The sequence below is a fragment of the Miniopterus natalensis genome, chromosome X (genome assembly GCF_054644295.1).
Source record: "Miniopterus natalensis isolate mMinNat1 chromosome X, mMinNat1.hap1, whole genome shotgun sequence".
Taxonomy (NCBI): Eukaryota; Metazoa; Chordata; class Mammalia; order Chiroptera; family Miniopteridae; genus Miniopterus; species Miniopterus natalensis.
The window spans coordinates 35,080,572-36,167,547 of NC_142103.1; the positions used below are offsets into that span (position 1 = coordinate 35,080,572).

Consider the following 1,086,976-nt stretch of genomic DNA (forward strand, 5'->3'; position numbering starts at 1 on the left):
ACATTTATAATCACATTGTCAGTTTCCATAAACAATTGGCTGTGATTATGATTAGGACTGCTTTGAATCTATACATTGTTTTGGGAAGAGAAAACATTGAACTAAAACTAGACAGGCTGTATAACGTCAGTATTTGCACCCATAGTACTCAGGTTGAATTGTTGGCTCATCAACATTTTGTTACATTGCCAGGTCTCACATGTGGGTAGGATTAATTTATTAGTGGGAAAGCCAAACAATGTGAAGTTGAAATTACCAGTTAAAATTGAAGATGATGATTTTAAATCAGAAATGATGTTCACTATAGAAAACCTACAATAGGACAATAATGCAAAATACTTAGGATGAGCATGAAAATAGAGGATACCAGCAGGAAAATAAACAAAGCAGGGCACTTAACTCTGGAAAAGGTGGATATCTACTGTCTAGGCAAACTAAGCATTTACAGATCATTTTGAATATCGGTGAATCAGAAGAATTGATACCAAGAGTTCAGCTGAACCAACTGGTATGTTTGTGTTAGAATTTTATCTGGTATTTGGTACAATGAGATGATTTTTCTTTTCAGTTCTCTTCTGATTATCTGAGAAACATCTCCTACCATTTTCCTCTAAATTAATTCTTTATTTAACTTTATCCTTCTACACATCCTTACATATTACCATATCTTTTCATCCCTGTTCTACTAGGAATCCTGAGTCATTGAGATATTTCTCACTAGGACATGTATAATAAACAGCATTCAGGGCTCTGTAATGACTCAAAGCATGTGCTTTATGCAAACACTGAAATTGCTTTAGGTCTTGAGATCAGTTAATGGTAAATACTTGTCTTATTTATCTGCCTTCCTTATCACTAAAGAATTTTCATATCAGTAAAGTAATTGCAGTTCACTGTGATATGAGTTATAACAAGCCACAAAAATTAAGATCACTCAAGCCCCTTTACTTTTCTTTCAATTATATGAAACTGTTTGATTTGGCACCATTCATATCTGCCCATCTTTTCACATAGTAATATTTCCCAGTATCCTCTTATAATGAATTTTATTTTAGAAATGTTAAAATAATTAAATTTATCCCACCACCATTTCCTTAACTACTATCAATTTGCAGTTTTCCATCTCAAAGTCTTCCAGAAAGGAAATTTTCTTGAACATAATCAATTTCTTTGATCAACCATGATAGTTAAGGTTGATGTTTTTAAATTACTTAGCAAGAAAAGAGTTGTTAAAGATCAGAAAAGAGAAAATGGTTGTTTAAATAACTTTAGTTCCTATTTAAGAAATTAAGAGACATACAGCTCAATATTCCCAAAATGGAGGAAACTAGGAAAACCAGGCCATTCTGGTCCCAGTAAATTCTGGGGAGGAAAGTTAATACAGAAGGTGAATTAAGAGATCAGATACTAGGACTTTTACTACCATTATTAGAACAAACAGATATGGGTGGAAAAGTCAGATGGATGAAAGGATTAGAACTATTGGAACACTAGGCAGAAGCTTCAAACCTCTAGAAGAATCCTCATATACCTTTAGTTTCAACACAAATTTTTAGCTATGATGCTGAAGTGTATTAGGCAAGTAGTTTGATAAACCTGAGGCAAAGTCCTCAACTCCCTTTGTGATTTGAATAATAGGGGCCCAGTTATTCTAGTGTGTGTCATTGAGGGTGCTATTTAAGGTTAATAGAACATTTTTCAGCATCACAGAAACCTGAAATTACAATTAAAAGAGGCCATCATAGCTTGGAACTTCAAGATCTGGGGTCAATGTCCAAGAATATGAGCTCCACAAATAGGTGCAGCCCATAATCCCTGGGAAGACAAATGAGACCAGTTTTACCTCAGCACTCACAATTCTTGGAAGCAGAATAAACCATCAAGGATCCAGAGAGACCAATGGGAATCCAAAGAGCACTTTAAGGCTGCAAGAAATCCCATAACCACATTAGTACCATGAGAGTCACAAAAATATCTACCTTCCTTCCAAACATACCCACAAGCCATCTGACAAATATCAAGGGGAGGAAGGGAGAAGACAAAATTTAAAATGGTATTTGAGTCTTTCAAGCAGAGACTGATCGAATTACCTGAATAGACAGTTTAAATTATTGCTGTGGAATGAGATTACAAGATTGACCTCAATCTAGGAATGGGGTTAATTTGTTTGTTTGTTTGTTTATATTCATTGCTACCCAATAAAACTATGGACAAGCCCTGGCAGAAAAATCAAGTCAGTTATATAAAATTAAAAAATAACATTGGATTTTTATATCTGAGGGCACTTTTTGAACAGTTACCCTTGCAAAATTTAAATACATTGACTAGTTGAGCTAGTATTCTATTACTAGTCACTTATGCTTTTCCATTGTTATGTACTGCATTGACTTCCAACTTCTCCCAGCTCGCATGTAGGAAACCCATATTCAGAAGACAATGAGGACAACACACAACTCACAAAGTGAAGCAGAGTTAAAGGAATGAGGGAGAGCAAAAGAGAGAATACCATCATTTGAAAACCTTAATATAGTCATACCCCAAAATAAATCTACTCAGAGTCTTCTTAACCTATTACACATGTTGATAACTTTTCTGTTTTACATAAGCTATATATTGTTAGGTTGTTATCACGTACATTTAAAATAATCTTGAATAAATAAGATTTTTTTTTTTTTTTATAAAAAGACACAATGAAGTAGAAAGATATTCAATGTCCTTGGAATGAAAGAATCAACATAGTTAAAATGTCCATATTACCCAAAGCAATATAGAGATTTAATGCAATCCTTGTCAAAATATCAATTATATTTTTTAAAGAAATAGAAAAAATTATCAGATTTGTATAGAACCACATAAAACTCTTTATAGCCAAAGCAATCCTGAGAAAAAAGAACAAAGCCAGAGGTATCACACTCCCAAACTTCAAATTATACTACAAAGCGTCAATAATCAAAGCAGCATGGTATTGGCAGAAAAACAGACACAGACCAATGGAACAGAATTGAGAGCCCAGAAATAAACCCATATGTATATGGGCAAATGATTTTCATCAAAGGATCAAAAATCAGTGGAGGGGGAAAAAAGCCTCTTCAATAAATGCTGCTGGGAAAATTGGAAAGCCAAATGCAAAAGAAGAAAACTAGACTACTGTTTGCCTCCATATTCAAAAATTAACTCAAAATGGATCAAAGATCTAAATATAAGACATGAAACAATAAATTACATAGAAGAAAACATAGGTACTAAACTTATGAACTTTGGTCATAGAGAGGATTTTATGAATTTGACCTCAAAGGCAAGGGAAGAAAGGCAAAAATAAATGAATTGAACTATATCAAACTAGAAAGCTTCTGCACAGCAAAAGAGACCACCAACAAAACAAAAAGGCAACCAACCAAATAAGTGAAAATATTTGCAAATATCAACTCTGACAAGGGATTAATATCCAAAATATATAAAGAGCTCATACCAAACAAACAAACAAACTAAAAAATTGGCAGAGGACTCATTTTTCAGAAAATAGACACTTGTCTCAAGAATACATAAAAATGGCGAACAGATATGTGAAAAGATGCTCTACTCCACTTGCTAGTAAGAGAATGCAAATATGAACTACAATGAAATACCAATTCACACCTGGTAGAATGGCTATCATCAACAAGAAAAGTAATAACAAATGTTGGAGAGGTTGGAGAGAAAAAGGACCTCTCATTCACTGTTGCTGTGAATGTAAACTGGTACAGTTACTATGGAAACAGTATGGAAGTTCCTCAAAAAATTAAGAATAGAGTTACCATATAACCCAGCAAATGCTCCTCTGGGTATCTACCTAAAAAATTTGAAAATATGTATTCAAAAAATATGTGCACTTTTATGTTTATTGTAGCATTATTCACACTTGCCAACACATGGAAACAACCAAAGTGTCCTTTGATAGATGATTGGATAAAGAAGAAGTGGTGCATATATACAATGGAATACTACTCCTCCATAAGAAAAGACAAAATACTGCCATTTGCAAAAACATGGATGGATCTTGAGAATATCATGCTAAGCAAACTAAGTCAGACAGAAAAAGTTAAGAACCATATGATTTCACTCATATGTGGGTTATAAAGCTGAAAGCAACAAATGAACAAACAAGAAAAACAATCAATCAAAAACTCATAGAAACAGACAATAGTATGGTGGTTGCCAGAGAAAAGGGGTGTGGTGAGTAGTAAAGGTTAAATAAGGTCAATTATATGGGGATGGAAGATGATTTGACTTTGGGCAGTGGGCACACCATGCAATATACAGATGATGTATCATAGAAATGTACACTTGAAACCTGTATAATATTATTAACCAATATCACACCAATATATTTAATCTATAAATGAAAATAGATTAAAAACTAAAGAAATAAAAATAAGATGGTTTCTTTTAAATGTATATGATCTCTTAATGATAAGAAATATAATCTCTTAATGATAATATACAATATCTCATAACATAGTAAGTATGCATGCCAAAGTTCCTAACTCTTGGCTTTTATATTTATTGTAAAGATTGGCACCAAGTTCAGTGTTATTTATATGTATGGGTAATTTGAAACCATATATCTGTCATATAATAATCTTCTCTTCTATGATATCGTCTGTTTGGAAAGTCAGTAATGCTTTCCTCAACAGATATCAAATATGTATTCAACTACAGTTGTCCCATTTATTTTATTATTTTGTTATTAGTATAATGAAATATTTAATTATTTGTTACAAAAATACCCTCTACTCTTTTATTTTATTTTTCACTTATTTGTTAGGTTATTTGACCTACAGTTTTATTACAGGTTCATTGTTTTCTTATTTATTTTTTTATGCAGATGATCTTGCCATTGCTGAAAATGGGTTATTGAAGTTTTACATGGCTGGTTAAGCTGGGCTTTTTTTTTTTTTTTTTTAAATCTTTATTGATTTCAGAGAGAGGAAAGGAGAGGGAGAGAGAGAGATATAGAAACATCAATGATGAGAGAGTCATTGATCGAGCCCACAACCCGGGCATGTGCCCTGACCAGGAATCGAACCCTGATCGCCTGGATCCCAGGTCGACGCTCAACAGCTGAGCCACGCCCGGCCGGGCAAGCTGGGCATTTATTCACACATTCTTATTCTCCCCAGTGGGAGAAATGACAGACAGAAAAGATCTCTTTTGGCACTAAGATGTGCCAACTTAGGTGTGACTTGGGTAAAGTGAAACTTATTCTTACCCTCTTCAGTGTATCCAATCTCAGAATTATTTTGCTTCAACAATGTGCTGGAAATTCCTTGGTGAACTCCCAGAATTTCACAAAGGTACTCTCATATGTGGATGATTGTTAAAATTGTTTTCCTTTGGTGGGGGAGGAGTTGTTAAAAACTATTCTGCCATTGTGCTGATGCCAATCCTTGTAATATATTTTCAAATCAGTATGCTTGATGTCTCTAGTTTTGTTCTTTCTCAAGATTGCTATGGGCATTTGGAGCCTTTTTATGGTTATATATGGATTTTAAGATTGTTTTTGTGTATTTCTGTACAAAAAAATGCTATTGGTATTTTGATGGAGATAGCATTGATTATATATATCACATTGAGGAGTAGAACATTTTAACAATACTACATCTTCCAGTACATGATCATGGGAGATCCTCCCATTTATTTGTGTCTTCTTTAATTTCTTTCAAAAATGTTAAGTAGTTTCAGTGTACAAGTTTTCACCTCCTTAATTAAGTTTATTCTTAAATTTTTTGTTGTTATTGCTAATGCTCACCTGAGGATATTTCTGCCATTGATTTTTTAGAGAGAGTGGAAGGGAGTGGGAGAAACACAGAAAGGTAACATTGATGTGAGACACATAGATTGGTTGCCTCCTGCAAGACACAGACCAAGGCCAGGGATAGAGCCTTCAACCAAGGTATATGTCCTTGACCAGAATCGAACCCACACCCTTAAGTCCACAGGCTGACATGCTGACCACTGAGCAAACTGGCTAGGACATTCTTAAATATTTTTATTTTATTATACATAAGATAGCTTTCTTAATGTCCTTTTTGGATAGTTCATTATTGGTATATAGAAATGCAACTGATTTTTTACATTGATTTTTTTTTATCCTGTAACTTTACAAAATGTTTTAATTCATTCTAATAGGGTTTTTGTGGAATCTTTATAGCTTTCTACATATAAGATCATGCCATCTGCAAACAGATAATTTTACTTCTTTCTTGGCAATTTAGATGTCCTTTTTTTTTTTTTTATTTCTTGACTAAATACTCTATTACTTCCAGTACTACATTCAATAAAGGTGGTGAGAGTGAGAATTCTTGTCTTATTCCTGATTTTAGAGTAAAAGCTTCAATTTTTCACCCTTTAATATAATGTTAACTGTGAGCTTGTTATATATGTCCTTTATTTAGTTGAGATACAGTCTTTTTATATCTATTTTGCTGAAAGTTTTTATCATGTAACTGTGTTGAATTTTATCAAATAATATTTTCTGTACCTATTGAGATAATCTGTAATTTTTATCCTTTGTTCTGTTAATGTAGTGTATCAAATTAAGAGATTTGTATATATTGAACCACTTTTCCATTATAGAGATAAATCTACTTGTTCATGTTATATGATCTTTCTAATGTGCTGTTGAAATTGGTTTGCTTGCATTTTGTTAAGAAGTTTTGCATATACAGGGTGTACCAAAAACATGTATACATACTTTAACAGCTGATAGCTCAATTGGTGTTTCTTTTCAGCCAAACTAAGCTTTGAACAAAGAAAATTTATCTACTAGACTTTTTTATGGGGATACATAAAAGATAAAATTTACAGTACAAAACCAGCAACAGTTGATGCATTGAAGGCTCACAAATACCACACAAAATGATTCTTTTTAAATTAAATTTATTGGGGTGACATTGCTTAATATGATCATATAGGTTTCAGGTGTGGGTTCCTATGTTACAAGATCTGTATATTGCACTGTGTGCCCACCACCCAAAGTCAAATGTTGATGTTTGGGATTCCATTGCTTCATGTTATCAACAGTGTCTGGATCAGAACTGTCAGCTTGAAAACAGACATTGACAAAAAAATTCATTCATTTCTGTAGATTCTTCTAAAATTTTAAAATGAACTTTATGTTAATAAATTCTGACTTTATAATCATTCAAAGTGTGTATGCATTTTTGGGGGCTATCCTATATGTTCATCAGAGTTATTGGTCTGTCATTTTATTTTCTTGCAGTGTTTTTATCTGGCATTGATATCAGGGTAATGTTAGCCTCATAAAATATGTTCCTTGTTCTTTGTGCTTGTTTTTGTGTGTGTTTTTTTTTTAACAGTTTGAAAAAGATTGTTGCTAATTCTTCTTTAAATGTTTTGTATATTCATCAGTGAAGCTATCTGGTCTTGGGTTTTTCTTTGTTGGGAGATTTTTGATTACTGATTCAATATCTTTGCTTATTGGTCTGTTCAGATTTTCTATTTCTTCATTATTCAATCTTGTTAGATAGTATGATTCTAGGAATTTATCCATTTCTTCTAGGTTACCTAATTTGTTGCCTTATAATTATTCACAATGGTCTCATAATCCTTAATATTTCTTTGGTATCCACTGTAATGTCTCTTCTTCCACTTCTGATTTTATTTATTTGAGTCACTTTTTCCTTCTCAGTTATTCTAGTTAAAGATTTGTTAATATTGCTTCTCCTCTCAAAAGTTAACTCTTGGTGTCATTGAATTTTGTCAATTGCTTTTCTGTTTTCTATTTCATTTATTTCTTCTTTAATCATTATTTCTTTTTTCTCTGGTCTTAAATTGTCTTTTTATTTTTGCTGCTTGAGGAATAAAGTTTGGTTGTTGTTTTCAGCTCTTCCTTTTTAAATGTAGGCATTTATAACTATAGATTTTTCTTAGCACTGCTTTTGTTGCATCCCATACATTTTGCAACATTTGTCTTTATTTTTCTTTGACACATAATATTTTCTGATGTCTCTTTGATTTCTTCTTTGACGCCTAAGTTGTTCAGGACTATGTTGCTTAATTTACTCATAAGTTTTAATTTTCCCATTTTCCTCATGTTCTTCATTTCTAGTTCCATTCTGGTTTGGTAAGAAAAGGTATCTGGTGTTCTTTTATTTTTAATATGTTTGTATTACAAATAGTTTCCCTTTCTTTCCTCTTCTCATCCCTTATTATGTAACTTGATATGACACTGGTTTTGCATCATGAAATTTAAGTATTTTTAACTTTACCTTATGCCATTTTTGTTACAGGATGTCAAAGAGACTAAACATCATTCAAAAATCTGTACCTCAAATTCTGGGGAAAGGTTTTGCTCATTTCTCGTTGTATGCAGGATAGTTGTATCGTGTTAGGTGAAATTATGATCCTGCTACTGTGTTTATTTGAAAATCAAATATGGTTTAAGGAGATGCATATGTGTGCCAAGTTGACAAAGGGTGCACTTGTGATAGTTAATTTGATCTGTTAAATTAACTGGGCCAAATTGTGCCCAGATTAAACATTATTTCTGGGTGTTTCTGTGAGGGTATTTGGACATGAGTTGAGCATTTGAATTGATGGACTGAGACAAGTAGAATGCCCTCCATAATGCGGGTGGTATCATTAAATCCACTGAGGCAATAAATAGAACAAAAATGTAGAGGTAGGAGGAATTCTTCCCTGTGCTTCCGGCCTACCTGCATGAGCTAAGATATGGGAGTTCCTCTGCCCTGGAATTGGGATTTATACCATAAGCCCCTCTGGATCACAGGCCTTCAGATTCAGATGGGAATTACACCACTAGCTTTCCTTGATCTTCATATTTCAGACACCATATTGTGGGACCTTGTCAACCTGTATAATACTTCTATATTCTTTTGAGCTAAATTCCTCATAATAAATATCTCTCTATATCTATTTATATTTCTATATAATCAAATTACACATTTAATTTGCCTTCCGAATCTTATTTGAATGCAATAGCAGGCACATTAAAAAATTTTTTTGTCCTGGCTGGCATGGCTCAGCAGTTGAGCATCAACCTAGGATCCAGGAGACCAAGGTTTGATTCCCAGTCAGGGCACATGCCCGGGTTTTGGGCTCCATCCCCAGCAGGGGGCATGCAGGAGGCAGCTGATCAATGACTCTCTCATCATTGATGTTTCTCTCTCCCTCTCCCCTCCTCTCTCTGAAATCAATAAAGACATATTTTTAAAAAAATTTTTTTCTGCTTTTTGTCTCTAACTGGAGAAATTTTTCTTGTTTTTTAAAAAAACTTATTTGATTGGATCAGGTCTATCAGATAATATCTATATATCAGTTCATGTTAATGTCAACTGACTTTTATTACATTTGTAATATCACTTCAGAGCCATACTTAGATTAATATTTAATTGAATAACCGAGGCATGGGAATTATGGGGCCAGAGAGGTGTTAGAATTCTACCACAACTTTCATAACTCCAGTTGCAAGAGAATTCTTGATGCTTATTTTTCAATTTTCCATTTACTATAGTACTAAAAGTCACAGTACAAGGAACTTAAAATCATGTCATTTAAACATATTCAGTTCAGGATGTTGGGAATAAATAGGAAATATTTTTTAAAGTAGCATATTTAGGAAACTGCAAGAAATTTGGTAAAGCATAGGGCAGATATACAATGAGGAAAAAGGCAAGTAATGAGCCTCTCAATGTGGGTTAGAGAAAATTATGAAGAATTATGTATGAATATATAAGAATTTTGAACTTCTTTCTGAAGGCAATGAAAAGTTGTATAAGATAGTTTAAAATAATGATACTGAAATAATATTGAGGTCAGAAAATATTGGTTCATATTCTGATTTTAAAGCTTACTAACTTTATTTCTTTGTGCAAATTACTTGACTTTTCTGAGCGTCATTATCTTTATATGTAGATTGGATAACAATAATAATCTACTATTTGAAAATAATGAAAAAGATTACACAAACAAATAGGCTATAGACAGCACTTTAAAATGCTAGTTTTTATTGTCTTTAAATGTATTGTATGGAGAGTTATGTGATTTAATATGTGTCTTAGAAAGAATTACTAAATCATTGTGGAAGATAGTTTAGAATAGAGAAGAGACCAGAGTCAGTGCAACAAATTAGCAAAGGACCAGATAAGAGATGATAAGAATATATAAACTAAGATACTGTTAATCTGAAAGAAGAGGAAAAGACACAACAGAGAATGCTTTCAGAAACAGATTTGGTTTATCTGTGTTAATTTATCCAATCCACAGATGTACTCAATTGATCAATAATAGTACCTGCTAGGTCAAAGCCATTTCCCTGATAATGGAAATGACCTCTGGTTGTTTCTTGATTATGTTCTGCTCACATGGCATCCTACTGCATACTTCTACACAACCAAAACTGAGCTATGGTGGATTAGATTACAATTGGCCACTTGACCATGAAAAGCCATTCCCTAAACACATCAGAAGCCTATGAGATGACAAAACATGAACAATTCTGGTAAATAAGGGTGAATTGGGCCAATCATATTATCTTTTTAAGAACTATATACTGGGAGTCCCAAGAAAAGTGCATGGTTAATAAAGGTAACTGAGGCTGAAAACATGTACAAAAGGATAAAAATGCAAGAAGGACCATGGGGGAAAAAATGATTAAACTGAAGTTCATGGGCTGGTCAAAATTATAAGCAAGCAGAACATTTGACTAAATTGGAGATTGTTTTATAGAATGTCAGTGTAGCACACAAATAAAAGAAACTTACTATGTAACATATTTAAGGGTATTGGAATATGGTGAATTATGCATAGTAAATATGGTTAATATCAGGGAGAGAGAAAATATCCTGAATAGAGGGTAAAATAGTCAATGCACAGAAGGAGAAGTGAATAGGCACAAAGAAAACAACAAACACTGAAAGAATGTCTGTGGCACATTAATGCTGGAACACTAATGTGAAAATCCATGAGCAACTGCCACAGAGGTTCTTGGAACAGTCTTGATAGTCTGTAACATTGTCTCAGAACTGTGTTATAGTTCCTGTCTCTGTGAACTCATGCTACTATATGGCTCATCTTTTGGCAGTTCCATGAAAGCCCTGTCACAAGTTTTCCCATATTTTTCCTTATATTAATGCCAATAATGTGAACTCTTTAGAGAGAGGCCCTGTTTCATGCAACTAGAAAAGACAGAAATTAAATAAGGAATTTCTTATCTGTCCTTTCTATGATCCATTTATTAGTTTCTCTATTGCTTGGATTTTTAATATCTCCTACTGTTGGGTTTTCCTCCTGTATCTATAAGCATGGCTCAGCTCTCCCTAAACTAAAATTTTATTTATTTCTGTCACCTCTTCAATGTACTATCTCATTTATTCTTCTTCCATATTTCCTTCATAGAAGATTTTATAATTGTCTTAACTTCCTCACCACTTATTCACAATTTTAGTTCTTAAAATCAATCTCTTAACACTGTCATTCTACTGAAACTAATTTACTAAATAGTTCAAATAAACTTCTGGTTTCTAAATTTAATCACCCATGTCAATATTCATTTTTCTTGATATTTCTGCAGTATTTGAAGTTGTTGACTTCATACTTCTTCAAATTCCTTCTCTTGGCTTCTGTAAAACTATACACTCCTCATTGCTACCTGACTAATTCTTCTGTATCCTTTGTCATCTCTCATTCTTCTAGTCTGCTAAGTATATATAACCCAAAATTTACTACCTTTTTATCCCACTTGCTGACAGATTTTACTCCAGTCCCTTTAAAATGGCTATCCTTATCATTTCTCACCTTGGAGGAATACACTTAGTATTATACTCTCAATGTATCTTCTATTGTGCTATTAGGAGTTACAGTCACTCCTGCCCTTCAGCTAGGTACCATAGTACTCTAATTTTAATGGCTGCTGATCTGCCTAGTGTGGCAGGCATTACTCTGATATAGGAGGTCAGGCTGCTTCCACTGATTTGTCCCTGCTTTTCATGATACAGTATTCCTTCTCCTTGATCTACTTGGTACACAATTATCTCTTCCTGTTGCCAAAGCTGAAAAGGTTTGTGTCACAGTGTGATGGAGAGTAACTCCCTTTCTGGTATTTTACAAATTTTAAATGAATCCCAAAGAAGTGTTCTTAACCCAACAGGAGCTGAGCCAGTGGACTAAACATAATAAATAATAGTAAGTCTCAAAAACTGTTCTATATATTTACTGTATTTTAACTTCTTTAATGACTACAACAATGTTATGGGCTAATATTATTTTCCAAATTATGCTTTTGAAGATACTGAGGTACTGACAGTTTAAGATACTTGCATTAAACCACACAACTAGTGAGTGGCAGGGCAAGGACTCAAACCCACATACTCTGCTTCTAGAAGACTCTATTTTTAAAAACTTTTTTTTATGCTTCACTTTTTATTTAGAACTTTTAAAATTTATCTCAGAAAAATTTTGGAGTTTTCAATGTACATACCATCACATATTTTGTTAAATTTATCCCTAAATATTTATACTTTGTGATGCTATTGTAAAGATATATTTAAAATTTTTCGATCTCCAGTTGTTAGTTGCTAGCATATAGAAATAATTCCTTTCGTATGTTGACCTTGTATCCTGTGACCTTATTAAATTTACTTTTTTTTAATTTTTATTTTTGTTTAAAATATTACAGATGTCCCTTTTTCTCCCCAATGAACCATTCCACCCCATCCCATCCCCATCCCCAGTCCCTCTCCCCACCATTGTCCATGTCCTTGGGTTGTGCATATATGCATATAAATTCTTTGGTTACTCTCTCCCCCTCCACCCACCTGTCCCTTCCATCCCTCTGACATTCCTCAGTCTGATCTATGCTTCCATGTCATTGAATCCATTCTGTTAATCAGTTTATTAAGTTCTTTAGGTTCCATGTATTGGTGTGAAATTGGTTAATAAGATTATAGGTTTCAAGTGTACATTTCTACTATACATGAACTATATGTTGCATTATGTGCCCACAGCCCAAAGCCAAATCATCTAACCTCTACCATCTTTCAAAGTCCATGCTGTGGACAAAGTGTTTTTCCTAGATTATCCTTTCCTAAATTAGCCAAGGTTTGGTACCAAGTCAAGCACAGCATTTTTAAACCTTCTTGCCAGAAGATTTATGTTAAAAGAGCCCACCAGTTTTCTAGACATGTCTAGTTATATATGAATGATTTCCCCAAATTCTTCTCATACAGTTTACTTTGTGGGTCCATCCCATGTATTACATAGCATTTATAGTTCCTCCTAATCACTTCTACCTTTAAACTGGATCCAGTTACTTTTGTATATTCCTTAAGATTCTGTTCACGACCTTCTGGTAATTTTTTCTTTAAAATCTATTCCTCAGTAAATTCATCTACATCCATAGATTCAGCTATCACTTCTATGTAAATGACCATTAAATCCATATCTTCAGTCCTAATATCTCTTTAGAACAGGAGACCTGCAAACCTAACTGCTTCACTGATATTTCCATCTCACTGACACTACAAATTTAACGTTTTTAGAATTGAACTCCTCATTTTCTTGCTCAAGACAATTTATTTTCCTGACATTTAATTTATTCCAACCGTCTTATTCAGGCTTGAAATCTCTATATCATTTTTGATTCCTCCCTCTCTCCTCTTTCCTATGACCAACCAGTTGCTGAATTGTATTAATTTTAGTTCCCATGGGATACCTTTTATCCATTTTTTTTTCTGTTTCCTCTGCCACTGCTTAAGTTCAGGCTTGATTAATTCAATCTTGTGCTTTTATAAGGCCTACTTATCTCCTTTTCATCTCTTCAGCCTTTTCATGCCCAAATTACCCTGCTGTTCTATCAGAAATTCATTCTTTCAGTAAAGCTTTATATATTTTATTTTCCTACTTAAAAATTATCTATTGCTCCTCCACAGCTAACTATCATATTAACTCTGCATCAAAAACTCTCATCATTTTGTTTCAAATTACCCTTTGTAGGCTTATTTTTCTAATCTGCTAGACCATCTACAAATTATCACTCCACGGACATTCTGAGATACTTACTCACTAATGCTTTTGATTTATCCATAATTATTTTACTCCATCTTTCTGGAATGCCTTCTATATCCACCCTGAATTCTACATTTTAAAATTCTACAATTTTATCTCGCCTCTTCTTTAATGAAACCTCTTCTGATCTCTCTAATTAGATGTGATTTTTTATTCATTTGTTCCTACACCATTTTGTACCTATTTTAATGCAATTGTCACATCCTGATTTTTATTTTAGATATTTTTCGCTTATCTCCCTTCCATCCCCACCTTACAGCTCCACTCCCAACTTTATCCCAACTAATGTGTAAGCAATTTAAGAGCATAGATGATCTTTCTTGTATTTGTATTCCCTGTGGTGATTAACAAATTGCCTACACATAAAAAGTACTCAGTAGAACCATTTAGTTGAATTAAAATTTTAAGTAAGTGAGAATTTCTAATGTATGTTGTAGAGGTATAAAACATCTGTTAGTGCACATGGAGGGAGAAAACATCTACTAGATTCTTTAGTAGGGCAAGTGTGACAATAAATTCTGCCCCCTAATACATTTTGGAGAACACAAAAAATGCATCACAGACCATCATTGCACATATGTGACTGGCTGTGAAATAATAAACAATCAAGCATCTAGAACAGACTGTGAAACCTCCAAGGGCAGCAAATGTCTATTATTTCCTTCACCATTGCATCCTCTAAGACTGGAGGACTAGTCAATGCATACTATGCCTCAAATATTTATGGAATGAATAAATAAAGAAAATAATAAAAATTGAATGAAGAAAGTGAGAGAATACCATGAGGGAAGTGGCTTCCTTTGTCATACTATTTAGAACGTTTTTCATAGCTTAGTGGGAGATTAGACTGGTTTAGGGATCTCTGAGTAGAGTGAGGGTAAGGAAAGAAGCCATAAGGATACTTTAAACATAGTAATTATTAAAACTTTAAAATTCACTGATATAGTTAGTAATCTTTTTTCAAATAAACTCTATGCCTAAATATAAAATTGTATTACAACTTATGATTGCATAAAATGTGCATACAATTTTTTATTCTACCAAATGTAATAAAATGGAAAGAGAATGGAACTGGTGGCATAAGGAGCTTAGAAATCACCACTTTGTACTAATAAAAACAAAAAAGAGAACAAACTGAAAAATTAACAACTCTTGGATTCAGAAGAGAAATGAGGTCACAAGGCAAACCACTGTCTCCAAAATTGAACAGAAACAAAGGTGAGTACTAAGAATTATAACTTACCAGAGGAGAAACACATGAACAGAAACTCTTTGGAAAACTATGCTGGGTTAGGAAAGCCTGCATTTAATGAATTGCTGGAAGCTCAGCTTTAACAAATCTGAGAGTTACTATCTCCAAGGGAACCCAGAAATAAGGAGGTATCTCCAATTTTGTGATGCTTACCAATAATAATTTGAACAGGTCCTTACAATGAATATTTGAGAAGAAACTCCTCCTTCTGTCAGAATGAAGGAAAAGGTAACCATTTTGAAATGCACTAGAACAATGTGTTCCCCTTAACAAGTCCTGCATTCAGAAAAATACCATTTAACAAGGGCCAGACTTACTGGGGTTTTATCAAAGTCTAATTAACCTGAGTGTAGAAAAATACTCAACACCAACCTCCTCTAGCCTTCCATATGGGTGAAGGAATTTATCCAATTTCAGCCCACACTACATGCTAGCTATCCTGTCCCAGCTAAGGGATGAGCTACTGAGATGTACTTGGGAAGTTTGTAGTCCAGAGGCAGAGGCTTTCTAAAATACTGAGACCTAATCATAGGACTGTATCCTCTTTTCACACAACTTACCACTACATTATTAAATACCTATTTACAACAGTTTCTTTTACCCAGTACACCATGTCTGGCTATCAACAGACAATTACAAGGCATACTGAAAGGCAAAAAATAATTTTTAAAAAGATAGAGCATGCTTCAGAAACAGACTCATAAGAGGGATGTTGGAATTATCAGACTATCAATTTAAAAAATAAACTATGATGAATATGCTAAAGGTTTTAATGGTTAAAGTACACAGTGTTCATTTGAGAACATTCAAACCTATAGAGAATTTTTATAACAGTTTATTTGAGCCAAACAAAGGATATGCCTGGAAGCAAGATCTCAACAAACTGAGAAAGACAGTTTGCAGTTTATGCTTTTGAAATTAAGGGTGCAATGTAAGAAAATTACATAAATGTGGGAGAAGGCAAAGCAGGAATTAGATTACAGAATAGTTGAAAAGATTATGTATTTTCTTGAGGGTGGTTACTGTTTCTAAAAGGTCTGAAAAATAGACATTTCAAAGGTGTCATAACCTAGATGCACAGAAACAGTGGACAAGGCTTGCTTAAGGAAGAGATAAACTTTTACTAGGAAAGCTGTAGGCCTGAGGTGTGACTACTCACTATGAATAGTTATAAATTTATGATCATATCACCCTGTGAGGTTACTTTTGGTTAGATTTATTACAACACTCCTTTTTCATCCATAAGTGTATACAAGAACTGATGAGCAATATAAGCCAGGACATAGAAATTCCAAGAAAAAAATACTAAAGTTAAAAACACTATAGCAGAAATTAAAATGCCTCTGATTGGCTTTTAGTAGATTAGACAAAGCTGAGGAAAGTGTCTCAGCTTGAATATATCTCAATAGAAATTTCTAAAACTGAAAAAACAAAAGAAGACTGAAATAAAAAATTGAAAAAAGAATAGGATATCCACGCACTGTGGAACAACTACAAAAGATTTTAAAAACACATTATGAGAACATTGAGAGGAAGAAAGAGAGAGAGGAACAGAAAAAAAATATTTGAAAAGATAATGACTGAGGTAATATGCTCATTTTAACTATGTTGATTCTTCCAATGAACAAATATGGAATATCTTTCTGTTTCATTGTGTCTTTTTCAATCTTTTTAAATAATGCTTTGTAGTTTTTAGTATATAGGTCCTTAATATCTTTTAAATTTATTCCTAGGTATTTTATTATTTTTGTCACATTTACAAAAGGAATGTTTTTTTTTCTCTTTTTCCCCCCTGAGGTTTCATTGTTAGTATATAGGAAAACAGTGAATTTTTGTAGATTGATTTTTTTATCATGCAACTTTGCTGTATTTGTTTACTGTTTCCAATAGTTTTTCGTGGAGTTTTTAGGTTTTTCTATATACAGAATCATGTCATATGCATTTTACTTATTCATTCCCAATTTAGATGCCTTTCATTTTTTTCTCTTGCCTGATTACTGTGGCTAGAACTTCCAGAACTATGGTGAATAAAAGTGGTGATAGTTGGCATCCTTGTCTTCTTCCTGATTTTAGAGAAAAAGCTTTCAGTTTTTCACCATTATGATATTGGCTGAGGATTTCTCATATATGGCCTTTATTATTTTGAAGTACTTTCCTTCTGTACTCGTTTTTTCAAGTGTTTTAATCATAAATGGATGTTGTAACTTTATCGAATGCTTTTTCTGCACCTATTGATAAGATCGTATGTTTTTTATCCCTTGTTTTGTTAATGTGGTGCATTACATCAATTGATTTACATAAGTTGAACCATCCTTGTATCCCTGGAATGAACCCGAAATGATCTTGATGTATTTTTCTTTAGATGTACTGCTGTATTCAATTTCTAGTATTTTGTTTAGGATTTTTGCATCTGTATTCATCAGAGATATTGGTCGGTAGGGTTTTTTGTGTGTTATCCTTGCCAGGTTTTGGTACCAGTGTTATATTGGCTTCATAAAATATGTTAGGATGTAGTGCCTCTCCTTCAATTTTTTCGAAAGAGTTTTAGAGGATGGTATCAAATTGTCTTTGAGTGTTTGGTGGAATACACTAGTGAAGCCATCTGGTCCTGGACACATATTTTGAGAGGTTTTTGGTGGTCGTTGGAATTCCCTCATTGTTGATCGGTCTATTTAGATTTTCCAATTCTTCATAATTAAGTATAGGAAAGTTATATATTTCTAAGAACTTATTCATTCCTTCTAAGTTATTGAATTTGATGGCATATTGTTTTTCATAGTATTCTAGTATGAGCCTTTGTATATATGTGATGTCTGTGACGACTACTTCATTTTTACTTCTGATTTTGTTTATATGAGTCTTCTCTCTTTTTTCCTTAGTGACTTTAGACAGGAGTTTGACAATTTTATTAATCTTTTCAAAGAACCATCTCTTTTTGTATTAATTTTTTGCATAACTTTTTGTTCTCTATTTCATTCAATTTTGCTGTAATTTTGTTATTTCTTTTCTTCTGCTACCTTTGGGTTGCATTTGTTTTTCTTTTTCAAGTTCTTTAAGATGTGATGTAAGGTTGCTTACTTGGGATTTCCTATTTCTTTTTTTTTAGATAGGCCTGCAATAATATAAACTTCCCTCTTATTACTGCTTTTGCTGCATCCCAGAAGTTTTGATACATCATATTGTCATTCTTATTTGTCTCTATATATCTTTGGATCTCACCTTTTATTTCTTCTTGACCCAGTAATTTTTTTTTTAGTGGTATGTTGTTTAATCTCCACATACTTGTGGGTTTCTTTACTCCTTTTGTGCAATTTATTTCTAATTTCAGAGCACTGTGGTCAGAGAATATGCTTAGTATGATTTCAGTCTTCTTCAATTTGTTGAGTCTAGTTTTGTGACCCAACATATGGTCCGTCCTTGAGAATTTTCCATGTGCACTGGAGAAGAATGTATAATCTGATGTTCTGGGATGAAAGGTTCTATAAATGTGAATTATGTCTATTTGGTCTAATGTATTATTTAAAGCCAATATTTCTTTATTGATTTTCTGTTTGGATGATCTATATAGAGCTGCCAATGGAGTATTAAGTTCCCCAAATATAATTGTGTTCTTGTCTGTTTCTACTTTTAGTTCTGTGAGTAGTTACTTTATATATTTTGGTGCTTCCTGATTGGGGGCATATATATTAAGAAGTGTTATATCTTCTTGATATAGTGTCCCCTTTATCATCATAAAATGTCAATCTTTGTCTCTTATTACATTTGTTATCTTGAAATCTATTTTGCCAGATATAATATGGCCACACCTGCTTTTCAGTGGATGTTATTTGCTTGGAGAAACATTTTGTACCTTTTCACTTTCAGTCTAACTTTGTCTTTGCAGCTTAGATGTGTCTCCTTAAGGCAGCATATGGTTGGGTTGGGGTTTTTTAATCCACTCTGCTACTCAGTGCCTCCTTATTGGTGAATTCAGTCCATTGACATTTAGGGTAATTATTGATTTATGAGGATTTTCTATGACCTTTTTATCTTTTGTTTTCTGGTAGCTCTGTGCTTCCATTGTGGTTTTTTTCCCTTTGTGTTTCTGTCTGTTGCTTTGTTTGGAGGTATTCCATACTTTTTCCCTCTGTTTCCTCTTTTTTAAAGCTACATGTCTCAGTTTGGGGTTTTTGTATGTGGTTACCATTACGTGTATAAAAAAAAAAGTTGTATATAGTCAGTACTCTTTCTTTTTTCTTTAGAATGCACTTGATCTACATCCTTCTTTGCAAACTCAGACCCTTCACCACCTTCCCTTTTATGTTTTTGTTGTTACAAATTATCCCTGTTTATGCTGTAAGTTTGTTGGTGATCTTGCTCATACTTTTGTGATCTTTTATTCTTTGTTTCTAGTAGAATAATCCCCTTGAGTATTTCCTGCACTGGAGGTCTTCTGGTGATAAATTTCCTCAGCTTCTGTATGTCTGGAAAAGGATTTATTTCTCCTTCGTATTTAAAGAGTAACTTGATGGATATATTAATCTTGACTGGTAATTTCTTTCAATAGTTTGAATATTTGTTTCCATTCTCATGTAACTTATAGAGCTTCTGCTGAGAAGTCTGATGGTAACTCGGGCTCTCTTTTATAGGTTACTTTCTTTTTTCCCCTGGCTGCCTTGAGAATTCTTTCTTTGTTTTTAATTTTTGACAGTTTTCATACAATGTGCTTTGGAGAAAGCCTTTTTAGATTGAGGTAATTAGGTGTTTTGTTTGTTTCTTGGGTTGGAGGATCTAGCTCTTTCCATAGGTTTGGGACATTTTCATCAACTATTTGTTCCCTTCTCCCTCTTTTTTCTTTCTGGTATGCCTATTGTTCTTATATTGCTCTTTCTGATGGAGCCAGATAGTTCTTATAGAGGTTTTTTTGGTGGGTTTTTTCTTTTTTTATGCTCAAATCTCTCACTTCTTCCTTCGGCATTATTTCTAGATTTCTATCTTTGGTATCTCAAACTATTTCCTTCATCTGCTCTGCTTTATTTCTAATGCTCTCTAATTTTTTCTTCATCTCTTTCATTGAGTTGTTTATCTCCAGAAGTTCTTCTTGCTTCTTTGTTAAAGTTTCAATTTTTGTGGTAAAGTACTGGTTTTGTTTGTTGGTTTGTTTTCTGATCTCATTAAATTGCCTATCTATATTTTCTTGCATCTCACTGAGTTTTTTTCAGAACTGCAATCTTGAATTCTCTGTCATTTATAACACATATTTCCATGTCCTTACATTTGTTTTCTAAAGATGTTTCATTTTCTTTCTGAGCTGCCTCACTATCTTTGTTATTCATGGTATTTGAGGGATTTCTTCTCTGTGTGGGCATCTATGCATGAGTGGGATTTCTCTAGTAGATAAATACAAAGTGATGTTTCTACTATTTCCAGTAGGAGGCGCTGAATCACAAGTTTTTTAGCTCTCTTGCATTTCTCTGGCTTTTCAGATTTCTGTGGGTTGGTGTTCCCTAGGTAGGTGGTTTCCTCTCCTATGCTCTGGTCACTCTGTTCCCAGGGGACAAACCTCACAGGGTAATGCCTTGGGCAATTAGGCTTCAAATTCTAGAAATCCCTCCTCTGTAGCCAGATACTGTCATTGGTGTAGCAATGATGTCTGGGGGCGGAGTGGGCTGGGAGAACCTGGCCAGCTTCTTTGTTATTTTGCTCTCTCAGTAATTGCAACCTTGGATCTTTGCAGGGTCCCCCTGCACCCTGACTCCAGGACCAGTCAAATAGTGCACCCATTGCTCAGAAAGAAAAAACAAAAGTGATTCTGTAGTAGAAGTTCTCAGATTTGCACATAATGTGCTCCACAACCTGACACCAAGGGCAAAGGGAGGCAGGCTCTAGGAAGTTAGGATGTGGTCATGCTTGGTGGCTTTATTTCTCTGTCTGGAACATAGACCATCTGACAACTGTGGTTGTAAGGTGCTGTGTCCTTGCCCAGGTTTCTGGGCTCAACTGAAGCTTGTAATTCTCATTCTTACAGGAATCCTCACCAATTTCTTTGCTCCTCCCAGCTGAAGAGAATGTGAGCCACAGCCAGCTTCTTCCCCTTTCTGGGCTGACTGTGCCTTGAGCTTCCAGCTGGCTGCAGGGCTGCATCCCTGGCTTGCCTCCACTTTTCTTTCTTCCTGCCTTCCAAGTTCACTTCTACTTTCCCAACTTTAAATGTTTCAGTGCACGGATGTCTCAGGTGTGTCTGTGTGTTAAGCAGGGAATCTTGTTGAATTTTAGCTATTCAAATTGTGGAAACTTCAAGAAGAGAGGTAAAGGTGATCTCTAACACCACCATTCCTATGACACTACTTCTATTGATGACATTTTAGATGCAACATCAAAAACACTATTTGTGAAAGAAAGCAATGATAAGCTAAACTTTATTAAAAATAAAAGTTTCTTTTTGCAAACAACTTTCAAGAGAATGAAAATACAATCCACATAAAGGGGGAAAATATTTGCTAAAGATATGTCAAATAAAATATTGTTATCCAAACTATTAAAATAACACTTAAAACTTAATAAGGACTTACCCTTATTAAGTGTTAACAACTTCATTATGAAATAAAGTCCTTATTGGGCACCTCACCAAAGAAGATATGTAGCTTCCAAGTAAGCATATGAAAAGGTATTCCATATGATATGTCATCAGGGAAATAAAAAACAAAAACAATAATAAGATACTACTACACACCTATTAATAAAAACAGAGTCTGGAACACTGACAAATCCAAATGCTGTAGAAGATGAGGAGTAACAAGTAGTCTCATTCATTACTGTTGGGAAGGCAAAATGATACAGCCCCTTTGAAAAACAGTTTGGCTGTTTCTTAAACAAAACTAAACATACTCTTGCCATATGATCCAGCAATCATGCTCTTTGATATTTAACCAAACGATTATTTCTACAAAAAAATCTGCACACAGATGTTTATAGCAGCTGTATTCATGATTGCCAAAACTCGAAAGCAACCAAGATGTCCTTCAGTAGGTGAATAAAGTTTGTTTATAAATATCTAGACAATGAAATATTATTCAGCTTAAAAAGAAATGAGCTATCAGCTTAAAAAGCCATGGAGGTAACTTAAATGAGTACTTTGAAGTGAAAGAAGTCATTCTTCAAAAGCTACATATTGCATGATTCCAAATATATGACATTCTAGAAAAACTATGGAGATAATAAAAAGATCAGTAATTGATAGGAGTTAAGAAGAAAGGAAAGATGAAGTGGTAGAGCACGGAGGATTTTTAGAGCAATAAAGCTATTCTGTATGATTCTGTAATGGTGGGCACGTCATTATACATTCATCCAAACATGTAGAATATACACCAAGTGTGAACCCTAATGTAAACCATGGACCTTGTTTGATAATAATGTGTTCGTGTAGGTTTATCAATTGTAACAAAGGTACCACTTTGAAGGGGGACATTGATAGTGGGGGGGGGTAGACTTGTGTGGGTGAAGGGGGTATAATAGGAATTTCAGTACCTTCCTCTCAATTTTGTTGTAAAGCTAAAACTTATATAAAAATGTCTATTTTTTAAAGTAGAAGAATACAGTCTGCCAAACATATCACTGAGCAAATAATTAGAATTTGCTAAACTATAGATAAGACAGGAATTCTGCCTTAGATCATTTATAGATTTCAGTGTTTTTTAAACCTTAGCCCTTCTAACTTCATTGAGTAATGCTGTACTTTTAATATATTTGACACCTCTAAACTTTTCTTTTCAAATATTGCAGAGGAAAGATATAAACAAATCAAATGTTTTTTTTTCTACAGAGACACAAAAACTCTGTACCTAAGTTTAAACATGGCAAAACCAGGAAAGTTTACTTTTTTTTATCAACGATGTTTTTATTTAAGCAGACTTTTCTTTCAGGGAAAAAATTGGTAAGAAAATGTATTTAATACTTTTCATTCTGGGTTGCAAATTATAATTTTGATCTATGTTGAATTACTCAAGAGGCAATTTGTATGCAAAGTAAAAATGATGAATCAGAAGATTTTCTTCCAGGGACTTTCTGTGATTTATCAAATATTGTATCTCAGTGTTCTTCAGATAAATGAAAGAAATATAAAGCAGCAGATTTTAAAAACTTATTTAAAAAAAAAATATTGTATTAGTGTAAGGCAGTGGAGAACTGAGAGCAAGGTATATATAATTGACTATTTTTGTTTATTTTCCTTTGTAATTGATTGTTTTTATGTTATTATATAAATACCAATCAAAACTATAAATTAATCATCCTGGCCAGTGTTTCTCAGTGGTTAGAGTGTCTACCCACACACCGAAGTGTTCTAGGTTCAATTCCCAGTCAAGGGCAGGTACCTGTATTGAAGGTTGTTAGATCCCTGGTCCTGGTTGAGACTCATGAAAGAGGCAACCAATAGATGTGTCTCTCTCAAAGATGTTTCTCTCTCTCTTCCCCCTCCCTCTCTAAAAGGCAATGGAAAAAATATCCTTGGGTGAAGATTAAAAAATCAAAACTATAAATTAATCTTCTTTTTATGTAGACATACACTAGTCACAGCCTTTGTCTTAGCAAAGAGTAAAAAAGCAATTAAAGGCAGCTTTTTGTGGTTTACCACAGGCCAGGAGAGTATCCAAATTAAAAATGTGCATATCTCAAGGACATTTTTTTCTGTAAGATATCCCTATGCAACGATGAAATTGCCAAGGTTATCTTTGCCATTATAAATTAAAGTAAACATCTATGAATACATATACCTAATGAGATTTTGACCAAAAGAAATAAGATGAAATTGGCTCTGCTACAGATATACATTACAACTGAGATGAAGAAAACACATGAATGAAAATTACATTTACATTGTTTTCAGCACAACTGAATTTCTTTAACAGTTTGTTATAATAAAATTCTGATATACTTTCAAAACATACCTTAGCTTTTTCCTTTTTTATTCCAGGATTTTTGTTAATACATGATTTTAAATGGTGAAATGTTTTTGGTTTGGTTTTGCTGTTTGAGAAGGTTATTAAGTCAGAGTGAACTATGTTTAAATCCCTGCTTTACCACTTTCTAAATCTCAGACTTTGGGAATGTTACTTATTCTGTTCAATCTGCAGTACTCTCATTGTGAATAATAAAATATACTTTGTAGAGTTGTTGTGAGAATAAAATAAGTTAAATAAATTGTATTTACACATGTATATGTTACACAGTCATAAAGATGTACCATTGACTGTCTTAAATTCCTTGTGGCTGAAACTCATATAAAAGTTATTGAAGGGAATGCTTTCATTTAGAGGTTTTTCCTCAAGGAAGTCAACATTTCCTAGATAGTTAAAATATTTAATCCTTTCTCAACAATTTTTTTTACAGAATGTAAAACTTTTGACAGAAAATTAGTTTAAATCCTTATGATCTCCAGCACACATAGCAACCAATATTTTCCACATTTACCTTCATGAAATATGTTGCTTCAGAAAACTTTCCTTTGGAGCCTAGAAAAATAGGTGTATCCCTCCCAGTAATGCCAAATTTGGGCCATTGTCTCAGCAGATTTCAATTATTTCTCAAACGGTATACAGTTCATAATGTTAAAAAGCATAGTAAAAAAGAGAAAACAAGTACTCCGTTCTCCAGCAACATAAGATAATAAACAAGAAAATGAAAGATAGCACAAATATAAAAATGACAGCCAGAATATTCACTTCCTGTATCAAAAGAAGATTAGAATATGCCCAGCCAGTGTGGCTCAGTGGTTGAGCATCGATCTATGATCCAGGAGATCGCAGTTCGATTCCTGGTCAGGGCACATGCCCAGGTTTGGTACTCAGTCCCCAACAGAAGGCGTGCAGGAGGCAGCCGATCAATGACTCTCTCATCATTGATGTCTCTATCTCTCTCTGAAATCAATAAACATATATTTTTTAAAAAAGATTGGAATAAAACACAGAATCTATTAATATGTTGGCACCTGTAAGAGAGAGTTTTAGAAAAAAAGTTAAGAAGACAGAATAAAAGATGGGTTTTTGATATACTTCTAAAAAGCAAGAAAAACAAATAGAAATTATGATGTCTGGAAAATGATTTAAATAAAGAAACTCTAAACATGGTTACTGACTTAGTGACACAAAGATAAAAGCCAGAGTAAATGATTTTTTTTTAATTTGTGTATATATTTCTGAAAGAAATCATCAACAAAACATATACAAGAAAAATTGATAAAAATGCATGGAGAAAACAATGGAAGCATAATTTCAGCGAGATATATGTATATCCCATTAATGAGCTAAAGGATATAATTAAGATAAAGAAGACAATTAATAAATAGATAACAGATTTATGGTGTGTACTAAGTAGAAAAACTATATTTACTGCAAAATATTCCGGTATATTTAATTAAAATGATAAAATAGGCTGTCATTAGAGGCTGTCATAAGATTTTTTTAAATAAGAAGTTTACACATAATATCTTCAGATTGCAACCAATAAACAAGATATAGTCAAAATATTTAAATATGTGGGCTTTTTAACATACCCTCTTAATAATAACAGCATCAGGAATGAAGTCATAATACATCATCAAAACACATATGTAAATAAGGAAATTAAAAGCATGTGTTGATTGGTTAATCCAATGTACAGTCATTCAACAACCTTTGATATACTGTCAATGCTTATTTGGTTGTTATAACTTGCAATATGGAGCAGTAATTGGGGTCTCTCTCACATCACATTTGCTGTCTAAATACTTTCTATAATGCAACTTCTACAATTTCTTTTTGCTTTTTTTTTTTTTTTTTAACTGGAGCAATAATTTCTATATCCTTGTGAATCAAGCTGAATGTGCAAACTATTTAGATTGTTATAATTTGTTACCCTGTCTTTTAAGGTTGTCTTAACTGCACTTAAAATTTGATAGCAGTTATCTTTAGCATCTGTTTGATATTGTCTTTCCAAAGCATTCGACTTAGATTCTATAGAAACACTTCATTTTTTAACTCGTATTTCCTGAACATGCACGATATTATTTTTGTATATAATTTTAATTACAAATATAAGTAGTATAAATAAGCTTGGCAATAAACTCAACTCACATTATATAAACACATGATTTAACTGCAAATCTGTTTTCAGCTACATCTATAGCACTTTTAGAGGAATCCAGAAAATATTAGTTGCTTATGCTGTATTACAAGGGTGTTCGGAATTCTGTTAGATTGCCATTGACTCCATCCACTTAGCCTCCCTCCTCACTCATGTCAGTAAAATACCTGTACCAGTAATAGTGTGGAGAAGGTCTGGGTGGAGGGAGTGAATGTGGGAAGGAAAGGAAAAGTGAGGGAAAATTGGGACATCTGTAACACTTTCTGCAATAAAGATAAATTTAAAAAATATTTCATTAGGCTATAAGCAACAGACAGTTGCACTAATTGTGGCCTAAGCAAAAAAATGTTTTCATTTTAATTTATCTTAATTGTTGAAAGTATTACAAATATCCCCCCATTTTTACCCATTGATCCCCTCCACCCCACATCCACCCCCACACCTTTACCATTACTATTGTATGTGTCCATGGGTTATGAATATATTCATGTAAGTTCTTTGATTAATCTCTCCCCAAGCATTCCCCCACCCCCATCTTCCCACAGAGATTCATCAGTCTGTTTCATGCTTCTATGTCTCCAGATCTATTTTGTTCCTGAGGCTATTTTGTTTATTAGATTCCATATATGAGTGAGATCATGTAAAACTGAATCAGGAAGAATCAGAAAACCTGAATAGGCTAATAACAACTGATGAAATTGAAGCAGTAATAAAAAAAATCTCCCAGCAAACAAAAGCCTTGGTCCAGAGGGCTTCACAGGGAAGCTTTCTAAATCTTTAAGTTGTAGAGTTAGATAGTTTTCTAAAAATGTTTCTTGCTTTTTGAAGTAGGCCTGCAGTGCTATGAACTTCCCTCTTAGGACTGCTATCTCTCTGTCTCATAGATTTTGGGTTGTTGTGTGTTCATTTTCATTTGTTTCCAGGAAGTTTTTAATTTCTTTCTCGATCTTATTGGCAACCCATTCATTGTTTAATAACATGTTATTGAACCTCCATGTGTTTGAATGTCTTTAAGTGTTTTTACTGTAGTTGATTTATAATTTCATGACCTTGTGATCTGAAATACTTGATATAATTTCAATCTTCTTGAACTTGTAGACACTGGTTTTGTGTCCTAACGTGTGGTCTATCCTTGAGAATGACCCATGCGCACTTGAGAGGAATGTATATTTTACAGCTTTGCGGTGAAATGTTCTGTAAATATCAATTAAATCCATCTGATCTAGTGTGCCATTTAGAGTCACTGTTTCTGTGTTGACTTTTTGTCTGGAAGATCTATCCAGTAAAGTCAGTGGGGTGTCAAAGTCCAAGACTATGATGACTGTATTGCTGTTGATCTCTCCCTTAAAGTCCTTAAGGTTATTATCAATAGGTCCTTATTTATTGCCATTTGAATTCTTTATGCCTATGTTTCTCTCTCTATTTCTTCTTATTATTACAACAGTCTCTTTTAACATTTCCTGCAATGCTGGTTTGGTGATGATAAACTCCTTTAGCCTTTTTTTGGTCTGGGAACCTCTTTATTTCACTGTGTATTTTGAATGATAGCCTTGCTGAATAGGGTATTCTTGGTTTCAGATCCTAGTTTTGCATTACCTTGAATACTTCTTGACATTCCCTTCTGGCTTGTAGAGTTTCTGATGAGAAGTCAGATGACAGCCTTATGGGAGCTCATTGTAGGTAACAGATGGCTTTTCTCTTGCTGCCTTTAAGATTCTCTCTTTTTCTTGAATTCCTGGCATTTTAATTATGAAGTGTCTCAGTCTGGGCCCCTTTGGATTCTTCTTGCATGGGACTCTCTGTGCATCCTGAACTTCTGTGACTTTTTCCTGAGAAGTTTTCTTCCATTATTTCATCAAAGAGATTCTCTAACCCATGCTTACTTTCGACCTCTTCTGGCACTCTTATGATGCAAATATTGTTATGTTTCATGTTGTCCCACAGCTTCCTTAGATTGTCCGCCTATTTTTTAATTGATTTTTCTTTTTGGATATCTGATTGAGTGATTTTTTTCTACCCTGTCTTCTAATTCACTGATCCGATCCTCAACTTTCTCTAATCTGCTGTTTATTCCTTCCAATGTATTCTTTATTTCTGCTATGCCATTCTTAATTTCCTTCATAGTTTCCATAACTTTTTTTCATGCTGGTGAGCATCCTTACAATCAGTATTCTGAACTCTATATCTGATAGATTGCTTATCTCCATTTAACTAGCTCTTTTTTTGGAGACTTCTCTTGTTCTGTCATTTGGGGCTTGTTTTTTGGTCTTCCCATTTTGGCTGCCTATTTGGGTTTGTTTCTACCTATTAAGTAGCCCTGCTAGGACTCTCAGTCTTTTGAAAGGTCTCTGACGCTGTCAGATGCTGTTTGTGACTAGTCTTCAGTACCCTGTTTTCAGCTATCAACAACCCACGGCTTGAGATCCTCTCTTTTGTGCTGGGTGTGTTTGGACAGGACCAAGATGCACACCAAAGTCTGCTTTTCCAAGGCCCAGGTCCAGAAGCAGACCAAGCAAAGACCCAAAGCACTCTGAAGTCTGCCTCTGCAGTATGGGAGAATGACTTGGCACAGGAATCCAGAGATGTGCCCTTTGAGTTCTATCTCCAGAGTCCACAAACCTAGATTCTCCTCACACAGCTCCAGTTCACTCTGCTCTCCCTCTGCTGGAACCCAAGGTAAGTGGCTACACAGGAAACTTTGTGCATTGATTCTTTAAGAGCATGCCTGCATTTCCAGCCATCTCTCCCTGGCAGAATGAAACCCAGCTGTTTTTCACAGACAGATGTTATGTAGACACCTTTCTCAGTTCTGGTGCTCTTGGCTTGGAAGCCCAGCCTGGGGTTTAGGCCCCAGAGTCCTCAGTGGGAACCCCCCTACAGCTCATATACCCCTTGGGGCCTTCAGCTGCTGTCTGTGGGAGCCCAGCCAGCCTTCTTGCCCCTCCGCAGTTCCTACCAGTCTCTGTGTGGTCACCAGTTTTCCTCCTTGGTTATGAGGTTGCTCTCCAGCTTGTATGCAGTTGCAGTTGATTATTCAGGATGTTTTTTCTTTATTTTATATGTAATTCCACTTTGGTCTTCCCAGGAGAGTGTCAGTGTAGCCTCCACTCAGTCTGCCACCATCTTTAATCTCTTAAGAAAGTGTTTTCGGATATACCAAGAAGTCTGTTAATTATATAGCCCAGGACCTGTGAAGTTCAAAAAGAATGTCATCAATGGCCCAGTCTCTCTACTTCCTGTTATGGCATCGTCAATATGTTTTTTTGTCTCATGTTTTCAATATACCTCTATAAAGGAAAACAGTGAAGGTCTGAGGGTATAATATGCATGAAATAGCTGAGCGATTGACTGAATATACAAGTAGAGAATGTTTACCTTATCCTTAGTAATATCCTTTGTTATGTAGACTACTCTGTTTTCTTGGATTAGAGTTTTACATATTAGTTCTGCTTCATTGTTGTTGTTTTCTTTTCCAGGCAATCCAAGTAAATGTATTCCTTACCTTTTGCTTGATTTCCATTTCTACCACTTTGTCTTTTATTCTTTTTTATTTCTTTACTTTATTCTCTTATTTGTGTTTTTTAAACCTTTCTTTAGAGCTCATTATTAAATACTTTATTTATTTTATTCTTTTTTTGAAACCTTCAATTTTATTTTTAAATCTGATATAATTTTGTCTATTTTTCTATTTTTTCTAAAATCCCTCAACCCTCTTTATTTCCTCCCATTTTTTGTCCATTTTCTTTTTAGTTTTAGAAATTTGAATTCAATCTGTTTTTCTATATTCCCTCATTTTGTTTCTTTTCTTTTTTTTTTTTTTTTAAGTTTTCTTTGGTTTTATTTTTTTGGGGGAAAATAATTTTGTTATCTGAGGATTTATATTCTAGTTTGTGTATAAACAATATGTATCATGTACATTTCTTTAGTTTTCTTCTGTTTTATTTCACAAATTTGAATAATTTAAAAATAATCTTATATTTTTTTGGATTGCTTTTCTTTCACTTTAGCAAATCCAGTTCCTAGAATTTATGAGGTTTCTAAAATTGTTGATGGGGGAAAAGTTTGTGTGTCTTCCAATTTTTTAATTATATTTTGCCTACTGGACACTGTCCCATTTTGGTTCTTTTCCCCTTGACTACAAAGTACTAAGGAATTATTCTCTGTTACTTTTTGGCTTTTTTTCTCTTGCAGAAACTAGTACTTCTCAAGACTGAAACTTTGAATTACAAGTACATCAAAGCCCTTCACTTAGAATCACTGATCAGACTTATCAGGACACTTTTTATATATTTTTACAATTACTATGGATTTTTTTTTTTTCTGTCAGTGGTATTAGAGCCATTTATGCCTGATGCTAAGTTCCTTCTCTCCCTCAATTTTTCTTCAACTCCTTTTATTTGGAAAAAGAAAGCTTTCAAAAGAAGAATGAGAGCTCTCTCAATGTTATTTTTTTTGTTTATTAATTAAAAGCTATTTTTAACTTTTTAAAATTCTTGGTGTTCTAGATATCCTGACATTATAGTTTTTGTATAGTTCTTTTTATCCTTTTACTTTCATATTGTTTCTGGAAGATCTATGTAGAAATGCAGATGTAGGTAGCCACAATAGTTTTCAGCTACCCAGATATCTATTGCTCACTGATTTTGCATGTTAATTTTTTTCTCTTCCTGGATCATTTAACTTCTTTATTTGTTTGGGTACTTATTTTATTTTAAAGATTTTTAAATTGATTTTTTATAAAAAGAGTAAGGCAGAAGGAGAGAAAGAAACATCAATATGAGAGTGATTCATGAGTCGGCTGCCTCCTGCACACCCCCTACCAGGGATTGAGCCCACAACGGGGCACGTTCCCTGACCGGGAATCGAAAAGGCAAATTTTCGGTGTATGGGACAATGCCCGACCAACTGAGCCATACCGGTCCAGGTTTAGGGTACTTATTTTTAACATCGATTACCTTGTGTTTTTTAAATAAAATATTCAATCAATATATAGAGAGATAGTTTAAGTTATTTCATTTTAATTCTTAAATTTCTAGTTATTTCCCTCTGTCTAATTTAATTGCCTAATACCATAATTACAGTGACAAGTAGTAATAAAAATAATGGGCTTTTTAAACTTTGTTTCTATCGAAGAGTAGAAATGACTCTAGTGCTTTCCATTAATTAAGACACTTGTCTGAGATAAATGTATAGCTTACCGTGTTAAAGAAGAATACATTGATTCTTGTTTTATTAAAGGTTTTTATTAGTAATCAATGTTAGAATTTAAGAGTTCTAGTTCCAGTAACAATTGATAAAAAAGGAATTTACTCTTCCAGTTTATGCTATTAAAACATAGTAAATAAATTTTAAAATGCTATCCATGAATACGGTATATGCTTTCACTTATTTTTATGTTCTTCAATTTCTTTCTTCAGTGTCTTAAAGTTTTATGAGCACAGGTCTTTTACATTCTTGGTTAAACAGATATTAGGCAATAAGCAATGCAGGACAGTGATCATTTGGACAAGAGGAACAAAGGAGATGAGCCATGTCATTGACCCAATTACTGTATATAGATAGTTTCCAGGCTGAAGCATATTGAGAGCAGTTCCAGAAACATCACACAGGGCTGTCTAAGTTGAAGAAAAATAGTTGAGAAATCAAGAAGAGAAAACAAGGCGGAAATGACAAGGGAGACAAACAGAAAGGAGGGAGTTGCACAGAGAAGGAGCTCTGGAGAATTGCAGAGCACTCCCTTGGGTGTGCAGTTTATCATTCATTAGTGCAAACAGTTTTGTAAATTAGAGGAAGAGAGAGTACAACCAAAAAGTAGCTGGGAGAACAACTCCTGAAGCTCACACAGAACTGGAATAGTTCATACTCCCAAAAGGAAAGTGAAACCTCATCCCGCACACAATATGTAGAGTTATCTGAAGGATATTGCCTTAGTAATGATGCCAAACTAACCCTAGACTAAAGACTGTTCATGCCTCACATAACAAAGTTTACAAGGAAGCCTCATAAGGATTAAATGTTTACAAGTAACTTAACTTCATTTCAGAACAAAGCTCAAAGTTATTTAAATGAATTTAAAAATAAAACTTAAGCACTCAACAATGTAAAATTCACAGTGCCTGGCACCCAATTAAAAAAAAATTACTTGACATGTGAAGAAGCAGGAAAAAATTACTGATAATTTTGAGAAAAGAAAATCACCATAAATGGAGATGAAAATATACTGGTTGAGATGAAAGGTAAATTAGACAATGCAAAAGAAGAGATTAATGAAGTTGAAGGCATATCAATTTTTACAAAACTATTCAAAATAAACACACAGAGAAAAAAATTGTGTAACTGGTGTTTTAGGAAGAAAGAAAAAAAAAATTGAAGAAATAGTGATAAAAATCTTTCCAAATTTGATGAAAATTTTGAACAACAGTTTTTTCACAGAAGTACTATGAAAGGATTTGCAAGATAATTCTTTGTTGTGGGAGACTATCCTTTGCATTTTAGCACATTTAACAATATCCCACTAGGTATCAGTAGAGCCTCCACCTATGTAGTAACCAAAAATGTCTGTAGACATTGCCAAATGACTCTTATAGGGTAAAGTCATTCTTGGCTCATATATCCAGAAGATGTAAAGAACTCCTTCAACTAAAAATTTAAAAAATGGAATCATTGCATATTGCAGAACAATAAAATTCACCCAATCTACATAACAGATGGAAAAATAAATTTTAAATTTTAACACATCCTCAGGACCAATGGAAAAAAACAAAAGATAAAAATTCTGATCATAGTCCTAGAAAAAGGGGAGAAACAACATGGGATTGTATAAGTATTTAAAGAAATAATGGCTGAAAACTTCTAAAATTTGGCAAAAGACACAAATCTACTACTGCAAGGTGCTAGCTGAACCCCAAACAGGGTAACCCAAAGAAATCCATATCTGTACACCTGAACTTTTGAAAACTGAATACAAAGTACAAACCTCAAAAGTAGCCAGAGAGTAATAATGTCACCTATGGGTGAAAACAAATCAAATAAAAACGTATTATTCATCTCAAACAATGGAGGACAAAAGAAAGTGACACAATATTTTTCAAATGTCAAAAGGAAGGAACTGTCATCCATAAATTCTATAGCTGGTGGAACTTTCGGTCAGGAAAGGAGGAGGAATTAAAACATTTTCAAATAAAAGAAAAGTAAAATAATTTGTCATTAATAGAACTACCAGAATCCATTAAAAAAGAGTAAAATAAATTAAAGCAAAAGGAATGCACAAAATTCTATCCATAATCTGTATAATAAGATAGTGCATAAAATAAATATAAGAGCAATTGTCAATAAAATTGACAATAAAAAGTCAAATTATAAATAAATTAAATTTTTATCCATTGAAAAGATCAATAAATTTAATAGATCTCTCTAGTGAGGCTAACAAAGAAAAAAGTGAGAAAAGATAAAAAATATTAATATCACTATTGAATAAAAAATATCACTACATACTGCATGAATCTAAAGAATAAAAAAGGAATAGTATAAAGACTCTATGTACAAAAACTTAACAACTTCAATAAAATGAACCAATTCCTCCAAAAGCATAAACTACTACTACTCATCCAATATAAAATAATCTTATAACTATTAAAGCATTTTAATTCATAATTAAATAGTACCCAAAAAAGGACTCTGCAAGCCCAGTGGCTTTTCTGATAAATTTAACCAAACTTTTAATGAAGAATTAATATCAACTTAACAGAGTATCTTTCACACAGACCAATATCTCTCATGACTATAAAAGCAAAAGTCATTGGTAAAATAATAACAAATTGAATTCAAAATATATAAAAAGACTTATAGGATATAAACAAGTAGGGTTTATTCCAAGGATAAAGGCTGGTTCAATATTTGAAAATCAATCAATGCTATCCACCATGTTCATAGGTTAGGGGAAAAGTATATAATCTTATCAATTGATGCAGAAAAAAATGAACAAAAATTTAAAACCCATTCACAATTTTAAAAAAGTCTCAGGAACTTGTTATAGAGGGGAAAACACCTCTACATGATAAAGAGCATCTACAATAGTCCTACAACTAACATCATTAAAATAATTACTTGACAAAATTCAGCACCTGTTCATGATAAGAGCTTTCAGAAAAATAGTAATATAGGGGTCTTTCACAACTTCATAAAGAGTGTCTAAAAGGAACCTACAACTAACATATTTAATGGTTAAGTAAATCTCTTTCTGTTAAGATCAGGAACAAGTAAAAGATGTCTTTTATCACCACTCTTATCTAACAAAGTATTGACTGTTTCAGTCCATGCAATAGGCAAGAAAATTAATAAAATACCATAGAATTTGGAAGGAAAAAATAAAATTTGATGATGACATGATAGTATACGTAGAAAATCACAAGTAATCTACAAAAATCTGCTAAAACTTACGAGTGAGATCAGCAAGGTTGCAAGGTACAGGATCGAAAATTAAAATCAATTGCATTTCTCTATACTAACAATGGACATTTGAAAACTAATATTAAAATCAAAATCTCACTTACAATCACTCCAAAGAATATTCAGTACTTACGTGTTTACTTCAAAAAATATACACAGGTTCTGGAAAAAAACACTGATGAAAGAAATCAAAGAAGAATTAAATAAATGGAAAGACATACCATACCCACAGATAGGAAGAGTCAACATAGTCATTATGCCAGTTCTCCCCAAATGGATCTATAAGTTTAGTGCAATTTAATCAAAATCAGAGCAAAGATTTTTCAAGACTTAAGCTCATTCTAAAATATACAGGGGTGGGTAAATGTAGGCTTACAGTTGTTCATATGGAAATACACTAATTAATAAATAAATAATAATACAAGAATAATCTGTTTTGTATTCACAACTGTAAACTTACTTTTGCCCACCCCTGTGTTTACAAAGGCACAGGACTTAGAAAAACTAAAATAATCTTGAAAAGAGAAGTATGGGAAGTATCTGTCCACTCTATATTAAGCCCTACTAGACAGTGACAGTGATCAAGACAGTGGAAAATTGGTATGGAGGGATAGACACAAAATTAGTGGAATGGAATAGATAACTCAGAAATAGATCCACACAAATATGCCCAAATGATTTCTGACAAAATTGAAAAAGCAATTCAATAGAGGAAAATTAACCTTTCCTACAAATAGTCATGGAGCAATTAGACATCCATAGATAATTTTTAAAAATTATTTCAAAAAGGATTGCAGACATAAATGTAAAACTATAAAATTTTAGAAAAATCATAGGTGAAAATCTTTCTGATTTAGAGCTAGGCAAAACGTTTTTAGACATGCCACCAAAAGCATGATTCATAAAGAAGATAAGTTGATTAATTGAACCTGATCAAACTAAAAACAAACATATTTTCCTTTTTGAAAACCCATGTGAATATGATGAAAAGACGTCATAGATTTGGGGAAAACATTTGCAATTCACATATCCTGCAAAGGACTAGTATGCACAAAGAATTCTTGAAACTAAACATTTATTTTAAAATGTATTAAAAATAAGCAAAAGACTTAAACAAACATTTCACTGAAAAGGATATGTAAGTGGAAAATAAGTACATTAAAATATGATCCACAACATTAGCCATCAGGGAAATGCAAGTCAAAAACTACAATAAGATATCACCACACACCAATTAGAATCACTAAAATTAAAAATAGTGACACACCAGATTCTGTCGCACATACAGAAAATCTGGATAGCTTATACATTGCAAATGTGAAATGATATACCCAATCTAGGAAAACTGGGAAGCTTTCCTGAATAAAAATGACCACACAATTACCATACAACCCAGAAATTCCACTCAAGCATTTATCCAGAGACATGAAAACTCTTCACAGAAAAGCCTGTACATGAATGTTCATAGCAAATTTATTTGCAAAAGCCAAAAATGTTGGTCAATCCAGATGTCCTTCAAGTAGTGAATGGTTAAGAAATGATGTACCTGGCCGGGCGTGGCTCAGCGGTTGAGCATTGACCTGGGATCCAGGTGATGGGGGTTCGATTCCCGGTCAGGGAACATACCCAGGTTGCAGGCTCGATCAATGACTCTTTCATCATTGATGCTTCTATCTCTCTCTCTCCCTCTCCTTTCCTTTCTCTGAAATCAATAAAGATATATTTTAAAAAAAAAAATGATGTGCATGCATATTATGGAATACTACATCTACATTAAAACAAACTACTGATACATACAAATACTACTCAGCAATCTAAACAAATCATATTGATTCAACTTAATTGAATCTCCTTGGAGTTATGTAAAGTGAAAAAATCAATCCCTAAAGGTTACATCCCATTTGATTCCCTTTATATGCAGTTTTCAAATGAAAAATTTTAGAAATGGGAGAGAAATGGAAGTTTCTGGGAGTTAGGGACTGGAAACAGGGTAAAGTAAAGGAAGTGGGTGCTTTTAGAGAAAAGCAATGTCAGGGACACTATCAGGGATTCTTTTGTTGGTTGAAATGTTGAGTATTTTGACTATGGTGTTGAATTCACAAACTTCCAGTTGTGATAAAATGACAGAACTAAATACAAACATAAACACACAAACACACTCACACTCACAAGTGAATACAAGTAAACCCAGCGATATCTGAATAAGGTCAGTGGCTTTTATTGTCAATATTCTCACTCTAATACTTTATTGTATACTTTGCATATGTTACAAATGTGGAAACCAGGTAAAAGATACATAGTATTGCTGTATTGTTTCTCATAACTGCATGTGGATTTGTAATTACCTCAATAAAATTATCTTTCTTTGAGGAAAATAAATTTTAATTTCTAGTTTTAGTGTTAACAGTTGAAGATAAAAATAATATGCAGAAGGAAAACAAACCACCTAGGGAAATATTGAAAAACTCATTCTGCTGTATGCATATAAAGCATTAGCATTGTGTCCTCTTGCAATAGGGCAAGTGCTTAATAAATGCTACTAATATACTCAATGACCCTACCTCAGTGAGAGAGCAATTACTCCTGGTAGTCTAATTTGGAACACTGAACATGTTTTTCCATAGAAACCTTGTTAAATATAATATAATGCTTTGTGCTACAATATGTTTAGAATAATACCTAAGGGACCTTAGAAGTTAAATAAGATGTTACTGGAGTGCCATAGATATCATTTACCATACTAAATAGTCCTGTGGGGGGAAAATAATTACTTTCCCAAGAACTCACATACAAATGAACTTTACAACTTCTCATACATTTTAAACTGTTAAAATTAGATTTTTAAAAATATTTTATTATAATGCACATAAATTTTTCACATCCAAATATATGTGTAAACTTTACTTCAAGAATCATCAGTACCACATTTATTATTTACATTGCCAAGAAAAATTTGCTCTATCTTTAAAACCAATTATTTTATATTGCACCAATTATTTTTATACATATATTGTAATTTTAAACTGATTTTATTTCCATATATCTCTATTCTACATTTGTCCTCATTAAGTGTGCTCCTTCTCTTTTTCCTACTTCTTCAAGTCAAGTCTTGAATGTTTATAATCATAGACATTTTAAAGTACCTAGATCTGAAGAGAGAAAGTGTCTAGATCTGAAGAGAGAAAATGTTTCATAAAAAAGCTATTGAATCTTAGGAAAATCTGAAAAATGTAAGAGGTGAAAGTTCAGACACTTAAATGATGAGAATTTTTGTAATGAAAATCCAAATTATAGTTAAAATAAGGACTATCTTAAAATTAAGTTGTGGTTAAAGCGTTGAATCTGTAAGAGTTGGGCACCTGCTTCTAAATAGGGTAATTTAAATAACCCATTGGAAACATGGCCCTTCATTCTGATGTAAAAACTTTGAGGGCTATGGATCAAGGAGAAGCCCAAATTCTAGTAAAAGGAATAGAACCTATATAATCTTATTCAACAATGTCATCCAATAAGTTTAATAATAAATATAAAATAATATAAAATATAAAATTGGTAATCCCAAGTAAATTACCTTATTTTTTTATTCTAGACTTCATTCTGTTTGTTTATATCACAAGTGCCTGCAGAAATACTTTATTAATGTGAAATTGATATTAAAAGGATTCTTGGTGCTCTTGTAATGGTATTCTAAAGAATAATTAAATATCTGTTTCTTTACCGTTGCTTCTTGTATAAAATAAAATAAAATAATAAAATAAAAATTTCCAGTTTAAATAAAAAGGAAGAGAGAAGGTAGGTACTCTAAAAACACTGACAATTTTAAGGCTCATATCTTGCTAGTTTGTATGATACACTGAGACCTAATTGAAAGTCTTAGCTTTTCCATTTTGTATGAAGAACTTAAGACGTGGAACCACTGCAGCAAAGATGTATCCCGAGATGATTTAATACAGTCGCAATAGCAGCTAGACACATCTATCCAACAGAAGAATGCATTGCATAGATGTAAACCTAGAATCCTTTCTAAGTTCAAAAGTAGGAGTATAAGGAGCAGATGATTTGGGCAGAATGTTATCCTTCTTTGCCTAAATTACTTAGATTATTTGTTAAGAGTCTGGTATTGCATGCTAGTTTTGAAGGTACAAGTTAAATGACAGGAATTAACTGTTTACTTCTTCCTTTAGTACTTCCAAATAACTGTAGAGTTAACTAGAATGGTTAATAATCGACATTACATGTAACCTCTCTTATGTCAGGAATGATTTACAGGCACTGCCTATTTTGATTAATTGAATTATGTTTGAATAAATGTGACAAGTTTAGTATGTCTACTAACATAAACATGACATCAATTAACGTAATAATTCTCATTCCATGGAAAAGGAAACACAAGTACAGTTAGATTAAAGAATTCAAGAGGAAGTTGAAATTCAGTTTTCCTGAATTTATGCCGTTAACATATATTAGGTAGAATGGTTTTTAACAAATCAACTGATTTAAACTTTGACATTATCAAAAGCCACTTGTTTAATCTCTTAAACTATGTTGATTCTTTATATATTCTCCTGCTTTCCCCTCAAGGTAGAGTTTGTTTTCGTGTGACAGTTAAATAACCATTAATTCATTTATAAATGATCCCTTCTCCTCTCCCATATCCGCACCAAGCCTATCCTTCCCCCAGAAAAAGTATGTGTTTGCCCGTACTGCTAAGTTTTGGGACATTTTGTGCAAATATCACAAAGGGTGAAGAAAACATTTGAATGAAGTCCAGAAATACTATAATGGCCTATAAAATAATATATAGCTCTCTAACTGGATGGGAAAAAATAGATTGGAATTCAAAAATCTACAGTAATGCTTAGGAAAGTTGGAGTGGCGGTGAGTGTAGAGGACTTTGGGAAAAGTATTGTGAAGAGTATGACTGGAGATAAGTAATTTTAGCACATTTAGATATGTGTCATGCACATACATTACTCTGAAATCAATCAATAATTATTTAAATTGCTTATTGCGTTTTTGTCTAATGTCACATCATGACAAGGCTGACCACAGTGATTCAGACAGATTTAGATTTTGCATATTTTAATTTATGTTGTAAATTTAAATTTTTTTGTAAGTATAGAAGTCATACCTGCTTGTTCTACTAAATTAAAATAATATAGAAATGTAGAAAGTCAAAGTTGAAGGAAATATGTGTTCTCATACATTCTGGTAAGGGTATAAAATGTTAAAACTACATTAGAAAGCCTCTTAATATGATGAAAATGTTTACTTAAATTTTACTATACAATACTTAAAATGATTAAATGGTGTATTGACATAGATAAATCTATAAAACATGATAACCAAAAAGCGTTATCTGTACAAAGCTATGCCCGTACAAAGATATGCCCTGTATGATAATTGTGATGGTAGGCAGCCAGAGATTACTTCTAATGATTCCCACTTCCTAGTATTTATGTCCTTGTGTAATCTTACCCCCTTGAGTGTGGGCTGAACATGGTAACTTGCTTCTAATAAATAGAATATGACAAAATAAAAATAAAAAGGTAAAAGGATTAAGAAGTACAAACTGGTAGTTACAGAATAGTCACAATAGATGTAAAGTACAGCATAAGGAATATAGCTAATAATATTGTAATAATTATTTATGGTGTCAAATAGGTACTGGATTTATCTGGGATAATCATTTAGTTATATAATGTCCAATCACTGGGTTATACACCTGAAACTAATATAATATTGCATGTGAATTGTAATTATAAATTAAAATTTATTTTTAAAAAAGAACATAAAATTAATGTGATGTTATTTTCTAGGATACATTACAAAAACAAATCTGGCTTTGGTTTTAGTTGCCCTCTCATGCTAGCTCTGATGTCAGCTGCCATGTTGTAAGCTGCCCTATGGAGAGGTCCATGTGGCAAGAACTTTAAGGAGATGCGATGCTTAATTTTATGTGGCAACTTGAGTAGTCTAAGGGATGCCCAGATAACTGATAAAATATTTATTTCTGAGTGTGTCTATGATGGTGTTTCCAGAAGAGATTAACATTTGATTTGGTAGACTGAGTAAAGAAGATTGCACTCACCACTGTGTGCAGGCATCTTCCAATCCCTTGAAGGCCTGAATGAAACAAAAAAGTGGTGGAATGGCCAATTTGCTTCCTTTGCTTGAGGTAGGACATTCATCTTATTACCTCAGAAATCTGCACTCCTGGTTCTTGGGCCTTTGGATTGAACTGAATTACACCACCGGTCTTCCTGGTTCTCCAGCTTGCAGACAGCAGATTGTAGAACTTCTTGGTGAAAATTGTGTGAGCTAGCTCCTATAATGATTATCCTCATATACTTATCTCTGTCTCTATAACACACACACACATCTTATTGGTTCTGTTTCTGTGGAGAGCCCAACTATTACAGGAGGCTTCTAGTCAACAACCAGTAAGGAACTGAGACCCTCAGTTCAACAGCTCACAAAGAGCAGGATCTTGCTAACAAACATGTGACGAGCTTGGGAGGAGATTTTCTCTCTGATGAGCTTGCAGGTGAGACTGCAGCTGTGGTGACCAATATCTTGATTGCAGCCTTATGAGAGACTTGAGATTGAGACACCCAGTCAAACCACACCCAGATTCCTGACCCACAGAAAGGATGAGATAAGTAGTGTTTGTTCTTTTAAATAAGTTTTGGTGAAACCTGATATACAGCAATAAATAACTAATATAATATCATTTATGTAAAATTTAAAAACACAAAAAATTACATTTTTATGAATGCAGACATATGTACGATATAAAAACATGAATAGGAACAATAACAGCAAATTTTGGATAATGCTTACTTTTAGGAAGAGAGGAAGGGAAAAGTAATTTGGGCAGGGGAATGCAATGGCAAGACATAAGTTATTTTCAGTTGTACCTCTAACACTTGCTTTCTTAAAAAGTATTTCAGCCCTGGCCAGTGTGGCTCAGTTGTTTGGAGCATCATCCTGTACACCAAAAGAGTGTTGGTTCAATTCCTGTCAGGGTACATACCCGAGCTGAGGGTTTGATCCCAGGTCGGGCTGCATGCAAAAGGCAACCAATCAATTCCCGCCCCCCCGTCTCCCATCCCCTCTTTAAAAATCAATTTAAAAAATTATTTCAGAATCAAATATATTAAATCTAGCTGGTATATAACTAAGGTGTTATCTCTGTTTTCTCTATATTTTGTAAATATATCATAAGTTAAAATGACAGTAATAATAACGTAAAAATTCTAAATATTTTATGCTTATGAAAACTTATGCTTATCTATATTTTCTGCAACTTGATTTTGTACTTATGAATACATACAGGATATCTTTTATAATATCTGTCTTATAGTTGCAGAGTGGTCCATTATGTGGAGGTACCATAAATTAGACATCAAAATTGATAAGCATTTTATTTACTTCCAATAGTTCATTAAGCCATTATCTCTAAATATTTTTCACATTTGTGCAAATGCTTGTTAAGATAAATTCGGAGAAATGGATTTTATAATTTATAGTTTTGTGCAATTTACATTTTAATTAATATTTCCATTGGTCCTCTGAATATTCTCCACAAATGTACCCTTGTAGCAACATTATATGAATCTGTTCTCGCTATTAATATAAATGTTTTATACTTTAAATCATTGAAAATGTGATGAGAAGAACATTTTAATTTGCATCTCTGATTAGCAAATTTGAAGTCCCCCCCCCATTTTATGAACAATTTGCAATTCTTTTGTTAATTCTTCTTGTGTTCATTTATTTTTTATGAAGTTTTCACTTTTATTGCTTTATAGATTTTCATATATTATAGATACCACTCTTTTGTCAGCCACATGTATTTGTATATGTATTTCCCAGTTTGTTACTTGTTTTCTAAATTTGTTTACAGTGTTCTGTGTCGCATAGATTTTTTTAAAAAGTATTTACACCTGCCTAAATTTCTTTAAATTTTTAATCTTTGAATCACATTTATGTACAAATTCTCTTATATTTTCCTTTAATACTTAAAAATTATCATTCTTTTTGTTTACATTTAAATCTTTCCACCATCTGGAATCTATTTCTGAAATGGTTATGTGAGCTAAATATGCAGCTATATTCTTTTTCTAAATGGCTAATTAATCAGTTTATTGAATAATTCATCCTTTCTTTACAATTACTTGAAACACTTCCTTTTCTATACAAATTCTTATGTATATATTTTATTCCATTTCTGGACTCTGTTCCATTGATCAATTGTTCTACCTTAGCTCAACTTTCTTGAGTTTTACAGATTTAAAGTAGGTTTTGATATAGTTTATGAAAGTCTTAAAAAATTTCTTCCAAATTCCTTATCTATTCTCACACAACTCAATAAATATTTGACTTTCTAATATTTATCAGACACTGCATTAATTATTGGACATATAGTAGTGGATAAGCTACATGTGGACATTTCTAAATAGTTTTCTGATTAATATTACATTATTGATGTTTTTTATTATTTTTTGGTATTTGGAACAGAGCCGAGCACTTCATAGTCAAATTATATCAAATAAAGAAAGAACTTCAATTCATAAATGATATAAAGCTATTGCTAACCTTTTTTTCTAAAATTATGTTTTATTATCAGTGTTACTCTAGATTGATAAATGAATTCAGGTAGTTTCTTTCTCTACGCTATAAGTGATTTAAGAAACATATGAATTATTTATTACTTGAAAGTTAACTGAACTCATATTAAATGTAATCTTTTCCCAGAATTTTGGTTTTGGGGGTAGATCTTTGACAATCTTTCAAATTTTGGGAGGCTTGGATAGGGTTCAAAACTAGCTCCACTCTTTAACTCTGTGTCTTGGACAAGTATTTTTTCAGCCTTATCTCTAAAATGCAGAGAATAATAGTAGCAAACTTACAGGGTTCTTTTGAAAATGAAATAAGATACTGTGTGAAAACCACTTAGCAAGTGTTTGGAAAACAGCAATTTTCTTTGTGACTTAAATAGATGATTGCTATTTCAAGTGTGCTATAAATACTTTAAGGCAACGAACATTTTCTATTTAAGAAATATTAGATAAAGAGATTCCGAGATGGCTGCAGAGTAGCTAGAATCTCCATCCACTTGCTCCCAGCCCCAGACCAGACTTACAGATAAATTCCAAAGCAATCAACTTGAAAAACCAGTTGAAGTGTAGCTGATCTGAAATATTATAACAAAGGAGCATGACAAGAGGAGACTGCTATGAGGCAGTTAAGACTTGAAGAGGGTGAGCCCTCTCTGCAGGTGCAGAGGCTGAGAAGCCAGAGAGATATCCAGCTGCAGAACTTCCTCTCCTTGGGAGTATGGGGTCTCAGCCTCATGCAGGGATTCCCAGCCCAGGGCAGTGGAGATGGGAAGGGGAGCTTACATAGCATTGGGCAGTGGGAACTGGTGGAATTCTGTCTGGCTGGGAGACTTAGACTGCACCATTCCAGGGAAGGAGTACTCCTATCATTACAACATCAGCCTGGGGAATTCCCTCAGGTCAGTGACTTCATGAGAGGCCATGTAGCCATGCTGGGGTCTGATAGAAGAGGTCTGCTGGGTACACCCAGTAGTGCCTTTCAAGGGCGCTCTATTCTCTGAGGGAACTTTGAACAGAGAGCCAGTCAGTGACTGGACTGTACGGCTTGAGAAAGAGTATCCATCTCGCCCACCTCAAGTTCATGGATGATGCCCCTACCCCCATCTGTTAAACTGCTTGCTCTGTCTTGTTCTCCTGTGTTCCAAGGCACAGGGGAGCGGAGCAGTACTGGGAATTTCAACCCAACCTACTGGGTTGGATGGTACAAGTGAGCCAGACTTTTTGCCTGATTGGGGTTTGGGAGGAGCTGGGAGTTTCAGCCCCACCCTGCTGTGGCCAGCCATACTGAGACAGGAGTGGCAAGCAAGGCTGATTATTGACTCTTGCTTGGTTTGGTGGCACAGAGTTGCTAGGGATCCATGCAGAGCTGGGATTTGGGGACTGTGTCTTGCGGGTGGCAGGGGCGGCTTCTGTCCCTGAGTCAGGTGGGCGAGTGCTCAGTTCTGCAGCTGCATTACAGGGAAGCAGATCAGAGCACCCTTGCAACTTCAGCCCCAGCGTTCCCAGGAAGGAAAGGAAGTGCCCGCCCCCACTCCTGCAGGTTGCAAACATCACCCTCAACAGGATACTGTTCAAATCACCCTGTCAAACTCTGGATACTCACACTGAGCACAGTTCCATTGGGTAGGAGAGAGCAGTTCATAACCGAGAAATTCAAAATGCTAGGCAGTGGCAGACCCAACCTCTGGACTCCAGAGGCCCCACCTACCAGACTATTAGGACTCTGCCCTACCAAGCCTTGGACAGGTGTCAGAGGGCCAGGCAGAGGTGAAGTCTGACATTGGCTTGCACCAGAGAATTTCCTGGGAGGCCCAGAACTAGCACACCAAGTGGCCAGCTTCAGAAAACAATGGAGCAAGATCCAATAAGCTTCACAAGCAGCAAATACACAGGATGACCACAGCAGGCATTAAACTCTCCTGAGGCAAAATCCACTTTTTTGTTTTTTTATTATTTTCTTTATTCCTTCTTTTCTCTTTTTTCTTTTATATTTTTATTTCTATATTTCCTTTTCTTATCCTGATTTTCTTCTCTTCTTATTCTTTTTTTCCCACTTTTCTTTTTCTATTTTTTTTATTATCCTTTCCTGCTATATTCTTTTTTCTTTTCTTTTTTTCTTCTCCTATTCTTTTTGCCTTTTGTCCTTCATTATTATTATTTCTCTTTTTTCTTTACTTATTCTTTCTTTTTTGTTGTTTTTAATGTTTTAGTGATTGGTGGTTTTTTGTTTTTGTTTTCATTTTGTTTTGTCTTATTTTGTTGTGTTCTGTTAGCACTTGTATAACAGTTTGCATGTCAGGGCTGAGCCTTACAGTAAGCCAGACTGAGTGTCGACTCCACTCATGAACAGACAGTAGCAATCAAGACCAAGTTAGAACAGGAGGGCCATATTACCCACACAAGGTGCATTCCTAGAACACCCAGGTAAGAGAACAAGGAGACTGCGCCATTTGGTCCCACAGGACACTTACTGAAGAAGACCATGCCACAGAGACTGGGAGTCATCGCAGTCCTATCTAATACACAGAAACAAACACAAAGAGACAGCCAAAATGGAGAGATAAAAAAGAAAGAGGCCCCAGATAATTATTTTAAAAATTAGGAGGAATCTCCAGAGAAATAACTAAATAAAATGGGGGAAGCAATTTATCAGAAATACAGTTCAAAGTAATGGTTATAAGGATGCACACAGCATGAAATAGGACATAGAAACAATGAAAAATAACAAGTCCAAAAATGAAGAATAACATATTTGAAATAAAGAATACACTGGACCGAGGAGGAAACAAGCTGGCAGCATAGGTAACAGCTGTACCCGCCTCCCACAACCACATCAAAGTTACCACTAAAATACAGAACCACCATTGCTCAGAGCCTCCTGTGATCTGGCTGAACAGAAGTCTTACAGCCAGGAAACTGAAGGAGCATCGAGACTGGTAGGAGGGGCGGAGACGCGGGTGGATCGGGGATGGATCAGGGAGACGCGGCCGCGGGCCCGCAGCCAATGATATGGGTTAAACCTGGGAGGGAATCTCGGCAGTGGGGGTCTCCCGGAAGGAAGAGGGGCCCAGCCCCACATCAGGTCCCAAGCCAAGGCTCCAGGGCAGGGAAGAGAAATTCCCACAACCTCCGTCTGTGAAAACCAGCAAGGACTGCCGCTGACGGTCCCAGAGGCTGTGGGAGTCCCAGGCTTTCCTCAAAGGGCCTGCGCACGGACTCACTCAGACACGCTCCCACTGAGCCCCAGCGCCAAGCAGCAGCTTGAAAGCAACATTTGGGTACAAACTAACCTGCCTGAAATTTGGGCAAGAGGTGGAGGGCAGCTTTCTCCCAGGCAGAAGAGCTGGCAGAGGCCATTGCTCCTTTGGTGAGCCCTCCCCCCACAGAACTGGTAGGCAGGTACCATATTTGAATCTGTAGCACCCAATTCACACGTTTGGCCCCACCTCATGATTCCCGGAGGCCCTGCCCCTCCCTACTTGCAGGTTCATCCAGGCCATTTCTAGTGGCTTTTCTGTGCTTAGGCTTTCCTAAAATCTCTCAAACAAGCAACAGCATGCCCCATATGGCTTGATAAGTGGCCCAAGGCCTGGCACTAGTGGCAGCCTGCATTGGCTCATAGCTTAGCCTCTCCTGGACACCTCCAAGCCCAGCACAAGTAGCAGCCAACTATGGTTTGCTGTGTAGACCATGCTGGATGGCCCTGGGCAAGGCACTGGCAGAGGCTGACTTTGCATCTCCAGGGAGGCACCAGAGACAGTGCACCTGGTGGTCAGACTCAACCACGCTGGATTACAACCATACCACATCCACAAGGGACACATTCAAGGGGCGCACGTGGTGAACACAAAAGCTCCACTGAAGTAAATCCTGCTCCATAGGGGTGTCTCCAGCATAGCAGCTCTTTGGCTGTTGTTGCTACTGTTCCTCACAGCTGATTGGGGTTAATTCACAGTCTGGCGGTCAATTTCTCCCAGTGAGGCCAACAGCAACCAAGGCTCAACTACAACAGGACAGTCCACATAGCCCACACAGGGGAGCACCTAGAAGGCTTAGCTCAGGTGACTGGGGAGGCTGATCCACTGGACCCTACAGGACACCTACTACAAAAAGCCACTCTATAAATTCCAGGATACATAGCAGCTCTACCTAATACATAGAAACAAACACCTGGAAGCAGCCAAAATGCAGAGGCAAAGAAACATGTCACAAAGGAAAAAAACAGACAAAATCTCTAGAAAAGGAACTAAATGAAATAGAACCAAGCAAACTAAGAGATGCAGAGTTCAGAATTTTGTTTATAAGGATACTCAACCCTATTAGTAAGAGTTTTACAAAAATAACTGAGAAAATTGATGACATAATAAAGTACCAATTTGAAATGAAGGCTACATGAACTGAAATGAAGAATAACTTACAGGAAATGAACAGTAGAGTAGAGGACACTGAGAATCAAATCAACAACTTGGAACATGAGGAAACAAGAAACACCCAACCAGAAGAGCAAAAAGAAAAAAGAATCCAGAAATATGAAGATAGTATAAGGAGCCTCTGGGACAACTTCAAGAGGCCCAACATTTGTATTATTGGGGTGCCAGAAGGAGAAGAAAGACAGAAAGAAATTGAAAACTTATTTGAAAAAATAATTACAGAAAACTTCTCCTACCTGGTAAAAGAAATAGACTTACAAGTCCAGGAAGCACAGAGGGTCCTAGACAAGGGGAACCCAAAGAGGCCCACAGCAAGACACATCATAATTAAAATGCCAAAGGTTAAAGACAAAGAGAGAACCTTAAAAGCAGCAAGAGAAAAGCAATTAGTTACCTGCAAGGAAGCACCCATACGACTGTCAGCTGATTTTTCAACAAAAACTTTGCAGGCCAGAAGAGATTGGCAAGAAATATTCAAAGTGATGAAAAACATGGAATTACAACCAAGATTGCTCTACCCAGCAAAGCTGTATTTAGAATTGAAGGTCAGATAAAGAGCTTCTCAGACAAGGAAAAGCTAAAGGAGTTCATCACCACCAGACCAGCACTACAGGAAATGTTGAAGGGTCTTCTTTAAGAAGAAGCTAATGAACAGAATAATCTGATGAACTAAATAGATCCAGAGACATTGACACATGCAATAGATGATTATATTTCAGAGGAAAGAGGGAAGGAGGGTAGAGGGTGGGAAGAGATTAACCAAAGAAGTTATATGCATATAAGCATAACCCATGGATACAGTCAATAACCCATGGATACAGTCAATAACGGGGTGAAGGCCTGGGGTGGGAGTGAGGGTGAGGTGGAGGGGGTCAATTGGGGGGAAAAATGGGACACCTGTAATACTTTCAATAGTAAAGATAAATTAAAAAAAAAAAAGTACACTGGAGGGAATAAACAGTAGGTTGAATAAAACAGAGGATCAAATATGTGATTTAGAAGAAAAGGTAGAAAAAACACACAAATTCAGAGCAGCAAAAAGAAAGAAGAATTAAACAAAACAAAGATTGTTTAAGGGAAATGTGAGACATTATGAAACGTAACAACATCTGCAAAATAGGGATGCAGAAGGAGATGAAAGTGAGCAAGGGATAGAAAACCTGTGTCAATAAATAATAATAAAAAACTTCCCTAACCTGGTGAAGAAAAAAAGCAACCTAAGTTCAGGAAGCACAGAAAATTTCCATCACAATGAACCCAAAGAGACCTACATCATAATTCAAATGGCAAAAGTTAAAGACAAAAAGAGAATAGTAAATGCAGCAAGAGTAAGATATTTGGTTACCTACAAGAGAGCTCTCATAAGGCTGGCAGCTGATTTCTAAGCAGAAACACTACAGGTCAGAAGGGATTGACATGAAGTATTCAAAGTAATGAAAAGCAACAACCTGCATCCAAGACTACTCTATCCAGCAAGGCTATCATTTAAAAATTGAAGGCAAAATAAAGAGCTGCCCAGACAAATAAATAAATAAATAAATAAATAAATAAATAATAAATAAAAGCTAAAGGAGTTCATTACCAGTACTGTAAGAAATGTTAAAGGAAGCATTTTAAGAAGAAGAAATTGAGAGAGAGGGGGGAACATAGGTGTGAAGAAAAAAATGGCAACAAGTAAGTACCTGTCAACAACAACCTTAAATATAAATTGACTAAATGCTCCAATCAAAAGACATAATGTAGCTGAATGCATTAAGAAAAGATGACCCATATATAAGCTGTCCACAAAAGACCCACCTCAGACCATAATAGTCACACTGGCTGAAAGTAAAGGGATGAAAAAAATATTCCATGCAAATGGAAACAAAAACAAAGCTGGAGTAGCAATATTTATACCTAACAAAATAGACTTCTAAGTCCAAAAGGCCAAAACAAGAGACAAAGAAAGCCACTGTGTAATACTAAAGGGATCAATCCAATAAGAGGATGTAACCATGGTAAACATATATGCACCCAATATAGAAGCACCCAAATATAGATATATATATACACACAACAACAAACCATGGTGGGCTTGGAGGGAGAGATAGGCAGCTATACAGTCAGAGTAGAATACTTTAACACCCTACTGGCATCACTTGATAAATCTTCCAGACAAAAAACCAACAAGAAAACAGTGACCCTAAATGATACACTAGATCAGATGGATTTAATTGACATTTACAGAACCTTTCATCCCAGAGCAGCAGAATATACATACTTCTCAAGAGCACATGGAACATTCTCGAAGATAGACCACATGTTAGGACACAAAATAAGTATTAACAAATTCAAGAAAACTGAATTCCTATCAAACATCTTCTCAGATCACAATGACATGAAACTAGAAATCAACTACAATAAAAATGACTCAAAAGCATTCAAACACATGGAAGCTAAGTAGCATGTTATTAAACAATGAACGGATTACTAAGTCAATCAAGGAAGAAATCAGAAATTACCTGGAAACAAATGAAAATGAACACACAACAACCCAAAATCTAAGGGACATAATGAAAGATGTCCTGAGAGGGAATTTCATAGCACTACAGGCTTACATCAAAAGAACAAGAACAATCTCAAATAAAAAATCTACCCCTACACCTAAAAAAACTAGACAAGAACAACAAGAAAAGCCCACAGTAAATAGAAGGAAGAAAATAATAATAAAGATCAGAGCAGAAATACATGACTTAGAAACTAAAAAATAAATACAAAAGATCAACAAAACCAAGAGCTGGTTCTATGAAAAAATAAACAAAATTGATGAACCTTTAAGCTAGATTCAAGAAACAAAGAGAGAGGAACCAAAAAAATAAACTCAGAAATATCAGAGAAGTAACAACAGACCCCACAGATAAACAAAGGATTGTAGAAAAATACTATGAACAACTATACACCAACAAACTGGACAACCTGGATGAAATGGACAAATTCCTAGAAATATACCATCTTTCAAAACTTAACCAAGATTCAGGAAACCTGAATAGACAAAGAACCACTAATGAAATTGAAGCAGTAATCTATAAACTCCCAGCAAACAAAAGCCCTGTTCAGGATGGCTTCACAAGGGGGTTTTACCAAACATTCAAAGTACTAAAACCTCTCCTCAAACTATTCCAAAAAATGCAAGAGAAAGGAACACTTCTAAGCTCTTTTTACAAGGACAGCATTATCCTAATTCCAAAACCAGACAAAGACAGTACAAATAAAGAAAATTATAGGCCAATATCCCTGATAAACATGTATGATAAAATCCTTAACAAAATATTAGAAATCATATCCAAGAAAACATTAAAAAGTCAGACACTATGACCAAGTGAGATTTATGTTGGGGATGCAAGGTTGGTACAAATTCAAAAATCAATGAATGTGATACATCACAGAAAAAAATTGAAAGATAAAAATCACATGATATCAGACATTTCATGTAGCAATTATTTTTGCCGACATATCTCCCAGAGGCAGGGAAACAAAGGAAAAAATAAACAAATGAGTCTATGTCAAACTAAACAGCTTCTTCACAGATAAAGAAACCATCAACAAAATAAAAAGGGAATTCATTGTATGGGAGAACATATGGGCCAATGAGACATGATAAGGAGTTAACCTCTAAAATATATAAAGAACTTATGTAACTCAACACTAGGAAGACAATCCAAATAAGAAATGAGAAAAGAGAGATCCAGGTTGGCAGTGGACAGAGTGGAAGCAACACTGACACTCTCCTGGGACCAATCTGGATTTACAACTAAAACATAGAAAAACCATCCTGAAAACCAACTGAAGACTAGCTGGAGAGCACCCTCATAACAAAGGAAGAAAAGTAAAGACCTCATAGAAACTGGTAGGAAGTGCAGACATGAGAGGGATGATTGGGCTCCCACAGGCAGCAGTTGAAGGTCTGGAGGTATATCTCAACTGTGGGGGGCTCCCACTGATGACTGCAGGGTCTAAATGCCATGCTGGGCTTCCCAGCCAAGAGCACCAGAACTGAGAAAGGTTCCCACATAATACCTGGCTGTGAAAAGCAGCAGGGTGTCTGCCTGCCAGGGAGAGGCAGCTAGAACTGCAGGGCCCTCTTAAAGAGCTAATGCAAAGTTTCGTGTGCAGCCACTCAACGTGGGCTCCAGTGGAGGGCCAACAGAGTGGACAGGAGCTTTGTGGGGAGAGTCTGGGGTTGTGGACTCTGGAGAGTGAGATCAGCAGATGCCCATTTGGATTCCTGTGCTGAGTCATTCTCCTAGACTGTGGGGGACATTCTTCTTGGGCAGAAAATTTTAGGCTTTTGACTGAGGGGGGAAGCAATTGCCCCACCCTGCTAGAAAGCCTCTTGCCCTGTCCAGAGGAGTTTCTGCAGCCTGAGGCTTGTTAAGAGACCGAAAACAACCAGCTGCCCCAACCTGTGGAGCTTCTACAGCACGAGGCTCATTAAGATAATCGATTAATCAGCCTGCAGGCAGAGGCAGACCTCAGAGTATTTGAGTCTTTTCCTGAGCTTCTTCAGGACCCAGGCCTTGGAAAAGCAGATTTTACCATGCATCTTGATTCTGTCCAAACACACCCAGCCCCAGCAGAAGAGACCTCAAGCCTAGGGTTGTTGATAGCTCCAAACAGAGTACTCAGAGCCAGTCACAAATTGCATCTGACATTAGTCTGTACCAGAGACCCTCCAAAAAGACTGAGAGTCCTAGCAGATCTACCTAATAATTAGAAACAAACCCAAAAGGTAGCCAAAATTGGGAGACCAAAAAACATTCCTCAAATGGAAGAACAAGAGAAGTCTCCAGAAAAAGAGCTAAATGAAATGGAGATAAGCAATCTCTCATATATAGAGTTTAGAATACTGATTGTAAGGATACTCAACAGCATGAAGAAAGATATGGAAACTATGAAGGAAATTAAGAATTACATAGCATAAATAAAGAACACATTGGAAGGAATAAACAACAGATTAGAGGAAGCTGAGGATAGGTTCAGTGAATTAGAGGACAGGGTAGAAAAAAATCACTCAATCAGAGATGCAAAAACAAACAAAAAACTATTAAAAAACAGGAGGACAGTCTGAGGGAGCTGTGGGACAACATGAAATGTAAAAATATTTGCATCATAGGAGTGCCAGAGGAGGTCGAAAGTAAGCAAGGGTTAGAGAATCTCTTTGATGAAATAATGGCAGAAAACTTCCCTAACCTGATCAAGGAGAAAGTCACACAAATTCAGAAGGCACAGAGAGTCCCATGCAAGAATCCGAAGAGGCTCACACTGAGACACATCATAATTAAAATGCCAAGAATTCAAGAAAAAGAGAGAATCTTAAAGGCAGCAAGAGAAAAGCAATCTGTTACCTACAAAGGAGCTCCCATATGGCTGTTATCTGACTTCTCATCAGAAACTCTAAAGGCCATAAGGGAATGGCATGAAGTATTCAAGGTAATGCAAAATAAGAATCTGAAACCAAAACAACTCCATCCAGCAAGATTATCATTCAAGATAGATGGTGAAATAAAGAGCTTCCCAGGCGAAAAAAGGCTAAAGGAGTTTATCACTACAAAACAAGCATTACAGGAAATGTTAAAAGGACTTCTATAATTAGAAGTAGAAATAGAGAGAATGAGAAACACAGGCATAAAAATATAAAATAGCAGTAGAGAAATATCTTTAAATAATACCCTTAAATGTAAATGGATTGAATGCCCCAATAAAAAGATATAGGGTGGCTAAATGGATAAGAAAATATGACCCAAATATATGCTGTCACACAAGAGACACACTTCAAAACAAAAGACTCACACAGGATGAGAGTGAAGGGGTGGAAAAAATTTTTCATGCAAATGGAAATGAAAATATAGCTTTAGTAGCAATACTCATATCAGACAAAATAAGCTTCAAATTGAAAACCATAACGAGAGACAAGAAAGGTCATTATGTAATACTAAAGAAATCAATCCAACAAGAGGATATAACCCTGATAAACATATGCACCCAATATAGGAGCACCTAAATTCACAAAAAAACTTCTAGAGGACTTTAAGGGATAGATCGACAGAAACACAGTCATACTAGGGGATTTAACACCCCACTGGCATCACTGGATAGGTCTTCCAGACAAAAAATCAACAAAGATACAGTGACCCTAAATGACACACTAGATCAGATGGATTTAATTGACATTTACAGAACATTCTATCCCAAAGCTGCAGAATATACATTCTTCTCAAGTGCACATGGGACATTCTCAAAGATAGGCTACACGTTAGGACACAAACAAGTCTCTACAAGTTCAAGAAGATTGAAATAATATCAAGCATCTTCTCAGGCCATAATGGCATGAAAATAGAAATCAACCACAATAAAAACACTAAAAAACATTCAAATACATGGAAGCTAAAAAGCATGTTTTTAAACAATGAATGGGATACCAAAGAGATCAAGAAAGAAATAAAAAATTCCTGGAAACAAATAAAAATGAACAAAAAACAACTCCAAATCTATGGGATACAATGAAAGCAGTCCTGAGAGGGAAGCTCATAGCACTACAAGCCTACCTCAAAAAACAAGAAAAATTTCTAATATACTCTCTAACACTACAACTTAAAAACTTAGAAAGAGAACAGCAAGAAAAGCCCAGGGTAAGTAGAAGGAAAGGAATAATAAAGATCAGAGCAGAAATAAATGACATAGAGACTAAAAATATATATATACAAAATATCAATGAAACCAAGAGCTCGTTCTTTGAAAAGATAAACAGGAGTGATGAACCTTTAGCCAGGCTCATCAAGAAACAAAGAGAGAGAACCCAAATAACCAAAATCAGAAATGAAAGAGGTAAAATAAAAACTGAACGCACAGGAATATAAAGTATTCTAAGAAAATACTATGAACAACTATATTCCACCAACCTGGACAACCTGGATGAAATGGATAAATTTATAGAAAAATATAACCTTCCAAAACTCAATCAGGAAGCGTCAGAAAACCTAAATAGGCCCTGCCAGGTGTGGCTCAATGGTTGAGCGTCAACCTAGGATCCAGGAGACTGGGGTTTGATTCCCAGTCAGGGCACATGCCCGGGTTGCGGGCTCGATCCCCAGTTGGGGGCGTGGGCCAGGAGAGATTAATCAAAGAACTTATATGTTTATAAGCATAACCCATGTACACAGACACTGGTCTGGGGAAGGCCTGGGGGTGGGGTGGATGTGGAGTGGAGGGGATCAATGGGGGTAAAAAGAGGACATCTATAATATTTTCAACAATATTATAAAAAAATGAGAAAAGGACCTGAATAGATACTTCTTCAAAGAGGACATATGGATGGCCAATAAATATATGAAAAAAAAACTCAATGTCACTAGTCATCAGAGAAATGCAAATTAAAACTCTAATAATGTATCACCTGCCACTTGCCAGAATGACTATCCTCAAGAAATCACCAAACAACAAGTGCTAGTGAGTAAGTGGAGGAGGGGGAACCCTGGTGCACTGTTGGTAAGAATGCAGACTGGTGCAGCCACTATAGAAAACAGTATGAAGTTTCCTCAAAAAATTAAAAATGGAGCTGCATTTTGACACAGAGATCCCAATTCTGGGAATATAACCTAAGAACCCCAAAACACCAATTAGAATGTATATAAGCACCCCTATGTTCACAGCAGCATTATTTACAATAGCTAAGATCTGGAAACAGCCCAAGTGCCCATCTGTAGTTAAGTGGGTAAAAATCTGTGGTACGTTTACACCTTGGAGTACTACATGGAGCTTCTGTAAAGAAGAAGGCTCGCTTACCCTTTGCACCAGCATGGAAGGACCTAAGGATTATTATGCTAAGTGAAATAAGCCAGTCAGCGAAACACAAATACCATATGATCTCATGGAATCTAATGAACAAAATAAACTGTTGAACAGAATAGAAGCAGATACATGGATACAGAGAAGTGATTTACAGATCTTAGAGGGGAGGGTGGTTGGGGGTACTGGATAATAGAAAGTAAAGAGATTAGCCAAAGAACAGATATGCACAGGTCACAGACAACTGTGTGGTAAAGGTCAGGTTGAAGGCTGGGTGGAGGTGGGCAGAGTAGGAGAAAATGGAAGACATCTGTATTAATGCCAACATTAAAAAAATACTAGATAGATGATAGATAGATCGATACATGATAATTGATAGATAGATGATAGATATATAGATGATGATAGATGATAGATAGATGATAGAGATAGATGATAGAGATGATAGATAGATGATAGATGATAGATAGATAGATGATAGATAGAGATAGGTAGATAGATATAGATTAGATAAATAGATGATAGATAGATAGATGATAGATAGATGATAGATAGATATAGATAGATAGATAGATAGATAGATAGATAGATAGATAGATAGATAGATAGATAGATGATAGATAGATAGATAGATATAGATAGATAGATAGATAGATGATAGATAGATAGATAGATAGATAGATAGATAGATAGATAGATAGATAGATAGATAGATAGATGATAGATATAGATAGATGATGATAGATGACAGATAGATGATGACAGATAGATAGATATAGATAAATAGATAGATAGATAGATAGATATAGATAAATAGATAGATAGATAGATAGATAGATGATAGATAGATAGATGATAGATGATAGATAGATGATAGATAGATAGATGATAGATGATAGATGATAGATAGATGATAGATTAGATAGATGATAGATATAGATAGATGATAGATGATAGATAGATAGATAGATAGATAGATAGATAGATAGATAGATAGATAGATGATAGATAGATAGATAGATGATAGATAGATAGAGATAGATAGATAGATAGATAGATAGATAGATATAGATAGATAGATAGATAGATAGATGATAGATATAGATAGAGATGATAGATATAAATAGATTAGATTAGATAGATAGATGATAGATAGATGATAGATAGATGATAGATAGATGATGATAGATAGATGATGATAGATGATGATGATAGATGATAGATAGATAGATAGATAGATAGATAGATAGATAGATAGATAGATATAGATAGATAGGTGATAGATGATGATGATAGATAGATAGATAGATGATAGATAGATGATAGATGATAGATAGATAGATGATAGATAGATGATAGATAGATAGATAGATGATAGATAGATGATAGATGATAGATAGATGATAGATAGATAGATAGATAGATAGATAGATAGATAGATGATAGATAGATAGATAGATATAGATAGATAGATGATAGATAGATAGATGATAGATGATAGATAGATAGATAGATAGATAGATGATAGATAGATAGATAGATAGATAGATAGATAGATAGATAGATAGATAGATAGATAGATAGATGATAGATGATGATGATAGATAGATAGATAGATAGATAGATAGATAGATAGATAGATATAGATAGATAGATAGATGATAGATAGATAGATGATAGATAGATAGATATAGATAGATATAGATAGATAGATAGATGATAGGTAGGTAGAGATAGATAGATGATAGATAGATAGATGATAGATATAGATGATAGATAGATGATAGATAAATATAGATAGATATAGATAGATATAGATAGATATAGATAGATAGAGATATAACTAGATATGCTTTTGCCAGTGCCTATTCTGCAACCAAATGCATCTCTTTACATAAATGTTGGCAATTAAAAAAATTCCAGAACACTGAGAAATAATTTATTTTACATGGAAATCTGCACTTAATTTTGGACTGTATTTCTAAATATATGGCCTAGAATTATTTTAAAGCTTTCTTCTGTTTTCTCTATGAAACTTCTTGTTAAGTTAGTCCATTTGACCTGAATTGCAAATTTGAATACTTTCTTTTGAACTACTTATATACTGACATATCCAGTGATTTTAATTTTGTGTTCTATTCCAGGTCAATAAAGCCACAAACTGGGGACTATAGTTTAGACAATAGATTTCCTTTCTAGTTCACCACAGTCCCCATAATCTCTTAATGTTTTCACCCAAAGGGCTTCACATACTTAACACTTCCTGCTTCTTGTCTGATGATTTTGCTACTCCTGGTCTAAATGAATCAGCATTATTAGTGAGTACGAGTTCCTTTCATATATAAATGAATTTATTTTTCTCATTCTGCCCTGAGATGGATAATCACCTGACAAGAGCAGGTAGAGGCTAGTGATGGGACTGCATATTATTTCTTGGATGCCTGGAGGCTTTTGCAGAAATGGAGATAAATGGCTGTAGATGGCTAACTAAGCAAGGTAAATGGGCAAGATGTGTCATTTTCTAACAGTGTATGTATGTGCTTTGGGTCAGACTCTTGTATATCCAGAAGGAGTAAGGGTTAGGAGAGGATAGGTAGCCTCTTGCTATAATAGCTTGGAAGAAAGTTCCCAAAATGAGAGCCTTTCGAGAAACCTCATTATGCAACTACTTTTTCTTATTTAGAAGGCCTGCTAATAGAAGCCTGAGAGATGGGACACCTTCGAAATCTCTAATTTATTTCTTCATATAATTAATTTTATCTATTCCCAAGATAGCTAAACAAAAATGTACAAAAATATTTCCTCATTCCTTGTTCTTGGCTGCAGGGGTAGAACTCTTTACAGCTACTGTTCACAGTGCAGCATAGACTCCGAAGCCTGCAAATAAGAAAATAAGTGTATTAGGACCATCTCCAAAGCAAAAGATCTGTCTATTCAGCTATTAACAACCTTAAACTATACAAAGAATTGCAGCAGATTTGAGATTACAGTTATTTTCTACATACCCAGTTCAAATTCTTAGATGTGATTTCCTTCTCATAGCAAATAATTTTGCTTTGCTTTTCCTGTTTAGAGAATGCTTCAGGTATGGTGGATATTTTTTTGCCAATTTTACACATAAATAAAGACTTAGATGTAGATATACAGATAAACACACACAGTTATCTCTGTAAGCTTCTGTTACCTAAAAAATCAAAACTAGATTAGAATGGTTCAAAAGATTTGTTTGCTTAGCATTTTTTATTGTCTAGTTAACGGCCTTGAAAATGATGGGAGCAATAGGTGGCGGATACTTTCTTGTCCCTTAAACCATAGTGAATAAAATGCAAAATAAACAATCAAAAATCTGTAAACTTAGCTCCAGGGTCCTCCACCCTGTTAGCTCCTGATTCCCTGTCCTTCCTCTATGCTTTGGGACAAATTATGCTGCTGAGAAAAGACATTGTAACCGCTTGAGATGATTTTAAAGCAATAGCATGTACACTATTTCTAACCTGTTTTATTATGAGACTACTGCCCAGTTCCCCAAGAAGTGATCAAGCAGGAAAGAAGGGAATATCCACTTTCAATGTTTGATTGTAAAAAATGTTTACCTCCAAATGAAAAATAATCACTAGATCGTTTTAGGCTTACCAAAAGCAAATGTGCAGGAGCTACAGGAGTTGTTGTATAATGGGTATAAAGTTTCACTTATGCAAGATGATTAAGTCTTAGAGATCTGCTCTACAACATAGTGACTAGTTAGGAATATTGTATTGTATACCTAAAAATTTGTTAAGAGGTTAAATTTCATATTATGTGTCTTTACCATACAACAAAAAATAAAAATAAATCTACATAATTGTAAATTCTACAAAAATTCATAAGTTCTTTCCTAGATGTATGGTAAATATATAGCAATGCAAAAATTAATTCTAAAACACAAGGATATGATAAATGCAATTGTCTGTTTTCATTTATAGTATTTGTGCTTCTTCAAATAAATTATCATTTGTTTTGTATAATAGTTTGTATTTTTTCAGTGAAAAGTATTAAATATGTTTGCCTTAACTAATTTTGTTTTTCATATCTCTGTAAATAATGCCAATAAGGCAACTTTTCTAGCATCTAAAATAAATAAGTGAAAGACAAGACATCTAGGGTATGAAATCCAAATAAGGCAATATCTAACAAAATGTGTAGAAGTACTTAAGAAACAATTTTGCTTGGAACAAAATTCATCTTTGTCAACAGTTTTTTTTTTTCTATATAAATAAAAAATTGGTTTCACTTTTCCTTTTCAATTTCAGTTCTACAAACTGGGAAGCAGAATATAGAAGGAATAGCCCACTTATGATACATTCATTTGTTACTACCAATGAATCAATGCACTAATAAAGCAAATAAAATAATTACTTGATTAAAGTAAAGCTTTTTACGTAATTGGTTTGAAGATGCATTCTTTCAACTATCTATTGCTACATAACAAATTCCCCCAGGCTAATGATACCAAAAATAATGTATCATTATCATCATCACGCACGGTTCAGAGAGTTGATTTAGATCAGATAGACAATTCTTTTTTACAGTCTCCCAGGTTACCTTCAGTTTGCGACTGCGGTTTGAGTCATTTGGAAGACTCCCTCACTCACATGTATGGCAGTTGTTGCTGGCTTTTGCCTGGGACCTCAGTTATAACTGTCATTTGAAGAATATAGCCATGGCTTCTTCAGATGGCCTGAGCTTCCTCACAGCTTGGCAGGTGCTTTCCAGGAGCTACTGTCCCTAGAAGGAGACAGGTAGAAACTCTATTATGTAGTCAAATATATGAAATTTTATCAAGTATATGACCCATCCTTGAACCTCATGTAACATCACTATATGTAACTATGTTTCCCTTGAGGCCAGTAACATCAATTCCATCAGTACAGAATCAAAGGCCCAGCCAATTCAAGAAGAGGGTTCATAGGCTCTGCCTCCTGATATGATAGTTGTGAGAATATGGAAGAGCATGTGGGAATGTAAATATCATTGCAGTTATTGTTGGAAAATATAATCTGCTATAAGCATCTAAATAAATTAATATAAGAGAGTAGTTAAGTACAGTCCAGTCTCTGACGATTACTACAAGTATGAGCTTAAGTAGATAAATTGTTCTACTTTTCTAAGTCATGGTTTCCTTATCTGGGAATATAAATCCTAATTAATAGAGCTAATATGAGGATTAAATAGAATAATGCATTAAAAGTGTTTAGTGCCCAGCTTGTGTGGCTCAGTTGGTTGAGCACTGGCCTACACACCAAGAGGTTGCCGGTTTGATTCCAGTCAGGGCACATGCTCTAGTTCTGAGCCTAATCCCCAGTAGGGTGTGTGCAGGAGGCATTGGAATGATGTTTCTATCTCTCTCTCCCTCTCCCATCCTCTGTCGCTAAAAGAGAATCAACAAAAACACACACACACACACACATACATACATATATATATATATATATATATATATATATATAGTTAATCCTCCCCAAGGATATTTTTCCATTGATTTTTAGAGAAAGTGGAAGGAAGAGAGGGAGAGAAAGAAAGAGGAAGAGAGAGAAACATTGATATGAGAGAGACACATCAATTGTTTGCCTCCTGCACACATCCCAATCTCGGCCAAGGAGTAACCTGCAACCCAATATGTGCCCTTTACCAGGAATCAAACCTGCGATCCTTCGGTGTGAGGGCTGACACTCTACCACAGACCATATCTGCCAGGGCAATAAAAACATATTTTAAAAATAAACTAAAATAAATAGAAGTGCTCAGCATGCTGTAAATATTTAGTAAATATTAGCTACTACTATTATTAGTCATTGTTATTGTTATTATATAATATAAAGTCATCTATCCAATAGCATTTTCTTCATTGATGGAAATATTTTATATTTTCACTCTCCAATATGGTAGTAGCCACATACGACTATTGCATTTTTGAAAGGTGACTAGTGCACCTTATAAAATGAATATTTAAAGTATTAAAATAGTCACTTGGGAGAATGTTCTCATGGACTTTTTTAGTTTCTACATCTCTTACGAGTGAGGCACTTGCTATCTCTTGTCTTGAACTAACTTTTCAAGGATATTTGTATAGAGAACAGCCTTGGACAACAAAGGTAGTGTCTCCCTCTAGAGAAAAGAGCAGGAACAATTAGAGTTTATTGTAATAGATTTGACTTCCTTAAACTCAAACTTTGTCTTCGGAAATGCATCCCATTTTGAGTGCAGGTTTCAGCTAGCTTTCTTTGTATTACCCTGTGGGAATTGGGGCTCAGGAAACCAGTGCAAAAGGTTATATTCTGGTTGCTGGTATTGCTGTGAGTAATCAGCTATCCTTTCTCTTTGATCAATGAATTTCAGGAGGCTGAATGATATTCTATTCTATGTATTTACATTTTCTTTATCCATTCATCCATTTACAGACATTTAAATTATTTCCTTGTCTTGGCTATTGTGAATAATGCTGCAATAAACATGGGACTGGAGATATCTCTTCAAGATCCCGATTTCAATTATTTAGGATATATACCGAGAAATAGAACTATATAGGAGTTCACTAATTCTTTTTTCTGCCTGATGAAGTCTGTTATTGAAATCCTCTGGTGAAGTATTCAGTTCAATTATTATGTTTTTCAGCTCTAGAATTTCTATTTGGTTGTTTTTAATAGTTTCTCTTTGTTGATATTCTCAATTTATGTGTGTATTGCTTTCCTGATTTTGTTTAGTTATTTATCTGTGTGTTTTTTATAACTCACTGAGCTTTTTAAAGATGATTATTTTGAATTATTTGTCAGGCAATTCATAGATCTGCATTTCTTTGGGTTTAATTACTAGAGATTTATATTGTTGTTCCTTTGATTGTGTCATGTTCCCTTGATTCTTTGTGTCCCTTGAAGCTTTTCTTTGATGCCTGCACATTTGATGAAACAGCTACCTCTTCAAGCCTTTACAGACTGGTGTTGACACGGAAAAACCTTTAACAATAAACCTGGGTAGAGATTCTGGGAGCCTCTCAAACATTTCTATGGATGTATGGTCTCTGTTCCTTTGGATGTAGATTGTGAATTAAAGTGATTTAATGGTTTCCTCTTGTGTTTGTTTGTGTGTGTTTTTTTCAAGAGCCTGTGATATCTTACTCCTTCTGGTGTCTAACTACTATATGGTGGGTTCCAGTCTTTTCTCTCATTTCCTGTGGAGAAGGCTTGAAATCTGCCCCTCCTCTCAATTTTGCAGAACAGTGCCAGTCACAGCAAGACACTCTCCACTTTAACTTTATTTTAGTTGCCTTCACAAAACTAAGTTGGTTCCATCAGGGCTCTAGGTGAGGAGAAACAGAAACCAGTTCCCCAGGCAGCATAGTGAAAGCATGATGTTGGAGGCATTCTCCATTCCTCTCCCTTTCTCCAAGGGAGAAGTTTCAGATTCTACACCTTCTTGCAGTTTCACAGAGCTGTGCCAGCCACAGCAGACTGCCTGCCCCTTTTCCTTTATTTTTAACTGTCCTTTGGCATCAGAACTATGCTAGTTTTACCAGCACTCCAAGTGAGGCAAGACAGAAACCAACTTCTCAGACAATGCACATAAAGGCCAAGATGTTTGAGGCATGTTCCATTTTCTTTTCTCCCCAGTGGAGAAGTTGCAGGCCAAGGTGATCTCTCCATGCCTAGTTGTGCTGTCTTGGGGAGGGGCTGGCTCAAGTAAAAAGAAATTGCTCTCCTTTCTCATTTCAATGTGGCTACTCCCCTGGTTGTTCTCATCTTTAGTATTGCAACCTGCTAACTGTATTCTAGACCTCTCATAAAGGTAAATTGTTTTATATATTATTGTTAAATTTGTGTTTCTGTGGGGAAACAAGGGCCCAGACTTCCTATTTCTCCATCTTACAGACATTACTCCTTTGCTGTTTAATTGATGATTTATATTTCAGTTTTTTTAAAAAAATCAAATTGATATCCAAAGTTAAGAAAGAGGAACTAAAAACTATGTAGAAGCTTTGTTTACTGGTGAGGTTAATGAGAGCTTTGATGATTGAATTCAGATTTGCCCATTATGTTGGTGGATTCCCAAATGTTAGAACTCAGAAAATTTCATTATTTCATTCTGTGATAGTTCAGTTTCTTTTGATTATCAAATTTTTTTGTAACTGGAAAATAGATTTTGGAAGGTAGCACTTCTTTTTAAGAGAAAGAGAGAAAATAGGGTGTTTACTCATCAGTAGTCATTCAATCAATTTCTTATTTTCAGCCCAATGTTTCTTTCTAAAAATCTCTTATCTAGTGCAAAAAAGTAAAAATAAGCACTGCAGAATTCCAAAGGAGCTCGTCACTTAGAAAGAGCACACATGATAGAGTGGAAACTTGTCAACTTGACAGATAAATGGCAGGTTCTGTCTACAGGTACATCAATAACTTCTTCAAGTATAAAAGTAAACATGGGAATTCCAAAATATTTTCTATTTTGAATAGCATTTTAATTTTTTTGTTAGTTTACAGGATTGGTTATGAAAGGAAGGGTTGTTTACCAATTTGGAAGAAAGAATAAAAAGAGAGACAGAGAATTCTCACAGAAATAAAATTCCTGTCATGGAAGGAACGGTATAAACATGTCCTGTAAGGCACAGATAGTGGACCTTTTAAAGGCTGGCAGAACTGTTTTGTGTAAATGTAGATGAGTGAATTATAATTATAATAACACTAGCTGCCATTATTGATTTTCAAGCACTATGATTTGCATACTACAAATAATTTAATCTCCACAGTAACCCTCTATTTTACTCTAATTCAAAAAGCTTTTAATCCCAATGACATGTTTGTCTTCAGTATACTGAGATTCAACTAATTTTGCAACTAAAAAAGATTATGCAATTAACTAATAACAACATCAACTCCATTAAGTTACATTAGCATATTCATTCCATAAACTGAAGAGCTGGGACAAAGTAAAAACTAGGCATTATAAAAATAAGTTACCTCTAACCCTAGATTCCTGTAGACAGGAAGCTATCTTCCCGTTTTTCTAATGTAGTTATAATAGAAGCCTAGTACTTAATCATAAGTGTAACACTAAATCAAGTCATTTTTGTTTAATGTATAGCATTTTCAGAAGGCTACACATCATTCCTTTGTTTAATAGTCACTTAAAATCACCAAGAATTAATAAGCATTACTTAATATAGAAAACTATCACATTATCATGCATCCTTGATTGAAGTTTGGCTTAAAGTATGGAATGAGATGCTTTGGAATCTGACCCCTTGAAGTTCATTTTAGCACAATAACCTTTAAATGTCAAAATAACTGACTTTCTAGTCTGCATTTGATGCAAATTTTCCAATTTACAAGGCATTCTTTTCATTTTAATTCATAAAGAATGCACTGGTAAGTGTTTCATTTAAGAACCTGACTGGTACCTTTTAAAGTATAAGTTAATGTGAAGAGTGATATCTTTTGTTACATTTTAAATAGAATATTCAAAATATTCAATTTGGGTACAATTTGTATAATTTTAGGTTCTTTGAATAATTCAGATGCATTCATTTGTTCTTGATTAGTGAATCAAGACCTGAAAAAGACTATATTTTATTTTATGACATGTGGCATTAATAATTTATTACTTCACTCACAAATCTTTCTTTCAGAAAAGTAATAAGAAACATTCAGGGAAAGTAATTCTCAAAATCATAGACATACTGCCCAGCTGGGCGTGGCTCAGCGGTTGAGCATCGACCTAGGATCCAGGCGATCGGGGTTCGATTTCCCGTCAGGGCACAGGCCCAGGTTGCAGGCTGCAGCCGATCAATGACTCTCTCATCATTGATGTTTCTGTCTCTCTCTCTCTCCTCCTCCTTTCCTCTCTCTGAAATCAATAAAGATATATTTTTTAAAAAAGTCATAGACATACTAATACCAGGTAGCCACAGCATGTCATGAAGAACAATCTTGATGGAATTTATAAGAGAAATTTGTATTCTGACAAGTACAGCCATATAAAAATAACCTTGGGTGGGGGAGGATTAACCAAAGAGTTTATATGCATATGTGCATAACCCATGGACATAGACAATAGTGTGGTGAAGGTCTGGGGCAGGGGGTGCTGTGGGGTAGAAGGGATCAAAGGGGGAAAAAGGGGACATCCATAATTCTTTCAACAATAAAGATAAATTAAAATAAATAAATAAATAAAAATAACCTTTTCTATGAATTTAGAATAATTTTTCCCCTGGAATTATCAAGGAAATACTATCTATGTAAAATGTCTTCTAGATTATGGTTTGTTTTCATACTACTCTCAGATACAACTTAATGTTTGCTATGCCTTCCTAATATTTTTAACATAGTTGTGCTTCTATGACTGACCAAGCACATTAAATTAAAAAACAACCAATTTGTTGCTCTTAGACACCTTAGTAAACAACCAAAGGGCATCTACAATGAATAAATTATGTTAAGTTCCATCACTAAGTCACAGATTCTCAACTAGTTTTGTGTGCCATAAACCTTTCCTAATGTGTTGCCAGATATTTGTCAGAGTATAAGTTTTATTTTTGTTATAACTAAGCATGTATACTTTACAGCAAAATCTGTCAAAAGAAACATGAAACTGAGCAGTTGCGAGATGCATTATAAGGAGGAAGAGGTATAGCAAAACATCAAGCTGTTGTCAAATAAAAATATTTTCTTCAGTAAAATTTGCCTCATAAGTATGTAAGAGGGTAAGGTCAGGTGAGTAAAATACTCCTGTGATATAACTAAAGCAAGCAGAGAAGTGACTAGAGCGATAAATGCTGATATGTAGATGCCCTGAGATAATGTTACCCTGTAGTAATTACTTTAACTACTACAGACTTGTTTAGTGGTGGTTTTGATACATCTGATTTCTACAAGCCTGTCACTCAAAATTCTAGCCTTATAAAGGCATTTTGTGAAGCTTCCTGATTGAAACTGAACGCATATGTTTGTCCTCTTGCTCTCTGGAGCTAATACTGCTGTGGGATCCATGAGTCTCTGAAGAGATTCTACATATTCTTCAGGGAAGATATTGGAAACCCCAGCTTTCTGTAGTTGGAGAGGGCCCTGGGTGCCAAAGGAGCCGAATATTTCAAAACACGAGGACTTCCCTTAAAAATGTGGGAATCCTGCCCAATCTGTAACAAACATTTCCTTCAAAAGGTAGTAGTACATGGTGACAGATGAACCAATTGATTTTACACTTATATATACTTTTTATAATGAGAAGCTTCAAACCTGTAAGTAAAGAGAATTTTATAATAAAGCCACATGGTTTCATTACCAAATCTAAAAACTATTCAATATCTGCCTACCTTGTTTAATCTGTACATTGACACAGCCCTTTGCCCCTACCATACCTGGTATTATTTTGAAGAAAATTTACAGAATTATATTATTAAATATTTAACTATATACCTCTGCAAGTTAAGGGATTTTAAAAAATAAAACCACTATGCAATCATTACCCTTAAAATTAACAATAATTCGTTGATATAATGAAATAGTCACCAAACATTATCTACTAACTTTCCCTCATCATCTTATAAAGAAACATATTTAAAGGCTCTTTTTAATCCAAAGGTTAGAACTCTCTTGAGTTTACTTAAGGTTTTTTTTAGTACAAAAAAATTACAACTTTTTTTTTCTTTTGTTCTTACTATTTTTCTTGTGCACAGATTATTTAAATGACCTATATGAAATATGTGGCGCAGTGAGGGAAAAAATAATTGAGCAAAAACATTTATTTGACAATCTGCTTAACAAAGAGATAATTGAGAGAGAAAAAGAAAAAAACCGAAGTGCTCTCTCTATAGTCATTCTTTTTGTTTGTTTTATAATAAAGGCTCGACAATATTGCAACCCAAATCAAGAGCCATTTGAGTAACTCTTGCTGAAGAAAGTCAATTTCTATTTGTTTTTTTAATTTACTAACATTATCCTCTACCCATTTCACACATATATCAGAATATGAATCCTAGGCTTCCTGTGACAGTAGTCTGAAATAAAAAAGCAAGTATTATTGGGGTGAAACTAACAACCAAGTTGTTTTGAATGAACTCTTCCCCATCCAGGCTAGTTTTGATCAACTTTTACTTATATTCAATAATTTTGCCTTCCCCCCCCCCCCACCAAAGTGGAGAGCTGAGATTGCTGACTTTTAGTAGAATTCATTTTAAGCAAATCTTTCTATAATTGGGAAATTAAAATAATGTCAGACTTTTAAAATTATGCACATTATAACATTAGTTTCTGAAAAGCCTGGTGTGCTTTCAAATATCTTCACATGAAGTACTTTTGCCATCACTATTACACCCCACACCCCACACAATGACCTCATATGTTTAACGAATCTTTAGTTATTACTCCATTTCAAAGATACTGATGTTTCTTTGTAAAAATAATTCTTTTTAAAAGAGTAAGGATAAATTTATTTTTTATTTCTTTACATAATTTTCAAAAATGTATTTTTTAATCTTTTATTTGACATACTTATAACCTTACATAGTTTTCCTTCTCTGCATCTATTAACATGACATTAACACAAAAATTCATTTCATATTCAGTTATTTTTAATAGTATTTACCATCCCATACAAATATGTAAGTGACTTAGAAATCAACAGAACATTACCTGTATTTTATTTATTTATCCAATGATAGGCATTTAAAGAAATAAAAAATCTTAAAATGTTTCAAAGAAATTTCAGTTTGTTCTACATGCTTTCAGTTCCTAAGGTTCTTTTTTGACCAAATCCATCTCCATTCATGCTCTACCCACTTTTCAGATAAGAGAAAGAAACTGACACTTTTTTTTGGCTTCTATTTGGAGGTGCTTCACTTCATATTATGTCTGTATAGGTGCTTCACTCACAGTATCATCTCTTTCATATATGAGGAAAATAAGGGCCAGAGCAAATGTCTGTAGCAGAAACAGGAAATAAACCTAACATTGATCCTAAAGTTTGTGTTCTTTATTAATTATATCCTTTTTTATTAATTATATATCCTGATATCTTACTCCTAAGAGAGAAAGTGAAATTAATTTTGTTTGGAAATTACAGAATCTGAAAGTATTACCATGGTCAGAAAGGGTGCCTTATAATGCAAAACTTTCCAGTCCAAGTTTTTCTTCTGCAATATATATATTTTTTTCCCTGATCCTCTCATTGTCTACACTAAAAAGAGAAAAAGAGAAAACAAAAAATGTATTGGGGAAATTTAAAAATATTTCACATTGCTACTTTTAATTGTGATAAAATACACACAGTATAAAAGTTATCATCTTAACCATTTTTAGTAAAATTATTGGGATGACATAAAATCATATAGGGGTTAATAAGATCATATAGGTTTCAAGTGAACATTTCTCTGATACATGATCTGCATATTGCATTGAGTGCTTACCATCCAAAGTCAAATCATTAACAATTTTAAATGTACATTTTAGTGGAATTATTCACATTCACATTTTTGTGAAACTATCACCACCATTCGTCCCAAGAATTTTTTTTTTGCATGGAAAACTGAGACTTTTACCCATTAAATTTTCAATTCCCATCTCCTCAGTCCATGGCAACAATCCTTCTACTTTCAATCTCTATGAATTTGACTACTTCTAGATACATCATATAAGTGGAATCATACAATATTTGTCTTTTTGTGACTGACTTTTATCATTTAGCATAATATCCTGAGGGTTCATCCATGCTGTAACATGTGTCAGAATTTCTTCCATTTTTAAGAATGAATAATATTCTCTTGCATAAATATACCACATGTTGTTTATCTATTCATCTGTTGATGGTCACTTTATTATGAATTTATTGGGGTGACATTGATTAATAAAATAACACAGGTTTCAGGTACACAATTCTACAATACATCACCTGTGCACTGTATTGTATGTTTACCACCCCAAGTAAAGTTAATGGACATTTTGAGTTGCTTTCTCTTTTTGGCTATTGTAAATAATTCTGCTATGAACAGGAGTCTACACACAGCTCTTCCAAACCTGGCTTTCAATTATTTTAAGCATATTACCCAGAAGAGGAATTACTCGATCAGATGGTAACTCTTTGTTTAATTTTTTGAGGAGCAGCCATACTCTTTTCCACAATGGCTGCACTATTTTACATTCCCACCAAAGTACACAATGGTTCCAATTTCTCCAAATTTTCATCCACACTTATTATATTGTTTTTGCTATAGTAGCCATCCTAATGGGTGTGAGGTGGTATCTCACTGTGGTTTTGATTTGCATTCCCTTAATGATTAATAATGTTGAGCATTTTTTCATGTGCTTATTGGTCATTTGGTCTGGGAAGCTCTTTATTTCACCATCTATTTTGAATTATAGCCTTGCTGGATAGAGTAGACTTGGTTTCAGATCCTTGCTTTTCATTTCCTTGAATATGGACCTCTTTGGGCTCTTCTTTTTTGGGACTCTCTATGCCTCCTGAACTTGTGTGACATTTTCCTTCACCAGGTTAAGGAAGTTTTCTGCCATTATTTCTTCAAACAGGTTCTCTATCCCTTGTTCACTTTCTTCACCATCTGTTACTCCAATAATGTGAATATTGTTACATTTCATGTTGTCCCACAGTTCCCTTAAACTGCCCTCCTGTTTTTTAGTTGTTTTTTTCTTTTTGGTTCTCTGATAGTGTTTTTCTACCCTGTCTTCTAATTCATTAACCCAATCCTTGGCTTCTTCTAATCTGCTTTTTATTCAATACAATGTGTTATTTATTACAGCTATGTCATTCTTAAGTTCCTTCATAGTTTCCATATCTTTTTTCATGCTGTTGAGCATCCTTACAATCATTATTCTGAACTCCATATCTGATAGATTGCTTATCTCCATTTTGTTTAGCTCTTATTCTGGGTAATTCTCTTGTTCTTTCATTAGAGTCTTGTTTTTTTGTCTCCCCACTTTGGCTGCCTATTTGGGTTTGTTTCTATATATTAGGTAGATCTGTTAGGACTCCCAATCATTTCGGATGGTCTCTGGTGCAGGTCAATGTCAGACACTGTGACTGACCTTGATTGCCTTGTTTAGAGTTCTCAGTTATCCACAGCTTGTGGCTCCCTCTGCTGGGGAGTGGTGTGTTTGGAAAGGACAAAGATATGCACCAAGGTCTGCTTTTCCTAGCCCCAGGTCCAGAAGCATATCATGCAAAGACTCAAAGCATCTAGAGATCCACCTTTGCCTGCAGGCTGCCTGTTATTCTCAGTCTTTTAATGCACCTCTGGCTGTAGATCACAGCAAGATGTAAACTCCAGAGTGTGGAGTGAGAGGTTTTCCAGCAGGTTAGGGAAATTGCTTCCCCTCTCCAGGCAAAAATTGTCTGGATGATAAACATCTGCCTGAGAAATATGTCCTCTGCCATATTGGGGAACAACTCAGCACAGAAATCCAAGCTTCATTCCTAGAGCCCTCAACCCTGGATTTTTCACACACAGCACTAGTCCACTCTGCCCTCCCTCTGCCAGAGCCCATGTTGAGTGGCTGTACAAAAAACTTTGTGCATTGGCCCTTTTAAGAGTGTGCCTGCATTTCCAGCTGTCTCTCCCTGGCAGACAGATAATCTGCTGCTTTTCACAGCCAGATGTGTTGTGGGCATGTTTCTCAGTTCTAGTTCTCTGGGCTGGGAAGCACAGCTTGGGGTTTAGACCCCAGAGTTCTCAGTGGAAACTTCCCCTATAGCTAGGATATCCCTCCAAAACTTTATTTGCTGTCTCCACACTTCCTACCAGTCTCTATGCAGTCTCCACTTTTAGTCCTTGGTTGTAAGGGTTCTCTCCAGCTAGTCTTCAGTTGATTATTCAGGAAGGTGTGTTTTTTTATATTTTAGTTGTAATTCCAATTTCAACCTGGGAGAATGTCAGTGTAGCTTCCACTTAATCTAGTACCATCTTGGAATCTCCCAAAGTATTTTTCAAATAGTCTCTCAATACCTTGCTCTTTCTCTTCTCCTGGTAACCCTATGATGCAGATGTTTTATGGCTCATGGAGTCCCAAATATCCCTTTAATTATCTAATTTTTTCTCATTTTTTTTCTTTTTTCTACTCTGATTGGGTGTTTTTTGCTACCTAGTCTTTCAATTTGCTGATTTGATCCTCTGCTTCACCCAATCTACTGTTTATTCCTTCTAGTGTATTTTTCATTTCAGTTATTGTATTCTTTATTTCTGACTTGTTCTTTTTTGTGGTTTGTATGTCCTTTTTCATTTTGTTGAAGTTCTTATTAAGTTTTTTGGAGTTCTCACTAAGTTACTTGAACATCCTTATAGCCAATTTTTTGAACTCTATATCAGGTAAATGGTTTGCCTTCATTTTATTTAGTTCATCTGGAGATTTATACTGTTCTTTCATTTGAAGCTTCTTTGTCTCCCAATTTTTACCTGCTCTTTGTGTTTGTTTCTGTGTATTACATAGATCTGCTATTACTGTCAGCTGATTTCTCAACAGAAACTTTGCAGGCCAGAAGAGATTGCCATGAAATATTCAAGCAAGGGCCTACAAGCAAGATTACTCTACTTAGCAAGGCTATCATTTAGAATTTAAGAACAGATAAAAGAGTTTCCCAGACAAGAAGAAAGTAGAGTTCATCACCTCCAAACCAGTATTACAAGAAATGTTAAAAGGACTTTTAAAAGAAGAACAAGAAGGGGGAAAAAAGATTAAAAATGTAAGTAAAAAAAGGCAAAAACTACATATATATCAACAATTACTTTAAATGTAAACAATGAAATGCTCCAAACAAAATACATAAGGTGGCTGAATGGATAAAAGAACAAAACCCTCTGCATGTGCTGTCTACAAAAAACTCACTTAAGATAGAAAGACACACAGATTGAAAGTTAAGGAATGAAAAAAAGATATTTTCTGAAGAAGAGCTGGAGTAGCAGTACTTATATCAGACAAAATAGACTTTAAATACCTATAACAAGAGACAAAAAAGGACCCAGTAATTTCACTTCTGGGCATTTATCTGAAGAAATTGAAAATAATAATTGAAAAACACATATGCATCTATATGTTCATTGCAGCATTATTTATAATAGCCAAGATATGGAAGCAGCCTAAGTGTCAATTAATAGATAACTGAATAAATAAGTGGTGCATTTAAACAATAAAATATAACTCAGGCATAAAAAAAATGAAATCTTGCCATCTTCAACAACATGAATGGACCTAGAAGGTATTTTGCTAATTAAAATGGGTCATACAGAGAAAGACAAATGCCATGTGATTTCACTTATATGTGGAATCTAATAATCAAAAAAACCCAAACAAAACAAAAACAAACTCATAGATATAGAGAATATTTTGCTGATTGCCAGCTGGAAGGGGTGTTGAGGGGATGGGTGAAAAAGGGGAAAAAGTTTAAAAGGTTCAATTTTTATGTTATAAAAAAAGTCACAGGGATTTAAAATACAGAATGGGGGATAGAGTCAGTAATTTTTAAAAGCCATAAAAATATTCCTGACAATGGCCTGTGAAAAATGATACCTTTATTGATTGTCAGTAGATTTGTGAATTGTTTAAATCTGTAGAAAGGTAGTCTTAGAGCAACTATAAAAAGTAAGTGAAAATATACCATTGACTCTGTTGCTTTTATGTATATGATTTGCTTTCCTCCTCTTTCTCTTTCTCTTTCTCCCTCTCCTCTCCCTTTCCCACCCCTTCCCTCCTCTCTGATACTCTCCTTTCCTTGCCTTCTACATACCTTCTTCCTTCATTTTATTTTCTTTTCTCTCCATTTTTGGTCTTTCTTCATCTCCTTATTTTCAATTGTCCTACATAAGGGAATATATCCAATGGAAATTTATTTACGTAAAAAAACTTGCAGAGAGATTCCAAAATGGTGGCAGATTGAGTGGAAGCTACACTGACACTCTCTCAGGACCAAAATGGAACTACAAATAAAACACAGTGGTACCTCGGTTTTCTAATGTAATCCATTTCGGAAGACCATTTGAGGTCTGAAATGTTCAAAAACCGAGGGATCGATAGCCAACATCTAGGCCTCAGGATCTTGCACTCAGTAGAAGCCGTGTGGCATGTTCGACTTCTGAGGCGTGTTCAAAAACTGAAGCATTTACTTCCAGGTTTACGGTGTTCATAAACCGAAATGTTCGTCAATGGAGACGTTCGAAAACTGAGGTACCATTGTATAGAATTACCATCCTGAATAATCAATTGCAAGTGAAGACTAGCTGGAGAGCACCCTCATAACCAAGGGTGTAAAGTGAAGACCGCATAGAGACTGGTAGGTAGTGTGGAGGGGTGAGGGGACAGGCCAGGCTCCCATAGGCAACAGCTAAAGGTCTAGAGGGATATCTCAACTGTGGGGAATTCCCAGTGAGAACTCTGGGGTCTAAACACGAAGCTGTGCTCCCCAGCCTAAAGCACCAGAACTGAGAAAGGTATCCACATAACATCTGGTTGTGAAAAGCAACAAGGTTTCTGTCTGCAAGGGAGAGACAGCTGAAAATGCAGGCAACATCTAAAAGGGTGAATGTACAAAGTTTGATGTGCAGCCACTCACCTAGGTCCCTGGCAGAGGAAAGGCAGGGTGGATTGGAGCTGTGTAAGGAGAATCCAGGGATACAGCCTCTGGAGATAAGGCTCAGAGGGCACCCCTCTGGATTCCTGTGCTGAGTCATTTCCCCATACTGCAGAGGACATCTTTCTCAGGCAAACATTTACCTTCCAAGCAGCTTTTGCTTTGGGGGAAAGCAACTGCCCCACACTGCTAGAAAACCTCTCACTCCAACCTGTGGAGTTTCTAAAGCCTGAAGCTCATTAAGAGACTGGATAATAATTTGAGTCTTTGCCTGATTTGCTTCTGGACCCAGGGCTTAGGAAAGCAGACCTTGGTGCACATCGTGGTTCTGTCCAAACACACCTAGCCCCAGCAGAAAGAACCACAAGCTGTAGGGTTCACAAAACTTCAAATAAGGTCCTTAAGGCCAGTCACAAATAGTGTCTGACATCAGCCTGTACCAGAGACTGTCCAAAAGCCTGGAAGTCCTAGCAGATCTACCTAATACATAGAAACAAATCCAAACAGACAGCCAAAATGAGGAGAGAGAAAAAAAAAAAAAAAGGCCCAAATGAAAGAACAAAAGAATTCTCTAGAAGAAGAGCTAAATTAAATGGCGATAAGCAATATATCAGATATAGAGTTCAGAATACTGATTATAAGGATGTTCAATAGCATGAGAAAAAAAATGAAAACTATGAAGGAAATTAAGAATGACATGGTGGAAATATATATTAAAAAAAAAACACACAAAACATTGGGAGGAATAAACAGTAGGTTAGTGGAAGCTGAGGATCGGATCAGTGAAAAAAAAGACAAGGTAGAAAAAAATCACTCAGAGAACCAAAAAAAAAAAAAAAAGAATTAAAAAACAGGAGGACAATTTAAGGGAGCTGTGGAATAATATGAAATGTAACAATATTCTCGTCATAGAAGTGCCAAAAGATCTAGAAAGTAAGGTTTAGAGAACCTGTTTGAAGAAATAATGGCAGAAAACGTTCTTAAGCTGGTCAAGGAAAAAGTCACACAAGTTCAGGAGGCACAGAGAGTCCCAAGCAAGAAGAACCCAAAGAGGCACACTCCCAGACACATCATAATTAAAATGCCAAAAATTCAAGAAAAAGATAGAATCTTAAAGACAGCAAGAGAAAAACAATCCCTTATCTACAGAGGAGCTCCCACAAGGCTGCCCAGAAACTCTACAGGCCAGAAGGGAATGGCATGAAGTATTCAAGGTAATGCAAAACAAGGATCTGAAACAAATACTCTATCCAGCAAGGCTATCATTCAAAATAGATGGTGAAATAAAGAGCTTTCCAGACAAAAATGTCTAATGGAGTTTATCACCACCAAAGAAGCATTGCAAGAAGTGTTAAAGGGATTATTCTAATAAGAATTTGAAATAAAATAGAAACGTAGGCATAAAAAAATAAAATGGCAATAGATAAGTACCTATCAATAATAACTTTAAATGTAAATGGATTAAATACTCCAATTAAAGGACATAAGGTAGATGAATGCATAAGAAAACAAGACCCAAATATATGCTACCTACAATAGATCCACCTCAGAACAAAAAACTCACACAGGCTGACAAAACAAAAACTTCTGGAGGGCTTTAAAGGAGAGATCAACAACAATACAACCACAGTAACTTTACTGGATAGATCTTCCAGGCAAAAAATCAACAAGGAAACAGTGATTCTAAATGATACACTAGACCAGATGGATTTAATTGATATTTACAGAACATTTCAATCCAAAGCTGCACAACATGCATTCTCCTCAAGTGCACATGGTACATTCTCAATGATAGACCACATGTTAGAACAGAAAATTAATCTCTGCAAATTCAAGTAGATTGAAATCATATCAAGTATTTTCTCAGACATTTACTGCATGGAATACTATGCAGCTGTAAAAATGAAGGATCCATTACCCTTTGAGACAACATGATTGGAACTGGAGAGTATTATGCTAAGCAAAATAAGCCAGTCAGAGAAAGACAAACATCACATGATCTTTCTCATATGTGGAATCTAATAAACAAAATAAACTGATGAACAAAATAGGTCCAGAGACATAGAAGCATGGATCAGACTGATGAATTTCAGAGGAAAGGTGGGGAAGGGTGCGTGAGTGTGTGGGGAGATATTAACTTAAGAACTTAAATGCATATATGTATAGTCCATGGACACAGACAATAGTGTGTTGAAGGCCTGGTGCAGGGTGCAGTGGATCAGTGGGGAGAAAAGAGGGACATCTATAATACTTTAAACAATAAAGATAAATTTTGAAAAATTGTAACACTCTGTCATAACATGAAAATCTGTGAATACTTATCAGAGAATGAAATATGATGCAACCATTTTCAAAATTAATTGGAGCTATATCAGCTAATTTTGCATAATGTCCACAACATTTTTGACTGGGCAAACAAATATTCAAAGAAATAAAATTACTACAATTAATACTATTCCATTATGACAAATGTGAATATGGGGAAAGGTATGGAAAGATCCAAGTCAGATTGTGATGACAGGTATACAGAGTGTGGCTGAGGTAGATGCATGGAATTAAAGAAATGGGTCATATGGATTATGGGGTGGATGAGAAGAAAAATCAACAGGAAAGAAGAAAAATAAATTATTAAATCTTTGACACCCTAAGTTGAGTAAGTACTTAATTGAGGAAAACAAAAATTCATTCATAAAGATCATGATGCAGGAAGACATTGTACTACACACTGGTAGTAAAAAAACTAGTATTTGACAAAAGATAAGGATCTACAACTCTACCAAATCCTAGCCTTAGCTCCATTGGTTAAGGGATATTAAGTCTCATTACGTGGATTTTTTTTTTTTTTAATATATCTTTATTGATTTCAGAATGAGGAAGGGAGAAGGAGAGAGTTGAAACATCAATGATGAGAAAGTCATTGATCGAGCCCACAACCCAGGCATGTGCCCTGACTGGGAATCAAACCAAGACCTCCTGGATCCTAGGTCGATGCTCAACTGCTGAGCCAAGCCCTACTGGGCTAGGTGGATCTTTAAGGATGTGAATTGGAGATTGATAGAAGAAAACACTTTGTATCTTCTATATTTTATTTTATGTGTATAAAATTGCAAATATTATAATTTTTAAGCAAGCAGAATCAGTGGTGGTTGAGGTTGGAATGAACAGGAGATAAGAATGAAAGTTATCATAAGGTCTTGACACAATTTCTAAAATTTATTTATTTAAATAGATAATTATCAGTTATATACAGAGGACACAAATGACGGTTGATTAGGTGGAAGGTACACTCACATCCTCCCAGGGCCAAACTAGAATTACAACTAAAATATAGAACAATCAACCTTTATAACTAACTAAAGACTAGCTGAGGAGAAGTCTCATAACCAAGGATATATAGAGGAAGCCACATCAAGGCTGGTAGGACAGGAAGAGACATGAAAAGGGCTGGCCCAGCTCCCATAGTCTGCAACTAAGATTCTGGAGAGATATTTTAGCTGCAAAAATTCTCCCTGAGGAGCATGGTACCTCAACCCCATGTCAGGGTCCCCAGGCCAGAGCACCAGAGCCAGGAAGAGATGCCCACATAATATCTGGCTGTGGAAATCAGCAGGGATTCTGCCTACCAGGGAGAGATGAAATTCAGCTAAAGCAAAAGGCACCATCTTAAAGGGTCAATGCACACAATCTCCTTGGTAGCCATTCCCCCTATGTTGTGGAAGAGGGAGGCCAAAGCAGACAAGAGTAGTGTGATGAGAAACTGGGGTTTGTGGCTCTGGGGAGAGAGCTAAAGGGACAGATACCAGGATTCCTGTACTGAGTTTCTCCCACACTGTAGACTCCATCTTTCTTGAGTGGATCACTCTCCTCCTTAATTCATGAGCCCCACTCTCTGGACTCCCTGTCTCTCCACCTTGCAGAGCTCACACCCTGCTAAGTAGGTGTAGAGGTCTGGACAGGCTCAGGCTGTGTCAGCGACTGAGTTGTGTGGCTTTGGGGCAGGGGCCACTACACCCAATTTCCTGTGGACTTGACTGGTGCCTACACTTCCCGGGAGATCCGCTAGCCCCACCTTCAGGGTGCCCAGCAGCCCCAACCCTCCCCGACTCTTGGTGGCCCCACTCTGCAGCATATGGACTCTGGACAGAATCTGGGACAGACTTAGTTGTGTGGCTCTAAAATTAGGGTCATTTTTAATTTGCACAGCCTACCAGTGCAGAGACTTTCCTTCACATGTACAAATCTTTGGGGCATAATAAATTCTGCTGGCCTTACCCTGAGACCCCACTCCACCACAAAGATCTGGGGGCACCCGGTGGTAGATAGTTAGACTTGGTAAACCCTGGGACTTGCTGAGTGGCCTCAGACCCAGAACTGGCACAGAATTTGAACTTTTATCAATCTAGTGAACACCACTTTCCCCTACATGGTGACTCACTGAGAACTACCTCATGCAATTTGAGTACTGCCAGATGCTCTTTCAGTGATTGAGCCTTACAGGCAGCTGGCAGGCAGAGGCAAGCAGAGGCAGACCTTGGGATGCCTTGAGCCAATTGTTGACCTGCCCCAGGCTCAGTGCTGGTGGAAACCAACTTTGGTGTGCAGCTTGGTACTTCCTATGCACATCCAGAACCAGAAGAGGCAGCCACACACTGTGGATTGCTCTGTAGCTCCAAACAGGTTGGCCAAGGTAAGACACAGGCAGCCTCTGACACTGGCCTGCTGACCAGAGTCCCTCCCAAGAGGCCCTAGAGCAGACACACCCAGTAACCAGCTTCAGTTAACATAAAAGCAGGATCCAGTGGCATATCCAGTGACAGGTTTACAAGTGGCATATCCAAAGGGAGAACTCGGCAGGCACCAGACCCTGCTGAGGTGAATTCCAATTTGTGTGGTCAGCACCTGCACAGCAGCTCATACATGGGGCAGATCCTCACAGTCAGCCAGCCTGGGGGCCAACCCCATGCATGAATAAGCCAATAGCAATCAAGACTCAATTATAACAGAAGTGCTCACATATCCCACACAAGGAACATTCCTGGAGCACCTAGTTCAGGTGATAAAAGAGACTGTGCCACTGGGTCCCAAATGACACCTGCTACATAAGGACATTCTACAAAGATTGTGAGACATTTCTTATTGGTTCTTTATTATATTTATTATCTCCATTTTTATGTTTCCCTTCTCTTTTTTAATGTTTTCTTTAAGTTCATCTACTCTTCTCCTAAGTTCATTGAGCATCCTTATAACCAGTGTTTTGAACTCTACTGGTAGATTGCTTGTCTCCATTTTGTCTAATTCTTTTTCTGGAGTTTTGTTCTATTCTTTCATCTGAGACATATTATTTTGTCTCCTTATATTTTCTGCCTTCTTGTGTTTGTTTCTATGTATTAGGTAGCAATGCTACATCTCCTGATCTTGGTAGAGTCGCCTTATGTACTAGGTACCCTGTGGGGCCCAGTGCTGCAGTCTCCATGGTCACCTGAGCCAAGTGCTCTGTGTCCTTTGTGTGGCTCGTGTATGCCCACATGCCTTAACTGAGTCTTGATTGCTGTTGGCACATCAATGGACAAGATTTACTCTCAGACTGATTGGCTGTGAGAACTGGCTGTGACTTTAGTGGAGGAGCTGTTGCTCATGGGCTGACCCCATGGAGCAAGATTTGCTTTAGCAGGGCTCTGATGCCTGCTGAGTCTGCTCTATCAGTGTGCTTTTTGTGGAGGTGGTATCTTATATGGTCCCAGGCTGGCCACTGGGTGTGTTGGTTCTGCGGCTTCTGATAAGGGCTCTGGTGCAGGCCAGGATCAACTACTGCCTGTGCCTGCCTCTGGACCACCTGGTATGAGCTACAAAGTGATCTGCCTATGCCTGCCACTTGTACTGGGCTTATTGATTCCTAGTAGAGGCTAAATTATAATCCGAGGCTGGCTACTACTTGTGTCAGGCTTGGGGCCACTTAGTAAGAGATATGGGGCCTGCCGAGACCAGACATTGCTTGTTTAAGGTTAGTGAACCTTTAATACATTATTTAAAATCTGAAGCATGAGCCAAAACACACCATTTGTGAGGAAAATCCTTTAGAAGCACTTTGGGCCCACAAGTTGGATAGGTGGAGTCCCAGGGAATCGCCAGGTGGAGGCAAATGGTGTCAGCCAGGTTGATAGAGGCTCAGATTTGGCACCCACCAGTCCCTACAGGTTGAGCGTGGGGAGGGCTCAACAAAGGAACAACTACTTCTGCCAGGACTTCTGTCTAGGAAAAAGCGCCCTCTCCAACTCTGGTTCTGATGCCAGACAATTCAGTTCTTCCCCACATGATCCTGGCACTTTCTGAGCTGCTGCCCCAGCTCTGGTGCTCAAAACGAGCAGGCCGTCAGCAAGTAAGTTTATGTGCAGGCTCTTTCAGAGGAATGTCTGAGAATCCAGAAGCCCTCCATCTCATTCAGCCACAATCCCTCAGCCACAATCCTCACTAGTTTTCACAACCAGAAGTTATGGGGACTTCTCTTCCCAGCACTAGAACCCTGAGCTGGGGAGCTTGATAGGGGGCTGGGATCCCTCACTCCTCTGGGAGGACCTCTGTAGTTGAGGTATCCCTTCTTATTTTTAACTGTCACACATGGGTACAGGACTAGCCCATTCTATGTCTCTGCCCCTCCTCTAAATCTATAATTTTTAAAAATTTTATTGCTTAAGATTTTATATTTACATATTTAATCTATCTGGAATTTATTTCTGAATATGATATTTTCTAGAAGACCAACTTTGTTTCTCTCCCAAAAGGAAATGAGTTGTGACCATTATATTTATTGAATAAAATACTTTTTACCATTTGAATAGAATACAGTCTCTTTAAATATATTTTGATACATACTGAGATCTATGTCTGGGCTTTCTTTCTGTTTCATTCATCTGTTTATTCATACTTTTGCCAGTACCATAGTGTTTTGGTATGCTGGAAAAGCTAAGTTCCTCCTCTGTTTTTCTAAGTTTCTATATTTCTATGTTTTTGGCTTCTCTAAGCTATATGATTTTCAATTGAACTTTAAAATTATTTTCCCAATTTTTGTCTTAAACTTTTGTGCCAGAGTGTAATTTCAAAAGCTGGCTGATCTCACAGTGCTTCTTATAATTTTCTTACAATATGTCTTTGATTATCCTTTTGACTATGTTAGATGTGACAATATGTGACTTCCAAAGCTATGCCACAAAATGTAATAACATTCCTGTTTGCTTTGCTTGAGTTTCTTGTTCTTAGAATCTAGTCAACATGACTAGATTCTAGAAAGTCCAAGCAGCGATGTGGGGGGACCCACTTGGGGAGGAATCGAAGGACCAAGTCCCTGACCCACAGCCCCAGATGAGCTCAGGGCCAACAGTCAGTACCAACTTACCAACAATTTGAGCAACTTTAAATTGGATCCTCCAAGAAATTCTAATTAATATCCAACTTTTGATAGGTCAGAAATTGGATAAAATGACCTTAAATTTCTTATGGAAAATAAATATCTGGAGATAATCAGTAACTAATTTTTAAGTAAAACAATGTATATTCACACAAATGAAAGATACATATAGATTCTGAGTTTTAAAAAAACCTAAAACTTACTTTTTATAATTAAGTGATGAACTTTTTGTACAACATTAGTTAGTAACTATGATACATATTACTCCTATTTATCAATACCTGTTTCTCTCTGTCCTGACACACTGGAGTATTGCATCACCCCATTCAGCTGAAGTTAGACATGGTCAGGTAAAACATTTTTGGCCAATGATGTTTGAGCTTTTATTTTTCAGCAAAATATTTAATTGCCTCTACTGAACCCTCTAGCTTGTTCTTCCATTACCATGATGTTTACATAATACTTATATAATTGGAAGAGTAAGAAAATCTGGAATGGTAAAGCAACCCATAGCAGAATGCTATCCTGGAGTCATTTGGATCCTCAAAAGACTTGGTGTGTTTTAAACTGCTTAGATTTTGCCCAGCTGGGCGTGGCTCAGCGGTTGAGTGTCGACCTAGGATCCAGGTGATTGGGGTTCGATTCCCAGTCAGGGCACATGCCCGGGTTGCGGGCTTGATCAATGACTCTCTCATCATTGATGTTTCTCTCTCTCTCCTTCTCCTTTCCTCTCTCTGAAATCAATAAAGATATATTTAAAATAAAATAAAATAAAATAAAATAAAATAAACTGCTTAGATTTTAAGATTGGTTCACTCAGCATAATTTAGCCTTGTGTGAATATTCTAATAAAGTTACATCTTAGAAATAAAGTTACTATATCTGGTATAATTTATTTTCTCTTTCACAGTTTTGAGCAAATAACACTGAAAAATACTTGCATAATAAAACAAAGACTAAAATAACCTGTCTATAAGAAGTATAAATATACTTACATTTCAGACACTTTAAGCAGCCAAATCACCTTAAAACTGATTCCAATTATTCAATAGCATAACCTGAAAAATATCAATGCTTCAGACAGAAGTGTGGAAAATAAGTGTTAAAAAGAAAAGATGTAAAAGGTATTATGAAAAGTGATAAATTCAACCAAGCAAAAAAAACCTATCAAAATATATTTTCATTTAACATTTGATTACCATATGAATTCCATATTGTTATTTTGTACAAAAGTAATTCTTGGAACTTGGTTTTATTTGGAATTTCAGGTACTTTTTTCAGTTTCTAAAATATACATTTTTTTATAGAAATGATTATATATTTTAAATTTGGTAGGTTTTCAATAAAAGAAAATTAAGTTAAAAACTATACTTGACAGGCCAGATGCCCAAATCTTAATTGCCAGAACTGTTAAACTGTCAAAAATAACACGTGAACAAAGTGAAATAAATTTAACATCAAGTTTTACTTAAAAAATTATAGAGCTCCGTATAAAATTCAACATCTGTGGCCTTTACCAAAGACAACTGAAAAGTCTTGATATGAATTATGGGTTTATAAATCATATGGGCAGCAATAAGATACTTTAAAATTTGTCTCAAATTATTCAAAAGCTAACCCTCATCCCTATTTGCAAAATGTATAATTATCCCTATTCCCATACTCAAGGCTGTAGATCACAAAGTTCTAGATTAGCAAGAAAAAAAGTACTTCTCAGCTGGATTTCACAGGGATTATCCTTCGAATGCACTCCTTTTTCTGCACCAAAATAGTCAGTGCATTCACTTTTTTTTTTTCTTTTCAACTCTAGTTGACACGTTAGCAGCTACACATATCCTGGCACAATTGAAGAAGATAATTCCTTTTTTCTTAAAGAAAAAGCCTTAACTATGTTTTCAATACAGTATTTATATCCGAAAGAATCAATAATCTCCCTGTCCAGATAAGCATTACTGACATAAAACTTAAAACTATATTACATCAATGCTGAGACAACCATTTTACTTTTAAAAACTAACATATTTGAAAATAAGGTGAAATTTGTAACTGATTGTGGCTTACAATTGCCTTTGTCCAGGAAGCAATCACGGTATAGTTGTCATTGCCTGTGCATGTTCAAATGCAGTAAAAAACCTGTTCATATTGTCATCACTCAAACTGTATTATAGACATTGAATTACAGACACATAGAATTAAAATATTTTAAAACGTTTTTTAAAAGATCACATTGTGAGTTAGCATTAAAATAAAATAAAAATTACTGTGTATGCAGGAAAGCATAGCAACAGAACAGGGGTCACAATATAATAGCAAGTAAATAATCTCATTAGTGGCATGAACTCTGCAAATTTAGTTACCTAATGAGCAGGCTGTGATATGGATGACAGTGTGCAAGACATTTATTAGAGAGTGTTCTTGGGATCAACACCTGTTGAAAGAACACAAAGCAGAATTGGACAGAAGGAGAAGTTGGGACAAGATTTGCCTCAGCTGTACCCAAAGGGCTGGTCCTACAGAATCATCCAGATAGAGTTGGAATAAAGAGAATGGGCCTTTAGGCATTTAATACAACTTGCCTCAGAAATGGAGTGTGCCCTTAGGTGTGGCAACTTACTTTAGCCAGACAATTCTGAAGAAAGCTGACAGCCAAGGGCTGTCTAGTGGCCCTTAGTAGTTGGGAGACTATATATTTCCTGAAAGAGAATCAGAAGTAGCAATATAGTGTCCACCACAGAGTTCAATTTCATTTTTTCTTCCAAAGCAATAACAAGATACTTTAAAAGACCACAGAAAGAACAATCTAAGTAAATGAAGCTCTGTTAAGTTTTATTACTGTGATATAGGCAAGGAGTTTACCAATCACATGACAAGCAATGGAATTGAAGGCAAGAAAATTACTATGTTCCTGGGAATAGATGAAAGAAGATTAAGTATAATGAGAGACTGATATAACCCATTAATATGTAGTGCAGGGATATTATTAAAGCATTGTGTTATCCACAATCATCATTATATTCTTGGTTCATAGCCTAATTGGCAGAATATTTTCCCTTAAAAGAATATAAAATAATATTGCATCTAAGAATCAATGGCATCATATATTTGATGAAGTAAGGGATATATATATATATGTGTGTGTGATTTTAAAAATCTAAACACTATAAATAAGCTATGAAATGAAAAAAAAATACCACCTTTTCTCTCCTTTCCCTATTCATAAATCCCTCTCTTTTTTCAGATTTAGACAAATTATTTTTAATTTTTAATTCTTTGCACATGGTATGTTCTTTTTCTGGTGGCCTCTTAAGGAAGAAAGAAGATACTAAGGCTTGTTAAAGTTTATATATATATATATATATTTTTACTATGGTGTTTGAAAGATTAGTCTCCCTCTAGTTCCTGAAGTCTAATTTCCTACATTCTATTCAGAAAACTTAAAACAGCATAAAATAGTCCAATCCATGAATCTTCAGCAGTGTTCAAATTTTTATGAAAGATGAGAAGATTATGAAACTAAATAACAAAATTATTCTAAACAGAGCCTATCCTGATTTCTTGTCTCCACAACTGTATCACACTTTTTTGGTGAGTAGCCTTCTCCTTTCCTTCAGAGCAATTGTTAAATGGTTAATAGAAGCCCCAACAAAATAGCAAATCAACAATTTCTACCTCTTATTTTAACCCCTCTCTGGATTTCAGTCACCCAAATGGAAATCGAAATGACCTTCGAATGGTTAGGTGTGCTCAGTTCCCATGGCTAAAATGGTGGTCTGTGGGTGGGGCTGAGTATACAGGTTTTAGAGTTACCAAACTTGCCGGCTCACCCTGGACAACTTCTCTTCATTTAAAGCTGCCTTAAATCCACTGTAATACGATTAACAACGTGATGTCCATCTTCTCTCTTCTGGCAAGACTGTAATTTGAATACTGAGTTCAGGCTGAGTATTTACAGTTATATTATAATTGTCACTGAGATGAATGCTATGAAAAAGAGTTTGTGGTTTTAGGAGAGTATAAAATATGGCCGTTAGGCCTAGTATGGGAGGTCAAGAGAGACTATCAATCTTTTTCATCTCCTGTCTTCCTTGGGTTCCATTCACTCCGCTTCATCTGCTCTCCCTCTTCATGTGGATGCTGTTCGCATTCTCCTTTCTGGACAGTGACTCTCACACCATCTACCTTACAGACCTTGTTCCTTCTCCCAGCTCAAACTCCCATTTACCACAGGAAGGAAGCTCCAGTTCCTGCTTCTCTGGGAAGGAGAAACTGGACTCCCCCCACCTGCACAGTACTCCTTACCACACTATAGGGCAGAGTTCCTAACCATAGGAGTTCTATTAATAGTCTTTTTGTTTTCATATATTGCATTAGCCATAGAAACACCTTCACATGCCTGAGGCCTTGTCTACAGGGAGATTTGGGTTAATTCAGTGCAAAAACTAGCTAGACCTATTCATTTGGCATTGATTCAGTAGGACATGTTCTTTAATGGGCCAAAGCAGCAGGTTTGTGTGAGTACACAGATCAGAACACAGCAGGTAATATTTAGAAATGAAGCTGAGTGCATTTTTTCTTTTTCTTTCCTATTGTGATAAAAACAGATGACATACAATTTACCAATGTAACCATGCTTAAGTGTGCACTTCAGTAGTGTTTAATATATTCACATTATTGTGAAAAAGATCTTCAGAACTACTTAATCTTATAAAACTAAAACTCTATACCCATTAAACAACTCTCCCTCTCTCCAGTCCCTCACAACCACCGTACTGCTTTTTGTTTTTATGAGTTTGACTACTTTAGATATCTCATAAGTGGAATCATACACTTTTTTGTGTGACTGGTTTCTTTCACTTAGCATCATGTTATAAATCCCTCTCTTCAGAGAAACAAGCATTACAGGCATACCTACTGTTTTGTTGCACTTCACTTTATTGCACTTCACAGATGTATTTTTTTACAAATTGAAGGCACGACCCTTCACCAGCAAAAAGACTATGACTCACTTTTATGATGATACTCGCTTTATCGCAGTGATCTGAAACCAAAGCCACAATACTTCCTAGATATGCCTGTGATAGCTTTTAAGAGGCTATTTTTTCTCCAGAATTGCTTAAATTTGAAATTTTTCAATCCTCCAGAAAATGTATAATATAATGAACACACCTTCTATCAATCAATCATCAATCAATCAATCGCTTCTCTCTCTCTCCACCCACACACACACAAGCATATTTGAAAGGGCAGATAAATTATTCGAAACTATGTTTCAGACATCTTGAAACTTTACCAGTATATACTTAAACATGTATCTCCTAAAACAAAGGCATACATAATACCATATATTATACCCCAAATATTTAGAACCGAAACAATAATCACATCTAAAATACAATCTATATTGAAATATCTTCAAAAGTCAAAAATATCCTATTAAGCTGTCTCATCTGTTAAAAAGAAATGAAATTACATTAGACAGAAATGGCAAGACAGATTTTATTGCAGTTACTGCAGTAGCAGGAGAGATGCAGACACAGAACTGAGCTCAACTTCAAATATAACAAGGGCAAAGGTGGATTTATTGCCAATGGGCAAGGTGAGGGACTCATTGAATAAACAATCACAAAGAAAAAATTAATTGGATATTAAGGGTAGGGGTATTCTCCCTAAACTGTCTTACCAGGAGTCTTCATAAAACTGGGATTAACTGAATTCTATGACAAAATAGGGCTTAGCTGGCCAAGGAAAAATGTCTTAGTTGAGAAGAAGGCTTACAGGAGCCTGACTAAAATTTGATCAACCCTCATATCCAAACCAGAATCTAATCAAGAAACACACATTGCACTTGGTTTTCATTAAGTTCCCTTTATCAGGTATAGTTCATCCTCATTTACCTGTTTTTTATTATACTGACATTTGGAAGAGTCCAGGCAAGTTTTATTTTACAAATCCCTCTAATTTAGATGTAACTGCTTGTTTTTCATGATTAAATTTAGATTAAATGTTTCAATAAAACTATTACAGAGGTCATGCTTTCCAGATACTTAGAAGGAACAGCTGAGTGGATAAAAAAGCTGTGGGACATTTATACCATGGAATACTATGCAGCTATAAAGAGGAAGGATCTCGTGCCCTTTGGGACAGTATGGAGGGGCCTGGAGAGTATTATGCTAAGTGAAATAAGCCAGACAGAGAAAGACAAATTATCACATGATCTCACTTACATGTAGAATCTAAAGAACATAATAAACTGATGATCAAAATAGTTTCAGTGACATAGAAGCATGGAACAGACTGAGAGATCTCAGAGGGAAGGTGGGGGTGGGTGGGTGGGGAGAGATTAACCAAAGAATTTATAAGCATGTGTACATAACCCATGGACACAGGCAATAGTGTGGCGAGGTACTGGGGAAGGGGGTGGGTGGAGGGTGGAAGGGGTTAAAGGGGAAAAAGGAGACATCTGTAATATTTTCAATAATGATAAATTTTTAAAAAATAAACAACAGTTCTCTTTAAACAATATAATGTAGGAAGTGAGAGAGAAGTTGTTATTCATTGGGAAAATGCTGATTTCCTCCTAAAATAGGCATGGCAATTCTGAGAAATTAATGTATATTTTGGGGCTTGTATTCCAAATAAAACAAAATTTGGGAAAGTGTCCTATCTCTCTTGTTATATACTAAATGCAACAACTCTGTCACCTTCTGAGATATAGTGGCTGACTGGTCAATATTTCACAGAAATATCCTTCAGTGGAGACATGATGTCAACTGAGGTGACTTAGCGATATTCAGCTAATAGCTGGCCCTGTTTGGAGGGAACTTTTGCTTATCACCTCTACATCAGAGTAGTAGCATTTCTAATATAATTAATTCAGGGATCAAGAGCAAGTGTTGTGCCATGCAGGATGTGGAAGCTGCCAGTCCTTAAAGACTTGATCTAGAACCTGACATAGCATTGCTTCTGCTGTATTCTAATGATTCAAGCAGTCAGGGAGTCCACCCAAATTCCTGGTCAGTGTCACAAACCCACCTCTCAATGGAAGTAGTATCAAATTTGTGTGGGCATATTTAGTCTGACACATTCAACTGTATAGATTACAATATTTTTTAATTTTTTTTAATGAAAATGAGATGACAATTTTTGAAAGCAGGAAATAGATATTGGCCAACTAGTTTTATCACCTTTATAGTTCCTTTGAAATGAACAACATAAGGTTTTGATCTCTCTCTAAATCTAAGAAATACTGGATGGTTTGCTGTGTCTGGTCTTCAATGCTTACTTATTATTGAAGTAGATGACAGCACTCATAATTCATCCAGGAATCTATACTCTGCAAGAAATTTATAGAGTATGGTCTTAGTGAATGAAAGGACTATTCTGACTCTTTAATATATCATCTTTCTTTTTTTAGAATATTTTTATTGATTTCAGAGAGAAAGGAAGGGAGAAGGAGAGAGAGATAGAAACATCAATGATGAGAGAGTTATTGATCAGCTGCCTCTTGCACGCCCCCTGCTGGGAATAGAGCCCGAAACCCTGGCATGTGCCCTGACTGGGAATCGAACTGCCATCTCCTGTATCATAGGTCGATGCTCAACCGCTGAGCCATGCCAGCCTAGCTACATCATCTTTCTTAATTGAGTTGTCTTTTAATACCCTTTTGTTCATATTTTAACAGGGTTATATGTTTTTTCTCTTCAATTTATAGGCTCTCCTTACTAATTAGGAGAATTAATTATAAATTAGTATATTATTATTATTTCTTGCTCTGTTGGACATGTTGCAAATGTTTATGCTCAGTCTATTGTTTATATTTTGACCTTGTTTATGGTGTTTTTTCCAAATTACCTTTTTTAGGCAATCAAAATATCTATATTTTGCTTTATGAGTTATGTATTCATTTCCTAGCTTAATAAATTTTTCTTCATCTTTAGTATATACAAAATATTTTACTAATTTCCCCCTAATATTAATATTATTATATTTTATAGTTTTTTTAAGATACCATTAATTTTATGATGTCATTCTTTTAAGCACACAAAGAAGGAAGTAGTATTGCCAATTCAAATGACACAATGCTTTCTTATCATTTATAACTTTTATTTTATTATGCTATATCACTTTTGCAGATTTATAAAAAGGAAATATATGTGAAATAAATTGATTAAAATATTTCTCATATTTCTTTACCCTGAAGGTACAACTATTTCCAATTGATTTTCAAATTGAAATTATAGATTTATATATATATATATATATTTTTATATAACTTTGAGCTATGTCATCAAGAGTATTCCACTATTGTCTTCTGGATTTTCCTAGTAACCTCAGGCTCCCAATGTATAAGTTTTAATGAGTTTTTTTCATAACTTTATCACTTGTCAGTAGACTCATATTGTTCATTAAATGATTTGATCTAGTTTATTGAATCAATATTGAAGGAATGGAGCTATACAGTCATATAACCAGAAATGATAACCAAACTCATACATGTGCAGGCAATGGCAACTATGCCATGACTGTCATTTGTCTACAAGCAATTGCAAGAAACCTTTAATTGTAAGATATATCTTATTTCACATAAGTTAGAATGTGAAAAAGAAATATTCACCTTAAAATAGATGGACTACTGTATTTTTATTACTAGGCATTTAACACATTTGGCATGGCTTCTATATGTGATAAGACTTGGAGATCTTGCTACATTTTTGTCCTGATGAACACCATTGAATTTTAAAAGGTCATTACATAAAACATATTTCTTCCTCTCTGAAGGTAGGAAGCAACTGAGAGATAGATGCAAGATATAGACACCTAGTGATCAAAATGTCAGCTTTATTACAGATGATAAAAGAGAAAAAAAATCTATAGTTCTTTGCTCAAAAAACCTTCCTAATATTCTCTGCCTCACATCCTTCATCCCTGCTGTGTATAGACCAGCACTATCCAATAGAACATTCTGTAATGATAAAAATATCCTCTATTTGCACTCTCCAATCAGGTAGCCACTGGCACATGTGGCTATTAAGCACTTGAAATATGGTTAGTGTGAATAAAGAATTGAATTGTTAATTTTACCTAATTTAAAAGTACATTGCCACATGTTTTAATGATTATTATATTGGACAGCTAAGATCTAGATTATGCCATTAGCTTCACTCAGTTAATAATCATGGAAAAATAGACGCCATCCACCAACATGTAATTTCTTTCTCTTAGGAGAAGAATGAATTGAGACTAAAATTGTTTCTCTATCTGCATATCTTCTACATCAAATCTTTACATGGAAACCTGAATTCATAGAGAAATAAGGATTCCCTTCTACAAATAGCCAGGGGTTTTGTCAAAATGTATTAAATAAACCAGTGGGTCTCAAATACCAGCAGCATCAACATAACCATGTGTAGTAATTATCAATTGCTACCTACCACTATTATCACACACTTAGTGAATTTATTCTTTTCCATATACCAAGTATGCTATATTTATTTTGTATTAAATTTATTGGGGTGACATCAGTTAATAAAATTATATAGGTTGCAAGTGTACAATTCTATGATATATCATTTGTATATTGCATTGTGTATTTACTACCCAAAGTCAAATCTCCTTCCATCACCCCTTTTATCCTTAAATGGCCCCCCACCGCCCTTTCCCTCTGGTAACCACTATACTGTTGCCTATGAGTTTTTGTTTGTTTGTCTTGTTTGTTCATTTGTTCCTTTAAGTTTTATATCCCGCATATGAGTAAAATCATATGGTTCTTAGCTTTTTCTGATTGGTGTATTTCACTTAGCATAATGTTCTCAAGGTCCATCCACGTGGTCGCAAATCGCAGTATTTAATATTTTCTTATGGCTGAGTAGTATTCCATTTTATATATGTACCACAACTTCTTTATCTAATCATCTACTGAAGGAAACTTTGGTTGTTTCCATGTCTTGGCCACTGGGAATAATGCTGCAGTCAACTTTGGGGTACATATATCTTCTCAAATATTTTTTTCAAATCTTAGGGTAGATACCCAGAAGAGGGGTTGCTGGGTCATATGGAAACTATTCTTAATTTTTCAAGGAAGCTTCATACTGTTTCCATAGTAGCTATACCAGTTTACATTCTGACTTAAAACACACACACACACACTTATTATTTCTCGGTTTCTCTGAGTGAAAGTTCTGGTTGTCGCTTAACTGAGTACTCTGCAAGAGCTCAGTCAAGGTATTGGCTAAAACTGAGTACTCAAAACAAAGTTTAATTGGGGAAGGATGTGGTCCCAAGATAACATGGTTGCTGACAGCATTCATTTACTTGAAGGTTATTAGACTAAGAGCCCCAATTTTTTTCCTAGCTATCAACAAGGGTATGCCTGCAGTTTCTTCTTATGTGGTCCTCTCCATGAGGCAACTCATGGCATGGCAGCTTGCTTCTTTAAAGCCAAGGAGAGACAAATTCTCTTAGCAAGACAGAAGTTATAATCTTATGTAACATCAACACTTAGGAATAATTACAGCCTGGCGGGGCGTAGCTCAGCGGTTGAGCATCGACTTAGGATCCAGGAGATCGGGGTTCGATTCCCGGTCAGGGCACATGCCCGGGTTGCGGGCTAGGCAGCCAATCAATGACTCTCTCATCATTGATGTTTCTCTCTCTCTCCTCCTCCTTTCCTCTCTCTGAAATCAATAAAGATATGTTAAAAAAAAAAGGAATAATTACATATATACCATCTCTTTTGCCATATTCTATTGTTTAGAATTAAGTCAAAGGCCTTTTCAGCAATCAATAAGAGGGAATTTCAAGAAAGAGTGAACGATAGGTGGTGGTGATCATGGGATCCACCTTAAATTCCACTAGGGAATTTGTTGGGAATGTAAATTTGGGGGTTTTATTTTATTTTACTTTTAAATTGCAGTTTACATTCAATATTATTATGTATTAATTTCAGGTATACAGTACAGTGGTCAGACAATCATATACTTTACGAAGTGGTCCCCCAATATTTCCAGTACCCACCTGGCACCATACATAGTTATTACAATATTATTGACTATGTTCCCTAGTCTGTAATTTATATCCCCTTGACTATTCCATAAGTACCAATCTGTACTTCTTAATCTCTTCACCAGTTTCACCCAGTCACCCAACCCCCCACCCTTACTGCCTATGTTTTCCTCTAGGAGTTTTATGGTTTCAGGTCTTACATTTAAGTTTTTAATCCATTTTGAGTTTATTCTTATATAGGTGTAAGAAGGTAACCTAGTTTTATTTTATTTTTTTTGCATGTATCTGTCCAATTTTCCCAACACCATTTATGGAATAGACTGTCTTTACCCCATTGTATGTACTTCCCTCCTTTGTCATATATTAATTGACCATATAGGAGTGGATTTATTTCTTGGCTCTCTGTTCTGTTCCATTGATCTATTTGTCCTTTTTCATGACAGTATCATGCTATTTTCATTACTATCTCCTTGTGATATAGTTTGATAGCAAAGAGTGTGATACCTCCCACTTTGATCTTCTTTTTCAAGATTGATGTCACTATTTGAGGTCTTTTGGATTTTGAAACAAATTTGGGGATTGTTCTAGTACTATGAAAAAATTTCCATTGGTATTTTTATACGAATTGTTTTGAATCTATAGATTGCTCTGGGTGTTGCAGACATTTTAATGTCGTTAATTCTTATCCATGAACAAGATATAGGCTTCTATTTATTAGTTTCTTCTTTGACTTCTTTCTAGAGTGTTTTCTAATTTTCTGAGTACAAGTCTTTTACCTCCTTGGTTAAATTTATTCCTAGATATTTTTTAAATGTCATTGTAAATGTGATTGTTTTCTTAGTTTAACTTTCTGATATAATATTATTGGTATATAGAAGTGCAACAGATTTCTAAATAATTATTTTGTATTATGCTACTTTATTGAATTTATTTATCATTTCTAGTAGCTTTTTTTTCCTAGTAGTTTTTTGATGGAATCTTTAGAGTTCTCTATATACACTATTATGTCATCTGCAAATAATGACAGTTTTACTTCTTCTCTTCCAATTTGGATACCTTTTATTTCTTCTTTTTTATCTGATTGCTCTGGCTAGGACTTCCAGTACTATGTTGAATAAAAGTGGTGAGAGTGAGCATCCCTGTCTTGTTCTAGATCTTAAGGAAAACACTTAGTTTTTCCCCGTTGAGTATAATGTTGGTTGTTGGTTTGTCATATATGACTTTTATTATTTTGAGATATGCTCTATTTCCACTTTCTTGAGAGTTTTTTATCATAAATGGGCCCTAGATTTTGTCACATGATTTTCCTGCATCTATTGATATAATAATATGATTTTTATCCTGCATTTTGTTTATGATTTTTATCACATTAATTGATTTGTGGATATTGAAATATATCTTTGCATACCAGGCAAAATCCCACTTGATCATGGTGTATGATCTTTTTAATGTATTGCTGAATTTGATTTGCCATTATTTTGTTGAGGATTTTAGCATCTATGTTCATCAGGGATATAGGCCTATAATTTTCTTTAGTTGCACCTTTATTTGGTTTTGAAATTAGGATAATGCTAGCCTTGTAAAAGGAACTTGGTAGCATTTCCTTCTCTTGTGTATTTTAGAATAGTCTGAGGATAGGTGCTATTTTCTTTGAATGTTTGGTAAAATTCATCTGTATATCCACCCAGTCCAGAGCTTTTGTTTGTGGGGATTTCTTGATTGCTGCTTTGATATATTTGGATTTAATGGGTCTGTTTAGATTCCTGATTCCTCTTGATTCAGACTTGGGAGCTTGTCTGTTTCTAGAAATTTATTAATTTCTTTCTGATATTCAGTTTGTTGGCATATAATTGTTCATAGCATTTTCTTATAGTACTTTCTATTTCTTTGGTGTCAGTTTTTACTTCTTTTTTATTTCTAATTTTATTTATTCGGGTCTTTTCTCTTTTTCTTGATGAGCCTGGATAAAAGTTTATCAATTGCTTTTATCTTTTCAAATAACCAGTTCTTGGTTTCATTGAATTTTAATTGTTTTTTTTTAGACTCTATTTTATTTATTTCCACTTTGATCTTTAGTATTTTCTTCCTTCTATTCACTTTGGGACTTTTTTCTCTTCCTCTGGTGAAAGGTTAGATTGTTAATTTGAAGGTTTTCTTGTTTCTTGATGTAGGACTGTTTTGCTATGAATACCCATCTTGGAATTGGTTTTGCTGTGTCTCTTAGATTTTGGGTTATCATTTTGTCATCTTCATTTGTCTCAAGGTATCTTTTGATTTATTCCTTGATCTCAATTTTAATCGATTTATTTTTAAATAACATGTTATTTAGCCTCCAAGTGTTTGTGTGTTTTTTTAGGTGTTTTTTTTTGTTTGTTTGTTTTTTTGTAATTAATTTTTAGCTTCATGGCATTGTATTCCAAAAAGATGCTTGAAATTATTTCAATTTTCTTAAATATTTGAGGCTTGTTTTGAGACATGTTGTCTATCCTGGAAAATGTTTTATGTGCAATTGAAAACATATATATCTGCAATTTTAGGGTGTAATACGCTGAAAATATCAATTAAATCCATTTGGTCTAGTGTGTCACTAAATAAAGGCGTCCCTTCCCTTGTTAATTTTTGTCTGGAAAATATCTCCATTGATGTCAGTGTGGTATTAAATTCCCCTACTATGATTGTATTGCTGTTATTCTCTCCCTTTATGTGCTTCAATATTTGCTTTATATATTTTGGTGTTCCTATGTTGTTGCATTAATGTTGCATAAATTACAAGGATAATTTCCTCTGGTTGGGTTGATCCTTTTATAACTATGTAATGACCTTCTTTGTTTCTTGTTATATTTGTTTTAAAGTCTATTTTGTTTAATATACATATTGCTACTTGGGGCCTTATTTTAGACTTTCTAAATCAGAAACTAAAGGTAAGCCTCCAAAACCTGTGCTTTAACAAGACCTTTAGATGATGCCGTTACACGCTCAAATTTCAGAATCACTGAAATAACCCACTTTTGCCCCACTGAACTGAAATGCTAACTTTGTCATATATGTATTAGCGATTGTTAGTTGTCTACCAATATCTGTTTTTCCTTTCATCTGAAGTTGTATACTCTTCACTTTTCAGCTGAACACATGGCTACCTAATAAATATTTCATCTTTTGGCTTCTTTTGTACTAGGTGTGGCCAGGTGACTAAATTCTGGGTTAGTGGAAGTGGTATGTGTGACTTGTCAGAAAGTGATCTTAAAAGAAGGAAGTTGTGCTTTCTTTTTTTCTTTTCTCTTTCTTGCTGACTGTGATCCAGGTGGGATTACTGGAACAGAAGCAGTTATATTGATAACACATGACCTTAAAAATGGAGACCACACAATATGAAATAGCAAGACAGAAGAAGTCAGTACCACTAATACTATATAATTGCATATCAGCACTAAATTATTTCCTCCAGAATAATGAGAGAAATAAAATAGTCTCTTTTTAAAACACTGGTGTTTTGGGTGTCTTGCAGTTAAACTTAAATCTAACATTATGCATGCATTTGGATTTATTTCTGAACCCCCTAATCTTTCCCTTTAAAAGATATATTTTTCTATTTCTGTCTTGAAGTCACTGCATATGGAGTAAATAGTAAGTTTTAACATCTGGCAAGGCAAGTCTCCCTCTTGATACTCTTCTTTTTCAAAAGTAGTTACTTGAACTTCAAAGTAATTAAATGCAGATTCCCAAAAATATAACTCCATTAAGAGTATTACTTGATGCACTAAAGAAATGCATTAACTTGTGAGGTAATTATATTTTGATATTATGCCTACCCATCTGAGAACATGGCTTGGGTATCTACAGATTGATTTTACGGTCTTCTATGAAATTTTATCATCTTCATATAGACACTACTTTGTTCCTATTAAATTTATTCCAAAGTATTGTATGGTGATAACATGAGGGTGAATGAGATATTTTTTCTCTTCTATTGTTAATTAAATAGTCTATATAGAAAATCTATTGACTTTTTCTTTTTAAATATATCATTATTGATTTCAGAGAGAGGAAAGGAGAGGGAGAGAGAGACAGAAACATCAATGATGAGAGGGTCATTGATTGGCTGCATCCTGCACGCCCCCGACTGGGGATCGACTGGGCCATGTGTCCTGACCAGGAATTGAACCCCGACCGCCTGGATCCTAGGTCGACGCTCAACTGCTGAGCCACCCCCCGCTGGGCCTATTGACTTTTTAATTTGATTCCATACATGCCTTCAAATTGTCTTACTATTTTTACCTGTTTGTAGAAGAGTCTGTGGAATTCCTAGAATATTTTTGACAAAACTTTGTTTTCAATATTTATTTAAATAAATTTTCTTTACTTTTACAATATTTATAATGAAAGTTTTATTTTATTATCTCATTTTACTATATAAAATCTCCCAAAACAATGTTTACTAATACTGACACCTGTCTTTTTCTGACAATAAAAAAAAATCACTATTTCATTATTGCTTATGTTTGCTGTTAGATGTATTGCAAAATGTAATTATCATATTTCATAGTGTTTTTTTTTAAATTTCTGTATACCTACATTTTATTTTAATTAGATGTTTAATTTCAGCATCTATTGCTACAATCATATATTTTCCCTTTAATGTATTGGTAAATTCAGTTGATATATTTCCTTAAGAAAAAAAGAATGTTGCATTTATGATGTCAAATATACTCATTCATCATTACACATTGTCTTCTTAATTTATACCTTAATTTGACCGACTATTTTAAAAACTGGTTTTATATGTGTTTATAATTTAATTTTGCTTAATATTTTCTTCTTTTGTGCTACTTTCTAGGTTTGCCATTGAAGTAGTAAGGTGTTCTTTGTTTTATAATGTGAATTATATAGATTTTCATTTTTTTCTACTGATGAATGAATTTGAAAACTATAGGAGTTTTATGTCTTAAAAGTTATATAAAACTGAATTGGTAAGCATTTAAGCCTGGTCTCTTTTTAAGTAAGTTTGTCTTTTGTGGCCTTTTCTCTGTTTTCTATTATTGCTTTTATGTTTAGTTATTTTACCATTTGGGGGTCAATTTGGTAATTTTTCTTAGCAATAAAATAATTTATTTCCTTCAGATTTCAAAATTATTTGAGTAGTGTCCCACATTAAATTTTTAAATAATATCCACATCTGTGATTATACCTTCTTTCTTATTTCTTGTATGACATATTTTTACTTTCTTTTTTAAATATCCTGCTTCAATTTACACAGAAGTTTACCTATTTAATTTGTATTTTTTAAAAATTGATGTTTAGTTTCATTTGTTATTTCTTTAGTTTTTAAGATTAAATGTTAGAAAAGCTGATTCCATGATGGCAGTGTGAAGACCTTGCTCTAATAAAAACAACCATAACTGGTAAAAGTTATTAATAAAGCAAACGACCATTTTAAGTCTCTGTAAATTTTTCTAAAGGCATACAATGAAACTTTTTTTCACCAAGAGAATCTACTAAATCTTGGTTAAAAAAAAAAAACCCAAAACAAACAAAACTGTGTATATAACATTTGAGGTACAACCCATTTCCTCTCCCCAAACCCAGCTCAGCAAAATGAGAGGACCACTTATGATAGGATAAGCCAAGAACATAGGTTTTCTTCTTCCTCCACCTTCCAATCTAATGTTAGCGTCTTCTAGGGATGTGAGAGCTATCAGTATTTCTATTCCTCCAAGTTTTGTGTGTGTTTTTTAAGATTTTTTAAATGGAATTTTAGAGAGAGAGGAAGGGAGAGGGAGAAATAGAGAGAAACATCGATGTGAGAGAAAGCATAGATCAGCTGCCTCCTGCACACCCCTACTGGGAATCAAGTCCACAACACGGGCATGTACCCTGAACAGGAATTGGACCAGCAACCTTTCAGTGGTTGGAAAGATGCCCAAGCAACTACCTACACCTGCGAGGGCTCCTCCAAGTTTTGTGTTGTAGAATCTTTATTCCAGGCAAGTGTCTGAAAGCTCTGGGAGTCTCCTCCTCCACCCATCTTTCACTCATGGGGTGAGTACAAGCCCTTCTCAAGGGATGGTAGTCTGAGGAGACCTGGGTATGTTTGTCTTCATATCAGATTACTCATAATATGGAAGGTCCATACCAAGGGAGGCAAACTGAGAAAACGTGAAGTTACCATCAAGCAATCTCAGGCATAAAACAGGAATGTCAGAGAATAGTGAGCCACTGTCCTTGTTGCAAGTTTTAGAGTGAAGGAGAGCAGAATTTGCTCCCCCTCAAAATATGCCTCTTTGTGACAGTTATTTTCAGTTGGTTATTTTTAAGAAACAAAAGGCCCAGAATCTTTGGCTTTATTCTTAATTTCCTAGAAAAATTTAGAGGACCAGCTCCAAGAAGGTAGCTATCATCATTGATAACTATAATTTGAAATGAACTAGGTGTGATAGGGAAGACGACCCAGCAAACATTTGTTTACCAGGCATTTGCTTTTCTATCTCCATATGAATTGCTTTCCTCTCTTTTGAAGTCCCAAACCACAACCTTTCTTTCTCCTTAGCTCAAAATGGCATAAAAGCTTTAACTGACTAATTTTTCCTTGGGCCCCATATTCTTATGGAATCCTGTATGTGCATTCATAATTAAATTTGGTTATTTCCCGTGTTAATCTGTTTTATATCATTTAAATTATTTACCCAGCTAGAAGAGCTAAGAAGGGAAAGGGTAAATTTCCCCTCCCCCACAGGAGCAATGGTAGACAGATTTTGCAAAGCAATAGAGGCAAGTTACAAGAACAGAAAACTCTGAAGCACTGCCAAGATATCAGGCTACAGTTAGAACAGACTGGGAATATTGAAGCCTAAACAATTTTAAATTAATGCAAATTTTGGTGGTATGCAGTTTGAGAACACTATTGCCTCTATGAGAACAAGTCAAACCATACACCAGCTAGAACTTTACCACAGACAATCAAGAAAAGAGACATTTAAGAAGACACTTCCTGAGGTTATAACAGGAGAGGAGGAAGACTATTGGTCATTGATACAGGTAGTTGGAAATAAGAATTGGTAGTAGGAGCTTACGGAAATTCTGTTTGAGTTTCTGTAGTTTTCTCATTAAAATAAGAATCAATATTGTCAGCTAAGGATGAGTGAACTGATCATCTAGAAAAGTAAGAGTGTGAGGACCCACCAAGAGAGAGGCAGGCCCCTAGGCCCCGAGGCAGGACAAAAGGTATACATGAGTGACTCAGTAAACTGCAGAGGGTGGAGGCAGTTCCAGGAATTAACTTAAATCGGTGGGTTTGACGAATACCAGGTGCACTCCAGCTTCAGGCACCTGTGATTGAGAAACATCCTGAGCCCACCCTTCCTAAAGAATTTATAACCCATGTAACTTTGTAACTGACAACGATTGCTTGTTCACTGTAGCCCTATATAACCTTGTGGGAAATTTAGATCGGGGTTCGAGTCAGAATTCCACTGCGTTGGATACGACCAAACCCCAGCTAGCTGAAATAAAAGTCCCTTTTGCTGTTACATTATCAGCTCTGGAGTGATTGTCTTTCCGCCGCATAGGGGATCTGATTCTCGGACATAACAAGAGAAAAAAACTAATATGGCATTGTTGTTGGGCAGCATTAATATATACTTGAAATGAAATTTCTAACATTTAGCAGACTCAAACATTCACATTTTGTTGATATTTTTTTCTCCTTTGACTGCCACAAGATTACTCTTGTTTCTTCCATCTCTATTATCTCTACCTCCCCAATTGATCATAGTGTTGCTTCTTTACCATTCATATTTCATCTCATCTCAAATGTCTTCTCACAGAAACCTTATAAGGTTATTGAGAGTTTAGCTAAGCTACTCCATAATATTTCTGTCTCAGCATCCATTTTGTGTGATTAAGGCCTCCAGGAACCTTGAACTGACACCAACCTCACATACAAGTGCATGTCCTAGATAAAGCAATGTCTCTGCCTCTCAACTCCTTCCCCTTGTATGCCACTTAATCTAAGACACCTTCCCCCAAAAAGCTTGCCAAAACCTTGCTCTTTTTGGGTTGAATTGACCAATCTAGCCTTAGCCTAGAAACCCCCAAATCACTCTATCTGTGGGCCTTAATAAAAGCATCTTCCTAGGTCCTGCTGCTGGCTCTCTTCCTACACCTTGCCTTGACCTTCCCATGTGGCCCTTTAAAACATGCTGTGTATTTCCAAAACCTGTGATTTATAACCTTCTCTATTTCATTGTTCCTTATGGTATTCATGGGACTGGTGGATCACCATCTGACACCCCAGCACCCTGGGGCTCTATTTAACAAATATTAATTTAACAGAAATCACAACATACATGGTTATGGTACTTGACTAAATCAAATCTATTTCATCTAGTTCAATTATTTATGGCAATTCTATTCATTTTAACAGTGATTTTTTTAGGAGAATGTGATCTAATTTTGGCCAATAAAATAGTGAACTGGATGGTTTCTGAGAAAGATTTTTTTCATTCTTAAATGATATCATCTCATCTTCTTTTTCTGGGTGTTGCTGTGTCTAGATGTGAAAACAAAATTGCAGCAGTCTTCTTACTTCCAGCCTGAGGATGAAGCCAACAAACAATGGTAGGTAAGACCAAGGGAATTACAGGGAAGAAAAGTTAGAGTCTGGGTGTAACCCATCAGAAACGTCCTTGTGTTAGTGATACTGTTGGGGGCAGAAATATTAACTATTCTCCTTTAACTATGATTTTAGCTATAGTTATAAGAAATTTTAATCATGTTCTGTTAACTATGATTGTTCTATTCTAATTAGAAAAAGCACTTTCTAACCTGGCTGGGAGTTATACACCCAAGATCGCTGGGGGAATGGACTGGACAATAGATGCATGCCCAGTAAAGTGTGGGTGATCTGTGAAGGTATTTATCTGTCAGTCACACCCAGGAATGAGTCTGTGGCCAGAATTGGTGTAGCCACTAAAAGAGCTGGAAATCTGATACTTAACTCCTGAACAAAGGAACCCCTCTCTCTCTTGCCTCTCCTGCTTGCCTGGGATCCTGTGACTCCTATTGCAGTGGGTGTGCTCCCCTGCATTCACCCATGTAACTCATGGCCATGTGGACTCCACACAATGGACTATAATTAGCCTAATGCTGTACTGGACCCAATTCCACCATGGAACAGGAACTCTACACTGGCCTTACTTTTGGCTCCACTGGAGCTCCAGCTGCACCTTTGGTTTAAAGACAATGGGCCTTTGAAACCCAAGAAATGTAATTCCACACCAATAAAAATCATTCACTCTCCTGTGTGAGTCTTAGAAAATTCATATTCTCAAGACCACAAGAGCTGAGCCATTCCCACTAATGTTGGGGAAATTGGACCCATTGATCTCCCTGGCAATATTAAGATATTGTGTTAAGTCAAATAGTGAAATTTCTTATTTAAAAGTTATTTGAGTCAGGTTTTCCTGTTATATGGAACTAACAGCATTTTAATCGATACACATCCTAGATAAAATAGCCTCTGTCATATTATTTTAATTTTTTGAAGTATCGCTATCAGATATTTTCTGATACATGCACATGTTCCAATTTATTGCTTGTCTCCTGCATATTATTAAGTCATAAGCTGCATAAGAGCAGAAAACATTTTTCTTCTCATCATTGTATCTTCAGTGCGTAGAACAGTGCTTGCCACATCATAGGCACTCATTAAATACCCATGGAATGCATGAGTTCTCTCTCTCTATCAGTCCAATTTTTGTTATTTTCTTTCTTGCCTCACTAGCTCACTCTCTAAATATTTGTTTAAGTTCTTTTCTTTGCTGTTTTTTTCCTGACTAATATGATCACAGGAATAAAACTTTAGTCATAATATGATGAGCATGGTCAGGTTAAGTATTTGAAAATGCCTTATAAGGATTGCCTCCAGGGTCAAGGAATGAGAAGTTCCTTTGCTCTTTAGGTGAACAACAATCTCAGTTCATCAGGTTGTTATGATAGGGGCACTTATAAAGTCCAAAGATTGAGCCCCTGAATTAATCTGAAATATAATCATATTTCTTATAAATTATAGAACACATATACTTATGTGAACAGAGGTTTAAGTGTCTTTTTCCTTAGGTTTCTTTTTCCTAGGCCTTTACTCCTGCACACTCCCCTTGATTCCAGGCAAAGCAATTATGGACAATTATGCAGCCTTGGACAATATGGCCAAGAGACATGGTCAGGCACCCCCAACCAGGAGTCAAGATATCATCTTATTGAGACACTGTCAGATGACCAAGAACAATAGCTGACACCTGTGGACCTCCGAGGCTGCACAATAGCTGCATTCCATTCCCAGCCTCAGTTTGCCCCATATAACTGGATCCCTTAGGCCACTCCTTAAGATAGATTTTGGAACTCATATACTCCCTGTCTTCTTGGTTGGCAGCCTTCTCAATAAAGCCTTATATGATTCAACCCTGCTTCTGTTGAACTGGACACAGTGACAGGCAGCCCAAACCCCATCACGGTTTCCCAGTAACAGATTTTAAGGGTCTCAGAGTTGAAACACCTCTCCAAGGACAGAGTAAGATTGACTAGATCATTCTATATTTCCCTTCTCCATAAAATGGTAAAAGGTAATAGCTTAAAGAGGCAATATATATATATATATATATATATATATATATATATATATATATATATATAGGTGTCACTCCAAAGGAAAACTTTTCTCACTTTCTTCTTCATCACATAGTTCCTCCTTTCCTCAACTATAATACTTAAGTCACATATTGCCATTATTCTTCACAATATACCTAATATTAACCCTATTTTATGAACTAGAAAAAGGAAGGTTAAAAATTGCCCAGCAGTAATCTAGTTTTCAAGTGGAAGAACTAGGATTTGAGCCTAGATCTCTACGACTTTAGAGTCTAAGGATTTATCACTAGCAATACCAGGAACAGACAAAATTCTAGCTAAATTCACTTATACATCGAAAGAACATCCTTCTCTCAGAACATGTATATTGAATGGAGCAGCAGTTCATTAGGTCTGATGTCATATGACAGATGATCTTGGTTAAGACTTTTTTTGTAAATTAAAATCTGTATTAAGGTTCTCAAAAAATACAGTACCAATAAGATATATATATAATATTATGTGTCAACAAAAAAAAAAATGAAATCTTTATGAAAACTGAGATGGACCTAGAGGGTATTATGCTAAGTGAAATAAGCCAGAAAGAGAAAGACAAATACTGTATGGTCTTGCTTATATATGGAATCTAAAAAACAACACAAAACAAAACAGACTTATAGAAACAGAGATCAAATGGGTAGTTGCCAGAGGAAAGGGAAGTGGGGGAATGGGTGAAAAGAGTGAAGGAGAATCTAGTCAATAATAATTGTGATAAATCTGCATGGTGGCAGATGATTATTAGAATTAGGGTGGTGAACAGATTGTAAAGTTAAATCACTATACACCTATTATACGCCTGAAGCTAATATAATATTGTATGCCAACTATATTTAAATGAAAGAAAACCTCTTAAAATAATCACATGTAGAAAATATCTTGATAACAACATCCGGACCAACGCTTGACCGAATATCTGGTGCTGTAACCCACCAAAGTTGACATATAAAATTAACAAACACAGATTCTCATTACTCTTACTTGACTATCTGCCAACTCTAATAACTTGAGTTGACTTTATCATGAAATCTAGTGTAATAGTTTTTCACTTAAGATAGAGATAGTAAGATATTCTAAATAAATAATCCAATTCACTTCTTGATTTTTTCTATTGCTCAGTAGCACATGAAGATTAGCATATCAGGATGATGGGATGCTTCCTCCAATTGTGTGGCTGGCAAGGGAAATACTTTATATTTTTACTCTTTATGTTTAAAGTTCAACTTCTTTCAATGTCATTACTGGGTAAGAAACACATTAGTGTGTAATAAAAAATTTTCTTGACACCCTAATGGATATAACTAGGTAAACTAAAACTACTTAGGGAGATGATGGCTGATCCATTAAATGAATGCCCCCTTCTAGGCATGTAACTGAATCATAATATGTAGGATAATTATTTTCATTGCTGAGAAACGGGCAGTGTATGATTTGGGCTCTTAGTTTCATTCAGTTTGACCACATGAATGCTTTTAGAGACAAATATACAGTGACATGCATTATCATCTTTGCACCTAAAAGGCACTCACATGTGTCATCCAATAATTGATTTTTTTCAATTCCTATGAATAAGGAATGCAGTGGAAAAATTTACCTTGGGCTATTGCAGTGTAATTTGCTCTATAAATTTAAACTGTTCTTATAGAAGCATTCTAAATTGAAAGCCACAACTTTTATTTCTTTAGTTTATGAAAAATCACTTCCCTCTATGTATTGTTTGGTAATAAATTTTGTAACTGGTGTCAAAAAGCCAATTGGTTTGATGTAAAATTAAAAAAGAGTTAAAGAAAAGGCCAACACTTTTCTCTTATTAGATAAATCTTCAATAGCATTCTCCCTTGACAATATCTAATGAATATCTCCTAATAGATAAACTTGCACTTCAAAACATCGATCTATTGGCCTGGCTAGGTAACTCAGTTGGTTAGTGCATTGTCCCAATATACCAAAGTTGCAGGTTTGATCTCCAGTGTGGGCATATACAAGAATCAACCAATACATGCATAAATAAGTGGAACAACAAATGCATCTCTCTCTCTCTTTCTCTCTCAAATTAATAAATAAATTTTAAAAAGCAGGGATCTATCAAATAATAATGAATTTATCTACATTTCTCCACAACTCCAAAACAAGTTAAGCTAGAATCCAACAGTTTTTGTCCTCAAACCTAGAAATAAGGAATATGCACCTATTACATATATTTGTCCTCTGTCCTCAAGATGCTTAAGATCTCCCTTTACTTGCCATTATAAAGGGAAAAACCTATATGTTCATATTAACCATTGTCACCCCAATTAATTTAATAATAAAAAAGAGGAAAAACCTCAGTTCACCTCCTTCTGTGTTTCTCTTTCCTGTGTGTCTCCTTTGCTACTCACACAGAGCAACTCATTTCTGACACATCTGGTCACCAAATGTGTGGATGATTCTCCCCACACCAACCAGTTTTTTGTGACCCCAGTTGGGTGTCTGACAATTCATCTCTATTTTGATGCTCTGTACCCAGAGATAGCAATAGATTTCACAGGTTAAAGTTTCAATCCTACAAGACTACTTCCCTCAGGTTCATCACTTAGGCATGATGGATTATTAGCTTCATTTTTGGTCCTTCTATTTCCTCAAGAGATTGGGGTCTCAGAGCTGAAAAGTCCAATCTACTAACCGTGCCTTGGTTTACCTGGTGACTAGCCCTCATCCCAGAGCTATCCAGGATCCAACCCAGAGTGACCTGTATAGAACAAAAAACACTGTATAAACCAGGGAATTGCAAGGGTTTCAGGAGCCTTGTGTTAGGAACTAGGTCGAAGACCAAATATTAGAGAGAAAAAAATGTCCTTACTGTTCTTTATCAGTTAAAATTTTACAGGGATTTTAGGAAATCTGTCATAAACTAGGATCAGAGACATATATATGCACATATTTACTTCTTATTTTCTAATAATTCTGTAGTCAAAATTACCCTATTAGAAGCTGACAAATTAAAATAAAATGTGAGGCCAATAATCTTTGTGATAAGTTGGAATTTGGGAACAGGCATATCTTGAATTGTCGCAGGGACTTCAAACTCAGAAGAGGCACACTGTGGGGATGTCCTGAACCGGAATACACCAAACCCTTGACAAATTATGAGTATATGATTCAATGGTGAAAAGTGAAACCCAAACATAATGTGAGATGATGCCAAATACTAACTTATAAAATATGATGAAACAGGCACTTCTGTGGTCTTCCACCCCCAAACCTGTAACAGGTGTCTAATCAAGATGAAACAAAATGGTGGCATAGGTAACAACTGCACCCGCTGCCTGCCACAACCACAACAAAATTATAACTAAAATACAGAACCACCATCATTCAGAGCCTCCTGAATCCAGCTGAACAGAAGCCCCACAACCAGGGAGCTGAAGGAGAATCAAGAGTGCAAGGAAGGGCGGGGACACGGGCAGATTGGGGCTGAATCCTGGAGACATGGCCATGGCTGCTGGCCCACACCCGGTGCCACAGTTGAAACTCAGGAGGGAATCTCGGTGTGGGGGTTTCCCAGAGGAGTGAGGGGTTCCAGCCCCACAGCAGGCCCCCAGCCCAGGACTCCAGGGCCGGAAAGAGACGTCCCCACAACTCTGGGCTGTGAAACCAGCGGGGACTGTCCCTGAGGGTCACGGAGGCTGCGGGAGCCCCAGCAGCTCCTCTTAAAGGGCCTGCGCATGGACTCACTCAGATGTGCTCCCTCTGAGCCCCAGCGCTGGGAAGCAGCTTGAAAGGACCTGGGACACTTGGGGAGGAACTAACCTGCCTAGAATCAGGGTAAGAGCTGGAGAGGCGGCTTCCTCCCAGGCAGAAGGGCTGGCAGACGCCATGGCTCCTGTGGCGAGGCCTCCCCGCACAGCCGGCAGGCAGGGGCCATATTTGAATCGCCAGCACCTGACTCACTCCCTTGGCCCCGCCCTGTGATTCCCGGAGGCCCCGCCCCTCCCCACCTGCAGCTCATCCAGGCCATTTCCAGGGGCTTTTCTGTGCAAGTGGCCTCTCCAACCTCATGTTTAGGACTTTCCTAAAATCTCTCAAACAAGCAGCAGCTGCCCCATACAGCTTGATAAGTGGCCCCAGGCCTGGCACTAGCGGCAGCCTGCATTGGCTCACAGCTTGGCCTCTCCTGAACACCTCCAAGCCCAGCACAAGTAGCAGCCAACTACGGTTTGCTGTATAGCTCATGCTGGGTGGCCCTGGGCAAGGCACTGGCACAGGGTGACTTTGCACCTCTTGGGAGGCCCCAGAGACACTGCACCTGGTGGTCAGACTCAACCACGTGGGATTACAACCCTACCACATCCACAAGGGACACACTCAAGGGGCACACTCGGTGAACACGAAAGCGCCACTGAAGTAAATCCTGCTCTATAGGGGTGTCTCCAGCACAGCAGCTCTCTGGCCATAGCTGCAGCTGGTCCTCATAGCTGATTGGTCTGGGGGTCAATTCCTCTCAGTGACACCAACATCAACCAAGGCTCAACTACAACAGGACAGTGCACACAGCCCACACAGGGGAGCACCTAGAAGTCCCAGCTCAGGTGGCTGGGGAGGCTGAGCCACTGGACCCTACAGGACACCTACTACACAAAGCCACTCTACAAATTTCAGGAGACATAGCAGCTCTACCTAATACATAGAAACAAACACCTGGAAGCAGCCAAAATGCTGAGGCAAAGAAACATGTCACAAAGAAAAGAAGAGAAGAAATCTCTAGAAAAGGAACTAAATGAAATAGATCCAAGAAGCTAACAGATACAGAGTTCAGAATAATGGTTATAAGGACGTTCAAGGATATTAGTAAGAGTATGACAAAAATAATTGAGAAAATTAATGACATAATAAAGTACCAATTTGAAATGAAGGCTACAGGAACTGAAATGAAGAATAACTTACAGGGAATCAACAGTAGAGTAGAGGATGCTGAGAATCAAATCAGCAATTTGGAATATGAAGAAACAAAAAACACCCAACCAGAAGAGCAAAAAGAAAAAAGAATCCAGAAATATGAAGATAGCATAAGGAGTCTCTGGGACAACTTCAAGAGGCCTAACATTTGCATTATTGGGGTACCAGGAGGAGAGAAAGGAGAGCAAGAAATTGAAACCTATTTGAAAAAATAATTACAGAAAACTTCCCCTACCTGGGGGAAGAAATAGACTTACAAGTCCAGGAAGCACAGAGGGTCCCAAACAAGAGGAACCCAAAGAGGTCTATAGCAAGACACATCATAATTAAAATGCCAAAGGTTAAAGACAAAGAGAGAACCTAAAAAGCAGCAAGAGAAAAGCAGTTAATTATATACAAGGGAGCACCCATACGATTGTCAGCTGATTTCTTAACAGAAACTTTGCAGACCACAAGGGAGTGGCAAGAAATATTCAAAGTGGTGAAAAACATGGAACTACAACCAAGATTACTCTAGGCAGCAAAGCTATATTTAGAATTGAAGGTCAGATAAAGAGCTTCTCAGACAAGGAAAAGCTAAAGGAGTTCATCACCACCAGACCAGCACTACAGGAAATGTTGAAGGGTCTTCTTTAAGAAGAAGCTAATGAACAAAATAATCTGATGAACTAAATAGATCCAGAGACATTGACACATGTAACAGATGATCATATTTCAGAGAGAAGAGGAAAGAAGGGTGGAGGGTGGGAAGAGATTAACCAAAGAAGTTATATGCATATATGCATAACCCATGGACACAGACAATGATGGGGTGAAGGCCTAGGGAGAGAGTGGGAGCGAGGCAGAGGGAGTCAATTGGTAGGAAAAATGGGACACCTGTAATACTTTCAACAATAAAGGTAAATTTAAAAAAAAAAGAAAATAGGATCATTTGCAGATGTAGTTAGTTAAGATAAGGTCACACTGGAGTAGGGTGGGCCCTTAATCTAATATGACTGGTGTCCCACTAAGAGTAGAAGACAGAAACATATGTAGGGAACATGGCCATGTGAAGATAGAGGTGGAAACTGGAGTGATACTGCCACAAGCCCAGGCACACCTGGGATTTCCAGAAGCTGGAAGAGGCAAGGAAGAGCCCAGAGGCTTTGGAGGGAACATGGTTCTGTCGACACCTTCCTTTTTTCTATATCTAGACTCCGAAAGGGTGAAAGAATAAATTTCTATTGTTTTAAACCAAAAAAAAAAAAAAAAAAAAGAGTGCAAAATCACCAGAATGTCCAGTTGAGGGACATTCTGCAAAATATGTCACCAATATTCCTCAAAACTGTCAAGGTCATCATTAAGAGAGTCTGACGAGTGGATAAAAAGTGGTGGTGCACATATACAATGGAATATTACTTGGCCATAATAATGAAATCTTATCATTTGCAACAGCATGGATGGACCTAGAGAGTATTACGCTAAATGAAGTAAGTCAGAGAAAGACAAATACCATATGATTTCACTTATACATGGAGTCTAAAGAACAAAATAAACCAAAATAGAAACAGACTTACAGATGCAGAGAACAGACTGATGGTTGCCAGAAGGAAGAGGGGCTGGAGAATTGTGTGAAAAAGGTGAAGGGATTGAGAAGTACATTTTGGCAGTTACAGAATAGTCTCAGGGATGCCAAGTACAGCATAGGGAATATAGTCAATACCATTGTAATAACTATGTATAGTCCCAGGTGGTACTGGAAATATCAGGGGGACCACTTTGTAAAGTATGTGATTGTCTAACCACTATGCTGTACACCTGAAACCAATGCAAAATAATGTTGGATGTAAAGTGTATTTAAAAAATGAAATTTAACTTAAAAAATGAAGAAAGTCTTAGAAAGTGTTGCAGTCTGGAGGAGCTTATAGAGACATGACTAAATGTGATATAGAATCCTGAATGGGATCCTGGAACAGACAAAGGACATTAAGAAAAAAATCTAAGGCTATTTGAATAACCTATAGACTTTAATTTATAATAATGTATCAATATTGGTTTATTAATTATAACAAATATGCCATGTTAATAATAGAGGAAACTGGGAGTGGGGTATTTGGGAACTGTGTTATCTTTGCAATTTTTTTGTAAATTTAAAACTATTCAAAAAATGTTTATGAAGAAAACGTAGTGTGAGTACATCCTTGAGTTACTTAAGTCACTGACAGGATTATGGTGTTTTTGGTGGTTTTGTGCGTGTGTGTGTGTGTATGTGTGTGTGTCTTTTTTTTTTTTTCTATTTCCCAATTAACTTTAGCATGCTTTGATAGCCATGATAGGAGTTAAGCCTGTGCATGGGTTAAACTTCAGTTGTTTTTATGCAGCTATATATCCTCAGCTACTTGAAAAGACAATGGAGTTTGTAACCCAAAATACAGAAGTTAAATTCTGAATCTACTTGCCTGCTTCATGGGTATTTTGTATTTTGTTTTGTTTGAAGCTATTTTTATTACACCATTAGCAACTTATTTTATAAAGTAGTGTGACTATGTCAGTAAGATCAGCAAGTTCAATTAGGTTTTTTATCAAACTACATATTAGCTCACTAATTTTTCTGCTCATTGAAATATTAGAGATTTTCACCGTTCTTCTCCAGCATGGCACTTTTCCCCTATTCACAAAGTATGTATTCATCATATTCCCTCTCGCAGGTCTTTAGTGTTCCTGCCCAGGCTATTATGATAATGTCTGTATGTAATCTGATTATTTCTAATCTACACATTATTCACTGCAGTCAACTTTTTTTTCACACATGGCTGGACTCAGGATGAGAAATAACACAAATTAACTTACACTTATATTTCTAAAAGTCCGATCTCTTTTTGCCAAAGCTTAATTTTTTGCTTGATTTAAAATTTTGATTTTTTTCCTTCCTTCATCAGCTAACTCAAAGTGATAATGAGTAAATCAATATCACAATAATAGAAAGATGGACAAGAAAAGAAAGAAGACAAAAAGCACCAGATTATGTGCTCTATAAATCTTACTCAAACTTCAGGACTAGTAAAAATGCCAAGTGCAGTTGAATATTAACTAATCCTGTGCAGCTTGAGAGGTTTCAGTGTACTGGGATTTTCTCCTTTTAGCCAGACTAAAAGGGAAACCAGCAGTGAAGTTATTTTGTTCTACTAATATTATCAACATTCTCCATAAAATTATTTCATTTGGATCCTAAAAGGTTGTATAGAGAAATCTTTAGGTGGCTTTTACATTGAATGGGGAAATAGGCTTATTCTTTTATTTTTGTTTTGTTTTGCTTACATTGTTGAGAGTATTACAGATGTCCCCCAGTTCTCCCCCTTACCTCCCTCCACTCATCTCCCACCCCACCCCAGGCCCCCATCTGTCTATTGTCTGTGTCCATGGGTTGTTCATATATGCTTATAAGGTCTTTGGTTAATCCCTTCCCACCTTCCTTCCTGCCTTCCCTTTAAGATCTATAGATCTGTTCCTTGCTTCCATGTCTCTGGATCTATTTTGCTCATCAGTTTATTTTGTTCATTATATTCCACATATAAGATCATGTGATATTTGTCTTTCTCTGCCTGGCTTATTTCACTTAGCATAATACTCTCCAGGTCCCTCCATACTGTCCCAAAGGGTAGGAGATCCTTCTTCTTTACAGCTGCCTGTTATTCCATGGTGTAAATGTCCCACAGCTTTTTTATCCACTCATCTACTGATGAGAACTTGGGCTTTTTCCAGATCATGGCTATTGTAAACTGTGCTGCTATGAACATAGGGGTGCATAGATTCTTTCTGATTAGTGTTTCAGGATTCTTAGAATATATATATTCTTAGAAATGCGATCACTGGGTAAAAGTAAATACATGATGGGTCAAAAGTAAATTTACAGTTGTGATTACATGAAACACAGAGTTTATTCTTGTATTATTATTTATTGTACCATTTTCCATACAAACAACTGTAAACCTACTTTTGCCCCACCCTGTAAATATCTCTTAATTTAGTCTTGAAAGATATAAATGTTCTAAAACACCACAGTATTTTTCACCAACTTTGAAAAGTGAGAGAAATGATGTTCATTCAAAGAATTATATTGAATAGCCCACCAGAGTAAATAAAAATGGATGCTAACTCATAGAAGTGTACCACCACCAAGGTATATTTTACTCTATATGAATTTAAAAACCAAATTAAAATGAAATAAAACCTTTGACTTTTAAATTAGCAAACACACACACAAAAACACACTTTTATTTTTATAACTTTATTAATACCTATATTAATGAATATAAGAAAACATGCAATACAGAACCTGAAATAGAACAATTAATACACATTTGCCACTGGACTACATACTGCCATCCTGGGCCATACAATATCCAACCTTCTCACTTCCAAAGCGTGGCTAGAGCTGCTTTGGGATACTGTTCACTTTCCGATGCTGTATGATGTCACAGAGGAGGAATCTTTTCCAAATACAAACATAAATCTATATTTCATAAAATTCCAAGTATTTTAAGCAGAGATAGCATAAATTGCACACATTTTATTTCTACAAAGATCACATACAATCACTAAACAATTGCCTTCATTTTTTTTCATTTGTGCACACACATTTTCTGAGTAGCTTTTTCATTACTACTTCTGCTGTTGTCAATTTGCACTGCTTTTGAAAATCACATTTACTGAAAGCACATGGATTGTTAATGTACAAAATTTACTATGAATGAATATTTTAAGGCCTCTGCATAAAATTGCTCTGGTGTGGTAATTGGCACGTAACGTAAAAGGTTTTGTCCAAATATAGTTCAGCTTCTTTTGCTCCCATGTTTTCTAGAGCACTTGTGCCAACTGGCAACATCCAAAATATTGTCTAATGATTGTGATAAAAAATTAATCTAAACATAACTATAAATTTGGTTTGAAACAAATATGAAAGAAGAAAAACAAGAAATGATAACCATACTGGAAAATATGAATCAGAAGTGTGTAAAAAACACGTAAACAGCTAGATGTTTATAAGTGTACATTAGGAGATATATGCACATTCAATTTTAATGTAAACAACAAAAAACGAATGTTGAAATATACATGTGGGTCAAATTTACTAATTTTCCCATGACTGGAAAGGGTGTGTGTGTGTGTGTGTGTGTGTGTGTGTGACAAGATTACATTGTAAGGACTGTACAATTTGTGATTATTTTAGTCTGCTTTTTTTCCATTTTAACGAAAGTGTGTGACAAATATTAGCTTGGGAAGGCAGAGGCTCTTCATAACTGTCACCAATACACAATAGCACTAATCTTTTAACAACCATTTTTGCTAACCAAATTTACATTACCAGAAATAAATTGTTAAATAACTAAATGAGACTACACAAAATGTACTCTCTAAATTTATTACATTGTTTGTATCATATGTAAGTTTGTTTTTAATACACCCACACAGTATTAGCTAAAACTTGAAGATAAAGTTCAAGGAAAAAATGTGTATGCACTTAGCATATAAGATACACAGCGTTCGAATACATACTTATAAGTGTGATATATTAACGCTATAGCTACTAAATTATTTATCACACGTAACTGAACACCGCCACAGAAATTGAATAACGAGTCTCACTGAACATATTATCATACTTGTCATTCAATTTGAAGTTCTAATTACAAAGTAAATCAAATTTTTCTTTTTTTTCAAGGGAATTATTTTCGATCGATGGTAAAACAGGACTTTTTCTGGTTCTGTGACTATATAATTTTGCACACCAGAAGCGCCACCTGTGGGCTTTGTCAACCTACAGCTCTGTCCATCCATTCAGAGAAAGAATTTGCACTGCGATGAGAAAGACCTCATCAGATCTGAAGCCTCGGGCCTTACAGGTCGCCAAGGCCAGACCCGCGGAAGCTTCGGGAGAGAATGCAAAGGGGAGAGTAACTGGGCTCACTCCCCTCGCCTCCTTGGCTTCTCGCCTGCTTCCGTTGAAAGCCTCTCTGGCACAAACGCAGAAGAGGGCGCCCAGTCTTTTAATATTGTGAACACAGTCTAAGTCTGACTATATAATCAGAGTTAGAAAGGGCAATAAAAGCATATTTGTTCATTCCTATAGCTCTAGGAAAGGTAACAAAACTTTGCCAATTTTTAGATACGAGGATTTAAGAGCCACACTTAAGACTTAATAAATCACACTATCAGAAAAAAATTCCCCAATATCTAATTTTGGTTCCTATTCTTATTTTTATTTACATAGCAATCAATCATATCCCTAATGTATCCCTTAATGATTTTTTTCAGTTTTTCCTTTTTATCTCTTTTTTATTTATTTAATTTTGTGTGTGTAGATCTTAACTAAAATATGGAGAGAAAAAAATGTGAAAATAACTAAAATACAAGAACAAATACTCACACATTATTTTTGCAAGTTTTCGGAGAGAAAACCGCCTAAACTCTACTGGAAGCTCTGATTTTGTTATTCTGGGTTTCTTTATCTTCCCCAGGTTTAAATTTTAATTGTCAACAATATCAACAATAATATCAACACCTATACACAGTCATATTTCAATAAATTTACAAACATCATCGGTCCTTCAGGGTTCACATGCACCTGGACTACCAGTATGCTGCAAATCCCTTTGAATATTATTAACAAACACAATGGAGAAAAAAAATTAATAATACAAATTAATTTAAAATTTCACTAATTAAACTCTTGTAGCTAAAAGTTAAGAATTTATTCTACACACCAAATCAAATATGATTTAAAGAGTTTCACAATGGGAACAATATATTCTCAAAACGCTACGTAATCTGCTGGGCACAAAAAGAGAAGCTTTCTCAACATTCAGTGGAAGCCTTCACTAATGAAATTATACATTTACCACACTTTATATTACAACATTTACACACAGTTTAATCATAAATTACATATCTTCAAGTTACACATTACAAAGTCTACATCTAATTTAATTAACAAGAAATATTCACTTCCCCCACCCCCAGTTAATACATTAATTGTCTCTTGATTTAGTATAATACTGAAACAAGACATTTTCTTGGTTTTGCTATGGAGGAAAATTAAGTTGGTGCTGTTCCTGTATATTGGTGAAATGTGCACATAGAAGATCATGGCCAGTTAGAAGGACAAAAAAGAAAATAAAGAACAGACAACAGAAGGAAATTAATGTTCCCTAGGAATACTACTGTATTCTTTGCTTAGAACACATTTTGTTTTCATATACGAGATTTTGTTGGGTCTTTTTTGAGTGTGTTATTAGGGTATTTCTTATCTACCCCAAGAAGCAGTCATGAACCTCATTTCTCCGTCTGCACATCTCCTTAAAATTCTATACTGTAACACTTTTGATGGAGATTTATAAGTACATCTCTTGAAAAGTTCCTTCCTGACTCTCATCTTGTTATCAGTGGTTGTCTTCAGCAAGTTGAGCTAGAATGATAAAAATCCCTTAGTCATATAGGTTTATTATGTGGTTTTATATACAGTTATATTAATTTGTTTACTTTTATTACTGAACATCTTTTGGTATCAGCCTATTCAGTTGTCATATCAACACTTAACTCTTCCTGACAGTCTTTAGAAAATAGCAGTTTCCAGTCATAGTTGTAAATGAATCATGCATCGAATGCATCCATTTTCCTTGTGATTTGCTAGGCTTTTATATACAAATTTCAGAAGATAAAAACCCAATTAATAATGGAACATAGGCTTAAAATGGCAGATACAATATGATTTATGATGCACTTTACACTAAATTACAAAGACAAATTTTTATAGAAAGAGGCCCTTTTAGCAAATATTTGCCTAATTTGGGCACAGATATTGCACTTCAGTGTCTCGAACTCTACTAAAGAGTAGAGAATAGGTTATAGACAGAAATCTGTACAGTTTACATATATATATTCTTTACAGAAAATGTATATACAAATTATATCAACAATATATTCTTCAAATAAAGGTAGAAAACATTAAAAAGACAGAGACAAAAATATAAGAGATATTTACACTCTCTATTGTGCAGTTTTGTACAAACACTAACAACAAAAAACTGGAGACTAACAACATATATCAAACAAGAAGACAAACAAAAATGTGACCCTACTTATACCTTCAAATGTTATCTGAACAAAAGTTGAGATAAACTAAAGGCACGCTTGGAAAATCAGACATTTGCCAGTTTTCCATTTGCTACCTACTAGGTCCACAAAAATCAGAAGGGGAAAAAATCAGTAATATTGCACATTTTGGTAAAAATAAATGAAAAATTACAGTGCATCAGAAATTCTATACATTACATATTAATATCTGTCATGATAAGCCTTTCTGTACAAAGGATGTGAGATTTTAAATTTCTTTTCTTTTTTAATACACATTCTAAATGAAAGAAATTGTACATTTTATTTTTATCTTTTGACTAAGGGTCTAGCTCTAGAGTTTATTCTGGTATCTGTTTCTATTTACATAGCTATTTACAAACCTAACGATTTGGAATATTCATTGAAATTGGATCTTAAATTTTGATTATATACATTCTGTTGAAAAATGTGAATTAGCCATTGTAGCTTTATAAAGGATGTTCTTCCATAATGGGAGAATCATCCCTAGAGGGTCTAGCCTGTTTTCCTGGAGTGAAGGTTTTCAAAGGAATGACTTTAACTGAATCATCACTAGGATGAAATCTTTCAGACATAGTATAAAACTGAGATCCTGTACTACCTTGCACTCCCTGATCAAGAGACAGTAGTCCTTCAGGCCCAGCCCCTTGCCCCCAACCTTGCTGCAAACCCACTGGTGGCTGTGAAGGGCTGCGATGGCGGGCAGCAGCCTGTGGCAGAGGAGGGCTGCGGTGGACTGCAGCAGCCTGTGCTGGTGGGGGACTGTGGCGAAGAGCAGCAGCCTGCGCTAGTGGCGGACTGTGGTGGAGAGCAGAGACCTGTGTTGCTGGAGGGCTATGGCACAGTGCAATAACCTGGGTCACCGGAGGGCTATGGCAGAGAGCAATTGTCTGTGTCACTGCAGGGATGCGGCGGCGGAGAGCAGAGGCCGATGGCAGGGGAGGACTGTGGCACACAGCAGAGGCCTGTGCGTGTGAAGGGCTGGAGTGGGTCAGAGCAGCTGGCATCCAGCAGGCATCAGAATGACCCAAGATGAGACATTCTTGAGTGCAGTTGTCAGAGGCCTCTTCCACAGTTGGTTGAACAGTTATTTCTGCAGCTGTTAGGGTGAGAAACAAATGATAAAATTTATATTAAAAAAGGCATATTTTATTAGCTACTTAAAATAAATATTGTTACATGAAAAAATATATATATATAAATATGTTAGAGACTTCCAATATTTTAACAATTGATTCTTGATTTGTGAAGAAATTATTCTTAGAGAATCAGAAATAACCAGGAGTGGATGAGTGGGGTCTTATTTTCATAATTAGGTTACTTTGGCCTAGTCTCTTGAATGTAGATATTTTTAATTATGTTTGTGACTATAAATGAAAACTATGATTATTGATCTATATATAAAAGACAGTTGATATATGGCTCCTAACTAACACAAAGTAAGTATATAAGTAAAATGAATGGGAAAACCAGTCATAGAAACATATAATGAACTAACCAATTATACCTAACCATTTGGTTAAGAATCTAATTAATTAATTTGAAAATAAATCAAACAATAAATTAGATTAATTTGAAAACATAGTTTATTGAACTCTAAAATGCCTTTTTGTTCAAGAATGAAATATAGCTACAATTATCTCAAAGATAATTGATTTCTGTATTTCTCATTTTAAGAAATCATGACAAATCACTTTATCAACATAATAAGCTACGAATATAAAGTACTTAGTGTTAAACTATAATACTTTTTAAAACTCCTTTATAAGATTTTTATAAAGTATTCAAATGCAAATAGGTATGAAATATCAATAAGCACACCATACAAAGGCTAGTGAAATAAAAACAGAGTAGCTATATCAACACGAAAAATAACTTTAGGCCTTGGCCGGGCCTGGCTCAGTGGTTAAGCATCGACCTAGGATCCAGGCGATCAGGCTCCGATTCCCGGTCAGGGCACATGCCCGGGTTGCGGGCTGCAGCCGATTAATGACTCTCTCATCATTGATGTTTCCAGCTTTCTCTCTCCCTCTCTTTTCCTCTCTTTGAAATCAATAGAGATATATTAAAAAAATAATAATAACTTTAGAACAAAGAATGTTATTAACTATAATGAAGGATATTGCATCATGATAAAAAGGTTCAATTCTTTAAGAAAATATAATACAAAAATTAAAAATATAAATTCCTGATCCTATAAATCTTGAAAACAATATAGAGTCCAAGCATTGTCATTATGCTGTCACACTTACAACTAAAGTATACGGTGTATAAGAACTGACTTGTAATAAATATCATGTTAACAAAACAAAGTAAAGCTTGTAAGTAAAAAAAACAGAACTGACTTTCATTAAGACTAAATATCTCCATTAGATAACCATTTACATTTCTTCATGTATTGTTGCATTTCTTCATTTAAAAGATGTCCTTATGAGATTAGAATTTAAAATATCTTATATTTTTACAGTCATATTTGAGAAAGTTTGGGAAGGTAGAGTTTTATGTATTTTGGGTGATATTAAATTATAAAATATGCACGGAAATATATGAATGCACATATAGCTATACTTTAAAGCAAAATTTAATTTCCTTGTCATTTATAAAAGCAATTGATCTGGCAGCTTTAAATTTTACAACAAAATAATACATTACAGTTTTAACACTGAGTCATTTGCCTATTTATGCTAAGGAAATTGATACAAAGTCATTTTCACTGAAAGAAGATATGATTTATAGACATTCTTTTTAACAGCTTTATTGAGATATAATTCACCTACTTAAAGTGAACAATTTAACAGTTTTTATTATATTCACAAAGTTGTACAACTATCTTCAAAATCAATTTCAGGATATTCTTATCACCATAAAAAAAAAAAAAAAAAGAAAGAAACAAAGCAAAACAAACCTGTATACATTAGCAGTCTCAGCTCATTTCCCCCCAAACTCCACAGCCCCAAGCAACCATTATTCTACATTTTTCTTTTATTGATTGGCCAGTTCTAAACATATAAATGGAACCCTTCAACAGGAGTCTTTTGTGACTGGCCTGTCCCATTTAGCCTAATGTTTTTAAGGTTCACTCATGTTGTAGTATATGTTAGTATTTCAAATTCATTTTTTATCGCCCAAGATTGTACTTTCTATGGACACTTATTAATCCACTGATTAGTTGATGGATATTATTGGTTTTAAAGAAGCTGAAAAAAAATGGGGAAACAATTACCTAATTATAAATCTTGTTTTCTCAGCCTTCTTATTTACTATTTCTGGTCATTTTCATTTGTTTTTTATGAATTTTGAGTTACTATCTGGTGTTGTTTTGCTACTCCAATTCAGTTTTGTTCCTACCTACCTCTTTTATGAATAATAGTGTTGCTGTGAATGTGGATGTAAAACTATTTATTTGAGTCTCAATTTTCACTTGTTTTGGGTATCTACCCAGAGATGAAATTGTCTGTGCTTTTGGTGCCATAACTAAGAAACCTTGCCAAATCCAAAGTCATGAAGTTTTTCCTATATACTTTTTTTTTTTTTAATACATCTTTATTGATTTCAGAGAAAGGAAAAGAGAGAGAGAGAGAAACATCAATGGTGAGAGTCATGGATCGGTTGCCTCCCACACGCCCCCTGCTGGGAATCGAGCCGGCAACCCGGGCCTGTGCCCTGACCGGGAATTGAACTGCGATTGCCTGGATCCTAGGTGGATGCTCAACCACTGAGCCCGGCCGGGCTGGCAACCTATATACTTTCTTCTATGCGCTGACATTTAAATGTTTGATCCATTTTGCATGAATTTTTGTATATGGTATATGGTAATGGTGTAACATCATTCTTTCACATGTGGGTATGTGGTGTTCCCAGCACTGTGTGTTGTCCTCCAATTTCCTAATGGAAGTTACTCATATTGCCCTCTGTTCAGAAGATCTACGTGTTTCAATAAGCACCTGCCAAGTTTTAGAGCCTACTGTGTTACGAACCATCCACCTTCTCAATTCCCTTGCTATCACTGTGTCTCTAGTTACGCATTCTCATTAACAAGTGATGTCAGTAATTTCCTACTAGATAACCTTCCTCTTTACAGAATAAAACAAAGCAGGCAAAGAACTGAATTCAAGTGATAATATTTTGGCTAACAATATTAGAGAGTTCATGAGAATTTGAGAGACAAAGTAACACATACAGAACTAAAAAATAAAAAATAAATAGTTGAGTGAGGTTTGTTTTTTTTTAATTTCATTACACATATAAAATTGTAGAGTTTTTCATAATTTGGCATATTTGGGAATTAAACTGAAAAATAGTTGACACAATCTTTTAAAAGGGCAGATTAATGTCCTGCTGGGCGTCGCTCAGCGGTTGAGTGTCGACCTAGGATCCAGGCGATCACGGTTCGAATCCCGGTCAGGGCACATGCCCTTGTTGTGGGCTGCAGCCAATCAATGACTCTCATCATTGATGTTTCCATCTCTCCCTCTCCATCTTCTTTCCTCTCTCCGAAATCAATAAAGATATATTTAAAAAATAAATAAATAAAAGGGCAGATTAAGTTTCACATAAAGTGTTTTCCAAAAGTGTGGTGGAGAAGTACAACATTATTGTTCAAATAATATTTTTTTATAAAATATAATTCACAACATCTCTAGAGCTTCTCTCAAAAATTCATCTTGACAGTAACCCAAAATATCTTTTGTATTTCCTCACTTAATTGTAATTGATTCACAATGACTAAAAGAGCACATAAATACAAATTGAAAAGAGCCTTTATCAATTTGATAGCAAAGTTTTGACAATAATCCAAAACTTATTGACATTATTTGTCCTAAAAAAAACCTTTTGTTCTCTTTAACTCATGGGTATTGCTATAGTTAGTAATATTTATGATAAAAAACACACAACTGTTCATGAGCTCCAGCAAGATGAAATCATATATCCAGAGCTACCAAATGTAATTCTTATACAGTTTTGTATACAGACTATTGTCCACAATATGTGTGTATGTGCACAATTTTAAAAAACTAAAGCTTGTAATCTCAGTAATTCAGGATACCTTGGATGAAAATCCTAGTTTAAATTTTTTTTTTAATATATCTTTATTGATTTCAGAGAGAGGAAGGGAGAGGGAGAGAAAGAGATAGAAACATCAATGATGAGAGAGCCATTGATTGGCTGCAGCCCACAACCCGGTCATGTGCCCTGACCAGGCATCGAACCCAGATCGCCTGGATCCTAGGTCAATGCTCAACTGCTGAGCCACGCCCGGCTGGGCCCTAGTTTAAATTTTTTAAAGTTTTATAATAAACTTCACTGTTGCATAACTAAGTACATAGTCACCAACTACTAGTGAATCAACATTAAATAAATGCACAAAAACAGAAGGGTGATTAATATGCTAAGAATTTCTATTTAAATGAGTGATGCTAAAATATTCTTTTAAGAATATTTTTGTTAGTGGGCTGTACAGTCTCCCTTAATATTATTGACATTATTTAATTAGCTTAACAAAACTATGTCCCAAAGAGATAGTACAGATTAACTCAGCACAAGTTCAAAGTAACATGCATTGTGAATCAGTGGACTTAAAATTAATTACACTTAAAACAACATTCTCTGAGGGCTTCTGTAACTCATTAATAACATATAACTTTGAAGAAATGAATATTTTTTCTAGGGAAATATATTATCCTCACATAGCACCAAAATACCCTGTGGATATCACAGTAGTCTTTAATAGGAAAAATGTGACATAGTCATATAGTTGATCATTTTATCATGTTGAAAAGGAAACCTGAACTAAAGTTATGATTTTAATGCATATCAATCAAGTATACTGGGAAAGTGAAACTTGTGCATAATAATAAAAATATCTATTCACAAAGACTATATTGCAAAGAAGAATGCCCAGATATCTCTCTTTGGATATCACTTACAAAAGCACTGTTACCATCTGCAATTGTTGAGAAGGAGTGAGAAAAAATGGCAGTATTTTGAACTATATTTTTAGCATAACAAAATGAAGATTCATGTTAGAGTATGATTCATATGCTTTGTCTCAGAGAGAAAAAATGTGCTCTTATGAGGTTAAACAAATTCATTTGTACAATATTTTCCTTCATTCTAAATGCTTACTCTTACTTGACCTTTAAATTGCTTTTGAGAACCATTCATTAACTCATATTTATTTAATTGGCTGATATATAACACATATTTCAAGAAATAGAGGTGCAAATCTCAGTCTTTCTATATTCAGATATCAAGTTCATATCTGCGATTAAATGTGCTCTGGTGATGCTATCATTCTCTAACCTTTATCATTTGAGGACAAATGCATATTTTATAGACATTTTCCTTAGTGCTACTCCAAAGCTGAATTGAGTGTTCATTATACAGAAATTTCCAATCAAGTTGTTCCATTTAATGTATCTGTTAATCTCTGAGAGCAAATTTCACATGATAGAGGTCTTACACAGGTCATTTGATTAGTGATCAAAGCTGAACTCTCATGAAAAAGAATGAGATTGTTGTAAATTTGCTTTGATATCTCTCTTGCTCTTTCACTAGCTTCCCAATCATACCCCTGAAGATTTTCAATGTTGTGTTTTAGGGGAACATCAGGTTGTCCCAACTGAGCCACCCAGCTGGGGCTGAATTTTAATATTTTATTTGAGAGTTTTGTGTGACTTAAAGTCCTAATATTATTGAAGATACTCTGTTATAAACTGAGAGCTTCAATCTTTTCATGTAAGTAAACTAGTCATAGCAGCAAAAGGACACATTAGAAACAAATACCGTATTTTAGTGTTTCTATTTTCACCTGACATCTCTTCAGTATCCACTGGGATTTGGGGGAACAAATTGAGTGAAATCATCATCACCAAGATAATAATTTGGAACCTACAGGCATAGGCAAACATCTGAAAATTGATAAGGTTGAAAAGCTTACAATGATAATATCATTAGAGTTGGCTACCTTATAGTTACAGACATAGATACACTGTATGCTAATAAATTATGTTTATTTCACACCAGACCTTTAATCAATCCATGGCTCCATAATCGTATTTTAGTTTCAATTATTAGACTCCCCAGGATTTTATTACTATATATCTTAAAGTCCAAAATAAAAAATTTACCTTGCTTAATGAAGAACAGGATTTAAATTGAGTAAATTCTTAATATAAGGATTGCATTTAGAATAAAATAATAAAATAAGCAAAATTCTCACACAACTAAACAAACTGCCCATAATTAACCAGATACTTTCCATATTTCAAAACACTGCACATACATCAACACATAGCTTGTGATATAAAGCACCATCAAACAAAGAGAAGTGTCTTTCATTTGTTATAGCATGTCTGATTAATCAACAAGTGTAGGGAACTCTATATTACCAGGTTATTGGGGCCTCAGCAAGACGATAGTGACAACAACCTTACACTGGTTCAGTTAACAGTGTCCTCTAAGTCATTCTTTACCATTTAAAAGTAGTATTTGATGAAAATAGCAATTCAGGCCTGACGTTTCATAAAAGCCTCTGAATTACCTTACCAACCAAAATTAATCCAATGGATAGCATATTGGGGAATAAATTTTGTTTCATGTCTATCTGAAATACTTTGAAAGAATTAAAACTAATGTGTTAATATGAATTGATAGACTTTAATAAAATGAGTCATGATATCTTTTATTCCAAAATTCTCTGGCATGTAATTGTACATCGTGACTGTAAAATATATATATATTTTAAACATATCTTTATTGATTTCAGAGAGAAGAAAGGAGGGGGAGAGAGAGAGATAGAAACATCAATGATGAGAGTCATTGATCAGCTGTCTAGCCTGCAGCCCAGGCATGTGCCCTGACCGGGAATCAAACTCCAATCTCCTGGATCTTAGGCCAATGCTTAGCCATTGAACCACGCCCGGCTGGGCTGTAAAATATTTTTAAACACTCAAATCTTTCCAAAGCTAAAACAGAATGCACATAAATGCCAAACTTTTCATTACTTAACCCTTTTTTATTTTATCATATTGTTAAAATAATGCACACATCCTTGATGAAGAGACAGTGACAATTTGATGCAAAACATTATCATGCTAAGAGTGTAGTCATACAAAGTATATTCTAAAAAAACATTATTTGTATTTGGCTTTTGAAATGGGGAAGAAAATATTTTTTTTCAGGGGATAGAGAGGCATTTGTTTATTTATTTTTCTTTGGAAGTTTGGTCTATACCCTGAAAGTAGCATTCACTGAAGTCCAAAGCAGAATGAGCCCATTGCCTTCAGTATGATTTTTAACATTGTTAGTTTAATAGAGAATTTATCAGACATAGATTCTCCTTTTGGGAGATGCAGAAAATCCCTTTTGGTCTACTGCCACAGACACTATGAAAAACATAACAGAATTATTAATGACCAGTAAATGTATTCAATGCCATTTACCCAATAGTCTTGGCCTATTTGTGCTAACGAAGTGGGTTTGGTAACAACTATTGCTAGTCCATAAAGCAGGATACCTGTGTTTATTTATATTGGGAAAACCGGGACACAGCTGCTTTATGCAAGAGCTCATTTGGCAAAATATACACAGTTCATTTTTAATCTGTTCTGCTCTTTCGAATAAATCTTACAAGAAACAGAAGTTGTTTTTTCCATTTTAAAATTAATAATGCTACCATTATAAACTTCTAATTTTATAAATTCTGGGAGTTGATTGTAAGAGTGTTAGGCCCTTCAAATAAAGAGTTGTTTTAGAAACCTGGGTCATTAATAACAAATGCTATACAAGTTATTTATTACCAAAGACTGTTCCAGTTACATGTTAATACATATGACTTCGGAAACTCATAGGTGACTATGAACATAAAGTCACTCATAAAATTATAGTGATTCTTCTGGGAAAATATTTGTTTATAAATTTACTATCAGTTGCTTATTTAAGAACTGTATTTGGCAAAAGCAAAGTTGTGTGTATATATGCCATTTAAATATGCCTTTCAATATAATATACAGTATCTGAATCATTGACTTTGACATAAAGAATAACAAGTATGAGAAAAATATGTATTCAAAGATCCTGAAAAAGCTCCATTCCCTGCTCATTAAAAAAACAAACTTAAATACTATGTAATACTATGTAATACTATGAAACACTGACAAAAGATGTAGATGGAAAAATCAGTTATCTAAATTACTTTGGATATTTAAATAATTTCATTTATATAAATTCAATTTGTATACTGAAAATATAGAAAATATGTACAATGGAGAGTGTGTGAGCTAGCACTCTCACACATAAATAATTGGCAATGATTTATGACCTGTAAGGCACTAATGAGAGTAAGGGTGAACAGCAGGGGCACTACAGATTTCCACTGCTGAGATCACCTCTAGGTTTTTTGGGCTAGTATTTTTTTTAAATTTATCTTTATTGTTGAGAGTATTACAGATGTCCCCTTTTTCCCCATTGATCCCCTTCACCCCGCACTCCCCACAGGCCTTCACCTCACTATTGTCTGTGTCCTTGGATTATGCATATATGTATATAAATTATTTGGTTAATCTCTCCCCAGCCACCCACCCACCCTCCACCTTCCCTCTGAGATCCCTCAGTCTGTTCCATGCTTCTATGTCTCTGGATTTGTTTTATTCATCAGTTTATTTTGTTCATTACATTCCACATATAAGTGAGATCATTTGATACTTATCTTTCTCTGACTGGCTACTTTTGCTTAGCACAATACTCTCAATAATAATCATGATATTAAATCCTGCAGGCACATTACTAAAAAAATGTTATAGTGGTTTTTAGTTAATATAAATATAAGAGTTAACAGAGAACATTCCAAGACCATGTTCTTATATTCAACCCAAGGGATTTTAAAGATGCTTTTTAACTAAGGTTGTCAGATTTGACATTTAAAATATGAGATGTCCATTTAATTTAGAATTTCATATAAACTACAATTAATTTTTGGTGTAAATATGCCTCATTCAATATTTGGACTAATTATACTAAAACTTTGTTGTTGATCTGAAATCCAAATTTATCTGGACATCCTATATATCTGGCAGCCTTATTCTTGTTATGATGCTCCAATATATCCATGAGTTTTCTGTAAGTTCAAAATAACTGCAAATAACATCAATGATAATTAACTTTCAAGCATATGCTAAAATAAGAACTTTAATCCCTGTATATGCATGGTAGGTAAATATTTTAATGAATAAAATTATAATATATTTCTTATACACACCTTAAAATTATAACCATGTACTTGGGGGGAAGGAGGAGAATTTTAATTTAAATTCCCAGTTGTTGTCACTTTTTATTAACTTATTAAATGGATCCTTCTCTATTCTCATAAAAATATTTTTGCATTTCCCAGGGAATATGTTACAGAATTTTAGACAAGACATATTGAATAATTAATATTTATTAGGTTTGAATATTTCTGATATTTATGGGAGCTAGACCATGTAGATATAGTTTGCTAAATCTTTTGTGTTTCATTTTGTGAAGCAATCTATTTCAGCTCATGCCTAAAAACCAGTGCTTAAGGAAGTACATTCACTGATTCTGGTCATCTTAATATTAACTAAAGCATTATTATTCACTTATGAATATTTCTGTGCTAATTCAAAGTTAGTAAGGGCAAGCATTTGTGGTCTTTTTGAGGGCAGTCATGAGTTTATACTGTTATATTCACACTTTCTTGCTGGGCCCTGCCTGTGACCAACAATTCACATTTGCAAATAAGACAAACTTATATTTGGCTTTTTATCACATGAAGTACAGGTAGAGTTTTGAGTTATTGTACAATAAAAGTGTGTTTGTACAGAAGTGATTGTATGTACCTATATTATTTATTTTTACCAAAGCTATTAAAAGTAAATTTGCATCTAAAATGTCAATAAATATGAAGTATGTCTATATATTTTTTTTTATTTATCCCTGAAGTGTTTCAATTTCAAACAAAAACACATTTTTCTCAAGGTTTGGTTTATCTTTCAATTTCACAGAGCAATCATTATATAGTTGAAGCATGCAGATTTTTTGAATTAGACATTTCATGATATTACGTGGTTTCATAAGTTGTAAAATGAACTTATTATTAAAACTATTTTAAATTTTTATCAAGTCAATTTAAGACAGTCAATATACTATTATTGCATTCTTTTTGAAAATACACTTTATACCTTAATGATTATCCATTTAAAAGTTTATTATAGCTCTGTAGTGATGCATGGTATTTACTTAGGAAAAAATATATATATTTTCAAAATCTAAATTGCTCTGATAATATTACACCTCTAGGAACAATACAATGCAGGCAGTTTTCAATATTCAACTACTATGTTTATTCCCAGCTAGCCTTGCCAATTATTTCCAGTATTGTAGAGTTAGTAAAATATAATTGGATTCTATTTCATGTCCCTTAACTGAGTACATTTTGTGTATCTTATAATTTAGAAATTTTATTAGATTCCATTAGTCATTTTCCAAAGAATAAAAGCACAAGTAATATGAAACATGTATATTAAGATCTATAACACCAGTGCCTCACACACCATTCCAAATAGTGATGGAAAAGATATCATGCATATACGTTTAAATACATGGAAAAGTGTGTACACAGTTGATTTTTATTTTGTAGTTAATATCTGATTGCCATGGGCTTTTAAATTTTATTTTATATATTATCAAATATAATAATTACTTCCTGTCATCTAAAAACAAATAGTTTATTTTTCACAGAAAATTTAAATCATTCTCATCTAAATTAATTATAGGTATAGGTAGATTTGAATGTTTTAAAATGTATAGTAATGCCTTATACAATAAAAAAGGTTAAAAGCAATGATACATTTTTACTATTAGGTGGTTGCACCAGAAAGTATAAACATAAAATGAAACATTCTTAGAAGCAATAATTTAGTATTTAAAATGAATGGGAAATGTCTAGTCAAATTGAGAAACGGAATAATATGAGCTCTACAATTTTCACATCAATCTCAGGTAAAACTGTTTTGAATTATAGTCATTTTAATCCTATTTGATAAAGAAAATTATTTCAAACGTAAAATAATTTAAAATAGTATGATCCAGATTTCACTGTGCCTCTGCCGAATCTAACAGTCTAAAAGTGTGTTTCTGAGTAATGTATATCATCAAGCATTTCTACATACAGTTTCGATGTTTCTTATTAGAAGCATGGGTTGGGATGTATTGGTGGTTGGCTGTTGACTTGCATGCCTGTGATCAGGCTTTGAAGAGTAAAAATAACTTTTTACAAGATAGTCACCACTTAGCACTTCCAACATAGTTTTCAGGGTATAAGGGGTAAATACTTTTGTCCAATGTATATAAAATACTGCATGCATTAATTATCAATAATACACATTATAATAGGACAAAATAAATAGCAATAACACATAGATCAGATTAAGATATTGCTGGCATTCTGAAATGTATGACTAGAGATTCACTTAAATATGTAATGGCAGAGGTGGGCCAAGAGTTACTTTATTGGCTCCCCAGACAATCTACAAAATTCTCTTCCGAGGAGATTAACTAGTTTATGTCAGTGCGCTATACTTGGGAGTCCCAGGGGCCCGATATATTCAAATGATGAGTCAAGATTAAGAGCTGCACATCAGGTGGCACCAAAAGGACTGATATAATTTACCTTTGGGAGCTATTTGCTTCTTTATCATACAGATGCTAGCTAATCACACAGAAAAGTTTCATTTCTTTATTGTGTTCTGAAAATGTTTGTAGGAATTTGCGTGGGGGGATTGAGTTATTAAGTGAATATAGTAACAGTTTAAATTGTATTAGGTTAGAGGTGCAACATCATCTTTGATTTCAGTCAGAATTCTACACAGGCGTAATAGTAGACATCAGTTTTCTTTAGTAAAGAATCTATGATAGTATATATTCTACAAAGTAGAAATGTAAGTCATTTTACATTTGCCTAAGGAAAGAAAGAAAATGAACACTGCAAGCAATGTTAAATATTGCACGTCACATTATTTTTAATAAATTATAAAATTTCTTTCATCTTATAAAATAGAAATTAAAAGCAAACGCTGAAAAATGTTAAAAAGTTGTGGAGGCGAAGGCACCAATATGGATTTTTAACAGATAGCAAGAGAAATAAAACATAGCTTGTGGTACTAGTTAGTTTGGCATAGATAAGATAGTTTAAGTAAATTACCTGTGAAATCTTTAAATTATGCTTGCATTCATTTATTTGTATACATATCATAACATGTTTATAAAATGTTTTCATACACATGCAAATTTAAGCAACTTGAATATATACATATAAATATATATAAATTCTTGCTTATTTGTAAACAAAACAATGTAGCAAGCTAAATAATATGATGAACTGATAAAAAAAACAAAAACAAAACACCTGTATCTCTACCTTGCTTATATTTTAAGCATTCTGGATTACTTAAATTATCTAAAATACCAAAAATATGTACTTTTGCAATCCTATTTAAGATATTACCGTGCGCTTGAAGACGTTTCCCGATGTTTTACCACTTTTGAAATAGCACTCTTTTAGCTAGCTCATCCAAACTTCCAAGGGTTAAGAGAAATAACTACTAAACGAAATACTACAAATGTTTATGATAATATTCAAATACAAAAACCCTGCTTATCAGGGCATCTAATATAGACAACGACCTCTAAAATGTATAAACCTTTCAAAGTGATCCCCCTGATATTTCAAGTAACCACTATGCTGTACGCCTGAAACTAGTACAAAATAATACTGAATGTAAATTCCAATTGAAAAATAAAATTTTTAAAAAATATAAATTTTTGTAAATTTATGAGCAGTCACTGAAATAGTATAAACAACTATTTAGCTTAGTTATGAGTGAATCTAATCACTTCATGTCTATGCACTTGATATGGAGGAAGAACAAATATACCAATTAGTTTCATCAGAAGATATTAAATGATTTGAAGCACTTTTTAATAATTGAAATTAACTAAAGGGCTTATTATCTTAGTTTAAGAAAATAAATTAATGATCTTCTGACTTCTTTATATCATATTCATGAGTTGAGTAGAATATAAGAGGACCTTAAAAACAAAGTTTGAATTTTGGCAATGGATTTTCATATCCCCCACTATTTGAACCCCTATATATCTACATTAATTACCTCTGAAGGTGGGTATTATCAGGATGAGTTAATTCATCATGATGAAGGCATTTCACATTTATTGGTCTTTATAAATTGAATATCAATCATCATAGTGTAAAGCTACTATCTTATGTAAAGAAAATGTAACTATTTCTTTTCAAAATAACTTGGAGGCAAATTAAACAGATCACCACTCACTAATTTTACTTAAACTTTTAGTACTGAATTTAACAAAAAGCAGCCTTTCCATTTTGAATGTAGCAGTTAATAGCATTGAAAATTTACTTCCCAAGGCATGGTGACAAAAGTGCTTTTAGCATTTAAAAGTGAACCTCTTTACAAAAGTCAAGTCTATTTATCTTAATTCTCCATATTATGATTAAAATAATTTAGAAGTTATTCCTGTCTTACAAAGTTGATATGAAATGCACTGTATTTGCAGTATGGGAAAAAATTTATGCATTCTAAATATTATAATTATATTAATGTTATAATTATATATATATTTATATATATAGTGGTTTCTAGGTAATTAAATTTATTTAAAGAATTTTACAAACACGAATATAAACTTCAGTTCCTTTTCAGTTGGAATGTGGTATAAATTTGTATCGCCATCATATCCTAAATGCTTCATGTGTTTCATTATATGTTGAATGAATGTTCTTCCAGAGTTCAAAGATAAGCTTGTCAATTTTTAGTAAACCTTATAGAGGGAGTGAGATTGAATAATAACACTTTTTCTGTATTGTTTTATTTATTATGAATTGCTCACTAAGTCCCAAGTCAATTCTTCCACTCCAACCTCAGCTCCCTTAAATAGAATTTTTTTTTCTTTTTTGTAAAGAACTGCACTAGAGATCATGTGCTCAGATTGCAGAATAAAAAAACAATGCAAAATAATGTTAAGTAATTGTCCAAATCCACAGAGCTAGTCAACCATAGAGACAGAGCTAGAATATTATTGTCCTTACACCCAATTCATTGTTTTCCTAATTACCTTTTGCTCCTGTGGGGTAATGAGTACAACATATAATGTGCTCTATTTTCCATTCAAAAACATTTGATTCATATTTTAAAAGATGGAGTGATTTTTAGGATTGACATTAGAATACAAAATTCCAAAAGTGCCTCACGGGTTATGTTCTGATTCTTTCTGGAAAATAATGTAAACTCATTCTTTTAATTCCTGAACTTCTTTTATAAAAAACTGCATTCTACTTTTAATTTGCTTTTCATTCTTTTCTAAGAGATTGCATAATTTAGAGCAATAATATTTAAGTTCCTGGGGAAAAAGGACTCCTATGTGTTAGGCGTAAATTCGTAAAATTCAACCAGTCTTTGTGGTTGGTGTTCTGCATTCAGACAGTCAAGCACTTTCTCACTTCTCTTTCCTTTCTTTAAAATATAAGCCACAATCACCGATTATCAGTTGTACTTGACAGTTCTCTGCTGCTCATGTCCATTATATAAGTGAGTTGAAGTTATACGAAATCTATTTGCCAAACCTCAAATGGTCCATTAGGACATTTAAAATGTCCAAGACAGTGCAGACAGTCTTCTCTGACTTATACTTTAAATAGGTGGGACAAGTGAGGTAGGCACTTTTCACATCCTTATTAATATTTCTCTACCAATATTGATTCATAAATGCTATCATTTTGTCAAGGGACCAATGGGAAGGCTGGTTAGAAAGCTGAGGGTGCCTGAAGTGCTTAAATTTGCGAAAAACTCTTTTCCAATGTCTTGGCTCTTTACAGTGATCATTCCCTTTTAGTTAAAAGAATTGGGACTCTAAAGAACAAAATAAACTGATGAACAAAATAGGTCCAGAGACCTAGAAGCATGGAACAGACTGACAAATCTCAGAAGGAAGGCTAGGGTGGGTAGATAGGTGGGGAGAGATTAACCAAAGAATTTATATGCATAGATGCATAACCGATGGACACAGACAATACTGAGGTGGAGGCCTGGGGCAGGGGCAGGGTAAAAGGGGTAGAAGGGGAAAACAAGGGGACATCTGTAATACTTTCAACAATAAAGATAAATTAAAAAAAAAAAAAGAATCAGGGTGGAATGGGAAAGCATGTTCACTTTAGATTTGGTTAATTTGACAAATAAGCTGGCTAGCACCTTAGCCATTCAGAAGTAAGATCACTAAGATTTTTAATTTCAGCCCTAGCAAATGAAGGCCCCTATACAAAACCAAAAGTCTTCTAGCTTCTGCAATCACTGATCCTCTCATGGATATACACATATTTTAGTCATGATTCTTACCTTTTCTCACTGGACTAATGCTTCCCATTTTAGACAAGCCACTGCCTCTTCGTTGGCTAAAGTCCTGTTAGAAAAGATTATTCCTACCTGGGAAATTGCTCTCCAACTTCATAGTGATCAAGGAACCCATTTTACTTGCCAGCTGCTTCAACAAGTCTATGCTGTTTGGTCATTCTTACAACGTTTTCACCATACCTACTACCTTCAATCCTCAGGTTTAGTAGAATGTATTAACCTACATTATTAGGATTCATTTGCCAAAATTTGTAGAGACGCTCCAAATACTTAGGTCAAAAGCACTGCCTTTGGTTCTTTTAAATCTTGGGTCTATTCCCTTTATAGCTCATTAATTCTCACCTTTTGAGATAATTATGGGGTGCCCCATGCATTTGGTTCCTTCCTCTTTTAACCCACAGTTAATAAAGGGAGATATATCTCAATATTGTAAAGGCCTAATTACTTCTACTGAAAATAATGAACAAAATAAACTGATGAACAAAATAGACGCAGAGACATAGAAGCATGGAATAGATTGAAGAATCTCAGAGGGTGGGGGTGGGGGAGAGATTAACCAAAGAATTTATATGCATATATGCATAACCCATGGACACAGACAATAGTGTGGAGAAAGCCTGGGGTGGTGGTGGATGCAGAGTGAAGGGGATCAATGGGGGTAAAAAAGGGGGACATCTGTAATACTTTCAACAATAAAGATACATTTTAAAAAATAATTAATTAAAAATAAAGAAAATAACTGCTTTGGTACAGCAATCTTTTCACAGTGTGCTCCAAGGTGATGGAAACCCCAAACACCACACTCTACAACATGGAGCATTTGTTTACTGGGAAAACCACTTCCAAAACATTCCTTCCAGCCTCACTAGAAAGGCCCCTAACAGGTGTTGTTGACTAACCCATGGGCTGCTAAACTCCAGGGAGTAGACTGTTGGACTCACGTGTTGAACCTGAAGAAGGCACTAAACCCTGACTGGGAATGGCACACAGTTTGTTGACCTGAGTTTAAAGCTGTCAAAAAACTGAATCAGTTCATTAGTTTATTATGTCCTTAGATTCCACATATATGTGTGATCATGTGATATTTGTCTTTCTCTGCCAGGTTTATTTTGCTTAGCATAATACTCTCCAGACCCTTCCATACTATCCCAAAGGGTACGAGATCCTTCTTCTTTACAGCTGCATAAGGCCTGGGACAGGGGATGGGTCTGGGATATAAGGGGTCAGTGGGGAAAAAAGGGGACATCTGTAATACTTTCAAAAATAATGATAAATTTTAAAAAACAAAAATAAATAAAAATAAATGATGACTTACTAACAAAAACAAAAAACAATACAAAACAAAAAAAACTGCCCGGCCAGGCATGGCTCATTGGTTGAGCATCGACCTGGGATCCAGGAGATCGAGGTTCGATTCCCGGTCAGGGCACATTCTCGGGTTGCAGGCTCGACCCCAAGTCGGGGGTGTGCAGGAGGCAGCCGATCAATGACTCTCTCATCATTGATGTTTCTATCTCTCTCTCCCTCTCCCTTCCTCTCTCTGAGATCAGAAAGATATATTAAAAAACAAAACAAAAAAATGAATCAGGCAGCATCAGAAGGAGACAGTTTTTCCAACAGAACTGGACCAGATCCGTACAACATTTCTTCCTGTTGTTTCTTACTTTATTTTCCTTTCTCTTTCTTGGAAGGAATTGCCTTTGTCCACATATGCCAATTTATTGTGAATGGGGAAAACCTCTCCAGTTGCTATATCTGTCAAGAGTTTCAATTTGTCCAATAAAATAATGACTCATTATTTCCCTACCTTCAAGTTTGAACTCCTGGTTCAGAATCATCATATAGACTAAGTTGTTAGGTTGTTTTAAATTTTATTCTATATTCTTCTTATTATTAAGCTCTGCACTTGTTGCTTGTCAAAACTGGACCCAAGTGGTTCTGGCCCATATACTTTCCCTCCAACATGGAACCTGACGCCCAGAGAAGTCCTTCTGTGCATGGAGCGATAAAGGTATGCTGAAATCTGAAGACCCGACTATTGATCAATGATGCTGTCAGAGAAAGATTTCAATCAAAATTTATGGCAGAGACCTTAACCAAGACAGAAATTGGGAGAGCCTGTGGCAGGTGCTCCTACACCTTATGTTGGCTGCAAAAGTCCTACAGGAAGAACTCTATGGTTATAACAGAACTCTATGAACGTCCTTCCACTTGCTCTCTGGGATTTGCATGTGGCTCACCATGGCTGCACTTAACAGATTGATATATTTTTTTTCTTCATGAACAAATTCTTTTTGCTAACAGAAAACCTGGTCAACTTCCTGTTTATGGTTGACAGGTATAAAGATTATTTTGAGCTGAAGACAGTCAAGGCCCTATGGGCTCAAGAGAAACTTTTCTCTCTCCTGTAAGGATTTTAAATTAGGGGCCGTGACCATAATAAGTGTAATTACTGGGAATAAGTTTTTATGACCTATCTGTATGACAGGGAAAAACACCTAAATCCTGAATATCTACTCTTATGATCCTGTGTATTACCGTCCTCCCCTCTGAAGTCCAGGCCCCGATCCCATTCTTTGGCTAAAGATGGAATATATAACTCATTTTACCTTTCTGTTTTTGAACCTCTCATGTATGTGGGTTTTCTGTATGTACAGAATTAAATTTGGTTTTCTCCTACTAGTCTGTTTCATGTCAATTTGATTATTAGATCACCCGAGAGAAACTTTGTAGGGTAGAGGAAAATTCTTCCTCCCCAACACCATTTCTTCTTCCTTTCTGCAGATCTCAGTGACAAAGAACTTGAAACAGTGTAGGTAGCGGTGGTGGTGAATAAGAGTTTAATCTTGCAATGAATACAGATAATTTCTCTGTAGAAATTCCTATTAAAACTCAGCTTAAATCAAATGAAATGACCAGATTATATACAGAGTATCGTTTTTTCTTCTAGAATAGCCATTGTTGTAACCCATCATAGCAATTCTTACATCTGGGGCCTTTGGTAAGTCAACAATATTTATAATGCCGAATAGTTAATTAAAAACACAAATTTCTTTTCTTTAAATTTTTATAAAAGTTTGAGTTACAGCCCAAGAGACTCTAAGCAATTTTACAGCATATTATTATAATACCAAATATTAACTCCATGCTTTTCCATCAAATAATTTCCCTTAATTCCAACTCAATATTTAATTACTGATTACAATTTTATTTTCATTTATTTTTAATTTACTAAACTATTAACTTAATAGTAATTAAATAATTAATGGACAATAATAACTAAGCTTGTGTAGTCTGGCCATAAAACTAAACAGACCAATGACACATTCCTCCTCGTAATATGTAAATAGAAGTTGAAAGCATCTAATCAAACTCTTCCCAGAAAGACCAACCATGGGAACAAATGGGTGCTAATGTATCATACTTATTCTGCACTTCACTCACAATATGTGGCTGGGATTTAAAGTAAAGATAATTTCTGGTTTTATAAAACCTTTAAATTAACTCTGCTATTAATTTGAAAACTGTGAGGTAATTTATGTAAATTCTGAAAATTTGCCAAAGATATTCTTTATTATCTTTATCTCTCAATTAATCCATGTAAATTAAAACAAAATAGTCTTGTAAGGAGTGTTAAGTATCTCTTTGTTTATTATTTGTTCTCTGATTTTACTTATTTACTAATCTGCCTTCCCAAGAAAATACCATTTATAGTCTATAGTTAATTCATTATAGCTCACTGCTTTTTTGAAGCTCATGTTAGCACAATACATTCATCAAAAATAATCAGACTTGAAATGTTAGATATAAATTCTGACAGTGAATAATTTATCATGGATAAGAACAATCTACTCACCAACTAGGCTGTATGTGTTTTGGAAAATGAAAATGTAATGTTGGAGTACCCACTGGCAGTGGCAATTAGGGAAAAATGAAGTTAAAATATGCATATTTCATAATATTGAATTTGATTACATTTTTAAAATTCTCCCAATTCCTGCTACCATGAGGCTATAATGATCAGTAAGTTCACTGAATTACTTTTGCATACAGTGAAGACTTGTAGTTTTGTAACTTGACTGACAGTGAATCATTTAGCTTTTCAGAAATGCCATTGATTCACCGGGAAATACAAGATGTTAATCAATAGACTAACACAGTCAAGTGATTCTCATTAGACAATGCATTTTTCTCTCTTAATATACTATCTATAATAGTATTTCATAAATATGAATTAATACAGTTCCAAGGTATGGCAATAATAGCTATTAACTAAATTTTTCTAGTAAGGTATACACATAAGAATGTGCATGTACATTTTAAAAGAGAAAACATTTTTATTGCATATGCTAAATTTTAAACTGCACCATTTAAAAACAACAAGTATATGAATGTAAGTTCCCTGATATAATATAGTTCCTGCAAACCATCAATGATTACTACTAGAGTTAAACTGATGTTGAACATGTGAAAATAGCATAATATATTGCAATATATTTTAATGAATATATAATATCAAATGTTAATTTACTCAAAAGGAATTGAATACAACAGAGGACATATAATAGAATAAATTCACTAAAAATAAAACTTCAAAGAATAGTTAATGACATTGAAAGAGCTAATGGTATAACGTTAATTTTAAAAAAATGAAGACATCAAATAGTTGATGTTCCCAGTGTTCTAAAATCAAAGCAAAAAAAAAAAAAAAAAAAAAAAGCATATATTCTGAAATGTAAAAATTGATTGGAATAAATCAGTATCACATCAATATTTTAACAGTAGCTATGTTTTAGTGATTTATACCTTTATGTTTTAATGTTTTCTACATATTTTTTTACAAATATCTGAGCATGTATCAATGCATGAATAAAATGTTTTAATTCTGTGTGTGTTGCTGTGTGGCACATTATTCAACATATAGTTTGACTCACAATTAAAGATTAATAGCATTTATTAAGAACCAACTCATGCCAGATACAGTCTCTGCAATATTTCATGTGATATTTTATTTAATTGTTACAGCAACTTTGTAAAGTAGGAAATTGCTTTTCTTAAAGTAATGGATGAGGAAACTGAAAGTCAAGAGGTTAAATAAATTTTTAAGTTCACACAACTAATTAAGTGACTGAAACAGATTTAAAACACATTGCCTATTGCTTAAGATCTTGTATTCTTTCCAGTTTAGCACACTGCCTCCCCAGTGATCACTGAGTGAATTGTATTAGAACTGTGTAACATTTCATCACTTCTTTCCTTCAAAACTAAGAATCGATGAACCTGAGAGCAAGATTTTAATTAGTGAAGATCCCCTGAGCAAAGTTGAGGGGAGGGTTAAATACTTGCTTTTCATTATTTTCTAACATGAAAGTGTGAACAACTAATTGAAAATTGAATGCAATTCTAAAATTTTTTCAATAATTTTATTACACAGTCATTTAAAATGACAAATGCTTTTTTAAATTTTACTTTACTTCAGATTGGGAATTTATAAATTGGTAGTTATTTATTTTTTACCCTTTTTCACTTTTATTGTAAAATATTTTTTGGAACACACATCAAGTTTTATTGGGGAGAATATTTACAAGGGCAGATAGAAGAGGGGGGAGTCATGGCGTGGGGGATATTGGGAGGCTCTAAAACTATTATAAAATATTTTGTACAATTATAATGCTTTCAGTTGTATGCTCTTCCCAGAACTCAAAATAAAATGATGCTGGTAATGATGGAAAATTATTTAAAGATTCTGAAAGTTTAAATATATTTAAAGATTAATATATCACTAAGAAAGTAACAGTTTTTATTCTTGAAACTTACCTATGGTTTATTCTATTATCCCTCTTGAATATTTCTTAGCCTTGGTGAAAGTCAATTTCTAAGGCTGGCTTCAAGATATCTTAGAGTAACCCCAGTAATTATTTTTTTAATTCTATTTTTCAATTACAGTTGATATTTATTATTATTTTATATTAATTTCCAGTTTACAGTATAGTGGCCAGGCAATTATATAATTTACAAAGCAGTCCCCCTGATTATTCAAGTACCCACCCGGCACCATACTTAGTTATTACAATATTATTGACTATATTCCTTATGCTGTACTTTACATCCTCTTGACAATTTTATAACTACCAATTTGTACTTCTCAATCTCTTCACCTTTTTGTCATAGCTCCCAAACCCCTCCCTCCATTCTGGCAGCAATTAGCTTGTTCTTTGTATCTATGGTAACTCCAATAACTTTTAAAACATCGATATCTACAAAATACACATCATTTGGAGAAACACCAAAAAATCCAATATCAGTGGGGTACAGAAACTAATGAAAAAGTTGAAATTGTTTTAAAAATTTGAATGCTTAAGGTTAAATGGAAACCAAGTGCTCAGTTACCTTAAAATATTTACTTTTAAAATATGCAACAATAAAGTGAAAATTGTTGTTTTAAATTATTTTACAGTTGAAATGCAGGTATCTTTGGGAGTGAGTAAATAAAGTATCATCAAGCATTAGTTTTACCACATTCTTCTGGGTCACATTGTATATTTTAAAGTGTAAAAGAAAATTCATTCAAGTTATTCTTTAGAGCCTGTATTTCTAAATTTAGATTTAATTAATCTAAATGTTTAAATAGGTGTTTATGCATATGTTTGCTTAAATAACTCAACATTTATTTGTAATTATATTTTCTATTTCTCTCTCCATTAATTAAAATTCAAAACAAGTTCAAGTTAACTCACTTTTTCAATGAAATATTAATAGAACCAATTCATTTGTCATGTTTTTATATTAATATTTGGTCTTTGCATATTCTCAAATATATTTCACTTCAACATCTAATGATTAAGTGATATAAAATATAGTAACTAACTTTGTATTTTACTTTCTGATATTTCCAGAGTTTCAATAAAATTATTTCATTAATAAGAATTGATGGATTATTTTGGATTTTATATAGCTGATTACATGGTAATATTCAAACTAAAACAACAGCAAAAAAATATACTTTTTTTGATTGAACATTTCCTGTTGATGTCAATTGGATATAGATGTGTACAAAATCATATGCAGCAGAATGACTTTTCCAAAGGTCTCTAGTATATCCAAAATGTAGATCCGCCCTTGGTTAATATGAACTAAGCATATTATTTATATTTTTTAAATGACATATTTAACAAACAGCTATATTGATTAGTCATAAAATTTAGGAACAGAGATTTATTATGTACTATTTCAATTTTTTAAGCCTGCAAATAATTCTTTTCTCATAGATTTTCCAAAGCACTCATCACAATAAATAGGAGAATAATTTTCAGACATTCATTGACATCTCCTTTTCCACGCAGCTTCTGATTTATGTCCAAAATATCGAAATGTTTTCATACACATCTCTATGTACCTGCTTACTACTTTGAATAAATAACAAGTAAAATAAACTGCATGCCAAATGGAAAATTTGACAAAGATTATCCAATTTGAATTTTAGTTTGTACTTTAAAAATTAAATTACAACACGTTCACATAGCATCTAATGAACAAAATAAACTGATGAACCAAATAGAAACAAAAGCATGGATACATGGAGCAGACTGACAGCTGTCAAAGGAGAGGGGGGTTGGGTACGACTGAATGAAAGAAGGTGAAGAGATTAGCCAAAGAACATATATGCATAACCCTTAGACAAAGACAACAGTGTGGTGATGTCAAGAGGGAGGGGAGGGGTGGGTTGAAGTGGGTAAAGTGGGGGAGTGAAGACATCTGTAATAGTGTCAACAATAAATGAAAAAAATAGTCAAACTAAAAAAAAATAGCCTATATCTAAAAAAAATTAATTCCATTGATGCTGTTGTAATAACCTGGTTATTATTTAACATGGGAGGAGGAAAGGGAAGACCAAATAGTAAAGGCATGCCATTTATTAAGCTTTGCCAAAAAGCTGTGTTTAACATTCTCCAAGTCTGCTCCCTGCTAATCAATGGGGAATGGGCTGGACAAAGGCAGTTTAGATTTTGCCCAGCAAAGGTCTGAGAAATATGGGAAGGTGCTTGCCCGTCAATCACACCTGAAAACAGGTAATTGGCCAGGGTGGGCAAGGCCACTGCAAGCTCACAAAACCTAAATATTTAAAACTTCTTAACAAAGAAATTTCTCTCTCTTTTCTCTCTCTCACATGCGCTGGGCCCTCTTGGGAATTCTGTGGCAGGGAGATGCACTCCCCTGCATCCACATGGTGCTGGGCCATCTTGGGCTCCACACATAGACTAATGGACTTTAATTAGCTTGATGTTGAACCACCCCCGGCTGCAGCATGGAACAGAAGCCCTGGACACTGGCCTTGTTTCTGGCTCTGCTGGAACTCCAGCTGCCCCTTTTCCAGGACTGGCTTAAGGGGGGCACGGGACTTTGGAATACGAAAGATGTAACTTCATGCAAATAAAGCTTTCTTACACCCCATCTTCCCGTGGGGACTTCTGAAAATACTTCTTTCAGTGGAGCCCCAAGAACCTCCACCTCTCTCCCACGAGCAACAGGGGAGTTTAATTCTCTGGTAAAAATATGATTCATAATTTCTCAAAAATTTAATGTTTGAAATACACTTAAAAACCTAGCAAGAATAATTATATTTGACTGTTATTTGACACAGCAATTAACTAAAAAGTGTATGGGACCAACTAATCAAGAACAATTAATCAAGTCGAGATACCACCAACTTCTTCTGAAGCTATCCATAGTTCTTTAAAGACTAAAACAAGTATAAATAAAACATATCTATAGGATGGCAAATGTATTTTGATGGTAAGTTAATCATTTCAAATTGATTTTCTGCATATATTTTAAAACAGAATTTTTCTCATGAGTGTCAGTATGGTTTCTGATCCTTTAAACATGGTTTATTTTATATCAGTTCAGTAAAACATGCCATGTCACATCACTTATAAGTTGAGTGCAATGGTGGAAGGCCTTAATTTGTGGTTGGTTTGTTTTTTTCATAAGGTACTTCAAGTACCTAAGCCTTAAATTAATTTACCCTTAACTAGCCCCTTCCTTATGAACTCTGTATTTATACATACTTTGAAGAATATTTGATATATTATTTTACATTATGTTATTAGTAATTTATCAACTCTCTTAAGAACATGTACATCTATAAAAGATGATTCATTCATCTCTTTATTCATCACATTGACTTATTTTCTATAAAATGTCTGAGGAAAAGAACATAGAGCTAATGGGAAAATGGGTGGGAAAGAAAAGATATGAGTGTTATGACAGAAATGTGTACAAAGAAAGGGCAATGTCAAGATTAAAGTGTGATGTTTTGAATGGTGTATATCAAATATTCAGTCATCTGGGAAATATATATGTTTCTAGGCAAAGGGGCATTCAAGGAGCCTCTAACATAATAGCTTATGAACTAAAGCTTTTTATCAATCAATATTTTAACTATGACAAGGACAGAACCTTGCTAAAATGCATTAAAAGCTATGTAATGCAAATATTATGCAAATATTGAGCAGCTTTTTTTGTAAGGGAAATTATGGTTATGGAAATACAGTAGTGCTACTTATCCTAAATATTAAGTGCTGTAGTTTAAGACAAACTTCTCCAAACCTCAAGCACTGCTCCAAGTGAATTTTTGAACAGTTTATTGTATTCTCTAATCAATATCATTCACATTTCCTTTGGCTATATCAAAATCATAGTACTATCATATGCAAGAATACATTAGACATTTTTTTACTACACTGTAAAGTCAATTAGGAAATAGGCAAAGTTAAAAAATAATTTTCTGTCCATCATAAACCTAATGTTTTTATCAGAATGCTTAGAAACCATCATGATAGATTCTACATAAGTATCTAAAACAGATACTAAAGTTCAAATAGTTCTTCCATCTACGTTTTAGACTTTATACTTAAAGAATCTCTTTCGCTCAGCCTGTGCAGCTCAGTGGTTGAGCTTGGACCCAGGAACCAAATGGTGGCCAGTTCAATTCCCGGTCAGGGCACAGGCCTGGGTTTCGGGCTCAGTCTCCAGTAGGGGGCGTGCAGGAGGAAGCCGATCCATGACTCTCTCATCATTGATGTTTCTATCTCTCTATCCCTCTCCCTTCCTCTCTCTGAAATCAATAAAGATATATTAAAAATAAATAAATATAAAAAAATAAAAAAATAAAAATGTAGATGTAGAACTAGATAATCTCTATGTTTCTTTTTAATACTAATACTTAAGCATGATGAGGATCCTACCTTGTCTCAGATGTTGTGTTAAGCACTGAAGAAACAAAAATAAATGTCACAGGAACCCTGCAATTAAGGCTCATGTTCTAATAAAGAACACATGCATGTAACAAATAATTACATTAGAAGGTTCTAATACAAGATTTTGGGTTTTTTTGACTGCTCAGGGAACAAAGAAAGGTCTAATACAGTATGAAAGTTTTTGTGAAAAATGGGATATTGACAATGGGAAGGGCTAGCCTATAGAAAGGCACATAGGCAAGAAAGTAGGGCTGTGTTCTTTATAGAACCTATTTTAGAGGAGAATATAGTCATAGCTTCCCCAACGGTGACTTAGCACCTAGGAAAAGAGCTAACATCTTCAAATAATACACTCCTTTAAGGCATTTTGCTATCTTACTCAACCAGTTTATGGGGAAATGTGAAACATATAGAATCATGCCCACAAGGGAAATTCAATAATGAAATTGTACCTGCTTGAATCTCAGGGTTTCATTCCAATTATTTATGGAGGCCATAGTGAGGAAGGTGTTGAACAACTATCCTGTGTTGACCCCCTAAAACCTACCCATTTTATCCAAAAGGGAAATAAAATTGTCAGAATTCTGTTCCTTTTTAAATTTCATTTTTACCTTCCCTTCCTTCCTCCCTCCCTCCCTCCCTCCCTCCCTCCTTTTCTCCCTTTCTCCCTTCCTCCCTTCCTTCCTTCCTTCCTTCCTTCCTTCCTTCCTTCCTTCCTTCCTTCCTTCCTTCCTTCCTTCCTTCCTTCCTTCCTTCCTTCCTTCCTTCCTCCCTCCCTCTCTCCTTTTCTCCCTTCCTTCCTTCCTTCCTTCTTTCCTTCCTTCCTTCCTTCCTTCCTCCCTCCCTCCCTCCCTCCCTCCCTCCCTCCCTCCCTCTCTCCTTTTCTCCCTTCCTTCCTTCCTTCCTTCCTTCCTTCCTTCCTTCCTTCCTTCCTTCCTTCCTTCCTTCCTTCCTCCCTCCCTCCCTCCCTCCTTCCCTCTCTCCTTTTCTCCCTTCCTTCCTTCCTTCCTTCCTTCCTTCCTTCCTTCCTTCCTTCCTTCCTTCCTTCCTTCCTTCCTCCCTCCCTCCCTCCCTCCCTCCCTCTCTCCTTTTCTCCCTTCCTTCCTTCCTTCCTTCCTTCCTTCCTTCCTTCCTTCCTTCCTTCCTTCCTTCCTTCCTTCCTTCCTTCCTTCCTTCCTTCCTTCCCCCCTTTATTGTCTGTTATCTACGCTATTAACAACGTTTTTCTTTAAACTTAGCATCTCTATATTTTCTTTTATCTTTCACATATTTCGAAAATGAGATTGGCTTTCGATGACTTCCTTTTGAATTGAGTATAACATATCCTCTTTTCTCCTAGATTATGTGTTATGATAAAACTTCTTTTTCCAAATAATGACACTGATGCTGATCTCATGAATTCATGACAGCTTCTGGCCTATTTAATAAGGATTTTTAAATTGAGTTAGATAGAGATTTCATTCTACTTTGTGATTAGTAGGGATTATTGGGGAGGTAACAATTGAAAACTAAGTTTATTACCATGTATCTTCTTAACATTTATTTTCAAACTAGGTGGCCCAAAAATGTTGATTTTAATAACAACTTAGTGCTGTGTTGATAATTGTAGATCACATTAATAGTATGAAAGTCAATTTATGTAATCTCCTTTAAGGAAGATTTAGAGAATGTACATGTATCTATAGGAAATCATGGCAATCTTTAAAAATAAAGATTCAAAGTTATTAAGGGCCAACTTTTCAAAGGCTGCATAGTTACTATTGTATAATCAAGGATTGCAGGGTCCTGATATTCATGAGACTTTAAATTGAGTAGTGATTTTAGAATTTCTTAAAAAAGAAACATAACCCTTTTAAATATTTGTAGAAATCTGATCATCTCACTAATTCCTCATATTCTAAATGAAAAAGAAAATGGAAATGAGTGGTTATATCATCTAGATTTAAAGAACACTCTTTTTGAAAGACAAATTATGTGCTGAGGAATTTTGATCTCTTATGATGAATAATTGTGTTCAGCATCATTAATAATAAAATTGGTTGAAATACTTCATTTTTCTTCTGTACATAGAAGTACCTCGAAAGATGGCTCTCTAGAGAGAACAATATTTTATTTATTGCATTTTTAAAGAAAATCATGTATTCTTTTTATTAGAACTGCATTGAACTTTGTAGATTTCTGCCAGTTGAGAGGCTTTAGGTTTTTCATAGCGTATACTAGTCACTGGAAAATAAATGACAAACTTTTCTTAATGATAAAAATATTCTATTTGTTGATGTTATATTGTCTACCTTCATAGAAAATAATGTTTTATTTTTCATTTATAAGAAGAATGTTATGTATCTCATGTATATGTTGGCTTCAAATAATTTCTTTTATAGATTATTTTACAAAAATATGTTGAGCCAAAGAACTTTGTCATGAGTTTTTAAGAAAAAAATTATGAAAATGCTTTTCTTGTATTTTAATTATAATTCATGGACATATTGAAAGGTGCTAATAGTACTGTTAGTCAAACAATGAAATATAGAGTACGATAATATAGAAAAAAACACTTTTAAAATCAAAATAAAAGTTTGGAAATTATCTGAATTAAAATTTGTATTTGTAGGAAAATCACAAGCAACTCACAAAGTTTATTCATCTCTTCATTAGGATTTCCTAATATTGATATGAAAATAATATTTAATGAGTTCTTTTCAAGAGAAAATTATTTCTATACAATTAAAAGAATGACAATTCAATCAAAGGGGCACTGAAACCCAATGAATTTAATTCAATTATTTTTAGCTGAATGTATTCATATTTATTTAAATTATTTAATCATAATCAGGTAATGTGGAGATACACTACATAAGAATTATATAAAAATAAAATTTAAATAAATGTAAATTGACATCTCCGTAATGGAGAAGTAAAATGAATCCTTGTTGAAACTAGAAAATGTACCTGTATTGTAATAATTTTAAGTATAGTATTAAATAGCCTTCTAATAGTGACAAGTAGTAGTTTTTTTTAATTAGTACTATTTTAAAAGAAAATAAAATCTGAGAAATCATAGAAAACTGAAAACTTCATACTGTGAAAATGGCTTTGCCTTTGAGTAATAAGCACCATCATAAGAATGACAGGAAGCCCTACACATGTAACATACATCAAGCCACATATTTGCTTATTACAAGATTTTCAGTGAAAGTCTGATTATGTTAAAATAAAATTGCAATAGTAATAAAAATTGTACCACAAAATGTTGTTCAGTATTATTGATGTATAGTTTCCAAAGAATTATTTATTTTCAATAGAATTATTGGGTCCATAAAATAATTTAGATGTAAAAATATAAAAATCTACATTAGATTAGATCATATATTCAAATATTAGTCAATAAAAATTGAAGCAAATATAGAAATATTATCCTGTGGTATAACATATTACTAGTAAGGATACATATTTGAGAACACTAATTATATAGAATGATCTTAAGTTAACAAAAATATCTTCTCAACTCTTTCCTACATAAGAACTGCTTTGTACAGACTGACAAAAGTTTTTACCTTCTCAAAGGTATTTTTCTTGTTGATTGAATAAGTCTCAGAGGTTCATTCTTTCAACTTATTATTAAGTCACTATAAAGTATTTTTTAAAATATATTTTTATTGATTGTAGAGAGAGAGGAAGGGCAATGGAAAGAGAAAAACATTGTGTCCCCCACCGGGGATAAACCCCAGGGAATCCACTGGCAATGCCCAACCAACAGAGCCACACAGGCCAGGGCTAAATAATTTTGTTTTAAAAGGTTTGGTATACTGTATCCCTAGTGAGTTTATGTTCTCCATAATCTTTTTATGTTAACATATCAATCTCCCCCCAAAAGCTTTATCTTTATGGATCTTGCTAGTAATGATGTTAAGGTAGTTGTCTCATATTTTTTGAAATGTAGAACAATAGAATATGGTGGCTTAGTACTTTCAACAAATGGTTTAAATAGCCTCACCTACTTCACTCCAATAAGAATAGTTAAGATTTTCCCCCTCAAATTATCTGAACAAAAAATATTCACACATCACTCTTTAATGAAGAGCCTCAATATGATTTGCTGTTAATATTAACAAATCACACTCCTCCCACAGTTTATCTCCTATACATGTGGAAACCATGGCAACTATTATAATATAAATTTTTATCTTCACAAAATAGCAACGAGTCATATTAGGATTATTCATTAAAAATTTCAATATTTGTAATCATTTTTGTATGTCAATAATTTACCTTAATGGGAGTTTGCTTTTGTTATACTGCTTAGTAAGGAAAAGATTAGTAGTTTTATCTGTTTTGTGGTCTTTTCACTAAAGATACAGAGTAGGAATTAATAAGTTCCTCATGCAGAAATACCAAGTTGTATTAGTTAAAATTTTACTTTTGAAACATACGGTCTTACAAAATAGCAGAGCTTCTAAGAAGTTTGTACAATCTTTATCATTACATTCTGGAGACTATTATATGTCTTATGGAGCTTCTAAGAAGTTCAGGACAACTTGAGAATATCATATTAATATCTTCGTTTGAAAACTGGTTATAAAAGTTCTAGAGCCAGAGGCTAATAATTTATTATAATTTCAAAAATTTTATTAGAGACTTCTAAGTATAATTTCTCCTTCTGCTTACTGTAGATTATAAAAAGTATTCATGCTAAATAATAAGCTTCAGGTTACATAAAGAAATTTTAAACTCGTGTAATGTAGTTAGTAAATATGGCCACTTGCTTCGGGTCTTGCAAAACCATCACCTTTTCAAGCTACTTCCTTAGATAGGCCTATTTAAAATTGCAGTCTGACCTGCCTCTAAAAATCAACTTGCAAACTCCCTACCTCTGTACTATGTTTTTCCATAGCAGTGTCATCTTCAAAAAATATTACAAAATTTACTTAAGTCGATCTTTTATTGTCTCTTGTTCACCTCTAAAATATAAATTCATAGAGGACAGGGCCTTTTTTTCTTTTTTGTATTCTGATAGAATGCACCTACCAAAAACAGGGCCTGGTATAGAGTATTCCATAAATATTTATTAAAGAAATTTTATTATACATATAAAATTATTTGATAAAATGACAAGTATTATGGCTATATTTTACTATTATTTATCTTTTTAACTTTTCCCTCTCAAAGACATTGTATTGGTATTGTATCTTTACTATGATAACCTTCTTAAGGATTCCAAACACCCTAGTCTTTTTTTCCTAACCAGTCCTTAATGTTTAAATTTTTTTAAATGAAGAAAGCAAACGTTTTCTTTGCTAAATACATTACTCCACAATTTATTCTGAGTCCCTTTTAATATATTCATAAACCTTATTGCATCCAAAAGTGAACATCATCTCACTTTATACATTGAATTTTACTTGAAACTAATATGTATCTTTTCCCCTTTTGTATTATGTCCTGATTTATCCTTCTCAATTTAACTAAAGACATCTTCTCTCTACTGTCTACTCTCATATATGCTTCAGTACAGTATAGATTTAGTGGATTATAATAACACTATGGTGTTTGTTAGTATATTGTGTTTAGTAAAGAACTTTTTCTTTAAAAAAATGAAGGAAATTTAGAGTTACTCCTTGTATTTGAATAATAAAGATATCATTAAGTATAATTTCTTAAGGAAAATGTGAATTTAATTGAAATTTAGGTTAATTTAATCATCTCAATTTGAAAAGATTTTCCTATTAAATGTCCTCGCTCCCCTTTAATTGATCTGGGAGAATGAACACTATATTTATCAACAGCCAATCTTTATGGACATCAGCTAAGTAATGGAAACTTGAATTATAAAAAAACAGGCCAGTTACCCTAAAGGTACTGTAGGTTCTACTACAATTAAAATATATTGCTACTGGTATATCTTTCTTTTATAAATTCCATGCATTATACCTTATTTTCCCCAGTGCCTACTTTGTCCTTGTACAATGTAGACTGATTATTGAGGTGCCTCTGTGGTATCATTATTGATACATTACTGCAGTGTGACAAAAAATCTCATTTATTCTTAGAATATCAATGAAAAATAGGTATTATATTATCCACATTAGTGAAATTAATGAACTCAAAGATCTTTTCATTTCCAGTCCCTCAGGCACACTGTTAGGCCATGATCTTTCATGATTTTCTCTCTGAAAAGATAATTGACTTTATTTTTTTGACAATGCAAGGCTCTCACTAAACTCAGAAAAGCTCACAGCTAAGAATGATTGCATAAATGGGTCAGTCATTTAATATTAATATTTTCTAAGTCAAGTTTTCAGGTATATCAAATATTGTCAAAATTAAATTTTTCAGTCATAGTATAAATATTTGCCTGCTTATTGAATACATTCATAAAAACTTTCCTATGTCAAATTTTCATAAAATGGGATTGAGCAAATTTTCAGAGTATGATATATAATATGCTAATAGCAAATAAGGTGGTTTAAGCAAATAATATGTAGGAACATATTTATGAATCAAACAAATTCACTCAGGGTATACACAAAGAGTTCAGATCTTCAGAAAAGAGAACATTTCTGTCAAAGACTTATATGACAGGACATTACATTCACTTATGGGGGTAATAACTTTGACATCTAAAGTAAAAAGAATTGGAACACTGACATTCTGCTAAAAGAGGTAGTTTTGGCATTTTTTATAGGACCTACAGATGTCTTACTTGCTGTTCTTGGGACACAGGAGATAGAGTTTTATTTACAGAGTTGGTTTTAACTTAAGATATTACATTTAGGCCTAGATCCTTAAAAGACACTTCAGGTGAGCTGAATTAAGTAAGACTCTCTGTGTATGTGCACACACACTTTTAAATTAGAGCTTTACTCCTACTAAATTAATATATATATATTCTTGGCTCAAGGAAACGTTCCCATTCCTAGTGTTTTTCTCACATGTGGGAGTGCCACAGACGTGTTTCTCCTAACATAAGAGAAATCATTTCAGAAATAATGTACTAACTTGAGAATTTTTTTAAAAGTGCATTCTACATCTATGCTTGCTACCAATATACCTTAAGACCAATTGAAATTGGCACCATCTATACTAGTTTCCATCCATGAAAGGATAATTAAAATGCTTGACTTGAAAAACTGTGACCAACCTGATGACTATGTCAGATGACTTCATGACTAATACAATTGTTTCTATGGTAATCGGTTTCAAGAGAGATTAAAAAAATAACTTGAGCTAAAAACAGTTAATTCAGATACTCATCCCCCTAAGTGATATCATATTCTATCTTTGGGACATTTCTGGTTAAGGCATTTCTTGTATGCTTTTTTAAAGTTCTGCAATCTTTTTTTTCTTTTTTTTTAATACATCTTTATTGATTTCAGAGAGAGGAAGGGAGAGAGAGAGAGAGATAGAAACATCAATGATGAGAGAGTCATTGATCGGCTGCCTCCTGCACACTCCCACCAGGGATCGAGCCTACAACCCGGGCATGTGCCCTGGCCAGGAATCAAACCCCAATCTCCTGAATAATAGGTCGATGCTCAATAGCTGAGCCACGCTGGCCGGGCTGCAATCTTGTTTTTTAAGCACAAATCATTTTGAAGGACTACTGTAATTTATGTACTAAGAAACCACAGGATTTTTAAAATGGGCATGCATGACAAAGTATTAGGAAAGTGCTAAACATGTTGGTAACATTGCTTGCACCCATCTTTTGGATTTCTACTACCTAATAGCTATAGATGGTATCTATTATTGGGGAAAGGGTTAATATATTTTATAGTTGGTACAACAACAATGTGGGGCCTATTTTGGTAGAGATGGATGCTCTCCCCAACCTTGCCCAAGAAGTTTTGCATTAGTATACATTACAGGTAAAAGGGGGGGTCAAGCTAAGTTTGAAAAGTAGTCAATAGTCAAAAGATTTTAAGTCCTGTTAGAACAATTTCTACTTCCCCCATAGATAAAGGTTAGTTAGGTCATCTACTATGTACCTTGAATTTGGGGTTCAAAGAATAATAATAAAAAATACTACTCTTTAAAAATATCATTGTTTTCTTTTTCTCTTTGAGAACCAGCTGAATTGAAAGCTAATTTTCAGTTTCAAAGGTTTTTTTTCATTCCTTTATTTTTTTAAGAAAAACATGATGTCACAATATTTCAAAACTTTTTTCAATATTTTTAAGTCTATGAGATATATTTTATTTATTAAACTCTGTTTCACACACAAAAAAGCCACTGTTCTGTAAGGAATGATATCTTATAAAGAAGTCCTTTGGCTGTATATTCTCCAGTAAATCTTTATATAAGGTAATTTGCAATTATTATTTCTACCAAATCTAGAAAAGAACTACCATCAATTACAGACCCCATTATTGGCTGAAGTTATATGTACTTCCAGTTTCCCTTTTTTATTCACAAACATAATCGACCACAGGACATGTATTTATTTACTTTTACTTTTGGAAAAAAATCTCTTTATTAGCATTTCATAGAACATAAAATCACTGCTCTCCACTTATATACCTTTGAGTCAGCTAACTCTATTTTCTTTTCTTCAACCAACGAAACTCAGACAATGGATGTGTGATTTGTTTTCAGCTACATATAATTAATTATTCATGATTTTAAATTAACTAATCCTGCGCACATTTACTCCCATCTTAAGGCTACTCTGGGCAAGAGTCTAGATTGATTATTGCTCCAGTACTTTCTCTTGCTTATTACAGTGTAAGGACTGTAATGAATTACTAAGATCCATGAACACAAATAACAGAGAAATAAAAACATGGAAAGTTCTAGGTGTGGCAATGACAGTAAATAATTAATTTAGAATCAGTCAAATATGATTAGCATTCCCCTAAAAGGTATCACAACCATGGCTGCTGTTAGAACAACATTTGCAACCATGGAATAATCTAAATTAATGCTAGAAACCCTGACTAATGCATCCAGTTTGAATAACCCACTCAGAAGCAAGCAATGGTATTTTGCTCGTTGTATCAACACAGATTGCACACCAATCACTCCCTATTCTGTAAACATCAATTCAACTGTGTTCTTCTGATTTCCTTCAAAAACAAAAACCCAACAAAAAACACTCATTCTATAAACACAAAAGAAGGGCAGCCCCCCAGTGTGAAGTATAATGCTTCAGGAAAAAGTAGTATGTTAAGAAGTTCTACTTTTTAATCCAGCCAGAAATCTAAGTCTAACATAAAGTTGTGTTTTTTAAGGTATGTGGTTCTGATTATCTTATCATTCAGTGATTCCCTCTATAATCTTTATCAACCTTGTATTGATCTTTCACTCATAATGTAACAAATGCTAGGACTTAAAATAGCATAATTTTCTAAGTCTCAATGCTGATACCCCTATTTTATCACTGGAGTTCCATATAACTTTGTAGGTAGTGGGTTTAAAGATAAAGACCACTAAATGTTCTTCCTTTGACCTTCAAAATTTTGTACAAACATCACCACTTCTTTTCTCAGAGATTTTTACATAATAATTCAAATCCTTAATAAAACAAAGAGACATACAGTCTCTTCAGGGTTACATGGAAATAACTTGAACGAGAATTTCACTAAAGATTCTTGTCACAACCTAGAACTCATTAACTACATGTGCATTGTACATGTATGAGTATGTGTGTAATTGAATTGTCTTAAAAGAAAACTTTTAATTTTTAGAGGCATTATGATTTCTTGTTCTTAGAAAAATGACAATTTTTAACCGAACAGAGACCTTACTTTACCACTAGTCCCACAGTTACCGCTCTCATTCTTCTTTTGTTAGTATCTAGGGATAAAAAATCATTTATAGATAGTTCTTACTGTCACCCATCACTTCCATCTAATCATCTGGAATGGAGAATGTCTTTCACACTAAAAGAACTTTCTATCAACCTGTCAGATCACGGTCCATTTCATTTAATCATGCATTCTTACATTTATTCATAATAAATCAATAACTGGTTTTTAAATACAGTCATGCACTACTCAACAACTGGGATAAATTCTGAGAAATGCATTACTAGCTGATTTTGTCCTTGTGCAAAAACCAAAAGGTGCACCTACACAAACCTAGATGGTATAGGCTACTACACACCTATGCTATATGGTATAATGTATTGTTCTTAGGCTATAAGCCTGTACAATATGTTATTGCTCAAACACAACATGGAATTAAATCAAGCACAAGAAGAAAAAAGATGCAATCAAGGGATGTGATAAACATGAGACATATGAGGCTGCTGCAGAAATAACGGCATACTTCTTTATAGCAAACTTATTTTTTAATAAGTAGAAAGAGTACACTCTAAAATAACAATAAAAAGTATACTATAGTGAATACATAAACCAGTAACATAGTCTATTATCATGATCAAGTCTTTTGGACTGTATATCATAGTAAGTGCTTTTATTCAGGCAGTACAGTAGGTTTATCTACATTAGCATCATCAGAAACACATGTGTAATGTGTTGCACTATGGCTTTATGATGGCTACGATGTCATTAGGTGATAGGAATTTTCAGCTCCATTATAATGTATGGTACCACCATCATATATGCAGTTCATCATTAATCAAACATGATTATGTGGCACATGACTGTATAATTGCCATTGCTGACTAAAAGGAAGGAATCTAGTTTATATGTGAAGTACAATTCAGATATTTGGGTTAAGAAATTTACTTGGGTTGTGAAGGAATGAATGAGTGTCCTTCCAAAGAAATAGTCAATTACATTAGATAACTTATCCTGGGCAGGATTCTTGAATAAATTTTTATGTATTTATCTTTTTTAAAGTGTTTTTAACTTTAGGGTGATAAATTTCTTAAAGTAAATTAATATTATGGCTAATTTCCCAGCCTGTATTAGATAACACAAGCCAGTTTGTCAAAATGCCCAGCATTTTAAAACAGGTTATAGATATAGGAATAATGCCATGTTTAATTAAAAAAATAAATAAATGTGTCCAGTGATTTCAAATATCCTTCATGGGAAATTGTACTCTTGTAACACTTTTTAAAAAAAATGTTTTTCTTGATTTCAGAGAGAGGAAGGGAGAGAAAGAGAGAAGCATCAATGATGAAAGAGAATCATCAATCAGCTGACTCCTGCACGCCCCCTAGTGGGGTTCCGCCAACAACTGGGACATGTGCCCTAACCAGGAATCAAACTGTGACCTCCAGGTTCATGGGTCAATGCTCAACCACTGAGCCATGCTGGCTGGGCCTCTTATAATACTTTTAAATAGAGACATTGATTTCATTTTTATATATTACATCAATTTTTATAATATCTTCATTTATGCATGTGTTCTGTCATAAGCATTTCTAAGGTTTATGAAAATAATAATTCTATTTTGTATTCTGCCTGATCAGGCACTATATAAAATTCCTTTCCAAGCTTTGCACTCATCAAAGACATTATATCAGATATTATGGTGATTGTTTAGTTCAATATATGAAGATTTCAATAATAATGTAAATATTTGGAAATTATGCATGTCAAATTAGCCACAACTGAAAACCAAAGTGTTCAATTTTTACTAGTAGAATAAAACACATTTGGTTTTACTCTGAATCTAAGTATGCATGTGTATTTGGTCTCACTTTGATAAAAATTGACTCAACTTATATTTTACCAGATGACTTCAGGATTTTTCAGTAAAAATGTCTCTCTCTATCCAATTCCACAGCATAAAAACTCTAATTTTCAGAAAATTCAGGGTTTTGTTTTAAAGTGTGATGTTATATTTTCATGAAATAAAACAAAGTAGATCAAAGTATGGCTCCCCCATGTAAACATGAGCTATTAAGTAGAGCAGAGCTCATAAAAAAAGAACAATTCATATAAAGTCCCAACTTCATGAAAGAAAGACAGAGTACTTATTTTTTTTCACTTGGCTTCCACTATCTACAGTACTCCAAAAGCTGCTAATGACCATAGAAGTGAGAGCATATATCAAATATTGCAGGTGGTAAAAGAAGAAAAGAAGGCAATGGGTAAGGTCAGTCTATAAGGATATAAACCTCCTGTGATGAATAAAGAATGACTTTTATTTCAAGGACAGGTACACTCTTCAAAGTTCAGATGCTGACCTATTGTATTCTGACACCTGAGAAATATTTGGCTATAGGGAACAGCTGGGAATCTGCTGCCTAAGTACTGAGTTCTATTTCTTCATCTTGGATCCTGATTAATTCTTAGGTCACTTCATAGCACTGTGTGCTTTATCTTCTCATCTTAAAAATTACAACAAGGAATTAGGAAATGACTTAATGAATGAATTCTATGCTCTAAGCTAAAATTGCATTACCATTGTAATACTTTTAAATGGTTATCAATTAAAACTTAACAGACTGACTTCAAGAAAGGTTAAGGTTAGGATATTTTTAAGACAAGATTGATAGATAACGTGTTAACTTTTTAATAAGCAGTTGTGTATCTGACTGACCAAAACCTAATAATAAAGGCATCATGTTAAAAAAATCTTATTTTTGGTAATTTTATGCAGTACCACTTTTGTGAATAACTTGAATTATTTTTATCTTCCTTTTGACATCAGGCCTGTGTCTATAAAAGAAAAAAACAGTCAGCTTCTTGTCAAGTTGAAAAGAAGACATAATTTAGGAAGAAAAAGTTAGCAGTTACGAAAATGGATGAAAATTCAAAATTCAAAATGAATAAAAAAGATATGATAATATTAATCATAACACCACATAAAATTAAGCTTAAGTTCATTTCTGTGGGTTAAAGACATGTAATATTTTTTGAATGTTCTACACAGTTTCCATTTAAGGACTCTTTTCTGGCACTGTTTTGCATTAACTAAGAAAAAGCTTTATAAGGTCCTTTCTCATTGTCAAATTTACTTTTTTTGTGCAAGTTGTGGATCAATTATCAAGAATCATGAAGTTCCTCATAGCAGGAAAAGAGAGTCCTGGTCACAGACATGAGCACAAGCCCTGTGCTGGACTTTAATCATTACCAATACACACTTCTAATAGGGCACACTAATCTTAACTCTCTAACTTGCTGTTAAGTTAACTTTGGTCAGTTATTAGACCTCAAAGGAATGGCAAAGCACAAAGTGCCATTACATTGGAACAAGTGTCTATTACATGGACAGAGCATGAATGTCAGAAGTTAAATTTAATCTATGTTTAGTTCTAGAAAAGACAGGGTCATATTGACCCTGAAAACTGCTGCTCCAATGAAAACTAAACAAAAATCTTTTGCAGGGAGTAGGAAAATAGGGATAAGATAACTGATAGGTGGGACAATATACCCATATTGAAAGAAAACATGTCAGAAATTAGAGAATAAGCCAGATAAATATTATTGCCTTAGTTTTACCATTGTATGTATTTACACTAGCTCTTTCAGGAAAATGAATAGGCACAGAGTTCAGATTTTAGATAAGAGATACAGAGCAAAAGTTGGACGTCAGTTGGGTTTACATAGACTAGGCATGTAATCAGTGTCCCTCTATTAACTCAAACTGATTCATGGCCTGATGTGTTTGCTTCATATTATAAACACTGATTCACATCTCCAAAGCAACTTAAAGAGAGAATAAGGAAAAGAGCTCTTTCCAGAGGATAAATTGCTTAAGGTCAGTAGAGATAATGGTAGAAATTGGATACTGAGGTGCCATGATATTTAAAATTTAACTCTATATAATATGTAATAAATGTAAACAGAATTGTGGCTCAATGTATGCTTGCACTTAAATTCATCTCCAGAAATTCTAAAATACCAAGCCATTGTTGTCTGTTTGATAACTGTTTACTCACATGTCTTCTATCTTGCCATTTATTTATTTATTTATTTATTTATTTATTTATTTTATTTATTTATTTAAATCTCCACCCAAAGATATGTTTTATTGATTTTAGACAAAGAGGAAGGGAGAGAGAGCATGAGAGAGAAATATTGATGTGAGAGAGAAACACTGAGTAGCACCCAACCTAGGATTGAACTCTCAGTCTGGATATATGCCCTGAGTGGGAATTGAACCTGCAACTCTTCAGTGCACGAGTCAATGCTCCAACCAACAGAGCCACACTGGCCAGGACTATCTTCCCCTTTAAAGCATACTAAAATATATATATGGTTTGGTGTATGATGGTAGCTCACCATAATTAGAAAATAGAGTCATAGAAAAAGGATAAAAAAACAGGGGCTGATTCATTTGAAAAAAAAAAATTCAAAATAAACTTTAAAAACAAATACATGATGAATTGTGAAATCAAGGACATTTTTGAAAATAAAAACAAAAGAGTGCAAATTTTAGATTCAGGATGTAGGAAAAGTGACTGTGAGTGACTAAAAGAAAGAACTTCATGATGATGTGAGCTATTAAGTACTAAAAAGGCTGTTTCAATGCTGCAGAATCTCTTTCACTGGAAGTCTTTAAAAGAGAAAGTAAGGTGCGGCCGGGCATGGCTCGGTGGTTGAGCATCGACCTAGGATCCAGGAGATCTCGGTTCAACCGATTCCCGGTCAGGGCACATGCCTGGGTTGTGGGCTTAAACCCCAGCAGGGGGCATGCAGGAGGCAGCCAATCAATGACTCTCTCATCATTGATGTTTCTCTCTCTCTCCCTCCCTTTTCCTCTTTCCGAAATCAATAAAGATATATTTTTAAAAAGGAGAAAATGTGCATTAGAGTGCATGTCCCTTCCTTTAGGGAGGCCATGTGAACTTTAAGGGCAGGGTGACCAAAGTACAGATAAAGGAAGTTGGAGAAGATCCTCGCCACCGAGTCCCAGAGTGCACTTTGGTGCTCACATAGTTAAGAATTCAATAGCACTAGTTAGTGTCAAATTTCAATCTTTATTCAGTATGTCTTTTTTCTGAGATGTGAGAAAAGTCCAACATTAGTCTTACTATTTATAGCAAGAAAATGTAGCTCACAGCTATCTAGCACATTATGAGGGAAAAATAATGAGTAGATGAGTGGATAAAACATTTGTGGACCAATTTAATAGTATGAAATTTTAGAGATAGACCAACTATAATTCTGTGTGTATCTAGAAAGTAATTCAAAAGAGCCTGTGGGCAGAGCAGTAAGCAAAAGAGGTGACTCATCCAAACTAATAAATATCATCATTTTGGTTGAAAAGCAGTGCATCATTGTGAAAAGTTGATATGATATTGGACAGCAATGACAAAATGGATTGCTTGTTGCTATGATGTTACTCTGGGGGTAAAAACTTTAAATGAGACACCTTTTAAGAGATATGCATATTTATACAATGTCTACATGAGCTGAACAATATTCCAGACTAAATCATCTCCAGCCAAATTTTATAGTTTTCTAAAACAGTCTGGTAAGTTTTATTTTGCTACCTTCAGCAGTTTTGCCCCCAAACACGACATTTAATTGAGAGATCATTAAAATAGTTCAGGAGGCTCAGCCCATCAGATACTTTCCTATGTTGTATCTCACTCTCTGACTGGCTTATCTATGGCAGATTTGTCAGAGAGCCTTAATTTCTGAATGGTCAAAATCTTAACTGCTTAGAACAACTCTCAGATACATTTCATCCCAATGGTGTGAAGTTGTGGGTAAAGCATATGCATTAGGATCAGAAAGGTCTGGGCTTGAATCTCAATTTTGGCATTTTGTAATTTTTGATACTGAGAAAGCTAATTAGCTCTCTCAGAACCCCATGCACGCCCCCCTTTCTTCAGCTCCAGAGTGATTTTGTAATTCCTATCCCTGAGAAGTACTGTTTATAAATTAGACATAATGTATGTAAATCCCTTAACACGGGACTGGGTAAATACATTAAAATAGCATTTATTATAAATAAAATAACTTTTATTTTGATTCCTTTCTATTTCTTGCTGTACCCCCAAGATATTTGTATTTGTCAGCAATTTCTCTGTACATTTAATCATTTTTACAAATGATGTCCAATTATTCCATTTCTTCTCTCATTCATATAATTAAAAGCCAATCAACTGTTCCTTCCACTCTATCCCATAGTGCAAAGAAATCAATATTTGTCAGTATAATTCTTCAACTATTATAGCAAAAATTCATATCTACAGATATAACTATTGATAATATTGTTTTCTCTAGCCATAAATCCTCAAAAGTCCCCAAATCCTATAAAGAAACAATCATTTCTTATTAATATGTACTTAAGAGGGCATATCAAAGTGAAAGAGAAGGTGAGAGGCATAAAGAGAAAATATATTACTGCAGTAATAATATGCTGAAAAACTGAAATATACTATTTGAATATACTGTGACTGGTAAAAATTAACTAATGATAAAGATATAATTTTGTAAGTCAGTCAGAGAAAGACAAATACCATATGATTTTACTTATATGTGGAATCTAAAAGACAAAATAAATAAACAAAAAAATTTGAAACACTCATACATGCAGAGAGAACTGGTGATTGCCATAGGGGAGGACAGCTGGAGACTAGGCAAAAGAGGTGAAGGGACTAAGAAGCACAAATTGGTAGTTACAGAACAGTCATGGGAGTGTAAAGTACAGCATAGGGAATGTAGTCAATAATATTGCCATATCTATGTATGGTGCCAGGTGGGTACAGGAAATATTGAGGGGAACACTATATAATGTATATTATTTTCTAACCACTAAGCTGTACACCCAAAAACAATATATAATAAAGAATAAATAAATCAATAAAAATAAAACAGATAATTGTAAAAAAGATATAATTTTGATGTATTTTCCTGTCATAAGTCATAAACACAAGGAACATGATGTCATTATGGCATTTCTGCTTTGTGATGCCAACAATAAATTGAACCAATTACAACTGATAGGTTAATATGCCTTTTAATATATGAGTCTGTAGTCATTAATGATATTTTTATTTCTGGCAAAGAAATAGTAATAATTAATTAAGTTAAGCAGATTGCAAGACAGAAAGTGGTACTAGTTTAATCATAAGGTAAAATAAAGACAAAGCACATATTGCCTGTTTTTAGTGAGAAGGAGGAGGTCAAGCTTTAATCATGTTTTTATAAAGATGGTAAATCTATTTGCTACTATGGTATTAGGATAAATACAAGCTTGGATTCAGTTATGAATGAGTTAACTCCCAGTCCCACTATTCCCTAGCCACATGAGTTTGAGAGTTATCCAGCTTCTCCACACCTATTTTGTCTGTCAATGCACTTGTGCATTGTTTTATGTATTCTCCCACAAAATGTAGTTAACGTTATCAGCCTCATTTCACAGATGAGGAAATGGGGTTCAGAGTGTTTTAAAACATGCCCAAGGTCACACAGAAAGCAGTAGCATACTGAATGCTCCTTACAAGATTTGTTTTGTACCTAGCAAAGTCCTCTTTTGCTAATATGCTCATAGAAGGTCTTCAACAGACCATGTTAGGATATAATGCTGAAGGGTCTGATCATTCCAGCTTTTGTGAAATTGAGGAAGTAAGTCTTAAATGAGCAATTCAAAGAAGTGCTTGGACCAAGTAGAGAACGCAAAAAGTCAGCTCCTTTTTATAGTAATGAAGGGTATATTGAGATTTTCCTCCAAGAGGATAATTTGCTCAGTTGAATTGTTCCAGATCATGTTCTCTAGAAATCACTGGACTGAGTCTACAGAGTGTGTACATAAACCATTTAAAGTGAGGTAGGGAGGCCAGAATGGGGAGCTCTCACACCCCATGCTAATGGCAAAACACAATAGGGGAAACTGTTCCTAATAGTCCTTCCCAGCTTCCTTTTCCTCTCTATAAATAATGTCCTCTCCTTCCTTTTAGCGGACTTACGTGCGGGTTGCCAGGGTTGCATATATCAGATTGCAATTCCTTGTTGTTCCTGAATAAACCCATTTTGAAGGAGAACTATCTGTCTGGCTTTTTATTTACTGTCAGCATATTTGGTAGCCCTTATGGGCATCCAGAAAAGAGCCCTGATAGCTCTCAGCCTGACGAAGAAACAGGTGCAGCATCTGCAGAGCCCACTGAGCTTGCTGTTTACTCACTGACCCTGGAGTTTAAGGGTCACTTTTCTCCTGGATCAGAGCTTCTGCTCTCTTGACATTTGAAGCTCTCCAGGTTTTATTCAGGATCTGTTCAGAGGCTTTGTGCTTTTCTTGTAAAGGCCCTATTTATCTGTAATCATTTTGGCACTCAAGCCCAACTCCTTCAGGATCAGGCTATTTCTTGAGACATTGCTAGCCTTCCACCAGATTCCCTTTGGAACCAAACTGCTTCTATTGAAACTGGCTGAACTACTGCTTGACTGGATTGTCTCATTGAAACTCTGCTATAGCCTTCAACCTAACATCTTGGGAGCAGGACGTTCTACTAGAGCTGTACTGTTTGGTTTCAACATGACTCTTCAGGACTGGGCCATTTCTCCAAAATTGACTGCTTCAGCCTTTGGCCTGACTCTTTCACTATCAGACTGTTTCTCTGCAATGTGCTGCTGCAGCTGTCAGTCCCGCTCCTTTCAAATCAGACTGTATTTAGTGGGACTAGATGGTATATGACCTATAGGCTGTTTGGGCCTTTTGCTGCAGAAAAAAGTCTTTGAAAAAATGGGATTCCAGTTATCTAAATACTTTTAGGACATTCCCCCACCCTCACCTCCCAGTGATATGGACCAATTAATTTAATGTTTAAAAACCACAGTCTTTCCTCATGCTCATTTCTAACTAAATGGACTGATTTGACCAAAATTAATTTAGAATACCAATGGCCATTATGGGGAACTTTTGAATTTCCCAAACATATTTAATTTTTTTTTTCAACTACAGTTTACATTATTATTTTGTTTTAGTTTCAGGTATACAGATAGAGGTTAGACAATCACATACTTCACAAAGTGTACCCCCTGATATTTCCACTACCCACCTGTTGCCATGTATAGTTATTACAATATAAGTGACTATATTCCCTGTGCTGTACTTTACATCCCTGTGACTATTCTGTAACTACCAATTTGTACTTCTTAATCCCTTTACCTGTATCACCCATTTCCCCAACCCCCCTCCTTTCTGGCAGCTACCAGTCTGTTCTCTGTATATATGAGTCTGTTTCTGCCAAACTTACTTTTTTTTTAAAAGAATTGAACAACCATAACTCTGAAATTGGCATGCCTGAATGGAATGCGTATTTCGATTGGTATTTTGAGGCTTCCAAATGTTACTAGGAATCCAAAACTGCCTCCTTGCAAAAAATAAAGTTTTAAGATTAACTGAGGCAAACAAGCACTTACAGAAATAAAAATAGTGTCCAAAGCTTCGTGCTCTTCTGTCCTGGCTTCTTTGTCTCAGGCTCCATCCCAGAGGCATCATGCTCCTTCCCCCCGAGTTCTCTGTCTCTGGCTCTGCCTCTAGTGCCATATTGTCCCTCTTCTGAACCTTTCCTCCCTCCTCCTCTGAACCATCAGTACCTGTCCCTTTAAAGATACGTCTTTTGAGGATTCTAAAAAACACTGTTTCTTATTTTCCCTGAACTAAAACTGGCTTGTGAGTCAGAGTTAAAGAGTTTTCTAAAATAACTGAGGAGCCTCACTATATGATAAGAAACTTAATATAGTTATCCAAACTTGTCATCCTGGTTCCTCTGACTTATATCAGCTAGTTCATATGCTTATCGGTGAAGGCCAGGCTCAGCATTAAATGAAACTTTGCCCAATGGGAACATTCTGAGAGGAATTTAGAAAAACAAACCCCTAACTTTTGGGAAATGCTAGAGCGTTCACTGGAGACCTCCACTGAGCAATTGCAGTAGCCTTTCCCAAGCCTGTTGAGTGGAACTAAATTCAGGCTTGTTCACAAAAGCCTGATAAAACTGTTCATGATTATTATAATTAATTTCAGATTGTTTTCAAAGAAACTTCTGGTCTTCCTTTAGATGCTGATTCCACTCAGGTAGACTAATTCTATGTATATTAACTGGCTGAACTGAGATCTTTCTCATTTAGTTAAAAGAACCAGGATGGCAAGGAAGACCATGTTCACTCTAGGTTTAGTATTTTGGCAAATCAGTTTATTTGCATCCTAGATGAGTCAACTAGAAGTAAGACTGCTAGTATTTTTAATTTTCAACTCTGGTAAATGAAGGCCTTAATGCAAAACCAAAAATCTCCTAACTTCTGCCATTATTGCAAAGAACCAAGACATTGGAAAAGAGATTGTTACAAATTAAGCACTTCTGGAGCCTTTGACCTTCCAATGTCCTCCAAATACCCAATGACAAAGCTCAAATAAACTACAGGGACTTTTCTCAAATCCTCCCTCTTGATCAACTCAGAGAAACTTTTCTTCAAATTGAGAATGAATCTCTCTCCATCCTTATTTATATGGGAGCCATACTCTTGGCGCTCAACTCTATAAATTAGCTCCTGCCTTAGAGAACTAAAACAGTTCAGTGGGGATGGCTAATAAACCTCAACAATCCCTGTCTCTGAGCCTATGCCTTTTTTGTTTTTTTGAGCCTTTTGATAAATACCCTTTCTCCTTAGTTCTTTCACCCTTATTTATTTATTAGGACAAGACTTCTTAGAAAATTATGCCAGAATTTTTTCTCCCAAAAGGGGGAAATAATTTTATAATTTGACAGTAGCCATGAGAATAGCTAAACAGGTGAACTGAATGACTCTCAACATCTTTTATTTGGTTAATTTCTGATGGCATTGTAGCTGAATCTGGCATTGACATATGTTCCTATTGGACCAGCTGCCATCCTTGTCATGTGCAAAATCTTCAACTGATATTGGTAGAACACACAGCGTACCTCCTATCACAATTCAAATAGATACCTCAAAACCCCTTCCCGGAATCAACCAATACCCCATAAATAAAGAAGCCTTCAAAGTATAAAGCTCATATGATTACAAAACCCAAGGTCCCATTATCCCTTGCATTAGTCCCTGTAATGTTCCTAATTTATCTGTTAAAAAACATTAACCCTGTTGCTCTGCTCCCTTCCATTTCCAGTGAAGCCCCTCACAATTGCTTACAATTGATAGAACACTTCTTATCCCCTTGTGATGATCTGCAGGAAACTCCTATGAGTAAGACAGATTTTTCATGATTTACTGATGATTCATATTTTAAAGAGTGAAAATGGTAAGTACTGTGCTAGGTACAGTGTTGTAACTCCTTTTAAAGTTGTCAAGAAAGCACCTTTACCTTTAACTACTTCAGCCCAACAGTCTGAATTATATGCTTATACTTGGGCTTGTACTTTAGCCAAGAGCAAAACTGCCCAACGATATACTGATAGTAGATATCCTTTCCCAGTGCTCATGATTTTGGTGTGTAAGGAAAACAATGTAGCTTCCTTACTTTCAGAGTAAATAAAATTGAAAATAGGCCATAAATTCAGGAACTATTGGGTGCTATACATTTACCTGCTGTTAGCTAACTTTAAGACCTCCAGGTATTCTAAAATTGACTCTAGAAGCTAGGGGAAATGACCTTGTTGACAGTTCCTCAAAGAGTGCTGCCCTTAAAGAAACTAACAGCAGTCAAACTGTTGTCATGGTACAAAGGGATATTTCCTCAGCTGATAACTTAGACATTTTAAATTGCCTAATGGACCATTCAAGGTCTAGCAAATGCATTTCATACAGCCTCCCCCATCTTATAGAGATAAATGTGTTTCAGTCATGGTCTGTATGCTTTTTCACCGAAATGAAGCTTTTCCTAGTAGACATGCTACTATATCTTCTGTAGCTAAAATCCTTTGAGAAAAGATTATTTCTACCTGGGGACCTCCGCTCAAACTCCATAGTGATTGGGAAATCAATTTTACCTGTCAGGTGCTTCAACAAGTCTGTGTCATTTGGCCAGTTTTACAATATACACTTTCACTGTGCTTACGACTCAATCCTCAGGTTCAGTCAAATGCAATAAGGACATTACTAAGAATCAATTGGCAAAATTTGTAGAGACTTTCCAAATACCCTAACCAAAAAAACTGCCATTAGTCCTTTGAAATCTCAGATCCACCTCCTTTTGGAGCTCATTAAATCCTACCCTTTGCGATAGTTACAGGACATCCCATTCACTTGGCTCCTGCATCTTTCCATCCACAGTTGATAAAAAGAAACATATTTCAACATTGTAAAGACCTAATTGCTTTTATTAAAAATAACTATGTTTTGGTAGGACAATCTTTTCACAATGCACTTTTGGGAGCTGAAGACCTTAGGCACCACATTTTGCAACCTAGAGATTTTGTCTATTAGAAAAGATACCCCAACAATTGCTAAGATCTGGAAATAGTAAAAATGCCCATCAGTAGATAAGTGGATAAAAAATCTGTGGTACATTTACACAATGGAATACTATGCAGTTGTGAGAAAGAAGGATCTCTTACCCTTTGGGACAGCGTGGACAGACCTGGAGAGTATTATGCTAAGCAAAATTTATCCCATGATCTCAATTATATGTTCAATCTAATGAATAAAATAAACTGATGAACAAAACAGATCCAGAGACATTGAAACATGCAACAGACTGATGTATCACAGAGGGAAGGGGCGGAAGAGCAGGAAGAGATTAATCCAAGAGATTATATACATATAGGCATAACCCATAGACAAAATAGTGTTGGGAAGGCCTGGGGTGTGGGTGAGAGAGGGTGGGGGGGGGACGATGGGGGGGAGGGAAATCTGTAATACTTTCAACAATAAAGATTAAACCTATTAATATATATACATATATATACATACTATTAAATTATAAGGTATGTTATAGGAATCTGTACTCTAATTCCAATAAATACAATATTTAAAACAGTAAAAATACTATGCAGATATAAAGAAGAAGGATCTCATACTCTTTGGGACAGTCTGGATGGACCTGGAGAATATTATGCTTATGCTAAGTGAAATAAGCCAGGGAAAGAAAGTCAAACATCACATGATCTCACTTATATGTGGAATCTAAAGAACTTATTAAATTGATGAACCGAATAGATTCAATGGCATGGAAGCATAGATCAGACTGACAAATCTCAGAGGGATGGAGGAGGGTAGGTGGAGGGGGAGAGATTAACCAAAGAACTTATATGCATATATGCACAGCCCAAGGACAGGGACAATGGTGTGGAGATGGACTGGGGAGGGGGGTAGGATGGGAGGATTGTTGGGGAGAAAAAGGGACATCTGTAATATTTTGAACAACAACAACAAAAAGAGTAAAAATAAAAAGACGCCTCCAGTAAGACTCTCTTCAACTTTGCTGGAAAGACCCTTATTAGGTGCTGGTGACAAATCCTTGTGCCACCAAATTTCAGGAAACAGACTCCTAGATTCATGAGACACATCTAAAGAAAGCACAAAACCTTTACTGGACCTGCATACCATCTGGTAACCTGATAATTGAAGCGGTTGACATCTAGCAAGAGAGATTTACCAAGATGTCTGGACAAAGCCTGTATACCTTTTCTCACTGTGATTCTTTCCTCTCTTTTGCGGACAGACTATGTCTTTGTCTACATATCTCAAAATTTTATGAAAAAGGAAAATCTTTTCCTTTGATTATGACCTTTCAGAAACAGTCTTATCATAATCTTGTGACAAATTAATCTTTTCACCTGCCTTTATAAGGAGTTAAAAGTCATAAAATTCATAAGTTTTTCTTTAATCTAGACTATTAACTGACTCTAGATCCTTACCTAAAATTCAGTCTCTGAATTTTCAATATACAGGTTACATTATTGACAAGACATTCTTCAAGCAGTTTTTTTGAGATAACCATGTTATTTTATTACTTCATGTTTTACTGCTGCATTGTCTTTCCAAAGTTTTTAAAATTCTTTCTATTCTGAGTGTGCCTTAGCCATATACACTATTCTAAGATACAAACTTTAAATGAGAAACTCCTGAGAGATCTTCCTCCTACTCCTGTTTGTTACTCAAATGTGATCACAGTAGATTTCTAACCTGTGCATTTTCCCTCTGACATGGGACATAACACCCTGAGTAGGTTCTTCCTGACACTGAAGAGCAAAAGGCCACTGAAACCAAGAAACCCTTGACTCTTGACCAGCAATGCTTTCAGAGAAAGATCTTGATAAAAAGTGAGAAATGTAAAAAAATAATAAACAAAATCATTTAAAGAGAAGTAGAGAAGCCAGAAGGAAAAGCTCTCACATCTTACATTTATTAAGAAGCATAAGAGGAGCAACCCTTTTTTGTAATAACCCTTCCCATCTTCCTTTTCCCCTCTATAAAAGAATGTCTTCTCTGACAGGTGTGAGGTGATACCTCATTGTGGATTTAATTTGTATCTCTCTGACAATCAGTGACATTTGAGCATCTTTTTATATGTCTCTTGGCCATCTGTATGTCCTCTTTGGAGAAGAGTCTATTCGGGTCCTTTGCCCATTTTTCAATTGGATTATTTTTTTGTTTTGTTTTGGTGTTGAGTAGTATGAGTTACATTTATAAATTTTGGATACTAACCCCTTATCTGATGTATCATTGGCAAATATGTTCTCTCATTTAGTAGGTTATCTTTTCTTTTTGTTGATGGTTTCCTTTGCTGGCAAAACTTTTTGTTTGGTGAGTCCCATTTGTTTATTTTTCTTTTGTTTCCCTTGCCTGAGGAGGTATATCAGAAAAAATATATATTGCTAAAAGAAATGTCTGAGATTTTACTGCCTATGTTTTCTTCTAGTTTTGAGTCTTACATTTAAGTCTTCAATTCATTTTGAATTTATTCTTTTATATGGTGTAAGAATGGCTATCATCAATAAATCCACAATTGACAAGTGTGGTGAGGATGTGGAGAAAAGGGAACTGTTGTGCACTGTTGGTGCGAGTGCAGATTGGTGCAACCACTATGGAAAACAGTATGGAGGTTTCCAAAAAACATTCAAAAGAGAACTGCTTTATGACCTAGTGATTCTACTTCTGGGTATTTATCTAAAGAGACCCAAGACACTAATTCAAAAGAATGTATTCACCCCTGTGTACACTGCAGTGTTATTTACAGTAGCCAAGATATGCAAGCAACCCAACTGTCCATCAATAAATGAGTGGATAAAAAATCAGTGGTACATATATACAATGGAATAGTACTTGGCAATAAAAAAGAATGAAATTTTACCATTTGCAATGGCATGGATGGAGCCAGAGGGCATTACGCTCACTTATATGTGAAATCTAAAGAACAAAATAAATGAACAAACAAAATTGAAACAGACTCCTGGACACAAAGAGTGGACTGGTGGTTGCCACAGGGGAGAGAGCATTGGGGTACTGTGTGAAAGAGGTGAAGAGATTAAGAAGTACAAATTTGTAGGTACAAAATAGCCATGGGAATGTAGACTGCAGCATAGGGAACATAGCCAATAGTATTGTAATAACTATGAATGGTGCCAGGTGGGTACTAGATATATCAGGGGGAACACTTTGTGAAGTATATGATTATCTCACCACTATTCTGTACACCTGAAACTAACCCAAAATAATATTGAAAGTAATCTGTAATTGAAAAGTAAATGAGTAAATGTCCTCTCCTTTGTTTTAGAGAAATTGCATGTGGCTCACTGTGGTGGCATATACCAGATTTCAAGTCCTTTTTGTTCCCAAATAAATTTTTCTGAAGAAATATGTGGCTGACTTTTGTTTATGGCCCTACATATTACTTACGCATAGATTTGTGACTCTGTTTTACAGAAATATTGTGTAATATCAGTCTTTATAAGTGTATGTGATGATTTGGTTGCTGCTAAGGAAACTAGTAATAATATCTACATGGTAGGTAAAGAGAAAGTAAACAATGGGAAGACATTTCAAAAAGAAATGTCACAGCATACACATGTCTACTCACATACTCAATCAAACTCCGTCTCTCTCTCATATATATATATATATATATATATATATATATATATATATATAGGCACAATTGAAATAAAAACAAAGAGGAGAAAAGTTATGAGATAGACAGTGTAAGAATAAGAAGGGTTTGGATCATTCAGATTACTCTATCAGTTCTCCAATTTACCTTCAACAGGAACCATAGTTAGTGGAAAAATGGATACTCTGAGACATTAGTTCATACACAACTTGGATAGAACCTCACATAACTCAATCCAGGCTTAGGTTCTCACAATCTTCCACAAAAGATCATTGTCTTTTTCAGCAACAGTCATTTTCAGAAGATAAGCAGTCATGCCCAACCTAGGATCTCTTTATCTTGCACTTACATTGCAGGATCAGCCCCCTTTATCTGTCCTGAGAATGGGAGAAGGCAAATGTTAGAAAGATATTTTTTGAAATGAACCTTCATATCTAGATGTTTGTGTTTGTGGTCGAGAGTGTTGTTGATTTTTGTTTGTTAGTTTGTTGATATGGTTGTGTATTTTGTTTTTTATTACAGGAAAGACTTTAGAAAAGAATTAGGAAATCTTAATGTTTGTAGGACAGAGACTGGTTATCCCGTTAAAGTAAGAGTTCCTTAGAGGAAGGAAAATTTTGACAGAGTGGAGAGGGCAATCCTTCCATGCATAGATGAGAAAAGACAATTGAGAAGTTCTGACTGGCCAGAAACTGCTATAATAATATTTTCATGATGAAAAAAAAAAGAATAAAATTGGACAAAGACTGGAGGAAAATTCTCAGAACAATTTATTTAAGGGCCAATCAATCAAATCTTCGTACATGCAGAAAAAAACAAAAACAGAAAAAAAAACTGTGAGTTTTAATGAGAAAGGTAGAAGAATGTATCATTTTCCATGTGCTTTTTTCCTTTTTGTTATATCTGTAATAAGAATTTGTTTTACTTAATTATATATGCATAATAAAAGTTTTTACTCAATAAACATCAGTAAATAAGTTTTTAAAAATACAATGTAAATACATTGGACAGGGAAACACAGATAAAACTTTAAATTCTAAATTATTTGTAATAAACTATTATAAACCATAGTTGAGTTATGTTTCACTAATGGTTTTCTTCCCTCAGGATTTTTTTAATCAACCTCAGCATTGGGTACTACAAAATAAATTGTTAAACTACATGAACTGGGAAGAATTTTTCAAAATACTTTTCTCCCTTGGAAGGTAAATCTCTTTCTCCTCCTCTTCCACTTCTTTTCACAACAACAACAAAAAGCTCATAAGTCAAACTCTAATCAAGCTGAAAAATCCCAGTTTTCTTTCTTCATCTCCCCAGGGGGTTACCAGGACATTTCATGGAATCTTTTCTTTTCAACCTTTTGATATCAAGACTTTTGTTTAGTCCTGTTCTTTTTTCATTTAGAACTATCATCTTGTCTTTTTCTTTTTAAAAATCCACATGCTTTTTCAGCCTCCTGTGACTAGAAATATTTTGAGCTCAGCAATCAAGTTGGCACAACATGATTGTGAGAGATTAACTACCCCTCCATTCAATAAGCAGAATTATGTTCACACAGCCAAAAATATATTAATCTGTCATTTCTTTCATTTTGCTCCAAGGCTGGGGAAATTCTCAAGACTTTACTTGGCATAAGAGAAATTTATAGGGAGATACAGGTCTATGAGTCTTTCCTCTTTACTTAAACAAGATATGAGCTATACACATTTACTGAATGATGAGCGGTATAACACTGCAAGCAAGAAAACAATTTCTTCTGCATTTGCTCAGTTGCTTACCTAGATATATTTTCAAATGAATGGGAATTTTCAATAGAAAATATTGGACATATGTATCCAAGCTCTTGGTAATAGTACTAAATTTGTAATATTTACTTTGATCAATGAAGTATTATTGTTGTACAGAAAAAAATTGTTACGCCTTACATTATGGTGCATAACTTCTGGTAAGGAAATTTCCATTAGACTAATTTTTCTTTAAATTCAGATTAGGACATTGAATGGTCAACTTATTAACTTAGGGTATTTGCTAAGATCTTTTTTATGAAATAGTAAGAAATAAGGACTAAACTAGTAAATAAAAGATATGTTCATCACGTATTTTCCTGAAACACTTGCCATAAAGTCTACATTTTTCATCAATTGATATTATTTGGATATTTACTTTTTCATATGAGATAAAACTATGCCTGTGGCAAGAGTTAAAATCAATTTTGGAGGACAAGGGTGATTTATAGGTATTAATTTTATCACTTCAAACTGTTGAACTAGATGTTCTTACATAATTATAACTAAAACTGATATGACCGTACCAAACCTTTTCTGATCTTATCCTGCCTCTTTAGCTGCAAAATACTGATGGGAGTGTAAAAGGGTGCAGCTGCTTTAGAAAAGAGTTTGGGAAACTGAAGTAACTAAGGGGTTATCATATGCTTCAGCAATTCCACACTTAGACATACACTCTGGGGAAATGAAAGCATATATCCACATAGAAACTTGTACATGAATGTTTAGAGCAGCATTACCCATAATGGCCAAAAAGTGGAACCTAATCAAATGTCCATTGACTGGACAATGACTAAACAAAAGGTGGCATGTTCATAAAATTAAATATTATTTATCCACAAAAAAGAGTAGAGTACTAATACAGGCTACAACATAGATGAACCTTAGAAACTTTATGCCAAGTGAAACAAGTTAAACTGTCATTATATATTCCATTTATACTAAAGCCATTTATACTAAAAATAAGACAATAGAGACAGAAAGTAGGTTAGTGGTCTCCTGAAGTTAGGGATGAGCACCAGAGAATCTTTTTAGAGATAATGAAAATGTTCTAAAATTGGATTGTGGCAATAAAGTTTTCACAACTTTAAATTTGCTGAAAATCATTGAATTATTCACTTAATGGGTGAATCTTATGTTATGTACATTATACTTTGGTGAATCTGTAAAAATAAAGATTAATCACTTAAAAAATCAATGTGAAGGACCTTATGAAACTAAGAATATAAAAGATAAAAAGTACTTTTCAAATTAAAAAGTTCAAATGAAGGGAATAAAAATGTCTAAATAAGTGAGTCTTCAGAAGTGTTAATTAACCCTTATTTCAGGTCTGAATGTTTAAGGTCTTCAATAATTGATAGAAAATCATATATTAGAATTTTATGGTAAAAAACACCTTATTAAATGTCACATTATATTATGGTCAGATGTCAAATATTCTTGTTCTTATGTAGTACAAAATATTAAGGATTTCCCCGCTATGCCTTATTTTTTTATCAATTTCATAATCTTCAATTCTTTTTTTATTTTCAAAATTTTATTATTTTTGATAGTAACATTTTTAGCACCCTCACAATATAAAGGCTGCTACTTTCTTAGTAGGAAATACTTCTTTCCACCCTCAGTTAAAACAGCGTTTTGCTCTTTTTTTTTTTTTTTTTTAGGAATAAGGGGAAGAACTTCAAGTTCATCAAGTTGCAATGGGTATGATAAAAAAATGGATTCACTATTGAGTCTCCACTTTTATTTGTATTTTAACAATAACAATCAAGGGCATATATTATGTGTATACTTTATAACTATGAAAAAACTAATCTGTACAGAATAAGCACCATGCTAAGTGCTGTAACTCATTCTATTTCAATTAATTCTCATAGTTGACATGTAGTGTGGAATTTAAATATACCAGGCACTTTTCTAAACATGTTATATACATAATCTCGCATTTAATCCTCAAAGAGTTCTCATGAGGTAAATACTAATATTATCTCTATTTCACAGAGGAGAAAACTGAGGCACAATTAAGTAGCTTGCCCAAGACTACACAGCTAGTGATTGTAGAGCTGAGAGTAAAAATTCAGTAGTCTTGACCACTGCTTAATGTTCCCTCCTGCTTTGTATTAAATATTCAATATTCAAGCTCACATTTCAAAATAATTGAAAATGTTTTGATTTAATAAATATACTAAAAATCACTCTTCCTGTTGTGTTTTAACACTCAGTACACCCACTGTGAAATGATGGTTCACTTTTATGGCCTGTAGTTACAAGACTAACTATGGCTTTAATTAAACATTTTTCTTTCTTTTGCGTATCATCCTTTAAATGTTCCTCTAGTAATTTCATCCTAGTTAAATAATTAAATTCTCAGGAGAAACTCATCTCAATTCCATATTTCACAAATGCAGTCTCCTCAAGACATTTTAGTTGGTTCTCTAAAAATGTTTTAACATACGGAGAGCATTCTGATGAATTCAATGTAATTATATTTAATTCCTCAATAGGTCCCAGTATTTATATGCTACTACCATCTCTTAGAAATGTTGTAGTCATCAAAGGCTGTTGTACTTGCCAGTGCTATGTCTGTCTTTCCTTCATATGAAGAAGCACAGATTCTATTCAATGAACCATGTAGATAATATTATTTTGCTTTTCAAAGCACAGGTAAATGAACAGATGTCTGCATGAATGTGTTGATGCCTTAGAGAAATAGACTATTATGTTAGTATGTTCTTCATCTAGCAGATGATATGTGAAACCAATGTCATGGATGATGATGTAATCCATTTCTTTAACAACCACTAAATACAATATTCAGGGAAGAGGTTCCCCACAGCATCATTTTATAATGATCTGTATTTCAAGGAATACTTTTAAAGAGAAGCACAGACAAGCAATAGACATTGCTATGTGATGCAAAGGATAAAGGCATTATTGAATTTTTTCTAAGTTTGTCATGAAGAAGCTAGAGCTGTCACACTCTTACACACCCCCTCATCTTCCAAGAGTGTGGAGGTTCTTTGAGAACTTTTGATTACACTATGCATACCATCAAGAAGCAAAGAACACATTGTGGAGTTTCAGGGGTTTTGTCTGCTGCCTTAAGTTATTTCTTGGAAAATACAGGGAAATCTTATCACAAACAAGGTTATGCCTTTGTTTTCTATCACTATGATGCTTTGAGGTAAAAATGCACTGAATTAAGACCAGGTTTCAGACACATCTAGCTTAGTTAGCTTCTCTGTGCCTCTTTTTGTCTATTCATGGACTAATAATGCCAACAGCAACAATAGCAACAACTATAATAGCTACAGTAAATTTGGAAAACACCCTGTTACAGGCACTGTGTTTAGTGTTTCAACACATGTTATTTCATTAAGCTTGATATAATTACATCCACTTTAGAGCTGAAACATATTAGGTTAATAACAAATGAGTACAATATTCAAACCCAGACTCACTCTTCAAAAGTTGCACTCTCCACTTTAACATGGCCTATTTGCCCCCTGACTACAAAGAATGGAATTTTGAATTTTAAGAGTCTCTGTTGTCCCTTTTGATCTAAGTAACTCCTAGCACCATGTTCTAACAACACACTACAACTGTTTCTTCCTGGGGTCACTATAGTTACTCAGAATCTTAAAATGACAGAGCTACCATAGAAATGCCTCTAAGAACCTGGATCATAGACAGTAGCAAATTTCAAGCATTTTTTTTTCTCCAAAAGAGATAATAGAGGAATGTATATTGGCCATATGTGAAGACATAGCATCCAGTGAGAAACCAGAATCACTACAGACCATCCTTTACTACCCCTAAATTGCATCTGGGGAAACTGGCCTATAGCACCACCCAGCAGTCAGTGCTGCTGTGTGCAGCCTGAATGTTCAGCAAGCTTGACAGGTATTGCTAAATGTGCACTTGTTAGAGATAAACACTTCAGATAATTGAAAGCCTGAGAATGGATCTCCATCATTTAAGAATACCTTTCACGCACAGTAATTGAAAAGCAGAGTGAATCTGGTGTGCTTGGGGAAGCTGTACTTAAAAATCAAGAGATGAGTTAGGACAATATGAGCTGAACTTCTTAACAATCTTCTAAAATGCACAAACAGGGAATATCCGTGAAGAGAACTAGAATTTTCCAGAACTACCCAAAATACAGTTTGTTGATCAGGGAGGCATTGCTAAGAATAATTGGATTCCCTAATTCCTGAATCACTCTCAGATAATAAGTTAGGTTGCTCTGCCAGCATAGTTACTTTTAAGGCCTCCTCAGGACAACTTAGTGCCTTGAAAATTGGCAGTAATGCATTAAATGCCCTCAGGTTGCATCTTCATGGTTAAGCAAAGTAGAGCTTATTACATCAGGACAATTCAGAGGAAAACCCTTTCCCCAAATTCATACTGAGAGCTAATTTTGAGGAATAAGAGACAGACATTTGTAAGATTGTTGCCCTTTTATTTGATTCTTTTAACCTTGTCGACCCAGCTCAAGTGTTTATCTTATCGCCAAGTTATCGTTCAGCATTAGGGGAAAACAGAATTCATTGGCTATTACTAAAGGAATGAAATAAAGTAATTAACTGAGAATAACTCTGTAGAAAGATGGGGTAGCCTGCCGATGGTCCCTATTAATGAGATACTTCGATGATATCCTCAATAAGTTATAAATTCCAGTTATATCAAGATTTAGGTTTGTCTGGAATCAGGGGATTATTTCATTTCACTCACCCTCAAGCTCTATACTGCATGTTTATTTTCACACAAGCATGACAATTAAAACATCACAACTTCACATATCTGAAAAAGAGGAACATTATTAAATTATTAAATATCCTATAATTTTTGAAGTCAGGTTCTGACTATATCTCTGTTTATTTTGAATTGTGCCGTATTTCAAAATAAGTCTCAAAAAAGAATAGAGAAAGATATTAAGGTTTCAATGAGAACATGACTTAATAAGAAAACTGACAGGTTATCTCAAAGATTAATAATTATTATTTTTTCCTACTGCTGTTTCCTTACGTTGCACAACAGAGCTTTGATCTTTGTCTAGCCAAACAATTCTTTACCCAGGGGTGAGGAGGGAAACTAACAGCTATTATGCATCTCCTATATACCAGGATCTAGACTAGAAACCGACTCACCTCACTTCCAGCCCCATATTTAACCCCAAATGCCATTGTTGCTTTTCTTGAAAAGCAGAATCAAACAAGAAAAATATTACTGAGGCAAGACTAGCTCTTATAACTAATAACTAGGAAGCCGTCATCAGTAAGTAGGTAGACTTCTCTCAAATTACATTTATCAAAAAGAAGAGGAGAATCTTAAGTGGAAAACATTTTGCAGAATTACAAGAATGTCTCAAAATAGGAAAAGTATAGTGGTGCCTCGGTTTTGGAATGTCTCTGTGTCGGGTTACAAACACCGTAAACCTGGAGGAAACGCTTTGGTTTTGAACCTGAGTCGGAAGTGGAACGTGCCCCGCGACTCCCGCTCAGGGCAAGATCCTGAGGCCCAGCTGTCGGCTGTGGATCCCTCCGTTTCCCAACATTTCAGAGCCCAAACGGACTCCCGGAGCAGATCCCATTCGAAAACCGAGGTACTACTGTAAATATTTCTTGTCACTATTAATGACATTTTATTTTTATCTGACCTTTTTGTCCTTAAAGAATTCATTTGAAGAAACTATATGTCAAGTGCCAGACTGTCCATCACTTTAGGACTTACACAGGGACAGATCTGATACACTCATTCTCCCCCACCCCCTTTCGACCCTCATACACACAGCACCATTTCCATCCCATCTTTTCAGTGAAGAAGTAAACCTGACAATTTATTACAGCCCTCCTGCACCAGATAATGGTCCAATTGATGGTATGTGACAGAGCAGCTTAACTTCAAGAGTTACTGCCGCTTTCTATAACTGCTGTCACTGTGGCTTTCCTAGGCTTCACCTTAGCAAATGATTTCCTTGCTGCTGTTTTAATTTTGATATGTCCTGTTTCCCTGGGAAATTGCTACGAAAGTGACTAAAAATAGGTGGCTCTGATGTATTTTCCCAATATGTACATCAATTCTTGTCTCACATAATCATACTAGCAGAGCAGTGGCTCACATCAGACATGCATTTTTTCTTGACAATATGAATAAATAGGCACTCTTAAATGGGGGCAAAACTCTTTACTTCTCAGGTATTGAGGCAGAAGAAAAAGTTTTAAAAATTTAGGGTTTTGATCTTAATATGAAATAAGAAAATTAGATATTCTTCAGGCCATTTAAAAGTATGTTCTGTTTCAACTTATTTATATATACAAAGTTATTTTCAGGTACATGTTGAAATGAAAGATGAATTTCTGTCCCAAATGCTATTTTTAATTTTACTATCATTATAGTTATTTTATTATTATATTAAATTACTGTAATGGGATTTATGTCAGACTTTGCTTTATATCATTTGTAAAATAGCAATAAAATGTTCTACATTCTGAGAGGGTTGATATGTGCTGAAAGTCCTGTGGTTCAATGTCAATTTTCTTGTTTCTTCTGGAGCATCTCTTCCCCTTTAGATCTTTTTTAATCCACGTGCTTTTGGAATCATGACAGCTCAGAGCAGCACCCCCTCTAGGAAGGGCTGTTGGTGCAGTCCTGCCGCTTCACCGCTACTCCAACACTGGTTAAAAATCAACTAAAACATTCGAGTTTTCCTTTAGGTGCAAATCAAATATTTAATATCATATATAAACCACGATGATTAAGCAGAAGTTTGTGCCAGACATTTTGATTTTAAGCAAATAAAATGTCTGTTTCTCAAGCTGGTGGTGTAAGTAACCGCAGTCCCAACCACCTCCCACAACCACATCAAAATCACAACTAAAATACAGAACCACCATCACTCAGAGCCTCCTGAGATCTGGCTGCACAGAAGGCCCACAACCAGGGAACTGAAGATGCACCGAGACTGGTAGGAGGGGCGGGGACACGGGCAGATCCCGGCTGAATCCCCGAGATGCTGCCGCGGACCCTCACCCAGTGATGCAGGGTAAACCCGGGAAGGAATCTCAGTGGTAGGGGTTTCCCAGAGGAGTGAGGGGTTCCAGCCCCACAGCAGGCCCCCATCCCAGGACTCCAGGGCCGGGAAGAGATGTCCCCACAGCTTTGGGCTGTGAAACCAGTAGGGACTGTCGCTGAGAATCACGGAGGGTGCAGGAGCCCCAGCAGCTCCTCTTAAAGGGCCCACTCAGGGACTCAGAAGCGCTCCCTCTGGGCCCAAGCACCAGGCAGCAGCTTGAAAGGACCGGGGACACTGGGGGAGGAACTAACCTGCCTGGAACTGGGGTGAGAGCTGGAGGGGTGGCTTCCTCCCAGGCAGAAGGGCTGGCAGAAGCCATGGCTCCTGTGGCGAGTTCTCCCTGCACACAGCCGGCAGGCAGGGGCCATATTTGAATTGCCAGCACCTGACTCACAGCTTCATTCCTGCCCCAGTGATTCCCGGGGGCCCTGGCCCTCCCCACCTGCAGGCTCATCCAGGCCATTTCCAGTGGCTTTTCTGTGCAAGTGGCCTCCTGAGCCTCATGCTTAGGACTTCCCTAAAATCTCTCAAACAAGCAGCAGCGGGCCCCATATAGCTTGATAAGTGGCACCAGACCTGGCACTAGAGGCAGCCTGCATTGGCTCATAGCTTGGCCTCTTCTGGACAATGCCAAGCCCAGCACAAGTATCAGCCAACTACGGTTTGCTGTGTAGCTCATGACGGGTGGTCCTGGGCAAGGCACTGGCACAGGCTGACTGTTCATCTCCCTGGAGGCCCCAGAGACAGTGCACCCAGTGGTCAGACTCGACCACACTGGATTACAACCCTACCACATCCACGAGTAACACACTCAATGGGCACACTTGGTGAACACCAAAGCTCCACTGAAGTAAACCCTGCTCCATAAGGGTGTCTCCAGCACAGCAGCTGTAATTGCAGCTGGTTCTCACAGCCGATTGGCCTGGGGGTCAATTCCTCCCAGGGACGCCAACAGCAACCAAGGCTCAACTACAACAAAACAGTGCACACAGCCCACACAGGGGAGCACCTAGAAGGCCTAGCTCAGGTGACTGGGGAGGCTGGGCCACTGGACCCTACAGGACACCTACTACACAAAGCCACTCTACAAATTCCAAGAGACATAGCAGCTCTACCTAATACATAGAAACGAACACCTGGAAGCAGCCAAAATGCAGAGGCAAAGAAACATGTCACAAAGGAAAGAACAGAAGTAATCTCTAGGAAAGGAACTAAATGAAATAGATCCAAGAAGCTAACAGATACAGAGTTTAGAATAATGGTTATAAGGACATTCAAGGATATTAGTAAGAGTATGACAAAAATAATTGAGAAAATTAATGACATAGTAAAGTACCAATTTGAAATGAAGGCTACATGAACTGAAATGAAGAATAATTTATAGGGAATCAACAGTAGAGTAGAGGACGCTGAGAATCAAATCAGCAATTTGGAACATGAGGAAACAAAAAACACCCGACCAGAAGAGCCAAAAGAAAAAAGAATCCAGAAATATAAAAATAGCATAAGGAGTCTCTGGGACAACTTCAAGAGGCCCAACATTTGTATTATTGGGGTACCAGAAGGAGAGGAAAGACAGCAAGAAATTGAAAACTTATTTGAAAAAATAATTACAGAAAATTTCCCCTACCTGGGGAAAGAAATAGACTTACAAGTCCAGGAAGCACAGAGGGTCCCAAACAAGAGGAACCCAAAGAGGCCCACAGCAAGACACATCATCATTAAAATGCTAAAGGTTAAAGACGAAGAGAAAATCTTAAAAGCAGCAAGAGAAAAGCAGTTAGTTACCTACAAGGAAGCACCCATACGACTGTCAGCTGATTTCTCAACAGAAACTTTGCAGGCCAGAAGGTAGTGGCAAGAAATATTTAAAGTGATGAAAAGCAAGAACCTACAACCAAGACTGCTCTACCCAACAAAGCTATCATTCAGAACTGAAGGTCAGATAAAGAGCTTCTCAGACAAGGAATAGCTAAAGGAGTTCATCACCACCAGACCAGCACTACAGGAAATGTTGAAGGGTCTTCTTTAAGAAGAAGCTAATGAACAAAAAAATCTGATGAACTACAAAGATCCAGAGATATTGACGCATGTAACAGATGATCATATTTCAGAGGAAAGAGGGAAAGGGGGTGGAGGATGGGAAGAGATTAACCAAAGAAGTTATATGCATATATGCGTAACCCATGGACACAGTCAATAATGGCGTGAAGGCCTGGGGAGGGTGTGGGAGTGAGGTGAAGGGGGTCAGTTGTGGGGGGGAATGGGACACCTGTAATACTTTTAACAATAAAGATAAATTTAAAAAAAAAGTCTCTCTCTAAAGAAATTTGTCTCACTTAAAAATGCATATTTCTCACTGTAAAAAATTGAACTAGAGTCAGCTCTCATCAATCTGGTCCTAAAATGGATGGTAATAAGGATAATCAACAGGCATTTATATTTGGTTTTGCAATGCATTTTTGTCAAAGTATTTTTGCACTTGGGTGTTTTCTGCCTTGAACCCCTTGATTCAGACAAAGCGATTCAAAGACATTGTGCAGGTCCAATTCTGAAAATGCTGAAAAGCTGCTCTGATCTGGGCCTCCAGAACTATCCCTCATCCCATATCACACTCATAGCCTCCTTTTTCTGCCTAAATGCTCTCAACATCTCTCAGTCCTCTATGTTTTTCACAAGTTTCTCTCATTGCATCTTCCAGTTGTAGGCATTCTCTTTAGCTCATCTCTGATAGGAAACATTTTTGCCGCTTTTCCTCAAGGAAAAACAACTAGAAATATATTCACATCCTCCATATGTTTTCTGCCTTTGCGGATGGAGATAGGAATTGATGGTGCAGAAAGGGAAAAGGTGGGAGAAATCTCTTGTTTTTTATACATTCAGGTCCAGAAAATTAAAAATTAAACACCATTAATTATGGAGATCTACAAAAAGATCTTGATTCTTGGAATTTAAATCATTTGAAAGATGAATTGTTTGAATAAGCATATAAAAAAGTGGATTGCAACCACTTTAAAACATTTTACAACTTGATTACTTTTTAAGTCTAATTTTCATTCTTTGTCTCAAAGAATATTTTAGCTGAGTATCAATTATAAGAAGAGTTTTTAAGCCCCAGAAATTTTCATAAATCAGTAACCCCTATAGAGATACAATAGGTGCATTAGAAACATGTTACAAAGCAAATAGAGTGAGGAGCTGGATTCACAGTTGAAGAAAATTATACACATTACAGTGACTGCCAGCACTAGCATTTTAAAGGCCAGAGGAAGATTGGAATTACTTGTACCTCTCCTTCAGTAGTATTTCTAAAGTGATTGGGTGATGGTGAAGGCAATAAGTATCCACTGGCTTTATGAAACTCCAAAGCAAGAGAGGCACTTTTCTTTTTTCTTCTCTTTTCTTCTCTTTTCTTTTCTTTTCTTTTCTTTTCTTTTCTTTTCTTTTCTTTTCTTTTCTTTTCTTTTCTTTTCTTTTCTTTTCTTTTCTTCTTTTTTCTTTTTTTTCTTTTCTTTTCTTTTCTTTTCTCTTTTCTTTTCTTTTCGTTCTTTTTCTTCTTTCTTTCTTTCTTTCTTTCTTTCTTTCTTTCTTCTTTCTTTCTTTCTTCTTTCTTTCTTTCTTTTTTTCTTTCTCTCCTCTCCTTCCTTCCTTCCTTCCTTCCTTCCTTCCTTCCTTCCTTCCTTCCTTCCTTCCTTCCTTCCTTCCTTCCTTCCTTCCTTCCTTCCTCTCTCTCTCTCTCTCTCTCTCTGTCTCTCCTTCTTTGTTTCTTTCTTTTTCTTTCTTCAATTCAGAGCTTCTATTTAGGCAAAATCAGTACAAAAATTGTATGAATAGAGAATTAGGTATTTGTCTTATATTTATTTGTGTCAATTCAAGAAAAATAAATCTAAGTTGGTTTAGTATCATATTGATAATGAGTAAATTTTTCATCTAAGTAAATAGCCATTGATATTGAGAAAATCTCACAAAATTTCTATATTCTGATTTTAACTTTGTTTCTTAGTGTAGTAAAATGATTTAGATTTAATAAAAAGACATAAGGTATAAAACTAAGTAGAATGAAACTTATTAAGAGATATTTAGTAGGTTTAGGAAAATTTTTTCAGGGCAGTAAAATGATGTCAGAAGTGTTTGTGGACTTCTTTTCAGGCAGGTTATAAAGGATTACCAAAAAAGGCTAGTTTCAGCTCCCCAACTGATCTCTAGAATATATTCAAGATATTTTTAATTTTGGTAAAACATCTAATACATTGCTGATGTATAATAAATATTAAATAACTATGCAGGATGCTATTCAACAAGTTAAGAAATTTATCTTCCACTGAGAATTTTACAATCACTGCTTCATGTTTATATTTTTCATTCCATATCTTAAAGTTTCATTTTATGTATTTGAGTGAGATCTTTATTTTTAAACATTTTATAATTAAAGTGAAATACTATATTATATTAGTATACAATTAGTATACAATACTCAGGTTTACAACAGTTTTATAATCACTATGTTGCTTGACTGACTTAATAGTATATTATAAGGCTAACTATATAGCTAATGTAATAAATAGGCTTGAAGTTTCACTTTTATGTTATGGTATTTATTTTTAATAAACTGGGCAGCAGAATGTTTGAGGGAAAAACTCTACTGTAATAATGTAACAGATTTGTTTTAATCTATCAAAAGACTATATATTTAGTGATAATTCACTACATTCTGTTAGTGAACCACAGGTGTCTCTAAAGAGTGGGTAATTGGGCATACCATATGTGATGCCATGCTGTCCCAATAGGATAACATCTTTGCTATAGACACTTTGCAATTTAGCATTATGCTTTTGTCACTTTTGTAGGTGGGCTAATTTTACTCAATTTAAGACAAACTAAACTATCTCTTTTAAAGAGCATACATACATGAAATCACTTCAAAAGAGAGAAATGAAAAATTCTCAGGGTATGTTTAAATTGTGGGCATCTGAGTTAAGGGTCCAATTTGGAAGTTTCATTATACCCTATTCAAATGTTTGTTACATTTTGCAGTTTCAACAAAAAATGTATCTTTACACATTTACAAAACAATGAATTAAAAAATAAAATAAATCTAACCTACTTGATGCTTGAGTTTTCCTCACAAAACAATCAGACTTTTCACTGTGTGGGTATTATTTTTAAGTTACCAGTACCTGCATGGACCATCTAAGAGCCCGGCAATCTTTACAAGATCATACCAGATAAAATTTTGATAACTTGGAATACTGATATATTTGGCAAATAATTTGAGACATTTATCTAGTCCTTTCTTAGCCTTGTTTCTAATATAAACAAGATCATTCTCTATTACAGTAATTAATGATTTGAAACAAAGCAATACCAAATGTTTTAATGATAGATTAAATAGTCAATTACAATAAATAGTTCTCATTTTTATAATTACTAATTATATATAAACATTTCAATCAAAACTTTCTAATGTAAAGTATTTAGCACTTAATCATAGAATCCCAAGGTCTAAATTCTAATGAATGTCTGAAACTAATGCTATATTGTATTAAATTGTGGTTTACATTTATCTTATGTTCTGTACTTTAAAAGTTAATTTCAATTCAGTAAACATTTATTGATTGCTTATTATGTGCCAGGCATTGTGCTATTTGTGGGAAATATAACATTAAAGGAAAAATGATCTCTACATTCTTAAAGCTTTCAGTCTAGTAGGGGATATACAATAACTGTTTAAAAAGGTATTTCATTTCAGTGTGATAAAAGTTGTTACAGTAACAATGACTGTCCTTGACCAAACTTTGGTCGGGCTCCCATAAGCCCTTTGGTCAACCTGGACTGATACTTAGGCTTTGTCCTCAGGCTGGCATAGCTAAGTTTTAGCAAGAATTCTTGAACCTCTACTCTGTTCAACCAGGCATTTCTTCAGCAAGGACTTTGTTAGGTCTGTTTAGCAAGAATTTTCTTACACTTGATGCCTCCTCTTAGTAATTTTCCATCCACTGACCTCCTCTTCGGCCCACTTTGGCCATCTTGTCCCTACTATGGGGAGTGGGGAAGCTGAGAAGCTTTTGTAAAATTCACAATCCAGAGGCAGAAAGTCACTAAATGACAGACCTAATCGTAAGACTACAGAACACTTCTCCTCCCCCCACAGCTCACCACTACTTTAGTAACAGCCTTTTTATAGCAGTTCTTTTTACCCAGTACATTATGTCTTGGTATCAAGAAAAAAACTACAGCCAAAAACCCCCACAAACTCATATACATAAAGAACAGTATGCTGATTACCAGAGGGAAATGGGGTGGGGGTGTCGAGGAGGGTGTAAGGGGTATAAATGGTGATGGAAGGAGACTTAGTTTGTGTGGTGAACACACAATACAACATATAAATGATGTATTATAGAACTGTACACCTGAAACCTATGTAATTTTTAAACACAATTGGTTTTTATCTTATTTATTTTTTACTTTATTTTTATTGTTTACACTATTACAGATGTCCCCATTTTCCTTCCCCTTGCCCACCCCCTTCCCTCTGGTAATCACCAAATTGTTGTCTGTATCTATGGGTTACGCATATATGTTCTTTGGCTAATTTTATTAAACAACATCACCGCAATAAATTCAATAAAAAAGAAAAGATTACAAGGCATACTAAAATGCAAAATAACACAGTTTGAAGCAGCAGAGCAAGCATCAGAAGCAGACACAGTTTTGACAAGAATGTTGAAATTATCAGACTAGTAATTTAAAACAACTATGAGTAATATGCTAAGAACTCTAATGAATAAAGCAGACAGCATGCAAAAACAGATGGGCAATGTAAGCAAAGAGATGGAGAGAAGCAAAAAGAAGTGCTAGAGATAAAGAACACTGAAAGAGAAATGGTTTTGTGCTTTGGTTTTTGAATGGTTTTGACGGGCTTAATAGGAGACTGGACACAGCTGAAGAAAAGCTCTCTGAGCTTATTTTAGCTGCTGTGACAGGGTATTGTGAGGTCACAGAGGAGAAAGTGCACAGTTCTATCTGAGCTCTTGAACTCTGGGTTGAAAGGTGTTTTAAAGTAAACATTACAGAGTAATGTATAAGAAAACACATGAAGCTGAGTGAATCATTAAGTGAACTTACTTGGAATGTTTAAAGCACTGGAATTGAGTAGCAAGCAAAGAAATGAGCATGGGATGGGATGCAGATCACCGAAGATTTGTTAGGCTAAGCAATTCTCATTAGTCGATAAAACGAGAATGGCAACCAAAAAAAAGGAGAGTGCATCAATATATAAATATTTTATACAAATATTAGAGGAACCTCACTGTTAAAATGCAGTGTGATGTAATGAGAAAGAGACTTGGATAGAGTATGACAAATCAGAGTTTAAATATCAAGTGTTCTGTTTAATAATTCGATGACCACAAGCAAGTTACTTAACATCTTTGAACCGCAGTTTATGTGTTAACAAGTTAAATTACTTAGACATCGTGGCTGCAACACCAAATGTAATGGTACTTTTGTATCTGGCAGATTCATCAACTGTGGAATGGCACCCTGTAGTCTATATATACAACCATAAAATGAGATCTCAGAAAGGCAAATGATTATGTTCATATTTACTGACAACACAGGTGAACCATTCCCAAGTCTGATGCATTTACTGATAACTCAAGTTAGAGAAAAAAGTTTCTACAGCTGTTCATCCCCTCAGCTTTATTCCAGAAAGAGGACATAGCTGTAGATCAATGCTTTTACTTGAGTGCATTATGTAAATTCAGTATTGTCAGCCAGAAAGGATGGATTACAGTGGTGCTGGCCTATAATATTCACTGGAGGAACAAGGCTGAATTTTAAAAAAATCAAATGTCAGCCTCTCTCTAAACAAAGTGAAAGGTAAACTTTATACATATGGCATGACAGCCCCACGAACATATACTTCATTTTTCATAGGATAAACTGACAGTGACATTTAATACTCCTAACAGGGGATAGATGTTCTGATCTGTGGAACTGCTTGACAGTTCATGCAGAGAAGACAAAAGTGCACTGATATTCTATTGAAAGGCCAGGGAAAAATACATCGCTTGAATCACAAATGACATGAATAGGATTTAGAACAACTACATTTGCATGATCTTCAGGTTATTTTATAATAACAGGTCCTGAACAATTTATACTTCTTTACTGTTTCAGGTAGAATACTTTGACTCTGATTTTCTTTAAGGGAATGTTAAATCATGTATGAGGTCAGGGTGTGGCTTTCTCAACTCGCTTTGGAATAGTAGTGGATAAAATAGCAAGATGAATTTTTGGGTAAGGGTATTTGGCCTTTTAACATATGCCTCTCTCTCTCTCTCTCTCTGTATTACAATACTTAGCCTTGTGAAAGGAAAGAAAACCTTTTCTCCAAATGTTATCATAATAAGGAAATAAGTCAAAGGGGCAAATATTATGTAGTTTTTACTGCTTTAGTTCACTAGGTGCAGTGTTGTGCAGAATCTAAGTATTGAATAAAAGTTTCCCATCTCTTTTGGTTGTAAAGATGGATTTTGTAATGGCAATGAACACACTAATGCCTTATTGGTTTCTAGTGAGACTGAACCAGACAGAAGTGTGAACTGCCCTATTTATTATAGTGTAATGCCAATGTTATTATTTATTTATGACCGTTTTGATTTACTTACTGAAATAAACTTTAGAAGTTGATTTTTTAAAAAGTACCTTTCCAATCAAAACTAATCAAAAACTAACAGACTACATTCTCACACGAGATCTGCATTTATGGCTTTTTAACATGTGTAATATACATCCATGTATCCATATCACATGTGTAGTTCATATACACTTCAGAAATGTATGTTTGTAGCCTGATTTTGAATAAAGAAAACATTATAATTCAACTATTAGCTTACATTTAGAGAAATCACAACCTATACAATAGCAAATATTGGGCTCTCAAGTGTGGTTATAAAGATGTTTGCAAATTCCAGAGCTTTTTCTCAGCTCTAAACTAACACTTGGTAATGTGGTAGGTGAATTAAAGAAATGTACTAGTAGACATTTTGGGAAATGAAAGAAGAGATTATCATAAGAAAGAGAAAGATTAGAAGAAGATTTTGTTCTGATGCTCTGTGAAAATCAGTCCCCAAATACTTGTTTCAAAAGTTCTATTTATCACCCAGAACCTGCACTTTCAGATTTGCACATATATTGTTTGACAAATGACATACACATTTATAAATACATCTTCTGTGACTCATATATCCATCCACATCTTTGCACAGTAATACGATGTATAAATGTTATTATCAGGTGTCTTATGATGTATAAAATGATGTATAAAATGTTATTGTTAGGTGCCTTAACTAATAACATTCCGTAGGCTCATTTTCCAGATGAATCTCAATGAGGTTAAGGACTTCACAGAAGGGCACACAGGCAAGCTCTGGTGCCTGGGATTTAAATATTTAAATGTTCCTGGAATACTATTAATGCTTGTAAAGGGCCTCAAGGTGGAGGCATGCAGATGATTTTCACAGGGCATAGCTGTATTCTAAGCAAGGTAAAGCATAGTGGTCTCTATTTTAATACTAATGAACAAGTTCCACCACTCCTACGGTATGCCAATGTGTAAAAATGAACTCAGAATCCCCAAACCTGAAGAGTAGAAACAGCCTCACTAACTTCACAGGTGAGTCACTGAGAAGTACATCTATACCTAGTATGTTCTTTGTGTTTTCAACTTTCTTCTACCTCCCATCTGAGTCTCACAAGCCAGGTAGTGAGGCAGGGTGTGGTTGGTCTTCCCCATCTGACACAGAAGCAGTTGAGCCATACACAATCTGTAGAATTTTTCTCAAAGTAAATGACAGGAAAAAAGCTAGGACTATAATACAAATCTCTAGGTCCCTGGACTCAGGCACATTGAAGTTCTTAAAGAGCTGATGTAGGGGCCCTGACATGCTGTTATTAGGGCTAACAGAGGAAATCAGCTTAAAATATATAGCATGTTTTCAATAATCGAAATACACCTTTATATTTTCACCCAGACCCCAGAAGGAATGTTAAGCAAGCACAAAGCTTATGGTTAAATCGAAACACTGATCGATTGTCGTGGTGAAATCTATTACTTTTTCTGTGGGAAGGCTGTAAAAAAAGGTGTAATATCTCCATAAAAGTGTTAGCTTGTATCGAGGCAGACCTCAGAGATATTGCAGGTTCAGTTCCAGATCACCGCAATAAAGCGAATATCAAAATAAAGTGAGCTGTAATTTTTTTACTGGTGGAGGGTCTTGCTTTCAATTTGTAAAAAAATGCAACATCTGTGAAGCACAGTATAGCAAAGCACAATAAAACGAGTTATGCCTATACTTAGCACTCATGATCTAAACAAAGTACTTTCCTTTCCCTTTTTATGGGCACAATTAGATCTGAAACACGCTTTCCCCCCAATTGTGCACCCATTTGGAGACAATTTCACTACCTGAATTTCTAATCAATGACACAATAATAGTTTGGATAGAGCTCAACTATGTACAGAAAAAAAGCAGCTTTCTCCAAAGCAAATATATTTTGCTCTGAAAATTGCAAGAGAGCGAAATAAAATGATTATCTGAAGTGAAGAAATATGCATAGCAAGTTATGTGAGTATTTGGTACCTAGCTGTTCTGTAGTGAAGATAATATCTCAGTAAAGGTTGCTATGCTTGCAAAAGTGAATTCAAATTATTTGAAATAGAACAACTTATCTGTATAGACTTCCATAGTGAAAATACCATTTTCTAATATGATGTAGATTCCTTTAGTTTAAGTGGCTTATTATTTTATTGTAGAAATAGAAGTAGCTTCTAACCCTTCAAGTTGTTCCCAGAGGCTCAGAACCAATTAACAAAAAGTTAATAAATACATACAATTTTTTAAAAATTTAAAAGCTAATTAACACAGTTCACTTTAATTTTCAGAAACAGCTAAAATAGAGTAAGTTTGAGGATGAAACCCAAACTAAAAAAGCACAAAACTTGTCACCACTAAAGACTGCAAGTTTTCCAATTAGTGTATATTTTGCTCTACTAAATTCAAAACTGATGAGTTTCTTGACATTTGAGTACAGATATTGCCAATACAAGTCACATGAATCATGCAGTTAATAATTATAGACTTAATATAAGACATTGGTATACACCAAGTCTCTTAACTATATAACACAGTCCTGGAAATGCAACACATAGAGAAATGCACATTATTTTCTCCATTTCATTTGTTGTTTATAATGTACTGGAAGAATTGTGGAATTTTTGAAGTGCATTGTGGAATTTATTATGCAACATACATTTTTTTTCCCTCTTTCCCCTCCTGTTTCCCTTTTTAAACTGTTTTAATAAAATTTGAATTAGGATTCTGGCAATAAACTATGTGCTATTTTTAAAGAAATTCAAATAAAAACGACACTTACTCATACTATACTCAACTCTCTTCCTTTGGAAGACCTGCTCAACTTCACAGTAAAATAGATCACAAAACAGATCACAAGAGAAGTTTCACAGGGTCCTTCTGAGGACTGTGCCTTGTTTTTCAATTGATATTTTGTAGTTAATTACAGTCATTCAACTGTCAAAATTCCCAGCTTAGAATTCCCTAAGACTATGCATCAAAAATCATCATCATTAATTTCTCTCCTAGTTGTCATTTCAGTAAATGTGCCAAAGAGTGAAAGGCTCAATGAAGACTGAATTTCTGTCTCTCTCCTGGAATAAGGCCTCCAGGGCAAGCGTGTTGGTGAGATAGGGCACATAAGTTCAGTTCCATTGGACATGCCATTTCGGTTCTGTGCACTTAATAGAGAATCATGGTCTTTGGGGGCCCCTCTTTGTGAAATGTAGCTTAATTTATATTGGTGACAGATTTATTATAAATACATAGACATATCTTTCATGATCATTGAAATGGAATGTAACATTTTACTTCCTAGAAGTGTATAATTTCAGTCTGCATACATCTTCACACTGTAGATTTTGTTAATTGTAAATGCCTACTTCCAACATAAACCTGACCACTTCATCAAGATAAATGCAAAGAGAAAAAATATCCCAGAGTATATGAGATAAAGATATTTGGAGGAAAATAGATCTACAAAAGTTTAGGTAATGCAAATTATATTTGACTTTTTTTTTTTTTTTTTTGCTATAAAGCACATGATTAAATTACTACTTTAAAGGTAATCCATGTCCTTTCTTCTCTAACAATTTGTTTCTGATACTTTTGTTACGTTTTGAGGACAAGGAGCTCTCCAATCTCTTTTGTACAAGTTCTTAGCATCAGAAGCACCGAGAATGTACTGATTATCATTTCATTTACTAGTATCAGTTCTAAAGAATGTTATGTTTATGTATCAGCAAAACCTTTTTCTACTTTTGTGCAGTCCAAGAATTGGCATTGCTTTACCATTCTCACAAAGTTGTTACTATATCTGTCTACCTTGAAGATCAATTTCATTTGCAAAAGCTATTATGTTATTATGTTAACTGGTATTATAACAGTATTTTAATTATTATTACAGAATTATAGATGTTAAAAATAACATGCTGTAATTAATGCATATTGACTTCAAATAAGATCACCTTGTTTAGTATGGCAGCTTGTATGAGAATATTAGTGATTTTAAGAATGGAAATTTTATATATATGTGTGTGTGTATATACATATATAGATAAATATAGATATAGATAGATAGATATAGATATAGATATGTAGATATAGATATAATTCTGTGGCATAATTCCTGTTATTTCAATAAATGAAATGGGCCAGAGTTAGAGATTAAGTGGATGGAGATATACATTGTTGAAAATATTTTTAATAGCAAGAACATAAGGAAGTCAGACAGAGGTATATTATTCCATCCTCAGTTTAGCTCTATGAGTATCTGAAGGGGGTAAAAAGGGGAGGAGTGGAGCTACCTATAGAAATTGCCTAAGTAAACTAACAAAATTTGATTCTGACCAAGAAGAAAATAAACCTTGTGAGAGAAGGGATAAGGGACAAATGTATTCTGTAGTAAATGAACATGCAATTGTGAATGTGTCTGGATTTCAGGGTGGAGGACCCTAAGAAGCCATTGTCTTTCCCAAGCCTTACTTGGGCATTACCTGTGCTGGCCATTGTATCACCATACCTTTATTTCTTCAGACATAGGAGTAATACAGTAAAGCCCAAAAGTGAGTGAAACTCCTCATTTACATTTATATTTATAGTGGTATAACACCACCATAACTATACTAATAATAAATGATAATGTATTGTAATGCTAAAATTTAAATTAATCCATTGCTGATGTTTATAGGTTAGAAGTCCTAATCAAAGTTAAATAATCAGTTTGGATATAAAACTATGCTATTGGACAGCACATAATTCATAATGCTCGTTGGAGGTGGCCGTGTGTCCACATTCCAGATCTGGGTTCATCTAGACTTTTGGAACAGATACAAATTAGCTTGTGTATAAAATCATCGCCGCAGCCCAGCCAGCATGGCTCAGTGGTTGAGCATCGACCTATCATCCAGAAGATTGTGGTTCGATCTCCAGTAGGGGGGCATGCAGGAGGCAGCCCATCAATGACTCTCATCATTGATATCTCTATCTCTCTCTCTCCCTCTCCCTCCCCTCCCTCTCTCTGAAGTCAATAAAGATATTTAAAAAAATTATCGCCACAGAGCTGCAGGTGTCCCTTTCCGGAAAGTTGAGCTAGAATTAATTATTCCAAATCACCATCTTAAACATTGGTCATACCACCCATGCTTATTCTTTCTTCCCTTCCTGTCCACATGAAGAGAGAATTTAGGGGAATCCATATATCATGGCATGTGAACCTGCAGATCAGAATTTGTACAGAATTTGTACAAATTTTTACAGAATTTTTAAGATTCTGATATATCTAGATTTAGACTGATTTGGGTTTTTTGCACCCCACATTGAAGCTATTCTGAACATAAATTTTGAACTACAAACAATAGCTTCTTCAAGCCTGCCTGAGGCTAGCAATTAAGATTTCTGGTAGTTAAGTAGCGAAATAAGAGGAACTCAACCTTGTTTATAATGAGTGGGTCTTGCGTATGTCTGTAGGACACCTAGAATAATTGCACTCTACTGAAGGAATAGACAAATGATTGCTCCACCTGAGCGAAAACCCACTGGACAAGTACTTATTGAAAAGCTTCTATTGTTACAGGCATTCGGGAAAAATCAGTGAGCAATGCAGACAAAACCTCTGATGTCACCGACCTTACATCCTAATGAACTTACATTCAAGTGATTTTAGAAAGAAATTCCTCTGCTATTATTCAAGACACTAAAGAGAGCTTTCCCAAGAATAGACTCCTCCTGCCATTTCTTACAATCTGCAGAGGCTCTCACACCTTAAAAAGAAGCTGCTATTCTTTTCATCTGTTTATTAAGTTCTTTAGATTCCACATATAAGTGAGACCATGTGATGTTTTTCTTTCTCTGCCTGGCTTATTTCACTTAGCATAATTTTCTCCAGGTCCATCCATACTGTCCCAAAGGGTATGAGATTCTTCTTCTTTACAGCTGCGTAGTATCCCATGGTGTAAATGAACAGACTGATGAATGTCAGAGGGATGGAAGAGGGTGGGTGGGTGGAGGGGGAGAGAGTAATCAAATAATTTATATGCGTATATGCACAACCCAAGGACATGAACAATGGTGGGGAGAGGGACTGGGGAGGGGGATGGGATGGGGTGGAATGGGTCATTGGGGAGAAAAAGGGACACCTGTAATATTTTAAAAAAACAAACAAAAAAAGAAGCTGCTGATGCTAAGGGCTTAACCAAGAAGATGGTTATGTGATATGGTTCTAACAATACGTTAACCAAGTCTGCCCCTTACTGCTATTCAGGATTTGAGATTAATTGGAAGGTAATGCAATCACATTATTACAGGGTGTTCACTGAAGGATGAAGTATCCCTGCAGTGGTGCATACACATCATTAGTTTGCCAATATTAAAGGTCCTGAGAGAAACGTGTAAATTCATAGGAGTCAAAAAGAATCTTATTTCTAGGTGATGGAAAACAGTTTCCATAACTATATCTTCACTTAACATATTATATTGAAATAATCTATTTTGTATCTAAATCTCTCCTAGAATCATTTATTGCAATATACTAATTTCTGAACCTGAGGTCCTACCATGATGCCTGACAATGTCAGAGTGCTAATGGGACTATCGCTGAACTGAAAAGCATACTCTTTTTTTATAATAAATACCATTTATAAACATCAAACACTAAAAAATCTTACCTTTCTTTGCTATTTTTTTTCTGTGTACAGAATAACATGGCATAATTAAATACTAAAATACTTTATATTTTATAACTAATTATTAGAAAACTGTTATTCTCTTGTATTAGCTCAAATACAAGATGAGAAAGGTATTTGATCAATGATCTCAGCAGTGAGATGTGGTACTGTCTAGATACACTCTTGGTTGTCACAACTCAGGGTGAGTGTGGGTTTGCTATTGGCATCACTTGATAAATAGAGGCCTGGGATGCTGCTTAACATGCTACAATATACAGGACAGCCACCGACAACAAAGAATTATCCAGCCCAAAATGCTAATTGTGCCAAGAGTTAGAAACCCCGCGTTAGATAAATGCACACTAAAAGATTATAGAAAATGAAATTCTTACATAACTTGTAAAAATCTAGGTCATAATGGTAACTAAACATCCCAGTGACTATCATTAGTGAAAATCTGGTAAGATATGCTGGGGGGTGGGGAATGAAAAGTAGAAGGAAGGGGGGAAAAATACCCATAGTCCCACCACCCAGAGACAATTACTGTCAACTTTTTATTTCAATTTAAAATCAAATTTCAGTTCTACTTTTCAGTAGAATCAAATATTAATTGCATCTGTTACATTTGAAGGTTCATTCTTTGATTATGTACATATTTACATTGCTAAATGTGAGTGGTGGTGGGAAACAAGAGAAGAAATCAAAGTGAGTTCCTAAGAAAAAGATGAGGACCAGAAAAAATTATTGGGGCCAAGTTGCTTCTTTTGAAATAGTTTTCAGAGGTACAGTTATTAATACTTTCAGATCATCTGAATATGGCTGCCACTGAGGAGAAATTTCATAAAGACAGTATCTGGAAATCTATGAAGGTCTCTTCTCTGAGCAGCTGCTTCCTGAATTTCACATACAAGGAACAAGCAGGGGGCCACAAGAAGGCACCCTCAAGCATGCCAACTTTTTTTTTCAGGCACTGAAGAAGACTTGGAAAATAATATCCTAGAAAAACTGTCAAGCTGGTTGTAGAGTACAGTAGTATAAATAATGTCTAACTCAACCTACCCTCATCACAGACCTGCAACCTCCTTTACTGTAAAATATCCTGGACCAATGTGACATTAAAAATATCTTCAAGTCAAGAGAGATGTCAAAAAACACATCTCATGTCAAGTCTACAGAGAAAACTAAATGTATTGCCACTGCAGCAAGGAAATATATTTTAAAAGATAAATGCATACGGTATTGAGCATAAGGTTCAAGAGTGGGAAAGGCATGCAACTCTGCTACTCATGTTTCTGAGTCTACATTTACAGATGCAGCACAAGCAGCATCTATCAAGTGGAGTTTTAAGTTCAGAAATATCTGTAAAAGATGCTTCCTCTATTGTATTTTTTAAAAATAAATTATTATATAAAAGAAAGATCAATAAGCGCCCTTTTCCTCTAAATACAGCTCTAACTGTGAGACCTCAGGGAGATCACATAGTTTCTGGGACTCAGTTTTTGTAGTGTCACCTGCTTCTAATCAGTAAGTCCTCAGTAACATACTCCTTTCCTCTACAACAGCATTGTAAACAAATCTATGAGAGACACAGATAAAAGCCATGTATTTAATTTAGAATTGCCTTGTAGCCCCATTAAAAAAGTAAAAAGAAACGGGTGAAATTAATTTTAATATACTTTCTTTAACATGATATATCTAAAATATCATTTCAACATGTAATCAACATAAAATTATTAATAAGGTATTTTACAATTTTAGCACTATGTCTTTAAAATCTCATATATATTTTACACTTAGAGAACATATCAATGTGGGCTAGCCACACTGCAAGGATTCAGTAGCCACATGTTGCTAGTGGTTACCATAGTAGGCAATACAGGCCTAGATATTAACTCTTAAATTTGCCCATAGGAGCTTGAAGAGAGAGAAAGAAAAAATCAAAAATCATGATGGTCTTATCACTATTAACAAGTTTTAGTAATTCTCCCTTATCCCTTTTCTGTGACTTGTGAAAAGGGCTATACCTAGAAATGTAGGTTTTTTTCTTTTCATTTTGGGTCATTATTAGGTAAATAAGTGTAACATTATAAAACAGTCTGGAATTGTTTTAGAATCTGTAGAAAGTTAGGATGGGCACTATCTGTCTTTAAAGATATTCTCTGGTAATGGTAGCCAGAGATATTCACTAAATAAACAGGATCTGAGTCATAGATCTGTAAGGGCAGAAAAGTTAACAACATTAAGCAGTATCTCTGCAATCTTTTCTTTCTTATATCCTTTCCAAAATGTTTACTACACTAACCAAATTAGGAAGTTGCATTTTTTAAAAGTTCAAGTTAAACAAAAAAGTAGAAAACATATTTCTTGGAAGTGAAAAAACTATGTATTCATCATGTCACTAAAGCTTTGCGAAGGAAAAGCACTCTATCCACAATCATACAAAGTTCTAAGGCTTCACAATGTAATACTTCAATTTAATACTTAACACCAGATTATACGACAGTTGGAAAACTGCAGTACAGTATCTCTAAGAGGATATATTAAAATCCTTTTCGATATGATGATGATCTTACTATCACTTAAAGACACACGCTAAAAAGGTTATTTTCAATTTGTGCACTTAATTGTATGAAAAATAATAAGAAATAAGAAATATTTGGTATATTTCTTTGCTCATATTAATATATTTGCACAAGCAAAATAGTTCCCCAAGAAAAAAGTGGAATGAGTAGGGCAAAAATAATAAATGAACTATGAGTATGATGTAATTGGGTTTGGAACACACTGGCTAAAATTAGTATATATGCATATATGCATAACCCATGGACACAGACAATAGCGCGGTGAAGGCCTGGGGTGGAGCAGGAGCGGGCGGGGGGGGGGTCAATGGGGGAAAAGGGGGACACCTGTAATACTTTCAACAATAAAGATACATTTAAAAACTTTAATATAGGAGTATACAGATACTTGAATTAACTTGGAATAAGAGTCACTTTACATTTTAGCTTTGCATAATATGCCCATAATCTTTAGCTTTTACAATTCTGTCTTCATATATTGCAAGGATTACTTAATATATAGTGAGTGTTTATGATATGACATTTGTTTTGAAAACACTAGTTTTATCATAGTACTCTCCCACATTTCCTGAGGAATAAAAGCTATTAGTTTTGAACTATGAGGATTAATAGGAGATAAATAGGTCATAAGTGTCATTATTTAATGCATTTATACAGAATTATTTTTATGAAAGACTTTACTAAGTGGAGAGACTTATAAATAACATTTCTATAAACTTACAATATTTGCCATGTTAAATATAATGTCTTTTGTGCCATTCAATGACACAAAATTAGTATATATGAATATATGGACAAGTGTATCTTCTCCATCTCCACATCTAATCAACAGTTAAAGTATGTAATTTAAATTTTCTTATCCGTTGCATATTGGGGAAATCAATGTCACTTTACTTAATAATAATAACAATTCAAAGACTTAATTTTCTTTGTTTTTAAACCGGTGAAAATGCATCGAGACAGTTAACACTTGATCTCTAAACTATGTTCTGCATTCCGACAGTATTTTTCAGTTCGGTAATCTAGAACAAGGAAAAAGCAATCTCAAAAGACAAGCTTTTACTTTGTGTTTTATTACATAAAGAATTAGCATGCAGACTCTCCATCCAACCCAATTTTAATAAAGTTACCCAAATCCTCTTGTCTGACTCTTTGACAGGGTGGTATCAAAGTACTCAATTTGTACTTGCTAATTCAAAAGGCAGACTGAAAAGTCTTTCAGCTCTACATTTAACGGAATAATAAGGCTTTTTACATATTTTCCATCTTTGTACTGTTGACAGAAAAAAATGGGTTTCAAGAACTACAAGACTTTCTTCTCTCATAATAAACGTTTCTTCTAAGTTTAACATTACTGATCATTTCATCAATCTTTCTATTGCTAGGCAAGTTTATATCTTAGGGAAATATAATATTACCTATTATGGCAAGTTGTTAAAATTTTATTGATTATTAAAAATAATGAATTGACCCATGTTCTTCAGGCCTTAAAAATAGTTTCAGCCCTGGCCAGGTGGCTCAGTTGGTTAGAGCATTGTCTTGTACATCAAAAGGTCAAGGGTTCAATTTCTGTTCAGGGCACATACCCTGGTTGCAGGCAACTGATTGATGTTTTTCTCCAACCCCCCTCCATTCCTCTTTAAGAGTAAAAAAAGTCAATAAGAACATAACCTCGGGTGAGGATTAAAAAAATAGTTTAATATTTTATTGCATTTATAAAGAAAATTTATATTTGTTTCATCTTGTTATAATATTAACACTTTTTATTATTAGAGATAAAATCTTCATTGTAAATGTGCTTCTTATGATAAGTAAAAAAAATGAGCATTTTCAACATAATAGGTAATGACTTCCTGAACTTTTCCTAGGTCACTATCATTAATCATTAATGTTGGGGGATAAATGCACTGCTATATGTTTATGTCAGTTATCTTTTTTATATAGTCTTAATAATTTTAGGCATATGACCAATAAAAACACTCCAAATATGACTGCCTACAATATTTATAATTTTTACTATTATAATAATTAGAAAATAACTCCAAAAACTTATTTCATTTGAAAAATCTCAGTGCTAATTTTACAAATAAATATGTATTAACCATTTTTAAGTTGAAAATTTATATTGGCCTTTGATGAAAATTGAGCAGTTTTAATATGATCCAAGTGTACTCATCTAAAATAAATCTTAAATTATATACATGTTGGTGTTTTATATAATGTCCCTTCTTCATTTTATATAGTGATATATTTTAAAGTACTAACTTATGAAAACTTATGGAATTTCTCTCATGTATATTATCTTTATGTGTATCAATACAACATATTCCAAGTTTTGAACTTTATTAATCTTAGAAGTTTGATAGTCCAAAGTTGAACTTTATTAGTCAATGAGAAAAGGAAGTGTACAAAAACTGTAAAATAGTATTGTAGTTACATCACTCTGACTTTGTGAAAGCTAAGACAAGAGAAAAGCCAACTAAAGTTGAGATCCATCACCTTAACTCCAGTTATTGAAAGTCTGAAATACTAATTTGATACCACATAGATAAAGCCTACATATGAATGAAAATAAAGTTCCTCAACATAGGTTATCATCCAAGACACAGTAATGTAATTCTCATCTTAAGGAAAACTGATAATCACCATTCAGGGCATGGAAAAGAAACAAAACAGATATTAATATGAAGATCCCTTTTGGTACCTGGGCACAGTGGAATCTTGTTTAGCAAATGATTAATATTTTTATATCCATTATTTCTAATTCCTTATGTTTTAACGGTGCTTTGTGGCTTATACATTACTTTTTACAAGTAAAAAACAGGCTCATCATTCAGCACTTGAATGCTAATCACTGGACATGGCTGTGACCTCTGAAGTCTACTTTATTGTTCTTTCCATTGAACCATATGCATTCTTGAAGCAGCAATGCTCAGAGGGATACAGTTACATATTACACTGCCACGCCGCTGCACCCTCAGCAGTTCACATTCTCTAGCAGAAATAATACAAAATCAGAAATAACTGCACACTGAAATAGACCCTTTGATTTGTAAGCAACATGTCAAATGCAAAATATTGCTTGAATGTTTAAACCAACTCTCTGTTATGAAGAAGTCATTTTCTTATGAAGTAGATTATGAATGAATAAAATAAAGATAAGCTCTGTTTTCTGAGGAGAGGGATTTAAATTTAACTGATGCTTATTATGCACAGGGATGAGGCTATAGCTACAAGGAGTTTGACTTTCTAATTAATTGTATGTTTCCTAGAGTTTATCATATCTATTGGCTTTTTACAAGGATAACGAGTTAGACAAAGTAATGCAGACCGATTTCATGAAAATTTCTAAATGTCAATTTCCCTGATAGATCTGATATATAAATGAAATTATTTTTAAGTGGATCATGACTTATATGGTGCTGTAACTGAAAAAAGACATTATTTAGGGCTGATCATCAATAAACTCTTAACAAGAGATATTTTCCCAAAAAGCCAAGGGAAGCTATCACTTGTTATGCACATTCGGGCACTCTGTGACATTCAGCTACTCCATACCACTCTGAAAAAAATCAAATAAATAACAATAAAGGGATGAAGAAAACCACCCTCTTCTAAACACTAAATAAAATTAATATCATATGAATTTACCATCTCTTAAAAGTTAAAAGCTCTATTTTTCTATCTAAGTCAAATTTCAAAATTTAAAAAAAATAAAAATTTTAGGGGTAGTCAAAGTTCATGTTACTGAGGAAAACAAAATGAATAAAAATATGTACATAAATGCTTACTCAATCATATTCTGGTAAAATAGAATTAGAGTACCTAAATATTTAGTTATACATTCTTGTGAAAAATATGCTGTTATAAAATGTGAATAGCATTTAATTTATAAAGTATTCAGAAGTGTAGTCTAAATGATCTATAGATGGGGCTCTCTTGCAATCTCGAGCAGATTCATTTCTAAAACCATTAACTGCACATTTTGATGATAGGGATAACTTCTGATAACAAAAAGAACTACTTCTAACTGTATCTCGGTTTTCCAGTGATGTGTCTTCACACCTCCCTTTCCCTCGACCCACCCACAGATTTTAATTATAGTTCCTGCGAGATACTTGTTGCCCATGCTCTCATTATATGTCCAAAGAACTGTGGTGCTACTTTCAGCTCAGAACATTTCCAAATTGACACCCACTTGTGATATGGCTTCGTGTAATGTAGTCATCTAACCCACCCTTCTAACTCTGACTCAGAATATCCATAGATACTTGGCATATGAGTTTAGAGGGAACCACAAAATAGAAACAGTAAAAATAACCCAGTCTGTTGTTTCTCAAGCTATAGACAATAATAAAATGTCAGTATCAAATGTATTTATAACCTTGCATATGTGTACTTATATTTATTCAAACACAGTTCTCATTCTGTATGATATGACATAGAATCTAGAATTTCTTAATTAAAAATAATATGAAATAATTTTTAAAGTGTGCACACATTTTTTAGAAAATGCATTGAAAATTATTACATTATTTATATTCTATCATTTATTGTATCTTTGAGAGCATATAATAGAATGGGAAAGGGGTTTATAATAAGGTTGGCTGGGTTTAAGCTGTCAGATTGCTACTTAAAGCCTGGAGGCACAAAGAAATTAAGTGACTTGTTCCAGAGGCAAATAGCAAGTGGCATTATCTAGCAAATATCAAATTACCTCCATAAATCAGAGTTGTAATTTTACTACTAATATAGGGTTGATACAGTGAAAATTAATAGATAATATTATATAGTTTTGTTAAATGCTCTATATCTACTACCTTATACTTTAAGAAAATGTAGTATTCATATATTCAGAACATGGGATTATGTAAATCATATAGCAATGTTCCTGACAGATAGGAGGTGTTACAAAATCTTAGGTATTCTAACACTGTATAGAAAGCTGGAATGTGTTAGTGATCTAGTCAGGAAAAAGAAGAACAGAGCAAAAGGAAACAAATACAATTCCTGATTTTGAGGTTGGTTGGGTCACGCAGTACATTCAGTTTCTCTTAATGTCACTACAGGTTGCCAGTTGAATATCTTACCGAAAATCACTGAGTCCCTTCCTGCAAAACCCCCCCATAGTATCAAGTGGGATAATTGTTCAGTACTAATTGTTTTTAGAGCAATGTGACCCTCTTATTTGTGTACACATTTTCATGTCCCTGTCCAACTCATTTGCCTTTCAAGTCCAATATTCTAAGCCTCAAAATGGTACAACTGACCAATAAAAAGTTTTGATAGAATTCAGTAGATTTTAAGGAATTTAACCTATTAATATATTGTAAAGTATGTTATGCCAATACAATTCAATGATGGGAGTGGGATAGTCTTTTCAACAAATTCTGCTAGATATCCACATACAAAATTATGAAAATGGACCGCTAACTCACATCATATGCAAAATTAACTCAAAGTATATTATAGAATTAAACTTAAGACCTAAACCTATATCCTATATATCTCTTAGAATAAAATGTTGGAGCAAATTGTGACTTGAATTTGGCAATGATTTCTTAGATGTGTCACCAAAAGTACAAACAACAAGAAAAATTGGACTCTATCAAATTTAAAAACTTTGTTTTAAGAAAAGCCCTATGGGCCAGCTGGTGTGGCTCAGCGGTTGAGCATCGACCTAGAATCCAGGAGATTGCGGTTCAATTCCCGGTCAGGGCACATGCCCGGGTTGCGGGCTCGATCCCCAGCAGGGGGCGTGCAGGAGGCAGCCAATCAATGACTCTCTCATTATTGATGTTTCTTTCTCTCTCTCCCTCTCCTTTCCTCTCTCTGAAATCAATAACAAACTTTAAAAAAAAGCAAAAAAAAGCCCTATTAAAAGGATTAAAAATCTTATTAAAAAGATGGAAACAATAAGCTATATACTGGTACAAAGTATTTGCAATTCAAATATCTGATAAGGGAATGTATGCAGAATATACAGAAAATTCTTACCACTCAAAAATTAACAGGCAGACAGCCCAATTAAAAATGGGCAAAGGATTTGACAAGACATTTATACAGATAAAATATATGAATGGCCAAAAAGCACATAAAAAGATGCTCAACATTATTAGTGATTAGGAAAATTCAAATCAAAATCATGAGATATTGCTTCATACCCACTATGGTGGTCATTATAAAAAAGACAATGTATATAACAAAGAATTGAAAACATATGTCCACACAAAAATAATGATAGCAGCATTATTCATAATAGCCAAAAAGTGGGAAAAACAAATGTCCATCAAATGTGAACGGCTAAACAATATGTGGCATATTGATACAATAAGATATTATTCATCAATAAAACTCTACTGAACTGTATACTTAGAATGGTTAAGATGATATATTTTATGTCATGTGTTTTTTGCCACAATTGAAACATAACACAGGAATTAAAATAGTGATATATATGCTATAATGGGGATGAAACTTGAATATATTATGCGAATTAAAGGAAGACAGTAACTGAAGATTCCAAATAAATCATTTCATTTTGTTAAATGTCCAGAATAGGCAAATCAATAGAGACAGAAGTAGATTAATTGTTGTCTATAGCAAGGGGAGGTGGAATGGAGTAACTAGGGATGAATGCTAATAGGTATAGGGTTTCTTTCTGGTGTGAGGAAAATGTTCTAAAGTTAGACTGTGGTGATGATTGCATAACTATGAATATACTAAAAGCCATGCATTGAATATTTGAAATGAGTAAATTTCATAGTATGTAAATTATATCCCTGTGAAGCCGCTAAAATTTATGTCTCTATCATCTATCATCTATCTATATCTATCTATCATCTATCTACCTATCATCTATCTATCATCATCTATAATCTATCTATCATCTATTTATCATCTATCATCATCTATCTATCTATATCTATATCTATATCTATATCTATATCTATATCTATATCTATATCTATATCTATATCTATATCTATATCTATATCTATCTATATCTATATCTATCTATCATCTATCATGTATTTATATATCATCTATCTATCATTTATCTATCATCTATCATCTATCTATCATCATCTATCATCTATCATCTATCTATCTATCTATCTATATCTATCTATCTATCTATCATCTATCTATCTATCATCTATCTATCTATCATCTATCTATCTATATCTATCTATCATCTATCTATCTATATCTATCATCTATCTATCTATATCTATCATCTATCTATCTATCTATCTATCATCTATCTATCTATCTATATCTATCTATCTATCTATCTATCTATCTATCTATCTATCTATCTATCACCTATCATCTATCTATCATCTATCATCTATCTATCATCTATCTATCATCTATCTATCATCTATCTATCTATCTATCTATCTATCTATCTATCTATCTATCTATCTATCTATCATCTATCTATCTATCTATCATCTATCTATCTATCATCTATCTATCTAATCTATCTATCATCTATCAATCTATCTATCTATCTATCTATCATCTATCTATCTATCTATCTATCAATCTATCATCATCTATCATCTATCTATCTATATCTATTTATCTATCATCTATCTATATCTATCATCTATCTATCTATATCTATCTATCTATATCTATCTATCTATATCTATCTATATCTATCTATCTATATCTATCTATCTATCATCTATCTATCTATCTATCATCTATCTATCATCTATCTATCTATCTATCTATCTATCTATCTATCTATCTATCATCTATCTATCATCTATCTATCATCTATCTATCATCTATCTATCTATCATCTATCTATCTATCTATCATCTATCTATCTATCTATCTATCTATCTATCATCTATCTATCATCTATCTATCATCTATCTATCATCTATCTATCTATCATCTATCTATCTATCATCTATCTATCTATCTATCTATCTATCTATCTATCTATCTATCATCTATCATCTATCATCTATCTATCTATCATCTATCTATCATCTATCTATCTCTCTATCTCTCTATCTCTCTATCTATCTATCTATCTATCTATCTATCATCTATCTATCTATCTATCTATCATCTATCTATTATCTATCTATCTATCTATCTATCTATCTATCTATCTATCTATCTATCTATCTATCTATCTATCTATCATCTATCTATCATCATCTCTATCTATCATCTATCTATCTATCATCTACCTATCTGTCTGTCTTATAGACTCACTTCTGAAGAATTCAATATGAAAAGGGAAAAAGTGCAACTTTGCAAACTTGGCAGAAACCACCTTAAGCAAGAGTTCAAAGGTAGTAACAACAGTGATGTCATATGGATATCATGTACTCCCTGATATAATGTGACAAAAACAGGCATTTCAGCAGTGTTATTCTTCCCTAGAACCCATAACCACAACCTAATCATAAGACAGATATCAGAAAAACACAAATGGATGGACAGTCTAGAAAAACCAGACCAGTACACCTCGAAATTGTTAAGTTCACAAGAGATTGTCGCAGATTGGAAAAGACAAAAGGAAACATGATAACTAAATGCAATGTGCTATCCTTGATTATATCCTGGATAAAAGAGCATTATTGGGAAAACTGGTTTAATTTGAATAGTGTCTATAGTTTAGTTGCTTTTTAGCAGTGTTGATTTCTTAGTTTTAATAAATGTATGTTAATTATGTCAGATGTTAACATCAGGGTAGCCTGGGTGACAGCCACATGGGCACACTGTGGCTGATAATAATCATTATCTTTACAGATTTTCTTTGAGTAAAAATTATTCCAAAATAATAAACAAGTTTCACAATAATAACTAGTAGAAATATAATACATGTGACTATTACATTTCCAATTTACAAATCATTGAATTAAACAAATACAAAATTATTATATCAGTGGTAAAATTATAAATAGTAAAATGTGGCTTTTGATATGAAAATATAATATATACATGATAAAAATGTTTTCATCTCATGTTCTCCCCCTTCCATGATGAAGCATATTCCTGTTAAATGTGTAGCACCATCAAAGTACAGAATCTAAGAGGCAATATCATTGTGTTAGAATCTGGAGTGATAAATTTTAGGAATATATTGGATATGATTTTATAAATAAAATAAATTGTATAATATACAACACAAAAATATATCAGTTATGTGAATTAAATTGAAACTTTATATAACTGCAAGAATATAGAGCTTATTTGCAGTGCATGATGGGCTCCTCAGCGTTCTGAGCCCTCATGAACTATAGGTCGGGATATTAGGGTCTGGAAGAGCTATTTTTCTGTTGATATATTCACATCCTGCCTTCAATGCAAAGTTGTTCATAGGCATTGTGATCGTTAAAAAGTAATACCTGCAGTGCATGTGAAAGGCTGAGACAAATTTTTCTGATGCCAAGGTGCAATCTGTTGGTCAAGTGGCGACAGCCGCATTCTCCACTTCAGGAACTTTGTCTTTGCTGAACCATTCAAACTCCAAAGCATTGAGAAAAATGCCATTTTCCCAGTAATCCTTCACTCCCTCTGACTATAGTCTGTGTAAAAAGTAATGAATCGTTTAGCTGCAAAGAATGTCAAACAAGGCACGTGCCATCATAGTAACGATTCTCTTTGTCTTTTTGAAATTATGGTAATCCATGTGTCAGTGTTAATTTATAAATTCATCTTGTCATTTTTCTATAGAACAGATTTTGGATTATCATAATGTCATACATAAAGCCTACAAGAGCCAGATAATTTAGTTTGAGTTTAGCTGTGTGTCATATGACTTCAGGGAATTTAATAAATACCCTAATTAGCATTGAAGGGTAAAAAAAGACAATTAATTTACATTTTCCACATTTTTCCTTGACGCACCTCATACACTAAAAAATATCAAAGGATGAGATAAGAAAGGAAGTGCTATGTTTAATGTTTAGTGTCAAGTTCTTAATTTAGACACAATATAGCATTCCCATGGATGTTAAAATGCAAATGTTGCTGCCTGTTTCTTAAAATGATACTCTTCTGTATAACTAACAATCAAGTTGAGACTATTTATAAGGAGTCTATACACATAAAAGCTTGGAGACTATAAAAAACAATAAAAGAAGAAAGTCCCTATAATTTTGATAAAACATACATGGGTACGAGAGATAGTATAACCATAGATTTACATGCATATATGTAATAATTTCCATTAAGACATCACTTAGATTTTAAAATATGCAAATCTATGCAATTTAAACCCTGCTACCTGACTTATCATCTTTAGAGTTAGACACAAATTGAGTTAAAAGGGAAGTTAGCTTGGTTAAAGTTAAAAGCCAAATTGTTTACAGTTAGGGAGACTAGAGGGTTCAAAACTTATTGAACAGTTATAAGTTTATTTGATAAAATCATTAATAATTATCTCTTCTGATTTTTAACTTAAGGTATATATGTCTAAAAATACTGACAATGGTTAAAAAACAGAATTACACATCCAGCTTTATTTTTTAAATTCATAGAAAAATATTTCATGGATTAATGAAACACAAGGCACCTTTTTATTTATATTTGGGGGAAAATACAATAAAATGAATTTTGCCTAATGGTTAAGCAGGCATCCCATAAAACTTGCATGTAGAAAAGTAATAGTAGGAGGAAAATAATAATTTTATGTTTATATTAGCACAATATTGAACACCTATAGTGTTCAAAGGATGTTGCTAAGTTCTTTGATGCATTAATTCATTATATCCTCACCACACTGTATGAGGTATTTGCTACTGGTATTTATATTTCACAAATGAGAAAACAGATTTTAAGAGGCTAAATGAGTCTTTGCTAAGGAGAAAGATGAATGTTTATCTGTAATTTGAATTGCAAAAGCAAGGACATAATTTACAGCAAGTCATTTAAAATTGATCAGGATTTAATATCCTAAAAACCTGAATGAACCTGGAATGTCAGAAATCACCCCAATTTACAAGATAATTTTTGGCTTTTTTAGATATATCTCAAAGGTCAAAGTTATTAAAATTCTTTTATTAAAAATTTGTTTGGACAACTTTAAAGCATGGTTATCTCACTAAAAGTTGGTTTTCAAAGAGTAAAGGGTAGCATGGTAGGTAGAATAATGTTCCCTACCTCCAAGGCATTTAAATTCTAATCCTTGGGATCTATATATGTTATGCTACATGACAAGAGGGAAGTAAAATTGTGGGTGGAACTAATATTGCTGAACAAATTATCTTAAAATAAGGAAACTGTCCTGGGTTATCCCAGGGGACCCAATGTAGTTACAAAGGTCCTTACATGCAGAAGAGGGAGGGAAAAGTCAAAGCCAGAAAGATGACATCATGAGAAAAATTCAACCAACCTCTGTTGGCTTTGAAAATAGAAAAGGGTCATGAGCCAAGAATTCTGGCAATCTCTAAAAACTGGGCAAAGGCAAGAAAATGGATTCTCCTTTAGAGCTTCCAGAATGCAACACAGTCTAACGGATGCCTTGATTTTATATGAGTGGAATGTATTTTGGACTTCTGCCCTCAAGAACTGTAAAATAATAAATTTATGCTGTTTAAAGATAATAAGATGGTGATCATTTGGTACAGCATTAATAAGTAATTAATACAAGTGAAAAGTAGCTCTAATCTGCTTGATTGTTGTACTAAAAATTTAAATGCTATTTAAATTTGTTTTATTGATTTCAGAGAGAGGGAGAGAGAGAGAGAGAGAAACATCAATGCTGAGAGAGTCATTGATCGGCTCCCTCCTGCATGCCCCCTGCTGGGGATCAAGCCTGCAACCCAGGCATGTGCCCTGACCGGGAATCGAACCTCGAACTCCTGGATCAGGGGTTGATGCTCAACCGCTGAGCCACAGTCGCCGGGCTAAATGCTATTTAAAATGTTGATCACAAATATTCATTGGAAGCCCGTTAATAAATTGACTTTAAAACAGGGTATGCAACTCTTGAAAAGATTGATAAAATTTGTATCCATTTATCTGTATCTATATCATCTATATCTATATAGCCAAGAATATATCCAAATCTAATAGCCAAATAAATATTCAAGAGTTAGTTAGCAGCTACTGAGACATAATTCCAAAAGCATTTCTCCCAGTTTTCTACCTGCCTGCTTATTTAAAACAAACACAAATAAGTCTGACATGGTCTTTTCTTCAGAACCATTGAAGGGAAAATGGTATTTGGTTTGATTTACCTGGGTTATTCATGAGACTCTTAAGTTTTATTTTTAAATCTTAATGATTAAACTAAATCTTAAAGAAAATGTAGCTTAATTTTTTGTTATTACCTGATTGGTTAGCATTCTTGGAGACTATTCCTATCAAATTCATTTATGAACCACTTAGATGACTAAATTTTTAATAGCTGATCCCATTTAATTAATTTAAAAACACTTAAAATATACCTTTCCTAACTGTACTCCAAGATTTTTATTTTTCTAAAATTTAAGTTTAGTTATAGTGATAGTAATAAATTCTTTCCTGTGAAAAATCTCTAAAAGTAGCTCAAACCATATTAAAGCCACATCATGTCTATAACCCTGAAAGGCTGTTTGATTATCAATAGAAGACTGATATCATAGAAAATTTATATTTATAAACAAAAGTAGCCTTATAAAATTTCCTGTGAGACATGAGCCTTTTTTTTTACATGAAACTTTTTTATGCAATTAATATAGCAGAGATAAAGAATGTGATTAATTATACACGTAAAACCAAACTACCCTACACAAATTGGGTATTTTATGTGTCTATGATATGCAAATAAAAATTTTATAAGGAAAATTAGAAATTTCCTTCAAGATACTAAAGTGTTACTTGAAGTAGAAATTAATAATAAAACACACTTCTAGTAATATAAATTTAATATAAGGTTTATTTTGTAGTTATATTGATTTGGTTTTCCACTTAAATTTCAGGTACTACATTATGGCTTTAGAGGCTTGAAAAATATATGTGATTATAAAAGTAGTTTTGTTTAGAAAGTTTTAAATAAAATCCCAATGACATCATTTTTTTTTCATGATAGAGCTACTTATATAACATTTTGGCTTTTAAGCTGAAATGGAGTCTTATAGCAGGCATGCAAGGGTATATTTCAAAGAGATCCACTTAGGTGGACTCTGGCTTATACCATCTGCCTCTGCCCTCTGAATATTTTGAGAAAATGTTGAAAATTATGATATAGTTGTGTGTGTGTTTTCTGGAAATCCCATTCAAGATTTATTTCTATGCTATCCTGAAGCAAAGTCATAATATGTCAAATTTTCCTACATACAATATCACTGAATATTAATATAAAAAATCTTATTTTCACCTATTTGTGAATAAGTAGTAACTCTATTTCTACTTCTATCTTACTTCTACTTTCTACTTTTCCCCTGTCATCCCTTGTCTATTACAGAGAGTAGCAGATGAAAGAAGGGAACTTAGTATAGTGCCTGGTATCTGCCAAGATTATTGAATAAAAGGAGAGGACGGTAAGAGGGAGGTCTGGGAGGAAAACACAGGACCGTGCAACACTTAGGAAACACACACTCAAACTATTTTAGCATTAAAGATACAATAGGACTACACCTACAAATACAGAGACAATTGGATCAAGTATTGTTAGAAGTAATCATGCAACTACCTATTAAAAAATAACCCAAGTAATTTCATCTCTTGCTGCTTTGCAATGCAAACAATAGGTAATGTTTTACACCTGCTCATTAAAAGTTGATGATGATTATTATCATTATCATCAAAATCAATATTTAAAATAGAGTAAATTATTACTTAATGTTACACATCCTGCCTTCTATGATTACCTTTTCTTTCAAGGGCTATGTCTAAATTAATGACAAGAGAACTACTCTAGAATTGAAACTCTTTGTGAAACTAACTGGGAGTAACAGTAATTTTTATAGTGCACATTAATAACATTAATTTCAGTAATTGGTGCAACTAAATATTTCTATTAGAACTGTTCGGGACTAGTTTTTCCACTAATTATACAGATATTCAAAAGTAAAAATTAAAATGAGGCATATGTCTTTGATTGGTTATATTGTCTTCTAAATTGTATGTTCTCAGGTTTATAGTCATATCTTTGATCTGCTATAAATTTATTATATATACATCTTGGACTGATACTATTTTCCCAAACACTTTGCCAACTTTCTCAGCACCGTTTGTTTAGTAATTCTAGCATCATCTCTCATTTTGATTATTTGTAAATCATATATTAACTTTAGATATGCATTGTGGTCAGCTTCAGTACTATTTTATTTTACCACATTGATCTACCAATTTCTGCATAGCTACTGTCTTGTTTTTATTGTTAAAGCTTTATATATTCTGACATTTGCTGACAAGAATTGTTCCCCTTTTCGTTAATTTTCAAAATATTCTTATTTTTTAGATTTTAAATAAATTAGAAAAAGTTTAAGAAGGCCTGAGTAATGTATTTGAAATATGTTTAATGTGGTTTCTCTAAAGTTTCCTATTTCTTCCCTCTAATCCTGTAGGGTATTATTACATTTGGAGAGCAGCAGCAACTGCTTACAGAAAAGAAAATACAATGTTGTTAATCTAGTGTAAATTCAAACTGTGTAAAGCATCAACAGCTGCTTTCTCCAAGGTGCAAACTGTGAAAATATATTTTCTAAATATCACTTGGATTCTGAATAATAGCTAAATACTGTATTTCACATCTTTACAAACAAGCCATGGTATAATTAAATTTGAGTGTAGTTAAAATATAAAGCATTTATCAATTTATTTGAATGTTGTTCTATTAAATAAGCATTAAATTTTATCACCTAGTAAAGTGTTTTCTGTTTTTAGTTTGGTGATATTTTGAATCACTAATAAGTGAGTATCAAGTAAATAAAGCAATGTTTTAAATTTTCTGACACTCAACACCATTTGGAATCGTTGTTATAGCTGGTAAGTCTTGGAAATACATCCTGTGAGCATTAGCACCATGAATACCACATGTAGATGTCTATTATATAAATATTTTATATTTGTTTAAGATGTAACAGGCTCTTATTTAATATTCTTAGAAATTCAGATTCTTACATTCACATTAACACAATAAATTATATCACTATTGTTTTAAAATTGAAGTACCACATTTTATATGCACTGGGAGATAGAAACTTTGTAGCTTTTTGGCTCCATTTCCAGTAGTAATACATACTAACTATCATAAAACACTATATAATACACTTTCAAAAATCACCCATGCCTCTGTAGCCTACAGATGTTAATAGCACCAATCAGTATTCTATATAAGGGCTCCTCTTGAAAACTCCTTAAGAGTTTCAAGGAGCAAACTGCAAGAAATTGTGGTTTTAAGAGCCTCAAACATATTCCACAAAGTCTGCAATTAAAAGTGTTGACTTTGATCTATACAATTCTTTGCTGCTTCACATCCCACATTTTTTTTCATAGCTCATGGCAGTAAAAATCAAGTAGAGTATTTTTCCCAAATGTTTTTCTCTTTTCTTTGAACTTTGACCAGCCAGGGGGAAAATATTCTCAGATGAGCAAGCATAAATTCCAGGGCTTCAAGGACTTTTGTTTGTTTGTTTATCTTCAAGGTATAATATCAAACAGATACATACCAAGGCCCTTTCACTCTCTGCAGACCAAATCTGGCAATTAATTCTTGGTTTTTGAGAAGGATCTAAAGCTATGCTGATATAGTAGCCACTACACACATGAAGCTATTGAGCATTTAACATGAGGCTGGTTGAACTTGAGATGTGCTGTATGTGTAAAGTGCATACCAGATTGCAAGACTAGCTAGAAAAATAAATTTAAAATACCTCATTAGTTATTTTTATATTGATTATATGAAAGAATGATGATATTTTGGATATATTGGGTTAAGTAAAATATATTACTAAAAATAATTTTACCTGCTTGTTTTTGCTTTTTTAAATGTGTACTCACTAGACAATTTAAAATTACAAATATGTCTTTCATTATATTTTCATTTGACAGTGCAGATCAAAATCAATGATAATAAAACACTTGAAATTCAAGACTCCTAGGTTATATTCTTAGATTGACATTTTACCAAACAAGAAAGTGGCCTTTTCAACAATCAATTTTTATGTGTATCATGGGGGGAAAAAGCCCATTTCAGCCAAAAATTTCCACCTCATATTAGACCCAACTTTTGATATGGCATCTACAAATGTAAGTAAAGAAATGTAATATTTTATCTTTTGCCATGTTAGTCAATTAGAGACAATTTAAAAACAATTCAGAGAAAAGTGGTGCATATTAAAATTACGCTTTATGAGATGAATATTACTATTCTAATTAGCTGTAGCAGAAATAAGTATTTAGAACCTTTACAACATTTATACTTCAAGTTTGAGGCGTGTTTTGCCAACAAGCAGCTGACTAATATGTCACTTAGCAAAGTCAAAACCTACATGGGTTTTGAAAAGACAAACAGTATAAACCCAGGACATACAGTTTAAAGAATGCATTTTCTATTTGCAGATTATATACTGTTTCCAAGCTCTGAGAAGATTTTTTATCAGAATGACTACACTGCCAGTACCACACCCATTTTCTAACTTGAACAATACTGCATAGCCTCAAAAATATACTAATTTTGCCCTTAGTCTACTTCTTTGTGATATCAGAATTTGTTTCTTTTTTCGTCATTATGTAAACAACATTAAAAAGCAATACAATTTTATCATAAAGCACATTTTTTCTCTAGCTCCATGTGTCAATGTATAATATATAATGAATATGGAAGAGTACATTTATTTTATATCATCTAAAGAAGGCAATTTTAGATGTTAAAATATCCACATGCTTCATAAAACTTAATTCCTTTCACAAATATTGTTCTATGACATTTTTAGAGTCTGCTATTAATAGTCTAAAACAAAACTGCATGTTGATTCAGTTTTGTGGTCAGAGAATTTAGGAAAATATTTATTTTAATATATTTTTATTGATTTCAGAGAGAGGAGAGGAAAGGAAAGGGAGAGAGAGTGAGAAACATCAATGATGAGAGAGTCAATGATCAGCTGCCTCCTGCACGCCCCCTGCTGGGGATTGAGCCCGCAACCCGGGACTGTGCCCTGACCGGGAATCAAATCAGGATCTCCTGGATCCTAGGTCAATGCTCAATGGCTGAGCCATGCCAGCCAGGCTAGGGAAATATTAAATTAGCACGAAGGGATTAATATTATGGCCTGTGCTATGAATTTGTCATTTGGAAACTTACCCATTCATTTTCATTAACTCCTGGCCATGGGGAAAAAAATACTTTGTGAAAAAGCATTAACTTTCTTATTAATTGACATATGAAAAACTTCATATATATCATGCATAAGGGTGAATTATGTTTTATGTTCAAAAACTCTTATTAAATAAGTAGTCATATGATGACAGGTAAAGAGACTCATTTGGCTGAGAGATCATTCATTTTGCCAGTCTCTCTCCTAAAACCTTCGAACTCAACCCTCTTTCCCTCCACACTCTCATCCCTACTAATTTCTCCTGACTCAAAATTCAAGAATTCAAGTCCAAAGTAATGAGCTTCTAAATTACAGCTGACCTTTGAGTACAAACAATAAATACTGAAACCTAGTTGAAGAACAGATCTTTGAGAGTTATCTGAGGGCCAGAAGGGTAAGGGTTGTCTAATAAAACACTGTAAGGATGTGCCAAAAATCAGGAGCATTACTATGGACAACAGACAAGTACTGCTGATAGACAAACCAGTTAACATTCTACTGCTTAAACCTTAGACTTCAATGAAAACAGAAAATGCAATAGCTGAAAATCTCACTCGTATGTTAAAATATGTACAAAAAAAAAAGTACACTTGCAAACAAATTCACTGAAGTTATTAATTTATAAATGTTTGTTAATGTATATTTTCCTTAGGAGGAGGTACAAAAGAATTTGCTCTGAATGAATTGATAAGTATATACAGGGTGGGGCAAAAGTAGGTTTACAGTTGTGAGTATGTGAAACACAGAATTTATTTTTGTATCATTATTTATTAATTATTGTATTATTTTCCATAGGAACAACTCTAAACCTACTTTTGTCCCACCCTCTGTTTGCAATTTCTTCCCTGGGAAAAAGTAAAGCATCCCCAGAAGTAGAGGCTATTCTCTTACTACTAAGAACTTGTAGGTACATATCTAATTTATTATGAAAGAAAGAGTCTACCTTCTTATACTTAAGAAAATAATGTCATTCCTGGTAATCAGTCAACCTTCAATAGAAAAGTTGAATGAATAAATAATCTTCATCTCATAAATTTATATTTAGGGTCACAGAGGGCTTTTTTCTCTTATATACTAACATTTAATAATCTGAAATATGCCTAAGAAATTGTATTATGTGAGATAAATAATAGCAAGTCTACTCAAATCAGCTGATAATGAAAAGTGGTTATACAAAACATGGTATGAAACTTATAAAATATAAGCACAAAAGATACTATAATGTTTCAGTGCAGCTTCAAGTCAAAGCCTAACTACATTATGACTATACTAAGTAAATTAAAGTAAAATTTAAAATATGATTTTAGTGGTAATGATTATTACACATTGGTGTACTGAAGAAGCTTTAAAAATCTGTTATATTAATGTCTTACACAGGTATAGTGCTTTGGAAATGGTGAAATGAATTGCTATACTATTTAACCTTTCTTTGCTTCAGTTTCCACCTCTGCAAAAATGGGAAAAATAATAAAACTTACAAATGAAAGTCTTGTAAGTATTAAAATAAAAACATTTGTAGATTGTTACGGACAGTGTTTAGAACATAGTACACACTCAAATAACAACTTGTTGGGGTTTTTTGTTATTATTATATTTTCAAGTTTCAGCAGCGTGACTTCTCTGTGAGACTTAAATGTAAATATGATTACTACAATTGTTTAAATGAGAGAGGAAATGGAGACTCGAAGTTAAATGACTTGGCCAAGTGTACACATCTAGTCAGGTGCAGAACTATCATTAGAACTCACGATGTCCTAACACAAATTCAAATGTTCCTTCCACTATACCCCTGAATAGTTACAATCAAAACACCTTGACTTTGTATCACAGCTGCAAGCACATCCCCTTGCCTGTGACACAGCTGTAGCTCCTGAGCAGTACACATCAATTTTAGGGGCACCTAAAAACTACAGAGAAGGAGGGAGAAAAAATAAAAAGCACATGCAGTGCATTCACTTTCACCTGAGTTACCCAAATAAACATTGAATACTCAAGACTTTCAAGGAAAATAAGATATTTAGCTTGAAATTCCACTAGTTAGGTGATAGTCAAACATTTACAATGAGCATCAGAACTAATTAGATAAGATCTCAAAAGAGTTACTCCCACACAATATAAAAGAGACCAAAGCAACATTTTACAAACATTTAAAATACCAAAAAATAATAAAGCATGCTGTTAGTATTGATGATAGGTCAAAATAAAGATTAAGACTGAGGTTCTTTACATAATAATTGATATTTTTATGACTAATCTGAGGAAGATTTATTCTTTGAGTACTACTTCTACTAGTTCAAAATATTAATGGACTATAAACTACTATTCAAAATATGTGTATGAAGCAAAATAAATTTCTTTTTAAAAATAGCAATGGAACAATATGACAGATCCATCCCCAAATATGAAGTAGATGTTAAAGAAATGGGTTCATATTTACAGTGAGTGCAAATATACAAAATATCCTGCAGCATTTTTTAAACTTTATCAGCAAAATACAATTATATGCATTCTAATTGATTGCTTAAACTTCATATTTAAAGAAATTTATTTTCTATCAATCTTAACTTAGTATATATTTATAGGTAATCTATACATTATGATTTGGCAAAGAAAATGCATATTATTTACAAATTCACAAAAAATGTAAACGTAGATTATTTTGTTAGGTACACAACATGTATAATTTACAGATCAAGTTTAAGTAAAAATATAGAAAAGTAGAATTATATCCTTAATGCCTCCTCAGACAAAATGCTGAATATGTTTACTGCATCAGAAGAAAACAAATGTAATTAAATCCATAGATAGTTTGAAAGTAACCACTGTAAATTAGAAAATAACTGATTATAGGGTTATGGTAATTTTACTTCTAAAGATTAATTACACATAACTTGGAAAAAGCATTCAGTTATACAAGATATCCAACCAACTAAATATCTTTCCTAGATATCAGTTCATTTTAAACATACTAAAAAACGTGTTTGAAGCAAACAGTTGAAATTGCAATGTTTTGTGAGAAGTGAAAAGGCCAAAAGTTCTTAAAACAAACACAAATTAACAATATATTTTAAAATGAAACATGCACCATGGTTATGATTTGTGGTGATTTCTACTATACCTTTCTTTAGTCCAGGAATGAAAGCTAAAAAGAGAGTTTAATAAAGTTAAACACATTATATTAATTTAAGTAAACAAATGTAAATTATAATATATTGCAATATATTTTCAACTTCATTTTACATATAATGTAATGACTGAGATAGATAGGGTAGAAGACTGATAGCCTATGAAATCTTCCTCCTGTAGTATGTTTTTCTAAAATCAAAACAAGCCTATGCTATATGCTGGCCTCATGGGAATTAATGACTGGTCCTTAACCTAAAGGCGCTGTATTGTTGAATGCAACATTTTACAAGAACTCTGTAGATTTTCTAGCTTCATTTCCTATGATAGCAAAGTATAATCCTATGTTGAAATTTCAGTTTTTGTCATGGAACCCCCTACAGGAAATGTAGTAAGAGGGGAAAAAATGTTTTTGGCTTAACAGGTTGCTCTGCCTACAAATCTGTTGTGGAAAAAGTAATGGAAAAAAGACAGTAATTGATAGATACTAACATGAGGATGGACAAATAGAAGTACTCTTATCTTGGTTAAGACACTTTTTCTATAATACAACTATTTGCATAACTAAAATTTCATTTATATTTCACAATTAGAATATGGGAGACTGGAGAGCATTACTATTATTTTCCACATAAATAAACTTGGCATTGCATTAAGTGACTTCCTTTAAAATACCATGAGATTATTCTTGACCTAGGATCAGTAACAAAGTCTATTTTTAAACAAAACACTTATATGTTCATAAAAACAATTATATGTGTTGATCTGGCCAAACAATTCTCAGATTTATTCTTTTTAAAATTTAAGACCAGCAATAAAAATGATTTTCTGATATATTTAGGAATATACATATAAGTATAAAAACTTTAAAGATAAACATTTTGAAACTGTTTAAAAATTTTTCAAATAAAATTAAAATACTAAGAAACTAAAGACATATTAAATGCTTAGAGAGAGGAATCAGTCCGAGATAGAAAAATGAAGGTGAAAGTAAAGTTTCTGTGCAATGATGAGGATTAATGAGAGAACATTGCAAAGTATTTTAAGTGTCATTGACACAGACCATACATTTATGTTTCATCGTAAAGTGTTTTATCTATAAGCAATGTAATTTAATCGTAATGCAAGTATAAGTATAAAAATAGTGCTTTCACAAGAAACTTTAGGTAGAATTGATCATCAAAATAACATTAATTTCACAACCCCCACCCCTCAAATAATGATTCTACTTCAATAAATACTGTGAGCCCATGTGTAGACACACACAAAATATTAGAATTTATTATTCAAATAAATAACCAACTCTTCTAATATTTAAATATACATTTTTCAAATATACTGGAGTGAAAAAGAAAAGCTGCTTTAGGAAGAGAAGTAACAAAGTGCTTACTTTCATTTTTAAGTCTGCAATTTCAGTGTAGTCTAGACCTTAGTTATCAAATCCTTTCTAATTTGGTAATTGAAAAGGTCCAAAAAAAATGTGATGGGTTTAGACTTATTTCTAAGGGTAAAGAAGTACAAATTTAAAAAGTAAAACAACTGACAGGACAACAGTAAAAATGAAAAGAAACACATTTTATTTTTTCATTTTTTAAAATATATCTTTATTGATTTCAGAGAGAGGAAAGGAGAGGGAGAGAGAGAGATGGAAACATCAGTGAGGAGAGAGTCATTGATTGGCTGCCTCCTGCACACCCCCGACTGGGGATCGAGCCCGCAACCCGGGCATGTGCCCTGACCAGGAATCGAACCCTGGTCTCCTGGATCCTAGGTCGATGCTCAACCATTGAGCCATGCCCAGCCAGGCAAAAAGAAACACATTTTAAAAACGTATCCCAAGGAACATTGAGGTCCCAAGCTGAAAAATGAAAATTGGTTTGTAATTCACTAAAGTCAAATATTGATAAATTTTTCCTTAAAACTCAGGATAGTAAACAGATTCTACATAAAATTGTCAAGACTGACTCTGAGAGACACTTAAATTCATTATATGAAATGTGAAAAAGGGGAACCTTTTCTGTCCTCTAAAGTAATAGTATATGCTAACACAGAAATTAATAAATACATTCATTATAGTTATAATTTTTTTAATGTTTCTTTATCATCATAGTTATAACTTTTTTTCATAAAATAAAGGCCATCTCCAAATGTATTCTTAAATTTCAAGTTGCTTCTTAAAGTTTAAAGTTTTATTATTTGATATTTTTGAAGCATCTACACTGCTCAGGACTTCTGTGAGATAAAGATAAGCACAGGTCCTTTGAAATACTATGGTTGCTGTGAATCACTATTACAGAAATAAAATGTATTAATAGAGCTGGCCGATGTGGCTCAGTTGGTTGCAAATTATCCCATGCACCAAAAGGTTGCTGGTTTCATTCCCAGTAAAGGCATATACCCAGATTGCTCGAATTGATCCCAAGTAGGTGGTGTGCAGGAGGCAGCTGATAGATATTTTTCTCTCATCAGTGTTTCTCTCTCTCTCCCTCACTCTTATTCTCTCTGAAAAAAATCAATAAAATTTAAAAAACTCTTTATGAAAAATTACAATGAAGTGTTATGTTATGAATGATGATGTATGTCATCTAGGTATAATATCAAATGTTACTTTACAAATACACAAAATGAATATCTAAAAAGTTAAATATGGAGGAGATTAAAGATGGCGGCAGACTGAGTGGAGGCTACACTGACACTCTCCTGGGATCAAACTGGAATTACAACTAAAATATAGAAAAACCATCCTGAATAATCAGCTGCAACTGCAGACGAGCTGGAGAGCACCCTCATAACCAAGGAGGAAAAGTAGAGACCACACAGAGACTGGCAACAAGTGCGGACGCTAGAGGGCTGGCTGGGCTCCCACAGGCAGCAGCCGAAGGTCCCCAAGGGACTCTCAGCTTAGGTTCCCACTGAGGAATCTGGGGCCTAAACCATAGGCTGGGCTTCCCAGCCAAGAGCACCAGAACCGAGAATGGTGCCCACATAATGTCTGCTTGTGAAAAGCAGCCAGATTTCTGTCTACCAGGGAGAGGCAGCTGGAACTGCAGGCACCCTCTTAAAGAGCCAAAGCACAAAGTTTCCTGTGCAGCCACTCACCTTGGGCTCCAGCAGAGGGAAGGCAGAGTCAACTGGAGCTGTGTGAGGAGAACCTAGGATTGTGGGCTCTGGAGATAGAGCTCAGAAGTCACCCCTCTGGATTCCTGTGCCAAGTCATTCCCCCATACTGCACAGGACATCCTTCTCAGGCAGACATTTTGCTGTTTTAGCCTGGGGGGAGGAAACAATTGCCTCACCCTGCTGGAAAACCTCTCACCTTACCAAGAAGAATTTCTACCCCCCAGGCTCATTAAGAGACTGAGAACAATCAGCTGTCCAACCCTATGGAATTTCTACAGCCTGAGACTCATTAAGATAATCACATTAATTAGCCTGCAGGCAGAGGCAGACCTTAGAGTGCTTTGAGACTTTGCTTGATTGCATCTGGACCCAGGCCTTAGAAAAGCAGACGTTGGTGTCCATTTTGGTCCTGTCCAACCACACCCAGCCCCAGCAGAGGGGACCTCAAGCCAAGGGTTGTTAATAGGGCCAAACAGGGTACTCAGGGCCAGTCACAAATTGCGTCTGACATTGGCCTGCACCAGAGACCCTCCAAGAAGACTGAGAGTCCTAACAGGCCTACCTAATACATAGAAACAAATCCAAATGGACAGCCAAACTGGGGAGACAAAAATCAAGCCCCAAGTGAAAGAACAAGAGAAGTCTCCAGAAAAAGAGCTAAATGAAAAGGAGATAAGCAATCTATCAGATATAGCCTTCAGAATTCTGATTGTAAGAATGCTCAACAGCATGAAAAAATATATGGAAACTATGAAGAAAATGAAGAATGATATAGCAGAAATAAAGAATACACTGGAAGGAATAAACTGCATATTAGAGGAAGATGATGATCAGATCAGTGAATTAAAAGACAGGGCAGGCCCAGCCAGGTGTGGCTCAGCAGTTGAGCATGGACCTAGGATCCAGGTGATCAGGGTTCAATTCCAGGTCACGGCACATGCCCGGGTTGTGAGCTCGATCCGCAGCAGGGGGTGTGCAGGAGGCACCCAATCAATGACTCTCTCATCATTGATATTTCTATCTCTCTCTCTCCCTCTCCTTTCCTCTCTCTGAAATCAATAAAAATATATTTAAAAAAATTAAAAAATAAAAGACAGGGCAGAAAAATTCACTCAATCAGAGATTTAAAAAGAAAAAAACAATTATAAAACAGGAGGACAGTCTAAGAGAGTTGTGGGACAACATGAAATGTAACAATATTTGCATCATAGGAGTGACATAGGAGGTCAAAAGTAAACAAGGGTTAGAGAAACTGTTTGAAGAAATAATGGCAGACAACTTCCCTAAGCTGATGAAGGAAAAAGTCACACAAGCTCAGGAGGCACAGAGAGTCCCATGCAAGAAAAATCCAAAGAAGCCCATGCCCAGACACATCATAATTAAAATGCCAATTCAACAGAGACTATTAAAGGCAGCAGAGGAAAGCAATCTCTTACCTACAAAGAAGCTCCCATAAGGCTGTCATCTGACTTCTCATCAGAAACTCTACAGGCCAGAAGGGAATGGCATGAAGTATTCAATGTAATGCAAAGCAAGGATCCGAAACCAAGACCACTCTATCCAGCAAGGCTATCATTCAAAATAGATGGTGAAATGAAGAGCTTCCCAGACAAAAAAAAAAAAAGGCTAAAGAAGTTTATCACCACCAAACCAGCATTGCAGAGAATGTTAAAGGGACTGCTATAATAATAATAAATAGAGAAAGCAACATAGGCATAAAGAATTCAAATGTCAATAAATAAGGACCAATCAATGATAACCTTAAGGACTTTAAGGGAGAGATCAACAGCAATACAGTCATAGACATGAACTTTAACACCCCACTGACTTCACTGGATAGATCTTCCAGACAAAAAATCAACACAAAACAGTGACTAAATGGCCCACTAGATCAGATGGATTTAATTGATATTTACAGAATATTTCACCCCAAAGCTGCAGAATATTCATTGTGCTCATGTGCCTATGGGTCATGCTCAAAGATAGACCACATATTAGGACACAAAACAGGTCTCTACAAGTTCCAGATGATTGAACTCATATCAAGTATCTCAGATCACAAGGGCATAAAATTAGAAATCAACTACAGTAAAAACACTCAAAAACATTCAAACACATGGTGGCTAAATAACATGTTATTAAACAATGAATGGGTTATCAAAGAGATCAAAAGGAAATAAAAACTTCCCAGAAACAAATGAAAATGAACACACAACCCCAAATCTATGGGGCACAGCAAAAGCAATCCTAAGAGGGAAGTTCATAGCACTACAGGCCTACCTCAAAAAGCAAGAAAAATTTTTAGTAACCTCAAAAAGCAAGAAAATTTTTTCGTAAACTATCTAACCCTACAACTTAAAGAATGAGGAAGCTCCGCTGTGAAGCTGTTTGAACCAGGCTTTTGTTTGCTGGGAATTTTTTTATTGCTGCTTCTATTTCATCAGTTGTTATTGGCCTATTCAGGTTTTCTGATTCTATTTGATTCAGTTTTACATGATCTCACTCATATGTGGAATCTAATAAACAAAATAGACTGAGGAAAAAAATAGATCCAGAGACACAGAAGCAGAAGCATGGAACAGACTGATGAATCTCAGTGGGGAGGGGGAGGTGGGGGAGTGGGTGGGGAGAGATTAACCAAAGAACTTATATGCATATATGCATAAACCATGTACACAAACAATAGTATGGTGAAGGCCTGAGGTGGGGGCCGGATGCTGGGTATAGAGGAGATCAATGGGGGAAAAAATGGGGGGATATCTGTAATACTTTCAACAATAAAGATATAATAAAGATAATTTTGAAAAATTTAAAAATAAAAAAATTAAATAGAAAAAATTAAAAATAAAAAGTTAAATATGTTTTCACTAAGAAAATTATTTTCAGGTTATTAAGTGTTCTGAAATTGAATTTATTAATTAATAAATTAAAATACAATTAATAGTTCAGATATTAATTTTACTTTCACAAATGAAATAATATTAAATTTTAAGTTTGTATAAATGCTTACTTTGAAATATAATTGATTTTTTGTTATTTTCTGAATTTACAGCCCAAAGGAATATCTTAATTAGTAAATTAAAACAACAGGAAATATGGGGATCTTGTATTACAAAGTTTAAATTAAGGAAACAAATTTTGTAATAAAAATGGAGCTCCTATTTAAGTCACATAAGATTGCTAAAATTTATCATGACAATACCAATGTCATTACTATGTCATTCTATACCAACATATTTTAATATTTTCTCTATAATCCTAACACAAATATTTAAGTACCCAATGCACATTAGAGACATCTGCCTAAATGTGAAAGGAAGAATTACTAATAAATACATGATGCTTGAATAGCTTAAAGGTCAACAGAGCTCACCACAGAATTGATAGTGTTAGTATAATGTTTGTTGATAAGATATCATGCATCAATCTATAATAGTCATTTACTTCAGTAGAGTAGTAACAGTAGCAGTTATTTTATCATGTATAATTTTAGAGTCACATAATAAAACTATTTTGATGAAATTTTAAAAGGTCATAATTTTGGAAAGGAAATAAAATTTAAAATCATTTTTAAGGACATTCATTGGGAAATCCTCAGGCATCTTTGGCACTAGAATCAATTGAAGGATAATGTTTTATTTAAACATTAAATAAATATTTAAATATTTATTCAATACATCATCTATGTCTCCTTAACTAAATGCATTGCAATATTTATTATGCTTCCTGATACAGAGAAAAACCTGATAAAGCAAGTTTCAAGTCACCTAAAACCTAATACACGTTTAAGTTATTATAGGCTAACTTTTGAGAACAAGTTCCTCAATTATTTTCTTATGCCAGCCCCATAAGAGTTTGTACTGTAAGTCACAGAATAGTCCAAAATCAGTATGAAAAAACACAAAACAATGTACTTGAAGATTGTAATGCCAAATTAATAGGCCAATACCAAGTTTTCTTTGAATAATGCTAATTTTAAAGCAGTCTACAAGATGTGCCAAGAGATTCAAATCTTTTTGATGTACAATTCAAATCACCTCAGTGCATCTCCTGTTGATTGCGGAACTAATAAGCTGTGGCACTATTGTACTTATGTAGATTGCATGGGGTCTGAACCACAAAAATAGTGAAGCTCAAACCAAATTTTCTGTTCAAATTGTGTGAAAGAATAAGGCTTCAAATACAAAGGCTGGACAGTGATTAATGTAATTAGCATCTTATTTACATTGAAAGCAATGTTGCAAACATAAAATAAATTTCTCAACTCTGTATATTACAATTTACATCCATATCTCTCTGGGCTCTGATTTTCTATAAAAGTTCATTGATATTACAGCAAAGAAATATTCATTTCAAAATTGACAACAACTAAAGTCACACTGTTGGCTCTATTATGCAGGCAACTAAAACCTTAGAAATTAGAATGAAATATTTAAATTAAAAATGTAATTACCATTTTCTACATCAATAGAATACTGGCTGACCAAATTATGCTGCCCCATAACAAATGGCTCCTTTTCCTTTACAGCCGAGAGTTGTTATGTACTTTTAAATTTCTGAAAAATTTCATTTTTCCTCTTCATCACAAAATTGTTCTACTCCATAAGCACTGGCCACATTTTCTATGCTTTTATATAGGGGGTATCTTTGGGACCACTATAATATATAGTACTTTCAAACATCTTTTTTTCCCCCAAATCAGCTGTGTTCTAGCACTTTAAAGAGCAAAAGGTTACAAGTTCACAGGCCAAGGACCATAATCCTTAGAAAGTCATCTTCTTAAATATTAATGAAGAAAAGGAAACAAAGGGGAGTTCAGGCACTGGGCCTATTTGTTTCACTAGGAAGCTACAGTTTCACCACTCAGGGAATGTCAGCATTCTTCCTCCATGAGGATTAGCATCCCTCTCTTACTCCCTCCAGTTCAGATTGTGTGTGTGTGTGTGTGTGTGTGTGTGTGTGTGAGGGGGAGCAGGGGAACATAAGGACATGCACAATAAGTCAAAATGGTGCACAGGCAGCATTCATTCTAATCTGGGGAAAAAATCATTGGCTAAGGGGTGGACCCTAAATGCAATGAGAAGAAAACTCTCTCCCTCCCTCTCTCTCTCTCTTTCTCTCAGACCTGCACTCATCCCATATGTTCTCTTGCATCCAGGAACACATGCTCATGCTGGTCTAGAGGCCACCTGGAGCCCGCAGACTATGCAGGCTACCAAGGGCTATGAAGCAGAAACTCTGGATACTGGTGTTTATTTTGGCCAGGCTGAAGACATGGTTGGACTTTTTCCATGGTAGATGGAGGGAGATGGGACATTGGAAGCCCAGGGGCATGGGAAGACATCACCAGAAAAACACCTTGCCACATGACAATCTCCCCATAGGTGGGTCTTTGGAATTTTTTCCTCACAATCCTGTGGAAGACCCTCATTTCCACCGGCAGCAATCTGATTAAATCATATATATGGAAATGAGATCAAGAGAAAGGAAATGACTTAAAGGGTAGACACTTGAAAATAGAAGATGAGTAAGTCCTGAAGATCTAAAGCACAGCATGGTGATTATATTGTATTGCAGTATATACTTCAAAATTGCTAAGAGACTAGATTGTAAATGTTCTCTCCTGAAAAACTAAATGACAATTATGTGACCTAGTAGATGTGGTAGTTAAAGCTACAGTGGCACTCATATAGCTATATATAAATGTATTAAATGTACACATTATAAGCCTTAAACTTGCACAGTGTTATATGTCAATTATATTGCAATAAAAATAAATTTAGATAGTACAAGAAAATGAAATTAGTTGTCTAAGTAATTTCACACAACAACTTAGAAGAAGTAGAATTAGAATTCATATTTTTCCTACCACAGAGCTCAGATCCTATCAAATACCACTATTAATTGGGAATTTCAAGAGATGGAAACAATATGTATATCCAAACATATTTGCCCAAGGCAGAAATTTATTGCAGGGAGTTACCAAAAGATCAGTGCTTTTAGAACATATTTTTGGGAAATTCCAACTTAGATGAATATTAAATGTAATTTACTTCCTCATGTACATACCAATTGACAAAGGAAGAACAAGACAAGATGATACTTTAAGGATTAAAATATTGATGTGACAAATCAAAAAAATGATAATGTCAATGAACAGTAGTAATTTGTCATTTATCTTGGTACTAAAGAGAAATGGAATGTAATTCCTGCTTTTCCCTAAAGATTTAAGGCAAAATGTTGCATCACAAAATTTGACCTTAATGTTTTAAATGGTTCAAAACCATATAGAGTGAATCTGCTCAGTCAATGTAATTCCTTTTCACAGTTATAATTAACAGAAGAGAGTTCTGAGATACACAGGACTGGATACCTTAAAAAAAACAACAAAAACCAAAACAACAACAAAAACAACTCATATGGACATATTATTTTGTCATCTTTCTCCAAATAATTTGGCTTCATTAATCACATTGTAAAACTGTTCTAAGCAGCACAAAATGTTAATTTCAAAACCTCAGGTTTAGTATAGTTATTTAAGGGAGAAGACTCTTAAGGATTACACAAACTCCTGAAAAGGAACTCAAGAAAAGTGGAACATGAAGGCTGAAGTTTTCATGAAAGCAAATGGTGGAATTGGTTTTCCAGTCCACTGAAAGTTCCTGCCAAGGCCCTGGTTACACAACTTTAAGAAGTGTATGAAGCAGTTCTGATAATATACAAATTTAAATGATATTGAGAAATTCCAAAAGCAAAAGCTTGAGGGCTGGATCCATATTTTTCTTTTTTAGTTTGGCAAAGAAAATACTAAGAATTCAATATTTCTGAAATCTGTCTCTCTGCTATCCAAAATGTTTGAAACAATTGCAGCTCTCAAACATTTCACACCTTTTAATAGTCAATCTGTTCTTGAACAGATTAAGATAATTTTAAAATAAGACTGGGTGGGGTCTCTGGTCTTTGGGTCCATAAAGAAATTGATTTTTAAAATATGTTTTCTTACCTAGTTTAATGCAGGCAAAATACATGCCTCCAAGGCATATAGTGTACAATCTGTACACTACTAAAGGATTTAAATTTGTTAATTTCTTCCTTATGAAATTTAATATGACTTTCTTTTAATAAGTTTATCCAATATTAGAAACTTTGGCTGACTTGTCAACAAACCTATATGAATTATGTATTTAGGAAAATAATAGAGATGAACTTCAATTATACAGAGAGACATGTACTATAATAAATTAAAACTTTCTTTTAATAAGAAGTTAATTTTTATAGTAAAAAATGTTTGAAACCTTTCCCACACATTTTCACCAACTTGTTTGCTCTATAACAAAATAATTTTAAAATCTGCTTTAGTATAAATAAAACAGTAAGTAATTAAACTCTCTGTATAGCCTAAGTAGACATGATATCAGAAAATGGCTTTTACTAAAATACTTGAAGCTATTATTTCATTAGTAGAAATCCATTTTGTGAATTCTACAGAGTATTTAGTCCTTGTGCAGGAATATATGGCTTTTCAAAAACTATTAAGCTCTGCAGACTGCTAAAGGTATAGTTTGGAGAAAACAAGATTTCATGGGGAAAGGATTTTATTTATATTATGTGCACATCTATATTTATACTGCAAACATATATTATAAAATATTATGTATTTTTCTATTACATATAGTATATGTAATAGAAAACTGGAAAGAAAATAGATTATATGACTACCATTTGAAAAATATCTGCTTAAATTCTATTTGGGGCAGAGGTTGATATATATAGGGTGTCCCAAAAAAATGTATACAGACAATGACTGTAGATTCTATTACATTTTGAAAATGAAATGCATTTTAATAAACACTGCCTTTATAATTATTCAGATGTGTGTACACATTTTTGGAACACCCTGTATTTTTACATTAAAGCATGATTTTTTTAAATCCATAGTAAGTATGAACTAATCTCAAAATTCTTTCACTGCCATAAACATTGTATAGTTCTCCAAAGCAATGTCCTATTAATTTTACTTTAAAAATTGCTACAAAATGAGAAAGTGGATATTTATTAATAGTGCTTTTTCTCCTAATGCATCAATTTAGAGATGTATCTGGATGGACTACTTAAAAAATTCTAAATAAATTATTTTATGATGCATATCTTATTATTTGCATATGAAATATTTAAACAGGCAAGAAAATATAAATCTTTCATATAGTATAAATTTGATTGTATATTGTCTTGAATTCCTAAGTATTAATCTCTTCCTTACTTAGCTAAATTTCTTCAAACATAAAATTATACTGGTTCTGCTAGTCAGGATGGGGAATTGACACACCATTTAGGTAAAATATTCAGATTAGTATTGCTAAGAATGATGGAAATTCAGCCTAAGAGAATTTAAACCATGACTAACCAAGGCATTTTTTTAAAAAAGCATAGATGAGACTGACGAATGTCAGAGGGATGGAGGAGGGCGGGTGGGTGGAGGGGGAGACAGTAACCAAAGAATTTATATGCAAATGTGTACAACCCAAGGATACGGACAATGGTGGGGAGGGGGGCTGGGAGGGGGGTGGGACGGGGTGGAATGGGTCATTGGGGAGAAAAAGGGCCATCTGTAATATTTTAAACAAAAATAAAATAAAAATAACAACAACAACAACAACAACAAAGACCATCTGTGGGAATAAGGGAAGAAAACAGTAGGCCTTTATACATTTATTTTTTCATTTAAAATATTCTACCTTTGTATTTGTTTTATAATACTCATGACATATTAGCACTGCAAGTTATATAAGTCATATAAGTTACAAACAAATAAACATTCATGGTTGAGCTTGCAAAAAAAAAAAAAAAGCTATGCTAGCCCAATCTAGTCCTCTAATACTCATTGTGCTCAGATGAAACTACAACACAAAGATATTCAAGAAAGGACAGTTTCAACATTCTAGGCAGGTCCCTTGAACCCCTGGTCCCTAAACAACAATACTTTCTTCTTCTGTTCACTCATTTTACATAGTCACAACTCACTGAAAAAATTCCAAAAGTGATTCTACTTTAATCTTCTTTGTTACATAGAATATATTCCAACTTCTATATGTACTTTCATTTGTAAAAATTAAAGGGAAAAAAATTTTATAACTAAGTTAAATATCCGAACCACAAGATATTTTTCCAAAAATACAGCAATCACTTATTTTTATATGTTCCTTATCTTTGGAAATATTATTCTGGGATTTCAGGTGTCAAAAGAGAGAAACTTACTCATTTTTTTATATTTTTTAAATTTTTAAAAAAATTTTATTATTGTTTAAAATATTACAGCTGTCCCTTTTTCTCCCCAATGACCCATTCCACCCCGTTCCTTCCCCCTCCCCAGTCCCTCTCCCCACCATTGTCTGTGTCCTTGGGTTGTGCATATATGCACATAAATTCTTTGGTTACTCTCTCCCCCTCCACCCACCCGCCCTCCCCCATCCCTCTGAGATTCATCAGTCTCATCTATGCTTCCATGTCATTGAATCTATTCTGTTCATCAGTTTATTAAGTTCTTTAGATTCCATACTCATATTTTAATAAATACAATGTGATTTAAATAAACTCTAAAAATTATGTTTTGTTTTCTACTAGAATATAGATTATCCCCATAGGTCGATTAAGTTAAAATAATTTAATATGTAGTTTTGAACTAAATATGCATGAATTTATAATTATTTTCTTTTCTTTAATTTTTTGTTATTTCCTATGTATAGTTAATTGAATAACATCAAAAAGAGCCAAAGATAGTACATCATTACATTTTTTCAACATAAAACCATATTATGCAAATATCAATAAACTCTGAGGCTCTATCGAAAAACACTTTCATTTTGAAAAATGGGCACTTTAGGGAATGGATTCATGTTCCTAGTCATCACTTTGTATTTAATTCAAATGATTTAAATGAGATACATTAGAAAGGAGATATAATTCACAATTAATTATATAATCTAAGTCAAGGATTTAGGAGTCATAAGAGAATGTAGCAGTTACACTAATAAATAAGCATGGTGCCACTAAACCTAAAACATTAAAAAGTATGTGTAACTTCTTGATAAAAAAAAAAAAAAAAGTCTGTAGCCCGACCGGGCATGGCTCAGCGGTTGAGCATCGACCTAGAGTCCAGGCGATCGGGGTTCGATTCCCGGTCAGGGCACAGGCCCGGGTTGCGGGCTCTATCAATGACTCTCTCATCATTGATGTTTCTCTTTCTCTCTCCCTCTCCCTTCCTCTCTCTGAAATCAATAAAAAAAAAAAAAAAAAGTCTGTAAAAACAAATCCTCTACATAGGTGAAAGTATTCTCAGACCAATTATAATCAAACCCAAATGTATTCTGGGGAGGAAAAGATACAGTATATGCAGGAGTATATAATCATTTATTAATAAATTCTGTCACAATACTTCGATAAAGATTTTTGTTTGTTTGTTTAAAGCTAATGTAGTCTGTTATGTTTTAGGAACAAAGTTACAAAAAGAGTAAGCCAGAACCAATCACTTCATAAATGTTTGTTGAATGAATGAAAACACAGTGAATATTTGAGTGTCAATATGCTAGAATTACCCTGTTACACTCATTCCAGCTCAGTGAAAAAGAATAAAGTCAAACCTATGGATGAAAGCAAACCGTCCTTAGTGCATGTTCATATCTAACCCATTTCTCACCCTTTTTAGGCAAATTTTCTAAATGCCCTTTTTGTCAGCCTTTTGTACAACCCGTTTGTTATAATGAACATTCTTCTGCATCACTTGGTTTCCCAAATCATGTGTTCTCCACCAATAAGAGCTCTGAACCCCTACATCCTTCATGGTTTTTAATCTTAAAAGAAGAAAGGATACTTTATGCCAACTTTACTTTTTCAGACAGAATTCCCAAATCTGAAATACCAAATAAAGAATATCTGACATCCATTAAACCAAAAAAGTATTTATCATTTATTAGGTTTCTTGCCTTGCTATGTATTGAGAATTCTTTGGTGAAAAAATATCATGGTCTCAGACTACTTGACACTTACATTAAAAAAAAAAATTCTATCCAGTGGAAGACATGGTAATGTACAGACCTCCATTTAGCATTTTTGAGCAGTTTTGTCATTGTTATTGGTATGCTGTCTAAATGGTTTAACTTCAGTGAATCACTTATTTTCTTTTATTTTCAACCACAGTTTACATGCAATACCATTGCCTGCTAGTTTCAGATGTACAGCAAAGTGGAACGAGTCATATTAAAATGGGAATTTTTAATGTGAGGTGACATTTTCCTACAGGTTATTGATTCAAATTACTTCTATGTAAGTGCAGATACAGATCATAGAACAACAGCTCATTGAAACTATTTTTAGTATTCTAAATTTTAGAATAGAATCAAACAGCTAGTATCTCTTTCCCTCTCCCTCTCCATATATATTGCTAGTAGGAAAGGTTGTCATTGAAAATTTTGTTAATATTACATGCAAATTTCAGCTGATCTGCAGGCACCTGCAATCACTTTATAATCATTATCTTTAAGAATGTAAATATTTTAAACATGATTTTAAATGGAACAAATGCCTTCTTTAGTTTTCATATTACATCTAAGTCACAGATTGTCTCAGTAGAAATAATTATTCAAAAATTTATTAAGCCCTAGTCTGTTTGGCTCAGGGGCTAGAGCCTCAGCGTGTGGATGGAAGGGTCCTGGGTTTGATTCTGGCCAAGGGTATGTACCTTGGTTGCAGGCTTGATGCCCAGCCCTGGTTGGGGTGCATGCGGGAAGCAACCAATCAATGTGTCTCTTTCACATCAGTGTTTCTCTCTCTCTCTCTCTCTCTCTCTCTCTCTCTCTCTCTCTCTCTCTCTCTCTCTCTTTCACTTTCACTCTCTCTGAAAAGCAATGGAAAAAATATCCTCAGGTGAGGATTAAAAAATAATAATAATAATAATAATTTGTTAGACAATAAAAAGTCTAAAATATGCATATGTAGTATATAGAATAGAAAAAAGTTAATTCTGTTGACTAAATAGTTGTGGTGTGTTTTTATGGCTTTTGAATTTGAAAACATATTTAAAGTGTTTAAATTTGACTACCGAGTAGAAAGATAACTGACTGTTTTCAAATATTCACCATTACATCGCTTACTTGGTATGTAACTTCTATTGACTTAATGTACTTTGCAAAGTCAATACATAATTATACTGCAAATAATTTAGATAAAAATTCACCTTCTTATATTGTCATACAGTAGTGTTGATTATGATGAAATTTAGAATTATTACTCATGACTATAATATTTGCTATTGCTTCTCTACTCTGCAGTAATGTAGGATGTGGAAATACAAATGAAATGTTTATTACATAGCAAGAAAACTAAGACATTTTACTAGTTCCATTGACTTAGCAATGAAGGAAGTCACTTGGCCTATAGCATTAATGCATAATCCCCAATTAATATTTAATACTGCATAAGATGTATCATTACCGGTCACATTCAGAGGATGGATTTAGGAGAGGAACTTGTGTGCCTCAGGTACTATTATAAATATTGGCATAGCCATAAATGTGAAACATAATTATAATTCTGTATACATCATTCTGTAAGTATGTAAGGAAACTTGTAAAAGAAGGAAAGAAGGGCAATAGAGAATAACAAAAATAAGAATATAGAAGTAAAAGAAGGAAAGTATATAAATAGCTTAAATATTGTAGTGTCATAATCTGTTAAATATTACAAAACAATGTATTTGTATATAACTTTGTTTCACTTTTAGATTATATGTTTTGACTATAGTACTAAAATACTATTTCCATACTCACTCTACCGGGATGGGTTCATCTATGATCTTGCAGGAAGTTGTTTTGTAGATGTAAGAGAACTCAGAAAATGCATTGTTAAACTTGCCTAAGCTACCAAAGCTATTAATATTTGGACTCAGATCATCTGGTTCTGATGCTTATATTCTTTCTTATGACAAGTGTTTTGTTTTAATAAATGAGTCTTTATGTGAATCACCATGCTCAGAAAACATTTATCCTGGAAGTAATATATTTATATTTATCTATCATTCTATCTAATCTAGCTGTCTATACATAGCTACACACAGATAATATTAATAGATAATAGAATTCACACATTCACATGAACTAAAATATCACTTCTAACATTTCCTCAGTTTCCATCAGTTCTATGAATACTCTTGGATAAAAAAATATTGTGATATAATTAGCAGATAAAAACCTTAATACTCATTTGAATAATTACTGATCTCCTTCCTGTTTCTATTATTTTAACAATTTAAAAATCATTGAATTTAGTCTAAGAAGAATTTGACATGATTAAAAGGAAATCTTTACTTTCCATCTGTTTAGTATTTTGTGATCTTCAAACAAATATTGTTAAATATAGTCAAACATAAACAAATGAGAATACCAGGAATTTGTGGCTCCTCACTAAATTAATTGCTGTTAATCAGATTTCTTTGCTTTTCTTACCCTAAAGACTTTTCTATGATACATTCAGCCCTAAGAAAGTTTCGAGAATGTGCCTGCTGAGTAAACACATTTTCTTCTCTCTGACAAAAAGAATTGATGAAAGCAAAGATAAAACTTTACTTTCATTCTCACCAGACCTCAAGTGGTTAATGGCTGAAAGATAGTTTAAGTTTTTCCACTTAAACTAGTGGTTCTCTAATTTGCATACACATATAATCAACTGGGTAACTTTACAAAAATACCATTTCAGGCTCTATTCCCAGAGTAAATGATAGTATTGGCCTGGAGTGGAGCATAGCATCAATATATTTTTTGCCTTTTTATTGTGGTAAATATATATATACACAATAAAAATTTACTGAAAAAGACTGTCCACTAATAAGATCCCACAGGTAATGCATCTGGATATGGAAATTTGAGATGCACTAATTTTAACTATGCTAAAAATCATTTCTATGTTCTTTCTTTATTCAGAAACTTGTATCTGTGATTAAAGGTTTGTGCTGCTGTCATGTAGCAGCCAAGTGACTGTGAAGGATACATGCAGAATGCAAAATAACTTCTTGAGATATTAGAATGATGTAATGTATTGTCATATCTTTTCATCAAAGTTTCAGTTTTGATTTGTAAATATATAGTGCTCCGTAATAGTGGAATCTACCATAATTGGATGTCCTGTGTTGATCTAGCAAATATATTCATATTAATAAATTAAAAACAGACTTCTACTCAGCCAATTCATTGGTCAAAGTTTATTATGTTCCCCATGAATAAAAATGATTGACTTGTTGAACTAAATAAGCTGTATATTCCCAATTAGGATGCTGCCTTACTATATGTCCATTCACTTTTGCTGCCAAAATTAGTTTTATGCTTAGAAAAAGTTTGATATTTATTCATAGATATGTTTATATCAGCTGCTTTTGCTATTAAAATTAGTTTGTTTGATTAAATTAGTTTGTTAACTAATGAAAGATGAATGCAAAAATAATTGTTTCAAAGATTAAACTTTTCAGAAGGCTTTGTTAAAAGCAAATTGCAAAAAAAATGATCATAGAATTATGTCTGAACAAGATAACTGCAGAAGATTCAGGGAATGTATCATAGAACTTTAGAAGCGTTTCATACTCAGAAAGCATCTCAAAAATGTTTAAATATACACTATAATTGATGAGGACCAACACCTGAAATCACAAATAATGTATTAAGGGTGTGATCTGTATAATAAAGATGATGTATGGCTATAAACAGTGAACATATACCCAAAGAAAACACAAAGGCCTTATAAATGTACACATATTCGTTTCAATTCTTTGTGTATCCCATACATTTAAGGCACATATGCATCTTTAAACAATTTACTTTTTCACCTGATTTCTTAAATAAACCATCCTACTACTGGTTCCTATTGAATCTGTTAAAAGTTTTCCTATTAGAGTTGAATGTGATTATATTATTGTAAATAAAACCTTTCTAACCAAAGGTTTGTTAAACTTCTGAATAAAATTTAGCTCTAATTTCTGATCTTTGTGGTTTAATTTTTGGTGTGTGCTCATGTGAAAAAATTTTTCCCAATAGACTCGAATAAATATAATTTAACAGATTATATCTTTACCATTACATGAGCATTATGATAAATGTTATTATTTATTCAATGTGATAGGAAATAGTCATTTTTTAAAATTGCACAAGTATACATTACCAAATAAAAAACGCTACAATACACTTATGTTTCTTACACATACTATGTACAAAGAACTTTCTTTTTGCATGCATCTTATCCTTTCCACAACTATCTGTGGTAAATACTATTCTATTCCTATTTAATAGATGATGAAACTGAGTTTCAGCTAAGAAGGTAAGGGGCAGAGCTGAGATTCAAACAAATAAGTTTCTGACTCTTCAGCCCTTAGTGGGTTGAATCATTGCATGACAATGTGCCTCCAGAATGTTCCCTGGCAGAAAAGGCAGAGAACAAGGCTCAGCTCTCCTGTATGATTCAAATATAATTTTGAGACTCTGGGGTTTAACCCATATGCTATCATTACGTTTTTGCATAACTTTGTGCAAGTAATCTATTCTTCAACCTCAAATTACATATCTGTATAATGGAATGTATATTATCTTAAGTATTCACTTTAGATTTAAAAGATTTTTATACTCTCATATGAAGGGTGAATTTTTTTAAATTGATAGAAAGAGAGAGAGACAGAGAGAGAGAGAGACAGAGACAGAGAGAGGGGGGGAGGGAGGGAAACATCAATGTGAGAGAAACATTGATCGGTTGCCTCCCACACATGCCCAACAGGAGATCGACTCTGCCACCTAAGTATGTGCCCTGACCAGGAATAGAACCCACAACTTTTTGGTGTATGGGATGATGCTCCAACCAACAAAGCCACATTGGCCAGAGCAGGACAAATTTTTGAATCAGCTGGTTGCCCAGATACCCAGTTTCTTCTTCTCTTGCTTGATATTTCTTTTTGGCCTCCTAGTGCTCATGAGTATAGCTCCCTGAGAATGGTATGGAGTCAAACAAAAGAATTCAGTTGAATAGTTTATTAAAATTTGTGGAAGAGAAAATTGAAGCTATTATATTAGAAGTTAACTAGAAAGTGTTTGTATTTTTCAAATATCTGTTTTGTTCTGATTCTGTTTACTTGACTATAATTTCCTGTTCATACTGTGTACATATGAAATGTCTAAATACAATATCTATGCTATTTACTAATATTTTTCTGTAAAACTAAAATTTTACACCGTAATGGTTGGTTAATTATTGTAGTCCATTGTGAATTAGCAAAAAAATTCAGTGTATGCCTATGTTGATCTTTCTGTTCTCAACCAATTCAGTTAGTAGATGAATGTAAAACATTTATTTGTTAAGCTTGGCAAATTGAAGTAACGACTTATGTTTCATTTGAAAAGAAGTTTAGAAAACCCTATATGTTACATCAAAGCCATCTGCAAATGAGGATTTTATGTGAGTCATTCTTAAAGAATATGGAAATCAGTTGCTATATTTTTAAATGTGATGCTTTTGCCACATAATGAACAATAAAATTCAAGCTATAAGAAATTACTGAAAATGAATTACCTAAGCCAACACTTACATATACTCTGCATAAAATTTCATTTTTCAAAATTCTCAAATTGAAAATGGTTAATTAAATCTTGCTTCCTCCCCTCTCCCGGCAATATTTTTGGCCTATAGGTTCATTCCCTTTAGTTCTCATGTAAAAATATAGGAGCAATTACATATGATAAATTCAAGACAATTTTATATAATATTCTAGTTTATATGAGCTCACTCCTGGGTCTATTTAATCTGGGAAAAAAGCACGTCATTTGCACACTATGTAGGAAAGAGGAGAGGCTGAAAATGATCTAAAGTCAAATACCGTGCGATATTTAGGAAATAAAAAGTATTCTTCCTTGTTCTTTCTTTTGTTAATTGTTCTTCAGGAGCCCTTGAAGATGACTTTCTAAGATTAAAATCTAGGTGTTATTAAGTAATTATATAACATTTTAATTCTAACCTGGCTTTGGTGAAATGTTGAGCCATGACAATAAAATAATACAAGGTTAAATTAAGAACTTCAATGAAGTTGAAAGCATTTGATAACATTTTTTTTTCTTTCAGGATTATCATGGAATCAAAAATAATAGTTCTCCTAATCCAGTGTTCTACCTTATTGCAAGACCGAATTTTAGCTATTTGTGACAGTACTTCAAGTCTTACTTGTAATTGTATTCAAGAGAGATGATTCCATAATTTCCCAAAGACACTTTATCTAATGGTCTACCTTACTCTAAAGAAACTGTTCTTTAGAGCTAGCATTATCTCTAATTATATCTTAATTCAATGTCCTTCTCTGTCTTAGTGAAAATAAAGAGCACTTGATCTTCAAATACTCTATTTTCTCTAAAGAATTACATACTTGAAAATAGTTTGAAAGTCACTTTTCAGCCTGTCTTTCTCCCAATTTCTTTAAGCTTTTCTCATGGGTTATGTTTTCTCACCCTGATTGTTTTCTTCCTCTAGTATGAATAAAGTTTGTTGTTTTAAACAACCCTCATAATTCATAGTACCCAAAACCCTAGGGGTCTCCCAGTGATAAATGGATGATATCAAAGCTTTTCTGTTTCATGGAGCCTGTTAATTATAAGGCATAACTTTCTAACTTGATGCAAAGTTTATGGTCTCACTGTGTTGCAAATTTAAGTTTGGGCACTTTTCAAGCTGTGCTGTAATTTGGTGATATTTAAATCATTTTACCTAAAAATTGTTAATTTTATCACATAATGAAATAAGAATAGGTTTATTACAGATGACTGGTGAATCAGAAAATGACATTTGTCTCTGTTCCTTATGTTGCACTAAAAAAAAAAAAAAAAAAAAAAAAACACAGATAAGTAAAAATTCCCCCTAATTATATCATATCTAATGCCAACCTTTTCTTCATTTATCTAAGTTTTTCTTGGATAGCCTATACACTTAGGTCACCCTTGATGATAAGCACTTTGAGTAACTGTATTTAAGATCTGAATATTACACATGTTAGCTAATTAATTCACCAATAAAAATGTGATTCCTTTAGGATGCATGCTATCTAATTTTATGAAGTGGCTTCCAAACAATTCTTTCATTGATGCATCTTGAAATCAAATCTAAAAATTATACCTGGTGTGAACTATTGAAACTCATGTTGGCATTAATTTCTTTTTCATATCATTTTTCAAGCAATTTGTGGTATTTAAATATAGGAAATCTCAAAACTGTTAAAAGGTCATTAGAAGAATAGTTTATAATAGTAGTTAACATTTAGCATTCTTTAATGTTAAAATCAAGACTTGTACATGGAAACTTCAAAGGGAAAAGCATGTCAACATTCCATAATAAAAGAAAATGAGACTGAATAAAAACTAGCAGCCCAAGTGCCCATCAGTAGATGAGTGGATAAAAAGCTGTGGGACATTTACACCATGGAATACTATGCAGCTATAAAGAAGAAGGATCTCATACCCTTTGGGACAGCATGGAGGGACCTGGAGAATATTATGCTAAGTGAAATAAGCCAGGCAGAGAAAGACAAACATCACATGATCTCGTTTATAGGTGGAATCTAAAGAACATAATAGATTGATGAACAAAATAGATTCAGTGACAGGAGCATCAAAAAGACTGACGAATCTCAGAGGGAAGGTGGGGGTAGGTGGGTGGGTGGGGAGAGATTAACCAAAGAATTTATATGTTTATATACATAACCCATGAACACATACAATGGTGTGGTAAAGGCCTGGGGTGGGGAGTGGGTGGGGGGTGGAAAGTGTTAATGGGGTAAGAAGGGGGCATCTGTAATATTTTCAACAATAAAGATAAATTTTTTAAAAACTAGCTTGGTTAAAGCTAATACTTTAAGCACTGGTTAAAGATAATACCTTAACTCCATGCTTATATATTCTATTCTATAATTTACAATGCTTTTTGTCTTATTTTCTTTTAATCCTCACCTGAGAATATTTTTTCCATTGTATTTTTCAGAAAGAGTAGGAGGGAGAAAGAGACAAAAAAACATCGTTGTGAGAAGGACACGTCAATTTATTGCCTCCCGCACACACCCGGACCAGGGCTGGGGATGGAGCAATGAAACCAAGGTACGTGCCCTTGGCAGGAATGGAAGCCAGGACCCTTCACTCTGCAGGCCGACACTCTAATCACTGAGAAAACCGGCTAGGGCTGGCTTATTATTTTTTTTAAAGTCTACTATTCCAAAGTTTTTGAGTATAGTGTTCTAGTCTGAATAATTCTGCCTAAAATGTGTTTAATGCATAAGTAGATGCAAAGAAAAGAGGGAGGGGGAAGAAAGGAGACAGGAAGGAGGGAGAGAAGGAAGGGGAAAGTGAAAGAGAGAGAGCTGAGATTTCAAGATTGACATCTTTTTATGCAAAACTGAACTCTCAAGAAGTTCACAAAATGACTTTAAAATGCTTCACCGCGTGACTTTTTAAATACCATGTGTCTTTAAATGTATATAAGAACAATCTTTTTCGTTTCTAAACTATAATGGTTTTAGTACTAGGTGCAAGCTGATTTGATCAATAACCATTCAGAAAAGCTGCATTATTAATTTCCTTTTTTGGGGATCATCATCTGGAGAAGGGCCTTGTGGCTCTGACTCAGTATGTATTCTGTCCATACTCTTCCTCATTTAGGTAACGTTTTGTGCCTTTTTAAGCTCTGGTATTTTATTTCAATACAATAAATATGGTCACAATCAAAGGTGATCACTAGGACAATAAATGAGCTAAATTATTTTTATTATTGTAGTCCACTGGGTATTATTACCTTTAGAAGTGTGATCCTAAGGACACTCCTCTTTCCTCCCTGATTTTTATGATAGTTCATAACCTCAGTTTAATTATGTAAATGCCATTATTCCATGATAAGACCTAAATCCCAAATGAAGTCTGGATTATATATTCATGCAAATTCCAGATTTTTTGGTGCATTTTCTTATAAAAATTTTAAAAAGTGCTAAAATGCTTCAAGGAATGAGTAAGTAGCATGTGTCTTATAACTGCATATTTCTTCTTCATTTTTTTGTGGTTTTTTTGTTTTGTTAATCCTCACCAGAGGATATTTTTCCATTGATTTTAGATAGAGTGGAAGAGAGGGAGGGAGAGAAAGAGAGAAAGAGAGAGAAAGAGAGAGAGAGAGAGAAACATGGATGTGAGAGAGACACATTGATCGGTTGCCTCCTGCATACAAACTGACTGGGGTGAGTATCGAACCTGCAACCCAGGTACGTGCCCTTGACTGGAAATCATACCCAAGACCCTTTGGTGTGTAGGCCCACACTCTAACCACTGAGAAATACCAGTCAGTGCAACCATGTATTTCCTTTTTTAGTGTCCTGATATATGCTCAGGTGCATCAGGTTTACCTCAATGAATGTTTGATGCATAATTCACTTTTTTTAAATTAAATGCAACAAAATTATCCATTTTCTTAAGTGATAACTGTATTGGGTAAAAGCAACAGCAGTCAGCTAGCTTCATCATTACAATGTGTGTCATGTTTTATAATATATGGGCTCATACAATTTTTAAGACAATGAAAAGATTTGACTAGTTTCGTCATTATAGTAGGATAATCAAAAGGGAGATATGTAGATTACGTTGCTTGACTGAGTATGAAGATGGACTATCTGACCTCTAAATTTCCTTACAAGACTAAATTTTTAAAGACTCTAAAATATTGCTTATTGCTTATGTATGTCTACTACCTATCAGATTAAGTTCAAACCACATAGTATGTCATTTAGGTGTCACCCATTTTCTATTCAATCTTATCTTCTATTACTTAACATTAGTCCCCTTATTGTTTCCCATACACCTAAATCACATTTCCATCCAACCTGTTCTCTGCACCTGTAATGTTATTACCATTGTCATCGTTCTTTCTGCAAGCTATACTTTAATCAGTGCTTACAGCAGGGTCCTTTTTCACCTTCCAGTTCTTTCAAACTAATCCTGTTACAATTTCTCTCTTATAGGCATATTTCATGTACACAACAATCATGTATATTAACCATCACCTAAGAAAAAGCTTGCACCTGTTGCAGGACTTCCATTTCCATTTAAAACTGTGGACCATTCCATGTGAAAAATCTCTTTTGCCTCTTTAAGAGCCTTAAAGGCAATAATGGCACATTGACAGAGCACATGATACAATTAACAAAGCCAGTGAAATTAATTAATGAGTAGATGCTAACTTTAAAGAGAGAAGGAAGGGCACACATGGACAACTAACAAATTAATCACAGTCATATTTACAACTTTATTATTAAGTTCAATATGTATTTAAGTGAGGTAATTTATCTTTTATTATCAGTATTTGACTTTCCAAACTTAATTTTGTCTCAAATATGTGGATTTTCTTACTGATCTACCCAAGATTAGACTGTAAAACAGTACTGACATTTGTAGAAAAGGTATGGAAGTTTACTGAAATAATTTTGTGATTATCTTTAACTAGAATTTTAAACAGAATCTTTACTCAGTATTTTGCTTACCATCTATGTTGATCTTGAGCCATAATATAAAGCATACATAAACCACTACATTTGTCTCTTTATTTTTAAAAATGTGATGTGTGTGTTTTAGGTTACTTAGTGATTCATTAATGACAACACTGTGTTTCAAAACCCATCTTTAAAATTCTCATCTAGAACTCCCATATTTTCAGCCCATATTGTTTCAGTCATTTTGTTACCCATGTTTATTGGTAACAAGTTCAAATGTTTACTTTTACTTACCACTTAATTTGGAAGTTAGGGCTGGCTTTGTGCCCAGGCTAAATGGCGATATGTTAGTAAGCTGAAGAAAACCCTTTCTACGACACACTCTCAAATTTGGTAATTGCCCTCGCCTTGATGAGAAAATGTCAGGTAACAAGCTCAGACACAACTTAATTTAGGATTAAAAAGAAAAGATATTTTAAAAAAGAAGATATAAATTCTCAAGTCTCAGAAATTTTAACTAGATTAAACTACTTTTAATATTTATTTTTATAAGTGGAAAATTAAGTCTTATATCAAATAAGAGGTTCCCAGTGTTTGAATTTTCTTTATTAAAAACACCTATACACAGCTAGTTTATACTCACAGACAGGCAACAATAAGTGTGTCAAAATGCAATTATGAAAAAAAAAAATCACTGTGTATAGGTATGCCCATGCTATGTCTTTCTGGAGTTGTCCTGTGATAAGAAATAGCTATTAAGCACTACCATGGACAAACACACTATCACTGTTGGCTTCTAAGTTTGTCAACAGTGATACATTGTTAATCATTTTGTAACTATAGAAAACAATGAAATATCAGACTTAGTGCTCACTTTAATTCCCTGAATGGTATATCCACAAGTTTATGGATGCAAAGTGATTGGTAGTAAGATAAGACCATGTAGGAATACTGGATATTTAATCAGGAGAATTCAGGATCCTAAGCATATTTCTAGTTTCTGGAATTATTGATATTTTTTTTGTCTAATTCTTTCTTTCTTCCTTCCTTTTTCTTCCTTCCTTCCTCCCTTCCTCCCTTCCTCCCTTCCTCCCTTCCTCCCTTCCTCCCTTCCTTCTTTCCTTCCTTCCTTCCTTCCTTCCTTCCTTCCTTCCTTCCTTCCTTCCTTCCTCCCTCCCTCCCTCCCTCCCTCCCTCCCTCCCTTCCTCCCTTCCTTCCTCCCTTCCTCCCTTCCTCCCTTCCTCCCTTCCTCCCTTCCTCCCTTCCTCCCTTCCTTCCTTCCTTCCTTCCTTCCTTCCTTCCTTCCTTCCTTCCTTCCTTCCTTCCTTCCTTCCTTCCTTCCTTCCTTCCTCCCTTCCTCTTCTTTCTTCCTTCCTCCCTTCCTCTTCTTTCTTTCTTTCTTTCTTTTCTTTCTTTCTTTCTTTCTTTCTTTCTTTCTTCTTTCTTTCTTTCTTTCTTTCTTTCTTTCTTTCTTTCTTTCTTTCTTTCTTTCTTTCTTTCTCTTTCTTTCTTCCTTCCTTCCTTCCTTCCTTCCTTCCTTCCTTCCTTCCTTCCTTTCCTTCCTTCTTCTTTCTTTCTTTCTTTCTTTCTTTCTTTCTTTCTTTCTTTCTTTCTTTCTTTCTTTCTTTCTTTCTTTCTTTCTTCTTTCTCTTTCTTTCTTTCTTTCTTTCTTTCTTTCTTTCTTTCTTTCTTTCTTTCTTTCTTTCTTTCTTTCTTTCTCTTTCTTTTTTCTTCTTTCTTCATTTTTAAAATTAAATTTACTGGGGGTAACATTGTTAAATAAGATCACATAGGTTTCAAGTGTACAATTCTATAATATACTATCTGCATATTGCATTGTGTGCCCAGCAACTAAAATCAAATCTCCTTCTATCACCATATATTTTACTCCTTTTATTCTTTACTACCCCTACCCCTCTTCTCTCTGGTAACCACTATGCTATTGTCTGTGTTTCTGAGTTTTAGTTTGTTTGTCTGTCTTATTTGTTCATTTGTTGCTTTCAGTTTTATATCCCACATATGAGTGAAATCATCTTAAATTTTTCTGGCTGACTTATTTCACTTAGCATGATATTCTCAAGATCCATTCACGTTATCACAAATGGAAGTATTTCACCTATTCTTATGGATGAGTAGTATCCCATGACATATATGTTGCACATCTTTATCCAATCATCTTTGGAAGGACACTTTGGTTGTTTCCATGTATTGGATGTGCAAAACTTAATCTGTGAAATCTTTTGAACCAATCAAAATGGTATTTCTACTGAAACTTACTGACATAAATATACATCTGGTTATAGGAAAAGTTGGTCATAAAAACTTCAAAAGAATGATGCCACATTATTTGTAATCAATTTTATTAATCAATCAAAAATTGAAAATAAAATTGTAATGTCCCTGAAATGAATGTTAAGAAAGATGAAAAAAATGGAAACAACAACAAGAATTCTGATATCAATATTAAATGGGATCATTAACTGTAATAAAATGGTCAATTCATCATTATTATTTGAAAGATGCTTTTATTCATATTTGTTGGGTTGTGCATTTTTGAGCCAATAAGATGTTTAAAAATGCATTTTTAAACCATTTTATAATTTATATTGAAATTCTAATTAATTTCTAGTTTAATGCAAATTTTAATTGAAGAGTTAGAAGTAGTATTTCCTATATAGTGTTTCTTTAAAGAAAGTTTTAAAAAATTTAGGATTCTAATCTAATTTTCAGAGGAGTGAAAAACAGATGGACTCAGACATAAGCTAATTAATTTCTGTATGGGAGATACACAGTGACATAATTCAGTTCTTAAGCTATATACAGCTCCCCATATGATTAGCTTGACTCTACACTGTAAGTTGGAGATTTTAGGCAGAAAAGGATATGGGCAGACTGGGAGTTTATTCTCACACCATTTGATGATAATGTGATTAAGATGGCTGAGTGTTGAATTAATAGGCATATCAGATGTGATAGGTAATAATAGCTTGATGATAATGCCCCTGACCTATCCCTCACCCACCAAAATATAAATCTTTAGGTTTTGTGTGTTTATAAATGTTTTGATGACTTGTAACTACATTTTCCCCTTGCCTCCTTATAGATGTCAGTAAACGAGTCAAAAATGGGGATTGAGTTCTCTTGTAAGTCTTGAACTTGAATAAAATTCTGTTAAATCCTAAATGTTTCCTCTATATCATAGCACTAATCCAATGACAATATCATCGCCTAGAAAAAAACTATCCCCTTTTAACAAGTATGGTTATCTACAAGTTAGAAATTTTTAATGGAAAGTGTCTGTCTACAACTTTTATAAATGCTTTGTTTCTACCACACAAAACATTTTCTTCACAAGAATGAAGACTTTGAGCTATAGGTGTTAAAATAGGAGGAAAATTCACTGTTTTCAGTTCCATTCTGAGGGGCAATGTTGAGAGTTCTATACTTTTAATTTAATTTCCAGAAGATCATACTATTATATAATATAAGGCAAATGTAGCTTTTTGCACATTTTCATCTTAAAAATAAAAGAATGTTTCCAGTAAATTTGTATTTTTAAAACTCTGTAGATTAGAAGCTTAAGTACAATGGAATTCACTTTAGCTTTTAATTCTCAAGCATTATTTCTTATCAGCAAAGAAATTTCAAGTCAAGGGTTTGAGAATAAAAATATATATTTTCTTAATCATCAGCACTATTAAACATAAGTTTTCATGCATTGCAGATGGATACAAACAGTTGTAGACCTGATGTATTTTGTTTTCTGCACAATTTATAATGCTGCCTCTGACTAATGGCAATGAACCACATATGACAAATTACAATTACAATACGTTGTATTTTCAGAATATTTCTAACAAATATTTTAAACCAGTCTTCCAAAACAGAAATAATGCAACCTTTTCTTCCTCTGTGACATTTACATATTTTTTCTAAGATATTGTAAATGATGTAGATTTAAGATTGATCCTGGTGAGAGCTTCAAATTTTTTCAGAGAAGAAATGTTGAAAGTTCAACTACATAGCCAAGACATTAACAGCCACTGAGAAGACAAAACTACTTAGCAATTAAACTGATCTATCAGCAAGTTATCTCTTGCTCAGACATAATTAGTGCAAAGCATTAAAATTATTATCACAAAAAAATGAACATTCTAAAGTAAAGTGAAAAAGCTGCTCAGTTGGCACAGAAAATGAAATTCCAGTCAAACAACTGCACCAAACTACTGCATAAATATGCGATCAATTGCCATGGGAAATTATGTAGTATTAATTCTTAACTGTTATTTCTTACATTTAATATTTTTCTTCTGAATGTTAGTCTTATCTTCATCCTCAGATAAAAATTGAGCACAACAATTCAAAAATGGAATCAGAACAGAAATACTATGCATTTTAAGATGAACTGTCACAAAATTCCACAAGAAGGACTAAAATCTGGCAGAATGCCATTTAGAAGATATTTTCACAATGGGCAAAATCCTGAGGATGCTCACAGTACAATAAGCTCAAGTCTATTAATTATAACCCTGGAAATAAGTCATTGATAACTGTTCTCCTAAGACATTAAAGCAGATGGTAAGTCTCATATTCTCACACGAAACATACTTTATCTTTTTATACTGACAGAAGCTGCTAAAATTGAAAGAGCTTTTCTCTTGTTTAATAATACACTGGAAGTTTTGAAACTTATCGTGGGGGAAGAAAAGTTATCAATTACTTCTCAGCTTTGCTTCCACGTTAACAAACATGAGTGTGGTATTATCTGTCAGCGAAGCTCACCAGGTAGTGATTCTCACAGGGTTATGCACCATCAGAGGGGTCAGAGATTCTGGGTAGTGAGGGGGTGTAATTTGAAAGAGCTCAACAGTTATGATCTGAGTCCCCGACGGGTGCATTACCACCTACTCATCCTCCTTAAAACTCATCCTCCTTAAAAATCACTGATTTCTCTTCCCCTATAAGGCATAAAATACTAGAAACAGGAGCTTGTGTATAAAAGCTTCTAATACTTGATTCATTCTACCCTTTCATTAGCCTCGCATGGATTATTCTGTTAAAATTTCACTAAGCCCCTGACGTTGGCTTTCCATGGCCTATTCAATTCCTAAAGGATGTGTATGGCAGAAACTATCAACAGAAAACAAAGTTATCTCTGGCATTAGTCATCAGGCTGCTAGCTGCCACATATATGCTACCTCAGCAGGATGACCCTGTAGGAGGGTCTCCCCGCCACCTTAGGAGTTCCAGACTTCTCAAGAAGCTTCTTTGTTATACACCAATTGTCCCTTGTGGATCTTCTTTTGCTCCCTATCCCTCCAGGAGTTTCTTTTCAGATACTGTTGCATTTCTCATGACTCAAGGTGAGCTTTGTCATATAGGTGAAAGGGGAATGTCACTTAGCCTTCTGAGTTATGGTCTCCTGAACAAATGCAAAACGTTATTGATACTAGTTCAAGTTACTGACCACTGACAAGAAAATTATTTAATTTCCTTATAAGCTTACTTTTTATTTTTATTAAAAATGCAGGGCTAGAAAATCCAGTACTCAGGCACCTGGTATGCATCTGGTTGGACATGACTACTGTCTGGTGCAGGAAACATTCAGTTCGGTACCCTCGACAGAGCTGCGTCTGGGCTCTGCCCAGTGCTTCCCCTGCTGCTTTATCGGCAGCCAGAGCGGGTGAGTTTATTTGCCCCACATCCACCCTTCCACATGTGATGCGGCGCCTCTCCAGCCTCAGAAGATAGGGCGCAACTATCAACACCCAGGTGCTTCGACAGCCGGGCACAAGCTGGATTCATTTAGCTCATGTTAATTATACCATCAAAGAGGCTAAATTTTCAGATGTCACAAGAGTACCAGCATGACCACTGACACAAAAATAAATAAGTCAGCATATGAGAGTTGGCAATACGAAAAAAGGCATTTTTATAAAGATGAATAAAGGCCATGGTGTGCTACACGTTCAACCACCTGTCCTGTCTGGGGGGGAGGGGCCAAATCATGATGTGTTCTAAAAGAGTTTTGTCTAGAATGTCAAAGACACAGAAGGAAATAAAAAGGGACACCAGGGAAAGGGAGAATGTGACAACTGGTACACTAGCACGCACATGCTCCTGCCTTCCTGCATTATCTCTAGACAGTAAAGTCAGGAAGGAAAAACTTCCCTCTGACCTGGGCGGGCTGGATGAGAGAATAACACGCAGTGGGGCAGACAAAAGGGGAAAGTGCGGGCACATGTACAAAGCAATCCACTGCCTCTGCACTCAGCTAGTTGCTGGCATGCATGCGCAACGCAATTCATGCTAATAAGGCCTATCAGCTCCCGGAGAAAGTTCACTGTCATTTCCTTCATGAGGCACACACATGTTTTACAAGAGTTTTATTATCCCTCTGAAGGTAGCACCTGAAAGAGATGTATGCTTATCTGTATACAATAAGAAATGACAATGGCATCAGCGCATGCTCACTTGAGGTTCATAAATAAAATTCTCCAGAGCACTTTTAATCTCAAACCCATTTCAACAGTACAGTTAAACACTCTAATAGGAAGTTCAATTTGATTACAATTATAAAAAGAATTGGATTTCATAGGGTGGAATATGGACACATGTCAAAAGTCTTTAAACAAAGATAATGTTGAGCTAGATTATGTATCTTTTTATGTCTCCATTTATTTATAATGTCATTAACTAAATTTTAAGTAGACAAGTTTCATATAGTTCACCGGTCCTACTTATGGCTATTGTTTGAATCATTGACTGGTAACATGTTCATCAGTTTTCAGACAGGTATTTCCCATTTGAAGAGTGTTGTTAATGATAGCATCGATAATAATAATAAAATAATTAACACTTATAAGTATTTACACTGTACCAGGTACACAGTTTAAAGCCAGAGACAGCTTTACAAGGTAGGCATTATTATCATACTGAGGATCTCAGGTGTTAAATCAGTTGCAAATTTTGAAAGATTGATAGCTATGAAAAGTGGACTTCACAACCATGGCTGTCTGCACTCTACAACCAATAACTTTTAGTTATAATGGTCAATAGTCCAGAGAAAAGAGAAACCTCAGAACATGACTGATTTGAAGTTCATGAAATAAATCTGTAGAGTTACTGTTATTTCTTTCTGTCCCAGGATATATGGGCTATTTTGTTCTCCAAAATAGTAGAGGTTATGTTTTTCAAAATACAAAGAACTGAGAACTTTAGAGCTCTTTACATTGTCTTTCAAATGGCTATAGAGGTGTGTGTGTTTGTGTGTGTGGTGGTTAAAAATAAGAAAAGTACTGGAATCAATCTCCTCTTTAAACTTTTTTCCACTTCATTAACACTTAAAACTTCTTTCCTTAAAGGAGTGGAATAAGAAAAAGGGTAAAGAGAGTAGGGAGAAAGAATGGAGAGAAGAAAAGGAGGCAGGCCGGTAATGAAAATGAAGGGGAGGAGATAAGAAAGACATTTTGCTAATATGTTTAATTATTTTCCCTAATGTGATTCTGAATAGTAAAGTGGCAAGAGTACTGAAAAACATGCAATATCAAACTTTGTCAAAATTAGCTGTGTTACCTTGGGCGAGTCATCATATACACTGCATTTCAATTTTTACATTTATAAATACAGAAAACTAAACTAGATCATGTCCAGGGTCCCTTCCAAATAAAATTATTATTTTCTCTAATAATTTCCCCTTAGGTTATGATAAAGTACTATTTTAAAAGAGCATATTAAAGATAAGCAATATTCTGTTTTGACAATTTTAACATATATTCAACTTCATGAATATAAAAATATGTATATTTAATAATTTTATAAAATTTTATTATTTTATGTATTGGTATGTAAGCATTGATATTAAGTATGACATTGTTGAAACTAAGTCTTGATATTGGTCTTTGTACTTGTTTTTAGCGTCTCCATGAAAGTATAGTTTGATACAAATTTTTCCTTGTTTTGAAATATATATATATACACAAATATATATATCCTTAATATGTTATTAAAAAATTCATGAAATTGATCAAAATACATTTCTTAGTCATTTCAGGTTGCTCTCTTTCTCAGGAAAATAGTGTTTCATAGTGCTCACAGCAATGCCTAAAGTGTAGAGCTATTGAAATGTCCTTCTAGTTCTATAAATATTATGTATGCTCTATTTATTAGGAGTAAAGCATTTTGGTCAATTCCATTATACTTTGAGGTTAATAGGTATCTATTGATTCTTCAATAGCTTAATCATAAAAATAGAAAAATAAATGCAATAGCTCAAAGAAGCAACATGTTGAAAAAAATTATAACCTTTTACCAAACTACAAACATGCTAGATTTCTGTTTTTTGAAAAATCACCTGCTGAACTCACACAATTTATCTGCTTCAAAATAATTGTCTACACAAGATGTGTCCAATTGCTCTTGTCTCATTCTGTCTCAAAACCACTTGATCCGGACTTTCATTTTCAATTCTCTTCTGAAAATTCTCCTATCGAGGTACAATAACTTCCATGGTGCTAAAAAAATAGTTAATTCTCAGCTCTCATTTTCTTGATGTTATATTTGATATTGTGTATCATGTTCCCCTTGAAACATTTCTTCCAGTGGTTTCCAGTCTCTCACTCATTCCTAGTTTTTCTCTTACATCATATTGCTCTTTCTCAGTCTACTTTGTAATTGTGTCTCTTCTTCATTCTTAAAGGTTGGAATGTCCTAGGAAGAAGACTTTAGACCTTTTCACTTCTCCATCTATATTCATTCCCTCTTGTGACTGCAACCATTTTCACGGCTTTAAATCCTGTTGATATACTCTTAACTTTAAGCCCAGACAATTTGCCTGAAATCCAGCCTTGTATATTTAGGTACCTACTTAACATCTTTGCATGTGGAAGAGGCATCACAGAGCAAATGTGATCCCCAAAACTTCTTTTATCCCAAGCTTGCTTCTCCACATTATAATTTCAATTTTAAAACGACTAACTTCTATTTCCTTAGTACATAATATTGAAGTCACCCTTGAATCCTTTATTATTCTTAAATTGCATAGCCGATATGTTTAAAAATTCTGTTGCCTTTATCTTCAAAATATACCTGCAATGTGACAGCTATCCTCCACATGTACTGCTAGTATCCTGTCATAAGCTATAATAATTCACCTGAATTATTGCAATACTTTCTAACTGGTCTCCTCGTTTTTGCTCTAGTCTCATTCTGTCTGTTCTCCAAAGAGCAAAAATAGTGATCATCTTAAAACAAACATTCAATCATTTCTCCTCAAAACACTCCTTTGGGATTATTCCCGGACCTATTTTTTCATACTGATAATAGTTCCTCCCAGGAGCCACTGCTGAAAACAGCCTGCAGCATTTTTAACATTTGAAGAACCAATTGGATCATATAAGCCTCCTCAGAGATACAAGTACCAGTAGGCCAGCATCCTATTTCAAAGGTCTGAGCCTTATGCTTATAGAACCCTTCCCTGTGCTCATCAGACATGAGCACCAACTGAGATGCACCTCCTCCTCAGAGGGTTTTAGTTGTGTCCAAAATGTAGTAAGCCTGCTATAGCCTATGTTTATCATTAATTATAACTAAAGTCTCCAGAAAATATTTAAGAAACAACTATCAGAGAAATCTGAAATATAAACAAAAGCAAGGCACATTGTGGTGAGGAGTAAAAACATACAGAAACAACCCATTCAAGGATGAGATTCCGCACACATTTTTTTTTCCATTTTGTCTCACAAATTTGCCCATAGAGCCCCCATTGCAAAGATGGGCAAAAGTATGGAGACAGCAGCTAAATCTCCAATACAAACTGTGTTCTTCTTGCTAGAAGAACCATAAAAAAGTCAGAGAATGTGAGAGAAGTCCTAGAAACAGAAATGTTAAAAATAAAGAGACTCTAGGGGATTCCAAGATGGCTGCAGAGTAAGTGGAAAGGGCACCCACAGGCTCCCAGCCCCAAACTGGATTACAGCTAAATTACCGAACAATCAACTAAAGGTTAGCTGAACTAAAATATTATAACCAAAGATTTCAGAAGAAGCCACATAGAGACTGGTAAGAAGGGTGGAGAAGCAGAAAGGGATGACCCCCCCCCCACACACACACACACACGCAGGTGTGGTGGCAGCTGAGAAGCTGGAGGGATATCACCACTGCAAAATCCTCTCCCCCTAGGAGCCTGGGGTCTCAATTCCACCCAGGGGATCCCCAACCCAGAGCAATAGAGACAGGAAGTGGAGCTGATATAGCATCTGGTGGTGAAAATCAGTGGGGATTCAGTCCATCTGGGAGACTCAGACTGAAACCTCCCAGAGAAGAGCACTACTATTGTTACAGCACCAGAGTAGGAAGTTCATGGTCCAGATTCCAAGTGCTGGTGAGGCGATTTTGCTGTACTCAGGTCCTGCAGAGGCCTCTGCCAGCTATGCCCAGAAGTGACTTTTTAAGGGGCCCTCTACTTTCTGGGGTGGCTTTTGGCGGAGGCCCGGACAGTGGCTAAACTGTGTGGCTTTGGAAATAAAACTGGTATCCCCCATCTCTAGTGCACAGCTGGCTCCCCTCCCCCAACCTGTTGAGCCACTTGGCCTGCCTGGTCCTGCTGAGTTTGGCAGTGCAGGGCTAGGACTTTTGACTTTGTCCTGTTGGGTTTGGTGGCACAGGGGAGCTGCACCAAGCTGGGACTTTCAGCCCTGCCCTGTTGAGACAAGCTGTCCAGAGAGATCAGAATGCTGCACAAGGCTGGGACCTTCAGCCCCATCCAGTTTGGTTCAGCAATGCAGGAAGACTGGGAAGCCCCACAGAGCTTGGATTTTTGCACTGTCTCCTGGGGAGGCTTCTGTCCAAAAGCCAAATGAGCAAGTGCTAGGCTGTGTGGCTACACTGCAGGGAGACAAATCCGATATCCCCTGCGAGTTCAGCCTGTGCTACCTGGGGAATTGGAAGAAGTGTGTGTGTGTGTGGGGTGTGTGTGTGTGTGTGTGTGTGGGGGGGTGTTGGTAGAGGTGGTCAATGGGGGGGGGAAATGGGGACATCTGTAATAGTGTCAACAATAAAAATAAAGTGATATAAACAAATAAATAGATAAATAAATAAAAATAAATAAATAATAACAGTAGATTGGTCTAGGAAGAAAGAGACTTTCTAATTCTGCAGTGTACAAATTCACACAAGTCCCAGGCTCACCCGTGCTGCACAAACTAGGGACAGACTCAAAGCTCAATAGCAAGGGGCTTTCAGAAATAACCTGTAATGTAAACATAAGCCTCAGACTGACTCTTGAGGCATTCATGTACAGGATTTACTCAAATTTTATCGCAGTCTTGAGAATTTTGAAGAAATTGAGATTAAAACAACTGTTTGCTAAAGAAACAAACAAACAAATAAAAAATGAACGTTTGGAGAATCCAAATAGAATCTAGGATCTATACTACATAACATTTGACATAAAAAGACTAAGGAAAATATGACCAATTTTAAAGACATGGAAAGAAAATGAACAGATGCCAATACTGAGATTAAGCAGGTATTGAAATTATCAGACAAAGACTTAAAAGCAGGTATTACAAGTATAATGGAAAGATAGAATTTCTATTTATTTCATAGAAGTTAAAAGTATTTTAAAAATATGTATTCAGCCCAGCCAGGTGTGGCTCAGCGGTTGAACATTGACCTAGGATGCAGGAGATCAAGGTTTGATTCCTGGTCATGACACATGCCTGGGTTGTGGGCTCGATCCATGGTCAGGGGAGTGCAGGAAGCAGCGGATCAATGATGACTCTCCCATCATTGATGTTTCTGTCTCTCTCTCTCTCCCTCTCCCTTCCTCCCTCTGAAATCAATAAAGATATATTTTAAAAACATATATGTATCCAAATGAAAATTATAGAACAGAAAATGCAATATATAAAATAAATAATTAATGTGATCAATAACAGAATGGAGATGGCAGAAGAGTGCATTGAAAAAAAGAAAAGAGTGTTTCAGGGAACAATGGGACAATCTCAAAAGTTTTAAAATATATGTCATTAAAGTGGCAAAGAAGAGAAAGAGATCATAAGAAATAAGGGCCCCAATCTTTCACATTTGATGAAAGACATAAAATTCTAGATTAAGGTCAGCAAACCCCAACCATGATAAATGCAAAGAAAGCAATGCTTAAACACAGCATAATCAAACTACTCAAAACAATAGACTACTCAAACTTTGAAAACATCTTGAAATAAACAACACATTCATTGCAATTAAGGGAACAATGATTTGAATAACTCCTGATTTTTCATTATAAACTATAAAGGCCAGAAGAGAGTGGAACAGCATCTTAAAATGATGAAAGAAAATAACCATGACTCCAAAATTTTATGTCCACTGAAAATATCTTTCAGGATTAAGAACAAACAAACACATTAACAAATGAAAGTAAACTCAGAGAAATAATTGCTGGTAGACCTGCTCTAAAAACATTCTAAAAGAAGTTTTCCAGCTAAAAGGAAATAATACAAACTTAAATTTATTTAATCTCATTCTCAAAAAATAAATTTTTAAATATTATATTTCATTTTGTAAGTAATCAGAGATTCATCTGAAGGCAAGTAGTGAGTATTTTCAGGAATTAAGGAAAAGCAAAAAAAAAATTGTGAATATGGGGTTAAATATATAACTTTTTTATTTTAAATTTCTTTAAAAAAATGTATGTTCATCTAAATCAATGTATATAGTTTAACCTATATGACAACTATAAAAAAGGTTGATTAGGATGAGTAAAAGGAATATAAGGCTGTAAACCTACTACATTTTTTACTGAAGTGGTAAAATATACCACCAATTAGAGCATGAAAGGTCAGGTATTTATATTATGAAACCTAGAGCAAGTATTCAGAAATAATACAGGCAATATAGCCAACAGTCAATAGTTAAATTTAACTGGAATATGAAAAACATATTCAAAGAATCCAAAAAATCCAAGAAAAGGAGAGAGGAACGCAGAAGGGGCAAACAGAACACAAATGATAAAATGATATAATTAAATACAGTTATATCAATAAATAAAATAAATAGTTGTAACACATGTATTAAGAGATTGTCAGTTTGTATTTAAAAAAACAAGGTTTGGCTATATTCTGTCAACAGGAAACCTACTTTAACTTAAAGGTATAGATAAGTTAAAACATGAAGGCTGAAAAACGATATGCCATACAACAATAATCAAAAAGAAGTTCAAATGACTATACTAATATCAGAACAAGTAGATTTTGTAACAAGAAATATAACCAGGGATAAAGAGGAAAATGTATAATGATAAAAGGATCAATTCACCAGGAAGACTTAACAACACTACATATATATGTTCCATACAACGAAACATTTAAATACAGGAAGCAAAAACTAATAGAATTGATAAGACAAAATAAACATTTTTAAATAATGCATGAGCCAAAATGGAAGTTGCAAGAGAAATTAGAAATATTTTTATTTGAATGAAAATAAAATCACAACATACCACCATTTTTAATGTGTAGCTGAAGCAATGGTTAGAGGGAAGATTACATTAAATACTACAAATAGGAAGAGAGTTCTCAATTTCTCGTTCCAAATTTCTACCTTAGGAAATTATAAAGAAAAGCAAATTACATTGAAAGCAAACAAAAAGAAAGAAATAGCAAAGAAAAGAACATGAATCAATAAAATTGAAAACATAAATTGTAGGAAACACAATGAAACCAGAAGCTGGTTATTTGAAAAGTCTAAGGTGGGACAAAATAAAAAAGAAACAACACACAGGATTTAGTAAATATTACATTTCTTGTAATGATACTTTCACATGGACAATTTGATTTTAGTTTATCCTATTTCTGTAGAATTGATGAAAATCACTGTAATTATATAAAGCAAGTGATAAATGAGGTATGATTATGGACACTGTCTTTATCAGTTTATCAAAACTGGATGATCTAGTACTGTGTAGCAGGTAATTAGAAACAAAATTTGTTCCCCAGTGTTTTTCAAACATCTCAAAGCACACTTGGTAGGAAAATAAGTATTAATGGTGCATTCCCAATATGGAGCTGGAGTTTTCAGAATACCAATTTGAGCACCTTGAAAAATTTAGATTGTACTGAGCATAAATTTATACGATCTAGAAATCTACATATATTTCAAAAAGATGTCATTTTTGCTCTTAATTTTTTCAAAGAATAAGATATTCTGAACATAATAATCACAAATGAATAATAGATACAAAACTTTTGGAAATACCTTGAAAGCTATTGTAAATAAATCCGATTTGAGATTTAATAAAGAGATGATAGCTGTTAAAGACTTGATCACACATGCTTTGGTGACATGAATGTGATTGAATTACATCTCTGTAAACATAATGGAGTCATTTCAAAAAAAGTTTCAAAATTTAATGAGAGAAAGAATAATGCCATATATATTTCATCAGAAAAAAAAAATTAAATTTATCTTTATCGTTGAAAGTATTACAGATGTCCCCTTTTTTCTTCCCATTAATCCCCTTCACCCCGAATCCACTCCACTCCCAGGCCTTCCCCATAACAACATCTGTGTCCATGGCTTATGCTTATAGACATATAAGTTCTTTGATTAATCTCTCCCCACCCACTCCCCCAACCCCACCTTCCCTCTGAGATCCCTCAGTCTGTTCCATGCTTCTATGTCTCTGGATCTATTTTGTTCCTCAGTTTATTTTGTTCTTTAGGTTCCACATATGAGTGAAATCATGTGGTACTTGTCTTTCTCTGCCTGGCTTATTTTGCTAAGCATAATACTCTCCAGTTTCCTCCATGCTGTCCCAAAGGATAAGTGATCCTTCTCTTTTACAGCTGCATAGTATTCCATGGTATATATGTACCACAGCCTTTTTAAAAAATTTATCTTTATTGTTGAAAGTATTACAGATGTCCCCTTTTTTCTCCCCATTAATCCCCTTCACCCCGAATCCATTCCACTCCCAGGCATTCCCCATACCAATGTGTGTGTCCATGGGTCATGTTTATAAACATATAAGTTCTTTGATTAATCTCTCCACACCCACTCCCCCCTCCCCGCCTTCCCTCTGAGATCCCTCAGTCTGTTCCATGCTTCTATGTCTCTGGATCCACTTTGTTCATCAGTTTATTTTGTTTATTATATTCCACATTTAAATGAGATCATGCAGTACTTGCCTTTCTCTGACTGGCTTATTTCACTTAGCATAATACTTTCTAGTTCCCTCCATGCTGCGCCAAAAGATAAAAGATTCGTTTTTTTGTTTTTGTTTTTTTACAGCTGTATAGTGTTCCATGGTGTAAATGTGCCACAGCTTTTTTATCCACTTATCTACTGATGTACACTTGAGAAGATTGTATATTCTACAGCTTTGGAGTGGAATGTTCTGTAAATGTCAATTAAATCCATCTTATCTAGTGTGTCATTTTTGGTTACTGTTTCCTTGTTGACTTTTTGTCTGGGAGACCTATCCAATGAAACAGTGGAGTGTTAAAGTCCCCTAGTATGACTGTATCACTGTCAATCTCTCCGTTAAAGTCCTCTAGAAGTTTTTAAAATAAATTTAGGTGCTCCTATATTGGGTGCATATGTTTATCAGGGTTATATACTCTTTTTGGATCAATCCCTTTGGTATTACGTAATGACCTTTCCTGTCTCTCGTTATGGTCTTCATTTTGAAGTTTATTTTGTTCAATATGAATATTGCTACCCCAGCTTATTTTTCATTTCCATTTGCATGGAAAATTTTTTCCCATACCTTCGCTCGCATCCTGTCTGAGTCTTTTGTTTTGTCTTGTAGACAGCATATAGTTAGGTCATGTTTTCTCATCCATTCAGCCACCCTATATCTTCTTATGGGGCATTTAATCCATTTACATTTAAGGTTATTATTGATAGATACTTATCTATTGCCATTTTAATTCTTTATGCCTATGTTTCTCTTTCCCTTTATTTCTACTTCTAATTACAACAGTCCCTTTAACATTTCCTGCAATGCTGGTTTGGTGATGATAAACTCCTTTAGCCTTTTTGTGTTTGGGAAACTCTTTGTTCACCATCTATCTTGAATGATAGTCTTGCTGGATAGAGTAATCTTGGTTTCAGATCCTTGTTTTCCATTACCTTGAATACTTCATGCCATTCCCTTCTGGCATGTAGAGCTTCTGATGAGAAGTCAGCTGACAGCCTTATGGGAGCTCCTTTGTAGGTAACAGATTGCTTTTCTCTAGCTTCCATTTAGACTCTCTCTTTGTCTTCAATTCTTGGCATTTTAATTATGATGTGACTGGGCGTGGGCCTCTTTGGGTTCTTCTTGCTTGAGACTCTCTGTGCCTCCTGAACTTGTGTGACTTTTTTCTTGGCCAGGTTAGGGGTGTTTTCTGCCATTATTTTATCAAACAGGTTCTCTAACTCTTGCTTACTTTCAACCTCTTTTGCCACTTCTATAATGTGAATATTGTTACATTTCATGTTGTCCCACAGTTCCCTTAAACTGTCCTTTTGTTTTTTAATTGTTTTTTTTTCTTTTTGGATCTCTGTTTGAGTGAATTTTTTCTACCCTGTCTTCTAATTCACTGATCTGATCCTCAGTTTCCTCTAATCTGCTGTTTTTTCCTTCCAATGTATTCCTTATATTCTCCTATGTTGTTCTTCATTTCCTTCATAGTTTCCATATCTTTTTTTCATGCTGTTGAGCATCCTTACAATCAGTGTTCTGAACTCTATGTCTGATAGATTGCTTATCTCCATTTCATTTAGCTCTTTTTATGGAGACTTCTCTTGTTCTTTCATTTAGGGCTTGTTTATTTGTCTCCCCACTTTGGTTGCCTATTTGTGTTTGTTTCTATGTATTATGTAGGCCTGCTAGGATTCTCAGTCTTTTTGGAAGGTCTTTGCTGTGGATCAATGTCGGATGCTGTTTCTTACTTGCCTTGAGCACCCTGTTTAGAGCTATCAACAACCCATGGCTTGAGGTCTCCTCTGCTGGGGCTGGATGTGGTTGGAGAGGACCAAGATGTACACCAAAGTCTGCTTTTCTAGGACCTGGGTCCAGATGCAGATCAAGCAAAGACTCAAAGCACTCTAAGGTCTGCCTCTGCCTGTAAATTGATTGATCTGATTATCTCAATGAGCCTCAAGGTGTAGAAATTCCACAGGGTGGGGTGGCTGGTTGTTTTCTGTCTCTTAACAAGCTTCAGGCTATAGAAACTCCTCTGAGCAGGGTGAGAGGTTTTCCAGTAGGGTGGGACAATTGCTTCTCCCCCCAAGGCAAATGCTGCAAATTGTCTGCCTGAGAAAGATGTCCTCTACAGTATGGGGGAATGAATCCTCAGCACAGGAATCCAGATGGGTGCCCTCTGAGCTCTATCTCCAGAGCCCAAAACTCTATATTCTCCTCACAAAGCTCCAGTCCAGTCTGCCCTCCCTCTGCTGGAATCCAAGGTGAGTGGTTGTACATAAAACTTTGTGCGTTGACTTTTTAAGAGGGTGCATTTCCAGCCATCTCTCCCTGGCAGACGGAAACCTGGCTGCTTTTCACAGACAGATGTTATGGGGGTACCTTTCTCAGTTCTGGTGCTCTTGGCTGAGAAGCCCAGCCTGGGGCTTAGGCTCCAGAGTCCTCAGTGGGAACTCTCCACAGCTGAGATCTCCTTCTGGTCCTTCAGCTGCTGCCTGTGGGAGCCCAGCCAGCCCTCTAGTTCCTCCACACTTCCTACTAGTCTCTATGCAGTCTCCACTTTTCCTCCTTGGTTATGAGGGTGCTCTCCAGCTCATGTTCAGTTGCAGCTGATTATTCTGGATGGCTTTTCTATATTTTAGTTGTAATTCCAGTTTGGTCCTGAGAGAGAGTCAGTGTAGCTTCCACACAGTCTGCCACCACCTTTAATCTCCCATCAGAAAAATGTTTAAAATAAAATTATAAATATATTTATTATTCTTCATTTATTTTGGTTGGAATTTTGTTTCCCTCACCATTGGATGTCTTTTCTATATAAGCTTCCCTCTAAAACTGGAATTCCTCTAGATATGTCCAGTAATACTCACATTGCAATAGCAAAGCCCATAGTCCTTATTAAATTTATCAGGTTTTGTAGAAAGTTGGACGTTTATACTTATTAGACTCTTGTTTGTTGCCCTAGGTCTATGAAATGGCATTTGTCTGTCAATTTTCTCCTTAGTAAACAAATTATTAAATGAATTATGACAGTAAGCAAAAATAGGGGAAAGAGTGAGAAAATGGAAAGCTATGAACCCCCGGCTAAATAGATCATAAAATTTTGTCCTCTGGTGCCATTTTCTCACTATTCTACATATGTCACATTGCACTAAGAAAAAAAATTTGCATAGCTATCGTTTCTGTTGAAGTCCCTTATGCAGACAGCACAAGGTAATTTGATGCCATTCTAGGAGGGTGATATGAATAATTTATGAAAAATCCTGTGGGGCCTAATCTTGTGTTTTTCAAGGTTATGGATCCCTCTCTCCCTTCCTTCAATTTTATTGACCTGATTATGTAAAGAACCCTTTGATCTTAGTGAGTATTAAAAAATAGAAATATCTGCCCAGCCGGTGTGGCTCAGTGATTGAGAGTTCACCCATGAACCAAGAGGTCACTAGTTTGATTCCCAGCAGGGGTGCATGCAGGAAGCAGCTGATCCACGTTGATGTTTTCTTTCATTGATGTTTCTCTCTCTCCTTCTCCCTTCCTCTCTCTCAAATCAATAAAAACATATATATATATATATTTTAAAAAGCAGTATCTATCATTATTTAACAAATTGTTATTAAAAATCAATAAAAGTCAGATTTTGTAAACATTCTGTCACTTGAATGCAAGTTGTACGCCGGAAAAAGTATTTCCTTTTCCCAATAACACACTGATTTCTATAGGTTCTGAAAGGGCAAGCAGGAGGGTAAGAACAAATGATTTTATAGTGCCCTAAATATGCACAAAGCACTTGGCAAAATTTTAAAAGTTGCTTTACTTCACTAATACTTTTCTTCTAAATGAATAATTTATGATTTTCAAAGGATAGAAGACACCTAAAGTTTGACATTTTTGTCTCAGTAGGCATCAAAACTTAATAGTAACTGTTTCACACAAACTAGTCAAAACTACTAGTAATATCAAGGGTGTTAAAACAGAAAAAGAAATATATATAAACTAGTAGTCAGGGAAGAGCCCTGGCTATGGGCAATAGAAGCATGTTGGAAGTGGAGGTGATAAGTAGTTCAGGTATATGCAAGTATATCTCAGTGGATGGTTAGTTGAATTTTATTCAGCATCATGTAGAAAACATGAAAATCTTTATCTAACTGGGTCAAAGGCTTATTATATTAAAAATGAGCAAACTGAACATATGTGGTAAACCAATCGGTCAGAAATGGGTTATTCAAGGCTTACCTTTCTAGAATCTAAAATTAGAACAGGTTTTTGCATAAGAAAGACACAGGTAAAAAAGAACAGAAGAGAAAAAGAAAGCAAAAGTGTGTGACCATGGATATAAGCCAAAGTGATTTGGCAGTTGTTCAATACTAATTAAACACATTATGCAACCAGCTAAACCTCTGCAATATTCATAGCCTATAACAGTTTCATAGTCTCCTTAACCTGTCATTATTGACTTTCAATTTAAAGTGAGCAAGGAGTAGAGCCTAAATTTAACAATTATATGTATAGATTAGAATTCCCTAAGCATTGAAATATATTTTTCAAATCCATACTGAGTATTCCTTAAATGTCTTTCTTGAAAGAAAATTAGAATAACATTCTATTTTAATGTTGTAAGTAAGTAAAGGATTTGTTCAAAGGCTTGTAAAGGATCTGTAATTCAAATACTGACACATTTAGGAGTAATGCCAACTGTGACCAATGCAGAGCACATATCATTTGTTCTAATACTGACCAAATTTGTAAAAACCTAAAGAATAATACCAACTTGGCAGCTAAGTGCCTGGTAAGACATTAGCACTGTATTAGATTAAAAAAAAAAAAAAAAAAAGAAAACAAATTAATACTTTGGAAATACCAATTCACATAAATGCAACAACTAACATATTTTTGCTTTTTAATGTTCAACTAACCCTATTTGTTAAATTCTACTAGAATTTTTATTTACTGCTACCTTTATTTTAACAAATCATTAATGGTTAAAGATGGCCTTTGTTCCATGAATAACACACACTATACCAGCATTCAGAAAAGGACTATAATAGCTAAAAAAATACCTTTATCAGCCACTCAACTCCATCATTGCTAAATCAATGAGATGCATTTATATGAAAAAGAGTAATTGTCCGGTATGCATCTATAATTATGAGATCATGTTCAACAAACAAAATGACACTGATGTGGCTTGGATTCTGAAAACAATAAATTATGTATAACATTTATGCATTTTTAACAAATATTCAGCAACTAAAATATATAGAAGCACCAAGTTTTAATGTTTTCAAAAAGAAATATGCACAACCCCCCCACCAAAGGAATCAACTTTGTATATCCATTATAAATTAAGCCCAGATTTCCATTTAAACATGTTGCCTTCCTTTTCCACTCTTTTTAATTGAATGTACAGGAGCATTGTACACTAAACATTCATAAGTTGACTTAAGAAAACATACACACAACAACATACCTGTGGCTTTTAATTGGTTAGAGAACATTAAAAATATTTTGAACTCAAATCACTTGGGAAGCTTCATTCGGTACAGACATTCGGTACAGCACAGTGAAAAATAAAAACAAATTCAGTGCTTACTTTCCTATAAACACATATTAAAGCATTATTCCAATAATATAAAGTGAAAAATAACTCTATATTTAGTCTTCCCTAATAATGTAAAGCTTAAAAAATAAAATATTATTTTGTATTAAGTTAGTTATAGAACGTGAATATTTTAATTGTGAATGTTTGCAATTTGCTGCGTTTCACCTATTAGTGAAAATGCACATTCTGCACAAATTGTGTCTTGGAATTAACTTTTGCACGATTGCTATTCAGTGAAGTATCTCAATAGGGCAAGCATACCTCTCACTGTAGTAAGAAACATAAATTATTTTTGTTTTCTTAAAATTCCATATGATTCACCTTTAAAGTCACTGAAATGATTTCTACTGGAAATAGTTTCAAGTGCCTCCACTGTATGTTCTTGATTATTTTAGTGCAAGTCAATGTGGGCATGTATTTTAGAACATTTCAAACAGTTTCTTCTCATAGTCATGAAGCCATTTCTATTCTATTATTGTTTAGAAAATATATTTAGCATCCAGAGAAGACAATTGACACGTTCATTTTCATTAGGAGACTAGTAGTCTAATTCATATTAAGAAGTAGAAATTAAGTTTTCTTAGTGACATAATGGTACATTAATATTATAAAATCCAGGTCATGATCTCTAAAAATTATTAAAAAAGAATCTTAGGCCCACATATGTTCACCCATATGCATTAAATCATCCCTTCTAAGAAGTTTGTAACTAGAGTAGAGTTCTCTCCTCTGAAAAAGGTGCCTGTTACTCTCATCTTAATGAACTATGAATAGGTAATCATTAGTAAGTTATAGAATCTTTCACTCAATACTGTGTGCTTCAAAGAAAACACAAAAGCTAAGATAGAGTAGCAAAGTTTTGAAAAGTATTTATTACATTTCATTCCAAAGCCCCATACTTATGAAGAAAACCTTCTTTCCTCTACAATCTAGCATTATTGATCAGAACTAAGAGTTGATACAAAAATAAATGGCAACAAATTATACACTGTACCCAATGATAAATGTTGAGATTATAAAGTAATTGCCTTCTGGAAATTACTTTTTCAATTTGGAGGCCACTGGATTTGGCTGTGGATAAAAATTCCACTGTGATTTTTTTATGTAAGTTTTTGGGTAAGAATTTTATTCTAGGACTCAAGACTTGAGGTGATACTGGTGTAGCCATGTGACTCTTGTTGATTAAGAGTGGTTGATTGTCTTGGAAAGCTGTAACCTTTTAGAATAAAAAAAATGATTCTCTGGAACAGTGTGTGATGTCCTAACTCTATTTCTTCTTGTTCAACTCATAATCAATGTGTATATACAGATGTAGTAAATATGTAAAGCAACACATTTGTGTCAGGTTTACCTGTTAACAACAAAAGATATTGGAACCAAAAGTACTACTAATTCCATCATGTTCTAATGGTGTAACTTGGGCAACTTGTTTAACTTCTGTAAGCCTCAGTTTAATAACCTTTAAATCTGAGATATTATATTTTATCCTACATGTTTGTATTTGAGAATAAAATGCTAGTGCCTTGAACACAATAAGCATCTGACAAAATATACTGATATCATTATTCATTAGTAGTAGTAGCAGTATTTAAACATTTCGTTTGCCATAGTTTTTAAATTTCCCACAATGATTACTGGCTGATTCTATCATGGTGCATTAACAGAATATGAGTTGAGCTGTCATTAGCAACTAAGCTCACCAAACTTAGTTTGTAGTAAGACCATTCTTAGGTAAATATGTGCATCAAATAATAGTGTTTGATTTATCTCAAAGAGAGGTAGCAATAGAACTTTTTGAGTTCATGAGAAAATAATAAATATATATAGAGCCAAGGTTGCCAAGTTCTTCTTAATCAATTCTTGATTGTTTATGCTGTAGAAAATAATAAACGACTATTTATTATAACCTTGGCAAATTTCTTTGTGAAACAGTAATAAATTAACATGAAGTCATGAGGACTCAATCAGGAAAAATAAAACTTCATTTCAACAACAAAGAAAACGTGAAAAGAATTATCAAACTGTATATATGATTATCCATATTTGACAATTTATATTAAACACATCTTCATTTGGACATCTATATATAAAAAAGAACTAATAAAAATAATGTTGGCTGGTTAAACTATTTGTAGACTCAGACTGATTTTTAAAACTTTGGAAGTTAGATAGAGTTTTCTGATCAATATTTCTAAATCTATTTTAAGGTTTGTCATACCACGTTTGCTTCAACCAAAAAAACAATGATACATTAACTACAAAAAGCAACTATATTCAATAGATATTGGTTTAAATATTGATTTAAAAATTCACTTTTGGAATTTTTATGGAAGAAATAATATTGTTCTAATTTTTTTCTTTTCATTGTTATTGTGTAAAGTTGCTTCAAGTATTACACTATTTTTAGGAATGCAAAAAAATTACCCAAGAAGAAGATGGAAATAAGTAGGACAGTGAAAAGTGATATCAAATTGTGATTGAATGCAAACTTTGATAAAAATGCATTTTCAATGAACTAATATGAAGTTATGAGACAGCCTTCAGTTTCCACTTTGATTTGTAAAGGGCTGGAAAGTCATCACTTGCAAACTTACAATAAGAAAAATCTGAACAAGCTGAAAGACAATTACTTTTCTTGAACTATCAGAAAACTGAAGTTGAAGGGCAAACTGCCAGCCTCAAATCTGGAAAACTAGGCAAAAACAATGGTGACATACCTGGCATACCTGGGGAGGAAGCCACTAGAGTTATAAACCGGTAAAAACACTGAAATGGTAACGTTGGTGAATTGCTGGAGGCTAAGTGCGGACTATCCTGAGAGTGAAAAACTCCTGAGGAACTGCATTTCTGGGGAGGATCCCACAAGTTCATAGACTTTACCTCTACAAAGTACATCTGCTTCTCATGGTGAAGAGCCCTTCATGACTCTGGCAGGAGAGGGGAAGAGATATCTTTTTGACATACACTGTGATTCTTCTCTATAATGAAAGCCAGGGGCGGAGGGAACTTGACCATCTTTTCTCTGGTGGAGGAAAAACATTTCTTCTATTCCAGGCCCCTGTAGCCTTCCTGCCCCACCTAAGTGGTTAGCAGAGGGAGATACACCACTTGAGAAACACTTGTGAAGGTCACAGCCCTGAGATGTAGATCCTCTAAAAGACTAACATGTACACCTAAGATTATAGAATGCTCTACTCCCCCGTACCTTAACAGCACAACCAACAGTATTGGAAATTCTCTGACAAAATAGTATTGGATTACAGCTGAAAGAGTTGCAAGACAGACTCTTGAATAGGAGTACTTAGGTCAAGGTCAAGATGGGGGACAAAACAAGGACTTTACACTGCCCACATTCTTTTCTACTGCTATCCTCTCTTGATTAACCACCTAGACTAATACAGGACATCAGAGATGTATTCTCTGTATTCTTTAGTAATATATGCCTTTTCTTAAATAAGGCTCTGGGGAATTAGAGCTGATTTTAAATGGCAGGACTTGACTTGCTTTTCTTGCTATATTAGGAAAAACCCCTAAAATCCAGTTTATTATCAACAAAGTAATTATTCTTAGTGCATGGCCAGATAAGCCACAGTGTGAACAATACCCTTGCCCCATGACATCTGAAATTACTATAACTATGGCATGTATATATTATTACTATTTAAAGACTCAGTTATTAAAATATGAACAACTTAATGCTTAAAGGACTGAAAGACCCACATTTTCCAGGTGTCAACCTTATCAGACACCTCATATTGATTTGTATGTTTTTCACCTGACAACGGCCAAAATTCTTCTCCCCACCATTAACCAAAACCAAATAGATGAGAAAGAAACCCAATATACATCAAAATGAAATAAATTAAAAGGAAGGAAGGAAAAATAAAGGTGCATTTAAATTAATCTAGGAGTGATAGCAAAGTAACAATTAAATGCTATCTCCTTTCTTTATGTGGGCCACAATTTGGGCTCTAAGCTTTACAGAAAAAAAAATCAAAGAAGCCCTGGACAGTGTAGCTCAGTTGGTTGAGCATCGTCCCATGAACCAAAGGGTCACCAGTTTGATTACAGGTCAGAGCACATGCCCAGATTAGGGGGCTCAATCCCCAGTAAGGAGCATTCAGGAGTTGGCCAATCAATGTTTCTCTTTCCCATCCATGTTCCTCTCTCTCCCTCTCCCTTCTTCTGTCTCTAAAAAATAAATTAAAAAATATTAAAAAAGAAACAAAAAAGAAACATAAGTAGCATCTTTTGCTTACCCTCAGTTAATCTAATTTTCCTCTCTGGAAAAGCATGTTTAATCTGAATTTCCTGCTAACTCTTAACTGCCCTGAAAAAATGTGTAACCACATAATTTTGTCAATTTATTCAACATGAAGAGAAATACATGTCTACTGTGTTTTCAAAGCACTGACTTACTCAAACTTTCCCTGACAATAATTTCTTGCGATACTGTATATTTGAATTTTTAAATCATTCTGCTCATTATTAGTTTTAAAAATTAGAGATATGAAGCAACCAGGAATAAAGAAAACACTGAGGTTATTTAAACCATAACCTGTAATTTTATCTGCCTCCACAGCTAATAACAGAATCTAAATGGCCTTTCTTGAATTAAGTATTTTTCTTCCTGACTCATACCACCTATATCTATATTGCTTTTTAGAGAGTATTCAGATACTCTAGATGTTTTGTATCCCCAAGGCACAGACTTTTTTCCTTAAAAAGATCAGTATTCTTTGATGTCTTCAAACACCAGCTGACCTTCTGAGATCCCTCAAGGAGGCAGTCCGGAATATTTATGCAGGTTCTTGTATTTTCCCATTGTCCCTTATAAATTTTTGGCATTGTTGATTCAACATGTGACTTCTAAAATCCTAATATTTTCTACTATATTTTATAATAATGAATATTATGCTTGAGTTTCTAGATATACAAGCTATGAAGCCCTTTAAGCCAATTTGGCAAAAGATAACAAAAATCACAAATTATATTTTTCTTTATATTTTGAAGAAATCTATCTCCTTTCAAAACTATCTTCTCTTCACCCTCATTTTTAGTCTCCCTTCCATGCAGGTGTAACATTAAAATCCTCTTTCTTGGTATTGCAGGGGCAATTCTGTGTGAAGGGTACTACTCAAGTACCAATTTCACCTTGAAAATGTCATAAAATATATATTTTGTTTCTATGCAATTAATTCTTAACATTGACAGTATGCCATCAGGAAAGTCACTCTCCACATGTACTAAGAAAGTGACTCACTTTATCTCTAGCTAAACACCTGGAGGGATGCCTACCAGCTAGCCATGAAAAGAGAAGAAATAATCACGTTTGGTAATTCCTAAGTGCGATTTTCCTCCCTTAATTATGTTTCTTCTTACCAATTTTTCTAATAACAATAATGGGGAGGGGGAAGAGAATCTGAAATGCATAAAGGATGGTTTCTTTAAAAATAAATTATGTGATGCTATTGGAGGGAAGGAAACCTTTATTCCCACATAGATACAACCTCTAAATTCCTTACAAAATAATTTAAGCTATTACTGTAGTCACATTCCTATTTTAAATTCTGCTATCACCAGTCCTATGTATAAATATATGTTTATTTTTAAATGTTAAAACTGCTGGGGAAAGATAAATATTTCACACTTCAAAGCATAGGTTTTAAATCAGCAATTTCCTGGCATTGATGTTCAGTAAATACAAATGTTAAAAGTCCACTAATTGAAATAGAATGAGCACAGCAAAATGAGGTAGGGTAAAGCAATTACCTAAGAGTAACGTGAATCAAATAAACTGAGGGACCAAACCTACACTTGAGTTTAGCCATTGTTACTTTTTAAACTAATTATTCAAAAAGCATGATTCCAATGGAATATATCTCTTGCAATTTTATAGAACACAGAGTCTGACATTTTTTTGTTGTCCAGAGCCATAGAGAAAAATACTGCATAGCTCTATCATTTCAACCAAATAACATTCTCCTCATTACCATCTACTGGCCACATCTACGCTATATCTGCATTAATATGCATAATTTGGACAACTTATTCACCAACACGGAATTTATTCAGAGAATAAAATGGTTATGATGACAAGAAAAACAATGCTTTATCTTCCATCTCTTGAACTTAAAGAAATTAAGAGTAGAGGAAATTTACCATTTGACACGGTCTTTAAACAGAATGTTGAACCAAGTTCTAGTTTAAATATGGTGATGTATGCTTATGTCTATAAGAGATAATGCTATTTAAGATTGTCCTCTGCTGAACTATGACAACATCAGGCATATTATTGGATGACAGATCATTTATGTTAATTCTAAAAACCCATTTAGTATTGTAAATAGCATCTCCTAAATTGGTCCTACATGATTAAAGTAAGTATAGCCACAATCAGAAGAAGTAATGCTAGAAAAATAAATTCTACCAAACTACTTTAAAACTTATTTCACATTAGCAAATGATATCTTTTCCCCCTAGTCCTCAGGAAGTATATAATATACCATATAGTAATGTAGTGTAGACATTTCCCAGCTTAAACTGTATTACTCTAACCATAATTAGCCAAGTATCTTTTAAAAATGTTAGTGCTATATATGCTTTTATATAGATAAAATCTATATAGATTTATATAAAAATATAATCCCATAAAGACATTTCTCATAAATACATGCATTCTAGTAAATTATGAGAAACACTAACATTTTGGCTGTTTCTTCAGCCTTCTGTATGAACTTAATGCAAATGCCTGTCTATGCATCCAGCTGTATGCAATTAAGAATTTTGAGAATTTTCTTAAAAAAAAAACTGCAGTAATTGGTAAAAGTCCAACATGTTGCAGCATTAAAATATGTGTTCAAGAATATTACAATATATGTTCAAGGATATTTATTGCAGCATTGTCTATTTTAGCAAAAATTGAATACTTCCTAAATGCCTATCAACAGGTAAAATCAATTATGGTCCATTAATTCATTAAAATACTTTGCAGCCATTAAAATAAATAAGATAGGTAAGTTATTTTTAATGAAGAATATTCTGCAAGACATATTTAAAATGAAACAAGGCACATACACTACACTAGTGGATAGCAGTTCTCATCTGTGTAGTATGTAAAAATCATTTATACACATATGCATAAATGCTGGTACATGAATTGGTGGGGGGTGGGAGTGCAGAGAGCTACTAACAGCAGTTCTCTGTAGTAAGAGATCGTTGTGACCAGTGAAGAGAGTCCGTGAAGAAGACACTGACTTTCCATTTCATGCTTTGCTGGTGGTGTTTAGATGTTCACATATATCTTTTACTTTTAATATAGCTGGTATTATATTTGGTACTGACATTATGGGTCATTTTATTATCTTCATTGTTCTAAACCCCAAAATAATGTTCTTTGTCATAGAAAGTAGGGCCATTAAAAAGGGAAGGGAGTGAGTGGAGATGGGACAGGGTATGGGGGGCTAAAAGGTGATGGGGAAAAAATAAAGTAAAAAGAAAAAGAAATACAACCAAAGCCTTGTAAGAAAATTTTTTAAAAATTAGTTAACTCATTCACTTAATTCAACAATAATTATTTTCTAAACATGAACTGTAGAGACCACTTATTTACTAGTGTGGACTGGTCTGAGAATGCAGATGGTCAACGAAGCTTCCTCTAACTGAGTAGAGTAAATGTATGGCCTTTTTTGTTCTGATCAAAGAAAAATGAATCTCAAAAGGGTTCACAAATTGTGATTTCTCAAAAGGGTATCACATGCCATACATTGCGTGTATGTGCATCGTTCTGAGGAAGGGGTTTATAGCTTCAATCTGATTAGAAAAGTATCCATTATTAATATTAACACTTACTGAATTTTTTAAGATGTGTGAGATATCGTAGTAAGTGTTTGGAACAGCTTATACCATTTGATCCTCAAAACAATCCAATAAAATAGGTTTTATCATTATATACCTTTATATGAAGGAAGAAGTTTGATGGACCATTAGTATGTAACTCCCTCTAAGTCACAAACAAACACCATCCTATAATGCACATCTTTATATTTCATAGGAAGTATTGGGGAAATAACAGTATATTATTTACATGTGTTGAAAATTACTCTGTCACAACAAATCATTTATGTTCCTAAAATTCTTCAGTTTTGTTTTTGCTTAGACAAAATGACAGAGGCCAGAGCTGGCTGTACTTGGTGTAGCTAAGTCGATTCTCCAGTACCTGCCTATCTCACCCATCCACCAGATGCAGTAGTAGAATTTAGCGATTAGTTTTAGAAATCAACCTATTTGCCTTTCTCTGTCTGACTTATTTCATTTAGCATAATACCATCTAGGTCTATCCATGTTGTCACAAAAGGTTAGATTTCTTTCTTTTTTTTGAGGGCAAAGTTTTATTTTATTGTTAGGAAATTGTTAAATTCATTCCTCTGTAAAATACAGTAATCTGACCTTTTATGTGAAGAGAGACAAATATCTAATTCAATAATACTGCTTGACATCAAATAATTGAATTGATCAAATATTTCAGCGAAGACAGTTTTATGCTTGGTGTTGGTTTTGGATGGTGTCTGCACTTGAAAATCTTTTTCATGTTAATTCAGTATGTCATTGATGCCTCTTTTGGGGGTTTTATTTTATTGAATTAATTGAGGTGACATTTTTTAACAAAATTATATAGGTTTCAGGTATACAATTCTATAATACATCATCTGTATATTGTATTGTGTGTTCACCGCCCAAGTCAAGACTCCTGCTATCACCATTTATTTCCCTATCCCCCCTTTACCCTTTCCTACCTCCCCTTACCCCCGTTTCCCTCTGGTAATCACCATGCTGTTGTCCCTCTAAGAGGGATTTTGTTTTTGTTTTTGTTTTTCTTAATCCCCTCAATTTTTTCAGCCAGGCCCCCAAACTCCTTCCCTCTGACAGCTGTCAGTCTCTTCTCTGTATCTATAACTCTGTTTTTATTTTCTTTGCTTATTTTGCTTTAGATTTCACATAAGTGAAATCATGTGGTATTTGTCTTTCTCTGACTGGTTTATTTCATTTAGCATAGTACTCTCCAGGTTCATTCATGCTGTCCCAAAGGGTAAGAAATCTTTCTTCTTTACAGCCATGTGTAAGTGTACCACAGCTTCTTTTTTATCCACTCATTTATGGGCTGTTTCCAGATCTTAGCTATTGTAAATTGTGCTGCAATGAAGATAGGGATGCATATATTCTTTTGAATGTCCATATGATTAAATTTATATATGGAATCTAATGAACAAAATAAGTAAACAAAATAGAAATAGACTAATAGGTACAGAGAATAGACTGATAGCTGTCAGAGGAGAGAGGGATTTGTGGGCTGTGTGAAAAGGTCAAGGGATTAAGAAATACAAATTGGTAGTTACAGAATAGCTATAGCAATGTAGATTACAGCATAGAGAATATAGTCAACAATATAGAGAGAAATATGTGTGGTGCCAGGTGGGTACATGAAGCAATGGGAGAGGGGGAACCACTCTATAAAGTATATGATTTTCTAACTGCTTTTTTGTACATCTGAAACTAATACAGAATAATACTGAATGTAATTGAAAAAAAATTTTTAATTAATTTAAAAAATCAAGCAATTTGCCTACTCACACAAAGTTCTAGTTAAACTCTGCTAGGAGAACAAGTTCCAGAGGTTTGAAAGCAGGAAGGCTACAGTAAGTTGTCATCTAGTTGCAGCTCCTCTATTTGTTTTTTCCCTTTAAAATAAAAACATTCTCTTTAAAAAAGAATAAGGTTCCTATCCCTATACATACAACTTTAAGATAAATAACAAGTGATAGTATATTTTCACTATAGGTTGAAGCTTGAAGGTACAGTAAGGCTAATTAATGAAGAGAGTAAATGTAATAGAAAATTTCATTCTACATTCCTATGTAATCCAGCTAAATACAACTTCTCTATATAAGTAATTTTAACATAAATGAGGGTAGACTGAAAATCCATTCACTTATTTTAGAAGACAGTGTGATATGTATTTTTAAATCTGTTTTTATCTTTTTTTACAACTTTTGATACCTGAGAAGGTAGAAACATTATTTCTTTAGATTTTTTAAATGCATTAGTGAAAGTAGGTTAGATCAATTAGAAAATGTACAAATATCACCTGGCATTTGTAAATTTCATTTTACCAAAAGGAATTATGCATTTAATATTAAACAGTGAAACTTCAGTGAAGTCCTTTTAGTTAAATTCTGCCAGTATCTACATTGTGCAGAATTAATTTCCATCATCACCTTAAAGATAAGCTAGTGACTCAAATCAAATGAATCACTCAGTCTTATTTACCATTTTTGAAAATTATTGCTCAAACTAGGAAAATTAAATCCTATAAAAGAAAGGTGATAATGTGAGTCACTTTGATTTTTTTTCTTTTTTTTTTTTTTTTGGTTAGATTTTATCTAGGAGACAAAGCTTTGCTTATCAGCCAGTCTTCTATTTTCCTGATTGCAATCTCATTTCACTTGCCCTTGATAAGACCTGTTTGCAGTGACCTCCAGCTTGTTAAATATTCAGCAGAAAGTTTATGGACTTTCCCATAACCTTGATTAAAAGCCTTTTGGGAAACTAAATGCTGAAACAAGAAGTTTATTTGAAAAGCAACTTGAGTACTCCATGCTGATTTCTGTTTCACTAATAGTGCTTATAATCTGCAGTCACTGGCATAAAAGGAGGCCAGAGGTAAAATATGGAAAAGTAACCTTTCTCTTCTTATGAGTTACTGTAGTAGCAGACTAAATGAGGTATTTACAACTTGATTTAACAACCAGAAATGATTTATTTTTACACTCAAAGGAGGAGTGCATGAAATGACTTACAAATTTGCATTCTACAAAATAAATAGCAAGTATATATCTCACACATACTCTGTATACACATATAAACAGATACTCAGGTAGTCAAATACATACAACTCATGATGTTTTAAACCAAAATAAACAAGGTATTTATAAAATTTAAAGTTGAATACCTTGTAGAAATTAATAATTCACACCCATTTGAGTTAATATAAAACCTAGGAAAATTTCTAAGTTATAAGGAAGCTCCATTGTCTCAGGATAAATGGTAATCCTCTGCTAAAATGTCTGAGTAAGTCATCTTTATCTTAAATTGGACAAAAATGGACTTGTTCTTTATTAGTGACTTTATGGTTTGTCATTTCTTCATTGTATAATTTTGTTCTGGCAGCTCTCCATTATTAGTAACTCTAGAGGCATTGTTGTAAAATTTCCTGGATTTAAATACACTTTTCACCTTTAATTAGAATCTATGAAAATCTAGTACATTTAGTTTTCAATCTGCTCTCCTTTGAGTCTGTTTTGTTTTGTTTTATGTATAAAATAAGTTACTAAAATTATTCAACATAATCAGATCAATTGTGGCCTTCAATGCTTAGATTGCAAAAGGTAATCTAGGAGCACAAATAAATTTAATTCTTATATAACATTTAAAAAATAGAAGTTAATATCATAGTTTGATCTTCTTAATGTATATTTTAACTATAATTTTTATTTCCATTATTTCTCCTTTTAAAAATAAGCTTCCTATCCAATGGATTTATTTCTTACATTATTTATAAATAATCTTTGCCAGGTCAAGTTTTTAATGTAAAACCTGTCATTCATTTTTGATTGAGCCATAAAATAAGCAGAAGAGAATATTTGCAGATGATGGGATTTAAGGAATTATTTGTATTTTTAAAAGTCCTATAAAATATTCACTTTGGGAAGATTGCATAGTTTTAGGAATTTATCCATTGCTTCTAGATTGTCCAATTTTTTGGCATGTAGTTGTTTGTAATATTTTCTTATAATCTTTTGTATTACTGTGGTGTCTGCAGAATCAAGAAGAATCAGAAAATCTGAAAACACAGGTTATAACTACTGAAATCAAAACAGTAATAAAAAAACTTCCAGCAAACAAAAGTCTTGGACCAGATGTCTTCACAGGTGAATTTTACCAAACATTCAAAGAACTGAAACCTATCCTTCTCAAACTATTCCAAACATTTCAAGAAAAGAGAAGACTCCCAAAGCTCATTTTATGAGACCAACATTATCTTAATTCCAAAACCAGATAAAGACATTATAAAGAAATAAATCATAGGCCAATGTCCCTGATTAAAATAGGTACAAAAGTCCTTAACAAAAGCTTTAGCAAACCTCATTCAACAATACATTTAAAAGATCATATACCAAGATCAAGTGGGATTTATTCCCAAGGATTCAAAGTTGGTGCAGTATCAAGAAATCAATTAATGTGATACATCACATAGATAAAATGAAAGTTAAAAAACTGCATGATCATATCAATAGATGCAGAAAAGGCATTTGATAAAATCCAGCACCCATTTATGAGAAAAACTCTCAGTAAAGCGGGAATAGAGGGAATATACTTCAACATAATAAAGGCCATATGCGACAAGCCCACACCCAACATCATACAGGGAAGAACTAAAAGCATTTCTCTTAAGATCAAGAACAAGACAGAGGTATCCATTTTCACCACTCTTATTCAACATAGTACTGGAAGTCTTAGCTACAGCCATCAGACAAGAAGAAGAAATAAAAGGCACCCTAATAGTAAAGGAAGAAGTAAACCTGTCAAATTATTGGCAGATGACATAATACTGTATACAGAGAACCCAAAGACTCCACCAAAAACTACTAGACCTGATAAATGAATTCAGGAAAGTAACAGGATTCAAAAATTGGTTGCATTTTTATGCAGCAATAATGAACCGTTAGAAAGGAAACTAAGAAAATAATCCCATTTACAACTGAATCAAAAATAAAATACCTAGGAATAAATTTAATCAAGGAAGTAAAAGACTTGTACTCAGGAAATTATAAGATCTTAAAGAAAGAAATCAAAGAAGATACAAATAAATGGAAGCATATACCATGTTGATGGACAGGAATAATTAATATCATTAAAATGTCCATACTACCCAAAGCAATCTACAGATTCAAGGTAATTTTATCAAAATACCAATGGCATATTTCACAGAACTAGAACAAATAATCAAAAAAATTATATGGAACCACACACAAAAAAAAGTCTTACAGAATATCACTCAGTGGTCATTCTTATAAGTAATGTTGACATCAGAAGTATGCCATAATCTCAGAGAAAAAGTGACTTTATTGTTTAATATTGAGCTATTAGGAAATAATGACAGTCTAGCTAAAATTCTATAGTGCAAATTAAAAGTAAAAGATTATATCAAGCTAATTTTTCTTCACAATTAAAAAAAATTACTATCATTATGAAGATCACCATCATTTTCATAGAAAATTTCAAATTGTCTTGGGCTTTCAACATGATAACTACCCTAACTTAGATGAAAGTTCCAAAACCTTTAAGTTCATAAATTATAAATAATCCATTAAACCAAAGTGATGACAATGAGAGTGCCCTCTGTATTCTCTATTAAGTTTTTGTATGGTAAGCATTAAGGGTATCAAAAATTGTTTTTGAAACTCTTTCAAGACTGCAACAGATAATCATCATATTAATGATCTTAGAACAAAATATGAGTTCTTGTAGTATACTGTATATATTTCTTAGAAACTATATTTTAATGGGTTTAAGATATATTAAGGTGATTTGATTTCAGGGATCTCAGATATGTAATATAAGTATTTAACATAGCATTTCCATAGGATCTTAAGAACTTTATGGATCATTCCAGAAATAACATAAAATACACATTATTGGAAAAATATATATGTGTGTGTATTTTCATTGTATAAATAGATTGCCTAATTGCTCCCAAAGAGAGACTATGTTTACATAAGGGTACTCATTACCTTCTCTTACCTGTACTATATCCTCTAACAAAAATACAATCATTAAATATTATCACTAAGCCTGTGCTGAGGGAAGCAAGTCTTTTCATACTACTGTATATTAAAAAAAGAAAGATGCAATTAACTTGGTCTTTATCTACATACACCCTCACTTCCCACTGCTAATGAAATCTAATGAAATAATCATCTCTTTTCACCAACTCACAGGTGGGAGGTAAGGCTCATCATTAACCCATAAAAAGCATAAGCCCTCAGAGCATTCACAGGGAGAAAAATGCTTCATCCTAACATTTGGCAAGATGATATTTTCTTTAACTAATTAAAAAAAACTCTGAATGGATATATATATATATATATATATATATATATATATATATATATATGTACTTTTGGCCAATGATGAAATTGTAAACATATATAAAAGAAGAAATGCAATAGAATCAGTTGAAAATGTATTGTTGATTGTTTTATCTCATATTTCTCTAAAAAGCAATTGTGAGTTTCAGTGTTATTGAGGAAAAATGTAAAAATATCCACAGAAAAAGCCATAAAAAGCTTTAGGCATTTCTGATAAGATAGTGGACAGTGGTGGAATGGCCTTTTTCATGAGCCAGTTCTATATGGCAGATTACACTTCACCAACAACTCCTCCCTCCATTCTTTTTTTTTTTTTTTTTTTTTTTAGTGTCTTTTTGATCATTTTCTTAAAGCTGCACCAGAATGTCAGCTATATTTGTTAATGGATTACATAGTACATAAAAAATAATAGTTACTTTTTGGATCATTTAAGTTACCCTTTAAAATGCTCAAATTTAAAAAGTAAACTTTTCTTAAGTTATAATGATTTTTCTTAGGTAATGTTTACTTCAAGCCCCCTGTTTTATCAAAATTCTCTAGGAAATTTTCTACTGTCTCTCCAAACATATATGTGATTCATTTAGTACTTACGAATCACTGACACTGAATTAACATGTATAGTAGAATACTTTCATGCTCTTTTTTAAAAATGTGTTTTACTGCCCAGCCAGCGTGGCTAGGCAGTCGATCATCAACCTGGGATCCAGGATATCCGGGTTCGATTCCCGGTCAGGGCACAGGCCCGGGTTTCGGGCTCGATCCCCAGCAGGGGGTGTGCAGGAGGCAGCCGATCAATGACTCTCTCTCATCATTGATGTTCTTATTTCTCTCTCCCTCTCCCTTCCTCTCTCTGAAATCAATAAAAAAGATATTAAAAAATGTGTTTTACTGCTGCTTGTGATCATTTAAAATATTTTCTTTATTTTCTCTAATACTTCTTAAAGCTATGTCATAGCTATTTGTCGAAGAGAATTTCCTTTGAGGCTTAAACTGAGTAAGATATTCTTGTAGGTATTGAGCTGGTGAGTTTTTAAGTATTCTAAGGTTTTCACCTTCATTTTGAAGTGATTATATTTTTAACACTGCCCATCATTTTGTTAGCTCAAAGAGAAAATTCAGATTCAATCCTTTGGGATGAATAAGAGGTACTAGTAAGAGCTATTATTCAACAGTAACAAATTAAGGTAATATAACGGAAACACAAAGAATTTTTAAATTGCCATTTAGGTGGCATAAATGTTACACATGGGAAAACTGAACCACAAGCCTATCATTTTACAAACATGTGACATAGGCCTAAAAAGAATAACTGACTTCTTCAAGGTGAAAAATATTTATTTACAGAATCTAGACTACATCTCAGTTCTCCTTATCCTGAGCAATGTTCTTTCCACTGAATATGCCATACCAAGTAGATATGTATCTTTTACTTTGATAAAAAAAAATATTCTTTTCTTTAAAAACAGGAAGAATTAATTTAAAGAGGACACTAAGGATTAATTCATGCATCTAAGGGCCATTTACTTTTCCATACAAATGAGTATTTCTTTTAAAAGCCATTTATATATTTGCTTAAAGATGTAGATTCAAGAAAGAGGAGAAAGAATACAAATGAGGCATTATCATTTGATCTACAATAATCTGTCAAGCTGCAAATCATTGCTTCAAGAACTCTCAGGCATGTCTAACACTATCTTCATTAGATAATTGCTTGTTGTTAGCACAGGCTGAAGTCTAATAGGGCATTCAACATTCCAGATGTATAGCAGTTTCTTTACTAACCACAATATAAAATACTTTAAAATAAATTTCATTGATTAAAAACATTTTTGCACTCACCTATAATTTTTTTTAGTAAAAAATGGCATCTTTTCATGGAGTTCCTTGCAATAAATCACGTTAAAATATTCCAATAAATGCTTAGTGTCATATAACACAGCCATTGTGCAGAGCATTAAAGACTATACTTATATTTTACAATGAATGCTCTTGTGTTGGAGTAAAAAAATGGGGCTGCCATGTCTATAAAATAAAAACATAATACTAAAGATGGTTTATGTCTCTGAAAATTGTGGGAAGTTATAAAAACGGCAAGTATTCTTTTTATTACTTCTTGTTGAGAGTACATTAGTTTGGTTTACCTTCAGTATGTTCAATCTTTACCTAGGGAAGGGATATTTATTTGCATTATGCCTACGGAGTGTGAGGGTAAGCTTGATTTACAAATTAGCAATAACATATTCTCAATCTACCCCTTCTAACAAATCAGTCCATCCACTTACAAAGAAAAGTATCTCATCTGAAAATTTAAACACGAACATTTTACTTTTGACTATATGATTATTGCTGCTGCTGCTACTGTTGTTAATATCCTAAATTATTCATGTCTGGAAAAAGTTCTGATGGTTAATTTGAGAATTCAAAAATTAAAAAGTAATTAATATATTTTAAACTGTGTGAAGTTTTAATTCGAATAAGCCACAATGTTGACCAGAACTTGGCTACTTTTAATTTTTACTACAGAATAGAAAAAGCCATAAACTATGAGAGATGAAAAAACATCTGCCTACAATTTCCCTAAGCATCTATATTCAGAAAGCATCATGCATACTAAAAACACAAACCTCCTTTCATTTTATGTCCATTAGACTCGAGGCATAGAGCCTCTTAAAACATACTGGGAGGGGGAGATTAAAGAGGAAGATTGCAAAAAAAATGAATGATGATAATAAAGCAAGATGCAAGAACAAATAATCAGTCGATAATTCTTCACTCTTTCAAACTAAACTAGGATATATTAGTAAGCAATGAGATAAAGAAAGAAATAAAACTCACACATAATCAGCAGTTATCCAATTAAAGTTCCTATCATAGAACACATCTACACTGAATTGCTAAGCAAATATGCTTTCTCAAAACTATTAGGACTTTAACAACAGGACATTTCTTTTTATGGCTCTATAGGCACACACAAAAAACAGATCCTTCTGGATACATGCAAAAGTAGTCAAATAAAACAATCCAGCACCCCACATTCAACAGGAAACATCTCTCTCTTTGCATTTACTTTCGGTGACTTCCTCGGCTTCCCTTATTCACCTTTCTTTATCCCCCATTTTGATAACAGTTCACAGAAATCAAAACATCAACACTAGCAGTGCTCCGGAAGGATTCCTAATCAGCCTGTGTGTAATGGGAAGCATAATGGCTTCATGTGCATCTAAGCTGTTTGCTGACTCAATTACTTGAATCCGCAGCTAGTACTCCACTTTGCTAATGCCCTATCTGTCCTGTTCTCCTGATTCATTTCCTAGAAACGAAGAGCTTGTATATGGCTGCACGCCTAGAATAAAGACAGCACTTATTCTCACCTACGTGACATGGTGACATATAAATGGAATGCATTGCTTTTCTAAATAATCATCATCAAAAATAATATGTTGTGTGAACTTGTATGCGCATGTACACATGTGCGTGTATCAAGAGACAGCATGAAAAAATCCTTTTGTTGAAGAATTAAATGAGTACACATGAACCCTTCAGATCTATCTGGAATGCATTTCTATACTTTAGTACAAGATCTGTCCTAAAGTGTTTATCATATATACTCTAGTACAGTAAATTTTGATATATCTTAAAATATAATACAGTGTTCTTTGAGGTTTTATCACAGATCATCATGAGTTATTTTAGTGCCTTAATTCATCATGGCCAATCATTACACTGCTCTCCCTCATCTCTATTTCGGTCAGCCACTCAATGCTTTTGTCCGGATTTTGCTATGCACAGTGTGGTTTCCAGACTAGCAGCGTTGACATCACCTGAACACTTGTTAGAAACGCAGAATCTCAGGTGCCCACACTAGACTACTGAGTTCCCATTTTTTAAAACAAGATTTCCAGGTGGTGTGTGTGTCCGTGAAACTTTGAAAAGTATTGAGTGAGAATATGCAGTATCTCAAGGAAAAATAGCATAAAATGCTGTAAGTATATGTATATACTCAGATATGTGTGCACACACTCCTTTAATACAACAGTGCTATGAGGCAGCTATTACCATTGCTCTTTTTAAGGGTAGGGAAACTGAGGCACAGGGAACTTAAATATCTTGCCAAATGTCCTATCACTAGTAAGTGGTAGAACTGAGAGTCTAACAAGGCAGTCGGCCCCATCCCATTAGAGTCTTCTCTTCATAGCTAATCATTTAACCATGTATATTGCAACAGCAACCAGGCTTACTTTTGTCGATGTGAGACCAAGAAATGAAAGAAGACTAAACATATCTGTACTTCCTGCATCTTAATGAAGCTTTTGTAATCTTATGAGAGTTAAAATTCTTCAATTTCAGAGAAAAGTCTATCGGGGAGTTAGGAAAGCAAAGAAAATCAATGTGTTTTAAAATCAAGGACTCTTAAGCTTTTAGCTTGAATTTGCTACAATGTGTGTTTTTGTGTGTGTGTGTGTGTTTTCATTTTGCAAAACTGGTATTGCTGAAACAGCTCTGAAAACTCAGTTTAAAATATGTGATTAATTTCACCTATCCAGTGGTTTTCACTTTCAGCCCTGAAAGCAGTCTGCTTTTATGCCATATTGAGTGATAATGTATAGACAGATTCACTTCAGACTATTGGACATTATGGAATCTTTCTAGTTGAAAGGGTTTTTTTTACTTAGCCACAGTTCATATCCTTTGAAACCCTGAGGGGATGTTTCAGAGAGTTACGTGGATATTGAATTGGGTTCAGTCTGTTTAAAATGTTTCCCCATGATATTTGGATTTCGGATATTTTAGAAGCTAAGCTGCTCTGCAAAAAGGTAATGGCTAGTTCTTTCAGAATGGAAGACTTAATAGTTCAACACGAAGGCACTTTTAATTGGAATTTCAATATCTGGACTTCATTCTGGTTGAATCCTGAAACTCCAATTTTCTACTTGAATAAAAACAGATATTTGTGTGATGTTTTTCAATATATCCTGTTCTCCTGTCCAATTCAATTCAGAATCAACCCTGGGAGATGGGACTAAACATTAAAAGCCATTAGTATTGCAATGTTTGCAGTAGCTCTAAATTAGTAAAGCTAGCTTTTATAAAAAATTATCTCTGGAAAAGAACAAACAGATGAATATAATACATGACAATCCAACAACTGCCAAGGTCTTTGGTGCATTCATATTTCAAAAATATCTCTGATGAGTAAGTACCGCATCCTTGTAACTAGAGTCTGAATTAAGCAAAGCGTCCCTGAATTCCTTGTTAATTTTTAATTTAGTTTTAAAAAGTGAGATTAATTTGCTACATTCTTTAAAACGACTTAACATGTATGGGCCTCTGTAAAATTGATTCCTCCTTCAAATCAAAGCCAAGAAGTATTTCTACATTATGAGGACACAGTTTTCAAAGAGATAGGCAGTGTACAGTTAAACAGATCTCTCAATTAGGAAAGAATTGAGCATTTCTGTTTTGGATTAATTCACATAGATAGATATAAAGAAAACACAGTCTCACCCCAACTCTGGAAAACTATGCCAAGTGAAAGAATTAAGCAAAAACAAACAAATAAACAAACAAACAAAAAACTCATAGACAGAGACAACAGTATCGTGATTACCAGAGGGAAAAGGGGGTGGGGAGGTCGAAAAAGGTATAAGGGGGATAAATGATGATGGAAGGAAACCTGAGTTGGGGTGGTGAACACACAGTACAATATGCAGATGATGTGTTACAGAATTGTGCACCTGAAACTTATATAATTTTATTAAGCAATGTCACACCAATAAATTAAAAAAAACCATAGTAAGCCCTGCAACATACCCCAGATGAGCTGAGGAATAAGAGTAGAATCCCTTAAAAGTTGATTTAGTATCATACGTGCTCAGATAATTTTGTGCTGTACAAATAATGCTACTTCTGAGATGAGAAATTATTTTTCTCAAAATATATATATATATATATATATATATATATATATATATATAATTTCTGCATGACTTTCTCAATCCAGAGAATTAGCTTCCATGTTATTAATTTAGGAAAAATGGAAGCTGTCTTCCCCTGAAAGTCTGAACAGAATGCAGCTCCTTGTTAGCTCCTGAACTTACCCTCCTTTCACCTCCAGTTCTAATCATCTTCTATAAAAGACTATTATAATGTTTTACTCCAATCATTTATACTATCGACACAATATTAACTCAGTAGACTTGAGTCTATCAAAAATGCTTCCCTGTTAGTTGTAACTTTATCATTCTGCTAGAAAATTGAAGCAGGGTAGAATGACAGTAATTTAAGAATGGAGAGTCTAGTTTTCAGCAGATTAGATGAGGGATATACAGCGGCGCCTCAGTTCTCAAACGTCTCCGTGGAGGAGCATTTTGAGTTACAAACGCTGTAAACTGGGAGAAAACGCTTTAGTTTTCAAACCCACCTTGGAAGTAGAACGTGCCCAGCGGCTCCCGCTCAGGGCAAGATCCTGAGGCCCAACTGTCCGCTGTGGATCCCTCGGTTTCCCAACGTTTCAGAGCTCCAATGGGCTCCCGGAGCAGATCCCATTAGAAAACCGAGGCACTACTGTATTTGCATATGCATTCTTTGTTTCTCCTCCTTGATATCCTTTTTACATTCTTTTCAAAATATTCAGAGGAAATTTACCATCTATAATTTATTTTAATTCTAACTGCTTTGTAAGTAGTACAATTAAATAAATAAATAAATAAATAATAAATAAATAAGTAAATAAATAATAATAAATAACATTATTTATGTTAGATAACAATAGTAAAAACTAGCTAGCTTTCCTGATATAATGATCATTAACATTCAGCATGATTGTCATTATCCCTATAAAACTTTCACTGGTTAAGGCTCATAGTAATTTTAGAAAGCAGCATTCTGTGTTGCTCACATTGCCTTTACAACTGTAGAATATTCTAAAGAAAAACGTTTTTTTACTTTTAATATAGGACCTCATCCCATTTTGCCAATATGGATATAATAAAACAACCTTCCCCATTTGTTCTCTGTATCTATGAGTTTGTTCCTAGTTTGTTTGTTCATATATTTTGCTTTTTAGATTCCATATATAAATGAAATAAAATGGTGGGTGATCAATTCTAAAGTATGTAAATGTCTAATCACTAAATTGTTTTCCTGAAACTAATACAATATGTATGTCAATTCTAATTGAAAACTAAATTCTAAAAAAAGACTATAAAAAATCCCCCCAAATCAACATTCCCCTTGAGGGAAGGTATATATTTAAATTTTATACTTGTCTATTCTTAACAAATTGATTTATCGATTGCAAAAGGTAGCTGCTTATCAACATTAATGACTGATTTAGCTTAGAATATGATAAACATCAAATCTTGATTTAAGACATTAAGTTATTTCTTAAAAGGGCTAAATCTCAGTTCTCTTATTTGCATAATGAAGGATTTTGACTAGATGGCGTCAAGGTCCCTTAGAGCTTTAAAATTAAAGACTGTATAAAAGGCGACACCTTAACAAGTTACAAAATTATGCCCGGCCGGGGTGGCTCAGCGGTTGAGCGTCCACCTGGGATCCAGGCGATCTCTGTTCGATTCCCGGTCAGGGCACAGGCCCGGGTTGCGGGCTCGATCAATGACTCTATCATCATTGATGTTTCTCTCTCTCTCTCCCTCTCCTTTCCTCTCTCTGAAATCAATAAAGATATATTAAAAAAAAAAAAAAGAAAAAGAAAGAAAAAAAAAAAAAAAACCCACAAAAAAACAAGTTACAAAATTAGAACCCTAGAAGGGGCATTACAGATCAGTATAAATCCCTCATTTTATAGCTAAGGAAAAGAAGACACAACGAACTTAAAAGGCCCTTGCAAGGCCACACAGCCAGTTAATTGCAGTGCCTGGATTAGAGCCCTGTCATAGGCAAAATGATGGCCTAAAAAAGATGATCTGCTATTGTCTGTGGTAAGGATATTTTATGAATAGATTACAAATTGATGTGTTACAACAAAATTATTAGTTAGCATACACATTTTTAAAAGTATGATTTAAACAGATACTCAAAATTAATATTTGTAATCACCTTTTTTCTTGAGAGCTATACCAATTACAGGAGAAAAAATTTCTGAACAAAAAACCCCCACAACTTTTAAAGGGTAATCTCATGTACACTATTTAGAAGACCTTTTTATATAACCTACAAATTTTTCTGCTATAATTTTGATAAAAAATGAAGTGCCAGACAAAGATTGTGTACTTTATTTTCATTTCAATGAAACTTAAACAATTACTAAGATTACTGATTAAAATGAGGGAAATTGGATTCAGCAAACACTGTCATTTCTATTCTCTACTGGGTATCTTCAACATTCAAAAAGATATGTATTAACAAAATGCAGAAATCCTGGTAAGACTGTCTATAGTTATTCATTATTTAATGAATTCTTTGATACTCACTAGTTGTTGAGTGTTCTGCGATGAAAGAAATTATGAAAGTTGCAAGTTACTGTACAATCTAACGGTGTAATTGAAAGAAAATATATTACTATATTGTTCTTCATTCATTAAAATATGTAAATTATTTTAAAACAAGGAATTGGAATGCAACTAATGTTACTAAATATTCCAAGTTACCCAAAAGTGCATCTTTCATGACTGATTACATTATTTTTCAAAGAACTACAAAAAGGAGCAAATGGCACAGTTTTATTGTATGGGTGAAGAAAAGTGAGGAGTGAGAGTTAGATAAAAGAAGCAGACGAAAGACAGAAGAAGGTCAAAAAGAAAACTGCCTCGGGGCTCATAAATAATAGAAATATAAATGTCAAATGAACTTTATTATATGGTGTAGGTAGCCTAATAAAAATTTGGAAGTAAAGAAAGGGTTATTGTGAAGAGAAGGCCACCTATTTTGTCACTGAAGGCGGTTATTCAAGTTTACTGACATTCCAGACCTTATGGCATTGGCTTTCAACTGCCAGCTTGTGCCAAGTTCCTAGTGCTTGTCATTTTCAAACAGAAAGGACAACATAAGAGATTGCTTTGCTTAGAGTGCCCTGCTTTTGACTGATAAACCTCTATCTAATCCATATTAGATTTAAGATACTAAAGATAGTCATCTTAGAGGCTGTCACCCAAATGGAATCCTGTAAATGTCGTCAAGTTTCCAACTTTAGATATACTTCTCATTTTGATCCATGACTTTGTGAGTTTTTCTTTAGATTATCTCTAGTATAAATCCTTCATTGCCTTCACAAAGCCTAGATACTGCAAATTAGAAGTCATTTTTCAATTGGTCTGTGCTGTGATTGCATTTCCTGTATAGGAAAGTTGGATATGATAGGATGGGATTGTAAGATTTGTTTCACCCATTTTCTTATTATGATATATTTTTCTAAACTTTCATAAGCTTGAATAGAGTAAAACCGCCTTTGCAAAAGCATGTCAGTTTAAGTGATAAAATTAATATATATTACAGAGCATCTGCCACTAGATCACTGTTTATATCTGCCTAAGCTCGTTTAGTACACAAACTACTATCAAGTGTGCCTTATTCTTTCCCAAGCAATGGCAGACAGCTGAACTCTTGGGTAAAACCATTCTTTGTAATCTATTTATATACACTTTTATTTATATAACACATCAAGGACTAAAATAAACTGGTAGTCACAGACACTATTCATGACTGCAATGATTTTCCTTTGAGAATGAAAAAAGATGATTTTGATATTATTGTTAGTTTAAGAAATATTACTCTAAGTGAAGAAGGTTTTTTTATTTCAATAAAAGGATAAAGCTATATGTCATTGTCCCTCTGCAAGGCAATGAAAATTGACAGGCATTTGTCTTATTCCTCCAAAATCCAGGACCACTGAGTCCAGTCCCTTTCACCAAGTGGGACATAGTAGAGTTGATAATAGGTGATATTTCCCCTGAGAAGTACTGATTAATTTTTCTTTCAATACGTGACTTCAGTTTTGCTGAGCTGATTCAAATTATTTACTTAATTATTTCACTCCCACCACCTGCATGGACTGACACTACATTACAGGCTAAGAATGAATATAGTTTTAGGAAGCTATCTTTCAAATACATAGCCAGCAGAGACAGAAAAGACCTGGGTGGATAATTAATTATTAAAAAGCATAATTTCTCTTCCTTAGGTTAAATGCTTTTCCCATTTATTTCACATAACAATGTTAACAAAGTGATGGCCTTCACTTTTCTTTTTGTTGTAATGTAGGAATTGATGTGTGGGCTCCCATAAAAAATACATTTTAAAGAAATATAGAGGGCTTATGAAGTCAAGTATCCTGGGTATTTGGCAACAAAAATACCTAATTAACAGTTATATAGGCAAAACTTGTTAAACTGCGGATTTAGATAATTTTCTGTGGCATCTGCAAGAGTAAGCACAACCATCTCCATAAAACATATAAACCATTATTAATTTTTAACAAGCTGAATGGTATTTTCTTGTTGAATTTTTCAGATGAATAATTGACAATGTACATGTATATCAAAATTTGCCTGGAAAAATATTTGGACAGTTTTATTTTGCCTTCAGATATCTGACCCTAATGTTCCTAATTATGAAAGGTGCAATTTTAATGATCCATTATTAGGCAATTCTTTTAAAGTTTCATAGTTTTATTTTTTTATTATTATTATGTTTAATATATCTTTATTGATTTCTGAGAGAGTAAGGGAGAGGGAGAGAGAGAGATAGAAACATCAATGATGAATCATTGATCGGCTGCCTCCTGCATGCCCCCTGCTGGGGATCAAGCCCGTAACCCGGGCCTGTGTCCTGACCAGGAATTGAACCGCAATCTCCTGGATTCTAGGTTGATGCTCAACCACTGAGCCACACAGGCCAGGCTCATCGTTTTCCTTTTAATTTTACCAATTGTCTACATTCAGAATTAGATATTTAACTAATCAAACGTTTAACTAATAATTACTCTAATATTATTCATGCCAACAGTCTCAGCAGACCAAGACAAAATTTGGCATTTCTCTGAGTAGTATCCTAGTCAATCAAACTGGTCTTCCACTTTTTATAACATGTAATTAGATTACTGGTAAGGATCAATCAAAGTGTGTAGCCAGGGAAAGATTAATTACTTCCTTTTTGTGAATTAATTAGTACCATATTAGAGCGCTAAGCAAACCTGATCTAGCGAAAGAAAAATGAATGTCAAAGACATGTTAACTTGAGATATAGTTTAGCAGAGAGATTTGTCATTTTTACATTAATGAAAAAATATATTCCTCCTTATTTTAAATGTTGAACTTCCTTAGTCCTAAATACTCTTGGATAACTTTTTTTTTTTTTTCTCTTTTGTATCATAGAAACTTGTAATGTGAAAAAAGGCATTAACATTTTTTAAAAGGTGATGAAATTTTACACATAAGTATTGTTACTTTAAGCTCAAATTTTAGATATTAGATCAGCTGTAACATTTTCAGATAGAGTGACTTCATGTGTGAAATGACCATATCCAGGGAAAGGTTTTAAAAAATGCAGATGCCATAACTTTGGCAGTCAAAGAAAATTAAAACACTGATTAAACTAGGACCTTTTCCCCCTTCACTTAAGAGAATTCTCTCTGAAAATGAACTGACTTACTGCTGGTAAACTGAAGACTGACTTGAATCTCATAAAAGACGTTCTATTTTACCATTTTTCTTCCAAAGAAACATGAATGTTATCTATGATCATTCAAATTATAATATGCCAGTAGATTTTTAGAAATTTAGAAGGTACCTTTTTCTCTCTAACTCACCCATAGTGAGTGAGTAGCAATGCATTTTCTATTTAAGAGAAAACACACACACATATCTGAATTCATATATATGAACTAGTCAAAAATCTCTGAAGTTTAGCATGTAGACCTTAGCTAATATTTGCATGTGTGTCAGAACTTATCCTGAATTATAATATCAGAGCAATGTTTTTAAAAAGAAAGTTGGAAAGCATTAACTCTTCTCTTCATAAATTATATTTTATCTAATGCTACTTATAAACAAGTAGATATGAATATTGAGCCATATGTAGTTTAGTGTGTTTAGAGTATTCCCAAGAGGATCACACTGACCTAAAATCTCTCAATGAATAGTACATCTTGATATATAAAATTCCTAGCAGTACACAGTCACACCCTGTTCTCTACTAGGGCCACACCTTTGTGTGTCTCCACAAAAGCCTTTGAAAATGCAAGACAGTAACCCAGAATCCACAGTAACCCAGAATCGACCAATAATGCTATTTATGAATTGGACTTCTGTTTGTTTGTTTCTACCAAAATAACTAGCTTCGAAGAACAAGGTCCCTTGGAAATGGTACACATTATTTGATGGAGTGACAGTGGGAGGGAAACTCTGGAACAGAGGCTGTTAGCCAAGAAAGACAAAATTTCAGAATGGCATTAAGTGACTCATGCAAAGGCTAAAGTCAGAAGATTGCAATTGTGAAATTTAAAAATTCAAAACGCTTTCAAATGAAATTAAACAAAATGTTTTATTAAACTTTTCTCCTAAAAGAGAAATAATTGGATTGCATTTGCTTGTTTCTTTATCTTAAAAAGGAAAGTTAAGATTCTTGGCAAAAGACTTGCAAGAATGGATAGCATAATTTATTCATCTAATCAGCACATATTTATCAACCTGGGAACTATAGATTAAAGTATTAATAAATCCCTTTAGCGCATTTTGGGGAAAATCTTATTCATAAAAGTTGTATTTCAGTTTTTGTGAAGTTACAAGGAATTTTCACAAATATTTTGGGTAATTCATTAGCAGAAAAGAAAGTAGATTGAGGATATAATGCATTTCAAAATATGAAATGGGATCTGCATAAATTAATTCCATTGCTTAAGGACAGCATTTATTTCCTCCAGCAGTTTACATTCCTATTTGTGGTGCTATTGACTAACACTGCACAGTTTATTGGCAGCTGCTCCATATCACAAAACCCATTATTATGTACTATTTCAGAGCTATAGAGTTTCTTTTTTGAAGGATCAATGTACCTTATCATCTGTATTAGCCTAAAGAGATTATTTTGCTATGGCAAATTTTGCATCACCTATTTTTTTCTTTTTAATCAAAACAAAACGCACACATGTACTTTGTTAAAAATCTCACTAGTATGCCATTTTAAGATAATACAACTTCTGTAAAGTGAAATATTGTGTTTCTTGCACTTGTAATAATAAGTTCTTTTATTGTCCAAAATGGAACACTTAATCAATAAATTCTTTTGGAACATGGTTTAGAGGGAAGTTCCAGGTCTAATGAGAGAGTAAGTAGTTAATATTACAGTAAAAATAAACTTTTATCATTGACCCATTAATATTGTTAGACATATACAGAAATGGACATTAATTTTTAATTATCTCTACCCCTTGCATAAGCTTATTAAATTAGCAAAAATATATTATTTGTATTACTATTATTATTGCCTCCAGCCATCCCAATTTTAAAATAAAGTCTAATTAATAAAGAACTTTGTTAACTTACATTTTGTCATTGCCTCATTTTTTAATTATGAACAAAATATTTAACGATCAAAATCATATTGTTAATCTGATCAGAGGAAAGAAATGTTTAGTCCCTAGTAGAAACAAAGTAAAAATGCAGTTCTTAAGTATGTTAGCTCATACATTGTTGCTAACACTTGCATTCTTAACTATAAATAAAATCCGGTCCTGTAAATAACTCTTTGAGTATTTTGAAAACAGCCACTTATTATTATATATAATTTATTATATGTAATTAGGATCAATAAACTTGTATTGAATTTTTTACAAAATATCTTTATTGTTGAAAGTATTACAGGCCTCCCTTTTTCCCCCATTGACCCCTTCCTCTCCACTCCAGTTTCCTAAATATGTACTGAATTTTAAAGATTTCATAATTTCTAACACATACCAATTCTGCACCTGTTACTATCAATAATATCCCACCTTAGTCTCATTCAGTTGGAAAGTTTATTTTAGGGTGAGATCCACACTGTGGATGCTTACTCTGTTTACTCTTTCATTGTTGCTATGCAATTCTATGCAATTGCATTGTTGCTATGCAGTTCCTTTGCCTATGGCATAGGCAAAAGAATCAACTGTCTAGTTTATAGAAATGATGCTCATTTCAACTCTATATTCTTATCTATTAAGTGGGAACTGATATGCTTACAATTAAAATAATAATTTATGGAGTAAAAAAGAGCAAGGACACCTTCTTTAATGTATATTTGTTACTTATGACCGTATTGTTATTAGAGATTGACTCAGATTATTTTAGCAGCAGATACAGTCACAACTTTGTATTTTTACAAGAAATCATTATGTCCTCTTGGACATAGTAAATGAAAGGCAGAAGAGTGTTGCATGTTATAGAATTTGTCATCCTCAGAGCAAAGAGTCATAAATTATTCTAAGTATAAAATTGAATACAGGCATCACAAATGTTTAGGATTTTCTGAATTTGGTGACTAAAGTCTCTAAAGTGTTTATATTGAAACACCTTTAATATCCAATGTCTACTCTTGTAGAGAGAAAAAGGTTGATGTTATGCTGTCATTGGTTCTGTATGTTTAGTATTAGATTACATTGTAATGTTCAACCAATTGATTTCCTTTATTTTTGGTGTTTCAAAAATAAAGGATTAAGACACAATGATGGGGAAGCCATTTTTTTTTTTATCTCACTCATATGTGGAATCTAATGAACAAAATAAACTGGGGAAGCCATTTTGTTCTCAGATCTAGATGCTTTGTTTAAAGTATGCACTATACAAACCTTAATGCTCAAAATAGCTTTTAAAAATTTCTATTTTATATTAATTTATTTTATATGTTTATGCTCAGTACTTGGTCTCTTTTTTCCATATTGGTTTACACCTATGTCTCTTCTCTAGCACATATATGGTATGCTCTTTTGTATCCATACACTTCATGTATAAAAACATATCTAGAGCAAATTATAATATTTAGAACTCAATCTTTTGAGATATGTATAACCTTACCAAATTTTGTATTTCCTAAAATTATCAGGAAGCTGGATGTTTAATACATGTTAAAGGTAATAAATTTAATGAAGTTCTGTATTTAGTATCAGCTTCATGATCCTTTTTAAGAATTCAACATCTTTGGATTCTGTAAAATATAGCCTTTTATGCCTTCAGTCTGAAGAAAATACTGAATTTCTGTAAAATATAGCCTTTTACGCCTTTAGTCTGGAGAAAAAATCTGAATATCTTTCTAAACACTAACATGGCATAAGACTTGTGGTTTCAGCACATTATTGGAAACCTCAAATCAACTCCTCTGCATTGGAGTCAGGATCTCTTATATCCTTAAAAAAAATAATTTTCTATGGTTCTTGTTTATGAGAAAAAAAATCTAAAAATAGTTTTCATGAATTATAAAAATAATTTATATGTATACAAATAAATTAAATGAATAAAATAAAATGTCTGGTTATGTACATATAAATACATGTATATGCAGATATAAATAGAAAACCCTAGCTATGCCTAAACAAAATAACTATATTATATTTCATAATAAATTTTATTCAAAGTAGATATCACACATTTCAAATGGATACATATTGGCCTTCAAGCTAATTTTGTATTTTTCCCTTTTAAAAATTTGTAACTCATATTAACATAATTAAATGGCCAGTGTTATATGGCTACAGTTGTTTGACTTGCAAACAATAAGCCCACTTATACTGCAGGACAAGAGAGGTACAACTTACTGGATTCAGGATCAGAGTTGCCATCTCCTTCAGTGCGGTTGTTGGGTGCAGCATGATCGAAGTACTCCTCCTGAGGATAGCCAAGGGGCAGAGCATGGGATGTGCTGGGAAGGCTGCCTGCATCATGGTCTCCCAGTCCACCATCACTGCTGCTTTCCTGAGAGCCTTCTGGTAGGTGAAATGTGACACGCCGCTGGGACTGAAAGGAAAAAAGAAAATTACAGGGTTTCAGCTATGATCTGAATAATTACTTAATGCATCCAATTTAGAAAATACATTATTTCATCTATCTAGTGAGGTCACATTAACATTATGTTGATTTGGGAACAATTTCAGGCTTCTGTGAACCTGCTTCACCTGGCAGCAGAGTTGCTTTCATTATATTTTGAAACAAGGCACAACCAGATGCAGAATAAAGTCACTTGTTCTAAAGCAAAAGGCTTTCAGCCTTTATAGACATTCAAGCACATTGGAAATTCTGATCATCATTTCAACATGATTTATTGAGCGACTATTTGACAAGAATTCATTTTCTGAATAATAAGCATGAATAAATATAACAAAATTATATTGCTATATCTGTAATATTCTGGTAAATAACAGCAAATTTATTCAATCTTGTAGGCTTAGAAAATTTAAAGTGCAAATCATCTTTTCAAAGAATCTTAGGGGCAATATTTTGAATTGGAATTCATTTAAATTGATTCTACACTCTAAAAAATAAAAATGGTTGCATGGTATGTATAGCAATTTATGGTAATTATAATAGCAAAGATAGGTATCATCTTAAATGGTAATTATAGCAGGATATTTTATATATATGTCAAATATAAAGATGAAATATTTGGTTTCCAAAAACAAAAGGCTCAAGACATCCAGAAAGGGTGATAACTCTACCAGAAATAGCAGTACTTTGTTTGCATCATTGCTATATGTAGTAGACAGTCTACAAAGATATCCCCTGCAATGGAGTCACCTCTTTGTATTCACACCCTTATGTATTCCTCTACCACACTAAATAAGGTAGGCCCTCTGCAACCAAACCTTGCAGCTTCTGTCTTGCTCCCTTGCAACACTCACTCTGGGGAAAACCTGCTTCATTGAAACAAGTCTGACTACAAGGAGACTGCCATACTATGAGGAAGCTCAAGATAGCCATGTGGAAAGATTGCATAGAAAGAAAGTACAATACCCAGAGAGGACCAGCTTTTCCAGTCTCTCTAGTTTAGGTGCTAGATATGTATATGAAGAACACATTCTGTTCATTCCAGTTTTAGGCCTCATTTGAATCACCCCAGCCATCTCCAGTCATTGTGTAGCAAAGATCGTTATCTCTGCTGGGCACTATCCTGACCTAAAAAAAATGTAATGTACAATTGGTTCTTGTTTTATGCTTCAAAGATTAGGGGTGGTTTGCTATGTAACAATAGATCAACCAAAACATTTCAACATTTCACTACTAGCAGTATGCAATATACAATTAGGAGAATTATTTAAGAAATTTAAACAAAGCTAAGTGAAATAAGCAGTTAGAGAAAGACAAAAACACCGTATGATTTCACATATATGTGGAATCTAACGAACAAAATAGAAACAGACTCATAGATACAAAGAACAGACAGATAGCTGTCAGAGGGGAGGGATTTGGGGGCTGGGTAAAAAAAAGTGAAGGGATTAAACAAAACAAAAAAAAAGAAAAAACGTCATGGACATAGACAACAGTATAGTGATTACCAGGGGGAAGGGGGTGGGGGAGGTAGAAAAGCATAAAGGGTGATGGAAGGAGATTTGACTTGGGGTGGTGAACACACAATACAGCATACAGATGGTATATTATATAATTGTATACTTGATACCGACATAATTTTATTAACCAATGTCATCTCAATAAATTCAATAAAAAAAGATGTAGGGAATAAAAATAATTTTTTTCCATGACAGAATGAAGATACTTTTGCAAATTCAGGTTTGACAGTCAGCAATCTCTTCACATGAAGATGTTATAGACTGAAAGTCTGCTGCCCTTCAAAATTCATATGTAGAAACCTGATACCCAACATTATGGTATTTAAACATGAGACTTCTGGGAGATGATTGGTTATGAGGGTGGAGCCTTCATACATGGGAATAGTGTCCTTATAAAAACAGTCCCAGAAAGCTCACTCTCCCCTTCTGCCACATGAGGAAACAGTAAGCTAATTTTGTCAGCCCAGCAAAGCTGCATTTTATTTGACTGTTCTCTAAGAAGTCATATGCTCATTTTTTATAGGTTAAACTTCATTTAATTCCAAAATTTATTTTTAGTTTTTAAAATATTTTCACCCTCTTTAAGAAAAATATAAACATTCTTTACTCACAAACTTTTTCAAAATGCAAGACCTAGAAAAATGGCATTTTAAAATGCCTAAAACATTATATTGTAGACATTTATCTACAATTAACTATTGTATATATCTTAAAGGTTTTACTTAACACAGATTAAAAAATCATTGTATGTAAAATAATCCAGTTTATCATGATACTAATCTATAATTGCTTGCACCAAAATGCATGACTGTTAAGAAATATTTTTATTTTCTATAAGACACAAGTAACATTTCAAGTACATATATATGTATATATATATGTGTGTGTATATATATATATATATATATATATATATATATATATAAACATACATATGGTACATGATTTGTATAATGTGTCTAGTGTGTGTGCATGTGAATATATTTTTACCAAATACATTTTTAAAATATTGGGCTTAGATAAACGAGTCTATGAATAAGAAAACAATTCTTGCTGACAAAATAAATTAATCTAGAATTTAAAATATGCTGGTTAAGCATGGAGTCATAGAAACTAACATAATATAAATTGCCAGTGAAGAGAAGGCAAAGTTGTGTTGAATGGTAGGAGTAGGGGCTACTGTTACTTTCTGATGTAAGGGGAATGGAGTTTTGTGTTCACTTATTTATCTATACACAAAAAACAAGGCAATTTAGTTTTTAAAAAATGTTTATCCCATCCTATGACACCTATACTAGTAGCTTAACTAAAAGCCCTTGCAAAAAATGCCCTAGAATTTATCTGTAATTGGCCTGATCATGTACTCATGCTCAATTTTCTTGACCCTCACAAATTGAATCCTGTTAAGTGTAAATAACAGAGAATGAAAGGGTTTGTAAGACTCCTTTTGGTGAACAAAGCTGCTTTTTGTCCCTTCTTAATTGTGCATAAAAATACTACCAGCACTAGTCCCATGTTCCTGAAATGCAGTTCTTATATTTGATAGTATCACATATACACCTTTGAGATTTCAAAAGCAAAACAGTCATATTAATAAACACTCTTGTTTACATTAGCTTTAACAAATATCAGAAGGTCTCAAGTGAAGACCAGGGTTTGTTGTCTGGTCATTAATGGCTCTATATCATTTTTAAGTCTTATAAAGTTCAACAAAATCAAGGATTTGCTTTCTTTCTCATTCACGGTTTCAAAGTTTGCAGTCTAAAACACTCTTACCTATTTCTATAATCCATGAAAGGCATTCAAATATCATTATTTCAGTCTAGGTATTTTATTTCTATATTCAGTGAATTCGCAAGAGGCTCTATATTTGCACATCTGTGAATAAGTAGGGTGTCCATCATTTTATAAATCTCCATGAAACAGTTCCTTAAGTTAAATTATTAGAATTTAATTTTTAAGGAATTGTTTTAAAAGGCTTCTGAAAAATTAAGATTTAATAAGAAAAGAACAGTTAACTATTTTTCCTATGGTTACTCCAATAATTCTTACTTAAGCTTGCTTTTTGCAATTTGTGACACTTCCAGATAAAACTGAACATAAAATAATTATATGAACTTAACAATTTATGAATCCTTTGTAGTAAATTGTAGAAACTTGCTTAACTCATTTGCCCTTTGCATGTGAATGGATAAATCCTTTCTCTCTGATGTTACCTTTCTGCTCAGATTCATCATATGAAGACATTCAACTTAAGGAAGCATTTTTCTTACCCAATATATTTAGAAATATTAACCATTTCACGAAAATCATTCCTAAGTCTCTCAAAGAGAAAGATAAATAATTTCATTTTTTTTCAAGTGTTGAAGATTATTACTGTGCAGTATAAAAGAGTTATTACGCTAATGAACATGTCATAATTTGTCTGTCTGCAGCCCTTCAAGGAAGCTGTGACATACAAATTAAACAATTTATGACTGTAGTGATGACTTTATGGGACAGAATAAATCCTGGATCATTCATGAATAAATGTCTTACTGAATGGCGAGTTATTTTTTCTGCCAGTAGGAGAAAACTTCACAGGGTGTCTCTCTTTAATCTACATGCTACATGCCTTGTTTTTAGCTCAAATCAATCAAAATTTCAGAAAATATGAATGCGTAGAAATAATACTGCTGTCACCCAGATGAGTCATTACAAGCGAACTATCAAATTTGCAACATTCTTGTGTCCATTATAATACCTCCAGGAGGCATAATTCCATGCGAAACATCAAATGAATATCTCTACATTTCCATAACATGATGTAAATGGCACCTTAGAAAGGTTAAGCTGGCAGCAGAGAGGTTGCATGCAGACAGGCCAGCCTGTGAATCTCATAATGGAATGCATGAGTATCATGTTCCAGAGGGCTCATTAGAATTACCTGTCAAAGTGTTCAAACTAATCATACAACCTTGCACTCCCCCTGACTCCAATTCTAATACACCCTGACCTAGTTTACCTTTGATTCTCTGCCACTGTCAGTAACTCTGATTAGAAACAGTAATCATAGGTGGGGTTACTACTTTTTGAGGATTACCATGTATGTGCATTCTTGATATCAAACTAGTAAGCATATTTTAAGTTTCTGAGTTGCCATATATTATAATAACCAACAACTTCTTTCTGGATGTCAGAGGTTGTCTGCATTTTCTCATCAGTACTGTCTCTTATCAGAATAACTTATAATATTCAATATATCATAAATTAAAATGTGAAAAAATCTTAGAAACTCAGCATGGGATTTTTATGTGCATTATATGAGCAGCACATAAATCTCACTTGAAGCTCATAATTTCCAGTGTAAAATCTCCCAGATGACATATTATATATTAGGTCTTTACTATTTGACCCCATGTTTTGTTAAACTTCTGACTTTTTCAATTCAAGTCATCTTGCAAGAGAGATCAATTCACCTAATTGTTTTATCACTTTTTCATTTCATAAAATTTGAATGGTCTGTCTCATTTCTTTTTTAAGAATTTTATCTTTATTGTTGAAAGTATTACAGATGCCCCCTTTTTTCCCCATTGACCTCCTCCACCCGACACCCACTCTCCACCACACTATTGTCTGGGTCCATGGGTTATGCATATATGCATATTTTCATTTTCAAATGCTATTCCTGAAGTTTTTACACTTTAAGGCTTTATTAAAATACCATCACATATTACTAACATGTTCAGAAAGCTCTTCATGATGCTCAGTTATCTCAGAATCAGATCTTCTCTTAGCTCTGTTTCACTATTAAATATTTCATAGCACTTGGTAATTTTTTAAATTTATTTTATTTTATTGATTTTTGGCAAATGAGTCAAGTATTTTTGTTTTTGAGAGAGAGAAAGGAAGAGAGGGAAAGAGAAAAAGATAGAGAAACATCGATGTGAGAGAGAAACATCGACTGGTTGCTTCCCGCACACAGCCCAACTGGGGATTGATGGGGGATCAAACCCACAATCTGAGTGTGTGTCCTGACTGGGAACTCAACCGCCACCTTTTGGTGTACAGGACGATGCTCATACCAACTGAGTGAGCCACACTAACCAGGACCAGGCATATTTTTTTGATGATAGAAGACTACATGGCATTACATGTGGACATCTTTCCTTGAATCATGGTTCATTTCAGATCAACCAAAATGAAAGTAATCTATTTGTAGATAGGTAAGATAAAGCTTCTTCTTTCTAGAATGTTGTTGGTTGTAAATTGTGAAATTGGCAATTGCCAGATTTTTGTGAACGTTTAAATGAAATAGCATTATTATAAATGTTCGAGAAAGTACACTTGCATAACTAACAATTAGAATAGGACAAAACTGAAACTGGCATGTGTCCAAAAATGGCATTAATATTAAAACCAGACATTAAACTAAAAGCAGACCATTGTAATGGTCTCAAAGATAAAACCCAAGCAAACAAAAGTCTGGGACCAGATGGATTTACAGGCGAGTTTTACTAAACATTCAAAGAAGAATTAATACCTATTCCATTCATACTATTCCATAAAATTCAAGAGGAGGGAAAACTCCCAAACTCTTTTTATGAGGCTAGCATCATCCTAATCCCAAAACCAGATAAAGACACTACAAAGAAAGAAAATTACAGGCCAATATCCCCGATGAACGTAGATGCTTAAATCTTCAACAAAATACTAGCAAACTGGATCCAGCAATACATTAAAAAAATCATACATCATGACCAGGTGGGATTTATTCCGGTGATGCAAGGCTGGTACAACATCAGCAAATCAATAAATTGGATATATTACATAAACAAAATGAAGGACAAAAATCATATGATCATATCAATTGATGCAGAAAAAGCATTCAACAAAATCCTGCACCCATTTCTGACAAAAACTCTCAGCAAAGTGGGGATAGAGGGATCATACCTCAACATAATAAAGGCCATATATGACAGACCTACAGCCAACATCATACTCAATGGGCAAAAACTAAAACCACTTCCCTTAAAAACAGGAACAAGACAGGAGTGTCCACTTTCACCACTCCTATTCAACATAACACTGGAAGTCCTCCCCATAGCCATCAGACAGGAAGAAAACATAAAAGGCATCCAAATTGGGAAGGAGGAAGTAAACTGTCATTATTTGCAGATGACATGATATTGTACATAGAAAATCCTAAAGACTCTACCCAAAACTACTAGATTTAATAAATGAATTTAGCAAAGTATCAGGATAAAAAATTAACACCAAGAAATCAATGGCATTTTTATACACCAATAATGAACTCTCAGAAAGAGACACTCAAAACAAACAATCCCATTTACCATTGTGAGGAAGAAGGATCTCATACCCTTTGGGACAGTCTAGATGGACCTGGAGAATATTATGCTAAGTGAAATAAGCCAGGCAGAGAAAGACAAACATCACAGATCTCACTTGTATGTGGACTCTAAAGAACTTAATAAACTGATGAACAGAATAGATTCAATGACATGAAAGCATGGATCAGACTGACGAATGTCAGAGGGAAGGAGGGGGGTGGGTGGGTGGAGGAGAAGAGAGTAACCAAAGAATTTATATGCATATATGCACAACCCAAGGACATGAACAATGGTGGGGAGAGGGACTGGGGAGGGAGGTGGGGCAGGGTGGAATGAGTCATTGGGGGGGAAAAAGGGACATCTGTAATATTTTAAACAAAAATTAAAATTAAAAAAAAACAAGATACAGTCAAGATGGTTTGGCAGGTAAACTCTATCAGACTTTCGAGGAACAATTAATTATCCTCTGCTAGTCATCCCAGAATGTCGAAAGAGTAAAAAGCTTGTTTTATGAGTTAATGTTTTCTAGATTCCCAAGCCACTTAAAGACAATATCAGAAAAAATAGTATGTCCATTTTTCTATGAATAAAAAATAAAAATTATATATAAGAAAAGATAATACCCAGGTATCGATTTTGAAAAAGAAAAAGAAGAAAGATCTACATTATTTTTGGTGTTAACCATATCTAGGTTTAGGGACTTATATTAAAATTTATGAGTTACCATAGGACCTTCATTATCCATAACCAGTACTTTGACATCCTCAAACTATACAAAAAAGTCATTCCAGGAAGTAAGGGAGAAGTAAAAGATATGCAAACTGCTAAAATATTTATCACTAAGTTCATGCTCAAAATTATATCTACCTTACTGTGCTTTAACAACTTTGGTTATCTATTTCTTCAACTCAAAGTGTGTTAGGAGGGTTGGTAGCTGCTAGAAATGAAAACATTGACAGAAAGAGAAATTTCCACCAACTATCCTTAGATCTGCCTTCTGTAGCTATGCACTACATGACAAGCCTTTCAGTGTCTAAAGTTAATGAAGCCTCAAGTACTAATATTCCAATTCCATGTTAAAATCCCCATCCTAATTTGGCATAGTTTTCAGATCTTTTACCATCTTACTAACCCTTTTCTTTTTTGCCCATGTAATTTATTTACATAATTAACAAAGTCTGATCTTAAGTATTTAATTCTTTATTACTGTTGATATATGAGCTTGAGAGATGATGGATTTCTAGATAACATATGATATAATCATTTTTAAAATAATATTAGTCAATATTATCATTTTCTAGTTGTTAATTTATTTGAAAATTTGTTACCATGAGGGAAGCCACAAGTTTTGTTTTGAAAAGTGCTTTGTCTCAGATGTCACTTCTTTATATTTGCAAACTATTTTTTCATTGCCATAGTTACAAAATGTCTGTTTAATTGATGCATTTTAAGCAAACCAAATGTCATTCAAGCTACAGATGGTTTCTGACTTGAATTATATAGGTTGGAATCATTATGCAGTGTACAGTGAAAGATAAAAACTTGGCATTGTCATTAACTGCATAAACACTTGGAACAAAATATTCTGTTGTTTAATGTTAACAGAAATCACAACAAAATATGTGATGGCAAACAACAGTACGGTGGTTACAAGAGGGAAGAGAGGGATAGGGGAAAGATGGAGAGGGTACAGGAAGTCAAATATGTGGTAACAGAATGAGGCTAGACTTTGGGTGGCATTGATGTGTTACAGAATTGTACACCTGAAACCTATATAATTTTATTAACCAGTGTTACCTCCCATGAATTCAATTTAAAAAAAAATAAAAAATAAATAAAGCAATAGAATGGAGAAAAAAAAGTACAGGATAGTGATCAAATACCAGTTTAAAAATAATAGTGACTAGACATTTTTTTAATAAAATTGAGGAATGTGAACATCAGCTAGCATGCTAATAATTTCTTCAATGTGTTATACCAAACATTGGTAACCTTTTTGCTTTAGACCCTTTATAGTGTACATATACCATGTTCAACTTCATCTTCTTTACCTGATGCTCATCAGTGCATCAAAAATACTGCTGCTCATGTAAAATGTGTCCCTTCCTGGAAATTAATCTAAGATTAAAAGACCAATGTTTCCTTTGAACTCTTCTTATTTTTTTTAAGATTTGAAGTTCTATAATTCCCATTAGTCATCAAAGAGAAAATTTAGGTAGCTCTATCTTTCAGCAACAATTGCCAGTGATGAAAGGTAGCAGCAAGCAATGTAGGGGGTGAATATAGTTGAAAGTAGAAGGGAAACAAATTGCAAACAATTAGTATCTGTAGCACTGCTGGACACTTTTATTATGGAGCTCCCCATACAGATGTATTTTTTTAAAAGCAGTCCTCCCTTTTTTATCTTACATACAAAGAATAATGCCCCTACATTCCACTCACCACATCCACTCATCCTACACACACATACACACACAAATGGTATTAAATAATCTCACAGTAATCTACAAGTTAAAAAACGAAATATAATTATACTATAATCACAGGAGGAAATTCACATGACACTATCCTTTTCATTGTTTTTAAAAGTTATAGACATGTATTTCTTAAATATATCTAAACTGGGAATGAAATGCAAAAACTGGTAGAAAGATTTAGTCTCCTAACTTAAAACCCTCAAATCAATCTTATATATTTACCTTAAATATATTATCTGGACTTAATGTAATATTAATTTTGTTACCTTTCATTACATTTGTAAATTACAGATAAAAAGGAATGTGATGTTGATGAAATTGATTAGCTAATGTAATCCACTATCCAGTGTTTTTGAAAACACTATATACATACAAATAACTGAGTTAATATGTTAATAATGTAGATTCCTGTGTTCCAACCCTCAAATATTCTTATTGAGTAGGTCTAAGGTATGCCTCAGATGTTGACGTATATGATCCTTGACCAAAATTTCAGGGGGAAAAAGGGGAAAACAGAAGCACTGATTAAATTTTCTGAATATATTTCAAATAAGCAATTTATCTGACAGTTTAAAGTAACCTCGCCTTATTAGGAAAATGGAATTCTAATGCCAGATTCTAATTTAAAAATTTTACAAAAGTATTATTTTATAATTTTTATACAATAGACATTTTCTTTTTGCAACAATGTTCTATTTAATCCCATCTGCTTTCCTGACATTCATGGAGGAACAAATAAGTAAAGACAACTCATAATGAATCTACTGAAGGGAAATTAAATAAATCACCTGTATAAAATTAATAAACAAAAACCTCACTTGAAGTGAAATAGAGAGGCCAGAAGGGGGAGCTCTCAAGCACTATAATCAACTGCAAAGTGCAAAAGGGAAAACTCTCTGTAGTAGCCCTTCCCAACTTCCTTTTCTCCTCTAAAAAAGTTTCCTTTTATTTGTTTTAGAGGACTTGCTCTTGTCTCATCATGGCTGCATGCAGCAGACTGCATTCTTTGCTCTTCTCAAATTATCCCATTTGGTAGATTGAGAATGTCTGGCTGACATTTTGTTTACCTGCAAAATATTTGGCGACCGTAGGAGGATCCGGAGAAGACCCTTGACTTCTCTGAGGCTGGCGAGCAAACCAGGGAGGCCTTCACAGAGCCCGCTGAGCTTGTTGTTTACTGGTCATCCCAGGAGTTTGAATGTAGGTGTCCTCCTGGAGCCCAGCTTCCATTCACTTTGCATCTTTAAACTCTCTGGGCTCTATTCAGGATGTATTCAGAGCTTTCTTACTTTTCTGTTAAAGGCTCTATTTGTCTGCAATAATTGTTTTGGCTCTTCAGCCTCACTCCCTCGGGATCAGGCTGTTTCTTAAGACTGTCTTAATCTTTGGCCCAATTCCCTTTGGAAACAGACCGTTTCTACTGAAACTGGCTGGACTTCAATCTGGTTCTGAACTAGATTCTCTTATTGAAACTCCCATTAGTTCTTATTTCTGAAGTTCGTTCTACACTTTAGATTAAAGGATACAAATGGGAAAGGTTAGATCCTACAAAGTTCAGTTGGTTACATTTTACAGTTTTAAATGAGCAGTGTTATCTCTAGAGCTCTGGTGTAGTGATTTCCACTTATACCTTGACAATTCTTCAGTAAGTGAACATTGCATAGAATAATTGTAATTGCACCTAGAATTTATATAAAATATTTTCTTGAATGTCTGAAAATGATTTTAGTATTATTGATTTTCATCATTACTGTGCAAAGATCTGTTTAGAAAAGAATGATTTTGAACATTTTCCCCCCACATTTTTAAGGAAAATATAAGTAACTAATAAGTAAATGACATAACAGTCATATCATGTGTAAGAACTGGTGAAACTTTAAGAAATGCCACTGAGTAATGTTTAAAATTAGATATAATGTTAAACTTAAAGATGTTGAAACATTAAGTTATTGCTATAAATAACTTAATAGAATTTTTCCCCAAAAAATTAATACCGAAGAGTTAGGAGCAACCAACTGCTATTTCTTTTACTGCCAAAAGAAGAATGTAGTGGACTCTTAATATTTGCTTTCATTTTGACATCAGCCTCTGGAAAATATTTTGCTAATCAAGACCACTTTCACTAAGCAACTGTGGGCAGCCAAGCAACTTAAAATATTTCACAGCTTCCTAATATAAACATAGCATAAAAGAATTAATTTATCTCTATTGTTGAAAGATAAGTTTGCTGTATATTGGTGCTGCTGAATATTTAGTTCAATAGCATCATGGAACTGCAAATCTTAGGATAACTTAGTTTTCATGTTCCTTTAAAATAGTTTACCCATAAACCCATTCAAATTTTGTTGTGGTAATAAAGCAAAATTAACACACCACTTGAGAAAATAAGTAACCTCATGGTAAAATGGTTAACTTTAAGGTTAGAAGTTGGTCATAAGAAGTGGGATAGATTCAAATTAAAGACAATTGTTCATTTCACAATTTATTTTTTTAAAACAAGTTTGATATGTTTATTTGTAGTTAATTTCATAGAAGAGAGTTTACTGTGGTCTAAATGATAACAAAAATAAATTGTTATGTTTAAACTTAAAAATATGACAGACCAGATGGGCAAGGGGTGGGGAAAACAGAGACCATCTTGAAGTTACAAAGGAGATATGCAAACTCACACACACACATACACACACAAAGTAGACCTACTTTTGCCCTCCCCTGTATATACAAATACCAAATTAAAGTGTTGTACACCTGAAACTAATATAATGTTAGAAAAATATATTTAGGTACATTTATAAGCATCAATAATCAAATAATTATTTGATTATTGATCAGCTGTTAGAAAAATTCAAATTGTTAATGTTGAAGGGGAGTAGAATTTGTTATTCAAAATGTACCACTTTGGCATGTGGATTATTTTGAGCTGAAGGCAATCAAGACCCAGCAGACTCAAGAAAATCTTTTACCTCTCCCTTCACTACCTAAAAATATTTAGTTACCGTGGCCTAGAAAGAGAGCTATTATCAGTGATAATGATACCTTTGTAATGAACCCAGTTATTAATACCTGGGAAGGAGCAAGGAGAAGGCCAAATATTGCAGGCATGCCATTTGTGCAGCTTTGCCAGGAAACTGCAATTTAGACACATGCCCAGTAAAGTCTGGGTGACATAGAGAAGATATTTGACTGTGAAAGGTCATTGGCCAGAGTAGGGGTGGCCACTGGAAGCCTGGGAAGATTTGAGATACTTAATCTCCTGAACAAAGGAGTTCTCTCTCTCGCTCTCAGTTCTTGTGGGACTCTTGGGACTCCTGTTGCAGGGGGTGAACTCTCCTGGCTCCCTTGCATTCTCCCACATGGCTCACAGCCATTTGGACCCCACACACAATAGACTAATGAGATGCAACTAGCCGGATGCTACACTGCACCCAGCTCCACCATGGAACAGAAACTTTGGACACTGGCTTTGCTTCTAGTTCTGCTGAATCTCCAGCCGCACATTTTCCAAGACTGGATTAAGGGAAATTGGACTTCAGAAACCCAAGGATGTAATTCTATGCAAATAAGGATCACTCATCCTCCAGTGCAAGTCTCAGAAAACTATTTTTCTCAAGATATTGTAAGAACCCCACTCCCACTTGCAATGGAGAAAGACCATCCATGCATTTCTCTGATAACAATCACTTTATTTGAATGTTCTATCTATATGGTAAGGCAAACATCTAATTACCAAATATCTACTCTTCTTATCACCTTGTGCATTACCCTCTCCCCTTGGATGCTTCAGGCTTTATCCTATTCTTTAGCTCAAGATGGCATATAAGCTGCAATTGCCTGGCTGCCTTTGGAGCTCATATTTTTATGGGGCTCTCATATGTACAAAGTTAAATTTGTTTTTCCCCTGTTAATCTGTCTTATGCCAATTTAATTACTAGACCAACCAAAGAACTTAGAAGGATAGAAGGGAAAATTTTTTCTTCTCTTTCACTGCCTGTTGGCCTCATTCAAAAATGGCTACTTCATAATTTCTGTCAGAGATTTTACGTTTCAAAAGCATCTATTTAAGAGTAATATTTTGATCTTTCCTTACTTTGAAATCTAATGCAGTCTCCAAAAATATTTATCTCCCATTATCAACGTGTAGGTACACAATTATAAAAAATCTGAACTCCAACTGAGGGATTTTTACTAATTTAAATGAGATTATAGGAGAAAATGTGGTTGAATTTGGAGGTGGTGTGGACGAAAAGGGGGCCTCATACTAAACCTGACCAGTGCAGGGGAGGCCTGCATGGTGGGAGTTATAAATTCAAAGACCTAAAGTAACCACATAAGCTGGTCTGAAATGAAAACTTTCTAACTAAAAGTGAGTCACAGTGAATAGTCACGTCCTAGGTGGACACTTTTTCTGACAAAAGGTCAATCTTTACCTTAAGTGAGCCTTCTATTGTACTTTTGCAGGTAACATAACATATCTTTGGTATGTCAGGGTAATCCCTTCTCAACGCCCCTCCCTGCACCAGAGCAAAAAACACAAAACCTCTCATTGTTACTGTTATGTCTATTGTTAACTGCTAACTATCCTATACACACAAAGGTAAAAATGTATGTGTCTATTCGTTTTACTCTTTATCCAGTCCCAGAGATGTATAAAATAAGGTGCAAAACTGCCATTCTCTGGACCACTTTCTCAATCCGTTGAGATTTTGCTTCCTGGCAATTGTCATCAGTCTGGCTCAAATAAACTCATAAAAATTCTCTGCGGATTTAAATGTTTCCTATGTTGACAGTGGTAAATTAAAATAGCAAATACTTCAACTAGCAGCCAGAATCTGCATTATGCAAAGGAAAGCAGAATTTGCCACCCCAAATTATGTCTCTTTGGCATAAGGATTATTTTAGGCTGATTATATTTATGAAACTGTAGACTTAGGAAAAGCTCTGAAAACTAAGTAGAAGTTACCCTTTGTAAGAGACATTTGCAATTATAAGGGAAAACTATTTGTAAGGGCGTGGACCTCTCTGTACCAAGAAGATGACTAAATCTCCAAAAGTCTTATCAATGGAGAAAAGCAAGAGAACTAAATCTGCATAACAACCTTACCATTGTTAAGTGTACTTTCCCTGAAATCCTGGCACTCACTCACCCATAATTTTTTTGTGTTTAGTTATAGATGGTATTGAAGGGTACAATTTTTGAGATTTACTGTTTTCTTGGATATCTCCCATGCATACAGAAGGGACACATGTTATTAAACCTCTGTTTGTTTGTTTTTCCTGTTAATCTGTTTTTTATTATGAAGGGAGGTGTTTGACAAGAACCAAGAAGGATAAAAGGGAAATTATTTTTCCTCCCCCACACTAGCATGAAGATTGCATAATTTAAACTAGTATTTCCCAGTACTTGGTCTAGAGATAATAATGGCAGTGGTGGTGGTGGTGACAAGGTTGAATTAAATATTCAAATCACTAGATCAGATTGATACTATTTTAATTTAACTCAGTTATAAATTAACAGGAAAGAAGCAAAGAGAAGGCCAAATATTATAGTCATTTGTGCAGCTTTTCCAGGAAGCTGCAGTTTAACATTCCCCAGGAAGCCACTGGTCACACCTGGGAACAGGTCATTGGCCAGAGTAGGCATGGCCACAGCAAGAGCTGAAAGATTTGAAATATTTAATCTCTTAAACAAAGGAGTTTGCTCTCTTTTGCTGCTTTTGTGCTTTCAGGATTCCCAGGACTCTTGTTGCAGGGAGTGAGCTCTCCTGGCTCCCCTGCATTTATCAACACGGCTCATGACCATGTGGACCCCACACAATGGACTGATGGACAGTAACTAGCCTGATGCTAAACCAGACCCATCTCCACCATAGAACGGAAACTTTGGACACTGGCTCTGCTTCTATCTCTACTTAACCCCCCAGCAGCCCATCTTTCAGGACTGGATTAAGGGAAATGGGACTTTGAAAATCCAAGGATGTAATTTCCCCAAAATAAAACTTTCTACCACATCTCATCCTCCTGTGAGGACCTCTAGAAATGATTATTCCAGTGGTACCCCAAGAACACCACTCCCACTAGCAACAGAGAAAGGCCATCCTTGCATTTAGCAGCTAACACCATCACAGAACTACTAAATAAGAATCTAAGGTGTTATAGCTAGAAAGCAGCATTTTCACCTGCACCATGCATAATTCTTATGCTCAGTAAATTTTGAGTGCCACTAATATTTAGCAATTACTATTGATGAATCATTAAAAACTTATTAATTGAATATTTATATTTAGGTAATTGAAGAAAAATAAGAGTGAAAATGCCTCACACTTTGATGGGATTATCAAATTTAAAAAAAATTGTACCATAACTGAATATTCATTAACTAGATAGATGAAAATAATTATTGAATACTTAGAAGTCATTTCTAACCCATTAAAAATGCATAATATAAATCAGGAGACCCAATACGGTCAAAACAAGTTAGTAGAATCAGATGTGCATATAGCTGTATCTATTTCCCTCAGATAATCTACTCTCTTGATATTGATTTAAATCTGCCATAATGTATCTCATTTCTAAATTAGCTATGTTCACTTAAAGCTGTGGTTTCATGAAGTGAAGACAAGATGTACAATAAAGGAACTGAAAACTACATATATACCCATTGTGTTTTTGTTATATTAACAAGAAATTGAAAACATTATACAAGTCATGATCGATGTCATTTTTTGTTTGTTTGTTTGTTTTTAAATTTAGTTCAAAATATTACAGATGTCTCTTTTAATGATATTAATTCTTCCAATCCATGAGCATGGTATATTCTTCCACTTGTTTATATCTTCCTCTATTTCTTTTTTAAGTGTCCTGTAGTTTTCTGAGTACAGGTCTTTTACATCTTTGGTTAAGTTTATTCCTAGGCATTTTAATCTTTTAGTTGCAATGGTAAGTGGTATTGTTTTTTTAGTTTCTCTTTCTGAGAGTTTATTGTTGATGTATAAGAATGCCATTGATTTCCGGATGTTAATTTTGTATCCAGCTACCTTGCCGAATTCATTTATCAAATCTAGGGGTACATTGATGGAGTCTTTAGGGTTTTCTATGTATAATATCATGTCATCTGCAAATAATGACAGTCTTACTTCCCTCTTTCCAATTTGGATGCCTTTTATGTTTTCTTCCTGTCTGATGGCTGTGGGAAGGACTTCCAGTGCTATGTTGAATAAGAGTGGTGAAAGTGGACATCCCTGTCTTGTTCCTGTTTTTAAGGGAAATTATTTTAGTTTTTGCCCATTGAGGATGATGTTGGCTGTAGGTTTGTCATATATGGCCTTTATTACATTGAGGTATTATCGCTCTTTTCCCACTTTGCTGAGAGTTTTTATCAGAAATGGGTGCAGGATTTTGTTGAATGCTTTTTCTGCATCTATTGATATGATCATATGATTTTTGTCCTGTATTTTGTTTTTGTGATGTATCACATTTACTGATTTGCTGATGTTATACCAGCCTTGCATCCCTGGAATAAATCCCACTTGGTTGTAGTGCATGATTTTTTTAATGTATCGCTGGATCCAGTTTGCTAGTATTTTGTTGAGGATTTTAGCATCTATGTTCATCAGGGATATTGGCCTGTAATTTTCTTTCTTTGTAGTGTCTTTATCTGGTTTTGGGATGTTCTATGTCATTTTAAAAGTAGTTTCTTATATAGTTTAATACAGGTAATAACATGCTAAATTTATTTCTTATAAATAAATGCAAGTGGCAACTGCTTCCACAAAAGGGAAAAACAATTTCAACACACACACACACACACACACACACACACACACACACACACACACACACATTTTATGATTTAAAATCTAAAAAAAAGAAATCAAAAGAATCAAAACACATTAATAATCTTTTAAAAATGAAATAACAGTAGGTAAGTTAAAGTTACATTAGCAATACAGAAGAGCTAAATATTTATCTCTGAAATTATTTACTCAAGTAATATGCATGGAGATGTGTAGTATTTATTTTAAATTAATGGTAAATTCACTTTTATGTACTCATACAGTCATATGTACTAACAAAGAAAGTACCCATATATAAATTAATGCAAATGCTCTAAACAGATTATATGTCTTAAATAGATTTTCTAGGCTGTCTTGCAGCATAATTCAAAGTAGTGAACAAACATTATCTAAAAATTCTTTGATCAGTTCAATGGAAATATGCTTTCCTTAAAAAGATTGTCATATTTTGAATTAAAATTGCCTTAAATTCTCATAACATTCCTAGGGTTTCAGAACCCCAGAATCAAGAAATATTTTAGGTCCATATATTTTTTTAAGATTATCAGTTATCTATGGCTTCTATTAAGTAATGATTTTATTTTATCTAAAATGTATACATGCTTTTAAAAATTCCTACAAATACGATGATATAATAAATTATGAAATGGTCATATAATCAACCTAATTCTCATTTTTTCTTTAACCTCAATATATAAGCTTAAGATAATCTCATATGATAGTTTTAATAATACCATCTGGTTCGAAGTTACCACTGCTCTCCCTGGATGGCTGGCTCAGTTGGTTGGACCATTGTCTTATACACCAGAAAGGATGCTAGTTTGACTCTCAGTCAGGGTACCTACTTAGGTTGAAGGTTCAATCCCCAGTCTGAGCATATATGGGAGGCAACTGATCAAAGTTTCTCTCTCTCAATAGCATATGATATTGACTAAATATGAAAAATCAACCTGATTTTAGAGAATTTTTAAAATTTGTGATGTCTAGAGAGAGGGAATTAGGACAATAATGAATTATGTACATAAAGAAGTATGAAAGAGTTGAATGTGAAAATATACAGACTTTTTAAAATATAAATTGAAGTTATTTCTCAACTCTAACATAAATGGAATATAGTCTCACTGCATTTACAAGCCATTTCCAGTGATAACAGTGCCATAAGAAATACTAGGCTCTGTTCTCGGATTTATACATAATAAAGATCAGGATCTTCCTGACTTCTTTTGTCATTCTCAATCTCCACATAAATTATATGGTATGTACTCCACTATCAAAGTTAAGTTTTGTTTTTAGTTAATTCCAATATACTACCAACGAATGCATATATATGGCATTATAAAAACTAGAGTTGCAATAATTACAATAAACAGTGAATTGGAAACAGACTAGGAATTAAGTCTAAATGCAAAACAATGTATTAGGAAATATTTATATGAGTTATGGTACCTATACTATAAAATTGAAACAATACCCATATTTAATATTTAAAACAAATATTTTATCATCACAACTGTAATACTTGATTACATATTTATTTATATATTTCCCTTCTCCAACTAAATTGTAAACTTCTGGATGACAAGAACAGCTCATAATGTATGAATCTCAGCACATGTTGTCCTGCACACAGTCACAGGTTAGTGAGAGTTTTAGAAATAAATGAATGCCACTGCCTTCACAGTGGAAATGAAAACACTACATTTTTGTTGCATCCTTTTTGTGACCACCAATTAAACAATTCCTTCCCTGTATTTAATTCTAATACTGATTTTTCCGGTGATATTCTATCATCCCAGGAGAATATGTTTGTACCCTGATGGTATTCTTAATTTCTGTGATGGATGTGTGCATTATCACCAGGTATTGAATTTCACCAATTTAACAGTCCCACACTGGGCCTCTTTATTTATCCCCTGAATCTGTCGACTAGTGGCAGTTTAATATCATATAATTTCATTTTAAAGAAAGATATTGCAAAATAAATGATAGCTTAAGCTGAATAATAGTTTTCACAGAGCTTAATGGTAACTAGAATTAATGGTAAGGTACCCAGAGTGAAAGACATTGGGCTCAAAGTGTACTAGCTAATGGAGACACTGAGGTATCTATGGAGGCTTCTGTGTAACTCTTACAACTCATTTCAAAAGTAAACACTTTCAAGAATAGACATATAAGTTAGACTTGTTCCCCAAGTGTTTTAACTTATTTGAATTCCACCAGAAGCGGTGTCTCTTAATCTAGTAAATGATAATTGGTATGGATAAAGGTTAACATCTTAGTTACTTGGTAAAGTGTTTTAAAGGGAAGTGTATTTTTCTCTTTTATCAAACAACTGAGAGAGAACCCACTAAGAGAGTTGGAGCAATTCATGAGAAGAAACTGCACAAGAAAAAAGATCCAAATAAACTTAATGGTAACAACCAAAGGAAGTCATTTATGATCTGAGTTTTAAAAAATTACAGTAAATTTGAGTTATTTTGTTTCTGCTACAATAAGAATTAAAGCTAATTTCTTTTTCTCACATCTTTAATACATTAGTAATAGCTACTAAACCAAGCAATATTTAATGTAGAAGGGGAGAGCCTATTGGTGAATTAGCTTTTTAGTTCAGTTCATTATAAAACATATTCTTCAAAACAGTTTAAAATTGAGGGTTGGATTATTGTCCACTATCGAAGGAAAGAAACAAGAATTGCTTATTACAAAAAAATGGGACAGTACCTCTTCCAAAAACCTTTTATTTTTTTCACAGTGTCTCTCAGCTTATATGCCCTTTCTCAGCCTTCTGAAAGGAGATTGTGATATTGATAGTCATTAATTCCTCACTGTCCTACATGAGTTCTGGCTTTAATTTCTTTATTCGTTAGCATTCATTGCATATGAACTTAAGAGAGTGAATGTTACTGAGATACTTCTCCTTTTCTAAGAGTCATCTTGAATCAATGTTATTTGTAAATGAAACAGATGCATAATATCATTTTTTGCATCATAAAAATAATTCCAGTCTCATCAGGGTCCCAAAATATAATTATGATTACCTCATACATAGGGTCTTTTATTTGCACTATAACCCAAATCCAGCTGATTGTCTTCTTGCATATCCAAAAGTATCTAAACCTTTATGCTCAGGAGCCAGAATGAGAAGGAAAAAATTTCCCAACATGCTTGCAAGGCTTGCAAGTTAAAAAAAAAAAAGATTTTTGTAAAAAATTGGTAAGGAATTTTTCAGTTATTGATTTACAATATAACATATTAGTAACATGACAAATATATTTACTTTTCATATAAACATTTATATGCTATAAAAAAGGAAATTCTGTTTGTTGTTACTGATTAAATATACTGAGAAACACTCTTAAAAAACACCTATTTATTATAACATTATATATAGTAATAATTAGCAGCTTAAATTATACATTTATGGAGATCTAATATACTTACATATTTTATAACATATTATCATATTTTAATGTGACAATTACTTTGTTATGTAAAGAAGCCATTAATTATTATTGGATATACATAGAGAGAACCTGAACACTTTCTTTGCCTCCACTGTTAGCACAATGGTCCATGCCACCAACATCTCTTGCCAAAAATAGTGGATTAGCTTTCTAGTTGGTCTTGTTAGCTCAGTCTTTCTTCAGTCACAGTTCCTTAGAGTAACTTTCTAATCTGTACATGATCTAGCCCTTTCTTATCTCTCTGAACGATCATACTAGAATTATCCCCTTCTTCAAATTGCTTAACTACCATGGGCCTCATACTGATTATCATACACACAAGGCATGTTCCCGCCTCAGACTTTACACAGCCTGTCCCCTATTACTGGAAATGCTCTTCTCGTAGGCACCTGAAAGTCTCTTCTTCTTCAAGTCTTTACCCAAATATCACCTTATAAATGAGGCCTATCTTGCCATGTTATTTAAAATGTGACTTACCCACTTTCAAGTGGCACTATTATTACCATGTATGCTTCAGTTTTTCCACAACACATAAGTACATTCCTAACATACTATATATTTTTTAGTATCTTTATTGTGTATTTCCATGGGAGCAGAGGCTGCTGTCTGTCTTATTCTCTGTAATATGCTCAGTGCTAAGAACTTAACAGGTAGAAGTCAATAAATATATACGTTGAACTAAAAATAAATTAATGAATATTTGTAAAAGTGTGTATCATAATACTTGAGTTAAGTGACATGTCTGAGGAATGTCATTTTTTTGAATCCTCACCTGAGGATATGTTTTAGAGGGAGGAAGGGAGAAAGAGAGAGAGGGGGGAGAGAAACATCAGTGTGAGAGAGAAACATCAATCAGTTGTCTTCCCTATGTGCCCCAACCAGGGATCAAACCCCCAGCCTAAGTATGTGCACTGACCAGAAATCGAACCCGCAACCTTTTGGTGAAAGGGGCGACACTCCAACCAACTGAGCCACCTGACCAGGGTGAAGAATGTAATGTTTTCATTAACTTAACCTTCCAGTTTGTATCTTAAATAATGAAAACAAATTTCAAATATAGCATCCTCTTTTCCTACTTAAGTCAGTTCAGTAATAAACATACATGTACAGATGCCAAACAGGCAACTGGTAAGTTCTGTATCTCAGATAAAAAATCACCTGCAATCTAAGGGGTCATTTCCAACTCACAGAGTATATGTGGGAGGAAGATTACTTTTAAAAATATTTATTGAGTACTAAATTACAGGGAGTATTTTTTTTTTTTTTTAAGGAGCAGCTTTGAAAATAGGATAGAAGAGTAGGAAGGGGATCAAAAATAGAAGAACTAGTCAGAGAAGTAAAAAAAATAAAAGAAACTTAACAATGGAGTCTACAGGATGGTGATTTCAGATGTCAGTAAAGATGATGGACTAAGATCTTCCAGGTTCTCACTTGCTTCAATGAAATACCAAGTAAACAGCAACACACTGACCAAAGGAGCTTTGTAGGTACTCTAGAAAATAGTTAAGAATAGTCCCTTACCAAGTTAATGCTGACCACCAAAAACAAACCACACTCAGAACACGACAACACCTCATGACATTTTCCTTTGCCATTGCCCCATCCCCTCCCCAGCAGAGCACAGTAGGGACAAGAACAAGAAAAAATGGTGAAAGGAAAGATTTCATAATATTCCAAAGTGCATTGGAGTGAAGGTAAAAAAGCACAAGTTAAATAATCTTATTCTCCTTTAAAAAACAGTAGTTGAGATAATATCTGGAGTTTCAAGTGGCATAAGGTGGGACTAGGAATTTGAAGAGACTGAAAAGTTGTGAGTCAGCTTCTGAGGATAATGTGATAAATAATAAGAGGATAATAAAAAATACTGCCCAAAGGCACCAAGAGCTCTGATAATTAGAAAGCATAATTTGGTAGTAGCCCAAGTCAGGCCATATTTAAATATATATTTTCCAGCATTTTTTGGACATCTGGGAACAGAAAAGCCAAACACTCATTTTCACAAGATGCAGCTCATTAGTTTTAATGTGAATGACACTTTAGTGACCTAATGAAGACCTACAGTGCCCAGAATGGTGCCTGGAGCATACAGACACTAAACAGATATTGTTGATTGATTAATGATGTGACTTCTTTTAAAATATGTATCCTGTAGTAGAAGACAATTCTTAAAAAGCTAGACAAAAGCAGTTTTGCTGATATTAAAAAACAGAAAACTTACAAGATAAAAGGGAGAAATGTGTGCTTTACTTTAAACCACAAATACTAAAGGAACATTTTGAGTTGAATGATGTCCAACTTTTTGTCAGCTATATTTTTAAATAATCTTCTCCATTTGAGAATTGCTTACCTGATTGATGGGCATCAATTTAGATACGCTCAATTCCTATTTTTTTTTAAAAAACTATTCTATTCATTCATTTCTTGTGCAATATAGCCCACAAATTCAAAATATTCTGAATATTAATCTAGTTTTTCACATGTTGTAGAAATAGAAATACTATTGCCTAAAATAAGTTTTCAGTGTAAGGGAAAAGTAACATTAAAAAAAAACAACAAGAGATAAAAAAGTTTAAAAGCAAGAGATAAAGCTATATTTCACTTTCACAAAATGATAAAAATATTGTACAATGTTGAATAAAGCTGGAGGAAGCAGACACTTTGGTCTTGCTCCTGTTCTTAGGGGAAATGGTTTTAGTTTTTGCCCACTGAGTATGCTGTTGGCTGTAGGTTTGTCATATATGGCCTTTATTATGTTGCGGTATGATCCCTCTACTCCCACTTCACTAAGTTTTTATCAAAAATGGATGTTGGGCTTTGTCAAATGCTTTTTCTGCATCTATTGATATGATTATGTGATTTTTGTCTTTCAATTTGTTTATGTGATGTGTCACATTTATTGATTTGCGAATATTGTACCAGCCTTACATCCCTGGAGTAAATCCTACTTGGTCATGGTGTATGATCTTTGAAAATTTTGCTGGATCTGATTTGCTAGTATTTTGTTGAGAATTTTAACATCTATGTTCATCAGGGATATTGGCCTATAAATTTCTTTCTTTGTAGTGTCTTTTTCTGGTTTTGGAATTAGGTTAATGCTGGCCTCTTAAAGAGTTTGGAAGTGTTCCTTCCTCTTGGATTTTTGGAATAGTTTAAAGAAGATAGGTGTTCTATGAATATTTGGTAAAACTCCCCTGTGAAGCCATCTGGACCAGAGCTTTTGTGTGCTGGGAGTTTTTTGATTACTGCTTCAATTTCATCAGTTGTTATAGGCCTATTGAGGTTTTCTGATTCTTCCTAGTTCAGGTTTGGAAGGTTGTATTTTTCTAAGAATTTGTCCATTTCACCCAGGTTGTCCAGCTTGGTGGCATATAGTTGTTCATAGTATTTTCTTACAATCCTTTGTATTTTTGTTGGGTCAGCTGTTACTTCACCTCTTTCATTTCTTATTTTGTTTATTTGGGTCCTCTCTCTTTGTTTCTTAGTGAGTCTGGCTAAAGGTTCATCAATCTTGTTTATCTTTTCAAAGAACCAGTTCTTGGTTTCATTGATCTTTTATATTTTTTTTCAGTCTCTATGTCATTTATTTCTGCTCTGATCTTTACTATTTCCTTCCTTTTACTTACTCTGTGTTTTTCTTGTTCTCTTTTGAAGTCTTTAAAGTTGTAGGGTTAGAGAGTTCATTAGAAATTTTTCTTGTTTCTTGAGGTAGACTTGTAGTGCTATGAACTTCCCTCTCAGGACTGCTTTTGCTGTGTCCCATAGATTTGGGTTTGTTGTCTGTTCATGTTTATTTGTTTTCAGGAAGCTTTTTTGAGGAAAAGGGGTTACCTGTAATACTTTCAACAATAAAGATAAACTTTAAAAAAATGAGAGTAACTGGCCCAAAATGTCAACTTTTGCTCCTGGATATATGTCCAGGACTCAAGTACAAAAATGACATTGCATCCAGCCCATTGTGGTTCAGTTGGTTGGGGGGCAGTCCATTGCACCGAAGCGTTGTGGGTTTAATCCCCAATCAGTATATCTCTCTCATATAGGTGTTTCTCTCTTGTTCTCTCCCTTCCTCTCTCTCTAAAATTAATTTTTAAAATGATGTTGCCATAATTATTCACTGCAGGTTTTATTCAATGCTATATATGTGATAGGGATGGGGGCTATTCATATTCTTTGTAGCAAAAAAAAGTGGGGAGGAAAGCAGGAGCCAACCAAAATGTCTATTGATCAAATATGTGGTGATGGAAGGAAACTTGACTTAGGATGGTGAACGCACAATGCAATATACAGATGATATGTTATAGAATCATATACTTGAAACTTATATAATCTTATTAACCAATGTCATTGCAGTGAATTAATAACATTAAAAAATTGAAGGCAATAGAAAAAAAATGTCTATTGACAGGAGAATAGATCAATAAATTGTAGTACATTCATACAGAGAAATGTGATGTAGCAGATGAAAGAATAAGTTATGTTTGGTACCAGTTGGGCACTAGACTTATGGGGTGGGGGTGATCACATTGTAAGGTATATAATTGTTGAATCTCTATGTTTTAACACCTGAAACTGATATAGCATTGTATGTCAACTGTCATTAGAAAGTAAATTTTAAGAAAGAAAGATTAGCCCTGGCCTGGTTGTTCAGTTGGTTAGCGCGTTTTCCTGATAAGCCAAGGTTGCGGGTTTGATCACCGGTCAGGGCATATACAGGAATCAAATGAGTGCACACATAAGTGGACCAACAACAAAAACCCAAACAAACAAAAAATATGTTGTACAAGTACTTCAGAAAAAGGAAACAATTAATCAATATAGTTATAAAACAAAGTATAATTTTAAGCTTTATAAAACTTATGCTTTAGATCTTTCAAATTCAAATTTGTAAGAAACATTACCTAAGGAGAAAATAGGATGTTGGCAGTAAAACTTGATTGAGGGATTTTTTTTTTAATGCTTAAACATGAAGGCTTGTTTGTTCTTACAGACAACTCATTTAAAAAGAAGTATTAAGTATGTGCTGGGTGCCAGGAACTGAGGAAGACCAGAATGACATTTTTAATGGAGCAATACTGCATTTTAAGAAAATATTATAAAATTAACAGGAGCTTTAAATGATTCTCTGAGAGAATATCTTATCTATAGTATTTTATCCATGATAGAATAATTATGTGTATGTGATAGTATTAGGTAACACGTTTGTTTTCTTGTTCCATTAGGCTCTAGTTACCACACACATAGCCCAAAATGCAATGATGGAAAGAGAGTTTTCTTACACGTGCAGCCACCAATGTATACATATTTTAGTTCATTTGCTGGCTCTATATATCTTAAATATATGGAGCCAATCAAATCCATTGTGTTATAAATCAGATATTGTCAGCTAGAAACACTGGTTTTTTATCTACTGAATTGATCATAGAGACATGAATTTTGCTTTAAACTAGTTTAACTTCTATTATTTTGCCTTTATTTTACTGTGTAAGAAATTGAATACAACAATCCAAGCTGTTTGCTATGTATAAGTACCAAGGGATACATTTATCCTTAATTATTGTGGGAAATCTATTTAGATGTTTTAAGCTAATGTAGTACCCTATAGACTTTTAATTACAATTCGTTCTCTCAGTGCTTTTTCTTTCCTAGTGATCAATAAGTTTAAATGATGAGATACGAATTTGACTTTACTAGTGGTGATTGGAAATAACCGACTTCTTATGAACAACCCAAAAGGTGGAGATAATTCACAAATACAAAATGTATGCTCATCTTCTTTGTTCCCAGACTAATCAAGTGAATATACATTTTGTTCTAACAAAAGGCAGTTAGTATCAAAGAACACAACTCAGATAAGATGAAAAATACCCATTCCTGCCCCAGGCATGAGGCACCACCAGTGAACAATGTGTGGCAATCAATTTCCCAGTAAAATGTACACTTTAGCTACTGCCTTCGAATGACAGCTTTAAACAAGAATCAGGTTATAAGGCTGAAGGACTGCAGGTTAGTGAGAATTGATGAAACCATAAATGTTCTTTCTTTATTAGTACTCTGCAGACTGAAGTATAAACTTCCTATATGACTAATAGCAGGTCCTTTATGAGCAGAATTTATAAATGAACGTAAGAATATATAGATCTCAGTTTCTAAATGCTAAAAGAAAATAAGAGGAACTACTGAAGGTGGGAAAAATGTTATTGTTTTCCCAAGATCACACTTCATCTCTATTTGTGAGCATAATAGATAGAAGATTTTCTCATGTCTGTGGGTCCTTAGACTGTGTTTTTGGTAACTTTAGAGCTAAGAGGAATACTGAGTTTCTTTAAGTCCCAATAAACCATGGGTAGTTATGGAGAGAGAAAGAAAAATCTAAATAATCAAATTTCTGTGTTAGAACAAAGTTCAGTGAAGCAAACAAGTTGAAGTATGTAACAGAAATATATATGTTACTTATCAGAAGTATAACAATTATTGCTGTTTTTCTTTTTTTTTCAGAAAAACATGAAAAATGTAAATCTAGGACCTAAAAGGATCTGGCAATGGACAAAAATACAGATTCTACTTTAAATGAATACGCACTTTCAATATCTTTGTGTTTTCAATATGAATGTTGTTTTCTTCTCACCATTTTGTGTGTGGCAGTCAAAATTATTTGTTGGATACATGAATAAATATGTATATTAAGAAGATCTAGAATCTTTACTCCACAACTTTAATTATCACTGCTAACCAATGATATCCAAATACTCTATTTTCCTTCAGCCTAGTCAGATGTGTCTTCTGAGATTTAGACCTATGTTTTGTTTTTTCAGCTATGTACCGAAAATATCCCATTGACTGCTCATAGACATTTCAAAATCAACATAAACAAAAATAGAATCCATATTGCCCTTGCCCCAGACTTCTTCTCGTACTTTCTATTTTACATCCCTTGTGGTCCCTTGGCTTTGGCCCCATATACAAGACATTACCATTTTTTGTCCATTCTAAACTCTCTATCTGCCCCAAATGACTCCCTCCCTCTCCCTCTAGACCTCTGGCTTTATTCTTACAGCCACTGCCTATGATCAAAACCATCTGCAGGTTAAAAAATTAAAAATTAATTACATCACAGAATTATCTTTCAACATTTTTAATTCTCATAAGTATTAAAAATAGACAGAAAGCTGAAAATCTACAAAACAAAATACACCCATACATCTAGTTAATGAGATTAATACAGGTAATATAAGGTAACAAAAATACTAGGTTGTTGTTTTTTTTCCAAATAGGGTAACTGAGTTAAAGAATTACATCTAAATTGTAAGAGTTAATGGCAAAGACAATATTAGGACATCAATATGTGTGTGTTTTGTTTGTTTGTTTGCTTTTTAGATTCTTCCTGATCTTCAGTTTTGGCAATCACATTCAACTGCATTTTTAGAATGAAGCAAAGGAAACACCAGGAATTCTCATTAAAGGCCTACATTTTCTGTTTTTAGAGAAATCTGACAAATGATACTTTTGGTAATGTATTCAGCAAAAAGCTAGCTATTCTCCAGTGAGAATCAAAATGAGTTTTTGAAACTTTGTTCCATTCTAAGTCACCAAATTTGGCACTAGGTACTTCATGCACTTTCAGTGTTCCACGGGAGCCACATTCCCCATAAAGGCAAGCATTGGCAATCTCTCTTATGATCCCTGAATCATCCAGAGGGGGCAGTTGCTATATAAATGACATTCACTTTAAGTAGATAACTGGGGGGGGGGGGTGACATGACCCATAACCCTACTCCAAAGATCACAGAAATTCCCTACTAAGATACCCTGTGCCACGTTCCTAATAGTTTGGGCTACGTGTACTCTGCCGGGGTTGAAACACACGTAGTTCAAGCTATTTCATTTCCTTACTCAGTGATTATGGAAACAGTACCAAAATGGTAATACAATCATCAAATGTCATTACCTCGTTTATGAAAGGCACCCCTTCAAGTCAAACTTGTTTCCTACTTTCACTTACGCTGTTATATTCTTGCTTCATTTATCTGCTTATTGTATTGGATGCAAGTATATGGATTTTTAATTTTATTATTATAAGGTGATTCTATTTTAAATTATGTTGTAACCATAGGGGAAATATTTTGAAGAGTGAATCACTTAATAATTGTAAGCTTAGGCTAAATAGTTAACTCAATGGAATTTATATGGCATATAGCCAGGTATATTAGAGCCAAATTTGGTATTTTTTTTCTTCTTTAAATAATTCAGTATTAGGTAATTACATGTCACATTTTAGAGACATGAAACTTCTTAATGTTGTTAATGGATCCTTTTTATAAAGCAATATAAATTGTACTTTCTTTGCTGGCAAAGAAAGGCCAGTCTATGAATAAAGTAAATTAATTCTTAGTGCATCAAAGAAACAGAGAAAAGTGTTACAACTTCTGATTTGCTCTCCAGATTATCTCCAAGGGCTCCCTCTAAGGAATAGAAATTGAAGCATTTACCAGGAAGAAATCCTGGTGGTCTAATCAAAAGAGACAACAGGAACTATTCTTTCCTTCTCTATATGAATTGCTTGGCCAATTGAAATATGGAGCTATAGAAATAGCAACACTTGGGTGAATTTAAAACAACATTTAAAGTGCTTTTCTGAATTTACAATAATAATATGGAGATTTGCGAAACTGTATATTTGCACAGTCTCAAGACCGGGTAGCACATTTCTCTGATGGCAGTGATCAGTGGCAAATGTTCAAAAAACATTGCAATAAGAATCTATATCTTCTTCCTGTATCCTAAGTGGATGCATAGGCTGCTAATACTTAGTTATGACCAAACTAGAGCCAGATGTAGAACGTGGAATATCTATATTAGATCATATGACATTTGCGAAAAAGGCAAGGATTCTCAGAAATTTACAATGATAATTTAAATTACAGTTAATAAATGAGGAAACCATTCACAATGTCATGTTTTAATAAAGTATCACGGTAATAAAACTTGACAGTGTATCTTTTTTTTGTAGCCTTCAGATATAGTAAAGAGGATTTTGTTTGTTTTGTTTTTGCATTATTTTTAATAGAAGAGATTCTCCATCAACAACCTTTTTCTTCTGAAAAGTAATCAGCCTAGATTTTATTGGATGTGAAAGGAGATAAAGATTACAAGAATAACAGTTCCTTTGAAAAAGTGAAATCGACAAAAATTATTAATTAATTAGAACTCAAATTACAGACTAACATAAATGAGGACTATTTATTTCAATGTCACTGCTCTTGTTCACAACATCATGCTGTTTGTCTTTCAGATTGAACTTCAGTGCTCGCCTATAAGCCACATAAGATGACCATTGTCATTATTTTGCTGACTGGCCTCATCTTTATCAAGGCTTTCAAAACTACCAAGCTGAAATCCTTTTTTCCCCCACTGAGTACCTTATTAATGTTTAATGATTTTCTGGTGTTTTTATCATAAATTCAGCTAATTTCATACATTTTATTTTCTTTGACTTTATATGTCAACAACACCTATCTTAGTGATGAAAAAATCCTACACTGAATCATTACTTCTATTAAAATTTTCAAGACATAGTTCATAATAAAGGGAGTTTAAGCCCAGCCGGGCGTGGCTCAGCGGTTGAGCACCGACCTAGGATCCAGGTGATTGGGGTTTGATTCCTGGTCAGGGCACGTGCCCTGGGTGCGGACTCAATCCCCAGCAGGGGGTGTGCAGGAGGCAGCTGATCAATGGCTCTCTCATCATTGATGTTTCTCTCTCTCTCCCTTTCCCTTCCTCTCTCTGAAATCAATAAAGATATATTAAAAAAAAAAAAAAAAAAGGAGTTTAATGAAGCAGAAAGTGCCCTGGATTGTGACTTGAGAGACCCACATTCCAGTTTCAGTTATAGTTCATGTAAATTGGGATAATCAAAACTCACTTGGCATCAGTTTTCTCATCTGTCAAATGAAAGGGTTGGGTCACTGTATAATTACTTTCTAGTGTCCGTTTCCTCTCTAAAATTCCATGGCATTTATAGGGATAGGTTGACTCTAAGCACAAGCCCCAACTAATTTAAGGCATAAGGTCAGTAGATAGAGCATGAAAATAACATACTGTACCTTCAAAATTAGTATATTTTATTGTATAAAGAAGAAAATCTTGACGATAATAAAATTACCCCATCCACTGTAGAGCAAATGGAAATGACTTCCCATTGGAGGTGAGGTCATGCGTTTGAAGCGAGTTACTCCCCCCAGTTTTCCCACTGTCTGAAAATAACTGAAGTTTCCATATACACAATCCACAGCTCTTCTTCATAATCTACGTTATGCTTTCTGGCAACATCTAGATGATCTCAAGGAACGATATCATCCTTTCAGTAAGTCAATAGTTGATGTATCAGTAAATCAGGGTGACGGAATCTCTCCTGTACCCAACACCAGGGAAGCTGCACTGCAGTCAGATTTGCCCAGGTGAAGGGGCAGTCACAGTGCAGAACTATGATCATGGTTGAAGAAGCATGCACTTCGCCACATGTAACTGTGACTCATGATACCTGAAGCAAATGAGTGTGCTGTGCTTGATTGCTGTGTTACAAAATCTGGCCCAAGCTCAGTTTATGCTATTCAATGTAAAAGTTACATAATTAACACTACACTACAAATAACATTGATAGCGTTTAAGATGAAATTGTGCAGAGCATAGTTATAAATCTTAGAAAATTACCCAATTTGAATTATAAAGATAGGTAAAGAAATGAAGGAAAACTTACTATTAAGTGCAGTTCATAGATTTAGGTGAAATAAAATCGTTTTTATTAAAATTGAGTATCATTCGTTTACATGAAGTTGAATTAGGTCATCTTTTATTTGAACCTAGTCTGAGTTGTTCTTTGGCAATTTATTCTGAAGGCAATGAAATCTGAAATCATTTGTTTGTGAACCAACACAAAAGAGCTTTGCAGAGGTTGAATTCAGTTGAAAGGATGGTTCAAAGGAAATGAGTCTTGTAAAATAGAGGTAATTTTAGTTCTTGAAACAGATGTACCTGATTAGGGATTATTGTCTCTTAGGACTGAAGAACAATGGCCCTGTGATCACAGTAAGTAAACATCTCTGTGAACAGAGGTTACTCAGAAGTTTGAAATCAACACACAAGTTCTTTCTTACCTTTTGAATTACAAAGTAGTCTATATAAGTTCAAAAGCTGCCAGCAGTGAAATGGAAAACCTACAGAAACATGCCAATTGTCGTTGTCTATCAGTGCACAAATATTTCATGACAGAAGAGAATAATGGATGCTACGAGTGGAATAGATATGTTTTGACATACAATAGCACAAAAATAAATGTAACAACAGAATAAATGGTCATGGGTCTACAATTTTTACACACATACTGATAAGCTGTTCTGCTTCATTTATATTCATGTTTGAAATGTAAATGCACAGGAATTTATATGCAGTACAGTTTTTTTCTGAAATAAGAAAAGAGCAAGTTTTCATAGATGTTAACAAAATCATTATATAAGCACATAAATTATATATGTCAGGCAGGATAAGGCATGGTTTCAATTATTATACAATTTATTTTTGAGTCAATTATTAAATTTCCTTATATAGCTAATTTAATCATTAACTAAGATCCATAAAAAATCCATTCATATTTAGTCACCAAATGTTTATTTAACATTTACTGTGTGTTATAAACTGTTTTATGCAGTGAGGATACATCAGTTAAGAACAGAACAAAATAAAACAAAAATTTTTGGTTTGATAAAATGAATAGTCTAGCGGAGGTAGACAAAAGTAAATAAGGAAACATGTTTATATCTACGTTTGTATCAATACATATAAAGATATACAATAGTAAGTGCAAATGTTACGGAAAAAATAAAGCGGAGAATCATGTAAAGAACATTAGTCAATAAAAATTTAAAATAGGATCTACAGGACAGCTTTTACTGAATATGTGACATTTTTGAGTAAAGACATGAAAGAGCTGAGGGTAGTGTATTAGTTTCCATGGCTGCTGTTAAAAATGACCACAGACATGGTGGCTTAAAACAACATCCATTTATTACACTACAGTTGTATAGGTCATAACTCTGATACGGGTTTCACTGGACTAAAATCACGGTACCAGAAGAGCTGTGTTATCCTTTCTGAACGCTCACAAAAGAATCACCTCCTGACTGCAGCCAGTAAAGATTCTCTGCTTTTAAGGAATCTGGATTTACCCAGCTAATCCACCATAATCTCCCCATCTGAAGGCCCATTGCCTTAATCACATCTGCAAAGTCCATTTTGCCATGTAAAATAACTTATTTACTGGTTCCGGAGACTGGGACTCTGGCATTTTTGGAGATTCATTATTCTACCGTAGGTATATCGATGCATTGACCTGGGAGCAAAGTAGTGAATACAGTTACCAAAGGCCCTGAAACTGTAGTGTGCATGTTCAAAAAATAGCAAAGGTAGCTGGACCTGAGTAAGATCAGGAGAGAGTACTAAGACAGAAGGTCAGCGAAGGAAAGGAAAGAAGAGGAGGCAAATTGTAGGGGGTTTGCAGGTCCTCAGGAAGTGTTTCAAATTTCTTTGAGATGAATGGGAAGCAACTGGTGGTTTGTGAGAAGGGTAATGGTATGTGATTGTGTTTTTTAAAGGATGGCTTTAGTAGCTTTACTGAGAAATGAGTAAATAGGCAAGGCTGAGATTACCATCACTCTTATGTAAATATATGGTCAAAATATATTTACTTTTAGGTAAATAGGTAGATTAACTTCAAGCAGTACAGTATATTTTATTTTGACCATTTGGAAATTTTTTAAAAAATTTGCCGTAGATTACCCATCACTTTACAAAAAGTTAAGCATGAATTGTTAGAAATATTTAAAAGAAAGAATTCATTCTTTTTTCATAGTTTTTAAAATTTAAATTTAAAAACAAGAAACTCATTATTAAGGCTATATATTTCATCTAAGGATTAGTATATAAGTACACAGTGGTTATAATCATCTAAGTATATACATTAATGTTCATTTCACAAATGTCTAGGCAAAAAGTTACCATGTTGAGATCCTATGAGCTCTACCAGCTATAGCCACATTCACTGAGTTGCAATTATGCACTAACCACATCCCCATATATGTCAGATGCTTAAAGATCTTTTTTAGAGTAAATGCTTCATTTTTAGGGGAACAAATCTGCAGAAAATGTTGACTGTCAAAAAGCCAATGGTACTGACTGTGTTCAGTGCCCTATACTTTATTTGTCATTATCCTTTGGTGATTTTTATTTCCCTGAGTTAAAACATTTCATAGATGAGTGGTGGAGTCAAATAGATCAGAATTAGAATCCTACTTCTGCAATTTACTAGCTTTGCAGAGCCACTGGCTTAAAATGTTTAATATTTAATTTTGTATTTTGTTTTAGTTTCTTTTTGATTTTGTGAACAAGCCAGGGGCAGAGTCACTGGTTTCTGGTATCCCACTGCTTCACCATCAGAGTTTGTCAGAAGTGAGGTGACAAGGCTGCTTCAATTACTTAAGCAACCTCTTTGCTTGAGCTTGAGCAATCCAGGTGAGAGTGGTGTACAAATAAACAGGTGAATTTCAGAGTTTGGTGGGGTAGAGTGGAAACTGTAAATTACCCTAACAAGAAAGCCCATGGCTCTGAGGGGAAAATGAGGCTCTGACTGACATCAGCCATTGTTTTCTTTTACAATCTCTCTCTGGCTCAGGTGTATAATCTCTTCCTGTTTCATGTAGTCCTCATGGCCATAACCTAATATAATGTTTGTCTTCAAGGATGGCATTGAGCACCAAAATTATGCCACTTGAAAGAAATAAGAAAAATTAAATAATCTTTGATTTATAAATCAATTATAAATTCAAATATATCTGTGGAATCTACTTTTATACTACAGTATAGATAATGAACATAAACTGTAAAGTTTTCTTATATGAGAATATACAAAGGCAGACTATAAAAGAAAAGAAAGATCTGTGAAGTCATAAAAGGGGATATATATTTGATCTCATGGAAATCTAGGCATCTAGGACTTTCAGGTGCAAACAATGGAAAATACATTGTGACACAAATCTGATGTCATAAACCTGAGTACAAAACTTGGGTATAAATGGCTTAGAGTGTTCTTGAGGGTCAGCTGTTTTCCTAAATACACAGCTATACTTAGAGAATCCATTGCTACTCAGAAGCCTCTCATATTTTAGACTATGATTTCAAGTGCCCCTTTAACTTTTCCAGACTATTTTATTCTTTACTTCTGAGTGTCATAATTTTGTTACATTAGAACACTGTAAAAGCATTCTGAACGGGAAAAATCATCTTTATTAACTAATAATGTCAGGTTTAACATCAAACATTTCATTAAGTCCAACTATGTGAGTGTAGAGTGACATATAATTCTTTATGTTTTCTTAAATTATTTAATCGATTACTTGTATATGAATAAGTTGTTTACATGATCATTGATTAATTTGACATATATCACTAGCAGTAACATGGTTTATGACTGAGCTTGGACACACACACACACACACACACACACACAAATATGGCCACATCTGCAAATGCTTAAAATATCTGTTATAAAACAAGGTAATTCAATATATAATTAAGAATGTAGAAGACAATTTTAGCATATCTAAAGATAAAAAGATGATTTTAGCACAAAACACATGTATATAAGTTGATAATTCAAGTGAATTAAGTTGAAAGAGATTTCATAAAACCTAGGCCTTCTTACTCCTAATTAACATAAAATTAGAACAAAGCTGATTGGAAAAATATAATATCTTAATGGATGCTACACAAAACATTTGTTTCAGAAAAATATAGTCTTCTTCTTTAAGGTTTGAATACCTGTGGAAAGATGCATGTTCAAACCTGTGGCATAGCAATGAATTAAAGCACTATCTATTCATATAATAATTAAATATCTATGGCTACCACCATAAGGGTGGACTAAGATAGGCTTTTTGACTAGAATGAATTATTAAACATCAAGTAAACAGACAATAGAATTTTTTGAATATATAATTGCTTTGTACGAAGTGAAGATATGCAAGCATTTATTGTTAAATGTTGACTGTAGTCTACTATATATGCCTATGTTTTCACTTAAATATATAACTTTATATGTCATTGGTAAAATTTTTAATACAAAGCCTTACTTTCTCAGAAGACAGTTAGACAAGGCTTTTGGTTCTTGAATCTGTGCAGATTGATTGATATTTATTGGAGGAAGAGGCTTGGAAAGTAGAAATAACTTATCTTGCACAGAGGATCCATCTAATAAGTGACTGAGTATTCTATAATTGCAAAGTTTAAAGGAATATAAGCCTCGATGTGTAAAATGAGGTAAAGATGCTTTGCCCCAACAAATAATCCATGAGTCCCCATCTGAGTTGTTCACTGACATTAAACAGACATTTCTATTTTACAGGACAATATGACTGACTGATAAAAATTCTATGACCTTTCCTTTTCCTCTTTCTTTCTCCCACAACAAAAATGGTCTACTTTGAAATGTCATGGAAGGTATAAGAACTTAATCTTGAATCCATCATATGAGTTGATAGATTCATTGCTAACATAGCACTGGTAGTTTTTACTACATGCAAGAATCCCATTAATATCTGCTGCTTCAATTAAGTAAAGAAAAAAGGCCCAAAACTTTTAATTAGAAATTCAAAACAACATTTTATTTTAAAGATGAAGTTCTATGTATTTTCTCCTGAAATTTCATATTTTAGATTTCTTTTGAAATATTAATTACTCATGCATTAAAAGTTATTCATTTTATCAGAAAAGATAAAAATACAGATACTAACATTTTGACACTATTTTGATATATGCTCAGGAGTGACTAATTAACTACCAATACCATATCAAGTGTGTTCATTTATTCTGGGAAACAATGAATGAGTTTATTTTGTTGAGTTGCAGAGTAACTCCAAAGGACAGCTTCAGATGACAAAAATAACATGTTGAATTTCTATAATGTGAGAAAGAAGATAAGTAACTATTAAGACCATAAGCTTCTTTTATAAAGCAATTCTATTTTGTTTGAGATTTCTTCGGAGATTACTACAGTTCTTGAAACTAATATAAATTAAAAATCATAAATTAACTGCATTCTGGATTTAATAAAATATCTTTAAACATTCATTAAAACATTTATTTAAAAAGTTTTAAGGCATCTTCTAATATTCTAATAGTGTATGTTGAGAATATTTGTATGGCATAGTTGGGGGCAGTGGGAGAAAGGGAAGAAAGGTTCATACCCTCAGTGAGTTTTCCTGTGGTTTTCTCATTGTGATCCATCCAAACTTACTACAAGTCAGTACAAATTTCCATGTGAAATGACTGAGCAATCAGTTTCACTGGATTCAAGCCAAAGTGACTTTTGATATGTTTCTGTGTTTTGTATGTGATAGTAGCCATAGTTAAATTCAGTGAGGTTACTAAAAAGCAAATAGTTACATACAACAGGGAAATTGTGCAGCAACTGAATAGATCTTTGTTTATTTGTATCTGTTTTAGCTTTGCTCCCAATAAAGCTGTATTATTGTATTTTCATATTTTCTATTGTTTGCTTAATAAGATTTATAAACACTGTGTCTTTTAAAGAGATCAAAAAACTAAACCAAGTGGAGCAGAACTACTAAAAATTCAGAGACGTATGGAGGAATTAAAGGAAGGAAAGTGGCAAAATAACAACAAATAGAAATGATGAAGAACAAGCATTCCCACCTCTTTATCATATAAACTGGGACCAACATGCGGGAATAATTTGTCTTTTTTCTGCTTCCTGAAGAGATAGTAGACAGAACTCTGTTAAGTTCCTGTATTCTCTTCCAAGATTTGCACCCATTATCTTAGTTTTTCTTCCAATCAACATTATTAATTTTAATATCCTTTGCTGTTATTACTTCTGCCATTGACCCTCTTCTTTATTTCTTATTTAAAATTGAGTTTATTATATAAACTTCCAATGTTGAGAAAGAATACAGGAATAGTTAGCTTATAATCAAAATGTTCTTGACAAATCCATTTTATTTCCTTATCAAATGTCATTAGCTTTCTTTGCCTTGGTGATGTATTTATATAATCTATGGAAGCTATTGTGATTAATAGCATTTCTATAATACAATTATATAGTACAATTGTGGAAAATGTAAAGAATAAGATTTTGTTTTTACAAGTGTTTAGCACTCCATATAAAGTTTTGGACATATTCATCATCTCTCCTTATAAAGGGAAAGAAGACAGCAGCTTATTACAAGAAAGAACTGAGAATGAGAAAGAAGATACAGACAATGTTTTTTCTATCCACCTTGACTGGCTATATCTCCATAATGAATAATAGCAATATTGTTCCTTGGTTTACAAAATAGAATTAACAGTACTTCTAGCTTCTTGCTCCCTCATCACTAATGAAATAATACCTTTAATTTGCTTCTAAAGGCATGAAGAAAGGGCCAAATGGACATAATTGCCATTCCTTATCATTCATTAGACTCATATTTTGTTAAGTTGAAATTATTTATTAGTATTATGTAGTATGTGCAGAATATCATGCTAAAACCTGAGGAGCTAGAGAACTTGTTGGTCAAAGGCAAAAAAAGTCATAACAAGCGGCGTTCAAGGAATTTATGATTTGATGTAGAGCTAGAATACACAAAGTAAAGGTTTGTCATGTAGCTAAGTTCTTACGTCCTCAATTGTACAGTATTTACACCGTTCAGACTCAACATAAGATCCAATTTAGTTTATATATAATGTATAATTAAATGTCTAAAAATAATATTGAATGCTATTGCTAGGTATAAAATTTGGTAGCATTATTTTCCCAGTTTTCTTCATTAAAAACCTTTTTTTTTTTTTAAATAAAGTGATTGCTAAAGGCACAAATTGTGAATTTTTGAACTACCGACTAACAAGAGCTATCATATAATTCAAAACTATTTTGATAGCATTAAAATATTATTTAATGTGAATCTTTTTTTCTCTAAAGACAAAAAGTCTTTTTATATGAAAAATTATACCTACAGATATAGCCTTAGATAAAACATTTCATATATGTTCCCTTATTTTTATATTCTGTGTGAGTGATTGTGAAATAAAATTTAGTTTTAGCACAGGCTTAAGAATTATCATTCCCTTTCCCCAACCTTGACTATAACCTCACCGGTTGTACTAAAGAGTGAGGTGAAAATCTACTCTGCAAGTAAGTCTGAACTTCCAAGTGCTTTTGTTTGGTTTCTAAAGTGGTAGAACCATATGGGTTCATATCATTAGTGTTTAACTGATTTGTGCTAAAATCTATCCTACCTAACACTCAAGGCAGATAAATTTCCAAAATAAATCCAATCTTAAACTTTACTTTTCCAAACAGCTTTGATGCCAAACCATCTTGAAAATGGACTTTGCCTGAACTCTTTGTTATACATTTACAATGAGTCAGCTACTTGAGTTTCAGATAAAGATGTTTAGTCCCAAGCTAAATTTAGTCACTTGAGTCTTCATCCTGATTCTGGTTCAAGAAAACATTCACTCTGGTTAGAAATATTCTTACATTTAGCAAGTTGTCTTTTTTTTTTTTTTTTTTTTAATATATCTTTATTGATTTCAGAGAGAGGAAGGGAGAGGGAGAGAGAGAGAAACATCAATGATGAGAGACTCATTGATCATCTGCCTCCTGCACACCCCCTGCTGGGGATCCAGCCCACAACCGGGGCATGTGCCCTGACGAGGAATCAAACTACCATCTCCTGGATCCTAGGTCGATGCTCAACTGCTGAGTCACACCCAGCAGGGCAAGTTGTTTGAGAAATGTTTCAGATTAGTTACTAAGGAACATGCAATAGAAAGAATCCAATAATCTTTCTTCAAATAATTGTATTGAGTTTATTTTAAAAATTTTAACAAGGTAAATAAATTCAAACTCGCAGCCTTGATCGGCCCACTAGTGGCTGTGAATACAGAGAAAGCAAACTGAACGCTTCAAAATCAGTGCTAATGCCTGAGCTTCAGGACATCAAACAACATAGCCAAGCCACTGTACTGCAGCTAAATTGGTAGTGATAAAAACAAGTTAAGCTAATTAATTTCAGGTTATTTATTATAAGCATTTAACATCCTTCTTTGTTTCTATATTTCTAAGGCATTTGAAAACCAATATCCTGGGGTTTAAATCCAATGATTATCCAAGGCAAGAGAATAGTACTCTGTGTTGGAGTACTATTTCAATATTCATAAAGGCCTAACTATTTTTGTGCAATCTCAAGAATTTGATTATGGGAGAGAAAATTAACTACAGGTACTCTCCTTAGAAGTGCTTGTAGTTGTTTTTGTATACATTTCTTTCTATCTCCATATTCAAATTATTCAATTTTTTAAAAAAAGAATACTGTAAAAAAAAAGGAATATTGTGACAGCCTTCCACAGCAGTGAATTCTTCACTTTGCTCTCAACATGGATTAGCTAATTGATACAGAGTGTAGTCTAAATTCTTGAAAATAGTAGAAAATAATCTATTAACTTTACCTAAGAAGTGAGAAATCCATATAAGAGCTTAATTATGGGAACTATTTGAATACAAAACTTCCATGTGAAAAGGCTGTCAACTTGCAGTATTATTTTATTTGAAAAAGTGATGTGAATTTGAATAGGGGTTTGAGAAAATGAATTATGCCCTCTTTGAGTAAATATACATTTTTCATTTAAAAACATTTTTAAAAAATATGTCTTTATTGATTTCAGAGAGAGGAAAGGAGAGGGAGAGAGAGATAGATACATCAATGATGAGAAAGAATCATCAATAATGAGAATCACTGATCATTGCCTCCTGCACGCCCCCTACTGGAGATCGGGCCTGCAACCCTGGCATGTGTCCTGACTGGGCATCTTTAAGCTTATTTTCCTAATTTCTTAGGACATATATATTTATATATTCATATTCTGAGGGGATTTTTCATTTGTATGTTTTTAATTATAACTACATTCCTTAGTACGGTTCTTACAACATACTAAAGATTATAAATGGTGGACATACATACAGAGATTTATTTTTCCCCATAGTAATCATCACCTTTTATATATTTACACATATTTAACAACCTTAAGAAACCCTTAAGAAGATCTTTCTGGAATCAAGACTGGTTATATCATTAATCTTTAAGAATCTACTCTAATTACTCAGATAGATTTTACTTGCTTCCTCTGCTAACCGGTAGGCTCTCATATCAATGCATATCTCTATTATACAATTTATTCACATTGTATTACATCTTTACATTTTCATGTCTTTCTCTCTTAAATAATTATAAACTTCAGTCCAGCTGGAAGCTTGCTTTATTCAGCTCTGTATCTCCATGGTTGAGAAGGACTGCATTGATGACTTTCAATAAAATTTTGTTGAAGAATAAATAACCTATGGATGTCAGCAGTTTTTTGCAGTAATGTTAATGAGAACAATGAAATACTATCTTTGAAAAACTAATGACTGAAAACATAAGAAGTCTGTTAACTTTCTAAAGGGAATGAGAACTTACATCTCCTTATTATCCACCATGAGCAAGGCACAGGGCTAACCAGGTTCTTCACAGAGAACTTGAGCAATTCATCAATATGCCAGAAGAAGCTCAAGGCCTTGGAAACTTGGAGAGCTTCCCAATTCACAAATGCAAATTTCCTACCTTAAAAAACATATAGAAATTGCATCACCCTGCACACAGATGCAGCTTCAGTGTTCTAACCATTTCTGCTCATTTTTCAGCCATATCAAAGAATTATAGATAGTTTTACTATACACTTCCAAATATGTCTAGTTTAAATAAGAGCAAAGTCATTTGTGCACAGTTGAAGAATACCTTCATATCTCCATTTATTTTTGGAAAAACTCACTGTCACTTCAGATGAGATATCATATATTTTGAGTCCATCAACACCTCCTTATGTATATTTACAGCTAAGCAATGGCATTGTAAGGAACTGAATCCAAAAGTGTGTTGTATGAATTGTTTGGTAGGGTTGAGTTAATTATCTCAGACTGTTTATTTTCTTAAAACAATTCATGTTGAAAACTTTGCCATGATCCTTACTAGAAGAGACTCAGATGAAAGAGATAATAAGTACACTGATGAAGTTGTCCATGTATTGTGTATCTCATAAATGTGATAAATGTTTGTAAAATTTGAAAAGTTGGAGTGAATTTGATGTAGAACAATTATGCAGCCTACAGTTTCACTACAGCACACATGGTGAAAATCAATAAGTTCACAGTTTAACAAAAAAAAAATGCCTTAACAAAAAACATATTGGAAATATATTATTGAAATAACTCCTGCCAGTCAAGATGATGGAGTAGGTAAACCCTGTACTTGCCTTCTCCCATGACCACTTCAAAATTACAACAAAACTAGAGCAACCAACATTGAGAACTGTCTGAAATCTAGCTGAACAGAAGTTCTGTAATAAAGATATACAGGAGAAGCCACATCAAGATTAGTAGGAGAGGCAGAAGTATGGAACTGGCAAATAGTCACAAACAAGATGAACCCAAAGAAGCCCACACCAACACACACCACAATTAAAATGCAAATATAAATGGCAAAGAGAGAATCTTAAAAGCAGCAAGAGAAAAGATTAAAAATATGAGTAATAAAATGTTAATAACTACATATCTAGCAAGTTACTTTAAATGTAAATGAATTAAATTCTCCAATCAAAAGACATAGGGTAGCTGAATGGATAGGCAAATAAGACCCTTACATACGTTGTCTACAAGAGATTCACTTCAAGTTGAAAGACACACAGAGACTGAAGATAAGGTGATAGAAAAAGATATTTCATGAAAATAAAAACCAAAAGCAAAAAGCTAGTGTAGCAATACTTATACCAGACAAAAGAGACTTTAAAACAAAGGCTATAACAAGAGATGAAGAAACCAGTAATTCCACTTCTGGGTATTTATTAAAATAAACCCAAAATACTAATTAGAAAAGACATATGCATTCATATGTTCATTTCAGCTTTATTTACAATAGTCAAGGTATGGATGCAACTTAAGTGTCCATTAATTGATGAATAATTGATGAATAGGTAAAAAATAAGTGGTGCACATATAAAATGGGATATGGCTCAGCCATAATAAAGAATGAACCCTGCCATCTGAAACAACGTGGAAGGACCTAGAGGGTATTGTGCTGAGTGAAATAAGTCAGACAGAGAAAGACAAATGCAGTATGATTTCAATTATATGTGGAATCTAAAAAGCAAAATAAACAAACAAACTCATAGATACAAAGAACATTTTGATAGTTGCCAGATGGGAGGGGGGTTGGGGGTTGGTGAAAAAGGGAAAGGGATTAAGAAGTACAAATTGGTAGTTGCAAAATAGTCATGGGGATGTAAATTATAGAACATATAGCCAATAATATTGTAATAACTATATTATGGTGTCAAGTGAGCACTAGGTTTATCGGGGGGATCACTTAGTAAGTCATATAAATGTCTAATCACTACATTGTACACCTGAAACAAATCTAATATTGTATGTCAACTGTAATTGAAAATTTAAAAATTATTTACAAAAGAAATTGTTGAGTTCAAATGGAAAAGTTTTCATATGTTGTCAGAAATTAGATTTTGATATTTACAAGTTCAAAATAACATGAACAATACAAAATTAATTAATTAAAGGTTTTGGAAATATTTTTCTTGCATATAAAATAAACTATTTTAATATTTATTTTCTGAATATGGAGTACTTATAATTTCCTTTAATATATGTTAACTAGTACAGCACTGCAACTAAATCTTGCAACTATCTAAAGATTCAATCTGAGGGCACCTTTGTTTCCAAATAATTCTATGTGTGCATGTTCTTGGCAAATTTAATTGAAAAATGAACCTTTCCTGCATGTGAGAAATAATATAAGAATAAATTAGCTCTGGCCGGTTTGGCTCAGTGGATAGAGCATTGGCCCAAGGACTGAAGGGTCCCAGGTTCGATTCCGGCCAAGGGCACATACCTCAGTTGCAGACTTGATCCCTGGCCCTGGTCAGGGCACATGCTGGAGGCAACCAATTGGTGTTTCTCTCTCACATTGATGTTTCTCTCTCTCCTCCGCCCTCTCTGAAAAGCAATGGGAAAAATATCCTCAGATAAGAATTTAAAAAAAAAGAATAAATTAAATTATTTTTCATATAATTATATAATTGTGACATATTTAGATGACAGTTTTCTTATAACTGTAATATGACCACAAACAAAATCACTAAGATAATCTCTGTAGTCATTCTAAGATTATATAGATATTAGCTGTTATGAATGTTTTATAAACAAACCCTTACACTCAGTGTCTTTCTATCTATATACACACATATATAAACCTTTATAAAATACTGGCTAGAAATAAATTATCTCATTTGACTAATGTTTCAGGCCAAGTAGCAAAGTACATTTAAAGAAATTTTCTGCACAGTGTTCCTAGCAGATGCTTTCTGTTACTCATTTTATTTTAATTTTTATTTTTTGTACATTTTCACAGTTTGAAAAACTCAAGAGTTTTGCCCTTCTCCATTAACAGATGGAGTGTTATTGATCCAATACTTGCAGATTAGAGAGGAGCTCATTTTCACTCTTAAGGTTTGTTATCATTTCGTTGCTTCTAGTCAAACAATGTTTGGAAATTATGCCTATGCATGCAAAGCCATTTGAGATGAATACATTTCAATTACCTACAAATGCCTTGATTTCTGCTTATTTTCACACAACTTCAGGAATCAAAGCCTGGAGTACATTACTTTTAGATTCCTGATTATAGATGTAAGTATGATTTACACATAAGGTGCTGCTTACAAGTGAACCAAATAGAAAAGCAATCTCTTATGTTGGATCAAGACTCACTAGAGGTCTAAAATTATGAACTTTGTGCTCATCTGGAATTGAAAGTAGTTATTTTTATGCCTTGGGCTTGGAAAAAAAATGATTTTACATAGAATAAAGGTGGTTACATGCATCCAATGTTGAGAAAATAATTTATTGTCTTTAAAATGAAAAAAGGAAGAGGTTATAACATGTCAAAAACAGACAGTGAATTTTTTTTTCCTTAACTGAAACTGATTGCCCTAAGCCACTAACTCTGAGAAACAGAACAAAATAATCTGAAAGCAAATGGTATTTGCAGACCCTGAAATGCAAATGCAAGCTTTCTAATGCAGTTGAAACTCAAAAGCACAAAGTTAAAACAGATTCCAAGTCCACTTTCCAACATTGATGATAATTTTCAGCTTGTTTATGAAGGCAAAAGACTGTAGGTTTTTCTGTCTCTAAAGATACTAATAAATATACCTTGCTTAATTGATCTTTCTAAAAATATCAAATATAATTTATAAATGTTAAATTAATATCAAAAGACTGAATGAAACAGAAAGTATTTAAACCATATTGAAAAAAAAATTGTCAAGTAAAATCCAACAAGTGATCTATGCTGGGTGGCTATCACCTCTATTCAGAACATGAAACCTGCTTCTTTGCCCACCTTCCTTCAGGAAGGTCTCACTCAAAGTGAGAGAGTCTTTTCAATATCTTTACTCATGTAGCTGAATATGGCCTTATAGAGGAAAATTCACTTCAAGTGAATTTATGAATAGTGAAAAATTATTTCCAAAGCAATCTTTGGAAATTTAATGCTTGATAAAGCAATTAGTTCTTCAATGCAAAATGCTTTCTCAAACAGGTAGGAATGATTTAATCACTCCATAACTCATATAGATACATCGATTGTCAGCTGTATAACATAAGACACCAAAAAAAAAAAAAAAGAGGCAAAAACAAAAAGTCTTTTCATGCAAAATCTTAGAATTGAAATCTCTTGCAATGCAAATCCCATTTAGTCCTCACAAAATCAGGTACTAGAATCATCATCCTCACTTTGCATATATGAAATCCAATCACAGAACTTTTAAATAACTTCCTTAAGATTTTATGACAAAGTCTTGGTGAAGCTGGGTATTAAATTTTAACAGTTTCAGACAAGAGCAAGGGCACAGAACTAATACTCTATGTTGCCTCCCATGTACATGTTGCATAGATCTACCTTCAATATGTTTTCTTTATCCTGGGATTTAACATCACAACATTTCTCATTGACTAAGCCTCTCAATGCCTAGACATGAACTCAAGTTGTTAAGTTTCACTTGGATTAACTCAGTAGTTCTCAATCTTAACATGCATTAGAATAACCCGGAGGCTTATTAAAACATCCATAACTGAAGCCCACTCCTGAAGTTTTTGATTCAGTTGGTCTAAGGTGGAGCCCGAGAATGTGCATTTAGAGCCAGTTCTCAGTGCTACCGTTGCTGCTGCTGTTGCTCTAGGAGCTATAGTTTGAGAGCCATTGGTCCAGTAACTCAATCCACTGCCATTAATAGACACAATACCTTGTGAAAGCATATGATAAAGGTATATTACAACTTTTAGCTGCAGAACTTCTCAGGACATAATTTGTAAATCAAAGCCAATGCTTTCTCTTACTGATTTATTTTTATTCACTGACAGACAACGTGTATCAGGAGTGAGTGGTGATAGGGGTACTTCAAGAAACACATAGGACCAAATTAAAATACCAGGGATTTCACATCTTATTCTCTTCTTATGACATTTGTAACCTTTACATTCAAGAGGTGTATGTATGTGAGCGCATGAGCACTTGCACACACACACCAGGTTTAGGAAAATAAGACAAAACTACAACTTGGATTTTCTTGTTAAAAGGGAAACTGCCCTGTGATTCCAATAAATAAATTCTTTAGTCAAAAGTAATGAAATACAGTCCTGGCTTGGCCCCTCAGTTGGTTGGAGCTTCATCCCGTACACCAAAAAGGCTGCAAATTCCATCTGGTCAGGGCATGTGCCTGGGTTTTGGATTCAATCACTGGTTGCACTGCAGGAGGCAACCAATTGATATATATCTCTCTCAGTCTCTTTCTGCCTCAAAAAAGTAATGAAATACTTGTTTAAAAAAGTATTTACTTGATTTCTTAATTTCTCTTGTTTATGTCTCATTACACTGAATAGTAATGACATTTTTTTCAAGAAATTTAGCTAACCCTAACTATTAAATGTTTAACATACAATTAGCATGTGTTAGTGATTTCAATGTAACAATATTAACTGGGCATTTTTTAAAGACAGTCTATAATTGTAAACTTCAAATTGTATATTGTAAAACCCTAGTTATGGCAGGTATTATAATTAAAGTGTGCCAGATAATACTAGTTATCTGAATGCCTATTCATGAAACACTGAATTAAGCAAGGAGACACGCAAAAGAAATGAAAAATAATGTCTATATTCAAAATTGATTTAAATTATAAATGTAATGTTGTAATGAAACAGATTAATTTAGAAAAGCTGAAGTAAACACGTTTGAAAGGTGTTGTATCAAAGCTTAGAGGTGACAGGAAATTAATTAGAGGAGGCTTTATAGAGGAGATAGTTTTAAAACCAGGTTTGTAAGAAGTGCACAGATTAGTTAAGAAGGAAGAGAACCATTTGAGTAATATATCACAGCTAACACAAGCATGTAGGCAGCTAGCACAAGATTGAGCATATTCTAGGAAATTTTAAAAGAGGAGAAAGGAAAGAACAGGCCATGAATGACATCAACACTAAACAGGCATCTGATGATTATTCTTTTTGCCAGGTATTTAGGCCTTCCTAAGGTACCCAATTGTCATGTTGATGGTAGTATCATTTAAAATGCAGCATACCAGAATTATCTTTAAAAACCATTACTAAACTACTTAATTGAGGTATAATTGACATACAATAAACCGCACATATTTAAAGTTCATAATATAAGTTGTGACATATGTGTATACTTAGGAAATCATCACTACAATCAAGATGGTAAACATATCAATGCCTATGTTTCTATTTTGTTAATCAGTTTATTTTGTTCAATAGATTCCACATATGGGTGAGATCATGTGATACTTGTCTTTCTCTGGCTGGCTTATTTAGCTTAGCGTAATAGTCTCCAGGTCCTTCCATGCTGTCTCAAAGAATAAGAGATCCTTATTTTTTATGGCCTCATAGTATTCCAGTGTGCAAATGTATCACAGCTTTTTTATCTACTTATCTACTGATGGGAAGGGATTAGCTAAAGAACATATATGCATAATCCATAGACACAGACTACAGTATGGTAATGGCCAGAAAGAAGGGGGGTGGCTGGTTGGAGTTGAGCAAAGGGGGGAGATGGGAACATCTGTAAAAGTGTCAACAATAAGAATAAAGTTAAAAAAAGATAGTGAACATATACTCACACTTTTAAAAATTTCCATTTGCCTCCTCACTCACCTCCCTCAGGAAAGTACTAATTGGCTTTCTGTCAAAATAGGTTAGTTTTCATTCTCAAGAGTTTTACATAAATCTTATATGCACACTTTTGCCTGTCTAATTTCACCCAGGATAATTATTTTGCAATTCCTGAATGTTGTTGCATGTATCAATGGTGGGTTACTTTTTATTGAGGAATAGAAGTCTATTGTATTGATTTGCCACAATTTGTTTACCCATTTCCCCATTGATGGGCATTGAGATGCTTATAAACTTTGGCTATAATAAATAAAGCTTCTATGAACATGTCCACAAAAGTCTTTTTATGGATCTGTAGTTAGTTTCATTTCTTTTGAGCAAATGACTAAGAGTAGAATGTCTGGGTCATATAATAGGAGTGTGTTTACCTCTTTAAAAAACTGACAAATTATTTCTCAACATGTTTCGTCAATTTTGCATTCCCACCAGCAATATATGAAATTTACAGTTGCTTCACATTCTCACTAATGCTTCGTATGGAGAGTTTTTAATTTTAAGTATTCTAAATGTGTTTTTTTAATTATATTTTGCTTTTCCCTAGTGACTAGGGGTGTGCATATTTTGATGTGCTTGTTTGCCGCTCATATATCTTCTTTTTCAAAATGTCTGTTCAAATTGTTTTGACCATGTTAAATTAAGTTGCCTTTTATTACTGAGTTTTGAGACTTTTTTACATATTGTATATACAAGGCCTTTACCGCATGATATTTGCAAAAAAAATATCTTTCTGTGGCTTGTCCTCTCATTCTCTTAAGACTTTTTTCAAAGCTGAAATCCTTCATTTTGATGAAGTACTACCTCTTTTTGTGTGTTGCATATAAGAAATTATTGTATAATCCATGGTCAGAAAGATCTTCTCACATGTTTTCTTCTGGAAGGTATATAGTTTAAGGCTTTATATTTAGGTTAATGATCCATTTTGAGTTAATTTTTATATATTGATATATTGTGGGAGATATAAATTTGAAGTTTATTCTTACATATGTGGATATCCAAATATTTTAGTGCCATGTATTAGGAAGACAATACTTTCTCCACTGAATTGTTTCTGTAGCTTTGGTAAAAATCAGTTGTTTATATATGTGTGAATCTATTGCTGGACTCTCTATTCTGTTCCATGGATCTATTTGTCTGTTTTTTCCTCGAATCACACTGTATTGATTACTGCAGCATTATTAAATCTTGAAGCCAGGTGTTGTAACTTTCTAACACTGTTCTTTTTCAAAATTCTGTATGCTGTTGTAGTTTCTTAGCATTCCAATACGAATTTTAGAATCAGCTTGTGTATTTCTCCAAAAATAAAGCCTACAGAATTTTGATTGGGATATGAGAGAAACTATAGATCATTCCGGGAAGACTGACATCTTAACAATATTGAGAATTTCAATCCATGAACAGCATTTTGGTTACTCTTTGCTAGTATATAGAAATGCGATTGGCATTTGAATACTGATCTTGTATCCTACAGCCTTGAGAAAGTCATGTGCTAGTTCTAGCAGCATTGTTTGTTTGTTTGTTTTCGGTAGGACTTTTCTACATAAACAATCATGTGATCTGTGAAAAGAGAGTTTTACTTCACTCCGTTATTTCTTTTTCTTACTTTAAGCATTGGCTAATACCTTCAGTGGATGTTGAACAGAAGCGTGAGAAGTGGTGAGAATTTCTGCCTTGTTCCTAATCCTATGGAGAAATCATCCAGTCTTTCATCATTTTATATGATGTTAACCAGAGGTTTTCATAGACCTCCTTTATCAGGTTGCAAAACTTCTAGTCCTAGTCTATTGATAATTTTTATAACAAATAAATCCTAGGCTTTGTCATATTCTTTTTCTGTATCAGTTGAGATGCTCACATGATTTTCCTTTTTTTAATCTATTAATATTGTGAATTATGTTGATTGATTTTGAATGTTTAAACCAATCTTGAATTCCAGGGATAAGCCCCACTTGTTTATGAGATATTATATACTTTTACTATATTGTTGGGTTTCATAGACTAAATTTTTGTTAAGAATTTTTGTATCTATGTACATGAAGGATATTTGTGTACACATTTTTTTGTTGTATAATATCTGTTTCTAGTGTTGATATCTTTGAGAATTCCAGTCTCAAAGAATGAGTTAGGGTATATTTTCTGCTCTTCATTTTTCTCAGCATTTGTATAGAATTGGTCTTGTTCAGTTTTTAAACATTGGGTAGAATTCCCTAGTGAAGTCATTTGCACTTGGAGTAATCTTTTTCAAGATATTTTTTTAAACCATAAATTCAATTTCTTTCATTGATATAGAGGTATTCAGGTTTCTGTTTCTTCCTGAGTGGGTTTTGGTATTATTTTCTTTTCTAAGCAATTTATAGATCTCATCAAAGTTGTCAAATGTATAGGTATAAATATTAATACTCCCATTTTATATTTTAATATCTATAGAATTTGTAATGATGTTATTTCTCTCAATCTTAATATTTGGAAGTTTTTTCTTCTCTTTACTCTGATCAGTTGGGCTAGAGTTTTGTCACTTTTATTAATCTTCTCAAAGAACCATTGATTTTCTCCATTGTTTTCTGTTTTTCATTTCACTGATTTAGTCTCAAATTTTTACCATCTCTTTCCTTCTGCTTACTTTGTTGTTTTTGTCTTTGTTTTTCTCTCTCCTCGTACTAATTTCTTAGTGTGGAAGCTTAATCAAAAACCTTTTTTCCTAAGAATTTTATACTACCGATTTCCCTTGAACACTGCTCTGGGACTCTAATCACCTTGGCCTCGCTGGACTCACAATTGTAGAAGAGTCAACTTAAGAGTCCATCATGCTCTGCCCTGGCTCCCTCTCCCTGTGCTACAACCTAGAAGTGTCATACAGGCAGCTAAAACAATAATAGGGATCACATTGTTTGCTGTCCATCTCTTAGTATCATTATCCTTGTAACTTTATGCATAATATTTTGAAAACTATTGTTTCACACATTTTTATTTAGTTTCTTTGTTGTTTCAGGTGAAGGATAAACCCTTTCCTTGTTACTTAATTGTGCACAGAGGCAAAAGTCTCAAGTGATTTTTTTGTTTTTATCTAAATATAACTATTACTTTAAGTATCTGGGTTTCCGAAAAACTTTAAAACAGAGCATTCTTTTTTTTCTTTTTTTTTTAATCTTTATTGCTGAAAGTATCACAGATGTCCCCCTTTTTTCCCCATTGATCCCCTCCACCCTGCATCCACCCCACCCCCTAGCCTTCCCCATACCAGTGTCTTTGTCCATAGGTTATGCTTATAAACATATAAGTTGTTTGATTAATCTCTCCTGGCCCACTAACCCATCCCCACCTTCCCTCTGAGATCCCTCAGTCTGTTCCATGCAGTTATGTCTCTGGATCTATTTTGTTCATCAGTATATTTTTTTTATTCCATTCCACATATAAGTGAGATCATGTGGTACTTGTCTTTCTTTGACCGGCTTTTTTCATTTAGCTTAATACTGTCCAGTTCCCTCCATGCTGTCACAAAGGGTAAGAGATCCTTCTTAGTATTCTTAGTAACAGAGCATTCTTAGTAACACATTCCTTGACTCAGAATCATCTAAGTTATGTCTTGGGGGTTTTATATTTCTAAGAAAGAAATGTTTACAGGTCTGATCTTATTTACATGTTAATTACCAAAATCTTAGTTACTCAAAAAAAACCCCAAAAACTCTATTGAAGAAATTCCCTGCAATGAGGATTAAAATATACTTTGAATAGAACTCTCACCATGTGTAATAATGCCAGGTGTATACTGTATGAGGAGTTTGAGATGTTTTCAATAATTAAGTTCTTAAAAAGCCACAATCAGAAGCTGCCAAAACCCAAAGTAAAATAATGAAATCAATTACTTCTTTTCAGAATAAAAATTATTAATTCTCACACAATAAATGTTTTTTGTGCGAGTAGCAAAGAACACAAGGTAGCCTTGCATATAATCTAAAGTAAGCCTTTTATGAGTTCTTTCTAATAAACCTACTTAAAGCTTCAGAATATAGCTCAATATGTAGTCACTTAGGCTGCTCAAATGCAGGTGACAAATGAGAAATTTTGAGGACAATTGAGCAATGCAAAACTGCAAAATGGAGCAACAGGAGGTTATTTATTACAGTTGCTTCTGAAAAAATATAATTCAGACACTCAAAATGTTCAAGGGCTTCCAAGTTCATTGCTTAACCCTCTAATGCTAATATCTCTATTTCTACACTATAATAATAATTTCCTGCAGATCTGGTCTTTGAATGAATGTAATTATGGGTTGAAAATATATGGAATATACATGCTCTAGTTTTTCTGACCATTTAAAACTGATGAGAAACTTCATACAGAAATGTTTATAATTTTTCACTGCATTATGTTTGCAAATCATGAGATAAAAACTTGGTATTTCTAATAATTTCCACAAATTTTCCTTATATTCTTCAAGGAGATTCCAACTTTTAATACATTGATATAAGTAATAATATTTTCATTAAACATGGAAAATGTAAATAAGAATTTATGTGTTTTGGGTTGGGTGCCCTTCCTGGGTGAAAAATGGAAAGAAAAAATTTTTTTTAAGTGGCAATCAGTCAATGCTCCTATCATTTTATTTTCCATTATATAATGATAAACATTTATCAAAAACAATTGAATATAACAGGTTATATAGTAAATATAATGAAGGCCACAAAATACCCATATTTCTCATTTTGGTAGATTTTCATTTTCCAATGTTGGTGATAAAAACATCTGCTATATCTTAAATGTTTCTCTAGAACCTTGCCTCTCCACTATCAAACGATGGACTCTGTGTTTCCTCTTCTTGAATCTGGGTGGGTCCCTGTGACCCTCCACTCACAGAGTGAAGCAGAAATGATGCTATATAAATTTCAGTGTTAAATCATCAAAATACTGTGCACTTTCACAGGTTTCACTCTTGGATCCTTTAGCCTCCCTGTAAGCAATCTGTTTTCCCCGGGGCTGCCACACTGCAAGGAGAACCAAATTACTCTACCTGGAGAAGCCCAGAATCTGTATCTAGAAAGAGCTACCTTGCCAGGCTGTAGGCTTTTTATCATCTGCTTTTGCGAGACTAGCCAACTTCTGATTGCAACCACATGAGCATCCCTGGACCAGAACTGCCCACTCCAGCCATGTCTGAATTCCTGACCCATAGATACTGTGAGATTTATAAGAAAAATAATTGATGTTCTTTAAAGCCACTGAGTTTTGAAATGATTTGTTACATGGATAAACAGAATACTTATTCCTTTGATTTACTTTAAAACATTCATATCAAAAAGGGTATTGATTTCTCTGAGGAGCAGCTGACTATAGAGGAGAGTAATGGGGGCAGGTTAGCTTTGATAGGAAAGCGGAGCTCAGAAAAATTCTGGAGCAATGAATGAAAGTAATATAAGATGGGCAACCAGGGTGCAACATAGGACAGAAGCTAGATTAATGGATGTATTGGAGGCAGCGATAAGCTTTGTCTGCTGAATCAAGTTGTTATTAAAGTGTAAGTCAGAGTTGTGCTGATTCTGCACAGTTATGATCTGCACCCTCTATAGCACAGGGAAGAAATTGGAACAATATAAGTGGGGGTTTTCTTTCATTTAACTGAAAGCAACATTTAAAATCAATTTTGCTACTTAAATTGGAAAGATGAATTTCTTAAAATTTATTTGTTAAAGTATTGTTTGCCTTGATGTTAGAATTGTTTCATATGAGACTATCTTAATACAATTTTGACTGCCTTCGTGGTTACTGTTTTTGAAATTTGACATTTATATAAATTTTGTGAGAAAAGTGAGAGTTTTGGGGCATTATCATTTTTCTGTTTTTACTCATTTGATTTAAGGTCAGAGAATGTGTGTTGTGAAGAGTGAGAATCACTACTTTTCAAATTCTTAGTCATACAAAGTTGTTAGGAGTGTACACCATCCCTAAAAATTGGTTGCTCAGTTTCTATCCTTACCAAATGAGTATCCTTTTGTTTTAAAGATTTGCAGTATATTAATAATGACACTTAAGGTAATGGTGATAAATAATATTAGTATGTACTACATCATTACTTTTTCTTCATTAGGAACTTAATTCAGCAATAAATTGCATATAAACATTACTCAGGATAATCTATCTTCCTGTTACCTGAAGATATTGAAAGAAAAATAAAATAATGTCAATAAGTTATTTCAGTAACTTTACAGAGTGCTCTAAAGTTCTAAAGCTACAAATGAAGGTAAATTTATCTGACCTATGAAGTTAGATTGCTCACTCTATTGACACTGCAGAAAAAGGTTGCCAAGTTGATTTCTAAGTACTGTGGACACACCAAATTAATTTACTGCCTTCCAGCAACAGGTTGCCAGGTTTACACAGGAGACCATGTCCACTGGAATGGCCTCATGTGTGACCTGAGTGCTCAACCTGACAGGACAGAGCAGGCATCAATGACATTTGCAAGCTTGTCAGAACCCTTAACTGTACTAGAAATGTCACATTCCTACTCATCAAAAAAAAAAAAAAAAAAAGTACGTGAGGATTTTTATGCCTTTACATTTATAAACCAGGATATTTCCTCCCTATGCTAGCCTGACCCTAAACCACCAGCCTAGAGGGAAAAGCACACTTATCATTGTTCTCAAGATAATTTTAATAAAGAAATACAGAATCCATGGTCATGATTTAAAACACCTCTCTGGAACGTTGACTGAATTTTATTTTTAACATAATTCATCTTGGATAGGCCCTAAGTATGTTATTAGAGCCTGGAAAAATTGAAAAATGCATAAAATGATCTTATTTCATTTCTGTTAATGAAATGAAGAGAAATCCGTACATTTATGAGAAATAAATTTGACACTTTTAGAAGCAGGGTGAATCTGATGAGGGGTCTTGACGTGTGATAAGGAACCTCCCTTTCACAGAGGCACACACTTGTGTTGCTAGTAAAATATCACTGTCTCAATGTTGAGGAGAATGGGCTAGACTCCAAGATCAGCACAGAACGTTCTCCTAGAGGCTCACCAGACCACCAGTGAAGAGTAATGTATGAAAGCCAGGGTTTCAGGAATGGATTTGTGGACTCATTACTTCCTTATTCATTTTGCGGTGTGAGGTCATTAACAAATCCTACAGTTACTCTTCTTTCTGGCCCTGCAGCAGTTTGACTACCAGGCTATTTAAATAGTGTAACAACAAGGGGAAAAAAATCATAGCCTGGTAGCTTTTCTGATTAGTTTTTATAGTGTATCATACTTTTAATTGAATCTACATAAGAAAGTCTTATTTCTCCTTTAAGACAAAAGCTTTACTATTTTCTGTTCACATAGCATAGTGATAGCATTAAATAGAAAGAAATAGGCTTTTGCCCCCTATGAAACCTTTATGAAGTATTTGTTTATTACAATGCATTTGCTTGCTAATTGGTTAGTTTCTTGCTTAAGCAAGCAAATAACCTAGAAAGGATAGTGTCATTACTCAGCAACTAAATGAAGTAGCTGTAAACGTATCATCAATTTCACGTTAACAGTCTTTCCCAGTGGTTCCAATGAGAGGACAATATAAAGCTGAGAGAGGAACCGCAAGCTATCTGACAGATTTAAAGGACATAGCACCATTAAAAGAGAACTGAAGCTTCTGTCAAAATAAAATTGTATTAATAAGCATGCTCTTTATCATTTCAGTTTTACTATGGCTCTTTGATTGCAAGCTATTTTTTATAGCTCTGTCACTCTTTTGTCCTTAAAATGACAATATTCCCTTGCAATAGATTTTATTAGTGTTGTTAATAGTATTGTTATTAATAGCATTGTGGTAGCAACTGAATTAGTATTGTTACCTTGGAAACAACTCTTGTAACTAATTTTCTTTGTCAAGAATTAATTCTAGAGTTACTTGTTTACCTAATGTACCATATATGTTTGTACTAGGATGAGTAGAAACTTGATTAAAGTAAATAAGATAAAAACTTTATAAAACCCTGAAACTATACTTATGGCTCCATGATTAACCCACTTTTTTGTACATTCTTTGCATTGTACTTTACCCCTCTCAGCCTCAGTTCTGCCATCTGTAAAATATTGTTAAAAATAACTGTCTTCTCCAGTTATTTTGAAGTATATGAAATAATAAATGGAAAGTACATTGTAAATACCGAGTAAATGTTTTTGTTTCTCTTGTTACTATTGTTAGTGTTTTTCCTCATACATATTTGATTCATCCACCTGTCCAATGGAGAATATTGCATATAATTCTGGAAAATGTTGGTAGTAATTACCTACGGTCAAATTAATTATATTTAAGGTGATATTGAATATTTAGTACTCTTGATTTATAGTAAACACATATATATTTTTTAATTCATTTTTTAATATATCTTTATTGATTTCAGAGAGAATGGAGAGAGAGAGGGAAAGAGAGAGAGATAGAAACATCAATGATGAGAGAGTCATTGATCAGCTTCCTCCTGCACACCTCCAACCGGGGATCAAGCCCACAACCCAGGCATGTGCCCCAGCCAAGAATTGAACCGTGATCTCCTGGATCCTAGGTCGACGCTCAACCACTGAGCTACGTCCAGCTGGGCATAAACTCATATATTAAGCAGATATGGTTAGTATGTAAGATCATATTACTATAGTATATAATTGACTAAATTAGCCTTTAGGGAATATCAGTAGAAAGTTATACAGAAATTAATTATAATTTAAAGTGCTACATATCAATAAAGTATATATGTTTCTGCTACAAAAGCTTAAAAAATAGAAAATATATTGTATGCTATGTGTGCAAATATGTAAAAGCTATATGTGAATATAGTAAATAACTGGAACATTACAAGACATGAGGTCTGAGTAATGGGTATAACAAGATTGCAAGTAAATTATCTATTTCAGCCTGATATCTTCATATATTGTTATAATTAACTATGGACAATGAATCATAATGAGTCAAAAAACTTGTAATATCACTTATTTGATAATGATATAAGCAAGTCTAATGAGTTATGGATCGTCTACTCTCCATATGTTTGATTTGGTTGAAAAAAAAAGTGTGTGTGTGTGTGTGTGTGTGTGTGTTCTAAGAGAGAGGGAGATTGAAGGAAAATAATTATTCTTTTAACAAACAGAAATGTCCATATTTATATAGCTTAGAGTTTGGAGCTCTTTAAAGAAATTAGTAAAATGCTGAGGAAATCTGAGGTAGAAATGTAGAAATATTCACTATAGATTAAAAGAATATGTATAAGGAACCTCTGAAAACATATCACACAAATTTGATCTCTCAGTATGTCTTCAAACAAATTTTACTCCTGTTGGGGGGAGAACAATTTCAAAACAATTGATAACAACATATTATCTTCAATTTACATTTCTTTATTCTTAGCCCTATCATATTTCCACTCTCTAACTCCAACCTTTAAAACTTAACAGTTTTACAGATGACTTTTTCCTTTCCCGTCCTTGACTGTAATTGTTTTTGACAGTATGTGTTTGGCTATACTTGAGACATACACATTTTAATTCCATTTTCGGCACTGAAGACCTAAATTGGGCTTTTTAATGTAGAAAGGCACAGTGAGTAAATGCCAATCAAAAACTGGTTCTTTAGTGGCTATAGGGATTAAAAATTCAAAGAAATTCCTTGGTTTAGCAGAACCTGGAAGAGAAGAGTTTCCAAAATATACCAATTCCAAATCCCTTATAACTTGAAATAGAAAGTAACTTCATTTTTTCTCAAATTCCTTTCTCATATGGGTCTCAGAGTAATTTTGACCCTAGTAATTTATTTGTAAAGAGTTCCAAATTAAAGAAACTAAAAATATTAGGTCAATAACAACAATATCAAAACTCGCAATATCACTCATTTCATAATTTTATAATTGTGTCTTTCACAATAAAACTAAAAATCCCTAATAACATCTAATTAAACTTATAAATTGAATAAATTATTGGGTACAAAACACAGATAATGTCTTTTTATGAAAAGAAGTTTCACGTTATTTTAAATTGCCTTGAATATCAAGCAGAAGCTCATTGGGAACTCCTTTTGAAAAATAAATTTTGTCTAAATGACTAATCAAATCAGTGTTTACTATTCTATTTAGAGGGATTTCTCTTCATCTTAAGCAATTTTCTGATGGAATTATAAAAACTAGTTTCATTCAATGTGTCAGTGGAGATAAAGCATGATATAGTAAATATACCATTTCTTTGCTTTTTATGATGATGTTCCATTAAAATGAAATCAGAGGACACTGCTGGAAATAAGTGTCTTTAAAGATATGACCTAGGTGCACAATGTTCAAATTACAGTTCTTTAAAGATGTCTTAGAAGTAGTGGGATTATTCAAGAGTAATTCAGAAAATCATTTTTAACTAAGAGTATTTATAGGCCTGAGAAACCACTTCCCCAACCCCAAGCAATCTGTATGTGCGTGCGTGTGTGGATAGAGAGAGACAGACAGACAGATAGAACAGAAGTAGAGAGATTTTCTACTTCCATCAACTCTCTCTACTGTCTACTTATATATCCACCAAGTGAGGAAGTCAAGCCAAATACTTTATTTAATGATTATTTGGCAAATACAAAGCATTTAACATTCTTGAAGAACCTTTAACACAACTATCCATAATTCCCAACCTCCCAATGACTTGAAACCTAAATTAAAGGTCATTATTTATTAATATCCTTATTTTTTCTCTATCTATTCAAATATTTCTACTTTTACCTACCCTGGTTTTATCCCAGTGATGCCACAAAGAAATATTACTGTATTCATGACTCCTTCATATGTTCCCATGTGGATTGGTATATGACTTCAACTGATGCCAAAACAAAATTCTTGTCAATAGCAGAGTAAGCTTGCACTGTAACACCTCTGCTATGACTTTTGCATATAATGTCCTTCCCATGATTCTCTTCCTTAAAATGCTTAATCATTCTTCAAAATCAACTCACATATATATATGTTTCCATGATTTTCTCAGCCATTCTCATGGTATTATTTGCCTGGCATTTGGTGAATTTTAGATAAAACATTCCATATATTGTTTTATAATATATAGTTTCTTTGTCTTCTTCCCTACTACTATGAGTTTGTCCAAAGCATGCAGGATGACAGGCTTGTTCATCATCTTCAGCATCTAGCAGAGTTCCAGGCACAAAGGTGCTCAGAAAAAAGTGATTAAATCATAAGGGGTTCAATACCTCCCTTGACATTAGTTTGGAACTAATAAATTGTTCTATTAATGAAGCAACATTTATGTCGATTGAGTTTATTTGCCAAGTCCATCTGGGTAAAAAAAAAGAAAAAAAAAAAAGAAAAGGACAGAAAATTCAGTCTTGTTTCAGTTGTTACACTTTTATTAATTGCCTAAGTTGTTTTCTCAACTCTCTATTTGGCTTAAGTTAAAAAGGTATAGCAAGAGTAAGTGAAAAACAATATCCCCAAAGGAAAAGATTCTGTTATTTCCAATGTGGATGTTATGGCTCAAGGTCACCTCTCTGAGGACAGTTCTGTAGAAGTGAAATTATTCAGATGACTTCAGTCAATAATTAAGCAAGCAATCTAGCTAGCATACAAAACAAACCCCAAAAATAGCTGTTAAAAAGAGAGATTGAAATAGCTAAACTGGCTCTCAGTTGATTAAAATGTCTCAGGCAGATGCCAATCTTGCCCTGCACTTCATTCTGGATAGGTCTGGCGTGAGTAAATGGTACATTACAGAATATTTGAGTACAGCATTGAGTGTATAACTAATATCACTGTGCATCCATGTGCATCTATAAAAGTTCAAAGATTTAAAAGGTGTGTAGTAATTCAACTTGCTGAGGGCTCTCTGGGAAGCATACATATTGATTGCACTCTTCCTGGGGCATGCACTTCACAGGGGAATGGACAGAGATTCACAAAATTCATGCTGGTACTTGAAAGGAAAATCAATTAAATGGAAACTCAAATCATGGCATATTATAAGGCATTCAGATTTAAACATATTGAAATATGAACCTGTAGAGGCTTTCATAAAAATATGAATTTATCCTGGTCTCCAGTCATTGTACTTTTCATTTTTCAGAGACTGATAAACAGACTTATGCCTGATTTATATAATTAATACATTGAATATCTCAATGTTTTAGGTTTTGTAAAAAAAACCAAAACAACCATCTAGCATTCTTTGTTAATGTATTTAATAAGATTGTGCAAAAAACAGTATTGGGCATTTGTGAATTGGTATCATTGAAATGGAAATTATACAATTATAATTTGCTCAAAAAATTACTTAACAAATATTCAATTGTAAAAACCATAAAAAATTAGTCATATTATTTTCCTTTAGATGTGAAGACAGTATGTAATATTGGAAGGAGCATAGCTTTTGCCCATATAGATACAAGTTTGTCTTCTCCATCAGTCACTGACGAACCTTGTGACCTTGGCTGAGTTACTCAACCTTTGTAAGGCTCTGTTTCTTCATTTGCAAAGAAAGCTAAATGTATCTACCTTTAGGTGAAGTATTTTGTAACGTCCCTGTCACATAGTAGGTACTCAATAAATGTTAGTCACTAAGCTTCTTACAAACTAAAACAAAAACAAAGGCCTACATTCTATAGAATTACAGAGCACAGAGGGTAGTCTTGGGCTCTCCTTTGCCACTGCCTCAAAACTTACCTGTGCACCTAAATAAGGACTAATGAACATCTCCTGTCTCTTAAAAAACATGGGCAATGGTCAGTACACAACAACCCAGATATTTATGAAGAAACCATCATGCAGGGAATAGTAGAAAGAGGGAAATCAAACAATCATCACTGACAGCTTTAGAGATATTTGGCTGAATAACTCCAGGCCACCAAAAGACACTGGGGAAGCCTGCATTCCTGAACAAGAGTTAGGCATTTCAGGCATTATATGTATTCTGGTTAATTTCTCTTATTCAAGGTTATATATTATTTTTTTAAAATGTAATAGTAGAAAAATTATCTAAAATAAAAGAGTTAATTCAAACAGTAGTAAATATTTTTTTTCAAAGAGAGAAAAATTCAATGTAAATTTAAAACTGTTAAGATTATTTGTGGCTGGTGAAAAATCCATTCAAATTTCTAACTTGTGATGAGAGATAAGTCCTATGAGCTACTATGAAATCATTTAATTTCATGGCTTTTCGAGAGAATTTACTTTTAATTGGCAAATGCGGTGGCTCCTAATTTTAAATGAACAATGTCAATATTCAAGAATTAGAGCTTTGGTTTATTTTTTCCTCGTCTATTTTAAGAACTACATATTTAAACTCTGCTGATGTTAAATCAAGTAACATTACAAAATAATCAGAAAAAAAAAGACAAGTAGTAATAAATGCAAACATTAGCCACTACTTATAAAACTAACAATTAGCTGATGTAGAATACCACTATATTTGGAAGGTTAACTCTACCTTGAAGTGGATTCAAGGTGAAAAATAAAACTAACTGGAAAGTAAGGAAGAGCCTACTATATTTAAATATCTACTATGTATCCTTTAGCTTTATGCATTATTTTACTTCTTATTTTAGAAAAAAAATATTGTAAAATTGGTACCATTTTACCAAGCCCCATTTTACATTTCTATTTTTTCTTAAATGTTTCACATATCAAATTTTATCCACCTTCTACATTTTACCTAATAGAAGTTAGGTGAACTGGGCGTTTGGCTGAGATTAAAGTCACTATAGATAAATATAATTGGGCTATTCAGAATACTCATAGCTTGAGAAATTTATTACTTGGCCAATTTCCATTGATTTTATGTTCTTTTTACACATCAAACTGCTCAGATTATTTTACTTGGAGTTTCAGATGATCTAAGACTTACAACTACTCACAAAGCTATATGCAGCCCGATGTTCATTGCATCATTTTTCACGGTGGCCAAGACATGGAAACAACCAAAGTGTCCTGCGATAGAGGACTGGATAAAGAAGATGTGGGACATGTACACAGTGGATACTACTCAGCCATAAGAAATGATGAAATCCTGCCATTTGCAACAACATGGATGGACCTTGAGAATATTAAGCTAAGTGAAATAAGTCAGACAGAAAAAGCTAAGAACCATAATATTTCACTCATATGTGGGATATAAAACTGGAACTCATTGATACAAACAGCAGTGTGGTGGTTGCCAGAGGGAAGGGGGTGGGGGGCGAAGGGGGTCCTAATATATCGTGACTGGAGAAGATATAAATTTGGGTGGTGGACACACAGAGCAATATACAGATCCTGTAACATAAAAACCCACACCTGAAACCTATATGATCATATTAACTAATGCTACCCCAATAAATTTAATTTAAAAAAACTTACAACTAAAATATATAATATGTCAGATTTTACAAAAACAAACAACTACATGCTAATCATTTCTCAAATGTCCATAAACATTGTTCATCACAAGGGAATTCATATATTATTGAAATTAAAATTCTCCTCAGTGTTTTTGTTTTTTACCCATACCAGACAGACAATGCATGGTATAAATGAAAAAGAATTACAATTCAGGAAAAAAAGTGCATCCAACACAAAGAAAACCAAGTAGTAGGGATATATGTTTCAGAAGGAAAAAGATTTTAGAATGTGATGTTTACAAAATTGAAAAGTTTCTATTTCCAATCTTAATTACATATAACTTTCTCAGTTCAACTTTTTCATTTCAATCTGAACAGAAGAGCAAAACATGAGTGATTGAAAATGATGAAGAAAGGTATGCAGAGTCAGATCATAAAAGGAAGTTAAACAGACTAGTTTACAAGAAACATCGGGCACACAGCATCATAGTGAACTGGATGGAGAGAAACAGTGTGGGGAATTCATGTTCGAGAATAGGAATGATGGCTTCACTGAGGGGTAGAACCTGGAGTATCTGGAGATTGAACCAGACTTTTCTATTCCTTAACATTTTTTTTTTTTTAATAATGCAATTTAAAAATATATATTAACCTGCACAATAGAGTAACAACATGAAAGTAATATAGGTCAGTATTAAATATAAAAATTGCTGCTGGACAGGTAGCTGCATTTTGTCCCAACTGTCAGTAGCTTGGGGAAATTTCCCCGGCAGTGAGAAGTGCTCTGTTAGCAATTGTTTTCCTTATTTTCTTAGTGGAAAGCCCCATTTTATTTAAAACATGGTAGGAGTTGCAGGTTTGCATTTTTTTTTTTATTTGCTTTGAATTTATTTTACTGTGGTAAAATATACAAAACAGAAAATTCGCCATTTTAACCATTGTTAAGTGTACAATTCCATGGCATTATGTATATTTACACTGTTGTACAACCACCGCCACCAGCCATATCTGTAACATTTTTATCTTCCCAAACAAAACCTCAGACCAATTAAACCATAACTTTTCAGTCTTCTTTCTCCCCAGCTCCTGGAAACCACCATTCCACTTTCTATCTCTATGAATCTGACTATTCTAGGTACCTTATATAAGTGGAATCATACGATATTTGTCTTTTTGTGTCTGGCTTATTTCACTTAGCATAATGTCTTTAAGGTTCATCCATGTTGTAGGATGTAACCAGTACTTCCCCAGGCCTGTAATTCCTTTTGCCTACTTCCCCATGTAATCTTTGTCCTTCTACCCAATATAAGCAGCTGGCTTATGGGGGGAGGTAGAACAGATTTTTGTGGATGACCTGCTGTTCTCCTATACTGCTATCAACACTGGAAAACAAAAATGCTCATATACCATTCAAACTTGTTTCCACTTGATTGGCTCAGGTAGTGACAGGCAGGCTGGACCCATTTGTTGTCCGGTTCCATTTTCTGGTGATTCAGATGGGACACATTTGGATTGTATATTCTCTTTCCCTCTCTCTCTTAAAAAAAGTTTCTTTCCAAACAGCCATAAAGCTTTGCTTCTGAATCACTGAAACAGCTCAATGCCAACTTCCTTAGGAAGTGGAATGCAAACATTCTGAATAATTAATGTGCTTATTGCTTCACATTTAAATAAAATTGGCCTGCAAAGACAACATTTTACTGAGGGTTTTGTTATAAGGGTGTAAAATTCATGTCTCTACTTACCTTAGAAAACCTTTCATTCTACTGTGTTCCAAATGATCACTACATACAAAGCTTGTGAAATATTGACAATAAGACAAAATTCCTTTTATAGCATTCTTACAAATTATTGAAAAACAAATTTCTACCATTGTCACTGATTTTATTTTAGTTTAAATTTTTTCAGAATTTTTTTACTGCTTTATGTTGGTTAAATATTGTTCCAAATAAGTGTGCCCAAAAAGCAACAAATATAAGTGTGGTGACCAGTTTGAATGTACAGTGTCACTCAATCACATGTCACTGTATTTGTAACATTAAAGAATGTGCCATCTTTCTCTAGGTAGATTGTATTTTAAAGGTTTATAAATAGCAAAGGTATGATGATAAAGTAATAGCAAATTGCTATGTTTAAAAGGTGTTATAGACTGGGTTGTATCTCCTCAAAGTTCATATGTTGAAAATGTAATCCCAAATTATGACTGTATTTGGAGATAGTGCCTTTAGGGAGATAATTAAGTTTAAATAAGGTCATAATAGCAGGGTGTTAATTCAATAGGACTTGTGTCCTTATAGGAACAGAAAGAGACACCAGAGATCTGTCTCTTTCTCTCCATGTGTGCACAGAAAAGAGATCATTTATGGACACAGAAAGAAAGCTGTTTTCTATAAACCAGGAAGAGTTCTCTCCAAAAACCAACTGTGACACTACCTTGATCTTGTACTCCTATCCTCCAGAATTTTGAGAAAATAAATTTCTATTGTCTAAGCCCCCTAGTCCATCGTATTTTGTTATAGCAACCCTACCAGAAAGCTTTCAGATATGTCTAAGTGTGGCACCACTATCAAGAGATTGGAATTTATTGAAGATTTTTTATGAAGTATCTGACAAAATCTGCTGCTAAGTGCAGCCTTATTAAAATACATTAGATTGCCTGGCCGGGGGTGGCTCAGTGGTTAAGCATCGACCTAGGATCCAGGCGATCAGGGTTCGATTCCCAGTCAGGGCACATGCCCGGGTTGCGGGCTGCAGCCGATCAATGACTCTCTCATCATTGATGTTTCTATCTCTCTCTCCCTCTCCTTTCCTCTCTCTGAAATCAATAAAGATATGTTTTAAAAAAAATACATTAGATCAACAATAAAAAAATTGATTTAATTGACTGAAGGTAGGGAGATGTGAGTACAACAGATTGTTTGCAAATATCCCCATTTTCTGTTTCATATGTTGGGACACACACAAAAAATTGCTGCACTATTATACTCATTGCAATCATGACTGATTGAAGAGGGTTAAGAAACTCACTTTTCTAAATTTAATCTCAGTTCAACATCACCTTATTTTCATCTCAAATGCACCAAAAAAATTGATCAGTATAGCAATTTTATTTTATTGCTCTTTGATCAAAGATTATTATGATTTCAACATAAGGGTTAGTCTAGTAAAGTAGAAGATAGAGTAGAGAGAAGTCACCACGTAAGGATGGCAGTCCTATTCCTGACAGTATGATATTTTGTGAATCAGGGGATATCACTTGAATCTCATTTTCATCATCTGATAAATGGGGGGAGGTGGGTAAGCTTGATAATTTCTAAGGATTTTCCCCAGCTCTGAAAATATATTGTCCTGCTTAATGTTATTCTTACATAATACGTTCTCTTTATTTTGCTTGAATTGAATTACACCAGTCATAAATGAACACATTTAACATAGATATGGACATCACAAGTAACATATTTCTACCATTAAATGGTTCTTTTCCAATGTCTTAAATACATATCAATTAAAAATAAAACTAATATTGCCTGGCCAGCTTGGCTCAGCAGTTGAGCATTGACCTATAATCCAGGAGCTCAGAGTTCGATTCTCGGTCAGGGCACATGCCCGGGTTGTGGGCTCGATCCCTAGTAGGGGGCATGCAGGAGGCAGCCGATCAATGACTCTCTCATCACTGATATTTCTATTTCTCTCTCCCTTTCCCTTCCTCTCTCTGAAATCAATACAGACATATTTTTTAAAAATAAAAATAAATAAAACATATATATTCAGCATTTTGTCAACTTAATAAATTCTAGTGAATTTGAATCAGTTTTGTTTCTGCTTAATATTGTAGACTTAAAGACATTCAGTGATAGCAAGATCACCATTATTATATATCATGTTAAAGGTATATATCTGTATTCTCTAAATGAATACAGTAAAAAAGCTTCAGTAAAAACAAGTTTTACTCAATTATTTTAGTCAACATTAAGTCTAAACCTAAACTGGAAAACATAAAGGAAGAATTTTGCAGGTATCTGAATAATATTATCAATTTAACTAATCAACCAGGATGATCTTGGGTAGATACAACCTAATCATGACACAGGAATAAAACAGTCTTTCTTTGTGATTTAACTTTAAATATTCTTCCTCTTTGTTTTCTCTAAACATTGTTGCTGACAGAATTTTTCATTCCACTGGGAATTAAGAGTTCTCATGTTCCTAACATAAAATATCTCCTTGTAAAACATGACTCTAAAACACCAACATCAATAGCATTACAAGGGACTGCCTTGGATCATAATGGCAAACATTAGTGTTAGTGATATTCATGACAGGAATAAAAAGCTTCTCGGCACGAAAATTGCTATGTAAAAATTACCTTTAAAAACGAAAATGGAATTTTACTCTCTTAAAGATTTGACAGATATCACTTCTTAACATCTGGGAGCCTGAGAAATATTTAAACATATATTTACAGGTGTCAAACAAATGCAAATATATTCATAGTTTAAAACACAAAATGGGACTTGTACAGAAGACGTAGAGTCACTAACCACAGCATGTACCAGGCAGTGTTTCTTTAAATGAAATAGACATATATACTATCAAAATTCTTCTTTTTGTTAGATTTCTATCACTTGGGTGTCTTAGATAACACTATATAAATGATAATCTTAGAGGAAGAAATATAAAAATCCAGTGAAGTTTAGAATTGTACACTTGAAACCTATATAATTTTAGTAACCAATGTCACCCAAATAAATTTAATTTAAAAACAAACAAACAAAAAGGAAATCTATATAGCAATGCTGATCACACCTCCCTTCTTGAAACCATTTGCTTTGCAACACTGTTATCACCTTCTGTTCTATCTTGTTATCTTCCTCCCTAAGAGCAGAACTTTTTGGCTCCTCTTCTGCCAATCATTTCATTGAAAGTATGTCGTGCTACAGTTTGACCTTCATAACTGTTATTTCCTTCTACGTGTCCTTGGATAATGTCATCTGTTCTGATGACTTTAAATATTATATATCCTGTTATGACTCCCACATCTGTATCTCCAAGTTCAAATCATTTCAGAACTCAAGACCTATATTTCTAGATGCCTCCTGAACATCTTCATCATGATGTCCCACAGTTATATCAAAGCAATGTCTCCAATTCCATTACCTTCCACCTCGTTTGCTGCTACTCCTACTCATGTTGAAAGCAGAACTTATCTAGAAACTGTTTTTTCATTATCAAATTTTTACTTGTCCCTTATTAATCTCTGTATTCAATCAATAACTTCTCAACTTTCTATCTCTTATATTTCTCTTGAATCTATTATTTGTTTTCACTCTTAGAGTCATGGTTTAAGCCCTTAAGAAATTTAATGTGTACATCTGTGCTTAGCTTGCTCCAATACTCATTCCATACAGCTGTTAGAATTATTTTTAAACCCAAATCTGGTCATATTACTCAGGATCTTAGAGAGTAGGTGCTACATTGCCTAAAGGAGAATTTTCCATTTTCTTAGTATGATACACAAGGCCCTTTGTAATCTATGATAGCTTCATGCCTTAAGCTCTAGCTTACTTAAAAGCAAAACAAAAAAACAAACAAATCCTGTTCTATTTAATAAACTGATTTTGTATTCCTTTACCTTAAAATCATAGGGTAAAAAGTGACTTTTAGCATGACACCTGAGGAGCTTCACAGACTCACTCCCAAGCAAAACTGGTGAAATTATAAAAGAATGGCATTTAAAGTTCCTGGAAATGGTCCTAGGGCATCCAACAGATGAAGAAATATGTATTTAAAACAATCTACTAAAGTTTGGTAAAAACAGCAAGAGTCTTTAGTTTTTGAATGAAGACACATGTTTTCCCCTCCAAAGTCAGAAAGACTAAAACTTCATTGCATACTAGAGCAGCCAAGATCACAGGGGTAGCTATTTCCTGGCTACTAATTGTATTATTTTTTCTGGAAGAGTCAAAAGATGAGCATTCCTCATATGGCTGACACGTAGCTGCTTATTGCTGAGCTAAGCTCCAGGTGAATGTAGTTGAGAGATACAGGCTTCCTTCTCCCATCCAGACCTCACTCATGACATGGAGGGACTACCACAGACTAGACACCTCTGAGAATATTAGGACCCCAGTATGCCCTGCCATGGCTTATAAAAGAGCTGTTTCATGCACAGAAAGGAAGGCTAAGATTTGAAGCTACTTCCACTGCCCACCCTCTCCACTAAGCTTGCAGCTTCTAAAGCAAGAGTATCACTTGGAGAGAACTGCACCAATCCACAACCAGACAGCTTCACTGTTGAATTGTACCAAACATTTAAAGGAGAATTAACACCAATTCTTCAGAAACACTTTCAAAAAATAGAAATGCCAAGGAGCACTTCCTGACTTGTATGAGGAATGATACCAAAATGAGACAAGAATGTTACAAGAAATATTACAAGAAAACTACAGAACAATATCTCTTATGATTATGGACACAAAAATTCTGAAAAAATACTATCAAACCAATGCATACACACATAAAAAGAATTATACACCATGACCAAGCAAGAGTAATCCCAGAAATGCAAGAGTGGTTCAACATACAAAAATCAATGGTGCAATGGATCAATAAAACAAATATCCACATTATCCTTAATAGATACAGAAAATTTTTTGACAAAATCCAACACTTTTTCAAGGCAAAAGTAGTCAACAAGCTAGGAATAGAGGGAAACTTCCTTAACCTAACAACGGGCATTTATCATAATCCCATAGCTAACATTGTAGGTGATGGTGAAAGAATGGGTGCATTCTCACTAGGACCAGGAACACAACAGTGGTGTTCACTCTTGCCATTTCTATTCAACATTGTACTCGAGATTCTTGCTAAGGTAATTATGCAAATAAATAAATAAATAAATAAATAAATAAATAAATAAATAAATAAAATACATCCAGATTGGAAAGGAAGAAGGAAAACTCTCTATTTGCAGATGTCATGATCTTGTATATAGAAAATCCTAAGTAATCCACTAAACAATAGTTAGAACTAATAAAAAAGTTCATTAAGGTTGCAGGATACAAGCTCAATATATAAAAATCAGTGATATTCATCAATATATTAATTTCTGTTTGCTTTTAGATATGAAAAATATAAACAGCATCATGTATTTAACTTTTATACTATCATTTTATATGCTCTGAGTTCTATGATTATTTGCAATTCAGTGTGTATTTTACCATTTTATTCATGAATCATATATTTTGCCATTTATCTTTTGCAAAATTTAAGTTACTATTCATGTTTATTTTCTTCATATTCTTGGTTTCAGTAAAAGCTTTCTTATTCACTCATGAAACTATACTCATCTATTTATTCCAATTAATTAACAAACACAATAGTTGACTTCCTTTTAGGCAGTTACCATTTTGCCTTCCAGAGAATAGTTGAACATAGCTAAAGGAGAAATAGAAACTTCAGGATTTCTGTGGCTCCCTTAGCTTTTACAATGTGAGATGTTTCATTGTACAAAACTCAAGCTAAAAATAGCATCATGCTCTTGGAAGATGGAAGGCATCTGTTTCCCTAGGGCCTGGAATCTAATAATTTCAATCTATTTTTATTTATCTCCAAACAGTAGTTCTCTGAGAGGATGCCCTTACTTTACAAGAGAAAACAGTAAGGTATTCTTGATTAGAATTAGCATATAGTATTTGAAGAACAATAATTTGTGAAAATTCCTCCTTGTAGTCCCTGTGGATCCACTTGCTTTTCCTCAAGATCACAGCTCCAAAAATGTACAAATGAATTTGGAATATTCATTACTGTGGATGTTGGAATGTTTGCAGTAATCATGTCCTTAAATAATGGGCATATTCCCTAAAAATGTTGGGGATTATTTAAGAAGGTTGGAGTGAAAACCATTCATAGTGCTAAAATAAATATTATGGCAAATCTCTCTAGTATTTTAAATAAACTTTTATTTTAGAATATTTTTAGATTTCCAGAGAGATTGTGAAGCTATTACAGATGGGTCCTCTATATTCCATGCACATTTTGCCTCTCACGTGAGTATGATACATTTTGCTACAACTAATCAGTCAATATACTATACACTATTATAAACCAATTTATTGGAATTTCCTAATGCCTTTTTCTATCCCAGGCTTTCACCAAGGATTCCACATTACAATTGCTCATTGTATATCCTTTAGGTTGCTCTTGGCTGTGACAGTCTGTCAGACTTTCCTTGTTTTTCATGATCTTGATATTTTTGAAGATTACTGTTCAGGTATTTTGTGGAATGGCCTTCAATTTAGGGACAGCCCAATGCTTTTTCACTCAGATTTCACAGCAGAAGACACAAAGATGTATTTCTATGTACCAACATAGCCTTTGAGGATATGTTTATAGCTTTAGTTCTAAGTTCAAAGAAACCAAATCAAATGACATAAATCTTCAACTTTCAATTATAGGCCTTGCATGTCAACATGAATTGATTAGACACTTCCATTTCTAAAGCAAATGGAAATGTACTTTTATGTTTTAATTGTGTGCGATTTTTAGTAGACTACCATACCAAGTGTCTTGTCATTTGAAGCAGTATTTATTTCCTGTTCCTCTGTTTTTCATTTGTTCTTTTATTCTTTTTACCACATAACTGGAAAGATTACTTGTGCATAAAGATATCTTACAGCTAGAAATATAATTAGAACTATGTACAGGAGTGTAATATGTTGACCAAAATTCTTAACTATTCAGAATTTGTTTTTATACCTTTGACATTTTAAGAGAAATACATAAATCACAATGAAAATAAACTTAAATGAGGAATTTATTTCCCAAATAACTTCAAGTTATCTTCTTAATCATAGAAGATTCCTCTCATTATCCTGTGCTTTGTACACCTAATTTACCATGGTGTCCCTTGATTGGTTTAGCCATATTAAATCTAAGTGCTATAGTTTTTAAATACACTTACTGTTAAAATAATATTTTTTAATGTGTAAATGACTACCCTAATGTATCAACAAACATAGTACATGGTTTATTTATATGTGTTTTATGCAAACATTTTCATCACTAAATTTAATGTTTTCAGAGTTACTGATTTAGGGTTATTCTCTATAAAGAGGTAGCAATGGCATGGGTGTGAAAAAACATTAAAGGTTCAAAGGTACCTGCCTGACTTTCTTTCACTCAATAATTGATTTACAAGATACATCTTTTACAGCAAGTGTTACTAAGTAATTTATCAACTAATTGATGAGATGGGATTCTAAAGATTGAGGAAAATGACTTAACCATTGTATCTTGAGTTCCCATTTCCAAAATAAGCATTGCATCTTCCCTTGTACATCTAGTGAGGGGAGAAAGAACAAGTCAATTAAAGGGCTTGGAATTCCTTTGAACAAAATACATACATACAGGAAATAAAACAAAATATTTATTTTTACTATCACTAGAATATAAATGGAATAAAATTTAGAAAGGTGAATGTATCCATTCTAATTCCAAAATGACTCATTACATTTTATTCAATGCTGCATTATATTTTACTTTTAGTCACATTGGAATATTTTACTTAAATGAAAAACTGTGTTGTATGCCAATTACCACACACAATTTTTTTAAACTTGGCATACAAAATGACATTTTGGTGTCACTAAGAGCTGTATGTATTTTATTTTTCTCCTTTATTTTCCACAGAAGAATCTTTCATGCAATGAAATCTTAGTTGGTGCAAGCTCATGGTCAATTACAGCTTTGATCAATGCTAACCCACTTAAGAACATTGAGAAATCCTATAGTAGATGCTTCCAGAAATTCCTGGAATGTAACATATAATATATATTTAAATGTTTTTCTGTCATCACTTTTTTGTTCCTTTATATTGAATTTATTGGGGTGGTTAACAAAATTATACGGGTTTCAGGTGCACAATTCCACAACACATCATCTGTACTGAGCAAATAGACATATAGTGCTGTTCTTTCTTGAGAATTTTTAGCCATGAGATATGATAACCATGATAAAAGCCATACAGTTCACAAATCCTTAAAGGAACAGAACATTTTAATTCTATTAGCTCTCTAAAATTGTTTGGTAATGACTATTGCAGACACAGCACAGGAATGCACCAGCTGTAATTTAGTATTGGACAGTGTAACAAGTAACAAATTATATTCCTCAACATTTACCAAGCATTTTCTGTTTCCTTTCTTTCAAGGGACAAATTTAAAAATCTCTGCACAGATGCACACACGTACAGCATGACAACTGCCTTGGCAAGAGGCTCTTTGTTTTCCTGAATGGTTCCATTATGAACTCCAGTCACTGGCTGTTATTGATCCCTGAAACAAATATGATTCTTTCTTGGTTTTATTAGGCAGGCTCTCTCTTGTTAATTACTCTTAGTTCAAATCACTTTGTATTTCATTAAGGTGAACAAATTGAAGGAATTAAATAAATAATTCATGCTGTACTCTCACTGCAGTTACCTTCCCCCCCACTTTTCAGTTATTTCAATGCTAATAAAAATAAAGTGGTTTTCTTCTTTGCCTATTTTTCTCAATAATGACTTTGTGTGCTTGTGTGTGTGTGTGTGTGTGTGTGTGCGTGCATGCACACGTGTGTGTTAAGGGGGTTGGTTCAGTGGCGCAGTGCACCAATAGTAAAGATTTTATAGCAAGAGGTAGGAAGACACTATCTTCCTTGAACATATTTTTGACTTATCTTGTTTTCCTTTTCAGAAAGTTGTTGCTCCTGTAGGTGACATTTCCATTTTATTATCTAGAGATGTATTTCTTTATTTTTATCATCCTCTATGTGCCGAACTCTAAGTAGTCTCCTGAATATTTTCAACTAAAATAGAAGTAAGGTGACCTAGCAGGTAGTACATAGAAATGACTTCCATCAAAAGATTGCACAAGTAGAAATAAAATGAGAGTGAAAACATTTGAAGGACAGTGTGCAGGTAACATGCTCCAGCAACATGCAAATCCATTAAGGATATTTCTATTTTATAAATTCTCCATTATTTTCAGTAGAAAAGTTACCTGTGGACTGTTTTGGTACTTACTATAATGTTTTTAAAGTGAAAAAGTACTTTTTTTTTCCTGCTGCAGAATCTAAGTCTTCATTCATTGATCAATGAAGATCAGCCATTTTATTAGTTTTAAAATGTAAATGACTCTGTGCATCTATAATCCACAGAGAAAACATTAAACTATATGCTTTATACATCTTATATAACTATTATATGTAAAACAATATTATATATAATGGTCCATCTTTTCTTGGAACACATGTGGCCAGCCATCTACTAATACTTAACCAAAGAGATATAATTGACTCTACATTTTTTCTATTCAAAGCTGATTTTCCAAATAGTTTAGGGTAGATAGCTTAAAAAATATTCTTGCTTTTACTGGCATTATGCTTTCTAGAATAATGAGAAATACAAAGAATGCATCATTTTTGTTTGTCAAAAGAAAAGCAATGCCTTCCTTCCCTCAGAAGTACTTTCTTTTGAACTTGCAAATAAAAAAACAAAACAACAACAAAAACTTGATTACATGAATACTTAGTTAAAATAAACTTGATTGGTAGTCCTAAAACAAATTAACCTTAATATCCTTGATATAATGAACAATACACTGTAACACTTTCTTTTATGAATCTAAATCAGTAACTGCATTTTCAAATGAACAAACTCTCAAGGATGAGTATTTTACAAAAAATTGAAAAACAGATTTAAGTGAAGATTTTAAAATCTATCTTATAGTAGATACAACACTATATTATCTACTCATACCCAATTTAAATACATATCTGACATTCAGAAATATTCAAGAAGAAAAATAAGAGAACCTTCTATTTCTTAAAGAATGAAACAATGTATTCCTAAACATTTATATCACATTTTCACCTGAAAAACTCTAAATAAGCAGTTTTACTTTATTGGACTTTTTTTCTTCTTCTCTAGAATAACATCACCTTTACATTTCTGAACACTTAGTCAACTAAATACCAGTAACATTTACCACATCCTGTAACCACAGGTAAATTGGAGGAGGGGGAATAATGCTTTCAGACATTCATTTGTGGCCTAGCTCTGCTGTTAGTAAATCAGACAAGACATATTTTCTGTCTAGTTCCAATCACTAATGGACATGTCAAAAGGATATCCTTCTCTTTACTTTTCTGGTTTCCTCCTTCTATTCAAATTTTTTCATAACCCTTCAGTGATTTCCCTTCAAAAAATCAGCTTAACAATTCAACGTTAAGATACAAGATACTCTGTTACTTTATGCTTGCTACCAGACAGTCTTAGTAACTTCTTTGAGCATAATGAAAATAAAAATTCTCATCAAAATTGCAAATAACAACCTCCTGCACTCAACACTCAGGAATAGTTTTACATACAGAAGGCTGTGAATATATAAATGATACATTGGAGGAATGCAGACGGAAAACCAACTTGTTAAATAACTACCTCTACATTTTCATATCCACAGTGCCCCATGATGACTAACTACAGTTATGAGAGACTCATTCTTTTGCTAAAGCCAATGTATTTAGAGAGATCCTTAAATAAAATGTAATTTCACCTTGGGGGGTGGGTGTGGGTGGGAGATCAAGCCAAAATATGAGACATGGGATTATAATGAAGAAAACTAAACAAACAGAATCTCAGGAGAGGCAAAGCATATGAGTGAGATAAAGACCATTATAAAGAGAGAACTAAGGACAAACCTGGTCTGTTACAAACTTATTATCATCTTCCTGAGAGGAATGTCATTGAGCTGCCAGTCAATGGATTTTGGTTCCAGTCTTGCCTCTGATATGAACTAATTGTTACCTCCCCTTCCTAGGCCTTAGGTTCCTCATCAGTAAAATGGTGTAGATGAAACAGATGATCTCTCAATGATCCACTAGCTTTAAGGCTTCAGAAGAGACACCTCAAGAAAACCTCTTTATTTACACAATTGCACTAAATATGCTTCACAGGAGATGACACTCCTTAAAGTGAATAGGCTTTATCAGTTTCTAATCTGCTTTTGTAACTACAGCTCTGCATCTGCTGATGTTCAGCACAGCAGGGAGATGTATCACAGCTGATGTGCAATAGCCTACAATGACACATTATCCTTTCTATAATAAGTGCTTCATAAAATACTCAAACAAAAGTTATTTTTCCTTTCCTTTGTGAAGAAGGAAGAATTTAAAACAATTCTTAATATCTCATTCTGATATTGCTTAGACTTTTTCCCATTGAGCTTTCAAATTTAATTATGCTGGTAAAAATGGTAAAGGGATGTAGAACAAAAGTGTTGACTTTGACTTTGAAAAAAAGAGCTAAGTTTGTGAATATGTAATAAGTCCTGCAGTTGAGGTCCAGAAGGTTACATCTTTTCATGTTAAAACTAATAAATTTAGTATTAAGTAGCCCTTTTAAATTTGTTTAAAACCTTTTAGTTTCTACTTAGGGAAAAGTAAATAATGTCATTTAAAACACTTGGGAATTCTCTTTTCCATTTTTCTTAATAAAAAATACACATAGGGAGTCAATCAGAAAATAATCCATTTTCAAAATATTTATCACAAGGCTAGAAAATTTATTGAAAGGTAAACTGACCACCTCCAGCTTTGACTGCAACCATCAAGTGGCTCTTGATTATTTCTGAATGTACCACGGAGCCAATTAGAATTAGAGCAATCACTTTTTCATGTCTAACTTATTGAAAATTGTTCCAGAAACAATCAGGGAAATGTACTGCATGTCTATCAACATTTAATCAAAAATTCCGTTTAGAACTAAGGGTGCCATGAAGATAAAAATGGAATCAAATTCAATTTGTAGAGAGGATGGTATATCAAACTATTGTCAAATCGGGAAAATACCAATTAGTGGTAATGTATGTAGCAAAGACACACATTTTCTGAGATTTTGAGGAACTTTTATCTATTTGCAAGAAAACAATTTCTTGTAGCAGCATCATTTTATTTAAAGATATTCACACAGTAAATAGAGTGGTATTATGAAACTTCTCTATGCTAGACTCTCATCTCTCTTACTTCGCTATAATTTCCAAAGTATCAGTCACATATTGAACATGGTCATATCTAAACAGAATCCTAAAGATTGCCAACACGAAAATATCTTACCACTAAAAACTAAGGTAAGAATTCATTTTTCTTATCATTTTATTAGTTATCAGTTTTTCTGCATAGAGGGCACAAAACAGACAAGACAATGCAGATAAGAAGTTGAGGGCAGCACGCACAGCCATGACATGGACTCATCATGCCCTGGGTAAGAATGAGTTCACTCTACATTGTCTGGGCACCCAGAGCAGTTGGCTGAAAGCAATAGGCAGATTGAAGGGAGGATTCACTTGAGGCAAAAAGCCTACTTTGTCAATTTTTCCCCAGGTTGGACCATCACCCTACTGAAGGTAACAAAATTGTTATTATAAGTTTATTTTATACACATTTTCAATTTTTTATTGTATACAGTATGATGACTTATAGTATATAAGGCAGCATGTGCGATATTTCAGATAGACCTCTGTCAATTCATTCTAAAATTTTTAACTTGTTCTAAACTTTTACTGTACTTGTAAAGTTACTGGTTTTTGATAAAAAATGGTTTCATAATTTTTCTCGTTAAAATAAGCTTTCTTCTCAGTTCCTTTTCTTGTTCTTTTGTGTCTTCCTCCCTATAAAGAATCATTACTCTTTTTCATAATGAATACAGTATCTAGAAGTGAAAATTAGAAAATAATTTAGTTATGTGAATATTTATTTCATCTTCTTGAGAAAAAAAAAGGAGAGGGGAGAAGTGAAGGGGAAACTAAAGAACAATATTGACACTTTTGAAGGGGAGCCAGAAAGAGAAGGGAAGGAAAGGCCAACCAGGGGAAGAAGAGAATGCAGGAAGAAGGGGTCTCAAATTTTTAGTATTGTTATAAGTCCATTCCCACCCTCGCCACTTATCCCACAACAAAAAAACAAAAACACCCTCAAGTTCATTGTGGCCAATCAGTTCACTACCTTTTATCCCATCTACAATCCAAATCCAAAAATCATAGTAACTCTACCAAAGAAATTGTTGTTAATAGACTTGCAGTAGATGGAATTGTAAGCAAGTAGCATTTACTCTAAATCTCATTCAGAAATGTTGGCAAATGTCTCTTCCTTAGTTCCATTTTTCAGTTCTGAAGGAAGAGCAGGCAGTAAAACTTAATCATGAAAAATGATCATGGTAACTTGTGTCATATAAAGGCCACAGGTAAAAACTATTATTCTTTTCTTACAATTCCAACCTGATATCCAAGGAAGGAATTGCTTTCTACATAATGGAAAAAGTCATTTCTTCAAAAAAAGAAAATCTTTTATTAAACCTACTGTTTTCATCTATCTATTCAACAACCCTGTTCCTGCCACCCCCTGTTCCTAATCCCTTGCCTGGATTTCAGGTTGAGAATATGAGTGGGTAAAAGTTACTTTCCCCCTTCAGCCTCTGTATGACTCTTAAATACCATGAGTTTTACCAACACTTCTGGATGAAATTCATAGTAAACACTGCTTGCCTATAATTCTGTCTCTTACAAATCTCTATCAACCACAATTTAGCCATTTTGCCAGTAGAGGAATGATTGGTATTCACAATTCCCCTCAATCACGGAATCTCAAATGGACCTCTGAATTATTAAGAAAAGGGTAAAATGATATTTGCCATGGTTTTAGTGCCAACTACTGTATGTTGTACTCCAATACCTTAAAAATGGTCAACAAGTCATGAAATATATAACTATTAAATTTAACCAACCTTTCTCCCTCATTCTGATGAAAAACAGAAATTTTACTGTACAAAATCCTCACTGCTGATGGAAAGAGTCAGTGTAAAACAGCAGGGTCAAAATGAGGACAACCACAGCTGTATCATTCGGTAGCCAGGGGCTAGTTCTGTTGAATGTGTCACTGCAGATCTTCCTATTTTTCAAATTCTGTCCCATTCACAGAAATAAACTGTGCAGTGTAACTGTACTTTCAAAGGGTTGAATGTGAACTCAAGAAAGGAGGCTGAATTCACCCACACTGTTTTTGACTTAGAAATTTATATTTTGCTATCCCAAAAAAGTGTTCTTAATATTCTGTAAAGTCTCATATACATTATTTTCAGCAATTTACATTTTCATAATGCCACACAGGAGACTAAGTCATGATTTAAAAATATTTGCAAAAGTCCTAAATCGTGGCTCTGATGCTTTTGTCCAAGACAGGATTTTCTACCTCTGTGTGGTCAGGCACATAAACACTGGATTCATTTCTGAATATTAAAAATAAAAGTGAAGCATATAATTTTAGTAATAGCTCATGGAATGTATTCAAAAGGAACACACACACAACAGAACTAAAAGCTAATTGTCCTTAATATATTTTAAGCAACACAGACTAGATAGCTCATTTTGCTAGCTTAAGATTACCATAACCTTTTTTATCCTATATTGGCTGCATGTATAGGCTTTAAAAGGTTGGAATTAGGTTAGAGCAGATGTGTATTATATTTTATTGAGCCTTAAAAGTTACAAATGTGCTGTACCCATCTGTGAGTTCTCTCTATATGGTAGGAGGGCAAATCTGTGATTTCAACAAAAAGAAGCATTCCATTTTTTCTGAAACTGCTGTTCATTATTTAAAGCTACCAAACATGCATATAAGCCACAGGATATATTTCTCTCCACCGTAAACACACACAGAGGTGTATTTATCATTCCATAAGCAAAAATATTAGGAAAGATAATGCTATACTAGTGTCTTTAACAAATGAATTTTTTTCCTTAGTTCATCTCTCATCCACTAATTACATTCTCTATGTAAATTACTTTGAGACTCTAAAAGTATAAATCATATAATTAATAAATATTATGGTGTATACATTTTTCTTATTAATACACAAATGTAACCGCTATATGAAAATTTTTCCTACTGAAGTTATGTGACTGATAAAATGGGTTCAATAAATTCAATCAGATTTATTTATTTTGAAAATATTTGCACACTTAGTTACGCCACTGCTTAGAATTGCAAAATATTAAACTTTTTTCCAAACAAACATGATAACATAGGGGAACAATTTCCTCAAACACTTGATTTTCTGCTTTTACAAATAACAAACTCAGTTTCTCCACAAGTCGACACACTGATATGCTTTCTATAAAATCACTAGAAGTATCTTTATTATGACTTCCTTTGATGGTTCCAAAATAACAGAATGTTTTATTCAGAAAGTGAAATCTGACTTAAGGTTATAACATGTGCTTGTGGAGCCAGAAGTTAGAAATCCATTATTGTTTTCTGGTTATTTCATTAAATAGCCTTGACAATGCATTTTAATCACTGAGCGAATCTATGGAAGTACGATACTAATTCTAACCTCTCTCCAATCATAATGGAAGAAATAACTGCGGGTATGTCATAGGCTGTAAAATTAGCATATTTTGTGTCTGATAATATCCTATATATGTATGTGTAAATAGAAGGTAAATAATAAATGAAGGAATAATTAATTCTTACTGGTTTGATTCATTAATAATTTTATCAGATATGAAACAAATGAGAACAGTTTCATTGATCATAATCAAATTATAACAAAAATAATTTTAAAAACTACAGCTATATTTAATGACAATTTTAAATGTCACCTTTGTCATTACAACTACTACTCATATAAAAGAAGTGTTTTAGACTAATGTGCTTCAGATTCCTCAGTCAATTCTTTTAAAAACATGTTAAAACAAAATATGATTGAAGAAAACTTAAATAAATGATAAATTTCCCTAGGAATTCTTTATTAGGTGAGCTAATACATAGTTCTATGAAACTGTTCATATAAAGAATCATGATGCTATTAATTAGTTAGAAGAAAAATTTAAAAAAAAATGACTTCTGTATATTAAATTATGCTCTTTTTCTAGATTGTCCCTCCAATTACCAAGTCTACACAGTATTAAACATAGTTGTATTTTTTTAGTGGAATCTAAGTGTCTGACCTAGTCATGACAATTATTGCTATTTATTTATATGTGGCTATCCTCACAGTTATTTTTCCTTTTATTCTAACTCAATAGTACTCAGTGCTTAATTCACTAAAATTTATTAAAATAACCTTTACCTTTTCTATTTTAAGTACATTTGTTCAGATTCACCAGTACATATTTATTTATAATAATTGAAAGCTGAAATAAGTTGGGTCGTAATTTAAATCATGAAAATATTGTTATTTGACTTCATAATGCTTCAGAAGCTATGCTGTAGGCCTGGCTATATCAAGTTAGAAAAAAGGAGTCCCATTTCCAACAGAAAAAAAACTTTAAACTTTACTAAACATTTAATGTTGGTGCCGCACATTGCATTCATTGAGAAGATAGCAGATATAAAATTCCATATGTGACTTTAAGGGTATAGCCTTAACTTCAGATGAAAACTTCATTGCAATCATTAATAATATAGATATGATAGTAATAATTTACATTTAATATAAATTTTAATTATATAAATAAAATACCATTAATACACATTGAAGGAATTTCAGTATATAGAACTTAGTTATGCAGTGGATAAAGAGCAGCTATAAAAATTGAACCAGGGGTCAGACTTACAGTCAACATGGTGGAGTAGATAAACATCATGCTCACCTCCTTCCTTCTGCAGCCAACTCAAAATTACAACTAAATTATAGAACAACTATCATTAAGAATCACCTGAAGACTAGCTGAATGGAAGTCCTATAATTAAGGACATAAAGGAGAAGCCACTTTGAGACTGGTAGGAGAGGTGGAGGCAAAGACTGGTTAGGTCCCACACACACAGTGTGGTAATTAAGAACCCAGAGGGATATCTAGGCTCTGGAGATCACCCCTGAGGAACAAGGGGTCCCAAACCCACACCGAGCTCCCCAGCATGAGGCATCAGTGACAGGAAGAGGAATCTCCATAACATCTTGCTGTGGAAACCAGCAGGGATTACATTCCAGTGAGACGTTGGGCTGCTGGAGTCCCAGATGTTCCTCTTTAAGGGCTTTAAGTTTCCCAGTGACTTAAGAAGATCCTTTGATAATTGAATGAAACCTTCCTTCCTTTAGGTAGTATAAGAGCCCAATGGCTACTGAAAGGACAATCCCAGACCTCTGGCTACAGGCCTAAAATTTCCATAAGTAGCCATTAACTTTTTTAAATTATTATTTTTTATTGTTCAAAATATTACAGATGTTCCCTTTTTGTCCCATTGACCCTTTCCACCCTGCACCCACTCCCCTCCCCAGGCCTTCACCACACTATTGTCTGTGTCCTTGGGTTATGCATATATGCATATAGATTCCTTGGTTAATCTCCCCCCACCCACCCCCACCTTCCCTCTGAGATTCGTCAATCTGATCCATGCTTCCATGTCACTGAATCTATTTTGTTCATCAGTTTATTATGGTCTTTAGGTTCCACATATAAGTGAGATCATGTGATGTTTGTCTTTCTCTGCCTGGTTTATTTTGCTTAGCATAATGTTCTCCAGGTCCATCCATACTGTCCCAAAGGGCAGAAGAGCCTTCTTCTTTACAGCTGCATAGTATCCCATGGTGTAAATGTCCCACAGCTTTTTTATCCACTCATCTACTGATGGGCATTGTGGAGAAAGGGGAACCCTAGTACACTGCTGGTGGGAATGCAGACTGGTGCAGCCACTAGGGAAAACAGTATGGATGTTCCTCAAAAATTTCAAAATAGAACTGCTTTTTGACCCAGTGATCCCACTTCTAGGAGCATATCCTAAGAATCTTGAAACACTAATCAGAAAGAATATATGTAGCCCTATGTTCATAGCAGCACAACTTACAATAGCTAAGATCTGGAAACAGCCATTAATTTTTGACTTTGTAATCTCTTTATCAAAAAGGAAAGTGCATTTCTGAGAGTAGTAATACATTAAATTCAATTCACGGAAATATTTTGTAGAATTAGCTAGCTATCAGTTTGTTAGGTAGAGAACAAAATGTGAAAAAATAAGAGATTGGACAAGGACATGTTGATGCAGGAAAATTTAAAGGAAGAGACAGGAGAAAACAATTCTAGATTCCAGGATATTGCCCAAATAGTGTTGGATCATTTGGAACTTACAACCCAAGTATCCATGCTGCTGGTTGATTGAGTGAGGACATTAAGTGCTGGAGTGGAGAGACAGACATTACAGACAGTGGACACTGAAATGGAGATGTGTTGGGATACATAGAACAGAAGCACTATTTTCATATTTTGTTTTTTTACTGACAGTAAATTCCAACAACAAGCTACTAGTGTGGTATCCTTGTTTTAAGGTCGTGTAAATACACTATATTGAGTCTTACTATCACTACCACTAATAATAATAATGGGCAAACGTGCATAGCACTTCTATATACCAAGTACTGTTACAATTAATTTTAGATACATAAATTTATTTAATATATACTTATTTAATCCTTACAGCAACTCAATGAAGTATGATTATAATCATTTTGCTACCTTGAAAAAAAACTTAATTACTTAAAATACTTTCATGTTTGTAGATGTGAGATCTGAGATTGTTTTAAGGAAACTAATATCTGTGAATTATAATCCTTTCTTGCTATATTTTAGATTTTTAGTCACCACTACTTTGTTATTTACAAAATAAAAAAAATAGAAACAGACTCATAGTTACATAAAACAGACTTACAGTTGTCAGAGGGGAGGGTGGTTGGGGGAACTGGGTGAATAGGTGAAGGGATTAAGAAGTACAAATGGGTAGTTACAAAACAGTGATGGGGGTGTGAAGTACAGCATAGGGAATATAGTCAATAATATTGTGATAACTATGTATTGTGCCAGGTGGAATCTTGAAGCATCAGGGGGGCCGTTCTGTAAAGTGCATGATTGTCTAACTACTTTGCTGTATATCTGAAACTAATTTAGAATAATCTTTTAATGGTACTAAAATGTAAACTAAGTTCTCTAACAGAGAATCTCCAGAATGGGAAACTAGTGAAATCACTTAGAAGAGCATACCTTTGTCTAAGCATCAGTTTGAAGATACAGAAGCCCATTTACTTTAGAGTGAGATAAATGTCCTCTTTTAAGGAGTCTGTCTGCACTATATCCATTTGTTTTTCCCTTTATTTACTTTATTTATTTATTTTCACTTTTTGAATAGGATTTAAAGCACTAAAGAACACTGCCTAACACCCTACTCTATTTTTCAAAATGTCAAGTTGACTTTCGGCTAACCATCAATATGCCTCAATTAAGGGCAATTCTGAATCTTCTATGAGTGCTGGCACATTTTTGTGCACGAACAGTGCAGAGTATTTCTGGCTCATTAATGAGAGTAAAATAAAACAAAACCAAAAAACACCTACCTGTGATAAAGCAGTGTGAAAACATTTTATTCTAGTGAATATTCTGTATATATGAATGAAAAAGAGATAATTTATGTCAATATATTTCGTTGTTTTCAATTTTAGTTCTCTGACAAAACTCTAACTTAAAGCATAAAGATACAATATTACATACATAAATTGATGTACTACTCTTCTTAAAATATGCTGCAGTCTGTCAGAAAATTCACACTCAGTTATAATGTGGGACCAGTACCATGGATTTTGCAAACACATCTGCATTACATTGCATACTGATAAAATAATAATAATAAACTGGGTACTGAATGAATGTTATCTTTCATCACAATATAATACATCTGTTCTTGTGTCTTCATTACAATATCAGTATAGATTTGCATGTATACAATCTGCAATTGTGTGGAGTGGAAAAACAGAGGGGGGGAAAAAGCAAAGAAAAGTGCTTTCAATGTCTATGGGCCTCCAGATACCACAGTTCAGTAGCTACCCAAATTGTTTTCAGGCAGTTTGGCATATCTTATCAAGTTCTTCAGATTAAATTTGAAATGCATTCCCAGATGTGAAAAGATAGTAATTCATGCACTGGACCCCAGAGTTACAGCTCATTTTTACACAAATTTCTGATGCCAGATTATCCCCTAAATAAAATCTATATATTGCATTGGAAAATATCTTGTACAAACATAAAAAATAAACTATATTTTCAGACAGTTGAAATATTATTGAACATAATTTCAGCTTCCTTAAAAGCTTCTGAAAAAAGTGGCCCTGCCTCTCAACAAAAATTGTTCTGTTCTCATCCTATGTTTGCTGGCAGTCAAAAAGGGTAGCTATGTAGAAGAGACTCAGTAATATAAATATTTTCCAATCCTCAGAATTATCCTAAATTATGGACACTCATGGTGGATTACAATATTGTCTGATGTATTTTATTCTTGGGGAGTATAACAATAAATGTTACAGCAGGTATCAGCATAGATTTTTTTGGGGGGGGTTATTAAATAATTGTTTCAAAAGCATATGGTAATTTAAAATGTCTAATGGCTTCCTCCAGTTTTGCACACATTCTATTCCATACATGCAGCTTTCAATTTTTTTTTTTTCTTTCTAAATGCAATTTATAAGCACAACTTTAGAGCCAGCAGAAATAAGTAAGAGCCATTTTCCAGAGTATAGTAAAAGATAAGAATATTTTATATTGGTCATATAAATTACATAAATATGTTCATGTTAACAGTATTTGGCTAAGTTGACAATAAATATTACTCTAAATAGAACTCATTTATAGTTTGAATTTTATTAGGAAAAAGTTTAGAACAATCAATTTAATATGGCCAGTGCAGTCAGTTTATGATTGCACAGAGAGTCTGAAAATTTGAACCCAGTAAAATAAATGTAGGCAGTTTAATCAACTAATAAGAAAGGTAACTTGACTAAAATAAGTTTTAAATCAGTTGAGGTACACTGCATAATACTCGTCAAAAAGAAATGATCTGATACTTGTCCTTCTCTGACTTATGTCACTTAATATAATACACTCTAGGAAAAGACACTAAAATTTAAGGAAGGTATCTTTCCTTATTCCATACTCAACTTCATGTAAAAAGAAACATTTAATCTAAAGAGTCCAAGAATATACCTAAAAAAAAGTTATATGAAGCTTTATGGCTAGTAAAAAGTGAGTGAATGGAATAAACATGCTTAGAAACACTAAGTGTATTATATTACATGATGATAGAGCATTTTATATTAGCCATATGTGCAAAATTGTTCATAATATCATGAAAAATCCTAATGTCTTTGTATTAGAAAATAATGTGATTTGTGTAACTTGACATGAAATTATGTAGGAGAAAAATAAGGTATTAGAAATCAAAACAAAGTTGTAAGAGGCAAAAATAAAATGAAATGAGATCACACTAAATCACTGAACTTATCAATGTTGACCATGATATAAAAATTAAATTAAAAGAAAAATTGAATCCTTTTTTTCACATTTTTATAACTTTTTAAAAAATTTTTTATTGTTCAGCCTGGCTGGGCATGGCTCAGCAGTTGAGCATCGACCTAGGATCCAGGCGATCGGGGTTCGATTCCCGGTCAGGGCACATGCCCGGGTTGTGGGCTCGATCCCCAGTCGGGGGTGTGCAGGATGCAGCCAATCAATGACTCTCTCATCATTGATGTTTCTATCTCTCTCTCTCCCACTCATTTCCTCTCTCTGAAATTAATAAAGATATATTTAAAAAAAAAATTTATTGTTCAAAATATTACAGATGTTCCCTTTTCTCCCCATTGACCCCTTCCACCCTGCCCACAGTCCCTTACCACACCAGTCTGTGGCTGTGGGTTGTGCATATAAATTCTTTGGATAATCTCTCCCTCCCCCCCACTGCCCCTCATTCCCTCTGAGATTCCTCAGTCTGATCCATGCTTCCATGTCACTGAATTTATTTTGTTCATCAGTTTATTAAGTTCTTTAGATTCCACATATAAGTGAGATCATGTGATGTTTGTCTTTCTCTGGCTGGCTTATTTCACTAAGCATAATATTCTCCAGGTCCATCCATACTGTCCCAAAGGATAAGACACCTTTCTTCTTTACAGCTGCATAGTATTCCATAGTGTAAATGTCCCACAGCTTTTTTATCCACTCATCTACTGATGGGCACTTGGGTTGTTTCCAGGTCTTAGCTATTGTAAATTGCACTGCTATGAACATAGGGGTGCACATATTCTTTCTGATTAGTGTTTCAGGACTCTTAGGATATATTTCTAGAAGTGGGATCACTAGGTCAAAAGGCAGCTCCATTTTTAGTTTTTTGAGAAACCTCCATATTGTTTTCCATAGTGGCTGCACCAGTCTGAATTCCCACCAATAGTGTACTAGGGTTCCCCTTTCTCCACATCCTTGCCAGCACATGTCATTTGTTTTGTTGATGGTAGCCACTCTGACAGGTGTCAAGTGGTATATCATTGTGGTTTTAATTTGCATCTCTCTGATGATTAAAGATGTTGAGCATTTTCTCATATGTCTCTTGGCCATCTGTATGTCCTCTTTGGAGAAGTGTTTATTCAGGTCCTTTGCCAATTTTTTAATTGGATTGTTTGTCTTCCTCTTGTTAAGCTGTATGAGTTCTTTGTATACTTTGGAAATTAGCCCCTTATCAGATACATCCATGGCAAATATGTTTTCCCATGCCATGGGGTTCCTTTGTATTTTGAGGTTGGTTTCTTCTGCTGTGCAGAATTTTTTTAGTTTGATGTAGTCCCATATGTTTATTTTTTCTTTTGTTTCCCTTGCCTAGGAGATGTATCAGTAAACATTCCACTACGTGGGATGTCTCTGACTTTACTGCCTATGTTTTCTTCCAGGATTTTTATGGTTTCATGACTTACATTTAAGTCTTTAATCCATTTTGAAATTATTCTTGTGTATGGAGTAAGTTGGTGATCTAGTTTCATTTTTTTGCATGTATCTGTCCAATTTTCCCAGCACCATTTATTGAAGAAACTGTCTTTACTCCATTGGATGCTCTTTCCCCCTTTGTCAAATATTAACTGACCATAATGGCTTGGGTCTATTTCTGGGGTCTCTGTTCTGTTCCATTGATCTATATGTCTGTTGTTATATCAATACCAAGCTGTTTTGATTACACTGGCTGTGTAGTACAGTTTGATATTCGGTAAAGTGATCCCTCCCACTCTCTTCTTTTCAAGATGGCAGCGGCTATTCGGGGTCTTTTTTTGTTCCATATAAATTATTGGAATATTTGTTCTAGTTCTGTGAAATATGCTGCTGGTATTTTAATAAGAATTGCATTGAATCTATAAATTGCTTTGGGTAGTATGGACATTTTAATGATATTCATTCTTCCAATCCATGAGCATGGTATATTCTTCCACTTGTTTATATCTTCCTCTATTTCTTTTTTCAGTGTCCCGTAGTTTTCTGAGTAAAGGTATTTTACATCCTTGGTTAAGTTTATTCCTAGGTATCTTATTGTTTTAGTTGCAATGGTAAATGGTAATTTTTTTTTTTAGTTTCTTTTTCTGAGAGTTCATTGTTGCTATATAAAAATGTGGTCGATTTCTAGGTGCCAATTTTGTATCCAGCTACCTTGCCAAATTCTTTTATCAAATCTAGTAGTACTTTGGTGGAGTCTTTAGAGTTTTCTATATACAACATCATGCCTTCCTTTTTATTAAGTTTTTCAATTACAGTTGACATTAAGTATTATTTTCTATTAGTTTCTCAGATAGATAAATACAAATAGTTATGATTTCACTTATATGTGGAATCTAAAGAACAAAATAAACAAACAAAATAGAAATCGATTCATAGACTATAGTAAGAGACAAAGAAGGACACTAAATAAAGATAAAAAGAGCAATTCAACAAGAAGGTATAATGTGAGTAAACATTTGTACACCTAACATAGAATCACCTAAGTATGTAAAGCAAATATTGATAGGTATAAAGTAAGATATTGTCAGTAATACAGTCATAGTTGGGGATTTTAATACCCCACTGGCATCAATGGATAGATCTTCACACAATAAATACATGCAAAAACATACAAATTAAAGTTGGATAAATCAAAATACAGATGTGACTACATATCCAAATGCTTTACCTTATAAAAATAACACTTGGTTCAGAAATGGTAAGGAGGTTAAGTTGCTGTGTAGATAAGCAACAGCCTAACCATAGAAATATCCTGTAAGACATTGAGTAACATGGTTTCTTGGCATATCATCTTTTAGTCAATTTAGTCCAATGGGTTGAGTGCACAAATGGCCCTCATTCATTGTCACCATCCAACTGTCATCACCAACACTGATACATAAAATTCAATTAAATAAGAAAACAGATGCTCATGCTTACAATACTAAAGGAAACTCATACTGAACTGTACACTATATTTTTTTCAGTTTCTTGGTTAATTTGCTGAAAATGACTTTTATTCTTTTTATTTCATGTATTTATTTTTGGCAGTAATTTTAGGCTAGATTTAAAGTTTTTCCTCATTCTTAATATTACACCTATAAATAAAGAGCTACTTCTGACTATAATATTTTTTAAATTATTTGATAGACTTTTTAGGTAGAAAACTGCACTTGAATTAATAAAGGTGAAGCATGACTTAAGACATTTGGTATTGTTTATAATTCCTTAGCAGGGAATTAATAATAATTCCCAGTGGGTTAATAATTCCCAACTGATAAACTATTCTATCACACATGAATTTCCTTCCTCTTGACTTGAGGAAATATGGGTTAATTTATGGCCAAAAAGGTGTTCAGTGAACTTAGCTCAGACTGTTTTTCAATGGCCAATGTCTGCATTATGTTTTTGACATGAGAAAAGTTTAGAAGTCTATTCTTGGGCACTTTCTCAGCATAGTTATGACCTCCAGTTGAAAAGTTGTACATAGGAAATATAAGAAGATGGCAATGTCTGCTTTCTCTTGGTAGTGCTAATGAGAATGACTTGTACTAAATATTAACTTAATTATGGATAGTAGTTGGTATAGTGTCCCAATGAGGTTGGATTTCTGGCGTTTGTATTAAAATATCACTAGGGATCCTGAAACAGCAGTAATAGTCTCTGCTGGAAAAAAGTATTACTACTGGAGCATTGTAACCACTCAATGCACAGTGAATACATCTCTTAAAAATATTCTTATGTGTCATGTAAAGAGGTTTTTATATTAAATAGTTATGTGCTAGGCAGATAATGACACTTATTTTAAAAAGTTTATATCTAAGAAATTTCTCTAATCTATTGCATTGCATCAAGGATTGGTGGGGTGCTGTTCATATTTAAATAGATTACTTGATAACAACCACTTGAATAATGAATTCAGAGTACAAGATCAAAGATTCAAAATTGACATTCTTTAGGGACGAGCAATATAATTTTGGCTTTTTGCACATTTTGTTAATGGGTCAAAAAGTACTCACATATAGCATCAGTCCACCAAGCTTTATATCTCATATGCCCAGTATTACATTGCCACCTAGTTTCTATATAATTCTCTTGTTACCATTACCTTTCATTCACCCCATCATCCATTTGAGCTCCAGTTTTAGCTGGCTACCTCCTACTCTGATAATTTTCTTGAAAACTTTTTGGTCTGGCAAAATTTTTATTTATCTAGCAGTACTACAGTATAGGCACTGGAAGAATGGAAATGTTATTTAGGTATTATGCATTTATAGATTTCAAAAGAGTATATTTAACCCATTATTAACTTAAATAGGAAGAGTGTCATGAAGGAATATGATCTGAATGTGTCATTCAATACCAATAAAATATGAAAAATTATACATTGCAAAGTTATTTTGATCAACATAAGTGGACACATTACTATCCTTACTCAATACCTAGATTTGAAATCTAGTCTGCTAAAACCATCATAGAATCTTTTAAATACTTCTAGAATGTAAGGTTTGAAAAACTATCTAACAGGCTTATTAACCAGGGATTGAATAAACATATTGAAGACATGTGCTGCCTTTTTGAAAGGTTTTATATCATTCACAGTCACGTGTGCATATTTTCAATAATGTTGATTAACCTCATTGGCAAATACATTACTGGTCATTGCTGGACTTCTCTGTGGCTTCCGGTCCTATGTTGGCATGCGAACTATATTTTACATCACAATAAAATTATGTCAATATTTTACTAAAATTCATAGAGATTAACCAATACAGTTTTTTTCTCAATGATACTTTGGATTTAATATAGAGGATTTTCCACAAAAACTAATAAAATTTACCATATCTAAATTAAAAACAGTAAGAACTGAATAAAGTAGTTCCCAAGTTTGGCTATGTATTTGAAATATGTAGGAAGCTTTAAAAATTACCAATGCCAGGGTCCTGCCCTAGAGATTCTGATGTAATTGGTCTGGGATGCAAACTGGGTATTGCAAGTTTTCAAAGGCCCCTTGGTGATTTGAACAAGCAGCCACACTTGAGAAGCATTACAAAAACTCTCTCCCCATTTGCGAATCACTGTGTAGTGAACCACATTAATTGATGAGAATTAAGACACGGGAGAAGCTGCTGGGCTAATGAGCATTTGTTATCTACTTGTTTCACAAAGCCCAACAAAGCCAAAAATCTTGCCCGCTAAGAACTTCTCTTTACTAAGTTTAGCCTCAGTGGTTTCTACCATGAATTGTGATTTTTTTTCCTCCTGCAGGTAGTTTCTTTGCTCAGTCTTTTAATGGGATTTCCTCTTTTGCAATAGCCACTGCAATTTTTATGACTAATCCAAAGCATAATGTTTTAAATCAATTTAACACCCAAACAACTTTACACAGGCATTACAGAGATGGTATCTTATCATCAATAAAAATGATACACAACCTGTTCCGGAGTTACACAACAAATGATTCCCAGCAATCACCTTTATTACAGAATATGAAACAGATCTCAGAGACAGCTTCTTTAATGTTAGAGATTTACAGCATTGCATTTACAACTGCTTACTATGGAAAAGACTGAAGGTCAGTATTTAAGATTTGCTCCACTACACATCTTGTTTTTACAAAAATAAGGAAGGTAATCTGTCATGTTAGTAAGGAGATGCACTGTTGGAAGCATTATGCACTTCAAGGAGAAAACCCAACTCCTAAATCAATGTTTAAAGTATATTTGGATAACAATAGCTCTCTTTCATAAATAATAAAACAAGCTGTTAAAGGGTATCTGATAAATACTTCAGGCCAAGAAGAGTCAAATATAATGGGAAAAGGGATGCCATTTGAACAAAATAAAAATGCAATGGCTTATATGACTGACAGGATAAAAAGAGACCAAAATGTAGGTAGGGTCTAAAACATGAAGAGAAGATAAAGAAGAAGCCATTATATTTTATAAGAAAGATTAGTGAATTTATGGAAGCCCTTACTTCTAAATGAGCATGTCTGATAGAGATTCTAAGTACATGTAAGTGGAATTGAGATTTATGCAAGAAGAATATTATATAATAGGTTAGTATAGTAAACTAAGCTAGTTATATAAGATTTAATTTTTTGGTTGCATATCTGTTTCCCTTATTATCCAGTCAGGTCTTTAAGTTCCAATAGCCTGTCTCATTCCTTTAGATCTTTTCATCACCAATCCCATACTTTGATACATTGAAACCATTCCACATATGTTTGTTAAATAAATGACAACAAATTTTCATTAAATATTTACTAGGTTCCAAGTAGCGTGTTAAGCATAAGCTAAAGGAACTTATAAGACACCTTTTGTTTTGTTTTGTTTGTTTTGTTTTTTAAATTTATCTTTATTGTTGAAAGTATTACAGATGTCCCCTTTTTTCCCCATTGACCCCTTCCACCCCACACCTATTCCCCACTCCAGGCCTTCACCACCCTATTGTCTATGTCCATGGGCTATGCACATATGCATATAAATTCTTTGGGTAATCTCTCCCCACCTACCCACCCTCCCCCACCTTCCCTCTGAGATTCATCAGTCTGTTCTATGCTTCTATGTTAATGAATCTATTTTGTTCATCTATTTATTATGTTCTTTAGATTCCAAATTATTAATTCTCTATATCTCAACATTAAACTGTAAGATTTATTATTTTAATATCTCTAATTTAAAGCATTAAAGTTAAACTTAGCAACTTCTTTTAAACAATAAAGAAATAATTCAAGGAAATGAGGAAGACTAGTTTGGTAGTGATTCTCAAGAAATAGGCTAGAAAATTTACTAGTAAATTTGTAATCTTTTGGTAAAATAACACTTGACAATACATTTTCAGTGGCTTCTTTGTGAGTTTTCTGTGAATTAAGTAAGATATTTGCCCATCTTAAAAATAAAATGCATGAAGGGGGTGGGAGTAGGGAAGAAGGAGTCAATGAGGGAGGGGGAGAGGAAATCTGTATCACTTTCAACAATAAAGATAAATTTTAAAAAATGAAATGCATGATGAGAGGCAATATATGAGAAGTAAATGAATACAAGGAAGTATGCCAGGCAGAATGTATCTAACTTAATGGCCACAAGATATGAGACTCTAAAATCTCAATTCTTATTTATAAATGTCTCAATATGTAACTCAGTAATCCTCACTAACTCTATTGAAGAAATACGTGTTCAGAAAAACACTTATTTAACCTTCTAATATAAATATGGTTTGATAGAATCTTTTCAAAGATTCTGCTTATATTGCACTCACACATCCAGATATTGGTTATAGAAATAGACAAAATATTTGAATTGGTTCTGTCTTGCATTGTTAAACATCATCCACCTCCATGGGTTCAATCGATATATATTATTCCTCTATGCATTAATTAAATGCTCGCTCTTGTCCTCAAACCATAAGGTTTAAAGAACATAACATGTATAATAGTCTTTAAAGTAATTAAAGAGTTTTTGATGTTTGAAATACTCAATGAAAATCCTATGTATGTAATTGCTATAAAGCTTTAAAAATTATGAAAAACCAGAATCATTGTAAAAACACATGGTATAATAACACATGTGAATACGACTTGTACATTCAGTAGATAGTGAAAAACACTCTGCCCCCTACTGGTAGCAAGAGAACAATCGATCAAGGAGTAACTAAACCTTAGCTCAACCAAGAAGAAAAACATGATTTGATGGAACAAACATCTTTTGTTAACCTAGTAGTTCAAAAGAGAGAGGTCAGCAGATATCACTGTATCAATAATATTGGCAAACTTTATTATAAAACATTATCCAATAAATTCCCTAAGAAAGTTTCCCCTGCTAGTTATTTTCAGAAATAAAAAGATGGGAATTAAGAAGGTGAAAGAAAAATGATTTCCACTACAATAAGGGATTTTCTATTTCAAAGGTGCAATTAATTTAGCAGTGAGGACATCTATGTACATGGAAATCTAAGTTTAGAATAGAAGTGCAATCGTTTCAGTTGTTTGGTTGAGATAAGAGAATAAATTCTAGTGAAAGCTCTGTAGATTTAGGGTGTGAATTTCAGTGTATCAGCCATAGACAGTACCAAAATAGACTTCTAAATTGTGTACTTTTTAAAATATTTTAAAAAAATTTATCTTTATTGTTGAAAGTATTATATATATCCCCCTTCCTTCCCCATCAATCCCTTCCACCACCACCCCTTCACCACACTACTGTCTGTGTCCATGGGTTATGCATATATGCATAGAAGTTCTTTGATTAATCTCTTCCTACCCACTCCCCCACCCCTGCCTTCCCTCTGAGATTCATCAGTCTGCTCCATGCTTCTATGTCTCTGAATCTATTTTGTTCCTCAGTCTATTTTGTTTATTAGATTCCACATATGAGTGAGATCATGTAAAACTAAATCAGGAAGAATCGGATAAACTGAATAGGCTAATAATAACTGATGAAATTGAAGCAGTTTTTGATTTCTTTCTTGATGTCTTTGGTAACCCATTCATTGTTTAATAACATGTTATTTAGTCTCCACGTGCTTGAATGTTTTTGAGTGTTTTTATTGTAGTTTAAATTGTGTACTGACTTAGATGGCATCGAATGAAGAGAAACAATGACTTTCAATTGTTGCTAGAAAAAAGAATGGAAAACCACCCTATCTGTGAAAGAGTACATATGCAAAAGGCTGAATTTGTAACTACACCTACAATTATTATAAAGCTAAAGGCCTGCGAATAGTATATTTAATACACATAAGACTGCTCTTCAAATAAACCTTTAAAATGCTTTCTTCTTTTCTACTGCTTTGAATAAAATGTATTTCAAAACCTTTTAAAACTTTGACTTATTTTACATAAGATGTCACTATTCTTTCCCATACATTCAGAATAGGGCATAGGGTGAAAATGAATATATATACTTTTATTTCAGAATATACTCAATACTATGCCACACACAGAGTGAAAACATCTGTTTCTCAGAGATAGAATGCGTGAATTTTCATGCTGCAGGGTGAGATAATGGTAGGTATGATGGCTTAAAACACTTTCATGGGAGGTTTAGAGTTTTTAGTGTGGGATAAGCAAAGGGATGCAGTGTGGTCATGTTTTGCATAAGAGTAAAGAAAATAACATTTTAAAAGAAGAGTCCAAATTGGAAAGTTCAGCCAATTAGGACCTTACAGAAAAATACTTGAAAAGTATTCAGAGCATCAGAATTTTAAAAAGAAAATACCTCTCAACATTGATATTCCCATAATACTCCATACACCAAAAACAGTATTACAACTGCCTGAGTTAAGTCTAAGGAACAGTTTACCATTCATGAAACATATTTCTTTCTGTTTTACATGAAGTCAGAGGACACTGAAAAGAAGATTTTTAAATCCCTGCATGTCCTATTACATTATTAGAATACTCTACATTTTATTCTGGAAAATTAGAAATAAGTTTTCTTTGGACAAAGTAAAATCTCTTAAACTCTTTTCAAAATTTGGAAATGAAAAGAAGACTAATATACTAAGTGTTTATAACAAGTGAAATATGATATTGTGCTAGGAATTGAAGAGATACAGAAGATACATGTACTCAATGAACAAGAACTCACAATCCAGGTATGAACATTATCACTTATTTGTAAAAATGGTTGAGCAGATCAGAGAAAGGTTTATAGAAGAAAGGTTCCCAGAAAGACTAAGAGACAAACAGTGGTTAAAATGTCAAATGTAAAAGAAATTTCTGGATGTACTAAGAACAAAGTCTAGAGCAAATGATAAAAGGGTTCTATTATAGTTGGCAGGTAAAGATAATAGGTTATAGAAGGGAATGCATAATGAGAAAATGCAGTTAATAAAGGGAGATGACTTTTTCAATTTAATACTGAATTATAGCAATATCTAAAGAAAATAGCCTGCTTAAGGGGGGTGTCTTTTTATTTTGCATTTCCCTTGACAAATGACATTTATATTTCTTTAAATAAAAAGGTAAATGGTATGCATAAAGATATTAAAGAGCTAGATATTTCAATAATTGAAAGGGAATAAGTGAGGGCCTAGAAGAAACTCAAATATATTGTGCTTACAAAGATAGTTTCTACCTTAGGATGATAGGATTAAAGTAATCTATTGATAATTCAGTGTTGAAGATTGTGAAAAGAATTTGAAGACTGTTGGAAGAGTTTGGGACACCATTCTTAAGGCCTGGGATAGAAAGTTAATAGGAGGAGAATAAAAAGACTTCTGAGCAATACCTATAGCTTAATACCATGAATGTGTAGGAAGCTAAATCTTAAGTACAATTTTGAGCTTTTTGCCCACCCAAACAGTGTTCAGTGGTCTGTGGAGAATACAGTCTGTGAGGGAACTACAGTTGGCAACTGGCACTGTAAACAGAATAAGAAGCCAAGGATGGCAATGAGGAGATGGGGAGATAAATGCAAGTAGGAAGCAATATCATAAAGTGGGTGAGATGGAGAAGGCCTGAGCAGCTGGAGGGCCTAATGAAGGGAAACCTCAGCTTAACCAGATAGGATAATACAAAGCAGATAATAAAGTTATAATCATAAAAAGGTAGGGCGATGTTTAAAACCATAAAATCCTTGTAATCACATGAAGGTAAGATCCAGGGAACGCACATATGTGTATATATAAGGGTCACAGAATCAACAAAAACAGCAACAAAAATCAACAGAAACAACAACAGAGCAATCCAAACAAACATGCAAGACAAAATAGACATTTATCTGTGGTGCCAGCTACATTAACAGTAGTGACACTGAATGCCAGGTGCAGGCGGAGGTCTTGAATAAGCATTAAAAGAGAATCAAAAGAGATAAAAGCAGAAGTGTCCTTTAAATTATTTGCCACTTTCTGCCACTGACCAAATTTTCAGCCATTACCCATGGAGTTAAAAAGAGAATCTATTCCAAAGCAAACTAAAAAATCTAAGACACTACAAAAGGCTTCGCAATGTACCTGCAGTACAATGTCCCTGGAAGAGCCTATCTATGGAACATATGTAGAAAGAAGGTAAATGGGTTTCCTAGCAGGTGGTAATGCTAGATTAGAGCTCTTAGTGTGATTTAATGTACTCATAGCATTATTAACACAAAATTAAATATTTGATAAGAAAATTGATTAGAATAGAAGAAATGGCATTCATAATCGCTGTAGATTTAGCCTGATGCGTTTGCTCCAAAAGGTAATGTATGAAAATAATCCTTCACTTTATAAAACCAAGGCAAGTGGAAACATTACTTCAGAAACGTACCTTTAGAATTGGTTTCTACTGGATATAATCCTTTAAAATATTTCAGTGTGCCATTCCATATTCCGACTCCCAAATTACACATTTAGAAGAATTTCTGAAGAAAGGACTTCCAAACATTTCTGGATTGTCGAATAGGATAAGGAATGGAGAAATCCCTTGCAGACACCAGTAAAGTGGGTACTTTAATATACAGTCGCCCAAACATTCTCATTCCCTCCCTCGCCTTCATGTGTAGCCTTGGAGCAATGATTACTGCACACAAACGACAGGAGTCTGGGAGAAGATAGGGCAAAGGCAGAAAATGGCTTTTGCTTACTTTGCTACGATAGCTACTCTTCCCACTAGCCTAGTCTGAAAGAAGTCACTTTGTAAATTCACCTCAGGCAAACATAAAGAAATAAGAAACATACTCCTCTGAGAATCTGTCAGTTCTGTTTCTGCCATCTTCAGTTTAGCACTTTGGTGAAAATACTCTTTAACAAAATTGGCCATTTGTGCAAGCCCTGAGGGCAATTTCATCTGGGACTTAGGCAAAAGGGGTAGGGATCTTGGGAAAAAAATGCCCACAAAGTTATTTCCAATTTAGTATTAACTAGGGGAACCAGTTTGTGTTTAAACAAGAAATGATTTTTTAAAAATATCAACCAGGTTCAAAAATTTGTACTTCTCCCCTTTGGTTGAAAATAAACATTGCTTATAGTAATTTGTTTGATCACAGTTGGCTATGTATTGAATTGTGCCCCCCCCCCCCAATTATCTGGTTAAAGAATGAGTGAATTATAGAGTGTATCATTTGCTTTTATTCTGCGCCTTGAATGCCACTAGTTTCTCTGTGAAATATAAAAGATCTTACAGGAAGAAAGCAGAAAAAGGTGTCTATCTCTGTGATTTGAACTTCTGATGTGAAATATGAAAATAGATCTTGTTGGTTGAGGCCTCTGAAGTCATTTAAATTTAAATAAATGGGGAAATCATTGTGAAATCTTAGGTCCTTTAATGTTTTAGGATCTAAAAGACAATAAAGCATTCATTTAGATACTTTATTTTTAGCTAAGATGATGTGCTGTTTCCCCCTCCCTCCCCTTTTTTTACAAATGTAAGATCTTTTTATTTTTCACTTACTCTGAATTAAACTGAACATAAAAGCTGTATTTTATCATTTATATTGACAAAACCTAAATAGGTGAAGTTCAGGAGTTCAAGAGATTAATTCAACTTTTTATGGAAACATTTGCAATAAATCCAAAGTTAATGAACAGTCTGACACAATATATTTAAAGTTTATAGCTTCTTGAATTTAATATCCAAAATACCCTTCAAACATGTACATAAATGCAGTGAACCAAAAATAAAGGACATCAGAGGACAGACCCAATCTCCTTGGTATATGTTAACTGTATTATATCTGGTTAGGTATAGAATGTGTACAGACCAGTGAACACTGTTTTATAGTGTGCTTGTAGCATCATCATAGTTGACAGAAATAAGAATTTATTCTTCCATAAATATAGCATTAAATGTATTCATTATAAGTACTAAACTGCAAAAAGCAATTATTTTGAGATAGAATTATTTGTTTTATGATTTCAAGTTTTTCTCTTTTCTTTTTTAAAAGATATATTCTACACAGATTGCTTGGGTTCAAACCATGGCTCTTCTACTTGTGAGCTAAGGTTTTAGGCAAGTCACTGTGTTTCATGGTTTCCTCAATTGTAAAAGAATTTCTAGAGTTACTGTTACAACTAAATATGTGTATATATGTACACACATATAGACATATGTACATGTACACACACACACATATATACACATAGTGCTTGGAACAGAGTAAGCACAACAGTAGTAATTTTTATTATTCTTACTTTGGTACAGGAAGGTAGTAGAGAAAACAAACAAGTGTTCACAATTCTACATTTATTACCCTCTGTTTTACTTTCACCAAACTTAAATCAGGTATCTTTCCTTCTTACAGGCAGCTGAGCTTTGCTTGCCCCCAAGCAATGAGCCATCACTAAAAAAGTGGAACATGTCCCCTGTATCAGGGTCTCCTGGGAATTGCTGACCACTGGGAGACACTTTTCCTGGTGGATCCCATTGATTATTTATCCTGCTTGTCCAGTTTCTTATTAAAAGATTTTGCCTATTTCTGTCTGTCCATCCTTACCCTGAAAAAGAAACCACTTTTTCTGTTAGGTTTTAAGACCCTTGCAGATTTCAGAGATGAGAGCCCTGTTCCGAACAATGTCTCAACCTAAGTTCAGGTTTGCTTTTATTTGGAATATGTACATATATATACCCTTCACTAAGAACAGCATTTTCCATTGCTCCTTATATTGTATTACTGTTTTAATTTCTACTTTTGACATGTTTTATGTTAAAATTTCATGACTCTGGCCCAGCCAGAATGGCTCAGTGGTTGAGCATTGACCTATGATCCCAGAGATCACGGTCAGGGCACATGCCCGGGTTTCGGGCTCGATCCCCAGCAGGGGGCAGGCAGAAGGCAGCCAATCAGTGACTCTCTCACCATTGATGTTTTTCTCTCTCTCTCTCCCTCTGTTTTCCTCTCTTCTGAAATCAATAAAAATGTATTTTAAAAAATAATAATAAAAATTTCATGACCCAGGTATTTTTGAACAGGAAAATGAGTTCACCCCATCGTTCTACATACACAGCCATTATTTTTGAAACAAAGACATTTTCCTATTGGAAAAATAACAATATTAGATAAAGTTGCCAATGTTTCTGTTCTTCAAAATTCCAACTTTTAAATAACTAAGCAATGGATCTATTTCTAAATTTACCAGAGTGGTTGAGAATGTCATAACATCTAAAATCTGGAGAGCTTTTCTCTCTCTCTCTTTCACTTTATACAGTTACTGACATTTTACTACCCTTGCTTCCTTCCTTTTAATTGAAGAACTCTTCTATAATCTTTTGTTTTCTGGGAGGAGCTGATTCTCAAAAACTCATCACTTCAAGGTCACAGTGATAAGATAGTTCAGACAGACATTTGAAAACTCTCAGAAAGGTATACTGATTGAAAACAATATATGCCGTTATTTTAGTTTATCTTTCAAATATTAATGAAAATTCATTTTGACATTCTAGTCATGCCCCATTTTCAGGTATTTCTCACACTTCATAAAGACATGCAGGACTAAAAGGTTGCTTCTGTCACAGTGTAGAACACCCTTTGACAAGTTCTTTTTCAAACAAAATTTGAACCCTCAAACTATAATAGGATAATCCGTCTTAAATATTATACTCACATTTAACCAGGAATAGTTACAATAACACTTTGTTTTCTAATATAGACAGCATTTAAGACTAAATGAGTTTAATTTGCAAAATATCTTACATAAGAATCTTAAAGGAAACTCATTTCTTTCAACCCCAAAACATGTTGAGGAAACTAAGGCATCAATTCTATTAAAAAAATGTCAATGAACAGCTGAAAAACTATTTATTTTAGTGGTGGTGCAATTTAACTAATGAAGAAACTAAAATTTAACAATGTGTGTAAGATAGTATAGTTTTGATAGTAGAAAACCAAAGTTTTCTAAAAAGCCAGACTATTCATGTATATGTAAGCAGAACTTAAAAATTGTCACATGAAAGATGATATTTGAAAGTTCAGTTTCTCAAAGAGCATCAATTTGCTGATTAACTATGTTCAGTTACAGTATTTTCCCTGTGACCCTATCAGACAACATCATGCTACATATTCACTAACTTTTGCTGTCACTGCTAAATTGTGAATTCATACCAAAATAGTTTCTTTTATTGCTAAAATTTATCATAAAATAACTGTGTTACCAGAACATTCACAAAGTGATGCTGTCAGCAGTATGATATTTTGGCACCATGGGAAAAGAAAGTGTTGGTGAAAAATAAAATAAAATAAGACTTGAAAATTGCTTCCAGGACTGTGTAAGTGGTACAAAATGTGGAGACAGCTCAGCTTGAAGCTCTTTTTAAGGGAGAAGCACAACATATGTCATCTTAAATACTAAGTTTTAACTCCACGTAGTAACTACTGTAGCTTCAGAAAATTAAGAAAAAATAGCACAACATATTTTGAAATCAATTTTCTTTGAAATGTCCAATCTTACCTTTCCTGCCTTTTTCCCCTCAGGTTTCCGCTGCTTTAGGATAAAATGGAGGCAAAGGAAACAAAGGAAAGAAAAACAAAAACCAAAAATCAGTTCCAATTTGTTACTGCAAGTATATCTTTTAAAAATACAAGGCATGTCACTATTCCCAGTGCAATAGTACACAGTTTTGTTCTTCCATTAAAACTGTTTTAACTTGCTCCATTCTTCAGTGGTTTCAGGGAAGGGATATAACATTGTAAATCTCATGCAACAATATGAAGAGCCATATAAAATCCTTGATCACCGTCAAAAAATTAACTTATATGTTTAGTCCACATAGGCATTGGCCAATAAAAGGCATCTTTCCAATTAGATATTTTCTTATTATACCATGTATTTTCCATCCATTTCTAAATGAACGGGCCTTTATCTCAAGCATGAACACATTTCTTAATAAAAACTAGGCTGGTTGGAAATTCATGAATTAGGAATAAACAAAAAACATTGACACCGCATTGGATATTATCTCAGGATGTTAGTTTCCATGGTTCCTAGGAGCACCTTAATTCAATTCTGTTAAACTAAATCCTTTATGAAGTCATCCTGGTAAAGCCATTTTGTTAATTTTTATTTATAAACTTCTTATTTCACCCCATCCAAACCCAGGAGACAGGTTAAATTAATTTTCAAGACTCCAGAATATTTAGGCCATTTATCTTTGGATTCATTCTCCTTTGTAGAGGGCAAATACACCATATGATGAAAGGATCAAATGTCTACTTTTCTAGCTAATGAAGCTCCCAAGCCCTTTCTCCCCCAATTTTTTAAAATGTGTTTTTATTGATTTCAGAGAGAGGGAGGGAGAGGGAGAGAGAGAGAAACATCAATGATGAGAGAGTCATTGATCAGCTGCCTCCTGCACGCCCCCTGCTGGGGATCGAGCCCACAACCTGGGCATGTGCCCTGACAGGGAATTGAACCACAATCTCCTGGATCCTAGGTCAGTGCTCAACCGCTGAGCCACCCTGGCCACACCTTTCTCCTCAAATTTTATCTCAGTTCCCTGTCATCTCTAGGGTTATGCAGTTTCTTTGAGAACTTTTGTGGATACAAAGAGTCCCAGAAAACTAGGGTGGAGGTAAGGTTGATTTTGAAATAGGGTAACTACAAAGAGAGATACAATTCATATAGTAAGAGGATGGATGCTCTCTTTTTTCTAGCCTATGGCATTTTCTCAAACCAAGAGGATATTTTTTTTTTCCTGTTATTTTAATATAACTTGGGTTTTCAAAATTGACATTGAAGCAAGTACACAGACAAGGGCAAAATTCTGTTATCCAAGAAAATCAAACTGTGCATTTTTTTCCTTCCGTATTGGGTACTTATTTTTAGCTTATGATATTCACATTGTCCTTATGTGATCAAATTCAGCCATCAATGGCTCAGTGTTAAAATTCTATTTGTCTGTGAAGGTATAGCCTGAGGGTAATGCCTTGAGTAATCTCTTTCAAGAAAGTGTCCTTGTATTTTAATCTATTTAAACAGTTGAGATTTATCTCTCTCTTTATTATGAATGATAATTCTTAAATAACAAGTTTAAAATGTCAAGTTTCCAAAAAAAAATCTCATTGACAAATGAAACCCACAAAACTTTTTCCTTATCTAAGAATATAGCATTTAAATAACACCATTCTTTACTTTGCAGAACTACAATGGGTCTTTGTATGTTTGCACCTTGAGCGGGTCCTATTGAATGATAACTAGGTGAGCATTAGAATAAAAAGAAAGTGCTGGAATATACTGCGGCAAGCATGTGAATAGGTTGGTAAATTGATACCAGATTTGATGGTAGGAACATTTTTTTTTAAAATCAATACTAGAAGGGAAGAAAATAGAAAACATGATGAAAGGGAGCTTCTTTTTTCATAAAGACATGGGTTTTTATTCTTTATTTAAAAACTGGCCCCAAAATGACCAACATTAAATCAACAAAATCACTGTCCAAGATAAATTATATATAGTAAAGGATGGAGAAAAGTTAACCCATCTAACTGTTATGGGCTCAGAATTTTCCATAATATACATTTGTCAGAGCTTCACGTGTTCTTATTAATCTTCCGGTGTGAATATGCACATTTTTACTCTTCTGCCAGTGAATGAACATTTCTCCTATTATAACTAATTTTATAGACTGATAAAGCTGGTTGAATATAATTGATGAAAAAGAGGAGCAAGACATGGTGTACATGAGAAGTAATAAGACTTGTTAATGGCAAAAGTATGATCCAACTAGGGGAACATCCTAGATTTTTAGTCAGTTTTCTTCTACATCAAACAATACTAGTCAGCACAGTAGAAAATGATAGCAGATAAGTCACCACGGTGAAGGGTTATTCATGTATGCATTGAGGCTGTAGCTGTATTGGTACAGTTGAAAGGAACAAGGTCCAATGATTTTGGTATTTCTCAATATCTGTGTGCTCAGTGTCTCTTAGCGATGGCAACCAGATGTGTTTGCTTCGTAAGCTTTGGTCCTGTGCATTCAGACAGAACACGCCAGGTACATAGAGTGAGGTCACTGCAAGAAGGTTTCTATAACCCAAAAGAGTACTGCTTACCTGCAGTCTCTCTGGGGATTCCTAACTCCTTTTTTATTCCCCCATCTCCAGGCTTAACACTTCTGTTTTCCTTTTCTCACCTGTGTAAAGTATAGCTGTTATCTTTATAACGGCTTAGTGTAGTATATTCCTGTGAATTGCTGCTTCCTACAGAGTAGTTGTCCTCATGCACACAACTGTTAGGAAATTCTGATCACTAGATTAATAATAGAGAAAAGGGAGCAAAACTAGGGTCAGAAGCCAAGTAGACCATGTCAGAACTTATAGGTAAGAAAGAGGAGGAAACTCACTAGAAGGCAAAATATTGGAGCTCCACCCTGACTGGCATGGTCAAAATAATAATATTTACCACTGTGAACACATAGTAGATCCTGAATAAATATTTGTCTAATAGATGGATAAAACTAGTGGGGGGGAAAAGTTTTTTATCCTTGTGTGTCTGTGAGCCTATGTGTGCATGTGTGTTTATAACATAAAGTAGAAGCCTGTGAAGTCAAGTTTCTAATACTATTCCAACGAAGCATACCTCCCTGCCCTAAGTCTGCACTTCAAATATATCAAAACTTTAAGTGTAATTCATTTTTACTTGGCTTAAATCTCCATATAACTACCATGGCCTGGTTTATTTTTTAGTATACTGGAAAAAATGAAGAGGCTTCTACCAAGAATGAAATGTGGAGGGGTCTGTAAGGGGAGCTCTCATGCTTACCTCCATTGAGAAACCCTGTGGGAAGAACTCTTTCTTTATAACAGCCTTCCTAACTTCCTCTTCCCTTCTATAAAAGAATTTCCTCTTATTTGTTCTAGCAAACTTACACTTGACCTACCATGGCTGCATCTTCCTGATTACAATTTTCTCATTTTCCCAAATAAACCTTTTTTTTTTTTGGAGGAATACCAGCTGACTTTTTATTTAAGGTGAGCAACTGACATATGTGACATTATATTTCAGAACTTTATTCAGTTATCAACTTAGAGTGTTGTTGGCTTTAAAGGAAAGACATTGTTGAATCTAATAATAATAGTAAGCCTAAATGTCCTTCTCAAAATGTACTCTCCATTTTCTCTCTAAAATGTGACTCACTATTTCAAAATAATACATTTATGAGTATGTATCTAAGTGTTGTTATTGTTTATTGTGTTTTTTTCTAAATTTAAAACTGGTATAAAAAGTATTTAGTGTTGATATACAGCAGTAAAGAGAACATGAAATTTGAAATCAGAAGATATAGGTTTCAGTCTTGGGTCCATAAGCAGCTGTATCATCTCATTCAAGCAAATTTTAGAAAGCTCTGTCTCCATTCTACACTAACTTCAGGTTATTAGCTACATTTAATGATGATAATAAGGGTGATACTGATTGTGACAATGACAGAAACACTATATTGGAAGTATCACTGCTACCGTCAACTTTCATTTAGTCAGTATGAAGCATTTTCACACGTTTTACAAGTATCATCTCATTTAATTCTTATAGTGACACTTTGATGCTGAAAAGTTATCATTCTCATTTTACAAAAAGGAAAATGTGTATTCAAGAGGTGAAAAAACTTAGTCACCATATTTGTAAGGTCTAGAGCTGAGGTTTAAATCCAACTTTTCTGGATTCTAAAGCTGATGTTCTAGACTATAAGCTCACGATAGCAGGCATTCTGTCATTTTGGATTTGGGAATACTGCTACATCCTCAATGCTCAAAAAAGTGCCTGGTACAAAGTAGATCTGCAATAAATATTTATAGGCTGAATCAAATAACAAGATATTCCTCTATTCTTTAATTATGTGATTATAGATAATTAGATCCAGAGTATAATAATTAACTATGATTTGTCAAAAGCACAAATTCTGGAGCTATATTGCCTGGATTCAACTGTTGTCTCTAACATTTATCACGTATGTGACACCAGGCATGTTTCCTCTTGTCGTTTTGTCTTGTTTCATCATCTGTAGAATAGAGAAATAACAGTTCCTACTTCGAAGTATTTAAAACAAAGTTTAAATGAGTAAATTAAGTGCTTCAAATAGTAGCTGCCATTTTAATGGTAATTTATTTTAACACCTTTATTGATATATAATTATTATACCACACAACTTATTCATTTAAAGTGTAAATTCAAGGTTTCTTAGTGTATCACAGATATCTGTAAACCATCATCATAGTCATTTTTATTTCCTCAAAAAGAAGAAACCTCACACATTTTAGCTATCACCTTCCTATCTTCCCATTTCACGCAAGCTTTAAACAACCACTAATCTATTTTCTGTCCCTTCAAATTTCTCTGTTCTGGACATATGAATGAAATCATAATATATGTTCTTTTGTGGCTGGACTCTTTCACTTATCATAATGATTTTCAATTTAATTCATGTTGCATAATGTTTCAGTAAGCCATTCTTTTTTATGGCCCAATAATTTTCCATTTTATGAATATACCACTTTTGTTTACATTCATCATTTGGACATTTGGGTTGTTTATACATTTGGCTATTATAAATAATGCTACTGTAAACATTTGTATACAAGGTTTTGCATGGGCATCTTTTCATTTATCTTGGGTATATACCTAGGAGTGAAATTGCTGGGTAGTACAGTAGTTCTGTGTCTTATCATTTGAGGAACTGCCAGACTGTTTTCCAAAGCAGCTGTACCATTTTATATTTCCACCAGCAGTGTATGAATGAGGCTTCCAACTTCTTCAAATCCTTGCTAACAAGGTGATTTATTTTTAACTCTTTAACTTTAGAAGTAAAGACTAACTATTCTAGTCTAAACGTGTTTTTAATAACTATCTACTGGTGCCCCAAATTAACTTAAGAAGATTAGTACATTTAGTAGCATAAACTACTCTATTATATGAACTTAATGCACTATTGCATGATACTAAAATTCCAGTGAGCAAATTGCCAAACTCAACCTTTCAGAGGATTGAAAAATTACCTATTTCTTGATATGAATTTATCCATAACTTGAAATATATATTTTTAATAAATTCACTCTATTAAAGAGAATGAAACTTTTAAAAATGTCAAATTATTATTTATTGAAATACAAATGATCTTATATCACTATTAAAGTCTGAAAGAAAGAGTAGTTGGAATAAGACATAGAGTATCATGGGACAATGGTATTACACTTGCTGTACAAGGTGTAAAGGTATTGGAACTACTGGATTAAATACAGTTGAAATAGTTTTTCATGAATTCTGAATTTTAAAAATTAGAGCATGTAGAAATTAGATAAAGTATCAGACTAAGAGTCAAATAATTGGGGGGAAAGCAATGCTTTATTCAAGATTCATTCTAGAATGGATCTAACAAAGCTAAACAAGAATCAAATGGTCTTAAAATGACCTAGAAGCTGGATAATATGAATGATACCAAATCCCCAGGTTCTTACCAGAAGCCAGGGTCTAATTAGAATACAATTGCATTTGTTCTCACATAATCTTTGTGGCTTATTCAAAACCCTAAGCTTGCCCTGAAATATTCTTATACTATGGCAGTAACAAAAGCAATATGACAGATGACAGACCTTGACCCATGACTCATCTAAGACCACAGACTTTTTACTTAACCCGCAGTAAATTTCCACCACTCACTCCACCCCACTCTAAGTCTATTCTAGATATGATCACATCCTGCTGGAGGAAAAGAACATGTTGTACATCTGGACCCCTGCTGATGCCAGCTGTGCCCCAGAGTCATCACTTTACCGTTATACAGCCCTGAAAAACCTCAGTCCCTCAAGGAGATAAGGCCGGTATCTCTCTATAGCTCTGGACCCCTTTCCTCCCTTGAAAAGTGAATAAACCCTTTTCTGCTCAGTCACTTTCTCTATGAAATCTTTCACAACTTGAGGCTTACACTGAGACAGTCATCAGAGTCCACCTAACAGCAGATACATCTGTTTTCTGAAAATATTGCACATCAGTCAAAATAATGTCTCATTTTTAAGTGTTTGAATTTTGCATAAAGATACCTTTGTTTGCTGCTAAAGATGTATGCAACTGTCTGCAATATCACTTTAAATTACAGATCATCTTAACGTGTCGTTCTTGTGAAATGTGCAAATCTGACTGAGAATGTTGCATTGTGTCTATTAAAGCTTGTAGATGTTTGCAAAATGAACATCAACATAATAAAGTGATTATGATAATAAACATCAGAATACAAATGATCTTCCTTATTTAGTAGAAGAAAAACACTTTTTAAAATATGCAATAGCTGCCAGAGTGCTTAATTCTGTGAATACATGGTTTTTATATTAAATGAAAGCATCACAAACTAGACGTATGATAAAAAATAAAAGTTAAAAAATCACCTATGTGCTTGCCTTTATATTAAACTAAGGGATAGACAAAAGAGTATTTTAAAATAGTATTTACTGGCTCCTAAGCATGGATCTCAAAGGAAAGTCAAATGTTATATAGTCTTCGTGCATTTATACAATTAAGTATATAACTTTCTGCCCTAGCCAGTTTGGCTCAGTAGTTAGAGCATCAGCCCATGAACCTAAGGGCCCTGGTTCTATTCCAGCTAAGGGCACATACCTCAGTTGCAGGCTCAGCCCTCGTCAGGGCACCAGAAGGAGGTGACCACTCAATGATGTGTTTCTCTCTCTCCCTTTCCCTTCCACTTTCTCTGGAAAAGCAATGGAAAAAATATATCCTCAGGTGAGGATTTTTTAAAAAAAGTATATAGCCCGGCCTGGCATGGCTCAGCGGTTGAGCGTCGACCTGGGATCCAGGTGATCAGGGTTCGATTCCCAGTCAGGGCACATGCCCGGGTTGTGGGCTCGATCAATGCCTCTCTCATCATTGATGTTTCTATCTCTCTCTCTCCCTCTCCTTTCCTCTCTCTGAAATTAATATAGATATATTTAAAAAAAAAAAAGTATATAACTTTCTAATAGTGACTTGAACCTAGGATATAGTTGTATTTCTTTTAATTTATCCCTAAGCTTTAGATGTAATATAATAATATCTAGTTTGTAACAGATTAAGTTATTTTAATTATTGATAACCATTGTCATCTCTTACTTATTTCCTAGGTAGGAAAACTATTGTCCTCTGGGATTATATAGTTTTCCGCAGTTCTTAGTTGATTACTGATATATCTCCTCAATTTCAAACTCCTCTAGCAATTTAATGCTGAAATTCTTCTTTCAGTGCATTTTCTGTGGAATTCTCAACTTTACTGCACATCATTTAAGAAACCTGAAACCTTCCTTGCCACAGCCATCAGACAGAAAGTTAACATAAAAGGTATCCAAATTGGAAAGAAGGAAGTAAACCTGTCAGTATTTGCAGATGACATGATATTGTACATAGAAAACCCTAAAGACTCCACCAAAGCACTACTACATTTGATAAATGAACTTAGGAAGGTAGCTGGATACAAAATTAGCATCTGGAAATTGATGGCATTTTTATACACTAACAATAAACTCTCAGAAAGAGAAACTAAAAAACAATACCAATTACCATTGTAACTAAAAACATAAGATACCTAGGAATAAACTTAACCAAGGATGTAAAAGACGTGTACTAAAAAACTATAGAACACTGAAAAAAGAAATAGAGGAAGATATAAACAAGTGGAAGAATATACCATGTTCATGGATTGGAAGAATTAATATCATTAAAATGTCCATACTCCCCAAAGCAATTTATAGATTCCATGCAATTCTTATTAAAATACTAAGAGCATATTTCACAGAGCTACAACAAATGTTCCAAAACTTTATATGGAACCAAAAAAGACCCCAAACAGTCACTGACATCTTGAGAAAGAAGAAGAGAGTGGGGGGGATCACTTTACCAAATATCAAACTGTACTACAAAGCCATTAAAATCAAAATAGCCTGGTATTGGTACAACAACAGACATATTGATCAATGGAACAGAACAGAGACCCCAGAAATAGACCCACTCCATTATGGTCAGTTAATATTTGACAAAGGAGGCAAGAGCATACAATGGAGTAAAGACAGTCTCTTCAATAAATGGTGCTGGGAAAATGGGACAGCTACATGCAAAAAAAAAAAGAAAGAAACTAGATCACCAACTTACTCCATGCACAAGAATAAATTCAAAATGGATAAAAGACAAATGTAAGTCATGAAACCATAAAAATCCTGGAAGAAAACATAGGCAGCAAAATCACAGACATCTCACGTAGTGGAATTTTCACTGATACACCTCCTAGGACAAGAGAAAAAAAGAAAAAAATTAACAAATGAGACTAAATCAAATTAAAAAGTTCCTGCACAGCAAAAAAAAAAAAAAAAAAAAAAAAAATCAGCCTCAAAATACAGAGGAACCCCATGGTCTGGGAGAACATATTTGCCAAAGATGTATCTGATAAGGGGCTAATTTCCAAAGAACTAATACAACTCAACAAGAGGAAGACAAACTATCCAATTAAAACATGGGCAAAGGACCTGAATAGATAATTCTCCAAAGAGGACATACAGATGGCCAAGAGACATATGAAAAAATGCTCAACCTCACTAATCATCAGAGAGATGCAGATTAAAACCACAATGAGGTATCACCTCACACCTGTCAGAAAGGCTACCATCAACAAATCAACAAATGACATATGCTGGTGAGGATGTGGAGAAAGGGGAACCCTAGTACACTGCTGGTGGGAATTCAGACGGGTGCAGCCACTATGGAAAACAGTATGGAGGTTCTTCAAAAAATTAAAAATGGAACTGCCTTTTGACCCAGTGATCCCACTTCTAGACATATATCCTAAGAATCCTGAAACACTAATCAGAGAGAATATGTGCACCCCTATGTTCATAGCAGTGCAATTTATAATAGCTAAGATCTGGAAACAGCCCAAGTGTCCATCAGTAGATGAGTGGATAAAAAAGCTGTGGGACATTTACACTATGGAATACTATGCAGTTGTAAATGAAGAAGGATCCTGTACCCTTTGGGACAGTATGGATGGACCTGGAGAATATTATGCTAAACAAAATAAGCCAGGGAGAGAAAGACAAACATCACATGACCTCACTTATATGTGGAATCTAAAGAACTTAATAAATTGATGAACAAAATAGATTCATTGACACTGAAGCATGGATCACACTGACAAATCTCAGAGGGAAGATGGGGGGGGTGGGGAGAGATTATCGAAAGAATCTATATGCATATATATTCATAACCTAAGGACACAGACAATAATGTGGTGAGGGACTGGGGAGGGGGGTGAAGTGGGGTAGAAGGGGTCAATGAGGAGAAAAACAAACATCTGTAATATTATGAACATTAAAATAAATAAATAAATAAATAAATCAAAATTAAAAATTAAAAACAAAAAACTATACAGAAAAAAAGAAACGAAAACTGAAACTTCAAGCCCTTAATTTTCCCCCCAGTTTAATTCATTCTTTTTAAGCTTCTGAGGTTTCATTCAACCTGTCTTGACATTATCAACTCAAATGAAGTGTTATATCTATAGTGGGCCATATAATATCTGCCCAAAATTTATGTCCACTCAAAACACAACACTTGATCTTATTTGGAAATAGGGTTTTAAATATATAATTAATGAAGGATCTTGAGATTAAGTCATCCTTGATTTAGGTGTGCCCTAAATCCAATGACTGGTGTCCTTATAAGAAGACACGCACACAGAAAAAAGGCCATGTGATGATGGGGACAGACTGGAACTGACAAAGCTATACCCAAAGAATGACAAACATTGCCTGGTGCCACCAGAAGCTGGAAGAGCAAGGATTATTCCCTAGAGTCTTCAGAAGGAACATGGCACTGAGAATACCTAGTTAAAAGTAATATACTTCTATTTTAGAGGAAGAATATGCTAGGATATAAAACTGGTTGATTACAAGTATGCATGGTACAATGGAAAGAGTATACAGTTTTGAATAACAAGACATAGGTTCTAGTTCTAGAGCACTCATTTATTTGTAGGAATCTGTAATTACAATATAACATTTTAATTATTATATGGGCATATAAATAAAATGTTATCATCACAAGGAGGCAGAGTTGTATGACAATGAGCAAGTCCCTTGACCTCTCTGAATCTTAGTTTATTAATCTGTAAAATGGAGAGAACAATAACAGTTCATATTCCTTCTATCTTTAGAAGTTATTTTGAAGGTCAAATAAAATTCTTTCTCCCCATCACTCCCTTCTTCTTTCTCCTCCTCTCTTACTTTTGACATCTACTATTTTAAGAGTCCTATGAATTAAACACTCTCTTATCTAATATACATTATGTGAATTAATCATTAAAATAGTTCATCATGGTAAATACAATTATCCTAATTTTATTTGTGTGGAAATCGAAGTACAGATATTTATACTATGTGCCAAAATTGTGTAGACTATAAATCAGGAAGTAAATACTCTTTTCACTAGGGCCTGTTGTATATCATAGATATAAATGCATCAAAAATAAATATTATAATGCTAGTAGTTAATGTCTTATGTGCCCCAATATCTGGCAATAAATAAATTAGGCAATGAATAATGTTTCAAATGTGCATGAATAATTCTGAGTAGATAAATATTATATATCCCCTATACTACTTAATTTCTTAATTAATTAAACAATCTGTTCTAGAGTCAGAACATTCAGATTTTTAAAAAAATAATGTAGCCATTTGCATTGATTTTAATATTAGGCAATATTCAGTGTTTTTATAAACATAAGTAGCATGGCCAGCTCCAAAATCTGGAGCCTTTTCTATTATGTAGGCAAACTAGTAAATTGAAATAACGATTAGTTTTTAAATTCAGACATTTTAGTTATTTGCCCAATTTTGATCTGGTTAATTCAAATGCATCATATGTAAAGAGCACATCTTATGTATGGGGAAAAGATCAAGGATTTGCAATTAGCTTCCCTTCAGGGCAAGAAATACTGCCCAGTGTGACAACACTAAGGAAATACAGCCTAGAATGAATTTTGTTTCCTACACCATTTCTAACTTCATTCATTCATTCATTCATCCATTCATTCATTCATTCACCAGGCTACTTACTAAAGATACAGTGATTGCCAAGATAGAAAAAGTCATCTTTGCCCGTAGATCATAGTCTTTATAAGGGAATAGAGACAAGGACATAAGATAACTATAGTACTTTGGTATTGAAATAGTTTGGCAGCTTTTTCTTCATTAATACAGATTTCCTTATATAATTTCATCTCCCAGATAATAATTTCTAATCATTTAGTTAAAGCGTTAGCAGAGATATGAAGTGAGCATTAGTTAAAGGCACAACTTAATATTTACCACAGCTCAACTCTAAAATCTATGATGCTGCCAGATTTCTATAATACGGAAATAAAAGCTCTCCTCCTGAGTGATCCATGAAGTCCTGAATTATCAAAGACTCACATTAAAACTGCATAAGATAGGGTCTGCGCTTTATTTAAAAAGGTACTTCATTCCCCTAGAGGTTCATCCGCCTCAGGCATCTTCCCAGTATTTAGATCTTAAAGTATCTACAATATTTTAGGCTTGTACAATTTTTACTGCTTTGTGAATCTATCATGTAGATTTTTTTTTTTTTCAATTTACCACATTGACATTGTTATTTTCAGCTTCCGATTCAACATAAAATAGCAAATAGTTCCATTTATCTCTCTCTGGCTGAGTTTATTCACAGCAGAGCTCTGTATTCAGGACACTTTTATTTTTATTATTGGTTATTTATCGTTAGTATTTTTAGGAGAATGAAAGAGTTGTAATTCTTCGAAGCTTTAACTATGAAATTTTATCAGTCAAGAAATATTCATTGAGCATCTACTATACGACAGGTGTAGTACTTAAGATTAAGGGCTCTGGAAGTAGACTGCCTGACTCAAAATTCAGCTCCACCGCTTATTAACCGTGTGACCTTGGCATGTTGCTTAACTACTCTACTTGGTGCTTGAGTCTATATATCTGTAAAACACCGACGTTAAAAATAGCAGCTATATTATAGAATGTCTGTGAGGGTTAATTGAGTTAATACAGTAAATCACTTAACATAGTTATATACGTAGCAAGCTCTCAACAAATACTGTCTATCATTATTATTTTAAGCATGTGTGAAACCTTCAGAACACTATGATAAACAAGGAAGAATTTTATAATCTAACCGAGTCAGCTACTAAAAAATACTTAGAGATGATCAATTAATTAACTGCTGGTAGACTGAGAGAAAACTTTTGCTTTGGAGTCCCAAGTGAATCACTACCTCCTGAAAATGAATTATAGAAAACTGTATAATACTGATCTAGTTTGCCTGAAGCATATAAAAGAAAGTCCCAGTTAAAAAAAATCAAACATTTTATTCAGCAAGTGACTATGGTCCAAAAGTAAAAAGCTAAGTTTATTAAGGGCTTTAAACATTTATAAATCTCCAGAGCCACATGACTTAATGCATGGCCCTTAATGTTAAATCAGTAGTGAAACAAAGGTTTCTATCTTGGGCTCATGGGATCAGAATCTTGGCCCAGATGATGAGCTCTTTATCATATTCATTCTAATTGTGGCTTATCTTGAAATGATTAGATATTGTTAGAAAGAGACCTTGTCAGCACTAAGGATGCAGTGATTAATAGAAAATTTGCTATAATTCTTTTAGATATATATCTGAAGTCTCAATTGAGCCATGGACCCACATTATTAAGTGATTAAAGAAAGTGTAAATTCCACCCTTTATTCACATTTATCATCTAGCTAGAATTATGCATTGTATGCAAAGAACAGCACAATGTAACATCTTTTATAACTAGTACTATACAGATAGATGGCAAAACTTAAAAATGGGCTATAGGAACAATGTCTGATAAAATACCCAAGATGAAAAGTAAATCATTAGAAATGCTCTAACAAAATTTGGCTTAATTTCAGATGAAGGTCAAATATACCCTTTTTTTTCTTCCACTGTCATGGATAACTTAGCTATTTCCTTTTACTCCAAGAAAGGGCAAAAATTGCATTTCTGTAAGTCCTGCCTAATAATCTTCAAAAGTTTTATCTTAATAGCATGCTATTCCTAGGTCAGTTACCACACTGATTTTTTGTTCACCTGAAAGACATGTTTCCAAGTTGTAGTATAGCAACATTAAAAGATCAGGATTGTCCCACTGTTTCTATAAATAAGGCTATGGTCAAAATAAGCAGAATTTAATGTAGGTACACTTCATTGGGAGGAGGGAATGTATCTAAACAAGAGTCAACTCAAGGGGGAAAACTCTGCTGGTTGAAAATCATAGTGGTATGATTAGAGGGCTAGGGAATCCTGTCAAACATTTAAAGAAAAATTGATTCCAATTATATTCCAAGAAAAAGCAGAGGAGGAATGCTTTCCAATTCATTTATAAGGCTGGTATTACCCTGATGCCAATACTAGACAGACAGTATAAAAAAACTACTGTCAAATAATATCTCTCCTGACTGTAGAAGAAAAAATTCTAAACAAAACATTAGTAAATCATATTCAAGAATGTATAAACATAATAATAACCTATGATTAAGAGCATTTCAGGTATGCAAGACTTGTTCAACATTGGACAAAAATGTAATTCACCATATAAGCTAAGGAGGAAAATCATATGCTTCTATCTCAATTAATACAGAAAAAGCATTTGGAAAAAAATCAATACCCACTCATGATAAAAAAAAACAACACACAAAAACAGTTGATTAAGAATAAAAGGGTACTATTTCCTCAAGATAAAAAGCACATATGAAAAAAATCAGTACCTAATATCATATTTAATTGGAAAATACTGAGTGTTATTCCGTTAAACTAGGAACAAGGCAAAGATGCCCACTCTCAGCATTCTTACTCAATAGTACTGCAAGTTCTAGCCCTGCAATAAAGCAAGAAAATGAAGTAAGAGCATAAAGATCAGAAATGAAGAAATAAAACAACTTTTATTTGTAGATCACATGATTGTCTACCTAGAAAATCCCAAGGAATATAAAAAACAAAACCCTCAGAACTAGGTGAGTTTAGTAATATCACCAAATGTAAAATGAACACACAAAAAATCAATCACTTTTCTATATACCAAAATTGAAGTCTCATGTATAAACCAAAATTAAAAATAAATATCCAGTATCATTTCTTTAAAGATAATGAAATAATTAGGTATAGACCTGCCAAAACACATGCAAAATTTGTATGCTTAAAAATACAAGCTGCCAATGAAATAAATCAGAGAACTAAATAGAGAAGCATACTGTGTTCATGGATTAGAAGAGTAAACCTAGTAAATTGGTCAATTCTCCCCCAACTGATCTAAAGGTTTAATGCACCCCCTACCAAATTCCCAAAAAGGCTTTGGAGACATAGTTAAAGTGGAATAAAATGGGAAGAATAATCCTATCTGATATTAATCCTTACCATATAGCAGCTGTAATCAAGACAATGACATAATGACAAAGGAATAGAAAGAGAGATCATTGAAATAGATTAGACAGCCCAGAAATAGACTCAAATAAGGTACAAAAGTAACTCAATGATGATAGGGTAGCCTTTTTGATAAATGTTCCTGAAGCAATTGAACATCTGTAGGCAAAATAATGAATATTGACCTAAACTTCATACTTATACAAAAATTAATTCAAAACAGATCATGTAAGACATAAAATGAGAAAACTTACAGAAAAAAATATAAAAGAAAGTTTTCAGGATTCAAGGCTAGGCAAGGTGTATTTATAGTCATAACCAAAAGCACAATCCCTAAAAGATAAAATTGATTAGATTTCATCAAAATAAAAAATGTTTGCTTTGCACCCTGGCTGGTTTGACTCAGTGGATAGAGCGTCTGCCCTCAGACTGAAGGGTCCTGGGTTCGATCTCCTGATCCAGTCAGAGCTCTTGCAGGAGACAACCAATCCATGTGTCTCTCTCACATTGATTACTCTCTCTCTCTCTCTCTCTCTCTCTCTCTCTCTCTCTCTCTCTCTCTCTCCTGCCTTCCTCCCCAACCTTCCACTCTCTAAAAATCAATAGAAAAATATCCTCAGGTGAGGATTAAAACAAAACAAAACACTTTCCTTTAAATGATTCTGTAAATAGGATGAAAATAAACACAAGCTACCATCTGGGAAAAAATATTTTTAATTCATATGTCGGACAAAAAGATAGTATCTACAATATATAAAGAACTCTCAAAATGCAACAGTAAAAATACCACAAATAATCCTTTCAGAACATAATCAAAAGATATGGACAGTCATTTCACTGAAGAGGATATATAGATTGCAGATGAAAAGATGTTCAGCATCATTAGTGTCTTAGTCTGTTTGGGCTGCTATAAATTAATATTATAAAATAAATAAATACTATAAACTGGGTGGCTTATACGCAACAAATATTTTACTTCTCACAGTTCTGGAGGCTGGGAAGTCTAAGATCAAAGCCCTGGCTGACTCAGTGTCTGGTGAGGGGTTACTTCCTGGTCCATAAAAACTACCTTCTTGGTGTATCCTCACATGGTGAAAGGGACAAGGTACTTTTCTCAGGACTCTTTTCTAAGGACAATAATTCCATTCATGGAGGTTCTGACCTCAAGACCTAACCAACTCCCATACGCCTCACTTAAATACCATCACTTAAAAGGTTAAGACTTTAGCATATTGGGGACACAAACATTGAGACTATAGCAATTAGCCATCAGGGAAATATAAATTTAAACCACAATGAGGTATCACTTACATATCTATCAGAATGGCTAATTTTTTTTCATAGTAACAAAACCAAATGCTAGAGAAATTGCCAAGAAAATAAATCATTCATTGTCAATGGAAATAAAAAATGGTATAGATGCTTTGGAAAACAGTTTGGCAGTTTCTTATAAAACTAAATGTATGACCAAGCAATTGCACTTTTGCACATTTATCTTGGAGAAATTAAAACTTACATCCACACCAAACTTGAACATTAATGTTCATAACAGCTTTGTTAATAAAATCCAAAAATTGGAAACAGCTCAGATGCCCTTCAACAGGTGAATGGTTAGACAAACTGGTACATCCATACCACAGAATACTACTCAGCAATTAAAAGGAATGAATGATTGATGCACCAACAACTCGTGTAAACCTCAAGGGAATTACGCCGAGTGAAAAAATCCAATCCTAAAAGGTTATAAACTGTCTGACTTCCTTTATACACATTCTTAAAATGACAAAATTATAATAATTGAGAATGGATTAGTGGTTGCCACAGATTAAGCATGGGAAGGAGAGATATATATGTACCACATCTTCTTTATCCAATCCTCTAGCAAAGGGCACTTTGTTGGTTTCCATGTCTTGGAAACCATAAATAATGCTGCACTAAACATAAGGGTGCATATATATTTTCAAAAACATGTAGTGTTAGATACACGAACTTGCACATGTGATAAAGTTGTACAGAACTAAATACACACATACATACACACACAAATGAGTGAATGTAAATCTAGTAAAATGTAAATGAAGTTGGTAGATTATATCTATATCAATATCCTGGTTTTGATATTATTATAGTGTTGCAAGATATTACTATTGGGAGAAAACAGGCACAGAATACAGGGGATACATCTGTATTATTCCTTACAACTTCATGTAAATCTTGAATTATCACAATAAAAATTTCAATTTGAAAACAAAGCCTTCTTGAGTTCAAAAGAAACTAACCAAGGAAAAGCATAATTTTTAGGCACCATACGTTGCCATGTCTGACACAAAATATATTGCCTATAAACATTTCTCTGGTGAAACAGACTTCCACTGACAGTTATGTCCACTTTTTATCATTATAAAAAAACTTCAGTTCTTTGTAAGTGGATTTGTAAAATATGTTTTTATGATTTTAGAGAGAGAGGAAGGGAGAGGTATAGAGATATAGAAAGATCGATGAGAGCGAGACATCAATCGGCTGCCTCCTGCACGCCCCCCACAGGGGATTGAGCCCACAACCCGGGCATGTGCCAGTAAGCTGGAATGAAACCGGTGACCAGGTTCATGGGTCTATGCTAAACCACTGAGCCATACCAGTCAGACAGTAAGTGGATTTTTAATGCTCAGTTCTTTTAAAGAAATGACAAAGGAAAATAAAAAGTGGAAAAGGAAATAAGATCTAACCAGAAAACGGGAAGGATCTCATCATCATGGAAAAGATTGGATTTGGATACCATTGTAGCACATCTTTCATGTGTGCTATAAGTGACAAGATTAGATATATTGAGAAAAATATATTGTTTTTCATAAGTCACTGCACACCATTTCTTTGTTGATGCATTCATTCTATTATTTCTAATTTTATTTATCAGTTTTAGAAAAAATAATATGGTATGTATCTACAGGTTTTTTTAAAGTATTCTCATTCATATTGGTCCTCAATAAACATCAGAGCCAACCAGTCTTCTTTATTACATTTTGCAAGGTCACCCTAATTTATAATAACTGTGGTCGAAGTATGATGGAATTTATTTGGACCACTCTTCTCATTTATATTTAAATGTATACCATTAAAATCAGCTCCACTTTATCATTACTATTTCAATATCAGCTCTTGTGTATCATCACATGAATATATACTGAGCAACATTTTCTTAGGCAGAATAACGTGCATTAAAAATGTATATACATCCTTTGCAAAGTCGACATTTGTGTTGAGTTCAAGATTTTCATGGAATAAAGATCACACAGTACTTGAGGCCAAAAAAAAGTATAGACAAATTGTCTTATTCATAATTTCAAGATTTTTGCTGAGATTAAGAAAAAATAAAACACCTTAGGCCAGCATTAAACTGTAGACATTTTTAGCCTGGTTCTAGTCAAATGATAAACTTTAAGTGATTGAGATGTTAACTGTTGAAAAAAATAGTAATTTTGCAGCAACTTCAGAAAACAAACTTGTGTAATTATACACTAGCAGAGTCACATATTTGACCATTATGCCAATATTATGATTGGAAAAATTAACCGAATGATTATTTTTTTAAAGAACAGTTTTGTTTTGTTTTGTTGTTTTAATTTTAGAGGGAGAGAGGAAGAGAAAGGGAGAGAGAGAGAAACATCAATGTGAGAGTGTAACATCCATAGGCTGCATCCTGCATGCCCCCTACCAGGAACTGAGTCCACAACCTGGGCATGTGCCCTGACCAGGAATCGAACAGGCAACCTTTTGGTGCAGGGGATGATGCCCAACCGATTAAACCACACTGGCCACAACGACCAAATGATTATTTAAAAGGTAAAACATTAATTTAGAATGCAAACTTTAAAATTTAAGAGGTAATGGGTGAATTTCATTGTATGCTAATTATACTTCACTGAATTTGTAACAGTGTTAATGACAGAATATAGGTGGTGGGTTGTGGTAAGCTGGTAAGCAGAAATCAAAGCAGACTTCCAATGATCCCCACCCTTGTATAAACCCCTTGTACTTTGAATGTGGGTAGAACCAATGAATATGATGCGATATCACATTCATGATTATGTTACATTATATGACAAAAAGGTAGATTATTCTGGTTGGGTCTCCTAATCAGTTTAGCCACTCAAAAGCACAGTTTTTCTCAAGCTGGTCAAAGAAAAGAGTATCAGGGAAATGCAGAGCAGGTATTCTAAATGAGATCAAGCATTCAGGCTGTGGACTGCCTATGTTGAAGCCCACCTCAAGTATCAAGAAATCACAGATGGATTCTAGTGTTGTACCAAGCCAACAGCTAGCAGGCAAATGGGAACAGGGGCCTCAGTCCTACAACTGCAAGCAAATTAATTTTGAAAACAACCAGTGGACTTGGAGCCCCAGATGAGAATTGCAGCCCAGTGAGATCCTGAGCAGAGAGCGCAGACATACTGTGCCTGGATTTTCCACCTATAGAAACTGTCAGATAATAAATGCGTGTGTGTGTTTAAGCCACTGAGTAATGTGTTAGCTAGCAACAGAAAACTAAAAAAGAGTTACATAAGTATTCACTGTAATATTATTTCAACTTTGTTGTATATTTGAATATTATTTTATTTAAATGTTGAGATAAGAAAAAAATCTAAAAGGGTGAATGATATTGGATAAGTGCCTTGTAAATCTTCACAACCATAAGCTTTGGTCTCAGTGGAAAAATAAAGGATGCTACTAACTAATCTTAGGCATAATTCATCTGAGCATGTGCCAGAAGGTGCAGAAATGGATAATGGAGGATAATAAATAACTATAGTGTATGGTGTATGATGGAGTAGAAATAAAGTGCTCTGAGTTACATTACAATGTTCAATCATACAGTTGGGTCAGTCAATGCATGAGCTACAGGCTGGTTGTGCAGAAGGAGATTAATGTGTATAGTCAGTAATACCAAGCTGCATGATTCAGTGAAGATCTTTAAAAAAATCTCATATACGAATGTACACACACACACACACACACACACACATATTGCAGTTTCTCTATATTGGTTTAAGTTAATTTTCATGATTAGGTATATTAAAATTGAAAGTAAAATTTCCATGGATATTGCAAAGCATATGTGATTCCCATTTGAAACCAGTTTATTTCTCTACAGAATGGGTTATAAATTTTGTATCTGCATAACACTAACCACACTAACCATGTATATTACTGTTAAATCTATGCCTTGTAGACTACAAAACCACATTCTATATGTGAGTTAACTAAATAAGAAAAATAAATGGCCAAATGCCATGGATGCACAGAATCCTTTTTGGGTAACAGATTGCATATTAAACCTAAAATGCAGACTTCATCATCTTACTTCTTGAATCAGTATATAAGGAGTGATCCACTCATTTCATAAACTTTTATTCCAAAATCCAACATATGAGATATGTGGAAAATAAATGAATGAGGAATAAATGATGCATGGAAATAAAGGCAGATGATATCTAGTGAGATGAAATGACTACAAGTAAGACAGATAAAGCATGAGTCAAAGACATACAGAAAGGTAGCAGATATATATGTGTATATATATGTGTGTGTGTGTGTATAATTTTTCTCTAGAATAATGACTGGTATGCTTTGTTGTGAGTACATGTGAGTCACCAACCACAGGTTAGACATGTGAGACTCTCCACCAATAGTTGCTGAAGACTGTATGTGTGTAAGGAATGTGCAGTATTCATCATTTTTGAAATACAGGTTATTGGGCACTTGTTATTTATTAAGCACTATACTTTATATGTATTTAATATTATTCGCATAGTGGTAAGAGTTAAGTGTAACTGTTTTCCTGGTTTAGAGAGTTGTGAACTACTTAATTATATGGATGTACAACAGCAACAACAATTAAAAACAACAGGAAGAGCTAGAATTTATGAAGTCTTATTTGTGAGATCTTACCAAGAGTCAGACATTATTACAAATCCTTGCATTATATAATCTCATTTAATTTTTGCAATCACTCAGTGATATTTTTTAACGTCCACTATATAAAGTATAGCTCACTGATGTTATGTAACTCACTCCAAATGAGTCCCCTTGTAAATGGCAGAAATAGAACTTTGATGTATATATCTGTCTGAATTCTATTTATCATAATGCATAATGCCAGCCTTCCTATTGAATATGATGCTGTCTACAAGTAACAATATTATACAATATGGTCATAGGGAACTAGATTATGTAAAATATTTGCAGTATACATATACATATGGAAATTATTTGCCTTTCCTTTAATTTTATAATCCCACAAAAAGATAAAACCTCAAAGCTATCAAGATAACAAGGTATCTTTTTACAAATTTTTTAGTTTTCACAAATCTCTGAAAATTGTTACAATATCCCACAACACTCAGAAACAAAAAAATTTTGGCTGAGCTTTGTTTTCTTCAAAAGATGTAGGAGTTTATTTGTAGAAAAGGCATTTGTTAAAGCTTATGAGCTTTACATGAATAAAATACTGGAATAAACTTGCTTCCTTCATGACAGACAGGAACATGAAAACATGCAGGCAAAGTATTGTACCACAGATTAATGTCATTGATAGGTAATCTCATTACTGCTCTGAAGTGGCAGTTAGCCATTGTTTTATTCTGCAGTGACAAGTTGTTGACTTTTTAAAAAAATGGTCTTCCATGAACTAGAATACTAGATAATTAATTAATTAATTAATTAAATATTATTTTTAGTATGTTTTTTATTTATTTTCGAGAGAGAGGAAGGGAGAGGGGGAGAGAGAGAGAAACATCAATGATGAGAGAGAAACATCAGTCAGCTGCCTCCTGCACGCTCCCTACTGGGGATCAAGACAACAGCCTGGGCATGTGCCCTGACCAGGAATCAAACCGGGGACTTCTTGGTTCAACGATTGATGCTCAACTGCTGAGCCACACCCGCTGGGTGTTGTTGACTTGTTTTAACCATGCTTTGGCATAAATTATTTTATAGGTGATAGACTTCTTTTATTATTTGTAATTAAATATGGGCCCAGAAACCAAAAGAAACAACAACAAATATGGAACTGAAGATTGAAGAGTCACTACCTTGGAACTTTTAGAGAATAAGACAAGATTAAGGAGGTAGTTGCTATAGGTACTTACTGAGCATTGATAATCTACTAAATGGAGTTTATAACCTCTCTTGAATTTTTGTCCTTGTACTAGCAATTGGATTACAATAATAATAACCAAAAAATTCATTATGAATAATAATATCTATCTTTTATTCATTTTATATTGTGCCAAACATTATTCTAAAGTTGTACATGCATTTCTTATTCAATTATGCCAATTCACCTCCGTATTGAGAACTGTCACTATCCCATTTTACAGACCAATTTTATGGTTTTTATTTTTAAATTTTAAACATTTTTTAAATTTAATCCTCATCCGAGGATATATTTATTGATTTTAGGTGAGAGAGAGAGAGAGAGATGTGAGAAAGAAACATCCACTTATGTGCCCCAACCAAGAATGAAACCCACAACCCAGGTATGTGTCCTGACTGGGAATTGAACCTGCCACACAGGAGGACGTTCCAACAAACTGAGCCACTCCAGCCAGGGCTACAGACCAACCTCAAATGATCAAATAGAGTAAAGAGGACAAGCAACTTGCTCATGTTGAGCAGGGATAGGATTCCAACCTGAACCCATCTGATTCCAAAGCCTGCTATACTGACAATGATAAAGTAATTGATAAAAGTTACTGTCTCCTTTTGGATTTAATTTTCCTTCATCTAAATCTAACTACAAATTGCAGGTAAATTGTAAAGCATATTTCACTATGTTAATCAATTTTTTTAAATACAGCTTTTAAAAGCCAAGTATCTCCACCTGTAAAAGACCATGTTTACCTCTGTATTAGACAATGAAAGGAGTTCCACTTTTGAAATTAGTATAAAATGTGGGAAAAATCAAGAAAAACAAAATATGGGAGAAAATACTAAATAACATGTATTTATTCAATCTGGAAAAGAGAAAAAAACAGGGAATGAACTATTACAGATTTTTAAAACCATTAAATCCTTTCTGAATATGCCATTATTGCATAGTGAGTGATTTAAACATAAATAATGCTATCATTTAAGTCACAATTCCATAAAAAACTAGTATAATGTATGACTGCTTGTAAAAGAACTCGAACTTCTAGATTCACAACAATCATCTTGAGTGGATTTTTTCCTATTAAAATAAAACAACACACTCCTCCTGAAAGCTACCCATGCATGACTGATAGAAGTGAAAAGGAACAGTTAAATACTAGCTAATCTCCGCAAATAAAATTAAGATTTTTAGAATCAATTTTAAAAGTTTTTTTCAACAACTTTTTGGGAATTGAAACCCACAGTTTCTAAGTTGGGTTTAAAATTACATTTATTTGGGAAATATTTTACCATTTGGAATCTCCAAATAAGACATACAAATGGCCAACAGATATATAAAAAGATGCTCAACTTCACTAGCTATTAAGGAAATGCAAATCCAAACTACAATGAGATACCACCTCACACCTGTTAAAGTGGCTATGATCAACAAGACAAGCAATAACAAGTGTTGGAGAGGTTGTGGAGAAAAGGGAACCCTTATTTACTGCTGATGGGAATGTAGACTGGTACAGCCACCATGGGCAACAGTCTAGCAGTTTCCAAAAAATTAAGTCTCGAGTTACCATATGAGCCATCAACCCCTCTTCTGAGTATCTACCTGAAAAACCGGAAAACATTTACTCACAAAGATATATGTTCATTGCAGCATTATTCACGGTTTCCAAGACATTGAAACCATCCAAGTGTATTTCACTAGATAATTGGATAAAGAAAATGTAGTACATGTATATTATGGAATACTACTCAGCCATAAGAAAAGGTGAAATACTGCCATTTGTGACAGCATGGATGGATCTTGAGAAAATTATGCTGAGTGAAATAAATCAATCAGAAAAAGCTAAGAACCATAGTATTTCACTCATATGTAGGTTATAAAACTGAAACTCATATGCCCAGCCGGCGTGGCTCATGTACTGGGGGGTTGCTTGTTTGATTCCCTGTCAGGGGGCACATGCCCGGGTTTTGGGCTCGATCCCCAGTAGGGGTCATGCAGGGGGCAGCTGACTGATGTTTCTCTCTCATTGACATTTCTATCTCTCTCTCCCTCTCCCTTCCTCTCTCTAAAATCAATAAAAATATTTAAAAAACAAAACAAAACAAAAAAACCCTGAAACTCATAGATACAGAAATTATGGTGTTTACCAGAGGAAGGGTGGTGGGAAGTAGTAAAGGGGGCCAAATATCCCTGGCTGGTGTGGCTCAGTGGGTCTCAGTGGGTCTTGGGATCGATTCCAGTTAAGAGCATGTACCTTGATGTCAGGCTTGATCCCCAGCCCTGGTCAGGGTGCGTGGGAGAGGCAACCAATCAATGAGTCTCTCGTACATTGATGTTTCTCTTTCTCTCTCCCCCCCCTTCCATTCTCTAAAAAAATCAATGGAAAAAATATCCTCTGTTGAGGATTAACAAAAACAAACAAAAGTACACAAAATAATTAATATTTAGTTTTGTTTCATCTATTTTTTCTCTCAGAATGCAAATAAATACATATCTTTTCCAAAATTATTTTTTATAGGAAAAAAACCCATACTTCCTCATGTGGAAGTTTCAGATCTCATTCATTAATACTAGTTACTCAAGACTTCAGGTAAGGGGTCTGGAATTGTTTCTCATATCTCAGTGAACCGTGGTTTAACTTGATTAATCACTATGGTATAGGAATTCTTTGATATTCAGATGATCAGAATAGTTACAGTACTAAAACAACTTAATATGTACTTGGCAGAGCAAAAGTCTCAGATTTCTTGGTTAAAAATGTGAAAAATACACTGTCTTTAATACAGATTGTTAGCATATTTGTATCTGAAAATAGAGAAATTTTTATTACAATTACCTTAGCATATGGATATATATCAGCATAAGGTAATCTGTGGAAGTTGGTTAGGTCATCTAAGGCAATATTATCTGTATTTCTTAAGAAAACATCAATACAATCATGAATTGAGAAGTTTTTTAGATGAAGAAATCCAAAATCCTTCACACAGCTGTACATGAGAGCTGACAGCCAATTCTGAGGCACATTGCAAGCTTTTGTTTGTCCACAATCATTTGATTTGAGATGCAGTTCAAGCAAGTGCAAAGCTGTATTCTTCTGAACATGACCCCACCACATAGGTTTCCAAACTGATTCTTTAAATAAATTGACCCCTTACTCTTTCTTCTCCCTCTTATGGAAGAAAAAATAGAAAAACAGCTTTGAACGATGAAGAGTTGCACTGCTGCCTTGATCAAAGTTCTAGAGTTGCAAACCAATGTTGCCATTTTCTACAGTAGTGATATTAAATAACCAAGTCCATCTGCAGAAAACTTTGAAAGGCCACACCAGCTACCAAAGCAAAATTAGAATTCCTATATTACAATGGATAAAATACTTTCTATTTTATTTTATTTTTATTTTATTTTATTTATAGTGTTTCATATTACCATTTACACTATACCATTTAATCAAAAAAGATCTGTACTAAGATTAAGAAGCCTTATTTGTCAAAACTCTTACATAATTGGTCAAGAATTAACATTGTCACTAAAATTATGACCAGGTCCAGACCGCTAGAATTCAACGCAACTGAGCCATGCAAAGTCTCAGGGAGTCTCAGGATTACCTTTGAAAATCCAAGAATACAAACAAGAATAATTTATATAAGTAAACTACTGGATTCATGGACTGTAATATAGCTATATAAAAAGAAAGAAAAATATTTTAGGCTTCCATTTTCTTTTATTTCTTATTGTATCTATGTGGAGTTTCAATTTTTAAAAATATCATGCTTCTGAAGATTCTTCCTTAATGTATTAAAATACATTTTGTAGATATATAATTTATAAAGAATTTTTCTCCTTTACAATTAAAACAACACATGGGAGAAGGAATACTTCCATTATCTTTTAATGTAACAATTCTTAATAAAGATATGGTTTAACTGATGATAATTCTTCCTTCTGAGAATTTGAGCAAAACTCACTGGCTCCTCCATGGCCCACTTAAAAAAGTAACAGTTTTATCCAAATGTAAATGTTCATATTGGGGCAAAAAAGGAAAAGAAAAGTGCTTTGGAGCTAGAATATGAGTATGATAATCTTTTACAGTCTCATTCTTTCATTTAGAACAAACAATGTGATATTCTAGGAGCTTTGTCATTAAGTGTATATATAATATGTGTATACACACACACACACACACACACACACACACACACACACACACACACAAAATCCCTTGAAAAAAGAGAGCTTAAAAGTTAAAAACCACTATGAGTTTATTGAATGCCAATGTCAAGATGCATGGTAAAACCACCTTATATGTTAGATTTGATATTACCTGGTTTTAAGAGCTATACTAAATACATGCAGTCATGCCTTAAAAAGGCATAACTCTGCATAGGGATATTGTCCCCTCCATCTCCTCTGGTATGGGTGGGAGAGCCCCTTCATTTCCCACCCTGGCAGGTATTGCCACCAAGTTCCTTATCAAAGCTATCTCTTTAGTTATCACTTTATCTGCATGATCTGACTAACCAATTTTCTCCTTGTAGTAACTTTTAGTTCAACATAACTATTGATATGTCGTTGACAGGCAAAAATAAAGAAGGTGCTATTCAATGCTGTAGACTTTATGGTAATGAAAAACAAAAGACATATTTAAGAAGAAGATCTGATTCTCTGGAAAAAGAGCAAGTGCTTCTCCCATTTTAGACACTAATTTTAAAAATATTAGTGAATTATCTAGACAGTCTTGGCTCCTTGATGATATCAAATATTAAGCCTAGAGATATTGTATTATTCTATGAAATTCAAGCTGTTAAAAACCATGTCAGTGTTGCAACAGAAAATTGAAACCACTAAGCCTTCATATTGGCATAAACTTGGAATTCCTTTTCATTTGGGAGAACTGCTGTTTTAAAAATCAGTTAATACTACAAAAAGTGAATTATGTTGTAAACATATGTATTAAATGTATAATTGAAACACCATTACTGTTGCATCAAAGACCCACAGTGGCCTTTATTCATTAAGATTCAAACACACTTGAAAGTCTTGTGAACAGTGTAACTATTCTGTGGACTTAAAAATATTCGTAGCTTTAATGTTTCTTCTTCATTATATTGGTTTCAAATAAATAAATAATGAAAAATGTTTTCTCTTAACTAAAACCCACACACATGTAATATATATTGATTAGTTCCAACAATGATTTGCATTAGCCTTACACAATGAAACACAGAATAAAACAGGGTAAAATTAAATGAAAACAAAAAAATAAAAATATCAGAAGCTGAGAAATATATACATACATACTACTATAATTCACAGGTGTTTTAATTTTATAGTTAAACAATGAATTTTGTTCTGACCTTGCATGACAAGTAAAGCACAAGGAAAAGTCTAAGTTACTGCCAAAGCCTATGACATTGTTCCAGCAATTTATGAGGCATTGCATATTAAATTAATATTGTGTAGTGTTTCACAGTAGTTGTTATATTATTAAACAAATGAGAAAAGACTATGTGTAACTAGGTATTAAGTATGACAATGAGAGAGAGAAATGAAAATAATCAATGATGTCATAGTTTATTGCCATAGTATAATATTACTAAATATAAGGAAGAAATCCACAATATGAGTTATTACCTAAGAGAGTACAACTGAGTGAAGCTCTAGGAGGTATTTGGTGAGGTTTAGGGTACAGGGAACAAAAAGAAACAATGGGTAAGAATAGGTTGCTTTGGAGTCAAATTTTATTACTGAACTATATTTAGGGCACGCCTTAATATCAGAATGAGCAACTTTTCTCCTTGCTGTGAGTCTCTGAATTACACTGTCAACCTTGGACTCAGTGTGCATATCTATATGGCCTGGGGGGGGGGAGGGAGTGAGTGCTTGTATGAACCTGCATATGGACAAGTGTAATTCCCCCAGAGGCAACAAAATCATATAAGTTGGCAAGTAGAGTTGTGTGCAATAACCTTTAGAGAGCTGCCAGTAAAACATATATTGTATATTTCTAGCAATTGCAGAAGGAACATTTAAATATTTTATATACACAGGGTTTTTGGGGTAGCTTTTAAAATTTGGGAGAACATGCAATCAACAAAACTGCAGAGTGCACCATCTAGTGGTTCAGTGTGGTATATGACAATATATGCTCTAGTGGAGTGCTATGACTGCAGTGTTCTTGTTTTGCAATTTTGCTTCACAGTTGTGCTATCCTTCTTTTTGTCTCTGTTGCCACTGACCATTCTATTCGATTCTTTTTAAGAGACATGAACACAATTAGCACAGCTTTTATAATATCAACTGTCATCAATCTGCTCTATGTCATTGTTCATCTTAAACTACAGAAACTTTGCATTAATGCCACCTGATTCATGAAACAATAATGGCTATGATACAGATCATGGTCGAAGAACGGGTGAATTTCAAATGTACTCATTTATGTTTCCTTATAAACCTGGTCTTGTATTTGAAGATCTAACTGGACTTTTTCCTTCCTCATAATTCCCTAAATCTCCAAGTGTGGCTTACATTGTAAGTTGCTGAACTATATTTAGGGCATGCCTTAATATCAGAATGAGCAACTTTTCTCCTTGCTGTGAGTCTCTGAATTACACTGTCAACCTTGGACTCAGTGTTGGAATAAAATGAGTCTTTTTTGTTCTTTTCTGCCCAAAAATGTATTCAAGATATTGTCCATGATACCCCCATGACCTTTTGCACAATAATACAGCATTATGGATTGGAACCTCCCATGGTCAAGTGGCATCCTTGGAGAGAAGTGTGCTTTATTAGCTTATGTCCGTAAGAGCTTAAAATTGACATATACCTACTTATCTCTTATCTGACATACATAGTCATACATTAGATGATCCTTTTTGCTACTGTGAGAATCTGATTCAACTATTTGCTAATGACTGAAGAACAGGTGCCACATATTTAACTGTACTGATATATATATATATATTATTATATCTGTACAAAGCTGCAAAGGGCAAATACAAACATACTAAAGGCTCTATATGCCGCATACAAATGATCTCCTTAGCATTTTGTTGCCCTGTAATAGAATGGAATTTCCCCAGTTTGCCCATTCAGCCTTCTACTGGCATTTTTATTGCTGTTACTAAGATTGCTTGAAATTATGAGAAAAAAAAGGTACAGAAATTTTCAGGATGCCCTTTCTTCCAGATAATCTGGCACTTTTTTCCCCCCTGAGATCTTCAGCTATAAAATAGCAAATAGTACACACAAGAATTACAATTAAAAAAATTTTTTATATATCTTTATTGATTTCAGAGAGGGAAGGAGAGGGAGAGAGATAGAAACATCAATGATGAGAGAGTAATCATTGATTGGCTACCTCCTGCACACCCCCAAACTGGGGATGGAGTCCGCAAGCCCAGGCATGTGCCCTGACCGGGAGTCGAACTGCGATCTCCTGGATCCTAGGTCGATACTCAACCACTGAGCCACGAATTACAATTTTTTAATGACTAAAGTTTTCCCCCACCTGGATCACTTTTTCAGATAGTAAACAATGAAACAGATCTTATTTCTAATTCTCTTCTAGTACATTGAAATGGGAACATTTTGGAAAATTACTGAAAAAAATAAAATGTTCTCTACTAAGACAGACTTCATAAAGAGAATTAGAGTCCTCTTTCTATTTCTACCCTGGACAAGTTTATCTATGATACACAGACAAATTCTTTACAACAAGTGAAATATTTATTGACAACTGCCTAGAGCTGCTATCTTTGTTCTCCATACTCACAGATGTTAGTGAAGAACTGCAGTGATTTTACTGACTTTTCTCTATTGCAACCTCCTGTACTTCCAGAGTATACACTAATCATTGTGGCAGATTGATCATAAGTCCCTGAAACAGTGACTGATGTACTTCATGGCCTTTCTGCACAACCATGTTCTCCTGTGGGAAGACTAGCAACAAAGAATCAAATTGGGATGTCTCTGCACTGTGTGGCCTCCCTGGTATATTTGCTGACAGTGACAGAACATCGGTCAATGGATCTGGCAAGTTGTACAGTAACGTTTTCATGTTGTCTCTTTGTCACCAAAAAGTCAAGGAACAAAATAAGTTCCCTGGCTACCAACTCAATTGTTGACTCCAGCAACATCCTTAATCACCCAACCAAGAGGACTTCTGGGGGGAGAAATGTACTTGCAGTCCAACATGAGAGACATATATGTTCATATACATAAATAGAAACTCTTTAGGACGAAATTGAGAGATGCACAACAAAAATAAGTAGATGAGAGAACAACAGGAGTTCCATGGGACACTGCAAGTATACATCTACAAGCCGTCTCAAGGATATGTTTTCACTTTATCTGGTGTACAAATTACAAGAAAAAAAGAGCTCATATTTTCTGCTCGTGGATATGATTCTTCTAAAACAATTTTCCTTATACTTAAAAATGGTTTTCAAATAATTTTAGCACAAATATATTTCAGAATATGACCCAGATTTTTGCCACACAAAAACAGGATATTATTTTACTTTAAGATTATCCAAATTTCACCCTGCCTGGCATGGTTCAGTTGGTTGTGCATCGTCCTGTGCAGTGAAACTTTGCCCTCTGCCGTTTGATTCCTGCTCAGGGCACATGCCCAGATTACAGGCTCCATCTCTGGTGGGAGACTTGCAGGAGGCAGCCGATCAATGTTTTGCTTTCATATCAGTGTTTTCCTCTCTCCCTCTCCCTTCCTTTCTTTCTGAAAACCAATTAAAAAATCTTTCAAATTTCTAGTGATTGCCCTCCACTAACTGATTACCCAGTGAAATCCATAATGAATTAGTTCAAAGCAATAAAGTAGTTAACATTTCTGAGTTTTTAAACTTGAAGATTGGTTTAATGCATTTTTATAAAGTATTGTAAACTGTACTTAACTAAGCATTTGATTTTTGAGGAGTCATTTCTAAGAGTGGCCAGAAAATTATTTTTCAATAAAGTGAGATTATAAACCAAAATCACATAATTTTACTCACTGACTATATCAGGGCCTCAACTGCCTAGTAACGGAGGCCATGCTTTAAGAAATAAATAAGCTTACTTACAATGTTCTTTCTTTCTTCTTTCCATTTCAATTTATCCAGAATAAATACTAAAATCTTATTTTAGACTTGTCAATCGCCTGAACTGGCTAATGACTTAATACAAAATAGGAAAAGTTATGATATAATTATAGCCAGAAAAAACTCATGTCAACTCTGCCACTCCTCTGATATTAGCTAACAATTTATTTCAGGTGCTGTCATGAAAGTTTCAAGTCTAGAGTTTTTCTCCTCTCTAGGCTGTTAATGCATTCTGACATTATTAATGGCTCCCTTATGGAATCACACAGTAAGCTGAAAGTGCAACTCTCTAGGCGTTATCATTTATATTTCAGAATCACTTAGCAGGGAGGAAAACAAATTTAAAGTCTTCTGTGCCAAGCAGTCCTACCACTCAGTCATCTTTGGGAATTGTTTGAGAAGAAAAATGAGACCTTGGCAAAACGATGGGGGACTGATGGCTGCTGCAAGTTGTCCTTATAATCTGATTGCTCTTCCCATCCCCACAAATGCCATTTTGTTTCCCACTTTACAGCCCAATAGAATATTCTTCCTATTTTTTTTTCTTCTATCCAAATTATAATAATCTCTGAAGGCCCAGCTTGAATCTCTTTTCTAACAAGACTTTACTGGGTACTACAGTGCACATCAGTCCTGCCAGTTTTGAACTTCTATAGTACCTAAAGCCTGCAATGCACAATTAAACCTCAATTAAGGCAAATTTGAGAACTTTTAAATGTGACTCTTCTTCCCATCCAAGGTAGATTTTTTTGAAAAAAGAAGTGCTCTTAAATATCTGTGTGCATCCCTTAGCCTATACAATGGACATCTGAAATTTTGACTACTGGCTTTGGGTGAGATAAGATCTCAGAGTGAAAAAAATCACCATTTTTCAGTGGGGAAAAAAGGCTATTGTAAGTATAATCAACCCCTTCTTAGATGTCAAAAAAAAAAAGAAAAAAAAGATTCAAGGAATAATAACAGCTGCTGTTTAGAGGTTTGACTCTGTCCTAGCACTGGCTCAATTGTTTTGCATCCATTCTTGAATTTAACCTTTCCAACAGCCGTATGCAGCAGGTACAGTATTATCATCTGTTTCATTGATGAGAAAACTGAGACTTCAAGAAATTGACTATTTTTTCCATTGTTGTTGTGGGCAAGCAGAATTTTTGCTATCCCAAAGTATACTCTTTGGAATATTGATTATTTTAAGCTGTTTATTTTTAAGAAACAAGACTCAGAAAAAAAACCTTTGAACTTCCCTTTGTACCTGCCAGAAGGAATTCAGGTAGAAAAACTTGCTTAAAGAAAGCTGTCACCGTAGCATCGTAATAGGAACTTAAGTGTGGCAGACAAGTGTGGAAGAAAAAAAGGGTTTCTATGGAAAGTAAACTCACAGGCTGATCTGATTATAAATTCCTAACTTTGCAAGTTATGATGGGTAGTCACACCCCAGGCACATAACATTTTTAGTGAAAATTTTTAAACAAGCCCTGTGCATCTAGGTTAACACACCTTTGAAATACCAGAAGTAATGTCTTTGGAAAAGAGTATTAACCCTCCAGAGAGCACACAATTGTGTTAACTATCCTGGAGTCCAATCCTCACTTTCCTTTCTCCAATCTTTCTTAACTTCAAATGCACAAAAGAAGCTGCAATACTGTTATTCTCTGGAGCATTTGAGATCCTGCTCCCCACTGTAAGTTTGGCTCAAAAAAACTAAAATTTCTCTACACAAGGAAGAATCTAGCAAGTTATGTTTGTTAGACTCCCATCTGTGTCTCTTTGTTTCCATGCCTGGCAAGAATTTGTTGACCAATGGCTTGCTCTTTCTCTCTACCTTCTACCTGGGACTTGCCTACTTTCCCTCTGAAGTCCTGTCCCCTGCCTCCCTCTCCTCAGTCCAGAATGGCATATAAGCTTCAACTGCTGATTCGTTCAGGGCTCCCATATTCTTATGGAACCCCTGTATGTACTGAAGGGGGGCACAGTTTGCCACCCCAAAATACACCTCTTTGAGACACAGATCATTGTAGGCTGATTAATTTTAAAAAACAACAGAACTGGGAGAAGCTCTGAAAACCTAGTACAGTAGAAGTTGCCCATTGTCAAAAACATTTACATTTGTAAAGGGAATCTCCTTTTGGTCAGGGTGTTCCCCTTATTCTCTGAGGCCTGCCTTCACTATCAATAGAGAAGGCTTGGAATTAAATCTGCATAACAACCTTACTCTTTGCTGTACCTTTCCTGGTAACTTCCCATACTGGCCCCCACTCCAACATCTTATTTTGTCTTTAGCTAAAGGTGGTATTTAAGATGATGGCTTCCACTACTTTGGCCACTCATTGTTCCTGGTTCTCTACCATGTATACAGAAGGTATACATGTTATTAAACTTTAATTTGTTTTTCTCTATTAATTTGTCTCATGTAAACTTGATTATTAGTCCACTCAGAAGACCCTTGAAGGGTAAAGGATAATTTTTTTCCTCCCTGATAGTTTATACATAATAAATTTGGTGATTTTTCTTGTTAATCTGTCTCATGTTAATTTGATTATTAGACCTGCAAGAAATGAGAAGTGTAGACATAAAATTATTTTTTCTCTCCCACATTGTATAATCAGTAAGAACTGAACTAAGATTCAAATGTGGGTGTTGCCTGTTTGCAGAGTTTATCTACTTTAAGCACTATGTTTTACTACGCGTCCCCACAGTGAAAACAGATTTATTGGAGAGGGAGCAAATGCAGAATTACTGCTTTCAAATTTGAATTTAGGGATACCCTGTGGTCTCCCTGCCTCAGTCTCTTTTCCTTTTGGCATTTCCAAAGCAGGCTCTCAGTTTCCCATTTGAGTATGACTTAACCATTAGCTTCACATTTTGAAATATTTAAAAAGGAAGGAAGAAAAATAGGGAAGTCCTCTCTGCTAAATGCTTGTCTCATAATTAAAATAACCTTTAACATTACTTAATCTGACAGTTAGTATGCATAAGTTTAGCTGACTGTACAAAGGTTGCCTAACCCCCAAAGAAAAATGGTTCTCAAACGTCTTAGGCATTGTTTTAAGATGTGAAATGACTGAATAGTAGTGTCAATTATAGGTGTTTCCCAGCATGACCTAAATATAAAAGGTTTTAATTCATGTTAGAATTCTTTCATTCTGTGTCTGTTTGTTATTTTATATTGTCTCAAAGCTCTGTGCCTCCAGCAGTGTAGAACAAGTTTATTCTTTTTATTTGTTAAATAGCTTGATCTCAATAAAAGTAAAGGTATAAGAGATCCACAAAGAAAAAAGTCTATTTTTAGTCCTTCTTATTGGGACAACATAAATTCCTCTTTCAGCTACTGTTGTCTTGTGAATCTATCACTGTGCCCTGCTAGAAATTATCCTGTGGGCTGTCCTACTAAAAACAGTTCAACCTCACAATTTTTAGATTAAGTGCAGACTATTTAAATTCTCTTTGCACAAATCAAATTGTAGTACATTTACAGAAAATTTCCTTAAATCTTAAAATATTTGCTTAACAAGTTTCCTTTATCCCTTTTATGGCTTGATTCTATAGTAAGTTAGCAATATATAAAAGATGATAATGTTAATGGTGAACCTCCACCAGATGTTAGACCCTGGTCCTTGAGTTCTGGCTAAGAAAAAATTCAGAGCCCAGACTCAAATACAAGCCAAAGTTTATTTAGAAAAATCACAGAGGTAGAAAAAGTGAGCCATGGAAGAAGTGAGCCAGCTGGGTTGTTTGGACTTAGGAAATGAGTTATAAAGGCCTTTGGAGCTTAGGAGAAAGAAAGTCAAAGAAAACATGCCTGGGGGAAGGAGAGGGGAGAAAAGCACAGTCTTGCTCCAGAGAGAGATAGAGAGAGACAGAGAGAGATAGAGACAGAGAGAACTTGCACACAGCATGAGCTCATGCCTATGCTGGGGAAAGAAGGGGGTGGGGAAAGGTGCAGGTGTGCTCAAGAGAGAGCTGGAAGCTGGGGTCTCTGTCCTAAGGGCAGATCTTAGGGGAGGTCCCAGTGTAGGATCTCAATAGAATATTCACCAGCTTTGAGGTGTGCCTTTTCCGGGTCATGGTCTATACTGCTTGGTTGGGGCCAGGGCAGGGGGTCATTAGTCATCAGAGCTGATCCTGTGATGATGTCAGCCATGGTGTCACCCTGCCCAGCCTTGCAGCTTTTCTGGGCCTGGGGCTGAAACACAAGGGAGGCATAGATGTTATCTCTAGGGCTTAATTCTTAAAAGAGTGGTCTTGTAAGGGCTTGTATGGGAGTCCTATTAGACTATTCTCCAGCCCCTTTGTTCCTCCTCTAAGGGTGTCTATTATATGACTAGCAACATGCCAGGGGAGGAATAGTCAGGGGAGGGTCGGAACCTCATGACCAGAGATACAAAAATCAGGGGGTTTAAACCTCATGACCAGTGATATGCTGGCGGAAGGAAGGTCACCCTGGCGGTGAGGTCCTGCCTTATAATTGTCTATTGCTAAGAACCCTGGGCTTTCCACCCTGGTGACCTTCCATACCTGGCTTATCATTCTTATTCTGCTCATATCTAACTGCCCACTATATCAATAAAATCTGTTTGCTGCCTATAATTTGCACATACAGTATATTATTAAAGGACTAGCACCACTACATAATAACAGTGCATCAGATAACTAGTGAGTATTTAATGAGTCTTAATCCTCAAAATATAAGCATCCATATTCTCTTGCTTTCTAGGTTTTAGTTTTCCCCAAGTAAATGTTAGAGAACTTGGGAAGCATCATTAACTTCTTTGAGGTCACTAGATCGTTCAAATTATCAATACATATTTATTGCTTGAGTATTACAAGATATTACAAGGTAACAGGAAATAATATGTTAGATTTTTAATCACAAGTTTCAATGTCCAGCTAACTAGCAGACACTAGAAAATAAAAACTTAAATCACTATGTTTTGGCTGTAGGTTGATAAGACTACATTCTCTTAAACACCGAGAACACCAAAAAAGGAATGAAAATAAATTGATAATCTTTCAGTAGAAGGTGTAGCATAGTTTTCAAGTCTCTTTTCAGTCAATTTCTATTTCATTTAACTCTGGTGTGATTCTCACTGTTTTGCTATAACTTTTAAATTACTTGTTTCACTTTCAAGAATATAGTCTTTTTGATAAAGTATACACATCTAATCACATCTATTTTTCACTTTTTGATAGAGCAATGTTCTTCATGTTCACTGTTAAACTATATGCTTGTTTATTTTCTAAATTATAATGATTAGCAGAATTTTTTTCTGCAGTCATACTTCTTTATCTTAATAGTGTTTACACTATAGCATCTAAGAAAGTATAAAAACGAATGTGAAGCTCTCATAGTCTGAATCATTAAAATACCCACATACTTACACATTACTTTCTCTCCCCAATGAATACATAAATTTAGAAATGCAACAATTTGAATTATAGATTAAATTGTTTAAAGCATCACAATAATATTATTTAAATTTACGTGGTATTTCTTCCTAAAAATATGATGCATGACCTTTAAATTATGTTCAGGAGGAAATAAAACAGTCTAAACAATCACCAGAGGATTTTATTTCAATGAACAATAGACATAGGATTGTTTGTTTAAAATTAAAAAAAAATAACATATGCCAGGAAAGTCAATAGTGGTAGGATTATTACCTATAACCAAGAGCATTGTCACATTATCTTAGAGAATATATTTCTGAAGAGAAAATAAAATTCAGTAAAATAAAATTACTGTAATTTATTGCAATTTGCATCAAACTTATAAATCTTGAAATACTAAGTGATGCCAAGAAAAAAAATCCAGAAAGAGGAGTTAAATCTAGCATATTTTAAAGGATCAATGCAAGGATCAGGTGTTACATTTGGCAATGAAATAAAAGAAGCAGAGGAAAGCTGGGGAAAAGCCAAGGAGTAGAATTCAAATGTAGAATTCTAAGTGCACTCCATGAAGGGAGTTGATATTATATGTAGGTCACTGTTTATGACAGAGAAAACAATAATATATACAAACACTTGCAAACTTGCTGATGCTCAGAATATATACTTTATCTATTAATTATTAAAATTAAATGTGCTCCTAAATTATATTCACAATGTAGATTAACTGGGGGCATTTATTTGCCTGATTCAAAAATTTTTTCTAACGATTAAATTAAAAACAAAACAAAAGAGTCCACTGGCAAGCTTACCTGTTTTGGCCTCTTTATCTTTAAAACTTTGTTAATGACACATGATGTGCCTGTGTGTGTGCATGTGTGTGTCTGTGTTTAATATTCCCTAAAGGTTACTCTGATTTTTTCCCCTGAATTTCAGGTTCAAGCAACCATTTAATACCTGATAATCAAGAATGGTTTTTGAAAAGAATGAAATCTTACCATTTGCAAGAGCATGGATAGACTTAGAAGGTATTATGCTAAGTGAAATGTCAGTCAGAGAAACACAAGTACCAAAAGATTTCACTATATTTGGAATCTAAAGAACGATATAAATAAACAAATAAAACAGAAACAAATTCATAGATATAGAGAACAGACTGATGGTTGCCACAGAGGAGGGGTGTTAGGGGGCTGCATGAAAAAGGTGAAGAGATTGAGAAGTACAGATTGGTAGTTACAAAATAGTCACGGGGATGTAAAGTACAGCAAGGCAATATTGTATATAATATTATAATAACTATGCATGGTGCCAGGTGGGTACTGGAAATGTTAGCATGAGCACTTTGTAAAGCATACGGTTGTTTGACCACTGAGCTGCATACTTGAAACTAATAAAAAATAATATTGAATGTAAATTGTAATTGAAAAAATAATAACTTTTTGAAAAAATAAAAAAAAAAAGAATGTTTTTTGATCTTTAACCTGTTTCTCTCATGTACTTGTTCCCCAAAATGGAAATTCTCAAGGTAATCCAGTTCATTATAAAATTGATTCAGTTTAATTTAAATTCTTTTCTGCTGATATTGAGAGAGCTCATTTAATCAGAGCATACTAGGTTTAGGGAGAAAAATATATAGAAAGGCACTATTATGTAAAACAGGGGATCTGGTTTCCAATTCTGCCACTTACTACCATTAAGAACAGAATGAGATTGTCCCCCTGGCACTAGCAGAGCCAAACACTAAAGAAAGAGAATTGCAGTAGAGGAAGGTTGGCTGTTTTATTATAAATGGTATCACCCAGAAGAACAGAAAGCTAATGCTGGAAATCCTGAACTCCCTGGGCTGGGGGCTGGTTTTTAAGGGGTAAAGGGGAACAGGTATGCAGAAGTGTTGGCGGGTCAAGTTTTAATTGGAAGACCTCAGAGGTTGTCCATTTATGGTAAGGGGCACCAATAAGAGTTCTTCCTGGACAATGGACCCTTCACTTCAGAAAGTGTTCCAGTGTTCAAGTTCTTCTGGTTATGTCCTGGTTCTTTGGGATTTTGGTTCTGGGAGCAGCCAAAGGTCCAAGTTCTTCATCTGCACACACTTTGGCAATATAACTTGCTGTTTTGGTCTTGTTTTCTCCAAAAGCAACTAGCCAATCAGTATCTTGTTTAATAGAATAGGAACATTTTGAGTTGGCTCGATGTTTACACTACCTGTGTGAGTATGGGTAATAATAACTATTACTGCTCACTGAGGGTCTGCTGAATACAAAGCTCTTTTTTTGTTTGTTTTTTGTGGTGTTTTTTTTTTTTTAACTTTAACAAATGTGTCATTGATCCTAACCATTCTCATCTTTGAATTTCAGCTTCAATGCCACTATGAACCAGAAATCTTTCCTGATTTCCACTCCCAGTAAAATGTAATCACTTCTTTTGCATAATCATAACATTTTACTTATTCAAACATGTAGCACCTATTTATTTCTATTTTATTTTATATTTGGTGGTTAGCACTTTTTTTCATACTAGACTGTGAGCTCACAAAAACAGTAAGTAGCAGAATTAGAAACCAGGGTTTGCTCTTTTTTTTCTTCTTATTTTCTTTTTCATGGTTATATTTGCAGTATTTGCCTCAGGACTTAGCACAAACTAAACACTCAATAAATGGTTGGATTTTTTTTTTTTTGAATTATTGTTTTAAGTGACAATAAAGCAAGAAAAAAATAGTACAAACAGCTTTCTATGGAAAATATTAGAGCAAGCGGAAAGGATAGGACATATGGCACAAATAATTTATTTACCTTCATTTAGAGCAAAGTGCATTTTGTACAGGTATAAATTATATCACCTCAGAAGAGCTAACTCTCAAAGACACTTTTATTAGAATATTAAAAGAAAAAATTTGCATTTAACGTGTTGTAAAACTCCCTTTCAAACTAACAACGGAGCTTTTAAAAGTTGTTGTAATAGAAAAATATGAAAAGGAGCTCAATATGTTTCTATTCTACATATTAACAACAATGCCAAACACTCAGAGGTGATGCAAAGGAGAAGAACAATTGTGTTGGAGGAGGACACCCACAGAATTCTCAAAGCTATAATTAGCTAGTTTTTAATAATAAGAAAGGGGCAAATGGGGAGGCCAGACATTGTAGTCATATCATTTGGGCAGCTTCACCAGGGAGCTGCAATTTCACACTCCCCAGGGAACCACCGGCCCATTCCCTGAAGATTGCTCGGGGAAGGGACTGGACAAAGGGGGAGATGAACACATGTGCAGTGAAATTGTAGTAACTAGGGAAGTTGACTATCAGTCAAACTTGGGAACAGAGACAAATGGCCAGAATGGGTGGAGCCAATGCAAATCCACATTGATTACATACTTCTTCAGGAAGCCCATGATCTATGGGGAAGAAGGTTCAGGGTGGAAAGAAGAAGTGCTGCAGTTCATATTTATTGCATCAGAACACTTGAGACACTCTTTTACAGTTACCTATTTTTTCTGAACACAAAGAACACCTTAAACTTATACAATGCTATATATCAATAATAGCTCAATAATGCTGAGGGCCAAAGAGGCCCTCACAGTTATCTCTCAAGATACATATAACATATGCATTAAAGAGTCAAGGGAGATCACTAAATCTCCTTCTGTATACCTTTAGTACTTATGCATGGCAAGCAAATTTTCATTTTTTAGTAAATACACAAAGCATAAAAAGTAGCTCATTAACAGATACTTTAGAAATAACCCAGCTCCAAAATTCTCTTATAGAATATTTTAAGATATCACTTGCTAGTCTTAAGAAATTAGTTATAGCTGATTTTTTAAACTGTAGCTTTAATTAGGATGTCAATTACTGAAGCCTCCAAGCAGCAAAGTTCATTTGATCATGTTTCAGATTTGGTCTCATGTACCAAGAACACTGATGGAATTCTGAAGAGCAGCAATGATAATAGACAAAAAGTAAAACAGTCAGCTTTACTTCATGGGTATCTTGTTCTATTAAGTCCTACCATTTGACCCTTGCCAAAAAAGGGCAGAGTTTAATGAATTAGTTATTTTAGAGGCTGAATAATCTTCTTCTTTTGAGACTTTGAAATAAAAATAGAAACCACTATGAGATGACATAGGTTTAAAGACAGGGCAGCATGGACTTTTTTGAGAATGAATAAAGAAAGGGATAAAAGTGCATTAAATTATAAAACACTTATTTGTGGACTGCAGCTCAGTAGGTGAAACAGAATATAAATAAAATTAAATTTACATGAATATATAATGTAATTAGCATTTATTAAATATTTACTGTGTATCAGACATTGTACTAAGAACTTTATATAGGTTATGTATATCATCTACATCAATTCTTGATGAAAGAGGTATATTTTTTTTGTCATGACAAATGATGAAAATAAAAGTTAAGAGCTATTAAATAGTTTAGTGAAGATTATGTAGCTAGTTAGTGGAAGTGCTGGATTTTAAACCCAGAATTATCTGACTCTAAAATGCAAGCGCTTGCTCTGGCTGATGTGGGTCTGTTGGTTGAGCATTGTCCCATGCACTGAAAGGTCACTGGTTCAATTCCCAATAAGGGCACTTGCCCAGGTTTCAGGTTCAATCCCTGGTTAGGGTGCATATGGGAGGCAACCTACTGGTATTTCTCTCTCACACTGATGTTTCTCTCTCTCCCTCTCTCTTCTTCTCTCTCTAAAAATATCAATAAAAACAGGTTTAAAAATTAATAAAATAAAATGCAAGCTCTTATCCAGCATGATGGATTGCCCCTTCAATAAAACTAAAGGAGAATCCAGTGTTTAGGTGGAAGAAAAATATCGTGCCTGGGACTGAAGAACATATAGTGAATGCAAGATAATATACTAAGTGTGGAATCATAGTAAAAAACCATCCATTTTCTCAAAGAACAAATATTGTAGTGGAATAATATGATATGGGCACAAATATTTGAAACGTAAGCCTGTGTGTGATAAAACCTTGAAAGGTACAGACAGTGTTATGGGAGCTCAGAGAATAGAGAGATAATAGGCAGTTGGGTGCATTAAAAAAATTTTAACATGCTACTTTACAAAATCAGTACTATGCCAACAGTTAAGCACAGGTAGAAATAAAAGAGAAACATTGCTTGGAAAAGGAGAAATATACATATAAACAAATAGTTATAAAAGAGTAAGGACAATGAAGGAAAAACAAGGAGTCTAGTTTGATTGGAACATAGGTATTCATTAATCAGCCAGAAAGCAAAGTATAGGAAGATCAAAAAGAAAGTATGGGCCAAAACATTGTGAAGTATGAATAACTTCTTTCAATAAGTAATGAGAGATAGCTGAAGATTTTTAATGGTAGTACACCATCCATAATCAGTATTGGAATTTAAAAATGAGAAATATGCCATGAGAATGGGCTAATAGAAGAAATCTTTTCTCAGGGGAGAAGATATGAAGATTTATAGCAGTTGTCCAGGTAATGTGTTTTTGCAGCCTTACTGTAAAGAATACGCAGATGAAATACAGTAGAAAACTCACTCTTGTGACTTCTTTCTAAGATAACTCAAACCTGACCAAAGATGTTTGTGGAAACCTGGTGGGAGTTTCAATATGAATAGTGAGGTGGACAGAGTTTTGCCATCCCCAAATATGCCTTTTGGGGATGTTGATTAGTTTAAGCTGATTATTTTTAGGAAAATAAAAGACTCAAGAAGACCTTTTACCTCCCCCTTACCTACCTAAAGGAATTCAGATAGAAAAACTTGTTCCAAGAAGGGAGCTATCACCTTAGTATAATATGAACTAAGTGGAGCAGACCTGAAGGAACCTAGCAAGGTCTGTTTGTTTGTTAAACTCCCCTTTGCATCCCATTGTTTCTGGGTGGCTGGGCAAGAATTTGTTTACAAAATGTTTGCTTTTTCTCATCTACTTCTGAATTGCCTGCCTGCCTTTTGAAGTCCAAACTACTACCCTTCTTTCTCCTTAGCTCAAGATGGTATATGTCTCAACCGGCCATGTTGTCCTGGAGTCCCATATTCCTATAGTATCCTTGTATGTACATACATGATAAATTTGGTTATTTTCTTCTGTTACTCTACCTCATATCAATTTAATTATTAGACAAACCAAAAGAGCTTAGAAGGGTAGAATAAAAATTACTTTTCCTCCCCTAAAACAGAAATTATTCAGTAACCCTACCCATTTTTCATTAACTTTAACTAACCAAAAAAAAAAAAAAAAGAGTTCTATATCATATAAGAGGGCTGAAAACTACAGGGGATCAGGATGCTCTACAATGTATGCTAATAAGAATTATCAAGAGGAAATAGCAGCAGGGGAGAATGACTATCTACTATACAGTAAAAGAAAGCAGAAAAGAAAACAACAAAAAAGGAAATCTTTAAATTCTCAGAGGCATGCAACCTGTTAAATTGTCCTAGCATTGCTTCTCTGACATTTGGGCACTGACCTTTGGTGCTATTTGACATTGTCACATGTGAGACAGAATGTGTTCTAAATAAACAAGCCCTGGAAGGGCAGATTCACTATTCACATTGTTATCTGCCAAAATTATAAGGCAAAATACTTCCACATCATACTAAGAGGCTCCCTGTCACTATATATTCCTTAAATATATTTATATTTAAAAACAGCTGATTGTGAAAGCCAACTCTGCCTTGGGCCGGAACTAATCTGCACCATATGTGGGAGTTCTTTAAGGTGGCCAGTCATCACAACACCTAAGCACATAATTTAATGTGCTGGAATGGGACATACACACATGAATGTCCATGCTTGCTAATACCAGTTTCATTTGCTTGGCTCATATGCCTAGAATTTTTCCTTGCTTCTTTTTTAACTTCCAGTTTTTAGATGAGATTGGAGAAAGAAAAAGGGAATTGGATATCTGCTTATTGAACACATACTTGCTAGCCTTAGAATCTATTGTATAAGCTTTCATAGCAATTTTATGAGGATTATATAGATATCTCCATGTTGTGGATATAGAAACAAATTCAAATGTTTTATCACTGGCCCCAGGCTTCACATATAGTTAATGGGAGAGCCATTGGCTGGAGTCTTAGTATGAAGAGAACTCAATAATATGGTTGCCTGACCATGAATAGCAGCATGGCTTAAATATCTTTTCCACATAATTCCTCACACCAGTTCTGGATCTTTGACTTCTAGAAGTTAATCCAAGTTTATTGATTCCTCCCTGGGCACTCTAACTTGCTCTGCTGAGAACACTCCATTGAGGATCATGCCTCCACCCCAAATGGTATCCTCAGCTATAGCCCTACCTATTGCTGATGTATATTCCTCTCTCATGTGACTTACATTTCATTCCCAACCTGATTTGCTTGTGAGTCCACATGATAAACCAACTTATGAGCTTTTAGCACTTTGATTTTGGTGTCATCAAAAATATTTCATCTGTGATTACAAACCAAATTTGTTTTAGCTTGGGTGCTAGGCATTGCTAGAGGACTCATGCAGGCGGATAAATCATAACTCAAACTCTATGTAAATAAATGATTAATATGATAAAAGTATTTTCAGCCCTGATGTCTTCCTTATGTTTATAAAACCAAGAATCTATATTTTATTCACTTGAATTACTGTTGTTCCAAATGCTGATTAAAGTATATATTTATTTTCTACTTAAAAGCCTGTAATAGATAGGATTAAAGATGGGACAGACTGAGTGGAAGCTACACTGACACGTTCCTGGGACCAAACTGGAATTACAACTGAAATATAGAAAAACCTTCCTGAATAATCAGCTGCAATTGAACACGAGTTGGAGGGCACCCTCATAACCAAGGAAGAAAAATGGAGGCCGCATAGAGACTGATGAGAAGTGCAGAGGCACAAGAGCCTGGGACAAGAGGACTGGCTGAGATCCCACAGGCAGCAGCTGAAAGTCCAGAGGGATATCTCAGCTCTGTGGGTTCCCACTGAGGACTCTGGGGCCTAAACCCCAGGCTGGGCTTCCCAGCCAAGAGCACCAGAAGTGGGAAAGATGCCCACATAACATCTGGCTGTGAAAAGAAGCTGGGTTTCTGTCTGCCAGGGAGAGATGGCTGGAAATGCAGGTACCCTCTTAAAGAGCCAACACACAATGTTTCACATGCAGACACTCACCTTGGTCTCCAGCAGAGGGAAGGCAGAGTAGACTGGAGCTGTGTGTGGAGAGTCTGGGTTTGTGGGCTCTGGTGATAGAGCTCAGAGGGCACCTTTCTGGATTCCTGTGCCAAGTCATTCCCCCATACTGCAGAGGCAGACATTTACCTTCCAAGCAGTTTTTGCCTGAGGGGGAAGCAGTTGCCCCACTCTGATGGAAAACCTCTCACCCTACCCCCTGGACTTTCTACAGCCTGAGGCTCCTTAAGACACTGATAACAATCAGCCACCCCATCCTGTGGAGTTTCTATAGTGTGAGGCTCCTTAAAAGAATCATATTAATCATCCTGCAGGCAGAGGCAGAATTCAGAGTACTTTGAGTCTTTCCATGATTTGCTTCTGGACCCAGGCCTTGGAAAGCAGACTTTGGTGTGCATCTTGGTCCTGTCCAAGTGTGCCCAGCCCCAACAGAGCGGACCTCAAGCCATGGGTTGTTGATAGCTCTCAGAGTACTCAAGGCCAGTCACAAACAGCATCTGACATTGGCCTGCACCAGAGACAATCCAAAAAGGCTGAGAGTCTTATCAGGCCTACCTAATAAACAGAAATAAACCCAAACAGGCAGTCAAAATGGGAAGACCAAAAAACAAGCCCCAAATGAAAGAACAAGAGAAGTCTTCAAAAAAAAAGAGCTAAGTGAAATGGAAATAAGCAATTTATCAGATATAGAGTTCAGAACACTGATTGTAAGGATGCTCAAGAGCATGAGAAAAGATATGGAGACTATGAAGGAAATGAAGAATGACATAGCAGAAATAAAGAATACACTGGAAGGAATAAACAGCATATTAGTGGAAGTTGAGGATTAGATCAGTGAATTAGAAGACAGGGTAGAAAAAAATCACTTGATCAGAGATCCAAAAAGAAAAAGCAATTAAAAAACAGAAGGACAGTCTAGCAGAGCTGTGGGACAACATGAAATGTAACAATATTTGCATCATAGGAATGCCAGAGGGCATAGAAAGTAAGCTAGGGTTAGAGAACCTGTTTGAAGAAATAATGGCATAAAATTTCCCTAACCTGGTCAAGGAAAAAGTGACAAAAGTTTGGGATGCACAGAGTCCCAAGCAAGAAGAATTCAAAGAAGCCCATGCCCAGATACATCATAATTAAAATGTCAAAAATTCAAGACAAAGAGAGAATCTTAAAGGCAGCAAGAGAAAAGCAATTTGTTACCTACAAATGAGCTCCCAAAAGGCTGTCAGGTGACTTCTCATCAGAAACTCTACAGGCCAGAAGGGAATGGCATGAAGTATTCAAGGTAATGCAAAACAAGGATCTGAAACCAAGACTACTCTATCCAGCAAGGCTATCATTCAAAATCAATGGTGAAATGAAGAGCTTGCCTGAAAAAAAAAAAGGCTAAAGGAGTTTATCACCACCAAATGTGCATTGCAGGAAATGTTAAACGGACTGCTCTAATTTGAAGCAGAAATAGAAGCATTGCAAGAAATGTTAAAGGAACTGCTGTAATAATAAGAAGAAATAGAGAGACAAACATAGGCATAAAGAATTAAAATGGCAATAAATAAAGACCTATCAATAATAACCTTAAAGACTTTGAGGGAGAGATCAACAGCAATACAGTCATAGTTGTGGACTTTAACCCTCCACTGACTTCACTGGATAGATCTTCTAGACAAAAAGTCAACACAGAAACAGTGACTCTAAATGGCACATGAGGTCAGATGGATTTAATTGATATTTACTGAACATTTCACCCCAAAGCTGCAGAATATACATTCCTCTCACATGCACATGGGTCAGTCTCAAAAATAGACCACATGTTAGGGTACAAAACCAGTGCCTTCAAGTTTAAGAAGATTGAAATCGTATCAAGCATCTCAGATCACAAGGGCATGAAATTGGAAATCAACAACAATAAAAATAATACTCAAAAACATTCAAACACATGGAGGGTAAATAGCATGTTATTAAACAATGAATGGGTTACCAATAAGATCAAGAAAGAAATAAAAAAATTCTCGGAAACAAATGAAAATGAACACACAACAACCCCAAATCTATGGGACACAGCTAAAGCAGTTATAAGAGGGAAGTTCATAGTAATGCAGGCCTACTTCAAAAGGCAAGAAACATTTTTAGTAAACTATCTAACCCTACAACCTAAAGAATTAGAAAACTCCCCTGTGAAGCCATTGGGACCAGGGCTTTTGTTTGCTGGGAGTTTTATTATTGCTGCTTCGATTTCACTCGTTGTTATTGGCCTATTCAGGTTTTCTGATTCTTCCTGTTTCAGTTTTACATGATCTCACTCATATGTGGAGTCTAATAAACAAAATAGATTGAGGAACAAAATAGATCCAGAGACACAGAAGCATGGAACAGACTGATGAATCTCAGTGGGAAGGTGAGGTGAGAGAGTGGTTGGGGAGAGATTAATCAAAGAATTTATACGCATATATTCGTAACCTCTGGACACAGACTACAGTGTGGTGAAAGCCTGGGGCAGAGGGCTGGTGGGGATGCAGAGTGGAGGAGATCAATGGGGGAAAAAATGGAGGGTATCTGTGATACTTTCAACAATAAGGTATATGTTTATAAATAAAGTAAAATAAAGCTTGTAATAAATAACCAGTAGATATTAACATTATCGAGATACTTTTCAAAATTTGTTGTTAATATTTTATTATCCAAGACCTCCAGAAGGATGGTCATCATCTGTGGTGGGTGCTCACAGGCCTTTTATCTGTAGACATGGCACAAATCTACTGTGCTGCCCGAGATTCACTAACATGCCACAGGAATCAGTCGGATGCTAGCTCACTGAAGAGACATTCTTTCTTGTGAAGGCTAAAAAAATAATTTTCCTCTCACTTTCCAAATTCTTTTAGCTAGGCTAATAATCAAATTAACAGAGACAGATTAACAGGACAAAATATATAGTTTATTAAGGAAATAGGCAATTTACAGGTAGCTGAGAGGAACACATGTGGCAGGCAAATTGCAAATTGCTGCTAGGCATCCCAGAAACAATGGAACATAGTGGGGATCTAGTTAACAGGACCCTGCTTGAAGTCTTTCTATCTACCATACTATGATGAGAATGTTAAGATTCCTTTCCTGAAGCAGGCCTTTCCATCTGAATCTCTTAGACTGGAAAGGGGGAGTGTCAAAGGTTCTTTCTGAGTCTTTTGTTTCTTAATAATCAGCTTAAAAATCAACATCCTAAAAGGCACAGTTTCGTCATGACAAAACTTTGGTCTCCTTCATTATAAATAATTGTAAGATTAGGAAGCAATGTATTATTGAGGGAAGTTGATGGATTTTAGAATCAGAACATTCACCTTTGAACCTCATATCAAACATTTGCAAGCTGTGCAACCTTTGGCACATTATTTAACCTCTCTGAGCCTCAATTTTCTCAACTTTAAAGAGGGGATATTAATAGCTATCCATCAGCAAAACTACTATAAAGAATGAAGAAAAGGAAATACTTAATGTAGAGAACCTAGCATGATGCCTTTAGTAGTCACTTAAGTATAAAATTTATTAATGACTACAAGAAAAATACACACACCACTAAAGGTCAAGGACAATGGCTAAAGCTTAGGACTCTGGTCTGAAAGCAATGTTGAGTATTTTTCATATGTCCAAAAATAGAACCTTATTGTTATATATAATGTCACATCAGGGCATGTTGATTTTTTTCTTTAAATTAGACTTCTTATTGTGTAAAGAGTTATAGCTAAACTTGGCTTGACATTTTAAGACCCTCCACAACATAACACTTGAAAATGAAAATAACTCTCAAATGTTCCCAGATTAAGGTTTGGAAAAAATTGGGTCTCAGATCCTTCCATAATAATAGTTAGCTTACATTCTTATAGAACATAGATAGAGAAATCATATGTTTCCGGAGGACTGGGTGGGTGGAATTCTTCCATTGCTAGTAGGAGTGGGATTCTTGCAATATCTTCACAAAAGGAATTTTCTAAGACTCGCACAGGAAAAAGAATGGTTTTAGTTTTTTACAGTTATACCCCTGGGTTTGCAAAGTCCCATATCCCTTAAACCAGTCCTGAAAAAGGTGTGGTTGGGGGTTGAACAGAGCTAAAAGCAGGGCCAGTGTCCAGAGTTTCTGTTCCATGTTGGAGCTGGGTCTGATGTAGCATTAGGTGAATCATCATCCATTAGTCCATAGCATGGGTCCCACATGGTTTACAACCATAAGTGCCACTCTAAGCCATGTGGGCACAGGGGAGCTCTCCCCCTACAACAGGAGTCCAAAGAGAGCAAGAAGGTAAGAGCACAAGAGCCAAGAGAAGGAGCTTTGTTGGAGCTAAGGAGTTAAATATCTCAGGTTTCACACCCTTGCAGCGCCCATGCCTATTCTGGCCACTGACTCACTCCCAAGTGTGACTGACAGGGAAGCATCTTCTTACATCAACCAGACCTTACTGGGCATGCATCTATTCTACAGTCCCTTCCTGGCAAAGCTGTGTAAATGTCATGCCTATATTATTTAGTCTCCCCTTTGCTCCTTTCCTGTTAAATAATAACCAGGTTATTATAATGGTATCAATAACAATAACACTTCTTGAGTTTCCAATTATTCACCTGTGTATTACTTCAAAGATTGAAACATACTCCAAAGAGCTATAACACATGGCTTAGGCTATGAAATAACCTAAAATCAATACATTTGTACATGCTACTTGCAAAGTCTGTTGAGAAAAGTCTAGTTTTAGTGTTTGAATGAGTTTTGCATTGTTTAAACCTCTAGCAAAGTGTATGTAAAAGATGAGTGCTTTGGGCTTTCATGAAAACATGAATTAAAAAATCTTTAATAAGTGTATATCTTAAAAACATTGTCAAAGTAGCATCTGATGTGAAACTGATGCTGGAAACTAAAGGAAGTTAATGTACCTTGCAAACTGTTGCATGGTTTCAGAACCCTAATGATTTTTTTTAAGACACTTTTGGTGCTAAAGAAGAAACACAGCAAGTAGACCACCAAGTAGACATATATTGAAATCATTACAAAATGTTGCCTAAGTGTAGTCTAACATTCAATGATTCTATTATGCATAATCTAAGAAGGTGGTTTTCTTGAATTAATTTTTTTCTTTTCCTGACAACAGAAGCAAAGACACTGGTATTGACACTCACTCAAGCATCTAAACCTTCTTTGTAGTTGTTTTATTGAAAAACAACTCAAAACAAAAAATTCAAACATGTGTGACTTACTCTGTCAGGATTGTAGGTCATTTAGATTATGAAAGAATTATAAGACCTAATTTTACTTTATGAAAACTGATTAGCTAAACCCCTGTGGATTTCTTAACTGTGCTGTGGTAAAATATAAGATTAGTATAGCAATTCCTCATCAAATGAATTTACTGTTAACATATTGAATTGGTGAACCTGTTAGCCATTGTTTCAAGATTACAAGATAATTCTTTAAAACTATGGGAATTCTATCACTGTTAATTAGCCCTTCTCATCCAGCAGAAATGTTTTCATTAAAGATTATCGTAGTAGATTTAATACTTCTAAAAACTGCATTTTCCTGCTTGTTTCAATACCTCATATTTTTTATGGTCCTCATGTCTTATTGTTCTTTCATTTTCAAGCCAACATCACAAAGGGGTAATCTTAATTTATCATATGCAAATATATTCTATTGTTCTAGCTGAATAGAAAATTATGTTAGTTTAACACCAGAGACTCCTTTTAAAATATTTCTTGTCCCAGGGACCACCTTCCTTTTTTGTGGTTCACTCTTGGTGAGAAATTATCATACAGTTGTTAAGAAAAGGAGCTTTGAAACCAGATCCAAGGAGTTTGCATCCTGGCTTGGTACTTGTTAGCATCTCTCTGTGTCCCAACTTCCTCATCTCTAAATCAGGGTTAATAATATATATAATAATAGTTACAGGTTTGTAATGAGAATTAAATGAGTTAATATTTTAATTGTTTAGGCATCTACCTGGTACATAGTAAGTTTACATAAGTTTTGGCAAATAAAATAGATTCTGAGGCAGGATATTAAGAAGCTAGGAAAATTAGAATGGGGAGACTGAGAGAGATAGCTGAACAAACTGGCCTGAGCAATTTACAGCCAAATTCAGAAGGTCACCTCCCTAGAGACAAGATCTAGGCCTCAGATGTGTTTCAGCTCCAGGTCTCAGAAAAGCAGCAAAACCATGTGGGTAACACCTTTCCTCAAATCCCCATCCTTAAAAGCCCATAGGACAAGGACCCAGGGCACTGTTCCTCTTTCAAGCAGGCCTGTGTCTTTGCCCTTTCCCCTTTCCCTTCCCCTTCTCTTCCTGCCCTCAGGCACATTACCTTCTGAGCCCATTTCTTCTACAGCTCACTTCTTCTACCTCCATGATTTTATAAATAAATGTTCTCTCATAGTTTGAGTCTTGACTCTGAATTCTTTCTTAGCCAGAACTCAAGTACCCAGGTTGCTGAACCAAGGTCTAGTCTGATCCCACAGGTCTAACACCTGGTGCTGTTCTCACTACTGCCAACAATTCTATTGCCACATATAACTTTCATCATCGTTTCAAAGTAAATATTTATTCTTTCCTTATTTCTCTTGTGTCACTTCATGATGTTTTCACTATCTTATTTTCTTTCTGTGTCAGAGGTCAGTTATGTTCTTTCTGGGAGACATATGATTCACTAGCTATGGGTGTTAAGATTTGGGGAATTAATGTTAAGCAATAGTTCTGTCCCCCCCTTCACATTCTACAGCAGGTTCCTAATGCTATTGCACTGAGCTACTTATTTCTCAGTGAATATAAGTCATGATTACAATATATCTGTACCTAATAAAGTACAGTGGTAGTCAAATCAAGGGCTATATTCATAATCAGAATGTTATCTTAATAGAAGAATATTTTTCACAAGCAAAGAAGTTGCTATTGTACATCATAGAAAACCATGAAAAGACCTCATATAATACACTAGTTTTATTTTGTTCCAATTTTTGGCAGAATATTATTCAGTTTTAGACTTGCAATCTCACTGAACATTGTAATTACTAAGAATGGAAGCAGGGAAAGTGTGTGTGGGGGGGGGGAGAATTTACTATGCAAGAGGAAAAGACTGAGTCATTATAAATTGGTGCATTACAACAAAATAAGAATTCTGTGCCAACTGGCCAAAATGCTGTATACATGTGCAGAGATTGTTGAGTGGGAGCACATTTTGCCACCCCACAACATGCCTTTTTGGGGATATTTATTATGTTGAGCTAGTAATTTTTAAGAAACAATGGACTCAGGAAGGGCTTTCACCATCCCTGACCTACCTAAAAGAATTCAAATAGAAAAACATGCTCCAGGAAGGGAGTTATCACCTTAGTATAATATGGACTAAGTGTGGAAGACCTGAACGAACCTAGCAAGATCTGTTTGTTAGACTCCCCTCGGTGTCCCAGTGTTTCTGGGTGACCCGGCAAGAATTTGTTTACCAAATGTTTGCTCTTTCTCATTTAACTCTGAATTGCCTGCCTTCCTTTTGAAGACCAAACTACTACGTCATCCTCCTCAGTACAGAATGGCATATAAGCCTCAACTGCAGGACTTGTCCTCCAGTCCCATAGTCTTATGTGATGCCTGAATATACACACACAGTTAAGTATGGTTTTTCCTGTTGATCTGTTTTGTATCAATTTTGATTATTAGACAAGTCAGACAAACTAAATTAGAAAAGAGGAGAAATTTTCCCCTCCCTCACATGGTCAACCACCATTTTTAAGTAGCTCTCTGTTTCTTCTAAGTACTACACAGATATTAGGGAAAGTGAGTGTTTATGACCCCAATGGCCCTTGAACATTGAAATGGTGCTCTGGGTAATTTGATTTTTTTTCAGTGTTATTTAAAAATGATGTTAATTTTTGAAAATCTAACTTGGAACTTTAAGATATGTACCCTAGTTATGTACATAAATATTTTCTAAAGAGTCTAACAAAAAATGCTAAAGAAAATGGACTTATAAGGATATTTCTGATAAGGAAATGGACAATACCATTTTTATTTTCTTTACTCAAAGAATAAGTAGACCTATGATTTTATGGTTCAGAAGTTACTTTAATTTGTTGAATAGTTGGCTTTTACAACTAAGAACAATTCTGCTTAATGGGAACCTATTGTTATTTTTGCCCATTTAAAAAAAAAAAAAAGCCCTCAAAGTCACTATCTGCATAATGAATTTTAATTAGTTGGTATCTGAATGGTTGAGGGAGACACTATCAAAGACTTTTATGATTTTAATAGAACAGAAATAATTTCATTTTCAGTTTGCACTGTAGTTTCAGTAGTTTCTACGCTTCTATTTTCAGATTCTTTTTAAATCTTGTAAATGAGTATTGAATGTCTTGCTAAATATGAGATATTTCATAAGAAACTGTAAAAAAAATTTTATAAAACAAATATTTCCTTTAAAACTTTTAGAGGCAAGTACAATGTTTATCAAAAACAAGGTTGGAAAGTCCCTATCTGTATCATGTGCAAACTCAGCCAGTAAGAACAATCAAGACTGCCAAATACTTAAAAAGACTTACCTAATAAAAGAAACCCAAGCAAAAAGCACTAACTATGGAAGAAACTATTGTATCCCTAACAAGATTATAAGTTCATAAACCAATCAATGAATCAGTAATTGGCAAGAAGTTAGTAGAGTTAATTATACTGTACTCCACTGAGTAGCATACACTCAGAAGTAACTGGCTAGATGAAAAATATTGACAGATCATCTTATTCACAGAAGAAATGGTGTTACATAAAAATGTCTAATTCAATATGACTTTTAACTATTCCAGTCATACCTCCTCTCACACTGGTAGTTCAAATTTTTGGACTTTAAAGTACATATTTTAAAATTGTGTGCTTTTCTTCAAAACTACATCCTGAAGATTGCAATCGCTCCTCAATCAAGGATATAGATGTCGATTGTATCACTTAGTAGGCCACATCCTCTCCACTTTTCTTGAGACTGAATCAGAGGTGTAAGACTTGAAAGTCAGTTTGAAATTTAGCCAAACTATACTAAATCAGGCTTGACGAATTTAAAACTTGTAAAAATTTGGATAATTCCTGGGTTGCAATATACCTTTGTAAAATTAATCATTTCTTCCCACTGTGCATATATTAATTTTGTAACTCTTCCCCAAAAGCATAAATTAATGCTATAAAATATTGAACAATGTTATCATTATTGAACACATGACTTTCATGAATTTCATAAGCACACTTGAAATGATAAATAATAAACAGATATGATTTTTTTTTTCATTCCATTTGGGTTTTCTAATACTGTAGATATGTATTTATCTATCTAGAATTTCTAAAATTATACCCCTTTGGACAAATAAGAGGCACTTGAAAATAATAAGGTAGAATACAATTTATGGATCTTAATTTGATACCCAAGGAGTCAGATTTAGGACCTTTAGTTTATTAACAACATTAACTTAATCAGTCAGGGAATAACAAATAGCATATGAATGTTTGGACATTGATCTCCTCATTCTGTTTTTTAAGTCTGCTTGAGGTTTTTACTAAGAAAACAAACTTGATTGTATTTGTTAGTCACATTTTGAGCTGTCTTGACTGAAACAAGTAAAAGTGGATTCTTCAAAATAACTTACTTTAATTTCAAACTGGTTTCCCCCAGAATTAATTTTGTTTTAATGAGACTTTACTAAAAGTCACTTAATTAGCATAAAACAAATTGCTTCAAATGATGCTGTTAAAAAACAAAAATCAATGGACTAAATTTTAAGATCTAATTGGTTTTATTAAGAAATTCATGAACAGGGCAGCATCCCATGTCGCAAGTAGAAGGTGAAACTGAGGGTCTTGATTTAATGCACAATTTTGATTCACTATGTAGCGCCAGCAATCTATTCAGTTTCTTTACAGCACGTCCCATGAGATTTGACCCTTTCCCTTACTAGTCATTAACCCGAGGCAGCCAGAAACAACAGCCATGCCTTGACTAAGGGTCACAAGCTATGGGTTTGTATTAAGCTAAAGATAACATCATAGCTTAAGTTGTGATTCAGCTCCTGAGCCCTAAAGGAGAACACCCCTGGCGACATTCCAAGGAAACTAGGCTGAGGGATGCTAAGTTGAACTGAAGATCTGAAATAATGATTTACGGCCTACCTCACTCTTAACCAATCAGCAAGGCCCTCAACTCTAAACTCCTTACTCATAATGACTCATGATTTTGCTCTATAAAACCCCTTGTCTGAAAACCACCCTGGTGTTTGGGCTTTTGAACATTAGCTTCCCGTTCTCCTGGGAGGTTCCATTCATAAAACAGCAAATCTTCCTCCACAGCAATTCTCAGTGTTTAGTATTTGGCTCTGCTAGTGCCAGGTGGATGATCTTTTTCTATTCAGTAACAAAGGGGTTTTATAAAATGGAAGATTTTTATGGGAAGCAGGGTGAATCAAAGGCATTATTAACAGAAGAAGCAAAATAATTATTTTTGGTCTGGAACATATTTTCTTTGGGGGAAGGGAAAAGGAAGGGTTTTTATCATGCAGATTGCCTTTTCTTTCTATGGGGAATGGAGAGGGCAAATCATGACTGGTGCTTGACCAAAAAATTCCAGACTGGTTGATTAAGACTGTTTCTGGGAGTGGTTGAAACTATAATTAGATCAGGTGTTAAATCTAGGTTTAGTATCATGTGCTTTTAGTATGAGTGACACCAGTCTTGTTATTGTTGTAATTAGCCACTTTATTAATATTAATAATAGGAAGAGCAAAGGGGAGGCCAGACATTGTAAGCATGGTCACCTGGGAAGCATCACCAGGAAGCTACAGCTTCACACAGCATTGTTCCTTAAAGGGGATTAACACCCCTCCCCTCCCCCATCTGATACTGGATTGTTTTGAGGAGAAGGGGGAGATAAGCAAATGTGAAGTCAAGTCAAGGTGACACAAGGAAGGTGCCTGCCTGTCAGCTTAGCCTGGGGAACAGTAGATTGGTTGGCTATAGGGTATACCCCATCAGAAACATCTGAAATCTTGGAAAGTTAAAATCCCCTAACAGCCTGGCCGGGCATGGCTCAGCGGTTAAGCATCGACCTAGGATCCAGGCGATCAGGCTTCGATTCCCTGTCAGGGCACATGCCCGGGTTGCGGGCTGCAGCAGATCAATGACTCTCATCATTGATGTTTCTAGCTCTCTCTCTCCCTCTCCTTTCCTCTCTCTGAAATCAATAAAGATACATTTAAAAAAAAAAAATCCCCTAACAAAGAGTTCCCTCTCTCTTGTTTTGCACTTGCGCTCTCTTGCTCCCTGCATGGTCCAGGGCCATGCAAACCCCCACACAATGGACTGCAGTTGTGAACACAAGCTAAGCCAGCCAGATGCTAGATTGGACTATAATATGGAACAGAAATTCTGGGCAGTGGCCTTAATTCTGGCCCTGCTGAAGACAAGATTGGACTTCTTCCATGGCGAGATGGAGAGAGATGGGAAGTTGACGGAGAACCTCCTTAATTTTACATCATCAATAAAGCTTTCCATCAAACTGCATTTTCCTGTGGGAGCCTCAGAAAATTATTTTCCTCATGGCATCCCAAGAACTCCACTTCCACTGATAATATTTGGGCCTGTGTTTTTTTCTTTAACAAGGCTAAACCTTAAATTTAAGTAATATTATAAAACAGGAATCCTCAACTTTTTTCAATACACGATCTCATAAGTAAACTTAAACATTTAAAGGAATAGACAATCATTTAGAATATATTTTTTGAGGAATGCTTATACCTGATTGAACAAATAAATGAACTCCATTATTATCATCAAACCATACTAGGGAGAAATATGTATTTACTGTCATATTATCACATTAGAGTCTAGCACAAAACCACCTAATAAAACTTCATAGAAAATACATTGAGAAACACAAGATAAAAATATTTCTTATACATTCAGGAGCCTGGCTGGGTAGCTCAGTTGGTTGGACCATCATCCTGATATGCCAAGGTTGAGGATTCATTCCCTGGTCAGGGTACATACAAGATTCAACCAATGAATTCATAAATAAGTGGAACAACAAATCTCTCTCTCTTTCTCTCTCTCTCAAAGAAACAATAAAAAACTATAAAATAAATAAATATTTTAAAAGCATATTTCATATACATTTATAAAAATCATTTAAAGGGAATAAAGAGGAACTATTAAGTCTTTAATTTCATACCTGTGGTTGGGGATGTATCCAGATCTCCACAGTTGTCTCTTTCATGGGGGTGCGAGATCTCACAACCTCCTTCGTTGTCTTTAAAAGGAATAAAAATAGAAGTGTTTTTAAGTGGTTTGTTAAAAGAGAAAAACATAGTGCATTGCACACATGCATCAAATATAGGTAAATAGTGCCTGGGTAAATAGCTTTTTCTTAAATTACTTATTTAGAATTCACAATGTGATAGACACAGCTCTAGGTATCAGGAATAAAAAAGAAAAAAGAAATCCCTTTTCTCATTGAGTTTACATTCTACTATTACATTTTAGAGTTCCATTAGACATATGAATGGGATTGTAAAGGACAACTTAAAATATTTAAATGGTTGAAATGTAAGCTGGAAGGGCTTTCAACCCAATGCTTTTACAATTCAATTGCTTTAATAGCTTGTATTTGGAAAGTCACCATTGTCTGAAATTTAAATCTGTGTGTGCCAACACATCGTAAATTTGCTATAATGCAAAGGCATTTAATAAATGTTATAAATGCCAATAAATTTATGAACTGATACACAGATCCAAACTTACCAACTCAGAATAATTATCAAGGTCTTGAAAAGATGTCTTTATCCATGTAATTTTCCTCAAGACATAGAATATATTCTCTTCATTTAAAATATTGAATGTATACTATAACATGTTCTACATGTGTGATTTTCACATATGTGAAAAACATTTGATAAATAGTATCATTTGATCTATGAAAGGAAGATATTTTTCAAGAAAGCTAAGAAAACCCAACTCAGTGACTGTTGGAAGCTTTCTCGCTATAATAAGCATGGTTGAGCAGTAGTGGCAGATATCTTATGTCTCTCAAAACATCACACTGTTGTTTGCCATACTACAATTTACAGTTACATAAGGTTTTGAAAAGGACAAGAATTTACTACTGCAAAAATTATCTCTGGTAAGAGGATTATTTGAAGCTGATTATTTTAAAGAAACAGTAAACATAGAAAAAGCTCTGAAGCCAAGCAGACCTTACCCTTTTGTAAAGCACATTTACATTTTAAAAGGAAGATTCTCTTCTGTAAGGGAGTCTCCCTCTCTGTACCTGGAGGAGAAGGATGGTTAAATCTCCAGAAAGTCTTATCAATGGAGAAAGCTGCAGACCCAAATCTGCATAACAAATGTACCCCTATTTAATGTGCTTTTCTGTATAGTCTCCCATAACTGGATCCCCCACCTCCAAAATCTGCTTTTGTCTTTAGCTAGTGATGATATTTAAGATGATGTCTTGGCCCATTCAGAGAGCTACCCAGTTTTTCTGGGTTTTCCCATAAATACAAGAAATATACTTCTTATTCAACTTTTGTTTTTCTCCTCTTAATTGGTCCTTTATTATAGGGTCTCAGCCAAGAGACTTAGAAGAGTAGAGGGAAAATTATTTTCTTCCCTTAAACTATCAAGTGACCCACATATATAGCCTAGCCACCACAGTTTTTTTATTTTATTTTTTATTTTATATTTTATTTTATTACTAGTGCATGCCCATTATCTCAAATCAAGAAAATAGATGATCAAATTTGGGACATTACACTTTTAAGTCCCAGTTGGGCAAAATTTTTTTGTTATCAAATTAAATGATAGTTGTGTTTACTATGCAATGACACTATATGTGTGACAAAAAGAATACAATACACATTGATATGAACAGACCAAGCACTCATTACAATATTCCAACTCACAAGTAATCAACAGTCAGAAAAACTAGAAAATCAAAATGGACCATCTCGTCACAGCAGAATTTCTTCACAAAAATAAGAAAATAAAAGAAGGCTGTGACCAAAGTAAGTCTGAAAGGCCTATTGGTTAGCCATTCAGAGAAAACCACTTATTAATGATGACTTAATTAAATTTTGTTTACAACAGTCAAAGAAAATGTGCCAAGAGAAAAGAAATTGAAGACTACCAGCCTTTCAGCAAGTACAGTTACTCAAAAAGTATAGGACATTGACAGCTACATCAATAGTGAATTAAAAACAAAACAAAGACAAATGATTCTGAGCGGTTTTCCTTGTCTTCATGAGTTAACAGATGTTACAACAATGCTTAATTGTTGTTATTTACTTGAGGAAGCAATGCCAGATTTTAAATGACTGAAGAATTAGCCTCTATGAATAGAATAGAAGAGAATTACATAGAACAGGATTGGAAAAGAAGGATAGGATAGGATAGGATAGGATAGGATAGGATAGGATAGGATAGGATAGGATAGGATAGGATAGGATAGGATAGGATAGGATAGGATAGGATAGTCTGCATGGAACAGAAAAGGAAAGAATAATTTCAAAAATTTAAGAAAACAGTAATTCAGTAAAATCTGAAATGGGGTCTGCTAAGAAGTGTTACATCTAATGGTGGGTGAAGCATATGTGGCACAGAAAAAAAGCTCAGGTGGGCAAATTTATGAGGCTTGGGAAATGTAAGGTGTTCAAAACCTCTGGTTACTTATTGCATTATTCATCAGCCAGTACTTGGTGGAAAATACTTGAGCTTGTCCTGTGTCATTGAATTTCATTTACTATTGGCAATAGAACCATTGTCATTCTGTAAACTTTTTTCAAAAACACAGCTAAATATCCAGACATGCTCTAACACATAAGCAGTTGGATGGCTTAGTTGTGACAAAGTTTTATTGAGATTTTTCTCACTAAGAGACAAGATTGAAATTTTGCTGAATGAGGAGCATTCTTGAACCCTCTTATGAAACACTGAATCATTTTTCAAATTAATTTTTGCTGCAGACTTGACAATGTCTCTTAATAAATCAACCTAATATTATAAGGTAAAAACAATGCTTACATGCAAAACTTATGATGCAGTAAAGTAATTCTGCTGACTAAAACTGTTTGCATCAAAGTAATGTCAAGTTACTTTATAGGCTCCAGCACTATAGAAGTTAAAACAAGAAGCAAAATCTCCATCCCCACATGAATTTTCAATGGGTTGCAACAAATATGCAAAAATGCAACAAATTGAGGACCTTTTGCCAAAAGTTCAATTAGAAATTATTAATCTTCAATGTAATGGCATGCTTAATACAAATATAAAGAAAATAATTTAATAGAATTATTTACATGCCTTCCAAGATATAGATATGTTGAGCTAAAACTATGTGCTTGTAGATTTATATCAGTATTTAGCAGTACCTATCTGTGTGAAAAGGCATTTTCAGAAATCAGATACAAAAATCCTTTTATCTCATTAGCGGGTCTGTGTTACGTAAAAAATGTGCATATTATTACTATAATTGATGATTTGAATATCATCAATTGAGATTTTGTTTGAAGTTTATTTTCCCTTGTGTTGTATAAATAAATATCTATTCTGGCCCTTTACAGAGAAAGTTTGCTGACCCTTAACTTAGGGAAAAGGGAAAGACAGACTATTAACTGTGATTAATATACAAGTCTATAAAATATGTAAAACCTGGTAGAACTTAGATGCAGAGGGTGGCGGGGAGTTTTTGTTTGTTTGTTTTTCCAAAGCAGGGAAACAAACCCAGGATGTGGTCAGTATAACAGTAGTGCCATGAAGATGTAGCTTAATGGTGGGACAAATACATGAGGAAATGAATTAAGGACATACTCTTGGTGGACTTGCAAAGTTAGCTGGTGATTTTATAGTTCTACAGTAAGCAAAGTAGAAACACTCAAATGTATGTGAGCAAAGTGTCCTGTGTTATCAGAGTTTCTAAGCAGATTTGTGCTCAGGTCTCAGATTTAACATTATTTCTAAACCGAGTTTATTAGAGTTGCATTTCCATGCACATACTAAGCATCTGATGTAAATATTTTTTGTCAACTGTGAGCAGTGTCATGTTTGTCTTGGTTGCCTTCTGTCAAATGTATAATGCCACATTCAAATGTCCACTAAGTGGCATGACATTTTAATGGTTAAATGTTTAATGCTATGTGGATCTATCTTGTCCATTTAAATATGTCAGTTAAATAGCTTTATTGTATAATATGCTTCAATATTATAGGGGTTCAGAATGAGTCACCCCAATATGTTTCTCTTTGGTATGCAGATGGTTTTGATTTAAGGGCAACTAATACCCTGAAGATTCAAGAGAAACTTCTGCTCCCACTTAACTTCCTAAAAAACTTAAAAAGAGTCTTGTCCACAATAAAAGATTATTAGAGATAACCTTTTTGTCCAATCTTTATGACAGGACAAACTACTAATTACTAATCTTCTTCCTATGGTGTGGCAATGACTCTCTGAAGGCAAAAAATGCCATACCTCATCCTTAGCTCTGAGCCTCTCATGTTTGTGGTGTTTAATTACATACATAAGTATGTAATTAAATTTGGTTATTTTCTCTTGTTAATCTGTTCCATGTAGATTTAATTATTATTCAAGCAAAAAGAACCTAGAAGGATAAAGAAAAGTTTCTTCTTCCTGTGCAATACTCAAATATTAGAAATTTGTTGAATTTTGTTTTATACAAAAATAACAACTTAAAGGTAAAATAACACTCCCCTCCCTGACAATGTTCTTTCCATTGCCCCCTCCTCCTTTCACCAAACACTACAGTTATAAAATCAATAGCTGAGAAATTGTCTAATAAAATAGCTCTAATATACAGAACTGCTGAGAATTCATTATCATGCAAGTGAGAGAAATGACAATTCTAGGAAATATTAGTGCTCAAAAACTTTTATTAACTATTTTAAGAAAATGAAATATGGTTCATCAGTGACACGTGAGAAATAAAATGCAGATTTGCATTTCTGTTTCCTTACATGCACCATGTACTGAATCAAACTGTATCTTTCCTTTTAAGGAATCAGATGTCAAGCTGTCAAGGAAAAAGTAAGGTTCTTTATAATAATCACAGGCTTTACAGATTTAAGCCTCATTTTAATCCAGTTAAACAGTGCTCAAAACTGAAAAGTGAGAAGTATGTCTTACCATTGATTTATTTTTTGTTTGTATTGATTTCAGAGAGAAGAAGGGAGAGGGAGAGAGAGATAGAAACATCAATGATGAGAGAGTCATTGATCGGCTGCCTCTTGCACACCCTCCTTGCTGGTGATCGAGCCTGCAACCTTGGCCTGTGCCCTGACGGGGAACTTAACCAGGATCCTCTGGATCATAGGCCAATGCTCAACCACTGAGCCATACCAGCCAGCCTGTCTTACCATCGATCTTAAAGTGTTCTGAGGAGTACCACTGGCATTACTGCTAAAAATAATAATAATACCTCCAAGAGAAAAATAGATATTGAATCTTCTTATTTTTCCTGATTCAGATATTATTATTTCATAGTTTAGACACTGAAAGAGAATTCAACTGTTTAAAAATCTAGAGAGAAGCAAGATGGTGGCGCAGGTAACCTTGGTCCCTGCCGCCTCCAGCAACCATATAAAAATTACAACTAAAATACAGAACCACCGTCACTCAGAGCCTCCTGAGATCCGGCTGCACAGAAGCTCTACAACCAGGGAACTGAAGCAGCACCAAGACCTGGAGGAGGGGCGGGGACTCGGGCGGATAGGGGATGGATCCTGGAGATGCGGCCACGGGCCCACACCTGGTTCTGTGGGTTAAACCTGGGAGGGAATCTTGGTGGCGGGGGTATCCAGGAGGAGGGAGAGGTCCCAGCCCCACAGCAGGCCCCCAGCCTAGGGCTCCAGGGCCTGAAAGAGAAGCCCCCACAGCTTCGGGCTGTGAAAACCAGCGGGGACTGTCTCTGAGGGTCGCAGAGGCTGTGGGAGCCGTAGGCTTTCCTCTTAAAGGGCCTGCACGCGGACTCACTCAGACGTGCTCCCTTTGAGCCCAGCGCCGGGCAGCAGCCTGAAAGGACCTGGGACACTTGGGGAGGAACTAACCTGCCTGAAATTGGGGCGAGAGCTGGAGGGTCAGCTTCCTCCCAGGCAGAAGAGCTGGCAGAGGCCATTGCTTCTGTGGCAAGTCCTCCCCTCACACAGCCGGCAGGCAGGTGCCATATTTGAATTGCCAGCACCTGACTCACATCTTTGTTCCCGCCCCGTGATTCCTGGAGGCCCCGCCCCTCCCCACCTGCAGCTCATCCAGGCCATTTCCAGTGGCTTTTCTGTGCAAGTGGCCTCTCAAGCCTCATGCTTAGGACTTCCCTAAAATCTCTCAAACAAGCAGCAGTGTGCCCTATACAGCTTGATAAGTAGCCCCAGGCCTGGCACTAGCAGCAGCCTGCATTGGCTCATAGCTCGGCCTCTCCTGGACACCTCCAAGCCCAGCACAAGTAGCAGCCAACTACAGTTTGCTGTGTAGCTCATGCTGGGTGGCCCTGGGCAAAGCACTGGCACAGGCTGACTCTGCATCTCCCAGGAGGCCCCAGAGACAGTGCACCTGGTGGTCAGACTCAACCATGCTGGATTACAACCCTACCACATCCACGAGTGACACACTCAAGGGGTGCACTTGGTGAACACCAAAGCTCCACTGAAGTAAATCCTGCTCCATAAGGGTGTCTCCAGCACAGCAGCTCTCTGGCCGTAGCTGCAGCTGGTCCTCACAGGTGATTGTCCTATGGGTCAATTCCTCCCAGTGAAGCCAACAGCAACCAAGGCTCAACTACAACAGGACAGTGCACATAGCCCACACAGGGGGGCACCTAGAAGGCCTAGATTAGGTGAGTGGAGAGGTTGAACCACTGGACACTACAGGACACCTACTACACAAAGCCACTCAACAAATTCCTGGAGACATAGCAGGTCTACCTAATACATAGAAAAAAACACCTGGGGCAGCCAAAATGTGGAAGCAAAGAAAGATGTCACAAAGGAAAGATCAGAAGAAATCTCCAGAAAAGGAACTAAATGAAATAGAACCAAGCAAGCTAACAGGCACAGAGTTCAGAATTTTGGTTATAAGGATTCTCAAGGACATTAGTAAGACTATTATGAAAACAAATGAGACCATCGATGACCTAATAAAATACCTATCAGAAAGGAAGGCTACATGAACTTCAGTGAAGAATAATTTATAGGGAATCAACAGTAGAGTAGAGGACACTGAGAATCAAATCAGCAATTTGGAACATGAGGAAACAAAAAACACCCAACCAGAAGAGCAAAAACAAAAAAGAGTCCAGAAATTTGAAGAGTTATAAGGAGTCTCTGGGACAACTTCAAGAGGCCCAACATTCGTATTACTGGGGTGCCAGAAGGAGAAGAAAGACAGAAAGAAATTGAAAACTTATTTCAAAAAATAATTACAGAAAATTTCCCTTACCTGGGGGAAAAAATAGACTTACAAGTCCAGGAAGCACAGAGGGTGCCAAACAAGAGGAACCCAAAGAGGCTCACAACAAGACACATCATAATTAAAATGCCAAGGGTTAAAGACAAAGAGAGAATCTTAAAAGCAGCAAGAGAAAAGCAGTTAGTTACCTACAAGGGGGCACCCATACGACTGTTAGCTGATTTCTCAACAGAAACTTTGCAGGCCAGAAGGGAGTGGCAAGAAACATTCAAAGTGATGAAAAGCAAGAACCTACAACCAAGATTACTTTACCCAGCAAGGCTATCATTTAGAACTGAAGGTCAGATAAAGAGCTTCATAGATAATAAAAAGCTAAAGGAGTTCATCACCACCAGACCAGCACTACAGGAAATGTTGAAGGGTCTTCTTTAAGAAGAAGCTAATGAACAAAAGAATCTGACGAACTAAATAGATCCAGAGACATTGATGCATGCAACAAACGATCATATTTCAGAGTGAAAAGGAAAGGGTGTGAAGGGTGGGAAGAGATTAACCAAAGAAGTTATATGCATATATGCATAACCCATGGACATAGTCAATAATGGGGTGAAGGCCTGGGGAGGGGGTGGGGGTGAGGTGGAGGGAGTCAATGGGGGGGGAAATGAGATACCTGTAATACTTTCAACAATAAAGATTAATTTAAAAAATCTATTAAATCCTTTAAGCACTAGTACATTATTTTATTAGTGATGCCGTGTTGGCCTAATTAAGCAGACATATGTGGAAGAAAAGGTGTTCATTTATATAATTTTACATTTCAGTATGCAGAAATTTCATGCCTTAATAAAATTGCTTATAGTCTGCTTGAATGATTTTGTTTATTGGTATAGGAAGAGGCTGGCTCTTAAGAGCATCAATTCAGAGTAAATGCCCAAACATTTATTAAATCTCCCTTATTTTTTTTCTCTGAAGCAAGAAGTAAGGAAATTATCAACTAAATTTACAAGCACAGAAATGTGAATTATAGCTCAAAATAAATACAGTGATGCAGCTTTTGTGACAAATGGGAAAATATTTTCAACTTCCAAAAGATTTAGTCTTTCAGGAAAATAATAAGACACTGTTACAGGTGACCAAAAAGAGTAAAATTCACTTCCCAAAATATAACTTTCTTGCAAGAAAAGGCTTATGGAGCAATTTAATTTGACTGAACCTACTAAATCTGGTAGGACCTTCTAAATGTCCTCCACTGTTTCCCTGAGTGTAGCATAGAATCTGAGCTTTAGCTACCTGACATATTAACTGCATTCTTTAATCTGACTAATTCCAAAACTACTATGTGAGGTAAACCCAGACTGAGTCTGTGATAATTTTAAAAGAGAAATGTGAAATGCATCCTTTATTCTCCCACTTGGAAATTTAATTGTCACTCAAACCTAATGGTAATAAAATCACGGTTAGAATAAGATCATGATATTTCTAACTATAGTCTCAACATTAAATTACTGTTTCAAAATGTAGCAAAATGAGAATCCAGAGGAATTTCCATGTGTTCAGCTATTACATTTCTTTCTCAAAAGTAGCAGATTTTCCACTAGAAATGGAAGCATGCTTCTATGTTCTTGGTAATTATACACACCAGGAATTTTGGGTTTTGCAGAAATGTGACATTGTAAATTGTCACAGCCATCACTTTATTTCAGCTTCTCAAAGACTACAAGTGAGTTTAAGTGATAGATCATGGATATTTTATTGCCATATGGTTGACATATTGATAGGAAGGGGGAAAAATCTTCTCAAACTAGCATATAAGATATTTTTTGGAGTCCTATGTAATATCTACCATAATGACATATACCTAAAGACATATCAGTATGTGAATAATGTTTCTAGTGGTTACATTTATAAAATCTTTCCCTCATTGTCATTTATTTCCTTATAAACACCAAGATCCTTAATTTAGAAATAATATCCACCAAAAATATGAGACAGTTTATAAAATATGAAGTATATTCTGGAACTTACTTTTGCTCACAATATATTTAGTTGAACGATTTCATGTTAAAAACCTTGGCAAAATACCAATTTTTAATATTTATAATAAATTACAGGGCACAATTTTCAATGGCAGTGAATATACTGTAGAGACTTTCTGAAATCGGAAAAGCCCTTAGTTAATCCATACCCTAACATTTCTCAAGATCCTGTTGCCATAGGTTTCTGTCTTTCAATTAGCAGAGGTGTCAGTCAATATCTAAGGAGGAAAAGATAGGTGTTTAAAAGACTAAAATCTACTCAAGCAGCAGTGAAAGTCAGGGCCTGTAAATCTGCATCTGGCTTTATATCTTATTAGTTTTATGAACACTGTCAAGTTAAAGATGACTTTTAGTTTCATCATCTGTGAAATGAGTATAATAATATGAGCCTCTTAGAATCATTGTATTCTACTGAGTTACTATAGTAAAGTGTCTGGCACTTTATAATTATCCTCTTCACTTGAACAAATATAGATATATCTTCCCTATTAACATGAAGTGGAAGCTATCTAGAGCCATCCACCACATGGTTCCTTCTCTAACTCTCTCCTTTCACCTCAAAAATTTGAAACTAGAAATTCTAATTACTTACAAAAGGCTTTTGTAGCTCTCAAAAAATAAAAAATAAAATTACCAGCTGCTACAACAAATAACACAGTAATGTGAGGGTGGAGGGAACAGAGAAGTCAGACATTAATTATTCTTTACTTTTTCTAATTATTACATACCCTCTAACTGGAGAAATCTCTTTTGATCGTAGATAAATTCATTCATAAAGATAAATAATAAACTTTCAGTCTAATTGACTATTGAAAGATTTAAAATAAATTGACTAATTAAAATGTTAAAGGATACATTTAAATTTGCCTAAAATTAATGAAAACATTTTTGGATGTAGGCAAGAAGAATAGGGGTTGGATTGAGTAAATTTAAACATGCAGTTTGAGATTCGATATTCATTTAAACTTGTCAAGTATCCTTAAGATGTTCTGTTTCCTGAAAGTACTCTATAGATTACATGCTTGGAGAAATATGACAAATTTAAGCTTTCCTAATAAGTTATATAAAGTAAAGTATTCTTGTATAAACTCACAAGCTGAATTTATACCATGCTTTTTGGAGAGGAAGCCAAGCCAGAAAATACAGTTTACTAATGTTTCTTGTCCACAGGGTAATTATGAGACATTTGCCAGAATTAAAGAGACATGCAAACCTATGCTTATCAGCATTCTGACCCAGACAGAGTATTGTGAATCTGGGACACCTGTGTCTTACAATTAATCTTCCTTTATTGTTTGCATGGTTTTGTGTGTGTGTGTGCGTGTGTGTTTTGGTGGGTTTTTTTTTTTTGCTTTATTTATTTTGTTTTGTCAAATTGGTCTCAAGAGAAATGGATTTCTAAAAGCAAACCACAAATTGATAGTAGTGGATGGAATGGTGTAGAAACAATTTAACACCAGTTTAATAAAACTAAAACTTATTTAAAGAGTAAGTACTCTTTCTAGGATAACTGCCATCATCAAAGCTAAAGTGATGAGATATTCAGGAAAACAATGTTGGGTTATTTCATAGACTTGTCCAATACTTTCCAGACTTGTCTGAGTCCCTTTGAAGTGGTTTGATATCACACCTATATACTGATCTTCCTTTTGGATGAAATTAGACCTAAGGGAAATGTGGTAAAAGGAGGAGAGCAATTTGGGAGGAATATATTCATGTATCCATAGGATTCTGAGGGTTCTGTCAAAAGCAAACAGCTATTTTGAAATTGTCTTCAAGGCTAGCACATCACCAGGTGGAAAAATCAACAAGCTTGGAGCATTTAATTAGATCTTTTATCTCAATCATCAACAAGTCAAGTGTATGCATGTGTGTTTAAGGAAGGAGGAATGTTACAGAAGGGGGATGAATGATCACTTAGAAAGCTCAGAGGTTTAACAAAACCTGACATGAGATTTGCCAGATGGTTTGGTACTGGATTGTAAAACTTGAAACTAATCTTCATGTAAGAGTTTTAATGGTTGTCTCTTTCTTAGAAAGCCTCTCGCTTTTCTGCTGGGGTGATTCTGCAAAATTATAGATCAGGCTTTTAAAGAACAGCTTTTATGAACAGCCTCCTTAAATCTCAGCTAAACTGAGCAAGAAGATTACATGTTATTATGATGTAGCACAGCAGGATTTTCCCCCGGCAAACATAATGATGGGAAAAAGGATGAAGCTATAGCTCTGTGCAAAGAGGTCATCCGCGAAGAACAATGCCTTTCACGCAGATCAGGCGTCCAGGCTGAAATGTTCATATTACGAAAGCTTTTGCTTAATGTTTCCATGAAGAGCTCTGACCCTGACAAGCATCCAGATGCAACCAGCAAGACCTAGCGACCACACATCTCTACGAAGTGCCCGTCCCAGAGAACTCGGAAAAGGTTGTATCTGTTACAGAAATTACTGGACAAAATAAAGTCTTATGTAATTTATATTTATCCCTAGCTTATCAGATGTCATCGAAGAAGACGTTTTCTCATTTTTACATAATTTGAATTTACTAAACTTAAGAAGTAGATATTTTTAATAACACATGAAAGACCAAAAAAGCAACTACACAACACTATAATTTTGTACGTATTTTTATATTTCAATATTCCTACTGAAAGCCAGTTAAGGTATTGCCATAATACTGAGCCTGAAATATTCAGTAGAAGAGCTATGCAGTCATCAAGTTATTTCACAACGGATCATTTGAACTTTTATGTTGTAAATATCAAGTGTTATCAGAAAATATCACTAATTATGTTTAACAACTTAAAAGAATAATTTATGTTTGCTTATTTATTAGATTATTTCTGAGAGTGACTGAAAATTACTCCTCAGAGTAGACACAAATATTTCAAACAAATGGCTTACAAATAATTTTTCAAGAATTAGGCCCAAATAAAGACACATATAGGCATGTGCATACTATATTATATACTACTATAAACTTTATTTGGTTCTCATTTTCAAAGTAGTTATTGTAATTGCTGTTACCATGAATTATTAAGAGTACACTATGTAAGTAGCATGTGGCCTAAGCTATTAAATGGTTTCTGATTCTTTAAAGGTGGCTATAAAAGGATTAAAATGATTCTAAACATAATTCAAAAAAACATTCATACATTTTTAAAGATTTTATAAATTGTCAGAAGGGAGAGGTTTAGGCAGATGGTTGGAAAAGGTTAACGGATTAAGCCAATAAAACTGATAAAAATTATAATGTTCCTATTATCAATAGACATAAATACAGTACAGCTGAAGATAAATTAAAAACTTAACTGCTCCCTGCAATGAAAAATATGACACAATGAGGACAGTTTAGGTTATTGGTATAATTCTGGTCTCTACTAAAAAATTATTATACAGGTTCTACTGTATATAAATGAGATGCCATCATGAAGAGAGATCTGCTGTATATCAATAGTACTAATATCACCCACTCACAACCACAATTTATGGTGAAGATGAATTAATCTTTCTCCAGAACACACATACAAAATAATGTTTTTATCCCTACCATTAGTCTGCAATTTTGCTTGCAGAAAGTCTTTCTAGTCTTTCTAATGACATGTCAAATGAAAAATCTCTTTCAGTTACATATTAAAATCTGAATTGGTAATTCCTAAATATTAAATAGGTCTACCCTTAACTATAATTAATTATAATTGTATCATGTGTGTCTATTCTAGCTTGCTATCATTCAGACATCAAAATGATGACACCAATTATATAAATATAGAATGGACTTATGAATTTATAGTTTTATCTTTTATAGTTCACTTTCCAAACTAAACACAAAGCCAAAAGCTTTGACAAGGAGCTGGTAGCCACAAAAATTTTGAATTAGATTTCTTTTTTAAAAAGAAATTACAAGTCATGAATTAAAGAATTATATGCCTATCGTCTCTTAATATCATGACATTAGGTTCAAGTGTGGACAGGGAGAGGGAAAAATCCTATTTTATTATTTAAATTATGAACTCAAGATTCATATCATAAGGCACAAGAAGAAATTTCCTCCCAACTTGAGTATTTGGTGAAGAAATGTTAAAAATTTAGAAAATTGATGTTTTCATCTCCAATCAAAATTCACATCCTAGGTAGAAACAAAGTCTTAATAGATTTTATATTAAAAAGAAAACTGTTCTGTAAGAAAGTCCTCTGAGTTTTTCAAAGTTGCGACTTATATTGAATTATTGGTAACATAAACATGCCCAAATAGGGGCCTCATTGTTACTATGAGAAGTTGGTTTGTAAGTGTAAATTCAATATAAAAGAGATAAAAAACAACCATGAAGGTACACTGTTTAAGTTATTAATTAAAATTGGTTTTCAGCACAAAAAACTTACTAATTATCCATTTTAAAAACATTCATTAATGTTGCTTGCAGAACATACACATCTGCATTTCCTAAGTTGATATCAATACACCAGTAATGAACTGACTTAAGATTATTTTTATAGTCTAAAAAATGTGTTGAACTAAGGTACTGATAAACCTAATTTCTTTTTTTGTAAGAAGCCACAGAATATGCATTATGATTATAATAAAGCCCTTTATATAATAATGACATATATAATTCTTCAATAGATTTTTCTAGGAATCTCCAATGACATGCTAAGAAAATATTTTGACCTGATTAGTCTATAATCTACATCACTCAGCTAAGAACCTGAAACAAAGAGTAAATGGAGGAATAGAGAGTAATCTAAATAAGTAAGAATGGAAAAATAATAAATAGAATCAGTAAGAAAAGAAAGACGTTAGCTGTCTGAAATACGACTGGGAAAAAATGTAGGCAAAACAAGAGGTGTGACCTATATTACTGCACTCCTATCCTGACCAATTCCAATGATCAGCTTAGAGCAAATTTACCTTGACCAAAGCAAAAGGAATAACAAGCAGATATAAAAATGCAATTTTAAAATTGGAGTTAATTTACAAAGGGTAGAAAAATTAGCACTGGTTATTTTTGCATTAGTGCATTGGGAAAGAGCTGCATATTATGACATTATAATAAAAAATAACAAAAGCCTCAACACAACACCAACATCACAACTATGTCTCTATTAGATTTTCTAAACATCAGAAGCTAGATTAAAATCTCTTCAGTTTATTTCATAACAGACTTTATAGTAAGTGGTCTTTAAGGACTAGTTAAAGTGAGAGAAAAAAGTAAAGATGAATTATCTATATTTTTGAGAAAACATTTCATAAATTTAAAAAAATATTTTCACATATTACTTTCTGATAAAATGTATTGAGGAAATCAAATAATTTATTTATTGTACTCATGGAGTTTTATTTGAAAAGAAATGCACATTTATCTCAGGCCAGTATGGCTCAGTTGGTTGGAGCTTTGTCCTGTGTACTGAAAGGTAGCCAGTTCGATTCCTGGTCAGGGCACATACACAGGTTTTGGGTTCTATTCCTGATTGGGGGGCATACTTGGGGCAACCTATCAGTGTCTCTCTCTCTCTGTCTCCCTCTCTCTCTGTCTCTCAAGTCAATAAAATAATATTAAAATTTTAAAATCAAAGAAATGCACATTCATTATATACGTACATAGAAACAATATTGAGACTGATGAGATAGGAATGTTGAAATCCTTTTGAATGTCAGGGGAGAACGCAATTCCTTGCAGTGTTGACTGGATACGGTGATTGAAGAAATGAACTTAATAGCAAAGGTTTTTCAGCTGTTATTTCTTAAACTGCATGTTTTACCTTGAGCCTAATGTAATTAAATAATATGTCAAATAGGGGTTTACAAGGGACATAAGAAGATAAAAGGTTCTAGTTGAAACCCTTCAGATTGTTTTCTAAGTTTTAAATACCTAATCAATTTGGTTTTTACTTTGTAAATTACATATATATTTTGGGTAGATAGGTAAAAATAACACAGAATTTACAAACATAAGCTTTAGTTTCACACAGACCTGAATTCAAATGCCATTTGTGCAAGCTAACTTGTTCTAAAACCTTGTACAAGTTAGTTACCTTACTTGAATCTTAGATTCCTCATCCTTAAAAAGAGAATGAAAACACCTCTTTTATGGGGTTGTTTTAAGGATTAAACAGTCTTTGTGCACAGCAATTAGAATAGTACACTATCATTAGTGTTCTATAAATTCTAGCATCTATTTCTTGTTAGTCCATAGTAAATATGATTACCCTGACTGACAATCAACATTTAGGCATAAGAGGGTTTGCTTTAACTTTTTATAAATTCCATGAAGAAATAAAATCATAGTTCAATACAGCAACTAAATTATAATATTACTTCACTGTGCATTACCTTCTAACAAGTCACATCTCATTGTATATAACCGCACCTATAAGACACCCTTATGAAGCAGCCTCAGGCTAGCTACTGATCTTGTTTTCTTCTGTCTGCTCTTACTCGTACTGGCCCACCCACACTATTCTTGCTGCTCCTTGAATTCATAGTCATGTTCTGGCCCCTTGCTCTTTGCATTTGAAAATATCTTCCAGATATTTGCATGGCTTGGTTCCTTACCTCTTCTAGATTTTGACCAAATGTCACATATCCCCACATTTAAATTTGCAATTATTTACCATACCCTCACAATCTCTAACTTCCATTTCTATTTTTTTTTATTCAATAGTGTTTCTCAGCATCTCAATTAGGCAAGTTTTCTAAGGCTTCTCTACAAATTACCATACTATCAGTTGTTGAAACAACAAAAAATTGTACTTTCATAGTTCTGGAAGCCATATCTTCAAAATCAAAGTGTTGGCTGAATCAGTCCCCTCTGGAGGCTCTGAAGGAGAATCTGTTCCATGCCTCCTCTCTCTCACCTTCATGTGTTACCCAAAACTTTTGGCATTCCTTGGCTTGGGGTTTCATAACTCCAATTTCAGCCTCCTTCACATGGCCTTCTTTCTGTGTCTCTGTGCCTTCCTCTTTTTTTATAAAGACACCTGTCATTGGATTTAGACATTGTCCCTGCCCAACCCAAGATGATCCCAACTTAAGATAGTTAACCTAATTATATCTGCAGATGGTTTTACCAATATTTATACATACAGGGGATTAAGACTTTAATATATCTTTTGGGGTGACATACACATATCAACCCAACAGATTAACTTAGTATAAATATTTATTTATTTGCTAATTTTCAGTCTCCCTCTATTTGAACATCAAATCCATGACAACAAAGATTACATATGTTTTGTTTATATTTGTGCCTTGACCAATTTCTTGTATACAATGGGAGCTTAATAGATATGTGTTGAATAAATAAAAGAAGAAAATGGTGAGGCATAGGGGTTATCAATATAATTGGAGCTGAAAGTTAAAAAAAAAAAAAAAGGAGCATTTGAAAAAAGGGTCTGACTTGTGTGAAAAAATACAAAAAAAATTGATGCCTCTGAAATCAAAAGCATTTTTGTAAAAAATAAAAGAGAATAGAGGGAGAGAAGGAAAAAGAGAAGCATAGTCATTCCATTCCTTGGAGTACTGACTGATATTACTCATTTATTTGTTAAAAATAAGTAGCTGATGTTAAGGTTACTGGAGTAAGAAGAAATAAGACCTTTTCCTTTAATTACCCAATGAACATTAACTGTGAACCTATTATGTGCCAGATGGAGTTGTAAGATGTAGGGTAAAAGAAAAGAGCTCTCTGAGACTAAGTCATTTCTATTAAGTGATGTTCCTATTTAATGTCATTGTCTCAAAGCTCTAGAGACATTTGAAAAACAGACTAATATATCCTTCCATTTTCATTAAGATCTTTAGTGTTTTTATAAACACAGCCAAACCACTGAGTGTCAAGAATAAGAGAGCAAAATAAGTGTGTAAGTACTAAAAACATGACAGTTATAAAAGTATCACATAAAATTTTAAATGAAATTTATCAAGTGATATACTAAAAAACCAAAAATGATATGTTCAGCAATATATACTTTAAAAATATGTTTGACATAATAATAAAGTGGTATATGTTAATTAAGACATATTTTATCAACCAAGAAATTCATCAACAGAAGGATTTGCTACAGCATCAATATACAGAATTTTAAAGATAATTTCTATAACATGGATGTACATAATATGATAGGCTGACAAAAACCATTGACATAACCATTGTTATGTCAGTATCTGTATAATATTTACAGAAATTAAAAATGCAATTCTACTGTTGTATTTAAATTATCCCATGTGATGTCATAGAATCAATGTCTTCAGAATCATCTTTGAGATCTCTTCTGTGTATGAATTTAATAAACATGGATGTCGTAGTAAGTTGTCTGAAACAGTAGAGACTTGCAAAGATGTTTCATTTAACTTACTTTCTTAAGACCTTTAAGATTCTCCTGAATACCTTTCAGTCTCATCTCATCCATCCTCTTTCATGGCCAAATATGCTAATTCCACACAGGCTGTATATAGGCTGACTTATGGAAACCTAATGTATTAATCCAATGGAAAAATTGTAATAATGAGAAATGCAAAGGCTAGGAAAGACCAATGAGGGAAGAACCTAGAAAGAAGAAATAGGTAGGTGGGAGAAACTGGAAAAATAACCCCTCATAGTCCTGTCTCATCATTTTCCCAGTCACTGCATTCATAGTATCTAGTAGCAGCTTTCTTGAATTTCTACTCATTCCAGTGGGTAAATGGGAGTATAAAACTCACCCTTGGAAGGAGGTAAGAATTGTCTCAGTTAGATGTTTGGCCTCTTGGAAAGCCCAAGAGGCCAATGTAATCAATTCTCACTTAAGTTTCACTCTCCCTAGGCAATTCATCCAAGTCCTCACCTTCAGCTTTTTATTTTTACTGACTATAAAAGTAAATACAGAGGATTTTCATGTCTATAATAACACAGGGAAGAACAAATACCCTTACGTTTATATTCAGGATTAGCCAAGGTTTAGAGCAAATAAAATTCCCTTGAACTTTCATCCCAGACAAGTAACAAACCAGTATGCTATTTAATAAAGACCTGGTAATGTTTTAAATCAAGTTTTCATAAGTATCTGCATTTCCTTCTTTGCTAAGATGAAAACCTGAACTTGTGGACTAGTTTTTGAGAATATTCTTTTAACGGTACTGGCAGAATTATAAACAACATGAAAAATTTTTACTTTTATACCTAAAGACCTCATATTAAGATCCATATATTTTACCTTGGGAATGATTTCATTATTTGCTTAAATTTTGACGTGTTTGCTATCATCACTTTAAATTTATTCCATTAAAAATTCAACCCTAAGTAGGATAATGACCCTTCAAAAGTGCCTACATCTTAAACACTGAACTTGTGAATATGCTAACTGGCAGATGTGGTTAAATTAAGAATTTTGAAATCATGAGATTATCCTGAATCTTCCAGATGTGTGCAATGTAATCCAAGGGTCTTTATGAGGGATAAAGAGAGGAAGGAGAGTCAGAAAGAGATCTGAAGAAGAAAGCAGATGTTGAATTGATGTGGGAATGAACCAATGAATGTGGGCAGCCACTTAGAAGCTGGAAAAGACAAGATAACAGATTCCTCTCAAGAGCCTTCCAGGAGGAATGCATCCCTGACAACACCTTGGTTTTACCCTCAAAAGAACCACTTTGGACTTTTGACTTCCAGAACCATAAACTAATAAATTTTCATTTTTTTAAGCAAATAGTTTTCTGGTATATGTTACAGCAGCAATAAGAAACAAATACACCTACTAAACCTTTAGTTAAATTAAAACCACAGATATTTTAAATATGTAAATAAATAAGTTAAACACAAAACATTTTAAATGACAACAGAACCTTGAAAATACTGGCTAGTGCTGACATATCAGGACTTAAGAAAACTCAGTGGCTTTTGCATTATCTGCATCTCCACCAAAACACAAAGTATATCAAATCTTATGACAATAGATCACCAATGAGCTGTGCAGGGCACAAAAAACTGTACAGGATATAGCTATGAAATAAAACCATAAAAATCTTTGCCCTCATGGAGATTACATTCTATAAGAAGTGTGAAAGATAATAAACAAAATAAAGAAATACATAGTCTATTATATAGTTATCAATGCTATGGGGCAAAATTTAATACAAACCAAAGGGATAGAAATTTCTGGAGATTGTGGTCGCTATTTTACATAGAGTCATCAAGGAAGGTCTAGTTGAGGAGCTGACTTTGAACAGTGATCTAAAAAAGTTAAAAAAGCAAGCCATATGAATATCTGGGACAGAGAATCCCAGGCAAATAAAACAGCAAGAACAAAATTCCTGACACATAAATGAGTTTGGTGTGCTTGATGTATAATAAATGGCAAGGAAGCCAGTGTGCCAAGAGTACAATAAGCAAGGGTGATAAAAGCATATGCAATTAGAGAAGAGGCACAAACTTATCAGATCATATCGTGTCTCTAAAACCATTACAAGTACATTGACATTCATTCTAAGTGAGACAATAGAAAAATAAAAATTTTTAACAGAAGAGTCACATGATCTGACTTGAGTTTTTAAAGGATTTTTTTTAAAAATATATCTTTATTGATTTCAGAGAGAGGAAAGGAGAGGGAGAGAGAGACAGACAGAAACATCAATGATGAGAGAGTCACTGATCGAGCCCGCGACCGAGGCATGTCCCCTGACCGGCAATCGAACCCTGATAGCCTGGATCCTAGGTCGACGCTCAACCGCTGAGCCATGCCCGGCCGGGCAAGTTTTTAAAGGATTTCTCTAGAGGTCATGTAAATGGACTGGAGGAAAATGGGAAATGTAGGGACACCTACTGTGAAACCATTTTAATAATCTGGGTAAAAGATGATGGTGGCATGGACAAGAATGGTAGCAGTGACATAATCAAAACCGGTTGAATTGTATATATTTTAAAGGAAAAGCCCACAGCAATTGTTTAAGGAATGGCTATGTGGTGTGGCAGAAACAGAGGAGTTGACAGTAATACAAAGTTTGTGCAAGAGCAACTGAGATTGCCAACCCTCAGGTAGAGCAGATTTGGAGGAAGGGAATCAGAAGTTGAGTCTTGGGCATATGAAGTTAGAAATACCTATTAGTCATCTAGGTGTAGACTGGCTTAGAGAGAAGTATGAGCTGTAGATGTAAATTTGGAAGTCATCAGTATGTAGATGTTATTTAAGCCATGAGACAGTATGAGCTCACCAAGAGAGTGAGACTAGATAGAAAAGAGAAGTGGTTTGAAGGCCTAGCCTTGGCACTGAACTGTTTAGAGGCTGGGAAGATGAGGATTCAACAAAGGACACTAAGAATGAATGGCTTTGGGGTTTGAGTACCAAGAGAGAGAGAGGTCCAGGAAGCCAAATGAAGAAAGTAATTCAAGTAGGAGTGAGTCATCAGCTGATTCAAATGCTGCAGGTAGGTCAAGTAAGATAAAAATTTTTAAATGCTTATTAAATATAGCAACATAGAGGTAAGTATTGACCTTGTTATAGCTGCTTCAGTAGAGTGATAGAAACTCCTGATTGGAGGGGGCATAAGATGTTTGTTAGGCTCTCCAAATACTTTTCTTATTTCTACAATTATATTATCTCTAGTTGTTTTCTGAATAAGCTCAAAAAGATTCCATGAGACAAGCATGGAACTAATTTTGAATACTGCATATATCATTAAGTAAACTATAAACTACTCACAAAGTAATAAGTACTTTCCTGATGAGAATCTGTGACTTTTTTTTATTATACCAAAGCTTTTTCAATGAAACTGAATATTTTTTTAATCCTTACCTGAGGATATGATTTTTATTGATTTTAGAGAGAGAAGAAGTGGGGGGAGAGGGAGAGAGAAATATCATCGGCTGCTTTCAGTACATGTCCCAACTGGGGATTGAAAACATAGCCTAGGTATGTGCCCTGGCTGGGAATCAAACCCACAACCCTTTGGTGTACCAGAAGATGCTCCAACCAACTGAGCAACCTGGCCAGAACAAAACTGAACATTTTTATTTCATTTTCTTTCTCTATGTCATTCCAATATATGGCTGAGCAGTTTAAACATGTGTCTTCTTTCTGAATTTATTAGGGTAACATTGGTTAATAAGACCATACCGGTTTCAAGGGTACAACTAAACAAAACATCATCTGTACACTGCATTGTGAGTTTACTACCCAAAGTCAAGTCCTTTTCTTTCCCCACTTATACCCCCTTTGCCTACTTCCACCTCCTCCAACCTCCTTTTCCCTCTAGCTATCACAATACTGTTGTCTGTGTCTATGTGACATATAAATATTTTTTGCTTAATTTCTTTACCATCTCTCACCCAACTCTCCAACCTCCCTCTCTTCTGAAAGCTGTCAGTATTCTCTGTGTATCTATGCTTCTGTTTCTATTTTGTTTGATAAATTATTTTGTTGATTAGATTCCACATATAAGTGAGATCATATGGTACTTGTCTTTCTTTGACTGGCTTATTTCACTTAGCATAATACTTTCCAGTTCATCCATGTTGTGGCAAAATATAAGCTTTTCTTCTTTTTTATGGCCAAGTACATTTCAATTGTGTAAATGTACCACTGCCTTTTTATCCACGCATCTTCCAGTGGGCAATTGGACTATTTCCAGATCTTGTGTTTCTTATATACATGTCCTTACAGTCAGTGGTAATATGTTTGTTATATATTTTTTTGAAATTCAGGTGGGTTAAAAATTCTAAATGTTTGTGTTATTATTAAAGATGGATATATATATATGTATAACAAAATGACCAGAAAGAAAAACTGATTATGAAAAGAGGGTTACTTGAAGTATTCTACCTTTGGGGAAATTAAACCTTATGCCTTTATGACTATATCTTTCATAAATATGTGTATAGTGATTTTAATATTCTCTTGCTTTAAATGGTCCTTTTTGTCTTCTTTTCATGAACAAAGTGAAATAAAAAATTAAAGTAATAATTTAAATACTTCATGATTAAAATATCCATATTTTACTTATTAGTTATACATTTCAGAAAATGTCGTTTTTTGCCTTGGGTTAGTTAAATTGTTTTACTCTTCTACCTTCTTTATACATGTGGTATAACATGAGGGTTATTCTTGATTAATAATCTAAAAAAGGTAACTACACAAACCAATGGATTAGCATACATGCAGGAAAAAGTTGATGAATACAATTAGTTATTATTTGAAAACATTTCATCTGAATCTATGTGCCCAGGTAGCATTAGTGCCAGTGAAAATGTCCTTGCAGACTTTTCATAAAATGCTTCATTTAATCCTCAAACAGTCTTTAACTTAGATTTGAAACAAAAAATCCTCTTCTTTATAACTTCTTCTTAATGATAGTGAATTTTGTGTGATATGTAGTAAGTGGTTACCTTTATTATTTAAATTATTAGAAGAAAACTTTTCAAACTTGGAAATATCTGTCAATACAAAGGAATATTCTCCCTCATCCTTGGAAAATCAAAATAAAGTTTAATGAATTATTAATGAATTATTAATAAGCCTTAGAACATAGAAGCTATGGAATAGAGGACATGGGAAATGAAAGCCTGCACAAATATTTGATAAATTTTAAGCAAGGTAAACTCAAATTAAAGATCATGTATTTTTAAACATACATTTTCCAAATTGCATGAATTCCCCATAATATTTTGTCACTTTCAAACATTTTAAAATATGGAGACATGCTACTAGGTCCCTGCTTTAAGTAATACAGAATAATATCACAAAAATATGAATGCCAAATAAATTTATTGTTTAATTCTTGTGATATGTCTGCAGTTAAAGGCAATTCTATGGTTATAGGATATCTGAAGCAGAAAAAGACAAATGCTAAAAACCAACATAAATTGAACATCTGCAGCCATCCTTTTTAACTGAACAATATTCACTGTTCTGTGTTTTCAATAGCTTCAAAATCCAGACTTTTCCCTTCAGTTTTCATTACTTTGACAGTCACTGGGGGCTTCAGATTTTAGTGAGAATTTAAGTGCTTTCATTCTACCTGGATTCCTACTGGTCACGGAATAGTTTTCAAATTGTTTCTGTAAAAATGTCTTTGTTTGTGTACTTGTGAATTTTTATCTTTAAAATCATGGGAAAATAAATCAAGCTGAATTTCTCTCACAACTCATTTATCCATGTCTTATAGTTTGTCCCTGAAACAAATGAAGACTCCATGGAAAGACATTCATGAGTAAAAAGTGAATAGTGATTGTGGCTGGATAGAGATATTATAAGAAACCAAAATAAACCAAATATGCATTGCTACCAAATACAGAACATTTTGCAAGTTATGTGTGTAGGTTGTTAAGTATAATTAAAAATTCTTCAAGTGACTGTGATAAGATCCAGTCTTCACACTCCATCAAAAACATGTATAAAAAGTTGTTTCTACTAAGACATTCTAGGTTTTGTTTGAATGTTACAGTGAAATTCAGAAATTTAACTCACAAAAGCCTATTATGTTTATGCATCTTCCAGTATGTTAAACACATCTAAATATGTTCCCATAATTTGTGTGGACAAGCCCTGAAAATATTTTTTTTTCTTGAATAATGACAAACTTAAAATGTCCACATAATTCAATTGACTTGTAAGTTTTACTTACCTATTAGAAAAGAGGCTGCCTCAAGGGTGAGGGAGTTATAGATCATCTCAATTCTGGATACTAGCCTCAGAGAAACTTTTGTAATAAAGTCAGAATAGGCTACTCTCAATTTGCTGAGTTTTTAACCTCTGCTGTCTAATATCTAGGCTTATGGCTTGTATAAGAACTTCCTCAAAGAAATGTAAGCACAAGGCACCATACCCCAAACTAAATTTGGAATAAGAATCATTGACTTGTGGTTTACAGCTTAAAACAACCACAGTGAGGTATATGCCTCCACACTCTCCCCAGGGTGAGCAGGGGAAAAGCATGGAGTCCTATTCTAAGGATCTGTGATGTATGCCCTAGAGAACAGTAAAGAACACTGCCAAAGCCATTAACCCAGGTAGGGATATTGTAATATCTCCCTGTGTATAATTTTTCTCTTCTTCCACTCCCATGGAAAAGTAGAAGGCCTGAATTACAGAACTGCATATGGTTTTATGAACGAGGATATAAAGGTTAACTTTCAAAACTGACAAATGTTCTGCATGTTGAATCTGGGTCTCGTTCTTGAAACAATATCCCCTACTGTATTGCACGCTGAATGAATGTATGCATTGGCAGGTGTAGGAATTGAAGAAAGTTAAACTTAGAAGATTAAGGAAGCTTTACTTTTTAAACAACTCAGCACACTGCCTGAAAATATCTACAAGCCTATGATTTTAGTAATTCATTAAATTCCTGTGGCATTTTCAGTGAGGAATTTAAGGCTGGAGTGAAATCCACTATGACAAATAATAATAATCAAGTCAAAAGTATCCCCAAATTTACTCATTTTTGTCCGGACACAATCTGAGAAGTGAGTTCTTAGGTACATCCTAAATTTTTGAAAACCAAGGTGACAGTCCAACAGTGAAGCAGATGTCAGCTGCCCTGGTTCACTTTGCTTCGTTCCAGGAAGCTTGTAATGTAGCTGTGTGTTATAGTGGAAAAGAGTACATGAAAAGTCAGGCGTTTGGGTTCTGGGTTTATTTTTGCCACTAACTTCCGTGTTTTTAAGTTACTTTGAAGGTTAGACGGAAAAATTGCAATATTTTACTAAAAGAGAAAAACAATCTGAATAATTTGCTTCCATGGAATTATAGATTGGAAAGTTCTTATTTTGAGGATTTTAGGTTATCACAGAGGTGTGTGGACACCTAGGGTATACAGGTATATCTTTATGTATATGTGTGTCCCTTTCAGGGGAGAAAATCTTCTTCAGTAAGTAGTAATTTGATGCATCATTCAAACTGGTTTCAAAAAGTTTGAAATTTTTAACTAAAGTTGCTAACATTTGAATCTTATATACCCAACAGGGCCATGGAATTAATCATCCAAAATTATGGCTCATACTTGATGCTTTCTTGCAAAATCAGACTTCCCTCTCCCATAAATTGAACTTTATGTTAGGCTGTGGTAGTTTTGCAGGGAAGCTGCAGATGTACAATATCTACTTTTCTTTGCCCTGAATGATTAAATGACATTTTAAAAGTTTTGTATATTTTAGATGCTTTTATGCTGGAACTAAGTTTCATAGGATTGTTCTGTTGTGGTTAACCACATTTAATAGCTGCTGGGAAACTATCGTTTTTTATTACTGAAGTACAAGAAGCTATGAAGTTATGGTATTGCATACTTTATAGAACAAAAATGGTAAAGACTCTAGATGTTACCAAGTAATATTTATTTTGGTTAGTGTAAGGACTTAACTAATTGTATCCAAGAGGCCTCAGAAATATATGAAAGATGAATGGTATTCAGACTTATACATTTTATGATGTATTTGAGGGATGTGCTCAAAACTGTCATTCTTAGACAACTAGATCTTTTTTCTTTTAAAACCAAACACATTTTTGGTTTCAGCATGCAATTGTCTCAAATCTACTGTGACTTAGCTCTTTATCCAGCATTTGATTCTCTCCATTTTCTGATTCTCTCATGCATGTGTCATTGAAGCTTGCAACCTAACAAAAATTGAACTCACCATGGTCTATCAATACTCAGTCATTCCCTGTTTTTCCAAAACTGTCATGTTTTGTATCATTATCAAGCAGTGCAAATGTCACTTTAATAGTCTCCATTCCAAAGTGTGAACACAAATTCAAGATAAACTTTAGCAAATTCATCAGATTCTCCTTCAAGCCAACTAACTACATTTTCACCTTTTGCTCTTTTATCCCTCTTTGCCTAATTAAAACTGGGTTTTATGAGCTTTATTATCTCCTTCATTATTCTTTTTAATCATTATTGTCTGCAACCTCTTTTTCAGATCACCTTTGAAACTAAAAATAAAAGTAGTTTCTCCTTTGTCCTGATTTCTTTCCAAGATTCTATGGATTATTGTATTTGTCCCACTCCTTAATAAGTTTGCTCTAATCTTCATTCTCATTTTACAAAAACCTCTTGTTTAGGTGAGCAATTGGTTTCCTGTTTTCTGTTTCCCATTACATTTTCAAAGATAGGACTACAAATGTATTTGGAAGTCACAGGCTTTTAAATCAGACTTCAGGAAACATAATTTATGCCAATTAAGTAGTAAAGTAGGGTCTCTATATATGCTTTTTTCTATGTGTCTATTTCCCTGGTGTATATTGAAGTCATCAATAACGTGTCACTTGATCAATACTGGCTACATATTTTCAAGGAGAAGCTAAATGGTACTATTTGCCTTGTCAGCTTATGACATTATCTGCTTCTACCAAATTCATAACTTATAAGACAAAACTTAAATCAAGGATTACCACAAACAAACAAAATGAATGACTCTTTTAATCTACTTATTTTAAGAAATAATATAGTAGGGGTTATTTCATGATTGAACAGACTTTAGCATTAAGTCAGAACAGACCTACCTGCAAGAAGTCTCAGGATATGTCATCTAAAAGCAAGCTGATCTCAAAGTCAATAACCTGCATTGCTTAATGTTTTAGGGTCCCCGTGAAGAAAGGTTAACAATGCCTTTCCCGGCACTATCTCAGTGAAGCAGTTCTTCAGTTGCAGCCTAAATGCAGGAAACGTGATTTGAGATATTCTGTCGGGTCATGGAAGATTAAGACAATGGCACCATTTCTTGTACAGAAAATTTAAGAAAAAGTATGAAAATTTTAAATCTTAATTAACTGAGGCAATTTTCTGTATATTTCAAAAATAACTGTGAATCATTTGGATATTTTCAGGAAAGCAATCTTAGAAAGGAAGTTGATGACCATAATTATATGGACAGCTGCCTTAAATGCTTTCGGAATAAGCATACAATGTCCAGTGAAAGAATTACTTCCAAACCTGTAAATATAAGACTCATTCCGTTTAAACATAGAAATAAATCTATATTCCTTTAAGAACAATCCCAGACTGTTTCTAAGCAACTAATTTTCTTTGAATACCATTCACTGCCCAGATCAGTGTTCTACATGTAACTGGTAGTAACTATGTGCTGGGATGTGCATGGATTAAATATTTTGCTCACAAGTTTTTTTGTTTTGTTTTGTTTTGCTTCTCTTTTAGTGAATTTTGAGCAATGGGGCATATAGGTTCACTAGTAATTAAAAGTCAATTAATTTTTTTTAACTAAAACTGCAGTGACACCAACACACCTTGGTGATAAAGACTATAAAAAAGAACTATAAGGGAACTTTCTCAATCCGATAAAGGGCAACTATTAAATAACCATAGATAGCATCATACTTAATGGTGAAAGACTAAGTGCTCTCTTGCTGAGATCAAATATCTCTGTTCTCACACTTTAATTCAACACTGCACCAGAGATTCTAGCTAGAAGATGCGTGCAAGAGAAATAAACAAAAAACATCTATGTTGGAAAGGAAGAAGTATGACTACCTCTATCTGAAGATGACTACCTTTACTTTTCTTGTATATAGAAAAGCTTATCTGAATTTCTATACAGTAACAATGACAATTCAAAAACATAATTAACAAAATAATTCAACTTACAATAGCAGCTAAAGAATAAAATATATAGGAATAAATTTAAGAAGTGCAAAACTTGTGTAGTAGAAAATAAAAATGTTATTAAAATAAATTGAAGAAGTCTGAAATAAATGTAAAGATACACACGTTTATGGATCACAACATTTAATATTGTTAAGATGGCAAAACTATTCAAATTGATCTACAAATTCAACCTAATTCTTATCAAAACTCCAACTTCATTCTTTTAAAATAACTTGACAAGCTGATTCTAAAATTCACATGGAAATACATAGAATCCAGAATACCTAAAATAATCAAAAAAAAGAACAACAGTGGAGGACTCACATTTCTTAATTTTAAAACTTACTACAAATCAAGAATATTAAGACTGTGGTACTCAAAGTAAGATATAAGCATACAGATCAATGGACCATAATTAGCAGCCCATAATAAGCCATCACATTTACAATTGATTTTGGACAAGGGTACCAAGACAACTCAATGGAGGAAAACTATCTTCTCAGCAAATTTTGCTAGAAAAACTAGATTTCCATATACTTAACAAAATGACATTGGATTCCTTTCTCACACTATGTAGAAAAATTAACACAAAATAAATCACAGACCCACGTTTAAGAGCTGAAACTATAAATTATTATAAGAAAATATAGAAAGAAATTTTCATGATCTTGGGTTGAACAAAGCCTTTTCAGATATAACACTAATAGTACAAGTATCAAAAAATATGTAAGTAAATTTGAATTTATTAAAATTAAAAACTTTTTTGCTTCAAATTATTCCAGCAATAGAGTGAAAAAATAACCCACAGAATAAAGAAAAATCTGCAAATCATGTATCTGATGATGGGCTAGGGTCCAGAATATATTAAAAACTCTTATAATTTAGTAAAAAAAATAAGAACATTAATTTTTCCAAAGATAATATACAAAGGAACAAAAAGTGCATGAAAACATGATGAATGTCTCTAGACATCAGGCAAATGCAAATTAAAACTACTAGATAACACTTCACATCTATTTGGATGGCTATAATTAAAAAGACACATAATAACATGTGTTTTTCAATATGTGGAGGAATTGAAACCCTCAAACATTGCTGGTGAGAATGTAAAGTGGTGCAGCTGCTTTGGAAAATAGTTTTGTTCAAAAGGTTAAACATTGAGTAGCCATGTGACTCATCAGTGCCACTTCTGGAGAATTGAAAACTTATGTCCAAACAAAAATTCGTACACAAAATTCACAGAGTATTATTTATAATAATTATAAAGTAGAAATAATCAAAAATGTCCATCACTGATGAATGGATAAAAATGTGGTATATCCATACAATGAGAAATAATGAAGTATCGAATATATGCTAAAATTTGGATGAACCTTGAAAACATTATTCAAAGTGAAAGAAGTCAGAAACAAAAGACCACTTATTATTTGGTTTCATCTATATAGAATTTCTAGAATAAGCACATCTATAGAGACAGAAAGTAGATTAATGGTTGCAGGCATGTAAGGGTTTGGGGAAAAACATGATTGATTGCTAATTGTTAGTGGGTTTCATTTTGGGGAGATAAAAATGTTCTAAAATTAATTGTAATCATAGTTGGAATATATTAAAAGCATTGAATTGTTAACTTTATATTAGTGAATATTGCAATATGAGATTTGTATCTCAATAAAACTATTATAAAGGAACACAATTAAAAAAATTATTTATCATTCATTCAATGACCTTTTTTTTTTTTTAACTCAACCTTGAGTGAGCATTAGAATTACAATGAGTTCAATTAAAAATCCCCAAACCCAGTCTCCCAGACTAAGTCTATCAAAATCTCTGGGTGTAATAGGACCAAGATAGCAGTGTTTTTAAAGCTTTTGGGCAAATATCACATACTGGAAACACACTGTACTCTTCCAGGCAGTGAACTAATAAGTGACTCTAAATCTTAACACAATAATATTTTTACTTAGCATTAGAAATTAGTACTTGTATGGGAAGGGGATTTTTGACCATAAAAATTAACCTCCAAAAAACAAAGGTTGTTTGGTTTGCTTTTTGTTTTTGTTTTTATTAATATATCTTTATTGATTTCAGAGAGAGGAAAGGAGAGGAAGAGAGAGAGAGATAGAAACATCAATGATGATAGTCGTCGTTGATGGGCTGCCTCCTGCAAGCCCCCGATTGGGGATTGAGCCCTCAACCCCGGCATGTGCCCTGACCGGGAATCAAACCATGATCTCCTGGACCTTAGGTCGATGTTCAACTGCTGAGCCACTCCTGGCCAGGACAAAACAACAAGTTTTAAAGTGAAATGACAGTAGTATAGTCTAGTTGTGGGTACACTTATGTCTACTGTTATATTCTTAAATTCACTGTTAAATTCTTTCTTATATGTTTAAATGTTTTCATTTCCCCACCCTTGAAATGAAGTATGAGAACTGATTCTATTACAGGAACAACTATGATTTTTTTACATGTTTCCACTTTGATTTGAACTGTCCTGTAGTAATCCTAGACTATTCATTAACAACAGAACTAAACTTCTCTAGCTGTATAATTCACAAACATGTATTTTAAGTGTATAATGTTGTTTGGCTAGAAAAACATAGATAAGTCATTAAATATTCATAAAATTAACATTTTTCCTTAAGTTTATCTTTAGTATTAGTTAGGAGAAGAGAGTGTAATAGTTTATGCATGTTAGCCCTTATTTTCAGACAATTATAAGTACAACTTCAGTTAGAAATTGAAGGGAATATGAAATATATAGAGAAGTATTTTATTTCAATGTCCATATTTTCAAACAAAATATATCTTATCCTAAGTATTGTGATGTTAACCATAGAATGATTAGTCTGGAAAGTACTTTGTATGAATTTATCCAGCATAAGTCAATTGCTACTATCTCTGGGTCTATACTGTCTTTTGTTTGTAACCTATGCTATGAAAAGTGGCCATTACAATTAATATTTTTATATATAAGTGTGTCTGTCTCCCCCACTAGACTGGGAGGTTCTAGAAAGCAGAAACTGTCTTGTAGTCATTGTATTACCAGTTCATAAACTTTCTGAGTATTTATTTTCCACCAGATACCGTGCTAAGTAGTAGGATTTTAATGAACTTGATGTTTAGCACAATTCATAGCTTATAGTGAGCACTGAAAAACGTACATGGAATTTCAAGAAGTAATAAATGTGATATATTCCAGTACATGAATATCACAAAATGAGGGAAAGAGGTTATACTAAGAAACCATCTAGTCATTTATTCAAGGAGTCCCTGAGGCTGAGTATAAGGAATGGATGAAGCAGTCTCTTTCTAAAGTCATTGGTCCAGAAATTTATGAGGAGTGAAATTCGTATAAAAATAGTTACCATTTGCCACTTGAATTAAAACCTAAATCCAAGAAGATCATTAGCTCTTTTCCTGTGAAGTGGAAGCTCTGTGTTTCAATCTCCATATGTTGTGAGAAGGAGTGTGGATGAAAACACTCAGAAAAGAAAGGATGCTTCTGAAATTTATTCTTAGCCCTACTCTTAATTCATTGTATTATTATACAATTGAAAAATAAAGAAATATCTATAACCATTTTCTATGTTTTGGCTTTTGTTTTCACCCTAAGGCAACATAGGAAATTAACAGTTATAGAAACAAGCAAAATGAATAAGAGGCAGAATCTGGAATGTGAAATTTTATTTTGACTCTTTCAAGAACCACACAGTTCTCTGAAATTAAATCATTAGATATTTGCCTATGAAATGGACACATACATAAAAACTTTACTAAAATAACTTATAATTATCTATTTTCAATCAAAACACAAATAAGCATTTCCTTTAATGATTAGATGGTTTGATAGTCTTTAGGTTGCTTATTTTCTGGTCTATGCTGTTTAGCTGAAGTGTTATTTGAGGTTGATTTGTAAAGTCCTTCAGATAAGATTCTTATCAGCAATATAACTTCCAATTTTATAGTTTTTAGATAATCTTTTTAATACATATTTTAAGGATTAACATGGCTCTTTATATTGAGTGAGGAAAAGGAAACAAGAATTAGCTGATAAAACTACAGTGTACAATTGAGGTTAGGATGTTTCAGCTAAGAGAAATGTAGGTGTAGATTCAAGTGACAGGAAAGTAATCATTTTAATGTTCATAATAAAGAGAATTACCAGCATGATAATGAATAGAATTATCAATTTACAACCATTGGTGATATTCCTGTTGTCATTCACCAAACTAATTATCTTTTTTGTCAGATTAATTTCTTATAACAGAAATGTTGCAGGAAATTCTATTTGGGCAAAAAAGTTTTGATATTTAAAAAATGTCTGCTTAGGCAATTTATTTTGATGTATGGATAGTGTAGAGATGATGAAGGTAGGAATTAGTAGCAAGAGACTCTATCTGAAATATTGTACATTATATAGGATTGTGAAGTCTCTGGAAAAGCCACATTCAAAAAAGGTTTATAATATTAGAAACTATTTTCTGATACTCAAAAGCATAGTCCTAACTGAATATATTAAATATTACATATCAAAAATAACATGAAACTATAAATAGAAAGCCATTTTATAAAAATAAGATTGATAGAAGAATTACAGTAATGTAACAAAAGGAAAGTGTGTGTACTTTGTGAACACAGTTGCATAAGTACTAATATATACCATTGATAACTTTTTTCTTTTAAAGTATTGAAAATACAATTTATTGTAGTATGACAAAGTAAATCAATATAGCAGTTAGCTTCAAAACTTTAATAAGAGAAATAGATGTTGTAAAAAGAAGTAATTGGGAGCTATATTAAAATATTAATATTATTGTACACTGTATTTAGCTATATGTTATGTAGAAAAGATTTTCTTTAGTTTTTTAATCCTTACCTGAGGAAATGTTTTTATTGATTTTTAGAGGGAGAGGAAGGGAGAGAGAAACATTAATGTGAGAGAAAAATATGGATTGGTTGCCTCTCATAAGCACCCCAATAGGAAATAAAACCTGCAGTCTTTTTGGTATACTGGATGATGCTCCAACCATCTGAGCCATCCAGCCAGGACAGAAAAGATTTTCATAGAATTAGACAAGGGAAGTAATGTCATTCACAAATTCTGTCAATACTCCAACTAAAAGAATAAGATAAATTCCCTTCTGCCAGTGTTTAGCATTCAAGTTTCTTTGTAATGCAAATTATGTACCTTTACTAATTTCACTTTTTTGGCCAAATTTCCCTTGCAAATCTTGTGTATCTAGTAATTGTCATGTAATTCATTTAGGAATTTCATGAAAATTATTTTCTGCTATGGCAGGTGCATTTATAACAGGAAGCGGTAGAAATGCAAAAGTGCAAACAATTGTTTTTCATTAGCTGGAAAGCCATCCTTAAGTATTTAAATATAACACAGACACATTACCAAAGCAATTACAGTGCACATAGCTATTCAAATCTGAACATAGACCAGTTCTAAATTGCTTTAAAATCAATAACATATATCACTGGTCATAATTACAGAACATCAGAAGCAATGTGGGGTTGTATATAATTATGGTACATCCATAGCACGTTACAACAAAGCCAATAGCCTCTTGAACTGAATCTCTTTCACTTCTGCTGCCTAATTCTGTTTAAGTGGAGCATTACATATGTAATAGAACAAGAAAGAAAATAGATTTATAATGATAAATGCCCTGTACAGAGATCAAATTCCGATAGCAAGATTACTTGAAAATACATTAAGGCATTACAAAGGCTGCTTTATATGAGGGGACTCATGTTCATTATCAACAGTATGAACCAAATTAAAAAACAGATTGTGATCTCAACTTATTTTCATTTTTCAAATTATACATAGAGATTGCTGTGTATCAGAACATCTTTAAAATACATAGATTTTGAATTGAGTCTGCAATAAGACTATCTTTCTGTTCATATATATGAGGAATTCTTCATTATATTTATTTATGATATTGTAAATGATTATTTCATCAAGGCAATGGCTCAATCTTAACATACCATCATGAGGATAATTTAGCATAAATCACCTATGAATGGAGTTCTTCCATCCAAGGTAGATAGAAAGCCAACTTTTTATTTAACTGAAGAATTCTTTGTGGTGAAATGTATTAGTATTTCATTTTAAGCAAATGTCTATGTTTTAAATCTTATTCAAATTTCCATTGCTTTTTTATATATGTTCACACTTCCCTCCAAAGCTTGCATTCAAGAATACTCATAAATGTGTCATTTGATCCTGGCATAGCCCAGACCATTTTTCATGAAAAAATAAACAGCAAAAGATAATTACTCATACTAGGGATGGAAGGTGGGTACAATATTCCCAAATCAATAAACGTGATACATCACATAAACAAATTGAAAGATAAAAATCACATGATCTTATCAATAGATGCAGAAAAAGCATTCAATAAAATCCAACACCATTTATGATAAAAACTCTCAGCAAAGTGGGAATAGAGGGATCATACCTCAACATAATGAAGGCCATATATGACAAACTTACAGCCAGCATCATCCTCAATGGGCAACAACTAAAACCATTTCCCCTTAGAACAGGAACAAGATAGTGGTGTCCACTTTCACCACTCTTACTCAACATAGTATTGGAAGTCTTAGACACAGCAATTAGACAAGAAGAAAACATAAAAGGCATCCAAATTAGAAAGGAGGAAACAAAACTGTCATTATTTGCAGATGACATGATATTGTACTTAGAGAATCCTAAAGACTCCACCAGAAAACTGCTAGATTTAATAAATGAATTAAGCAAGGTAGCAGGATGTAAAATAAACACCCAGAAATTGATGGCATTTTTATACACCAATAATGAACTCTCAGAAACAGAAACTAAAAAAACAATCCCATTTACCATTGAAACTAAAAAAATAAGATACCTAGGAATAAACTTAACCAAAGATGTAAAAGATCTTTACTCAGGAAAATATAGGACACTGAAAAAAGAAATAGAGGAAGATATAAACAAATGGAAAAATATACCATGTTCATGGATTGGAAGAATTAACATCATTAAAATGTCTGTATTACCCAAAGCAATCTATAAATTCAATGCAATCCCTATTAAAATACCAATAGCATATTTCATATATCTAGAAAAAACACTTCAAAAACTTATCTGGAACCAAAAAACACCCCAAATAGCCATGGCAATCTTGAGAAAGAACAAAGTTGGAGGGATCACCATACCAGATATCAAGTTATACTACAAAGACAATGTAATCAAAACAGCTTGGTACTGGCACAAGAATAGACATTGATCAGTGGAACAGAACAGAGAACCCAGAAATTGACCAATGCCATTATGGTCAATTAATATTTGACAAAGGAGGCAACAACATACAATGGAGTAAAGACAGTCTTTTCAATAAATGGTGTTGGAAAAATTGGACAGATACATGCAAAAAAATGAAACTAGGTCACCAACTTACACCATACACAAAAGTAAATTCAAAACAGATAAAAAACTTAAATATAAGGCATGAAACCATAAAAATCCTAGAGGAAAACATAGGCAGTAAAATCTCAGAAATCTCTCATAACAATATATCTGCTGATACATATCCTAGGGGAAGAGAAACTAAGGAGAAAATAAACAAATGGGACTGCATCAAAATAAAAAGCTTCTGCACAGCAAAGGAAACCATCAACAAAACAAAAAGGGAGCCCACTTTATGGGAAAACATATTTGTCAATGACACATTGGATAAAGGGTTAATATCCAAAATATATATGGAACTTATACAACTTAATAAAAGGAAGACAGATAATCCAATTAAAAATGGGCAATGGACCTAAATAGACACTTCTCCAAAAAGGGCATACAAATGGCTAAGAGACATATGAAAAAATGTTCATCGTTGTTAATCATCAGAGAGATGCAAATTAAAACCACAATGAGGTATCACTTCACACCTGTCAGAATGGCTACCATCAGCAAGTCAATGAACTACAAGTGCTGGCAAGGGTGTGGAGAAAAGGGCACCCTAGTATACTGCTGGTGAGAATGCAGCCTGGTACAACCACTGTGGAAAGCAATATGGAGTTTCCTCAAAAGATTAAAAGTTGACTTGCCATTTGACCCAGTGATCCCACTTCTACGAACATATCCTAAGGAACCCCAAACACCAGTCGCAAAGAACATATGTACCCCTATGTTCATAACAGCCCAATTCACTATAGCTAAGATTTGGAAACAGCCCAAGCGCCCATCAGTAGATGAGTGGATAAAAAAGCTGTGGCACATTTATACCATGGAGTACTATGTGGCTGTGAAGAGGAAGGACCTTTTGCCCTTTGGCACAGCATGGAAGGAACTAGAAAGTATTATGCTAAGTGAAATGAGCCAGTCAGAGAAGTACAAGTACCAAATGATCTTACTTATATGTGGACTATAATAAACAAAATACCGATGAACAAAGTGGATCCAGTAACATAGAAGCTTGGAACAAACTGAGGGATCTCAGAGGGAAAGCGGGGAGGGGGGTATGGGTGGGGAAATATTAATCAGGGAGCTTGTATGTTTATGGGCATGGCCCATGGACGTGGACATTGGTGTGGGGAGGGCCTGTGGGTGGGATGGATGTGGTGTGGAGGGTATAAGTAGGGTTAAAAGGGGGACATCTGTAATGATCTCAACAATAAAGATAAAGAAACATTTAAAAAATAATTACTCATATTAATAAGACAAATGAAGGAAAAATAGTTATCTTAGAGTTAAATAACATCAAGTTTTTAGATGGTGGTGTATTCTTCCCTAATCAGTTTTCCACTTTGCCCTCTTTATATGTGCTAAACTGTATTTTTCTAATATTCTAATTCAATAATAAAGTCCTTCTGTTTAGTAAACCAAATCAAACCAAAACTAAACAAAAACAATAAAAAAAACAAACAGCAATCAGATTATTTATTAGTATATCTCAGTAACCAGAAGGTACTGCCATAGATGATATTTCTAGCTTTCTGCATGATGGAGATATCATTACAGGGTACTTGAAAACTGCATAATTTTCTGCATAAAAAGTATTTTCCCAAGGACTGGGAAGATGGTGGCACTGTGACAGGAAACAGAGTGCCCTTGCTCCCAGCCGTGGAATCAATTTACTACTAAAATTCTGAGTAACCAGCTAAAAAAATGAAAGAAATATACCTGAGTGGGCATATTTTGAGTAGGGAGCACCAAAGAAACATCATAGAATCTGGGAAAAGAAGGGGTATGTAGAAAAAGGGAGACCCCCTGAAGCCTGTGTTATGCTCCGAGGCCCTAGGGTTAGAGACTACAAAGCTCCCTCCCCTTAGGAGTGTGGACTGGCATCCAAAAGCTGGGGTCTCAAACATGGAATGAAGGAGAAAGGAAGAAGGGCCCATGTGCAGAGGGCAGAGGGACCCAGGGGAACAGTGTGCTTGTGAGAAGGGGCCCAAGTCTTCCCAGTGAAACAAAGCTTCTAATGGCAGCAAGGAAAAATGTCTTTCCTACCAGGTGCTGACCATAGGAAACACTGTCCCACAGTGTGTGGCTCTCGAAAGCATTTGATTTGTGTGGCTCAGGGAAGGAGAAGAGAGCCCTCCTGCTACCAGAGAGGGTCTGGAGCTGCCAGCAGGGCAGACTGGGACTCCAGCCACCAGAGGTGCTGGTGCAGTGAATTGGGGATTTTTGATCTACTCTGAGGGGAGTCGGGATAGTGTGCAAAGAGCTGCCACAACTTTACTGAGATCATCTCTGCAAGGGAGCTGTGTGGGGCTGACTTTGTGAACCTCCCTGCTTGTTACCAAGGAGCAGGGAGGGTTCTCTGCCTGTGCATTGCTTTGTGTGTTTTTGAGTTTTTAATTGATGAATAGGCATCCACCTTCCTGGCTTGCATTGGGCAGACAGACCAGCAAAAGCTGGGATTTGTGTCTGCATAGTGGAGAGTTTGAAATATGACCCTCATGCAATCAGCCAACCAGATTTGAGAAAAGGGCAGAGCATGTTTAGCTTTCCTGCAGGCTAGGAGCACCACACCCAACAGGAAAGGGGCTGGTTCAGCTCACTGAAGCCCCAGATATTCCCTACAGGGCACAATACTGAAGGGGAAAGGAGATCAACTCACAGGAATAATGCAAGAATAAGACTCTCAGGGTCTATTGTTTGGGAACTGGAAGAAAAGCTTAAAACACTTTCTGGGAGCTAGGCAGACAAAGTGCTCAGGAGAATTTTGTTTTTGAATTGAACCCACTGAGCCCAGGCTGCTGAAACTGCCCATAGAGAAAAGGCAACAGATTGAATTCAATCTGAAACTGCTGGAGGCCATTGTATGGGGAACTAGAATTGGAGGATAGAGTAGAGACTGAGTATTTGGCCTTGAAGCAGAGACTAACTTCTCCAGAGTGAGTGCCTGACAACGAAACCTCTAAGTAAGAGGAACAATATCCCAAGCTACACTACCCAGCCTGAACCCAAAAGACTCTTCAGAAGACTCGAGTAAGACCAGGCAACCACAAGGGGTATTCAAAATAGCTAACGAGTGGAAGTGGTTGACAGAACACCTCAGATCAGTCAACTACCTAAGAACACCAGAGCCAAAACTAGACAGCTCCTGACATTAGCTGATACACCAGTAGCTCCCAGGAGAACCAAAATCAGCATACAAAACAGTGAGAGTTAGAAGACATAAGCTGCCCAGGCAAAACTTAACTTACTGAATTATTATTTTTTTTAACAAAAAAGAGAGAGGAAAAAATTTCTTTTTAATTTTTTTAAAATTTTTAAATATTTTAAATTAATTTCTTAAAAATACATTTTTTTTTCTTTGTTTTGTTTTTTGTTGTATTATCAAGATTTTCTTCCTATTCTCCCCTTAATTGCTGGGATATTATCATTAAAACCAATAAGTTTACTGCTTCTCTTTGTGGTTTCCCCCATATCTCTTATTGGACTTCCTCCCTACCCTTGGTTTATTTTTCTCTCTCTTCTTGTTCCATTGGCATAACCTTTTTTTTTTTTTTTTTTTTTTGCTTTAGCATTTGTCTTCTCATTTCCCTCTCCCAATTCTACTTTCACTTGGGATGTTTTCATTGTGATTATCAAGATATTTTGTAAGATACTGCTTGTTTCTTGGAAGTTTGTTTGTATATTGTTTTGCCTCTCTAGCAGCCATACAACAGCTCACGGGACATAGTTAGGGCTGAGCCACACAATTAGCCAACCTCAGAGGAACAACCTCCTAAGAACAGTCAACAACAATCTAGACCCAATCACAAGAGGAGAGCCCAAATAAACAACAATAGGGTCACCCACAAAAGGAGCATGCCTAGAGCAAATACCTCTAAAGTACAAGGAAAACAAACCTCTGGGTTCCACTGGACATACACTACAAAATATCACCCCACAAGACCGGGACACAGCAAATATATCTGATATACAGGTACAAACACTAAGAACCACCAAAATCGGGAGACAAAGAAACAACCCCCAAACTAAAGAAAAATAAAAATCACCAGATAAAGACCTTGACAAAATGGAGTTAAGCAAGTCATCAGAAATAGAGTTAAGAGTAATGGCTATAAAGATGCTCAAGGAAATTAATGAGAACAACAAGACACTTAATGGAAAGGTCAAGAAACGTAGTGAAAACATAAAAAGGAGCTAAATAGCATAAATAAGAATCAGGTAGAAATGAAAAATGCTATATCTGATATTAAGAAAATGCTGGGAGGTATTAAAAGCAGGCTCAATAAAAAAGAGAATAGAATAAGTAACTTAGAAGATAAGGTAGAAAAAAACACTCAATCAGAGCAGCAAAAAGAAAAAACACTTAAAAAGCATGAGGACAGTCTAAGGAAGCTTTGGGGCAACATGAAGAGAAAAAACATTTGCATCATAGGAGTGCCAGAAGGGGAAGAGAGAGAGCAAGGGATAGAGAACTTGGTGGAGGAAATAATGACAAAAACCTCCCCTATGCTGGCAAAAGAGAAAGCCACACAAGTTCAGGAAGCACAAAGGGTTCCAAACAAGAGAGACCCAAAGAGACCCATTCCAAGACACTTCATAATTAAAATGACAAATGTTAAGGACAAAGAGAGAATATTGAGGGCTACAAGAAAGAGACAAGCAGTGACCTACAAGGGATCCCTCATAAGGCTGACAGCAGATTTTTCAACAGAAACACTTCAGGCCAGAAGGGAGTGGCATGAAGTTCTCAAAGTAATGAAAAGCAAGAACCTGCAACCAAGACTGCTTTATCCAGCAAAGCTCTCATTTGAAATTGAAGGTAAAATAAAGAGCTTCCCAGACAAAAGAAAGCTAAAGGAGTTCAGTACCACCAAACCAGCGCTACAAGAATTGCTAAAAGGACTGCTGTAAGAAGAAGAAATATTGGGAGAAAGATACATCAGCATAAATGGGAATATGGCATTAAATAAGTATATATCAATAGTAACCTTAAATATAAATGGAATAAATGCTCCAATCAAAAAACATAGGGTAGATAAATGGATAAGAAAACAGGACCCAAACATATGCTGTCTACAGGAGACCTGCCTGAGAACAAAAGATTCACACAGGCAAAAAGTGAAAGGATGAAAAAACTATCCCATGCAAATGGAAATGAAAATAAAGTTGGAGTAGCAATACTTATTTCTGACAAAATAGACTCCAAAATAAAGACCATAACAAGAGACAAAGACAGTCATTACATACTACTAATCAATCCAACAGGAGGAAATAATCCTTATAAATATATATGCAACCCAATATAAGAGCACCTAAATATATACAAAAAAAAAAATTGGTGGATTTTAAAGGGGACATGGACAGCAGCACAATCATAGTGGGGGATTTTAACACCCCATTGTCATCATTGGAGAGATCATCAAGACATGAAATCAACAGGGAAACACAGACCTTAACTCACACACTAGATCTAATGGATTTAATTGACATTTACAAAATATTTCATCCCAAAGCAGCACAATACACGTTCTTCTCAAGTGCACACGGATCATTCTCAAAAACACACCACATGTTAGGGCATAAGGCAAGTCTCCTCAAATTCAAGAAGATTGAAATCATATTAAACATCTCCTAGGATCACAATGCCATGAAACTAGAAATCAACCACTATAAAAAACTCAAAAATATTCAAACACAATATTTAATAACATTCTAAATGCCATGTTATTAAACAATGAATGGGTTACCAATGAGATCAAGGGAGAAATCCAACACTTCCTGCAAAAAAATGAAAATGAGCAGACAACTACCCAAACAAAATCTGTGGGACACAGCAAAAGCAGTCCTGAGAGGAAAGTTCATAGCAGTACAGGCATAATTCAAGAAACAAGGAAAAGCTCTAATAAACCATCTCACACAACAACTAAAAGAACTAGGATGAGAGCAGCAAGAAAGCCCTGAGAAAGTAGAAGGAAGGAAATAATAAAGATCAGAGCAGAAATTAATGATGTAGAGCCTAAAAAAAAAACAACAACAAAAAATCAATGAAACTCAGAGTAGGTTCTTTGAAAAGATAAATAAGATTGATGGACCTTTAGCCAGACTCACCAAGAAACAGAGAGGACCAAAATAAATAAAATCAGAAATGAAAGAAGCAATATAACAGCAGACCCAACAGTAATACAAAAGGGTAGTAAGAAAGTACTATGAGCAACAATAAGCCAAGAAACTGTACAGCATGGGTAAAATGCACAAATTCCTAGAAGCATAAAACCTTCCAAAGTTAAATCAGGAAAAATCAGAAAACCTGAATAGGCCAATATCAATTAATGAAATTGAAGCAATAATCCAAAAAGAATTAACACCTATTTTATACAAGACTGGTATAAAACCATACATCAAAAAATGTGATACGTCACATAAACAAAATGAAAGACAAAAAAACATATGATCATATCAATAGATGCAGAAAAAGGATTTGACAAAATCCAGCACCATATTTGATAAAAACTATCAGCAAAATGGGAATAGAGAGATCATACCTCAACATAATAAAGGCCATATATGACAGACCTAGAGACAACATCATACTCAATGGGGGAAAAACTAAAACAATTTCCATTAAAAACAGGAACAAGGCAGGGATGTATGCTCTCATCACTCTTATTCAACATAGTATTGAAAGTCCTTGCCACAGCTATCAGGCAGGAAGAAAACATAAAGGCATCCAAATTGGAAATGAGGAAGTAAAACTGTCATTATTTGCAGATGACAAGATATTGTACATAGAAAACCCTAAGAACTCAACCAAAGTACTACTAGATTTGATAAATGAATTTGGCAAGGTAGCTGGATACAAAATTAACATCCTGAAATCAATGGCATTTTTATACATCAACAATGAACTTTCAGAAAGAGAAACTGAAAAAACAATCCCATTTACCATTGCAACTGAAAAAATAAGATACCTAAGAATAAACTTAACCAAAGATGTAAAAGGCCTGTATTCAGAAAACTACAGGACACTGGAAAAAAAAATAGGGGAAGATATAAACAAGTGGAAGAATATACCATGCTCATGGATTGAAACAATTAATATCATTAAAATGTATATACCACCCAAAGCAATCTATAGATTCAATTTAATTTTTATTAAAACACTAACAGCATATTTCACAGAACTAGAATAAATATTCCAAAATTTTATATGGATCTAAAAAAGACCCCAAATACCAGCAGCCATCTTGAGAAAGAAGAACAGAGTGAGAATAACTTTACTGGATATCAAACTATACAACAAAGCCATTGTAATCAAAACAGCCTGGTATTGGTAGAGCAACAGGCATACAGATGAATGGAACAGAACAGAGACCCCAGAAATAGACCCAAGCCATTATGGTCAGATAATATTTGACAAAGGGAGAAAGAACATACAATGGAGTAAAGAGAGTCTCTTCAATGAATGGTGCTGGGAAAATTGGACAGGTACATGCAAAAAAATAAAACTAGATCACCAATTTACTCCATACACAAGAATAAATTCAAAATGGACAACGGGCTTAAATGTAACTCATGTGACCATAAAAATCCTATAAGAAAACATAGGCAGTAAAGTCATAGACATCTCACGTAGTGGAATTTTCACTGATACATCTCCTAGGGCAATAGAAGCAAAAGAATAAATTAACAAATGGGACTACATTAAATTAAAAAGTTTCTGCACAGCAAAAGAAATCAGCCTCAAAATACAAATGAACCCAAAGGCACAGGAGAACACATTGCCAAGGATGTATCCGATAAGAGGTTAATCTCTAAAGTGTACAAAGAACTCATACACCTCAACACGAGGAAGACAAATAATCCAATTAAAAAATCGGTGAAGGACTTCAATAAACACTTCTTCAAAGAAGACATACAGATGGCCAAGAGACATGAAAAAATGCTGAATCTCGGCAATCATCAGAGAGATGCAAATTAAAACCACAATGAGGTATCACTTCACACCTGTCAGAATGGCTGCCATCAACAATCAACAAACGACATGTGCTGATGAGGATGTGAAGAAAGAGGAACCCTAGTACACTGCTGGTGGGAATGCAGACTGGTGCAGCCACTATGGAAAACAGTATGGAGGTTCCTCAAAAAATTAAAAATGAAACTGCTTTTTGACCCAGTGGTCCCACTTCTAATCATATATCCTAAGAATCCTGAAACACTATTCAGAAAGAATATATGCACCCCTATGTTCATAGCACCGCAGCTTACAATAGCTAAGATCTGGAAACAGCCCAAGTGTCTATCTGTAGATGAGTGGATAAAAAAGCTGTGGGGCATTCACACTATGGAATACTACCCAGCTATAAGAAGAAGGATCTTGTACCGTTTGGGACAGTATGGATGAACCTGGAGAATATTATGCTAAGTAAAATAAGCCAGGCAGAGAAAGACAAACATCACATGATCTCACTTATATGTGGAACCTAAAGAACTTGATAAACTGATGAAGAAAGTAGATTCAGTGACATGGAAGCATGGATCAGACTGTCTAATCTCAGAGGGAGGGTGGGGAGAGATTAAGCAAAGAATTTATATGCATATATGCATAGCCCAAGGACACAGGCAATAATGTGGTGAGGGACTGGGGAGGGGTGTGGGTGCAGGGTGGACGGGGTCAATGGGAAGAAAAAGAGACATCTGTAATATTTTTAAGAATTAAAAAAAAGTATTTTCCCCATAAAATTGTCAAGTTAATTTTGGAAAAAACTATTATTGTGTTAAGTTTCAAAGCCTTGTAAGGATGGCAATATAATTCAGTGATTAATGTTTTTTCTTTGGGTAAAGATGACTCATTTATATTTAGAAAGTATATCCTGTGTAGTTCATTTTATATATATATTTTTAATATATCTTTATTGATTTCAGAGAGAGGAAAGGAAAGGGAGAGAGAGAGATAGAAACATCAATGATGAGAGAGTCATTGATCGAGCACGCAACCCGAACATGGGCTCTGACTGTAAGTCAGACCCCAATCGCCTGGGTCCTAGGTCAATGCTCAACCAGAGCCATGCCCGGATGGGGAATTTAATATTTTAAAACTGCAAACAACTAAAGCTTTGGGTTATTTTGACATATAATATTAGAGCCAATCCCCCAAATGACCATCATTTTGCTCCCGAGATTGTTTTTCACCAAACCCCATTGTATTTGCTCTAAATAATTCCCTTTATTTTGTAGAACATGCAGACACTTTGTTTTTTATTCCTCATGAACAACAAAACTTTCTAAGTAGTTTTATAACCCTAAAATATACAGAATGTTACCCAATAAACTATGAAACTTTAAAAAATGATAATGTTATGAGTTCACTCTGCAAACGACAAATTCATACATGTGATTCTTTCTCACAGTGAAGGGTGTTTTCCTCCATTAAACACTGGTTGAATCTTTTGCAGTGGCTTCCACAAGAAAGAACCCAACATGCTCACCCTCTTAACATTCACCAGTGAAAATACAGCAGACTCAGAGGCTCTATCTATGTATTGATCCTATAAGTAGGGTTTCCAAACTTCATCCACTCACTATTACATCATATATTACTGTATATTACTTAACCTATCCACTTCCAAAATTTCGGTACTTTTAAATATTTAGATTATTTTTATTAGAAGAGCAAAATTTGGTTATTAATATGTTAGTTTGATAAACACTACAAACTCCCTGAGATATTAAGTTCTTATAATGTGTTCTAGCTTTTATCCTCAAAATCTCACAGGCATTCAGTGCAGAACAATAAAGGCAAATAAAGCAAATGTAGCTTACTAACTATAAAAAGTATGTATTCTAGAGAAGTGACTAAAATGCATTAATAGTTGGGTAGTCATAAAATCCAAGTTATGACCAGATATCTAAGAAATATTTTTTCTATGAAGTACAATGTTAGGATTTTAAAATTACAAACTATTAAAAGATTTCTTGATATTCTTTAAACTTGAACTGAAAGCCATTGATGAACTGGCTTTCAACATATAAATCTGTCTTTACCATGTTAAAAAGAACAATTAATATTATTCAAAAAGGAATTGATATTATTCAAATATTTATTTATATTATAAAAATGAACTTAAGAAAAATCTGAAACAAAGCTGGCATCATAAAAATACAAACCTAGTAAGAATAAAATATGTATAATTTCATTTAGCTTCTGAATAGATACTGATTATAAGACCCATAACAGCCCGGCTGGGCTTGGCTCAGTGGTTGAGCGATGACCTAGGATTCAGGAGATTTCAGTTTGATTCCAGGTTGGGGCATATGCCTGGGTTGTGGGCTTGATCCCCAGCAGGGGGTGTGCAGGAGGCAGCCAATCAATGACTCTCAACGTCACTGGTGTTTCTCTCTCTCTCTCTCTCTCTCTCCCTCTTCCTTCCTCTCTCTAAACTCAATAAAGATATATATATTTTTAAAAAGACCCATAACAAAAAAAAGTGAATATTTGAGTCTATCAACAATTATTTATTCTTTTTTAATGTAAATAACATTTTTTTATCAGAAATAAGTATATAGCCACAAACTACTTCATTTAAAATAGTACCCTGATGACCTTTAAAATAGTTTTATTACAGCAATTGACCATGTATTGGAACAACTTTTTTTTATACCCTGTCATTTTATTTGGTTAATAGACCAATGTTTCTAGCTTTTGCCATTAAATGATTCTAAATCTTCCAATTTTTCTCTTGCCTAGTAATTAATGGCAAATGATATTAATCCTTAACAGGAAAAAATATAGACTATTTGTAAGTTGTAGATTGTGCAATTAAACCAGTATCTGCCATGGTCAGCAGAGAACAGAAGACAAACCATTTGATAAGTTTAAGGAGAAGGCCTTTATCTGAGTAATAGAAAACTGTTTTAATACAGACAAATAAAAGAAAACATATTCTGTGCTCATGAATTAAGATAATTTATATTATTAAGATCACAATACCACCCAAAGCTATCTACAGATTCATTGCAATCCCTATCAGAATTTTAATGGCATATTTCTTAGAACTAAAGCAAATAAATCTAAAGTTTTTATGAAACCACAAAAAAATCCTGAACAGCCAAAGCAATCATGAGAAAGAAGCTGGAGCCAGGACAGTGTGACTCAGTGGTTGAGTGCCCACCTGTGAACCAAGAGGCCAAGGCACATGCCAGGGTTGTGGGCTCAAATCCCAGTAGAGGGTGTGCAAGAGGCAGCCAATCCATGATGTTTCTCTCTCATCGATGTTTCTATCCCTCTATCCCTTTCCTTTCCTATCTCTGTAAAAATCAGTAAAGCCCAGCTGGACATGACTTGGTGGTTGAGCGTCAGCCTGGCATCCAGGAGATTGTGGTTTGATTCCTGGTCAGGGCACATGCCCGGGTTGTGGACTCAATCTCCAACTGGGGATGTGCAGGAGGCAGCCGATCAATGAGGACTCTTTCATCATTGATGTTTCTATCTCTCTCTCCCCCTCTCCCTTCCTCTTTCTGAAATCAATAAAGATATATTTTTTAAAAATCAGTAAAAATATATTTTTAAAAAAGGAACAATGCTGAAGACATCAAAATCCATTATTTTAAATTATGCTACATAGATGTAGTAATCAAACAGTATGCTACTGGCATAAAAACACACACATAGACCAATGGAACAGAATTCAGAGCCCAGAAGTAAACCCATATATATATATGAAAATAATTTACAGCAAAGGAACCAAGAACAAAAAATGAAGAAAGAGCAGTCTTTTCAATAAATATGGCTGGGAAAACTGGACAGCCAGGTATAAAAGAATGAGTCTAAACCATTACCTTACACCATGCACAAAAATTAACTCTAAATGTATTAAAAACTTGAATGTAAGGCCTGAAAGTATAAAATTTCTAAAAGAAAACATTGGCGGTAAGCTCTCTGACATCAGTATTAGTGATGTTTTTGTGAATCTGAATCCAAATGCAAGAGAAATAACAGCAAAAAAAAAAAAAAAAAAAAGTGGGGGGAGGGAGACTATATCAAACTAAAAAGCTTCCATCAACAGAACAAAAATTAACCTACTGAATGGAAGATAATATTTTCAAATCATACACCTGATAAAAGCTTAATATTCAATATATATAAATAACACATGCAACTAAAAAATATTAAAAATAGGCAGAGGATTTGAAGAGATATTTGTCCAAAAAATACATACAGAGAGCCAACAGAAATATGAAAAGATATTTAACATTATTATTAATAAGGTAAATGCAAATCAAAACCACAATGAGATATCACCTTACTCCTGTTTGAATGGCTATTAACAAAAATAAAAGACTAACAAATGTTGTCAGGGATGTGAAGAACAGAGAACTCTTGTGCAATGTTGGTGGAATTGTGAATTGCTGCCAGTATGGAAAACAGTATGGAAAATCCTCAAAAAATTAAAAATAGAACTGTATGATCCACCTATTTAACTTCTGGGTATCTAACTGAAGGGTACAAAGACACTAATTTCAAAAGATATGTGCATCCCTCTGTTCATTTCAGCATTATTTACAATAGCCAATATGTGGAAACATCCTAATTGTCCATCAATGGATGAATGAAGAGAAAAAAAAAAAATATATATATATATACATATATATATATATATATAATGGAATACTACTTAGCTATAAAAAAGAATAAAATCTTGCTATTGGTGACAACATGAATGGACATTGAGTGTATAATGAATGCTAAGTGAAATAAGTCAGAAAGAGCAAGACAAATAACATATAATTTAACTCTTATGTGGAATCCAAAACAAAAACCAAACAAATTAAACAAAAGCAAAGGCATAGATTCAGAGATCAGATCAGTGGGTACCAAAGGGGAATGGAGTTGTGGGTTGGGCTAAAGGTTGAGAAAGAGGTTAATTGTATGATGATGGATAATCACTAGACTTTTTTTGGGGGGGTGATCACTTTATAGTGTATGCAGATGTAGAATTATAATATTGTACACCTGAAATTTGTATAATAATAAAAGAGACAATGTCAAGTGAAAAAGGCATGATTCTAATGATGATAAAATTTTAAGAAAAAAGGAAATGTACATAAAACTGAAGTATATTTATTAGATTATCTGGTTCATATAAAAAATAAGCTACAAGTAGCTGATATCTTAAGTTTCTGGCATAATATGATTTTGTGTTCTGACTTCAGTACTGAATATAACTATTCAAATATAAAAATGTGTAGATTGATGTTTGGAAAGGCATTTCCATATTACAGTGTAGTCCTCTTAATCACCTGCACAAACTCTTTAGTGCTTTAAATACATTCTGCTTCATTGGCAGCTCTACACAATCAACACATCTGTTAGAATGGCATGATGCTCACCCAAAAGTATGTTGCCAGAGTTAAAAGCTACAGGTGCCAAACAAAATAGGTGAGGTTTTAGAGCATATCTACATATATAAATTCTATTTTCATCACATATGTTTTTCTTACTTGCTCTTGTAATGCCATTGTAGTATCTTTATTATTATGATATTTGCCCCCTGAAATAGTAGATCTTACAATGTTAAAAGTAAGATGTCATCTGTAAATTGTCTCATTTTGAAATAGTTCTATAGAAATTTAATGGATTAGTAAAATACATATTAATACATAAATGAGCTCTAAGATTTGCATTTAAATGCAAAAAACCTTTTTTCTGTAGTCATGCCTACAATGTGTGATGAAATAAAATAAACATAACAATAATAAATAATAACCCCTAATAAATAGTAAAGTGTCTTTGTTCACTTGTCTTCAAACAGAAAACACTGGAATTAATATATATTACAGATTACACCATATTAACAAAATAAAGGTAAAATCATTTCAGTAAATGCAGAAAAGTCATTTAACAAATTTCAACATCCATTCATATTAAAAAGGAAACTGTAACCCGGCAGGCCGTGGCTCAGCAGTTGGGCATCGACCCAGGATCCAGGAGATCAAGGTTCGATTCTTGGTCAGGGCACATGCCCGGGGTTGTGGGCTCTATCTCCAGCAGGGAGCATGCAGGAGGCAGCCGATCAATGACTCTCTCATCATTGATGTTTCTATCTCTCTCTCCCTCTCCCTTCCTCTCTCTGAAGTCAGTAAAGATTTATAAAAAAGAAACTCTAAAAAAACTAAAAGTGGTAGGTACCTTTCTTAACTGAAAATGGGCATCAAGAAAATATTTACAGCTAAGGTCATACTTAAAGTTGGAAGATTGAAGGCTTTCCCTCTGAGATTGGGAGCAAGGCAAGGATGCCTGCTATTGTCACTTATTTGACATGTTCTGGAAGTTATACCAATTAGAAGAAAGCCAAAAATCAAAACCAAAAAAAGCAAAAAAAGAAAACCCTGCCTGACCGGGCATGGCTCAGCGGTTGAGTGTTGACCTAGGATCCAGGAGATCTGGGTTTGATTCCTGGTCAGGGCACATGCTCTGGTTGTGGGCTCAATCCCCAGTCGGGGACATGCAGGAGGCAGTTGATCAATGATGACTCTCTCATCACTGATGTTTCTATCTCTCTCTCGTCCTCTCCCTTCCTCTCTCTGAATTCAATGAAGATATAATAAGCAACAACAAAAACCCCAAAGAAACAAAATAGTACAATAAAGATCAGAGAGAAAGAGAAGTAAAACTGTCCCTATTTGCAAATGATTTGATCACTTATATAAAATATCTCAGGGAATTGACAAAGCAACTATGAGAATTAATAAATCAATGAGGTTCCAAGTTACAAGATTAATATACATAAATCAATTATATTCTTATGTATTAACAGAAAATAATTGAAACATGAAATTAACAAAATAACATTTATGGTATTGCCAAACAACCTAAAATAATTTAGGAAAAAATCTAACATATTTGCCTAAGATTTCTGCATTAAAAAATTTTAAAATATTGTCAAAAGAAATTAAATAAAATTTAAATAAATAAAATACACATTTTGTTCATGGATATATCTAGACAAAAAGTAGAAATAACAAAAATGTTTATCAACTGATGAATGGATATATAAAATGTGGTTTACCCATAGCATGGAATATTATTAAGCAATGAAAAGCCATGAAGTAAATGCTCAAGATGGATAAACATTGAAAATATAGTAACTGAAAGAAGGTGTACATAAAAATATATTTGTAAGATTCTGTTCATATAAACTTCTCAAAAATGCTCACTAAAATATAATGACAGAAAGCAGATCAGTGGTTGCTCAAGTCAAGGCAGAGGCAAGAAAGAGGTTATTACAAGGTGGTATGTGGGAATATTTTGGTATGATGAATATGTTGATTTTCTTGACTGTGGCAGTGTTTCACATATGTCAAAACTGGTAAAGTTATATATTTAAAATTTGAAATATTTACAGTTCATTCTTCTTCAATTATATCTTAATAAACACATTTTGTAAAAAATGTCTAGAATTTTGATTGTGATTATGCTTTTAAGAAATCTGCATGTTCTCTTATTACAACTTATATCCTTGACACAAAATGGCTTGATTATCCAAGCTTTATGAAAAATATAGAAATGGTTCTTATTGTGCTAATCTTTCTCTGATATGAGCATGTTAAATGAAACCAATTTTGTGCATTTATGTACATAAATTAATACATAAATGTACATAGATGTGTATATTTTGTATCTATCCATATCTTAATAGAAAATAAACATCAATTAGCACTGCAGAGCTCTTTTAGTTGTTATGTCATGTCCAACCTTCGTTAGTGTAATAGACCATTGCAGAGATATTAATCTCATTTACCCTTAGCTATAATTAAAAATGGCAGGTACCCATTGGCATTGCCAAGAAACTTTCAGATCCATAGTTTGGGAGGTTATGGTTTAAAATATAGATTCACTCTTGTTTCTGGAATATGAGGGTGGCAAAGTTGAAGTAATTTTGTTAATTGAAATGTCATCACCAATCAAAATGTAAACAACATTAAAAACTTTAAGTCACGTGATAATGATGAGAGGAAAACAGGGCCATATCTGTAATGCATCTCTGACATCCAGGTCAATCTATTGCACTTGCGAAGCATTCCTCAAACTCTTGAGAGTAAATTGTCTCAACAAAGAGAGTACACAATATACACAAAGCCAGATGTAACCGTAGTTTTCCAGGTTATAGATTTTTTACTCCAAAAAAACCAATTATATATAAATAATTATAATTTATCTACATATATATTAGAATTATTAGAAATAATCTATATGTACATGTCAATTTATCCAAAGCAATTCCCTGAAATTATGCTTGCAGTTTATCTTATAAAGAAAAAAAGTATTCAAGTGGATGAAGAACATTTATTTGAAAGAAAATAATAATTATTTAATGTATACATTGTGTAAATCTTGATGTGCCTATACTACATGTGCTAAGTAGGTGGTTTTAATGTATTCTATCAGACTTTATTCCTGTAAATTAAAAAAACAACTAGTAAATGAGGAGTGTAACTACACAGTAGGAAAGAAACAGAAAATCTTGAGAGAGTTTATGCTAGGAGAACATATACCATATTTAAAGCAAATTATTAGAACTTGTCTAAATACTTTTAACACAAACAATGACATTCTATGGTCTCTTCTATGCTAGTGGAAAACTATTTGGCTTATTTTCAAGAGAATTAAATAAGTTCCTAAGCAAGTTGCTCCATTCTTAAGTTAAAGAGAAAATAGGAAGATAAAACCTTGCTTATTTAATATAAAATAGTCTAAACATAGGGAAAAGGTACACTTCAAAAGGTCAAATTCAAATTTTAATATTGTAAAATTTTATCATAATTGGGCACATAAGTGGCCTTGTTTTAGTAGCTGTTTAGATTCAAGATTCAGTAATCTTAAGATGAATTCAGTTTCTTAGATTAATGTATCTAAAAGTTTCTTACCTAAGAAACCTTTTTGGGATAGATGTTTGGTTCTGTCAATAATGATTGCCACAATCTCCCAAGCTGTCAGCTGATACCTGCCTTCATTTTGCTTGCTCATTTTTGTTATTTCTTCATATCTCCTTGGGCCTTGCCTATGTCCATTATATCTATAATTTATAAGGTACAAAACAAAATTCCAAATATCTAAAATTGTCGTATGACTCCTCTTCATTACAAGTTTTATAACCTTAGAAAAGTCAGTTTGTTCCCACTTTTAGACCAGGACTGTCCAGTAGAAATAAAATGTGAACCTCAAATACAGGCCACATATGTAAGTTAAAATTTTCTGGTAACCACATTATAAAAGGAAAAACAAAAACAGTTAAAATTAAGTTTAATAATATATTTTTACCCAATATTTACAAAATATTTTTTCAACATATAATCAATAGGAAAATTATTGAGATATTTTATATTTTTTATGTTAAATCTTTAATATCTTGCATGTATTTTGCACACATAGGACATTTCAATTCAGCCCATTGTAATTTCAAATGCTCAATAGCCACATGTGTCTAGTGGCTTCAGTCCTGCCCAGATTTCAAAGGTTTTAAGGATTATTCCTGTCCTAAAGACCCTGAAATATAATAGAGCACTTATTATGTACAAGTCATAATGTTAGGTGCTACAAGAAGAACAGACATAGAGCCTAGAACTTATTGTAAAGGACTTCACAAGTATACTGTTTTACCATTAACTAATGAAACTTGTATTTGTTTGTCTTTATTTAAAATCTATGATTCTTTGAGTACTACAAAAATTACAACTTTCATTTATTTTGTCTCAAAATAAGAGTAGAAAATGAGAGTCATTTCCTTTTTTTTCCTTTTTTACCTATTAAATGTAGTTTTACTTAACAGTCATAAATACAAAGATGCCACATTTTGAAAAGGGAATATTTTACATTTGTAATTCTCTTCAGTTATTTCAGTTCAAAAACCACAATGATGCCTATATGTGTGTATAAAAAAAGCCCCCAACCATATTTTTCTTTCTCCTCATCTAGTTTGATATTTTAGAGGTTACCCGAGATAACAGTTAGATGTGTATTCCTCAAAACATTTTTCTGAGAGTCATTTTCTTTCATCACAGGTTTGACACTTCTCCAGTGTTCTGCTCCAAAGATGCCAACATGCCTTTGGCAATCTTGATAATTTCCCTCTTTAATACATAGGTGTTTAGCAAATTAATCACTGATCTATGGGTGGAAGAAGTTAAACTGCAATCAAGTTCTCTGCTGGATATTAGAAATACTTGAGACTGTCTTGCCAATTCATTAAACAATAGTAAGATTTCAAAGAAGTCCCTCCTTTTTCTTTTCCCCACCCCTCCCATTATAAGTCATCATGCTGTCAAGCTTTCCTGGCCCAAAGCCAAATCAAGGAAAGAAAAAGTCTTCCTTTCAAACATACATTAGAGTAGAATCTGAAAAGAAGGCCCCTGGGAATGAAATTTGAAAAGTTTCCAAAAAAATCTGAAGACATAATAAAAAGTCAATCAGAAAATGTTGCAACTAGAGATTGCAAGCAAATAAAAGCATTAAATTTGTAATGTTATATTTCCATTTAAAAACATAATTACTTTAGACCTAAAGTAGTTCAATAACCCCATTCTCAATTTTGTTTCTGCTGATGATTTAAAAAATTTATCATTCCAAATTCCACTTTGCTTCTTCTTAAAATAAAATATTATTAATAATAAAGCCTCTAATGATAGCTATATATTTCCCACTTAAGAGAATTCAGAATGTACCTCCATATCCTATAGTTACATCTATTAGCAACATTCTCTGAGTATATATTACTATAGTTATATTTTTACCTCCAAATTATCCACACCTCAAATTCTATGTGGCAATTATAGGTACAAAGTGCACTTAGGCATTGAACTATTACCAGGGGATTTCTGCAATGTAGAAGTGTTCATGGATACCCCAAATATTGACCCCAAAATGCTTAATTTTGGTTTGCAGAACAAACAAACATGCATTTGGAGAAAATAAAGACCTCAATTAGTCGGAAAAAAAACATTATTCTGTCTTGTTCTTTTTTATGAGACATTTTGCTTTTTAGCTCTAGCACAAGCTCCACACACACACATAAGGGCTGTCCACTGTCCCTCTCATCCACAAACAGCAAGCAGTTGTACACAGCAGCAGAGTTTTCCAATTTAATAGACTCCCAGGGTGAAAGGAAAGATTGTTGTACCTGACTGGAATGTCTTCAGGGATTCTCAGCTGTCAAAATTAAATTTCAAAATAACAGTTCGGTTTTTATTGGCCTATTCTTCGTCAGAGGCAGGAAGAAAAGAGGGGTATACTAAAACACCGTGTAAATGTGATGTTTATGAAAAATATTACTCATGGCAGTTCTATAGAATGTTTCCTAGGTCCTATGATCTTGATGATTAAAAAATATTCAGAGATTGTCTGTTATGTGAAAAAAGCATTTTGCAAGGCACTAGACCAGAGGCAATGCTACAGTGTAGTGTTTCTGCATTTTCCAAATGGATATATTATACATTTATAAAAAACAGAAAACTTTGAAACAGCTTAACATTTTTATTTGAAAAATAGTTTCTAAGCATCTGGAATTGAAATATCTTTCAAAAGATTGTAAAACTTGTGAAAAAAACATTACTAAGCCATCAAGAACTGTACTTAAAAGTCCACTGGGGTGGGGGAATTCTGAAGCTACACAAATTTAAATCTGACTTTCAAGTGTATATTTGTGAAGGAAATGAATGAACTTTTGTAATAATAGTTTCTGTGAATAACCCCAGTTCACTCAACTATTTATTTACATATTATGAGTCCCTGCCTCTGTCACTGATAGACACAGAAGGTTTTGGTACTGCTAAAACTGACAATATTGAAAAGAAGTTTCAGGATGCCACCTCTCATGAAAGCACATATTTTTAAAAATCTAGCCACAATATTTTTAAAAAATAAAATAATTTTGGGGGGAGGGAGATGGCAGCATTGTGACAAGAAATACATGCCCTTGCTCTCAACCATGGACTCGATTTACCACTAAAATACTGTGTAGCTAGCTTGGAAAAAACAGACAAATATACCTGAGTGGACATATTTTGAGTAGGGAGCACTGAAGAAACATCTTAGAGTCTGTTAACAGAGATGGGGAGAAGAAAGGGGGAGATCTCCCTGAAGCATGTGTTGGGCTCTGAAGCCCTATGGCTAGAGGCTGCAAAGCTCCCTCTCCTTGGGAGTGTGGATTGGAAACAAAAAGCTGGGATCTCAAACCCCAAGTGGAAGAGAAAGGAAGGAGAGCTCTGAGAAGAAGGCAGAGGGACCCAGGGGAACAGTGTGCCTGCAAGGAAGGGATGGCATCTTCCTAGTCAAACAAAGCTTCTAATGGTGGCCTTGACAGCCTTCTTTCACACCGGGTGCTGACCATAGGAAAGGCAGTCCCACAGTGTGTGGCTCTGGACTAGAAAGGGGCCAGAGGGCTGCACTGAACAGCCACACAGAGGGACCCTCTGCCTTCCTGTAGGCACTGTGAAGAATCCCAGAAAGCATTTGATCTGTCTGGCATTGGGAAGGGGAAGAGAGCCCTTTGCCACCAGAGAGGGACTGGAGCTGCTTGTGGGGTGGATCAGTTCTCTAGTCACCTGAGCTCCTGGAGGGGTGAATCTAGGATTTTTGACCCACCCTAAGGGGTGCTGGGATAGGGTGCAAGGAGCTTCCCGAGCTTTACTGAGATCAGATGTGCAAGGGAGCTCTGTGGGGCTGACTGTGACTTTGGTGCCAAGCTGCGGTGATGGCGGGACCTTGCTTGTGTGTTGTTTGTGTGTTCTTGAGTTTTTGGTCACTAAACAAGGTGTCCACCTTCCTGGCTTGCACTGGACAGACAGACCAGCAAAAACAGATTTATTTCAGCATTGTAGAGAGTTTGAAATTAGTTCCCCTTGTGATTAGCCAACCAGATCTAGGAAAGGAGGAGTAGAGTATTCCTACCTCACTTTCAATCTAGGAGCAGCACCCCAAACAGGAAAGGGGCTGGTCCAGCTCACTGAAGCCCCAGATATCCCCCCTGGGCACAGACCTGAGGGAGAAGGGAGAGCAGTTCACAAAATGACAATACAAGAATAAGACACTCAGGGACTATTGTTTGGTAACTGGAGGAAAACCTTAAAGCCCCTGATGGGAGTTGAGCAGGCAAAGTGCTCACAGGAATCTTTTTTAATCAAATCCACTGAACACAGGCTGCTAAAACTGCCCATACAGAAAAGGCAACAGACTAAAATCCACCTAAAGCTGCAGAAGGCCAGTGCCTGGGAAACTATAATCAGAGAACAGGGTAGGGACAGAGGAGCTGGCTGTGGAGCAGAGACTAACTTCCCCATAGTGAGTGCTTGACAGTGAAACCTCTAAGTAAGGGGAACAGTATCTGGAGCCACACTAGCCATCCTGCACCCTAAAGACTCTACAGAAGACTCTGGAGAAAGAATAGGCAACTACAAGGTTGCAAAACAGCTGACAAGTGGAGGTGATCCGCAGAGAGCCTCACATCAGCCAACTACCTAAGGACACCAGAGCCAAACCTAGACAGCTCCTCACATCGGCTGATCCACAAGTACCACCTAGGAGAACTAAAATCAGCATACAAAACAGTGAATCTCAGAAAACATAAGCTGCCCAGATGGAATTCACCTGATTGACTTTTTTTCCCCCTTAGGAAAAAGAGAGAAAAGAAACAAATTTCTTTTTAAAATTTTTTAATTTTTAAAAAATTTTTAAATTAATTTTTTTTTAGAAAATTTGTTTTGCTTCATTTTTGTTTTGTTTTGTTCTTTTTGTTTGTTTGTTTTGCATTGTTTTGTCTTTTGTTCTATTATCAAGATTTTCTTGATATTCTCTGCTTAATTGCAGGAAAATTGTCATTATAACCAATAAATTTACTGCATTTTTCTATCATTTCCCCCATATCTCTTAGTGGACTCCCTCCCTGCCCTTGCTTTATTTGTCTCTGCTTTCCATTCCAGTGGCATAACTTATTTTTGTTGTTCTTTCTTTTCTTTTTCTCCCTTCTGTCTTCCTGTCTTTTTGTTTGTTTCTGTATGTCTCTTACTGTATTTTAATTTTTTTCACTTTTAACTTTTTTCCAATTACTGTGCTCTTCCCTTAATTTTTTGCTCGCCCTTCTTTAAGATTCTTTACTCTGCACCTTTTATCTCCCAGTAGTTTCTCTATTCTTTACTTTTTATTTTAGTTATTATTATTTTTTATTTTTCACTACTATTAGGAATAATATTCTATTTTCTTTACCTTTATTTTTTCTCTCTCTTTTTTTTTGCTTTAGTATTTGTGTTGTCACTTCACTCTCCCAATTCTACTTTCACTTGGGATATCTTCACTGTGATTCTCAGGATATTTTGTAAGATACTGCTTATTTCCAGGCAGTTTGGTTGTGTATTGCTTTGCCCTGCCAGCATCCATACAACAGGTCACATGACTTGGATGGGGCAGGGCCACAAAGTTAGCCAACCTAAGAGGAGAGTCTTCCTAAGTACAGGTAAAAAATAATCTAGACCAAAACACAGCAGGAGAGCCCAAAGAACTCACTATGGGGACACCCACAGAAGAGACACTCTTACTGCAAATAGCTTAGAAGTATAAGGAAAACAAACCTCTGCGCTCCACTGGACATACACTACAAAATATCACCCCACAAGACCGGGACACAGCAAATATATCTGATATACAGGTACAAACACTAAGAACCACCAAAATCGGGAGACAAAGAAACAACCCCCAAACTAAAGAAAAATAAAAATCACCAGATAAAGACCTTGACAAAATGGAGTTAAGCAAGTCATCAGAAATAGAGTTAAGAGTAATGGCTATAAAGATGCTCAAGGAAATTAATGAGAACAACAAGACACTTAATGGAAAGGTCAAGAAACGTAGTGAAAACATAAAAAGGAGCTAAATAGCATAAATAAGAATCAGGTAGAAATGAAAAATGCTATATCTGATATTAAGAAAATGCTGGGAGGTATTAAAAGCAGGCTCAATAAAAAAGAGAATAGAATAAGTAACTTAGAAGATAAGGTAGAAAAAAACACTCAATCAGAGCAGCAAAAAGAAAAAACACTTAAAAAGCATGAGGACAGTCTAAGGAAGTTTTGGGGCAACATGAAGAGAAAAAACATTTGCATCATAGGAGTGCCAGAAGGGGAAGAGAGAGAGCAAGGGATAGAGAACTTGGTGGAGGAAATAATGACAAAAACCTCCCCTATGCTGGCAAAAGAGAAAGCCACACAAGTTCAGGAAGCACAAAGGGTTCCAAACAAGAGAGACCCAAAGAGACCCATTCCAAGACACTTCATAATTAAAATGACAAATGTTAAGGACAAAGAGAGAATATTGAGGGCTACAAGAAAGAGACAAGCAGTGACCTACAAGGGATCCCTCATAAGGCTGACAGCAGATTTTTCAACAGAAACACTTCAGGCCAGAAGGGAGTGGCATGAAGTTCTCAAAGTAATGAAAAGCAAGAACCTGCAACCAAGACTGCTTTATCCAGCAAAGCTCTCATTTGAAATTGAAGGTAAAATAAAGAGCTTCCCAGACAAAAGAAAGCTAAAGGAGTTCAGTACCACCAAACCAGCGCTACAAGAATTGCTAAAAAGACTGCTGTAAGAAGAAGAAATATTGGGAGAAAGATACATCAGCATAAATGGGAATATGGCATTAAATAAGTATATATCAATAGTAACCTTAAATATAAATGGAATAAATGCTCCAATCAAAAAACATAGGGTAGATAAATGGGTAAGAAAACAGGACCCAAATATATGCTGTCTACAAGAGATATGTCTGACAGCAATACATTCACACAGGCTGAAAGTGAAGGGGTAGAAAAAACTATCCCATGCAAATGGATGAAAATAAAGCTGGAGTAGCAATACTTATTTCTGACAAAATAGACTTGAAAATAAAGACCATAAGAAGAGACAAAGATAGTCACTACATAATACTAAAGGGATCAATCCAACAGAAGGAAATAATCCTTATAAATACATATGCACCCAATGTAGGAGCACTTAAATATATAAAAAACTTCTTGGTGAACTTTAAGGGGAAGATCAACAGCAACACAGTAATAGTGGAGGACTTTAACACCCCACTTTCATCATTGCAAAGATCATGAAGACAAAAAATCATCAGGGAAACAGAGACCTTAAATGACAAACTAGATCTAATGGATTGAAATTGACATTTACAGAACATTTCATCCCAAAGTAGCACAATATACATTCTTCTCAAGTGCACATGGATCATTCTCAAAAACAGATCACATGTTAGGGCACAAGGCCAGTCTCTACAAATTCAGGAAGACTGAAATCATGTCAAGCACCTTCTTGGACCACAATACCATGAAACTAGAAATCAACCATTATAAAAACTCAAAATATTCAAACACATGGAGGCTCAATAGCATGTCATTAAACAATGAATGGGTTAGCAATGAGAACAAGAAAGAAATCCAACACTTCTTGGAAAAAAATGGAAATGAGAAGACAACAACCTAATATCTGTGGGACACAGCTAAAACAGCCCTGAGAGGAAAGATCATAGGAGTACAGGCATACTTCAAGAAACAAGGAAAGGCTCTACTACACCATCTAACACAAGAACTCGGATGAGAACAGCAAGAAAAGCCCCAAGGGAGTAGAAGGAAGGAAATAATAAATATCAGAGCAGAAATTAATGATTTAGAGACCCCCCCCCAAAAAATACAAATAATCAATGAAACCAAGAGCTGATTCTTTGAAAAGATAAATAAGATTGATGCACCTTTAGCCAGGCTCACCAAAAAACAAAGTGAAAGGACCCAAACAAATAAAATCAGAAATGAAAGCAGCTATATAACAACCGACCCAACAGAAATACAGAGGATTGTAAAAAAATATTATGAACAACAATATGCCAAAAACTGGACAAGACAGGTGAAATGAACAAATTTCTAGAAGCATATAATCTTCCAAAACTGAATCAGGAAGAGGCATAAAACCTGAATAGGCTAATAACAACTAATGAAATTGAAGCAGTAACCAAAAAAATTCCCAGCAAAAAAGTGCCAGGTCCAGATCAATTTACAGGCAAATTTTACCAAACATTCAAAAAATAAACACCAATTGTCCTCAAACTATTCCAGAAAATTAAAGAGAGAAAACTCCCAAACTCTTGTTATGAGGCCAACATCATCCTAATCCTGAACCGATAAAGACACTACAAAGAAAGAAAATTACAGGCCAATATCCCTGATGAACATATATGTTAAAATCCTTTAAAAACTACTAGTAAACTAGATCCAGCAACACATTAAAAGTTCATACACCATGACAAGTGGGATTCATTCCGGGGAAGCAAGGCTGGTACAACATCCACAAATCAATAAATGTGATGCATCACATAAACAAAATGAAGGGCAAAAATTATATGATCATATCAATAGATGTAGAAAAAGCATTCAACAAAATCCAGCACCCATTTCTGATAAAAACTCTCAGTAAAGTGGGAGTAGAAGGATCATACCTCAACATAATAAAGGCTATATATGACAGACCTACAGTCAACATCATCCTCAATGGGCAAAAACTAAAACCATTTCCCTTAAAAACAGAAACAAGTCAGAGATGTCCGCTTTCACCACTCGTATTCAACATAGTGCTGGAAGTCCTTGCCACAGCCATCAGGCAGGAAGAAAACATAAAAGGTATCCAAATTGGAAAGGAGGAATTAAACCTGTCATTATTTGCAGATGACATGATATTGTACATAGAAAACCCTAAAGACCTCACCAAAGTACTACTAGATTTGATAAACAAATTTGGCAAGGTAGCTGGATACAAAATTAACATCCTGAAATCAATGGCATTTTTATGCATCAACAATGAACTTTCAGAAAGAGAAACTAAAAAAAAAACACAACACCATTTACCATTGCAACTAAAAAAATAAGATACCTAGGAATAAACTTAACCAATGATGTAAAAGACCTGTACTCACAAAACTACAGGACACTGAAAAAAGAATTAGAGGAAGAATATTCCATGTTTATAGGTTGGAAGAATTAACGTCATTTAAACGTCCATATTCCCGAAGCAATTTATAAATTCAATACAATTCCTATTTAAATACCAATAGCATATTTCACAGAGCTAGGACAAATATTCCAAAAATTTATATGGAATCAAAAATGACCCTGAATAGCTGCTGTCATCTTGAGAAAGAAAGACAGAGTGGGAGTGATTACTTCACTGGATATCAAACTGTGCTACAAAGTCATTGTAATTAAAAGAGCCTTGTATTGGTACAACAGGCATGTAGATCAATGGATTAGAACAGAGACCCCAGAAATAGACCAACACAATTATAGTCAGTTAATATTTGACAAAGGAGGGAAGAACATACAATAAAGACAATCTCCTCAATAAATGGTGCTGGAAAAATTGGAAAGCTGTATGCAAAAAAATGAAACTAGGCCACCAAATTACACCATACACAAAAATAAACTCAAAATGGATAAAAGACCTAAGTGTAAGTCATGAAACCATAAAAATCCTGGAAGAACACATAGGCAGTAGAGTCACAGACATCTCACATTGTGCAATTTTCACTGATACATCTCCTAGAGCAAGAGAAACAAAAGAAAAAATAAAGAAATGGGACTACATGAAACTAAAAGGCTTCTGCACAGGAAAAGAAATCAGCCTCAAAATATAAAGGAACCCCACGGTCTGGGGAAACATTTTTGCCAAGGATGTATTTGATAAGGGGCTAATTTCCAAAGTGTACAAAGAACTCATAGAACTCAACAAGAGGAAGACAAACAATCCAATTAAAAAATGGGCAAAGGACCTAAATAGACAATTCTCTAAAGAGTACATACAAATGGCCAAGAGACATATGAAAAAAATGCTCAATGCCACTGATCATCAGAGAGATGCAAATTAAAACAATGAGGTATCACTTTACACCTGTCAGAATGGCTGCCATCAACAAATCAATGAATGGCATGTGCTGGCGATGATGTGGAGAAGGGGTAACTCCAATACCCTGCTGGTCGGAATGCAGACTGGTGTAGCCACTATGGAAAGCAGTATGGAGGTTCTTCAAAAAATTTAAAATGGAGCTGTCTTTTAATCCAGTGATCCCACTTCTAGGAATATATCCTAAGAATCATGAAACACTAATCAGAAAGAATATATGCGCCCCTATGTTCATAGCAGTGCAATTTACAATAGCTAAGATTTGGAAACAGCCCAAGTGCCAATCAGTAGGTGAGTGGATAAAAAAGTTGTAGACCTTTATCCCATGGGATACTACTCAGCTGTAAAGAAGAAAGATCTCATATCCTTTGGGACAGTGTGGATGGACCTGGAGAATATTATGCTAAGCAAAATAAGCCAGGGAGAGAAAGGCAAACATCACATTATGTCACTTATATGTGGGATCTATAGAACTTAATAAACTGATGAACAGAATAGATTCAGTGACGTGGAGGCATGGATAAGACTGATGAATCTCAGAGGGAAGGAGGGGAGACATTAAGCATAGACTATATATGCACAGATTCATAACCCAAGGACACCGACAATGGTGTGTTGAGGGACTCAGGAGAGGGGGTGAGGCAGGTCAGAAGAGGTCAATGGGGAGAAAATAAATATCTGTAATATTTTGAACAATAAAAAAATAAAATAATTTAGCTCTTTCCTATACACACATTTTATAAATAGGAGATATCTTATTTGATACAAGAAAGTTTGCTAATACTTTTTTAAGTCTTTATAAAGTGTTACTTTTATTTATCCTGTCATGTTGAGGCAGGCCAGCAAGCCAGGTCAAGTGGAATAGAAAAACAGACAGATAGCTGAACAAACTGGCAGAGCAATTTACAGCAGATACAGAAGGTCACCTCTCTAGAGATTACATCTAGGCCTCAATTGTATTTCAGCTCCAGGCCCAGAAAAGCAGCAAAACCAGATGGGCTACACCTAGACCAACTACACTGACTAAAGACCCCGCGCCCTGGCAATGTCCAATCAGTGAAGACCTCCATCCTGAAAGAGTACACCTGGAAAACTGATTAATATTCTGCTGAAACCCTCCTCTGAGACCTCCCTTAAGATTTCCCCCTGTAAGAGAGGGATAAAGCCTCAATATAAAGGACCCAGGGTGACCTTTCCATGTGGGGAGAAACCTGAACCTTTCCCTTCCCCCTTCTTCCCCCACAGGCATGCATCTCCTAAACTCTAAGGTACCCCATGAGGACTGCAACCAGTGGAGCAGAGGCCATCAGCAACTCACCCTGAGCACACCCCCTGAACCTCTCCCCAAGACCCCCTTTTCTTGGACTTCTTAGTGGGCAGCCCAGCCTAAGCTCATTTCCTTAGCCCTTCCTTGTTTCTCTGTTCCCAGCTTTAATAAACATCCTCTAAAATTCACCTAGACTCCTATTGTGAAGTTTTTTCCTGCATGAAGTAAAAAATCCACACACTACTGGCTAGCCCTAGGCAGACAAACCAAGGGCCAGGCCCTTTTTCTGGTAACAAGATGATATCCATGAAGTGTTAAGTTCTGTTCTATAGTTTGCTGCTCACCATAAAAAACAAACTAAATAATAATAAAGAAAACAACAGCTGTAGATATTTGGTTTGATAAATATTCATCAAGTGACTACAGCAACACTTCTCCAAAAGTTCCAATTTCTTTAAATGTGTTCGAGGGCTGCCCTCATGTTTTTTGGATTCCCTTTGTTTATATTTAATGAATATAAAACTGGAAACATTGTGTGTTTATTTGAGTTAAATACAAGAGCTATTTACTTTGGATAATCATCTCACCGTTTACAGGTTATGTTCTTTTGAAAACCAACCCCAAACTGACACTATGGTGATTATGCAATGGTTTTAATAGATAAAGCAATCAAAATAGATGGGTCAATAGTGCTTAGCAGAATAAATGTTGGCTAGAATGGTAGCACAGTTTGGAAGTTCCCAAAAGATGTTTATATATAAACACTGTCATTTAGATTTTTTATATGCAACAAGCAATTTTGTATATGGAGTTCAAAGGTTAGAAACTGAAATCAATCAGCCAAAATCTAAATGGATGATGTATTATAGAATTGTACACTTGGATCTTATATAATGTTATTAACCAATGTCATCCTAATAAATTTATTTTAAAAAATCTGCCAAAATCATACATAAAAAAATTATCAATGCCTACAATTCAAGCACATATGAATGTAATTCCTTCCATCTCTCTCCACTGATTTCATGAAGACTAAAGGAAAATTCAGAGGTAAAGAATGTAATCCTGTGAAAGCTTAGTAGTAATGACATTAGGATGACTGCCTATACAGGATTGTAGAATAGGAGGAGAGCATATCTGAAGTGTTTGAAGATACTGTCTAAAAATGTCAAAGTGCCAAACTTCCAAATAAGCAAAAGATCATGGCAGTCAAGGATAACTGAATGTTTAATGGTATTTTAAAACATCACATTTTAATTCATGTTCAGAACTAATAAAGCAGCAGTGATTTTTCAAAAAATATATCTTTATTGATTTCAGAGACAGGAAGGGAGAGGGAGGGAGAGAGTTGAAACATCAATGATGAGAGTCATTGATCAGCTGCCTCCTGCACGCCCCCTGTGGAGGATGGAGCCTGAAACCCGGGCATGTGCCCTGACCAGGAATTGAACCCCGATCTCCTGGATCCTAGGTTGATGCTCAACCACTGAGCCACGCCCGGCAGGCGCACTATTGATTCTTGAAATGAGTTTTGTAAACTGCCTATTTTATCTTTTTTTCCCCCTTTTCTTTCCTTCCCTTTTATTAGTTGTATTTACTTGAGCATTTTGACATACTCTATGTTACTCTATCCATGACTGGCTGAAGTAGCCACAACTTTTGTGGATTTCAGGGTCCTGGATTGTAAAAAGCAGAACACTAAAATATGACTTCTGTGTTATCACATCAAAATGATGCTCAGAATTATGTTCTGAACCAAAAATGTTTCTGAAGCAGATTGAAACTCTATTGGCTTCTGGGAGAGAATAAAAGTTCTAGGAAATTGCTTTTCTTTTCCTACTATAGAAAAGAAAAACTTTTGGCAATTGAAATTGCCTCTCTGGAGTTTGCTCTGTGAATCCATTGTCTCACTGTTAAAACACTGGAGCCAGTGTTACAAAATTAATAGCAATGTTTGTGGCACTAATTGTCTTTGTCTATGTAATTGGCATTTTGAGATCAGTGTGACCTCATGCAGCAATACAATTTCTTTTTTAAAAATATTTCTGTATTGATCTCAAAGAGTGGAAGGGAGAGGGAGAAAGAGAGACAGAAACATCAATGATGACAGTCATTGATCAGCTCCCTCCTGCACGCCCCTTGCAGGGGATCAAGCCCTCAACCCAGGCATGTGTCCTGACTGGGAATCAAACCTTGATTTCCTGGTTCCTAGGTCGATGCTCAACTGCTGAGCCATGCAGGCTGGGATACCATTTTTTGATTTAAAATTTTCCACAATGACAATAACTAAATTTTCTTCTATGATCATAATATTTTTTAAAAGCTTAAGAAAGGCATTATATTGGTGAGTGTTTTAAAATTTTATAAATGATTGTTTATGTGTAAAAAGCAGAGGCAAACATATCCATATAATCTTTATATATTGTACAAAAAATAATTTTATTAAACTAAACTATAAAATTAATATGTAATGCATTACAATGAAATCATCCATAACATTACTATGTCATATTTTATCAAACTTTTGGACATGGGTGAGAGGAAGAAAGAAAAACAAAAAAAAATGAAGAAAAGTATGGTGGACAAAATAAGTTGCATAGAAATTTAAATGCATATATATATGTGTGTGTATATATAGATATATAAACTTAGAATAAACTTCTTTTTAAAATATTTTTATGCCTCACCTGAAGATATTTTTAATTAATTTTAGAGATAGAGTGGAAGGGAGAGAGAGGAGAGAGAGAGAGAGGAGAGAGAGAGAGAGAAAGAGAGGGAGAAACATCATTTGGTTGCTTTCTGTATGTGTCCCAACCGGGGATCAAACCTGAAACCTAGGCATGTGCCCTGACTAGGAATCGAACCTGTGACCTTTTGGTGTACAGGACAATGCTCCAGGCAACTGAGTCACCTGGCCAGGGCTTAAATAAACTTTTGAAATAAAGATTGAAACCGTCCTGTATAAGGTTGTGATAATTAAAAAATCAAAGGACAGTAAATAGGGATGGCAGCTAATCCAGTAATTCACTATAAAAAATACAAAAGTTATCTTTATTTGTAAAATAAACTAAGTATTTTGAAGGTGTATTGTGCATGCATGCACCTGTGAGTGTGTGTGTGTGTGTGTGTGCAGGTGTGTAAATCCTAAATAGCTATGCCCAAGTGCTTTAGTTAAGTGCTGAAACTATGAAATACTTAGATTGCCAAATTGGGCTTTGGTTGTTTCAGTCATTAAACTAGACTCATTCAGTTGCAGTCTCTGCATTTGACCTTCAAAGAACTCAGTCACTTGATTATTGAAAGCACCTTGTTCACGGCCATAGTAGGACAGGAGTGTTTGATAATTATCAGGTGAATTTGAGGCAATCTCTAAAATTTATTCAGCTAAACTTATACAGCTTGTATTTAATGTAAAATTTTATAAATTATACACATTCACCTCATCTGTGAAGACTTACCAAAACAAAGCCATGTACAGAACAATATTTAACAATGATGCAGAACTTTATGGAGTGAATAGTTGCATCTTGAAACATACATACAGTTTTAGGACAGATAGGTGAAATATGCAAATTATAATGAAATAGAAACATATTTTCAATTATAGAGCTATTATTCAAAATTAACTCTGTTGGGTTCCCTTCTAATACTTATGTCTGCTATAACTGGGCATCCTACACTATTATATGCATAATAAATGTACTGTAGAAATATAGCAATCAAAATTATTAAAAATAAAATTGCTAATTTGTTTAACTAAAGCTCAAGGATTTATTATAAATATAAAAACTGTAATGCAATTTGGCAACAAAAATTGTATTTGAATACCAACACTGTATTAAATGGTCTTTTTGTCGCATCGAGCATTTTACAAATATTATGTAATTGAAAATGGAAAAGGAAAAGCGTCATCTTTAATGTAGCTTGTAGCTTCACGTTTTAACATTGAAGCACTTGTCTTTGACCAGTTTAAATTAAGATGTGAGAATCTCTTAACAGAATTACTTTGTTTAGCTTTTATGCTTTTTTTGGTAAACTAAGTAATTCATCATGTTCCACTTTACACTTGCTGATCTAGCAATCAGTCAAGCTGTGGTCCCATTCTAATATGGCATGCTAATTTGCAATGTTAACATTTTGGAAAATGGCATGAACAATAAAAAATAGGATATAGAGCTTTAAAAATGTATGTAACATTCAATGTTACTGATTACCAATAAAATCCTGCATGCCATTCATGTCAAATTTCTATTTAATTCACTTGTGTGAGAAGACTGTTAAGAAAAACGGACTTAGCCCTGCTGAGTGTGGCTCAGCGGTTGAGCATCGACCTAGGATCCAGGCCATCGGGGTTTGATTTCTGGTGAGGGCACATGCCCGGGTTGCGGGCTAGGCAGCCGATCAGTGACTCTCTCATCATTGATGTTTCTCTCTCTCCCTCTCCTTTCCTCTCTCTGAAATCAATAAAGATATATTAAAATATATATATTAAAAAAAAAAAGAAAGAAAAACAGACTCAGTTAAATCAAGGCAGTGTAGTTTTCTACTCTTCACCTGTTTCTCTTTCTTTGAATAATAACTATAAGAATTACATAGAGAGTGGCATTGTATACAGATACAAATGAAATAAAATGATGTCCAAATTTCCAGGTAAAATTAATGATAGATTAATAATGAATAAAGATTTATATTAACTATGTGGTCAATCTCTATAGCTTTATTTATGTACTCAACCTTTTCTCTATAACTGTAAATGCAAAATACATATTTATTGGCTTATCTTTATTTATGTAAATCTTCTCAGGAACCTCTTAGACTGAAACCTAAGAGAGGAGATGAGTCGTAAGACACACATATCCTAGCACAAAATAAATTATTTTTTTTGGACAACCACACTTTACAGCACAGAACTGATTGCTTTTATAAACCTTGTTCATAGGGGGATTTAGGGGAGTATGAATTCACAGGAAAAATAATTTGGAAAACTACACTTAAGTTTTTTCTTATTTTTCAAGATGTTTTATTTTCAGGAGTAGATGTTTTTTAAAAAAGAAACATGGCCCTGCCAGGTGTGGCTCAGCAGTTGAGCACTGACCTAGGATCCAGGAGATCAAAGTTCGATTCCCAGCAGGGGGCGTGCAGGAGGCAGCCTATCAATGACTCTCTCATCACTGGTGTTTCTCTCTCTCCCTCTCCCTCTCCCTTCCTCTCTGAAATCAATAAAGATATTTTTTTAAAAAAAGAAAAAGAAATATGTATAAAAATGTATAAAAGGACCTTTATTTAAAGATTAAGAAAAAGTTATGTAAACCAAATCATAATTTTTACTTTTACATTTTGTTTTATTTCATTTACTGTTTTTGGGTAAATTACACACAGAGTTTCAAAAGTATATCACTTTTAGTATCTCCCTCTTAATAAATCCTGCAGCTACTAAAGTCTCTTATAGATAACTTCACTTAAAGGTAACCATATAATAAGCATAGTTAAAAATGTAAAAAGAAAACATTTAAATGTGTTTGAACAGAGATTGAATTAAAAATCTGCTTAGATATTGAAACAAAAATTCATACTGACAAAACATCTTTTGCAAAAATTATTGGACTGATGTCTGCTCCTGTTTATTATATATGTATGTATGATAAATATATAAATGCATATATATACACACTCACACACATGTCCATGCATATATATGCATATAGATTTTTCATATACAAATACATACTGTGCATTTCAAAATTTTATTTTTGGAGATATATTTAGACATGTTGAAAATAATGTTTTTATATCTGTATTTTAAAATTATCTTTTTAATATGTATTAATCATCATTAATTCCTATCACATTTTATCTCTGAGATCAAAGAAAATATGAATAAAGTAGAAGGGCGTGGATAATAGGTAATTTTAACCTTTGCTTTAAAGTGATTCTATAAATGCAGTAGGTTAAAACAAATATAAATAACTTGGAATCATATAAGTATGTTGTTCCTTCTTTATTAATAGATAATGGACACTCTAAGAACATTTTAATAATGAAGTTATATAAGCACATTCCCTGCTGAATTATGTCACATATACAATAGATTTTACATGGGTATAATTATTAAGTATGAGCAAATTATCAATAAGTTTTTGAAATGGCTCTCACAGCCACAATGCATAGATTAACTATGTTTTGATAAAGATTTATTATTCTTTTATGAATAAATAGTTCATAGAGAACAACTATAAGTTTTATTTTAGTAATGTACATGTGCACACAGCTACTGTTATTCTGAATAAAACTTTTAAAAGTAAAATTGGCTTACTTTTCAAAAAATACCAAATATTATCTGTAGATAATCTAGTGTCACATATTTGCAAAAGGAAAAATAAAACAGCTGAATTTTCATCAAAAATCATCAGGTTGATTTGCTATTTCTACATTACCAATCAAAGAGGAGAGGCGAGAATAATCTATGTCAATTCATTTTCTTTTCTTTTTTCAGTTTTCATAGGCTTTATTTTTTAAATTTATCTTTATTGTTGAAAGTATTACAGATATCCCCCCTTTTATTACCCATTGATCCCCTCCACCTCAAATACTCCACCACAAGCTTTCACCACTCCGTTGTCTGTGTCCATGGGTTATGCATATATGTATATAAGTTCTTTGACTAATCTCTTCCCACCCACACACTCACTCACCCCCACCTTCCCTCTGAGATTCATTAATCTGTTCCATGCTTCTATGTCTCTGGATCTATTTTGTTCCTTAGTCTATTTTGTTTATTAGATTCCACATATGAGTGAGATCATGTAAAACTGAATCAGGAACAATCACAAAACCTGAATAGGCTAATAACAACTGGTGAAACTGAAGCAGCAATAAAAAAATTCCCAGCAAACAAAAGCCCTGATCTGGATGGCTTCACAGGGGACCTTTCTAATTCTTTAAGTTGTAGGGTTAGACAGTTCACTAAAAAATGTTTCTTGCTTTTTGAGGTAGTCCTGCAGTGCTATGAACTTCCCTCTTAAGACTGCTTTCACTGTGTCTCATACATTTGGAGTTGTGAGTTCATTTTCATTTGTTTCCAGGAAGTTTTTGATTTACTTCTTGATCTTATTGGTAATCCATCCATTGCTTAATAACATGCTATTTAGCCTCCTTGTGTTTGAATGTTATTGAGTATTTTTTTCTGTAGTTGATTTCTCATTTCATGCCACTGTGATCTGAGATGCTTGATATGATTTCAATCTTCCTTAACCTGTAGAGACTTGTTTTGTGTCTTAACATGTGGTCTATCATTGAGAATGTCCCATGTGCACTTGAGAAAAATGTATACTCTGCAGCTTTGGGATGAAATGTTCTGTAAATATAAATTAAATCCATCTGATCTAGTGTGCCATTTAGAGTCACTGTTTTCTTGTTGATTTTTTGTCTGGACCATCCATCCAGTGAAGTCAGTGGGCTGTAAAATTACATGCATATGACTGCATTGAAGTTGATCTCTCACTTAAAGTCCTTAAGGTTATTATTGATAGGTCCTTATTTATTGCCATTTTGATTCTTTATACCTATGTTTCTCTCTCTATTTCTTCTTATTACAGCAGTCCCTTTAACATTTCTTGCAAGGCTGGTTTGGTGGTAATAAACTCTTTTAGACTTCATTTGTGACGTTCTTTATTTCACCATCTACTTTGAAGCTTAGCCTTGCTGAATAAAGTAATCTTGGTTTGAGATCCTTGTTTGCATTACCTTGAATACTTTATGCCATTCCCTTCTGCCTTGTAGAGTTTCTGATGAGAAGTCAGCTGACAACCTTATGGGAGCTCGTTTCTAGGTAACAGATTGCTTTTCTCTTGCTGCCTTTAAGATTCTCTGTCTTGAATTTTTGGCATTTTAATTGTGATGTGTCTTGGTGTGGGCCTCTTTGGATTCTTCTTGCTTGGGACTCTCTTTGTCTCCTGAACTTGTGGGACTTTTTCTTCACAGGATTAGAAAAGTTTTATGCCATTATTTCTTCAAACAGTTTCTCTAACCCTTGCTTACTTTTGACCTCCTCTGGCACTCCTATGATGAGAATATTGTTATGTTTCATGTTATCCCACAACTCCCTTAAACTGCCCTCTTGGTTTTTATTGTTTTTTCTTTTTCAGTCTCTGATTCAGTGATTTTTTTTTACCCTGCCTTCTGATTTGCTGATCCAATTCTCAGCTTCCTCTAATCTGCTGTTTATTCCTTCCAATGTATTCTTTATTTCTGCTACATCATCCTTCATTTCCTTCATAGTTTCCATATCTTTTTTCATGCTGTTGAGCATTCTTACAATAAGTATTCTGAACTCCCTAACTCTCCATTTCATTTAGTTCTTTTTCTGGAGACTTCTCTTGTTCTTTTATTTGGGGTTTGATTTTTTTGTCTCCCCATTTTGGCTTCTTATTTGGGTTTGTTTCTATGTATTAGGTAAATATTCTAGGACTCTCAGACTTTTTAGAGGGTCTCTGGTGCAGGCCAATGTCAGACACATTTTGTGACTGGCTCTGAGCACCCTGTTTGGAGCTATCAACAATCCTCTGCTTGAGGTTGCCTCAGTTGGGACTGGGTGCGGTTGGAGAGGACCAAGATGTGTACCAAAGTCTGCTTTTCCAAGGCCTGGGTCCAGAAGCAGATCAGGTAAGGACTCAAAGCACTCTGAGGTCTTCCTCTACATGTAGGCTGATTAATCTGATTCTCTTAATGAGCCTCAGGCTGTAGAAACTCCTCTGGGTAGAGTGACCATATTTCCAGCAGGGTGGGGCAATTGCTTCCCCTGCCAGGAAAAAGCAGCAAATTGTCTGCCTGAGAAAAATGTCCTCTGCAGTATGAGGGAATGACTGGGTACAGGAATCCAGATGGGTGCCTTCTGAACTCAATCTCCAGATCCCACAACCCCAGACTCTCCGCATACAGCTCCAGTCCACTCAGCCCTCCCTCTGCCGGAGCCCAAGGTGAGTGGCTGCACATAAAACTTTTTGTGTTGGCCCTTTAAGAGGGTGCCTGCAGTTCCAGCAGCCTCTCCTTGGCAGACAGAAACCCCGCTGCTTTTCATAGCCAGATGTTATGTGGGCATCTTTCTCAGTCTGGTACTCTTAGCTGGGAATCCCAGCCTGGGGTTTAGGTCCCAAATTACTCAGTGGGAACACCCCAGAGCTGAAATATCCCTCTGGACCTTCAGCTGCTGCCTGTGGGAGCCCAGCCAGGCTCTTGTGCCTTTGCACTTCTCATCAGTCTCTATGTGGTCTCCATTTTTCTTCCTTGGTTATGAGGGTGCTCTCCAACTCGTGTTCAGTTGCAGTTGATTATTCAGCATGTTTTTTGGATATTTTAGTTGTAATTCCAGTTTGGTCCCGGGAGAGTGTCAGTGTAGCTTCCACTCAGTCCACTGCCATCTTTAATCAGATTTTTTATGTCAATTCATTTTCAAGAATATACACCTTGCTACTGCCATTAGCAAGTAGCCAAAACATCTGCATCCAGACTGAACTTCATTTTCCTCTGCCCAGTAAAACTCAAATGTGTTGTGCATGTGTACGAAGGCTAGGAAATTTATTGGTGAAGATAAAATATTGATGATAAACCTCACCCTAGGATTTCATTTTGCACACTGTCCTAAATATGTTAGAAAATTCAAATCTCAGCATAATTATTTTTGTATATAAATGCTGTACAATACATTATGCATATGATCATAGAAACTACTTAGATAAATTGATATTTAGCTAAATATTTGGATCTGAGTGCTCTTTTAATTTCAGGGTTGTGATACATTGTACAGTTCTTTAAGCCAAGACTCAGATAACAACTAACAGTTACAATGTGCTTTGACACCCTAGGCTATTTCAATATGCACAGAGTATATTATAAACCACATTTGATACTATATTTCTAATGCACATATTAAAAGATATTTCTTCCCAAGTGTCTATGCTGCAACAATTTATGGAAATGAAAATAGATTCTGATGTTAGAGTAATACTGAGGGCATGCCAGTGTTCATAGCTTGACATGCCACTAAAAAAAATCACAAAACATTATGCTAAGTAAAAGAAGCCAGTATCATGACCACATATTGTATGATTTCGTTTATGTTTAGAATAGGTTAATCTATAAAGATAGAATATAGATTAGTGGTGACTTGCAGCTGGGTGGGGGATTTGTGGGGTGACTGCTAATGGACATTGTGTTTGTTTTGGGAGTAAAGAGCACGTTACAAAATTAATTGTGATGAATGTTACACAACTCTGAATATAATATAAACGGTTGAATTTTACATTGTATACTAAATGGGTAAATTGTACAGTATGTAACTTATATCTCAAAAAATCTGTTACCAAATAACTACTTCATATACTAAAACATATATGGAAACATGAGATGCCTGTATGCTTCACTGCCCAATGAAACTAGGGACAATATAATTTCCAACCATTAAAGTCACTTGAAGTTTATCATTGTGACTTCAGACATTCTTCAAAGTGAATTGCAAGGTGACTTTTTTTAAAGACAAAAAAAGAATGTTTCCTTCATTCTACAGTTTAACAAAAATCAGCTTAGCCCTAGCTGGTATCACTCAGTGGTTGGAGTATAGTCCCGTTCACTAAATGGGTCATGGGACACGTGTGTGAGGCAACTGATCGATGTTTCTCTCTCACGTAGATTTTTCTCTCTCTTCCTTCCTCTCTGAAATTAATGAAAAGCTTATCCTCAGGTGAGGATTTTTAAAAAATCAACTTATTTTGTAATTATATTTCATATACCCACACATATATTTGCTTATGATATAAAAACATTGACCAGTAGAGATAAAAAGGAAGACCTATTAGAATATTTGTTTTTTTTTTGTTGTGAAGATAAACATCTTTAGGAAAAATGAAAACAGAAAGCCACTCCCAACCCCACCCCAAGTTATTAACAGAGCAGGCACCAGACAAAATGATCCTGTTTTTTAAAAATTCATCTTTATTGTTGAAAGTACTACAGATGTCCCCCTTTTTCTCATTGACTTCTGCTGTCTCTCTTCCCTTATCTCCTACTGCTCTTCTTGCTAGGTTGGCTCTAGAGAGGCTGATCTTGCTGTCTACATGAGGCATATATCTGGCACCTTTGCAGTTTTGTTCCTTCTGCATGGAATCAACTTTCTCCAGATCATATGGTTTATGGCCTCATCTCTTTCAAATCTTTGCTCAGATGTCACCTATTACATCCACAACAAGATATTTGACCTCTGTTTGTTTGCTTTGATAATGAAAGTGCTTAAGGGCTAATGTGGGATTAATTAGCATTCTAGTTAATTCAAAGATATAAGAAGACATTTGCCATGTGCTTGTAATTTGTAAATGAAAACCAATTATTGACCAAATAATTAAAAGTGAACAACCTATCACCCACTCTCAAATATTTTTGTTTAGAGCTAATGATATTTTTTTTGCATGTCATCTTCAAATTACAGTATGTGTTCTCAGCTCCATTATTTCTTTCTCACTACCAAAGATAGACAGCCCAGGTTTTCTTCACCCAGATTATAATTTTAATTAGAATTAAAAGGCTGATTTTCAAATTGACTTAATGTATTCCATAACACACAGACACACACTACACTTCATAATCACAAACATAATGTCTAAGCTTTGGGGTAAGTACAATTTGTTTTTTTAAGTACACTATTGTCTCCAAGAAACACGATAATTTCTTTGAGCAGTGTTCAAAATAATATTCATATTGAAACATAAACCTTACTCTTACAACCACTTGAGGGACATATTTTACCACTATTATTGAAAACACAAAACAGAATATTAATGAAATGTAGTGCTTTCTTTGAAAAAAAAAAAAAAAAAAAAGCCTTTCACACAGGACTTCTTACGGGACAAAATCACCATGCCCCAAATAATAAAGAGTGCTGTTATTATACTTGAAGAAATCATTCATTCTTAGATAAGATATTCATTTAATGGAAATAATGTACTTAATTAAGTTATCATTGTAACAAATTGGATTTGATTTTTTTAAAAATGATGCTAAACTCCCTTTTAATTAAGCTATGCTGAAGATAGAGATTCAAGATAATACGCTTTAGACTCAGAGAAGCAAATAACAAAATTGCATTATAAAACACTTTAAATATGCTGTTTTTTAAGTTCACAGTAAAATGCAGAACCAAAATCCATGCAAGCTACCATCTTTTAATTCAGTGTAAACACTCTTAGGGATCTTTTCTCTTCAAATATTTATTACTTTGTAATATCTAGAAATGTTTCTTTCTCAGAGAAAATGATAGGGGAAGGGCACATAATAGAAATAGAATTACAGTTGTTTAATAGCTATCACTAAAAAGAAGAGATTTTCTTACATACCATGGGAAACTGAAGGACATGTTACAAGAAGGAGAACAGGCCCTGGAGATAAGGCAGCTTGGAGCTCAGATCAGGGACAGAACATATCTGAAGGAAGACAGTGTTCCCGGCTAATCTTTACAGCATTCTGGGTCCAGTTTTACAAAGACAATGATGGAAGGTAGACCTTGGGAACTCATTAACTTTAGATTTTTTTCCCACCCACTAACCCCATATAAGAGCTTGTTTGAAATGAAATTCAGAGTGGTCTTTTCAGGGTGTCACACCAGCTGCTCTCTCAGATTATAGGCCCTCTGATTAATAAAACGCACCATAAAGATTCAGCCTTGTCTCTACTTATTTGACTCTGGTAGCGGCGGGTAGTCCAGTCCCTTTTGTATCTGATATCAAGAACATTTTGTTTCCTTTTTTGAGGGGGGGGCTTATTTTCTGAAACATATTGTCATGACAATCAGTGCTATTATGAAGAAAACATGATCCATTTTCAAAATGTTTATTCTGTTCCCCTTTGAAACAGTCTCTCCATCTATATGCACAAACCACTTGCATTGTCCTTGCATCCTAGGATGTGTGGTTTCTAATAAATAATACTGGATATCTGTGAAAAGCTTCAAAAGATGTTTTTTAAAGTACTTGAATTTTATAGATTAATAATTTTTGGACTTGATCTTAGCAAAATATAAATAATCATTCACAATTTGTAGAGAACATTAGAACTATTCAGTAATATGGTATCAGCCAACTTTGCTAGCTAATTACCATGACTTTTAAAGTGAAAAATCTAGCTGAGTGAAAAAGGTGAAGGGATTAAGCAAAAATTATAAATAAATAAATTTAAAAAAAAATAAAAGTCTTTACTTGGTAGCTATATTGGTTAGATCGTCATCCTAATATGCCAAGGTTGCAGGTTCTATCCCAGATCCAGGCACATACAAGAATCAACCAATAAATGCATAAATAAGTGGAACAACAATAGTCAATATTTCCCTCTCTCTCTCTCTCTCTCTCTTTCATCTGTCAATAATTTAAAAACAAAAACAAAAGCAAAAACACCTCAGACACAGATAATAGCATGATGAATACCAGAGGAAAAAAGAGGTAGGGGTGGGGGAGGTAGAAGAGGATATAGGGGGATAAATGGTGATAGGAGACTTGACTTGGGGTGATGAACACAGAATACAACATACAGGTGATGTGTTGTAGAATTGCACACCCGAAACCTCCATAATTTTATTGACAAATGTCACCCCAGTAAATTCAATAAAAAGTAATAATAAAGTGAAAAATATACTTGATGTGATTATATTCTCTTTATATATAAATCAATGTATAATGTTATTAATGGAAGAATTATTTTACATTAAATTAAAATGAGGCAAAAAACTTTTCCTTTCAAAAACACTCAGAAGACCAAAGTCATGATCATTGAATTCCTGCTGTTTTGCTTTTAAACATGCACTTACTTAATGACATTTTAAATGTAAAGAAATGGCAGAGTTTTAAATTATTAATTTAAAAAGATATAAATATTCCTGCCCGGCTGGGTGTGGCACAGCAGTTGAGCATAGATCAGGTGATGGGGGTTGGATTCCCAGTCAGGGCACATGCCCGGGTTGCGGGCTCAATCAATGAGTCTCTCGTCATTGATATTTCTATCTATCTCTCTCCCTCTCCTTTCCTCTCTCTGAAATCAATAAAGATATATTTTAAAAAAATAAAAGATATAAATATTCCTAATCCAAAACAAGTTTATTTTCCTATTAATTCTTTAGATTACAGCAAATTTTAAATGAGGTTAGAAGTTAAAGAAATAAAAGTTATTCCCTGTCACAGTAGGTTATTTTTGCACCAGACTGAAGAGGAAGTTTATAACTCTTGCTGTGTCTCACATTAGTAAGTCCTCTTTAACCTTTATTTATTTTTCCAGTCTCTTTATTTAACATTTGAATCCATAAAAAATTTAGCCTGACCTTAGAACTTTGAAAGTTAAAATGAACACTGTACATATTTTTAAACTCAATAAATATTAATCAGAACTTAACAAATATAAAACCATTTTTTAAATGGTGTGATATAAGACATTAGAAAATCATCTTGTTTAGAGAATGGTTCAGTAATATTAATTCAAATGCATATTGTGATTTAAGTGTGCATTGTTTTCAATATCTTAAAGGCATTATGCTAAATGGTAATATATTTTGCACTTATAACTAAAATATTTCCAGGGAGTTCATAACAGCATAAAAAATCTTCCAACTTGATACTTGAACACTATATTATAATTGCTTTAGCTCTAAAAATCTGAAAATGACCTTAATTTCTCAAGCTTAACAACTACTCCCAGGTTGATATATGCAACACATGACACATTTGAAACTGCAACTTTCCCCCAAATCTCCATGGAAACTATATAATAATTCACTTGTTTAATAAATCTTCAGAAATACTTGTCATGAACCAGATATTCTGCTTATTCCTAGAGATTTAGGGGTAAACTAAGTATGTCATCCACACACTCATTTTCCTGATTACTGTGTAAGTGTGAAACTTGAAAAGGGAAGAAAGTTGATAGGAGAAAAAAAAATGATTCATTTGAAATATGGTGTTAGAGAAGAGTTCTATAGATAACCCTAGACCTCAAGAAAGATGAACTAGAGCAAATTAAGCCTGAATCATTGCTGGAGGCAAAATGACAAAAATGAAGCTGCTCTACTTTAAGCCCAACATGAGAAAGCAGGGTTCTTTGGAAAAGACAATAATGCTGGGGGAAAAAGAAAGCAGCAAGAAAAGAAGAAGACCAAATATAAGATGGATTGACTCCATAAAGAAGCCATAAGCATGAGCCTACAGGAGCTGAGCAAGGAGGGCTATTGAGGACAGGACATTGTGGACATCATTCATTCGTGGGTAGCTAGAAGTTGGAGCCAACACAATGACACATAGTAATACACAAAGACAGATAATGTTCTTGTCTTAATGAACTATATATGTATGCATTTCTTTTTGGTAAAACAAGGATGTCTACTTAAGTTAGGGTAGGAGAATGCACTCCTACACATAGTCCAATAAGCAGATGGATGTGTTTCTTCTATACATTTCCAGAACAATTATACTCTGCAAGTAGTAGCAAGGCATCTGTGTACTAAAGGAGTTAGAATTATTTATCTACGCATTGTAGCTCTGCACCACAAAAAAGAAACTGGCTATATTGAACAGTAATAATGTAATATAGCTTTCATCATCAAAAAAATACATATCCTGATCACAAAGTGCTGGATATGCTAATCATAATTAATGTAATATAGGTATAAAAGAACACTATACCAAGGAAAATTTAAATGCCTAATTTTTTCTTTAATAATTAAAAATTGATTTAATAATAAAAAATTTTAAAAGATGTACATTGATAGCAATTTATCTACTGGTCTAGTAAGAAAATACAGGCATACCTCATTTTATATTATTGCACTTTGCAGACATTGTGCTTTTTACAAACTGAAGATTTGTGGCAACCCTTTGGTGGGCAAGTCTATTGGCACCATTAAATTTTTTTTTTTTTTACCAGCATTTGCTCAATTAATGTCTCTGTGACATTTTGGTAATTCTTGCAATATTTCAAACATTTTAATTACTAATATATTTGTTATATTGATCCATGATCAGTGATCTTTAATTTTACTATTTTAGTTATTTTGGAGCACCAAAAACTGTGCCCATATAAGACCATGAACTTGATTAATAAATGTTTGTGTTCTGACTCCTCCACCAACTTGCCATTCCCCCATCTCTCTCCCTCTCCTCAGGCCTTCCTATTCCCTGAAACACAACAATATTGAAATAAAGCCAATTAATAACCTTACAGTGGCCTCTAAGTGGCCAATTTAAAGGAAGGGTTGCATGTCTCCCACTTTAAAATAAAAGCTGCATATGGCTAAGCTTAGTGAGGAAAGCATGTCGAAAGCCCAGATAGGACAAAATCTGGGTCTCTTGTGCAAGACAGTTAGCCAAGTTGTTAGTGCAAAGGAAAAGTCCTTGTAGGAAATTAAGTATTATTCCAGTGAACACACGAATAATAAGTAAGCAAAACAGCATTATTGCTGAAACAAAGAAAATTTTACTGGTCTGGATAGAAGATCTAGCCAGCCACAACATTTCCTTAAGCCAAAACCTAACCCAGAGCAAGGCCCTAACTCTCTTTAACTGTGTGAAGGTTGAGAGAGGTGAAGGAGCTGCAGAAGGAAAGTTGGAGGCTAGCAGAAGTTGGTTCATGAAATTTAAAGAAAAAAGCCATCTCTATAACATAAAGTGTAACATGAAGCAAGTGCTGATGTAGAATCTGCAGCAAGCTATCCAGAAGATCTAAGATAATTAATGAAGGTGGCTACATTGAACAATTTATTTTGAATGTAGAAAAAATTCTTCTGTTGGAAGAAGATGATATCTATGAGTTTCATTGCTAGAGAGGAGAAATCAATCCCTCGCTTCAAAGTTTCAAATGGCAGACTAACTCTCCTGTAAAGGACTAATGCAGCTGGTGACTAAGTTCAAGCGAATATTCACTTATTATTCCAAAAACCTTTGGGCCTTTAAGAATTATGCTTAATTTACACTGCTTTGCTCTATAAATAGAGCAACAAATCCTAGATGATTTCACATCTGTTTACAACATGGTTTACTGACTAATTTAAGTCCAGAGTTGAGACCAACTGCTCAGAAAAAAGATTCCTTTCAAAAGATTACTGCTTGTTGGCAATCCACTTGGTCACCTAAGAGCTCTGATGGAAATGTAAAACAATATTAAAGTTGTTTTCATGTCTCTTAACACTACACCCATCCTGCAGCTTGTGGATCAAGGAGTAATTTTGACTTTCAAGACTTATTATTTAAGAAATGCATTTTGTAAAGTTACAGATGGATCTGAGCAAAGTAAACTGAAAACCCTATGGCAAGGATTCATCATTCTAGATGCCATTAAGAACATTTGTGATTAATGGGAAAAGGTCAAAATATCAACATCAATAGGATTTTGGAAGAAGTTGATTCCAACCTTCATGCATGACTTTGAGGGGTGAAGACTTCAGTGGAGGAAGTAACTGCAGATGTGGTGGAAATAGCAAGAGAACTAGAAGTAGAAGAGGGGACTGAAGATGTGACTGAGTTGATGCACCCTCATGATGAAACTGTAATGGATGAGGAGTTGCTTCCTATGGATGTGCAAAGAAAGTGGTTTCATGAGATGGAATCTACTCTTGGTAAAAACGCTATGAAGATTGTTGAAACAACAACAAAGGGTTTATAATGTTACATAAACTTATTTGATAGAGCAGTGGCAAGGTTTGAGAGGATTGACTCCAATTTTGAATGAAGTTCTACTGTTCATAAAATGCTATCAAACTACATCACAGTTAGATGATGGTTAGCAATTCTTAGGAATAAAGCATTTTTTTATTAAAGTATGTACATTGCTTTTTGAGATATAATGCTATTACACTCTTAACAGATTACAGTATAAACATAACTTTTATATACACTGGAAAACCATAAAACTCATTTTATTGTGATAGTCACTTTATTGAAGTGGTCCACAACCAAACCTGCACTACCTCTGAGGTATGCTCATAGATGTTTATTTAAGGGTTCTTTTATTTTATTTTATTTTACTTATTTATTTATTTATTTATTTATTTATTTATTTAAAATATATCTTTATTGATTTCAGAGAGAAGAAAGGAGAGGGAGAGAGAGAGAGAGAAACATCAATGATGAGAGAGTCATTGATCGAGCCTGCAACCCGGGCATATGTCCTGACCTGGAATCAAACCCTGATCGCCTGGATACCAGGTCAAAGCTCAACCACTGAGCCATGCCTGGCCAGGCAAGGGTTCTTTTAGAAATAGAAACACAGGAGTAAATATGTGCAATGATTTGCAATAATACTCTGAAAAAGGAATCTTGTCAAAATGTGCAACATTTTTATTTACTGAGTAGGTTAGCAATCTTCAAATTTTTGTTCTTATTTTGCTAGTATTATATACATGTGTATATTACATATATTACATATATTCTTATAGAAGTGTGTATAATATTTAGAAAACCAGATCTCAAATTTGAAAACTGTATGGAGATATATATGAGCTACATTACTTACAAAATGGTTGTACCTTAACAGCACAAAATTGTCTTAAAGAATGTTAAGGAATTAACTAAAATTATTTTCTTTTATGGTATTCATTTCTTTATAAGAACTGGATAAAAATAAGAATTCATTATTTTTATTAATTTACTTATTTTATGGATATGTACAGCAACATCAATTCCAACAATGATAACTATAACAGTTAAAAAGTACTGTTTGCACTCTTTGGAACATTATGCTCTTCTAATACTGATTATATCACCTACAAAATATGTTCTATTAATATTAGATCATTGTACATGAAAATGTGAAATGAATTTTGATAGATAATCTGCCTTCTGTCCAATTATTTACTTAACAGGTAAATAAATATTTTTTAAGGAACCAGGAATCATGTTTTAAAAACTAATACTGATAGAGTTCTAATTATTTGTGTTTTCCTTCCCTGTCCAAGGCATGCACAATTCCTAGAACATTATTTCTTGATCAAGTATTTTTTTTTTGACTGACTGAGACCCCAGGAGAGTAAATTCAGAGATGTCAGATCAATTATTTCTTTTCTCTTTCTTTAAATACTACTTAGCTCATACTCCCATTAGATTAATATTTTACATTTGTATAGCATTTAATAGTTTCTCAAATTGCTTTCACATACATTATAATTAATTGTAGCACCTTACTGGGTAGATCCATTGGTGTAGGAGTTCTAAGACTAGAGATTTTTAAAAGCTACTTACAAATAGCCACATACCAAATAGAGAATGAGCCTGATTCTAATCAATATATCCTCTACTAAAACCAAATTATTCTTTTGGATATTTACTCTTTGTAACCAGAAAGTAGCAATGATTTGAAACAACTTCTGATGAAAAGTGAAAGAAGAAAGTGCCAAAGCAGGACTGCCTTTGAACAAGAAGAAAACAATAATCATGACTTAGAAAGAAATATACAACTTTAATATTGACAAGGAAGACATCAAAACTGTTGAAGATTTTGCTTACCTTGGTTGAGTCATCAATTCAAATGGAGGCTGCAACCAAGAAATTAAGAGAAAGCTTAGACTGAGAAGGGTAGCGATGGAAGAATTAGGAAAAATCACTAAGAGCAAAGATGTGTCTTTAGAGACCAAGGATAAGATCACCCACACCCTTGTATTCCCAGTCCCTATATACAGATGAGAAAGTTGGACAGAGAAAGAGGCTGATAGGAAAAAGAAAAAAACAATTTATTTGAAATATGACGTTGGAGGAGAGCTCTAGGATATCCTGGTCTGCCAGAAAGATGAACAAGTGGCTCCTAGAGCAAATTAAGCCTGAAACATCACTGGAGGCAAAAATGATGAAACAGAAGCTGTTCTACTTTTGGCACATCATGAGAAGGCAGGGTTCTTTGAAAAAGATAACAATGCTGGGGAAAACAGAAAGCAACAGAAAAAATTAAGAAGACCAAATATGAGATGGATTGACTCCATAAAAGAAGCCATTGTTAAAAGTCTAAAGGAGCTGAGCACAGAGGGCTGTTAAGGACAGGACATTGTGGACATCATTTATTCGTAGGCTGGCCAGAAGTTGGAGCCTACTCAATGGCACTTAACACACAATAACTAAATCCCTCCTTCTATCTGAGTCTAATCTGATTCAACAATTACAATAACAAAAACAAAACTAATAGCTCTACATTGACAGTATTTTACATTGGGATTGAGGTATGCAACTAAAAGTGAAAAAGAAAGAGGGAAGGGTGACTATGTGGCTGATCCTGATGTAACATTTAAATTACTTTTTTAAACCCATCCTTATTTCACAAAGGATGTAAGGATAGTGTTTCAATTCTCAAAATATATTTACAACATAAGTATGACCAAATATAAAGATAATGTAAAGATAATCATTCTAACTCAAAAGTGGACGGCCTAAAACAAATTAATGCAGAAATAAGGAGATTCAAAACTCCTGCAATTTAGGTAAGTCACTCAACATCAACTTCTATATTAATAGACTGAGAACACTAAAAAATTACATGCAATATTTGAGGTATTTATTAATATAACATTATTTACTAAGTATACATTTTAATAATAAACATGCATAGAAGCTTGGCAATAAATACATTGGATACAACATATGTTTCCTAGAAGTAGTAATTAATTTGGCCCATATATTACATTTTATCACACCATCTTGTAAAAGTTTTCATTCATTACATGGAATTAATTTACAAACAATTATGAACATTTCTGTATCATATATGCCCACCAAGAATGGTTAAAAAAAAAAAAAAAAAAAAAGACTAATCGTAGATTAGAACTGAATCAAATAATGTATTTAATAAAAATCTTTCAACTCAGCACTAAAATTCAGCTTTCCTTGCTTGAATTAACTAACAGCATTAGCAGTGCAAATTAAAAAAAAAATTCCAAACAAAAGCAAAAAACAGCATATTCCTCCTAAAGTATCAATTTAAAAAAAAAAAAAAGAAAAAAGAGTGATCATGGAAGAAAAATAGATGGTAGTCTACCACTGAGATCTGAGGAACTACATTTACAGGTTGAGTAGATGCTGTGACAATAATACACTGTCTGGTTCCTGCTCATGAAGTGCTTACAATCCAATTTCATATGTATCACTGGATTATGATAAACTGAGTAACAACAGCAACATGTTGTGTTAGAGTATAGAAGATAAGGGCTTGGCTGGGTGTGGCTCAGCAGCTGAGCATAGACCTCGGATCCAGGAGATTTCCCATCAGGGCACATGCCCGGGTTGTGGGCTCAATCCCCATTTGGAGACTTGCAGGAGGGAGCCGGTAAATGACTCATCATTGATGTTTCTCTCTCTCTCCCCCTCTTGTTCCTCTCTCAGAATCAATAAAGATATATTTTTTAAAAAAGAGAGAGAAGATAAGAAATATTCATCTAAGTGGGGAAATTAAAATGAGAATACTTAACAAAGACAGTTGATTTGACATTAAATAAAAAATTACACAGGTCAACATGCAAAGGTGAGGATTGAGGAGAAAGGGAAAGCATTTCAGATGAGCATAAACTTTCCCCAAGGATGCAGGACAAAGTTGTTCACATCATAAGAACAATAGGTTGACCAACTGGTTGAAGCATAAGGTGAATGAAGGGCGATACTTTGAGATTTTAATTTTCTTAAATATGAACATTAAGTACTCAAGAGTATCACTTGGTCTTCATTCTCACTATACCACCATTTTATGTGACATTCGTTGACTCTTTTTATTTTATTTTCTTTATAGAGGAATGTCTAGCCAGGTTCAGAAATACAACAGTCATTTTAAGTACAAAATAAACAAAGATGATTATGAAATAGAGACATCTTATGAAACCATTTTATGGATTTTTTTTAAATTTTATTTTTCAATTACAGTTTGTATTCAACTTTATTTTGTATTAGTTTCAGGTGTACAGCATAGTGGTTAGATAATCAGATACTTTGAAACTAGTTACAAGCAGAGCGAGGATACACTAACCAGTTTACTGTTCAATAATTAAAAAAAAAAAAGTTTCAGAAATGTCCCTATTATGTTTATTTCAGGCATTGGAATAATATGGTTAAAATTCTAATTGGATTTGGTTTTTCAAGAGGTGACTGCTTCTTTTATCAATTTGGCATTGTTACTTTAAATTTTTTTAAAATTATTTTCTTGTAGGTGGGAGAGGTGTTTGCTTATAAAGGAACATGCTACTGCATTTTGCCCTTTGTCATTTAAGATGGTAAGTATTTGGGTACAAAGTAAATTGAGAAAAAACCTATTATTTCCTCCTAATCATACATTCCCCCCCTTCAAAAAATAATGTTTCGTTTTCTTTAATTTCTAAACATTTAAAGATAAATTAGTAAAAATTTAAAGTCACTTAAGAATGGAAAGGTCCGGCCAGGTGTGGCTCAGTGGTTGAGCATCGACCGAGGATCCAGGAGATCACGGTTCGATTCCGGGTCAGGGACATGCCCGGGTTGCGGGCTAGATCCCCAGTGGGGGACGTGCAGGAGGCAGCGGATCAATGACTCTCTCATCATTGATGTTTCTATCTCTCTCTCTCCCTCTCCCTTCCTCTCTCTGAAATCAATAAAGATATATTAAAAAAAAAAAAAAAAAAAAAGAATGGAAAGAACTTTGATGTTATTCTTGAACATTTAAATGGATTAGATTTTGGCCCCTCTGTTCGATTATTCCTAAAGAGCTCTAAGAGATCAAAGAAGCCTTGTGTAACAGATTACACACCGATTAGGGAAAATAAGCATTGATAGCACAGGCACCCTAGTGATTTGACATAATCTGACCTAAGCTAATTAATGGAGTGTCAGGGTTAATTTTAAAAGTTAAAAAACATGTCTGAAAATAAATGTCATAACACTAAACGTATAAGAATGCATAACTCATAAAAACCAATTAGCATAAAAAATAATAAATATATTTTATTATTGCCCAATGCTACCTGCTCATCCTATCAAGACAATGAAGTATGGTGAGAAAATTTAATAATTGACTAGAACAAAAAAATACACAATTGTGTACTAGACCTACAAATACTTTTTACAATATCAATACTGCATGATTAAAGAAGTCATAATTAAATGTGCACACACCCCAGATAACCACAGTTATTCATTTTGTTCAGCTAAAACATTTATGCCAGAGGAGACAAAATAATGTTTGAATAAATTTTATTTTCACTTATCATAGTCATGTCACTTGTTGAAAGATAAGTCCTTTTCTGCAACAAGACATTAGTTTCCAACTACATATGGCTTCCTGCACTTATCAGTCTTAAAGGTATCACTATTTCACTATAATGTCACCGTAAGAATATAAGGCTTAAGATCAAAATATGTAAAATATGAATTTGGCAATTAGAATCTAAAATTATTTAATACAAAATAAAATTATTCATATTCTTAATCTCCATTTTAACTACAAGTTTTTTCTTTTACTCAAACATCTTAAGAAAAATTACGTTGCCATTCTCTAAGTCATTATCTTTACTACATAGTATATATGTGTATGGTAGAGCCATAACTTTGTATTTTTTTTAAAACCATCGTAGTATACTCTTCTCCTCCTTTCTCAACATACAGTGTATTTTGAAACAGTTACAATATGTCATGTTAATGGACCTGACAATCTACAACAAAATGCTATTCCTTCTCTCAAAAAGTACAAGGCAGAGCTTCAAGATGGCTGCAGAGTAGCTGGAGGCTGTGTGCACTTGTTCCCAACCACAGACCAAATTTATAGCTAAACTACAGAGCAATCAACTTGAAAAACCAATTGAAATGTAGCTGATCTGAAATATATCTAAGGAGAACTGAAAAAGCAATGTAGGGACTGGCAAGAGGAAGGGAGTCATGGAAGAAGACTAAAAATACTATTGTGTCAAGTTTCTACTTAGATTTTGCAAAGAAAATTAAAAATGTGTTTTACTTCACAGATAAACAAAGAAATGTAAAAATATAAACAGAAAATACATAAGTACATCTTAGGTATTAGACATGCATTTAAGAGCATGCACAATTTCCTAAGCAATATGATAGCTGTTCAACCTGGCTTAAATACATATATTCTGTAAAGAAGTTTATTTGGAAATAACAGAAATAATGGAACTAATAACAGAAAACAATGAACTCTGCCTAATGAGTTAACTTTGTTTAATGAAGTTATTGAATTGCTTTGGGCTTTCCACAATTCCATCTCCATTTTTCTAATTCTCAATTTGTTCTAATAAAGTGATTTTGGTTAATGTGGAATATCTACACCCAATATTATACTCCAAAAAGTTATGATGTATAGATAATTTTCTACTGATAAGGTCTGGTTCCACCATATCACTTTGATTTTTAAAATAATTTATCAGATTTTCTTAGTATTGCACTACAACCAAACCAAAAATATGCAAGCTTAGTTTGCATACAAAAATGCAATAAATTTTGAAATGTGATAGCTTTGAAATTAAATATTATGGAACTACTAAATTTTAAAGATATATATTTAGTTCATAATCAAACACATGTGGAGCAGGGCTCTGAGGGTGAGTTGCTCAGGCAAGACTTTTTAGAAATGGAGAAGATACTAGCTAAGTTGTTGATATTAGTTGTTTTCTGATTTTAAAATATTTAAAAATGCTTAGAAATGAATGAATAAATGCATATATCCCACTCTCTTCCCTTCTTGTTGGGGCTTGGAGTTTTTATATTGAAGAGATCTCATGCTGCTAGTAAAGTAAAAACCATTATTTTAACTCCATCACTTAGAGTCTTATTTAGTTACAAGTTAGTTGCATTTTTTTACCTGACATTTTGGTTTACCCCTTTAAATGAAAGATTTTTATGAAACATTAGGATAATGTACATTATTATGGCAAGAAAACAAAAATTGCATTGTTTCTGAAGGGCATATGACTTCATAAAACTGTTGGTGGTAGATCTGTGTTGTAGGTTGGAAATCTATAGCAAAAGTAATCCATGGCTCAAGAAATAAGGTTAGTAGGTGCCAAGTACCTGAATATAAATAGGGCATTTGTGGTTGTTAAGAGACTACTGTTTTAAAACAGCAGTATGCATGACAATAAATCCATTTGACATTTATATAGCCCAGCTCTAATCTCAATGTTCCCTGCATGTGGAACAGCAAGAGCCATAAATGTTATTACACATTTCTCATTAATATGCAAAGGTGAACCTGTATACTTGGTGCATATTGCCTCAGCTTGTTAATGAGCATTTCATGGACTGGGTAACTGCTGAACTACATTTTGATAGAAACATTGAATTGTTTCTTCAGGCCTTATGTTTCAGCATGCTTGTTCTCACTTTGATGTATAAATTAGAACACTACATTGAAGGGACCCAAGGTTTACTAGAGATGTTGAATCTTTCCTGTGAAATTGAATATAGCTCCCTTAAAGTACACTTTTGAGGCATTTTTTTCTTCCTCTGTTCAATGCATGGAAGAATTTCTACTGCCACAGAAATCAACTTCTGGACATAAAATTACTTTTTTTTTTTTTTTTTTATTTAACAAAAAAGTTAATCAGTGAACTTTCCCATGCATTACATGGAGTAAATATTGAATTTTGAAGAATGACCTTTAGGAGTATATACAGGTCCTTTTGTATTTTTTTCTTCTGAAGAGTATTTGTGTAAATATGATATTACGTTTTGAGGATTTTTCCTACATTGTGTAAGTCTAAAGATATAAAGGCTCGAACTAGAGGAAACACCTTAGATATCTACAAGTTCCAAACCATCATTCTACAGAGGTGACAATTTCAGGTGCATATAGGGGAAGAGACTTTCTTAAAGACACACAGTTAATTCCTACTCAGAATTCCTAACAGTATTCAGGACAGTACTATATGTATTATACAATACTCCACCCCTAAAATTGATATTTTAATTATAAAATATTTTTGCTGAAAGAAGAAAACAGGTAGAATAATTTTCTAAGAATTTATTTTTCCTGTAGATTTCTACATCTGTCTACAACTGCATCAATGCTAATGTATTAATATTGGTTTTGGCCACCAATGTCATTAAAGTTGAAATAGGTTAATCAGATTGTCCAAAAAAGAGTCTAGGAAAAGATATTTCTTGATTCCCTCTTCAGTTCAATAATTTAATCTAAATGTCATCATGTGTCAATTTTAAAATTAGAAACTATTTTTATTTATTTTTATTTATTTATTTATTTTTTAAATTATATTTTTAAATATATCTTTATTGATTTCAGAGAGAGGAAGGGCGAGGGAAAGAGAGAGATAGAAACACCAATGATGAGAGAATCATTGATCAGCTGCAGCCCACAACCTGGGCATGTGCCCTGACCGGGAATGGAACCCTGATCGCCTGGGTCCTAGGTCCACGCTCAACCGCTGAGCCATGCCCGGCCGGGCAGAAACTATTTTTAAATTAAATAATATGTTAGAAGCTATAAGAAATACATACACCTTCAAAATGATATGTGAATACAAGACATGTGTTAATGGATTAATTCCAGGTTTAGGAAAATTCTCAAGAAAAATAAAAAATATATTTCAGGTATACAGTTCTAATTATTAGGAAGTAAAGTTTTGAAGGACTAATTAAATCATACACCAACAATTCATACAAAATGTACAGTAATGAACTTTTAATTTTAAATTATAGGCAACTATCACTCAGAGAAACTCTGAATCTGAGACTACAGGATTGTTAAAGACTCCTAGAATTATAACATTGCACAATAGCTATTTAGATAAACACATATATTTTTATTTTTTTGTGTCTTTGAAACTTGAAGAACAATAAAACTTTATTACTTTTGCAAAACCTGTAATCCAGGAATAATTCACTTATTTTTCTTCATTCAACACATATTCAGTGAAAAGTAAGGAAATTTTAATATATTCAATATAGATAACAGTAATATAAAGTAGCGATAAGAATGAGTGATAAATGGTACTGTTGTGCAATGAATATAGAGGTAGCTTCCTGCTATTATGATTTAAAAGACATCATGGGAGAAGTTTAACTTAAATCAAACGTTGAAAGGGCAGATGACATTTTGATAGGAGTGCAGGGGATGGAGAGAAGTAAATGACAGCTTCCAAGATGGAGCTTACAAGTCTACACAAAGGCAGAGAGAGCAAGAAAACCAAAAGGTAAGTTTAGATAATGTCTAGGAAATAAGCTTGGATGACACAAAATGCTTAGAGGAAAAAGAAGCAGAAAATAAAAGGAGGATGTGGAGAACTTTGAATAACTTTGGTATTTGTCCTTTCTGCAAGTGATTTTCAAAAATTTGAAATAAACTTTGTAAAATATCTCCCCACCTTTTAATGGAAACTTAACAGAATCAAAGCCACAGTAGAGAAAATAGATAAAAGTGCAGCTATTGTGGTTGACATAGGAGTAGTACTTCCCTGTACCTAACCCACATGCACTCACTGACCTTCCTAAAACATGTAGGATGTGCAAATAGTTTTAAAATGTCTATTTAAGCTGAGTGCCATTAAAGGATCTTTTAAAAAATGTAATAGATATTTTTTAGAGCAGTTTTAGATTCACAGATAAATTAGTATTTCTGTGTTGTTTCTCTAGTTTTGTTTCTTTAAACATACAGTGCAGAAAAATTAAACAATAAATGTCTCAGATAAAAAATTATCCCTGATGTTAATTGCTTGCATAAAAAACACAAAACAGAAATAATTGTCTTCTTTAAAGTTAAGTAATTTACACTGAAACAACTTAAGTAATTCTTCTGGTAATCTCCAAATGATCGACTTAAACAATTATCATTAGAACTCAGATGTTCTGATTTTTTTTTAAAAAGGGAGAAACATTGCTAAACAGATTAATAGCAAAAATTTTCTTAACTCATTATTAGAAGCTTGATAATGAATGAAGCATTGTGGTGGAATGAATGAGAGGTGAATTAAAAAAAAACACAATATAACCAAGAAACATGATGATATAAAAATGGCATATGAAAACATTATAATAAATCTCTTTAGCTAAAAAATGAACATGGTTAATCCGATTAGCCATACAAATTATAGTAATTAGCAATTACATGATCAAAATAATCAATATTTTAATTAAGTTTCATTTTGCATTGGGAGAAAAACAAAGTACCAAAAACTTCTTAAACTTTTTGGGAAATAATTAATTTAAAAATTTTAAAACAGTATGACACTATAATAAATATAATATTTCTTATCACAGTCTCACCCTACCCTCAGATACTATCCATTTACCAAACCTCTCTTAATCCTACAAGCGCACCAGGATATTTGTCTGTATTTCTTCTGGACAAATAGTACACCTCTTACCTGTCATGATCATGTGCAGTTTTCATTTTGAATGTCTCCGCTGCTAAATTACAAGCTCCATGAGGGCAAGACTTATAGTTTGTATCTTTGTTTTGCATTCCCCACAATGGTAGGTTGAATGATAATCAGTGAAGTTTAGTGAAATTAACATTTAGAGGGGGGCTGTAAGAAAGAGGTTAACCCAGTTCTGTCATTAAGTATATGATTTGGAAAAATTATTTTATCTTTCAGGATTTCAATTTCTCCTCTTGTAAAATGGTGGCATTGGACTGCATATGCTAGGGCTCTTTCAACTTAGTGATTCTATGATTAACAGAAACATTAAACATCTGATGGGTTTTTAATTTTCTTTCTTTTGCATTTTCTTCCAAACATGCTCCCTTAAATTGAAATATATATATATATATAATATTGATTATAACTTGAGGAAATTTACTTTCACCAAGTAGCATTACATTTTTGTTTGAGACTAATAGATAGAGCCCATTTGCGCAGTTTCTAATAGATGGACAACTACCCTTTCAGGAAAAAAATCTTTTCTTATCAATACACACATTAAGGTAAGATATGAAATTTCTAAGTTGATGTATTTTTTATTATTGTCACTCTAAATATGAACATATTCCTCACAATCTTGGGAAGATATATGCTAACTTTGAAGCGGGGATATATATATACATATACATACATATACACATGTATGTATATACATTGTGTGTGTGCGTGTATGTAAATTTCATCTTAAATGACTGAAATCCAGTTCATAAAATTTAAGGAAAATATAGAGCTTACTTTCATAGCCTCCTAATTTGAAGAGAGAATGTTAGTAACAAAATATCACTGATGCAGATTAAATTAAATAAGACTCATGATAATCTTTTTTTTTTTTTTTGCAAAGAATACTAAGGATTTAGGCACTTTCTCCAGGTGAAAATATTTGCTGTTTGTGCAGCTACCAAAGTCCCAGAATGCCTTCGATGCTGACTAGATTTATAGATTAACCTATGTTTAAAAAGGTCATCTGTATACCCTGGTTCCACCAGAAAGCAGAGCAGAGCCTGATGGGGATACGATGTCATCTGAAACTCAACATTTTCTCTTTCATTTTTTAGATATTTAGTGTATACTGATATTCTCACTGTGAATTCTTTATCTGAAATTTTATTTTTCTCTTCCTTTAAAATATCCTAAGATTTTTAAAATTTTAACTGAATTACCTAAGCTAAACAAAAAAATCTCTTCATTTTCAGTAATCTGAAACTTCTAATTTGTTTTATCCACAAGCTTTCAAGTGTAAGTTTAAAACTAAAACCCTTTTAAACATATGATTGATTTATATTTAAGGACTAATTAATCTATTAAAAACAGGTATTTCATTTATGAAGTAACTTTTCAAAAAGATGAACTGATGAAAAGAATTTCAGCTCCTCTGATAAATTGCTGAATTATAATGTTTTCTTCAATAAATGGACCTTCGCAGAATAATTTTATAACATTATAATGCTCTTAACAATAATAATACAATATTTTATATACCATTATCCAATGTTTAGAAATGTACATTTTAGATTAATCTAAGGTAATTCTGACCATAACTACCTTTGTATTTTAATTCTATATCCCTACTTACAACTTATTCAAAAAACAAAGGAAAAACATTTTATAGTAAGGTTAACACTCAGTAGTTCAAAGGATAAAGGTCATGTTTACAAATGCATTATTGGAATTCTATTTAAATAGAATTTCCTCTCACAAACTGCTATAAAAAAGCAATTTTTGTGGTAAAAGTCACAGTGGGAAACAGAATACTCTGCATTATATTCATACCATAATGGTGAAACATTAACCTATATTGATAGACTGAGGGAAAGTTTTTATCATATTGAAGTATGGAAGGTAAAACTCAATGAAGAAAACTAACCTCAAGATGATAGTGTTTTGAATTTTTCTAAGCTTCTGTTAAATATTTGCTTCAGCTATTTCTTTAATATTCAAAATTGATTCATGCTAATTTAAAAATTAAATTTATTGGGATGATTTTGGATAATAAGATTATGTAGGTTTCAAGTGTACATTTCTATGGTATATGATCTGTATACTGCATTGTGTGTCCACCAGGTAAAATCAAATATTCTTCCATCACCATATGACCCCCTTTACCCTTTACTACTCCCCCATCCACTTCCCTCTGCTAACCACCTTACTGTTGTCTGTGCCTATGAATTTCCGGTTGTTTTTCTTATTTGTTCATTTGGTGCTTTCAGTTTTATATCCCACATATGAGTGAAATTATATGGTTCTTAACTTTTTCTGTCAGACTTACTTCACTTAGCATGATATTCTCATGGTCCTTCCATGTCGTCAAAAATGGCAGTATCTCATCTGTTCTTATGGAAGAGTAGTATTCCATTGTATGTTGAAAAAAGAAAGCCACATGCAAAAGAATGAAGCTAGACTACTGTTTATCCTCATATACAAAAATTAACTCAAAAGGGAACAAAACCCTAAATTAAGATATTAAACAGTAAATAACATAGAAGAAAACAGGTACTAAACTTGTGGACTTTGGAATTAACTGAATATTTTATTAATTTGACCTCAAAAACAAAGGAAGTAAAAGCAACAAATAAATGAAGGGGACTAGGTCAAAGTTAAAAGTTTCTGCACAGCAAAAGAAACCACCAACAAAACAAAAAGGCAACCAACTGAATGGAAATATGTATTTGCATACATCAACTCCAACAGTAAAAGGATGGGGAAAAGTAAGTTTACAGTTGTTTGTATGGAAAAAGACATGCAAATTATGAATATTACAATAACTTTATTAAGTCTGTTTTGCGTACTCACAAATGTAAACCTATTCAAATGTAAACCTACTCTTGCCCACTTCTGTGTACAAAGGACTCATACAACTCAACACCAAACAACCCAATTAAAAAATGGGCAGAGGATCCGAACAGACATCTCTCCCAAGAAGACATACAAATGGCCAACAGATATATAAAAAGATGCTCAACTTTACTAGCTATTAAGGGAATGCAAATCAAATTTATAGTAAGATACCACCTCACATTTGTTAGAATGGCTGTTATCAACAAGAGAGTTAATAACGAGTGCTGGAGAGGTTGTGTAGAAAAGGGAACCCTCATTCACTGCTGATGGGGATGTAGACTGGTTCAACCACTATGGAAAACACTATGGTGGATCCCCGCAAAATTAAGAATAGAGTTACCATATGACGCAGCAACTCCTTTTCTGAAAAATTTAAAAACATTCATTCAGAAAATAAATATGCACCTTTATGTTCACTGAAACACTATCCATGTTGGCCAACAGATGGAAATAACTGAAGGGTCCTTTGATAGATGATTGGATAAAGGAGATGTGGTATAGATATACAAATGAAACAGTACTAAATTCTTTTTATTTACTTTCTTATCACAATGTTGAATTCTCCTGAGGGAATCACAAGTCCAAGGTGGCTGAGTACACTTGCCTGTCTATTGCTATTGCAGCATATTAATAAAAAAACGAAGAATAAACTAGTGAACTTAATTATTCCATATATTTCCTTTGACACTGATGTAAACACTGTGAGAAAAATCTATTTTTGAGGCTGGTGTATTTTCAGAAACAGATCTTAGATTGCATGAGGCTTACAAAGTAAATGACATCCAGGACACCTTCAATATTAAGTGCTTTTCACTCACTGGCTTGTCAAGGAACTCTGCATTCTAATATCAGAATTAAATTTTTTTCTTTATCAGTTTATATTGCTTACACACAAAGACATTTTGCAAACTATCAAATAGTGCTTATAAATTAATTTGACTAGGATATTTCTATGCATGGTTACTAGCTCAAGGAAGTTATACTTTTAAAATATGATAATATGAAATTCTATCTATCTAAATATTATGCTTAATTATTTTGCGCTTTAATTGAGTTTTGCATTTACATCACTTAGTATGGCTACTGTCCTCTCACTTCTTCTAAAAATGCTATATTATTAAGATTAGTTTTCCTTCCAATTTTTTTTGTGTGTGGAAAAATGTTTGTTATGAACAAATTAAATAAGGTAAAAATTGCTGATTATAATAGGAAATGCCATTCTCTTTTAAATGCTGTTTGAAGTTTGTGGTATCCACCCAAGTAACTGGAGAGGCTTGAGTTATCCTACAGCAAGAGCTGGGAAAGACATAAAAGAAAGTGATAAGTTGAGCAGAGCAGATGCAAAGCTAACCAAGCTAGCTCATGGACTAGGTACCTGAGAGCAAGCGATGCTACACGCTGTGAGGTTCTTTCACTAATTTTCTGAATCAGGATTTTACTTCTCAATTTGTCTATGCCTACATCCAATAGCAGTTCAGTCAAATAGCCACCTTTTCTTGGAGTATTGTGATTTGCTTGGCCTCAGTATGTTACTACCCATCTGATCAAGTGAAGGTAAAATTATTTACTTCCCTTATAAAGATGTTAGAGTTCATGAGTTAACAATGCTTTAAAGGTGAAAGGTGTTTACCTTAATTATTAATGTTTATATATATATATATATATATATATATATATATATGAAATGAATTAAAAAATCCATAAAAGATACAACAGTTGTGACATTACTGCCTCACAGTCATGTTAAAGTTCCAAGCTACTTACTGAGATTTGAGCAATGAATCCCATTAACATCAAAGGGTGTCACACAGCTAAATCTCAGTGAACAGATTAAAAAATATAAATGATATCTTGTTAACTATATAGTTAATTTAGGATTTGAGTTTTTTTAAAGAGATAAATCACTAAAAGATAAAAAGATTCTTTTTATTTTTTCCAATATGAAAAATTTTGAGATAATATATTAATCTGCAGATATTTGAGAATTGCCCAGTCCTGTACTGTACTATGGTATCATAAACTTAGTAAGAGAAAGAACTGGTCATTAAATATTAATAAAGATGAACTATTTGGATCAGCATATATTTTATAAAAATAAGTTGTGTGCTAATTCTAATTTTGCTCAATATCATCATATTTCTTACATTTGCAGAAATCACTTTGCTAAGACTGCAAGGAGACTTACAATAGTGACTATAAAAAGATAAAATACCTAGGAATAAACTTAACTGGAATTATGCAATGACAATAAGAAAAATGCTTCAGGACATGAACATAAACTGGAAGAAAGGAAAAGACATGCCGTAACCTTGGATAGGAAGGCTCAACATCATAAAGCCGATGTTTCTCCCTAAGTTAATATTAAACTTGGTGCTATCCCAAAAGCAATAATAGTTCTCCAGAACTAGATAAATTGGTTCTAAAGTACATCTGACCCAACAATCACACTTCTAGGAATATATGAATGATATTTGTGCAGTGATATTCATTATGACACTACCATTTTAAAATTGTAAGTAAATCCCAGTATCCATCTATAAAAGACTATTTATAACAGCTAGGGTACATCCTAGGGATATTTGTTTATATCTACTTTTTTTAAAAAAAATACATCTTTATTGATTTCAGAGAGAGGAAAGGAGAGGGAGAGAGAGACAAACATCAATGATGAGAGAGTCATTGATCGAGCCCGCACCCTGACCTGGAATCAAACCCCAATTGCCTGGATCCTAGGTCGACGTTCAACCACTGAGCCACGCCTGGCCAGGCTGTTTATATCTACTTAAAGAAGCTCTGGAAGCATGTGTAAGAAACTAGTGAAAGTGATTACCTATAGATGCGAGGACCAGTGGGGTAGACGCAGTGGTATGAAAGTCAGGCTTCTAAATGTGTACCTTGTCACATGGTTTTCATTTTTTAACCATTCCAATACGTTGCCTATTCAAACCCACCAAAATGAAATTTAAAAAATTAAACACCTGAGAAAAAGGAAAAGTATACAGAATACATACACCCTACTAAATGTTGTAAGTGGCAGACCTGTCAATATAGTGGAAATACTTTAAAAATGCATTTGCTTTGCTCAGAATTTGAATTAATCTACTGAGTTCAGCCATCATTTATCCTTGGCTACTTACAACTTGGAGTTGATTTTGTGAGAAATTACAGAGAAGATTCATTCTTTTCCCCTAAACGTCATAAGCATCACACACTGCAATTGGTTTTGAGGACTATCAAAAGTAGTACAAATTTCTGGATAGTTTTTATCATGTAAGTATAAACAGATTTTCACTGAGTGACAGCAGGATACATGAAGATAGACTAAATGCTTGAGTTTTTTATAAAAGTGTGGCTCTGGCCCTCACTCTCAAGGACCTAACAGTATAAATTTACTTAAAACACTTATTGCCTGTCTCCAATGGGCCCAAACTGTGCCTTTTTCTTTCCCTGTAGTTATTCCAGGCAGAATATGTGAAAATTCAGGAGTGGGAGAATAAAGAATCTCTTAGCAACCACAGTTTCACTGAGGATAAGGTTACTCAATTTGGGCGAATTTTATTCCAAAGATTAAAATGATTAATGTAGCTCAGCATATGACCTGCAATTGAAGACACCTGGCTCACAGCTTGCTATAAGTTTGATACATGAGGTTCTTCGGCATTTACTGCCATGAAGTTTGAAAGGAGCATACCGAAAAGAAGACACAACAATAAACTTTTGGCAATAATTTCTCTCTCACAGTTCCTGCCAAGCTGGAAAGAAATGTCATTTATATTTCTTAATTGGATTCATTTCCAAACAAACACAGACTTTCAGTAAAAGTTTCTAAACAGCTGTACACATGGAATTAATAACATAAAGCGCTTATTGAGCCAAGTTGTAAATGAACAATTCTGACAACAAAGGAAGCCAAGAACAAAAAAAAAAAAATGATGAAGGTACAAGAGCAGTTTCTAGAAATGTTTCTGTAAAATAGATATGAATTACAAGGTAGTAATTTGCTTGATGTGGCCAATATGGCATGGCATTAGGCTTTTAGGAACACACAGATCCATATGTATTTGCAATTATTAAATAAAAGTGGGCATTTGGAGCGTCACTAGACAAGTACAGCCAGCTCAGTTGATTGCTGGCAATCCTAAGAACACTTCCAGAATTGTGTCTGTGCTTTAACCACAAATGAGATTTTAGCTAGTGGCCCAAGGGAAGAAAAATGAGATGAGCCAATTCAAACATGATGTTTCAGTTTAGCCTTTTAGTGTTTTGTTGTTGTTTTTTTCAATAAATACATTTTTATTGATTTCAGAGAGAGAAAGGGAGAGGGAGAGAGAAACATCAATGATGAGAGAGTCGTCATTGATGGGCTGCCTCCTGCACGACCCTTGCTGGGGATCGAGCCCGCCACCCGGGCATTTGCCCTGACCCGGAATCAAACCTCTATCTCCTGGATCCTAGGTCGATGCTCAACAGCTGAGCAACGTCTGGCCAGGCTAGCCTTTTAGTTTAATGTCAGGTATATGTTTAATTAAATAAAAGTTTATATTACTTAATGAAAACAAAATAGAAATGAAGATGTATGCTATCTCAATCATTTATCTTATTAGTTCTGTGTCCTACCTTAGAAATACATTTAAAGAATACTTACTTATCATTGGCATTGAATCCAACTCCACCTAAACTTGTTTCTCTACTCAAGCTCTGATCACATAACCTCACAGCATAAAACGTAGTTTTACACTACTTTGATTATGTGGTGTAAGAGGAAAAAAAGTAAATCCTTAGAATCAATGAGACATATCTGCTACATTATTATTTTTTTCTTAAACATCTGTGCTTTAGGGTTGATTTAATTGAATATATATTACAGATATTATATGTTTATATATAAGTATATGGAATTATATATGAATAAATATATAAACATATTATATATGGATAACTATCTATTCATAGATATAATAGTGAGAGCACATAATAAATAAAACAAAGATTCATGTCTTGAAATTCTGTGTAGTTCTGATTAATGTATTTTTGCTATCTAATCATAATCTATAGTTTCATATATTAACTGAGCTCAATACTAAATAATGAATTTTTGGCATGAATATACACCATAATTAGAATCATTAAAACTTAGAGGGAAAGTAAAAAGAAAAAAGGAAAAGGTGCTGGGGAAATGGTGCAGTGAAATGTATTTCCATACTTCTTCCTTGAGGACTTCTAAAATTTTGTTTTCTAATCTTAGAGGGGAAGATAAAATTATAGAAACATGGGAGCAACATTAGCAAAATTTTACACCTCGTTATGAATTAAAATATTATCACAAGATGGACATTTCTGTGTAATAGTGATTGACTTGTATTTGGCAGATCTATTCAGTTCAGCTCCCATGTTAATTCCAACTTCTCCCAGGTAATCATCCAAACAACACATGCTCTGGTCCTTCTAAACTATGTGTAAACGTAGCTGCTCATTCAGCCCTCTCACAGAATCTCTGTGAGTACAAATGGATGCAGTGTCCCATGTGTTCAAAGCTCATAATGGTGAAAGGAGCCTTTATATATATCATTCAGAACGAACCTCCACTTCTTTAGTCCATGAATGAGGCGATTCTCCCTTCATTATTTTAAATTCGAATGAAGACTGATCTTCTAGCAAGTGACTTTTGTGATAGAATATATTAAACAATATTTCAATTCTACCTTGTTGTTACTTTAAAATGTATGTAAGGGAAATACTTTGTCTTTGATCCCCTCTGTGATTATGTATGTTGGTAACTAATTTTATTATTTGCAATTTTATTATCTTTATTTTGTTGAAACATAGCTTTCAAGAATTTGCTAAAAATGTGGAACTCCTTAATTTTTTCTGAAAAACATATTCATAATGGTCAGCCTAAAAGCACTCAATGATCCTCTTTGTCCAGGAAATTGAAGAGCAAAAAGTAATTCTGAGTCAATTCTATGGCCATTTGAAGAGCATTTCAAACTTTTCCAGGAAAAGGGATTTCCCAACGTAAAGATTTCTGACTTGTCATATCCACAAGTAATTTCAAAATATGCACAAATTTAATTATTCAAAAGTACAAAGTCACTACCATTGTGTAGAGCACAACATTTAAATGGAAAAACTTTTCATATTATGGATCATTTAAATTTCAAAATTAGATATGACAAATTGCCAAGTAGTCACTCAATTAGGATTTCTCATTATTTAAAACTTTGAATTAGAACTAGTTTAGAACTATAGCGATCACTACATAAAAAAGAGGTTACCTCTGCATGAGAAACCCCACAAAAATCACAGTGTGAAAATGAAATGCAAATTTCATTGCTTGGGATGTGCCACCCTAGTGCCAGAATAAACTATTTTTATTTATTAAAAGGCATAACTTATTTAGAGTCATATATCTCTAAAAAACTTACAATATTCTGAAATAAATTATTGTTGGAAAATTAAAAATTTGTATATTGTATAAAGAATAGAATTTTGAAGACACATAGTACAACCATTCATAAAAGTAACTTTAGGGAAAAAGTCAGGCAAACAGACAAAAAGAAGATATGAAATGCAGAAAAAGCCTGAAAGTTAGTGAGCAATGGGGGAACAAATTCATTAGCTTTTATCAAAACACTACCAATAACATAGGTATTCTGTGGTGAAAATGCAGTGTCGGGGTGGGAGGGGTGCGGGACACCAACAGAGGAACATGTAAGTACAGATTTAGGATTTGACCTTGCATTTTCATTAGAGTGAAATCCCCATAGAATTCAGTTGTTACTCTATGCTCATTAGTGATACTAAAATGTCACATGTGTACTGCAATGAAAAAGCTTCACTCCTGTATATTGCATTTTTAATGTACTCAAAAATAATGTGTATTTGTGTGTGTGTGTGTGGCACTGTAAAACAATCAAATCAAAGAAGCATTTTAATACTTTTAATCTTTAGATTTTAGAAAATACTATGTTACTTATTTCAAAACACTAATCATATTTTAAAAAACATTCTAACTTTTTCTTTCTATATCCAGGAAGTATTCATGATGGCACAGCATATTGTCCTGGTGAATCCTCTTGGCAAAATCATACTGTTCTAAATTCTGAATTACTAAGGGCTAGGAGAATTGGAAAGTATGATCATCCAATTGGCAGACAGCCTAGTAATGGAGATGATAGAACAGTTGGAAGCTAGTACAGGAGTTTCAAATTGTCCTCGGGTATAAAATAGGGGAGAAAAAAGACATTTCCATACCCTTGTCTTTTGTATATTCCTTTAAGAAGAAATAAAAAAGTGGGCTATTACTCAAAAGGAACTAGATATATTCAAAGTTAGACATAAGCAATTAAATCTGAATAACATATGCATCATAGGGCATCAAAGGATTTTTCAGCAAGAGATGATGGTTCAAAATTAAATTTTTATTTCAAATATCTATTAGAAATAAATTCTATAATGATGATTAAACTTATCTTTATTCATTTTCTGTGTACATATATCAAATATTTTTCAAAGGAAAGGTCTGATAAAATATTATTTTGTATTTTTTCAGTTTTTTGAGCCAGTGTGTATAGAACATTAACCAAATATGATGGGTATTTTTGTAGAGCAAAATGTAAATAAGTGGAAAGGAATAAAGCTTTGTGAATAAAAAAAACTCATATATAATTTACAGTTAATCAAAACACATAGATTTAGGACAAAAATGAAGTCACGAGCTTTAGCAAATGTGTAGTAAATTATTTATACCAAGTAATAACCTAACTAAATGAAGAATGTGGACATTTTAATATACTAGACCAAAATAACTTTTTTAAAAATGTTGAGGGTTAATGTCTTGCATATCACTATATATTTGTCCTACAAATGCTGATACGCTGGGAAATTGAGTCACTTTCTGACTCCCTTTCTCTTCACCAGACACTTACCATTCTTACAGGCAATCTGCAACTGATTTTCCAAGGCTACTGCTTACACACAAATACAGTGTTGAAGAATTTACCATAGTAAGGTCAAGTACACGCGCATGGATGAGTCTCTAGAAAGAACAGCAATTCGGTGTGAAATCATGTGAGGACACCTGTGCCTACTCGGTTCTCACTAGGGGAGCTCTGTCCCAAGAATAAGGTTAGTTTCACTGGGCTGATTCTTACCAACAACACAGAATCCCTTTGGCCATATATTAAATAATCTATTCAAACATGGCCCAGCTAGCATTGAAATAGTAATGATTTTTTTTTCTATAATTCAAACTGTACATAACATTATATCATAATTAATAATGATTTCTTCTTGCTCAAATAATTACCTGGTTTAAAATGTGCAAATTATGTTGAGAGAAGAAAGCAGTAGAATTACACTTATTCGTCACAGCACATTCTCAAATGGATTCTTTTTCTCATTCTTCGACATGTGAAGATGAAAACCTCTCCCTTTGCCACAAAACAGTCACATTTCCCTCCATCAATGGAGATCACTGCTACCTCCATTTGTACTCCTTAGAGAACTGGTGTCTTCAGTGCATTACCTTGTCAGGCCCTAGAGGATCTAAATTATATTCCCTTGTCTGATGACATAGTGGGCAATTATAACCCCATCAGCCTATCTAAATTTGAGAATCCTTTTGTATGGAGTTGAAAAATACAAAGATAGACACATCTGACAACAAAGAAGACAAGAAGTCTGAGAACAAATCTATACTGGCAGCCTAATCTGGGAGTTTAAATGGAAATGCAAACAGTTGTAAAGATGCACTTCACAGCTTTCTGCTATCATTGTAGTTGGATTCATAACTCTGCAGCCTTCTAAATTGACTTCCTGTTTTAAGAATTAGAAATGCCTGAACCACTCGATAGACTGTAGAAAAGAAAGAAAAAGCAAAACTTCACTAAAGCATCATTACTCCTTATGTTAATATGATAGCAACTCAATTTATTCAAGTGCTGATCAATGCTAACAATCAGAGAGGTTCATGAATTATGTATTTCAAAAGAATCTGGTGCTTTTTAGTGGAATGTCACAAGGTTAACCAACTAGTAGACATGGGATCCCTTGGGCACAATTTCAGCTGCAGTGCTTACTACTCCAGTCGATGGAAGAACAATAGCAAAATAGTGCTTTGTTTGAAATACATAATGAACTGCTCTCATAAACCTCAACCTTCAAAAATCATTATACATGAGAGTTTGATACTGCAGACAATTACCGGACCTCCATTTGTCTGGTAATATCAGCTCTTGTTGTTTTGTCTTCCTTAACCATGTCTCAGTAATTATTGATAGCACAATTGCCATAGATTGCCCTGTTAATACAAATGCATTAGCAATTAAAACAACTTGTTATGTATTTCCTATTTCAGGGTTCTCTAGTCTGTCTCAAGGCTGTCTCCTTTTCTCTGTAATGTTCATTTTTGAAAATCGCGAAGGCCTAGTTTCCATTTTCCTACGTCTGTCTCATTTATGCAACTATTCCCACGATTTTCATTCTTATTAATATTCATGTCAGTATCCCTTTACCCTACCATTTTAAAATCTAGGACAATTCCCTTTGAAGCTAAATTTGGAATATTGATATCAAAACTGGCATTTTTCTAGATGTTTGTAAAAGCTGTCTATACTGATGATGAGGTTACAAACCTAATGCGTTAACTTTTTGGAACCCATTTTTGCAAGGAGTTTTTTCATGCAGCCCTTGTTATTAAAAATATTGCCATTATTCAGAATTCTTTGAAAAAATGCATTATAATTGTCTTATCTTGCTCTCAATAAAAAGTGGTGATTTATTTAAACCATATCTGAAAATATTCAGTTCTCTGTATAGCTCTTTATACATGCAATAGTGAATGTTGACATTTCTACCATCTGTGACTCATAGCAATGCCATACAATCATAACTCCTTATGAGCAAAGTCCACTCTTAAAATGTGGTTCAAATTATGGACTGTAAAAAATAAATGAAGTATCTATGTGACTTCACCAACATTAGAATGGAGATGCTGATCTTGAAGAAAAATGGGAGCAAATTGCAAAAGACTTATTATTGCAATAACAGTACAGTGCTGAATCAGACTCTGAACAGTCTGTCAGCTCATTTAACCAAACTTCAAATTACCTGCTGTCACATGTTCATGCTACCTCCCTTTTAAATAAGGTTTCTAAATAAGCAAGAAAAGGTTTTAATAAAACTTACTTAAGGTAAGTATGGCCTCATTGCCCCAAAGGAATGTAGAATATAGGCTTTCATTTTATTTTTGATAAAGCTAAATTAAAGAGACTATAAAACAAAAAAATGTAACAACGCTGATACCATATAATAATATATGACCATAAAATGCCAAAATGATTTAACATCTACTGAGATTATGCTGTTCAGAAATCAAATCAATAATATTTAAATTGTTAATTATTTAGGTAGATTACATGCTTTCCAGTTTAATGAATGTATACCATAATTCTCTCTGTATTAAAACATGATAGTTCTATATTATGTATATAGTTATATCATTGATTGTAATTTCCTTACAAATGTTTTATATTCAAGGTATAAAATTAGAAGACCAATGTGTTTATGTTTCTTATGAACATTACTTATGATTTATCTGTAAATACATGAAAAAATTTGTTGCTCACTGCCTAGTAACAAGAAATTGTCTTCAAATGTTCAGATGAGACACTTCCTCATCCCAAGGGTTATTTTAGTCTACATACTTTTTCCCTGGAGTAAAACAACCTGTGTTAGGTTTTGTTTAGGTAATTTCTTTCCTTTGGTATCTGAGCATAACAATAAGAAAATATTATTAGAAGACTTATACATGAATGGGTAAGCTTTAAGATGGTAGTATTTTGTGGTACACTACAAGGATCTCCAACTTTGATGGATATGCTAAAAAATAAATAGTCTTAAAGAGGTAGAGGGGAAAAAATTCCAATTCTGATAGAATTGTGGAACTGAAACAGTGTAAAAAGTTATTGGAAGGTTTTTCCATTCAATTCAAAGAAAGAAACACACTTTGCACTAGGGAAATCTAGTCAGTTAGTATCTCCTACTTTGACATTCTGATTTGAATCTATATGATATTTCCCAGATGTCTGTTGGTTCCTCCAATCACATACTAGCTAATAAATCGAAAGTGTCTTTGAGCTTTAGAGCATAATTTTGGGGAACTGTAATAAGCAAAAGTAATTTCTCTTCTTATAGCACATTTCTTACTTATCTAAAATGAGAATTGTCAGAAAATTCAGGACTAACTAAATGAGCAGACGTGCATACAAGTTCTTAGTGATTTCCCAGGACACAGGATCAAAGTATTGAGAAAGAAAAAAAAAAGAATTCCTTAAAGGAGGACTGTCTAATACTTCATCTTAAACAATGATATAATTGTTACTATTGCTTTTTAAATTCATTAACCAAAAAGAGAATAAGCTGCTATAGCTATTATGATCATTGAAAACAATATTCAAAAGAAAAAAAATGTGTTCCTCAGAATAATATAGCCTAATGATTCTAGAATCATTGAAATTTATTAAATCCATTTAGCCTGTTATTTTAAATGTAGCTTTTATAGTCATATATATTTTCTTATTTAATTCTGCTGATTATAGCTGGGATAACATCAAATTTCAAAGAAATGAGGTCAAACTGGAAACTTTGTACTCAAATTTATTGGAGCTTTAAAAGAACCCAAGCAATCAACACCTTATTTATGTAGTTAGATGACTTATTAAGCCAGTAAGAAATATTTAAACTAATTAAAATCTGCATTCTTTAACTCTCATTAATCATTCAGCATAATTATTTGCCATTGCACGTGCATACTTGCCAGGCAAAACAACAGTAGCCATGCTATACAGTGCATACCTGTTTTATCTGGCATGGTCACCATTCCAACTTTAAATAACAAAGGAGACTTTCAGCAAACATTTGAAAATAATTATTATTATTTGATTAGATATGAATTGTGCAAATTTGTCTGTTGAGAATATATTTAATGTATGAAAATAAAGAAATGTGTGTGGTTGTTTTTCTCATAATTCAGAAAACCTTGAAATGTTTGTATTTTTGAGTGCAGCAAAATATGAAACACAATGAGGTAGACTGACTCTGTCCTCTATTGCAAAAAAAACCCCGTATTCTTTAGGAAACATATATCTACTCTCCATTTAACATTTCTTATTTATATAACCTATGTTGTGCAAGTTATTTATTATTTTGATGTTTAGATAGCTCATTATCATCAAAAGAAAAACTTCTTATAAAGTGTTTTTAATTAGGCAGTTATCAGTATTTCTGTGGCCTAAAGAATAGCCCCCTTTCAAAGATATTGTGAAGAGAAGTCTAGTCCCTAATTACCTTTTAAGTTTCTGGATTCTGAAAAGCATACTTAATATCACTATACATGTGATCAACTATAGTAATTTTATATTAATATTTAATATTGAAATCCATAAATAGTGCATGCCTTTGTTATTATATTTTTAATCAGCTATAACATAAGAAACAAGAAAGTTGAATGTGTTAGTATCAAGCAACCTTCAGACAAAATTTTCCTTACTACTTGGTGTACAGAAGAGAGCTCTTCAGAAAAAAAGTGAGGCAAGCTACATATGTAATTTCTAGTAGCCACAGTAAAGAAAGTAATAAGAAACAAATGATTAATTTAATATACTTAACCCAATGTATCTAAAATGTTCTCATTTCAATATGCAACCTATACAAAAATTATCAATAACATTTTACATTCATTTATCCATACTAAGTGATCAAAACCTGGTATATATTTTAATTACAGCACATTGCAATTCAGACTAGCTGTATTTCAAGTGCTCAATAGCCACTCATGGCTACTAGCTACTGTACTGGCTATCTTCTGCAATGAATGGCATTTTACATTTCATAGATTTAAGTGAATTAAGCCTGTGAAGTCTCAGCTCTGTGGTATTTTAGTTTTTCTTTTTTTGTTGTATAGGTGCTATTTGGGAAGAAAAAAAAAAAATTCTGACCATAACTTAACATTCCTTCTTTAGATTTCAAAATCTCAGTATGGCAGATGGTTGAATTTCTTTGGGCTATTTTTTTTCTTTGATTCTACAACATGAGGGTGGGGGTTGTAAAAGATTTAACATAGCTGCACACATACTGTTTAGGAATGGCAGAATTCCAGGGTAAAAAAAACATGGTATGTGGGTGTGTTTTTTTTGTATGTGTGTTTTTGTTTTTTGTTTTTTGCAACCACCTTAAAAAAAGACTTTTAAAGAATGAGTTTCTAGCACAGGAGGATTTGGGGAAGAGGGAGAGTTTTAAATTGAGTCTTCAGGACCCAATGAAAAGTTCGTTTTAACTCCAAACAATTAGAGTTACAAGCAATAATATTTATAGTACATCAATAAAGAAACCTATAGCCAAATGAATAATGGGCTCAGATGGTGCTAAAGAAAGTAGGCTAAACTCATTTATAATCAAACTGGGACTTCAAATAATTATATTACTATGTCGACTGCTGTGTCATTGTGTAATAACCACTCTTTAAAAACACCTTCTTCAGTCATAAGGTAGTCCAACTCTGGTAGTCTAACCAAGTACCTGTGATCCTCTAGAGGTGCAATTACTGCATGCTAGCTACAACCCCTCTAGAGTTTTCTTGTTACTGTAATCAAATTTCTTTTAATTTTATATGTAAATGAATTATTTAAGTAAAAATCTTTGATCTTTTGTTAATATTAGACTATTTCAATGAAGTGAGATATTCAGAAGTTAATTCAATCACTATTAACTGAACCCTTCTAAGCTCTTCCCCCAAAAACCTAGACTATTTTAATTAAAAAATGGTAACAACAAAAATTTTCTAGTAAACTATATAAATAAAGCAAACTATTCAAATGCTAGCTTTTTACTAGCTGCTCCTTTCCTTTGCAAAGTGCCTTTTGTAATGTAGTGGTTATTACATTTCCAGGTTTTGGAATTATTCAAGTAAAACAAAATTTAATTTGGGATTGAAGGAAGCCTTATGAGTTTAAAACAAATATACTGTTTAACACAACCCAAAATAATGGCAAGGCAACAATTTAGAGGGTTTTTTGTTTTGTTTTGTTTTTTAATCTGTCTTTATTGATTTCAGGAAGAGGAAGGGAGAGGGAGAGAGAGAGAGAAAAAAAAACGTCAATGATGAGAGTCATTGATCGGCTGCCTCTTGCACGCCCCCTGCTGGGGATCGAGCCTGCGGCCCAGGCATGTGCCCTGACCAGGAATTGAACCTCAGTCTTCTGGATCCTAGGTCGATGCTCAACTTCTGAGCCACACTGGCCAGGCTAGAGGTTTTTTTTACCTTTGTTAATGCAGATATGGGAAACAGTGCTGTGTAAGGGAATTGTATACTTAAAATTTGTACATTTCCTAGTTTGTAGTTCACATGATTATGTGTTCAAAAATTCTTCTCATATTTAAAATAGAGAAAGTGTTACGCATTTTTTTCTGAAGTCCAAAACAACATGCAGAAAGTGTAAGACTCATTTTCAGAGCCAAAGATTCCTTGAAGTTGCAATTTCCTAAGTTTGCTTAAATTTATCTCTCAAGTTTATTTTGTACAGTGCTTAAATGGGTACACAGTTGTGAAGGTTGTAATACATTTCTCTTAACCAATAGGGTACCATTACAGTAAGCTTTTCATGAGACATGGTGCCAGCACTTAGTAAAATTGAAAAGTAAATAATATATAGTAGTTTTATGCTTTACATAAATTTCTGGTAGTTCCTGCCAGTTCTGACACAGTTCCATTCAACCATATATTTCCTAGATAAAATGTATTATCTCTGACAAGATATCATCTTTTAATATTACAGTATCACAGCGTTGACTGTGATCATTCACAATGTAAATACCATCTAGGCCTGCAACCATAACGAAGGACTTGTCATCTGAGCACTGCTGTGGTGCTGACACATTTTACATCTGTATCCTTATAAAATTACTTAGTAATCAAAGTGTTAGCATATAACTTAGCATTTCAAGACAATATTTTGAATAACTAATGATGTCTGTTATTTTCCTTCACTTCTTGCAAGTATTAGTTCATAATTTCTATTAACATTTAAGATCTGAGAAAAGTATGATCTTTTACTAACACAGCCAATTGCATTTAATCATTTTCTTGAGAATGTGTAATACTTTGGTATTAGCCAATGTCAAATCAAAGGACCTTAAAATTTTAGAGCAAAAAATACACTGGATAAAAGTCTAATCAATCACCTAACTATAAAGATGAAAAAATGAGGTTAGGAGAAGTCCATTTTTCAAGGTCACACTAGTTAAAAATTGTGGCTGTACTAGGCAACCAGTGTTCCAATACTAAAATTAAGACATGACACTGGTTGTTTATTCTGAAATTAGCAAATCTTGATGATTCATATTAATTATGTTACTTAAATGTAGTACTTGTATTTGTTTAATTTGAGTAGTAAATATATTGACTTAACTATCAGGACTTTTTTCCCGAAGCATTTCCTATTGCATGGAAATACATACAGAAAATTGACAGCAATTTTCTTTTTCTCATTTACATATAACACTAGTGTTCCCAAAGATTTATGAAAACTCTAATATTTAATATACTTCATTCCTTTAGTTTTTTAACAAGCTGTAATTCATCATATATCTAACTTTATGTATTCAGTTATACATTTCAAATCCCACTGCCTCTTCTTTAAATCCTGCAATAATTGTGTTATTAAAATTTGCATATTTGTGAAGTTAACACTTGTTTGTTTAACTGAGTGAAGCAAAAGTTGGAAAGCCAAGGAAAGCTGCTGGTTGTCACAAGATACTTTTCTTCCAGTTATTTTCAACCTGAGGTTAATAGTATGTGCCATCATCTGTTAATGCCTCTGCAATTATTGAGAAACTTAATGAAATCTTGTACACTGTTCTAAGACACTTCACATTTAATTTTAAATAATAATTCAAATTTTTATAGGTTCTAAGTCATGCACTAGCTTTCACATGCAGTGAAATTACTCCACTTCAAGTTATCTGCTCACTTCATTTAACTATCACCAATTGACATTTCTTTACTTCTTAAAAAAGCAATGCCCCTAAGCACACTCGTCATCTTTTCAGTATTACTTATAAAGTATTTAATATAACATAACTATCCTATCATATCACATATTTTGAAGTACTCCATATTATTCTTGTGATAACAAGAACACAGTCTATCACACCATTAACTTCATTTCCATGAGAGTCAGACAAATTGTTTCAGATGTTAACGTGTACTGCTGGAATTTACATAGTTATGTCAAAGAAATATAGAAGCCTCCTGGAGATTGCTGGTTTAGTCTGTTGAAGAAATAATTTCTCAAATGCTAGGTATGTATATGTGCAAAGATATGCCTCATATGGAAGTACTATTACCTATTAGCTGAATGAAGTCTACCTTAAGTATTTGAAATCTACCTAATTTTATTTTCTCTTTAGAGTCCACCTCCTCAAAAATGTGAGAGGAACATGGTATCAGACAGGCCTGGGTTTCAGTCTTGGCTTTGTCACATAATAGATCTGTGACCCAGGGAAAATTCTTAAGCCATTTTAAGTTTCTCCATCAATGAAACAAGGATAATAAGTGCCTACCCCAGAGGATCGTTGCAAACATAAAATAAAATACACGATGTAAGACACTCAGCCTGCCAGATATTTTTATTTTCTCCAATCAAGCCATGCCTTATAGTATTCATAAGACAACTTATTTTACATTTATTGTGCCATTATTTGAGCCACTGCTGCAGATTAAGAGCACATCATATAATAGTTATCTAAGACCAATTTCAGACTTTAGCTCTTCTATGAAGCTAATATCCCATTCTGTGTGTGTGTGTGTGTGTGTGTGTGTGTGTATCTTACTGGTTCAGCTAAAGCTGTAGCTTATGTTATTCTCTAATTTCCAGTGCCTTATATATTAACAATTATGTATTACATCATACTAATGATGATGTGTCTGTTTTATCTTCCCAATTACACTGTAAGTTGTTAGTGAAATTATAATGAGTCATAGATGTCTCTTGTAACCCACAATGATTAGCCATGTAGTAAGTGCTTAATTGATCAACACTAAATGAATTATGTATTCAGTACCAGTTCCTTACTTTTATCATGCTATTCAGATGGCATTGTCACATGCATGCCTCACAATCAAAAATGTATTTTGAAAGGAAAACATGCATAGGTATACATGAAACACAGGTGTTCCATTTTGCTGACTTTTTTTTTTTTTATCAGAGTCGATCTCCCTCTAAATATCCTGCTAATACATTTCAAGGATAGGCACATATAGGTTTTCTGAACCCTGAAAATTATGTAACATGAGAGGCACTTTCTGGTATCTTAGTATTATTATTTTTTAAATATTATTTTTACAATTTTACAAAGATATATATTCTATGTGATACATTGATAAGGGTCCCACCCCTCTGGGACTTGAAATGAGTGGTGTGGGTTTTATTGGTATCAAGGTAAATCATCTATGTATCCAATAGTTGCTCCTGGTAAAGGTACTAACTTGTGCTTTCATTTCTAGCCTTTTCTACCCCATGATGACAAATGCTATTGAAAGGGAATTTTTTCAGCTTAAAGATTGTTCTTATTTGACTCTTTTTTAGTACCAGGTCAATTTTATTATTTTAACAAAAACATCAACAGTAACATAAAGTATCAACATAATTTGAAGACATCTGTATTTGTTTTCTATCTCTACTGTAAAAATTACTAGAGACTTGATGGCTGTAAACAACATAAATTTATTATCTTACAGTTCTAAAGGTCATAATTCAGAAATGGATCTCACAGGTGTAAAATCAAGGTGTCAGCAAGGCTGCATTCCTCTCTGGAAATTCAAAGGGAGTGTGTTTCCTTGTTTTTCCCAGCTTCCAAGGGCCACCTATATTCTTTGAATGATGATCTCCTAGCAATTTCATAGTCACTAATGTTGGGTCGTCTTTGTCACACTGCCATGGTTCTGGTTCTCCTTCTGCCTCCCTCTTCTATGTAAGGGCCTTTGTGATTCCATTGGGTGCCACATGATAATTCACAATAATCTCTTTATTTTAAGGTCAGCTGAAGAACTAGTTTAATTACATTTCCAGCCATAATCCGCCTTTGCCACGTGACCTAACATATTCACAGGTTCCAGGGATTAGAATGTGGACATCCTTGGGGCACCATTATTCTGCCTACCACAACATTCTTTGGGAAATTATTAAGCAATAATTAAAATCCATTCATGTAAAATGGTCACAAAATAATATCAGTTACAATTTTTGGGTGAGTGATTCATTCTTTTATTTAACAAAAACAGTCAATTGTCATTATTTGCAGAGTTCTATTCTATAAAGTTGCTGTGAACACTGAACTAGCCAATAATGAATCATTTCTAGGGAGATATCTGTTAATATATAAATCTTAAAGCCTCAAAAACAATTCTTCTTGGTATATTTGATTTATTTTACAGAAGAGAAAATGACATTGATAGGTGCAAAATGACTTGCCTGAGGCCACCCCCTTAACAGGTACCACAGTTAAGATTTAAACCCCATTCAACTGAAGCCAGAGTCAGATCTTCTTACACTACATGGCACTGTCCCTTACTATCCCCATCTTCTGATCATTTCTGCCTTAGAGCTGAAACAAAGCGGAACAGCACCAGTTGGATCTCAGCTGGGAATGTGCACAAGAGACAACTCAAAATTTTCACTGTTCTCCATATGTCCACAAATGACTGTAAAAATGTTACAAGTATTGATTTAGGAGTTAACATGTAAATTCTCATCAGTAAGCACATTCACAAATACAGAATCTACACACAATGAAGATCAACCAAGCATTGCTCTAGGTTCTGGAAAGAGAGACAGTTTCTCCTTGGTCTTTTAACACAGGGGTAAGTCAGACAATTAAAAAGTATTTAGATATCTATAGGTTAGATAGATGATAGATATAGATAGATGATAGATGATAGATAGATGGATAGATAGATAGATGATAGATAGATAGATGATAGATATAGACATAGATAGATAGGTGATAGATAAGTATTCATAATATTTCTATATAGAAATGGATGTGTGTAGTGCGTGCATGTTTTTGTGTGTGTACAAGATCATGAAAGAGCTACAGTCAGACCCAGATCTCCAGAAATATAAACATGCAAGAATACATTGAGTGACAATGCCAATGAAACAGCCGTGTAATCTCATTTTCCCTGACCTTGAAAATTTTCATTTTCTCTTGCTATTCCTGGCAAGTAGGCTTAGGGGGAAAAATGAGTAAGGCTTAACATAACTTTGAAGAATTAGCATAGTCAGCTGCTCAGCTGAGCAAAAGTTTTAATGTAGAGTATTGTTAATCGGGAGAGCAGTACAACGCTCTAAAGACAGTGTTGCTGTTCCTTTTTATAACTGTCCTCATTCTGCCAAAAGTCTTAAGAATCACTCATTAGCATCCTTAAAACAACCTAAAACTGGTACCCCCTGTAAATATTACAAACAGGTTTCAAGAAAACTTATCTAAATCAAAACATTTGTAAACACATACCTAATGCTGAATTTCAAAAAGTAGAGCAAATGGTGCCTAAAACGAGTATATTATCTGTACAAGTAAACATGAAGAGAAGAAATGAAGGATTTAAGCTTTCTGTACTATTGAGATTTAGTTACATTAGATAAAACATTTTATAAATATTTTGCAATGTGAGCACATCTTTTCAATTCTTAAACTGGAATATTGTAAGGATTCCAAATCTTCCAGCGTCTTCATTTTAAAAGAAAAAAAAAATTGAAGTTCAGCTTTCAGTAAATAAGGAGGCAAATTTATTCATAACTGAACTAAAATTATCGCAAAAATTAAAATAAAGGTGAAAGCTTAGCAGAATATATATTTCTGCTCAAGTGTCCAATGAGAGTATTAATTTTACTAAGTGTGCAGAAAAGACCCAAAATAGTTTTAATAATCTATTGAGTCCACAGGGAAAAACTAGTCTACTTTGTTTCCAGGAAAAAGTGTATTGCTAAAGCGAACAGTAATATTTATAAGGCACTTATTTTTCCTACTGAGGCACTCAAGGTATGACAGGCTAAATGTGACCATAAATAAAAATTTAAACATTTTCATTGTTACAATAAAAATTTTTGAAAATGTTTTATTACATTTTTAGAGGTAAAAAGTCCTACCAGAAATAAAGCTATTACTGATTTTTTTTCCTTTTTATTAAATTTTTTGTGTGGCACTGGTTAACAAAATTATACAAGTTTTAGGTACACAATGGTAAACACACCATCTGTACACTGTATTGTGTGTTCAACACCCCATGTCAAGGCTCCCTCCATCACCATTTATCCCTCTTATACCTTCCTCTACTTCACCCCAACTCCCTTCCCTCAGCAGTCACCACACTGTTGCCTGTGCCCATGAGTTTTTTCTTTTTTCTCTCTTTTGCTCAATCCCTCCACTCACCCCTGTTAGCCTCCAAATCCCCCCACCTGACAGCTGTTTGCCTGCTCTCTATCTATGAGTTTGTCTGTATTTTGCTTGTTAGTTCATTTTGTTCATTAGATTCCACATCAGTGAAATCACATGGTACTTGTCTTTCTCTGACTGGCTTATTTCACTTAACATAATGTTCTCCAGCTCCTTCCATGCTGCTGCAAAGGGTAAGATTTCCTTCTTTTTCACAGCATTCCATTGTGTAAATGTACCATGGTCTTTTTTTTTTTTTTTTTTTTTTTGCCAAACTGGAATCACTTAGCTATAAGCTTTTGGTTAAATTCCCTCACTAAACTAGCACAAAAATACCCCTATATGTTTCTTACTTTTTAGGAGTTAATATGCTATATACTAAGGTGGGATTTATGCGATCAGTTTGTTTTTAGTTGACACCTTTTTTTCTTCCCTTCCTCCCTCTTTTTGCCCTCTCTCCCTCCCTCCCTCCCTCCCTCCCTCCCTCCCTCCCTCCCTCCCTCCCTCCCTCCTCCCTCCCTCCCTCCCTCCCTCCCTCTCTCTCTGTTTTTAAAAAAATGAATACAATCAGTCAACAGGAATAAGGATTTCTATGGAAGCAAAGAGAAATAGCTTCCTTTCATACACTTTAAAAATGATACTCTCAGTATTATATAGTTCTATATTGGTGGAGATAGAAGGAAATAAATTTCATGAAGTCAACTACCCTGATTTTATAGTTAAGGAAATTGAAGTCCTTGAAGTGGAAACAGTTTTTCAAACATCTTATGGCAGTACAATAGTATTAAAGTTAGAATGACTATTTCCTTACTTTTGCTCAGGTATCCCTTTAATTGCATTATGCTGTCTTCTATTCATGCAACAAATATTCACTTAACTACCTATTATAGTCCAAAAATCACATGAAATCTATGGAAAAAAATCCATGAGATTTCTATAAAATTTGCCATGATTGTAGGGCTGGCTCACCTCTTTGTCCTCAAAGGTTTCAGATTATGATTTAAAATGATAGTAATTAGAATTTCAGACCTGTAAAAGAACTGCTGGTAAGTTATGATATACATGAACTTACCAAAGAAAGTCACATGCTAAGGTAATTTTTCTGACCATAATACTAGCTATATGTAAAAACAGACACGTCATAATACTCATTTTTATAATCAATAAAAATATGAGATCATTTAATGGCTGTGGAGGTTTCTGAAGAGCTGTCTGGGATAGTTTATAAAACATATGAGGACCAGTACCATTTTTATCTTGGTCACCATTATATTTTTTGCACCTAGCAGAATGCTCTGCCCATGGTAGGTGCTAAAGGGTTTTGTAGTATGAATTTTGTGTTTAAAAGGGTATACCAGCCAGAAGAATGAGAGATGATGAGCCTAATTCATTGAACATCAATGTTTCAGAATTCAGAGGGATTTTATAGCTATTTCTAATATTTCAACTAAAAAGAGTTTTCTTTATCCAATAAGTCCATTCTTCCCCAATGTTCAGCACATACTTCTAATACCAAGCTCTAACTTGGTATGCAGGAGATCATTTGAATGCACAGAAAGGTTTTTGTGTATTTTTAGTGCCAGAAAATAAAAACTGAGGAATTAGAAATTTTGAGTAAACCCAGCTGGGCAGATATCAACTTTATTGTATTTATGTATTCAGCTCAGAATATCGTGCTGGCAGAAAACAAAAAAACCAAATGCCAATAAAAATAAATGACTCAAATTGGGTTTTACTGAAATAATGTAATTTGAAGATTTTACATATTTGATGAGGGAACCCTCAGTCCCACAAAGGCTATAGGACTTCAGTTATTTTTCCCTTTTGGTGTAATTCTGCCTTTATGACACTGATTCTTTTCCAAATCTTTTAATGCGTCTGTTCCACATTGTGAGTATCAAAGCCTGATCTCAGTAAAATCTAACAGAGGAACCACTTAATTGATCACAGACCTTACTGGAAACATTCCCGAACAAACTATAGCTGAGTCTTTTGCCTCCCTTTCTGGGTGATAAATATTGGCTTCTCACTACATTGCACTAGGAATGATTTCTAAGTTTGGCTCATCTTCATTTGATCATGAAAATTACGAAAAATTGCTGTGGTCTCTCATTGGTTTCCTCTCAGTGACAGAAAAAATGTTGGAAAAAGAATTCAAGTAAAATGATGCATGCCCTTTTTAGAGACCATAAACCTGCTGTCATTGGAACAAAGTTTGGGCTAGAGGCTAACATATTGCCTTACACGGACTTCCTTTCTCTTCATCCTTCACCAGCAAGTCTTATTGTCTTCTCTGCTCATTCGGATAAATAGTTGCAGTCCTAAGAATGGTGCCAGCATGCCTTCCAACTGAATTAATTTCACTGAAGTCTTTTTACTCCCTCATTTCCATAATAAAGAATGGCATACCAACAAGAAGTCACTCACACCTTCCCACAGCCTCTGATTATAAATGTATTATCTACTGTATTTTTACATTAATGCCTAATACAATGAAAAGAGAGTCATGACCCAAAGTAGAAATATCTGAAGTGTGGATATATTTTTACTAAAGCACATCCTGGGGAAACTGATCATACTGAAGTTCTATTTGCCCACTTGTAAAATGAAAAGGCAATAGTTACTACCATTGAATTTTTGTGCTGATTAAATCAGGTAAAAATATAGTTAAAACCTCAAGTCCAAGAAAACTACAATAAACTTTAAGAAAGTGAAGTTTGCTCAAAGAATTAATAAAATTGTTAAAGTAATATTTAATCTGAGTCATTCACTTTCTAAAAATGTGTCCTGTTGCTTTGTTTTACACAGTTTATTTACACTGTGGTAATGATTTACTCATTCAAATAGAAATTCCTTACAAGGTATTTGCTCAGGATAGGATAACCTAAATCAGTGCTTCTCAGAGCCAAGCCCAAGAGCCATCTGTAGTCAAAGATGCTGAGGTGCCTGTTTACAATGCAGTTTCCTGAACATTACCCCTGACCTACTAACTTATTGTAGCTAGGTGTAGAGCCTTGACATCTATACATAATCAAGATTCTTGGGTGATTTTTCTGAACTTTAAAGGTTTGAGACCCATTGACTTAAGGAAATTAAATGGCTGGCTATTATATAATTTCAACTTAGGCCTTTATAAAACCTAGGTAAATACTAGAAAAAATATTTCAAAGGATCTTTGAATCTAGAGTCCAGTATTTCATGAAGAGAAATTAACTCTTCCTTGTAATTATTACCACCAAAAGAAATATCCCCATGGATTTATTGAACAACTTTGTTTTGTTTATTTATATTGATTTTTACCCATAAGATGTATGTCCTTTGAGTGGATAGATACAGAAACAAGACTGGGAAAGGCTGCTAACATGGTAAGTTCTGAGGCTGTGGTTTCACACACACAGGCACAGACACAATTGCTTTTAACACTCTAGTAAATAGAATTAAGAGTGATGCAATGATATTAGGGAAAAAAATCTAAAAAGGAGAGAACAAAAATAATTTTTCCAAATACAGAAAATAAAATAATTATTTTAGCTGGAATTACTATCCTTTCAAATTAATAGATGATTGATTACCTATGAAATTAAATATTGGGTAAGTAAAATTCTCAAAGGCACATTATATGAAAAAATATGGACTATTTAGAAACAGAATGAGTGATTTATTACATTGTCTCCATCCCAGATTTATGTCTCTATAACTGTAGTTTCACACAAAGAGATATGTTTTCCAATAAACTAAATGGAGTGGTCAATAGGTGAATAAGTAGAACAGTTTTGTTCCAATAACATACAGGATGTGGAGAATGAGGACTGAAACATACCAAGAAACACAATTCTATTATTAAAGATACACTAATACATTTAGAGATTATAGAACTAGATCAGTGTGTACAATATGAAATATGGATGTTTGTTTTTCCTTTTTAGTTTCATACTGAAGTTCATAAATAAGTTCATTTAAGTTTCCTGAAAATAGTGAACTTTACTACCACAAGCTTTATTTTCTATTTGAAGCTAAATTATGTCTTTTAATCTGACCTCATTTTAACTTCATTTTATTGGAATAGAGAATAATTGCCCTCATTTCTGCTCTTTTCCAATGCCTAATGTTGTAGTTTTCTTTAGAAATATATTTCATTGCAGTCTTGGCCAGGTGGCTCAGGGGTTGGAGCATCATCCCATACACCAAAAAGATTGTGGGTCCAATTCCCAGTCAGGGCACATCATAACAAAACAAATAAACCCAATGAGCTGAGCATCAAATTGTATTATATTATACATACACAAAGCACTTGGAACTAGCACCTTAACATTGTCCCATTCATGTTTGTAGCCTGTTTTTGCCCCAACTGGATGGGTTTACATTTCACTCATCTACCACAATTCTAAAATGGGTACAGCTTCCCAGTGCTCTAATCAACCAACTGTTTTTCTATACAAACCAACCACTTTCACCTTTTAAAAATCCATCTTGATTAACTATCCCATCATTAAGGTGGCTACCTACCTCATCTAGCCCTTACTGCACCTTAAACTGATGCCCCTGAGAACCACCATCAGATACCTGCTGATCTCACAATTTGTCTTGTTTTGTACAAACAGACAGTCTCTCCCTTCCCATGACCTTCAGCTTCCAATTTAATTGCTCTGCAGATACTTAGAAAATAAAAAGTAAGTATGATGGATGAAACATGGTAATAGAGTGTTTCATTATCATTCCTTTCACCAGTTAGCTTTCTAGTTTCCACTCATTGTATTAGATATGGAATTATAAATGTCTGACTCATTTTCAGGATGGGTTTAAAGTAAAAGAAGCATGCTACACACTTTTCTTTAAGAAGAGCATTGCCATCTTTGCTGAAAAATTTCTGATAATTTATCTCAGATAAATGGCCATATTTTAAAAAGTCAAAGCACAGTTGAGACCTGAAAATTTATAATAAATTGGACTTTGCAAATTTTATAATTTATCCTTAAGCATGTCTGACTGTATGTAAGACAATTCTTTATAACATTAACATTTAGAGATGTCAGTAAGACCTCTTAGACACTTTAAACTTATTTTTTGAACAATATACACTAACCAATTTTTAAAGAAGTATGGAGATTTAAACATTTATAATTTTCATGTGCCTTTAGGTATTTAATTACTGGACAGATAAACAGTGGCTAAAGTAAACATTACTTTTGTAAAACTTAGGAAAAAAATAAGTTTGATTAACAGCAATGGCAGGTGTGTAGTACCTATTTTACTAATTAACATTAAAAAACAACTTCTAATCCATAGGAGAATGACTGATACAGATAATCACAGAGATAATATTAAATGAAATTTAGTCCAATGTATTTTTGTAAGAGCAGTAAGATTACATTATTTTCTACTGATTATCTTTTTCCTAGCAGGTGTATTCTAAATTAAATATATCCATTATGAAATTGAGTTAATCAACAATAATTTTCAGACAATTAAGAATTTTTCTCTTTTCAAATAAATATTCAGATATGCACCTCTCAATAAGAAGAGGTACAAAACAATAGTCTTTAAATTTTTCAAGCTTTGTTTGATAGAAATAACAACATAAATATGCAGATACATATTTTCTTAACAGAGAATTGAATGTAATTCTAAGAACAAACTCCTTAAGGAGGCAGAGTAGGTTATTACTTTTGCCCTTAATATAGAAGAAGTGAATGTCTTATGGATGACGCAAATGATGAAGCCAGAATTGGATCCATGACCCTTGAGAGGTATCAGAGCATATACCTACTATTGCCAAACTACATGACACATCTTAGGTTGTTCTTTTCTTCCAAATATTTGTTTTCAAATTAAACTGAAATATCATCTGATAATTAATACTAAATATTTCAGCAGCATTTTAGGAAATATTTTACATTTTTTATCACATGAAGATTATTTCTTCTTTCTGATGTTAAACAAGTTGTAAAAGCTCAGGAGGATCCAAGTCTTCTGATTTTGTCTATTACTCTTTGCATAATATTATAGCAAAAGAGATCTAAATATGGGGGTTATGAATTTCTTTGAATTTTGTTTTAACCCATCAGAGTGGCACAAGAAAGACCATTGGGGCTTTTTCTAGTGGTTAGATTGATGATTCCCATATGTGGCTATATACTAGAATGACCAAAAGACCCATTATCTTTTAATCCACCCAAGAAATTCCAACATGCAGCCAAAGTAGAGGATTGCTGCTGTAAGAAGAGTTAAATGTAAGACATGAAACCATAAAAATCCTAGAGGAAAACATAGGCAGCAAAATCTCAGACATCCCTCATAGCAATATGTTTGCTGATACATCTCCTGGGGCAAGAGAAACTAAGGAGAAAATAAACAAATGGGACTGCGTCAAAATAACAAGCTTCTGCACAGCAAAGGAAACCATCAACAAAGCACAAAGGGAGCCCACTGTTTGGGAGAACATATTTAACAACAACACATTGGATAAAAGGTTAATATCTAAAATATATAAGGAACTCATACAACCTAACAAAAGGAAGACAAACAATCCAATTAAAAACTAAGCAAAGGACCTAAATAGACACTTCTCCAAAGAGGATATATAGATGGCCAACAGACATATGAAAAAATGTGCAATGTCGCTAATCATCATAGAGATGCAAATTAAAACCACAATGAGGTATCACCTCACACCTGTCAGAATGGTTACCATCAACAAATCAAGGAACTACAAGTGCTGGTGAGGGTGTAGAGAAAAGGGCACCTTAGTACACTGCTGGTGAAAATGCAACCTGGTGCAGCCACTATGGAAAGCAGTAAGGAGTTTCCTCAAAAGATCAAAAATTGACCTGCCATTTGACCCAGTGATCCCACTCTTAGGAATATATCCTAAGGAACCCGAAACACCAATCTCAAAGAACTTATGCACCCCTATGTTAATAGCAGTGCAATTTACAATAGCTAAGATCCCTGGAAACAGCCCAAGTGCTCATTAGTAGATGAGTGGATAAAAAAGCTGTGGGACATTTACACCGTGGAGTACTATGCAGCTGTAAAGAAGGAGGACCTTTTAGCCTTTGGCACAGCATGGAGGGAACTAGGAAGTATTATGCTAAGTGCAATAAGCCAGTCAGAGAAAGACAAGCACCACATGATCTCACTTATATGGGGAATATAATAAACAAAGTAAACTGATGAACAAAATGGATCAAGAGACGTAGAAGCATGGAACAAACAGGGCTCTCAGAGGGAAGGCAGAGAGAGAGGTGTGGGTGGGGAGAGATTAATCAAAGAACTTATATAAGCATAACCCATGGACACAGACATTGGTATGGGGAAGGCCTTGGGGTGGGATGGATGTGGCGTGGAGGGGATCAGCAGGGATAAAAAGGGGACATCTGTAATATTCTCAACAATAAAGATAAAGAAACATTAAAAAAAAAAAAAAAGAAGCAAGACAGTGGTATAAAGGTAAGTTCCAAGTATAACTGCTTTGCCTCCTCCAATTTTTAAAAATATATAAGATATTAAAATATTTTTCCTAACTAACATAAGAGCAAACTTAGGATCACAACACTTTAGGGCCCTAAAGATCATCTAGTCCATTGGTGCTCAATTTTGGCTACATATTTGAATCACCTAGAGAGCTTCTCAAAAATACTATGCCTACAGTGCCATAATAAAAATATTTGGCTGTGGGGCCTAGTACGGTATTTTCAAAAAGCTACCCATGTAATTCTAATGTGCACCCAAGACTGAGAACTATAAAAGAGTTCCTCAACAAGATGAGACTGACAAATGTCAGAGGGATGGAGGAGGGCAGGTGGGTGGAGGGGGAGGGAATAACCAAAGAATTTATATGCATGTATGCACAACCCAAAGACACAGACAATGGTGGGGAGAGGGACTGGGGAGGGGGATGGGACAGGGTGGAACGGGTCTTTGGGGAGAAAAAGGGACATCTGTAATATTTTAAACAAAAATAAAATTTAAAAACTTAAAAAAAAAAAAAAAAAGAACTAAAAGCTATTTGCTCCAGGAAGGCAAAGTTGAATTAGCTTGGTTGAAAAATTGCCTTTTTACTTAAAATAATGATGTGCTTCTCACTACAGATGATTTAAGTGCTCCATAGTATTTTAACTTTAATGATTGTCGATGCATTCCAATACTTGCATTGGATACAAGAAAAAAAAATAGGTGCTTTTGAAGAGAAATTGTCTTTATTTTATAAGAACATGTGTATATAACATATCCATTTTTAGTCATGATGTCTTTAATGCATTTACTGAAAGCAAAATAGAATTCATTCCACAGACCTCAAGAATGTCTAAGGTTTAGTCCTATTTCTTCAGGTCAAACTTAATTCTTTTGAGAAATTTCATACTCAGTAATTCTAGCATCTTCCCTGATAGCATACGACTTTAAAAATAATTATGTTTATCCCAGCCAGTGTTGCTTAGTGGTTGAACATCGATTTATAATCCAGGAGATTGCAGTTCGATTCCGGGTCAGGGCACATGCCCGGGTTGCGGGCTCAATACCCAGTGGGGGGCATGCAAGAAGCAGCCCATCAATGACTCTCATCATTGATGTTTCTATCTCTTCCTCCCTTTCCCTTCTTCTCTCTGAAATCAATAAAGATATATTTTTAAAAAATAACTACGCTTTTATAAAACTTTAAATTAATGTGTGGTATAGTTTTTGATAATTCATAACATCAATATTTTTCTTTGAATATATAATATATTCATAATTTTTCAACTTTAGGACTTAAGTATGTATAACAGACATAGGACCTATAAAATAACTTTTATCTTTTAGAACCTTGAAGTGCTACTGAAATATTGACAGTAGATGCTTTAATTCTACAGAGCCTTCAACACAAAGAAGGATATTGCAGGGTAGCGAAGTTTGAATGGACTTGTACTTTACCTGAAATTGTCAACCTTTGTTATAGAGTAGTGGTACTAGAATTCCATACACTACCTAAAAAATGAAATTTAAAATGTAAGACATCCTCAACTATAAGATTTTACATTATTACTAAACCTCAAGAGTAATTTCCCTTTATAAACATTACTGCACAATTCAATTTAGAACTAATATGTTCCTTAATTATCACGCAATCACAAGTCTATAATTACTGTATGATTCCACTTATATAAAGTTCTAGCATAGAAAAAACTAACCTATACTGACAGAAACAGATCCATAGTTGTCTAGGGCAAGGCAAAGGAAGAGTCACTAAAAACAGGCATGAGGAAACTATTTGATTTGATGGAAAATATATATAACTTGATTTTGGTGATGCTTACATAAATGTGCAGTTAGAATACATCAGAATCTACCTAAAAATTGGTGTATTTTATGATGTGTAGATTATATTGAAATAATGTTCGATTTAAAAAAGACAAAAAATAGAGTGCATGGTAATAGACTCTTCAAAAGGTTTATAACTAAAATGAGCATAAAATTATATGACCATTTAAACTTAGAGAAACTATCCAACTTCATATAGAATTCCTTTTATCTTATGACACATAGAACAGAATAAAGCAATAATATTTATTTAAATGATTTTTCAGTATTTTAAAAGTGAGAGTTAATCAAGAAATGGATGAAATTGTTTCAAAGTGCCAAGTAATTAGCTAATCCAGGTTTTTAGAGTCAACCTTTTTCTCAATGATGCAATTTTAGTACTTGCAACAATCTGCACCTAGGAATAAAACAGAGAAACCTAGTTGTATTAAGGAAAAGTCTTATATATTCAATTAGTTATACATATCACATTGCATATGCAAGATGAGCAGATGTATTTAGTTGTGGCTAGACTCTATGTATAATGTTTTTCAATTATGAGTAAATCAACATTAAATACCTGTGAAATAGGTAAGCAGGAATTTTAAGTAGCAGCTATCCCCAGGCTTGCAGAATCATCATAAAAAACTATCAAATTGAAGAGGTCTAATTTACAAGGTTGTAATTGTAGGATCAAAAGTCTGATTTTGTTCTCCATCATAGACATCAATGTGTTATGTTTTCTTCCATGAAATGTTAGATTTTAAAAGATAAAAAATAGAGTGCATAGTAATAAGCTTTTCAAAAGGTTTATAACTAAAATGAGCATAACTAAATATCACACTTGGGGGAATATATATACAAAATTTTTATATATTGAAAATAAAGTATTGGCTTCATTTCTGGAATTCCTATCATTTATAATTCATTTGATATATACCAACTTATTCTCATTACTGAGCTTTTATATCTACACATATAAGGAAATACAGGCATAGACCCATTCTAATTTTACAGTTGTTCCTTACCCTCAATTAAGTGAAAATGAGATTCTGAATACTCAGAAGTGATGTGGTGTTCTAAAACTATCACTGGATTTAAATTAGCACCCTAGGAAAGTGAGATACATTTTTAAAATACAGTTTTATCATTTTTAAATGGAAATTAATAATCCCTGTCATAGCTAGTTAACAAGAGTTTTGAGGATCAAATAATGTAATATATAAGGAAGTCCTGTATAAACATGAGGTAGTATAATTATTATGCTTAAGTTTTCTGGCACATAACGTTTATTGTCAAGAAGTATACATTTCTACCCTACATATATATTGCAAAAATTAATAAACAGAAACTTCATTTAAAGTAGAGTATGGAGGCTAGAAGAGAAAATTCTCACACACTTGTCACTCAAGCCACACTACTAACCCCAACAAGAAAAGATGTACCAGTTTCTCCAACAGGAAGTGATACTACATTACTACCTCACCATAAGAGGAAGAAACGGTTCCTCTTGCCCAGTAACACTTCAGCCAATGGGAGACAGCCATAACTCAGCCAATGAAAAATCATTCTTTATACCTTTCCGTTTCCTCCAATAAACTCTTTGCTTACAATAACTCTTCCCAAGTCCATAAAAAAGCTTTCCTCTCTTTTGTTTCTCTGTACTTGCCTCTGGTTTGCCTATAGACCTTACGTCCCTAATTCAGTTTTGTGTTGTTCGTTCCTGAACAAACCCATTTTTCTGGAGAAATATCTTGCTGTCTATTTACTTATGGTCAACAGTATTATCTGGAACTTTAACTTAGTCATTTTTTAAAGTGTAAAACTAACGCACTCATATCATATGGCTAAATGTTTATAGACACAGAAATCAGCATTTTAATAGCTTTTAATAGCTTTACAGCATCACCATATTTCAACCTTCAGTTTAGCTTTGATCCAAATTTTAATTCAACCCTTGGGATTTTTATTTTTTTTAGAAACACTTAAGGACATCTATTTTCTTTAGTCCTCCAAGAGCTTGCCAATGTTAATGATGATGGAAATAATTCAGATGAGAAGAATATATGCACCTTGAACTGTGATATAAAATTTAATTATTCACCATAATTTCTGGATATTATAAATCATGGGAACAATACAGCATTAAAATAAAGGTCAATATTTTCAATCTGAATATTTATTAAGTTGTGCTTTTTATGAAAACCTGAATTCTGGTCAGAGTTCATAAGCATAAACACACATGTATTAGTACACTTAAATTATGAAATATAATACCAATATCATTGACTAAGTATAATATCTCTTACTTGGTACAGAATGTTCTGTAAAGATATGTCTTACAAACACAGGATAATTTGTCTGTGGTCACAACTGTGACCTGCACATGTTTATTGACTAATTAAGCACACAATTAAAATGTACACACATATGTGCTTATGTATATGTAAATGAATTTACTAATAACAATTGTAACCTTTAATGGCCCATTTAAGTAGGTTTACAAAATATATCCCAGAAAGTTTATAGACACTTGCCATCTCTCACCACCAGCCTTTTACCCTTTAGGCATTAGTATTCACTGATAAAAACAGAAAGGTAGGTATCTTACATAATTTGAGAACACCCAGCCATGTGACTAGAGACTTCAGAGGACTGAATTACAATGAGTGGGCCTGAGAAAAGTGAAGAAAGATCAGCCAAGGCAAACTTTGATGTGAGAAGAGAGCATGAATATGGAAAGAATTAAAGTAGATTAAGTAGACTTTGCAATTTTATTATACATGCCTCTGAGATCACCTACTATCATCATGGTTAAAAAAATAACTTCAACTCTAATGGCAAATAGCTGGCTTCAGAATTGAATCCACAATATAATGAGCAAAATGTTCACTCTCTAAAGAGTGCCATTATACTCATTAAGTTCACTTATCTATAAAGATAAGCCATAAACCATGTCCTCAATATATAGGAATGGTATAACTATATAAAAATGAGTTATGTAAATTCAAGTTGAACACATGGCAAACAGTATGTAAATGAGGAATGGAAAAATCAATTTACAAAGATCGCATTATGTTGGTATTTTAATAAATGAACTAAGGCACCATTAATGTTATTAATATTTTTATTTTATTTTTATTTTATTTTATTTTATTTTATTTTATTTTATTTTATTTTATTTTATTTTATTTTATTTTATTTTATTATTTGTGCTCTTGGAGCCTTTAGTCCAGTTTAATAATAAAATGAAAAAAATAGTATAAATAGAAAGATATCTCGATATACCTGAAAGATATTAAGATAACATAATTTTCAATTTTCGAAGTAAAATTCGCTTCAATATCAGTTAGTTAATATTAAAGGTTGTCAGATTCATCATAGTGTTTTTGATACGTTACATGGTATCTTAAATCACATTATGTAGAAAACTCCTATGATAAGATTTTGCGGTCATATAGACTGACTATCAATTACAGTGCCCACTTAGTTGGGACACAATTAAGACTCATTATAAACAGCAGGAACTGACCCTTCAATCTGATTCAAAACAGAGGATTTCCAGACCATCTCTATAATTTGGATGCCAATATGCCCCCCCATATTACCTCCAAGTACATATTCACATTTTCCTTTAATATTAGCTAATTAATAAATGAAATCATTTTTACATAATAGAATATCATGCTTCCCTTCTCAGTTCAGTGTCTATAGTGTTCTTTGGAAAACCTAACTTATTGTGTTCAAGTGTAATTTACACCTAAAGTTATAACTAGATATATTTGCCTAAAATGAAGTATAAGGCCACACATGTAGCATAACAATAACAATATAAATGTACACTAAAGTAAAAATGAATTATGTTATCATTCTAAACATAAAAATACCAAACACTTTTACACACATGAAGAGCACTCAGTTCCTCTGTATGTGCTATTTGTTTATAGATAAAAATCAGAGAACTACAAGCAGTTAATTTTTAGAATAGGATCACAAATTTTAAAATTTCAATCTAAACACATTAATATAAATCTGAATGATTGCTAACATGATTGTTTTTTTAAAAAATGTTTTTATTGATTTTTTTTACAGAGAGAGGAAGGAGAAGGATACATAGAGAGAAACATCTATCGGTTGCCTCCTGCATGCCCCCTACAGGGGATCCAGCCAGCAACCTGGGCATGTGCCCTGACCCAGAATTGAACAGGTGACCTTTTGGTTCATGGGCCAACACTCAACCACTGAGCAACATCGGCTGGGCAACACAATTCTTATGTAAAGTTCAAAACACAAATTATAGAAATATATTCAGCAAAAATAACATAATGACATTTGGTAACATTTCAAATAACCCACAAGTTTCAACAAAAGATTCATAGTTTTTTCCATTCCAGTATTCTCTTATAGACAGTTTTCCACATTATCTGGTTTTGTTTCCGTATTGATTTTCTGTTTAAAAATAAATTATAAATTGGGTGTTAATGGATGGTTCTTAACTTGGACTTTTTATAACTGAAACACAGGAATGAAATGGTCCTGCAATGTGTAAACTAATATGTAGCAAGTGACAGTATAAATCAAAGTAATGAAAAGGCCCCCACTTCAAATATTATTCAAGCAAATTTATCAGGACATCTCGTGCCAACATATCCCTGAAGGTCTATTTGCTCTTCATAGACACTTTCCTCTAAAAAAAAGTTAAAAGGATAGTTACTTTAAAAATTCCACTTTACCTTTTGTGGAATAGGAAATTCAAGTCTTCTGGGAGACCAGGTAAGTGCTTTTGATAACCACACAATGGATATTTTATACTCATTGAAAGACAAACTCTGTTTCTCTAAAGTATACTTTATACACTTTGGTAATTTCTCTTGAGCAACTAGTTCCCTTTAAAGACTGTTTTATTTTGAGTTTCAAAGGCTAATGCAAAAATCATACTGAGCTTGTTTTTTAATTCCAAAATTTCCTTAAAGTTCTGGAGAAGGAGCAATGACTACATTAAACTTGGAATAAGGCAGACACTTCTCACTGATGAGACTTTGAATGATGAAGTAAAGTTTTCATATGAAATATTTCACTGGATTCTCACAAAACCCAGTGAATTTGTCATATATCACCTCATCAGCCATTTAAACAGGTAAAGTGATTTTTAAAACGTTACACAATCAGGAAATGACAAGAGCAGTGATCTTTCTAATTCCTTGTTAAATTACACTCCTTTATTTCTAGGTCCAAAATACAGATAAAGAGATATACCTAAACCAATTTTACCAATTATAAGTTATTTAGGAATTAATTAGGTATTTATTTGAGTTATTGACACATTTCAAATTATCCTCATAGCAATGTTGTGTGTTAAAATGTTAGACATTTTCAACTAAATGGTCAGCTGTGAAGTGAAATCAGGGTTGCAAGAACATGGGCTTAAGTTCTACTAAGTGAGTTCTGTGACCTTGGCCAAGTATTTTATTATTTCTGAGCTTTCACTTCCTCATCTGGAGAATGGGAATAATAGTATCAACCTCAACTAAATACTCTGAAAATTAAATGGTATAGAAGTGCAGATGAAAACACTTAGCACGATACTTAAAAGATATTGGACTGTCAATTCACTGTTAGTCCCAACTTCTGCTTCTTTCTGAAAAATAATAGCCATAAGAATGCTAGTTAAATAAACCTCTCAGGCTTTGAAAATCTTCAATACATCCTTCGTCATTCTATATTATGAAATTTTAAATAATTATAGAAGGTATAGGTCACTAATTATGAATTACCATTATAAAGAATTAAAAAAAAATCTTACAAATCTGATATCAAGTGAGTTTTATAGCTATTTTTGAAAATAATAGGTTGACACCTAGGGTTTATTATCACACTGTTGACTGTTGAGTTAATGGGGTTTGTGGCACTGTGCCTCATGATGCACTTAAAGTGTGTATTCATATGCCAATAAAATATAAATTGTCTTCTGCTAATGCAATAAAGCACACTCAGGAGATTTGAGAAACACCCGACATGTAATTAAGTTGTTTCTCATAAATTCCTAAAATCAGATTACAATTCAGATATGTAAATACATGACTGGTATTGTAATTAATATTAGCAAACATGAAATACAGACTCTTGTGAATAAAAATGCATTTAGCATTCAATGAACATATATTAAAAACTAAATATTCACAGATTTTTTTTCACAGTGAAAAAGTATTTCTACATCTAATCCCAGCAGAAAAATTATAATTTTATCTTTTAATTTCTTTTTTTACTTTAGTTCAAACAAAAAGTCTATAGTAAATAAAATTTTCTTACTTCATAAAACTTTGATAGTGTGTATGCCAGGGAGCCTGAATAAAGAGGAGAAAGCTAAGTATTCTGGAAAAATAATGAAATTTTTAGAGCATTAAAATTACAAATATGATGAAGTTCAAATAAGATCACAAGTCAACAAAATATATCCTCAAATTGATTATGTTAGCATACAATGTTTGCTATGGCTTGGGAAAAAGTGAATTAAGTAAAATATAGGGAAATCTATACCTATCAAGTTTATTGGAATTTTGAGGAGTATGTGTGTCTGGGAGTTTAGTCTCTACTCTATGTATGTGGCCTTAGTATAAACTCAGAACTTCCTTGAGAGGTAGTGAGAGGAAGAGGGGGATGAGGCAGAAGGAGGAAGAGAGGACAGGAGGGGAGGGGAAGGGCGGGGAGGAGGGGATTGTAGGGGAGGAGAGGGTAGGGGAGGAGAGGGTAGGGGAGGAGAGGGCAGGGGAAGAAAGGGAGAAGAGGGAGAGGAGAAGGAGGAGAGGAGGAAGAGGAGAGAAAGGAGAGGAGGAAGAGGAGAGGAAGGAGAGGAGGGAGAGAGGGAATGAATTATAACTGGGCTATACATATGATACTATATTTTCATAGTTTTTATCTCAGAATTTAATAATGTATTCACTATGATTTTATATTCCTCTGTGATTTATAAGATACTGAAGAGAGCATATCAATCAATGTGACTTCAATGAATAGTATTACCCATTCATTTACATATAAAGGTACTTTAGTAAACTGACCCTTATAAGTGTCATCTTTATTTTTCTTGCAAATCAGGTTTTGAAAAATATTGTACCTACTATAGTTTCTTTAATCATATGTAATCTAAATTCTAAAACCTGACTCAATTCATACTAGCCAAACAAGCAGGTTTACTGAGGCAGGAGAAATGGAAAATGAGATATTCATTCCCACTCCTCTGTTACTGAAGGGGAGTGTCCTTAGATAGAAGACTGGATAAAGATGTGATAGTATGTACAAGGGAATACTACTCAGCCATAAGAAAGCATGAAATACTGAAATTTTGACAACATGGATGAACCTTGAGAATACCCTGCTAAGCAGAGTAAGTGAGACAGAAAAAGTTAAGAAGCATATGATTTTACTCATATGTGGGATATAAAACTGAAATCAACAAACAAACAAATAAGAAAAATAAACAAACAAAAACTCATAGACACAGATGAGAGTATGGTGGGCACAAAATGCAATATACAGATCATGTGTCATAAAATTGTACATTTGAAACCTATATAATTTTACTAACCAATGTCACCCCAATAAATTTAATAAATGAAAAGCTAAAAAATGAATAATGTGAAGAACAAATTAGGAAAAAGAATGAAAACTGGATTTTACCACTTTGTTACTCCTCATTGTGTGGGTGGTGGCTATTACTGAAGTTGGATGGAGAGCTAAGGTAGAATATACTGTATGAGAGTTGAATTGAAAGTATTCAAAATAAATTCTAGAATTGAAAGTATTCAAAATAAATTCTACAATGCCCCCCCCCCCTTTTTTACATTGAATGTATTGGGGTTACATTGGCTAATAAAATTGTATAGGCTTCAGGCGTAAAATTCTATAATAAATCATCTGTATATTGTGTTGTGTGTTCACCATCCCAAGTCTCCTGTCACCATTTATCCCCCTTTTACCATTTTCTACCTCTCCCCACCCCCTCTCCCTTCTGGTAATCACCATACTACTGTTTGTGTCCATGAGTGTGTGTTTTTGGGTTTTTGCTTAATCCCATTACCTTTTTTCACCCAACCCCCCCACCCCACCTTCTCTCTGACACCTGTCAGTCTGTTCTCTGTATCTACGAGTCTGTTTCTATTTTGCTTGCTGATTTATTTTGTTCATTATTTTCCACATATGAATGAAATCATATGGTACTTGTCTTTCTCTGACTGGCTTATTTCACTAAGCACAATATTGTTCAGGTCCATCCATGCTGGCAGAAAAGGTAAGATTTCCTTCTTTATTACAGTTGAGTAATATTTCATTGTGTAAATGTACCACAACATTTTTGTCTACTAATCTACTGATGGGCACTTGAGTTGCTTCCAAAATTTAAAATGTTTGCATGACTATCTTAACAGATTTGTTATGATATGAGAAAAAATTTGTATTTTAAAACATATAGTTTCTTTCATTTTTAGTATCTTCAGAGTTTTGCACTCATCAGCACTATCAACTATGCTTGTTTGGTTATCCCCTGAATGCTTAGAGTTATTTACCCAGGTTCTCTCTAACTTTTTACCAACTTTTAATAGACTTCAGCTTTAGAAACGTTTACTGTAACAGCCATCTGATGTTTTGGAGATACATTAAAACCAACATTGTACAATCTTATGAATGAAGTCCTGTACATCCTCACAACTTCCTGTACAACTAGAAAAAAGAATGTGGGTTTGCATGTCTTTCCTTCTATTGTTATTAGTACAAGCAAAATAAGAATGTTTCCTGCACATCTACATGTGTCTAAAAAATTGATGGTATGTTTTTTCTAACCATAAATAATAAATACTTAATTAACAAATGGGTGTATTTCAGCTCATTTGAAGTTTAGGACATACTGTGTTTGAAATCGTTTCTGGTTCATTTATCATAACACAATCATAAAGATACATTTTCTATTTTGAAACACCAATTCTTTTAACATTAAAAGTTTAACAACAATATTAATGATCTAATTTTCAGTAGTGAATAGTGGCAATGACAATTGTAAACCAACATTGGGGATGTAGAAAAGAGAGAGGCATTAAGATAGAAAGATTTATCATATTCTGATGAAGGAAATGAGAAGAAATGGAAAAAGTATCTTACTGGTTTAGAGTTTGGAATTGAATGGGCAGCAATATTTTCAAACTATATTCTATAGTATTTATATTCCTTATGGTTGTATATCCTTCTACCCACCCATTTATCTCTCCAATTATCCATCTGTTAATCCATCATTTGGTTCTATTGAATTGTGGAAATGGTGAAAAAAAGGAAAGGATTTAAATGAACAAATTTCCAGTTATAAAAACAGTCATAGGGTTGTAAAGTACAGCACAGGAAATATAGTCAGTAATATTGTAGTAACTATGTATGGTGTCATATGGGTACTAGATTTATCAGAATTATATAAATGTCTAATCACTATGTTGTACACCTGAAACTAATATAATATTGTATATAAACTGTAATTGAAAAAATTGTTCACAATTAGAAAAAGAATTATGGAATGCTAATTTTCATGCTATATAAATTTGTAATAAATTCTTAAACATGTGCTATATTAAAAAAAAAATCATCTAAAAGGGTAGATACAAACAGACAAAAAAGGGGCACCATGATATGCAATTCTTTCAGCAAATATTTCTTGCATTGAAACCATGTGAACCAGCAGACTTGGTCTAAAATAGTGTCACACTGGATTACAGTGTAATCTAGGCCAGAAATTCCAAGGGAATTATAATCAACTTCCAACATGTAAACGAACATATATTTTCATTCAATATATTTATTATTTGCTTAGTATAACTGGTAAGCACTCTCCTAGGTACTGAGAATATAAAGATACATATGTTATAAACCTTAAGCTTTAGAAGCTTACAATCTACTTTCCAGGTACTTGGGATAACTACCCTTTATGGTAATTCTGTTACTATTAACTCCATTTAAAAAGATGACAAAACAGAGGAACAGAATGATTAGTTGACTTGTCTCAGGTCACAGAGCTAGAAAGCATCAAAGAACAAGAATTCAAACCCAGTCTAGCTCCAAAGTCTATATTCCTAAAAAGTGTGCTGTATTTATACTGTTTTCTATAGTGAATACTAAATAAGTGAACAAAGCACAAAAACATAATTCTGGTTGACTGAGTTTTATGTTAGAAACTCATTCTACCATCTTTCATATTTATGTCAATAAAATGATAAGCAATACAAGAAAGAATAAAACTTCAATTTATATAAATATCTTGTATGCTGTGAAAATATGTTTCTTGAAGTAGGAATTCTGGCTTTCCTAAGCAGTAAAGATAATTTCATTTCTTATAGTTATAACATTTAAAGTTTTACATGTAACTGAAAAATAAAAAATAAATCAAAGCATGTTTCTTGTTCATCAAAATATTGGTATGAAAGGTGAAGGGATGGTCATTACTGGAAAGAAATGTGGGTTGGGGGAGGCAGGAGAGGGTATATAAGGAACAAATGGTGATAGAGACATGACTTGGGGTGGTGAGCACACCATACAGTATACAGATGGTATATTATAAAATTGTACTCCTTAAACCAATATAATTTTACTAACCAATGTAACCCCAATAAATTCAATAAAAATATTGGTATGTAAATGTTAGGCAGACATGAGCAGAGCAAGGACAATGCGCCAGGTACAAAAAGCAACCAGGGCAGAAAGCTCCGGATTCCTACCAAGGGGTAAAACTGGGAAAACAAGAACCTTGTCCCCAGGGTCACATTTCCTCCCCCAGCATATTGCTGGCCATGCGGTTTAGATTCCTGAGCACTTCCTCCCTAAAGATAACATTTAGGCCTCAGTTGTATATCAGATCCAGGCCCAGAAAAGCAGCAAAACGAGACAAATGGTGCTGTGGCTGCTTAGGGACTAGCTACATTGACAAATGACCTCCTGCCCTGGCACCTATTAATCAGTGGAGACCACGGCCCTGAAAGAGTCGCACCTGCAAAGCTGATGAATATTCTATTGAGACCCTCCCTTGAGACCTCCCCTCAGATTCCTGCCTGCAAGAGAGGGAGAAATATGCTCAGGACAAAGGACCAAGCGCAGACTCCCCACCAGGGGAGCACGCTAGAGCCATCTCCTTCATCCTTCTTTCTTCTGAGGGGACCCCATGAGACTTGCAACCAGGAGAGCAATGGGCAGTGGCAGCTTGTCCTGGGCTTACCCCCTGAACCTCTCTCCAAGGCCCCCTTCTTTCTCTCTGACTCCTCAGTGAGCCAAAGCAACCCAGCCTAGGCTCTCCTTTTGCTTTTTCTATGCACCTTCCTTGTTTCACCCTCCTAAGTATAGTTTTGCTGCCATCATGGACCCAATACCTTTTTACTCAGTGCTGTGTAGCCCTTCTGTTTGGATATCCCCATCCTTCATCCCCTTTTAATTAAATTAATTTCATTTTTCTTTATTGACTACCTGAGATAGCTATTTAGCATCCCTCTGAGGGGATCCCACACACCATCTATCGTAACCTTTCAGTAAATATCTATAAGATCTTTATTTTTACACCAAATCTTTTAAATTTGGAAGATAACTTGTACCAATAATGACTGGTGCTAGGATAAATTTAACATAAGGAATAAAATATTTTAAATTGTTCTAAAACTAGTAATTTTGTATAATAAAATGTGGAAAATAATATAATTAATAAATATGGGAAGAAACAATCACTTTAGTAAATATAAAATATTGATGATATATTTATTTTGAATAAAGAATGTACATTTCTCTACAAATCTTGTTTTTCTCCATCTATGAGAGCAATTTCAATCCCTCAAAGGTCAATTCAATATTACTATAATAGAAATTCAAATTATGTGAAAAGCTTTAAATTTCATAGAAGATCCTTTAAAATGGCATTTAATGTGAAATTATAATGGCCAATACCACAAAATGAATTAATTTTCCAATAGATATTTTACACATAGTACTTTTAACTAGAAATGTTATTTTTAACTGAAAAATTCAGGCCTTTTGCCACATTTAGCTTCTTCAAGTAAGTATCTGCATAAAGAAGGCATATCCTTTTTTAGTAATTACTATAAACTTTGACTTGTTTGGTAATGAATTATCTGGCTTGTTAACATAAAGTTCCTTGAATTTAAACATTGAAAGCTGATTGCTTGTTTTCCAAAAGAGAGTTTTGTTTAATTTATTTCTATTATGTCCTATAAAACAAAGGTCTTGTAGTCTCAAAGTTTTAAGGAATAAGTATTTGAGAGAAAGGACACTTTGAAGGTGAACTAAGTGAGAAAATAGCTGTTGGGGAAGACAGAATATTTTTTCTTGAAAATAAAAGTTTTATGTCACTTCACAAGCATTAATTATTTGTATTTTGAAATGATGTGTTCTCAGATGTTCATATGACTCTTCCAAACCTCAGTAAGCTAAACTATAAGTCATTTTTCTGAACCATGAAAGTCCTTCATTTGAAGACATTCACAGGCATAGTATATAACTAGGTAAGAATCTACATCTCTTATTGATGTGAATGATATTACTTTAGCTTGAACTGAAAAACTGTAGTCAGCAAATATTTTTGTCCCTCTCATACATTTGAATGCATCTCACACTTAAGTTTCATCCATAAAAGGAATGTGTAGCCTAAAGTGGCTCCTGTGAATATATCTACTTTGATTTTGACAATTCACTGAGCTGGATAATGCTTGCTTTTTTCAAGGCTGTTAAAACCTTTTCTAGCTTCTTGAAAACACATTGTGTGAATGCTCCTAAATTAGACTTCCAAAAATCTGTCTCTGTACTCTTACTACAGTGGATTTCAAATTTTTGTCTGAAGGATGAGAAGATGGGGGAAACTACTCTGACATCTTAGAAACAACAACCAAAATGAAAATGCTGTTCACCCTTCTATACATTAGGTGGAAGTTTAAGCCATAAATAGATTCTATTTATGTTAAATTGTGCCACTTATCAACTTCTAATATAAAACACAATTACATTGTAACCCAGATCAAGTGAAAACATAGGTAAGCAAATAGCCAAAGCGAAAGTACATAAAGAACAGAATTATCTTAAATGCACTGATTATCATAAAGAGCTGGAGACTCTATCAATCCAGAAGCCCGGTAGTGATTCTGTCCATGTATATGGAACAAGATCAATCAAAACTAAAAGAAAACAGTTGGAGTGGAATCTTAGTTTTTCCAGGTTACACACATGAGCAATAATGATAAAAATGTTTAAGTTTCAAGGAATATCAGAAAACAGGAGAAAACTGAAACACAAAGGAAATTATTTCTAAATATATAGTACAGTATTATTACTATATTATAATCACTCTAGTATATTTTCAATAGCCTTGTACTTCACATTATTATAGAAGATATATTATGCAAAGGAAATAATATGTTTTAAATAACCATCAAAATGTAAGATATCACCCAGCTGGGTGTGGCTCAGTGGTTGAGCATCAACCCAGGAACAAAGTGGTCACTGTTCAATTTCCAGTTGGGGCACATGCCCTGGTTGTGGGCTCCATCCCCAGTAGCTGATGTGCAGGAGGCAGCCCATCTATGGCTCTTTCTCTCATTGATGTTTCTATCTCTCTTTCCCTCTCCCTTCCTCTCTCTCTAAAAATCAATAAAACATATTTTTAAAAAATGTAAGATATCATTACAAAGATATCTTACTACCTTCAAAATATACTCTAAGGAAGACAAAGTAAATCATTGTTTTTCTCTTTTTTTCTGCTTTAGATTTTATATATTGCATCTATCCATGTGTATGAATAGATGAATATTTATAGTTTCCCCTTTGTTATCATTTTGTCTTCATTTAATTTTGTGAACTCAAAGAGAAAGCTGTATAAGTCTTGTTTTGTTTTTAGTTATTGATTTTTTTAGAGAGAGAGAGGAAAGGAGCAAGAGAGAGAGAGACATTGATTTGTTTTTCCACTCATTCATGCATTTATTGGTTGAATTTTGTGTGTGACCTGATGAGGGATCAAACCTCCAATCTCAGCTTATAAAGATGAAGCTTTTACCAACTCCACTAAATGGGCAGGACCTGTATGTTTTACAAATATATATATATATTTTAAATATATATCTTTATTGATTTCAGAGAGAAGAAGGGAGAGGGAGAGAGATAGAAAAATCAATGATGAGAGAGTTATTGATCAGTTCCTCCTGCACGCCCCCTGCATGTGCCCTGACTGAGGATTGAACTGTCATCTCCTGGATCACAGGTCAATGCTCAACAGCTGAGCCACGTCAGCCGGGCAGGGCCTGTATATTTTAAATGTGAGAGTAATATCACTTAATCTCATGGGAAAGTATGTTGGAGGCAACTATACTTGAGAAGAACCTGGAATCAAGATTCTTTTTAGAGAAAGGCTTTTTGTAATTCTAATACTAATGGAAATTTTGCTAAAATTGAATGTTAAATCTATCTTCTATAAATATGATGCTATTTAAAGCAAAATCACTTAATCAAATATTTGAACTGTCTTTCTAATAATGCTCTAGTCATTTATGTTGCTCATTTTATCCTCTCAAAAAGAAATCTTGTTTGCATTGGAACCATTTTCACGCTTCTTTTCTTTGAATTAACCAGTACAGAATGTCCAGAGCAAAAATCAAAGAATCTACTACAATGCCAATAACAAAGAAATGGCATAATGTGTTTGGTTAGCATTGTCTCAGGAATTGATGGTGCTTTCCAACTTTAAATTTCTCAAGGGGTTTAATTCTTTAGAGGGTGAAACTGTATAATTCTGTGTTTGGCATAACTATTTTCTCTCAAAAGTCTTTTATCAATTTTAAATGTCTAATAAAAATGAAGTCTACAAACCTAAAATCACCAGTAGAAACTAGCATAGTGTCCATTCAGTGGTGTAGAGATAAATATTTGACCACCAGTTCTCAGATATGGGAGAGAAATACCTCAGTGTACCATTTGCCAAGTTCTGTGGTGTAAATAATCCCACTGTCATCTATCTCAAGCAAAGGACATGGTATCCTTAGATGGAGAAGAAAAGAGATATGCACAATTGGCTCTCATAAGTAGATAGGAGTCAGCTCCAACACACCAATGTCAGTACATCTTTAGTAACAGTGGTTACAAACACAGTGAAGCATATTAGGGCAGATAATTGTATTCCTACTCCTGCCAAAACTTCCTGAAATACAGTTCTGATTCTCCAACCCCAAAATTATAAATGTCAACAGAGCTCCTTTAACCAAGTATCCAAGACCCAAATCTAACATTCCAAATATTCTTCCAAAATCAAATATAACAAAAAACAAACAAACAAACAAAAAACAAACAACCAAAACCCTTAATGCACAATATTCTATGCATATCCAACCACACAAGAAGTTTCCGGTTTGTCTTTTTTTTTTTTTAATTTTTATTTATTTATTTTTTTTACTTTTTAAATTTATCTTTATTGTTGAGAATATTACAGGTATCCCATTTTTTCCCCCCGATTGATCCCCTCCACTTCCCTCCCACCCCCTTCCCAGGCCTTCACCCCATTATTAACTGTGTCCATGGATTATGCATATAACTTTTTTGGTTAATCTCTTCCCACCCTCCACCCCCCTTCCCTCTTTCCTCTGAAATATGATCGTCTGTTGCAGGCATCAATGTCTCTGGATTTATTTAGTTCATCAGATTCTTTTGTTCATTAGCTTCCTCTTAAAGAAGACCCTTCAACTTTTCCTGTAGTGTTGGTCTGGTGGTGATGAACTCCTTTAGCTTTTCCTTGTCTGAGAATCTCTTTATCTGACCTTCAATTCTAAATGATAGCTTTGCTGGGTAGAGCAATCTTGGTTGTAGTTCCATGTTTTTCATCACTTTGAATATTTCTTGCCACTCCCTTCTGGCCTGCAAAGTTTCTGTTGAGAAATCAGCTGACAGTCATATGGGTGCCCCCTTGTACGTAACTAACTGCTTTTCTCTTGCTGCTTTTAAGATTCTCTCTTTGTCTTTAACCTTTGGCATTTTAATTATGATGTGTCTTGCTGTGGGTCTCTTTGGGTTCCTCTTGTTTGGGACCCTCTGTGCTTCCTGGACTTGTAAGTCTATTTCTTTCCCCAGGTAGGGGAAGTTTTCTGTAATTATTTTTTCAAATAGGTTTTCAATTCCTTGGTCTCTTTCTTCCCCTTCTGCTATCCCAGTAATATGAATGTTGGGCCTCTTGAAGTTGCCTCAGAGGCTCCTTATACTATCTTCATATTTCTGGATTCTTTTTTCTTTTTGCTCTTCTGGTTGGGTGTTTTTTGTTTCCTCATGTTCCAACTTGCTGATTTGATTCTCAGTGTCCTCTACTCTACTGCTGAGTCCCTGTAAATTATTCTTCATTTCAGTTCATGTAGCCTTCATTTCAAATTGGTACTTTATTATGTTAGTGATTTTCTCAGTTATTTCCCTAACAGTCTGCTAACATCCTTATAACCATTATTCTGAACTCTCTGTTAGCTTGCTTGGATCTATTTCATTTAGTTCCTCTTCTAGAGATTTCTTCTGTTCTTTCCTTTGTGACATGTTTCTTGGCCTCCACATTTTGGCTGCTTCCTAGTGTTTGTTTCTATGTATTAGGTAGAGCTGCTATGTCTCCTGGAATTTGTAGAGTGGCTTTGTGTAGTAGGTTTCCTGTAGGGTCCAGTGGCTCAGCCTCCCCAGTCATTTGAGCTGGGCCTTCTAGGTTTTCCCCTGTGTGGGCTGTATGCACTGTCCTGTTTTAGTTGAGCCTTGGTTGCTGTTGGCATCCCTGGGAGTAACTGACCCCCAGGCCAATCAGTTGTGAGAATCAGCTGCAACTACAGCCAAAGAGCTGCTGTGCTGGAGACACCCTTATGTATCAGGATTTACTTCAGTGGAGCTTTGGTGTTCACCAAGTGTGCCCCTTGAGTATCACTCGTGGATGTGGTAGGGTTATAATCCAGCATGGTTGAGTTTGAGCACCAGGTGCACTGTCTTTGGGGCCTCCTGGGAGGTGCAAAGTCAGCCTGTGCCAGTGCCTTGCTCAGGGCCACCCAGCATGAGCTACTCAGCAAACCGTAGTTGTCTGCTATTTGCGCTGGGCTTTGCGTTGTCCAGGAGAGGCCAAGCTATGACCCAATGCAGGCTGCCACTAGTGCCAGACCTGGGACCACTTATCAAGCTGTATGGGGCCCGCTGCTGCTTGTTTGAGAGATTTTAGGAAAGTCCTAAGCATGAGGCTGGAGAGGCCACTTGCACAGAAAAGCCACTGGAAATGGCCTAGATGAGCCTGCAGGTGGGGAGGGGCGGGGCCTCAGGGAATCACAGGGCGGGGCCAAAGGTGTGAGTCAGGTGCTGGTGATTCACAGATGGCACCTGCCTGCTGGCTGGGAGTGGGGAGGACCCACCAAAGGAGCCATGGCCCCCATCAGCCCTTCTGCCTGGGAGAAAGCTGTCCCTCCAGCTCTTTCCTGGATTTCAAGTAGATTAGTTCCTCCCCGAGTGTCCTGGTTCCTTTCAAGCTGCTGCCTGGCGCTGGGGCTCAGAGGGAGCACATCTGAGTGAGTCCATTCAGGGGCCCTTTAAGAGGAGCTGCTGGGGCTCCAGCAGCCTCCGTTACCCTCAGGGACAGTCCCCGCTGGTTTCACAGCCCAGAGTTGTGGGGAGGTCTCTTCCAGGCCTGGAGCCCTGCCCTGTGGGCCTGCTGTGGGGCTGGGATCCCTCCCTCTTCTGGGAAACCTCCACCCCCAAGATTCCCTCCCGGGTTTCAATCAAGGCACTGGGTGTGGGCCTGGGGCCGTGTCTCCACATTTCAGCCCCGATCTGCCCCGTGTCTGTGCCCCTCCTACTGCTCTCAGGGCTTCTTAAGCTCCCTGGTTGTAGGGCTCCTGTTCAGCCAGATCTCAGGAGGCTCTGAGTGATGGTGGTTCTGTATTTTACTTGTAATTTTGATGTGGTTGTGGGAGGCGGCCAGTGCAGCAGTTACCTACTCCGCCATCTTGTTTCTCCTCCTCCTGTTTGTATTTTAATAGTCCTGTTATTACATCTTAAACACACTTTTATTGATAACTCACATGTCTGAACTTGATCTTCCAACAATTTATTCAAGTGCCACTTGCACTAAAGATTCTTCCCTTGCCTGAAGAATCTCTCCTACTTCTGGTCTCCCATTGCTTTGACTCTATCTCTTTTCTGTAATCAATCAGATTATACTTGAAATTATAATAATTGTCTGTATTTTCTATCTTCCCTAATTTGACTATGAGCTTCCTAAGGCCAGGTACCAGGTAAAATTTATCTTTATATTTCCCAGAACTTCAGGACCCTATGCACTCATTGAAATAAGTATCTGTACCTAATTCATTCATTAGAGCATAGGAATCAAGAAAACAGTCAGTGTTATCATTTTAGAAAAATCATTATCAGTTTTATCAAAATGTAATATAAAGCTTATTTTTCTTTGTAATTTCCATGTAGCTTTCTCCCTAGGAATCCCTTCTATAATTCAATGACAAAAATAATGGATATGAGAGAGCTTAGAACCCATGACCATAAAGGTGTGGTTATATATCATGTTGATGCAAGTAAAGGATCCCCCCATTAACTCATTTTCCTATTTAATTCTTTAATTTTAGCTTCACTGTAAACAATCAGAAAACATTGTACTAGTACATCTTAACTAAGTCCAAAGACGTTTCTCTCTTTTTACCCACCTCTACCCAGTCCCTGGCCCTATCCCTCTGGCCATCACCTCATTGTTGTCTGTGTCTATCAATTACATATATATGTTATTTGTCTCATCTCTTCACCTCCTTTCATCCAGTATCCCCCACTCCACCCCTTTGACATCTGTCAGTCTGTTCCACATATCCATGCCTGTGTTTCTATTTGGTTTGTCAGTTTATTTTGTTTATTAGATTCCACATTTAGGTAAGATCATGTCATATTTATCTTTCTCTGTCTGGTTTACATCTCTCTTAATAACAAGGATCCAAGAATTTGGTACTGACCATAGATTGCGAAGGAACACAACTAAGGTTTAAGGTTTGAAACCTCAAAATAATCATGGCAAACATGATTGTTAGCAGGTAGGTAACTTATATGCAGAGAGCAACAACAAACACAACAAGAACCCCACGTCATCAAAATATATAAGGTGGGCAACAGCAGACAGACACAAAGTCAGATACTTAAATTTTAACTATTTAAAACTGCCATATATTTATGCTTTTAAAGTCTGTGCTTACTTACCAATATAATAAAGACATGGAAAAGTTCTGCCTTCCATTACCTATATCATGAGTAATGTATTAGAAATTTAGGATTCCTTCTGTAAGCTTTTTGTTACTATATATGTCCATTAAATATGCAGAGATATGATCTCATTACTTATCTGAAAAGGTAGGTTTTGGCAAGGTTATAAAGTATTTAGAACTAAATTTCTTTCTGGAAAACAAATCAAAATGAAAACAAATCCTTTAAACAGCAGCAAATATATTCATTTCAATTCAGCCTTAAGCTCCTCTTACTGAAAACTTAAGTAGACAACATAGTCATCAGAATTACTGTTAAAATTCTACAGAGATTTTGCTAATTTTTTTCAAGTCCATTTCATTAGTTGGAAAAAATAAATATTTAAAAAGTCAAATCCTTATTTAATAACTGGGAGATTTGAATAAATTACATCTTTCCCATATTCAATGAACTTTAAATGAATTTCACTACAATCCATTGCCAGGCAACTAGGCACTGCCTTTAGTATTTCAACAACATACTTATATTAAATTGACAGTTGAACAAATAGTTTACCGAGTATTTCAGCTTTGCAAGATTTTAAATAAGTGGGATTTTTCTCATTAACTTTATCAATCATTTATAAGTGAAAGATTATACCTAATACATTGATGCTGCTATTTTAAACCTCAAGAAAGTTATGCCAATGATGTATGTTTGTCAATGAAGCTCAAACCGCTTAAAGACAAATTAAAGTTTTATATTAGGATTTGTATGTGATTGAATTTCTGTTGGGACTATATATCATTTTGACTGATAAATTGACAACTTGCTATTTCTGTGAAGTTTTTTTTTTATACTGGGAGTATTTGCTTATAAATTATAGCAGCTGAGGGATTAACTTTTTCCGTGTATTAATTTTCTTTTCTACCTCCAGGTTTTTGCTTCATCACTATGGACCAATGGTCCATGAAAGCTTGAAAGGGAAAGATCATTTAATACTCTGATGAAGGACTAAGAGAATATCAGTATAACTATTTTGGAAAATGTTCATTCCTAAACACAAGATTTGAAATATTTTAGAAATTATAGGCCTTATGGGGTAACAACCCTGACAATCTGCTAGGGATCTTTTAGGACCTCAGCTGTGCATAGATTCAATGATTTATAAGACAGTCCTCTGCATTTTACCCAACCATGCTTTACTTGCACTGACAGGGAAAAATAAGGCAATAATCGCTAATTGAAGAAATTGCAATAAAACTTCTCTGAAACAAAGCCAATAGAAGTAAAATATGTTAAAGAAATTATTTTTATATTTAAACAGTTATTCTTACATGCTAATATATCAGAAGCGATATTTAATTTCTGAAAAATATTGTATTACCTTACTTCTAACCACACATACACACACACGTGTGTGTATGTATTAATTCTTCCAAGAAAAGGGAAAGGGTACCTTTCTTCAATAACAGTATAAAAATATCTAAAGTACAAAAGTACATAATTATATAACGGTATAATAAACTAAAAATCACTGAAATGTACTCTTAAAAAATGAGGAACAACTTTATAGCTTCTTGAACCACAATCTTTCTCCAAAGAGTTATTTGCATGTGGAAACAGCCATTCAATAACAAAATGTGGTTTGATAGAAAATGGATGTATGTATGTCACTATAAAACTCATAGTAGGTGTTCATTAGAAAAAATAATAAATTATATTATTTGTCAAAAGCTTTTATACTCAGAAGTGATATATTATGTGAACTATGTTTTAATCTGTGTCATATATTTCACATACAGAAATCTTCAGAAAGATATATACATTCAATACAGATTAATTTTCACTAACACTTATGCATGCATTTAATAAAAGTAAATGTGTTTAGCTGATAATTTATTCAAGATAACATTTCTCACTGTTCAGTAAAGAAAGTGAAGGCACCTTCCGCAGTATATTTTAATTCAATAATTACATATTTTAAGGTATTATGGACAAGGTTTCTTAATTTTGAATTTTAAATTCTAATGGATTACATAGGAAATATTCTCACTCATGTTTTTATCATATAATATTTTATTAAACTTAAATTACATTTAGATAACTTATTTGCCGTAGACTTATCACATTTATTAAAATTGATATATTAATAATCATGGAATCAAAACTAGTGAAGATATTTTTTTAAAATGGTAAAGTGGTTATTTATGTGGTACTCATTCTTTTGCAACTGCAAAATATATGCATGGGGTATCAAAATCAATAGAAGTTCAAAGAATGGAACCTAGAACTATATAGTCCTTTTCTGATCTACTACCAAAACATGGCGTCTTACATTGCCTTTTTTTAATGTCGATATTTAAGAAGAAGCAGATATCCTGGAGTGTGATTTCAAAACTCTGAATGTTTATATAACCACGTTATGTTGTTATAGTTTGCATTGAATTACCATGAGGTAAAATATCAAGACCCAAATAGAAAAATGCTTCTTATAGAATAGTACAGATAAATTGGTTGTACATGAAAATTACTTATGTTTTATAATTTATAGTCTACTATATGACCAGGTCTATTCATTTTCTTAAATGAACAATAACATAAACAAGCAGTAACTTCTAAAACATTCAAAATACTGAACCATAATTTTGCCTTAATGGCAAAATTCTGAAACTACTGAAAAATGAAATGTTTCTGCCATTTTCAAAATGCATTAGTCTTTGGTAAAGTCTTTGACCCACTATAAAACATTGTAAAAATAAGGTTTTACTATACAAAATTATAATGTATTAAACGTTCATTAAGAAACATTTTTGTAAATCCAGTTTTCTCTTGATTTTGAGATACAGTGCTACCTAATGACAGTAACAGTTTTAAAATGGACTCCCTATTTCCCTATTTCTTTGCAAAGAAGATTCCTATAATAGCATATGCTGCCCTGGCGTGTGTGGCTCAGTTGGTAGAGCATCTTCCCATGCACCAAAAGGTCACAGATCCAATTTCCAGTCAGGACACATACCCAGGCTGCAGCCTGATCCCCCAGTAGGGGGGGCTACCAGAGGTAGCCGATCCATTTTTCTTTCTTACATTGATGTTTTTCTCTCTCTCTCTCCCTCTCTCTCTTTCCCTCTCTCCCCTTCTTTCTCTCTCCCTCCCCTCCCTTTCTTTTCTCTCTAAAACCAATAAAAACATATTTTTTAAAAATAGCATATGTTACAATAAATCTATAGATTACCTCTCCTAAAATCAGACTGAATTGGCAACCTAAAGGAAGTGGATATGGTAATTTTTCAAATATGAAGGATTTGGATAAATTATGACAAAGGAATATGTATGACATTGTAAGCCCTACAAACTCATATCCGTTATAAATGCCTGACCTCCTCCAATTTCTGACAATGTCACATATTTTAGATTTTACCTACATAGAGGGATAAATTTTAGCTTCCCTTCTTGGCTGCCCAAGGTGAAGAGATGAATAGTAATCCAGTGAGTTGAGATGGAAAGGCAGCTAAAAGTAATGGGAGAGAGGATTCGAGCATATAAAATAATGCTGATTACATTCATTTAATTACTTGTGTGAATGGGGTGATAAAAGACACATTGGACATTGAATATAATCCTTAAGCACCTTGTAATCCGTAAACTTGCTCTGATAGTGCTCTCCTAAGGAGCAGAGTCACTGAAGTCTCCTTTAATCAGCAGTTGTTCCTATCCTGTCCTGTAGCAGATGTGCATTTTACCAATAAACTAAGCCAGATTCTCCTAATGCATACACTACTCCTGGGGAGTGTAATAAGCATTTCTGGAAGCTACATTAACTCTTTCAAGCACTGAAGCAGTAATTTTCAATGGTACCCTCTGGCCCACCAAAAAGACAAGAAAATGTCAAAACCAACAGTGTGTGTAGGTTGCTCACAATGGCTCATTGAGTCTGCATTCCAACCTGGCATAATTTGTAATTTAAGCAAAAAATCTCAGAAGGAGATCCAAGACAGGTTGTTGCTATTGCTTTTTTGGATCCTCTTTGTACCAATGTTTACACCTGTTGAGTCCTAGGGAATCTATTCAGCGCACAACAGAGTAGAAAGTAATTCATGAGTATTTCAGCTTACCGGGATTTTTAAAAAGGAAATGTGAATACTCTCTACTTCCATCAGTGCAATCAGAGAAAGACGAGTACCATATGATTTCACTTATATGTTGAATCTAATTAACAAAATAATTAACAAACAAAAATAGAAACAGACTCATAGATACAGAGGACAGACTGACAGCTGTCAGAAGGGAGAGGTTGGGGGTCTGGATGAAAAAGGTGAAGGGATTAAACAAAAGAAAAACAACTCATAGCTGCAGACAACAATATGGTGATTACCAGAGGTAAAGAGGGGTACAGGGTGCGTAAATGGTGATAAGAAACTTGACTTCAGGTAGTGAACACACAGTACAATATACAGATGATGTACTATAGAATTGTACACCTGAAACCTATCTAATTTTATCAAACAGTACCACCCCAATAAATTTGATAAATATTAAACATTTTAAAAATATAAAAGAAAATGTGAAAAGAACCCACATATCATAATTTGTAAAGAAAAGAAGCCAGTTTGAGTTAGAAAAATGTCGTAGGAGGTGAATTAAGTAGAAGTGACTCACATCAGTAATCTGAGGAAAGATCTTATTGGGTCTTACAGACTGTTGTAAGGAACCTGGTTTAACTCTAAATCAGAAGAGGAGCTAATTAGAGATTTGAACAGAGGAATGAGCTGGCTTCCTTTTTAACATTTTCTTTCTGGCTGCTATGTTGAGAATAGAGTGTGGGAAAAGCAAGAGGGGAAATAAGGAGATAATTACAGATATTATTGAAATAATTCAGGTGAGAGATATAATAGGGACTTGGACCAGTGTAGAAATCATGAAGGTAGTGAGAAATGTTTGTTTTTTTTTAATAAACTCTAAGTTTGACTTAAAGTCACAAGTTATTAAGCTTAAAAATAAGGACCATACTTTTAAGTTTGTCTTATTCCTTGCTGACACTATCTTACTGAGTATGAAGTAGATAATGGAACCCAGATAAGTTTGGAGTAGTTTCAGCCAATTTTCAGACTTCCTCACTGTGTGATCTTTAAATAAATTTTAACATTTACTTTTGTTTCTCTTAATTAGTTAATAAGCTTGTGATGGCACTGACTGTGCAGGGAGCATTACACTAGAGACTGTAAGATAATTAAATAATATTTAGAAAACTCTATGCTTACACTAGAGGGGGAAGGCTAGATTCTCAGAAAGCTGGTAGAACAATGAAGGTATTTAACAAAATAGGGACAGCAGAGTCAGAACTCATCTATGACAAATAGTAAGAGAAAATAAAGTTAAATGATAAAGGTCTTATAATGTTTTAGCAAGAGACATTAAATATTAAATATGCATGATTTGGATGGTAAGAAAATTATATATTAAGGTAGATTTCTTTGCAATTCAAAGACATTGAAATGGCCACATGCACATTTATAACAATAACTTAGACCTAATGTCCAGTCTGAAACATGGAATGTTAAATCAGTTCCCTCTGGAATATTATAGTTTGGTTTATATAAGTGAGTGTCAGATACTTAACTATATTTTTGCAGCTATATTATAGGATTATATGGATTTTATAATGTCTCTTTCATGCATGGACTAACCACTAAGCATAATTGATAAATCTAATATTCATGGATGAATGAAAAAAGGAGTGATATGTTATCACTTTCATGCTTCTCTTGCTATACCATATACAAGATCTAATAAACCTAATTTATGACTCACATTTCTGTCTTTCTTGGCCATAATACACACAGTCCCTAGGGCTATTTAACTTGTTCTGCGTATTTCCTATCCTTCAACTAAGAAGCAATCAGTGGAAATTACTTTGGCCCCTTATGCTCTATATTATTTGGCTTCTGTACAGCTAGTATATGGAAATTTAGCTACTAAGAGGGCATTTTAGATACGAATTAGGAGTTTTCTTATACAGATCAACAAGCCACTTGGCAATTGTATTTTAATGAAATAAGAAAGCTAAATTTTATTAAATCATACTAATAATTATCATGTTTCTATATCAATGACAGTATCATTTAGACACATACACGAATACATGTAATATGCAAATGTGTATGCACGCTAATATGTGTAGTATGTATACATATAAATATATATGGTTTGTTTATATGTGTGTGTAGTGTGGGTATACACACATACTGATTTTGGCACAATAAAGAAATTTAAGTCATATTCCTCAACCAAAGGTTAGATATAGTCACAAAATGACCATATGTAGCCTTGATGATTGAGAAGAATAAATAATCATCACAGTCACAATTCCATGAAATAAAGGACAAAGGTTGATCATATAAGCTAAATTCCAAGTGGATAGAATTCACTTTGAGTATACAAATGTTCCTTTATGGCTTCAGAAGAGCCATTTGTTTCCCTGCACCTGCATTCTATTCAAGGATTAGGATCCCCAGGTAATAACCATGCTCATCTTGAATCAGAAACAACTTCTACCTTTCCATGAGGGAAGAGGAAGCAATCAGGCCATAGAGTAGAATCACAACCTGTCTTTCATGTTTCTTCCCATGCTTTCTCCTATGTAATCTTTGATGTAAGAACCACAGTACTCAGAAACACATGCTCACAGTAGTTTAATACCTAAGTATTTTTCCTTTGAACCCCAAGGAAAACCTATGAAGATGTTATTTTCCTTCATTTATATTACTTGATAAACCCATATAATTTTTATCTCAAGATTGGATAATTAATATTCTTTGAATCCTGGGGGAAATGCACCCCCTTTGTTAGACTCACAGTTTTTCCCCCTAAATGGATGATTTACAGCAAAGATAGGCATTTTGTTTCTATAAAGGGCTAGATAGTAAATAATTTAGGCTTTGTGGACCATATAGTTTCTGTTGCAAATGTTCAGCTCTACCATTGTATTTGGAAAGAAGCCATAGACAATATACAAACAAATGTGGCTGTGTTTGAATAAAACTTTACTTATTGACATTGAAATCTGAATTTTATATAATTTTCACACATTATTTTCTTTTGATTTTTTTCAACTTTTAAAGAATTCAGAATCTAATGAACAAAATAAACTGATGAACAAAATAGACCCAGAGACATAGAAGCATGGAACAGACTGACAAATCTCAGAGGGAAGATGGGGGTGGGTGCGTGGGTGGGCAAAACCAAGGAACTTACATGCATATATGCATAACCCATGGACACAGACAATAGTGTGGTGAAGGCCTGGGGAAGGGGCAGGTGAAGGGTGGAGGAGATCAATGGGGTAAAAATGGGATATCTGTAATATTTTCACCAATAGATATAAATTTTTAAAAAAGAAAAAGGATAAGAAATCATCCTCAGCTGACATACAGGTTGGATGTAGCTCAATAAACATAGTTTATTGATCCTGGATTTATAGTATGAATTCTTTTGTTGCATATGTAAGATTATGAATAAAGGTAGAATAGAACTGGAAGACAATGAGATTTTTCTTTATATTTCCAGCCAGGAAGAAAATAAAATCTCCTGTGTGTGTGTGTGTGTGTACTCAGAAATCCCATGTGTGTGCATATGTACACACATGCAAACATGACCATCCTTCTGCACATATAGCACAATTAGATACTATATGAGGCATGGCTGCACATTAACTGAAGTAGTTTTTAACAAACATATCTGAACATATACATTACAAGAAGTTCCATGCAGTTACTTTGAGAGGCTATATTCACTTCTCACATGCTCACAATAGAAGGAGACTTCTATTGCTCACACCATTTTTGAAATACTTGATTTGAAATTATATTTCAAAGTAAGCACCATGAAGGCAATGGCATTTTGAACTCTGAACATTCTGGTAAGTTTCTTTAAACACTGGTAACTTTACCTTTATAACAATGTCCTACTTGGTGATTTACAACATTAATTATAATTCCATTTAAGATGTTACGTTATTAACATTGGATTATTCATTCTTTTAACTAACTTCTTACATTTGTATTATTATTTTAAAAATCAAAATAAATCAACACAATTTTATTGATGAATATTTATTTAATGAATACTTGAAACACTAACTTTACTATCATTTGAGGTTGAGACTCAACTAATGTGTGTAATGGTTTCAAATAATCTTTCTCCAGTCATTTCTATGATAAACCCCATTCACCACCCCCTCCAAGCTCTGGTGGCAAATAGCAAATATGAGACAAATAGAAGGCAAATAGCTAGTAAAGCATCTAGTTGCCTCAGTCTAACCATTTGGCTGCTTGATGGTTGTTGGTATCCATACATATTATAACCCTATAAAGTGTACATATTTATTATTTTGCATAAAGTATAAATATCTACTCTTTACTATTAAAAGCATGCAATATAAGTTTTTTAAATCCAAAAGATTTTTGTCCTCAACAGGACAACGGACCTGTACCAGGTCGACCTTTTTAAGCCCACAAGTGATTTTAAACGAGGATTTTATAAAGTAAGGCATATGCTAATTTAACTACTTAAAACTAATTGTCCTTAGTTCTGTTCAATAACAGTATAAATTTATAATCTCAAGAAGATCACACTTGCCAAATTTGTTTTTAAAACCTTCATTCCAATTATTTTAAAACATTTTGTACAAATTCAGGTTTCTACATTTTACTTTCAAGTGAAAAACAACTTCTTATAGAAGCTGATTACAAAGAGAACATGGCTCCTAAAGCAGTACAGATGTGCGGAACAGTTTTACATATGGGATAACTGCTCTGTCCATTTAAGGAGGTATCATATATTCACAGCTGGAATTTCTTTAGTAAGAGGTCTTCTAGGGTAAAACCAGCTGCCATTTTACTGTCTCCCAAAGACAAGCCACTCAGCAGCGCATCAAAACATTACTACATAAAACAAAAATAACACATGGTATTTATGAACACACAGCTGTTGGATGTATTCACCAAGACTTCATTATTTTCATATAAAGTAAAGAATCAAGTTGTGCCTGAAGTGTTTAGAGTAAAAATGATATATGTAGGATTTACCTATTAGGTTGTTGTAATGGTCACATATGTCAATTGCCTTCTTTAAAGCTATCACACAAAAAACATGAATTGCCTCTTAGGTATTAGAAAACTCACTGAGGTGACAAAATGTATCAGAACTATTGCATGGGGAAAATATTTGATCAAGAGTGAGTAAGCGTAGATTCTAAGGCTGGCTCTATCAACAAGGTTTTAGACTCTTGGCAAGTCACTGTTCTCTAGGTTTCGGTGGCTTCATCTCTAAGACTGGTTTTCACTAATGATTTTTAGAGTCCCTTCTAATGCCGATTCTAAAAACAAACTAGCATTGTTCTTCCTGTCTAGCAAGATATTTTTTCTATCATCTATCTATCTGTCTATCATCTATCTATCATCTATCTATCATCTATCTATCTATCTATCTATCTATCTATCTATCTATCTATCTATCTATCTATCTATCTATCATCTATCTATCTATCTATCATCTATCTATCATCTATCTATCTATCTATCTATCTATCATCTATCTATCTATATCTATCATCTATCTATCTATCATCTATCTATCTATCTATCTATCTATCTATCTATCTATCTATCTATCTATCATCTATCTATCATCTATCTATCTATCTATATCTATCTATCTATCATCTATCTATCTATCTATATCTATCTATCTATCATCTATCATCTCTATCATCTATCTATCATCTATCTATCTATCTATCTATCTATCATCTATCTATCTATATCTATCATCTATCTATCTATCATCTATCTATCTATCTATCTATCTATCTATCTATCTATCTATCTATCATCTATCTATCTATCATCTATCTATCATCTATCTATCTATCTATATCTATCTATCTATCATCTATCTATCTATCTTTATCTATCTATCTATCATCTATCATCTCTATCATCTATCTATCATCTATCTATCTATCATCTATCTATCTATCTATCTATCTATCATCTATCTATCTATCATCTATCATCTATCTATCTATCTATCATCTATATCTATCTATATCTATCTATTCTATCTATATCTATCTATCTATCTATCTATCTATCTATCTATCTATCTATCTATCTATCATCTATCATCTATCTATCTATCTATCTATCATCATCTATCTATCTCTATCTATCTATTTATATCTATCTATCGATCATCTATCTATCTCTCTCTCTATCATCTATCTATCTATCTATCTATCTATCTATCTATCTATCTATCTATCTCTATCATCTATCTATCTATCATCTATCTATCTATCTATCTATTATCTATCTATCTATATCTATCTATCTATCTATCTATCTATCTATCTATCTATCTATCTATCATCTATCTATCATCTATCTATCTATCATCTATCTATCTATCTATTATCTATCTATCTATCTATCATCTATCTATCTATCTATCTATCATCTATCTATCTATCTATCTATCTATCTATCTATCTATCTATCTATCATCTATTATCTATCTATCTATCTATCTATCTATCTATCTATCTATCTATCTATCTATCATCTATCTATCTATCATCATCTATCATCTATCTATCTATCTATCTATCTATCTATCTATCTATCTATCTATCTATCTATCTATCTATATCTATCATCATCTATCTATGTATCTATCTATCATCTATCTATCTATCTTTCTATCATCTATCTATCATCTATCTATCATCTATCTATCATCATCTATCATCTATCTATCTATCTATCTATCTATCTATCTATCTATCTATCTATATCTATCATCATCTATCTATGTATCTATCTATCATCTATCTATCTATCTTTCTATCATCTATCTATCATCTATCTATCATCTATCTATCTATCATCTATCTATCTATCTATCTATCTATCTATCTATCTATCTATCTATCATCTATCTATCTTTCTATCATCTATCTATCTATCATCTATCTATCTATCTATCTATCTATCTATCTATCTATCTCTATCTATCTATCTATCTATCTATCTATCTATATCTATCTATATCTATCTATCTATCATCATCATCTATCTATCTATCATCTATCTATCATCTATTTATCTATATCTATCTATTCTATCTATATCTATCTATCATCTATCTATCATCTATCTATATCTATCTATCTATATCTATCATTATCTATCTATCTATCTATCTATCTATCTATCTATCTATCTATCATCTATATCTATCTATATCTATCTATCATCATCATCACCATCTATCTATCTACCTATCTATCATCTATCTCTATCTATCTATCATCTATCTATCTATCTATCTATCTATCTATCTATCTATCTATCTATCTATCTATCTCTCTCTCTATCTATCTATCTATCATCTATCTATCTATCTATCATCTATCATCATCTATCATCTATCTATCATCTATCATCATCTATCATCTATCTATCTATCTATCTATCATCTATCTATCTATCTATCTATCTATCTATCTATCTATCTACCTATCTATATCTATCTAGTCTTCTATCTATATCATCTATCTATCATCTATCTATCTACCTCTCTATATCTATCTACCATCTATCTATCATCTATCTATATCTATCATCTATCTATATCTATCTATCATCTATCTATATCTATCTATCTATATCTATCATTATCTATCTATCTATCTATCTATCATCTATCATCTATCATCTATATCTATCTATCATCTATCTATCTATCATCTCTATCATCTATCTATCTATCTATCATCTATCTATCTATCTCTATCTATCTATATCTATCATCTATCTATCATCTATCTATCATCTATCTATCTATATCTATCATCTATCTATCTATCTATCTATCATCATCTATCATCTATCTATCATCTATATCTATCATCTATCTATATCTATCATCTATCTATCTATCTATCTATCTATCTATCTATCTATCTATCTATCTATCATCTATCTATCTATCATCTATCTATCTATCATCTATCTATATCTATCTAATCTATATCTATCTATCATCTATCTCTATCATCTATATCTATCTATCTATCTATCTATCATCTATCTATCTATCTATCATCTCTCTATATTTATCACTTATCATCACCTACCTATCTACTTATCTATACTTTCTATTATTTGAAAACAGGTTTCTTATTCTATATCATTTTGTTGCTGATTAGTATATTTAAGCTTTAAGATACAGTGTCTTGTTAAAAAATTAAAGTTCAAAAACATAAACTTATGCTCTTAATAATAAAATTATGCCCTTAATAATTTTAGAACTTAACTACAAAATACCCTGCATATATAAAAAATTGTATTGTAATATTTACGCTATTCTTACCCGGAAGGTAGGAGAAAAAAAGCTAGAATACTTCTTTTGAAGGAAAATCCAATCATAACCATGTCCAATCTTAATGGGAATACACTTAGGCTTTTTAAATATAGTTACTAAAAAAGAGAATAAATTGGTGTTGATTTATTTGTATATATACATTAATTTTAATCAGTACAACAGTCTGTGTCACTCATGTAATGTACAGTTAGTCCACTAAAAATACATACAATAAGGAACATTAACATATTAATTAAGAAATAAGACTCTAATTAAATATAACTTTATATATAATTGAAACTGAATGAATAAAATACCACTTTTTATCATATACATTGATACCTCAGTTGACTAGAACCCCTTTTTGGCATACAGATTTGTAAGATGCCAGTGAATAGATTCGGTTCTAGTTAACCGAGGTATTTATATTAATTAGGGAGTGTAACTTCAGAGTAGCCTATGTATACTCTAACACTGGTAATATATAATCACTATTTTCTTACCCACGGAGGATAAAACATGCTTGCCTGACAATTGTTTCATGCTGTTAAACTTTATATATGTAAAGAAAACTATTGCTTCAGTCATTAGCTTAAGGATAGTTCATTAGGGAAGATAACCAGAGGCAATGTTAGATTTTTTTTGCGTGTAATTGATTTTATGTTTTGCTCTGATGTACTGGGAGCAAGGCCACTACTCCTATAGCCTTACTACAAAAACATGCAACTTTGGTAGGAATAAAATAAAAGAAACAATAAGAGAGAAAGATATGCCATACTACATTATTCTCATCAACACCAGCAATGAAATCACAGTTAGTATAAGTGGGTATTCTTCTAGACATCTAATCCCATGGATTTGACTATACTTGATATATAATATAAATAAAATCCTACAGTATGTCTACTTTTGTGACTGGCTTTTTTCAATTGCCATAATGCTTTCAAGGTTCATCCATATTGTAGCATGTATGAGTATTCTATTTCTTTTTTATGGCTGAATAATGTTCAATTGCACTGATAAACCATATTTTGCATATCTACTAATCTGTTGATAGACATTTGGTTTGTTTCTACCTTGTGGCTATTTAATAGCATATATGATATATTAATCAATGTATTGGTCATATATGATAAACACACTAAAATCACACATACACATTTCATTGTTTCTGTTTATTTGACTGTTAGTCTTTGGTTTAGCTCATTTTGATTAAAAGGTAGTGGGGAAAACTAGTTGTTTCATGTGAAATATTCTGGGGACACTAGGATATAGTTTCAATGGGCAGTCTTAAAGCATATGCATACAGTGTTTCTGCTCATAATCTAAGCATGTTAAAATTAAACAAATAGACAAGACACCATCTCCTATATCAAGATACACCTGAGGTATAAATATAGATTTCACAGGCTTCCATGCAAAAGCTTTCTTTTATACATTTTCTCCCTATTAGACATTTGTTAAACTTACAGCATTTAAAAAGTTCATCTGCTTGTAATTTTACTTTACCACATATAAACTTAAAATACTCTCTTGGGTAGTCAAAAGTTTTAGTTCATATATTCACCATTGTAATAATAAAGGTTAATATTTTTGATGCAGGTCTTTAATAGTAAAAGAATAGTTGAGGATGTGGAATGAAGGGAATGCTAGTGCACTGTTAGTGGGAATGGAAATGGGTGCAGTCACTGTGGAAAATATATGGAGTTTCCTTTTGACCTAGGAATCCCACTTGTGGGATTACATCCTAAGAAACCCGAAACACTAATCAGAAAGAATATATGCACCCCTATGTTCATAGCAGCGCCGTTTACAATAGCTAAGATCTAGAAACAGCCCAAGTGCCCATCAGTAGATGAGTGGATAAAAAAACTGTGGGACATTTACACCATGGAAAACACCTGGCCATAAAAAGAGTAGGAAACCATACCTTTAGCAACAGCATGGATGGACCTGGAGATTATTATGCTAAGTGAAATAAGCCAGGCAGAGGAAGACAAATACCATATGATCTCACTTATATGTGGAATCCAATGAAAAAAATTAACTGATGAACAAAATAGAAACAGAAGCATGGATACAGGGAACAGACTTACAGCTACCAGAGGGGAAGGGAGAGGGGGGACTGGATGAAAGAAGGTGAAAGGATTAAGCCATATATATATATAACACATTGACACAGACAACAGTGTGGTGATGGCCAGAATGAAGAGGAGGTGGGAGCCGGGTAAAGGTAGTCAAATGGAGGGAAAATGGGGACAGCTGTAATAGTGTCAACAATAAAAATAAAGTTAAAAAGGACTAAAGAAAAAACTGGGCAATAATTAGCAAAATGTTGTAGAGTATCTGTTTACACTGAATAAGCACAGTAATTAAAAAATGTATTCTAAAAATTAATAAACATAAGTGTAAATGAAGCCAGACTAATTACCAGAAAGAAGCCTTACTCCTACAACCAAGAGGAAAGGAAGAATACCCAAACAGGCCCACTTCTTTATATTTCCCTGAAAGTAGCCTTGTTAAGGAGTTTTGTCAGCCTTCCTGCAGATTTTCAGGTCCTGGAGAAAATTAGGGTTTTTTTCCTAATTTCATCAGCTCTACATTTATCACTTTATAGGAACACAACCATAACATACTAGCATTCCCCTCCTCTTTTTGTCAAAGACTATGAGAGAAAAGACAAGATTCTAATCTGAACTTTAGCAGAATTCATAGCATAAAGTTTTTAAAATGTGAATACTATTCATTTAACCTGCAGTTTCCCATCTGTAAAAGGATAATTTGAAACAGTGGTAGTCATAGCAACTTTTCTCCAATCTTTGAAATAAATCACAGCCCTTATAAGCGAGGATAAAGTTAATAAAAGATACACTGTTACAATTTCTGTTTGAGTGCTAAAAGCACTAGGTAATATATGTTCAAAATTACTTTGCAGAAAATACAAACCAGTCTACTGTTAACACATCAAGTTGTAAAACTAATTAACAAGATCAAAGACTTGGCAAACTTGTTAATCTGAAAAGACTCTAAACTTAAACAAATTTCACCTTGGTGTACTCAGTATGTTCATCTTTGCAAACAGATTTAAGCTCATTTGCAAAATGTTTAGTTATTCCTGCAAATGAACATTGGTACATCTTTTATATGGCCAAATTCACCTACGATTTAATGATTTTTATTGCTTCTTGATAATAAAAACACTACCACTATTATTTACCTTTGTATTTCCAAGGCCAAACCCAATACCTAGCATATGATGTGTTTATTAAATGTTTGATGCATACATAAGTTAATTAATAGTTTACATAGATTATTGCAGCCAAGCTCTATTCCAAACCAGATCCCTATTTACACCAGTGGAGAAGCAGTCTCTATAAAGGTGAAAGCACAGATTTAATGTCTACCATACCTGAGTCTTTGGGCTGTATTGCTTAAATCACGCAGATTCAGTTATCTTATCTAATAATAATAATACTTGCCCCATAGGGTTATTGTGAGACCAAGATAACATAATCTTTCTTAACCTATGAGCACAGAGTAAGTATAATAAAAAATGATGCTGGAAAGATGGTAGTGATGGCAGCTTTTAAAATTCCAGAATCCCCATAGAAAAAAAGACAGAGTAACTAGATTACAAAACAAAACAAAGAAATAATAAAAACAATATTTACAACTGAACTAGGCGACAAGGTATTTCTATGATTCTCAAAAGACAAGTGATTAAGGAAAAAATACCAACAGCTACAAGACCAACATGTTATCAAGGTCTGTGTGGGAAGAAGCAGGCAGAAGCCATAGGATGGCTGATGAACCTGAGAACCAGACAACCCCAAAATTGCAAAGAAGTGTACACTTGATAGCATAGTGAACCGAGTAGAAAGAGAAGGTGAAATTGAGAAAGGTTTAGCCCATTCCAAAAGTGAATGAGTGCAAGATGCCAGACTTTTTGATAGAAGAGATTACAGCAGCATAGCTTGATAAACTTTGGAAAACATCCAGTTAGGGCTCCCTTCCAGGACAATGCCTTACACCAAGACAAAATGTCGGTGTGAAATCAAAATTGAGCAGGACAAGGAAAATAGTGACAATGGAAATAGAATGTCCAGATAAAGTGGGAGAGGGGAAGTATAACATGATATCTCAGAAAGCAAGCCACCACTTTTGAACACAATAGAAAAAAGGATCTCTATGAAATTAGAGCTTCTTTTGAAGGGAGCGCCCGTGAGCTACCTTGTATACCGTCTCCATCTAAAAGCTCAAGAAATATAATAATTATACATAAGAGTGAACAATCAAATATTATTGAGGTAAACCTCTTATAAAGTTATTATAAAATAAAATAAAAAAGCAGAATAGCAACCCTACAGTTCATAGAAAATGGATGAGAACTATAACTTCCTAGTTAAAAATGAGCCAAAGGGCATTAAGAAAATTGTTCCATACATGGAAGAACAATACAGAGTGATAATTTGTTTTTGTTTTTGTTTTTTGAAAAAGAGGTGATAGAACTCAGAAAAAATATAAGTCAAAGAAAATTTCATTTCAAAAGTGTTTTTTCTATGTGTTATATAGAGGGAAAGGGGGTGGGGGTACTTGGTGGTAGGTAAAGGTGGAGAAATTCCAGACGGAAAAAGACTTTGCTTGGGGCGATGTGCACATGTTGCACTGTGCAGATGATGTTTTATTGAGTTGTACATTTAAAACCTGTACCCCAACAACCAGCAGCAATGGCCTTAGTGGACTAATCAAATTTCACTTCTTGGATTTAAAATTCAGATTTCCATTTGGACTGCATAGAGGGCCAAAGTATTATTGGTCAGTTTCAGGTGGAGGCAGGCAGAGAGTCTCAATTAGAAAAATGTAAACATAAGTGACTTTATTTTCATATGGTATCTGTGTTGACAGTTTACACTGCTTATACTCAGGGATACTTATTACTCTTTCAAGTCATTCTGATGTTCAAATAGAGTTTCATTCATTCAATAAATATTGAGCCTACTATGTATGGTTCAGGCACAATGCAATATGTGAGAAATGCTAGTACAATTCATGTATTTTATAAACATTTATTGACTGACAGGCAGAAGTCACAGAAATTAATGTCATAATCACTGTCCCAAAGGTGTTCAAAATATACTAAGACAGATATAAACTAAAACACATAAATTCCGGTACAGTGTGATAAGTACTATAAAAGAGGTATGGATAAATGGCTGTGAAAATGTAAAGAAGGCAGTGCTTTGCCTATGGGACTAACTATAAAAAGTTTTTGCACAGAGACTGTGGAAAGGATCCCTGACAGACCCACACAAAAATATGTCATATTTTTGTATTTTAAAATATTTATAACATTAAGAAATCAGATAATGTCCTTTCTCAACAGGTATATTTTACAGAAAGTACCTCATAAGTGAACATAAGATACTTTCTTACCATGGAAGATACTACTTTGGGATGTTACTACAAATATAAATTCCCAAGGTGACTAAGAATTCTGAATTTAAAATAAAACTCAGTGAGTACAAAATTACCTAGAAGCCCCATTTTCCACCCTCAGTATTCTTTCTGTAAAGGACTTTAATCATCCTAGTAAAATCAAGCTTTGAGAAGCAATCATCATTTATTACTGTCAATTCTGATTAATCCATCAAGTTTACCTGCTCTCATACTCATTCTTGCTGTATATTACAATTAAAGGGAAAATCAGCTCAAAATGTTTACTTATTTTAATTATGTGGTATTTTAATGTTTCATTCTACTGCTTCAAAAGAGAACACATCATTGTTTCTATACCCTAAGACATTCACAAATTAAATTTCCTAGTGAAGTTCTCTTATACCTTCAGTACTAATCACCCAGCTTAAAGCAGTTTAAAAGACAGCAGTAAATGATTTAATTTGAAAAAAAATAGTGAGAACATAAGTTACAGTGACCAATTCACTGAAATGAATATTTTCTAACTCTGTAGATATATTTTCTTTCTTCTTTTTTTTAATCCTCATCTGAGGATATTTTTTCCATTGCATTTTCAGAGAGAGTGGAAGGGAAGGAGGGGGAGAGAGGGAGAGAGAGAGAGAGATGTGAGAAAGACACATAATCCATTGGTTGCCTCCCATATATGCTCTGACCGGGACCGAGGATTGAGCCTGTAACTGAAGTATGTGCCCTTGACAGGAATTGAACCCAAGACCCTTCAGTGCATGGGCAGATGCTCCAACCACTGAGCAAAACTACCTAGGGCTATAGATACATTTTCTATCTCTATTCTCTTATATTAGACAAAGAGATGCTAGGAAGCACACAGAGGTTCTAAATCATGAGAATTCCTTCAAAAAATGACAACAGAGCTGAAAAAACAATGACTATGATTTTCAAATTTAGATTTGTAGTAAGTACCTTCTATTTTGCAGATCAAAAGTAACTGCAGAGCCCCTGGCTGGGTAGCTCAGATGGTTAGAGTGTCATTCTTACAAGCCAAGGTTACAGATTTGCTCACAGGTCAGGGCATGTAAAGCATCAACCAATGAGTGCATCAGTAGGTGGAAGAACAAATCTCAAATTTTCTCTCTCAAAAGTTAATAAAACAAATTCAAAGTAATTGCAGAATCTCTAAGCAGTTCATTTAATCAAGTGATTCTTAATCTCTGATCACTTGAACCTATAATCAGCTTCACACTTTTTCCACTTGAGAATTATTGATTCTTCTTATTAAAACAAATATGGATCCAGGTGATACATGTTATAATTTTCACAACTAATGTGATTACTGTCTGTAAATTGATTACTATAATTAGAATATGGTTATTTGTATTAGACAAAGAGGAGTAAATTGTTGCAGGATTTTATCAAAAAGAAAGATTAAAAGAGCACATCCCTCAGAAACCAAACTGGAAAACACATTAATATTCTAAATCACTATTACATATCTTTTAAGATATATTAGCTAACCATTTTTAAGTAACAGGTTTTGAATGACTTTAGAATGAGAAAAGGGGAGGGCTAGATGTCTGAAAAAGAGGAAGAGAAAACAGAGGAAATAAAGAGGAAAGCAAAGAAGGGAAAGAAAAAGAAGGAAAAGAGGGAAAGGGAACACGCGTACACAAACACACAAACAAACGTACACAGAATTCTGTTGCTGCATACTGACATCAACAAAGAATCAATGACATACATAGAAAATATGCTGTAAAATGGTCGATTCATACATAATTTAGCATAAAGTTGGCACATATATGATTCAATTACTTTAAATTATATGAACTTGATTTCCCTAAGGTAATTTGAATTCTTAGATTTTTTTGGTTGGCATAATTTAAAATGATACACAAGAAAAAATTGGCAGTTGGAGCTGATAACATTTTTAGATGAGTTGGTCTACTCTTTCCTTGCCTCAGCCCATAAGATCTACTTTCAAGAAGAGGCTGAGGTTAACTGTGCTGAAATCAGCTTATTTGAGCTAATCACCGAAATAAACAGATTCCTAAGGAATGGAGCCAGATAAGAAAGTGGGAGAAGAGGCATCTGCTGTCCTCACTGTGGTGGGGTATGTCCCTGTGGGAGGCTGAAAAACATCTGTGCTTCATGAATCGTTTCGTGAAAGAATTATGCTTCTCCACCAAACATTTGAAGCTCTAAAAAAAGATGCACTTAAAAAAGATCATTTTCCATACTAGCATTTAACTTAGCATTTAGCTTATTTTTATTCTGAATTAATTTATTTCCCTATAAGATAGGTTTCAAGTTAGATGTAGCTTTTTTCTGGTTTTATAGAGTAGCTTTTCCTTCTGAAATGTTAACTATGTGACTTAGAACACAAGAAAGAAGAATGCATTTAAAAATTAAGTCTAAATGTAAAGAAAGCAAACAAAAATCTAAGAAGCTCTCAAGTTTCTGTTAAATATGGCAATGTTCTTTGAAGAAAGCAAACACTACAAGGGAAAAACAGAGTGTGAGTATATTTTTCTCTGCACATCACAAATGAAACTTCCGAGTGTGTAAACCAAGCAGACTTCCATTTCTATTAATATGGAAGAATAAATAATCTGGAAAATCTTGTTACAAAACTCACAGAATTATAGGCTAAAATATAACAACATCCCTTTAAATGTAATACTCAGAGCACAAGAAAAAGAGGCAACTAATTCTCAGCAAACAACAAAGGAGAAGGAACTGACACTGGGGCTATTCTGGTGATAATGTTGGGGGAGGAAAGATTTACAGGTCCTCAAGTAAAGGGGCTTGTGATTCAATTGCAAGAAAGAAGCATGTGGTTTCATTTAGGTTCACATGAGGTGGAAAGTTGTAAAGGAGATCACTGAATAAAGGCAAGACCTTTAGAGAACTATACATAAATTGGATTTTTTAAATTACTCAACAGAGCAGTGAGATTCCAAGGATCTGTGTTTATCTTAGTCTGGCCTCTGGGTGGAAAAAGAAAAGGTCTGTCATGAGAATTCAAAAGCACAAACCCATATTTCAACAGGTTGTGGTCTAAATTTATACTATCCGTATGGTTTAAGGATGCACGAAGTAAGAACTTAAAGTGAACAGTGGTCCCCAGCAGGTTTCCTGGCAGCAGTAAAACAAAACAAAAACCTGTCTAGAATGATGGACTTTCAGTCCAGGCAGCATAAGAATCTTATAGAAACGTGATCTTTGAAGATTATCTCCAAGTTCAAAATTTACCATAGAAAAGAAGCAGCAGCCACACAGCCCCTATGGTTACTCTCAGGAACTTTTGAGAATCATTAGATATAGGAAAATAAGTATCTTTATATCAATGAAAGAAATAATAAAATAATTTTTAAAACATAACCAAATAATAAGACATGATCACAAATGACTACATATATATTTAAAGAAATTAAACTAGTAAAAATGAATAAGTACATAGCCATTGAAATTAAAATCTCTCAGAATATTTATTCAAAAAATTAAAATCTCCAGAGTGAGAGTATTTTAATGAGTAAAGAAAAACTATTAAAACATTTTTAATTAAGCAATATAGCAAAAATTAGGGCAGTCATGCCAAATGGATTTCACCTTAATTTAGATTTAAAAATAATACTATGACAATTCCAAGGTTAAAAACATCACTGATGTATAAGAAGTCTAGATGTATATTTGTAGTTTAAAAAAAAGCCAATTTCTATATGAGGTGTACAGTAATGAATTGGGGTGAATTTTAATATTCAACGTAAAGACTTCAAATGTAACTTTAACTGTTAATAGAGCAATAAGAACACGATCTACGTATTTATATGATACATTTTTCAATAAATATGTTATGAGCAATTTTTGTGATAGTTTTGTCTATAGTTTACAACATATAGTATGTATCTTTCACATGCATATATTTTCATTTTATTAAATTGGCTTTGTCAATGGTAGAAATGGTTAAATGTAGATAAAGAAATAAAACCTATCATTTTTTATTTAAATTGTTTCTAATTAATTCATCATTTTATCCAACAACAACAGCCCATTGAGGACTTATCAATTAGTCACTCATGTTTTGTATTGGACCTTGTGTCATTATATATATTTATAAAGGTTATTTCCTCCTCTTGGATTGATCCCTTTAGTATATAAATGTAGTGACCACCTTTGTCTCTTGTTATGGTCTTTATTTTGAAGTCTATTTTGTGAGAAATAAGTATTGCTACTCCAACTTTTTTCCGTTTTCATTTGCATGGAATATTTTTTTCTATCCTTTCACTTTTAGCCTGTGTGAATTTCTTGTTCTCAGGTGAGTCTCTTGTAGACAGCATATATTTAGTCATGTTTTCTTATCCATTCTATGTATTTAGATTGGACCATTTATTCTGTTTACATTTAAGGTTACTATTGATATGTATGTATTTAACATCATTTCCCCCCTTTATGCTGATGAACCTTTGCCTCAATATGTCTTCTTTTTCTTAAAGCAGTCCTTTTAGAATTTCTTGCAATGCTGGTTTGGTGGTACTGAACTCCTTTAGCTTTCTTTTGTCTGGTAAGCTCTTTATTTCACCTTAAATTTTAAATGATAGCCTTGCTGGATAAAGCAGTCTTGGTTGCAGGTTCCTGCTTTTCATTACTTTGAGAACACCATGCTTCTCCCTTCTGTTGAGAAATCTGCTGTCAGCCTTCTGGGCATTTCCTTGTAGGTCATTGTTTCTCTCTTTCAGCCCTTAATATTCTCTCTTTGTCCTTAACATTTGTCATTTTAATTATGATGTGTCTTGGAGTGGGTCTCTTTGGGCCTCTCTTGTTTGGAACCCTCTGTGCTTCCTGAACTTGTGTGGCTTTCTCTCTCACCAGTGCAGAGAAGTTTTCTGTCATTATTTCCTCCACCAAGTTCTTTATCCCTTGCTCTCTTTCCTCCCATTCTGGTACCCCTATGATGCAAATGTTGTTTTGCTTCATGTTGTCTCAAAGCTCCCTTAGACTGTCCTCATGCTTTTTAAGTGTTTTTTTCTTTCTGCTGCTCTGATTGAGTGATTTTTTCTACCTTCATTTCTGCCTGATTCTTATTCATGCTATTTAGCTCTATTTTCATGTTTTCACTAAGTTTCACAACCTTTCCATTAAGTGTCTTGTTGTTCTCATTAATTTCCTTGAGCAACTTTATAGCCATTACGCTGAACTCTATTTCTGAGGACTTGCTTAACTCCATCTTGTCAAGGTTTTTTCTGGTGATTTTTCCTTTTCTTTAGTTTGGGGGTTGTTTCTTTGTCTCCCCATTTTGGTGGTTCTTAGTGTTTGCATCTGTATATTATATATATTTGCTATGTCCCAGTCTTGTGGGGTGGGATTTTGTAGTGTATGTCCTGTGGAGCCCAGAGGTGTGCTTTTCTTATACTTCTGAGCTATTTGCTCTAGGCATGTCCCTTTTGTGGGTATCCCCTTTGTGGGTTGTTTGTGCTGTCCTGTTATGTTTGGGTCTACATTGTTGTTAACCTGTCCTTGGATGGACTCTCCTCTGAGGTTGGCTAACTGTGTGACTCAGCCCCAACCATGTGATGTGAGCTGTTATATGGATGCTACCAAGGCAAGAAAGTACACAACCAAACTACCAGGAAACAAGCAGTATCTTACATAATATCCTGAGAATCACAGTGAAAATATCCCAAGTGAAAGTAAAATTGGGATAGTGAAGGGAGAACATAAATGCTAAAGAAAAAGAAGAAAAAAGAAAGAAAGAGAAAGAAAGAAAGAAAAAATAGAGATGGGGAAGAATATTATTGCTAATAGTAAGGAAAAAAAAATAATAAAAGTAAAAAATAGAGAAGCTGCTGGGAGATAAAAGAGGCAGAGAAAAGATTCAAGCTCTATGATGTTTCTTCTGTGCTCCCTACTAGAAATATGACCACTCAGGTATATTTCTCTGGTTTTTCCAAGCTGGTTACACAGTATTTTAGCAGTAAATCCACTCCATGACTAGGAACACGGGCACTCTGCTTCTTGTCACAGTGCGGCCGTCTTCCTGGATCCTGATCTTGTGTCATTGTAGACTTTCAGACCTCTTAAGACACCACAAATATAAATCCCTGTTGAATATTTTATTTTTACAAGGACAGTTTGAGTTTCTGTTGGATTAAAGATATTAGCTCAGATAGTGATCAGTTTGTGATGGAATTTGGTTCTTTTTCATTTTTCCTTATTCAATTCTTCATTCAGAGATTGAATGTGGAAGAAGGCATAATAATAAAAGATAACCTGTCAGTTATAGCACTAGAGAGTCTACTACCAAACATTTACTAATTGTAAGATTTTCACTGTACTGTGAGCTTCTTGAAGACATGGAACAAATATGGCCTGCTATATAGACCTTGAGACTAGCACAGAATTTCAAAAATAGTAGACTCTCAAAGGTATTTACTGAATTAATAAATTAACCACTTTCAACTGTTCTTCCTTATTTCCTTCCTTTTTAATATAAAATAATTAGTAATAAGTTTTATCATTTTTACACATATCATTCATCAAGGCAACACAAAATACTCTATAAAATCCTTAGCTTTTTCTAGCTGTCACTTGTTAAAATTGCTTTCTTAAGACATCCATCAAATATATATAAAGAGTTAAAACAAACCTTGGATATTGTTGAGAAAACATTCAAATGGAGTAATTGGACACAGAAACATTATTGCTTTGGGTCAACTTGACTCTTTGCTTTGAAAGACATGTTGCATGTCACTGGTGGAAAAGTCCATGAAGGGTAGTTTATAAAGAAACAGTCGCCTAACCCAGGATCCTAAAACTATTTTTAGATGATAAGTACTTTTTGTTGAGGTTAAAGCTGTTAGCTTTTCAAATGTTAAAATTCTACCCCACTTCTCACTTTCATTCAATTCAGTTTTATCTTAAACTTAAAGTTAACAACCACAGCTGTCTTTACTTCTTAGAAATTAGAGACCAACCATATTCTTGCTCATTTTAAACCAGGGCAATTCAGGAGAAAATATACCATTTTCTAATCTCCATTGTGCCTCCTCAATTTCTGATGTACTCCTCAAACCACTGACAACTGAGAACTTCAGTTCTTGTTTGATGAGCCACAATTAGAAAAATTGTATTAATTCATTGTTGTTTTTTTTTAATGTTTGCCTTTACACAGAACATTCAAAATTAGATTGGTTGTTATATGACTGTTTTGTTATTCAATAATTACAATTTGGTTATACTGCCATTAGCTATAAAGATAAGGCATTTCATTATTTTGTATTTAAATTATTTGTAAGAACAACTATGATGACTGTAGTTCCACATAATTTGCAATCACTTTGTAGAGAAATACAACATCTTTTCTGTGAGGCGAACAAAACTGCATATACTCTGGGAAAAAACACACAAAACTGTCAACTGAAGAGAAAGGGCCTAGAATAGGTTAAAAGTCCCAGTGTGGGAGTAAAGAGACCTGGATTTTAGTCCCAGCCCTGCTATTAACTAGTTGCATGTCTTTTAGCAAGTTATTTAGATTCCCTGAGTTTCTGTTTCTTTATAAAATTATATGCTCTATTTTCATAGTAAAAAATAAATAAATAAATACATATTATATATATATATATATATATATATATATATATATATATATATATAATATGGATGTTGTTGATAAGGAGAAACGAGAATACAGTAAAGAAGACAATAAAAAAAATCCTGTGATTACTCTTTGTCTTGCACTGACACATAACAAAAGTGTTAAGTTGCCTTAATATTCTGAAGCAATGCAAATTATTACACATTAATTTAAACCCTAGAAAACTAACTTTGCCAGATTCATATGCCTTTCTCCCCAAATAGCAGATTCGCTGTTTTAGAATTTGTGTAATCTCACTCTCAAGAATAAACATACTGATTTTTACTATGGTTATATATTCACAACTGATATCCTGCTCATGTTTGTTACAGGCATATAAACAAGATGTCATTAGTACACAGTGTTTTCAAACTAAATTTTATCTGAATGTTGTTAAAATATTTTCACAATGATGCATTCACATATACAGAAAATTCAATATCTTTGATTTGTTAAGTTTAAAACTGACAAAACTGACCTTTATGGGAATCATATTTTGCATAAAATATGCAGACATAAAGTACTGAATTACACATACCATAAGCCTCAAATCATCAGAGATACCTCTAGAATTATATTATGCCCTAAGACATTGGAAGAAATCCTAGAAATTGAGAAAAATGATGGCAGCTGCTGTCACTGATGCTGGAGCCAAACCAAACTGCAATGTCTACACATAATCAATCACAGACCCTGGGCCCTGCCTTTATCACCATCTCCAAAATCAGAGGTCATGGATGTAAGATGAATAAGCACAATGTCACGAGGAGGTCTGAGTGGTACTGAATGGAAAAGATTAAGGACAAGGCAGACAACCAGCCAGAGAGCAGCAGGCTCCAGAATATAAGTGGGGATAAACAGGGAGATCACTACTTAACCTATTCAAGAAACATCCCTTGTGCACTTATTAAGTTCCAGATATTGATGGGTGCTGGTGATGCAAAAATAAATCAGACCAGAACCTTGCTTACGAGAGAACTCCCTATATAACAAGTGAAGCAGAGACACATAAATGTTATCACGTTGTGATAGGTGTTACAATAAAGCCATGTGCAAAGTCTGATTGGTAGCCTGGAAAAAGAATCGACTGCAGAGGAGACTCAGGAAACACTTCACAAAGGAACTGCCACCTGATAGGGATCTTAGTGGAAGAATAGGAATTTTCCAGTTGGGGGAGGAAGTCAAAGAGAGTATAGGCAGAGAAAAACACAGGTAAAAGAAAAGGACATGAAGAAACACTCAGGCTAAAGGGACTAAGTTTAGCATGCTCTGCTCAAGCTCTTGGTGTATGTTGTGGAGGCAGGAGGTTAAGAAAAAGTAGAAGAAACTAACAAAAGTAGATTGGAATCAGTTAGTGAAATTCCTCATCTGCCACGTTAAAAAGTCTACATCTTATCCTGCATTCAACAGGAGAGTCAACAGGATTTATAAAGAAGAGTAATGTGCTCTGAAGTGTTTTTTAAAATGTTATATCTAGGGAAAGTATGTAAGGGTAATTTGATAGCGAGGACTGGAGTAATAAAGGGAGAGATACCAATTAGGAGACTGGGCTACAATAGTCTAGACAAGGATTACATATCCAAATGCTTTTAAAGGCCCTGCAAATAATACAAATGTGAAGCTGCCTGCCCACCACATCCCCTAACCTGGCATTAAATTCAATAAAAAATCTTATCTTGGCCAAACATCACTTAGGGTAGAATTTGGTTTAATGATGCCAGTTTTTTAAATCATATTCAGGAGAAGAGATGATAACATTTTGAATTACAGAATGGAGAAACAAAAAAGAGAAGATGAATGCCAGATCCTCTTGAGTGGTGAATAAAACTGTTTCAGTTATTCCTGAATCACTAGGATATCAGACTACACACTAAAAATGTGTGCTCACTTACTCCATCCAGCAATGGGTAAGGAGAAATTAAGGGGGGAAACTCTGCCTTTTATGTACTTCCAGTGAAAAAAATTATGCATAGATACTTACAGGTATAAATCAATGCCATTTTTAAACATATGGATACTGTAGTTTTGTCCTAGCAATACAGAAAATTGCCTAGCCTTAGTCAGAAGCTAGTTTTTTGGTTTGTTTGTTTTTACATTACCTGTTTTTTTAAGGTGGACAGTGGCTAGTTTAAACAAAGGGGCAAAGATCAAAACAAACAGAAAACCAAAAAAATTATATCCTATAACTTTGAGGTCAAAATGGCTATATAATTAATAGTGATTTTCTATTGCAATTCAGCTATAACTTTATATTTAATCCTTTCCCCCCTGCAACCTATATTGAAGTAGACATATTTAGATATATTATCTACAGCCATGGTGTGGCAGGAAGAATTGCAGACATGGAGTCTACATAGACTTGGAGTGAGGAAAATATAAATTAGTAAGTACAGCTATTTAATTCTAAGGGTTGAATAATTTCTGGACAAAAAAGAAATTGTAATGGATAATAAGAAAAATGGATTTTATACAGGTGGTTATCTCAAAACCAAAGTGGAACATTAAAATTCTTTTATCCACTTAAGCTAAAACAATCACAAATTATTACTCAAGAACTATGGATAAATATTATCTTAAAAACTACTATATGTGATTAAAAAGCACCATATGCAATTCTGATACGTTTAAGCCTGCAATTTAAGTGCATTTCCTGGTTTTAAAAATGATGGCATTTTACATGTATTGCTTGCGTAAACAGTAATGTTTATATATGCCAAGTGATTAATGAATAGGTTAATTGAACAAGTGGTTAGATGATATAATAGAAAGAATGGCAAACCTCGTGTCAAAAGAGCAATACAACATACTTAAAAAATTCAAGGGCTGAGTGAGAATTTAGAGTCTTGATCATATCACAACTAGCCATTGACACTTAACCTCTGTGTTCAGATTCCTTTGTTGTGAAGAGGAAAGAAGGAAGAACAAATTGCAAACCAAGGATTCCTTCTAATAGTCTATCATTCAATGCCTTTGTTAAAAGAGTACAAGGATGTCTTGCCTTGAAGAGGAACATAAATGTGGATGAAAATTCCAATTATCCCAAGCTGGATATCAGGGATACATAGATGAATGGAAATGACTGTCTTCACAATTACATTGTATAATTTTCTCTGTGTGAAGCAAAAGTAAACTTAATATCTAGGTGTCACAAATTCAGAAACCTCCAACAGCCAAGCAAAAGTCATAAATATATGATGATTCCAAAATACAAAAAAATATGAGATACAAAAACTATGGCCAATAGTAGAATATATATTCCCAATAGCTTTCACATTCAATTTTTATTTTCTCTAAACGTTGCTTGTCTATGTCCATCTTTGTTTAGATTTGGGCAGTAGACCATAAGATTGTGACCTCTGACCCTTAATAAAAGACTTTCTATTGATGGAATGAAAGTGTGTTTTTCCCCCCACTTGGATAGTCATGTTGTTTCTCACATGTCAATAAACTATCTTATTTCTTCTTCAATTTATTGGATGCTATCAACTGCATTTAACCCGGTGGACCAGTCCCTACCCTTTGATGGCTTTATTTACCTGGCTCCAGGGACACCACATACTCAGGTTTTCTTCTTACCTTTGGAGCTACTTCTCACTCTCCTTGACTACCTCCTCCTCTTATCTTATATCTCCAAAAGTTGGAGTATTTTAAGGTTTCTTCCCTTGTAAATCAATCCTTTGGTGATATCTAGTCTCACATCTTTAAGTAACAGCAATATGTTGTCAAACACCAAATTTATATTTCCAGCCCAGACCTCTCTCCCAAACTCCAGATCCCTCCCTCTATCCAAATGCCTGCTTCACATCTCACATAAATGTCTAACAGACATCTTAAACTTGTTTCAAACTGACTTCTTCCACAAAAGTGCCCCACTTTCATTCTTTCCAACCTTAATAGTACCTCTATTATTTCAGTTACTGAAACCAAAAATATTGATGTCATCTTGACATCTTTATTTTTTCTCACACCTTATATCTTATTCTATCAGGGAATCATTCTAGCTTTACTTCCAAATGAATATAGAATCAGACTACTTTTCACCACTTCACTGTTTCCATACTGTTTCAAGCCACTGTTCTCTCTCCTGGAGATTACTACTGTAGATCTGTACTTCCCCATCACCCCATTTACCCTAGTCTCAACACAGTAGCCAAAGTGATTCCTTTAAAATCCAAGTAAAAATTTTTCACTCCTGAGTAAAAGCTTGCCATGAATCCCTGTTTTACTCTGAGTTAAGCCATTGTCTTCACAGTGGCTTCTTACAAGGCCCTTCAAGATCTCTTCTCTGCTACCATCAACAACCCCTCCTCCTCTGTCCTGTCCTAACATCCCTCCTTACTTTAAACTGCTTTATCCACACCGGTCTCCTTACAACTCTTTAAGCATACTTGTCATATTTTCATGTAAGAACCTAATTATTCCCTCTGGGCAGAAAATTGTTCCCTTAGATATTCCTTGAAAAACTCCCTCACCACATTTAGTATTTACTCAAATATCAGCTTTTCAATGAGTCAAACTGCGACCACCTGCAAAAGTGCTACCACCCCAAACTCTGGCCCTTCTAATCCCATTCACATTGCTCCAAAAAATATCACTTTCTAATAGTGTATACAATTTAGTAATTTAATTAGCATTTTATATTTTCTCTCCTCTTGCTAGATTGAAAGTTCTATGAGGACAGGCATCTTTTATTGTTGTCTTGCTTATTAATATATCACCTCAAGCACCTGGAGGGGTGTCTGGAACACAAACACTCAAAAGATACTTGTTGTAGTTAATGAAATTATCAGAAAATAATTTTCTGGAAGTTTTAATTCAATTTTTAGAGTATTGATATTATTTTTAACAATTATCAATAAAAAAGTAGTAAAAGTAAAGGATGTGTCAGTCACCTACTACGTGTCAGTCACTCTGCTAACATATTTACATATATCCTCACACATATCCTTACATATATCTCTATTTTTTTAAATTTTTAAAAAAACATATCTTTATTGATTTCAGAGAGAGGAAAGGAAGGGGAGAGAGAGAGATAGAAACATCAATGATGAGAGAGTCATTGATTGGTTGCCTAGCCCACAACCCGGGCATGTGCCCTGACTGGGAATCAAACCCCGATTGCTTGGATCCTAGGTCGATGCTCAACCACTGAGCCACACCGGGCCGGGCCATATATCTCTATTTAATCCCCATGACAACCAAGTCAGAATTGTATAATAGGTTTTATTTTCCAATGACAAAACCAAAGCCACATAACTTGCAAGCAGTGTAGTCAAGCCTTGCACCCATTGTCACTTAACACAAAATCTGTGATGTTCAAATAGAACTTGTGTCAAAAAAAACTTGTCCCATATTCTTTAAGAAATTAATATGTAAATGTCAAATAAACCATGACAAAGGAGCGAAGGATAACTGGCTATGAGTTTGATCTACAATTAATTAATATCATCCATTTATTTTTTAACATTTATTTTAAAAACTTGCCCATATTAAAAAATAATTTTCCGTATTTATAGAATGTCATCTTCCACTATAAAAGAGAGAATAAGGAACTAATAAAAATGTATAATACCCCATATAGAGAAGCTTCACAAAGTGCATGTTACTTTTTTAAGGTATACTTGACATGTAGGTAACAGTTTGTCTATGGCTGATGTAGTATATAGAAAAAGTATATGTACTAGAAACAGTAAAATAAGTTTTCTTCCAATTTCACTTAAACTTTCAATGCTTAAAATTGAACAGATCAGCTACTTGAAGAAATATCAAGGGCTTATCTGACAGCTTTTGTTCAAACTCAGAGTTCTGCCAACTAGTCTTTAGAACAGGCAAAAAATATGTCACTTAAGTGGCTAATGCATTAAGTCTAAAAGACAAATTGTTCACTAAAGGTGAGGTAATCATTTTCAAGAAGAAAAATTTGTATTATCATTAGAGGTAAAGCTCTCATGTCATAGGGCTGCTTACATCAGGAATTCAGCCACCTTTACTTCAGTGGACAATTTGTCTTCCAGTCTGGATTCATTGTCTATGTAACTGACAAAACTCCTTGGTTTAGAGCTTATTTACATACTGAAAACTGAGAAACATGTTCATATAGATATAAATGGTTGTAAAGCCCCTGTCAACAACAGAAGTCAGTGTCCTTTCCAATACTGCTAAAAACACTGAGTAAGCTTTCTAATTGAATTGTTTTGTTTCATCAAAGTATGCAAAGTTGTTCAGTTTCTTTTCTATTGTATTAATCGTAACCTCAGGCTCTCACAAATGAATTTGCTGCTCCCTTTGAACAAAAAGATCACGAAAAATTCCTCAAGTGCAAAATAAAAAAGAATATAAAGCTTTTGTTGCTTATTTGAACTGTATATCTTGTCTTACTGTTGCTTTAATGTTTTCTTAAATAATGAAAGTAAGTACAGAACAGGCAATTAGGCTTTTGTTTCCCTTACCCATTCTTCTAAGGAAACAACTTTATGATGATTTAAATGTGTTGTTTTTTTAAAATTATGATCATTCTAAGGAGCATTTGCATGGCACTACAATTTACAATGCCTTATACCTACACTTGCATTGGGATTTAACGACCCATTCAAAATTTCAAGGTAACAGATAGTCACTGGAAGCTTATGGGGTCAAACACTGTTACACCTAACAGGCATTCACCATATCATTTTTTCCTCAAAGAACTTGGTATCTTTATATCTCAGTGTTTAGATGCAGAAACTGAGTCATGGAAATCATGGAAATCACATAGGATCACATAAGTAATAAGAGAAAAAAGGAGAATTCATACCCTCATAAGTCTTTGCTGCTTCTACAAGGTATTCTCAGTGACAAAGTTAGGCACCTTCTATTTTGTTCATCTTTGATCTGAAGGTATTTTATTTTGCATCATGTTTTAAGGCACTTGATACTTTTTTTTTTTTATATATATATCTTTATTGATTTCAGAGAGAGGAAGGGAGAGGGAGATAGAGAGATAGAAACATCAATGATGAGAGAACCATTGATCAGCTGCAGCCCGCAACCCGGGCATGTGTCCTGACTGGGAATCGAACCCTGATCGCCTGGATCTTAGGTCGACGCTCAACCGCTGAGCCACGCCCGGATGGGAGGCACTTGATACTTTTTAAAAGTTGATTAATCAGAACTTCAGAACTGCCATTATTGCATGCTTGTATGTCCTGCATTATGAACTTTACCTTATTGCTAATTTTCACCAAAACCATGCAAGGTAAGTATGATTATACCTATTTTATGGATGAAGAGACTGAGCCTCAGTGAGGTTGAGCAAATTATCCCAGGTCACATATCAAGAACTGGCTAAATCAGGATCCTAGGCCACTCTCTGTCCTTCAGACCAAACTGCCAAACAAAATGATCCTCCTTTGATCATCCTTACTACCTGGGTGCTTAGTGAATTCAAAGCAATGTGTCTTGAATTTTCAAACACAATTCTATATTTTAAAACAAACAAGACTACTTTATATCTAAGAATATATTATTTTTTAAGGAATGCACATAAAATGAGCAAAGTCTTGTTTGGATAGTAATTTTATAGTGCAAATTGGTAGAGGGAAAGCTGCTTTGACATGTGAATATATTTGTAAATGTTGCCCTTGGGCTTGCAAAGTATTCTTCTTTGCAGTCAACAAAATGCAAATATAATTAAGCTACCTTTTCTGAGCTGACCATTCTTTAGCCAACTATTTTTTATACCAATTGCATTCCTTTGGGTAATGATGGGAGATCTGGTATTATGCAATTGTGCCATATAGTATTTTAATTAAAAGATGTATCACTGAATACTTAAGCATTCTGTGTCTGCCAGAACCTATAATCATTATGCAAATGGAGGTAGCAGGGAAAGAAAATACAGATTTTTTTTCTGTTTATATTTCAATTAGATTGTGAATGTTCATTGCTGAAACTTAAGGTTTCACATTATCTAACAGATATAAAAAGTTCAGGCATGCCTGGTTTTAGTTCTAAGCTGCACTGAATCCCACCAGCAATTTAATTATTAAAGTTTAATAATTTCATGTTATATATATATGTTGTATTTGAACCCATGAAGTATAACTGAACTAGGTCATCTATTTTTAGATTTACAACAATATGGTGTCATAAATCACAATATTTTATTGTAATATTTCAATGTGGCATGATGAACTAGATCTTTCCAAATTGATCAGTTCTTCTGGAGTTGAAGATAACACTTCTTAAAACACACACACACATTTTTCAGGTAATCAGGGCATTTGATAATAACATAGAATGGTAAAGGTTTAAGCACCTCTGAGACATATTAAAGTCCTATTAGCCTCAGAAAAATTGAGCTAAGACTACAAAAGAGATTTAAGAGAGGAAAAAAAAATTGTTTCTGTCAAAAGAGCTCTGGCCTAGAAATGTGAGACTGATGTTGTACACAAGCTAGCTGTGAGACCTCGGGCAACACTGTCTACAACACTCTTTACTTGCTTGTGACTCAGTTGCTATAACTGTTAAATGGGATAAAAAACAACAGATGTGGCCCTGGCCCATGTGGTTCAGTTGGATGGGCTTGGTGCCCTGAACCAAAAGGTTGCTGGTTCTTTCGATTCCTAGTTGGGTCACATGCCTGGGTTCAAGCAGGTCTCCTGGGGCATGCAGGAGGCAGCCAATGGATGTTTCTCTCCCTTCTCCTTTCCTGTCTCTCTAAAAATCAATAAAAATCTTAAAAAACACACACAGATGTGGTAGCATTTATTATACAGAAATACTATATACTATATACTATACACTCTACTGCATACTAGATACAAATCTAAGGTATTTCTATTGTTATTTTATTTTTATAATGCAGATAGATTGAATATGAATACTTAACTGTGTGAACCTATTGGAAAACTATCAACACGACACAGGAAGAATGTGAAAAAAAGTGAACTCCCTCTCCGAAATCCACTTTCCACAAATCACCGCTACTAAGTTTTTTTCTCTTATCAGATTTTTAAAAGTAAATGCTAAAGTTTTCTATTAGAATGAAGAGTCAATTTGTAAAAAAAATAGCTCATATTTGAAGCCTTGCTTTTCCAACCTACCACACAATTCTCAATCTTGATTCACTTTGTAGTTCAAATGTGAAAAAAGAATAAAGTGAATAGATTGTAGTTAGAAGACCTTGTTCAAGTTCTCGCATTTTACCTCCTTGGCTGGATTTCTGGGTAAAGAGTGAAAACTCTTTGAATATAAATTTCTCATCACTAAAATAATAATAATAATATTTCTTCCCAGAATTGTTAATGAAATAAGAATATAAAAATGTTCTTCATACTATAAAGTGAAATAATAAGTTGTTACTAGTAGTACAGTTTTTAGAAAGGTTAAATATTGATCTGTCTACATAGGGACAGTGGAATAAAGAACTCCTAAATTCTAGATGCCTACTCACATCATATTGCTAAGAGGCTCTGCCTCTGCTCTACTTTGTTAGATCTCTGGAATGTTGAAAGCTGACTGAAATAAGGAAATGTTTCTGCTTATCTCCTTTTCCCACAGCATTCTCACTTGTACAGCCTGTTCACACCCTTCCAACAAACACACACAGGTAACTGAGAAAAAAAAAAGGAAGAGAAAAGAAACTGACACAAAAGCAGTTCTCTCCCACATCTCTCCCTTAAATTTAATTTTCCTTCACCCAACAAACTGCCAAAAGCAATAGGGAAAAAATAGGATAAAATCTTCAGGTGAGAAACACATCTCTATATTCTAGGAAATAATATTCTAAATAACTTAATTTAGCTGCAAAAGCATCAAATATTCATACATTCGACTCAGAATGTGGACTCTTAAAACAGAAAACCAAAATATCTTTTTATAGACTTACCTACTCTTACAAGTCAATTTATTCAACTTCTGAAAGTGTGACTAACAGCTGCTTAAAGAAATTTCTGTGTGTTTTTTAAATGTTCTTTTTAAAAATATATTTTTATTGATTTCAGAGAGAGGAAAGGAGAGAAAGAAACATCAATAATGAGAGTCATTGGGGATCGAGCCCACAACCCGGGCATGTGCCCTGACTGGGAATCAAACTGCGATCTCCTGAATAGGTTGATGCTTAACCGCTGAGCCATGCCCGGCTGGGCAAGAGCTTTCTTAATTGAAGCAGGACTTTTTTTTTTTTTTTTTTTTTTTAAAGAGGTAGATATAAGGAAACAGGGAGGGGAGAATCAAGTTATTCTAAACTGAGTAAAAGCAATCGGGTTCCATGAATCACAGAACTTTGTGTTCTGTCAAGTCCCTTCATTGATTGGTCCCTTGCTTACACAACTATAAATTAAGTTTGACTCCCAAGTGTGTCTCCAGGTACCTCACTGAACACCTGCTGTCAATGTCAAAGCTCAGAACCGCACATTATGCACATGGCCTCTACATCTTATTTAGGCCACGGATGCAGAGGGAAGAGAACATACCAAAAACTGAGTTCGGAAGCTCCCATCAGCCTGCGGTAACATGTAAACTGATAAATTGGATTCGTGTGAATGCACTCCATTTCTACTTCTGTGTGTCCTCAAATGTAACTTACTCTTTCAAATAGAATAAAGTTAAGGACAATCTTTCTAGTCACTTTAATTTTACCTATCATTACATATCTTCCTTTCCCATTCACTGTCCTTCATTTTATTTTATTTTCTACTCTCATAATTCACTAAAATAGAGGGTTATCATAACTTGTCATCCTTGTTCATTCCCTCTATTTGCAATAACTTCAAGTTTATACTCCATAGTTTTCTTTAAAGAGCCGAATGCACTTTCAAACACTGAGATCAAAAGTGAGTAAAATATTTCTCTTTTGGTGCATCTTTAAAACTTTAAGACTACTTCAAACTCAGTATCTGTCATCTTTATGTAAAAGAGATCCATAAGAAAGATAGAAACTCAGGGACCCACAAATGATAGCTATGATTTAGCACCATTTATACTAAGTGTAAGCAGTTTCCTTCAGCTCTGTCATATATTTCTCTTGTTTTTAAGAGCTGCTTACAGTTGCTGATGATTCTAAGGGTCTAAGCGTGTAGCCTGTTTATTACAGGTCATCTCACATTGAATGTTGCTAGGTCACAGAGGCACAGATATGAGATGACATATGATCTAGTACAATCTGTCAGTTCTCTGAACAAAGCACATGTAAGACCTGCAGATGGAGGACAGTCTCGAAGAGAAAACCACACTTCAACAAGAGAATTTCAAATAGAAAAGATGATGTAAAAACATTATTTAAAATCAATGAGTATAAAGCTGTATGGTATAACCATCATGATTTTTTTTAAGTGGCCTCCATGCAGCCGTAGTAACTACGTTTTCAAATAAAAATGATATTGTTCATAAATATAACATGGCCTGATCACATTAACACTCGACATGCACTTTTTTCTAGCTAAACATCTGGATGAAAACTTGCAGTGTAAGTAGAGTTTTGGATTAGAGTTGATTACTTTATAGTCAACTTACAAAAAAGTAACATTGTGAAACTTTTACATTTTTAACCAAAATTAAGTTGAACTTCTCTAAATCATTTCAGAGAGAAAAAAAATTAAGCCTTATGAATTTGTTAGATTTGTCATGGATGCTCTCAATAACATATTAATAAAAGGGCATTATCTGTTTAGTTTGAACAGTATAACTTTGTATTTTAGGTTCATCTTATTAGCATTTCTAATATATTTCATTATTAATATCAATACTTATGTCAAGATTGAGAGCAACACTAATGTTTTCAACCCTGTTGGGTTTTTTATAATGCTGCCATTCCTGCATATAACAAACAATCATATATTCTTGTATATGTCAACATGACTCATATTATGAAGCTACATAGTAGAACATCATAAGAAACAACTTGATTTTCAGACCCTACTCTCAAACAACAAAATGATCTTACTTGCCTCCTAGTCTAATTTATACACTATTAAGCAATATATCAAGATCAGGATACTCTGATCTTAGGACTTGTAGATAAACAAAACCTATCATAAAATACTGAAGTGTATGGAGGAACAAGATCTAAATATCAAAAATAGAAGGCAATCTGTATTTGTGGTTAGACCTCAAATGAAAATGGGCAATAATAACAAATTAATGGTGATTGTTGAATTTCTGAATTTTTCTTCCTGTGCCAACTTGCTCTGAAATAACAAGGGCAGAAGTACAACACAGATAACCTGGTATTTAGTTAAAAGGTCTGAGAATTCATAGTTTTCTTTAGTTAAAATATCCAGTCTGATACCTCTCCAAGATCCCTCTACACATCCTCAGTATTGATTGTGATTACAATCTCTACAGGTTGATAAGTCCCCAAACAATGTTCTTTTCTCATTCCAATATAGTTATACAAACAATGCATCTAAAGTGTTGTTGTATCCAGTTTATCAAAGTTAAAAAATGGTAAGTTCTTTTCAACCAAAAATAAGAAATTATTAAATTAACCCAAAAAATAGAATAAGTAGAAAAATATTGCTTGTTGTCAAACTTACATAGTTAAGAAAAAGTCATAAAGTGTATTTGCTCAACTTATGTGAAACATTATGACCCAAAGTAAAACTAAAGTATTACTACATTTACATTAAAAAAGACTACTGATTAATAACTCATCCATCATCAAATTAACTCTTATCTGAAACAAATTTATTTAATTCATTTATTATAGGTATTCTTAAAAGCAAAAGTAATGGTCATTATAAAGTATATTCAGTGCATATATGTATATTTAAATATATCTTTATTGATTTCAGAGAGAGGAAGGGAGAGGGAGAGAGAGAGAGAAACATCAATGATGAGAGAGTCATTGATGGGCTGCCTCCTGCACAACCCCCTTGGGGATCGAACCTGCAACCAGGGCATGTGCCTTGACTGGGAATCGAACCGCAATCTCCTGGATCCTAGGTTGATGCTCAACCACTGAGCCACACCTGGCCGGGCAGTGTATATATTCTTTGATGTTAGGTATTCTGGAAAGTTTGCTACATGATGAATTTCCATGAAGCTTATTATTTTTATAGAAAGGAGTGACAGAACAGTAGAGAATGTTGTGGGAGTACTTAGGGAAATTTTGTTTTTGGCATCCAGCTTTGATGATTAATAGCATTTGCAAGAATTATGGAAGGACAAAGTATCAAGAGTACAGCGCTCATGATCCTGCCATAGTAGCAACCATACCAATGAGCAGATCTAGGTTTTACTGCTACTTCCAATGCAACTTCAGCAGGCAAGAACTCCTTAAAGAGCCCCTGTAAGCTCTCTTTCCCACTGGTGCTGATTGATAATCTCATACCTATAGTAATGAAAACATAAGAAATTCCCAAAACCTTAGGTGAGAATCATCAGATAATGTAATTGGCTCCATGGTTTTCTTATTTCAATGAGAGAAAAAGTCATGCATATTGATTTAATGTTTATTATGTGATTGTTGTACTACAATGATTATGAAAAAAATATGATCATGTCAGAAGTCACAATAATGTCATTGAAAATTATGTCTTGCTAAAAATAAATTTTAGGCATTTGGGATATTTGATGCACCAAGGAAAAAAAATTTACCACCAATAATATTTTTTTTAAATGGCATTACAACCTGGCTGGGTGGCTTAGTTGGTTGAGCATCATCTTGTACACCAAAAAGGTTATGGGTTTGATTCTGGTCAGGGCACATACCTGGGTTGCAGGTTTCCAGGTAGGCAATCAATTGCTGTTTCTCTCCCCCCCACCACTTCCTCTCTCTCTAAAAAATCAGTAGAAAATATCTTTGGGTGAGGTTTAATAATAAATGGTGGGTCTACAGAAGGAGCAAAGCAGACAATAATCACATGAAGCTTATACCTTAATGGAGACAGCAAAATATTCTACCTCATGATTGTGTATTTTAAAATAGTTTATGTTTTGAAATATATTTTGAAAAGTTGAAATATATTTGGGTCTTGAAATATATTCCATGAGAATTGAACATGCCAGCATAAATTGCCAAATCATGCAATTCTGTCTGATGTGTCATGTTCGATCTCCTACTCCTGTCAGCCTGCTCTCTTTAGCAGCCCAGTTACAAACCACTGCCCTTCCTCCCAGATACACCTGTACTACTCCCCATCACTCAAGTTATTCCTCTTAAGAGTATGCACATTTTTGGATTTATCTTCTCTATAAAAGCCAGCCAGCAATTTAAGCAACTATGATACATATAATTTAAATTCTGCCTTATACATCAGACCCTCCCGATCACTCCAACCTTTGATTATTTCTTCCTCCTTTGAACTTTTATAGTACCGTTTATTTAAGTAATTATTGTCACTTATGATTAAATTCTCAAATATAAAACCATTAAAATATATATAAAATGGAATTTTAAAATCATCTAACCTAAGTTCATTTTATAGCAGAGAAAACTGAGTGCCAGAGGGTGAGTGATTTCCTCACAGTCACCCCGTTTTGCAAATGCATAATGGTCTGAACCTCAGCACTTGACTCCCAGTAAATAATTTTTCTCCTCCACCAAATTGCTTATACAGTTTATTTTTATTTTTTCCTGGTAACTAATCTGTATTTTACAATGATAAGATACTATCAAATTCCAAATGCTTTAGGCTACGTAAATATTATCTCTCAGGATTAGCTCATCTATTTGGAAAGCACAGTGTTTTCTGTTATAGATTTAACCCCCTACATCTGCCAATCTAAAAAGATACTTGCACATTTTTATACGATTAACTATAAATTGGCTGTTTTAGTCATTTCCTGTACTTGTAAAGATGCTATTGTTTCACCTCATCTTTTTGAGAATCTTCCTTGAGATAATCAATCCTCCCATGCACTTTAACCTTCAAGTGACAAACCAATTTCATAGTAATCTATTCTCAGTTTCCCCAATAATATGGAAAGTGCTAAGCTACAAAGTGCAGACTAGTGATATATTGTCACATGTTCAACTGATATAAACTGATATGGAACATCTTAGTGTAGAACAAAGCACAGCTAACATAGCCATAACATTTACTTTTTGAATTCCAAACCCAAGGTACATTCTCAGAGCAACTATGGAGCCTTATATTCCCTATGCACATTAGTTACCCCACAATTCACAGCCTCTAGCACTCCAAAATAAGCAGTATCACTTCAGTTTCTTTTGGGGGACTGTGACATAATATGGAGTTGTTAATAATGTGGTGGGCAAAATCTCCAACTATTATTTCAACAAAACTTTTTCCCTTTTCTTTTGCTTTGCTTGCCGGTTTTATCCTGTCCATTTTTAAAAATAATATTTCTTTTAAAAAAATACTTTTACTGATTTTAGAGGGAGAGGAAAAGAGAGTGAGAGAGAGGTGGAAACATCGATGAGAGAGAAACATCATCAATCGGCTGCCTCCTGCATGCACTCTGCTGGGGAATGAGCTGCAACCCGGGCATGTACCCTGACTAGGAATTGAACTGGGTCAACTCTCAACCACTGAACAACACCAAGTTGGCAGTAGTAGTTCTTTTTAAAAGGAGATTATGTTGGTTTAACCTTTCCTTGGTAGAAAATTAATATTTCATTTAAAAATAATTTTATTCTAATAACAATTAAAAACTCATAGTTGAACCACCATACTGGAAGCTAAGAATCCAAGAATAGAAAGACTATTTACATGTGAATGAAGTATATAGACAGAGCAAGCACCTTCAGTTTTCTCCTAGGAAATTCTAAAACAAAAGTTGCCCTATAGCAAAATTTAAACCATTTCAGTGGCCTAGGGAACCTACATCGAAGGTGACATGGGTAGTGTGGAATGACTCAATGGAATGCCTAGAAGGCATTTCTATCCACTGGTTGGGTCTGACTTTAGAAATAGAAACAGGATTGACTTGTTTCCCAGAAATTGGAGTAATTGGCAAGATACCAGCAGGTTCCCAAAGTTACTAGATGTGTGTACCTATGGTTTAAAGTAGCCAAAGTCCACATGTCTATCAATTGGAATGACTAGATTCACTACTTTTGATGTATTTCCCATTCCAAGGCTTGAGGCAAAATCACTCTGTATGCCCCCAGAACAGTAGAAGAGAAAGGGATTACTAATGCAGAGCCCCACTCTGTAGTCCTCTTGAGAAAAATATTTATAAGCATTTCCTCCTCCCTAAGATTTCTTTTCTTTTAAACCTCTAGCTGCAAAATTATATTTAAATCTCTAACAAAATTATATCAATCTGTGGCTGCAAAAATTATCAGTTGCATCTAAAATAACCATATAAAATATTGGAGTTTCAAATATAAATCTCCCTCTAACTACAAAGTATATGGAAAAATAATGGAACTTTTTGTAGAGAATATTTATGCAAAACATCATGCAAGTGCACCTATGATCCATAAGTGTGACTAGAGAGAAATGGATAACTTCTGTCCTCCTTAATCTTAGATTACTTCTTACCTGCTGTTTCTTATATCTCATTTACATCACATTCACCTAGGTGAAGTTGAAACAACTATTTCGGGTACCTAAGTATCAAGGTTTATTCCACTGCTATATCCTTTCCCCACACACTCGCCTTTTCCTACTTTACAAGTGCATGTGCATGCAACACACATAAAACTTACAGTATCAAGATTTTTGAAGTGCGTTCCAGTGTGAGTAAAAGGTCTCCCTGGGGAATTCTTTGATAATACCATTTTTATGGTAACTGCACCCCCTGATTAACCACTACCCCAAATCAGCTTTATGGGTACAGGGACCTGGGGTTTATAATTCTGTATGGATATATTTGCATTATGTGTTTCACAGTTAAATTATACACTTTCCATCTCAATAACTGAAACATAAATTTAGGGGGGAAACAGACACACACATTAAGTAAAGTGAAGATTGTATTGATGTCCATCTTCAGAAATTTTAATCTGTCCAGGTTTATTAAACAGCTACAAGTATGCCGCATCAAACACTCCTTATAGATATGGAAGAAATTTGAATAGCCATAGTGAATAAATGCAGAAGAGAATGTTAATTGGTCAGGGAGAGAGAGGGTAAGGGAATGAAAATTAGAATTAATGATATGCAAATTACTGCTAAATTTTTAAAATGCACAATAGCTTCATGTAAAGATACAGATATGACAAGCCTTTCTTAATTGAATATTTTACATAGCATAAAATAGAGCAAGGAAACAGATTTGAGTCCAAATCCAAACTCCATATATCAAGCACAGATGACAGAAACACAGTTTCCTTATCATTTTTAAGGTAATTTATAGTACTTGCAGTCAAATTCAATACAGTTTTTTCTTAATCTTGGTGGAATTCCTACATTTTTCAATTAAAAAATGAGATGTTATGAACAAGATCACATTAATGAGAAAGCTTCTTTAGCATCAATACATTAATTGTATAATATTTAAAGTAAAAATTATAATATCCCTAACAATAAGAGTGTGAAAAAGTAAAGTACATATAATATCTAGTTGAAGCAAAATAATGTGGATGTGCATTTCCAAAATGCCCATTAGATCCTAGGCTAGTAATTTAATCTATTTGTGCCTTCTTTTCTGTTAAATGTACCTAACAATATCTATAGCAAAAGAGGTATTGTGAGGTTTGTGAGGATTATCATCACTATAAAATACCCAAACACCCTAGCATACTAAATAAAATAGCTCAGAGTACTTAATTTCAATGTGGAAATGATTGTGTGTGTGTGTGTGTGTAATCTTCCTCATCCATTGTATTTGTTATGTGCTCCATTTAAAAGCATTATGTTAGATATAGAACTGACATACTAAAAACTGTTTAGCTAGCACCTGAATAATTGGTTCATGCCAACAATAGTTCATACTAAATGTCTAACCTGAAATCTAATGACACAACTAGGATCAGAGCTGATAGGTAGGGTATAAAAAATTCAAGGTGGGTTTGGAAAGATGCAACAATTTCAAAATCATTAAAGACCCAATTTCATCCAACCATCCTCTAAAGTTAGAAGACAAATTTTAGTTTTTGTGAAAGGCTAATATGATCCTTTCTCTGTAACAAAAGTGTAAATTTGCCATTATTTTGAACTTATAATATTTATCGTATAATGTTGCAAACAGGCTAAATTTTCTGAACATCAGAGTATACATATTTTGGCCTTAAAGATATCAGAGATTTATTATAATATCTTCTGATTTTAAAAGATGTTTAAAATAATGAAGATAATTACATTTTTTCAAGGTTAAAATAAAGACATTGTGCATCATGTTCATCATGCATAACAACACTGATATTTTATATTACAGATTAAAGAGATCCTGGAAAATTAGGAATTTCATTTTGGGCTATGTTTGACTGTAATTGTAAAGGCCAGAGTTATTTATATTATCTTCTCACCACTGTAAAATCTCTATCTTTCAGTTTTGTCTGCTAGCATGTGATAGCAAAATGAATCGACATGGCACTATAATAATGTCCCAATATTTACTTGCATATTTTAAGGATGGAATTTAAAGATTTACTTACTCCTGAAAGGTTATAAATTAGAAATAAATTAGTCACTTCATATAGATGTTTTCACTTTGTTACCTGAATAGTATTTTCCCTTAATGTAAACTTCCAGAGATGGATTTTTAAAGAAGCAGTGTATTTTTAAAAATCTTATTTTTTTCTATTTTATATATAAATGGTGACATTCTGACACTTTAAAAAGTATACATAAGTTTTATGAAGTCTTAGCAAAAAAATAAGTGAGAGAGCTGCTATTGTAAGCATAAGCAGCTAATATAAAGGCTTTCAGAGAATAGAGATTTTAAGAATAATCTTATAGTACTGTGTCATGTGATGATTTTGACCTAATTATTGATGTGAACACACTTAATGGATTAATGTCCTTGAGTTGTTTTGAAAACTATTCATTTTAATAGTATTAAACATCCTTTTAAAATTCTGCAAAAATATTATTTTCTGTAAACTAATGATAACATATTACATACTACATAGATTCATTAAATGTGTAAGTCCATTTCAAAAGTAAACCTATACATAATTCTTTGTCTATTACTGAGGGATTTTGAGGGATCAACTGCAATAAACTATTTTAATTTGCATCCTGTAAGAATATTTACTTCCAACTTTTTTTCCACCAATAGAGCCAATAAATATCCAAGAAAAATGAGGAAATATCAAAGGATTATTTGATGTTACATAATACATTACATGATCCATCTGAAAATTACTTCCTTCATATGTTTTATTTCTTAATATTTTACAATGAGTTATGTATGGAATTTTTTGAATATCCTTATTGTCTATAGTCAGATACTAGTATTTTTATTTTTTTAGATAAGAGTATTTTTAACAGTTTTTGAAGTGCTGCAGACCACTACATTTCACAAGTTTCAATGTATCTATGTTTTTATGGAGTAGAGGCAACTTTAATGAAATTTAAGAGTACCCCAAATCCTACCTATTGGAATTTCAAACTAAACTGTTTTTGTGAGTACATCTTACCAATTAAATTCAGTCACTCCTACACATTTCATACATTAGTATTAATTTCCTCTTTTGTGCATCTATCCTGATGTGATCCAGAGCAAAGCTGTTGTCAGTCTGTTACTAAGCACTGAGCAAGAACAACAGCAACAACAGCACCAAAAACATCCAGAAAGAGATAATGATTTAGACCAAGCAGTTCTAATAGAAGATAAGGAGTTAAGCAAATTAAGGTGAAAGCACAGATGCTTCTCACCAAGTATGTCAGCTATTTTAATGGTTATATCAAAAAATGGAAATATGCCTTACTCTTGTTGTTTACTTTTTAGTCTGAAAGATAAGTTGAGTATCATGATTAGCATAATTCATGTGTTCTCTCTTAAGTATGTCAGTGCTGTTTTTCTGTTATCAAATGTCAGATGTGAAGTACTGACAGATTAAAAATTGCATTGTTAGCTTCTTAAGATAGTAGTTGCAAAAACCACTTAAGCAATTATTTATGTATGCATCAACTATAATTTAACCAAAACAGTTACAAATCTAAACCTTTGTTTTAACAATAGTTTTACATCAAGAAAAATATCAACAAAGAAATGCCATAATACAGAAAAATACACTAAAAAAATCTAATTTGGGGAAATAAGTAGCATATCTTTTTAAAAGTTAAGTTTTTTGTTGGCTAACTCAAATATGATTTAATAGCATGGTTTTAATGAGATTTATTAATTCAACTTAATATTTAGATATTTGTAACAGATTTATTGAGGTATAATTGTTATATAATAAATTGCACACATTTAAAGTGCACAATTTCATAAAATTTGAAATATGTATACATCCTTGAAACCAAGGACACAGTTAAAGTAGTGAACACATTTATCACCCCAAAAGACTGCTGCTACTTCCCACACCTCCACTTTGTAGGTAACCCCTGTTTTCTGCTTTTGTCACTGTAGGTTAGTTTGTATTTTTTTAAATTTTGTGTAAATAGGCCAACAGTATGTACTCTATTTTAATCTAGATGTTTTCATTCAGTACAATTGAAATTCATCCATATTATATATTTTTATTAATTCATTCATTTTTATTGCCAAGTAGTATTCTACTGTATGGATATATCAATGTGTGTTTATCCATTCATTTGTTGATGGCATTTTGTGTTCCCATTTTTTATTACAAATAAAGCTGCTATGAACATCGCTATACAAATCTTTTCATAGACATAAACTTTCATTTATTTTGGGTAAATATGCACTAATAGCTAGATCATATGGTAGGTGTATATTTATCATTTTAAGAAATTGACAAACTGTTTACCAAAGTGGTTGTACCATTTACATTTCACCTAGCAGTGTTCCAGTTCATTCGCAACTTCACCAACACTTTGGTCAATGATTGGTCAGTATGGTCAGTTTTTAAGAATTTAGCCCTTCTCCCTGGTGTGTAACTACAGTTTTAAGTTGCTTTTCTCTAATGACTAATGATACTGAGCATATTCTCATGTGCTTCTTTGCCATCTGCATTACATCTTTGGTGAACTGTCTGTTCAAATATTTTGCCTATTTTTAAATTGAGTTGATGGTCGCCCCGCCGGGCATGGCTCAGCGGTTGAGCATCGACCTGGGATCCATGCGATCAGGGTTCGATTCCCGGTCAGGGCACATGCCCGAGTTGCGGGCTCAATCAATGACTCTCTCATCGTTGATGTTTCTATCTCTGTCTCTCCCTCTCCTCTCCTCTCTCTGAAATCAATAAATATATATTTAAAAAAAAATGAGTTGATGATATTCTTAAGTTTTAAGTGTTCTATAAATTCTGAACCCATGTCCCTTATCAGATATATACAGGTTTTTCTTAATCAAAGGCTTGTTTTTTTCACTCTATTAAAAGAGTTTTTTGAAGAGATTTTTAATTTTCTTGGTATTTATCAATTTGATCTTTTACAGATCATGCTTTTGATCTTGTATTTAATGAGATCAAAATTTTATCTACTTGTTAGATAAAATGGTTTCTAGTGCTTGACTTGACCAACACCATCTTAAGAAACAAGTCACTCTTACACCATCAATTTACATCAGGAGGGGTGGGCCGACATCCTCTGAAAGGAGGGTCCTTATGTAGATATACAGGCCCATTAATGTGTTAACTGTTTTGGAATGTACAGCTTTTGACAAGTATATGCCACTTGGCTGCAAGTCACCTATGTTCATGGAGGCTATACATATCAAGACCCACATCCTTTTCCTGCAGAGATCTGTCTTGCTGTTACCGAAGACACTGCTTCTGTCCATAAATTCCCTTAATAAACTCTATCTTTAATTCTGGAATTCTCAGCCTCTTTCTTTCCTCCTTTGGAGGTTGGTTCCAGTACACCTTGGGAAATTTTTGCAACACTGATCCAAAGTCACAAATATTTTCTCCTGTTTCCACACAAACTTTCTTCCTGATACCTTATAGCATTAGGTTAATTAATACTGCTTAATTTTTGTAGATGTGGCAAGTTATGAATCAACATTCATTTTTTTGCACCTAGATATACAATTTTTAGCACAGTTTAATGAAAATACTGTCTTTTTTCCTTTGAATTGCCTTTGTACCTTTGTCAGAATTAATTTGCCCATACACATGAAGGTTTATTTCTAGAGTATCTTTTCTATTTTACTGATCTATGTGTCTATCCCTCTACCAATGCTATGTACACATTTTTATTGTAACTTTACAATAAGTCTTGAGATAAGAATTGTTAGCTGTCTAAATTTGTTCTTTTTCAAAGTTGTGTAGGCAATTCTAGGTCCTGTTCATTTCTCTATCAGTTTTAGAATTAGTTTGACAATTTCAAAAATTCTGTTGGGATTTTGAAAGGAGATGTGATAATCTATAGACCAATTTGGAGGAGAACTAGTACATTAACAATAACCAGTCTTCTGATTTATGAACAAAGTATATACTTATTTAGATCCTCTTTAATTTCTGTCAATTTCTTGTTTGTTTCAGTGTATCCATCTTTCACAACTTCTATAAATTGTATCCTTATTTAATATTTAATGTTACTGTAAATGGTATTGTCTTATTTTTCATTTTAATTTCTGATTATCCCTTGCAACTGTAAGGAAATGCAATTGATTTTTATATTGATCTTGTATCCTGTAAACTTGCTAAATTCACTTAATTCAAATAGCTTTTATGTATATTCAATTGAATTTTCTACATAGATTCATGTTGTCTGTGGACAGTCTTATACATTCATTTCCATTCTGAATGCTTTTTATTTTTCTTGCCTAAATGCCCTGGGTAAAACCTTCAGAACAACGTTTAAAGAAGTTGTAGATATTATTGTCTTGTTTCATATTCAGGGGAAAGTATTTGGATTTTCACTATCACTATCGTGTTAGCTGTAAGTTTGTCATAGATGCCCTGTATGAGGTTGTAGAAGTTCCTTTCCATTCTTATCTTGTTGAGAATTTTTATAAGTATCAGATGACAGGTTTTGTTAAATGTATTTTTGGCAACTGTTGTGATAATCAAGTTTTTTCAAGTATTTTTAATATGGTACAATATATTGATTAACTTTTTGAGAAATTAAACCATTCCTTTATTCTAGGATAAACTCCACTTACCCATGATATATATTATGTAGGGTTTGATTTGATATAATTTTATTTCAAATTTTGCATCTATATTTATTAAAGAGATTGGGCTTTAGTTTGTTGTATTTGTTGTTTTTGTTTGTTTGTTTTTATCAGGATGACGATGGCCTGACAGAATTAACTGAGGAAAATTCTTTCTACTACAATTTTTTGGAATGTATTTTTGGTAGAATTAATATTTTGTCCTTCTAAAAACTTGGGAGAATTCACAAGTGAAGTCATTTTGTCTTGCTTCCTGTGTGTAAAGAATTTTAACCATAAATTATTTTTCTTTAATAAGTATAAGGGTATTCTCTTATCTATTTCTCTTTAAGTGAGCTTTGGTGGTCTATGTTTTCCAAGTAATTTGAATATTTCATCAAATTGTTGAACTTATAGGTATAAAGTTGTTCATAATATCCCCCCTTTTAACCTTTTTAACATCTTTAGAATCTGTAGTGATGTCACCTCTCTTATTGCTGATATTGGTAAGTTGTATTATCTCTCTTCTTTTTTTATGATCAGTCTGGCTAAGGATTCATCAATTTTAATTTTACTGATTTTTTAAATCAAATTTTGATTGATTTTCTGTTTTTGTTCTCTGTTTTCAATTTTATTGATTTTTGCCTTTGATCTTTATTATTTCTTTAACTATTTTTATTATTTCTTTTTCTGGTTTCTTAAAGCAAAGGCTGAGGTCACTGATTTTACACCTTGCTTTTTTTTCTAATAAATGTCTATAAGAACACTTATCGCCTACAAATCCATAAGTAACAGTTCTACTTCTTGGCATTATAAGTCATAATGTCTATTTTATAATAGTAAAATAATTTTCAGTTACAGAATTAGAAACTCTTTGTCTTTCATTTATTATTTTACAACTTTTTTCTGGAAGCATTTATATTTTATTTTTGCATATCTTAAAAGCATTTAGTAATCAATTTCCTAAAGCCAAAAACATGTCTTGACTGCATTTATTTTTTGCTAGTGAAGTTTGGCTTTGATAAATTGCATCAGAAGTTCAATAGAGTATTTAACACTTTTAACTTCTCTAATTAATTTCATCATTTTAGCAAGAGAAATTTACAGTGTTCCTTCAGGTCTCCATTCATTTGTACATAATTCACAATGACAGTGCAACAGAGCAGTGGCGAGGGTGAGACCATAGGAGAGAGGAGATGATGGATCATGCCCCCAGGATCTGGGTTAGTGGATGGAGGAATGGTTTCCTTTTCCTTTTTTGACCTGACTAAATCCTGAAACAAGGAGAGAAGCCTAGCATACTTTTAAATTTATTATTTATTTATTTATTTATTTATTTATTTATTTATTTATTTATTTATTTATTATTTATTCATTCATTCATTATTTATTATTGGATTATCAGCTGTATGTTTTGTATTTTTTTTCAATTACAGTTTTGCTTTCAATATGATCGTATTAGTTTCAAGTGCAGAGCATAGTGATTAGACAATCATGTAGTTTACAAAGTATTACCTCTGATATTTCCACTACCCACCTGGCACCACACATAGTTATCACAATATTACTGACTAAATTCCCTATGCTGTACTTTACATCCCCATCTCTATTCTGTAACTACTGACCTGTACTTCTCAATCCCTTCCCCCTTTACACCCAGTCCCCTAACTCTCCTCCTCTACGGCAACCATCAATCTGTTTTCTGTATCTATGAATCCTTTTCTACATTGTTTGTTCATTTATATTGTTCTGTATTTTTAAAATTATTTGAGTGGTTGCTTTAGTATTAATTCCATATGATCTTTATTAAAATGTGTTTTTTATTGATTTCTGAGAGAGGAAGGCAGAGAGAGAGAGAGGGAGAGGGAGAGGGAGAGGGAGGGAGGGAGAGAGAGAGAGAGAGAGAGAGAGAGAGAGAGAGAGAGAGAGAGAAAGAGAGAGAGAGAGAGAGAGAGAGAGAGAAACATCAATGATGAGAGTCATTGATTGGCTGCCTCCTCCATGCCCCCTACTGGGGATCAAGCCCTCAATCCAGAGAATGTACTCTATCAGGAATTGAACTGTGATCCCCTGGTTCATGGGTTAATGCTCAAACACTGAACCACACATGCTGGGCCAATTTCATATATCTTTAAATCACAGATTATCTTCAAGTGATAGTATACTATTTCACACATAATATACAATTCTTACAATAATATACTTCCATTTTTCCTCTCCTAGCCTTTAAGCTATTATTGAAATACATTTTACTTGTGTATGCTATGAACTCCAAAATATACTGTCACTAATTTTGTATGGTCAAGTTACTTTAAAAGAGAATTAAATAAGACAATATCTATATACTTGCCTGAGAAACATAATTTTTAGTGCCATTCATTCCTCTGTGTATAACCACTTTTTTATCCTGTGTTTTTCTCTCTCATCAAAAGACTTCTTTTAACATTTCTTGTAGTGCAAGTCTGCTTGTGACAAATTCTTTTGGCTTTTGTATGTCCGAAATATTTTTATTTAACCTTCAGTTTTAAAAGATATTTTCACTGGCCATAAATTTCTTCATTGACATTTTTTTTCTTTCAACACTTCAAAGATGTCCTTCCACAATCTTCTCACTTGTATTGTTTCAGAAAAGAATTCTGTTGTCATCTTTGCTGCTCTCTACCTAACGTGACTCATTTGTCTGGCTGCTTTTAAGTTCTCTTTATCACTGATTTTGAGAAATTTGATTATGATGAGCTTTGGTGTAGTTTTCTTTATGTTTCTTGTGTTTGAGGTTAACTAACCTTCTTGACTATGAGTTAAAATATTGTTATAAAATTTGCAAAAATTTGCTGTTATTAACCCAAATACTTTTTTTGCTTGTACCACACCTCCTTTCCTTCCTGGACTTCAGTTACACATGTTTAAGGCTGCTCAAAGTGGTCTTGAAGCTCAGTTACCTGTTTTATTATATTTAATTGAGTTTTCTCTATTTCATTTTGAAAGTTTGTATTGCTATGTCTTCATATTCACAAATTTTTCTCCTTTTCTGTCTAATCAGGCATTAATCTCATCCTGTGCATTTTTCCATCTCATACATTGTGCCTTTCATCTCTAGAAGTTTGAGTCTTTTTAATATCTTCCATAGTTCTACCTAACATTTTGAACATGTAGAGTACAATGATAATAACTGTTGGAAATGGCATTGTGTGCTAATTCTAGCATCTGCGTCAGTCCCGAGTCAGTTTCTGTAGATTGATTATTCTCTTGATTATAGGTTATGTTTCCCTGCCTTTTTGTATGCCTGTTAGTATTTCTTTGGATGTCATTCATTTTGAATTCTACCTTGTTGGCTGCTGGATATTTTTCTCTTCCTATAAATATTATTGAGATTTACCTGGGATTCATTTAAGTTACTTGGAAATAGCTTGGTCTTTTCAGATCTTCTTTTTATTATTTGTTAGATTGGTCTAAAGTAATGCTCCACTTAAGGATGTAAGTCCTCCCTATTGCACAAGATCTTCCTACGTGTTCTACTCAGTGACCGAGAAGTGTGAGTTTTTCCCGTCTGGTTGGTAGAAACAAACATTGTCCCCAGCCTTTGGTAAACACCTGGCACCATTCTGTAATATTAGCAGATGGTTTTTCACTGGCCTCATAACCTTTCTTCACATGTTCACTGATGAATAAACTCATGAATACCCAAGGAAGACCCTCCACTAATCCCCAATGTTACTCAAACTATACTACATAAGAGGCAGGCTATATGTTTCAAAGAGGAACTATATGTTTCAAAAACAGCTATGTGTTTCAGAGATGAACAAACCCAGAGTGAAAATACTATTGAAATTGTTAGGGATGTGAGCTAATTATAAGATACCAAATATGATTCTATCTGTGTATGCGTCAGCTAAATGTGAAGAATCAAATGTTCATCACAGAGACTACCAATTACTCTTTAACTCTTAACTTCAATGCTTTACAACTTTTTAGGCACTGTTGATTGCTTACTGAAGAGAAATATTACCCCAGAAGATCCCATCCTGCAGAAGCATCTAACCTCTCGTGGATCTTATATAACTTGATGGAAAAACATAAAGTACCCAAAAGGGACAGTACGGAAAAATGTGACATGTTTTGGTAGATATTTTCAGCACTGGGTTATTATGGAGATTTAATTCTGTATCATTAAATTAACTGAAGCTCATTGATAATATAAAATAGCATATAAATTTAGGAATAAATGCTGCTTAGGGAAAATTATTTATCTTTAGAATAAATGACAATGTAAAGTGGGGAAATTTCAGTGTAAAGAATAGTACAAAATTATAAATTATGAAAAATACTTTAGCAATCTATGAAAACTGATCACTTGAAAACCTGAAATATTTTCTTCTCTCTCATATTTCATGATGTCTATTTTTAGATATACCTGTAGAAGCATTCCTCACTCAATATGTCTTCAAGCTTTTTATATTAGATTTTCTTCAGTAAAAGACATTTCTTATATCTATAGCCATGATAACTTGAAAACATGTTCCAATATTCTTTGTTACTTGCATAACTCATTTTTTAATACAATAGCTTTTTATAAAACTTGAATTTCATAGGCTTGATAATTTATTGGGATAACACATTTTGCGGAGTATTTTCTATCTGAATTAGCATACTTTGAAAAATACTTGTTTCCCTTTCAAATTTCTGGCCTTCATCAAGCAGTGTCAGTTGAATTTCATTGCCTGGTTACTTGGTAAGTAACTGTCCCTGTTTATTGTCCAGCTTTGGGGGTATTTACTGTAGATACAGTGTTATTTCAGTTTAAATTTGCTAACATATCAACAGTGGGATTACAGCCTAATTTCTACCATTTGTCTAAGACATTCAAGTGGGAAATAGCAAACTCAAGCTTCCTTTAATTTAATGAAGAACAAAAGACAGTGACAAAAGTCCTTTGTTGATGAAAAATGAGCATGGCTTCAGTTGGAATTGAGACATATGCATATGAACACCAACAATTTGATGGATAAAACAAAATTATTAAGGTTTTGTCTAAATGACTAATTGAATAAGTATACTCCAAAGTGAAAATTTATAATTATATATTCACTTAAAATCTAACTTAAAGAGTTTTTATATAGTTCTGAAAAACTGGATAAGGTCATCCTAGCCTATTTTAAAGTATCCCAAGAGACACATAAAAGGTATCCTATAACTAATGTCTATAAATCTTACAACAGTCAGAAAAAAATGATCTAGCTAACAGTGGAGTACTATGCCAAGAACCTCCAATTTTAGCAAAGAATAAATGGTGACCTACAAGGCTCAGTGGGGAAAAAAGTTATATTCTCCAAAAAAGCAGGCTATGTTTTAAACAAGTTAAGACTAGAGGTACTTAACATCTTTAATTGTGGGCGATATTCTAACCAAGCCTGAAGAAACTAAATTTTCCCCGGCGCTGGTAAAATTTCAATGCCACTGATCAATGATTCTTACCACTGGAGCTGTGCAATTCTTCTACAATATCATTCCCATGCTTAGGAACAATTAAATGGAACAGCAAAGAGCAAAACAAAGATGATGCCAATTTAAAAAGAATTAAAGATTTAAGTAGCTGAGGTGAAATATTTAGCTATCTTTTAAGAAAAGAATAATGTGTCTGGGTGTCTGGGATGTTAGTTCTATTGTTGTCTTAATGAACAGACTTAGAATGCTTTCTTTGGATAAAGACATATCCTTAACCACAACTTTGCTATCTCTCTTTCTCTGAAGCACACAACAAAAAGGCCATTGAGAATGTTTCTACTTAGAAACTCGATTTCTTTTTGTTCATTGTTCACCTTACGCTTATTTACTTTCTCACTAGAAACTTTTTGAAGGGGAGAATTAAACACTGGTTTCAAGCAAAAAGAGAATTACTTATGCGTGTCTGACACCTAAAATATTCACTTATTCACACCAACTATCCCATTCAGCAGTTCTTATTCACTGACAAATTGAGAAATAATTGCTTACTACCTAAGCAGTTCATACATATGCATTGATTTTATCAACAAACTAGGAAACTGGAGTATGTTTTAATAAAAAATGTATCTAAATATGTCAAGATTTCTTGCTCACATTAATGTTGTCTTTCCTATATAAGCTGGGTCCTTTTTCCTTACCAAGAAAAATTTGCTTTAAAATACATCAAAGGCGGAAATATCTTCAAATATGTGCATAGAGAAATGTGCTAAATCTTGTCTGAAGTTTGAAATAAAGTATTGTAGGTATTTGAATTGCTTATATTGAAATAAAAATCCACTAATGTGAATTTTGTACATAAAAACTCTCATATTTTACTAAGGGTAATTCACTATGTCTTTAAGAAAACTGGTCAATGGGTATCCCATTCTCTCTCTTACAAGATAATTTTTTCTGGTTGTGTCTGAACTTTCTTAATACAGCTTGGTGTCTTAATTACTTTTGTCTTTCAATTGTCACTTAAGAAGTTGCAACTAACTGCTTTGCAAGACAGATCTGCTTTTACCAGTTAGAGGGGGTTTTCAAAATAGTTAAATCAAAGCCCCACTTGATTATCCTAAAATGATCTTACAATCAAATCAGTGATATTTAGGAAGTCGAGACGTGAAATAATGTTTTTTGTGATAATTCTTTTTCATGACATCTGCAGAAAATGCATCGTTTCAATGTTTGGTCATTAAGAAAAGATTTTCCATTCAAAGATGAAGGCATGAGGATTAACAACAGGTGTGTAATTCCAGAAGCCGTACGCTCCTGTACGATTTGTGGGGCACATAGGGAGAGAGCGTGAGTGTAAGCAGTCTGTAGCTCCTATTTTAAATGCTACTTGTAATAAAATCATTTATTTAACCTAAGGTGATTTAAGATGTTAAGGAAAGGTTTTACATTATTTAATAAAGGGAAAGTTAAGTACAAAGTAATTTCAGAAGTTATCTCTCTGTCTTTGTTTCTCTTTGTGTCCCGTCTCCACATACTTCTTCACACCTGAGTTTTTCTCTCCTCCATATTCATATTCTTCCTTCTTTTTCCCTTTTTCACTCTTGTTGGAGATCCTCTCTGCCTCTTTCTACTTCTCCCAGGTGTTTTCTCCACCTCTCATGCTCTCTTTTTTTACTTGACCTCTCTGCCCCCCCTTTCCCTCTTCCCATGTGTCTCCACTTCAGTTTTACTGTACTTCTTCCTGGTTTTTATTCCCTTTCTCTCCAACCTCTCCCCCTCTGTTTTCCTCCTACTCCCCTCCCCTTTCTTTCTCCCCATTTCCTTGTCCAAAGATCACAAACTGCTTGCCATTTTTGTCATTTCTTTTTCACTTACACACATAATCATGTACAGTGTTCCACATCTACAATTTTTGGTTGACTGAACTTTGGTTGGGAACAGACCATAAAACAATAAAATGGTGTATTTTTCTATTGAATGGAGAATTTTTAACTCCCTGAAATATGCCTTCTCTGTGGGATATGATTGCATTCATCAACCAAGGTAAAATATTCTTTTAAATATCTTTTGCTGATGAAAGATTGGATAATACACATCTAAAATGCTTTGTTTCTTTTGCAACTAAAAGTGTTTAAATAAATCATAAAATTTAAAAACACAAGTATAAGAAGCCTTAGAATTCCTTACAGCACAATGCACTAGGAACAGCTTCAAGAGAATTGTCTGTAAGAGGCCATCCATTCTTTGCTTTTTAAATTCCAGTGCCGGGAATCTCACTACATCATTAGATAGCTCATTCCATTTTATTAGAAAATTCTGCCTTTTAATGAAATAAAATCTGCCTGTGCAAAGTCCTCTCATAAGTTACTACTAATTACTCCTAGTGCATTAGCAGACTATATCAACATAATTAATTCTGCCTTTTATATTTTTTTCTAGCAGCTCAACATGCACAGTTTTTCTGCATCTTGAGATATATATATATTATATATATATATAACATATATATATGTATATATATATAAGTTAATTTGAACTAACTAAAAAAAGTTTTCTTTCAAGTCAGCTTATGCTGACAGTTGATTCAAGATTAACAGTCACACACACACACCACTCATAGATTTCAGGTCTGAACACCATATCCACAATGAAATTTACACGATAATGACCAACTGTAAGAAGATACTAGACTACCTTCAAAGCTCTATAGTGCTAGCATCAAGGGCCAAATTAAGCCATCTAATTTACATTCAACTCATCTAGTAAATAAGGGTTACATGCATCTAGTAGATAAGGGTTACTGACATTACTTCTCACTTTTAGTGATCACAAGTTAGACCCCAAAATTTTCTTTTCGTTTTACAAAATGATGTATGTGAATTTCCACACAGCACTTCAGGAGAAGCTATTTTCTTTTATTATTTTACTGATCTCTCCCTCTCCCTCAAGCTCTCTCACACACAAGCATACACCAACCACAGTTTACCACTATTATCAGATATGCATCTGAATTTGGTCTTTTTAAAATATTTAACATAGATTTCTACCTTTATCTACTATTTTTGACCACTTTACTGAATGTTCTATATTTCAGAGCTCTCTATAAACATTTAGGCCAAAGCTAACAGCTTTATGAGATTGTTTTGGCTTGAAGAAACTTCTCTTATTTGGGCCTATTTTCTTTAATGGTCTAATTCCTGGAATTATTCTGAGATCATGTATATGTATTAATGTATTATTAATCAATTTTCTTACTTCCTATTGGATTTCAACTAGCTTTCTGTCTTTTCTAACATCCTCTTTTTAAATAAATCACTACTCTTCTCCTCAATGGAGACTCTTTGTGAGTCTGCCAAGTATCTGAAGAACACATAATTACCAACATATCATGAATTTGCATAACACTGATAGCAATAAAGTAATACTAAAATCTAATCAACTTTCTGGGAATCAATCTAGAGTTGAAAATTTAAATCTTTACCATATATCTTTCCAAATAGACTCCTGGAATCTGAATAACTGAAGTCATTAAACATGATCATTTCTATTTTGCTTCTTTTGTACTTTCTATATGAAGTTATTTTCATTAATTCTCCCAGATTTCTATTTTTAATAGAAAATCTGAATCTATTATAAGTGTACTGGTAAGAATGCTACCTGCTTTGCTGACTAATCTGGCCATGGTAACCAATAAACATACAGTAGTTAAAACTGGATTTTTCCAGTAAGATTGCTTGGGCTTAAATCTTAGCTCCATCACTTCCTAGGTTGGTGATCTTGGGCAGTTTATTAGTGTTTCTGGGCTTCAGTTTCATTATAAAGAAAATAGGATAAGAAAGGAACATATTTCATAAGGTTCTTGTGTTATAGATGTCCAAGTACTTAGATTAGTATCTGTCATGTAGTAAGAACTGAATAAACATTATTGATCCTCTTTTAAACTCTCTATATACACAATCATTAGAGGGGCTACAAATGTAACATGCCAGCTATAACTAAATATAAACCAAATAATTCACACCAACTATCAAAATGATTGAAATGAGCTTATGAAATAAATGAATAACTAGTCATTTTATTTTTCAGAATAAAATAGCTAAATAGAATTGATTTTGTCAGCATTTGAGCTTATTACTTCATCTTATGATTCAAATTTACTTGCTAAACTGTAGAGAAAGTAGAAAGTAGATTTTTCATTACCATCTAGGCTAGGCACTGTTTAATCAGATTTAATTTATGGTTTTTAAGGTTTCAAATTCATAAAAAATTTTTAAATGTCCTAAGACATCTATATATAAGGGATTACCTAAACAAATTTAGTTTATACACATACAGCATAAATATTTTATTCATGTTTCTATTTAATTTTTGTACACATGTGTATGCAAATCATTTGTTCCCCTGATTTACCCATGGCATTCACTTAATTTTATGACATCCCTGAACAGTGAATTCCATTACACCAATGTCTGTCTGTCTGTCTGTCTCTTTCTTCCCTCTCTAAAATCAATTAAAAAAATATACTATTAATGTCAATTTCAAGGATATTATATCAGATCACAGTATTTTAAAAGAAATCATCTCTCTGTATAATTTTCAGAGCATGTATCATTCATTATGAACTCTTATCCATGACATTTATATTCTCAGCTAGGCTATGCCATCCATTTATATCCCACTGTAAAGACATTTGCTCACATTCCAAACCACTAATTGTTGAAGTGCAGTTTGAGGGTGTCTGGGCAAACTCCTGTTAAACTTAAAGTTCAGTAAATGTAATAAATTCTGTATTTCCTTCCTCTTAGAGTAACATTTGCATTCAATTTAGGCTCTATATTTGTTTCTTGACTTACAGTAATTATTTGTATATAGCATTATGTCTGCTAAAAGTAATCATAGCCCTTTGAGTATCTTCTCTATTCAAAGCAACCACTCACTGTATGATATATATGAATAAATAAAGCTCCACAACATAAGGCCATCTTTTTACTATGGGTGTCTGCAACGAATACAAACCACAAGAGCTAAGTTTGATTAAGTTGTTCATTTTACAAATCCCAAGATAAATAGTTTAGTCTCTTTTATATGCACAGTGAGGGAAGTGTTACGCATTGCAACAGTCAAGAGCATATTCACAACCTGCTGTCAGTAATGAGTACAGATAAGGAGAATAACTAAAATAAACCTTGAAACTGAATTTCCAGTCTAAGTGTATGTTTGTCTGAACTATTTTTATTTTTAACTGAAAAATAGGTGCAGAGAAATATATGTACTTTTATCTGGCCATCTATTTGGAGTATAAATTAGACTAAGTCTATGTTTTAACACTGGACAAATTATCAATGCTCCCTTAGTAAAGTGGTGCCTTGAGTAAAATTCTTCCTCCTTCACACCCTTGTGAATTATGAAGCCGACTCTTGTCTAAGCCAACACCTAATTAAGTAGCTGATCAGAACCTGGAAACAGATCCTGTAGGTGTTACACTGACTCTCAGTATTCTCAGTTTGTTTTTTCCCCCTGTCTACCCTATCTGTCATCAGTCATCTGCAATGCGGAAATTTCTTGGAATGGTTATGATGGATATCAAAGTTAGGATGCATGAGCTTAGGCAAGTCATTTTACTTCTCTGGTTTCCTGAGGTTCCTTGTTAATAAAGTGAAAACATTGGACAAAAAAGCCATTTTAGTTATGTGAGTCTAAAATCTCTACTATTTACATTGTATATAACATTAGTCATATCACAAGAATTTTTTTAAAATATCTCCTTTGAAAGGAAGTATGCTTAATTGTTTTAAGAGCATGGCATCTGGAGCCAAAGAGAGAAAAAAAGCGTGGATTCCATAGTTACCACTTACCAGTTCTGAGACTTTCAACAAATTATCTAAACTCTGTTCCTCAGGAATTTATATCATATAGTTATTGTGAAAATTAAAATGAATTATGTAAAGCACTTAGAAAAGTCTTTGAGACTTAGTTACACAATGAATTTGCTTTTTGCCAATGACAGTGTATTGGCTACATCATCACCGGTTTTCTGAGCATCTCCGAAATGTTTTTTCTTTCACTGGAGACCACTCAGATATTCAGTACAATTGTGTGTGTGTGTGTGTGTATCAATTTCCTATCACTTTCCTGTCACAGCTGAATAAATTGACACGGACTAGTGGTTTAACACAATAAAAATCTATATTATAGTTCTGGAGGTCAGAAGTCTGCAGTGGGTCTTGCTGAGCTAAAATCAAGATTTCAGCAGGGTTCTATTTCTTTCTGGAAGCTGTAAGCAAGAATCTTTTTCCATCTTCGAGAGACCATTCACATTCTCTTCAACTACAGCCCTTTTCCTCCATCTTCAAAGCCACCAGAAGTCAATGCATCTAATTTCCCATCACTATGACCTTTTGGTCTTCCCCTCTCTTCCACATTTAAGGAGATTTTTTATTACATTGGGCCCTCCTGGGTAATTCAGGCTACTATATCTATTTTAAATTCAGCTGGTTAACAACCTTAATACCATCTGCAAACTTAATTATCCTTTGCTGCCTGAGGTATGTCATAGTCACAAGTTCCAGGGATTACAACATGGACATTGTTCTTCATAGCACAGCATACATTTTTGACACTGGAGACCACAAAAGATGATTTTGTAAATTTTCATTAATTCAAGAACCTGTTTCTTTTGATTTAAAATTTCCAAAAAGTGTTTTTCTTAGAGTCTCTGTGAAATTACATATCCTGTGAATCTTGTTTAGGGGTGAGTAAGAGATACTTTACATCCCTTGCTTTTGCTAAAGTTTATATGTTGCAATAGTGTTTTTAAACTCTGAAAGATATTTACAATAGAAACCTAACATTCTGTCATCCAAAGTAATTTATAATTGCTACTAGTCTCAAAATTAGGAGCATGGACTCTAGAACTAAACTGACTCAGTTTAAATCTAAGCTTTACCATTTGCTAATTGTGCCATCTTCAACAAGTCACTTATCCACATTATGCTTCAATTTCCTAATCTATAAAACAGAATTCAAAACAAAATTACCTAAATGTGATGTCAATAGAACAGGACTTGGCACTCAGTTAAGTGCTATATTCTTGTTAGCTATTATTACAGAGTTATAATAAACTTTGAAATTATGTATTTAAAAGTTTAATTTAATAAAATGTATTGCTAACATTAACAGTAATAGCTCTTGACTGATTTCACAACTACTAACTATATTATAAAATAAGGGCTCATTTAAAAAATTTTGTATGTGCACGTGTAATGCCAAATATGTATTAAAATAAAGACCTTCTATATATGATAGAAAACTTTGAGACATAAAATGGCTGAGTAATTATGTGTTATCATCTTCCACATGAAAGAAGATTGAGTATTTCTCAGGAGAAAGATGCTCTGGGGACAAGTTTGTAAATGGAAAAATTCATCCATAGACCAGCCATTATTGGAGGCTCTGTGGTGAATTTTATTAGTAAGTTTTGGAGCGATATTTTCACTTTGTTTGGAAATGCATATAGTCAAAAGCATTTGTAGACATAGAATTTGCCAAGTATGTATTTTCTGCAGGCACTCAGATTATGAAATTATAGATTAGTGTAACTGGCTATATGGATGTCAACTGAGGTTTACCTAAAATTATGTCTGCTAATGAGCAGGTAAAAAATAATCCACATGAGTCCAAGACTTCCTAAGACTTGGATTTTTTCAAATTATCAACATAGACAGTAACAGTAGAATTATAATTGGTGAGAGAAAAAATTAAAAAGAAAACAAGTTAAATTCAGGGATTTTTTTTTTTTCAAATGTGTATGTTTTCTCTTCACTATATGTTCATACAAAATTGTAAATAATAAATGCAGTATAAAATGTCTCAAAACTTGTCAAGAAAACATCACTAAACAAATTATAGCAACGACAATAAAAACCAAAACCTCTAATTTTTACTTATTTTTTTTGTAGAGTGCCAGATTTCTCTGTCTTTATTATTACTCTTAGCAACTCAGTAGGCAATTTGGGATCATTTTACATAGTCACTTTCCTTTTGAATTGAAAGAAATACACTGACTGAGCAAAACTCCTTTTAAAACACCACTGCCTTTTGTTTTCAGTTGTTTACTTAACACAAAATATAAGTTTGAATGGTTTAGCATAGAAAGGACTTAATGCAGGCTCTAGAGAAAACACCTTTGGTACAATGTAGTGCATTCCTAATTTATCCACCATTGCACAGAACATCTATAAACGGCCCCAGTGCTTGCACAGAGCGCTCATTCCCATTATCCCTGGGCCGTGGTTACTTCAAATGTTCTGCTAATCGTTCCCTGCTCTCACATGCTCTGGAGGAAAATCTAAATGTTCTCACAAAGTCAAAGAGGAGTCCCACTAATGAAATTAAGCTAAGGGAATAAAATGTGTTTTTGTCAATGGAGGCCCCTTAAGCTAAACTTTGGAAGGTGATGCATATGGATTACTCAGTAGAAAAGCTTTTAATTAGTGTTACTTTACACTTACTCCAATAAAGGGCAAAAATAATCAAAACAGTCCGTCAGGCTTGTTGAATGTACAATGAAGCAAGTTTTCAGCAAGCTGAGTTCCCATCATTTATCTCCTTGAAAAGTACCTCCAAGTTAATATAAGACAAATCGTAAGGAGTGGCTAATTGAGTTCTTTCAGAGGAAACATACTTTGTTCCTTTAATACTTATGATAAGAGTGACTTTTATCAAACTCAAACTTTATTATTTTCTTCTTTATGCTTGTTTCTTCCTCTTTCTAATAGGCTTCTCTTTTTCCTTGGCACCTCATTCTTTAAGTCCAGGTTGTGGAGTGTAAAGTGCATCAAAAACAATTTCCAAAAGCTTTTGTGAAGACATAACGATAGAGAAAAATATACAAATATTCTGCTTCTGTCTCATTATTAATTTCTTTTTTTTCTTTTATTGAGTTTATTGGGGGGTGACACTGGTTAACAAAATTATACAGGCTTCAGGTGCACAATTCTACAACACATCATCTGTGCACTGTATTGTGTGTTCTCCACCCCAAGTCAAGTCTCAGTTTATCACCGTTGATCCCCTGTATACCCTCTCCACCTTCCCCACCAGCCTCCCCTTGGCAATCATTATTGATTTCTAACCAGCAGAATGTGTTAATGTAATTGTTTAAATGGATAATTGCCTACAACTTGTAAATTTGAGTCAACCCACATCACTCTTTTACTGCCGTGCCCAAAACATTATTGATTCAAATATTGTCTCTAAAAAGAGAGATAATCCTTTTAGGAGACTTCAAATTTAATTTAAAGACCATGTGTAAGTGACACTAGGTCAGTGCTGCCATCAGCTGAACACCAACTGACCTTGACAGCTCTGACATTTTAAACAGGCAGTTGGTAGTGATTGACTCACCGGAGAACAGCTCATTATTTATAGTGCTATCTCTTACTGAACTGACTTGCTTCTGACCTGAGTAGTTTTCATCTGCACCTGAGCAGTGTAGAATTGCAGATCCCTACTGAATTGAAAAGTAATCTGTTCCTTTGTATTCCCTAATGTTATGCCTTTCATTTTTTTAGTCTCCCTGAAGGGTTTGTATCCCCTCCTGTGGGTGATATCTACACAGTCCCAGTGGGAAGTACTGCTGGTACATGCACTTCTCTTAAGTCTATATTGTCCTGAATTCTATTCTTTGGATTACAATTCTTTCTAATATTTGAAAAGAGACAGGGACAAAATACCAGTGGTCATGAAACGAAGTCGTTTATCATGTGGTCATGGTAAATTAAAAAAAAAAAAATCTCATATATGAATCTGTAAAAATTGAGTTGATTTTCCAGGAGGCTTAATAAAGCAAAAAATTCCTGAAGTAATTGAGAGCTTTCCTTCATTAAATGTGAAAAATCCACCATTAGTACAAAATGTGACAAAAATGTTTGCAGTAAATATCCCCCAAAGAATATTCCCTGAACACTTTTCAGACCCAGCAGAATGCCTCTTTAGAAACTGCACCGTGATCTGCACCAAGCTCATAATTATCTATCATTATTAGAGTTCTCCCTTCTCTTATCCTCCAATGTTTAAGTGCCAAATAAACCTACATTCTTCTTGGAATATTAGCATGCATGCCTTTTGTTGGAAAAGTTATGCTTAAAATAAGCACTTTAAATGGAATTTTAATTAAAAATATGTAGCATTCTGCTTTTGCTATCACCCAGCAAATGCAAAACACTTTTATATGTGATCTCTCTTCAAGATCAAAACAATACAGTGAGAAATTAATGCAAATATTAAAAAAACACATTTTGTCCCAAGAAAGGACACTCCATCTAGGAGACTGAAAGACTTAACAAAATTCACAGTGCTGGTAGTGGCAGAGTTGGAACTAAGTTCAACTTTAACTGGCTCTAAATTCAATGCCCCTTTTTGTATATAACCTTCCAACTTAAGGGCAAGTATGGTGCCATGTACACTGAGATTTTAAGAAAGAATAATCATTATAAGAATAATAACTATGACATTTCCCTTTACTCTCCACCTCAGCTCCTCATGCACATACACATGCTTGCACACACACACACACAATCACACACACACACACCATTGTGAAACTTAAGATTGACTACTACATAGTAATTTCCTTAGGAAGAACAAAAAGCTGACTAAAATGTTGTAATGATATAATAAAAGCAACTGGGTAAAAATACAGGTAATAATTAAATAGTAGGGAAAAAATCTGAGAAGAAAGATGAGTAACTCTGATTACAGCTATGACTGAATCAACAAATTTGTTCATATTAGACATAGTTCAACTATGTCTAAGAATTAATTAATCAAATATCTCAAGACATGCTCTCTGTAAAACATCGAATTCCAGATATTAAAGGTAACTCCTCTTGTATTGCAAGGCCAGTTCTCTAGAACAAGGCTCTATCCTCAATAATATTCCATAGAGACCCGATTTTCCATGCAAGATAAGTTTAGGAACAAACATAATATTTGATTCTTTATGCTTCTTCATTGCTAACACATCAAAGAATGATGAAAAAAACTAACAATAAAACTATGATAGGGAGGCAAGCAACAATTGTGAATTTAATATTCTATTAAATTAAAAGAAACTTATGGTTCAGGTTTTTAACTCCCTAGAAGTTTTTGTATGAGGATGTGAGTTCTGGATTTACAATGGGAAACTAAAAAAAGTTTGTGTTTGCGAACAGAAATATATCAATGACAAAAATTTTAGAAAATATATTGGGTTTTGCACTTAAAATATTCTCTTACTAATTACATGTCATTTCCCAGACTAATATGATTCTAATTGAATGTTTTATAAAAATACAATTTAAGTTATATATTAAAATAAGCATATTCATAATAAAGAGATTCTCATAAGTTTAAGTAAAATTATTTGGTGCCTTCATTGTGTAATGTACCAAGATTTTATTAATACAGAATACTATTAAAATGAAATGTGTGCCTCAAATTGTTATTTTATAATAAAGTTTAAGATTTTCCATACATTTCTCAATATTTTCAGCTCAAAATAGCTACAGTAATCATAGAATCAAATTCTAAAATCTATAACTTCTATAGGATAATACTCTGGTAAATAATTATAATCGTCTCTAGAAGAATATACTTCACAGATTGCATCTATTACAATTTGTATGTTAAAGAAGATAAGATGATCTTGAGAAATGAGTTGCAAATTTTCAGTTAAGTCAAATCACAGAATATCTTAAATGCAAGATGAGGAAGCTTGAATTCTCGTCATTAAATGATAAATTTGGAGTAGAGGATGATGTTGTCAGAGCACGACTGTAGGAGGATGATTCTGATACCAATTGATTGGATAGACTGAAGAGGAGGCAGCTTGGAACCTGAGAAGTCATCTAGGAAGTAATTTTACTAGTTAAGATGAAAGGTAATGAAAGTGTACGTTTTACTTTGATACAAAAAAATTACAAAAAAATTAAGGAAATAAGTGCGTGAATTAAAATTTTGGCACTGGTAATGGAAAGATATGGGTTATTTTGGAATTGGAATCAAGAAAACGTGGACTTAGGTATGATATGAAGGTTACCGAAGAAGACTTTTATCATCACTAGTTATTATTACTTTTAGTATTAATTCAATGATATCAGAAACCCATTAAGTATAATTAAATTTCTATAGGTATAATAAACAAACACAAACATTTTAACAAAAGTTAAACATATAAGTAGGGATCCCAAATTAACTGTCTTCATACAAATGAATATATCCTGGCTGTATGACTGTTGTTCTTTTGGTCTCCTACATGTAAATAATTCACAGAATTTTTAAGTCTTGAATTAAGATCATTTGAATTATGGCTTAAAGTAAGATTACTTCTTACATTTAATTCAAGGATGATTTTTAATTTAATGCTAATATCAGAAATTTGTATTATTACTTATTTTACTCCAAAGTAGCTACAATAATAGTTTAAAAATAAAACAACTTGCAGAAAACCAAGGAAATCTCATTGGCCCCAATATATATATGTAATGGTTTTACAAGAATCCATCATGCTAGCTCTCAGTGGTAAAGAAACTCTCTTAAGAGATCATAGATGAGATAAGGGGCTAATTTCCAAAGTATACAAAGAACTCATATTACTCAGCAAGAGGAAGACAGACAACCCAATTAAGAAATGGGCAAAGGACCTGAATAGACACTTCTCCAAAGAGGACATACAGATGGCCAAGAGACATATGAGAAAATGCTCAATGTCACTAATAATCAGAGAGATGCAAATTAAAACCACAATGAGGTATCACTTCACACCTGTAAGAATGGCTACCATCAACAAATCAGCAAACTTGACATGTGCTGGCGAGGGTGTGGAGAAAGGGGAACCCTAGTACACTGCTGGTGGGAATTCAGACTGGTGTGACCACTATGGAAAACAGTATGGAGTTTCCTCAAAAGATTGAAAATGGAGCTGTCTTTTGACCCAGTGGTTCAACTCCTAGGAATGTATCTTAAGAATCCTGAAACACTAATCATAAAGAATATATGTGCCCCGATGTTCATAGCAGCGCAGTTTACCATAGCTAAGATCTGGAAACAGCCCAAGTGCCCATCAGTAGATGACTGGATAAAAAAGCTGTGGGACATTTACACCATGGAATACTACACAGCTGTAAAGAAGAATAATCTTGTACTCTTTGGGACAGTATGGATGGACCTGGAGAAAATTATGCTAAGTGAAATAAGCCAGGCAGAGAAAGACAAACATCACATGAATCTCACTTATATGTGGAATCTAAAGAACTTAATAAACTGATGAATAGAATAGATTTAATGACATGGAAGCATAGATCAGACCGACAAATGTCAGAGGAATGGAGAAGGGCAGGTGGGTGGAGGGGAAGAGAGTAACCAAAGAATTTATATGCATATATGCACAACCCAAGGACATGGACAATGGTGGGGAGAGGGACTGGGGAGGGGGATGGGACAGGGTGGAAGGGGTCATTGGGGAGAAAAAGGGACATCTGTAATATTTTAAACAAAAATAAAATTTAAAAATTGAAAAGAGGCAATAAATGATGATACAACTACCCCCACACAAAAAAAGAGATCATAGATGATAAATGGCTGCAGTTCACTTGCATAATGTTACTTGTTTACACCATGATTGTAGAGAAATATTTAAATATGTTTGATATTTCACCAGCTGAAAATAAACCTACTTCAAAATACACATTGGCATGCTAAGCTATGTTTATCTTCAAGTATGTTTATTTTTAATTAACATTTCATTAGAATGATAATTTCTTGTTATTTGATGATAATTTTAGTATATTTCAATTGAATTTATAGCGTTTGAAGAGAATTTGTTCTATCACTGTCTTTTAGATTCAATTTATGAAATTCTAACCCATGGCATAATTTGGGAGCTATATTTATAACTGTTTTTAGCCTTCGATAAATGTGCCCTTTTCTTTTATTATCAAAATTGGCAAGATATCTTGTAAAAATAATTAGCCTCCTCAAGCAGAGTATTAAAAGCTATCAAAACATTTTAAAAGTTGCTACATAAAAGAGGTAAAAGACACTAAACTAATAGATCTTGCACCTTATGGTTATTTATTGAAATGTCAACTCATCTAGGGAGGACCTAAGTGGGTATATTTTTGTATTATTAGTACGAGACATAGTATCTGGTATAAAACAGATCTTCAATATATACCTTAGTTGTTTTTGAGTGACTCATAATTATCCAAGTAATTTCCAATCCATTAGAATGTACATAATCAGACAACAAATTTGCTCCATTGTTTTCTGTAAGGTAGATTTATCTCCAAAAGTTACCAAATGATTAATGAAGCTATAAAAATTGTAAATCCCATAAATATCTTGTAGTTATTTTGAGAATGTTGATTTTAATCACTGACAATTTCTAAATAATTTGATTGGAAGATTTAAAAGTCTGGTTACATTGCTAAATGAAATAACTCAAAAAATAGATTACATTTTCCAAATCATTTTGCACATTAACAAATTAGTCAGACTGTAGGATTGTTCACAGAACTGGAACAGATATAACTACCTAAAAATTCATGATTCACAAATCACTGTATATATTATGTATAGTCACTTCTTTAAATCTAAAGCTTTAAAACACTTAATTTCATTATTTTAATAGTGGTTTCTCTTTTTATATTTTCTTGTTAAGTTAACAAGTGTTATAAAAATAGTGGTTAAGTATATAAAGGTCTAAAGTATGTAAAATCAGTTTCCCATAATAATACTATAGTTTATTTTTTAATTGTTAAATCACACTTAAATATAACACACTAAGTGAAAATGGCATTTCATTTCACAAGAGCATTTTAAAGTATTTCAGTATAAAAGAAATGAATTAACAACATATTTTTCTAACAGAAAAGTGGTGTAGCATTAGAATTTCATAAATTAAAGTAAATACTGTAAAATCTCTAATAAAATCTGTTCATATAATATAAATTTATAATTTTTACCAAACAATGTTAGCAGATAAACCCACATTTACATGCAATCCCAAGTATCACAAAACATACTACAAATCACGTGATTTTACTTTCTGCTTGGGTAATACAATAAAAAATACCCAAGTTATATTTATGTTTACATAATACAAAAAAATCCAGATGCTTGTAGCCATCTGGAATTTTAGCATTTCACTGGTAAGGCATTATTCATCCAATCTATTAGATGTTACATATTGAGGATATAGAAACATCTAAGACAAAATCAGGAGACTCCATAGATGAGTGCTACTAATACCATGCTTCATGAAAATGAAATGCTTTCACTTTCCCCTCTTTATTTTCCTGAATATTTATTTTACACACTATAGTTTATTTGTGTAGGTAGCCTCATCTTTCAGGTAGGGCAGAAGATGCTGTTCATTAGTAAGGAAGTACAATACATATTTTTCCTCCCTCTTGCAGGGGTAACTGTTGGACTAAATCTTTCATTAACCTAGCCAGAGAACACACAACGGTTTGTTTTATTTATTCTTTCTTCACTGGGCGAGAAATAAAATGGAAAACCCCTAAAAATTAATGGTGCATATAATGAATCCTCTGGAGTTTGCCTTACCTTCAGAGACTAGTTTGGTTAAAATCAGAATATTTAGAACTGAATAGATAATTATCATCCAACAGCTCTGTGATAGGCAAAATTCTAAAATGCTCCTCTTTCAAGATATATGTCCTAATCTCTGGGACTCTGAATATGACGAGATGTCCATGATTATGTTAAATTAAGTGGCAAGAGGAATTTTGCAGATGCAATTAAGGTTACTAGGTAGTTGGCTTAGAGTTCATCAGAAAGGAGGTTATCTGGGTGGGCCTGATCTAATTATATAAGCTCTTTAAAACCAGAATTTTTTCTCTAGCTGGTACCAGAAGATGATGTCAGAGAGATCTGAAATCTGAGTGGGATTCAACATGTAAGAGATATCTCCATTGCAGAGAGGGAGGAGACTTTGAAGTAAAGAACTAAGAGTGGCCTCTAGAAACTAAGAGTGGTCCCTAGTTTACAGTCCACAAGAAAATGGGACTTCAGACCAGGAACTAATTTTTCCAACAACCTGAATAAGCTTGAGAGCAAATTCTTTCCCAGAGACTTCAAATAAAAGCAAGCCTGGCCAACACCTTGAATATGGCCTTGTGAGACCCTAGGCAAAGAATCCGGTCACGTCTGCCCAAACTTCTGACTGACACAATTGTGAGATAATAAATGAGTAGTTTTAAGCAGGTACATTAATGGTGATTTATTACAAAACCACAAAGACAAATGCAGCATTTATTTTTTATAGATAGGAAACTGAGTCCCAGAGAGGTCTACAAATATAAAATGATATGACTCTCTCTTCATTCTTCAGAACCCACCCAGTACTGTTGCCATTCTGTTCCTCTGCTGGAAACTATCTGTGAATCTCACAAAACAAAAATATCTAATAATTTTAAAATAGTTAAATATACATAAAGCTCCAAAATCTGAGTTATCAAATATACTGATATAGTAATTATTGTTATATATCTCTACACTTTAATTAATTGAAACAACTGTACCTTTAGCTTTGTCAGTAATAAACTGATTCAACTCCCCATTTTAATAAGTCCAGAATCTTTGGGTGTCCATAAAAGGTTTTAGACATGTTTATTCAATTAATTACTCAGAAAACCTCTAGAGATATACTTAATTACTCTGACTTAGCTAATTCCATAATTTTATGTAGAATGAATGTGCAAAAGTCCTTGTGTTTCCAAATGTAACAAATCAGTATAAAATCAACTATCTTTGTATAGACCTAAATGAGCTTTAAAACTACATACAGCATACCAAATTAATGGAGTTTCACTAATCCTATTAAGGAAGAGATAAACTGCTGGTGTGACTCTAGAATCTGTCATTTGCTTTTGTTAACAGTGTTTGTTCTAGTTTGTCAAGCATAAGAAAAATATCAAACTATGACTACATTTGAATCCTACAGCCAAATAAAATGGAAAATTTTAAGCAAACTTCCAGGATGTGTCCAAATACCAGGCTATTATACATTGTGTGTGTGTGTGTGTGTGTGTGTGTGTGTGTGTGTTTACATGTATGCTTCTTGGCATTATGAATGGTAAGATATAGGTGAAGTGATATGAATCAAGGAGTTAGGTTAGTGTCTTAGAAAAATGTCATTGAACCAGGTAGCAGTCAGGAGATTTGACTAGTCTTTCATAAACCCTGTTTCCCAATCTGTTTTCTTTCACATGATCTATAATGCCCCTTCCACTTTATGGTTACATTTTTTAAAAATATGTTTTTATTGATTTTAGATAGAGAGAAAGGGAGAGGGAGAGAAACATCGATAAGAGAGAAACATTGATTCGCTGCTTCCTGCAGGACCCCTACTGGGAATCCAGCCTGCAACCTGGTCCTGTGCCCTAACTGGGAATCAAACCTATGACCTCCCAGTACATGGGGCAATGCTCAACCAACTGAGCACACAGGCCAGGGCACTTTATGGATACATTTTACAGGTAGGTCTAATAAGCTGCCTTTGCATGTATAAGTCCCACCCATTCATCCTCGGTAATTATAACATTTATAATCATTATAACATTATAATTATCAAAATTATAAGAAGAATGCACGTGTAATATTTAACCAGTGGAACTAAAGACTGAACTATGTATCTTCTTTTTGACGCTATACTCCTTCAACAAACTGTTTTATTTTATTCAGATTGCTCAGGCTCTCAGTTCATTTTTAAGATCTTGAATTTCCACTCTCATGGACCACAATAACACAAAGGGGTTTGACTTTTGTAGCAATAAATCATTATTTTTGAGAAAATGCTTTCTACTGTTGGGTGCATCTGTATTTTGGTGCTTGGTACACATGAACGTACTGGTATAGTTTGTGTCATGTATACTGAATGTATTAACAGAATACTTACCTACAAAATTCATTTTTTCAGTCAAGTATGAGCATTTGCACTGGTAAGATTAAAATTATTTTTTAAGTAAGCAATAAAATAATTAATCTCTTATATGTCAGTTTCAATATACCAAGGCTGGTTTTCCCCAAGTGGTGTGGATCAGTTCGTTGAGCATAGCCCCATGCACCAAGAGGTCACTGGCTAGATTCCCAGTCAGGGCACATGTCTGGGTTGCAGGCTTGATCCTCAGTAGGGGCATGTAGGAGGCAGCTGATCTATGTTTCTTTCTCTCCCACTCTCCTTTCTTCTCCCTCTCAAATCAATAAAAACATATTTTAAAAAAGAAACAAAGAGGTTCTCTGTCAGGGCACTTGCATGACCTTGAGAGCTCTTAAATTTTGTGCCTTAGGTGTCTCACTCACCTCAACCTAGTCTTGGCCTTGTAATGTACATTAGCTAATTTTTATAATATTTAGTTTTGCATCACTTTTTTTCTCTTCAGGTGTTATGTTGTATGATAACAGCAGATGTAGAAAATTGCCATGTATGTATGCATTTTCAATCATTGAAAAAAAGGGCAAAAATGCAATATCTTATACAAAGCGTATTTGACAGTACCAATATATATGCTCATCAAACACTATTTTTCAAATGACGAAACATTTAATTTTTCATATCAATAATAGGGTAATAGATTTATCCCTGGACCAGAGAAGTAGATTTAAATGAAATATTGAAATGGCCATGCATATGTATTAGCAATAAAGAAAAGATCTAATGCTGATCAGATTTGATTAGCTTTATAGTGCCTTTGGTATTTTATGATTTTGCTTCCAAATCAATATCTTTAAAGGTTATAAAGTTAAACTATGTTTGAAATTCAGATAATACACTTTAATTAATATAGAATATCTGAAACAGAGACAAATATATCTTTAGAATCTTCCAAAATATGCTGGCTTTGGTTGTTTTTTAGATTACCTAAACTAAGTTGTAAATGAATGACAGTTGTATGAGGTCAATATTGAACTGTTTTGATAGAGTTTTATAAATTTTATCTCATAATTATGCATGTTGTAAAACCAAAACTAGCCAAACTGCTTTGTACATCATTAACTGAACCAAGTAATTATGATTTAGAGAATAAGGTGAGAGTGACATTTTAAGTAAAGGTCAGATACTTTCACAGAAAACAAAATGTGCGTTTGACACTACTGAACTTTGCAAACTAGACAGCGATCATCATGTAATGTCCTTTGTGAGGTTTGCAAATGCCTATATTGGGATGTAACTTATTTTAAAAAGTCAAACAGTTTATGTCCAGAGCTCATGAAAATGGTCTTTGTGTGTGTGTGTGTGTGAATATGAGTATAAATAATTAAGAACTTGCTTAAATCTGTTGATGAATTTTTCTACACAAGGCAATTAGTTTTCCTATAATAACATTTCTTTGTGTACTAAAATCACCAAGTTCAAGTAGTAAAATGTTTATCTGGGCCTATAAGAGAAATAAATCATAGTTCAAGCCCTGGTCAGGTAGCTCAGTTGATTAGAGCATCGTCCTCATTTGCCAAGGTTGCACTTTACATACCGGTCAGGGCACATACAGGAATAAACAAATGAATGCATAAATAAATGGAACAACAAATCAATGCTTCTCACTCTCTCCCCCTTCTTCTCTCTCTGTCTTTCTCTCCCTCTCTCTCTCTCATCAATCAATAAAAAAATTTAAAAATAATAGTTCAATATTAATGTCAACTTCTAATTTCTCTTCTCCCACCTGAGGTAGCCTTTACTGAGAATTAGTAAGACTCAACCAGGGAAACCTAAGTGTTGCTGTTTGTATTGCTTCACATAAACTGAAACCTTATCATGGTGATATCCACAGAGAAACCAGAGATAGAAAGGCCAATGTGCTCATCAGCAGTTCTTTCAGATTAATTGGAACACATTTTCCCACTGACAGATGCTGTAAAAAAATGTATATTCCAAGGATCCTATCTTAATAAAACTGATTAGGCAATGACTCTCTGCTAGCTGAAGACAGGAAGTGTTATAAAACAGCATTACTAAAGAGTGAAATTACCTTAGAACTGGCAATGTCATCATAATGTGCCATCTTTACAGACAAATTAGGAAACTATGTGACATAGCTGCTTCCAAGGGCTCTCTTAAACTGTAGGTTTCAACTCTTAATTAGTCAACGCAGGTAAGATTCTGAATCTACTGAGACATCAAAAAGATTGCTAAATTTGACTTTTTTAGCCTGAATTACCCTCCTTTGAAGTTAGCAAGCCATAATAAATGCCTGCGCCTTCTTCCTTATATCAGTGAGACTTTTTTTAAATCAGCAAAATACTGCCAGACCTTTACAGGAATTCTTTCAACCTATGCGATATCATATATATATTTTCATGCATTTCCTTTTGGGTGCATTGACTTTCTCATGAATGTGAATGTTTAGAAGGTGGGACATATCTGTTATGAGCTACCAAATGTGACAGAAACAGGAAATCAGAAGGGAAAGGTCAATATTTTTCCAAAGTAGTTGTGGATGGCAGCATCTAATTGTTCAAAATATTTTTTCTTTAAATATGTCATTTTAAAGTTATTTTTTCCAAAAAAAGTATTTTAGCTAACTGGAAGTAATCACATTTCTACTCAGCTTTAACTTGGATACACATTTTGGAGCAAACCATTTAGAATAGCTTGTTTTGAATAGGCTTGTGTAAGACCCCCTTCTCAAAAGAATGAAATGATTTATAATGTGCTATTTTCTACTTGATCGTGAATGTTTTATGCACTTTATTTTAGAATTACTTAACTATATGTAATTGTTCGAAAAACTGGTAAAGAAATAACTAAAGTTGTTTTTTTAAGTCTACAATATATTGTGTTTGATTTTAAAAAAATATAAATTGGAAAGCATCAGTTCTAGTTAAAACCATGGCAGCTTGAAAACCTGTATTTGTCTATTACAATAAATTTAGGTCAAGGTGAGTGTGTGTGTGTGTGTGTGTGTGTGTTTTGAGGGTGGTGTGTATTTGTATGTGCATGTGTATACCAATGGTTGCTCTTTGGAGAAGTAGAAATATAGAAATTCAGAAGCCACTCAGCAGGTAAAAAAATAAATACCAGATTCACCTTACCTCTATCTAGAGATCAGGTATTTAAAAACACACTAAAATCATTTTAATACTTGGTCATGTTTTAAAATTATACTAGCAAAAATAGTTTGGTAGTGCACATGATTTTTATTCTTCCACTTGTATTATTTTTATTTTTTATTTTATTTTATTTTATTTTATATTTTATTTTATTATTTATTTTAAAGGTAGAATTACATACTATAAATTGTCTGGTTGTCATTGAGTTAGCAGAACTATCAAAAGTTTATTTTTTAGGAAACAGTGTGTTCTTTAGTACATTAATAGTGAAAATGCTTTCCTAGCAAAATTATTCTTGATTTTCCTCAAGGAGACTTACCTTTCTTAGAAAAAGAAAAATGAACAATAAAAGACCAGTGTTAATATCTGTTCTAAAGTAGCTTTGTGTTTGATTTTTAAATAGAGATTTCATAAACATTTTGTTTGTCTCTTTGTATGAATCTAACCAATAGCATGATTCTTCATTGGCTTAATGAGTTCTTATAACTACCTTAAACAAACAAACAAACATTTCCTCATGCCTATGTGCTGAAAACTGAGCTAGTTACTGGGGGTACAGAACTAATAAGGACATTGTGCGTGCCTTTGAAAAGCTTAGTCAAGTGAGTGAGCTTATTAATGAGCAATGTTTCAAATATGTGGATGAGGATTCATCTAATGGACGTATGTTGGTGCTCCCTGATTATCATCCCTGTTTGCACATTAAAATCACCTTTTAAACTGATAAAAAAAATAAAGATAGCTAGGCTTTGAATCAAACCTACTCTATTAGAATCCCTTGGGAAATATCCAGACCTCCACATGCAATTTTAATGCACAGCTACTGTTGTGAGTCACTGGTCTAGACAATGATCAAATAAAAGGTCACATTTATCAAAATGGTTAATATACTGGGTCAACGATGATTTCGCTTGTTTGTCTTATTCTAATAGCAGGAAAAGGTGAAGTCTCTTTTAAGTAAAAACAAATTGGGGAAATGCTGAAGAATCTTTAACATATAATTGCCTACTAGACAGTTTAAATGCCATGCCCAACACAGAAAGCAAATATTTCAATGAGCTCAATTTCCTTCAAATAAGATTTAAAGTTATCTTTACATATTTGTGGTAAGTTAATGTCAACTTATAGAGTGATATTTAATCTAGAAACACCCTCTTTATTTATACTAAATATATAGGTCAACTGCATTACTTTCTAGTCTTGAATATGCTAGTCTTTATTTTAAATATGGCCCAACAACTTAAAGATATTGCATGTACAATGACAACCATATCCTGAATTATACTTATATGTCAATGTCTGAAACTTTAGTTTTGAGGTATAAAAATAAGAAGATTAGTTACATGTATAATGATTAAAAGCTAATGGGTTTTAAACATGCTTAATTTATATAGAAATTACACAGAAAATGCACTATAATGTAGGAAGACTTATTTTTTCCTTTCCTGAAATTGTACCATGGCACAGTTAAACACACAGAAAAGAGACAAGTATACATTTTTAGGAACAAAAGCTTCAAATCCTGAGAAAATTAATCTATGTTATTTTTTTACCATTAAGTAACAATGTGTAAAATTGATACAAAGGGATACAATCACAAAAATGAAAAAGGAAATATTAGATTTAAAAAACTCTATTATGCACTTTTTCAATCAGACATAAAAATGTCAATAAATAGACAAAATCTACAAATTTAAATTTTGTAAACTGTGTTTCTCTGTAAAAAATACTTTATGTACAAAAAGCACCTATTATGTATAACAAACAAAATTATCCAATAATAATATGTTATCTATTAGAATAGGACGACATACAAAAATGTTTTAAAATTCAGTCACTTAAAAAATTTTCTTATTTATGCAAACAATAAATTTCTGGAAGTGTAATTATAGACTTTTGGCACATATTACCAAAGTTTCCTTCTATAAGCTGTTCTTTTACATACTACCACCACTTTCTCTTGGGGTTTCTCAGAAGATGCTACTAATAACAAATATCATTAACACTTTATTTTCCTTTTCAATGTTTATTATTTTCCCCATATTAGTGTTTTAACTAAAATGTCAAAAATAATTTTAAATGTATAATGATCTAAGATTATTACTGATTTTAATGTAATCTTCTCCAGTGTTTCTCTGTGAATTATAATGTTGCCTGTTCGGTCAGTGCACAGAAAGATTTATGTTCAGTAAAGTTCATTATAGCATTGTTTGTAATAGCATAAAATTGAAACACTCAACAATATTAGGCAACTAAACATATTATGAAATATCTATAAATGCAATATTATATAGCCATCAAAATTTTGTTTCAGATGAATACTTAATAAAATTGGAAAATGGAAACTCCTATTATAGAAAAACAAAAGAATCACCAGAGTATATGCATAGAAAAATACTGAAAAAAAATGAACTAAAAAACAAAATTTATTATCACTGAGTTGGTGGGAATGTAGGTAATTTTTATTTTCCTTATTTTATTTATCTATTCATCTGTATTTTCCAAATTCTCTACAATTAATGCATGCTATTTTATAGTCAGAAAAGAGTCAATGACCAACAAGTATAAATTATTTTGGGGAAATGCAATACCTAACTTGTATGACAGTTGAAGAACTCTTTGCTCACTAATTTATCAATTATAGTTGGCTAGTTTCCACTACACTATACAGTAAAGAAATATAAACACGTACTGTACTGTTGACTTGAACTATTGAATGTATTGCATCATATGTAAAATTGTGCTAAATACTTAATTATGATGTAACACTTTCATACATCCTCTATTCATTTCAAAATATTTAATCCATGCACCCATATTCTCACTTATATTTTTTCCACAGATAAAAGGAAACAGAGTGTCTCCATCTTTACATGAAAAACACATACAAATTTATTTGCATCTCCTCAAATTCCAATTTTTACAGAACTTGTGCTCCTAATTATCTTAGTTCAGACTCCAATTAACTGCCTTAGATTTTAGAATCATGTTAGAAATGTTATTCACTTTGACCTCACCATGCCTCCATCAGGCCTGATTTTCAATTCCCACTTCTACAATGCTAGCCTTGGCCCTTATCTCTTATTTTGATTTTAACACAATATTCTCCTGGCTGATTTCTCTACTTTAAACTTGACTTCCATTTTCCATTATGATCCTTAATTTCTTAATTAGTTGTTTCAAATATTTTTAATAATATTTTTCTACTCAAAGATTATATGTTTTATACTCCAATATAGTGAACAGATACAGGTAGAGACAAGATTACAGTGTTTTGAGGAGTGAATGGGAATTGAGGAAGTGTAGATGGTAAATGGAATTTTCTTATTTGAGAAGGATATACTCAAGAAATGGTGTTGTAAAAATAACTCTTTTAATCTGTTATTTATTGCCTCCACAAAGTTGTCCATAATATAACCACAATATATCTTCCGAAATTTATCTCAAAGGTAGCTGAAAACTCTATTCTAAAAATATGACATGTGATTTAGCTTATTTCTTTCCTACCAATTGGGACTTTTCCTTCCTCTCCATTTTTCCAAATCTTACTATAAGAACCAAATCATGTTCCATTTTCTGCATGAGCCTTCTTTCATTTACTCTGATCCATAGTGGTTTCTCTCTTTAAACTCAAAATGACAATTATTCCTACACTGCCATGTATTTTAGGCACTTATTTTCAGGGATATACATCTTATGGGCCTAAATAATGTGTTTCAGTTCTTAATTGAGTATTTTATAAAGTCACAGTATGGTAAGAATTCTGTCATTTTGAATATTATACAAGTTTTTTTTTTTTTTTAAATATGTAAGTTTTTGCTTAGAAAAATATGCGGACTTTATCAAAATGCTAAAAGAAGTTGATTTTGAATGGCAGGATTATAAAGTGATTCTTACTTCCACCACTGTGCTTTTTCTTTATTTTCTAAATTTTCTATCATAAACTTTTATAATCAGAAAAAAATAAATAAAGTACAAATAAAATCATGCTCCTAAACTGAAAAATTATTTATTTAAAATTGTATGGATGGCCCGGCCTGGCGTGGCTCAGCGGTTGAGCATCGACCTAGGATCCAGGCAATTGGGGTTCGATTCCCAGTCAGGGCACATGCCCGGGTTGCCGGCTGCAGCCGATCAATGACTCTCTCATCATTGATATTTCTATCTCTCTTCCTCTCCCTTCCTCTCTCTGAAATCAATAAAGATATTTAAAAAAATTGTATGGATGTATAATTAGGTTTGATGGGTGAAAAGGTGAAAGGATTAAGCTAAATAAATAAATAAATAAATAAATAAATAAATAAACAAACAAACAAGCATCCATAGACAACAGTATGGTGAGTGCCAGAGGGAGGGGGGTTGGGAGCAGTAGAAGAGGGTAAAAGGGGGATAAATGGTGAAAGAAGGAGGCTTGCCTTTGTGTGGTGAACACATGATGCAATATACAGATGATGTATTGTAGAGTTGTACACTTGATACCTATGTAATTTTTTAACCAATGTCATCTCAATAAATTCAATAAAATGAACTTAAATAGCATTACAGGTGTTATGGAAATATAAGATTTTAATTGAAAAGTTATTTAACAGATTCTAGACAATATATGATATAATTTAAAGTTTCATATTTTTTAGGCAATTTGTTTTCTATAGCATATGAATTCTAATTATGTTGAAACTAGGCTCTATTAAAATTTTGTTTTAATGTTTTATCTCTGTATACATATTTTAATTAACTATCCTTTGTAAGATAACCATTCATGTACACGGAGAAAATAGAGCAATATGGTCAATATTAAAATCACATATTAAGTCAGATACTTATTATATTATAAACTTTCCCCCTAAAGTCATTTATTCATAGTTTAAAAAAGAGTTCTACTCATATCATATCTCCATATTCTTAAGGAAAAAACTGTGGAAAAGGTAAGTATTTATTTAATGTCAGGTATAATAACTTGAATTTTTTAGTTTATGAACTACCTCTGCACAGAGGCATATTGGGTTTTATGCCAGAGGCAGAATGGTGGATAGGAAAGGACTTGCAAGTGAGAGGTAGGCCAATCTTGATGAAATTCCAGACAGTTGCCTTAATTTAAGCAAATCACTGAAACTCTGAGACTCAGTCTCCCAATTTAGTTTGTGACATGGAGATGACGCTAATAATATCTTATTCACTGGGTAGTTGGGTGGATTAGTTGAGACAATTGATAAAGGGCACTAGTGCTTAATAGGTGACAGTTATATGCCAGTCACATTTTATAGGTTATCTCATTTAATATTACAACAACTCTGAGTTTGACATCATTTTTTTGCCATTTTTAAGAATAAAGATCCTGAGACCCAGAAACATTAAAAAGTTTTATGCCAGATCCAACAGCTAAAGACCAAAGATCAGAGTTGGAACTCATGTTGCCTGATTCAGAAGGCCATCCTTTTCCTACAGCCTCTGTGGCTAACACAGAGTGGGCACACAGTACCAGTTTCCTCCTCCTCCTCCTCCTCCTCCTTCTTCTTCTTTTTCTCTTTTCTTCTTCTTCTTACTCTCCTCCTCCTCCTCCCCTTTCTTCTTCTTTTGATAGCTCTATCATTTCTAAGATGGCCCTTAATTGCCACTGAAAACTGTCTCAGCTTCCTTAACTAAGCGCCATACAAAACCTATTCATTTTAGGAATTTGATTCCATATGCTTACAAGCTTTTCTAAGAAAAACTTGATATAATTTGGTTCATGAATTAGAAATTGCATTTCAGAAACATAGGAGTCTCCCAGTCTCCCCCATATAATCACGAGATGGCCATTTTGGGCACTTATATGAAATATTAATAGGGAATTTGTAATCAAGAGCCCATCATTTGCAGCATCTTGTGAAGGAAGAAACTTGATTGCAGAGCAGTTTAAAGGCTTGTTTAGTTACATAGTATTGATAATGATTTTTGTTTATGCGGAGCTCTCATTTTTCAAATGTTTTTTGAAAAATCATCTCATTTAAGGTTCTAAATAAACTATTCTCTCCATTTTACACGTGAAGAAATGGAATCTCAGAGAGGATGGGATCTTCCAAGGTCAAACTAGATTTATTTGATAGGAAAGCTAAACCTCAACCATAGTCTGATTCCTACAACAGTTTTGTTTTTGTTAGCTTCACTTTTCCCCTCTATTTTAATACTGTTCAACATCACATTCAGTTGTTATTCAGTATACAAAGTTATCGCCAACTAAATAAGTTGTGTATGTAGTGGTAAGAATCCTGATGTGAAAGTCAACAGAGTAATACTCATCACCTAATTCTTGTAAAATCTAACTTTATGACCTAGGGCAAATCACTCTCACACTCTGAGTCTCATCTTCATCTGACATTTTATGATTCTAACACTAAGTCAATCTTGTCAATTGTTTTCACAGTCATTAGAACCAAAACTTTATTTCCACCAGCTATATTTAAAAATCTATCCAATTGCAACGGAAAGGATTTTAAAGTTAACATTACTGCACAGAGCCACAACCAGTACTTCTATTCAAGTGCCTATAAAGTACACACAATAATAGGGTTCAAAAGGCAAGACTACTTTGTGGGTCAGCTTTAATTAAGCAGTTAATAAAAAGAGGGTTGCCTAGACTGTTTATCTTAAACAGCTTAGGTGTAGGGGAAAGAGCACTTAAATTGGTTAAATTGAGCTTGGGCAAATTTTGGAAGCTCTCTGAGATCCCCTGTTTTTAAATCTATAGAATGGGTATAATACCAATAGTATCTAGCTCATTGTGTTATTCAGAAAATTAGGTGAGTTCATCAATGTTAAGCGGGACTTATATTTATTATCTACTTTATGCAATACACTGTGCTGTGCACATTTTTATACATTATCTCATTGAATCCTCACAATCCTGTTTAGTGGACATCTTGATATCACTGGAAAGGTGAAGATACTGAGGCTCAAAGAGGTTAAAAACCATACAGCTGAAGCTTGAAAATCCAGATTTGAAACCAACTCTTATGCCCAATCACATCACACTATATCTTGCTTGCCAGTGTGCCTATCACTATTTCTGGCACCTAGCAGGTATTTTCAACATTTTCCTTGAACTCTCCTTTCCTCTTTTCTTTCTTTTTTCCCAATACTTATTTTCATGACTTAATGTAGCACAGACATCATATATATATTCTCTAAGTGGTCCTAAGGAGTTAATGCAGCTTTCTAGATAAGGGTTGAACCTTTCCCATTTGGAACCAAATGTATTGTATAACATTGGGCACTATTAATAATTAATGTTCCTATAGCTATGTATGAATTGGATAAATTAAGAGCATAACCCAGATATAAAATATTCTTTCAATGTTTTGAAAGAATATTGAAATATTCTTTTCAATATTCTTACAATTTCTTCTATGTAATCCATAGTAAATATAAATGACTAAAGTAAAAATTCATGTTGTACTTGAGTTAGTTACCTTAATACTTTTAAATAGATACCTGGCAGTGCATATTTGATACATATTTCTGGATATTACCAATATGTCTCATCAGATTAATTAGAAATTCATATCTTTACTGAACATATTTGAATGTTTCTTTTTATTGTAAATTAATGTAGAATTTACATTTATATTTGGTGATACACATATATACCCTTCTATTTCAAACTCATCTTGTAGCTAACCAAATGTCAGGACATTAGAACTGTACAATGTTTTAAATATTGCAAAGGAAGAATGGAAAGAGGAGGAAGACTTTCAACATAAACAAATTGCACAAAGTTCAATTTGATTAAATACTTTTTGAAGAGCCATTATTTTCAAAGTTTGTTCTGGGGTTCATATATTGAGAGTGGAGCTAGATGGAAGAAGAGTGGCTTCATTGTCTATGTATGATATTTACATCTTTCCAACTGACCTGTTCACAGGAAATTATGTCCCAAGGCACATATCTGCTAATAGTAATAACTTCTGGAATGAACACAGTGCTTGGCAACCTTATGAAAATCTAATAACAAAAATAATCTAAAAGATCATCTGCCTGAGCTTAAATGCATGAGAGTTAGTCTAGGAAGAGGCAAAGAGAGTTGGGGAAATCTACTTAAACTGGGTGCTGATTTGCAGAGCAGAGGAGAAATTTAATAGAAAAGTGGTAAAAGGGTCTCCGAACTTCAAATCAGGGATGCGGAAGCCATGGCTTTACCAGACATGAGATGAGTTGTGGAGGAGGAAGAACTTGAGAGTTAATTAGATCTAGCTATAGATCCTTTCTCTGCCACTTACTGTGTAACCTTTCTGAGATAAAGGACTACCTTGTGTAACATGCCCAGCATACTGCCTGACATAAAATAGGTGCTCAATAAAGGTAGGTTCTCTCTCTGGTCTTGGTTCCATCATCTACCAAATAATACAGACACACTTGGATACCACATGATCTCTAAGGTTCCATTCTATCTCTAAAATAAATGCATATCACAGATATAACAATTTATCTCCTAAAGATTATAGGAAATACTATGATTCTGGGTACTGGATTGGTCAGTATAATAGAACCAGTAGAACACAAAGCATTTTCAAAAATTAAAATAAAATGTTTAGCCAAATCTAAAATAAAAATGTTATCATTAGAACATAATCTTTCTCTTCTTAGTTTTCTTGTTAAGTTGGGATTTAAATTTAAGTTCTGTTAACTTTGTTTTAGAATATATGCATGCATGTATGTGTGTATATGTATACATTTTATGCATATGTATACATTATATACAGTATGCATATGTATACATTATATGTGCATGTGTTTATTTATTTATTTATTTATGGAAATTGAACCTATGTGGAGATATTTCTGGATTGTTAGGTTCCTTTGGCAATGGGAAACCTCGGGGGAATATATAATATGTATGACTGTTTGATGTTTTTGCTGAGGGAAAGAGAAAATGTCAAAGTTTGGGGGATGAATACCATTAGAAATGATCACTTGTATAAGGGCCAATAATAGTTATTAATAGAGACAGGCAAATTAAGAAAGACATAAGTTGATTAAATTGAGGCAATGTTAGAGAGAAATCATGGGTTTAACCCTTTGTCTGCTACCACATTTTCTGTTTTCCTGTTAGGCTTTTGTGGTGGTGTTTTTCCAGCACTAGTACTTGCTCCCTGTGTCTCAATCTCTTTTCATAAGATTCAATCATCTCAATGCTTTAGCTATGCAAACTATACTTCCCTCAATGAGAAAAATGTAATTTCAGAATAGCAGGTTATGTGAGTAAATAAACTTTACTCTTCACACAGTGCATACTGACGTTGTAATCAGTGTGGTGTTCATTGCTTGGGGAATATGAGAGTTCGGGTAATTTGACTGTAGCACATCCAAGAGTGATAATACTAAGAAAGACTTGTAAAAACGTATTATAAAGACAGAATGTTCAGAGACCTGTTTCCCAGGATAAAGGTGGCCACATTGTTCTAAGCAATGTGTTCTAAGCAAAGTGTCTAAGCAATTGAGGCTTTTTTCTCGTATTGGATTGACACAGATAAGACACAAGAAACTTGTCCTTATGTAAACCTGAGGCCACAAAAGTTACCCAGAGCATATGGAGTACTGACCTACAATATGTTTCCTTCATGTGTTAAGAGAACAGGCTCTCTCAGTGTGTCCAATACTTCCCATGCCCATATATGATAGTCAACCTAAGGTTCTACAGCATTTCACATGCCACACCAACCTAAAAAAGAGAGGAATGTTGATGGCTATTTCCAGAGTTTTTTCATGAAAAGGGATTTGAAATTTTCTCCACGAAAATAAAAATGCACCATGAAATTTGAAATTTCACACACAAGCACAAAGACAGTCATGGTAGGAATAGAGTTCAGGCAGATTTGGCATATAGCTCTGGTACTTTTCAAGTTAGATTCATTACACATAAGATTGTTTCTAAGAAATAAATCATAGTAAAAAATGCTCCTTTGTTTTATGAGATTAAAAAAGAGCAAAAAAGGTAAATTTTATGAATAGTAATCCTCCAACTTACTTGGTAGATGCACTTCAAAAATATTTAAAAATACAAATATGAGGGGAAAGTTTGTTCTCTATAAATGTGGCAATGTACTACTCTTGCAAGGATTTCATGCTATTGAGTCCTTAGCCATGTCTTTATATCCAATTTCCAACTTATTACCCCTTTATAATGTCCCCGTATTCCCAAAGTATATTCACTGAAGAAAAACTAAGAATGTTAATAGTTCCTTTCATTTTATCTGAAATGGTCGGAAAATTCTCAGTAATTATAATTGAGTTAAATAACCATTATTTACCTACTCGTTATAATGTTCATTCATTCCCTTTACAAAAAGAGGTGAAATAAGTAATGATTTTTTATAAACTATCATCTGGTTACATAGAAATGTTTTGTAGTAATGTTGGCATTCCAGCATCCAGATATAAGACTTTTTAGCATTTGATCTTAGCCAAAAGGCCAAGAAGTGATAGGTGTCCCCTACACTTCATAAGTCAAGCCCAAACTGCCTAGCAAAAAACAAGCAAACTCTCACAAGCCCAGGTTCTTCATTCCTCCCTTCCTTCCAGCAGTTGTGCTCCTGTGGGTATTTGGTTTCCATTTCTAGCAGAGAAGCAATGAGGCTGTTAGGGCAAGCACACTGAGAAGAGACATGGCTCAGCTTGACTGGGAGGGAGGTTGTGGACCCTCCAGAAGGCAAAGAACCTTAAGGTCTGCACTTGGTGGCCATCCACCTGGGCTCAGAGACAGATTGGGTAACATATCCACTCACCTCTTTCGAAAAGGTGCCAACATGTGAATGAAACACAGTTGCAGAAGGTGACATCAGAAATTATAGAAAGAATATAAATCATGTAAATATTTGGCTTCTATAAACAAATGTAACATTTTTGTACACTATATGCAGATATCTTTATATGTTTATGCATTTCTAGTACATTTTTTACCAAACAAGGGAGTTATTTACATCATAATATCATGGGCAATTAACTTACAAATACAACTTTAGTTTCTTAGTCAACACATTTCCTAAATAGTTCAATGTATATAGGCTTGCATGTATGTGTTCATATTTTGCCTATCAATGATTTTAACTAATATATAATAATACACTATTTCTTAGTTAAGCTAGTGAAATAAAACAGATTTAAACATAAGAAAAAGACTGTTTAGCAAAGATATGAAAGAGAAACTAACCAAAATAAAGCCCCAATCTTCAAGGATGTTTCCTGTATATAACTCAGAAAGACTTTTTCTGTCATAATAAGGACAAAAGAAAAAAAAGAGCTATTTTCAGAACTTTGTGGTTCATTTTTATCTTATCTATTTCTAGGTAGAAGGTGGTATATTTGCTTTCAGTATGTGTGCCAAGAAGTACATTCTTAAAAATTCCTCTCTCTCTCTCTCTCTCTCCCTCTCTCTCTCTTTCACACACACACACACACACACACACACACACATGCACACAAAGCACACAGTTTTGAGAAGGGATATGTGGTTTTTCTAAATTTTCAGAGTAACTTTACCATGTTATAATTTGGACATTGTCTATATTTGATATCCCATGGATTTCTCCATCTGTTCCTGTTTTCACAAAATTGATATCTTTGATTTTCAGCGTGGGGGAAAGGGATAAAATGATTTCTAGTGTTTAGGATGATCACATCATCTCAGTACTTAAGGGACAGTATTTATGTACATGCAAGCACATTTTAACCCGAGGAATCCATATTTGTTTGTTATAATTCATTATTGAAAATGTTCTTGGATTGAAGACCAGAACATGTTTTTCTTGCCATATTTTTTTTTATTTGAAGAAATGTCACACTGAGATGTTTCTTTTGCTAAAAATGTTTGTAAAAAGTATGTGCTCTTATCTATATATGGACTATATTAAGACCAACAAATGGATCAAGTTTTCTTTTGATTGTTTTTATTCCTATTTCAAGTGCAAATCATAGATAGGAAATATAATAAGAATCAAAACATCTGAGGCAAATGTTTAAAATGTTTCCTACGATTAATTCTAAAAATGATGTAGCATCAATTTTCTGGAAACTATTTCCAGAAACTAATGTTGAAAATGTTATATGGCCTAGTCATTTACTTGAGGTTTTTAATTTTACAAGCATTATATAAGGTTAATGTTAATACATAAGAAAGATATTTTTTTTTAAAAAAAGGATACCAACCAAGTTTCTTTTATTTCTAATAGAATCATAGGTAACATCTTTTCATTAAAAATGTCTTTTTTCGTGCCTTATCTCTGCAATTGCACTTCTACTTAACTGACCATGGCTCACAGCAATGTCTTAAACAAAGGAAGTGCTCACTGTAATTCTGGTAAATTTTCAGCTTTATGGAAGTATCAAATATCATGGCATGGCCCAGGTACAAGGAGTAGTGGGCATGAAAAGAATGTGGGATGTATGGTGTAGTGGGATATAGAGATGAACAAGTTGACCTGGTTAAAATTGCAAAATCCCTTGAAAAATATAGTAATAAATATTTCATTCCACATGCAATGGGGTAACATTGGGATGTTTTTCTGTCACAGGCTTCATTTGATGAGATCTGTGATTTAGAAATATTCTGGATATGGGGTACAAAATGGGTTGGACAAATAAAAGTAGAAAGTAAGATTACCTATCAATAGTGGAACAGGTAAGTCATGGTGAAGAGCTGAATGAGAAAGTGGCAAAGGGACAAATGTCAGAGGCCTTTTAGAGGCAAGGTTAACAGGATTTGGTTGCTACTTGGGTGTGAATGAGTAAAGAAGAGAGTGTTGATGACTTTAAGATGCTTCCTGAACTAGGTTAGGTACATCATTGCCCAGTTCAGATTTCCAGAAATTTAGAATGAGTACCTAATTCATACTTAGGAGGTAAATTAGTAGCAATACACACACACACACACACACACACACACAATCCTAATTATTATGATAAAAAATGAGGGTTTTGTATTTGTTTACTTTTATGTGCTCTTATTTTTTCTTTCAATGTTTTTTAAACCTGGTAAACTCATGGAATTTCTGCATTGGAGAAAGTAAAATATTTTTTTGAAACAACTTTTAAAAATCTTTCAGTTAAATTCCTGGGGTGTGAGGCTTTTTACACTAATAGCAGACAGGGGAGAACCTTGATTGTCTCACATGTTCCCCACCTATAATTACTCCCTCACTATAACTACAGTCACTTTCCACATTGCTTTGCTCATAGTAGGAGTTTGAGAAATATTTAACTAATCTCATTTGAACTCATGGTAAACTCCATTATCTAGCATATTCTATGAAAAACAGTGGTTGATAAATGACAGCATATAACCAAGGTACAAACAATTTGAGTACAATAAAATGCACAAAATGAAAACTTAGGTAAACATGAGTCACTTCTATTTACTTCATTGTTTTGGGTTAATTCAAAAAGACTAGTTACTTCCCAATGTGTCTACAGGAATGCCAATATACAAAGTTCTGGTAAATACAGCACAAATAATTATTTATACCTTGAAACTGTAGGATGTTAATGTGCTAAAAATTATTTTATGTTCCTTGATGATGTTAATGAAGTTGGTAACCCCTATTGGCAAAAAGCACTTCAAAAAATATCAGAAGATATGTTATTGCAATGCAGAAACAACTTTATTTATAGGTATTCACTTAATACAGATTACACACATTCTATGCACTGAAAATACTTCAAATACAACCAGTTGTAGCATCTGCATGTATTCCAGCTGAAGATGCTCTATAATATTCATTCTAATATATTCACACAAAAACCTGTGCATTCTTTTTTAACATTACAGTTACAAATAGCAAAGCAAAAACAAAAATTTAAAAGTGACCATTGTGAATGACCTTGTATTGTAAATCTCCACATTTTTCATCTTACACAGCTTTCTTCATTTGTTTTTCTTAGCACTAGACTATTATTTTAAAGTGGTATTGTTAAAAGTAGCATTATTCAAAATTTTCTCTGAGTATCTAATGAAAACACCATTTTGTTATCTAATGTTTTTCCAAGTATTGAGACAAAAGGAATGAAAATTATTTTAACTGCATTTCAAAGAGAATAACATTTTATGAGGTAAATCAATGAATAAGTGATAAATATAAGGCTCCAGGACAAAGGAGAAAGTGCAAATATTTCTAGACTATCTATTAAAATAGTTTTTTTATTATATCAATTTGACTATCTGAAACCTAATGAAATGTGAGTTTTTTCACTTGACAAAAAAGTTTTATACTTAGTTGAATAGTTCCTATTTAAGTGTGGATGATTAAATATAATTAATCACTTAAAAAGGGACAGTTAAAGTGATTTTAAGTGAGAATATTTAGAATATGGAAAAGGCAAGAGTTGGTTATGAGAATTCTTGGAAATAATTAAATATCTTGGTTGTTCATTCTAAGAGAACATTTGGAAGAAATTTAGATAGATTTTTTTTTTTTTTTAACCTAAAAAGGTCTTTCACCAAGACTTGATATTTCACTGAGGGGAGGTTACTCTCCTGGTGGAGATATGTACTATGCTCTGTATTACAGTATCAGCTAATCAAACTATACTATTACATGAATTTGTCCAATCATACAGCTATAAAAACAAACAGTATGCATAACAAATAAGTCAAGATCCACTGTATAAAATTTTTTACATGTATAATTTATAATATATAAAGAAAAGAATATTTCTGCAATTTTAAAGTGCACCACTTCCAAATGTTATAGAGCATTTAAACAGAATTAGTAAGTTATGAAGAAAAACTTACTGATATCACCTGAAATAAAACCAACAACTTTTAAATCTTCATTTAAAATCTATAATTTCCTAAATTTTTCGACAATGAATGTGTATAACACATGCAATAAAAATAAAAGCCTATGACTACTCTAGAATTTAAAAAGTCTACTTCGAATTCTAAATATCACATAAAACCACAGATAAACACCCATAATGCATGAAAAATTAATTGCACAATGGATCTTTTAAAAATATTAATTATACAGAACTCACGCAACTTTATAGCATCACAACACCTTTGAATATGCTAGAAACCTAAATCTAAATATTTAAAATAGAAACAACTGAACTTCACAAAATCTAAGAAAACATGCCTGTTTCATAAGAGCACCTATAGGAAGCATTTACAGTTTGTGGCTTAAGTTTATGTACGAATTCTTTTTTTTTTTAAATTTTTGTTCAAAATGTTACAGATGTCCCCTTTTCTCCCCATTGACCTATTCTACCCTGCCTCACGCCCTCCCCGGTTGCTCACCACACCATTGTCTGTGTCCATGGGTTGTGCATATATGCATATAAGATCTTTGGTTAATCTCTCCCCCTCCACCCACTCGCCCCCCTCCATCCCTCTGAGATTCCTCAGTCTGATCCACATTTCCTTGTCCTTGAATCATTTCTGTCCATCACTTTATTAAGTTTTTTAGATTCCGCATATAAGTGAGATCATGTGATGTTTGTCTTTCGCTGATGGGCTTATTTCACTTAGCATAATACTATCCAGGGCCATCCATACTGTCCCAAACCGTACAAGATTATTCTTCTTTATAGCTGCATAGTATTCCATGGTGTAAATGTCCTACAACTTTTTTATCCACTCAGCTACTGATGGGCACTTGGCCTGTTTCGAGATCTTAGCTATTGTAAACTGTGCTGCTATGAACATAGGGGTGAAAATATTCTTTCTGATTAGTGTTTCAGGATTTTGAGGATATTCCAAGAAGTGGAATCACTAGGTTAAAAGGCAGCTCCATTTTTAATTTTTTGAGAAACCTCCATGCTGTTTTCAATAATGGATGCATCAGTCTGCATTCCCACTAGCAGTGTACCAGGGTTCCCTTTTTTCCACATCCTCACCAGCACATGACATTTGTTGACTTGTTGATGGTAGCCATTCTGACAGGTGTGAAGTGATACCTCATTGTGGTTTTAATTTGCATCTCTCTGATGATTAGCAACAGTGAGCATTTTCTTACACATCTCTTGGCCATCTGTATGTCCTCTTTGGAGAAGTGTCTATTCAGGGTAGACATTTGCCCATTTTTTAATTGTATCATTTGTCTTCCTCTTGTTAGGTTGTATGAGTTCTTTGTACACTTTGGAAATTAGCCCCTTATCAGATGTAACCTTGGCAAATATGTTCTCCCAGACCGTGGGGTTCCTTTGTATTTTGAGGCGGTTTTCTTTTGCTGAGGAGAAGCTTTTTAATTTGATGTAGTCCCATTTGTTTATATTTTCTTTTGTTTCTCTTGCCCTAGGAGAGGTATCAGTGAAAATTCCGCTAGGTAAGATTTCTGTGACTTCACTGCCTATGTTTTCTTTCAATATTTTTATGGTTTCATGACTTATATTTAAGTATTACATCCATTTTGAATTTATTGTTCTGTATGGAGTAAGTTGGTGATCTAGTTTCATTTTTTTGCAAGTACCTGTCCAATTTTACCAGCACCATTTATGGAAGAGACTGTCTTTACTCCATTGGATGCTCTTTCCCCCTTTGTCAAATATTAACTGACTATAATGGCATGGGTCTATTTCTGGGGTCTCTGTTCTGTTCCATTGATCTATATGTCTGGTGTTCTACCAATACCAGGCTGTTTTGATTACAATGACTTTGTAGTACAGTTTGATATCTGGTAAAGTGATCCCTCCCACTCTGTTCTTCTTTCTCAAGAAGAAAGATTGCTGTGGCTATTCGGGGTCATTTTTGGTCCCATATAAATTTTTGGAATATTTGTTTTAGCTCAGTGAAATATGCTGTTGGTATTTTAATTGGAATTGCATTGAATCTATAAATTGCTTTGGGTAGTATGGACATTTTAATGATATTAATTCTTCCAATCCATGAGCATCATATATTCTCCCACTTGTTTATATCTTCCTTTAATTCTTTTTTCAGTGATCTGTAGTTTTCCAAGTACAGGTCTTTTACATCCTTGGTTAAGTTTATTCCTAGGTATCTTATTTTTTTAGTAGCAATGGTAAGTGGTATTGTTTTTTTAGTCTCTCTCTGTGAAAGCTCAATGTTGGTGTATAAGAATGCCATTGGTTTCCGGATATTGATTTTGTATCCAGCTACCTTGTCAAATTCATTTATCAAATCTAGTAGTACTTTGATGGAGGGTTTAGGATTTTCTATGTATAATATCATGTCATCTGCAAATAATGAGAGTTTTATTTCTTCCTTTCCAATTTTGATGTCTTTTATATCTTCTTCCTATCTGATGGCTGTGGCTAGGACTTCCAGTAATATGTTGAATGAGAGTGGCAAAAGAGGACATCCCTGTCTTGTGCCTGTTTTTAAGGGAAATGGTTTTAGTTTTTGCCCATTGAGGATGATGTTGGCTGTAGGTTTGTTGTATATGGTCTTTATTATGTTGAGGTATGATCCCTCTATTCCCACTTTGCTGAGAGTTTTTTATTAGAAATGGGTGCTGAATTTTGTTGAATGCTTTTTCTGCATCTATTGATATGATCATATGATTTTTGTCCTTCATTTTGTTTATGTGATGTATCACGTTTATTGATTTGTAGCTGTTGTACTAACCTTGCATCCCCGGCATAAATCCCTCTTGGTCGTGGTGTATGATCTTTTTAATGTATTGCTGGATCCAGTTTGCTAGTATTTTGTTGAGGATTTTAGCATCTATGTTCATCAGGGATATTGGCCTGTAATTTTCTAAAGGAGTTCAGTACCACGAAACCAGCATTGGAAGAAATGCTAAAAGGACTGCTCTAAGAAAAAGAAGAAATAGTGAGAGAAAGGTACATCAGCATAAAGGGGGAAAATGGCATTAAATAAGTATATATCAATATTAACCTTAAATGTAAACAGAATAAATGGTCCAATCAAAAAATATAGGGTAGCTGAATGAATATGAAAACAGGACCCAAATATATGCTGTCTACCAGAGACCCACCTGAGAGGAAAAGATTCACACAGGCTAAAAGTGAAGGGTTGGAATAAAATATTCCATGCAAATGGAAATGAAAAAAATCTGAAGTAAATACTTGTTTCTGAGAAAATTGACTTCAAAATAAAGACTGCATCAAGAGACAAAGATGGCCACTACATAATACTAAGGGGATCAATCCAACAGGAGGAAATAACCCTGATAAATATATATGCACCCATTATAGGAGCACCTAAATACATAAAAAATTTCTTAGTGGACTTTAAGGGAGAGATCGACAGCAACACAATGGGGGACTTTAATACCCCTGTGTCATCAGTGGATCATTCAAGACAAAAAAATCGACAGGGAAACAGAACCTTTAAATGACACACTAGATCTAATAGATTTAATTGATATTTACAGAACATTTCATCCCAAAGCAGTAGAATACACATTCTTCTCAAGTGCACATGGAGCATTCTCAAAAATAGGCCACATGTTAGGGCACAAGGTAATTCAAGAAGATTGAAATTTTATCAAGCATCTTCTCAAATCACAATGCCATGAAACTAGAAATCAACCACTATAAAAAAACTCAAAAGTATTCAAACGCGTGGAGGCTAAATAGTATGTTATTAAACAGTGAATGGGTTACCAATGAGAACAGGGAAGAAATCAAACATTTCTTGGAAAAAAAATGAAAATGAGCAGAAAACAACCCAAAATCTATGGGACACAGCGAAAGCAGTTCTGAGAGGAAAATTCATAGCAGTACAGGCCTACCTCCAGAAACAAGAAAAACCTCTACTAAACAATCTAACACAACAACTAAATGAACTACAACGAGAACAGTAAGAAAAGCTCCGAAGGAGTAAAAGGAGGGAAATAATAAAGATCAGAGAAGAAATTAATGATGTTGAGACTAAAAAAACAATACAGAAAATCAATGAAGCCAAGAGCTGGTTCTTTTAAAAAATAAGTAAGATTGATGCACCTTTAGCCAGATTCATCAAGAAACAAAGAGAGAGAACCCAAATAAATAAAATGAGAAATAAAAGAAGCAATATAACAACCGACTCAACAGAAATACAAAGGATTGTAAAAAAATCCTTTGAATAACTATATACCAACAAACTGGACAACATGGGTGAAATGGAAAATTCCTATAAGCATACAATCTTCCAAAGCTGAATCAGGAAGAGGCAGAAAACCTGAATAGGCTGATAACAACTAATGAAGCTGAAGCTGTAATCAAAAAACAACCAGCAAACAGAAGTCCTGGACCATACAAGGTTTACCAAACATTCAAAGAATTAACACCTATTCTCCTCAAATTGTTCCAGAAAATTCTAGAGGAGGGAAAACTCCCAAATTCTTTTTATGAAGTCAGCATCATCCTAATCCCAAAACCAGATAAAGACACTACAAAAAAAGAAAATTACATATGATTTCTTAAGATCTGCTTGTCCTGCAGAATTTCCGTTGAAATTAGGCTTTGTATCACACCTAGCTTGAGGCACAATTACAATAGCAAATTAAACAGTGATGAATGCAGGGAACAAATAGTAAAATGAGGCAGTATTATTTTGTGTTGAAATGAAAAGATTAGTACAAATATTATATAAAATAGTCCTTGATTGATTGGATCTAAATTCAGCTTTTAAAGATTATTCTTGCTCTTCGGGGCATGGCTCAGCGGTTTAGCACTGGCCTAGGATCCAGGAGATCTAGGTTTGATTCCCAGTCAGGGCACATACCTGGGTTGTGAGCTCGATCCCCAGTTGGGGGCATGCAGAAGGCAGCTGAACAATGACCATTCTCTCATCATTAATGTATCAACTATCTCTTCCTCTCCCTGATATCAATAAAGATATATTTTTTAAAAATTATTCTAATGTATGTGCATTCTCATTGATAATGTAAACAGGGTAGTCAACGGAGAAAACAGATATATACATAAAAGATTAATTAATTGATAAGATTAAAATTGTTTATAAATTTTAAAATTTAAATCACTGAAAATAAAAATATTTTAAGATGTGTAATGGCTTGAATAGCCTACTTCTAAAAATAAACTTTAATATTTAAAGTAAAATTAGGGAATATATTTCCTTTTATTATGTGCTGTAGATTTTAATCAAAAGAAAATCATATACATTTCTTAGTGCACATGGGGTGAAAGTGTACAGTGCATTGTAGTTTATCAATTAGGTAGATTAAATTCACTAAAAATTACCTTTTTAAAAAAAATCTATGACTACTGGTCTTAAGATTTGTTTTCATTCTGTCTTTCTCTATTCAATGACTAGAATAAGAGCCAGAGAGACTATCAAGATCATTTCATTGGGAATATTCCAGAAGTCCACTAATGCCAATGTAAGAGATAGGAAGATATCTGAGACCAGGTAAACCAAACATGTAATAACAATTAAATTTAAAATGGCACTAAAGCAACTAATGAGAAAGGACCACGTAAGAAAACACATATTTTTGTTCTCTATGGTTTTCATGGAAAATGAGTTTCAAGGCTGTCTATAGTGTTCTCAAATGGTAATATTATTTCCTCAAGCATAAGCAAACAACAGATCAAGGGTAGTTAATATCAAAAGTAGAGTCCATTTTCGTCTATAGCTTAATTTTAAATTTGGTTAAATCTCAGTCATCATTGGTTTATACAGGTAAATATTTTAGCCTCAAAGCAGGAAAGAAATCAATTTAGAAGTTCTTCTCTTACAGAGATTGTGTTTTGAGAAATAGTTACTTACAGCTTTAAAAATAAAGTTTCTATTTTTATCTTCTGCAAACATTACACCCACAAAACTCTTGAGGAAGGTTTTTTAGAGATTGTGGATAACTATTTCAAGACATTTTCATCTTCATATATACAAAGAAGTGGTCAGGAGTTTTTCTTATTAGAGTTTGAAAGGGTTACTGAAGCAGAAGGAAAAAGAGACATTCTTAGCTCACAGAGTGTGCAGTTAAGGAGAAATCAGAGTGATCATGACACAAGGATTTAACATACATTTATATAATAACTACAGGTAATGGTCGTGAAGCCACAGTAGTTTATTATGGGGCATTTGAAGCAATGATTCATTTTCTTGGGCATCATTTTATTCATTATTAAATCATGACTGGATTTTGGAAATTCCTACTCTTAGCACGTCTTGGTACCTGCAGAACACCGACTCTAGGAACCCCTAAGCTGGCTCAGTTTTGCCATTCCTTGGAATAATTAGAATTAAACTTAAAATACTTAGTTTATCACGATGAAGTGGGAGAGGAATTGTAAAATTTTTCTAAATGATTAACTTTCAAAAAGATAAGTTTTAATTTTAAGTATTTTTCTACAGCAGTTGTTTATAAATATGTAAGACAACATTGTAACTTACATTTCTCATTACCAGTAACGCAGTTTCACTCACAGTCATTATAACTAATTAATGTTTAAAAAGTCAGAAACCTTTCATCCATTTTGAGTTTATTCTTGTGTGTGGTGTGAGTTGGTGGTCTAGCTTCATTTTTTTTTTTTTTTGTATGTGCCTGTCCAATTTTCCCAAAACCATTTGGAGGAGAGACTGTCTTTACTCCATTGTATGCTCTTGCCTCCTTTGTCAAATATTAATTGAGCATAAAGGTTTGATTCAATTTCTGGGTTCCCTGTTCTGTTCCATTGACCTATATGCCTGTTCTTGTGCCAGTACCAGGCTGTTTTATTTCAGTGGCTTTGTAGTATAACTTTATATCAGGTATTGTGATCCCTCCAACTTTGTTCTTCTTTTTGTTCATAGCAGTGCAATTTACAATAGCTAAAATCTGGAAACAACCCAAGTGTCCATCAGTAGATGAGTGGATTAAAAGCTGTGGCACATTTACACCATGGAATACTATGCAGTTGTAAAGAAGAAGGATCTCTTACCCTTTGGGACAACATAGAGGGAACTGGAGAGGATTATGCTAAGTGAAATAAGCCCATCAGAGAAGGACATATATCACATGATCTCATTCATATGTGGAATTTAATGAACAAAATAAACTGATGAACAAGACAGATTCAGAGATATAGAATCATGGAGCAGTCGGATGAATTTCAGAAGGAGGGTGGAGTAGGGAGTGTGTGGGGGGAGAGATTAATCAAAGAACTTAGTTGCATATATACATGACTTATGGACACAGACAATAATGTAGAAAATACCTGAGGTGGTGGGAGTGGATGCTTGGTGGAAGGGTTCAATGGGAGGAAAAGGAGGGACATATGTAATACTTTCAACAATAAAGAAAAAAAAAAGAAAGGAAGAGCTGATATACCACAGTACAGGTTTACCTGGTCCCAGTGTATTTGCCCACTAATGACACTCAAATAAACCTCAGCAAAAATATCTTGATAACCCCAAATTGTATCATGTTGAGTAAGAAATATAAATTATTCTATATTATATGTATGTTAAGAGCTCTATAAATGGAATTAATCAATGTATCACTAAATTTGTTTTTGTAACCTGTTTGCCATCAGATTAAGCCTTGATAAATTGTGAGGATTTCAACTTCTTATTTCTATTTATGAGGAATTTGGGGAGATTTGTACAATTTAAACTTATAAATATCAAGCTTGTATTGAATAACTGACTTATTAATGATAACTAAAAGTAAGACAACTATATTATTTTATTTTTTTCTGTACTTCTTACTAGATTACTAGAAATGCTACTCTGAGTAAATCTTTCCTACTATTTTTGAGTTTGGAACAATATAGTTGCCAATATCCTCCCATGTCCTTCTAACCAACAAAACTCAAAACAAATAAATAAATACATGTGGAATAATACAAAGAAAAAGAAAAAAAAAGTCAGAAACCTGACATGATTGGAGGTATAAGGAATTCTATATTGAGTAAATAGGAACACTAAATTTTAACAGTAACCTGTTTAAAATATTACCTATATATCAAAAATGTAATAACTACACTAACTTGAAATGGTAAATAAAGTACAAGCTTCTTCTAAATACATTTACATCAAAGAGCACTTCAAATAATACACTAATTTAATGTACATACATAATTGACCAAATCTTATTCACACTTTCCAAGGTAAAATAACACACAATAAAACATTTGAATGAAAATCCAGGAAACATGTGTTATGTCTTGATTATAAGGGTCCTTTATACTCCTTTTATATTCAAAGAAATTATGTTTTTTAAAAAAATTCTGTTAGTAGTGTTAAAAAGTCATAAGCACATTAAAGACTATAGCAGAAAATTGGACACATCATTTTTTCCTCAATAAAATGTAATTTACATCCAATTCAAAGCATTTAGTCATTTGGGCAAGAAATGAATTAATCTATATTTTGTGGAAAAAACGAGTTAATTTTAAAGGGCAAATTACTCAAAGCAATAACATATATTAAGTAATTTAATGCCAGAGAAATAAATAAGATCCATTTAGATATGATTCTAGTAACTTATATTTTCCTTGATAGTTTCAAAATTGATAAAAATATTTCAAAATATAGTACTAAATCTTTGTTTCTACTCTCATATGACTGGAGTTATGTTTCATTACACAAGAAATATCAATACTTTTATTAAAAATATCAGGGAGTATAAAGAATTTTACATTTTCTTTTGATAGATAAAATATTTTTAAAAACCTTAGTTTTCAGTATTTATAAGAAATGGAAACATGATTACAACAAAAATAATTTTTAATGATTAAAATAGTGCAACAACATGATTATAATCAATGTAAAAAAACAAAAAAAAATATTTTGTATCATCCAACTCTTAAACAGAGTGATGGGTAATTATAATATTTCAGCAACACTATATTAGTGAATATTTTCAAAAAAAAAGAAAGTTGTTTATTTTGTTCTTAGTTTTGGTCTTAAAAATATCTCTTGCCCTGGATACCTTTCAGAGGGTAGCTTGGATAGTTCAGCTTCACTTCCAAACTCCCCAAGATGATGCTTAAACTCTTCAACAATCAGACAAGGCAAGTAATTCCATGTTTCATGATTGCTATATTAACCATCAGTTTGTACACCAGGGCAGCATTATATTACATCACAGCTGTTGACCTTCAGAGCAAGCAAAGGGAGAAAAGGCATGATAAAATTCTTTTATTACACTGCACTGTTTCTTCCATGATTTTTGTATTTTGATTTCTAGATTACTGCTATTGTAAGCATAAGGTTCAATAGGGTATCGTTTTTAAGGTGTTTTTTTTGTTGTTGTTGTTTTGCTTGCCTTTATAATGGAAAAGCCAAATTAAAATTTAACAATCTTAACTAAATTTTGAAATAATAAATCATTGGAATTTTTTGGTAGGGAAATGGAATTATGTTGTTCCTAGAATGTTATATCTCACTGTAGATTTCAATAGTTGATGTCCTGGAATCAGTCTAGGACAAGAAAAATAACACATTACTAAATCAGATGGCTGTGTTCTTGGAGTCTTAGTTGCCAAGCATGCTACACAGCTAAAGTTTGCATTACTAAGATATAGATGCACAAAAACAAACTTACAGAATTTAGCAGTAGTGAATACCAATCCTATTCTAAGCTAACTCAGACTGTTACTATGTCGAATCTATGTGTGATACCTATAAGCAGGGTTACATCTATGAGTTATTTTATAACCGTCCAAACCTTCCACCAATTATTCTTACCTCATTTCTGAAACTGCAAGATTATTACAACTCCAATCACAGAAATCTGTTAGTATTCTTTTTCCTTCTTTATTTTTTATTTTTGGAAATGAAATACCTCAAATACGTGTCTAAGATAGTGACTGGTACATACAAGGTCCTCAAAAATTATACTTTCATTGTTATTTTCCTCTATTTTTCAAGTGTATAGTCTTCATAATATTTTAATGGCAGGTCTGTGTTAAGCAAGATTTGGTTTTGGCAGTATATCTCTTTTATAAAACAATTATTGAAACTGATTTTAAAATGATGTCACTTACTGTTTTCTTAAAGTCATACCAACCAAAAGCTATCTGCTTGGTCTGAAAGATGTTAATTGAAGGTAAATTGTATTACCATCTTTAAATTTCATGTTTTTCATTTCCACTACAATATACATGGTGTCCCCAAAAATGTACACACACACTGAATAATTATAAAGGCAGTGTTTATTAAAATACATTTCATTTTCACTTAACAGCTATCAGTTGTTAAAGTATGTATAGATTTTTTGGGTACTCCCTATATAAAGTGTCTTCCAGAATACTTCTAAAAGTTTATACCAAAGAAGAGCTTCATATTCCCCAGATATAAATGGTTTCATGAAATAGAGACATTTATATCTCATAAATGTTCCATATTTTTTCTGAACAACAGTGTCATAAAAATTATAGAAAATATTTTATTCCCTTTTTAATATATGAAATTTCTGATAAATTCCCTTATATCTTGCATCCTAATAGAGACACTTTATTTCTTCTCTTTCACTTTCAGGTAAGAATGAACTAAATGTAAATAGAATACTAAACTCTGCTTTTGAAAATGCATCTCTTACTTCATTTAAAATCAACTGGAATATTTCTGCCTTCTGCTAACAGTAATATTTTATTACACTGTCAAAATTTCCTTAAGGAACAATGAGTTTTTATTTTATTGGCTGACACTTTCTCCCATTTTGTATGATGTTTCTTTAAGAAGAAGACACCTACTGTATTTGAATTTTTATATACACTAATTCTTTCTCAATGCTCATTTATCTTAGCATTCTGCAACATCAGTGAATATAAGATGCCTCTCCTGGCATTTATCAGAAATGAGAGTAGATAGATAGGGTGAAGAACACTGTCAATGTAGCACAAAATATAAAGAATCACATTATTTTTACTATCATTTTAATCTGCCTAATTTCTCCAATTCATGTCCAGAAAATATTTAGTAATTAATATGAAACAACTGTGAACCAAATATATAAAATATGCAATTTACCTATTTTTAAGGTGTGAAAAAAATAGAATAAGTCATCTGAGAACTCATTGATTCTAAGATAGTCTTTTTAGCTAATAAAAGCCTAATGATAACCAAAAAATTTACATATTTTGCCTATCTCATGAAGTTATTTGTCTTGTGTCTAGGAAAAGATCTGTTGGCTAAATAAAATAAAAGTCATCATGGAAAAAGTTGTTAATTTCATTGCCTTTTTAAAGATTACTATGTTCTAAAAAAATTAAATAAAAAGAGGATTATTTGGAAAATGCTTCAATTTTGTCCTTCATCCATGCCTTGTTTATAGTATACACTCAAGTAAAATAAATCTATCTCAGAAAACACCACCATACTTTCCAAAACAGTTAAAACCAAAATTTAGTCTTTTAACAAACTTCATTAGCCAATCTCTTAAAAATGATGATATGCAAATGTAATTCACAAACATCACCTTTCATATGCACTTTTAAGTAAGTCACAAATTTAGTCCGGGAATAGGGGCTATTAGGATACAAAACACATATAAAGTGTTATTTCTAAAGGGTGCTTTTCCATTGAGGAATGTTTCAAATAAACAGAATAATAGCAACAAAAATCAGAAAATAAGAGAACCATTTTCAATGGTTAAATATTAACAAAAACACACCCCGAGGAGATGTTAGGCATCTATTATGTTTGTCATCCATCTACGATCCTCTGAAGGAGGAAAACATGGGGCTCATTAGTATTGGAGAAATAACCACTGCCCTGTAAACTAATTCAAGGCATAACAGAAACTTTCTACAAAGAGACTAAAGGTCCTATTTTACCATTTGAACTATAGTAACAAACATGCACACACATTTTAATTAGTATCTTACCTTCACTGTGTGCTTAAGAGAGAAAGATTAATGTTATGTTATAATTAAACTATGCATGTACTTGAATGACCACAATTCTTAAAACAATTTCTTAAAATATGGTAGATTATTTTCATTGTTATTTTGAATCCTGATAGACTTGTTTAGTATTTCTAATCTTGTTGAGAGGACACCTATACTCACTTTTATATCACTACCATTTTATTAACCCTGAATAGGTTTCAAAAGCTTTCATTCACTGAAACTGAGATGAGGACCTTTTTAACAGTAACAAAGACAAAATAATAAAGTCAAGCTGTGGCATGACTTTGAGAAAAATAAAAGTAGATAAATTTCATCACTTGACTTTATTAAGAAATTAACCATATTTAAATCATTTAATATACTTATGAATTTCTAAACAGGTTTTTATTCATTTTTCTTATCCATGGGATACAGATAAAAAGCACTGTGTAAACTCTTTTCATAAATTTATTTTGGGTTTTAAATTATTGTACACAGGTTTCTTGGGTCTTACTATGCCCTTATTTTTCTTCACATCCATTAGAGAAAGTAAACATATCTCATTTTCCAAAAGTCATTATCTTTCAAGAATGTATCTTGAAGAGCTCTCAATACCTCAAAAAAAGTATGCAAATACTAAAATGAATATCTAAAATAGAGATCTTATAAATATTTCATTCTCTGGCTTGAAGATGAGAGTGAGTACCAAGACTTCATTTTTCTAATCCCATTCTTGTTACATTCTGCGAATATAGATTTTATGAATCAGAATGATGGTGAGTACTTAATCTGAAAGTGATATTGTTTTCATTGTGTGCGTTTGGGGGCATGGAGGGTAGGGAAGATGTCTTAATGTTATTTGAACCTCTTGAGCAGACACACATTTCTCCAAGTAAAGTTGGGATTCTCAAAGCCATTAACACCTGCTTATCAGATTCTAAAATAATCTAGCCCCAACTGTTCTGATGCTCATGCACACAATGGTACTGAGGACAGTATCAGGGCCCCTTTATTTTAGAATTTTTTCAGTATATTCTATAGCAAGATGTGTCATACTGTCATCTACAGACAACCTTGGCCCTATTATAATCACAGTTCTGACCAAGTTTTCCTACAATCAAGAGTTATTCCATTTTCTACCAAACTTAAAAGGAATCCATATATCTATTTAGATACTTCTGAAGAGTATGATTGTTTTGGTCCTTTGTTGAGTTAACAGATACTGTAAAGTTCTACCTTAACTTAAAATAATTTAAAAAATAAAGTTGGAAAGGTTAGTTAGAAACTGGGAATACCTACCGGCCTGGCGTGTACAGACACAGGGGTCTTGAACGTTGTCACTGGATAGCTGCACTCAGAAACACTGTAGGGATCAGAACTGCTGGAGGAACACTTGGAGATGGAATCACAGGCCACAAAGGTATTATCAAGAGGCAGCTCCTGGATGATGTGGTGTTTTGAGTTCAGGGGAGTTTCCGGCTGGATCTGGAAAGCAGGCTGCGGAGAGGCAGATTTGTAGTGGCGGGCCAAATCAGGGCTGTCAGGCTTGAAAGTAGTAGGTGTAGTGCCCCAGTTGTACTTGCCCATGGTTTGCTCTTCCAGCTCAATGGGAAGGTCTAGTGTGACATTGTTTCCATCATTGTCAACATCATCTGCCTTAGTTTCCTCAATAGTGACAAAGTTAAGCAGTAAATTCTTAGGGGCATGCTTCTTCTTCTTCTTTTTTGTCATCATTATCATCTGCCGGTTTTCTGGGTTTGGAGTAACCCATTCAGAATTCTGCTTGTTTTTTTGAGCAGCCTTAAGGTGTGGTGGTTGGCGACATCTTACTACAGCAGTGATGAGCATAACAAGGATGACAGTTATGGTGCCAGCAACAATGGCAACCATGATCTTGACATAGTCACTGCTTGGGGAGGATGCATCAACTGTCTCAATATTTTGGGTTACTGATGTTTCACTGTTCCTGCGTACCAGTTCACGAATCAGAGTAGCATTGGTCACTGACTCATTCACAAATAGATTAACTCTTACAACATTGAAGAGAGAATCAGGTTGCCCTAAGTCATTAGCTTTGACTACCAGTCTGTGTAAACCAAGGTCTGCAACAACACATTTCTCCTTCATTGTAATGTTGCCTGTTGTTTGGTCAATTATAAACAGACCTCTTGTGTTTCCTCCTACAATGCTGTAACGAAGCTCTGCATTCATGCCAGTGTCATTGTCAACAGCAACTACTGTGAAAACCACTGTGCCTGGATCAGTGGATGGTGGAACCAATTCATAGGAGTAGTTGGAGGAAGGGACAAGAAAAACTGGTTTGTTGTCATTGACATCAACCACATTTATGGTCACTTTGGCAGTTGAAGAACGTGATACCCTACCACCATCCTCAGCCTTTACAAAGAAAGTATAAGACTCTTGTTTTTCTCTATCAAATGAAATATTCGGTCGAATGACACCGGTCTGTGGATCAATGGTGAAATCATCATTCACATCTAAAATGGAGAGAGTGACTGCAGAATTTTCTCCATAATCGGGATCAGTCACAGTGATTAGTCCTACTGTGCCATGTCTTGGAAGGTTTTCTGGGACATAGAAATTGTACTCATTGTGAGTGAACATTGGACTGTTGTCATTTTGATCAAGAACCGTCACGAAGACTGACACATTGCTTATTAAGGGTGGAATCCCATTATCTTTTGCCAGAACTGTGAAGTAATATTTTTCCTCTATTTCTCTATCCAGTTTCTTCATTGCAGTCAGAATGCCTGTACGCGGATCCAGGTTGAATTCAGGTGGAGCATCATCATCTAGCAGGTAACTGATCTCAGCATTATGTCCAGTGTCTGCATCGGTCGCACTTATTTTTGTCAACTGGGAGCCAGGAGAGTTATTCTCAGGAACAGAAATACTTATGAAAGGCTGTGTAAAAACCGGAGCATTGTCATTTTCATCTTTTATTTTGATAATGAGCATGGATGACTGATTCAATGGAGGTTTGCCAGCGTCCGTGGCCAGTATTTTAATGGCATATTCTTTGGTGGACTCATAGTCAAGAAATGCAGCAGTCTCCAGGAGGAACTGATTACTGAACACTGGCCTTAATCTGAAAGGAACATCATGATCTGTGAAACATGTCACCCTACCATTATGGTCAGCATCTTTATCCGTTACAGTTATGAGAGCAATTTTGGTGTTGAGTGAAGCATTTTCTGAAAGAACCACAGTGCCATTGGTTGGATTGATAATGTACCTTATATCAATTGATGGAACATTATCATTGACATCTGTTACATTTACTAGCACCATTGCTCTTGCTGGTATCAACCCACCATCACTTGCCATAACCAGTAGCTTGTGGTTTGGTGATTCCTCCCTATCCAGTGGTTCTTTGATTGTGATAAGTCCAGTAGTGGAGTTGAGGTGAAATAGCCTTTTGGCGATGTTGGAAACTAGATTGCTGAAATAGAAGTGAATTTTGGCATTTTCACCTATGTCAGCATCTGTGGCATGGAGCTGTGTCACTGAAGTACCTACAGGAGCATTTTCTGGTATACTGACTTCAATTTCATTCTCAGTGAAGACTGGATGGTTATCATTTGTATCAGCAATACTTACTTGCAAAATAGCAGTACTAGATCTTTGAGGAAAGCCACCATCTTCAACCTTTACTTTCATTACATACGTATCCTTCTCTTCCCTATCTAACTCCTTTTGAACAATCAGTTGTGGCATCTTTTCTCCTTCTGGCGTTTCAATGACATCGAGCCCAAATATATTTTGACCCTGGAAAATACAGAATGAAACATTTAACTTACATTATTATGTAATGAAGGAAGAGGCACTAAAAGTATCCTGAGTCAAAATGAGTAGGGAACCACCCAATAAACACATTTTGAATTAAAATTAAAATTCAAACACATTTTGAATTTTCAACTTCTCAAAGCCATGTGATATAGAATTAGTTTACAAATAGATGCCAGAAAATGTGTTCTAAGTCCTAACTCTGCCTATAACTATCATGACCACAAGCAAATCGTTTAACATCTCTAGGCATTTTTTAAATGAAAGAGTTCTGCTAGAAAATGTTCTGAGGGTTTTTAAGACTGTAGCATTTTATGATAATGAATGGAACTCATTTATGTAAACTATTAAAGTTTCAAAAAGAGAGGAGTATATAGAATATTTAAAAAGAATTGCCACTAAGTTTCACATGGTGAATGAAGTTATAAGTGAATTAACCATGGTTACTGCACATAACAAATATTTTACTGTAGATTTCAGTTACACAGGTGACTTATGACCATAAGTAACAATCAAGTGTAAAATATTTGTCCAAGACAGTAGCACATATATCACATCTAATGAATATAACGAAAACCTTTGCTGAAGTGAGAAAAGGAAATTCTGATAAGAATATAACCTAGTGTAAAACACACAGAATCTCCTCATTTTTTTCCTATAAGAACAGCTGTTAAAATTTTCTTGGAGATTAAAAACACGTTATTTAATTAACTTTTTAAAATGAGTAAGTACAGTGGAATGAAGTCTCATGTCAAAATGTCAAATTGGAAACAGCACCTATATTATCTTCATTGACATGAAGTCAGATTATGGCAATGTTTGAACAGCTTTTGATGGTTGAACCACCCAAGGAGGTTCAAACAATATAAAATTGTAAAATAATTAGTATGCATGCAGTCTTTTAAGTGCTACTGCTTATAAGTACAAAAAGGATCCCACACCCATAACAAGTCTTTTAAATAGTCAAATACCTTAATGTTGATAAATTCCAATTTATCAAAATAAAATTAAAAATTTTAGAAATCCCCTCTGAATTAAAATAAGATATGCCCTGCACAGATAAATAGTGATCTCCTTAGCTGACTAAAAAATACCTTTGACAGTACTCTTTAGTCAGCTAAGGAGATCATATGAAGTAATTCATGTGTATTTGTTACCTTGTTCTTATTTTACACAGCTGAAATAAACATTCTATTACTATTTTATTCATATAAGTCAATAAAAAATCTGCCTTTTCTTTGAATAAAGTATATAGCAAGGGAAATATTTGCTATGTCATAGTTACTTATGAGTGTGAAAATCAACAAACTGAAACCTATTCTTCAACTGTGTATTTTTTAAAGAATTTTATAATAATGATATGAAATATAGATAAATACAGTATTTACTATTATAATTTGGTCTAAATAAATTAGTGATTAATGATCATTTTATTCTTGTAATAACATTTCAAAAGGATTTTAGAAAGGTTCGGATCTAGAATGTCTCATGTATGGGTAGAAAAAATAGCTTCTAAATTGAATTTATAAAAATCCATGTTACTTCTTGGCATACCAATATTAAGTGGCAACTATGGTCACAGCATTATTTTAAGCATTGGGGATATGGTGGTGTGTAAACACATTTTACTAATGTAATGGGAATTAAATTCTAGCTAAGATGAGAGAAAAACAATCATAATCTAAGTATTTAATGATGGTATTGATATTAACATATTTATATTAAATAAGATAATTATATTTTTAAAAAGAGCTATAAATGGAGATTATAAAGTATTTTCACAGGTTATATAAGTGGAAACTAGCATATATGATATATTTTAAAAAGAACAAGAAAATTCTCTTAAGTTCTTGATTTTCAGGCCCAATTGTCTAATTTATAACTATACTACATCTTGGAAAAAGAATATGCTAGTTTTAATTTTTAATTTTATGTATTTATGTTTGGGTATTTTGTGTTTGTATATTTAGATTTCAATCTTGGATATTTGCCTGGATTTTGAATTGACCTTTGCTTTCCCAAACCAATGAAGGCAAGTTTATGTCAGTTGAAAAATCTATGCACAGCATGCTTACTGCCTTTTAATTATTTTATGTGAAGGGACAGTAATCTTAAAAAATAGATTTTCAAATTTTCAAGGTGTTAATGAGATTAAAAATATCAGATAATGGATAATGTCCCTATCGCTCTTCTGTCTTCTATAACTGCTCTGTCCAATACAATAGCAATTAGTCACAGTATTTAAATTTTAATAAATTAAAAGTAAGTAAAATCTAAAAACTTCCTCAAACTCACTAACCACATTCAAAGTTCTCATAGCTATATGTGGGTAGTGGCTACTGAGTTAGTGCAGATATAAAATATCTCTATTATTACACAACGTTCTACTGATCTGTATTACTGTTAGACATCATATTTTTCTTTAACAAAAAATTATGTTCACCTTTTCCAGTGGTGACGATCTCCCCATGAGAATATGCCTCTGGCTAAGGATCTCCTTCATCCCTTTCAAGAAGAGGGGGAGAGAAATACAAGAAGAAGCTCCTGGTGCAGAGCCCCAGTTCTTACTTTACAGATGTGAAAGGCCCAAGATTCTATAAAATCACCACCATTCTTAGCCCTTCACAATAAGTAGTATTGTGAGTTGGCTGCTACACTGTCCTCTATCAGCTTACAAGAGGAAAAGCAAAGTTGACAGAAAGATGTTCCTTCAGAAGGAAGAGGCACTATAAGTACCCTGAGTCAAAATGAGTGGGAAACCACCCAATAAACACATTTTGAATTTAAAAAATTATGCTCAGTTAGGTGATTGCATGCATATCCTTCCCAGATATTTCAAACTTTACAGATGACTTGCTGGTTTACAAATTTAAATTTCATATTGTCCAAGGAATTTTTAGAGGAGTTGCCCACATGTAAGATGTAATTTTCAAAGAAGTTTGGTTAGATATCTAAGTTTGATGCCAAAGTATAGTGCCAATATGAGCTTATAACCATTATTATTGAGGAGTATTCCAAGGCTGTTTCTCTGTCTTGTCCCCTTCAGGAATAAAGGATGACTTAACACACAGATCCAACATTAGTTCTACCCCATGGCAGTTAGTTCACCTGACATTCACACCCACACAAGCAATAAAAAAAACTGAAGCCCTCTCCCATATGTTAGACCATGACATGAGAATACTGGGGAAATTGAAAAAGAGAAATAAAGATCTGTGGCTCCTTAATTCATCACCTTGCTAACATAAACATGTCCTATACACTAATAATTGACCAGTAATATCTTCAATTTCAAATCTACTTAAAATTACTCTCCCTTGTTTAGAGAGACAAACTCTACTTGAGAAAATCCTTGGATATCTCTCCCAAATGGTCATTTGGTGAGAGCACTAGGTATCACACCTATATGTCACTAGGTAATTTACTTAAGCCTTAATACACTGATGGATATGAGAGTATACTGTAACGTGGCATCAAACTTTGTTTATATTTATAATCCCTAAAGACACAGCATCTTCATATATAAACACATTCAATAATCATTTGTAAGATGAAAAATTCATGAATTAAAAAGAATAATTCCTATTTCAAAAGACAAAAGGAGAAAGGATAGAGTTTGATTGTTCTCATTTTTAATTCTCAGTCTGTGTGGGAATAAAAATATGCTACAATTGTTGACTTAGGTTGTTTTCTTTTATTTTAATAAAACTGTCTAGAAAAAAAAGTCAGAATTATTTATAAAAATACATTTTTTCTGTTAGGGATGTAATAAGATAAAGTGTCCATCTCTGGTAAAACTTTACAACCTAGTTTTAAACCTTTATTTTCAGAGAAAATGATGACAAGTGCTAAGTGTGGTTAAGTGGCCAGCACATTACTTATAAAATACAAACCCCCACATCTGTCAAACCGCCATATACACAAACAATAAAAAGACAAAACAAAAACTCAGGGAAGAAAACAGCATAGAATATAAATTGGATGCAACGTATTTTTTGTTTATTTTGGATTCTGACATCTTAAAATACATTAATGCTGTGTATACAAAATTGCCCAGTCCAGTTCAGGTTAAGGAAAATTTATGGACTTTCTAATAATCTTATGTAACACAAAAGACTTAATTTACTTTGTGAATGATATTTCTTTCTAAATACAAAAATAAGTTTTGAGTTTGCAAACCCAGGAGAAAAATTGCTGAAATAAGCAAAATGTTAAGCTCATCTGAGACTTTAAATTTTTGTAAGGATTTGTAAAATCAAAGAAGATAAAGTTGCTGTTGGATATGAAAATTCCTAGAGAAGTATTTAGCTTTAAAAAAATGAATAAATATATGTGCTGCCAAATTAAAAGCTATATTTTGTCTATTGTTCTGGGAAAGAATCAATTGATCCATTGTACCAAACTTTAACGTTTTTGACATATGCATGTGCAAGACATCACTTCATTGCTTACTGGAAGGTAATAAATAACACAGCACTTCCAGAGCTATAAATCTGGTACAGTTGCCCAGAAAACACATGCAGTGCCAGTAAGGACTAAAAATAGTTCCAAAGAGATTGGATGTTAAAACCAATGAAATAAAAGCTGTTTATTCTGTAGATCGAGGAATATTGGGGTAAAGACTAAAAAAATTATTTCTGAGCTTTACAACTACTTGATTTTCAGGAACCAAACTAATTATTTTTTTTATTTTTTATTTTGTTCTTACTGTTACTGATACATTTTGGGGTTGGAAAAATGCAAGAACATAGTTTTAAATGGATAAAACCACAGAGATGTGGTTATTTTAGAAAACAGTAGGAAAATGAATTTAAATATAATGGGTACTATAATTAATTACTTCCATTCCATTAAAAGTTTCTTCTTTAATATAGGCTGCCTAGAACTACTGGAGAGAATAACAACTGTTTTTCAAATATTCAATATCTTGGTATCATTTAGATTCTATAAACTATTTCTAGAAGATTTATTTCAGCATTCATTTGTAGCATTTTCAAAGGAAATACAATAAAGAATGGAATACATATAAAATGACCTGACAAATCTCAGAAGAAAGTCGGGGGGGTGGGGCTGGGGAGAGATTAACCTAAGAACTTACATGCATATATGCATAACCCATGGACACAGACAACACTGTGGTGAAGGCCTGGGGAGTTGGGTGTAGGGTGGAGAGGGTTAATGGGGGAGGGGAAAAAGAGGAACATCTGTAGTACTTTCAACAATAAAGATAAATAAATTTAAAAATAACCTGAGTTATTAGTCATACATTTGGCAATAACCTTGAAGTCACTGAAACCCTCCTTACTTTAAAGTTATATAAGGTAAAGGAGACCCTGTGTCTAAGAAAACACTAACTCTTTTTGAAATAAACAAACTTACATTAAAATATTAATATTAGTGATGTTAATTTTGGCAAAGTCATGCACAGGGTTTAAGATATCACACATGTTTATTTTATCCATTATGATTTAGCAAAGCCTATTTAGTATAACAGTGATATTTGTATCAGGGTCTTTCTTTGTTTTTTTAGCATTGGTCCCAAGAAAGTAATTTCTTCCATTGCATTATTTTCTCTATTTTATCAGATTTCAACACAAGGAAAGTTGTTTTTCCTCTTGGACAAAAGAGTAGGCACGTATGAAGTTTTGTGAAAATGATTAACAGTTTTGGACTAGATTCTATCTTAAAGTGTAGTCCTGCCTTCAGGATTTTTTTTATGATATATGATAAATACTATTATTTTTTAATCACATCAACAAAACCAAGGATAAAAATCATATGATTACCTCAGTAGGTGCAGAGAAAGCATTTGACGAAATTCAAAATCCATCCATGATAAAAAGAAAAACTCTCAACAAAGTAGGTATAGAAGGATCTTACTTCAACTTGATAAAGGCCATATATGACTAGTCCACAGCTAACACCATATTCAATGGTGAAAAGCTGAAAGCTTTTCCTCTAAGATCAGGAAGAAGACAAAACCATCCATTTTTACCACTATTATTCAACACACATGTGCACACACACACACACACACACACACACAAAGAATAAATAAAAGGCATCTAAATAGAAAAGATAGAAGTAAAATGTCACTATTGCAGATTACATGATTCTATATACAGAAAAACCTAAAGATTCCACCAAAAATTAATAGAATAAAAAATTCAGTGAAGTAGCAGGAAACAAAATTAATATATAGAAATCTGTCGCATTCATATGCACTAATAATGAACAATCAGCAGGATAAATGAAGCAAACAACCCCATTCACAATTGCATCCAAAAGAATAAAATGACTAAGAATAAGCTTAAGCAAGAAGGTAAAAGACCTTTACTCTGAAAACTCTAAGACATTGAAGAAAGAAATTGAAGAGGACACAAATAAATGGAACGATACACCATGCTCATAGATAGAAAGGATTAATATTGTTAAAATGATCATGCTACATAAACCGATTTAAGATTCAATGCAATTCCTATCAGAACGAGAAATATTACTCCTCTCAGAACTAGAAAAAATAATTCTAAAATTTATATGGAACCACAAAAGACCCCAAATAGACAATGCAATCTTGAGAAAGAAGAACCAAGTTGGAGGTATCAAGCTCCCTGAACTTAAAAGCTATAATAATCAAAACAGTATGGTACTTGCACAAAAAGAGACACAAAAATCAATGAAACAGAATGGAGAGCCCAGAAATAACCCCTCATATAACATGGTCAACTAATCTATGACAAAGGAGGTAAAAACATACACTGGAGTAATGACAGTCTCTTCAGCAAGTGGTGTTGGGAAACCTGGACAGATCCATGAAGAAAAAAAAAAAAAAGAAAAAAAGAAAAAAAAGAAAAGAAAAGAAAAGAAAAGAAAAGAAAAGAAAAGAAAAGAAAAGAAAAGAAAAGAAAAGAAAAGAAAAGAAAAGAAAAGAAAAGAAAAGAAAGAAACTGGACCACTCTTTTACATCATGTACAAAAATAAATTCAAGATAGGTTAAAGACTTAAATGTAAGGCTTAAAACCACACAACTCTCAGAAGAAAACATAGGAAGTATACTATCTGACATCAGCCTCAGTAATATCTTTTTGGACAGGCCCCCTCAAGCAAGGGAAACAAACAAAAATAAACAAATGGGACTACATCATACTAAAAAGCTACTGCACAGGAAACCTTCAAAACCAAAAAGGCAACCTAGCCCTGGACTGTGTGGCACAGTTAGTTTGAACATTGTCCAGTGTACTGAAAGGTCAGGGCCATGTGAGGAGGCACCCAATAGATGTTTCACTCTCAATCTATGTTGCTCTCTCTCAAATCAATAAAAAAAAGGCAACCCATCTATTACCATTTTGCTGGCCATGTTTCATGGGCACTATTCTGTGTCCTCTATTTAGGGAAATAATTAAGCAACTTGATTACATTATTTGGAAAAAGTGCTCAGATTGAAATGTCTTAAAGTGTTAACTTTAATTCATAATGTTATGAGCTGGAACAAAAAAATAGATTTAATTGAAAATATCAGAGTGATTATATCAGTGAGAACAGATGGATATTTAAACATACCCATGCATTAGGTTTCCATTTTTTCAGTCTAGTCTTCACTTAGTTTTAAAAAGCCAGATTTTTACATTCAGAAAAAAAGGAAAATCTGAAACAAATGACTGAATATGAGATATATAAATAAGACCTAATTTGACTAGTTCTAACTTCCTACGAGGAAACCACTCACTTTTACTAGTATGTATAATAATTCGGCATTTTCTCTCTCACTTGTTCCATTTGCCGCTTGCTTGCTCTCTCCTGTGTCTTTCTCTGCAGTTGCTAAGACTTGCAAAGACTAAGCATGCCTTATAACATAGACATACTCTTTAATACTAGACAAATGTTTAAAATACAAATTGGACTTGATCCCAGAGATTTTTGTTTTACATTTTAACTGAAAATATTTCCACTTAAGAAAATATTTTCAAGCATGTAATTTTAATCACTAGCTGCTTTTAATTGAAAAGACATGCAAAACAAATGAAATGTCACTCCTAATTGTTGTTAATCAGCTCTTTTTAGCAGCTAATCCCTTGTGCTCAAGTTAGATGAGCTGGGTTCATAAGAAAACAAGAATACAGTATACCGAATTACTGAATATTAGTACTAGAAGGGACTTCAGATATTATTCAGCCTTTCTTCCCCTTTTATGTAAAGAACACTGAGACTCAGTAAGGTTAGATGAATTGCTCATGGTCTTGCAGCTAGGTTATTGCAGCTAGTTTGCTAACCAAGTCTCTTGACCTTGAGTTCAATAGTTTTAACTACGGTTACCTCTCAAAAGGCAGACCTTATTGATACTGGCAAGAACTCTTGTACTGTGGAGAGCTCTCAGGCATGAGATAATCATCAGGAAATCATTACCTCAAAAAAGCAAAAATAGAACAAAAATCTGTGTTTCTTGATCACCATTGAGTCACTGACGAAAAGGTTGCTTCTATGTTCCCTAATATTTAGTGAATAAAGAAAGCAAAGAAACACCATTTAAAATATAAAGAGTGCCATTATTTCTATGCATAAATTGAGATAAGCTCAATTCTCAAAAGGGAATTCACTATCATTCTTTTGTAATAATATAAAATGTTTTATTTTTCATGGAAGATTGTCTTAAAATTTTCTTTATAAAAATATTCTTGAAAAAATTTCTAGGAAAAAATCCAAAAGCATTTTATGTAGCTGCATACTGTATCTGAACTATTGTTAAAAAAAGGTAAGGTAATAGTGAATTTTTAATTTTTTTATAAATTAATTGGAGAGACATTGGTTAATAAATTTACATAGGTTTCAAGTGTGCAAATGTAAATATGCATTAACTGTATATTTAAATAGATTTCATGATTATGTCAAACCATGTCTGAAAATGAGTCATCAAAAATGGAAAATATGATCTTTCACTAATAAACACTCTTGCAAAACTAAGTGATTGCATATTAATATCAGGAAGGTAAAATTCAATATGTTTCTGGTCTAGTGTGTCAAAAATTTCAAGTAAAGGTGATCAGTACATAAGATAACTGGGAGGAGATAATGTTACAAAATCTAAGGTCCTATGAAGTAATTTTATCTTTTAAGCCTCAGAGTTGCTGAGTGGTTCTCACTCTGATTGGTTCTGTTCTCTGAATTGTTAAACGTTCTCGAAGAATTTCAGTTGAACTTAATCCTCAAAGCCGAGAAATCTTGTGGGTTTTTTCCCCCCAAAGCAGGATTTCAGTTTCTATATCATATGGGAAGGCCATTTCTTGTGTGTCAGGGCCCTTGAATATTGATTAAATGAATGTCATGGTAAAGGCGGTGGCAAATTTTCTTAAGAGAAGTTAAGTCAATGACACATTTGTCCATGGATCACATTGCCCTGAAAATCAATAATATTTATAAGAATAACCCAAATCCTTTGTTCTATGGGGCAAATGGAGTTTCAGACAGACAATAACTAATCGGAGATGGCTCATTCTAATCAAGGCCTTGCTAACTGGAAGTCATTAACACCATCACGGATGGACAAACAAATCTTGTGGATTTTGTATATATATATTATTGTCAGTCACTAAAACATTGTTCATATTTATGAATGGAAGTACCACATTTCTCAATGATCTGGTTATTGAGAGGTAGAATGTAGTCCAATACTTAGTCAGATCTCCACGGGGTGCAGGGGGTTTGCTTGATGACGGCATGGGAGCAGGAACAAACCTGAGTTTTATTTCCCCTGCATATTTCTAATAGACCAAAACAACATTTTATTCCCAGTGGAAATGAAGGATTGGGAATCTTAGGAAAAAAAATTTTTTTTACAACCTAGAAGTTAACTCAAATGCATATTCTTCTTTGTCGGAGGTAAGAAATGAGGGACATAGGATAGTTGTAACATGCATCTGGAATAAGGAATAATTAAAGAGAGAAAAGGTCAGGACACAGAATACCAGGTCAGGCCAGAGGGGAGTATCTCTTGCCCACTGAATCAGAGAAATCTCTAGGTGAGGTCATTTATAGTCAGAGTTATTATCATAATCCAAAGCCTACTCAGTGGAACTGACCCCATGGGTTATACTTCAAGATGTCAAAAGGGCCTTACCTCTGCCCCATGCTTTCCTGATTTAATTTAAGAGGAAGAGGAACTCATCCCCAGTTGCCCAAATGTTTCTGATTCTATTTTAGAAGAAAGTATCATGCCCTCTGAGATGATTTCTGACTCTTCATTATTGTCCATGTTTTCAGCAAGATGGAAAGGTGAGATGCAAACCTCTCTGATGTCAAGCAATTCATGAGCATCATTTATTTTCTTATTCTGTCAAAATTTATTTTCAGGAAAATTTCAAGATTTATTCTACACCCCCCCCCACACACACACACAGACATCCAGTAAGTAAAGGAATAGCAGTAACTGTTCTTTTTAAAATAAAAATTATATGATATATGAGAGCTCAATACTACAAAACTGTGTTGAAGTTTACAGAAAATTTATTTATTTATTTATTTATTTATTTATTTATTTATTTATTTATTATTTATATTTGTTTATGTTTATCTTTATTGTTGAAAGTATTACAGATGCATACTTTTCCCCCACCATTGACCCCTTCACCCTGTCCCTACCTCCAAGAGACATATGAAAAAATACTCAACATCACTAATTATCAAAAAGATGCAAATTAAAATGACAGTGAGATACCACCTCACAACTGCCAGAAAGATTACCATCAATAAATCAATAAACAAGTGCTGGAGAGGATGTATAGAAAAAGGAACCCTAGTACACTGCTGGTGGGAATGCAGACTGGTGCAACCACTATGGAAAAGAGGGCAGTTTCCTCAAAAAATTAAATTATGGAACTGTCATTTGACCCAGTGATCTCACTTCTAGGAATATACCTTAAGAAACCTGAAACACCAATCAGAAAGGATGTATGCACCCCTATGTTCACATTAGTGCAATTTACAATAGCTAAGATCTTGAAACAGCCCAAGTGCCCATCAGTAGATGATTGGATAAAAAAGCTGTGGTACATTTACACCATGGAATACTACGAAGCTATAAAACAGAAAGATCTCTTACCCTTTGGGACAGCATGGATGGAACTGGAGTGTATTATGCTAAATTAAATAAGCCAGTCAGAGAAAGACAGGTATCACATGATCTTACTCATATGTGAAAACTAATGAACAAAATAAACTGATGAACAAAATAGATCCAGAGACAAAGAATCATGGAATAGACTGTCCAATCTCAGAGGGAAGATGGGGGTGGGAGAGTGGGTGAGGAGAGATTATCATAGAACTTATATGCATATATGCATAATTCATGGATACAGACAATAGTGTGGAGAAGGCCTGGGGGGTGGATGCGAGATGGAGAGAATCAATGGGGAGAAAAAAGGGGACATCTGTAATGCTTTCAACAATAAAGATAAATTTTAAAAAATAAACTCAAAATGGATAAAAGATTTAAATGTAAGTCCTGAAACCATAAAAATCCTTAAAGAAAACATAGGCAGTAAAATATCAGACATATCTTGTAACAATATTCTTGCTGATATATCTCCTAGGGCAAGGAAAACAAAGGAAAAAATAAACAAATGAGACTACATCAAACTAAAAAGCTTCTGTACAGCATAAGAAACTATCAACAAAATGAAAACTGTATGGGAAAACATATTTGCCAATGATACATCTGATAAAGGGTTACTTTCCAATATATATATATATAAAGAATCTATACAACTCAACAAAAAGAAGACAAACAATCCAATTGAAAAATAAGCAAAGGACCAGAATAGACACTTCTCTAAAGAGGACATACAGATGGCCAAGAGACATGTGAAAAAATGATCAACATCACTAACCATCAGAGAGATGCAAATTAAAATGACAATGAGGTACCACTTCACACCTGACCATAAAGGTGTTTGTTTATTTCTGGGCTCCCTGTTGTGTTCCACTGATCTATATACCTCTTCTTGTGCCAGCTCTATGCTGTTTTCATTACAAGGGCCTTGTAGTGTAGTTTGATATTCGGTATTGTGACACTTCCAACTTTGTTTTTTCAAGATTGCTGAGGCTATTCTGGGTCTCCTTTGGTTTCATATAAATTTTTGGAATGTTTGTTCTAGATCTGTGAAATATGGTATTGGTATCTTAATAGGAATTGCATTAAATCTATAGATTGCTTTGTGTAGTATGGACATTTTAATTATGTTAATTTTTCCAATCCATGGATATGGTATATGTTTTCATCTATTTGTATCTTGCTCAATTTCTTTCTTCAATATTCTATAGTTTGCTGAGTACAGGTCTTTTACCTCCTTGGTTAAATTTATTCTTAGGTACTTTATTTTTTTGTTGCTTCAATAGTAAATGGGATTGTTTTCTTAGTTTCTCTTTCTGAGAGTTTATTATTGGCATATAAAAATGCCACTGATTTCTGAATATTAATTTTGTACTCTGCTACTTTGCTTAATTAATTCACTAGCCTCAATAAATTTAATTTAAAAAAAATAACGAAAAAACTGAAGAAATCTTGATTTCTTCAGCTGACGTTTGATTATCAGCTAAAATTTTAAAATCAAGTTTTGATACACTTTCCAAGATAGGTTCTTATTCAATCAGAGTTAAAGATATAGATTACAGTGAAAAACAGAAAACATGGGAAATATATATACATAGAAGACATTATTCTATTTATCTTACATGAATAAATGCCCCACCATTTTTATTTTAAATTTATGTAAATTTAAATCTAATGTTGTTTATTTCTTAAAAATGATGAATATATTTGATCTGTGACAATATCATATGAAAAACCAAAGTAGTTTCAATAAGTTTTACAGATAACTTTATAATACTTTAATGTAATTCTTAGTATTTCATTCATTGCTCAGTGATTTTCTGATGTACAATCAGGAAACATAGTTTTATGACAAAATATAAGATATTTTTTCATGGGTCACTATCTTAATTAATAATTTTTATCATATTCTACTAAGATAACTTCCATAAAGGTCAAAAGATATGACAATTGTTGACAATTAAGGATTATAAAATAAATGTTACAAAAGTATAAAGTTAGTTGAAAAGAATTTTTAATTTAACTCTCTTTTAAATTGGGACATTTTGTGGGTTCATTTTGTGGGTTTTGTCTCTTTTTCTATGACGTATATTAAATAAAGTTTATCAATTAAGGTCATAAAAATGCAAACCCTATGCCCAGTCCTTGTGCGTTTACAAGTCTTAGTCTAAAAGGTGAGTACAGAAAGATGTACAGGTTTAACTATAATAAAAAAATATGTTCTATCTCAAAAGTCACATGTGTTAAGATATTTTGAATAAAATTTTCTCAAAATTGAGTTCCAAACTATAATGTCCGCAAAAGCATCGTGCAGCATTAATAAGTTACTGAAATTTAAGGATGTTAATTGGGCAATGTGGTAAAATAAGAAATTTATTTTTGTTTTGACTAAAATATAATGTAAAAGTTTTTATATGTTAAAGGCAGTATATTTATACTTCCCCTCTGGAAATCAAACCAGAGGTTAAAATTGTAAGTATGGTTTCACAGCCTCAGTAATAAACCAATAATTACAAAAGAAGTGGTTTAAGGAAATGTATACAACTACCAAAAACCTTCAAACAGAATATAGCTGCACCAAAATTAACTGTTGAAAGAAGAATCTCTTTATCAGTGATGACCATTACATTGAGGTTTGTGATCCCTACAAATTCCAAACTGAAATTCCATTTAAAAATGTCTACTATTCTAAGTTGGGGTACTGTAAATATCAAGTGGAACACTATGTATGTAAAGTATATGATTGTGTAACCACTAAGCTGTACACTTGAAACAAAAACAAAATTAAGATTGAGAGGAAAAGTCCCTATCATTCTAAATAAACCCACTGATTAGTTTTAACCTACCTATCCCCTTAGAAAAAGGAAGATGCTTTTCCTTGTACAATACTATATGTGTAATGGAAACCAAGAACAAGGGTGCTACAACACTGATCTGAACTAAAGAGATGAGCTTACTAATAACAGAAAAAAACATCTAATAGAGATGTGAGTTTATCCAATCCCATGCATAACTATGAAATTTTAAAATGCTTCCTGGGAGCCTTGGTATACATTTGCTAAAGTAGAAAATTTCTAGGAAGTATTTTTAAAATATTTTGAAGAAAAATAAAATAGGATTTAAAAAATATGTTTCAGTTAAATTTGATTATTAACCACAGAATAACAGTGTGTTGAGTATGGTTATGAATGAATGAGTTATATAGAATTATGCACATAATAGCATGCACAAAAATATGTGCATATTAAAGTGGCCCTCAAGTGACAGACTTTGAATTTCTGTTTTGATTATCAAACTCTAATTTAATGAAATCACAATTTCTCAAAAATTCACAACACTGGGCTATATTTTTGAAATACAGTAAAACCCTATCAGTGATAGTATAATAGTAAACATTTAGTAAATACTGATTTTATCTTCTAAAAAATACATTTTCTCTGATCAAAATCATTTGCAATTTGTCAAACTTCCAAGAGGTGGAAGGAAAACAATATAAAGTTAAGGAATCTAATAATAAGCAATTTGTATTTTACAACATCATTACCTTAAAACCTAATGTATACTATAAACCACCAGATTATTAAGCTAACTGAACTCTATACATTTTGTATTTAAATTGAATTTTATTATAACCAGAATTATTTAGGTTTGAGGCATTTTTTATTAACTCTATTAACTAGGTACTTGAATGTAATTCAATTATTTTAATTAGGGGCTGTGCTAAATTATTCAAGCTATCTGTAAGAATTAAAGGAGAGTTTCAAATTAAACATACTTGAAATGTGTTTACTAACTCAGTCACTTCACTTTTCATGAATAATGTCATATAAAAGATCAGTGCCCCTTATATCCACAATTGATTTTCAAAATACAATTCAGGATCATATCTGGTTCAATCCATGCAGAACAGTTTGGGAGGATCAGTTTAAATTTATCTTTAGAAAAATGATTAGCTCTACTGGAAAAGGATACAAGCATGATATGAGCATCATGTATCTTCTGATGTTGACTTATGTGCCCAAGACCTACAAAATCCTGAGTGAAAAAAACCCTGTCAAATCCATGAACAGAACCAAAACATATGATGTAAAAACAATGAAATGACTATTAGTGAAATCATGTTTTTTAATGTCAGGGGCTGTAGAAACACCAAAAGAGTACAAATTTGATACTGTATGGTGGTATCAATTATTTTCAAACCAGTATAAATGAAGGAAAATTTAAAATGTTTGATTACAGGTATTTATAAGGAATACATTCATGCAGATAAAGTCACTATTCTACAGAAACCATGTAAGGCTCTTGATCTACAACCAAATTCTTACATGAACAAATGGTTCTCTAGCACATCCTCTTTTAGGCATACCCAAGTAGACTTCAGATCAACAGCTATCTAGGGAAAACTACGTAGAAAAGTAGATACTGGGTAACACATTTGGCTTCTTAACTTAAGTGTTTAGGACATTGGTTAAAAGTTTAATCTTTCTTACTTTTTGTCAGTAAGTACATGGAAACAAAGAACATACATCTTCTTATGTTTGAATAATGATTAAGGAAATCTTATGTTCACAATAAAAGAGTTTTTAATGAAATTATATGATTGCCATGCCCTATATAATTTTGATTGACAGTATGTCTGCTGTCGAATAATTCTTCACAAGCCAATGTTTTACCAATTGAGCTAACTCTCCTTGAGAGTTGTTCAGCTGAAATAAATGGAGAACACAGTTTGAGTTTGTGAAAGTAATAGTTGATTTCACTGATTTATACAGGAAGTGGCAGCTCTTGTCTCAAGATAGACACCAGACCTTCAGGAAGAAGAGGAAATTAAAATGTCAAAGAAGGAACTAGTCTAGATATTTAGGGTTTTAGATATTGAGACTATATATTCTGGTTGTCCCCACTTAATTATTAAGAGGGGCCCTTTCACTTTCAAATTATACTTATATAGAGGATAATTTCTATGGTCACCTTAGTACAATGGAAATAGATGACAGAACACCAGATTAAAATAAAACAGAGATAAAAAAATATTCACAAAGGCCCTGCCAGGCATGGCTCAGCAGTTGAGCATCCACCTAGGATCCAGAAGAATGTGGTTCGATTCCCAGTCCGGGGAGTGCAGGAGGCAGCTGATCAATGACTCATCATTGATGTTTCTATCTCTCTCCCTCTCCTTTCCTCTCTCTGAAATCAATAAAGATAGATTTAAATATATATATATATTCACAAAAATATATATCAGGCACTCACAGATAATTCTTTAACCTACAAATTAAATCCGAACTCTATATGTCAAACCATTTGTCTGCTATCTTTGTGGAAATAATTTGAGAAGACAACACAAAATAACTATAAATATTGCCTGTGCAATCAGAAAAATAAGCAGTTATCTCTTAATGTAACTACTAATAACTGCAACTAGGAGGACAAATCTAATTATTTGTGAAATAAGTTGCTAACCATGTGCGAAAGCACAGAGTTATACAGTCAGTTATTTGTGAGGAAAAAGAAACAATGAAAAAACTTTCAATATCACACTAACACAAAACACAAAAGCTGTTGTCAGTAGAAAGAACTGTTAATAACATTGTGGTAATGTACTCAAATATGTTGAATCAACTATCACTAACTCATTGAAGCAGTCACAAGTTTAAGAACCTTAACAGCTGCAACAGATGAAACAATTGTTAATAAGCTGTGTAGCAAAGCATGGAGATGTTTCAGAATAACTCAAGGTTATAAAACAATAGTTTATGTTGACTTGTAGCTGTAGCTAATCTAATTAAATCATTATGCTTTAAGATGGAAAGAAGAGAACACAAAACTAATTGCTTCACCAAATTCCACAGTTGTCTGGTAGTGTCAGAAAGTTATTTGTTAAAATGCTACTTATACATTCACTAAATAAGGCTGGCCACTATTTTGTGGGTTATGTAGAACATAGCATCTAAGACAGGGGTAAATTTAACAGTCTAGATTATAGAAGACCAGGCACAGTTAAAAGGAGATTAGTATTTACAAAACATCTATAAAACAACTGGAGAAAATTGTAAATTACTTTAAATTATTTAAATTTACTATAGTATAGTTATATTTCTGTAGACATATAGCTCAAGAAGTCATGTCTACTAGATAAGTAATAAAAAATAAAATTTAGATTTCTACTAGTTAAAGAGATTGAAACCTCAGTTTTATTATTCTGGTTATGTTGCATGAAAACTAGTTTTCTATGTGAGACCTCTAGCTTTATTAAAGTCTTTTCATTATACTAGTTGACTATTTGAATGTAAGCATCATTTGAAGGACTAAGGCAAAAGTCCAGGCACTTAAATATGCCAGAAAACTCATGGCAGGATTTCTGAGAAATGTCTCAAATCCTTAAATCTACAGGTGGATAAACAAGTTCAGCCTAAATAGAAGCCATCCAACAATGTTCCAACTGAGCACCATATCCACCATCCCCAAGTAGGAAATATTCACTCTTCCTATCCTATGAGTACTTCTATTTAAAGTGCATTCCCATAAGATTATAATGGTTTGGGAAGGCTTAAAAATGATAGGATGCTCATCGTTACTTCTTCCACTTAGAAAGTTCTAGACTGGGTTTGGAATCTAGAATGATGTATTTGAGGGGGTGACATGGTGTTGAAAACAATGCTGTGGTTATCCATAGCTGATCCTTTAGGAATCAGTTTCCTCACAGTAAAATCAGAAAATTTACATGCCTCCTGAAATATGAAAAATCTATTAAATACAGTAGTCCCCTTTATCCTCAGGGGATATGTTCCAAGACCCACAGTGGGTGCCTGAAACCATGAATAGTCCTGAACCCTATGTTTAATTTTTTCCCTAAACTTACATATCTATGATAAAGTATAATTTAAAAATTAGGCACAGTAAGTATAAATTAACAATAATAACTAATAATAAAATAGAACAAGTATCATAATATACTGTAATAAAAGATATATGCAGTAATAAAAGAGAAAAGGTCTCTCAGAAAAATACTGTAATTTTCTTTTTCTTTCCTCACAATTGCAAGGATAAAAGATTCATTTTTACAGTAGATTTTTGCCACCTCAGCATATATATTTTTTTCTTTTCTTATTAAGTTGAGAACTTTCACCTTTTCACTAACAGGAAGTACTTTACAGCTTCTCTTTGGCATATCTTAATTTCCAGCATCACTATTCTTGTGCTTTGGGTGCATTATTAAGTACAATAAGGATTACTTGAACACAAGCACTGGGATACTGCCACAGTTCATTTGATAACCAAGATGGTTACTAAGTGTCTAATGGATGGGAAGGGTATATAGCTTGAATACACTGAACACAGGGATAATTCAGGTCATGCTACTCAGAATGGCATGCAATTTAAAACTTATGAATTGTTTATTTCTAGAATTTTTCATTCAGTATTTTCAGACTGAGGTTGACCATGGGTAACTGAAATCACAGAAAGTGAAACCACAGATAAGGAGGGGTCTACTGTACTTAAGTTTTCAGGGAAAAAGCAGTGTGACACCATTAAATGAAGTACAGAATATAAAAATCAACATCAGAATCTTATAATCATTTTATGTATTCAACCAATTTAAGTGGCCTTCATTTTATATTTACTTGTCAAAGGTAGCTGGATATCAGGGAGTTAATTAAATAGTTCTTAGTTTGTAACCAAACATAATTATTATTTCCAACTTTTTGATAGCTATATGCACTTTTGTATTCATCCCTATAATCATTCAGTGACTTAAATAAAGCAGTATGTTCAACTAAAAGTAATCTATAAAGTTCTACACTTCTTAATTTATTTATAATCCATTAAACTGTGTTTGTTTTTTAATTTATACATCCCTGAATTGCTTGGAGCATCACTTTGTTCTTCTGTTAACCATTTACTTCATTATAATTTCATTACTAACAGCAAAGCTCTCCTTGTCCCTGGCCAAGCTATTTTTAATGGATGCTTCTAAACAAACTCCTGCCTTTAGAGGACAGCTTGTTCTTCTCACAAACCAAGAAAATATACTAGCATCCATAAACAGTTTGTCTTAGCAAATCTCCTGCTTAAAAATTTTACATTTAAAACCTACTAAATTTAGAATGATTGAACATTTAAAATATTTAAATTTATTATTGAATATCTATCCTACAGAACCACCACATAAACATGATCACGATTCACCTACAAGAAAAGAAATAGGGAAATAGGAAATGATTTCATCATTAAAAAGAAAAGACGAGAGAAAATTTTATTTTTTTAAAAGCATATGAATGAGATGTAAATAAAGCAATTCCAAATGGTAGAAGTTGTATATGAGAAAGTATTCACATTAGTAGTATCATAGTCATATGGAGGGCCAGGAGGAGGCAAAGACAAATGAAGGGAAGGAACCTTTGATTCAAGAGATAGAATTACAGATGTCCTCTAACTATCCCTAACTTTCAACATTAAAGATACATTTTTTAAAAAAGAAAGTAAATGGAAGTTTGTTTGTTTGTTTGTTTGTTTGTTTGTTTTTAAATTGAACTTGGTCGAGAAATAAGTGTGGAAACAGTGGCATTGACTGAGAAAGAGAATATTGTTGTCAGATTTTTCTCTGTATGTGTACATAAAATATGTATAAAAAGAGGTTTAGGTTGCACGATAAGCTTTTGAAAGGGCATAAAGCATAATTTTAGAGAAAGTGGGGGAACACTAAAAATTAATCTTAAACTATAGCGTTAAACCAGTAACTATTGTTTATAGAATACTTTTCTTTAAGGTACTCAGCAAATTTCTTATTTTTCTTATTTTATTAATTTTATAATGTCCCTGCTGATAGAAAAGGATAATATTAATTTTGTTCATTATACTGGAGAGGAATTGGAAGCATAGATAACAAGTTTGAAATTAAGATAATAGACCATGTAATTATCACCACTAGCACAGGAATTACCATTTTTGTCAAAAAGGTTTATTTCTATTCTCAAAACAGTTTTGGAGATAAATCTTGAGAAAAGGTATTAATGCCATAATTGCAGACCTACTAAAAATAATATGTAGATCAATAAAATATTAATGAAGGTGCTTGATAAAAATCTACTAAAAGTAAATTTGGAAATTTTAATTTTTCTGAAACTATTAAGACTTAAAATAATGCCATGTTCTTAATGGCAAAATCGCCAATGCAAGATAAAAAATTTTAATGTAATAAATGTTTATCTCTTTACTATCATTAGTGTAAAAATATACTCTCTATAATGCCCGTTATTAAGCTCCTTGGAAACAGTAACTATTTTTCAAACATGTTTATCCCTCAAGACTTTTTATATTGGACGCTCATGAAATATATGTTAAATTATGATTATTGTAATTAGACTAACAGTTAGTACTCAGTTATTGTTACAACTAAGGCAAAATTTATTTTGTTTTTTATTTTAAAAAGCTTTTCATTTTTTAGAATTTTACTTCATGCTATTGGGGAATCTTAAAATAATCAACTGTATATTCAAAATAAGCAAGAGGATGAGAAACATTCATGAGAATATCTTCCATAGAATAAAATTCCTGATTAAATGAGGTCTCAAGGACAAATGTAATTTAGGTTAGATAATTCAAAGCTTCATTTTACAATATTCAACATTTAAAACTCCTTGTTTTGTTTACTAAAACAAAGTTTAAAATTACTTTTCAAAAGTCTTTCATTTGTATTTCCTATTTATAACTTTGTAATACTTTTCTTAGTTTACCTGAAAGTATAGAGATGTCTACATGTAACTATCAAAATATAATACCACTAAACATTCTTTCAATTTATTAAAAAAAAGCAATAGTTTTCTTATGACTGGTCTATAGAATTACCTCTTTTATTTCACAGAAAATGAAAAACATTTGGACAGCTATAGTTTTATTGTTTTAGTTTCTAACAGACTCATATTTGTTTCTGTGTGCACGTGGATATTTTATGTTGATACACTGAGCTGTCTAGTTATATTTAACATTTTATGGATAAAACATTATCACATTTTTGTTGGATGAGACTGATGGAGATATAATAATTTCTGCAAACAAAACAATGCATAAAGAGCAGTTCTGAAATAGATAAGAAAATTTAGCTTTGTTTTATAATTAAATTGATCCTAATATTTTCCTTCTGGTAACTTCTACCTACATTAAGACACTTCAACAAAGATGTACTAAAATTTAATTTGTGGCCAGAGCAATTTATTTAATCTATTATGTTATTATATTATTTAATTATTCACTTTTTGATTTATGAAGACTGTAAACTGATAAATGCAAAGGGAGAATATAAATTTCTTTAGTATTTGATTTTGAAATGAGAACTCCTTTTCATATGCATTTTATAGTTTTTGCTAAGTAATTTCTTCAAAAACATTCAAATTCACATAAAAGAGTAAGGCATAGTGTTTGACAAAAGCATTAAGCTATATGAATTATGTCATAGATCAAATTAAAACAAAATCAGAAAGTTTCCCCCAAAATAACATTTTTGCTTTTATCATCAGTTCTAAACAGGAAGTCATCTGACATGAAACCATTTCCAATCCATCAATTTTTTTTGGTCTAAGATTAAATGAAAAATCATACTTAAGCTCAGTGAGAGAGTGTCTCCATAACACAAAGTGTTGTTGTAATATAGTCAATATAAAGTGGTGGAGACCAAAAGAATAAATTGTTCTAAACAAACTACCCACATTAATACATTTATTATCTTAGATTGTTTGCACTGATCAGAATTATGGAAGCCAAGTAGATTTGTATAATGAAACCTCATGTTTTCATTAAGGAGGTCTATATCAAATTATTCTGTCTTATAAATATGTATTTCTATTGGGTTTTAAGTCATACCATTTGGTAGGCACAGCGCAGCATAATATTGTTTTTTATTTAGATACAGTGAACAATGGAATAACAGATAAATCTATACCTGATAACTATCAACATCAAAATTTAGTAGCATTTCTTATAGTTGGTATTATCAGGTTAAAGGGCAAGATGTGAGTCAATTAACCAGTCTTGGAAACACATTTGTTCCTCAGAGTCTCAATTTATGAATTCTAAAATTGAGCTATCTAAAATGTCCTACATATATGTGTTCCATGTGGGGCTATTAATAATAGATGTATTTAATGAAAGGCATTAGTGGACTATAAATATTAACCAGGACTCTGATAATAACAATGAAGTCAAAAGTAACTTAATCCTATTTGTGTGACACTCCAATTTTAATAATACTTGACCAGCACTAATAAAGACCCATTTATGAAGAGAATGAGCTTTGTGTTGCCATTTTCCCCCACACTGGAGATGCACTTTGGTTACAATCCTCAGCTTTCAGGGAACTAATAGTCATCAGCATTTGATCATCATCACTTTCGCATTTTAGCACAGATAAAAATGCTATGAATTCAGCATATCATAGAATTCAAAGAATATAAAATCAAATTATCTTAAAGTTGAAAGGTTGAACTTCTAAGTATAATTTAATTTTATACTTGAAAAAATTAGGAAATCACTATATTTAATCTCTTGTGAGCCTCTTAGAGGTGACTACACTACATTGTTATAGCATAATCTGCCTCCAAGGGCATTAATCAAACTTCACTCACTCTTCCTGATAGTACACATCACTTTGAGCTATGGTTACATAAGATAAAAAAAATATTAACTTCTTCAGAATTCTTCTTTTTCTCCACAATATGTTATTTAATGCCTTATTCTTGGCAATTTGATTCAAGATTAACAAGTCTAATGGTAAATGATATTTTCAAAATTTGGATTTTCTAATTTAAGATTTCAAAACAAATCTAACTCTAACCTTAGTTTCATAAGTCCAAGCTCTTGATCAACAAGGAAGATGTTTTGTTCTCATTTACTTTTAAAACTGCAGGCCTGGGGAAGGGTAGAAGGGATCAATGGGGGGAAAAAAAGAGGACATCTGTAATACTTTCAACAATAAAGATAAATTTAAAAAAATAAAGATCAAATATCTTCTTTTAAATAAAAACAAGGGCCCCAAAGCTTGATTATGGGAAAAGACTCTACCCAAGATGAAATGTTGAGGTTCATGCAAAAGATGAGGCTGCTTTATGGGATGGGCAAAAATGGGTGAGGACTTTGAGTGGGATCACCAATCAGAGAAACACTTGATCTTCATGCTGTCTGCATAAACTGTCAGCCTTTGGAACATCATCATGCCTGACACAAGGGAATCAATCAACACACTGTCACTGAACTTGTATAGAAATGTTACTGCTGATATATATAAAGGAAGGTGAAAACCTGAAGCAGAAAATGAACATATATGTAACAAATTAATTTCCCCTGAGTTCCAACCAAAGGAAGAAGTAGGACTTTGTGGTTTATATCTATATCCTGAGTCATACTGAGGTGCTTGGGGTATATTTTTATTTGTGAAAATATTGGCTTCCCAGTCTACAAACTTAAAATATGAAAAAAAAAGCTGTATAAATAATATGCTATAAGAATAATAGAGTGACAGAGAAATGTTGTAATGTCCAATTCCTGGCCAAAAGTTCTTTCAAATATTGTTCAATGGTATATATGTATTAGAGAGATGATAGGTGAAGATAATTATATACATATAGTGACATTATGTATAGCATATACTATACATTATATATAATATATTACATTTAATAAAATTATATATTTATAATATATACAATATAATACCTATTTGTAATATATAAAATGGTATATGTATACACATATATATACATACACATATGTGTATATATGTAAATATATAAATTTATGTATCTTTAGCCTAGGTATTCCAAACTAATGGAAATTATATCAAAATATAATGGGAAATTCTCATTATAGCATTGCTTGCTTAAAACACATAGAACAGAGAAGATTTCACTTCTGGATATTTTTAAAGTGACAACCACCACCACAAATTTTTATAGATGAACCTTTTTTTCTTACAGAGTAACTTCATCTCTAAAAAAGTTGAAAATTAACCATACCAAGGTCACATAGGTAAGTTTTATTTTAACATAAAATTATTTCTACTAAGCAAAATCAATTGCTAATAATTTTATTTTTTCAATAAAGTTGAAAAAACTCACTTCCTCCACTTTCTTCTTTTTATTTCTTTTCTTTCTTTGTTTTATATCACGAACCTGCTGTAATCCCTGCCCTCAAGATTATCTATCTGTCTATCAATCCAATCTGAGTCCGAAGACCACGTTCTAGTTCCCAACTGTATACTAGCCAAAAGAAAAATAAATGACTACTCTGCAATAAATTTTACAAATATTTAAAATGTGGAATATTAATGCTTTTCAAAGGAATATGTGAAAGCATAACTAATATAAAAATGCATAAATTAATTTAAAACATTTATATATTAAATTTTAATATAAAAATTCTAAGCTTTAAGTCTTATGCTACTTTATATAATACAAATTTTAAATATATTCAATAAATCTTTTCTACCATTGCCTTTACTTTTTCATAAACGTTTATTTTTAATTTTTTTTATTGAGGTGACATTGGTAAATAGGATCATTTTGGTTTCAAGTGTACATTTTTATGATACATGATCCCCATTGTCTTCTCACCACCCAAAGTCAAATTATCTTCTGTCACCACATATGTGGCCTCCTTTACCCTTTACTACTCCCCTACTGCCTTCCCTGCGGTAACCACCATACAGTTTTCTGTGTCTATAAGTTTCAGTTTTATATCCCACATATGAATGAAATCATATGATTCTCAGCTTTTTGTGATTGACTTATTTTGCTTATAATAATATTTTAAAGTTCCATCTATTCTGTTGCAAATGGCAGTATTCCATCCTTTCTTATGGCAGAGTAGTATTTCATTGTGTACATGTACCACATCTTTCTCCAGTCCTCTATCAAAGGACACCATAGTTATCTCAATGTCTTGGCCACTATGAATAATGCTGCAATGAACATAGGGGTTTATGTATCTTTGTGAATAAATGTTTTCAAGTTTTTTTAGGTAGATACCCAGGCAAGGCATTGCTGGGTAATATGGTAACTCTATTTGTAATTTTTTGAGGAACTGCCTTACTATTTTCCACAGTGGCTGTACCAGTTTATGTTCCCAAAAGCAGTGAATGACGATTCCTATTTAGCAACATCTCTAACACTTGTTATTAGTTGCCTTTTCTATAATAGCCTTTTAAATGGGTGTCTCATTGTAGTTTTGACTTGCATTTCCCTAATAGCTAGTGAAGCTGAACATCTGTTCATATATCTGTTGGCAGTTTGTATGTCTTCTTGGGAGAAGTGTCTTTTCAGGTACTTTGAGCATTTCTTTAAAATTTATTTTTATTGTTGACACTATTACCGATGTCCCCATTTGCCCCCATTTGCCCAGCCCCACCCAGCCCCTGCTTCATAAAATGTGAAGTATTGCCTCTTCTTCAGTTTTTTTAGGAGTTTTTGAGTATCAAATCTTTTTTGAATGTTTAGTAGAATTCACTAGTGAAGCCATCTGGTTCTGGACTTTTATTTTTTGGGGAGTTGTTGATGCTTGTTTCAATTTCCTCATTGTTAATCGGTCTATTTAGATTTTCTAATTCTTCATGATTCAGTCTAGGAAGGTTATATATTTCTAGGAAGTTATCCATTTATTCTAACTTTTTGAAGTTTGTGGCATATAGTCTTTCATAATATTCTAGTATGGTCCTTTGTATATCTGTGATGTCTGTGATAATGTCTCCTCTTTCATTTCTGATTTTATTTATATGAATCTTTTCTCTTTTTTCCTTAGTGAGTCTAGCCAGGGTTTGTCAATTTTCTTAATCTTTGCAAAGAACCAGCTCTTTGATGTATTAATTTTTTATATAGTCTTTTAGTTCTCTATTTCATTCAGTTCTGCTCTAATTTTTATGATTTCTTCTGTTTAGGTGGATTTTGTTCTTTTTCTAGTTCTTTAAGGTGGAATGATGTTGCTTACTTGGGCTTTCTCGTTTTCTTTCTTTATAATTGAATTTATTCAGGGTGTCTTTGGTTAATAAAATTATACAGGCTTCAGGTATACAGTTATCCAATATGTCATCTGTATATTGTATTGTGTTTACTCTTCCAAGTCAAGTCTCCTTCCATTACCATTTACCTCCCTTCATGCCTCCATTCCTGTTCTTCTACCTCCCCCAACCCCCGCTTCCCTCTGGCAATCAAAAAACTGTTGTCTGTGTTCATGAGTCTTTTTCTTCTTTGCTTAGCCCTTCACCCAAGTCATGCAGAGATAGGCCTGTAATGAAATAAACATCCTGCTTGATACTGCTTTCAATGCATCCCAGAAGTTTTGATATGTCATATTGCAATTCTGATTTGTCCATATATATCTTTTGATCTCACCTTCTATTTCTTCTTTGACCAGTCATTTTTTAGTAGTATGGTGTTTAATTTCCACGTATTTCTATATATTTTATTTTTATTGTAGACATTATTAAGATGTCCCCCATTGTCACCCCTTTGCCACCTCCACCCTGGTTCTGCCTTCCCCTCCCTCTGGCCCTCACCATATTATTGTATGTGTCCATGGGCTATGCATATACATTCTTTGGCTATTCTTTTCACCTTTTTTCATCCTGTCTGTCCCACCCACCTCCCCTCTGACATATGTCAGTTTATACCATGTATCCATGTCCTGTGTTCTATTTTGTTCATCAGCTTATTTTGTTCATTAGATTCTGCATATAAGTGAGATCATATGGTATTCGACTTTCTCTGACTGGCTTATTTCACTTAGCAGAATAATCTTCAGGTTCATCCATGCTGTCGCAAAAGGTTACAGCTGCATGGTATTCCCTTGTGTAAATGTACTACAGCTTTTTTATCCACTCATCTACTGATGGGCTTGGTGGCCAAATGGTAAAGCGTTGGTTTGGTAATCCCCACATATTTGTGGGTTTCTTTACTTCCTTTTTGCAGTTGATTTTTAATTTCCAGGCATTATGTTCAGAAGATATGCTTATCATTTCAATCTCCTTTAATTTGTTAAGGCTAGTTTTGTCACCAACCATATGGTCTATCCTTGAGAATGTTCCCTATGCACTGGAGAAGAATGTATAATCTGATGTTCTGGCATGAAAGTCCCTTTAAATGTCTATTATGTCCATTTGGTTTAATGTGTCATTTAAGGCCAATATCTCTTTATTGATTTTTTTCAGATGGTCAATCTAGAGCTGTCAATGAAGTGTCAATACGGTTGTATTTTTGTCAGTTTCTCCCTTTAGCTCTGTGAGTAGTTGTTTTATATATTTTGGTGCTCCTTGGTTGGGTGCATATATATTAAGAAGTGTTATGTCTTCTTGATGTAGCGTCCCCTTTATCATGATAAAATATCTATCTTTCTCTTGTTGCCTTGGTTATCTTGAAATCCATTTTGTCAAATATAAGTATGGCTACACTTGCTTTTCTGTAGGTGTTGCTTGGAGAATCATTTTCCACGCTTTCTCTTAGAATCTAACTTTGTCTTTACAGCTTAGATGTGTCTCCTGAAAGCAGCATATGGTTGGGTTTTGTTTTTGATCTAATCTGGTACTCAGTGCCTCTTTATTGGTGAATTCAGTCTATTTGCATTAAGAATAATACTTGATGTATAAAGATTTCCTATAGCTATTTTATCCTTTATTTTCTGGTAGCTCTGTGTCTCCATTAGTTCTTTTCCTTTGTGTTTCTGTCTGTTATTTTTCTTTGATGCTATTCCATACTTTTTCCTCTGCTTTCTCTTTTTTTTTAAAGCTATGTGTCTTAGTTTGGGGTTTTTCATGTGTGGTTACCATTAGGGTTATGAAAGATAGAGTTGCATATATACAGTTGTCATAAATCATCCCTGCTTATGCTATAAGGTTGTTGGTGATCTTACTCATAGTTTTGTGAGCTTTTGTTTGTTTCAGGTAGAATAACCCACTTGAGTATTTCATGCAATGGAGGTCTTCTGGTCATAAATTCCCTTAGCTTCTGTATGTCTGGAAAGCTGATTTCTCCTTCATATCTAAAGGATAACTTCGCTGGATATATAAATCTTGGCTGGTAATTTCTTTCCTTCAGTACTTTGAACATTTGCTGGATATTCTCTTCTAGTTGCAGAGTTTCTGCTGAGAAGTCCCAGGATAAACTAATGAACATTCCTTTAAAAGTTACTTTCTTCTTTTCCCTAGCTGGCTTGAGAATTCTTTTTTGTCATTAATTTTTGACAGTTTTAATACAATGTGCTTTGTATTGAAAGGCTTTTTTGGATTGAGGTAGTAGGTATTCTGTTTGCTTCTTGGATTCCAAGATCTAGCTCTTTCCATAGGTTTGAGATGTTTTCATCAACTATTTTTTGAATAGGCTCTTTGTTCCTTTCTCCCTCTCTTCTTCTTTTGGTATGCCTATGATTCTTATATTGCTCTTTCTGATGGAGTCAGATACAGTGGTACCTCGGTTTTCAAACGTCTCCGTTGATGAACATTTCGGTTTACGAATGCCGTAAACCCAGAAGTAAATCCTTCAGGTTCCGAACACACCTTGGAAGTCTAACATGCCACACATCTTCTGCTGAGTGCAAGATACTGAGGCCTAGCTGTAGGCTGTTGATCCCTCAGTTTTCGAACATTTCAGAACTCGAACGTTCTTCCAGAATGGGTTACATTTGAAAACCGAGGTACCACTGTAGTTCTCATAGAGTTCTTCCATTTTCTTAATGCTAAATGTTCTCTCTTTTTCCCTTTGTGTCATTTCTAGATTTCTATATTCAGTATCACTAATCCTTTCCTCCATCTATCTGGTCAGCTCTATTTCATATGCTTGCTAGTTCATTCTTGATCTCCTTTATTAAGTTCTTCATCTCCACAGTTTCTATTTGGTTCTGTTTTAAAGCTTCAATATCTTTGGTAAATTACTCATTTTGTTCATTGATTTTATTTCTGAGTTCATTGAACTGTCTGTGTTTTTTTGCATCACACTGAGTTTTTTCAGAACTGTAATCTTGAATTCTCTGTCATTTAAATCACATATTCCCATGCCTTTAAGATTGTTTTCTGGAGATTTTTCATTTTCTTTTGAACTGCCTCATTATCTTGGTGATTCATGGTATTTGATAGATTCCTTCTGTCAAGACATCAATGTATGAATGGCATTTCTCTAGCAGATTAATACAAAGAGATATTTTTATTATTTTCCAGTAGGTGGTGCAAAATTACCAGTTTTTTTATGTCTGTGAAATCCCAGTGCTGTCACCACAGCCAGATGCTGCCCTCAATGTAGTCACAGTGTTTGGGGATGGGGTGGGCTGGAGGAACCCAGCAGCCTGTTGTGTTGTTTTTCTCTTTGAGTAATGATCATCTTGGACATCCATGGGTCCCCTTTGTGCCCAGACCTTGGAACCAGTCACAGAGTGCACTCTTTGCTCAGGGATGAAAGTGATGCTGTACTAGCAGTTCTCAGGATTGCTGATAATGTGCTCCACAACTAGACAGCAAGGACAAAGGGAAGCAAGCTCTGGGAGGCTATGGGCAGTCAAGCTCCATGTCTTTATTTCTCTGTGTGGAATGCTGATTGACCTACAATCACTGCCTTACTCAAGTGCTGTGTTCCTGACCAGGTCCCTGGTCAGCCTTAGCTTGTACTGCTTACTCCTGCAGGAATGCTCACTAAGTCTCTTTGCTCTTCCCAGCTGAATGGAGTGCCAACCACAAATCGATTCCTCTCTTCTCCGGGCTGAGCCCCTGCTGTGAGTTTCCAGATGCATCTGTGGCTCCTTTCAGATTTTTGGCCTTCTCGCCTCCCCAATTCACTTGTATTTTCCCACCTTTAGATTTCTCTTTTTATTCCTCTCCCAAGAATATTTTTTTCCATTGCTTTTCAGGGAGAGTGTAGAGAGAAACAACGTGAGAGAGACACATCAATTGGTGGCCTCCCACACACACCGTGACTGGGGCCAGGAATAGAGCCCACAACATAGGTATGTGCCTTTAGCTGAAACTGAACCAGAGACCCTTCAGTCCATGAGCCAGCATTCTAACCACTGAGCAAAACCAGCCAGGGCACCTTTAGATGTTTCAATGTGCAGATCTCTCAGGTATGTTTGCACATTGAGCATGGAATCCTTTGTTGAGTTATAACTGTTCAATTTGTTGAAAACTTCAAGGGGAGAGACCAAGGGGTTCTCTCATGCCATTCCTCTACCACTGCCTTCCTTTTTATTTAATTAATATATAATTATCAATAGCAGGACCTTTTCGTGTGTAAACTCACCTATTTTTGCCTAGAATTTTTCTTTATATTTCTCCCTTTTCTCCCTTTGTTATGTGATCTTTTCATGAGTTTTATATTTCCCTAGTTAGGGTAAACTATAATTTTTGTTGGTCTTGTCTATTCAACAAAAATAGAACAAATAAGTGTTAATTAAATTCTTAGTTTATTCTGCAGGACAGAGTTTTTTTTAAAAAAAATTACTATTGTTGGCCTACTTACTTTCAAATTGTAACATTTATTAAAGCTTATAGATGAATCAAAATATATTTCTTTCCTTCTTTTTATTTATCCTATCTATCCTGCCAGAATATACACTACTTTCAAGACACAACCTTTTTGTAAGTCAAAGTGCTCTCAGTTAACATCACCCATGCCATGGCCCTCCACATGCCTGGAGATATGTTTTGCATTCCATTCTCATTATTTTTAACAAAGAGTCGGGACACATTTGTACACAAAGCCATACAAATGCCCCAGTACTTTAGGTGCATCATATAATTCACTTTTGGTTTATCACACATTCTAAAACAGAATGAAATTATAGAGTGTGTTTATTTCCAAGACACTTCTAAAAACTTCTAATGAGCATGTTTTTTTGTCATTTCCTGACAATCAAAGAAATTCAAACAAAAGCAGATTTGAACAAAGTTAAAATTATGCTGGTAAGCTTATTTGTTTTAGTTGAATTTGGTAAACAGCTTTCAAGACAAATCAGATTTTTTTGGAAGTTCATTAAACTTCCTTGAGGAAGACATGACAAAACTATTATTTAAGTAAAGAACTATCTTTCAAAACAACACATTTTTTCAAGATAACTGGGTGTAGAGACTCTATAGCTAATACTTGATTTTAATTTGTTAAAACTTTGATTTTACCTGTTAATTTTTACTTTCCAATTGAACTATTTTTGTTTAGGCTGTGCTATCTAATATGGTAGCCACCACCACATGTGGCTATTAAAATTAAGCTTAAATAAAATTTAAAATTCAGTTCGATGGTAGCACTAGTCCAATTTCAAGTATTCAATAGCCACATAGCCAGTAACTAATATCTCAGATATCACAGATTATAGAAATGTAGTCATTGAAGAAAGTTCTATTGGACAGTGTTGCTTCAAAGATAGTATTCACCAAGCCTCGCATTTCTATAAATAGCCAAATGTTTTAAAGCATCTCCAAAAATCTTTCATGTTGGCATATCTACTCTCTAGTTAGTGCTTATTCTTTCCAATTCTTTCTCTGTGACATTTATATCATCATCTTCACATTATGATAGAAGAAACTAAAGGTCAGAAATGTTAAGCTGGAAATGGCATGCTTAGTTTTGCTAAATATAAAATTGTGATTTATATCTTCCTGACTCCTACATCTTTTTCCATTTCATCACATAAGGAGATATCATTGCATGAATTTTACATAAAAATGCTGATTTATAAATAATCTTTCACTTTCCTTATTGTTTTTACTCTTAAATTTATACACAAGTCTGCATGTCACTCAGTTTCACTCAAGAGTTCTGTAGCCTTCAATTCCTAAATGTATTTATAAATAATTATATCTTCACAACATATTGGCATCAGCTGAGAAGTTTTCCAATATTTTACAGCTTCCAGGCCAAACCCTTCAGGTAATATGCATCAAAATATCTTATTTATGTATCCTCTGAATAAATTTAACATTAATTATGTTAATCATAATCTAGTAATGAATTGTCACAAAATGTTTATAAAATTTTGAAAATCCCTTGACCATATCTATATTAAATCTACACATTTGTTCTTTTACACATTTTCCAAGATCATTCAAGCACATTATACTATTTCACATATCAAAATCTGAGTTTTCTACCACTCTACATACCACAACGGTAATTAAGTTATTTTGAAGAATACCAAATATTCCATTTAATCTCCCCTTTGCCTTCCCCATCCCAAGACCCAACACAAGCCAAAATACGTTCTTCAGATAAATTGAAACTTTTTCACTACAAGGCTTACTTACTCTGTACAGCAAATAAATGTCCCATGTTTTCAAAGATTTGGAACAAAATGAAAATATTTAACATCAACAGCACAGTGGCTGAAATTTACTCTTTTTGATGTCTTGAGATTTTTAAAGATCTTAGCTTGACTTGAAAATCATTATGAAAAATATTTATCATTATTCTATACATGTGCAGAAATGCTAGTAATAAAAAATGTTCTGCTCACCTATCAAATAAAATATTCTGGCATATTTTCAAATGGAAAGATAAAGCTTTTTACCTAAAATAATGACTGAGAAAAATTGACAGGTTTGTGGATTCATTCTTAACTTTTAGATTTACAAGATTAGGTCAAGTTTGTGGCAGTTATAACCAGGCAGATTAAAAGTAAGATATATAGGCTTGGTTACTGATTTGTAAGTAGCAAGGTTGAGTCCCTTGTCTGACCACTGCAGTGGATTAAGTAAAACACAAACAACTGGTGAAAATGAATATACATAAAAGGAAAATTCAGATTCATAAATCTTATGCAATTGCAAAAATTTCAGTGATGAATTTTCTCTATAATATTTTGCTTAAACTTTCAAAAATTAGGGTGATGACTTACTCAAAATTTGAAGTATACTAAGATCTTTTTTTTTTGTCTTTAAAAATGAACTATTTGTAGCAAAATGTTTTTAAAACGCACCTTAATGAGTTGGTAGTTTTGAACTCCATTTATTCCTGTGTCAGGATCAACGGCCGCTGGGAGAGCATATCGAGAGTTTATAGCTGAATTCTCTGGAATTGATATGTTGATAACTGTAGCTGGGAATAACGGTGCATTATCATTTATATCTTCTATCATAAAACGTATCTTAATCAGTCTAAATATTTCATCCGGCAAAACAGCAACTTCCACTTCATAAAAGCAATGGCCATCCACAATGATACCAGCACATAATTTCTCACGATCAATGCGGGCTCCAGTAGTGAAGATCTCACCAGTACCCTCTTCGATTCGGATCAGTGGCACATCCCCAGTCTTGTACACTAGCTTGAACTGCATGGGAATTGTTAAGGACTTGTGTCGAATTAGTGACAAGTTGAGGTCTTTCTGCAAGTCGCCTATCAGGACGTTTTCTGGCATTTCTTCTCGAATGGTATAGTTTTTCTCCTGGGCGCCAGACTGAAACACGACGCATGCTAACAGGACCGCAAATATATACGTCCCGGACAACAAGTCCATACCAGGCACAGGACTACAGTTCTTTGTGTCCCCCCCTCAGAGAACTGTCAAAAAGAAAAGAAACAAGAGACAAAGAGAAGAGAGGAGGAGGATGAGGAAGAAGATATTAGTAAAACTGACAACTGCTCAGTTTTAAATTAAACTAATTGCTCAGTTTTAAATTAAAATAATTTTAAAAATATTGCACAATCAACACTTGAATAAATTAACAGATTTGTTTTGAATCAAATATTAAGTATTTTTACATTAAGATGAAAGGTAAATGAAACAAGATATCTACAGTAATTAAGAGGCCTGATAAGTCATGTTCACCATTGATAAAATATATAAAAAATAATATTATAATACATCAAGATAGTTAAACATAATAAAAACAATTATTATATTTAATTCAGTGGTTAAGAAAAAATAAAGGAATATGTTACCAACCAGAAAAATATAATCATTAGTCTATTATAATATAGATTTCAAATGCATATTTGTAATGAAGGTATTATACAATATTTTGAGTGTTCTGTTTTTCTGGGCATCAAAATGTAAAATTGATCTAAATAACAGGAAATAAAGAATCATGATATATCAGGGACTTGGGAAGTTTGGATTAAAGAAAAGTCCTTTCAGAGAGGAGAATGGTTGATATGACAAATACCTAAACACGGGAAGAAATATCATGCACAAAACATTTTTTTTTTCCTTTGAATGAGAGGAACAAGAATGGGGATAAATTACAAATGACTGCCCATTAAAACACTTTGGGAAAAACTGGTTTTCAGGAGAGAATAAATTCTGTATCTTTAGAGGTACTGACTGCATCACTGGGTTAGCTCTATATATTTATCACTTGGCAGACGATATCCAAACATTCAGTGGGAGGACTGGACTAGAAGACATCTCAACTCTGAGAATTTCTGTTTATACATGGTAGAAAGTAGCCCATAAGAAATAGGTTTTCACATCTACAAACTGAAATAAAAATTACTTAACGACAAGGAACAGCTTGACTAAGAATTAAAAATGAGAAAGGCACTTGAAAACACTTTGCTGAGTTAAAACAATGAGTCAAAAAACAAACAATATCTCTGGCTGCTTTATTCTCCATTGCTTACTATTTTTAACTCACTAAAATCTGCTACACTGTTTCAGTTTTTTAGTTCTTCTGATGAAAATCAATAAGGATTTTTTTTATTTAAAACTTGCAACATTTTTTCATTTTTCATTATTAATTCTCAGTTTTTATTCTCAGCTAGATTTGTTTGATATAGCCTCAATTTTGTATATTAAATATATTTTAATATCTAGTATCATGAGACATTTAATGTGCTTCTAGATGTTATTTATAATTAATATGTTATATAAACATAGTGAAATTTGTATCATGCTGCACTAGACCCTATCCAATGTTATGTTTATGTAATTAAAGAGGGATTAATGCAGCTATCAATGCATTCAGAAGTTTTAAAAGATCAGCTGACAAGTGGGGATTTAAAAATCCATTAAGGAAAACTATTAATGCACATAGGTATCTAGTTAAGGAAGTTCTCAATATTAATTGGTAATCAATAATATTAACAAATATTTAGAAAAAAAAGACTCATGAAATGATATATCTTGCTATAGATATTGTGTTTTGATTATGCCAGACAATGTATTATGTTAAATAACTTCCTCTCTGTATAGCTGTGCATTTGCATTAAAAAAATATGTATATGGATAGGTCAGAATACACAAAAGTGGAAAACAGGACACCTTCCTACTTGCAATCAGTAATGAAATAAGTCCATTTGTTAGACCAGCTGAGATGGTTTAGGTCATGAGGAGAACCAAGAAATGAACTAGATAAACTTGAAACATAATACTTTATAATTTCTTATCACTGAATTTAAAAAATATATATCATGGGCTCAACCACTTTTCTGTGTTGAGTGGGTGGTGCTATTTACAAAAAAATTTAAGTATAATATTAAGCAATGTTAATGCTAAAGACATTCTCTAAGTAAACAACACATGAAAACTATTGCCTGTGATATATTTAGCATCATTTGCTCAATGATGAATATTGGGATTACATAATATAGAAATCTAAAGATTCATTCTCTTGTGAATTATTGGCCTTATACTCTTTTATGAATTTGAGAATAATTTACCCCATTTATACTTACCATGAATTAATATGCATACATACACATGTGTACAATACATTGTGAATCTAGGACATCTAAAAAGTTGAGTGTCTATGTGTGTGAATTTATAAATACCATGCAAACATAAGCAAAACTAAAAATGGGACACTGACAACTAGAATTAAAACTACCACTCTGTTCTTATCTTACCCTTAGGTATTACACATTATTACAACTGGAAGAAGAGTACTACAGACCATTTTTGAAAACACTGCATGCGTGTTGTAATATCTCTACACAAGAGGAGGAATTAAGAAAGTGACCTAATTCTAAGCAGTCCCCTTCTCCCAATCCATTCTAAATCTGTTCTACTTCACTGTTTAATAACATCATCAAATAAAACATTTTAAAATGTGTTTTATAATTGGAAATTCATCTGAAAGTTTTTAAACTGGAAAAAAAAATAGAAAAAAATAAGGCAATGCCATTTCTAAAACTGAAGTGAAAATACATATTGCAAACCTGAAAGGAATATTTACCCTCTAGTTAGTAATTACTATCATGACAGTTTAGTCACTTATCCAACAAATATTTTTTTTTTATTAAGCAATTTTTAAATTCCAAGTACTGTTCTAGGCACTGAGAATAAATCAGTGAACAAAACAGACAAAAATACCTGTGCTCACAGAGGTTATAAATATTTCAAGATATCTTTCAGTGTTGAACCAATGTATAACAAACTCAACTCTGCCTCTGCCAGGATGTAAACATTCATGATTAAATAACCTAAATCTCCACTATTTGATTCCAATCCTTGAATTTGACAATTGAAAATGTATTTTTATCTTTAAAATTAAAATGGTTCTCCTTTAAAATGCTGAGTTTAATTCTTTGAATGACAAATATGGAAATTTAGCTACTAAATATGAGTATAATGAGTCTCTGCTTGGTTTTACAGAATTATGATAAATTTACATGAGCTATTCAGGGAAAATATTCCTACACACATACCTTCACATGGCTCTAATTTTCTCTCTCTCATGAACAAATGATAACATTAAGATTATTTTTTAACGTTCTTCCATATTCCACTCTTACTATAACTTAAGTTTAGTTTGTAAATTGATAAGACAAGCACAGTGAAAGCAGATACAGAGAATTAAATTTTCTACAGGTTTCAGTAGTGCCAGTGCTGTTTAAGTGATATTTTCATAGGCAATACATAGTGGTTCGGTAGGCAACAGTCATAGTTAGAGGGAAAGAATCATGATAATTAGAGAAAGCAAAAACAAAAACAAAAGAAGTAACTCTGATATTTTAAGATGTGTAAAGCAAAAGTACAAGTTCCTTTTATAGTCTTTGAACGATCTAGTTCTAAAAAGGTAAGTAGGTAGGGGAACGAAATCTCTACTATGCAATTCTAGAGAGTTCAAACCTTAAAAGTGATGCTGAAATGGTTTGTCAGAAGAATTCCAAGGCGTAATTTCCTTGACATACTTGATACATTTTCCCTCATTAGTGTGCTGTGTTTAATTTGCTGTACACTTAAATTAATTTTTCATGAATGAATGGCTTACATACTACAATAACAAATTCTTAAAAACAGTACAAATTTGGGTATTACATGAAAATAAACAGATATCTATATGTTGGCCATAATCCTAACTCTACTTGGCTCCCATCATTTTAATTACTTTAATGTCTCTTTAAGTAAAAAATACACCATTAAACAACTACAATATAGTCACTTTTATGTTCTCTTTCTCATGCACAGTCAAAGCTTCTTTCACAGGCTGGGAAAATGATAAGGTAGTTCTTAAGGTTGACAGGAAAGAATCCAGGGCTTTGCAAGAAAAGTAACCACATCTGGAAAAAAAAAATACTTGAAAAACTGCTACACTCAATATTTCCAAAGGGACTGACCACAATTAAGGTGAGGGAAGTGTATCAGCATCTTCTTTGAGTTAACTATTTCCTATGTGTTCTTAAACTTGAAATTTCAAAATTGAGGAATCTCAGAAGGAAGGCGGAGGTGGGTGGGGAGAGATTAACCAAAAATTTATATGCATATATGCATAACCCATGGACACAGACAATAATGGGGTGAAGGCCTGGGGTGGGGGTGGGGGTGGGGTAGAAGGGATCAGTGGGGACAAAAAGGGCGACATCTGTAATATTTTCAAAAATAAATATAAATTTTTTTGAAAAAATATTAATAAGGTACTTCAATTCCACAAAACTGGTATTTTTATTGAATTTTATTCCACAATGGACTCATTGACTGCATTTCATTTTTTATGGATCAACTTTTCACATTTGGGTCCAATCTTCTCCAAGAAGTGGATTCCATCACTGTTGCTTCCTTCTTTAAAATGTTTATTTATTTTTTTTGCCCGGCCTGTATTGCTCAGAGGTTGAGCATCGACCTAGGATCCAGAAGATTGCAGTTTGATTCCCAGTCAGGGCATGTGCCCTGGTTTAGGCTCAATCCCCAGTAGGGGGCGTGCAGGAGGCAGCCAATCAATGACTCTCAACATTGATGTTTCTCTCTTTCTGTCTCTCCCTCTCATTTCCTCTCTCTGAAATCAATAAAGATATATATTTTAAAAATAAAAATAATAGTAAAAAATATTTTTTATTCATTCAAACCCACAATCTTTTAGGGTGCAGGATGACAATCCAACCAATTGAGCAACCTGGCCAAGGCTGTATTTTGCTGATTCATTCAATACTCCACAATAGTTAGTGCAGTGTTTTCTAGCAGGGTTTCAAATCTGTTAATAACCAATGCTCAAAGAGCACTTAAAAGGTACTTTATAAAGTTTGTTCTTTTATATTAATTATTCTGGATTTTTGATATATGATTTAGGGAGAGTTTGTAATATGGGATTAAAGGTTATTAAAGAAAGAATCATATTCTATATGACAAAGTGCCCATTGATCATCATATATTTTTATCACTTTGGGATGAATTTAATAATTATTATTTCAGTATCTATTGATTATTTTAATATATTTGGTCATTAAGTATCATATTTTATAATATATACATCTTAAATTCACCAAAAGTAAAAGGATAATTTCCATTTTGTGTAGCATTGTAATTGCTCTAAATGATTTCAGATCAATTATTTTATTTAATCTTTATAACTAGTGTATGCTACATATGAATATCTTTGGGAAATTATTTATATATTAAATTTTTATATCAAATAGGCATTAATTTCAAACCCTATATACCCTTTAGATGATCATGTTTTCAGAAAGTAAATAAGTGTTATAAATTCAGGACTTTGCTGAATTTGTTAAATACTTGTGAACTTGTTAAATACTTTATTTTGATATTTAGATATGTAAGGATAAGTGATAACTTTTATGCTTGTTCTCGATTTAATCAAAGAGTATAGGTCTAACCAGATAAAAATAGGTGATGATTTAGTATACTTTTCATTTGTGTCAGCGGCTAATTTGTCAAAATCATGATGTAATAAAAGCAACAGTTAAAAGCAAATAAAATATACCACCATGTGGAAAGGTGTTTGGAAACTAGATCCCAGTTGATAGTCTAAAAAATGAATCAAGGTAAGATTTAGTTATCCAAAAATGATATGTGTCTATCAACTTATTGTTCCAAAGACAAGAAGATGACTTTCATCCTTAACAACTGCATTCATTCACCCAGGAAGAAAAGTTCTTGGTTTCATGAGTTTGGGGTGTCATAAATCCACAGTCAGTAACTACACATCATAGAACACTAAACAATAATGACATAGCAACTTTTTAAAAACCAATCTTGCTACTTGGTGTATCAACTACTTATAATAGGTGCTTCAGATTAAAGGAATAGCAAAAAAGCCCTTCTTTTTAAAATTCTTATTCTTGCCCGGCTGGGCGTGGGTCAGCGGTTGAGCATCGACCTAGGATCCAGGCGATCAGGGTTTGATTCCCAGTCAGGGCATATGCCCGGGTTGCAGGCTCGATCCCCAGTCGGGGGCGTGCAGGAGGCAGCCGATCAATGACTCTCTTATCATTGATGTTCCTCTCTCTCTCTCCCTCTCTCCTTTCCTCTCTCTGAAATCAATAAAGATATATATATAAAATAAAATAAATAAAAAATTCTTATTCTTTTACACATATTTTAATATAATTTAAGTGATTTTCATTTTGTGTTACTTCAAAACCAAAACAAACTGGATGGCAAATTAAAACTGAATTCAATGAATAAATAGATAAATTATTTGCACCATAAATGGAACTTATACAGGCCATGCATTGATAAATTTAATTTAGGATTGAAAAATAATTATGCAGAATTCTGGCTTTAAAAACTGAATTAACATTTATAGTTAAATTAAACACCACTTCTTGTGTGTTCTTAATTTGTACAATAAATTCATATTATATGTGCAGCCTGGCTTTCAAGAAAGAATCATGTCTGTAACAGGTACAATTCAAATGCATTTATGAATAGCTCATACAAAGACAAATTATACATGTTAGTATTTCTACTATTTTTACTTGCTATTTATTCTAAGTTAATGCATAAAATGTCTTGTTGATTTAGCAATATCCCTCAAACCTGTGAGTTATTTCAACTTTGTCTTAACTCATTTTAATTCCAAATATAAATGTTTTGCTAATCATTAAAACTCCAATTTGGGCATTGAAAAACACCCTGCTACATTGGAGAAATCCTAATTTTGGAGAAAGTACTTTGGGTCTTATTTCAATATTATTAGTATCTTTCAAAGTGTACAAAATTGGCAATAAAATGTGGGATTTTAATGTGTAAAAACCTACATCATATCTGAAGATTTACCTCTTTACAAATAAAAACTTAGGCATAAAATTCATCTTCCATAAAATATGCTTTAAATTGAAATAACAGTACAGATCCATAATATTTTATAGTGTAGTTCTGTGGTCTGAATGCAAATGAATTATTTCAGATATTTACCAATATTTATTACTAGGCCTTTATTTTAGTTTAACAGTGGATGGACACTATGCCAAATACATAACAAGTGTTTAAGGAAAGTTTATTATATCTTTAGGTTTGTAATTCTTTTGTTTTGAACTCTTTTTTTCAAGACATCACTACAAGGACTGGCAGAGTCCAAGAAGCAAGAGATGTGTTATAAAACATCTTGGAATGTTTTTTATTTCATGCATTCTGTTTTATTAAAAGACCTACATTTTTCTGATGAGTGTATTTTAAGCACAATCTTCTTCTGCAGGTATTTTCAGTACAAATTACACTAAATTGTTCCTAGGAAAACAGTTTTTCCAACTAAAAGTAAAGCAGTATTTAAATTAATTCTAACCTTGCATCTTTTCAAAATACTTATAGATTCTTCTTATTTAAAATTGTTTTTCATCCTGTTTCTCATTTTGGATAGCCACAGATCTCACTCAGGTTCATAAAATCATTAAAAGTGATTGTGTATTTTTTTGGTAAATATATCTTTATTGATTCCAGGGAGAGGAAAGGAGAGGGAGAGAGACAGAAACATAACATCAATGATGACAGAGTCATTGATCAATCCCACAACCCGGGCATGTGCCCTGACCGGGAATTGAACCCTGATCACCTGGATCCTAGGTCGATGCTCAACTGCTGAGCCACACCCGGCCGGGCTAAAAGTGATTCTTTTTCTCATTAGTCTTCATTTACCATACTTCACGCTTTCTCACCACAAGACTCTTCTCTTTATGCAATAGACTAACATATCGTAAGAAGAAGTTTATTCTACTTTTTTATAAATCAAGCAGTGCATTAACCTCACAATGACTTTAAGTAACTGTCAAATGGGAATCAAGAATATACAAGTTCCATCTCCCCAGAGTTGTACACAATTTTGTCCCTGGAACCAGCAAACAGTAGCCAAACCCTAATTATGGAATATTCATGAAATATTTCATTCTATGACTAAAATGATAATCTTCGTGGTTTCTGAGTGCACTTTCTTGAGTGTATGTATATGCACATGTACAGAGTTTTAAGGGGAAAAAAATGCCAGTTGATATATATCCAGAAGTGTAATTGCCAGGTCATAAGGCAGTTCCACTTTTATTTTTTTTTGAGGAAACTCCATTCTGCTTTCTACAGTAAGAACAGATTAGAAATAACAAAATAATCTTGGGGATGTAAAGTACAGCATAGAAAATATAGTCAATAACATTGTAATAACTAAATATAGTGCACATTGGGTAATGAAAATATCAGAGGGAACAATTTGTAATGTACATTTGGCTAACTACTATGCTGTAAAACTGAGACTAATACAAAATAATATTGAATATAAATTAATTTAAAAATTTTTTAAATAAAAAATGCCAATTGAAATGCCATTAAATTAAACAATAGTTGAAATGAAAGTGGTGTGGTCAGAGTTACTTTCATATTATGGCAGTCCCAAAGTGAAATACTTTTACAAAGTCACAAAACTAATGCATATGGAGACTGAAAAGATATTTAGGCATTTATTTTCCTTAACTTACCTATTGCACTGCTTATGAAAAACATAATTTTAACTTTGCTTATTTATGAAAGCTTGCAAAGAGGAAACAAATGTATCTTCTGAACACTAGATTTCACATTGGTTTTGAAAAGGAGTTTGCCAAAGAAAGAAAATAAAGTCATCATTCTTCCTTTAGGTACTGGAGGCTCAAATAGTTGTGTGACTTTACTTTCCAAAATATTTTTGGTTTTTTAAAATTACAACTTACTGTGATTTCAACTAGAAATACAGTGCAAAATAGGCGAAAATTGCGATTGTCTCACTTTAGGTAAGTTATACAATGGTAACTATAATATTGTCCTCAAATTTTCTTATTATTCCAGAAAAATTAGAAATACTGAAAGATTTTTTTATTTTCAGAAATATCCACGCCCTGCATGATGTAGCTTAGTTGATTGGGTGTCCTCCCATGCACTAAAATGTTGCTGGTTTAATTCCCTGTTAGGGCATGTGCCTGGATTGCAGGATCGATCCAGGGTAGGTGATGGGCATGAGGAAACTGATCAGTGTTTCACTTTCACATTGATGTTTCTTTCTCTCTCTCCCTCTCCCTTCCTCTCTCTAAAAATCAATAACAAAATTATTTTAAAAATAGCAAAGATATTCAAATCTTTAATGCAGATCAAAGAATGAGTTATAACCAGAACTATTTCACACTTGCTATATTTGGCACTAATTTTAGGAAATTGAGATCACACACTGCATTGATTCTTACTAAAAACTGACACTCCAGGAAAATAAAGGTCAGTGCTATTCACCATACAATTACTTTGTATCAGGATTTGATATTATAAATGGCACAAGAACAAAAATTCAAAAGCAAATGTGACTATGCTCTGAGAAAAGAAGTCTCTTTTTGTACAGTACAGTCATATTTATAGATTATAAATAAGCATCTAGAGCTGTGCAGTTCAATACAGTAGCCCTCACCATAGCTAGCTATAAAAATTAAAATTAACTTAAAAATTCAAGTGATTAGTTGCACTAGGCACACTTCAACTGCTCAATAGGAGAATGTAGTTAAGGATTACAATATCGGACAGTGCACATTATAGAACATTTCTATCACCACAGAAAGTTCTATTGGACAGTGCTGATCTAGAGCAAGAGGAAAGTAATCTTGAGCTATGCATGCACCCAAGAAAGTGAAATGATGACTGGGGTCCCCTATTCATAAGTAGAAGACAAACAATAAAAACAAAATACATTGATTCAGTGAAGTTTATTGCTGAATCATTTAGGGATGAATACTATTTTACTATATTAAATCTTGAAACTATTAGATAATGACTATTTTTAAGAGACTGGTAACCTGTTCATTCAAGGAGAAACAATTAAATTTTCTCTCAGTTTAAATTAGGATTAACACTGCTTGAGATTGTCCGAGACTAAAAAAAATAAAAATAAAAAATGCAGCTTTATGGTTATAAATAAATGGTATCTTTAAAATAGAATTATTTTCATTAAATATAATATGATCTCAATAAAACCTATGAGAAATGCTATATAAATAAATGTACTGTACCTGAGGCACTAAAATTATGATGAGAGGAGGGAGAACAACAAGATGGCAGCAGAGGTAACAGCTGCACCCTCTGCCTCCCGCAACCACATCAAAATTACAACTAAAATACAGAATTACCATCACTCTGAGCCTCCTGAAATCTGGCTGAACAGAAGCCCCACAACCAGGGACCTGAAGAAGCACCAAGACCGGTAGGAGGGGCGCAGAGGCAGGCGGATCAGAGTTGAATCACAAAGATGTGCTGCGGGCCCACACCTGGTATCACAGTTGAAACCCGGAAGGGAATTTTGGTGGTGGAGGTTTCCCGGAGGAGCGAGGGGTCCCAGCCCCACAGCAGGCCCCCAGCCCAAGGCTCCAGGCCGGGAAGAGATGTCCCCACAACTCTGGGCTGTGAAACCAGCGGGGACTGTCCCTGAGGATCACGGAGGCTGCGGGAGCCCCAGTAGCTCCTCTCAAAGGGCCTGCACATGGATTCACTTGGACGCGCTCCCTCTGAGCCCAGCGCCGGACAGCAGCCTAAAAGGACCTGGGACACTTGGGGAGGAACTAACCTGCTTGAAATCTGGGTGAGAGGTGGAGGGGAGGCTTCCTCCCAGGCAGAAGGGCTGGCGGAGGCCATTGCTCCTGTGGCGAGTCCTCCTCACACACAGCCGGCAGGCAGGGGCCATATTTGAATTGCCAGCACCTGACTCACACCCTTGGCCCCACCCGGTGATTCCCGGAGGCCCCGCCCCTCCCCACCTGCAGCTCATCCAGGCCATTTCCAGGGGATTTTCTGTGCAAGTGGCCTCTCTAGCCTCATGCTTAGGACTTTCCTAAAATCTCTCAAACAAGCAGCAGCGTTCCCCATACAGCTTGATAAGTGGCCCCAGGCCTGGCACTAGTGGCAGCCTACATTGGCTCATAGCTTGGCCTCTCCTGGGCACCTCCAAGCCCAGCACAAGTAGCAGCCAGCTACGGTTTGCAGTGTAGCTCATGCTGGGTGGCCCTGGGCAAGGCACTGGCAGAGACTGACTTTGCACCTACCTGGAGGCCCCAGAGACAGTGCACCTGGTGATCAGACTCTACCACACTGGATTAAAACCCTACCACATCCACGAGTGACACTCAAGGGGTGCACTTGCTGAACACCAAAGCTCCACTGAAGTAAATCCTGATACATAAGGGTGTCTCCAGCACAGCAGCTCTCTGGCTGTAGTTTCAGCTGGTCCTCACAGCTGATTGAACTGGGGGTCAATTCCTCCCAGGGACGCCAACAGCAACCAAGGCTCAACTACAACAGGACAGTGCACACAGCCCACACAGGGGAGCACCTAGAAGGCCCAGCTCAGGTGACTGGGGAGGCTGAGCCACTGGCCCTTACAGGACACCTACTACACAAAGCCACTCTACCAATCCCAGAAGACATAGCAGCTCTACCTACTACATAGAAACAAACACCTGAATGCAGCCAAAATGTGGAGGCAAAGAAAGATGTCACAAAGGAAAGAACAGAAGAAATCTCTAGAAGAGGAACCAAATGAAATAGATCCAAGCAAGCTAATAGGTAGAGAGTTCAGAATTTTGGTTATAAGGATGTTTGAGCATACTGTTAGGGAAATAACTGAGAAAATCGATAACATAATAAAGTGCCAATTTGAAATGAAGGCTACAGGAACTGAAATGAAGAATAATTTACAGGGAATCAACAGCAGAGTAGAGGATGCTGAGAATCAAATCAGCAATTTGGAACATGAGGAAACAAAAAACACCCAACCAGAAGAGCAAAAAGAAAAAAGAATCCAGAAATATGAAGATGGTATAAGGAGCCTCTGGGACATCTTCAAGAGGCTCAACATTCGTATTATTGGGGTACCAGAAGGGGAAGAAAGAGACCAAGGAATTGAAAATCTATTTGAAAAAATAATTACAGAAAACTTCCCCTATCTGGGGAAAGAAATCGACTTACAAGTCCAGGAAGCACAGAGGGTCCCAAAGAGGCCCACAACAAGACACATCATAATTAAAATGCCAAAGGTTAGACAAAGAGAGAATCTTAAAAGCAGCAAGAGAAAAGCAATTAGTTACCTACAAGGGAGCACCCATACGACTGTCAGCTGATTTCTCAACAGAAACTTTGCAGGCCAGAAGGGAGTGGCAAGAAATATTCAAAGTGATGAAAAACATGGAACTACAACCAAGATTGTTCTACCCAGCAAAGCTATCATTTAGAATTAAAGGTCAAATAAAGAGATTCTCAGACAAGGAAAAGCTAAAGGAGTTCATCACCACCAGACCAGCACTACAGGAAATGTTGAAGGGTCTTCTTTAAAAGAAGCTAATGAACAAAAGAATCTGATGAACTAAATAAATCCAGAGACACTGACACATGTAACAGATGATCATATTTCAGGGGAAAGAGGGAAGCGGGGTGGAGGGTGGGAAGATATTAACCAAAGAAGTTATATGTATAACCCATGGACACAGTTAATAATGGGGTGAAGGCCTGGGAAAGGGGTGGAGGGAAGTGGAGGGGATCAATTGGGGGGGAAAATGGTATACCTGTAATACTCTCAACAACAAATATAAATTAAAATAAGAAGAAAGTAAAAAATAATAAAAAAATAAAATGAAATTATGATGAGATAATATACCAATTCCATTACCCACTTGATAGTTTTAGTATATTGCGTAGAGTCAATAGAAGTGTGGAGTACTCACCATGTTCTCCTGATTTACCACCATCATAATTTAACCACTATCATACTATAAGTATTAGGAATATGATGTATAATAGAAATCATCAATTCTTCAAAAACTTCATACAGTAAGTTTGTCTTGATTTATACCAAAAATGCATGCATACTATATATGTGCTTATAATGGAGAACAATGCAATGCAAACCACTATTCTCTAATACATCTAATTACCATTTTCTTCTTTTCCTTCTCTGTAGTCCCCAAGTCCACATCACTCTCCTCCTTTTCTGAGCATACAATCGGAGCACTGATATACATTGTCTGCTAAAGTTTACAATTTCCTCATATTTCTTTTTTTGAGTAGATTTCACCCTTGACTTCCAAGTTCTCCACAGTGCTGGATACAGTCCTAATAAATGTTGCTGATATTTTTGTGTATTTATATATAAATTTTAATAAAGAAATAATGTTAATAAAGAAAAGGTTTTGAGAATTTAAACAACTTAGACAAAGTGAATTATATCCCCAGTAAAACCCATTACCCACTGAAATAGGAATGAATTCCTTCCATTTCCATACGAAATATCCAGTCTTGCTCTTAGTCCATTTTTCTATTAAAGTGCCCATCAGTAGATGAGTGGGTAAAAATCTGTGGAACATATACACCATGGAATACTATGAAGCTGTAAAGAAGGATCTCTTACCCTTTGGGTGGACCTGGAGAATATTATGCTAAACAAAATAAGCCAGGCAGAGAAAGACAAACATCACATGACCTCATTTATATGTGAAACCTAAAGAACATAATAAACTGAAGAACAAAATAGATTCAGAAACATAGAATCATGGAACAGACTGACGAATCTCAGAGGGAATGTAGGGGTGGGTGGGTGGAGAAAGACTAACCAAAGATTTTATATGCATATATGCATAACCCAAGGACACAGACAATAATGTGGTGAAGGCCTGGGAATGGGAATGGGTGAGGGGTGGATGGGGTCAGTGGGAAAGAAGGGGACATCTGTAATAATTTCAACAATAAAGATAACTTTTTTAAAAAATTCACATTTCTTCTGAGTTAGATATTCTAAATTTTATATATATTTTTTTAATTCTATTTCAAAAGAATGTGACAGAATGTGTGGAGGAAGATCTAATATTGTAATGCCATTTGTTTTTATATGATAATTTTCAAAATTTATTATATCATCATACATAAAATAGTACATTTACATGGGTATTCTGTGCATTAGGTATTGATTTTCATCTATTCCACATCCTCTGTACAATGTTGCTCTAATTGTTTTTCACATACATATTTCTTTCCCATATGTCAATATGTTAACATTTCAATATCAAAATATGCTCTCTCTAATAGGATATGATTTTTCCCAATATTATTTTGAAACTAGCAATTGAGTCCACAGACTAAAACAAGCTAGAAAAAAATAAGACTTTTATGTCTGTGTTGTGGGCCAAATTTATGAGAACATGTAAAATCAATTTTTTTATATTATAATTATCAAGTGTATGAAAAAAATTAGTTGATAGCTAATTCCACCATGTTCACAAAAAGAAAACAATTCATAGAGGCATTATTTAAATATACTTTTGGCTTGCTCTTCCAGGTTTAAAAATAAGTGAAAATGTCTCCAGATACATAATGAACTAAAGGACTCCATAAGTCAGAGCCATTCCTGCAACTGTCTTTTTTTTTTCTTCAGTTTTTTTTTTTTTAAGTTTCTTTATCTTTATTATTGAAAATATTACAGATGTTGACTTTTTATCCTCATTGAAATGATCCCCTACACCCTGCATCCATCACACCTTCAAGCTTTCCCCACACCAATGTCTGTGTCCATGGGTTATGCTTATAAACATATAAGTTCTTTGATTAATCTCCCCCACCCACACACCCCTCCCAACCTTCCCTCTGAGATCCCTCAGGCTGCTCCGTGCTGCTATGTCTCTGGATCCATTTTGTTCATCAGTTTATTTTGTTTATTATATTCCACATATAAGTGAGATCATGTGGTATTTGTCTTTCTCTGATGGACTTATTTTACTTAGCATAATACTTTCTAGTTCCCTCCATGCTATGCCAAAGGGTAAGGGCTCCTTCTTTTTTACACCTGCATAGTATTCCATGGTGTAAATGCCCCACAGCTTTTTTATTCACTTGGGCTGGTTCTAAATCTTAGCTATTGTAAATTGCTCTGCTATGAACATAGGGGTGCATAAGTTCTTTGTGATTGGTATTTTGAGTTCCGTAGGATATATTCCTAGAAGTGGGATCACTGGGTCAAATAGCAGGTCAATTTTTAATCTTTTGAGGAAACTCCATACTTTCCGTGGTGGCTGCATAAGTCTGCATTCCCACCAGCAGGGTACTAGGGTGCCCTTTTCTCTACACCCTCGCCAGCACTTGTAGTTCCCTCATTTGTTGATGATAGCCATTCTGACAGGTGTGAAGTGATACCTCACTGTGGCTTTAATTTGCATCTCTCTGATGTTTAGCGACATTGAACATTTTTTCATATGTCTCTTAGCCATTTGTATGTCCTCTTTGGAGAGGTGTCTATTTAGGTCCTTTGCACGGTTTTTAATTGGATTGTTTGTCTTCCTTTTGTTAAGTTGTTCGAGTTCCTTATATATTTGGGGTATTAACCCTTTATCCTATGTGTCATTGGCAAACATGTTCTCCCATACAGTGGGCCCCCTTTTCACTTTGTTGATGATTTCTTTTCCTGTGCAGAAGCTTTTTATTTTGATGCAGTCCCATTTTTTTTCTTAGTTTCTCTTCCCCTAGGAGATGTATCAGCAAACATATTGCTACAAGAGATGTATGAGATTTTGCTGCCTATGTTTTCCTCTAGGATTTTTATGGTTTCATGTCTTACATTTAAGTCTTTCATCCATTTTGAATTTACTTTTGTGTGTGGTGTAAGTTGGTGGTATAGTTTCATGTTTTTGCACGTACCTCTCCAATTTTCCCAACACGATTTATTGAAGAGACTGACTTTACTCCATTTTATGTTGTTGCCTCCTTTGTCAGATATTAATTGAACATATTGGCATTGGTCAATTTCTGGATTATCTGTTCTGTTCCACTGATCTGTGTCTGTTCTTGTGCCAGTACCAGGCTGTTTTGGTTACAGTGTCTTTGTAGTATAACTTGATATCTGATATTGTGATTCCTCAAACTTTGTTCTTCTTTCTCAAGATTGCCGTAAGTATTGAGGGTGTTTTTTGGTTACATGTAAATTTTCAAAGTGTTTGTTCTAGATTTGTGAAATATGCTGTTGGTATTTTAATAGGGATTGCATTGAATTTATAGATTGTGTTGGGTAGTATGGGAATTTTAATGATGTTAATTCTTCCAATCTATGGACATGGTATATTTTTGTTTGTTTATATCTTCCTCTATTTCTTTTTTCAGTGTCCTGTAGTTTTCTGAGTAAAGGTCTTTTACATCTTTGGTTAAGTTTATTGCTAGATATCTTATTTTTTCAGTGCCAATGGTAAATGAGATTGCTTTTTTAGTTTCTCTTTCTGAGAGTTCATTATTGGTGTACAAAAATGCCATCAATTTCTGGGTGTTAATTTTGTATCCAGCTACCCTGCTGAATTCTTTTATTAAGTCTATTAGTTCTTTGGTGGAGTCTTTAGGATTCTCTATGTACAATATCATGTCATCTGCAAATGACAGTTTTGTTTCCTCCTTTCCAGTTTGGATGTCTTTCATGTTTTCTTCTTGTCTCATCACTGTGGCTAGGACTTCCAGTACTATGTTGAATAAGAGTGGTGAGAGTGGACACCCCTGTCTTGTTCCTGTTCTTAGGGGAAATGGTTTTAGTTTTTGCCCTTTGAGTATGATATTGGCTGTAGGTTTTTCATATATGGCCTTTATAATGTTGAAATATAATCCCTCTATTCCCACTTTGCTGAGAGTTCTTATCAAAAATTGGTGTTGGATTTTTATCAGATGCTTTTTCTGGATCCATTGATATGATCATGTGATTTTTATCTTTCAATTTGTTTATGTGATGTATCACCTTTATTAATTTGTAAATATTGTACCAACCTTGCATCCCTGGAATAAATCTCACTTGGTCATGGTGTATGATCTTTTTAATATATTGCTGGATCTGATTTGCTAATATTTTGTAGAGCACCTATGTTCATCAGGAATATTGCCCAGTAATTCTCTTTCTTTGTAGTGCCTTTATTTGGTTTTGAAATTAGGCTAATGCTGGTCTCGTAAAAAGAGTTTGGAAGTGTTCCTTCCTCTTGGATTTTTTGAAGTAGTTTGAGGAGGATAGGTTTTAATTCTTCTTTGATTATTTGACAAAACTCCCCTGTGAAGTCATCCAGGCCAGGGCTTTTGTGTGCTGGGATCCCTTTGATTACTGCTTCAATTTCATCAGCAGTTATAGGCCTATTCAGGCTTTCTGACTCTTCCTGATTGTATTTTGGATGGTTGTATTTTTCTAGGAATTTATCCGTTTCATCCAGGTTGTCCAGCTTGGTGGCATATAGTTGTTCATAGTATTTTCTTACAATCCTTTGTATTTGTGTTGGATCAGTTGTTATTTCACCGCTTTCATTTCTGATTTTGTTTATTTGGGTCCTCTTTGTTTCTTGATAAGTCTGGCTAAAGGTTTATCAATCTTGTTTATCTTTTCAAAGAACCAACTCTTGGTTTCATTAATCTTTTGTATTGTTTTTTTTAGTCTCTATGTCATTTATTTCTGCTCTGATCTTTATTATTTCTTTCCTTCTACTAACTCTGGGCTTTTCTTTTTGTTCTCTAAGTTTTTAATTGTAGGGTTAGAGAGTTTATTAGAAGTTTTTCTTGTTTTTTGAGGTAAGCTTATAATGCTATGAACTTCCCTCTCAGGACTGTTTTCATTATGTCCCATAGATTTGGAGTTGTTGTGTGTTCATTTTCATTTGTTTCCAAGAAGTATTTTATTTCCTTCTTGATCTCTTTGTAATCCATTCATTGTCTAAAAACATGCTTTTCAGCCTCCATGCATTTAAAGGATTTTTAGTGTTTTTATTGTAGTTGATTTTTAATTTCATGCCACTGTGATCCGAGAAGATGCTTGATATGATTTCAGTCTTCTTAAACTTGTAGAGATTTGTTTTGTGTCCCAACCTGTGGTCTATCTTTGAGAATGCCCCATGTGCATTTGAGAAGAATGTATATCTGCAGCTTTTGGGTAGAATGTTCTGTAAATGTCAATTAAATCCATGTGATCTAGGGTGTCATTTAGGCCCACTGTTTCCTTGTTGATTTTTTGTCTGGAAGACCTATCCAGTGAAGTCAATGGGGTGTTAAAGTCCCTTAGTATGACTGTATTGCTCTCAGTTTCTCCCTTAAAGTGCTCTAGAAGTTTTTTAATACATTCAGTTGCTCCTATGTTGGTTGGAAATATGTTTATCAGGGTTATATCCTCTAGTTGGATTGATCCCTTTAGTATTATGTAATGACCTTCTTGTCTCTCATTACGATCTTCATTTTGAAGTCTATTTTGTCCAATATGAGTATTGTTACCCCATCTTTTTTTCATTTCCATTTGCATGGAAAACTTTTTCCCATCCCTTCGCTCTCATCCTGTATGAGGCTTTTGTTCTGAGGTGGGTCTCTTGTAGACAGCATATATTTGGATCATGTTTTCTTATCCATTCAGCCACCCTATATCTTTTTATTGGGGCATTTAATCCATTTACATTTAAGGTTATTATGGAAATATACTTATCTACTGCCATTTTGTTTCTTTATTCCTATGTTTCTCATTCTCTTTATTTCTACTTCTAATTATAGCAGTCCTTTTAACATTTCCTGTAACGCTGGTTTTGTAGTGATAAAGTCTTTTAGCCTTTTTTTCACCTGGAAAGCCTTTTATTTCACCATCTATCTTGATTGATAATCTTACTGGATAGAGTCTTGGTTTCAGATCCTTGTTTTGCATTATCTTGAATACTTCATTCCATTCCCTTCTGACCTGTAGAGTTTCTCATGAGAAGTCAACTGACAGCCTTATGAGGGCTTCTTTGCAGGTAACAGATTGCTTTTCTCTTTGTCTTCAATTCTTGGAATTTTAATTATGATGTGTCTGGGAGTGGGTCTTTTTGGATTCTTCTTGCTTGGGACTCTCTGTACCTTCAGAACCTGTGTGCCTTTTTCCTTGACCAGGTTAGGGAAGTTTCCTGCCATTATTTCATCAAACAGGTTCTCTAACCCCTGCTTACTTTCGATCTCTTCTGGCACACCTATATTAATATTGTTACGTTTCATGCTGTCCCACAGCTCCCTTAGACTGTCCTCCTGTTTTTTAATTTTTTTGTTTTTGGGTCTTTGCTTGAGTGATTTTATTCTATGCTGACTTCTAATTCACTGATCCAATCCTCAGCTCCCTCTAATCTGCTGTTTATTCCTTCCAGTGTATTCCTTATTTCTGCTATCTCTTTCTTCATTTCTGACTGGTCATTTTTCATAGTTTCCATATCTTTTTTCATGCTGTTGAGCATCCTTACAATCAGCATTCTCAACTCTATATCTGAGAGATTGCTTATCTCCATTTTATTTGGCTCTTTTTCTGGAGACTTCTCTTATTCTTTCATTTGGGTCTTGTTTTGTGGTCTCCCCATTTTGGCTACCTTTTTGGTTTTGTTTTTAAGTGTTAGGTAGATCTGCTAGGACTCTGTCTTTTTAGGGGGTCTCTGGTACAGGCCAATGTCAGAGGTAGTTTGTGACTGGCCTTGAGTACCCTGTTTGGGGCTATTAACAACCCCAGGCTTGAGGTTTCCACTGTTGGGCCTGGGTGCATTTGTACAGGACCAAGATGCACATCAAAGTCTGCTTTTCTACGGTCTTGGTCGTGAAGCAAATCATGCAAAGACTGAAAGCACCCTGAGGTCTGCCTCTGCCTTCAGACTGATTAATCTGATTCCCTTAATGAGTCTCAGGCTGTAGAAGCTCCACAGTGTGGGTTGGCTGGTTGTTATCAATCTCTTAACAAGCCTCAGGCTGTAGAAACTCCTCTGGGGTGAGCAAGAAGCTGTCCAGCAGGGTGGGGCAGTTGTTTCCCCCCTCAGGCAAAAATTAAAAATTTTCCACTTGAGAAAGATGTCCTCCATACTCTGGGGACAATTGGCACAGGAATCCAGATAGGTGTCCCCTGATCTCACTCTCCAGAGCCCACAACCCCAGAGTCTCCCCATACAGCTCCTGTCCACTCTACCCTCCCTCTGCCAGAGCCCAAGGTGAGTGGCTGCACAGGAAACCTTGTGTGTTGGCTCTTTAAGAGGGTATCTGCATTTTCAGCAGTCTCTCCCTGGCAGACAGAAATCTGGTTGCTTTTCACAGTGAGATGTTATGTGGGCACCTTTCTCAGTTCTGGTGCTCTTGGGTGGTTCACTCAGCTTGGGGTGTAGGCCCCAGAGTCCTCAGTGGGAAGCCCCACAGCTGAGATCTCCCTCTGGACCTTCAGCTGCTGCCTATGGGAGCTGGCCAGCCCTCTCGTGTCCGCATTTCCTACCAATCTTTATGCAGTCTCCACTTTTCCTCCTTGTTTATGATGGTGCTCTCCAGTTATTCAGTTGGTTTTCAGGATGGTTTTTCAATGTTTTAGTTGTAAATCCAGATTGGTCCCAAGAGAGTTCAGTGTAGTTTCCACTCAGTCTGTTGCCGCCTTGGATCGCTCCCTGCAAGTGTCTTAATGACCAGTATTGATGACTTCAAACAAATCATTCATTCAGAGATCCACATACAATGAAGCGAACCATTCATTTAAAGTTATTGTTAAATATATTTGACATGGAAATTGAGATAATCATTGATGTTTCTATTGAAAAATCAGTCATAAAATTATCCCCTATTCAAAAATCAAAATTTAAAAAAAATGTTATTATGTCCAAATATAAACTGCCCTGGCAAAATAAAAATAAAAAATTTTTAATTTTTATTTTAGAATTTGTAGTATGAGCTATGCAGATGGATTGCCTGGTTTGAATGTTATCCACCACTTATTAGCTATGTATTTTTTTTTTTTATCCTCACCTGAGGATATTTTTTTCATTGCTTTTCATAGAGAGTGGAAGGAACAGAGAGAAAGAGAGAGAGGGAGAAACATTGATGTGAGAGAGACACATTGACTGGTTGCCTCTAGAATGTGCCCGGCCCCGGCCCAGGGATCGAGCCTACAATTGAGGTAAGTGCCTTTGGCTGGAATTGAACCTGAGACCCTTCAGTCCGCAGGCCAACACTCCAACGATGGAGCCAAACAAGCTAGGGCTTAGCTGTGTAACTATACAAGTTTTTTAAATTCTCTGTCTCAATATAAAATAGAGATAATAATAGAATCTCCCTCAGGGTATTAATGCAAAAACTAAATGAATTAATATATGTAAAGCACTTAAAATAGTTCATGGAAACCACAATAAGTATTGTATTTGTTTGTAATTGTTGCTATTATTAAATTGGAGAAAATAAATAAAATGTTTGTTTATCCTGCACACGCTCACAAAGACAAATAAGTAATTCTAATCCTGCAGGGGAAAATTCGACTTTAATTCTAATATTAACTCTGCCTTTAAGTAACTATGACTTTGGAGGAGTCATTTAATCACTCTGTGCCTCATTTTCCTCAACAAGGTGAGTAAAGTTGAGGCTCATCTCTAAGATTTTTTTCTGTTCTAGCATTGATATAAGCTCTATTCATAAATTTATAATCATTTGCATAATGAACCTCAATTATGAAAAATGCTACAGCTTTAAAGAATTTTATACTACAATTTCATATGTTAAGTCAAAACATCTTACTGTCATTAACTGCATATTTTACATAATTTTAAGTGATTTAAAATTATATTTATTAGGTGTAAAGACGGTATGCTCTGTTTTCAGTACGTAGTGATTTTATGGTTGTTTCTAGCTTGACAACAGTACTTTTAAAATATAATTTACAATGAAAACTTTGTTTTTAAAAGAGTATTTTAATGATTATTTTCCTTCTTTTAAAAATGTCTCAGTTTTTTTATGTTTGGTAATAGAATTTTCTGTCAAAATTTTACAACACTTGATAACATTTTCAAGAAATAAATATTCCAATGATCTTTATCTTTAGATATTATGACTAGTTTTGAAATGTTTAAATTGATCAATTTATTCTTTTGAGGAAATAGAAACATATATTGATTCATTGGATAATTTTAATTAATATTTGAATTTTTTTAAGAACAAGTATAAGTTAGGGAATATAGGGAGCTATTTTAGTCAGTTAATTGTAATACATCTTTAAGCCCTGTAATCCAGCACTGTGTTTAAAATAGTGAAATGACATATCTCACAAAACCAAGTGATTTTCAAAATACAATTTTCAACTAAAACGTGTCATTATGATTTTGCATTGGAAATGATAAAAATTTACCTTCTGTAAACTTGATCACTTTAAAATTAAAAAGTTAATTAAAACATGTTACAGTTGACAACTACAACATTGCATCTTCAAAGTTTTCTGTTAATTACAGGTGCTAATTTTCAAGAGGAACTGTTAAAGTGAGTCAGATATCACTTAGGGACAACACTTCTACCCCTTTTTTTAAAAAAAAACACAAATGTTTTTTTTTTAAACAAAACATTTTCAATTATGTACCCAACCATTACAGTTTAATGGAATATTTTTACTTCTTTCGGATATTAGAAAATAAATATTATTTTGTGAAACATTATATACAACCAAACCAAAAAAAACAAACAACTAAAAATAAAAAAACTGTATTACCTATTAAAATGCATAGAATTTAGATTCTGAGGCCTAGTATTTGAGGTGTTAATCAGTTGCTTTCAACTTATGTCCTTCCCACTAAATTATAATCCATGGCCGCCCCTCTTCAGCCAAGCAGACACCCACTCTCTACCCATAACACTTCCACTTTTCTGGTTATCCAAGGTCATCATTTATTTCAGGGCATTTCACAATTATGTTCCTTTAAGAAATTTGTAGGTTAACATCACTGGGAGAATATCTGAATGAGCATAAGAGAAAAGATTAATGTAAGTGCTTAAGAGATTTGTAGTAAAAATATGACAACTATGAAGAAGGCGGTCAGCAAAGTTTTAGAGCAATGCATTTTTGAAAAAAACTTTATATATGACTCCTTTTACCCTTTATTACCCTCATCCACCTCCCCTACAGTAACCATCATACTATTACTGTGTCTATGAATATTTGTTTTTCTTGCTTGTTCACTTGTTCACTTCAGTTTTATATCCCACATATGAATGAAATCACATGGCTCTTGACATTTGTGTCTGATATATTTTACTTAGCATGATATTCTCAAGATTTATCCACGTTGTTGCAAATGGCAGTATTTTATCTTTTCTTATAGTTGAGAAGTATTCCATTGTGTATATGTACCATGTTTTCTTTACCCAATCATCTATTGAAGGACACTTTGTTGAAAGTAAACTTGGTACAAATAACAGGTCATTAAAATGTCATGTGCATGATAATGGTCAGTGAAAAATCAAATTAAACCAACTAGGCAATGATTAAACTACAACTGTCTTATTCACAGCAGTTTATAAACTCAAGATGTTTGTAAATGAGGAGCAGAGGATATGAAAGTGGCTTGGGAAAAAACTTGATAAGAAGGAGGATACTAGCAAAAATAAACAAATGGGACTGCATCAAACTAAAAAAGTTTTCTGCAACAAAGGAAACCACCAACACAACAAAAAGACAATGTAATGAATGTGAGAATATATTTGACAATGATACATCCAATAAAGGGTTAATGTCCAAAATTCATAAAGAACTCAGACAAGTCAACACCAAAAAACAAAACAAAACAAAACCCCCACAAAAACCCCCAAACAATCCAATTAAAAACAGAGGACCTGTATAGACAGTTCTCTAAAGAGGACATACAGATGGCCAATAGACATGAATGGATGCTCGAAATCACTGATCATCAGAGAAATGCAAATTTAACCATAATGATACATCACATCACAGTTGTCAGAATGGCTATTATCAATAAACAAGTGTTGGTGAGGATGTAGAGAAAAGTGAACCCTAGTGAACTATTATTGGAAATGCAAATTGGTGCAGCAACTGTGGAAATCAGTATGGAGTTTCCTCAAAAAAATTAAATGGACCTGCATTATGACCCAGCAATTTCACTATTAGGTATATATCCAAAGAAACCCAAAACACTAATTTGAAGGAATATATGCACAACTATGTTCATTGAAGCATTATTTACAATATCCAATATATGCAGTGGCCCAAGTACCCATCAATACACAAGTAGATATACAATGGAATATTACCTGGCCATAAAAAAGAATGAACTCTCAGCACTTGCAATGGCATAGAAAGACCAAGAAGATATTATGCTACATGTAATAAGTCAGAGAAAGACAAATGCAATGTGATTTCACTCATATGCAGAATCTAGAGAACAAAATTAACAAACAAAATAAAAACAGACTCACAGATACAGAGAACAGACTGACAATTACCAGAGGGGAGGGAGGTTGAAGGAGTGTGTGAAAAATATGAAAAGATTAAGAAGTAGAAACTGTTAGTTACAAAATAGTTATGAGGATGTAAAGTACATCATAGTAAAGACAGTAATATTGTAATAGCTATGAATGGCGCCAGGTGGGTACTGGAAATATAGAGGAGAGCACTTTTTAAAGTATGTGATTGTTTAACCACTATGCTGTACACCTAAAGCAGTACAAAATAATATTGAATGTAAACTGTAATTGAAAAATAAAAATTAAATTAAAAAAGAATGACAAGGAATGATTTTGAGGATTGACGTGGACTAGGAGAATAACAAGTATGCATAGAGTCTAGGCAGGACAAGGATGGATGCAAACTAATTTGCAGAAATTGGAGTGAAGGAGATGCAGAACTTAAGGAATGGGTAGAGACAGAAGAATTATGAAAGCTCAAATGTACAGTGAGAAATTTGGCAAAACAGTAGTAGAACTGGGGATGACTACAATGAATGGGAGACTTGAAATACAGAAGTACAGGGAAGGTATGGGGAAATTTGATGGATATGAGTGGTCCTGAGTACTACTGAGAGTAGATTTGAGTAGCTGAAGCGAATGGTGGGAAGAGAGAGAAAAGTGATGGAGATAATGGAAGGGAATAATGAAAATAATGACCAAAAGTTTAAAAAAACTGATTAGAAGTCCAAAAAGAAGAAGAAAACCCTTGAGCTAAAGCTGACCCTGTAGTGGGATGGGTAAGAATAGTAAAGGGGAATAAAAGATACAAACTTCCATTTATAAAATAAATAAGCCATGGGGGTATAGTGTACAATACAGAGAATAAAGTCACTAATAGCTTAAAAATTTGCATGGTGATAGATGGTTCATGGACTTATTTTGGTATATATCATAATGTATATAAATACCGAATCACTATGTTGTACACTTGAAACTAGTACAATATGGTATGCCAAGTATACTTCAATGTATATAGTTTAAGTAAAAGAAGGTTGTTTAAATCTTTTCTTCCTTAAATGAATATTAAAGTGCCTGAGCCCTGGCTGGGTAGCACAGTTGATTAGAGCATTGTCCCAATACACCAAGTTTGTGGGTTTGATCTCTGGTCAGGGTACATACAAGAATTGACCAATGAATGCATAAATAAGTGGAACAACAAATCAATGTTTCTCTCTGTCTCATTCTCTCTTTCTCTTCCCCCCTCCTCTTTCTCATAATCAATAAAAAAATGTGTGGGGGGATGGCACATATTTCACTCTTCTTCTACCACATGGAAGAGAGGAACTGAGAATGAAATTTGTGACAAAAAACTTAAATGCATTATTTTAAAATATAAAATATATTGTATTAGTATATCACAAATACGTGAGAAAGAGAAATGTGCATTGGAGGACATGTTAATCAAGAAATTACAAACTTGAATTATTTTTGAAAAAACAAAATCTCCCATGACACTCTGAACATTATTTCCAATTTTGTTTAATTAAATAGAATCTTAAACAACTTTTATTTATTTAATTGGAGATTGGGATGATGTACTATTAGCTTATTTAATTGAATGATCATCTTACCATTTCAGTAAATTTCAAATATTTATTCATTAGAACAACCTCTTGTTTGCTAGTTTAGTATATATTTGTTGAATAGTTTCTATGTACCAGGCATTAAAATGCAAAAATAAAAAAGAACTGTTCCTCTATCCAGTGTGCTCATAGTCCACAGAAAAGCTATTTGTTCTGAAAATAGGTACTACTGTAATTTATCAGTGCATGAATAACTAATGGACCTAATGATACCTCAGCAGTAGGCCAGACCAAATAATTTCACTGGCTATATGTGCCTGTGGTCCAGACGTTCCCCACCCCTGATTGACAGCAATAACTGTTATTTTGTTTTGCCTCTCTAAAATAGTGTTCATTATTTTGACCAGAGAATAAAGTTTGCTTCCTTTGCAAATAAAAAAAATACAGATTTCCATAGTATGAATAAATATGATTTTAAATAATGAAACAGGTATTTAATATCAATACCTAACTAGTTTGAATATACAGTAAAGCCAAGGTCTTTAACAAGCTAAAATTATTGTCATAGCTGAATTTTCATCTCTGAATTCATAAATCAAACAGACATGGGTGTTATCTCTTTGCAGGCAATTAAGATTTTCAAGAATTAGATTTAAATGAGTGCACATTTTTTCCATTAAATAAGAACTTTGAAAGTTGAGAAATTGTGCCCATTTATATTTAATAATTTAAACAACAGTTGAGTATACTTTATGTCTTATGGGCTATGTCTATGTAGGTAATTTTCTTCTTACTATAATGATATATAAGAATCAAGAGGTTGTGAGTATGCAGTTTGCTGATACATGAATTCTTAGCTCCTGGAATTTTTACCCTCTAATACAAAAATATTTCCATTAGTTTGTCTCCCTCTCTTCCTCCCTCCATCTTCCTCCCTCTCTCTCTTTCTCTCTCCTTTCTCTCACATACACACATACCATTTTTATTATTAATTAGTAGAATAAATCACAAATTTCTGAGAATTAAATATTTATCTCCTCATATTACTTTTGGTTCTTGGTAATACAACATGTCAATGTGCCCAATTCATTCCATACAAAACACTGATAATATAATTTTCAATGAGGATGATTTTAATTAGTAATTGACTCAGCACATTCAGGACATGTCTATTTTAAAGGTAATTGCACTGAAATTCAAGATGAAGTGCTTTACAAGATGAAAGCCAAAATATGGCTTAGTACAACTGACCTTTTCTCAGAAAATAGCTTCCTCCTTGATAAATTCTGTTACAATAAAGCTGGAATATTCAATATTTAATGCTTTGAGTTCTTTTATTTTAATCCTGCTAGCTGGATGACTTACTAGTAAATTTGCGTAACTGCAAAGTGAAGCAAAAATTACTTTAAAGACTAAGCACATTTATTGTAGAAAAATTGGATATTGAGCAAAACACCAAATTTCAAGTGCAGCATTACAATGATGAGCTACCTGCCAAGTGTTGAATCTAGCAATACTAACCTTAGGGTGCGCTGTACAGAAAAGTAAAAAGTTAGGTAAATTTTCAGGTGTAGAGAAAAAAAGAGACTGCAGTTATATTATAGGATGTTTGGAAGGTTAATACTTTCAAAAGTTACTTTCGTCTGGTTGGTCAACATATTTTCACCAGTTCAGATAATGAAATTCCATTTTTGTCCATGAGGCTCCAAAAACTCCCTAAAGAATACTGGTAATAAAACAAATGACAAATCTTTAAAAGAATTGTCATTCATAAGTAATTCTAGATGTAAGAAAGATATTCTAATAGTTTTAAGATTAAGAGAGAGTTAAGCAGAGATTCCAAGATGGTGGTAGGTTAAGTGGAGGCTACACTGACACTATGCCAGGGCCAAACTAGAATTACAGCTAAAATATAGGAAAACCATCCTTAATAATCAACTGAAGATTAGCTGGAGAGAACCCTTATTACCAAGGAGGACAGTTTAAAGGAGCTGTGGAACAACATGAACATAACTAAATTTGCATCATAAGAATGCCAGAAGAGGAAGAAAATGAGCAAGGGATAGAGAACATGTTTGAAGAAATAATGGCAGAAAACTTTCCTAACCTGGTCAAGGAAAAAGTCACACAAGATCAGGAGGCACAGAAAGTTCCAAGCGAGAACCACCAAAAGAGGCCCTCACCTAGGCACATCATAATTAAAATGCCAAAAATTAAAGACAAAGAGATAATATTAAAGGCAGCAAGAGGAAAGCAATCTGTTACCTACAAAGGAGCTCCCATAAGGCTACCAGATGATTTGTCATCAGAAACTCTATAAGCCAGAAGGGAATGGCATGAAGTATTCAAGGTAATGAAAAGCAAAGATCTGAAACTGAGACTACTCTATCCAGCAAGGCTATCATTTAAAAGATAGTAAAATAAAGAGCTTTCCCAGACAAATAAAGGCTAAAGGAGTTTATCACCACCGAACCAACACTGCAAGAAATGTTAAAGGGACTGCTGTAATAAGAAGTAGAATGCTTGCCCTAGCTGGTTGTGCTCAGTGGTTAGAGCATCCACCTGCAGACTAAAGGTCTTGGGTTCAATTCCAGTCAGGGGCATATACCTAGGTTGCAGGCTCCATCCCCAGCCTGCAATCGGGGCACATGCAGCAGGCAACAAATTGACGTCTCTCTCTCACATCAATGTTTCTCTCTCCTTTACACTTTCTCTGAAAAGCAATGGGAAAAATATCGTTGGATGAGGGTTAAAAAAAGAAGTAGAGTGTTTGGTTGGTCTCCCCTGTGAGGCCATCTGAAACAGGGATTTTGTTTGCTGGGAGGTTTTTTTTTATTGCTGTTTGGATTTCATTGGTGGTTATTGGCCTATTTGGGTTTTGTGATTCTTCCTGATTCTGTTTTACATGATATCACTCATTTGAAATCTAATGAACAAAATAAACTGATGAACAAAAGATATGCGGGGACATTGAAGCATGTAACAAACTGATGAATTTCAGAGGGAAGGCAGGGGTGGGAGAGTGGATGGGGAGAGATTAATCAAAGAACTTATATGCATATATGAATAACACATAGACACAGAGAAAAGTGTGGTAAAGGCTTGGGGGGGCAGATGCAGGGTGAAGGGGACCAATGGAGGAAAAAAGGGGATATCTGTAATACTTTCAACAATAAAAATAAATTTAAAAATAAAGACAAAAGCCTTGCCAGTATGGCTCAGCGGATGAGCATCCACCTATGATCCAGTTCCCGGTCAGGGCACATGCCTGGGTTGGGGCTCAATCCCTAGCAGGGGATGAACAGGAGGCAGACAGCCAATCGATGATTCTCTCTCATCATTGATGTTTTTATCTCTCTCCCTCTTCTTTCTTCTCTGTGAAATCAATAAAAATATATTTAAAAAAAATAAAGACCGAAAAAAAAGAGAGTCAAGCAAACAACCACATGGCTAAAACAGGTCAAAGTTCTGACCTAAGATTTTGCTAATATAGAAAGAAGAAACTCAGAGTGAGACATCTGGGGAGAGAGGAAACTAACATATCAGCTACAGGAAATATACATACTGCTCTCTTCTACAACAGCCTCAAGTAGAATCCCATCTTCATGGGTTGATTCAAGCTTATAAATTAATTTATCAAGTCCAGTTGCTGTCTGCCTTAGGTATTGATGCTCCCTGTTCACCTTTATATCAATAAAAGTTATAGAGAAGTTTCTGTTAAAAGTTAAGCTCTTTGAGCTGTGTTGAATTAGGAGTATGTATCTCACTGCCTCTCCTTGATCCTTAGATGTGTAAGTCTATAAAACTATATCCTTGGTGTTTGTGATAGTAGAAAATTCATCTTTATTTAGATTTCACAGAAACTGTGAGTAAAATGTTTACTCTGTGCTCTTCTGTACATGTTCAGATGTGACTGCATGGATACAGTTGGCAAGGGAAAACAAGGAATATAGACACTAGCCCCCGTCAACATCAGGAAAGTTTCTGAATTGTTTGTTGTTGTATTTTTCTTGCACTCGTTAAGTGTGGTTAAGTACCAAATTCCACATTGCCTATTATCTTTCCACTGTTTAAACCTAAACCTAAATTCAAACCTTAGCTTGCTTATGCAAGTTAATTTGCATAGAGAAATTTGATTCTTCTCTGAGATTAAAATTCCCATCACCTCAGTGCCTTATTAGATGAACAGTAATAAGAAAAGAAATTCCCACAGGTGAGACAACTGAAATGTACACTCCTTGTGACTTATCTTGAGAAAAGATTCTTTTGTAGTTTCAGATTTCTGTGGGCTACAATTTTTTAAACAAGGGTACTGTGGAGATTACGACAAATCTCCACTTAAAGAATTTAAGAGATCTAAGAGGATTGTCACAACCATGAAAAGTGAGAAACATCAAATGCCTATTTTCTCCTTTTAAAACAAAACAACTTTTTCTAGTGTAAATCAAGCCCTTTAAGTGGCTGTGCTTTAGCAAACACAAGATGTTCCTTCACATTTATTCTCATTCTTCTAGCAAGCTTTATTTGGGGATACATCAAGACATGGGGGAAAAACATGAAAATTTCATCTCAATTTTCAAAAACTATTAAATCCTTAATATAGTCATTATAAGTAGATCAAAACATTCAGCCACGTGTCATCACAAAGGAAATAAATTTGAATCCACTTTGAATAGCAACCTTACTTCTCCCTCACTTACAGTTGTGCTGATCTCCCCACTTTGTAGTCCCTTAAATTATTCACATAAAATGTACTAAATTATTCAAGAAAAAAGTCCTAAACACTTCACTTACCAAATGTCACTTTCTTATTACCAAACTTTGTTTTTCTTTTATTTTGGGAGGTAAACATTCTGTTTATTTTGCTCTATATCTATTAATCATAATCACTTTTTTAGTGTGAAACTTGTCTAAACATAGTACCTAGAACCAATAAACATTATTGTGAATATAATATTTCTATCCTAATATTAGAGCTTTATAATGTTTGAAATTTCTTTGGGAGATAAGTTACTACAAATGCTGATTTAAAAAATGCACACTTATAACTTATATGTATGTATGTATATGAAATATATGATGCTTAGATAAAAACTGTCAAGTGTCTAGTTTAAAGAATGCCAAAAGACTGTACGATTTAACTACATTTTTGAGAGAAGCAGAATTTGGGGCCTCAAAAATTCATCTCTGTGTATTTATTTAGGGAGAAGCTAGGACTAAAATTCTGCAAAAAAACCCAAAAAACTACTACATTTAAATATGTTGTCATAAACAATTGTTTAAAAATATAGATCAGGTGAGTAGAAATAGAATGAACAGAGACTGAAATGTAAGTCTGATTATTTTACAGTCACACAAAAAAATCTCCCTTAAAATAAAGTTTGGTCTATTCATCATTTTTAATATATCCCAGAGGTAAACTGCAACTTCTAAGAATAATGGCAGTAAGTGATTTTACTAGTATTTTTCCTACCTCAGTTTTCATAAGTGGAAATTGAGTATCTTTCTTGACCATTTTTCTGTTATATTTACCAGTTTTCAAAACTTTCTGAATTTATCATGTTAAAAAATGAAAGAAAAACCTTATTCTTGGATCCAATTGTAGAAATGAATATAGTTCCTCAACAAAATTGGTCTTTCTAAGTAGGATCAAGTAGTATGTCTTTAAACAATGTCTTTTATCACGACACTGTGCCTATTATTGCTATTATGTGAATGTTTTAAAAACGTGCATAATTAGGCTATTTCATATTTGATGGCTCAAATCTAAAACATGTGAAAATATTAAGTGTTAAAATAAATGACTGCACTTTAAACTATATTCTGTTTGATCACAAAAAATGATCAATTTAGAAATAAAGTATAATTTCAAGCATAAAAGAAACCAACCCAAAACCTCATGCATGTTGACTGAGTAGTCATTGGAGAATGAAGTGACATATTTATTTTAAATTTGGATTTTCTCAGATAAACCAATAAATGCATTATTAAAGATTTTGAAACAATAAATTTAAATAAATTTAAAATTTAATCTAATAAATTAATGATATGTTGAAGTCTTTAATGTTTTCTTACTTCCTCACTGGTTAATTATAAATGAGCAGAACCACTGTAAATATAAGAATGCTATTTTATGTTTTGTGGCACTCTTGTTGATAATATTATGAATCATCACAAAAATCCAAATAAAAAATGGCAACTTATTATATAATATCTTTCAAAACAATTTTTATAAATTTTTAAAAAGAATCAGGATTAATTTTGTTGTTTGTTTTTTTGCTTTTTAAATTTATCTTCATTGTTGAAAGTACTGCAGATATCCCCCTTTTTTCCCCCCATTGATTCGCCCTCCCCCAGGCCTTCACCACACTATTGTATGTGTCCATGGGTTATGCATATATGCATATAAATTCTTTGGTTAATCTCTCCCCTACCACTCCCCCACCCTCTCCTCCCCACTGAGATTCATCAGTCTGTTCCATGCTTCTGTGTCTCTGGATCAATTTTGTCCCTCAGGCTATTTTGTTCATTAGATTCCATATATGAGGGAGATCATGTAAAACTGAATCAGGAAGAATCAGAAATCCTGAATAGGCTAATAACAACTGATGAAATCGAAGCAGTAATAAAAAAACAAAAAAAAACAAAAAAAAACTCCCAGCAAACAAAAGCCCTGGTCCCAATGGCTTCACAGGGGAGCTTTCCAATTCTTTAAGTTGTAGGATTAGATAGTTTACTAAAAATTTTTCTTGCTTTTTGAGGTAGGCCTGTAATGATATGACTTTCCCTGTTAAGACTGCTTTCATGGTGTCCCATAGATTTTGGGTTGTTGTGTGTTCATTTTCATTTGTTTCCAGGAAGTTTCAGGATTAATTTTATTAAGAATGTGAAAAGACTTGTATTTGGCAAAATGGGAGATCATATCATATTAACATTGTTTATGTTTTCAAGAAAGAATATTCTTTATTTATACTGATTGTTGTTTCCAGCACTATCACCAATCCAAGAAGGGTAAAATTTCCACCATTTAGCAAACAGTAGGCTTTATCAGTAATCACACTGTCAATATATGATTGAAAATAATCTAGGAAATTGGATAGTTCTCCATTCAGGCTATTTGAATTCCTCATTGTAAGATTATATATACACTGGTTAATTCCTGCAAGTCATAATCTTATTAAAAGAAAATAAAAAGGGAATAAAGATCTATGTTTCTGCGAATTATTATGGTGACAAATATCTTAATACACTCAGCAATTAGCTTAATCTTAATACAACTTCTGAAGTTTATAATCAGTTATTAAAATACTAGTTACCAACTTATTGAGTTCTTATTGAATGCCAAGCACTGGGCTCAGTATATTTAATACAACTATCCTATGATATATGTACTGTTATTGTCACTTCTATTTACATATGAGGACATGAGGCTAGAAGAGTTTAAGTAACTTACCCAATGTGTCAGATATTAAGTTATTCAGCTAGAATTTGAAAGCAGATTTATCGACTCGAAAGTTTAATCTCTTAACTACTTCACAGACGTTATAGAAGACAAAATATGTTTGTGTTCACTCATATTAAAACAAACACAACCGAGCAATGTCTTGGAATTGGAATCTAGATCAAGATTATCAAGGGGATCATTCAGTAAAGTTTTGATCTGTATTAAAATGTACTAGGAAAAATTGGAAAGGTATCTGATGGCAAATGATTTTGTTAATTCAAATTTTTCCTGGGAATAAAACTTTCTCAATGTTCTGATAATGGGTACACACTTATATGGTACACACTTCATTTATGTGTTTCTATAATCCATATTAAACTACAAACACTATAAATCTTCTATAAAAAGAACGAAATACAATCTTTTGATCTGAATGCCTATCTTATTAGAAAAATGTCTGCTCATCCAATAAGTAATTGAATTGGAAAATAAATTTGCTTGATGCTATATCTCAGTGAAATTGATGTTGCATAATTGGGTAATTTGTACTAAGGACATTTAATGAAACCATGCTTCATTTTCGAGAAGTCATGTGAAAATTAGGTCAGAAGTCCCAACTTTACAAATCACACTTTCTCCAGAAATATGCATTATTCATAAAGATTTCTTCAACACTAATTTTTACTTAAATCTTATGTAATGATCTCAACAAATCTGCATGTGTGAGGACTATATTCAGGAAATATTTCCACTGATAACATTATAACTTAGGAGTTATTAGCAGTAAACCTATGATTTCTGCCTTTCAGTACCTCTCCTGAACTATATTCAGCTTAGGTATTTTGTCAGACCCTCCACTACTATTCAATTCTATATCTAAATCTCACACACACACACACACACACACACACACACACACACACACACGCACACACACACACACACATATGGAAAATGAATTCTAAGCATCTGGGGAATATGCAATTTGGGTGGACAGAAAAATTTATTTAGAAAATTATCAAAATAGGTGGGACTCTTAATAATATTACTTTGATATGGAGTGAGCAGCAGGTTGCTTAAATAAGTAAAGAAAAATTACTGCGGCCAGGCATGGTTCAGCGGTTGAGCATCAACCTAGGATCCAGGAGATCTTGGTTCGATTCCCGGTCAGGGCACATGCCCTGGTTGCTGGCTCGATCCCCAGCAGGCGGCGTGCAGGAGGCAGCCCATCAATGACTCTCTCATCATTGATGTTTCTCTCTCTCTCTCCCTCTCCCTTCTTCTCTCTGAAATTAATAAAGATATATATATTTTAAAAATTACTTATTTCAGACTTGTTAAAGGCAAGACAGACAATATATAAGGTGTAGCAGTGAGCAGCCGAAAATGAAAGGGATCAAAAAAGATGAGTTTTAATCAACAGAATTAACTGAATCTAAGCAATGTACAGTATAATCTACTAACATAGGTAACTGTAAAGAAAACAACAACAAAGGTAATACAAAGGTAAACTGGAAGAAAAAAAAATGCCTCTGATTTGTAGATTTCCTCAGCAGTAGAACACACACTGTCAATAAGAACTAGGCTAGACAGGTTATTCTATCTCTCTTAATGTATGTTTGCAGGGATAACATTTGCATGTGAATTATTGTCCTTTAATAATATACAAATCAATAAAGGACAGGAAGAGTATTTGCTCCCCTTGAAGAAAAATGAATTTTCTGAACTCCCTCAGTTAAGCCTTTTCTCTAGTAACCACTTTTTCAGGAAAGCACACTGTTAATGTATCAGTGTGTTTTAAAATCAGAATTTCATTGTTTCTTTTATATAAAGTTCTTTAACATATTTTGTCATCCAGGATTGTTGCATCTATTAAGTAATTTCTACTTATATTGATGACTAAGCCTGACTGTTAGGTATGTAACACTTGGAGGACTGATAAATATCATTTTTTAAAACTATGTTTTTATTGATTTATAGAGAAAAAGGAAGGGAGAGAGAGAGAGAATGAGAAAGTGAGAGAGAGAGAGAGAGAGAGAGAGAGAGAGAGAGAGAGAGAGAGAGAGAGAGAGAGAGAGAGAGAGAGAGAGATTTATGTGAGAAGCATTGGTTAGCTGCCTCCTGCACTTCCCCTACTGGGGATCCAGCCCACAACCCAACAGGTGCCCTAACCAGGGAACCGAACTGGCAACCTTTTTGGTGCATGGGAGTACGCTCCATAAATGGAGCCACACCAGTCAGGGCCAAATATCAATTTTAATATAGTCTGGGAACCTGATATTTAAAGTCTATGATGAATCTATTTACACATTGAAAATCTTTTTACAAAGCAAATAATTGATGTTTAATGTTATAATATGTTAATATCACATACAATTTTAGCTTTAAGTAATGTCAAAATATTTCTAATTTTAAAATACATAATTTTATATGAATTTATTTTTAGATAAAGTTTTAAACTATTTATCACTCCAAATGAAAGTACAATGTGGTTTTCACTAATGAAAGTTTTATTTCATTCTGGAAAACCAAGCTTGGTTATTTCCTTCCTTTTGAAAATAATCATGTGTAAAAATACCATTTCCATGCAAATGTTTTCCAATCAGTTTATGTAAAAAATGTATATTATTCAGGTACAATATGCAGTCTATATCTTACCTTTTGTTAACATAAAATGAAGAAATCCACATTGCAATACGAGAGCCTCTCTTATGTTGACTAACAAAGGTATGAAACAAATGTTTCTCTTTAAAGCCTTTAAGTTTTATTTGTTTTAAATTCTTCTGAGCTAAATATGTAACCACTTTACTTATCAAAATCACTTTATATAAATCCCAGATGGGATAATGAACTTTTCCAAAAACAGCATTTTTATGCTTTTTAAATGAATATATTTTCAATTTAAACTAAATATTCCTAAAAGTTTAATTGAATGATTAATTGAATATTTATATGATAAGATTAGTTCCATCTTAGTTTTACCTTTTTTCAAGAGTCAGTGATATCAGCAGAAGGGGATGTCTTAGTTTTCAAAAGTTATTGGTGAGTCATATGACAGATGAAAAACAAATGTGTACATAGACATAGTATCACACATAAAGAATCACTTTAATTATAGCAAAATTATCTAGTTCATGTCACCTTTGTTCAAAATGCTAATAAAAAATAAGTATATGTTTATACGTTTGTTTTATCAGGCAACATGTAGATACATAAATCAAAGCCTTATTCTCCTGGGCATATACTATTTTATTCTGCATCTCCAAGACAACTGAGAGCAAGCAAAAGGCCAAAAATGTATAGCACAAATATTGGCCTTCAAGAGCCCAGGGATATATACCTACTTCTATTTTTTCTTTAGTTTTAGAAAATCAGGTACTTTTAAAACAATATAATTAAAGGGATTTTTCAAACATTGTTGTTTTGGGCATAGATAGATACACCTGTGTAGAATAGAAATAGAAAACAGTGACTTGAGAGTCAAATATTTAATCTTTCAACGAATCACTTTATGAAGAAAGATAGGTGACAAATCAGTGAAAGAAAAAATAAAGTACAGTTGGAAGGAAGGGGTAAGGTGGTAGAAATTGGAAAGTTATGAAAAGTATTGGGCAAAAACCCTAATGAGGTATCAGGTCAATCTCCATATTTTGTAAACTAAGTCTTTCTCTGACCTAGAATGTGGTGATGCCTGCTACTAATGGGTCAACAACAACAACAAAAATATTTCCAATAATATTTGTAAATACTTTTTTATTTACAAAAAATATTTGGAATGGGTTATTTAGTTGAAAACTTAAAAGCCTAGTTTGTTTTTCCATGATTAGTGTATATAATAACTTCAAATTTGTATTTAAGAACATGTCTAATTATATTGCCATTTGTCTAAGCAAGAATATCCATATATGCCTCTACTTAAATACTAATGTCTAAATATGAATATATGCATGTATCATAATTCTACAAATGCATTTCAAGTAATTTTAGAAAAATATACAAGTTTTGTACCAAAACATCAGTTTTTATGTTATGTATAACATTTAATTTTAAAAACTTATTTATGAGCATGTCAGTGTGTAGTGTTTGTGATCATTTCTAAATATCAATGTATTTAAATATAATTACATGTATATAAATGTAAAATATTTAAAGCTTTCTATCTTTCAGTTCTATTCTTCTGAGTAATACAATTTTTAATATCTTATGACTTATTTTCAGTCTCTCAAAAAATTGTTCAGTGGCCATTATTTTTATTTCACAACAAAGAAACTGGGTAGTTATGCAGGAATTCATAGTAAATCAAGTGAATGGCTAGAAATCTATCTTCTCTAGTGAATTTTTAAACAATCTTATTAGGTTCAGTTACATCATTTACTACATTGTATCAAAAAAGTTTAAGTGTTTGACCCTTCATAACAAACAGTTTCCTAGTGAATATTTCACATTCACTCTTATAATCCAAGCACAATGTCTCAATAAAAATGGAGTCACTAACTCAACAGAAAGGCATATGTTTATATTTTATTATTGAACTGAAAAAAAATAACAGACATTTTAGCTATAGATTTGCCTTTATAAAATCAGTCTGAAAATACAATAATTTGTGCCATGCAGGTCATGGATTTAGTTCAGATCTCTATTCAACTCTGTGGAGTAGTCTTCTAAAATTTCTATTTGAAATTCCTATGGTTGCAAGATTTTTTTTCAAAAAGGAAAGTTCAGGAAAAAAAAAAAGAAAAAGAAAAAAAAAAGCTAACCCAAGTCTCTGGAAAAAGTTAAGGACTGAATTAATGAAACATGATAAGGAAAATATAAGAGGTTGGGCCTAAATATTTATTTTTTAAATGTTTTGAATATATGCATAAATATGATTTCTTATACAATTTCAGATATTAAATCTATTAAAGAAAAATTAATCCATATCTGAGTAAAACACATACCAATAGGAACTGAATTCTTACAGCATCAGTGCTATCTGTTGGTAAAATATCCTAATATTAAGAAGACAACGGAAGTTCTACAAAATAAGTTCTGTACTGTGAACATGAGAATCTCAAGTAACAAAGTGACCATGAATATTAGTAAGAGAAATACAATTTTTAGGAATTATTAAAGGTTAATTTACATTTGTCTATATCTAATTTGAAGGCTGTTATGTATCATCAATTTTAAAAGGGGTGTGTGTACTTGTATTTTTAAGAAGTAGTTCTACTTTTTCAAGATTTAAAAATGTCACCATAATTAAAAATGCATGTTTGCATATTAAAATGAGTCTACTTAGGCAAAATTAGCTATGCTAAGCCTCCTTTTTTATACTTATCAAGCAGAGGCACCCATGTTCATCTGGTTAATTTTTGCACTGCATTTACATCATTGTTGCATTATAATAATGTCATTTATTTAAAAAACAAATTCAGGCAAAGATATTTTAACCGTTAACTAATCTTTGATCTATATTCTTTTTTTAAAATGTCTTTACTGATTTCAGAGAGAAGAAGGGAGAGAGATAGAAACATCAATGGTGAGAGAGTCATGGATCAGCTGCCTCCTGCACGCCCCCAGCTGGGATCGAGCCCACAACCCAGGCATGTGCCCTGACCGGGAATCGAACCGCGATCTCCTGAATCCTAGGTCGAGGCTCAACTTCTGAGCCACGTCCAGCCGGGCAAAACTTAACAGTTTAAATTAGACTTATAAAGTATATGTGTCCACATTTTCCAGGCTGTTAATTAAATTGTTAATGACAGTGGTTTTATAGATTGAATAGTTCTCCTACCATTAAGGTGTCCAGAACAAAAAAATATCTTAATACTTAGTTTAACTGATGTGGATTTTTGTTTCCTCAAGGCATGGTGTCCAACTGCTCTAATAAAGTTAGGAAAGCTGAAAAATAGATATAAAAAATTTGCCTAAAGAGATATAAAAATAAAATATCCATGTGCATAGTTATCATTAATATAGCAAAATGATATTTCAAAAATGTAGACAAAGGTAAACTATTTATCACTGTGGCTAAAAACTTGGGCTGTGAAGTTTTGAAGTGAAAATAATTATCTGAATTTGTTTCCTGACATGGCTATTTAATATCTGCATAACTTCTGGCAAGTCTCAATTTCCATATTTATAATGTGGAGATAATCAGAATACCTCCTACCTCACAGGGGTACAGATGTAAATGTCTATGTTTAAAGATAACTAAAGAACAAAGGAGGCTTTTGATTAATTTGCACCAGCTAAAATAATGTGTGTGTGTGTGTGTGTGTGCAGTGATTATCAAGGGTGCAAAAAATAATTGTTATGGATAAATGTGCATTTATATTTTAACCATAATCTTCAGTTAAATAATCGAACATGGATTTTTCATTTATTGTGAATGTGTTAAGTTTTGAGAGTCAGCTTATCAAGTAAGCCTTTTCTATAAGAAAAGCTAAAAAAAGGTTATTAACAATTTTTGTTCCCTTTTAGTCTTTTAACAGTTTGCAACTTTACCAGTTTATCTTTAGTAGCTTCTGAAAAGAAGCTACTATGCTTACTTTTTTACCACATAGCTAACATTTCAAAGTTTATCTCTATAGTAGTTTCAAAGCAGTCATGCTATTTAAAAAGTCTATCCCAAGAAATCTTCTCTGGAAATCAAATTGAGTTAAAGACATTCAAATTATTTCTTAAAAGAATTTAAGAATTGAAGCTATGCAGAAGGAATATATGGCTCTGGTAAAAAAGAAAAAAAAAAAGTAGAGCAATAAACTATGGGAGATAAAATGCTGTCTGTTCATAATGAAAACTCTTTAAGTGTTGAAATAAAAGATATAATCTCAATTATGTAAAATAAATTTTCATTCAAACAAATACAACTAGAGTAAACTACAATGGAGGTTGCTAGCTTTTAGATGATTTCCTTGCATTTAACCAAACTTGTTAATTTATATTTTGAAGAACAGCATGACCTTTGAAGGTGTGTTTGCTAAGCAAAAGTTTGCAATTCTGTTCCATTAATCTATTATAAGCCTAATGTGTTAGACATTTTTAGCAGGAGAGAAAGCACCTTTAAAATAAACAGAGGGAATATTTAATTTTCTGTAAATAATAAATTTATGAATTTATTTCATAAATAATTCATAGTGTTTATGGAACATTAAAACTTCACATTAATGTATTTTGGGTCCTAAGTAACAGAGGCATGTTATTAAAGTGAAAATGTCTATAAAACTGTTCTTATAATATTCCTTCAAATCAAAATTATTGGATTCAAAACAAATCTACCTTGCAATACAGCAGAGTATTATAGTGAAATTTCAGTAAAGCTTAAATCCCAGCACAAAAACCTTATGTAGACAATATATCTTATGTTCAAGATGGTAAATTATTTAAAATATGTAACACTGACTTATGAAATTTAGGTTTTCTTCAGAAATATTTTCAAACAGTTAATAAGTCTTTGATTTGTTCAAAAAGAGTCACCCTTTTTGCTACTTAATATACTTTGTTTGGCATTTACTATCCAAATCTATAACCTACATTAGTTGTAGCACTTTGGAGCATTTCAGTATATATGATCATTATACATCTAATTTTGTAGTATTTACATGAGATGTTTTATTATGGTAAAATTGTGACAGTGTGATATGGTGAAAAGCACACCGACCAGAGAGACTTAAATTCTATTCCAGACTGTCACTAACTAGTTCCTGTGACCTTGAGCAGGCCACTTCAAAATGAATGGACCCTTCTGAAAAACAACAAATCTTAAGTCAGTATAATTTATCACAATTCACTTAAACAGTATTTGTGTTTTTATTAAGTTACTTATAAAAAAGTGCATGTTATGCAGAACAACAAAATTTCCCAAATGATGCAGGGGGGGAAAATGAGTATACTAGAGATCCAAGGATATTACATAAGGTCTATGAAAATGCATTTCAGTGAAATATCTTTACTCTATTTGAAGATAACAATAATGAGAACAGGAGGAAAATATTAACAGCATACAAATTAATTATTTTCATCAAAACATTGCTAGTCATGAGTTACCTCAGCATAGTGCTAGTTCAGTCAAATCTGAGTATCTCATCACAATTAGCATTTTTCTGCAGAAAAATGTTAACCCAAACCTAGATTCCAAATCTAAGAAGTATCTCTTTGTCCTTTATTAAAAATAATTCAAATCACTTCATAATTCTCATGATAAATTATTTACACCAGTGTCCCATCTATACAGCATAGTGAAAAGCTCATGGAACTTGAAGCTACTTTTAACTTGATGACTTTAGGCAAGGTATTTATAGCCAATTCTGGATTAGTTTGAATCTTCATTTGGGATAAAAAATGAAAAGAAGAAAAAAAAAAGAGAGAAGGGGTTAAAAATACCCCATATAATCCATGGGGTTTTGGGGGATGTTAGGTGATTATATGTGAAGTCTTTTTCCAAATACAAATTCACAAACAAATATTAAAGTTTATAGAGAAGAACCACAATTTTAAGTACAAATCACAGTAAGGATAGTGTTTGCCTTTTATATTAAGCAGCACTTCTGGCAGAATATATGTCATCGTTTATATTTTTAAGTCTACTAATTTTCTCATGAGATTCATTAAAGAAACTAAACAGGGTTTGCTTCTCTGACAACAAGATATTTTTGTAATACCTCCTAATAATCTAGTTCTTCCAAGGGAAAACAAAGTGTGATCTCCCAGTGGGTAGGACTAGTCAGCCCACTTGGTTAACTACTATCACAAAAACCTATCTTACGTAAATGCTTCAAACAAAATGAGAAACCTGAGCCTTCCCAAAGTTCTGGATTGCAAGCATTGCCAGGACTTAGCCAGAGTAATACACCTTACTCTATTACTTAACATTCTATATCTAAGCCAACCTATAGCCATAACAAATTTTCCTTTTTACTCCCAAATACTGTGTCTCCAGACCTATTCTCTCAATTATTTTTTAAACCTTCACAGAGAAAGAAAACTCTTAGAAACCTGGCTCTGGTTTCTGAGCCTATTTTAAATTAGAACCAAATCCTCATTTTCTCCTAAAAAGGCTTATCAATTTATCCATTCTAGTTTACTCCACTCTTGTGCAACTTGATCACATCCTTATGTTTAGTCCATCATAACTATTGTATCATTGTACATTTATGTTATCAAGTGTTTTAAATTACTAAGGCCAGGATATTATCTTAATTGTGCCTAATATGGGCCAATGAGTGCTCTCCAAAACTTCCTACTACAAATTCAAAACTCTTGAAAGATTAAATATAATAAATACATTGTTAAACTTTTACTTAATAGTATTTGGAACTAAATTTTTAGTACACACATTGGCTGATGGAATGAATACTTTTGGGGGGATGATAAGAAAAAAGATCTAGTGCTGCCTGGCACTTATTAGGTATATGATCTTAAAAAGGGGGGAAAAAAACAAACAAACTTGTGTCTCTCTCCTCATGTCAAAATGGTGTAGTACTTTTTTCACAGCACTATTGTTAGATTCAGATGAGATGAAGTCTGTAATACCCTAAAATGTAATGAAAACAATTTTAAAATGCTAATGTAGTCACTCACAGTTAAAACCTGGTAAAAGTGCCTTTCACAGTTACTGAAAGTTCTATATTCAGGTAACTTCTGTAAATTTAATGCACACTAATGGTAAATCTTTGTGTTTAAAACTCTTGGTTTTTCCCCCAGAAACTCAGTTGTTTCATTTACCACAAAAGCATGTTCTTGGGTGATTTAGTTGCTATCATTAGGGTGCAGTATAAGGAAGATATAACATGTAATAACATTTTCAAAGGAAATATCAAACATTATGTTCTCAGAGTGTCTGCCTATTGTTTGAACGATGATGCTTACTTAAGTTCTCAATCTTCATCCTGGAACCTAATCTTCACTTGGAATTCTAACTTTTTTCTAATGACTATCATCAATCCAGTTCCTTATTAATGCTACTACTAGTTTTTGTCATCCTACTGTATTATTAGCACTTATAAATACTTCAAAATTTAATGTACATTATATGGTATTATCTACTTGCTACCTTCATTGCCATCTCTTTAAAATCATTACTAAAATTATATGACTTATGATTAAAATGTTGTCATTAAACAATATTTTGCTCTATTTAATATTTCCAATATTAAAAAAATCTCATTCTATTAAGATGTAGTAATATTGCCTCTAAAACAAAGGAGAACTGACTTAAAGTTATGTTGTTGGATTAGATTACTCTAATTGACAGTTTTGTTTGATGTTTTTAGCATTTCTAATATTAAATTAGCCTAAGAAATTATATTTTTTCTCCTAATGGTCATGAACCTGAGATAGTTTCATTTTTTTACATTGTACTCAATTTTATATAATTTTTTTAGTTCTAATGCCACTGTAAATTATCTCATTTTTTTCTCATTTTGTCTTAAGGCCTGAACAGCATATTTTCATAGAACTGATATTTCTTCTTTCTATAGAGTGGCTTGCCATCTCTAGCCTTAGAAAATAAAAACTGAAGGGTCTGTTATTTATCACGTTTTTGTTTTGTATACTTTGGAATTTCCCTCTCCAAAAAAACCCAAAAAACAATGATATTTTGGCTGCTATACATGCTTCCTCGGGCACATGGAAATAGTCTATGCTTAACATTATTAAATAATGTTACGAGTAATGAAATCCAAGGCAATTCTGGCAGACACCCAAGTTCATTTAGCACTTACAAAAAACATTTAATCCAATTGGCCCTTTTGTTCACTGGGATCCTCAAGTTGCCACCAAACAAGCTCTGCTGTTGCCATTAAGGCATCAGAGCTTAGAAAATACTGATAGTTTCATTGGGAAGGGGGTGGCTTCTGAATACCAATGCCACAATTAAGACAAAAATCCCAGCTTCGAAGTGACAACTTTTTCAGTTATTGCCCTAACCCTGCCGAAACCACATTGTGCTTCCATTTAAACTTGACTGATTTCAATAGCTGCTTTCAAAGTTGTTTGTTTTAATTGGTTCTATACCAAGATGAACTGCATAAATAAATAGAGCTATGAAGATTTTCTGGACTGACTATGAATGAAAGTTCACTTAGAATTAAATGGCTGTTCTGCTGCAGTCTAAAAGGCTAGGTGTGAAGAAAATAGTTAGGCATCATGGTGTCTTATTTAATATTTGTTCCTGCTTTGAGTGGAGTTTTGGGGAATAGCAAATATAAAATAACCTCTACCAAATCTATTTTATTGGTGGTAGTGGTGTTTTCCTGAAAAATGTCAGATACTAAACAGAAAATAAAAACAGTGGCTTCAAATTAGATAAATAAAACTTTAGTTGGTCATTTTATTCTGAAATCTGAATGATTAACTGATATGTTCATTTTCAGTATTTACAAACTAATATTTTCAAGGATCTACAGTAGCTTAAATTGCTCAGAATTTTTGGATCAATCTGGAAAATGTTTTTTAAAATATTGGTAAGCTATTGACACTGTGTGGCCAATGATGTTCTCTTTTGAAATTGTACAAATATAGGTATATAGTGCTTTGTAAAATGGATTTGATTATATAATGAACAAGCAACTTATTTTTTATTCTAAACTAGAGTTTCAACTGATCTAGTCACACCAAAGATTAAAATCAATTTTTATATCCAAGTGCAATAATTGTATATCATTTTAATTTAAAAATTTCATCCTTTGCAAAATAGCTACATCAAATTCTTTTTCTTTACTCTGTTACTTTTAGTTTATTTCACCTTTTCCAAGCTTGCTTACCAGACTAGAAATTCACCCTTGCAGCTCAGTGTGGTTTGAGAGGCAGAAGCACTGAGATCCCTAGGAACTTGTCAGAAATGCTGAATTTCAGGCCCTACCACCTAGAATGTTCTGAATCAGAATCCACATTTTAACAAGATTCCCAGATGACTGGTATGCACATTAAAGTCTGAGACCCACAGGGATAGAATATAACTTCCTAGAAACTGAATTTTAAAATAAGTCATTAACAGTGATTGATTAGAAATTGTGTATTGGCTCTATTTCTTTCTAAAGTGCTTTGATTCTGCTATAGCTGTCCAGCTATACATATTTTTAAAGCAATGGCCTGTATTCCCCTGTTTATTTACTCTTGTGTGCTTATGAGGCATTCATTCAGAATCCATATGTTATTTAATGGATTCAAACTCCCTCCCTCAAATAATCCTGCTTTGCTCTCATCACATTATAAAAATAAGCATCATATATTGAAACTGCTTTAATGTATTTAGAAGTTTTAAATTTTTTTACTAGTAAAACTAGAAAACTATCAAATAATAGTGAAGGTATTTCAAATATATGATATTAGAAGTGAGAGAGAGAAGCCAGCCTAAGCAGTTTCAAAACTGGTTGCAAATTTCACACTAAACTGAAAAGCAGTCTCTATCACCAAACACTCTGAAAGTGCTCTTCTCTACTTGATTTCCCTTTTCTCCCTTCCTTCCCGTTTGCCACAAAGTGAAATCAGTCTAAGGTTATTTAGGGAATGAAAGAAAGCTTTGCTCTGGCATATTCTGTGTGTTTACCTTTGCCTGACCCATACTTCCTCACGGGCACACATACACCTCAACATGGGCAATGAGATTGTGTAGCAAACAGACCAAAGTTTGGGACATTAATCTTCAGTCTTTTCCAAATTATATTAAGCCTTCAGGGAAATGCAAATTTTAGACTTTAGTTAAATATGCATTTATAAAAATAAAACCATCCTTCGAGGAATGTATATTTCTTGCCATCTTAAGTAAATGGATTTTTCAAGTCATTTTTAAAGAGTTAAACTATTTATATAATTTAATGCCTTCACACTTTGGTTTATTCTCTTGCTGTTCATGTCAATACCACACTTTGCATGTTTTATAGCATAATATGCACAGGAGAGGTGTCTTTAATAATCTAAATTCAAAACAAAGTGTGGAAAACAGTATTTTCTATATCTGAGTCAGATTGGAAAATTGTCCAGGTTAATAAAGCCAAAGAAATAAAGAAGTCTTAGATATATTTAACTTTCCGATAAGTTACAAAACTATTATTGTATTTCAGCAAAGTAGGGAACAGGTAAAGTTGTGCAGTAAATTAATTAGTGCTATCACTTAATACCTTACATGAGCCCCTGTAGAGCTCATTTCACATCTCTAAGCCTCATAATCTTCTCTGTAAAATGAAGGGGTTGGACTAGATCTTTCTGGTCCCTTCCACTTCCAGAGTTTATGAAACCTGGACCATACTCAGCATACAATAATATACTACCTGGCATAATATTTGTTGAATTTACTTTAATGTCACTATATATTACTTTGTTATTTTTGTTGTTCATTGTTTTTGCCCAATTAGAATGTAAGCTTCTAAAAGTAGATGGTCCCTTAAATTTCTTTAAGAGCTACCCTTCACAACCCAGTCTAACTTCCATATCTAAAGTACTGCCATGCTAGACAAACAATAAGTTTCTAGTTATTGATGGTTAATGGATCAATGCAGTGAAACTGATAATATCTGAAGAGCCAAGGGAAAAAAGAAAAATGCTTTAGATGTCTACTGCTTTTTGTAAAACATCACATGAATTGTTTTTTCACTTGAAAGTGCCTTAAAATAATTTACAATTTCTTCATTTCACTTTTGGGAAAATGGTACTCCAGAAGATGAAGTTATTTGCCCATGATCACTCTCCAGATACTAATAAAATATAAATCATAAAATGCTTTGTGTTTAGACAACTTAAATAAACCTTTAGCTCTCACTTCTCTGTACCAAAAACTACTGGATAAACAAGTTATAAACATAGCAACAATAAGCAACGATTGATATATTGAGAGCTTAATGTCATTTTGGTTGGTATGATACAAACCTACATAAAATAGATTTCCAAACATGAGCTGCTTCAAAGATGGCATGTCAGAAGAAAACCTGACAAATATTTAAAACTCATTGGCAAATATTCCTTAAAATTAATCATATATAAAAAAAACAGATGTCTTAAAAGGAAAGTGAATTAGGATGTAACACGAAATATTTGTCACACTAAGTAAACTTAAACTTTGTAGAGTGTCATTATGATGAGTCACAATTTGAGTCATTCGTGTCAATGAAACAGAAGACTTGTAGGAGTGCCTATGACTGTGTACTGTTAAATCTCAATAGTCCTTCTATTTTGTCACTTACGTTTTACAAGGTTAGTGCAAAAAAGACTAAATAGGAGAGGAATATGACACAAATATCCAGTAAATTGATACATTTAAATATTCTTGAATATACTCATCTTTGAAATTTTTATTTTTTAATCCAAGAAGCATTTTTTATTTTTTGTTTTTTACACTCAGAACTCTGAGGAAAATATACTCAAAGAAATAAGAGAGAGGAAGGCAGAGTGCTGGGAGACTGAAAACTAACGATACTGTGTAGGCTGCCTGTCTTACTGAAAAGCCTTCAAGATCTGATTTTACCAGGCTGACTTTCAGTTTCCCCATTAAAAAATAGGTATACCATGCCTTATTTTTCTACTCAAAGTTTTCATGAGAGTAAAATAATATATTTACTTTTAAAATTATATAAGATACAGGATACTGTAAAAAATAAAGATATTAAAGAGAATAAAATAAAACAAAAGTCTGGCAGAAAACTTAATTTTTGTTTTCATTGCATATGATTGACAGTCAATTGACTGTAAAATCAGCACAAATCTCGATTTGCATTCTAATCACTTGATTTAAAAAAGAAATGAATTTCCATATACTTTAATTAAAATCCATCAATAAATTAGTTTCATTATTGTCATGCTAAAATATCTAACATTAATAGTTTGTATCGAGGAGACAGAAAATCCTTTCCCAGGATCTATTATCATTTTTGTGTCCTTTTTTTTTTTTTTTTCCCCCACATCTACACATCCATGATAAGGAGATAGGTGAGGGCGGGAGGGGGGGGGGGGATCACTATTTCAGATCTAGGCTAGAAATGACAAACATAGCCATTGTTACTCTCAGTTTCAAATTTTATTGTAATGATTTGATGCTTAGCGTGTTAAAGACAATTAAAAGCACAGCTTAAGTTCTTGATCACTTGAGAATTTTTAGCGTGTAGAAGATAATAGCAGCATTTATGATTTCTGCCAAGTCACTTTAATTTTAAAACCACAATTGAAAAAAAAACTTTATTCTTTTTTTTCTGTTTAAAACTGAGAATGCAACCAAATCTTAAAAGACACTTTTCACCCTAAAAGAGCTTTCCTCATGTGACAAACCAGAGCTTTACAAGCAATTTTGCACAGGGCATGAATATTGAGGGACCATACTATATCTGTCATTTGATGTTTTCTCCTAACAAAAGATGAGCACGTTTTAGAGACAGTGCCTTCTGGATGATTTTCTATTGAAAAGTGACGCTATTTTAAATAGGATGGATTAATTTAAACATTGCAAACCAGTCTGAAATATCAAAGCATCTTACCTAGTTTTCTTCATTCTAAATACTGAATGGTGTATAAAGTCTTCAGATAATAGAACTCTGCTCAAATAATGACATGTAATTTGGAATGTTGTAATATAAAGTAAATCTTACTAAATGTACTTATATATTTTATTTTCCCCCAAGGTAAAACGTACATATATCATTGATAAAAGAATGTACTGCATATACTTATGGAATACCATTTCTCCCTTCCCCAATTCCCAGAGATGTTCAACCAACTCCACTACATGTGGAGATAAGGATGGCCTTTCCCCTTTTCCACAAACAAAAATATAACTTTCTAAGAATGCAGTAAAAAACAAGAGTTCCTTTGCCTCTGAGCATTGACATAGTAACAGTGTATGTTGGTGTGAACGTGCTTTGACAAGGGCTTAAAAATCCTGTATGTGAAAAGATCTGTCTAAGGGGGACACTTTCTAAAGTTATTTAAGAAACTTTTACCGAAAACAGAAAAGGAATGACCCATGGAAAGAGAACACACCAGAAAGGATGGGATGCAGAGAAACAGATTCTGGAGCGTGTGGAGAGAAATTCAGAAAATTTGGAAATACTCCCCAAAGTACAATATTTAAATCCTTAGTTGTATCTGAAGAAAACCGGACAGTTGCAGGCATAATAAAAAATATAACAAATCAGAGGAATTCCACTATAAGTCTTGTTTGAAAGAAAATAGCAAAAGACACACACAGACAGCAAGAAATCTCCTTGGTGAGGAAAATTTGACAAATCTGTAAGTGAGTTTGAAGTAGGGGTTCCTTGGTTATTTCGTTTGTTTGTTTTGTTTTTTGCTTCTTTGAGGTCACTGAAAGGGAAGATAGTCCAAGTTGATTATTGGGAAAGATGAAATAAAATAGAAATGAGTGGATAAATTACCTAGGTAGGTAATGCAGGGAAGGAGCAGGGAGGGAAGACTGCCAAGAAGAGGAAAAGCAATAAAGATAGAGGTGTTTTGCTAGTGCGTTAGGGGAGGAAAAAAGGAAAGATTAAGGGCCTCTAATTGTTGGACTGGGGGAGCAAGTGAGAGAGCTGAAGTGCATAAGGGTGGGGGAGATGATACAGGACACAGAGATGATTCGGGGGTGTGTGGAAAATGGGGTGTGGTGGAGATAAGTGTACTTGCAAGCAGCTGAAGGTGTTTACTCTGATGGTAGAAGATTGGGAATTTGGAGACTGGATGGGGAAGGTGAGATGAGTACAGTATAAAGATATAAATGAATTGATGATTATGACTACAAAATAATTTCTTCCCCAGAATAGTATTATTTTCTTAGTTCTTCTGATTTACTTTAGGCCTTCATTATTCATTTGTTCTCTTTTCTAGATGTTACAGTATCTTCTTATTTGCCTCCACACTTTATTCCAATGCATTAGTTTATTCAAATATTCTGCTTTCTAAATCTCTTGCCAGATTTCTTCCAGCCACCAGCAGTCTGTAAGCTATCAGGAATTTCTATCTTGCAAAAAACATAAAATTTTTAATATCAAATTTTCACTTAAAGACAAGCAACAACAATTTTTTCCTATTGTGTGACACCAACTGCCCATTTTCTCACCTTGTTTTATTGTCCTTTTTAAGATATCTGCTTGAAAAATCTCAAAGGCAGCCTACCAGATAAACACATACCTCTAAACTCCATAGTGGGACAAAAGCCCCCCCCCACACACACACCTTTCCTTACTTAATTGTGTCAGGCTCTTCCAGACCTACATCCTGGCTAGCCACTACCTAGGGATACCTACTTTTTAAAGCCAGAGACAAACCCCTACTTCATGAATCTTTTCTCGACCTCTTAGCACAAATTAATTCCTCCCTCCATTATGCTCAATTATAGCTTTTATCACATTGTATCATAAATTTGTAAGGTTCCTGGCTCACAGAGGCCCAAGACATGTTTTCATATTCTCTTTTGTATTCCTGGAGTCTAGCACATTGTCTAGCACAGTAGGTAACTAATTAATGTTTGTGGATTTTTAGGTGAATAAATAAATGAATGACACCTTTAAAATATGGGAAGAAAGATATTATGGAGAAAATTAGGTTTCAAATTTTCAGCGCCTGAATAATATCCTTTCCCACTAACAGAAAACCCTGACGGACATACTATTTCATCGATATAGCTCAAAGCCAGTGGTTTATATAACATAGGTGTGCCTCCCTTCCTTTCCCCAGGAACCTTATAAATCCTAGATAAAGGTTGTTGTGGACTACTTGCATAGAAAGAAGGATAATTTTCTGCTTTCTGAATCTCTTACTAGATTTCTTCCTGCCACCAGCAGTCTGTAAGCTATCAGGAATTTCTATCTTGAAAAAAACAAAGTTTTTAATATCAAGAGAAGAAATAATGTGAAACCTGCAGTCCGTTTTGCCAGGGCTCCCAGCTGAAAAAACCCACCATTACTTGGGGGTCCATTAGAATGTCATTCGGGTGATTAAAATAAAGAGACTTCTTTCAATCCTTACCAAATGACTGAACTCTAAAAAATGAATGTGTGTTTATGCTTGGTCTGAGTTTCCTTCCCATTTCTATATTTCAAACGCATAGTAACTTTAAGCTTGCTGCCTTTGCTGATATATCATCTAAAGGAAAGCTTTCCATCAAAGAGAAGAAAACAAAACCTTAGATTTACAAATCCAAATCAGAATTCTTTGCTCCTGCTCCTTTCCCTGAAATCCCCCACCTGCCTCCAAATCAAAACACAATAGGAAAGCAGTTCCTAGCGATAGCCTCTGACTGTTATTTCCTTGGGAAGGTCAGTCAGTTCCAAGGCCCAGCTGCGTCCACATGTCCTGCCTCCATTCCCCTCCTTCTTGCGCTGTACAAGTGCAGCCTTCTCTAACTGGGAGCTGTGGTTCTTTTCCCAGAGCTAAAATAATAGTAATAATAATAATTGTCCGCAATCAAGGGCAACGTATTAGCCTCAAATTCGGGAAAGCAGGGGTTGTTTCTTAAAAAAGGGAGAGCAAACTTAGAAGGGAAGTCGCAGTGGGCTTCAGTCTTGTAAAATCCCATTTCTGTATCTTCCTAATTTGGCGCGCGGGTCTCTAGAAGGGAGTGCACAGCCTTACAATAAAGGGCACCGTGGCCTCTCCCCTGCGGCAGCAGCTTCTAGAACCTTTTTGTCCCCAACTCCCTATTTTCAGTCCCTTCTTTCAGTTAAGCAGGCTACCCACCCTGCGAAATTGCCTTCGACTGGCCCCATCCCCCACCGCACCAGCTCTTTGACTTCTAGGGAGCTTTCTCAGTTACAGGCGTAGAGGCAGCCACGGGATTATAAAAACGCCGGTCTTCACATCCCTCTTCCTTATGAGCAGAGGAGGAGAGAAAACAGCGGAAATTTAACACTGCTAACTTTTATTATTTCGTCTGATGAACTTGCCCTCTAAAATGACGCTAAATAAGTAAATCCACAGTGCGCAGTGAAGGTGCAAAATGAAAAGGGAAGAGAGCGGGGCGGGGAAAAGGAGGAAAAGGGGTCGGAAAGACCCGAAATCTGTGTTTGATCCCCGGTTCAAAACCGACCACGGTCGGGCCGCAGTGGCCTCCCCCGCCTCTCGCGCGGCCGCCCCCCGGCTCTGGGAGCTAAGCAGCCGAAAGGCGGGCGGGGCGGAGGGTGAGAGCGCGGGAAGGAGGCCCTAAGGAAGCGAGAGAGGCTGCGCAGAGGGAGCGCGCCCGAAAGGCTGCTCGCACTCCCGGCCCGGGCTAGCCAGCGGTTCTCCTCCAGGGCCCTTCGAGCTTCTCTCAGGGCTGACATCATAGCCAGGAGGAGGGGCTGACCGCGCAAAGGCTCCAGGAGAACCGGGTTCTCCGGCCTCGCTCCCAAAGGCTCTCCCTCGCCGCTGGGGCTAGCGCGGCGCGGGGGCGTTAGCGGCTGGACTCAGACCGCCGGAGCTACGCCGGGCAATTCTTAATTTAGCAGAGGGAGAAAGGTATCTTTAACCTTAGCTCGTCCGTGCCGGTTCAGTCCTCAAAACCGTCCGCGCTTCCTCGGCGGAACCAGACAAAGACAAGAAAGGGGGAAACAGTACAAATACTAGTACTTCGACTTGCTTTCAAATGTCCCCCCAACGCGCGCGCGCCCGGTCGCGCGCGCACGAAAGGGCAGTCTCTTCGGCTGATATTCTGCCCGTTGTTGAGCGAGTTTGTTTCAAACACGACTGAGTGGAATTCCACAGCTTGTACCAAGTTCATAAGGAACCCCCAAGTTCCTTTTTTGAGTCACACCTGTTTTAACCTTCTATGGGAGGGAGGCGAGTTGCTTTAGTCATACAGCGCGGCTACCTTCCCCCGTGTTGTGCTCAGCGTCTAGAATTCTTCTCTGCACGCTCCTCAGGTTGTTTCCTTGTTGCAGCGCTAAGAACACGCGAGCGGCTTGTCAACACCGTCACCTCTCCCCATATTTCCTGCCCCCTCCCCGCCACTCCCGATTCTAAACACTTTCTTCCCCGCACTTTCCTTCCTAGGGAAACAGGCCCTATGCTAGGTTTAAATTCCATCTTGGGATGTTTCACACAAGGACTTGCTTTGGTTTTGTTCTTTCTGTTGAATTTTCTGTAGTCTTTTGTCCTAGCCCCTTTCCCTCCGATCCTTGCTTTGTGGGCGTGTGCCGCAGTGGCGCAAGTTTTGATTCCCAGCCCCGGAGCCAATATTTTGGAAGGGCACCAGGCTCAGAAACGCGAGTGCCGCCCGCAGACACGCTCTCACAGGCGCTCCACACACGCATCATGGCACCCTGCACACCGCACCCCAAACCGCAAAGGCGGCCAAAGCATCCAAGCGCGGAATAATTTATTCTGGAAGCCAAAAGGCCATTTTCAGTTGAGCTCTAAAAGTCTTTCTTGGAGGTAGGAATGGAAGTGGTTCACCTATAGATACAATCTTCCGAAGTACCCCCTGCCCCCGTGGTTTTTCTTTTTCTTTTTCCTTTTTTCTGCGAGGGTATGAAGACAAGTTGCGGGTAAGCACTCCTATGCAAGCCTTGTCTCCAGCGGAAGGCCAACTGCCGCTCTGCTTCTCTAAAGTCGCTAAAGAAAAGGACCCATTCACGGCTCCATGCTTTTAAAAAGTCACCTTTTCCGAGGGCACATTCAGAGGCCATTCTTTTCGTAAAAAAGTGGCCGTTTTATGACTATGCGCTTTAAAAATAATTCCCTTGTGGAGAGACGAACTGTTTTTCGGTTCTATCTCAGTAAACGGCATTCACTTATGGGATAAGTAGGTATTTTATGGCAACGGGATTAAAAGTCATTTCTTTAGAGAGAGAGGAACCCCCTCTTACGTTCCGCTATGCTCTTAGAAAGTTTCTTTCTTTTTGTCAATGAGAAAAGGGTGCTTTTTTTTTTTTTTTTTTTTTTTTTCCCTTTCCAGCTACGCATGGTGAGGAGTTCCTTTTTAAAAAAATTGGGCAGAATTTCTCACACCTACCATCTCCGCATCCAGCAGGTGCTGGCTGAGCACAGCTCGGTAAGTAGGGCGGAAGGAAGGGGGGGGGGGCGAACGCCTGGCGGAACTGCCCGGGGGATCCTGCGCGCTCCTTGGCGCGCTGCACTCTCCGTCGCTCGGTGCCAGGGTCCGGACCCAAAGGATTAGAGCCAGCCTGGCAAAGGTCCAAGCCCAAGCCCCCAGAGGTAAGAGCACAGCAGGGTCCACCGGCGCGAGGTCTGAGCGGGCGCTGGGCTTGGGGCATTGCCCCTCGGCTCGGACCGTTCCGCCACGCTAGCCCGAGAGGGATGTGATCTTTTCTCAGGACCTGCCCCAATCTTAGAGTTTCTCTCGGCCTCACTAAAGCTGGCTGTATCTGTTAAAGTCAAAGACCTTTCTGCACGGCCAATTTCGGGGAAATTCATGCGCGGACACTTTTCTGACAGAAGTGAGAGTTTCCGAAAAGTAACCAAGCCAAGCCGAGCGGTGGCAGTGCCAAAAATATATTCTACCTGCGCTCATTTCCGAGGTTTGCTCTTTCTCTTACCTCCAGGAAAGAGATGAGGGTAGGGGGAAGGGAGGACACCAGAAGGGTCTTTGAAACCACTATGTGGTCATAGTCGAGACCCCAGGTGCAGGCAGCAGGAAGCCTCCGCACACTAAGTGCGAGACTCAAGCTTCACACCCGCACTCGGTTCTGGCACCCGACCCAATACTCACCTTGTGATTGTAGCCAGTAGAGTAGAATGAAGTGGGAAGAAAAAAAGAGAAAAAAAAGGCTTGCGCCTGCTCCACAAGACTGCGATTGCTGTAGCGGGCTCTACCGCCACAGCTCGCAGTCCGCGGAGCACCCGGTGTTGTGAAGGTTGCTTGTGAGGTTTTGGGGCCGCCCGGGTTGCCTGGGCTGCCTGTGCCTCCGGTGTCGCCTCTGCAACTGCCACTGCTACAGCCACTGCCACTCAGCGCACTCTGTTCAGCTCTCTCGGGCCGCTACGTGCAGCTCAGACTTACAGTTCCTCCCGCCCAGACAGTTCGCCGACTGCAAGGAGCCAGCGCCGAGCCAGCCCTTTTCAATGGCGAGTGGGAGGGACTAGATCGAGGGGGAGAGGGGGGAAGGAAGGGGGGTGAGCGAGTGGAGCGCGGGGGGTGGAGGGGGTGGGAGGGAGAAGTGAACCAGCGCCTGGGCCGCCTGCTGGGAGGGGATGGCGCAGCACCAATTGCTGGGTACCCCCCTCTGGTCCCCACTCCCTGCACCCCACACCCCCACCACTTCGGGGGCGGCACCTCCGGGCTGACGGGGAACTGGGGAGAAGGGCGGGGGCGAGATGGAGGTAAGCTTAGGAAGTTACTGTTCGTCGCCCGACAAGGCGGCAGAATCCGTGCTGGCGGTACACTCGCGTGCGGGACCCGGTACTGGGGAAAACGCGTGGCTTTCGGGATGTCCGCTTTGCAGAGCAAAAGCAAGGGCATGCATTCCGACGCTCGGTCCTCCGCTGACTGCTCTCTTAGGCTTTCCTTTAAGTTGAACTCATTCACATTATCTTACAGAAGTTTTATTTTTCTTATGTGTGCTTTTCTCGCGATCCCGCTGACCGCCCTGACTCCAGCTAGAGAACGAGCATCCAGCAGCTCCATTTTCTCATACAAAGGATACTTAAGGCACACTAGTGGAAGTAGGGGCAGGAGCCCGGCAAAACCGCAGTTGGAGCAGAGAGACTGTCTGCTGCATATATCACACTCAACTGTGAGCCAGGTCTGGTACCTTGCTTGCCTTTCCATTGATCGTCCGGGGACAGCAGGGAGGTTGACAAGGGGGCGGTCTAGCCTTTGGCTACCCAAGAGAGCAAGTACAAGAGAGCGTTAAGCAGGTCCGTGGCTTCAGACTGCTCTTGCGGGGTCCAGCCGCTTCGCTGCCGCGGATTGGGGCTCGGGCAGCATCGCGGGTGTGGACGGCGCGTTTCAGAGGTAGGAAAGGATGCAAGAGAGGGAGGAACCCAGTCTGGAGCCGCAAGGCTGGTGCTTGCCAGCGCGCTCCAGCCGGGTGGACATTGGGGTGCCCGGTCGCCAAAGGCCACTAAAGCGACGGGGGAAATGTGGCTGGTTTATGGCTCCGATGGGTTGTAGGTATCTAGAAGCAGGGGTAAATCCCCTGTCCCTGTCATGGGACTAAAAGCAAAAAGCAACAACTAAAACCTTCCCAGTTGGTCCAATCTGATTCTTGCTCCAAAGTGCAAGTCCTTAAATTTACCCAGAGGCCAGAGGATGAACCAGGTGAATTCTCTAAATTCCTTTCCAAAAGGCTCAAGGCTTTAGGTGAAAATTCATTTTCCGTGCTTAACTAACAGAAAAAAAACTTATCTTTCTAGTGGTCTGCTTTGTTTTTGGAAAAAGACGCTCCTTCCCGAAATACAAGGAGAAAAAGTAGATAATCTTTCCGTGTGCCGGGAGCACAGTATTCATTTTTATTTTTGCCTGCTAAATGGAAGGGGGGATATACTTGCACGGAGAAAGGACACCAAGAAAGAAAATTGTTGTCAATTATCATTAGTAGATTTTCTCTAATAGATTCTTCATGGGAAGTATATTATTATTATTATTACTATTATTATTTTTGAAGGGCAAGTCTTCTTTCCCCAGTATTTCCCTCTCCATCTTGATAACTGCCATCTTTTCAATTTCTGATATTTTTAAAGGTTAAAATCTTGGTTCAAATAATCCTCATATCACTTCCTTCCCTTTTTCTTTCCTGTTCTCTCTCTCTCTTTTTTTTTTTTTTTCACCTAAAGCCACCACTGAGAGCAACAGCGACATTAGCACTGCAGTTCATTATGGTGTGCATGAAAGAGGGCACAGGGAACTATTTACTATCACACTTTACTCCTCCTGTAGTTCTGCCTCCGTTATTAACCATATCCAGCACGTGCATTGTCCTCTTCCTAGAGCTAAGAAATGTCTTGGCGATGAAATCAGAAACTGTCAAATTATTATAGTTCTGACTCTTGGGGTTTGCACTGCTGGATGAGACTCTATCATAAGGGATGGAAGGAACTCAAAGAAAATAAAACCACTGATTGATCGAGGATAGTGTGGCAAAACAGTGCCATGGAGGCAGTCTCAGAGCACTGATAATCAAATCATCCATAACAGCCACATCAGACACCAATTAATTATTTCCTAAGATTTCCACCTAAACCCAAGGCAGGAGGAGAGAACTATTTAGTGACTGTTATGAAGTATATAAAGTTAACATCATGAAGGACTCATGAGGTTAATATTTTTATTCACCTTTTACAATTCCCAAAACTAAAGCTCACAAAGGACAGATAATTTGCACAAGTCCATGGAGCTGGAGAGTAACAGACTGGAATTCCATTCAGAGTGTATAACTCCTAAAAATCCAGCTGCATGGCTGCTTTATAGATAACCTGGATTCTTCTATACTATAGAGCACAGCATTTTGTTTTAAGTATATATAGTCCAATAGAAAATGATATCTGTAGAACAGAAACATTACTTACAGGCCAAGGAGACTACTATTTGAACTTAGTAACCCAGAAAAATATCTGAGAAATTCAGTTATTGGTAAGACTGACAGAAATACACATCTGAAAATAATGAAGAAAAAAACATGTTTTCCCATTTTCTTTTTTCCTGTATTCTGCCTGATGGTGGCACCAATGAGCAATGGAATAACCAAAAGCCAGGAAACCTGGCAACACTCTCCGCTCAGTGTTCTAACTCTAAAAGGACTGATGAAGGCCTGGGGTGGGAGGCAGTGGTGAGGTAGTAGGGGGCCAAGAAGGAAAAAACAGGGACATCTGTAATACTTCAAAAAAAGACAAATTAAAAAAATAAAAATAAAAGGACTGATGAGAACTCTACTCTGCTTACATACAGAAAGGATTTCTTAATTGAATACCTTTTATGCACCACCTGCATTATATACATTGTCATATTAATGTTCCCAATCATTCTATGAGATAGATATTATTAGCTTCAAAGTTTTCTAACAAATGAGGAAACAGAGATACACAGAGACTAGGTAAAATGTCCAAAGCTACCTGTCTGTAAAGTATATAGTTTGGAAATTCAAACGCAGGTCATTTCCAATCCACTATGCTGATCCTCAGGATGTGTTCCTCAGATTGTGTGATCATACATTTTCAGAATTTACATTACATAAAATATTTTATAATTAACAAAAACCCTCAAAAGTTAAAAGGGAACTGTAGGAATTTATTTTTTGGAGGAGATGCCATGAAGGAGCTGTGATGTTTATTGCATTTTGTTTGTTCAGTTTTCCAGTTTGGAACTTGAGCCAGTGTTCTGCTAACACCAGAAAAAGGAAATTATGGTAATGTCTACTCTATAAACATGGAAATGTGTCTAATCTCTGAGGATTAAACTATCAAAATACTATATAATTGTAGAATGGATCAGATAAGAGATTTAAAATACTTTCAGTAAGGATGTTTCTCAGGCCAGGAAGAATTGATTAAAACTGAGAAATAATGTATTTATCTAAAAAAGGGTTGATTAGCCATGGAGACCTATTAAAAAGAGACTAAAAGAGGTGAGCATTGGTAGCTCCTATCTGTGTACATTTTTATTTCACTGGCAAAACCACCTTTGATAAAGATTAATGAAGCCAATCAAATATTCTGGGATTTCAACTGCCCTTGCATTGAAACACCCCTTATTTAAGTAGTCTGCCATTCTTTTGTGATTTGCTTTTCCATGTACTCAGTCTGCAAAGAGAATGCACGGGTCATACAGATGCAGGAAAATTAGTATTTTGTGTCATGTGGCAGTTCTTTTGCATCAAATTCCTTTTCTCTGTGCTTTCCACAACGACTTGCACTGTACATTGTACATAAATGTTACAATAGATAAATCATCATTGTCATTGAGAATGTAGGTGGGTGTGTGGGCACAAAACTGTAAGACTGGATATATTGCATTCTCCATGATATTTTTCATATTTAATATTAGTCATCAGCAATAATTGCAATTAATAGGAGGCAGTGAGGCCCATTGGTTCAGAAAAAGGCTTTGGTTTTCGATCAAATTTGGAGTTCTAGCTCTAGTATTTCTATCTGTGAGGCTGTGGGCAAATTAATCTCCAGATCTGTACTGTATAATAAGATAGTCAGTAGTCACATATGGCTATTGAAATGTGGCAACCCAAATTGAGAAGTGCTGTGTCCATACCTTATTTTGAAGACTTAGCACATGCACAGGCACATACATACACAAGTATGTAAAATATGTTATTTTCTAAATTGCATGATGAAATGATAATATTTTGGCTAAATAAACATTAAAATAACTTCACCTGTTTATTTTTAATATTTCTAATGTGGCTGTTAGAAAATTTAAAATGACATACGTGGCTTGAATTATACTTTTTTCCACAGAGCTATCCTAAAAATCTTCAGTTTCTTCACCAAAGAATGGGTGTAATAACATTATTCACTTCAAATTATTGTAGTGATATTTAAATAAGATAATGTACCTAAAATGCTTAGTACAGTTCCTGACTTTAAACAAAAAGTTGTTCACTCTCCAAGAGTTAGGAAATAAATATGTTAAGTAAAATTTAAAAACACACACACAAAACAACTTAAGCCCTAATAAGCTAGAGACAACTACTTAAAGAGAAAGCTTTAGTTAAAAACTAATTTTCTTTATGCCAAGTAAAATCATTTACTTCACTCTCTAAAAACAACAAATATACATATGCAGTGGTTGAAGGAGGGACACTATTGTGACATACACAAATGAAAATGTGTATGCCAGTGCTTTGAAGAGTTAAAAGTACTTCCTCAATTCCAAACATTTTCACTGTCATAATTTGTACATTAACTTTTACATTTAACTGGTAGATGTTTCTAATGTTGAGGCATTCAAATCACAAATGAAAACAAGGCTGCAACTGGTGTCAAGTCCACAGAAGACAAATGAGTTTCTGCAGAAGCTAAAGACACAGAAAAAGGGGAAAGCCTGGTAGTTATAGAGCTTTTCCTCTTCAGTAGTTTAGAGGGAGAAACACTACCTAGCTGATGAGAAAATGCAGAATTCAACTGAAGACACTAGAGGGTGCTATTAGGGAGAGCTTAGAATGATGAATAAAATCTTCCAACACCCTTCCCCCGCTCCACCACTATAGATTATAAGAATTTGAAAAAGGCATACCTCTGAAATGAAACTAACACTTCTTTATTCTTTCCAGGATGTGACTTGCAAGATTTTTTAAATTTATTTTAGTCCTGGGACTGACCTTACGACATTGCCAAAATAATAAAATATTAGAAGTTTGCTATAGTACTTGGGCAAATAATTGGGAAAAGTTTGAAATGGTTTCCTGCTCTCAGAAAAACTTTGTCAAAGCCTAAGTAATTGAGGATGAGAAGTAAAAATACCTAAGAAAGGGCTTTCAATGAAGAAAATATTTCAACAGGAATTCCCCATAACTCCAACAACCTGTGTAATTAAATCGGGGTGGGACACTTGTTTGGTAATCATGCCATGTAAGTTTTTCTCTCTCTCCCTAGGTTTCAACAGCTACATACACACAGTAGACAGAAACTGCAGCTGAATTTCTTTCATACAAGTCTGGGAATTATAACTTTGTGTGATGAACTTTGCTGAAGTACTGAGCTCTCGTTAATGCAATTAAATGAATGAAGGTATGTGGTATCCTCAAGGTTGCTGTTTCTTATTAAAGAATGAGTTTCCCCTACTGTACTCTCATTTTTCTACTGATGAGTAGTTGCAAACTGTACTGGATGAGGCTTTTCATCTCTGTGTTATTTGCCTGTAGTGTGATGAAAGTATGGGAGCAGGGAATGTTAGTATGCCTTTTAAAGTGTAGAAGGATCAGAATGCTATTAACAGTCTCTAGACTTCTTTCCTCAGGACAGGCTTTAGCTTGAGTTCTACAGATGTTGCCTGGTGAGGTGAAAGATTCAAAGAGATTTTGGTTGCTGAGGGAAACAGAATCTTTTTTCCTTGTTTCTTTTAAAATTGAGATTGAATTTTTTTTCATCTTACCAAGACTTCTATGTGGTCATCTCTTCGGGAAGTAGGTACCAACTACTGCTCTAAATTTAAGAAATTAGACACACATATGAAAACAATCACATAATGTTTACAAAGCAATATATTGGGATTAATAAAAAAACAAACATATATTTTAAAAGAATCTTGGGCTAATCCTACACCACGCTGAGGTTTCTTTTCTCTTTAAGTCTCTTTATTTCTATTATAAGATATGACTGTGAGCTAAGTAGACTTAACTTTTGTATTGTTTGTGAAATCAGTTATTTTCTGATTTATGATAACAAATATGCTGTGTATTTCATTGAAATGTGAGAAAACTGCTTTAATTTAAAACACACACACACCATATTGTGTTTTAGTCAACATTGTGTTTAATGGAAAGCTACTTTGAACCATTTTTCATTGACTGATTTACTGCAGACATATGATTTCAAATGATTAGATACACATTAAGATAATCAACATAGTGTTTCTGTTTTAAGATTGAATAGTATTTATTTCATCATTATTGAAACTTAGCTGAGTGTCAGTTTCTGTCTTTGGGTAAAATGCAAAATCGAAGAATTCTTCTCAGTTGCCAAAATGCAGATGGTCTCAACTATTCCTTTTAGATTTCCTTTCACATAAGGTGAAGAATGGTGATACATTTTACTTTCAAGAAAAAACAAAAGATGTCTTGAATTTTTCAATTAATCCTTTTTTCTTGAAACCACAGGTGCAATTTAGCACACTATTGATCCGATGGTGGTTATGTTATTTGACAAGCTAGACAGCTAAGAAAAAGATTTGGAGCATGGAAGGGTTCTCCTTTAAAAGAAAAAAAATGTAGCGCAAAATTGGCAAGGCAAATAAAATATTGCTTCTGGATTTCTTCCTCTGTGAATGTTGCTATTATCAGACTCTGTCTCCTCTAGATCTATTGCTGGAGCTCAAAGCACTAAAAGAACTTCTCCAGACTGAACCTAATCCTTTCATACCAAAGAATCTTTCAAAAACTTCCATCTGGTCCACTGATTGGTTTTCAAATTCAATGTCTTTTCAGACTCAGGGTTCAGTGTTCTTGTGGTAAATTTGACAAATTCAAGTTTTATTCCAAGTCCAACCCTAGTGGTCCAGTTTGTACAGTTAGCCATGTGCCTCGGTTATATGAGTGGCATTCTAGTACCCACTGGTACTACCAGTGTTCAAGCTCTGATACTCAGATGGAGCATTGACATGGACTAGTTTCCACCAGTCCATTTCCCTGGTGTTGTAGGCTCATTGTCAGTGAAATAGTACCTTACTTGGCTGAGAGTCATGATCTCAGCAGGACAACTTTCTTAGAACTGTCCTATAAATACCAAAATTATTTATGACTCAAATAGCACGCTTTATGCTTTATATTCTTGGACATTTATTCTATAGAAGATGCTGAAGTGGGTAGGCTATATTTGTAAGCCTTCCGCAATTTATCATAATAAGTAATGATGTCTTATTCAAAGGTATTTATAATTCTTGAACAATACAACTGAATTACTTACCATCCACACTTCCACTCTAATCAATTATTAATTATTCTCTAAAAAATAACCATAGGGATGTAACAATGATCAAAAAATTACAAATAAAATATCAGAAAATGTAAATTAACATTGTCAGAAACTTGTTAAATGACATAGATTTCCCAAAGTCCTATGAATTATTAAAATTGCCCCCTTTTCACAAGGATCACTTGAGGTGGGGAGCATGAATGCATTTCTGAAAAAGCGATAATGTTTTAAAAATGCATTTACAAGATGAGATGTGTGGTAACTTTGAGTTGTATGTCAGTAAGTTACAATGATAATGAAGTGGCTATCTTTAAAGCTAGTTAAGGATTTCAAGAATTATGTACTTATACTTTAAGTATTAAACTGTATTTGTCAGCTATTGTTATAAACTAACATTTTATGGAGAATTAAATACAACTATAGTTTGTACTAGATTAACTTAGTTATATCTCTGTGTCATTCTAGTCTTTTAAAAATCCTTCTGAGTTAACAATGCACAAAACAATATAAATAAAAATTTTCTCTGAATATAGTGCTTGCTTATACTTTACAGAAAGATTATGGCATGAGATGCAGTCTAATGGGAAAATTGTCAGATAAATAATATCTTTATTATTACTTTAGATTCTCTTTATGAAGGAATTAAAAATTACAGTTAAATAAACAAAATTAACTTGACTTAGAGTTCTATTCAAATAATAATGAATGAAAATAAATTCAAAAACTAGAAGATAGTCTTTTTGTCTCCAAGGCATGTGTGGGAACTAGGAACCTGGATTGGATCTCAAGGAGTAGGAGGGAGCCAAGGAGGAGGGGTATGAAGAATAAGCAACATTTGGGGTTCTGAGAGAAGGAAGGCAGTACAGGTCCTTTTTCCTTCTAAACCTATTTTCTTTGATTTATCCTTCAACTTTACTACCATCACTTTTTAAAAATTTATCTTTATTGTTGAAAGAATTACAGATGTCTTCTTTTTTCCCCATTGACCCCTTCTACCCCGCACCTCCTCCCCTTCCCAGGCCTTCACCACACTATTGTCTGTGTCCATGGGTTATGCATATATGAACATAAATTACTACCATCACTTTTAAAACTTATTCTGTGCTATTTCTCTTTCAACTTTTCAACAAGTACTCCAGGAGGTTGGTGAGGGGAAAAAGGGAAGGATACCAAAGAAGGAATTGAAGTCATCAGTCTCTTCATAATGACTTTTGTATTGCAGACTTGGGAAAGAAAGGAAGGGAGATATCAGTTAGCAACAGTGGAAAGATACAAATTGATGTTCAAACCCTGTCCTTGAACCTCTAACCTCTTTACTTTCAGCTCCTCAGATGCAAGTTCCATCAGTGTAGTCTTCAAAAGAAAACAACTCAGAGTGGAGAAGGCAGTAATGGTGTGTGTGCTGTGATTGAGGCCCTCTAGGAGGCAGAAGAGGAATGTGTTGGAGTTGAGGAAGGTAGGGGTGCTGCCCAGGGTGGAAACCGTTTTATTTAGAGTAGGATCTCTGGGTCTTTAATATACAAATTTGTGTGGTGACACTCCAGCAGGAGCATATGAGGAGTTTATTCAACCAGAGAACCCTTTTGAAATAGTATGAAATAATATGAAATATGCTGTTAGGTATCTTTAAAAGCACTTTTCTGGCTCTTCAAACCTGTCTGCCCCATCATAATGACGTTAATCCTTCTGCATATAACTATGTCATGCTATTCAAATTCATGGTACCCTTGATATGCTACTTCCCAAAGTAGACCATACACCCTTTCAAAACTAAAGATAGGAAGAGCAATTTATGGATATGGAAATGAAAGGGGATAAATTAAAGAAATCTGTACATTGTGGTACAACAATGAGAGATCCCATTGTAACTGTTTTTTGTCATAATATATTACATTTTTGTGTAGAACTTGTCCGGAACACAATTTTAATTTAATAAGCTTTTTTTTTTGGCTACATTTTTACGGTATAGCATGAAGAAAACAGAAACAGCTATGGTGTATTTTACCTAAGAGTCTAGAAAGCCTGAATTCAATGTGTGATTCTGTGGCATTCTAGCTGTAGAACATTTGCTAAGTTACTTAAACTCTCTATGTTCCAATTTTAATAACTCTGTATTGAGATATATAATTATCTTGAGAATTGTTATGAGGAACAAATGAGATAATGAGCATGAACACTGCTAATGAAACACCTGATACATCTTAATGTAGTTGAATACTCCAATAGACCAACATATTTAGACTTCATTTGACACCTAAAGTAGTCATCAAGGTATAAGAAAATGGGAGGTCAAGATAGCTGTATTATTTACCCACTCATTTGTTAGTTCATTTATTTATTCATAAACAAGAACTTAATGAAGAACTATATATTCAAAGCACATTTTAAGTTAAATTCTGTAAATTGCCTTTCCATCTCACATGTATTTTAGAGATCTAGATGGTGAGTTGTATAATTGTAAGTATGACCCCCATTCACCAAAGGAAGCAGGGAGAAGGTATTGGTAACCTCAATTTATTTGTAGAAAATGAACATCCCTTTTCACCTCACCTCCCACCATATCACTATATCTTCTTTGAGGAGTAATTTGCCTTTAAGTACATTCCAAAATTAAAATTAATGCTTTGTATTATATGTATGTGTGTGCACATATATGTATAGATAGTTAAATACATACATACACATACACACACACACACACACACACACATATATATATATGTATATATATATGTTTTGAAACAGCAGGTCGTCACAAGTTTAGATCATTTGAACAACCATACAGTGATCAAATGATTGATATAAACAGAGGCAGATTTACTATGAAGCTAATGAAGTTTTTGCTTAAGGCCCCTCACTTGCATAAATCTCTTTTGAGGCCTGATATTAGAAAACAATTGTCATATGAAGAGACAGTGAAATGATATACAGCCAAAAATGTTGAAAAAAGTATTACAGAGATATGTCAAGCAGTTTTTAATACACATATGCCATTCTCTTGAATTTTGTGATGTTTTGTGATATCAGCTTTAGAAAATTTGTTATTTGGTGCGATTCTTTTCTCTCTATAAATTAATAGTTTGCTTGAACCAAATTTCATATGAGTAATTTGGATCTTTTTGTTTAAGAGAGCCCTTGTGTATAAGCTACATACTCCACAAAACCATGATTCACTCCTTATTTATCCATGTCAAAAGTCCTCCCTTTTAGTCTTCCAGAAAAAATTTAAAAATATCTTCAAAAATAGAATTTAACTTTTAAGTTTGGGTCTTTACTGAGTAGGTAAATTTAGGCCTACAAAATTACTTCAATTTTTAATTCTGAAAAATTTTCAATTTTTTTTGTAACCTTCTGGAATTTGATTCTTAACCAGATTGGCACCAAATGTGGAAGAGATTTTAGTTCTTTAATTAAAGGACAAAAAAACATGCAATGTGTATAATATGGAGCTCTGTAAACTAGGAGTGGCCCTTGTCATCTTAGAAATTATAGAATTTGTTCAAGTTTTGGACTTTTGGTCAGAGGACATTTTTCTTCTCAGATAATTGTCGTGTTTAAAGGATACATGAAATTCCTGAGAAATCAAATGAAATGGAATTTTGTATTGAACATAAAATAGAAAGCTATCAAACCAATCTTTCTTTCAAGTTCTATGATGACAATCCTCTCGGATTAGATTTTTTCCACTTTGAACTGCTAAGTGTACTATATTTCACACAAAAGGAGCATTAGTCAAACTTTAAAACTTTTCTTAAGACCAGTTGTCATTTTTGTTATTTTTCAATGACAGAGGATATAAAGCAATGCAATGATTTTATCTATCTCAATTGAAATTCTGTGCTATTATTTACAATATGCTCTCAGAAGAAAAAATGGAGTCATAATTGACAGACTAAATTGAAGTGACTGGGATTCTTTTATGAAAATAAAGACTAACTCGATTTTAGCAGATAATAGCTCATGAATTTCTTAATTGTTTTAACTTGTTGTAATACTGCACATAGTATTTTTCAGTTAAACAAAATATTGATATCTGTAAAAGAGAAAGAACAACCTGAAATTTATTAAAGTGGAACACTGTTATTTATTTGTTTATTTTTCAATTACAGTTTATATTCAATTTTTTATTAGTTTCATGTGTACAGCATAGTGGTTAAATATTTATATAACTAATAGAGTTATCTCCCCATTATTTCCTGTATCCACCTGGCTTCATACATAGTTATTCAAATATTAGTGGCTATATTCCCTGTGCTGTACTTTACATCCCTGTGATTATTCTGTAACTGCCAATTTGTACTTCTTAATCAATTCAGCTTTTTACCCAGTCCCCCCATCCCCTGCCCCTCTGGCTACCATCAGTCTGTTCTCTGTTTCTAGGAGTCTGTTTCAATTTTGTTGGAACATTGTTATTTAAAATATGATTGAATCTTGAATTTTCCCTATTGAGAAAGTTCCTTTAAGTAAATGTGTGTTTAGAGGTATGGCTCAAGATCTATTAATTAATGATGAACAAGCTCTCTGCCTACATATGCATATGATCTTGCTTGCTCTTTAAAAAAGTAGCAGTGGTGAGGTTTTCTGTGTGATAAAAAAATAGACATTCGTTAGAGGGTTAGTTAATGGCAAAGGGCTTTGTGTGGGTGGAAACAAAATATTTTTTTTCTGTACAAAATTAACTGGCCTATACGTGACTCAATTCCATGGCCTTGGACTCATTAGCACAACCCTCTGCTAATTAAACTAATGAATCTCAAAATAATGACAAACCCTAAGTTTGAAAGAATAAGGTTCTTCTTTAACTTGGCTTGTTAAAACTGATGCAGGCTATTAAGCAAGGATGCTAAAAATGTGCTAACACTTCTTGAAATCACAATGACAAGGGAGAAAGAATTGTCTTTTGCTCTTTTCCTTCAGGTATTTATTCATATATGCACAGAATGCCATAAATTGGCATTCAGTAATCAACTGGCCATGTGTTGATAATACTAAAAAATGTAAAAGAAGATAGGGGGAACTAAAAAAATAAAGAAGACAGAGATCAGAAATTCTTCCTATTGCTAATATACTATGTATTCATGGTCACACAAAAAATGGATACCTAAGAAATCTAAGTTTTCTATTCTGAAATATTTGGTGCTGAATCAGAGGCCATGCATACTACATCTAGTATTGGGAGATCACAAATTCTAAATTGAGCAACTAATTTGGGTCACTGACCATTTCTGTGATCCTAATACCCCATGCAAGAGGACTGCAACAGATGCATAGTTTACTTATTAAGCTACTCAAAGATTTCATTCAGACAGTGTTATAACCTTTGACAAATACCTATCATCTAAGTGATACGTTTACTTAGCACAGTGTTTTCAGAAGAATGTTCTTTGGATTTGTAATTAATATTAACTTTAATGACTCTAAGATGTGTTGTAGTAAAAAAGTAGGTTCAGAGACCTGGCCAAGTAGCTCAGTTGGTGAGAGCATCTTCATGATACACCAGGGTTGTGGTGTATATGCCCGGTTAAGGCACATACAAGAATCAACCAATGAATACATAAATAAGTGGAACAACAAATTGATGTTTCTCTCTCCCTTCCTCTCTCTCTAAAAATCAATAAATACAATAAAAAAAATGTTCAACATTTTCTAGCTCAGAATTTCCCAAAATTAATTGCCTATGGAGTCTGTATTTTTTCTTTCTTTTTATCAATGACATCTATTATTATTCTGTTGAACTCAATTTGAGAAACTGTGACTTATAATGTACTTACATTTCTACTGAGAAAGCATGTGAAAAAGAGATAAAGTTACTTGGATATTGAAGAAATATCACAATAGAGAAACTGAGGTTCAATTAGTTTAGAATTACTGATGACTTTAAATATTACATTTTTGTATTTTCTTAATAAAAATTATACAATAGAATATCTAAAATGATGAAAATAAAATTAATAGACTCAAGTAAGAGTTCTTTAAATTCTAAGCCTTTGTATTAGAGTGTCTTTACTATTATCAAATTCTGAGAACAATATCAGTTTCTTGGTCAAAGTATAGTTTCTGCTAAATTACATTCTGCCTAATTAAAAACCCTCTTATAGCCTCTATTGCAAGTAGTTTTCTCTTACTTCCTGCCTCAAACATCTATGTTGTGTTGTCTTATGTTATTTTATTGCTAAGTAGCACCCCTGAGATGACTGATACATTACTTTGAAAAGTGACTTCAGATGATAGTCACAATATAACTGAGAGTCATTTTACTTGATCATAATTTCTTTGTTAATTTCCTTTTGTATTTATTTCATTAAGAGATTAACTTTTTTTTTTTCCATGAAAGAGAACTTGGAAGTATCCCAGCGATCTCTCACAGACCAATTTCACTTTATAGATTATTGATATGTTAGGCAATTATGGTGTGACATCAGTTTTGGCTCTGCACAGTGAACCATGGACGCTAAAGCCACATATGTAAATCACTGCTTCTTTGGTTAAGATTAAAAATAGTGTTCAACATAGGAGATATTATAAGTAAAACACTTATTTTTAGTATTTTTATTAAACTCTCCACAGGAAATAATATACTTTATAGATCAATGACACTTGCAATTTCATTCCTTTCACCAAAGCCGCTTTTGAAAAATAATAAAGGAATTTATAGTACTAACTTCGTAATTTCTATTTGTGGTCTTGTTTAAAACATCAGAAATATACTTTCCTAAAATTAACCTGACTCAGATATACATATATGCTTTCAATTAGTTTGAAAATTATGTTTCTAATTGTATAGCAGAATAATCCCTCAGCTGTAAATGGATGCTCCTGTGGTAAATTTTATAATAAGTTTAAGATAAATGCAGGTCTTCTTTAAGCAGAATTCTGAATTCATTAGCTATATGTACTGGGTACACACTAAGGGCTTATTCATTAATTACATACCTTGTTGGAACAGTGGCACTACCTGTTTTTAGCTCACTTATAACCATCTATTTTTGATACCGTTTTTAGAAGAGTGCCATAAAGCCATATAATTCCATAGTCACAAACTTAGTTTTTAATCATTTGATAAGAAATAAAATAGTGTCCTGAAATGTGTCAATCTAATGGGGTCTAAGTCTTTCTATGGGTCTAATAACATCAGTAGGCTGTTGATTTTTCTTTGTATGTGTGTGTGTATTATGGAATTAATTAGTACTGCTATACAAATTTCATAGTCATTTTTGGAGCTGGTAATAACTACTCTGTGTGATGAGAACACTAGTGGTAGTTGTTTTATATGGTGTTTTATTTTTTTATTTTTATTTTTAAAAATATATCTTTATTAATTTCAGAGAGAGGAAAGGAGAGGGAGAGAGAGAGATAGAAACATCAATGATGAGAGAGGCACCGATCGAGCCCTCAACCCGGGCATGTGCCCTGACCGGGAATCAAACCCTGATCTCCTGGATCCCAGGTCGATGCTCAACCGCTGAGCCATGCCCAGCAGGGCTATATGGTGTTTTAAATGGAAGATTAATCTGCTTTAATCTCTAACCAATGAAGTAGAAATAGTAAATACATTTACGATAACAAACTTTGATTCATAATTGGGAAGACAGGGTGGTCTTTTAAAATATGAAAATTAAAGGACAAACAACAGAAATGAAAAGAAAGTTGCTATAAAAGTGTTGAATTTACTTCCTGTGATTTCCTCAGATAATAAAAACTGTCTATTCAAAAGCAAGTGAATAGATCTTTTCAGTTGTCAAAATTTTAAACATATATTTGAAACTAGAGAACATATTAAAAATCACCTACTCTAGATGTTTTCAAACTGTATTCCTCAGAGTCCTAGGATTTCATAGAGGTGCCTTAGAAACTATGGTATGGGGGTGCAGTGAGAAGGAATCTGGTTGGGCAAGGTCCTGGGTCATCCTCAGTTTTAACTACTTTGTTATTCTCTTGATACATATGTGGGGTTTCACTTAATAATTGCTATGAAGTTAGTTCTGCTGCTCAAAAATGAAAACTACTTTAAAAACTCACTGATCTAGGCCATCATTCTCATTGTACCTTTGAGAAAACTGAGGCCCAGAGGATTTAAATAACTTATTCACGAGCATACCCATTTATTGCTTAGCAGGATAAATTGTTCATCACAGTAAATTGCCAGGATATATTTATTATCATATTTCTGTATGATTTTTTACTATTCAAACACTTCATGTCTGTTATTTGATTCATCCTCAGAAAATAACACTATTAAGTGGTTTTAGAAAGCCATAGCTCAATTTTAGAGATGAGCAGATGAGGTTGAAAGAGATAAAGCCACCAGTGTTTCATTACATATTGGTAGAATGAGAATGAAGACTAAGTTCTGACCCTCAGGGGCTTGCTCTGCATCATAGTTTGTTCTAATAACAGCTTGCTTAGAAAGTGGCAGTTTACACATATGTGGCATATTCATTTGTCCAAATGCTTATCAGAAGTCCGTGATGCTGTCATTATAGACTCTCAGAACTCACTCAGATCTTAAAAAAAAAAAAAAAAAAAATGTAGGCCTGCATTCTCATCTTACTGATGAAGAAACTGAAACTCAGGCTTAATAAAAAAAGACATAGTTAGAGGCAGAGCTAGATTTAAAATCCACATATCCTAAATTCAAGTCAGTGTGTTTCCTAACAAGTTACATTGCATCTTAGTTTGTAAACATATGCTAAATAGTGAAAATATACATTCCTGCCAGAGTTCCAGCAGCCTTGTTTTTAATCATCTAGCTCCTCTGTCTTTGAATGCCAAAGACCTTGCTATGGTAGACTTACCCTCTAAGGTGGGTGTGATAAACCCTTTTATGATTTGCAGTGACCCTAAGGAATAATAGAATGTTCATTTTTTAGGGGGGATTATGGTTATCTAACATTTGTATGGAAATAGTCGTTTTCTTGGTTAATTACTGTGACAGCTTGCAGGTGAAGAAGTTCATATCCACTTTTCTATTGAGTAGAGAGGTTCAATCTCCAAGTTTTCTTTATTTTATTTTTTCCATCACCATTTATCCCCTCTATGCCCTCTTACATTTCCACCCCCCCCCCCGATGCAATCACCACACTTTTGTCCATGTACATGAGTTCTATTTTTTTTATCTTTTTTGCTCAATCCCTCCACCTAACCCCCCCCAACACCCCCGCCCCTCACCAGAGCTGTCTACCTGCTCTTTATGAGTCTGTCTCTATTTTGCTTGATAGTTCATCTTGTTCAGTTTCCATGTTTTGTGAATGAGGTTTCAACCCACTAGAAATTTAACACCCTCAAAATGTAAATAAAGTTCTTTTTGGTTCCAAGACAATTCAGACTTAAGAGTTGTGATTATTTAAATGACTGTTTTTTTCTCCTAAATATTTATTAGATGTATTAAAAGCATTTTTTCATAGTTATTTTTCTGTATAAACTCCATTTTTATTATTGTGTTACCTCATATGCTTTCTTAATGGTAGAACTTCTTTCACAAATACACTTGAATAATAAAATGTGATTTAGTATATCTCAGGTAATAACATCATCAGCACAATTATATACTCAATTGACCATTGTCTATATGGGAAATTAACAACTACATTTTTGCCAGTAAAAAATAAAGAAGACACATATAAACTACTTTCATAGGCTTATGGCTTTTCATTTAGTTGAAATTAAAATAAATTATTGAAGGACACAGTCCGCTGGAGAAAAACACACCTCCAAAGGTAGAAATAAATTAGTCATAAAGATGTATTCTAGATCATCAATAATGTACAAATTATTATTAAATACACATTAAAAATTTCAAACAGAGGATAACAGTTATTAAGGTTTAGGAGAAGGTGAGAAGGAGATATGTTCTGAAGATACAATATTTTCAATAAAGAGGGCTGGGCAAGGCAGGAAAGGTTCTAAGGAGAAAAAGAAGCCAAAGGGTTAGTGCAAGGACTCTTGACCCCTAGAAGATATAACTTAAGACTGCTATGTATGGTTGTGCAATTGTTCACAGCACAAGGAATTTACAAGTGGGGGCTTAAATTGAAGCTGTGAACCTTGGAAGTCTTTCCTCTTAGGGGAAGGGGTTCTGTGGCAGGCCAAATTTTAAAGATTCTTCCCACCCTTGGACATGCTCAAGATCTCCATGCCCCAGTTCTTCAATCAAACATTTATCTAGGTACTATCATGGCCTGTGCAGATGTAATTAATGTCCCAGGTCAGTTGACCATAAAATACAGATATTATCTAAGTGGGCCTGACTTAATTATGTGACCCCTTTAAAAGTAGACAGTTTTTTCCTGGTGATCACAGAAGAGAGGAAGTGAGAGATCCTAAGAACACCTGGGATTCAATGTGCCTTTGCAACCTTTGAACATGGATGAGATCATGTGAGAAGGAATGTGGATAACAGTCAGCAAGGGAAGTGAAACCACAGTCCTACAACCATAGGGAACTGGATTCGATCCACAAGCTGAATGAGCTTCAAAGTAGATTCTTTCCCAAAATGTACACTAAAGGAGCAGAGATTTACCAACACTTTGATTTCAACCCTGTGACACCCCAAGCAGAGAACCCAGTCAAGTCCACTTGGACTTCTGACCTATAGAACTATGAGATAAAAATGGGTGTTTTTTAAATCCTCTAAGATTGTGATAATTTGATATGATAGCAATAGAAAACCAATGCAGATGCTATTATTTATTTTTTTAATTTATTTTTATTGTTGAAAGTATTACAGGTGCCCCGTTTTTCCCCCCAATTGACTCCCTCCACCTTGCTCCCCCCTCCCAGGCCTTTACTCTGTTATTGACTGTATCCATGGGTTATGCATATATGCACATAACTTCTTTGGTTAATCTCTTCCCACCCCCCACCCCCCTTCCCTCTTTCCTCTGAAATATAATCGCCTGTTGCACGTGTCAGTGTCTCTGGATCTATCTAGTTCATCAGATTCTTTTGTTCATTAGCTTCTTCTTAAAGAAGACCCTTCAACATTTCCTTTAGTGCTGGTCTGGTGGTGATGAACTCTTTTAGCTTTCTCTTATCTGTGAAGCTCTTTTCTGATCTTCAGTTCTAAATGATAGCTTTGCTGGGTAGAGTATTCTTGGTTGTAGGTTTTTGTTTTTCAACACTTTGAATATTTCTTGCCACTCCCTTCTGGCCTGCAAGGTTTCTGTTGAGAAATCAGCTGACAGTCATATGGGTGCTCCCTTGTAGGTAACTCATTGCTTTTCTCTTGCTGCTTTTAAGATTCTTTCTTTGTGTAACCTTTGGCATTTTAATTATGATGTGTCTTGCTGTGGGCCTCTTTGGGTCCCTCTTGTTTGGGACCCTCTGTGCTTCCTGGACTTGTAAGTCTATTTCTTTCCCCAGGTAGGGGAAGTTTTCTGTAATTATTTTTTGAAATAAGTTTTCAATTTCTTTCTGTCTTTCTTCTCCTTCTGGCACCCCAATAATATGAATGTTGGGCCTCTTGAAGTTGTCCCAGAGACTCCTTATACTATCTTCATAATTCTGGATTCTTTTTTCTTTTTGCTCTTCTGGCTGGCTGATTTTTGTTTCCTCGTATTCCAAATTTTTGATTTGATTCTCAGAGTCCTCTAGTCTACTGTTGATTCCCTGTAAATTATGCTTCATTTCAGTTCTTGTAGCCTTCATTTCAAATTGGTACTTTATTATGTCATCGATGGTCTCACTTGTTTTCTTAGTACTCTTACTAATATCCTTGAGCATCCTTATAACATAATTCTGAACTCTGTATCTGTTAGCTTGCTTGGTTCTATTTCATTTAGTTCCTTTTCTGGAGATTGCTTCTGTTCTTTCCTTTGTGACATGTTTCTTTCCCTCCACATTTTGACTGCTTCATGGTGTTTGTTCGTATGTATTAGGTAGAGCTGCTATGTGTCCTGGAATTTGTAGAGTGGCTTTGTGTAGTAGGTGTCCTATAGGGTCCAGTGGCTCAGCCTCCCCAGTCACCTGAGCTGGGCCTTCTAGGTGCTCCCCTGTGTGGACTGTGTGCTCTGACCTGTTGTAGTTGAGCCTTGGTTGCTCTTGGCATCACTGGGAGGAATTGACCTCCAGGCCAATCAGCTATGAGGACCAGCTGCAGCTACAGCCTAAGAGCTGTGCTGGAGACACCCCTATGGAGTAAGATTTACTTCAGTGGAACTTTGGTATTCTCCAAGTGTGCCCCTTGAGTGTGTCACTTGTGGATGTGGTAGGGTTGTAATCCAGCATGGTCAAGTCTGACCACCAGGTGCACTGTCTCTGGGGCTCCCTGGAGGTGCAAAGTCAGCCTCTGCCAGTGACTTTCCCAGGGCCACCCAGCATGAGCAACACACCAAACTGTAGTTGGCTGCTACTTGTGCTCGGCTTGGTGGTGTCCAGGAGAAGCCAAGCTATGAGCCAATGCAGGCTGCCACTAGTGCCAGGCCTGGGGCCACTTATCAAGCTGTATGGGGCACGCTGCTGCTTGTTTGAGAGATTTTAGGAAAGGCCTAAGCATGAGGCTCAAGAGGCCACTTGCATAGAATAGCCACTGGAAATGGCCTGGATGAGCTAGCAGGTGGGGAGAGGCGGGACCTCCAGGAATCACCTGGGCGGGGCCAAAGGTGTGAGGCAGGTGCTGGCAATTCAAATATGGTGCCTGCCTGCCAGCTGTGTGGGGAGAGGGCTTGCCAAAGGAGCAATGGCCTCTGCCAGCTCTTCTGCCTGGGAGAAAGCTGCGCTTCCAGCTCTTGCCCCAATTTCGGGTAAGTTAGTTCCTCCTCAAGTGTCCCAGGTCCTTTCAAGCTGTTGCCCTGTGCTGGGGCTCAGAGGGAGCGCATCTGAGTCCGTATGCGGGCCCTTTAAGAAGCGCTGCTGGGGCTCCCGCAGCCTCTGCAACCCTCAGCTACAGTCTCTGCTGGTTTTCACAGCCCGGAGTTGTGGGGACGTCTCTTCCCAGCCTGGAGCCCTGGGCTGTGGGCCTGCTGTGGGCCTGGGACCCCTCGCTCCTCCAGGAAACCTCCACCAACGAGATTTCCTCTCGGGTTTACCCCGTGGCACCAGGTGTGGGCCAGCAGCCACGTCTCTGAGATTCAGCCCCGATCCGCCCACATCTCCGCCCCTCTTACTGATCTCGGTGCTCCTTCAGTTCCCTGGTTGTGGGGCTTCTGTTCAGCCAGATTTCAGTGGGTTCCAAGTGATGGTGGTTCTGTATTTTAGTTGTGATTTTGATGTGGTTGCGGCAGGCCGCGGGTGCAGCTGTTACCTACGCCACCAGATTGTTTCTCTGACTGGCAGATGCTTTTAAAAATATATAAAGATGTGCTATGACCTCGTGGCAGCTTCCTCTATAGCTTTATGCCTAGCTCTTCCAAAAAGCAGAGGAAATTCTTAGGGGTGAACAATAATATGCTTTTCTTTTTTACTCTCATTCCAGGTACCTTTGCTTTCAGGGGCAATTGTGACAATTGTCAGTGCAACTACTGACCTGAAAAAACTGAATCAAAGTTAGAGAGTTGTTTGTGCGCATGCTTGTTTTCCTTTTTAAATTCACTTCCTTTTTCACCTCTAATCTCTTCCAGGGAACATCATTAACAGTGACTTTGTGGCAAACCCATTAATGAGGCTAATTCTTCCATAAACAGATTTTTAGGTAAGACTTTTAATTATGAATGTCATTAAATGCTTCTTAGAACTAGCATCCTGTTTGTCAGAAACAGGTAATAATTCATTAGGGCTTTGGTTGGGCAATGCAGTGTGCTTAGAGTAACCAGAGGGAGTAAGATTTGATATTTAACCTTGCAAACTAAATAACCCCTCTGAAGTAAGGGCAAGAAGAACCATTGTGATTCATCACACAGATGCTTCTAAAACATAAAAGAAAGAAAAATAAAACAGAAATATAGCTGAGAAGACATTGTTGAAATATTTTCAATCATAATAAAAATGCAATTTTGACACTTTACTATGAACTTAAAAATCTATAAACAGCTTATACTTTGTATTTTAGTCCCTTTTGTGCATTCAAAACCCAGGTTTTCCACTTTTTCCACTCGAAGTGACACAGTATTTCAACTTGTAAGAAGAGTTCCAGTTAACTGTGCTAATTGGAATGTTAACTAAAAGTTTTGGTTGACTCTTTGCATCATTTTGGATGCAAAACCAGAAATCAAACGAAACCTAATAAAAAAGCATAGTGTTACAATGAAATCTTATAAGAAGAATTTGTTTGCTTTTTTAGTGTACTTTATTGTAGTTATATTTTGTCAGGTTTAGATATTTTAAATTTCCTGAGAAAATGCTACTACTATATGAACTGAAATATGAACTCTTGTGACTAAAAACTAATGAACAGTTTGTTTATTTCTTTAGATTAAAATAAAGTACAGGTTTAGCAGTAGTTTGCTGACTTTTATAACTTAAAGTAAGTTAAAGAAAAAAATAATTTCTCACCTAAGGCTATAATCTCTAATGAAATGGATGAAAACAAAAGCTTCATATATGCTATTACTGGACAAAGATATATATTTTTAAATAAACAAAACGTTAAAGGCAATAGTAGTCCTGTCATATTGTGATCAGGAGTCACTATACTTAAATTATAATACACCCTGAAATAGGAGTGACAAAACATAAAATATTGCACTTAAGCTGGATGGACTCAGGCAGGGTTTAAAATAACAAATTCATTCACTTGGGCATGTAACATGCTTGCTCTGAAACTTTTGCCATTCATGAATTCCTGTTTAAAAATAATGTCTTATTCCTGAGGTTCAATGACTGGCTTGTTCTCTGAATCAGCCTCACTTATCTACTTTGTGTGCTTCCATTTCATTTAATCTAAACTACTGTTTAGAAATGGAAAATATAACAACATTTAAGGGAAGATGCTTTATCTCTTTAATAAGAGCTCTCTAAAGAAATGTGATTTTGGATTATGCTTGCTTTGGCCTGTAAATATTAATTATTAATATGGCATGGTGAAGAAAATCATAAGAATTCCCCTTTGTCTGTATGGACTGAAAGTCTTATTCTTTTATGTTTAGCTATACCACTGCGGGGCAGTCACAGCAACTAAAATAGTAAACTGATTTAAACGAGTTATTTGTGACTTTCAAACAAAACTGTATGTGCGTGAATTCAAAGAAAATCTATATAGAATCATTTTTTCTGAGATCTTGAAAAATGTTTAGCTCTTTTTGCTAAACCCTTTGCTGTTGTTTTTGTCATTTTTTTTTTTTACTTATGCTTCCCATTTCTTTTTCTAAAATGCCCTTTAATTACATTGAATTGAAATACCAAAGCAATTATTTGTTATTATTTTTAAAAACTGAAACGCTGATCCAGAAAATGTCAGATGATGAATGGAAACCAATCTACATTTTTTAAGTGTTGCATTTACTTTCTTTGGCATCATTTAAGAAAGAATCTAAGTCCAGGTCAGTGTGGCTCAGTTGGCTGGAACGTGGTCCTGTGCACAGAAAGTTTTTGGGTTCCATTCCACGTGAGGTCACAGACCTAGGTTGGGGTTTATTCCCAGTCAGGGCACTTACAAGAGGTAAACAGTCGATGTTTTACTCTCACATCAATGTTTCTCTCTCTTGTTCTTCTCTCTCTAAAATCAATAAACATATCCTCGGGTGAGGATTAAAAAAGTAGAAGGAAGCTAAGATGTTAATAACATGCTACAATTAATTATTCTCATCAAATTTGCCATGAATTTTGGGCTAAAGAGAACTTGTAACACTTCATGTTACAAATGTGTAAGAGAATTATTCCCAAGAGTACAGCTAACAGGATTTTTATGATGAATGCTTACTTCGAAAGGATTTTTTTAGTGTAATGACAGTATCAACCCCTGAGTTAGGCAGGCAACCATATAAATAGGTGGAGAAAGAAACTGGAATATCCAAAGCAGGCAAAGGTAAGGGAAGTTTGATGGCTAATACAAAAACCAGTCATGGGATATTAGGGAGCAAGACTTTCTTAGGAAAATAACCAGCAGGAATAATGTAAGTTCTAGCCTGTGAGTTACTGGAGTATCGAAGAATACAGGACAAAATATAGAACCATTTGTCAAAATGATGTTAGAAGAGCCTTGATTTTAAAAATAAAAACTCACATCAATGCATCAAGTCAGCATTGTATCAGTCCTAGCTAAAGATGAGATTGATTTAATAACTAGGGCACAACTAAGCCAACAGGTAGATGGCAAAGCAGCTGAATTTGAGGAGGGAAAGGGACTTATAATGGTTTAGGAATAAGGAAGGGACTAACTCTTAGGATTGATGGGTTTAGACAAGGGTTTCTCAGCCTTGGCACTATTGACATTTTTGACTGGATAATTTTTTGTTGTGGGGATATCCTAGGTAGAGTAGAATGTATGACAGTATCCTTGAACTCGACTCCACTCGATACCCTAACACTTCCTTCTCAGTTGTAACAACCAAAAATATCTCCAGATTTTTCAAAATGTCCCCTGAGGGGCAAAATTGTCCCAGTTGAGAATCACTTATTTAGAATATAGAAAGGGCTCAGTCTGCTGTAGAGACAAGCCTAACTATATCACTGAAGAGTTTAGAGTAGAGAGCAAAAGGCAGTTTCTGATCACCAATAAGAGTGGACTGAAAATAGACTCTAAAAGGGTCTAGTATCTGCTCTTGAATGGATATGAACACAAATGTTAGTGACCACAATGATTAATTATGTCTTACCACAACACACTGTTTGTTATGTATGATGTTCTTTTTTACAATATCAAGAGTAGAGGTATAGTTACCAATTTTGATTATTTGATTATTAAACTAACTTTAGTTTGTAAACACACAAGTGATAATATAAAATGAAGTAAGCTAATGTTTATTGTGCATAATATAAAATGATACACTATAGGAGAAAAAATTGTAATATTTTATAATTGTCCACAAAAATCTTATAAATATGTAGGGACAAACTAAAATATGACTCCATATATTTTAAATACTAATATGAGATTCATAAAGTAAAACAATTGTATAATTACAAGAGTAATGGCAATACAAGTTATAAATTCAGAGAGTTAAAATTGTCAAGGGCAGAGGACAGATTTTGAAGTGTTTTGGAACCAGATGGCAGACATATATTGAAGAATGTTGAGTATAAATGTGATTTTATGAAACTACTCTTCAGGAGATTACTTTAATAATGATTATAATGAACTAGGAGTAGGGTGGGAGAGAGTATAGAAAGAAAGCTTTGTTAGAAGGTATTGTTGTATTGTAATCAAGTAGTGAAAAGAAAAGGATCTGAGCTACCATAGTAACAATGTGCATTATAAAAAGGTAACTGATGAAAGAGAAATTAGGAAGAATTGATAAGACTTCCATCAGAGAGTACATAAAATGTAGCCGTTGACTGAGACTTTTAATTCAGATATCTAGTTAATGATAAAGCCATTAATAGAAATAGAAAACTCTGGGATAAAGAGCTGGATTTGAGGGAAAGGCTGTATTCAATTAGTTGAGTGCAAATGAAATAGGATATTTTATGAGATTGTGTCCAATAAAAAATTGTATGGTAGGTTGAAGATTGGAATAATCTCCAGAAGAGATGGAGATGTAGATTTGGAAATCATTCATACTCTTTCTAAGGGCCAGGAACAGTTTAAAGTGCTTTATATGTGTTAGCTAATTAAAAGCTTTTAACAACCCTATAGGATAGAAAAGTTATTGCCTTTATTTTGCATATGAAGAAACTGAGGCACAGAAATGTTAGGCTATTTGTTAAATTTCACATTGCAAGATGAGATCTTGGAGGGGAACATGAAAAAAAGAAAGAACAGAAGAACTGGAGAACGCCTTATCTATAGACTGGATTTTTGTGTCCCCCACAAATTCACATGTTGAAATCAACCCTCAATGTGGTGGTATTAAGAAGTGTCACCTCTGTGAGGATATTAGGTCTTGAGGATAAAGCTTGTATGAATGGGATTAGTGCCCTTTTAAAAAAAACCCCAGATAACTCCCTTGTCTCTTCCATGTGAGGGTGCAATGTGATGAAAGCCATCTAGGAAGCAGGAAGCATGCCTTCACTAGACTCTGAATCTGACCACCTTGATTTTGGACTTCCTAGCCTCCAGAATTGTGAGAAATAAGTTTCTGTTGTTTAGAAGCCACCTAGTTTATGTTATTTTTGTTATAATAGCCCAAATGGACTAAGACACCTATTTATATAAATTGAGAAGTTGAAGGAAGAAGGTGAGCCTAAAGAGGAGTTGATAAAATACTGGTCCAAAAGGAAGGAGATATACTAAGATAGTGTGGCATCATGTTAACTGAGAGGATGTCAATCAAGAAAGGGTTGTAAAGTAATGTAAAATACCTTAGCAAGACCAAGAAGGATTTGTTTTTAAAAACCTGTTAGATAACACAAGGTGGTCAACATTAAATATTTTCTCTAGATTGAACTTTTCTCCTTTAAATTGGTCAAGCAAATAGCTTGAGTTAGTGAGGTGTTAATAGTAATAGTAATGAGTCAATAGTAATGATTAAATTAGTCATCCTATTATGTATTATAGTTTGTGAGTAAGCCAGAGAGATGTACAAAAAGTTAGATATAGATACAATATAAATTAAAGTACAAATTTCTTAGCCAATATGTCAAAATATTATATCATTTTGAATAGCACAAAAGGGTATAAAAGAAAGACAAGTTTGGGGCAGTTAGGATATTTTAAATGCTAAGATAGTATAGCATTTTAAGATTCCAAATTTGTCATATTTTCAAGAGATCAATTATGATATTTGCATTTGCTTAGCAATTATTTTCCTTTAGAGCCCTTTTACATGAATTATAGAAAATTAACAGGAGGCAAGTGCTGATCCTAAGATATTTCTTTTATGGTTAAAGAGCTACATTACAAACTGAAAGCATTATTTACATATAGAAGTATTGGATTCTTTGCTTGACTTCCAATAATTGATTGAAAAAATATATACCATGCTTATATATCCCTAGCTTTAGAATGGATGAATAAGTAGAAGAAGCTAAGAAGCTAGAAGTTGTTTATTGGGCATGAAGAGAAATAAGGGCTTCTGGGGTTTATTATGGAATAAACTAAATTCTTCTAATGCCAAAAAGTTTCCCTGGCAATTCCAGTTTCCTCTAAAGTAGTAATTCACTAACTTGAATACAAGAGGCCTGAAGGAGTATTGCAGACTTCAAAGATAATGAATTTAGTTTCTGCAAATTATTTATTCACTGTGAAAGAGGGAAGTATGCTTCAATCACTGTTCCTAAAGGGAGGGAGGGAAGGAAGGAAGGAAGGAAGGAAGGTAGGAAGGAAGGAAGGTAGGAAGGAAGGAAGGAAGGAAGGAAGGAAGGAAGGAAGGAAGGAAGGAAGGAAGGAAGGAAGGAAGGAAGGAAGGAAATACAGAAAGACAGAGAAAGACAGACTTCCTGATGTGTTTGTTCTTTAAGACTACTTCCACTGGGTAACGTGGCAAGTGATTAACAGTATTCTGGAGAAGTATTTTTAACAAGTGCTTCTCAAACTTTAATGGGTTTACAAATAATCTGGGTGAGGATCTTGTTAAAAATGCAGATTGTCATTCCAAGGGTCTGGGGTGAAACCTGAAATGATGCATTTCTAACAGTGTCTCAGGCAATGCTTATGCTGTTGATCCATAGACCAGACTTAGAATAGTAAAGAATTAAATTCACTGGTCTTCAATTTCTTTATTCACAAAATGAAAAGTATAGGTTACATAAATCTATGGTCTTAACCATAAACTTTTATTATTCCCCTGATCTTGAATTAATTAATACATTTTATGTCATTTTCATTTTTTGTTCGTTGGGGTAAGATAGCATTCCTTTCAAAACCCAATAGAAGTTTGTCTTTTGTCCTCTGTTTAATTAAGTACCACAGTGACTTAAATAAAGGGTTGTTTTTCCTCTCTAACTGGTGAGAGAGAAACCTAGAAGGAAGTGATTTTTGGATAAAGCATTTAGCTCTTTGTTCTAAGAAAGCTGGCAAATAAAGCAAATTCAGATAGTTACCTTTTCAAGGCTACTAGGTATCAATATGATTTGTACAGGATGAAAGTAGAATTTGGAGGCTGGTGGCTTTCCCAACTTGATTACCAAAAGGTTAATCAGATTCTTCACAGTAGATTCACAAGTCTATGTCAGGTTATACACTTCTATTCAAATCTTGCTCCAGACATTTCACACCAAATATTGATTTGTTTTCAGTATGTACTGCTATAAATTTTCTATGTAATTGCCCCCACTCACTGATAACAGGAAATTGATGATGCACATTCAGGGTACACTCAAAAAATTTTTTTTCTATGCAAAGCCTTTTACCTGTCAGTTCTGATTTGCTGTTTTGGAGCATGTTGTCATCCCTCTATTGGAGCTGAATCTCATTTGCTAAATAAAAGTTTTCCTTTTGATTCTTAAGAATACTGAAGAGGTGCAGTTTTTGCCTTAACTTGGTTAAGATGCTAGATGTACTCAAATGTATTTTGCTATTTATTAAGATTTTTAGTGGGGAAACAGGTAATCCATGTACAGGTGTGACCTGTGTAATTTAGTAATTCTAAACAAAAGCCTTTATCACTCACTGTAGCTTTAGTTACTGTAAACCAAATCCTTTTTTTAGATGTGTTTGCACAGCTCCTGTCAACATCAGCTGGTGTCCTATACATGTTGATAAGGGAAGGTTCTGACTAAATTTTATTTCCATTCTCTATATCTAAATTCTAGTGGGTGGCTGTGGATCACGAAAGGCATGCTCTATATGTGAAATTTCTAAAATAGCTTTATAATTCTTATGGTTCATAATTGTCTCTGTTATCACTTCCAAAAGGCAAAATTAAATTTCGTTTTAGAACATGTTTATTAATTTTTTGTTTTTCAAATATATGTACCAGTTGTAACTGTAGTATCACATATAGCTAAAAAAACCACAGGCCTTCTAGAACATTTAGTCCTAAAAATAATTCTGTGTGTGTGTGAGTAGAGAGAGAGAGAGAGAGAGAGAGAGAGAGAGAGAGAGAGAGAGAGAAGAGAGAGAGAAGAGAGAGAAATGGGGAAAAGGGAGATACAATCACACATATTTGGGTACATTATGAGAGTAAAGAATTAAAGAAATTATATATTTTACATAGTTTTATTTTTCCTGCAATAATTTTTTCTTTAATGGTTGGGGAAAGAAGTAATCCTAAAAGAAAGAAGGTGGGAATAGGACAGGGAAGAGAGTGTCACAAAGAATTAAGGACAAGAACAGGAATTAAAGACCTTTCCTGAAGGCCCAAGACTGCATTGTAAGTCATGCCTAGTTTGTGGGAATTCTTGCTCTGTTTTTCCCCTGAGGATAACGTACATTGACAAGAGAGAGATTTCATGAAATAAATCTCCTCCCCACTGGTAGCTGGCTTATCCATTGTAAAATCTGTGTATTGTGTTACTATTCAGTAGTTCAAAACTACTGCTATCACATCCCTCCAATAATGGCTGTAGAAATCTTAACATAACAAGCATGGTTTGTCTGCTTATATAAAAATATTAGTGCCATCTTCCTGCTTTGGTCAAATGGCTGCAGGGTATTTCATCAGCGGCTTTATTATATCTACATTTTTAGATCACTAAGTCTGAATTACCTTACAACACCCATTTTTCCCAGTGATTTTTTAGTTATTGTTGATCTTCTTCATATGTGCTTTCTCTGATTGCACCAGCTTACCTAACTGGGCAGCTGGAATATGTTAGACAGCAGATTGCTCAGACAAACTTGTTCCTTTTGAAAAATTTCCAGGAGTGAATGGAAGATCTTTACGGCTCCTTTCAGTTCAAAAAAACTAGGATTTCACATCTAGTATGGTCTTTTTCTTCTTCTTCTTCTTCTTTTAAAATTTATATTCCTTCATCAAGAATAGTGTTTCCTGGAAGCAGCATAATAAATTGGTATTTTTTTTTTCTGTGAATGTCTTTTGTTAACTGCTGAGATCATGGAAAATAAAAATAGTGTAACAAAGAAGTTATGTTAATTAAAAGATTTTCCAGAATGTATTTTTGGAACTGCTTATTACTGTTAACCTGGAACTCCTATTTATGGTTCCCACCCTCGACTCATACTAGATTGTAAGTTCCCTAATAGCATTATCAGGAATTTTTTTTTTTTATAAGGCCATGGCCTTGCTGGTTAAGAGACTTTTCACTAAGGACTGAAAGATGTTTTATATTTCAGGGAAATACTATAAGTCAATGTTAATGAAATTTTTCTTGTTAAAAATAAAACATGTAACTGTGATATCTTTTTTAGTTTCATATTTTACCATGGTAATATTTTAGTGCATTCACTTCAGTCTTGCTAGAGCTAAAAATGAATGCTTAGTAAATTTGATGCTTCCTGAGTATGGCATGACTAACTTCTTTGTACTTATGAACATTCATTAAAACTGTATTTCCCTGTAAGAAGCTCTAAAACCAGATACTTTTGTCCCTTAATTTTCTTCTTATTGCTTCTTTCACTCAGGACGTAAAGGTAAGCTGTTCTTTGCTTGTTTAGTAATTCTGCAGAAATGTTATGTTTACTATTATTTTACACAATGCTTGGAGAGGAAAGAACAAATCTTAAGGATGACCTCCTGGGGAGGCTTTATCCTGACCACATCAACTCTGCACCTGAAGTATACGAAAACAGCTTATTAGCTGTGTGGTTTATAACCGCTCAGATAGCTCTTTCTGCCAGCAGATGCTTTATGAGTCTTAGCTCACACCCTGTATAAACCATGATTTTTGATGCCAGATAACAATCACATATCCCAATCACTGGTGCCAGCAATTTTTTGTACCTGAGATGTGTAGGGTAATATCTCATTACTGACTGGCAGTTGAATCATAGTATATCAGCTTTTGAAAATCTCCTGTTAATAACTACAATATATTATTCAATTAGCACTGCATCATAATTAATACTCTGAAGAATCTACCTACTGGTATCGTGATGATAATTTTGTGCTCATACATGACAATATCAGCATTTTCAAAGGAGTTTCTTTCAAATGCTATGATTTTTAGAAACAGGTGTCTCATTATTCAAATCTGAGATAAGGGGTAAATAATGCTTATGTTTTAATTTTGCATGTCTAGCCAATAGCGAAAAAGAGCCACTAGTTATTAATTTTATTAATCTGGCTGGAAATGGTGTAGTGTAAAATAATTCTACTGCATTTTGTGACTGGTTAGTGGCTTCACAGAATCAGTGTTCAGAATTATAAAGAGCTCACATTATCCAACATGCTGATTTCACAGATGCAAAATCTGAGTCCAGGAAAAGGATGTCCTCTAGTTGGTGCCACAGTGAAAATGGAAACTATCCTTTTAATTCTTAAGAATCTTTTAACACAAAGCTAAGTTTTCATCATCACAACTTACAGAGCTATACTGGGTCATCACACATGGTGCACCTGCAATATAAAAACACACTGAAACACTCATTCTGATGATTAAAGGCTTGTTATAGAGGTTGTTACGTTGTATCCTGTGGTGGGCTTAAATTGGGCACAATTTTATACATCATCAGATTTACGATATAAAGTAAAACAAGAAAGTAATACTGCTAATGTTATTATTTTAAATTATTGGGCCTAAGAGCAAAAAGAGGTCACCTTATATGTGCAGGTGTTTTGAATACAATTGCTTCACAAATGTGAATTGGTAGCATTGCCTTTTATTAGTTAAACAATAAATAGTTCCCTGGAAGAAAGTGTTCTTTTCCTTTTATACCTTCACCCAAATTTGAATAATGTAGGGACTACTAATGGTAGCTATGCCTATATTATTCAGTTTTTGGATGATTGTTTTGAGGTTAAAGGAATCAATATATGTTTATGAGTTAGAACAGTGTGGATGTGTGATAAATTCTATGTTTGTGTTAGCTAATATGTTTTTTAAGCAGTGGCTGAGAACTTAGACTCTATGATGACTTAAATAAAGGGTTGTTTTCATGGATGCAATCTCACCATAGGGGTTCTAGCATTTAATTCTTGTGTTATTTTGCCCTCAATTATTCTCTTTGCCTCAGTTTTTTGTTCTATAAAATGGGACATTTTATAGGTTATTTGTAAGGATATGAGCTAATATACATACAGCACTTGACCAGTTATTGGCACACAGAAAGCACTTTATATTATATGTGTTAGATATTACTATTATTTTATGCTTAGTTTTTTTCAATTTTATTAATTTTGTTAATCCATTCATCTTAAAATATCATTTGCATTTCTGTGTTCTATGTATGATGAGGATACGGTCTACTGTGGGAAGTAAGCAATTAAACAAGTGTTCTATAGTGTTATTAAAGATATACTGTGGAAAATGCAGTGTGTTCTTGGAGCACATTTAAAAGAGACCTACCCTGTGTGTGTATATATATGAGGGAGGGGACTAAAAGGTGGGGCTGATAAGCATAGTGGATGAAAGATAATGGCTCAAAGACAACTTCCTGAATGAAATTTCATTTAGGTTGAAAGAAAAAAACATGAATAGTACTTAGGATGGAAGAAGAGGGATGGAAGGAAGAGAGAATTTACAAGCAAGGATAATCTAGAGAAAACAATAAAATACAAAGAAATGTGGAAAAAATCAGAATGCCTGGGACAGAGTAAGGTAGAAATTGGTGAATGAGGAAAGCTAGTTTGGGATAGGATCAGATGACAGCAAGGCCAGGAAAGCCATGATAATATGTTGAGTGGAGAGATTGGAGAGTCAGTTAACTGTTTTAAGAAGAAGAGAAAATGATAGGATTTGTATTTTGAAAATATCACTTTGACTGCCACGTGGAAAATAAAATTAACTTGGGAAAGGCTGGGAATGGGGGGGCCACTTTGAATACAGCTGTTGTAGTGAAGGTGAGATATTAATAGCCATACAAATGACAAATAAATAAGATTGAGCAGAAGCATATTTCACACACATTTAAGAGAACAAATCAAAAGAAGTAGGTAATAGAGTGGATATTGGAATTTTAGAAAAAGTTAGAGATGACTCAAGTTATTGTCTTGAGCAACTAGACAAGTAGAGGTACCATCCACTGACATAAGATAAGCACAAAAAAAGAACAAAATTTGGAGAAAATAGACATCATTATTTTAGTTTTACTATGCATCCTTTGGGTTATGTAAATGGAGGTGTGAGTGAACAGTTGGATATGTGAGTCTGGAGAGACTGGGGCTAGAGATTTGAGAGTCATCTGTGCAGAGATGGCAAAAAAAAGTCATGGGAAAAATATGAAATGACCCAGAGAGAATGTGTAGACCTACAAGAGAAACTGGCTTATGACAGAGCAAAGGTTCTTAAACTTTTTTGTTCCATTAACCCCTTCAGCAGTCTGGTGAAGCATAAAGCCCCCTTTTTCAGCATTATGATTTCTAATTACATAGTTGTGTGTGTATGTGAGTGTATATGATATATATACATATACATACACATATAATACATAACTATACATATTTAGTATGTATAATATAATTTTGTATACAATAATAAGCAATTGTATTGAAATAATGTTATGAAAATATTTAAAAACACATTTGTTATAAATAAATACATGTTTTTATTAACATTAAATATTAAGATATAGTAGACCTAATAACCACCTTAATTTCAAAGTAAGGAGAATGCTAAATGACATTTTGAGATATCTTTAATAATTGTAATAGGATATGAAATCTGATTTCTGTTGATAAAGTTACAGGTATTACTCATACTGTTTTGATTTTTTGAAGCTTAATACTTTCATTTAAACTCTAAGAGGTTAATGAAGATAAAGATGTAATTTTTCCCCCAGCCAAATCACAGCCCCTGAATACTATCCATGGACTCCTGAGGGTCTGCAGACTCCAAATGAACAATAGATTACAGCCCTGATATACAGTGACAATTACAAGATATGCAGAGTGAGAGAGCTCAAAAAGGAGGCCAAGCAAAAGCTATGAGAGAAGTCATAGAAAAATTAGGAGAATGTAATTGTATAGTAGAAAACAAGGAAAGAAGGTGTTTCCAGAAGAGGTAGTGATTAAATCAGTGTTGAATGTGACAGGGAGTTCAAGTGAGGTAAGGACTGAGAAGCGATTTAACAGGAAGGAGGTCAGTGTATGATTGGACAAGAGCAGTTTCAGTGATGGTAGGAGGTATGCTGTTGGTGGTAGTGATGGTGGTTAGCTAAATTTCTGTAGGTTAAAACATGATGGTAGGAAATGAAAGGCAGATGGCAAAGGAAAATATCTGGAAAGGTAATGAGATAAAGGACAATATTTAGATGGAAACATGAGCTTGAAAGTTTTGTTGTTTTTAATTTTTAGGATGGGAGACAGTGAATCATACATAAATGCATATAGGAAAGTTTCCGTAGTGTTAAAAGGAGTATGAATACGTTGAATGGTGTCCTTGAGAAGGGACAGAAGAGATGAACTAGGAAAATTTCTAAAAAAATGCTTTGAACTTTCCCAAAGTAAAATGGTATCCAGAACAAAGAAGGATAATATATATTTAAAGACTGACAAGTCTGTGATAGTACAGCCCTTCCTGGGTCAGTGGTGGGCCTCATATAGCCTTTCCCCTGTCCTTTTCTGCCCTCCTTTCTCCTCTGCCTTAGTCTCTTTTGCTCAAGATACATTTCTTGAGGGTGAACATAAACCCCCAAGAATATTTTTCTTGTATATCTTTGTATGACCTTTTAAAGCTTTAGTCTTTTATTACACCACTATAGTCTGAAAATGAAATGTCCTTTCCCAGGATTTACCTTTTCATAACCTCCTCACCTGCAGTTTTCTTCAACTTAGTTTTTTCCTACATATTATTGAACTTTTTTTTATTCTGTGTTAAAGTCCAGGTGGAAACAAGAAAGACGTGTATAAGACTTTCCCCTTAATTGTTCAGCAAATGTCACTATTATATATATTGAATATTATATATGTGAGTTTGGACAAGTTATTTAATCTCTTCATAGCTAAGTTTCCACATCTGTAAAAGGGGATAACAATGGTACATATTTCATAAAGTTCCTGGGAAGATAAAATGAGTCCATAGATATAAGTTTTAAAATGGTGCCTAACACATAGTAAATGCTTAATAAATGTTTGCTATTACAATTGGCCAAGAAATGCTTCATCATTTTATTGGACATGAATCTGCTGGATGTTAACCACTGTGCTAAATGGTTGTCGTGGGCTGAATGGTGGCACCCAAAATGTTAGATCCACTTCCTGATCCCTGAAACATTTGAATATTATCTTATATGGTAAGAGTCCATATTACCTTACATGGCAAAAGACGTGCTTAAGTTAAGGATTTTGAGAGGAGGAGGTTATACTGGATTATCCCAGTGGGTCATAAATCCAATGATGTGTCTTTATTAGACAGAGGCTGAGGGTGTTAAACAGATAGAAGAGTAAGAGACACTGTGACTATGAAGGCAGGGATAGGAGTAGTGTGGCCACAAATAAAGGAAAACCTGGAGCCACCAGAAGCTGAAAATGGCAAGGAATGGATTATCCCTCAGAGCCTTCTGAGGAAGCACAGATCTGATGGTACCTTGATTTCAGACTTTGGGCCTCCAGAACTGAAGAAACAACAACTGTTGTTTAAATTCATGAAGTCTGTGGTAAGTTGTTACAACAGTCCTGGGAAATTAACACACTGGAACAAGTTGTTTATTTTACTTGTGTGTGTTTGGCTTGCTTTTTTCTTTTAGCCTGTGGCTAAGAGTTTTGATTTTTTTACCCTCTCAATTGACTGCCTAGAGCATTTATGGATTGGGTAGAAGGAACCAGCTTCAGTGCTAATTTATCAGCACATAAAAGTAAAAAATTTAGATCCACTCATATTGTCGTCGTCGTCATCATTATCATCATCATCATCATCGTTATTTTTAGTGGACAAAGAGCTACCATTTGTTTGGAAAGTGCACATTATGCTAGTTCACACCTTTTTCCTTGACATAATTGCTTTTCTTGCTTTCTTCTCCCTCTTTTAGTGTTTTTGTTATATATTGATTTTATTATTCATCATTCCACCTGATTTCCCTCTATTTTTCTCATTTACCTTGGAATCCTTTCCTAAGGATATCAACCATCATATTGTTTTAATCTTTTTTAATGTCTTACAGTTCATAATATTTTCACATAAATGCTTATAGGATCCATATCTTAACTCTGATGTAGTCATGTCGGGATTGTCATTGCTATTTTTAGATGAGAGAACTGAGGCTTAGAAGAACAAAAGAAGCAGATCTAGTCTTCAACCAGGTTCATTGTTCTTTCTATCACACCAAACTTACTGCTTAAGCCCTGTGCTCTTGCGGCTTTTGTGGGCACATAAATCATCATGGGACATTATTAAAATACATATCATGATTCAGTACATCTAAGATGGGACCTGAGATTCTGCATTTCTATTAACTTCCCAGGTGATACTGATGCTACTGGTCTGTGGAGCACACTTTGAGTAGCAAGAATGCTTTAGATGATAGATTTGTATTAAAAAATAGAAGCCAAAACTGGAAAATGATAAATAACTGTAGCTTTAAACTTGATAGCTCTGGTCCATGGCCACATGTTTACAAGCCAAAGAAAATGACAGATATTTGAATGTGAGAAATTCAAGTATTTATAAGTGTTCCAAATTTTCCCCTTGTATGTTTTTCAGTTATTTGTGAATGATGCCCCATAAAAATGAAGAATTTATTATGTGTTTGCTTATACAGAGCATATTATTCATATGCAAAACCCTGATTATATGTAGTAAGAATAAAAACAGATGTGGCATTTAAACTGTCACAGAACAAATCAATGGTACTGTATTGTTTTTCACTTGGAAGGTTAGCTGTTCATCTAGCTCATTTGCCATTAATGAAACACTGTGTTAGTATTGCATTAGTTTACATATTGTTTTAATATGACTTGGAGCAGTAAGTGTATATTTGTGCGAATGTGTCTTTCTACTGACCACACAGCATTACTTCTTCCTGCACCTGAGAAAACGTTTTCTTCCACCTGACACTTAACGAGTAAATTTCCAGCCAATTTAGAATGCATTCATATAATTAAGACTTAAAATAAAGCAGATTTCCAAATAATATTAGGATGGCAGACACACAGGGACAATTGTCTTCTTGTTATACTGCATTCTATTATGTGCTCATCTTCTCTTTATCTCCCACCTGCACTCCTTTCTCTCTCTGTTGCTATCTCTTTTTCTCTCTATCTTTACCTCAGCCACATTAAGATCATAGAAACAAGTTAAACCAATGAATCAGTTTTTCCTCTCATGAAGATTATAATGCTAGCAGAATGAAGAAAAGGGCTAAAAGTAAATGACCCTTTCTTTGTTTTCACTTGTAATTTCATTTATTAATACATAATGAGAAAGGATCTTAAAAACTGAGCTTACAGTACCCTGAAGAAGTCAAGTACTTTTGGGCAACAATAATGCATTTACTTGAGAAATGATAGGTATTAACTTATACATTTAGAAAAAGATGTTCCTTCAAAAGCTAGATGACTTGGGCATCACTCAGCCATGATAAAGGGTCTATATCTGAGGCTATGCATAGGGTATATTTTTCTTCAGCTCACTGTCACTGGGGAAATAGCAGTTTTATAATTCTAATAAGCTTAAAAGTGACTTGGGTGTCAGTGAATACATCATATATTTAACCTGATGTTTTAATTACTACCTTCAATTTTAAAATAGAAGGCAAAGACTTATAAAGCGAGATGCTTTGTTTGTAAATATTTACTTACTGGTGTAGTGGCATAAACAAGGCATATAAAAATATATGGGAAATACTTCCACATATTTCAAATATTATAAAGTGAAGAGTAAACTCTCCTTCTTGTAGTTAAGAATTCATAATAAAAAATTCAGTTTCCTGAACTAATTTGTTTCTACCTAACTGCTGCTTTGTTCACTTACCCCAGAGTGTTTTGAAAGACGGAAAGTAAGACTCCTTACTGTTCCTGATATAGATTTGTCTTCCCTCCTGGAAAGATCTCAGTAAGATGGAAAAGGGAGATAGGCTTTTAAAATGTCCCAGATTCAAATATGAACAGTAGAATCCATCTGGTAGCAGGAAAAAGAGAATGATTCTGAAATAGATGTTACTCTACCAACTCTCCCGTATTAATACTTATTTCTTTCTAAATATACATGATTTAGAGTAAAGTTTTAACAATTCCTCATATTATTTACTTATTTAAAATGCATATATTTGTAAATTATTAATTTTTCCCCTATTCTTAGACACTAATTCATCATATTTTCATCACTGATAAACTTTGTATTATATTTTAGTATATAACCATTTGACAGAGTAAACTTATTATAGGAATGGAAGATTTTAACAGGATAAAATTTTTGTAAGCATTAAGCAAAAAACAATTACTTGCTGTTACGAATTTCAAATAATACTCAAAATTGTGCATGCGCAAGACAGAATAATAAGATTATTTTGATCTTAGATAATTAGGGAACAGAGATGACGGAGATTAATTCTGATCTCTGCCACTAGCTTCCTTTGTGACCATGGCCACACATTTCCTGTATTCTTTTTATAGAAGGAGTAATAATAAGCCTAATCTTGCTCAAAAGGATTTGATATAAAAGCACAGACTGCTTTGTCCTATTAACACTCCCTAAATCTTCCTGGAGGGAATAAAGGACTCCGAGTCATCAAATCTGCAGCTAACAAAGTAGATATGCCTTCCAATCTTGGGCACATCTGTTCAAGGCTCCTATTGACCATGAAAGATTTATCTTCAATATAAAAACACACACTGATAGAAAAGGAGGAGAGCAAACTCAGGTAAGATAGAAACTGAAGGGCTTATTTTAAAGGAAAATGGTTCTTAGGAATCAGAAAAGCCAATTAGACTGTAAATCTTGAGAGCCAGGGACAATGTCTTATTTAACATGTATTCACCAGGTCTAGCAAAGTGCCTGGCACATAGTAATATTTTAATGCATTTTTGTTACACTGAATTGAGAGCAAAAATTCAACTTTTTGAATTGGTTGGAGAGGTCTTTTGCTTTGAAGGAAATATTTCATGAGGCCATTTTCATATTGAATTAGTTGGGGATTGGTGTAGCAGATGTTAGCATTGCCCATGTAAATAAGGCCTTCTTGTAAAATGAAGCAATATTTTGCTAAATTTGTCTAATCCAATTTCCTTCTTCATTGAATATGTGGCATTGATTGTTGTAAGTTCCTCTATTCTGGGTAATGGTAAGCAGATTGTACTAGTCTATCAACTGTGAATATATGGCAAAAGGGTAGGCACTTACTAGAACATTGAAAATAAATAAAATTTTTGAAATTGTCAAAAGTTTGAAACCCCTGTTAACATAACAATTTTGAGGTCTGACACCACTCTACCAATTACAGGCAGGTCTTCAAATGGAAAATAGTTGAAAAAGCTGCTGATATGGGAGCTTTGCTTAAATTTGAGGCTAACAATGAAAAGAATAGGGACTAGTACATATGTCTTTCCGACCCTTGAAAGCAAGTAAAGTGTAGTCGCTTGTGAAAGACACAATTACCCCCAGAAAAGGGGAAATGACGGAAGAAATAAGAGTTAGGGTGTCATTCCAGTCACTATGTTTGTGTATGTGGCATTTCCTTGAAGTCTTAGCAGGCGCGATATTCCAGTGGAGAAGAAATTATCTCTTTTTGTGTGATGTGGCAAAGTCTACATTATTGTGGACTCAGAGTTCTGTGGCTGACCAATGTATCTAGGACCGTGGTCAGTCTTCTAAGACAGAACACTCTCTTTGTGAAGAAAAAGGTTTTACTTGAAAATGTTAATCGCTGCCTCTTTTAGGACACATTTTTAATCTTTCCTGCAAATTCCTTGCATTAGTTAGGAAATGCTGAGTTGTGTTGTGATAAAAACAAAAACACACACACAAAAAAATCAAACCTTAATCTCAGTAGTTTAAAACCAACTTTATTTTTTTCTCAGACCTAGTCCGTGGCTTCAGGCAATTCCAGGAGGCATTTGTCCTCCATGTGTTGTCTTGGCATCGTAGCTTGCACATGGCAACTCTGTCCAGGTGTGTTTGTAATTACTGTAACAGGGAAAGTGCAGGGAAGAAAGCAAAGCACGGATGCAATTTATTTGCCAGACCATGTCATATAGCCAAATTTGTGTTGGTTCATGAAATACTTTTTCTAGATCATTGTTAACTTTCTGTGCAGTATAACAACAGCCGAAGTAAACTAATTAGTAAAGTACACTAATACTACCGAACTTGGCAAATCACAGAAAAATACTGTATTCCATACAATGTCCATTCTCCAAGGCTCAGTATGGTCATGTGCTCTGTGTTGGGAGTGCTTATTGCATGTATTTTCCACATTTTTGCACATTTTATTCTTGTTTCAGAAACTCAAAATACCAAGCTCCTCTCACAACTCTTCCATCATTACATTTTTCTTTAAAGATAAAATCTTATATTTACTGCTGCTGTCCTACCTTTATTAGCTTAACACATCTTTATTGTAATTATTGCTATAATTTTATTAGGATATTTAAAGAAGATTTTGATTGCCTTCTACAATTTGCATAGGTTTTTGAGTGGTCTGCTCAAATCTATTCTTCCCCACAGCACCTTTTCTTTTTGGTGAGTGATTTTGCAGACTCAGTTCACTTCACAATACACGTATTGCTTATAGCAGGCATGCTTGTTTTCCAGTTTCTTTTGTAACAATACAAGGAAAATAGATCTAGTCAGCTTGATGATGTAGAAGGCACTTTGCTCTAGCAACCATTCTATGTGAGGTTTGAAAGAACACATGCTCAGTCACTATGTAAATCAAAGTTCCCAGGGACTTTGAGTAACACTAACGTGGTCCAGAACTTTGTTTAATAATCAATCATTTCAAAATCTTTTTGATGCCCATTCCATTGTTTCACTGTGTTAATCTAAATAACAATGATTTGCCTATTGCAAAATATAGGGAAATTATTACTTTTATTTTAATAATATATTCTTTTGTCTCAGTAAGGTCAGAGTACTTATAAATTAGAATTGTGCATATTTTATTAGGTTGTCCAGTAGAGAGATTTCCCATCCATTCTTACATGGAGAATTACTATAATGAAAGATGACCGCTTAAATTAATGCAAACCCTTTGTGTTATCTATATCTCTGATTCAATCATTATACATATAACTGTACTGGTTAAAGACACTAAGTTTCAGTAAAAAATGTTTTTATTTAAATGTGAGAATATTTTACCAGTCAGATGCTAATAACATAATAATAGTTGAATGCAAGTAAGTTTCATAGAAGCTCACAAAATTCTTTAAAATTTCAAATCCTTTCTTAAAGGAAAGAAAATTAACTTGCCCATAAGATAATAAAGATAAAGTAAGTGACTGACAATGAGTGATCATTTGTTTGTGACTTCTGTAGGAAATGTTATCAATAACAGTCACCATTATTCTCTCTCCCCTTGGTAAAAGTATGTGAATGCATTTGCAGTCACTGGGAGTTCTGTGAGGGTCTTTATAAAGAGGGTTTTGTAAGCCCCATCATATCCAGGTTTAAGATCACGTTCAGGGTGGTCATGATTCTTATTTTTTGGCAGTGCAAATTAGAGTATGGTGACACAGGATGTATTTCTTATTTAAAATTGCTTTTGATTGTACACAGAAGCTTAAAATGAAAACCATGGGATATTCTGAAATATCATATTCCATATCTCTCTTTCTCTCTCTCCTCCCTCCCACCTTACTAATTTTTAGTAAAGAAAATTATGAATGCTCTAAACTAGGGTACATTTAAAATTGTTATACTGATGAGAATTCTTGTAACCTGCATGTCTGTATGTCAGATATACTGCAGCTGTACAGTGCATAATCTTCTCAGAGAGATTTATTACACTTTTGCTTTTTCAGGATGCTGTGGCCAAGTCAAAGGAAGTATTATCAAAAAAGGGCTTGAAAATGATTTATTGTAAAACAGTTCTAGACTACTAAACTAGATAGTAGCACTAGGAAAGCTGCCACAATTTTACGAGGTGGACATAAAATAAGAGGTGTACAAGCTTTGGAGTTCTCAAATGTTCCTTCTTCAGTTACCTATTTGATCCTAGAGAAAGGAGCTCTTATTTCTCCAAAACAGGTGTACTCAATGTTTTCTATGCAAGACTAATAAAATACATTTTATTGTTAAAATGTTAGAGCCTGGTGGAAAATTCTTTGCAAGGTCCTTTGATTTTAAAGGAAGGTTTGAGAAAATAGTGTACATGAAGTTCTGTTTATTTCTAGTTCTTGCTTGAGATGGTAATTGAGTTCTTTTTAAAAGCTACCAGTTAGTGTTTTAAATGAAAAATGCTATCAAAATAATAGCAACATTTGGACATTTAATAGATTATGTGGAAGTATGCATTTGATGTCTAATATACAGCATTGCAGCTGTTTTCTTTTGGTATCCATCATACAGTAAATCAAGTTGCTATAGAAAAAAAAAAAGGTTCAGGCATAGGAGGCAGGAATTCTGAACCTTATGTGTAAAATGGGAATAATGCTTACTTTCTCACAGGTTTGCTGGGAAACCAAGTAGGATAATATACACAAACGTACTTTGTGAATTTTAAATGTTCTGCAGATATTAATCCTAATTCCAGTGCCATCGTGATTTTTTAAAACATGCATTGTTATTTTTCAGAATTCTAGTTAACATTCTTTATTCCAATGTTAGAGAAGAATGCCTAATGTTTTCACCAGTCACCTGGGTTTCCTGGTGAAAGCAAGATTGTGTCTATGCTATCTGACCACTGATAGAGAAAAAAGGAGAAAAGAAATATCTATAACCAATATAATTTTGTGAATGGGAAAGGGTCATAAAATTAGAGCTAGTCCCAGCCATCTCAGGCATTTTTCAAGAGATGGCTCCATTTTTACCCATAACTAGAATTCTATTTATGTTGTTACGTATTTGTGAACAAATACAAGGGATCAGGAAAATTTTGTTCTCTGGCTTTACTATAGTCCTTTTATTTGGCTTCCTGGATCATTCTTCCCTGGGGGAAATTTCAAAGAAATTTGTAATCATCGTGGTCATATTCATCTCTGGGGTAATGTGCAAGAGTTCTCAAAGTATGAACGAGAAAAACAGCACTGGACAAATTCTAAATTAATATGTCTTTCAAGTATATAACATTATCTTAACTATAACTTAGGCTTATCTGTTGAGTTATTTCAGTGAATAAAGGATAAAATAGTTATAACTCTTAAAGCATATGTGTATTTAAACATTTGAATTGCTGTCTTATATGTTTAAGAATTTATGTTATATTTCTTTGACATGAATTGTGCTATTCTGAACTCAAGTTTTGCTTGGAAGAAGCTAGTTTTTTCTAATAACGTGTGTGGGAATGGGGGTGTATCACCAAGCACTGACAGTTAGTGACATGTACTCTTAAGTATCTGGACATGTATTATAAAATGTTCATGTTTTTAAATTATGTATTCATAAATTTGAAAAAATTATTTTCATTTTTTTCTCAAATTGAGGTTTCAGTTTTTCCCTCTTCTTTTATCCTAATCAACTTAATTCTTATGGGTACTAAATTTAGAACCTTTGAAGTGTTACCCCAACTTATGATTCTATTAATCTATTAGTAAAACATACATATATATATATATATATGTACAGTTTGAATATAGAAATAAATGTTTTTCAGTTATTTAAAAAGAAAAAGTTGAAATTATTTTCTTTGCCTGGGACTAGAGACCAGATTCTATATGCTCCTTTTTTATTTCGGCATTGGCTAAAGCTGTAATGCTAACCAAAGCTTTTACAAAGATTGATTCAGTAGTCCTTGAAAGAGACGTCACAGAAAAGTGCTGTGATCACAAGGCCCATTGGATATGCTTTTATTATCCTAGTCAATCTCATTTCTTGCCTGTGACATCTGAGCTTTTTTTATAGGGGGAAGTGGGGGGAAACTGTACTTTCTCAGTACCTTGCACGTTGTAAATTTCCAATATATTTGTTGAACAAATATATTTGCAAATTCCTTTAATAAATGCCTTATATACCATGTCCTCATCATGACACAGGCATTTGTGTTAATGTATGTATACAAAATTACAGGTTTACAAATACAAAAGTATTTCATCTTTACCTGGATTATATGACTTAAAAGCAGAAGTAGAAAATCACAAATATAAGCTTTTAGGGAATGAAGGGTCTGTGGTAAGTTGTGTAGTAAAGTGATATGTTTGAGTACTATAAAAAAAAAAGAGAGATTTTGAGCATTTTATATCGGTGTGGAAAGCACTGCTGTGGGAGCCATGTTAAAGCTGCGCAGGAACTGGATGACCAGGAAAATCAAATAGGGAAAAAGCCAACTGACAACAGTCATGTCTGGATTTGTCAGCTGTACTGAAGTAAAAATTATAAATATGTTTTATCTAAGACCTTTAAAACAACTTGATTCTTTTATTATTATCTCACTGACCTCTGTTCATGCGTTTATTTTTAATTTAAAATACAAATAATATGTTTATATAGTTACTGAAGCCAGATCTTATAAAGGCTTTTAAAACACATTATTTAGCCCTGCCAGGCATGGCTCAGCGGTTGAGCGTCGACCTAGGATCCAGGCGATCGCGTTCAATTCCCGGTCAGGGCACATGCCCAAGTTGCGGGCTCGATCAATGACTCTCTCATCATTGATGTTTCTATCTCCCTCTCTCCCTTTCCTTTCCTTTCTCTGAAAGCAATAAAGTCATAAAATAAATAAATAAAAATTTGTCTTTAAAAAAATAAAATAAAATACATTATTTAGTTTAAAACATGGTATATTTTATTATATTTTGTATTGACAGTAACAATAGAGGAGGCTCATATTTGTGTAGCTGTCACTAATTATACAATATATTTCTATTGTTCTCATCTGTAAATTAGATCTTAAAATACCTTCTTCATGAAGTAAGGTAAAACATGTAAAGCACATAGTCAAATGCCCGGTGCTCACTAAATTGTAGCTGTCATCTTCCTTATCACCATCATCTCTTTCAAAAGTCAAAGAACACACTTTCATCTTATTTTATTGCTTTATATAGAAAAAACAAATATGCTCCAAAATCTTTGTATACCTTCTTTTAACCATTTCCCTTTCTATTTCTAGTTCTTCAATAGAAGTTGCCAAATTTAAGGTAGCTTTGATGCAACTGCTTAGTGTATAGGATAAGGATACGAGAGTAAGTAAGGTTTTTGTTAAATTTTTTCCTTTCACTTTGTTATTTTTTTAGAGTAATTAACAGTTAATAATGATCTAAGTTTAAGTTTTGTTTCTAGATCTTAAGAGACAGCATCGGTAAAATAGTTCATTATTTTTAAAAAATAGTTTGTGTTTTTTTTCCCCAAAGTAAATTACCTCGCATTTACTTATCTTTAAACTTTTCTTAAAGTTTATGTGATGCTTTTCTGTCAACCCAAATAATCATGTTATAGCCTCTCGTGGTTTAAACACATCCATATAAATTGACTTTTTTTCTTTTCTTGTTCCATTTGACTTTGTGCCATTTATGTTATCTGAGGGCTAGAGATCACACTCTGGTGCACAGGCTTCCTGAAGATGTGTCTTAAAATGACTTAAGAAAGGAGTATCTTCAAGTAGACAGACTATAAGGCTGCACTTTTGCTATCATTTGAAGAGTGTTATAACTTCTTCCTGTCCTCATTGACTCTTCAGCACACTAAAAAATGGCTCCATCATCATCTATGTATGGTGAATGTGTTAAGCAGTTTTAGAATTCCTTAGGTCCTAATAGTTTTCCTGGGTTCAGGAGAACCTTACTAATCATCAAAGATCTAGCTTAAATTTTATTTTCTCTTCAAATGCCTTCTTGATTCCTCCAGATAATTAGACTTTACCTCATTTTTTCCCCATGCTCCTTGCCCACACTTTAGCTGTAACATCAGATTAAAGCACTTGTCTTCACAGAGGTTAGCACAGTGCCCAGAACACAAGGAGCTCAATACATATGTGTGAACAAATTTTTAAAATATGAAGAAGCCAAGTGCTTAGGGGAAAGATTTTACCTTTAACCCAGAACACCTCACCTGGGAATATAATAAGAAGTGTGTGTGTTAAGAATGGGGGATTGTGAGGAGTGAAGTTAATGGAGAGAATTGTGGAAAGGACAAGTGGATAATTCTTACAGTTTTACTTAGAACCTGCCTAAACTAAACTACACCTCTGTACACCTAACCATGTCCTTCTCTCCTCCATTTCATAATACTTTCCTACATCTTCTTCTCACTCTCTCTTCCAACACTTTCTTTTCATACTGTTGTCTCTATGTAACTGAGGAGTTAGAAATGGCCAGGCAGTTTAGGGTTGGGGGACCCTGAGGAAAAAAGAACTGAGCAAACAGGATATGAGAAAAACAAGTTTGCCTTACAGAAAAATTTTCCCTACAGAGAAAACAAGTTAGCTCTATACCTGACCCCCTAAAGTAGGAAACTAAAAAGAAAGAGGGATTGGCTGTTACTAAGGTAGAATTCTTAGAATGAGCCAATGAAGAACAAATACAGGAAGTATAAACTCCTAGACTAGGGAGCTTCAGCAGTAACTTTTTGGGACCCCCCTCCCATGCAGAGACCTTTGCTTTCTTTACACAATAAATCTTTGTACTCTTTTCCTTACTCTTCTGTTGTACGTGATTTTCATTCTTCCACTCCACAGGACAGGCAAAGAACCCAGTAAGGAGAAAATCAGGTATCATAACAAATTTTCCTACATTATGCAGGATCAAATGTAAACTGATAATTACTACTGATGTGGAAAAGATGCAGAAACATAGAATCAAACAAACGTTGCAAAACAAAGAAGTGTGACAATTTAAAGCTGCAATATTCTGATTTGTAAATATCCATTTAAGAAGATTCATTGCTTTTGTAAAGAAGCTGTGTTTTAATTTTTCATAAAGTATAACATAAAATATTAAAAATTTTGAGTACAAATGTTACATAAATGAAATTAAAACAGTCATAGTATTGCTCTTACATGAATTCCTGTCACTCAGGAATTCATGGTTTTCTGCTTATTTACCCATTGTGGGGAGTTTGACAGTGAGTTATTTTTTTCTTAATTTTTTAACAGTTTTTCAGAAGAACAGAAGTGTTTAGGTGGGTTAATATTCTATTGAGTGACAAATGCCTATGACTTTGTTACTATGTATCCACTACTGTTTTGTTTATAGAGCAATCTTTTCTATGAGTTTTCCATTCAATTTTTATGTGTTTTACTTTATTAAAAATAAAATAATTATAACATTTTCCCATTTAGGGAATATTTTATGAGATGGTGTTCAGTTATACAGTAGAATGTTATAATAAAAAAACTGATATGAACAAAATTGATGCGATGTTGACTATTACAAATGGAAATAAAGAAAACACTTTCAGGATTGTGAGTAGGAAATACTGAAGGATAACTAACATAAATTTTAATATTTCATAGAAAATATCAATTCCTGGCACTAATTTCCCCATATACATTTTGAGGATTTTAATGATGTTGCTCTAAGGGATACAAACCTGTACTGTTATCATCTTAACTGCATTTTTGGTCCCATCAGCCTTTTCAAAACAATTTTCAGTCACTGGTGGCATTTTCTCAAAATTAACATGTAGAAAGTAGTGTGCAATTAGTAGAGAGCCTGTACTTCCCCCTCTAGCTGCCCTTTCAGAACATTTTTTTCAGGCTAGTAGTATCAGTCTACCTCATCACATTTTGTTCTCTCATGATTCGGAGCATATGGCCCATCATTATGAGTGAATAGCTACCTATATGGCGTGATGTGAAAACCACCGACATGATCCTTACTTTTTATTATCTCTTATGCATTCTGCCAGTATTCTTGACAAGCTCTTTTATTGTCATCTTTATTGTAATTTTGTACAAACATTTTAACTTTTATTAGCTGCAGTGTCTTGAAATGTACAGTGAGAATAATAAGAGTTATTCTTAGGTTCAAGTGAGATTATTTATATGAAATGTTTAGAAAATCTTAAAGCACCATATGGAGTAAACATGTTAATAACATTAATTTTAAAAATATATATTTGTTGATTGATTTTTATAGAAAGAGAGGAAGGGAGAGGGAGAGAAACATCGATATGTTGTTACACTTATTTATGCAGTCACTTTTTTTTTTCTGTGTACCATCACTGGGGATTGAACTTCCAATTTTGGTGTGTCGGGAAGATGTTCTAAAACCCACTGAGCTACTTGGCCAGTGCTTAATAACATTAATTTTAACTACTACCATGGTGACGGTAATTTCCATTATATTTTTTATGGAAGAAACTACTCACCACTATCTCTGATTCTTCTCCTTTTCAAGGTATAATGGAAGATTGGACTTCCTTTCCCCTTTGAAAATAGGTGTAGCTGTAAGTTACCTTGAATCTACAAAAAAATATGAGCACAAGTTACAAGTGTTACTTCTAGTCAGAGTTCTTAAAAATGTCTTTAGTGTTTTTCCTCATAATTCCCCACAAAAGCTAAATTAAATGACAACTGTCCAAATAGTGGAAACTCTGTCAACTATGTCCTTGAGCTAGGACCATGTGGAGCAGAGCAGCACTCTGCAGTCTACTCAGTGGACATGTAAGACACATAGTATGAGGGAAAATCACTTTACTATTTTCAAGCCAGTGAGATTATGGTGTTGTCTTTTTACCACAGTATATGTTATTTCATCCTGATCACTTTATTTTTATTAATCTCAGTCTTTTGTTATACTGAGAAATTTTTATTGTGGTAAGATACACGTGAATACTATATGTCTTTCCATTTATTTATTTGTGTTTTCATTTTCTTTCAGCAATGTTTTGTTTTCAGTATACAAGTCTTTCATCAACATAATTAAGTTTATTCTTAACTACTCATTCTTTTTTTACAGATCTTATTTGTATAGTGGTAAAATATACATGACATAAAGTTTACCATTTTAAAGCTTTCTAATTGTACAGTTCAGTGGCATTAAGTATAATTGCATGGTTGTGCAACCATCACTTCCATCTTTTTTCAGAAAAATTTATCACTGCAAACTGAAACTCTGTGCTAATTAAATAATAACTCTCCATTTCCCTCATCCTCACCCCCTGGTACTTTTTGTTAATACAAATTTGGCTACTCTGGGAAGTTCATATAAGAGGAATCATGCAATATTTGTCTTTTGTGACTGGCTTATTTCACTCAGCATAATGTCTTTGTTTATGTTGTAATGTGTCATAATTTCATTTGTTTTTAAGGTTGAAGAATAAGGTTGTATGTACATGCCACATTTGTTTATCCATTTAACTGTTGATGGGCACTTAGATTATTTCTACCTTTTGGCTATTGTGAATAATGATACTATAAACATGGGTATACATGCTTTTACTTCTTTTGAGTATATACCAAGAAGTGGAATTGTTGGGTTATATAATTCAGTGTTTAATTTTTTGAGAAACTGTCATACTATTTTCCTTAGCACCCTCATCATTTTACATTCCTACCAGCAATACAAAAGGGTTCCAATTTCTCCATATGTTTGCCAAGGACTTTCTCTCTCTCTCTCTCTCTCTCTCTCTCTCTCTCTCTCTCTCTCTCTCTCTTTCATGCTCTCCTCTCCTCTCTCTCTTTTTTTTTTTAAATAATAAGTGTCAGTAGCTAAGCTCAGCTGGCAGAGAGAGAGGAAGGGAAGGGGAGAGAGAAAGAGGGAGAGGGGAGAAAGGAGGGGAGAGAAAGCAGGGGAGGGGAGGGAAGTTGTTAAGTTTCACAGTATTTGATTAAAACAAAAAGCCAGAAATGAAAGTTAACCCTCCAATCACTTACTGTGATGGTGTATACAAGAGGCTAAAACCAGAAAAAGGGCCACCTCCCCATGTTCCATTTCCCCCTCCCCCCATGGAACAGTACACAGTGAAGGTCAGCTGGATCAATGCAGATTTGGGGTTGGTCTCACTGTTGAGAGAACTACAAACAAATGACTCCAACAGTTTTATGGGCTCCATGGTTGGTGGTTGGCCTAGGGGGAAGGTTAGGAGTGAAAAAATACTGGATATGGAGTCAGAGTGAAGAAAATTGTCTTAAAATTTCCCTTCTCCTTCCTCCATAGGGAAATCTTGGCAAAGGTGCCCGAAGAGGACCTATGGAAGTGTCCATATATGATGAGTCAATGTGAAGAGCATTACCAGCTAGGGGAAACTGAGACCTTGACTGTAACTCTCTTCAGAGATTGTGATGCACTAGCTGTGCCCCAAATCTGATGTGGGGAGGTCAACTTTCCCTCATGAATCTTATCAGGTAAAGCCTTTGTAATTGCCTATGGTCAAGCCTAAAAAAATCACAAATTAGATTTTAACCAGAAGTAAGACTCCTCAGTAGACATCTAATGAGAATGAAGTAGTATCTCTTTGTCATTTTGATTAGCATTTCCCTAATGACTATTGATGTTGAACATCTTTTTTTTTTTTTTAAGTTTCTTTATCTTTATTGTTGAGAATGTTACAGATGTCCTTTTTTTTATCTCCACTGATCCCCTCCACCCTTACATCCATCCCACCCTCAGGCTTTCCCCATACCAATGTCTGTGTCCACAGGTTATGCTTATGAACATAAGTTCTTTTATTTGAACATCATGTTTTTATGTGTTTATTGGCTTTTAAGATAAATTCTTTGGAGAGATGTCTATTTAACTCTTTTACCCATTTTGCAATCAGTTCATTTTTGGGTATTTTTTGTTATTGAATTGTAGGAATTATTTATATATTCTGAATATCAATTTGTTATGACGTATAAGATTTGCAAATAATTTTCCAATTCCATGGTTACCATTTTACTTAGCTGATAGTGTCCTTTAATGAGCAATAGTTTTAAATTTTGATGAAGTCTTTTTTACTTAGTTTTTCTTTTGTTCCTTGCTTTTTGGTGTCATATTGAACAAATCATTGCCAAATCCAGTGTCATGAAGCTTTCCTCCTATGTTTTCTTCAAAGAGTTTTATCATTCTAGCTCTTAAATTTACATCTTTGATCCATTTGGAGCTAATTTTTGTATAGGGTGCAATGTAAAGGCCTAATTTCATTGTTTTGTATGTGTATATACAGTTTTCCAGACACCATTTGGCAAAGAGGCTATACTTTCCCCATTGCATGGTCTTGGCATCCTTATAAAAATGATTTGACTATTTATATGTGGTTAATTTATGGGGTCCATGTTATATTCCACTGGTCTATATATCTGTGTTTATGTCACTACTACACTGTTCTGATTACTGTGGCTTTGTGGTAAGTTTTGAAATCAGGAAGTGTAAACCTCCATTTTATTCCTTTTTCCAGCTTGTTTTGGTTATTTGGGGTCCCTTGTGATTTCATATGAAATTTAAGATAGATTTTTATATATCTCTAAAAAAATTCACTGGGATTTTAGTGGGATTGCAATGAATCTATACAACACATTGGGTAATATTAACATGATTGTCCAATCTATGAACATGGGATTTTTTTTTCAAATTACTTATGTCTTCTTTAAGTTTTTCAGGCATTTGTTGTAGTTTTAAGGGTACAGGGCTTTCACCTTCTTAGTTAAGTTCATTAAAAAATATATATATCTTCATTGATTTCAGAGAGAGGAAGGAACAGGGAGAGAGACAGAGAGGTAGAAACATCAGTGATGAGAGAGTCATTGATTGGCTGCCTGCTGTATGCCCCAGGCTGGGGATCAAGCCCGCAACCTGGGCACGTGCCCTGACCCGGAATTCAACCTCTATCTCCTGGATCCTAGGTCGATGCTCAACCACTGGGCCATGCCTAGCCAGACAGTTAATTTCATTTTTAAGTATTTTATTTTTTGATGTATTTGTGAATGGATTTTTAAATTTTCTTTTTGGATTATTCATTATTAATGCATATAAACACAACTTATGTTGGTGTGTTGATTTTCTTCCATGCAAATTTGCCAAATTGTATGTTAGTTCTAAAAGTGTTTGTGTGTGTGTGTGTGTGTGTGTGTGTGTGTGTGTGTGTGTAATCTTTAGGTTTTTCAGCATTAAAGGACATATGGCCTGCAAACAGAGAAAATTCTACTTCTTTTATACTTAGAATGACTTTTATTTATTTATTTCTTACCTAATTGTTCTGCATTGACCTTTCAACATTATATTGAATAGAAGTTGTGAAAGTGGGCATCTGTGTCTTGATTTTGAACCGCAAAGGGAAACTTTTAATATTTTACCATTGAGTATGATGTTGGTTTCTGTTTTACATACATGGCCTTTATTATATTAAGGAGGTTTCCTTCTATTCCTAGTTTGTTGACTCTTTTTTATCATAAAACTGTGTTTAATTTTGCCAAATACTTTATTCTGTATCAACTGAGAAGACCATGGTTTTTTGTTGTTGTTCTGTTTCATTTTTTCCTTTATGCTATTAGTGTGGCATATTACATTGATAGATTTTCATATGTTGAACCACTGTTAAATTACAGGAATTAATTCTGTTCAGTCATGTTTTATGAATCTTTTAATATGCTGTTGAATTCAGTTTGCCTTAGTCTTTTGCTGAGGAGTTTTGCATCAACATTTATAAGGGATGTTTATATATAGAATTCTTCTTGTAGTGTCTTGTCTGGTGTTCATATTATGGTAACACTGGCCCCAATAGAATGATTTAGGAAGTATTTCTTCTTCAGTTTGTTGGAAGAGTTTGAGAAGGATTGTTTTTAGGTCTACTTTAAAAACTTGGTAGATTTCAACTTCAAAGCAATCTGATCAATGACTTTTCTTTGTAGAAATTTTTTATTACTAATTCAATCTTCTTACAATTCATAGGTCTATTCAAATTTCTATTTCTATTTTTCTTTTTGATGTTTGATTGATTATTTATTCATTTATTTATTTATTTTCTGTTCAAAATAGTACAGATATTCTTTTTTCTCCCCATTGACCCCTCCGACCACGCCCCCACCCCTCTTCTCAGTCCCTAACCACACCATTGTCCCTGTCCTTGAGTTGTGCATATACACATTTAAATTCTTTCGCTAATCCCCTCCCTCCACGCACCCACCCACCCACCATCCTCCTTCCCTCTGAGATTCATCACTCTGATCCCTGCCTACATGTCACTGAATGTATTCTCTTCATCAGTGTATTAAGTTCTTTAGATTCCACAGGTAAGTGAGATCATGTAATGTTTGCCTTTCTCTGCCTGGCTTATTTCGCTTAGCACAATATTCTCCAGGTCCATCCATCCTGTCCCAAAGGGATGGGACCCTTCTTCTTTACAGCTGCATACTATTCCATGGTGTAAATATCACACAGCTTTTTTATCCACTCATCTACTGATGGGCACTTGGGCTGTATCCAGATCTTAGCTATTGTAAATTGTGCTGCTATGAACATAAGGCTGCATATATTCTTTCTGATTAGTATTTCAGGGTTCTTAGGATATATTTCTAGAAGTCGAATCATGGAGTTAAAAGGCAGTTCTATTTTTAATTTTTGAGGAACATCCATACTTCCATAGTGGCTACACCAGGCTGTATTCCTGCCAGCAGTGTACCAGGGTTCCCCTTTCTCTACATCCTTGCCAGCACATGTCATTTGTTGATTTGTTGATGGTAGCCATTCTTACAGGTATGAAGTGATACCTCATTGTGGTTTTAATTTGCATCTCTCTGATGATTAGCAACATTGAGCATATTTTCATATGTCTCTTAGCCATTTGTATGCCATCTTTGGATAAGTGTCTGTTCAGGTCCTCTGTCCATTTTTAATTGGATATTTTGTCTTCCTCTTCTTGAACTGTATGAGTTCTTTATAAACTTTGGAAATAAACCCCTTATCAGATACATTCTTAGGAAATATGTTCTCCCATACCATGGGTTTCCTTTATATATTAAGGCTGATTTCTATTTTTTTTTTCTTTTTCTTTTTTTTTAAATATATCTTTATTGATTTCAGAGAGAGGAAAGGAGAGGGAGAGAGAGAGACAGAAACATCAATGATGAGAGAGTCATTGATCGCATTGATGGAGCCCACAACCCGGGCATGTGCCCTGACCGGGAATCGAACCCCAATCGCCTGTATCCTAGGTCGACGCCCAACCGCTGAGTCACGCCCAGCCGCGCAAGGCTGATTGATTTCTTTTGATGTACAGAAGCTTTTTAGTTTGGTGTAGTCCCATATGTTTATTTTGTTCTTTTGTTTCTCTTGCTCTAGGAGATGTATCAGTGAAATTTCCACTATGTGAGATTTCTAAGACTTTGCTACCTATGTTTTCTTCCAGGATTTTTATGGTTTTGTGACTTACATTTAAGTTTTTATTACCCATTTTGAGTTTATTTTTCTGTATGGTGTAAATTGGTGGTCTAGTTCATTTTTTTTCTGTGTAGCTGTCCAATTTTCCCAGCACCATTTATTGAAGAGATTGTCTTTACTCCATTATATGCTCTTGCTTCCTTTGTCAAATATTCACTGACCATAATTCTGCAGGTCTATTTCTGGGTTCTCTGTTCTGTTCCATTGATCTATATTTCTGTCATTGTACCAATACAAGGATGTTTTGATTTCAGTGGCTTTGTAGTACAGTTTAATATCTGGTAAAGTGAGCCCTCACACTCTGTTCTTCTTTCTCAAGATGACTGTGGCTATTCGAGGTCTTTTTTGTTTCCATATAAATTTTTGGAATATTTGTCCTTGCTCTGGGAAATATGCTGTTGATATTTTAATGGGAATTGCATTGAATCTATAAATTGCATTGTGTAGTCTGGACATTTTAATTATCTTAATTCTTCCAATCCATGAACATGGTATATTCTTCCACTTGTTTATATCTTCCTCTATTTCTTTTTTCAGTGTCCTGTAGTTTTCTAAGTACAGGTCTTTTACATCCTTGCCTTGGTTAAGTTTATTCCTAGGCATCTTATTTTTTTAGTTGTAAAAATGGTACTGTATTTTTAGTTTCCCTTTCTGAGAATTAGTTGGTGTATAAAAATATCAGTCATTTCTGGATGATAATTTTGTATCCAGCTACCTTCACAAATTCATTTGTCAATTCTAGTAGTACTTTGATGGAGTCTTTAGGATTTTCTATGTACAATATCTTGTCATCTGCAAATTATGACAGTTTTACTTCCTCCTTTCCAATTTGGATACCTTTGATGTTTTCTTCCTGTCTGATGGCTGTGGCAAGGACTTCCCATACTATATTGAATAAGAATGGTGAAAGTGGACAACCCTGTCTTGTTCCTGATTTTAAGGGAAATGGTTTTAGTTTTTGAGCATTAATTATGATGTTGGCTGTAAGTCTGTCATATATGGCCTTTATTATGTTGACTTATGTTGCTTTTATTCCGACATGCTGAGTATTTTTATCATAAATGGGCATTGGATTTTATGAAATGCCTTTTCTTCATCTATTTATATAATCATATGATTTTTGTCCTTCATTTTGTTTATGTGATGAATCACATTTATTGATTTGTAGATATTATACCAGGTTTGCATCCCTGGAATAAATCCCACTTGGTTTTGGTGTGTGATCTTTTTAATGTATTGCTGGATCCAGTTTGCTAGTATTTTGTTGAATATTTTAGCATCTGTGTTCATCAGGGACACTGGCCTCTAATTTTCTTTCTTTATAGTGTCTTTATCTGGTTTTGGGATTAGGATGATGCTGGCCTCATAAAAAGAGTTTAGGAGTTTTTCTTCTTTTGAATTTTCTGGAACAGTTTGAGGAGAATAGGTGTTAATTTTTCTTTCAATGTTTGGTAAAATTCACCTGTAAACCTGTCTGGTCCAGGACTTATGTTTGCTAGGTGTTTTTTGATTACTGATTCAATTTCATTTGTTGTTATCAGCCTATTCAGGTTTTCTGCCTCTTCCTGATTTAGGTTTGGAAGATTATATGCTTCTAGGAATTTGTCCCATTTCACCTGTGTTGTCTAATTTGTTGGCATATAGTTGCTCATAGTATTTTCTTACAACCCTCTGTATTTCTGTTGCGTCAATTGTTATATCACCTCTTTCATTTCTGCTTTTATTTATTTGGGTACTTTCTCTTTGTTTCTTGGTGAGTCTGGCTAAAGGTGCATCAGTTTTATTTATCTTTTCAAAAAAACAGCTCTTGGTTTCACTGATATTTTGCATTGTTTTTTAGACTCTATGCTGTTAATTTCTTCTTGATCTTTATTATTTCCTTCTTCCTACTTCTTGGGGCTTTTCTTGCTGTTTTTGTCTAGTTCTTTTAGTTGTTGTTTTAGATGGTTTAGTTGAGCTTTTTCTTCTTTCTTAAGGTATAGCTGTACTGCTATGAACTTTCCTCTCAGGACCGCCTTTGCTGTGTCCCATAGGTTTTGTATTGTCTGCTCATTTTCGTTTTTTTCCATGAAGTGTTTGATTTCTCCTTTGATCTAATTGGTAACCCATTCCTTGTTTAATAATATGGTATTTAGCCTCCACATGTTTGGATATTTTTGAGTTTTTGTTTGTTTGTTTGTTTGTTTTTATAATGGTTGATTTCTAGTTTTATGGCATCGTGATCAGAGAAGATGCTTGATATGATTTCAATCTTCTTGAATTTGTGGAGACTTGGCTTGTGCTCTAAAATGTGGTCTATTCTTGAAAATATGTCATGTATACTTGCGAAATATGTATATTTTGCTGCTCTGGGAAGAAATGTTCTGTAAATGTCAATTAAATCCATTAGATCTAGTGTGTCATTTAAGGTTTGTGTTTCCTTGTTGATATTTTGTCTTGATCAGTCCAGTAGTGACAGTGGGGTGTTCAAATCCCCCACTATGATTGTGTTGCTGTCGATCTCCCCCTTAAAGTCAACCAAGAAATTATTTATATATTTAGGTGCACCTATATTGAGTGCATATATATTTATGAGAGTTAGTTCTTTCTTTTGGATTGATCCCTTTAGTATTATGTACTAAGCATCTTCGTCTTTTGTTATAGTCTTTGTTTTGAATCTATTTTGTCAGAAATGAGTATAGCTACTCCAGGTTTTTTTTCATTTCCATTTACATGGAATATTTTTTTTCATCCCTTCACTTTTAGCTTGTGTGAATCTGTTGCTCTCAGGTGGGTCTCTTGTAGACAACATATATTTGTGTCCTGTTTTCTTATCCATTGAGCTACCCTATGTCATTTGATTGGAGCATTTATTCTGTTTACATTTAAGTTTACTATTGATATATAATTATTTATTGCCATTTCCCCCCCTTTATGCTGATATACCTTTCTCTCAATATTTCTTCTATTTCTTAGAGCAGCCCTTTTAGCGTTTTTGCAATACTGGTTTGGTGGTACTGAACTCCTTTAGCTTTCTTTTGTCGGGAAGCTCTTTCTTTCACTTTCAATTTTAAATGATAGCCTTGCTGGATAAAGCAGTCTTGGTTGCATGTTCTAGCTTTTCATTACTTGGAAAACTTCATGCCACTCTCTTCTGGCCTGAAGTGTTTCTGTTGATGAATCTGTTGTCAGCCTTATTGGGGTTCCTTTGTAGGTCACTGCTTGTCTCTCTCTTGCAGCCCTTAACATTCTCTTTGTCCTTAACATTTGCCATTTTAAATATGATGTGTCTTGGAGTGGGTCTATTTGGGTCTCTCTTGTTTGGAACCCTCTGTGCTTCCTGAACGTGTGTGGCTTTCTCCCTCGCCAGTGTAGAGAAATTTTCTGCTATTATTTCCTCCACCAAGTTCTCTATCCCTTGCTCTCTTTTCTCCCCTTCTGGTACCCCTATGATGCGAATGTTGTTTTGCGTCATGTTGCCCCAAAGCTCCCTTATACTGTCCTCATGCTTTTCAAGCGTTTTTTTTTTTTTTTCTTTTTGCTGCTCTGATTGAGTGTTTTTTTCTATCTTATCTTCTAAGTTATTCTATTCTCTTCTTCATTGATCCTGCTTTTAATTCCTTCCAGCATTTTCTTGATATCAGATATAGTATTCTTCATATCTGCCTGATTCTTTTTTACAGTATTCAGTTCTTTTTTCATGTTCTCACTAAGTTTCTTGACCTTTCTATTAAGTGTCTTGTTGATCTCAATTTCCTTGAGCATATTTATAACCAATACTCTAACCTCTATTTCTCATCACTTGCTTAACTCCATGGCATCAAGGTTTTTTTCTGGCCATTTTTCCTTTTCTTTAGTGTGGAGGTTGTTTCTTTGTGTCCCCTTTTTGGTGTCTCTTAGTGTTTGTATCTGTATATTAGATATATTTGCTGTCTCCCAGTCTTGTGGGGTCGGATTCTGTAGTGTATGTCCAGTGGAGCCCAGAGGTGTCTTTTCCTTATACTTCTGAGCTATTTGCTCTAGGTGTGTCCCTTTTATGGGTGTCCTTTTCGTGGGTTATTTGGGCTCTCCTGTTGTGATTGGGTCTAGATTGTTGTTGACCTGTTCTTGGGTGAACTCTCCTTTGAGGTTGGCTAACTGTGTGTCTCAGACCTAACCATGTCATATGAGCTGTTGTATGGGTGCTAGCAAGGCAAGACAATATACAAACAAACTGACAGGAGGCAAGCAGTATCTTACAAAGTATCTTGACAATCAAAATGAAAGAATCCCAAGTGAAAGCAGAATTGGGAGAGTGAAGTGAGAATACAATTGGTAAAGCAAAAAAAATATAAAAAAGAACAAAAAAAATTAAAGAGAGAAAAAAATTGAGAGAAAGAAAAGGATATTTTTGCTAATAATAATGAAAAATTAAAAGTAACATACTAAAATAAAAAGCAAAATATAGAGAAGCTACTTGGACATGAAAGGGGCAGTCAAAAGATTCTGTAAGAAGGGCAAGCAATAAATTAAGGGTAGAGTGTAGGAATAAGAAAATAGTTGAAAATGAAAAAATAAAAGTACAATAAAGAGACCAACATGAGCAAAAAACAAACAAAAAGACAGAAGGGAGATAAAAAAAAAAAAAAAGAAAGAAAAAAAAAAAGAAAGAACTGGAAAAAAGTTATGCAAATGGGACAAGCAGAAACAGAGAGATAAAGCAATGGTAGGGAGAGAGTCCAATAAGAGGTATGGGGGAAACGATAGAGAAAAGCAGGAAACTTATTGGTTATACTGATAATATCCCAGCAATTAAGTAGGGAATATCCAGAAACTCTTTACAATAGAACAAAAAAGAAAACAAAACAAAACAAAAGCAAAAAGAAAAAAAAAAAAAGCAAAGCAAATTAAAAAAATAATTAAATTTTTTTTTTTTAATTTTAAAAATTTAAAAAGAAATTTTTTTTCCCCTTTCTCTTTTTTTTCTGTAGGAAAAAAAATGTACATCAGAGTTTCATCTAATCAGCTTATGTTGTTTGTGGCTCACTGTTTTTTTATGCTGTTTTCAGTTCTCCTGGGAGGTACTTGTGTATCAGCCAATGTCAGGAGCTGTCTAGGTTTAGCTCCGGTGTTGTTAGGTAGATGGCTGATGTGAGGCTCTCTGTGGATCATTTTGCATCCCCCTTGTGGTTGCCTGGTCTTACTCCAGAATCTTCTGAAGAATCTTTAGGGTGCAGGCCAACTAGTGTAGCTTGGGACATCTCTCCCTTTAATTAAAGGTTTTGCTGTTAGGCACTCACTGGGGGGAAGTTAGTCTCTGCTTCAAAACCTGCTCCTCAGTCTCTACCCTGTCCTCCGATTCTAGTCCCCCATGTAATGTCCTGCTCCACTTTCAGGCTGACTTCAGTCTATTGCCTTTCCTTTATGGGCAGTTTCAGCAGACTGGGCTCAGTGGGCTCAATTCTAAAAAAAAAATTCTCATGAGCACTTTGTCTGCCCAGCTCCCAGAAGGTGTTTTAAACTTTTTCTCCAGTTCCCTAACAATAGTCCCTGAGAGTCTTATTCTTTATTGCCCTCCTGTGAGTTGTTGTCCTTTCCCCCTCAGGACTGTGCCCTGCCAAGGATATCTGGGGCCTCAGTGAGCTGAACCAACCCCTTTCCTGTCAGGGGTGATGCTCCTAGCCTGCAGGAGACCTAGGTGTGCTCTGCCTCTCCTTTCCCAGAACTGGTTGGCTGATTGTGTGGGGCTCCCTAATTTCAAAGTCTCCACAATGCAGCCATAAGTCCCAGCTTTTGCTGGTTTTTCTCCCCAATGCAAGCCAGGAAGGTGGATGCCTGTTCAGAGATCAAACATTCAAAAAGGCACAAAGCAACACTCAGGCAGAGAATCTACTCTTCATGGTCCTGCTGCCCCTGAACCTAGGCATCAAGCAGGAGGGGTCAGAAAGTCAGCCCCTTGCAGCTCCCCTGCACAGCTGATCTCAGTAAAGCTAAGGCGGCTCCTTGTGTGCTATCCCAGCACCCCTCAGGGCAGGTCAAAAATCCCAGATTTGCCCCTCCAGGAGCTCAAGGGGCCAGAGAACCTATTATCACCACAGGCAGCTCCAGTCTGTCTGTGGGGGCTGGAGGGCTCTCTTCCCCTTCCCTGAACCACACAGATCAAATGCTTTCTAGGGTTCTACACAGTGCCTATAGAAAGGCAGAAGGTCCCTGTGTGTGGCTGCTCAGTGCAGTCCTTTGGCCCCTTTCTATTCAGAAGCCACACACTGTGGGGCAGCCTTTCCTATGGTCAGCATCCTGTGTGAAAGAAGCCTGTCAGGGCTGCCATTAGAAGCTTTGTTTCACTAGGAAGGCATGGTCCCCTCCTTGCAGACACACTGTTCCCCTGGGGCTCTCTACCCTCCCTGTGTGGCACTCCTTCCATTCTCCTCTGCCCTGGGTTTGAGAATCCAGCTTTTAGATGCCAGTCCATACTCTCAATAGGAGGGAGCTTTGCATCCTGTAGCCATAGGGCCTCAGAGCCCAGCACATACTTAAGGGGGGACTCCCTCTTTCTATGGCTCCCCCTCTCTTACCAGACTCTATGATGTTTCTTCAGTGCTCCCTACTTGAAATATGTCCACTCAGGTATATTTCTCTGTTTTTTCCAAGCTAGTTATACAGTATTTTAGCAGTTGATGGAGTCCGTGGCTGAGAGCATGGGGGCTCTGCTTCTCGTCACAGTACCGCCTTCTTTCTCCCCCTCAAATTTTATATTTCTTTATGAGTCAGTCTTGGTAGGTGATACCTTTTCTAGGAATTTGCCCATATCGTCTAGGTTACCTAACTGATTGGTGTACAGTTGTTCAAAGTAACATTTTATAATGTATTTTTATTTCTGTAAAATTGTTAGCAAAGTCTCAACTTTCTGATTTTAATTATTTTTTAACTCTATTTTTCCTTAGTAATGTATTTAAAAATTTACCACTTTTCAAAGATCCAACTTTTTGTTTATAAATTTTGTGTATTGTTTTAACATCTATTTAACTTTTCTCTCATGTATACTGTTTCTTTTGTTCTGGTAGCTTGGGTATAGTTTGTTTTTCTTTATCTTTTTCCTTAAGATATAAACTTAGGTTGTTGATTTCTGATCTTCTTTATTTTTAAATGTAAGTATTTATAACTATAACTTCTCCCCTGTAGCACTGCTTTTACTGTATCTCATAAGTTTTGGTGTACTTTGTTTTTGTTTTCATTTTGCTCAAGTTTTTTTCTAATTTCCCTTGGGATTTCTAACCATGCCTTCCTCAGACTTGGGCAATTCTGTGTCAATATTTTTTCAGATAGTGTCTGCCATTTTGTCTCTTCTTTCTGGAACTCTCATAAAGCATTTATTCATCTACCAAGTGGTGTCCCAGAAGTCCCTTAACTCTGTTGACTTTAATTCTTTTTTTTCTGCTATTAAGACTAAAATTTCAAATGTTTTACATTCAAGTTTCCTGATTATTTCATTTCATTTGCTTGCTCAAGTCTATTGTTGAATGCCTCTAGTGAAATTTTCAGTTTAGTTTTTATTCTTTTTTCTTCAGAATTTGTTTTGTTCTTTTTTAATAATTTCTGCCTCTCTGTTGATATCTGATTTTATTCATATATTATTTTCTTATTTTCTTTAGTTCCCCTCCCCCATGGTTTCCTTGAGCTCTCTGAGCATATTCAAACAGTTGTTTTAAGGTATCTGTTTAGTAATTCTGATGCTTATATTTCTTCAGAGATGTTTTCTGCTATTTTTTTGAAAGGGCCACATGTTCCTGTTTCTTTTTATGCTTTTTGTTGTTGGTGGTTTTTTCTTTGTTTCTGAAGAAACAACCATTTTCCCCAATTTTTGCAGACTGTTTTTTTTACTGGAGAAGTCCTTCACTAACTAGTTGGACATTGGTTTCAAACCTTGGTATTAGCCCCAGGACAAAGCTGAAAGTGCATTCATAACCTTTTTTACTGTGTTTCTCATTTGGGCTGGTGTTTAGCTTTTTTGCTTTCCCTGAATACATAGATGCTTGAAAAAGTCAAAATTTCCCAGAGTTTTACCCCAGCTTCACCTTGTGGTCTTCAATAATCTATTGTACTTCTCCTATAAACTCTTGGCCCAGGCATCTGTAGTTTCTCTACAGCTTTTATGACCTCTGTTTGCTGTTTTCTGCTGCTCCCAAGCTTAAAGTCTGAGTTATGTTACTCTCCACCTCAGCTCTGGGTTAGGCAAAAAGAGACCAGTACTTCAGACAATTCCCAGACAGGTTAAAACCTTGCAAATTTGGTCTGATCTCCCCCAGTTTGGGGTATGAACTTGAGAACTGGGCTGAAGCTTTGGCAGAAAAAGGTAAGGTTACATCAGGGAGGGGATGGAGCAAAGAAGAGGAAAAGTGCCATGAAATTTCCTATTGATTGGAATATTGCTTTTCTTAATTGGGCATTTGCTTGGTTGCTAAAGAATTTTGTTTTCCAGAGCTCCTATAAGGTTATTTTATCAATTATTTTGTTTGTTTGTTTGCTGGTTTTCTATTTATATATGGAGGAACAAGGACTTGAGGCTTCATATTCTGCCATTTTGCTAGAGTATTTTTATTGCATATTTAAAAAATTTTAATTCTGCAGTCTATGCTTTTGCTATATCATCTCTCTGTCATTTGTAAATTATGTTTGTATTAAGCAGGACAGGACTAAGTGGGACGGCTTATGGCAGATCCTTGGAAAACTCTCCAATTTTGTCATTGATCCATTCTTTAAACAGTATGTTTTAAGATCAGTCATCAATTGAGGCAGTCAACCCCAACCATGATATCTAGGTCACATAATTTTACTTGTATCATTATTTGCTTTAATTATGATAATAAGCAATAACTTGGGAATTTTTCTGATCTACTAATCTTGTAACTCACTTGAAAATAAGGAAAGTTAATTTGTTTCCCTTACTCTCAGAACTATTTCTGGCTTCCTAGTGATCACTAATTTCTTTGACACAGTTTCTTAAACTATTTTTTTAATTTAAAATTTATTTTTAAGTTACAGTTTACATTCAATATTATTTAGTATTAGTTTCAGGTGTACAGCATAGTGATTAGAAAATTCAAAACTCACAGTTTTTCCAGTACTCACCTGGCACCATACAGAGTTTTTACAATATTATTGACTATGCTGTATTTACATCTCTAAGACTATTGTAACTACCAATTTGTACTTCTAAATCCCTTCACCTTTTTCACTCAGTCCCCCAAGACCCTTCCCCTCTGGCAATCATCAGTCTGTTCTCTGTGTCTAAGAGTTTGTTTCAATTTTGTTTGTTTATTGTTATCTTTAGATTCCACATATAAGTGAAATCATATGGCATTTTTTTTTCTTTGACTGATTTCAACTAGCTTAATTACTCTTTATGTCCATCCATGCCATCACAATGGAAATACTTCGTTCTTTTTTATGGCTGAGTAATATTCCAGTGTATATATGTACCACCACTTTTTTTAGCTTTATTTTTATTGTTGACACTATTACAGATGTCCCATTTCCCACCCACCTCTTTTGCCCACCTCCACCCATCCCCTGCTTCCTCTCTTTCTGGATATCACCACACTGTTGTCTGTGTCTATGGGTTATACATATATGTTCTTTGGCTAATCCTTTCTCCTCGTTTCACCCAGTTCCCCCTTTTCCTTCCCCTCTGAAACCTGTCAGTCTGTTCCATGCATCCATGTCTCTGTTTTTATGTTGTTTGTCAGTTCATTCTGTTCATTAGGTACACATATAATGAGATCATATAGTATTTGTCTTTATCTCACTAGTTTATTTCGCTTAGCATAATAATATTTAGGTCCATCCATGCTGTCACAAAAGGTAAGATTTCCTTCTTTTTACAGCCATGTAGTATTCCATTGTGTAAATGTACCACATATTTTATATCTGTTCATCTACTGATGGGCACTTGGGCTGTTTCCAGATCTTGGCTATTGAAAATAGCGCTGCTATGAACCTAGGGGTGCACATATTCTTCCAAATCGGTGTTTTGGGTTTCTTAGGATATATTCCCAGAAGTAGGATTTCTAGGTCAAAAGGCAGTTCCATTTTTAATTTTTTGAGGATACTCTATACCTTTTCCACAGTCGCTGCACCAGTCTGCATTCCCACCAATAGTGCATTAAGGTTTCCTTTTCTCTACATGTCACCAATACTTGTTTGTTGATCTGTTGACGGTAGCCATTCTGGCAGGTGTGAGGTGATATTTCATTGTAGTTCTAATTTGTATCTGATAATTAATGATGTCAAGCATTTTTTCATATGCCTATTGGTCATCTGTATGTCCTCTTTGGCGAAGTCTTTATTCAGGTCCTTTGCCTATTTATTAATTGAATTGTTTGTCTTCTTGGTATTGAGTTGTGTAAGTTCTTTATATATTTTGGAAATGAAATCCTTTTCAAATGTATCATTGGCAATTATGTTCTCCCATTCAGTGGGGTCCCATTTTTATTTTGAGGATGGTAAACTTAAAGAATAGTTTGTATAATGAATTAATGAATGACCAATTTCTTGACAGTTTTTAATAATTTCCCCTAATAAAAGCCAGAATAAGCTACTTTTCAGATAACAACATTCTATGAACTTGTAAACTACTTATAATAAAGGAAACTTCCTGACAAAAGCAACTATGGGCAACTTTACTGTTTATGTTTCCAACATTAAAACTATTGTCTTTTCCTACTTTAAGTGTTTTTATAGTATTATTTTTCCAACTGAAGTGGTAAATGTCTAAGCCTCTAATTTGTTTATAGTTGTAACAGTAATGCCTCTATTAACTGATCATATTTTACACGTATGGTTTGCATGAGAAAAATGGTAGAACAAATATTTGGAGAAAATAATAAGTGATTTTTGTTTATAAAGAGGCTTGGAATGCTTGCTACAAATTCCTTAGAGAATCATCTGAATAATTAATATCCTTAGTTACACAACCATTTCACCCATTGTGTTTTTCAGCATTATTATTATGGATCAAATTACTATTATTTTGCCTCTTGAAGACTAGTTTTTTATGCCAAAATAAGCACTATAAAAAGAGATCCTTCTCTTCCAAAATTTCAAAAAAATTCAGTTAAAATAATTTTCTTCCTAAAGTATATGGGCATTAATTGAGTAAAAATGTTAGTGTTTTTTTCAGGTAAAACTTAAAACAATAATTATTTTAGGCAATACATTAATATAATATTTTGGTGATTTACTATAATAATTGTAATTTAACTTATAAAGACAAATTCTGAGAAGAGTTATAATTGAAATCTATAAAATCATAAATTTATATACATGAATCAAATGCAGTCTTTTTCACAACATTTGAGACTACTGTAATTTGGATGCATTGTGATTTGGGAAGTGAAGATTAAGTTGTGAAGAATAATAACTGAATCTTATGCTCAATAAATGCTACAAAAATTACTCACAAAATAGTTTAAATAAACATTTAAAGAATTTCAGAGATGATAGATCTAAAATTATTATTAAGGAAACTAGCAAGCCCATGGATGTATGATAGTTAAAATAAATGAGTTACCAGATTTTTATATTGGGCCTCACTTTTATTTATTAGACATGGGAATCTAGGCCAAGATTCTTCATTTTCTTGTATATAAAAGAATATGGCAGTTATCTCTATTAGAGCGATCATCTGCCTTTTGTTATTTTCTGTAATTGTGAAAAATAACTCACAATATTTTGGTGAATATGTATGTCAATAGACATTGCAGATTATAATGTATTATCAAGATATAAGGTATTGTTATTGTTTTTCTTAACGTATTAGAGATAACATCCAAGAAGCCATCTCTGCCATCCAAGACATTCTTTTCTCTGAGAGAATATTTGATTGGATAGAACATTACTGTGACCCAGTTTGGTCATCCATATGCTCTTGTTTTATAGAGTGTCACTTAAATATAAGATACTTTTTCCTTTTATTCTTGGCTTAATTTTACAAATCCTTACGATATTTTATTTAAACCACTGGAAACTGCAAAAATCAAGGTTTTAAATCAAGAGGCTTGTTAGAATACACAAACTATTGTAAAAAATATGTACTATGTTTATGCAAGAAAAGTTAAAAAATTACTTGAAAAAAATATGTGGATATCTGGATAATCCATGCCATATTAATACCATTGTTTGAAATACCCTTGGCATTGGATTAAAAATATTTCCTTATTTGTATATATTTTACTCAGGTTTCCCCTTCATTGTTCTATTAAAGACATAGTCACAAAATATTTCCATTTATGTTTTATAATTATTTAGATTGGTTTTCTTGAAATTTTCCAAACAATTGTGCATGTTTTCATACTGCACAAGATACAAAGTGTGCAAGGCTGTCAAGTTGTATCAAGTTAGACAAATATCATTCTGCCTGTTGTAATCAGATGAATAAAGTTCATGTAGTGTGTTTACCTCATATGTCAGACTACACCAGAATGGCATATTATAATGCTGTATCTGGTTGCACTCACTCATCTTGTTTTATGAAACTTAGCTGGAAATAGTAAATAATGGTAGGCTTCAGATCTGTCTTGCTGTTTCTGAATTTGGAATAAGTTACTATATATGATAGTGCCCAATATTGTATGTCCATGTGACAAACATAAAACTTAAAATTTCTCTCCAATACTTCCTGGAAACACTTTTGTGCACTCCATAGAATTTAAAGTGATGTTCATGAATTCATACACCTTTTCTGCCTGAGGAGAGAGATAAATTGATTGATTTACATATTTATTAAGTATATCTTAACCAGAATGCACACACCTGCAATATTTCATCTCATTTACAGGGTTGCTTTTGTTGCACATAGTCATTAAATTGGAAATATGAAGTCCTCATAAGTTGAATATATAAAACAAAAAATAAAGTAATATATGAGAAGTAAATAGATACATCATATTCTAGGTACATAAAATATAAATAAAAAAACATAAAATAAGCAAAGCATATGCCTTTTAAGGAATTTCAGAGCTTTATATTTTTTATCTAACACTGTTACATAAATCCAAAATTTAATATTTGTTAAATATTAGACAAATATTATCTGTGAAATATGATTCAGACTTTGTCCTCTGGAAAACAAAAGGAAGGAAATATGTTCTAGATCTTTTACAATCTCTTTATCTGAAAATATTTATTTTTATTAGTAGTGTGATTTCAAGATTGTTTTTAGCTATCAGAAAGTACTCCTTTCTGGTGCTTCATTAGCTGTAGCCTACACTTTCTAGATAGTAGAGAGACATTAAAATTAAAAATATAATCATATACAATTCCATGAATGTAAAAATAGAATAAATATCTGAAAGCCATTTCTTCTATAGGTAAGCGTAAGTTCTTTAGAATGTGAACTATAAAGTACTCTGGGGTTTACTGTTACTAAAAGCATTGTCATAGAGCAAGAACTCACATTATATAATGCTACATAATTTGTCTCAAAGCTCTAGAGATTAAAAATTTTCTAATTTGAATAGATTATAAATAATAAATATTGTCCAAATTATGTTTTGTGAAGGAACATGATATATAGAGAGGAATATTATGATTCCTTTATTTGAAAAATGCTTCAACAACAAACAACTTCAAACTTGATAGGCCCCTCTAGTTTGCATTGTTAAGCTTACAAAGTCAAATCAAGGGAAGACTGAAACTATCTTAAAGATTATAACAGTGTGGATCAGGACAAACTATGCTTAGCACTGCACTGCCCAGTATAAATCATTATTTTATTTTATGTCACTCTTGACCCCATGATCCTTGACCAATGAATTTCTATGTCTTTTAAAACTACAAATAATTAAGTCATTGTTTTCCTACACCAGTTTCAAGGTTTTATTTAGAACTCAAGTTCACTTAAGAGGTATTAATGCTAGAATATTATGTCACATATTATAGTACTTTATTTGGGGACTGGTTTGCCTAGAAGTTATTTCTTATGCCCCAGTACTTAGGCGTCAAGTTGTCTTATATCAAGGGATATCAAATATAACTGAAAAATTATAGCCTTTTGGGCCTGCAGACCAGGATTTAATTACTAGCTCTGCTACCTATTAATTGAGCAATCATAAGCAGGTTAATTCTTATTTGAGCCAAATATGATGATTAATAACACCTACCTCATACTATTTATTATTATGAAGATCACTTAAGGCAATATATAAACATATATGCATGTATAAAATAGCTAACTCACTGTCTGGCCTGTAGTAGGAGTTCTCTCAAGTACTAGTATTTTCCTTCCAGCTTCTTGCATTTCTTTCCCAACATTCCAAATCTCTAGAAGGACTAAGATTTTTTATTATCTTCCTAGTATCATGATATATAATGGCCGGACAGTGGAGAAGGCTAGTGACTAGCTATCAAGATATGCAGATTATATCATCCCTGGTTGTATTAATGATAAAGTACTTACCTTTGTTGTATTCTCTGTTACTTCCAGAGGAGGATAAAACTATTTAGCAAAAGATTCTAAATGAAGTTTTATATCATCTACTTATCTATTTAATCCACCATCTATATCATGTACCTCTCATCTGTATTGAGAAGAGTTATATGGCAATTAAGAATAAAGAAAACTTTGATAAGGTCTTCAATTTTAAAAGTTTTTACTGTTCTATGTAATTGTACCAAGAAATGGATGAATAAATGGCTGAACTAATGTCTAATTTCAAAATGTTTCAATTGACATTTAACATTAGTTATTTTGGAGTTTGATTTTAAGAAATGTTTCATTATATATATAATATAATATATATATGATATAACAATGATAAAATAATGAATTACATCCTTATTTTTGGTTCAGATTAGTATGCTCATGGTTGAAATTGGATCCTGAATTTTAAAAATGTGAGGAAAAATTGTAATGTAAATAACCAGATATTTTATCTTATGGGACAATACTAATAAGAAATGAACCATCAAAGGCATCATAAACCAATATATGCCATCTCAACAGATGTTTTCACTTTGCTTACCTTAAATAACAAAACTCCGTAAATCCTTATTGAACTTAGTTAAAGAAAGAAATGATCCAATAACACCAAATCTTGTTTGATTAAATATAAAATGGCAATAGATTGCATTATTATGTTGCTTCCTGTCCCTTCAAGATAATATTGAAGAGTTAAAAAATGCAAGGCAGTTTAGGGTTGGGGACCCTGAGGAAAAGGGAACCATGTAACCGTGAAATGTTCCAGGCAAAGAGTATATGAGAAAAACAAGTTTGCCTTACAGAGAAAATCAAGTTTGCCCTACAGAGAAAAACAAGTTTGCCCTACACCTGACCCCCTGAAGTAGGAAACTAAAAACAAAGAGGGATTGACTCTTACTAAGGTAAAATTCTTAGAATGAACCAATGAAGAACAAATATAGAAAATATAAACCCCTAGACTAGTGAGCTTCAGTGGCAACCATTTTCGGGACCCCTCTCACACGCTGAGAACTTTGCTCTGTTTATTCAATAAACCATTGTACTCTTTCACTTACTCTTATGTTGTCCATGAATTTCATTCTTCCGCTCCACTAGACAAAAAAACCCAGTAAGGAGAAAATCTGGTATCAATATAAGCATGGAACTGCTGTAGATTTCAAAGGGTGATATAAGTAACTAATGGGACAGCGCCTAAATATGAATGATTCCACAAGAATTAGTTTCCTGGTGCTTCCATATGGAAGTATCACAAACCAGTAGCTTAAACAACAGAAATTTATTTTCTCATATTTTGGAGAGTAGAAGTCTAAAATCGAGGTGTTGGCAGAATCATGCTCTCAGTGAAGCTTTTAGGGAAAGAACTTTTGCCTATTTTAGCTTCTGGCAACCCCATGTGTTTCCTGGCATGTGGAAGCACAAATATAATATGTCTCCATCTTCATATGCCTGTCTTCTTTCTGTGTCTGGCTCTTCTTTTTTATTTATTTTTACTTTTGTTTTTCTTCAGAGCTTTCATATTTATTAAATGACATCAGAACTTTTATCTTTATTAATGATGATATTAGTCATATTGGATTAAGGGCCTACCTTACTCAAGAATGACCTCATTTTAACTTAACTAGTTACATCTTTAATGCCCCTATATTTCAATAAGTTGTCCTTCAGAGGTACTAGGGATTATGATTTTAAAATATCTTTTTAGAGGGACATAATTCAACCCACCACAGTCCTCCCTAAAATTTGTATCTGTCCTGTGTGAAAGATACATTTTATCCTAAAATCCCTCATAATTTTAACACATCTCAGCATCACTCTAAGCCCCACATTTCACATAAATATAATAAACTCAAAATATCCCAAATCTCATCTTCTAAATCATCTAAATCAAGTGTGGGTGAGACTCTCTAAGAATGATCCATTCTGGAACAAAATTACTGTGAAACCAGTCATTTGTTTCCAAAACATAATGGTAGGAGAGGCATAGTACAGACATTCCCGTTCTCAAAGGGGAAAATTGGAAAGAAAAACAAACAAACTTGTTATGGTACCCAAACAAGTCTAAAATCAACAGGACAAATTTCATTAGATTTCAGTTCTTTAGAAATAACATCAGTTATTTTATGGTCAATCCTCTGGGCCTGCTAGGGTGGAGGTCTCACCCTCTTGGCCCAATTAGGTCCCATTAGCTCCAGCGTCTGCACTTGTGATTCCGCCCTCGGAGCCATTCTCTCTTCATTTCATTCTGTTTCTCTATCCATTTCATTTCAGTCTGGCAGTTTTTCTGCAAATATTACATCCTCAAAAACTTGTTTGTCTTCCATAGATTTCAAGGGGATTTATCCCATTAGACACAAAGTTTTTCCACAGTTCCTTCCTAGAAAACCCCATCTCTATTACTGCCTATTGCTGAGATAGGCAATTAGATGCATAAGTCACATAAGCTCCATGACTAAACTCTTTGCAAATGTTTGTTCAGGCACAATCTTGGTCCTGTTTCTAGAGCACACTATTTGGATGGACTGAGAATTTTACATATCAAGTGCTGGTTCCTTTTTGCTAAGCTGTTTCTTATTCAATGTATTTCTTTCTTCTCATGTTTTACTATAAGCAGCAAATAGAAACAAATTTGCACCTTCCACAATTTGTTTGGAAACCTCTTCAGCTAAATATTGAAGTTCATTGCTTACTAGTTATATTTCCCACACAATAGTAGCACATAATTCACACAAGTTGTCTTGCCCCTTTATAACAATGATCACCTTTTCTCCAGTGTCCAATAACAAGTTCTTTATTTTCATCTGAGACTTCAATAGAAGCACCTTTGACATTCATATTTCCAACAACATGATGGTATATACATACATATATATATATATATATATATATATATATATATATATATATATATATACACACACACATACACACACACGTACACACACACATATATATAATTCTATGCACACAGTAAGTTATATATGTATAACTAATAATATTACATGTAATATATATTATATATAATATGTATCATTTTGTGAGACAATGAGAGCTTTCTCTGCAGCTCTCCTTTTTGAGACTTCACTAGAATTGCCTGTAATAACCATATTTCTACCAATTTGTTAAGGCAATTAATTTTTTTTTTTTTTTTTTTTTTATCAAGTGCTTCAAAATTCTTTCAGCCTTTAGCCATTTCCCAATTCCACATTTTTGGACATTTGTTACAGCAGCACCCCACCAAGAACTATCAAAATCTGTATCCACTTCCTAGGTTTGATGTAATAAAGCATGGCAAACTAACAGTTATGGAGGCGAGAAACCTGAAACTAATGTGTTGGCTGGGCCATGTTCCCTCCAAATCTTCCTGGGAAGAATCCTTCCTCGCCTCTTCCAGCCTCTGTTAGCCCCACTGTTCCTTGGCTTGTGGTCAGGTAAGTCTTATCTCTGCCTCCAACTTTCTATGGCAGTCTTCTTTCTGAGCTTGTCTTTTCTCACAAGGACACTGGTCATATGGGATTAAGGGTCTGTCTTATGTCAGTATGACTTCATTCTAACTTAACTAGTTACAGCGCAATACGTATTTCCAAATACATTCCCATTCTGAGGTACTGGGACTTCAACATATCATTTGGGAAGACACATTTCAGTGCATAATTATGGATGAACTGTGATATAAATCTTAAAAATGAACCATATTTCAGTGCTTTGAGCTATCCTCATGCCGTATGTATGGCTTTGTTAACACCATTTATGATTAAATTTATAAGCACATTTATAAGTGAATTATAGAAGTTTTTAGCATGTATTTAAAAGTCAGATTGGAAAAAAAATTAAGAGTTCAAAAGAGGCTTTAGTAGTGAAGATTACAGTGGGATATTTTATACATCATATAATCTAATGTGTCAGTTCAGAAGACAATATTTTAAGAGCAAGAGATGAATCAAGCAGAAGTATCTTTTCATCAGAGATCAGTTTTTCAAACATTAGAAAAATTGAACCCATATTTTCAGATTTATTTTTCTCTTCCACAAGATTGGTGTATTTGTTTCCTTTTGCTGTGTAACAAATTACCAAAAACTTAGTAGCTTAAAACAACATTCATTTTTTTAACCTGAAAATTCTGTAGGTCAGAAATCTTTCATAGCAAGGCTGGGATTGCTGGCAGGCTAAAATCATATGTTGGCCAGGCTGAGTCCTCACCTGCAGGCTCTGGGGAAACGTCTGCTTTCAAGCTCATTCAGGTCATTGGCAGAATGCAGTTTCTTGTGGTTGTAGACTGAGGTGTATGTTTTCTTTGCTGACTGTCCGTTGTGGGCAATTCTCAACCCGTATCCCTTATCATGTCCATCCCTCTAGCAACAGCATGTTGAATCTTTCTTTTTAAAATTGCTGACCTCTTCCTTTGTGACTAGCCAGAGAAAACTCTTTGCTTTTAAAGGGCTCATGTGCTTAAATCGGACTCATCTTAATAACCTCCCTGTTTTAAAGTTAACTGTGCCATATAATCTAGTCATGAGAGTAAAATTCATTACATTTACAGTCTGATTATTTGTGCAGTATATGTACATCAGGGGTCAATAAGTACTAGGACCACTTTTAAATTTTGTTGCTCTAATTTAGCACCATATTTTGTTTTAAAAAAAGGAGTGAACAGAGAGAATAGACTCATTATGATCTTTCTTTTTTATATTGATATTTTTATAACATTTTAAAAGAAATGTTTGTTACATAAAGTAGAATATATTTACATACAATTATATGTACGTATGTAATCATAATTAAATGAACAACCATAAACTCATCTTGCAACCTAAGAAGTAGATCTTGACTAATACCTTGCATAAATTTCTATAGGATGCAATCTTTTGAGAATTTCTCTTTTAACTTAGAAGTGTTCTAGCCATAATTTACTCTTAACTATGCTATGATATACTCTCAATGTTCCTTGATGCCCTTTAGAGCGGAGATTTGGAAACACTGGTATAAATTCCAAATTCTGAGCAGTTCAGATGAGAAAAACTGGAAATATTAAGGAATTTTTTATACCAGGCCAGAGATTTGATCTATTACTGAAAGAGTGATGAACAGTGCTTCATAATCAAGAAGACAGTGAAGAAAACTCACATGAAGAAATCACCTTGAGAAATGGTACAGATTTGGGAATGAACACTTCATATCAGAAGGATAATGTGGAGATTTTCCTGAGAGAGTCTGTACTGGATAGTATTGAAAGAGATGTAAGTAAAAATAGTCTGGGGCCATAGTTTGAAGTACCTTAAATACAAACATTGAGTTTGAAATTGTCTCAAAAAGAGTGGGAACCATTTTAGGTGTTTAATTATGTTCTGGATATAAGCTCTAAATGAGCAAGAATCGATGTCTCTTTTGAATTCATCACCGTATCTATAATACCAGACACATACTAAGTGCTCAATGGATATTTGTTGAATGAGCAGATTATAAAATGGAAGAGATTAGATGGAGGGAGAAAATTTTTGAGTCTATCCCATGAAAGACCTGGCCCAGAGTGGTAGCAGCGGGAATTAAAATGAAGATTGGGATGAATATGATGAGCACAACAGAAGATTGTAGCTGTACAAAAGCAACTTAAATACAAGTGAGGTCAGCACTGAGGCAGGTGACTGCAGAATTTACTTTGGGCATAGAATTATTATGTACAGGATGTACAGGATGTACAGGATGAAGTCCATGCTTTTGAGTGATGGGAGGTCTGAGTAAGGGTACAGAACAGATTCAGTGGGTCCTTAATCTCTTTCATTTTGTCTGACCCTGCCTGGGGGAAAATAAACAATTACTGTCTTTTTAAAATAGTGTCAGTTTATAAATTATTTGTGTGTGTTACTAGGGCATATTTGATATTTGAAATAAATTAGGCATCAAGCCATGGGGTTTTTGTATTTCTGCCAACACTGAAATCTGCTTCTGACTTCTTGAAAAAAAGAAATAGTTTCAAATGTCTTGATGACATATAAAGCACATTGTTTCCTTTACTTTAAAGACCTTTCTAGTTAAAAAAATAATAATCTGTATGCTTTGAGATATTTTCAGAAAATGAGGCAAGTTTAATGATTAGCTTGATATAGAAGTTTAGAGAAGGATTATTCTGATTAATTACTTTCCTGAATATATTAAGTCATTCTTTCAGCTATGCTTAGAGTATAATTATTTTTTTAAAATATCCAGGGTGATTTGTGTAGATATTTACTGTAAACATTGAAGAAAATATTTCAGCTATTGAATTTTCCCCCAAATATTGTTTTCACTTGAAGAGAGATAATATAGTTTTTAACAAAATGGCATGAATAAACAGACTGCCAGTTTAAATCCAGCCCCCCATTTTTTGCATGTTTTATTTTTCTCTCCTTTGAGAAATAGACATGATAATAGTACCAATCTCATGGTTTCATGGTTTTGTTGTGAGGATTAAGTGAATGAGCAAATGTGAAATGCTTAAAATATGCCTAGCATATATTAAATGCTCTATAATTTCATATTATCTATTATTATTACTGTTTGATTTTATGAAATTATTTCATTTGAGTGTTTTTGTCTTTTTAAAAAAATTTTAAAAATTTATCTTTATTGTTGAAAGTATTACATATATCCCTTATTTGCCCCCCATTGATCCCCTCCACCCAGCATTCGCACCTGCCCCCACCCAGACCTTCTCCTCACTATTGTTTGTGTCCATGGGTTAATCATTTATGATATAAGTTCTTTGATTAATCTCTCCCCACCCACTACTCCACCCTCACCTTCCCTCTGAGATCCCTGTCTGTTCCATGCTTCTGTCTCTGGATCTATTTTGTTCATCAGTTTATTTTATTCATTAGATTACACATATGAATGAGATCATGTGGTACTTGTCTTTCTCTGACTGGCTTATTTCCCTGAGCATAATACTCTCCATTTCTCGAGAATTGGAGAACTTGTGTATTTTTTAAAAAGTCTCTCACATTTTATGGGTATGTGTGTGTGCATGCCAGTAGTATAAATGGTTATTTCAGGATGTCAATTTTTAAGTTGCAGCTTTCTATTGAAATGCCACTTAAAACATATATGAAATAAAATTTCCAGTGTTGAAGACTGAATTTCCATATTTCTTAGAGATTTGACAGTTTTCTTTCTTCATTCTAACTGGAGATAGTAGATTCTTTCTATACTTTTCTTACTTTAGAAAATTATTTTTAATTTTTTTTCTTAATTTTATTCTTGACACTATTACAGATATCCCTATTTTCACCCCCTTTGCCCACCTCCACCCAGCCCTCTGACCATCACCATACTGTTTGTTGTCTGTGTCTAAGGGTTATGGATATATGTTCTTTGGCTAATCCCTTCACCTTCTTTCATACAGTCCCACACCCTCCCTCTGATACCTGTCAGTGGGTTCCATGTATCCAAAACTCTGTTTCTATTTGATTCATCAGTTTATTTTGTTCATTTGGTGCCACATATAAGTGAAATCATATGGTATTGGTCATTCTCTGACTGGCTTATTTCACTTAGCATAATAATCTCCAGGTCCATCCATGCTCTAGCCAAGGTAAGATTTATTTATTTATTTATTTATTTATTTTGTAGCCATGTAGTATTCAATGGTGTAAATGTCCCACAGCTTTTTAATCCACTCGTCTACTGTTGGGCACTTGGGCTATTTCCAGATTTTAACTATTGTAAATAATGCTGCTATGAACATAGGAGTGCATATATTTTTTCGAATTGGTATTTCAGGATGCTTAGGATATAGTTCCAGAAGTAGGATCACTGGGTCAAAAGGCAGTTCCATTTTTAATCTTTTGAGGAAATTCCATACTGTGTTCCACAGTGGCTGCACCAGTCTCCATTCCCACCAACAGTGCACAAGGCTTCCCTTTTCTATGCATCCTGGCCAGCTCTTGTTTGTTGATTTATCGATGGTAGCCATTCTGACAGGTGTAAGGTGATATCCTGTGGTTTTCATTTGCATCTCTCTGATTAGTGACATTGAGCATTTTTTCATGTCTTTTGGCTACTTGTATGGTCTCTTTGGAAAAGTGTCTGTTCAGGTCCTTTGCTCATCTTTAATTGGATTGTTTATCTTCCTGGTGTTGAGCTATATAAATTCTTTTTATATTTTGGAAATTAACCTCTTATCAGATGTCTCATTGATGAATATGTTCTCTTATACAGTGGTTTCCCTTTTTATTTTGTTCAGAAGCTTTTTAGTTTGATGTAGTCCCATTGGTTTACATCAAATTTGTTTTACATTTTCCTTTATTTCCCTTGCCCTGAGAAACATACCAACAAAAATATTACTATGAGAGATATCTCAGATTTTACTGCTTGTATTTCCTTCTAGGATTTTTATGGTTTTGCTACTTATATTTACCTCTTTTATCCATTTTGATTTTATTCTTGATGATGTAAACTGGTGGTCTATTTTAATATTTTTGCATGTATCTGTCCAATTTTCCCAACACCATTTATTGAAGAGACTGTCTTTACCCCATTAAATGATTCAAGACAACATAGAAATAGATGCATATAAGTACTGGGACAAGAAGTTATTTTTTCAAGGAAGCAGTTATTCTCTTTAGTTGAATGGTAAGTTTCTTCTTTTAAATAATCATATATTTTACATGTTTATAATACAATTTATAGTTTAAACTATAAGCTAGATGAGAGGTTATCTAATATCTTTGTAGCAAGGAGCAGTTATTTAGTACCTCATAAGAGTGATGACTGTGTCAAAAAATTGTAATACACTGTTAGCTTCACTTTTGTATGTATAATTAGCTTTACCATTATCCTTTAAAATAATTATGCTCGTTTCTTGGACTGGTGGCATTTGTCATTGATTATATGGAGACAGATTTTGACTCTTAAAACCTCATCTTTTTGTGAATAAGCACTCTGTTATGGTTTCTTTTCAGGTTTCCTGGTTCTATTACATCCAGTTAACCTCTTCAATTTATTTGGAATTTATTTCAGTAACAAAGAATATAATCATAATCCTAAAACATTTTCTTAAAAAATCGTGTTTGCAATGTATTATCATCAGAGAGGAAAAGTCTTTTTGTTTGAAGCTGATAAAGATAAATTTAATTTAGTTATTTCAAGTAGAATGCAGTAGTTGATAGCCAATAAAATTTTTAACTCCTCTGTCATTCACTCAGTCCTTAAATTAACCCTTTATCAGATGTGTCATTGGCAAATATGTTCCCCCAGACAATGGGCTCCCTTTTCATTTTGTTGATGGTTTCTTTTGCTGTGCAGAAGCTTTTTATTTTGATGTAGTCTCACTTGTTTTTTTTCTCCTTTGTCTTCCTTGCCCTAGGAGAAGTATTGGCAAACTTTGCTATGGGAGATGTCTGAGATTTTGTTGCCTATGTTTTCCTCTAGGATATTTATGGTTTCATGACTTACATTTAAGTCTTTTATCCATTTCGAATTTACTTTTGTGTATGGTGTAAGTTGGTGGTCTAGTTTCATTTTTTTCCATGTGTCTGCCCAATTTTCCCAACACCATTTTTTGAAGAGACTATCTTTACTCCATTGTATATTTTTGCCTCCTTTGCCAAATATTAATTGACCATAACAGCATGGGTCAATTTCTGGGTTCTCTGTTCTGTTCCACTGATCTATACGTCTCTTCTTGTGCCAGTACCATGCTGTTTTGATTACAGTGGATTTGTAGTATAGCTTGATATCTGGTATTGTGATCCCTCCAACTTTGTTCTTCTTTCTCAAGATTGCCATAACTATTGAGGGTATTTTTTGGTTACATATAAATTTTCAAAGTGTTTGTTCTAGATCTGTGAAATATGCTGTTGGTATTTGAATAGGGATTGCATTGAATTTATAGATTGTTTTGGGTAGTATGGATGTTTTAATGATGTTAATTCTTTTAATCCATGAACATGGTATTTTTTCCCATTTGTTTATATCTTCCTTTACTTTTTTTTCCGTGTCCTGTAGTTTTCCGAGTAAAGGTCTTTTACATCTTTGGTTAAATTTATTCCTACGCATCTTATTTTATTAGTTGCAGTGGTAAATGGGATTGTTTCTTTAGTTTCTCTTCCTCAAAGTTCATTATCGATGTATAAAAATGCCATTGATTTCTGGGCATTTATTTTGTATCTTGCTACCTTGCTGAATTTATTTATTAAATCTAGTAGGTTTTTGGTGGAGTCTTTAGGATTTTCTATGTACAATATCATGTCATCTACAAATAACGACAGTTTTGTTTCCTGCTTTACAATTTGGATGCCTTTTATGTTTTCTTCTTGTTTGATCACTGAGGCTGAGACTTCCAGTTCTGTGTTGAATAAGAGTGGTGAAAGGGGACACACCTGTCTTGTTCCTGTTCTTAGGGGAAATGCTTCTGGCATTTGCCTGTTGATTATGATATTGCCTGTAGGTTTATCATATATGGCCTTTATTGTGTTGATGTATGACCTCTGTATTCCCACTTTGCTGAGTTTTTATCAAAAATGGCTGTTGGATTTTATCGAATGCTTTTTCTGCATCTATTGATATGATCATGTGATTTTTGCCTTTCAGTTTGTTTATGTGATGTTTCACATTTATTCATCTGTGAATATTGTACCAGTCTTGCATCCCTGGAATGAGTTCCACTTGATCATGATGTATGATCTTTTTAATATATTGCTGGGTCCTATTTGCTAATATTTTGTTGAGGATTTTAGCATCTATGTTCACCAGGGATATTGGCCTGTAATTCTCTTTCTTTGCAGTGTTTTTATCTGGTTTTGGAATTAGTCTAATGCTGGCCTCGTAAAAAGAGTTCGGAAGTGTTTCTTTTTCTTGGATTTTTTGAAATATTTTGAGGAGGAAAAGCGTTAATTCTTTGAATGTTTGGTGAAGCCATCTGAGCCAGGGCTTTTGAAGCCATCCAGGCCAAGGCTTTTGTGTGCTGAGTGCCCTTGGATTACTGCTTCAACTTCATCAGCAGTTATTGGCCTATTCAGGCTTTCTGACTCTTTCTGCTTGACTTTGTTCATTTCATCTAGGTTGTCCAGCTTGGTGGCATATAGTTGTTCATAGTATTTTCTTACAATCCTTTGTATTTCTGTGGGGTGAGTTGTTATTTCACCTCTTTTGTTTCCAATATTATTTATTTGGGTCCTTTCTCTTTGTTTCTTGATGAGTGTGGCTAAAGGTTCATCAATCTTATTTATCTTTTCAAAGAACCAACTTTTGTTTTCATTGATCTTTTGCATTGCTTTTTTAGTCTCTATGTCATTTATTTCTGCTCTATTATTTCTTTCCTTCTACTTACTCTGGGCTTTTCTTTTTGTTCTCTTTCTAAGTTTTTAAGTTGTAGGGTTAGAGAGTTTATTAGAAGTTTTTCTTGTTTTCTGAGGTAGGCTTATAGTGCTATTAATTTCCCTCTCAAGGCTGCTTTCATTATGTCCCATAGATTTGTAGTTGTTGTATGTTCATTTTGATTTGTTTCCAAGAAGTTTTTTTGTTCCTTTCTTGATCTCTTTGGTAACCCATTCATTGTTTAAAAACATGCTTTTCAGCCTCCATGTGTTTAAATAATTTTTAGTGTTTTTATTGTAGTTGATTTCTAATTTCATACCACTGTGGTCCAAGAGAATGTTTGATATGATTTCAATCTTCTTGAACTTGTAAAGACTTGTTTTGTGTCCCATCCTGTGGTCTATCTTTGAGAATGTCCCATGTGCACTTGAGAAAAATGTATATTCTGCAGCTTTTGGGTAGAATGTTCTGTAAATGTCAATTAAATCCATCTGATCTAGTGTGTCATTTAGGCTCACTGTTTCCTTGTTGATTTTTTGTCTGGAATACCTATCCAGTGAAGTCAGTGGGGTGTTAAAATCCCCTAGAGTGACTGTATTGCTGTCAATCTCTTACTTAAAGTCCTCTAGAAGTTTTTTTTTATAAATTTAGGTGCTCCTATGTTGGTTGGAAATATGTTTATCCGGGTTATATCCTCTTGTTGGATTGATCGCTTTAGTATTATGTAATGACCTTCTTGTCTCTTGTTATGGTCTTCATTTTGAAGTCTATTTTGTCCAATATGAGTATTGTTACCCAAGCATTTTTTTTCATTTCTATTTGCATGGAAAATTTTTTTCCATCCCTTCACTCTCACCCTTTGTGAGTCTTTTGTTCTGAGGTGGGTCTCTTGTAGACAGCATATATTTTGGTCATGCTTTCTTATCCAGCCACCCTATATCTTTTTATTGGGGCATTTAATCCATTTACATTTAAGGTTATTATGGAAAGATACTTATCTACTGCCATTCTGAATGACAACCTTGCTGGATAGAGTAGTCTTGATTTCAGATCCTTGTTTTGCATTACCTTGAATACTTCATGCCATTTCCTTCTGGCCTATAGATTTTCTCATGAGAAGTCAGCTGACAGCCTTATGGGAGCTCCTATGTAGGTAACAGATTGCTTTTCTCTAGCTGCCTTTAATAGTCTCTCTTTGTCTCCAATTCTTGGCATTTTAATTATGATGTGTCTGGGCGTGGGCCTCTTTGGATTCTTCTTGCTTGGGACTCTCTGTGCCTCCTGAACTTGTGAGACTTTTTCCTTGACTAGGTTAGGGAAGTTTTCTGCCATTATTTCTTCAAATAGGTTCTCTAACACTTGCTTACTTTTGACCTCCTCTGGCACTCCTATAATGCCAATATTGTTACATTTCATGTTGTCCCATAACTCCCTTAGACTACCCTCTTGTTTTTAAATTGGTTTTTCTTTGTGGGTCTCTGACTGAGTGATTTTTTTCTACCCTGTCTTCTAATTCTCTGATCAGATCCTCAGCTTCCTCTAATCTGTTGTTTATTCCTTTGAATGTATTCTTTATTTCTGCTATGCCATTCTTAATTTCCTTCATAGTTTCCGTATCATTTTTCATGCTGAGAGATTGCTTATCTCCATTTCATTTAGCTCTTTTTCTGGAGACTTCTGTTGTTCTTTCACTTGGGGCTTGTTTTTTAGTCTCCTCATTTTGGCTGCATTTTTGTGATTGTTTCTAAGTATTAGGTAGATCTTCTCGGACTCCCAGTCTTTTTGGAGGGTCTCTGGTACAGGCCAATGTCATACGCAGTTTGTGACTTTCCCTGAGTACCCTGTTTGGGGCTATCAACAACCCTAGGCTTGAGGATTCCACTGTTGGGGCTGGGTGCATTTGGGCAGGACCAAGATGCACAGCAAAGTTTGCTTTTCCAAGGCCTGGGTCCCAAAGTAGATCATGCAAAGACTCAAAGCACTCTGAGGTCTCCCTCTGCCTGCAGGCTGATTTCTTTGATTCTCTTAATGAGCCTAAGGCTGTAGAAGCTCCACAGATTGGGGCAGCTGGTTGTTATCAGTCTCTTAACAAGCCTTGGACTGCAGAAACTCCTTTGAGCATGGCAAGAGGCTTTCCAGCAAGGTGAGGAAATTCTCCCCTCAGGCAAAAGCCGAAAATTTTCTGCCCAAGAAAGATGTCCTCCACAGTCTGGAGGAATTACTTCACACAGTAATCCAGATGAGCAGCCCCTGACCTCATTCTCCAGAGCCCACAACCCCAGACTCTTCCCACACAGCTCCAGTCCACTCTGCTCTCCCTCTGCTGGAGCCCAAGGTGAGTGGCTACACATGAAACTTTGTACATTGGCTCTTTAAGAGGGTGCCTGCAGTTCCAGCTGCCTCTCTCTGGCATACAGAAACCCTGCTGCTTTTCACAGCCAGCTGTTATGTGGGCTCCTTTCTCAGTTTTGGTGCTCTTTGCTGGGAAGCCCAGCCTGGGGTTTAGGTCCCAGAGTCCTCAGTGGGAACCCCCCACAGCTGAGATAGCCCTCCAGACCTTCAGGGGCTGCCTGTGAGAGCCCAGCCAGCCCTCTTTCATCCGCACTTCCTACCAGTCTCTATGCGGTCTCCACTTTTCCTCCTTTGTTATGAGGGTCTCTCCAGCTAATCTTCAGTTGGTTTTCAGGATGGTTTTTCTGTTTTAGTTGTAAATCCAGATTGGTCCCAGGAGAGTTTAGTGTAGTTTCCACTCAGTTCACCTCCATCTTTATCCAAAATATATAAGGAACTCATACAATTTAACAGAAGGAAAACAAATAATCCAATTGAAAACTGGCTGACGGACCTAAATAGACACTTTTCCAAAGAGGACATACAAATGGTTAAGAGACTTATGACAAAATGCTCAAGGTCACTAATCACCAGAGAGATGCAAATTAAGACCACAATGAGGTGTCAAGTCACACCTGTCAGAATGGCTACCATCAACAAATCAATGAAAAACAAGTGCTGGTGAGGGTGTTGAGAAAAGGGAACCCTAGTACATTGCTTGTGGGACTGCAGACTGGTGCAGCCACTGTGGAAAGCAGTATGGAGTTTCCTCAAAAGATTAAAAATTGACCTGCTATTTGACCCAGTGATCCCACGTCTAGAAATATATCCTAAGGAACCCGAAACACCAATCACAAAGAACTTATGCACTCCTATGTTCACAGCAGCACAATTTACAATAGCTAAGATCTGGAAAAAGCCCAAGTGCCCATCAGTAAATGGGTGGATAAAAAAGCTGTAGCAAATTTACACCATGAAATACTATGGAACTGTAAAAAAAAAAATCTCTTATCCTTTGGGACAACATGGAGAGAACTAGAGAGTATTATGCTAAATGAAATAAGGCAGTCAGAGAAAGACAAATACTACATGACCTCATTTATATGTGGAATGTAATAAGATAAACTGATGAACAAAATTGATCCATAGACATAGAAGCATGGAACAGACTGAGGGATCTCAGATTGAAGGTGAGGCGGAGTAGTGGGTGGGGAGAGATTAATCAAAGAACTTAAATGTTTATAAGCATAACCCATGGTCACAGACACTGGTTTGGGGAAGGCGGGGTGTGTGTTTAGATGTGGGGTGGAGAGGATCAGTGGGGGTAAATAGAGGTCATCTGTAATATTTTCAACAATAAAGATAAAGTAACTTAAAAACAATTTGTAGTAATTTGTAATTTTTTGTTTAAACATTTTTATTTTATGAAATCAATAAAACAAGTCAACATGTCATTTAGAGCTATAAACATATTTAACCATGATTTTCATTAAATGTGTATATAAACACCTTAACCTATATTGTATAAACTTAAAATGCAGTACATTATTCCATGTACTTATTTCATTTATTTTTAATTAAAGTTTACATTCAACCCATGTTGTGTTAATTTCAGGTGTGCGGCATAGTAATTAGACAATTATATCCTTTACAGAGTGATATCCAGATATTTCAAGTCCCCAGCTGGCACCATACATAGTTATTACAATATTATAAACTATATTCCCTATGCTGTAGTTTATAATCCCCATGACAATTTGTAACTACCTATTTGTACATCTTAATCCTTTTACTGTTTTTACTCAGTCTCCCAACTCCCCTGCCTCTGGCAGCCATCAGTTTATTCTCAGTATCTAAGAGTCCGTTTCTATTTTGTTTGTTGATTTATTTTATTCTTTAGATTCCACATGTAAGTGAAATCATATGTCATTTGTCTTTCTCTGACTGACTTATTTCACTTAGCATAATACTCTCTAGCTCTATCCATGTTGTAGCAAATAGCAAGATTTCATTCTATTTAAGTGATGTATAATATTCCATTACATATATATATCACATCTTATTTATGCATTCATGTATCCCTGGTCACCTAGATAGATTCCCTATCTTGGGTATTGTATATAATGCTGCTGAACATGAGGATGTATATGTCTTTTAAATTAATGTTCTTGCTTTCTTCTGAATCATACCCAGAAGTGGAATTGCTGGGTCATACAGCATATCTGTTTTTGGCTTTTTGAGAAATCTCCATACTGCTTTCCATATGGGCTGCACCAGTTTGCAGTCCCACCAACAGTGCACAACGGTTCTCTTTTCTCAACATTCTCACCTACATGTTATATATTTACATCTTGATAATAGGAACCCTGACTAGTGCGAAATGGTATGTCACTGTAGTTTTGATTTGCATTTTCCTGGTAGTTAGTGATGTTGAGCACCTGTTCATGTGTCTTTTGTCCATCTGTATGTCTTCTTTGGAGAAATTTGTTTTCATGACCTCTGCCCATTTTTCCATGGGATTTTTTTTTTATTGTAGTTGTTACTTAGTTTTATTAGTTCCTTATATATTTCAGATATCAGCCCCTTATGGGATATATCGTTTGTGAATATATTCTGCCAGTCAGTAGACTGTTTTTTCAGTTTGTTGAAGGTTTTCTTCACTGTGCAGACAGTTTTTTTTAGTTTGCTGAAGTTTTTTTCATTTGTTTCTTTTGCTTGAATGGATCAAAAAGATAAGGCTGATGTTAGATACTTTACTTTTTATGTTTTCTTCCAGGATTTATGTTTTCAGACCTTACATTTAAGCATTTAACTCATTTTGATTTTATTTTTATATACAGTGCAAATGAGTGGTCCGGTTTTATTTTTTTGCTTGTATCTATCTACTTTTCCAACCCCACTTGCTAAAGAGGCTGTCATTACTCCACTGTATATTTTTACCTACTTTGTCATAGATTAATTGACCATATAAATGAGGGTTTATTTCTGGGCTCCCTATTCTGTTTCATTGATCTATTTGTCTGTTTTTGTGTCAGTACCATACTGTTTTGTTTATTAGAGCTTTGTAGTATAGTTTGAGATTAGGGAGTCTGATACCTCCAACTTTGTTCTTTCTCATGATTGCTTTGGCTATTGAGGGCCATTTGTGCTTCTGTATAAATTTGGGGGTTATTCTAGTTCTGAAATGAATGACTGATACTTTGATAGGAATTTCATTAAACCTGTTCATTGCTTTAGGTAGTATGATTATATTAACAATATTAATTCTTTCTATCCATGAGCACAGTATATTCTTCTATTTATCTGTGCCCTCATTAGTATCTTTCTTTAATGTCCTATAGTTTGCAGAGTTGAAATCTTTAACCTTCTGGTTAAGTTTATTCCTAGATACTTTATTATTTTTGATGCAATTATGAATGGAGTTATTTCATGCATTTCTCCTTCTTATTGTTCATTATTAGTGCATAAGAATGCAACAGATTTATCTGTATTAATTTTGTGGCCACCTACTTTACTGAATTATTTTATGAATTCTATAAATTTTGGTGGATTCCTTAGGGTTTTGTATATATAGTATCATGTCATCTGCAAATAGTATTAGTTTTCCTATGTGTTTGTTTTCAAATTTACCCTAGGATCAATACTTTTTAGTAATTGAAGTTTTATTTTTTTATTGTAGATACTAAGAATTATTACCACTCTCAATTATTTACCCTTACATGATTTTAGCAAACACAAGCTATGGCTCATGTAAAAAAGAAAAATTATCCTGATACTGCCTTAATCCAATAGGACTAGTAATCATTTTTTAAAATTTATTTTTCAATTACAGTTGACATACAATATTATATTAGTTTTCTGTGTACAACACAGTGATCAGATATTTATATACCTTTTGTAGCGAGGTATAAAATTACTCTGAAATTATTTTGAAAATTATTCTTTAAAAAACACACCATTAGGGAACTTTATTTCATTAACAATGTATTTCCTGACATTACTTACATTTTAATTTCAAGTTTTCTCTCATTTCCAATTTCAACATAAAATAAATCGAACTATGGAGTCTGTCAATCAAGATAAATTTTCAGCACTATTTTTTTTTTTAAATCCACAGTCCAAATGATTTGAAAGGTAATGCATTTCTGTTCGCTAAGTTAGGAATTTACAAAAATTTGTGTAATCATGATTACCTCTAAATAAGGAGACTATAAAAGGAAGTCCATGTTCTTGCATTTGATAGAAATGCAATGATTTTACTTTGCTCTCCCACTTCCCATAAATTCTCACAGTAATTAGTTCCCTGGCTTGAAGAGGCAAAAGGGGGAAGATCTAGAAGAATAAAAGAAGACATAAAAAAATGCCTATGGCTGGGTTGACTTAGAGTTAATCTCACAAAAGCGGTTACAGACTCAATAATAAAAGCAGACTTTAAAAAACACACACTCCTCTATTATCCCCTAACCACTGAGCCCAGATCATATGTGTCCCTGAATGTTTTTCTATATGGTGGATACATTTTGTTTGCTATAGATGGTTTTTTCATACTAGGTGATATCTTTGAATTGTTATGATGCTCTTTCGTGAGATGAATGTGCTGTAGTAAAACATAAACATTATTATTATTATTATTTTTTGAATTACAGTTTACATTCATTATTATTTTTTATTTGTTTCAAGGTACAGTATAGTGGTTAGACAATCATGTACTTTACAAAGTGTTTCCCCGGTATTTCCAATACTCACCTGACACCATGAGTAATTATTATAATATCATTGACTATATTCACTATGCTGTACTTTACATCCCCATGACTATTTGTAACTACCTGTTTATACTTCCTTCTGTCAACCATCAGTCTGTTTTCTGTTATCATGAGTCTGTTTCAATCAATTGACAAGTGGATAAGAAAGTGGTGGTACAAAAGCAATTTATAGATTCAATGCAATCTTTATTAAAACACCAATGACATATTTCACAGAACTAGAGCAAACACTCCAAAAATTTATATGGAACCAAAAAAGACCCTAAATAGCCTCAGCAATCATGAGAAAGAAGAATAAAGTTGGAGGGATCATAATAACAAATATTAAACTATACCACAAAGCCACTGTAATCAAAACACCCTAGTATTGGCACATGAATAGGCATATAAGTGAATGGTACAGAACAGAGAATCCAGAGATCAACCCAAGCTGTTATACTGAATTAATATTTGATAAAGGAAGCAAGAGCATACAATGGAGTAAAGACAGCCTCTTCAATAAATGGTGTTGGGACTGGCTGGGTGTGGCTCAGTGGTTTAGCATCTACCTAGGATCCAGGTGATCAGGGTTCGATTCCTGGTCAGGGCACATTCCCGGGTTGCGGGCTTGATCCCCAGTCGGGGGTGTGCAGGAGGCAGCTGATCAATGACTCTCTCATCATTGATGTTTCTATTTCTCTCTTTCCCTCTCCTTTCCTCTCTCTGAAATCAAGAAAGATATATATTTTTAAAAATGGTGTTGGGATAATTGGACAGGTACGTGTAAAAAAGTGAAACTAGGCCACCAAGTTATACCATACTCAAGAATAAACTCAAAATGGGTAAAAAACTTAAAAGTAAGTCGTGAAACCATAAAAATCCCGGAAGAAAACATAGGCAGCAAAATATCAGACATCGCACATAACAAAATTTTCACTGATACAATGCCTAGGGCAGGAGAAACAAAGGAAAAAATAAACAAATGGGACTACATCACAGTAAAAAGCTTCTGCGCAGCAAAAGAAGCCAGCATTAAAATGAAAAGGGAACCCACTGTATGGGAGAACAAATTCGCCAATGATACATCTAATAAGGGGTTAATTTACAAAATATATAAAGTACTCATACAATTCAACAAAAGGAAGATAGACAATCCAATGAAAAAATGGTCAGAGGACCTAAATAAACACTCCCCCAAAGAAAACATACAATTGACCAAGAGACATATGGAAAAATGCTCAGTGTTACTAATTAGGGAGGTGAAAATTAAAACAACAATGAGGCACCACCTCACACCTGTCAGAATGGCTACCATCAACAATCAACAAACAACAAATGCTGGAGAGGGTGTGGAGAAAAGGGTACCCTAGTACACGGCTGATGGGAATGCAGACTGGTGCAGCGACTATGGAAAACAATATAGAGTTTCCTAAAAAATTAAAAAGGGAACTGCCATTTCACCCAGTGATCCCACTTCTGGGATTATATCCTAAGAAACCCGAAACACCAATCAGAAAGACTATATGCACCCCTATGTTCATAGCAGTGCAATTTGCAATAGCTGAGATCTGGAAACAACCCAAGTGCCCATCAGTAGATGAGTGGATAAAAAAGCTGGTACGTGAACATCATGGAATACTACGCAGCTGTAAAAAAGAAGGATATCTTATTCTTTGAGACAGCATGGAGGGACCTGGAGAGTATTATGTGGAGCAAAATAAGCTAGTCAGAGAAAGCCAAGTAGCACATGATCTCACTCATATATGGAACCTAATGGAAAAATGAACTGATAAACAAAATAGATCCAGAGACATGGAAGCATAGATCAGACTGAGGATTCTCAGAGAGAAGGAGAGAGAGGCAAGAGATCAACCAAAGAACTTATATGCATGTAAGCATAACCCTGGACACAAAGAATAGTCAGGTGAAGGCCTGGGGACGGAGGTAGGTGGGTGAGGAGGAAGCGGGTCAATGGAGAAAAAAATGGGATATTTGTAATACTTTCATCAATAAAGATAATTTTTTAAAAATGGAGCTGATTAGCAAGTTGGACATGTTTTGGAGCCATTATTCTCCTTTGAAAAAAGAAAAAGCAAGTGGTGGTATATATATACAATGGACTATTACTCGGCAATAAATAAGAATGAAATCTTACCATTTATGACATCATGGATGGACCTAGAAGATGCTATGCTAAGTGAAGTAAGTCAGACAGAGAAAGCAAAATACCATATGATATCACTTATATGTGGAATCTAAAGAACAAAATAAACCAAATAAAATTGATATTTTAAACTCAATCCTAAAACATTTTTAGAGTCATCCAATTTATATGCCACTGCTGTGTTCAGAACCCCTGGGTAAGCAGAGCTGTTGGATTAACAGAAGTAAATAGTCTTCATGTATGATGTTATTTTTTAAAAAGTATATTCCTACACATTTTATTCTGTTTTATTAGATCATCATAATATAGAAGTTTTAGTATCTCTATTTTACAGATGAGGAAATTGAGGCTTTATGAGGGTAATATGATACGAAATAAGACTGGAACTAGTATTTTTGTATAATCTTATATATAATTATATCTTTTATTTTTTAACATATCTTTATTGATTTTAGAAAGAGGAAAAGAGGGGGAGAGAGAGAGATAGAAACATCAATGATGAGAGAGTCATTGATTGGCTGCCTAGCCCGCAACCCGGGCATGTGCCCTGACTGGGGATCAAACCCTGATCTCCTGGATCCTAGGTCGATGTTCAACTGCTGAGCCACACCCGGTCGGGATATAATTATATCTTAATGACCAGAGTTCACTGAAATTTCCTAGGTCATTGGCTGATATATATGTCCAAGGAATTTCACAAACTGTTGCATTATACCTTACAATTTCATCTACTGCAATAGCCAGTCTATGGCATTTTTCATAATTTTTGGAAATAATACAGCTATACACTTACAACATATTAGATTATGTTAAGTGAATGTATTTTGAAATGTGTTATAATGAAATAAACATTTCATAACATAAAACTTTGAAGTTAATTGTAACACTATCATAAAATTGAATTTAAGAATGAGTATAGATTAGAGGGAGAACAGATGTGTCGGTGTACATGAAATGTTTGCACACATTACTGAAAGACAGTTGCCAAATAAAGAGTATATATTCATTTACTTTGCTTATTTCAATATAAACCTTATTTATATTTACTTTGCTTATGTTACCTTAATTCCCATAAGCTCTACCACAAATTTTACTATATTCATTGACCTGACTGTACTTCGGAAACCCCATACCATGCCCCTATTCATTTCCTATTGATTTGACTCTTCATGTAGCTGCCTTAAAAAAAGAGTGTATCAAATTTAGAAAATCCCATGAAATCACCAAATTTGCTACAGGTTCTGACTATAGTTCTCTCTTCCCTAGTATACCTCCATTGATCATTGCTATCTCGGTACTACTTTTTTTTGTAAATAAATCTTATTCATATGTAACAGAAGCATCATGTTTAGCTCATACTTTCAACTATCTAGATTTACAAAGACTTTATACAAGAATGCTAATGAAGCATAAGACTGATTTATTTGTAAAGTTTTAATTGGAGTTCCAACAAGGAGTAAAATGAGAGGAAAGGTAAAGAAAAGTGAAATTATAGTAATTTACTGGTTTAGGGTCACCACAAACTGATTATGTATTTAATATTCTATTATATTTTATTGAAATTAAATGAAATAATATAAACTGATATATTAAAATTGAGAAAAATTAAATATAAAAGTATATACGTCAGCAGCAAATTGATCGTTGCTTGTGCTTGAAATAAACATTTTTCTTTAGAGCTACAAAATTCTCAGTCCTAATTTTCATTTTGATAAATAATTCACTAATTTGTTCAGTAAAGTAACCCTTGTGAATGCCTGTTATCTTAAATGATAGGAAAATGTCTTTCTGTCTCATTTATGTTTGAATAATAGAAAAATTATTACTCTAATGTTTTAAATGTATCAATCAATAGCTGATGTAAATTCTCATTTCGAGGTACCTTTATTACATCTCTTGCAGTTTCCCTTTTTAGTAAATAACCATGTAATTAATTTCAAATAAGAATACTATTCAAAGTTTTGGAAAATCAAAAGTATTAGATGTCAGCAAAAGTTCACTGCTACCAGTCTAATGCCAACAGGAGTCTCCAATCTAGGGTACAGTAAAGGGAAAAACTTTATTCAGGTGATCAGGTTGTAAATCGGGGAAATAAAGTCTCCAAAGAAAACTGAAAATACTCCTCAGAGAAAATAGGGAGGCCTTTTTATATGGAGAAATTGCCTATCAGGGTCCCTGATTGGTCCATTTTTATGTAAATGAGGAATCCAAATTTGCACAGTTTGATTGGACCAAATACCACTGTCCTGATTGGTCAGAATCATGCATATTGATTGGTCAATATGGAGACATGAGGATTCATTGGTAAATATGCAAATGAGAATATAGCTGTGCAGCTTTCATTGGATAGAGCAGCTCTCAACCCATTGGTTGAAATATAATTCCAGGAACTCCTTTATAAAGTTTGGCTCAGAGGACAGGAATGAAGTATGGAGGTTTGGCTGTTCCATCTTTGCCTTTTCCCTGATATGCAGTGTGCATCAGAGGCCTCTGTAGGGTGGATGCTAAACCCTCACTATGGATTTGGGCCCAATTAGCCACAAGGAGTCCTTTTCAGCTAATATAGTCCTCCTTAACTAAATCAAGGGTATTGTATAATAATGGCTACTCTATAAATGGCATTAAATAAATACCCTAAAAACTAAATTTCCCATGTCTTTTCAGCAGCAACGGCCATTGAATTTATAGTTTAAAATTTTATTTCCTTTTTTATTTTTAAAATTGAGTTGTGCAACACAATGTTATTGAAATTTTCTTAGTCATATTGCTACATTAAAGTTTAAATATTGGTTTCTTCTTTGAATGTGCCAAATTTGTTTCAGATATGATACATTGAATGTAGTTTGCCTTAGGGTTAGTTTCTTTGTCTTATTTGAGGGTACATTCTCCCTCTTTCTCTGTTTCTTTTTTTTTTAACTTCGTCTTCTTTACATTTTCCTAAAGTATAAATAATATTAAATTATAAAGAAGTAGACAAGATAATAAATGTACATATTTTGTTACTTTGGAAAATCTACTCTGATCCTCCCACTCACCTCCACTAAAATTGTTCCATATGCAAAAATATAAGTGAATGCAGAATTGTATGTTTGATTTCAAATTTCTCATTCAGATAAACAATTATTACTTAAAAATATGTTCCAACAACACTCTAGCTTTTTAAAATATGATTTTTATTGATTTGAGAGAGATAGGAAGGGAGAGGGAGAGAGAGAAACATAGATGTGAGAGAAAAACATTAATTAGCTGCCTCCTGCATGCCCCCTACAGGGGATGAAACCCACAACCTGGGCATGTACCCATACTGGGAATCAAACCAGTGACCTTCTGGTGTATGGGACGATGCTCAACCAACCGAGACACACTGGCCAGGGGAATCTCTTCAGTTTTACTTAATAAATTTGGTTTTAGACTTGTGCGATGTTAACTTCTTTGGACTTTAGCCTCTCCATTTGAAATTAAGTATAAAAATTTTTCTTAACTAATATGTGGAAATTTTATGAGTAATAGTGAGACAAGTGAAAAATGTTCTAAAAGTTAATATGAAGCAAACTGCTTTACAATCCAAGCATAAAACATCACTAAAGTGTGCAACATATTTGCTGCTTATGGTTAACACCAAAGTCAAGTACAGATTTTCTTCACAGGGCAAGACTTAGAAGGTTACAAACTCTACTTTTTAAAAAATATATAACTATGCCTTTAGTCATTAAGATAATCAGCAGTGTATTTATTAAAAGTCAGAAAATAACCTTTAGAATCTCTATGAATAACAGAAAACTTATTAAATACACCTGGAATTATTCCAATATTTAATTAGAATATCATATATTTTTTAATATTGGAGAACAAAATAATTGCCTTTGTTATTTATTGCATTTGTTGTTATAGCAATTAGGTTAAAAAAGTCACTAAAAACTGTGACATCTTCTGATATAAAGAATTCCATTGAAATAAATAAATTCATGTCTGGATAGAGAAGTGACTGATATAATGGACTATAAAATACAGTGATACAGTGACAAGACTACCTGCAGACAAGGGTCAAACTGAGCAAGCCAGGAGATCAGTTGCTATGATGAACCGTAATTCCATACACAATATATAATCTTCATTCTAGTTATATATCTCCCTTTATTCAATGAATATCTCTGCTCATTCTTGTCTCTGTAACTTCGCTCATGTTATTCCTCTCTCCAATAACTCTCTTTCTAACCCTGATTTTTAAAGCATGACTTCCATTGTTACCTTACACATATTTCAAGGAACCTTCCCTAAATATCTACTTCTTTTGAACTATTGATAGTATTTTCTGTTTACACCACATAGTTTAGCATATGACTTTATATATTTCTCTTATTATTTCACTAGTTTGTCTAGCCTCAATAGCCTCATTGTAAACTGCTTGGGGATATGTTGGAATATTTGTATTCTTGGTGTCTGCCATAGTTCTAAAAACAAAGTAACAAAGAGTTACTGATATTTCCTAAATGAAATGTTTCAATCTATGTAATCCACTGTGAAAACTGCTCACTGACTTTTTAATTTAGGTCTTTGAGATTTTATTCTATTGAGCACGGAACTCTGTTGCAGATTTTGTATTACATTTTGGAATTAAAATAGTAAGAATACATGGTATCTATCCTAATATATTTTATGAGTTAGTGGGGCAGAAATATTCATGGTCCCCAGAAACTAGATCCATGAAGCCCTAAGTGTCCCATAGATTGAGAAACTATGGTATACCAACTTCCAAAGATGTATTTAGAGATTAAGAAGAGAATACTGAAAGAATGCTACCTAAGGTGTTAAAGTAGGAGACAATTAAAGAATGAGACAGTGATCAGGGTGTCACATTCTATAATGAAGTTAAGTGAAATGGGAAATGAAAATGAAATTGTTCACTATATTTAACAATTAGGCTGCTACTGATGATCTTAGAGCAGTTTCATTGGAATGGTAAGAAAATAAACAATACTGCAGTGATCTCAGAAATGAAAGGTACGTGGGGAGATTTTTCTTTCTGAGGATGGGGGATTAATAGAATGAGAGACATTAAACTATAGCAACATATGGTTTGCAATGCGATATGTGCACTAAAATAAACCAATTTTATGTTCACTTCTGCCAAATAGCATCCAGGAAGCACAATAAAATAAAATATCTTTTAGCAAGAAAAGGAGAATAAAGATTGAATTCAATATGGAGTAAAAACAACAGAAACAAACCAAAAAAACATGGTGTATTAAAATGGCTCATAGGCCCTTTTCAGGGAAATTATTAGAAATATACCAGATTGTAACCTCCTTAAGAATAAGGGAAGTGTATAATTCTTTTTTTTTTTTATGCATCCTGGTGCTACAATAACTGGGATTGCAAATGTTAATACATAGTAAATGCTAACTAAACTGATTTGAGACAATGGAGCAGAGTGCTTAAGAACATAGGAGAAAGGCCAGGTCTAAGCTCTGGCTCCAGCACTTAGCAGACAAATAATTTAAACACTCTAGGCCCCTTCTCTGCAAATGGAGATAATAGTGTGTGTCCAGGTTATTGAGCAATAAAGGAGATAATGTGTATGAAATGTCTATTCCAATCACTTAGAAAGGACTCAATGAATATTAGATATTTGTAATAATGATACTAGTACTAAATAAAATACTAAAGTATTTCATCAATGTATTTCAGGAAAAGAAAATCCTAAACAATTTACACTCTATATGAAAGCTTATGTTATCTAAATATGTTTATATATAATATATCTTGCCAGAAACTTTTATTCTGTACCACCAAGATTCAAACTGGATGCTAATGAATATAAGAAAAAAATTAGTATTTTGAATCTTAATTAAATTAATTGGATTTTATTAGTATAATTAGATTGCTATGTTAAATGATAATATGGTTAAGGCTGATTATTTGGTTTTGATTCTGTACAGTCTTTAAAGAATAAAAATTATCACTGAAAAAAGTTAATTTTTAGAATTTATTCTCAACATTATTGAAATTTTTATTACTACAGCTATCAAAAATCAGCACTTTCAGTGTTTTCATATTTAAAATATAAATTCAACCTTTGTAAGAGTTATTTTTAGATGTATTATATTTATGAATTATAACTCTGTGGTCAAAGAACTTACTACTCAATGTAACTGATAACTTTGCAAACAGATGCAATTTTAAATGAGTCACCAAAACCCATTAGCAATAATATAGGACGTATTACAGCAAGGTGGTTAATAACAGCTTGGGCGGAAGTTAGATGTGGGCTAGAATGCTGCCTTTGGCCCTGCTGTTTTTCAGTTTCCTCATTGGTAATGTGTGGAAGATAATTATTTCTTCATTAAATAAAATATACATAGCATTTCTCACTCTGATACCTGACACTGAGTAAAACTTCAATAAATGTTAGCCATTTTCATTATTTGAACAATCTCATATCTCATGATATGCTTGTGATGTATCACATTTCACATTGGTGTTTGATATTAACTCTAAAATATTGATTTAAAATCCTAATTTAAACAATTCACTTTTGCATTAATCTTAGCTTTGGTGACTTGAATATTTTACTATGTTATCTTACGTGATTCAGAAATGTAGGTATTGTGCAGTATATAATTTCATTCAAATGCATCAAAGATGTATTGCACTTTTAGTACAAATTTATATTAGCTAAATTATGTTGATAACTATATCTTATCTTTCTTTTACAACTACAATAAATATAATTTCTAGAGATATCAAAATACTGAATATTATATTATTCTATACCTATGAGAACAATTGTCCATAGAGACAAGAAATGAAATAATTGGTTAAATACTGAATTGTAGGAATCTAACTGGTTAAGTGTCTGGCATCTGTGGTGGGTCAATGAATGTATCAACAAAGAAAGGACACATGTGTTGTTTTGTTTGTATTTTTAACAGTATTTTAAGGAAATGGATATTTGATATTCAATTTAAAATTCCAAAGTAGTCTCCATGGAATAAATCCAGAAACATGTTGGGCTTTTCTCTCTTAATTTTGATGTTAATATTGATTTAATTTAAATTCATATAGAACAGGGTCTCTCTGTGTCTGTCTCTCTGTCTCTGTCTCTGTCTCTGTCTCCTTTGCTTAAGTTTTCTAAAGGCACTAATTGGGTTCAGGTTCAAAACATTTAACTTGAGAGGTAATGGGTGTTGTGCGACAAGGATACACTCATGGGATCTGGTGGTTAGTCATCTGAATATAAAGCACATCCAGAAATTGAAATGTTGATTTAGTATTTCTCATGAAATATGTCCCATGTGTAACTAGGTGTGAAGTAAATTAGTCTGTGTGTTGCTCGAAGGCCATTAAATGGCTAGTCAGTGGTTTTATTAATTACTATTATCATCATCACCATTATTGGCTATGCAATTTTGAGGCGTGTTGATTATTGCTACTGAGCTTTTAGTTTTCCCACATAAATACTGTCTGTGACATCAGATATCCAATAGCAAAAAACATTTTGAGGTAAATATCTGTGCTTGTGCATTAGTTTCCTATTGCTGCTATAACAAAGTACCCAAACTTATTGGTTTAAACAACACAAATTTATTATCTTACAGTTCTAGAGATAATAAGTCTGAAATCAGTTTCTTTAAGGTAAAATCACAGTGTTGATATTCCTTCTGGAGGCTCTAAGGGGAAATCTATTTTCTTGCCTTTTTCAGCTTCTAGAGGCTATCTACGTTTCTCCCATGTGTTCCTACACCATTCCTAGCTCTGCTTGCATAATAGCATATCTGTCTCTATCTCTGACCCTCAAGCCTCCTTAGGACCCTTGTGGTTATGCTGGCCTCACTCAGATAATCCAGGATAATGTACTCATCTCAAGATCACATCTGCAATACTCTTCTTGCCATGTAAGGAAACATATTCTCAGGTTCCGGGGTGAGGATGTGGACATGTTTGTAGGGTCATTATTCTGTGTACCTCAGTTTGTGTATTTCTCAGGGGATAACACTTTAATGGTTTAATACATAAATAGCCTCTATTTAAATATTTATATTTTGATATAGGTGCAAGGTGATTTTTTAGTCACCAATTATAAGTGATAGGAAATTTATTTTAAAACACTGATGCTTCAAAATTTCTGTTGATTTTGACAATTGTAATACTAGTTAAAATTGAAGCATTGTTCCATTATTTAGTGTTGTTCCTCTGTAGACTAGATACAGTCAGATATTTCTAATTTGTTAATTAACATGCAGCCTTCTGTTATACATATTTTCAAGTAATTCCTTATATTAGTCTTACCCAAGGTGTATTTCAGGAGTTTGAGCTTCTGTTTTATTCAGTTACTAGCACAGTAGAACAAGCTAATTTTGTCTCAGAATAGTAAAGATAAAATGTATGGAAGTATTCCTTTCTGTTTCAAGAGGATGAGAAACTTGATTTTCTCTTTCTTTTAAATGGCTAAAACTGGCTTTTGTTTGTGGTGGTTGTCTGTCAGTTTGGAAGGTCAAGGCTGAGGCCAGGCCTAAGCCTCTGGATAATGTCTACAGTGTTCTCAAATGACTTAAAAATTGACTAAATTGTTTTGAGTCAACAGTACTAAAGGTCACAGAGAAAATCAGTTTAGTCATTCTTGTTTAGTTCCTAAGTACACATAGCCAAATATGCCATAAAGTACAGTGAGGAACTTTTAACATTAAAAGTAACTTATAGCATAGGAATTATAATATGATCTTGTGTGTTTAAATTGCTGGTCAGGGACTTTGAAATAAGGGTTACTATTAAAGATTTCACATGAATCACTCCTAGATTTTCCCTTTTACATTTTTCACTCTTAGTCACATTAGACTACATTATTTCTATGAAAAATATTTTAATTTATCTTCTTTTCAAGATATTGGGCATAGTTTTTGTGTGAGGGGAAAGAGAGGAAGGAGAAAATACTCATGATTCTCACTAGCCTTAATGGTCGTTACATATATGGTTTGAAAAATTTATATACCCTGGGTTAGGATTTTATTCTCTTCAGGAATCACGTAGGAACAAAATAAATAAATAAACTGTTGTCTTTTTGTGACTTAGTCCTAGTTAACTTGGCACAGTTTGTGCAATTGTAATCCAATAAAATGTCAATTCAGAAATACCTCACAGGGATTGTTAATACTAGTCTCCTCTAGCAGGTCTCTGCTGCTCCGTCTACAGAATCTATGAAAATAAGATTTTTAATAGACTTGTAACTTGTTTATTAGTCAGAGGTCCACTTATTCAGACCGTCAGCAATTATACAAATTTTCAAGTAAAGTTTAAGCCAGTGATTAGTTATAGTTGAAATGTATAAGTGAGAAACCATTATTGTGAGCACAGCCCAGAATATTTTAATGATGTTTCTGGTTTTGAGGAGGGCAAGAAGCAATGATTTTCTTTTTGCAAATCATCCCATTATAATATAAGTTGAACATTTAAGGAGAATAATAATGAGGTAAATTATTGCATTTACTTTTTCTGCGGTTTACTAGGTCCCTTAATCTAAAACCAACAACACTATGGGGCTTGCCTTTAAAACATATTGCCCACCCAGTGTGGCTCAGTGGTTGAATATCAGCCCATGAACCAAGAGGTTACCAATTTGATTCCCGGTGAGGCCACATGCCAGTGTTGCTGGCTTGATCCACAGTAGGGGACGTGCAGGAGGTAGCCAACCATTGATGTTTCTATCTCTCTATCTCTTTCTTTTCCTCTCTCTTGAAAATCAATAAAAACACATTAAAAAATATATTAATGTGATATCCACATAAATACACACGCATATAATAGTACCTTACTATATATAAGACATGTAGTCTTGGAAAAAAATATATCATTTCCATGAGTAAATACCCCAACTTGAGATGCCCTATGCCTTAAATTTCATTTTATGGTATCCCAAATTATGGCTCTATTTCTGTTCAATCCCACTTTTGCATCAAATTTTTCAGTTCCTCTAGTCTAGTCCACACCCAGCTCAAGAAATTTTGAAAATTGCAAAACTATTGAAAGCACCCCCCTGTACGCTCTTACTGAATATATTTCCTCTGCTTCCCCTCTTGAAGTAACTCTTATGTTGAATTAAATTTTGTATCATGAAGTAGTTTTATACTTTAATTCAATTACACGCATCACTAAATTATTTTGTAATACCTTTCCAAAGTTTTCTTTAATGAAAAATTCAACATTCAGCAAATTTGAAAGGCTTATATACACCACCTAGAGTCTATACTTGCTATTCTTGACACTTTATGCACTTGCTATATCATGCAACTCTCCATTTTAGTATTCTTTTAAAAGTTTTGAAACTTTTAAGTTTTTCTGTTTGTTTCTTTCAGAAAGCAGACCCATACCTTAGTCCCAGTACTGCATTATTATATTAATATTACCATTATAATTTTATTTTATCTTAATTTATTTTGCTTATATATCAGTTTGCTTCAGGAAGGATTTAATTAGCTTAAAATTATATACAAGATAAAATAAAATTAAAAAAATAAAAGAGTAAGAATACCTGCACAAAAGGGAAATAAGCAAAGAAAAGATAAGATGCAGTAAACTAAGTATGTGCTGTGAAGGCTGGTACATTTGTTAGAAGAGGTTCACAAATTTGATTCTTAGTATTTGATAACCAAAGCAGAGAAAGAAACATAGCTAATAAAAAGACACATTTACTCATTTATTTAAGATATATTCATTGCTCCCTTAAAAGTATCAGTCTACACTAAAATAAAAAGCAAAGTAGTTTCTCAGGAGAACCATAACATTTCCTGGGACTGAGGCCAGAGTGAAATTTATTTCGTGGGTCATCATAAAGAGAATACTGTTAGTACAGTGAACATTATACTCAACAACATTCTCACTGTAAATAGAATGATGAGTTTCTTATAACGGCCTTCACTGTAGGTTGATTACCTGATGTCAAAGAGGAATTCAGGGAAACAATTATTTGACAAATCAGAATGATTGGCCCCATCACAGAGCTCTCTAGTTGTCCGGCTTCCTCTAGGGATACATTTTAATGTGCAGTCAGTTCTGCTATCACACTACTTATTGTTCCCTAAGAGTCACCATGTTCTTCAAAACTACGTAGTAAACTGGGAGGTTGCGGGTACAACATTCAAACACTTTAAAAAACAAAGTATTGGAACCTAATAAATATGGTACCACAGTTTTACCTGTATTAAATAGCTAAAATATAAAATATACAGATACAATAATAAATATGGCACTTTTCATTGAAAAAGATCTATAGTTTGCTTCTGGAAGTGAGTTTTGGAAGAGTTACAGCTTGTGAGTTATAGTGAGGTTGTGTGGAGGAATTACCTGAAACCATATGGAATGTTGTGGAATGTTTACACAATGGAATACTATGCAGCTGTGGAAAAGAAGGATCTCTTACCTTTTGGGACCTTGTGGATGCACCTGGAGAGTATTATGCTAAACAAAATAAGTCAGTCAGAGAAAAACAAGTATCACATGATCTCACTCATATGTGGAATCTAATGAACAAAATAAACTGATGAACAAAATATGACCAGAAGCATTGATACATGGAATAGACTGACAGATCTCAGAGGGGAGGGGGGTGGGGGAACAGATAAACCAAATAACTTAGTCCATGGACACAGAACATAGTGGGTTGAAAGCCTGGGATGGGGCGGGGCCTGGGTGGAGGGTGAAAAAGGGGTGGAAATGGGGGACATTTGTAGTACTGTCAACAATAAAAATATATATATTTTTTTAAAAAATGCCAAAAATACAATAAAAAATAAAGGTGCCCTAAAAGGAATGCCTTTGTAAATGAGAAATAATTGAGATAAATCTTATGAACTGAAAAAAATTTGAATTGGTATGGTTCATTTTTCTGGGTTTGACACTTTTGCCAAATGTCACAATTAAGAATCTTTCCCAGCCCTACATCATCCCATGCATGTTTCTCTGAATTTCAGAGCTCTTCAAACTCTTCCTGTAGCTCTTTAAGACATGAGTTTAAAGTAAATATTTGTTTCAAGAAAATTGAAAATTTGATCTAAAGTACAGCACTCCATTAACTTATATATCATTGCTGGGAATTATTTTGTAGATTTCTCATCTGCACTTAGACTTTGTCTGATAGCTGAAGGCTTTGAAAATTGTAGTTGTGTCTGAAATCACTAAAGTAGCCACCACTAGGAATAAAAAAGTCACTTCTGCAGGATTGTGTGATTTCTATTTAAGGTGGTTGTGTATAGACAGTCCTTATTCTTTGTGAGAAAATGTATTTCCAGTTTTTTAGCTTTTTGGTCTGGAATCCATACACTTGATAATCTTTTCACTTCTTTTTCTTTAGGTCTTGTTGTTACTGACTTTGCAGCAGTATTTGAAGTTTTCCTGCATGTATAGTAGTCCTCCCTTTTCTGAGGGGGATGTGTTCCAGACCCCACAGTGGATGCCTGAAGCTGTGGATTATACCGAACTTTCACCTCTTCACTTAAAGGTAGCACTTTATGGCTTCTCTGGCATATCTGAATTGCCAGCATTGCTACTCTTGTACTTTGAGCCCAGTATTATGTAAAATAATGGTTACTTGAACACAAGCACTGTGATTCAGTGACAGTTGATCTGATAACAGTGATTGCTATTAAGTGGCTAAAATGGGCTAGAGGGTGTATAAAACCTCTATACCCTGAGCCAAGGGTTGATTTGAATCACTGGTGAGATGGAGCAGGAGGGTGGGAGATTTCATTACCCTACTCAGAATACTTACTGTGCAATTTAAAACTTTTGAATTGTTTATTTCTGGAATTTTCCACTTCATATTTTCAGACTGTAGCCCTTGCTGGTGTCGCTCGGTTGGTTGTAGTGTTGACCTGTGCACCAAAGGGTCTGGGGTTCAATTCCTGGTCAGGGCACATACACAGGTTGTGGATTTGATCCCCAGTCTGAGTGCATACAGGAGGAAACTGATTGATGTTTTTCTCTCTCCCATCAATGTTTCTCTCTCCCCCTCCCTTCCTCTCTCTCTAAAATCAGTAAAAAACATATCCTCAGGAGAGGATTAAAAATAAAAATCATATTCTCAGACTATGGTTGACCCTGTATGACTGAAACCACAGAAACCAAAACTTTGGTTAAGGGGAGAGATAGTTTGCTTCCTGCACACCCCCCACATGTGCAACCCGGGCATGTGCCCTGACTGGCAATCAAACCACAATCTTCTGGATCATAGGTTGATGCTCAAAGACTGAACCATGCCAGACCAGGCTATTATTTTTATTTTAAAAGAAAGAAAAAATAAAATTTACAAAAATATTATTTTAAGGTGAATGTTTCCTTGATTAGGAGCCATGTTTAAGGGAGTAATATTTAAACAATGTAATTAAATCAAGTGTGTTTTCTGTTACAGTTCTGTAGGGTAATAAGATAATATGCTGATATGTTTAATTTTATATTTTAATATATTTGAATGAGACACTTATGTAGTTTATTTCCAAAGAATAATTACTTACCCATATCCTATACTGTGTTGGATATTCCTTTTTTTTTTTTTTTTTTTTGCATTCAACAAATATTTCTTAGATGCAGGTGATCCTATTTTTCTAATAAATACAGTGTATTCAACTACAAAAATTATTAGTACTAACAGAATAGTTTCCTAAAATGGCTAGTTGCAAACACCTGCAAGAATGTCTACCATTCATAAAACAACAATCAGTAAGTGCTGGCAAGGATGTGGGGAAAAGGGAATCCTAGTACACTGCTAGTGGGAAGGCAGATAGGTGCAGCCACTGTGGAAAACGGTATGGAGATTCCTCAAAAAATTTATAATGAAACTGCTGTTTGGCCCAATTATCTCACATCTGGAAATATATCCTAAGAATCGTGAAACACTAATCAGAAAGAATATATACACCCCTATGTCCATAGCAGCATTATTTACAATAGCTAAGATCTGGAAACAGCCCAAGTGTCCACAAGTAGAAGAGTGGATAAAAAAGCTATGGTACATTTACATAATTGAATACTATGCAGCTGTAAAAAGAAGGATTTCTTACCCTTTGGGACAGCATGGATGGACCTGGAGATTATTACACTAAGCAAAATAAGCTAGTCAGAGATCTCACATAATCTCACTTATATTTAAGTGGAATCTAATGAACAAAATAAACTGATGAACACAACACAATAGGTCCAGAGACATGGAAGCATGGAACAGACTGATAGATCTCAGAACTTGTATGCGTAGCCCATGGACACAGACAATCATGCAATGAAGGCCTGGGGTGGGGTCAGAGCCTGGTAGAGAGGGACAAAGGGGGAAAATGGGGGACATCTGTTATACTCTCCACAATAAAAATAAAATTTAAAAAGTCAAAGGCAGACTAGCACTATATATATATCTGTGTGTGTTTATATATATATACACATATTGTATATACACAGACACATAAAATATTGTTAGCTTTTTTTATATCTTGGGGATATAACTAAGAAACAAAATATCTCTGTCATTATAGCAATGAAATTAAATACCCAAGAATGCAGTTAATAAGAAATATGGTAAATGGTATTGTTTTTTTAGTTTCTCTCTCTGAAAGTTCATTGTTGGTGTATAAGAATGCCATTGATTTCCGGATGTTGATTTTGTATCCAGCTACCTTGCCAAATTCGTTTATCAAATCTAGTAGTACTTTGATGGAGCCTTTAGGGTTTTCTGTGTACAGTATCATGTCATCTGCAAATAATGACAGTTTTACTTCCTCCTTTCCAATTTGGATACCTTTTATGTTTTCCTCCTGTCTGATGGCTATGGCGAGGACTTCCAGCACTATGTTGAATAAGAGTGGGGAAAGTGGACATCCCTGTCTTGTTCTGGTTTTTAATGGAAATGGTTTTAGTTTTTGCCCATTGAGTATGATGTTGGCTGTAGGTCTGTCATATATGGCCTTTATTATGTTGAGGTATGATCCGTCTTTTCCCACTTTGCTGAGAGTTTTTATCAGAAATGGGTGCTGGATTTTGTGGAATGCTTTTTCTGTGTCTATTGATATGATCATATGATTTTTGTCCTTCATTTTGTTTATGTGATGTATCACATTTATTGATTTGCAGATGTTGTACCAGCCTTGCATCCCTGGAATAAATCCCACTTGGTCATGATGTATAATCTTTTTAATGTATTGCTGGATCCAGTTGGCTAGTATTTTAGTGAGGATTTTAGCATCTATGTTCATCAGGGATATTGGCCTGTAATTTTCTTTCTTTGTAGTATCTTTATCTGGTTTTGGGATTAGGGTGATGCTGGCCTCATAAAAAGAATTTGGGAGTTTTCCCTCCTCTTGAATTTTCTGGAATAGTTTGAGGAGAATCGGTGTTAAATCTTCTTTGAATGTTTGGTAAAACTCGCCTGTAAATCCATCTGGTCCAGGACTTTTGTTTGCTGGGAGTTTTTTGATTACTGCTTCAATTTCATTAGTTGTTATCGGCCTATTCAGGTTTTCTGCCTCTTCTTGATTCAGCTGTGGAAGGTTGTATGCTTCTAGGAATTTGTCCATTTCCCCCATGTTGTCCAATTTGCTGGCATATAGTTCCACATAATATTTTCTTACAATCCTTTGTATTTCTGTTGGATCAGTTGTTATATTGCCTCTTTCATTTCTGATTTTATTTATTTGGGTCCTCTCTCTTTGTTTCTTAGTGAGTCTGGCTAAAGGTGCATCAATCTTATTTACCTTTTCAAAGAACCGCTCTTGGTTTCATTGATTTTTTTGTATTGTTTCTTTAGTCTCTATGTCATTAATCTCTGCTCTGATTTTTATGATTTCCTTCCTTCTACTTCCTCGGGGCTTTTCTTGCTGTTCTCATTCTAGTTCTTTTAGTTGTTGTGTTAGATGGTTCATTAGATCTTTTTCTTGTTTCTTGAGATAGGCCTGTAACGATATGAATTTTCCTCTCAAGACTGCTTTCGCCGTGTCCCATAGGTTTTGGGTTATTTTCTGTTCATTTTCATTACTTTCCATGAAGTGTTTGGTTTCTTCCTTGATCTCCTTGGTAACCCATTCATTGTTTAATAACATGCTATTTAGCCTCCATGTGTTTGAATATTTTTGAGTTTTTTTTTATACTGGTTGATTTCTAGTTTCATAGCATTGTGATTGGAGAAGATTCTTGATTTGATTTCAAACTTCTTATATTTGTAGAGACTTGCCTTGTGCACTAACATGTGGTCTATTTTTGAGAATGTTCCATGTGCACTTGAGAAGAATGTGTATTCTGCTGCTTTGGGGTGAAATGTTCTGTAAATGTCAATTAAATCCATTTGGTCTAGTGATTCATTTAAGGTCTGCGTTTCCCTGTTGAGTTTTTGTCTTGATTATCTGTCCAATGCTGACCGTGGGGTGTTAAAGTCTCCCACTATGATTGTGTTTCTGTCAATCTTCCCTTTAAAGTCCACCAAGGAACTTTTTATATATATTGAGGTGCTCCTATATTGGGTGCATATATATTTATAAGGATTATTTCCTCCTGTTGGATTGATCCCTTTTGTATAATTAGTAACCATCTTTGTCTCTTGTGTTCTTTATTTTGATGTCTATTTTTTCAGAAATAAGTATTGCTACTTCAGCACATTTTTTTTCATTTCTATTTGCATGGAATATTTTATTCCATCCCTTCACTTTTAGTCTGTGATAATCTTTTGCTCTCAGGTGGGTCTCTTGTAGACAGCATATGTTTGGCTCCTGTTTTCTTATCTGTTCAGCTATTCTGACTGGACCAGTTATTCCATTTAAATTTAAGGTTACTCTTGTTATATACTTATTTAATGACGTTTTTTCCCCTTTATGCTGATATACTTTTCAATATTTCTTCTTTTTCTTAGAGTAGTCCTTTTAACAATTCTTGCAATGCTGATTTGGTGGTACTGAACTCCTTTATCCTCTGGGAAGCTTTTTATTTCACCTTCAATTTTAAATAATAGCCTTGCTGGATAAAGCAGTCTTGGTCACATGTTCTTGCTTTTTATTACTTTGAGAACTTCATGCCACTCTCTTCTGTACTGAAGAGTTTCGGTTGAGAAATCTGCTGTCAGCCTTATGGGGTTTCTCTTATAGGTCACTGCTTGTTTCTCTCCCTGCAGCCCTTAATGTTCTCTGTCATTAACATTTGCCATTTTAATTATGATGTGTCTTGGAGTGGGTTTCTTTGGGTCCATCTTGTTTGGAATCCTCTGTGCTTCTTGAAGTTGTGTGGCTTTCTCCCTCACTAGTTTAGGGTAGTTTTCTATCATCATTTCTTCCACCAAGTTTTCTATCCTTTGCTCTCTTGTGCATTATTATATCTCCCCTCAAAGTGTGTCAAAAATCCCTGATTTGCCATACTAGCAACTCTGGTGGCTGGAGTCCAGATCCGCCCCCACAGGCAGCTCTGGTGTCTCTCTGGCAGTTAGAGGGCTATCTTCCCCTTCCCTGTGCCACACAGTTCAAACGCTTTCTGGAGTTCTACACAGTGCCTTACAGAAAGGCAGAGGTTCCCTTTAGGAGGCTGCTTGGTGCAGCCCTCTGGCCCCTTTATGTTGGGAAGCCACACACTGTGGGACAGCCTTACCCATGGTCAGCACCCAGGGTGAAAGACTCCTGTCCCTGCTGCTACCATTAGATGCGTTGTTTCACTGCGAAGGTGCTGTTCCCTCCTAGCAGGCACACTATTCCCCTGGCTCCCTCTGCCCACTCTGCACAGGCTTCCCTTCCCTTCTCCTCAGCTCCAGGTTTGAGATCCAAGCTTTTTGTTTCCAGTTCACTCTCTCTAGAGGAGGGACCTTTGCAGCCTCTAACCCTCGGGGCTTGGAGCCTAGCACTGCCTTCAGGGGGACTCCCCCTTTCTATAGCTCCCCCTCTCTTACCAGACTCTATGATGTTTCTTCAGTGCCCCTTACTCGAAATATGTCCACTCAGGCATACTTCTCTTGTTTTTCCAAGCTGGTTATGCGGTATTTAGTGGTAAATTGAGTCTGTGGCTGGGAGCAAGTATGCTCTGCTCCTTGTTAGAGTGCTGCCATCTTCCCTCCAATATGTTTGCATATTTAAAGTGTCATATTTATTTCTATGAGATAAAAAAGAGGTAAAACTATAGATGTCATTGCCTAGCAGTTCAAATATTGAAAGTGATTTACAATATTTCAGTATTCACATGATTTTTTTTTAAGTACAGCAAGAACTTTAAGTTAATATTTACATCTGGCCCTTTCTGTATTTTTGATAGCATGCACTTCATTTCTTTGCAAGAAAAAGAAAAGAAAAAAAACACTAAGGAAAAAAATCAAAAGAGTTTGCTTACTGAAATCGTATCAGTACTCAGCAAAATCAAGACAAACAATTAGAGAGTGTCTTATATCCTTGGCCTTTTAAGATGATACCTAAACTTTAGAGAAGAGTTCATTGTATATCACAAAAAGTAGTTACATATATTGATATACTTAGTTCTATCTCATTAATGCACCTTGTATTACAAGGCAAAGAAAAGCTTAATAAAAATCAACAGATCCTTTCAGATCAGAAAGGATTTTATTTACTTTGAAAAACCTGTATTACCTTTTTAGGTTTTCATTGATTACTACATCATGCACAGAGAATGTGTTCTGTGTAAAATTTTTCTAAGACCATTCATTGGAAATATATCAATTTAAAGTCAATATTCATTTATTGTGTATGTAAAAGAAGTGAAAAAACTGTATTTATTTTCTTCAATATTATTTTAATTACCAACTTTAAGTGTTCAAACTCTGAAATTTTTTTTTGTCATATAGTATCCTTTGTTTCAGACTGAATCAATATTATCATACTTGGATATGCAATGAATATAGGAAAAAAATTGTATTTGAGCATTCCTTTAGGGTCTTCTACTAAAATTAATTGTACTTATTACTAGATAATAAAGTTTAAATAAGTTGTAGGAATAGATAATGCAGGAAAGGAAACACTGTTCTAAATCTGAATCTGCCAGTCCATCCTCATGCTCCTTCATATCTGCTGAGCATTAATACAAACTGCCTTCATATTTTCATAATTAACTACTGAAATAAACATACAAAAACATACTTAGTAAGACTCAGAAAACTATTATAAAAGTGAAAACCTACAAATAGTAAACAGGAATGCTATAAAAGAGTTAAAATAAATTTCATTGATAACATGACAGAACCATTAACTAGTTTTTGAAAAACATAACACAAATGATGAAATTGCATTTAATTCTGAAGCAATTCAGATACAGTCCATTCCTAGTCTTTTCCAATAGCATTTACACATGCTGCTTTTATTATTATAGTTTTGTAATATAATTTGAAATCAGGGAGGTTGATGCAATTAGCTTTGTTATTCTTTTTCTCCGTAAAAGGTTGATGCAATTAGCTTTGTTATTCTTTTTCTCTTTGTTATTCTTTTTCTTTGACTATTTTGGATCTTTTGTGGTTTCATACATATTTTAGTATTGTTTGTTCTATATTGTGAAAATGCTATTGAATTTTTGATAAGTATTACACTGAACCTGAAGATTGTTGTGGGTAATATGGACATTTTAACAATATTAATTTTTCCTGTTCATGAGCATGGAATATCTTTTCATTCACTTGTGCCTTGTTCAATTCTTTTCATCAATGCCATGTAGTATTCAGTCTTTCACTTCCTTGGTTAAATTTATTACTAGGTGTTTTATTATTTTTGATGCATTATAAATAGGATTATTTTATTTCTTTTTCTTTCTGATAGTTTGTTGATGGTATATACATATGCAACAGATTTCTGTATATTCGTTTAATACCCTGCAACTTTACTGAATTAATTTATTAGTTATATTTTGTTGGTGGAGTTTTTAAGGTTTTCTATATAATATAAAATCGTCGGCTGCAAATTGTGACAGTTTTACTACTTCCAATTTGGATGCCTTTTATTTATTTTTCTTGTCTAATTTCTCTGGTAAGCACTTCCAATACTCTGCTGAAAAAAAAGGGTGAGAGTGGGCATTCTTTTCTTGCTACTGATCTTAAAGGAAAATTTTAATCTTTTTTACCATTGAGTATGATATTAGCTGTGGGCTTTTCATATATGGCCTTTATTATGTTGAGGTGCATTCTGTCTATACCCACTTTGTTGAGAGTTATCATCAATGGATGTTGAATTTTGTCAAACTTGAAGATCCCAGTAGTACATTTAAGGCATTTTGATACAGAGTTGTCAGCCACTCACATTAAAACCTGAAAAATATATTTGGCAGAAACACTGTAGAAAATTAGCTGGACCCTGGCCAGTGTGGTTCAGTTGGTTGGGCATTGTCCCTTGCACTGTAAGGGTGCTGGTTCAATTCCCAGTCAGGGCACATGCCCAGGTTGTGGGTTTGATCCCCCTGGTTGGCGGTGCAAGAGGCAGCTGATTGATGTTTTGCTCCCATGTTGACGTTTCCCTCTCTCTCAAAATCAATTCAAACAATCTTTTTAAAAAAAGAAAGAAAGAAAATGAGCTGACTACATAGAACAGGGGCATTGATAAGAGCTGCTGACTTGATTGACTTAACAGTTTAGCTATCCACCTCTCTCTACCCAGCACTGATTACCAAATGTTCATTGAAACTTGAGATTATATTTTACTATTATTTAATTAGCAGCATATATTTCTTATGCTTTTTAGAGTTAAAGTAACATAATAAGTTTGTGATATTATTATCTGGATTTTGTTTACTGGAGATTAGAGTAATAAAAGTGATACTCCAGGAAAATAAGCAATAAAAAGTTTGTATTTAGTGCTTAATTTTTCTCTAAAATGGATCCTTTTATTTTGCTTCTTTTAAGTCTTTCCATTCAGATCAGAGCCTCATTGTTAAAATAAGCCTTTCTGAAATTAATTTCTGTCCACTCTTGTAGTTTTAGCTATTTTTCTCACACATTAACCTAGATCTTTTTCTTTATTTCAGTTTAACCCTGATATACATACATACATACACACACACACACACACACACACACACACACACACACACACATATATATTTCATATGTACATACATTATATCTTTGCTTGAATTCCTTTAATGGTTTTCATCTCAGTAAGGGTAATAACCAAAGACCTATAAGGCTTTATACAATCAGAATATTCTGAATGTTTATAAAGAAAAACAGAAGAGAAAGATTATCCCATGTTACATCTTCAAGTCTTTCAGTAATTTTTTTACCCTTGTGGTGTTTCTTTCAAAATATGTTTATTTTTAGAAATTCATTTAAATATATATATATGTAGCTTTCATAGTAAAGCCCATTCATAGTACTGTGCTATTAACCAAGTCTTGAAGAAAATCTCTTTGGCATCAACAAAGGTAAACTTTCCACAAAATTTGCCTAAATATATTGCTAATTATGGAGCTTGCATTAATACATTTACTTTCCAAAATAACTCATAACCAGCAGAAATCTTTCTTTTCCTTATGATTCTAAAATGGGATAAATTTAAACCTTTTAGCAATGAGAAAAGGTTCTTTGTACCTAATGGCATCACTTATCCATACTGCCGATGGATGATAAAGTCTGAAGAGAAATTGAATTGCGTTCTATACATAGATGCATTCTATAAAAGCCTGTGGCCACACAATAATGAACATCATAGTAATATGAGCCTTTTGATCATCATTATGAAGTTTGAATTCATAATTTTAATAGTGTATCATTGTGCACTTGTATTTAATTTATCTTCCCAGCTATTATTATAGAACATAAAATACAATTACAGAAAAGCAATGGAGAAAAATAGTGGTAAGCTCACCAGAGTTATGAACAGTGATTCCCAATTTACTGAAAAGAGGTAGAGATTTCACTGAAGCTGCTAAACAAAGGAAATATGCTTTCAATAGTAAGTTTTGTTAGATCTTGCTTTAGTCATTTGAGGCATGTCAAATCATGTTACTCCTCTGTCTTTGTCTGTTGGGCTGCTGTAATAAAACACCACAGATTTGGTAGCTTTCTCAGAGCTTTGGAGACTGGAAGTTGATGGTCTTTCTACATGGTGGAAGTGGCTAGAGAACTTTGTGGAAGATCTTTTTTAAGGGCACTAATCCTATTCATGAGGGATTCACCCTCATGACCTAATAACCTCCCAAAAGTTCCATGTTCTAACACCCTCACATTGGGCATAAGAATTCCAGCATGTGAATTTTGTGGAGACACAAACATTTCAACCATAACGTCCTCTGCTTAAAATCCTCCAACAGCTCCCCATATCAGTAAGTGTTAAAATCAAAGTCCTACAGAGCTCTTTACAATCTGAACTTCTTACTTACCTTGACTTCAACTTCTCAAACTTCTCTTTTGTTCACCCACTACATCAACATTGTCCTCTTTGGTATTCCTCCATAGTCAAGCTAAGGGCTGTTGCATTTGCTTTTCCTTATGGTAGGAATTATCTTACCCCAAATATCCATGTGGTTCACTTCATTGCCTCCATATTATTGCTCAGGTGTCACCAGCTGAGTAAATTCTTCTCTGGCCATCTTATGTAAAATTATATATACTACCCACTCCTCTTTCATCCTTCATTTTCCCTATAACACTTACCACCTGTTAAAAAGCTATATAATTTTCTTATTTATTTTGTTTATCTTCCCCGACAAGTATATGAGCTCTATCATAGCAGAGATTTTGCTTATTTGTTCACTGCTATTTCCTCAGTGCTTATAACAATGACAGAGATAGTGAATAAATGAATGAATAAATGATGGGTAGTAACATCCCTCTGTATGTACCTTTAAGCTTTCTCACAGTTAAATATATCTAATATCTTAGGAAAAATATTTAAAAGCCATCCCCCTCTTTTGTTTCTGACTGAAACTTCTTTTTACCCTCTTACCTAAAACCAACATGATGCATATTTTTAAGTAGATGGTTTGCATTTTCTGTGGGAGAGCAAACTGGACCCTCTTACCTAAAACCAACATTATGCATATTTTTCAGTAGATGGTTTGCATTTTCTGTGGGAGAGCAAACTGGAATGATTTCAAAGGGAAAGATAACCTCATAAACAAGAATATATCTGAAACCCAGAACATAAGTACCATTTCAATGTTCTTTCATAGGGTAAAATATTACGGGAAGCTAAATGGCAAAGTATACAAGCTCTTCCTTTCCTGTCATATAATACAGCTCTAAGAATATGCTCTCTTATAACTTTGAAAATTGAAGATTATTCATATTCTAAATAGAACTTCCAGGAAAGTGTGGGGGTGGGTAGATAAGATGGGGGATGTCTTCAAAAATAATAGAAGCCCATGATACCTGATTCAAGATCAGTAACTTTTATTATTACAACTTTCAGTGTAGAATTTACATGAATTATTTATTTAGCAGTATATCATCAAAGGAAGGACTGGTAAGTACAGTAAATAATTAATTTACAACTCATTTGAACAAAAAGCTAGCTTTTTAATTTCTAGGCTGCTATAGAATTCCTTAATATAAAATAATAGGTATCATTGTGAACATGGCAAATGTCGGTGTGATTTTTAAAGTAATTCTTTTATCATTACCTGAATTTTTACAGAAAAAGCCTGCTAATCCATCCTTGAAAATTGATTCACCCAATATCGGTCACATACGCTAAAAAAAGACTGCAAAATTATTGTGAGAGAAGAAGGAATATTGTCTGCACAGTGTGAATGAATAGATTTAAACTGCTATTAAAAGAAATAAATGACCTAATTTGGATTGAAATGCCTTTCATGATAAAACTTTATTATACAACACATCATTAAAACATGCCCCATTTTCCACATGCAGCTAGTACTCTAGCTAATAAATGAAGTCACATGGACTAGGCTCCAGTCTTGCACATCATACTTGCTCATATTCCGGAGACTGGAAGAAGTCTGCACATAATGATTGTTTGACAAGAAATAACAATGGAATATTTTTGGAAAAAAAACTTTCAAATACAAGCCACGTTTTAAATTAATCATTCATTTTTTTAGTTATGGACTTTAACAGATTGACCAGAAGTATATATAATAGTAAATTAATTCCCTTAAATAAAATGTGAAAAATTTTTTAAAATTATAGATAAAATTACCTTTGTACTATAATATCTTGTTTATCATACAGGGTTCTTTTCTGAGCTTTTAAATCAGGAATTTAAACATCTCAGATTAGTTAATATACTGTGCTCTCTATCAAAGTTACATGCTTCTCTAGATTATACTGGATACATTTTGACAGAAACAAACTATGTAGTCAGAGTACCTGGGCTGGAACAATGGCAGGGAAGGGATTCTGAGAGAAGTATTAATGATTATACTGTAAATATACATTTGCTCATACACTACCCTAGAAGGATGAATAATTACTCATTTACTTATTCAACAAACATTTATTGATATATACTGGAAACTAAAATACAGCCATTCTAGGAGCTCACTATCTGGTTGAGGAGCAGCATGTAGCACAAATAACCTATGCATAATATATAAGTGCAATTACAGAGACATATTTTAAGCTTAGTGGTACCATAAGAGAAAGACTTGTAAATTCTGCTTGTTTGTTTCAGAGGAATTTTTATAGTGTGGGAACCATTTCATCTAAATCTTGAAAGAGTGTCATATAACTATATATATGGAAGTTACAATAAATTTATAGTTTCCAAGTTTAGATGGATATGCAATACTTTCCAGTAATTCTTAGTCACCAAATAGATAAGCCCTCACATTCTTTTACACTGCTCCATATTGTCTATTCCAATCTTGCGTATTTTTTCTCAAATCTAAAATTCTGCTTCTCTTTCAGTCTCAGCAGAAGACAGCCTCTCACTGCACTGAGGAAATTAAGGGTATATGGCGAGAATTCCTACAATTTTGTTTTTTCCTTTCTACTATGGTTCTCCATATTCATGTATTTTCTCTTTCTTACCTTATAATTCAAATGGAACAGGGGTCTTTCTTCTTCTCCACATGGATGATTTATCCTCTTCTGCTTCTTTTTCTCTAAGGAACTTGTTTATCAGATACCTTTTTTATAGCCTTTGTCAGTAATATAAATCTCTCTAGCCATCAAACTGTGTTCTTTATAGTTAAGAGTCATCACCAGAGCAGAATACATTTGCTGCCTCTACTTACTTACTGCCCATTCAACCATCTGGAATCCCAACAAACCTTACCATTCCTTTAAATACAGGTCTTCTTAGATTTACCAATAAGCTCAGTGTCTCTAAAAGCATTCCTCAGTTTTCTTTGCTTATCTTACTTCATATCTCTTTGATATTTGAGACTGTTGGACAACTGTCTCCTTGAGACTGACTTTGCTCAGCTTCTGTGATACCTTTTTCTCCTGGTTTTCTTCTATCATTGTGGATATTTCCTCTTATTCTCTTTTCAAGTATTTTTGCCTAGACACTCCTGAAACATTGATGAGGTGGAGAGACCAATCCTCTCCACCTGCTCTTTTGACTACATAGGCTCTTCCTGGATAACTACAGACATGCCCATGTCTACACTTTTATGCCTATAACTCCAAAGTTTCTGTCAGTATTCCTGAACTACCTACAGGATTCCAAACAATATACATTCAACTTCTAACTGCACACTTCTATTGGACTATTCCAATAGCACCTCAAAAAAACAACTTCTTACCTCCAGTTTTTTTCCTGTTTCTCATCTTCCCACTCCACCCAAGCACTGTTTGGTGTCCACTAAAGTTTTGGCTTAAAGGAACTTCCATGAAGTTCTTATTACATGCATACATGCCCCTAAAGCAAGAAACTATGCAAAACAGTACTTGAAATACAGGAAGTAAAAAGTATCTCTTATAAAAATTTCTAGTACATACTGACATTTTTCTGATGATTATGATTTGGGGATGAATAACATGCTGATAAATAATTAGGCCTAATAACCTTCAAAGTATCCTTGTTTAATAAAGTGTTTAAGTGCCAACATATTGGCTAAACCCATGTTCATTTTAGACAGCTATAAGAAAACACCTTGGAATTATAGTGGCAATTTAACATTTTATTTGTGATAATCTGAGAACAAGTTATAGTTTACATTTAAAATGGATTAGTAAGAATACCACAAATTATTATAAGCTAATAAGCAAGAATAATTTATAACTACAAGCATACCTCAGAGAGATTGCAGGTTGAGTTTCAGGTTACTGTTACAAAGCCATACCTACATTATTTTTTTATTTTCCAGTGTATATAAAAGTTATGTTAGCACTATACTATAGTCTATTACATGTGAAACAGCAGCATGTCTAAAATAACAATGTATGTATCTTAATTTAAAAATATTTTATTGCTAGAAAATACCATTTTCTAAACCTTCAGCATGTCATAATCATTTTGCTGTTAGAGGGTCTTACCTTCAATTTGTAAAAAACACAATATCTGTGAAGTGCAATGAAACAAGGTATGCCTGTATTTGATAAGACCTTCCTCCAAGTATTTTCTCAAAACTAAGGGAGTGACTTGAAAGTAGTACCATTTTAAGCCAAATGCATATTTTGGCTTAGGTCATAACTGAAATAAAAGTGAGATTTATACCTAGAAGAGCATTATCTTCTTAATTTGTTTGATTGCAAAAGTATGAACCAGTTAGTACAAAGAGTTTAGCTATGTATGTTCTCATGTCATCTTCTAATACCATCTTCAGCTTCTTAATTCTTACTTTCTACTAATACAGTGTGTTTCCTCAGGTTTCCTATAATCAGTATTAAATTTGGAGGGATAAAAAGTAGAAAACAGTAAATAAATATAATTTGTTCATTGTGAAATAGCTGGCTTACTTGGTTTGATCTAGTTTATTTACACTGAATTATTTTTTTCACAAAAATGTTTGAATTATCTATTTATTTGGGTTTCAATTTTTATTTTATTTTATTTTTGTTTTAAATATTACAGAAGCCCCTTTTTCTCTCCAATGACCCGTTCCACCCCATCCCATCCCTCTCCCCAGTCCCTCTCCCCACCATTGTATGTGTCCTTGGGTTGTGCATATATGCATATAAGTTCTTTAGTTACTCTCTCCCCCTCCACCCCCCCGCCCTCCTCCATTCCTCTGACATTCGTCAGTCTCATCTATGCTTCCATGTCATTGAATCTATTCTGTTCATCAGCTTATTAAGTTCTTTAGATTCCACGTATAAGCGAGAACATGTGATGTCTGTCTTCCACTGCCTGGCTTATTTCACTTAGCATAATTTTCTCTAGGTCCATCCATACTGTCCCAAAGGGTACAAGATTCTTCTTCTTTACAGCTGCATAGTATTCCATGGTGTAAATGTCCCATAGATTTTTATCCACTTATCTTCTGATGGGCACTTGGGCTGTTTCCAGATCTTAGCTATTGTAAACTGTGTTATGTGATTCCACTCCTAGGAATGTATCCTAAGAATCCTGAAACATTAATCAGAAAGAATATATGTACCCCTATGTTCATAGGGTTTCAATTTTTAAAAGGTAGAGAACATAAAATAACTTTCTGGTTGAAAAGCCCCTGACTCCTATAGACAAATAGAAATGAAAGATAAGGTATAAAATACAGATAACCAATAGATATATGAAATGATGCTCAACATAATTAATCAAGAAAACGAAAATTAAACCACAATGAGATATTACCTCACATCTGTCAGAATGGCTATCATCAATAAATCAACAAACAACAAGTGTTGGTGAAGATGTGGAGAAAAGGGAATGCTCATGCACTGTTGGTAGGATTGTAAATTGGTCCAGCCAGTATGGACAGTAGTATGGAGGTTACTAAAAAAATTAAAAACAGAGCTGCCATATGACTCAGCAATTCCACTTCTGGATATTTATCTATAGAACCCCAAAACACTAATTTGGAAAGACATTCACTGCTACGTTCATTGAAGCATTATTTACAATAGCGAAGATATAGAAACAACCTGAATGTCCATTGATAGATAAATGGATGAAGAAATGGAACATATATACAATGGAATATTACTAAACATAAAAAGAATGAAATTGTGCCATTTTTGACAACATGAATGGACCTAGAGGGTATTATGCTAAGTGAAATAAGTCAGATAAGACAAATACCATATGCTTTCACTTATATGTGGATTATAAAAAACAAAATATATGAACAAAAAACCCCCACAGAAACACACTCATAGATACAGAGAACAGTTTGTTGGTTGCCAGATTGAAAAGTGGTTGGAGGGATGGATGAAAAAGGAAAAGGGATAAAGAAGTACAAACTGCCAGTTATAGAAACAGTCATAAAGATGTAGAGTACAGATTAGAGAATATAGTCAATAATATTGTAATAACTCGGTATGGTGTCAGATGGGTACTAAACTTATCAAGGTGATGACTTCTTAAAATATATAAATATCAAATCACCATGTTATACACTTGAAACTAATGTAATACTGTATGTTAACTGTAATTAAAAATAAATAAAATTGTATAAAAAGATAAGGTATTAAATGGAGTCAGTAACAACTTCTGTATCAAAAATTAACAAAGTAGCAGTTTTCATATCAACAATAGCCATTAACAAGGTTCATCTTCTAGCTGACAATAGTGTACATTAGTTTATGCTCTGGGAATTTCACCATATGGTATATTTTATCTCTCAAAATAGCATACAGCTTATTTTTTACTTATATCTGGCAAATCTTTAAGATATTAACAAAAGTTGTGGTTAGGGGTTAAACATGCCTGCATCCAATGCTTTTAATTTATTTTTTAATATTACATCCTTTTTTAAATTTACATTTTTATCTAGGATTTATTAAGTAACTACCATGACAAGTATTGTTTTCTATGGAATACAGAACTGAAAAATGCAAGGTATCTAAACATAAAGCTATTACAATCCAGTGGAGGAAAGAGAAAAGTAAAAAAAAAAAAAATTAAAAATAGTAAAAAAAATAGTGAAAATTATAAGGACAAGAATGATTAGTTCTACCACAAGGTGAAATCAGGAGAAGTTTCATTGAAGGAGTCATTGGAGAATTTTTTTATTTTATTTCTTCCCCATTGGAGTATTTTAAACTAGAAAATGACATTGTTAGATGGATATTATATATAGACTATTTTGATGGACAAAAGAAGATTGGATTGGATAGATACAAAATTAGATGTGGGAAAACCAGTTAAGAAATTATTGCAATCATTTAAAAAAAAAAAATGAGGGTCTGATCTAAGGTGTTGGACATAAAAAAAAAGATGCCATAAACAATGTGAGAAATATTGACTCATTTGGATATGTGAAGGTTAAGGTAAATATATTTGAAATGATTCTCAAATTTCTGATTTGACACAGTGGGAACATTAATCAGAATATAAGATACAAGAAACGTAGGTCTAGGGAAGGAGGCTGTGATGATGACATTAATTTGGACATTATAATCTTGAGAAGATTGTAGAACATCTAAGTGAAAATGTCCAGTTGAACTTGATTTTATTCATCTTAATCTCAGGAGCAAGATCTGGGAGGAGAGAGCATTAAGATTTTTCAGATGTTAGCATATTGATGGTAACCGAAGCACTAATAGTGAATGTATTTATCCAGAGAAATTACTCTGAGAAAAAGATTGAAAATAAACCCCTAAAGAACGCTTGCATTATATAGAAAAATAGCAAGGAGGCATAAGAACAAAGTCACCCTTCAAATGGTAAAATGTAAGAAAAAAACAAGGGAATGTGTTATCAAGGAAGCCTAACAACAAAAGACAGTTTAAGACAAAAAATAATATTTAGTTGTGTCAAAATCATAGAAAAATCTTATTTTGCCCAAGACTGGTCTCCAGCATGAGTAAAAAAGAAATAATTGCAGTTATTTCCTTCATAATCGGCTCAGCTATCTAAAAGTGACATTTGAACCAAAATATGTAATTCTTGTCTTTTCTCTATTCTTAAAAAGTTATAATGCAGAGAGAAAATGCAAAAAGAAAGCAAGAAGGGTTGGCTTACATTGATGTTTTGTCTGAAACTAAGGAGCAATACACTAGTCATCCTGTGCCAGATTTGGATGGGTTGTGGAGTTAAATTTTGATAACTAATTTACTACAAAAGCTTCTAGGTTCAAAAATTAATATGATGCAAACCCCTGAAGGAACTTGCAGCTTAGCAAAGAAAACTGAGATAGGTTTTTAAATTTGGTATAAAATCAGAGATACTAGAAGTATTATTTACTTTGAGAGTTTATAGTTTAGTTCTCTAGTTCTGCCTGATTTGAGTATTTGATTATAAAAATTTTCATCCTGTTTGAAGTGTTAAAATACCAAAGAACACAAAGCATATAATGTTCTTAAGTACACTTAAGTGACTTTCAAAGTTTTCACCATGGATATTAATTTCTTCATATGACAACATGGGTTTTCTAATCTCTTATCCAATGTAAACACTTCAAAATGCCAACTTTATATGTGTAGACAGCAAATGGCTCAACATGAATTTCTCCTTACTAAAAAAAGGGAAAGAAAAATAATCATTGCAAACAGTAATTGTATTGCTTTATACATATACTCTCACCTCTTTAATTGCAGTTTAGTGGACCAAAACTTTTGATAGCAAAAAATATACATTAGGTAGCTTTAAGCAACAACAGTAAAATAGATGTCTGTTTTACTGGTATGGAAGCCAACAAATAATACCATTAGTTTATATCAAAAGAATAAAAATAATAACAATTTTCTAACTAAATTGTTTTTAGACATATGATCTCAGTAGTGTTTAGACTAGCAAATTAATGTGTCTGGTGAGCTAGTCACTCAGACCCACCACTTCACAATCAGCTGGAAATAAAAAATTTTCCTGCCCCGGCTGTTTTGCTCAGTGGTTAGCCTGAGGACTGAAGGGCCACAGGTTCAATTCTCGATCAAGGGCACTTACCTTGGTTGGTCAGGACATGTGTAGGAGGCAACCAATCGATGTATCTCTCTCACATTGATATTTCTCTTTCTCTCTCCCTCCCTCCCTTCCACTCTCTAAAAATCTCCTCTGGTGAATATTAAAATATATATATATTCCTGAAACTTAACTTTCTCATTATTTTTCTCACTTCAAGAGTCCACACGTTTATCTTAGGAACCATAAACTAAAAGTTGATTTTAAAAAAGTTCACGTATTGGAGAATATAGACTATGCCAGTGATTTTCAACCTTTTTCATCACATGGTACATATAAACTAATTACTAAAATTGTGAAGCACAACAAAAAATATATTTTTTGCCTGTCTGACAAAAAATAAGTATAATTTTGATTCATTCGCACCAGATGGCTACTGTGTTGGCTGTTGGCATTTCTTAAATGAAAATCTAAGGGAAAAGAGGTCAATGTCCCTGACTCAATAGGCAGATATTGTGATTAAAGATGGCAGGGGATTGAGTGGAAGCTACACTGGCACTCTCCCAGGACCAATCTGGAATTACCAAAACTTTTGATAGCAGCAAAAATATACATTAGGTAGTTGATTATTCAACTGCAACTGAAGATGAGCTCGAGAGCACCCCGATAACCAAGGAGGAAAAGTGGAGACTGCATGAAGACTGGTAGGAAGTGGGGTGGTGTGAGAGGGCTGGCTGGGCTTCCACAGGCAGCAGCTGAAGGTCTGGAGGAATATCTCAGCTGTGGAGGTTTCCCCTGAGGACTCTGGGGCCTAAAACCCAGGCTGGGCTTCTCAGCCAAGAGCACCAGAACTGAGAAAGGTTCCCACATAACATCTGGCTGTGAAAAGCAGCAGGGTTTCTTTCTGCCAGGGAGAGATGGCTGGAAATGCAGGCATCTTAAAGAGCCTGCAGGCAAAGTTTCCTGTGCAACCATTCACCTTGGGCGCCAGCAGAGGGAGGGCAGAGTGGAATGGAGTTGTGTGAGGAGAATCTAGGGTTATGGGCTCTGGAGATAGAGCTCAGAGGGCATCCCTCTGGATTTCTGTGCCCAGTCATTCCCCCATATTGCAGAGGCAAACATTTACCTTTGAAGCAGCTTTTGCCTGAGAGAGAAGCAATTGCCTAACCCTGATGGAAAACTCTCTTGCCCTACCACTTGGAGTTTCTACAGCCTGAGGCTCATTAAGAGAATCAGATTAATCAACCTGCAGGCAGAGGCAGAATTCTTTTCCTGATTTGTTTCTGGACCCGGGCTTTGGAAAAGCAGACTTTGGTGTGCATCTTGGTCCTGTCCAAATGCACCCAGCCCCAACAGAGGGGACCTCAAGACATGGGCTGTTGATAGCTCTAAACAGGGTACTCAAGTCTAATCACAAACAGTGTCTGACATTGGCCTGCATCAGAGACTTTCCAAAAATACCAAGAGCCCCAGCAGGTCTACCTAATAGACAGAAACAAAACCAAATAGGGAGCTAAAATGGGGAGTCAAAGAAAACAAGCCCCAAATGAAAGAACAAGAGAAGTCTCCAGAAAAAGAGCTAAATGAAACTGAGATAAGCAATCAATCAGATGTAGAGTTCAGAATACTGATTGTAAGGATGCTCAAAAGCATGAAAAAAGATATAGAAACTGTGAAGAAAATTAAGAATGACATAGCAGAAATAAAGAATACATTGGAAGCAACAAACAGCAGATTAGAGGAAGCTGAGGATCAGATCAGTGAATTAGGAGATAGGGTAGAAAAAAACAATCAGAGATCTAAAAAGAAAAATCAATTAAAAACAGGAGGACAGTCTGAGGGAGCTGTGGGGCAACATGAAATGTAGCAATATTCACATCATAGGAGTTCTAGTGGAGGTCAAAAGTAAGCAAAGGTTAGAGAAACTGTTTGAAGAAATAATGGCAGAAAACTTCCTTAACCTAGTCAAGGAAAAATTCCCACAAGTTCAGGAGGCACAGAGAGTCCCAAGCAGGAAGAATCCAAAGAGGCCCACGCCCAGACACATCATAATTAAAATGCCCCAAATTCAAGACAAAGAGAGAATATTGAAGGCAGGAAGAGAAAAACAATCTGTTACCCACAAAGGAGCTCCCATAAGGCAGTCAACTGACTTCTCATCATGCCAGAAGGGAATGGCATGAAGTATTTAAGATAATGCAAAACAAGGATATGAAAGCAAGACTACTCTATCCAGCAAGGCTCTGATTCAAAATTGATGGTGAAATAAAGAGCTTCCCAGACCAAAAAAAAAAAAAAAAAAAAAGACTAGTTTATCACCACCAAACCAGCATTGCAGGAGATGGGAGATGTTAAAGGGACTGCTGTAATAATAAACCAAGAGAGAAACATGGGCATAAAGAATTAAAATGGCAATAAATAAGGACCTATCAATAAGCACCTTAAGGACTTTAAGGAGGGATTAACAGCAATACAGTCATAGTAATGGACTTTAATATCCCATTGACTTCACTGGATAGATCTAGACAAAATGTCAACGCTGGAACAGTGACTAAATTGCACACTAGATCAGATGGATTTAATTGATGGTTACAGAACATTCACCCCAAAGCTGCAGCGTATACATTCTTCTCAAGCGCACATGGGCCATTCTCAAAGATAGACCACATGTTAGGACAAAACAGCCTCTAAAAGTTCAAGAAGATTGAAATCATATCAGGCATCTCAGATCACAAGGGCATGAAATTAGAAATCAACTACAGTAAAAACACTCAAAAACATTCAAACGCATGGAGGCTAAATAGCATGTTATTACACAATGAATGGGTTGCCAATAAGATCAAGAAATAAATCAAAAACTTCCTGGAAACAAATGAAAATGAACACACAACCCCAAATCTATGGGACACAGTGAAAGTCCTAAGAGGGAAGTTCATAGTAGTACAGGCCTACCTCAAAAAACAAGAAAATATTTTAGTAAACAATCTAACCTTACAACTTAAAGAATTAGAAAACTCCCCTGTGAAGCTGTCCGGACCAGGGCTTTTGTTTGCTGGGAGTTTATTATTATTATTATTATTATTATTATTATTATTATTACTGCTTTGATTTCATCAGTTATTAGCTTATTCAGGTTTTCTAATTCTTCCTGATTCAGTTTTACATGATCTCACTCATATGGGATCTAATAAACTAAATAAACTAAGGAACAAAATAGATCCAGAGACATAGAAGCATGGAGCAGACTGATGAACCTCAGAAGGAAGGCATGGTGGGAGGATGGGAAGCAATTAACCAAAGAACTTATATGCATATATGCATAACCCATGGACACAAACAATAGTGTGGTGAAGGCCTAGGGGTGGGAGGGGAATGCAGGGTGGAGGGGGTCAATGTAGAAAAAAAGAGGAAATATCTGTAATACTTTCAACAATACAGTTAAATTAAAAAAAGAAAAGAAAAATATGTATGTTTTAAAAATTCTTGAAGCACACCTGTTGCAAATTGCTGGACTGTGGCAATGAAAACCTGGAAGTTTTGCAAGAATATTTAATCTTGTAACCTAATGCCATGATTAAAATATATATTGTTAATTAGAATAGATTCTGAGAACATTTGGCTTGTTTCTACAGCATTTTGGGCTTTCTTTTTTAGCGTTGAAAATTAGACCTTGGTTAAACATTCACTTTCTATGGCTAGATTTCCTTTTCTCCTTCTTACATGTCTGTAGCCAGTCCCTTCCAGCTAGCTATGCACTTAATCATTTATCTAGGAAAATAATTTGAATTTTATCTGTAAAAGATTTTAGTTTATCATTTATTCTCCTTTGGATGTAATTCAGAATACAGTGTTTCAAAAAGAATACGTTTTAGTTATTATACTGATGATTAAAAGGTGACCTTATTTCCCTTTGATCAACACACCATTTCCTTTAGAATGTGGTAAGTCCAAATCTAAAGAGAATTAACACCCACCCAATGGGGCCTTTATATGAAAACATCTGTAACGTGGACAAGGGGCTGTCAGAAAAGGAATAAATCAATGAATTGAAGGTAAGATAGCCCAATATGAAGAAATTTTTGTGGATAGTTGTGACTGAATTCAGTCATCGTTAAATATGATTGTGAGCTTTTAGAAAGATGAGTCTTTCATGTTCAAGTCACTGTATAATAATATGAATGTTTTAAGCTATGACTCTCAAGCCCAAATATGCAAACAAAAGAAACAGCTAGAGCACAGTGCATAGTAAGGAAAACCACCACACTCTACAGCCCTGTCTCATATCAACCTTTAGAAGGAATATCAACTGTGTTCCCAGAGGCTCCTAGAAGCTGTTCTTCCAAGCACTTGATAGGAGAGTTGGAAAGTGAGGTAAGAATCAATTATACATGTGTATTTAATGTTTCAGTTTTCACATGCCTATCATTCCAGGGGTCTATCGTATGTTTTTAATTCTAATTTGCCATATTATTCAAAAGCTATAAACAACTATATTTATTCATACCAATTATGACAAGTTTAAGCTAACAATAAACATTTTTTTGACTTACATGTTCTTTAACATTATTTTAATTGAAATGTTGGAATAGAAATTGTACAAGAGCAAGGAATGTTGGGTAAATAATTAACAATACTATGAAAATAATTAGAAAAGCTATTATTCATCTCTTATATTGACATATGTATGTGTTTGTGTGCATGTGTGTATATGAAAATGAAACATTAGTTGACAAATTAGGAATATCTGCCTAACCTTTAATATTAAACAGATGGCTCACACTGTCTAGACAGTATTTATTGAATAATCATGCATAATCACAGAAATGATTCAATAACAATGAAATGCAAATGTTAAAATATTTGCACAAATAATTATTAAAATCGAATTTACAAAACTGATGTTTTTAATCCTCACCCAAGGGCATGCTTAATGGTTAGAGGAAGAGAGAGAGAGAGAGAGAGAGAGAGAGAGAGAGAGAGAGAGAAGCATCAATGTGGGAGAGAAACATCAATCAGTTGCATCCTTTATGTGCCCTGAGAGGGACTGAACCTGTAACCTAGGTATGTGCCCTGACCGGGAATCAAACCACAAAATTTTGGTGTACGGGATGATGCTCCAACCAACTGAGCCACCTGGCCAGGGCCAAATCTGTTTTTAAAATCATTGTACTGTGTTTGCATCTGTTTTAGAGTCAGTTTTTACTTCAGTGTATCACCCTGCCCCCCAGCTTAATGCATTCCACCAGTTTTTCACTATACTTAAAAGTACTGTGCATACAGTTTACTTTACCCTGGCCCCTCTAAGTCATGCTTGCTTCTTCACCGGGTTTGCACTTTTGTAAACTACCCTTTTCCTCCTTTACCCATTTAACTTGTACTGAACTGACTCTTTAGCTGTCAACTCAGGTGAAATTTCCTTGAGAAAACATTCCTTGGGCTTCCTAATTAGCATAAATTCTTACTATGTACTCCTATAGGACTCTGTTCCCCTCTTTCATATCAATTTTCAAAATTCTAATTTTGTATTTATTGTTATGATCATTTTACCAATGTTATTTCCCCTAACAAGATGGTCAGCAACATTAAACAAGTTGTGACTGCTTTAATTCCCCATTGCGTGTTTCTCCTCCTATCACAATGCCAAATATCAAGGAAGTAATCAATAAGTGCTCAAGGAGGGAGGGAAGGAAGGAAGGAAGGAAGGAAGGAAGGAAGGAAGGAAGGAAGGAAGGAAGGAAGGAAGGAAGGAAGGAAGGAAGGAAGGAAGGAAAAGATGGATGAATGCAGAAAAGAAAATGCCAAAATAGAACTTGTTCAGCTGAAGTACAATTGATTAGGCTTCATTTTTCCTTTTTGATTGAAATCCTACCACCTCTGCCAGCAACACACTCAGTGAACACCAAAGCCCCACTGAACCAAGTTCTGCTTTGTAAGGTGTACTCCTGCATAGCAGCTCCTTCACTGTATTTGCAGTGCTGCTCTCAGTCTATTGGTCTAGTGGTCAATCCCTTCTTGTGATGCCAACAGCAATCAAGGCTCATCTACAACAGGACAGTGCACACAGTCCACACTGGAGTGCACCTGAAGCACCTAGTTTGGGTGACTATGGAGGCTGCACCACTGAGGCCTGGAGGACACCAACTGCACAAGGCCACTATACCAAGTCAAGGAGATGTAGCAGCTCTACCTAATACATAGAAACAAACAGGGAAGCAGCCAAAATGTGAAGGCAAAGAAACAGGTCCCAAATGAAAGAACAGGAGAAATCTCCAGAAAAAGAACTAAATGAAATGGAGGCAAGCAAACTATCAGATACAGAGTTCAAAACAATGGTTCAATGGTTATAAGGACGCTCAAGAAACTTAGTGAGAACTTCCAACAGCATGACAAAGGACATAGTAATCATAAAAAGAACCAGTCAGAAATGAAGGATACACTAACTGAAATGAAGAATAATTTGCAGGGAATCAACATTAGAGTAGATGACACTGAGAATCAATGTCATCTATTCTAATGAAAGCAGAGATTTAGAGTATTAAAGGGTAAAGGGAGTCAAATATATGGTGACAGAAGATGATTTGATTTTGGGTAGTTGGCACACAATGCAATATACAGACCATGTATTATATAAATGTACACTTGAAACCTATATGATTTTATTAACCAATGCCACCCCAATAAATTTCATAAAAAACTTTAATAAAATTATTTTTTCAGTTGACACTCAATATTGTATTGGTTCAGGTTTACTGCACAGTGGTTGCACATATATGTGACTTGCATGGTGATTCCCCCTATGGGTCTAGTGTCCATCTGGCATCATGCACAGTTGTTACAATGTCAATTACTGTATTCCTTATGCTGTGCTTTACATCCCCATGACTATGAACACATCAGTTTCAATATTAAATTTGGTGATACAGTAAGTAGGGGGTTTTGAAAAGAATAGGATGTACCATTTGTCCTCAAGCCTAAGTCATATATTTTTCTTTCTAAATAAAATTATTTCTGCCCAGCCGGCATGGTTCAGTGATTGAGTGTCATCCTATGAACCAGGACATCAAGGTTCGATTCCCAGCCAGGACACATGCCTGGCTTTCAGGTTCCGTCCCCAGTAGGGAGCGTGCAAGAGGCAGCCAATCAGTGACTCTCATCATTGATGTTTCTGTCTCTCCCTTTCCCTTCCTCTCTCTGAAATCAATACAAACATAAAAAATAATTTTTTTCTAAAAAAATTTCAGATGAAGATTTAACTTTTTGTTTTAATATCTCTTAATATTGTTCAAGCACCTGTAGGCTTAAAAGTTCTAATTCAAGTCTCACCTTGACACTATAAAATTTTTTCCTTTCCCAATTGAAATTATGAATCCTATTATAAGAATCATTTAAATTTTTGAATTAACATGTTATTTTCTATATACATAAAACACTTTTTACCTTAATCATTACACCTGTGCTTCCTTTAAAAATTATAGTAAAATGTTAATTGGATATAGAAGTGGCGGTGGAGATTGCATGATGACTAAGATTAAAGACGCAAATTATATATTTTATTGATGTTCAGATTGAACAGAACTTGAGACAGAGGTTCCAAGATGCATAGCTCACTTTACCAAGCATTCTTTTCATATGGTCTCTTCTCTTTTAGATGTAACTTAACACGGAGATGCTTACAAATTGCAGGGAAACAGAGAGACTCCCTAAGCAAAACCAAATGATATTGACTAAGTGTCGTGTCACTGGAAGCAGACATTCAGACTCCCTGATGTTTTAATTTTTGATTTAATAGTTTGATAATGTACACAGTTGCATCTCTGTGTCTCAAACAGGAAAGAAAAAAATGATAAGTTAAACCATTAGGGGGTTTGTATCTACTTCCTCTATTTTTAACGTCCCAAATCCAGAGGTCTCTCAGGACAATAAAATAGATGTGATTGGGTTATTATCTGTGAAAGATAAAATATAGTGACTCATACAAAATTAAATAAAAGAAAATTGTAAAGTCTAAAATGATACCACGTTCCCCACATTCTCATAATCAAGTTCTCATTTTCCTTGTGTATACAAATATGCAGTTAGATGCTCTCTTTTCCTGTTTCCTGTACTCTGATCAATGTCTCTATGACCCATTGCTATGTAGAACACATTTAATTCATGAGCATTTATTTATGTCATAACGTGAAACAAATAGAATTTTTTTTTTTAATTCTAAAAGCATCCAGTTGAACATATAAAAGTCAAACTTACTGAAAGGTTTCCACCCCTTTAACATCTAAGGGAGTTTTGTTTTGCCTGTGTCAATTTAAATCCCTTGAGTTTATAACTCAAAATCTTAGGTTATACAATTTTGTGTTCTACTATTTTTCTTTCAACCAATATTAAGGGCTTTTGATCATAACTGTTTCTTGATTACTCAAATGGCTCTATTTGTTGTGGGATCAGAACTAAAAACTAGTGAGAATGATAAGAGTTAGAAAAGGGAGTAACTGCCATTTTTGAAATTATTACACCAAAAATAAAGTTTGTCATCACAATTTTTCTGCCTACCATGATGATGATGACCACAAAATGAATAACAACCTTTATTTAGCACCTATTATGTGCCATGAATTGTGCACTCAGTATCCATTATAGATAAGTATTATTTTTTGTATTTTACACATAGATCAAAGATTTAGGTAATTAGACCCCCAAGTCCCTCAACTAGTAACTGGCTTTGATTAAAACCCAATTCAGTTAAACATCAAGGCTGACTCTCGTTTCTACACTGCACTGGCTTCCCAAGGTGTAACATGCTGTTCACATACTTATGAAATTCAACTTTAGGACAAATCAGATAAATCACTGCTTTCTAGCAAAAGCTTATGCTTTATCAACCTACTAAAATGGTCAAATTAAACTGTATATTTTTGTACTTTGTGCAAATAATTAAAGCAATGACTTAATTCTTCAAGGACATAAAAGTTTCTTACATGTGAGGCTTTTTTTTTTTTACCGCCATGGCAGAGAATATATATTCATTTACAGTAGAGTGTTAAAAACCAATTTGAGTTGTGTGTGTGTGTGTGCATATGTGTACATTATAAAAGAAATTTTGTGACATTCAGAGTTAGATAACAAGGAAGGACATGTAATCTATGTTGCACAACACTAAGGATCTCTCTTAGGATAATGATTCAGGGAAGCATCAGCAAGCAACATACTAAGAGGGCATGTGATTCTGACCTATCTTTACTGTGGATTTTGCTAACTCCCCCTATTAGCAAATTTTGCTTTAGTAAATAGCTCCTTACATACTGTTAGTGAGTTTTGAGTAGCTCAATTCCTAGGACGTCTAGACATCTGTTATGAAAAACTTTGGTAGGAGTTGATTGATTCTGCAAGCAGTGAAAAACTAGAAGGCAGAGTTGCCTAGAGATCTAGATAACTTTTTGTAGTGTATTCCGATGCTACGATTTCATGAGTGTATGGCAGTGGTGATGAGGATGATTTCTGTTCTTTTCAGCTCTCAAGACCCATTGGAGAACACATTCTGAAATTTCCCAGATGAAGGAATTTAAAGTTTGATTAAATTGAGAGTTGAAAAATAGTGACTAGAGGCCATACAGCACAGTTCAAGAAAGAATAAATCTTAAGTGAGAGTTTATTGTCTTCCGTAAAAGAGGGCCTATGGTTATGGTTCTGTTCTTGTTCCATGAATATATGTAGTGCCAGGTCTTTATCTGTCCAATGTCTGGTTAGTACCATAGAGTAAAATGAGATTATTAAACAAGAAGTTTAAAGTCAGGAAATGATTTAGTTATTTTGGCATTGAACTAAAATAAGGAAAATAAATGATATGGACTATTAGGAAAGCAATTTGTGAGAGAAGAACATGAAAAAATGACTCAATTTAATATTTTTATCATAAATTCTTGGCCTTAGATTGATAAAATTTATCTTAACAAGTAAGAAACCATTTAGCAAACATACAAGTGATTCCTATGTGCCAGTTTGGTTGGAGGGAGGATGCAAATATGAATTACAGTCAAAATGATAATTAGCAAAAAATCTCATTTTTCACAGATCTTAGTGAATATTCAGATTATATTATTTCAGTGAACACTATGGGGATATTCTTGGAAGACAGAGTGAAACAATTTATGAATTCATTTCCAGCTTATGAATTAAAAACTATAGCCAGAAAAAAATTCAATATTCCTTTCTTTAAGGCCCAGGTAACATCTCACTTCTGGTAAATAATTTTTCCTGTTTGCTACAAAGTACACACTCCTTTTATTTAACTTCCATATTTTATATTGCCTAAATAACAGCTACATAAATTCTGTGATAATGTGTCATTAATTACACAATTATGAATGAAATTTCCTGAATAGGAATGCAAGCTATATGAAAACAGAATTATTTTTTTATCTGTTTGGTACACTGCTGTACCTAGAGCATAATAAATATTCAACATTTGTTGAAAGAATGAATATGTTAGCTCTGTTCAGGTAGCTCAGTTGGTTAGCTCCTCATCCCAACATGCCAAGGTTGTGGGTTCAAAACTCAGTCAAGATACATACAAGAACCAATCTGTGCATGCATAAATAAGTGGAACAGCAAATCTATGTTTCTCTATATATACCTTCCTCCCTCTCTCTAAAATCAATCAATTTAAAAAAAAATGAATACACTAATTAAAGCATGTGTTTTGTTACTCATTAAGTAGCTTGACAAATAATACATTCTGCTTATTCCATTTTAATTGACCAATATATTTATTTTTTAACTTTTTTATTTTTATTTTATTTTTGTCTGATTGATCAATCATTTGTTAATATAAGTTATATAGTATCTGAACACAGGTAGCTTTAACAGTTTTAGTAATGCTCAATTGTAAGGCTGCTTAAGGAGTTGACAGGTATATATATGTGTGTGTCTTGTGTATACATATATATATATATCTTTATTGTTGAAAGTATTACAGATGTCATCTTTTTCCCCCATTGATCCTCTATTATTATTTTAAATTAAATTTATTATAACATTGGTTAATAAAATTATATAGGTGTCAAGTGTACAGTTGTATGATACATAATCTTTATATTGCATTGTGTGCCCACCATCCAAAGTCAAATCATCTTCCATCTTCATATATTTGACCCCCTTTACCCTTTCTACCCCCAACCCCACTTTTCCCTTTCCCCCTGGTAACCACCATACTGTTGTCTGTTTCTATGATGTTATTTTTCTTCTATGTTCATTTGTTGCTTTCAGTTTTATATCCAGCATATGAGTGAAATCATATGGTTCTTAACTTTTTCTGTCTGACTTGTTTTGCTTAGCATGATCTTCTCAAGATCAATTCATGTTGTTGCAAATGGCAGTATTTCATCTTTTCTTATGGGTGAGTAGTTTTCCATTATATATATGTACAACAGCTTATTTATCCAATCATCTATCGAAGGACACTCGGTTATTTCCATGTGTTGGCCACCATTAATAATGATTCAATGAAAGGTATATATTTTTACGAATAAGTGTTTTTAATTTGTTCAGGTAGATACCCAGAAGAGGAGTTGCTGGGTCATATGGTAACTCTAAATTTTTAAGGAACCTCCATACTGTTTTCCATAGTGGCTGTACCAGTTTACATTCCCACCAGCAGTCAATAAGGATTAATTTTTTCTCATAACCTCTCCAACACTTATTACTATTCCTGTGAATAACAGCCATGCTAACAGGTGTGAGATAGTGTCTCATTGCAGTTTTGATTTACATTTCCCTAATAGCTAGTAAAGCTGAACATCTTTTCATATACCTGTTGGCCATTTGTATGTCTTCTTGGGAGAGGTGTCTGTTCAGGTCCTCTGCCCATTTTTTATTAGATTGTTTGGTGTTGACTGATAAGAGTTCTTTATATACTTTGGATATTAACCTATAGATGGAGCTGTTGTTTGTAAATATCATCTCCCATTCAGTTGGTTGTCTTTTTTTTACTAGCAGTTTCTTCTGTGGTGCTGATGCATTTTAGTTTGATATAGTCTCATTCATTTACTTTTGCCTTTACTTCCCTTGCCTTTGGTGTGAAATTCATAAAATGTTCTCTAAGACCAAGGTCTATAAGTTTAATACCTATGTTTTCTTCTATGTAATTTATTGTTTCAGGTCTTATATTTAGGTTTTTGATTCATTTTGGGGTGATTTTTGTACATGGGGACAAACCGTTATCTAGTTTCATTCTTTTGCATGTGGCTTTCCAAATTTTCCAGCACCATCGTTGAAGAGATTTTCTTTTTTTTTCTATTGTATGATTTTGGCCCCTTTGCCAAAAATGATTTGCCCATATATATCTGGGTTTGTTTCTGTGCTCTCAAATCTGTTCCGTTGGTTTGTGTATCTGTTTTTCTGCCAATACAATGCTTGAAAGTGACAGGATACAAAATCAATATACAAAAATCCATTGCAATTTTACATACTAACAATGAAATTTCAGAAAAAGAAATGAAAAAGCATTTCTTTCACAATAGCAACAAAAAGAATAAAATACCTAGGAATAAACTTAATAAAGGATGTGAAGGACCTATACATTGAAAACTACAAAGCATTATTTAAAAAGATTGAAAAAGACACAAAGTAATGGAAAGATATTCCATGTTTATGGATTGGAAGAATCAATATAGTTAAATGGGCAATATTATCAAAAGAAATATACAGATTTAATGCAATCGCCATCAAAATCCTAATTGCATATTTTAAAGAAAGAGAACAAGAAATCAGATTTGTATAGAACCACAAAAGAACCCGGATAGCCAAAAGCAATCCTGAGAAAAAAGAACAAATCCTGAGGTATCATACTCTGACTTCAAATTATAGTATTTTTAACTATAAGCAGTGTTGTACAGAGAATATCTAGAACTTTTTTTCATCTTGCAAGAATGAAACATTATACACACTCTGCTTCTCTGAGTTTTACTATTCTTCATTCAAGTGGTATCATGTAGTATTTGTCTTTCTGTGTCTAAGTCATCCATACTATTCAGGATCATCCATGTTGTCACAAATGACAGGATTTCAGTCTTCCTTAGTCTAAATTCAAGAGAAATATTAGTCTGTAGTTTTCTGCTTTTGTACTGTCTTGGCCTAGTTGTGGAATCAGGATAATGGCAACTTCAGAAAAAAACAGCTGAGGAAGTGTACTCATTATCTATGAAATTGTACAACATTAGTATTAATTGTTCTTTAAATAATTGGTAGAATTTTTTAGTGAATCCATCTGGTCCTGGAAACTTCTTTCTCAGGAGATTTTTAACAATGAATTCAAGTCCTTTAATTATTATAGGTCTATTCATACTCCTTATTTGATTGTATTTGAATTTGTTTGGCTTTTGAATTTTAAGGAATCGGTCCATCTCTACTCACCTGAGGAATTTATGTGCACAAAGTTGTATGTAGTATTATCTTACTTTTCATTTAATAGTTGCAGTATCTCTAGCAGTATTCTCTGTTTCATTCTTGGTACTAGTGATTTGTTCTCTGTTTTCCTAGAAGCTTCTCAATTTTATTGATATTTTGGGAAAACTCTTTTTGCTATGTTTTTTCTGTTTTCCTATTTTAAATTTCACTGATTACTATTCTTATCTTTATTATTTTCTTCCTTCTTATTGCTTTCAGTGTATTTTGTTTTTTTTCTTTCTAGTTTCTTAGGTAAGAACTTAGATGATTAATTTTAGCACTTCTTTTCTCATATAAGCATTTAATGGCGTAGTTTCTTCCTCAACACTGCTTTGGCTACATCCTGTATGTTTTAATATGTTGTACTTTAACTTTCTCAGTTCTATGTGTTTATAAAATTTTCTTTGAGACAACTGTGACCCCTGGAGTAGTTAAAAGTGTGCCGTTTAATGTCTGTTTACTGATTTTCCTCTCCGCCCCCCCCCCCCCCAACTATTGGCTTGTAGTTTGATTCTATTATGGTCAGAGGACACATTTTGCATACACTCAATTATTTTTCAAATTTTTTGAGGTTTGTTTTATGACCCAAGACATTGTCTGTTTTAGCAAATGTTCCATGGGTGTTTGATAAAAATGTGAATTCTACTATTCTTGGGTAAGATATCATATTAATCTGATACTAATATAGTAATTATTTTATTTATTTACTTATTTATTGTTAACATGCTATATCATTTCCATGACTTTACTCTAGAACTATATATCTTGCTGAATTTGAAAGTAGTACCTTATAATTAACATGCAATAACATTGTGTTATTTTTATCCATTCTGCCAATCTATGGCTTTTGGTTAGTGTCTGAAGACCATTTATATTTAATATAATTATTGATGTGTTAGTGCTTAAGTCTGCTATTTTTTATTTTCTGTTTTTTCTATTTCTCATTTCTCTGTTTCTTCTTGAATTCTTGTGGGTTACTTGAATAATTTTTAAAAATTCATTTTGATTTATTTATAGTGCTTTTAAGTGTATATCTTTGTATAGTTTCTGTAGTTGTTCTTCAGGACTATATATACATATACACACAAACAGTCTATTTGTATCATCATCTTACCACTTTGAGTGAAATGTGGAAGTCTTATTTTCACTTAGGTTCTTTACCTTCCTCACTCTAAAATATTATTGTTTTGAGTATTCTATCATGTTATAATTTTTTGTCTTCAAATATGACTTATAAAACTCATTAAATGAGGGATAGTCTACTGTTTGTACCTTTCCTTTGTGCTTTCTTCCTCTCTGATGCTTTAAGATTCCTCTTATCACTCATTTTCTGTTTAAAGTACTTGCTTTAGCCAACTTTTAAAGGTTGGTCAATTACTTAATAATTGTTTTGATTTTCCTTAATCTGAGAATGTCTTTATTTTCCATTTAGTCTAGGAAGAGAGTTTTGCTGATTATAAAATTCTGGTTATTGATAGTTTTTATTTTTAGTATTTGCAAATGGTGTGCCACTTCCTTCTGGCCTCCATCATTTTAGGACACTTAATGTTCCCTATAAGTAATGTGTTGTTTCTCTGTATATGTTCTTAAGATTTTTCTTTGTTTTTAGTTTTCAGAAATTTAATATTGATTTGTGGTGGCATGAACATCTTTGGGTCTATCTTGTTTGGAGTTCACTCAACTTGTAAATTCTGTAGATTTATGTCATAACTAAAAATGGAGAAGTTTCAAAAATTACTTTTTTGAATACTCTTTCAGCCTCACTTTCCTCCTTCTTAGACTTAGATGATACAAATGTTGGATTTTTTATCATTGTCTTATGGCTCCTTGAGGCTATTTTATTTTTGTTCTATTTTCTTCAGATTAGGTAAATTCTATTGATATATCCACAAGTTCACTGATTTATCTTGTCATCTCCACTGTATTATTGAGCCTATTTTGTGAGATTTTTATTTCTTTTATACATTTTTATATGTAAGTTTTATAATTTTCACCTGCTTCTTTTAAACAATTTGTAATTGACTGCTAAAATATTTTTTACAGTGACTTTTATTTTTTAAAAAAGATATCTTTATTGATTTCAGAGCGAGGAAAGGAGAGATAGAAACATCAATGATGAGAGAGTCATTGATGGGCTGCCTCCTGCATGCCCCCGACTGGGGATCGAGCCCGCAATCCAGGCATGTGCCCTGACTGGGAATCGAACCCCGATAGCCTGGATCCTGGGTTGACGCCCAACCGCTGAGCCACACCCGGCTGCGCTACGGTGACTCCTTTAAAATGTGACAATTTCAACTTCTAATTTACCTCAATGTTGTCATCATTTGATTGTCTTTGCATTCAATTGTGATTTCCCTGGTCAGTGTATGATGAATAATTTTCAGTTGTATTCTCGAAATTGTGTCTATTAATTTAGAAGAGATTTTCCAGGTCTGACTTCATATATTGTGAATGGGTTCTCTCTTGCAGATTTCCCTTGGTTACTCTGGTATCTCTTGTTTGGGGAAGAGAGTCTTATACCCATGTGTGCTAATTCACTGGGCTTTGCTGATTTTAGTATGGGATCTCTCTTGCCAACTACTAGTCTAATGTGTATGGTCTTTGGAGTGGCATCTTCCTAGGCCATGCCACTTGTGGAAGAATCTTTCTTGCAGTTGCCACTGATCTCCCTGTATCTCTCAGTGGGAAATGGCAAGCTCAGTCCTGTGGGGACAAAGGAGATACCCAGGTTTTGCTACCTTTTCAGGTGGAATCCCTCTTGATGCTACCTAACAATGCTTGTTATTCTTAGTGGGAATATGAGTCTCAGTTGGGGAAGAAGAGCACTTCCTTTGGCTGTTTGTTGTCAGCAAGGATCTTGATCAATCACATTGCTGACCCTGTGGTTTCACCTGATTTTGTGAGAAGGACTCATATTCAATTAGGTGAAAAAAATCAGCATATTTGAGCTGCCTCTAAAGCTATGTTGGAGGTAAAGAAACATTGAGATCAAATTGCTGTATCAGTTTCCTGTGCTACTATAACGAATCACCAAAGACTTTGCTTAGAACAACACAAATGTATTATTTTACAGGTCTGGAGGTCAGAAGTACAAAATGGGTTCACTGAAATAAAATCAAGATATCAGCGGGATTGTTAGTATTCTGAAGGCTCTAGGGAAGAATACATTCCCTTGCCTTTTCCAACTTCTAGAGGCTGCCCACATTCCTAGACTCATGACCTTATATCACACTGCCCTTCGTGTCCATTGTCATATCACCTTCACTGACAACAACCCTGTTGCCTCCCTCATATAACAACCATTGTGATTATATTGGCTCACTGGATAATCCAGGAAAATCTCCCCATCCTAAGAACTATAAATTAATCACATCTGAAAATCCTTTTACCATGTGAGGTAACATATCCACAGGTTTCAGGGATTAGTTTTTCAGCATCATTATTTTACTCACCACAGTTGCTTTCTTCCGTGGGGTGGAATTGTCATAAGATGCCCTACCACAGTCCTGGAGTCCCTCTCCAGTTTTCCTTTCTCTTTCTATCTTTCACAGTTCTCATTTCATTTTCTTTGCATTATTTCTAGGGCTTGTAGTTTTACTCAATAGAAGGAGCATGAAAAAAAATGAGATTGTCATTTTGTCCCAATAAAGAAAACAAAACTCTATTATTTTGAACTACATACCTGGTGATTTAAAGGCCCTAGAATTTTTGATCCTAGAATATTTCATTGTTTCCCCTGACAGTTCCTTAGTGCCAGTGTCTGCACTTACATTAATTTAAGTGATTTTGAGGTCTGAAAGCAATGTAGAATGTTGTGTTTTTTTAGAAATATATCTTTATTGATTTCAGAGGGAGGAAGGGAGAGGGAGAGAGAGAAACATCAATGATGAGTGATTCTGATTGGCTGCCTCCTGCACGCCCTTGGCTGGGGATCAAGCCCCACAACCTGGGCATGTGTCCCAATTGGGAATCGAACCAGGATCTCCTGGATCCTAGGTCGGTGCTCAACCGCTGAGCCACACTCAGCAGGGCAGCAGTGTAGAGTTTTAAAAGAAGGCTCTAGACTGTTTTCTTAGTTGTTTTTGTCTAGGCTCAGGTTATAAGAGGTGCGAGATACGAGCCATTTCACTGCTTGGCACTTATTTTGGCCGTCCCTATAAATATAAGATATGACAAAATAAAGTACATTTAAGTTTATTCAGGTGCTTTCATTTAATATTTAAGTGCAGAAAAGTAGCTGGCCACACAGGCGAGTTCTGGCTGGAACAAGCCAGTCAGCAAGGTGTTAATCCAAGACATCTGGCGTGTTCCTGGTTATCTTTAGTTCATTATGCCTTTGTTTTTTTATGGTACTCCTTCTTGATTTAAGGGAAGAAGCATACCTCTTATTCCTAAAGCTAATATTATCTCATTCATTTATGAAATTGTTTCCTATCATTTTCTTCAAATTTTTGTTAATGAAACTTCTTTCTTTAGGCCTTTCTACATGCATATGCATTCTCATTTCAAAAAACATTTTTATGGGCAGACAGGATTAAAGTGAAGTAGAGTAAAAACACAGCTCTGCAGCATACTTGCTTTTACTTCTCCCTAAGTGTTATGACTGTTTCCTAAAATTATAATAAAAATAACATCTGCCTCATAAAATTGAGACAGTTAAAGTCCTTACATATGTAAAATACTAGTCACAGTGTCTAGTGCATTGTTAGCTTCCAAAAAGTTGTATTTATCTTTATTAATATTATTATAATTTTCATAGCCTCTGTAAACCACTATGATTCTTTTCTGACTTTATTTGGCTTCTTTATTGCTTTCTCTCCTATTTTCCCCTAAATGTGGACATTATCCCTAAATTCTGTGCCTAACTTTTCTATTCTTCTCTTTTAATAGTTTTTTCCACTGTCTTAGATGACTACAGGTGGCTCCAAATTTTATCTTCACTGTGGCCTCTTTTGTGATCACCAATTACCAAGTCCTTGCCAATACTTTCTTTATAAAGTATACTACTGCACATAACTGGAGTTATTTCCACTTTTGACATTCCAAATCATTGCATGGAGTTCCTAATCATCCTCCCTGTCACAAATCTTTCACTATTAACAATCTGTACTATATATTGCTTGGATCATGGCTCTCATCTGCTCAAAAAACTTTAACATCACCTCATGTAAGATAAATATACAGCTTGGCTGACATTTAGAGGCCTCCAGAATTTATTTGTATCTTCTTTTCCAGCCTTTTTCTTACAAGTCCAATACATGAGACTGCCACTTTAATTAAACTGGCTTACGACTCACTGTCCTTTGAATATACTTAGTGCTCTGAAGTACTGATGTTTTCCCTCACCTTGAAATCCCCTTTTCCCTCCTTGTATTTAAACTTTACAGATCCTTCAAGGCTCAACTCATCACCCCAGCGAAGTTTTCCCTTGGTAATTCTTCCCCTTGTGTTCTCCATCTCATCTGAACTTCAGCTGCACTTAATGTATATTTATTTCATTGTATTTGCAGTTAACTTGTTTGTATACATATTTATTAAGTGAACATTTCTGGAATGTCTAATATATATAAGACACTGTACTAGACCCTGGGAAGAAATAGTTTCAGTTCTTCAAGGTCTTTCATGCATCACCTTAAATTAATTGCACATTCAGTGATGAGCAGGCTTGTGTTTAATCCTTAGAGGGTCCATAGTAGAAAACACTATTGACATTTGTGGATATTGTAACAAGGATAACTGTGGCAATCTAGGCCATTCTAGTAGGCTCTTTCTCAAAACCAGTTATTGGTGAGGCAGCAGCAGGAGTCTGCTTCCCATAACCACAGGCATGTGACATAAAAGGAAGACGTTACTGTGGGTCCACTGATCTTCCTGGAAAATGCTGAGGATTATAGTATGGAGGGGTTTACTTTATCTGCTCATAGCTCCACATATTTATGTTACCCAGTACAGGAAAATATAAAAAGTCAATTGCATATGACCATAAATATATGAAAATGTTTGATAAAGAAAATAAGAAACATTCTAATATAAACTTGCAGCATAGGTTAATTTACTACATAGATTAAAGTACACATTTTATATTGATACTTGAGGAGTCAATCACTACTAGTATGACTGTCTTTCCTACTCCCTATTGGATTGTACCTACAGCTATCTCAATTGTTCTTGCTATTTCAGTCAGTCTATTGGACTATTGAATGCACTGCATAATGGAAACAGCTGGACAACTGCTGGACTGTTGTGCCTAATTATTGTAGCAGATGGCTCTGCCATGACAATTAGTCTTAAAATGTGCAACATGCTGAGGGTATGAATTTTATCCTATTTATGCTCATAGTTTTAAATTTAAGAACCATAAGGAGCAGTGCATACCAATAAATATTAAAGTAAAATAACCATTTTAGCTATTTTTAAACCATTTGTTTAAAAATCCTAATAATGAAATAATCTCTTCAAATCCTGCCCTAGCTAATGACACCAATGTTAATATGATAGTTCTAGCATATTTTCAAATTTGACTTTTAACCCCCAAAGACTCTCAAGAGAAGAATCTCATGGAGGAAGTAATTTACCTATGTAATAAGAACTATTTATTTCTTAATTAAAATAATAGATAAAATTACTTTTGTACATTTATATTTGACAAAGTCAGACATTCTTTAGTGAGAAAATACCTATAAAAAGAGAGATTTTTTTTCAAGATATAAATAAAGTCAGAAAATTCTTCTCTATATGAGAGTGTTATTGCCAACGAGAGGCTTATTTGTGTGATCAGTTTTACCGAAGTCATGTTGAAACTTTGTCTGATGGTATTCAACATCGGTAAATCAAATTAATCCCATCATGTACTATGGATGTTTATTTCCAAAATATTAAAATTTCTTCTTTTCCCACCATTATTGCTTAAACTTATCATTGAGTTCATGTTCATTTTCATGCCAAAAACCACCCATTAATGGAAAGTAACATGTTTTAATGGAAAAAAACACACACAATGGATTAGGAGTCAGACAGAAATGACTTTAATAATATTTAATAATGTCTTGTGCTGATATATCATACAACTTTAGTAAGATATAACAAGACCAAGTTTCAGTTTTGTAATCAGTAAAATAGTATTACTCCTGTTCTCCTCAGGGTTCTGATTGTACCCTCAGGGCCTGAAGAAATCTTTTAACTACTGCTCCTTATTTAGAAAAAGTTATCTAAACAGCTAACTCTTCAAAGAAGTTGACTCATGGCCTCCATATTAACCGGCAGGTTAAAAAATAAAGAAATATCAGCCTAAAAGCTTTCATAGGTATTTTGGATTTATGGATCTGACAGTCTTACAAATTTATAGATCTTAAAATCATAGACTCTGTCAAGAAAGTACCTTCAGAGTTATGAAATCCTTTCTATAACATCTCTGACTTGCTGTCTTTCAGCCTGGGCTCAAATACCTGGAGTAGCATGAAATTATATTCTTAAATAATTATTAGAAAAAAAGTTTCTTTATATTGACCCCAAATCCTTCCATACGTCTGAGCACTGGAGTCCTGGATCTTTTGAAGACCACACAGGATAATTCTAATCACTCTTCTCCATGACAGCTTTTCAGATATTTAAGGCAGCTTTCAAGGCCACCTAATTTTATTTAGCCCAGGTTAAACTTGATATTTCTTCAGGTGTTTTCCAAGTGGCTAAGTTTAGCTCATAAGAAATTATTGCAGTGATAGAGAGGTAAAGCAGGGAGAACATAACCTTGTACTGGGAATGAAGCTGCAGGACTTGAAAACAGTTGGTTTTGTGTGTCAAGGAAGGAATAAATGATGACACTGAACTGTCAAGCTCAAATCAACTGGGAACATATAATGGAAAGATACTGGTGCTATCAGCCTGAATAAAGAAAGAAAAACGAATTTGAAAGGGAAGAAGCTAAGTTGATGTTTAGAAATATAGTTTTAGATGCTAAAAGGATATAAAAATGGAAATATGTAATGGAGTTATAAATGTGGACTTAGAACTCATGAGTATATAAGAATAAAAATGTTAAAGACAAAGTATTTCAGACTGGCTGGTAAAAATAAGTATGTAAAACAAATCAGTTATAACTCAATACTGAACTAGAGAACACATGTTCAATTTGAGTGCTGATCAAACAAATCATAACTTTAAGTTGTCCTTAGTATAGAGACTGCCAGTTTATATCTTTATTAGGTATAGAAAAGAGAGCTAAGAAAAAAAATTCCCATGAAACATCAGGCTTTCACATTGGGAAAAAATGGGACAATGAAAGTTGATTGTATAGGTACATGCGACTGAGAAGTAGTGGCCAGAGGAGGGGGAAGAGGAGAGCTGGGAGAGTGTACAGAATTACAGCAGCCAGGAAGGAGTCAAGTAAGTTAAATAAGTCAAATGTCAAAGACAACTAATATGAAAAATAAGAAACGGATATTGGGTTTTTTAGCTAGTGACCTTTGAGTGAAATAGAGTGGCATGGGAAGAATTTACAGAATGATTTGAGTAATGAGGTTTTGGAAGTATAGATAGACTATTCTTTTAAGAATTTTGAAGCGAAGGGAATTGAAAATGGCATTGCAGTTTGAAGGAAGTATCAGGATTTAGGAACTTTTTTTTTTTTCTTTTGATGAATGGGGACATCTTGAATTTGTTTTTATAATGAAGGGAAAAGATTTGGTGCCAAGTGAGGGATTGAAAATAAAGTAAAACCTGAGGTGAGGGAAGGAAAGAAAAAGGAATCTAAGGCTTAATTCTCTAAGATGGGAGGGGAAAGGATAATATGTATAAATATAGATACAGTTTGAATTTGAGAAGAGAGACACTGAAGAATCTCATGTTGTGACAGTGCTTCCAAACCAGATTAGATCTTGGTCATGTTTGATAGTATTTATTTCAAGAACTCATAATTAAACAGCAAGGGAGTATAGACTGAACATGTTCTATATATGCTCTAAGTTTCCGATATTAACAATTAGGTGTCTAATTAAAAGGTAAAGTTAAGAATAACTACTCTAATCATAATGACTACAATTATATTCAATGTAGTTCTTAATAGCGAGGTATACTAATCACTTACTTGAAAAAAATGTCTTTTACCAAGAGAATAAAAAATAGAACAAAGCTCCAGGATATTAACTCATTTTGTGTACATGTAATATTTTGTGTTTTGAAATATCTGGTAATATTCACCAGTTTTCATCCTTACATTTTCCTTAAACTGAATCACTAAATAGTACCATTACTACCAATTGTTGATATTGGTTCTCTTAGTTGATGCAATATATCTCTAATGAAAAAATGAAACAAAAAACCCACAAAGAAGTATTGTTGTCCTGTGATACATTCACTTATTAGGCATGCAGAGTACCCAGACATCATATTCCTTTTCTCTTACAACATATTTTTAAAAGCGGCTTAGTGAGGTGGCCTGGTGGCTGTAGGCATGCGCACTGAGTGTGGCGCACTGCGCATGCGGCAAGATGGCGAGCATGGCGTCCTGAAAATTGTGAGTCTCCTAGCTCTCCTCCAGCCTGTGTTATAATTCCGGGGACCAGGACCGTGGGTGGTGGTGCGTTTGTCTGTCCCTACGTCCTGGGCTAACCCTAGCCAGATATACCTCTGAGCAGGCCGCAAGCCTTCTTCGTGCTTGGCTCCTGAACCAGCGAGTTGGGGGTAGCATCCGACCCGACCAGCAGAAGGTGCGAGGGCCCGTGGGGTGCAAGGGCGAGGGGTGGCCGGCTGGGAATCAAGAGTCAGCAGCTGCCCGCACGGAATCTGCCCAATCTTCTCGAGGACCCGGCAGAGGAGCAGGTGCACCCCCAGCGCCAGAACCACACCACCATGGAGAGCCTGCTGCAGTCAAAAATAAGCATTGATTTAGAAGATAACGTACAAGCTGTGTGCAGGAGAAAAGCTCCAGAATGTAAGCGATCTCGTTTTGACTCATCACTGTTTATTCTAACTCGAAAATTTATGGATTTTGTCAGGACTGCTCCTAGGGGTATTGTTGACTTAAACAATATTTCAACAAAACTGGGAATACCAAAACGAAGATTATATGACATCACCAATATCTTAAGTGGCATTGGCTTGATTGGAAAAAAATCTAAGAACCATGTTCGATGGATAGGATCTAATATCCCCAATTTTGAAGCATTGCCCCAACAGAAGAAGCTGCAGGAGGGACTTGATGACTTATCAGCAATGGAAGATGCTCTGGATGAGTTAATTAAGGATTGTGCTCAGCAGTTGTTTAAATTAACAGATGACAAAGAAAATGAAGGACTAGCATATGTGACATACCGAGATATTCAGAGCATTCAAGCATTCCATGAGCAGATTGTTATTGCAGTTAAAGCTCCAGCAGAAACCACACTGGATATTCCTGCTCCCAGAGAAGACTCTATCTCAGTAGGTATACGGAGCACCAGAGGGCCCATTGATGTCTATTTGTTTGAAGTGAAACAGGGTAACTCAAGTAATGAGATGTCTGAAGGTGTAGAGACCTCCTTATCTAAAAGCAAGCACTCAGAAAACCCTGATAAGGAAGAAAGTCCTCCACATCAAAGTGAATAATTGCTTGAAGTTAGCAAGTGATGTTTTGAGAATTCGTGCATTGACTGTTTTTTGGAACATCCCATATGGATGAAACATGCATTAAGTTTGACTCTCAGAAGTTCTCTCATTCTCAGTCAGTAGCAGCATTGAAGCCAGTAGTGTTTTTGAGTAGTTCACTACTTAGATTACTGGATAATTGTGATTTCCACATTCAAAAACAATTATTTTCATAATTATTCATGGCTTTTTGTGAGTGAAATAGACATCCTGCCTACTGAAATAACTTCATCACTAACTATCACCAAAACAGATGGTCAGGCATGAAATGGACAGTTCTTCATGGACACTGCCCCTTCCTTCAAGGATTATGTGTCCTTATAACAAAAGAAATTGGCTTACATGGGTTCATGTCTGCAATTAGCTGTTGTACATTGGATGGGTGTACACACACACCTAAATGTGATTTCTCTGTATATATGTTCATAATGTTTAGATTACTTATGAAGTATGTCTAAATGAAACTTTTCACCATTGTACAGCCAAAATAATGTATATATGTAAAGTAACAGACAAACTCTCTTATTTTTGTGGTATCTATAACTTACTCGAATCCTCTGAATGAGAGTTAGAGGAAAGTTTTTCCAAACTTCTACATGTAGAAGTATCATAAGTATGCTATACATTTAAAGTTAATGGTTTTAATTGAAGAATTTCAGTATGATGCCCAGTGCCATAACTGGATTTCAAACTACCTACAGTTACTGTGTCTGAGCAGACCATTGGCAAGCCCCACACCTTTAGGGACAAGTATAGAAATGCCATCAGGTAGTAGCTTAATTGATTGTAAGACATGACTTCAGTCAAGGTGACAATTGGAAACTATTTTTCCCTTTTTGCCAGCTGATTTTATGATATGTTTCTGTATGTAGCTTTGCTCTTCAAGCAAAGGAGTTTACTTATGATGTGTTAGTTTTACCCTGGCCTCTCTCCAACACTTGTCCCTCATTTCCAAGTACCTGGCTAATTCTATCTCACTGGGCAAGCCATTTACCACTGTGCCTCAGTTTACTCAGTAGTTTACCATTATACTGTGAGCTCCTTGAGGTACTTTGTCTTAACTATTGTTATACCCAGAGACTTGCACCATGCCTGGCACATAAAAAGGGCTCAACAAATGTTTGAACAAATGAAATTTTTTCTTAACATAAAAGCTTTATTAAGCTATAGTTGATACATGAACAGTATATATATTTAAGATGTTCAATTTGCATTTTGATGTTTTGATACACACACACACATATAGTGAAATGATAACCACAGTCAATCTAATATATCCATCACCTTCACATGCTTACCATTTTCTTTTTTGTGTATGTTGAAAAGACAATACAAGATCTATTTTCTTAGTAAATTTCAAGTATAAAATACAGTATTGTTCACTGTAATCACCACACTACTCATTTTGTTAACTGAAACTTTGGTGAGGTTGGTCAAAGGGTACAAAGTTTCATAAGATTTTTTATTAAAAATTCTTTTTTGTGATATATTTATAGTTTATTAGAATATGAGGACCAATATCCAGCATGTCCCTAAGAAACCTTGGACTCTGAGCTTAAAGTGTAAATTGAATAGGTTTCTGGCATTATCTTTCTGGGGGAGCTGTACTGTGTGTTTTTATTTAATCAAAAGTACATATATATATATATATATATATATATATATATATATATATATTCATTCAATATTATTTTGTGTTAGTTTCAGATATACAGCATAATGGTTATACAGTCATATACTTCACAAAATGTTCCCCCGATATTTCCAGTACCCACCTGGAACCATATATAGTTATTACAATATTGATCACTTTGACACCTAGAGATGCTTTTGAAACAAGGGTTGATACTGTTTTATGCTAATGGAAGATAAAATTTGCATCTTAAAATGTGAACATATTTTTCTACTTAGTAAAGTTATTTTTTCTACTGTAGTTGTTTTTCCAAATATCCCTATATTTGTCCATTTATATATCTTAAAATGTGTGACTATGGCATTGATGGATTATATACTGTGATAAAAAATCTCTAAGTATCTCAGAAGGATACTTTTGTTTTATTTACTGTGCACCTTGTTATGAGGTCCCAATTATGGAACTTAAATTTTATGTTTTGTTTAAGAATATTTGGACATGGCAAACCTTTGAAAGTGTGTTTATTATGTATTTTAAGACCTGTGTTAGATATTCATGTTTTATTTCTCTTTATGGATAAAACCAAATAAAATGTGCAAATGCAAACACTTCCACCACTCCATTTGTTTCCTCTGAAGAAGAAAGAAGTAAATGTGTATGAATTTCTTTTAGCTCTTGGGAAACATGTATTTTATCTAGAACTCACTTAGTAATTGTAGTCTAGTGCTTAGCTTATATTCTTATAATGAAAATGAATCTAGTTACAGACATAACAGAGGGACATCATTATGTGTGAAATCTCTTGAGAGGAGCAGCTAGAGCAGAAAAGATCCCCTCAAATACAATGACTGAAAACTCTGTATAAAGTAAGTTATATTGAAGATCTGCAGTCTTACTCATTAAAATAAGTGTCAGAGTTATGCTGACATTAAGGAGTGTGGCTGCTAAATACTGGAACACTTGCATGCAATACCTGAGTCATTAGAAATCTCCAAAATAGTGTTCAAACACAGTGAGTGCAATGTACTGTACGTAACTAGGTATTGTACTGTAGTACAAAATAACCTTTTCATAAAAAGGGCAATCTCAAAAAAGCACTTTGTCGGAAAGACCTTTTTGAATGCAGAGAAGTAGTAGAGTACTTTGTGATAAAACCAAAACTGCTCTGTATATTTCAAATTACATAGAGAGGAAAGAAAAGATGTGCTTCTGGCTTCATACTGCCCAAAGAGTGCCTTTATAAACAGACTCCATGTACTTCAAAAGTTATTAGTTCCTGTTAACAGAAATTTTAACAGCCATTTTGAGATTAGCAGCTTCATATTCAAATGAATTATAAGGTGCTTCATTTTCTATTCAATAATCATTTTATTAATTTTTATATTTTTATTGAATTTATTGGGGTGACATTGTTAAATAAAATTATATAAGTTTCAGGTGTACAATTCTATAATACATCATCTGTATATTGTAGTGTGTGTTCACCACCCAAAGTCAGGTATCCTTCCGTCACCATTTATCCTCCCTGTACTTTTCTACCACCGCCACCCCCCTTTCCCTCTGGTAATCACCATAGTGTTGTCTGTGTCTGTGGGTTGTTGTTTTTCTTTACTTAATACCTACAACTTTTTCACCCAGCCCCCCAATCTGCCTCCCCTCTGACAGCTGTCAGCCTGTGTTCTAAATCTATGACTTTGTCTCTATTTTGTTTGTTAGTTTATTGTGTTCCATAGATCCCACAGGTAAGTGAAATCATATGGTATTTGTCTTTCTCTGACTGGTATATTTCACTTAACACTCTCTAAGTCCATTCATGTTGTCTCAGTATTCCACTGTATAAATGTACAACTTTTTTATCTACTCGTCTACTAATGGGCACGTTGCTGTTGTAAATAACGCTGCAATGAACATAGGGGTGCAAATATACTTTCAAGTTAGTGTTTTGGGTTTCCCCAAATATATTCCCAGAAGTGGAATTGCTGGGTCATAAGGCAGTTCCATTTTTAATTTTTTAAGGAAACTCCATCATATTTTCCACAGTGGCTGCAAAAGTGTGCATTTTCACCAACAGTGCCCGAGGGTTCCCTTTTCGTCACATCCTCGACAACACTTGTTTGTTGATTTATTGATGATAGCCATACTGATGGATGGGAGGTGTTATCTCATTATGGTTTTAGTTGTATTTCTCTGATAATTAGTGATGTGGAGCATCATTTCACATGTCTACTGGCCATCTGTTCATCCTCTTTGGGGAAGTGTCTATTCAAGTTTTTTGCCCATTTTAAATTGGATTGTTTGTTCTTTTGCTGTTGGGTTATATAAGTTCTTTATAAATTTTGGATATTAAGCCCTTATCAGATATATCATTGGAGGAAGATATGTTTACCCATTCAGTGGGTTGTCCTTTCATTTTGTGATGCTTTCCTTTGCTGTGCAAAAACTTTTCAGTTTTACGTAGTCCCATGTGTTTATTTTGTTTGTTTCCCTTGCCGAAGGAGATACAACAGAAAAAATACTGCCATAACTGTCTGAGATTTTACTGCTTATGTTTTCTTCTAGGATTTTTTATTGTTTTGAGTCTTACATTTAAGTCTTTTTTATTTTTTTATTTTTTATTTTTTATTTATTTTTTTACTTTTTAAATTTATCTTTTTTTTTAATATGTATAATTTTTATTTTTGTTTAAAGTATTACAGATGTCCCTTTTTCTCCTCAATGACCCGTTCCCCCCATTCCTTCCCCCTCCCCAGTCACTCTCCCCACCATTGTATCTTTATTGTTGAGAGTATTACAGGTATACCATTTTCCCCCGCAACTGACCCCCTCACTTCACTCCCACCCCCTCCCCAGGCCTTCACCCTGTTATTGACTGTGTCCATGGGTAATGCGTATATGCATATAACTTCTTTGATTAATCTCTTCCCACCCTCCACCCCCCTTCCCACTTTCCTCTGAAATATGATCGACTGTTGCACATTTAAGTCTTTAACCTATTTTGAGTTCATTCTTTTTTTATGGTGTAGTTTCATTTTTTTGCACCTGTCTGTCCAATTTTCCCAACACCATTTATTGAATGGACTCTTTACCCCATTGTATGTACTTGCCTCCTTTGTCAAATATTAATTGGCCATAAATGCATAGGCTTATTTCTGGGCTCTCTGTTCTTTTCCATTGATCTAAATGTCTGTTTTTATGCCAGTACCATGATGTTTTGATTACTATGGCATTGTAGTATAGTTTGATATCAGTTAGTTTGATTCCTCCAATTTTGTTCTTTCTCAAGATTCCTGTGGCTATTCTTGGTCTTTTGTAATTCTATATAAATTTTTGAAATATTTGTTCCAGTTCTGTGAAATACACCCATTGGTATCTTGATGGGAATTGTGTTGGATTGATAGATTGCTTTGGGTAGTATGGACATTTTAATTTTGTTAATTCTTTCTGTCCACAAACACTATATACACTTCTACTTATTTGTATCTTCTCTAATTTCTTTCTTCAGTGTCTTATAATTTTTTGAGTACAAGTCTTTTACATCCTTGGTTAAATGTATCCCTAATTATGTTTTTATGCAAGTTTAAATGAGATTGTTTTCTTGATTTTACTTTTTGATACTTCATTATTGGTATATAAAATGCAACCTATTTTTTTGGCTTTTCATTTTATTTATTTATTTATTTATTATTTATTTATTTATTTATTTATTTATTATTTATTTAATGTTTTAATTTATCTTTATTGTTGAAAGTATTACAAATGCCCCCTTTTCCCCCATTGATCCCCTCCACCCTGCACCCTACCCCAGGCCTTCACCACACTATTGTCTTTGTCCAAGGGTTCTGCATATATTTCTGAATATTAATTTTGCATCCTGCTACTTTACCAAATTCCTTTTATCAGTTCTAGTGTTTTTTTGGTGGTGTCTTTAGGGTTCTCTCTTTACAGTATCATGTTACCTGCAAATAATAACAGTTTAACTTTCCCCTTTTCAATTTGGATGCCTTTTATTTCCTCCTCTTGTCTGATGGCTGTGTCTAGGACTTCTAGAACTATGTTGCATAAGAGCGGTAAGAGTGGACTTTCCTGTCTTGTTTCTGATCTTAAGGGAAATGCTTTTGTTTTTTCCCTGTTGAATATAAAGTTAGCGGCAAGTTTGTCATATATGGCATTTATTGTTTTGAGGTAGTTTCCCCTGTTCCCATTTTGCTGAGAGTTCTTTTCATAAATGGGTGGTGGATATTGTCAAATGATTTTTCTGCTTCTATTGATATGATTATATAATTTTTATTTTTCATTTTATTTATGTGGTGTATTATGTTAATTGATTTGCAGATATTGTACCAACCTTGCATCCCAGGAATAAATTCCTCTTGATTATGGTGTATGATCTTTTTAATGTATTACTGCGTTCACTATGTTAATATTTTGGTGATGATTTAAAAATTTTTTGTTGTTGGTATTAAACCTCACTGGAGGCTTTTCCCATTGATTTTTTTTTTTTTTTTTTTTTTTTTACTGTTCAAAATATTACAGATGTCCCTTTTTTCTCCCCATTGACCCCTTCCACCATGCCTCCACTCCCCTCCCCAGTCCCTCACCACACCATGTCTATGTCTTTGGGTTATGCATATATGCATATAAATTCTTTGGTTAATCTCTCCTCCCTACCTCACCCCCTCCTTCCCACTGAGATTTATCAGCCTGATCCATGCTTCCATGTCACTGAATTTATTTTGTTCATCAGTTTATTAAGTTCTTTAGATTCCACATATGAGTGAGAGAGAATAGAAAGGGACGGAGGGAGAGAGAAAGAGAGAGAGACGTTGATGTGAGAGAGACACATCAATAAATTGCCCTGCCCTAGGCCAGGGATCATACATGTAACCCAGCCCAGCCGGCATGGCTCAGTGGTTGAGCACTGACACGTAGACCTGGAGGTCATGGTTTGATTCCCAGTCAGTGCACATGCTTGGGTTGTGGTCTCAGCCCCCCAGTGGTGATGTGCAGGAGGCAGCCAATTGATGATTCTCTCGCATCATTGATGTTTCTATCTCTCTCCCTCTCCCTTCCTCTCTCTGAAGTCAACAAAATTTAAAAAAAACAATAAAAAAAAAACCCCGCAACATGTAACCCAGGTATGTGCCCTTGACTGGGAATTGAACCCATGGCCCTGTGGTGCACAGGCTGATGCTCTAACCACTGAGTAACACCAGCCAGGGCTGGTGATGATCTTTGCATCTATCTAAATTCATCAGGAATATTGGCCTATAATTTTCTTTCTTCGCAGTGTCTTTATCTGGCTTTTGAATTAGGATAATGCTGGCCTAGTAAAATGAACTTGGGAGTTTTCCCTCCCCTTGAAGTTTTTGGAATAGTTTGTGAAGGATAGGTGTTAGTTCTTTGAAAGTTTGGTAAAAAATCACTTGTGATGCCATCTGGTCCAGGAGTTTTGTTTGTCAGAAGTTTTTTAAATTAATACTTCTATTTTATTAGTTGCAATCTGTCAAGATATTCTGTTTCTTATTCAGTTTGGGAAGATTGTATATTTCTAGGAATTTATTCATTATTTCCAGATTATCCAATTTGTTGACTTATCCTTTTTGAAAAATATTTTCTTATAATCCTTTATATTTCTGCAATGTCAGTTGTCACTTCTCTGCTTTCATTTCTAATTTTATTTTTTTGGGTTCTCTCTTTGTGTGTGTGTGTGTCTGGTTAAATGTTTGCCAATCTTGCTAATCGTTTCAAAGAACCAACTCTTGGTTTCATTGATCTTTTGTTTTGTTTTTTTTTAGATTCTGTTTTGTTTATTTCCTCTCTGATATTTATTATTTTCCTTCTTCTACTCACTTTGTGCTTTGTTGTTATACTGTTTCTTCTAGTTCTTTACTGTGTAATATTAGAGTCTTTCAGATTTTTCTTGTTTCTTGAGGCAGGCCTGTAATGTTATGAATTATCCAAGATAGCTTTTTAAAACTGGAAAATATTAAAGTATGTTTTTTGTTGATATAGATGAGAAATCAAGAATTGTTTATCTTGGAATGAAAGGGGATGACTATAAGTGTAAAGTTTTTGAGTATTAGTGGGTGAGATTCAGTAAACAAGTAGACTCATTCATTTATGACAGGGACAAGGCAGAATATATCACCCTAAGGAAGATAAGATGGTTAATACAGTGGGGAAAAATTAAGAAAATCTCTTCTGTAGGTATTATCTGAGTGAAAAAAGAAGCAAAGACATTAGCCAAGAATAAGAAAAGGCAAAGGGTCTTTGATGTTTGAGGAGAAATAAGGTGACAAATTGTCATCTCAAAGAGTTGAGAAAGTTAACAAGGAAATGAAATATGTTGCCAGGTTATGCTAAGGAGCTGCTTGATTTTTGTGTTCATAAGTTTAAAGTAAAAGCAGTCATGATGCTTGGATGTTTTTCTCTTTTATATTTGGTTCCCCAAGTCTGGGTACAGAGTAGGAAGACAGTAGGATTTAGACATTTTATTATGTTGGAGGCATGTAAGATCAAGGTAGTTCAGGATATATATGAGAGTAATTGTAATAATGGTCCATGGAATCTAAGATGGAAGATAAATTTCTTTTTTAAAATTTAAATTTTTTTTTTTCATTTATTGATGAAAGAGAGAGAGAAGCATTGATTTGTTGTTCCACTTATTTATGCCTTCACTGGTTGCTTCTTGTATGTGCCCTGACCAGAGATTGAACCTTCAACCTTGGTGTATCATATGAGCTGCCCAGCCAGGGTGGTAAATTACTTTTCTATTTGAATTTTAGTTATATGCCTTTTAAAATTCAGGAAATTATTGTTATTGTAGCTGTTATATCTGTGTAACTTTGGACAAGTTAACTAACTTCTCTGAGCCTCAGTTTCCTCATTCATAAAAATGTGGCTGTACAGTCAAGGTTAAGCTAGAATAAAAAGTTATTCTAGGTATTTTAAGCAGAAAGGCACTTACTCAAGGAAATAGGTACTCAGGAAACTTTGGGAAGGTCTAGACCAGTGGAGGTGAGGGTATTTCAACTAACTTTCCAATGTCACTGAGGAACATTGTGTCATAAATATGTTCTCGCAATCCAGAAGAGATGAGGAAACTCCTGTAAATTAGTACTGATGCAGCTTTCTCAAATCTATTTGATGGCTGAAATGAAAAAATCTCATGTTAATGTTTTTCCATGACTGGACAAATTCACAATGAACATTAAGAAAATATATAAGAGACAGCATATTGAAGATAGATTAGAGGTAGTAAAGTTGATGATATATAACATATATTTGGGGGAGCAGGAAACCAAGATGCAATGAAACACACCGACAAAAGGGCTGCTATCCTCTCACATCTCAAATTCTGGGAGTTTGTTACTTTCTTGTTGTTACTGACTTTTCTATCCCTCTTACCCTTTATAGCTAATCAGTTTCCTAAGCTGATTCCTCTTTCTTAAAATTAAATTCAACCACCATTTATGGAGTATTTGCTGAAAATTCAGTCATTTAATCATTTATTTATTCAACAAATATTTGAATACTGAATACGTGCCAGACACTCAGAGTACAATGGTTGTCTTTCCCCTCATATGCAAATAAGTGTACCAGTGCTGTGTTTGGGAAGATCTGTACCCATTAGCTGTCACTTTCCATTCCCTCTTCCCCTCATCCTCTACTTTCTTTATTTGTAGCTTTGTCCACCTTGGACATTTCATATAAATGGCATCAAACAATGTGTGACCATTTTTGTACCTGGATTCTTTCAGTATAATATTTTCAAGGTTTTTTGATGTTATAACATGTATCAGTAGTTCATTCATTTTTAATGTCAAATATTTTATTGCATGGATATTTTATATTTTATTTATGCATTCATCAGTTGGTGGACATTTTGTTTTCTCCACTTTTTGATTATTATGAATAATGCGGCTATGAATATTTGTGTACAATTTTTTTTTTCATGAACTTTTGCCTTCAGTTTCCTTGGGTCTTGACCTAGGAGTAAAATTACTTGATCATATTGTAATTCAGTGTTTAACTTTTTGAAGAACTCTAAATGAGATGTAAAGAAACCCTGTAGTTCTCCTTCTTTATAAGGGAAAATGCCCAAAGGTAGCTCAATGAATTGAATGATAAGTAATTATCCTACACATATTCAAACAGCGCTGCATTTTGAGGAATTCAAAGTGATGCAAGAAAGGAGCAACCTTTCTAGTGAAGATCTGCTTATTTTTTATTACATTGTCTTATTTTTAAAATTTTGTTTTGCATATTTAATTTAAATGTGAGTGCTATATTATTTATATTTATAACATTAACACTTTTCATTAATTCAGTTACTAATTACTCTCTAGAGTAAAGCAGTGTTTTTGAAAAGCTGGTATTACAACAATTTATCAATGAAAATTTATATCCTATTATTTACTTGTACAAAATCAAAGAAAGAAAGTCATTGCAAAAAAAATTTATAACTAACTGGTTTGTGGACTTTAGTACAGTTTTGTAGTTTTATGAGGGTGCAGTTTCTTTTTCTAAATAACTGTAAAGCATGCCTTTTCTCTATAAGTCACATTGTTAAATATGACTTCTCTTAAAAATTTGCCAGTTGGAAGCATTAACCACTACTGTAAACTCTTTCTTCTATCTGTGCTTTTATTTATTGAAAACACAATGTTAAATAATTGGTAATTGAGTGACTAACCCAAGGTCCCAAAGCTAATAAGCTTGATGAAGGACTTGAATGTATTCCTCTATATAGAGATGTGAAGCTGTATGCTTTTAAACAATATATTTATATTTAATTTTTTTATTGTTTGAAATATTACAGATGTCCCATTTTCTTCCCATTGACCCCTTCCACCCTGCCCAACCCTCCTCCTCAGTCCCTCACCACACCATTGTTTGTGTCCTTGGGTTATGAATATATACATATAAGTTCTTTGGTTAATCTCCCCCCCCCGGCCCACCCTCCGCCCTACTTCCCTCTGACATTTGTCAGTCTGATCCATGCCTCCATGTAATTGAAAATTATGTTCATCAGTTTATTAAGTTCTTTAGATTCCACATATAAGTGAGATCATGTGATGTTTGTCTATCTGCCTGGCTTATTTCATTTAGCATAATATTCTCCAGGTCCTTCCATACTGTCTCAAACAGTAGGAGATCCTTCTTCTTTACAGCTGCATAGTATTCCATGGTGTAAATATCCCACAGCTTTTTTATCCACTCATCTACTGATGGGCACTTGGGCTGTTTCCAGATCTTAGATATTGTAAATTGTGCTGCTATGAACATAAGGGTGCATATATTCTTTCTGATTAGTGTTTCAGGATTCTTAGGGTATATTCCTAGAAGTGGGATCACTTTGTCAAAAGGCAGTTCCCTTTTTAATTTTTTGAAGAACATCTATACTCTTTTCCATAGTGGCTGCACCAGTCTGCATTACCACCAGCAGTGTACCAGGGGTTACCCCTTCTCCATATCCTCCCCGGCACATGTCATTTGTTGATTTGTTGATGGTAGACATCCTGACAGGTGTGAAGTGATGCCTCACTGTGGTTTTAATTTGCATCTCTCTGATGATTAGCGACCTTGAGCATTTTCTCATGGATCTCTTGGCCATCTGTATGTCTTCTTTGGAGAAGTGTCTCTTCAGATCCTTTGCCCATTTTTTAAATTAGATTGTGTCTTTTTTCCTCTTTTTGAGTTGTATGAGTAATTTGTAGACTTTGGAAATTAGCCTCTTATCAGATACATCCTTGGCAAATATATTCTCCCATACTGTAGGATTCCTTTGTAGTTTGAAGCTGATTTCTCTTGCTGTGCAGAAGCTTTTTAGATTGATGTAGTCCCATTTGAGTTTATATTTTCTTTTATTTTTCTTCCCCTAGGAGATGTATTAGTGAAAATTCCAATACGCAAGATGTCTTTGACTTACTGCCTATGTTTTCTTCCAAGAATTTTTGGTTTCCCGACTTACATTTAAGTCTTTTATCCATTCTGAGTTTACTCTTGTGTATGGTGTAAGTTGGTGGTCTAGTTTCATTTTTTTGCATATACCTGTCCAGTTTTCCCAGCACCATTTATTGAAGAGACTATCTTTACTCCATTGTATGCTCTTACCTCCTTTGTCAAATATTAACTGACCATAATGGCGTGGGTCTATTTCTGGAGTCTCTGTTCTGTTCCATTTATCTGTATGTCTGGTGTTGTACCAATACCAGGCTGTTTTTATAACAATGGCTTTGTAGTATTGTTTGATATATGTTAAAGTGATCCTTCCCACTCTGTTCTTCTTTCTCACGATGGCTGCAGCTATTTGGGGTCATTTTGGTTCCACATAAATTTTTGGAATATTTATTCTACATCTGTGAAATATGCTGTTGGTATTTTAATCGGAATTGCATTGAATCTATAAATTGCTTTGGGTAGTAGGGACTTTTTAATATTATCTCTTCCATTTGATGAACATGATATATTCTTCCACTTGTTTATATCTTCCTGTATTTCTTTTTTCAGTGACCTGAAATTTTCCGAGTACAGGTTTTTTGCATCCTTGGTTAAGTTTATTACTAGGTATCTTATGTTTTTAGCTGCAGTGATAAATGATATTGTTCTTTTAGTTTCTCTTTCTAAGAGTTCATTGTTGGTGTATAAGAATGCCAATGATTTCTGGATATCAATATTGTATCCAGCTACCTTGCCAAATTCATTTATCAAATCTAGTAATACATTGATGGAGTCTTTAGAGTTTTCTATGTACAGTATCATGTCATCTGCAAATAATGACCGTTTTACTTCCTCCTTTCCAATTTGGATACCTTTGATGTTTTCTTCCTGTCTGATGGCTGTGGCATGGACTTCTAATACTATGTTGAGTATGAATGGTGAAAGCAGTTATCCCTGTCTTGTTCCTATTTTTAAGGGAAATGGTTTTAGTTTTTGACCATTGAGTGTGATGTTGTCTCTAGGTTTGTTGTATATCGCCTTTATTATGTTGAGGTTCGTTCCCTCTATTCTCACTTTGCTGAGGGTTTTTATCAGAAATGCGTGCTGGACTTTGTCGAATGCCTTTCTGCATCTATTGATATGATCATATGGTTTTTGTCTTTCATTTTGTTTATGTGATGTATCATATTTATTGATTTGTGGATATTATACCAGCCTTGCATCCCCAGAGTAAATCCCACTTGATCTCGGTGTATGATTTTTTGAAGTACTGCTGGATCCGGTTTGCTAGTATTTTGTTGAGGATTTTAGCATCTATGTTCATCAGGGATATTGGCCTGTAATTTTCTTTCTTGCAGTGTCTATCTGGTTTTCAGATTAGGATGATGCCGGCCTCATAAAAAGAGTTTGGGAGTTTTTCATCCTCTTGAATTTTCTGGAATATTTTGAGGAGGATAGGTGTTAATTCTTCTTTGACTGTTTGGTAAAACTCACCTGTGAATCCATCTGGTCCAGGACTTTTATTTGCTGGGAGTTTTTTGATTACTGCTTCAATTTCATTAGTTGTTATCAGCCTATTCTGGTTTTCTGCCTATTCCTGCCTCCAACCTTCAACTTTGTAAGATTGTATGCTTCTGGGAATTTGTCCATTTCCCCCATGTTGTCCAGTTTCTTGGCATATAGTTGCTTATAGTATTTTCTTACAATACTTTGTATTTCAGTTGGGTCAGTTGTCATATTACCTCTTTCATTTCCCATTTTATTTACTTTAGTCTTCTCTCTTTGTTTCTTGGTGAGTTTGGCTGCTGAAGGTTCATCAATCTTATTTATCTTTTCAAAGAACCAGCTCTTGGTTTCATTGATTTTTTGTATTGTCTTTTTAGTCTCCATGTCATCAATTTCTGCTCTGATCTTTATTATTTCTTTTCTTCTACTTCCTCCAGGCTTTTCTTGCTGCCCTCATTCTAGTTCTTTTAATTGTTGTGTTAGATGGCTTAGTAGAGCTTTTTCTTGTTTCTTGAGGTAGGCCTGTACTGCTATGAACTTTCCTCTCAGGACTGCTTTTGCTCTGTCTCAGAGATTTGGGATTGTTGTCTGTTCATTTTTGTTTTTTTTCCAGGAAGTGTTTGATTTCTTCCTTGATCTCATTGGTAACCCACTCATTGTTTAATAACATGCTATTTAGCCTCCATATATATGAATATTTTTGAATTCTTTTTTTATAGTGGTTTAGTTGATTTCTAGTTTCATGGCATTGTGATCCGAGAAGACGCTTGATACAATTTCAGTCCTCTTGAATTTGTAGAGACTTGCCTTGTGCCCTAACATGTGGTAAGTTTTTTAGAATGTTACACATGCAGAAAAGAATGTGTATTCTGCTTCTTTGGGATGAAATGGTCTGTAAATGTTAATTAAATCCATTAGATCTAGTGTGTCATTTAAGGTCTGTGTTTCCCTGTTGATTTTTTGTCTTGATGATCTGTCTAATGCTGACAGTGGGGTGTTAAATTCCCCCATTATGATTGTGCTGCTGTCGATCTCCCCCTTAAAAGTCCACCAATTTTTTTTAATATATATTTCGGTGCTCCTTTATTGTATGCGTATGTATTTGTAAGGGTTATTTCCTCCTTTTGGGTTGATCCCTTTAGTATTATCTAGTGACCATCTCTGTCTTTTTATTTTGAAGTCTCCTTTGTCAGAAATAAGTATTGCTACTCCAGATTTATTTCCCTTTTCCATTTGAATGGAATATTTTTTTCTATCCCTTCACTTTCAGCCTGTGTGAATCTTTTGCTCTCAGGTGTGTCTCTTGTAGACAGCATATATTTGTGTCCTGTTTTCTTATCCATTCACCTACCCTATGTCTTTTGATTGGAACATTTATTCTGTTTACATTTAAGGTTACTATATGCTTATTTAATGCCATTTCCCCCCTTTTTGCTCATGTACCTTTCTCTCAACATTTCTCTTATTAGAGCAGTCCTTTTAGTATTTCTTGCAATGCTGATTTTGTGGTACTGAACTCCTGTAGCCTTTTATTTAGGAAGCTCTTTCTTTCTCCTTCAATTTTAAATGATAGCCTTGATGGATAAAACACTCTTGGTTGCATGTTCTTGCTTTTCATTACTTTGAGAACTTCATGCGACTCCCTTCTGACCTGAAGTGTTTCTGTTGAGAAATCTGCTGTCAGCCTTAAGGGGGTTCCCTTGTAAGTCACTGCTTGTCTCTCTCTTGTAACCCTTAATATTCTTTCTTTGTCCTTGACATTTGCCATTTTAAATATGATGTGATTTGGAGTGGGTCTCTGGGTCCCTCTTCTTTGGAACCCTCTGTGCTTCCTGAACTTTTGTGGCTTTTCCCCTCACCATTGTAGGGAAGTTTTTTGTCATTATTTCCTCCACCAAGTTCTCTATCCCTTGCTCTCTTTCCTCCTGTTCTGGCACCCCAATGATGCAAATGCTGTTTCTATTTATGTTGTCCCAAAGCTCCCTTAGACTGTTCTCATGCTTTTTAAGTGTTTTTTTCTTTTTGCTCCTCAGATTGAGTGGGTTTTTTTTCTACCTTATCTTTTAAATCACTTATTCTACACTCTGCTTCATTGAGCCTGCTTTTAATTCCTTCCAACATTTTCTTGATGTCAGAATTAGTATTCTTCATTTCTTCCCTGTTATATTTATGATATCTACCTCTTTTGTCATGGTTTCACTTAGTTCCACCACCTTTCAATTAAGTGTCTTGTTGTTCTCTTATTTTCCTTGAGCATCTTTATAATCGTTACTCTGAACTCTATTTCTGATAACTTGTTTAACTCCTTCTCATCAAGATCTTTTTCTGGGGATTTTTCCTTTTCTTTAGTGTGGGGGTTGTTTCTTTGTGTCCTCTTTTTGGTGTCTGTGTTTGTATCTCTATATTAGATATGTTTGCTGACTCCCAGTCTTGTCGGGTGGGATTTTGTAGTATATGTCCAGTGGAGCCCAGAGGTGTGTTTTCCTTATACTTCTGAGCTATTTGCTCTTGGTGTGTCCCTTTTGTTGGTGTCCCTTTTGTCGTTTCTTTGGACTCTCCTATTGTGATTAGGTCTAGATTGTTGTTGACCCGTTCTTGGGAAGACTCTCCTCTCAAGTTGGCTGACTGTGTATCTCTGCCCAAACCACATTGTGTGAGCTGTTGTACAGGTGCTGGAAAGGCAAGACAATATACAAACAGACAGGAGACAAGCAGTATCTTGCAAAGTATCTTGACAATCACAATGAAAACATCCCAGTGAAAGTACAATTGGGAGAGTGAAGTGAGAACACAATTTCTAAAGCAAAAAAAAAAAAAAAAAAAAGAAAAAAGAAAGAAAGAGAAAATAAAAAATAAAGAGGGAGAAGGATATTATTGTTAATAGTAACAAAAAAAAATTAAAAATAATAAAGTAAAATAAAAAGTATAAAATAGAGAAGCTACTCAGAGGTAAAAGGGGCAGAGAAAAGATTGTGGAAGAAGGGCGAGCAAAAAATTAAGGGTAGAGCATAGGAATAGGAAAATAGTTGAAAATGAAAAAATGAAAATACAATAAAGAGACAAACAGAAACAAACAATAAAACAAAAATACAAGACAGAAGGAAGAAAAAGAAAAGAATGAAAGAAAAAAGTTATGCCAATGGAACAAGAAGATAGAGCTAAAGCTGAGGCAGGAAGGGAGTCCTGTAAGACATATGGGGGAAACAATAGAGAAAAGCAATAAACTTATTGGTTATGATAATAATGTCCCAGCAATTAAGCAGAGAATATCAAGAAAATCTTGATAATAGAACAAAAAAACAAAACAAAGCAAAAAAACACACACCCACATTAATTAAACAATTTAAAAAAAAAAATTTCTCTCTTCTCTCTTTTTCCTAAGGAAAATAAAGTCAATCAAGTGAATTTCATCTGGTCAGCTTATGGTGTCTGTGGCTCACTGTTTTGTATGTTGATTTCAGTACTCCTGGGAGGTAATTGTTCATCAGCCAGTGTCAGGAGCTGTATAGATTTGGCTCTGGTGTCCTTAGGTAGTTGACTGATCTGAGGCTCTCTGTGAACCACCTCCACTTGTCAGCTATTTTTCCTCCCCATTGTGATTGCCTGGTCTTACTCCATAGCCTTCTGAAGAGTCTTTAGGGTGCAGGATGGCTAATCTACCTTGGGTTATTGCTCCCGTTACTTTGAGGTTTTTTGCCAGACATTCACTGTAGGGAAGTTAGTCTTTGCTTCAAAGCCAGCTACTCATTCTCTACCCTATCCCTCAATTCTAGTTCCCCATACAATGGCCTGCTGCCCTTTCAGATTTACTTCAATCTGTTGCCAATCTGTTGCAGTTTCAGCAGCCTGGGCTTAGTGGTTTTGGTTAAAAAAACATTCTTTTGAGCACTTTGCCTGCCCGGCCCCCAGCAGGAGTTTCAGCTTTTCCTCCAGTTCCCAAACAATAGTCCCTGAGAGTCTTATTCTTGTAATGTCCTCCTGTGAGCTATTATCCCTTCCCCCTCAGGACTGTGCCCTTTCGGGCATATCTGGAGCTTCAGTGAGCTGAACCAGCCCCTTTCCTATTGGGAGTGGTGCTCCTAGCATGCAGGAGAGGTAGGTGTGCTCCACCCCTCATTTCCCAACTGGTTGGCTAATTGCATGGGGCACACTAATTTCAAACTCTCCACAATGCAGCCATAAATCCCAGCTTTTGGTGGTCTGTCTCCCCAGTGAAAGCCAGGAAGGTGGACACCCATATATGGATCAAAATCTCAAAAACGCACAAAACAACATAGAAGCAGAGAATCTGCCCTTCAAGGTCCCGCTGCCCCTGCATCTAGGCACCAAGCAGGAGAGGTCACAAAGTAAGTCCCACATGACTCCCCTGCACAGTTGATCTCAGTAAAGCTGGGGCGGCTCCTTATCTGCTATCCCAGCACCCCTCAGGGTGAGTCAAAATTCCCAGATTCACCCCTCCAGGAGCTCAAGTGGCTGGAGAACCTATTCATACCACAGGCAGCTCCAGTCTCTCTCTAGTTCATGGGAGCGCTCTCTTCCCCTTCCCTGCACCACACAGATTAAATGCTTTCTGGGGTTCTACACAGTGCCTATAGGAAGGCAGAAGGTCCCTGTGTGCGGCTGCTCAGTGCAGCCCTTTGGCCCCTTTCTATTCAGGAGCCACACACTGGGACAGCCTTTCCTATGGTCAGCAACTGGTGTGAAAGAGGCCTGTCAGGGCTGCCATTAGAAGCTCTGTTTCACTAGGAAGGTGTGGTTCCCTCTTCGCAGGCACACTGTTGCCCTGGGGCCCTCTGCCTTCCATGTGGGGCTTTCCTTCCCTTCTCCTCCATTCCAGGTTTGGGACCCCCGCTTTTGGATGCCAGTCCACACTCCCAAAGGGAGGGAGCTTTGTAGCCCCTAACCCTTGGGTCTCAGAGTTCAGCACAGGCTTCAGGCAGGGCACCCCCTTTCTATACCCCCCCACTCTTACCAGACTCTATGATGTTTCTTCAGTGCTCCCTACTTGAAATATGTCCACTCAGATATATTTCTCTGTTTTTTTTCCAATCTGGTTACACAGTATTTTAGCAGTATTTGAGTCTGTGGCTGGGAGCAAGGGTGCTCTGCTTTTCACAGTGCGGCCATCTTCTTTCCCACTTTTTAATATTTTTGAGAGGGTGGTTTGAAGTGGTGGTTAGGAACAATGACCAGAAGTAAAACAAAGTCTTCCATGCTCCCAGTACTGGAAGGTTAAAGATAAGAATAGGTCTGATGATACCAGAAATGACTCCCTGAGAAATTAAAGTAAGCTTGGAGCTGAAGTCTCTAGAGTTAGAGGCTGTAGAAAATGTGAGCTTTGAATAGACTAAGGGATTTTATTCTCTTTTATTTCTAATTGTTTTAAACCTAATTGAAAGTATTAACCTTCTATGCACTGTGATCAGTATGGTTTGCTATATATACTTATGTACAGTTGAACTGAAAAATGTATGTGCAAGAAAAAGGAAGTGGATGAATTAATAATCAAGGTAATGTAAGAGAGGAGGATGTCAAACTACACAACTGGATGAGATATGGAAACTAATTTGTCTCAATGTTCAAAACAATCCTTACTTTGATAGTCTACCTTCATGGGTTAATGAGAAAAATTTCAGGTTAAGCATGAATAACAAATAGGACTCCAAGAATTATTGATAGGTACATAGGGTGATCTCAAAGGCTGACCTTTTTAGAGTTATTCATCAGAACTCAGTAGATGAAAAGGGGATTTTTACAGTGATGCTATCTTGTCAGATACTATCATTTCATGGCATTGGCAAACTACTCCTGTCTTTTACTGCAATACTACAAAAAGGTGTTCCTTAATATTGTGGAAATACCAGACTATTTATTCTTGCCTATAAAAAAGAATGAAGGTATAAATTATTCATTTTTTAACCTTTTTTTGAAAAAATTGGGGTGACAATTGCTTCATAAAACCATACAGGTTTCAAGTGTACAACTCAATAAAATATCATCTACCCACTGCATCATGCGCCCATGGCCTCAAGAAAAATCTCTTCCCACCCCATTTTTCCCCTTTGCCCACCTCCACCTACCCTGCACCTCCCTGTCCTCCTGGCTATCACCACACTGTTTTCTGTTTCTATGTGTTTTATACATATATTTCCTTAATCCCTTCACCTTCTTTTCCAAACACCCTTATCATCTGGCAGCTGATAGTTTGTTCTACGTATCCATGCCTATGTTTCTATTTTGTTCATTAGTTCGTTTAGTTCATTAGCAAAAATATTTCCTTGGTATACATTCTCTTTACTTTTTAGGAACAATACGCATAGAATGTAAGCTACATTTAGGGCAAATTTTTGTTTGTTTGTTTTATCTTTTATTCAGTGCTATTTACCCAGCACCTATAAACAGTGCCTGACATATGTTAGATGCTAAATAAATATTTTGAATAAATAATGTAATGACTAATTGGTAAAAAAAAATTAGTAAGAATGATATATTTTGATATGATATATATGATACAAAAATAATTTCTGAAATATTTATAGAATCAGTAATTGAAAATTGAGATTCCTGTGGTATACATTTTTATAAAATATGAATTAAAGTAAAATTAGCTAGAATTATACCAAGGATATTTACTTTTGTAAATAAATTAGGCAATGATTAAGACAGCATCTAAATACATTACTACTGTAGGGTGTGAAGATCTGACAGTTAAGATTCCATAATGGATTAGTGAGAGTAAGAAGCACTGCTTTTATCAAGGCCAATACTGTTTCAGGACTTTATCATTTGCATTCATACTTAATATTCTTTAGTTTGTTTACTTGATTTTGGACTGAGACCAAATGTCTGTGATCTCTTTGGACTTGTTATATTTCAGCTTTCCTTTGTAGATTTGGCTATTTCTCCTTATTTTCCCTCTTCTTTTTCCAAGAGAAAGAGCTTAGATGATCTTTTCAAGTAATGTTGATTTTCCATAGAATGTCAAATTAATACATTATTAATAATTTTCTTTTCACAGAGCGTTTCCATTGTTTAGGAAAATGCAGTTTTTCGTGTGTAAGAGTTCTTTTTAAAATATGACTGTCTTAATCCATTTGAGCTGCTATAAAAGCATACCACAGACTGGGTAGTTTATAGAAAACAGAAATTTAATTCTTACTTTTCTGAAAACTGAGAATTTCAAGATCAAGACACCAACATAGTCGAGTTCTCTGGTGAAAGTCCTCTTTGTGGTTCAAAGCTAGGGCTTTCTGACTCTGTGCTCGCATGATGGAAAGGGCTAGGGAGCTCTGAAGATCGAATGACCTAATCATCCCCAAAGGCCTCACCTACTAATACCATCACCTTTGGGAGTTAGGATTTCCACATACAGATTTAGGAAGAACACAAACATTTAGTCCATAACCGACTTTGTTATTGTGGAGCAGCTTTAGGTTCATAGCAAAATTTACAGGAAGGTACAGAGATTTCCCATATATTCCTGCACCCATGCTTGCATACCCTCCGCCATTATTAACATCCTTACCAGTGTGGTATATTTGTTACAATTGATGAAACTACATCAATGCAATATAATCACCAAAAGTCCACAGTTTACTTTAGGGCTCACTCTTGGTGTTTTATGTTATATAGGTTTAGACAAATGTATAATGATGTGTATTTATCATTATAATATCATGTAGAGTATTTTCACTGCCTTAAAAATCTTTATGATCTGCTTATTCATCCTTCTCCCCACCCCAAATTCTACATAACCTGTTATTTTTACTTTCCCTATAATTTTGCCCTTTTCAGAATGCTATATTTTATTTTATTTATTTATTTTATTTATTTTTTAAATTTTATTTTTGTTTAAAATATTACAGATGTCCCTTTTTCTTCCCAATGACCCGTTAAACCCATCCCTTCCCCCTCCCCAGTCCCCCTCCCCACCATGTCCGTGTCCTTGGGTTGTGCATATATGCATATAAATTCTTTGGTTACTCTCTCCCCCTCCACCCACCTGCCCTCCTCCCTCCCTCTGACATTTGTCAGTCTCATCTATGCTTCCATGTCATTGAATCTATTCTGTTCATCAGTTTATTAAGTTCTTTAGATTCCATGTATAAGTGAGATCATGTGATATTTGTCTTTCACTGCCTGGCTTATTTCACTTAGCATAATTTTCTCCAGGTCCATCCATACTGTCCCAAAGGGTACGAGATTCTTCTTCTTTACAGCTGTGTAGTATTCCATGGTGTAAATGCCCCACAGCTTTTTTATCCACTCATCTACTGATGAGCACTTGGGCTGTTTCCAGATCTTGGCTATTGTAAACTGTGCTGCTATAAACATTGGGGTACATATATTCTTTCTGATGAATGTTTCAGGATTCTTAGGATACATTCCTAGGAGTGGAATCACTGGATCAAAAGGAAGCTCCATTTCTAATTTTTTGAGGAACCTCCCTACTGCTTTCCATAGTGGCTGCACCAGCCTGCATTCCCACCAGCAGGGTACTAAGGTCCCCCTTTCTCCACACCCTCGCCAGCACATGTCCTTAGTTGATTTGTTGATGGTAGCCATTCTGACAGGTGTGAAGTGATACCTCATTGTGGTTTTAATTTGCATCTCTCTGATGATTAGCTACGTTGAGCATTTTCTCATGTGTCTCTTCGCCATCCATATGTCCTCTTTGGAGAAGTGTCTATTCAAGTCCTTTGCCCATTTCTTAACTGGGTTGTCTTCCTCTTGCTGAGTACTATGAGTTCTTTGTACACTTTGGAAATTAGCCCCTTATCAAATACATCCTTGGCAAATATGTTTTCCCAGACTGTGGGGTTCCTTTGTATTTTGAGGCTGTTTTCTTTTGCTGTGAAGAAGCTTTTTAGTTTGATGTAGTCCCATATGTTTATTTTTTCTTTTGTTTCTCTTGCCCTAGGAGATGTATCAGTGAAAATTCCACTACGTGGGATGTCTGTGACTTTACTGCCTATGTTTTCTTCCAAGATTTTTATGGTTTCATGACTTACATTTAAGTCTTTTATACATTTTGAGTTTATTTTTATGTATGGTGAAAGTTGGTGGTCTAGTTTCATTCTTTTGCATGTATCTGTCCAATTTTCCCAGCACCACTTATTAAAGAGACTGTCTTTACTCCATTGGATACTCTTGCCTCCTTTGTCAAATATTAACTGACCATAATGGCGTGGGTCTATTTCTGGGGTCTCTGTTCTGTGCCATTGATCTATATGCCTGTTGTACCAATTCCAGGCCATTTTGATCACAGTGGCTTTGTAATACAGTTTGAAGTCTGTTAATGTGATCCCTCCCACTTTGTTGTTGTTTTTTTCTCAAGGTCCCTGCAGCTATTTGGGGTCTTTTTTGGTTTCATATAAATTTTTGAAATGTTTTTCTAGGTCTGTAAAATATGCTATTGGTATTTTAATAAGAATTGCATTGAATTTATAAATTGCTTTGGGTAGTATGGACATTTTAATGACATTAATTCTTCCAATCCATAAGCATGGTATATTCTTCCACTTGTTTAAATCTTCCTATATTTATTTTTTCAGTGTCACATACTTTTCCGAGTACAGGTCTTTTACATGCTTGGTTATGTTTATTCCTAGGTAGAATGCTATATTTTAAATCATACTGTATGTAGCCTTTTTAGATGGGCTTCTTTCATTTAGTAATGCACATTTAAGTTCCCTCCATGTTTTTTCATGACTTGATGGCTTATTTCTTTTTAAGGCTGGATATTTCATTGTCTGCATGTACCGCGGTTTATTTTTCCATTCGTCTACTGCAGGATATCTTGTTTTTTCCAAGTTTTGGCAACAATGAGTAAAGATTTTATAAACACCTATGTACAGGTTTTCATGTGGACATAGGTTTTTAACTCTTTTGAGTAAATATCAGGGAGAAAGATGGCTGGGCTGTATCGCAAGAGTATTTTTAGTTTTGTAAATACCACCAAACCATCTCCAAAGTGGCTGTACCATTTGGCATTACTACCAGAAATGAATAAGAATTTGTATTGCTCTACATCCTCATCAGCATTTGGTGTTGTCTGTGCTCCAGTTTTTAACCATTCCAGCAGGGGTGTAGTTCTATCTCCGTGTTTTAAATTTTTTTAAAAAATATATCTTTATTGACTTCAGAGAGAGGAAAGGAGAGGGAGAGAGAGAGATAGAAACATCAATGATGAGAGGGTCATTGATCGGCTGCCTCCTGCATGCCCCCAACAGGGGAACGAGCCCACAACCCGGGCACGTGCCCTGACCGGGAGTCAAACCCTGATCGCCTGGATCCTAGGTCGATTCTCAACCACTGAGCCATGCCCAGCTGGGCTGTTTTAATTTTCACTTACTTGATGACATATGATATGAAGTGTCTTTTCATATGGTTATTTTCCAACTGTATATCTTCTTTCAGCAGGTGTCAGTTAAGGTCTTTGGCTCATCTTTTAATCAAGTTGTTTGTTTTTTTTTACTTTTTGTGTGCAGGAACAAATTTATTAACAAGCTGTATCTATAATTCCAGATTATTTTTCCATACCTGAGAAATGGGAAGGAAGGAGAAAGAATATAAACATACAGACAGCCTCATCTTGTTGGAGACTTTGAAATTCTTGGCATTCATAAATACAGGCTCAGATATTTGTTAAACATTTAAAAGTATCAACAAATAGTAGAATAAAATGGGAATTAGAACTTCTGAACTTCCCTCTTCTTTCACATAAGATAGCCTCAAAGCCTGCTGCTGGAAGCTGCTCAGGGACCTCATTTAGTTGTGTTCCCTGTCCCATCAGGTTCTCACAGGCCCCCAGCACATCCCTGGACACAGCTACTGCTGATGGCTCCCTGTTTCTTGCCTCTGGAGCAGCATGTCCCAGCCAGGTAAGATAGATGAAAGCAACAGAATGGGCTGGGAGGAGATCTGGAAACTCCCTCCCATCCCAGAGAGATAACCAAGCCTGGGCATAAAATCAGAGAAGACCTGATATGCACAGGCCCAGTTTGTTTAGACCCAAACATTCCACATTCTGGCTCATTGCACAGAGCCGGGCATCGCTGCTCCCAGCATTACAGGGCTGAACAGTACAAGGAGTAGGTTGTTATACCAACCCAGGCATCACAGAAAACCAGGCGTTACCCCAAAAGCTTATGTGCCACAGAACCAGACATTATCCACATACATAGCCCCAGGTGACACAGATTCAAGCACCTGGGAGGAAATGGTGAAATTAGGATTTTAGTTACAAAAGTCACAGTGACTTTGGGGGCTAAAGTGCTGGTCAAATGTGTGAAATCTTGGCAATGCACAGGGTACCAGTGAGTGTGCATTGGGTGCATTTGGTCTTTGAAGTTGGAAAATGCCCAAGTGAGGGACCTGGGTCTACCTCTCCACTGGAGCCCCTCACCCAGACTTTGGCTACCTGAGGGCAAGGTTTGAGACTTCCTGAAACCAGAGAGTGAGTCTCCCCACTAAGCTAAGACCTCTTGAGGCCCTCACACCAGATTTCCTAAAGACCCTGCCCAGCCTCAGGACTGTGAGGCCACTTCCCTCCCCATGGATCTCTTTCTCCTCAGAGCTTAGGGCTCTGCCTCCAGGGGTGACAAATGGACAGTTCTTGACAGAGACTGTCCTGGATCTGTTTTGAGTTCTTTGTATATTTTGGATAATACTCCTTCATCAGATGTGTCTTTTGCATTTATTTTATCTCAGCCTGTGACTTGTCTTATTCTTTTGACACTGTCTTCTGCAGAGCAGTAGTTTTTAATTTTCATAAAGTTCAGCTTACCAGCAATTTCTTTTGTGAATTGTGCCTTTGGTGTTTTATCTAAAAACTCATTGCCCCTGTACCTCAGTTGGTTGGAACATCATCCTGTATACCAAAAGTTTGCAGGTTCAATCCCCGGTCAGTGCACTCAACCAATTGATGTCTCTCTCTCTCTCTCCTTCTGTTTCTTCCTCTCCCTCCCTCTCTCTCTTCCCCTATCCCCCCATTCTCTCTGAAATCAACAAGCATATCTTCACATGAAGGTTAAAAATAAGTAGATTAAAAAAAAATTAAACTTAAAAAGTCATCACCCAACCCAAGGCCATTCAAATTTTCTCCTGTGTTGTCTCTTAGGAACTTTAGAGCTTTGCATTTTACATTTAAATCTCTAACAGTACATTTTAAATAATTTAGATTCATAGAATAATTTTAGAATATTTTTAAATTTTTGAAATAATTTTAAAATCATAGAAAAATTATGAAATATTATAGTTCCTGTACCTCCCTCAACCAGTTTCCCTATTGTTAACATCTGACAACACCTTGATACATTTGTCAAAACTAAGAAATTAACATTTGCACTTTACTATTAAGTAAAACTGTGCTATTTTAATAATTCTACCCAATTTCTCTAATTAATAGAAAATGATTTTGAAGATAGAGCCTTCAAAACCCAATAACCAAAAATCTGTTCATAATTAAGATATTTTTGGATATACTTTTTAAAAAAATTATCTTTCTTGTCAGAAGTATTACAGATGTCCCCCCGTTTTGCCATATTGACCCCCTCCACCCTGCTCCTGCTCACCCCCCCAGTGGAAACTTCTTTTAAAACAAATTAGTTGTAACTATTTAGCTTTGTATTTCAAAGACTGATATGGGAACCTCAAGACAAACCTATTATTAATATGAATTCTGTGGGATACTGAGTTTGCTTTCCTTTAAATTACCCTGTAGTTGGCAATATTTGAGATTTGAATTTAATTGCAAAATTCTGTTTTTTTCTTATAAATTTTGAAGTTCCAGAAAAAATCTGCTGATTTTGTTCTTATTTGTTTTTAAGGAATAGGATAGAAATTCTGTCACTGCTGAGTAGCCATCAAACTGGTCCTTAGAGTTATGACTGAACTATGATGATATAATAATTAAAAATCGAAAGTTTGCAACCTGCTTTAGGAAGGAATATGATATTTTTCACTTTTGCCACCAAATCAAGGAACTTATTTTTGTATATTGACAAGATTGCATTTCTAAGATAAGGCAAAGAAATTTGAGAAAATATAATAAAGTCTATATATCTACAATGGTAAAAAATGTCTACCAGAGCAGGCATGAATTTAAGCCACATGTTTCCTCTGATGTTTAATATACTTTGAAATTATTTTAAAAATGTAATGATATTATATCATTTTGCAACTTGAGGAACACACTTCTCATTGGGTTATGGTTATTCAGACTATTTTCAGTCAATTAAGTAACCCCCACCCAAGTAAGCGTTAATGCACTTTTTTTACAAACAGTAATTTTTTATTTGGGACACTGACATTGTTCCTCCAATCCTTTGCATTTCTGGTTATTACATACACTGTAATGCTGTATATGAAAAGTTTCTTCATTTAAGCTACAATTTTAAAAAATGAAAGTTTTTAAGTAGACCAGAGTTGAAGTCCAGTGACCTATGTTAATTCAGCTCTTGTCAGGAAATGCATAAAAAACAAGGTGTTTTTGAAAAAAGACAGGTTTAAAATATAGCACAGGCCCAGCCAGTGTTGCTCAGTAGATGATCATCAGCCCAGGCACCAAGAGGTCACCAATATGATTCCTGGTCAGGGCACATGCCCTGGTTGCAGGCCTAGATCCCCAGTAGAACGCAGCCAATTGATGTTGAGTCTCTCCCACCAATGTTTCTATCTCTCCCTCTCCCTTCCTCTCTCTCTAAACTCAATAAAAACATTTAAAATAAGATTAAAATAAAATAAAAATAGCACAGAATTTAACTAGCTAAAAGAAAATTGTGAGAAGTACAATTCTAAATATATTTATGTAATTAGAAAAGCCAAGAGCCCCTTCAAAATAGATAACTAAAATTTTTTGTGTTGGAATTTTACCATTAAAAAAACTCTTTATGTAAAGGGTAGAAATGATCCATTTGGCCAACAAGATCCCAATGTACTAAGAGAAAGGATCCTTATTTCTTAAGTCAAATTGCAAACAAAATCACAAATTAAAACCACAATGAGGTATCACTTCACACCTGTCAGAATGGCTGCAATCAACAAATCAACAAACGACTTGTGCAGGCGAGTATGTGGAGAAGGGGGAACCCTATCACCCTGCTGGTGGGAATGCAGACTGGTGCAGCCACTATGGAAAGCAGTATGGAGGTTCCTCAAAAAATGAAAAATGGAGCTGCCTTTTGACCCATTGATCCCAGTTCTAGGAATATATCCTAAGAATCCTGAAACACTAATCAGAAAGAATGTATGCACCCTTATGTTCATAGCAGCACAGTTTACAATAGCTAACATCTGGAAACAGCCTAAGTGCCCATTAGCAGATGAGTGGGTAAAAAAGCTGTGGGACATTTAAACCATGGAATACTACGCAGCTGTAAAGAAGAAGGTTCTTGTACCCTTTGGGACAGTATGGATGGACCTGGAGAAAATTATGCTAAGTGAAATAAGCCAGGCAGAGAAAGGCAAACATCACATGATCTCACTTATATGTGGAATCTAAAGAACTTAATAAACTGACGAACAGAATAGATTCAATGGCATGGAAGCATAAATCAGACTGAGGAATGTCAGAGGGATGGAGGAGGGTAGGTGGGTAGAAGCGGATAGAGTAACCAAAGAATTTATATGCATATATACACAACCCAAGGACACCGACAATGGTGTGGAGAGGGACTGGGGAGGGGGGTGGGACAGGGTAGAATGGGTCATTGGGGAGATGAAGGGACATTTGAAATATTTTAAATAAAAAAATTTAAAAAACTTTACCCCCCCCACAAAATCATCTTTTTTTCCTAAAACATTTTCATAAATAACTTGCAGTGTGTATCTGTGTGTGTGTCTTTTTATTTTCACTAGAGAAGCAACCTGTTTCATTTCTATGTCAAGGCATATTTACAATTTTTAAAATAAAAATTTACAATCATGGAAACATTATTGGAGGAAATTAACTTCCTTTACCTCTAAACATAGTTTAACTCTTCTTTATTTATTTATTTTTTTGCTTTTTATTTTTATTTTTTTATCTTTATTGTTGAAAATATTACAGATGTCCCCTTTTTTCCCCATTGACCCCCTCCATCCTGCACCCCCCACAACCAAGGCCTTCACCACACTATTGTCTGTGTCCTTGGGTTGTGCACATATGCATAAATTTCTTGCTTAATCTGTCCCCACCCACCCCTACCTTCCCTCTGACATTCGTCAGTCTGATCCATGCCTCCTTGTCATTGAATCTATTTTGTTCATCAGTTTATTATGTTCTTTAGGTTCCATATATAAGTGAGATCCTGTGATGTTTGTCTTTTGCTGCCTGGCTTATGTCGCTTAGCATAATATTCTCCAGGTCCTTCCATACTGTCCCAAAGGGTATGAGGTCCTTCTTCTTTACAGGTGTGTAGTTTTCCATGGTGTGAATGCCCCACAGCTTTTTTATCCACTCATCTCCTGATGGGCACTTGGGCTGTTTCCAGATCTTAGCTATTGTAAATTGTGCTGCTATGAATATAGGGGTGCATAGATTCTTTCTGATTAGTTAACTCTTCTTTAAACATTTCAGAACAGAAAGCAAATTATTGTACTTTTCAAACGGAAGTTACGTTCTATACATTTTAAAAAGGTGCTATCCTTGTGGACAAGGACACTGACTTTCTCACTACTGTCACTAAAAGCCATTCTATATAACATGAATGAATTTAACTGGTTGTCTCTATGCCAGAATGTTTACTCCAAAACGTTTACATATATTACTTTGGAGAACTTTCTAACAGCACCCCACTCTCCCTAACCAAAATAGTTTTATACAAAATATAATTTTAGTTAGTCCTTTTTCCCCAAACACTAAGTATTTCTAGGTTTGATTTTCATTCTCCTCTTGCAGTATATCTTCTGCGTACTTTTTCTCAAGACTGAACATAAAGTGCTAAGATGGGGGAATATGCATAAGACGTGTGAAATGAATCATGACATGAATTAAGATTTATCTAATCTACAGATTGATATAATTAGTTATATTAATTTTAATTTTAATTCTGGTTATTTTATTAGAACTTCTGTGAGATAAGAGATAAAATTCAGTGTTTTAAAATATATTTCAATTTTGTATGTTCTTTTTCTCATGTAAGTAATAGATTAACCTGTATAGATGTGACAGTGGGTTGGCCAGAGGCTTGAGGTCATGTTTAATTTTCTCCTTCCTCCCTTGGTCTAGCGGAGACAATTAAGATTAAGCTATACATGAAAATACCTCACATTATTTACTTAACAGCAACATATTTGGTCAAGTCAGATAATGGGTTAAACTAATAAATGGAGCACTGAATTGTGGCATTTTTCCTGACTCATAAAGATAATTAATTCGGAAACACAAATATGAGACATTTAGAAACCCTAGGTGATATATATGTATATTCTTTAAAACAACACTTTACATCCTAGATAAAGTATGGCTCAATGGGTGAAATTTTCATTTTCAATAAGTTGGTTGTTGCAAAGGATTCAATAACATATAATAATATGATCTCTTTGGAGAAGTGTCTATTCAGGTCATATGCCCATTTTTGAGTGGATTGTCTGTCTTCCTGGTGTTGAGTGTATGAGTTCTTTGTATATTTTGGAAATTAACCCCTTATCAGATGTATCATTGGTGAATATGTTCTCCAACACAGTAGGTTCCCTTTTCATTTTGTTGGTTTCTTATGCTGTGCAGAAACTTTTTAGTTTTAAGTCACCCCATTTGTTTATTTTTTCCTGTTTCTCTTGCCCTAGGAGATTTATTGGTAAAAATACTATTATTTGTGATGTCTGAGATTTTACTGCCTATATTTTCTTCCAGGATTTTTATGAATTGGCAACTTAGGTATAAGTCTTTTACCAATTTTGAGTTTATTCTTGTATATGGTGTAAGTTGGTGCTCTAGTTTCATTTTTTTGCATGTACCTGCCCAGTTTTTCCAACACCATTTATTGAGTAGGCTGTCTGTACTCCATTGTATGCTCTTGCCTACTTTGTCAAATATTAATTTACCATATTGGCATGGGTCGATTTCTTGGCTCTTTGTTCTGTTCCGTTGATCTATATGCCTGTTCATGTGCCAGTACCAGGCTGCTTTGATTACAATGGCTGTGTAGTATAACTTGATATCCGGTATTGTGATCCCTCCAACTTTGTTCTTCTTTCTCAAGATTGACATAGCTATTCAGGGTCTTTTTTGGTTCAACATAAATTTTTAGAATATTTGTCTTAGATCTGTGAAATAATGCCATATAGATGGCAAACAGGCATATGTAAAAATGCTCACTAATCATCAGGCAGATGCAAATCAAAACCTCAATGAGATATCACCTCACACCTGTCAGAATGGCTGCCATCAATGAATAAACAAACATGCTGGCCAGGATGTGGAGAAAAGGGAACCCTAGTACACTGCTGGTGGGAACGCAGACTGGTGCAGCCACTATGGAAACAATATGGAGGTTCCTCAAAAAATTAAAAATGGAGCTGCCCTTTGACCCAGTGATCTCACTTCTAGGAATATATCCTAAGAAGTCTGAAACACCAATTAGAAAGAATATATGGACACAGACAGTAGTGTGGGGAAGGCCTGGGGTGGGACATGGCATGGGTGGAAGGAAGCAAAAGGGAAAATGGGGGACATCTGTAATACTTTTAACAATAAAATTAAGTAAATAATAATATAAAACTTTAAAATATATATAATATATTTTTCTAAAATAGTAATCTTTCTCGACTTCAGATTTTGAGTTACAAATGGTCCATTTTTTCATTTTCCATTAAATATTACAGTGGTACCTTGGTTTTCTAATGAAATCCATTCCGGAAGACCATTGAAGTTCTGAAATGTTAAAAAACTGAGGGATCAACAGCCAAGAGCTAGGCCTCAAGAATCTTGCCCTCAGCGGAAGCCGTGTGGCATGTTCGACTTCAAGGCGTGTTCGAAAACCGAAGCATGTATTTCTGGGCTTATGGCACTTGTAACCTGAAATGCTCGTCCACGGAGACCTTCAAAAACTGAGGTACCACTGTATATCATTTCATGTCTTAGCCTTTGATATGATGAAATTTCAACCTGTGGAGTTAATCTAATACAGAACCAAATAAGAAATATGAAAAAAAAAAATCAGAGCAGTAAATGAGAATAAAATAACTAGAACCTCATAAATGTATTTAAAAATCTGTGTACTCTGTATTGTAGTTACCTTTATCATCCTTGGGGTTAGAAGCTATATTTGTATGTAATGGGACAAAACAATGAAAACAGAGAATTAAAAATGAAACTGATATGCCATATATATGTTGATAATAATTCTTTGAATTTCAGTGAAGATATGCTAAATCTAGAAACAAGTTACTGTACTTGTAGGCACCAATCATAAAGTTGATTAGAATAATCACTGAAAAACAAGAGAGAACTAAATCTGCTTTAAAAGAAAAAACAAACAGAACACCAAAACTACTGAAAAATTCAGGATTTCTAAATTAAAAGAATATAAGTTTAAGCAGTAGCAGAGAAAAGTAGCTTGTGGCACCGCTGAAATTTTATATTCCTTTAGGGCAAACTCATTTGCCAATTGCTTTATTTAGAATTCATTTGAAAACAATATATTTGTAATAGCTAGCACACAGTTTACTTTAAAAGCATGTTTCTTCTTATTTTTTTCATTTGAAGTAAATATTGCCACTGCTAAATTGCAGCTTACCTGTTAATATCGTCTTAGTGACTTACAAGACCACCCACAGAACTCAATTATTGTTTGATGGAGGGAAAAAAGAACACATAGTCATACCACTAGTACTATTATGAAAAGAGATAAAATTCAGCCTCTCCAGTGTTTTTAGGAAGAAATACAGGTGTTACTAAAAATTGTTACTCCTCTTTTTGGTGTTAAGTTTGGGATTCTTTTTGCTTGTCTTCATGTTGGTCTAGGTGTTTCTTCTTCCAGAGGTAACATGTCATTTTGAACTACTTGTGACTCACTGAGTGAATTTCCTGACTCCAGATTTATACAGAGGGAATTTGTTGTATTTTAGTGGTAATTGGATTTTCATCTATTTTTAAGTTACGGGATAGTTGTATCAAGTTTTAATTTGTAAATTGTTTAGAGATGATTATTTTATTTAAACATGACCAAGAGTTGCCATTACATTTGAGATGATGGTAAATGTGTGCCATTTTACATTAGGTTCCTCTGAGGAAAACAAGAGAGAGGAATTTAATAGCCACATGAGACACTGCAAGCACTCTCCCCCTCACACATATACACACATTTTTGTGTGTGTGGTTATTTAGGGACTATAAATATTTGAGCCTATAAATAAGTTTGTCTTATGTATATTGTTTGGAAATTTTCAAATGTTCTTTTTGTAAGTGTTTGAATATTTCCTACAACATAAGTTTAAGAAAATGTGCATAGTCCATTAGGTATCAAGAATAAAAAACACATTGATTCCAGTGAAGTTTAGTCTAATGGAATTATTTTGTGCCTTACAAATCATAATAGCATAATTCTACTTTCTCTAAACTGGCTATTTTATTTTTATATCCTCTTAGCTTGTCAGAAATGTGTGTGAATTTCTGAAGTATTTTCATTTAAAACTCAATGTTTCTTTGGGTGCTTCAATTCAAGCAATCAGTTAATGATCAAATAAAGATTAAAGGAGGTATACAATACACAATTCAATTAGATACATATGATTGCTTCATACGTTGAGAGTTGTTTCTACAAGGAGCCTCAATTATAATTTTGTGTACCTAACGAAGTATTGTTTTATCTTCCATATCTGTATTTCCCATTGACTCACAGAGCTCTTACTCCATTTTAATGTGATATTTTCCAGCTGCCCTAAAAAGCTATTGCCAGAGAATCATCCTCTTAGTTATTTTAGTACAGTACTTGCCCTGGTAGTTTTACTAAATCAGAGGCAAATGTTTAATCATAGGCTATTTCTCAAGCAGTTTAATTACCAAGTCATGTTTATACCCTTGTTTAACTGAGCACCCACACATTTTAGTCATAGCAAGACTATTCAGTTCTCCAATGAAGTAGCTCGTTGCTCTGTATACTCTGCCTATATAAAAGCATATGATGCATACTAGGTTTTAGCTTATTACTGGCATTCCTGGTTTTGGGTTTCTTACATGTGATTAAAGGGTAAAAATTATGCATAATGTTACTTTTCTAGGTAGAATGTAGGCAGTTGTATAAATGCAGGAGTCTTTTCATAACAAAATTCTGTGTTTTCAGATAAATTTTAAAGCCTACCAGCTGAAATACATACTTTAAACTATAAAAGATGACAGGTTCCTCTTGGGTATAGAATTAGGAGCAGGTAATAAGGCCTTGGGGATTTCACCCTTTTACAACTTGCTGCATTGTTAGAAATTGTTACAATACACACATCACTGCTAATGATTGTGTTATAGAAAGCAAATCAACTTAAGTTAACAAATATCACTTTCCACCAGATGCAGCCTAGGCAGTGTCTTACTTGTTTTGGCTTTTCCATACTTCCCCTCTCCACAACCCCTCACTTCTACAGAATTTACCAACCTATAGCTACATTTCTGTTTCTGTTAAATTGGCAAAGTATACTTTTGGGTTAATCTGATAATCCTTGTTACGGTGTTACTAGTGGTATTTTATAGTTCTCTGAATTCCTCTTACATTTTAGCTTGGGTAACTTACACCTTAAAACAAGAGCCTTAAGTTGTTAGAATTTTTTAATTTATTTTTATTTTTAATGAGGATTATAATTCTTATAATTTTGCATTTTAATCTGTATTAATTACATCAACTTGATAATTATATTTATCTTTTTACAGATTTTATTAAATTTAGTGGAGGTCCAGCTATATTAATGCTTTTTTTAATTAGAATTTTTTAGTCAGGAGTGAAACACAAGTGGTAAAATAACTGGTAACTGAAATCAAACCATTTAATTACTCATTTTTTTTCCTGGCTGCCTCTAAGACTAGCCTATGAGTACTAGGCTGCAGGAGCTTTATGGAATCTAGGGTTATAGTTAGGAACTTTATTTTACATACAATTTTAAAATACATCAAATTATGAAAAACTACAGAAAATATAAAACACTCATAGACCCACTTGTGAGCTGTATTTTTACTTTTTATTTTAAATTATGTTCCTAACGCACAGGGGTAGACAAAAGTAGATTTAGAGTTGTTCATATGGTAAAAGACATGCAGGTTAAATTAATAATAACACAAGAATAAACTGTGTTTTACATACTCATAACTGTAAACCTACTTTTGCCCACCCCTGTATAGAATTTTTATCCACATATGATTGATAAACAGTACTGGTTTGGGGATTTTGGACAAGTCCATACTTGAATTTTTTCTTGAGAACCACAGAATCTCATTATACCAAAGAATTATACCAAATTACACCAAAATTTTAATAAGCATTTAGAATGGAAAGTGATTTTTCTGGTTCACGTCCATGTCCTAACACTGTTCTCTCTAATAGGTTCTTAATTGCCTTTTATGCCTTCATGGTCTTATGCCTAGAATCATAGCAATTTAGTGTTGTGGAAACATTCCCTGTGTCCAGTCATAGAATTTAATGATGAAAGTGTTCAAAGTTCATATATATATTTTGAGTTGTGTGGCAGAGTGTAAAGAAAGAAAGCAAATTAAGATGGAAGAGAAAAATCAAAAGGGATGTTTTATAGTAATCTGTATGCAGTGACATTGGGGAAGCAGAGTTAAGTTTGTAAAAAGAAAATCTAAGTTATAATACCATTTCCTTTTATCTCCATCATTAGTGGCTGTTTCTATAATGAATTCCATAACATTTTAGATCATAAAAGTGTTATCCATGGAAGTAGGGTGTCCCTTTCCCCACTAAGTGTTGGGGGTCAGGTCCTTATGATATCTAAAGAAAAAGAATTTTCTGAGACTCTCACAGGAGGATGAGTGATTTTTATTTGCATGGAATTACATTTTAGGGTTTCCAAAGTTCCATTTCCCTTAATCTAGTCCTGGAAGATGTGCAGCTGGGGATTCAGTAGAGCTAAAAGCAAAGCCAGTGTCCAGAGTTTCTGTTGCAGGTTGAAATTGGGTCTGGTTTAGCACGAGGCTAGTTGCAGTCGATTAGTCCATTGTGTAAGTTCCACGTTGCTGTGGGCCATGTGGGAGAATGCAGGAGGGCAGGAGCATGAGAGCAACCAAGAGAGCCAGGAGCCAAGAGAACAAGAGAGCAAACTCCTTTGTTCAGAGGATTAAGTATCTCAAATTTTCCCAGGTTCTCAGTGACCACACCTACTCTGGCCAGTGACCTGTTCCTATGTGTGACTGGCAGACAAATACCTTCCCTATGTCATCCAGACTTTACTGGGCATGTGTCTATCCTTTCCCTGTTCAATCACTTCCCCCAGTGTTCTGCAGGGAATAGACTAGTGTCCCCCTGGGGAGGGTTAAACTGTAGCTTCCTGGCAAAGCTGAAAAAATGGCATGCCTGTTTTATTTGGCCTTCTCTTTGTTCCCTTCCTGCTATCAATAACGGGGTTAATTGCAACAACATCAAAAGGACTTTTGGTTATGTGAGCTAGTACAAATTATTGCAGTTCTCAAAACAAGAATTTTCTAATCTCTAAGCATGCATGAAGAGAAAGCACCTACTCATAAGAATGATGTGGAGGTTACATGAGATAACCAATGTGAAAATACTTTCTAAGCTGTAAAAAGCTATTTAAATGGAAGGTATCTAATTCAACATGTTCTGGATCCTACTTACCTCTCTAAGCATAACCTATTAGTTTCTTCCTTGATAATTTTTCTCCATTCCTACTAGCTTTCCTGCTCCTTAAACACACTAAGTTTATTTCTACCCCAGGGCTTTTGCACAAGCTGTTTCTTTTTTTATTTTTTAACTGAATTTATTAGGGTGACATTGGTTAATAAAATCATATAGGTTTCAGGTATATGATTCTATAGTATATCATCTGTATATTGTATTGTGTGTTCACCACCCCAAGTCAAGTCTCCTTCCAGCTGTTTTCTTTTTTGGAATGTTCTTCCTCTGATCTTTATATGGCTGAATCTTTCTTGCTATTATATGTCAGCTCTTTCAAAATTGTAGTCAACAGTACTGTCCTGTAAGTTCCAGTGTTGTTGAGGGACTAAATCTTCATTCTTCCCAACACAAAAATGAAAACATAATTATGTGATGTGACAGTGGTATTAGTTCACCTTATGGTAGGAATGATATTGCACTATATAAAGGTATCAAGTCAACACATCATATACCTTAAACTTACACAGTGTTAGAGATCAATTATATTTCAGTGGTTAAAAAAAAGCAACAGGGCATTGACTGAGTGCTGCTCAGCCTTGGCTCAAAACTTTGTTGTGACACTTGCTTAGCTATATGACCTTGGACAGTTCAGTTGGGTTCTATGCATTTCAGTTTCTTCATCTATAAAATTTCTGCAGTAGTATGTAACACATAGAAATATTTAGGTGTTTACATTTGTTAACATTATAATGTAGAGAATGTATATATACATGGTTGCTATTTTTAAATGTCACTTCCTTGGAGAGGTCTTCCTTGACCACCCAATCTGGAGTAGCTAGTCATTCAAGCCCTTATTAGCATAGTACTTATTAGTACCAACATATTTTGTATACCTGTCTATTTATTCATTTCTCTGTTTCTTGATCTCTCTCCTTACTAGAATCTAAGCTCCATGAAGTTATTGGCAGTGTATTTCTCATTCAATGATATAACTCCAGGGCTGCTAAATTCCGTGATAAATAATAGGTGCTCAAAAAGTATTATTTGGCTGAATTCTTGACCCTTCTAAACTGTCTTTTATGCTTGTAACTCAAAGAAAATAAGTAAAAATGTCAGAACTGAGTTTTCTTGATTCATTGCCCAAGCCCAGGGCCAGAAATAAGAAGTCATGTTCAAGTCCCATTTCTCATCCTCATTCATCTTTATGATGATAACAGAAAATAAATTTAAACACACTGAGAATCATTTTCCTCATCTGTGAAACTAAGAAAGAGGTGTGACATGACTCCTTGGGGTTAAAATTCAAGAGCCAAGACACATGAGAGCTTTTGGTTTCCAATTTAGTAAGGCAGTTAGAAGCTTTAGACCACACTTAACTGTAAGGACACTGGAAATCCCCTTTGAAATATGAAGAACCCTTGATCCAGTCTTTCTCCTTAGGAGAGATGATGGAGTGCCATCACACTCTGCACCAGTGCTAAAGCCATCTCATAATATGTTTAAACATCTCTAGGATAGTCTTGACAATCTATTTTTTTCTCATCAAAGTGTATTCCTTCCAGTCATTTTATTCTGACATGATCAGTGGCCCCTTGTAAAATCATTGCAGCTATGAAACTGTCATATAACTTGAAAATATTATAAACATTATAATGTTAATTGCCAAACTATTGTAGCACCTCTTTGATATTTGAGGCAGCTCTTGATATTCTAGTTCTCTTGGAATCCTTCAAAGTACTCAGTATGCCTTAATTCCTGGAATGTATGTATTGCAGTTAAATAAATAAAAATAGTCATTAAAACATTCCCTCTCTACCCTGGCTGGTGTGGCTTATTGGGTTGAGTGCTGTCCCATGCATCAAGAGGTCACTGGTTCAATTTCCGGTTGAGAGGTCACTGGTTCAATTTCCGGTCTGGACACATGCACAGGTTTAAGGCTTAAGCCCCAGTAGGGGGCATGCAGGAAACAGTCAATTGATGTTTCTCTCTAATGGATGTTTTTCTTTATCTCTCTTTCTCTCCCTTCCTCTCTCTCTCAAATCATTAAAAACCTAATTTTTAAAAGAACATTCCATCATGTTTAAAACTTAGATTATAACAATTTTAAGGTATTGAAAGTAAGTCCTTCAGTCCCACAAAACATTATGCATGTATAATTTCAAACAATAGGCAATAGTGTGTGGTTTAGTCTAATTAGTGTGGTAATAGCATACAACAATAACTGGATTCACAAGAATAGTTTAAAGTGATTATAGAGATTTCAAAGCATCATAAAAATGAGAAAAGGCATTTTGGAATTAGTACAGCTGCTAGGGATGTAGCAAGAAATGGGAAATACATGTGTAAGTGTTTTACATAACAAGTGAGAAGCATAAAATGCATTTTGTTGAGCTGTCTCCCTGTCCATGATTTTTCAAACCAAAGGTCATTTGATTACAAGTGGTGTCTAATAAAATAAGTATTTAAGGCTTCACCTAAAAATCTTACCTTTTAAAATATGGAGTAAGAAAGAACAGTGAACACAATGAATGGTCTGTTCAACTCATCCTTTCTAACCTTGTTTTAGACAGTGTACATATTGCTTTAAATGTATTGTTGCTTTTCAATATTAGCTTTAATAAGTTTTTTAACAGTGAAAAAAAAGATAAATTGATAATGTATATGTCAAATGATCTGTCCCATTCATATTTTTGTTTAGAGTCTAGCTCATCTACATGTTTGGTACAGTCATTGTTTCCTATCATGGAATGTAATACATTTGGTTGCTCTGTGAGAGAAATGAGCCTGTTTAAAAAATCCTCACTGAAGGACATTTTGATTGATTTTTTAGGGAGAGGTAATGGGGGGAGAGTGAGAAAGAAAGAGAAACATCGATGTGATGTTTGGTTGCCTCCTGGGAATTGAACTCAGGATCTTTTGGTGTATGGGACAACACTCCTGTTGACTGAGCCATACCGGTCAGGGCAGGAATGAGCCCTTTTTGATAATGATCTTTATTTCCTTCTCTATAGAGCTTAGAACCCAGGGCATTTAGGTGTTGTGTAAATTAAAGGTGGAAAGGAGTGTTTAGAAAGATAATTTGCATTTTATTCATTAGTCTGCATGCTGAAGGAAACAAATTTAAAAACTATAAAAATAAACTGCATAGGTGTTTTTTTCCTTCCTGTTTTCAGTATTGGACATATTTCTTACCTATGTTCAAGTTTAAAATTCACATTTCCAAATAACGAGAGAAATCAAAGAGGTTGAGGAATGTCTTGCTCTGTAAGAAATGTAAAACTCATGTGCTCTTGGATATTATTAAATCAAACCCAGGCCATGTCTGCGTGCTTGGCAGCAGCCAGGATATCACCATCACCTTAGATCACACTAAATTACATAATAAAATGAGATATCTGGCTGAAAGGCCTAGTCAGAATTAGCCCTGGAACAAATCTCAAAATCATTTGGCCTCCATATTAGTATTGTCTTGTCCTAAAGAAGAGGAGACCGGGCTACTAGGTGAGCAAGTTAGGAAATGATCTCAAATGCTGGAATACAGTGTTGTAAAATACAGAAATAATTAAGTCTTCTCTTGAGCTAGGTATTCTTGTCAAGCAAGGGTTGGATTCTTTTACCTCCATTACACATAGTAACATATTTTTGAATGATAATGAATTGTGAGAACAATGGTCACAGTAAGAGAAATGACTTGGAAGTCTTGAATGCTGATTATTTTGTGTTCTATTGAGGAAGGTGATGCATGAACACACTGACTTATTATTTTTGATGATGATTTCACAGATTGCACAAGCCAACTGGAGAAATGCAATTTAAGTGGAAATGTATTTTTTAGATAAATGAAACAATCATTGATTTTCACTTTTCAGTTGTAACCATTAGAAGATAAAGATAGGCAGTAGAGGAATTATAATAAAAATGTGGCAAATTTCCCAGTTCTTTAGCATTAATGGAATAAACACATGGCAAAATGAAACCATCTGTAACAGTACAAAATAAAACTGATATTTATGACATTGAGATAAAAATCAGGCATTATATGTGTGTATGTATGAAATATATATAAATAGAGCCATATATAAAGCACCCATAAGTTTTTTAAAGCAGTAGAACATAAACAAATTTTAAATAACTATCTGACCAACTCTGGAGAATCATTAACATATATTACATAAGTAAATTCTTGCTACTACCCACTCTGCAGCAAGCTGCATGGAGGAGGCCAGCAGGCATTAGCAAGCACTTCAGATTAATCTGTAATGTAACTGCCTCTTGTTTTGAAATCTGTCATCTGAGGTCCCAAAGAAATCCAAAATATATTTGAGAAGATTTGGTGAAATTGTATAGTTTTATTAAAAGGATGCAACATAATAGAAATTTGCACTACAAATAGAAATTTAAATTTTTTGAATTAAATAATAAGGTCTAATTTCTACTATTCTGGAACTTCTTGTGGGATTTTAACCTTTGGGAGAGGCATTCTGAGAATCTAGTGAAAACAATGGTTCATGTCACTAGAAAAATTAGATATGTAGTATATATACTTTTGCATATACTTTCAAGTGCCCATGGGTCCCTCTTAAAACTCATCTTGGAGTTCTAGGGCAGAGATAGACCCCAGTAAAGGAATCCTGCAGTAAAGTGACCAGATACCCTTATCTAGTTAAGATTGTAACCATTTTTGAAAATCACTATCAGATGAAAATTTGTCCTAGGTAATGTCTTCAGCAGGGCAGGTTGAACTTTAGTTTCCACTGTGGTTCAGGTGTGAGATATAGAACACTTTCTATAAATGACTTGTGATACTTGGAGAGACAGTAATTGTCAATGTCATCACCAATTCACAGTCTACAACTTGACATTACAGTTCAAATATTTTTTGCCTAGAGACTGATGTTCCCCAAGTTTGTTTGTTTTAACAGTAAAGAAGTGCACATTTAGGGACTATATGGGGTTAAGGAAATTCCCTGGGAAAATGTTTCTCAGCTTCCCTTTGCCATGCTGCAGTGACAAGGATGCAGAATGGTATGGTGGAGAGGATTCTGCCTTAGGTGTTAACAGACCTCAGGTCAAGCTCTGCTCCTTAGTTTACCTTGGGTAAGTATTTAATATTGCTGAGGCTTGTTTTCTTTTTTGGTAAACTAGAAATAACATTTGTCCTGTCTTTTTACAGGATATTGTGAGAATATATGTGATTTTTGTATGTAAACCTATTGATTGAAAGATAAAGGGACATGCAGCATATTAGCTTTGACAAAATACAACATTCATTCACCAAGCATTCATTCTGTAGTAAATACCTATCTTTTAACATGAAAGTGTATTGTTGATTTTCTTATGCTCCTCGTCACAAATATGGCTATTTTATCTCTCAAATACTTTTTAGAATTTTTTCATCTTGTATAGGAAAAAGAGAATAAATGGAAGTTTAGTGATAGAGAATGAGGAAGTTAAATTATTTGTGTAATATTTAAGTTGGAAAAACAATAATTGAGTAGTTTATATTAGCTTTTAAAATGACATTCAAAGGAAGCAGGGTGATTTTATGCTCATCTGAAAATATTGAGATCTTATCCTGCCCCACACCTATCCTGGAAATGACTTGTTATGGGCAAATGATAATAGCTGCCATTTTCTGAGAGTTTTCCTCTCTTTCAATATGTCTTATCTCATTTAATTATCACTTGTCCAAGGTCACACCAAGGTTTCTCCGAGAGCTGAAATCCCAACCCAAGTCCTTTTACCTGCATAGCCCATGCTCATATCTACCTAGAAGCAGAAAAGTGGGGTTGGTTTAAGATGAGCTGAACTGGCATTTGCCTCTTCTAAGGCTCATAGAGATCAGTGTTAACTCACATTCTTGAACCTTGGAAGCTCAAAATAAGCCTTTGAGCTTGCTCTTCAGGGTTTAGAGAAAGTGGTAATTTCCATCTGAAATCAGAGTGGCACTCAGATGGAGTCAAGTTTTAGCTCTAAGAAACAAGGTTCTCATACATAACTTTTTTAAAGTGAAAAATTTGAAATAGAAAGTTTATAGTAGGAAACTTATCCTTATGGCATAGAATAAAAATTTGGCTAAGTTGATGATCAAATAAGGTGTACCACTCTTGAAACTGTTTTCACAGTACATAACAATGGTTCACTGAAAACATATTTTAGCTGAATCTCGAATGGCCAAGCATTAAAATCAGTATTTGGCCAATGTTGAAAATTCACCATCATTGAATGAACTTCTGAAATAGAAGAACAAAACAGTTTTATATTTTAACATATGAAGTATTACAATTTTATTACTAATGGCCCAGAATTCTGTTATAACATTCTTTTTTTTTCTTTTCTTTTTTTTTTTACAAACTTTAAGGTTTTTATGCTGAGTGAAACAAGTCAGGCAGAGGAAGCAAATACTGAATGATCTCACGTATATGTGGAATCTAGAAAACACACATCAAATGGTAGAAACAGAGAGCAGATTGGTGGTTGTTGTCAGGGGCTGATCATGGTGGGGGTGAAGGGGGGTCAGAAAGTACAAACTTTCAGTTATGAGATGAGTAAATTCTGGGGATCTAAGGTATAGCATGATGTCATATGTGTTGTCAAATGATTACCACAATAAGTTAGTTAACATATCCATATCCATCGCCTCACATTGTCACAGGTGTGGTGTGTGTGTGTGTGTGTGCGCGCGCGTGCATGTCTGTAGTAGGAACTTTTAACATTATTATTTAATTAGGTTCTGAATACACAACTGAAGGGTGTAAATAAAACATTATGTGTTTGTAATTTCCTAATTACTAAAGTTTTCACAAAGTTTACCGTCAATGGTAATTGCATAACTACTTTTAAAATTGACATTCCATTCTATAAACATTTCTTACCATACTGATGTTTATGGCAAAAACAAAAATGAAGTTCCAGGTTAAACACCTGCCCCAGTTTCAAAAGGATCTCTTTAGAAGAAAAAGGCTTGTGTGTTCTCTTGTGCTCTTTTGCTCTCTCTCAATCTCTCCGGCTCTGTCTCTGTCTCTGTCTCTCTCCCTCCCTCCCCCCATAATAATGATATTCAGTGTTATTCATATTTTGATATGATCACTTGGACTAAACCAAACTGAAACCAGTGGGCCAAAAAATATTTCTAAATTAGTGCTAAAGTTGAAATTGTGTGGAAAGTAACAGTCAATTTACACGTGCACATACATATACACATGCACACAGAAAACAAATGAATAGTCATATAACCCCTCTCATAATGGAATCACTAACCTGCAGAAAGAAAACCAGTTTGTTAAATATAGCCCTGCATTTAATGAGGGAGAAAAAATATGATGGTAACTTTGTGAGAGAATAAATTTCAACTTAAATTTTACTTAAACTAACATTATAATTAACTTCATTCTAAACTGTAGTTATATATATTTTTTGAAGATTAATAGGGGATAGTAATGGATGCTAGTCATTAGTAATATGTCTAAGAAAAATAGTTTCAATGTATATGTTGTTCAACTTCCAAAAAGAATTTTCCCACTGAAAAAGAATATATAGAAGACCTGAAGTTAAGTTACAAGAGCACATTTCAGAAAGTGAGTTAGAAAAAATAATTTAGGAAAGTGCACAGACAAGAAAAGGGAAATATATTCAAGAAGACTGAAAAAGAGTTCATGATTGTGCCTTTTAAGTCAATAATTTGTGACATACACAAAATACAATAAATGAAAAAATACTTTAAATAAAAGCTAGAAATGTGGTTTTTTGTTTGTTTGTTTTACTTAGCCTGGTAAGTGTTCCAAATATATGTAAAAATTGAAATATAAATCAATAAAAATTTAGATCTAGGTTCATAATGAGTAAATTCTTTTTGCTTTCTATTAAGAGAAGAAAGAAATCCATAGGGGGAAAAATGCCTGCATTGAAGTTGGTCTATTTAAGATGATTTTTTTTTTTTTTTGGTTATAATTGGAGTGTGGGTGCGCATCCCAATCTGAGAGAGGACAAGATTGCCCTATTCTAATGAGAATTTTGCTTCCAGTTTTGTAGTTGTATATAATCCCAGCCTCATCATGTAGCCTTCATGAAACTACTAACTCTCAAGATGTCAGAAACTGCTTATATAAAGAAATTCAACAAAACCTGAAAGAATTGAAAAAGTAATGTAACTCTAAATCTACACTTGTCAGATCTAGCTTTTCATTTATAAGTAATTAAATTATTTTTAAAAATTGGCATATAATTGATATGTAACACTGTGTAAGATTAAGGTGTACCACATGTTGATTTGTTACATTTATATATTGCAATATGATTACCACCTCCATCACATCTCATAACTATCATTTATTTTTGTGGTGAAAACATTTAAGATCTGGTCTTCTGGCAACTTTCAAACATATAATACAGTATTGTTAAAAGTAATCCCCATGCTGTGCATTAGATCTCCAAAACTTATTCTCCAGAATATCTAACTGCAAGTTAGTACACTTTGACCATCATCTCTCCAATTCTCTCACCCCCAGCCTGTGGCAACCACCATTCTAGTATTTGTTTCTATGAGTTTAGCTTCTTTAAATACCACTTGTTGATTTTTGATTTTGTTGTATGAGCTTTTGACATACCACAAAGATATCACTGCCCAATCCAAAGTCAAGGAGCTTCTTCTATATGTTTTCTTCTAGGTGTTTTAAGGTATTAGGTTTTATGTTTAAGTCCTTAATTAATTTTGAGTTAGTTTATGTAAGTTGTGTAAGATAAGGGTATAATTTCATTTTTCTGCATGTGATTGTCCAGTTTTCCCAATGCCATTATTTGAAGACTGTTCTTACTACATTGATTGTCCTTGGCTCCCTTGTCAAATATTAGTTGAATATATATGTGTACGTGTGTGTGTGTAGTTGTGAATACACAAAACACAGTTTATTCTTGTATAATTATCTATTAATTATTATATTATTTTCCATGTGGACAACTATAAATCTACTTTTGCCCCACCTTCGATTCTATGCTACTATTGTCCTGTGTCTCTATTTTTTATGCCAGTACCCTATTGTCTTAATTACTAGAGTTTTGTAGTATATTTTGAAAACAGAAAGTGTGATGCCTCTGGCTTTATATTCCTCTTTCTCATGATTAACTGTTGGGGGTCTTTTGTGGTCATATACAATTTTTAGGATTGTTTTTCTTTTATGTCTGTAAAAAAGGCCATTGAAATTTGATTGGAATTGCATTGAATCTACAGATGGTTTAGGGCAGTGTGAATGTTTTAACAATATTACATCTTCTGATTCTTGAAGATGGGATATATTTTCATTTGTTTGTGTCTTCTTCAATTTCCTTCAGGGTGTTGTAGTTTTCACTGTACAGATCTTTCACTTCTTTGAATAAATTGATTCTTATGTATTTTCTCACATTTATTGCTATTTTATGGGATAGTTTTCTGTATTTCCTTATCAAATGTTTAGTTGTTAGTATATAGAAATGCAATTAATTACTGTCTGTTGATTTTATATCCTGTAACTTTACTGAATTCATTGATCAGTTCTAACACCTTCTTGGTTGAGTCTAGGATTTTCTCTATATAAGATCATAACATCTGCAAATAATGATAATTTTACTTTTTCCTTTCTGATCTGGATGCCTTTTATTTCTTTGTGTGTGTTTTTTTAATTGCTCTAGCAATGATGTTCAATAGTATGCTAAATAAGAGTGGTGAGAGTAGGCACCCTTGTCTTTTTCCTGATCTTTGAGAGAGAGCTTTCAGTTTTTCACTGTTGGATATAATGTTAGCTGTGGGTTTGTCATATATGACCTTTGTTATGTTGAATTATGCCTTTTATATCCAATTTATTGATGGTTTTAATCATGAAAGCTGGTTGTTTTTTGCAAAATACTTTTTTATATCTGTTCTGATAATCATAGGATTTTTATCTTTTATTCTGTTAATTTGGTGTGTCACATTTATTAATTTGTGTATATCAAACTAGCCTTGCATCCCAGGAAACATTCAATTTGGTCATGGTGACATATAATCCTTTCAATGTGTTGTTAAATTTGGCTTCCTAACATTTTGTTAATAATTTTGTATTGGTTCAAAATAGATCCAAAAACATAGAAGCATGGAACAGACTGACAAATCTCAGAGGGAAGGCGGGGTGGGTGGGTGCAGGGGTGGGTGGAGAGAGATTAACATAAGAATTTATATGCATATATGCAGAACCCATGGACACAGACAATAGTGGGGTGAAGGCCTGAGGAGAGGAGTACAGGGGGGAGGGGATCAATGAGGGAAAAGGGGGACAGTTGTAATACTTTCAACAATAAAGATAAATTAAAAAAAATAATTTTTGTATCTATATTCATCAAAGATACTGGCCTATAATTTTCTTTTCTTGTAGTGTTCCATCTATGGGGTCAGGATAATGCTGGCTTTATAAAATGAGATTGGGAGAGTCCCTTGTTTTCAATTTTTTGGAAGAGTTTGAGAATGATCGACATTACATTTTCTTTAAATGTTTGGAATAATTCACATGTGAAGCCATCTGGTCCTGGGCTTTACTGGGTTAGGAGACTTTTGATTACTCATTTAATCTTTTTACTCATTGGTCTATTCAGGTTTTCTATTTTTTCCTAATTTAATCACAGTAGGTTGTATGCTTCTAGGAATTTGTCAATTTCTGCTAGGATATATTACTCGTTGGCATATAATTTTTCATTGGAGTCTCTTATGATCCTATACATTTCTGTGGTATCAGTTGTATACCCCCTCTTTCATTTATGATTTTATTTCACTCTTTTATTTTTTTATTAGTGAAGGTAAAGTTTTGTCAGTTTTATGTTTTAAAAACCAGGTCTTAGATTTTTTAATCTTTTCTATTGTTTTTGTTTTCTGGTCTTTATTTATTTTTGCTCTGATCTTTGTTATTTCCTTCCTTCTGCTAACTTTGGATTTAGTTTGTTCTTTTTATAGTTTCTTGAGATGTAAAGTTAGGTTGTTTATTTGAGATCTTTCTGTTTTCTCAATATAATATTTGCTAATTATTTGCAGTTTCATTTTCCACAGTTTTATTTACACATGGTTAACTGCTTTCCAGCATTTTAAATGGAAAATTTCAGAAATTAAATATTCATAAGTTTTATATTGCATGCTGTTTTGAGTAGTGTGATGAAATCTAACACCATCTTACTCCATCTCACCCAGGATGTAAATCATCTGTTTGTCCAGCACATTCACACTATATACATTACCCACTCATTAGTTGCTTAGTAGTCATCTCAGTTATCAGATTGACTGTTGTGGTATAGTAGTGCCTGTGTTCAAGTACCCCTTATTTTACTTAAAAATATCCTCCAGTGCAAGAGTAGTGATGCTAGCAACTTTGATATGACAAAGAGACCACTTCATATAATTTTATTACATAATATTTTATAATTGTTTTATTTTGTTAGTTGTTGTTAATCTCCAACTAGGCCTAACTTACAAAAGTTTATTACAGGTATATATGTTTGGGAAAACATAGTATATATAGGATTTGCATAGTATATATATTATTCAGTTTCAGGCATCCACAAGGGGTCTTGGAATATATCTCCTATAAATAAGGGAGGCCTATTGTATATGCATTAAACACTATAAACACCCCCCTCAAAACTGCTTTTGCAGCATCCCAAAGATTGTGATATGCTGTACTTACATTTTCATTTGTGTCAAGATAATTCTTTATTTTGATTTTTTCTTTCAGTCATTGGTTGTTCAGGAGTATGTTATTTAATTTAATGTTTTTAGATTTTCTAGCTTTCCTCTTATTATTGATTTCTAGTTACATGCCACTGTGATCAGAAAAGATACTTGGTATGTTTTCAATCTTCATAAATTTGCTAAGACATGTTTTGTGTCCTGTCATATGGTCTGTACTGGAGAATGTTCCATGTGCACTTGAGAAGAACATGTATTATGCTTCTGTTGGATGGGATGTTCTATAAATGTATGTTAGGTCTATTTGGTCTAAAATATGATTCAAGTCCCTTGTTTCCTTGTTGATTTTCTGTATGGATGATCTAGGCATTGCTGAAAGTAGCATATTGAAGTCCTCTATTATTGTAATATTATGTATTTCTCCTTTCAGATTTTTTAGTATTTCCTTAATAAATTTAGGCATTCCAATGTTGGGTTCACAAATATGTATAATTGTAATATCTTCTTGATGAATTGACTCCCTTATAGCTATATAGTGACCTTCTTTGTCTCTTTTTACCATTTTTGGTTTCAAGTTTATTTTGTCCAATATAAGTATAGCAACCCCTACTTCTTTGCACTTTCCACTTGCATGTTATACCTTTGTTCATCCCTTCATTTTGAACCACTGTGTGTCTTTAAAGCTAAAATGTCTCTTGTAGGCAGCACATAGTTGAGTCTTCTTTTTTATTATCCACCCAGCCAACCTGATCCTATTGAGTACTGAATTCGATCAATTTACATTGAGTTATTATTGATATGTGAGGACTTAGTAATGCCAATTTATTAATTCATTCCTGTTTCTTTTTTATTTTCTCTCTGTTTTTGCTTATCTTTGTAAATTGGTGATTTTTCATGGTGGTATGCTATTTCCCCTTTTTTATCTTTTATGCATCTGCTCTAAGTTTTTTTTCATGCTACTATGAGACTTACATAAGACAGCTCATAGATTAACAAGTCCATTTTAAGCTGATATCACGTTAACTTTGACCATCTACAAAAGCTTTAGCCTTTACTCCCTTTTTATATTTTGACATCATCATTTACTTCTTTTTTATTATGTATTCATTAACATATTATAGTAGCTATTAAGTATTTCAATAATATTTTCCTTGGGTTTTTATACCATCATTGAGTAGTGGATAAATATTTCTATTACAAATGTGAAGTTTTCTGAGTGTGATTTAACTTTGCCAGTGTGTTGTATACTTTTGTGAGTTGTTTTGTTTTGTTTTGTTATTGATTAGTACTTTTCTATTTCAGCTTGAAGAACCCCTTTCAGCATTTCTTGCAAGGCAGGTGTAATTCCCTCCGCTTTTGTTTGTCGAAGAAAGCCTTTATTTCTTATTCATATCCGAAGGATAACTTTGTTAGATAGAATATTTTTGGCTGGCTTTTTTTCTTCTTCTTCCAACAGTTTGAATATATGATTCTACTCTCTCCTGGCCCATAAGGTTTCTACTGAGAAATCTCCTAATAGCTTAATTTTGATTCCTTGGTAGGTTACAATTTTTTCCCTGGATGCTTTTAGAATTCTTTATCATTGATGTTTTTGACAGTTCCATTATATGTGTCTTGGAGAAGGTCTATTTGCACTGAGGTTATATGGTTATCTGTTAGGTTTGTGAACTTGGATGACAGTTCTCTTCCTAGGTTTGGAAGTTCTCTGATATTTAGTTTCTTTTTATTTTTTCATTTTTACTGAATTATTGGTGTGACATTGGTTAATAAAATTATATAGCTTTCAGGTGTACAGTTTTATAATACATTATTTGTATATTGTGTTATGTGTTTACTACCACAAATCATGTCTCTTTTTATCACCTTATCTGCTTTTTTTTCTTTTTAAACTAAGCTTTCTGTTTTATTCTCCTCTTCTCCTTCATGAATTCAGATAATTCTATTTGTTCCAACAAGAATTCCATAGATCATGTAGGCTTTCTTTGCTCTTTTTCATTATTTTTGTTCCTCTCTAACAGTATTATTTCTCTAATTTTTTATTTTCTAACTCATTTATTCTATCTTCCATTTATTTGACTCTACTGCAGACATTCTCTATTGCATTTATTTTTCAGTTATTGAGTTCTTCTGCCCTAGAATGTTTTTTTACCATGATTTTTATCTCTCTGCTAAAAATCTTATTTAGATCATGCTTTTTCCCCAATATATCACTAAATTATTTTTCTGAGTTATTTTGTGGCTTGTTGGATTTTTAAAAACAGTCAGTTTGAATTATTTATCAGCTAGATTACAAAATTTGTTTTCTTTTATCTGTTATTTGAGCATTATTATATTCTTTTCTGATGGCTCGCTTCTTTGATTTTTCATGTTCCTTGTAGACTTGAACCATCAGACATATCCTTGCTAGTTGCTTACAGATGGAATATTTTGTTCAATGGTGGTATTATTATTTGGCTGTTTCCTCTTTGTTTGGGTACAACTATTCCACTCTTCTTGCTCGCTCTTGTGGCAGAATTCTTAAGCTTCTATGGCTTCTCTTGTTCTTAGAACTCACCAGGCTAGCTACTGGAAACCTCTTTTTTCTTTTTCGAAATGTGACACTGCAGCTCAATTTTGTGGTTTAGTCCATGCTCAATGACCTTGGCCTGTTTTCTGAGCCTTCTCCCTATCTACTGGAGCTCTCTTGCCCCTACACACCAAAGCATTCACAAGAGCTGGCAGCATAGTGGGAGGAGGTGTGTGTTTAGCACTCGGGGTTTTGGGGGTACCTGTGGGCCTGATAAGGAGATTCTTCATGTGTGATACTCTCAGAGGTTCATAGGTAAACTTCCTGCTGCAATCCTTTTAATACCCTTAGAAATTCTTACGTGGTACTTTCCCAGTCTCCCCCAACCCCCACCAAGTTGTGGGAATATTGCCTGAGTACTCTGGGTGCTGCTGTATGGAAATGGGCTCCCAAATCCCATTCCACACCACTGGGGTAGCCAGACACTCACTCACACCTATCTTTGTCCCTCATGAGAGAGGTCGCTACCACCAGATAGATCATCTGTATGCAGTGTTTCCTTGGGGAAGGGGGCGAGGGGCAGCACTGGGAAAGTTTGTGTTACCACCACCTCTGCTGCTAGAAAACTCATATTTATGTAATTTTAAAATTATTTTTATCCCAAAAACATGCTGGAGTCTTCCTTCAGGAAGGTTGGGCTTCTGTAAATTCATTCTCAGGCATGCATATTTGCCTAGGTCAGTACTCTCTAGGTTTTTCCCCCAACCATGTCAAGAAGTCTGGGCAGTTTTGCTGGCTCTGTTGGTTCTGCAATCTATATCAATATCTGTCTGTATTACATGCATGCACACGTGGCAGAGCCCTTCCTGGGTCCATTGGTGTATGGTGCTAGATCTCAGAACACTCACAAAGTTTTGTTTTGAATGGATATCTAATTCATTGTTCAACAAAAAGAGATGAAAAAGAGGAATGTCTTATGCCACCATGATGCTGACATCACTCTCTGTTGTTTCTTTTGCTGTGCAGGTGCTTTTTAGTTTGATATAGTCCCATTTGTTGGTTTTTGCTTTTGTTACTTGTGATAAATTATTATACTCTCAATTTTTGTGGTTGTAAAATTTAGTGGCTTATAAAATTAAAAAAATAACATTTGATTGTTGTCACAAGAGCAATATTAAATATACTATGCATATCAATATACAATTACAGTATTTATAAATGTTACAGATTGCTTTAAGCTGACATCTTTAAATCTGATTAAGAAGATATTTTTTTCTGATAGTGCACCTAAACCAACATTTTGTTTCTTCTTCTTTATTCATTCCCCTTCTTTCTTCTCTTCCTTTCTTCCTTTCTTCTGCCTTCTGTTCTTTTTCTGTCTTGTATTTTGCTCTAACAAATTGCTTCTATTAGCCACATAAAATCATTATTCAAGAAAGTAATAAAATAAATATTTATTTTTTCACAGAACAATTTGCTAGTCAGCTAGAGACTGATAGTTTGAATGATACAATATTGTTTTTATCTCTTACCAACTGTTATATTTGTGAAAAATATTTCAGTTATAAATAAATGTATAGTGAAAATGGGTATAATTCTCACTATAATCTGCAAAATAATACATGCATTTATTTTTAAAACAGTTCAAACACTAAGTTTATAGCAAATTAATGCAAATAGGCCCCCAAATTACCAAAGTAAAGTCATTTTACTGGGCTGATTACTTATAAATGGCATTTGAAGTAATAAATACAAACTGAAGAGTTTCAGCAATAATTATGACAGAAAATTCCAGCAAAAACTATTTTTCAAAACATGATTTTATTGAAAGCTCTATTTAAGAACTTAGTAAAGATGGAATACCAACTCTATGCCATTAAAGAAAATGTTAACTAAATAATAGTATGTCCTTTTTTTTATTGTAGCATTTCCACTTATTCATTATATTGTACAGATTTGGTCTAGAGGAAAAACTATTGAGAATAAAATAAAAATTGATATATTTTCAAGCTGTTTAAGAATCATTTTTCAAGGATGAATTTGACATTTGTTACCAAAGATCACATATTTTGGTTGCTATAGAGGCCACATCCTTGAATCTCCCACCTAGCTTATTCTTTCTGCTTCTGCTATAAGTACCCACAGATATTTTATCTGTAAATAAAATAATATAGTGATATATAACCAAGTCATGTTTTAATGGTATGCAATTTTAACATACTTCTATACTGACTAAACAAAATGTAAAAGAAAAGATTATCCATCTAATATATCTGCATATATTGAATTTTTACATGTAAATTCATGTTTTTAAAGTTACACAGAAATATTTTCTATAAACTTCATAGAAAGGTTGCTAAAGTTACATCACAGTGCAAATAAAGCACTTATATATTCTCATATTAAATGTTAGTGAGGTGATTGTATGGTTGATCAAGACATATATGACACAAGGAGGAAACTAATATGTATACCATAATCACTTTAAGAGAGTATCATAACACATTTACCATGAGGAAAAGTAACTACATTATTCTTCTTACCATTTTATACAGATTGATAGTGAAGTCTATGAAAATGTCATCTCTCTAACATCTATGAAAATCTATAACAGTAGCCCATGAACTCTGTTTGGAACAGTAATAGCAGTTTCAATTACTCACCTTTTCAATGTCGAATGTCAAGTCTGAACAGTGAAACTGTCAAACTGTCAAAAATATATATTATAAGCATTTCTTATCATTGTTGTTAAGAAGTATGCAAATATAGCACAGCAATTCTCTTCATAGAGCTAACACTTCCTTCCTACTGAGTTATAACAATTTTCTGAGTGAAAGTTGCTAAAATGAGTACTTATTTAAATACAATTTTTCTGAGATTGATGAAAGGAAGAATCTCAGATCTATTGGTCCACTTATTTCTTTATTTAGTATTTCTTTTTCTAATCATATAAATAAGTCTGAAAGTGTCCACTTTGTTGATATTACAAGAGGAAAATTAAGATTAGGAAGATTATTTAGTCTATAAACAAATTTCCCAACGCAGCACCCATTATATCCTAGAATTGACATGGCTCATGGTTCAAATAATATTTATGTGAAAAAAATGATGTGAACATCGGGCTTGTTTTAGGCTGGATCAGAGTTCAGTTAAGCCCTAGGAACTTGAGCTGAGTCCAGCTACACTACCAATGGGACTACTTCAATTTTAATACTTCTCAGCTAAACAATGAAAATATTTCATTATTTCCATAATATTAGAAGGCATCAAAGTGAAAATAGGTAAGAAAGAATTGGGATTTATTTGCCCTTTTTTGTACTATTTCATAATTTTAGACTTGCATTATTGACATTACATTTTTTAGCAGTTAAGAGCACATAACATGTGGGCTTATGTGTGGAGCCTCGGTGATGTGAAATACAAAATATCTCCCCGATAAACTCCCTGTCATCAGGCAAATAATGACTTTGATCCAAATTACTTGTGTGAATAACATGTAGTAAGTTATAAGAATATGCTCAGTACCACAAACTGTTTCCTGGAATACAATCCTCAGAGAATGTGGAGAATGAACTCTGCACGACCACTGGAGCCAAGAATAGACTCTACTTAATAGTAAATGGACCCCTATCATGATGGCCAGGAGTGGGCCAGACTTGGAAACTTGTAAATGAACATTTGTAGATTGTTAATGTTCATGTTATGAGAACTATGCCCAAGGCCAGAATATTTAACTTTAATCCTGTCATTAGGCTCTCAATCAAAGGGTTTTTTCATTCTGAAAGTGCTACTTCTTCATTTCTCTGTCTCTTAATTCATCTTCTTGTCCTGATTGCTTAGGAAGTTATGTTATAGTACTCAGTGTGTGACATTCTTTTTACTATAGTTCTGATTATAATTGCTATTCTGTAAGCTGAGATTTATGAACAGTGATCAGTATAGTGTTCAGGATGAAAAGATGAATTAGCAAATGCATTTTTAAAAAGTCATCAATAAAAGTTCTATAATTATGAAGTTAAATTAAACAATTAATATATTTGACATTATATAGTTTTTTCCTATTACAGAGGAAAGTCCTTGAGTGTCTTTAGCATTTTGAACTAGGATATTGACTAGATCTAAGACAGTGCCTGTTAATTATAGATATTTCTCTCTGTTAAAATGTTGTAAGAGTTTGCTGGAAACAGTTTTTATGTCAATCCCAGGTCAATTCTCTATTTTAAAGGTATCAGTGGGGTGAAAATGGTCACATCATTTAAATACTTGTTCTCAAGTATCTTCTTTGATTTTCTGAAATTCTTCATCATTCTTTGTTTTTATTTTTTACTTGACCATGCTTAAAGAAATAACTAAACAAAAATATAGATGCACATATTATATCTAACACAAATCCACTCTTCTAAGATTGACAATGTATTTTTCCCTTTTCATGCCCTTCCATGAAAGAGATTAATTAAAACATACAAGAATACCAGTGATTATTCAAATAACAAATATAGAAATTATGTTTTTCTCTCCTCGGGACACTTTCTTGCTCAGGTAAACTATCAGACACACAGAATCTCAAAAGATGTGCAATTAGACTTATATCAAAGGACTTTCATTTACATATTTAAAGTAAATAACTCACTGTAGAGTTCAATATGTTTAGAAAACCAATAGAACCATTAATAGGATTATTAATACTGTATTATTACGTGAAGCAAGTTTCACTACAAGTAAAGCTACTTCAAATGTTTTATTCTTGAGCTAAAACATGAAAATATTTCATTGACTTAAATAAAATTATTTATTTAGACTATTATTATTGAAGTAATTCAGCAAATTGTTAAGCAAAATAGCCTTCATAACACTGTTGGCTTCTCAGGCTTGAGCAGATTTAAAACATAATCAGAAAACTGTTTTTTTACTACTTTAATCAATTTCACTTGTGTACACTGGACAGTCTCAAAATTACCCAATTATCCACATGTGTAAAAGTATATTTCCTTAAATCAGTCACAGGGGCTTATTTTTGTGAGAAAGTAAGAGGGCTTGGGTGGAAGCCATTCTGCAAAATAGTATAGCCAAGTATAGGCTCTGACGAAACAATATGGGATATAAATATTTCAGCAGGCTGTTTACAATCTTCAGATCTATCAAAGCGCATGCACATCTGCATACACACACACACACATACACACACACGTGATTTTACTTGAGAATACTTCTAGCCTTCCCCATCTGAGTACCATACTTGAAATCCAAAGGAGTGCAAACATTATTCTGTTTTGCTTAATCCCGTCACCTTCTTTCATGTAGCCCCCTAATCCCCTCCCCTCTGATGGCTGTCAGTCTGTTCCATGTATCCATGTCTCTGGATCTATTTTGTACATCAGTTTACTTTGTTCATTAGATTCCACATATGACTGAGATCATATGGTATTTGTCTTTCTCTACTGGCTTATTTCGCTTAGCATAATAATCTCCAGGTCCATCCACGCTGTCGCAAAAGGTAAGAGTTTCTTCTTTTTTAAGCTGAGTAGTATTGCAATTCCCAGAGCAACCACTGTGAAAAGGATATGAAGATATACACTCAAACAATTATTAACAAATCAAGAAGAAATAAAAAAATATATAATATGATGCCAAAATGAACACTTGAGGGGAACTCTGTGGACATTGCCTGAGCTCTCTTTCTGTTCAGCTCTGTCCTGTGAACTCTAGCAGCCTTGATATCTTCAAATTCTCAACTCCATCTCCTCAAGTCATGGAGATCACCAGGCTTCACTTGGGTTCTATATCCCAGCACCATAGCCTAGATACTCTATCCAGGCAGTTTGCTCAGCATTCATTGGATTTAACTAATTTGTTTCCCATCTCTAAGAAATAAGTCCTTTGTTTTTTGATGTCCAGTGTCTTGACAGCCATTGTTCTGTGTATTTTTTCCCCTTTATTTTTAGTTATTTGAAGAGGGGGAATTAATCTGTTCTTTGTTAAAAAAAAAAAAAAAAAAAAGACAAGACCTATACTGCATTACCAGTATTTCTCTCAGAAATCTCTTAAGAAAATTAAAGTGAGGAGCCTATATTAGATAGCAGAGCAAGAATTTATTTTTACTTTATATTTTATTTTACTTTTATGGGATAAAACTTTCCATTTTAAAGAGTTACTCTCTGCTTTTTAAGTTATCTTTTGAAAATCATTCTATTTAATGTTTTCATGCTGAAACAGTTTTAAAATGTATTTTAACTGATATATGGATGGTTTCATTATTTGATTTTCAATTAATACAGAATGTAAAGTGGTGTTTTTGCTTTGTTTTCATTATTGCTCCAGCCCACTCAACAGCTTTCCTTTCAAAAAAAAGATTTCATTTAAACTTTTAATGGGTATTTGTAAATGGTTCTTAAGACTTTATTAGGCAGAGCAGTGATGTCTAATTAAACTATAACTACTGCCATTTATAGATAATTTATTAGAAGCTAATATATATACTTTGAAGTCATGCCACCTGAACATGGTGTAGCTAATAAAATACATGCAAAATGATGGACATGTGCATTACTGTTTCTTTTTGAAGATGACTAATGAAAAGCTGGATATAGTTCTAAGATTGCATATTACTCACTTTGTGAGGATTGAGTAAATATGAGCTGCTTCTATGACTTCTGATGAATCATATGGACATTATTCATCATGGAAGAAGGCAAAACCATATGGCAAATCATCTGCTGAGTACATTTGTATTCAGCGATGCCTGGAGTCATATCCTTAGTAAATCATATCATAATGTTAATCATTCAGAGACTAAGTAATATAAGTTGGTAACCTCATTCCAATGCCTGGTAGAACTTTATTTGTATCACAGAATTACCTGATAAACCCTCCTTGACTGATTGATGATCAAGCTATGAAGTTAAAACACAGTAAATGGGAGAGGTTTAGCCAGGCTAGTGTTGCTCAGTGGTTGACGGTCGACCCATGAACCAGGATGTCACAGTTTGATTTCCGGTCAGGGCACATGCCCAGGTTGCAAACTCTATCCCCAGTAGGGGGCATGCAGGAAGCAGACGATCCATGATTCTCTCTCATTATTGAGGTTTCTATCTCTCTCTCCCTTTCCCTTCATCTCTCTGAAATCAATTATTTATATATATAATGGGAGAAGTTTAAACCAGTCTATATTTAATGATCTTGAATAGTATCAGTGCTGTAAAAAAATAATATACTGACTTACTGCACATGCCAAATTCAGCAATTAGAAAATGTCATTAGCTAATTGCAAAATTGGAAATCTCTAAATTCACTTAAAAATATAACCTTTCATTCCTGAATTAAAGATTTTAATTAGTTTTATTTACCTAATTTTTCTTTATAATATTTATGGCCAAGACAGTGAGAGTAAAAAAAAAAATGATATTTTTTTTTTTAGGAAAAAAGGCTTTAGTCAGTAATTATGCTTGTAAATGACCCTGAAAATAATCAGTATTCTCTACTTTTTCCCCTAAAATGATAGGCTTATTAAAACATTTACCTGCCCTGTCCAGTGTGGTTGAGTGGTTATAGAGTTGACCAGTGCTATGAAGGGCCTCAGTTCCATTCCTGGTCAAGGGCAAGTACCTGGGTTGCAGGTTCATTCCCTGCCCTGGGGCATGTGCAGGAGGAAACCAGTTGATATGTCTCTCTCACATAGATGTTTCTCTCTCTCTCCCTCTCTCCTTCTCCTCCCCTCCCTCCTTCACTTCCACTCTCTCTAAAAATCAATGAAAAATATATCCTAGGGTGAGAATGATTAACAAAACAAAAAAAACATATATTTGTACATAAGATATAAAAACTAAGAAGCTACTTTTGGGACACTGGTTAATGGAGAGCAATGTCTCATTGATTATAAACAAAAACCTGATGCTTTAAGGAATTCAAGATTGACAGCAACACAATCATAGTGGGGGACTTTAACACCCCACTGTCAGCACTGGACAGATCATCAAGACAAAAAAATTAACAGAGAAACACAGTCCTTAAATGATACACTAGCTGTAATGGATTTAATTGACATTTGCAGAACATTTCATCCCAAAGCAGCAGAATACACATTTTTCTCAAGAGCACATGGAACATTTCCCCAAACAGACCACATATTGGGGCACAAAGAAAGTCTCTACAAATTCATGAAGATTGAAATCATATCAAGCATCTTCTTGGATCACAATGTCATGAAATTAGAAATCAACCACTATAAAAAAATAAAAAACATTCAAACACATGGAGGCTACACAGCATGTTATTAAACAATGAATGGATTACCAGTGAGATTGAGGAAGAAATCAAACACTTCCTGGAAAAAATGAAAATGAACAAACAACAAAAAAATCTATGGGACACAGCAAAAGCAGTCCTGAGAGGAAAGCTCATAACATTACAAGCCTATCTCAAGAAGCAAGAAAAAGCTCTAATAAAACATCTAACACAACAACTAAAAGAACTAGAATGAGAACAGCAAGAAAAAAAACAAGGAAGTAAAAGGAAGGAAATAATAAAGATCAGAGCAGAAATTAATGACATAGAGGCTAAAAAAAAAAAATACAAAAAATCAATGAACCCAAGAGCTGATTCTTTGAAAAGATAAACAATATTTATGCACCTTTAGCCAGACTCACTAAAAAACAAAGAGAGAGGACCCAAAAAAATGAAATCAGAAATGAAAGAGGTGATAGAACAACTGACCCAACAGAAATATAAAGGATTGTAAGAAAATACTATGAGCAACTATATGCCAACAAAATGGACAATATGGGAGAAATGGACAAATTCCTAGAAGCATACAATCTTTCAAAGCTGAATCAAGAAGAGACAGAAAATCTGAATAGGCCGATAACAACTAATGAAATTGAAGCAGTAATCAAAAAAACCCAGCAAACAAAAGTCCTGGACCAGATGGGTTTACAGGCGAGTTTTACCAAACATTCAAAGAAGAATTAACACCTATTCTATTCAAACTATTCCAGAAAATTCAAGAGGAGGGAAAACTCCCAAATTCTTTTTATGAGGCCAGCATCATAATAATCCCAAAACCAGATAAATACACTACAAAGAAAGAAAATTACAGTCCAATATCCCAGATGAACATAGATGCTAAAATCCTCAACAAAATACTAGCAAACCAGATATAACAATACATTAAAAAGATCATACACCACAACCAAGTGGGATTTATTCCAGAGATGGAAGGCTGGTACAACATCTGCAAATCAATAAGTGTGATACATCACATAAACAAAATGAAGGACAAAAATCATATGATCATATCAATAGATGCAGAAAAAGCATTTGACAAAATCCAGCACCTATTTCTGATAAAAACTCTCAGCAAAGTGGGAATACGGGGATTATACCTCAACATAATAAAAGCCATATGTGACAAATGTACAGCCAACATCACACTCAGTGGTCAAAAACTAAAACCATTTCCATTAAAAACCGGAACAAAACAGGGGTGTTCACTTTCACCACTCCTATTCAACATAGTACTGGAAGTCCTTGCCACAGCCATCAGACAGGAAGAAAACATAAAAGGTATTCAAATTGGAAAGGAAGAAGTAAAACTCTAATTATTTTCTAATGAAATGATATTGTGCAAAGAAAACCCTAAAGACTCCATCAAAGTACTACTAGATTTGATAAATGAATTCTGCAAGTAACTGTATACAGAATCAACATCCAGAAATCAGTGGCATTCTTATACACCAACAATGAACTTTCAGAAAGAGAAACTAAAAAAAATACCATTTACCATTGCAATGAAAAAAATAAGATACCTAGAAATAAACTTAACCAAGGATGTAAAAGACCTGTACTCAGAAAACTACAGGAAACTGAAAAAAGAAATAGAGGAAGGTATAAACAGGTGGAAGAATATACCATGTTCATCGATTGGAAGAGTTAATATCATTAAAATGTCCATACTACCCAAAGCAATCTATAGATTCAATGCAATTCCTTTAAAATACCAACAGCATATTTTACAGATCTAGAACAAACATTTCAAAAATTTATATGGCACAAAAATGACCCGGAATAGCTGCAGCCATCTTGAAAAAAAAGAAAAGAGTGGGAGGGATCACATTACCAGACTTCAAACTGTATTACAAAGCCACTGTAATCAAAACGGCCTGGTATTGGTACAACACCAGACATATAGACCAGTGGAACAGAACAGAGACCCCAGACCCATGCCATTATGGTCAGTTAATATTTGACAAAGGAGGCAAGAGCATGCAAAGGAGACAATACAGCCTTTTCAATAAGTGGTGCTGGGAAAATTGGACACATACATGCAGAAAAATGAAACTAGACCACCAACTTTCACCATACAAGAAAATAAAATGGATGAAAGACTTAAATGTAAATTGGGAAACTATACAAATCCTGGAAGAAAACAAAGGCAGTAAAGTCAGAGACATTTCATATAGTGGAATTTTCACTGATACATCTCCTAGGGCAAGAGAAACAAAAAAAAACCAAAATAAACATATGGGACTACATCAAACTAAAAAGCTTCTACACAGCAAAAGAAATCAGCCTCAAAATACAAAGGAAACCTATGGTATGGGAGAACATACTTGCCAAAGATGTGTCTGATAAGAAGCTAATTTCCAAAGTGTGCAAAGAACTCACACTACTCAGCAAGAGGAAGACAAATAATCCAATTGAAAAATGGACAAAAGACCTGAATAGGCACTTCTCCAAAGAGGACATACAGATGGCCAAGAGACATAAGAGAAAATATCCAACATCGCTAATCATCAGAGAGATAGGTATTAAAACCACAATGAACTATCACTTCACACCTGTCAAAATGGTTACCATCAAAAACTCAACAAATGATATTTGCTAGTGAGGGTCTGGTACAGTGCTGGTGGGAATGCAGACTGGTGCAGCCACAATGGAAAACAGTGTGGAGTTTCCTCATAAAATTGAAAATGGCGCTGCCTTTTGACTCAGTGATCCACTTCTTAGAATATATCCTAAGAATCCTGAAACACTAATCAGAAAGAATATATGCACCCCTATGTTCATAGCAGTGCAATTTACAATAGCTAAGATCTGGAAACAGCCCAAGTGCCCATTAGTAGCTGAGTGGATAAAAAAGCTGTGGGACATTTACACCATGGAATACTATGCAGCTGTAAAGAAGAAGGATATTGTACAATTTGGGATAGTATGGAAAGACCTGGAGAATTTTATGCTAAGCAAAATAAGCCAGGTAGAGAAAGACAAACATCACATGATCTCACTTATATGTGGAATCTAAAGAACATATAAACTGATGAACAGAATAGATTCAATGATGTAGAAGCATAGATCAGACTGATGAATCTCAGAGGGATGGAGGAGTGCAGGTGGGTGGAGTCAGAGAGATTAACTGAAGAACTTATATGCATATATGCACAACCCAAATCACGGACAGTGGTGTAGAGAGGGACTGGGAAGGGAAGGGGAGTGGAGTGGAATGAGTCACTAGGGAGAAAAAGAGACATTTGTAATATTTTGAATAAAAATTTAAAAAATGATAAAATTTTAAAAGAAAAAGAATTCAAGCATAAAGTACTGAAATATAGGAAAACAAAGCTTTTACATTAACATTTATTGTTTTCAGTAGTTTATATGTAGTATATTTCTTCATTCATACATATGTACGTATGTACATTCATTCGTCAAGCATTTATCACTTTCTTCATTACAATGCATTATTTGTATCCACTAGGGATTGAAAAGGAATGGAAACACAATGTTTATAGGATAGTGAAGGAAACAAATTACTGTAACTGAAGCCTAATGTAGGTACTGCAGCAGAGGAATAGGCAAATTATTGTGGAAATATAAAGAAAGGTTAGTTGAATTCTGATCTGGCATATCTCAGGAAGATCTCACAGAGAAGTTGGCATTTTCTGGACTTTCAAAAATAAGTAGGATTCTCCAAGTAGAGAATGGAGGGAAATACAGTATAATCAGAATAAATAGCCTTTGAATAGGCAGGGAATCATGAAAATTCAAGGTAAAAATGAGGGAAAATAAGTAGTCATTTGTCATAATGGTCCAAATATCTTTAATCAATGATGGTAAGAGAGGTAAAATATTGCCTCCTTATAGAATGGGAAAAACAAGCAAACAAACATGCATTTAGAAAATAGACTCTGACATAAGCCATTCAAAAGTGTATTCTCAAGATTTCTTAGCTGTAAAGGTGATTTGTATGGTTTCTAAATATCTACACCAAAATAATTGTGGTAGAAATACAGGTAATTTTTGAAAGGCTATGTACTAGTCCTCAATATTTTAAGATAACAAATTATACCTGGAATGCATTCTCTCTTTCTCCCTAAGATTTCTTGTAATAGAAAGCTTGACTGGTGTATTAGTCATTTCTGGCTGCCATAACAAAATACCATAGACTGGGTGGTGGCTTAAGCAACAGAAATTTATTTTCTCACAGATGAGAAGATGAGAGGTCCAACATCAAGGTGCTGGTCAGTTCAATTTTTGGTGAGGTCCCTCTTCCTGGCTTGGAGATAGCCACATTCTTCACATTACACACACACACACACACACACACACACACACACACACACACACACACACGGCAAGCTCTTTGGTGTCTCTTCTTATAAGGGCAATAATCCCATTGGACTAAGGCCCCACTATCATCTAGTGCTGATTACTTCCCAAAGACCCTCATCTTCAAATGTCATCAGACTGGGGAGTAGTCTCAACATGGATTTTGGAGGAACACATATAGTGAGTCCATAACAACTGATGACCTGGGGTATTGTATCTCTATTTGTATCAGAAATTGACAAAATGTATAGACATATTTATATGTGCATTTTTCTTTTGAGCGTCCAGAACTTTCATCACATTCTCAAAAAGACAAGTGACTCAAAAGTATAGAAGGCATTATAATATAGGAATTTGGTTAGTATCCTGTGAAGAAATAACCCTAGCATAATTGAGACTAGTGAACATTTAGAATTATCGTAGTCCATTCTTCTATGCTCTATACAGGTAACTCCATCTTATCCTTCCAATATCAGCTATAAATCAGATCTTCAGGTAGGTCTTTTCTAAAAAAATCACTCAAAATAAAATACTTTCTTCACTCTTATTCTCTTTTTTTATTGCCTCGTTAGATTCCTTCATGATACATAATTTACAACTTGAAGTTATTTTATTTACTTTATGACATGTTTTGTTTTAGCACTGTTCCTGGAAACAGTGTCTATCTTCTTTACTCTTGTATCACCAGTGTCACACATAGTGGTTACTACATATTTTTAAATTAATTGATAAAATAATAACTAAATGGACAAAAGAAATTGCTAGAACTTTAAAGAACTGATTAAGATTCTTTGAGTATAAATATTTCTTTGGCATAGTTCTCTCTTCTTATTCAACTAGGCATTTATTATACCTTTGATGTTGTCCCCCAATTCTTAGATGTTTTCTGTTTTTTTCTTTCTTTTTCTCATTTTTATTTTTAATTATTTTTTCACTTTGCATCTGAAATGGGAAGTTTATACTAGAATGGTGAGGAATTCCCTGACTCCATGTAGGAAAAAAAGGTTTAGTATTGCCCTCTATGGAAATCTTTTTCTGGAGAGTAGGCTTTTGTTACAGGGAGTGATCCAGTAAGTTTCCACAAGGTGTACTCTCCCCCACCCTCAACCAGGGACCTGAGGGAGACTTTCTCTGATCTTTACAGAGAGAAACTGTTGAGGTTCTTGAAGAGAAATGGCTGGGAAAGTACTGGAGTAGTGAAGCCTGTTAGATTAGGACCCCCAGAAGTTTCTCTCTTTGCTAGTCCAACAATCAGTGTCCAGGAATTAATCACAATTACTAATCAATAAAGTGGTCACTGATAATGACCCTAGGAAGCATATGCTCTACATAAGCAAAGGCGTAAATTCTTTATCTCTCTGGATGAGCATTTTTCTCAAAAATTCATAGTAGTTTGCCCTGTAAACTCAGCTTTCAAATGGGTCCAAGAAAAGTTGATTTTTTGTTTGTGAGTTTTTTCTTGTTTAATAGGCAAAAGGGATGGCTTCCTAGATCTTTACATATCAGAGCAGAAACTAGAAGCCTAGGTTCACTACTGTTAATTTGATTTGTTCATTGGCCCTTCTAATGTATGAGGACACAGATCTTCTTCCTGTTTGGCCTAACTGTACTAAGAAATCTAACATTTAGTTACCACTAATAAATTGCTTTTCTCCTACTTATTTTTTTTAGCTGTGTACTTATCTGGAATAAATGAAACTTAGTACCCCTTGAACAGCATATCCCTATATAACCCTCCCTCCAGTCCCAAGTAACCACAATTCTACTCTCTGCTTCTATGCTTTTGACTATTTTAGATTGCACACATATGTTAGATCACACAGTACTTGTCTTTCCGTATCTCTCTTCATTTAGCACAATCTCCTCCAAGTTCATCCACGTCGTCACAAAAGGCAATATTATTCTCACCTGAGGATATGTTTTTATTCAGTTTTAGAGAGAGGGGAAGGGAGATGGTAGCCAGAGAGAGAGAGAGATCACTGTCAGAGAGAAACATTGATTGGTTACCTCCCGTACATGTCCTGACAGAAGATCGAACCTGAAAACTAGGTGTGTGTCCTGGCCAAAAATCCATCCTGCAACCTTTTGGTGTATGAGACGATGTTCCAACCAACTGAGCCACCCAGCTGGGGATACCACAGCTTTCTATCTACTCATCTACTGGTGGGTACTTAGGCTGCTTTCAAATCTTGGCTATTGTAAATAATGCTGCAATGAGCATAGGGGTGCATATGTTCCTTTGAATTAGTGGTTAGGGCTTTTTGAAGTATATTCCCAGAAGTGAAATCACTGGGTCATAAGGCAGTTACATTTTAATTTTTGATGTAACTCCATACTGCTTTCCACAGTGATTACATCAATCTTCATTATTACCAACAGTAACAGGGTTCCCCTTTCTCCACATCCTCGCCAGCATGTCATTTGTTGATTTGTTGATGGTAGCCACACTGGCAAGTGTGAAGTGATATCTCATTGTGGTTTTAATTTGGATCTCTCTGATGATTAGTGATGTTGAGCATCTTTTCATATGTTTCTTGGCCATCTGTATGTCCTCTTTGGAGAAGTGGCTATTCAGATCCTTTGCCCATTTTTTAATTGCATTGTTTGTCTTCCTCTTGTTGAGTTGTAGAGTTTTTTGCACACTTTGGAAATTAGCTTCTTATCAGACACATCTTTGGCAAGTATGTTCTCCCATACCTTGGGTTTCCTTTGTATTTTGAGGGTGATTTATTTTGCTGTGCAGAAGCTTTTTAGTTTGATGTAGTCCCATATGTTTATTTTGTTCTTTTGTTTCTTTTACCCTAGGTGATGTATCAGTGAAAATTCCACTATATGAGATGTCTGTGACTTTACTGCCTTTGTTTTCTTCCAGGATTTCTATAGTTTTCTGACTTACATTCAAGACTTTTATCCATTTTGAATTCTTGTGTATGGAGTAAATTTGTGATCTAGTTTCTTTTTTTTTTTTTTTTTGCCTGTACCTCTCCAGTTTTTCTAACACCATTTATTGAAGAGACTGTCTTTACTCCATTTTATGCCCTTGCCTCCTTTGTGAAATGTTAACTGACCATAACTGTGTGGGTCTATTTCTGGGGTTTTGGTTCTGTTGCATTGATCTATATGTTTGTTGTTGTACCAATACCAAGCTGTTTTATTTACAGTGGCTTTATAGTATAGTTTAATATTTGGTAAAGTGATCTCTCCAACTCTGTTCTTCTTTCTCAAGATTGCTGTGACTATTCGAGGTCTTTTTTGGTTCCATATAAATTTTTGGAATAACTTTTCTATCTCTATAAAGTATGCTGTTGGTATTTTAATAGGAATTACATTGAGTCTATAGATTGCTTTGGGTAGTATGGACATTTCAATGATATTAATTCTTCCAATCCATGAACATGGTATATTTTCCCATTTGTCTTTATATTCCTCTATTTTTTTTTTTTTTTTTTTCAGTGTCCTGTAGTTTTCCAAGTATAGTTCTTTTACATCCTTGGTTAAGTTTATTCCTAGGTATCTTATTTTTTTAGTTGCAATGGTAAACGGTATTATTATTATTATTTTTTTTAGTTTCTCTTTCTGAGAGTTCATTGTGTATAAAAATGCCATCTATTTTTGGATGTTAATTTTGTATACAGCTATCTTGCAGAATTCATTAATAAAATCTAGTAGTACTTTGATGTAGTCTTAAGCGTTTTCTATGCACAATATCATGCCATCTGCAAATAATTAGAGTTTTATTTCCTCCTTTCCATTTTATATACCTTTCATGTTTTTTTCCTGTCTGATGGCTGTGGCAAGGACTTCTAGTACTATGTTGAATAAGAGCGGTGAAAGTGGACAACTCTGTCTTGTTCCTGTTTTTAAGGGAAATGGTTTTAGTTTTTGCCCACTGAGTGTGATGTTGGCTGTACGTTTGTTGTATATGGCCTTTATTTTGTTGAAGTGTGTTCCCTCTATTCCAACTTTGCTAACAGTTTTTATCCAAAATGGGTGTTAGATTTTGTCAAATGCTTTTTCTACATCTATTGATATGATCATATGACCTTTGTCCTTCATTTTGTTTATGTGATCTATCACATTTATTGATTTGTGGATATTATACCAGCATTGTATCCCCAGAATAAATCTCACTTGGTCATGGTGTATCAGCTTTTTAATGTATTGCTGGATCTGGTTTGCTAGTATTTTGTTGAGGATTTTAGCATCTGTGTTCATCAGGGATATTGGCCTATAATTTTCTTTCTTTCGAGTGTCTTTGTCTGGTTCTGTTAATAGGATGATGCTGGCCTCATAAAAAGAGCTTGGGAGCTTTACTTCCTCTTGAATTTTCTGCAATAGTTTAAGGAGAATAGGTGTTAATTCTTCTTTGAATGTTTGGTAAAACTCACTTGTAAATCCATCTGGTCCATGACTTTTTTTGCTGGGAGTTTATTGATTACTGCTTCAATTTCACTAGTTGTTATTGGCCTATTCAGGTTTCTGATTCTTCCAGATTCAGCTTTGGAAGATTGTATGTTTCTAGGAATTTGTCCATTTCACCCAGGTTGTTGAGTTTATTGGTATAGTTGCTCATAGTATTTTTTTACCATCCTTTGTATTTCTGTTGGGTCGGTTGTTCCATAGCCTCTTTCATTTCTGATTTTATTTATTTGGGTCCTCTCTCTTTGTTTCTTGGTGAGTCTGGATAAAGGTGCATCAATCTTATTTATTTTTTCAAAAAACCAGCTCTTGTGTTCATTGATTTTTTTGTATTTTTTTTTTAGTCTCTATGTCATTAATTTCTGCTCTGATCTTTATTATTTCCTTCCTTCTAATTCATCAGGGATTTTCTTGCTGTTTTCTCTCTAATTCTTTTAGTTGTAGTCTTAGATGGTTTAGTAGAGCTGTTTTTTGTTTCTTGAGGTATACTATGCACTTTCCTCTCAGGACTGCTTTTTTCTGTGTCCCATAGATTTTGGGTTGTTTTCTGTTCATTTTCATTTTTTTCCAGGAAGTATTTGATTTCTTCCTTGATCTCATTGGTAACCCATTCATTGTTTAATAACATGCTATTTAGCCTCCATGTTTTTGAAAATTTTTGAGTTTTTTAATATTGGTTGATTTCTAGTTTCATGGCATTGTGATCCAAGAAGATGCTTGATATGATTTCAGTCTTCTGGAACTTGTAGAGACTTGTTTTGTGCCCTAACATGTGGTCCGTTTTTGAGAATGTTCCATGTGCACTTGCGAAGAATGTGTATTCTGCTGCTTTGGGATGAAATATTCTGTAAATGTCAGTTAAATTCATTAGATCTAGTGTATCATTTAAGGTCTGTGTTTCCCTGTTGATTTTTTGTCTTGATGATCTGTCGAATGATGACAGTGGGGTGTTAAATTCCCCCAAGAAATTTTTAATGTATTTAAGTGCTCCTATATTGGGTGCATATATTTATAAGGGTTATTTCCTCCTGTTGAGTTGATCCCTTTAGTATCAGGTAGTAACCTTCTTTCTCTCTTGTATGGCCTTTATTTTGAAATATATTTTGTCAGAAATAAGTAGTGCTACCCCAGCTTTTGTTTGTTTGTTTCCATTTGCATGGAATATTATTTACATCCCTTCACTTTTAGCCTGTGTGAATCTTTTGCTCTTAGATGGGTCTCTTGTAGACAGCATATATACGGGTTCTGTTTTCCTATCCTTATTTTATTTTTTAAGTGGAAATGGCCAGAGGTAACTTGATTTTGAGAGAATGGAATAAGCAGGTTGCTTATACAGGCAGTTCTTCAGGCAGTTTTTTTCCTAAAGTCAGACTGTTCTTGGGAGGGACTATTAAGGAAGGGCTGGCTCTTCCACATTTTGATTCTGGCTGGAGGTGAGTCTGGGTCAAAGCTCAGGTGCCTCAAGGGAGGAGAAAAACCTGACTAAAAACTTTGATTAAAGTAGTGGGCATTTTGTAAAATTTGTCACTGCATGACAAAGAGTTTAATCATTTATGAGACAAAAAATGGGAATTCGGAGTGTTTGTATCTGGACTTGTCATAGATAACCAAAGAACTTATCTGCTGGTCTTATCTAAGTAATCAGAAAGTATAGGTCTTTGTGATAACCCAGTTTACTGATCATAAAACGTTGGAGGGATTGTTTTCTGTTTTCCAGAAGTACTGGACTCTGGTAAACTTTAACATTGTCACTATTTTTCAAGATGTCATTGGTGTATAGTAAAGAAGGGACAGATTTAGTGATAAATTCCTTGCAACGGGATTCTTGGAGTAGTTTATCACTGCAATGTTCTTGATTAATCTTGTGGAATGCCAAATAAACAAAGAACTGTATATTGTTTCCCTGCCCTGTTACATGTTCAGAAATCAGCAATAGCATATTCTAGAAGTCCTCTCTATAGAAAAGGGGGAATCTTTTATTGTTAACATATAAAAATATTTTGAGGAAAATTTTAATATAGAATCTAAAAATATTAATTTGCTATAAACAGCAAATCCCTGTGGGAAACACACACAGACAGAATGGCACAGTGTTAAAAATAATAGCAAGGTATTCTGGGATTCATTACTCATGATAGGAGACTTGGGGAAAGTGAGGGTCTGGCATTACAATCTTTTTTTCAGTTTCTACCAGGATATGAAACTTGAGAGAAATACATAGAATGAAAATATCAATTGTATAGCAGTTTTCTCTCTGCATGATCACTTCATAATTTTAGTTTAAAAAAAATAAGCGCACAGTCTCTATCATGATTGTAATATATGTATAGATTCTTCATGATCCATACTGAGGGCATGATAGAGTCTGAATTATTAAGGCAGACAGTAATGTTCCCATCATTATACAACATCATTGATACAGACTTTAAAAAAAATAGAGTAAGATTTCTGTAGTAAGTAGTAGTTTATAATTAAAAAGAACAATACTAGAGTAACTAAAATGTTATTAAACACTCTTGTCTTAAAATCTTTCATAGATTTGTAGAGAGTATACATGATAAAAGAAAATATGTGACAACATAATATCTGGATTGCATTAAAGTGAATTATAGTGGGTTTAATTTCATTGTAACACTCTTTTCAACCAAGATATATTTCATATATTTTACATGACTTGATAGTATATATATATATATATAATGTACTGGGTAAAAGTTTGGCAAAAAGAATGTTTATAGTTGTGAGTACAGAAATAGAGTTTACTCTTGTATCATTATTTATTAATTATTGTATTATTTACTTATATTACAACTGTAAATCTACTTTTGCTACACCATGTATATGTGAGACAAGATTTGTGTTGTGTTAATTTTGTCTTGGCAGTAAACCCTTGTTTTGGAAGCTTGCTTAGTTTAGCAGAGACAGGCCTAAGTCTGAGCTGCATAATTTTTAAACACATGGGAATTTATGATATTTGAGTTTATCCTTTTTCAAATGTGCTGTCACACATGTGTTAGTTACACTCTGCACAGTTCCTGTGTTTATTGCTGTCACTCATATGATAGTGAATTTTGTCTTTATAAATGACTTATTACACTGTCCAGACCTTGTAGTCTCCTTCATGAACTTGTTAAATGTTTCCCTTACTAAACGCTTAACAGAGTGAGAACAAATGATTTTTTCTACCTTAAATGTATTGAATAGCCCCGTAGTTTAGATTCCATATGGTTTTTATTGTCTCTGTTATGCCCTACAAGCATGGTTATATTGGTTGAGATTATTCTTTTGTGTTGATCTGAGAACTTTAACGTAGTAAACGAAGTATTTTTAACAGGAAATCTTAAATTATGTAACAGACAGTGTTTTGGTGTCTGTTAAATAATTTTACTTGTCCTATTTGCTAAAAAATATATTTAGGAACAAAATTTTGGTATAAATAAGCCTCAAATAACTACTCTTTTAAAATCTATCAGTGCCTATAATCATTTGGAAAAATCGGTTGTTGGGTAGAGAACGCTTTAAGAGTAAACCTGGGAAAAAGGCAATATTAACAACTGTTTAAAAAGATTTCAATACCTTATCTCATCTATGTTTGTGTGTTCATAAGTGCCTCCAAGTATTATATAATCACTGTTTGTTTCTCAGTTATTCCTAGAATGTAATTTATTTCATTATGAAAACAATTAGTTAAGTGACACAATCACAGACACACTGTGAGAGAGTTAAAAATGCAATTGTCCTGTTTACTTTTAACACTAAAACCTGCTGTAGCTAATCTAGTCTGTGACTTTATCCATTTTTCCATAACAAAACTTGCGATCTGTCTTTGCTTTGAATCTTTAAAAAAAAAAAAAACAACAACAAAAAAACCGAACATTTTTTAAAACCAGAAAATTAATGTCAGGTCATGTAAAATATATCTTGGTTGGAAATAGTGCTACAGTAGAATTATAATTCACTTAACTGCAATTCAGATACTATGTTGTCATGTTTTTTCTTTTATCATATATACTCACTAGAAATCTATGAAAGATTTTAAGGCAAGTATGTTCAATAGCATTTTAGTTAGTCTACTATTGTGCTTTTTAACTATAAACTACTACTTACTACAGTAATTTTACTCTATTTTTAAAGTCTAATCAGTGATGTTGTTTAGTGATGGGAACATTTTAATTACTAGTTAGGGTTGATACCTCATTTAGTTATAAGTAAGTAATCTTGAGTAATCTAGATTGCAAGGGCAGCCTGTAGTATACTTCTTACTTTCCCTTTTCCAGAACAAATTACTTATAAGGATTGGGTCTCACCATTGGAGCACAAAATGAAGCAGACACTTGGATTTCTCTCTGATCCATAACATGCATTTAGGATTTTAAAGAATTATTAGCAAAGTAAAAAAACACCTATTCTTTTCTTCATTTCTAAATCTTAGACAAAGCAGCATGGAGACTACTGAAAAGGAAATTCTTAAAAATATAAAATTGAAAAGTAATTGGTCAAATAATTGTGTGTGACTACTGTCTGACTCAGGTATAATAGAATTTATTGCTCACCTACACTGAATACTTGTCAAAAACAAGGAATAGGGAAGTAGACCAAATCTGTGTATCTTTTCTCCCTGTGGCCATTAAAGATTGTGAGGATCTTTAAAAAAATACTTCCTCAGTATTTTAGAAAAGCAGAGACAAGTAACCTAAATCCTTTTGGGGAAATACATTGTTAAATTCTAAGATAATAATATAGAATCCTAGAACTAAAAGTTACCACTGTTTCCAGAAAGGAGAATGATTTTATAACCGCCAGACTACAATTTCTTTAAAAGACAGTAAAAGAAGACTGCATCTCGCCTTATACATGTCAGTGCTTTTGATGTTTTTTCCCCCCCAGAATGTTCTATCTCTCATCACATTTATATTGCTTTCAAGACTCCTCTGTGGTTAATTAAAGCCTTATAGTTACTAGAGGAATATATATTTTTTCAAGATGTGTAGGATCAATACAAGTCTTTATAATTCTTTAGTCACTCCTTTCTTGATTATGTATTAAGCCATCTGCAGTCCTATCTCATAATACCAACTACATCTTTATAAACATTCACAACTAGCTCATAATTTCTTGAGACAGATGTTGAGAGCTGCCCAAAAAAGTAGACTAGCACATTAAAATAATAGCATTGACTGCTGTCCAAATATAGATAATTAATTCACTGATACTTTCTGCTCTTTTAGTCTCTGTTCTTTCTTGCTTTTTATTTGATCATTTCATATGTATTTTGACCTAAAATAAATAATAATAATATTTTAATATAATAACATATACATTCTTACATTATCCAAACAGCCTTTGCCCCCTCCCTTTTTTTGCCTAGTACACGTTGTTAACCCCATAGACTAGCCATCAGCAATTTAAGCTTTAACACAACCCAGGGAAATGAGCAACCAATAATGCCATTTTTACTGATGAGACTATTGAGGCACAGAGATTTAATTATATATCTGTAGTTTCAGAACTGATTAGTGCCAAAGCAGAAACAAAAGCTCTTAATTCTTTTATGCTATCTTTTTCTTTCTATTATTTAATATCAGGAATTATGACAGACATTAGAATACTTATTCTCCCCTTTTTTGTTTAAACCTCCCCTTTTTTTGTTTTTCCTTGAATGGATATCAGGAAATTTGATAATAAAAGGACCAAGGCCAGTAAAGGTAATATTAAATGTCAATTGTGGCTCAAGCATTTAAGACACCAAACATACAGAAAGTGAACAGATCAGAAAATGTATAAATGTATAATGAATTAAAACATTAAAATCAAGAAAAGCTTAATGATAAAGTTGTAAGTAGCATTTGAAAAAACATCTTCCATCTATTCTTATTTTCTGAAATAGTAGTTTGTCCCAATTTCAATATATACATATTTACTTAAACTAAGAATTAGTAAGATGTTTGAGATATGGTTAACAATTGATCTCCTAATTACCAATGTATTTGATTTTCACACTTATGAAATGTGCTATTAAAAACTTAGATTGTATAAGATTGTTGTATCCCAATATTTAAAATGTACAAATATTATCATTATTTTAGATAACTGAAAAGAAAACATTGGACTTGTTTTCTTTTTGGCAGGTTCAATAGTGGATGATCAATAATAGGAATGTGACAGCATGAAGATTCTAAATGCCTTGAATTTTGAGAAAACCTTATAAGTGAATGATCCCTTCCTAAAAAGAAGTGGCCCATAGGCCCAGCGGCAGTAACTATTATACGCATGTGCATGAAAGATATTATATGGCATTTAGCTTAAATTCAGAAAGGTATTTTTTTGTTTAAAAAAAGGCCTTTGCCGCCATTGACCCATTTACTGAGGTGTGCGAGGCCCATGAGGTTGGTGAAGCATTGCAGAGATTTGTGTAAAAGACATATGTGACCACTGGGAACCATTGGGGGATTAGTTTAGCATAGGTTTTGTGAGCAATTTATTCAAGACCTTATTCTCTTTCACACAAGCCTGCTCAACAAGACACCTTTGATTCTCTGGAATCAAAAGGTGAGTAACATGTGAACGGCATTGAGTGCTTAGGCAGTCTCTTTCCTCAGAATCCCCTATATCCTAGGATTTGATTAATATGGGGGAAAACCATAAAGAAAGCATATGTAGAGACAGTGTGTGTTTTTAAGGAGTGGAGGAAAGTGGGTCATTCATGGCCTAATTTAACTCATCTATTTTACAAATTATTTTTCTTCACTTTTAAATTTTTGATAAAACTACTAGTGGTTTTCATTTTAAAACTACTAAAGGTCAAACTGCAAAATAATAAATTCTCTAATGGAAAGAAATACACTTTTGGGTGGCTTAATTTTAGTAGTATTCTGTATTAGTTTCAGATGTACAGTATGGTTAGACAATCATGTACTTTACAGTTTGGTCCCCCGCTGTTTCAAGTACCCACCTGGCCCCATACATAGTTATTGTATATTAACTATTGACTATAATATTATTGACTATATTTAGGGCATACATTTCTGAACTGTAACAGGCTACAAAATATTTTGTTAACTAATCACAGTCATGTCCCCAAGATAGGAATCATACTGCTTTCCTAGATAAATAGTATGAAAGAGAGAAAAGAGACTCCGCCTAGAGCCCATGTTAATTCATGTTTTCTGCCTGCTGTCTCATATTAATATTCAGAATTTTATTTTACAGTAACTTAATGTGCACCTACTTTATGTTGGACACTTTACTATGAACTGGGATTTTTTAGATGAATTAGATATGGTCATTGCTTTTAAAACTCTCAGAGTCTAATAAGAGACAAAACACATAGAAAATTGAAATACAGTGTGATAAAATCGATATACAAATGGCTCATAGAGCACAAAATTAATTGTATCTGGTCCTGGCAAGTGTGACTCATTTGATTAGAGTGTCAGCTCCTGTGCCGAAAGGTTGAGGGTTCAATTCCTGGTCAGAGCACCATAAAAAAATTGTATCTGTGTATATGCTTAAATAAAGGCAGTACCTGGGTAACCTCCATATAGAAGTCAATGCTTAAGCTCAGAACTAAAGAACAATTGGTGATCGTGAGAATGAAGGGAAGATAATTTAGATAGGAAGAGTAGTGTACATAAAGGCACAAAGATATATATTTATATAAAGATTATGATGTCAGGCAACAGCTAAAGGTTCAGTACAGAATTCATGAGAAAAGTGGTATAAGAGGAGACTAAAATTTAGTCAGGGTCTTGTCTCTCTCTCTCTAAGTGACTTTGCATAGCAGTTTAAGTGTTATTATAATTTATCCTAAAGGAAATAAGGTGCTACCAGTGAGTAATATCAATCAGAGAACAAACATGGGCATCTACACTTGAGAAAGATTTCTTTGCTGATAATGAGCATGGGAGGAGGTGAGGGTTGGGGGTTTCTGTGGGCAGGCAATAAAACTGGTTTAAGAGGCTCTTGACACTGTCTAGTAGGTATGTCACTAATGCAGAAGAGAGGACAGAACTGAAAATTATTTTAATAGAATTAACCCATCTTTGTTTCTTTTACATGACGATGTCTGGTCTAAGATCATTTAAAAGTATCTTTGAATGGGAATAGTTTCAGTCTACATTCCCATTTCACAGCTTTCTCTCACTGTAAACCAATGCCTGCATATATTGTTATGGTTGCAAATATTAACTTTTTCTCTTTACCTGTTAATTTGTATTTTAAATCAAAAAATTAATTTATTGGCTGATATAATTACAGATTAGGGGGTAGACATGCTAGCTACAGGTAAGGTTTACATTAGGGCTCATAAATTGTGACCAGGTTCTGGTTTCTTTTTATGTGTTGTGTTCTTTTACGTGCTTTGGCATATTTTTAAGTTGGCTCCTCCCTTTGGGATTTAAGATGGCTGTCTATAGTCCTTAAAATTATAAGATCCCTTTTTGAAGTCTAGCAGAAAAGAGAAACTTTGCTCTCCTTTATAGTTCAGCTGAAAGCCCTGGTGTTGAGTCTTGATCTATTTGTAAAGGCTTGACTTGGGTCATGGTTTTTTTCTGGCCTAATCACTGTGGGAGACATGAGAAGCTCATTGATCCACCCATGATCAATCACCAATAAACTACATAGCTAGAACATTCCAGGTGCTATTGGGAGGCAACTAACAAATGTCTATGACAATCAGTATCTATTCTATTTTGTTGAATATCGTGCTTCAAAGCAACACACAGTTTTGTATTACTTCCCATTTCAGGCCTAATCAGAATCAAAACACAGAAAATGGCTGGGTAGGATGGAAATATACCAGCTGATCTTAAATTTGAAAACAACAGTACATTTTTTCTCCTTGCTAATGGTAGAGATTCAAAACAGTCACAAGCACTGGGGTTGATTAAAAGCAAAGCTGCCTTGTAAGATTTAACAACTGAGGCAATGAGTGAAACTGGATTGGATCTTGGTTGGAAAAAATTTATCTGTGAAAGATAATTTAGGAATAATTGTGAACAGATGAATATTGATTGGACAGCAAAATATTTAGGGAATTATAAATAATTTTCTTAGGTGTAGTAATGACATTTGATAATATTAGAGAAAGCACTTAATTTTAGAAGAGGAACGCTAGAGTATTTAGGGTTGCACAGTGTGTTATTGTCTACAACTTACTCTCAAATAGCTGAACAGATCATACACACACACACACGTAGATAAAACAAATATTACAAACTTTAACAATTGTAGACTCTAAACGGTGAGTATACGAGTGATGATTGTAATACCCTTGTAATTCTTCTATGTATTTGAACTCTTCCAAATGAAAAGTAGGGAAATAAAAAACGTTTTTGAGTAAATCTGAAAAATCCAAACTAAACAAAGGCTGTTTTGTTTCTGTGCTTTTTCCCCTCCTATAGACTCAGGTATTAGTTCCACAGAAGGTAGAAAAAGATAGATTTATTTTGGTATTAAAACAATAAAAGTTATATTGCTTTTCTTCTTTTAATTTATATTTTATTGAATTTAATTTATATTTTATTTGGATGCCATTGGTTAATAAAATTATATAGGTTTCAGATATACAATTCTACAATACATCATTTGTATATTGTATTGAGTGTTTACCACCCCAAGTCAAGTCACCTTCCATTACCATTTATCCCCTCTTCTACCTACCTCCATCCCCCCTTCCCTCTGGCAATCAACATACTTTTGTCTGTGTCCATGAGTCTTTTTTTTTTCTTAATCCCTTCACCCTTCTCACCCAGCCTCCAGCCCACTGCCCTCTGACAGCTGTTTGTCTGTTCTCTGTATCCATGCATCTGTCTCCACTTTATTAGTTTATTTTGTTCATTGGATTCCACATATTAAGTGAAATCATATTGTACTTGCCTTTCTCTGACTGGCTTATTTCACTTAACATAATATTCTCCAGGTCCATCCATGCTGTCTCAAAAGGTAAGATTCCTTTCCTTTTTTGTGGCTAATAGTATTCCATGGTGTAAATGTCCCACAGCTTTCTTATCCCTCATCTACTGATGGGCACTTAGGCTGCTTCCCAATCTTGCTATTGTAAAGAATTCCTCAGTGAACAAAGGAATGAATATATTCTTCCAAATTAGTGTTTCTGGTTTCTTTGGAAATATTCCCAGGAGTGGAATTGCTGGGTCATAAAGTAGGTCTATTTTTAATTTTTTGAGGTAAGTCCATACTGCTTTCCACAGTGCTTGCACCAATCTGCATTCTCACCAACAGAACATGAGGGTTCCCTTTTCTCCCCATCCTCACCAACACTTGTTATTTGTTGATTTATTGGTGATAGCCATTCTGACAGAGGTGAGGTGATATCTCATTCTTCATTAATTTGCATTTACCTGATGCTGAGTATATTTTCATATGTTTTTTCATATGTTAGCCATCTGAATGTTTCCTTTGGAGAAGTGTTTTTTCAGGTGATCTGCCCATTTTTTAAATGGATTGTTCACTTATTTGTTTTTTGGAGTTCAGAAGTTTGAGTTCTTTATAAATTTTGGATATTAACCCCTTATCAGATGTATCATTAGCAAATATGTTCTCCCATTTGTAGATTGTCTTTTCACTTTGTTGGTTTCCTTTGCTCTGCAAAAACTTTTTAGTTTGATGTAGGCCCATTTGTTCATTTTTCTATTATTTCCTTTTTCTGGGGACATATATCAGAAAAAAAATTGCTAAGAAAAATATCATAGATTTTACTGCCTCTGGTTTCTACTATGATTTTTATGGTTTCATATCTTATATTTAAGTCTTTAGTCCATTTTGAACTTATTATTGTATATGGTGTAAAAAGGTGGTCTTCGTTTTTTTGCAAGTATCTGTAAAATTTTCCCAGCATCATTTTTTTAACAGACTGTTTTTGATCCCACTGTATGTTCTTCCTCTTTTGTCAAATATTAATGGACCATATAGGTGTGGGTTTATTTCTAGGCTCTCTATTCTGTTCCATTGATGTATATGTCTGTTTATATGCCAGTACCATTCTCTTTTGATTTCTATGGCCTTGTAGTATAGTTTGATATCAGGTAGCTTGATACCTCCAACTTTGTTCTTTCTCAGTATTGCTGAGGTTATTTGGGGTATTTTGTGGTTCCATATAAATTTTTGGATTATTTGTTCTAGTCCTATGAAATAGAACAAATGCTTCTATTTTCATAGGAATGGTATTTTCATAGGAATTGTGTTGAATCTATGGATTGCTTTGAGTATTATTGACATTTTAATGATGTTAATTCCTCCTATTCCTAAACACGGTATATGTTTCCATTTATTTGTATCTTCTTCAATTTCTTTCTTCAGGGTATTACAATTTTTCAAATATAGGTCTTTTACCTCCTTAATTAAATTTATTCCTAGCTATTTTTTTGGATGCAATTGTAAATGAGATTGTTTTCTTAGTTCCATTTCTGATATTTTATTATTGGTATAGGAATGCAACCAATTTCTGAATATTAACTTTATATCCTTCTACATTACTGAATTTATTTATCAGTTCTAGTAGTATTTTGGTGGAGTCTTTAGGCTTCTTTATATAAAGTATCAGGTCATCTTCAAATAATGACAGTTTTACGACTTTCTTTCTAATTTGGATGCCTTTTATTTCTTCCTATTGTCTGATTGGTGTGGCTAGGACTTCCAGTACTAGTTGAATAAGAATGGTGAAAGCAGTCATCCCTGTCTTGTTTCTGATCTTACGGGACTTTTAGATTTCCCCCATTGAGTATAATGTAAGCTGTGTGTTTGTTATATAAGGCTTTTATTGTGTTGAGCTTTGTCTACTCTATTCCCACTTTGCTGAGAGTTTTTATCATAAATGGGTGCTGGATTTGGTCAAATGCTTTTTCTGCATCTTTTAATAAAATTCTGTGAATTTTAGTCTTAATTGTGTTTATGTGGTATATCATGTTAATCGATATACCAGGAATAAATCCCAGGCTCTTTGATCATGATGCATGATTTTGTTAATAGTTAAGTGATTTTATTCTAATAGCTATTATTACAGTGCTGCTCTGTCAAAACAAAAACTGAAAACATGTATATAAAAACGTTGATTACTAATCATGTTTTGAAAGCAGTAAGAGGTTCTGACACACCAGAAAAACCAGTTCTGAGCTTTTCCCCAAGATAAATTTTAATAGCTCCAGCTTCTTAAGTGTTTATCAAGATACAATAGAAAAAAGTAGAGGTTGTTACTTTTGATGTCAGATCTGACCCTTGCAGGCTGAGGGAGTGAAAGCACATGTGGACGCGAGCTCTGAGCAACTAAGCTCTAAGATGACTGGCCAACTGTCCCCGCTCCTACTGGTGAGACCCAGGCAACCTGGAGCAAGTGAGCATGTGTGGGTACCATGGGGGGCTCCCCTTGTGGCCAGAGTGGTCCCACCAAGGCACCTACACTGACCCACACTGACCCAAAGGAAGGGTGAAGTCCCTCCAAGTGGTCTGTGAGTGGTGGCTGCAAACTCCACCCCATCCCCTGGACAGTGGTTTAAGCACAGGTACAAGTACAAATGCTAGTGGATGCAAATGACCCAGCAAGAGAGAGCTGATCAAGGACCATCAGTGACCGTGCAGAATGTATTGTGACTGTTTTGCCCAACACACCCTCCAGACAGAAGACAGATCATGGGTAGGCTGGATTCAAGCCATTACTGCAGACCCAACACTAGGCACATTTCTCCCTTCTCTGTGTTCAAGTGTCTCCTTACCTTATATTTGTAAATACTTAAAAAAAAATGCACTGAGTTTGGGTTAAAAACCAACCACCAAATTGAATCTCAACACAGATCAAAAGCCCAGAGGAGGAGTGTTGAGCTGCTCTGACAGAGATTTCTAGAGGTTCCACATGACTAATATCCTTTCTCAGTATTAAACAGTGGGTTCATTCTCTTTTTACAATAAAAAAAGCTGAGTAATATTACATAGGAGTTCCAGAAACTGCCTCATTGGAAACAAGGACTATTTACATTAAATAACCCAGTAGTATGCTGCGTCTGCAAATGTACAGCATGATGATGCACACTGGGATCAACCATGGAGACAGCTTCTGGCACTCACACCACAGGGGCACATCTGTCACCTGAGAGAAAAGCCAGGGTGAAGGAGGGAGTGAGGAAGGAGAGAGGAGTGTGGCTCACTTCTGGTTACAGAGTTGATTGGATAGCCAGTCCAGTCCCTTATAGAGCCACTTCCTCACTGGTGGCACAGGAGGCCTGAATGTACCAATTCCTGTGATGCAGAGAGTGCAGGCCCATCTTGTACATGGTCTTTGCTGTGTTTGTGGCATTGTGGAGGTCCTGCTTGTTTGTGAACATGAGCAAGACAGCATCCCTGAGCTTGTCCTCTGCCAGCATTCACATGAGTTCTGCTTGGGCCACCTTCATGTGCTCTATTTGCTGTCAACCACAAAGATGAGGCCTTGTGTGTTCTGGAAGTAGTGGTGCCACAGTGAAGCTGATGGCCTTATACTCCATGATCTCCATATTGAAACCTATGGTGAAGATAGTGGTCACAAACTCACCCAGCTTCAGTTTGTACAGGATGGTGGTTTTCCCCACATCATCCAGGCTCACCATGAGAATGTGCATTTCTTTTTTTGCCAAAAAGACCCTTCCTTGAAGAGATTTGCAAAGATATTCCCTGTGCCAGCGACTGAAGGGAGAGACACTGGCCAGAGAAACCCTTGGCAGCTGTGATGCTGCTGCTGCTCAAGCCAGGCATTGGTTTCATTCCCATCATGGTGTATGATTTTTAAAATGTATTTTTTAAAAAATGGATTTGGTTTGCTAGCATTTTGTTGAAGATTTTGCATCTAAGTTTATCAGAGATATTGGCCTATAATTTGCTTTCTTTGTAGTGTCTTTATATGGTTTTGGAATTATGATAATGCTAGCCTCATAAAATGAGCTTGGGACTCTTTCCTTCTCTTGAATTTTTTGAAATAGTTTGAGAAATATAGGTGAACTATATTGAGAAATATAATTCTTCTTTGAATGTTTGATAAAAATCACCTTTGAAGCCACCTAGTCCAGGAATTTTATTTGGTGGGAGTTTTTTGATTACTGCTTTGATTTCATCAGTTGTAATCAGTCTGTTCAGAGTTTCTGATTCTTCTTGATTCGATTTTGGAAGATTGTATGTTTCTAGGAATTTATCCATTTCACCCAGTTTGTCCAAATCGTTGGCACATAGTTGTAAATACTATTTTCTTACAATCCTTTGCATTTCTGTGATGTCAGTTGTTACTTCTCTTCTTTCATTCCAACTTTATTTATTTAGATCCCCTCTCTTTTTCTTGATGAGTCTGGTTAAAAATTCATCAATCTTGTTTATCTTTTCAAAGAACCAGCTCTTGGTTTTATTTATCTTTTGTATTTTTTAAGTCTCTTTGTAATTTATTTTCACTCTAATCTTTATTACTTCTTTCCTTCTAATCACTTTGAGCTTTGTTTGTTGTTATTCAGCTAGTTATTTTAGGTATAAGGTTAGATTGCTTATTTAGGGTTTTCTTGCTTTTTAAGATAGGCCTGTATTGCTATGAACAATACAGGCTGCTTTCCCTTTGTATCATAGATTTATGTTTTTGTGTGTGTTCATTTTCACTTGTCTCAAGGTGACTTTGATTTCTTCCTTGGTCTAATTTTTAACCCATACATTGTTTAATCACATGTTAGTAAGCCTCCATGTGTTATGTGTATTTTTAATTTTTTTTTTTTTTTTTTTTTGTAAATAATTTTTAGTTTTATACCTTTGTGGTCAGAGAATATACTTGATTTGATTTTAATCTTCTTAAATTTACTGAGATTTGTTTTGTGTCCTAACATGTGGTCTATGCTAGAAATATTCCATGTGCACTTGAGAAGAATATATATTCTTCTTTTTTGGGGTGATATACTCTGAAGATATAAATTAAATTCATATGATCTAGTGTGTCACTTAAGGTTGCTGTTTTCATGTTGATTTTCTGTCTGGAAGATCTATCCATTTTAACACTTCATTGGGAGTGTTAAAATACCCTACTATGACTGTATTACTGTCAATGTCTCCTTTTATATCTATCAATATTTGCTTTATATATTTAGTTGCTCTGATGTTGGGTGCATAAATGTTTACGAGGGTTATAGCCTCTTGTTGCATTCTCCCTTTACCATTATATAGTGTCCTCCCTTGTCTCTTAAAATTACCTTTGATTTAAAGTCTATTTTGTCTGATATAAATATTTATACCCCAGCTTTTTTGTTTTTCATTTTCATGAAACATCTTTTTCCTTCCTTTTACTTTTAGTCTGTATGTATCTTTTGTCCTGAGGTGAGTCTCTTGTATACAGCATACACACACACACATATATGTGGGTTGTATTTTCTTATCCATTCGCCTACCCTATGACTTTTGATTTGAGCAGTTAAGCCATTTACATTAAAATTGATTATTGATAGATATGCATTTATTGTTATTTCATTATTTATAATGGTTCCCCCCCCTTTTTTTTTCCTTATAGAAGAGCCTTTAACATTTCTTGTAATATGGGTTTGGTGGTAATGAACTCCTTTAGCCTTTTCTTGTCCTGGAAGCTCTTTATTTCAGCTTCAATCTTTTTTTATGTTTTAAAGTTATTTTCCATCAGCATTTATCCCTCCTATATTCTGCTCCACTTCCACCTACCCCCCTACCCACCCACCCTGGCAGTCAACACACTGTTGTCCTGTCCATGAGTTGCTTCTCTCTCTCTCTCTTTTTTTTTTTTTTTTTTGCTTAATCCCTTTACCACCACCAAACATCACTCTCCACCAGAACTGTCTGCCTGCTCTCTATCTATGAGTCTGACTTTATTACTCTTGTTAGTTCACTTTGTTCATTAAATTCCACATATGAATGAAATCACAACTATGGTACATTTGCACAATTGAATTATACTCAGCTGTAAAAAGGAAGAAAAGTTTACCCTTTTTGACAGTATGGATGGACCTAGAGAACATTATGCTAAGTGAAATAAGTCAATTTCAATTAAATGATAAGAGAGTGAGAGGGGCTGGAAAAGAAGGTGAAGAGATTAGGCAAAGAATATATATGTATAGCCCATAGTCACAGGCAACAATGTGCTGAAGGCCAAAGAAGGGGGGCCAGCACCTCAGAGGTGGTAGGCAAAGAGGGGGAAAGAATGGGAGACATCTGTAATCATGTCAACAATAAAAATAAAGTCTATTCAAACAGTGGGTGATAACTTCCCAAACCTATGGAGAGAACTAGATCTTCAAATTCAAAAAGCAAACAGAACACCTAGTTACCTCAATCCAAAGACACCCTCTCCAAAACACATTGTATTAAAACTATCAAAAATTAATGACAAAGAAAAAATTCTCAAAGCAGCCAGGGAAAAGAAGGAAGTGATCTACAAACGAAAATCCATCAGAATTTCATCTGACTTCTCAGCAGAAACTCTACAAACCAGAAGAGTGTGGAACCAAATATTCAAACATCTGAAAGAGAGAAATTACCAGCCAAGAATAATATATCCAGCAAAATTATCTTTTAAATATGAAGGAGAAACAAAGACATTCCTAGACATACAGAAGCTGAGGGATTTTATCACCAGAAAATCTCCATTGCAGGAAATACTCAAGGGAGTTATTCCACCTGAAACAAAGAACATAAGGTTACAACACTGCAAGTAAGATCACTAAAAAACTTACAGCATAAACAGGGATAATTTGTGACAACAAAAACATAAAAGGGGAAGGGGTAAAGGTCTGAACTGAAGGAGAATCAACATCAGATGCACTCAAAAGAAAAAAGAGAAAACTACTGTATATATGGAACTTTATTTTTTATAAACCTAATGGTAACCACACACAAAAATCCTCAAACAACAACACATAGCTTTAAGAAAAGAGGAAAGAAGTATGGAATACCACCAAACAAAAACAACAGACAGCACAAAGGACAGGAATCAATGGAGGCACAGAGCTACCAGAAAACAAAAGATAAAATGGCTATAGGAAATCCTCACACGTCAGTAATTACCCAATTGTAAGTGGTCTGAATTCACCAATAAAGAGGCACAGAGTAGCAGAGTGGATCAAAACCCACTCTATGCTAACCATATGCTACCTTCAGGAGACACATCTAAGCTGCAAAGACAAGGGTAGATTCAAAGTGAAAGGGTGGAAAATGATTCTCCAAGCAAATGACATCCACAGAAAAGCAGGTGTATCCATATTTATATCTGACAAAATAGATTTCAAGATAACAAAAATAGCCTGGCTGGGCATGGCTCAGTGATTGAGCATCAACCTAGGATCCAGGAGATTGGGGTTCGATTCCCTGGGCACAGGCCCAGGTTGTGGGCTTGATCCCCAGTCAAGAGGCATGCAGGAGGCAGTTGATCAGTGATTCTCTCCCATCATTGATGTTTCTATCTCTCTCTCCCTCTCCCTTCCTCTCTCTCAAATTAATAAAGATATATTTTTTAAAAAAGATAAAAGTAGCAAGATAAAGATGGACACTTTATAATGATAAAGGGGACACTACATCAAGATAACATAACACTTAATATATTTGCACCCAACCAGGGAACACTGAAATATATAAAGCAGCTACTCACAGAACTAAAGGAAAAAAACAGATCAAAACACAATCATAGCAGTAAAGAAATATGAGCCTTAAATGACACACTAGATCAAATGGACATAATTGGTATTTATAGGGCCTTTCATGCCAGAACATCAGATTATACATTCTTCTCTAGTGCAGATGGAACATTCTTAAGGATAGACCATATGTTGGGTCACAGAACTAGCATCAACAAATTTGAGAAGATTGAAATTATACCAAGCATATTCTCTGACCATGGTGCCTTGAAATTAAAAACCAACTGCAAAAAGGAAGTAAAGAAACCCACATCTATTTGTTTAATATAACTGATCAATTCTTCATTTAAATATTTCCATAATCTGTCCCCTCCTTTCCACTTTCATTGACGTTGCCTTAGTATAACTACTCTTATCTAGATCATGGCAAAGCACTGCTAACCAATCTCTTTACTATCAGATTGGTCCCCTTCAATTAGTCTTTCACTCTGCTGCTTTATTTATGTAAAAAAATATACGTATCAGACAATGTCAGCTCTAAAGATTCTTCAGTGAGCTCTTTAGCTTAGTGTATGAGACCTACTATGATCTGGCATTGATTGCCTTCATGGTCCCATATAAAATCTATTTTCCCCATCAACACTTCCCTGGAATACCTACCTACTGTATCATGAATCCGTTTTAGTTTTTCTCACCTCCATATTTTTGGACATGTTATTTTCTCCTCAAGAAATATCCTTCTCTATCTGCCTTTCTGTATCAAACCTTTACTCAGACTTCACTATTGAATCATGAACTTTAGTCTCCAGGGAAGAGTTGACAATGATGCAACCACCTCCAATGGTAATTTCAAATTATTTTGGGAAAAGTACAAGTTGGTGAAAAAAGTCAAAGACCTTTTACCATTATTTGCTTTCTGAGTTTGAGCACTGATAAAATGTCATCTTTTCTTATACAGATTTGTTGATATTGGACTAATAGATATGTAATAGCTTTTAGAAATCCATTTTCCTTCAAATAGTTTGGTATATGAAACATTTTCTGAAATTCATGATTCAGCCAAACTCCTTTCAAATCTTGAACCTCCCGATATCGTCTGAGATGATAGTGGTTTCCTATTGTTACAACATGATCATAATTTGAATCATGCCAGAAGAAATGTTACTTACCCTGTCCTCTAATTCATTATACCTAGTCTTAACACCAAGAAAACAACATAAAACAAAGTTTTCTTGTTTTTCATGATAATATGCTAATCATGAGATAGCTCATCATCCTTTTTATGAAACTAATCAGACTGAAGGGCTTTATGGTGTTTTGCAATTGTATTATTCATTAGAGGGGCTCTTGTTGGCAATTTTTTAGCCAAATTAAGTTGTAGTAACAGTGTTCTGAACTAATAGAGATTACATCAGAATTAGAGATTTTACAACTAAAACAAGAAACATTCTGTCATTTTAAATTAAAATCTAATAGGTAGTGATTATAATTAAGTTTCTAACTACACAAATGACAGTAAGTAATTTCACATTGCCTTTTTTTTTTTTTTTAATAAAAAGAACCTTTCAAACCTCAGTGGCAGTATTTATTGCACAAAATCAAAACTCTACCCATCTTGAAGTCTCATTGGTCTTTTGTAACTGATAGTCCCATTAACAACAACTAAATACTGAGTTTCAAAAGCAGCTGTGCTAAGTATTGTTTACAGGCATTAAGCACTAACGAGAATTAGTCAATCATATTTGAAGGGGAAGTTTTATTCAAAGTTTATTTGGATGTATACATTAGGGAATCCACAAATGTGGAGGCTCAGATTATACAGTACTTAAGGTTTTATATTACCTCACATGTTGAGAGAAAAATGTCAGTTACATAGCTGAGTAATTATTGCTCCATCCTCATATTTTCTTCTTAAACCAGGTAAACTAATATTAAATATAAAAGACCACAGATTGAGAATTTTCAATATTCTTGAGTTATCCATTTAGAAAAATTAAAGTTTGTCTTGTAGACATTAATGTGATTGAAAAGTTTGATGAAGGGAGTAGCTTTACAAACTTACTTTTTCATTTTAACAGCAGAATTGAGCTCATCCCCTTAAGGGCAAAACTCTTATATGTAGAACCCTTACCTAGGAGGCTCTACTGCTTTTTTTTTTTTTAATACAGTAAAGTCCTGATATAAAAATCAGCTCTAAATAATTTTTCTGCTTCTAAATGGTGACCATATTAAAAATAATATATATATATTAATTAATGTATGTGGTTTCTACAGCTTTATGCTTAATATCCAAATTTGATTGCAAATGTGTAGTTAATGTATAGATTCTTATTAAAGCAAAGGATGGACATAATAAAATAATCATTTAATATGACTGTAGTTATTGTATTATGTAATAAATAACTCAAAGTGTGCTTGGACCTTTGCTCATGAGATATGGAAGTAATAAAGTAAGTTGTAGAATATGATGGGTGAAACACAGCATCAATAGTTCATAAAGAAGAAATAGATTTCATATAATATTGTTTTCAACATCTTTTTCAAAGAAAGTTTATGTGTGACATTCAATAAGTGATGAAAAACTAGTAAACTTATAACCTTTTAAACCTTCAGTTAAAACTGTGGTCTTCTAAATCTCAGAGGAAGGCAAACTATCCTAATATAATGTATTATTTTCGGTTTTACAAGATGAATATTTGTTGCATTAAAAAAAATCTTGTTCTTATGGGGAAAGAATGCAAAATGAACTTTATTGCTATAAAGCAATTAAGTGAAAATTAGATAATCACAAGGTGAGAAAAGCTCATTAATTAGAAGAGCAGAAAAACACAGCATGCTGCCAAAAATGAAATACTTATGAAAAAGCAGATATATGTAATAGTCATTATGACAGAGCTAATATTAATTGCAAAGTGACTGAATATTAAAGGAATGACATATTTTTGAAAACAAGAGTTGATATATTTTTGGAAATGGATTACCTTGTGAATCATGGAGTTGAAGGGTTTTATTTCTTATTCACTTTGTTTTCATACCTCCTTCTACTGCTCCCTTTAAAGGTCTCCTCAAGCAATATATATATATATATATATATATATATATATATATATATATATATATATATTTGCTTCTTATGGCTATTAAAGAATATACACGTATTCCATTTTACATTAATTCATTTTTTAATAGAATTAAACTCATTTCAGCATAAAAGGTCATATTTAAGAAACCAAAAAGAGCTCTAAAGCAGTTATGCCCATGAATAATTCCAGACACTAGTTCAGAGGCTGAGAAAGAAAATGTATTAATCTGTAAAATTTGTGCTCTGTCTCACTTAGTACTCTAATTGAACACTTCATGTTACAACACTATGATGACATTTTTTTTGAAGCTTCTATAATATATATTTACAAGATAGTGCTATGAGTTTTGTTAGTCTTTAGAGAAATTATTTTAAAGGGCATTTAACAATTAGTATTATTAGTTGCATAAGGAAGCATATAAACAAATTTATTGTTAAATATGCAATATATAATGTTTTTAAAACACTGGATCATTTCCTGCATTTCTAATCCCATGTGAACCGCAGGAAGTTGTCTCATCTGGCAAAGCTATCTGGCCACTAATTTCATTTTAATAAATTGCTTTTTTGGGGAAAAGTTAAAAAGTTTTACATATTTAGACCTAAGTATTGATCAGTATAGTGTCCCGTGAAAAATAATTAATTTCAGCTCTGGCCAGTGTGCACAGTGGTTAGAGCATTGACCCGGTCATGGGTTTGATACCAGGTCAAGGACAGGTACCTGGGTTGCAGGTTTGATCCCCAGACCCAATCAAGGTGTATGTGGGAGGCAACCAATCCATGTGTGTTTCTCACATCGATGTTTCTCTCCTTGTCTCTCTCCCTCCCCCTCCCTCCCTTCCACTCTCTCTAAAAATCAATGGTAAAAACATCCTCAGGTGAAGATTAACAAAATAAATAAAAAAATTTTAAAATTAATTTCTAACACTTTACCATTAGTTCTATGTTTATACAATAATCTCTTACTTAGTGCCCTCTATTGGAACACTAGTGTTTGATACAAATTAATTACTTTGAGATTGACTATGAATTTTTTATGGGGAGGAGATGATTAGAGAAAAATACCTGAAAGCAGAATTTTTTTTGAGAAGACATTTTGAAAGAATAACTAGTTACTGATTCTGTTTCCAAAGATGATTTTAAATAACTTATCCTTTCCTACACTGTGGAAATAAAACATTTTGAAGCCCGGCCGGGCATGGCTCAGCAGTTGAGCGTCGACCTAGGATCCAGGCGATTGGGGTTTGATTCCTGGTCAGGGCACATGCCCGGGTTGTGGGCTCGATCAATGACTTTCTCATCATTGATATTTCTATCTCTTTTTCTCCCTCTCCTTTCCTCTCTCTGAAATCAATAAAGATATATATTTAAAAAAATAAATAAATAAATATAATAAAACATTTTGAAGAGCTGCTAAGATATTTATAAACAACTAATATGGAATTTATTCTGACTATAGATTAGGAACTTTGCTGTTGCTAACAGCTAGTTTGTTCCATAGTCTGTAAGGAAACATTCAGATAAAGTAGTCAAGTGTTGCATTGTTTTTCTCATTCATGGTGAAGCTAGCATTGTCATTACCTGGTGTTTTACTCAATAACTGCTATTAAAAATTTTATGTTGAGATTGTTGCAGTTTAATGGTGTACCACAAAATGTATCTATAAGCCAAAATACTTGAGGACAAGTTGCCATAAAATAATAACATTAAAGGGAAATCAAGGATTTGTGTAGAAGAACCATTCAATAATGGAATAAGCATGTTGTCAGTATATTCTTAAGAGACATATCAAATACCTAAGCAGAATTTGTATTATTTTTGTATCAAGACCTTTAAAAAGTAAACCATACCAAAATGCTCTTCTTTCTAATGCTTTCTTTCTACCAAAATCTAGCTAATTTTTTATGTGCTTGAATGGGAATTGGGTCTGTAGAGATTTCTTAGGTATTCTGACTATGTATACATTCATGAGAGGGTGGGGGTATTAAAGAAAATAATATATTTAACTTGACAATATATTGGCCATGTATATATGTTTTCATTTTTTTGTAAAAACTTGAATATTGTTAATGCTTTTATAGTTGTTCACTTGAAAATAACTTCATTATATTGGATTATAGATATATTTTATCAGAACATAATTTTTTTTTCAGATTAAGTTCTAAAGATAAGAGCAGATTTGGAATTCAGCAAGAATTCCAAATTATCTCTTCATTAAACCACAGTTAAGCACTTCCTATGTGTTGGGCATTGCATTTAGTAGTAGAGATAGAGAGATGAATACATACCCGATTCTGGCTCTGTAAAATTCACAGTAGTGAAGTAAACATGAAAATGTAATTTCAGTATAATGTGTGAATAGGCATGAAAAGTGAAAAAATGGCTTCAGATAGAAGGAATAATTGATAAACATTCTCTAGGATCATGAGGGAACCATGTATAGAAAAGCTGAGATTTACACAGTGCCCCAAAGGATAAACGTTTTACCTTATAGACAAAAGAAAAAAAGTGTGCCCTTGGATTTTTATTCATGAAGTTATTCCCTAATTTTTTTTTTTTTTTTACTTTTTAAATTTATCTTTATTGTTGAGAGTATTACAGGTATCCCATCCCCCCCCCCAATTGATCTCTTCCACTTCCCTCCCACCCCCTTCTCAGGCCTTCACCCCATTATTAACTGTGTCCATGGGTTATGCATATAACTTCTTTGGTTAATCTCTTCCCACCCTCTACCCCCTTCCCTCTTTCCTCTGAAATATGATCGTCTGTTGCATGTGTCAATGTCCCTGGATCTATTTAGTTCATCAGATTCTTTTGTTCATTAGCTTCTTGTTAAAGAAGACCCTTCAACTTTTCCTATAGTGCTGGTCTGGTGGTGATGAACTCCTTTAGCTTTTCCTTGTCTGAGGGATGCAAAGAGGCCCACAGCAAGACACATCATAATTAAAATGCCAAAGGTTAAAGACAAAGAGATAATCTTAAAAACAGCAAGAGAAAAGCAATTAGTTACCTACAAGGGAGCACCTATACGACTGTCAGCTGATTTCTCAACAGAAACTTTGCAGGCCAGAAGGGAGTGGCAAGAAATATTCAAAGTGATGAAAAACATGGAATTACAACCAAGATTGCTCTACCCAGCAAAGCTATCATTTAGAATTGAAGGTCAGATATTCCCTGAATTTTGTTGATGGTGTGCTTTTTATACTGTGTTTTTCAGTGTTTTAAATCAATTCTAATTTTAAAAAATGTAATGTATATTTTTGAAGAATGAAAGAACTATTTTTAAATTGATTAAGTAAATATTACATTAACTTTAAAAAAAAATTAACTTCTCACATACCTGACCTCATAGTGGAAAAACTGTTCCTGTTAAATAATTGTTACTTTGGAGCATTTGTCCATGGGAATGCAAGCTGACATTTTGGTTATCATGTCTAGAGGCAGCACACTTGTAAGACATAATTTGTTTCTTTGTTTTCTTGACTTTCTTTTTCAGTATTAAACAACTGAAAGTCTTCCTACACCTGTGGGGTAGTATAGTGTTGTGGATTAGAACAGAAATCAGGAATTAAACTGCACTCAAACCTCAGTTCTCAAACGTTTCCCATCTCAAACAATTTGGTTCTTGACAAAGTAGTTCTTGAAAAAAATAACTTGGTTGTCAAACAAAACTTCAGTTCTCAACCAGACAACCCTCTCATGCTGATACCTGTATGATGAGCCAGACATTTCTCAGGTGACAAATAAAGGAGAGGATGCACGAATATGAGACATTTTATCTCTAAATCTCACATTGTGAACATCTCAGGAAATTCTGCTGTGAATATTTTCTTTTTTAATTTTTTGCTTTGGGTCATCTGGAATGGATTAATTCAATTTACATTATTTCTAATGGGAAAAAATGATTTGGTTTTCGAGCAAATCGTTTCTCCAACAGCCTTCTGGAACAAAGTGAGTTCAAGAACGGAGGTTCCACTGTACCTACATGTAAACACTACTTTATGCCCTGACTGGTGTGGTTCAGTGGTTGAGCATCATCCCATGCACCGAGAGGTCACTGGTTTTATTCACATGCCCAGGTTGCAGACTTGACCTCCAGTAGGGGCACAGAAGGCAGCTAATCAATGGTTCCCTTTCATCTATGTTTCTCTCTCTCTCTTTCCCTTTCCCTTCCTCTATTAGACTATTAGGAAGGGTGGAGACCTGAAGGGTACTGGCCCCACTACCACAGGTGGCAGTGGAGGTTGCTGAGGGATAGGTCAGTTGCAGGAGGTTCCCCCTGAGAAGTGTGAAACCTAGACCCCAGAGTGGGCTCCACAGACCGAAGCACCAGAGTGGGGAGCATGCATCCACATATGATCTGGCTGTGAAGAGAGGCAGGGTTTCTGTCTGCCAAGGAGAAAGAGATCCCGCTTCAGACAAAGACACCCTCTTGTAGGGCCAACATGTAAAGATTTCTGCATGGACACTGAACCTGGGCTCTGACAAAGGGAAGGCAGTGCAGACTGGAGTTGCCTGAGGAGAATCTTGGGTTTGTGGCTTAGGGGAGCGATGTGAGGGAGCAGCTGCTGGCATCCCTGTGCTGGGTTGTCCTGATACCACAGCAGCAATATTTCTTGGGCATTGCAATCCCCTCCAAGCAGCATCAGCCTGGGGAAAAGCTATTACCCCACCCTCAAGAATACCATTCGCCCAATCTTGCAACTTAAGCACTGCTGAAAAGTCACCCTTATGTTCATAGCAGCACTATTTACAATAGCTAAAATCTGGAAACTGGATGGGCCCAAGTGCCCATCAGTACATGAATAGGTAATAAAGCTATGGTACATAGTGGTATATATATTCTTTCTGATCAGTGTTTCGGGGTTCTTGGGATATATTCCCAGAAGTGGTATCACAGGGTCAAATGGAAATTCCATTTTTAATTTTTTGAGGAAACTCCATACTATATTCCATAGTGGCTGCACCAGCCTAAATTCCCACCAGCAGTGTACTAAGGTCCCCTTCTCTCCACATCCTGGCCAGCATTTGTTTGTTGATTTATTGATGGCAGCCATTCTTGCAGGTGTGAGGTGATACCTCATTATTTTAATTTGCATCTCTCTGATGATTAGTAACTTAGAGCACACCATTATAAAGAATACATGCACCCCTGTGTTCATAGAAGCACTATTTACAATAGCTAAGATCTGCAAACAGCCCAAGTGCCCATCAGTAGATGAGTGGATAAAAAAGATGTGTTACATTTACATCATGGAATACTATGAAGCTATGAAAAAAAGGATCTCTTACCTTTGAGACAGCATGGAGGGACCTGGAGAGTATTATGCTAAGCAAGATAAGCCAGTCAGAGAAAAACAACTATCACATGATCTCAATCATCTGCGGAATCTAATGAACAAAATAAGCTGGTGAACAAATTAGATCCAGAGACATAGAAGTATGGAACAGACTGACAGATCTCAGAGGGAAGGCCAGGAGGGGGGATGGGAAGAGATTAAACAAAGAACTTATACGTGTATATGCATAACCCATGGACACAGACAATAGTGTGGTGATGGCCAGAGGGAAGTGGGCTGTCAGCTAGGTGGCGGTTGGTAAAGGGGTAGAAAATGGGATACTTCTGAAATAGCATCAACAATAAAAACTGAACTGAAAAAATGAAATAGATGTACCAAATACAAGGGTACATGAAGATGAAAATATATATATATATATATATATTCCATACAATTCAAGAGCAAAGAACCAAATAATCCAATTAAATATCGGCATTGTACTTGATTAAACATTTTACCAAAGACGATAAAAGAATGGACAACAAGTTCATGTAAAGGTGATCAATGTCATTAATCATTAGGGAAATGTAAACAAAAACCACAATGGGCTATCCCTTTACATCTGTTTAATGACCATCATTAAAAAGACCACAGATAAATTCTAACAAGGATTTGGAGAAAAGGGAACCCTTGTGCACAGTTAGCAAGATTGTATATTGACACAGCTATGGTGGAAAACAGTATAGATGTTCCTTATAAGATAAAAAATAAAATTACCTTATGATCCAGCAATTCCCCTCTACAGCATATATCCAAAGAAAATGAAAACACTATGTTGAAGAGATGTTCATTGCAGCATTATTCACAATAGCCAAGACATAGAAACAACCTAAATGTCTATCCATGGATGAATGAATAAAGAAGTTGTGAGATAAGTGTGTGTGTGTGTGTGTGTGTGTGCGTGTATAATTATATCAGTCATATGTATTTTTATATGTGATATATATATATATATATATATATATATATATATTTCAGTCATAAAAAAGAAAGAAATGCTGCCATTTCCAACAATATGGATGAAATTTAAGAACATTTTGGTAAGTGAAATAAGTTAGACATGGAAAGACAAATACTGTGTTATCTCACTTATATTGAATCTTAAAAAAAAAAAAATCATAGAAAAAGAGATCAGATTTGTAATTACCAGAAAGGAGGAGGAGTTGGACGAAAGTGGTCAAAAGGTACAAACTTCCATTTTATAACATTAAGTACTTGGGATGCAGTGTACAACATGGTTTATATAGTTACCACTGTTCTCTGTTATATTTTAAAGTTAAGACAGTGGGCTTAGGAGTACTCATCATAAGGAAAAAAACATTTCTTTTAATCTATAGGAAGTTATGGATGTTATCTAAATTTATCATGGTAATCATTTCACAATGTATGTAAGTCACATAATTGTAGTGTAAACCTTGAAATTATACAGTGGTATATGTCAATTATAGTTCAATAAAACTGGAAAGAATACATTCACTTGAATCACAAACTTTTTAAAAAAATAAGTTTTTCAATTTATTACTTAAAAACCAGAAATAAAATATTTTTTATATTTCACTTTTGAAAATATGATGTAACTGCCAGAGCCTTCTAAATTCAGGAAAGGTGTGGCATCCTTTGATAGTTACACTTGTCCCATTTGTGGAAATTGATTCATATGATGAAGAGCATGTGGGAACAGTGCACAGAGTTTCATTCTTACAAAGTCCAGTTACTGTTCAGCTTTCCATGAGATAATAGTAATCATATTTCTGCCATACTGAGGGAAATCTCTACAGATAAGTGTGTTGTCAAAAGCTTATTGAGATTTTCCACACCTTTAAAAACATTATCAGATGTTATTATTAGCTTACTTTTATTTTCTTGTTTCTTTTGTACATCCTAAGTTAAGATCTGCTGTAATTCAGGGTAGTAACATGCTTATAATTAACCTCAGGTCTTCCTGTACAAGAAAAGGGATGGCTTTCCCAGCTTTCCTCAAATAATAGTTTCGTGCAGTTACTCTGAGGATTATAAATAGGGATTGATCCCCTAAGGGTTACAGCTAACAAATTTAAACCTTTAAGCAAATTATGAAATCCATTATGAAATCTATTCACTGGGGAGGAAGGAGGGTTCCAATTCTTTGAGAACCTTTGGAGCTTTTAAAAACAACAAAGATATTTTTTAAAAAAGAAATAAGATAAAAACTAATAAAGTTTAGTAAATAAATCATTGTAGCAGAATGCTATCAGAGGAATCTCATCTGTCTGGAAATCTAATGGTGTTTATAATAAAATTATGAAAGGTATCATTTGAGGACACTTAGACAAGAAAATAAAGGAATATTTAATATGTTAAAGTTATGTATACCTATTGTTAAACTCAGAATTTTAACTCTGTAAAAATTATGTCTCACTGAGGCATTTTGATATACCTAAAGAATGGCCCATCTTGCTTGACGAGGTGTTCTGGAGATTTTCTTTTGAATACATTTCTTCATTCACTTAATTTTTTTTTAACTTGTATTAAAAGTTGAAGTCGTACAACTAAAAAAAATTGTAACAGCACAAAATTTTCGCTATTACCAAAAGTTAAAAACAATGCATGTTGAAGCTACACATCCAATGTCAAGTTTCTCCTAGTTAGGAACATATTTGTTTGCTTGTTTCCTTTTTTAATGGTAATATGTACAAATAAGATACAGTTAAATGTGTAAAAAATACATATTAAATAGGGTAAATGGAAGTAATATCTACATTTGTTATCAAATTTAATATCAAATTTCATTTTAAGGGAGCTAATTATTTATTACACGTGTGTGTGTGACCCCTTGAAAAAGTAGCATAACATGCCCGGTTGGGCGTGGCTCAGTAGTTGAGCATGGACCTAAGATCCAGGAGATCGCGGTTCAAATCCCGGTCAGGGCACATGCCTGGGTTGCAGGCTCAATCCCCAGGAGGGTGTGTGCAAGAAGCAGCTGATCCATGACTCTCAGCATTGATGTTTCCGTCTCTCTCTACCTCTCCCTTCCTCTCTCTGAAACCAATAAAGATATATATTTTAAAATGTAGCATAACACACATGGAAAAAATGAAAAAATTAGCAAAAAACTCTTACATCTACAGATATGTATCTGTCCAATTCCAAATACCTTCTTATTTTTGATTTTTACAAAAAGTAACATCTGATAGTTCTAAGGTTTATAGCTATTGACACATATCTAAATAGCAAATATATGCTAGCAGATTTTATCAGATATCAATGACTAAAGGACATGGTAATAACTGCCTATGAAAAGTATTGTACATTTCAATTGAGATGCTCAGGAGTGTTATAGGCACATGTTCATCTGTTATGTAAATGAAAATTCTTATTTCTTGAGTTAATCAATGCATTAAGGGTGCTATAGGCTTTATGATTCATTGACAGTGATATACTGAAATATTCTGCACAGTTAGCTGACTTTATGAGGCTTAATTTTCAGTTCAGAAACTAACCGTAATAACTTTGGCACATACATGAAATTAGCATAAATGCTCACGGTGGCAGCACTAATGTAAAAGTGACAGCGATGCATACTGGTCTACTAAAAGTCAGGAACAAGCAAAGCTGAAGAAAGAAAAGAGAAACCTATAGGATCTTAATGCAGTATTCATACCTTCCAAAGGCAAACACTAATTTGCTGCTTAATCAATGTATCAGGTTGTGAATAGAACAGAATCTACATAAAACTCCAATTCTGTTTCAAAATATTTTACTTGTTGGGAGAAAAAGGCCACACTAATAAGATGGAAATACTCGTTTATTATAGCTTACAATGCCAGTGAGCCTTTTATAACTTTGCCCAGGGCACTACTGTGACTGCTAGTAACAAAACAAAACAAAAAAATTAGCAATTGAGTGTCTTTGAACAGCTATCATTTACTATAATACTTAACCAAAATATTGCTTTAATTTGACTGCAGCATAGAACGTTTTATAATAATCTGTGAAAACTTGGAAATATCATTCTATTTTTCAAAGAACATGAATAGACTTTAAAAAGTTTTTCAATTATTAGTCCCTTGGGAGGTTAACTGCAAAGGTGACACAGATATTTCTAGATTGTTTTCTGTTAAAAGTCAAGAATATTTAGTTATTCTAAAGGTTATATTACCTACTCTAGATATATTTTAGTGAATCTCCCTTGCCCACTCTGTACCTTTGTGTCCAAGAATCTTAATAGACACAGTTTATGAACATTTTTTACTTTAAAGTAAGTAAAAAATCAGTGACCTCAGAGGTAATCTTCTGATTCTCTGTGAATTATACTGAATGAACAGAGTATGAGTGTGGGATTTTACCAAGGTCAACTGATTAAGTCATGATAAAGAAAGAAAGAAAAAAGAGGAAAAGGTTATATAATACACAGAGGGTTATATAGCATACAGAGGGATAAAATATAGAATGAAATAAGATGGTGAAAAAGGTGAAAGAGAGTCTTTAGTGGAAAATACAAGTTACATCAGAATATTTATGGATCCATGACTTTAATAAAAAGTAGTAGACATTAACTACTGTCAATATCTAACATTTATTATGAACTTGCTGTTTTCCAGGTAATATCCTTAGCATTTTATATAAAATATATAACCCCATGATGTAATATTATTTTTATTCCTGTTTTACAGATGAAGAAACTGAGACAAGTGATGTTAATCACTTATCAAAGGTCACACAGTTAATAATGTTGGGAATGGGATTGAAATACAGTAAGTTTGCCTGGAGAGCTTACATTCCTAATGCATGTAAGATGTAACAGAATAAAGGTAGGTATGTATAATTTTCCCACATAAAGAACAAATATGAGAATGGTTTCAGGACTAGAGCTTAAAGTCTGGGATTGGAGCATGCAGATTTTCCACAGGTAAGAAACAAGAACAAAGATGATCAAACAGGTAGAATTAGAGGCTAAAGACTGTAATTGGAAACACTGTAAAATAAAAGCACATTAACAGGCGATATCATATTTAATGTTAATAGCCCCACATGAGGAAATGGAGGCTTGAGGTGGTTACATAATTTTATCACACAGCAAGTAAGTAGTAGAGCTAGAACTAAACCCAGATCTCACCGACTATACTCTAAGAGACTATATTTTTCTGCTTCTGTACACATTCCTAAATGTACCTAGTAGGTAATATTGTAACTTTCTGATATAAAGCCTATTAAGTGTATATGTTAAATAATGGGACTTCACGTGGCTTTGCCAACAACCTGTTTTTATATGGTCCATTTCCTTCCATTTTGAGGAGGGATTCTTTTAAAGAGTTTTATGGTTTTGAGAGTATGTACAGAGTTGTATGAACAGCATCATAAACTAATTTTAGGACATTTTCTCACCCTCAAAGGAAATCTCATACTTATTAGTACTCATTCCTCATCTCCTCCTTCCCAAGTCCTATTTTTTCTGTTTTTATATATTTCCCTATTTTAGACATTTCATATCCTTCCCTTGGCCTTGGGAATTTTGAAACGTGTTCTTCTCTAGATGGTTTCTCTTAGTTTCAATATATTACTTCAGGATTTTTTACAGCATCTTGAAGAAGCGAGACAGACAGACCTTTTTCAGTAGAAAAGCAATTTTTACATAGGTTATGTAATTTTATTTTCAAGTAGATATAAAAATAGAATTAGAGAAGTGGCAGGATAATGTTTTGGGAAAAGCCATATTGTCAAGCAAGCGACATCTGTTGCCTATTATCAGGAGTAGAAGCCTGAGCACTTCTGCCAACTGCATACTGATATCAGAGTCTCCAAGGAAAACAACATTCAAGTGCTGGGTGGAACAATGTTATTACACACATAGAAAAAGACAGAAGTAGATCAGTTTCAAGAGTGGATATCAGTCCTCTATGACCAGTGAGTCCCACTCAGCATCTGACACAAGGCAATTGGACTACATTGAATCCCTCTTGTGCTGCAGCAGAATGACCCTGTCCCTTCCCCAAAGGGACCAGATATAGCAGTGAGAATGGCCAGATGCCATGTGATGCACACATTTAGGCAGAACAAAGGAGCAGACAATAACTATGAAACAGGGAAGTATATTTGCATACAAAATAAATCCAGCACAAGCTGTGACAACTATTTATTTCTTAGTAATGAAGTGTTGGAGGCCCAAGGCCCATTCTTATGAAGCCAAGAAAGGATTGAATGACTACACACATGAGACTGCTATTCCCAACTCACATTCGTAAAACCTAGGTCTAGCCCTTATTCTTTCACTTAAATTTTTCTTCAGGTAATAAACATTTGTTGAAATGTGGCCTGTACAAAGTATGTGTGTTTGTGTTTGAAAGCAAATATGAATCAAAAAGAAACTTTTTTTCAATGTGTTTATAATCAAGTAAGTGGACCCAATATAAAATAAATTCAGTAAAAGATATTGCAATGTTGGAAATATGCATGTGGTGTTTTGAAAGGACAAAGAAAAGGCATTTAGTTTAGAATTTGGAAGTAAGAACAATGTTAAATCAAAGACAGATTATTAGGAGAAATGATGATTCCCTGTATATTCTTCAGGATGTCACTTTACCTCTTAATAAATCTCGTATTTTTTTAAGGAGAGCTGCTTAAAAAAATGATCTTTAATATCTAGTTCAGTGCTATAATTCTAAGTGAAGGGAAGAAATATTCCTATCCACACCCTTCACTTCCAAAAATAGAAATCAAGCAACAAAATTGCTTATTTATAGTGTGTAGGTGTGAGGAGTTTGAGATTAAATATCTTAATTAATTATGAATTCTGCAGATTACTTTTATCATGCATTCTTTCATTCAACAATATTAAGTACTTAATATTATCAAATACTACTCTAAGTACTGGTGTGAAAGAACTGAACAAATTGACTAAAATGTAGATAATTTCCCTACTTTGATATTTTTTTATTCTTGTAGCTTCAAGACACTAGGGTACATTTCATATGTTAAAGGCTTTAGATTTCTGGAGTTTTCTCATGCTTGGAAAATTGTAGGCATGCTTGTACTTGCTTCAGATACATATGAGGGTTTTAAATGTATACTAAATAAAACATCAGTAACACTTGCTTGAGAATTTATAATAGCCTTCTCTACTTCACCAGCTGCTCTATTGACTTTAGATGAACAAATGTGTAAGAATTATTTCTAAACTCAGCCTTATTTTATTTAGTTACTGTTTGTGTTCCAGATAATAGTCTAGCAGTCTAAAGAGATAGATTTCTAGAGGTGTTCTATCAAGGAGTAATTTAGGTGGTGATAGAACATGGCTCCGTGGAAATTCTTAAGTGACTTTTACAGTTTATAACCACATATCTAGTTAATTAGCCCATCTTATTTAGGAAAGCACCGCATTAGTTCATGGAAGCAGTGTGCTTTGTAGTTAAAGACATGGACTTTGTAGTCAGATGGGCCAGGGTCTGTTCCATAGCCTCTTATTAGCATTTTTACTGACCTTGGGCAAATGAATCTCTCACTTTAACTATTATTTCACAGGGTGGTTTTGAAGATTAAGTGACATAAAGTATCTAAAACATTTAGTGTAGAAACTGGCATATATTAAAACCTAAAGAATGGGGAGGGGATTCCAAGATGGCTGCAGAGTAAGTGGATGTTAAGCTCACTTCCTCCCCATGCCAAACTGGATTTACAGCTAAATTATAGAGCAGTCAGCCTGAATGACCAACTGAAGGCTAGCTGAACTGAAATATTATAACCAAGAATTTACAGAAGAAGCCACATAGAGACAGTAAAAAAGGTGGAGATGTGGAAAGGGTTTGCCCCTGCATCCACGTGCAGCAGCTGAGAAGCCAGAGGGATATCTGGGCTGCAACACTCCCTCCTCCCAGGAGCAAAGGGTCTCACCCCCATGCAGGGGTCCTCAACCCAGAGCAACAGAGACAGGAAGAGGAGCCTGCATAGCATCTGGTGGTGAAAATCAGTGGGGATTTAGTGTATCTGGGAGCGAAATGTGTCTACTAGAGCCCCAAATGCCACCTTCAAAGGGTCAGCATTCTTTTTTTTCTTTTTTTAAGTTTTATTATTGTTTAAAATAGTACAGATGTCCCATTTTCTCCCCAATGACCCATTCCACCATGTTCCTTCCCCCTCCCCAGTCCCTCTCCCCACCATTGTCCATGTCCTTGGGTTGTGCATATATGCACTTAAATTCTTTGGTTACTCTCTCCCCCTCCCCTCACCCACCCTGCTCCATCCCTCTGACATTCATCAGTCTCATCTATACTTCCATGTCATTGAATCTATTCTGTTCATCAGTTTACTAAGTTTTTTAGATTCCACGTATAAGCGAGATCATGTGATGTTTGTCTTTGGCTGCCTGCCTTATTTCACTTAGCATAATATTCTCCAGGTCCATCCGTACTGTCCCAAAGGGTACGAGATTCTTCTTCTTTACAGCTGCGTAGGGTCAGCATTCTTATTGTTACAGCACCAGCTTGGGGAGTGCACTGCCCATTTTTCCAACTATTGGTGACACCACTGTGTTTTGCTTGGGTCCTGCAGAGTGGTCTACTGGATGAACCCAGCAGGGGCCTTTAGGGTGGGCTTTTTATTTTTCTGGAGAAGCACTTGGTGCAGGCTCAAACGATGATCAAACTGTGTAGCTTTGGAAAGTGGAGCATTTTTCCCCTCCTCAAGTGCACATCTGGGATACAAAATAAATACTGAGGAATTGGTGGCAGTTTTATACACCAATAGTGAACTATCAGAAAGGGAAATTAAGAAAATAATCCCATTTAATATTGGGAGGAAAAAAAGTACCTACGGATAAAGTTATCCAAGAAAGTAAAAGACCTATAAGATATTGAAGAAAGAAATTGAGGCAGATACAAATAAGTGGAAACATGTACCATGTTTATGGATGTGAAAATTTAACATCGTTAAACTGTCCACACTACCCAAAGCAATCTACAGATTCAATGTGATTCCTAATTAAAATAACAATGACATATTTCACAGCTCCAGAACAAATACTTCAAAAATTTATATGGAACCAAAGGAGACCCTGAACAGCCTCGGCATTCTTGAGAAAGAACAACAGAGTTGGAAGGATCACACTACCTGATATCAAACTATTCTACAAGGCCGTAGTAATCAAAACAGCATGGCACTGGCACAAGAAGTGGCATAAAAATCAGTGGAAAAGAATAGGGAGCACAGAAATAAACCCATGCCTTTATGATCAATTAATATTTGACAAAGGAGGCAAGAACATACAATGGAGTAAAAACAGTCTCTTCAATAAATGGTGTTGGGAAAACTGGCAGATACACGCCAAAAAATGAAACTAGACCACCAAAGTACTCCATACACAAGGATAAACTCAAAATGGGTAAAAGACTTAAATGTAAGTCACAAAAACATGGAAATCCTAGAATAAAACATAGGTAGGAAAATTTCAACATTTCTCATAACAATATTTTAGCCAACATATCCCTTTAAGCAAGGGAAACAAAGGCTAAAAATAAACAAATAGGACTACATCAAACTAAAACGCTTTTACATAACACAATAAACCATCAACAAAATGGAAAGGGAAACAACTGAATGGGAGAACATGTTTGCCAGTGATACATGTGATAGGGTGTTAATTTTCAAAACATATAAACAATTTATACAACTCAACTCCAAGAAGACAACCCAATTAAAATACCAGCAAAGGACGTGAATAGATACTTTTTTAAAGAGATCATACAGATGCCAATAGAAATATGAAAAAATGCTAATGTCACTAATTACCAGAGTTGCAAATTAAAACCACAGTGAGATATCACCTCACACCTGTCAGAATGGCTACCATCAATAAATCAACAAATAACAAGTGCTGACCAGGATGTGGAGAAAAGACAGGTCTTGTGCACTATTGGTGGGAATGCAGATTGGTGTAGCCACTGTGAAAAAAATATGTAGTTTCCTCAAAAATGTTAAAATGGACCTGCCTTATTACCCAGTGTTTCCACTTCTGGGTATATATCTGAAGAAACATGGAACACCAAAAGAATATATGCACCCCTATGTTCATTGCTGTGTTATTTGCAATCGACAAGATCTGGAAACAGTTCTTGTTCCCATCAGTAGATGAATGGATAGAAAAGCTGTGGTATATTTACACCATGGAATACTATGTGACTAAAAAGAAGAAAATCTAACCTTTTGTGACAGAATAGATTGACCTAAATATTATTATGCTAAGTGAAATAAACCAGTCAGAGAAAAACAAATACCATATGATCTCACTTATATGTGGAATCTAATGAACAAAATAAACTGATGAACAAAATATAAACAGAGGCATGGATGTATGAAACAGACTAACTGTCACAGGGGAGAAGGTTTAGGAGGCTGGATGAAAGAAGGTGAAGGGATAAATATGTTATATATGTATATATATATACATATGTATACATATGTATACATATATATATATGTATATATATATACACATATATATATTTATATATAAAACACATAGATACAGAAAACAATGTGGTGATAGAGGAAAAGTTGTGTGGGGGTAGGAGTAGGTGGGCAAGCGTGGTAAGTGGAGACGTAAAGAGACTTTGCTTTGGGCAATGGTCGCACAATGCAGTGTGTAGATGATGTTTTGTTGACTTGTACACTTGAAACCTGTATGGTCTTATTAACCAACTTCACCCCAATAAATTCAGTAAAATAAGATTAAATGAGAGTTTAAATAGCTCATAAAAAACTACCTAATGAGAAATATTATTATAAGCAATAAAGTATAACTGTGGTATTTAAAAATAAAAGTGTCTTCCTGAGCATCAAAGGGTTGCTAATTTGATTCCCAGTCAGGCCACATGCCTGGGTTGTGGTTTGTGGCACATTTGGAGAGCACCTGATCAATCTCTATCTCTCTTCCTCTCTCTAAGCATATCCTTGGGTGAGGAATTTTTTTAAAAAGCTGTTTGTTTTTTCCACACAACCCCCCTGAGACGTTAAATGCAAAATGACCTATAGTCAAAGAAGTTTGGTAAGCGTTATACTATATATGCTTTATAAAATATTGTAAAGTACATTAGCGTATTAAAACATCTACACAGTTGCCTGGTCATGGCTCAGTGGCTGAGCTTCGACCTAGGACTCAGGAGGTCCCAGTTCGATTCCTGGTCAAGGCATATACCCTGGTTGTGGGCTCGATCCCCAGCAGAAGGCGTGCAGGAGGTACCCTATCAATGACTCTCTCATCATTGATGTTTCTATCTCTCCCTCTCCCTTCCTCTCTCTCTGAAATCAGTAAAGATATATTTATAAAAACAAAACAAACAAACAAACAAAGCAACAACCAAAAACTTCTACACAATCATATAGCAAAGAAACCAGTTTAATACTTTAATAGAACTTTACTTAAACTTATATGAAGAAGGAATACTTTTGACTCTACTACTTTGTAGGAATACACTCCAGGCAACACTGGGCGCAGTGTAAGATGATGGTGAATTTGTTATAAAATAAAATATGTAAGTTAACTTACAATATAGCTTTAAAATTATTTTTTGCTATCACATAATAGAAAGGGTAATAAGAAAATTATTGTATATTCAAGCTTTTAAGTAAATGTAGTGATCATTATACCAGTTCCCAATATAGCATAGTTTCAAATATGCAGAAGAGATATGATGCTATTTATTGTTCTGAATCATCCAGTTTTGTTTCATCTGTAGTACATTAGTGTGAAAACTGAGTATGAGTGTGTATTGAAATTTCATGGCAGATTATTTTTGTGTTTTATTATAAACTTTTAATTTTGAGATAATTTTAGATTTATAAATGAGTTACAAAAATAATACAGAGAGTTTCTATATATCCATCATGTAGCTTCCTCTAATGTTAATATCTTACACATCATGGTATATTTTTCAAAACTAAGAAACTAACATTGTTTGTTATTATTATCTAAACCCCAGACATTATTTAGATTCATGTGTATTTCTGCTAATTTCAGTTTTCTTTCCAAAATCCAATACTTGATGGTTCCTCAGTCCTACCTTGTTTTTTCATGATTTCGATACATTTGAATATAACTGGTTAGTTATTTTGTAAAATATATATTTTTCAATTTTGGTTTATCTGGTCTTGTTTTCATTATTAGACTTTCAGAAGAAGGTATATATCTTCAGAGAAAATGCCACAGTGGTAAATTAACTTTCTCATTAGATAAAAGGAGGTGTTACATGGTATCAGCAAGACATTACTATTAATGTTAACTTTGAGCACTTTGTTAAGGTGGTGTCTTATTTTATTAGTTACTATATTTTCCTTTCCATATTTTCCTTTTCATAAGTGAGTAACCTAGTGCAGACCATATACAAGAAGAGGGGAATTGAGCTTTATTCTTGGTATAAGAGTATTAAAGAATTGTGAACCAATGTTAAAACCCATGAAAATAATTATTAAAAATTCAGGGAAAGATATTTACAAGGTTTTGGAAATATTTTGTTACTCCTTAAAATTTTACTCACTAATTATAGTATCCATCAGTTTATCTTGCCTGTAGCCATTATTGTTCTGGTGTTCTAATTGTCATTTTTTATTTTCTTCATTTTTTCCTCACATTTATTCATTGGTATGCTATGGTGAAGAAGCTTTGTCCTTTCTCTCACAATTATTTATTGATTTAATTATTTTTATGTTAGTATGAACTAATGAATATTTATTTACTTTATTCCTTAACTTAAAATCCAATACTAAATTTGTTTTGATGCTTAAAACTTTCCAGCTTTAGCCATTGGGAACACTTCAAGTTGGCTCCTTTAGGTTTTTTTGAGATGCCCAACCTTTTTTGTCTAAACAATTTTAAAAAATTTCCTGGCACTATAAGATTATCATTTTATATTTTATCTACTTCAGTCATTCCCCCAAAGATGAACATTTTAATAATCTTGTGTTGACTTTTAGATTAAGGTTCAGATAACTTATTTTGTAAATGGCCAGGTAATAAATATTTTAGGTTTTATGGGCCATGCAATCTGTCACAACTACTCAACTCTGCTAATATAGCACTAAGCTGTGGCTATGTTCCAATAACATTTTATTTACAAAACAACCACGCCAATTTTAGCCCATGGGCCATAGTTTGCTTACACTTCATTTAAATTCAAGAAATTCTAAAGTCAAAGTAGAAAAGACAATGATCTGAAAAACATGTTGAAAATTAGGTAAGTTTCATATTAATCTAATTTTGAGTCTTGAAACCAAAACAATCTATCCATTTAAAAAACAATTATACCTGGGGATTAATGCCAGCAAGATTGTGGAATAGGTGGCCCCCAGATTGCATTCTCCTGTAGTACAATGACATAGCAACCAAAAAGTGCCTTTGGGGGAGTTTTTGGATCTAAGATTACAAAATCCTGGTGAAGTCCAATACTGGAGGAGAGTTGCTTTGAGAAGGCAGGCCTACACTCTGGTGTTAAGCTGGCTAAACATGATCCCAGCTGCAAACAGGAAGCAACTCACTTCCACTAAGAACTGGGCTCCAATCTTGCTTGGCTACAGTCCTGCTGACAAACCCATTGGCAAAGGGACCTGGGAGGAGCCACACCCATCTGTGTCCTTAGTAATAGGCATACCAACCACAGACTCGACTTCAGATATTGAAGCAATGCTATGATCTGGCTCAAGCTTTCATCATAATTCAGTCCTGCCTGCCCGGGGACCTGACAGGAGACACATCTGTCTGTGTCCCCCAAAACAGGCCCAATGGCCTCAGTCCTGACTACAGATCTTGAGGTGGCCCTGTGACCCAATTCCAGCCCCATTCTACTGCAGTCAATAATCAGCCATGTCCACCCAAGGACTCACCCAGAGACTTGGTGGGACCTCACTCAGAACCAGCAGAAGCCACACCCAGCTGGGTTCTTAGAAACAGGTCCATCACATGTGGACTTGACTGAAAACCCACAAATGGCTCCATTATATAACTCCAGCACTGATAAACTGGGATCACAGAGGCAGTCCCAATTTCTGGGAATCTGCAAGAACTGTAGCTACCCACATCCCAAGTAACAGGCCTGGAAATCATGGATTCAACTTCACACCTGGCAGCTGACATATCACCCAGATTTAGTCTCTCTTGATTGCAATCATGGAAAAAATCCCATGTGTCCCTGGACTTGGTAGCAGAAGGTCTTTACCTGCAGAAACCAGTCTGTAAAGATATGAAGTGGAGTTTACTACTTCATATTCATAGACATCAACCCCAGGCTATACAGATCACACAAAATCACCAAAGGAAACTAATAAAACTTCAGTAATAGATCTCAAAGAAATGAAGATCAATAAATTGCTGAGAAAAAATTTAAAATAATTGTTTTAAGGAAGCTCAGTGAACTATAAGAAGATAGGCAACTCAATAAAACAAGGAAGAAAAACATGAACAAAATGTAAAGTTAAAAAAAAATAGATTTTAATAAAGAACTAAACAAATTATGGAGCTGAAAAATACAGTGAATGAAATGAAAAATGAAATACAGAGCTTCAATACCACTCTCAATCAAGTGGAAGAGAGACTTCATGAACTCAAAGAAAGATCATTTGAACTTAGAGCAGAAAAAATGATGAAAAGAATGAAGAAAACCTATGGGATTTAAGAGCTATTATAAAGAGAATCAGTATATACATTCTGGAAGACTCAGAAGGAGAACAAGGAGAGAAATGGGCAGGAAGCTTATTTAAATTAGTGTTTGGGGCTGTTCAAGACAGAAGTGGAACAGGTAGAAATTTCATTCACCTCCACACACTGTCATAACAAATCAGCAGCTAAAGTATGAAACAATTAACCTGAATAACCACCTGAAAACTAGCTCAACATAAATCTTATGACTAAGGTTATACAGAGGAACCTGCATTGAGACTGGTAGGAAAGGCAGAGAAAGAAAAGGGGCTGACCCTGAACCCACATGCAACAGGAAAAAATCTAGAGGGATATCTTGTCAAAGGTTCCCCCCAGAGGAGCAAGGGGCCTCAGCCTCATGCCAGGCTTCATAGCCCAGAGCACTAGAGCTGGGAAGAGGAGCACGCACAATATCTGGCTGTGAAAATAAGTGGAGCATCTGACTGCCCTTGTGAGAAGGGAGATGGCCCCCTTTTTTTTATTGATCAAAATATTACAGATGTCCCTTTCTCTCCCCATTTACCTCTTCCAACCCTTCCACCCCACTCCACAGCCATTCACTACACCATTGTCTGTGTCCTTGGGTTATGCATGTATGCATATAAATTCTTTGGTTACTCTCCCCCCCTCCATGCCCCTCTTTCCTTCTGAGATTTATCAGTCTAATCCATGCTTCCATATCATTGAATCTATTCTCCTCATCAGTTTATTAAGTTCTTTAGATTCCACATATAAGCAAGATCATGTGATGTTTGCTTTCTCTGCCTGGCTTATTTTGCTTAGCATACTATTTATTCTCCAGGTCCATCCATACTGTCCCAAAGGGTTCAAGATCCTTCTTCTTTACAGCCGCATAGTATTCCATGATATAGATGTCCCACAGCTTTTTATCCACTCATCTCCTGATGGGCACTTGGGCAGTTTCCAGATCTTAGCTATTCTAAATTGTGCTGCTATGAACATAGGGGTGAATATATTCTTTCTGGTTAGTTTTTCTTTCTGGTTAGGAATATATTAGGATATATTCCTAATAGCCTTGCTGGATAAAGCAGTCTTGGTTGCATGTTCTTACTTTTCATTACTCTGAGAACTTCATGCCACTACCTTCTGGCCTGAAGAGCTTCTATTGAGAAATCTGCTGTCAGCCTTATGGGGGTTCCCTTGTCAGTCACTGCTTGTCTCTCCTTGCAGCCCTTAATATTCTCTTATGTACTTAACATTTGCCATTTTAGTTATGATGTGTCTTGGCATGGGTCTCTTTGGGTCCCTCTTGTTTGGAACCCTCTGTGCTTCCTGAACTTGTGTGGCTTTCTCTCTCACCAGCATAAGGTAGTTTTCTGTCATTATTTCCTCCACCAAGTTCTCTATCCCTTGCTCACTTTCCTCCCCTTCTGGCACCCATATGATACAAATGTTGTTTTGCTTCATGTTGTCCCAAAGCTCCTTTAGACAATCCTCATGCTTTTTAAGTGTTTTTTTCTTTTTGCTGCTCTGATTGTTTTTTTCTACCTTATCTTCTAAGTCACTTATTCTATCCTCTTCTTCATTGAGCCTGCTTTTAATTCCTTCCAGCGTATTCTTGATATCATACAACTTTCTTCATTTCTGCCTGGTTCTTATTTATCATATCTAGCTCTTTTTTCATGTTTTCACTAAGTTCCAGGACCTTTCCATTAAGTATCTTGTTCTCATTAATTTCCTTGAGCATCTTTATAATCATTACTCTGAACTCCATTTCTGATAACTTACTTAACTCCATCTCACCAAGGTCTTTTTCTTGCAATTAAAGATGGCACTTTTGAAGAGCCAGTGCACAGAATCTCAGTCATGGTATTCATCCTGGGCTCTAGCAGAGGGCCAGTAACTCATGGTGTACTAGAGTGATAAAGAAAGTGAAGTAGCTGTGAGAGCTTGAGGGACAGCAGCAAATGTCCCTGTGGTGGGTCTCTGTCTCACACTGCCCATTACACCGTCTTTCCTGTTTCAAGCATCCCCCTCCAAACAACATCAGCTTAGGGAGTGGCAGTAGGCCATTGCTGTGGACTCCTGGAGGCCCAGCCCTGCAGGAATCACTCCAGGTGGAGAAGATTCTGGCAGACTCTAACCAGGCCTGAAGTACAACTCTTACTAAGGAGGCTTCAAGGTTTGAAAGTCTCAAAAAGTGCCAGAATAAAAAGGAAAAAGGCTGAGTTGTGAGGCTGGAGAGGTATGCCATTTTCTCCCAAATACCTGAGTGGTGCCTCCATTCCTGTGCAGAGATGCCCCTCCACAGAGCCAAATGTTGCTCTGTTTTAATGGGTGAACTCTGCTGGCTGCAGCCTGAGAACACCCTAAGAACCTGCCCCAGCACAAATGCCCATGGATCCCAGGTGTTTGACAACTCACCTTGGTATATCCTGAGATGTTTCCAGAACAGCGTCACACCCACCATTGACAGTGGGATTGAATCTGCATCAACCTGGTGAACACCAAACACCCTACCTAGTGACTCACAGAGAACTTATCTCACACTACTCATTCAGTGCCAGAGGAACTTCCAGAGATTGAGCCTAACAGACAGCTTAGAAGGCAGAGGCAAATCTCAGCGTAGCTTGGGCCTCTTGCTGACCTGTCCCTGGACTAAGGGCTGGGAGAAGCTTGCTTTGGAACACAGCTTAGCCCCTCCCATGTACACCCAAGCCCAGCAGAAGCAGCCACAAACTGTGGATTATTTGGTTGCTCTTGACATGTATCACAAGGCCAGGCATAGGCAGCATCTGATATAAGCCTGCAACAGAGTCCCTTCCAAGAAAGCTAAAAACAACACACCCAGTCACAGGCTTCAGACCACACCAGACCCAATTAACTCAACAAATGGTACACACAATGGGAGATCCCAGCAGGCAACAGAACCTGCTGGGACCAATATTGCTTTATGGGGTCAGCCCCACACAGAAGCTCATAAACTGTGATCTGAGTCAATCCTCATAGCCTGAAGGTGAAAACCACACACAGATGGGCCAACAGTAATCAAGACTCAACTATGGCAAGAGGGCTCATATAACCCACACAAAGGACATTCCTGGAGTACCTAGCACATGTGATCAGGGAGATTGCACCACTGTGCCCTAAAAGATACCTAGTACATAAGGCCATAAGACAAAAATTGGGATACATAGAAGATCTACCTAATACACAGAAACAAATACAGAGAAGCAACCAAAATGGAGAGACAAAAAAATACTGCAAATATAAGAACAAGAAAAATTTACAGAAAAAAGAACTAAATGAAACAAAGGCAAGTAATCTACCATATGCAAAGTTCAAAACAATTGTTCTAAGGATGCTCTAGGAACATAGAGGAAGAATAGATAAACTCAGTGAAAGCTTACAGAGGTAGTAAGCATATAAAAGGACTTAGAAACCAAAAAGAAAACAGAAATAAAGAACCCAATATCTGAAAGGAAGAATGCAATAGAAGCAATCAACAACCACAGGTTAGATGAAGCAGAGGACTGGATCAGCAATTTGGAGGACAAGATAACAGTAAGCATCCAAGAAGAGCATCAAAAAGGAAAAATAATTTAAAATTGAGGAAAGTCTAAGGGTCCTCTGAGACAACATCAAGCATAACAACATCCACATGATAGGGTACCAGAAGGGAAAGACAGCAATGAATTAAAAACTATTTGAAGAAATAATGACTGAAATTTTCCCTAACCTGGTGATGGAAAAAGACACACCAATCCCAGAAGCACAGACAGTCCCAAACAAGATGAAATCAAAGAGGCCCATACCAAGACACATCATAATTAAAACAGCAGAGATTAAAGACAAAGAGCAAATCTTAAAAGTAACAAGAGAAAAATACTTAGTTACCTAAGAGGCAACTCCCTTAAGACTGTGAGCTGATTTTTCAGGTAAGAAGGGATTGGCAAGAAATATTCAAAGGCCCTGCAACCAGGACTACTCTACCCAGCAAGGCTATCATTTAAAGTTGAAGGTGAAATAAAGGGCTTCCCAGACCAAAAAAAAGCTAAAGGAATTTATCATCAGTAAACCAGTATTAAAATAATTGTTAAAGGGACTTCTTTAAGAAAAAGAAAGAATAAAAGATGAATATAGCTATAAAGAATAATATAACAAGTACCTATCAGTAATCACTTTAAATGTAAATGGGTTAAATGCTCCACTATAAAGACATTGTGTAGCTGAATGGATAAGAATACTGTGTGTGTGTGTGTGTGTGTGTGTGTGTGTGTGTGTGTGTGTGTGTGTGTATATATATATATATATATATATATATATATATATATATATATGTATGTATGTATGTATGTATACTGTTTATAAGAGACCAAAATCAGAATGAAAGTTACACAGGGAATGAAAATATAAGTTTGGAAAAAGATATGTCATGCAAATGGAAACAACAATTAAAAAGCTGCTGTACAGTACTTACATCAGACAAAATAAACTTTGAGACAAAGGGTACTACAAGAGACAAAGAAGGTCGTTACATAACGACAAAGGAATCAATCCAACAAGAGGAAATAACCCTTGTAAATATTTGTGCATCCAACATAGGAGCATCTACAGATATAAAGCAAATATAACTAAGTGTTTATGTACATAAAGGGAGAGATCAATAGTAATACAATCATAGTATAGGGTATTTAATACTCCATTGAAATCAATGGATAGATCTTCCAGACAAAAAAATCAACAGGGAAACAGTGGCTTTAAATGACACTTTAGATCAGAGGGATTTAATTTACATTTTCATTACATTACACCTTACAACTACAGGATATACATTTTTTTTCAAGTGCACACGGAATGTTTTTTATGATAGACCATGTGTTAGGCCATAAAACAAGCCTCAATACATTTAAGAAGATTGAAATAATTTCAAGCATCTTCTCCAACTACAATGGTATGAAACTAGAAATCAACTACAAGAAAAAAACCTCAAAGACACACAAATACATGGAGGCTCAATAACATGTTACTAAACAATGAATGGGTTTAAAAAGTGAGATCAAAGAAGAAATTAATAGATGCCTTGAAACAAATGAAAATGAGAACACGACAACCCCAAATTTATGGGACACAGTGAAAGTAGTTCTAAGAGGGAAATTCATAGCAATACAGACCTACCTCTAGAAACAAGAAACTTCTCCATTTGACAAACTTTCACCTAGAAACACTAGGAAAAGAACAACAAACTAAGCCCAAAGAGAGCAGAAGGAAGAAAATAAGAGAGAGGAAATAAATGAAATAGATATAAAAAAAAATAAAACAATACAGATCATTGAAACCAAAAGTTGGTTCTTTGAAAAGATAAATCAGTTGATGAATCTTTAACCAGACTCCTCTTGGGAAAAAAAAGAGAGGACTCAAAAAAAAAAAAAAATTAGAAATGAAAGAAAAATAACAATCAACATCACAGAAACACAAAGCATTATAAGAAAATATTATGAGCAATTATATGCTAACAATTTTGAAAATTTGGAAGAAATGGGTACATTTCTAGAAATAAACAAGCGCCCAAAATTGAATCAACAAGAATCAGAAAATCTGAACAACCAGTTACATCCAATAAAAGCAAAGCCCTAATAAAAATAAAATAAAATAAAAAATAAATAAATAAATAAAAACCTCCCAACAAACCAAAGTCAAGGACTGGATGGCTTCGCTGGTGAAATTTACAAAATATTCAAAGAAAAATTAAGACATATCTTTCTCTAACTATTCCCAAAAAATACAAGAAAAGTGAAGACTGCAAATTTTATTTTATGAAGCCAGCATTATACTGATTCCAAAATGACATGAGGACACTACATGAAAAGACAATTATAGGCCAATATTCCTGATGAACATAGACTCAAAATTTATTGACAAAATATTAGTAACCTCAATTCAAACACAATAAGATTATAACCATGATCAAGTGAGATTTGTTCCAGGGATGCCATGATGGTTCCACATTTGCAAATCAATTATCATGATATACCACAGAAACAAAATGAAGGAGAAAAATCACATGATCATATCAATCAATGCAAATAAAGCATGTGACAAAATCCAGCACTCATTTATGATAAAATCTCTCAACAAAGTGGGAATAGAAGAAACAAACCTCAACATAATAAAATCCATATATGAGAAACCTACAGCCAACATCATACTCAATGGGGAAAAACTAAAATTTTTTTTTTAAGATTAAGAACAAGACAAGGATGTCCATTCTCACCATTCTTATGCAACATATTACTGGAAATTCTAGCCACAGCAACGAAGAAAATAAAAAGAAATAGAAAATTTCTTTTATTGGAAAGGAAGGGGTAAATCAGTCATTATTTTCAGGTGACATGATACTGTATATCAAGAACCCTAAAGATTGCACAAAAAACTACCAGAACTAATAAATTAATTCGTTAATGTAGTAGAATACACAAAAACATTCAAAAATTAGTTGCATTTTTGTATGCCAATAATGAACTATCAGAAATGAAAATTAAGAAAAGAATCCTATTTACAACCTCCTCAAAAACTTAAAAAGAGGACATCTGTGATATTTTCAACAATAAAGATAAATTTAAAAAATAAAATAATATACTTAAGAATAAATTTAACAAAAGTAAATTACTTGTACCCAGAAAATTATGACATTGAAGAAGAAATTCAAAGAAGAGACTAATAAATGGAAGCATATACAGTGCTCATGGATAGGAAGAATTAAAATTATAATGTAAATTCTACCCAAAGCAATTTATTTATTCAACATAATTCCTATCAAAATACCAATGGCATTTGCCCAGCCCAGGTGGCTACGTTGTTTGGACCATTGTCCATTCTCATACAACAAAAAGTTTGGGGATTCAATTCCTAGTCAAGGCATATACCTAGGTTAAGGGTTCACTCTCCAGTTGGGGCATATAGGGGAGGCAACCAATCAATGTCTCTCTCTCACATTGATGTTTCTCTCTCTTCTCTCTCTAAAAAAAAGTCAATAAACATATCCTTGGGTGAGGATTAAAAAAAAAAAACAACTAACAATGGCATTATGTTTGTTTGTATTTAATCTTTATTGCTGAGAATATTACACATATACCCCTTTTTTCCCCTTGCCCCCCCCCCCACCGGGTTTCCACCTCACCCCAGGCCTTCACCACCCTACTGTCTGTATTCATGGGGAGAGTATATATGCATATAAATTCTTTGGTTAATCTCTTCCCCTTTCCTCTACCCCCTCCCCATTTCCTTTGAGATTTGTAGGTCTGTTACATGTTTCTATGCCTTTGGTTCTATTTTATTCATGTTTATTGTGTTCATTAGATTCTACATACAAGTGAGATAATGTCATATTTGTCCTTCTCGGACTGGTTTACTTCACTTAGCATAATTATCTCCAGGTCCCTCCATGCTGTCTCTAGGGTTAACAGATCCTTCTCTTTTACAGCTGCCTATTATTCCATGGTGTAAGTGTACCACTGCTTTTTTATCCACTCATCTACTGATGGGTACTTGGGCTGTTTCCAGATCTTAGCTATTGTAAACTGCACTGCTACGAACATAAGGGTGGATACATTTTTCTGATTAGTGTTTTGGGACTTTTAGGATATATTCTTAGAAGAATAACCACAGCATGAAATGCCAGTTCCATTTTTAATTTTTTGAGGAAACTCCACAATGTTTTCCATATGGCTGCACCAGTCTGCATTCCCACCAGCAGTGTACTAGGATTCCCTTTCTCCACATCCTCACCAGCACTTGTTGTTTGTTGATTTAATAATGGTAGCCATTCTAGCAGATATGAGGTGGTGCCTTATTGTTGTTTTATATTGCATCTTTCTGATGTTTCATGACATTGAACATTTTTTATGTCTATTGGCCATTTGTATCTTCTCTTTGGAGAAGTGCAGAAGACCAATGTGATTTTTCACAGAACTAGAACAAATAATCCAGTATGAAGACTCAAGACCTCAGATAGGAGCAGCAATCTTGAAAAAGAAGAACAAAGAGGGAGGTATCACACTACCTGATATCAAACTATAATACAAGGCTATAGTAATAAATACTACATGGTACTGACATAAAAACATACATATAGATCAATGGAACAGAATAGGATTTGGAGAATTCAACTATCATCTATATTGTCAATTAATCTGTGACAAAGGTACCAGGAACATGCAAAGTGTTGAAAACCATCTGTTCAATAAGTGGTGTGGGAAAAATGGAACAGATACATGCAAAAAAAATGAAACTAGACCACCTTATTACACCATAATACAAGAATAAATTCAAAATGGATTACTTAAGTTTAACACTCAATACCATGAAATTACTAGAAGAAAACAAGCATTTTTCTTAGCAATATTTTTATAATGCATCTCTTTTGGCAAGGGAAACCAATGAAAAATTAAACAAATGGGACTAAATCAAACTAAAAAATTGTTGCACGTCAAGGAAAACCATCAACATGAAAATACAACCCACTGAATGGAAGAAGTTATTCTCCAATGGTACATCCAATAAAACGTTAATATCCAAAATTTATAAAGAACACATACAACTTAACACCACAAAAAAACACAACCTAATTTAAATGTGGGCAGACACTGAATAGACACTTCTCCAAAGTGAACATACAGATGATCAATAGACATATGAAAAAATTCTCAGTGTCACTAATCATCAGAGAAGTTCAAATTAAATCTACAATGAGAAATCACGTCATATCTGTCAGAATGGCTATCATCAATAACTCAACAAACAACAAGTGTTGGTGAGGATGTGTAGCAAAGGGATTCTTCTTGCACTGTTAGTGGGTTTTTAGATTGGTGAAACCACTATGGAAAACAGTGTGGGGGGTCCTAAAAACATTTTAAATATGTAATGCCTTATGACCCAGCAATTCCACTTGTTGGTAAATATCAAGAAAAACTCCCAAACACTAATTCAAAAGACTATATATACCCCCATGTTCCTTTCAATATTATTTACAATGCACAAAACATGGAAGCAACCCAAGTACCCATCATCAGAGAAATGGATAAAAAGCTCTATTACATATATACAATGGAATACTACTTGTCCATAAAAATATAATGAAACCTTTCCTTTTACAACAGCATGGATGGACCTAAGGTTATTATATTTAGTGAAATAAGTCAGGCAAAGATAAATACTACACAATTTCACTTAGATTTGTAATCTAAAAAGCAAAACAAACAAACAAACAATATAGAAACAGGCCCATAGATACAGAGAACATACTGATGGTCACCAGAGGAGAGCAGGGGTTGGAGGGCTGGGTGAAAAAAAGGTGAAGGTATTTAGAAGTACAAATTGTTGTTACAGGGTAATCACAAGGAATTAAACTGCAGCATAAGGAATATTCAATAATATCATAATAGCTATGTATGAGGCCAGGTGGGTACTTGAAACATTGGGGGAACCACTCTGTAAAGTACATCATTGTCTAACCAGTATGCTGTGCACTTGAAACTAATACAGAATAATATTGAATATAAACTGTAGTTGATTTTAAACTTGATCAGTCCAATGTGTGTTTGTCAATTTTCCCCACTATAAAGTTACATTTCCCCCACTCCATATTTTAATTTAAAAAATAAAATCATTAAGCCCAGCCTACACTTAGAATGGTAGAGTTTAAGCTCCACCTTCTTAAGGGACAGATACACAAGTAAATGATTTGAAATTCAGTGGTGGGAAAAAGCAAAAGTGGCTGAAAACTTCCCAAATCTTGGGAGGAATATGGACAGCCAGATTCATTAGGGTGCAATGTCTCTAAACATGATCAATCCAAAGAAGATTACAAAACAAATTATAAAATTATCAACAATTAATGACTGTGCAATAAGACAAAAGATATAATACCACTACAAAAATCATCAAATCACAAAGACAGTATGAAGGGAAGAAAGAAAGGAAAGAGCCAAGGAGATTAAATATGGGAGCAGACTGAGTGGAACCTACACTGACACTCTCCTGGGACCAAACTGGAATTACAACTAAAATATGGAAAAACCACCCTGAATAATCAACTGCAACTGAAGATGCGCTGGAGAGCACCCTAATAACCGAGGAAGAAAAGTGGAGACTACATAGAGACTGGTAGGAAGTGCGGAGGCATGAGAGGGCTGGCTGGGCTCCCACAGGTAGCAGCTGAAGGTCCGGAGGGATAGCTCAGCTGTGGGTGTTTCCCACTGAGGACTCTGGGGTGTAAACCCCAGGCTGGGATTCCCAGCCAAGAGCACCAGAACTGAGAAAGGTGCCCACATAACACCTGGCTGTGAAATCATCAGGGTTTCTGTCTGCCAGGGCAAGACAGCTGGAAATGCAGGCATCCTCTCAAAGAGCCAACAGACAGTTTCCTGTGTAGCCATTTACCTTGGGCTCCAGCAGAGGGAATGCAGAGTGTACTGGAGCTGTGTGAGGAAAATCTAGGGTTATGGGCTCTGGAGATAGAGCTCAGAGGGGGCACCCCTCTGGATTCCTGTACTGAGTCATTCCCCCATACTGCAGAGGCACACATTTACCTTCCAAGCATCTATTGCCTGAGGGAGAAGCAGTTGCCCCACCCTACTGGAAAATCTCTCATCTTACCCTGTGGAGTTTCTATAGTTTAAGGCTCATTAAGAGAATCGGATTAATCAACCTGCAGGCAGAGGCAGAATTCAGAGTGCTTTGAGACTTTGCCTGATTTGCTCCTGGACCTGGGCTTTGGAAAAGCAGACCTTGGTGTGCACCTTGGTCCTGTCCAAATGCACTCAGCCCCAGCAGAGGGGACCTCAAGCCATGGGTTTTTAATAGCTCCAGTCAGGGTCCTCAAGGCCAGTCACAAAGAACATCTGACCCCAGAGAGCATCCAGGAAGACATAGTGTCCTAGCAGGCCTACTTAATGCATAGAAATAAACCCAAATAGGCAGTCAAAATGGGAAGACAAAAAAACAAGCCACAAATGAAGAAAGAAGAGAAGTCTCCAGAAAAATAGCTAAATGAAACCTATCAGATATAGAGTTCAGAATACTGATTGTAAGGATGCTCAACAGCATGACAAACTATATAGAGACTATGGATGAAGTTAAGAATGACATAGCAGAAATAAAGAATACATAGGAAGGAATAAACAGCAGATTTGAGGAAGCTGAGGATTGGGTTAGCGAATTAGCAGACACCGTAGAAAAAAATCACTCAATCAGAGATCTAAAAAGAAAAAACAATTCAAAAACAGGACAGTCTAAGGGAGCTATGAGACAACATGAAATGTAACAATATTGGCATCATAGGAGTGCCGGAGGAGGTCAAAAGCAAGTAAAGTTGAGAGAACCTTTTTGAAGAAATACTGGCAGAAAATTTCCCTAACCTGGTGAAGGAAAAAGTCCCACAAGTTCAGGAGGCACATAGAGCCCCAAGCAAGAAGAATCCAAAAACATCCACACCCAGACACATCATAATTAAAATCCCAAAAATTCAAGACAGAGAATATTGAAGGCAGCAAGAGAAAAACAATCTGTTACCTACAAAGGAGCTCCCATAAGGTTGTCAGGTGACTTCTCATCAGAAGCTCTACAGACCAGATGGGAATGGCATGAAATATTCAAGGTAAAGCAAAACATGGATCTGAAGCCAAGATTACTCCATCCAGCAAGGCTATCATTCAAAATAGATGGTAAAATAAAGAGCTTCCCAGACCAAAAAAAAAAAAAAAAAAAAAAAGGCTAAAGGAGTTTATTACCACCAAATCAACATTGCAGGAAATGTTAAAGGGGTTGCTGTAATTAGAGTAGAAATAGACGCATTACAAGAAATGTTAAAGAGACTGCTGTATTAATAAGAAGAAATAGAAAAAGAAACATAGGCGTAAAGAATTAAAATAGCAATAAATAAGGACCTATCAATAATAACCTTAAGGGCTTTAAGGAAGAGATCAACAGCAATACAGTCACAGTCGTGGACTTTAACACCCCATTCACTTCACTGGATAGATCTTCCAGACAAAAGTTCAACACAGTACAGTGACTAAATGGCACACTAGATCAGATGGATTTAACTTATATTTACATAACATTTCACCCCAAAGCTGCAGAATATGCATTCTTTTTAAGTGCACATGGGACATTCTCAAAGATAGACCACATGTTAGGACACAAAACAAGTCTCTACAAGTTCAAGAAGATTAACATCATATCAAGCATCTCAGATCACAAGGGAATGAAATTAGAAATCAACTACAGTAAAAACACTCAAAACCATTCAAACACGGAGGCTAAATAACATGTTATTAAACAATGAATGGTTACCAATAAGATCAAGAAAGAAATCAAACACTTTCTGGAAACAAAAGAAGACCAACACAGGACAACCCAAAATCTATGGGACACAGAGAAAGCAGTCTTAAGAGGGAAGTTCATAGCACTTCAAGCTTACCTCAAAAAGCAAGGAAAATTTTTAGTAAGCTATCTAACCCTACAACTTAAAGAATTACAATCCTGTGAAGCCACCTGAACCGGGGCTTTTGTTTGCTGGGAGTTTTTTATTATTATTATTACTGCTTCAATTTTGTCAGTTGTTATTAGCCTATTCATGTTTTCTGATTCTTTCTGATTCAGTTTTACATGATTGCATTCATATGTGGAATTTAATAAACAAAATAGACTGAGGAACAAAATAAATTTAGAGACATAGCAGCATGGAACAGACTGATGAATCTCAGTGGGAAGGCAGGGGTGGGGGAGTGGGTGGAGAGAGATTAATCAAAGAACTTACATGCATATATGCATAACCCATGGACACAGACAATACTGTGGTGAAAGCCTTGTGGCGGGGGGTGGATGTGGGGTGTAGGGAATTAATGGAGAAAAAAGGGGGGGTATCTGTAATACTTCCAACAATAAAGATAAATTTAAAAAAATAAGAAAGAAAAGAGCCACAAAACAGAAAACAATAACCAAAATACAGAGTAAGTCCTTTCCTATCAATAATTACTTTAAGTGTGGATGCATTAAATTTTTCAATTAAAATATGTAGAATGGCTGAAGGGTTTTAAAGATCCAACACTATTCTTTCTACAAAAGGTTCCTTTTAACAAGAGCAAATCTAGGCTGAATGTGAAGGTATTGAAAAATATATTTCATGTAAATGGTAATCAAAAGAGAGCATGGGTCACTTGTTTATATAAGACTAAATAGAGTTTAAGTTAAAACTCCCAAAAGAGACAAAGAAGGTCATTAAATAATAATAAACTACTGTAAATATATATACACCCAACATCAAAGCACCTAAATGTGTAATTAAAACATTGACAGAACTGAAGGGAGAAATATACAGCAATATAGTAATAGTAGGATACCTTAATATCCCACTCTCTATAATGGATACTTTCTCCAGACAGAAAATCAGTAAGGAAACAATAGAGCTGAACAGCTCTATATATTAAATGTACCTAACAGACACATACAATACTTTCCTCTCAGCAGCAGGAAAATACACATTCTTCTCAAGTGCACAAGGAACACTTTCCAGGTTAGATCATGTTAGGTTGAAAAACAAGCCTTAACAAATTAAAGTATATGTTATCACTACTAATGTCTTTTTGGACCACAATAGAATGAAATTAGAAATCAATAAGAGTAACAAAATGGGAAAATTCACAAATACATGTAAACTGAACAACACGTTTGAACAACCATTGAGTCAAAGAGAAATAAAAGAATTTGAAAAATACTTCAAGGAGAATGAAAATGAGAATACAACATATCAAAGAAGACTTAAATTAGTCAAGATATCAGAATCTCCTTTATGAAAAAATATTAAAATTGTAAAGTTGGAGAGGATCCCAGGACATAAAGGTTATAAGGTCCAATACATCATTGAATGAATGTCTCACAGCATCTCTGAAAAGGAAGAAAGATATGAACAAATATTGAACCCTATCTGGGGTGAAGTATTCCTTTTAAAATATGTCACCCAGTGTCATTAGCTATTCCTACAGGCTTTGTGTGATATCTAGTTTTAATAATGTGTTTCATGACTTTGTTCAAGTTAATGATATACATATTATATAAGACTAACAACCCAGTTCATTCTTCTAGCCTGGAATGAATCTATTCATCTTTAGGTATAGCTATTCTACTAGCAATGGCTTCATGTCAAGCAGTTATTGGGTCATGGTAAAATACATAGGTGCTAAAATCAGACTTTGAGGATTCAAGTGTTGGCTATGTCACTTACCAGCTATATGGACATGTGCTGGTAACTAGTCCTTTTTGTAGCTGTTTTCTCATCTGTACGATTGCAGCAAGAGTAAAACCTAATAAATGTGTGTGAATGAAATGAAGCAATGAAATAAATGCTTAGTAAATAGTGACAAATAGTAAAAACCCCGATACATATTAGCTGTTGTTATTTATCATAAAGCACGTTTATCAGTCTTCCTGTAAAGAAATCATAATTATTGTAAGATGCCTTGTAGAAATCTTGATTAACTCTGTGTATCAGTTAATCAAGTCTTTTGGATCTTTGAGTCCAAGGAAAAGACGTGAACTCTGATTTTCTTGAGCAAACAGAGACTGCTTGAAGCATGGGGGGAGTGGTCAGATTTAGAGGAAAAGCGGACTAACTGGTCTCAGAAAAAAAGAAGAATCAGAACATTTCGAGGGATCCACTTTGTAGAATAGCTACTATTCCCCCATTTTATGTTCCTCTGCTTTGGATTCAAATTCCAGAAATAAAAAGAGAACTTTATGGGCTTGGCTAGGGTTGCTTGCCTATTCTTGGGCTAAGTAGGATGAAACACACTGAGGAGCCCACCTAGCCTGCATGCAAGTAACACTAGTTCAATTTCCAAGGGAAAGGAAAAGTAGTACTGGGCAGACAAAACAACAAATGTACAGTATGGGGTGTCTATGATATTTTCCCCATTTCCTAATCACTTTGAAAATGAAAATGTTTTGAATTTGACATGTCAATAAGTTTCATTTGGTATAAGGATAAAAAGGAAAATCCCTGCCTGTACAAAGTTGAACAGCGAGGAAGCTTGGGAGAACTGAAGTTCAGGTACCCCGAATGAAAGTTTATTTACATTCATTTATTAAGGCACAAATTACCACTTAAAGGTTATTCTTTGTAGGATTTTTCTCTTGAAAAATACATAATAACCCTCTCTCTGAAACATGAACTTACGATGTTTAGTTTCTGTTTCCATTTGTCTTTCTACACTCTGTTTTATACCTTATTTACCTATTTAAATCACCTGACAATCCATTTACCATGGCAGATCTGGGAATCTTGAGAACCCAAAGAAAAGGGTAAGTGTATAAAATTAATATCTCTAGAAATTGGTAGATTATAATAAATTTGTGATTGCTCAGAGGAAAGTTTTATGGTTTATAGAACACAAGATATTATTTAAATTCACAGTTTAATTTGTTTTTTAGGAACACACAGACATACAAAACAGGGAAAGTGTAGATATTGAGTGCCTTTTGTGGATCAGATGCAGTGCTAGGATCAGGGGAATATTTATTCAATAATAAGATTTGAAGAACAGGTATTTAATTTTTATTTAATACTCCCACTTAGACTCTTTTTATGCATCTCTTTCACAAAAATTGTCATTTTAATTACTACAATGGTGAGTTATACTAAATCACTGTTCCATAAAGACTTTTGCTTAGGAGAAAATACCTTTCATTGTAACTGCATTGTATTTGTACAAGGATTCTATCTAATAAAGAGAATATAACCTTCAGTGGCAGCCAGTTCTAGAATTTGGCTTTCCTCTAAGATTGTGAGGTACTTACTTAGGCTCTCACGTGCACTTATGCAAAATGGAAATATCACTTTCTCATACTGTTATTGTGAGGATTGAAGCAGATAATATATGTAAAGTCCCAAGAAAAAGGCTTGGCACATTAAAAAAAAAAATCACTAAATTTATTTCTCTAAATAATAAGGATTCTGGTCTATTGAATAGTTATTAAATAAATGACTTCTCAGACAGCAGATAATATGTTCTTTCAATCTTACTGTCCAATCATTGTACTATTAGGCTTGCATTGTCCTGATGAAAGTACCAAAGTCAATTGAAAATAGCCAAGAAAAATGCATTAAATAGAAATCTAAATCCAAGGACTTACTTGGAAATGAAAGGGTTTCTTGTTCGATTCATGTAGGATAGGATGATACTTAGAAAAGCAAATTTCAATCTTCCATACTAGTTATTGAAAACTATTGTCTAATGGTGATTTTCTGTGTACCATTAAAAAAAATAAAGCATGTTTATTATTTTTTTCTTACCTTTGTCATAAACATTCACAACCCAATCCTCTACACACTGATTCCTGCATTTCCTATTCATGTCTTTAAACATAGTTAGTACTTTCTCTAAATATTTCCATTAAAACTTTTCAAAATTCTGTTTAAGTATTACCCAGTATAATAATATAAGTTAATCTTTTTAAATGACTCTGGTCTTCATGTTTTGAACACAAATGAGAATGACTGTGCTGTGTTTCCAAATGCAGGAGACTTAAAGGTGTTATTTTGATAGCAGGAAGAAAATTTGATTAGGTTTGGAGTGTATGCCAGTTATAAAAATTAACCAGATTTAATTTGTTTCTTTCACAAAACTCATAGTGTTCAGAAACCAGCTAATGTTTTAATTTTCACCAAGTTACCAGATAAGAAACATTTTCATTAACGTTCCAATTCACCTGAAAAGAGGGTAAAGCATTTGAAAATCATTGAGATACTTTTCAGACCTATTGGATTATTGTGATAGCCCATGTTCATGGTCAGAGCTAACAGTTTCAAGCTAGGGCTTACCACAACCATGCATATCCTTTTACTGTTTTTTATTACTGTGTGTGTTTGTATATGTGTGCACATGCATGTGGGTACTTTCAGAAATTTGGTTCTGTCATCAAGAAGTAGAGAGAAATCATTAAAAAAATTAATGTATTGTAACATCATTAAATGCTAATACATTTGAGCATTTCCAACTTATTAATGAATTCTATGTGTAAAGGACCTCTTTGGTAACCTTTTCAAAACGAGAAAAGAAAAAACTTTGAAAATGTAGACCCCTAAGAGCGTTTGTTCAACTGCACATGTAATATACAAAAGTAAGAAAAAGAAGCAAATAATGAAATAGAAAGAAATGTGCTTGTTGTTTAATATCTTAGTGATAAAAATAAAACTCAGTTTTAAACCAATTATTTTTTTAATTCATAAATTAACTTTTGAGTAGTATGAAGGTATTTTTATAACTTCAAACACAATGAAAAAGGAAATAGTAAAAAATAACTTTTGAAAAAAAATCACAAAATTATAGAAAAAGTTACATGTACACTTAAGAGAATCTTTTTTTCTGAAATATTTGAGAGAGGTTACCAACATGATATCCATCAACCACTAATACTAGTTTAATGTATATTTCTTACAAATGAGGATTTTAGTTTACATAACCACAGTTATAGCTATCAGAATCTTATATTCTCCTTGCTCAGCCCTGGAATGTCTTTTCTCCCAGCAGCCCTGGTTCCTTTTAATGCACAATGGTATTTATAAGTCAGGATCTGAGCTCTAGGTGTGCTCAGTGAGACTGGGATGCTGATACTCCAAGTCTTGCCCTGCCAGTGAATAGGATAGTGTATGTGTGTGTGAGTGTATATGCGAAAACAAACAAATAAAACTTTAAATATATATTTATCTTCACATCTCTCTTTATATTTTGAAAACAATGAGTTGTGTTAATATCTTAAATATGAACTTATGGTTTCTTCTAAAATATTAGGTTTATTCTAGTTTTATCCCTTTCCATATTTGTAGTTTTCTGACAGTGAAAAATCTGGCAATAGTACACCTGCTGTATTTACTTACTTGATCAATCCAGCTGTATGTAAACTAATCTCTTCACTTTGACCCTATCTTCTCCCTTGTGCAGCCTCCTATATAAATACTCTTCTCAAATTCCTTGGCTCTGAAACCGGTCAGGCTGATTCCTGCATAGAAGTTCCCCTAACCCTGCTTGGGCTATGAAAACCTGTGCCAGGCCACCTCCTTGCATCTGTCCTCTTCAGCCATGAAGATGGAGCCCTCATGAATGGAATTACTGATTGCCCTTATAAAAGTCATGAAAGAGCTTGTGTCCCCATTTTGCTCTCTCAGGTATGGCTGCAACGAGAAGTCAGCAGTCTGCAACTGGGAAAAGGACCCTTGCTAGAACTCAACCATGCTGGCACTCTAATCTCAGACTTGTAGCCTCCAGAACTCTGAGAAATACATTTCTGCTATTTATAAAGCCACCCAGTATAGAGTACTTTGTTATAGCAGTCCAAACAGACTTAGATGCCCTTCCCATCTCAGTTGGATATGATTTTAAACATACTTTACATATGGGCTCCTATGAAGACATTCTTCCCAGACTCAGGCTCTGACACCCTATTTGGGTCACAGCATCTTCCACATTCTTCAGCACAGATACCAACCTTGCTCTAGCTCACTGAATGTCTCTCAAACTGAGTTATCTGGAAACAAGAGATGGAAGGAGAAAAAGATAAGGAAGAATAAGAGCTGGAACTTAACCACTAAGATGACTTGGGGAAATATTTGAAATTTGTATCTTTATCTACAAAGTGGTACTACATAAAAACATACAAAAGAATATACAGTGAAAAATAAGTCCTTCCTCTCTGTCTCAGTTCCATGCCCAGGAGGTAATCACTGTGTGTGTGTGTGTGTGTGTGTGTGTGTGTGTATGTGTGTGTACCCTTCTAGGCATAATCTATGAATGAGAATTCATTTAACTGATAATTCAGTTTACAGAAATTTCTTTGCTTTCATTTTTTCCTATTAAAAAAGACTTTATAATGAATATTCTATCCTGTACATGCATCATTTTGCACATATATATGAGTTATGAAATAGAGTATTTGAGTCATTCTTGCTAGTAGATCTTGTTATGAAAAATTTTGATATTGGAATTTTATAGCTGAAATCTGATACCTCCTTGTAGTTTTAAGTTTTATATCTCGCATGAATGATAATGAGAATTTTTTTCTGTTTGTTTTTAAGTGTCATAGGTAGTTCTTTTTCTATGTATATTTTGTTAATCTGATTTGTCCGTTTTTATTATGTCATTTTTAAATTTAAAGAACATTTTATCAATTAAGGAAGTTAGCCTTTGCCACTTGTGATATGAGCTGCAGTATTTTTCCCAGTCTGTTTTTTAACTTTAAATTTATTCTACCATAGAATATTTCCATATTTAAAAAGAGAGTTGTGTACATAAATTTGCCACATTAGCAACAATTATGCTGTGATTCAGAAATCCATGAAGACTTACTAAACATGTTTGGAATCTCCTGTTATAATAAAATAAAACATAACAAAGTAAGTCTGACACTTACTTAATGATGCTCATAATTGTTGTCATGCTCCATGGTACTTAGGCCTTAATCATGCATTGCATGATTTTTTTTTAACCCTCACCCAAGAATATTTTTTCCTTTGCTTTTCAGAGAGAGTGAAAAGGAAGGCAGGGGGGGAGAGGGAGAGGGAGAAACATTGATGTGAGAGAGACACATCAGTTGGTTGCCTCCCACACTCACCCCAACCAGGGACAAGAATTCAACCTGCAACTGAGGTATGTGCCCTTGGAAGTAATCAAACCTGAGACCCTTCAGTCCATGGGCTGATGCTATAACCACTGAGTAAAACTGACTAGGGCATAAATTACTTTTTGTATTACATTCTACAAAGCAAAAAAATAATTTTAAGATAATATTTTCTTGTAATTAAATGTATTTTTCTTCTCTAATAAGCATAATTGAGGACTTTTTGTCATCATTGCACATATTTTCTTAATGATTTGAATCTTATTGTTACTTTCTTCTGAGTTCACTGTGTGACTGAAGGACCCTTAAAAATCTGATACTTTACTCATTTAGAAAACAAAAACGAACCATGTCAGGGGCTGTAGAGCTTGAGAAGGCATGAACTCTACACATTGTATCATGAGATATAAGACACTGATCACTGAGGTTCAAGGAGATTAATGAAAAAAAAAATTTGAAGAAAATAGGATAACTGAGACTACTTGATTTCAAGACTTATTATAAACCTTCAATAATAAAACCAATGTGGTATTGGAAAAAAACAATAAATAGGCCAATGAAATGCAAAAGTTATTTCAGAAATAACCTCACACTAATGTAGTAAATTGACTTTAACAAAAGTACAAAGACATTTCAATGTAGAAAATAGAAAAGCCCAGCGGGCGTGGCTCAGCAGTTGAGCGTCAGCCTAGGATCCAGGAGATCAGGGTTTGATTTCCAGTCAGGGCACATGACCAGGTTGCATTTTAAATCAAAATTTAAAATTACTATTCAAATTTCCACTCCTACTACTTTGTTATCTACTTCATGGTCCAGGCAATCTAGATTATATACTCCCATTTCTATGCTTTTGTTCACATTGTTCTGTTTGTGTAATACCTATTATGGGTCAGCAAAATTAGACGCCTTTCTTTACAACATAACTTTACCTTTCTGGACTTCCCCAGGCCCAAACCTCATGTGTGCTTCTACGACACACACACACACACACACACAAGATGGGCAAAAATAGGTTTATAGTTGTACAGTTCATATGGAAAAGAATACAATTGTTAAGAAATAATAATACAAAAATAAACTGTTTCATGTACTCACAACTGTAAACCTACACACGTATAAACATAGTTACATACATACATATATATAGTTGCCCATATATGTATTATATGACATAAACTTTACTGGTATTACTGGATTAGAACTTCATCTTTTCTTACCCCTCAGTCCACCAAAGGCCTTATATATAAGAGATACTGAAAACATGTTAAAATAAATTCTATTACATGAGTGTAAGCACAAACTTGTTCTTTAGTTCATGAACTATATCTACGTCAAATAAAAGCTATGTGCAAACTCTTTTGTCTTATATAATTAGACATGCCTGATCCATATTAGAAATTATGGATGGAATGTCTGTTGTCATTCGGTAACATCCAAATGCAACCTGCTTCTCTGCATGCCATTTTCTCTGGAATTTGGGGGCTTCCTATTGGTCTCCATAATGGATTAGATATTTCAAACAAGACCCATGTCATTTTTATTACTAACCAGGAGAGGAAGAGGTAAGAGCAAAGAGGATTAAGAAAAAGAAGAATATATTTCTTTAATGGTGTTCTAGACCGGGAACCTTGAAAAGCTGAGGTATAATATGGAGAACTCAGCAATTCTTGGTTCTAAATTTTAGGACATCAATTTACTGCATATTCATCTCCAGCTTTTTCCATTGTGAAATACTATGTGTATTGGATAACTCTGCTCCAGTAGTAATTAGATTGTATTTTATCTCATTTAGATTTTTTAAGTAAATGAATGAAAATAGTTGCTTTATTCAATAGGACACTTTAACTATCATTATATCCGATATAATGTTTTAGTGAATAATGCCTTTATGCATTGAGGGTACAGAAAAAAAGCAATGGTCGTTGAATAGTGTTAATCATGTGACAAAATAATCCCAAAATCTTACATTCAGAAATCAAGTTATTTTCACATATACCAAGTATATGTTTAATTTCATCATATATATATATACATACACACACACACACACACACACACAATTGTGCTCTCACTGTAGATATATACAGTAGTTATAGATACAGATATAGATCACCTGAAAAGTGTTCAAAATTGAAAGGTTTAATTATATTCTCCATTTTTACATATTCATCTTTTGTTAATTGAATGGAACAAAGTGTTTCTTGAGTTATTGTAGTGCTGACATATTACTTGTGATTCTATAAATATAGTAAGAAATGTTATATTTAATTCCTTATAATTTGGTGTGCGACTAGAATTAATGTAATTTTCCACAAACTGATGTCTATTTATATAAATAAATTTGGACTATATATATTCTAAAATGACTATTTAGAAATATCAGAAAGAGAATGATATTCAGAATATACAACCTGATTTTTAATCCTAAGAATATTTCATACTCAACTAAATTTTTTTCTAGGTTTTCTCACAGAGCAGTAGAGTTTATGAATTTCAAGTACAAGCTGAACCACCTAAAATTGCAACTTTGAAATATAGTATTAAAAATCGCAAATTGATCCATTTTTAGTTAATTTTTGTATGTGATGACAAATGGCAGTCTAGCTTCATTCTTTTGCATGTGGCTTTCCAATATTTCCAGCACCTTTAATTGAAGAGGCTTTCTTTTCTTCATTGTATGTTTTTAGCTTTTTTGTGGAAAATTATTTCCCCATAGACATGTGGGTTTATTTCTGTGATCTCAATTCTGTTCCATTAGACATTTTAATTGTTGATTCTTCCAATCCATGAACACAAAATAACTTTCCATTTCTTCTTGTCTTCTTCGATTCTTGAAATAATCTCATAGTTTTCAGTGTGTAGGTCCTCCACATCCTTTGTTAAGTTTATTCCTAGGTTTTGATCATTTTTTTATGCAATTCCAAATGGAGTTGATTTTTTCATTTCTTTTTATGAAATTTTACTGTTAATATATAAGAATGCAATAGATTTTGTACATTGATTTTGTATCCTGCAACTTTACTATATTTGTTCATTGCTTCTAATAGATTTTTTTTGGTGAAGTCTCTAGGGTTTTCTATATAAAAAGAAATATGTTGTGTGCAGAAAAATGACAATTTTTTTATTGTTCAAAATATTACAGATGCCCCTTTTTTTCCCCATTGACCCCTTACAACCTGCACCCACTCCGCTCCCCAGTCCCTCACCACACTATTGTCTGTGTCCTTGGGTTATGCATATATGCATATAAGTTCTTCAGTTAACCTCTCCCCACCCACCCCCACCTTCCCTCTGAGATCCATCAGTCTGATCCACGCTTCCATGTCATTGAATCTATTTTGTTCATCAGTTTATTAGGTCCTTTAGATTCCACATATAAGTGAGATCATGTGATATTTGTCTTTCTCTGACTGGCTTATTTAGCGTAGCATAATATTCTCCAGGTACACCCATACTGTCCCAAAGGGTACGAGATTCTTCTTCTTTGCAGCTGCATAGTATTCCATAGTGTAAATGTCCTACAGCCTTTTTTCCTACTCATCTACTGATGGGCACTTGGGCTGTTTTCAGATCTTAGCTATTGTAGATTGTGCTGCTATGAACATAGGGGTGCATATATTCTTTCTGATTAGTGTTTCAGGATTCTTAGAATATATTCCTAGAAGTGGGATCACTGGGTCAAAAGGCAGTTCCATTTTTAGTTTTTTGAGGAACCTCCATACTGTTTTCCATAGTGGCTGCACCAGTCTGCATTCCCACCAACAGTGTACCAGGGTTCCCCTTTCTCCACACCCTTGCCAGCACATGTCATTTGTTGACTTGTTGATGGTAGCCATTCTGACAGGTGTGAAGTGATACCTCATTGTGGTTTTAACTTGCATCTCTCTGATGATTAGTGGCGTTGAGCACTTTTTCATATGTCTTTTGGCTATCTGTATGTCATCTTTGGAGAAGTGTTTATTCAAATTCTTTGCCCATTTTTTAAATTGGGTTCTTTGTCTTCCTCTTGTTGAGTTGTATGAGTTCTTTGTACACTTTGGAAATGAGCTCCTTATCAGATGCATCCTTGGTAAATATGTTTGCCATTATGGTCAGTTAATATTAGACAAAGGAGGCAAGAACACACAATAGTGTAAAGACAGTCTCTTCGATAAATGGTGTTGGGAAAATTGGACAGGTACATGCAAAAAAGTGAAACTAGATCACCAGCTTCATACACAAGAATAAATTCAAGATGGATAAAAAACTTAAACATAAGTCATGAAACCATAAAAATTCTGGAACAAAGCATAGGCAGTAAAGTCACAGACATCTCACATAGTGAAATATTCACTGATACATTTCCTAGGGCAAGAAAAACAAAAGAAAAAAACCATTGGGACTACATTAAATTAAAAAGCTTCTGTACAGCAAAAGAAATCAGCCTCAAAATACAAAGGAACCCCACAGTATAGGAAAAATGACAGTTTTACTTCTTCATTCCCAATTTGGGTGATTATTTCTTTCTCTTTACTGATTTCTCTGTTTAGGACTTTCAGAACTATGTAGAACAAGAGTGGTGAGAGTTGACATCCTTGTCTTGTTCTTGAAGTTTTAGTTTTTCACCATTTAGTATGCTATCAGCTTAGGGTTTGGCATATATATATGGGCTTTATTATGTTGAGGTACTTTCCTTCTATACCCATTTTATTGAGTGGTTTATTCATAACTGGATGTTGTATTTTGTCAGATGCTTTTTCTGCATCCTTTGATATGATCAGGTGATTTTTATCCTTTATCTTGTTAATGTGCTGTCTCACATTGACCAATTTGCATATGTTGAACCAAATTTGTATCCATGGAATGAACCCCACTCAATTATTTTTTTAATGTACAGGGGATGGCACATGAAAGTTTATGTGATACAAATAAATAATACAATAATTAATAAATAAATAATAATACAAGAATAAAATTGTGTTTTGCATACTCACAACTGGGAACCTACATTAGCCCAACCCCTATTGTGTTAGATTTGCTAGGCTAGTATTTTGTTTAGGATTTTGGCATTTGAATTCATGAGAGAGATCGGTCTTTAGTTTGCTTTTTGTGTCTTATTCTTGCCAGGTTTTAGTATCAAGGTAATGTTGGCCTCATAAAGTGGGTTAAGAAGTATTGTACCTTCTTCAATTTTTTAGAAGACTTTGAGAAGGATAGGTATCAAAGCTTCTTTTAATGTTTGGTATAATTCACTAGTGAACCCATCTGGTCTTGGACTTTTGGATCAAGGACCTAAATATAAGACCTGAAACAATAAATTACATAAAAGGAAACATAGGTATTAAACTTATGGACCTTGATCTTAGAGAAGATTTTTATGAATTTGACCCAAATACAAGGAAAGTAAAAGCAAAAATAAATGAATTGGACTATATAAAACTGAAAAGCTGCTTCACAGCAAAAGATACAATCAACAAAACAAAAAGGCAACCAGCCAAATGGGATAACAAATTTGCAAACAACACCTTCAATAAGGGGTTCATATACAAAATATATAAAGACTCCTACAACTCAACAGCAACAACAAAACAAAAAAAATCCCATAAAAAATGGGCAGAAGACCTGAACAAACACATCTCCTAAGAAGACATACAACCAACAGATATATGAAAAGATGCTTAACATCACTAGCTATTTGGAAAATTCAAATCAAAACAATGAAATACCACCTCACACCTGATAGTATGGCTACTGTCAACAAGACAAATAATAAGTGTTGAAGTGGTTTGAAAGAAAAAAAAACCTTCATTCACTGCTGGTGAGACTGTAAATTGGTACAGCCACTATGGAAAACAATATGGTGGTTCCCCCAGCAATCCCTCTTCTGAGTATCTATCTTAAAAACTTGAAAATATTTATGTGCAAAGATATGCACCACTATGGTCATTGCAGCACTATTCACAGTGGCCAAAACATGGAAACAATGAAAGTGTCCCTTGATAGATTATTGGATAAAGAAGATGTGGTACATATATACAATAGAATACTACTCAGCCATAAAAATAGATGAATTGTTGCCATATGCAAAAACATGAATGGACCTTGAGAATATTATGCTAAATTAAATAAATCAATCAGAAAAAATCAAGAACCATATGATTTTACTCATACGTGGTATATAACTCAACCTCATAGGCACAGAAAATAGTATGGTGGTTACCAGAGGGTAGTGAGAGGGTAATAAAAGGTTAAAGGAACCAAATATATGGTGACAGAAGATGATTTGACTTTGGATGATGGGCACAATGCAATATACAGACTATGTATCATAGACATCTACACTTGAAACCTATATAATCTTATTAACTAACGTCGCCCTGATACCTTTAATAAAAAATAAAAATAAAATAGATTAAATGGGGGATACCTCCAGAATAACAAGCATCAACCAGGACTGTTCTCGATAAAATGAGACATGGTCACTGTAAACACAAGTGATTTTGATAATGTGACTAGTTCTCAATAGCACGGTTTCATATACTCATTACAAACTTTCCTTTCCTCCTCCCATCCTTCTTTGTTCTTTTTACTCTTTGCCTTCCATTCTACTATTCTCTCTTCCTTGCCCATATGTATGTCATGACAAGTGACATATACTGATAATTTCTACTGAAATATAAAACTACTATTTTGTCTTTAAATAATTATACACAGAAATTCCTTTACTTATTCAAATTAACGCACATTTTGGTTACTTATGAGATAAATATTGCATGTAATTAGATATGATAGTAACCACAGGTGAAGAGTATAAAGAAGCTGCTTACATATAATAAGGCAATATTTGAATTCCATATCATTATTTTACTTAATTTTAGCTGAAAGATGTTTTAGCCCATCTTATTAACTATTTGAATATTTATAAAACTCATCTAGAAGATTACGTACATGTTTGCTTTTCTAAATGTGCAAAGTCATATCTACAAGGCACAGTATTTTTATATTGTTTTCACCATGTGGGTTAGTCTTATGAAATAATTTATGTAATAAAGATTCTCTGTTTCTATGGCTATTAATCCTTGCCACCTCCTTGCTGAAATTACTCAAGCAGAGGTTGGAAAAACACCTGTTGGATATTTCAAGTGATTTCTACCTCTTAAGACAAGTTGGATTGCTTATGTCTAATGCCCCTTGTAGCTTTCAGTTCTGTTATTTTGTTAGAGAGGGGAAGAGAGGCAGCTAGGAAAAGTAGATATGTGAACTATGACTGACAACCAGGTTACAATAGTGTGTCTTCATTTATAGAAAACCTGAATATCAATGGAATTCAATGCATATTTTGGTCATATCATACCTGTAAATATTTATTTAAAGAGTACTAAATATTAAATAAGTAGTACAATACTTTAGGTATTACATAACTTTGGAGATTCCATACCTACCTTAATATAAACTTTCATCAGTGACAACCCTGTGAGTAGAAAAAAGATTTTTTCTACTTTTTAGGAAATACATGTGATCCATCACTAAGTATTTTTTCTATTATGATTTATGTCATTATTATTTTAATGAAAAGTTAGAAGTTTTTTACTATACAAATAAGTAGAATTAAGACACCGAACTATGAAAAATATTGTGATTGCCTATTGAATTAATATATTTAATTATACTTACATTTATCTTATTTTTCACCAATATATATGAAAAATAAAGTAAAAATAAATTCCTTCCTTTTAATTTTTCTCTTTTGACTAATCTAGGAAAACAGTGAATTAACTGATTTTCAAGTTATTTCCTCACTTCCGTTTACTCTGTTTTAAACCCCCAAATAATATATTTATGAGATAATTTTTGAGCAATAGGAAAACATTGATATTCCCATGGTATGTTCTTTGTTATGGTAAAATACATCAATTTGCACCTTAGATGCCATCATACTAATAAATGGATATTTTTGAAACTATGTTGGTTATAGCAGTGACTCAAATATCACCAGTGTATGACATAGTTACTCACATAATTTCTAGAGGAACAAAATTCATGGTTAGTAGTTTTCTTATCTCTATAGAAATTGTCTGCAAGTTGTTTCCCGACAATTTAGCGTTCTTAGAAAGGAACTGAAAATTAGGTTATGTGCATCTGCAGGCTTCTGCAAAGTAAGCATGACAGAAAAAGATACACTGCTTTCCCCCACTACACCCAAGAGTACAGAAAATAGCTGAAGTTTAGACCAGCGTAATATGTTTTCTTTTAAAGCATAAATATAAAAAACATTGTCATATGTTAAAGAAATAGTAGTAAGTTTATATTTTCTACAATATACATCATGCACACAACCATAACCTCCTCTACCATGAACTAAGTTGTGTTTTTCAAATTTTTGTAGTGTAGTACTGTTCAATATGCAGTAGGTCTTTTTCGCCCCCTAAAGCAGCAAAGTGCTAGACAACTCTATACACCCATTAGTGTAGGAATATATTGTATTTGGTTAGATTTCCCTCTTAACAAACCTTAAAATATACTGAAAATGCAGAAGGAAAATGAAAAGAAATTCCAGAACAATTTAAGTTATTGACTAATAGAGAAAATGATGTTTGAATAATAATAGCATTAGCTACTTGAACAGCCGACAATTCACAATAATGGATTTTTCACTAGAAAAAAATATATCTTGTTTTAATTTACTTTTTTATTTTTATATATTGTTGACAGTGTTACAGAGGTCCCCCATCCCCCCCTTTACCCACCTCCACCTAGCCCTGAACACCCTCCCTCTGGATATCACCACATTGTTGTCTGTGTCCACGGGCTATGAATATATATATTTTTGGCTAACTTCTTCACCTTCTTTCATCCAGTGACACCCAACATTCTCTCCTCTAACCACTTTCAGTCTGTTTCATGTATCTATGCCTTTGATTCTATTTTTTTTTTTTTTTGGTATGTTTATTTTGTTCATTAGATTCCACATGTAAGTGAGATCATATGGTATTTGTCTTTCTCTGTCTGGCTTATTTCACTTAGCATAATAATCTCCATGTCCATTCATGCCATTGCAAAGGCTAAGAGATCCTTCTTTTTACAGCTGCATAGTATTCCATTGTGTTAATGTAACACACCTTTTTATCCACTCATCTACTGATGGGCACTTGGATTGTTTCCAGATCTTGGCTATCGTAAAGAATGCTGCAATGAATATAGGAATGCATATATGCTTTCTGATTGATGTTTTGGGATTCTTAAGATATATTCCTAGAAGAGGTATCACTGGGTCAAAAAGCAGTTCCACTTTTAACTTTTGAGGAAGCTCCATACTATTTTCCACAGTGTATGCACTTTCTGCATTCTCACCAACAGTTCATGGTGGTTCTCTTTTCTCCACATCTTCACCAGCATTTGTTTTTTGTTGATTTATTGATGGTAGACATTCTCACAGGTATGAGGTGATATCTCATTATGGTTTTAATTTATATCTCTCTAATGATTAGTGATGTAGCATTTTTTCATATGTCTATTGGCCATCTGTATGTCCTCTTTGGAGATGTGTCTGTTCAGGTCCTTTGCCCATTTTTTTTAATCCTTACTCTAGGATAAGATTACTGGTTCTAGAAATAGAGGAAGGGAGAGAGAGAGAGAGAGAGAGAAACACTGATGTGAGGGAAATATTGATCTGCTGCCTTCTGCAAGCACCACCAGTGGAGATGGAACACACAGCCCAGGTTTGTGCCCAGGCTGGGAATCTAATCCTTCTTTTATATAGGTCTTGATGCTCCAATCAACTAAGCCACCTGGCCAGAGCTGGCCATTTTTAAATTAGATAATTGGTCTTCCTGGTGTTCAGTTGTTTAAGTTATTTAATTTTTTGGAAATTAATCCCTTATCAGATGTATCATAGGCAAATATGTTTTCCAATACAGTGGGTTCTGTTTGCATTTTGTTTATGGTTTCCTTTGCTTTGCAGAAACTTTTTAGCTTGATATAGTCTCATTTGTTTATTTTTTCCTTGTTTCCCTTGCCCTAGGACATATATCAGCAAAAATATTGCTAAGAGAGATGTCTGAGATTTTACTTCCTATGTTTTCTTCTAAGATTTTTATGGTTTTGCGACTTACTTTTAAATCCTATAACCATTTTGAATTTATTCTTCTGTATGGTATAAGATGATGATCTAGTTTTTTTTTTTTTTTTTTTTTTTGCATGTACCTGTCCAATTTTCCCATCACCATTTATTGAAGAGACCACCTCTACTCCACTGTATGCTCTTGCATTCTTTGTCCAATATTAATTGAGCATCACGGCTTAGGTTGATTTCTGGGTTCTCTGTTCTGTTCCACTAATCTATATGCTTGTTCTTATGCCAGTACCAGGCTGTTTTGATTACAATGGCCTTGTAGTATACTTTGATATCTGTTGTTGTGATCCCTCAAATTTTGTTTTTCTTAAGATTGCTGCTACTACTAGGGTTTGTTTTTGGTTCCACATAAATTTTTGGAATACTTTTTCTAAATTTGTGAAAGATGCCATTGCTATTTTAATAGGAATTGTGTTGAATTTATAGATTGCTTTGGGTGGTATGGACATTTTAATAACTTTAATTCTTCCATTCCATGAACATGGTATATGCTTCCACTTATTTATATCTTATTCAATTTCTTTCTTCAACCTCCTATAGTTTTCCAAGCACAGATCTTTTACCTCTTTGGTTAAATTTATATCTAGGTAACTTATTTTTGTTGTTGCAATAGTAAATTGGATTATTTTCTTAGTTTCTCTTTCTGGTATTTCATTATTGGTGTATAAAAATGCAACTCATTGCTGAATAGTAATTTTGTATCCTATTACTTTGCCAAATTTATTTATTAGATCTGGTAGTTTTTTGGTGGTCTTTAGGGTTTTCTACATACAATATCATGTCATCTGCACATAATGACAGGTTTACTTCCTCCTCTCCAATTTGAATGCCTTTTATTTCTTCTTCTTGTCTGATTGCTATGACTAGGACTTCCAGTACTATTTGAATAAACATTGTGAGAGTGGACTTCCCTGTCTTGTTCCTGATCTTAAAGGAAATGCTTTTAATTTTAAAGTCATTAAAATGTCCATACCACCCAAAACAATCTACAAATTCAACATCAAATTCACCCAAATTCAACATCATTGAATAGGATGTTGGCTGTAGATTTTTCATATATGGCCTTTGCTATATTAAGCTTTGGTTTCTCTATTCCCACTTTGCTGAAAGTTTTTATCAGAAATGTCATCTATTGATATGATCATGTGAATTTTATCTTTCATTTTGTTTATGTGATGTATCACATTTATTAGTTTTATATTCCATATCATTTTATTTATTTTTTTCCTTTTTATTGAATTTATTGGGGTGACATAGGTTAACACAGTTATACAGGTTTCAGGTTCACAATTCTACATCGCATCATCTGCACACTGTATTGTGTGTTCACCACTCTAATTCTAGACTCTGTCCATCAAAATTCATCTCCCTATACCCTCCTTCACCTTGCTCCAAATCCCCTCCCCCTGCAATCACCACACTCTGTGTCCATGAGTTTTGTTTTATTTTTTATTTTTTTGCTCAGTCACTTCTCCTCTCCATCCAAACCCCTCCTCCGACAGTTGTCAGCCTCCTCTCTATGAGTCTGTCACTATTATTGATTTTCCAATATTGTAATAACTTTGTGTACCCAGCATAAACCACCTTTGATCATAGTTTATGATATTTTTAATGTATTACTATCTGTGTTCAGCAGGGATATTGGCCTATAATTTTCTTTCTTTGTAGTGTCTTTATCTGATTTTGGAATTAGGATAATGCTGGCCTCCTAAAAAGAGCTTGGAAGTCTTCCCTCCGCTTGAATTTTTTGGAAAATTTGAGAAGGATAGGTGTTAGTGCTTCTTTGAATGTTCCATAAAATTTGCTTGTGAATCTTTCCTGGCCAGGACTTTTGTTTGTTGGGAATTTTGTTTATTGCTGCTTTGATTTCATTAGCTTTAATTAGTCTATTTAAGTTTTCTAATTCTCCCTTATTCAGTTTTGGAAGACTATGTTTCTGGGAATTTTTCCACTTCACTCAGGTTGCCCAATATGTTCATATTATTTTCTTAATACCCTTTGTATTTCTGTGTGTCAGTTTTTACTTCTCTTTTATTTATGATTTTATTTATCTTGGTCTCTCTCTTTCTTTCTTTATCACTCTGGTTAAAGATTTGCCAACCTTGTTTATCTTTTGAAAGAACCAGCTCTTGGTTTCATTAATCTTTTGTTTTTGTTTTTTTTTGTTTTTGTTTTCTAGTATCTATGTTATTTATTTCTGATCTAATCTTTATTATTTATTCCCTTCAACTTACTCTGAGCTTTGTTGTTCTTTTTCTAGTTCTTTAAGTCTAGAATTCTATTGGTTATTTGAGATTTTTCTTGCTTCTTAATGTAGGCTTCTAATGCTATGAACTTGCCTCTGAGGACTGCTTTTGCTGTGTCCTAATGATTTTGAGTTGTTTTGTGTTCTTTTCATTTGTTCCCACATAGCTTTTTGATTTCTTCCTTGAAATCTCAGTGTTAACCAATTTATGGTTTAATGTCATGTATTTAGCTTCATGTGTTTGAGTGTTTTTCAGTTTTTTTTTCTTGTGATTGATTTCTAGTTTCATAGCATTATGGTCAGAGAAGATGCTTGCTATGTTTTTTAATTTTCATAAATTAATTGAAAGTTGTTTTGTGTTTTAACATGTGATCTATCTTAAAAAACGTTCCATGTGTACTTGAAAAGAAATTATATTCTGCTGCTTTGGGGTTAAATGCTCTGAAGATATCAATTAAATCCACCTGGTCTTGTGTGTCATTTAAGGCTACTGTCCTCTTGTTGATTTTTCTGTCTGGAAGATCTATTCATTGATGTAAATGGTTGTTAAAGTCCCCTACTTTGACTATATTACTGTCGATCTCTCCCTTTATGTCCATCAGGATTTGCTTTAGATATTTAGGTGCTCCTCTTTCGCTGCTTTTAAAATTCTCTCCTTGTCTTTGATTTTAGTTTTATTGTAATGCGTCTTCAACAAGATCAAGTTGGGTTGAAATTTTGCTGGGACCTATTAGCTTTATGAACTTAGATGTCTAAATCTCTCCCTAGATTTGGAAAGCAATTATTTTTAAAAATAATATTTGTGCCCCATTTTCCCCTCTAATTTTAATACTCCAATAATTTGTTGATTGTTTCTTTTAATGGTACGTTATAATTCATGTGGGCTTTCTTTGCTCCTTTTTATTATTTATGCATCTCTGACTCAATTATTTCTAATTACCTGTCCTTTATTTCATTGATTCCTTCTGATTGGTCAACTCTATTGTTATAAGCTTTCTATTAATTTTTTATTTCAGTCATTGTATTCTTCTACTCTAGAATTTCTGTTTGACATTTTCATAGTTTATATTTCTTTGTTGAATTTCTCATTTTGTTCATTCATTGTGTTCCTAATCTTGTTTAATTGTGTATCTGTTTTCTAATAGCTTTCTGAATGTTGTTCTGAGGATTATTTTGAATTCTTTGTCCTTCAGTCCATAGATCTTCATCTTTTAAGGGTTAGCCCTTTGAGTTTTATTAGCTTCCTTTGGTGGCATCATCTTTCTTTATTCATTATTCTTGTGGCCTTCCTTTAGTGTCTGCACATTTGAGGAAGTATGCACCTCTTCCAGTCTTTACTGGCTTTAGTGAGCAAAGTTGTTTACCAGTCTGTCTGTCCAGAAATTGGTGGTAGTCCATTTGGTGATGACCATGAGTAGGCTTGCTGTTGGAGTCTTTGAGTGGCCAGATCTGATACTTATTCAACAGGTGATAGGTCTGGTACCTGAGTGGTGGTTGGCCACTGGAATCTGGTTTCCCTGGGGAATGTCTGCTGTTTAAGTCTGTGGTGATGGGCCTGGTGCTCAGGTTTGTGTGAGCCGATCTGGATCCTGGGTTTGCAGGGACCAACCTGGTACTGAGGTCCACTAGGGTGGACTCAATGTTAGGAATTGTGAGGATTGGTCTAGTACTCATTCAGGCTGGGAGTCTAGTTTTGCAGAAGCTGGCCTTTAATCTGAGGCTGTGGGGGATGGCTGGTGCTAGGGCAATCCTGGATCTTGGGACTAAAAGTGTCGGCATGGAACCTGGGGTCTTGGGAGCTGACCTGGAGGTAGGGTTTCTGGGGCTTATCTGGCTCTGGCATGAGCCAGAAGCTTGAGTCTTCAGAAGCTAGTCTGGAATTTATGTCCATAGGAATCGCTCTGGTACTAGGGTAGACCAAGGACCTGGGGTGAGTCAAAGCCTGGATTTGTTATAGTTAGTATGGCACTGGACCCAGGTATGAGTTTGGGTTGATGGATGCCTGCCTGGAGTCTGGGCTTGTGGGAGTTAGTTTGGAATCTGCAGCCACAGAATCTTCCCAGGTCCATTGGAGCTATACAGCCCTGGAGTGGATTCATGGCAGCCTGCAGGGCACCTGGTATCATGGGAACCATTCAGTGCTGGTCTGAGCTTTAGTTTGGGTATATAAGAGTCAGTTAGTTTAACGCATCTAGTAACATGGGAGCCATTATGCCCTGGTGTGAGCTTGGAGTTTAGTTTTGCAGGAGCCTGTTAGGAGCCTGGGGCCAAAGAGCCAACTAGGGTCATGAGAGCTGGCCAATGATGGGGTGGCCTGGATCACAGTGTTAGCTGTTGCTCAACTGAAGCCAGGCATAATGGGAACCACCTGTGGCCACAGGAACCAGGTGGTGCTGGGGTGGACTAAGGGCCTATGTTCATGGGAGCCAAGTAGAAGGCTGGTGCCATTACTGCTTCCTGGGCATGTGGGAACCTCCTGGTGCAGCAGTAGCTGCCTGTGGCTAATGGAGCCAGCAGGCAGTTGGATGTACTGGAGGTATGAGTTTGCAGGAGACTGCTTCAATCCCGGAGCCACAGGAGTCACCCAGGGCCAAAGGAATGGGCCAGTATTGAGGTTGGATTCTGTGCTTGCTATAGTCCACCTGGAGGCTGGTGTCACTGGGGACATGAATAGTGGCTGGTGTTAGAGTGGAGTTGGAGCTTGGGTTCATAAAACCCATTGGGAGTTTGTGACATCAATGTTGCTTGGAGCTATTAGAGTGACCTGTGCTACAGAAATGTGGGCCACAGGAACTGACTCGGTCCTCTGGAGCCCGCAGCACCAGGGTTAGCTGTGAGCTTTGAGAGCCTTCAGGGTGCAAAATAGAGCCATGTGATTTGACTTGGTGCTGAGGCGGGATGGTGCTAAGTGTCTGCAGTGAAGTCTGGTTCTCACTTCACTCTCTCCCATGGGGATAGTGTTTTTCTCTATGCTGGACTGCTCAATTTGAGGGCAGGGTGATGGATGTAATATAAATCTTTTTTATTCTCCTTACTGCATGTTTTCTTATGTCTGTGCCAGGTGCTATAATCCCTCACATGAAATCCCTAAATCTTGTGAAGATATTTTATGGATGGATAGTAACTCAAATTGGTGTTTCTGCGAGGGGATGGGATCTAGAAATTTCTATACCACCATTTTGCTGACTTTAGTGCTATAAAAATTTTAAAAGAAGGCTCCTTATTTTAACTAACACACAAATGTTAATAATATAAACACGTATTGGAATGATAAACATTGAATGAAGGGTAATAGTTACCATTGGTGAGAAAGAGAAGGAGAGCATACCAGTGATGGTTGCATAGCTTGTTTTAATATATCTGTAATGCATATTTACTAAAAATGCATATGGAGATATATAGCAAAATATACAGATTTTATAAAACTGGGTGGCGGGCAAGTATATTTTAAAAAATATTCTCTATACTTTATGTGCATTTGAATTTTATTAAGTAAGAAAGCTCAAGTAAGGTCAGCTGACATTTTCTGGGGCTTGGATCTAAACTTTTGTTAATTTGTATAGACACAAAATAGTACAGGATTTTATATGGTTTTGAGAGAAGATAATACTATTAATTACATTTTAGGCTTCTCTCCTTTCATTATAGTGACTTTCTGTTAGAAATTGTATAATTAAAACTTAGAAATAATAAGTTAGATATATACCTACCAGGTTTGAAGCTGCTCAGTGCAAAGAAAAGTTCTTCATAGAAATGTTGAAAACATCTGTAAAGTTTATAGAAAAGTCTGAGATTTGTTAGTGAATGTATAGATTATACATAGTTATATTATAAATTATTACAATATTTAAGGTGCAGCATTTGTTGTCAATGTTGTTGGATAGGTAACTTGGGTCCTTTGTGAATTCACTCCCTGTTTTCTTATGACCACAGGGAAATTTTCATTGTTGTTGTTTTGTCTTGTTTTCAAATAAGATATCAGAACTCAAAAGAAATAACATTCCCCCTTTACAATTATTTTGTTGTCCCTCATATAGAGTAAACTTATCACTCTTGTGAGCTCATCATTAAATTAATTCCTTAATATAAACAGTTTTCCTCTTTATTAAGGTAATCATGTTTTGCTGTTGCAAGTAAATGCCCTTGGATATAAACAATTAACATTATACATGCATATATGCATGGGCACAACTAACTTTCTCCTAATATAGAAAGAAAAATGAATAGTATTACTATCTTAGCATAAATTGTTATTTGAGGTAAATGTTCAGAAATAAAGCTAAACAGAAATAGCAATTTTTTTTTTAAACTTTTTCAATAGAGAAATTAGGTCATTTTCCCCCACAGGAGCTGAATACCCTTTTGCTATGCTGTCCTCCATGAATTGATCCTGGAGAAGAGTGGACAAACCCACTTTAATTACTCAGTATAATATTTGACTTAACTATTCTTTCCAGGGGATGTCGTTATAAATATTTTTCTTTAAGGTCAAGCAATATTACAACAGAAGTAATGATTTATGATGTTGCTGCACGAGTGCTTTTGAAACAAATAGAAAATGAGAATAAATTTATTTGAATGTGAGATGGGGGATGGGGAGTGGAATTTAGAGAAGCTGGTATTTACATAAATAATTTTATTACCATCAAAATTATTGGCAGTTTAATAATAACGCTGTGCACTTTGCTCTGTGTTTTAGCTTAGTTTGACTAGGAACTCACTATAATTATAAATAAGATTTTTTGTGTTTCATGCTTTTATTTCTTGAAAAATAATAAATGACAAGTTTCCTTGGTGTCATTTGGAATTATGGGTAAACTTGTGAGAATCAAGCTGAAAATGATTTAATATGAGCTTCCATAAAGCTTTGCTTGATTTCAAATCTAAACTTGAGGTCAATATAGAACTATCCTGGCCTTGATCCTTCAGAACACATGTAACCTACACTAAACAGTTTGGCATATGGATATAAGTGATTTAGTACTTTTAATGACTTTCACACTTAGCTTCCCTATAGGACTATAAGTACCTTGCGGATAAGAATAAATGCTGTATGTGTCTTTTCTATCCTCACATTGTTTACTTCATTATTCTGCATGTATTACATGCTCAATAAACATAAATTGAGTTGTTTATGATCTTTTCCATCCTTTTTTCCCTATTCATTCTGGTCTCTTCTAAATCTGAGTTGATGACTAAAATTTTTTTATTTAGCCCTGCTGGGCGTGGCTCAGTGGTTGAGCATCGACCTAGGATCCAGGAGATCGTGGTTTGACTCCCAGTCAGGGCACATGCCCAGGTTGTGGGCTCGATCCCCAGCTGATTAATGACTCTCTCGTCATTGATGTTTCTCTCTCTTCCTCTCCCTTCTTCTCTGAAATCAATAAAGATATATTTTAAAAAAAGAAAATTTTCTTATATAAAATTTCTAAGTTTTTGTGTAATTTCCTATACGGAATTTTATTTTGTTAAAATTTTCAGGTAAATTAGAAAAAATTTCCCATATAGACAATTCTTGGATAACCAACTGAAATACAATTATCTATGATTCAGAAAAACAGGACTTAATAGTCACAAATAACCACAATTATTTTATCAACCATTTTAACATGAGCGAACATCTATACCACAGGCTCTTTCCTGCTATAGTCAGCTTCCTGAGCAATGAGCATGCCATCTCTGTAAATGTAACCATTTCTTCGAAAGTGTCATGCCAAGCACTTTGTGTATTCTCAGGCAAACAGCCTTCCATTTGAAGTGAAGAAATAGGGAGGAAGAAGGAGAACCATTGAGACCTGATGGATCCCTTGAAATTAGTCATTCAAGCAGGGAAGGGAGTTTGCTTACTCAAACTTGAAAAGCCGTTATGTGTTCTGAATCTCTACGTAATAAAATTTGCTCTACTAATAACACAGGAAAACTTCAAGTTGACTTTTCTTTTGAAATATATTCTCCTCTTTGCCATGTAGTGAAGTGACAACTTTGAAGACTGTATTTCCAAAATTCAGCCTTTTAAGCAAATACTTCTTGATTTATTGATTAGAATTCTTGGGTTTGCCTTGTATGTTTTATTTCTTTTCCAGAACAGCTAGTACATAAGTGGTCTCACTCATTTATTAATTCATTCATGTATGTATCCTTTATTCAGTAGATATTTTGCATAAAATAAACATTCAAATTATATGTTGAATGCATAAATTATTTTACACTTATTCTATAATAGCTGTTTTACCCTGGATTTTTAAATTTTCTCCTGTTCACACACACACACACACACAAGCACACTTACACATGTGCACAGGAGGCCATTTTCAAAGTTGTCAACGAATGGTCACTGTCATTTATTCAATATCAACAGGAATGCCCAATTTGGGATGCAGTGAAGGAGGAGACTTTACTCAGTGCAAACAGCTCAATTGTGATACAGCTCAGATAGAGAACAGCAAGGCTATAAGACAGCTCAATATTAACATAGCCCATTTATGATACAGCACGAGTGTGAGGTGGCCCTGGAGTGAGGATGTCCCGGTGTTGCAGTGCACCTCTGCTGCACTCCACACCAGCAAGACAGCTCTGCTCTGGTTCAGCCAGACAGCACTGGTGTTACAGCTCCAGCCCAGGAAACACAGTCTTCACTGGAAACTGAAAGTGCACTCTCTGAACCAGAGGTGGCTGATATATAGAAAGGTCCCACCTGTAGTCCCTGATTATCCATTCTCATTCAAATAAGGGCCCCAAATTCTCACAGTTTGATTGCTTCAAAAATCACTGCCCTGATTGGTCAGTAAATATGCTAATGAGGATAGAGTGGTGCAGCTCCAATTGGATGGGGAAAGTCTCAGTCCTGTTAGTTAAAATGCAATTCCAGGAACTCCTTTTTAATGGTTGGCTCAGATGGCAGGAACACAGTGCAAGCAGGCAGTTAAGTGTGAGAGACAGGCAGTTTAGTGCAAGCTTCTCCCTGAAGCACTATTTGCATGAGACGACCCTGTTCAGCAACAGCTGCTAGGCTGCTTTTAAATTTGAGCCCAATTAGTCACCAGAAGCCTTTCTCATAAGTACCTTCATTCTTGTGGTTGACCAAGGTTAATTGCAATTTCCAAGTTCTGACCTTAAAAACCCCAAACTTTTTATGTGAATTTGCATGTATATGGTGTTCGTTAACTTCCCTAAAGCATATTTAATAGATAAGCTTTCTTTTTCTTACAGAATTATACTTATGAAAATTAAGAGCTATAATTCATAACAGGAAAAGACATACAAAATAGTTGCAAATGTGTATCATATCTAAATTACAAAATAAAATTTAGATTATAATCTTAAAGGCAAGGAATTTTGATAAAGAAGAGTATGACATGTGGAGAATTTGTAAAATTATGTAGGTAGTAGGTAATAGAATTGAGATTTATGCAAAGAAGTCTGGCACCCAAATTTGTGCTCTTAACCATTTTGTTTAATTATTTCCCATAATACCTAAAGCATTTTTTATCAGTACATAAAATACATTTTTTAAAGATAGCAAAGCATGTTTAAAATGTTTGGTAGAAGTACCTTTTTAATATGTAATGTTTCAATTAATAAACTTTACTTTTTAGAGTAGTTCTGGGTTCATAGCAAAATTGAGCAGAAAGTACAGAGTTCTCATAAATTCCCTGTCAACCTCACACACAACCTCCCCACTATCAACTTACCACACCAGAGTGGTACATTTGTTAAAACTGATGATACTACACTGACACTCAACACTCAAACTCCATAGTTTACATTAGGTTAACTCTTGTTGTATAGCCTATGGATTTTGACAAATGTAACATATGTATCCACTATGAAAGAATCAGACTGAATAGATTTACTGCCCCAAAAGTCCTCTTTGTTCATCTTTCCTTCATCTTTATATCCTAGCAATCACTGATATTTTTACAGTCTCCATACTTTTGCCTTTTCCAGAATGTCATACAATATGTAGCCTTTTCATAGTCTTATTTCACTTACAAATATGAATTTAAGGTTTCTCCATGTCTTATGGCTTCATAGCTCATTTTTTTAACACTGAATAAATTTTATTTTATTTGGCTACTCACCTACTGAAGGATTTGTTGGTTGCTTCCAAGTTTTTGGTATTTATAAATAAAGCTGCTATAAACATCCTTGTGTAGGTCTTTGTGTGGACATAAATTTTCACTTCATTTGAATAAATACCAAGGAGTGAAATTGCTGAATAATTTGGTTAAGAGTATGCTTAGTTTTGTAAGAAAGTGCCAAAATATCTTCTGAAGTAACTTTACCACTTCATATTCCCACCAGGAATAAATGACAGTTCCTGTTGCTCCAAATCCTTGCCAGAAATGGTGTTGTCAGTATTTTGGAGTTTTGCAATTATAGTAGGTGTGCAGTGGTATCTCGTTGTTGTTTGAATTTGCAATTCCCTATTGACATATGATATAATTTTTTTTTACCTGCTCACTTGTCATATGCATTTCTTTTTCAGTGAGGTGATGGTTCAGACCTTTTGCCCATTTATTAATCTTAATTTTCTTATTGAATTTTAAGATTTCTTTGTATGTTTTGGATAAGAGTCCTATACAGATATGTCCTTTAAAAATATTTTCTCCCAGTCTGTGACTCTTTCTCATTCTGTTGACATTATATTTTACAGAATAGATGTTTCTAATTTGAATGAAGCCCAGCTTATCATTTTTTTCTTTCATAAATGGAGCCTTTGGTGTTGTATCTAAAATGTCCTCACCATACCCATGGTCATATAGATTTTCTCCTATGTTTTCTTCTTGGAGCTTTATAGTTTTGTGTTTTACACTTAAGTATGGTTCACTTTGAGTTAATTTTTATGAAAGGAATAAAATCTGTGTTTAGATTTATTTTTAGCACGTGAATTTCCAGTTGTTCCAGCACTCTTTGTTGAAAAGCCTGTCTTTGCGCTATTGTATTGCCTTTGCTCTTTTGTCAAGCTCAGTTGACTGTATTGATTTGGCTCTATTTCTGGGCTCTTGGTTCTGTTCCATTGATTTATTTGTTTATTTTGCACAAATATCACACTGTCTTGACTACTATAGCTTTACATTAAGTCTTAATGTTGAATAGTGTAATTCCTCTAAATTTATTCTTATCCTTCAATATTTAGTCGGCTATATTGGGTCTTTCACTTCTTAAAAACTTTAAAATTAGGTTGTCAATATTCAAAAAATAACTTTCTTGGATTTTGACTGGGATTGTACTGAATATATAAATTAAATTGGGAAGAACTAACATCTTTATGATATTGAGTCTTCTTGTTCATGGTAGTTTTCCTCATATAGACCTTGTACATATATTGTTAGATTTCTATCTCTTTTATATTTGAGATGTTAATGTAAATAATACTATGCTTTTTAATTTCAAATTTCACAAGTTAATTGCTGGTATATAAAAAAGTGATTGTGATATACTAATCTTGTATCCTGCAACCTTGCTGAAATTACTTATTAGTTTTAGGAGGACTTTTTGTCAATTATTTCAGATTTTCTACATAGACAATTGTGTCATCTGCAAATAAAGCCAGTTTTATTTCTTCCTTCCCAATTTATAAACCTTTCGTTTCCTTTCTTTGTCTTGGTACATTAGTTAGTACTTTAGTGTTATGTCTAAAAGGAATGATGAGAGAGGATATCCATATCTTGTTCCTGATTTTATTGGAAAACATCAAGTTTCTCACTATTATGTATGATGTTAGCAGTAGGTTTGTTGTTGTTGTTTTCATTGTTTCTAAAAGCTATATTTATTTTTAAAAATAAATTTATTGTAGTAACATTGCGTAATTACATTATTTAAATTTCAGGTGTACAAGTTTGTAATATGACATCTGTATACTCTATTGTGTGCTCATTTCCTGAACTGCTGTAGTTTTTCTTGTCAATGTTCTCTATCAAATTAAGGTTGTTTCCTTCTAATTCTAGTTTTCTGAGAAGTGTGTGTGTGTGTGTGTGTGTGTGTGTGTGTGTGTGTGTGTTTATTATCATGAATGCATGTTGGATTATTTTAATGAATTTTTTTGCATTGATATAATTTTATGAATTTTCTTTGTTAGCCGGCTGATGTGATGGATTACCACAGTTGGTTTTGGAATGCTTAACCAGCCTTGTATAATTGGGATAAATCCCATTTGATCATGGTATTTAATTATTTTAATATATTGTTGGATTTGATCTACTAATTTTTTTGAGGATTTTCATCATCTATGTTAATGCTAGATATTAGCCTGTAGTTTTATTTTTTGTAAAATCTTTGTCTGGTTTTGTTATTATACTACAGTTGGCTCTCTGTATCTGAGGGTTCTGCATCCATGCGTTTAACCAACAATCAGAAATACTTGAAAACAATGTTATGATTTTGTTGATATGTACTATGTAGTTAAGCCTAAGATGGTTGTGTTTGTATTCAACATGTACAGTCTCTTTTTCCCTTTCATGATTCCCTAAGCAATACAGTATACCAATTATTTACAAAGTATTTACATCGTATTAGGCATTATAAGTAATCTAGTATTTATTTAAAGAATAAGGGAGGATGTGTGTAGGTTATATGCAAATACTATACCATTTTTTATATAAGGGACCTGAGCATCCATAGATTTTGGTATCCATGTGGTTCTTGGAACCAATCTCCTATGGATACAAAGGAATGACAATAATTTTGGCCTTATAGAACAAGTTACAATTTATTCCCTCTGAGTTTATCTTCTGGAAGAGATTGTAGAGAATCAGTATAATTTTGTCCTTAAATGTTTGGTAGAATTTACTAGTGAACTCATCTGGGCCTTGTGTTTTCTCTTTTGAAAAGACACTAGTTATTGATTCTATTTCTTTAATAGCTATAGGCCTACTAAGATTATCTATTTCTTCTTGTATGAATTTTGACAGAATATGTATTTAATGTAATTGATTCATTTCATCTAAGTTATCAAATTTGTGGGCTTAGACTTTTTTATAATATTCCTTTATTATCCTCTTAACATCCATGATATCTGAAGTGATATCCCCTCTTTCATTCCTGTTATTAGGGATTTGTGTCTTCTCTCTTTTTTTTTCTTAACTTGAGTAGAGGCTTATCAATACTAATGATAATTCAAAGAACCAGCTTTTGGGTTTATTTTCTCTATTGATATATTGTTTTTAATTTCATTTATTTCTGCTCTAGCTTTTAATATTTTTTTCTGCATACTTCAAATTTAATTTGCTTTCTTTTTTATTGTCCTAAAGTAGAAACTTAAATTATTTATTACCGCTATTTCTTCTTTTCTAATACATACATTCGATGCTATAAATATCCTCCAAGCATTACTTCTGCATTCTACAAATTTTACTAAGTTGTGTTTTTATTTTTATTCAGCTCAAAATATCTTTTAAATTTCTCTTGTGACTACTTTGAAATTATTATTTGTGTTTTATTTAATTTCCAAGTGTTTTGTGGTTTCCAGCTATCTTTCTGTTGCTGACATCTAATTTAATCCCTTTGTTGTCTGATTGCAGACATTGTATGTGTCTTATTCATTTAAATTTAAGTTGTATTTCCTTGGCCAAGACATGAAAACAACCAAAGTGTCCTTCGATAGAGGAATGGATAATGAAGATGTGGTACATAAATACTGTGAAATACTACTCAGCCATAAGAAAAGATGAAATACTGCCATTTGTGACAACATGGATGGGCCTTTAAATATGTGGTGACAGGAGATTTGAGTTTGGGCAGTATGCACATAATGCAATATACAAATGATGTATCATAGAATTTTATACTTGAAACCTACAAAATTTTATTAACCAATGTTACCTCAATAAATTTAATTTTTAAGAAGGTTTATATGTGGAATTTAAAGAGCTTAATAAACAGATGAACAGAATAGATTCAATGACATGGAAGCATAGATCAGACTGACAAATGTCAGAGAGATGGAGGAGGGAGGGTGGGTGGAGGGGGAGAGAGTAACCAAAGAATTTATATGCACATATGCACAACCCAAGGAAACGGACAGTGGTGGGGGGAGGGACAGGGGAGGGGGATTGGATGGGGTGGAAAGGGTCATGGGGAAGAAAAAGGGACATCTGTAATATTTTAAACAAAAATAAAATTTAAAAGAAATCGACAGATACTTATAAAAAAATTTAAAGTGTGATTTATGACCCAAAATGAATTCTATCTTGGTAAATGGTTTTTTTGAGCTTGAAAATAGTATGTATTCTGATATTGTTGGATGAAATAGTCTATAGTTATCAATTAATTATATCTAGTTGATTGATGGTGTTATTAATTTCAATGATTTCCTTTCTGATTTTCTTGTTGGATATGTACATTTCTGATAGAAAGGAGATCAAGCCTCACCTACAATGGTGGATACATAAACTTCTTCTTGCAGTTCTATCAGCTGTTGTCTCACATATTTTGACAATGTGTTGTTAGGCACATACACATTAACGATTGTTATTTTTTGGAATACTGACTTCCTCATCATTATGTATTGCCCCTCTTTATCCCTGATAGCTTTCCTGGCTCTGAAGTTTACTCTGTTTGAAATTAATATGGCTACTGTTCCTTTCTTTCCATTTGTGTTAACATGACATATTTCTTTCCATCCCATTACTCTTAACATATATATATATATATATATATATATATATATATATATATATATATATATAATTATGTCATATATTATATACATTGATTATTGATATAGTTGTATTAATAGCTACCAAATGTGTTACTGTTTTCTATTTGTTGTCCTACTTTGTTCCTGTTTTAGTTTTCGACACTTTTTCTGTCTTTTGTGGTTTTAATTGAGCAGTTTATATGAGTCAATTTTCCCCCTTTCTTAGCAAATTGAATATACCTTTCTTGTTACTTTTGAAGTGGATTCTATAGTGTTTGCAATATACATTTACAACTAATATAAGTCTACTTTCAAATAGCACTATACAAATTCACAGATAGTGTAAATATCTTATAATAACAAAATATTCTGAATCCTTCCCTCGTGTCCCTTTTATCATTGCTGTCATTCATTTCATTTATACTTAAGCATATTCATAAGCATACACACACACACATTGTTTGTTATGATTTTAAACAGCTATCTGTTAGATTAGGAACAAGAAAAAATATTGTTTTTTATTTCTATTATTCATTGTCCAATGATTTCCTTTTTTTTTTTTTATATGGTTTTATTGATTTCAGAGAGAAGAAGAGAGGGAGAGAGGGATAGAAACATCAATGATGAAAGAAAGTCATTGACAGGCTGCCTCCTGCACACACCCTACTGGTGATCGAGCCTGAAACCCAGGCATGTGCTCTGACCTGGTTCATGGGTCGATGATCAACCACTGAGCAACACTGGCTAGGATGATTTTCCTTTTTAAAAAAAGTTGATTCAGGTTTCTGACCTATATCATTTTATTTCTTTTAAGGTCTTCTTTTCATATTTCTTGCAATGCATGTGTATTGTCAACAACCTCTCTTAATTTTTGTTTCTATGAGTAATTCTTTATTTTTTCAACTGTTCTCCAATTAATCATAGTTTTAAAAAATCCTGGTCTAATAATTCCAACATTGCTGTCACATATGACTCTGGTCTCATGCTTGTTCTGGTGCTTCTCTCTTTTTTTAAGTAAGCTTTGTAAGTTTTTTTTTAAAGACAAGATGTACTGTGTAAAAGAAGCTGTGGTAACTAGGCCTTTGGTGATGTAATGGAAAGGTTTTTATGTATCAAACATTGAGCCTCCAGCATTTAATTAATCACTGTCCCTGGTACTGACTCCCAAAGAGAATTCTACTTGAAGGTTTTTGTTCATGTATGATGCGAATCCCTGTATCTACCTGTCTCTCTCCAATTTTGGTGCAGCACCTCACCTCTCTGACAGACCTAAGAAGAGCTGTTGATTTTTCAGTTTGTTCAATTTTTTATTTGTTTGGACAGAGTGAATACTTTCAAGATCTTTACATGCTGGACTGGAAACCACAGATCTTATTGTTTTCAAGTGCTATTTTTAGATGGTGGTTGTGCTATTACTATTCTCAAAGTAACCCACAAGTATGATGTTTAAGAAATTGTTAGAGTACAAGTGGAGAAGTCAACATTACTTCTTCAACTTAATTTTTTCTATTTTTCATGTTCGAAGCTCTGCACTTAGAATTACATATTGAGGTAATTGAACAAGCTTTTGTTGTTAATATAATTAATTAATTTTATTATAATAGTAAGATGTAGATTTATTAGCAACAAATAGCATAAAGATATTATATCATTAGCAATAAATCTTTCTAGACTGCTTTTATAATAGTATACAAACCCAGTATTATAATGGCAGTGACATTAAGTTTCCTAACACAGCATAGATATAGTTCACATTCTACTGTGCACATTTATGTCTAAATAGGTAAACACATAGAAGTCGTTCCATATAAATAGATTGAGAGCATCACGGTGAAATTGTTTTTAATCAAGTCCTAAACATAGAATATAATGTAACATATTGGAATGAGTACAGATTATGGAACCAGAGTGACCTAAGTTCAAATCCTAGATTTTGCCATTTTTTAGCTGTGCAACCACATGCAAATATTTGGGCTTTCTCTTCCTCAGTTTTTCATCAAGGTATCAGGTTTATTTCTGTCTTTGTTTGGGATTCTATCAAAGCAGTCCTTGAGACAAAGTCTGGGGTACTGGTATTTATTTAGAAGATGATTCCAGGAAGCACAAAAGAGAGTGGAGAAAGTGAGAGAGGGAAGGAAGAAAAGGTCCACTGATGTATGGGTTGCTTATGTGGGCAAACTGATGTTCAATCCTACTGGTCATCCTCTGAGATATTGTGCAGAATATGCCTGTGAAATGTCCTGCTGACGGACAGAAAAGCTGGGACATTTGTTCATATATTTCTCTCTCTCATTGTTGAAGATTATTTCGTGAGAATTAAATATCCTGCCCTTGGTCCTGTCCTGATGGCATGCTGAGCAAGTTCCTGACTAAGAAGAGAAAACTCTCAGGCAGAGAAACAGAATGAAGCATATGTTTGAAGAAGCAAGTTGTCACCATCACTGCAAGTGAGTGTAAAAATGAGCAGGGTGGTTATAGGAAGGGGTTACAAATTTTATACTTCATGTAGAGAACCAAAGATAATCTGCCATTACATAAATGTAGCTATTACATGTTTTTGTTGTTTATTACATCAGAAAATAACTAAAAATATATAATATCTATACCAAAGGTAATTTATAAAATTGAATGTTATGGAATCTTTCAAATAATATATTCCTTCTAAGCTCAATATACTTTATCTGCTGTTACATTTTGGGGGTAGAGAAGATAGCA

General features: G+C 34.2%; 1 protein-coding gene, 1 long non-coding RNA gene and 2 pseudogenes across 2 annotated transcripts; 2 read left to right on the top strand and 2 right to left on the bottom strand.

The window, feature by feature from the left end:
- Positions 1–112,637: 112,637 nt before the first annotated feature.
- On the bottom strand, positions 112,638–788,115 carry PCDH11X (protocadherin 11 X-linked). Its single transcript, XM_087813444.1, has 6 exons — positions 787,805–788,115; positions 732,304–732,887; positions 696,762–699,251; positions 449,835–449,912; positions 291,580–291,778; positions 112,638–117,595 (listed from the first exon to the last, which is right to left on the bottom strand). Exons 2-6 carry the CDS (start codon positions 732,841–732,843, stop codon positions 116,946–116,948), a joined length of 3,957 nt encoding a protein of 1,318 aa, XP_087669570.1. The 5' UTR covers positions 732,844–732,887; positions 787,805–788,115; the 3' UTR covers positions 112,638–116,945.
- Positions 788,116–793,657: 5,542 nt separating this feature from the next.
- Positions 793,658–962,997, top strand: LOC107527566 (uncharacterized). The gene is made up of 5 exons (XR_015713702.1): positions 793,658–793,773; positions 809,232–809,302; positions 837,828–838,015; positions 889,334–889,480; positions 962,776–962,997. It is a non-coding gene; the product is annotated as an uncharacterized LOC107527566 (long non-coding RNA).
- Positions 931,005–931,871, top strand: LOC107527565 (transcription factor E2F6 pseudogene; annotated as a pseudogene).
- Positions 962,998–1,012,103: 49,106 nt separating the features above from the next.
- Positions 1,012,104–1,022,988, bottom strand: LOC107527548 (ADP-ribosylation factor 1 pseudogene; annotated as a pseudogene).
- Positions 1,022,989–1,086,976: the final 63,988 nt, after the last annotated feature.

Coding starts and splice junctions, on each gene's coding strand:
- PCDH11X (XM_087813444.1), bottom strand. CDS start 732,843: ATGGACTTGTTGTCCGGGACGTATATATTTGCGGTCCTGTTAGCATGC. Junction 291,779..449,834: donor GGATACATCCCCAACCACAG/GTATGAAATTAA, acceptor TTTTCCTTTCAG/TCCCAGCGGCGTGTCACATT. Junction 117,596..291,579: donor CAACTCTGATCCTGAATCCA/GTAAGTTGTACC, acceptor TCACCCTAACAG/CTGCAGAAATAACTGTTCAA.